The sequence below is a fragment of the Mustela lutreola genome, chromosome 4, assembly GCF_030435805.1.
Source record: "Mustela lutreola isolate mMusLut2 chromosome 4, mMusLut2.pri, whole genome shotgun sequence".
NCBI classification, from domain to species: Eukaryota; Metazoa; Chordata; class Mammalia; order Carnivora; family Mustelidae; genus Mustela; species Mustela lutreola.
In genome coordinates this window covers 81,968,852-83,092,867 of record NC_081293.1, presented here as the reverse complement: position 1 = coordinate 83,092,867, position 1,124,016 = coordinate 81,968,852, and the positions used below count along the sequence as shown (strand labels likewise).

The window sequence follows — 1,124,016 nt, the reverse complement described above, 5'->3', positions numbered from 1 at the left end:
TTCTGAATGCCCATTTCGGACACAGTCCTACAGGGACAACACACAGGTCACACGCCACACTGCTGTCCCTGGATCAGGAGAATCTTGGTGCGACCCAGGCACCACATTTGAGGGGAATGAATTGCTGGTCTCCTCTTCCCGATGGACATGACAAAATCGGAGAGGAAAGGTCAGAGGTCGAAATGCAGCTGTTTTTAGAAGGAGAGACACTGGAGGATAGCGGGGTGGTCTCATGGCTTGATGTGCAGGGTTTCCCGGGCCGTCTGCTTGGTGCCTGGGAGTGCACGGGAACGGGCTGTGCCACCGGGTGGGTGGACAGAACACACGGCAGCTGCACAGTGGACTGTCTGCTGCTCTCAAAGGTACTGCTGGGCTGGGTTCTCCAGGCCCGGCCTAGGGAGGGAGACAGGAGACTGTCTGCTAAACCTACAGTCTCCAGAGGGGATCAAGAGACCTCAGAGTAGACAGGGGATGCTGGCGAAGAATGAGAGAGCGGGGAGGGACTCACACCAGCCAGGGTAGCCTCACTCCATCCAGCCTCCTCAGAGCAGTCCGCACGGCAAGAGCGGGCCACTCAGCATCATCCGTCTCCTTCCTGAAACGAACCCCTCCCAGCCCACATGGCCACCTACATGTCCGTTTGTACCATCGACTGCTCCTCGGGACTGGCGAGCTCAAGGCAAGCGAGTTCTTGGCCAGGTCCTATGCGACTGTTGGGAGTTTGAATCAGCTAGGGAGCCAAGCAGAACCCCAGGAGCCTGGGCTTCAACTGGCCTTCAGGACGGCCTTGGGCGACTGGGCTGACCTTGCAGAGAGGTGAGGGAACGTGGCTCAAGCTACCCATTCCTGGTCCTTCACTAGGGCCCCACTGGGCAGAAACCACCACTTAGTTGATGTCAGGGCCCCAAACACAGAGGTGAGTGAGGACTGAGGCTGGTCTCGTGGCCCTCGCTCTCCCCTACAGAAACACTGGCACAGAGGGATTTGAGACTGTGAGGGCAGCTCTTGGTTCAGGGCTTCAGGACCTTTTAGCAGGGGCCGTGGGTTGGTGTCAGGGGCTCGGGGATCTCCGGCCACAGGGAAACGACGACTTTCCTGTCCCAGATCCATCCTTCATCAGGGTGGCAACTCTGGACAGTCCCTTCGGCACCCTATATTTTAGGGCCCTCCACTGTCCTCCACTGTGGCTTTACCCACAGCCAGCTATCTAGCTGAGTCCCTAGGCCGTCCATTCCTCAACACCTGCCGAGTGGCTGGGAAGCATCCAGTCCTCCCCTAGGTCCCAGGCACTCCCTGGACTCAATCACTTGGGACACCGTGGTGGCACACTAACGTCTAGGCCAGAGGGCAGGGAAACAGGGCACAGAGGGTTCTGGGGAACACTCTCGGGTAGGTGTGGCTGCTCAGTGGATGTGACCGAGGCCATCACGCGTGCTCACGGCACTCTGTTGCGTGCTTTTCTGTCCTGTCTCTGCTCTATACAAGCCGTTGCCCACGGAACCTGTGGGTGTGGGAGGGGGCGGAATTCAGAGCACAGCACATGGTGACCCCTTCCTAAGTCCCACCTGGAGGGAGGAATGCCTGCTGGGCAGCTGGCGAGTAGGGGCAGGAGACGGATGGACTAGAAGGAAAGGACTTCCAATCCCCCTGTGGGCTCCTGACGACAAGGTGCCGACACTGTTCTCTATTTCTGTGCGTCTCCCAGAAATCTGTGGGGAGTGTCTCCTCGAGGATGTGGAGACGCCCCCACCCACGCCGCCCCCTCCACGACACCACCACAAGAAGAGAGTCCGGTTCTCGCTCCACAATGAGGTCTACACCATTGAGGACCCCGAGGAAGGTACCTTGGGGATTGACTCATTACGTTGATTAGAGACGCATTCTGTCATTCAGTAGCACAGACATAACCGAAGCTTTTAAAACTGCTGAGACACATTGTCCTCTGATTTCACTGGTAGCCATTTCCCGTCCGCCCGTCCCCTTTTAAGTCCACAAGTCACAATGAGATCCTCATTCAAACTGGATCCAAGGGGCACAGGAAAAAAGTGTCTACTAGCTGAAGGGATGGATCTTAGGTCTTTCTGGAACACACAGGTCCCTATAGGTCTCCCCAGGAAACATGGTTCTTAGATGTGTAGGAAGGAAGAGACTATGTTTTTTGTCAGGCACGCTGAACAGAAAAATGGAACACAATACGACAGGAGGTTTCACGATGTCCCCCCTTCACTTCCGCCCATTAGCCACATCTTACATGGGTGTGCTACGTATCTTCAATGGAACAAAACGACCTAGCCACATTTGGGGAACTCAAGTACCCAGTACATTCCACGTGGTTACCGTTCTACAAATGGGGCCAATGCATTCGGTGACGTCTTCTCATTCTGGAAACAGACAGAAATCTGCGCACTAATGTCTCACACAGCTGGGTTCCCAATAGCCCCAGAGAGGCACTGCCCCCAAATCCATCACGGGAGGAAAGAACACATTCAGTGGCATCCATACACATCATAGAGTGCAATTCAGGCGTAAGAAGAAACTAAGGTTTCCAATATTTGACGAAACAGATGGAACCTGGAAACTTAACACGCATTTTGAAAGCAAGCACACAAGGAAAGAGGTACATGACACGATCCCAGGCTTTGAGGACACTCCAGTAGGGACATGCGTAGACCCAGAAAGTGGAAGGGACGGTGCAGGGAGGAAACGGGGAGGGCCAGTCATGTCGTCACAGGTACAGAGGTGCCATGAGATAGGATGGCAACGTTCTCCCCGTAGATGGCAGTGCGGTCTACAAAGCATCACAGATGTCACTGAACATCTGTGTTCAGTGTCACTGAACGGACACGTACTAACAAATACAACCCGTCCCCAGTACTTAGATTCCATCACCGAAAAACGCACTACTCCAAGGCACGACAGAGGAGCGATAGGGTCACACAGCAGAGGTGCAGGGGAGACAGCTGAACAGGCCCCATGACCAGCTGAAGAAGTGGCAAGCTGGCTTGGCTTCACAGTGGGCAGGAAGGCTCAGAAGACTGCGCCCTGAAACCCAGGGTGCCTTGAGTGTTTCCCAGACAGACGCTGAGAGTTCCCACTGATGACATCCCCTCCGTTAGAAAGCCAAGGCCCCATTTCCCTTTTCCATCCTGCTCCCCTCCTCTGTGTTTCTGTGTACACCATTGCGTTCTGTGTACAGCACTGTGTACTGCGTCCACCACTGTTGGCCCACTGGCAAGTCAGGCCTTGCTTGGTCACCCTTCACGTCCATTCCCTCTGGCCCCGCATCTACATCCAGCAGACTTAACTCCCCAAGTCATTCCTGAGTAGCGCAGCCAATGTCCTGACAGCTCCTCTCTGTTCTCCTAGACCCTGTGGAGAACCAGTCCAAGGACCTTCCTAGGAGCTGGACAAAGGAAGGTCCCCGAACTCTCCCTGAGGTAAGCTCACCTCTCTGATTTCTCAGAGACAGAAATGGTGCTTCCTTGATTTCTTCCATCAGTGGAGTTTGATGAACATCTGGCACTTCACCTCCCAGGGGAAGGGGGCAGCAGTCTCCCCTCGTGGAGGAATGCTGGGTCTGACCTCTTACACACAGTGGACTCAAAAAGGGTGAGGACACAGGACAGCCTCAGTTACAAACTCCATGGGATCAAACAGCTTCTTCAGCAGAAAAGGTTTCTCCTTGAAAGAGAACGTTCTGCCTGTTGATCAGAATGGACTTCGGAGATTGAACTCAGGTGGGAGGACATGGACTCAACCACGGGACCTCATCCAATTAACTGCCTGAAGTCCTCCCCAAACCAAAGAGCTGGCCCAACAGCGGACAGGATGCTGGGATCCTCACTGTGTTTCCTTTTCCCCAATCGCAGGTAGACGCTGGGAGCAAGGACAGCTGTACGTATTTAAGACCATCGGGCTCTGGGAGGAAATCTAGAGTACAAAGAAGCCTGCCCCCTGATTCTGGGTTCCAACAAGGAACGGGGGTTGGGGGATACTGACCGAGACTGTCCGGTGAGGCATGGTCACCACGTCGAACAGGGCCTGGAAGAACTCGTACATAGGGAAGGGGTGATCTGTGTGCACGTGGGATGAAGGCCCTGTGTGCGTGGGTGTGTGCGTGTGTGTGTGTGTGTGTGTGTGTCCCCATGCGTTATGCTTGTGAACACGATTGTGTGCCTTTCCCAGCTGATCTTTCTCACACTTCCATCACAATCACAGTGTCCCCCTTCCAAAACACTCTCATCACCCTGGCACACTTTACATACTCCTTCCCCTACTCCCCACAGCTGTACCTGGAGGATGTTTCCCTCTGATTTCCTGGGATGGGCATGGTGCGGAGATGAAGGGTCCAAACCCTTGACCTCCTACTTGGAAAGCCAAGATTGGAGCTCAGGTTCCAAACTGAGAGTTGCTCTGGCCTACCCACCTGTGTTAGTCCCTCAGCCAGGGGGACATGCTGTACCATGGGTGCTAGCTAGCAAAGGGTCATCAGCATCTGTGCACACAGCCAAATACCTAGATTCTATGATGGTCCCCGAAAGGACCCAACATGACACGGTGGCTTTCATGGACACAGAAGCCAGGGAAAGCTTAGAAGCCCACGTTCAAGAATACAGCCTGGTCCCTGGAGTCAAGTGCACAGAGAAAAGCCACATCCTCGTGCTCAAGCCCACATGGTTGGAAAGCATGTGGACCCGAGGAGGACAGAACAGGGCAACCTCGGTCATAGCCGGTCTCAGTGTGTACACACAACCGACCAATGGCAGAAAAGCATAACGGAGGGAACTGACTGTACTTGATAAGATTTCCCTAAGCCTCAGGAAGGTTCAAATTCTCTAAGCACACACTTAAACACCACTGGCCAATAGGAAATCAAGGTGAAGCTTGGGTGGAAGCTTTGGACCCAACATCCCCGGAGCAAATCTCCTGCAAAGCAGGCCTACAGCCGATTAGCACACACTCCCAGACTCCTCTGTGTAAGCAACTTCCCACTGGTCAGAACACCTGGGAGGGTTCGGACAGCCACTGTCTTCAGGGGAAACACGCACACACACACGGGACAGCTCAAGAACAGTGGAAGGAATCTATCACACTCATCGACGGTGCCGGCTGTTTACGGAAGCTACGATATCCGTGCTCTCCAGTGTTGCACATGGCATTTTCTGAAGACAAAGAAAGGATGAGTGAAGCAAACTACCAGGCTCCTTTCCTGAGGGTTGAATGCAGCCTGGCAAGCAAGGCTGCTTTTTATGCTGTGCAAGATCTTACACAGACGTGATGCATATAGTCGCAGCAGGTGGGGATCTTGGGCCCAGAGCTGATGTCCAAACAGCAGCGTGGGACACCTTAGTGGCACGTCAGTCAGGAGAGGTTATGGGACTTGGTTTTCACACAGAAGCCAGGTTAGGCTTCCCATGTCCTGGACTGGCTATTTGGCTTTGATCGGGCTCGCTTTAGCTAGAAAGACAAGAACCCTCTTCGCGTTTCCTCCCTGTTCCTCTCCCGTCCCTTCCCCTCTGCACCAGGACAAGGCCCGGCAGCAGTGCGGCCAGTACCTCCTACGCGCCCGCACGCGCACACTCCCCTCCTGTCCTCATCCATCCAAACTCCCCGCCTCTTTCCTGAGCAGACTCACCAGTGTCCTCTTGGTGCCTCTGTATCCTCCTAGCTCTCCACGATGACCTGATGGAAGAGCTACTACCCACTTTGAGGGCCGAGGAGGAAACTCTGACTCTCCCTCAGGTAAACTCATTGTTCCTCAAGATTTTGTTTATTTGAAAGACAGAAAGACAGAGAAGGGGACAGAAAGACAGACAGAGAGCGCACGAGAGCGCAAGCAGGGGGAGTAGCAGAGGGAGAGGAAGAAGCGGGCTCCCCTTTTGAGCAGGGTGCCCAATGTGGGCCTCCATCCCAGGACCCTATGATCAGGTCCTGAGCTGAAGGCAGAAGCTTCAATGTCTGAGCCACTCAGGCACATCGCTAAAGTCATTTTGTGCTTCTGAGGGACAGCCAGTGTTTGATTTCTCTTTCCATGGAAGTGTCTGAGCATGGACATGCCAGAGGGGAGAGACCATGTCCTTGGTGCTGAGAGCCTGCCGTGAGTTAATACCATTAACGGACAGCAGATTGAGACGGGCACCACCATTGCTTAGGCAATGGATGGTCGTGAGCATTTTCCACCAGGTCGTTCTGTCTATGGGAAATGGCTTTGGAATGAGTTGCTGATGAAAATAGATGGGAGAATTTTGACATAACATGCCGGAGCCAAGGACAAGGGGGTCATTTTCGGGAGGTCATTTCCTCCTCCTCTGGATCATAGACTCAATGACCGCATCCCATCTAGCTTGCTTACGACAAGCACCAAGGGCACAGAGATGTGTGCACACGGTGTGCACAGGGTGCGGGGATCCTCACTGGGTTTCCCTTTCTCCAACTGCAGGAGGCGGCGACTGGATACGCCCCATATGCTTATTCCCCCATCACTCCCTTTAGGGGGACAGATCTAACTCAACAAGGTAGGGTTTTCTCTCCTCCTTTGGTCTGGAGAGCTTCCCCCCTTCTGAGTTCCTCTCGGGAACAGAGGCTGGGGCGGACTGAACAAATGGAGTGTCCTGCAGAAACCCAGGACCCTGTGCTACAGTCCCTGCAAACCAGTAAGTCATTCGGGCGGTGTGCTTGGTGCGTCGGAGGGTTGGGGCTCGCTTTCGCGTGGGTCGAAGCGACGGGACCGGGCATGTGGGTGTGTGGACTCCGTCGAGTTTCACCAGAAGACATCTCCCACTGAATGGACTTGAGGGCACGGGTCAAAGTTTCAAAGCCAAACCTCCTTCATCCCCGCTGCACACACCCCGCTAGGATACCACATTCCTCGCTGACCACAGCTCCACCTGGAGGGTTGCTCAGGATTCCCTTTCCTCAGACAGGGACGGGGAGAAAGGAAGGGGCCCACATCTGTCCTAGCTTGGGACGTTTCTCAGACAGGGTCAAAACACAAAGGAATCAGAAGCTACTTTAGTCGACCCAAACATCACCACCAGCCTTACAAAAACGCTCCCATCTTGAATGCACATAGAGGGAAGGCTCACTGGCAAATGGCAATGGCCAGGAAAGCTTCATCATTAGCTCGGGGCCCGATCCGACTTCCTGACAATCTGCTACATGGCCAGGTTAGAGAGTGCCCTTCTCTCGCCTGGCCTCCGCGCTCTCGTCAACTTGCCGGATCTTGACTGGGGGAGCTGGGTCCTGGGAAACTGGGTCCCCCAGACTCCAAGGACACACCCACATGCCACAGGAAAGGAAAGACTGGAAAGAATCAGCACTTTGTGGATGGGGACTCTGTTGGAATGGTCAGATCTCAGTACGTAGAAATCTTGGGTCTTTGTTTTTCCTGACCCTGCATGACTCAGGGACAAATAGAAACCTCTAGGGTACTTGTGCTTGCATTGAATGCAACCCTGCCACACAGTGTTCTTCTGCAGAAAATCAATCTCCTATAAGAGGTGAGAGATAGGTGGGAGTGGCCAAAAAACGGTCTTGACAATGACCATGACACAGTCTCTGGTTGGAGGAACTTGCCTGTCAGTATGGAACGTGTCTCTTAGTGTTTACCCTTTCTGCTTGAAGAGGTCACCCTGATTCCACTCCCTCTAGCTCAAGTTCAGAGTCAATATTTCTCCCTCCGTTCCTGCTCCTTGCCCTGACCTCTCTCGATGCAGCAGCAGCTTGCTCAGTCCATACCCACGCAACCCAACGTCGCCATACACTCCCGGGCACACCCACCCCAAGCGAAACTCCCTGAGCTCTTCCTACCGAGCTCCACCAGTGGACTGACCATTCTGTGGATCTCTCCCTAGCTTGGCTGGATGGACAGGCGGGTGAACGGTCAACAAGAACAAAAGAGGAAGACACACCGTTTTACACCAGAGTGGTAGGCTGGCCTTTCTTTGGGGGAGACACAAAACTCTTCTGGCTTTTTAAATCAAGGTCACATAAAAAAAAATCTCAGCATGCACAATTGAGAGGGTAGGGAGAAGTTTGAGGGAGAATCTGTTACCTAACCCCAAAGGCATTGGGGGGGGCAAGGACAACCTAAGCAGGATCACCTACCATCTGGAGGAGAGGGAGCTTTGGTACGGGTAGCAGCTATTCCTCCTTGCCACCTATTTTGTCCAGTGGGACCCGGAACGTGGGACCTCTAGGAAGACTGGGTGCATCTGTGGAGGACTCATTTTCCTCTCTTTATACTTTGGGGCTCACGGGCCTCTAGCACACTTCCCCATCTGGCTTCCTCCCATCCCCCAGGGAACAAAAGAGCCATGCAAACAGGACAAAGCCTGATTTGATGTTCATACTGTTTTCTATTCTGAAATCACAGGTGTCCCTGCTGGAAGGGGATGGCGGTAAGTATTCTGTACTCTAGAGTCACTCACTTGTTTGCAACAACCTGGAAAAGGGCCAAGGTCGGGGCTTCGTCGCAGCCACGATGAGAACCACCCTGATTCCAGGTCTGGCGGGTCTGAGAAGGGTGGTCAGGGTAACAGAAAGGGATTTTCTGGGGAAAGACCCGTGGCTTCATGGCCCTGTCCCCGGAAACTACTGCGCTGCTCTTAGGTGGTGCAGGTTTGGGGGCAGGCAGTAGCTGTGCCTTGGAGATGGACTATTTCACAGCTACTCCAGGCCCTGTAGCTCCAACAGGAGGCAGAGCTTCTATTCATGTCCCTGCTCCTCTCCAGGACCTTTCATCCTCCATCCAGGAAGGGCCCACTACAGCTCAGTCCATACTGATGAGCTCCCCACCTCCACACACTTGTCTACACGTGCACGCCAAGCAAAGCTTCCCGAGTGATTCCCGAAGAGTCCAATCGGGGTCCCGACACTCTCTGTGTGTATCCACCTAGATCCCCTCGATAGTCTGTTCGCTGACCTTGACGTGGACAGCACAGAAGGAGAGGTCCCATTTTTTACCAAGGTGGTAAGTTAGCCTTCCTTCCTACAGCATCCCTTATTTCTCTGATACTTGCAATCAGATCCGAACACCTCACCACGTACAATGTCCTTGGTGGGGAGATTCTTGAGGGAGCGACTCTTAGCCAGGGACACCCCATTTCAAAGACCCTGCAGGAAACAGCAGGTTCGGTTACAGTCCACAGGGTCCTTAGCTTTTTCACGGGTGCTACTGACACCGCCGTGCCACCTAATGGACCCAGGGCATGCAACCTCTAGGTGGATTCCATATCACTGCCCATGACCCTGCCCATCACCAAGAGACCAAAAGAGCTGTGCACACAGGACAAGGCAGGACTTGATGTTCATCATGTCTTCTTTTCTGAAATCACAGGTGGCCCTGCTGGAAAGGGAGCATGGTAAGTATGCTGTCCTCTAGAGTCACTCATTGCTTTCGAGCAACCTGGACAGGGTGGGGCAAGGTGGGGCCTCTTTGCAGGCTCCATCTTGAGAGCTACCCAGAATCCAGATCCTGTTGCAACGAGACTAAGGGTCATGTTCCGGACCGAGACCCGAGGCCTCGTGACCCTGGCCCTGGAAGCTACCGTGCTTCTCTTAGGGGCTGTAGGATCGGGTGCTGGGCACGAGGTCTGTTTCCATGGGAATTCATGTGCTGTGATTCGCAGGGTTGGTGTGTGTGTCAGGTGGATGAATGCTGTGCTCTCGAACGTGTCTGGTCCCCTCAAAATGGCGATTAATGGTGTCCACGTTCTCAGGGATATTTCCCATCACTGTCACGTCATGAACGTCCATTCATGGGAAAACTCTTCAACACCAACAATTGAAAGAGGTTTTCTTTCCTTCCAAATACACATAAATTCCCCCAGAAAACAAATCCCGTCGCTAACTAGGAAGGGCTAGACTGGGCCCCAAAGACACAAGTGTGTCTTTCCCAATCCCTGTTACTGAGTCAGTGTCCATGGTGCTCTCCTGCCAAGCTAGGTCTCGGGCAAGGATGGTCACAGCACCACCCTCTTGACACTGCATTCACACACACACACATCTCTGCATCAGAGGCCCCACGATGCGTCTTCCCAACCTCATCGGAAACACTGAGTGCGGGGACACACTTCCTCCCTTCTTCAGGTGGCTTCCGGGGCAGCCGCGTACAACAGCCTGTTAGGGGATGACCCGCACAAAGGGGTAGTGGCCAGGGAACAGATGGGGCCAATTCACTCCGTGTTTCTCCATGGAGATCTACCATTTCCCTGCAGATACTGTGTCTAAGAATGCAACTGGCCTTCTCCCAGGGAAATCCCACACCCACCACTGGTTCTTGCTGGGGATCTTGGAGGTGGGTCCAAAAGGTGTCCTATCCAAGGGGGAATGAGGTGGTCTTCAGGGACTGATAATCACTGGGGGCACCTGGGCCCCCTCCATGCAGGAACGAAGGGTGCTCTGTGCATCGCAACGTGGCCAAAGAGAACCTCAAACCTCAACAGGTGTGACAAAACAATCACCCGTTTCGCTGGCCATCTGTCCATGCAAGAGGGCCTTGTTAGATTCGGAAGGATTGGGCCAAGAGACAACTCAAGGGAGTTCAGTGCCTGGGAATGGAAACAGAGCCAAATCAGGGTTTCAGGGTTCTTTGGCAGACAACAAGACTTTCTCTCATGAGAAACATGTATTGGAACAGAATCTGATTTTCAAACATCTCTTTTTCTCACTCGCATGCGCGGGATCCACGGGAGTACCTTTCGCTGCTCTCCGAGGACACTCAACGGGCTTTTCCAGGGTAGTTGCACCAGTCTGCATTCCATGAATTGCATACAAAGTCTCTAATTTTCTGCCTCCTTCCAACATGGGTCCTGGGTTTGAATTCCTGGTTTGGGTCCTCGCCACCCTAACTGACAATGCCACAGCTCAGCATTCTTTGGATTCGCATTGCCCTCACGATGCCTTACATTGAGCATCTTTTCGTACGATGTCTGTCTGACTGGCCGAGTCATTCGTTCCCTTTGCAGCACAGACTATTCCAGTCTTTTTCTCGATTCTTTCATTTGGTGAAATCCCGGTCTTCTTTTATTTGGTTGGTTTTCTTTGTTGTTCTTCCTTTTTGTCAGTGAACACACCTTTTCTGAAATAAGGATTGCCAAGGGTGTCTCCAATCTGTGGGCTGCCTTTTCACTCTGTTCACTGTTTCAGAAGAGGATGCTTTTCCTGGGAGGTCCTCTTGGGAAGGAAGCATCGTGATGCCAACATGAGCGCATTTCCTTGGGCATTTCTCTTCCGCTCCCAGGTGCCCCTGCCTCTTTGTATGCCAGCACCCTCCTGTTGGCTCAGGGGAGTCATCCAAGGCATTGGAAGGTCAGCTTTTAGAGACCCACCACTGACTTCTTCATATTCAGAAACGTCGTGGCTCGCTGTGCTCCTTTATGGTTCCCTTATCTATTCTAGCAGCTCCTCTGTCCCGAGAGCATCACATTGTATGCTTTAGATCAGTGCTGCACGGAATCTGATCCCCATTTATTCTAGGAACTGGGGCTTCACCTTAATCTCTTCGGGTCCAAAGACCTCCAGCAGCACCTGGTGGGTGGGTGTGAGCCCGGGAACGTCTTCCCTTGATCAACGTCCCTGTCAGGCCAGCCACTAATGCCCGAAAAATACGCAGGAGAGCAGGCCTGGTCTCTCGCTCCTGGTTGGTGTCTAGTGCTGAGTGATCCAGGAAAGAGTCTGTCTAGGATACATCATACACGGTCATTTATTATCTCAGCGCAGTACACGGAAATCATCAAGGGAACGAAAATGTCCAGTTGCTCACTCCCACTAGCCACATGTCAAGAGTCCCATAACGACTGGAGTTTCTGATGGTTGCGCTGGGAGGGGACAGCGGTCATGGGCATGCAGAACTGACACTGAGGTGACTGCTGCAGCGTCCTGGTCTCATTAGAAGGCATGAAACTCCAATCCCTGTCTCCTCCAAGAGCTCCGGCTCCGCCAGCCCCGTGAACCTCTGAGAGCACTGCAGAAGGGTCAGGCAGATGCTGCACGGCCCAGAGACATCTCAACGCACCTGGGATGAAGGGGTGAGGTGGTTTCTCTCCTAATGGCATTGCTCCTCTTTCAGTTCTTACAGATCTACTGATAGAGAGCATCGAGGACTACTCCTTCAGTGAGGACGAAGTCTCTTCAGGTAGGGAATGGCACCGAGGAGGGGAACACTGGGACAGGGCTCCCGGGAACATGGGGTTGCCCCTGCCGCTCTGGAGAATGAAGAAGGTGGGTCAAAAACCACCAAGGAAAGCGATGCTCTGGCACAGGCATGATTTGCTCATGTCACGGTTTCGGGATGAAAAGAACAGACGAGGTGTCCACGGGCCTTTAGGGTACGCTGGGTTTGTCATCACCACTCGACTCCTTGCGTGGCTCCTTGAAGGATCTTTCCCATCAAAGCTGCTCGTGCCTCCCTTGGCCACTGCCACATGTCAAAGCTTGGCCTCTTTTCTCATGGCCTCTCGGGAATGGTGCACAAGAGATTCTGCATCATTCTTGGCATGGGCCCAGACCTGGTCATGCTCAGGACTTGGCGGCCCCAACCGCACTCTCCTGGGCAAGAGACACTACGCGACAGTCCGTTCTGGTCTGAGCCAGGAGGTGTAAGACAGGTCTAAATTCTCTCCCTCATAACCTCCACTACCAAACCATCCTAGTTCTCTCCACGCTGCTGTACTTCAAGGGGATGCCCAGAGCTGCAGAAGGGAAAGCGTACTTCCCCTGGGTTCACGACACAGGCTCCCGTAAATCGGAGCTTCTGCCAGCCTTCACACCCCAGCCGAGTCTGACCTGGGGACGTGTTCCCAAGTATGGGATGCCCCCATGCAGCTGCCCTGGAGAACCCCTGTCACGGGCCACGGTCCCCTGGGCCTGAGTGAAAGGGCTGCTGGACCTGCTTCACACACTTGCTGCCCCGGGTTCACTCTACCTCTCACTAGCTGGCGTCGAAGCATAGCACAGAGCCTCTTGGAAGCAGGGCCAGGGAGTCATGGTTCCTCTCACAAACTCACCTCGCTGGACCACAGCCCTGGCCATGCTCCCCACTCCCTAGGCATGCCCAAACGGCAAACGTTCCTCAGGCCTCCCCAGGGCCCTACAAACACCCCGACCCCGTCCATTCCTGGCAAGCCTCAGCAGGAGCACTGGCAGGAATCCTGTGTTTCAGTAACCACACCGATGGACGTTTTCCAGCCCTGAACAGCTGAGGGCGCCTGCACAATTTCCCATGCTCCTGTCTCCATTCAACCTCTGTAACACTTAGGGAGACAGAGGGCGTTGCGTTCCCTGAAACACGTCCCTGGGAAGGTCATCCCAGTCCCTGGGCAGACATGGGCTGTGGGGACGTGGTGGGCCATCTCTCCTGGCACTTCCCCAGCAATCCCAGACCCATGACAGCTGCTCCCAGCACAGACAGATCGGGGGATTGATTCCAGGGAACGCAGGATATCTCCTCTCTTTCCTTGGTGGCCCCCTCCTGGACAACAATAGGACTGGTGGAGCTTGGCAGGGGGAAGGACAAGGAGCATCTCTAGGGGAGGAGGTGGAGGAGGAGGAGGAGGACGAAGGAGAGCAGGGAAGGACGGGAACAAGGACAGAGGAAGACAAAGTCCCGCAGAGGCAGTCTTAGGGACAGTGACAGCCTCCATGGGGGAAAGGATCACACAGCCAGGCTCCCGGGTCTTGGAGAGAATCGGAGGTGGGAAGAGCAGGTGGGCAACCAGAGACCCCCCTGTACCCTGCCGAGATCAATCGACCAAGGCCAGGGAGGACTCGGAGCTAGGGACGCACCCCACTGAGGGCAGAGCCCAGCATCCCCAGAGCAGTGGGTCGCCAGCTGCACTAACTCCCCTTTGTTCTCTCTCAGGGCCAACCCCAGCACCCTCGCTGCTCCCTAACCCGAAGAAGGATTCCACAGAAGACGATTCCGTCGGAAGGAGCCACCCTGCGACTGTAATGTACTTCCACCTCCATCTCTTGGGCTTCCTCTCTCCTCTGTCCCTAAGTGCCTCCGCCCAGCTCTTCCCCTTTCCCTGCTTTGACGACGCCAACCCCGGAGGCCCTCGTCTCTGGCAGGCACTCGGGCTCTGCATGGGAACTGCTGCATGAAATCCCTGGGAAGCCCTCCTCACCCCTTTCCTACCATCACCCTGACCCCTCACCGCGGACTCTGGGAAGCAGCCCCGGACAGCAGAGCAGGGAGGAGGGCTGGGAGTCGGCAGGGCACGGCTCACCCGGCTGGAGGGCCTCGGGAAGGGAGGCTGGGTGTGAGTATCCCCACTTGGTTCTCTGATGCCAGGGAGTCTGTGCTCATGTCCATTTCTGCTCTTGCTCTCAGCTCTCAAGAAACTTTCCTTCGGTGGACTTGGCGCAAACGACAAGGGAAGCAGAAGAAGAGGAGGACTCGGGAACGGGGTGAGTCGGGCAGGAAAAGGAGCCGGTGAACATGGACACACCTTTTCTCTCGTTGTCCTGTCCCTGTTGTGGGTACCTCAGCAAACAGCACAAAACCCGGGGTGCTGCCCTAGCCTCTGACCACAAAGAGGAGAGGAGAGGAAGATCCCAAGTCCCTGCAGCACTAGGAAGTCTTGAGAACATCCCACAGGGAACCTCCACCTGATCCCTACAACTCCCTGTGGTGGTTGGGCGCTGTTGTCCAGGAGCTGCTGATCTTGGAGGGAGGGCCCTGGCTGCCTGGAGGGACTGGACCCCAGGCAGCCTAGGCACGATGAACTTCTGGCAAAGGGCTCCACGCCCCCCATTGAGCCCCTCCCTCTGCACGACACAAGCCTTGCCCTCCCACCCTGCAAAAGCCAGCAGACGGCTTGCTCCCGGACGACACTAGTCGCGAAGAGACAGTGGTGCGGTGGCCTCATCTCCCACTTCAGGCACATGAGAAATGAGCAAACAAGACAGGCACCCGGGCTCACAGGAGCAGGACAGCTCACCCCTCCCAGCGCTGCATCCCTGTGGGCAGGGAGTCGGGCCCGGTCTCCAGCTGAGTCATGTCTGCCGGCCACTCCCATACGATCTGACCAACACCTCCAGTCCCCCGAGCCTCCAAGATGCCTCGTGGGAGGTAGTGGGTCCCCTCATGGCACATTTTGATTTGTGAGTTTCATACTCTAGAGACTCACCTCGATCCCTCAGTCGGCAGGGGAGACCCACCAGGGAAAGGCCACCCTGCCTACTCCCACCTTGCCCAACACCTGCCCACAGCCCGTGGACTGTGCGAACCCACTTCCCATGGGGGTTGGGAGCACGTCGTCTCTCCCACGCCACCTGCAACACTCATGTGGGCAAAGGCTCCCCCCACAGAGAAGGGCACGTCCAGGGCTCTCAGAGAGGCTGGGGAAGGGACAGCCCAGCAGGAGGAGGACCCCGCCGTCATGGAGGAGGACGCTCAGGGAAAGGCCCTGAGGGACCCTGGCAGTGTAGCCTTCATTCAGCCCCAGGGGGCCCACAGGAAATTCCCCTTTCTTCAGGTCATGCATGGGTTCTGCAGGAATACCTCCACCTCAACACCTCAGAAGACACGTCCCGCAAAACCCCACAGGCCTCTGGTAAGGCCCAGGCCACACGCCACTCACTATCTCACACCACTCCACCCGTTGTCTCCACAGCTGCGCCACAGGACAGTGTGCCCGCCACCCCGAGGCACCAAAGGCTCCTGGGGTGCTCCGACAAAGGGAGCCAGGAGGGCCCTGGGGCCCCACTTGCGGCTCCGATTTGGGCCCGGAGGAGGATTCGGCATGAACACACAGGGAAACACGCCTGCAGGAACGGCTCTCTTACGCCTGACCTCCGTAGGCCAAAGAGACGACTTCTGGGCAGCCCACCAGAGGACAGCACTGGAGCCCCGAGGACGAGACGAGAGGACCCTCTGAGTCGGCCGCCACACCCAGAGCTGGCTGCCCGGGACCTGCCGATGACGGACACTTGGAGCACGAGGCAACCACCTGGGCCCACAACAATCCGTTGTGTGGGGAGACTGGGCCGACCTGGGGCTGGGCCCACCTGGGACTGGGATGGAGAGCAGCCTTCCCGTCATCTCCCCTGTCTGCTGCAGGGGCTGCTCCTCCTCCCGCTGTCCCCTGCAGACCCCGGCAACCCTGCAGAGCTTGACACATGCAGGACGAAGCGGCACTGCCAGGGTCCCTTGATCACCCTGGGATCGACTCGAGGGGCAGCGGCCCTACCCCTGCTGGATTCCCCAAGGGTGCCGCACCGGAACCGCCCCTGTCGCTTCGACGCACAGGACCGTGACCAATGCTGGGCTCAACACTGGCAGCGGCCCCACAAAACGTGCCCCGCTCAGCCTGTGTGTTTGGCAGCAGCAAGAGGTTTAGGGAGGAGAGGCTCTCCCCTGCACTCAGCGGCCTCTTCCATTTACAACTCTGACAGCAGAGGCCTCCCCCAGCTGGGCCTACCCCACCTGACCAGGAACGACCCACGCGGAGGGACAGCTCTACGCCCCTATTCAGCAGGAAGAAGCTACAGAAGATGAGACCGTCCTCCTTCAACAACCTTAACCACGCAATGCTCCGTCCTGGTCAAGGGCACACGAGGAGGGAGGAGAAGGCTAGCTGAGCACCAAGCAGGAGCTGGCACGCCACACCGCCCCCCCAACCTGGGATACGGGGGACATCCCTCAGGCGCTCTGACTGCCCTCAAGCTGAGGAAAGGAAAAAACAGATTCTCCCCAGATGGCAAGACCGGAGTCTCCCTCGGTTTGTAAACGTCCTCGTGATTCTGCAGGAATCAAGAGGCCCGCTTAATGAGAGCCTAGCGACCTGCCAGAGGCCCGGATCTCCGTTTCCTGAAGCCCTGACATCTCTCTCCCCTCCACGACACTGAGGGAGGCTGAGGCCGAAGGAAATGTCCGTAGGACAGAGTTTCTTTTCAAACCTGCAGTCCCTTGAGAAGGACCTGTGAGAGGAGGAAGGTAACATTCCTCCAGGAAGCTCCCAACCATCTTTCAATTCATGCCTTCCTAGCAGGAAAAACCACCTTCCCTTCACAAGAGCAAAGTCAACTGTATCCTCGGTGTCCTCTGTCCAACTGCCACGTTCTTGCAAAACTTCCCTTTTGCCTGACCTCCCCCAATGCCATCCCAGAGAGTCAGCCTCCCGTCACGACCCCAGCAAGCAGCCCTTTCTACCCAAGGGTCATATCCCTGTGCTTTAATAAAAACCACCTCCTGCCAGCAAAGCCGTCTCAAGACTTCTTTCTTGACCATCGGCCTTGAATACTAACCTCCTTCCTACATCAGTCCTGTCTCCTGTAGGGCTCCTGTGGAAACAGCCCTGCAACACGGGCCCATTGCTGTCAACTCTTCCGACTCCATCCACCTCACCCGCTGCACATTCTGTGTCCTCCGAGGACTGGACCCTTCTGTGGTTCTTGCACTCAAACCCTCACATGGCCCCTCTCTCGGTCCTCGACGTGGTTGACGTTGCCCTTCTGAAACTCCCCAGCATCCCTCCCTCACTCTCTTTGTCTCGCAGGTTTATCTGGTCCAAAGGTTCTCATCACCAACACCCTACAACCGGTTTCTGCTCCTGAGTAAAGGACTCCATTCCTTTCCTTTGTCATCAAGCTCAAATCTTACTCTCAGATGTTTGTCTCACAACTTTCAAATTCTTCTTTCCCCTAATGCCTCTCTACCAGTTTCTCTTCTCCCTTTTGCAAGCCGCCGTCTCTCCCACCCTCCCTCCCTCCCTTCCTTCCTTCCTTCCCTACATGATCTTTTCGTTCTTTGTATTCCTTCCTCCCTCCCCCTCTTTCCTTTTCTCCTTCTGTTCTGTTAGTCCCCACACAGCACTTCAGTACTTTTTCACCTAGTGTTCCAGGACTCACTCACTGTGTACAAGACCCAGGAGCTCACGGCAATTCGTTCCCTATTATAAAGGATGAAGGGAGACCCACACGGGGGCATCTCAAAGGTCGGCTTCTCTGCAAGTCAACGGGAAGCTTCAGGGTCATGAACCCTGGCCTTCCACACTAGAGCTGGACACGGGCTACGCTAAGCATTCCCCACAATCTCTGGTCTTCCAAGACCCTGAGCATATGGGCTGTCCCACCAGAAACCTGAAGAGTTTCATTTCTCGGCTGAAATGGGTCTCGAGTCAAGCCGCCGCCCGAGTGTCTGGAAAAGTCACTGGCTTCAGCACGACTCACGGGTATCTAGTCTTTGAAATAGAAACATCAAAAATTTAATCAGCAGTTGACGTGGGGTTTGATGCTACCATGTAGAAAGATCTAAATGAATTCCGGAAAGGAACAAGGCACGCGACTACAAGTGGCCTACAGGGGTAGACGCAGCGACCATTCCTGAAGGGAGGGGCTGGAACGCGTTCCTTGACTCAAGAAGGGAGGAACGTGAGGGAGCGATCCTGCCACAGCCCCTCGTGTTCTGGCCACTAGCAGAGGGTTCACACTGCACAGGAACCCGGGCAATGCTGGAGCACAGCACGGGAGAGGTCTCACGTGCCTCACTCACTCCAGGTGTGCTGTGTCCTGGGAAGACAAGCCTTGTATTTGCTGACAATGTGGAAGAGCCTTCAGCCATGTGTCCCTGATGCCAGGGACATCAGAGCTCGTTCATCCTGGATCGCAGCACACCCATCTACCCGGTGTGGGAGAGCCTTTAGTCGGGGCTCTAACCTCGGGAGACACGAGAGAACTCACCCTTCCGAGGAACGGAGACATGATACACATGGGGGGAACAACTCCAGGGCAGTGCTCACCTCTGTACACAGTAAGACCACTGGAGACGCCCCTCGGGGATGGAAAGAAGGTGGGGGACCCTTGCTTCAGAGAGCTCTGCTCTTCTTCCTGCCCAGGAACTCACACGGGGTAGAAGCCATGTGCCGGGATTGCTGCACAAGAGCTCACAGCAACATACATCCCTTCGAGGCCATGGGCACGTTCCCACAGACAGAAACCGGTTGAATGTCATCTTCAGGGGAAAGCATTTAGGCCAGCCACACCCTTAGCCAGCACCCGAGGATCCACACCGGCGGCCACCCCGACAAATGCGGTCAATGTGGAAGAGCCGTTGGATACAGCTCTCACATTTGGAGACACCAGACAATTCAGAGCGGAGAAACCTGTGTCTGTCACCACTGGGGCCCCACCTGTACCCAGAGCGCCCACCTTGCTCACCGCCACAGAAATCACACAGTACAAACCCTTGTCTCCCGTCACTGAGGCAGAGCCTTCACCCAGAAGTGGGCCCTTTCCCAACACCAGAGAACTCACATGGGGAGAGCCACTAGCGCGGTATCCTGGTGGAAGAAGCTTCAGGTGGGGTTCAGGCCTGAGGCTCCCATCTCAGAGTGTGCTTCATCCCTCACATGGGAGCGAAGGTGCAGGCACCCCTGGGACTCCCTGCATCATCGCTGTGGCTGAATGCGAGGACATCCCATATGGGAATCGCATTCCTCACGGAGCCAACCCAGGAAGGACCTGAGAGGATTCGCACACAGGAAAATCCTCCTGGTCTGATGAGCAAAGGAATGGGCTCAGCTATCCCTTCTTCCCTAGCCAGCAATGACACCCTCACACCGAGGAATCACTGATCCCAACACAACGAAGGGAAATTCTTCCCTGGACACTCCCATCAGCAACTACCTCCTAAGGAATTCCTCAGGGTGACTCTGAGATACAAACTCAGACACTGCAAACACATATAACAGGGCCCCGTTCTGAGGGATGCGGAATGCGCTATTCCAGTAACCAATAGCTAGAAATCAAGCACATCTGCTCTGATCCAGGAGTACTTCCATAAAGGCCAGTCTCACCAAACAGCGCGGGTCTCACAACCGTGCACAATATGCCAAGTAAGAACAGGGGACTTCTCCTTCAGGAGCTCTCACAACAGACACAGGTACTGTCCCTTGGTAGGAAGTGGGATCACGGGAAGTAACACTGCCTGGGATCCATGAGAACATCAAGTCGAGGGTGAACTCAGAGTCTCAGAACACAAGGTGATAGAAGTATGTTCACAAAAACATGAACCTATCGATGTATATAGATCGCAAGGATGAATGGCCACAAGATTCAAAAAACACATGGTTTGTGATCTACCTCTCATGTGTCCTTAATTCTACTAATATTGTCCTCACAAAGCGCAATGGATTTAAAAAATAATTGCATGCTTAGAAATATATCTACTTCACTTATTGGAGATCGACAGAGCTAGCGAGGGAGCAAGAACAGCCGGGGTCCGGCAGCGGAGAAGAGAAAGAAAGGTGCCCAATCCAGGGCTTGATCCCCCAGGATCCAGGGATCCTGACCTCAGCCAAGGGCAGATGCTTACCCAACTGCGCCACCCGGGGGCTGGCAAATTAATTTCATCTTTTACAAAGATGCTCTTCTGGAAGACAGGGCACCAGAACCTCCACAGTTCAGCATCAGGCAGTGAGGGCTTCCTCCCTGTCTATGAGAACATGGGAGCCAAAGGTTTTTCTCCACCACCAAGAAGAGCTACATATCTCTGGGCCTGACAAGGTGTACAACCACTGCAGATGTGGAAATACTCCCCGATTCGGTAGATTTTGAACAGGAAGGCGTTCTTACAGTCCCTTCCATAAAGACAAAGCCTGTCCAGGAATGCCTGCGAAGTTCTTTCAGTTAAGGGACCAGCTTTTGGCTTTGGGTCAGGTTATGATGTCAGGGTTATGGGACTGAGCCCCGTGTCAGGCTATGGAAGGCATGTGGAGCCTGCTGAAGGGTCGCTCTCATCCCCTGCAACACCCACTCCCCTGCAAAAAAAAAAAAAAAAATCAAAAAAAAAAAAAAATGAGGAGAGAGAGAAAGAACATGTGCGGAAGTCCACTCAGACATCCATTTGTAAAGATGCCTGGGATTCTTTGCTCTAGAAGAATGGCCCAATAAAGCAAGTGTGGGCAGAAAGTCGATCATCAAGAGAATATCTATTTATAAGGACAGGCTGCAATAACTCCGGACTCTGCTAAAAGGGGCAACCTGGAGTTCAGAAGTCTTGTGTGGGGCAGGGACTTGCAGAACCTTCTCCACATGTGCCACTATGTCATCTTCCCCAAGCAGCCGACTCTAGACATTCTGGTTAACGGTACATCTCCATGTTAATCGACAAGAAGAGGCTCTCTTTGCCTCCGGAAGAAAGACAGAAGCCGGCACGAAAGACACCCAAGTCAAGGCCTGCACCTCAACCCAGGTGGGAGGTTCAGAACCAAGACAACTTACCACTGCGATGCACGTGCACCAGGGAGATGACAGCGGTCACACTCCTGGACGTGCTGCACTTCCACCTGCACTGAAGAGACAGAGGCCAGACGCTTTGGATGCTGCCCAGCAGGCCACGTCCCCTGAGCCTTGAAGCACCACCTGTAAAAACAAGGAGAGCATTCAGTCGAGGTCTCAGGACCCGCACGTGGGGAGACACAGAGTCACCCATGACGGAAGCAGGCCCCTCCGTCCCAGCAGGGAGTGCAGGTTCAAGGAGGCCAAAACCACAGGGCCCTGCCATCTGTCAAAGTCTTAGCATTGCTGCTGGAAGGCCTTCCCCTAAAGCATGCTTCGCGAATTGGCTGCCAGGAGTTCCATCAGGCTGAAAAGGGCCTCTGGTCTTTCCTTGCTACAACATGTCTCATGGGCCCTGGTACTCAACAAAAAAAAAAAAAAAAGAAAAGAAAAGAAAAGAAAGAAAGAAAGAAAAAAACACGACTGACTACCTTCCTCTTCCACAACAACCCTTCCACTTCAGGGTCGTGGCTATGGCAGAGTTCACACTGTGCGCATTTTGCCCTGATAAACGCCAACCCTCCAATAAAGCACAGAGCAGAGAGTCAGGCTTGAGCACCCTGGTGCAGCACCCGGCTGCCTCCCTCCCTCCCTCCCTCCCTGGCTCCAGTCCCTTCCTATAAGCATCTGCCTGGGCCCTGGGACTCTGGCTGTGCCCAGGTACCCCGGGCCCTGGGTACAGGCCATCAAAAGGCAGTTGAGGGGCTACAGACTCCAGCCAGCCAGCCTTGTGCTCCCCTCAACCCAACCACCGTTGTGACCAATGTGGGCCCAGATGCCAGATCCAACTGCAGACCCCGCCTTCCTGCTCAAACACAGGGTCGCCCCCGAAGCAAGGCAAATCGGCCCCAAATAACCTGCCCCCTTGCCCCCACCTCACCGGGCTGAATATCCCCTGGGGACAGAAGCCCCAGAAGACAACACAACCTCCATTCCAGGCAGCGCATTTCACTCGTCCTCAGGTCTTGCACAGGTTGTCTGATGGGTCCATTAAAACCCGCCTACGTTATGGCCCGCGTGCTGCTCTGATGTGAGGAACCCTTCACCACCCCAGAGTTTGAAAGGTCACCTGACCCATTTCGGAGGGCTGTCCCAGTGACCACGCCCACTTCTCCTGCCAGCCTGGGACTCTGCCTGCAGAAAAAGAACAAGAAAGAACAAGAGTTGGTGATAAAGGTCGTGAAGAAAAAGGAACCTTGTGTACTGATGCTGGGGATGAAAACTGGTGCAGCCATTATGGAAAACAATGTGGGGGTTCCTCAAAAATTTAAAAATACAACTGTCATATGTTCCAGTAATTCCATTACTGGGTATTTACTCAAACAAAATGAAAACATTTGAAAAGATACGTTTATATTGCAGCACTATTTACAGTAGGCAAGATATGGAAGAGCCCGTCAATAGATGACTGGATAAAATGACGTGGTGTATATATAGATATATATAGAGAGAGAGAGATAGAGATTATATAGATATCTAATAGACTAGTACTTGGCCAGAGAAAAGAATGGAATCTTAACATTTGCAACAACATGGATAAATCTAGAGGGTATAATACTAAATGAAATAGGTCAAAGAAAGACAAATATCCTATGATTTCAATTATATGTGAAAGTTAAGAAACAAAACAAAGCATAAAAGAGACCCAAAAAAAGAGACTCACAAATATAGAGAACAAACTGGTAGATTACTAGAGGGAAGGTGGGTCGAAAGAGGGCATGAGACAATGAGGGTGTGTCATTTAAAAGGAAAAACAAAACTCTATCTGAAGTCAATATTATTGTCTATGTAGAAAATCTCAAATATCTTATAAAAAGTAAAAAAAAAACTATTGGAAGTAATGAGGAAATTACCAAAACATCATAGGATACAAGGTCAATATAAAAAAGTCAACTATTTTCCTATATCTGAATAAAGAACTGAATTCCAATTTTTCAAATGAAAAAAATACTCTTTACAATACACCCCTAAAAAGGGTACTCAAGTATAAAACCTAACACAATACATATATGCAGGAAGACAAAACTGATGGAAGAAATCAAAGATCTAAATAAATGGAGATAGAGCTCGTATTCATCGGTAGCAAGACTCAATATGGCTAAGACGTCAATTCTTTCCAACTTAATCGATAAATTCAATGAAATCCAAATAAAACCTCACAGTTATTTTGCAGATAATGACAAGAAGATTCTGAAGTGTACACAGAAAAGCAAAAGATCTAGAAGAGCCAACACACTGGACACCTGGGTGGCTCAGGTGGTTGAGCATTTGCCTTCAGCTCAGGTCATGATCCCACAGTCCTGGGATGAAGTCCCGAGTCAGGCTCCTTGCTCAGAGGGGAGCCTGCTTCTCCCTCTGCCCTCTGCCCTCTCTGCCTGTGACATCCCCTCTTTGTGCTCTCTCTGCCAAATAAATAACATCTTTTTTTTTTTTAAGATTTTATTTATTTATTTGACAGAGAGAAATCACAAGTAGGCAGAGAGGCAGGCAGAGAGAGAGGAGGAAGCAGGCTCCCTGCTGAGCAGAGAGCCCGATGCGGGGCTCGATCCCAGGACCCTGAGATCATGACCTGAGCTGAAGGCAGCAGCTTAACCACTGAGCCACCCAGGCGCCCCATAAATAACATCTTTTTAAAAAGTTTTTAAAAAATAGAATAGCCAACACAACGTGGAAGAAAAATGAGAATTCACATCACCTGGTCTTGAGACTAACTATAAAGCTACTAGCCACCAAGACAGTGTGTTAGTGCTGAGACAGACACACAGATCAACAGAACAGATTACAAGGACCAGGAATAGAGCTACCAAAATAAAGTCAAACATTTTTTGGACAAAGGCACAAAGGGAATAAAAGGAGAAAAAATAGTCTTTCAACAAATGGTGCTCGAACAACTGAACACTCATGCAAAAGAAATGAAACTAGACACAGACCTTACACAAGTATTAACTAAAAATGAATCAGAGGGCGCCTGGGTGGCTCAGTGGGTTAAGCCGCTGCCTTCGGCTCAGGTCATGATCTCAGGGTCCTGGGATCGAGTCCCGCATCGGGCTCTCTGCTCAGCAGGGAGCCTGCTTCCCTTCCTCTCTCTCTGCCTGCCTCTCCGTCTACTTGTGATTTCTCTCTGTCAAATAAATAAATAAAATCTTTAAAAAAATAAAAATAAAAATAAATAAAAAATAAAAATGAATCAGAGTTCTAAATGTAAAAATACAAGAATAAAGAATCCAGGAGAAAAATCTCTAGGACACTGGTTTGGGGGATGGGTTTTTAGATTCAACAGCAAAAGCATATTCCACGGGGAAAAGCATGCGTTGGGTATTATTAAAAATAAAGTCTTCTGCTCTGTGAAAGACATTTTTAAGAAAATGAAAGGATAAGGCACAGACAGGGAGAAAATATTTGGAACACAGATATCTAATCAAGGCTTTGTGTCCAACATCACAAAAGAGCTCTTAATGATTCATAATAAGAAAAGAAATGACCAAATGAAAAATGTGCAAAAGATTTGAACAAACTCTTCACCAAAGATATAAGGATAGCAAATAAATACACAAACAGATAGATGCTCCACATCACCTCAGTGGGAATATGCAGACACCATGACACAGGTACTGGAATGGTTACATCAAAAATAATGACAGTGCCAATTTCAGGTCCAGAATCAGAACAACAAGATTCTCATTCATAGTTGGTAGGAACAAAAACTGATACAGCAACTTTGTAGAAATAGTTTGGCAATTTCTTGCGAAGCTAAACATACATACATACATAACCAACACAGCAATTTCACATCCTATGTTTTTGAAAACTTATGTTTTAAAACCTACATGTGATTATTTCTAGCACCTTAATTCAAATGGTCCCAAACTGGGAGAATCAAGCATCCATGGGTTAACCACTCTGAAACCATGTATGCAACTCTGAAATCATGTATGTGTATTCTGGAATTGAACTATCCAATAGATGAAATTCTGATGTTAGCTGGATTCTCACTGTTAGTGCAGGAGATTACAGACAAGCAAGGAGAGAAGGTTAGAAGGTTAGAATGCTCCATCTGATAATGCTTACAACAGTGTGAATACTTAGCTTACTATACATACAGATGGTTACATATTAAAATATTTATAGACACGTGTATATACATGAGTGAGTATACACATATTCCCTGTTCAGTTAGCTGAAGAGGGTCTTTGAGCAATGACTTAACAGTCACAACAGACACACCTAGTCCCCCAATCCTGGTTTCTCATACTATGCTCCAATGAAAAGAACCAGAACTACTTAGGGGGAAAAAATGGCTAATTCTAGGGCAAGAAAGACATAAGATGCACCTGGAAAATCTACTGCCACAGAGTAAGGTAGAAATATTCAAACAATAACCGGGTATGTCAATAGCTACAGGAAGCGACAGAAGGTGCTTTTAAAAAAATTTATTTACTTGTTTTTGAGAAGGAAAAGGAGAGAAAGCATAAGCAGCAGGGAGGAGCACAGGGAGAGAGAGAGAGAATTTCTATTTATTTATTTATTTATTTGACAGACAGAGATCACAAGCAGGCAGAGAGGCAGGCAGAGAGAGAGGGTGAAGCAGGCTCCCTGCTGAGCAGAGAGGCCAATGTGGGGCTCGATCCCACGACCCCGGGACCACGACCTGAGCCGAAGGCCGAGGTTTTCACCCACTGAGCAACCCAGGCACCCCGAGAGAGAGAGAATTTCAAGCAGGCCCCACACTCAGCAAAGAGCCCAACCTGGGGATGGATCGCAGGACCCTGAGATCATGACCTGAGCCGAAATCAAGAGTCAGACACACTCAACCAACTCAGCCACCCGGGTGCCACTAGAAGATGCTTTTACTAACCAACCTGGAACAACTTGAGCAACTAAAGGAACAAGGTGTCATTGTACTAGAACCAAAATATAAAATAACTAGCCATGAATTTGTGCTGATATAAATGGATTAGTAAATAGGAGAGAACAGAAAAATCTCCTATGCAGAATTCCTGATAATTTATGTACATAATTGTGTAGCTACTCCAACAGGAAGGAGGTATAGTGTAAGTGGTATAGTGTAATAGCCCACTTCCTTCCAAGGAGTACAGTATGAGGACAGAGAAAACCAAGTAGTAAGTCATGTCCAGAGCACTAACCCTTGATATGATAAGACCAAAAGACATTTTATCTCTGTGGTCTTCCTCCAAGAAACCCATAACCTCAGTCTAATCATGAAAACAACAGCAGAGAATTCCCAATTGAGGGACATTCTACAAAACACCTAACTGTACTCCTCAAAACTGCCCTGGTTATCAAAAACAAGGGAAGTCTGAGAAATTGTCACAGCCAAGGGGAGCCTAAAGAAATGACTAAGTGAAAGGTCGCATTCTGAAACAAAATACCTGCATGGGGGAGAAAACACCAGCGTCAACTATCAAAAGACAAATCACATCCCATAAAATAAGAGTTTGCAACCCATAAAATGGACAAGCACTAGTATCCCTAATCTATAAAGAGCTAGACACTGAAGAAGAAGAAAAACAAAAAAAGCCACAAACCTAAGAGCAAAATGGGCAAAAGATATGAAGAGGGTTCACAGAAACGTAAATACACCTTTCAGATACATGAAAAAATACTTAACCTCACTCATAGTTAAGAAGCTTGCAGAGATAAACTTCATAAAATACCATGTTTCTCTTTCCACGGCCCAAATTCCAGAAGTTGAACCACATGTTCTACGGGTGAAGCTGTGGACAAACAAGCACGGATGCGGTGTCGATGGGAGTGACACAAAATGGTACCACAATCCTGAATGATCGAGTTATCAATTCTATGCACCCGTTGACCTGGCAGCGCACTTCTAGGAATTTATCAGATAGAAAAAACCTATACGTACAAGGTCATTCACTAGAACATGGTTTGTAATAGCAAAAGGTTTGAAATAGTGCATAACTAATAATAACCAGTTAACTAACTATGGAACGTCCATGCTTGAATTACTGTCAGCTATAACAAAGAAACAATACATGTTCTGTTTAGATACAGATGTCTGGGACAGGCTTTTAAGAAGTGACAAAAAAGCAAAGAAGGAACAGAAAATCATGTATAAACTCCTTACTCAAAGTGTGGCTCCCTGAGCAGCAGAGTCTGCTTCACCTGGGGGCGTTTTAGAAATGCAAAACCCAGGGCCCCCACCAGATCCACTAAATCAATATCTGCATTTTAACAGGATGCCAGCGGTGTACAGCTGCATCTAAGTTCGGAAAGCCCTAAAGATGATGGATTCCCTTCTAAATAACAGTAGGGGGCATACAAGAGTATCTTTTACCTGAAAAAAGCAGCACTGGTAGGACAAACAAAACAGACAGATATCTACAGCAGGAGGACCATAACTCCAGTTTGTCTGGGACTGTCCCGATATAGCCAGTTGTCCCATTATAACTTTATGGAACCACTTTCATTCTCAGTGGAAGTGTCTCAGTTGAGATGAAAAATGTCACCCTTCCTAGAGGGAACATCACTTAACCTTTAACCATGTTATTACTAATTCAGAAGTATTTTATTAAAAAGAGAGAGAGAGAGAGAGAGAGTGAAGACCAGTCAGGAAAAAACACAGACTGAAGAAAAGCAGTGAGCCAGGATGGTTGGGCAACAAACCCAAGGAGAGGCAACGTCTGGGGCAAAAGGGAAAGACAACTTTGTGAGGAACAGTAAGGGGATGTATCAGAGTTAAGAAAGGAAAGCTAGCAGGCAGGTTTCAGAAACAACAGAGACTGAGGGTTATGCTGCAGGATGGTCAAGTAAGACTAAAGCCAAAAACTGGATTTGACTACAATTTGGTAGCTTTTTCCAGAGCTGACTCAGCTGAATGTCGAAGAAGCAAAAATGCATTCATGAAGTTGAAATATGAATGAGAAATGCAGAAACCAAAGCCGGAACAGGCGGCTATTCAAGCTAGAGATGTGAACAAGCGGACACAAACACTTAGGGAGAGTCATCTGGAGGACACGTGGTCCCTCCATTCCACCAGATCTTCAAAGTCCTATTCCTGGATCAAGCAGGACCATGAGAGAGCTGTCCACTCAGGCCTCATTGTTCGGTCCCCTGAAAAGCATCCATACACTTCTAGTACAATGCTGTGTCTACCAGATATGATTATAGGCTATTTTAGTGTTGTTATTAGGAAAATCAAAGGAAGTTTTACAACTTGCACAACTCTGTGAAATTAAGAGTCCTGCTTCTCATTCTACCAACTGTTCTTTGAATTTGCTTGATATACTTGATACACCTCCCTTCAAGTAATTCTTGCCTATTTCTATCTTTTCGGTTTTATTTTTAAGATTTTATTTATTCATTTGACAGACAGAGATCACAAGTAGGCAGAGAGGCAGGCACAGAGAGAGAGGGAAGCAGGCTCCCTGCTGAGCAGAGAGCTCGATGTGGAGCTCTATCCCAGGACCCTGGGATCATGACCTGAGCCAAAGGCAGGGGCTTTAACCCACTGAGCCACCCAGGAGCCCCTCTATTTTTTTTGTTTTAAAAATATGAATCCTTTCAAATTTTAGAAAACTCATTTTAAAACAAAGTGGAATCAGGTAACGTGATGCCCCCAGCTTTATTTTTGTTTTTCAACATTTCCTTAGCGATTCGGGGTCTCTTCTGATTCCATACAAATTTTAGGATTCGTTGCTCCAGCTCTTTGAAGAATACCAGTGGAATTTTGATCGGAATGGCATTAAAAGTATATATTGCTCTAGGCAGTATAGACATTTTAACAATGTTTATTCTTCCGATCCAAGAGCATGGCAATGGTCTTCCATCATTGTGTGTCTTCTTCAATTTCTTTCATGAGTGTTCTGTAGTTCCTCGAGTACAGATCCTTTACCTCTTTGGTTAGGTTTATTCCCAGGTATCTTATGGTTCTTGGGGCCATCGTAAATGGAATCGATTCTCTAATTTCCCTTTCTGTATTTTCATTGTTAGTGTATAAGAAAGCCACTGATTTCTGCACATTGACTTTGTATCCTGACACATTGCTGAATGGCTCTATGAGTTCTAGTAGTTTGGGGGTGGAGTCTTTTGGGTTTTCCATATAAAGAATCATGTCATCTGCGAAGAGAGAGAGTTTGACTTCTTCATGACCAATTTGGACACCTTTTATTTCTCTTTGTTGTCTGATTGCTGTTGCTAGGACTTCTAATACTATGTTGAACAGGAGTGGTGAAAGTGGGCATCCTTGTCTTGTTCCTGATCTCAACGGGAAGGCTGCATGGTACTGGCATAAAAACAGACACATAGACTGTGGAACAGAGTAGAGTGCCCAGCTATGGACCCTCAATTCTATGGTCAATTAATCTTCGACAAAACACAGTGGGAAAAAGACAGTCTCTTCAATAAATGGTGCTGGGAAAACTGGACAGCTATATGTAGAAGAATAAAATGCGACCATTCTCTTACACCGTACACAAAGATAAACTCAAAATGGATAAAAGACCTCAACGTGAAACAGGAATCCATCAGAATCCTAGAGGAGAACATAGGCAGTAATCTCTTCGGTATCAGCCACAGCAACTTCTTTCAAGATATGTCTCCAAAGGCAAAGGAAACTAAAGCGAAAATAAACTTTTGGGACTTCATCAAAATCAAAAGCTTCTGCACAGCAAAGGAAACAGTCAAAAAAACAAAGAGGCAACCCACGGAATGGGAGAAGATATTTGCAAATGACAGTACAGACAAAAGGTTGATATCCAGGATCTATAATGAACTCCTCAAACTCAACACACGCGAAACAGGCAAACATATCAAAAAATGGGAAGAAGATATGAACAGACACTTCTCCAATCAAGACATACAAATGGCTATCAGACACATGAAAAAATGTTCATCATCATTAGCCCTCAGGGAGATCCAAATTAAAACCCCCTTGAGATATCACCTTACACCAGTTAGAATAGCCAAAATTAACAAAACAGGAAACAACATGTGTTGGAGAGGATGTGGAGAAAGGGGAACGAACCCTCTTCCACTGTTGGTGGGAATGCAAGTTGGTGCAGCCTCTTTGGAGAACAGTGTGGAGATTCCTCATGAAATTAAAAATAGAACTTCCCTATGACCCTGCAATTGCACTCCTGGGTATTTACTCCAAGGATACAGATGTCGTGAAAAGAAGGGCCATCTGTACCCCAATGTTTATAGCAGCAAGGGCCACGGTCGCCAAGCTGTGGAAAGAACCAAGATGCCCCTCAACGGATGAATGGATAAAAAAGATGTGGTCCATATACACTATGGAGTATTATGCCTCCATCAGAAAGGATGAATACCCAACTTTTGTAGCAGCATGGACGGGACTGGAAGAGATTATGCTGAGTGAAAAAAGTCAAGCAGAGAGAGTCAACTATCATATGGTTTCACTTATTTGTGGAGCATAACAAATATCATGGAGGAAAAGGGGTGTTAGAGAGGAGAAGGGAGTTGGGGTAAATTGGAAGAGGAGATGGATCATGAGAGACTATGGACTCTGAAAAACAATCTGAGGGGTTTGAAGTCGCGGGGGTGGTGGGAGGTTGGGGTACCAGGTGGTGGGTATTATAGAGGGCACGGATTGCATGGAGCACTGGGTGTGGTGGAAAAATAATGAATACTGTTTTGCTGAACATAAATAAATTGAAAAAATTTTTTAAAAGTAAATAAAAAAATAAAACCCTGTCACAGACCCCCCCCCCCAAATAAATGAATAAATAAATAAATAAAACAAAGTGGAAATAAACAAACAAAAAGCTCACCTGGGATGTGTTCCTTTTCTGCTCTGAGTCGAGGAGGGAGAGCTGAGGAAGAAGGAAGGAAGAAGGAAGTTAGAAGAGACTTGGCCTGCCTTGTAGTTCCTGGATTTACCTGCCTACACAGCGCCACATACAAGATACTTACATGTCCATGTGTGGCTCCGATAGATGTTGAGCTTAGACATGATACTCTTCACTGAGTGAATGTAAACAATTGTTCCTTCTGGATTTATCATCAATTTAGGTTCTGTGACACAGAAAAATTAAAAACATGAGAAGATGAGTTGAACATTTACCAGTAACCTAAAGGAGGAAACACTATGGCCTTTTCAGAACTGATGTGGGAAAAACTAAAAATTAAAAATCTCAAGCCACATTGTTATTCTGTTTTCCTGTGAACACTATTAATCCCCTGAGGTCAGAAAATCCAAGAAACTCTGGAAAAAAGAGATGGGGGTGTCGAAGCCAAGATAAAAAAATAAATGTTTAATGTTGGTTTCTTACAACTTTCAAAAGGTCATTAAATAAGAAACTATCTTTGACTTAATTAAACTATCTATGACTTAACCCACTGAGCCACCCAAGAACTCCTGGAGAGACTTTGTGAAACAATCTCGTATAAACAGAGGAGTTTTCCAGAGTAGCAGATAGTGAAATGAACATTTCAGTCTCCTAGGTGCCCTCAGGAGTCTCCTTTTCTGAATGTCCAAAAATGCAGGTAGTTAACATACAGCGCAGTATTGCGTTCTGCAGTACAACTCGGGGACTCATCACTTCTCTCCACCACTCAGTGCTGACCACAACAAGTGCCTTTCTCAATGCCTATCATCTAACGACTCCTCTCCAACCCACTTCCCTCCATGACCCCACAGTGTGCAGGGATGCCTTCACCCTCAGAGTTCTGTCATGAGCCATCGCCACGGTGACCTGATGACACGCATCCATCCTTCCGTTTCAACTGTCACTCTGTGAGCCGAGGCCGTGGCGGTTTGGTGAGCGGCTGTAGAGGTCCCCACGATGGGGAATCTTAACTGCTGTTGTACGGGTATGTGCCTATCGATTTTCTCAATTCTCTTCTCTCGAGCTGGTTGCCTCCCTTTCACAGAGACAGGCTTCTTCCCTTTGGCTTTTCCGCTCCACCCTCTGATTCCTCCACCCGGTTCGATGCCTGTGCTTGTTCGTTTGTCTGGGTGATTTCGTTAGGATTTCGTGGGGAAGCTGCCATCCTTAAAGTACTTCTACGTTCAGAAAACCGTACTCTTTCTGAATACCCATTTCGGACACAGTCCTAAAGGGACAACACACAGGTCACACGCCACACTGCTGTCCCCGGATCAGGAGAACCTGGGTGCGACCCAGGCACCACATTTGAGGGGGAGGAATTGCCGGTCACCTCTTCCCGATGGACACGACAAAATCGGAGAGGAAGGGTCAGCGGTCGAAATGCAGCTGTTTTTAGAAGGAGAGAGACCCTGGAAGATAGCGGGGTGGTCTCATGGGTTGATGTGCAGGGTTTCACGGGCCGTCTGCTTGATGCCGGGGAGTGCACGGGAACGGGCTGTGCCACCGGGTGGGTGGACAGAACACACGGCAGTTGCACAGTGGACTGTCTGCTGGTCTCAAAGGTACTGCTGGGGCTGGGTTCTCCAGGCCCGGCCTAGGGAGGGAGACAGGAGACTGTCCGCTTAACCTACAGTCTCCAGAGGGGATCAAGAGACCTGAGAGTAGACAGGGGATGCTGGCAAAAATGAGAGAGTAGGGAGGGACTCACGCCAGCCAGGGTAGCCTCACTTCCATCCAGGCTCCTCAGAGCAGTCCGCATGGCAAGAGCGGGCCCCTCAGCATCATCCGTCTCCTTCCTGAAACCAACCACCCCACATGGCCAGCCCACATGGCCACCTCCATGTTCGTTCGTACCATCGACTGCTCCTCGGGACTGGCGAGCTCAAGGCAAGCGTGTTCTTGGTGGGGTCAAAGTGTAACCTTTGGGAGCGGAAGGCAAGCGAGTTCTCGACGGGGTCCTATGTGACCGTTGGGAGTCTGAATCACCTTGGGAGCCAAGCAGAACCCCAGGAGCCGTGGGCTGCAACTGGCCTTCAGGACAGCCTTGGCGACTGGGCTGACCTTGCAGAGAGGTGAGGGAACGTGGCCCATGCTACCCGTTCCTGGTCCTTCACTAGGGCCCCACTGGGCAGAAACCGCCACATAGTTGATGTCAGGGCCCCAAACACAGATGTGAGTGAGGACTGAGGCTGGTCTCGTGGCCCTCGCTCTCCCCTACAGAAACACTGGCACAGAGGAATTTCAGATTGTGAGGGCAGCTCTTGGTTCAGGGCTTCAGGACCTTTCCTCAGGGGCCGTGGGTTGGTGTCAGGGGCTGGGGGATCTCCGGCCACAGGGAAACGACAACATTCCTGTCCCAGATCAATCCTTCATCAGGGCCCTCCACTGTCCTCCACTGTGGCTTCAACCACAGCCAGCCATCTAGCTGAGTCCCTAGGCGGTCCCTTCCTCAACACCTGCCGAGCGGCTGGGCAGCATCCCATACTCCCCTAGGTCCCAGGTGCTCCTTGGACTCAATCACTAGGGACACCGTGGCGGCACACTAACGTCTAGGCCGGAGGGCAAGGAAGCGGGCACAGAGGGTTCTGGGGAACACTCTCGGGTAGGTGTGGCTGCTCAATGGCTGTGACTGAGGCCGTCACGCGTGCTCACGGCACTCTGTTGCGTTTCTGTCCTGTCTCTGCTCCATACAAGCCGTTGCCCACAGAACCTGTGGGTGTGGGAGGGGGCTGAATTCAGAGCACAGCACATGGTGACCTCTTCCTAAGTCCCACCTGGAGGGAGGAATGCCTGCTGGGCACCTGGCGAGTAGGGGCAGGAGACGGATGGACCAGAAGGAAAGGATGTCCAATCCCCCTATGGGCTCCTGATGACAAGGTGCCGACACTGTTCTCTATTTCTGTGCGTCTCCCAGAGATCTGTGGGGAGTGTCTCCTCGAGGATGTGGAGACGCCCCCACCCACACCCCTCCCTCCACGAGGACCCAAGAAGAGAGTCCGGTTCTCCTTCCATGATGAGGTGTACATCATCAAGGACACCAAGGAAGGTACCTTGGGGATTGACTCATTACGTAGATTGGAGACGCATTCTGTCGTTCACTAGCACATACATAACCGAAGCCTTTAAAACTGCTGAGACACATTGTCCTCCGATTTCACTGGTAGCCATTGTCCTCTATGCCGTCCGTCCGTCCCCTTTTAAGTCCACAAGTCACGATGAGATCCTCATTCAAACTGGACCCAAGGGGCACAGGAAAAAAGTGTCTACTAGCTGAAGGGATAGATCTTAGGTCGTTCTGGAACACACAGGTCCCTACAGGTCTCCCCAGGAAACATGGTTCTTAGATGTGTAGGAAGGAAGAGACTATGCTTTCCGCTGAACAGAAAAATGGGCCAGAATATGACAGGAGGTTTCACGATGTCCCCCCTTCACTTCCGCCCATTAGCCACATCTTACATGGGTGTGCTACGTATCTTCAATGGAACAAAACGACCTAGCCACATTTGGGGAACTCAAGTACCCAGTACATTCCACGTGGTTACCGTTCTACAAATGGGGCCAATGCATTCGGTGACGTCTTCTCATTCTGGAAACACAGAAATCTGCGCACTAATGTCTCACACAGCTGGGTTCCCAATAGCCCCAGACAAGCACTGCCCCCAAATCCATCACAGGAGGAAAGAACACATTCAATGGCATCCATACACATCATGGAGTGCAATTCAGGCGCAAGAAGAAACAAAGGTTTCCAATATTTTACGAAACAGATGGGCCCTGGAAACCTAACACGCATTTTGAAAGCAAGCACACAAGGAAAGAGGTACATGACACGATCCCAGGCTTTGAGGACACTCCAGTAGGGATATTCGGAGACCCAGAAAGTGGAAGGGACGGTGCAGGGAGGAAACGGGGAGGGCCGGTCATGTCGTCACGGGTACAGAGGTGCCATGAGATAGGATGGCAACGTTCTCCCCGTAGATGGCAGTGCGGTCTACAAAGCATCACGGATGTCAGCACTGTCACCGAACGGACGCGTACTAACAAATACAACCGTCCCCAGTACTTAGATTCCATCACCGAAAAACCCACTACTCCAAGGCACGACAGAGGAGCGATAGGGTCACACAGCAGAGGTGCAGGGGAGACAGCTGAACAGGCCCCATGACCAGCTGAAGAAGTGGCAAGCTGGCTTGGCTTCACAGTGGGCAGGAAGGCTCAGGGGACTGCGCCCTGAAACCCAGGGTGCCTTGAGTGTTTCCCAGACAGACGCTGAGAGTTCCCACTGATGACATCCCCTGCGTTAGAAAGCCAAGGCCCCATTTCCCTTTTCCATCCTGCTCCCCTCCTCTGTGTTTTGTGTACAGCACTGTGTACTGTCTCTACCACTGTGTCCAACACTGTTGGCCCACTGGCAAGTTAGGCCTTGCTTGGTCACCCTTCACGTCCATTCCCTCTGGCCCCGCATCCACATCCAGCAGACTTAACTCCCCAAGTCATTCCTGAGTAGCGCAGCCAATGTCCTGACAGCTCCTCTCTGTTTTCCTAGACCGGGTGGAGGGACAGTCCAAGGACCTTCCTAGGGGCTGGAAAAAGGAAGGTCCCCCAACTCTCCCTGAGGTAAGCTCACCTCTCTTTCTCAGAGACATAAATGGTGCTTCCTTGATTTCTTCCATCAGTGGAGTTTGATGAACATCGGGCACTTTACCTCCCAGGGGAAGGGGGCAGCAGCCTCCCCTCATAGAAGAATCCTGGGTCTGACCTCTTACGCACAGTGGACCCAAAAAGGGTGATGACACAGGACAGCCTCAGTTACAAACTCCATGGGATCAAACACCTTCTTCAGCAGAAAAGGTTTCTCCTTGAAAGAGAACGTTCTGTCTGTTGATCAGAATGGACTTCGGAGATTGAATGATGCTCCAGCGTCATTCAAACGGTCCTCCTGAACTCGGGTGGGGGGACATGGACTCAACCACGGGACCTCATCCAATTAACTGCCTGAAGTCCTCCCCAAACCAAAGAGCTGGCCCAACAGCGGACAGGATGCTGGGATCCTCACTGTGTTTCCTTTTCCCCAATCGCAGGTAGACGCTGGGAGCAAGGACAGCTGTACGTATTTAAGACCATCGGGCTCTGGGAGGAAATCTAGAGTACAAAGAAGCCTGCCCCCTGATTCTGGGTTCCAACAAGGAACGGGGGTTGGGGGATACTGACCGAGACTGTCCGGTGAGGCACGGTCACCACGTCGAACAGGGCCTGGAAGAACTCGTACATAGGGAAGGGCTGATCTGTGTGCACGTCGGATGAAGGCCCTGTGTGCGTGGGGGTGTGCGTGGGGGTGTGCAGGTGTGTGTATGTGTCCCCATGCGTTATGCTTGGGAACATGATTGTGTGCCTTTCCCAGGAGATCTTTCTCACACTTCCACCACAATCACAGTGTCCCCCTTCCAAAACACTCTCATCACCCTGGCACACTTTACATACTCCTTCCCCTACCCACCACAGCTGTACCTGGAGGACATTTCCCTTTGATTTCCTGAGACGGGCATGGTGCAGAGATGAAGGGACCAAACCCTTGACCTCCTACTTGGAAAGCCAAGATTGGAGCTCAGGTTCCAATCTGAAAGTTGCTCTGGCCTACCCACCTGTGTTAGTCCCTCAGCCAGGGGGTCATGATGTACCATGGGTGCTAGCTAGCAAAGGGCCATAAGCATCTGTGCACACAGCCAAATACCTAGATTCTATGATGGTCCCCCACAGGACCCAACATGACACAGTGGCTTCCATGGACACAGAAGCCAGGGCAAGCTTAGAAGCCCACGTTAAAGATTACAGCCTGGTCCCTGGAGTCAAGTGCACAGAGAAAAGCCACATCCTCGTGCTCAAGCCCACATGGCTGGAAAGCGTGTGGACCCGTGGAGGACAGAACAGGGCAACATCAGTCATAGCCGGTCTCAGTGTGTACACACGACCAACCAATGGCAGAAAAGCATCACGGAGGGAACTGACTGTACTTGATAAGATTTCCCTAAGCCTCAGGAAGGTTCAGATTCTCTAAGCACACACTCAAATACCACTAGCCAATAGGAAAGCAAGGTCAAGCTTGGGTGGAAGCTTTGGACGCAACATCCCCGGAGCAAATCTCCTGCAAAGCAGACCGACAGCCTATCAACACACACTCCAACAAGACTCCTCTGTGTAAGCAACTTTCCACTGGTCAGAACACCTGGGAGGGTTCGGACAGACACTGTCTTCAGGGGAAACACACACACACACACACACACACACACACACACAGGACAGCTCAAGAACAGTGAAAGGAATCTATCACACTCATCGACGGTGCCGGCTGTTTACAGAAGCTAAGATGTCCGTGCTCTCCAGTGTTGCACATGGCATTTTCTGAAGACAAAGAAAGGATGAGTGAAGCAAACTACTAGGCTCCTTTCCTGAGGGTTGAATGCAGCCTGGCAAGTGAGGCTTCTTTTTATGCCGTGCAAAATCTTACAGAGACGTGATGCATATAGTCGCAGCAGGTGGGGATCTTGGGCCCAGAGCTGATGTCCAAAGCAGCAGTGTGGGACGCCTTAGTGGCACGTCAGTCAGGAGAGGCTATGGGACTCGGTCCTCACACAGAAGCCAGCTTAGGCTTCCCATGTACTGGACTGGCTATTTGGCTTTGATCGGGCTCACTTTAGCTAGAAAGACAAGAACCCTCTTCGCGTTTCCTCCCTGCTCCTCTCCCATCCCTTCCCCTCTGCACCAGGACAAGGCCCGGCAGCAGTGCGGCCCGTACCTCCTACGCTCCCCCACGCACACACTCCCCTCCTGTCCTCATCCATCCAAAATCCCCGCCTACTTCCTGAGCAGCCTCACCAGTGTCCTCACGGTGCCTCTGTATCCTCCTAGCTCTCCACGATGACCTGATGGAAGAGCTACTACCCACTTTGAGGGCTGAGGAGGAAACTCCGACTCTGCCTCAGGTAAACTCATTGTTCCTCAACTTTTTATTTATTTAAGACAGAAAGAGAAGGAGAGAGAGAGAGAGACAGACAAACAGACCGAGTGCGCACGAGAGCGCAAGCAGGGGGAGTAGCAGAGGGAGAGGAAGAAGCAGGCTCCCCTTTCAAGCAGGGTGCCCAATGTGGGCCTCCATCCCAGGACCCTAGGATCAAGTCCTGAGCTGAAGGCAGAAGCTTCAATGTATGAACCGTTTGGTCACCTCGCTAAAGTCATTTTGTGCTTCTGAGGGACAGCCAGTGTTTGATTTCTCTTTCCATGAACATCTGAGCATGGACATGCCAGAGGGGAGAGACAATGTCCTTGGTGCTGAGAGCCTGCCATGTGTTTATACCATTAATGGACAGCGGATTGAGACGGGCACGGAGAAAACATCACCATCATTGCTTAGGCAATGGATGGTTGTGAGCATTTTCCACCAGGTCATTCTGTCTATGGGAAATGGCTTTGGAATGAGTTGCTGAAGAAAATGGACGGGGGAGTTTTGACATAACAAGCCGGAGCCTTTTCGGGAGGTCATTTCCTCCTCCTCTGGATCATAGACTCAATGACCGCATCCCATCTAGCTTGCTTACGACACACACCAAGGGCACAGAGATGTGTGCACACGGTGTGCACAGGGTGCTGGGATCCTCACTGGGTTTCCCTTTCTCCAGCTGCAGGAGGCGGTCACCGGATATGGCCCATATGCCTATTCCCCCATCACTCCCTTTAGGGAGACAGATGTAGCTGAAGATCAAGGTAGGGCTTTCTCTCCTCCTTTGGTCTGGAGAGCTTCCCCCCTTCTGAGTTCCTCCCGGGAACGGAAGCTGGGGCGGACTGAACAAACGGAGTGTCCTGCAGAAAACCAGGACCCTGTGCTACAGTCCCTGGAAACCAGTAGGTCATGCGGGCGGTGTGCTTGGTGCGTCTGAGGGTTGGGGATTGTTTTCGCGTGGGTCGATGCGACGGGACCGGGCATGTGGCTGTGTGGACTCCGTCGAGTTTCACCAGAAGACATCTCCCACTGAATGGACTTGACGGCACGGGTCAAAGTTTCAAAGCCAAACCTCCTTCATCCCCGCTGCACACACCCCCCTAGGACACCACATCCCTCCCTGACCCCAGCTCCACCTGGAGGGTTGCTCAGGATTCCCTTTCCTCAGACAGGGATGGGGAGAAAGGAAGGGGCCCACATCTGTCCTAGCTCGGGATGTTTCTAAGACAGGGTCAAAACACAAAGGAATCAGAAGCTACTTTAGTCGACCCAGACATCACCACCAGCCTTACAAAAACGCTCCCATCTTGAACGCACAGAGGGAAGGCTCACTGGCAAATGGCAATAGCCAGGAAAGCTTCATCATTAGCTCGGGGCCCGATCCGACTTCCTGACAATCTGCTACATGGCCAGGTTAGAGAGCGCCCTTCTCTCGCCTGGCCTCCGCTCTCTCGTGAACTTGCCTGGTCCTGACTGGGGGAGGTGGGTCCCGGGAAACTGGGTCCCGCGGACTCCAAGGACACACCCACATGTCACAGGAAAGGAAGACTGGGAAGAATCAGCACTTTGTGGATGGGGACTCTGTTGGAATGGTCAGATGTCAGTACGTAGAAATCCTGGGTCTTTGTCCCTGCATGACTCAGGGACAAATAGAAACCTCTAGGGTACTTGTGCTTGCATTGAATGCAACCCTGCCACACAGCATTCTTCTGCACAAATACAATCTCCTAGTAGAGGTGAGAGATAGGTGGGAGCGGCCACGAATCGGTCTTGACAATGACCACGACACAGTCGCTGGTTGGAAGAGCTTGCCCGTCAGTACAACGGACCGTGTGTCTTAGTGTTTACCCACTTTCGGCTTGACGAGGTCACCCTGATTCCATTCCCTGTAGCTCGAGTTCAGAGCCAGTATTTCTCCCTCCGTTCCTGCTCCTTGCCCTGACCTCTCTCGATGCAGCAGCAGCTTGCTCAGTCCATACCCACGCAACCCAACGTCGCCATACACTCCCGGGCACGCCCACCCCAAGCGAAACTCCCTGAGCTCTTCCTACCGAGCTCCACCATTGGACTGACCATTCTGTGGATCTCTCCCTAGCTTGGCTGGATGGACAGGCGGGTGAACGTTCAACAGGAACGACAGAGGAAGACGCCCCGTTTTACACCAGAGTGGTACGCTGGCCTTTCTTTGGGGGAGACACAAAATTCTTCTGGCTTTTTAAATCAAGGTTACATAAAAAAAAAAAAAATCTCAGCATGCACAAGTGAAAGGGTAGGGAGAAGTTTGACAGAGAATCTGTTACCAAATGCTACCTAACCCCGAAGGCATTGCAGGGGGGCTGGGACAACCACAGCATGATCACCTACCATCTGGAGGAGAGGGAGCTTTAGTACGGGTAGCAGCTATTCCTCCTTGGCACCTATTTTGTCCAGTGGGACCCGAAACGTGGGACCTCTAGGAAGACTAGGCACATCTGTGGAGAACTCATTTTGCTCTTGTCATACTTTGGGGCTCACGGGCCTCTAGCACACTTCCCCATGTGGCTTCCTCTGGTGCCCCAGGGAACAAAAGAGCCATGCAAACAGGACAAAGCCTGATTTGATGTTCATACTGTTTTCTATTCTGAAATCACAGGTGTCCCTGCTGGAAGGGGATGGCGGTAAGTATTCTGTACTCTAGAGTCACTCACTTGTTTGCAACAACCTGGAAAAGGGCCAAGGTCGGGGCTTCGTCGCAGCCACGATGAGAACCACCCTGATTCCAGGTCTGGCGGGTCTGAGAAGGGTGGTCAGGGTAACAGAAAGGGATTTTCTGGGGAAAGACCCGTGGCTTCATGGCCCTGTCCCCGGAAACTACTGCGCTGCTCTTAGGTGGTGCAGGTTTGGGGGCAGGCAGTAGGTGTGCCTTGGAGATGGACTATTTCACAGCTACTCCAGGCCCTGTAGCTCCAACAGGAGGCAGAGTTTCTATTCACATCCCTGCTCCTCTCCAGGACCTTTCGTCCTCCATCCAGGAAGGGCCCACTGCAGCTCAGTCCATACTGATGAGCTCCCCACCTCCACACACATGTCCACACGTGCACGCCAAGCAAAGCTCCCCGAGCGATTCCCAAAGAGTCCCATAGGGGTCCCGACATTCTCTGTGTGTATCCACCCAGATCCCCTGGCTAGCCTGTACGATGACCTTGACGTGGACAGCACAGAGGGAGAGGTCCCATTGTTCACCAAGGTGGTAAGTCAGCCTTCCTTCAGGTGAGGTACAGCATCCCTTATTTCCCTGATACTCGCAATCAGATCTGAACATCTCGGCATGTACAATGTCCTTGGTGGAGAGATTCTTGAGAGAGCGACTCTTAGCCAGGGACGCCCCATTCCAAAGACCCTGCAGGAAACAGCAGGTGCGGTTACCGTCCACAGGGTCGTGAGCTTTTTCACGGGTGATACTGACACCGCCGTGCCACCTAATGGACCCAGGGCATGCGACCTCTAGGTGGATTCCATATCACTGCCCATGACCCTGCCCATCACCAAGAGACCAAAAGAGCTGTGCACACAGGACAAGGCAGGACTTGATGTTCATCATGTTTTCTTTTCTATAATCGCAGGTGGCCCGGCTGGAAAAGGAGCTTAGTGGTAAGTATGCTGTCCTCTAGAGTCACTCATTGCTTTTGAGCAACCTGGACAAGGGGCAAGGTGGGGCTTCCTTGCAGGCTCCATCTTGAGAGCCACCCACAATCCAGATCCTGTTGCAACGAGACTAAGGGTCATGTTCCGGACCGAGAACCCAGGCCTCGTGACCCTGGCCCCGGAAGCTACCGTGCTGCTCTTAGGTGCTGTAGGATCGGGTGCTGGGCACGTGGTCTGTTTCCATGGGAATCCATGTGCTGTGATTCTCAGGGTTGGTGTGTGTGTGTCAGGTGGGTGAATGCTGCGCTCTCGAACATGTCTGGTCCCCTCAAAATGGCGATTAATGGTGTCCACGTTCTCAGGGACGTTTCCCATCACTGTCACGTCAGGAACGTGACATGGAAAAACTCTTCAACACCTACAATTGAAAGAGGTGTTCTTTCCTTGCAACAACACATCAATTCCCCCCAGAAAACAAATCCCGTCGCTAACTAGGAAGGGCTAGACTGTGCCCCAAAGACACAAGTGTGTCCCTGTTACTGAGTCAGCGTCCATGGGGCTCTCCCGCCAAGGTAGGTCTCGGGCAAGAATGGTCACAGCACCTCCCTCTTGACACTGCACTCACACACACACACACACGTACGTCTCTGCATCAGAGGCCCCACGATGCGTCTTCCCAACCTCATCGCAAGCACTGAGTGCTGGGACACACTTCCTCCCTTCTGCAGGCGGCATCCGGGGCAGCCGCATGCAAAAGCCCGTTCGGGGATGACGCGCACAAAGGGGCAATGGCCAGGGAACAGATGGGGCCAATTCACTCCGTGTTTCTCCATGGAGAATTACCATTTCCCTGCAGATACTGTGTCTAAGAATGCAACTGGCCTTCTCCCAGGGAAACCCCACACCCACCACTGGTCCTTGCTGGGGCACTTGGAGGTGGGCCCAAAAGGTGTCCTATCCAAGGGGGAACGAGGTGGTCTTCAGGGACTGAGGATCACTGGCGGCACCTGGGCCCCCTCCATGCAGGAACGAAGGGTGGGGTGCTCTGTGCATCGCAACGTGGCCAAAAAGAACCTCAAACCTCAACAGGGGTGACAGGACAATCACCACCCATTTTGCTGGCCATCTGTCCATGCAAGAGGGCCTTGTTAGATTCGGAAGGTTTGGGCCAATAGACAACTCAAGGGGGTTCAGTGCCTGGGAATGGAAACAGAGCCAAATCAGGGTTTCAGGGTTCTTTGGCAGCCAACAAGACTTTCTCTCATGAGAAACATGTACTGGAAACAGAATCTGATTTTCCAACATCTCTTTTTCTCTCTCGCACGTGCGAGATCCACGGGAGTACCTTTCGCTGCTCTCCGAGGACACTCAACGGGCTTTTCCAGGGTAGTTGCACCAGTCTGCATTCCACAAATTGCATACAAAGTCTCCAATTTTCTGCCTCCTTCCAACATGGGTCCTGGGTTTGAATTCCTGGTTTGGGTCCTCGCCACCCTAACTACAATGCCACAGCTCGGCGTCCTGTGTATTCGCATTGCCCTCACGAAGCCTTATGCTGAGCATCTTTTCGTACGACGTCTGTCTGACTGACCGAGTTATTTGTTCCCTTTTGCAGCACAGACTATTCCAGTCTTTTTCTCGATTCTTTCATTTGGTGAAATCACAGTCTTCTTTTGTTTGGTTGGTTTTCTTTGTTGTTCTTCCTTTATGTCAGTGAACACACCTTTTCTGAAATAAGGATTGCCAAGGGTGTCTCCAATCTGTGGGCTGCCTTTTCACTCTGTTCGCTGTTTCAGAAGAGGATGCTTTTTCTGGGCGGTCCTCTTGGGAAGCATCGTGATGCCAACATGAGCGCATTTCCGGGCGCATTTATCTTCGGCTCCCAGGTGCCCCTGCCTCTTTGTATGCCAGCACCCTCCTGTTGGCTCAGGGGAGTCATCCAAGGTATTGGAAGGTCAGCTTCTAGAGACCTACCACTGACTTCTTCATATTCAGAAACGTCGTGGCTCCTTGTGTTCCTTTATGGTTCCCTTATCTATTCTAGCAGCTTCTCTGTCCCGAGAGCAGCACATTGTAGGCTTTAGATCAGTGCTGCATGGAATCCGTTCCCCACTTATTCTAGCAACTGGGGCTTCACCTTCATCTCTTCGGGTCCAAAGACCTCCAGCAGCACCTGGTGGGTGGGTGTGAGCCCGGGAACGTCTTCCCTTGATCAACGTCCCTGTCACGCCAGCCACAGATGCCCGAAAAATACGCAGGAGAGCAGGCCTGGTCTCTCGCTCCTGGTTGGTGTCTAGTGCCGAGTGATCCAGGAAAGAGTCTGTCTAGTATCCATCGTACACAGTCATTTCTTATCTCAGTGCAGTACACAGAAATCATCAAGGGAACGAAAACGTCCAGTTGCTCACTCCCACTAGCCACACGTCAAGAGTCCCATAACAACTGGCGTTTCCGATGGTTGCGCTGGGAGGGGACAGCGGTCATGGGCATGCAGAACTGACACTGAGGTGGCTGCTGCAGCGTCCTGGTCTCATTAGAAGGCATGAGACTCCAATCCCCGTCTCCTCCAAGGGCTCCGGCTCCGCCAGCCCCGTGAACCTCTGAAAGCACAGCAGAAGGGTCAGGCAGATGCTGCACGGCCCAGAGACATCTCAACGCACTTGGGATGAAGGGGTGAGGCGGTTTCTTCCCTAATGGCATTGCTCCTCTTTCAGTTCTTACAGATCTACTGGTAGAGAGCATCGAGGACTACTCCACCAGTGAGGACAAAGTCTCTTCAGGTAGGGAACGGCACCAAGGAGGGGAACACTGGGACATGGCTCCCGGGAACATGGGGTTGCCCCTGCCGCTCCGGAGAATGAAGAAGGTGGGTCAAAAACCACCAAGGAAAGGGATGCTCTGGCACAGGCATGATTTGCTCATGTCACGGTTTCGGGATGAAAAGAACAGACGAGGTGTCCACGGGCCTTTAGGGTAGGCTGGGTTTGTCATCACCACTCGACTCCTTGTGCGGCTCCTTTCCCATCAAAGCTGCTCGTGCCTCCCTTGGCCGCTGCCACATGTCAAAGCTCGGCCTCTTTGCTCATGGCCTTTTGGGAATGGTGCACAAGAGATTCTGCATCTTTCTTGGCACGGGCCCAGACCTGGTCATGCTCAGGACTTGGCGGCCCCAACCGCACTCTACTGGGCAAGAGAACCGCGACACTACGCTCTGGTCTGAGCCAGGAGGTAGAAGACAGGTCTAAATCCTCTCCCTCATAACCTCCACTACCAAACCGTCCCGGTTCTCTCCAAGCTGCTGTACCTTCAAGGGGATGCCCAGAGCTGCAGAAGGGAAAGCGTACTTCCCCTGGGTTCACTACACAGGTTCCTGTAAATCGTACCTTCTGCCAGCCTTCACACCCCAGCCGAGTCTGACCTGTGGACGTGTTCCCAAGGGCGGGACGCCCCCATGCAGCTCCCCTGGAGAACCCCTGTCGCGGGCCACGGTCCCCTGGGCCTGTGTGAAGGGGCTGCTGGACCTGCTTCACACACTTGCTGCCCCGGGTCCACTCTACCTCTCACCAGCTGGCATCGAGGCATAGCACAGAGCCTCTTGGGAGCAGGGTCAGGGAGTCACGGTTCCTCTCACAAACCCACCTCGCCGCTCACAGCCCTGGCCATGCTCCCCACTCCCTAGGCATGCCCACACGGCAAACGTTCCTCAGGCCTGCCCAGGGCCCTACACACACCCCGACCCCGTCCATTCCTGGCAAGCCTCAGCAGGAGCACTGGCAAGGAATCCTGTGTTTCAGTAACCACACCGATGGATGCTTTCCAGGGCTGCCCTGAACAGCTGAGGGCGCCTGCACAATTTCCCATGCTCCCGTCTCCATTCAACCTCTCTAACACTTAGGGAAACAGAGGGCGTTGCGTTCCCTGAAACACGTCCCTGGGAAGGTCATCCCAGTCCCTGGGCAGACATGGGCTGTGGGGAGGAGGTGGGCCATCTCTCCCTGCATTTCCCCAGCAATCCCAGGCCCATGACAACTGCTCCCAGCACAGACAGATCGGGGGATTGATTCCGGGGGACCCAGGATATCTCCTCTCTTTCATGGTTGCCCCCTCCTGGACAACAATAGGACTGGTGGAGCTTGGCAGGGGAAGGACATGGAGCATCTCTAGGGGAGGAGGTGGAGGAGGACGAGGAGGAAGACAGAGAGCAGGGAAGGACAAGTACAAGGACAGAGGAAGACAAAGTCCCGCAGACGCAGTCTTAGGGACAGTGACAGCCTCCAGGGGGGAAAGGATCACACAGCCGGGCTTCCGGGTCTTGGAGAGAATCGGAGGTGGGCAGAGCAGGTGGGCAACCGGAGAACCCCCTGTACCCTGCAGAAATCAAGCGACCAAGGCCAGGGAGGACTCGGAGCTAGGGACGCACCCCACTGAGGGCAGAGCCCAGCATCCCCAGAGCAGTGGGTCGCCAGCTGCACTAACTCCCCTTTGTCCTCTCTCATGGCCAACCCCAGCATCCTCGCTGATCTCTGACCCGGAGAAGGATTCCATGGACGACGATTCCGTCGGAAGGAGCCACCCTGCGCCTGTAATGCACTTCCACCTCCATCTCTTGGGCTTCCTCTCTCCTCTGTCCATAAGCGCCTCCTCCCAGCGCTTCCCCTTTCCCTGCTTTGACGATGCCCACCCTGGAGGCCCTCGTCTCCGGCAGGCACTCAGGCTTTGCATCGGAACTGCTGCATGAAATCCCCGGGCAGCCCTCCTCACCCCTTTCCTACCATCACCCTGACCCCTCACTGCTGACTCTGGGAAGCAGCCCCGGACAGCAGAGCAGAGAGGAGGGCTGGGAGTCGGCAGGGCACGGCTCACCCGGCTGGAGGGCCCTCGGGAAGGGAGGCTGGGTGTGAGTATCCCCACTTGGTTCTCTGATGCCAGGGAGTCTGTGCTCATGCCCACTTCTGCTCTTGCTCTCAGCTCTCAAGAAGCTTCCCTTCTGTGGACATGGCGCAAATGACAAGGGAAGCAGAAGAAGAGGAGGACTCGGGAACGGGGTGAGTCGGGCAGGAAAAGGAGCCGGTGAACATGGACACACGTTCTCCCTCGTTGCCCAGTCCCTGTTGTGGGCACCTCGGCAAACCGCACAAAACCCGGAGTGCTGCCCTAGCCTCTGACCACAAAGAGGAGAGGAGAGGAAGGTCCCAGTCCCTGCAGGCACTAGGAAGACCTGAGAACATCCCACGGGGAACCTCCACCTAATCCAGGCAACTCCCTGTGGTGGTTGGGCGCTGTCGTCCAGGAGCTGCTGATCTTGGAGGGAGGGCCCTGGCTACCTGGAGGGACTGGACCCCAGGCAGCCTAGGCACGGTGACCTCCTGGCAAAGGGCTCCACGCCTCCCATTGAGCCCCTCCCTCTGCACGACACAAGCCTTGCCCTCCCACCCTGCAAAAGTCAGCAGATGGCTTACTCCCAGGCGACACTACTCGCGAAGAGACAGTGGTGAGGTGGCCTCATCTCCCACTTCAGGCACGAGAGAAATGAGCAAACAAGACAGGCCCCCGGGCTCACAGGAGCAGGACAGCTCACCCCTCCCAGCGCTGCATCCCTGTGGGCACGTAGTCGGGCCCGGTCTCCAGCTGAGTCATGTCTGCCGGCCACTCCCATACGATCTGACCAACACCTCCAGTCCCCCGAGCCTCCAAGACGCCTCGTGGGAGGTAGTGGGTCCCCTCATGGCACCATTTTGCTTTGTGAGTTTCATACTCTAGAGACTCTCCTCGATCCCTCAGTCAGCAGGGGAGATTCACCAGGGAAAGGCCACCCTGCTTGCTCCCACCTCACCCAACACCTGCCCACAGCCCGTGGACTGTGCGAACTCACTTCCCCTGGGAGTCGGGAGCACGTGGTCTCTGCCACGCCACCTGTAACACTCGTGTGGGCAAAGGCTCCCTCCACAGAGAAGGGCACGTCCAGGGCTCTCAGAGAGGCTGGGGAAGGGACAGCCCAGCAGGAGGAGGAGGACCCTGCCGTCATGGAGAAGGACGCTCAGGGAAGGGCCTGAGGGACCCTGGCTGTGAAGCTTTCATTCAGCCCCAGGGGGCCCACGGGAAATTCCCCTTTCTTCAGATCATGCATGGGTCCTGCAGGGAAACCTCCACCTCAACACCTCAGAAGACATATTCCCCAAAACCCCACAGGCCTCTGGTAAGACATGGCCCAAACCACACGCCACTCACTATCTCACACCACTCCACCCGTTGTCTCCACAGCTGCGCCACAGGACAGTGTGCCCGCCACCCCGAGGCACCAAAGGCTCCTGGGGTGCTCCGACAAAGGGAGCCAGGAGGGCCCTGGGGCCCCACTTGCGGCTCCGATTTGGGCCCGGAGGAGGATTCGGCATGAACACACAGGGAAACACGCCTGCAGGAACGGCTCTCTTACGCCTGACCTCCGTAGGCCAAAGAGACGACTTCTGGGCAGCCCACCAGAGGACAGCACTGGAGCCCCGAGGACGAGACGAGAGGACCCTCTGAGTCGGCCGCCACACCCAGAGCTGGCTGCCCGGGACCTGCCGATGACGGACACTTGGAGCACGAGGCAACCACCTGGGCCCACAACAATCCGTTGTGTGGGGAGACTGGGCCGACCTGGGGCTGGGCCCACCTGGGACTGGGATGGAGAGCAGCCTTCCCGTTGTCTCCCCTGTCTGCTACAGGGGCTGCTCCTCCTCCCGCTGTCCCCTGCAGACCCCGGCAACCCTGCAGAGCTTGACACATGCAGGACGAAGCGGCACTGCCAGGGTCCCTTGATCACCCTGGGATCGACTCGAGGGGCAGCGGCCCTACCCCTGCTGGATTCCCCAAGGGTGCCGCACCGGAACCGCCCCTGTCGCTTCGACGCACAGGACCGTGACCAATGCTGGGCTCAACACTGGCAGCGGCCCCACAAAACGTGCCCCGCTCAGCCTGTGTGTTTGGCAGCAGCAAGAGGTTTAGGGAGGAGAGGCTCTCCCCTGCACTCAGCGGCCTCTTCCATTTACAACTCTGACAGCAGAGGCCTCCCCCAGCTGGGCCTACCCCACCTGACCAGGAACGACCCACGCGGAGGGACAGCTCTACGCCCCTATTCAGCAGGAAGAAGCTACAGAAGATGAGACCGTCCTCCTTCAACAACCTTAACCACGCAATGCTCCGTCCTGGTCAAGGGCACACGAGGAGGGAGGAGAAGGCTAGCTGAGCACCAAGCAGGAGCTGGCACGCCACACCGCCCCCCCCAACCTGGGATACGGGGGACATCCCTCAGGCGCTCTGACTGCCCTCAAGCTGAGGAAAGGAAAAAACAGATTCTCCCCAGATGGCAAGACCGGAGTCTCCCTCGGTTTGTAAACGTCCTCGTGATTCTGCAGGAATCAAGAGGCCCGCTTAATGAGAGCCTAGCGACCTGCCAGAGGCCCGGATCTCCGTTTCCTGAAGCCCTGACATCTCTCTCCCCTCCACGACACTGAGGGAGGCTGAGGCCGAAGGAAATGTCCGTAGGACAGAGTTTCTTTTCAAACCTGCAGTCCCTTGAGAAGGACCTGTGAGAGGAGGAAGGTAACATTCCTCCAGGAAGCTCCCAACCATCTTTCAATTCATGCCTTCCTAGCAGGAAAAACCACCTTCCCTTCACAAGAGCAAAGTCAACTGTATCCTCGGTGTCCTCTGTCCAACTGCCACGTTCTTGCAAAACTTCCCTTTTGCCTGACCTCCCCCAATGCCATCCCAGAGAGTCAGCCTCCCGTCACGACCCCAGCAAGCAGCCCTTTCTACCCAAGGGTCATATCCCTGTGCTTTAATAAAAACCACCTCCTGCCAGCAAAGCCGTCTCAAGACTTCTTTCTTGACCATCGGCCTTGAATACTAACCTCCTTCCTACATCAGTCCTGTCTCCTGTAGGGCTCCTGTGGAAACAGCCCTGCAACACGGGCCCATTGCTGTCAACTCTTCCGACTCCATCCACCTCACCCGCTGCACATTCTGTGTCCTCCGAGGACTGGACCCTTCTGTGGTTCTTGCACTCAAACCCTCACATGGCCCCTCTCTCGGTCCTCGACGTGGTTGACGTTGCCCTTCTGAAACTCCCCAGCATCCCTCCCTCACTCTCTTTGTCTCGCAGGTTTATCTGGTCCAAAGGTTCTCATCACCAACACCCTACAACCGGTTTCTGCTCCTGAGTAAAGGACTCCATTCCTTTCCTTTGTCATCAAGCTCAAATCTTACTCTCAGATGTTTGTCTCACAACTTTCAAATTCTTCTTTCCCCTAATGCCTCTCTACCAGTTTCTCTTCTCCCTTTTGCAAGCCGCCGTCTCTCCCACCCTCCCTCCCTCCCTTCCTTCCTTCCTTCCCTACATGATCTTTTCGTTCTTTGTATTCCTTCCTCCCTCCCCCTCTTTCCTTTTCTCCTTCTGTTCTGTTAGTCCCCACACAGCACTTCAGTACTTTTTCACCTAGTGTTCCAGGACTCACTCACTGTGTACAAGACCCAGGAGCTCACGGCAATTCGTTCCCTATTATAAAGGATGAAGGGAGACCCACACGGGGGCATCTCAAAGGTCGGCTTCTCTGCAAGTCAACGGGAAGCTTCAGGGTCATGAACCCTGGCCTTCCACACTAGAGCTGGACACGGGCTACGCTAAGCATTCCCCACAATCTCTGGTCTTCCAAGACCCTGAGCATATGGGCTGTCCCACCAGAAACCTGAAGAGTTTCATTTCTCGGCTGAAATGGGTCTCGAGTCAAGCCGCCGCCCGAGTGTCTGGAAAAGTCACTGGCTTCAGCACGACTCACGGGTATCTAGTCTTTGAAACAGAAACATCAAAAATTTAATCAGCAGTTGACGTGGGGTTTGATGCTACCATGTAGAAAGATCTAAATGAATTCCGGAAAGGAACAAGGCACGCGACTACAAGTGGCCTACAGGGGTAGACGCAGCGACCATTCCTGAAGGGAGGGGCTGGAACGCGTTCCTTGACTCAAGAAGGGAGGAACGTGAGGGAGCGATCCTGCCACAGCCCCTCGTGTTCTGGCCACTAGCAGAGGGTTCACACTGCACAGGAACCCGGGCAATGCTGGAGCACAGCACGGGAGAGGTCTCACGTGCCTCACTCACTCCAGGTGTGCTGTGTCCTGGGAAGACAAGCCTTGTATTTGCTGACAATGTGGAAGAGCCTTCAGCCATGTGTCCCTGATGCCAGGGACATCAGAGCTCGTTCATCCTGGATCGCAGCACACCCATCTACCCAGTGTGGGAGAGCCTTTAGTCGGGGCTCTAACCTCGGGAGACACGAGAGAACTCACCCTTCCGAGGAACGGAGACATGATACACATGGGGGGAACAACTCCAGGGCAGTGCTCACCTCTGTACACAGTAAGACCACTGGAGACGCCCCTCGGGGATGGAAAGAAGGTGGGGGACCCTTGCTTCAGAGAGCTCTGCTCTTCTTCCTGCCCAGGAACTCACACGGGGTAGAAGCCATGTGCCGGGATTGCTGCACAAGAGCTCACAGCAACATACATCCCTTCGAGGCCATGGGCACGTTCCCACAGACAGAAACCGGTTGAATGTCATCTTCAGGGGAAAGCATTTAGGCCAGCCACACCCTTAGCCAGCACCCGAGGATCCACACCGGCGGCCACCCCGACAAATGCGGTCAATGTGGAAGAGCCGTTGGATACAGCTCTCACATTTGGAGACACCAGACAATTCAGAGCGGAGAAACCTGTGTCTGTCACCACTGGGGCCCCACCTGTACCCAGAGCGCCCACCTTGCTCACCGCCACAGAAATCACACAGTACAAACCCTTGTCTCCCGTCACTGAGGCAGAGCCTTCACCCAGAAGTGGGCCCTTTCCCAACACCAGAGAACTCACATGGGGAGAGCCACTAGCGCGGTATCCTGGTGGAAGAAGCTTCAGGTGGGGTTCAGGCCTGAGGCTCCCGCTACCATCTCAGAGTGTGCTTCATCCCTCACATGGGAGCGAAGGTGCAGGCACCCCTGGGACTCCCTGCATCATCGCTGTGGCTGAATGCGAGGACATCCCATATGGGAATCGCATTCCTCACGGAGCCAACCCAGGAAGGACCTGAGAGGATTCGCACACAGGAAAATCCTCCTGGTCTGATGAGCAAAGGAATGGGCTCAGCTATCCCTTCTTCCCTAGCCAGCAATGACACCCTCACACCGAGGAATCACTGATCCCAACACAACGAAGGGAAATTCTTCCCTGGACACTCCCATCAGCAACTACCTCCTAAGGAATTCCTCAGGGTGACTCTGAGATACAAACTCAGACACTGCAAACACATATAACAGGGCCCCGTTCTGAGGGATGCGGAATGCGCTATTCCAGTAACCAATAGCTAGAAATCAAGCACATCTGCTCTGATCCAGGAGTACTTCCATAAAGGCCAGTCTCACCAAACAGCGCGGGTCTCACAACCGTGCACAATATGCCAAGTAAGAACAGGGGACTTCTCCTTCAGGAGCTCTCACAACAGACACAGGTACTGTCCCTTGGTAGGAAGTGGGATCACGGGAAGTAACACTGCCTGGGATCCATGAGAACATCAAGTCGAGGGTGAACTCAGAGTCTCAGAACACAAGGTGATAGAAGTATGTTCACAAAAACATGAACCTATCGATGTATATAGATCGCAAGGATGAATGGCCACAAGATTCAAAAAACACATGGTTTGTGATCTACCTCTCATGTGTCCTTAATTCTACTAATATTGTCCTCACAAAGCGCAATGGATTTAAAAAATAATTGCATGCTTAGAAATATATCTACTTCACTTATTGGAGATCGACAGAGCTAGCGAGGGAGCAAGAACAGCCGGGGTCCGGCAGCGGAGAAGAGAAAGAAAGGTGCCCAATCCAGGGCTTGATCCCCCAGGATCCAGGGATCCTGACCTCAGCCAAGGGCAGATGCTTACCCAACTGCGCCACCCGGGGGCTGGCAAATTAATTTCATCTTTTACAAAGATGCTCTTCTGGAAGACAGGGCACCAGAACCTCCACAGTTCAGCATCAGGCAGTGAGGGCTTCCTCCCTGTCTATGAGAACATGGGAGCCAAAGGTTTTTCTCCACCACCAAGAAGAGCTACATATCTCTGGGCCTGACAAGGTGTACAACCACTGCAGATGTGGAAATACTCCCCGATTCGGTAGATTTTGAACAGGAAGGCGTTCTTACAGTCCCTTCCATAAAGACAAAGCCTGTCCAGGAATGCCTGCGAAGTTCTTTCAGTTAAGGGACCAGCTTTTGGCTTTGGGTCAGGTTATGATGTCAGGGTTATGGGACTGAGCCCCGTGTCAGGCTATGGAAGGCATGTGGAGCCTGCTGAAGGGTCGCTCTCATCCCCTGCAACACCCACTCCCCTGCAAAAAAAAAAAAAAAAAATCAAAAAAAAAAAAAATGAGGAGAGAGAGAAAGAACATGTGCGGAAGTCCACTCAGACATCCATTTGTAAAGATGCCTGGGATTCTTTGCTCTAGAAGAATGGCCCAATAAAGCAAGTGTGGGCAGAAAGTCGATCATCAAGAGAATATCTATTTATAAGGACAGGCTGCAATAACTCCGGACTCTGCTAAAAGGGGCAACCTGGAGTTCAGAAGTCTTGTGTGGGGCAGGGACTTGCAGAACCTTCTCCACATGTGCCACTATGTCATCTTCCCCAAGCAGCCGACTCTAGACATTCTGGTTAACGGTACATCTCCATGTTAATCGACAAGAAGAGGCTCTCTTTGCCTCCGGAAGAAAGACAGAAGCCGGCACGAAAGACACCCAAGTCAAGGCCTGCACCTCAACCCAGGTGGGAGGTTCAGAACCAAGACAACTTACCACTGCGATGCACGTGCACCAGGGAGATGACAGCGGTCACACTCCTGGACGTGCTGCACTTCCACCTGCACTGAAGAGACAGAGGCCAGACGCTTTGGATGCTGCCCAGCAGGCCACGTCCCCTGAGCCTTGAAGCACCACCTGTAAAAACAAGGAGAGCATTCAGTCGAGGTCTCAGGACCCGCACGTGGGGAGACACAGAGTCACCCATGACGGAAGCAGGCCCCTCCGTCCCAGCAGGGAGTGCAGGTTCAAGGAGGCCAAAACCACAGGGCCCCGCCATCTGTCAAAGTCTTAGCATTGCTGCTGGAAGGCCTTCCCCTAAAGCATGCTTCGCGAATTGGCTGCCAGGAGTTCCATCAGGCTGAAAAGGGCCTCTGGTCTTTCCTTGCTACAACATGTCTCATGGGCCCTGGTACTCAACAAAAAAAAAAAAAAAAGAAAAGAAAAGAAAAGAAAGAAAGAAAGAAAAAAACACGACTGACTACCTTCCTCTTCCACAACAACCCTTCCACTTCAGGGTCGTGGCTATGGCAGAGTTCACACTGTGCGCATTTTGCCCTGATAAACGCCAACCCTCCAATAAAGCACAGAGCAGAGAGTCAGGCTTGAGCACCCTGGTGCAGCACCCGGCTGCCTCCCTCCCTCCCTCCCTCCCTGGCTCCAGTCCCTTCCTATAAGCATCTGCCTGGGCCCTGGGACTCTGGCTGTGCCCAGGTACCCCGGGCCCTGGGTACAGGCCATCAAAAGGCAGTTGAGGGGCTACAGACTCCAGCCAGCCAGCCTTGTGCTCCCCTCAACCCAACCACCGTTGTGACCAATGTGGGCCCAGATGCCAGATCCAACTGCAGACCCCGCCTTCCTGCTCAAACACAGGGTCGCCCCCGAAGCAAGGCAAATCGGCCCCAAATAACCTGCCCCCTTGCCCCCACCTCACCGGGCTGAATATCCCCTGGGGACAGAAGCCCCAGAAGACAACACAACCTCCATTCCAGGCAGCGCATTTCACTCGTCCTCAGGTCTTGCACAGGTTGTCTGATGGGTCCATTAAAACCCGCCTACGTTATGGCCCGCGTGCTGCTCTGATGTGAGGAACCCTTCACCACCCCAGAGTTTGAAAGGTCACCTGACCCATTTCGGAGGGCTGTCCCAGTGACCACGCCCACTTCTCCTGCCAGCCTGGGACTCTGCCTGCAGAAAAAGAACAAGAAAGAACAAGAGTTGGTGATAAAGGTCGTGAAGAAAAAGGAACCTTGTGTACTGATGCTGGGGATGAAAACTGGTGCAGCCATTATGGAAAACAATGTGGGGGTTCCTCAAAAATTTAAAAATACAACTGTCATATGTTCCAGTAATTCCATTACTGGGTATTTACTCAAACAAAATGAAAACATTTGAAAAGATACGTTTATATTGCAGCACTATTTACAGTAGGCAAGATATGGAAGAGCCCGTCAATAGATGACTGGATAAAATGACGTGGTGTATATATAGATATATATAGAGAGAGAGAGATAGAGATTATATAGATATCTAATAGACTAGTACTTGGCCAGAGAAAAGAATGGAATCTTAACATTTGCAACAACATGGATAAATCTAGAGGGTATAATACTAAATGAAATAGGTCAAAGAAAGACAAATATCCTATGATTTCAATTATATGTGAAAGTTAAGAAACAAAACAAAGCATAAAAGAGACCCAAAAAAAGAGACTCACAAATATAGAGAACAAACTGGTAGATTACTAGAGGGAAGGTGGGTCGAAAGAGGGCATGAGACAATGAGGGTGTGTCATTTAAAAGGAAAAACAAAACTCTATCTGAAGTCAATATTATTGTCTATGTAGAAAATCTCAAATATCTTATAAAAAGTAAAAAAAAAACTATTGGAAGTAATGAGGAAATTACCAAAACATCATAGGATACAAGGTCAATATAAAAAAGTCAACTATTTTCCTATATCTGAATAAAGAACTGAATTCCAATTTTTCAAATGAAAAAAATACTCTTTACAATACACCCCTAAAAAGGGTACTCAAGTATAAAACCTAACACAATACATATATGCAGGAAGACAAAACTGATGGAAGAAATCAAAGATCTAAATAAATGGAGATAGAGCTCGTATTCATCGGTAGCAAGACTCAATATGGCTAAGACGTCAATTCTTTCCAACTTAATCGATAAATTCAATGAAATCCAAATAAAACCTCACAGTTATTTTGCAGATAATGACAAGAAGATTCTGAAGTGTACACAGAAAAGCAAAAGATCTAGAAGAGCCAACACACTGGACACCTGGGTGGCTCAGGTGGTTGAGCATTTGCCTTCAGCTCAGGTCATGATCCCACAGTCCTGGGATGAAGTCCCGAGTCAGGCTCCTTGCTCAGAGGGGAGCCTGCTTCTCCCTCTGCCCTCTGCCCTCTCTGCCTGTGACATCCCCTCTTTGTGCTCTCTCTGCCAAATAAATAACATCTTTTTTTTTTTTAAGATTTTATTTATTTATTTGACAGAGAGAAATCACAAGTAGGCAGAGAGGCAGGCAGAGAGAGAGGAGGAAGCAGGCTCCCTGCTGAGCAGAGAGCCCGATGCGGGGCTCGATCCCAGGACCCTGAGATCATGACCTGAGCTGAAGGCAGCAGCTTAACCACTGAGCCACCCAGGCGCCCCATAAATAACATCTTTTTAAAAAGTTTTTAAAAAATAGAATAGCCAACACAACGTGGAAGAAAAATGAGAATTCACATCACCTGGTCTTGAGACTAACTATAAAGCTACTAGCCACCAAGACAGTGTGTTAGTGCTGAGACAGACACACAGATCAACAGAACAGATTACAAGGACCAGGAATAGAGCTACCAAAATAAAGTCAAACATTTTTTGGACAAAGGCACAAAGGGAATAAAAGGAGAAAAAATAGTCTTTCAACAAATGGTGCTCGAACAACTGAACACTCATGCAAAAGAAATGAAACTAGACACAGACCTTACACAAGTATTAACTAAAAATGAATCAGAGGGCGCCTGGGTGGCTCAGTGGGTTAAGCCGCTGCCTTCGGCTCAGGTCATGATCTCAGGGTCCTGGGATCGAGTCCCGCATCGGGCTCTCTGCTCAGCAGGGAGCCTGCTTCCCTTCCTCTCTCTCTGCCTGCCTCTCCGTCTACTTGTGATTTCTCTCTGTCAAATAAATAAATAAAATCTTTAAAAAAATAAAAATAAAAATAAATAAAAAATAAAAATGAATCAGAGTTCTAAATGTAAAAATACAAGAATAAAGAATCCAGGAGAAAAATCTCTAGGACACTGGTTTGGGGGATGGGTTTTTAGATTCAACAGCAAAAGCATATTCCACGGGGAAAAGCATGCGTTGGGTATTATTAAAAATAAAGTCTTCTGCTCTGTGAAAGACATTTTTAAGAAAATGAAAGGATAAGGCACAGACAGGGAGAAAATATTTGGAACACAGATATCTAATCAAGGCTTTGTGTCCAACATCACAAAAGAGCTCTTAATGATTCATAATAAGAAAAGAAATGACCAAATGAAAAATGTGCAAAAGATTTGAACAAACTCTTCACCAAAGATATAAGGATAGCAAATAAATACACAAACAGATAGATGCTCCACATCACCTCAGTGGGAATATGCAGACACCATGACACAGGTACTGGAATGGTTACATCAAAAATAATGACAGTGCCAATTTCAGGTCCAGAATCAGAACAACAAGATTCTCATTCATAGTTGGTAGGAACAAAAACTGATACAGCAACTTTGTAGAAATAGTTTGGCAATTTCTTGCGAAGCTAAACATACATACATACATAACCAACACAGCAATTTCACATCCTATGTTTTTGAAAACTTATGTTTTAAAACCTACATGTGATTATTTCTAGCACCTTAATTCAAATGGTCCCAAACTGGGAGAATCAAGCATCCATGGGTTAACCACTCTGAAACCATGTATGCAACTCTGAAATCATGTATGTGTATTCTGGAATTGAACTATCCAATAGATGAAATTCTGATGTTAGCTGGATTCTCACTGTTAGTGCAGGAGATTACAGACAAGCAAGGAGAGAAGGTTAGAAGGTTAGAATGCTCCATCTGATAATGCTTACAACAGTGTGAATACTTAGCTTACTATACATACAGATGGTTACATATTAAAATATTTATAGACACGTGTATATACATGAGTGAGTATACACATATTCCCTGTTCAGTTAGCTGAAGAGGGTCTTTGAGCAATGACTTAACAGTCACAACAGACACACCTAGTCCCCCAATCCTGGTTTCTCATACTATGCTCCAATGAAAAGAACCAGAACTACTTAGGGGGAAAAAATGGCTAATTCTAGGGCAAGAAAGACATAAGATGCACCTGGAAAATCTACTGCCACAGAGTAAGGTAGAAATATTCAAACAATAACCGGGTATGTCAATAGCTACAGGAAGCGACAGAAGGTGCTTTTAAAAAAATTTATTTACTTGTTTTTGAGAAGGAAAAGGAGAGAAAGCATAAGCAGCAGGGAGGAGCACAGGGAGAGAGAGAGAGAATTTCTATTTATTTATTTATTTATTTGACAGACAGAGATCACAAGCAGGCAGAGAGGCAGGCAGAGAGAGAGGGTGAAGCAGGCTCCCTGCTGAGCAGAGAGGCCAATGTGGGGCTCGATCCCACGACCCCGGGACCACGACCTGAGCCGAAGGCCGAGGTTTTCACCCACTGAGCAACCCAGGCACCCCGAGAGAGAGAGAATTTCAAGCAGGCCCCACACTCAGCAAAGAGCCCAACCTGGGGATGGATCGCAGGACCCTGAGATCATGACCTGAGCCGAAATCAAGAGTCAGACACACTCAACCAACTCAGCCACCCGGGTGCCACTAGAAGATGCTTTTACTAACCAACCTGGAACAACTTGAGCAACTAAAGGAACAAGGTGTCATTGTACTAGAACCAAAATATAAAATAACTAGCCATGAATTTGTGCTGATATAAATGGATTAGTAAATAGGAGAGAACAGAAAAATCTCCTATGCAGAATTCCTGATAATTTATGTACATAATTGTGTAGCTACTCCAACAGGAAGGAGGTATAGTGTAAGTGGTATAGTGTAATAGCCCACTTCCTTCCAAGGAGTACAGTATGAGGACAGAGAAAACCAAGTAGTAAGTCATGTCCAGAGCACTAACCCTTGATATGATAAGACCAAAAGACATTTTATCTCTGTGGTCTTCCTCCAAGAAACCCATAACCTCAGTCTAATCATGAAAACAACAGCAGAGAATTCCCAATTGAGGGACATTCTACAAAACACCTAACTGTACTCCTCAAAACTGCCCTGGTTATCAAAAACAAGGGAAGTCTGAGAAATTGTCACAGCCAAGGGGAGCCTAAAGAAATGACTAAGTGAAAGGTCGCATTCTGAAACAAAATACCTGCATGGGGGAGAAAACACCAGCGTCAACTATCAAAAGACAAATCACATCCCATAAAATAAGAGTTTGCAACCCATAAAATGGACAAGCACTAGTATCCCTAATCTATAAAGAGCTAGACACTGAAGAAGAAGAAAAACAAAAAAAGCCACAAACCTAAGAGCAAAATGGGCAAAAGATATGAAGAGGGTTCACAGAAACGTAAATACACCTTTCAGATACATGAAAAAATACTTAACCTCACTCATAGTTAAGAAGCTTGCAGAGATAAACTTCATAAAATACCATGTTTCTCTTTCCACGGCCCAAATTCCAGAAGTTGAACCACATGTTCTACGGGTGAAGCTGTGGACAAACAAGCACGGATGCGGTGTCGATGGGAGTGACACAAAATGGTACCACAATCCTGAATGATCGAGTTATCAATTCTATGCACCCGTTGACCTGGCAGCGCACTTCTAGGAATTTATCAGATAGAAAAAACCTATACGTACAAGGTCATTCACTAGAACATGGTTTGTAATAGCAAAAGGTTTGAAATAGTGCATAACTAATAATAACCAGTTAACTAACTATGGAACGTCCATGCTTGAATTACTGTCAGCTATAACAAAGAAACAATACATGTTCTGTTTAGATACAGATGTCTGGGACAGGCTTTTAAGAAGTGACAAAAAAGCAAAGAAGGAACAGAAAATCATGTATAAACTCCTTACTCAAAGTGTGGCTCCCTGAGCAGCAGAGTCTGCTTCACCTGGGGGCGTTTTAGAAATGCAAAACCCAGGGCCCCCACCAGATCCACTAAATCAATATCTGCATTTTAACAGGATGCCAGCGGTGTACAGCTGCATCTAAGTTCGGAAAGCCCTAAAGATGATGGATTCCCTTCTAAATAACAGTAGGGGGCATACAAGAGTATCTTTTACCTGAAAAAAGCAGCACTGGTAGGACAAACAAAACAGACAGATATCTACAGCAGGAGGACCATAACTCCAGTTTGTCTGGGACTGTCCCGATATAGCCAGTTGTCCCATTATAACTTTATGGAACCACTTTCATTCTCAGTGGAAGTGTCTCAGTTGAGATGAAAAATGTCACCCTTCCTAGAGGGAACATCACTTAACCTTTAACCATGTTATTACTAATTCAGAAGTATTTTATTAAAAAGAGAGAGAGAGAGAGAGAGAGTGAAGACCAGTCAGGAAAAAACACAGACTGAAGAAAAGCAGTGAGCCAGGATGGTTGGGCAACAAACCCAAGGAGAGGCAACGTCTGGGGCAAAAGGGAAAGACAACTTTGTGAGGAACAGTAAGGGGATGTATCAGAGTTAAGAAAGGAAAGCTAGCAGGCAGGTTTCAGAAACAACAGAGACTGAGGGTTATGCTGCAGGATGGTCAAGTAAGACTAAAGCCAAAAACTGGATTTGACTACAATTTGGTAGCTTTTTCCAGAGCTGACTCAGCTGAATGTCGAAGAAGCAAAAATGCATTCATGAAGTTGAAATATGAATGAGAAATGCAGAAACCAAAGCCGGAACAGGCGGCTATTCAAGCTAGAGATGTGAACAAGCGGACACAAACACTTAGGGAGAGTCATCTGGAGGACACGTGGTCCCTCCATTCCACCAGATCTTCAAAGTCCTATTCCTGGATCAAGCAGGACCATGAGAGAGCTGTCCACTCAGGCCTCATTGTTCGGTCCCCTGAAAAGCATCCATACACTTCTAGTACAATGCTGTGTCTACCAGATATGATTATAGGCTATTTTAGTGTTGTTATTAGGAAAATCAAAGGAAGTTTTACAACTTGCACAACTCTGTGAAATTAAGAGTCCTGCTTCTCATTCTACCAACTGTTCTTTGAATTTGCTTGATATACTTGATACACCTCCCTTCAAGTAATTCTTGCCTATTTCTATCTTTTCGGTTTTATTTTTAAGATTTTATTTATTCATTTGACAGACAGAGATCACAAGTAGGCAGAGAGGCAGGCACAGAGAGAGAGGGAAGCAGGCTCCCTGCTGAGCAGAGAGCTCGATGTGGAGCTCTATCCCAGGACCCTGGGATCATGACCTGAGCCAAAGGCAGGGGCTTTAACCCACTGAGCCACCCAGGAGCCCCTCTATTTTTTTTGTTTTAAAAATATGAATCCTTTCAAATTTTAGAAAACTCATTTTAAAACAAAGTGGAATCAGGTAACGTGATGCCCCCAGCTTTATTTTTGTTTTTCAACATTTCCTTAGCGATTCGGGGTCTCTTCTGATTCCATACAAATTTTAGGATTCGTTGCTCCAGCTCTTTGAAGAATACCAGTGGAATTTTGATCGGAATGGCATTAAAAGTATATATTGCTCTAGGCAGTATAGACATTTTAACAATGTTTATTCTTCCGATCCAAGAGCATGGCAATGGTCTTCCATCATTGTGTGTCTTCTTCAATTTCTTTCATGAGTGTTCTGTAGTTCCTCGAGTACAGATCCTTTACCTCTTTGGTTAGGTTTATTCCCAGGTATCTTATGGTTCTTGGGGCCATCGTAAATGGAATCGATTCTCTAATTTCCCTTTCTGTATTTTCATTGTTAGTGTATAAGAAAGCCACTGATTTCTGCACATTGACTTTGTATCCTGACACATTGCTGAATGGCTCTATGAGTTCTAGTAGTTTGGGGGTGGAGTCTTTTGGGTTTTCCATATAAAGAATCATGTCATCTGCGAAGAGAGAGAGTTTGACTTCTTCATGACCAATTTGGACACCTTTTATTTCTCTTTGTTGTCTGATTGCTGTTGCTAGGACTTCTAATACTATGTTGAACAGGAGTGGTGAAAGTGGGCATCCTTGTCTTGTTCCTGATCTCAACGGGAAGGCTGCATGGTACTGGCATAAAAACAGACACATAGACTGTGGAACAGAGTAGAGTGCCCAGCTATGGACCCTCAATTCTATGGTCAATTAATCTTCGACAAAACACAGTGGGAAAAAGACAGTCTCTTCAATAAATGGTGCTGGGAAAACTGGACAGCTATATGTAGAAGAATAAAATGCGACCATTCTCTTACACCGTACACAAAGATAAACTCAAAATGGATAAAAGACCTCAACGTGAAACAGGAATCCATCAGAATCCTAGAGGAGAACATAGGCAGTAATCTCTTCGGTATCAGCCACAGCAACTTCTTTCAAGATATGTCTCCAAAGGCAAAGGAAACTAAAGCGAAAATAAACTTTTGGGACTTCATCAAAATCAAAAGCTTCTGCACAGCAAAGGAAACAGTCAAAAAAACAAAGAGGCAACCCACGGAATGGGAGAAGATATTTGCAAATGACAGTACAGACAAAAGGTTGATATCCAGGATCTATAATGAACTCCTCAAACTCAACACACGCGAAACAGGCAAACATATCAAAAAATGGGAAGAAGATATGAACAGACACTTCTCCAATCAAGACATACAAATGGCTATCAGACACATGAAAAAATGTTCATCATCATTAGCCCTCAGGGAGATCCAAATTAAAACCCCCTTGAGATATCACCTTACACCAGTTAGAATAGCCAAAATTAACAAAACAGGAAACAACATGTGTTGGAGAGGATGTGGAGAAAGGGGAACGAACCCTCTTCCACTGTTGGTGGGAATGCAAGTTGGTGCAGCCTCTTTGGAGAACAGTGTGGAGATTCCTCATGAAATTAAAAATAGAACTTCCCTATGACCCTGCAATTGCACTCCTGGGTATTTACTCCAAGGATACAGATGTCGTGAAAAGAAGGGCCATCTGTACCCCAATGTTTATAGCAGCAAGGGCCACGGTCGCCAAGCTGTGGAAAGAACCAAGATGCCCCTCAACGGATGAATGGATAAAAAAGATGTGGTCCATATACACTATGGAGTATTATGCCTCCATCAGAAAGGATGAATACCCAACTTTTGTAGCAGCATGGACGGGACTAGAAGAGATTATGCTGAGTGAAAAAAGTCAAGCAGAGAGAGTCAACTATCATATGGTTTCACTTATTTGTGGAGCATAACAAATATCATGGAGGAAAAGGGGTGTTAGAGAGGAGAAGGGAGTTGGGGTAAATTGGAAGAGGAGATGGATCATGAGAGACTATGGACTCTGAAAAACAATCTGAGGGGTTTGAAGTCGCGGGGGTGGTGGGAGGTTGGGGTACCAGGTGGTGGGTATTATAGAGGGCACGGATTGCATGGAGCACTGGGTGTGGTGGAAAAATAATGAATACTGTTTTGCTGAACATAAATAAATTGAAAAAATTTTTTAAAAGTAAATAAAAAAATAAAACCCTGTCACAGACCCCCCCCCCAAATAAATGAATAAATAAATAAATAAAACAAAGTGGAAATAAACAAACAAAAAGCTCACCTGGGATGTGTTCCTTTTCTGCTCTGAGTCGAGGAGGGAGAGCTGAGGAAGAAGGAAGGAAGAAGGAAGTTAGAAGAGACTTGGCCTGCCTTGTAGTTCCTGGATTTACCTGCCTACACAGCGCCACATACAAGATACTTACATGTCCATGTGTGGCTCCGATAGATGTTGAGCTTAGACATGATACTCTTCACTGAGTGAATGTAAACAATTGTTCCTTCTGGATTTATCATCAATTTAGGTTCTGTGACACAGAAAAATTAAAAACATGAGAAGATGAGTTGAACATTTACCAGTAACCTAAAGGAGGAAACACTATGGCCTTTTCAGAACTGATGTGGGAAAAACTAAAAATTAAAAATCTCAAGCCACATTGTTATTCTGTTTTCCTGTGAACACTATTAATCCCCTGAGGTCAGAAAATCCAAGAAACTCTGGAAAAAAGAGATGGGGGTGTCGAAGCCAAGATAAAAAAATAAATGTTTAATGTTGGTTTCTTACAACTTTCAAAAGGTCATTAAATAAGAAACTATCTTTGACTTAATTAAACTATCTATGACTTAACCCACTGAGCCACCCAAGAACTCCTGGAGAGACTTTGTGAAACAATCTCGTATAAACAGAGGAGTTTTCCAGAGTAGCAGATAGTGAAATGAACATTTCAGTCTCCTAGGTGCCCTCAGGAGTCTCCTTTTCTGAATGTCCAAAAATGCAGGTAGTTAACATACAGCGCAGTATTGCGTTCTGCAGTACAACTCGGGGACTCATCACTTCTCTCCACCACTCAGTGCTGACCACAACAAGTGCCTTTCTCAATGCCTATCATCTAACGACTCCTCTCCAACCCACTTCCCTCCATGACCCCACAGTGTGCAGGGATGCCTTCACCCTCAGAGTTCTGTCATGAGCCATCGCCACGGTGACCTGATGACACGCATCCATCCTTCCGTTTCAACTGTCACTCTGTGAGCCGAGGCCGTGGCGGTTTGGTGAGCGGCTGTAGAGGTCCCCACGATGGGGAATCTTAACTGCTGTTGTACGGGTATGTGCCTATCGATTTTCTCAATTCTCTTCTCTCGAGCTGGTTGCCTCCCTTTCACAGAGACAGGCTTCTTCCCTTTGGCTTTTCCGCTCCACCCTCTGATTCCTCCACCCGGTTCGATGCCTGTGCTTGTTCGTTTGTCTGGGTGATTTCGTTAGGATTTCGTGGGGAAGCTGCCATCCTTAAAGTACTTCTACGTTCAGAAAACCGTACTCTTTCTGAATACCCATTTCGGACACAGTCCTAAAGGGACAACACACAGGTCACACGCCACACTGCTGTCCCCGGATCAGGAGAACCTGGGTGCGACCCAGGCACCACATTTGAGGGGGAGGAATTGCCGGTCACCTCTTCCCGATGGACACGACAAAATCGGAGAGGAAGGGTCAGCGGTCGAAATGCAGCTGTTTTTAGAAGGAGAGAGACCCTGGAAGATAGCGGGGTGGTCTCATGGGTTGATGTGCAGGGTTTCACGGGCCGTCTGCTTGATGCCGGGGAGTGCACGGGAACGGGCTGTGCCACCGGGTGGGTGGACAGAACACACGGCAGTTGCACAGTGGACTGTCTGCTGGTCTCAAAGGTACTGCTGGGGCTGGGTTCTCCAGGCCCGGCCTAGGGAGGGAGACAGGAGACTGTCCGCTTAACCTACAGTCTCCAGAGGGGATCAAGAGACCTGAGAGTAGACAGGGGATGCTGGCAAAAATGAGAGAGTAGGGAGGGACTCACGCCAGCCAGGGTAGCCTCACTTCCATCCAGGCTCCTCAGAGCAGTCCGCATGGCAAGAGCGGGCCCCTCAGCATCATCCGTCTCCTTCCTGAAACCAACCACCCCACATGGCCAGCCCACATGGCCACCTCCATGTTCGTTCGTACCATCGACTGCTCCTCGGGACTGGCGAGCTCAAGGCAAGCGTGTTCTTGGTGGGGTCAAAGTGTAACCTTTGGGAGCGGAAGGCAAGCAAGTTCTCGACGGGGTCCTATGTGACCGTTGGGAGTCTGAATCACCTTGGGAGCCAAGCAGAACCCCAGGAGCCGTGGGCTGCAACTGGCCTTCAGGACAGCCTTGGCGACTGGGCTGACCTTGCAGAGAGGTGAGGGAACGTGGCCCATGCTACCCGTTCCTGGTCCTTCACTAGGGCCCCACTGGGCAGAAACCGCCACATAGTTGATGTCAGGGCCCCAAACACAGATGTGAGTGAGGACTGAGGCTGGTCTCGTGGCCCTCGCTCTCCCCTACAGAAACACTGGCACAGAGGAATTTCAGATTGTGAGGGCAGCTCTTGGTTCAGGGCTTCAGGACCTTTCCTCAGGGGCCGTGGGTTGGTGTCAGGGGCTGGGGGATCTCCGGCCACAGGGAAACGACAACATTCCTGTCCCAGATCAATCCTTCATCAGGGCCCTCCACTGTCCTCCACTGTGGCTTCAACCACAGCCAGCCATCTAGCTGAGTCCCTAGGCGGTCCCTTCCTCAACACCTGCCGAGCGGCTGGGCAGCATCCCATACTCCCCTAGGTCCCAGGTGCTCCTTGGACTCAATCACTAGGGACACCGTGGCGGCACACTAACGTCTAGGCCGGAGGGCAAGGAAGCGGGCACAGAGGGTTCTGGGGAACACTCTCGGGTAGGTGTGGCTGCTCAATGGCTGTGACTGAGGCCGTCACGCGTGCTCACGGCACTCTGTTGCGTTTCTGTCCTGTCTCTGCTCCATACAAGCCGTTGCCCACAGAACCTGTGGGTGTGGGAGGGGGCTGAATTCAGAGCACAGCACATGGTGACCTCTTCCTAAGTCCCACCTGGAGGGAGGAATGCCTGCTGGGCACCTGGCGAGTAGGGGCAGGAGACGGATGGACCAGAAGGAAAGGATGTCCAATCCCCCTATGGGCTCCTGATGACAAGGTGCCGACACTGTTCTCTATTTCTGTGCGTCTCCCAGAGATCTGTGGGGAGTGTCTCCTCGAGGATGTGGAGACGCCCCCACCCACACCCCTCCCTCCACGAGGACCCAAGAAGAGAGTCCGGTTCTCCTTCCATGATGAGGTGTACATCATCAAGGACACCAAGGAAGGTACCTTGGGGATTGACTCATTACGTAGATTGGAGACGCATTCTGTCGTTCACTAGCACATACATAACCGAAGCCTTTAAAACTGCTGAGACACATTGTCCTCCGATTTCACTGGTAGCCATTGTCCTCTATGCCGTCCGTCCGTCCCCTTTTAAGTCCACAAGTCACGATGAGATCCTCATTCAAACTGGACCCAAGGGGCACAGGAAAAAAGTGTCTACTAGCTGAAGGGATAGATCTTAGGTCGTTCTGGAACACACAGGTCCCTACAGGTCTCCCCAGGAAACATGGTTCTTAGATGTGTAGGAAGGAAGAGACTATGCTTTCCGCTGAACAGAAAAATGGGCCAGAATATGACAGGAGGTTTCACGATGTCCCCCCTTCACTTCCGCCCATTAGCCACATCTTACATGGGTGTGCTACGTATCTTCAATGGAACAAAACGACCTAGCCACATTTGGGGAACTCAAGTACCCAGTACATTCCACGTGGTTACCGTTCTACAAATGGGGCCAATGCATTCGGTGACGTCTTCTCATTCTGGAAACACAGAAATCTGCGCACTAATGTCTCACACAGCTGGGTTCCCAATAGCCCCAGACAAGCACTGCCCCCAAATCCATCACAGGAGGAAAGAACACATTCAATGGCATCCATACACATCATGGAGTGCAATTCAGGCGCAAGAAGAAACAAAGGTTTCCAATATTTTACGAAACAGATGGGCCCTGGAAACCTAACACGCATTTTGAAAGCAAGCACACAAGGAAAGAGGTACATGACACGATCCCAGGCTTTGAGGACACTCCAGTAGGGACATTCGGAGACCCAGAAAGTGGAAGGGACGGTGCAGGGAGGAAACGGGGAGGGCCGGTCATGTCGTCACGGGTACAGAGGTGCCATGAGATAGGATGGCAACGTTCTCCCCGTAGATGGCAGTGCGGTCTACAAAGCATCACGGATGTCAGCACTGTCACCGAACGGACGCGTACTAACAAATACAACCGTCCCCAGTACTTAGATTCCATCACCGAAAAACCCACTACTCCAAGGCACGACAGAGGAGCGATAGGGTCACACAGCAGAGGTGCAGGGGAGACAGCTGAACAGGCCCCATGACCAGCTGAAGAAGTGGCAAGCTGGCTTGGCTTCACAGTGGGCAGGAAGGCTCAGGGGACTGCGCCCTGAAACCCAGGGTGCCTTGAGTGTTTCCCAGACAGACGCTGAGAGTTCCCACTGATGACATCCCCTCCGTTAGAAAGCCAAGGCCCCATTTCCCTTTTCCATCCTGCTCCCCTCCTCTGTGTTTTGTGTACAGCACTGTGTACTGTCTCTACCACTGTGTCCAACACTGTTGGCCCACTGGCAAGTTAGGCCTTGCTTGGTCACCCTTCACGTCCATTCCCTCTGGCCCCGCATCCACATCCAGCAGACTTAACTCCCCAAGTCATTCCTGAGTAGCGCAGCCAATGTCCTGACAGCTCCTCTCTGTTTTCCTAGACCGGGTGGAGGGACAGTCCAAGGACCTTCCTAGGGGCTGGAAAAAGGAAGGTCCCCCAACTCTCCCTGAGGTAAGCTCACCTCTCTTTCTCAGAGACATAAATGGTGCTTCCTTGATTTCTTCCATCAGTGGAGTTTGATGAACATCGGGCACTTTACCTCCCAGGGGAAGGGCGCAGCAGCCTCCCCTCATAGAAGAATGCTGGGTCTGACCTCTTACGCACAGTGGACCCAAAAAGGGTGATGACACAGGACAGCCTCAGTTACAAACTCCATGGGATCAAACACCTTCTTCAGCAGAAAAGGTTTCTCCTTGAAAGAGAACGTTCTGTCTGTTGATCAGAATGGACTTCGGAGATTGAATGATGCTCCAGCGTCATTCAAACGGTCCTCCTGAACTCGGGTGGGGGGACATGGACTCAACCACGGGACCTCATCCAATTAACTGCCTGAAGTCCTCCCCAAACCAAAGAGCTGGCCCAACAGCGGACAGGATGCTGGGATCCTCACTGTGTTTCCTTTTCCCCAATCGCAGGTAGACGCTGGGAGCAAGGACAGCTGTACGTATTTAAGACCATCGGGCTCTGGGAGGAAATCTAGAGTACAAAGAAGCCTGCCCCCTGATTCTGGGTTCCAACAAGGAACGGGGGTTGGGGGATACTGACCGAGACTGTCCGGTGAGGCACGGTCACCACGTCGAACAGGGCCTGGAAGAACTCGTACATAGGGAAGGGCTGATCTGTGTGCACGTCGGATGAAGGCCCTGTGTGCGTGGGGGTGTGCGTGGGGGTGTGCAGGTGTGTGTATGTGTCCCCATGCGTTATGCTTGGGAACATGATTGTGTGCCTTTCCCAGGAGATCTTTCTCACACTTCCACCACAATCACAGTGTCCCCCTTCCAAAACACTCTCATCACCCTGGCACACTTTACATACTCCTTCCCCTACCCACCACAGCTGTACCTGGAGGACATTTCCCTTTGATTTCCTGAGACGGGCATGGTGCAGAGATGAAGGGACCAAACCCTTGACCTCCTACTTGGAAAGCCAAGATTGGAGCTCAGGTTCCAATCTGAAAGTTGCTCTGGCCTACCCACCTGTGTTAGTCCCTCAGCCAGGGGGTCATGATGTACCATGGGTGCTAGCTAGCAAAGGGCCATAAGCATCTGTGCACACAGCCAAATACCTAGATTCTATGATGGTCCCCCACAGGACCCAACATGACACAGTGGCTTCCATGGACACAGAAGCCAGGGCAAGCTTAGAAGCCCACGTTAAAGATTACAGCCTGGTCCCTGGAGTCAAGTGCACAGAGAAAAGCCACATCCTCGTGCTCAAGCCCACATGGCTGGAAAGCGTGTGGACCCGTGGAGGACAGAACAGGGCAACATCAGTCATAGCCGGTCTCAGTGTGTACACACGACCAACCAATGGCAGAAAAGCATCACGGAGGGAACTGACTGTACTTGATAAGATTTCCCTAAGCCTCAGGAAGGTTCAGATTCTCTAAGCACACACTCAAATACCACTAGCCAATAGGAAAGCAAGGTCAAGCTTGGGTGGAAGCTTTGGACGCAACATCCCCGGAGCAAATCTCCTGCAAAGCAGACCGACAGCCTATCAACACACACTCCAACAAGACTCCTCTGTGTAAGCAACTTTCCACTGGTCAGAACACCTGGGAGGGTTCGGACAGACACTGTCTTCAGGGGAAACACACACACACACACACACACACACACACACACAGGACAGCTCAAGAACAGTGAAAGGAATCTATCACACTCATCGACGGTGCCGGCTGTTTACAGAAGCTAAGATGTCCGTGCTCTCCAGTGTTGCACATGGCATTTTCTGAAGACAAAGAAAGGATGAGTGAAGCAAACTACTAGGCTCCTTTCCTGAGGGTTGAATGCAGCCTGGCAAGTGAGGCTTCTTTTTATGCCGTGCAAAATCTTACAGAGACGTGATGCATATAGTCGCAGCAGGTGGGGATCTTGGGCCCAGAGCTGATGTCCAAAGCAGCAGTGTGGGACGCCTTAGTGGCACGTCAGTCAGGAGAGGCTATGGGACTCGGTCCTCACACAGAAGCCAGCTTAGGCTTCCCATGTACTGGACTGGCTATTTGGCTTTGATCGGGCTCACTTTAGCTAGAAAGACAAGAACCCTCTTCGCGTTTCCTCCCTGCTCCTCTCCCATCCCTTCCCCTCTGCACCAGGACAAGGCCCGGCAGCAGTGCGGCCCGTACCTCCTACGCTCCCCCACGCACACACTCCCCTCCTGTCCTCATCCATCCAAAATCCCCGCCTACTTCCTGAGCAGCCTCACCAGTGTCCTCACGGTGCCTCTGTATCCTCCTAGCTCTCCACGATGACCTGATGGAAGAGCTACTACCCACTTTGAGGGCTGAGGAGGAAACTCCGACTCTGCCTCAGGTAAACTCATTGTTCCTCAACTTTTTATTTATTTAAGACAGAAAGAGAAGGAGAGAGAGAGAGAGACAGACAAACAGACCGAGTGCGCACGAGAGCGCAAGCAGGGGGAGTAGCAGAGGGAGAGGAAGAAGCAGGCTCCCCTTTCAAGCAGGGTGCCCAATGTGGGCCTCCATCCCAGGACCCTAGGATCAAGTCCTGAGCTGAAGGCAGAAGCTTCAATGTATGAACCGTTTGGTCACCTCGCTAAAGTCATTTTGTGCTTCTGAGGGACAGCCAGTGTTTGATTTCTCTTTCCATGAACATCTGAGCATGGACATGCCAGAGGGGAGAGACAATGTCCTTGGTGCTGAGAGCCTGCCATGTGTTTATACCATTAATGGACAGCGGATTGAGACGGGCACGGAGAAAACATCACCATCATTGCTTAGGCAATGGATGGTTGTGAGCATTTTCCACCAGGTCATTCTGTCTATGGGAAATGGCTTTGGAATGAGTTGCTGAAGAAAATGGACGGGGGAGTTTTGACATAACAAGCCGGAGCCTTTTCGGGAGGTCATTTCCTCCTCCTCTGGATCATAGACTCAATGACCGCATCCCATCTAGCTTGCTTACGACACACACCAAGGGCACAGAGATGTGTGCACACGGTGTGCACAGGGTGCTGGGATCCTCACTGGGTTTCCCTTTCTCCAGCTGCAGGAGGCGGTCACCGGATATGGCCCATATGCCTATTCCCCCATCACTCCCTTTAGGGAGACAGATGTAGCTGAAGATCAAGGTAGGGCTTTCTCTCCTCCTTTGGTCTGGAGAGCTTCCCCCCTTCTGAGTTCCTCCCGGGAACGGAAGCTGGGGCGGACTGAACAAACGGAGTGTCCTGCAGAAAACCAGGACCCTGTGCTACAGTCCCTGGAAACCAGTAGGTCATGCGGGCGGTGTGCTTGGTGCGTCTGAGGGTTGGGGATTGTTTTCGCGTGGGTCGATGCGACGGGACCGGGCATGTGGCTGTGTGGACTCCGTCGAGTTTCACCAGAAGACATCTCCCACTGAATGGACTTGACGGCACGGGTCAAAGTTTCAAAGCCAAACCTCCTTCATCCCCGCTGCACACACCCCCCTAGGACACCACATCCCTCCCTGACCCCAGCTCCACCTGGAGGGTTGCTCAGGATTCCCTTTCCTCAGACAGGGATGGGGAGAAAGGAAGGGGCCCACATCTGTCCTAGCTCGGGATGTTTCTAAGACAGGGTCAAAACACAAAGGAATCAGAAGCTACTTTAGTCGACCCAGACATCACCACCAGCCTTACAAAAACGCTCCCATCTTGAACGCACAGAGGGAAGGCTCACTGGCAAATGGCAATAGCCAGGAAAGCTTCATCATTAGCTCGGGGCCCGATCCGACTTCCTGACAATCTGCTACATGGCCAGGTTAGAGAGCGCCCTTCTCTCGCCTGGCCTCCGCTCTCTCGTGAACTTGCCTGGTCCTGACTGGGGGAGGTGGGTCCCGGGAAACTGGGTCCCGCGGACTCCAAGGACACACCCACATGTCACAGGAAAGGAAGACTGGGAAGAATCAGCACTTTGTGGATGGGGACTCTGTTGGAATGGTCAGATGTCAGTACGTAGAAATCCTGGGTCTTTGTCCCTGCATGACTCAGGGACAAATAGAAACCTCTAGGGTACTTGTGCTTGCATTGAATGCAACCCTGCCACACAGCATTCTTCTGCACAAATACAATCTCCTAGTAGAGGTGAGAGATAGGTGGGAGCGGCCACGAATCGGTCTTGACAATGACCACGACACAGTCGCTGGTTGGAAGAGCTTGCCCGTCAGTACAACGGACCGTGTGTCTTAGTGTTTACCCACTTTCGGCTTGACGAGGTCACCCTGATTCCATTCCCTGTAGCTCGAGTTCAGAGCCAGTATTTCTCCCTCCGTTCCTGCTCCTTGCCCTGACCTCTCTCGATGCAGCAGCAGCTTGCTCAGTCCATACCCACGCAACCCAACGTCGCCATACACTCCCGGGCACGCCCACCCCAAGCGAAACTCCCTGAGCTCTTCCTACCGAGCTCCACCATTGGACTGACCATTCTGTGGATCTCTCCCTAGCTTGGCTGGATGGACAGGCGGGTGAACGTTCAACAGGAACGACAGAGGAAGACGCCCCGTTTTACACCAGAGTGGTACGCTGGCCTTTCTTTGGGGGAGACACAAAATTCTTCTGGCTTTTTAAATCAAGGTTACATAAAAAAAAAAAAAATCTCAGCATGCACAAGTGAAAGGGTAGGGAGAAGTTTGACAGAGAATCTGTTACCAAATGCTACCTAACCCCGAAGGCATTGCAGGGGGGCTGGGACAACCACAGCATGATCACCTACCATCTGGAGGAGAGGGAGCTTTAGTACGGGTAGCAGCTATTCCTCCTTGGCACCTATTTTGTCCAGTGGGACCCGAAACGTGGGACCTCTAGGAAGACTAGGCACATCTGTGGAGAACTCATTTTGCTCTTGTCATACTTTGGGGCTCACGGGCCTCTAGCACACTTCCCCATGTGGCTTCCTCTGGTGCCCCAGGGAACAAAAGAGCCATGCAAACAGGACAAAGCCTGATTTGATGTTCATACTGTTTTCTATTCTGAAATCACAGGTGTCCCTGCTGGAAGGGGATGGCGGTAAGTATTCTGTACTCTAGAGTCACTCACTTGTTTGCAACAACCTGGAAAAGGGCCAAGGTCGGGGCTTCGTCGCAGCCACGATGAGAACCACCCTGATTCCAGGTCTGGCGGGTCTGAGAAGGGTGGTCAGGGTAACAGAAAGGGATTTTCTGGGGAAAGACCCGTGGCTTCATGGCCCTGTCCCCGGAAACTACTGCGCTGCTCTTAGGTGGTGCAGGTTTGGGGGCAGGCAGTAGGTGTGCCTTGGAGATGGACTATTTCACAGCTACTCCAGGCCCTGTAGCTCCAACAGGAGGCAGAGTTTCTATTCACATCCCTGCTCCTCTCCAGGACCTTTCGTCCTCCATCCAGGAAGGGCCCACTGCAGCTCAGTCCATACTGATGAGCTCCCCACCTCCACACACATGTCCACACGTGCACGCCAAGCAAAGCTCCCCGAGCGATTCCCAAAGAGTCCCATAGGGGTCCCGACATTCTCTGTGTGTATCCACCCAGATCCCCTGGCTAGCCTGTACGATGACCTTGACGTGGACAGCACAGAGGGAGAGGTCCCATTGTTCACCAAGGTGGTAAGTCAGCCTTCCTTCAGGTGAGGTACAGCATCCCTTATTTCCCTGATACTCGCAATCAGATCTGAACATCTCGGCATGTACAATGTCCTTGGTGGAGAGATTCTTGAGAGAGCGACTCTTAGCCAGGGACGCCCCATTCCAAAGACCCTGCAGGAAACAGCAGGTGCGGTTACCGTCCACAGGGTCGTGAGCTTTTTCACGGGTGATACTGACACCGCCGTGCCACCTAATGGACCCAGGGCATGCGACCTCTAGGTGGATTCCATATCACTGCCCATGACCCTGCCCATCACCAAGAGACCAAAAGAGCTGTGCACACAGGACAAGGCAGGACTTGATGTTCATCATGTTTTCTTTTCTATAATCGCAGGTGGCCCGGCTGGAAAAGGAGCTTAGTGGTAAGTATGCTGTCCTCTAGAGTCACTCATTGCTTTTGAGCAACCTGGACAAGGGGCAAGGTGGGGCTTCCTTGCAGGCTCCATCTTGAGAGCCACCCACAATCCAGATCCTGTTGCAACGAGACTAAGGGTCATGTTCCGGACCGAGAACCCAGGCCTCGTGACCCTGGCCCCGGAAGCTACCGTGCTGCTCTTAGGTGCTGTAGGATCGGGTGCTGGGCACGTGGTCTGTTTCCATGGGAATCCATGTGCTGTGATTCTCAGGGTTGGTGTGTGTGTGTCAGGTGGGTGAATGCTGCGCTCTCGAACATGTCTGGTCCCCTCAAAATGGCGATTAATGGTGTCCACGTTCTCAGGGACGTTTCCCATCACTGTCACGTCAGGAACGTGACATGGAAAAACTCTTCAACACCTACAATTGAAAGAGGTGTTCTTTCCTTGCAACAACACATCAATTCCCCCCAGAAAACAAATCCCGTCGCTAACTAGGAAGGGCTAGACTGTGCCCCAAAGACACAAGTGTGTCCCTGTTACTGAGTCAGCGTCCATGGGGCTCTCCCGCCAAGGTAGGTCTCGGGCAAGAATGGTCACAGCACCTCCCTCTTGACACTGCACTCACACACACACACACACGTACGTCTCTGCATCAGAGGCCCCACGATGCGTCTTCCCAACCTCATCGCAAGCACTGAGTGCTGGGACACACTTCCTCCCTTCTGCAGGCGGCATCCGGGGCAGCCGCATGCAAAAGCCCGTTCGGGGATGACGCGCACAAAGGGGCAATGGCCAGGGAACAGATGGGGCCAATTCACTCCGTGTTTCTCCATGGAGAATTACCATTTCCCTGCAGATACTGTGTCTAAGAATGCAACTGGCCTTCTCCCAGGGAAACCCCACACCCACCACTGGTCCTTGCTGGGGCACTTGGAGGTGGGCCCAAAAGGTGTCCTATCCAAGGGGGAACGAGGTGGTCTTCAGGGACTGAGGATCACTGGCGGCACCTGGGCCCCCTCCATGCAGGAACGAAGGGTGGGGTGCTCTGTGCATCGCAACGTGGCCAAAAAGAACCTCAAACCTCAACAGGGGTGACAGGACAATCACCACCCATTTTGCTGGCCATCTGTCCATGCAAGAGGGCCTTGTTAGATTCGGAAGGTTTGGGCCAATAGACAACTCAAGGGGGTTCAGTGCCTGGGAATGGAAACAGAGCCAAATCAGGGTTTCAGGGTTCTTTGGCAGCCAACAAGACTTTCTCTCATGAGAAACATGTACTGGAAACAGAATCTGATTTTCCAACATCTCTTTTTCTCTCTCGCACGTGCGAGATCCACGGGAGTACCTTTCGCTGCTCTCCGAGGACACTCAACGGGCTTTTCCAGGGTAGTTGCACCAGTCTGCATTCCACAAATTGCATACAAAGTCTCCAATTTTCTGCCTCCTTCCAACATGGGTCCTGGGTTTGAATTCCTGGTTTGGGTCCTCGCCACCCTAACTACAATGCCACAGCTCGGCGTCCTGTGTATTCGCATTGCCCTCACGAAGCCTTATGCTGAGCATCTTTTCGTACGACGTCTGTCTGACTGACCGAGTTATTTGTTCCCTTTTGCAGCACAGACTATTCCAGTCTTTTTCTCGATTCTTTCATTTGGTGAAATCACAGTCTTCTTTTGTTTGGTTGGTTTTCTTTGTTGTTCTTCCTTTATGTCAGTGAACACACCTTTTCTGAAATAAGGATTGCCAAGGGTGTCTCCAATCTGTGGGCTGCCTTTTCACTCTGTTCGCTGTTTCAGAAGAGGATGCTTTTTCTGGGCGGTCCTCTTGGGAAGCATCGTGATGCCAACATGAGCGCATTTCCGGGCGCATTTATCTTCGGCTCCCAGGTGCCCCTGCCTCTTTGTATGCCAGCACCCTCCTGTTGGCTCAGGGGAGTCATCCAAGGTATTGGAAGGTCAGCTTCTAGAGACCTACCACTGACTTCTTCATATTCAGAAACGTCGTGGCTCCTTGTGTTCCTTTATGGTTCCCTTATCTATTCTAGCAGCTTCTCTGTCCCGAGAGCAGCACATTGTAGGCTTTAGATCAGTGCTGCATGGAATCCGTTCCCCACTTATTCTAGCAACTGGGGCTTCACCTTCATCTCTTCGGGTCCAAAGACCTCCAGCAGCACCTGGTGGGTGGGTGTGAGCCCGGGAACGTCTTCCCTTGATCAACGTCCCTGTCACGCCAGCCACAGATGCCCGAAAAATACGCAGGAGAGCAGGCCTGGTCTCTCGCTCCTGGTTGGTGTCTAGTGCCGAGTGATCCAGGAAAGAGTCTGTCTAGTATCCATCGTACACAGTCATTTCTTATCTCAGTGCAGTACACAGAAATCATCAAGGGAACGAAAACGTCCAGTTGCTCACTCCCACTAGCCACACGTCAAGAGTCCCATAACAACTGGCGTTTCCGATGGTTGCGCTGGGAGGGGACAGCGGTCATGGGCATGCAGAACTGACACTGAGGTGGCTGCTGCAGCGTCCTGGTCTCATTAGAAGGCATGAGACTCCAATCCCCGTCTCCTCCAAGGGCTCCGGCTCCGCCAGCCCCGTGAACCTCTGAAAGCACAGCAGAAGGGTCAGGCAGATGCTGCACGGCCCAGAGACATCTCAACGCACTTGGGATGAAGGGGTGAGGCGGTTTCTTCCCTAATGGCATTGCTCCTCTTTCAGTTCTTACAGATCTACTGGTAGAGAGCATCGAGGACTACTCCACCAGTGAGGACAAAGTCTCTTCAGGTAGGGAACGGCACCAAGGAGGGGAACACTGGGACATGGCTCCCGGGAACATGGGGTTGCCCCTGCCGCTCCGGAGAATGAAGAAGGTGGGTCAAAAACCACCAAGGAAAGGGATGCTCTGGCACAGGCATGATTTGCTCATGTCACGGTTTCGGGATGAAAAGAACAGACGAGGTGTCCACGGGCCTTTAGGGTAGGCTGGGTTTGTCATCACCACTCGACTCCTTGTGCGGCTCCTTTCCCATCAAAGCTGCTCGTGCCTCCCTTGGCCGCTGCCACATGTCAAAGCTCGGCCTCTTTGCTCATGGCCTTTTGGGAATGGTGCACAAGAGATTCTGCATCTTTCTTGGCACGGGCCCAGACCTGGTCATGCTCAGGACTTGGCGGCCCCAACCGCACTCTACTGGGCAAGAGAACCGCGACACTACGCTCTGGTCTGAGCCAGGAGGTAGAAGACAGGTCTAAATCCTCTCCCTCATAACCTCCACTACCAAACCGTCCCGGTTCTCTCCAAGCTGCTGTACCTTCAAGGGGATGCCCAGAGCTGCAGAAGGGAAAGCGTACTTCCCCTGGGTTCACTACACAGGTTCCTGTAAATCGTACCTTCTGCCAGCCTTCACACCCCAGCCGAGTCTGACCTGTGGACGTGTTCCCAAGGGCGGGACGCCCCCATGCAGCTCCCCTGGAGAACCCCTGTCGCGGGCCACGGTCCCCTGGGCCTGTGTGAAGGGGCTGCTGGACCTGCTTCACACACTTGCTGCCCCGGGTCCACTCTACCTCTCACCAGCTGGCATCGAGGCATAGCACAGAGCCTCTTGGGAGCAGGGTCAGGGAGTCACGGTTCCTCTCACAAACCCACCTCGCCGCTCACAGCCCTGGCCATGCTCCCCACTCCCTAGGCATGCCCACACGGCAAACGTTCCTCAGGCCTGCCCAGGGCCCTACACACACCCCGACCCCGTCCATTCCTGGCAAGCCTCAGCAGGAGCACTGGCAAGGAATCCTGTGTTTCAGTAACCACACCGATGGATGCTTTCCAGGGCTGCCCTGAACAGCTGAGGGCGCCTGCACAATTTCCCATGCTCCCGTCTCCATTCAACCTCTCTAACACTTAGGGAAACAGAGGGCGTTGCGTTCCCTGAAACACGTCCCTGGGAAGGTCATCCCAGTCCCTGGGCAGACATGGGCTGTGGGGAGGAGGTGGGCCATCTCTCCCTGCATTTCCCCAGCAATCCCAGGCCCATGACAACTGCTCCCAGCACAGACAGATCGGGGGATTGATTCCGGGGGACCCAGGATATCTCCTCTCTTTCATGGTTGCCCCCTCCTGGACAACAATAGGACTGGTGGAGCTTGGCAGGGGAAGGACATGGAGCATCTCTAGGGGAGGAGGTGGAGGAGGACGAGGAGGAAGACAGAGAGCAGGGAAGGACAAGTACAAGGACAGAGGAAGACAAAGTCCCGCAGACGCAGTCTTAGGGACAGTGACAGCCTCCAGGGGGGAAAGGATCACACAGCCGGGCTTCCGGGTCTTGGAGAGAATCGGAGGTGGGCAGAGCAGGTGGGCAACCGGAGAACCCCCTGTACCCTGCGGAAATCAAGCGACCAAGGCCAGGGAGGACTCGGAGCTAGGGACGCACCCCACTGAGGGCAGAGCCCAGCATCCCCAGAGCAGTGGGTCGCCAGCTGCACTAACTCCCCTTTGTCCTCTCTCATGGCCAACCCCAGCATCCTCGCTGATCTCTGACCCGGAGAAGGATTCCATGGACGACGATTCCGTCGGAAGGAGCCACCCTGCGCCTGTAATGCACTTCCACCTCCATCTCTTGGGCTTCCTCTCTCCTCTGTCCATAAGCGCCTCCTCCCAGCGCTTCCCCTTTCCCTGCTTTGACGATGCCCACCCTGGAGGCCCTCGTCTCCGGCAGGCACTCAGGCTTTGCATCGGAACTGCTGCATGAAATCCCCGGGCAGCCCTCCTCACCCCTTTCCTACCATCACCCTGACCCCTCACTGCTGACTCTGGGAAGCAGCCCCGGACAGCAGAGCAGAGAGGAGGGCTGGGAGTCGGCAGGGCACGGCTCACCCGGCTGGAGGGCCCTCGGGAAGGGAGGCTGGGTGTGAGTATCCCCACTTGGTTCTCTGATGCCAGGGAGTCTGTGCTCATGCCCACTTCTGCTCTTGCTCTCAGCTCTCAAGAAGCTTCCCTTCTGTGGACATGGCGCAAATGACAAGGGAAGCAGAAGAAGAGGAGGACTCGGGAACGGGGTGAGTCGGGCAGGAAAAGGAGCCGGTGAACATGGACACACGTTCTCCCTCGTTGCCCAGTCCCTGTTGTGGGCACCTCGGCAAACCGCACAAAACCCGGAGTGCTGCCCTAGCCTCTGACCACAAAGAGGAGAGGAGAGGAAGGTCCCAGTCCCTGTAGGCACTAGGAAGACCTGAGAACATCCCACGGGGAACCTCCACCTAATCCAGGCAACTCCCTGTGGTGGTTGGGCGCTGTCGTCCAGGAGCTGCTGATCTTGGAGGGAGGGCCCTGGCTACCTGGAGGGACTGGACCCCAGGCAGCCTAGGCACGGTGACCTCCTGGCAAAGGGCTCCACGCCCCCCATTGAGCCCCTCCCTCTGCACGACACAAGCCTTGCCCTCCCACCCTGCAAAAGTCAGCAGATGGCTTACTCCCAGGCGACACTACTCGCGAAGAGACAGTGGTGAGGTGGCCTCATCTCCCACTTCAGGCACGAGAGAAATGAGCAAACAAGACAGGCCCCCGGGCTCACAGGAGCAGGACAGCTCACCCCTCCCAGCGCTGCATCCCTGTGGGCACGTAGTCGGGCCCGGTCTCCAGCTGAGTCATGTCTGCCGGCCACTCCCATACGATCTGACCAACACCTCCAGTCCCCCGAGCCTCCAAGACGCCTCGTGGGAGGTAGTGGGTCCCCTCATGGCACCATTTTGCTTTGTGAGTTTCATACTCTAGAGACTCTCCTCGATCCCTCAGTCAGCAGGGGAGATTCACCAGGGAAAGGCCACCCTGCTTGCTCCCACCTCACCCAACACCTGCCCACAGCCCGTGGACTGTGCGAACTCACTTCCCCTGGGAGTCGGGAGCACGTGGTCTCTGCCACGCCACCTGTAACACTCGTGTGGGCAAAGGCTCCCTCCACAGAGAAGGGCACGTCCAGGGCTCTCAGAGAGGCTGGGGAAGGGACAGCCCAGCAGGAGGAGGAGGACCCTGCCGTCATGGAGAAGGACGCTCAGGGAAGGGCCTGAGGGACCCTGGCTGTGAAGCTTTCATTCAGCCCCAGGGGGCCCACGGGAAATTCCCCTTTCTTCAGATCATGCATGGGTCCTGCAGGGAAACCTCCACCTCAACACCTCAGAAGACATATTCCCCAAAACCCCACAGGCCTCTGGTAAGACATGGCCCAAACCACACGCCACTCACTATCTCACACCACTCCACCCGTTGTCTCCACAGCTGCGCCACAGGACAGTGTGCCCGCCACCCCGAGGCACCAAAGGCTCCTGGGGTGCTCCGACAAAGGGAGCCAGGAGGGCCCTGGGGCCCCACTTGCGGCTCCGATTTGGGCCCGGAGGAGGATTCGGCATGAACACACAGGGAAACACGCCTGCAGGAACGGCTCTCTTACGCCTGACCTCCGTAGGCCAAAGAGACGACTTCTGGGCAGCCCACCAGAGGACAGCACTGGAGCCCCGAGGACGAGACGAGAGGACCCTCTGAGTCGGCCGCCACACCCAGAGCTGGCTGCCCGGGACCTGCCGATGACGGACACTTGGAGCACGAGGCAACCACCTGGGCCCACAACAATCCGTTGTGTGGGGAGACTGGGCCGACCTGGGGCTGGGCCCACCTGGGACTGGGATGGAGAGCAGCCTTCCCGTTGTCTCCCCTGTCTGCTACAGGGGCTGCTCCTCCTCCCGCTGTCCCCTGCAGACCCCGGCAACCCTGCAGAGCTTGACACATGCAGGACGAAGCGGCACTGCCAGGGTCCCTTGATCACCCTGGGATCGACTCGAGGGGCAGCGGCCCTACCCCTGCTGGATTCCCCAAGGGTGCCGCACCGGAACCGCCCCTGTCGCTTCGACGCACAGGACCGTGACCAATGCTGGGCTCAACACTGGCAGCGGCCCCACAAAACGTGCCCCGCTCAGCCTGTGTGTTTGGCAGCAGCAAGAGGTTTAGGGAGGAGAGGCTCTCCCCTGCACTCAGCGGCCTCTTCCATTTACAACTCTGACAGCAGAGGCCTCCCCCAGCTGGGCCTACCCCACCTGACCAGGAACGACCCACGCGGAGGGACAGCTCTACGCCCCTATTCAGCAGGAAGAAGCTACAGAAGATGAGACCGTCCTCCTTCAACAACCTTAACCACGCAATGCTCCGTCCTGGTCAAGGGCACACGAGGAGGGAGGAGAAGGCTAGCTGAGCACCAAGCAGGAGCTGGCACGCCACACCGCCCCCCCCAACCTGGGATACGGGGGACATCCCTCAGGCGCTCTGACTGCCCTCAAGCTGAGGAAAGGAAAAAACAGATTCTCCCCAGATGGCAAGACCGGAGTCTCCCTCGGTTTGTAAACGTCCTCGTGATTCTGCAGGAATCAAGAGGCCCGCTTAATGAGAGCCTAGCGACCTGCCAGAGGCCCGGATCTCCGTTTCCTGAAGCCCTGACATCTCTCTCCCCTCCACGACACTGAGGGAGGCTGAGGCCGAAGGAAATGTCCGTAGGACAGAGTTTCTTTTCAAACCTGCAGTCCCTTGAGAAGGACCTGTGAGAGGAGGAAGGTAACATTCCTCCAGGAAGCTCCCAACCATCTTTCAATTCATGCCTTCCTAGCAGGAAAAACCACCTTCCCTTCACAAGAGCAAAGTCAACTGTATCCTCGGTGTCCTCTGTCCAACTGCCACGTTCTTGCAAAACTTCCCTTTTGCCTGACCTCCCCCAATGCCATCCCAGAGAGTCAGCCTCCCGTCACGACCCCAGCAAGCAGCCCTTTCTACCCAAGGGTCATATCCCTGTGCTTTAATAAAAACCACCTCCTGCCAGCAAAGCCGTCTCAAGACTTCTTTCTTGACCATCGGCCTTGAATACTAACCTCCTTCCTACATCAGTCCTGTCTCCTGTAGGGCTCCTGTGGAAACAGCCCTGCAACACGGGCCCATTGCTGTCAACTCTTCCGACTCCATCCACCTCACCCGCTGCACATTCTGTGTCCTCCGAGGACTGGACCCTTCTGTGGTTCTTGCACTCAAACCCTCACATGGCCCCTCTCTCGGTCCTCGACGTGGTTGACGTTGCCCTTCTGAAACTCCCCAGCATCCCTCCCTCACTCTCTTTGTCTCGCAGGTTTATCTGGTCCAAAGGTTCTCATCACCAACACCCTACAACCGGTTTCTGCTCCTGAGTAAAGGACTCCATTCCTTTCCTTTGTCATCAAGCTCAAATCTTACTCTCAGATGTTTGTCTCACAACTTTCAAATTCTTCTTTCCCCTAATGCCTCTCTACCAGTTTCTCTTCTCCCTTTTGCAAGCCGCCGTCTCTCCCACCCTCCCTCCCTCCCTTCCTTCCTTCCTTCCCTACATGATCTTTTCGTTCTTTGTATTCCTTCCTCCCTCCCCCTCTTTCCTTTTCTCCTTCTGTTCTGTTAGTCCCCACACAGCACTTCAGTACTTTTTCACCTAGTGTTCCAGGACTCACTCACTGTGTACAAGACCCAGGAGCTCACGGCAATTCGTTCCCTATTATAAAGGATGAAGGGAGACCCACACGGGGGCATCTCAAAGGTCGGCTTCTCTGCAAGTCAACGGGAAGCTTCAGGGTCATGAACCCTGGCCTTCCACACTAGAGCTGGACACGGGCTACGCTAAGCATTCCCCACAATCTCTGGTCTTCCAAGACCCTGAGCATATGGGCTGTCCCACCAGAAACCTGAAGAGTTTCATTTCTCGGCTGAAATGGGTCTCGAGTCAAGCCGCCGCCCGAGTGTCTGGAAAAGTCACTGGCTTCAGCACGACTCACGGGTATCTAGTCTTTGAAACAGAAACATCAAAAATTTAATCAGCAGTTGACGTGGGGTTTGATGCTACCATGTAGAAAGATCTAAATGAATTCCGGAAAGGAACAAGGCACGCGACTACAAGTGGCCTACAGGGGTAGACGCAGCGACCATTCCTGAAGGGAGGGGCTGGAACGCGTTCCTTGACTCAAGAAGGGAGGAACGTGAGGGAGCGATCCTGCCACAGCCCCTCGTGTTCTGGCCACTAGCAGAGGGTTCACACTGCACAGGAACCCGGGCAATGCTGGAGCACAGCACGGGAGAGGTCTCACGTGCCTCACTCACTCCAGGTGTGCTGTGTCCTGGGAAGACAAGCCTTGTATTTGCTGACAATGTGGAAGAGCCTTCAGCCATGTGTCCCTGATGCCAGGGACATCAGAGCTCGTTCATCCTGGATCGCAGCACACCCATCTACCCAGTGTGGGAGAGCCTTTAGTCGGGGCTCTAACCTCGGGAGACACGAGAGAACTCACCCTTCCGAGGAACGGAGACATGATACACATGGGGGGAACAACTCCAGGGCAGTGCTCACCTCTGTACACAGTAAGACCACTGGAGACGCCCCTCGGGGATGGAAAGAAGGTGGGGGACCCTTGCTTCAGAGAGCTCTGCTCTTCTTCCTGCCCAGGAACTCACACGGGGTAGAAGCCATGTGCCGGGATTGCTGCACAAGAGCTCACAGCAACATACATCCCTTCGAGGCCATGGGCACGTTCCCACAGACAGAAACCGGTTGAATGTCATCTTCAGGGGAAAGCATTTAGGCCAGCCACACCCTTAGCCAGCACCCGAGGATCCACACCGGCGGCCACCCCGACAAATGCGGTCAATGTGGAAGAGCCGTTGGATACAGCTCTCACATTTGGAGACACCAGACAATTCAGAGCGGAGAAACCTGTGTCTGTCACCACTGGGGCCCCACCTGTACCCAGAGCGCCCACCTTGCTCACCGCCACAGAAATCACACAGTACAAACCCTTGTCTCCCGTCACTGAGGCAGAGCCTTCACCCAGAAGTGGGCCCTTTCCCAACACCAGAGAACTCACATGGGGAGAGCCACTAGCGCGGTATCCTGGTGGAAGAAGCTTCAGGTGGGGTTCAGGCCTGAGGCTCCCGCTACCATCTCAGAGTGTGCTTCATCCCTCACATGGGAGCGAAGGTGCAGGCACCCCTGGGACTCCCTGCATCATCGCTGTGGCTGAATGCGAGGACATCCCATATGGGAATCGCATTCCTCACGGAGCCAACCCAGGAAGGACCTGAGAGGATTCGCACACAGGAAAATCCTCCTGGTCTGATGAGCAAAGGAATGGGCTCAGCTATCCCTTCTTCCCTAGCCAGCAATGACACCCTCACACCGAGGAATCACTGATCCCAACACAACGAAGGGAAATTCTTCCCTGGACACTCCCATCAGCAACTACCTCCTAAGGAATTCCTCAGGGTGACTCTGAGATACAAACTCAGACACTGCAAACACATATAACAGGGCCCCGTTCTGAGGGATGCGGAATGCGCTATTCCAGTAACCAATAGCTAGAAATCAAGCACATCTGCTCTGATCCAGGAGTACTTCCATAAAGGCCAGTCTCACCAAACAGCGCGGGTCTCACAACCGTGCACAATATGCCAAGTAAGAACAGGGGACTTCTCCTTCAGGAGCTCTCACAACAGACACAGGTACTGTCCCTTGGTAGGAAGTGGGATCACGGGAAGTAACACTGCCTGGGATCCATGAGAACATCAAGTCGAGGGTGAACTCAGAGTCTCAGAACACAAGGTGATAGAAGTATGTTCACAAAAACATGAACCTATCGATGTATATAGATCGCAAGGATGAATGGCCACAAGATTCAAAAAACACATGGTTTGTGATCTACCTCTCATGTGTCCTTAATTCTACTAATATTGTCCTCACAAAGCGCAATGGATTTAAAAAATAATTGCATGCTTAGAAATATATCTACTTCACTTATTGGAGATCGACAGAGCTAGCGAGGGAGCAAGAACAGCCGGGGTCCGGCAGCGGAGAAGAGAAAGAAAGGTGCCCAATCCAGGGCTTGATCCCCCAGGATCCAGGGATCCTGACCTCAGCCAAGGGCAGATGCTTACCCAACTGCGCCACCCGGGGGCTGGCAAATTAATTTCATCTTTTACAAAGATGCTCTTCTGGAAGACAGGGCACCAGAACCTCCACAGTTCAGCATCAGGCAGTGAGGGCTTCCTCCCTGTCTATGAGAACATGGGAGCCAAAGGTTTTTCTCCACCACCAAGAAGAGCTACATATCTCTGGGCCTGACAAGGTGTACAACCACTGCAGATGTGGAAATACTCCCCGATTCGGTAGATTTTGAACAGGAAGGCGTTCTTACAGTCCCTTCCATAAAGACAAAGCCTGTCCAGGAATGCCTGCGAAGTTCTTTCAGTTAAGGGACCAGCTTTTGGCTTTGGGTCAGGTTATGATGTCAGGGTTATGGGACTGAGCCCCGTGTCAGGCTATGGAAGGCATGTGGAGCCTGCTGAAGGGTCGCTCTCATCCCCTGCAACACCCACTCCCCTGCAAAAAAAAAAAAAATGAGGAGAGAGAGAAAGAACATGTGCGGAAGTCCACTCAGACATCCATTTGTAAAGATGCCTGGGATTCTTTGCTCTAGAAGAATGGCCCAATAAAGCAAGTGTGGGCAGAAAGTCGATCATCAAGACAATATCTATTTATAAGGACAGGCTGCAATAACTCCGGACTCTGCTAAAAGGGGCAACCTGGAGTTCAGAAGTCTTGTGTGGGGCAGGGACTTGCAGAACCTTCTCCACATGTGCCACTATGTCATCTTCCCCAAGCAGCCGACTCTAGACATTCTGGTTAACGGTACATCTCCATGTTAATCGACAAGAAGAGGCTCTCTTTGCCTCCGGAAGAAAGACAGAAGCCGGCACGAAAGACACCCAAGTCAAGGCCTGCACCTCAACCCAGGTGGGAGGTTCAGAACCAAGACAACTTACCACTGCGATGCACGTGCACCAGGGAGATGACAGCGGTCACACTCCTGGACGTGCTGCACTTCCACCTGCACTGAAGAGACAGAGGCCAGACGCTTTGGATGCTGCCCAGCAGGCCACGTCCCCTGAGCCTTGAAGCACCACCTGTAAAAACAAGGAGAGCATTCAGTCGAGGTCTCAGGACCCGCACGTGGGGAGACACAGAGTCACCCATGACGGAAGCAGGCCCCTCCGTCCCAGCAGGGAGTGCAGGTTCAAGGAGGCCAAAACCACAGGGCCCCGCCATCTGTCAAAGTCTTAGCATTGCTGCTGGAAGGCCTTCCCCTAAAGCATGCTTCGCGAATTGGCTGCCAGGAGTTCCATCAGGCTGAAAAGGGCCTCTGGTCTTTCCTTGCTACAACATGTCTCATGGGCCCTGGTACTCAACAAAAAAAAAAAAAAAAGAAAAGAAAAGAAAAGAAAGAAAGAAAGAAAAAAACACGACTGACTACCTTCCTCTTCCACAACAACCCTTCCACTTCAGGGTCGTGGCTATGGCAGAGTTCACACTGTGCGCATTTTGCCCTGATAAACGCCAACCCTCCAATAAAGCACAGAGCAGAGAGTCAGGCTTGAGCACCCTGGTGCAGCACCCGGCTGCCTCCCTCCCTCCCTCCCTCCCTGGCTCCAGTCCCTTCCTATAAGCATCTGCCTGGGCCCTGGGACTCTGGCTGTGCCCAGGTACCCCGGGCCCTGGGTACAGGCCATCAAAAGGCAGTTGAGGGGCTACAGACTCCAGCCAGCCAGCCTTGTGCTCCCCTCAACCCAACCACCGTTGTGACCAATGTGGGCCCAGATGCCAGATCCAACTGCAGACCCCGCCTTCCTGCTCAAACACAGGGTCGCCCCCGAAGCAAGGCAAATCGGCCCCAAATAACCTGCCCCCTTGCCCCCACCTCACCGGGCTGAATATCCCCTGGGGACAGAAGCCCCAGAAGACAACACAACCTCCATTCCAGGCAGCGCATTTCACTCGTCCTCAGGTCTTGCACAGGTTGTCTGATGGGTCCATTAAAACCCGCCTACGTTATGGCCCGCGTGCTGCTCTGATGTGAGGAACCCTTCACCACCCCAGAGTTTGAAAGGTCACCTGACCCATTTCGGAGGGCTGTCCCAGTGACCACGCCCACTTCTCCTGCCAGCCTGGGACTCTGCCTGCAGAAAAAGAACAAGAAAGAACAAGAGTTGGTGATAAAGGTCGTGAAGAAAAAGGAACCTTGTGTACTGATGCTGGGGATGAAAACTGGTGCAGCCATTATGGAAAACAATGTGGGGGTTCCTCAAAAATTTAAAAATACAACTGTCATATGTTCCAGTAATTCCATTACTGGGTATTTACTCAAACAAAATGAAAACATTTGAAAAGATACGTTTATATTGCAGCACTATTTACAGTAGGCAAGATATGGAAGAGCCCGTCAATAGATGACTGGATAAAATGACGTGGTGTATATATAGATATATATAGAGAGAGAGAGATAGAGATTATATAGATATCTAATAGACTAGTACTTGGCCAGAGAAAAGAATGGAATCTTAACATTTGCAACAACATGGATAAATCTAGAGGGTATAATACTAAATGAAATAGGTCAAAGAAAGACAAATATCCTATGATTTCAATTATATGTGAAAGTTAAGAAACAAAACAAAGCATAAAAGAGACCCAAAAAAAGAGACTCACAAATATAGAGAACAAACTGGTAGATTACTAGAGGGAAGGTGGGTCGAAAGAGGGCATGAGACAATGAGGGTGTGTCATTTAAAAGGAAAAACAAAACTCTATCTGAAGTCAATATTATTGTCTATGTAGAAAATCTCAAATATCTTATAAAAAGTAAAAAAAAAACTATTGGAAGTAATGAGGAAATTACCAAAACATCATAGGATACAAGGTCAATATAAAAAAGTCAACTATTTTCCTATATCTGAATAAAGAACTGAATTCCAATTTTTCAAATGAAAAAAATACTCTTTACAATACACCCCTAAAAAGGGTACTCAAGTATAAAACCTAACACAATACATATATGCAGGAAGACAAAACTGATGGAAGAAATCAAAGATCTAAATAAATGGAGATAGAGCTCGTATTCATCGGTAGCAAGACTCAATATGGCTAAGACGTCAATTCTTTCCAACTTAATCGATAAATTCAATGAAATCCAAATAAAACCTCACAGTTATTTTGCAGATAATGACAAGAAGATTCTGAAGTGTACACAGAAAAGCAAAAGATCTAGAAGAGCCAACACACTGGACACCTGGGTGGCTCAGGTGGTTGAGCATTTGCCTTCAGCTCAGGTCATGATCCCACAGTCCTGGGATGAAGTCCCGAGTCAGGCTCCTTGCTCAGAGGGGAGCCTGCTTCTCCCTCTGCCCTCTGCCCTCTCTGCCTGTGACATCCCCTCTTTGTGCTCTCTCTGCCAAATAAATAACATCTTTTTTTTTTTAAGATTTAATTTATTTATTTGACAGAGAGAAATCACAAGTAGGCAGAGAGGCAGGCAGAGAGAGAGGAGGAAGCAGGCTCCCTGCTGAGCAGAGAGCCCGATGCGGGGCTCGATCCCAGGACCCTGAGATCATGACCTGAGCTGAAGGCAGCAGCTTAACCACTGAGCCACCCAGGCGCCCCATAAATAACATCTTTTTAAAAAGTTTTTAAAAAATAGAATAGCCAACACAACGTGGAAGAAAAATGAGAATTCACATCACCTGGTCTTGAGACTAACTATAAAGCTACTAGCCACCAAGACAGTGTGTTAGTGCTGAGACAGACACACAGATCAACAGAACAGATTACAAGGACCAGGAATAGAGCTACCAAAATAAAGTCAAACATTTTTTGGACAAAGGCACAAAGGGAATAAAAGGAGAAAAAATAGTCTTTCAACAAATGGTGCTCGAACAACTGAACACTCATGCAAAAGAAATGAAACTAGACACAGACCTTACACAAGTATTAACTAAAAATGAATCAGAGGGCGCCTGGGTGGCTCAGTGGGTTAAGCCGCTGCCTTCGGCTCAGGTCATGATCTCAGGGTCCTGGGATCGAGTCCCGCATCGGGCTCTCTGCTCAGCAGGGAGCCTGCTTCCCTTCCTCTCTCTCTGCCTGCCTCTCCGTCTACTTGTGATTTCTCTCTGTCAAATAAATAAATAAAATCTTTAAAAAAATAAAAATAAATAAAAAATAAAAATGAATCAGAGTTCTAAATGTAAAAATACAAGAATAAAGAATCCAGGAGAAAAATCTCTAGGACACTGGTTTGGGGGATGGGTTTTTAGATTCAACAGCAAAAGCATATTCCACGGGGAAAAGCATGCGTTGGGTATTATTAAAAATAAAGTCTTCTGCTCTGTGAAAGACATTTTTAAGAAAATGAAAGGATAAGGCACAGACAGGGAGAAAATATTTGGAACACAGATATCTAATCAAGGCTTTGTGTCCAACATCACAAAAGAGCTCTTAATGATTCATAATAAGAAAAGAAATGACCAAATGAAAAATGTGCAAAAGATTTGAACAAACTCTTCACCAAAGATATAAGGATAGCAAATAAATACACAAACAGATAGATGCTCCACATCACCTCAGTGGGAATATGCAGACACCATGACACAGGTACTGGAATGGTTACATCAAAAATAATGACAGTGCCAATTTCAGGTCCAGAATCAGAACAAGATTCTGATTCATAGTTGGTAGGAACAAAAACTGATACAGCAACTTTGTAGAAATAGTTTGGCAATTTCTTGCGAAGCTAAACATACATACATACATAACCAACACAGCAATTTCACATCCTATGTTTTTGAAAACTTATGTTTTAAAACCTACATGTGATTATTTCTAGCACCTTAATTCAAATGGTCCCAAACTGGGAGAATCAAGCATCCATGGGTTAACCACTCTGAAACCATGTATGCAACTCTGAAATCATGTATGTGTATTCTGGAATTGAACTATCCAATAGATGAAATTCTGATGTTAGCTGGATTCTCACTGTTAGTGCAGGAGATTACAGACAAGCAAGGAGAGAAGGTTAGAAGGTTAGAATGCTCCATCTGATAATGCTTACAACAGTGTGAATACTTAGCTTACTATACATACAGATGGTTACATATTAAAATATTTATAGACACGTGTATATACATGAGTGAGTATACACATATTCCCTGTTCAGTTAGCTGAAGAGGGTCTTTGAGCAATGACTTAACAGTCACAACAGACACACCTAGTCCCCCAATCCTGGTTTCTCATACTATGCTCCAATGAAAAGAACCAGAACTACTTAGGGGGAAAAAATGGCTAATTCTAGGGCAAGAAAGACATAAGATGCACCTGGAAAATCTACTGCCACAGAGTAAGGTAGAAATATTCAAACAATAACCGGGTATGTCAATAGCTACAGGAAGCGACAGAAGGTGCTTTTAAAAAAATTTATTTACTTGTTTTTGAGAAGGAAAAGGAGAGAAAGCATAAGCAGCAGGGAGGAGCACAGGGAGAGAGAGAGAGAATTTCTATTTATTTATTTATTTATTTGACAGACAGAGATCACAAGCAGGCAGAGAGGCAGGCAGAGAGAGAGGGTGAAGCAGGCTCCCTGCTGAGCAGAGAGGCCAATGTGGGGCTCGATCCCACGACCCCGGGACCACGACCTGAGCCGAAGGCCGAGGTTTTCACCCACTGAGCAACCCAGGCACCCCGAGAGAGAGAGAATTTCAAGCAGGCCCCACACTCAGCAAAGAGCCCAACCTGGGGATGGATCGCAGGACCCTGAGATCATGACCTGAGCCGAAATCAAGAGTCAGACACACTCAACCAACTCAGCCACCCGGGTGCCACTAGAAGATGCTTTTACTAACCAACCTGGAACAACTTGAGCAACTAAAGGAACAAGGTGTCATTGTACTAGAACCAAAATATAAAATAACTAGCCATGAATTTGTGCTGATATAAATGGATTAGTAAATAGGAGAGAACAGAAAAATCTCCTATGCAGAATTCCTGATAATTTATGTACATAATTGTGTAGCTACTCCAACAGGAAGGAGGTATAGTGTAAGTGGTATAGTGTAATAGCCCACTTCCTTCCAAGGAGTACAGTATGAGGACAGAGAAAACCAAGTAGTAAGTCATGTCCAGAGCACTAACCCTTGATATGATAAGACCAAAAGACATTTTATCTCTGTGGTCTTCCTCCAAGAAACCCATAACCTCAGTCTAATCATGAAAACAACAGCAGAGAATTCCCAATTGAGGGACATTCTACAAAACACCTAACTGTACTCCTCAAAACTGCCCTGGTTATCAAAAACAAGGGAAGTCTGAGAAATTGTCACAGCCAAGGGGAGCCTAAAGAAATGACTAAGTGAAAGGTCGCATTCTGAAACAAAATACCTGCATGGGGGAGAAAACACCAGCGTCAACTATCAAAAGACAAATCACATCCCATAAAATAAGAGTTTGCAACCCATAAAATGGACAAGCACTAGTATCCCTAATCTATAAAGAGCTAGACACTGAAGAAGAAGAAAAACAAAAAAAGCCACAAACCTAAGAGCAAAATGGGCAAAAGATATGAAGAGGGTTCACAGAAACGTAAATACACCTTTCAGATACATGAAAAAATACTTAACCTCACTCATAGTTAAGAAGCTTGCAGAGATAAACTTCATAAAATACCATGTTTCTCTTTCCACGGCCCAAATTCCAGAAGTTGAACCACATGTTCTACGGGTGAAGCTGTGGACAAACAAGCACGGATGCGGTGTCGATGGGAGTGACACAAAATGGTACCACAATCCTGAATGATCGAGTTATCAATTCTATGCACCCGTTGACCTGGCAGCGCACTTCTAGGAATTTATCAGATAGAAAAAACCTATACGTACAAGGTCATTCACTAGAACATGGTTTGTAATAGCAAAAGGTTTGAAATAGTGCATAACTAATAATAACCAGTTAACTAACTATGGAACGTCCATGCTTGAATTACTGTCAGCTATAACAAAGAAACAATACATGTTCTGTTTAGATACAGATGTCTGGGACAGGCTTTTAAGAAGTGACAAAAAAGCAAAGAAGGAACAGAAAATCATGTATAAACTCCTTACTCAAAGTGTGGCTCCCTGAGCAGCAGAGTCTGCTTCACCTGGGGGCGTTTTAGAAATGCAAAACCCAGGGCCCCCACCAGATCCACTAAATCAATATCTGCATTTTAACAGGATGCCAGCGGTGTACAGCTGCATCTAAGTTCGGAAAGCCCTAAAGATGATGGATTCCCTTCTAAATAACAGTAGGGGGCATACAAGAGTATCTTTTACCTGAAAAAAGCAGCACTGGTAGGACAAACAAAACAGACAGATATCTACAGCAGGAGGACCATAACTCCAGTTTGTCTGGGACTGTCCCGATATAGCCAGTTGTCCCATTATAACTTTATGGAACCACTTTCATTCTCAGTGGAAGTGTCTCAGTTGAGATGAAAAATGTCACCCTTCCTAGAGGGAACATCACTTAACCTTTAACCATGTTATTACTAATTCAGAAGTATTTTATTAAAAAGAGAGAGAGAGAGAGAGAGAGTGAAGACCAGTCAGGAAAAAACACAGACTGAAGAAAAGCAGTGAGCCAGGATGGTTGGGCAACAAACCCAAGGAGAGGCAACGTCTGGGGCAAAAGGGAAAGACAACTTTGTGAGGAACAGTAAGGGGATGTATCAGAGTTAAGAAAGGAAAGCTAGCAGGCAGGTTTCAGAAACAACAGAGACTGAGGGTTATGCTGCAGGATGGTCAAGTAAGACTAAAGCCAAAAACTGGATTTGACTACAATTTGGTAGCTTTTTCCAGAGCTGACTCAGCTGAATGTCGAAGAAGCAAAAATGCATTCATGAAGTTGAAATATGAATGAGAAATGCAGAAACCAAAGCCGGAACAGGCGGCTATTCAAGCTAGAGATGTGAACAAGCGGACACAAACACTTAGGGAGAGTCATCTGGAGGACACGTGGTCCCTCCATTCCACCAGATCTTCAAAGTCCTATTCCTGGATCAAGCAGGACCATGAGAGAGCTGTCCACTCAGGCCTCATTGTTCGGTCCCCTGAAAAGCATCCATACACTTCTAGTACAATGCTGTGTCTACCAGATATGATTATAGGCTATTTTAGTGTTGTTATTAGGAAAATCAAAGGAAGTTTTACAACTTGCACAACTCTGTGAAATTAAGAGTCCTGCTTCTCATTCTACCAACTGTTCTTTGAATTTGCTTGATATACTTGATACACCTCCCTTCAAGTAATTCTTGCCTATTTCTATCTTTTCGGTTTTATTTTTAAGATTTTATTTATTCATTTGACAGACAGAGATCACAAGTAGGCAGAGAGGCAGGCACAGAGAGAGAGGGAAGCAGGCTCCCTGCTGAGCAGAGAGCTCGATGTGGAGCTCTATCCCAGGACCCTGGGATCATGACCTGAGCCAAAGGCAGGGGCTTTAACCCACTGAGCCACCCAGGAGCCCCTCTATTTTTTTTTGTTTTAAAAATATGAATCCTTTCAAATTTTAGAAAACTCATTTTAAAACAAAGTGGAATCAGGTAACGTGATGCCCCCAGCTTTATTTTTGTTTTTCAACATTTCCTTAGCGATTCGGGGTCTCTTCTGATTCCATACAAATTTTAGGATTCGTTGCTCCAGCTCTTTGAAGAATACCAGTGGAATTTTGATCGGAATGGCATTAAAAGTATATATTGCTCTAGGCAGTATAGACATTTTAACAATGTTTATTCTTCCGATCCAAGAGCATGGCAATGGTCTTCCATCATTGTGTGTCTTCTTCAATTTCTTTCATGAGTGTTCTGTAGTTCCTCGAGTACAGATCCTTTACCTCTTTGGTTAGGTTTATTCCCAGGTATCTTATGGTTCTTGGGGCCATCGTAAATGGAATCGATTCTCTAATTTCCCTTTCTGTATTTTCATTGTTAGTGTATAAGAAAGCCACTGATTTCTGCACATTGACTTTGTATCCTGACACATTGCTGAATGGCTCTATGAGTTCTAGTAGTTTGGGGGTGGAGTCTTTTGGGTTTTCCATATAAAGAATCATGTCATCTGCGAAGAGAGAGAGTTTGACTTCTTCATGACCAATTTGGACACCTTTTATTTCTCTTTGTTGTCTGATTGCTGTTGCTAGGACTTCTAATACTATGTTGAACAGGAGTGGTGAAAGTGGGCATCCTTGTCTTGTTCCTGATCTCAACGGGAAGGCTGCATGGTACTGGCATAAAAACAGACACATAGACTGTGGAACAGAGTAGAGTGCCCAGCTATGGACCCTCAATTCTATGGTCAATTAATCTTCGACAAAACACAGTGGGAAAAAGACAGTCTCTTCAATAAATGGTGCTGGGAAAACTGGACAGCTATATGTAGAAGAATAAAATGCGACCATTCTCTTACACCGTACACAAAGATAAACTCAAAATGGATAAAAGACCTCAACGTGAAACAGGAATCCATCAGAATCCTAGAGGAGAACATAGGCAGTAATCTCTTCGGTATCAGCCACAGCAACTTCTTTCAAGATATGTCTCCAAAGGCAAAGGAAACTAAAGCGAAAATAAACTTTTGGGACTTCATCAAAATCAAAAGCTTCTGCACAGCAAAGGAAACAGTCAAAAAAACAAAGAGGCAACCCACGGAATGGGAGAAGATATTTGCAAATGACAGTACAGACAAAAGGTTGATATCCAGGATCTATAATGAACTCCTCAAACTCAACACACGCGAAACAGGCAAACATATCAAAAAATGGGAAGAAGATATGAACAGACACTTCTCCAATCAAGACATACAAATGGCTATCAGACACATGAAAAAATGTTCATCATCATTAGCCCTCAGGGAGATCCAAATTAAAACCCCCTTGAGATATCACCTTACACCAGTTAGAATAGCCAAAATTAACAAAACAGGAAACAACATGTGTTGGAGAGGATGTGGAGAAAGGGGAACGAACCCTCTTCCACTGTTGGTGGGAATGCAAGTTGGTGCAGCCTCTTTGGAGAACAGTGTGGAGATTCCTCATGAAATTAAAAATAGAACTTCCCTATGACCCTGCAATTGCACTCCTGGGTATTTACTCCAAGGATACAGATGTCGTGAAAAGAAGGGCCATCTGTACCCCAATGTTTATAGCAGCAAGGGCCACGGTCGCCAAGCTGTGGAAAGAACCAAGATGCCCCTCAACGGATGAATGGATAAAAAAGATGTGGTCCATATACACTATGGAGTATTATGCCTCCATCAGAAAGGATGAATACCCAACTTTTGTAGCAGCATGGACGGGACTGGAAGAGATTATGCTGAGTGAAAAAAGTCAAGCAGAGAGAGTCAACTATCATATGGTTTCACTTATTTGTGGAGCATAACAAATATCATGGAGGAAAAGGGGTGTTAGAGAGGAGAAGGGAGTTGGGGTAAATTGGAAGAGGAGATGGATCATGAGAGACTATGGACTCTGAAAAACAATCTGAGGGGTTTGAAGTCGCGGGGGTGGTGGGAGGTTGGGGTACCAGGTGGTGGGTATTATAGAGGGCACGGATTGCATGGAGCACTGGGTGTGGTGGAAAAATAATGAATACTGTTTTGCTGAACATAAATAAATTGAAAAAATTTTTTAAAAGTAAATAAAAAAATAAAACCCTGTCACAGACCCCCCCCCAAATAAATGAATAAATAAATAATGAATAAATAAATAAATAAAACAAAGTGGAAATAAACAAACAAAAAGCTCACCTGGGATGTGTTCCTTTTCTGCTCTGAGTCGAGGAGGGAGAGCTGAGGAAGAAGGAAGGAAGAAGGAAGTTAGAAGAGACTTGGCCTGCCTTGTAGTTCCTGGATTTACCTGCCTACACAGCGCCACATACAAGATACTTACATGTCCATGTGTGGCTCCGATAGATGTTGAGCTTAGACATGATACTCTTCACTGAGTGAATGTAAACAATTGTTCCTTCTGGATTTATCATCAATTTAGGTTCTGTGACACAGAAAAATTAAAAACATGAGAAGATGAGTTGAACATTTACCAGTAACCTAAAGGAGGAAACACTATGGCCTTTTCAGAACTGATGTGGGAAAAACTAAAAATTAAAAATCTCAAGCCACATTGTTATTCTGTTTTCCTGTGAACACTATTAATCCCCTGAGGTCAGAAAATCCAAGAAACTCTGGAAAAAAGAGATGGGGGTGTCGAAGCCAAGATAAAAAAATAAATGTTTAATGTTGGTTTCTTACAACTTTCAAAAGGTCATTAAATAAGAAACTATCTTTGACTTAATTAAACTATCTATGACTTAACCCACTGAGCCACCCAAGAACTCCTGGAGAGACTTTGTGAAACAATCTCGTATAAACAGAGGAGTTTTCCAGAGTAGCAGATAGTGAAATGAACATTTCAGTCTCCTAGGTGCCCTCAGGAGTCTCCTTTTCTGAATGTCCAAAAATGCAGGTAGTTAACATACAGCGCAGTATTGCGTTCTGCAGTACAACTCGGGGACTCATCACTTCTCTCCACCACTCAGTGCTGACCACAACAAGTGCCTTTCTCAATGCCTATCATCTAACGACTCCTCTCCAACCCACTTCCCTCCATGACCCCACAGTGTGCAGGGATGCCTTCACCCTCAGAGTTCTGTCATGAGCCATCGCCACGGTGACCTGATGACACACATCCATCCTTCCGTTTCAACTGTCACTCTGTGAGCCGAGGCCGTGGCGGTTTGGTGAGCGGCTGTAGAGGTCCCCACGATGGGGAATCTTAACTGCTGTTGTACGGGTATGTGCCTATCGATTTTCTCAATTCTCTTCTCTCGAGCTGGTTGCCTCCCTTTCACAGAGACAGGCTTCTTCCCTTTGGCTTTTCCGCTCCACCCTCTGATTCCTCCACCCGGTTCGATGCCTGTGCTTGTTCGTTTGTCTGGGTGATTTCGTTAGGATTTCGTGGGGAAGCTGCCATCCTTAAAGTACTTCTACGTTCAGAAAACCGTACTCTTTCTGAATACCCATTTCGGACACAGTCCTAAAGGGACAACACACAGGTCACACGCCACACTGCTGTCCCCGGATCAGGAGAACCTGGGTGCGACCCAGGCACCACATTTGAGGGGGAGGAATTGCCGGTCACCTCTTCCCGATGGACACGACAAAATCGGAGAGGAAGGGTCAGCGGTCGAAATGCAGCTGTTTTTAGAAGGAGAGAGACCCTGGAAGATAGCGGGGTGGTCTCATGGGTTGATGTGCAGGGTTTCACGGGCCGTCTGCTTGATGCCGGGGAGTGCACGGGAACGGGCTGTGCCACCGGGTGGGTGGACAGAACACACGGCAGTTGCACAGTGGACTGTCTGCTGGTCTCAAAGGTACTGCTGGGGCTGGGTTCTCCAGGCCCGGCCTAGGGAGGGAGACAGGAGACTGTCCGCTTAACCTACAGTCTCCAGAGGGGATCAAGAGACCTGAGAGTAGACAGGGGATGCTGGCAAAAATGAGAGAGTAGGGAGGGACTCACGCCAGCCAGGGTAGCCTCACTTCCATCCAGGCTCCTCAGAGCAGTCCGCATGGCAAGAGCGGGCCCCTCAGCATCATCCGTCTCCTTCCTGAAACCAACCACCCCACATGGCCAGCCCACATGGCCACCTCCATGTTCGTTCGTACCATCGACTGCTCCTCGGGACTGGCGAGCTCAAGGCAAGCGTGTTCTTGGTGGGGTCAAAGTGTAACCTTTGGGAGCGGAAGGCAAGCGAGTTCTCGACGGGGTCCTATGTGACCGTTGGGAGTCTGAATCACCTTGGGAGCCAAGCAGAACCCCAGGAGCCGTGGGCTGCAACTGGCCTTCAGGACAGCCTTGGCGACTGGGCTGACCTTGCAGAGAGGTGAGGGAACGTGGCCCATGCTACCCGTTCCTGGTCCTTCACTAGGGCCCCACTGGGCAGAAACCGCCACATAGTTGATGTCAGGGCCCCAAACACAGATGTGAGTGAGGACTGAGGCTGGTCTCGTGGCCCTCGCTCTCCCCTACAGAAACACTGGCACAGAGGAATTTCAGATTGTGAGGGCAGCTCTTGGTTCAGGGCTTCAGGACCTTTCCTCAGGGGCCGTGGGTTGGTGTCAGGGGCTGGGGGATCTCCGGCCACAGGGAAACGACAACATTCCTGTCCCAGATCAATCCTTCATCAGGGCCCTCCACTGTCCTCCACTGTGGCTTCAACCACAGCCAGCCATCTAGCTGAGTCCCTAGGCGGTCCCTTCCTCAACACCTGCCGAGCGGCTGGGCAGCATCCCATACTCCCCTAGGTCCCAGGTGCTCCTTGGACTCAATCACTAGGGACACCGTGGCGGCACACTAACGTCTAGGCCGGAGGGCAAGGAAGCGGGCACAGAGGGTTCTGGGGAACACTCTCGGGTAGGTGTGGCTGCTCAATGGCTGTGACTGAGGCCGTCACGCGTGCTCACGGCACTCTGTTGCGTTTCTGTCCTGTCTCTGCTCCATACAAGCCGTTGCCCACAGAACCTGTGGGTGTGGGAGGGGGCTGAATTCAGAGCACAGCACATGGTGACCTCTTCCTAAGTCCCACCTGGAGGGAGGAATGCCTGCTGGGCACCTGGCGAGTAGGGGCAGGAGACGGATGGACCAGAAGGAAAGGATGTCCAATCCCCCTATGGGCTCCTGATGACAAGGTGCCGACACTGTTCTCTATTTCTGTGCGTCTCCCAGAGATCTGTGGGGAGTGTCTCCTCGAGGATGTGGAGACGCCCCCACCCACGCCCCTCCCTCCACGAGGACCCAAGAAGAGAGTCCGGTTCTCCTTCCATGATGAGGTGTACATCATCAAGGACACCAAGGAAGGTACCTTGGGGATTGACTCATTACGTAGATTGGAGACGCATTCTGTCGTTCACTAGCACATACATAACCGAAGCCTTTAAAACTGCTGAGACACATTGTCCTCCGATTTCACTGGTAGCCATTGTCCTCTATGCCGTCCGTCCGTCCCCTTTTAAGTCCACAAGTCACGATGAGATCCTCATTCAAACTGGACCCAAGGGGCACAGGAAAAAAGTGTCTACTAGCTGAAGGGATAGATCTTAGGTCGTTCTGGAACACACAGGTCCCTACAGGTCTCCCCAGGAAACATGGTTCTTAGATGTGTAGGAAGGAAGAGACTATGCTTTCCGCTGAACAGAAAAATGGGCCAGAATATGACAGGAGGTTTCACGATGTCCCCCCTTCACTTCCGCCCATTAGCCACATCTTACATGGGTGTGCTACGTATCTTCAATGGAACAAAACGACCTAGCCACATTTGGGGAACTCAAGTACCCAGTACATTCCACGTGGTTACCGTTCTACAAATGGGGCCAATGCATTCGGTGACGTCTTCTCATTCTGGAAACACAGAAATCTGCGCACTAATGTCTCACACAGCTGGGTTCCCAATAGCCCCAGACAGGCACTGCCCCCAAATCCATCACAGGAGGAAAGAACACATTCAATGGCATCCATACACATCATGGAGTGCAATTCAGGCGCAAGAAGAAACAAAGGTTTCCAATATTTTACGAAACAGATGGGCCCTGGAAACCTAACACGCATTTTGAAAGCAAGCACACAAGGAAAGAGGTACATGACACGATCCCAGGCTTTGAGGACACTCCAGTAGGGATATTCGGAGACCCAGAAAGTGGAAGGGACGGTGCAGGGAGGAAACGGGGAGGGCCGGTCATGTCGTCACGGGTACAGAGGTGCCATGAGAAAGGATGGCAACGTTCTCCCCGTAGATGGCAGTGCGGTCTACAAAGCATCACGGATGTCAGCACTGTCACCGAACGGACGCGTACTAACAAATACAACCATCCCCAGTACTTAGATTCCATCACCGAAAAACCCACTACTCCAAGGCACGACAGAGGAGCGATAGGGTCACACAGCAGAGGTGCAGGGGAGACAGCTGAACAGGCCCCATGACCAGCTGAAGAAGTGGCAAGCTGGCTTGGCTTCACAGTGGGCAGGAAGGCTCAGGGGACTGCGCCCTGAAACCCAGGGTGCCTTGAGTGTTTCCCAGACAGACGCTGAGAGTTCCCACTGATGACATCCCCTCCGTTAGAAAGCCAAGGCCCCATTTCCCTTTTCCATCCTGCTCCCCTCCTCTGTGTTTTGTGTACAGCACTGTGTACTGTCTCTACCACTGTGTCCAACACTGTTGGCCCACTGGCAAGTTAGGCCTTGCTTGGTCACCCTTCACGTCCATTCCCTCTGGCCCCGCATCCACATCCAGCAGACTTAACTCCCCAAGTCATTCCTGAGTAGCGCAGCCAATGTCCTGACAGCTCCTCTCTGTTTTCCTAGACCGGGTGGAGGGACAGTCCAAGGACCTTCCTAGGGGCTGGAAAAAGGAAGGTCCCCCAACTCTCCCTGAGGTAAGCTCACCTCTCTTTCTCAGAGACATAAATGGTGCTTCCTTGATTTCTTCCATCAGTGGAGTTTGATGAACATCGGGCACTTTACCTCCCAGGGGAAGGGGGCAGCAGCCTCCCCTCATAGAAGAATCCTGGGTCTGACCTCTTACGCACAGTGGACCCAAAAAGGGTGATGACACAGGACAGCCTCAGTTACAAACTCCATGGGATCAAACACCTTCTTCAGCAGAAAAGGTTTCTCCTTGAAAGAGAACGTTCTGTCTGTTGATCAGAATGGACTTCGGAGATTGAATGATGCTCCAGCGTCATTCAAACGGTCCTCCTGAACTCGGGTGGGGGGACATGGACTCAACCACGGGACCTCATCCAATTAACTGCCTGAAGTCCTCCCCAAACCAAAGAGCTGGCCCAACAGCGGACAGGATGCTGGGATCCTCACTGTGTTTCCTTTTCCCCAATCGCAGGTAGACGCTGGGAGCAAGGACAGCTGTACGTATTTAAGACCATCGGGCTCTGGGAGGAAATCTAGAGTACAAAGAAGCCTGCCCCCTGATTCTGGGTTCCAACAAGGAACGGGGGTTGGGGGATACTGACCGAGACTGTCCGGTGAGGCACGGTCACCACGTCGAACAGGGCCTGGAAGAACTCGTACATAGGGAAGGGCTGATCTGTGTGCACGTCGGATGAAGGCCCTGTGTGCGTGGGGGTGTGCGTGGGGGTGTGCAGGTGTGTGTATGTGTCCCCATGCGTTATGCTTGGGAACATGATTGTGTGCCTTTCCCAGGAGATCTTTCTCACACTTCCACCACAATCACAGTGTCCCCCTTCCAAAACACTCTCATCACCCTGGCACACTTTACATACTCCTTCCCCTACCCACCACAGCTGTACCTGGAGGACATTTCCCTTTGATTTCCTGAGACGGGCATGGTGCAGAGATGAAGGGACCAAACCCTTGACCTCCTACTTGGAAAGCCAAGATTGGAGCTCAGGTTCCAATCTGAAAGTTGCTCTGGCCTACCCACCTGTGTTAGTCCCTCAGCCAGGGGGTCATGATGTACCATGGGTGCTAGCTAGCAAAGGGCCATAAGCATCTGTGCACACAGCCAAATACCTAGATTCTATGATGGTCCCCCACAGGACCCAACATGACACAGTGGCTTCCATGGACACAGAAGCCAGGGCAAGCTTAGAAGCCCACGTTAAAGATTACAGCCTGGTCCCTGGAGTCAAGTGCACAGAGAAAAGCCACATCCTCGTGCTCAAGCCCACATGGCTGGAAAGCGTGTGGACCCGTGGAGGACAGAACAGGGCAACATCAGTCATAGCCGGTCTCAGTGTGTACACACGACCAACCAATGGCAGAAAAGCATCACGGAGGGAACTGACTGTACTTGATAAGATTTCCCTAAGCCTCAGGAAGGTTCAGATTCTCTAAGCACACACTCAAATACCACTAGCCAATAGGAAAGCAAGGTCAAGCTTGGGTGGAAGCTTTGGACGCAACATCCCCGGAGCAAATCTCCTGCAAAGCAGACCGACAGCCTATCAACACACACTCCAACAAGACTCCTCTGTGTAAGCAACTTTCCACTGGTCAGAACACCTGGGAGGGTTCGGACAGCCACTGTCTTCAGGGGAAACACACACACACACACACACACACACACACACAGGACAGCTCAAGAACAGTGAAAGGAATCTATCACACTCATCGACGGTGCCGGCTGTTTACAGAAGCTAAGATGTCCGTGCTCTCCAGTGTTGCACATGGCATTTTCTGAAGACAAAGAAAGGATGAGTGAAGCAAACTACTAGGCTCCTTTCCTGAGGGTTGAATGCAGCCTGGCAAGTGAGGCTTCTTTTTATGCCGTGCAAAATCTTACAGAGACGTGATGCATATAGTCGCAGCAGGTGGGGATCTTGGGCCCAGAGCTGATGTCCAAAGCAGCAGTGTGGGACGCCTTAGTGGCACGTCAGTCAGGAGAGGCTATGGGACTCGGTCCTCACACAGAAGCCAGCTTAGGCTTCCCATGTACTGGACTGGCTATTTGGCTTTGATCGGGCTCACTTTAGCTAGAAAGACAAGAACCCTCTTCGCGTTTCCTCCCTGCTCCTCTCCCATCCCTTCCCCTCTGCACCAGGACAAGGCCCGGCAGCAGTGCGGCCCGTACCTCCTACGCTCCCCCACGCACACACTCCCCTCCTGTCCTCATCCATCCAAAATCCCCGCCTACTTCCTGAGCAGCCTCACCAGTGTCCTCACGGTGCCTCTGTATCCTCCTAGCTCTCCACGATGACCTGATGGAAGAGCTACTACCCACTTTGAGGGCTGAGGAGGAAACTCCGACTCTGCCTCAGGTAAACTCATTGTTCCTCAACTTTTTATTTATTTAAGACAGAAAGAGAAGGAGAGAGAGAGAGAGACAGACAAACAGACCGAGTGCGCACGAGAGCGCAAGCAGGGGGAGTAGCAGAGGGAGAGGAAGAAGCAGGCTCCCCTTTCAAGCAGGGTGCCCAATGTGGGCCTCCATCCCAGGACCCTAGGATCAAGTCCTGAGCTGAAGGCAGAAGCTTCAATGTATGAACCGTTTGGTCACCTCGCTAAAGTCATTTTGTGCTTCTGAGGGACAGCCAGTGTTTGATTTCTCTTTCCATGAACATCTGAGCATGGACATGCCAGAGGGGAGAGACAATGTCCTTGGTGCTGAGAGCCTGCCATGTGTTTATACCATTAATGGACAGCGGATTGAGACGGGCACGGAGAAAACATCACCATCATTGCTTAGGCAATGGATGGTTGTGAGCATTTTCCACCAGGTCATTCTGTCTATGGGAAATGGCTTTGGAATGAGTTGCTGAAGAAAATGGACGGGGGAGTTTTGACATAACAAGCCGGAGCCTTTTCGGGAGGTCATTTCCTCCTCCTCTGGATCATAGACTCAATGACCGCATCCCATCTAGCTTGCTTACGACACACACCAAGGGCACAGAGATGTGTGCACACGGTGTGCACAGGGTGCTGGGATCCTCACTGGGTTTCCCTTTCTCCAGCTGCAGGAGGCGGTCACCGGATATGGCCCATATGCCTATTCCCCCATCACTCCCTTTAGGGAGACAGATGTAGCTGAAGATCAAGGTAGGGCTTTCTCTCCTCCTTTGGTCTGGAGAGCTTCCCCCCTTCTGAGTTCCTCCCGGGAACGGAAGCTGGGGCGGACTGAACAAACGGAGTGTCCTGCAGAAAACCAGGACCCTGTGCTACAGTCCCTGGAAACCAGTAGGTCATGCGGGCGGTGTGCTTGGTGCGTCTGAGGGTTGGGGATTGTTTTCGCGTGGGTCGATGCGACGGGACCGGGCATGTGGCTGTGTGGACTCCGTCGAGTTTCACCAGAAGACATCTCCCACTGAATGGACTTGACGGCACGGGTCAAAGTTTCAAAGCCAAACCTCCTTCATCCCCGCTGCACACACCCCCCTAGGACACCACATCCCTCCCTGACCCCAGCTCCACCTGGAGGGTTGCTCAGGATTCCCTTTCCTCAGACAGGGATGGGGAGAAAGGAAGGGGCCCACATCTGTCCTAGCTCGGGATGTTTCTAAGACAGGGTCAAAACACAAAGGAATCAGAAGCTACTTTAGTCGACCCAGACATCACCACCAGCCTTACAAAAACGCTCCCATCTTGAACGCACAGAGGGAAGGCTCACTGGCAAATGGCAATAGCCAGGAAAGCTTCATCATTAGCTCGGGGCCCGATCCGACTTCCTGACAATCTGCTACATGGCCAGGTTAGAGAGCGCCCTTCTCTCGCCTGGCCTCCGCTCTCTCGTGAACTTGCCTGGTCCTGACTGGGGGAGGTGGGTCCCGGGAAACTGGGTCCCGCGGACTCCAAGGACACACCCACATGTCACAGGAAAGGAAGACTGGGAAGAATCAGCACTTTGTGGATGGGGACTCTGTTGGAATGGTCAGATGTCAGTACGTAGAAATCCTGGGTCTTTGTCCCTGCATGACTCAGGGACAAATAGAAACCTCTAGGGTACTTGTGCTTGCATTGAATGCAACCCTGCCACACAGCATTCTTCTGCACAAATACAATCTCCTAGTAGAGGTGAGAGATAGGTGGGAGCGGCCACGAATCGGTCTTGACAATGACCACGACACAGTCGCTGGTTGGAAGAGCTTGCCCGTCAGTACAACGGACCGTGTGTCTTAGTGTTTACCCACTTTCGGCTTGACGAGGTCACCCTGATTCCATTCCCTGTAGCTCGAGTTCAGAGCCAGTATTTCTCCCTCCGTTCCTGCTCCTTGCCCTGACCTCTCTCGATGCAGCAGCAGCTTGCTCAGTCCATACCCACGCAACCCAACGTCGCCATACACTCCCGGGCACGCCCACCCCAAGCGAAACTCCCTGAGCTCTTCCTACCGAGCTCCACCATTGGACTGACCATTCTGTGGATCTCTCCCTAGCTTGGCTGGATGGACAGGCGGGTGAACGTTCAACAGGAACGACAGAGGAAGACGCCCCGTTTTACACCAGAGTGGTACGCTGGCCTTTCTTTGGGGGAGACACAAAATTCTTCTGGCTTTTTAAATCAAGGTTACATAAAAAAAAAAAAAAATCTCAGCATGCACAAGTGAAAGGGTAGGGAGAAGTTTGACAGAGAATCTGTTACCAAATGCTACCTAACCCCGAAGGCATTGCAGGGGGGCTGGGACAACCACAGCATGATCACCTACCATCTGGAGGAGAGGGAGCTTTAGTACGGGTAGCAGCTATTCCTCCTTGGCACCTATTTTGTCCAGTGGGACCCGAAACGTGGGACCTCTAGGAAGACTAGGCACATCTGTGGAGAACTCATTTTGCTCTTGTCATACTTTGGGGCTCACGGGCCTCTAGCACACTTCCCCATGTGGCTTCCTCTGGTGCCCCAGGGAACAAAAGAGCCATGCAAACAGGACAAAGCCTGATTTGATGTTCATACTGTTTTCTATTCTGAAATCACAGGTGTCCCTGCTGGAAGGGGATGGCGGTAAGTATTCTGTACTCTAGAGTCACTCACTTGTTTGCAACAACCTGGAAAAGGGCCAAGGTCGGGGCTTCGTCGCAGCCACGATGAGAACCACCCTGATTCCAGGTCTGGCGGGTCTGAGAAGGGTGGTCAGGGTAACAGAAAGGGATTTTCTGGGGAAAGACCCGTGGCTTCATGGCCCTGTCCCCGGAAACTACTGCGCTGCTCTTAGGTGGTGCAGGTTTGGGGGCAGGCAGTAGGTGTGCCTTGGAGATGGACTATTTCACAGCTACTCCAGGCCCTGTAGCTCCAACAGGAGGCAGAGTTTCTATTCACATCCCTGCTCCTCTCCAGGACCTTTCGTCCTCCATCCAGGAAGGGCCCACTGCAGCTCAGTCCATACTGATGAGCTCCCCACCTCCACACACATGTCCACACGTGCACGCCAAGCAAAGCTCCCCGAGCGATTCCCAAAGAGTCCCATAGGGGTCCCGACATTCTCTGTGTGTATCCACCCAGATCCCCTGGCTAGCCTGTACGATGACCTTGACGTGGACAGCACAGAGGGAGAGGTCCCATTGTTCACCAAGGTGGTAAGTCAGCCTTCCTTCAGGTGAGGTACAGCATCCCTTATTTCCCTGATACTCGCAATCAGATCTGAACATCTCGGCATGTACAATGTCCTTGGTGGAGAGATTCTTGAGAGAGCGACTCTTAGCCAGGGACGCCCCATTCCAAAGACCCTGCAGGAAACAGCAGGTGCGGTTACCGTCCACAGGGTCGTGAGCTTTTTCACGGGTGATACTGACACCGCCGTGCCACCTAATGGACCCAGGGCATGCGACCTCTAGGTGGATTCCATATCACTGCCCATGACCCTGCCCATCACCAAGAGACCAAAAGAGCTGTGCACACAGGACAAGGCAGGACTTGATGTTCATCATGTTTTCTTTTCTATAATCGCAGGTGGCCCGGCTGGAAAAGGAGCTTAGTGGTAAGTATGCTGTCCTCTAGAGTCACTCATTGCTTTTGAGCAACCTGGACAAGGGGCAAGGTGGGGCTTCCTTGCAGGCTCCATCTTGAGAGCCACCCACAATCCAGATCCTGTTGCAACGAGACTAAGGGTCATGTTCCGGACCGAGAACCCAGGCCTCGTGACCCTGGCCCCGGAAGCTACCGTGCTGCTCTTAGGTGCTGTAGGATCGGGTGCTGGGCACGTGGTCTGTTTCCATGGGAATCCATGTGCTGTGATTCTCAGGGTTGGTGTGTGTGTGTCAGGTGGGTGAATGCTGCGCTCTCGAACATGTCTGGTCCCCTCAAAATGGCGATTAATGGTGTCCACGTTCTCAGGGACGTTTCCCATCACTGTCACGTCAGGAACGTGACATGGAAAAACTCTTCAACACCTACAATTGAAAGAGGTGTTCTTTCCTTGCAACAACACATCAATTCCCCCCAGAAAACAAATCCCGTCGCTAACTAGGAAGGGCTAGACTGTGCCCCAAAGACACAAGTGTGTCCCTGTTACTGAGTCAGCGTCCATGGGGCTCTCCCGCCAAGGTAGGTCTCGGGCAAGAATGGTCACAGCACCTCCCTCTTGACACTGCACTCACACACACACACACACGTACGTCTCTGCATCAGAGGCCCCACGATGCGTCTTCCCAACCTCATCGCAAGCACTGAGTGCTGGGACACACTTCCTCCCTTCTGCAGGCGGCATCCGGGGCAGCCGCATGCAAAAGCCCGTTCGGGGATGACGCGCACAAAGGGGCAATGGCCAGGGAACAGATGGGGCCAATTCACTCCGTGTTTCTCCATGGAGAATTACCATTTCCCTGCAGATACTGTGTCTAAGAATGCAACTGGCCTTCTCCCAGGGAAACCCCACACCCACCACTGGTCCTTGCTGGGGCACTTGGAGGTGGGCCCAAAAGGTGTCCTATCCAAGGGGGAACGAGGTGGTCTTCAGGGACTGAGGATCACTGGCGGCACCTGGGCCCCCTCCATGCAGGAACGAAGGGTGGGGTGCTCTGTGCATCGCAACGTGGCCAAAAAGAACCTCAAACCTCAACAGGGGTGACAGGACAATCACCACCCATTTTGCTGGCCATCTGTCCATGCAAGAGGGCCTTGTTAGATTCGGAAGGTTTGGGCCAATAGACAACTCAAGGGGGTTCAGTGCCTGGGAATGGAAACAGAGCCAAATCAGGGTTTCAGGGTTCTTTGGCAGCCAACAAGACTTTCTCTCATGAGAAACATGTACTGGAAACAGAATCTGATTTTCCAACATCTCTTTTTCTCTCTCGCACGTGCGAGATCCACGGGAGTACCTTTCGCTGCTCTCCGAGGACACTCAACGGGCTTTTCCAGGGTAGTTGCACCAGTCTGCATTCCACAAATTGCATACAAAGTCTCCAATTTTCTGCCTCCTTCCAACATGGGTCCTGGGTTTGAATTCCTGGTTTGGGTCCTCGCCACCCTAACTACAATGCCACAGCTCGGCGTCCTGTGTATTCGCATTGCCCTCACGAAGCCTTATGCTGAGCATCTTTTCGTACGACGTCTGTCTGACTGACCGAGTTATTTGTTCCCTTTTGCAGCACAGACTATTCCAGTCTTTTTCTCGATTCTTTCATTTGGTGAAATCACAGTCTTCTTTTGTTTGGTTGGTTTTCTTTGTTGTTCTTCCTTTATGTCAGTGAACACACCTTTTCTGAAATAAGGATTGCCAAGGGTGTCTCCAATCTGTGGGCTGCCTTTTCACTCTGTTCGCTGTTTCAGAAGAGGATGCTTTTTCTGGGCGGTCCTCTTGGGAAGCATCGTGATGCCAACATGAGCGCATTTCCGGGCGCATTTATCTTCGGCTCCCAGGTGCCCCTGCCTCTTTGTATGCCAGCACCCTCCTGTTGGCTCAGGGGAGTCATCCAAGGTATTGGAAGGTCAGCTTCTAGAGACCTACCACTGACTTCTTCATATTCAGAAACGTCGTGGCTCCTTGTGTTCCTTTATGGTTCCCTTATCTATTCTAGCAGCTTCTCTGTCCCGAGAGCAGCACATTGTAGGCTTTAGATCAGTGCTGCATGGAATCCGTTCCCCACTTATTCTAGCAACTGGGGCTTCACCTTCATCTCTTCGGGTCCAAAGACCTCCAGCAGCACCTGGTGGGTGGGTGTGAGCCCGGGAACGTCTTCCCTTGATCAACGTCCCTGTCACGCCAGCCACAGATGCCCGAAAAATACGCAGGAGAGCAGGCCTGGTCTCTCGCTCCTGGTTGGTGTCTAGTGCCGAGTGATCCAGGAAAGAGTCTGTCTAGTATCCATCGTACACAGTCATTTCTTATCTCAGTGCAGTACACAGAAATCATCAAGGGAACGAAAACGTCCAGTTGCTCACTCCCACTAGCCACACGTCAAGAGTCCCATAACAACTGGCGTTTCCGATGGTTGCGCTGGGAGGGGACAGCGGTCATGGGCATGCAGAACTGACACTGAGGTGGCTGCTGCAGCGTCCTGGTCTCATTAGAAGGCATGAGACTCCAATCCCCGTCTCCTCCAAGGGCTCCGGCTCCGCCAGCCCCGTGAACCTCTGAAAGCACAGCAGAAGGGTCAGGCAGATGCTGCACGGCCCAGAGACATCTCAACGCACTTGGGATGAAGGGGTGAGGCGGTTTCTTCCCTAATGGCATTGCTCCTCTTTCAGTTCTTACAGATCTACTGGTAGAGAGCATCGAGGACTACTCCACCAGTGAGGACAAAGTCTCTTCAGGTAGGGAACGGCACCAAGGAGGGGAACACTGGGACATGGCTCCCGGGAACATGGGGTTGCCCCTGCCGCTCCGGAGAATGAAGAAGGTGGGTCAAAAACCACCAAGGAAAGGGATGCTCTGGCACAGGCATGATTTGCTCATGTCACGGTTTCGGGATGAAAAGAACAGACGAGGTGTCCACGGGCCTTTAGGGTAGGCTGGGTTTGTCATCACCACTCGACTGCTTGTGCGGCTCCTTGAAGGATCTTTCCCATCAAAGCTGCTCGTGCCTCCCTTGGCCGCTGCCACATGTCAAAGCTTGGCCTCTTTGCTCATGGCCTTTCGGGAATGGTGCACAAGAGATTCTGCATCTTTCTTGGCACGGGCCCAGACCTGGTCATGCTCAGGACTTGGCGGCCCCAACCGCACTCTACTGGGCAAGAGAACCGCGACACTACGCTCTGGTCTGAGCCAGGAGGTAGAAGACAGGTCTAAATCCTCTCCCTCATAACCTCCACTACCAAACCGTCCCGGTTCTCTCCACGCTGCTGTACCTTCAAGGGGATGCCCAGAGCTGCAGAAGGGAAAGCGTACTTCCCCTGGGTTCACTACACAGGTTCCTGTAAATCGTACCTTCTGCCAGCCTTCACACCCCAGCCGAGTCTGACCTGTGGACGTGTTCCCAAGGGCGGGACGCCCCCATGCAGCTCCCCTGGAGAACCCCTGTCGCGGGCCACGGTCCCCTGGGCCTGTGTGAAGGGGCTGCTGGACCTGCTTCACACACTTGCTGCCCCGGGTCCACTCTACCTCTCACCAGCTGGCATCGAGGCATAGCACAGAGCCTCTTGGGAGCAGGGTCAGGGAGTCACGGTTCCTCTCACAAACCCACCTCGCCGCTCACAGCCCTGGCCATGCTCCCCACTCCCTAGGCATGCCCACACGGCAAACGTTCCTCAGGCCTGCCCAGGGCCCTACACACACCCCGACCCCGTCCATTCCTGGCAAGCCTCAGCAGGAGCACTGGCAAGGAATCCTGTGTTTCAGTAACCACACCGATGGATGCTTTCCAGGGCTGCCCTGAACAGCTGAGGGCGCCTGCACAATTTCCCATGCTCCCGTCTCCATTCAACCTCTCTAACACTTAGGGAAACAGAGGGCGTTGCGTTCCCTGAAACACGTCCCTGGGAAGGTCATCCCAGTCCCTGGGCAGACATGGGCTGTGGGGAGGAGGTGGGCCATCTCTCCCTGCATTTCCCCAGCAATCCCAGGCCCATGACAACTGCTCCCAGCACAGACAGATCGGGGGATTGATTCCGGGGGACCCAGGATATCTCCTCTCTTTCATGGTTGCCCCCTCCTGGACAACAATAGGACTGGTGGAGCTTGGCAGGGGAAGGACATGGAGCATCTCTAGGGGAGGAGGTGGAGGAGGACGAGGAGGAAGACAGAGAGCAGGGAAGGACAAGTACAAGGACAGAGGAAGACAAAGTCCCGCAGACGCAGTCTTAGGGACAGTGACAGCCTCCAGGGGGGAAAGGATCACACAGCCGGGCTTCCGGGTCTTGGAGAGAATCGGAGGTGGGCAGAGCAGGTGGGCAACCGGAGACCCCCCTGTACCCTGCGGAAATCAAGCGACCAAGGCCAGGGAGGACTCGGAGCTAGGGACGCACCCCACTGAGGGCAGAGCCCAGCATCCCCAGAGCAGTGGGTCGCCAGCTGCACTAACTCCCCTTTGTCCTCTCTCATGGCCAACCCCAGCATCCTCGCTGATCTCTGACCCGGAGAAGGATTCCATGGACGACGATTCCGTCGGAAGGAGCCACCCTGCGCCTGTAATGCACTTCCACCTCCATCTCTTGGGCTTCCTCTCTCCTCTGTCCATAAGCGCCTCCTCCCAGCGCTTCCCCTTTCCCTGCTTTGACGATGCCCACCCTGGAGGCCCTCGTCTCCGGCAGGCACTCAGGCTTTGCATCGGAACTGCTGCATGAAATCCCCGGGCAGCCCTCCTCACCCCTTTCCTACCATCACCCTGACCCCTCACTGCTGACTCTGGGAAGCAGCCCCGGACAGCAGAGCAGAGAGGAGGGCTGGGAGTCGGCAGGGCACGGCTCACCCGGCTGGAGGGCCCTCGGGAAGGGAGGCTGGGTGTGAGTATCCCCACTTGGTTCTCTGATGCCAGGGAGTCTGTGCTCATGCCCACTTCTGCTCTTGCTCTCAGCTCTCAAGAAGCTTCCCTTCTGTGGACATGGCGCAAATGACAAGGGAAGCAGAAGAAGAGGAGGACTCGGGAACGGGGTGAGTCGGGCAGGAAAAGGAGCCGGTGAACATGGACACACGTTCTCCCTCGTTGCCCAGTCCCTGTTGTGGGCACCTCGGCAAACCGCACAAAACCCGGAGTGCTGCCCTAGCCTCTGACCACAAAGAGGAGAGGAGAGGAAGGTCCCAGTCCCTGCAGGCACTAGGAAGACCTGAGAACATCCCACGGGGAACCTCCACCTAATCCAGGCAACTCCCTGTGGTGGTTGGGCGCTGTCGTCCAGGAGCTGCTGATCTTGGAGGGAGGGCCCTGGCTACCTGGAGGGACTGGACCCCAGGCAGCCTAGGCACGGTGACCTCCTGGCAAAGGGCTCCACGCCCCCCATTGAGCCCCTCCCTCTGCACGACACAAGCCTTGCCCTCCCACCCTGCAAAAGTCAGCAGATGGCTTACTCCCAGGCGACACTACTCGCGAAGAGACAGTGGTGAGGTGGCCTCATCTCCCACTTCAGGCACGAGAGAAATGAGCAAACAAGACAGGCCCCCGGGCTCACAGGAGCAGGACAGCTCACCCCTCCCAGCGCTGCATCCCTGTGGGCACGTAGTCGGGCCCGGTCTCCAGCTGAGTCATGTCTGCCGGCCACTCCCATACGATCTGACCAACACCTCCAGTCCCCCGAGCCTCCAAGACGCCTCGTGGGAGGTAGTGGGTCCCCTCATGGCACCATTTTGCTTTGTGAGTTTCATACTCTAGAGACTCTCCTCGATCCCTCAGTCAGCAGGGGAGATTCACCAGGGAAAGGCCACCCTGCTTGCTCCCACCTCACCCAACACCTGCCCACAGCCCGTGGACTGTGCGAACTCACTTCCCCTGGGAGTCGGGAGCACGTGGTCTCTGCCACGCCACCTGTAACACTCGTGTGGGCAAACGCTCCCTCCACAGAGAAGGGCACGTCCAGGGCTCTCAGAGAGGCTGGGGAAGGGACAGCCCAGCAGGAGGAGGAGGACCCTGCCGTCATGGAGAAGGACGCTCAGGGAAGGGCCTGAGGGACCCTGGCTGTGAAGCTTTCATTCAGCCCCAGGGGGCCCACGGGAAATTCCCCTTTCTTCAGATCATGCATGGGTCCTGCAGGGAAACCTCCACCTCAACACCTCAGAAGACATATTCCCCAAAACCCCACAGGCCTCTGGTAAGACATGGCCCAAACCACACGCCACTCACTATCTCACACCACTCCACCCGTTGTCTCCACAGCTGCGCCACAGGACAGTGTGCCCGCCACCCCGAGGCACCAAAGGCTCCTGGGGTGCTCCGACAAAGGGAGCCAGGAGGGCCCTGGGGCCCCACTTGCGGCTCCGATTTGGGCCCGGAGGAGGATTCGGCATGAACACACAGGGAAACACGCCTGCAGGAACGGCTCTCTTACGCCTGACCTCCGTAGGCCAAAGAGACGACTTCTGGGCAGCCCACCAGAGGACAGCACTGGAGCCCCGAGGACGAGACGAGAGGACCCTCTGAGTCGGCCGCCACACCCAGAGCTGGCTGCCCGGGACCTGCCGATGACGGACACTTGGAGCACGAGGCAACCACCTGGGCCCACAACAATCCGTTGTGTGGGGAGACTGGGCCGACCTGGGGCTGGGCCCACCTGGGACTGGGATGGAGAGCAGCCTTCCCGTCGTCTCCCCTGTCTGCTACAGGGGCTGCTCCTCCTCCCGCTGTCCCCTGCAGACCCCGGCAACCCTGCAGAGCTTGACACATGCAGGACGAAGCGGCACTGCCAGGGTCCCTTGATCACCCTGGGATCGACTCGAGGGGCAGCGGCCCTACCCCTGCTGGATTCCCCAAGGGTGCCGCACCGGAACCGCCCCTGTCGCTTCGACGCACAGGACCGTGACCAATGCTGGGCTCAACACTGGCAGCGGCCCCACAAAACGTGCCCCGCTCAGCCTGTGTGTTTGGCAGCAGCAAGAGGTTTAGGGAGGAGAGGCTCTCCCCTGCACTCAGCGGCCTCTTCCATTTACAACTCTGACAGCAGAGGCCTCCCCCAGCTGGGCCTACCCCACCTGACCAGGAACGACCCACGCGGAGGGACAGCTCTACGCCCCTATTCAGCAGGAAGAAGCTACAGAAGATGAGACCGTCCTCCTTCAACAACCTTAACCACGCAATGCTCCGTCCTGGTCAAGGGCACACGAGGAGGGAGGAGAAGGCTAGCTGAGCACCAAGCAGGAGCTGGCACGCCACACCGCCCCCCCCAACCTGGGATACGGGGGACATCCCTCAGGCGCTCTGACTGCCCTCAAGCTGAGGAAAGGAAAAAACAGATTCTCCCCAGATGGCAAGACCGGAGTCTCCCTCGGTTTGTAAACGTCCTCGTGATTCTGCAGGAATCAAGAGGCCCGCTTAATGAGAGCCTAGCGACCTGCCAGAGGCCCGGATCTCCGTTTCCTGAAGCCCTGACATCTCTCTCCCCTCCACGACACTGAGGGAGGCTGAGGCCGAAGGAAATGTCCGTAGGACAGAGTTTCTTTTCAAACCTGCAGTCCCTTGAGAAGGACCTGTGAGAGGAGGAAGGTAACATTCCTCCAGGAAGCTCCCAACCATCTTTCAATTCATGCCTTCCTAGCAGGAAAAACCACCTTCCCTTCACAAGAGCAAAGTCAACTGTATCCTCGGTGTCCTCTGTCCAACTGCCACGTTCTTGCAAAACTTCCCTTTTGCCTGACCTCCCCCAATGCCATCCCAGAGAGTCAGCCTCCCGTCACGACCCCAGCAAGCAGCCCTTTCTACCCAAGGGTCATATCCCTGTGCTTTAATAAAAACCACCTCCTGCCAGCAAAGCCGTCTCAAGACTTCTTTCTTGACCATCGGCCTTGAATACTAACCTCCTTCCTACATCAGTCCTGTCTCCTGTAGGGCTCCTGTGGAAACAGCCCTGCAACACGGGCCCATTGCTGTCAACTCTTCCGACTCCATCCACCTCACCCGCTGCACATTCTGTGTCCTCCGAGGACTGGACCCTTCTGTGGTTCTTGCACTCAAACCCTCACATGGCCCCTCTCTCGGTCCTCGACGTGGTTGACGTTGCCCTTCTGAAACTCCCCAGCATCCCTCCCTCACTCTCTTTGTCTCGCAGGTTTATCTGGTCCAAAGGTTCTCATCACCAACACCCTACAACCGGTTTCTGCTCCTGAGTAAAGGACTCCATTCCTTTCCTTTGTCATCAAGCTCAAATCTTACTCTCAGATGTTTGTCTCACAACTTTCAAATTCTTCTTTCCCCTAATGCCTCTCTACCAGTTTCTCTTCTCCCTTTTGCAAGCCGCCGTCTCTCCCACCCTCCCTCCCTCCCTTCCTTCCTTCCTTCCCTACATGATCTTTTCGTTCTTTGTATTCCTTCCTCCCTCCCCCTCTTTCCTTTTCTCCTTCTGTTCTGTTAGTCCCCACACAGCACTTCAGTACTTTTTCACCTAGTGTTCCAGGACTCACTCACTGTGTACAAGACCCAGGAGCTCACGGCAATTCGTTCCCTATTATAAAGGATGAAGGGAGACCCACACGGGGGCATCTCAAAGGTCGGCTTCTCTGCAAGTCAACGGGAAGCTTCAGGGTCATGAACCCTGGCCTTCCACACTAGAGCTGGACACGGGCTACGCTAAGCATTCCCCACAATCTCTGGTCTTCCAAGACCCTGAGCATATGGGCTGTCCCACCAGAAACCTGAAGAGTTTCATTTCTCGGCTGAAATGGGTCTCGAGTCAAGCCGCCGCCCGAGTGTCTGGAAAAGTCACTGGCTTCAGCACGACTCACGGGTATCTAGTCTTTGAAACAGAAACATCAAAAATTTAATCAGCAGTTGACGTGGGGTTTGATGCTACCATGTAGAAAGATCTAAATGAATTCCGGAAAGGAACAAGGCACGCGACTACAAGTGGCCTACAGGGGTAGACGCAGCGACCATTCCTGAAGGGAGGGGCTGGAACGCGTTCCTTGACTCAAGAAGGGAGGAACGTGAGGGAGCGATCCTGCCACAGCCCCTCGTGTTCTGGCCACTAGCAGAGGGTTCACACTGCACAGGAACCCGGGCAATGCTGGAGCACAGCACGGGAGAGGTCTCACGTGCCTCACTCACTCCAGGTGTGCTGTGTCCTGGGAAGACAAGCCTTGTATTTGCTGACAATGTGGAAGAGCCTTCAGCCATGTGTCCCTGATGCCAGGGACATCAGAGCTCGTTCATCCTGGATCGCAGCACACCCATCTACCCGGTGTGGGAGAGCCTTTAGTCGGGGCTCTAACCTCGGGAGACACGAGAGAACTCACCCTTCCGAGGAACGGAGACATGATACACATGGGGGGAACAACTCCAGGGCAGTGCTCACCTCTGTACACAGTAAGACCACTGGAGACGCCCCTCGGGGATGGAAAGAAGGTGGGGGACCCTTGCTTCAGAGAGCTCTGCTCTTCTTCCTGCCCAGGAACTCACACGGGGTAGAAGCCATGTGCCGGGATTGCTGCACAAGAGCTCACAGCAACATACATCCCTTCGAGGCCATGGGCACGTTCCCACAGACAGAAACCGGTTGAATGTCATCTTCAGGGGAAAGCATTTAGGCCAGCCACACCCTTAGCCAGCACCCGAGGATCCACACCGGCGGCCACCCCGACAAATGCGGTCAATGTGGAAGAGCCGTTGGATACAGCTCTCACATTTGGAGACACCAGACAATTCAGAGCGGAGAAACCTGTGTCTGTCACCACTGGGGCCCCACCTGTACCCAGAGCGCCCACCTTGCTCACCGCCACAGAAATCACACAGTACAAACCCTTGTCTCCCGTCACTGAGGCAGAGCCTTCACCCAGAAGTGGGCCCTTTCCCAACACCAGAGAACTCACATGGGGAGAGCCACTAGCGCGGTATCCTGGTGGAAGAAGCTTCAGGTGGGGTTCAGGCCTGAGGCTCCCGCTACCATCTCAGAGTGTGCTTCATCCCTCACATGGGAGCGAAGGTGCAGGCACCCCTGGGACTCCCTGCATCATCGCTGTGGCTGAATGCGAGGACATCCCATATGGGAATCGCATTCCTCACGGAGCCAACCCAGGAAGGACCTGAGAGGATTCGCACACAGGAAAATCCTCCTGGTCTGATGAGCAAAGGAATGGGCTCAGCTATCCCTTCTTCCCTAGCCAGCAATGACACCCTCACACCGAGGAATCACTGATCCCAACACAACGAAGGGAAATTCTTCCCTGGACACTCCCATCAGCAACTACCTCCTAAGGAATTCCTCAGGGTGACTCTGAGATACAAACTCAGACACTGCAAACACATATAACAGGGCCCCGTTCTGAGGGATGCGGAATGCGCTATTCCAGTAACCAATAGCTAGAAATCAAGCACATCTGCTCTGATCCAGGAGTACTTCCATAAAGGCCAGTCTCACCAAACAGCGCGGGTCTCACAACCGTGCACAATATGCCAAGTAAGAACAGGGGACTTCTCCTTCAGGAGCTCTCACAACAGACACAGGTACTGTCCCTTGGTAGGAAGTGGGATCACGGGAAGTAACACTGCCTGGGATCCATGAGAACATCAAGTCGAGGGTGAACTCAGAGTCTCAGAACACAAGGTGATAGAAGTATGTTCACAAAAACATGAACCTATCGATGTATATAGATCGCAAGGATGAATGGCCACAAGATTCAAAAAACACATGGTTTGTGATCTACCTCTCATGTGTCCTTAATTCTACTAATATTGTCCTCACAAAGCGCAATGGATTTAAAAAATAATTGCATGCTTAGAAATATATCTACTTCACTTATTGGAGATCGACAGAGCTAGCGAGGGAGCAAGAACAGCCGGGGTCCGGCAGCGGAGAAGAGAAAGAAAGGTGCCCAATCCAGGGCTTGATCCCCCAGGATCCAGGGATCCTGACCTCAGCCAAGGGCAGATGCTTACCCAACTGCGCCACCCGGGGGCTGGCAAATTAATTTCATCTTTTACAAAGATGCTCTTCTGGAAGACAGGGCACCAGAACCTCCACAGTTCAGCATCAGGCAGTGAGGGCTTCCTCCCTGTCTATGAGAACATGGGAGCCAAAGGTTTTTCTCCACCACCAAGAAGAGCTACATATCTCTGGGCCTGACAAGGTGTACAACCACTGCAGATGTGGAAATACTCCCCGATTCGGTAGATTTTGAACAGGAAGGCGTTCTTACAGTCCCTTCCATAAAGACAAAGCCTGTCCAGGAATGCCTGCGAAGTTCTTTCAGTTAAGGGACCAGCTTTTGGCTTTGGGTCAGGTTATGATGTCAGGGTTATGGGACTGAGCCCCGTGTCAGGCTATGGAAGGCATGTGGAGCCTGCTGAAGGGTCGCTCTCATCCCCTGCAACACCCACTCCCCTGCAAAAAAAAAAAAAATGAGGAGAGAGAGAAAGAACATGTGCGGAAGTCCACTCAGACATCCATTTGTAAAGATGCCTGGGATTCTTTGCTCTAGAAGAATGGCCCAATAAAGCAAGTGTGGGCAGAAAGTCGATCATCAAGACAATATCTATTTATAAGGACAGGCTGCAATAACTCCGGACTCTGCTAAAAGGGGCAACCTGGAGTTCAGAAGTCTTGTGTGGGGCAGGGACTTGCAGAACCTTCTCCACATGTGCCACTATGTCATCTTCCCCAAGCAGCCGACTCTAGACATTCTGGTTAACGGTACATCTCCATGTTAATCGACAAGAAGAGGCTCTCTTTGCCTCCGGAAGAAAGACAGAAGCCGGCACGAAAGACACCCAAGTCAAGGCCTGCACCTCAACCCAGGTGGGAGGTTCAGAACCAAGACAACTTACCACTGCGATGCACGTGCACCAGGGAGATGACAGCGGTCACACTCCTGGACGTGCTGCACTTCCACCTGCACTGAAGAGACAGAGGCCAGACGCTTTGGATGCTGCCCAGCAGGCCACGTCCCCTGAGCCTTGAAGCACCACCTGTAAAAACAAGGAGAGCATTCAGTCGAGGTCTCAGGACCCGCACGTGGGGAGACACAGAGTCACCCATGACGGAAGCAGGCCCCTCCGTCCCAGCAGGGAGTGCAGGTTCAAGGAGGCCAAAACCACAGGGCCCCGCCATCTGTCAAAGTCTTAGCATTGCTGCTGGAAGGCCTTCCCCTAAAGCATGCTTCGCGAATTGGCTGCCAGGAGTTTCATCAGGCTGAAAAGGGCCTCTGGTCTTTCCTTGCTACAACATGTCTCATGGGCCCTGGTACTCAACAAAAAAAAAAAAAAAAGAAAAGAAAGAAAGAAAGAAAAAAACACGACTGACTACCTTCCTCTTCCACAACAACCCTTCCACTTCAGGGTCGTGGCTATGGCAGAGTTCACACTGTGCGCATTTTGCCCTGATAAACGCCAACCCTCCAATAAAGCACAGAGCAGAGAGTCAGGCTTGAGCACCCTGGTGCAGCACCCGGCTGCCTCCCTCCCTCCCTCCCTCCCTGGCTCCAGTCCCTTCCTATAAGCATCTGCCTGGGCCCTGGGACTCTGGCTGTGCCCAGGTACCCCGGGCCCTGGGTACAGGCCATCAAAAGGCAGTTGAGGGGCTACAGACTCCAGCCAGCCAGCCTTGTGCTCCCCTCAACCCAACCACCGTTGTGACCAATGTGGGCCCAGATGCCAGATCCAACTGCAGACCCCGCCTTCCTGCTCAAACACAGGGTCGCCCCCGAAGCAAGGCAAATCGGCCCCAAATAACCTGCCCCCTTGCCCCCACCTCACCGGGCTGAATATCCCCTGGGGACAGAAGCCCCAGAAGACAACACAACCTCCATTCCAGGCAGCGCATTTCACTCGTCCTCAGGTCTTGCACAGGTTGTCTGATGGGTCCATTAAAACCCGCCTACGTTATGGCCCGCGTGCTGCTCTGATGTGAGGAACCCTTCACCACCCCAGAGTTTGAAAGGTCACCTGACCCATTTCGGAGGGCTGTCCCAGTGACCACGCCCACTTCTCCTGCCAGCCTGGGACTCTGCCTGCAGAAAAAGAACAAGAAAGAACAAGAGTTGGTGATAAAGGTCGTGAAGAAAAAGGAACCTTGTGTACTGATGCTGGGGATGAAAACTGGTGCAGCCATTATGGAAAACAATGTGGGGGTTCCTCAAAAATTTAAAAATACAACTGTCATATGTTCCAGTAATTCCATTACTGGGTATTTACTCAAACAAAATGAAAACATTTGAAAAGATACGTTTATATTGCAGCACTATTTACAGTAGGCAAGATATGGAAGAGCCCGTCAATAGATGACTGGATAAAATGACGTGGTGTATATATAGATATATATAGAGAGAGAGAGATAGAGATTATATAGATATCTAATAGACTAGTACTTGGCCAGAGAAAAGAATGGAATCTTAACATTTGCAACAACATGGATAAATCTAGAGGGTATAATACTAAATGAAATAGGTCAAAGAAAGACAAATATCCTATGATTTCAATTATATGTGAAAGTTAAGAAACAAAACAAAGCATAAAAGAGACCCAAAAAAAGAGACTCACAAATATAGAGAACAAACTGGTAGATTACTAGAGGGAAGGTGGGTCGAAAGAGGGCATGAGACAATGAGGGTGTGTCATTTAAAAGGAAAAACAAAACTCTATCTGAAGTCAATATTATTGTCTATGTAGAAAATCTCAAATATCTTATAAAAAGTAAAAAAAAAACTATTGGAAGTAATGAGGAAATTACCAAAACATCATAGGATACAAGGTCAATATAAAAAAGTCAACTATTTTCCTATATCTGAATAAAGAACTGAATTCCAATTTTTCAAATGAAAAAAATACTCTTTACAATACACCCCTAAAAAGGGTACTCAAGTATAAAACCTAACACAATACATATATGCAGGAAGACAAAACTGATGGAAGAAATCAAAGATCTAAATAAATGGAGATAGAGCTCGTATTCATCGGTAGCAAGACTCAATATGGCTAAGACGTCAATTCTTTCCAACTTAATCGATAAATTCAATGAAATCCAAATAAAACCTCACAGTTATTTTGCAGATAATGACAAGAAGATTCTGAAGTGTACACAGAAAGGCAAAAGATCTAGAAGAGCCAACACACTGGACACCTGGGTGGCTCAGGTGGTTGAGCATTTGCCTTCAGCTCAGGTCATGATCCCACAGTCCTGGGATGAAGTCCCGAGTCAGGCTCCTTGCTCAGAGGGGAGCCTGCTTCTCCCTCTGCCCTCTGCCCTCTCTGCCTGTGACATCCCCTCTTTGTGCTCTCTCTGCCAAATAAATAACATCTTTTTTTTTTTAAGATTTAATTTATTTATTTGACAGAGAGAAATCACAAGTAGGCAGAGAGGCAGGCAGAGAGAGAGGAGGAAGCAGGCTCCCTGCTGAGCAGAGAGCCCGATGCGGGGCTCGATCCCAGGACCCTGAGATCATGACCTGAGCTGAAGGCAGCAGCTTAACCACTGAGCCACCCAGGCGCCCCATAAATAACATCTTTTTAAAAAGTTTTTAAAAAATAGAATAGCCAACACAACGTGGAAGAAAAATGAGAATTCACATCACCTGGTCTTGAGACTAACTATAAAGCTACTAGCCACCAAGACAGTGTGTTAGTGCTGAGACAGACACACAGATCAACAGAACAGATTACAAGGACCAGGAATAGAGCTACCAAAATAAAGTCAAACATTTTTTGGACAAAGGCACAAAGGGAATAAAAGGAGAAAAAATAGTCTTTCAACAAATGGTGCTCGAACAACTGAACACTCATGCAAAAGAAATGAAACTAGACACAGACCTTACACAAGTATTAACTAAAAATGAATCAGAGGGCGCCTGGGTGGCTCAGTGGGTTAAGCCGCTGCCTTCGGCTCAGGTCATGATCTCAGGGTCCTGGGATCGAGTCCCGCATCGGGCTCTCTGCTCAGCAGGGAGCCTGCTTCCCTTCCTCTCTCTCTGCCTGCCTCTCCGTCTACTTGTGATTTCTCTCTGTCAAATAAATAAATAAAATCTTTAAAAAAATAAAAATAAATAAAAAATAAAAATGAATCAGAGTTCTAAATGTAAAAATACAAGAATAAAGAATCCAGGAGAAAAATCTCTAGGACACTGGTTTGGGGGATGGGTTTTTAGATTCAACAGCAAAAGCATATTCCACGGGGAAAAGCATGCGTTGGGTATTATTAAAAATAAAGTCTTCTGCTCTGTGAAAGACATTTTTAAGAAAATGAAAGGATAAGGCACAGACAGGGAGAAAATATTTGGAACACAGATATCTAATCAAGGCTTTGTGTCCAACATCACAAAAGAGCTCTTAATGATTCATAATAAGAAAAGAAATGACCAAATGAAAAATGTGCAAAAGATTTGAACAAACTCTTCACCAAAGATATAAGGATAGCAAATAAATACACAAACAGATAGATGCTCCACATCACCTCAGTGGGAATATGCAGACACCATGACACAGGTACTGGAATGGTTACATCAAAAATAATGACAGTGCCAATTTCAGGTCCAGAATCAGAACAACAAGATTCTCATTCATAGTTGGTAGGAACAAAAACTGATACAGCAACTTTGTAGAAATAGTTTGGCAATTTCTTGCGAAGCTAAACATACATACATACATAACCAACACAGCAATTTCACATCCTATGTTTTTGAAAACTTATGTTTTAAAACCTACATGTGATTATTTCTAGCACCTTAATTCAAATGGTCCCAAACTGGGAGAATCAAGCATCCATGGGTTAACCACTCTGAAACCATGTATGCAACTCTGAAATCATGTATGTGTATTCTGGAATTGAACTATCCAATAGATGAAATTCTGATGTTAGCTGGATTCTCACTGTTAGTGCAGGAGATTACAGACAAGCAAGGAGAGAAGGTTAGAAGGTTAGAATGCTCCATCTGATAATGCTTACAACAGTGTGAATACTTAGCTTACTATACATACAGATGGTTACATATTAAAATATTTATAGACACGTGTATATACATGAGTGAGTATACACATATTCCCTGTTCAGTTAGCTGAAGAGGGTCTTTGAGCAATGACTTAACAGTCACAACAGACACACCTAGTCCCCCAATCCTGGTTTCTCATACTATGCTCCAATGAAAAGAACCAGAACTACTTAGGGGGAAAAAATGGCTAATTCTAGGGCAAGAAAGACATAAGATGCACCTGGAAAATCTACTGCCACAGAGTAAGGTAGAAATATTCAAACAATAACCGGGTATGTCAATAGCTACAGGAAGCGACAGAAGGTGCTTTTAAAAAAATTTATTTACTTGTTTTTGAGAAGGAAAAGGAGAGAAAGCATAAGCAGCAGGGAGGAGCACAGGGAGAGAGAGAGAGAATTTCTATTTATTTATTTATTTATTTATTTATTTGACAGACAGAGATCACAAGTAGGCAGAGAGGCAGGCAGAGAGAGAGGGTGAAGCAGGCTCCCTGCTGAGCAGAGAGGCCAATGTGGGGCTCGATCCCACGACCCCGGGACCACGACCTGAGCCGAAGGCCGAGGTTTTCACCCACTGAGCAACCCAGGCACCCCGAGAGAGAGAGAATTTCAAGCAGGCCCCACACTCAGCAAAGAGCCCAACCTGGGGATGGATCGCAGGACCCTGAGATCATGACCTGAGCCGAAATCAAGAGTCAGACACACTCAACCAACTCAGCCACCCGGGTGCCACTAGAAGATGCTTTTACTAACCAACCTGGAACAACTTGAGCAACTAAAGGAACAAGGTGTCATTGTACTAGAACCAAAATATAAAATAACTAGCCATGAATTTGTGCTGATATAAATGGATTAGTAAATAGGAGAGAACAGAAAAATCTCCTATGCAGAATTCCTGATAATTTATGTACATAATTGTGTAGCTACTCCAACAGGAAGGAGGTATAGTGTAAGTGGTATAGTGTAATAGCCCACTTCCTTCCAAGGAGTACAGTATGAGGACAGAGAAAACCAAGTAGTAAGTCATGTCCAGAGCACTAACCCTTGATATGATAAGACCAAAAGACATTTTATCTCTGTGGTCTTCCTCCAAGAAACCCATAACCTCAGTCTAATCATGAAAACAACAGCAGAGAATTCCCAATTGAGGGACATTCTACAAAACACCTAACTGTACTCCTCAAAACTGCCCTGGTTATCAAAAACAAGGGAAGTCTGAGAAATTGTCACAGCCAAGGGGAGCCTAAAGAAATGACTAAGTGAAAGGTCGCATTCTGAAACAAAATACCTGCATGGGGGAGAAAACACCAGCGTCAACTATCAAAAGACAAATCACATCCCATAAAATAAGAGTTTGCAACCCATAAAATGGACAAGCACTAGTATCCCTAATCTATAAAGAGCTAGACACTGAAGAAGAAGAAAAACAAAAAAAGCCACAAACCTAAGAGCAAAATGGGCAAAAGATATGAAGAGGGTTCACAGAAACGTAAATACACCTTTCAGATACATGAAAAAATACTTAACCTCACTCATAGTTAAGAAGCTTGCAGAGATAAACTTCATAAAATACCATGTTTCTCTTTCCACGGCCCAAATTCCAGAAGTTGAACCACATGTTCTACGGGTGAAGCTGTGGACAAACAAGCACGGATGCGGTGTCGATGGGAGTGACACAAAATGGTACCACAATCCTGAATGATCGAGTTATCAATTCTATGCACCCGTTGACCTGGCAGCGCACTTCTAGGAATTTATCAGATAGAAAAAACCTATACGTACAAGGTCATTCACTAGAACATGGTTTGTAATAGCAAAAGGTTTGAAATAGTGCATAACTAATAATAACCAGTTAACTAACTATGGAACGTCCATGCTTGAATTACTGTCAGCTATAACAAAGAAACAATACATGTTCTGTTTAGATACAGATGTCTGGGACAGGCTTTTAAGAAGTGACAAAAAAGCAAAGAAGGAACAGAAAATCATGTATAAACTCCTTACTCAAAGTGTGGCTCCCTGAGCAGCAGAGTCTGCTTCACCTGGGGGCGTTTTAGAAATGCAAAACCCAGGGCCCCCACCAGATCCACTAAATCAATATCTGCATTTTAACAGGATGCCAGCGGTGTACAGCTGCATCTAAGTTCGGAAAGCCCTAAAGATGATGGATTCCCTTCTAAATAACAGTAGGGGGCATACAAGAGTATCTTTTACCTGAAAAAAGCAGCACTGGTAGGACAAACAAAACAGACAGATATCTACAGCAGGAGGACCATAACTCCAGTTTGTCTGGGACTGTCCCGATATAGCCAGTTGTCCCATTATAACTTTATGGAACCACTTTCATTCTCAGTGGAAGTGTCTCAGTTGAGATGAAAAATGTCACCCTTCCTAGAGGGAACATCACTTAACCTTTAACCATGTTATTACTAATTCAGAAGTATTTTATTAAAAAGAGAGAGAGAGAGAGAGAGAGAGTGAAGACCAGTCAGGAAAAAACACAGACTGAAGAAAAGCAGTGAGCCAGGATGGTTGGGCAACAAACCCAAGGAGAGGCAACGTCTGGGGCAAAAGGGAAAGACAACTTTGTGAGGAACAGTAAGGGGATGTATCAGAGTTAAGAAAGGAAAGCTAGCAGGCAGGTTTCAGAAACAACAGAGACTGAGGGTTATGCTGCAGGATGGTCAAGTAAGACTAAAGCCAAAAACTGGATTTGACTACAATTTGGTAGCTTTTTCCAGAGCTGACTCAGCTGAATGTCGAAGAAGCAAAAATGCATTCATGAAGTTGAAATATGAATGAGAAATGCAGAAACCAAAGCCGGAACAGGCGGCTATTCAAGCTAGAGATGTGAACAAGCGGACACAAACACTTAGGGAGAGTCATCTGGAGGACACGTGGTCCCTCCATTCCACCAGATCTTCAAAGTCCTATTCCTGGATCAAGCAGGACCATGAGAGAGCTGTCCACTCAGGCCTCATTGTTCGGTCCCCTGAAAAGCATCCATACACTTCTAGTACAATGCTGTGTCTACCAGATATGATTATAGGCTATTTTAGTGTTGTTATTAGGAAAATCAAAGGAAGTTTTACAACTTGCACAACTCTGTGAAATTAAGAGTCCTGCTTCTCATTCTACCAACTGTTCTTTGAATTTGCTTGATATACTTGATACACCTCCCTTCAAGTAATTCTTGCCTATTTCTATCTTTTCGGTTTTATTTTTAAGATTTTATTTATTCATTTGACAGACAGAGATCACAAGTAGGCAGAGAGGCAGGCACAGAGAGAGAGGGAAGCAGGCTCCCTGCTGAGCAGAGAGCTCGATGTGGAGCTCTATCCCAGGACCCTGGGATCATGACCTGAGCCAAAGGCAGGGGCTTTAACCCACTGAGCCACCCAGGAGCCCCTCTATTTTTTTTTGTTTTAAAAATATGAATCCTTTCAAATTTTAGAAAACTCATTTTAAAACAAAGTGGAATCAGGTAACGTGATGCCCCCAGCTTTATTTTTGTTTTTCAACATTTCCTTAGCGATTCGGGGTCTCTTCTGATTCCATACAAATTTTAGGATTCGTTGCTCCAGCTCTTTGAAGAATACCAGTGGAATTTTGATCGGAATGGCATTAAAAGTATATATTGCTCTAGGCAGTATAGACATTTTAACAATGTTTATTCTTCCGATCCAAGAGCATGGCAATGGTCTTCCATCATTGTGTGTCTTCTTCAATTTCTTTCATGAGTGTTCTGTAGTTCCTCGAGTACAGATCCTTTACCTCTTTGGTTAGGTTTATTCCCAGGTATCTTATGGTTCTTGGGGCCATCGTAAATGGAATCGATTCTCTAATTTCCCTTTCTGTATTTTCATTGTTAGTGTATAAGAAAGCCACTGATTTCTGCACATTGACTTTGTATCCTGACACATTGCTGAATGGCTCTATGAGTTCTAGTAGTTTGGGGGTGGAGTCTTTTGGGTTTTCCATATAAAGAATCATGTCATCTGCGAAGAGAGAGAGTTTGACTTCTTCATGACCAATTTGGACACCTTTTATTTCTCTTTGTTGTCTGATTGCTGTTGCTAGGACTTCTAATACTATGTTGAACAGGAGTGGTGAAAGTGGGCATCCTTGTCTTGTTCCTGATCTCAACGGGAAGGCTGCATGGTACTGGCATAAAAACAGACACATAGACTGTGGAACAGAGTAGAGTGCCCAGCTATGGACCCTCAATTCTATGGTCAATTAATCTTCGACAAAACACAGTGGGAAAAAGACAGTCTCTTCAATAAATGGTGCTGGGAAAACTGGACAGCTATATGTAGAAGAATAAAATGCGACCATTCTCTTACACCGTACACAAAGATAAACTCAAAATGGATAAAAGACCTCAACGTGAAACAGGAATCCATCAGAATCCTAGAGGAGAACATAGGCAGTAATCTCTTCGGTATCAGCCACAGCAACTTCTTTCAAGATATGTCTCCAAAGGCAAAGGAAACTAAAGCGAAAATAAACTTTTGGGACTTCATCAAAATCAAAAGCTTCTGCACAGCAAAGGAAACAGTCAAAAAAACAAAGAGGCAACCCACGGAATGGGAGAAGATATTTGCAAATGACAGTACAGACAAAAGGTTGATATCCAGGATCTATAATGAACTCCTCAAACTCAACACACGCGAAACAGGCAAACATATCAAAAAATGGGAAGAAGATATGAACAGACACTTCTCCAATCAAGACATACAAATGGCTATCAGACACATGAAAAAATGTTCATCATCATTAGCCCTCAGGGAGATCCAAATTAAAACCCCCTTGAGATATCACCTTACACCAGTTAGAATAGCCAAAATTAACAAAACAGGAAACAACATGTGTTGGAGAGGATGTGGAGAAAGGGGAACGAACCCTCTTCCACTGTTGGTGGGAATGCAAGTTGGTGCAGCCTCTTTGGAGAACAGTGTGGAGATTCCTCATGAAATTAAAAATAGAACTTCCCTATGACCCTGCAATTGCACTCCTGGGTATTTACTCCAAGGATACAGATGTCGTGAAAAGAAGGGCCATCTGTACCCCAATGTTTATAGCAGCAAGGGCCACGGTCGCCAAGCTGTGGAAAGAACCAAGATGCCCCTCAACGGATGAATGGATAAAAAAGATGTGGTCCATATACACTATGGAGTATTATGCCTCCATCAGAAAGGATGAATACCCAACTTTTGTAGCAGCATGGACGGGACTGGAAGAGATTATGCTGAGTGAAAAAAGTCAAGCAGAGAGAGTCAACTATCATATGGTTTCACTTATTTGTGGAGCATAACAAATATCATGGAGGAAAAGGGGTGTTAGAGAGGAGAAGGGAGTTGGGGTAAATTGGAAGAGGAGATGGATCATGAGAGACTATGGACTCTGAAAAACAATCTGAGGGGTTTGAAGTCGCGGGGGTGGTGGGAGGTTGGGGTACCAGGTGGTGGGTATTATAGAGGGCACGGATTGCATGGAGCACTGGGTGTGGTGGAAAAATAATGAATACTGTTTTGCTGAACATAAATAAATTGAAAAAATTTTTTAAAAGTAAATAAAAAAATAAAACCCTGTCACAGACCCCCCCCCAAATAAATGAATAAATAAATAATGAATAAATAAATAAATAAAACAAAGTGGAAATAAACAAACAAAAAGCTCACCTGGGATGTGTTCCTTTTCTGCTCTGAGTCGAGGAGGGAGAGCTGAGGAAGAAGGAAGGAAGAAGGAAGTTAGAAGAGACTTGGCCTGCCTTGTAGTTCCTGGATTTACCTGCCTACACAGCGCCACATACAAGATACTTACATGTCCATGTGTGGCTCCGATAGATGTTGAGCTTAGACATGATACTCTTCACTGAGTGAATGTAAACAATTGTTCCTTCTGGATTTATCATCAATTTAGGTTCTGTGACACAGAAAAATTAAAAACATGAGAAGATGAGTTGAACATTTACCAGTAACCTAAAGGAGGAAACACTATGGCCTTTTCAGAACTGATGTGGGAAAAACTAAAAATTAAAAATCTCAAGCCACATTATTATTCTGTTTTCCTGTGAACACTATTAATCCCCTGAGGTCAGAAAATCCAAGAAACTCTGGAAAAAAGAGATGGGGGTGTCGAAGCCAAGATAAAAAAATAAATGTTTAATGTTGGTTTCTTACAACTTTCAAAAGGTCATTAAATAAGAAACTATCTTTGACTTAATTAAACTATCTATGACTTAACCCACTGAGCCACCCAAGAACTCCTGGAGAGACTTTGTGAAACAATCTCGTATAAACAGAGGAGTTTTCCAGAGTAGCAGATAGTGAAATGAACATTTCAGTCTCCTAGGTGCCCTCAGGAGTCTCCTTTTCTGAATGTCCAAAAATGCAGGTAGTTAACATACAGCGCAGTATTGCGTTCTGCAGTACAACTCGGGGACTCATCACTTCTCTCCACCACTCAGTGCTGACCACAACAAGTGCCTTTCTCAATGCCTATCATCTAACGACTCCTCTCCAACCCACTTCCCTCCATGACCCCACAGTGTGCAGGGATGCCTTCACCCTCAGAGTTCTGTCATGAGCCATCGCCACGGTGACCTGATGACACGCATCCATCCTTCCGTTTCAACTGTCACTCTGTGAGCCGAGGCCGTGGCGGTTTGGTGAGCGGCTGTAGAGGTCCCCACGATGGGGAATCTTAACTGCTGTTGTACGGGTATGTGCCTATCGATTTTCTCAATTCTCTTCTCTCGAGCTGGTTGCCTCCCTTTCACAGAGACAGGCTTCTTCCCTTTGGCTTTTCCGCTCCACCCTCTGATTCCTCCACCCGGTTCGATGCCTGTGCTTGTTCGTTTGTCTGGGTGATTTCGTTAGGATTTCGTGGGGAAGCTGCCATCCTTAAAGTACTTCTACGTTCAGAAAACCGTACTCTTTCTGAATACCCATTTCGGACACAGTCCTAAAGGGACAACACACAGGTCACACGCCACACTGCTGTCCCCGGATCAGGAGAACCTGGGTGCGACCCAGGCACCACATTTGAGGGGGAGGAATTGCCGGTCACCTCTTCCCGATGGACACGACAAAATCGGAGAGGAAGGGTCAGCGGTCGAAATGCAGCTGTTTTTAGAAGGAGAGAGACCCTGGAAGATAGCGGGGTGGTCTCATGGGTTGATGTGCAGGGTTTCACGGGCCGTCTGCTTGATGCCGGGGAGTGCACGGGAACGGGCTGTGCCACCGGGTGGGTGGACAGAACACACGGCAGTTGCACAGTGGACTGTCTGCTGGTCTCAAAGGTACTGCTGGGGCTGGGTTCTCCAGGCCCGGCCTAGGGAGGGAGACAGGAGACTGTCCGCTTAACCTACAGTCTCCAGAGGGGATCAAGAGACCTGAGAGTAGACAGGGGATGCTGGCAAAAATGAGAGAGTAGGGAGGGACTCACGCCAGCCAGGGTAGCCTCACTTCCATCCAGGCTCCTCAGAGCAGTCCGCATGGCAAGAGCGGGCCCCTCAGCATCATCCGTCTCCTTCCTGAAACCAACCACCCCACATGGCCAGCCCACATGGCCACCTCCATGTTCGTTCGTACCATCGACTGCTCCTCGGGACTGGCGAGCTCAAGGCAAGCGTGTTCTTGGTGGGGTCAAAGTGTAACCTTTGGGAGCGGAAGGCAAGCGAGTTCTCGACGGGGTCCTATGTGACCGTTGGGAGTCTGAATCACCTTGGGAGCCAAGCAGAACCCCAGGAGCCGTGGGCTGCAACTGGCCTTCAGGACAGCCTTGGCGACTGGGCTGACCTTGCAGAGAGGTGAGGGAACGTGGCCCATGCTACCCGTTCCTGGTCCTTCACTAGGGCCCCACTGGGCAGAAACCGCCACATAGTTGATGTCAGGGCCCCAAACACAGATGTGAGTGAGGACTGAGGCTGGTCTCGTGGCCCTCGCTCTCCCCTACAGAAACACTGGCACAGAGGAATTTCAGATTGTGAGGGCAGCTCTTGGTTCAGGGCTTCAGGACCTTTCCTCAGGGGCCGTGGGTTGGTGTCAGGGGCTGGGGGATCTCCGGCCACAGGGAAACGACAACATTCCTGTCCCAGATCAATCCTTCATCAGGGCCCTCCACTGTCCTCCACTGTGGCTTCAACCACAGCCAGCCATCTAGCTGAGTCCCTAGGCGGTCCCTTCCTCAACACCTGCCGAGCGGCTGGGCAGCATCCCATACTCCCCTAGGTCCCAGGTGCTCCTTGGACTCAATCACTAGGGACACCGTGGCGGCACACTAACGTCTAGGCCGGAGGGCAAGGAAGCGGGCACAGAGGGTTCTGGGGAACACTCTCGGGTAGGTGTGGCTGCTCAATGGCTGTGACTGAGGCCGTCACGCGTGCTCACGGCACTCTGTTGCGTTTCTGTCCTGTCTCTGCTCCATACAAGCCGTTGCCCACAGAACCTGTGGGTGTGGGAGGGGGCTGAATTCAGAGCACAGCACATGGTGACCTCTTCCTAAGTCCCACCTGGAGGGAGGAATGCCTGCTGGGCACCTGGCGAGTAGGGGCAGGAGACGGATGGACCAGAAGGAAAGGATGTCCAATCCCCCTATGGGCTCCTGATGACAAGGTGCCGACACTGTTCTCTATTTCTGTGCGTCTCCCAGAGATCTGTGGGGAGTGTCTCCTCGAGGATGTGGAGACGCCCCCACCCACGCCCCTCCCTCCACGAGGACCCAAGAAGAGAGTCCGGTTCTCCTTCCATGATGAGGTGTACATCATCAAGGACACCAAGGAAGGTACCTTGGGGATTGACTCATTACGTAGATTGGAGACGCATTCTGTCGTTCACTAGCACATACATAACCGAAGCCTTTAAAACTGCTGAGACACATTGTCCTCCGATTTCACTGGTAGCCATTGTCCTCTATGCCGTCCGTCCGTCCCCTTTTAAGTCCACAAGTCACGATGAGATCCTCATTCAAACTGGACCCAAGGGGCACAGGAAAAAAGTGTCTACTAGCTGAAGGGATAGATCTTAGGTCGTTCTGGAACACACAGGTCCCTACAGGTCTCCCCAGGAAACATGGTTCTTAGATGTGTAGGAAGGAAGAGACTATGCTTTCCGCTGAACAGAAAAATGGGCCAGAATATGACAGGAGGTTTCACGATGTCCCCCCTTCACTTCCGCCCATTAGCCACATCTTACATGGGTGTGCTACGTATCTTCAATGGAACAAAACGACCTAGCCACATTTGGGGAACTCAAGTACCCAGTACATTCCACGTGGTTACCGTTCTACAAATGGGGCCAATGCATTCGGTGACGTCTTCTCATTCTGGAAACACAGAAATCTGCGCACTAATGTCTCACACAGCTGGGTTCCCAATAGCCCCAGACAGGCACTGCCCCCAAATCCATCACAGGAGGAAAGAACACATTCAATGGCATCCATACACATCATGGAGTGCAATTCAGGCGCAAGAAGAAACAAAGGTTTCCAATATTTTACGAAACAGATGGGCCCTGGAAACCTAACACGCATTTTGAAAGCAAGCACACAAGGAAAGAGGTACATGACACGATCCCAGGCTTTGAGGACACTCCAGTAGGGATATTCGGAGACCCAGAAAGTGGAAGGGACGGTGCAGGGAGGAAACGGGGAGGGCCGGTCATGTCGTCACGGGTACAGAGGTGCCATGAGAAAGGATGGCAACGTTCTCCCCGTAGATGGCAGTGCGGTCTACAAAGCATCACGGATGTCAGCACTGTCACCGAACGGACGCGTACTAACAAATACAACCATCCCCAGTACTTAGATTCCATCACCGAAAAACCCACTACTCCAAGGCACGACAGAGGAGCGATAGGGTCACACAGCAGAGGTGCAGGGGAGACAGCTGAACAGGCCCCATGACCAGCTGAAGAAGTGGCAAGCTGGCTTGGCTTCACAGTGGGCAGGAAGGCTCAGGGGACTGCGCCCTGAAACCCAGGGTGCCTTGAGTGTTTCCCAGACAGACGCTGAGAGTTCCCACTGATGACATCCCCTCCGTTAGAAAGCCAAGGCCCCATTTCCCTTTTCCATCCTGCTCCCCTCCTCTGTGTTTTGTGTACAGCACTGTGTACTGTCTCTACCACTGTGTCCAACACTGTTGGCCCACTGGCAAGTTAGGCCTTGCTTGGTCACCCTTCACGTCCATTCCCTCTGGCCCCGCATCCACATCCAGCAGACTTAACTCCCCAAGTCATTCCTGAGTAGCGCAGCCAATGTCCTGACAGCTCCTCTCTGTTTTCCTAGACCGGGTGGAGGGACAGTCCAAGGACCTTCCTAGGGGCTGGAAAAAGGAAGGTCCCCCAACTCTCCCTGAGGTAAGCTCACCTCTCTTTCTCAGAGACATAAATGGTGCTTCCTTGATTTCTTCCATCAGTGGAGTTTGATGAACATCGGGCACTTTACCTCCCAGGGGAAGGGGGCAGCAGCCTCCCCTCATAGAAGAATCCTGGGTCTGACCTCTTACGCACAGTGGACCCAAAAAGGGTGATGACACAGGACAGCCTCAGTTACAAACTCCATGGGATCAAACACCTTCTTCAGCAGAAAAGGTTTCTCCTTGAAAGAGAACGTTCTGTCTGTTGATCAGAATGGACTTCGGAGATTGAATGATGCTCCAGCGTCATTCAAACGGTCCTCCTGAACTCGGGTGGGGGGACATGGACTCAACCACGGGACCTCATCCAATTAACTGCCTGAAGTCCTCCCCAAACCAAAGAGCTGGCCCAACAGCGGACAGGATGCTGGGATCCTCACTGTGTTTCCTTTTCCCCAATCGCAGGTAGACGCTGGGAGCAAGGACAGCTGTACGTATTTAAGACCATCGGGCTCTGGGAGGAAATCTAGAGTACAAAGAAGCCTGCCCCCTGATTCTGGGTTCCAACAAGGAACGGGGGTTGGGGGATACTGACCGAGACTGTCCGGTGAGGCACGGTCACCACGTCGAACAGGGCCTGGAAGAACTCGTACATAGGGAAGGGCTGATCTGTGTGCACGTCGGATGAAGGCCCTGTGTGCGTGGGGGTGTGCGTGGGGGTGTGCAGGTGTGTGTATGTGTCCCCATGCGTTATGCTTGGGAACATGATTGTGTGCCTTTCCCAGGAGATCTTTCTCACACTTCCACCACAATCACAGTGTCCCCCTTCCAAAACACTCTCATCACCCTGGCACACTTTACATACTCCTTCCCCTACCCACCACAGCTGTACCTGGAGGACATTTCCCTTTGATTTCCTGAGACGGGCATGGTGCAGAGATGAAGGGACCAAACCCTTGACCTCCTACTTGGAAAGCCAAGATTGGAGCTCAGGTTCCAATCTGAAAGTTGCTCTGGCCTACCCACCTGTGTTAGTCCCTCAGCCAGGGGGTCATGATGTACCATGGGTGCTAGCTAGCAAAGGGCCATAAGCATCTGTGCACACAGCCAAATACCTAGATTCTATGATGGTCCCCCACAGGACCCAACATGACACAGTGGCTTCCATGGACACAGAAGCCAGGGCAAGCTTAGAAGCCCACGTTAAAGATTACAGCCTGGTCCCTGGAGTCAAGTGCACAGAGAAAAGCCACATCCTCGTGCTCAAGCCCACATGGCTGGAAAGCGTGTGGACCCGTGGAGGACAGAACAGGGCAACATCAGTCATAGCCGGTCTCAGTGTGTACACACGACCAACCAATGGCAGAAAAGCATCACGGAGGGAACTGACTGTACTTGATAAGATTTCCCTAAGCCTCAGGAAGGTTCAGATTCTCTAAGCACACACTCAAATACCACTAGCCAATAGGAAAGCAAGGTCAAGCTTGGGTGGAAGCTTTGGACGCAACATCCCCGGAGCAAATCTCCTGCAAAGCAGACCGACAGCCTATCAACACACACTCCAACAAGACTCCTCTGTGTAAGCAACTTTCCACTGGTCAGAACACCTGGGAGGGTTCGGACAGACACTGTCTTCAGGGGAAACACACACACACACACACACACACACACACACACAGGACAGCTCAAGAACAGTGAAAGGAATCTATCACACTCATCGACGGTGCCGGCTGTTTACAGAAGCTAAGATGTCCGTGCTCTCCAGTGTTGCACATGGCATTTTCTGAAGACAAAGAAAGGATGAGTGAAGCAAACTACTAGGCTCCTTTCCTGAGGGTTGAATGCAGCCTGGCAAGTGAGGCTTCTTTTTATGCCGTGCAAAATCTTACAGAGACGTGATGCATATAGTCGCAGCAGGTGGGGATCTTGGGCCCAGAGCTGATGTCCAAAGCAGCAGTGTGGGACGCCTTAGTGGCACGTCAGTCAGGAGAGGCTATGGGACTCGGTCCTCACACAGAAGCCAGCTTAGGCTTCCCATGTACTGGACTGGCTATTTGGCTTTGATCGGGCTCACTTTAGCTAGAAAGACAAGAACCCTCTTCGCGTTTCCTCCCTGCTCCTCTCCCATCCCTTCCCCTCTGCACCAGGACAAGGCCCGGCAGCAGTGCGGCCCGTACCTCCTACGCTCCCCCACGCACACACTCCCCTCCTGTCCTCATCCATCCAAAATCCCCGCCTACTTCCTGAGCAGCCTCACCAGTGTCCTCACGGTGCCTCTGTATCCTCCTAGCTCTCCACGATGACCTGATGGAAGAGCTACTACCCACTTTGAGGGCTGAGGAGGAAACTCCGACTCTGCCTCAGGTAAACTCATTGTTCCTCAACTTTTTATTTATTTAAGACAGAAAGAGAAGGAGAGAGAGAGAGAGACAGACAAACAGACCGAGTGCGCACGAGAGCGCAAGCAGGGGGAGTAGCAGAGGGAGAGGAAGAAGCAGGCTCCCCTTTCAAGCAGGGTGCCCAATGTGGGCCTCCATCCCAGGACCCTAGGATCAAGTCCTGAGCTGAAGGCAGAAGCTTCAATGTATGAACCGTTTGGTCACCTCGCTAAAGTCATTTTGTGCTTCTGAGGGACAGCCAGTGTTTGATTTCTCTTTCCATGAACATCTGAGCATGGACATGCCAGAGGGGAGAGACAATGTCCTTGGTGCTGAGAGCCTGCCATGTGTTTATACCATTAATGGACAGCGGATTGAGACGGGCACGGAGAAAACATCACCATCATTGCTTAGGCAATGGATGGTTGTGAGCATTTTCCACCAGGTCATTCTGTCTATGGGAAATGGCTTTGGAATGAGTTGCTGAAGAAAATGGACGGGGGAGTTTTGACATAACAAGCCGGAGCCTTTTCGGGAGGTCATTTCCTCCTCCTCTGGATCATAGACTCAATGACCGCATCCCATCTAGCTTGCTTACGACACACACCAAGGGCACAGAGATGTGTGCACACGGTGTGCACAGGGTGCTGGGATCCTCACTGGGTTTCCCTTTCTCCAGCTGCAGGAGGCGGTCACCGGATATGGCCCATATGCCTATTCCCCCATCACTCCCTTTAGGGAGACAGATGTAGCTGAAGATCAAGGTAGGGCTTTCTCTCCTCCTTTGGTCTGGAGAGCTTCCCCCCTTCTGAGTTCCTCCCGGGAACGGAAGCTGGGGCGGACTGAACAAACGGAGTGTCCTGCAGAAAACCAGGACCCTGTGCTACAGTCCCTGGAAACCAGTAGGTCATGCGGGCGGTGTGCTTGGTGCGTCTGAGGGTTGGGGATTGTTTTCGCGTGGGTCGATGCGACGGGACCGGGCATGTGGCTGTGTGGACTCCGTCGAGTTTCACCAGAAGACATCTCCCACTGAATGGACTTGACGGCACGGGTCAAAGTTTCAAAGCCAAACCTCCTTCATCCCCGCTGCACACACCCCCCTAGGACACCACATCCCTCCCTGACCCCAGCTCCACCTGGAGGGTTGCTCAGGATTCCCTTTCCTCAGACAGGGATGGGGAGAAAGGAAGGGGCCCACATCTGTCCTAGCTCGGGATGTTTCTAAGACAGGGTCAAAACACAAAGGAATCAGAAGCTACTTTAGTCGACCCAGACATCACCACCAGCCTTACAAAAACGCTCCCATCTTGAACGCACAGAGGGAAGGCTCACTGGCAAATGGCAATAGCCAGGAAAGCTTCATCATTAGCTCGGGGCCCGATCCGACTTCCTGACAATCTGCTACATGGCCAGGTTAGAGAGCGCCCTTCTCTCGCCTGGCCTCCGCTCTCTCGTGAACTTGCCTGGTCCTGACTGGGGGAGGTGGGTCCCGGGAAACTGGGTCCCGCGGACTCCAAGGACACACCCACATGTCACAGGAAAGGAAGACTGGGAAGAATCAGCACTTTGTGGATGGGGACTCTGTTGGAATGGTCAGATGTCAGTACGTAGAAATCCTGGGTCTTTGTCCCTGCATGACTCAGGGACAAATAGAAACCTCTAGGGTACTTGTGCTTGCATTGAATGCAACCCTGCCACACAGCATTCTTCTGCACAAATACAATCTCCTAGTAGAGGTGAGAGATAGGTGGGAGCGGCCACGAATCGGTCTTGACAATGACCACGACACAGTCGCTGGTTGGAAGAGCTTGCCCGTCAGTACAACGGACCGTGTGTCTTAGTGTTTACCCACTTTCGGCTTGACGAGGTCACCCTGATTCCATTCCCTGTAGCTCGAGTTCAGAGCCAGTATTTCTCCCTCCGTTCCTGCTCCTTGCCCTGACCTCTCTCGATGCAGCAGCAGCTTGCTCAGTCCATACCCACGCAACCCAACGTCGCCATACACTCCCGGGCACGCCCACCCCAAGCGAAACTCCCTGAGCTCTTCCTACCGAGCTCCACCATTGGACTGACCATTCTGTGGATCTCTCCCTAGCTTGGCTGGATGGACAGGCGGGTGAACGTTCAACAGGAACGACAGAGGAAGACGCCCCGTTTTACACCAGAGTGGTACGCTGGCCTTTCTTTGGGGGAGACACAAAATTCTTCTGGCTTTTTAAATCAAGGTTACATAAAAAAAAAAAAAATCTCAGCATGCACAAGTGAAAGGGTAGGGAGAAGTTTGACAGAGAATCTGTTACCAAATGCTACCTAACCCCGAAGGCATTGCAGGGGGGCTGGGACAACCACAGCATGATCACCTACCATCTGGAGGAGAGGGAGCTTTAGTACGGGTAGCAGCTATTCCTCCTTGGCACCTATTTTGTCCAGTGGGACCCGAAACGTGGGACCTCTAGGAAGACTAGGCACATCTGTGGAGAACTCATTTTGCTCTTGTCATACTTTGGGGCTCACGGGCCTCTAGCACACTTCCCCATGTGGCTTCCTCTGGTGCCCCAGGGAACAAAAGAGCCATGCAAACAGGACAAAGCCTGATTTGATGTTCATACTGTTTTCTATTCTGAAATCACAGGTGTCCCTGCTGGAAGGGGATGGCGGTAAGTATTCTGTACTCTAGAGTCACTCACTTGTTTGCAACAACCTGGAAAAGGGCCAAGGTCGGGGCTTCGTCGCAGCCACGATGAGAACCACCCTGATTCCAGGTCTGGCGGGTCTGAGAAGGGTGGTCAGGGTAACAGAAAGGGATTTTCTGGGGAAAGACCCGTGGCTTCATGGCCCTGTCCCCGGAAACTACTGCGCTGCTCTTAGGTGGTGCAGGTTTGGGGGCAGGCAGTAGGTGTGCCTTGGAGATGGACTATTTCACAGCTACTCCAGGCCCTGTAGCTCCAACAGGAGGCAGAGTTTCTATTCACATCCCTGCTCCTCTCCAGGACCTTTCGTCCTCCATCCAGGAAGGGCCCACTGCAGCTCAGTCCATACTGATGAGCTCCCCACCTCCACACACATGTCCACACGTGCACGCCAAGCAAAGCTCCCCGAGCGATTCCCAAAGAGTCCCATAGGGGTCCCGACATTCTCTGTGTGTATCCACCCAGATCCCCTGGCTAGCCTGTACGATGACCTTGACGTGGACAGCACAGAGGGAGAGGTCCCATTGTTCACCAAGGTGGTAAGTCAGCCTTCCTTCAGGTGAGGTACAGCATCCCTTATTTCCCTGATACTCGCAATCAGATCTGAACATCTCGGCATGTACAATGTCCTTGGTGGAGAGATTCTTGAGAGAGCGACTCTTAGCCAGGGACGCCCCATTCCAAAGACCCTGCAGGAAACAGCAGGTGCGGTTACCGTCCACAGGGTCGTGAGCTTTTTCACGGGTGATACTGACACCGCCGTGCCACCTAATGGACCCAGGGCATGCGACCTCTAGGTGGATTCCATATCACTGCCCATGACCCTGCCCATCACCAAGAGACCAAAAGAGCTGTGCACACAGGACAAGGCAGGACTTGATGTTCATCATGTTTTCTTTTCTATAATCGCAGGTGGCCCGGCTGGAAAAGGAGCTTAGTGGTAAGTATGCTGTCCTCTAGAGTCACTCATTGCTTTTGAGCAACCTGGACAAGGGGCAAGGTGGGGCTTCCTTGCAGGCTCCATCTTGAGAGCCACCCACAATCCAGATCCTGTTGCAACGAGACTAAGGGTCATGTTCCGGACCGAGAACCCAGGCCTCGTGACCCTGGCCCCGGAAGCTACCGTGCTGCTCTTAGGTGCTGTAGGATCGGGTGCTGGGCACGTGGTCTGTTTCCATGGGAATCCATGTGCTGTGATTCTCAGGGTTGGTGTGTGTGTGTCAGGTGGGTGAATGCTGCGCTCTCGAACATGTCTGGTCCCCTCAAAATGGCGATTAATGGTGTCCACGTTCTCAGGGACGTTTCCCATCACTGTCACGTCAGGAACGTGACATGGAAAAACTCTTCAACACCTACAATTGAAAGAGGTGTTCTTTCCTTGCAACAACACATCAATTCCCCCCAGAAAACAAATCCCGTCGCTAACTAGGAAGGGCTAGACTGTGCCCCAAAGACACAAGTGTGTCCCTGTTACTGAGTCAGCGTCCATGGGGCTCTCCCGCCAAGGTAGGTCTCGGGCAAGAATGGTCACAGCACCTCCCTCTTGACACTGCACTCACACACACACACACACGTACGTCTCTGCATCAGAGGCCCCACGATGCGTCTTCCCAACCTCATCGCAAGCACTGAGTGCTGGGACACACTTCCTCCCTTCTGCAGGCGGCATCCGGGGCAGCCGCATGCAAAAGCCCGTTCGGGGATGACGCGCACAAAGGGGCAATGGCCAGGGAACAGATGGGGCCAATTCACTCCGTGTTTCTCCATGGAGAATTACCATTTCCCTGCAGATACTGTGTCTAAGAATGCAACTGGCCTTCTCCCAGGGAAACCCCACACCCACCACTGGTCCTTGCTGGGGCACTTGGAGGTGGGCCCAAAAGGTGTCCTATCCAAGGGGGAACGAGGTGGTCTTCAGGGACTGAGGATCACTGGCGGCACCTGGGCCCCCTCCATGCAGGAACGAAGGGTGGGGTGCTCTGTGCATCGCAACGTGGCCAAAAAGAACCTCAAACCTCAACAGGGGTGACAGGACAATCACCACCCATTTTGCTGGCCATCTGTCCATGCAAGAGGGCCTTGTTAGATTCGGAAGGTTTGGGCCAATAGACAACTCAAGGGGGTTCAGTGCCTGGGAATGGAAACAGAGCCAAATCAGGGTTTCAGGGTTCTTTGGCAGCCAACAAGACTTTCTCTCATGAGAAACATGTACTGGAAACAGAATCTGATTTTCCAACATCTCTTTTTCTCTCTCGCACGTGCGAGATCCACGGGAGTACCTTTCGCTGCTCTCCGAGGACACTCAACGGGCTTTTCCAGGGTAGTTGCACCAGTCTGCATTCCACAAATTGCATACAAAGTCTCCAATTTTCTGCCTCCTTCCAACATGGGTCCTGGGTTTGAATTCCTGGTTTGGGTCCTCGCCACCCTAACTACAATGCCACAGCTCGGCGTCCTGTGTATTCGCATTGCCCTCACGAAGCCTTATGCTGAGCATCTTTTCGTACGACGTCTGTCTGACTGACCGAGTTATTTGTTCCCTTTTGCAGCACAGACTATTCCAGTCTTTTTCTCGATTCTTTCATTTGGTGAAATCACAGTCTTCTTTTGTTTGGTTGGTTTTCTTTGTTGTTCTTCCTTTATGTCAGTGAACACACCTTTTCTGAAATAAGGATTGCCAAGGGTGTCTCCAATCTGTGGGCTGCCTTTTCACTCTGTTCGCTGTTTCAGAAGAGGATGCTTTTTCTGGGCGGTCCTCTTGGGAAGCATCGTGATGCCAACATGAGCGCATTTCCGGGCGCATTTATCTTCGGCTCCCAGGTGCCCCTGCCTCTTTGTATGCCAGCACCCTCCTGTTGGCTCAGGGGAGTCATCCAAGGTATTGGAAGGTCAGCTTCTAGAGACCTACCACTGACTTCTTCATATTCAGAAACGTCGTGGCTCCTTGTGTTCCTTTATGGTTCCCTTATCTATTCTAGCAGCTTCTCTGTCCCGAGAGCAGCACATTGTAGGCTTTAGATCAGTGCTGCATGGAATCCGTTCCCCACTTATTCTAGCAACTGGGGCTTCACCTTCATCTCTTCGGGTCCAAAGACCTCCAGCAGCACCTGGTGGGTGGGTGTGAGCCCGGGAACGTCTTCCCTTGATCAACGTCCCTGTCACGCCAGCCACAGATGCCCGAAAAATACGCAGGAGAGCAGGCCTGGTCTCTCGCTCCTGGTTGGTGTCTAGTGCCGAGTGATCCAGGAAAGAGTCTGTCTAGTATCCATCGTACACAGTCATTTCTTATCTCAGTGCAGTACACAGAAATCATCAAGGGAACGAAAACGTCCAGTTGCTCACTCCCACTAGCCACACGTCAAGAGTCCCATAACAACTGGCGTTTCCGATGGTTGCGCTGGGAGGGGACAGCGGTCATGGGCATGCAGAACTGACACTGAGGTGGCTGCTGCAGCGTCCTGGTCTCATTAGAAGGCATGAGACTCCAATCCCCGTCTCCTCCAAGGGCTCCGGCTCCGCCAGCCCCGTGAACCTCTGAAAGCACAGCAGAAGGGTCAGGCAGATGCTGCACGGCCCAGAGACATCTCAACGCACTTGGGATGAAGGGGTGAGGCGGTTTCTTCCCTAATGGCATTGCTCCTCTTTCAGTTCTTACAGATCTACTGGTAGAGAGCATCGAGGACTACTCCACCAGTGAGGACAAAGTCTCTTCAGGTAGGGAACGGCACCAAGGAGGGGAACACTGGGACATGGCTCCCGGGAACATGGGGTTGCCCCTGCCGCTCCGGAGAATGAAGAAGGTGGGTCAAAAACCACCAAGGAAAGGGATGCTCTGGCACAGGCATGATTTGCTCATGTCACGGTTTCGGGATGAAAAGAACAGACGAGGTGTCCACGGGCCTTTAGGGTAGGCTGGGTTTGTCATCACCACTCGACTCCTTGTGCGGCTCCTTTCCCATCAAAGCTGCTCGTGCCTCCCTTGGCCGCTGCCACATGTCAAAGCTCGGCCTCTTTGCTCATGGCCTTTTGGGAATGGTGCACAAGAGATTCTGCATCTTTCTTGGCACGGGCCCAGACCTGGTCATGCTCAGGACTTGGCGGCCCCAACCGCACTCTACTGGGCAAGAGAACCGCGACACTACGCTCTGGTCTGAGCCAGGAGGTAGAAGACAGGTCTAAATCCTCTCCCTCATAACCTCCACTACCAAACCGTCCCGGTTCTCTCCACGCTGCTGTACCTTCAAGGGGATGCCCAGAGCTGCAGAAGGGAAAGCGTACTTCCCCTGGGTTCACTACACAGGTTCCTGTAAATCGTACCTTCTGCCAGCCTTCACACCCCAGCCGAGTCTGACCTGTGGACGTGTTCCCAAGGGCGGGACGCCCCCATGCAGCTCCCCTGGAGAACCCCTGTCGCGGGCCACGGTCCCCTGGGCCTGTGTGAAGGGGCTGCTGGACCTGCTTCACACACTTGCTGCCCCGGGTCCACTCTACCTCTCACCAGCTGGCATCGAGGCATAGCACAGAGCCTCTTGGGAGCAGGGTCAGGGAGTCACGGTTCCTCTCACAAACCCACCTCGCCGCTCACAGCCCTGGCCATGCTCCCCACTCCCTAGGCATGCCCACACGGCAAACGTTCCTCAGGCCTGCCCAGGGCCCTACACACACCCCGACCCCGTCCATTCCTGGCAAGCCTCAGCAGGAGCACTGGCAAGGAATCCTGTGTTTCAGTAACCACACCGATGGATGCTTTCCAGGGCTGCCCTGAACAGCTGAGGGCGCCTGCACAATTTCCCATGCTCCCGTCTCCATTCAACCTCTCTAACACTTAGGGAAACAGAGGGCGTTGCGTTCCCTGAAACACGTCCCTGGGAAGGTCATCCCAGTCCCTGGGCAGACATGGGCTGTGGGGAGGAGGTGGGCCATCTCTCCCTGCATTTCCCCAGCAATCCCAGGCCCATGACAACTGCTCCCAGCACAGACAGATCGGGGGATTGATTCCGGGGGACCCAGGATATCTCCTCTCTTTCATGGTTGCCCCCTCCTGGACAACAATAGGACTGGTGGAGCTTGGCAGGGGAAGGACATGGAGCATCTCTAGGGGAGGAGGTGGAGGAGGACGAGGAGGAAGACAGAGAGCAGGGAAGGACAAGTACAAGGACAGAGGAAGACAAAGTCCCGCAGACGCAGTCTTAGGGACAGTGACAGCCTCCAGGGGGGAAAGGATCACACAGCCGGGCTTCCGGGTCTTGGAGAGAATCGGAGGTGGGCAGAGCAGGTGGGCAACCGGAGACCCCCCTGTACCCTGCGGAAATCAAGCGACCAAGGCCAGGGAGGACTCGGAGCTAGGGACGCACCCCACTGAGGGCAGAGCCCAGCATCCCCAGAGCAGTGGGTCGCCAGCTGCACTAACTCCCCTTTGTCCTCTCTCATGGCCAACCCCAGCATCCTCGCTGATCTCTGACCCGGAGAAGGATTCCATGGACGACGATTCCGTCGGAAGGAGCCACCCTGCGCCTGTAATGCACTTCCACCTCCATCTCTTGGGCTTCCTCTCTCCTCTGTCCATAAGCGCCTCCTCCCAGCGCTTCCCCTTTCCCTGCTTTGACGATGCCCACCCTGGAGGCCCTCGTCTCCGGCAGGCACTCAGGCTTTGCATCGGAACTGCTGCATGAAATCCCCGGGCAGCCCTCCTCACCCCTTTCCTACCATCACCCTGACCCCTCACTGCTGACTCTGGGAAGCAGCCCCGGACAGCAGAGCAGAGAGGAGGGCTGGGAGTCGGCAGGGCACGGCTCACCCGGCTGGAGGGCCCTCGGGAAGGGAGGCTGGGTGTGAGTATCCCCACTTGGTTCTCTGATGCCAGGGAGTCTGTGCTCATGCCCACTTCTGCTCTTGCTCTCAGCTCTCAAGAAGCTTCCCTTCTGTGGACATGGCGCAAATGACAAGGGAAGCAGAAGAAGAGGAGGACTCGGGAACGGGGTGAGTCGGGCAGGAAAAGGAGCCGGTGAACATGGACACACGTTCTCCCTCGTTGCCCAGTCCCTGTTGTGGGCACCTCGGCAAACCGCACAAAACCCGGAGTGCTGCCCTAGCCTCTGACCACAAAGAGGAGAGGAGAGGAAGGTCCCAGTCCCTGCAGGCACTAGGAAGACCTGAGAACATCCCACGGGGAACCTCCACCTAATCCAGGCAACTCCCTGTGGTGGTTGGGCGCTGTCGTCCAGGAGCTGCTGATCTTGGAGGGAGGGCCCTGGCTACCTGGAGGGACTGGACCCCAGGCAGCCTAGGCACGGTGACCTCCTGGCAAAGGGCTCCACGCCCCCCATTGAGCCCCTCCCTCTGCACGACACAAGCCTTGCCCTCCCACCCTGCAAAAGTCAGCAGATGGCTTACTCCCAGGCGACACTACTCGCGAAGAGACAGTGGTGAGGTGGCCTCATCTCCCACTTCAGGCACGAGAGAAATGAGCAAACAAGACAGGCCCCCGGGCTCACAGGAGCAGGACAGCTCACCCCTCCCAGCGCTGCATCCCTGTGGGCACGTAGTCGGGCCCGGTCTCCAGCTGAGTCATGTCTGCCGGCCACTCCCATACGATCTGACCAACACCTCCAGTCCCCCGAGCCTCCAAGACGCCTCGTGGGAGGTAGTGGGTCCCCTCATGGCACCATTTTGCTTTGTGAGTTTCATACTCTAGAGACTCTCCTCGATCCCTCAGTCAGCAGGGGAGATTCACCAGGGAAAGGCCACCCTGCTTGCTCCCACCTCACCCAACACCTGCCCACAGCCCGTGGACTGTGCGAACTCACTTCCCCTGGGAGTCGGGAGCACGTGGTCTCTGCCACGCCACCTGTAACACTCGTGTGGGCAAACGCTCCCTCCACAGAGAAGGGCACGTCCAGGGCTCTCAGAGAGGCTGGGGAAGGGACAGCCCAGCAGGAGGAGGAGGACCCTGCCGTCATGGAGAAGGACGCTCAGGGAAGGGCCTGAGGGACCCTGGCTGTGAAGCTTTCATTCAGCCCCAGGGGGCCCACGGGAAATTCCCCTTTCTTCAGATCATGCATGGGTCCTGCAGGGAAACCTCCACCTCAACACCTCAGAAGACATATTCCCCAAAACCCCACAGGCCTCTGGTAAGACATGGCCCAAACCACACGCCACTCACTATCTCACACCACTCCACCCGTTGTCTCCACAGCTGCGCCACAGGACAGTGTGCCCGCCACCCCGAGGCACCAAAGGCTCCTGGGGTGCTCCGACAAAGGGAGCCAGGAGGGCCCTGGGGCCCCACTTGCGGCTCCGATTTGGGCCCGGAGGAGGATTCGGCATGAACACACAGGGAAACACGCCTGCAGGAACGGCTCTCTTACGCCTGACCTCCGTAGGCCAAAGAGACGACTTCTGGGCAGCCCACCAGAGGACAGCACTGGAGCCCCGAGGACGAGACGAGAGGACCCTCTGAGTCGGCCGCCACACCCAGAGCTGGCTGCCCGGGACCTGCCGATGACGGACACTTGGAGCACGAGGCAACCACCTGGGCCCACAACAATCCGTTGTGTGGGGAGACTGGGCCGACCTGGGGCTGGGCCCACCTGGGACTGGGATGGAGAGCAGCCTTCCCGTTGTCTCCCCTGTCTGCTACAGGGGCTGCTCCTCCTCCCGCTGTCCCCTGCAGACCCCGGCAACCCTGCAGAGCTTGACACATGCAGGACGAAGCGGCACTGCCAGGGTCCCTTGATCACCCTGGGATCGACTCGAGGGGCAGCGGCCCTACCCCTGCTGGATTCCCCAAGGGTGCCGCACCGGAACCGCCCCTGTCGCTTCGACGCACAGGACCGTGACCAATGCTGGGCTCAACACTGGCAGCGGCCCCACAAAACGTGCCCCGCTCAGCCTGTGTGTTTGGCAGCAGCAAGAGGTTTAGGGAGGAGAGGCTCTCCCCTGCACTCAGCGGCCTCTTCCATTTACAACTCTGACAGCAGAGGCCTCCCCCAGCTGGGCCTACCCCACCTGACCAGGAACGACCCACGCGGAGGGACAGCTCTACGCCCCTATTCAGCAGGAAGAAGCTACAGAAGATGAGACCGTCCTCCTTCAACAACCTTAACCACGCAATGCTCCGTCCTGGTCAAGGGCACACGAGGAGGGAGGAGAAGGCTAGCTGAGCACCAAGCAGGAGCTGGCACGCCACACCGCCCCCCCAACCTGGGATACGGGGGACATCCCTCAGGCGCTCTGACTGCCCTCAAGCTGAGGAAAGGAAAAAACAGATTCTCCCCAGATGGCAAGACCGGAGTCTCCCTCGGTTTGTAAACGTCCTCGTGATTCTGCAGGAATCAAGAGGCCCGCTTAATGAGAGCCTAGCGACCTGCCAGAGGCCCGGATCTCCGTTTCCTGAAGCCCTGACATCTCTCTCCCCTCCACGACACTGAGGGAGGCTGAGGCCGAAGGAAATGTCCGTAGGACAGAGTTTCTTTTCAAACCTGCAGTCCCTTGAGAAGGACCTGTGAGAGGAGGAAGGTAACATTCCTCCAGGAAGCTCCCAACCATCTTTCAATTCATGCCTTCCTAGCAGGAAAAACCACCTTCCCTTCACAAGAGCAAAGTCAACTGTATCCTCGGTGTCCTCTGTCCAACTGCCACGTTCTTGCAAAACTTCCCTTTTGCCTGACCTCCCCCAATGCCATCCCAGAGAGTCAGCCTCCCGTCACGACCCCAGCAAGCAGCCCTTTCTACCCAAGGGTCATATCCCTGTGCTTTAATAAAAACCACCTCCTGCCAGCAAAGCCGTCTCAAGACTTCTTTCTTGACCATCGGCCTTGAATACTAACCTCCTTCCTACATCAGTCCTGTCTCCTGTAGGGCTCCTGTGGAAACAGCCCTGCAACACGGGCCCATTGCTGTCAACTCTTCCGACTCCATCCACCTCACCCGCTGCACATTCTGTGTCCTCCGAGGACTGGACCCTTCTGTGGTTCTTGCACTCAAACCCTCACATGGCCCCTCTCTCGGTCCTCGACGTGGTTGACGTTGCCCTTCTGAAACTCCCCAGCATCCCTCCCTCACTCTCTTTGTCTCGCAGGTTTATCTGGTCCAAAGGTTCTCATCACCAACACCCTACAACCGGTTTCTGCTCCTGAGTAAAGGACTCCATTCCTTTCCTTTGTCATCAAGCTCAAATCTTACTCTCAGATGTTTGTCTCACAACTTTCAAATTCTTCTTTCCCCTAATGCCTCTCTACCAGTTTCTCTTCTCCCTTTTGCAAGCCGCCGTCTCTCCCACCCTCCCTCCCTCCCTTCCTTCCTTCCTTCCCTACATGATCTTTTCGTTCTTTGTATTCCTTCCTCCCTCCCCCTCTTTCCTTTTCTCCTTCTATTCTGTTAGTCCCTACACAGCACTTCAGTACTTTTTCACCTAGTGTTCCAGGACTCACTCACTGTGTACAAGACCCAGGAGCTCACGGCAATTCGTTCCCTATTATAAAGGATGAAGGGAGACCCACACGGGGGCATCTCAAAGGTCGGCTTCTCTGCAAGTCAACGGGAAGCTTCAGGGTCATGAACCCTGGCCTTCCACACTAGAGCTGGACACGGGCTACGCTAAGCATTCCCCACAATCTCTGGTCTTCCAAGACCCTGAGCATATGGGCTGTCCCACCAGAAACCTGAAGAGTTTCATTTCTCGGCTGAAATGGGTCTCGAGTCAAGCCGCCGCCCGAGTGTCTGGAAAAGTCACTGGCTTCAGCACGACTCACGGGTATCTAGTGTTTGAAACAGAAACATCAAAAATTTAATCAGCAGTTGACGTGGGGTTTGATGCTACCATGTAGAAAGATCTAAATGAATTCCGGAAAGGAACAAGGCACGCGACTACAAGTGGCCTACAGGGGTAGACGCAGCGACCATTCCTGAAGGGAGGGGCTGGAACGCGTTCCTTGACTCAAGAAGGGAGGAACGTGAGGGAGCGATCCTGCCACAGCCCCTCGTGTTCTGGCCACTAGCAGAGGGTTCACACTGCACAGGAACCCGGGCAATGCTGGAGCACAGCACGGGAGAGGTCTCACGTGCCTCACTCACTCCAGGTGTGCTGTGTCCTGGGAAGACAAGCCTTGTATTTGCTGACAATGTGGAAGAGCCTTCAGCCACGTGTCCCTGATGCCAGGGACATCAGAGCTCGTTCATCCTGGATCGCAGCACACCCATCTACCCAGTGTGGGAGAGCCTTTAGTCGGGGCTCTAACCTCGGGAGACACGAGAGAACTCACCCTTCCGAGGAACGGAGACATGATACACATGGGGGGAACAACTCCAGGGCAGTGCTCACCTCTGTACACAGTAAGACCACTGGAGACGCCCCTCGGGGATGGAAAGAAGGTGGGGGACCCTTGCTTCAGAGAGCTCTGCTCTTCTTCCTGCCCAGGAACTCACACGGGGTAGAAGCCATGTGCCGGGATTGCTGCACAAGAGCTCACAGCAACATACATCCCTTCGAGGCCATGGGCACGTTCCCACAGACAGAAACCGGTTGAATGTCATCTTCAGGGGAAAGCATTTAGGCCAGCCACACCCTTAGCCAGCACCCGAGGATCCACACCGGCGGCCACCCCGACAAATGCGGTCAATGTGGAAGAGCCGTTGGATACAGCTCTCACATTTGGAGACACCAGACAATTCAGAGCGGAGAAACCTGTGTCTGTCACCACTGGGGCCCCACCTGTACCCAGAGCGCCCACCTTGCTCACCGCCACAGAAATCACACAGTACAAACCCTTGTCTCCCGTCACTGAGGCAGAGCCTTCACCCAGAAGTGGGCCCTTTCCCAACACCAGAGAACTCACATGGGGAGAGCCACTAGCGCGGTATCCTGGTGGAAGAAGCTTCAGGTGGGGTTCAGGCCTGAGGCTCCCGCTACCATCTCAGAGTGTGCTTCATCCCTCACATGGGAGCGAAGGTGCAGGCACCCCTGGGACTCCCTGCATCATCGCTGTGGCTGAATGCGAGGACATCCCATATGGGAATCTCATTCCTCACGGAGCCAACACAGGAAGGACCTGAGAGGATTCGCACACAGGAAAATCCTCCCAGTCAGATGAGCCAAGGAATGGGCTCAGCTATCCCTTCTTCCCTAGCCAGCAATGACACCCTCACACCGAGGGATCACTGATCCCAACGCAACGAGGGGAATTTCTTCCCCGGACACTCCCATTAGAGAATCACTGGGCAACTACCTCCCAAGGAATTCCTCGGGGTAACTCTGAGATACAAACTCAGACACTGCAAACACAGACAGCGGGGCCCCGTTCTGAGGGATGCGGAATGCGTTATTCCAGTAACCAATAGCTAGAAATCAAGCACATCTGCTCTGATCCAGGAGTACTTCCATAAAGGCCAGTCTCACCAAACAGCGCGGGTCTAACAACCGTGCACACTGTGCCAAGTAAGAACAGGGGACTTCTCCTTCAGGAGCTCTCACAACAGACCCAGGTACTGTCTCTTGGTAGGAAGTGGGATCACGGGAAGTAACACTGCCTGGGATCCATGAGAACATCAAGTCGAGGGTGAACTCAGAGTCTCAGAACACAAGGTGATAGAAGTATGTTCACAAAAACATGAATCTATCGATGTATATAGATCACAAGGATGAATGGCCACAAGATTCAAAAAACACATGGTTTGTGATCTACCTCTCATGTGTCCTTAATTCTACTAATATTGTCCTCACAAAGCGCAAAGGATTTACAAATTAATTGCGTGCATAGAAATATATCTATTTACTTCACTTCACTTATTGGAGATCGACAGAGCTAGCGAGGGAGCAAGAACAGCTGGGGTCCGGCAGCAGAGAAGAGGGAGAAGGGTGCCCAATCCAGGGCTTGATCCCCCAGGATCCAGGGATCCTGACCTCAGCCAAGGGCAGATGCTTACCCAACTGCGCCACCCGGGGGCTGGCAAATTAATTTCACCTTTTACAAAGATGCTCTTCTGGAAGACAGGGCACCAGAACCTCCACAGTTCAGCATCAGGAAGTGAGGGCTTCCTCCCTGTCTAGGAGAACATGGAAGCCAAAGGATTTTCTCCACCACCAAGAAGAGCTACATATCTCTGGGCCTGAGAGGGTATACAACCACTGCAGATGTGGAAATACTCCCCGATTCGGTAGATTTTAGAACAGGATGGCATTCTTACAGTCCCTTCCATAAAGACAAAGCCTGTCTAGGAATGCCTGCGAGGTTCTTTCAGTTAAGGGACCAGCTGTTGGCTTTGGCTCAGGTTATGATGTCAGGGTTATGGGACTGAGCCCCGTGTCAGGCTATGGAAGGCATGTGGAGCCTGCTGAAGGGTCATTCTCATCCCCTGCAACACCCACTCCCCGCAAAAAAAAAAAAAAAAAAACAGGAGAGAGTGAGTGAGAAAGAGAGAGAGAAAGAACGTGTGCGGAAGTCCATTAAGACATCCATTTGTAAAGATGCCCGGGATTCTTTGCTCTAGATGAATGGCCCAATAAAGCAAGTGTGCACAGAAAGTTGACCATCAGGAGAATGTCTATTTATAAGATCAGGCAGCAATAACTCAGGACTCTGCTAAAAGGGGCAACCTGGAGTTCAGAAGTCTTGTGTGGGGGAGGGACTTGCAGAACCTTCTCCACATGTGCCACTAAGTCATCTTCCCCAAGCAGCCAACTCTAGACATTCTGGTTAAGGGTACATCTCCATGTTAATCGACAGGAAGAGGCTCTCTTTGCCTCCGGAAGAAAGACAGAGGCCAGCAAGAAGGACACCCAAGTCAAGGCCTGAACCTCAACCCAGGTGGGAGGTTCAGATCCAAGACAACTTACCACTGTGATGCACGTGCACCAGCGAGACGACAGCGGTCACAATCCTGGACGTGCTGCACTTCCATCTGCACTGAAGAGACAGAGGCCAGACGCTCTGGATGCTGCCCAGCAGGCCACGTCCCCTGAGCCTCGAAGCGCCACCTGTAAAAACAAGGAGAGCATTCAGTCGAGGTCTCAGGACCCGCACATGGGGAGAGACAGTCACCCATGATGGAAGCAGGCCCCTCCGTCCCAGCAGGGAGTGCAGGTTCAAGGAGGCCAAAACCACAGGGCCCCGCCATCTTTTAAAGTCTTAGCATTGCTGCTGGAAGGCCTTCCCCTAAAGCATGCTTGGCGAATTGCCTGCCAGGAGTTCCATGAGGCTGAAAAGGGCCTCTGGTCTTTCCTTGCTAAGACATGCCTCTCATGGGCCCTGGTACTCAACAAGAAAAAAAAACAAAAAAACAAAAAAAAAACCAACAACGACTGACTACCTTCCCCTTCCACAACACCCTTCCACTTCAGGGTCCTGGCTATGGCAGAGTTCACACTGTGCGCATTTTGCCCTGATAAACACCAACCCTCCAATAACGCACAGAGCAGAGAGTCAGGCTTGAGCACCCCAGCGACTTGGCTGGCTGCTGTGGCTGACTGGGCCTCCCTCCCTCCCTCCCTCCCTGGCTCTAGTCCTTTCCAATAAGCATCTGCCTGGGCCCTGGGACTCTGGCTGTCCCCTGGTGCCCCGGGCCCTGGGTACAGGCCGTCAAAGGCAGTTGAGGGGCTACAGACTCCAGCCGGCCGGCCCTGTGCTACCCTCAACCCAACCACCGTGGTAACCAACGTGGGCCCAGGTGCCTGATCCAACTGCAGCCCCCGCCTTCCTGCTCAAACACAGGGTCGCTTCCGCAGCAAGGCACATCGGCCCCAAATAACCTGTCCCTTTGCCCCCACCCCACCGGCCTGAATATCCCCTGGGGACAGAAGCCCCAGAAGACAACACAACCTCCATTCCAGTCAGCACATTTCACTCATCCTCACGTCTTGCACAGGTTGTCTGATGGGTCCAGAAAAATCCGCCTACGGTATGGCCCACGTGCTGTTGTGATGTTAGGAACCCTTCACCTCCCCAGAGTTTGAAAGGTCACCTGACCCATTTTGGAGGGCTGTCCCAGCAACCACACCCACTTCTCCTGCCAGCCTGGGACTCTGCCTGCAGAAAAAGAACAAGAAAGAACAAGAGTTGGTGATAATGTGAAGAAAAAGGAACCTTGTGTACTGATGATGGGGATGAAAACTGGTGCAGCCATTATGGAAAACAATGTGGGGGTTCCTCAAAAATTTAAAAATACAACTGTCATATGTTCCAGTAATTCCATTACTGGGTATTTACTCAAACAAAATGAAAACATTTGAAAAGATACGTTTATATTGCAGCACTATTTACAGTAGGCAAGATATGGAAGAGCCCGTCAATAGATGAGTGGATAAAAATGACGTGGTGTATATATAGATATATAAAGAGAGAGATATATAGAGATTATATAGATAGCTAATAGACTAGTACTTGGCCAGAGAAAAGAATGAAATCTTGACATTTGCAACAACACAGATAAATCTAGAGGGTATAATACTAAATGAAATAGGTCAAAGAAAGACAAATATCCTATGATTTCAATCATATGTGAAATTTAAGAAACAAAACAAAGCATAAAAGAGACCCAAAAAAAGAGACTCACAAATATAGAGAACAAACTGGTGATTACCAGAGGGAAGGTAGGTGGAAAGAGGGCATGAGACAATGAGGGTGTGTCATTTAAAAGGAAAAACAAAACTCTATCTGAAGTCAATATTATTGTCTATGTAGAAAATCTCAAGTATCTTATAAAAAAAATCTATTGGAAGTAATGAGGAAATACCAAAACATCATAGGATACAAGGTCAATGTAAAAAAGTCAACTATTTTCCTATATCTGAATAAAGAACTGAATTCCAAATTTTCAAATGAAAAAAATACTCTTTACAATACACCCCTAAAAAGGGTACTCAAGTATAAAATCTAACACAATACATATACACAGGAAGACAAAACTGAGGGAAGAAATCAAAGATCTAAATAAATGGAGAGTTCGTATTCATCAGTAGCAAGACTCAATACGGCTAAGAGGTCAATTCTTTCCAACTTAATCGATAAATTCAATGAAATCCAAATAAAACCTCACAGTTGTTTTGTAGATAATGACAAGAAGATTCTGAAGTTTACACAGAAAGGCAAATATCTAGAAGAGCCAACACACTGGACACCTGCGTGGCTCAGGTCATGATCCCAGAGTCCTGGGATCAAGTCCCGATTCAAGCTCCTTGCTCAGAGGGGAGCCTGCTTCTCCCTCTGCCCTCTCTGCCTGTGACATCCCCTGTTTGTGCTCTCTCTCTGACAAATAAATAACATCTTTTTAAAAAGTTTAAAAAAAAATAGAATAGCCAACACAATGTGGAAGAAAAATGAGAATTCACCTCACCTGGTCTTGAGACTTACTATAAAGCTACTAGCCACCAAGACAGTGTGTTAGTGCTGAGACAGACACACAGATCAACAGAACAGATTACAAGGACCAGGAATAGATCTACCAAAATAAAGTCAAACATTTTTTGACAAAGGCACAAAAGGAATAAAAGGAGAAAAGATAGTCTTTCAACAAATGGTGCTCGAACAACCAAACACTCATGCAAAAGAAATGAAACTAGACACAGACCTTACACAAGTATTAACTAAAAATGAATCAGAGATATAAATATAAAAATACAAGAATAAAGAATACAGGAGAAAAATCTCTAGGGACACTGGTTTGGGGGATGGGTTTTTAGATTCAACAGCAAAAGCATATTCCACGGGGAAAAGCATGCGTTGGATATTATTAAAAATAAAGTCTTCTGCTCTGTGAAAGACATTTTTAAGAAAATGAAAGGATAAGGCACAGACAGGGAGAAAATATTTGGAACACAGATATCTAATCAAGGCTTTGTGTCCAACATCACAAAAGAGCTCTTAATGATTCAATAATAAGAAAAGAAATGACCACATGAAAAATATGCAAAAGATTTGAACAAACTCTTCACCAAAGATATAAGGGTAGCAAATAAATACACAAACAGATAGATGCTCCACATCACCTCAGTGGGAATATGCAGACAACATGACACAGGTACTGGAATGGTTACATCAAAAATAATGACAGTGCCAATTTCAGGTCCAGAATCAGAACAACAAGATTCTGATTCATAGTTGGTAGGAACAAAAACTGATACAGCAACTTTGTAGAAATAGTTTGGCAATTTCTTCCGAAGCTAAACATACATACATACATACATACATACATACCAAACACAGCAATTTCACATCCTATGTTTTTGAAAACTTGTGTTTTAAAACCTACATGTGAATATTTCTAGCACCTTAATTCAAATGGTCCCAAACTGGGAGAATCAAGCATCCATGGGTTAACCACTCTGAAATCATGTATGCAACTCTGAAATCATGTATGTGTATTCTGGAATTGAACTATCAAATAAATGAAATCCTGATGTTAGCTGGATTCTCACTGTTAGTGCAGGAGATTACAGACAAGCAAGGCGAGAAGGTTAGAATGTTCCATCTGGTAATGCTTACAACAGGAGACAACAGTGGGAATACTTAGCTTACTATAGATAAAGATGGTGACATACTCAAATATTTTTAGACACATGTATATACATGAGTGAGTATACACAAACTCCCTGTTCAGTTAGCTGAGTGGGTCTTTGAGCAATGACTTAAAAGTCACAACAGACACACCTAGTCCCCCAATCTTGGTTTCTCATACTATGTTCCAATGAAAAGAACCAGAACTACTTAGGGGGGGAATATGGCTAATTCTAGGGCAGGAAAGACATAAGATGAACCTGGAAAATCTACTGCCACAGAGTAAGGTAGAAATATTCAAACAATAACAGGGTATGTCAATAGACACAGGAAGCGACAGAAGGTGCTTTTTTTAAAAATTTATTTACTTGTTTTTGAGAAAGTAGAAAAAGGAGAGAAAGCATAAGCAGCAGGGAGGAGCACAGGGAGAGAGAGAGAATTTCTATTTATTTATTTATTTACTTACTTACTTATTTCACAGGCAGAGATCACAAGTAGGCAGAGAGGCAGGCAGAAAGAGAGGGTGAAGAAGGCTCCCTGCTGAGCTGAGAGGCCGATGTGGGGCTCGATCCCACGACCCCGGGACCACGACCTGAGCCGAAGGCAGAGGTTTTCACCCACTGAGCCACCCAGGCACCCTGAGAGAGAGAATTTCAAGCAGGCCCCACACTCAGCAAAGAGCCCAAGGTGGGGCTGGATCCCAGGACCCTGAGATCATGACCTGAGCTAAAATCAAGAGTCAACCAACTCAGCGACCCAGGTACCACTAGAAGATGCTTTTACTAACCAACCTGGGACAACTTGAGCAACAAAAGGAACAAGGTATCATTGTACTAGAACCAAAATATAAAATAACTAGCCACGAATTCATGCTGATATAAATGGATTAGTAAATAGGAGAGAACAGAAAAATCTCCTACGCAGAATTCCTGATAATTTATGTACATAATCATGTAGCTACTCCAACAGGAAGGAGGTATAGTGTAAGTGGTATAGTGTAATTGCCCACTTCCTTCCAAGGAGTACAGTATGAGGACAGAGAAAACAAAGTAATAAGTCATGTCCAGAGCACTAACCCTTGATATGATAAGACCAAAGGACATTTTATCTCTGTGGTCTTCCTCCAAGAAACCCATAACCTCAGTCTAATCATGAAAACAACAGCAGACAATTCCCAGTTGAGGGACATTCTACAAAACACCTAACTGTACTCCTCAAAACTGCCCAGGTTATCAAAAACCAGGGAAGTCTGAGAAATTGTCACAGCCAAGGGGAGCCTAAAGAAATGACTAAGTGAAAGGTGGCATTCTGAAACAGAATACCTGCATGGGGGAGAGAACACCAGGGTCAACTATCAAAAGACAAATCACATCCCATAAAATAAGAGTTTGCAATCCATAAAATGGACAAGCACTAGTATCCCTAATCTATAAAGAGCTAGACACTGAAGAAGAAGAAAAACAAAAAAAGCCAAACCTAAGAGCAAAATGGGCAAAAGATATGAACAGAGGGTTCACAGAAACGTAAATACACCTTTCAGATACATGAAAAAATACTTAACCTCACTCATAGATAAGAAGCTTGCAGAGATAAACTTCATAAAATACCACGTTTCTCTTTCCACAGCCAAAATTCCAGAAGTTGAACCACATGTTCTATGGGAGAAGCGTGGACAACCAAGCACTCAGGTGGTGTTGATGGGAGTGACACAAAATGATACCAAAATCCTGAATGATCGAGTTATCAATTCTATGCACCCGTTGACCTGGCAGCACACTTCTAGGAATTTACCGGATAGAAAAAACCTATATGTACAAGGTCATTCACTAGAACATGGTTTGTAATAACAAAAGGTTTGAAATAGTGCATAACTAATAATAACCAGTTAACTAACTATGGAACGTCCATGCTTGAATTACTGTGCAGTTATAACAAAGAAACAATAAATGTTCCGTTTAGATACAGGCTTTTAAGAAGTGACAAAAAATCAAAGAAAGAACAGAAAATCATGTATAGACTCCTTACTCAAAGTGTGGTTCCCTGAGCAGCAGAGTCAGCTTCACCTGGGAGCTTTTTAGAAATGCAAAACCCAGGGCCCCCACCAGATCTACTAAATCAGCATCTGCATTTTAACAGGATACCAGTGGTATACAGCTGCATCTAAGTTCTGAAAGCCCTAAAGATGATGGATTCCCTTCTAAATAACAGTAGGGGGCATACAAGAGTATCTTTTACCTAAAAAAAGCAGCACTGGTAGGACAAACAAGACAGACAGACATATCTACAGCAGGAGGACCATAACTCCAGTTTGTCTGGGACTGTCCCAATATAGCCAGATGTCCCATCATAACTTTATGGAACCTCCTTCATTCTCAGTGGAAGTGTCTCAGTTGAGATGAAAAATGTCACCCTTCCTAGAGGGAACATCACTTAACCTTTAACCATGTTATTACTAATTCAGAAGTATTTTATTAAAAAGAGAGAGAGAGAGAAAGAGAAGACCAGTCAGGAAAAAACACAGACTGAAGAAAAGCAGTGAGCCAAGGATGGTTGGGCAACAAACCCAAGGAGAGGCAACGTCTGGGGCAAAAGGGAAAGACAACTTTGTGAGGAACAGTAAGGGGATGTATCAGAGTTAAGAAAGGAAAGCTAGCAGGCAGGTGTCAGAAACAACAGAGACTGAGGGTTATGCTGCAGGATGGTCAAGTAAGACTAAAGCCAAAAACTGGATGTGACAATTTGGTAGCCTTTTCCAGAGCTGACTCAGCTGAATGTCGAAGAAGCAAGAATGCATTCATGAAGTTGAAGTATGAATGAGAAATGCAGAAACCAAAGCCGGAACAGGCGGCTATTCAAGCTAGAGATGTGAACAAGCGGACACAAACCCTTAGGGAGAGTCATCTGGAGGACGCGTGGTCCCTCCATTCCACCAGATCTTCAAAATCCTATTCCTGGATCAAACAGGATCATGAGAGGGCTGTCCACTCAGACCTCATTGTTCGGTCCCCTGAAAAGCATCCATACACTTCTAGTACAATGCTGTGTCTATCAGAAATGATTATAGGCAATTTCAGTGTTGTTATTAGAAAAATCAAAGGAAGTTTTACAACTTGCACAACTCTGTGAAATTAAGAGTCCTGCTTCTCATTCTACCAACTGTTCTTTGAATTTGCTTGATATACTTGATACACTTCCCTTCAAGTAATTCTTGCCTATTTCTATCTTTTCGGGTTTTTTTTAAGATTTTATTTATTTGACAGACAGAAATCACAAGTAGGCAGAGAGGTAGGCACAGAGAGAGAGGGAAGCAGGCTCCCTGCTGAGCAGAGAGCTCCATGTGGAGCTCGATCCCAGGACCCTGGGATCATGACCTGAGCCAAAGGCAGGGGCTTTCACCCACTGAGCCACCCAGGAGCCCCTCTATTTTTTTGTTTTAAAAATATGAATCCTTTCAAATTTTAGAATACTTATTTTGAAACAAAATGGAAATAAACAAACAAAAAGCTTACCTGGGATGTTCAGGGAGGGGTGATGACAGAATTTCCTTCGCTATGGCTGGTGAGCCTGGCATCAGCTCCAGAGTGTCCCAGAGAACAAAGGCCACCAAACCATGACAGCAGGCCCATGATATTACCAAGTACCACCTTACACTTCCAGATATGCCTGCATTTTAACAGGATGCCAGTGGTTACAGCTGCATCTAAGTTCTGAAAGCCCTAAAGATGATGGCCAACTGGAAACCCAGCGATCCTTAGGCCTGGACCCGACTGCTCTACGCCCATGGCTCCTAACTCTGGAAAGGTTCTGAAGTCCACCACACTGCAGAGGCCCCTACGAAAACATGGAGGACAGGTGCTTTAGCAATGGCAACAGTTTCAGGGAAAGGCGGTAAGAAGAACCAGGAGTGCTGTCATCAGTCGAACTCGGACTGCTGAGGCTAAAGCCTGTCAGCAAACATGTCTGCCCCCAAAGCAGAGATCCTAGTGCCCACCTGTTGGTTCTCATTGGCAACAAATCATACAAGCATTTATCCGGACTCTGACAGGCCTTCCTCATCCTTGTCGCCCATGAAGCAATTGACAGAAAAGGCTCTTCTTCCCAAGCCAGAACCCGCCAACCCGATATGGGCCTGAAATGCTTGCACGTTCCAAGAATGGCCCTCCCAACCCAAGGAGCCCTTGAAAGCCTGACTGCGGTTCAAGGAGACTGGGGATTCGATAAGGGTCCCTAGCTGGGACGCAATGGCCATGAAGCTCTAACCTGGGCCCATGGCTTCCCCAAGCTCCAGAGGCCACCAGACATTTGGCCTGGGCCAAATGCATGGGCGCATCATGAAAACCATCACCGACCCAGCCGACCTTCCCCATTTTAAGCAATGGTGCACGGGTGCTCTGTTCCACTGACGTGGCCACCTGGCATCCATCGTTGCCCCTCTTTGGGAATGGAGGATGTCGTGGGGCATGGGGAAGTCCTTACTGAGTACACAGTCAAGGCCCACCGTGTCACCCCAAACAGGATTTCTCAGTGAAATACGGGAATGATCCCAACGCATAAAGCAGTTCTACAGAACACAAAGGCTTCAGAGGTGGTAACTGCTGCACAAGGTGGAGCCTGTGCCCATCGAAAGACACAATGCTGTGCATACATTCCCCATGATCTCAAAGAGAACTCTGGGTTTCTACCAGACACCACTGCTCAAATCCCCACTTCCAAGGATTCCTCTCCTTAAGGACTGGCTCAACTCCTGGCCTGGGGAAGGGTTCTCACCCACTATCAGAGGACTCTTCATGGGGATTCTCCTTCCCTTTCTTCTTCTAACCCCGTTGTGTTGTTTCCCACCCCCTGCCCGGTCTCTGCAGGTGGTGCCAGGAACCCTTCACTGCAGTAACTTCCAGAGGACAAATGGTCCTTTCCACTCAGGAAGATCCAGTCACAAGTTCTCCCCTGCACTCAGCGACCTCTTCCTTTTACGACTCTGACAGAAGAGGCCTCCCCCAGCTGGGCCTCCCCCACCTGACCAGCAATGACCCACACGGAGGGACAGCTCTACGCCCCTATTCAGCAGGAAGAAGCTACAGAAGATGAGACTGTCTTCCTTCAACAACCTTAACCACGCAAGGCTCTGCACTGGTCAGGGGCACACGAGGAGGGAGGGGAAGGCTAGCTGAGCACCAAGCAGGCGCTGGCACGCCACACCGCCCCCCAACCTGTGATACAGGGGACATCCCTCAGGCGCTTTGACTGCCCTCAAGCTGAGGAAAGGAAAAAACAGGTTCTCCACAGATGGGAGATCAAAACCCGGCAAGACCGGAGTCTCCCTCGGTTTTGAAAAGTCCTCCTGATTCTGCAGGAAGAGGCTCATTTAACGAGAGGCTAGCGACCTGCCAGAGGCCCGGATCTCCGTTTCCTGAAGCCCTGACATCTCCCTCCCCTCCATGACACTGAGGGAGGCTGAGGCTGAAGGAAATTTCCGTAGCACAGAGTTTCTTTTCAAACCTGCAGTCCCTTGGGAAGGACCTGTGAGAGGAGGAAGGTAACATTCCTCCAGGAAGCTCCGCGCCATCTTTCAATTCATGCCTTCCTAGCAGGAAAAACCACCTTCCTTCACAAGAGCAAAGCCTCACGAATCCTGGGTGTCCTCTGTCCTCCTGCCACGTTCTTGCAAAACCTCCCTTTTGCCTGACCTCCCCCAATGCTATCCCAGAGAGTCAGCCTCCCGTCACGACCCTAGCAAGCAGCCCTTTCTACCCAAGGGTCGTATCCTGTGCTTTAATAAAATCACATCCTGCCAGCAAAGCCATCTCAAGTGCACCCTCGATGTATGTTCAAGAAAACCTTAACCTATCGACATATGTATATCGTGCAAGGATGAATGGCCACAAGATTCAACACATGGTTTGTGATCTACCTCTCATGTGTCCTTAATTCTACTAATATTGTCCTTACAAAATGCAAAGGATTTACAAATTAATTACATGGTTAGAAATATTTCTATTTACTTCACATATTGGAGAATGACAGAGCTAGAGAGAGTGCAAAACAGTCAGGGTCACTCAGCAAGGAAGATGGAGAAGGGTGCTCAATACAGGGCTTGATATCCAGCATTCAGGTATCCTACCTGAGCCAAGGGCAGATGCTTACCCAACTGTGCCAACCAGGGGTTGGCAAATTAATTTCATCTTTTACAAAGAAGCTCTTCTGGAAGACCTGTTGGGATCAGGGCAGGAAAACCTCGACAGTTCAGCATCAGGCAGTGAGGGCTTCCTCCCCAACTATGAGAACATGGGAGCCAAGGGCTTTTCTCCACCACCAAGAACAGCTATGTATCCCTGGGCCTGAGAGGGTGTATGACCACAGCAGATGTGGAAATACTCCCCGATTCGGTAGATTGTAGAACAGAAGGGGGTTCTTATGGTCCCTTCCATAAACACAAAGACTGTCCAGGAATGCCTCCATGGTTCTTTCACTTAAGGGACCAACTTTTGGCTTTGGCTCAGGTAATGACATCAGGGTTATGGGATTGAGCCTGTGTCAGGCTATGGAAGGCATGTGGATCCTGCTGAAGTGTCTCTCTCATCCTCTGCAACTCCCACTCTGCCCACAAAAAGAAACATAGAGATAGAGAGAAAGAGAGAGAGAACACGTGTGCGGAAGTCCACTCAGACATCCATTTGTAAAGATGCCCAGGATTCTTTGCTCTAGATGTATGGCCCAATGAAGCAAGTGTGGGCAGATAGTTGATCGTCAAGAGAATGTCTATACAAGGTCAGGCTGCAATAACTCAGGAGGCAACCTGGAGTTCAGAAGTTTTTTGTGGGGCAGGGACTTGCAGAACCTTCTCCACATGTGCCACTAAGTCATCTTCCACAAGCAGCCAACTCTAAACATTCTGGTTCAGGGTACATCTCCAAGTTAATCGACAAGAAGAGGGTATTTTTCCCTCCAGAAGAAAGACAGAAGCCGGCAAAAAAGATACCCAAGTCAAGGCCTAAACCTCAGCCCTGGCAGGAGGTTCAGAACCATGACAACTTACGACTGTGATATACATCCACCAGGGAGATGACAGAGGTCACATTCCTGTATATTTTGCACTTGAATTTGCACTGAAGAGACAGAGGCCAGACGCGATGGATGCTGCCAACGAGGTCCAGTCACCTGAGGTTCAAAGCACCACCTGTAAAAACAGGGAGAGCTTTTAGTTGAGGTCTCAGGAACCGCACTGGGGAAGACACAATGTCACACAGAACTGAAAGCATGCCCCTCCCTTAAAGCAGAGAGCACAAGCTCAAAGAGGCTAAGACCACAGAATCCTGAAATTTAAAGATTTAGCACTGCTGCTGGCAGAACTTCAAATCATACATGCACGGTCAGCGGGCTACCGGGATTTCCAGGATATCTTTGCCAGACCCAAGCAGGAGGATGTGGGCCAGGAAATGGCCCAGAGGTCAATCACCATGTGACAGGAGTCTAAATAAAGTTTCTGCTTCTCCCATAAACCGAACAGAAGATCTGGATAAACCCTATTTCAACTGCATTTTGCATGACCGTCCTAGGGTTGCTTACTTCTCCTTGAATCTTCGTTCACCTTTAACATGCATTCTCATTCCTCTACCCTGTAACTTCAATGACACAGTACTCCCACTGGAGATATGCATATACTCTACCTCCTCAATGTCTTTTCTACTCTATGTGAGTGACTCTGTTAGTCTTGCTTCCTTTCTTTCCTCAAAACTCTATTTGGCTGAAATGAGCCTCTGGTCTTTCCTTTCTAAGACATGCCTTTCATGGACCCTTGAACTCAAAAAAAGAAATAAAAAACCAACAACTAATCACCACCCAATATGAATGTAACCTATACCTTGGAGATTAAAGTTGCTTCACTCTAACCAGAGACTATGCTACTGACCTAAAGGGCAAGCCCTCCAACAACCAGCTTCTAGAGGATTCTGGGACAATTTGGGGTATAGTTCTGATAGGATTTTCCCAATCCGAAAACACTGCCACCCTACAAAGTGAGGTCCCCAAACCTGATTGTGAACTAAACAGATTCAGAGCTTCACGGGACCCATTGTGAGGCACAGAAATGCCTGGCAGTGGTGGCAGCATGTGCCAGTCCACATGGGTGATGGCTTTCAGCTCAAGAGATTTGGGATGGTTTCTTAGATGCAAGAATGCAGCCACAAGCACACTAGGTTTCTTAGCATCTATTCTAACTAAGCCTGGCAGGCATAGTGACAGACCGTTCCATACAGATTTTGAAACCCTGCTGTGCGGGAACTTCTCATGAGGAATCGCTAGAGTGAACTTTCAGTAGTGTGTCCAGGCCAAAGCCAAGCACAATACTCCCATCAGACTTGACTGCAATACCTGTCGATTTGGGTGGATTCCTCTTCTCGAGGTCCCCCAAATATCCTGAGGTTCCTATACCTGCCAACAGGTAACATTCCCTACTCATCTGGCAAGGCTCCTGAGCACTGTGTCATCGAGGCGTGAAGCCGCTATTGCCAAGGGGCTCCACAAAGTCACCCTTAATTCCTGAAAATTGTCTGGTCATTATCTGAGTCTATACACATTACTGTCAAATTGGACATTTCACTCAATCCCTTAGTAAAATAACCAATGTTTCTAGCGGTGTCCTGTTACAGGAAAAAAGCGCTTGTGCTGAACTTGTGCCAATAATACTAAGTACCTTGGAAGAAAGAATTCTCCCTGAGAATGATGGAGGGTTCAGGAAGGGAGAGAAGTTAAATTTTCCCATTTGTTCACACAGAAATATTTCATCACATTTCTGTAGATCATGGATATTTTCAGATACAGTTTCCCTAAATCTGGAAAAAGAAATATTAAAGAACCAGCAACATTTCAAACAAGAGTCACAAAGGTAGGCTCATGTTCCTCAACTCACTAAGTTCTCCTTTACGAATTCTTGATTAGCTTGAATGCAGCTTTTCCATGAGTTCTGCAAATCCTTACCCAGTTGAGTTTGAGAATTTTCACGATCAGACACTAAGACCCCACAAGACACATCACCGTGTATAGTCACAGGCATTTAATGAAAAGTAGGGATAAAAGGCCTGTGGACACACACTTAATGAAATATATTTTCACCTAACATAGAAGACAAGACATCAACATGGAAGCAGAGAGGCCACAAGACCTGCATCCTGGTCACCAGGACATGGCGTGTCCATGAGTTTCTGTATCTCCAGCCAAATACGCTCATGTCTTCTGAGCTAAGGTTTCTGCTTCTAGAATTTTCTCCCAAGGAGAAAACCAAAGAGGTTGTAAAGGATTTGCAACAGCGTTTACGGAGGCATCCTGGATAATGGCGAAGCCCTGCAGCTCACCGCCTTGCCCAAGGCCCACAAACCTGTTCAGTGCCCCCTTTGCATCCACCATGGTCAGGCAAGTCTAGCCCTTTCTCCCCCGGTTGCACAGCACACCCTCTCCTGGTGTCCACCAGGTCGCTCGGCCTCTGTGTTCCATGTCCTCAATGGATCTCTTTGGAAGAAGGTAACCCGCATAGTGGTGGAAAGAGCAAATATACTCCTTCCCCCCTTTCTCCCTCCTTGCACCCAACCAAAGATTCTGCAGGGACATGGAGATGGGGTTCTTCTTTTGTGGCGCCTCCAAGAATCCCCTTGCACAAAACCTGAGCCTTAGCACTTAGCAGGCTATTTTGGTCTCTACCCCCACCGCCCACCTTAGCCACGGGACAGCATTCCACCTGCCAGCCTCCTCAGAAAGAACTCCCGCACCCTAGCTAGCTGCTCTCTGTCCAACGCCCAGGTGCTGACCTAGACATCTGAAAGGAGACTGGATGAGGAGACATAACCTTTGCACCCAGGTGCCTGAGTTCATGCCACATCACACCGTCTACTTCAGGGTTGTGGTGATGGCAGGCTTCCCACTGTGTGCTTTTTGTCCTGAGACATGCCAACCCTCCAATGCAGAAGAAAGCACAGAGCCGGGCTTCAGCCCCCCAGTGACCTGGCTGGCTTCCGTGGAGGCATGGGCCTGCCTGCCTCCCTCCCTCCCTGGCTCCAGTCCTTTCCTATGAGCATCTTCCTGGGCCCTGGGGCTCTGGCTCTGCTCCAGTGCCCCGAGCCCTGGGTGCAGGCTGTCAACAGGCAGTTGAGGAACCACAGACTCTGGCTGGCAGGCCCTGTGCTCCTCTCAACCCAACCACCGTGGTAACCAATGTGGGCCCAGGTGCCAGATCAGACTGCAGCCCCCCGCCTTCCTGCTCAAACACAGGGGGCTCTTCAGAAGCAAGGCATGTCAGCCCCAAATACCTGCTCCCTAACCCCCTTCCCACCAGCAGAATAACCCCTAGGGACAGATGTATAGAGAAGCCAACATAATCTACACTCCAGGCACTGCATTTCACTCAGCCTCTCATGGTACGCAGGTGGGTCAGAGGAGGATTCAGCATAACAGCACAAATAACGCTTGAGTAGTGAGCAAATGTGTTTCTCCCAGGGCGGCTACATTTCCAGATAGGCCTGGTTGTCAGTCTACCTGTGCTCCAGTAAGAGCCCTGCTCTGACACTGATGAGCAAGACTCCTGGGACAAGCCAAGTCAAGCTACCACCCATGTGCTACCCTGTGGCCTCAGCAGGGCCAAAGCACAGCCTGCTCCCTGGATGTGGAGAGAACAGGGATGCAGTCTCTGAGCCACACATTCTGAAGCCAGAACTCTAAGGGAATTATGCATGTGGGCTGGTGGTAGCACAGAAACTGGCAGGCACCACGCTGCCCTGAGAGCCACGCAGGATCCTGGCAGCCTCAGAGTGGGGGTCCAGTGCCTGCTCTGCACTCGATTGCCCCTGCTCTGTCCTGACTCAGACCTAAGCTGGAACCCTTGTGGTCCCTCCAAGTTCAGGTGGCATAAAAAGGGTCTATAGTAGTTGGGGTGCCCCTGGGAAGGGAACCTCCTGAGGCAGATCCCGGGATGAGGCTGGATGGCATATCAGGGGCTCACTGAGATGGGAACCCACAGCAGATTGCTGTGGGAACAGGGAGCCCAGTGTCTGTGGAAGGTGTCCACATCACTGCCTCAACAGCTGTGTCCCTGGCAAATGACTGAATCTGTCTGTGCCCCATGTCTTCTGTAGAACTGGACCTCACAGCACTTTGTCCCCCAGAATTTGGTTAAGGATAAACCAAGACAATGAACAATAAGCACCTCACCAGGGCTTGGAACAGAAGCGCCATCCAGGAAGACATATCTCCCTAGGATTGCTTGGTAGAAAACCTGTTTTGGAACCCCTGGCTCAGCTGATCATGTGGTCTTGAACATCAGAGAAAAAGCACCTGGCTTCAGGGAGCCTCCCTCCAACATGGTGACTCAGAGCCACACTGATCCAGTTACACAACCTCCTCTCCAGGGACATTCCTGCCTATCTGGTAAATATCCGGCTATGTAGACGCACTACCCTGCAAGCCCTGCCCCAGGAAGCCTTGGGCCCAGCTGTCTTCCCACATCACCAGGACAATGGACCTGGGCCTCTGGCCTTACCTCGCTTCTCAGTGGTGATGATGGTGGCCTCTAGGGGCTCCCCCAGCCCTGCCTCATCTTGATCATCAGCCTGAAGATGTACGCTGACTCTGGGTCCAGCTCGGTGGCCATGAATTGCCTCACCATAGCTCCCATCTCCACTGTGGTGAACGTGCTGGAGTTGCTGTTGGCCAGGCAGTAGGCAATCTGATACCCTATGGGTGGGACAGGAGGGCCACGCATCAGTCTCATCACCCCGCTCGGACCCCAACTTTCTGCCACCACCACTCTGCCATGTTTCCACCACGTCCTTCATCCTCTGCCAGCATCTGAGAGGAATGACACAGCCGCAGTGGCAGATGGAGCCTCTGAGTGCTGGGCCCCCATGACTCTCGTTCCCCTTCATCCATCCCACCACCAAGATATGGAAACAGTTTCATCTCTAGTGATTCAATTCTTACATAAAACACCAGTACTCACCATATCAGCCATTTAAAACCTCAAAAAAAAAACCATGTTTCAGAACCAGATGTCTTTTATGGTAAATTCTACCATTCAGGGAAGGATTCAAACCAGTCCTTTGCCCGCTTTTCCAAAAAACAGAAGAGAAAGCTTCTAAAGCCACTTGCTGAGGCCAACATTACCCTGATACAAAAATAAACGTGGACACCCCAAGAAAAGAATCTTATAGTCCAATATCCCTGATAACTATAGATGTAAAAATGTCCAACAAAATACTAAAAACCCATGTTCACCAATATGCTGATATGATCATATACTATGATCAAGTGGGATCTTGCAGGAATGCAACGATGGTTTACAGGAGCACATCGATCAAAGTGATATAGGACATTAACAAAATAAAGAATAAAAATGATGTGATCATCTTGAGAAGCAGGAAAGCATTTGACAAACTTTAATATCCATTTGCAATCAAAATTCTCAACAGAGCACGTAGACCAGGAACATACCTCAACACCAAAAAGGCCATATATGGGCCACCTGGGTGGCTCAGTGAGTTAAAGCCTCTGCCTTAAGCTCAGGTCATTATCCCAGGGTCCTGGGATCGAGCCCTACATCGGGCTCTCTGCTCAGCAGGGAGCCTGCTTCCCCCACTCTGCCTCTCTGCCTACTAGTGATCTCTCTCTCTCTCAAATAAATAAATAAAATCTTTTTTTTTAAAGACCTTATGCGACAACCACACAGATTACGTCACATCCCATACTGAAAAGTTTTAGCTGTTTCTATTTCCTCTAAGATCGCCGAAGTTAGGAACACTGTCACTTTTTCCTTGCCACTTTTACTGAACACAGTATTAAAAATCCAAGGCAGAACAATTATGCAAGAAGATAATCAGAAGGCATCAAAACTGGAAATAAAAAAGTAAAATGGTCACTATTTGCAGATGATACAGAATATAAGGAAAACCTCAAAGAAGCCAATGAAAACTTGTTCAAACTATGACTAAATTCAGTAAAGGGACAGGATACAATATTACTACCCCAAAACCTACTGCATTTCTATACACTAATAATGAATCATCAGAAAATAAATTAGGAAGATCATCCCAGCTTAAGTTGCATCAAAAAGAATAAAATACCCAGGAATACACTTCACCAAGAGGTAAAATCTTGTATAATTGAAAACTACAAGACAGTAAGGAAAGAAACTGAAGGCAACACACATAAACCATATCACATATTCATGGGTGAAAAGAATTAATAGTGGTAAAATGTCCATACTTCCCTAAACCATCTACTTTGTAATTACTATCAAAATTCCAAGGACATTTTTCACAGAAAGAGAACAGAAGGATCTAAAAATTTGTATGATGCCACAAAAGACTCTGAATACCAGAGCAATCTATAGAAAGAAGAACCACACTAAAGGCATTGCGCTTGCACTTTTCAGACTAATGACAAAGCTTGAGAATCAAAACAATCTAACATTGTCATAAAAACAGACACACACATCACCAGAAGACAGGAGAGAGCCCAGAAGTGAAACACACATCTATGGTCCGGGACCTTTATGACAAAGGAGCCAAGAATAAACAAGGGGGAAAAAACAGTCTCTGTCATCAATGGTGCTGGGAACACTGGAGAGCCACATGCAAAAGAACAAAACTGCACCATTTTCGTACACCATACACAAAATTTAACTCAAAATGTGTCAAATACTTGAATATAAGTCCTGGAACTATAAAACTTATAGCAGAAAACACAGGATTTGGAAAGGCCCTTGACACAGGTCTTGGTAGTGGTGCTTTTAAGCTGATACCAAAGTAAAAACAATCAAAGAAGCAAAGTGTGGGCCTACATCAAACTATAAAACGTCAAAACAACAAAGGAAACCATCAACAAAATAAAACGGTAACCTAAGGTAAAACATTTGTAAATTATATATCCAGTAAGGGGTTAATGTTTAAAATATAAAGAACTCATGCAACTCAACAGCAAAACAAAAAAAAAAAAAAAACACCAAAAACTCCACAAGTAATCTAATGTAACAGCAGCAGATCCAAATAGACATTTTCCTGAAGAAGAAATACAGATGGTCTACACGAACACGAAAAGATGCTCAACATCATTAATCATCAGGGAAATGCAAATCAAACCAGAATGAGGCACCACTTCACACCTGTCAGAAGGGCCATTACCAAAAACACAAGAAATAGCAAATTTTGGTGAAGATGTGGAGTAGAGGAAAACTCTAGTGCACCATTACTAGGAGTATAAAAGGGTGCAGCCACTATGGAAAACAGTACAGAAGTTCCTCCAAAAAATGAGAAACAGAACAACCAAAGGAGCCAGCAATTTCTGTTCTGAGTATTTATCTGAAGGAAATGAAAACACTAACTCACAAAGGTATATTCACCCCTGTGTACACTGCAGGAAAATAACAACAGTGAAAATAAAGAAACAACCTAAATGCCATCAGTGGATGAATGAATAAGGAAACTGTGGTCCATAAACAGTGGAATTCTACTCATCCATAAAAAAAGATGAAATCTTTCGATTTACAACATGGTGGCCCTTGAAGGCATTATGCTATAGTAATACAGGCCAGACAGAAAGACAAATACTAGAAATCACATGTAGAACCTTAAACAAAACAAAAACAAAAATATGAGCTCACAGACAGAACAGATGGAGGGTGGCAGAAGTTTGGGGTTGGAGGTGGGAGAAATGGGTGAAGGGGTCAGAAGGAAAAAGAAAACAAGCCCAAATATAGCATCTTTTTTTTTTTTTCCAGTTAAGTAATCTGTACCCCCAACATGGCTTAAACTCATAACCCGGAGATCAAGAGTCAGACACTCCACCGACCCAGGCAGCCAGGGTCCTGGAATTGTAGCATCTTCCGATACTCAATGTATGGAGAAAGGGGAAACTAATTTAATCTATGGTATTTTGAGGGCTACGTATTTTTTGGTAAATGTACAAAGTAAAGAACACATTCTTCAGGGTCACACACTCAGGACTATATCTAGTTCTAACATTTATCATGACACTGAGCAAGTAACTTACCTTTTTAATTTCATTATTTATTTGAGAGTCAGGGGGGACATAAACAGGGGGAGACATAAGCAGGGGGAGGGACAGAGGGAGAAGATGACTCCCCACTGAGCAGGGAGCCTGACCTGGGGTTCGATCCCAGGAACCTGGGATTATGTCCTGAGCCAAAGGCAGAAGCTTCAATGACTGAACCATCCCAATGCCCCTACTTAACCTCTTTTCTGCCTGTTTGCCCACCTCGGAGTATATTATGAATATTTGCTTTTAGAACCGCTTCTATTTAAATTTAAAAATAGTTTTTAGAATTGAGTGAAATGGAGATCACTTAGAATAGTACCTATGAGAGTAAGCCCTCAAAAAATGTTGTAAAAAATCTTATTCTGGGGGTACCTGGGTGGCACAGTCAGTTAGGCAGCTGACTCTTGATTTTGGCTCAAATCAAGAACCCAAGCTCCTGGGAGAGAGCCCTGCACCAGGCTCCACACTCAGCGGGGATGCTGCTGGAGGATACCCTCTCTCCCTCTGACCCTCCCTTCTCTAGCATATGCTTGTGCACTCTCTTTCTGTCTCTACAATAAATACATATGTCTTTAAAAATCTTATCCTGAACATTTGGTGGTTGCACAATCATTTTCATAATTGGGCAGTATCTCCTAGTTTATAAAGCACTTTTATACACATCCTCGTATTGGAGTCAGGATATGGTCATTGGAGAAGAATTTATTGTGTTTATTTACAGAGGAAAAAAAAAGAAAACCAGACTTAGAGCAGGGGTGTGCTTTGTTCATGGCTGCAGAACTAACAGATGATCTTCTTATTTTCAGCCCAATGGAGCAGAACAAGAAAAAATCCAAACACTGTAACAAGAGCCAATGAAGGGCACTACAACTGATAATGGAATTAATGCAGTACAATTATCCAACATTTATAAATATTTACCACCCCAGCATGGAGCAACTAAATATGTAGAGCATATATGAACAAACCTAAGAGAAGCAATCAGCACCAATACCATAGGGAACTTTAATACCTCACACTTCTCTCAATGATCCCCCATCCAGACAGAAGATCACAACGGAAACATCAGCCTCAGACAACCCCTTACTTGGATGGACTTGACAGATACACACAGAACCCTCCATCCAAAAGCAGCAAAAGGAATATACTCCTCTCAAGTGCCCCTAGAACGTTCTCCACCTTAGGTCATATGTAAGGCCACAAGACAAGTCAATAAATTCCAGAAGCCTAGAATTTTCCCAAATGAGGACTGAAATCAAATCAACCATCTTTTCCAACCACAGTGGTATAGAACTAGAAATCAATTACAAGAAGAAAACTGGAAATTCATAAACACAGAGACTAAACAACATGCTACTGAACAACCAATTGGGTTCATGGGCAAACCAAAATAGGAACACAGAAATACTTTGAGGTAAATGAAAAATTAATACAATGAAACAAAATTCACAGAATGCAGTAAAACAGGTTCTAAAATGGGGCACCCGATTAGTCGATTAGTCTAGTCGATTAGTCAGTGGAGCTCTGTGACTCCTGATCTTGTGGTTTTGAGTTTCAACCCCACACTGGGCATAGAGCTCACTTTATTTTTTTAAAGATGCCATTTATTTATTTGACACAGAGCTGGGGAGAGAGACAGACAGACTGAGCAAAGTGGAAGGAGCAGCAGGCAGTAGAAGAGAGAGAAAGGGGCTCCCCGTGCTGACCAGGGACCTCATGCAGGGCTCAATTCCAGGACCCTAAATTCATGACTTGAGCCAAAGGCCAACACCTAACAGACCAAGCCACACAGGCAGCCCTTAGAGCCAACTTTAAAAAAAAAAAAAAAAGTTGTTCTAAGAAGGAAGTTTATAGTGATACAGGCCTAACTCAAGAAACAAGAAACGTCTCAAATAAGCAACCTAACTTGATACCTCAAGGAAACAGAAAAGAATAAATAAAGTCCAAAGTTAGTAGAAGGAACACATCAGAACTTAAATAAATGAAATACAAACTAAAAAGACAACAGAAAGATATATATTTTTTAAAAAACACCAACAAGAATAACAGATCAGCAAAGAGCTGGTTCTTTGAAAAGAACAAAGCTGACAGAGTCTCAGCCAGATTCAAAGAAAGAGGACTCATCATCAGAAATGAGAGAGATGTTCCCTGAAACCACTGATATGCAAAGGCTCTTAAGAATGTACTATGAACAATTACACCCCAACAAGCTGGATAATCCAAAAGAAAAGGATACATTTCCAGAAACATACAACCTACTAAGATTGAATTCTAAAGAAACAGACATCTGACTGTTCAGCTGTCTACTAATGACCAGTAGAGAGATTAAATAAGAAATCAAAAACTTCCAATAAGCAAAAGTCCAGGACCCCATGGTTTCACCTGTGAATTCTACGAATCATCCACAGAAAAAAATGAATACCAATCCTTCTCCAACTCTGACAGACAAACAAGAGGAAGAAACGCTCCCCACCTCATTTTATGAGGCCAGCACGGCCCTTATCGAGACCTCTCAAGTATCTGTGATGAACATAAACATAAAAATCCTCACCCAAATATCTGCAAACCAAATTCTACAATACGGGAAGAGGTATGATCCAGTAAGATGTATTTCAGGGATGCAATGGTGGTTCAACATCCACAAATCAAACTAATGGGCCGCATTCACAAAACAAAGGATCAACATCATAGGACAATGTCAACAGATGCAGAAAAAGCATTTGATAGTGCCGCTACCAAATCACTGCCACCCCGACCTGTTCTTCTGCCGCCTGGCTGGTCCCCACACCCTGTACCACTGCCACCCCACTGTGCCATCCCCCACTGCCACCCTGCTGCACCCCACACACCCACCGCTGTCACTTCCACCCCCCCATTCCTGACATGCTGCTGCCACCAGCGCTGCCACCCTCCACCCTGCTACTCCACAGCAGTGCCCTTTTTTCCACAACAGCTAACCCTCACCACAGCTGCTCTGCTGCCCTGCCGTTGCAACTGATGCCCAGCTGTGCCACCCCCAGTGCCCTTACCACTCCCTTGTGCACCCCCCAGGACTCTGCCACCCTGCTGCACCACCCTCCAGCGCTTCTACTGCCCTGGTGCCTGTGTTTCCAACAGCACCACCACTGCTACCATGGTCACCCTGCTCCTGCCCATCTCCACTGCCCCACCCAGCCCCCAAGCCATGCTGTGCCATTGCCATGTGGCTGCTGCGCCACTAGTCCCTCCCAACCACATCCAGGCCAATCCCTCCCTGCTTCGCCTCCCTGCTTTGCCTCCCCATCTGCTGCCATCTCAAGTCACTGCTTTCCTCTAATCACTGCTGCCTCACTGCCCTCCCCCCGCCATTTCTTCACTGCATACTCTCCCCTTGCTGCTGCGGCTGTGCAGAGCCCCTGCCCTGCCCACACAGCTATTAACCTGATGCTCTTGCCCTGCAGGTCCCACCAAACACCCCCGAACTTCTCCCGCCTGTCGGCCCCCCACCCCTGCTCCAGTGCCTCCAGATTCCCTGCTGCCCCACGCATCCCAGCCTTCTCCCAATGCTGCTACTGCCTGGGTACCCCCGCCTCGTGACCCTGCCCTCCGCAGCACACCCCTCATACTGTCCACCTTACCACCACTGCTGCAGCTAAGCTGCTGCCCTGTGCCCGAGGCCACTACTGACCTTCACTGTCCAGCCCCATTGACAGGCACTAAGGCCCTACCCTGCCCTTCGTGCCCTACCTGTGCAGTTGCTGTGCCGCTGCCTCCCAGATGGTTCTGTCCCCCCTTCTCTGCATGCCACCACCAACCGCCTGCCACCCCACATGCACCTGTGCAGCCGTGCTGTCCCACCCTGCCCACCACCATTCCTGTCCTGATGCCCCACCACATTGCTGATACCACCCCCATCTGCTCTCTCCACACCCCCACTACCAATACCCTGCCCCTCGCCGTCACTGCCCCCTTACCACTACCCTGCTTCTGATCTGCTGCCACCCTGGGTCCCACTCTTACCCCATGTCCTGCTGCTCCCCTGTGTTCTGCAACTGCTGGTCTTCATAGCCCTGCCCTGTTGACTTGCATGACTGCCCCACCTACCACGCTACCCCTCTGCTGTTCCTGCCCACCCCTCCCTGCAGCTACCACCTAGATGCTACCCCTGTCCCCCACTCCAGAGCCTTCCCGATTTCCTAGCCCTGTTGCCGCACTGCTGCCGCCCCATGAGTCCTACTCCACCTTCCCCGCACTGGTACCACCAGGCTGCCCCCACAACATGAGCCACTCCCACCACGCTGCACCACCGCCCACAGAGCCCCCACTTACAACCACCATTGCCTCTCCACTGCTACCCTGGGTCCACGCTGCTGCTGCTAACAGTGGTCCCGCCCTGTAGACATGCACCAAGACCAGCAAAGCCAGGCCCTTTGCTTTGCTGCCTGACCCACCACACCATGACATTGAGACCCCACTCATACCCGGCTAGTCCTGCCCACCCCCAAGGACACTACCGCCTAGCTACTCCCCTCCCCCCACTCTGATGCCTCCTGGCTGCCAAGTGTGTGTCTGCCCAGCACATCCACCACCACCCCCCCCCGTGTGGCTACCAGCTTGCTGCCCCCAAAAATGTACCCCTGCCACCCTGCGGTGCCCCCCCACAGGCCCCCTCACTGCCGGGCAGCCTCTGTCCTGTGCCCCGGCCTCTGCTGCGCTTCGCTTCCCCACCTCGTTGGCATGCACTATGAGCAGGCCCAGCAAGCCAGCCAAGCTGTCTCTGTGCTGCTGCCTCAGGGCTGGTCCCACCCTCCCTATACTGCCCTGCCACCTCTAATCTCCCCACCTCCTCCAGGTGCCACACTGCTGACCCCCTCAGATGGCACACAGCTCCCGACCCACAGCCGCTACTCCTCCTTGCCCCACTACTGACTGGTTGCCCCCTCCCCCGACTCTGGTGACCCCAGCTCTCTCCCCCACTGATCCCGCCCCCATACGTGAGCGTTTTCACCTCTGACACCTCCTGGCACCCTTGCAGCCCTGTTACCCTGCCCACCACGCCAAACACTGGCCTCCCGATGATGCCAGGCTGGTCCCTCCCCTCCACCCACCACCACCGCCTAGCTGCTTCCCTCACCCCTGTCTCCGTGGTCTCCCCACTGCCAGCCACATTACTGTGCTACTAGCACCCTATCCACCACCTCCCCGTGCTTCCACCACAATGCAACCGCCCACATACACCCCTGTCCCCCTTACCTCAGCTGCTGCCGCTCCACTGCGGCCCTGTGCCCCAGACCTCTTCAGCGCTTCACCTCCCCGCCCCCTTGACGCGCACGATGGGACCGCCCACCACCCCCTCCTAACTGTTGCTGCCCTGCAGCCTGGGGCTGCTCGCACCCTCCCACCCCCTCACCCCCTCACCCCCTCTGCTGCCGCCTAGATTCCGACCACCCCCACAGAAGCCACGCAGCTCCCACCCCTCCCTGTGCCACTACTGTATGTTCCCTTCCCGGCCTCTGGTGAGCCCTGCTCCCTCCTCCAGGATCCCGGCCATGAACCTCAGTATTGCCTCCCAGTTGCAAACCCCTCAGGCTCATGCAGCCCAGCCCACCATGCCCTGACGTTGTCCACCCGCTAACGCCCAGCTTGTCCCGCCCCCAACCCCCCACTACTGCCTGACGGCTTCCCCCTCCCCCCTGCTCCGTTGCCTCCCCGCTGCCAGGCATTACCGCTACTTCTGCCCTGAATATCCACCCCCCTCCCAGCGCTTCCGCCACATTGCTACAGCTCACATGCACCCTGCCACCCTGCTGTGCGCCTCACCCTGCCCCCCTTACCTTAGCTGCCGCCGATTGGAAGCGGCCCTGTGCCCCAGGCCTCTGCGGCGTTTCGTTGCCCTGCCCCCTTGGCGTGCACGATGGTCTCGCCCACCACACCCGCCCCTGCCGTTGCTGCACTGCTGCCTGGGGCTCCTCCCATCCCCTCACCCCTCTGCTGCCTAGATTCTACCCATCCCCCAGAGGTGCCACATGGCTGCCCTGCTCGGGTGCCACGCAGCTCCCACCCCCTCCCTGTACGACTACTGCCTGCCCCCTTCCCCACCTCTGGTGACCCCTGCTCCCTCCTCCGTGATCCCGTCCCCCTACCTCAGTGTTCTCTCCGGCTGCAAACCCCTCAGGCTCATGCAGCCCAGGCCACCATGCTCTGACGTTGTTGACCGCTAACGCCCGGCTTGTCCCGCCCCCAACCCCCCACTACTGCCTGACGGCTTCCCCCTCCCCCCGGCTCCGTTGCCGCCCCGCTGCCAGGCGTTACCGCTAGTTCCGCTCTGGATATCCGCCCCCCTCCCCGCGCCTCCTCCACATTGCTACAACAACATGCATCCTGCCACCCTGCTGTGTCCCTCACCCTGCCCTCCTTACCTCAGCTGCCGCCGATACGCTGCGGCCCTGTGCCTCAGGCCTCTGCGGCGTTTCGCTGCCCTGCACCCTTGGCGCGCAGGATGGTCCCGCCCACCACGCCGGCCCCCCACCCCCGCCGTTGCTGCGCTGCTGCCTGGTGCTCCTCCCATCCCCTCACCCCTCTGCTGCCTAGATTCTACCCATCCCCCAGAGGTGCCGCATGGCTTCCCCGCTCGGGTGCCACGCAGCTCCCACCCCCTCCCAGTACGACTACTGCCTGCCCCCTTCCACGCCTCTGGTGACCCCTGCTCCCTCCTCCGTGATCCCGTCCCCCTACCTCAGTGTTCTCTCCCGGCTGCAAACCCCTCAGGCTCATGCAGCCCAGCCCACCACGCCCTGACCTTGACGACTCGCTAATGCCCGGCTTGTCCCGCCCCCAACCCCCCACTACTGCCTGACGGCTTCCCCCTCCCCCCTGCTCCTTTGCCTCCCCGCTGCCAGGCATGTTACCGCTACTTCTGCCCTGAATATCCACCCCCCCTCCCAGTGCTTCCTCCACATTGCTACAGCCCACATGCACCCTGCCACCCTGCTGTGTCCCTCACCCTGCCCCCCTTACCTTAGCGGCCGCAGATCGGATGCGGCCCTGTGCCCCAGGCCTCTGCGGCGTTTCGCTGCCCTGCCCCCTTAGCGCCCACGATGGTCCCGCCCACCACGCCCACCCCCCCCACCACGCCCACCCCCCCCACCACGCCCACCCCCCCACTGTTGCTGCCCTACTGCCTGGGGTTCCTCCCATCCCCATGGAAGCAAACGAATGTTACAAATTAAGGCTACTTTTTGTTGTTCTGAACAATCAACAGATAAACATTTTCTATCACACCACTCTTCATAATAGTGAATTCTATACAATTCTGTTATTAAAATGGCTAAAAGTATAAAATTATGTTTTAAATGTCATGTAAGTGGACTTCAGAGTGAGATATGAAAAAGTCAAAGAAATAACAATCCTTGAAAGAAAGTGATGAAAATGGAAGAATTATTATTTTCTACCAGAGGATATTCTCTTAAGTAGAGGAAGAATTTTGATATATAAGGCATATGGAATGAGCCGTTGTAGTAAATTTTGTATTGTATGTATGTAAATTGACACAAAATAAATAGAAGTAACATACCATGAATAGATAAATTCTGTTCCAGGAACACAGGGCATTCCTGTTCCAAAAAATATATATAAATCTACTCTTATTCATCAATTGGTGAAATATGAAAATAACAATTATTTCAATAGATGAAGATAAAGCATTTGGTTAAAAGTGTTAGTAATTAGATACAATGGATAATGGCATATGCAAGCTACATATAGAAAAACTCAATAATTTCTTTTACATAAGTAAATGATAGTTACAAAATGTAATCATTACATATGACCAACAAAAAATGCTTGATTTTATAAATATAAACATAAACCTGAAATATGCTGCAAATATTAACCAGATAACATACTGTGAGATATTTTTATTTACTCCTTAGAATTTTTTCTATGTTTAAAATTTCTCTACAGTGAAACATCAAGACTACGTAGATTATGAAAAGGAACAGAGAGACCAGACCTCATTCACAACAGCAACAAAAACTTGAAAAATATTCAAGAGTAGCTTTATTTTTTTAAATATTTGTTTATTTTAGAAATAAAAAGTGTGTGTGTGTGAGAGAGAGACAGAGAGAGATAGAGAGACAGAGAGAGAGAAAGGGGGGGATGGGCAGAGGCAGAGAATTTTCAAGCAGACTCCCTGCTGAGCACAGAGCCCAATTCTGGGCTGGATCCCAGGAATGAAAAGATCATGACCTGAGCTGAAACTCAACAACTGAGCCACCCAGATGCCCCTTCAAGAGTAGCTTTAAATGAGAAGAAATTAAAATTAGATCAATCTTAAATATGTAAGAATAAAAAGGAAGAGTAGGAGAAGGAAGAGAAAGAAGAAAGACAAGAACAGAAGAAGAGTAGTCAAGGAGTGGTATGAATTTTACTAAAGCTGGCATGGGACAAAACTAGAAAGAAAGAAATAACTTCATTAGTAGTATCTTTGTGGTATGACCAAATGTAGTTTGTTTTTATTCTATATGCTTGAAAAAATATCTTCCTATTTTCTATTTCATTTTTAACTTTAATATTTAACATTCAAAGAAATATTTTGGGACTTCAGGCAGGAATTTTCCTCAACCACACTGCATCCCCAAAGTTTTTCTATATGGTTGATCCCCCACCATAAATTAGGTCTTGGAGATGATCATTATTTTCTCTAACATGAACCTGTAATAATAGACAATCCTGCATCATGTTTGTTTCTTTTATTGTCCTTACCACAATGAGTCCTTATTAACTTAGTTATATACATGTTAAATGTCTCTTGATCTCTCACTTATCACTAACTCCAAAAGGGCAGTCAGTTTTTGTTTTCTTCACCAATATATAATCAATCGCCTAGCCCATGACACATTAGGTAGGAACTCAATAAACACATTTGGATGAATAAACAATGTAAATGAGGAAAGTGAAATTGTAACAGAGTTTGGAAATTTAACTGGCAAGCTATAAGTACAAAATAAAAATTGATTTGCTGTACAAATGGTTGCAAATTTGTCATGACAAAACTGGCCATCTGTGTCCAGATTTTGTTTTCTGTAAACAGATTCTGTAAGTCTGTAAGTGAGTGACTCTGTAAGTGAGTGACTCCTTATATTTTGCACCCTCGGGAACAAAAATGTCTCATTATGATATCTCTGTTCATTTATCTATTATTTTTTATATCCATAAACTTATCTTTGAAAGAGAAAAGAGGTCATCTCCAGGCTATTTCATCTTCCCAACTACCGGTTCCTGAACGCCTTTTCTTTCATACAAAGAGTATTATCTGTGTTCGGACTTTGTTCCTCTCCTTTAATATGATGTTGACTATTGTTGGTCTTCTTCTTTCACAGACCTGTACCCCTGGGGATAAAAATATATGTTTATAAAAAATTAAAAAAGTATTAAAAAAAAAAAAAAACAAAGAGTATTATCTGTGTTCGGACTTTGTTCCTCTCCTTTAATATGATGTTGACTATTGTTGGTCTTCTTCTTTCAAGTAAATTTAGAATCAGTTTGCTGATATCCATAAATTAACTTGATGGTATTTTGACTGGGATTGTCTTGGATCTACAGACCAATTTGTGAAGAACCTGCATCTTGACCATATTGAATCTTTTTATGCATGAATAAGGAGACTTTCTCCCATTCTTTTGCTCATCGTTACTTTCCATCAGCATCTTGAGTTGTTCTTATATAGATAAATGGTTATGTTTCCCTTTCTCCTGCTAGAGGCATGAGGAAATTTTTCTCCACTATTAACTATGAGGACCTGGTAGAAACCCTGGAGGTAAAACTCACAAATGTATAGAGGCCCCCTATGGCTGGGTCCCCTTGGAATTTGTTTTTATTTTGCGGGGCTTGTCCCCACTTAGAGTTCTTATGAGTCATATCCACACTAACCCTCCAAGCAATTCACTAATTACAGCTCAGGTTTCCCAAACCCAGGACTGGTTTCTGGGGAAGTTTCTGCTCTGGAAAGTTGTAATTCTCCGTGTCTGCCTGTCTGTCTCTCCAGTTTTAGAAGCAGTGATTGTCCATGAACTCACTCTCTGAAATATCTAAAGAGAATTGCTTATTTTTCAGTTTATTCAGCTTTTTAGTTGTTGGGATGGAGTGACAATTTCTAAGCTCCTTATTTCTCAGACCAAATCAGTTGTGCTTATTTTCTTTTAACATTTATTTATTTATTTGAGAGAAGGAGAGAGAGAAAGAGGTGGGGGGGGCAGAAAGAGAGGGAGAGGAAGAAAAAGTCCTAAGCAGACACCCACTGAGTGTGGAGCCTGACACAAGGCTCCATCTCATGACCCTGAGATCATGACCTCAGCCAAAACCAAGACATCACCACCCAGGGACCCCCAATTTTGCTTATTTTTTAATCAACATCTTCAGGCCTTGCAAACCCTTATCTCTCTTTTCTAACCTGCCTTTCCAATGATTGCCAATTAAGTCACTCACTGAACAAAAGTTACAAAGTACCTGCTAAATTTAGTAAGACCTCTGCAATCTGAAGGGAATTATACAATAATCTGTAACCAAGATGTACCTACTTTTATGATTTTATAACCCAGAGGAATAAACCTTAGTGAATTTCTTCCATTTCTATTACCTGACTTTTCGATCTAGTTAATAAACCATTTGGCCTCAGGATTATACCTTTTCCATGTAGATTGTGATATCATATAAGAACATTTTTAAATGTTTAATGAAATTTATTTTCAGTAATAAATGAAGCAAACACAAAGTTAAATTTGTTGTGGTCCCTGAAAGTAATTTCAGTCATGAATTGCAAAAGTTTGTCAATAGTTACAAGTGGGAAATACATTAGCAATAGAAAGACAATGCACTGGGGAGAGATGATTAAAGAAAATTGAATTTTAGTACTGGTAAAATGTATTTTCTTTTAAACAGAAAGTCACTACTTCAAGTTACCTCTAAGTTTTAGGCAAAACAGTCTATGATTTTTTTTTTTTAATTTATGTACTGCGATTTAGGTAGAACAAAATGTAATTGGAGATTTTGCTATGGTAACAAATGTGAAATTGCCAAAGTAGTAGGATGACACACTAGGTAAAAAGCAGTCTCTATGTTTGCCAAGAGGATCTGCACCGCAACACACTTCAAGGATTTTAAATAAGTCTATCTAACCAAGTGGGAAGTACTGTAGCCTTTCCAGAAATACAATATTACCTTGTTTTATCTATTTTCCAAGTAAACACATTCCATAATTCTTTAGGAATATTGTAAATTTGTTCTAACAAAAACCTAGGTGGTAAAAAAATACTCATCATGTGATTTAAATAAATACTTCTCAAGGAAGCAAAAGCAAAACCGATTTTTTGGGACATCACCAAGATCAAAACCTTCTGTACAATAAAGGAAACAATCAACAGAACAAAGAGGCAATCCACAGAATGGGAGAAGATATTAGCAAATGACAATACAGACAAAGGGCTGATATCCAGGATCTATAAGGTACTCCTCAAACTCAACACACAAAAAACAGATAATCATGTCAAAAAATGGGCAGAAGACATGAACAGACATTTCTCCAATGAAGACATACAAATGGCTAACAGACACATGAAAAAATGTTCATCATCACTAGTGATCAGAGCTATTCAAATCAAAACCACATTGAGATACCACCTGACACCAGTTAGAAGGGTCAAAATGAACAAGACAGTAAACAACATGTGTTGGAGAGGATGTGGAGAAAGGGGAACCCTCTTACACTCTTGGTGGGAATGCAAGCTGGTGCTGACACTTTGGAAAACAGTGTGGAGATTCATTAAGAAATTAAAAATAGAGCTTCCCTATGACCTTGCAATTGCACTACTGGGTATTTACCCCAAAGATACAGATGCATGAAATGAAGGGCCATCCATACCCCAGTGTTCATAACAGCAATGGCCACAGTCACCAAACTGTGGAAAGAACCAAGATGCCCTTCAACGGACGAATGGATGAGGAAGATGTGGTCCATAGACACTGTGGAGTATTATGCCTCCCTCAGAAAGAATGAATAACCAACTTTTGTATCAACATGGACAGGACTGGAAGAGAATATGCTGAGTGAAATAAGCCAAGCAGAGAGAGTCAATCATCATATGGTTTCACTTATTTGTGGAGCATAACAAATAGCATGGAGGACAAGGGGAGAAGGAGAGGAGAAGGGAGTGAGGGAAATTGGAAGGGGAGGTGAACCATGAGAGACTATGGACTCTGAAAAACAATCTGAGGGTTTTGAAGGGGTCGGAGGTGGGAGGTTGGGGGAACCAGGTGGTGGGTATTATAGAGGGCATGGATTGCATGGAGCACTGGGTGTGGTGCAAAAATAATGAATACTGTTATGCTGAAAATAAATTTTTAAAAATGATTTTATTCGGGACGCCTGGGTGGCTCAGTTGGTTAAGCGGCTGCCTTTGGCTCAGGTCATGATCCCAGCGTCCTGGGATCGAGTCCCACATCAGGCTCCTTGCTCGGCAGGGAGCCTGCTTCTCCCTCTGCCTCTGCCTGCCATTCTGTCTGCCTGTGCTCGCTCGCTCTCCCCACACCCTGATAAATAAATAAAATCTTTTAAAAAATAATAAATAAAAAAAAAATAAAAAATGATTTTATTCAAACAACAAGACCCGTGGGCAGAAAGAGCTCTCGCACTTGGGTTGTGGAGGTGGTTGATTATAGACTGTGATGTTGGGGAGGTAAGGAAAAGGGAAGTTTCAAAAGAACTTTCATACGCTAAAGAGGACTGTAAGATATCAGAGGCCCTGCCATTGTCAGGTTAAGGTGTTTTTCCTTTTAGTAAGACATTAACAGTAAAAGACTTGGGAGCTTCCTGGAGGAATGGCACATTCCTGCTGTCACACATTCTTATCAATGAGCTTTAGGTTTAGAAGAAATTTAACTTTATTTACATTTCCCTCTGCCTCAGCCTCCCTCAATTTTAGGGAGGGAAAGATAGTGTTAGGGCTTCAAGAACTGAGTTATGTGTCTTTGGAAGTTAAGCTATTGATAAGAATTCTTCCTTGTAGTGGTGCCTGGGTGGCTCAGTGGTTTACGCCTCTGCCTTCGGCTCAGGTCATGATCTCAGGGTCCTGGGATCGAGCCCCACATTGGGCTCTCTGCTCAGCGGGGAGCCTGCTTCCCTCTCTCTCTGCCTGCCTCTCTGCCTACTTGTGATCTCTCTCTGTCTATCAAATAAATAAATAAAAATCTTTAAAAAAACAAAAGAAAAGAATTCTTCCTTGTAAATCATTAGGACATTTGTACACTGAGGGAGACGCAGGTCTGGTAGAATTGTGATCTCTACCAGTTAGCTATTTGTTTTTCCTTTAGGGTAGCAGGAATGCCTGAGGACTGTCACATATCCCAAGATGGGGGCTATTAAAGCTTGCCGGCTTCTGCATTGTCCTCAGACTGCCTTCTGTTGCCTCATCAGATGGGGTCCTCTGAAGGTGGGGTGGGTTCAGGTGGGCCCGCAAATTTCTCCTGCTCTGAATCCTTTCCATGAGTCCAAATGCCACAGTTTCTTTCTGGGTGCCAGGCAGAGTCCTCTGGTATTTTTCAGATATGGCTGCCAGGTCTCTGGGGACCAAAGCCTCATAGTCCAAACAAGGGTTAGGGCTAAGGCCTAGGGGCATAGCATATTCAATAAGCCAGAGCTGAGGTGAACTTCCTGGGGGCTGAGTTGAGGGCTTGGGTCAGGGAGAGTGGCCATTTCCTGGTTCGAGTGCAGAGGACCACTGAACATGGAGGTGGTCTCAGGTTGGTCTCAGCAGTTCATTCAACTGCTCTGAATCTTTTCCAGATTTCCAAATGGCATGGTTTCTATGTGGGTGGCAGGCAGAGTCCTGTAGTATTGCTCAGGTATCCCCAAAGTGTACAGCTGACTTCCAGGCTTCTAGGGACAGAAGCCTCAATGTCCAACCAAAGGTTAAGGTTAGGACCTAGGGTCATGGCAGATATGATCAGCCAGAACTGAGGAAAACTCCTGGGGGCTGAGTTGAGGGCTTGGGTCTGGGTGAGGGGCAGACTTCTGGTTCTAGTGCACAGGGCCACCAAATATGGGGAGGTGGCCTCAGGTTGGCATGCAGATTTCTCCTGTTCTGAATCCTTTCCAAAGTTTCCTTGTGGGTAGCCGGTGGAGTTCTCTGGCTTTGCTCAGGTGTCCCCCGTCTGTAGGGCTTGGGATCTGTGCTTTGGGGTACAGAGGCCTCAAAGTCCAACCTCAGGTTAGGGTAAGGGCCTAGATGCATTGTAGGCCTGATCTGTGGGGGGTGAGGTGAAGCCTCAGAGGCTTCCCGGGGTGCGGAGTCGAGGGCCGGGGTCAGGGGAGTGTCAGACTCCAAGTTTGTGTCCTGGGGCTGTGGTGATTGGGAGTGGCCTCATTTGGGCCTACAGATTTCTCTTGCTCTGAATCCTTTCCAGAGTTCCAAGTGGCACAATTTCCTTCTGCGTGGCAGGCAAAGTTCTCTGGGTTTGCTCAGGTGTGCCCGGTCTTTGGGCTTGGGAGCCAGTCTTCTGGGACAGAAGACTCAAAACTAAACGAATTGTTAGGGTTAGGGCCTAGGGTCATGGCAGAGGTCAGGAGACCCTGAAGCATGCTTCCCTGGGGCCCAAGTTGAGGGCATGGTTAAGGGGAATGTCAGGCTCCCTGTTGTGTCCAGGGGCCCCTAAAGGTGGGGTGGATTCAAGTGGGAATGCAGATGTGTCCTGCTCTGTGTCCTTTCTGGAGTTCCAAATGGCAGGGATTCCTTCTGGTAACAGGCAGAGTCCTGTGGTATTTTTCAGATATCCCCAATGTGTAGAGCTTGGCTGCAAGACCACTGGGGACATAAGCCTCAAAGTCCAACTGAGGGTTAGGGATAGGGCCTAGGGGCATAGCATACCAAATATACCAGAGCTGAGGCAAATTTCTTGGTAGCTGAGTTGAGGGCTTGGGTCAGAGTGAGGGGCAGGCTTCTGGTTCAAGTTCCAGGGGCTACTGTATATTGGGGTGGACTCAGGTTGGCATGCAGATTTCAACTTCTCTGAATTCTTTCTAGAGTTCAAAATGGCATGATTTCCTTGTCGGGGGTAGACAAAGTTCTCTGGCTTTGCTCTGATGTCGCCAGTCTGTAGGGATTGGGAACCAGGCCTCAGGGGACAGAAGCCTCAAAGTCCAACCTCAGGTTAGGGTAAGGGCCTAGAGGCATGGCAGGTTCATTCAACAGGAGGTGAGGTGAGCTTCCTGGGGTGTGGAGTCGAGGGCCTGGGTCAGGGGAGTGTTAGAATCCAAGTTTGTGTCCGGGGGGCCATGGTCATTGGGAATGGTCTCATGTGGACATGCAGATTTCTCTTGTTCTGAATCCTTTCCGGAGTTCCAACTTGCTGGGTTTCCTTCTGTGTGGCAGGTGGAGTCCTCTTGGATTGCTCAGGTCTCTGCAGTCCCTAAAGCTTGGGAGCCAGGTCCCTGAGAACAGAAGACTCAAAGCTACAGCTATGGCATGGCAGAGATCTGCAGGTCTTGTTGCTTCCGGGGGCTGAGTTGAGGCCCTGGGTCAGGGGACAGTCAGGCTGCTGTTGTGAATGGGAGCCCCTGAGTGTGGGGTGAATTCCAGTGGGAATGCAGATTGGTCCTCCTCTGCAGCCTTTCTGGAGTTCCAAATGGCAGGGATTCCTTCTGGGAGGCTAGGGGAGTCCTCAGGTATTGCTCAGGTATCCCCAATGTGTAAGGCTTGGGTGCCAGGGCTCTGGTGACAAACACTCAAAGCCCAATTAAAGGTTATGTTTAGGGCCTAAGGGCATGAAATGCCTGATCTGCTGGCACTGAGTCCAGCTTCCTTTGGAGCTGAGTTGAGGGCATGGTCAGGTTGAGTGTCAGATTCTGTGGTTTGTAGCAGCAAGCCTCTGAAGGGGGGGTTGGTTCAGGTGGACATGCAGAGTTCTCCTGCTCTGAATCCTCTCGGGAGTTGCAAATGCCATGATTTCTTTGTGGGTGCCTGGTGGGGTCCTTGGTATTTTTCAGATATCCCTGATGTCTGATGGCCCAGTGTGTAGAGCTGGGCTGCAAGGCCTCTGGGGACATAATTCTCAATGTCTCACCAAGGGTTTGGGTAGGACCGAAGGGCATGGCAAACCTGATCAGCCACAGCTGAGGCCAACTCCTTGCGGCTAAATTGAGGGCTTGGGTCAGGGTGTGTGTCATGCTCTTGGTTTGAGTTTCTTTTTGGGTGGCAGGTGGAGTTCTCTGGGTTTGCAGAGGTTGTCCCCAGTGTGTAGGGCTTGGGAGCCAGGCTTCTGGGGACGGAAGACTCAAAGCTAAACCCATCACTTTGTGTAGGACCTGGGGGCATAGCAGACCCAATCTGCAGTCTTTGACGTGAGCTTCCCAGGATGCTGAGTTGAGGGCCTGTGTCAGCATGAGTGTCAGACTCTGAGTTCATGTCCAACGGACCACAGAAATTGGGGGTTGCCCCTGTTGGCATGCAGATTTCTCCTACTCTGAAGCCTTTCCAGAGTTTGACATGGCACAGTTTCCTTCTGGGTGACAGGCAGAGCCCTCTGGTATTGCTCAGCTGTCCCCAGTCTCTGGGGCTTTGGAGGCTGGCTCTTCGGGGGACAGACCTCTAAGGAACACAACTTAGGGTTAGCATTCAGGTCTAGTGGCATGGCAGGCTTGGCCTGGCAGTGATGTGGCAAACTTCACAGGGGTCTCCTATGAGTGTGTGCTTCAAGGTTAATTTCAGGTTCTGGGTTTGTGTCCAAGGGTGCACTAAATTTGGTCATATCCTCTGATGGGCATGGAGATTTCTACTGACTATCCATTCTGGAGTTCCAAATGGTTGCCAGCTGTAGAAAACTGTGCCATTTCAAACTCCAGAAAGGACTCAGAATAGGAGAAATCTGCATGCCCATATGAGGCCATCCAAATTTCAGTGGCCAGCTGGACATAATCCCAGATTCTGAAACTCACCCTGACCCACCCTCTCAATTTAGCCCTCTGAAAACATCAAAACACCACTAGGAGATGCCGTCTGCCATGCCCCTAGGCCCTAACCATAACCATATTTGGCATCTGAGAAGCCCATCCCCGTGATGTGGAACAAAGAGAAGGAACTGGGGCATTGTCAGAGGACTCAGAAGGAAACAATGCCATTTGGATCTCCAGAAAGGATTAATGGCAGGAGAAATCTTCATGCCAACCTGACGCCGCCCCCACATTCAGTGTTCCTTAGTAGAAACCTGGAGTCTGAAACTCACCCTGGCCCTGATCTCATCTCAGTCCCCCCCAGGAAATTCTCCATTGTACCTTCAGCTTGGTCCTGCCATGCCCCAGGCCCTAACCCTAACCCCATATTGGGTTCTGAGGGGTCCAACTCCAAAAGCCTGGATCCAAAGACCCTTGAGCAACACCAGAGGACTCAGTCTGCCACCAAGAAAGAAACTGTGGTCTTTGGAACTATGGAAAGGATTCCAAGTAGGAGAAATGTGGAAATCTCCCTGAGGCCACCCCAACATTCAGCAGCCCCATGGACAACAATGCAGAGCCTGACACTCATTCTTAAGCAAGCCATCAAATCTTCCCTCTAGAAAGGTCAAATCAAAGCTGGCAGATTAGGCTAGCCATACCCCTAGTCCCTAACCCGTACCCTAGGTTGGGTTCTGAGGCCTCCATCCCCCAAGAGCCTGGATCCAAAGACCCAAGGATTGGAGACACTTGAGGAATACTAGTGGCCTCAGCCTGCCATCCACAAGGAAACCATTCCATCTGGAACTCTTGAAAGCATTCTGAATAATAGAAATCTGCATGCCCACATCTGGTCACCCTGACATTCAGGGGGCCCCTGGACACAAACCTGGAGCTTGACACCCAACCTGAGCTAGACCCTCAACTCAGCCTCCCATCAAGATGCAATGAGCACTGGCAGTCCACACCTGTCATGCCACTAGGTTATAATCCTGACTGGATTGTAGGTTCAGTTCTGAGGCTTCTGTCCCCAGAGGCCTGGGACATAAGCTGTCTAGACTGAGGAGACCAGAGCAATCCTAGAGGGCTCAGAATTCCCCCCAGCAAGAAACAGTGCCATTTGGAAGTACAGAAAGAATGAACAGCAGAATCTGTTCTGAATCTGCAGAACCCACCGTGAATCTGCACGCCCACCTGAGGCCACGCCCATATGAGTAGACCCCTGGACACCAACCCAGAGCCAGACACTGACCCTGACCCATGCCCTCATCTCAGCCACCTGGGAGGCTCTCCAAAGCACTTTCAGATCAGTCCTGCCATGCCCCTAGGCCTTAAGCCTCACCCCAGTTTGGATACAGAGAGGTCCATCCCCAAGGGCCTGGCTACAGAACCCAAGGGATTGGGAGTACCTGAGCAAGACCAGATGGCTGAGCCTGCCACCCGGAGGGAAACCGTGCCATTTGGAACTCTGGGAAGGATTCGGTGGAGGAGAAAATTGCATGCTCAACTCTAGCCACCGCACATTCAGCGGGCCACTGAACACAAACTGGAACCTGACACTCCCCCTGAACCATGCCCTCAAAACAGCCCCCCATAAACATGGACAGAGCATGCCGTCCCAGACCTGCTAGGCCCCTAGGCCCTTACCCTAACCCTGGGTTCTGTTCTGAGGTTTCTGTCCTGAGAGGCCCACATTCAGCAGTCCCCTGGACACAGACCTGGAACCTGACACTGACACTGACCCTGAACCATGCTCTCAAGTCAGGCCCCTGTAAGCCTTGCCACAGTGCTTTCAGATCAGTGCAGCCATGCCCAGAGCCACTAACCCTAAGCCTAGGTTCTCCCTCCTCTATTTTCTGCACATGCTATTGTCTCTTAGCCAGTAAAGAGATTACCTATAGGTATTTTATAGCTCCATTCAGGGTTAAAAGATGACCTGTTTATAGAGGGTGTCATCTCTCTTTCACGATGCTGGTTTTTCCTCAGAGGTAAGTGAGTGCTGGTTATTAACAAACCTGACTTGAGAGTCACTGGTAACTTGAGATCCTAGTCTCCACACCACGGAGGGTGGGGTGGAGGCGCTCGAGCCTGAAGGCGGACCAGTCCCAGGCTACTGCCTGGCTCCAAGTGAGACATGAAGCCTTGGAGTTCTCTTTCCCCATCTTTATGTCATGGCGATGATAGGGGTGATTGGATGTGTCAAAGAATTTGGCATTTTTTTTAAGATTTTTTATTTATTTATTTGACAGAGAGAGATCACAGGTAGGTAGAGAGACTGGCAGAGAGAGAGAGAGAGAGAGAGTGAAGCAGGCTCCCTGCTGAGCAGAGAGCCCGATGTGAGACTCGATCCCAGGACCCTGAGATCATGACCTGAGCCGAAGGCAGCGGCTTAACCCACTGAGCCACCCAGGCGCCCCAGAATTTGGCATTTTTAATGTCTCTTCATACCTGAGAAGTAATCCGGCATATATTACAGGAATGTCAAATAAAAATGTACAACATATTAGACATTACTTTTTTAAAGAGAAACTGCTAGGCAAAAAAGATACTTTGTGCTGTCAAATATATAAAGAATTGATTTCTTTTAAGTCATCTTGTAGATACAAATGTAGGCTTCAGATGACCTCAGAGAATATTCTTTTCTAGTTCGCAACTGTTACTTAAACTAGCAACAGAAGGATCATCTATCTTTCCTCAAAGTTTTTGGTAACAACAACCCTTCAAATAAAAATCTCTGAATGCTGATAAAATGAATTATTAGTTTTGATCCTACCATGTTATTGATCGTGAATCTTTGAAGCACATAAAAGTGAAATGTGCTTTGGGTGCTTGGGTGAGTCAGTTGGTTACGTATCTGATTTTTTAAAAAGATTTTATTTATTTATTTGACAGAGAGAGAGAGGGCACAGCAGGGGGCGCAGGAAAGGGAGAGGGAGAAGCAGACTCCCCCACCCTCATGCTGAGCAGGGAGCCTGATGTGGGGTTCAATCCCAGGACCCTGAAATCATGACCTGAGCTGAAGGCAGCCACTTGACTGACTGAGCCACCCAGGGGCCCTTAGTCTCACCAAGATTTTAAAAACGTAGTATTTTCCTTTTTAGGAATTCCATTTTGTCTTGCCATAAAGAGGAAATTCTATTAAAACGGACAAAATACATGATACAGAGTTTCTAGACACCATGCCAAAGTGACACAGACTATAGCTCCTGAGAGAAGGAACACTAAGGAGTGGTTCCTACAATTGCCTAGCGTTCTGTCTAGGAACGATTTCCTGACTTCAGGGCAGGCACCTAGAACGTAGCATGGTGGCCCCACTATGATGGAGAAAAAAACACTGGCAAGTGGGGTGACTGAGGTGGCTGAATCCAGCCCTCCAGCCAGTGCTGGGCGTCCCCCTGCCGTATGCCACAGCCTTCTCTGGCCTGAGATCTGAGATAGGTTGCTTTCCCCCAACTAAAAACTAGAAAGTCTGTCTTGTTGTTTTTTGGTTTGGAAGATGTGAATTTTAGGCAAGGAGAGCTGGGAAGGTGGCGCACAGGGTAAAGAAGTTTGGGAGTCCTATGCTATGGGAAGCCAAGTCCTTGTTGGCACCATGTGGTGGTTCTCAAGTGAATAGTTACCAGCAGGCCAAATGCCAAAAAGACATTTTATTTATTTATTTATTTTTAAAATTTTTATTTATTTATTTGACAGACAGAGATCACAAGTAGGCAGAGAGGCAGGCAGAGAGAGAGGAGGAAGCAGGCTTCCTGCTGAGCAGAGAGCCTGATGTAAGGCTGAATGCAGGGCTTGATCCCAGGACCCTGGGATCATGACCTGAGCCAAAGGCAGAGGTTTTAACCCATTGGGCCACCCAGGAGCCCCCCAAAAAGACATTTTAGAATGTGGGCCTTAAGAGGACATTTGGACTTTTTTTTGGAAACTGTGACACTGAGGAGATCCTGGCCAGGCTGAGGATACTGGATCTCATTGTGCTCCTAGCCCTTTGACCTTTCCCTGAAGCCCCTCAATAAAACGGTTTGATCCTGCCCCCTTCAGAATAGAACACTGGTGCCAATTGCACCCTGAGAGGTTCTGTGCTATACATTAAGAAGCACCATCTTACCCTCTGTTTCTGTGATCTTGGTCTGTCCATAATTCCCGATTTCTGGAACTATAGGATTTGAGGTCTTCATGGCAGCCACATCCAGTACCCAAGTGCCCTGATTTCTCCTCTCTCATCTGGTATGACTGTCTACACTTATACAAGATGGGATCCCAGAACGTTTTTAAAAAATATTTTATTGGGGCGCCTGGGTGGCTCAGTGGGTTAAAGCCTCTGCCTTCGGCTCAGATCATGATCTCAGGGTCCTGTGATTGAGCCCCGCATCTGGCTCTCTGCTCAGCAGGGGGCCTGCTTCCTCCTCTCTCTGTCTACTTGAGATCTCTGCCTATAAAATAAATAAATAAAATCTTTAAAAAATATATTTTATTTATTTATTTGAGAGAGAGAGAGAAAGAGAGTGAGCAGACTCCCAAGGGGTTAGAGGCAGAGGGAGAGGGAGCAGGCTCCCCACTGAACTGCAAGCCCCATAGTTGTGGGGCTTGATCCCAGGACCCTTCATTGAAGGCAGACGCTTAAGGACTGACCTGGGCACCCCATCTGGAAGTCTTTTCACCAAGGCAGAGTTCACTGCTGAGGACGAGCTGTGCTTCCTTTCACCTGGAGCAGAGGTGCTGGGATGCCTGGTCTTGAGAAGGATGAGACCGTTGTCCCAGAGTGGTCCAGGGAAATGGGGCCACCATTAGTTCCAGCCCCATCTTTGACTAGCGTCTATACCAACCACAGAGTGGGGAGGAGGGAGGCAGAGGTCTGACAGCAGTAAGCTTGAAGAACAAACTTCTCCTGGGGGACCCACCAACCTGACATAATGACACTTTATGAGAAATGTCAGGTTCCCCACTGAGTGCAGAGATCATGACCTGAGCTGAAATCAAGAGTTGGAGTTCTCTCTCTCTCTCTCTCTCTCTTTAAGATTTCACTTATTTATCTGACACAGAGAGACAGAGAGTGCAAGCAGGGGGAGCAGGGAGCATAGGGACAGGGAGAAGCAGGCTTCCCTCTGAGCAAGGAGCCTGTCATGAGTCTCAATCCCAGGGCCCAGGATCAGGACCTGAGCCAAAGGCAAGTGCTTAACTGACTGAGCCATCCAGGCACCCTGAGAGTTGGAGTCTTAACTGACTGCACCAACCAGGTGTCCCAAGGAGGCTTTATTTAGAGGTCATGGAATTGAGGACAAACCAGCAAAAGGACTGAGAGGAAAGAAAAACTAGGGTATAGGAGCAAGACCAGGGAAGTCATGTGAAGAAAGTATTTCAGGGAGAAGGTGTTCAGCAGTGCGAAATGCTGCTTTAGGTCAAATCAATGAGTCCTGAGAACTGGCGTTGGTTATAGCAATAAAGAAGTCAGTAGGGAGCTTACTCAAGAGAAGTTTTGGTGGGGCAGTGGGGGCAAACATTTAATTTAAGGAGGTTAATGAGAGAACAAGAGGAGCAAAACTGAACACAGCAAATATAGATAACTAGTTTAAGGAGGGTTCTGTAAAAAAGAAAGAAAAGGGGCGCCTGGGTGGCTCAGTTGGTTAAGCGAGTGCCTTCGGCTTAGGTCATGATCCCAGCCTTCTGGGATCGAGTCCCACATCGGGCTCCTTGCTCAGCAGGGAGCCTGCTTCTCCCTCTGCCTCTGCCTGCCATTCTGTCTGCCTGTGCTCCCTCTCTCTCCCTCTCTCTCTCTGACAAATAAATAAAATCTTAAAAAAAAAAAAAAAAGACAAGGCAGAAATAGGGCCAAGAAGTGTTTTTAAAAGGTGGGAGTTCTTTCAACATGTTTTTAATACTAATGGAATCCATCAGCAGAGTGGGAAATCCATCATGCAGAACACAATGAGAGAATTGTTAGAGAAATGCCTTTTGGTTGGCAAAGGGAGCAGAGCTGAGTGGAGGGTGGAGGCACAGGAGAAAAGGCAGATGCAGGTCAGTGGGTAGGTGAGGGAGTGGGAGACATGGCTATACTTTGGTTTCTATATGCTTTTTGGAAATGAAATACAATTTCTGGTTAATGTACTTCTTTTTTAAATACAAAGATAGCCATGGCAGAGGTATTGACCCTGGGATGAAAAGAGTATCTTTATAATCTGAAAAGTCTGCACATTGCTAATGAGGTCACCATGAACAGTGAGACAATGGTGTACTAATATTCCAAGACAGCCCAGTGGCTTTTCTCCTAAATAATTCTTTCTGACACTGTTATACGGACATTTTAAAGTGTTTTTCTTAAAGTTATTAAAATAACCCCACAATAATTAGTTCTTTTTATCTAAACATCAGCCAGTTGTTAGTTTAGATCTTTGAGTCAGAAAGTTTTTCTTGCTATCTCTTTTTTCTCAAAGTGTGTTACATTCCTGTGTCCTGGGCATTAGTATGTGTAGTCTAGTCTATTTCAAAAGTTGGTAATATATGGCTATTGATTGCTCCAGTCATTCAATTTGCAATCTATAGCTACTTTCCAGTTCAAGCTATTAAAGTGGGAACACGGGATAACAGGCCATTTGCTGAGTTGCAAATACTGATGCTCATACTGCAAATGGGAAAGGATAATTCTAAAATGTTTAAACAATGTTAGGAAAAGGCTTTTTGTTTGATCATTGGATGAAAAAAAAAAAAAAGGTCCAAGTAGAGTGTTCTGTTTTTTTTAAGTGGAATCACTGAAAGTCAGGATTGAAAAACTCTAAAAAATCACCTGGTCTCATCATTAATTTGATGCTTATGCTCCCTTATAATCCCCCCACCCCCCACCTGCTGAGTGGTGGTTTGTCTTTAGCTCCAGCAGCAGGGAAGTGACTACTTTATTCCTCTACATCATAGAAATTCATCAACAAAAACACATTAGTAGCTTTCTATTCAAAATTATTTTTTGGAGCAATCAAGAGATTTTCCATTTGTTACTCAAAAAACATAAATCAGAATTAGGCTTTTTTATGTAGATACAAAATGGGATGTGCAGCTGGCATACATATCTTGCAGAGTAGGGGGAGGTGCAGAGAATCCTCAGCTAATCCTGGTATGAAGTACTAGTCCTTTCATAGGTGAGTGTACACAAGGGTCTACGGAGTCTGAGCTGTAGGGTGCTATCCCAAAGGAAGGCTATCTTCATTTTCTTTCTTTCTTTTTTTAAAGATTTTACTTGTTTATTTGACGAGAGAGGGAGAGAGAGAGAGAGTGTGTGTGTGTGTGTGTGTGTGTGTGTGTGTGTGCACAACAGGGGGAGGGACAGGCAGTGGTAGAGGGAGAAGCAGACTCCCCACCAAGTAGAAACTAACCCCATGTGGGACTCCATCCTGGGACTCTGGGATCATACCTAAGCTGAAGGAAGATGCTTAACTGAATGAGCCACCCAGGAGCCCTATACCTTCAATTTCTTCCATAACCTTGACAGTGCTATAGATACTTCTCTTGTCTCTGCCTTAGTACAAGATATCCGTATTGCTACATTCAAAATCCCACCCTCCTGTGTCATAATTGTGGTCAGAAGATTGGACTGATGATCATTAACATTTAGTAAGATAACTGGACACCACTACACATCTTTTTTTTTTCTTGAAATCACATCATGTAGAGTGAAGAGAAACCTTATTTCAGTTTAGTTGAATTTGATGTTTTGCTTTGTTTTATTCTACATGGTTAGAATTAATTCCAACTGATATAGATTTTTCCATTTATGACATGAACCTCGGGGTAGGAAAGTTGATGAAAAAACGATTTCACTGAGGAGAGAGACCCAAATCGAGCACAGGATTTTTGAGGCGGCGAAACTATTCCATCTAATAGGACAAGGGTGGATACTTGTGATTACACATTTGTCAAAACTCATCAGATGTATAACATACAAAAAACAAACCCTAATATCAACTATGGGCTTTGGGTGTTAATGATGTATCAATGTTGGATCACTGATTATAACAAATACACCATTCTAGTGGGGGATGTTGATTATTCAGGAGGCCGTGCAGGTTGATGGGAGGGGTGTAGGGGAATTGTATTTTCCACTCCATTGTGTTGTGACCCTAAAACTACTCTATTAAAAAATAATTCTGCAGGGGCGCCTGGGTGGCTCAGTGGGTTAAGCCTCTGCCTTTGGCTCAGGTCATGATCTCAGGGTCCTGGGATCAAGCCCTGCATTAGGCTCTCTGCTCAGCGGGGAGCCTGCTTCCTCTTCTCTCTCTGCCTGCCTCTCTGCCTGCTTGTGATCTCTCTCTCTGTCAAATAAATAAATAAAATCTTTAAAAAAAAATAATTCTGCAAACGTTTCAGATACAAACATAGGTTTTTGAAGAACTAGAACCTCTCATTTCCAAAGTGTTCTCTTGTCATTAAAAACCTTAGAGCCATTCTTGATAAATTCGTAAATTTCTATACATGGCAATTAAAATAGTACAATGAAGGCATTTGAAAAGAGGACTTCTTTGATAAATAATTTTGTACAGCGAAGAATCACACTAATTTAGTGGTATGATAAGCCTAGGGATGTCTGGGAAAAAACACCACAGACTAGGAGCATGAGATTGTAAGACATTTTAAAAACATAACCTGAAAATTGGGGAAAAGATTGTCTCAAGTAATTGTAAAGTTATCTTTAAAATAACTGAATATTTTCTCTGTGTTTTCTGACTGTTTTATAACCCAGTGGCAATTGCAGCCTTGTAAAAATTGGTATTATTTTCTATGAAATTGTAATTGATTCCATTTTTTTAAAGATTTATTTGTTTATTGGGGGGGCAGAGGGAGAGGGAGAGAGAACCCCAAGCAGACTCCATGCTGAGCACAGAGTGTAATTGGAGGCTCCATTCCAGGACCCTCAGATCATGACCTGAGCTGAAATCAAGAGTCAGATGCTTAACTGAGCCACCCAGGTATCCCTGTTGATTTTATTATATAGCAATATAGTGAATCCTTGGGATCATGGAAGAAAGGAGAGACATAAATGACCCATTTCATTCTTGGGGGATTAGAAGAATCCCAAGGATGTCATATAATGTGGTGGGTCATCCTGCTTCTGTGGGGGACTGTGGATAGTCACAAACAATGAGAATCCCACTGGGATTCCAACCCTAAGAGGAATCACGTAAAAGGCACTTATAGTGCCTTGAGGAGTATATGCTATGCTCCTCTTTTTTTTTTTTTTTTCTCAGAGAAGAGCATGAGGTTTTATGTAAGATTGTAAATGCAAGATGCACATCCTGCTCAAGTAGAAGGAGAAGATCCTTAAAGTCTGTATCTATGAGAGATCGTCAGGAGATCGTCAGAAATTCCTAAACAGGAGAAAGAAAATAACACAAAATGGAAGCCAGCAAGTATGTGATTCTGTTAAGGCCAAATGGAATCCAAATCTGAATCAAGATGTTGGCCAGTGAGAGAAGTTAAGGCACAGGAGGTAGAGAGCCTACACAATAGAAACCAGACTCTAGGGCTGGAGGGAATGGGGAAGAGGAGACGTAGGGCAGCAGTCTGGGGGCAAGCGTGAATGTGAGTCTCGGAAAACAAGCAGCAACACCGAGCAAGGACGAGGCGACTGGCTGGACTCAATATACATATGAGACTGAACTTGGGGAAAAAACAACTGGATCTGGAAAAAAATGAAACTTCTTGAGATTCCAATGACTGCATGGGAACGCACTGACAGGAGGGAACTCAGTTGGGGCCAACAGAGAAACACCTCCAGCCATCACCGATGGCTATCAACGGCCTTCCCTGCCTTTGCCTCTCTGACCTCACTGTCTCCATGACCTTGGCCCTCTCTACTTCCTGTAACGTTCATCTTCACATTGTAAGAACATCTGCAGCGGTCGCCCTCACACACTGTGCCCAGGATCCTATGCAGAGTGGCCTGCAGTGAGAGCTGGACCAAAGTCAGATAGTCTCAATGTGCAAGTCAGTGCCATAGAACTTTGGGGTTATGTGAAGTCTTTTGCATTATAGACATTAGGTGGGAGAGTGAAATTGGCAAAATAATGATTCTCATTTTCCCAGTTATTACATTTAATAGATTACCCCTGTGATCACATTATATATTAACTTCTAACATAATGCCATGTGTTTGTTACATAAAAGAAAGTTTTGTGCAAACTGCATATCTCCAGGTAAACTCTTTTAGAAATGGAAATAATTCTAATGGGCTCAAGTTTATCAGCTTTAATGCTGTTAAGTGAAAATACTTGAGCATGTCACAGCTGAGTAAATATTAAAGAAAAACAGTGAATGCTTTATATAGATAACTAAGAGCAAGCCACAGGCCAGCCAAGGTCTTTCATTTTAATTTCTTTTAATCCCTATCCCTTGTCAAAAGAACAGAAGAAGAGATGTCCTCAGTAAAATTCAAGAAATCCTATCACCAAGCCAAAATTCCCTTCATAACTAAGTTACAGGTGGAAATTCACTTTTTAAAAAATTGCCATTGGCAGGTTCTTAACACAGCAGTACTATCTGCAAATACACTTGTTTAAACACAACAGATTGCCTCTACTCAGCAGGCTCATTAATCACAGTTCAGCTTGCTATCAGGAGTGAAAATTACTGATGTTATTAAATTTCCACCCCATTACCTTGACTTTCATTTGGAACCACACATCAATGATTTCCTTCACTAGAAGTCACGAGTTCACCAAGCCAAAAAATCATCAAAAAAAACACAATACACTTGATGGTATCTTGGAAACCTAAACACCCAGTGCAAAGTCTCTTAAGCATTATAGTAATCTGCTCGAGACCATTCTCACACCATTGCTTCAACAACCTTGGGTGTAGACATTTCAAATAGTGTTTGAGGAAAAAAACAAAATGCTTAAAGTAATGAATTTCCAACCAACCTCTGACAAGTCTGTTACTGTCCTCAATCTTTTTGATAGTTCCCAAATACACCTCTGCTTAAGGACCTGGAATCCCTTGCCTTAATGAAAAGCCTTCAGCTTCTTCTTACTGCCTTCTCCAGGAATGTTCCTGTCCAATGACCCTATTTCCCAGTTGTCCACAGGAAACGTTCAGAGGTACCCAATCCAGGATTGGTTCTGAGACAGATACCTTCTAAGAGAAATTGAGATTGTAAGAAATAGTAATCAATAGACAAACGTTCATCAACTATTGTTCATGGGAACTGAGATAGCCACTAAAGAGAATACAGTACAAGAAGACAGAGTCTTCTGAAACTTTACCGTCCAGATGTCTATAATACATGTATATGCAGCAAAAGCTAACTCTTGATACAGAATAGCAGATTGTTCATGCTAAATGAGTATCACAGGTGGGAACAGCACAGGACTCTAGAAAACTCGCTCCAGATCACGGGATGAGATGGGCCATCCTCTCAGAGAAGGCAGAGGTGTGGGGTAGGAAGGAGGGGAAGGGAAACAAAGGGATAGAAAGGGATGGGGAATCATTTGTATTTGAGAGCTAAATGGAGAGATACTGCAACAAATATTAGTTTGGTTTTGTGCATGCCGACAGTGTGTCTATATTTCAAAAATGAGTAAGATTAACCTTAAGCACATTTTGACACTGTTCATTTAAAACCTAAACCACACGGGTCATCCTCGAGACACATAGGTTGATTCTGTTTGGCTACATTAAGAATCATGGGGAAAAGAGTCATGGCTAGCCCTAGTGGAATTACATCTACACTAAGATTGTCCCTCCAGGATAACCCCCTCCCATAATCTGACCCAACCAAATCAATGACAAATTCTCATTGTTTGTAATGAGGGCTTTGTACTGATTAGTTTCATAGCTGGCCCTGCCCTTTCTCAGATTAATAGATCTGGGAGGCCCATAAATTCTTCAGTTTGCAAAATGATGTCACTTTTAAGATACCTTAGTTCCAGAAAATTAGGTCCATCCAATCCAGATGTGGCTGGCAAATTGTTGCTATTTCCAGTATCTGAATACAACCATGTCTTCCTGAAGGAAAGGGTCATGTCTGACCAGCATCTCTTCCATTTTCTTTCTTCCTTTAGATTTGTTTACTTGGAACGAGCACATGCATGAGCAGTGGGAGGGGCAGAGGGAAAGGGAAAGAGAAAATCTCAAGGCTCCACATTCAGTGCAGAGCCAAGGCAGGGCTGAATCTCATGGCCCTCACATCATGATCTGAGTCGAAATCGAGAGTTGGAGCTCCATTGACTGAGCCACCCAGGTGTCTCCCCCACCCCTTCCCTTTCGACTAAGAATTGAAGGTAGTAGCACTCACTGTTGATTTGTGCAACATTTTGCTCATTCCCTGTAGACTTTCAGGGTTGTCAGTCAATGCGCTTGTTCCCTCCCTCCAAGCTAAATTCTAGAAGGAATTTGAATTTTGATAGGAAGGACAAAGGACTAAAAGCAATTGGCATTGATGGGTCCAATGGCAGTGCCCTGGGAAAGACTCTGTTTAGTGCCCCTGAATGCTGTCCTCACTAACTTGCCTTCCTGGAAGCATGAAGCACTTGGTACTATAAGCACTTCTACATTTTTGTCATTTGCTACTTTTTCTTGAAAAGTTTAGCAGGAGCTGATTTTTCTTTCAACCATTGAGAATTAGTGTTGGCACTTTCTCTCCTCTGTCACAACTTCTAGCCACAGCGTTCAAAGTGGCAAAGTTCAAACTGAGTGTCACCGTGGAACTCTGCTGGAAGCAAGGATGACATCACCGGTACCTTGTACAATGCTGGTTTCACTGTTGTTGATTTTAGGGAAAGCAAAGGTACACAAAGAGGCAGGGGGAGAGGACAAATGGAGCAGTCTGTTCACAAAAGAACAACCCCCCCTCCTCACACTCGTACCAATTAACGGTAAGACAGATCTCAGTAGACGTCATTAGGCATGCATTTGGGTGCACCATATCTCGTGCAAAATACCAACACATTCTAATTTCACTTGCTTGTTACTTCCTGGGTTTGATAACCAGGAAGACAATAGCTATTGGACCCCCTGCACTGGAGTTCTGTGACCCCTTAACTCCTTCCAGCCACTGACCACTCAAACTGAACAAATCTAGAAGGACTCTAACTACAGACCATGGTTGCTGTCCTTGATTGCAAAAGCACTAGAGGACATGAGATGAAAGGTCCACTAGAGCACCTGAGATTTTGTAATAAGAAATTGTATAATCTAAACTTTTTTTCCCTTTTTTTTTAAACCAGAACAAAAAATTCCCAGGATTTTTTTAAATAACATAATCCCACAATGTATGTGTTAGCAATAAAATCAAATGTGGTGCAGAGATGAGGAATCTTGAAAAAAAAAAAAAAACTCCATTGGATTGGACAAGAGAAAAGCTTTAGCAGAATGGGGAGAGAGATCGTATTTATATAAGGGACAAAAGGAAACGGGAGGATAGAAAATAGAAGTTTGGCAAAGAAAAGAGGAAGCGTGAAAAAGTAGCTGGAAGAGTCCAACAAAAATTCCAAGCTGCTGAAGAGGAAGAGGACTGACGTGGCTCAGAAGGGCCCTGCACCTGGTTGAATGCTCTGTTGTCCCTGGTTGAAATTCTTACCATCTTTTAAACCAGGACCCTGAATTTTCATTTTGCACAGGCCCCTCAAATAATGAAAGTGCTCAGAAAGGTGTAACACACTGTGTGTTGGCTGATCAATGTCCCCCAAACATGTGTATACCCTAATTCCCAAAATGTGCGTTTGTTACCCTATGTGGCAAAAAGGACTTTGCAGATGTGATTAAGAATTTTGGGGTCTGGTGCCCACCTACCTACCCAATAAACAAGCTCTGTCTCCTGAAAAATTGAAAAAAAATTTTTTGAGGTGGGTAGATTATCCTGGATTATCTGAGTGGACCCTGTGTAATCACAGGGGTCTTTATGAGAGGGAGGCAGTAGAGTCAGGGTCAGCAAGACAAGGAATGTAACAATGGAAGCCTAGAGAGTGAAGATGTGACAGTGTGGTGTACAGTTATGAGCTGTTAGGAACGCAAGTGGCTTCTAGAAGCTGGGAAAGGCAAGGAAACATACTGTCCCCTAAAGCCTTTAGGAGATGCAGCCCTGCTGATCTAATTCGGACTTCTGATTTTCAGAACTCTAAGATAGTAAATGTCTTGTTTACACCACTAAATGTATGGTCGTTACCGAAGCAATGGAAGTCTAATACACACCGCATATGTGTAAGCCGCCTTATTGCTAGTTCTCTAAAAATCAAGGCTATTAATAAAACGAATAGCAGCTATCGTTGAACTTCTTTTGTTCTGGCGCCATCCTAAGCCCTTTAGGTAAGGTCTAATGCAATCCTAAAACAGGGTTTGGGTCGGTTATTATTCACAGACGAACAGACTGAGGCTCGCAGAGGTTAAGGAACCTCGGTCCTTCTGAAGCCCCGTGAGAAACTGCGGTATTTCGGAGGCAGGGGCCAGAGCCAGGCGGCAGCCCTTCCAGGTCGTCCAAGCCCTCGTCCCCACCCCACAAGTTATGGTCAATTCCGGGGCTCGACCCTTCTTCCGCGCGCAGTCTGCTCCGCCGCAGGGAGTGGGAGCGGACCGAGGAAGGGCGGCGTCCACGCCTGCGGGCCGTGAAGTCGAAAAGGAGCCGGGGCCACCTCGCCGAGTGGCCGATGCTTGGCGGGGCCCCGCCAGGCGCCGGAGGCCGGGGCCGCCGCAGGAGACGCAGAGCGCGCCCCGGCTCGCATTCGAAGGCCCCCCGGGGCGCGTCCCGAGTACCCCGGCTGTGCGGCGTCGGGGACCGGCCACCCAGGCCTGACCCCTGGTCGGGATTCCAGGAGCCACCGCGGGGGAGAGGAGGCGGCGCGGCGCCCGGCCGCAGTTAGCGGAGCCCAGCCCGCAGCGCCTCTTGTTTTGGAGGCTCGCGTGGTTCTGCCCTATTGGCCGCCTTGGGGGAGACGGAGTTGCCGCCGCCGCCGCTGCTCCCGGGTTCCCTCCGCCGTCGGCCCCGCCCCCCAGCAGTAGGGGACCACAACTCCCACAAGGCCCTGCGCTCGGAGGGGGGGCGTGGCCGGGGGGGTAGGGGAAGCCGGGGGCGGGGCAGTCTGGGAGATGAAGTGGGGGCGCCCGGCTCTCCGGCCTCACTCGCCGCTGCCGGGAGCCGGGGAGGGTGTCCCCCGGGTCGCACGGCGCGGACCTCTGACCCTGGAGCCTCGCAGCCGCCGGGAGCCGTCTCCTTGGGTCGTCGCCCGGGCCGCCCGTCGTTCCTCGGTCCCGAGGGGCCCGGCCGGTCGCGCTGTGGGGAGAGGTCAGCATGAGCCGGGAAACCCAGCAGTCCGGCGCCGGGGGGGGGCGGCCGCAGTGCAGCTGCTGGTCACCCTGAGCTTCCTCCCGCGCATCGTCTAGGCCCAGGTGAGCCGAGGGCCGGCGGGGGTGGGAGGACGCGGGGCCGCCGCGGGGGTGCGGGCAGGGCCAGGCCGGACCCGCAGGGGCTTTGGGGACCGCGCGGGCGGGGGTCCGTGACCCGAACCGCCGCGTCCCGGGGCGCCTGCGAGATGCGCGCCGTGAGTGCGGCGAGGCGACTCTCGTGGAGGCCGCGGCAGGATGAGGGCGGCGGTGACGGTTCCTAGAGGCGTTTCCGCTTTTCCTTCTGGAGTGTGGGGCGGCGGGGCGTGTGCTGGAGCCCGGGCGGGAGTAGGGACGCCGTCCGCTGTGTGGGGAGGGACGCGCGGACCGGGAAGCCCGCCCCTCACCGGGGGCTCCCCCGCGTCCCTCAGGAGTGCCGCGGGCAGGGAGGGACGCCAGACCCCGAGTCCTGGAGCTCTTGGGCTGGAGAGCCCCCTGCTGCGCCCCGGCTCTGCCGTCCCTCGTTCTCGGGGGAGTTTTCGCCGGCTGAGCCAGTCCGCGGGGTCCGGGGGTCCCGAGGGGAAAGCTCGCGGACACGGCCGGTCGGTGACGGGTGACGTGGGGAGAGTGGGCCGGCCCGAGGGGCGCCCTGTGACACCTGCAGGACAGAGTGCGCTGGAGGTCGAGGGTGTGGAAAGCCAGAGCCTTTGCCCCGAGAGCCCCGTTCGCTGCTTTCCTGCAGCAGCAGGTGTGGCTGTGCCCGGTTGCCCCTGCTGCGAGGCGGCGGAGCCGCTGGGAGGGCAGGTGTCTCGGTGGCTCGACGGGGAGCGGAGATGCGCATTTGAAGCGGTTGGTGATCCCGGCTGAGGACGGCTGAAGCCCTGCGTGCAACCGTGTAATCATGCTTTTCTGACTTTGTTCACACACTTTCCTCCTGGCGTTATGGTGTGTGCACACAATCCCAGAAAGCACGAGCATTATATTTGTGTGGGTATTTTTTAAATGAATGATTTGGTAAAAATCTAAGGGGCAGACTTTCGGTTGCGTTATTGGTGAGCGTGTTAAAAATGCAGATTCTCTGGCCCCGTTGCCACCTGTTGCTGATTTAGTGGCTCTGGATGGGACCCAGCGATCAGCAATTTAAAACAGGCCTTGTTTGTAAGTAACTGCAACGCAGTTATCCTCTGAACTACCTTGTGAGCCCCGCTTAGAAAACACTGAACTAATGGAAATTGGAAATCTTCTAAAAAGTAAATTTTCCAAATTGTCTTTAGCAAAATTATCTTCTAGCGGTGATAGTTTTGGGGCATACATTTAGATATTTTTCTTAAAGGAGACTTTTCTCTTTTTTTTTCTTTCTATAGCCTATGTTAATTGTATACTTTGTCATCAATCTGGAAACTTCACTTCAGGTTTTTCTCATCTACTAATTACATGTGTTACTGTTTTATAGTTGCACGTTTACTTTTATTATATCCAAATGAATACGTATCATTTTATCATGTCCAAATGAATACATATAGTTCAAAAATTAAGTATTTGTGCATATTCAAAGGAACATTTTGTGAAACAGTCCTCAAAAGTGGATACATTTGGCTTTTGTTTCCAGTGGTATTTTCTAATACAGTATTGGAGCGTATTATAGATAGTATTTAATCTCCAATGTGTTTCAGTATATATTATCTCATTTTATTGGATCTGTCTCCCAGAAGTGGGGCTAGTTTACTGGTAAAAGCAAATATTCATTTCCTCTGGAAGAATTTATTTTCAACCCAGGCCGTAAAGAATTCTTGAAGATACAGTGTCAAGGAGAATAAGCAGCTAATAGGCAAAATCACCAAACACTAGGCACCATGAATTAGGTATTAGAAATATAGACTATGGAAAAAGACCTGCAGTTTCTAGAGCTGAAATTAAAAACTCAATGGGTGGATTAGATAGCTGATTATATCCAGCAGAAGAAAGGATTACTGAATCATGCTACCATTTTATGTCTTTTTCTACTTAATCCTCCAACACTTACCCTTTTCTTATCTTTGTATTTCACTAACAAAATTGGAGTAATCAGTGTAATCCTTACATGTTTACCTATTAGCTTTTGAATCCACACGTCATGACTTCCAATGGAATATCATAGATGAACTGTAAACTTTTTTTTTTTTTTTGAACTGTGAACTCTTATCAAAGGTCAATCCCTGCCTCGTCTGCATTAGGTCCCATTCCCTCTTTCAAGCACATGGCTCAACAACTCTTCCCTTTCTCTCCTGGATCATTAGTTTTTCCTTCTCTGATGGACTGTTACTGGCATTCTAAAACATGGTGTTAATTCTAGTTTACAGTTCCCTCTCAACCTGCCCAACTCTCCTGGCTCTGCTCCATTTTTCTGTTCTCTATCAAAAAACCTCATCAAAGGAATTATCCTTACTCCTTCCATGCTGGTTCTCTCTTCAACCCACTCCAGCTCCTCCGAAACTTCTCTTGGCAAGGTCTGTAGTGTCTTTCTTGTTAAAGCCAATAGTGAGTTTTTAAACCTTAGCTTTACCTATAGACAGCAGTTTTTCCCCACAGTTCATCACTTACTCTCCTTGAAATATTTGTAAGAAAGAGCAGTCACTTGATAAAGTATTTTTTAAACCTAGAAAGTTGTCAGTTGGTATTTCTACCCCCCCACTCTCCACAATTACTTAGAATTTGAAGTTTTACAAATAGTAAGCTAGAGAAATGGAATAAAATTCAATAGTTAGTGATAGGATCTTAGTAACTAGGATAGTAAAGCATCTGGAATTCTAGAGCCAAAATTGTTGTGAATGATCCTTTGCTCTTTAAAGATAATATACCTCTGACTCTTTGTGTTGTAGGGAGTTTGGGGACACATTTGCATTTCCAGAGGGAGAGAAAGAAACAACTGGGAATTTCTGGTTTCCATTTTCTGATCATCTGTGCATAGATTCCTCCAATGGATCATACAAATGATCTTTAACCACCTGGGTACCCCCCCCTTTTTATAAAAATTTTAATCGAGGTAAGTGCAGGTTCCATGCAGTTGTAAGAAATAATACAAAGAAATGCCACCTACACTGTATCTAGTTTTACCCACTGGTACCATTTGGCAAACATACAGTGCGGTATTATCACCAGGACATTGACACTGACGCACCCGCTGATCTTACTCAGATCCCTCCTAGTCTCCCTCCATCTGTACATTTTCTGTCCACTTTTACGTGTACACCACCGTAGTCAAGATGCCGAACGATTTCATTACCACAAGGATCCTTCCTCTTGCCCTTATAAAAATGATTTAATTTTTTTTAGAGAGGGATTGGAGAGGGTCAGAGGAGGGAGAGAGAGAATCTCAAGCAGACTGCCCACTGAGCATGTGCCCATTGCGAGTCTCAGTCTCATGACCCTGAGATTGTGACCTGAGCTGAAACCAAGAGTCAAAAGCTCAACTGACTGAGCCACTCAGGCACCTCTCTTCTTGCCCTTTTATAACCACTCTCCCTCCTTTCTACCCTTCTCCCTGACTCCAGTTCCTCTCCCTACTCCAGTCCTTAAGCCCTGGTAACCAAAAAACTTTTCTCCATTTGAAAAATGTTGTAGGGGTGCCTCGGTGGCTCAGTGGGTTAAGCCTCTGCCTTCGGCTCAGGTCATGATCTCAGGGTCCTGGTATCGGGCTCTCTGCTCAGCGAGGAGCCTGCTTCCTCCTCTCTCTCTTTCTCTCTGCCTCTCTGCCTACTTGTTATCTCTGTCAAATAAATAAAATCTTAAAAAAAAATGTTGTATAAATGAAATCACATAATAAGTAACATTTTGAGGTTGGCTTTTTTTCACTCAACCTGATTCCCTGAAGATTCATCTGATATGTGGATGTCTGTGAGTCCCATTTTTAAATTTAGCTGAAGAATGTTTTATGGAAATTTTGGATTCTGAACTCATTTTGTAAATATCATTTTCTGTTCAGTTAATGTATACTTTGAGTAGTAGATAAAGCATGTATTTTTAAGTGTGATTATTTGGGACTAAGTCTCATTTTTACTTTGGAAAAATTATTTTAACTATGCTAAGACTTAATTTTCTTATGTGTAAAATGAGGATAATAATACCTATTTCATAGAATATTTAAAGAATAAATGAGAAAACATGTAATGTTCTTAGCACTGTGCCTATCACATAAGTGTTCCATAAATGACAGTAGAAAAATAAGATGGGGTTACTACAGCAGTATTATTATAGTCTGTGACTTTTAGGTTAGTCTTGGAAGAAATGCTTTAGCATTCCTACTACATTTGGATTTTATGTATGTTTGGGGAAGGGAGGAACATTCAATATATTTCTCTAGCCACTAATGCTTAGTTCTTCAGAATAGGTATATCTATTTAATCCTTCTGTTGTTCTTTACCTAATTGGCCATATAAAAAGTAAATTATTGGGGCGCCTGGGTGGCTCAGTGGATTAAGCCGCTGCCTTCGGCTCAGGTCATGATCTCAGTGTCCTGGGATCGAGCCCCGCATCGGGCTCTTTGCTCAGCGGGAGCCTGCTTCCTCCTCTCTCTCTGCCTGACTCTCCGCCTACTTGTGATCTTTCTCTCTGTCAAATAAATTAATAAAATCTTTAAAAAAAAAAAAAAAAAAAAAAAAGTAAATTATTGTTTTAATGTTATGTATCTTTTTTTAAAGGACTTTATTTGAGAGAGGAAAGGAATGAATGGGCGAGTGGCAGAGGGAGAGGGAAAAACAGGCTCCCTATTGAGCAGGGCTCTTGATCCCAGGACCTTGGGATCTCTACTAGAGCTGAAGGCAGAGGCTTAACCGTCTTAAAACAACTTAATCGACTTAACCAACTGAGCCACCAAGGCACCCCTTTAATGTTACGTATCTTAACAAAGACTAGTTACCTCAAATGAATAAACTATCTTTTTATACAATAGTACAGATTTGCTAAGGTTGAAATATCTATAATTAACATATTTAAAATTTTATATGTATATATTCCCCACCCCCAGGTAACCGGAGTCCTGGATGATTGCCTGTGCGACATCGATAGCATTGATAACTTTAACACCTTCAAAATCTTCCCCAAAATAAAAAAAATTGCAAGAGTGAGACTACTTCCTTTATTACAAGGTAGAGTTATAATTTTTGATTCCTTTAGGAGCAAAATATTTACATAGCTCTCTACAGATGTGACTTTTATGACCCTTTTGAAAACCCATTTTGACTTCTCAGAACACTCTGTGTGTGTTTTTTTTTTTTTTTTTTAAATCACTGGAATATATTAAGTATGTAGTAAAACCTGATTGTCTTTTTGAACACTGAGAACCTGAACCCTCTTCCTGTGTTTGGGAAATCCCTCATCTTTCAGTTTTGGGACAGAGACTACTTCCACAGAAGCTGAAAGTGCCACAGACTTACTTATCTGTCAGCTTTCACTGTAACTTAGGCTCCACCTTCTACACCCCTCCCAGGCTCTGTGTTGTGCTGCTGGGCCCTGTCCTGTGTTAGTGCTTTTCTCAGTGTAAGTACCACAGCAGCACATGGTTCCTGGGGAGCTCACTGGAAGGGCTGCTGAACCAGGCTGAGGGCACAAGCAGAACAGCCTTTGTAGTAATACTGAGGAACTGATTCTTAAATTGAGCGCTCTGCTCTAGACCTTTACAGAATAACCAATGCTAGTTTAAAGGTAGCAACAATAAGCAATATTCAAAAGCAGTATTTTAAATCGAAGAACAGTATTTTAAAAGCTGCTGTTATGCTTTGTTTTGCTCTTGCTCTCAGTATTCGATTGGGTTTTTAATTTCTTTGATACTCATTTTTAGTTTATTTTAAAAATTGAGCATGATTTTCTTTTTTATTCTGATTCTATATAGCTATCTTAGTCTTTAAATATTTCTGAGGATAAAAAAAGAAATTAGAGCAGAACTAATAGCCATTATTTTTATGTCACCACCAAAATTTTGGCACCATTAGTCATTGCCCTTTTTTTTTTGAAGGTGACAAAAAATTTTATTATGTCGTGTGCCTAGCAAGAAATGCAATAGCCATTTCCCTTGTTTTTGCAACACTCTATATCAAATTTCTGGAAGAAATTCCTCCCTAATTTCTGGAAAAACACTTACACAGGTTTCTAATTGACCAAAAGAGGGAAAGACACTTTGGTTAACAATCCTATTTACATAAATATAAGGGAGAGTGATTGTTTCTCAACAGAATGTTAGGGTTTACAGGAGGAGGAAAAATGGAAGTTGGATAGGCAAACATAACAGTGTTCTAAGAAAACATTCTAATCAATGTGATGAAATTATTCCATATGTACTGGAAATATCCACTTACTTCCCAAGGGAGGGTAATGCAGTGATCTAGTTAATGCATTTGTCTCCAAGTCAAGGATATTCTGATGATGATTATTCCTTTCTCTAGTTCTGCCAACCTACAAATTAAACAAAAAGGACATTTAACCACCATCAGTATACTTTTCATACACTAGTGGCAGAAAAAGAAAGCAAAGAGAATAGGTTAATTTTAAACATGTGCAAAGATACTTATGATTGAGCAAGGATATCTAGGTGGAAGCCAGTCTACCCCTGTCAACTGCTCAGTTGGCTGCTGAGTTGGTATTTACAGTTTCTTATACTATCTATCCCATTTCTTTATTCACCAAATATTTATTGAATAACAACTTAGCAGTAGGTGTTCTTTTTTTTTTTTAAACATTTTATTTATTTATTTGAGAGAGAGACAGTGAGAGAGAACGTGAGAGGCGAGAAGGTAGAGGGAGAAGCAGACTCCCCATGGAGCTGGGAGCCTGATGCGGGACTCGATCCCGGGACTCTAGGACCGTGACCTGAGCCGAAGGCAGTTGTTCAACCAACTGAACCACCCAGGCGCCCAATAGGCACTCTTTTTTAAAGAGTTTTCCTATTTTTATTATTATTATTTTTAAAGATTTTGTTTGCATGTCAGAGAGAAAGAGAGCACAAGCAGGGGAAGTGGCAGGCAGAGGGAGAAGCAGGTTCCCTGCTGAGCAGGGAGCCTGACACAGAGCTTGATCCCAGGACCCTGGGATCATGACCTAAGCTGAAGGCAGATGCTCAGCTGACTGAGCCACCCAGGCAGGTAGGTGCTATTCTAAGTGCTGTGGATACAATAGTGAATAACACAAAGACTCTGACTTCATGAAGCTTTATCCAGATTAGGAAGGCAAACAATAAATAGTGAAATTTAATGTCATATGCTTACTAAGGTTAATGCTATGGAGAAGAATAAAGTAGGAGACAGAATAAATTAATGGGGTGGGGAAGTTAGGTAGCTTTACTTTTAAAGAAGATGATCAGGAAAGGAAGGTATCCGTGCTGTGGCATTTGAGTAAAGATCTACATAACGTGAAAGCCGTGACAAGATGTGGAGAGAGAACATTCCAGGGAAGGAGAGTAGAGCTACAGGTATAAACATCTTGAGTGCAGGCATAAAGGTTGAGCGTGTTTGAGGAATAAGTTCAGCCTGGCTGGAGCAAGGTGAGTGAGATATGGAGAGTTGGAAAGTAAGAGCCAGATGAGAAAATCTTATGTAAGGATGTTGAATTTTAGTGTAAGTGTAATGAGCTTTTGGGGAGATTTGTACAAAACAGACTCTCAGGGTGTGCAATAGGAAATAGAGAAACCATGTAGGTTTTTGCATGAGACCAGATGGAAAGTGGAGTTGGAATAGGGCAGTAGAGTTGGAAGAGGTGAAAAGTAAGCAAACGAAGATCGTACATAAGAGGTAACACCAACAGACTTACCTGATGGGGTGAATGTATGCTGTGAGAGTAGAAGTGAAATCGAAGATGATGTGGAGTTTTGAGCATATTACAGAAAAATATATCCTGACCAAGTTAATCTTATTCTAAGAATGCAGGAACAAGGCTTTTAGGTCCTCAATACAGTTCAACACACATCCCTGATTTTTAAAAAATTTAATAGGAATGATGGATACTTCCTTAACATGATCATTTTAATCCTAACATTAGCATTGCCACCATCTTGCTTGTTGGGAAATAGTCGAGGAATTCTCACTTAGGTGAGGGACCCAGGGTACCCACTGTTGTTTACTGCTGGAGATATTAATTAGCATACCAAACAAGAGAGAGCAACTAGAGGCATAAACATTTTTGAAGAATAAGTAAAACTATCTCCATTTATAAACGACAAAATAATACTAGAAAACTTAAATAATGAACAAAAATGATAAAAAATGCATTAAGATAGCAGGCTATAAACTTAATATACAAAATCCCATATCTTCCTAAATGTAAACAATAAGATATAACAAACAAAATCCCCAGTTACACTGAGCAGTCAAGAAGGTCACTGTCCGCCAACCCCATTATTTTCCATGAAGAAACTCTGGATGTTCTTTGTAGCACTTACTACAATTTGTAATTAAACAGGCATTTATAATTTCTATTCCTTCCAGTAGACTCCAGGTGGGTGAAGTACTTTTTTATATATCTTCTTTGCCCTAGACCCTACACAGTGCAGACAGTGGGTGCTCAGTGCACACTGAAGCAGGTGGGCGCTCTGGAGAACCCTAACGGGTAAGGTGCTGACAGACATCAGAGTAAAATGCTGCCCAGGGTCTGCAGGTGAGCAGTGTACTTGGACTTTATTTCTTTTTTGAAGTGTCAGAGGACTAATAACAGTTTTTTTTTTTAATTAATATTACAACTGGGTGTCTGAAAAACTGCAGTTTCAAATTTTGAACCCTATAGATGCCACAGGGTAGGACTTTTTCTTCTTCCCACCACCACATCAGTGGTGTGCAGCACAGGGACACCTAGAGAGTGTTGAAGAACTGTGCCATATGTGTGCTAACGTTTATCCAATCTTTCTCTCAAGGTCAATCTGAAGCGACCATGTCCTTTCTGGGCAGAAGATGGCCATTGTTCAATAAAAGACTGCCATGTGGAGCCCTGTCCAGAGGTAAAATAAATTTAAAAAATAATAATAAGGAAAACATTGCTTCCTCTTGGGCTCTTAGATAAGCATGAATTTATATTTTAGGCCACTATTAATGAATTTAGACTTGTCCTCAAATTCATATGCTGTCACCTCTCTCTTTTTAACCACATTCTTGAAGGTTTATTTTATACTTGTCACCAAAATGGGTTTGAAGAAGCTCTTGTACCCAGTAGTATTGATTGGTTGTGGAAGTATAGTATGGTTCTAAGCCAGGTGGAAGCCTGGGCAGCCTGTTCTAGGACTGGATCTACAATTGGCTAACTCTTATTTCATGCTTTGTTGAATATGCTTTTTATTTCATAAGAAAAGTGATGTTAGTGGACCTTAACTTTTACATTTAGAGTGGGAATTAGAGTGCTTTGTAAAGCAGAGGAATTTCAGGCTTGGTATGAGGTCTTCACTTGGTGGCTTTGTTACATTAAAAAAAAAGCATCTATACTTATATTTTAGACTTTTGTTTTAGACATATACCATAGTTAATTCTTCTTAAACAATAGTTCATTATAAGCTGTGTTTTCATTTCACTTTTTACTTTTCTTACCTAACCAATTAATCTAGTTTGTTATCCTTAAAAATGGGGAAAAAACCTTAACCAATGTCCTTTTCATACCTACAGAAAAATTGGGAGAATAATACCAACAGTCCTCATTTATTTTTATTCAGATTCTCTGAATTTTTATCACGTTTGCTTTATTACTCTTTGTATATATTATTTTCTGAACTATTTGGGTGTAAATTACCAACAAGGGGATACAATACTGCTAATTACTTGTGTTTCCTTAAAAACAAGATTATTCTCTTATGTAACTACAATGTAACTAACAAAATCAGGAAATTAACATTTTTATAATACAAATGTCTAATCTATAGACCTTAGTCATATATTGCTGAATGACTTACTAATGTGCTATATAGCTAAAAAAAAAAAAGTGTTTTATAGTGTACATTCACTTCATGTGTACAAAATGGTGCTTCAGTAGTTCCATATACTATTCAGTGCTGATCAAGATAAGTGCACTCTCAATCCACTTCCCCGGTTTCAGCCATTGCCCCCTCCTTATATCCTCTCTGGTATCCATCTCTTTGTTCTCTTTAGAGTTAAGAGTTTCTTGTTTTGGTTTGTCTCTTTTTTGTTCTTGTGTTTGTTTTGCTTCTTAAATTCCACGGGTGAGTGAAATAGTGTGGTAATTCTTATTCTCTAACTGGCTTGTTTTCCTAAGCATTATACTCTCTAAATCCATCCATGTTTTGCAAATGGCAGGACTTCATTCTTTTTAATGGCTGAGTAATATTCCATTGTATGTGTATACACCACATCTTCTTTATCTGTTCATCTATTGATCGACACTTGGGCTGTTTCCATGGGTTGTCTATTGTAAATAATGTTACTATAAACATAGGAGTGTAGTGTGCCTAGGTGGCTCAGTGGGTTAAGCCTCTGCCTACAGCTCAGGTCATGATCTCAGGGTCCTGAGATTGAGTCCTGCATCAGGCTCTCTGCTTGGCGGGGAGCCTGCTTCCTCCTCTCTCTCTCTCTGCCTGCCTCTCTGCCTACTTGTGATCTCTCTCTGTCAAATAAATAAGATCTTTAGAAAAAAAATAGGAGTGTATATATCCCTTTGAATTAGTGTTTTTGTATTCTTTGGGTAAATACCTAGTAGTATAATTGCTGGATCATAGGGTAGTTCTGTTTTTAATTTTTCAAGGAACCTGTATGTTATCTTCCACAGTTACTGCACCAGTTTGCATTCCCACCAACAGTAAATGAGTGTTACTTTTTCTCTACATCTTCACCAGCACTTGTTTCTTGAGTTTTTGAGTTTAGTCATTCTAACAGATGTTAGGTGATAGTTCAGTTTGTTTTTGATTTGCATTTCCCTGATGATGCATGATGTTGAGCATCTTTTCATGTATCTGTTGGCCATTTAGATATTGTCTTTGGAGAAATGTCTGTTCGTATCTTCTGCCCATTTTTTAATTGGATTATTTAGGATATTTTTGGTGTTGAGCTATATTAAATTCTTTTTTTTTTTAAGATTTTATTTATTTATTTGACAGGCAGAGATCCCAAGTAGGCAGAGAGGCAGGCAGAGAGAGAGGAGGAAGCAGGCTCCCTACGAGCAGAGAGCCCAATGCGGGGCTCGATCCCACGATCCTGGGATCATGACCTGAGCTGAAAGCAGAGGCTTTAACGCACTGAGCTACCCAGGCACCCCGAGCTATATAAATTCTTTATATAATTTGGGTAATAATCCTTAGTTGGATATGTCATTGCAAATATCTTCTACCAGTTAGTTAGGTTGTCTTTTAGTTTTATTGGTGGTTTCCTTTGCTGGGCAGAAGTTTTTTATTTTAGTGTAATCACAAGTGCTTATTTTGCTTTTGTTTTACTTGCCTCAGGAGACATACCTAGAAAGATCTTGTTATGGTCAACATCAGAGAAATTACTGCCTGTGCTCTGTTCTAGGAATTTTATGGTGTCAGGTCTCACATTTAGGTCCCTAATCCATTTTGAGTTTTTGTGTGCAGTGTAAGAAGTCCCATTTCATTCTTCTGTATGCAGCCATGCAGTTACCCTTTGTTGAAGAGACTTATTCCCATTAAATATTCTTGCCTCCTTTGTCAAAGATTGACAGTAGCATCATGGGTTTATTTCTGTGCTTTGTATGCTGTTCTGTTGACCTAAGTGTCTATTTTTGTGCCAGTACCATACCTTTTTGATTACTACAGATAATATAATTTGAAATCTGCAATAGTGTTCCCTCCGGTTTTGATTTTCTTTTTCAAGATTGCTTTGGCTCTTCAGAGTCTTTTGTGGTTCCATACAAAGTTTAGGATGTCTTTTTTCTAGTTCTATGAAGAATGCTGTTGATATTTTGATAGGGATTGCATTAAATGTGTAGCTTGCTTTGGGTAGTACAGAAATTTTTACAATATTTGTTCTCGTAATCCATGAGCATGGACTGTCTTTCCATTTCTTTGTGTCATCTTCAGCTTCTTTCATCAATATTTTAAGTTTTCACAATCAGGTCTTTTCACCTCTTTGCTAAATTTATTCATAGCTGGTTTATTATTTTGGGGACTGTTGTAAATGGGATTGTTTTCTTAATCTCTCTTTCCACTGCTTCCTTATTACTGTATCGAAATGCAGCAGATTTTTGTACATTGATTTTATGTCCTGAAACTTTACTGGATTCATTTTTAGATGTAGCAGTTTTTTGGTGGAGTCTTTAGGGTTTTCTACACAAAATATCATGTCCTCCGCAAATAGTGAAATTTTGATTTCTTCCTTAACCAGTTTGGTTGCCTTTTATTCCTTTTTGTTGTCTGATGGCTGTGGCTAGGACATCCAGTACTAAGCTGAATAAAATGGTTAGAGTAGATATCCGTGTCCTTTTTCTGACCTCACGGTAAATGCTCTCAGTTTTCCCCCCATTAAGTATAATGGATTTTCTCTATAAGGCCTTTATTATAGTTGAGGTATGTTTCCTCCAAACCTACTTTGTTGAGGGTTATTGTTGCTGTATTTTATTGGATGCTTTTTCTGTATCTGTTGAAATCTGAAGCTTCTTTTCCTTTCTCTTACTGATATGATGTATCACACTGATTGATTTATAAATATTGAACCACCCTTGCAACCTGGGAGTAAAGGTTGATCAGGGTGAATGATTTTTTTTTAAAGGATTGTTGGACTTGGTTTGCTAGTATTTTGTAGAGGATTTTTGCATCTATGTTCATCAGAGTTATTGGCCTGTAGTTTTGTTTTTAATTAAAAAAATCTTAATTTTTTGTAGTTTTTTTAAAGATTTTATGTATTTGACATTTGACAGAGATCATAAGTAGGGAGTGGGGCGGTGTTGGTTGCAAGGAAGCTGGCTCCCTGCTGAGCAGAGAGTGGAAGGCAGGGCTCAATCCCAGGACCAGGGGATCATGACCTGAGCTGAAGGCAGAGGTTTAACCCCCTGAGCTACCCAGGTGCCCCTGTAGTTCTGTTTTTTAATGGGGTCTTCACCTGGCTTCAGTATCAGGATGATACTGGCCTCAGAAAATGAATTTGGAAATTTTCCTTCCTCTTCATTTTTTTGAAATATTTTGAGAAGAATAGGTATTAACTTTTCTTGGAATGTTTGATAGATTTTGCCTATGAAGCCATCTGGTCCTGGAGTTTTGTTTGTTGGGAATTTTTTTTTTTTTTAAGATTTTGTTTATTTATTTGACAGAAAGAGATCACAAGTAGGCAGAGAGGCAGGCAGAGAGAGAGAGGGAAGCAGGCTCCCTGCTGAGATGAGAGCCCCATGCTGGGCTTGATCCCAGGACCCTGGGATCATGACCTGAGCTGAAGGCAGAGGCTTTAACCCACTGAGCCACCTAGGCGCCCCATGTTGGGAATTTTTTGATTACTGATTCAATTTCATTGCTGATTATCAGTCTGTTTAAATGTTCTTTCTTCCTGTTGCTGTTTTGATAGATCATATGTTTCTAGGAATTTGTCCATTTCCTCTAGGTTGTCCAGGTTTGGAGTCCATTGTTACTCTCTCTCATTTGCAATTTTGTTTGGGTCCTCTCTCATATACCCCCCCCCCTTTTTTTTAATGAGCCTGGCTAGAGGTTTATCAGTTTTATTTATCTTTTCTAGGAACTAGCTCCTGATTTCATAGATTTCTTCTATTTTGTTTTTAAAGAATTTTCTGTATCATTTATTTGTGCTCTAATCTTTATTATTTCCTTCCTTCTGTTGGTTTTGGGTTTTGTTATTCTTTTTGTAGCTCCTTTATATGTAAATTTAGGTTGTTTGAGATATTTCCTACTTCTGAGGTAGGCTGGTATGATCCTAAACTTCCCGCTTAGAACTGCTTTTGCTCCATCCGCAAGAGTTTGGACCATTGCGTTTTCATTTTCATTTGTTTCCATGTAATTTTTATTTCTTTGAGGTCTTGGATGACTCATTCATTGTTTAGTAGCATGTTATTTAACCTTGATGAATTTGCGCTCTTTTCAGATTTTTTCCTGTGGTTGACTTCCATTTTCATAGTGGTGTGGTCAGAAAAGATGCATGGTATGACTTCCATCTTCTTGAATTTGTTCAGGCTTATTTTATGGGCTAATCTGTGAACTGTTCTGGAAAATGTTCTGTGTGCACTTGTGGAGAATATATATCTGCTGTTTTAGGATGGAATGCTCTGAAAATATCTTTTAAATCCATCTGATCTGGTGAATGGAGCCATTGTTTCCTTGTTGATTTTCTGTTTGGACAATCTGTCCATTGATGTAAGAGGGGTGTTATAGTCTCCTATTATTATTGCATTCCTATCGATTAGGTTTTTTTTTTTTTAATGTTGTTAACTGTGTGTTTGGGTGCTCCCATGTTGGGTGCATAAATATTTATAATTGTGTATCTTCTTGTTGGAGTCTCCCCTTCATCATCATATAGTGTTCTTCTTTATCTCCTGTTACAGTCTTTGTTTTAAAGTCTGTTTTGTTTGATTTAAGTATTACTACTCCAGCTTTCTTTTGACATCCATTTGGATGACGAATCTTTCTTCATCCTCTTACTTTCAGTCGGCAGTTGTTTTTACATCAGAGATGAGTCTCTTGTAAGCAGCCTTATAGATGGCTCTTGTTTTTTTATCCACTCTGTGTAATTCAAAGACAGCCCATATCTTTGGATTGAAGTGTCTAGTCCATTTACATTCAAAGTAGTTATTGGTAGATATAAATTTATTACCAAGTTATTACTTGCTTTGTGATTGTTTTGTAGTTATTCTCTGATCTCTCTCTTGCTCTTTTTTGTGGTGTTTTGGCTTTCCTTAGTGATATACTTGGATTCCTTTCTCTTTATCCATTGCATATCTATTGCTGGCTTTTTTTTATTTCTTTCAGTGTAACAGAATTCATTGTTTATGCACCACACCCAGTGCTCCATGCAATATGTACCCTCTATAATGCCCACCACCTGACTCTCCCGACCTCCCACCCCTTCAAAACCCTCTGATTGTTTTTCATAGTCCATAGTCTCTCATGGTTCATCTCCCCTTCCAATTTCCCTCAAGTCCTGTCTCCTCTCCATCTCCCCATGTCCTCCATATTATTTGTTATTGCTGGTTTTTGATTTGTGGTTACCATTAGGTTTGTATATAACATCGTTTGCATATAGCAGTCTGTGCTAAGTTGATGGTCATTTAAGTTTAAACCCATTCTTTATTCCTTTCTGCTTAACATTTTGGACATATGGTGTCATATTTTATATCCTTTGTGAATCTCTTGACTGATATTTACAGATATACTTATTTTTACTGCTTTTATGTGTCCTACTTTTCCTACTCTTACTTACAGTTTTTTCTTTACATTCAAAGAGTCCCCTTTAATGTATGGCTGGGTTAGTAGTCATAAACTCCGTTAGTTTTTGTTTGTCTGGGAAACCCATTATCTTTCCTTCTATTCTGAATGATAGGCTTGCTGGATAGAGTATCCTTGGCTGCAGATTTTTCTTTTCAGCACTTGAAATCTATCATGCCACTCTCTTCTAGCCTACAAATCTTCTGGTAAAAAAAATCAGCTGATAGCTCTATGGGGTTTCCCCTTGTATATAACGATTTTCTTTTCTCTTGCTGCTTTAAATTTTTTTTTCTTTATCACTACTTTTTGCCATTTTAACTACTATGTGTCTTGGTGTGGATCACCTTGGGTTGATTTTGTTGGGGGATCTCTGCCTCCTGGATCTCAGTATCTGTTTCCTTCCCCAGATTCAGGAAGTTTTAGCTATTATTTCTTCAAATTAAATTTCTGTTCTCTTCTTTTTCTACTTCTTCCAGGATCCCTGTAATTTGAATGTTATTACACTTAATGGAGTCACTGAGTTCCGTAAGTCTATTCTCATTTTGTATAACTTTTTTTTCTCTCACATGCTTGGCTTGATTACTTTCCTTTACTCTGTCTTCCAGGTTGTTGATTAATTTGCCTGTTTCCTCTAACCTACTATTTATTCCATTTAGTGTATTTTTATTTTCATTTATTGTGTTCTTCATCTCTGATGTGTTCCCTTTTATTTCTGTGTTAAGGGTCTCACTGATGTTCTCCATTCTTTTTTTTTTTTTAATTTTTATTTATTTATTTATTTGACAGACAGAGATTACAAGTAGGTAGAGAGGGAGTCAGAGAGAGGAGGAAGCAGGCTCCCCACTGAGCAGAGAGCCCGATGCAGGGCTCGATCCCAGGACCCTGGGATCATGACCTGAGCCGAAGGCAGAGGCTTTAACCCACTGAGCCACCCAGGCGCCCCATGTTCTCCATTCTTTTCTCAATCCCAGTGAGTATGTTTATGATCATTACTTAAAAATTTTTATCAGCCATACTACTTATATCCATTTCACTTTGATCTGTTGCTGTGGTTTTGTCCTGTTCTTTCATTTGGGACATATTCCTTATCTCATTTTGTCTGATTCTCTGTGTCTGTTTCTGTGTGTTAGCAAAATCAGCTCTGCGTCCTCCTCTTGAAGTTCACAATCTTATGAACAAGATGTCCTGTAGTGCCCTGTGGTAGAGTTGTCCCCTATTCTCCCAGACCTGGCACATCAGGGACTATCTCCTGTGTGTGTTGCATATGCTCTGCTCTTGTGTCCTGGCCAGCTTTTCCTTTAGTCCAGTTGTCTAAGAGGCTCTCTTAGCTTGTTGTGAGCTGTGTTTGGTCCCCCGCTGGAGTGCTGCACATTTTAACAAGGTGTGTGCTGGTCTGTTTGTGAGAGATCTGTTGCCTGCCCTGATGGATGGAGGGCTGTGTTGGTGGGGTACCAGTTACAACAGGCTGTGCCTTGAGCTTCTGCAAGGTCCACAGCTGCCCACACTGAGGCCCTACAAAACGTGTGGGTCAGAATAAGCTGCACTGATGATGTTTACACTGGTCTTCCATGGGAAGGGATCCAAAACCAGAACTGACACAAATGTGTCGAAAAGGGGACCTTACTAGGTGTGGGTGGGTGGAGCTCAGTGTAGCAAATTTAGCTAGAAAGCCTTGCATAGTGCTGGTTCCCACAGGTGCCTATGTGTTTATGCTGTGAGTGGGGATGTGGAGGTGAGGGAAATGGTGCCTGCCTCCTTTGTTCCTGGAGGGGTCTCCCTGTGATCCCTGCCTTTTAAGACATGCTCTGAGATTAGTAAGTCTCCCTCCCATATGCCCTAGTTGTTTTTCAAATTGCTGCTTCTATGTTTTAGCTACCTGGGCTGTTTGTCCTATCCCCCCCCCCCACCCCCCTGTCTGTTTTAAGGGCAGGAACTCTGCTTCCTAATGCCTTTCAGCTCTCCCAGAGTGGAGGTGCTGATTTTTAAAAATCCAAGCTCAACTCCCACTGGTTGTAGGAACTCCTGAAATTTGGAGCCTCTGGCTTTCAAAACCAAAAGTTATGGGGATTGGTCTTCCCCATGTATGTGGGATAGTCTGTTTCTCACCCTTCCCTGTACCTCCAGTTCTTGACTGCAGATGGCCAAAGCCTGTTTCGTTCCCCACTACATCTCTACCCTTCCTACGCAATTTGATGTGGCCTCTTCTCTGCCTTTAGTTGCAGAGTTTGTTCTGCCAGTCTTTGGGTTGTTTTCTAGATTATTTGTGTGAAGTTTTGTTTTCTAGTTGTATCCATAGGATAAGGTGAGCCTAGGGTCCTCCTACCCCATCATTTTCCCAGCCTCAATACCAGCTGGTTTATTTAATTCTTGATTTAGTTATTAGTTTTACATTTTTCATTACTTCTAATAATTCTCTTCTGTGATTGTTATGTGTCATTCGTAACAATCATCTGTGATGCCTACCCCAGTATGTCTAAAAGGTTTATTGTTAAGATTTGTATAAGTCAAGTTATTGTATTTAGCATCAAACCTTTAGAAAAGCTGCTAAAGGTTTTGATTTTAGCATATTATACTATACCAGAGGACACACTGTAGCCAGCAGTTACTTTTGGTTAGTATTCCTTCCACATTTTAAATTCAGGTTCGTGGCTATTAGATTTGACTTAAGTTTTATAGTCTTCTCTCTTCTGCCTTCTGTTTGTTAGATGTACTAGAAAATGCTAAAATAATAAAATGCTAGCAACAAGTAATGTTTTAATCTATTAATCTTTTTATTGATTAGGAAAATATCTCTAATCATTATTTATATTCTTCCACCTGGCAGGAAGATATTTATTCTGAATATCTGGTTAAATTTACCTGAGCTAAAATTTACCATGACACATGAAAAGATTTTAGTAGGTATTTTGCTATACCATAGATTCCGATGCTGGAAATCAGTCCCCTAGATTGATTAGAGGATCAACCTGTGATTTTCTGCTTTCAGATACGATATTTTGTTTAAAATTGTGTCTGATGAACCAGTTATAATGATTTCTAGGTTTGTTTATTAAAGCTTGAAAGTAATTACTGGCTTTGTAGAAAAGAAAGCTGGAGACATAGGGATTTTCTATTAGTAAACCCTGATTACCTAGATTGGTAAACCAAGGTGAATCCTGTGCACCAAGGAACTGATTTTGTCAGTATTAATCCCAAACTGCCTTCACTTTAGATGTCAGCTTAGAGCAGAAATTAAGATTGAGCATAAAATTTTTCAAAGAACTTTGAAAAATTTTAAAGCATCTTTTTCTGTGGTAGGAAAGTTTATGGAATAGTGATTTTTGTCAGTTTTTTTTTAACCTAAAAATTATGTGAACTATTCCATACTGCATTACACTTTAAATTATAGCTGATTTGGGGATGCCTGGTTGGCTCAGTGGGTTAAGCCTCTGCCTTCGGATCAGGTCATGAATTTAGGGTCTGGGGATGGAGCCCCACATCGGGCTTTCTGCTCAGCGGGGAGCTTTCTTCTCCCTCTCTCTCTCTCTGCCTGCCTCTCTCCTTGTGATCTCTCTCTCTCTTTGGCAAAAAAATAAATAAAATCTTTAAAAAGATTTTAGCTGATTTTGACACTGTTATTTTGTATATGTCGATCAGTTTGCTAAATTATGATTTACAAGTCCATAAATTGTTTTTTTATTAGATAGTATGAAAACAGTTTGAATGAATGTTCATTTTTTTCATCATAGAATAAAATAGTCTCTGTATTTGAGCAGTGGCATTACTAATTTGTGAAGAAATCTCAAGAAAAAATGAAGATAACTTCCTAAATTTTTCTTATTCTTTTAAGAGCAAAATTCCAGTCGGAATTAAAGCTGGGAGTTCTAATAAGGTGAGTCACTTTTCTTCCTTGAATATTTTTTGCTTTACATTGTGAAACTTACCAATTCCTGCTTGATAGAAGAGAACTGTTCTGGAATTAGTTGGCAGTGGGAACATTTTGCTCCATAGTCCCACCTTTCTAATTCTTGCCACAGGCAGAGAACTTGAATATTTTACAGTTAAATTATATAGATTCTTTTGAGATACATCAATTCTGTCTTCTGTAGAAGAACTATAGTAGCATAGTATGACTATAGTATCAGATGCCCTGTGCAACAGGTGTTTTATCATGCATGTATTTTTTTTTTATTTTTATTTTTATTTTTTTTTTAAATTTTTTATTTTTTATAAACATATATTTTTTATATACATATATTTTTATCATGCATGTATTTTTAGTCTTGAGTTCCAACTAGTCAACCGGTCATCTTCAGGATTATATTGTATAGGATACACAGTTATCAAGGTATTTGAGGCATAGTACTTTTAAATGGCATTAAAAATTTTTTTATTTTAAAAATATTTTTTCAGTTATTTTTTATTCTTCATTATGCTTTTGGAAATTTTGTCTCTGTTGATATATGTAGCTTTGTTAATTTTAATAGTTGTGTAGTACTCCATTGTATGAGTATCTCATTGGTTAGCTCTTCCTCTGCTAATGGGCATTTCAATTGTTTGGAGTTTTTTGCTGTTATGAACAGTGTTGTATTAGCATTTTCATCCTTTGTCTCATTGTGTACACATGTAAGAGTAGACAGGTAGATCTTTAGGTAGATATTTAGAAGTAAGGTTGCTGGGCCATTGATTATGCCTATCTTAGCATGATGAGATAGTACCAAATACTTTCTAAAGTGGTTGTACTTTATTATTATTATTTTTTTTTAGTGTTGCTCTGGATATGGTTTAAGTTGTAAGACTGTTGGTTCAAGGGTTTATTCATTTTTATAGCTCTAGATAAATATTGTCAAATTACTTTCCCAAGAGGCTTTTCTTATTTTACATGATCACCAGCATACCAGTGGTAATTGTTTTTAATGTCTTCTTTCGTTGGTGGGAATTTGTGACTCATTTTGATTTCCATTTCTTACATATGTAAGAGGTTTTGATAATAGGATGTATCTGTGTCATCACTGACAGATTGCCAGTGGAACTTGAAATAGAGAGAAAGCTAATAGTTATTACTAAACTTACTATGTACTTCCTTTCAGTACTCAAAAGTGGCAAACGATACCAAAGAATTAGAAGACTGTGAGCAAGCTAATAAACTGGGAGCAATTAACAGCACGCTAAGGCAAGTTTAAAAAATATTCTCTTATTTAGTATATTTATATCAGAAATATTCTGTTTTTCTTGTGATTTTGATGAAACAGTAAAGTTTCAAGTCATTCTCTTTTTTTTTTTCAAGTCATTCTTATGAAGTTATTGTTCATCCTAAATTTCATGATTGCTTTGCTTCCTCCTCTTAGTGGATTTCAAAAACATATCAATTTTTTAAATTTAATTTTTTAAATTTAAATTTCAAAAATATATCATCAATAGTGACCTTATCAAAATGTAAAAATACAGAAGATTGTTCTGCTAACAGGACTTATGGATCCATTCTTCCTGGTTATTATAGGAAAAGGAACTTGAACTTCTAAGTCTTTTGTAAATAGTAATTCAGTCTGTGTGTTACATTCTGAACAGTTAAAGTTTTGATTACCATGACTAGTAAGTTTCATAGATTTTTTTTCCCTATTGACTTTTCCTTATTTTCTCTAAGTAAAACCTGCTTGTGAAGGCCAACATAATTTGTGAGTGGTCTCAGATTATGCACTATGAAATGACTGAACTTATCTATAATTGAGAGTAGGGAATGGATTATTACTAATCTTTTTAATTTCCTATTTGCTTAGGTTGGCATTTGTGTACTATAATTGTTAGACTTAATAAAGTTATCAGTCATTACTTATTGAAAAATCTTAATATAGAAAACTAGAGAAGATAATATAACATAATAAGATAATAAAATAAATTCATTTTATTTATTTATTTATTTAGTGACTAGATATTAACTTTTTCTACTATGTTTTTAAAAAGAGAGAAATGTAGATAAATTTGAAATCCCCTATGCCCTATTTCCCAATTCTGTTCTCTTTCCTTCTTAGAGGTAACTACTATCATGAATCCATCTATGGTTTTGTTTTTATTATATATATAAAATGATGGTTATTTTACATATGATTTTATTTTTTCCTTATATAAAATAATATTGAATTTAACATCCAAATTTATTTTTACACTGTACATATTGCCTTCTAGATCTATGTTAAAACATGGGAGATTTGTCTCATTATTTCAGCTGATGAATGGTTTTTATTAGATGACTATTACCTATTTTACTTATCTGTTCCTCTACTGATAGACATTTGAATTATTCAGATTTCTTACTTCTACAAATTATGTGACCTTGAGTGCCTTGTAAATTTTTTTGGCATACAGTAGGAAATTTGGCATGCACTAGTGAGATTGCTGAACCTTATGATGCCCCCGTGTACCTGTTCTTGATATTGCCTGAGGGCTTTCCATAGTGTTTGTATGGCTGTGTACTGCCTCTGGGGCTGAGAACTGGTATTGGTCTCCACATCCTTGCCAAAAATTAATAATGCTTGCAGATGAAATAGCATCTCATTTTTGTTTAATTTGTATTTTGTTGATTACTAGTAAGTTTGAGCATTTTTAATCTGTTTATTGCATATTAGTGTTTCTTAATGAATGCATACAATATATGTCAGGCACTGTTCTAGAGTAGTATTAAGCATATAGTGGTGGACATGACAAATTCTTTTTCTCATGAAGCTTAATCCTCTTTGGAGATCTGCAGTAAAAAAGTAAAATATATAAGAAGTAAGTGTAAAGTGGTGATGAGTGCCTGGGAGAAAGATAAAGCAGAGAAGGATGACAGAGGGCTAGGGGTGTTGTGGATGGGGATGGGGAAGTGGCACTGTTTTAGATTGGGTGGTGAGAGAAAGGCACAGCAATAATGGGACATTTGAACAAAGTGCCCATAAAGGCACAAGTCGTAAGTCATAATATGGCTGCCTGAGAGAGAAGTATTCTAGGCATGTATAATTGTTAGTAAAAAGGACCTGTGACAGGAGTGTGCCTAGATGATTTGAAGCCTCCCAAGAAGCCCAGTGTGGCTGGAGTACAGTGGTCAAGGGCAAAATAGTAGAAGACTGAGTCAGAAGATGTTAGGATGGGGGCAGGGGTGGGGTGGGGTGGGGTGGAGGGCTTGAAGACAGCTACGAATGCTGCTTTTAAACTGAGTGGAATGAAAAGTCGCTGGAGGACTGGAGTGAATGCTTTGAGGCAGCCGGGTGCTATGTTATGTGGTTATTGTACTAATCCAGGTAAGACAGAATTGTGATAGCTGTAGAAATGATGAGAAGTGGTCAGATTCTGGACAGATTTTGAAGAGCGAGCTGACAGGATTTGCTGAAGGATTTGATGTGGGGTATGGAAAAAGATAGGAGCTATAAATGACTACAGGATTGGGAAGTAGAGGCCTCTGCTCCAGCAGCGGCCTAGAGAGCAACAGCGAGCACATCGCTCAGCTTTCCCACTTGTTGCCACCTTCTGTGGAGCCTCCACCTCCTCTGCTACGCCCCCGGCTTCCTCCTTTCCAGGCTGCGGTTAACCCATACGCCCACTGGGCTGCACAGTGGCAACCCCAGCATCATGATGAGTGATGATAAACCAGGTGATCACCTAGACTTATTCTGTATACCTCAATCATTATGCTGAGGATTTGGAAAAGGTGTTTATTCCTTATGGAATTATGGACAGGACCGAGCAGCTTACTCAAGATGTGATGAAGACATCTGTCTTCATCGTAGACCGTCACATCGTAGACCTCTGTCTGCTCGAGGGAGGCTATAAATTCTTTGCTGACCTGCAGGGTGGTATCAAAGCACTGAACAGAAATTGTGATGGATCCATTCCTATTACTGTAGATTTCATCAGACTGAAGAGCTATTGTAATGACCAGTCAACAGGGCACATCAAAGTAAATGATGGAGATGATCTCTCAACTTTTTTTTTTTAAGTTTTTATTTATTTATTTGTTAGAGAAAGGAAGAGAGAGAGAGAGAGAAAACAAGCAGGTAGAGTGGCTGGCAGAGGCAGATAGAGAAACAGGCTCCTGGCTGAGCAAGGAACCTAACACGGGACAAGATCCCAGGATCCTGGAATCATGACCTGAGCCAAAGGCAGTGGTTAACCGACTGAGCCACCCAGGCGTCCTGATCTCTCAACTTTGGAAAGACTGTCTTGATTATTGAGGATAAACTGACACTGGCAAAACAATGCAAACCTTGCTTTCATTGGTCAAGGAGCATAATCCAAAGATCATCGAGGTTGGAAGCTTGCTGGTGAAAAGGACCCCTTGATGTTTTAGTTATAAATCAGACTTTGTTGGATTTGAAATCCAGACAAGTTTATTGTAGGATATGCCCTTGACTATAATGACTTCTTCAGGTATTTGAATCATGTTTGTGTCATTAGTGAAACTGGAAAAGGAAAGTACAAAGCCTAAGATGAGAGTTCATGTTGAGTTTGGAAGCATCTGGAGTCCCATTGAAGTTATCAGTAGAATGTTCTAGGTCTGTGGCCATCTGCTTAGTAGAGCTTTATTGCATGTATCCTCTCAGAATTTTATCCACTTTGTAATTTAGAAAGATCCATTGCTGCATTCCTGAAGTCTTTATTCACAGTATGAGCCTATAGACTGTTCCTCTTTGTGTGGAGTATTGTTTGACTTGTGAATGAATAATAATCTCTTAAAACACACCACTGTTGAATGAAAATATTGAAATTGTATCTGTAAGAAACATTTAAAGAGAAGATATATTAGTTTTTTAATTGGTATTTTTATTTTATATATTCAAGAAAGAACAGAAGTGATTGAATATTGTTAACTCCTACCACTGTGTGTTTAGAAGAGTAAGGAGCAGTGAGTTTTTGTATCAGAGACAGCATCTCTACAGTATTGTTCTGTTGGGTAAACCATATGTCTTGGAATTATTTTACTGTCTTAGTAGAATTAACTGTTTTCTCAGGTTTAGTCAGATGATTTCCAGGGAATCTGTGTCAACAGTTCATTTTAAATACAAATCAATAAATTCCAAAAAACGTTAAAAGAAAAAAGATTTGGAACTAGAAAACTAGGAGTTGCCGTTTACTGAACTGGGGATCCTTGCAGGAGGAACAAGTTTGATGGAAAATTATAGTTCAGTCTTGGATTTGCTGCATTTGAACTGCCTATGAGACATCAGTTGGAGATGTCGAGCAGGTAGTTAGATCCACAAGTCTCAATTTCAGGGGAGAGATAAAATGTGGGAGTCATGTGTGAATATATGGCATTTTAAAACCATATGACATTACCCAGGAAAGAATATAACTAGAGAAGTTATCCAGGGATTGGGACTTAAGTCACTATAGAATTTTAAGGTAAAGTGCCTTTTAATATTCTTTGCTGTTGTTTCTCCATGGTGAAACATGGGGCTGGCATGGGGTGTGGAGGTGGGATAGTATGTACTTTTAAAATATTATAATTTGTGGGCACCTGAGTGGCTCAGTGGGTTAAGCCTCTGCCTTCACCTCAGGTCATGATCTCAGGTCCTGGGATCGAGCCCTGCTTTGGGCTCTCTGCTCAGCAGGGAGCCTGCTGCCCCCTTTCTCTCTGCCAGCCTCTCTGCCTACTTGTGATCTCTCTCTCTCTGTCAAATGAATTAAAAAATCTATATTATTTGTAGGCATTCCTCATGCAATCTGATCACAATTCTTTGGCCATATGCATTATTAGGGCTTGTCTTTTAATTTTGCTTATAGATATTTTGTTGAACAGAGTTATTTTTAAATTTTTAAATCCAAGTATAACAGAAATGCAATAAAGTATATAAATGTTAAGCATAAAGGTGAGTTTAATTTTACAAAGTGAACCCAGCTCTGCAACAACCATCCAAAACAATGTACTTGCTGCCCTGAAGATTGCTGTGTGTACTTTTCTGGTCATTACCACTGTCCAAAGTTAACCATGATTTTGAATTACAGTAGCAGAAGTTATTTTTGCCTATTTTTATAAAATAATATGGAATGTATTATTTGTGTCTGACTTATTTTATTAAGTATCATGTTGTGAGAGTCACCCATGTTCTTGGACTTAGTAGTAGCATTTAATTCTTTTTTCATTGGTTTCCATAGTTAAAACTGCACCAAAATGTTCCCATCCTATCATTGATAGTTGGAATTTTCCACTTCACAGCCATTCCAAAAAATATAGTGGCGGACATTTGGTGTTTGCATTTGGTATGCATCTATGTAGAATATACCTAGAGGTGAAATTAAGTAATACTGCCGAGACGTTTTCCAAAATGACTTCTAAAATACATTGCTACTGGTAGTGTATGAGAGTTCCTCATTCCACAACTTCTCCAGCAGTTGGTACTATAACTTTTAAATAGCCTTACTGAAATATAATTGACATGCAGTATACTGTACCTATTTAAATATGCTTCTTGGTGTTTTGACAGGTGTGTACACATGAAAATCAGTTTAATCAAGATAGTTATTTTGTCTACCACCCTGAGAAGTTTTCTCCTGCTCTTTGGAAATTGCTCTGGTCCTTTTCTTCCTGCCCCTGCATTGCCCACTTCAAAGGCCACTGGTTTTAACCCAGCACCATCTTGACAGGAAGTCCCTGGTAAAGACTAGGAAGTTGTGACGTAAGTAGCTTGGCATCCATCTTCAAACTGACTTTTAGAAAAGCTGGACTACTTCCCTTCAACCCACTTATAAGCCAGACCGAGCCAGCTCTGTTAGCATTAGATTAGCCTTCGCCATCTTTTCTGCTGCTGTGGCTTTCAGGCAGGGTTTGGGATGAAACGATCAGCAAAGCATCACCACATAAGAATCCTCAAGGATAAAAGTTCCTCTAAATTGTATTGTTAACAAGAAAATAGGAATTTATGTCACAATTGCTTTGATCTTGACTATTTTCAAAGATAAGACTTCTCTAATTAAGTAACATGACTATAGTTACCATCTCAGCCGTAACTAGAACTTGCCTTGTTGCTTTATCACATCCTGTATTCCAGCTGAGTCAACTATGTACAAGTATTTCCATTAACTTGTATTATTAAGTTAATTGAATATTCCCAGAGGAGGAAAAAAAATCCCACTGTGAATTAAATTAGCAATGTTTATTTTTTTTTTTAAAGATTTTATTTATTTATTTGACAGACAGGGATCACAAGTAGGCAGAGAGGCAGGCAGAGAGAGAGGAGGAAGGAGGCTCCCTGCTGAGCACAGAGTCCATTGCGGGGCTCGATCCCAGGATGCTAAGATCATGACCTGAGCCGAAGGCAGAAGCTTTAACCCACTGAGCCACCCAGGCACCCCGGCAACATTTATTGATAGTGGATTTTGTGCATCCAGCCTTATGTGGACTTCTAGTGGTTATGTCATGTAGCGGTTTCTCAAATACAAAATAAATTCTTGGCTATGATAGTAACATATTTAGGAACTACGTGATTTGTACTTGGTACACAAATAACTTTATTACCTTGTTTTTTTCCTGTTGTATAGTAAATAAAGAAGAAGGATGATTAGCTCTCTTACAGATGTTGCTGTTATGTATTTAAGACAGAGATGGTCTGAATATAGGTTAAAGTGAATATAGGTCAGAATTTATTTGAATGACTGTAATTGTTCCAAGATCTCCAAGTAGAGATCTTGATCTTATATTTTATTAAATGTGAGGTAGTATGGAAAGTGAATGATATGCCATGATTAAAGTGACATTGGTGCTACCAGTGAATACCATGTAGGTATTAGCTAATACCATGTAGCTCCTAGAAATGCAGATTTTGGTATTTTTGTCCTATAAATACAGAAGCAGTTTAAGTTAAAGGAATTATTAATGTAAATTTATTTCCTACTTTAGAAAAAAATGATTGCTATTTCTAAGTCAGTCGAAAAGGCTAGGTTGACTTTTGTATTTAACTACATCTCCTATATTTCTGTAAAATAATTTTTGAATGGAAATTATTATTAAAATAGGGCTCATAGTTTTAGTATAGTTAAATAGAAATACTTCATGGAAGTTAATATGTATATTTTTCAGGTAACTTGTTTATCATTCCTTCAGGTAACCACTAATTGAATTTATGAAACTATCTAAATTAAAGACATGATCTCAGAGTATCTGGTTTTAATTATATAAGATACAGCGTAACATTTTCCATTCCCAATTTAAATCATTTTTCTTTTTTATTCCCTCTTTCTCCTTAATCAAAGCAAAGAAACATTCATTGACTGGGCGAGATATGATGATTCACAGGATCATTTTTGTGAACTTGATGGTAATAAACTATTGTAATGAAGTTATTTTAACCTTAATCCTTTTATAAGAAATGGAAATCAGTGAAAATATAATCAGTTATACCTTGAATACACTGGGTATTGCTGAGTGGATCTTATTATTCATAATAGCATTTATTGAGAGCTTGTGTTCTAGCCATGTGCTGAGTGCCTTAACTACATTATTGCTAATTTTTATAGTTACCTTGATAACTTTGTATTATCTCATGTCCTGGGAAACTGAGTCTCAAGAAGAGTAGCTTGCCCAGGATCACACAGTAACAAGAGGCTGAGACAGGATTCAATCCCAGATCTGACTGGATCCCATACCTATATTTTTCCCATCATGACACATCATCTCCTATGGACCTTTATTTCAAGCCACTCAGTTTAGGTCTATGAACATATAAACATGTTCACATTGGAATTTTCTGGAGGTCCCAACAAACATAAAGACACCTTGCAATATTGGGGAGGTCTCTAATTTGACTTCCCCACAAGCCTTTTCCCAAGAGTCCCCTGGAATAGTATGAAGAGAGGGCACTGTTCAGCAGTAACTACCATGACTCTTACTTCAGAAGGTAATTGAAGTGACTCAAAAATTTTGATCTAAGGAGAATATTCCCAAGAACTGTGCCGAGTAAACTTAAATCATTCACTTGGCCTCTCTTCACTTTTTACCTTGATGTCATAGTTGGTGGAGAAGAATTGGGGGTTCAGGAATGCATGGCTGGAGGCAGCAGGAGTTCCTCAGAACTTGGAAAGCACTCAAGTAGTCATAGAGCTTCCTAGAGGGTTTTAGGGGATCCATCTGTAGAATTGTGCTCATCCTCCAGTCTGCCGTGCAGCAAGTTAGAGTGAGCTTCTACAATAGCACAGCAGATTGAGAGGTTGCCAGGAGGTGCAATGTTAACACCATGGCTTATAAGGTTTGAGCAAGGACATTTTTTGTTTTTCAAAGATTTTATCGATGTATGTATGTATGTATCTATCTATCCAATGTGAGCAGCCAGGAGGGGCAAAGGGAGAGGGAAATCGAGAACTCAAGCAGTCTCCGGGCTGAGCAAGAAGCCTGACTCAGGGCTTGATCTAACCACCCAAAGATCATGACCTGAGCCTCAATCAAGAGTCACACATTCGGGCACCTGGGTGCCTCAGTGGGTTAAAGCCTCTGCCTTTGTCTCAGGTCATGATCCTGGGGTTCTGGGATCGAGCCCCGTTTCGGGCTCTCTGCTCAATGGGGAGCCTTCTTCCACTCTCTCTGCCTACCTTTCTGCCTACTTGTGATTTCTGTCTGTCAAATAAATAAAATCTTAAAAAAAAAATTTTTTTTAAGAGTCACACACTCAACCAACTGAGCTACATAGGCAACCCCAGCAAGGATTATTTTTAGATTTTTTTTTTAGTTGACAGAGAGGGCACAGCAGGGGGAGCAGCAGAGGGAGAAAGAGAGCAGACCTCCACCCCCCTCCTGCACCCAGGTGAGCATGGAGCCTGTCACAGGACAGACCCTGGGATCATGACCTAAGCTGAAGGTAGATGCCTAACCAACTGAGGCACCCAGGCACTGCACCTGCCGCCAGTAAGAATATTTTTAAGAGATCTGAAAAAAATTTCTTTGGGTATCTGGATAGAATAATGGGAAATTAATAAAATACTCCTGTTAGGATATTTAGAATTGACAAATGTTTCATCAAAGCAAGCTGTTGTACCTAGGTTAAGGATTGACATCACTGCTTACTCTTAAATTTGTTCTACGGTTGTCATTCTAATTATGCTTAGTGTTCAACACTCACAGTCACTTCTTGCCAGCTTATCATTTTACCTATTTTTTTATTAAAATAAAACATTTTTAGTGCTTAATTAACATATTTTTAAATTAAAAATCATTTCTGTGAATATTTCTTATAGTAAATAATGTCAGTATATATTTCTTTTATAGGTATTTAACAAAAAATGCTACTCCATTCCAGAGATCCCTTGGTAAGAGCAATGATGTATCAGTCACCTCTCATCAATATAGTGTTAACTAATTTTTTAACATTGGCTGTTTATATTATAAAAATGGAAGAGATGTCCTATAAGGATTTAGGATTTCATAATTTAAAAATTAGTAATTTTTATATTATGTGTAGTCCTGAAACATATAAACCATTTTACTGGTTGGATTACCACTACTTCTCTGAGTGGTAATGTTTGTGTATGTCCCAATGATTTATATATACAATTTTTAAAAACACTTCAGAGTAGCTTTAGAGTCATCGTCTAGTTATTTCAGTTATGTAAAACCTTTTGATTAAAACAATCTGAAGAATATTCAGCCCAGTTTATTGGTATATATTCTTTACACCCCTGTTCTCTGTTTTGTTTTTGTTCTGTCTCTATTTGCAGAGAAGATGACCCTTATAGATTAAATAGTAGATTTTTAAGTAATTTAGCAGTTTAAGGTAAGCTCCTTTCCCTACTCCTGTTTTGTTGTTGTCGCTGTTGTCTCTATGCATGGCCTCTTCTCCTTTGGGTTTCTGCTCAAATGTCACCTCATCAGAGAAACCGGCTGTCACCTGCCTGTAGAAAGCAGCAACCACCCTCAGTGTGAGTGTTGACACTGCTGCCCACTCTGAGTACCAAGAATGACCAGAGAGTGCAGGGCAGGTTATTTAGTTAATCTGTTCATTGTCCATCTGCTCCAACTAGATTGTCAGCTGCCTGAGGCTTTGTCTTTCAGGTTCACTGCTTTATCCCTAGTGCCTAGAACAGTGCCTGGACATGGTACTTGTTCAATAAATGTTTGCTGAATGAAGTTGTTGGTTCATAAATAACCTATATAGTATGACAGATTTTTACTTTTATATTTTCCCTTAAAATTAGGGATGCCTGGGTGGCTCAGCCAGTTAAGCTGCTGCCTTCTGCTCAGGTCATGATCTCGGGGTCCTGGGATCGAGCTCCACACCAGACTCCCTGCTCAGTAGAGAACCTGCTTCTCCCTCTCCCTCTGCCTGCTGCTCTGCCTACTTCTACTCTATCTCTGTGTCAAATAAATAAAAACCTTTAAAAATTCAAAAAAAAGGTGTTCATTAATAATTTGTTTAAAGATTTTTTTTTAAATTTGACAGATTGCGATCACAAGTAGGCAGAGGGGCAGGCAGAGGGAGAGGGGGAAGCAGGCTTCCACCAAGCAGAGAACCCAATGCAGGGCCCGATCCCAGAACCCTGAGATCATGACCTGAGCCGAAGGCAGAGGCTTTAACCCACTGAGCCACTCTGGCACCCCATTCATTAATAAATTTAAAGTATTGTCTAAAACAGTAGTTTCCAAATCTGGCTGTGTGTCAGAATTATTTGGGTGCTTTATGAAGTATAGGTTCTCCTCACCTGAATATTTTATAATGCATTTTAATAATGCATTACTAGCAGTCAAAGTTAGAGTTGGTGATGGAGGGTGGGAGGCTCAATCCTGAGTCTACAGCAGTATTTTTTTATCCATCAACAAAAAGACTGCACGCTAAGTTGACCTGTGCTATGTTGAAGAGATATTTGGGTTAGGAGGTGTGGAGGACTGGCTCGCATCCTCGAACATGCTGTGTAGCCTCCTAACACTAATATGCAATTAAGTGACCATGAAAAGAAAATTCATTTGGGGAAAAAAGGTATACTTGAAAAGGAAGAAAAAGCACTAGTTGAAATCGATGGATTCCCAGAATTAAGTATTTTGATTCCGTGGACATTCTTCGAATCCTTTGGGAATGGTTAGCATGGTCAGATGGAACAGTTTGGGAAGAGCTTTACAAAGGGAGCAAGAAGAGAAAGCTTTGGGGAGGAGGAAGACATATTAGGGGTCCAAAGAGCATTTTCCAAATGAGTGCTACCGCTGTGCAAATAGAAGTTGTAGTTTCTGAATAGGCTAATTAAAATCATGTCACAGGTGGCCCCAGGGGAAGCATGGGAATACCAGCATTGGTGTGTTTTTGGGGGGAACTCAACCTGTGGATGCTCCCTCACCCCTACTTCCTCATCTAGATGCCATGAAGTTCTTGTCAGTGTAGGTCAGGGCTTGAGAAACATTTTCTTCTGTAAATGGACAGATAGTAAAAATTTTAGACTTTGTGGACTGTACGGTTTCTCTTGCAACTACTCAGCTGTGCCATAATTGTGTGAAAGCAGTGAATGAATGTGGCTTATGTTCCCATAAAACTTTCTTTACAAAAAGTATACAGACCGCATTTGGACTATGGATCATAGTTTGCTAATCCCTTCTATAAATTAACAAGACCTGCCTTTCATGATTTGAAAAAGTATTAAAATTTTTAAGAACCACTTAAACCAGCAATGCACTTTTGATTCAAGTAAGGGAATACACATTAAGGACATTGAGAATATAAGTTTTAAGTTAAACATTGATATGCTGGATTTTACTTTTGTGATGTTCACTTCCTTAAGGTATAATGATTTAAAATGTAGTTTAATATCTTGTTTTTCCTTAGTGGTTGTTTAGTTGCTTTTGTTGGGTTGATATTAGCCTGAGGTGTACATTCATAGTTGAACCCACATATGTGTAAACTTACATGCACACACACATTCTTAATACATGTGTATACACATATCTCAATGAATATATATGCTGCTGGTAGATTTAGTATTTGTAAGTAGTCAGATCAGTTTTGCAAATGAGCTTAATCAAGACCACCTCAGAGAAATTAAAAATCTATAACAGAAGCTAGTGAATTGTAAAACTTCCGTTTGAACTTTAAAAGCCACACTCCATAATTTGAATCTTTCTTTTTTTTAAGGAAGATTTTTTTAAAAATTACTGTTTTTAACTCTTGAACCAGTCCATGTCCTTGGACAGTTTCTGTAAATCCATCTGTAAATTACCTATTTTCTGTGCCTTAACTTATACAGTGGAATATCTATATAATGTTAGGGCAGAAATAGAGCCAGTATACTTCAGTTCATGTTTCTATTGTCTGTAAGTTAGATCTAACTCATTTCTTTGTGTTCTTCCTACTTTCTACAGAAGTACCAAGTAGTTCTTGGATGGTATGGATCAGGATGCCATTTTCCTCTTAGAGTTATGGATAATCTCAGTTATGGTCACTGAATGCTCAATAAGTATTGTTGGTTAAAAGGAAAATACACTATTAGTAATGAAAAAAAGAGGGACCATATTTTAATGGCCATATTTGGCCCTGTTTTAAGTCAGGTGTCTGCATACTATTGATTTAATCTCATGACATGAAAAGGTAGGATGCATACAAATAAAGGAGTACCTCTATGTCAACATAGATAGTTCTTTCATTTCCATGTATTATGATATTATGATCATCAATGTGTGAAGCATGATTATTACACATTTTCTAAAGGTATGAAAGCATGTATTTCCCTTTTCTATCCAGAATGTGAGCCATGATAATTAAGACCATTTTCTTTATCTTTTGTATCCTTCAGAGGATAGTCCAAATAATGAAGAACTAGTAAAAACTCATTTGGATTTCAACACAGAAAATAGTTATTTAGGGGCACCCAGGGTGCTTAGTCGTTGAAGTGTCCAACTCTTGGTTCTGGCTCAGGTTGTGATCTCGGGGTCATGGCATGAGGCCCCGCATGGGGCTCTGCACTCCACGCCAAGTCTACTTCAGATTCTTGCTCCCTCTCCCCTGCCTTTGCCTCTCCCTGCTTGTGCGCTTGCTCACTCGCTCTCAAATAAATAAAATCCTTAAAAAAATAAAAAATAAAATGGTTAATTTATATGTCTTAACAATTTCCTGAAGTTGTGTCTGTTGTATATTGGCTTGAGAGGGCAAAAGTACTCTGTATGAACAGTGATAGAAACAAACCATAATGTGTATTTGTTTAAACTAGAGCATTGTGTAATTCTAAGATCAAATTTGAATCCTGAAGTTATTGAGCCATTTATTTCCTAAGTCCAGAGTAGAGAATAGCAGGAAAATCTCTCTTTTTAGTATACTATATGCTAAAAAAATGTTTCTGAGCCTGTGTGTAGTTAAGTGTATGCATAGGGAAGAAATCAAATCAAGTAGTAGAACAGGTTATGATTCTGTTAGGTCTTTTTGATCCCAGTTGGTTAAAACGTAGGAATGATGAATGCCTTTCAGAAGGGGAGGGGTGTTCTGTTCCTTAAGAGAGCACTGAGTATCGAAAGGAAAGGGAGGAGTTGTTTTTTCCTCTCAGGAGTGTAAGTTATCCCGGGTCAAGTACAGTCGTGAGTGTGCTAACCACTCTTTCACTTAAATTGGACATTACTTGAAAAGCATAGCCTTTTTCTGACCTTTTAGTAGTTATGTTTGCATTACAGTGTTACATTTCAGATAACTGGTGACCAATGGGTTGTTTTGATGAATTGTTCCTTGTTCAGTTGAGCGATCTCCAGCTGCTCAGTATGTAGGTAGACCTGTTGCTGAACCCAGAGCGTTTCACCGGCTATAAAGGGTCCTCTGCGTGGAGAGTGTGGAACAGCATCTACGAGGAAAACTGTTTCAAGTAACTGGAGGGGGTAGGGGAAGGAGGAGGAATGGCTAAAGGGAGGGTAGAGGAAGGGGAGTAGGATTCTGTTGGGAAGAAAATTAGGTAAAACCATTTTATGTTTGAGTTTCACATTTGCTTTTTCAGGCCTCGATCTATTTATTATCCTTTAAATCCTCTGGCATCTAGCCAAGGTGGGTTTTTCATGCATGTCCATGCTTTTAGAGATTATTTTCAAAATTTCTTTGTACCTAAACTTAATCTGAGTAAGTTTTCAGCTATTTTATATTTTTCTTTCTGGCTCTGGCCAGACCTCTCATTCAGTAGAGCCATCTTTCAAGAGCTCTGAGCAGGTTCTGTCCCATCCAGATGAATCAAAAACATCATTTACCCCAACTCATGACATAAGAAAATAGTTTAAACCAAGAGTGCAACTAAAGTTCCTTCTTTTTTTTAAAGATTTTTATTTATTTCTTTGACAGACAGAGATCACAAGTAGGCAGAGAGGCAGGCAGAGAGAGAGGAAGGGAAGCAGGCTCTCTGCTGAGTGGAGAGCCCGATGCGGGGCTTGATCCCAGGACCCCGGGATCATGAACTGAGCCGAAGGCAGAGACTTAACCCACTGAGCCACCCAGGTGCCCCAAGAAGCACTTTGAATAAATTGGGCATTTATATCAGCAACAGTACTGAAGAAGCAACGGATAGCGATGGGCATGTGAAGAAAACCTGTGGCCACCTGCCCCAGGAGAGGCTTCCGCCATCACTTTGAAGCTCGGAAGACGTGGACCAGTTTAATCTTAAAAGTGTTGAACAACCTCTAACTGCAAATATTTTCCTCTTTCTGAGTTTCAGAGTTGAAACAGATCTAAATACCCCTTCCTTTGACACATGAAGGAGGCTCTTGGGCATTATGAGATCATGCGGCCAATTAGTGACAGACCTAGAGGAAAACAGGACTCAAGGGCCCTGATGAGACAAGATCTCTTTCAGCTGGACCTAGTGTGAGCTCGTTTGAACCAGCAAGCTCTTGTGTGCTGTCGTCTGGAGGTGAGCAGAGGCCCCTTCCCGGCGTGGAGAAGGACAGAGTAACACCACTCCCGCCCACGCACTGCGGACCCTTCTTCCAGGACATACAGGGGGAAGCAGGAGAGGCGCTCCCGTCAGATGCCGAACTTCATTATTGAGGCGTGGCTCTATAACACCAGCTGTATTCCTCAATTGGGTTGTTCGTAAAATGTCTGTCCACCCTCATCCAGGACTGTAACCCTTACTCTTTTCATTTTCCTAGGACCGCAGAGGGACTGCGTCTATTTCCCATCAGCATCTTATCCCTGCACCTCCCAGGTCGCTCCGTAGGGAGAACATTTACAGTGGGAAGGGACAGGACTTTTGAGGGTCTGGCTTTCAGTCCTAACTGTACCCCATAATGATTCTGAGATCTCCATCAAGACATCAATCTACTTTCTGGAGCTGCTTACATTTATTAAAATATTGTCCAGCTCTAAGAGATATAAAGAGAGCAAGCAAGATAGATCCCAGCCCTCCAGGAGACTGCCTTGTGGTGGGAAACAGGGAGCCACACAAACAATTACAACATTATATTCTAAAATAGAACAACTAGGGCGCCTGGGTGGCTCAGTGGATTAAAGCCTCTGCCTTCAGCTCAGGTCATGATCCCAGAGTCCTGGGATGGAGCCCCACATCAGGCTCTCTGCTCAGCAGGGAGCCTGCTTCCTCCTTTCTCTGCCTGCCTCTCTGCCTTGTGATCTCTGTCTGTCACATAAATACAATCTTTAAAAAAAAATTAAAATAGAACAACTACATGTGTGCAGATGAACCAGCAGCTTTGTTCTCCAACACTGGAACTACGAATAGTTCTATACTGCAGACTTTAAAGGGTGACTAGTGAGGATAGTGTTAGAGATCACTGAGAGCCAGAAAGAACATCTGATACCTAACTAAGGAGGTTAGACTTTATCCTGTCAATTCAGGCCATGCTTGTAGACCCGAGGCAGGATCCAATTTCCCTGTTAGAAAGATCATACCGGTTGGCAGGGCAGGCCAGAGCAGGGTAACCAGACAGGTGGTTCTGGGAGGGGAGGGGAGTTCCTGAGCCAGGATGAGGAGAAGCCAGAAGAAAAGATCCAAGAGGTCAGAGGAAACCCTGGAGGAAGGGTATTATAGGAATTTTGGAAGAGATTAGGGAAAAAAAAAAAAAAACAGGATTGTCCAATCCTACAGACCAGGAGTAACACAAGACCAGGTAGCAGCCCGTGACACTGGGACACCAGGACGTGTGGACAGCCCCAGGCACCAGTTCCTGGGCAGCCATGGGCAGAAGCCAGATTGCAAGGGTTGAGAAGAAAATGGAGAAGGCCAAGAGGGAAGGAAGAAAGTCTTAGCTTCTCTATCTGACCATTAGGACAGGAGTCAAATGTGGGATGAGATACCCATTCACAATCCCTTAAGAGGGGTTGGGCGAAAACATCCTGAAGGTTGGGTTGGGAGGTGGCATGTGCTGGGAAGCAGCCCGGTTTTTCTCACTCATCGGACAGGAATGTGCAGTCTACTTCATGGCAGCTGTAACTCAAAGCTGCCTTGAAAGTAAGATAAAATGCATTTCTTAAAAAAATCTATATTTCTGTATCAGACATCTCAGTGAACACATCTTTATCTTTAGAGCAGGTCCTCAGACTGGAATTCCTGCTTCAGGGTTTCGGTCTCTCCTGGGGAGTTGCAGGGAGGGATCAGCATGGACTTCTGGAAACTAAGCGCAGTTTTCATGCACCAGACTGTTTGACAAGGGGACATGATCTTTTTTCCAACAAGTGCAAAAATGCTTTAAAATATATTTTGACTCCGTATTGAGTGATATTACAGAAGAGGGAAAGAAGTCAGAACCAAGTGCAAACAGGGCACAGAGAGGCCCTGCAACCACCCGTCCCTCCGCCTGTGTGAGCCTCCCCAGTGCCCGGGCGCACATGCACACCTGCCAGGTGGTGTTACAGGCCGAGAACGCTAGATCGCCTGCCACCACCAAAAGCTGGGAGAGGCAAAGATGGTTCCTCCCTTAGGAACGTGGCTGTGGACACCCGGATTTAAGATTTTCAGCCTCCAGACTACATCCCTGGCAAACTTACACACTGAGCACTTTTCCCCACTTTCTTTCTTCACTTCTAACTAGAGCACAGCTCTCCCCTGAAACACTTGTCACATTTGTACTTTATGTATCAGTTGTATTATTTAACTGACCTCTGTCTGCCCCTTGCACCCCCCGTTAGGCTATAAGCTCCATGAAGGCAGTGACATCTTTCCCTTCCCAGGGCCTGGGGTGTAACATTGGAATAGTTGGGAATGAATCGGTCACGGGGCAGGTATCCTGGACCTGGCTATGTGCATGTGACACAGGAAGTGACTTGAAGTCCGTATGCTGCCATCCATTCATGGTCCTGAACACTCAGCCATGTCATGGCTTTGGTGACGGTGACGGTGACACCGTCGGGCATTCCTGATTGAGCCTTGGCCGGGTACCAGCTCCCCTGCTAAGCGCTTGGCTGGTATTGTTGCATTGACTCCTCACAACAGCTCCATCCAGGCGGTCCCGGATAGTTTCCGCTCCACAGAAGCAGAAGCTGAGTCTTGGCACAGCTAGAAAATAGCAAAGCCAGAACTCGATCTTGGATTTGTCTGACCCCAAATCCCAGCATGAACACCAAGCACCTCCCAGAGTTCTTGCTTCATTCTGTGGACCGGGCAGGTCCCAACCTCTGGGGTTACCCTCTCTGGTTAGACTTGAAATTTAAATATACAAAAGAAATGTGCAGGTGGGGTTGTACCCAGGCTGGGTCATTCATCCTCCATCCTGTGTCTAGGGTGTAGAGCCATATACCATCAAATCCCTTCATAACAACCACCTGCTTAAAATCCCACAGCCTTTGGGGTATAAACCCTTGGTTCTATGCCCATCACCGACTTCTCCTCTGTTCTCAACTCACATACCTGCCCCAGTACACGCGGGCCCTGTTCTAGCTACCCAGAGCCATCCACAGTCCCTAAAGGGCCATCCTTGACACCTCCTGCAGCTTCTCTCTTGGTTCCATTACCATCAGCAGACTCATGAGGCGTCAAGGGGCTGTTTCTAACCCAGACGGAGCTGGATGCTGTTTCTTGGTATCCCCACAATGGCCTTGAGCAATCTTACCATGCTTGCTTGTCTCCTACCAGACATCCGGGGCATCTGTGTGGTTGGAAAATAGGGCAACATTGAGGGTTTGGGGGAGGGGAAGCCCCTGGGCTCTGGAAACAGACAGACCTGAGTTTACGTCCTGCCTCCTCCAGTTGCTTGCTGGGGAGCCCTTAGGTAACCATCTATACTACCTGAGTTTCATTTCCCTCATCTGTGAACTGAGCATGCTTTTATCATGTTATAAGGCTATTGGGAGTTTTCATTTATATACAAAAAAAAATTGCATATATTCATAATGCCAGGTATATAGTTAAATTTCATTTCCTGTATCCAGTTGTGTATAGGGGACCACTTTAATAAGGTTCAATCCACTTACAAGTTCCGGCATGATTTTATACATCTTACAAACCTTGGCAGTGTAGATACACCTAGATCTGTGCTCTCCATGGTAGCCACTGGCCACATGTGCCCACTGAACCCTTGAAATGTCTGAACTGAAACACCCTCAGTGTGGAATGAACACTGGATTTCAAAGATTGATAGGAAAAAAAGAACGTAAAATATCTCAGTAACGATTTTCACTATGGATTACATGTGAAAATGATAATATTTAGAATATATTGGGTTAAATAAACTATATTACAAAATTACTGTCACATTTTTCTTACTTTTTAAAAATAGGGCTGCTCGGGGCGCCTGGGCAGCTCAGTCAGTTGAGCCTCTTTCTCCAGCTCAGGTCGTGATCTCAGGGTCCCAGGATCAGGATCAAGCCCTGGGAGTTTGCTCCCCTCCCACCTTTGACCCTCCCCAACACCCAACACCCCCCCCCCCCGGCCCTCGCTCTCACTTTCTCTCAAACAAATAAAATACTAAAAATAAAATAAAATGAAGCTGTTAAAATACCTTGAAATTACATATGTGGCCTACCTTTGTGGCTCAAATTATTATTATTATTATTTCTACTTGACAGGATTACCCTGGACGCAGAGATTAAACCTGGAAGATTACATCAATTCATTTACTCTGTGTGTGTGTGTGTGTATATATAAGTTTCACGAATGGCCACAGATAAGACAACAATCAAACTATAGTCATAGGCGCCCTGAGCAGGATAAGCCAGGCAGAATGTCAGTCAGAGAAGAGGCTTTAGTTAAAAAAAAAAAAAAAAGAAAGAAAGAAAGAAAAGAAAAAGAAAAAAAGTCAAATTCACGTGCTCTGACATTTGACTCTAGCCCTTTGGGCTTTCCGCATGTCCATTCCAGGCTCCATGTCCCGAGATGTGGCCTCGATTGTCTGGCTTCTCTCACAGCCTCCGGCTCAGATTCATTCACTCACATGAGATCCAACGTGCCGAGGGTCTATCGGTCGCGGCTGGAAGGGCTTCAGATTTTTCATGATGTTTTCGATAACAGTCATCTAGTGAGTTAAGCAAACATCTACTTAGCAGATAGAAACACTGAACCCCAGAGAGCAAAGCCTCTGTGTTAGATAATACTGTACACTCTGTACGAAAAACTCTTACTTCAGCTGACATCAAATAAGGAAAAAACTATTCTGATTTCAGGAATGGTGTTTGAGGAATTATGATTCACCCTTGGAGATTTCTGAGAAAATTAGTTGGTAGAGACAAAGGGCAAGTGTGAGAAGAATATAATTAAGATGCCTACTGATTGGGATAAAATGCTTATTTACCTCAAGAGTCTTTCAAAGACAAAAGTCAAAGAATCCAAGCAGCCACTTGAACATTAAAAGAGAAAGAGAAAGAGAGAGAAAGTCAAAGAAAAACTAGCATATTAGGGTAATCAGATAACATCAAAAAGTCAGAAAGATTCTTAAAGATAAGAATCTAGTTACAGAGCACATAGATTTAGACTAATAATCAAGAGCTCTGCAAACACACCTGGAAAGAGGAAAGAGAATGTCGAATTTGGAAGTCCAACTAATTCAGGTACTTAATTTCTTTGGAACTGTTTCCTCATTGTAAAGATCTATAAGCTCCTTCTAAATCTAAATTTAAGATTTCATAAAATAAATAGATTTAGCTATTACAAATAGTAGCTACAATATTATACAATAATAATATTATAAATAGATTTATTTATTTATTTTATGAAATCTTAAATTTACACAGGCAATATTTGTAGAAAAAGTAAAAATAACATCTGAGCAAGAAAAATCAAAATCATCAATCTTACCATCTAGAGAAACCTACTGCAAATATTTTAGTGTATATGCTCTCATATTCACATATATACATGTGGAGATAACTTTGTACAAATCTGGTTATGACATGTTTCCAGTCATGAAATATTTCGAGGGTGTTTTCTTGCCCCAGTTTTGTTTCCATCCCATCATTTGTGATGGCTGCCATGTATTACCGTTTAAACGAAGGCATCAGAGTGCAATGAGTTGCAGGTTGTATCACAGGGCAAATGTGAGTGTGTCCAGATTAGGAGGGATGCAGGAAGTTGAGAAAAAAGATAACAATGTGTGACGACTTCTAATTTATAAAGGACTTTTGCACAAAAGCCTACAAAAGTATTTTTACGTCTTATGACTGCCCAGCTAACACAATGTCTAGCAGATAGGAAATCTCAATAAACATTATTGAATACGTGAGAAAATACATACGATGTATTATCTTACGTATTCCTCATAAAACCAGGATGAGACACACATCACCATTTTACAAATTTTACAGATTACTCCTGTCACTGTGATGAAATCCATTATGATTTACGTAGCATTTTACATAAATCCCTCTCATTAGAGCATAGGATTTCATTCCCATTAAAGAAAGATGGAAACTGAGCCTAGGGACAGATGGTCACCATGTGGGAGAAATTGACCTTGAATGCAAACCTGCAACACTCTCCATTGCTTCCCAGCCATGAAATGTCCTGTCCCTTTCATTGAAGGAGTGTGTGTTGTGAGACATATCATCTGTGTGCTGGTGAATGGTTAACACTCAACTCTGAGGGAGGGGGAGTCCTGATTTGTAGCACTTACTGATTTCCCTAGTGTAAATACTCCCACCAGGGCTGATCTGAGGCTGCTGATGAGATCTTACTGAGCATAGATATGAGAGATGTCCATGATTAATACTTACAAGTGCCAGCTGGATCTAATGTACTCCTGGGCACGATAATCTTTCCTTCCACCTAATTATTAATTCCTGAGGGCTAGATCTCTTTTCAGTTTTCACAATGCCACATACCTAGACAGTAATTAATAGATATTTAGGCTTAGGGTACCAGGGTGGCTCAGTCAGTTAAGCATCTGCCTTGATTTCAGCTCAGGTCATGATCTCCAGGTCATGGGATCAAGCCCTGTACCGGGCTCTGCCCACAGGAGAGATTCTGTTTAAGGACTCGCTCTCCCTCTCCCTCAACCCCTCCCCCTCACATTCTCTCTCTCTCTTTTTAAAATAAATATATACATCTTTTTTTTTAAGATTTTATTTATTTGACAGACAGAGATCACAAGTAGGCAGAGAGGCAGGCAGAGAGAAAGAGGGGGAAGCAGGGTCCCCGCTGAACACTGTGTGTGGGGCTCGATCCCAGGACCCTGAGATCAGGACCTGAGCCGAAGGCAGAGGTTTTAACCCACTGAGCCACCCAGGCGCCCCAATATATACATCTTTTTAAAGAAATAGATGTTCAGGCTTGGCGTAAATGTTTAGCCTAGCTTTGCAATTTCAGTTTCCCATTCTCTTTGATTTCCTCACCTGTATAGTCCTTTTCCCCAGACTTGGGAGAAACATAGAGACAATTCTGTCAATTGGATGGTTTCCCTTTCTTTAATCCCGATAAAGACTTGTGTCTTTGTCATGGCCTGGGACACAGTCATGACCCTAAAGAGAGAAGCAGCAGCCATGGGGGCTCAGAATCTCCAGGTTTATATTTCCAGTCTTTTTTTGTTAATTTATTTTCAGCATAACAGTATTCATTATTTTTGCACCACACCCAGTGCTCCATGCAATCCGTGCCCTCTATAATACCCACCACCTGGTACCCCAACCTCCCACCCCCTTGCCACTTCAAACCCCTCAGGTTGTTTTTCAGTGTCCATAGTCTCTCATGATTCACCTCCCCTTCCAATTTCCCTCAACTCCCTTCTCCTCTCTAACTCCCCATGTCCACCATGCTATTTGTTATGCTCCACAAATAAGTGAAACCATATGATAATTGACTCTCTCTGCTTGACTTATTTCACTCAGCATAATCTCTTCCAGTCCCGTCCATGTTGCTACAAAATTTGGGTATTCATCCTTTCTGGTCTTTTAATGCTGAGTTTAGAGTCTCATTCTGTCGTGGGGTCCCAGTACATCACACTAACCAAAACTCCTGGTTTGTTGCTTCAAAGAGAGCAGTGGGAGGTGGAGGTGGCAAACAGGAAGTGAGACTGACCTCGCTAGTATATTGGTATATTTCTTCAAACCAAAATTGGTACAAAATCCATAAAAAATTCAGAATCAGAATTCAGAATCTTGGACGTTGTTAGTTACACCAACCAAGGCTACAGCTCTTGGGCTATTTCTTCCCCCTCAACATTTTACTGGTAATGTTTTGTTGTGCATCTTAACTGGAGTTGGTCTGTGCTGACATAGAAACTTAATTTTCTGAGAGTGAAATGTGCAGACTCGAAACAAGAATGAGGAGGAAAGTGGAGAAAGGACACACGTTAGCACCACCTTCTGGAAGCTTCTGGTTCTTACATGCCCTGTATGAATTTAATAAAATGAGATAGATATTTTGTACTCAGTTCTCTGATACCTGGTCAATTTTGAAATTTGGAAATGTGGAAAACAAATTTAATAAAATATTACTTAAATACTAACTTCTCCAATACTAAAATATTTATCAAATCTGCTATTAGACTAAATTTTAACTCTATGTTTTCTAATATTTTATTTTTAAGTAATCTCTGTTATCTAAAATACTAGTATTTTTTTTTACTATATTACTACACTATTACTGGGGCTTGAACTCACAATCCTGAGATCAAGAGTCATGTGCTCCACCCACTGAGCCAGACAGGTGTCCTCAATTTTTTAATTTTTAAATTTAAATTCAATTGGTTAACATACAATGTATTATTAGTTTCAGGAGTACAGATCTGTGATTCATCAGTCTTATATAATTACATCATGTGCCCTCCTTAATGTCCATCATCTAGTTACTCCATTCCCCAATGCCCCTCCCCTCCAGCAACCCTCAGTTTGTTTCCTATGATTAAGAGTCTCTTGGGACGCCTGGGTGGCTCAGTTGGTTGGACGACTGCCTTTGCCTCAGGTCATGATCCTGGAGTCCCGGCATCGAGTCCCGCATCAGATTCCCAGCTCCATGGGGAGTCTGCTTCGACCTTCTCCTCGTTCATGCTCTCTCTCACTGTCTCTCTCTCAAGTAAATAACTAAAATCTTTAAAAAAAAAAAAAAAAAAAAAAAAAGAGTCTCTAATGGGGCGCCTGGGTGGCTCAGTGGGTTAAGCTGCTGCCTTCAGCTCAGGTCATGATCTCGGGGTCCTGGGATCGAGTCCTGCATCGGTCTCTCTGCTCCACGGGGAGCCTGCTTCCCCATCTCTCTCTGCCTGCCTCTCTATCTACTTGTGATCTCTCTCTGTCAAATAAATAAATAAAATCTTAAAAAAAAAAAAAAGAGTCTCTTATGGCTTGTCTCCCTCTCTAGTTTCATCTTGTTTTATTTTTCCCTCTCTTCTCCTATGATCTTCTGTTTTGTTTCTTAAATTCCACATATGAAATGCGATTATATGATGATTGTCTTTCTCTGATTGACTTATTTTGCTTGGCATAATACTCTCTAGGTCCATCCATGTCATTGCAAACAGCAAGATACCATTTTTGATGGCTGAGTAGTATTCCATTGTATACATATACCACATCTACTTTATCCATTCATGTGTCGATGGACATCTGGGTTCTTTCCATAGTTTAGCTATTGTGGACATTGCTGCTATAACATTGGGGTGCAGGTGCCCCTTCAAATCACTACTCTTATATCTTTGTGGTAAATCCTTAGTAGTGCAACTGCTGGGTCATAGGTTAGCTCTATTTTCAACTATTTGAGGAACCTCCATACTGTTTTCCACAGTGACTGCACCAGCCTTTACCCCTACCAATAGTGTAAGAGGGATCCCCTTTCTCTTCATCCTTGCCAACATCTGTCATTTCCTGACTTGTTAATGTTAGCCATTCTGACTAGTATGAGGTGGTATATCATCATGGGTTTTTTTTAAAAAAAAAGATTTTATTTATTTATTTGACAGAGAGAGACAGCAAGAGAGGGAACACAAGCAGGAAGAGTGGGAGAGGGAGAAGCAGGCTTCTGGTTGAGCAGGGAGCCCAATGCAAGGTTCATCTTGACCTGAGCCAATAGCAGATGCTTAACTGCTGAGCCAACTGGCAACCCCTCATCATGGTTTGATTTGTATTTTCCTGATGCCAAGAGATGTTGAGTGTTTTTTCAAGTCTATTGGCCATTTGGATGTGTTCTTTGCAGAAATGTCTGTCATGTCTTCTGCCCATTTCATGATTGGATTATTTGTTCTTTGGGTGTTAAGTTTGGTAAGTTCTTGATAGATTTTGGATACTGATATGTCATTTGCAAATATCTTCTCCCATTCTGTTGGTTGTCTTTTAGTTTCGTCTAGTATTTCCTTTGCTGGGCATACAGGCTGGTGCCTGTATCTTATCTTGATGAAGTCCCACCAGTTCATTTTGCCTTTGTTTCCCTTGCTTTTGGAGACCTGTCTAGCAAGAAGTTCTTGCAGACAAGATCATAAGGTTGCTGCCTGTGTTCTCCTTTAGGGTTTTGATGGACTTCCATCTCACATTTAGCTCTTATATCAATTTCTTGAGTCCATTTTTGTGTATGGTGTAAGAAAAATGGTCCAGCTTCATTCTTCTGCATGTGGTTGCCCAGTGTTCCCAACACCATTTGTTGAAGAGGGAGCTCTTGGGCTGGAGAGCCCCCTGCTGCGCCCCAGCTCTGCCGTCCCTCGTTCTTGGGGGAGTTCTCGCCAGCTGAGCCCGTCCGCGGGGTCCGGGGCCGAGGGGAAAGCTCGCGGACACGGCCGGTCGGTGACGGGTGACGTGGGGAGAGTGGGCTGGCCTGGGGAGCGCCCGGTGACACCTGCAGGACAGAGTGCGCTGGAGGTCGAGGGTGTGGAAAGCCAGAGCCTTTGCTCTGAGAGCCCCGTTCGCTGCTTTCCTGCAGCAGCAGGTGTGGCTGTGCCCGGTTGCCCCTGCTGCGAGGCGGCGGAGACGCTGGGAGGGCAGGTGTCTCAGTGGCTCCACGGGGAGCGGGGATGCCCATTTGAAGCGGTTGGTGCTCCCGGCTGAGGACGGCTGAAGCGTTGCGTTCAACCGTGTAAACATGCTTTTCTGACTTTGTTCACACACTTTCCTCCTGGCGCTATGGTGTGTGCACTAAATCCCAGAAAGCATGAACATCATATTTGTGTGGGGATTTTTTAAATGAATGATTTGGTAAAAATCTAAGGGGCAGACTTCCGGGTTCTTATTGGTGAGCGTGTTAAAAATGCAGATTCTCTGGCCCCCTTGCCACCTGTGCTGATTTAGTGGCTCAGGATGGGACCCAGAGATCAGCAAGTTTAAACAGGCCTTGTCTGTAAGTAACTGCAACGCAGTTATCCTCTGAACTACCTTGTGAGCCCCGCTTAGGAAACACTGAACTAATGGAAATCTGGAAATCTTCTAAAAAGTAAATTTTCCAAATTGTCTTTAGCAAAATTATCTTCTAGCGGTGATAGTTTTGGAGTATACATTTAGATATTTTTCTTAAAGGAGACTTTCCTAATTTTTTTTCTTTTTATAGCCTATGTGAATTGTATACTTTGTCATCAATCTGGAAACTTCACTTCAGGTTTTTGTCATCTACTAATTACATGTGTTACTGTTTTATAATTGCACGTTTACTTTTATTATATCCAAATGAATACATATCATTTTATCATGTCCAAATAAATACATATAGTTCAAAAATTAAAGATTTGTGCATATTCAAAGGAACATTTTGTGAAACAGTCCTCAAAAGTGGATACATTTGGTTTTTGTTTCCAGTGGTATTTTCTAATACAGTATTGGAGCGTATTATAGATAGTATTTAATCTCCAATGTGTTTCAGTATATATTATCTCATTTTATTGGATCTGTCTCCTAGAAGTGGGGCTGGTTTACTGGTAAAAGCAAATATTCATTTCCTCTGGAAGAATTTATTTTCAACCCAGGCCGTAAAGAATTCTTGAAGATACAGTGTCAAGGAGAATAAGCAGCTAATAGGCAAAATCACCAAACACTAGGCACCATGAATTAGGTATTAGAAATATAGACTATGGAAAAAGACCTGCAGTTTCTAGAGCTGAAATTAAAAACTCAATGGGTGGATTAGATAGCTGATTATGTCCAGCAGAAGAAAGGATTACTGAATCATGCTACCATTTTATGTCTTTTTCTACTTAATCCTCCAACACTTACCCTTTTCTTATCTTTGTATTTCACTAACAAAATTGGAGTAATCAGTGTAATCCTTACATGTTTACCTATTAGCTTTTGAATCCACAGGTCATGACTTCCAATGGAATATCATAGATGAACTGTAAACTTTTTTTTTTTTTTTGGAACTGTGAACACTTATCAAAGGTCAATCCCTGCCTCGTCTGCATTAGGTCCCATTCCCTCTTTCAAGCACATGGCTCAACAACTCTTCCTTTTCTCTCCTGGATCATTAGTTTTTCCTTCTCTGATGGACTGTTACTGGCATTCTAAAACATGGTGTTAATTCTAGTTTACAGTTCCCTCTCAACCTGCCCAACTCTCCTGGCTCTGCTCCATTTTTCTGTTCTCTATCAAAAAAACTCATCAAAGGAATTATCCTTACTCCTTCCATGCTGGTTCTCTCTTCAACCCACTCCAGCTCCTCGGAAACTTCTCTTGGCAAAGTCCGTAGTGTCTTTCTTGTTAAAGCCAATAGTGAGTTTTTAAACCTTAGCTTTACCTATAGACAGCAGTTTTTTCCCCATGGTTCATCACTTACTCTCCTTGAAATACATCTTTTCTCTGGGCTTCCAGGATGCTGTCCCTTTCTGATTTTGTCTTGTCTTTCTGGCTAGTCTTTCTGGTATCTTTTGCTTGTTTCTCCTCTTTGGGCCCCACCCATGACCCCTAGGATGGGGATAGGCGTGCTAGAGATGGAGCTCTGTAAAAGCTCTTAAAACAAGATTGACGCATTTCCAGGTGGGTGAATAGACCCTTGCTGGGAGGGTGCGTTGGAGGCAGAGAAGGTCTGTACTTGCACCTCCTAATACCTTTGCCCTATGCCCCTATCTATTCTATTTGGTACTTCCTGAGTTGTATCCTTTACAGTAAACATAAGCATTTCCTTGGTCCTGTGAGCCATTGCAAATTACTGAACCAGAGAAGAGAGTCATGGGAACCCCGATTTATAGCTGGTCAGTCAGAAGTACAGGTGGCTTGGAACTTGGGGCTGATATCTAAGGTGGGGACAGTTTGTGTGTCTGAGCCCTTAATTCCGTGAGGTCTGCTCTGACTCCAGGTGGTATGAAAACTGATTTGGGCACTCACTTAGTGTTGGAGAGTTGGAGACTTGGTTGGTGTGAGAAAAGCCCGGGTTCCAGTAAAGCCAAAGTCTTATAATGGTCTCCTATTTCTCCTTTCACCTACTACATAGTCCCCCTTATTTTTCCTCAGAAACATTGGGCAAGTTGACTGCCTCGGGGCATTTATAGTTTGTGTTCCCAATGCCTGGGGTGCTTTTCCCACTCTCCCAAATTGTGTGGCTTGTTCCTTTTCCCTCTTCAAGCATTGCCAAAATTTGACTGAGACCTTTTGTAACTCTCCTTTTGAAAATAGTAGCAACTCAGTCCTGCAGTTCCTATTCCCTGGCTTCCCTGTTACTTTATTACCATTTGACAGACTCTGTATGTGGCTCATTCTCCCCCACCTTTCCTATGAGCGTGTAAGCTCATGGAGAGCAGAGATTTTTGTCTTTCTTTCTTTCTTTCTTTCTTTCTTTCTTTCTTTCTTTCTTTCTTTCTTTCTTTCTTTCTTCTCTTTTTGCACTCCCAGCAGGTAGAACAACAGTGCAAGGCTTATGTGAGGTAGATTCTCAAATATTTTGAATGAATGAATGAATGAATGGAAAATAAAAACATGAATTATTCAGAAGGAAGCTCAGAGATATAATGGGTTAGTAAATTTTAAAGAGAGCTTAAGAGATTCAGTCTAATATAATATGTCAGGTTGGAGTTCCAGAAGAATATACCAGAATAGGGAAAAAGTATTGATTCCTGCATGTTAACATGAAAAAGGCAACCTAGTAGAAAAATGAAAAACAGGTATTTCACACAAGAAATACACATGTCTTATGGAACATAAAACATTATACTTCATCAGTACAAAAATCAGATACTCTTTCCTGCTTACTATATTCGTAAAAATTTTTTCAATATCAATTAATTGTGGTGCCTGGGTGGCTAAGTTGGTTAAGCAGCTGCCTTCAGCTCAGGACTTGATCCTGTGGTCCTGGGATCAAGCCCCACATCAGGCCCCCTGCTCAGCAGAGAGCCTGCTTCTCCCTATCCCTCTGCCTGCCACTCTGTCTTCTTGTGCTCTTTATCTCTGTCAAATAATAAATAAAATCTTTTTTTAAAAATTTTATTTATTTGACAGAGATCACAAGTAGGCAGAGAGGCAGAGAGAAGGGGGCGGGGGGAAGCAGTCTCCCTGCTGAGCAGAGATCCGGAGGGCTGTGGGGCTCAGATTCCAGGACCCTGAGATCATGACCTGAGCCAAAGGCAGAGGCTTATCCCACTGAGCCACCCAGGTGCCCCAAATAAAATCTTTTTAAAAAAATATCAAATAATGGCAAATATATGATTTAGCAGTAACTTCTATCTGCTGTTGGTAGGATTGTGAAGTGGCATACCTATTTTGGAAATGAGCTATAGTAATTTCACTTGTAAGCATATAAGCTGGAGAAACTCTTATATATATAGGGAGATAAAGAAAAAGGTGTTTGTGTAGCATTGTTCTTTAACTTAATCTGGGAACAACGTAAATATGGATTGCATTAGTTTCCTGTTGCTGCTTTAACAAATTACCACAAATTTAGTGGCTTAAAATAATACAAATTTATGATCATGTAATGCTGTAGGCCAGAAGTCTGAAAATGGGTCTTACAGGGATAAAAAAAAAAAAGGTATCAACAAAGCTGCATTTCTCCTGGAGGCTCTAGGGGAGAATCATCATTCCTTCCATTTTCCACGCTTTTAGAGGCTGCTGTGTTCCTGGCCTGTGTCCTTTTCCATTGTCTTAAAAGCCAGTAATGTAGCACCTTCCAGTCTGACTCTGACACTGTCTTCCTCTTACAAGGATCTTATTATTGAATTTGCTTAAATAATCCAGTATTAACTACCATCTCAAGATCTTAATCACATATGCAGAGTCACTTTTGCCATGTACTGTAACATATTCACTGGCTTCTCGAATTATGGCATGGATATCTTGGGGGCTATTATTCTGCCGACCTTAGAGGTCAACAATAGAATAAATACACTGTGATATTTTCATAGAATACAACATTTTCAGCAGGGAAAATGAATGACCATAAAACTCATTATGGTGGGTAGCTGGCAAAATATTAGCAAAAGAAACATGTCATTAATATTAAAGTTCAAAAACAAAAAGAACCCTCTATATTGTTTAGGGATATATCAGATGTGATGAAATTGCAAGGAAAGGTAATTAACAAAAATAGGTTATTCTACCTCCAGGGGGAGGGAGATGGCTATAATTAGAAAGGGACTTAAAAGATAATAGCCATATTCTATTTCTATTTTTTAAGATTATTTATTTTAGAAAGAGAAGGGGTGGAGAGTGGGGAGAGCTGGAGAAGCAGCTTCCCTGCTGAGCAGGGAGCCTGCAGGGACAGCCTGAGGCTCCATCCCAGTACCCTGAGATCATGACCTGAGGTGAAACCAAGAGACAGATGCTCAGCCAATAGGCACCCAGGCACCTCTCTATTTCTGTTTTTAAAAATTTGGTGATATGCAGGCTTGTGTCTTAGTATTTAAGAGTTAGAAATAAGTACGTGATAATTTTGTATACCTTACCCCAGCCTCTACCACATTTAAAATATTTTTTAAAAATATGGTGGTTTACTAAAAAGGAACAATTTAAGAAATATGTGTAAGAAAGAGCAGTCACTGGATAAAGTATTTTTAAAACCTACAAAGTTGTCAGTTGGTATTTCTACTCACCCCCCCACTCTCCACAATTACTTAGAATTTGAAGTTTTACAAATAGTAAGCTAGAGAAATGGAATAAAATTCAATAGTTAGTGATAGGATCTTAGTAACTAGGATAGTAAAGCATCTGGAATTCTAGAGCCAAAATTGTTGTGAATGATCCTTTGCTCTTTAAAGATAATATACCTCTGACTCTTTGTGTTGTAGGGAGTTTGGGGACACATTTGCATTTCCAGAGGGAGAGAAAGAAACAACTGGGAATTTCTGGTTTCCATTTTCTGATCATCTGTGCATAGATTCCTCCAATGGATCATACAAATGATCTTTAACCACCTGGGTACCCCCCCCTTTTTATAAAAATTTTAATCGAGGTAAGTGCAGGTTCCATGCAGTTGTAAGAAATAATACAAAGAAATGCCACCTACACTGTATCTAGTTTTACCCACTGGTACCATTTGGCAAACATACAGTGCGGTATTATCACCAGGACATTGACACTGACGCACCCGCTGATCTTACTCAGATCCCTCCTAGTCTCCCTCCATCTGTACATTTTCTGTCCACTTTTACGTGTACACCACCGTAGTCAAGATGCCGAACGATTTCATTACCACAAGGATCCTTCCTCTTGCCCTTATAAAAATGATTTAATTTTTTTTAGAGAGGGATTGGAGAGGGTCAGAGGAGGGAGAGAGAGAATCTCAAGCAGACTGCCCACTGAGCATGTGCCCATTGCGAGTCTCAGTCTCATGACCCTGAGATTGTGACCTGAGCTGAAACCAAGAGTCAAAAGCTCAACTGACTGAGCCACTCAGGCACCTCTCTTCTTGCCCTTTTATAACCACTCTCCCTCCTTTCTACCCTTCTCCCTGACTCCAGTTCCTCTCCCTACTCCAGTCCTTAAGCCCTGGTAACCAAAAAACTTTTCTCCATTTGAAAAATGTTGTAGGGGTGCCTCGGTGGCTCAGTGGGTTAAGCCTCTGCCTTCGGCTCAGGTCATGATCTCAGGGTCCTGGTATCGGGCTCTCTGCTCAGCGAGGAGCCTGCTTCCTCCTCTCTCTCTTTCTCTCTGCCTCTCTGCCTACTTGTTATCTCTGTCAAATAAATAAAATCTTAAAAAAAAATGTTGTATAAATGAAATCACATAATAAGTAACATTTTGAGGTTGGCTTTTTTTCACTCAACCTGATTCCCTGAAGATTCATCTGATATGTGGATGTCTGTGAGTCCCATTTTTAAATTTAGCTGAAGAATGTTTTATGGAAATTTTGGATTCTGAACTCATTTTGTAAATATCATTTTCTGTTCAGTTAATGTATACTTTGAGTAGTAGATAAAGCATGTATTTTTAAGTGTGATTATTTGGGACTAAGTCTCATTTTTACTTTGGAAAAATTATTTTAACTATGCTAAGACTTAATTTTCTTATGTGTAAAATGAGGATAATAATACCTATTTCATAGAATATTTAAAGAATAAATGAGAAAACATGTAATGTTCTTAGCACTGTGCCTATCACATAAGTGTTCCATAAATGACAGTAGAAAAATAAGATGGGGTTACTACAGCAGTATTATTATAGTCTGTGACTTTTAGGTTAGTCTTGGAAGAAATGCTTTAGCATTCCTACTACATTTGGATTTTATGTATGTTTGGGGAAGGGAGGAACATTCAATATATTTCTCTAGCCACTAATGCTTAGTTCTTCAGAATAGGTATATCTATTTAATCCTTCTGTTGTTCTTTACCTAATTGGCCATATAAAAAGTAAATTATTGTTTTAATGTTATGTATCTTTTTTTAAAGGACTTTATTTGAGAGAGGAAAGGAATGAATGGGCGAGTGGCAGAGGGAGAGGGAAAAACAGGCTCCCTATTGAGCAGGGCTCTTGATCCCAGGACCTTGGGATCTCTACTAGAGCTGAAGGCAGAGGCTTAACCGTCTTAAAACAACTTAATCGACTTAACCAACTGAGCCACCAAGGCACCCCTTTAATGTTACGTATCTTAACAAAGACTAGTTACCTCAAATGAATAAACTATCTTTTTATACAATAGTACAGATTTGCTAAGGTTGAAATATCTATAATTAACATATTTAAAATTTTATATGTATATATTCCCCACCCCCAGGTAACCGGAGTCCTGGATGATTGCCTGTGCTACATCGATAGCATCGATAAGTTTAACACCTTCAAAATCTTCCCCAAAATAAAAAAAATTGCAAGAGGGAGACTACTTCCCGTATTACAAGGTAGAGTTATAATTTTTGATTCCTTTAGGAGAAAAATTTTTACATAGCTCTCTACAGATGTGACTTTTATGACCCTTTTGAAAAACCCATTTTGACTTCTCAGAACACTCTGTGTGTGTTTTTTTTTAAATCACTGGAATATATTATGTAGTAAAACCTGATTGTCTTTTTGAACACTGAGAACCTGAACCCTCTTCCTGTGTTTGGGAAATCCCTCATCTTTCAATTTTGGGACAGAGACTACTTCCACAGAAGCTGAAAGTGCCACAGACTTACTTATCTGTCAGCTTTCACTGTAATTTAGGCTCCGCAATCTAGACCCCTCCCAGGCTCTGTGTTGTGCTGCTGGGCCCTGTCTTGTGTTAGTGCTTTTCTCAGTGTAAGTACCACAGCAGCACATGGTTCCTGAGGAGCTCACTGGAAGGGCTGCTGAACCAGACTGAGGGCACAAGCAGAACAGCCTTTGTAGTAATACTGAGGAACTGATTCTTAAATTGAGCGCTCTGCTCTAGACCTTTACAGAATAACCAATGCTAGTTTAAAGGTAGCAACAATAAGCAATATTCAAAAGCAGTATTTTAAATCGAAGAACAGTATTTTAAAAGCTGCTGTTATGCTTTGTTTTGCTCTTGCTCTCAGTATTCGATTGGGTTTATAATTTCTTTGATACTCATTTTTAGTTTATTTTAAAAATTGAGCATGATTTTCTTTTTTATTCTGATTCTATATAGCTATCTTACTCTTTAAATATTTCTGAGGATAAAAAAAGAAATTAGAGCAGGAACTAATAGCCATTATTTTTATGTCACCACCAAAATTTTGGCACCATTAGTCATTGCCCTTTTTTTTTTGAAGGTGACAAAAAATTTTATTATGTCGTGTGCCTAGCAAGAAATGCAATAGCCATTTCCCTTGTTTTTGCAACACTCTATATCAAATTTCTGGAAGAAATTCCTCCCTAATTTCTGGAAAAACACTTACACAGGTTTCTAATTGACCAAAAGAGGGAAAGACACTTTGGTTAACAATCCTATTTTACATAAATATAAGGGGGAGTGATTGTTTCTCAATCCTAAAGATTTGAACAAATACTTCACCAAAGATATAAGGATAGCAAATAAATACACGAACAGATAGATGCTCCACATCACCTCAGTGGGAATATGCAGACAACATGACAGTTATTGGAATGGTTACATCAAAAATAATGAAAGTACCAATTTCAGGTCCAGAATCAGAACAACAAGATTCTGATTCATAGTTGGTAGGAACAAAAACTGATACAGCCACTCTGTAAAAATAGGCTGGCAATTTCTTGCAAAGCTAAATATACATACATACATTCATACATAACCAACACAGCAATTTCACACCCTATGTTTTTAAAAACTTATGTTTTAAAACCTACATGCGAATATTTCTAGCACCTTAATTCAAATGGTCCCAAACTGGGAGAATCAAGCATCCATGGGTTAACAACTCTGAAATCACGTATGTAACTCTGAAATCATGTGTGTGTATTCTGGAATTATACTATCAAATAAATGAATTTCAGATATTAGCTGGATTCTCACTGTTAGTGCAGGAGATTACAGACAAGCAAGGAGAGAAGGTTAGAATGTTCCATTTGGTAATGATTACAACAGGAGACAACAGTGGGAATACTTAGCTTACTATAGATACAGATGGTTACATACTAAACTATTTATAGACACATGTATATACATGAGAGAGTATATACATATTCCCTTCTTGAGTTAGCTGAGAGGGTCTTTGAGCAATGACTTCACAGTCACAACAGACACACCTAGTCCCCCAATCTTGGTTTCTCATACTATGGTCCAGTGAAAAGAACCAGAACTACTGAGGGGGGGAAAATGGCTAATCCTAGGGCAGGAAAGACAGAAGATGAACCTGGAAAACCTACTGCCACAGAGCAAGGAAGAAATATTCAAACAATAACAGGGTATGTCAATAGACACAGGAACATAAGGTGCTTTTTAAAAAAATTATTACTTGTTTTTGAGAAAGGAGAGACAGCATAAGCAGCAGGGAGGAGCACAGGGAGAGAGAGAGAGAAAATTTCTATTTATTTATTTATTTATTTACTCATTTATTTATTTGACAGAGATCACAACTAGGCAGAGAGGCAGGCAGAGAGAGAGGGGGAAGCAGGTTCCCTGCTGAGCAGAGAGGCTGATGTGGGGCTCGATCCAAGGACCCTGGGATCATGACCTGAGCCGAAGGCAGAGGTTTTAACCCACTGAGCCACCCAGGCACCCCGAGAGAGAAAATTTCAAGCAGGCCCCACACTCAGCAAAGAGCCCAACGTGGGGCTGGATCCCAGGACCCTGAGATCATGACCTGAGCTGAAATCAAGAGTCAGACACTCAACCAACTCAGCCACCCAGGTGCCACTAGAAGATGCTTTTACTAACCAGCCTGGAACAACTTGAGCAACAAAAGGAACAAGGTATCATTGTACTAGAACCAAAATATAAAATAACTAGCCACGAATTCATGCTGATATAAATGGATTAGTAAATAGGAGAGAACAGAAAAATCTCCTATGCAGAATTCCTGATAATTTATGTGCATAATTATGTAGATACTCCAACAGGAAGGAGGTATAGTGTAAGTGGTATAGTGTAACTGACCACTTCCTTCCAAGGAGTACAGTATGAGGACAGAGAAAACAAAGTAATAAGTCATGTCCAGAGCACTAACCCTTGATATGATAAGACCAAAGGACATTTTATCTCTGTGGTCTTCCTCCAAGAAACCCATAACCTCAGTCTAATCATGAAAACAACAGCAGACAATTCCCAATTGAGGAACATTCTACAAAACACCTAACTGTACTCCTCAAAACTGCCCAGGTTATCAAAAACAAGGGAAGTCTGAGAAATTGTCACAGCCAAGGGGAGCCTAAAAAAACAACTAAGTGAAATGTGGCATTCTGAAACAGAATACCTGCATGGGGGAGACAACACCAGGGTCAACTATCAAAAGACAAATCACATCCCATAAAATAATAGTTTGCAACCCATAAAATGGACAAGCACTAGTATCCCTAATCTATAAAGAGCTAGACACTGAAGAAGAAAAACAAAAAAAGCCACAAACCTAAGAGGAAAATGGGCAAAAGATATGAACAGAGGGTTCACAGAAACATAAATACCTCTTTCAGATACATGAAAAAATACTTAACCTCACACATAGTTAAGAAACTTGCAGATTTAAACTTCATAAAATACCATGTTTATCTTTCCACTGCCAAAATTCCAGAAGTTGAACCACATGTTCTATGGGAGAAGCTGTGGACAACCAAGCACTCAGGTGGTGTCGATGGGAGTGACACAAAATGATACCATAATCCCGAATGATCAAGTTATCAATTCTATGCACCCGTTGACCTGGCAGCACCCTTCTAGGAATTTACCGGATAGAAAAAACCTATATGTACAAGGTCATTCATTAGAACATGGTTTGTAATAGCAAAAGGTTTGAAATAATGCATAACTAACAATAACCAGTTAACGAACTATGGAACGTCCATGCTTGAATTACTGTGCAGTTATAACAAAGAAACAATCCATGTTCTGTTTAGATACAGATGTCTGGGACAGGCTTTTAAGAAGTGACAAAAAAGCAAAGGAAGAACAGAAAATCACATATAGACTCCTTACTCAAAGTGTGGCTCCCTGAGCAGCAGAGTCAGCTTCACCTGGGAGCTTTTTAGAAATGCAAAACCCAGGGCCCCCACCAGATCCACTAAATCAACATCTGCATTTTAACAGGATGCCAGCGGTGTACAGCTGCATCTAAGTTCAGAAAACCCTAAAGATGATGGATTCCCTTCTAAATAACAGTAGGGGGCATACAAGATTATCTTTTACCTGACAAAAGCAGCACTGGTAGGACAAACAAGACAGACAGACATATCTACAGCAGGAGAACCATAACTCCAGTTTGTCTGGGACTGTCCCGATATAGCCAGATGTCCCATCATAACTTTATGGAACCACTTTCATTCTCAGTGGAAGTGTCTCAGTTGAGATGAAAAATGTCACCCTTCCTAGAGGGAACATCACTTAACCTTTAACCATGTTATTACTAATTCAGAAGTATTTTATTAAAAAGAGAGAGAGAGAGAAAGAGAAGACCAGTCAGGAAAAAACACAGACTGAAGAAAAGCAGTGAGCCAGGATGGTTGGGCAACAAACCCAAGGAGAGGCAACGTCTGGGGCTAAAGGGAAAGACAACTTTGTGAGGAACAGTAAGGGGATGTATCAGAGATAAGAAAGGAAAGCTAGCAGGCAGGTGTCAGAGACAACAGAGACTGAGGGTTATGCTGCAGGATGGTCAAGTAAGACTAAAGCCAAAAACTGGATGTGACAATTTGGTACCCTTTTCCAGAGCTGACTCAGCTGAATGTCGAAGAAGCAAGAATGCATTCATGAAGTTGAAATATGAATGAGAAATGCAGAAACCGGACGCCTGGGTGGCTCAGTGGTTAAGCCGCTGCCTTCGGCTCAGGTCATGATCTCAGGGTCCTGGGATCGAGTCCCACATCGGGCTCTCTGCTCAGCAGGGAGCCTGCTTCCTCCTCTCTCTCTCTCTCTCTGCCTGCCTCTCTGCCTACTTGTGATTTCTCTCTGTCAAATAAATAAATAAAATCTTAAAAAAAAAAAAAAAAAAAAGAAATGCGGAAACCAAAGCCGGAACAGTCGGCTATTCAAGCTAGAGATGTGAACAAGCTTACACAAACCCTTAGGGAGAGTCATCTGGAGGACGTGTGGTCCCTCCATTCCACCAGATCTTCAAAGTCCTATTCCTGGATCAAGCAGGACCATGAGAGGGCTGTCCACTCAGACCTCATTGTTCGGTCCCCTGAAAAGCATCCATACACTTCTAGTACAGTGCTGTGTCTATCAGAAATGATTATAGGCAATTTCAGTGTTGTTTTTAGAAAAATCAAAGGAAGTTTTACAACTTGCACAACTCTGTGAAATTAAGAGTCCTGCTTCTCATTTTACTAACTGTTCTTTGAATTTGCTTGATATACTTGATATACTTCCCTTCAAGTAATTCTTGCCTATTTCTATCTTTTCGGTTTTATGTTTAAAATTTCATTTATACATTTGACAGTCAGAGATCACAAGTAGGCAGAGACGCAGGCACAGAGAGAGAGGGAAGCAGGCTCCCTGCTGAGCAGAGAGCCAGATGTGGAGCTTGATCCCAGGGCCCTGAGCCACCCAGGAGCCCCTTTATTTTTTTGTTTTAAAAATATGAATCCTTTCAAATTTTAGAAAACTAATTTTCAAACAAAGTGGAAATAAACAAACAAAAAGCTCACCTGGGATGTGTTCCTTTTCTGCTCTGAGTTGAGGAGGGAGAGCTGAGGAAGAAGGAAGGAAGAAGGAAGTTAGAAGAGACTTGGCCTGCCTTGCAGTTCCTGGATTTACCTGCCTACACAGCGCCACATACAAGATACTTATGTGTCCATGTGTGGCTCCAATAGATGTTGAGCTTAGACATGATACTCTTCACTGAGTGAATGTAAACATTTGTTTCTTATTGACTTATTACCACCTTAGGTTCTGTGATACAGAAAAATTAAAAACATGAGAAGATGAGTTTAACATTTAATAGTAACCTAAAGGAGGAAACACTATGGCTTTTTCAGAACTGATGTGGGAAAAATTAAAAATTAAAAATCTCAAGCCACACTGTTCATCTGTTTTCCTGTGAACACTATTAATCCCCTGAGGTCAGAAAATCCAAGAAACCTCTGGAAAAAAGAGATGCGGGTGTTTAAGGCAAGATAAAAAATAAATGTTTAATGTTTGTTTCTTACAACTTTCAAAAGGTGTTTTAATAAGAAACTATCTTTGACGTAATTAACAGTGACAAAATGAGTCGTGGCCTGGGAATTTGCAGACCTGACTTTTAACCTGGTTCTGCCACCAACAAACTGCACGATCTTGGTCAGTCACCTTCTCAGGCTCAAGGTTTTTTTTTTTTTTTTTTTTTTCCATTTCTCAAATAAGGCCAAAACAGATAACCTTGTGCCTGCACTACCATCCTGTAGGTCTATAAGGCCAGGAGAGCAGGAACCTCTGCATCTTTCTAGATTCCATCAACAATGGCAAATGGGGAATGGAAAATGAGGGGAGGAGCGGGTGTTCAGGGAAGGGTGATGACAGAATTTCCTTTGCTATGGCTGGTGAGCCTTTCATCCCGACCATGCCCTCACAAACTCTCCAAAGGGGTGACATTTCCTGTGTAGCCTGCATGCCCACCCTCTCAGCTCCAGCTCACCTCGCTCTTCTTAAATTTGTCCCAGACCTGCCACTGTCACACAGCCTTCGATGGCTTCAGGATACTGTCATGCTTTTACATAACAAATAACAAATGAATACATAATAAATAATACCTGGGGGCCTGGGGAATGTTAGAGCGGGGAAAGGGCCTTGGTGGCTAGCTAGTACAGCCTCTCCCCTCCTCCATTGCACAAATGAGTTAACTGAGCAATGAAAGCCCTAGAGAATTGTCAAAGCTCCAGCCGCACGTTATTACTTACACAACAAATACAAGAGCAGCTAACAAAATGTGAGTGCTCAGGGGACGCCTGGGTGGCTCAGTTGGTTAAGCCACTGCCTTCGGCTCTGGTCATGATCCCAGAGTCCTGGGATCGAGTCCTGGGATCGAGTCCCGCATTGGGCTCCTTGCCTAGTATGGAGCCTGCTTCTCTCTCTGCCTCTGCCTGCCACTCTGTCTGCTCATGTTTTTTCTCTCTCTCTCTGACAAATAAATAAATAAAATCTTAAAAAAATAATAATAATTAGAGTGCTTAGAATAATCACGTCGACTATTCGCAACTTATTCACATCAGACACCCTGCCTGGTTCTCCTACAACCGTGCCCCTCCTAGGAAGCTGGGTGCACTTAAGACACCCGCACACACGCACGTCGCAAAAGCGCACTCACCCCTACCCGCAGCCCCACCCCCTCCCTGTGGGTCTGGCGCACACATCACGCATGCAAACTCCCTACCCGTCGCGGCAGGACGGCGCAGCCAGCTTAGCGCTGCAGCCGGACACCTGCGGGCCTTGGGAATCCGAGAGCCAACGTTCCCACTACGGATCCTGGTCCCTCACGTAGAGACGCCCCCGCTCACTTTCCTTCAACCCTGCAAGCTGATCAGACGCCTGGGGTGCCCACGGTGCCCTGGGCCTCTGACCCACAACCGGGCACCCCCGCCCCCGCCGGACCTCCGTTCCGCACAGGGCCCCTTAGGCACTCGCCCCCATCCCCCGGGACTCACCCCTAACTCCCTCACCTGGTGAACCCAGAAGCCAGAGATGGTTTCTCACGAGGGGCTGGAGGCCGGGGAAGAACTAGCCAGGAGACAGCGGGGATGCACTTACGCAGAGGGAGGGAGCAGCGCCTCAGCGGCGAGGAGCTGGAGGCCGGTAATGGTCCAGCCAGGAGGAGAAGGCCGGGATGCACTAGCGTAGAGGGAGGCATCGGGGAGGAGCTGGAGGTGGGTGAAGGACCAGCCTGGAGGAGAAGGCAGGGACGCACCTCTGCAGAGGGAGGGAGCGGCGCGGGTGGGCGAGGAGCTGGAGGCCAGGAACGGAGGAGGGGGGAGAAGAAGGCGGGGACAGACACACCTGTGCAGAGGGAGGGAGCGTCGCGGAGAGGTGGCAGCGGGGAGTTAGAACTCTACTCCTGGCAGTTAGTGCTGGGAAAGTGCCTCTACCCTTAAGAGGGCTATCTCACCCCTCTAAGTCTTAAAAAGTAACTCATCCTACGGAGCTAGCAGGGGTTTAGTGAAGATTAGAGGCGTTTACCATGTATATCTGGCGCATAAATGATTCAGTACCTCTCTCAAGATTCTCTTCCCTGGTGTACCCCTTGCGCTTTTCTTGAGAAACCAGCTGGAGAGTTTCTGCCCAGTCGGCTGAGCTGAGAGATTGCTGTCTGAGGTACTCACTCCTGCTGCCTGGAGCCAGGCCTTTGTCCTGGTCCTTCGACCAAATTTTAGACACAAGCCCAGAGAAGGGAAGCTGTGTTTGGATTTCATCTCTGTACCCGCTATCTGTGACCAGCATGGTTATTCTCGAATGAGAAAAGCAGCAAGCTAGCAATTCGGTATTAATACTAAAAACCGTTCATGTGTAAAAAACTGTCCATATACCAAACTTGAAGAAAGCACGCTCTCATCTCCTGCAACCTCCCATATACACTTCACGCAACTTCCCCCAACTTCTCAGTTATCAAAACTGAGAAAGCAACTCGGGCGCAATTGTATTAACGAAATTACAGAGTTTGTTCAGATTCCGTCAGTTTTTCCACAAATGCCTTTTTACTGATCCAGGATTCTGTCCAGATACCACGATACATTTAATCATCATGTCTGCTCCAACCTGTAAGTTTTTTGGTCTTTCCTTGTCTTTCATGGCATTCACATGATTGAAGAATAGTGGTCAGGTATTGTGAAAAGTGCCTCTGAATTGACGTTTGTCTAATGTTTTCTCCTTATTGGACTGAGGTATATATTTTTAGGAAGAATACCCTTGGAAGGATGTGCCCTACCTGTGTATCAGGTGACACGTGATATCAACGTGATTCGTCATACTAACCTTTAGTACTTGGTTAAGGTGGTATCAGCGGGGTTTCTGCACTATATATTTAGGATTTTTCCATATCCAGTCTACACTTAAGAGTGGATTGGCTAAGTCCAGTGCACACCCAGGGACAGAGGAAATTCGCTTAGCTCCGTTTTGGATTTATGGTCATATTTTAAAACCACCTGGTGTATTAGTAAATTTGAGGAGAAACTCTCTGAGGCTACCCAAGTATCCTGTTTATATTTATAGTTTTGGCCACTAATTTTCACTTTCATTGTTGGGTCTTGCCTGCAACCACTTTTACTGTGGTGTTCTAAAAGGAGATTTTTCTGTTTTACTTATATGTTTATTGGGATTCTTCTGTAAAGGAAAGATTTTCATTTTCCTCATTTATTTCATCATTTGTTTATGTCAGTACGGGCTCATGGATAATCTAATTCATTCCCTGTGGTCATTACTCAACCCCGCCTTGTTCACCCAACCCTTTGATCTGTTTTATGTTTTACAATGTCAACTGCATTTTATAATATGTATCTCCTGAGTTTGGCTTTTTTCACTTAGCAAAATTCATTGAAGACTCATTTGTGTTAAAAAAAAAAAGACTCATTCATATTCTTGGTCCTTTTCTCAGATCAGCTCCTTTCTCTCCACTCTTTTCATTTCACCCATGCTATTATTATGTTCCTCAAATTGTCCCAGCTTGGGCATTGAGAGCTATCATAGGTTAGCTTTTAGGTCCTTTTAACAAATCCTTATCATAGTTTCTAAAGGACTTCCTTACTTTTGATACACAAGGTGCTCCAGGCTCCTTGTATTTTCTGTGTCTAAGCCCTGGAATCAGACATTTTTCCAAGGAGCCCTAGTTCCTTCTATTGGAGAAACCAAGATCTGAGCTCTAGGTATGCTGATTGGTACTGGGTGAAACTTTCTAGATGCTGTCTGCCTACATATCTAAGAAATAGATGTATGTGTACCAGTCCATGCTAGTCATCTGCCTCACAGTATCCATATTTCTATATCGATCTGTATACATATAAATCTGTATACAGATGTGTTACATACACATGACTACATATTTGAAAATGAATGAGCTAACATTGATATCTTTCCCACCCACCCACCCCTTCCTTATTTTTAACTTCATCCATAAACTGAAATACCTGGTTATCATTATCTACAACATGTGTATTCTTTTTGACCTTGTGTACATGGAAAGTAGTTTCAGAATTGCTAACCCCTGTGAGAATTTACCAGCCAGAGTGTTTATGTACTGTTCTTTTTGTTTTCAGTCTTAATGTATCCAGTCAAAATGTAGTTCTATGGAATTATTTAGGTCAGCTCCTTTTCCCCCATTTTTAAAATTCAGGCTACATGATACATACATTTGTAAAAACAGAGTCACTTGTCACAGTCTGCTTTATATCTGTAACCTATTTGATTTTTTTTCTTTATTTAAATTGAGTTACATTCTGTCTTGGTGGTGTACAGCTCTGAGATTCCACGAATGCATCACCCTGTACCGTGCACAACAATCCTATTATTTTAAAAACTCCCCTTGGGTGACCTGTTCTTAACCCCTCCTTCCTCCCTTAGCCCCATCCACTGATTTGGTCTCTGTCCTATAATTTGATATTTTCAAGAATGTCAAAATAGATTGATGCAAAATGCACTTTTTAGGTTTGGTTTCTTTCACATAAGCAAAAGTCACTTGAGATTTTTCCTATGGTAGGGGCGCCTGGGTGGCTCAGTGATTTAAAGCCTCTGCATTTGGCTTGGTCATGATCCCAGCGTCCTGGGATCAAGCCCCACATTGGGCTTTCTGCTCCGCGGGGAGCCTGCTTCCTCCTCCCTCTCTCTGCCTGACTCCCTCTCTGCCTACTTGTGATCTCTGTCAAATAAATAAATAAAATCTTTAAAAGTAAATATAAATAAAAATTTAAAAAAAGATTTTTCCTATGGTAGTGTGAGACATTAATTCATTCCTTTTTTAAAATTACTGAACAGTGGGGCGCCTGGGTGGCTCAGTGGGTTAAGCCGCTGCCTTCGGCTCAGGTCATGATCTCAGGGCCTGGGATCCAGTCCCACATTGGGCTTTCTGCTCAGCAGGGGGCCTGCTTCCCTTTCTCTCTCTCTGCCTGCCTCTCTGCCTGCTGTGATCTCTCTCTGTCAAATAAATAAATAAAATCTTTAAAAATATATAAAAATAAAATAAAATTATTGAATAGTATTCCACTTATAGATGTCCCACAGTTTATTCACCTATTAAAGGATATTTGAGTTTTTACCTGTTCTGGTGATTATTAATAGATACTAAACGTTTGTGTTGGGCGCCTGGGTGGCTCAGTCAGTTAAGTGTTTACTTTCAGCTCAGGTCATGATCCCAGGGTCCTGGAATGGAGTCCTATGTGGAGCCTGCTCCTCCCTCTAACTTTGCCCGGAGCCCTGTTTGCGCTCGCTCACTCACTCTCTCTCAAATAAGTAAATAAATCTTTTAAAAAAAGAAAACAAAAAAACAATTTGTGTTAAGGCTTTTGTGTTGACTTAGTTTTCGATTTACTTAGGTAAATACATAGGAGTAGGATCACTAGGTTGCGTGTTAAGTAATGTTTACATTTATAAGAAATTGTAAAACTGTTTTCCAAAATGTTTGTATTATTTTGCATTCACACCAGTAATGAATAAGAGGGGTTTGTTTGTTTGTTTAGATTATTTGAGAGCGAGAACGTGTACATCAGCCCGAGTAGTGGGGAGGCAGAGGGAGAAGCAGACTCCCTGCTAACCAGGGAGCCTGACATGGGGTTCGATCCCAGGACTCTGAGATCCCTACCTGAGCCAAAGGCAGGTGTTTGACCAATTGAGCCACCCAGGTGTCCCGATGAACGAGAGTTCTTGTTTCTCGAATCCACAGTGGTATTTTGTATTTCTAGTATGTAAGCGAGCCTTTCTACGTAGATTTACATTTTGCCTCCTTTGGTCGCTTGGCGTTCAGAAAGCAAAGTGTCTGTGAGACTATTTCTTTGAGGCACTGAAAAAAACCGGTGCTGCATACAGAAGCAACAACCCCCCTGCCACTGTCTCCGAATTGCTGAAGAGAGAACGTTTCCGAAATTCCCCAGTCCCGGGCAAGCAGTTACGGGAATGAAGTCCGGAAGTTTGTGAGCCCGCAGCCCGCGGTTATGGGAGTTAGTAGCCTGCGGCTCTTTCTGCGCATGCACAATACCTAGCAGGTGCTTCCCAATGTTCCGGCTTTCTGTGGGAGACGATCCGGGACCTCCAGGCTTCTGGCGGTCTGCTTGCCGTTCTCGGAGCTGGTGCAGCCGGAGCGGGATGGTGGCGAGGCGAGAAGGATGGGGAGATCCGAGGGGGTCGCTGCGTGGCGCCAAGACGCTATTGTGGGCGACGGTGCCCGGCTGTAGGGAAGAGGCCCGCGGACCCGGCGGGACCCTTGGCTGTTCTTCCGGAGAGCTGGGTACGAGGAGGCCTCGGTCGGATGGAGGGATCACGAGACGGGAGACTCTTTACTACGGGAAAGGTCGGCTTGGAAGGCAGGGAGGTGGGGATTGGGTGCCCGGGGGAAGTTGCAGACTCCGCGCGGATCTGCCCGCGTGGTCTGTGCGGCAGCGGGGGGCCTGGAGCGGGGTGAGGAGGGAGGCAGGGGGAGGGTGCTGGGGAGTGACCGGTGCACATGCGCGGTGGGTGCGCTCGGTGGTACAGCGGCGGGATGGCTTTGATTCGTGTGGGGCTGAACTATCAAAGTATCATCTGAGAACGGCAAACCTGCGTGAGACTTCACGTCTGTAAAACTGAGGATATTAATAACACCTGTGTGGTGGGGTTGTTCAGAGGATTAAATAACATGGCTCAGTGCCTCGCAGTAAATATTAGCTGCTGTTGTTAATACAATTATTCTTATCACTCGTTGCATTATGCTTTCAACCTCTCACTTAGATAGATAGAGCTCTCTCTGCCATAACATTATAAAACTGAGGTGGAGAGGAATGTTATATACCCTATGTCACAACACTAGCAGATAAACTAGAAGGCAATTTTATTATTTTATTATTTTTTTAAGATTTTATTTGAGAGAGGGGCCATGATCAGGGTGAGGGACAGAGGAAGAAGAAGAATCAGACTCCCTGCTGAGCAGGGACCCCCCCCCCCGCCCCTGTCCGCAACCGGAGGACTCAATCCCAGGACCCCAAGATCATGATCTGAGCTGAAGGCAGTTCTTAGCCAGCCATGCGCTCCACTAGAAGACGTTTTTTTAAAAATTCATTCATGCATTCATTCAAGATTTTATTTGATAGAGTGATACAGCCAGAGAGCTCAAGCTGAGGGAGGAGCAGAAGGAGAAGGAGGATCTCCACCCAGTGGGGAGCCGGATGCAGGGGCTGGATTCCAGGCCTCTGATTAGGACTTGAGCAGAACGCAGATGCTTAACCCTCTGAGCCACCCCGCCGCCCCAGAAGACAATTTTAGGTGTTTCTCCAAATGTCATGGTCTTTGCAGCTTCCCTCTTGGTTATAAAAGCCAGCATGTCATCCTGCAGGGCACTTAGCAGAAATAATTAGGCATGTGAAGAAAAGATCTGAACGATTGAATCTTAACCGTGTAGTAGCTCTGTGTATGGGATTTCTAGATGTCTTCAAAGCCTCTAATAGAGACGGTATAATTGTATCCAAGTTAGGTTTGTAACAGTTCTCAGCAGCCTTGATTTAAATTTTTGGAAGGTCTGACCTGAGAGTCTATGGAATAACAAATATATTGGCACTGTAAGCCTGGGTGACAATTCCAGCTAAAATGAATTTGCCCCTCAGGTGTCTTTCTCATCTACATTAGAAAAGCACATCTTGTGAAGTAAGAAGGAGGAGTCTCTAAGTATATGTTAGTTGGAGAGAACCCTACAACTATTTGAGGTTTTTTCTTTTTTCTTTTTTCTTTTTCTTTTTCTTTCTCTTTCTCTTTTCTTTCTTTCCTTCTTTCTTTCTTTCTTTCTTTCTTTCTTTCTTTCTTTCTTTCTTTCTTTTTTTTTTTAAGTAGGCTCACTGCAGGGCTGAGCTCGTGACCCTGAGATCAAGACCTGAGCTGAGATGGAGTCATTTGCTTAACCGACCAAACCACCCAGGCACTTCTTGAGTGAGTTTTGAGCAGAATGTAGTTCCCAGAGAGGAGCAGATCCTAGGTTTTCACAGGTGTGTTCAGAACAAGTGAGATTTGAGAATATTGCCCTATTCAGAAGCCCCCAGGCTGCCTAATGGAGAGAAGCCTGGACCAGGACAGCTGGGCTGGAAGGAGTGAAGGATGGTTGGATGACCTGGGAAATAGAACTGTGCTGGAGGCATTCCAGGGATTTGCGGGAAAGGGCTTTAAAACTAGATGTGAGTCAGTTTTGTCTCACCAATCCCAGTTCAACCCCTACTCTTTGTTTTGTGCTCCCTCTTCCCAGATTCTGAGCTCTGCTCACACAATGAATCTGGCATTTAAAGATGTGCTGTTGAGTTCTTTACAAGATAGCAGTACAAGGAGAGTTACCTATTTTTCTTCTTGAAGGTTGAGAAGAAATTGGTGCTGAGAAAGTAAGTGAATTTCCCTGTCTTTGTGTTGGGGCAGAACCCAGAGGAAACGTTGAGTTTTCCTACCCCAGTCCTGTACTGACCACATCACCACTGGTTTAAAAAAAGATAGCCATTTGAGAAACTGCAATGCTTTAGAAAAACAAAAGGTACACTCACTTGAAAGTGCCTCCATCCTTTTTTTCTTAGCTTTGGTTGCCTTCTCTAACTTGAGTAAACAAGGAAATACAGATGTAACAACTTTTGTTGTACAACCTTTGCTGAAGGTTTCGTGTTCCTTCATTTAGCGTATTATAATTTGCTTAACCAATTTTTCTCATTTTTAAAATTTCTTTGAAACAGAACAGAGGGGTACAGACATTGTTTAAAAATGTCCTAGACAATAGTTCTATTCAAGCTCAAGCTCTGCATGGCCAAATCACAGTCATACGTAGTCATGTGGGTGGTTTATCATATGCCTTTCCTGCCCCTTCTGCGAGGTGTAAAGAATATTGTCCCACAGAGGGGCATTTCACCCAGGTGATGTTTGCAACTTTTTAAGCAGGCTGGTCCGGGAACTGCAAGGCAGTCTGTACCTTGAATGACTTCATTCCTCTTTCTCTATCCCAGCTCTGCCTTCAGAGATTTCTGCATTTTTCCAAGGGAAACAGCAAAATATGAAGAAGTCCTGTGTGACTTATTGAAGTCATTTTCTGCTTTGTTTTATAATGGAACTTCTGAGGATAATGACTCGTGTTTAAAATAGAAAAGTAGAAATAGATAAAATGAACTGAGGGAACCAGCCTGACACAGTGGCTCTCAGACTTTAGTGTGCATCAGATCAAAACTGGGAAGTGTTTTAAACCATAGAATGGGGCCCGAGAATTTTCGTTTTGAACAAGGTTGCAGGTGATCTTGAGGTCTGTAGACCAGTAGCATCGGATCAGCAGATCAATAGGGCAAAGTTGGCGTGTGCGCACACACACACATCATATAAAGTTAGATATCAAACTTGCAATATTTCGAACTTTTAACCATGACTCCCCCCACACTCCCTGCCCACCCCCCAGCCCCACCCCCCAAAAACATGCATAGAGCATCCCTATTCCTTCCAGAGCCTAAAGACTTTCTGGCATCAAGAGCTGAATAAAAAACTTCTGTTTCTCTTTATATAAATGATGAACAACCTTCTTGTGGCAAACCACAAACTAAATGCCTATAATTATTCTTCAGTGGGAGCAAAAGACAGATTACCAAGCAGAACCCAGTTAATGAGGTTTTTTAGGAGAAGGTATTACTAAAGCCCATGTAGAGAGCTTTCCCCTGGTCTTGGTTTGTTTTTGTTTTCCCTTTACAAAACCTCGAATTTTTATAGAATAAATTGACCGCACGTCCTTAAAATAACTCCAAAATTGTCAGACCCTGGCAACCACTAATTTACATTCTGTCAGTATGGACTTGGATCTTCTGGATCTTTTGTAGGAGTATAGTCATACAAAATGTATATTTTATTTGTGTGTTTCCTTCACCTAGTGTAATGTTTTTAAACTTCATCATATTGGAGCATGTTACAGACTTCATTGTTTTTCTTTTCTGGCTTTATTAAGGTATATTTGACAAAACTATAAGGTATGTAGTGAACATTGTGATGATTTTGATATTCATATACATTGTGAGAGGATTCCTCCCATCTAATCTAACACATCCATCACCTCACATATTTCTTTCTTTCTTTGTTTTTGGGTTTGGTTTTCTTTTTTTTGGTGAGAGTATTTAAGCTCTGCTGTCAACAGATTTTAATTGTGATATCAGCTGTAGTCACCGTGTTATACATGAGATCCTCAGACCTTCATTTTATAGCTAAGTGTACCTTTTTACCAAGCCTTCATTTCTTTTTATCATTGAAGAATATTCCACTGTGTAGATGGACCCGAGTTCTGTCATCCACTTACTGGTTAACAGACATCTGGCTTGTTTCTGCTTTACCGCTGTTGTGAATAATGAGCTCTGAACATTCATGTGCAAATTTTGGTAGAATACATGTCTTTGGTTCTTCTGGGTATTTACTGAGAAGTGAAAATGCTGGATCATGCATTAGTTGTAGTTTTAAATTACCGCAGGACCGCCTGTTTTTCACAATGTGCACAATTTTATATTTCCACCAGCAATGCATGAGAGTTCGTTATATTCTCTTATATTGTCTTATTATAGCCATCATAGTGGATATGAAGTAGCATGTCATTGTGGTTTTGATTTGCTTTTCCTTAATGTCTAATGAGTACCTTTTCGTGTGCTTGTTGGATATTTGTATATCTGCTTCGCAGGCATGTCCATTCAAATCCTTGGCCTGTTTTTTAATTGGATTTATTGAAGAGTATTTTGGGGAATAGATTTTTATCACATATGTGATTTTCAAATATTTCTTCCTGTTCTGTGAGTTGTCTCTTCATTCTCTTGAAAGTATATCCTTTGATTCACAAAAGGTTTTAATTTGGTAAAGTCTTTTTTATCTCTTTTCCTTTGTTGTGTTTGCCTTTGAGGTCCTATCTAAGAATCCGTTGTCATTCTAAGATCATGAAGATTCACTCCTATATTTTTCCTAAGAGTGTTATTGTTTCTAGCTCTCACATTTAGGTCTTTGATCTATTTTGAGTTAATTTTTGTATATGATATGAGGAAGGGGTCCATTTTCATTCATTTGCATGTGGATATTCAGTTCCAATACCATTTGTTGAAGAGACTCTTTTTTTCTCCCATTGAATGATCTCGGCACCCTTGTTGAGCATCAGTTGACCATAGGTGTATGGGTTTGTTTCTGGACTCCCACTTCTGTTCATATGTGGATATGATAATATCCTTATGTGGATATTATCATGCTGGTTCCTTGTGTTTGATACTGTAGCTTTATAGCAAGTTTGAAGTCAGGAATGTAAGTTCTTCAGTTTGTTCTACTGAACAAATTTTCTTGACAAACTTGTCAGGATTGTTTTGGCTGCCTTTTTTTTTTTTTAAGATTTATTTATTTATTTGAGAAAGAGCGAGAGAGAGCACACACAAGCAGGAGGGGCAGGGAAAAGAAGAATTTCTAGCAGATCTCTTGCTGACCCCGACATGGGGCTTGATCTGACGACCCCGAAATCGTGACCTGAGCTGAAATCGAGTGCTGGATGCTTAACCAACTGAGCCATGCAGGTGGCCCTGTGTTTAGAATTTAATATTGTGTTTAAGATCTATCCAAATTGGTTACTTCATTCCTTTTAATATTCTGTTATGACAGCATACATTTTAGTTGTCTGTTTCTTATGTCATTTCTGTTTATCATTATTAAGAATTATTGTGCAGTGACCATCTTTTACATTTTCTCTCCCTGTAGAAGAGCAAGCATTTCAAGTATTCTGTAGTGTACACACGTGATACATATTGTTAGGTCAGAGAGACTAAGCATTTCCAGTGTCACTTTATGCTGCCAAATTGGTCTAAGTGACCATACGACTCCCACCAGTTGTTAGGTGACAGGACAGCTTTCTTTCTCTCCTTGTTCACAGTTGATACCGTTATTTCAAAATTATGGCCAGTCTGATGAATGATGAAAACCTTATTGTTTTGATTTGTATTTCTCTGATTTTGGATAGGATTGGGCCTTTCACTTTTCTTCTGTGAAATGTTGATTTACATGTTTTGTATAGTTTTACATACTTTTCCGTTAATTTTGTTCTGTATTTCTTACTGATTGATAAATATCCTTTATGAGTGTTGTATAGTAATCTTTGTTCTATTCATTGTAAATATGTTCTCCAGAGTTTGCCTTATTTTTTCACTTTGTGGCATCATTGGTAATATGAAAGTTTTACATGTTGATGTGGTCAGATTTGTGAATCTTTTTTCCACAGTTTTGTTTTGTTTGTTTCAGTTCTCTTATCCTTCAGTGTATTCCCATTGTGGCACATAGTCACATTCCTGTGTCTTAAGCTTAGCAGGTATTTCCTCTCTGAGGTATACCATCAAATTGAGACACAATTTGATTGATTTCTTTCATTTGCTCTTTGTTTTTAGGGTTTTGTTTTCATTTTGATTATTGTTTTTGTATAAGTATTAAAAATATTTAAATTTTTCTAAAGATGGATTGTGAATATAAATTTAGCAAAGCATATTCAGAGATCAGTCTGGCTTCTCTCTGTCCCCTTATCCTACTCCTGCCCTTACCCAATGTGGGTAGCCATTTTTTAAAGTTTTTATTTTTTATTTTACTCATTTATTCTTTTTAAATATTTTTATTTATTTATTTGACAGAGATCACAAGTAGGCAGAGAGGCAGACAGAGGGGGGTGGGGGATGCAGGCCCCCTGCTGAGTAGAGAGCCTGATGTGGGGCTCCATCTTGTGACCCCGAGATCATGACCCGAGCTGAAGGCCAAGGCTCAACCCACTGAACCACCAGGCGCCCCTAAGTTTTTATTTTAATTCCAGTGAAATCAACATACAATTTCATATTAATTTTAGATATGCAATATAGTGATTCTCATTTTGTTATTTTTAATATAAGAAGGCCCATATGTAGATCTTTGTCATATTGTACTTGATTTTCACTTAAACTTTGTGGGTTTTCTTTTTTTTAAGAGTCTATTTATTTGACAGACAGTGAGAGAGGGAACACAAGTAGGGAGAGTGCAGGAGGGAGAAGCAGGTTTCCTGCAGACTGGGGAGGGATGCTGGTATGATCCCAGGACCACGACCCAAGCTGAAGGCAGACATTAATGACTGAGCCATCTAGGCACCCCGTTCTTTTTTTGTTGTTTTTTGTGGATTGTGTTTTTTTTTTTTTTTTTGCTGTTTTTGTTTTTTAAGATTTTATTTATTCATTTGAGACAGAGAATACAGAGAGAGAGCCTGAGCGGTTGGGGAGTCACAGGGAGAGGGAGAAGCAGGTGTGCTGGCAGCCAGATGCTGACTCTGGCTGGATCCCAGGACCTGAAGGCAGACGCTTAAGCATTTGAGGCACTAAGGTGCCCCTAACTTAAACTTTGTTTTGTCACTTAATAATGTACTATGGAATTCACTCTGTAGTGCCACAAAGAGATATTCCTCACTTCCTTTTCCAGTTGCTTAGCACTTCATGGTGTGAGTATAACATAACACATTCCACGAGTTCATTAGTAATCAATATCGGGGGTGTTTTTAGTCTTTTGCAAATATAAATAGTGATATAACCTCTTCTTTGATCAGTGTGCCCTTGTGGTTGGTCCCCAGAAGTGGGATTTCTGGGTTAAATGGTAAATTCATGTATAATTTAGCTAACTATTGCCATATTTCACTTAATGATGGTTAATCTTTTTTGTATTTTGAACAGGACATGAGGATGCTTTTATGCATATAACAAATTAAGTATGTGGTTATTCTTTTGGATTTCTGCCAGTCCAATAGGAGGGAAATAGTTTAGTATACTTTTTATTTATATTTTTCTTTTTAAAGGGTAAGCTTGATCTTCTAAGTTTAGTACCATTTGCATTTCTCTTCCTGTGAGTTTTCTCTTCACAATTCTTGCCCGTATTTAGAGGGCTATTGTTTTTTTCCTTTTTAGAAATTCTTTATATAGGGACCCTAACCCTTTCTTTGTCGTGTAAGTTGCAGACACTTAATTCTGGGTTGTCATTTTTCTTTTGATTTTGGTTTTTCTTTTATTTTGTAGAGGACTCGATTGGTTGGTTGTTTATAATTTTATGTGGTCAGGTCTGTCAGTATTTTATTTTATGCATTTTATTTTTGCATCTGGATTTTTAAAAGTCTGGTGCTCTAGTGACTGAACTATGTGAGCTCTGCATCTCAATTTTTAGTCATGGTTAGGAAAGTTTTATTCTTTCTTAAGTTATGGGGGAACTCACCCATGTTTTCTTCTAGTACTTACATAGCTCTTACTTTTTATTATTATTATTTTTTTACATTTAAGCTTGACCAGTCCATTTGCAGTTGTCCTGATGTATAGACGAGAATGAGTTAGGAGTAGGTTAGCTAAATTTCTTAGGCATTAATGCTGCAATCAAGGTGTTGCTTGGGACTCCTTATCTAAGGCTTGGTTGGGTTCCCATCTGTACATATGTGGCAGAATTTCTTTCTGGACAGCCGTAGGATTCACAGTAGTTTGTTTCTTCTTTGAGGTCAGAAGAAGGGTCTCTGGTATTTTACGTTCTTTAGAAGACTCACATGAGGGACACCTGGGTGGTTCAGTTGGTTAAGGGTCTGCCTTTGGCTCAGGTCCTAATCCTGGGGTCCTGAGATCAAGTCCCATGTTTGGCTCCTTGCACGGCAGGGAGCCTACTTCTCCCTCTGCCCCTCACATGTGCTTGTGTGCTCATGCGCTCTCACTCTCTCAATCAAATAAATAAATAAAATATTTAAGATAAATTAATAAAAGACTCACACGATTAGGTCAGGCCCACCCAAGTAAATCTTCCCTTTAGGCCAAAGTCTAATGATTAAGGATCTCATTTATACTTGCAAAATCTGTTTTGCCGTAGAATGTATCACAATCACAGGGACTTAAGTCTCTTCCATTTAAGAGGAGTTTATGTCACGTTGTTGGATCCATTGGAGGTCGTCATCTTAGATTCTGCCTGCCATAATTAGTGTGAGTTTATCCATCCTGTTTTCCAAGGTAGCTTTGGTTATTCTTGGCCATTCAAGTTTCTATGTAAGTCTGAGAGTAAGCTTAATCAGTTTCCACAAAAAGATTATCTGCTAAGATTTTAATTCTGATTGTCTTCAATTTGTAGGCCAATTTGTGGAGAAATAAGATATTTTTGTAATATTAAATTGTCTAAGCCATGAATATAGTGTATTCATTTATTAGGTATTCTTTGTTGTTGTTGTTGTTGTTGTTGTTTTCTCAATAATACCTTATACATTTCTGGAAAATAGTCTTGTTTTTCCTATTAACCAATTTTTAGTGTATGACCTGAACATTGATTAACTGTTTTTTTTGATAACCTGGGATTGATATGTCTCTGTTTCTTCATGCTATATTTTCCACAGTGGTCATTTCATAAATGGGTGGTATAAAACCTATGAACTGTATAAGACAGTCAATTCAGTTATGGGAAGAAAATATTTGAGTATCTCCCTATATTTATTGTAATCCATAAAAAGAAGAATGAAGAAATCCAGTATGCAGTGAAATGGATATACACATTAATGTAATGTAATTATGTAATGTGATAAATACAGCTGCATTGGCATCATTACAGTATATAAGCCTATCAGAGTTATACAATGTTACATGCCAAATATATTCATTTGAAAAAATAAAAGTACTTAGGAAAAATAACAATAATGCAATTTAATATATAAATTGACATTGTAAGTTTACTGTTTATAAAAAAGAGTTTCCTAAAAAAACAAATGTGGACACCCACATTTTGGACACCCCATCCTACAGGAGTTATGTTCAGAATTATTAAATAGCATTTTCCCTGAAGACGACTGTAGCTCTTTATGTGAACATAGTCCCAGCAGTCCTTTCCTCTGTGTTCACTTACTCCTTTAACTACATTTTTTAAAAAGATTTTTATTCCTTTGACAGAGAGAGAGAACACACACACACACAGGGGGAGAGCGAGAAGCAGACTCCCCCCCCCGAGCAGGGTGCCTGACATGGGGCTTGATCTCAGGATCCTGAAATCATGACCGGAGCCAAAGGCAAACATTAATCCAACTGGTGCCCCTTAACTCCATATTTTAGAAGTGTACTTGGTTATGCTCTTGGCCCAGGTTCATGTTATGTTATCAGTGAAACCCACCCTAATAGCAGGAATAGAAGTTTTCTCCCCTCTGTAATCTCACTCTACTTTGCACCTGTTTTACTGTAGTAGGATTTCATGCTACATGGTAGTTGGATGCTTCATGCTTGTGTTTGTCAGATTATATGCTCCTTGAGAACAGTGACATGATTTTATTAGTTTTCAGATTCTCAAGGTAGGAGAGTTCTTTATGGCATGTAGGCACATGATGGGAGGCCAGTAACTTATCACACTGGTGAGGAATGTCTGTCATGCTTTCTCCTCCAACCAAGTACAAAGGTAGGCACGCCAGAACACATTTTCTAATTGTGAATAGTGAACTCCGTAACAGTTCTTAGACAGCTTGTCCATGTCTTCCCATTGTGATTACTTAAATTTGAACACAAATGTGCTGTTTCAGGCATCCTTATCATTTGCGGATGTGACTGTGGGCTTTACCCAGGAGGAGTGGCAGCATCTGGACCCTGCTCAGAGGACCCTGTACAGGGAGGTGATGCTGGAGAACTATAGCCACCTTGTCTCAGTGGGTAAGAATTGTTTCCCATGTAGACTTCTAGTATGCACTTTCATTCTTGGGCCCAGTTTGGCCTCTGGGCTTGTTTCTGTGAAATGAGCACAACACTCGGTTTTCCTCAATTTGGAGCTGCAGCAGTGCCAGCCCCAGTGAGCTGGCTCTGTGATGACCAAGAGAGCAAGCTGTCGTAGAGGCTACTCCACTGAGGAAGGAAGGCACATCCTGGTTGATCTGTAAACAGAGACCAACACATGTGCAGAACACTTGTTCATAATGAATTACCCCTCTAGCCTAAGGGAGGACTCTGTTCCATCTCCCAAGTAAACCTTTTGCAGTGTGGTCTTCCTTGAAAAGCTCACATCCTTTTAGCCCAAGTAATGGAAGAGGAACCAGCATAAATGCATGCAAAACGATTATAAGAAAAAAGGGGTGAAAAGTATTGGGAAGAAAGCTAGTTGGTGATGGAATTGTCATCTGATCAAAGTGGTCATAAAGTAGGTAAATTATGTGACCAAATATTAAATCGTGAGTTTCCAAAGGGTGAACTAATTGAATTAATTATCTCTGTGATACAAGTATTTAAAAAGATATTAATAAGGGAATAGCAAACACATGGCAGGGTGTCAAACTGAGAAAAGAGAAGAGAAAATAAAATTACAGTAAAGAAAGCAAATCGGGGGCGCCTGGGTGGCTCAGTGGGTTAAAGCCTCTGCCTTCAGCTCAGGTCATGATCTCAGCGTCCTGGGATAGAGCCTTCATCGGGCTCTCTGCTCAGCAGGGAGCCTGCTTCCTACTCTCTCTCTGCCTGCCTCTCTGCCTAGTTGTGATCTCTGTCTGTCAAATAAATGAATAAAATCTTTAAAAAAAAAAAAAAAGAAAAAGAAAAAAAGAAAGCAAACTGGAAGAATCCCAAGGATGAATACATACTGTCAAAAATCTGTTCAGGGCCCGCCCGGGTAGCTCAGTCAATAAGCATCTGCCTTCGGCTCAAGTCATGATAAATAATATTATAATTATATATTGTGAATTATATATTATATATATAATTATATATAATCCTGGGATTGAGCCCTGCATTGGCTCCCTGCTTGGCGGGAGGCCTGCTTCTCTCTCTCCTACTCCCCCTGCTTATGTTCCCTCTCTCACTGTGTGTCTCTCTCTCAAATGAATAAATAAAATCTTTTAAAAAAAATTTGTTCAGAAAGAAAGGATAAATGTAAGCAAGAAGAAAATGAAATAAAATTAGAAGATTACATTAAAAATAGAGTTCACATACATACCATACATAGAATTCATTCCCCCAAATAGAAAGGAAAAGAAAAAGAACAAATGTTTAAAATATTTCGAGAATACATTTTGTGGGGGAAGAGATTTGTGATTGAATCTGTGTAAAAGAGCCAGTCTTTAACAACATTAGGATATATTCTGATCAAGGGACTAGATTTCAAAAACAGTTATTTTGACAACCGGCCAATATAAGAGAAAGTCCAAATAGCCTCAGACTTTTCCATAGTAAAATCTGTAGCTCAGTCAGCAACAGCAGTTTCTACAAAATCCTCAAGGTGTCACATTGAGAGTATTACACCCAGTTAAGAAGATACTCTTCAACAAAGACAGCAAGTCTTTTCTGAAGGGACAAGAACTCTAGGATCTTTGTTCCTGGAAGGCTCTGTTAGAGAATGAGTATCAGGTAACCAGGGAGTGACATAAAGAAGCATGGTAAAAAGGCTGGTAGTAGACTCTGACTTTACCTGAAGAACTAATTTTATTTTATTTTTTATTTTTTTCCTTAAAGTCTTACCTGTTTGAGAAAGAGAGAGAGTGAACATGGTAGGGAGACAGAGAAACAAGCAGACTCTGTGTTGATCATGGATCCCGATGAGGGACTCTACCCCCAACCCTGAGATCACGACCAGAGTTGAATCCAAGAGTCACACAGTCAGCCAACCGTGCCACCCTGACAACCCCCCACAAAGAACTGACTTTAAAACAATGTGGGACCTAGGTGACAGATTGTATGAGTTGCAAATCTAGGCAACACAGAAAGGGTATGTATCTATATAGATAAGAGGAGGCTAAAAACAAATGGAGAGGAGAGAAGGTATACAAATACGGTGACTTCTTTTATAACATGATGTGTGTTTTCCTAAAAAAGAATCACTGCTCCATATAAAATAGTGTACTGAAAATCACAGGGCTAACGGAAAAATGGGTTTGGGGATAAAATTCCTAAGAGCTTTGTCAGTGACACAGTGAGAAGCTGTGTTGAACTCTGTAGCTATAATTTTGTGTTTACTTCTCCTTTCAGTTCTATTGGTTTTTGCGTTACTAATTTTAAGAATTAGTAAGTTTATAAATACTAGGATCTTTATGTCCTCTTGAACCTTTGACCCCTTTATGATGATGTCTCTATTTCTGGTAGAACCTTTTTGTTCTGAAGCCTACTTTAATATTACTACTGCTAGCCACAAATCCTAGCTAAGCCACTTACTGGCTTAGACCAGTCACTTAATCTCTATGAGCCTTTGTTTCCTCATTGTAAATTTGGATAATAAGACCTTTGTCACAATATTTGTGAGCATCAGAAGAGGCATGATACAAATACACAGGGCCTTCCTAAAATAGGCATCTGGGAAGTTTATACTTTTTTTTTTTAAAGATTTTGTTTATTTTATTTATTTGACAGAGATCACAAGAAGGCAGAGAGGCAGGCAGAGAGAGAGTAGGAAGCAGGCTCCCTGCTGAGCAGAGAGCTCAATGCGGGTTCGATCCCAGGATCCTGGGATTGGGTTCAATCCCAGGACCCTGGGATTATGACCTGAGCTGAAAGCAGAGGCTTTAACCCACTGAGCCACCCAGGCACCCCTGGGAAATTTTTACTTTTAACCAGCATTTAACTAATGTTCTTCTAAAAGCTCAGGGTATACATCAATGAACAAGAAAGTCAAGGACTCTCCCTTTGCTGGGCTTACATTCAGGAGGGAGGTGTAGAGATAAGGACCACAGAGGAAGAAAGGATGCAAATAAATTAATCCTATAATTTCAAGTCATGCTAAATGCTATGAAGGGTTTTAAAGACCAGAAGATGAGACGATAACGATAGAGGGTGTTGGGGATAAGTAGACTGTTTCAGCCAAGTGGCCAGGGGTAGTCTCTTCAAGATTGTATCTGGAAAGGACCTAAATTATATGAAAAATCTTGACAGCCAAGATCTGTGAGGAGAGCATTGCTGAGAGAGGCAGGAACGTCTTGGTCAGGAGTACGCTGGACTCATTTCTGTCACAACAAGCACAGTGAGCAATGGCATGAAATAAAGTTGGAGACACCAGCATAAACTTGATCTTGAGGTTCTAGGCCATGTTGCAAAATTTGAATGTCCTTAAAAAAAATGGGGGTCCATTGCAGTTTTTAGTGTGAGAGAGACTATAATATAACCAAAGTGGGAAAAAAGTTTTTGGCTCTTTCCCCATGGTTATTGGCACATAGCTCCTAAAACCCTTGGAATCTCTGGCATGAAAAGAGTGTCTTTTGTATACTGAAGTAACTGGTGGCTGGGGGCCGCTAGATCACTTCAGGTTTGTGTGGGGGTGGCCATCACCAGTGGCCGTGACTTAATCACTCAAGCCTAGGTAATGAAACCTCTCTAGAAGCCTCTGAACAACAGAGTTCAGGAAGCTTCGAGTGGTGTGCCCCAGAGAGGGTGTGGGAGTTCCACATACCACACACATCCCCAACCCTTGCCTATATATCAGTTTTCTTTGGCTGCTCCAGAATTGAATCCTTTATAATAAATTGGTCATATAGGGGGCTACCGGGTGGCTCAGTCATTATGCGTCTGCCTTTGGCCCAAGTCATGGTCTAGCTCTGCATCAGGCTCTCTGCTGGGAGGGAAGCCTGCTTCTCTCTCTCCCAATCCCACTGCTTGTTTCCCTCTCTCACTTTGTCTTGCTCTCAGATAAATAAAATCTTTAAAAATAAAATAAAACCAATTAGCAATAAATAAGTAAATAGTTTTGGGGGTTTTTGAGGTGTTCTAGTGAATTTCTAGTCTGAGGTGAGATGGCTAGTCATGGGAACCCACGGTTTATACTCAGGAGCCCTGGAGGTAAAAAAAAGAAAAAAACATAACTAGTCCCTTCAGCTTTCTTGTAATGTCTATGTGGTGTATCTTTTTCCATCTTCTTACTTTTAATCTATTTATATTTAGAGTGGGTTTCCTATAGATAATTCATGGTTGGGTCTTTTTTAACTAATGTGAAAATCTCTCATTTTTTAATGGGAATATTTTCACCACTTAAGTGGATGCCCTGTGGAATACTATATCTTCAGACTGTCACAGACTGATTTCAAATGACGTCATGCTATTTTATAAGAGGCTTGCAGTGTTAAAATAATATGCTTCTGTTCCTCCTCCCATTCTGTGTGATATTTTACTTCAAACCCCACAAGGCAGCAAGCAGCTCTTTCTACCTACAGGCCTTCCTTGTGCAGGATGTTTTCTGTTGGTACGGATCTGGATCGACACTTTTCTGCTCATACTTGATTCACTTCACTGTCTTCTAGGTTACATACTACCTTCTCTGATTTTAAATCTCTGTTTTTCTGTATTTAATATTCTGTTTTCTCTTGTTGCTGTCAAGATTTTCTTTTCATCTTTGGTTTTTAGCTGTTCAACTCTGTTGTTTCCAGATTTACCTTTGTTTTTTTTAGTGTGTTGGGGGAGGTGGGTTTCCTGGTTATTTTTCATGTTGTCTTCTCGGTTTCCCCAATAAGTGGTTTGATGTATTTCATTCTTAATTTTTTCCTGGGACTCCAGTTCCTTATGTGTGGCTGTATTTGATACTGTTCCCTAGTTCTTGGATCTGTCATGTCAGAATTTCCTCAGTGTCTGTGCTCCGTTTTCAGATTTTGGCTGCCCATCCAAGCCCGTGTCACAGAGGGTTTATTTCTTTACTCCTGTTTCTCTTCCACCAGTCAGCTGGGCTCATGCTGCTTCAATGAGAAATAAAGCCAGCCACCAGTTAACAGTGATAGATACAGATTTTATTCAGTAACTGTTGGAATAGGGTGTGAGAAGTTTCAGTAAAACCGAGCTCAACTCCACATACTGCTAAGACAGCTAGGGACTTACAGCCAACAGGCAGAGTGGGGGGAATCACTGGATAGAAGATTACTAAGAGAAACACCAACAGTAGGGGGATTCTTGCCGAATGCAGATTGGGCACTATCGCATTGGGGACAGGGTTTAAGGAACTTGATCAGATATCAAGGGTGAAGGGACTGTCACTAGACTGACTTCAAAGGGTTCTTGTGGAAACTGAGCTCAGCCCGGATAGACCTGGAAGACCTAGTCAAGGCCTAGTTGAGCACAGGGCTCAGAGGACACTAACTGAGGTTTAGTCAACAGGAGAGTTCGTCTCAGAGTATCATTAAATTTGTGTTGGTAATGAAATAAATTATAGCAGCTGTACCTTTAATTGTGTAATTTCATTGTAAAATTCTAATGGACATACTACAGGAAAAGAAAATGAAACCCAAAAGAATGCTTGAGAGTAGTGGCAAGTGATAAGTCATGACAAAACACAGAGGTGAATCTGAACAAATGGGTGTGTAAAGTAATTATGATACTAATATGTAGGGCTAAAAAACATACACAAAGCGCTAACTCTATATAAATGAGGTGAGAGGTGATCAAATTGATTTGATGCTTCTGTTCTTCAGAAAGGGAGATCTAAGGTATTGAATTAGTCTAGATTTTAAGTTAAATATTCATGGTATGATGTGATGGATAGCCCCTTAAAGCTGAGAAACAGATGTGTAGAACTTCTAAAGTTGTAAGGAAGAAAAAATGGAAAAGATAAGAAATTATTTAAAAAAGGAGGAAGAGGGGCGCCTGGGTGGCTCAGTGGGTTAGGCCGCTGCCTTCCGCTCAGGTCATGATCTCAGAGTCCTGGGATCGAGTCCCGCATTGGGCTCTCTGCTCAGCGGAGAGCCTGCTTCCCTCTCTCTCTCTCTGCCTGCCTCTCCATCTACTTGTGATTTCTCTCTGTTAAATAAATAAAATCTTTAAAAAAAAAAAAAAAAAAAAGGAGGAAGAAAAGTATAATAGAATTGGTAGTAAAATTGTGACAGATATAAAGTACCAGGTAAAATGTGAGAGATGACTTGATATGTTTCAGGAATCCCCATAAATAGCAACAGACTACATTTACCTGTTAAAGTACAAATTGTCAAATTGGATCTTTGAAATAAAATAATACCTTCCTATAGCTAAGATAAGAGGTTTTCATTTATTCTGCTAACTGCATATTTATATTTTTAAATTTTTTTAAAGATTTCATTTTATTTATTTGACAGAGAGAGATCACAGGTAGGTAGAGAGGCTGGCAGAGAGAGAGAGAGAGAGAGAGGGAAGCAGGCTCCCTGCCGAGCAGAGAGCCCGATGCGGGACTCGATCCCAGGACCCTGAGATCATGACCTAAGCCGAAGGCAGCGGCTTAACCCACTGAGCCACCCAGGTGCCCCAATATATTTTTAGCATCTTTTGCCCACTTGACATTTAGTGTTATACCTGTGTGTACACAGAAGATCGAGGATATCCTGATCCCTTCAGTGTGGGAAGAAGTAATATCACAGTCATCATTTACAAATCATAAATTTTCCCCACTTCATTTGTTACCTCCTGTGAATCTTCTCTTATAACTGTGTCCTTGTGTCATTTTATTTTTCTGTCTTCCTTTCTTATTAATGTTAGATCACTATTGTTATATTTTTGTAAACTTTAAAAAAATTCTTTTTATATTCTTAGTTTGTGCTGATACCACCCAGAACACTTGGGCATACTGTTTTCCTCTTTGTTCTGATTCCTAAATGCAGTTAGACTTTGCCCACTGAAGCATCTAATTTATCATGTTAATATCTTGAGTTGTATTTTGCCCAATACAGAATACAGCAAATTTATGTTTTTCTCATTTAATGACCCTTAATCTTTTTTACCCATGAAAAAAAAGATTTTATTTATTTAGAGCAAGCACACATGAGTTGGGGGAGGACCAGCAGAAGAGGGAAAGAAAGTATCTCAAGCAGACTGTGCTGAGGGTTGCCTGGGTGACTCAGTCATTGGGCATCTGCCTTCAGCTCAGATCATGACCCAGTGTCTTGGGATTGTCTTGCTGAGCAGGGAGCCTCATTCTCCCTCTCCCTCTTCCCCTGCTTGTGTTCCCTCTCTCTTTCTCTGTCAAATAAATACATAAAATCTTAAAAACAAAACAAAACAAAAACACTGTGCTAAGCGTGGAGCCCTACACAGGGCTCGATCTCACAACCCTGAGATCACAATCTGAGCTGAAATCCAGGAGTCAGACATATAACCACCGGAGCCACCCAGGTGCCCCAGTTACCTTTAAATATGGCTGCGTTTCCTCTGTATGGCACAGAACTGGTGCTAATTCTTCTTTTTAGGATTACCCACAGATGTGCTTTCCTGCCATATAAGTCTACATTTCATTCCTAACGTACTTGGGGATTTTTGTGAGTTAATACATGAAAAGTACATGGAACAGTGCTTGGCTCATGGTAATGGTTAGTTTTCCTGTTAACTTTTCTTGTTGTTAATATCATTATCATTGGTTTTAAGCACATTTTCAAATTTAAGCTCAGCTTTCCACAGCTTTTAAAATGTTTCTTCATTCCTTTAATTTACGTTATCTACTATAGAATCTGATTCCTGGTAGTGTATGCATGTTGAATGAGGAAGCTATTCTCTGGGTTCTAATTTCTTCAAAGAGAGCATATCTTACTTTGTTATATAACATATAGTGGCTATCGGATCATTACTTAATTCATTAACCATGCCTCTTGATGAGTGAGAGAACCTTTATATTCAGAAAATACTATAAGGAATTAATTTCTAAATGGACATGTTGGGTTATAAACCTATAGCTTCTTGTTCAAAATTACAGATTTGTAGAAAACTTGAACTTTATTTTGAAAAAGCACCCCACTTGTTAAGGACCATTACTTTCATAATCACTCAGGTGTATTCAGAGGAAATCAGATATAAATACTTGCCACACACCATAGATTGTAGTTGGAAAAAGAAAAAAGATTACCGAGAATTTCAAATTTCAGCAGTTAACAGGGTATGTTTATGTTTCAAGGGAGTATTAGCCAACATTCTTACAGAATGAGATGTATAGAATGTGATTAATTTTTAAAATTGATGCATAAGTAGGACTTGAAATGGTAGAGATGTTTGTGAAGACTTATTATGAGACAGTGTCATTTTCCTAAAGAGCAAAGTTCTGAGCAAGTCCAAAATGGGAATGTAAGCCAGCTGAGTTGAAAAGTCTTGCTTGAACTTGAATGATTTTTGACAAATTAATAGTCTGGCATTTCTGCAAAGAAGATATTTATTATGGACTAGTGAAGCGATCACTTGAATACCCAATATGTATGTAGTTGAGGACAAGTTCCCCCTTCACCCAAGCATTATAACTGCAATATGTTTCCTTTAATGGTGCTTGGAGACAATGGGCTTTGAAGAGGTGTTTAAACAGGGTCATCATTGTTACATTGTATGTACTGAGCAAGAAGGTAATGTGAAGTATAGCTGAGAATTCTTAGGGTGAATAGATAGATCATTGAGTGTTTGGGGTCAGGTCTTCCATGGTTATAAGTACACATAAAACCAAGAAATGTAGAAATCTGGGTGTAAAAGAAAGATTCTTACTAATAATATGTCAGAGCAAGTTTATAGTGGGGAGAAATTAGCATTTGGTGGTAGGATATCTGACCAAATAAGCTTGAATATACCACAGCTAAAAACAACGGAAGGATTTGATTGTCTTTCCGTCTTCTTCCTCATCTTTTTAATTTTACTCTTCCTGGTAGACATTTGTATTTTTTATAAGTAACATGAATAGAAGGAAAATTAGAAACTACACTACAGGACTCTCTTCATAGGCACAAAGAAATCAGTGCTTCCAGAAATTTAATGTTGTATTAACAGTATACTAAGATAATGTATATATAACAAAACAGAAGTAGTTTTAAAGGGGGGAGAATGAAACTGGAAACATGTAAAGTTTAGAGAGAATTTAGGTGCACTAATGTAAGTATGAGAGGAAAATTATGTAAAGTCTGATCCTTCTAAACGATACCAAATCATTCCTCTATTTTTTAGGGCACTCTTATCTACTAAGTTTCATGGCCTCTCTGGTCCTCTGCATTTCTCCTTTCTAGAGGAGCCTTTTTTTTTTTTTTTTTTCAAAGTCTTTTCTTCACCATGCTTTATATTTATTTGTAACATATATATTAAGTCTTGAAGTATGTATTTGTAAATTGCCAAATGTAGATGTGTGTGTTCTAAGTTTTTAATCCCCTTTTCTACCCTTTCAGGTTTTGTTTTTCTAATCCAAACGGATGGGGCAATATGACTGTTTGGATCACTCTTATTTCACAAAACGAAGTCAGTGATGTAGAGGGGCATTTGTTTTAAGTGTAATTTCATCATAATTAAGATACGATTCATGGCTTATGGTTTGTTTGTTTTTGTCACCTTTAGAAGTCTGCAAAGTTGATAGCCAAGCAGAAGAGACTCAAGAAACCCAGGACAGACATTTCTGGCAAGCTCCATTTATCAACAACAAAACACTGACTGTGCACAGAGGTAATGTATTAGGAAACATTTTTAATTTCAGCACAGACACAGTTCCTTCCATAAAAATACCATGTAGGTGTGACTCATGTGGTATGAATTTGAAATGTATTTCAGAATTAATTATTAATAAGAAAACCTATTTAAGTAAGAAGGCTGTTGGCCTCACTACAATAAGGAACAATTGTTCCTTCAGATTAACCATGAACAAACTCAAATGGGAAAGAAACCTTGTGGATTCATTCAAAATGGAAAATACCTCAGTCATAATGAAGATTTAATCCTGTATCAGAGAACTAAAAATATATAGCAATGCTTTGTTCAAAGCAATAAGGAATACAAGGAATGTGGGAAAGCTTTTCATGAGCCAGCAGTTGTCATCCCATATAACCAAGCTTACATAGGACAGAGTCCTTGTGAACATAATGTATCTGATAAAACATTCTGTAGTAATTCAACCCTCATGCTCAGTAAGATGGCACAAAGAACAGAAAATCTTTATGAATTTCAAATATGCTACAACTTTTGAGAAATCATCTCTCTTGGAACACAGAGTTCATTTAGAGGTGAAAGGTTATGGGTATATTGGAAGAGTGGATAATTTCAATGGGATATCAGACTTTCTTGGCACAGGAGAGAGAATATTTGAATATAACAACTTGGGAGAACCCTTTTGGGAGAAGTCAGTTCTTAATATAACTCAGAGAACACACATAGGAGACAAAGTCTGTGAATGTAATGAATGTGGAAAAACATTCTGCAAAAAGTCAAAACTCACCAAACATCAGAAAACACATACAAGAGAGAAATCCATGAATGTAAGGAATGTAGAAGAAGCTTCTACCATAAGTCATATCTCACCGTACACCAGAGAATTCACACAGGGGAGAAGCCATATGAATGTAATCAATGTGGAAAAACCTTCGTAAGTAAGTACATCAGAAAACACACTCAGGTGAGAAACCCTATGAGTGTAATCAGTGTGGGAATTTCTTCTCTAGAAACTCCTACCTCAGAGTACATCTGAGAATTCACACAGGGGAGAAGCCCTATGAATGTGAGATATGCGGGAAAGCCTTTTGTCACAAGTCAGATATCACTAAACATGAGAAAACTCATGTAGGGGGAAAGCCTTATGGATGTAATCAGTGCAGGAAGACCTTTAATCTCAGCTCTGGTCTAAAAGTACATAAGAACTCACACAGGAGAGAAGCCCTATGAATGTGAGATATGCAGAAAAGCCTTTTGTCACAAGTCAGATATCACTAAACATGCAAAAACCCATGTAGGGGGAAGGCCTTATGGATGTAATCAGTGCAGGAAAACCTTTAGTCGCAGCTCTGCTCTAAAAGTACATAAGAGAACTCTCACAGGGGAGAAGCCCTATGAATGTGAGATATGCGGGAAAGCTGTTTGTCACAAGTCAGATATCACTAAACATGAGAAAACTCATGTAGGGGGAAAACCTTATGGATGTAATCAGTGCAGGAAACCTTTAGTCGCAACTCTGGTCTAAAAGTACATAAGAGAACTCACACGATGGAGAAGCTGTATGACTGTAGTGAGTGTGGGACATCCTTCTCTGAGAAATCAGTCCTCACAGTACATCAGAGGATACACAACAGGGGAAAAACCTTATAAGTGTAATAAATGTGGAAAAACATTCTATAATAAATTAGACCTCACTAAACACCACAGCACTCACACAGGTAAGAAACCCTATGAATGTAAAGAATGTGGGAAGTTCTTCTCTAGGAATTCATACCTGACAGTACACCAGAGAACTCACACAGGAGAGAAACCCTATGTGTGTAAAAAATATGGGAAGACCTTTTGCCATAAGTCAGAATTTACAATACATAAATGAACACACAGAGGGGAGAAATCATACCACTATACTCAGTGTGGGAAAGCCTTCACTTGCAGCTCAGTCCTCAGATCACATCAGAGAACTCACACAGGTGAGAAGCCCGATGGATGTAATCAGTGTGGGAAGTCATTTTCTGAGAAATCAGTTCTCACAGTACATCAGAGAATACACACAGGGGAGAAACCTTGTAAGTGTAGTGCATGTGGGAAGTCCTTCTATCATAAGTCAGATCTCACTAAGCATCAGAGAACACATACAAGAGAGAAACCCTGTGAATGTAGTCATTGTGGGAAAACCTTCAGTTGCAACTCGAGCCTCAAAGTAAATCAGAGAAGACACAGAGAAACCCTGTATTGAGAGTGAGAAAACCAAGAAATCAGTTATCACAGTACATCCAAGGTTACACACAGGGGAAGAAAATTTATAAATACAGCAGTGAGAGAAATCTTTCTCTTGTGATCCATACCTCAAAATACCACAGAAAATTCACAAAGGACGTGACCCCTATCAATGTAAAGAATGGCAAATTTTTACCCTAAGTCATCTTCCAAAGTAAACAAGAGAATACTCATAGTGGGAAATACTCTGAATTTGTCGAATGTCTGAAAACCTGTTGAAATAAGACAAAATGACTATAGAAGAAACCCTATTGATGCATGTAGGAAATATGGGGGATTATTATGAAGTAGAACGTATTAAATAAGGAACTTACGTAGGAGACAATCCTGTCAATCAAACAGATGTGTGAAAATATTCTTCCAGAATTTGGCCTTAAATAACAATCATAGCACACTTGGGGGGAAAGTGTCAATATCTTTTATACTTTTGAGACCCTTATACACAAGTTGTACTCAATGTATGTCAGGGAAATAATAGGGAAGATACCCAAAGAATGCACAAATGTGGTTCAGCCTATATCGAGAAATGCCATTTTGTTGAGCAAGACAATTGATATCAGAAGACATCGTAAAGATGTTTTGAGCGTGCACGCTTAAACAAAATTTGGACTTTCTTATATCTGAAGATTGTATTGAAGGAAGTATGTCTTTAGGAAATACGGACAGAAATTTTCCTTTAGCTATATTATCTCTGATCTCAAAATTTTTAATAGAAATAAAACTGAAAATAGACATTTATAAAAACATTGACTGTGGAATGTGAAGCTTTTTGAAAAGAACAGATAAATGGACTATTCTTCTCAGACCCTGATTTCACTTTTGGAGAGACATATGTCACTCCATCCCCCTGTCAGAGGGTTTTTGATTAGTCTGTCCCCAACCTATGCTGATACTTCTGCAAATAATGCTTGATGGTCTGGTTCATCGTGGAATCTACTCTGGGGGTTCTTCTCATGGACTAGAACCAAATCAGAATGTACACTGCCATCAGCCAGGGACAGTTGAGGATGTGTCTGCTTCTTCTTCTTGGGTTCAGGAACCAGAAGTAACATTGAGTGTGTTAATGAAAGTAGAGGACTGCCTAGAGTGCTGGGACTTTTGTGTCCCACCTGAAATTTACAGGAAGCTCCTCATGGCTTAGCTTTATTGAATTCAGGCCTGTTGACCCAGGGATAGCCCGCCTTTCCAGGGAGAGAAACTTGGTGGTGTTTTAGTGAAATATTTCATATATCTATCTAATTATGAGGCATATCTTAACCATTGGTGTGTCTGCCGCAGGTTGGAAGTAATATAGTACAAGAATAGTTGAAGTATCTGCATACCATCCTCAAATCCATTCCATACCCTATAACTCCTAACACCTTCCACACTTTTCTGAATTTGGTTAGTATTGATCTCAGGTCTTAACTAGTTTTACAGTAATATTTCACATATATTTCTGTGTGTGTGTGTGTGTGTGTGTGTGTGTGTGTGTGTGTAACATTGTTTTGCTAGTATATCAGTGGGAACTCATGTTTTGCAACTTATTTTTGTCTTGATGGTTTTGCTATTTATACATACTGATATATTTAGCTTTAGTTGATTTACTTTAATAAAGCTTAATATATGACCATAATGATACTGTCTCTTTTCCTGTTAATGATTTTCAGAATTTTAAGATCTTTGTTATTAAAATAATAGTGCTTCCAAATTTTTAAAAATCAACTCTGGGCAATAATTGAAATATGGTTAAATAGACCCTATTTAAGTCACCAACTTGAGTTTTAAAAATAAGAGTATACTCATACGTATGACTCCTACAGTTAAGAGGACACACCCATTACCCAGAAAGGTTTCTCATTCCTGGGACTCCCCCTCCCTCCCTCCTGGCCTCTGGCAACCAGTGATTTGCCTTCTGTAGCTAGGTTAGACTGATTTTTTAAAAGACCATTTCACGTAAATGGAGATGCACAATATGTCCTCTTCCTTGTCTGTCTTTCATTCAGCCTGATTTTGAGATGCATCCGTGTTTTAGTATCTGTCAGTAACACCTTCATTTTTTTTTAAAGATTTTATTTATTTATTTGACAGAGAGAGATCACAAGTAGGCAGAGACGCAGGCAGAGAGAGAGAGAGAGGAGGAAGCAGGCTCCCTGCTGAGCAGAGAGCCCGATGCGGGACTCGATCCCAGGACCCTGAGATCATGACCTGAGCCTAAGGCAGCGGCTTAACCCACTGAGCCACCCAGGCGCCCACACCTTCATTTTTTGATTAAGTCATATTTTATTGTATGTTTAGTACTTCAGTTCTGTTTATCCATTCCCTTTCCAGGTTTTGATTATTACGAGCAGAGCTGCAGTGAACTTCATGTGCATTTTAGTATAGGCCTATTGTTATTTCCCTTAGCTGAATACGTAGAAGAAAAGTTTCTCGGATTGTAGGATTAGCATACGTGGTATCAGACTTTTCTGAAGTGTTTGTTCCATTTTATATTTCTGTCACCAGTGTGTAAGAGATGTATTATTTCATGTTTTGGTCAGTACTTGGTATTGTTACTTTTAATTTTGCCATATTAATGTGCATAGTGGCATTTCCCTGTGCTTTTTCATTTGCATGTCCCTGATAAATAATGATATGCATCTTTCACTTACTTATTGGCCATTTGTGTATCTTATTTTGTGAAGCATCTATTTAAATCATTTGCCCACTTTGTAGGTTGTTTGGCTTATTTTTGAGTTAGAAGGATTTTTTTTTTTAATTTAATATTTTCCCCCATTCTGTGCCCTCCCCCCAGTTTGTGGCTTTTTAGAAGAAGTTTTTCATTTAGATTAAAGTCCAGCTTATCAGTTCTTATCTTTTCTAAGAGATCTTAACAATAGTATCAGAGATTTTCCCCCTTGTTTTCTAAATGCCTCAGTTCTGTGTTAGGTATATGATCTCTTTGGAATACATTTTTATGTATAGTGTTTTAAGGGTTGAAATTTATATTATTCCATTTGAACACTCAATTTTTTCAGCACCATTTGTTGAAAAGACTGTCTTTTCTCCATCAAATTACCTTGGCACCTTTTAAGACCCCCGATTGATTATTTGTCTTTGTGTGTATTGGGGGTGGTTTCTACCTATGACCCTTTACTCTGTCCCACTGATCTGTTTAGCTTCTCTGTGTTGTCTGTATTCCCATATCTTTGTTAATAAGTCTTTAAATGAAACTGTATAAATTCTCCAACTTTATTCTCTTGTCCAGAATTGTTTTGGCCCTTCCAAATCTTTTGAATTTTCGTGTATATTTCAGAATTAGCTTATCAGTTTCCCAAAAAAACAAAACAAAACAAAACAAAACAAAAAAACAAAGATTGCCTTAATATTGCTTTTAGGATTTTATTGATTCTGTAAGTCTGGGGAAAGTTGAAATTTTAATAATACTAACTTTTCTGACCCATGAATATGATCTGTCTCACCATTTAATCCGGTCTTTCTCTCGGCTACATTTTGTATTGCCTAAGTAATATATATATAATATATATATACTGTTGTATTAATATTATAATAATATATAAATATTACATTAATATTAACAGTATATATATTATATATAATATTAACATAACAGTATATATAGAATATAACAGTATATATTATATATATAATATATACTGTTTTGTTAGGCTTATCCCTAAGCCTTCCTTGCTTTGAATGCTATTATAAGTAGTATTATTTATATAACTTCACTTTTAGTAGTTTTTGTTAATCTGTAGCAATATGGTTGAACCTTGTGTATTGACCTTGTTTCCTGTAATCTTGATAAACAAACATCGTCTTTGTAGCTTTTTTGACTCCATAAGATTTTCAGATTGTATATGATCATGTCACCTGTACTTGCTTCTTTCTTTTCAACCTTGATGCTGTTCACATTTTTTATTTTTCCTTTTCTGCATTCTCACTACAATGCTGAAGAGAACTGGTGACAAAAGACATCCTTGCCTTACTCTGTCTTAAGGGACAGCACTGAGTTGTTTACCGTATGTTTCATGTCAGCTGTGGGTTTCTCAGGTACAGAATGTTGTTTTTAATTCGAGTTTGCTCAGAGTTTTATCATAAATAAATGTCGATATTTTTTCTTTTGGCCTTTTAAGCACAAAATCTAATCATATGATTCCTTCTGAAATTCTTCTGATGTAATTAATTACACTTACGTATTTCTAAATATTCAAACAACCTTGTATTTTTGTAAAAATCCACTTGGTTGTGATCTGTCATTTATATATTGCTGAGTTTGATTTGAGATTCTGTGTTAAAGATGGTTGTGTCATTATTCATAAAGAATGACGTCTGTATGATCTGTGCTGGTTGCCCCTTGCGTTTTTACATTGGTAATTAGTTTTTTCTCTTTTCCTTCCTTGGTTTGGAGGAAATTTATCAGTTTTACTGATTATGTTTTTCAAAAGAATGAACTTTTGGTTTCACTGATTTTTCTCTGTGCTTTTTCTATTTCATCGACTTATGTCCACTTCTCTACTATTTTTATCTTTTCCTTCACTCTGGGGTTGGTTCTTTTTTTTAACTTCTTAAAATGAAAGCTGGGTTTTCATTGGCTTTAATAATGTTTTCATTTTAATTATAAGTTTTTTAAAGTTCTGGTTTTCACTCCAGGATCTAGAAGTTCTGGGAAGTTATGGGTTCATTTTCATTTAATTAAAATTATTTTCTAATTTACCTTAAGGTCTCTCCACCCACCCTCCCATGAGTTACTTAGAAAAGCATGTGTGGGTGCACCTGGGTGGCTCAGTGGGTTAAAGCCTCTGCCTTCGGCTCAGGTCATGATCCCAGGGTCCTGGGATTGAGTCCCGCATCAAGCTCTCTGCCCAGTGGGGAGCCTGCTTCCTCCTCTCTCTCTGCCTGCCTCTCTGTCTACCTGTGATCTCTGTCAAATAAATAAAAATCTTTAAAATATTAAAAATATATAAACAAATAAAAGAAAAGCATTGTGATTTCTACATATTTGGAATTTTTTTCAGATACTCTTCATTTCTGACTTGTTTGGTGTTCAGAGAATATAATCTTTATGGTTTTCCTTAAGTTTATCTTTCTTGGTGAATGTTCCATGTGAACTTGGAAAGACTGTATTCTCCTGTTACTGCACGAGATGTTCTAAAATGTCAGGTGGTTGATAATGTTTTGCAGCTTATACATATTCATGCTTCATTTCCCTTTCAGTTGTTTTATCAACTCCTGAGAAAGGTATGTTGAAGTTTCCAGGTGTAATTGTGATTTTGTGTTTTTTTGTTGTCCGTTTCTCACATAACAAAGCTCTCATTTTAGGTACAGTTGCGTTAAGATTGTTGTATCTTCTTTCTCATTGTGTAATTTTCCTCTTTTATTCTGGGTGAAATTCCTTTTCCTGAAATCCACTTTGTTTTATATTAGTATAACTACATCAGCTTCTTATGATTATTGTTTTTATGGTATATCTAATTCCATCTTTCTGTAGTTTATATTTCTCTTTTAATTTAAAGTGAAATTTTTTTATAGGATAGTGTTGACTCTTGCTTTCTTATCCTTTCTGATAATCGCTAGCTTCTATTTTAATGCTTTTATTTGGAGCAAGTTCTTAGGTGAACTACCATCTTGCTATTTTTTTAAATTGAAATACTTCTTTTTATGAGCTGACTATAGATTCCAGTGCACTTTTAAGAAACGATATATGCAAGTCCTGGGAACAGTTCACCCAGTTTTCACTAATGGTAACATTTTGCAAAACTGTTGTATAAATATCATATCCAGGATATTGACACTGATAAAATTTTGGGACTTTAGAAAGATTTCTCCAGTTTTTCTTCTTTTCATTTGTTTGCATACATTTAGTACAGTACAACTTTGTCACTTGTGTAGGTTTTGCATATCTGCCCCATAGTCAAAATACTCTATAGTTCCCTTATCATAAGGACCTCTGCTGTTGGCCCTTTTATAACCACAGCCTCTTCACTCCTGTGCACTCTGCCACTGTCAGTTCAAATGTTACATAGTTTTGTATGTATGTCACTTGAGATTAGTTTCTTTCCCTCGACATAACACCTTGAATATTCATCTTAGTTATTGTATCAATGGTTCGTTCCTTTCAGTTGCCCAGTAGTGTTTTATTTATTTATTTATTACACTTTGTTTAATCATTTATTGATAGATCTTGGGTTTTGCAGTTTTGGGCTATTACAAATAAGCTGTCACGAATGCACTGTTTTGTCTTCCCAATAATAAATATAAATTCCTTCCCCAAAATAAATATAAATAATAAAAATCATCTAGTTTTTCTGCATCTTCACCATCATTTTGGTTAGGACTATTTTTTTGTTTTAACAGTTCTGATAGGAGTGGCTTAGCTGGTTGAGGGTCTGTCTTTGGCTCAGGTCATGATCCTGGGGTCCTGGAATTGAGCCCTAGAGGACATTGTAGGGTACAAACTGGCCTAATTCCAACATTGTTGTATCTCAAGGAATAAAGAGGCTCTTGGAGAGAGAGAGAGAGATGGGGGAATGGCTGTTCGGTAGAACAGTCATCGCACACATTTATGATTAAGGTGATTGTCTTGGCTGGTCACAGTTTTGGTGCCCCCAAATAATTAAAATGCTAACATCAAGGATGACTGATTACATTGCCATAACAAAAATAATAACAGTGAAAAAGCTTGAAATGTTGTGAGACTTACCAAAGGGTTGACAAAGAGACATGAAGTGAACAGATGCTTTGGGAAAAATGGTGCCAGCAGAGTTGTTGGACCCAGGATCACCACAAAACTTTAATCTGTAACGAATGCATTATCTGTGAAGTGCAGTAAAACAAAGCACAATAAAAGTATGCATGTATTTGAAAATCTTTCAAATTTGGCAGAAAACATAAATACACTGATTGAAGAAGAAAAATAAACCAGCAGAGCATAAATTAATACAAGTCCATGCAGAGACACATTTTAATCAGCCTAGAAACTAATAACAGGAAAAAAAAAACCTTGAAAGAAGTGCAAGAAAAACTATTAACTTTTAGGGAGCGCCGTTACAAATGGCAGGAGATTTCTCATCTGAAACTTTGGACGCCAGAAGTATATGGCATAAAATTGTCTAAACCATTAAATAATTGTCAACTGTGAATCTGTATTAAAAATAGCTTTTGGAAATAAAAGTAAAATACTTTCTCAGATAAAGGAATACAGTTTGTTGCTTGGTGACCTATCTTCAAACAGTGGCTAAAGGAGGTTTTTTTCAAGAAAATGATAACAGAAGGAGTCTTGGAAATTCAGAAGAAAAAGAAGGGAAGGGGTAAAAATATTGGTAAGTATAAAATTCTTTTTATAGGTTTCTTAAATTATTTCATACTGGAAGCAAAAATATAATACCACCTGACTTGGTACTCAGTATATATAGAGAGAAAATACTAAGGACAATTATATTTTGAAGTAGGACCTGTAAAGAACATGGGTAGTAATTTTCCATATTTCATGGAGTGATAAAACATCAGTACTAGTGGACTGTGAGCAAACAGTAAGAAAATGATTACACTCCCCTCCAAAAAAAATACACAGAATGTTAATTTTGCCCCAGTCATCCCTGAACAGAATGTGTACTGAGGTGTGTCCTTTAGCATCATTCACAGTCCACAGTCACATTAGCCATTTCCCGAGGTGACCTCCAAAATAAACTATCTGTGCCTAATTCGTGTCTGTCTCTGCTTTGGTGCAAATCCAGTGTAGTTCTAGTGGTGCCCAAAGTGGTCCCTTCAATGAGAACTTGACTTGGAATTTAAAGCTCGATCGCTTAGTAGTCACATTTCGCTGAAGGGCAGCTCGCTGATAGTCTGAGGCTAGCCCTCGTTGTCCTGCATGGAGGAGGGTGAGGACGGGTAGATTTGTCCTGTGTAGTTGTGGTGGCACGTGGAACAGGATGGGGCAATGACAAGTTTATGAGTGGCGGAGTTCCTGACTTTCTGCCGTAGAGGCCTCAAAGATACAGGTTCAAGTTAGCTGTCAACTCGGGGCACACAGTAAAGGATAGTAGACCTCCATAAAAGCATTCAGAAGACTCTTCTGTCCTGAGAAGTGAGGTTGTGTCCTGTTAAGCCCTGCCCAAGGTTTAACTTCAGGATAGCAGGAGACTGCAGTGGGGCAGGCGTTACAGACTTCTTGTGTGAAATTCAGGCATCTCCTAAAGAACGAGTGGAAAATTGGGATCTCGAATGGGGAAATTTGCAGCTGTTTACCCAAGACTCTTGAGCTCAGAGGTTCTGTTTAACTCTCCAGGCTGCCAGAAGCAGCGGTTTCTGTTTAATGGAGAGCGTACCCTGCCACTTGCTGGAGACCGTGCAGATGCCTGCAAGGAGGCCAGAGCCTTTCAAGACCATACTTGGCCTTCTCGAAAACTCCCATCCCTCTCCTCGTTTCCTTCCTTAATATTTAATGTAGCTGTTGATAGATTTAGTTCTATACTTCCATTATTTATGTTTGGTCCCTCTTTTTCTGTTTACTGATTTTTTGCCTTTTTTTTTTTTGTTGAATTTGAATATTTTTTGAATCCCACTTTAATTGATCTGTTGGCATTTTAGCAATATCTCTTTGCCTTATATGTGTAGCCGCTGCTAGGGCAACTACTTCAGTATACATCTTCAACTTTTCACCTTCTAGTTGGAGGTAACCAGGTACCATTTCACATAAAATGTCAAAAACCTTGTAGCCATAAAAGTCCATTTCCCTCCTGCCTGGCATGTTCCTTTCGTTATAGTTGTTATATGTGCATTATAAATCCAGATGAGGTCGTTTTTCGTTTCCAGTTGTTGTGAACTGAATGTATCCCGACAGAATTCATTTGTTGAAACCCAGCCTCCCAGTAGGTTGGTGGTAGGAGTTGGGGCCCTTGGGAATGAATTAGTATTAGATGTGTTCTTGGGGTGGGGCCCCCTACTTGCTCTACTTTTGATGGTCAGTGTTGCCACTCGCCATCTGTGGTGTCAGAATTCCGTCATCTTTGGCCTGTGAGCAGTTCATAGCAGCATCTCCTACCATTAGTCTTGACCTACAGAGGACAGTCACCGCTAAGCTCATTTGTTGTACCTGTGCTCCCCTAACTGGTATGTTCCCTCCCACTTTAGTGGCCTCTGGGCCCTACCGATTTGGCGTGGGCACTTTTCAGAGGACCAGCCCTATGACCCAGCAATCCTGTTCCTCTTTGTTAACTCCTGGGGCTTTGGTTTTAAAATTGTAGGATGACATCTGTTAGTAGGCTCTTCTTTCAGTGGATTTGTTTTCAGATGTTCATATGCAAGGTAAAATAGTGCATTATAAATAGTGAGGGTATCTTTTCAGAAATTTGTTTAGGATATACTTCAATTGTATTTGTATATACTACAAATATTTTTTGTCTTTCTGCCTTTAATGCTTTTACTGTATATAGTGACATGGCTCATCTGATTATATCCTCAGTGTTTTCTCATGTGTAATGTCCTTTGAGGACTTCCTTGACAACCCGCACCCCCATCAGTTCTCCAGCTTTCTTTCTTAGGTTTTTATCCTAGAACTTACCACAGTTTGCCATAACAAGTATCTTACTACCTACCCTGCCTTCCCTAGCTAGAAGTAAACCTCGGTGAACACATGGAGTTTTCTTTTGTTCACTGCTATAAACCCCATGCCAAGAATAGTGCCTGGTACATAATAAGTGTTTAAGCGTTGTTGTAGGTATGACCACATTTGAGTTCTTATTGCTCCTGGAGAATACTGCATTGCTTAAAGAGAACTGAAGTTTAAAAAAAGAAAGAAAGAAAGAAAGAAAACTTAGAGAAACTTATTTAGAGTAAGTTTTCTTACTTACTTACTGAGAGTAAGTTTCTTAGAGATACTTTGTAACCTTTTATTTATTAACAGGGGGTAGGTATTATTCTTTTATTATTCTCCATTCTTTTCTGTTTTATAAAGTATTTTATTTTTAAAATGACCAGGCTTCCAGTACCTTGAAAAGGTTATCTGTAGCACAAAACCTTGCACCTCTCCTGGCCCTAGTGCTTCTCTGGGAATTGGACTCGTGACATTGAGGGCACATGTCCTGGAGGTTTCCAGAAATGGCAGTTCTTTAGTTTTATGGTATGAACATTTTGCCACTAGAAGAGGTAGGGTGATGGTCTGAGATACTGGAATCACCCACCACCTCTGCTCTCAGTCTCTTCAGGGGAAAATTTTGGTCAATCTTAAAGCTCCCTTAAGGGGGATTCTGGGATGAAATGGATTGGCAGGCACCATGTGGAAAGTTGAGGCCAGTCTTGTCACAGACATGTGAGATGGGATGATCACAGTCTTGCAAGGACTCCCCCCAGGGTGTGACAAGAGTTTGAGGGGAAAGACAATTTCAAGCCAAGGGAATGATGAGATGAGATAGTGTGAGATGTTGCTCATGCTGTTGGAGCCTCTGAACGGTTATCTGTAATTAGGGAGTCCATATTCCATCAAAATGCTAATTAAGAGATATCCTTTACACAAATTTACTCATACAATAGAGCAGTGCTAAAATGCAGGATTCATTTATGAGGATAAATGGGAAATCATGGTTACAATGAGAACAGTGAATCTTTACTTTTCTGTTTTTGTAGGTAAACTTAGTATTTTGGCAGCTAACAGAAGCCAGTCTGGGAAGTCTCCCTTTAAGTAGCCTACCCAGGACATCCAAGAATATATTAATTTTTATGGATTCTCTGAAAAAAAAGTGAGAGTTAAATGGTTAAGTATTACTCACAGGCTGTCTCTGTATAATGTCAGTGTTCTTCTCTTAGTTTCTCCACATTAGTTAGATCTGTATTATTTTCCTCATTAGAATTTCTCAGTTTCCCTCATTTGGTCAAAATGTTTTTGACCATTGAAGCCTTTAGTCTCTTCAGTGCAGAATCACCATTTATTGTTGGCTGACCGTACCGGTGGTGCGGCAACAGTTAAGCATCTGGGGATCAGACATGTATAAAGATTCTTTCTGTGCAGTGGTCAACATAAGTGTTATTTCTTGGTATTACTCCAATGAATGGATGTATTTTAGCCTGTGGGGCCTTTACAACGTAAGCTGTTTTGTCCATTTGTTCCAAAGGTAGAAATAAATAGATCAAATATTCTGGTAATTTGTATCGGTGGTTTTATTCTTTTTTTTTTTAAAGATTTTATTTATTTATTTGACAGAGAGAAATCACAAGTAGTCGGAGAGGCAGGCAGAGAGAGAGAGAGGGAAGCAGGCTCCCCGCTGAGCAGAAAACCCGATGCGGGACTCGATCCCAGGACCCTGAGATCATGACCCGAGCCGAAGGCAGCGGCCCAACCCACTGAGCCACCCAGGTGCCCCTCGGTGGTTTTATTCTTGTAGCATTTATTATTAAGTGTATAAATACAGGAGATGATCCTTTTCAATATGATTTTAAGACTGACATTGATTGGTACCTCTTTTAACATAATCTCGTTAGAGAACATGTAGAGGTATTTCTGGTGACTTCACTTTTGGAAATGCAGTTCTTACCTTTCAGGCATACATTTTACATGACATTAGATATTTGATAATCCCAGTTTATGAGGGGAAAATTCAAGTTGGTCCTCAGGTCATTTAGTAACAATTTCATGAGAGTTTATAAGGATTTTAGAAGTATAGATCACATTATCATTATCATGAGGAATAGTCTCTTACCTGAAGGCATCATATATCATCATGTTTTTTCTGTATTTTTATGTTGGGCGACTTTAAAAAGCTTGCTGGCCAGGGACAGTCTGCCTCTCTTAAAGATGGCCCAGGGCTGGTCCTGGAGTACATCTTTCAAATGCAAACCAACTAGTCCCAGCCCCAATATCCTCCTCTTAACTCTCTCAGGGCAGCCTGGTACTTGGCTCTGACCTGTATCAACCAGACAACCCAAAATACCCCTTTGGCCCAGAGCTATAATGCGCCATGAGGAAGGGTCCCAAGCCATGTCTGAACTTCAGAGATAAAGCAAGATCTGGTCACGTGTTGAATCTCTTAAATAGAACCCTTACCATAAAACTCTGTCTGGACAATTTCCCTGTCATTGGAGTTTAGTCTTTAATTTCCAGCATACAGCTGTAGTTGAGCTGGGATTGCTTCTCTGTCATGGGGGTAGATTGTTGTATGTGGGTAAATCCTTTTTAGACATCAGATTAAACAGTGGTCATTGTAGTGTTATTAATGTGGCAAAACTTCTCAGGGCTTCACATGCTGCATAGCTTTTTGAGATAGAAGAGATTAGTCAGTATCTACAACAAGCTCGATTTATGGCTCACTTTCTGTTACTTTCTGTTACTATTACTGCGTAACAAAATACCCAAAACTTCCTGGCTTAAAATGATTGTTTCTTGTAGGCAAAGTGAGTGGATTCTCTGCTTCCCTTTGGCATTAGCTAAAAAGTCTTGTTTGGCCGGCTAAATTCAGCCAGTGATGGGATAGGCCAGAAGGTCTAAGGAAACTTTGCTCACGTGTCTGGAATTAAATGGGGCTTTCTCCTCCTGGCTTGAGTTTCCTCCTAACTTTGTAATTTTAGACTAGTTGAACTTTCTGTGTGATGATTAGCTTCAAGAAGGAAAGTGGAGGGGCGCCCGGGTGGCTCAGTGGGTTAAGCCACTGCCTTCGGCTTGAGTCGTGATCTCAGAGTCCTGGGATCAAGCCCCACATCATGCTCTCTGCTCAGCGGGGAGCCTGCTTCCTCCTCTCTCTCTCTCTGCCTGCCTCTCTGCCTACTTGTGATCTCTCTCTGTCAAGTAAATAAAATCTTAAAAAACAAAAAGAAGGAAAGTGGAAACTGCCATACTTCCTAAAGGTCTGGGACTTCTGCCATATGCTACTGAGTCAAAGCAAGTCACGAGGCCAGCGAAGATAGAAGAGGATGAGGAAAAAAAAAAAAAAAAAGAAAGAAAGCAATATAACTTTTTAGAATGGAATAAGAGAAGGAATTGATATTGTCTGATACTGTCTTTCTTTGACCACCATACTAACCGAAGATGGGCTATACTTCTAAATCAGCACAGGAACATAGTAGTGATAGAAGACTTGGGAGATGGATTCAGGGATTGGTGGGCTTTCAAAAACAGGAATGTTGAAGGACTGACTGGCTGGCTTTCAGTTGTAAACGTTTGGTCACTGGAGTGAGGATGTAGCTGACTTTCTGACTGTACGGAACATAGTCATAGTGAATGCTATTGACGATTGCCCTTCAGAATTGTGGAGCTTTTGGGCTGGCTGGCTCTCGTAAGCACGTGTGCTGATGAAAAACCCATCAGTTGATCTGGATCCGTTGTCTCTGATCCACTGACTCTTGTGGTTACTAATTCATGGATTAAAACTGTGGCCAAGAGGCAGGCAGTCTCTTCCCACCCTTCTAGACTTTGAAGGCCAGGAATATTTTATTCTCATCAGAGTATCTTTGAAGTCTTTTCATTAGTACAGACTTTATTTTTTTTAATTATTAACATAATGTATTATTTGCCCCAGAGGTACAGGTCAATACAGACTTTATTCTTAATGACAGAGTTATTAGATTTTCCTCAAAAAGCAGTGATTTTTTAATTAACATATAATGTATTATTTGTTTCAGGGCAAAAAGCAATACTTCATTTTTTATTGAAAAGCCAGGGGAAATTAGGAAACATATTTGCTCTCATAGCAGGTTGAAATAAAGAACTTCTCCAAAGGCATAGCTATAAGCAAGATGGCATGCTCATGTCAGTATTGGGTAGAGTATTGGTAACAGTATTTACTCTACTCTCTTTGAGTATTCAGAAGTTACATAGACGACAAAGCAATTACTGAGTATCACAAGCAGGTGGTTCATTAGTGGTCAACAGCAGACAAATCAAGCCATGTTTATGAAGTTGAGCTTCAAGAAAGTACTCATTTGGAAGGGGCAAAAAAGTGGCAGGATTCAGATCGGAGTGGCATTTAGCAATCAGGAAGTTTAGGCAATAAAATAATGCTGCTAGTACTCTAGTAATACTAGTAATGTAGTTAGTAGTAATGAAGCTGGTGGAGTTGGGTACTGTAAGGTTTTTGTTACTAGATTATGCTAGTTAAGTATGACAAAGATGCTCATGGGATAGTGAGAAAATTATAAAATGATATAGGGAACACTGGCCGTTGACTTGGAAGAAAATAAGGGAGTGTTTTTTAAGTAAGGACCAATTAACAATTTGATTTAATTTAGACAATGTTTATTTTATACACGTACCGCTACATTCCATCAGAAAATGTTTCAATTTTATAAGAGTTCAACAAATAAAACACACTTATTTGAAAAAATTCAAATGCTTAGGCGTTTAACATATAAATACAACGTACAAAATAAATACACTGCACAAAACCACCCAGCCACAAATTGCTGTCTGCATCATTTCTGAAACATAACATACAGAAAAGTACATCATATACATTGATTGTGGTGTTTTCAGCTCTAAGTAACAGAAAAACTTAATTTTGTAAAGTGCCAGACAGTAGCTGTGTAGGCTCTGTGAGCCATATGGTCTCTGTCAGAACTACTCAACTCTTCTCTTGTAGTGCTGAAGGCAGCCTCAGGCAAAAGAGATAAATGATATTTATTAGTGTTCTAATAGTGTTCTAAAATTTATTTATGGACACTGAAATTCGAATATAATTTCACATGTCACAAAATATTCTTTATTTGCTTCCACCCACTTAGAAATGCAAAAACACTCTTGGCTTGTATGCTACAGAAACAGGCTTTGGGTCCCATCTGAATATCTGAATCACTTGTGGGAAAATGCACAACCAAGCCAAACCAAGGCACTACAGCAATAAAGTAAGTGGTGAATGCTGGTAGCAAACTTTTTTTTTCTCCAGCATTATTGAAGATATACAAATTATAATGATAATAGTATGTAACATGTGCTTTTCTTGTGTCTCAGACACCATTCTAAGTGCTCTAAAAATATTAACTCATTTATACCTCAAAGCAATCCCATCATTATCACTTCTCTTTTATAGAAAAGGAAAGAGAGGCACAGAGAGGTTAAGTGGCATGCCCCATGCTGGAATTTGAGCTGTGGCCAAAAGAGTTTGGAGTTCCCACTCTTAACCACTACAATGTTGCTTCTACTGTGAAGAAAAAGGCAGTGAAGAACATTCTTAAAACATACAAAATTCCAATGCAGATAGCTCTGCACCCCGCTAAAATATCAACAGTAAGATAGATACTACTACTTTACATAGCATTGTTTTTAGCTGTTTTTAAAAATAATTTGTCTTTTCTTATGAATAAATGTGCCCCTAATGTAAAATTCACTGACCTTTCTTAACAATTGGTTCAGTAACGTCTATATTCATTAAAAAATACAAAAAAATAGGAGAAAAAGAAGCGTTACAATTTTAAAAGAATATTACATTTAAAATACACATTAGAATAACAGCAGGAGTCACTGCCCAGATGTAATGTGAAGTATGTTCACATTCATGGAAACTACTGAACCAAAGCTACATATTTCCTTATGTACAAATACGGATGGATCCACGTGCACATAAACATCCACAGTCTGTCTTGCAGTGCGCTGACTCACATTAGTTCTACATACTAAAGGATTCTTCACATGTGTGCAAGGATGTCACCTGGTTTTTTCAATGTGTTTATGCTTTTTAAAAAGCTTTAAAATGTCTGGACATTGGTAGGTTTCTTTAAAATAAAAAAAACAAAGAAAACTCAAAAAGCAAAGAAAACCCCTCAGAATCTAATTGCTGCAACATGACTTCTGGCGTATCTGTTAACCCCACTCAATACAGATTTTCCTTGAATTTTTGTCAAGAAACTTGCACATATCTGGAATGCTTGCAAAGGTTCTAGCCTGGCATCGTGGATCTGCAGTTCATGGAAGCAGCACTTCTCGATACAGGTGGTCTATGCAGTTACACCTCTGAGTGCTCCAAGTGCACCTGGTGTCAGCGGTTTCGGAATGCTCAGGAAGGGGACTGATAGGAGCGTCTCAGGTGAGCTTTGGCATCTACCGATGGCTGCCCTGTCAGAAAACTTCCTGATACTCATTTGTTTTTATAGGATTTCTCTCATGTGATTTCTGTGTTTTGCAATCTAGCAGGACTTCTGAACGAATGGTCTCCCTCAGATTTTATAATTTGTCGGTTGTCTGGTACTTAGTTAAGTCTGACATGCTGTCAAAATCTCTCCCTTATAGATTTAAAGAATTTCTGTGTCTTTTGTTTTCTGTCAAGGCAGACTGTGACCAAAATTTTCTGATTTAGATGATATTCCTAAATGTTTTGCCTTGTGTGAATTATCCAATTATTCTAAAGGATGAATTCCAAAAGAAGTTCCCAATACATAGTATTTTTCAGCTGTTTCCTTCTGTGTGTATCTTCTGATGTGCGGTAAGTTTTGATTTCTGAATAAAAGTTTTCCTACACTCCTGACACTCATAGGGTTTCTCCCCTGTGTGTTTTCTCTCATGAATGATAAAATGTGACTTCTGAGAGAAGGATTTCCCACATTCCTTACATTCATAGGGTTTCTCTCCTGTGTGCGTCCTTTGATGTAATCTGAGGACTGAATTCACGGAGAAAGATTTACCACATTCATGACATTCGTAGGGCTTCTCCCCTGTGTGTTTTCTCTGATGTTTCGTGAGGTCTGATTTATAGTAAAAGTTTTTTCCACATTTATTACATTCAAAGGGTTTCTCCCCTGTGTGAGTTCGCTGATGTACTGTGAGGGCTGACTTTTGGTAGAAGCATTTCCCACATTCCTTACATCCATAGGGTTTCTCTCCTGTGTGAGTTCTCTGATGAGTTTTGAGATGTGAATTTCTAGAAAAGAATTTCCCACATTCCTTACATTTGTAAGGTTTCTCCCCCGTATGTGTTCTCTGATGTACTGTGAGGTGTGATTTCTGGGAAAAGGATTTCCTACATTCCTTACATTCATACGGTTTCTCCCCTGTGTGTGTTTTCTGATGTACCATGAGGTATGCCTTAACATAGAAGAACTTCCCACATTCATTACACTCAAAGGGTTTCTCTCCTGTGTGTGTTTTCTGATGTTCTACAAGGTGTGGCTTCTGGTAGAAGGATTTCTCACACTGATTACATTCGTAGGGTTTCTCCCCTGCATGAGTCCTCAAATGTCTACTAAGAGATGACAGGTGATAGAAAGTTTTTTTACACTCTTTACATTCATAGGTTTTCTCTCTGGTGGGAGTTTTCTGTTGTACTGTGCGGTCTCCATTTCTAGAGCCAGATTCCCCGCATTCCCTGGGTTTGTCCTTTGAATGAATATGCTGATGTATTACGAGGATAGACTTCTGGCAGAAGGACTTTCCACATTCGTTACATTTATGGATTTTCTCTCTGGCTTGAGTTTGCTGGTGTTTTGTGAGTTCTTCATTCCTGGGGAGAAATTTCCAAATTCAGTAATGTCTAAGGCACACTCGCTAAGAACCAATTTCTAGAGATTTTTCCTGTCTATAGATACAGAATCTATAGAGTAGATTCACAGTTTCTCCACTATGAATGTTCTCTGACACCCACTGTGGTTTACCATTTGATAGAAGGAACCTTCCCTTGCATTGTATGCACAGAGTCTCTCAAATGCCTGAGACCCATCTACAATGCCTCCCTTACTGTGTACCTCAGAAGAATTAAAAGGCAACTTCAAAGCTGGAATATCTTGGTCCTACATAAGATCTCCATTATGGAAGAGAACTTTCCCATTTGGGCTATATGCTTCGGAATGCACTCCAGTGTTAGTTTTCTCACATTTAGTGTGAACTAGTGTGGTCCCACTTCCAGTACTCGCGTTCTTATTACAAGGCTTCTAATCTTAAAATCAAAATCTTGGACTTGCCTTGAATTTTCAGCTCGGCTTTCCTGGCATTTCGCTCCTCTGTCATGAATTTTCCAGAGATCTTCTATAAAGAAATCCAAAATTTAGTACTATATAAATCTCAATGTTATTAGTATGGTTGTAGCATTAATTCTTAGGCTTCAGGCCAATCTCCCCAAATAAAGGAACTCTCAAATGCAAATTTCTTCTAACCCACTGGTTTAGGAAAAACACATAAACATTAAAAACTATGGTACCAGACCCAGGAAGAAACGTAGTTATAAACCTAAGTACTTCTAGCACTTTACAAAAAATATGGCTTTAAAAACTTGGGAGGAAAAAGTTAAGGGGTTGGGGAGAATAGGGAGCAGAGAAGAAAGGATCTTTAGAGTGCTGCTGAAGACGACTTTGGGACTCAGAATGCTGTAAGCCCATGACAGACAAGAAAGAGGAAGTCGGATGAAAAGAAAAATTAGTAGACAGCTATGTCTACTGGAAATATCAGGGGAAAGATGAAACTGGATGGAAAGCTAACAGGTTTTTGTCACTCAAAATTAACTTGCTTTGTTATTTTAGCAGACTGTAAACTTCTGCTTGCTTCCCTCTGTACCCGCATACAACAATTGGGATGCCAACGCTAACGGGATTTTCTGGGCACACGGGTTTCCCCGTGTGTGGAGGAACAGTTTCACACTTTGAGCTCTCACTCTCCATCTAGCAGTCTTAATTTTCACGGGGACAGAAGACCTAAGAACACATACATCCAAAAGGAAAGATGATTAAAAAGAGGATGCAAGCCATCATAAAACACGATGCACTCCCATTTGCAGCAGCAACGATTTTCAAGCCTGATCACCTAATACTGCATCTCCAGAGTGGTGGTAGCCACGCCTCAGCCCCAGGCTTGGTCTTCTGTTTTCATAGTTTAGTTCCCACCTCTTTGTTTCAATTTACTACATGATCTCTAAAGAATTACTCAACATCATTTTGGAACCCTTACTGACCTTCATATTTATTCATCTTTAAATGCTTGACAGAAACTGAAAGATTATGAGCAGAGGCTTGGCATTTGTGGGGAAGACAGAAGATGCTGCTTGATGAGAACCTGGACAAGGCTAACTGGGACACTCAGGAACCAAGACCCTGTGTGTCTCTGGTCTTAGGAAAGGGGGAACCCTTGCAGGAGTTACTGTGAAGGGCACAGAGAAGACAGTGCCTGCCTCTTACTAAAATTCACATTCAGTCTCTCAACAGATACCCAGTGAACAACTACTAGAAACCAGACATTGTTCCTGGTCCCGGCAACAGCTAAGTACACAAGTCAGGAGTATAAGAAAAGCATTTACAGAAGCAGAGTGAGATCATCTTAGTAGTCTTTGGGCTTGTTTTTAGCTTTTTAAATCTTCGTGTTACAATACTCCCGAGTAAGGTGTGGTAGATTTTAGAAGGGATAATAATTAATACTTTGTGTGAAAGACAAACCACATGTAAAAGGAGGCATCAGCTCTGAAATAATGTAGTTGAGGAAAGGCATAAAGGTTTATAATCTGATATTTCAGAGTTTAAAGAGAAAAAAGGAAGTTAATAAAACCGGTGTTGAAAATAACTGAGGCATCTCATTGTTAGTAAAGGGAGGGAAGGGCATTTGGAGAAAAATTTATCATCAGATTTGAGATCACAGTGTTCTAGAATTCCAGTAACTGGGAATTCTAGAAGAAAGATAAAAATCTAAGATGGGGTTGGGCAGCGATTAGATTTCATATATAGGAAAGAGAAGTCTATTTTTAAAAGTGTGGCAAAGGAGGAATTTATGTGGAAAAACAAAAACTGGAGGTGTGATTTATGGTACTTGCATATGCAGATCCAAGAATCCTTGGCTTTTTCCAAAGTATAGGGCATTTTATTTTATTATTTTTTTTTCAAAGATTGTATTTATTTGACAGACAGAGATCACAAGTAGGCAGAGAGGCAGGGAGAGAGGAGGAAGCAGGCTCACCTCTGAGCAGAGAGCTCAATGCAGGGCTCGATTCCAGGACCCTGGGATCATGACGTGAGCTGAAGGCAGAGGCTTTAACCTACTTAGCCACCCAGGCACTCCACTATAGGACATTTTGAAAGATGCCTAAAAATATTTCATAATGCAAAAGGCACCAACCACCTCACTAGCAACAGTCGCCACAGGTCCTCACTCACCCGGGTAATTCCGATGTGGAAATTCCACTTCCAATATCCACGGTTCTTTTCCTTGTTTCAGCTTGAAAACTGAATTCGACTTATTCACACGGTAACCTATTAATGGAAAAATGTGTTAATCAGATTACTTGGAATTTAAGGGATTTTGAAGGATGAGGAAATGCAGCTTTAGCAGAACAATTGAAGGTCCCACTTAGGTTTGGCAGATGTAGATTCTTTCAGTGGGAGGGTGGAGACACATATTTTTCCTGGCACCCTAAATGGATTTGTCAGCTTTGACCCCTGAAACAAAGCTAATATTGTGCAGTCCAGCACCTGGGAAAGGAAATGCAAACTACTGGTAGTTACATATGTGGAAGTTTTTCTCACCCACTGAGACTAGGAGACCATAGTTCTCTTGCATCACTTCTCTATATAGTGTCCTCTGAGCATCGTTCATTAACTGCCACTCTTCCCGGCTGAATTCCACAGTAACATCCTTGAATGTGACTGGTCCCTGTAACAACATATTTCAGTTCAAACTGAAGTCATCAGAGTGTAGAGTACCACAAAAAAACACTGTAAACTAGCTGTTAACCTGCCTGCCACATAGTGTACTCTAGAAAGTTAAGATACTTTGCTACTCTGTACATAGGTGAAGTGATCAATATGGATTTACTGAGATACCACCCATGCCCAGAACTTTGCTGGAGATACAGTGATGAATGAAAGCAACTATGCCTGTTGTCAAGGAGCTTACACTGTGACAAGGGGGCAAAGAAGTAAATACTTGAATGTAATATGCATAACAGGTGCTCTGACAGAAACCTACACCAGATATAAGATGGTCACAAGTGGGGATAGATATTTGCATTATGTATTATCAAATCAGATTTTACTAGGTAGTCAAGCTAACATAAACTTTGGGAATAAAAAAAAAACAGATTTGGGAAAGGCCTTGATGTATGAAAAATGGCAAGTTTAGAAAAGTTACAAATAAGATAGCATGATATGAGAATAGGAAAGATTAGTTAGAAGGTGATACAGTCCAGTCAGGTGAGAGAACATGGAATAATTCTGAGTGTGTCTCTGGACCATTAAAATATATTTTGTATACCCACTCAATGGGTGTCTGCTTATAAACATAAATTTATAATCGTCTTTATTAAAAATTGACAAGTTGTTTTTCTATTTATAAGAAACAAAAATATGAATAGATGTTCTACTGTTTCACACCATTTTTATACTTTGTGGTGTGTCCTACCACATCTTAGGGATGGTCACCCACTCACTCACAGATAACAGGGAGCCACTGAAGAGACAGATGTGAGGTGCTAGAGTTCGAGGGGGTAGCCTGGTAGTTGAGAAGAAAACACTGAAGTAGAAAAGGCAAAGACCACACCAGAAATATGGAGTGTTAGAAAATCAGACGCATATGTGAACGGAATGATTAACATTTAAAATAGCCGCAATGGGGGGAAGAAACATACCTTCATTGGAAATGAATAATCATTGAGAGAAGGGAAGAATAACTCCCACAATATCTATAGAGTTTGATAATAGCTAGAACCACAAGGCTAATTATTTTCATTCTCCCATTTTTATTGGTAGGACTGTTTAAGGCTATGAAATTTCCTCCAGTCATTGCTTTGTTTATATTTCACAGAACTTGACATGTGAAAACGTGAAGAGCTTCTTTGCTGAATTTAAGTTCTTGCTTCTTGTTTTATATATATATGTTGGCAATAAGAATTATGTCAATATTATTTTCTTTCCTGGGCAAGTGACATAGACTCTTTTCCCTCGTGATCTAGAGGACTTTTTCTCTACTTTTAAGTAAGTCTAGTAGTTTTAGTAGACTCTCTCTTGGGGTTAACTACCCTGGGTCAGTTCTCTCTCACAGAGCCTTTTCAATAATGTAATTCAGTTTCTTTTTTTTTTTTTTTTTTTAATGGAAAGTTTCCTTGGATTAAATATTAGCTCTCTTCCAGTATTTAGGTTTTGTTATTCAGGGATTCTACTTTATTTCCTGTTACTCTCTGTTCCTCTTTCTGGTTGATTCTTACCAGCACTCCCACCCCCTCCTCCACTCCATGGTCTCTTCCAATTCCTCTGCCACATGCCAGTTGCTGGACTTTGGATTTCTCTTCCCCTGAGGAAGAGAAATCATTTAATCTCTAACTGGACAGGATTTTCTATTCTACAATTTCTTTCCTAAGTTAATTTACTTATATTTTATATCTACTTATTTTTCAGTTTCTGAGTCTTTAATCTCTGGGTTTTAAAGTGATTTCCTTTCTGAAACTCCCTAATATTGGAAAGGTATACTCTCCTGTACTGTGCATTTGTTTGGGGAGGAATACTGACATCAGTGGACAAAACGTTAGTTTACACTTTCTACTTTTTTCTCTCAGTATTGTCTGCATGTCGAGTAACATTTTTTATTCATGATCAAATGAAAATAAAACCTCATTTTATGGTCGGAAGGGATGGAAGTGTTACCCTAGTCCTTAGTTCAAAAACCTCTCTCTGTTGCCAGAGTATATTCACGTTCTTGAAGGAAACAGCAGTACTGTGGGCAGTATCTTCAGAGTCTGTGATAATATACTCTTTTCTTTAGGACACCTGGTTTCAGCTGCATGTTTTCTGATTTGCCTTCACTTCCAAGCACACGAGGGATTCTACTTCTTTTCCTCTGTATTGCTGACTGCTTGAAGCTGCCATCTGTTCCTGCACACAGTCTTACGTCCCTTCCTTTTTTTACTCCCAGTGCCAGTCCTTGGATTCCCTGGTCTCAGACCCCTCCTGCATCTACCCAGTCAGAGTGAGTGCCTCTGCCTGTGGCCACTTGATCTTGTGTTGCTCTACAATGGTGACTTCGCTGTCTTTCCTCTTCCATCACTGCCATTCTGACTTCCTGCTCTTGGATGAGCTCCAAGCTGTTTCTGTTCATGACAGTGATCTCCCAACTTATACAGAAACACAAGTTTCCTCTCTCCTAGCTATACAGCAGGGGTGTATAGTGGCGTGTTGGAACATTTATACCTTGCCAACTAACATTATTCTGTGGCAACTAGGAAATCCATAAAAGAAAACTGGAAAACAAAAGAATCCGTTTGGCAGGAGACAGTTGAATTTTGTTCACTTTTGTGAAATTTTGTTCAATTTTGTGAAGTGACTGAGGAACACAGAGCTGGAACTGTCCCATTTGGGCAGATATACATGTAAGTAAATTTCAATAAATAATATTGTTATACATTTAAAAAACAGAGTTCCAGAAGGGTCAGAAAAGAAATCTGAAAGCAACAACATTCAAGATGATGATAGCAGAAGCTAGGACAAGACTGAAGCCTGGCAAAACTCTAAATAAATGGGCAGGTCAGGAGGAGAGTGCTTCGGAAGCCAAAGAAAGAGAGACTCATAACTAATGGGCAGTTTTAGTTTAAAACCGAAATGTAAAAGTCCAAGATAGAGAAACTTGGTAAGTGCACTCCAAAAGAAGATAGAGAGGTAGGAAATAAGCACATTAAAACATTTTCAGTATAGGGGCACCTGGGTGGCTCAGTGGGTTAAAACCTCTGCCTTCAGCTCAGGTCATGATCTCAGGGTCCTGGGATCAAGCCCCACATCGGGCTCTCTGCTCAGCAGGGAACCTGCCTCCCCCTCTCTCTCTGCCTGCCTCTCTGCCTACTTGTGATTTCTGTGTGTCAAATAAATAAATTTAAAAAAAAACCTTTAAAAAAAGAAAAACATTTTCAGTATATTAGTTATTAGGATAAATGCAAATTAAAACCATAATGAGATACCACTACACACCTATCAGCATGATTTGAAAAAAACTTCTGACAATACCAAATGCTGACAAGAATGCGAAACAGGTAGAGAACTCTGTACATTGTGGTAGGAACACAAAATCATACAGCTACTCTGGTAAACAGTTTGGCAGTTTCTTATAAAGAATATGAGCCAAGCAAGCACATTCCTAGGTACTTACCCCAAGATAAATGAAAATCTGTGTACACATAGAAATCTAAATGCAGTTGTTTGTAACAGCTCCTTTTATAATTGCCACAAAGCAGAAAACCCAAATGCTTTTCAGCTGGTGGATGAGTTAATAAATTGGATACATACATATAGCTCAGTACTATTCAGCAATAAAAAAGAATGAACTGTGCATAGTCAGTATAATTAAATCTCAAATGTATTATGCTAAATGAAAATTGGTAGTATCAGAAAACTACATACCATTTAATTTCATTTATATGATATTCAGAAAAAGGCAAAATTCTAGGGATAAAGAATAAATTGGTGATTGCCAGGAATTAGTGGTAGAGGGAACCAAAATAATTTTGAGGCAGTGAAACTGTTCTGTATCTTCACTGTGGTGATGACTGTATGCCTTTATGCATGTGTCAAAACGCACTGAACTGGGGGTGCCTGGGTGGCTCAGTGTGTTAAGCATCTGCCTTCAGCTCGGGTCATAATCTCAGGGTCCTGGGATCGAGCCCCCACATCGGGCTCACTGCTCAGGCTCTCCGTTTGGCAGGAGAGCCTGCTTTCCCCTCTCTTTCTCTGCCTGCCTTTCTGCCTACTTGTGATCTATCAAAAATTTTTTTAAAATCTTAAAAAAACTCACTGAAATGTATACCCCAAAAGAGTGAATTTTGCTGTAAGTTAAAGAGTCAAGAATAAATAAGTCAAAGAATAAAGAAGATAAAAGCACAAAACAAAAATGAGTTCACACCATTAGGATGACTACTTTCAACATAGCAACAACAACATAAAAACCTAGGAAAACACCAAGTACTGGCAAGGATATAGAGAAATTGGAACCCTTGTGCATTGCTGATGGGAATGTAAAATGGTACAACTCCTACAGAGAAATACAGTACGTTGGTTCCTCAAAAAGTTAAAGAATTACTGTATGATTCGGCAATTTCACTCCTATATATCCAAAACACTCAAAGCAGGGACTCAGACAGGAATTTGTACGCCACTGTTCATAGCAGCACTATTCACAATAGGTATAAGGTGCAAAAAAGCCAAGTGTCCTTCAAGAGATGATAAAGGAGAGGTTAGGAAGACGATGGAGCAGGAAGATCCTCAGCTCGCAACTGCCCATCGATACAACTAGGTAACACCTCAGCGTAACTAACCCAAGAAAACAACCCGAAGACTGGCCAAATTCCACAACTAAAAGTAGAAAAGAGGCTGCATCAAAGGAGGGAAGTGTGAATATTAGGAGAAGTTAACTGGGTGCAAAAGGAAACATGGACCTCATTAAAAAGTATAGAATCATGATTTTTAATAAAACATGTCAAATAGCGGGGGAGGGGGTAGAATGCACAAATACGGTATATAGAAACAATGGAGTATCATTTAGCCATTAATGGGAAGGAAATCCGGTCACATGCTACACTGATGAACCTTAAGGACATTATACTGAGTGAAATATGCCAATTAAAAGCAGCAAATACTGAGTGATTCTACTTATATGAGGGACCTAGAATAGTCAGGTTTATAGATAGAAAGTAGACTGGTGGTTCCCAAGGGAAGGCAGAATAGGGAGTTATTATTTAATGGTTAGAATTTTAGCTGTGGGACGGCTGGGTGGCTCAGTCAATTAAGTGGCTGCTTTCGGCTCAGGTCGTGATTCCAGGACATCGGGCTCCCTGTGTAGTGGAAGGCCTCTTCTCCCGCTCCCTCTGCCTGCTGCTCTGCTAACTTGTGCTCTCTATCACTGTCTCTCTGTCACTTAAATAAATAAATAAATAAATAAGCCTTTTTTTTTTTTTTTTTTAAAGGAACTTTAGTTGTGCAAGATGAAAAAAGTTCTGGAGATGGATGGTTATGATGATGGTACCATGATGTGAATGTAATTAAATGCCACTGAACGATACAGTTAAAAATGGTTAAAATGGTAAGTTTGGGGAAAAAAAAGTTTTATGTATATTTTGCCATAATTATAAATAAGAATAAAATCTAAACCCCAGAAAATACACTAAGAATGGCTGTGGGAAAGCATCAGATATCACCATCACACCAAAACTGGAGGGACCAAAATCCTAGGAAAAAAGAAATTTGTTCGGATGAGTCCCATACCTTGAATTTGAATATTTGGGGCATTTTCAAATTTCATAGGCTGAGCAGAAAGTAGCTTAGAGCTAGCATCTTGACCATAAGGATAAAAAAGCTAGTTCTGAATAGAATGTAGAAAGACAAAAGAGAAGTGGATCTCACCCTAACAGTAACAACAAACCCCTTACCTAGTTTTCCAAAACCTATCAGAGAACTGAGAATCCAAAGATAAACAAAGGAAAAAATTCACAAGAGATGAATACTGCAGAAGAGAAAAGAAAACCACAATGACTTTCTCTTTTAGAAGCAAGTAGGGGAGAGAGGGAACCAGCCCAGCTCAACAAAATTTTAATGTTTGCTTATGGATTTCTGTAATGTATTAGAATCCCTAAGAACTCCAGTCACAGAACAAGTGAACACCAATATGCCCTGTGGAGGTTTCACATTCAAAAGGTCACTAAATGGAAGCTTAGTATCTACAGGATTTTTTTTTACTTCCATCAAATGTCTCAAAGTGATCATTTTATCATAAGTTGGGGAAGCAGTTTCTGGAACCAGATAGAAAGCTCCATAACCAATACAAATGGTCTGAGATACAAAAAGCCACTAGTTTTCTCCATAAGCCTCTACTAAGTACATGGCAACAACCCTCCACAGGCAGCAGAGCACCAGGGTGGGATGTCTCCCAAAGGAAGTACAATAAATCTCATTAGGATAAAGAAAAATCCACATACACAGCAGAGTTAAAGGTATCTTAAAAGTAGCTAGCCCAGAATGCAAATTTACTTTAGAGGTCTGACAAATTAAAAGGTGAATTTTCAGTAGTATCAGTAGAAGAAAGTCAATGGTTTTCAATGTTTTAAAATATAAGACTTGTCAACCAAGAGTTCTCTACACAGTGAAAAAGTTGTTTTTATTTCAGATAAACCAAACTCAGAATTTTCCACCAGCAGACCTGCATTAAAACAAGCAAGTGAGAATAAAAACAACATAAATGATGTTTTCAAACAGAAGAAATGTATGGCAATACACCTGAAAGATACAAGAAGAAATAAAGAAAAGGTCATCTCATTTTGCCAAAATGGCAAAAAGCAAACAAAAAAATTACAGTATCTGCATAAAATAAACCTTTCCAATAGTCAGTAGTGAGACTACACTCAAAATTACTTCAAAAAACAAAAACGCTGACTAGTCATTTGTGCTGTCCAAACTCAAATCTCAGTCAGAGATTTACAGAGCATAACGTGGGGGAAATGTTGTGGAACTCCTGAATGAATTTTGGATATGGAGAATGTCGTAAAAGATGTACAAGAGTAAACCAGAACTGTTGAACAGACTGGTTTTTTTAAGCTTCCTCTTCCATTATTTCTCCCTCTTTCCAGAGACTCTTTCTCCCCGTCATCATGCCCAAAGATTAGGATTTTTAGTTAATATAATCACTACCATAAACCACTTCAAAAGCTGTGCTGTAAGAATTACGAAAGACTGACTATATCAAGTGCTTATCAAAGGCCTGGGAAATTGGAAAATACAGTTTTGTTTTGTTTTTTAAACATTAAATGATAAAAGCAAAGAAATGGTTACCACAGAAGTCAGGCTTCATGTTTCTCTGGATAATGAATGGTGAGATGAGAATAAGGAGGGACACACAGGGACTTCAAAGATAGTAGTAATTTTCATTTCTTAAGACAGATAAGGGATACACCTATGTTTCATCAGTATTCCCTAAATTTTACATATACATTATGTACATTCCTTTGATTGCATAAGTATGATTTTTAAATAAATTGAAATTCAATGTTTTCTTCAGCCTACAAGGCCCTACATATTCCAGTCCTTTCTACCTCTTTGACTTTCCCTTTTAGCTCAATCTCCCCTAGGTCCTACACTCTGTAGCTTCAATATTTTGAACCATTTCTGGAACATGCCTTAGGGTGTTTGTATTTGCTGTTCTTCCTATCTAGAATGCTCTTCCCCCAGAATTCTGCTTGGTTCAGTTTCTCTTTTAACCAGGACTTTCCTCAAATATTACCTTTTAAGATTTTTTTTTTTAACTCCTTTGACAGAGACAGAAATCACAAGTAGGCAGAGAGAGGAGGAAGCAGGATCCCCTGCTGAGCAGAGAGCCCAATGTGGGGCTCGATCCAAGGACCCTGAGATCATGACCTGAGCTGAAGGCAGAGGCTTAACCCACTGGGCCACTAAGGTGCCCCAAATATTACCTTTTAAAGTGGCATTCCCTAGCCAACTTATTTTTTCCTCACTTCTCTATGTCGTTCTGTCCTAAACTGCCTCTGACTCAAGGGGCACCTGGGTGGCTCAGTCGGTTAAGCGTCTGCCTTCTGCTCACGCCATGATCCTCAGGGTCCTGGGATCAAGCCCCGCATGGGCCTTCGTACTCAGCGAAGAGTTGGCTTCTCCCTCTGCCACTCCCTCTGCTCGTGCACACATGCTCACTCATTCTCAAATAGTTTTTAAGAAAATATTACTCAAAATGCAGACACATATAAAAAATATCACATTTATTAGTATCCTCACCATTTCTCCTCAGAAAAATCTAAGTATTAGAGGGTGTCATCCTTCACAGGAGGATACAAGTTTTCCAAAATTCTATTTCACTTGAAAGCTCAACTTTTTAACATTGGCAAGAAATACTGAGAGTTATTTCCCTTAAAGTGACAGGCTCAGTTTTGCCATTTTTGAGAAAAGGTTTGGTAAATACCCATCTGAATAACGAGTTTGTCTGCCAGTTGCTCTTTAAAGTAAAAATAGTATTCCATGAAAAAGGTGGCTAGGTGAGCACATGAATCAATCACACAAGTGCTTTTCCTCTAAACAACCATCATTCCTCAGTATGTAGCCAAGGTACTGTATGTTAACTTCCCATTTTGTAAGACTGAATATTAAAAAGATGTGTATTCAAGGGTCAAGATTTAATAAAACTCAGTTTCTGCTGTTTCACCAAAGATATACCCTTAAGTAAAGGTGGCAGTTTTTTATTGTAAGTACACTGCAGAGAAATACTATCATTGGTATCATCGTCTTGATTCATGCCAAACAGGCAGCAACCTAGTCTCCACTCTCTCACACCATCAGTGTGCAAGGCAGTTTGCATCCTAGTATCATGTTCTGACCTCACAGGCCTCTTATAAAAGCCCAGGGGTCTGCAGACTACACTTTGGAACTGCTGTGCTATTCAAACAGCATTTTCCCTTAACATGATTTTTAAGTATTTCCATTTTTCGAGTTTAAAGTTTGGGCTTTTATAAAACTCACTGAAAATACACACACCAACATACAAACACAAAGGGCTAAAGAAATGACTCACCTGATACTTGTTCATTTTCTGCTTCTCTTGGGAAAGGACAGAAACTATGAAGCTAGAACACAGAAAGTTGGAAGACAGGAGTCTTAAAAGACCTTATCTTGCAGCTCAGGAATCACCTGTGACAAATTTCCATACAATTTAGTAAAACAACTCTTGGGAAAATAGCCCTTTGAGCCATAAAGAAAAAACAGAAGGACTGTGATAAAGGAGTACCCACCTGTCCATTGGTGGCTTTGATATAATCATGATGAATTTGGGAAAATTTGAGTGAATCTGAATATTTCTTTCCTCCTGTTTTGAAAATTATGTGTCCATTTACTAAATGGACCAAATGTCCATTACTAAAAACACAAAAGAACTGAAAACTTAAACATCCAAAAAACAGTAGGTTAGGCAATGTGTATAATAAATATCTAAGGTGTATGATATATATCCAAAGTATGGACCCTGATGCTGGCATTACAAATAATGTTGAAATACTGATATGGAAGTGTTACATAACCATTTTTCCTATTAATATTATAAACTCAGGGCGCCTGGGTGGCTCAGTGGGTTAAAGCTTCTGCCTTCAGCTCAGGTCATGATCTCAGGGTCCTGGGATCAACCCCACATTGGGCTCTCTGTTCCACGGGGAGCCTGCCCCCTGTCTCTCTGCCTGCCTCTCTGCGTACTTGTGATCTCTCTCTGTCAAATAAATAAAATCTTTAAAAAATAACAATATAAACTCTACAAAGTTAGACAGTCTTCAGAGCCCTCAAATTTAACATGTTCTTCTCCCTAAACTGCAGTTTCTCCAAAATCAGCTCTCCATGAAACTTTTTTTTGACTTAAACATGGTATACTGGACGACCTGGAGACTTTTGTTCTATGTTAGTCTCTGCTCTTAACACACTTAGTGACTTTGTTTCAATGCTATTATTTAACAGGAGGAATTAGATAATTTTGAACCACCTTTCCTGTACCATATTGATTCTGTATGTCTTCACTCAGTGCTACAAATCCAGACAGTACCCTGGAATTCACTGTCCCCTCCAACCTGGTGTGGGCCTTAGGGTAAAAGTTAATTAGGCCTTGTAGAATTTTGACATGGTCATCTGCTGATCGTCTGACAGCCACACAAATCTAAACCTTAAAATAACAATGTGACACCATAAATCCCAGGAAACTTTATGTAGCTAGCAAAAAGTAACTAGACGCCATAATGCTGGGACAGCGGAAACCTCGTCATGCTAAGTCCAGACACATCTGGACACCCCAAACAGAGACATTTTATCACTTTTAACATGGAGCCTGGAAGAAATTCCAGTTTCCGTCTTTTAACCAAGTCTGCCCCATTTCCCCTCTCTAGAAACCAGCTTCTTGCCTGGAGAGGATTCCCAGCTTCTCCAATAAAACTTAAAATTCAGGGCTCATCTTACAGTTTCAGTTTACATATTAACAGCCCTCTGAGGTTGGAGAATGCAAGAAGGGCCTTACTTAACCTTTTGACACGAGAGTTCTGAGGAAACCTCAAGAATATTTTGCAAATAGAACTCTACGCAGCCAGGTTAGGTTTACCACTCCGCAGTTTTGCTCATGGACAATTTCTGTACTAAATACAACCAAAGACTGGATTTTACCTTGGGAAGCACCATGAACCAGAGTAAAACAATGAGAATTTACCCACCCTCCTCCGTTAGTGCTGAGTATACCAATTTATCTCTCAACCCTTAGTACTCGTATTTATTAGAATGGAGCTGATTAATACTGATTCAAAGGATGGTTATGATGATGATGATTAAATGAACCAATAATGAAAAGAACAGCATACCTTGTAATCATAAATGCAGCTCACCTTTATTGAGTCCTTATACTTTATATAGACAGCCCTATTTAATACAGCAAACAGCCCCAGTTTATTGGAATTATTTTACAGAGGAGTGTCCCGGTCGTAACCGAGGTTATACTGCTCGCGTAGTGGCGGGGGCCGGACGCGCACAGGTCCCCTGGGCTTGACAGCGCTGAGGCGCCAGCAGCCACGCCAGCGCGGACGTGGCGGGCCCAGGGTCCACGTCACAAAAGCCATCCCCCCCGCTCCTCCCGCGCCCCGGGCCAACTAGGGCCTCCCGGCTCCGCAGGTCGTGAGCCAAGACGGTGGACAGCGGGCAGTCCCCCGCAAAGCCCCCTGCCCGACCCCCCTCCCCAGTCCTTCTCGGGGGCCAGTCGGGCGCTCAGAAGGGGACGGCAGCGGCTTTCAGATTCTCCGATTCGGCGCAGCCGCGGAAACCCCGCTATCCCCGGCCCCCCACCCAGGCCTCGCACCCGCAAAGAGGCCTCCGACACACCTGCAGGGGCTCGGCCACCGCTCCCAGCCAGCGCAGGTTCCAGGCCCCGCCCTCTGTCACACCGCGGAGACCAGGAAGCTCCAGAATCCTCTCCCGCCCTGGGGCGTGAAACGAGATGGCGACTATCAAAAGAAGGTGGAATAGCGCTTGCGCAAAAGGCCCCCACGCCTCACTCTGGAACTACGCTTCCCAGGAGCCTCCGCGGCATCTCCATTTTGGACTACGTATGATATTTGGCTTCTTCCAGCCACCAGAGTAGTGCTGGGATTTTCTGGCGTCCCCTGTGATCATTCACACTGATCGCCAGTTTGACCTGGCAGCCCGCAATCTGGGGGCTTGAAAACAAAACTACCATTTGATAAAGAAAGTACTTGTAAGTGAGTACAATAGTACATTCAAAGAATAGTATTCTGTAATATCTGAATTAAAACTTTCAGAATTATGCAAATGATACATGAAACTTGTAATAAGGAGAAAATACATGTAGGCTAAAACGGAAGACTAGTGCCGTAATACTACGCCTCAAAACAAAAAAAAAAGTTTAATGTGAGTGCACAGATTTTTACTCACTAGGGAATATATACTGAATACGTAGTGATTTCCTGGTCAGTAACGTCATGACATTTTTCCTATGCTAACAACAGAAATGAGTTTCCATTCAAAGTAATGGCAAAAAACTTTTGGGGGTAGGATTAATTTTATTTTTGCAAGTTTTCTGTTGTTGTTGTTGTTTTTAAGATTTTGTCAGAGAGAGAGCGAGCACACTCACAAGCAGGCAGATTGGCACGCAGAGGCATAGAGAGAAGAGGGCTCCCCGCCAAGCAAGGAGCCCGATGTGGGACTCCATCCCAGGACATAGGATTATGACCTGAGCCAAAGGTAGCAGGCCAACCCACTGAGCCACCCAAGAGTCCCGGTAAGATTAATTTTTTTTTTAAGATTTTATTTATTTATTTTACAGAGAGAGATCACAAGCAGGCAGAGAGAGAGAGAGGAAGCAGGCTCCCCGCTGAGCAGAGAGCCCGATGCAGGGCTCCATCCCAGGACCCTGAGAACATGACCCGAGTAGAAGGCAGCTGCCCAACCCACTGAGCCACCCAGGTGACCCCCGGTAAGATTAATTTTAAAACAAAATCCATTATAATATATATAAATACATGCACACACACACACACACACACATACTCAAATATATATATTTGAGTATGTGTATATCATGTATACATATACAAGTAGCTGGCATTCAAGGAGCACCTGGCTATGGGAGTCCCAAACAGAGCAAGTATGCCACTCACCCCTGACAAAATCCAAAGGCAGAGAGAGGCACCATAGTTAACCAGGAAAGGAATTTATTTCAGTGATGCTAACACAAGGAAGACAGTGGACCAAGCATCTCAAAGACTGACTCCAAAGCTCTGAAAAATATTTCCAAGTTTATATAAGAAGTTTATATATAAAGTTTATATATAGTTTATATATATTTATAGTTATATTTTTATATATAGTTTATATATATTTATATAGTTTATATATAGTTATATATAAAGTTTATATAAAGATATATAAAGATATATATGTAAGGTTTATATAAAGTTATATATATAGTTTATATAGGAAAAATGTGGGGCAAAAGACAGTGGGTACTATAGATGGGCAGTGAAAGTCCAATGGAGTCTTTGGAGTCAAACATGGGTGGGGGGCCCCCGGTAGTCCTTATTCTTTAAGGAGGTAGTGTCTTTTAGGGGTGGGATTTCTTTGCTCTCTTGGTCTTCCACCTGAGCCGAGAGACAAGCTGTAAAGAAGAAACCAACCAGAAAGTTTGAGGTCAAAATGGAGGCAGCTGAAGTCCTCTTTCATATACACAAACCGCTTTTCTGGATGGGTGGTATTGGAGAAACAATTAAAAATAAAGGGTCATCTCAGAATTCTGCCCAAAGAAATGATTTCAGATTTTGGCCTGGGGAACCATAGATGTAGTTGCTATTTACTGCTGAAGAATAATTCACACATAAATATACAAGTATTTTCACACGGTATCATTTTTATCTACTGTTGTGTTTGTTTGGTATTTGCCTTATTCTCAAGACAGATCTGTGGTGGTTATTCCCACAGTTGATGGACACACACAAATCTACAAGTCACACAGAAATAACTTTCATAAAAATGCATAGAGACTCACTGACAATAAATACATTTACATACCCTAACTGGAAATAATGTCAATTTGAGCGCTTATCTTGTGACAGACACTGTTATATCTCCATGAAAGTCATACATTTTATAGATAGCTCTGCTTTGTTACTGACATATTTTTAGTTTAATATATTTTGAATATTCCCAGTATAATTTAATCTATTTCTTTCATATTTAGAAGCTGCTGCTTGTTATTGTACTTTGTGGATGAGCATATTTTACCCATAAATTCTTGAATATTTGTACTGACTCAACTAAAACTGTGAAGAGCATTATTTATATAAATATTTGAATTATAGTAGCATATAACCCAAGAAGTGAAATTACTTTAGTGAAGTACTTATTTAAAATCTTTTAAGTATGCATATATTTTCTGGCTTAGTTAAAAAAAAAATCATTGTTTCCTTAATTTTGAAAAATTCCTTTTCTTCAATTCCGAGACAAACTCTGCTTGGTAGAGATGTTATTTTCTTATTGTATTACTGGATTCCATTTTGTTAACATTTTAATTAAATTCCCTATTCACAAGAACTGATAACTGACAAATATCTTTCTTTTTATTAGTATCATGTCTAAAAGATACACCCAGTTCTTTTTGCTTTTTTTTTTTTTCAAAAGATCTTATTTATTTTACAGAGAGAGATTGAGATCACAACTAGGCAGAGAGGGGGAGAAAGCAGTGTCCCTGCTGAGCATAGAGCCCCATGCGGGGCTGGATCCCAGGGCCCTGTAATCATGGCCCAAGCTGAAGGCAGAGGCTTAACCCACTGAGCCACCCAGGCGTCCCAACTTCTTCCTTTTTTTGTTCAAGTTTCTACTTTAAATCTTAGAATAATAATGAAAAATGACCACCTATGTACCATTTGCTTTATTTGACAATTTCACATTTTGCCACATTTATCTTGTGTTTGCGAAAACATTTTAAAATAAATATTTCACAAAATACTTAAGTATGTGTCTCCAAAACTAAGTACATTCTTTAATAGCGCATCTATAATCAAACTCCCGTAATGTCCACAAAAGTCTTTCAAAGAGTTTGGGAGTTGGGGGGCGGGGCTCGTTTTGTTTGTTTGTTTGTTTGTTTTTACCAAATCAGGATGCACTAAAAGACCACAAATTACATTAGTAGTTCTTATACGTAGGGCCTAACCTCCGGGGGTGGAGTAGGTCGCGGTCCCTGAAAACGCCAGAAGAACAGACCTGCCCCAGCAAGACAGGTTTATTTACACATTTATTTAAAGAAGTGGACGCGAAGGATTATGGTAGACGTAGTCTTGAGATTGTTTGCTTACCCAGCAGAACTTGCGCCCTGGCTGCGGACAGTGCTGCGCACGCGCAGGTTCGCCATCTTCCTGGTGCCCCTTTTGCGCCAACGGGTTTAAGGAAGCCCGAAATCCCGTTACCAGATTTCCCAGTAACGCTCAAGGTCCTGGTTGCCCACCTTCCTAAGAGCAGAGGTTTGAGCGTTGGCCGGGTGGGAAACGGTGGAGGCCCTCGGTGGGGAGGAGACCCGGGACCCCGCCCCGGGGCCCTTACGGCAGGCGGGGGCTTTTTGGTGCGGGCCAGCGGTTTGAGTGAGTGAGTCCTCAGCTGTGAGCGAGTGGTCCTGTCCGTACGCCCCGGGATGGGGCGCGTGCGCATGCGTGAGGGTGCGCTCTGGTTGCGTGGGGTGCCCCGTGACTTAGAGTCTGGGTAGGCTTTCGAGTGCCCTGGACCTGCTCTCCTTTGACTTTGGCGTCAGTGGCTCTCATTTCTGGGGATAGTAAGTTTCGAGAGGTGCAGATTTGGGCTGCTGGGTGAGGGCTCCAATATGAATTTGTCCTCTGCTCTTTTTTTTTTAAAGGCTTTATTAGAGCCGGAGCCGGGAAAGGGGCGGTGGGAGAAGCGCACTCCCCGCAGAGTGGGGAGCCTGACGAGGGGCTGGATTCCAGGACTGACATCATGACCTGAGCTGAAGTCAGATGCTTAACGAACTGAGCCACCCAAGCGCCCCTATCCTCAAATCCTACATCCTGATTTCCAAGGAACCGATGGGCCCCTGTCGGGTTAAGGAACTGCAACACCAGAAACAGAATTCTCATCCTGAAGAGAGCCCTAGAGACGCTGGATCTCAGAGCTCCAGAGTTCCAGAATGGAGACAGTCCCAGAAAGGGGTAGAACCTAGAACTGCAGGGCATACCATGGCAGTTCTTTATTTTCCTGTTGCGGTGTCGCTGTAACTGAACTAACCTGAGTTAGCTACTTGGCGAGTCACAGGTAGAAACTATGCAGTTGTTATGCAAAGGAAAATTTGCAGCAAATAAGGAGATCATGAGGAATAACTTAACAAAACCATAACTCCGTGAGATGGTGGATGGGTTCCTTTTATTTAGAGAGGGAATGAGGTTCCTTTTATTTAGAGAGGGAATGAATATTTAGAAAGGGGATCCTTGTCATCGTATGTAGAGCAGGCATAAAGTTGTTTCTTAAGGAAACATGCCAGTACATAAATACTATGTACATAGTATTTATACTATAAATAAATTAGATTCTATGTTATATTAGTGGTGCATGTGCTCTTTGAGCAGAGATTTTAGTATTGTGATGAGGTAAAAGTGGTCATTCTAGAGGTCACTCCATGGTCCTACCTGCGCAGGTGAGAGTCACGGTTAAGCTAGGCTCAGACTGGTCTGGATGAGCTAGACCTGGTCCTGGCAGTAGCTGTTGCTTGAGGGGTGATTTCAGTTTCCATTTGCCTGATTTGAGGGTGAAGCTGGAAAGAAGAGGTTAAGAAACAATGTGGGGCAGCAGGCATTGAGTACAAGCAGGTGGGCAGTAAAAGTCAGGTCTTGGGGTCTAGCAGGTGACAAATCCATCCTCTAGTTTTATTCTGCTGCTAATTCTTCAGGGGCACAGGGCAAAGGTCCATCTTCTATAGTTGCTTCCTGCTGGGCATGAGGGTGGTCATTGAAATTGTTAGCAGAGCAGAATTTTCCCTCAGGTTTTGATGTGTCTGTGGGTCACCAGGTTTAACCCTTTAACCCTAAGCTGCTCCTATCTTTGTGTTACTACCAGCTGTAATTCTTGGCCCCCGGGCATTCGTAGAGAATTTTATCAGTCAATGATGCAAAGTCTAAACGGCAGTCTGGGAGCAGTAGGATTATTAGTGGTCTCAGGAAAGGGAGAAACCATGGAGTATTGGGTAACACTGTTTTAATAGCCTGCAGTCCTCATCAGGGGAATTTTCCTTTTTGGTTGAAAGTATGTAGCCAGGCTGTCTGCTTGAAGATTTTTAAAATATCTATTTCCACTTCACTTGAAGTATTAATCCAGGTACAGAATGAGTTCCTCCTCCTTCTGCCAATAAGTACTGTAGGATTAGTCATCATCTAGCGCTATGTTGGCTAAAGAGTTTAGGGACATTACTAAGTTTTCAAGGGCATATCCTGTGTTTTTAGCTAAGGTTCCTATGACATCAGTTAATTTCCTTGCAGTGACTTTATAACCTATAGAACTTCCCCAAGAGGCATCTACTCCCAACAGCCAATCCAACAACAGCCAGAATTAGTTCTGAGGCTTTTTTTATCCAACGGGAAGACCGAGTATGGGTTTTTGGTGGAGCTAGCTAGCCCTGTATTACCATTTTTCTTTCTTTCTTTCTTTCTTTTTTTTTTAAGATTTTATTTATTTGACAGAGATCACAAGCAGGCAGAGAGGCAGGCAAAGAGGAGGAAGCAGGCTCCCTGCTGAGCAGAGAGCCTGATGCGGGACTCGATCCCAGGACCCCTAGATCATGACCTGAGCTGAAGGCAGTGGCTTAACCCACTGAGCCACCCAGGCGCCCCTACCATTTTTCTCTTGAGGGAGACTTCACTGTCCTCTTGAAATAATAAACCCAGGGGCACATGGGTGGCTCAGTCACTTAAGAGTTGGGCTTTTGATTGCCTCTCAGGTTATGATCTTAGGGTTGTGGGAGCAAGCCTCCTGTTAGGCTCATGCTTATCAAAAGTCTGTTTGAGATTCTCTCCCTTTCCCTCTGCCCCTCCTCCTCTTCACTTGTGCGTTCTGTCTTCCTTTGAAATTAAATAGATAAAATCTTGGAAAAAAATAATAAACCCAAAGTACTGTACAGTTTCCTTAGAAATTAGGCCTTTTCCTTGAGACTTTATATATCCTGTCTGCCAGGAAATTTAACATGGATAAGGTATTTTGGTCAGAAACCTCGTGGGTGGGAGTAGCTATCAAAGTACCATCTACATACCATAATATAGTGCTATTTTTCTAAACTTAATTCTCTTAAATCTCATCCCAGAATTTCCCCAGAGATGATGGGGGAGGTTTTTGAAACTCTGAGGTAAAACAGTCCAGCAGTACTGTTGTGTTTGGTGGGAGAGAGGATCTTCTTGCTCAAGCAGATAGTACTTGGAATTCAGGATCTAGTGGGATGCAGAAAAAGGTATTCTTTTGCTCTTACACAATGTAATATTTACTAAGTAAGTTGGTCAGTAGAGTAAAGGGATTGGGTATTACAGATTGAATGTTTCAAGCAGCTTCATTAATAGATCTGAGGCCTTGAACAAATCTGTATTCCTCACTTCCCAGCTTTTTAATAGGTAAAATTGGGGTGTTATATGAGATCTACATGACCTAATCAAACCCCATTTTAAGAGCCTGTTAATTACTGGGTGGATCCTTTGTTTAGCATCTGGGGCTAGCAGTCTGTTTCGATTTCACTTTTACAAATGTGTTGTTAATGGCATGCCCCCACCTGCCCTCACACCCGGACTTTCGGGTTGACTTGCCTTATGATATTTTGGGGGGAATTTTCTCTTTTAAATACTAGGATATGTTGTGATAATGACATGAGTTCAGTTCCTTGGTACCTAGGAACTTGAATTTCTAATTTGTCCTATTCTGAACTTACTGTGGACCCCAATTTGTCTAAAGTATCTCATCCTAAAAGAATATGAGACCTTCTGGCACATATCAGAAAGAGTGTTTTAAGAGCTTTGATCCTATTTCACAAGTCAAAGGATCCAGAAACCTTTTCATGTCTTTTTTTCCTGAGATTCCTTTCATATTACAATTTTTGTTAGAAAGGCTACCCTTCTGGGTGTTGAGTACAGAGAAAGTAACTCCAGTATCAAGTTAAAACTCAAACAACTTCCCTCCCACTGCCCAGGTTACTCAGGGCTTCTTGTGGGAGATGAGAATCTAATGGTCCAAGACCAGTTGGGGAGCCTTGTGGCCCTATCATATCTCATCTTCAGTGAGCGACAGCCGAAATGATTGCGCTTTGCCCTTCTTTCTGTTCGGGAGTGGTTTGGGCAGTCCTGTTTCCAGTGCTCTTCCTGGTTACAATGTGCACATTGATTGGACCCCAACTTTGTTGGTGGTCTCTCGGTCCCATAGAGGGGGCTTGGGGCACTCACTCATGGGTATCATCTTTTCCTCTCCCAGGTTACTTCACGTAGGCTGGAGAGCTCCCACTGAAAGAGCAACTTGCCTTCTCATCTTCTGGTCTTCTTTTACATCCTGCATCACATCCAGTTATGGAACACCTTGAAAGCTAGTTCTAGAAGCTGAGCAGGGTTAGTATCCACACTTATGCCAATTTTGGAGTTTCCTTTGGCTGTCCAGAACAGTTTGAGATATGAAATAGGTTATTAAGGGCCATTCAACTACCCTGAACCTCAGGGTCCCAGTTTGTATTTCGTCTTAGGCAATTTTATAGCCTTTGCAAAAAGGCTGATGGATTCTCATCTGTCCTTTGTTGAATGTCCCATAATTTGGACCAGGAGATCTACTTACCTCCTTCATAGTTTTTAAAAGAAGCCCTCAATAATGGCCAAAATGTTCTCTCTCGTTGTGGGAGTTGGGATCCCCCTCAGAGTCAGTTCTTAGCACTGCCTCCTCATTTGGTCTCTGAGAACTTGATCCTGGCTGAATTTTTTTTATCAGCTTCCTGTCTGGCCTCTGCTAACACAGTAAGCTTTTCTTCTGCCATTAAGAGAATGGTGAGCAAAGCTTGCATATCTTCCCAGACGGGTTGTAAGTAGAAAAGGTATCCTCTATTAAATGTATAAATCAATCAGGTCAGCCCATAATAACCCTTTAGTGTGTGCCTTACAGTTATACAGGTCTGAGATAAAAAATGGGACATGCACATTAATGAGACACCCATCTCAATGGCAACATTCCCATCCTTGGCTTAAAATAGGTCCGTAATCTGGTAGTGCTATCTGACAAGGGAGGATAAAAGGGTGCTGGAGACATCTGAGAAGGCTTTGGGAGTGTTTGCAAAGGATTAGAGCCTGGTATTCATGAAGCTGGGATAGCTGAGGCCCAAATAGAGAAATAAGGCAGAGGCTTATTACAATCCAGTGGTTTGGAGGAGGTGGAGGAGATGGAGATGGAGACAAAGATTACCTGACCCCAAGAGTACAGGACGCATTTTTAGGGTTTTCAGTTCTACCTTCATTTCACAAATCTTAAACTTCCTTTGCAACCCCTCATTTTGATATAATGCCATAAAGCACTGACCATATGGAATCTCTTTCCATTTTTCTTTCTCTTTCACAAAATAAGCTCAACTGTAGTGTCATAGTAAAATTTAAAGTCCCATTTTCTGGCCACTTCTCTTCATCCTCTAGAGTCTATTATTGTGGCCACCCTGTGTTAAGGAGGAAAGTCATCTGTTTTAGGATTAAAGGAAGGTAGTCAAATACTTTCCATTTCTGGAGGCTACAGCCCAATGGAGGCTTTCCTTCAGGGTGGAATTGTCCCTCCCATAATCTGGAATTCCTTCTTAGGGTCTCCTCTCACCCTCTCTCAAGGTAACTTTCAGTGTTATTGGTGACACAGGTGCAGTACAGCCTTACCCACAATACGTATGAGACTTGTTTGACTTAAAATCAAGCCCACAAGGAGAGTGGGTTAATGCTAAGGTAATCCAAGTGGGTGTGGGTAGCTGTGCCTTGAGGAGCAGTGGCGTGGTGCATAGGTTGCCCCTCTTCCAGCCCCTCAGCGTCCACCTAGTCTTAAAGGATTTACTTGGGGAATGGCTCAGGGAGAATCTGGTTTAGATTCAGTAACTCAAAGCACACCTCTCTTTTTAAGAGGAAAAAAAAAACCAGGAACAGTGTCAGATGTCCCCATCAAATGTTAACAGGTCAAACAGATAAGATGGAGATATCCTTCACCCTTGCTGATCCCAGACTAGTCTCGTTTGGGCCACTTCCCATCTGCCAGGCTAAAGCATTCAGCCTCTGAATGGCCAGCTTGTGTTATCCTTTGCCACCAGGGATGTCTGGACTCGACTGTAAAGAGCATTTAATCCCCTGCAGTGTTGATCAGAGAGGCCCTGTTCTTAACTGACTGTCGACCTACCAGGCTTTGTGAGACAACTCAAAGAAAATACTCTTAGAGAGTAGTGCCATAGGATTGGTACCATTTAGTTCTGTGGAGAGATTCTCAGCAAGAGGCTTGGAGTGGCCACAGTCTCTTTAAGGGAGCCGCAACACCTGTCCAGCAAAACAAGCCCCAAGAAAGGAGATCCCCCCCCCCACCAAGAATTCCATCCCCCAGTCCTGGCTAATTGAATGGGTTAGCCCAAAAGGACTGCCGGTTCTCAATGCTCTGTCCTTTGAAAACCAGGGCAGAACCTCAGAGGGAGAACAGTCCCAAGTGGGTTACCAAATCTGTGAGCAAATTGCTCACTACGTCAGGTGGGGTTGTTGCACAAAGTCAAATTTATTTGAAGCAAGTAAGGGGATTGTGGGGAACTTCCAAAGCTCTGACTGTCCTATCAAGGGTGGATGGTTCTTTTGTTTAGGGTTAGTATGAATATTTAGATAGGGAAATCTTGTCATTATATGTAGAGGTGAGCATGAGGTCAAGCTTATGTCGTAAGGAAACTTGCTTATACATAGAGTGTATTTTTTTTTTAAAGATTTTATTTATTTATTTGACAGAGAGAGATCACAAGCAGGCCGAGAGGCAGAGAGAGAGGAGGAAGCAGGCTCCATGCTGAGCAGAGAGCCCGATGCGGGGCTCGATCCCAGGACCCTGGGATCATGACCTGAGCTGAAGGCAGCAGCTTAACCCACTGAGCCACCCAGGCACCCCTACATAGAGTGTATATTAATAAGTGAGACTGGTGCTCCTTTTTGGGCAGAGATTTTATGAGGTAGAGTGGCTGTTGGTCATTCCAGAGGTTGCTCCATGGTGCATCTGCACAGGTGAAAGTAGGAGGTTAAGCTCCAACTGGTCTGGGTGGTCTGGGCTGGCTGGAGGTTTTGTCAGGGCAGTGGCCTGAAGGGTGGCTTCAGTTTCAGTTTGTCTAAGTTAAGAGATAAGCCAGAAAGAAGAGCTGAAGGACAAATGTGACAGAGGTGGGTACAAGCAGGCGTGGAGGTCAGGTTTTGGGATCTAGTTGGATTCACCACCACATCAGACCCCTAACTGCCATGTTTAACTCTTTATATTTAATGTTATTACTGACTTGGTTATATTTATGCCCACCATTTTGCTATACTTTTCCTTGTGTATTTCATATCTTTTTTGTTCTTTTGTTTGTCCCTTTACTGCCTTCTTTTGTATTAAGTGGATATTCTTTAGATTTTCCTTTGATGAATTTAAGTAAATTGTTTTAGAACAGTTTCTAGATTTATAGACTTAAGATCAGTATAATGCAGAGATTCTGTTAGAGGCAATTAGCCGGGTTCTAACAGGAAGTTGGGAGGCCATCCACAAAGAAGTCATAGGCAGCTATGGGGAAAGTTGGGGGCCTGAGCTGGAATCACTCCAAAACAAAGCTACAAGAAAGCTAGATTCAATCAAGATAGGTCCGTGAAGGTGGGTGCCATGACAGGAGACTCCTGACCAAATAAGGAGGGGAAAACCTTGCTTCTAAGAAATCCCCACCCCACCTAATGAATATTCTACTCCCTAGTTAACAACTGTCATTCATAAAAGAGAAACCCAGACTCCCAACACCCACACTTACGGAGCACGCTCGCTCTCTCTTGTTCTCAAATCTTGAGAATGTAGTTTCACTTTAAAATAATAAACTTCCCCTCTCTGTTGTGTCTGGCCTTGAGTTCTTCTTCGTGGCTGAGACCAGGAACCTTTGAGGACATCTTTGGGATGGGCGTGGTTGAAGCCCCCCAGCCCAGGGTCTTCTCTAACCCTAACCCTAACCAGTTCACCCAGTGACAACTCCCTAGATGCTACATTAATTTAATTCCTCTATTTTTAACATTTAAAAGTAGTATGGTATGTTTGTCCCAATTAATGAACCAGTATAGTGCATACGTTTTCCTATTTCCTCAGTTTTTCTGTAATGTTCTTTTTTCTGTTCTGGGTTCCTTTCTAGGATACTGCATTACATTTAGTAGCTGTTTGCTTAAGTTCTTTGTGGCTATGATCATACTCAAAACTCATGACTTCCTAAGTAATTTCCTTCTTTTCACTGGATTCTGTGTTCTTGAGACTCTTTATCTCTCAGTATACCTATATAATGGTATGCTATTGCACACTTCTTCCCAGCTGTGCTCGGTGATGTTATGTTGGTTGTATGGAATTGGTCATGGCAGGAGTATTTATGCATCTGAAATTGGCAACTAAAAGTTGAGGGTTTGGGGGGGGATTGGGGGTAGCTTTTTATTTTGTTTTGGGGGGATTTTTTTGGTTGTGGTTTTTTTTTTTTTTTTTTTTTTTTTGAGAGGCTGCTCATAAGTATTTGAGTCAATTGGTATTACGTCTATGTGTCCATTCCCTCTCTTTTTAGGAACGAACAGGACATTTTACCTACTGGTATGAAAAGTATCTGTAGGCAAGGAGCTGGAGGGGAGGCAGGATCATTTATGACTCATCTCTGTTCTATTATTTCTCAGTTGTATCTTCACACATCTTCATGCTTCTTTAAGAAAAGCAGAAAATGAACAAACCCCAGGTGAGTGGTTTTTTTGTTTTTTAGTTCCTACTTTGTTTTACATTAGCTCTTATGAATAAGATATAACCTTTAAAATGTAAATGTGGAAATAGATAAATGTCAACTTTGGGAGAAATATGGAGTAGCAGGTTAGCAGCAGGGCTGAGGGGCTGTTGTGGTGATGACCTTCAAGTACTTAATGTTGAAGTTGTCAGTGCTGAGCTATACATTTGTACCTGATAGCGATAGCAAACATTATTACACGAAGTGCAATGAAAGTGAGAATAACCCATAATGATTTTTTTTTTAAGATTTTATTTATTTATTTGACAGAGACACAGTGAGAGAGGGAACATAAGCAGGGGAGTGGGAGAGGGAGAAGCAGGCTTCCTGCTGAGTAGGGAGCCCAACATGGGACTCAATCCCAGGACTCTGGGATCATGACCTGAACTGAAGGCAGATGCTTGACAACTGAGCCTCCCAGGCTCCCCAAATGATAATGATTCTTAATGAGACAGAAAGATTTTCCTGAAATTGTGAGGTGGCATGTTCTACAGATATTACTTAGGTTTAGTTCAGGGATGGTTTGTTTAGGACTTCTATATTCTTTTCAGTTATCTTCTATTGATTACTGAGAGAAATATTGAAGTGTCCAACTGTATTAATTTTTTTTAAAGATTTTATTTATTTATTTGACAGACAGAGATTACAGGTAGGCAAAGAGGCAGGCAGAGAGTGGGGTGGGGGGGAAGCAGGCTCCCTGCTAAGTAGAGAACCTGATGCTGGGCTTGATCCCAGGACCCTGAGATCATGACCTGAGCTGAAGGCAGAGGCTTAACTCACTGAGCCACCCAGGTGTCCCATCCAACTGTATTAATTTTTGTCTGTTTTCCCTTTCAGTCCTATCAGTTTTTACCTCTTATATTTTGAAGCTGCTTTGTTAGGTACATGTACATTTAATTTTATCTTGGAAAATTGATCATTTGTCATTAATGTAATGTGAATTGAATGTACCTATTTATCTTCAATAATATCTCCTAATACGTAGTCTGTTTTGTCTGATATTAATGCTGCAACTCCAGCTTTCTTTGGATTATTGTTTGTGTTATATTTCCTTATCCTTTTTCTTTTAACTTATATATTTTTATAATTAAAGTGAATTTCTTATAGGCAGTATATAATTGGTTCTGTTTTTTAACCCCCTCTGATGATCTGTCTGGTTTGATTAGAACACTGTATTTAAAAATTGGTTATTGATATGGCGATTAAAATATTCATTTTGCTAGCTATTTCTCTGTTTGTTCTATTCTTCCTATCTTTTTTCTTTTGAATTTGTTTTCTGTTACTCCGTTTTATCATTGCTATTGTCTTATTTGATTTGAAGATTTTATTTATTTGACAGAGAGTGCACGCACACAGGCATGGGGAACAGCAGGCAGAGGGAGAAGCAGGCTCCCTGATGAGCAGAGAGCCCTATGTGGGACTTGATCCCAGGACTCTGGGATCATGACCTAAACCTGAGCTGAAGGCAGACGCTTAATCACCTGAGCCGCCTAGGCATTCCTTGACTTATTATTTTTACCTTCCTTTTTACTTTTAAAATAGTTAGTGAAAGGCTTATAATAGCTATTTTTAATTAATCAGAGCCTCCCTTCAAATATTAAACCACATGATGTTATAGTATAACAACCTTATAGCAGTATATTCCCAATTCTTCTTTCCTGTCCTTTGTGTTCTTGCACCATACATTTTACGTTAACATGCGCTATATACACATAATACAGTACTACTATTTATGCTTTAGACAGTTATCTTTTAGAATAATTATTGGCAACCTGAAACCCATGGGTGAAATTCAGCTCCCTGTCTGCTTTTACAAATTAAGTTTCCTGGGAACACAGCCTCATGCTTTCTTCTATGTATTGTCTGGGGCTACCTTCACAATACAGTGTTTACTATCTAGTTCATTACAGAAAAAAATTTCTAACCTTTGCTTTAGAACACTTAAAAATTGGGATGGGAGGAATTAACTTAAATTTTCCTTTTTTATTCTATTTCTATTACTCTTCATTTTTATGTGTAGATTCAAGTTTCATTGGCACCATATTCCTTTATTATTTCTTGCAGAGTAGTTCTGCTGATAAAGAATTGCTTAAATTTTTGTTTTTCTGGGAATGCATTATTTCTTCTTTTTTTTTTTTTTTTTAAGATTTTATTTGAGAGTGAGAGTGAGAGTACAAGGAAGGGGAAGGGCAGAGGGAGTGGGAGAAACAGGCTCCCTGCTGAGCAGGGAGCAGGGCATGGAGCTTGATCCCAGGACCTCAAGATCATGACCTGAGCCGAAAGCAAATGCTTAACTGACTGAGCCACCAACATGCCCCTGTTTCTTCATTTTTGAAGATGTTTTCAATAAATAATTATTGGTTGAAGTTATTTTATTTGTAGGGGGGTGTTTTTATTTTTATTTTTTAGTTTTGAAATCTTTTTAACTTTTAATATAGTATTGTTGACATATTAAATTAGTTTTAGATGAAAAACAGAGTGACCTGACTATTATATAACATGAAATGCTCATCATTGTAAGTAAATTACAGTATTTTTGAGTATATTTCTTAGGCTGTACTTTTCATCCTCATGACTTATTTATGTTACAGTTGGGAAGTTTGTACTTCTTAATCTGCTTCATTAATCTCTCCCACTTCCCCTCCCCTGTACTCTTTGCAACCACCAGTTAGTTCTGTGTTTATGGGTCTGTTTCTCTCTCTTGTTATGAATGTGTTTCTCTTTTTTTTTTTTTTTAAGATTTTATTTATTTATTTGACAGACAGGGATCACAAGTAGGCAGAGAGGCAGATAGAGAGAGTGGGGGGGAAGCAGGCTCCCCACTGAGCAGAGAGCCCGATCTGGGGCTCAAACCCAGGACACTGGGATCATGACCTGAGCCGAAGGCAGAGGCTTTAACCCACTGAGCCACCCAGGCGCCCCGAGTCTGTTTCTCTATTGCTGTTGTTCGCTCATTTGTTTTATTTTTCAGATTCTAAATGTAAGTGAAGCATAAATGAAATTATATGGATTTGTCTTTGTCTGGTTTCACTTAACATAATACCCTCTAGGTTCATCCATGTCACAAATGGCAAGCTCCAGTTCTTTTTCATGGCTGAATAATATTCCATTCAACCTTATCCATTTTTATCCATTAATCTCTATCTTTATCCATTAGTCTATCAGTGGACACTACCGCTGCTACCATATCTGGGCTATTGTAAATAAATATAGGGATGCATGTATCTTTGAATTAGTATTTTTGTTTTCTTTGTATGAATACCCAGTAGTGGAATTACTGGTTCATATTAATATATTAATTTTGGGGGGACCCTCCATACTGTTTATCTTAGTGGGAGCAACACCTACTTTTCCACCATTCTGCCCACTTTTTAATTGGGTTATTTGGGTTTGGGTTTTTTTTTTTAATGTTTGTGTGAATGCTTTATATATTTTGGATATTAACCCCTTCTCAGACATGTCATTGCAGATATTTTCTCCCATTCATTAGGTTTCCTTTTTATCTTGTTGATGGTTTCATTCATTGTGTGGAAGCTTTTCAGTTTGATATATTCCTGTTTGTTTTTGCCTTTGTTTCCCTTGTACCAGGAGACTGATTCAGGAAAGTATTATAGAGGTTGATATCCAAGAGATTACTACCTGTATTTTCTTTTCAGAGTTTTATGGTTTCAAATTTTCCATTAGGTCTTAAATCTATTTTGAGATTATTTTTGTCTGTAGTGTAAGAAAGTGGCCCAATTTCATGCTTATGCATGTAGCTGTCCAGTTTTCCCAGCACCATTTATTGAAGAGAATGTCTTTTTTCTCCATTGTATATTCTTGCCTCCATTGTCATTGAATAATTGTTCTCTCTCCTTCTCTTTATGTGTATATGTATTTTTTTTCTGGACTCACAGTACTGTTCCATTGACCTATGTATGTGGTTATACATAGCCTCATTGATCTTTTATCAATAGCCTCATTGATCTTTTCTTTGTTCTTTCTTTTGTCATCTCTGTTTCATTTCTTTCTGATCTCTAGTATTTCCTTCTCTCTTTCTTTTTAGATTTATTTATTTATTTATTTTAGAGAGAGTGCAAAGGGGGAGGGAGGTGCAGAGGGACACAGAGAGAGAGAATCTGAAGTAGACTTCTTGCTGAATGCAGAACGCAACACAGGGTTCACTACCTGAGCTGCAATCAAGACTCAGATGCTTAACTGACTCAACCACCCAGGAATCTCTATTATTTATTTCTTTGTGCTAACTTTGGGTTTTGTTTTTTGTTTTTCTAGTTCCTTTTGGTGTAAGGTTAGATCATGTATTTGAGTTATTTCTTGTTTTTGATGTAGGTCTTGAGCACTGTAAATTTCCTTTAGTACTGCTCTTGTTCCATCTCTAAGACTGTTGTGTTTTTATTTTCTTTTCACTTCTCTCCAGATATTTCTTTTTTTTTTTTTTAAAGGTTTTATTTATTTATTTGACAGAGAGAAATCACAAGTAGATGGAGAGGCAGGCAGAGAGAGAGAGAGGGAAGCAGGTTCCCTGCTGAGCAGAGAGCCCGATGCGAGACTCGATCCCAGGACCCTGAGATCATGACCTGAGCCGAAGGCAGCGGCTTAACCCACTGAGCCACCCAGGCGCCCTCTCCAGATATTTCTTGATTTTCTCTTTGATTTCTTCATTGATGCATTCATTTTTGAGGAACATGTTATTTAGGTTTAGATTTAGATTGGCACATACTTGTATTTCTTTTAGTTATTTTCTTGTGATTGATTTCTAGTTTTGCCCCATTGTGGTTGTTTTTCATCTCTTACTGTATTCCCATTTCTAGATTTCCATTTGGTTCTCTCTGCTGAAATTATCCATTTGATTTTGCATGTCCTATACTTTTTGAGTTTAAACATACATTAGAGTCTTTAACATAAAGTTATAATTACTTAAAATCCTGTTAGATAGTTTCAACATCTATGTAATATCTATTTCTGATGGTTACTTTATATCTTTGTAGTATTTTATTAGTTTCTTTCCTTTTCATATGCTTTGTGATTATTTGTTGAAGTGTATATGTCTTGGGTCAGACTCTAAACTGGGATAACTAGATTTTATTGCTAGAAATGGCAATTCCCTATGAGGCCTTTAGTTCGCAGGTTCAAGTTTAACTAGTTAGGAGTTGGGCAGAATTTGAGAATTAATTTTCTGTTACTACTCTCAGGGTAGAATAGGCTTTCACTTTCTAAAGACTTACCTTGTGTGTAGGATACAGGTTCATTTACCAGAGCTCTCTGTTCATTTGAGTTTTAAGGGTTCTCCTTGTGTGTATCTCAGAGAGGGTCTCTTTACATGCTTTTATTTATCTCTTGTCTTTCTGTCAGCAATATTATATTAGTCCTTTTGTTATTCCAAGCTTGTTAGCTTGGTGGTAAGAAGTTATGGGCAGAATATGCTCTCTTACTCCAATATGGCCTTAGTGTTAAGTCGTCCCTGTGACCTTGGGTCATGGGGATGTGGCCTTCTTGATTCTCTTGGCCCCCACCACTCATCAAGCTGTAGTTGTTGACTCAGTGCATAACCCTGCTCTTCCCCAGGAATAGAGTAGGTGCCCAGTGGGGTTCACAGAGAAAAAGCCTGTAAATGGGCATCTGGGTAGCATGGTCAGTTGAGCATCCTACTCTTGGTTTTGGCTCAGGTCTTAATCTCAGGGTCAGGACATTGGGCCCTGCAAGGAGCTCTGCTCAGTGTAGAATGTGCTTGAGACTCATTCTCCCCCTCCTCTCCTCTCTAAAATAAATCAGTAAACCTTAAAAAAGAAAAAAAGAAAGAAAAGAAAAAAAATGCTTGTAAAAAGGTGCAAGTCTCCTCCATGTCTGTGGTCCGAAGGGGTTTCTCATTGTTGTGTCAGCTCACACTCTGTTTTCATTAATTAAATTTCCCTCTATTCTGGTTGACTTCTTACCTGTGGTCTAACTCAGGTAGGCAAAAATAGACATTTTCTCTCTTCCTGTGTATATTGTGTCTTCCTAGATTTGGGGTACGTGGGTGCTTTGTAATCATGCCTCCCCTGTAAGGGAAAAAAATTGTGAATTTGAAATTAGTGTGACTAATTTTCATTGTAGGAGAAAAAGTGATTTTCTTCCTTGCTTTATGCATCCTGGAGCAGAAGCAAAGTCAACCCACGTGTTTTTAATGCCTTCAGTTTATGTTGTATTGCCTCATAGTCATAAAGAACATTTATCCATCACATTTCAGGCCCTACAGCTTTAACTCTTTAATTAAGCACAAGTTGTGATACAAAATAGTTACTTTTTTTCTTTTCTGACTCTAATACACATTTTACATTTTCTTTCCTTTGCTTTTTTATGTATGCTAGTATGTTCTAGTAATACCTTATTTTTAGTTTTGCAGTATGTTGTGTTTGTGTAGTATTTAACTTTCTAGAGAATAAAAACAGTGTTTTATTCTTGTTAATATTCACATTTCAAGGTTTAGAGCATTAATAAACTAAAATAAGCATAATTTTTACTTTTACTTTGCTTTTCTTTTTTACTTCTACAAAATCTAATACAAGGTAATGTATGCAGTAGGCATATTTTAACATCAGTTCTCAACAGTGAACCTGGGAAGAATTTGTTTCCATATTTCTTTCCTGTGCTACCCCAATTCTGATAACTTCAGACTGAACAGAAATGTGCTCTTCCAGGGGTCACTGTCATTTGGAGATGTGACTGTGGACTTCTCCCAGGAAGAGTGGCAGCACCTGGACCTTGCTCAGAGGACCCTGTACAGGGATGTGATGCTGGAGAACTACCACAACTTTGTCTCAGTGGGTAAGCAGTTTTCATGTCAAATTTTGTATAACATGCACTTCATTTCTTAGATACCAAAATGTTTGGTCTTTTATAGTTTATGTGGTTGAGACTTTTGCTTCAGGATCTGCGGTTGTTAATCTCTTTTGAGCACAAGGAAGAATTTTTGTATGCTCACATCCCATAAATGTTTAAATAAGCCTCATCAACGTGCAGCTCCAGAAAGTCTGTCTTCTCTCTCCTTTAGAATTGCTATTAAAAAAAAGAAGAAGAAGAATTGCTGTAGCCCATGTCCAAATTCTGTGTCATTTTTCCTTTTACAGGGTATCCCATTAAAAAGCCAGATGTGATCTTCAAGTTGGAAGAAGGAAAGGAGCCATGGATATTAGAGGAAGAATTTCTATACCAGAACTACCCAGGTGAGTTAGTGAGTAACGGAAAGGTTAGTGAGGAAGCGAGGGGAAATTATAATCTAGGCAGTCAGTTTAGGAGTTAGACATTATTTAAAATGTTTTCTAAGAATCTCTTCCTAGTGGCACCTACTTTAGAAGTAGAGAAATGTAAAATATGTATTATATATAATATATATATATATATATGTGCTAAAATTGGAAAAGAAAAGGGTAATGCTACAGAGGAATGTAAACTGGTTTTCTGATTATTCAAAGCTAGGGGTCCAAGGATATCATTTATGCAGATAAGCAAGTAATACTGGCTTTATTGCGTTTAATAGCACAAAGGTAAAACTAAGAAAAGTGAGAAAATCTACTAAAATTTGGTTCTTGAGGAGAAGGGAAGAAACACTGTTTTCAGTTTTACATGTTGTATTGTAGTACTTGGTACTATTTTTTAAAATTACCTATAAATTAATAAGATTACAAATTCATATTTACCAGATTAATGTAACAAAATTACAGCCTTAATTTTACAGTCGTACTTCTGTGGGTACCTTAAGAAAATGGGGAAAAGACCTGTTTTAGTATTTAAAAAACATTTGCAAACAAGTGGAAGTATATGATGCTAAAAGGAAACCCTCGGTAAATCCTAGGAAGTAGGAAATAAAACATTCCCTAGTTATAGTCTGATAAAAGTAGAGGTTGGTTAAAATAAATAAATAAATAAACATACATGAGAAACTTGTTCTTTTATATTTTTTTTATTTTTGATTATTTTTTCTTTGTAAATTTCTGATAGTTTTCATGTTCTTGCTTTATGTCAGTATCAGTAAGAACTATATTCCCTCATACTTTTATTTTGTCCCATTCCTAATCGTAGTTGATTAGAATTCTTTTGTTGTTGACAGTGGTGTTTTTGTGCTTTTGTTTGCCTAGAACATCTATTTTTTTCAGTAGCGTGACAAAATAAATCTGTGCTCCTGTTTATTTCATGAAATTTAAATTAATGTACCTTTTATTGACGACTATATTCTGACCTTATTTGGCTGCTCCAGTTTTATTTTTAGGTTGCTTATACTCATGCTAAACATCATTTGATCCACTCGCATTAAATGTCACTTAGGCATCCTGTGTGCTTTGCCATATCACACCTTTCTTCATTATGTGCTTTCCTTGACTAGATACTAAATGCATTAACAAATGAAAATTACTCAGAACATTGTTTAGTGTATAAGTAAAACTCTATTTTTCCGCTTATTATATTGAATGTTGTTACAGTAAAAGTTAAGTGTACCTGCTTCCAAGAAGGAAGAGACTTTGAATGTTTGAGCCAGTGTAATGTCTTCTTTCTCTCAATGCTCAGCATGTAGTGGGTCTTTCAGAAGAAACAAAAGTAAATGATCCGTTACCTGATAATACCTGAGGTATGATCTAACAAAGAGAACGGCAATCGTGTTATTCTTTCTTACTTTGGCATATAATCTGAAATGAACATTTGATTAACATGATCAAGGAAAGGAAAAATTTCATATTCTGAAAACATTGTGAAGGATCTCTGATTACTTACCTGAACCTATAGTTCCTGATTCATCAGGTATAAGATGGCATAGTGTCTAAAGATTTGTGTTTGAAAAATCTTTCTAGGTAATGCTGATACACATAGCTGGTTGAAGTCTATTGATTTCAAATTACTCAGATTTTTTAAAAAATCAGACTTAACAACACCTGTTATGAGCAGTGATTATAAAGTATGGTCTGCACACCTACCACATGTTTTTGTAAATAAAATGGTTTTGCAACACAACCATACTCCTTCATTTACATATGGGCTTTTTTGCCAGTTTCATGCTCTAATCGCAGAGTTTGATATTGTGATAGACGGGTATGACCTGCAAGACCTAGAAGGTGTACTGTTTTGCCTTTTAAGGAAAAGTTTGCCATCCTTTGGACTGAAGAATGAGAATAAAATTGCGTGAAACACTTTAAATTCAGCATTAAGAAAAAATTGTCATTCTCTCAACTCTAAGAAGCCATAGATTGTAACTAGATCATTATGTGATGAACCACTAAGTAAAAAATATCTTGCTTATTATAGTGTGACCTGCTGAGTACAGATCTGTGATCAATTATAAGAGGCATTTTAGAAAGTTAAATATGTGTATATTATATTGGGTGATTTTAGATTTTAGAACGTTAAATATGTGTATATTCAAGAAATACAGTATATTACAAAGCAGTGCTATTTATGACTGTGTTAGAAAGAGCTCATTTACATTGGAACTACTTTAAGATTTAGAACGAATATAAGTTTGAAAGTTTTACAAGTATGAAGATTTGAAAAGGCATTCTTGAAGGGTTGGAATAATGGTATTATTATGTCATTTTCCTAGATAGTAGTTAGCCTATACCCTAGCTGTGGCTCTGAGTGAAAGAACATACTTTGACCTTATAGTCAAGAATGAATAATTTAATAAGACAAAGAACTGACTAAACTGGCAGAGAGGATATTGATTGAGGAGTTGTAGGATGGCAGCTTAAAGATGTGATGTGGATTTAGTTGGTATAAATTTTGTTTGCTAGAATGATGACTTGTAACAGTCGTCATGTGGTACTTGGGTCAGGCCAGTGGTTTTTTAGATTGGGATAGAATTTTTCGCAGTGGGTAGCAAACATGGACAATATTTTTTAAATGGTAAATCAACATAAATGTTACTCATTTCCTGAGATTTGTTTGGAAACATATGATCCTTAAGTTTTGATAATAAACAGAAACCCGAAATGTGCAAGTGTGAGATGTGAAAGATAAAGGAAAGTTAAATATTAGTATTTTGGCATAGGCAATGCTATTTTAAGGAAAAATAAGTGAACATAGGTTCACGTGTTGAGTGGCTACAGTAGAGCAATATGAGCGTATCAAAGCCAAAATAGGGAGATACATTGAATCTATGTATCATTGAATCTATTACTTCTTTTGTCATTATTTTGTATTTCATTTTGGGACATTGGCATTCCTATTGGGAGGGGAATTTGAGTACAGTCTGATGACTCCTTTGAATATAAGGCCTTTGGTGCTTTCAGAAATTTATCTTACTATTGTGTGGGAGGGAAATTTAACTGGAAGCATGAGAACTTGTTTGGATATTACTAAAACAATACAGGTTGGAATGTATTAGACCTACTCTGTCTCCTTAATGTCACATTTTCCTCCACGAACATCTTTTCCTACTCATTTTTCTTGTTATTCCAATTACTTTTCATTAGCTCAGTTGGACCCATCTTATTTCCTGTGATTTTTCTCCTACCTGAATCTGTCACTGTAGAATCTTCCATCCTCTTCACTGCTTCTTGAATTTAAATCTACATTTTTGGGGCGCCTGGGTGGCTCACTGGGTTAAAGCGTCTGCTTTCAGCTCAGGTCATGATCCCAGGGTCCTAGGATCGAGCCCTACATCAGGCTCTGGTCAGTGGGGAGCCTGCTTCCTCCTCTCTCTTTCTCTCTTCCTGCCTCTCTGCCTACTTGTGATCTCCGTCTGTCAAATAAATAAATAAATAAAATCTTTGTAAAAATCTACATTTTTGTCCATTTTGAATGTCTTACTTGTAAAGTGCTGAATAATTATATGTCTGCATGTTAATAGCTTTTCTTCCTTTTTCCACATATTTTCTCAAACTAGGTGGGGAAAGAGGCACTTTGATCCTGAGACACTACTGAAACCAACGTCAAATATATAAAAGCACATTTGTATGTTAATCCAGTTCCATTCGAACTGTAAAATTCTTACAGTTTGTTCAATATTTTCATTTTTAGAAGACAGCAGAGATTATTACGTAGCAGAGAGAATCCAGAAAAACAAAGACAAATACTTGCCGCAAGTTTTATTCAACAACAAAAAAGTGACCTTAGAGAAAGTTTATGCTTTAAGGAAATCATCTAATAAAAGTACAGATTTTATTCCTTCAAGAAAAATACCCTGTAAACATGACTTACATGGAATGAATTTGAAAAATATTTTAGTATCAATTGGTAGTAATAGATATTCTTCAAGGAGAAGGCCTCACATGTTAAATGTGTATGAGCAGTTACTTGATATAAAGCAGGAAAAACCTCATACTCAAGAGAGTTCTCATGAAAATAATCAATATGAGAAAGCCCTTGGTCATAAGAATGGTATTATTCAGCATATAAATACACAGTCTTCAGAGAAGACATTAAAATATGATGATGGAAAATCCTTAGGAAAAAAGACCACAATAATTCCACACAGGCAAATTGACACAGGAGAGAAACTCTGTGAATATAATGGACATGGAGAAACCTGTGAGAGGTCATCTCTTTTGGAATGTCATGGAGTTTCCTTTGAAATGAAACAATGCAAAGGCAATCAAATTGAAAATAATTTCAGCAGGATGTCACATGTTACTCAAGTTCAGAAAAAAAAGAGATGTGAGGGTCTATTCAAATGTAGTGAATGTGGGAAAACATTCAACTACAAGTCAAACCTCACAGTGCATCAGAAAACACATATGGGAGAGAAACCCCATGAATTTAATTCATGTGGGAAAACGAGTCCTAAGTCACCCCTCACAGACCATCAGTTAGCACATATAGGGGAGAAACTTTATAAATGTAGTGAATGTGGGAAGTCCTTTTGCAAGAAGTCATCTCTTACTCGACATGAGGAAACATACACAGGGAGGAAACCCCATGAATGCAATGATTGTGGAAAAACTTTCTGCAAGAAGTCAGCCTTCACTCAACATCAGAGAACTCATACAGGAGAGAAGCACTTCCAACATAATGAATGCAGTAAGACCTTCCATCGCCAGTCAGACATTAAGGTACATCAGAGAATTTACACAGGAGAGAAACGCTTCCAATGTAATGAATGTGGCAAGACTTTCCATTGGCAGTCAGACATTAAGCTACATCAGAGAATTCATACAGGAGAGAAACCCTTTCAGTGTAGCAAATGTGGTAAAACTTTCTATCGTCAGTCAGATGTTAATGCACATCAGAGAATTCACACGGGAGAGAAACGCTTTCAATGTAATGAATGTGGTAAGACTTTTTATTGGCAATCAGACGTTCATGCACATCAAAGAACTCACACAGGAGAAAAACCCTTTCGGTGTAATGAATGTGGTAAATCTTTCCATCGGCAGTCGGATGTTAATGTTCATCAGAGAACTCACACAGGAGAGAGACGCTTTCAATGTAAGGAATGTGGTAAAACTTTCTATCGTCAGTCAGATGTTAATGCACATCAGAGGATTCACACAGGACAGAAACCCTTTCAATGTAATGAATGTGGTAAAACTTTCTATCGTCAGTCAGACGTTAATGTGCATCAGAGAACTCACACAGGAGAGAAACGCTTTCGATGTAATGAATGTGGTAAAACTTTCTATCGGCAGTCAGAAGTTAATGTTCATCAGAGAACTCACACAGGAGAGAAGCCCTTTCAATGTAATGAGTGTGGTAAAACTTTTTATCGGCAGTCAGATGTTAATGCACATCAGAGAATTCACACAGGAGAGAAACCTTATAAATGTAATGAATGTGGGAAATCCTTTTATGAGAAATCATCCCTCACTCGACATGAGAGAACTCACACAGGGGAAAAGCCCTATGAATGTAATGAATGTAGGAGAACCTTCTGCCAGAAGTCAGCCCTCACTCAACATCAGAGAACTCACACAGGAGATAGACCCTTTCGATGTAATGTATGTGGTAAAACTTACCGTCATCTGTCAGCCATTAATGTACATCAGAGAATTCACACAGGAGAGAAGCCCTTTCAGTGTCATGAATGTGAGAAATCTTTTCTTACAAAGTCGACTCTTATTAATCATCAGAGAACTCACACAGGAGAAAAACCCTTTGAATGTAACGAGTGTGGGAAGAGTTTTCGTCATAAATCTACCCTCACTACCCATCTGAGAATTCACTCAGGAGAGAAACCTTATAAATGCTGTGAATGTGGAAAAACTTTTGGCCGGAAATCAGCCCTTACTAATCATCAAGGAATTCACCTAGGGTAGAAACTCTGTAGCAAAAACTTGCTGGGTTTTTCCTCATACCCATTTTTCTTTGTGGTTACCTACTAGTCAAGATTTTCTGGCTTTCCATTCACATGAGGCCATGTGACCTCTGCCATAAATTCCAAGCCTATAAAGGACCTTGCTTGAAATTTTTCCTACTTCCATTTTTCTTTCCGTATCAAAGGGTATGGGGATCATCCTCAGGGTACTTGGGAGCTAATCATTAGAGATTATAGATTCACAGGTTTGAAGAAACCAGTGTCCTGGGCAGAGTTCTGCCTTCTCTAACATCCCTTGTAAGTCTTCTCATGAACCAGAAATTTCAGATTTGTTCAGACCTTACACATTTAGGGCTTTTTGTTGTCATAGTATATCCTAGCCATCCCTTACTTCATATACCCTGTGAATCTAATGAAGGCATGAGAAACACTCTGTCAGAGAATTCATTAGGGGGGAAATATCTCAGTATTCTGCATCTTAATAAACTTTGATGAACAAGTCAAGCATTTTGTAAATCAGAAGTTTACAAATTGAGACACCCTAAAATGAAATGAATGTAGGAAAATTTTCACAATCTGCTTCTGATTGGCCATCATATAATTGAGAATAGAAGCTAATAACTTGAAAAACACTTCAAAATTTATCAGAGAATGCGTAACAAAGGAAAATTGTCAGTTTAGGAAGTGAGGAAAACATCCTTGTCTAGAAATAATCTTATTCTAGAAGCAATACTGCTAATTGCTTAGAAGTATTACAATCTACTTAGAAGTAGAGCAATACTCTAATACATCCAATTTGGATGCAATACTAAATAATCTTATTAATAATCTACTGTGGGATATTTATTTGACCACAATGGTCAACATGTGGCTTTGAGACTGCACAAGTGGGTTGAGACATCAAAGTAACAGTACTGTGTATGTGACTAAAATAGCAGCACTTTGTAAACATCAGCACTAAGTGTATATATGAATAAAGTAATAGCACTAAGTATATGTGTGAATATGTAAACAAAGTAACAGGACTAAGTGTCTCTGTGAATAAAGTAACAGCATTATGTGTTTAGGTGAATAATAAGCCTCTGAGCTTAATCAGGCTTAAACATATGAGTGTGACCTTCAATGCCTACATTCTGTATGCTTGATTTTTCTTTTAAGTTCCCAAATAGTTATAGTAGGAACAACGCACTCCTACCTAAGTAATTTTTGTGACATACAATGTGTTTTCTGACACCAACTGGTATTGTCCCATCACATACTTTTACCACAATATTTATTTTTAAAAGAAACATTGAATGAGTGAAATACTACATGTCGTGTATGTTTTCTGCTTTCTGATGGCACATGTAAATCAGTACAGGCATTGTTAACAAACCGTTCTTTTAGAAAATAAGTCAAATAATGACTGATAAAATCAAGATTTACTTGATGTATACAGTGATTCAGTACAAATTTAAAATACAGACCTGAAATTTTCAACACTGGTCTTGAACGTTAGGTACTTATTATACTGTACAGATTGAAAGCAGTGCCCACTGAAGAAATTTTCCCCACTTTATATTTGTGTTATGTCCAAAGAATACTTATATAAGTTTTAAGAGTGAGGTTCAAATTTTATGTGAGCAAAGAACTGTCTGCATTTGTATTTAGTGTGATAGAATGACACGTTTCCTCCTACAGTTATGTGGTCTTTTCAGACAAGCCGTTCTGTGTGTCCCTTACTATTTGAGTGACCTATGTAGTGATTTAATCTCTGCCTCAATTTCCTCATCTACAAAATGGAGATAATATTATCTACCTCACAGATACTGAACGGTTAGGGTCAGAGTTTTCTGTTATTAGAGCTAAAGGCATTTATGTTTAAAACTTGAACATTAGAAATAAAATGGTCTGTCATCCTGCAGTATGAAATGTGTTTCTGCTTCTTGAGTTGGTATGAGAAGACTCTTATTAAAACCTTCTGGGGATGCCTGGGTGGCTCAGTTGGTTAAGCAGCTGCCTTCGGCTCAGGTCATGATCGAGTCCCACATCGGGCTCCTTGCTCGGCAGGGAGCCTGCTTCTCCCTCTGACCCTGCCTGCCATTCTGTCTGCCTGTGCTTGCTCTCATTCTCTCTCTCTCTGACAAATAAATAAATAAAATCTTAAAAAAAAAAAAAAAAAAAACCTTCTGTTTTGTCAGGTTTGTCCTTAAAACATATGGAACAAATGTGTTTAAGGTAAATGGAATAATCTACTGATCTCTTTCTCTTGTCGATTAAATATGGTGTAAACTAAAAACCCCAACTTTGTTTTTTTCCAAATGAATAGCCAGTAGATCTTTCACCTTTTGATTCATTCACCCCTATTTCACTGATTTGGAACCACATTTTTATTGTATACAGATGTATCCTTTGGTGTGGCTGTTACATTTCTAGGCCCTGTATTCCTGTCCCCATTATTCTACTGGTGGTACACAATGTGGATGGGCCAACCATGGGACACCACCCTACTACCCCACACTGATGATTTCACTGTTCTTCACTCTCTGCTTTTTGCTGTTCTGTATAAAATTGTGAATTTCAGTGGTTCTAGTAACATTTTGTCATGTCACGCTTTGTGCCTTATCCTGAGCACTGTTCCTTTATTAAAACCAGCAAAATGGGGGTGCCTGGGTGGCTCAGTGGGTTAAAGCCTCTGCCTTCTGCTTAGGTCATGATCCCAGGGTCCTGGGATCGAGCCCTGCATCGGGCTCTCTGCTCCGCAGGGAGCCTGCTTTCTCCTCTCTGCCTGCCTCTCTACCTACTTGTGATCTGTCTGTCAAATAAATAAATAAAATCTTTAAAAAAAAACATGGCAAAATGGTTTTGGGTTACATCCATGTTTATATATGTAGCTCTGGCTACTTTATAGCATCTTATATTCTGTTCTATTAAAATTAGTTAATTCTGTTGAAAGGCCTCTTGTTTCTAATTTTTCACAATTATGAACAATACTATTTTGGACATTGAGTATTTCATACAGAGTAGAGCTGAATCCTCAACCCACAGTGAGAAGGTTTTAGTGACTGTAAATACAAACGTTTGTTGATTCGATCAGTATTTATTAGTCACTTACTAAGTAGAGGGCATTGTACAGCAGTAAATAAAAGTTCTCCTCTTCCTGAGATTCAGTTCCAGTGAGACATATCAGGGTTGTCAGAAGACAGAAACCATAGCAGTGATTTGAACAAAAACAATATGATAGCATTGTTAACTTGATGTACAGTTGTTAACTAGGGATCTGAAAGGGTAAAAGGAACACTGAGTATCATGAAGATGGCAGGAATCTGAAAGGGAAGAATAAAAGTCAAGTGTACCACTAAAGTAGCAACTGCAGACAGCAGCTACCAGCTCTAGATTGGTCAAATGGAGGGAACGGGAGGATCCCTCAGAGCTGAAGTGCAGGCCTCTGAAAGGAACCTGTTCCACTGATGTGGGTGTCCTAGCCCAGAGCAGGGGCCTCACGGGATTAGGGCCCATACTAGCTGAGGAGAGAGTGCTGGCTGCCTGGCACTGGTTTCTCTGATGGGGCATGATGACGCCAGTATCCACGTGTTACCAAAACCACAAACTGAATTTAGCTGCTGCTCTCAGAAGACCCTGTGCCTGACTGGCACGATACAGTATTGCTAAGGTGCTGATGGCTCAGGATGCTGATAGGAAGCCCACAGGAGACCAAGGGGAAGAAGCATGTCTCTTTGCCCCCCTCCATCCTTGCAGCCCTCAAGTGAATACTGTTGGCCAGCATGACAGCCAGTAAAGCCCAAGTGTGGTTACAGTAGAAAAAGACGGGGGCCCAACCTAGTCAAGCGATTGAAATGAACATGAATAATACTGATGTTTGGTGTCACTCAGTAGTATTGAATTTGTGTGCCATCTAATAGGAGACAATGAGAATACAGCCAAAAGTGTCTAACCTGAGTCTAAGCAGGAGGGTCCATCAAACAAACTCACAGTGAAGTGCACTCTTTAAAATAGTGGCTTGTAATCTCCAAACATATCAAGTTCATGCAAGTCAAGAAAACTGAGAAAGTGTTCCAGGTTGAAGGCTGAAGAGAGATGAAATCACAACGTGTAATCCTGGATTAAATCATTTGGCTGTAAAGAGAATGATACGGAGAATGGGTGAAAAATGAACGGTGTCTGAGGATTAGGTGGTAGGTGTTAGTGTTAGTTTCCTGATTTTGATGTTTGAAATGTGATTTTATATGCTTGTTACTAAAGTATCTGGAGCATGTCGACAACGTGCTCTTAGTAATTTGGAGAATAAAAGGTTATTTGCACTATTGTTGCAAACTTTTCCTAAGTTTAAGATTATTTTCAAAGAATAATATAGTTTGTGCTTGGTAGATAATTCACCTAATCTTTGTTTCTTTAACTTCGTTAATAATGTTAAGCTATAAATTAAAATTGGTTAATTTTAGGCTTGGTTAAAAATTAAACTGGTTCTAAGAGGCTTCTCTAGAGGAAGCTCACGTATCCCGAGCAGAAGAGCCTGGACTCTGAGCTGATTATTGTGTACTTAGAACTCATATCTCTTCCCTGTGTTATTCCTCACACATGGGTCTTTGGGTCACTTTTTTTAAAAAGTAAAGGGAGGGGCACCTGGGTGGCTCAGTGGGTTAAGCCTCTGCCTTTGGCTCAGGTCATGATCCCAGGGTCCTGGGATTGAGCCCCACATTGGGTTCTCTGCTCAGTGGGGAGCCTGCTTCCTCCTCTCTCTCTGCCTGCCTATTTGTGATCTCTGTCAAATAAATAAATAAAATCTTTTAAAAAAAAGTAAAGGAAATTGGAGGGCATTGGCAGCTGTGACTGGTACCCATGTTTACTCCTGAGTTGGTGGTCAGGCATTTTGTTCCTGGGCTGGCACCAGCCATTGTACTGGGAGGAAGAGATGTTGTGAATGTCTTGTGTGGATGAAGGGAGTGGCTGGATTATTTAAGTAACTGTCCCTCTCTGGGCCCTCTGTATAGTGACTAAACGTATGTTACTGAACACTTACTTCGTGTCAGGTCTTGAGCTAGAAATAGTCAAATTTAACTCATACTGAGCCAGTGAATGAATGGCTATAGTAATGACGATGAGAATGTGAATCAGAGAGGAGAAACCACTGTCAGCAGCCTGTGGAATGTAGGAGCTAAGGGTGGGAACCTCCTAGAATCCTTAAGGTGACCAAAAACTCTAGACCCATGTTGTATAATTGTACATCTTAGTTCATTCAGGCTGCTATGATGAAGCCCGTAGACTAGGTGGTTTATAAGCAACAGATATTTCTCCCACTTCTGGATGCTGGGAAGTTTAAGATCATGGCACTGGCAGAATTTGTGTCTGCTGAGGGCCTACTTCCTGGTTCATAGAAGCCCCTTTTGTCCCTGTGTTCTCACACAAGGCTGACATGGTAAGGGATCTCTCGGGTTTTTTCTTTTTTAAAGGTTTTATTTATTTATTTGACAGAGATCACAAGTAGGCAGAGAGGCAGGAAGAGAGAGGAGGAAGCAGGCTCCCTACTGAGCAGAGAGCCCGATGTGGGGCTCAATCCCAGGACCCTGGGATTATGACCTGAGCTGAAGGCAGAGGCTATAACCCACTGAGCTACCCAGGTGCCCCTGGGGTTTCTTATATAAGGGCACCAATCCCATTCGTTGAGGGTTCTACTCTCATGACCTAATCATCCCCCAAAGGCCCCACCTCTAAATATTAATACATTGGAATTAGTTTTGCCACATGATTTGTTTTGGAGGGAACAGCTGATATGGGACATAAACAATCTATAATGTTATTTCTTCATTTTTATTATTTCTATTTTACAGATAATACTGGAGTGGGTTCTTTTTTTAAAATTACATCTATTCCTTTCTTTTCCCTTCCCTTCCCAGCACAGGGACAGCAGTCCCATTGGAGGTCAGTGAGGTCAAGACCTCTCTTGAGGTCTCTGAAGAAAGAATGTCCACACAGAGGAGCAGAGTAATGCAACTGTTCCTATCACAGATACATGGGACACTGGGACTTGGTGGCTAAGGAGATTATAGAGGAAATTACTGGCGTGGTTGGAGATAGATCACATTGAGGGGAAGATGAATGTATTGAAAATAGGAGCCAAGTTTCTTCCTGTTGAAAGTATTTATAAATATAGAAAGGCAGAAGACTGAACATAACCCTGACTTGTTGAATCAGAATTGGAGGTATTGGTAGGAACTGATCATTTTTTAAATATACATGCACTGTTAGATCCATTTATGGGTGTATGTGTACATATGTGTGTAGACAGATGCACATGTACATGCAGGTATATATGTGTGTGTGTGTGTGTGTGTGTGTGTGTGTGTGTGAACTCCTTACACAGATTTCCTAGCTCTTTATGCTGAGATTGCTTAGGAGCAACTCCATCCCAGTAGCAATGAGGCCTGGCTTTTAGAGTTTGGTTTCTAGATACTATTTTCCACTTGAAGGAAGCAGAACCCCTTGGTAAATGCCTGATTCCAGGCCTGGACTTGGAAAAGCCAATGCGCCTAAAACATCTTCCTGTGAGAGAAGGAAAAGGAATGGCTCAAGGAATAATGGGGGGCATAGCAAAAGCACATAAAAGCCATCTTGAAGATGCTTCTATTGGCCAAATATGGAACAACTTGATCATAAAGATGAATAGTAACTTTGGAATATAACCTGCATTATAAAACGGAAAGCTATGAATCCATATTGATACAGAAATAAGTGGGGAGAAGGGAAGTTTCTTCCTTACTAGTAAATGTATGAGGAATAATGGAAATGGAAAATTAGTATTTGGTCACCATCATAGTGATTGATTCAGGTGAGATTATTAATAGATACTTAGATTGGTGAGTGGATGAGGAACGGATTATTGGCATAATCTCAGAATATATATCTCCACAATTACCAATTTCAAAGGGTTTAATGGTGCTATAATGGCAGGGAATCCTGGCAGATACCAAAATGACAAGATGATCCAGGCTAATGACACCATGGTCATCAGCACTGTGTGGCCCTGACATGGTACTGACCATCTTTTCTGTGGTGACTACCGAGAAAGCATGACCTAAGTCTGATACTGAAGAAACGACAGGACGGATCCAGACTGCTGGGATCCAGGACTAGAAAGGAAAGACTTTGTTGAGACAATTGTCGAGATTGGAATGGGGTTTGTGGATTTGACAACGGTGTTCTGTCAAGGTTGATTTTCTGACTTATTTGGTTGGTGGTTCTGTAAGACAGTGTCTTTGTTTTAGGAGCATGCCTAGTGAAGCCCTTCGGAAATGTGGTGTATGTCGTTTGCAGCTCTACCTAATATACTCAGGAAGAGAATAATGCTGATAGGATAGTTGATCAGACAGATATGAAACAAATGCAGGGAAATGTTAACAGTTGGGGAATGTAGGAATGGGGGATATGGGAATTTTTTGCACTGTTCTTGCAACTTTCCTAAAGTTTGAGATTATTTCAAAATAAACCATTAAATAATTAGTTTCTCTGGACCCCCCTTATACATCGGTAGTCTTCTTTGCCATAACCATTGCTTTTAGTTCAGTGTGTAACCTTTAACATCTTACTTTCCTGTATATTTAAAACCCACATATATGTACATAGAATATATAATAAGAATGCCATGTCTAAGACTTTTTTGGTATGCCAATTTTAAATAATATAGCGAATATTCATGAAGTCTGGTATTTATTATTAGGAATGTTAAAATAATATAACTGCAGAATTATTAATTATTATTAATTAATTATTAATAATTATTATAAAATGTTAAAACTAACTTCCCAAATGAAACTGTGCCTCTGGTTGCTATGTGATAATGATATTTTAACTAGTAAGCCTAAATTTTATAATTGTTGGTATCCTGTGAATGAGCCCCACTCTTACATAAGTGCATAGGAGGTTTCATGGGTGATTTAATGATTTGGGCTTCTTTTAAATTACAAATTAAAATTGAAAATATTTCTTAAAAATCTTTAAAAGTCATCTAAGTGAAGGAAATAAGAAAGCCATCATAAGGCAAACCACACATCAATGATTACTGCAGACAGATGCTCATATTGAGATATTAGTTAAGTTTACAATGGGAAACGTAGTAAATTTACAGCAGAGGACCCTGGCAGACATAACGTTAATAGAGTGGTTAACACATCTTGTCATATGACATGGCAACATGATGAAATCCCTGATAGGATGCTCTGACAAGCACACATCTCTCAAGTGGTATATTGTCCCACACATACATCATCCCAATCATGAAAAAACATCAGGCAAACATAATGGGGGACATTCTACAAAGTAATCAGGAACTATTCATCAAAGTGTCAAGGTTGTGCAAGACCAGGAGGACTGAGGAGCTGTCCCTTCAGTCAACTGACATATCCTGCACAGACTGCTGGTGTCACGTCCTGCAGCTCCAGCGGGTCCTCCCTTTGGAACCTGGGATCATAGTCTTTAATGGCTTCTGAGAATGGCAACATCCTGCAGGTTTTTCCCACTTCTTGGGAGATAAATAACAAATTCTGATCACAGAAATGCAAGGTAAGCTCTTTAGGGGGGGTTCTGTCTCTGTGATTTAGCTCAAGAGAGAGAGAGAGAGAGAGCTCAGCTAAGAGAGTTTTGTCTTCCAGGTTGGATTCCTGTTCATTGTGCTGGGACCTGGGTCTGTAGGAAAAATTCATTTGGCACCAAACCTTTATCCAGGTTCAAGGTCCACTCAAGAGCTACTCTCTTCACACCTTTCAAAAGACAATGCAGTATTGTTAACTATGATAACCATGCCAGACATTATGTCCCCCAGCCTTATTTATCTTGTAACTGGCAGTTTATACCCTTTCAGCCCCTTTGCCCATTATACCCACTCCCCACACCCTGCCTCCAGCAACCCCTCATCTGTACTATGATTTTGGGTTTTTTTTTGTTTTTGTTTAAAGATTCCACATATAAGTGAGATCATACAACATTTTTCTGTCACTGTCTGACTTACCTCATTTGGCATAATGCCCTCAATGTGTCGCCAATATTGCAAATGGAAGATTTCCCTTTTCGTGGCTGAATAATATTGGTGTTTGTCTTTGTTTATGAATGTATTTATATATTTTCTTTGCCATCCATCTGTCCTAAGTGAGCACTCTCCAGGTTTTTTTCCCAAGGCAAAAGGGACTGAGGCAGGTTTGCTGGCTCTGCTGGTTATGCAGTTCTTACGAAGGTCTGCCTGCCTATTAATAAGTACACAGGTAGAGGAGACTCATTCTGGGTCTCTTAGCATATAGTGTTGGGTTCTACAACTACAACCATGGAATTTTTGCTCATGCATGGATGTCAAATTAGTTGTTTAAAAAGAGAGAGAGAAAAAAAAGGAACCAATGTCTTATACTACAGCATCATGTTGATGTCACTCTCTAGAACATTTTTGTTTTCCACTTTTGCTTTAAGTAATCTTTATGCCAAGTGTGGGGCTCGAACTCGATGACTCTGGTATCAAGAGTTGCCTGCCAAGCAGCCAAAACCAGCCAAGCACCCCCTCTATGTTTTATTTTTAATGTGATCTTGTCTTAAATATTCTTATATAAACCAAATTCTTAATTTCACGGTATTTTGTAATCAACCCCCATGTAAGTTAGTACACCTCTGCATTACCAATTTCTTTCTTGTTTTTTTTTTTTTTTTTTTTTTTTAGATTTTACTTATTTATTTGAGAGAAAGAGACAGAGTGAGACAGCATGAGAGGGGAGGTTAGAGGGAGAAGCAGACTCCTCATGGAGTTGGGAGCCTGATGTGGGACTCAATCCCAGGACTCCCGGATCATGACCTGAGCCAAAGGCAGAGGCTTAACCCACTGAGCCACTGAGGCACCCCTACCAGTTTCTTTTTGTTGAGCATCATAGCATCTTAGCATTCCACTATATGGTATTAATTTTATTTTACTTACACAAACTAAAAGGACATTTTGTTTCTAGTATTTGCTTTTATAAATTAAGTCATACAGAATTCTCTTAGTTATAGCTATGTTGTTATAACTTAGTTGCACTAAACCTAGAATTCTCTACTGTGCATTGGGATATTGGTGCTTGGACTGTGTAAACCACATTTTATACTTACCCTGATGCCTGTTAGGCTTTTCCCTAGGAGATCCTACAGGAAGTTTGGAGGACAGGGTTACTGGAGGACCAACTTCCTTCTTCCTGTTTGCAGAATGATTCCTTAACAGCACCTCAGCAGTGGCTCTTCACCTTGGTCACTAGTGGTACACTACAGCTTCTTTTATTGAATTATTTAAAAATTGAGATATAATTCACAAATCTTTAAATCCACTCCCTTAAGACCAGAAAATTCAGTGGTTTCAAATATATTCACAAAGTTGTGCAACCAACACTAGTATCTAATCCCAGCAGGTGTTCTCACTCTCCAGCTTCTTTTAGCTCTCTCACATGTAGCCATATTGATCCCTCTCTGACAGGCAGCACCAGCTGAGCAGGATACCCCTCAGAGGTGTTATCCTCCCCCCCCATATCTTTCTGACAGGCCTGCAGGAACTGGACGGCCCCCCTCTGAAGGTCTGAATTCCAGTTCTGCTGGGTTCTTCTCTCCCTATGTATGATAACATGCCCCCGGCACCTCCCCTGCTTCAGGTGTGGAATCCTCTCTTGAGGGCTGTTTGGATTCTTCAACTTCTTCCATCATGTTACCCTGGGGCAGTAGCTGCCGTCTGCCATTATTCCTGTTACCCCAGTGTTCACTTTTGCCTTTAAAATACCTGCTTTAGGGGCGCCTGCGTGGCTCAGTGGGCTAAAGCCTCTGTCTTCGGCTCAGGTCATGATCCCAGGGTCCTGGAATCTGGTGCTCTGCTCGGGCGGGGATCCTGCTTCCCCCTCTCTCTCTACCTGCCTCTCTGCCTACTTGACCTCTGTCAAATAAATAAAATCTTTAAGATAAAATAAAATACCTGCTTTAATCTATTCTGTTAAATTTCCTCTCTTGGGGCGCCTGGGTGGGTCAGTTGGTTAAGCCTCTGCCTTCGGCTTAGGTCATGATCTCAGGGTTCTGGGATCAAGTCCCGCATTGTGTTCTCTGCTTTCTGCCCCCTCCCCCACCTGCTTGTGATCTCTCTCTGTCAAATAAATAAATAAAGTCTTTAAAAAAATTTCCCTCTCTTGTCATGTTTGGTTTCTGTTCCCATCTGGACTTTGACGGATGTAAACATTCTTGTATGTACATCAATGGAAATTAATTGCATTATTATAAAGTCATGTGTAGTTGTGGAAGTGGAATTGCCAGATTAAAATTCCTTCAGAGGGGTGCCTGGGTGGCTCAGTGGGTTAAAGCCTCTGCCTTCGGCTCAGGTCTTGATCTCAGGTCCTGGGATTGAGCCCCGCAAGGGGCTCTCTGCTCTGTGTGGAGCCTACTTCCTCCTCTCTCTCTGCCTGCCTCTCTGCCTACTTGTGATCTCTGTCTGTCAAATCAATCAATCAATCAATCAATCTTTAAAATTCCTTCAGAATTTGATAAAAATGAACCTCCAGTGAGTTTACATGCATTAAACCCTCAGTAAAAGTGAGGAGGAATATGTATTTTCTCAAGCACACACTCTTTACTCTGTATTACTCTTTTTAAAAAATATGAGTCTTATACTTCAAAATGGAATTTTACATATTCATAATTTCCCCAGATTGGAAGTTAAGGTTGCTTGGCTGGGGAAGAAATAAGTGAAGTGTGGTGAATTCATACCATGGAGTAGGACCTGGGAAATAAAAGTCAAAACTGTATTGGTATATGAAACAACGTTGATGAATCTTAAATGTATTGTACTAAGTAAAAGATAACATTCATAAGATTACACATGGTAAGAGTCTATGTATGTGACTTTCCAGAAAAGGGAAACTGTAGGCATGAAGAAGAGATAGTAGAGGCCAAAGGAGAAGAGTGGTTAGAAAATTTGATTTCAAAAGGGTAGCATGAAGGAATTTTGGGGGCTGTGATGAAACATTTCTGTATTTTGACTGTGATGGTGGTTACACAGACCTATGCATTTGTCAAAATTCATAAAACTACAGAGTGAATTTTGTGTACAGAAATTTTAAAAAATTAAATCTCAAATCTTACATGTTTTTATTTAAGTATTTGCATTGTTTCAATTCTGATAATGGACTTTTATATACATTTGTCAATCATTTTCACTTTATATATTGTCATTCATTGTATTAGTGCTTAGTTCTGTACCCTGTTTTAAAATTTTCTTTCTGTTGATTTAAAGATCTCTCTTTAAATTAATGCATCTGGGGCGCCTGGATGACTCAGTGGGTTAAAGCCTCTGCCTTCGGCTCGGCTCGGGATCGAGCCCTGCATCAGGCTCCCTGGGAGCCTGCTTCCTCCTCTTTCTCTGCCTGCCTCTCCACCTACTTGCGATCTCTGCCTGTCAAATAAATAAATAAATAAATAAATAAATAAATAAATAAATATTTTCTTTCAAATAGTAAAAATAGAATTTCCTGGTTTACTTGTTTTTAGCTTTTAAGAAAATAGAACTGACTTGTTATTTTTCTAATGTATCAGATACTTAATTTATGGTTTCTAATTTTGGTGACACAACGTGTCACCTCTATTTTAATTAACTTAGTGTTTTATTTTAAATCTTGAATCCATGTGAATTGTACCATGTGTTATCTATGTACATAACTTTACACCAAATTGTTAGGAAGGAATTGCTGTTTGGAATATTCCATTGTTTCCTCAGTACTTTGAAGTGCTACATTTATTATACTACATTCAAAACATACACCTAATCATGGCTTTGTTTCCATGAAGTAGATGGCAAACTATCTTTAGTGGAGTAAAATTATGCATATTGGTACTTATTAGGAATTCTTTTTTTTTTAAATTAAATATATTTTTTTATTTTTATTTTCATTCATTTATTTATTTATTTTTTATGATTAATTTTTTATTTTTTATAAACATATATTTTTATCCCCAGGGGTACAGGTCTGTGAATCACCAGGTTTACACACTTCACAGCACTCACCAAAGCACATACCCTCCCCAGGAATTCTTCTTTTTGAAATGTTTTCTGTTCCTTTGGATTTTTACTTATTCCAGATGAAGTTGAGAATGCTTTTGTGAAGTACACTTAAGGTATAAAAAATCAAAGAGAAAAAGGATGTATATAAAAGTTTATGAGATTCATAGTGGAATGTTTTCAAAGAATATTGATTCTCTGAAAGGGTAAATCTTCATTTATTCAATAACCTTAATGTCTTAGAGGAAAGAATATGTTTATGTAAATGAATATATATATTTTTGGACTGTTTTATGATTTATCTACAATTTTAGTTTCTTGCTTTCATGATTTTTGATGAACTAGCTTTCTTGACCCCACCCTTGCCCTCTGGCTTTTCATTTTCTGAGAGAATCGCTGATGGTGTCAGATAGAGTTTCTTTAAGCATTCTTTTATGGATTTTTTTAAAAAGATTTTATTTAGTTATTTGACAGAAATTATAAGTAGTCAAGAGAGGCAGACAGAGAGGGTGGGGGAAGCAGGCTCCCTGCAAAGCAGAGAGCCCAATGTGGGGCTGATCTCAGGACCCTGAGACCATGACCTGAGCAGAAGGCGGAGAGGCTTTAACCCACTGAGCCACCCAGGCGCCTCTAAGCATTCTTTTAGGGCATTGGTGGAATCTACTTCCTAGCATTGGAAAGTGAACATGCAGGTTCCTGTTCCCTGACAACTCTAAATTGCACACTTGCAGAGAACTCAGCTATAATCTGTAAGCTGTGGGGAGTCCCTGACGGGCTCTGACTGCTTGGAGAGCTATCTCAAGTGCCCCAAACTTTCTCGTGCTCGATAGAAGATTGCACTCTCAGCCAATCTCGCACCACGGGTAGCGGGGAAAGGTAGTTCAATTGGTAGCACTGATTGCACGGACTGCCAGGTTCTGCGCGTGCCTGTTTCTGCGCATGCCTAGTTCCGCCCTCTGCCTCTGTGCACTTCCTTCCACCGCTCCGTCCCCCCCCCCCCCTTCTATTCAGGTCTCGCGTGGGAGGCGATTCCTGCGCCGCTGAATGTCCGCGCTTTTCCCGGGCCAGTCCCTCCCAACGGGGAAGCGACAGGTGAGCCCGGAACAGCTGGACAAAGGCCGAGGTGTGGCGCTGCGCTGCCCGGGGCGGGGGGGAGGTCATGAGTCGGTAGGGGGTCTGTGCCCAGTAGTGTGGAGGAAACCTGCGGCCCGCCCGCGGCAGGACGGGGACGTCTGCATCAAGACTAGGGGTCGGAGACCCCCGTGATCGGCCCCTGCGGGGAGCGTGTGGGGCTGTTTGTGGAGCCCCATTTTGGAGGCCGAAGGAGGAGGGCGTGTGCGCGTGCACGGTGGGTGTGCGGAACCCTTGGGTGGGGGACGGCGCTGCGGGGAGGACGTCTTCGCGTGCGCGGTGGGTGCTTACGTGCGGTGGTCGGGGAAGCGGGGCGCGCCCACCCGGGCTGTGCGGTTACCGCCATGGCTGTGCGGTTACCGCCCGGCCTAGGGGAGACCCGTTCCCTCCGCTCTCCCTTTATTCTTCCTGGAGGCTGAGCTGCCCACTAGCCGTGCCCATCACTACATCCCGATGTGCGCTGTTAATCAGTCCTGACTTGCTCTGGCATTCACGAAGTGTCTTCAAGAATTCTCTGCTTTTGTCTTATTTAACAGAAAAAAAAAATTAAAAAATTAAAAAAAAAATAATTCCCCTCTTGAAGGTTAGCGACTTGTTCAGAATCACCCTGTTAGTGGCAAAGACTAAAAGTCGTGACTCCTGACTCGTGAGAGAGAACTGTTTGCTTTTACACGCAAGGAAAAGCAAATTACATTTACAGTTCCTTTTGAAAAATGGCAACAAACATACAGAAATTGAAACCTAGACCTTTCCTTAAAGCACTGCTTTTTGCAACTTTCTGCGGAATCACTAACCAAGGGTTTAGTAACAGTAGGGAAATTGATAAACGGGTTAGTCGGAGTATTTTTTGAACAGTTTCGGTGAAGAGTTAATGTTATTTCACTGGGTGTATTGTTTGGTCTGAACTAGTTTATTTATTTATTTATTTATTTAAAGATTTTATTTATTTATTTGACAGGGAGAAATCACAAGTAGATGGAGAGGCAGGCAGAGAGAGAGAGGGAGGGAAGCAGGCTCCCTGCTGAGCAGAGAGCCCGATGCGGGACTCTATCCCAGGATCCTGAGATCATGACCTGAGCCGAAGGCAGCGGCTTAACCCACTGAGCCACCCAGGCGCCCCTGAACTAGTTTATTTAAAAATTGTTGTGTGTGAGCAACAGGGGAGGTTTAAACTGTTAAATCCTCAGGGAGCAAATATTTACATTTACCCAATGAAAAACGTTATGTCCAGGAGCTATTACATGATGATATCAGAGTCATGTTATATAAAGGGTGTTTCAGCATCCGAAGGTCGGAGGTACTGACGTTCTTCCTGTCTGTTGGATGTGTGTAGTTTCTAGGGCAGGAGGATTCTGGAGCTGCTAGGCACGCCAGATCTTCCATGACCCCTTCCCTCTTGTAACCCAGCACATCTTCAGAGTTGTCTGCATTTATCCAAGACAGCGGAAAATGAACAAGTCCCAGGTAAGTTATTTGTTCATTCCCCCACTTTTTTTTTTTTTTTACAGTGGACTTTGTGAGATTTGTAAGAGTCCATATGTTAAGACGGGGAAAATTAGTAATTGATAAAAATCTAACTTTACAGAAAAATATAAAGTAATATCAGGAGCAAGGCCAGGTTGGCTTATAGATGCATACTGGTCATTATATATCTTAGAGTTTCTAAGGTGATCCACAAATACGTCTCTGCTGTTTCTGATAACCATGGAAAAAGGAAGACACTGTATTTTGGATACAGACAGACCTTTTTTTTTTTTTTTTTTTTTAACACAAAAAGTTCTTGAAAGGTATAATTTTTGGTCTTAACATAGGGACACATAGTGGATCACCTTCCAGTGACAGCCCTGAAAGAAGTGCCTAAAGCCATTCCTCACTGAGAGTAATAAGGTCCAAGAGATAGTTAAAGTAGTGCATTTATAATGGTTTTATTTGGTCCTGCTGTAAGAGCTGGAATGTTCAGAGGAATGAGTGGCCTGCATGCCTGTTAGAAAAACTCTCCGTGAGGACTTTAGCCAGCTTGTGTATTTAAGTTGCACAGCCAGTGGTTCAGAGCTAAATTCTCTGGTAAGTATGTCTGAGCTTCCCAGTCAAATTCTTCCCATAGAATTCTGTCCTGGTCTTTCCCCTCTGCTATTGGGATCTATCCAGGTAAAGGTGGCCAAAGATTTAATTGTAATTGCTTTCCTCGAAGAACTGCTGCATTACTCTACTGCAGCTCCTGGGGCAAGTCTTCTTGTATCAGTCTTCTGATGGCTCTTTCGTGGAGTCTTCCTCATTGAGCCGTATGGTTCGGTTCCAATTTTTTATCCTTTGTCTACTAGCTTTATCATCATATCAATATGCAAACATTGAAAAGATACGTAGAGAGTTGAATAGTACTGTTCATTGTTTTGAATACTTCTAGAAATGTATAAATTATCTTCATGTATATGCAATGGACATTTTCCCCCTCAATTGACCATTAATTTGGGATCTATTCATATGTAGTTTATCCCTTTTAATGCTCTATTTTTCACACTGTATGGTACACTATATTCTAGATACTTTATTTTATTGATAGGCATTTAGGTAATTTCCACTTTTCATTAATATAAATGCTGCTGTGAATATACTTGTTCTCTTTACATAGATGCAAATGTATCTCCAGACTCTTGAGCAGTGCTTCTCAAAGTTAGGTTCTTTGGCCAGAAATGGCAGTATCACCTTGAAACTCGTCAGAAATGCAGATTTTTATGTATGCTCCCATACCTTCTGGAAGAAAAATTTTGGGGCGAGGCCCAGCAATCTAGATTTTTTTATTTTAAAGATTTTATTTATTTATTTGACAGAGATCACAAGTAGGCAGAAATGCAGGCAGAGAGAGGAGGAAGCAGGCTCCCCGCTGAGCAGAGAGCCCGATGGCTGGGCCCCATCCCAGGACCCAGGGATCATGACCTGAGCTGAAGGCAGAGGCTTTAACCCACTGAGCCACCCAGGTGCCCCAGCAATCCATATTTTTAACAAGGTGTGCATAAGATGCTCATACACATCAGGTTTAAGAATTACTGCTCTGTAGTCCAATGATTAGTATTTTTGAGTTACAGGATATGAGCATTTCTAATTTTTCTAGGTAAACTTATTCATTAGAAGACTACTTTTCCTCTATCCTCTCCAGATATAAAAAGTATTTTTACACTAAGGGGTGAAAACTTTAATTTCCATTTTTCTGGTTGTTGAGTTTTTTTTTTTTTTTTTAAAGATATAATCGCCCATTCTGTGTATTCAGCTTTTTATTTTTTTTAAACAAAATGTTCATTTACAAAGTAAATCGGAAATTAGTCACATGTCCAGTGCTATACTCAATTCAGTAAGATAGCAGGGAAAAAGCCAGTACCGAGTTGTCTTGATATGTATGCTGGGCTCTACTGCCAAGAGCCTTTTCATAGTACAGACCAGTCATCACCTCCCAAGTCAGTGTCTGTTGGGCATGGTGTTTGGGATCCACGTTACGTCTTGCAGAGATTGAAGTGGAGGTTTCCACTTCAGCTTCCCTCCATGCTTGGTTTCTCCATTGGTTGAAGGCTTCCCAGGGAAAAGATGGTGCACATAGTGAAGAGTGGGGTGAGAGTTGGGCTAGGACACACTGGTGATGTTGACAATGCTGTTGAGTCCTCAGGTACAAGAAGGTGACCGGGATGGAGGAAGTAGAGGATGTCACAGACAGTGGAGTTATACCTGGATCAGAGGGTGGCATCCCACTTTTGAATGACAGCACAGCTGCTGTGGCTGAAGCTGTCACCGATACCCATGGCTGCAAAGGATATGGTATCCAATAGTGAGCAACAGGCAGGCCAAAATAGCCAGCAGGCAACTTACTGGACTGACCAGTTTACTAATCTTGGCAGGGTCAAATATGCATAGCAGATTCATGCCTTCCAGAACAAACTCAGTAATGAAAACTCCTAGGGGTGTCTCTTATTGGAGGATACCACAACAGTCATCCAGTCCACACCTTGCCAAGGCAGTTCAGTTTCCTCCAGTTCCACCTTAAAACACTTAAGAAAACACAGATTCCTTCCTTCTCCATTGTAGAAATTTGATTGCATCTTTGAAGCGTGAACACAGCCCAGAACCACCTTGAACCGGTCGCAGGCTCGGTGAGCTCAGAGCGCGGCCGGAGGTCAGGCAGACGGGAGTAACTGGGCGCTGTTCTCTGAGGGGGCACTGAGGAGTGGGGCCCTGGGCTCTCGGCTCCTCCGGGCCGGAGACCAGGAGGCCGCCATTTGTATTTCCGTCCTCCGGAACTCTCTGGTTGTTGAGTTTTATTGACTTTCATAAATCTGGCTTTTTAAGTTCTTTCAGGCTATGGAGTTTTGTAAGAATTCTTACATATTTTAGGTGGTAATCTTTTTTTTTTTTAAGATTTTTTTTTTTAAAGATTTTATTTATTTATTTGACAGAGAGAAATCACAAGTAGGCAGAGAGGCAGGCAGAGAGAGAGAGAGAGGAGGAAGCAGGCTCCCTGCTGAGCAGAGAGCCTGATGCGGGACTAGATCCCAGGATCCCGAGATCATGACCTGAGCCGAAGGCAGCGGCTTAACCCACTGAGCCACCCAGGTGCCCTTAAGATTTTTTTATTTATTTGACCCTGAGACCATGACCCGAGGTGAAGGCAGAGGCTCAACCCACTGAGCCACCCAGGCGCCCCTTTAATCTTATTTTTATACATACAACAAATGTATTAAAAAATCCACAGATCTTAAGTGTAGAGCCCAGTGAATTACCACAAATCTAATGCCTGCATAACTAATACATAGGTCAGAGCAAACACTGGCAGCACTTCTAAAGCCTCCCTTGTGCTCCTCTCACAATCCCTACCTGTTACTACGCTGGTCATTCATTTGTGTGTAATCAGTGGCTTCAGTGGTAACATTAAGTAGTGAAATGATGAAGACCATCTGGCCCTCTATACCTAAAGTATTTGCTGTCTGGCTCTTTACAAGAAGACTTTCCAGATCCTTGGATTAGTTTATTAAATTTATTAATGTTGCTGTCATTTGTGTTCTGTTTAAAATTAATTTTCCTACTGTAAGGCCAGATAGATAATCTCCTCTGTTATTTAAAAAAAATTTTTTTTTTTTGCTTTCACATTTATGCCTGTTTTAATGGACTTGGTATTTACTTTTGTTTTTTTAGAAAATTTTTTTAAAGAATTTATTTATTTTTTTGACAGAGATCACAAGTAGGCAGAGAGGCAGGCAGAGAGAGTGGGGGGGGAAGTAGGCTCCCTGCTGAGCAGAGAGCCCAATATGGACCTCGAGCCCAAGGCAGAGGCTTAACCCGCTGAACCATGCAGGCACCCTGTTGAGAAATCTTTTTATCATTAGGGCATTACATCTTTTTCAGAACAAGTATAATTTACAGAAATTATAGAAGGCAGCTTTTTATCAAATACCAATGTTTAGCAGTGTTTTGTTTGCCAGAATATTATTGCAGTTGTAAAAACCATCTTCAGTTGCAAAAAGTAATCAAAAACCTTACTGGAGGGTGCTTAAGCGGTGCATCCTGTTAGGCGTCTGACTCTTGTTTTCTGCTCAGGTCATGGTGTTGAGGTGGTGAGATTGAGCCTCACATTGGGCTCTGTGCTTAGCGCAGAGTCTGCTTGAGATTTTTTCTCCCTCTCCCTCTGCCCCTCCTTCTTGTGTGCTCGCTTTCTCTAAAATAAATAAGTAAATCAAGGGGCGCCTGGGTGGCTCAGTGGGTTAAAGCCTCTGCCTTCAGCTCTGGTCATGATCTCAGGGTCCTGGGATGGAGCCCTACATCAGGCTCTCTGCTCAGCAGGGAGCCTGCTTCCTCCTCTCTCTCTCTGCCTGCCTCTCTGCCTACTTGTGATCTCTCTTTGTCAAATAAATAAAATCTTTAAAAATAATAAAATAAGTAAATCTTAAAACACAAAAAACTCTGGATTTAATTTGATTTTGCCAATATCCTAAGAAGTCTTAAGCTAAACAATATTTTAAGCAGGAGAACATGAACTTTTAAATAGTTTGGTATACTGTTTCTGTGGTTATAAACATATCAACTGGTTTCTTTTATAGGAAATTTGATGAGTTTATCACATCAAGCATTACATAATCCAGGACAAGAGCTAATTACCTTCTAACTATAGTACTCTATGTAACAATTGCAAATATCAAAGGTATTTACTGGTTAATAATTGCTACAAAATTTGAAACAAAATATGTTTACTAGATTGTTTTTCATATTGTAGCTGCTCCTTAAGGATTTCCTGTAAATAAAAGCTCCAAAGCAATTCATGTAGGGCTTAGTTTAGATCAGTACTTTTTCTCTCGTTATCACTACCCCCCCATGCCTCACCCCCCTGCAGTTGCACCATATTATTAAAAACATTAAGTGCCTGGGATGTATGCTTCAGAAAGACAATGATTGAATAATTTCAAATAACGTGGAGTTCTTCATGTAAAAAAGTTTTTTTTTAATTTTTTATTAACATAAAATGTATTATTAGCCCCAGGGGTACAGGTCTGTGAATCACCAGGTTTACACACTTCACAGCACTCACCATAGCACATACCTTCCCCAGTGTCTGTAACCCAAACACCCTTTCCCTAACCGCCCCCCCTCCCCGGCAACCCTCAGTTTGTTTTGTGAGATTAAGAGTCTCTTACGGTTTGTTTCCCTCCCGATCGCATAAAAAAGATGTTTTGTAGTCACAATTACTTCAAAAAGTAATTATATCCAAATAACCTGGCATGTTATGCTTTAGCAATTAGAGAACCATAGTTTTGACACCTGGTGTTGACAAGTTATTCAAATGTGAAATGCTAAACGATGTGAACAGCTCTTCTGTCTTTGGAGTGCTGCAAAGTTCCAGGTTGACTTTATTTTTCAGATAACATCTTAAGCCCACTTTATAACATACTAAGTCATAAAGGACAAATCCAGGGAAGGTAATACCTTTCCTAAGTTACAAAACTGTAGCAAATTAGTACAGTACTCTTTAATACAATAAAATCCTTTGTTGTTGTTGGAGTTATGTATTACTTTAGTAATAATTTTCACTCCAGAAATGTCATTTAAGTACCAAACAAAACACTATGGTGTTTGGTTTTTTTTTTAAAAAGATTTTATTTATTTATTTGAGAGAGAATGAGTGAGAGGGAGCATGAGAGAGGTGAAGGTCAGAGGGAGAAGCAGACTCCCCGAGGAGCTGGGAGCCGGATGCGGGACTCGATCCTGGAAGTCTGGGATCATGACCTGAGCTGGAGGCAGTTGCGCAACCAACTGAGCCACCCAGGTGCCCCAAAACACTATGGTTTTTAATGGTGGTTTATAAAAGAGCAAGTTATTTTATACAAATCAACATCTTTTAAAACTGTAAAATTTTTCCTTTTTTAGAGATTTTACTTAGAGAGTGCGAACAAGTGTTCACACAAGCAGGGGGAAGAGGCAAAGGCAGAGGGAGAAGCAGACTCCCTGCTCAGTGGGGAATCTGATGTGGGGCTTGAACCAAGGACCCTGAGATCATGATCTGAGCCAAAGACTGATGCCTAACCAACTGAGCCACCTAGGTGCCCCTATAATTTCTCTCTTTTTTTTTTAAAGCTTTCTCTAATGCAAGCTCTTTAGGTTTACTGTAGCAAGATAATTATATGTATTTAGGTGGCTCAGCTTTGTTCTGGGGTTAGTCCAAAGCTGGGAAGAGTACTAATGCATGAAAAGCTTTACAGTTCTGCATTAAAGGAGATGTAATATGCCAATATGATTTTCTAGGTACTTTTCAGAAATTGCTAATTTTTTTTTTAAAGATTTTATTTATTTATTTGACAGACAGAGATCACAGGTAGGCAGAGGGGCAGGCAGAGAGAGGGAGGAGGAAGCAGGCTCCCCGCTGAGCAGAGAGCCTGATGCGGGGCTCAATCCCAGGACTCTGAGGTCATGATCTGAGCTGAAGGCAGAGGCTTTAACCCACTGAGCCACCCAGGCGCCCCAGAAATTGCTAAATTTTCACATAACTACTAGAATCCTCAGGAATTAGATGGAAATTTCAAACGATACTACTTTTGGATGATCCCTTTTATTTAGAAATCTGCCACCTCTTTGTTTTGATCAAAAATCATATAGCTTTTCAGCTTATTAAAAAAAATCCTACCTAAAATATATTTCTGATTTTTAAATAACAAGTATATTGCCAGCTTGCAGAGATGTGGGAAGTGGGTGTTTCGTGTAACAGCTTTCATCCTCATTTCTCTTACAAACCCTGCCACTGCCATTGGTGTCTTCATGCTCCCTCTTTCCAAAGCTGCCAAGTCTTCAATCTCAGCATTTAATTGATGTATTACCCATTCCATTGTTTCTTGGCCTTTATTCGCATTTGAAGATACCATGCTTGCCGTCAGTCCTTCAAGGTAACTTCTAAGACTGACTCCTTCCACAGTGATCACAGCTTCTTGAGTCAAAATGTTTTTTTCTGGGTCCTGAGGGTGTGGTTTGTGTATAAACTGCAGAAACCGTATTTGTAAGTGAAATATTAGTAGATTTAAGTTCCATCATTTTCTCTGCAGGATCAAGTACAGAGTGTTCTTGCACAAATGTTTTAGTTTTTGCTGCAATATGAGATTTCACAATGGAAGGCAGCCCCCACTCTGTGCTGAGAAGTCTTTGTACAGCTTTCCAGAGTGATCTGTATGTCTGTCCAGTATATCACCTCCAACCACATTTGGGTCTTCCTGCGTTGCAGCTGTAATAGTTTCCAATGGATGGTCAAAGACGTGGTGTGAAGTCCAGATCTTCATGGTGCCGGCCACTTGTACAATGTCCCTGGTGTTCACTTTTATTCTTTCTTTTAAAGATTTATTTTATTTATCTGAGAGACAGAAAGAACATGAGTGAGAGGATGGAAGGAGGGGAAGAATCTCAAGCAGAACCACTGAGCACAGTGGACCTGATTCCACAACCAATGTGGACCTGATTCCACAACCCCGAGATCATGACCTTAGCCGAAACCAGGAATCGGACGCCTAACCAGCTACGCCACCCAGGCGCCCCTTATTTCTCATTTCTTACCACACCAAGGATGTCCCCTTCTCTTCCTTATCTAAAGTTTTTCTTGTTTTCTTGAGTGTCTATTAAATTTTATTCAATGGTTTTGAACATCTATTGAAATTATCATATGATTTATCTCCTCTATTTTCTTAGTTGGTAAATTACATTAATTTTTAAATGTAAAACAAACTAGATATTCTTGAAACTGAGCTGGGCCATGGTATTCTTTCTATATATTCCTGGCTTTAGTTTGATAATACTTTGTTTTGGATTTTTATATTTGTGTCCCTCATGAGAAAGACAGACCAGTAAGTGTTTTGGTGTAGAGAGAGGGGAGGATATGTTCTTGTTACGATTTAGTATTTAATATCAGGAATATGTTGAATTTATAACATGAATTTGGAGTATTTCCTCTTGCTTTCTCTACAGGATGTTTTATTTTGTTGCTACTTCTTAGGTTTTTCATTCATATGTGAGACCATCTGTGCCTGGAGTTGCCTTCATGGGAAGATTTCTTTCTTCCTGTCTCTCTTTTGTTAAGGAAGCTCTTTCCCAACTTGGGGCTTGAACTCACAACCTTGAGATTGAGAGTCACGTGTTCCATCAATTGAGCCAGCCAGGCACCCGCGTGGGAAGAGTTTAAATTACAGATGCAGTGCTCAAACACCTATAGTTGTATTTTCTTTAAGTGATTGGCTTTTCCGATATTTGGTGCCAAAAAAGATAAATGATTTCTTTCTCTTCTTGAAGAATCATTGCTCATTTCATTCTTTTAGCCCTCAGTGTTACCTTATCTGCTGTGAATTAAGCCACTTTAATTTTGCTTATATATTTTTTAAAGACTTTTTTTTATTCATTTGAGAGAGAAAGAAGAGCGGGGGAAGGGCAAAGGGAGAGGAAGAAGCAGACCCCACTGAGCAGGGAACCCAACATGGGGCTGGATCCCAGGACCCTGAGATCATGATCTGAGCCCAAGGCAGATGCTTAAGTGATTGAGTCACCCAGGTGCCCCTATTTTGCATATATATTTTTTGCAGTATATTTGATATTTGCCCTTTATTTTGTTTTCAAATTTTTTTGATGTTGCAAATAATTGGTTTTGTTTTCAAATCAGTTATGTCACCCATTGGTAAGAAATTTAGGACATTCATATACCATCTTATAGTTTAGGTTTTTTGTTTTACAATCTTGTTTACAGTATATCCTAGTGTAACATCATTAATGTTTTGTGTGTTCTGTGTCATTTTAATTTTTGTCATACACTCAGTTTCTCGTTGCACTGCTGGTCAAATTTACTTTCCTTTTTTTTTTTTTTTCCTAATTTGATAAATTGTTGGATTCTAGTTTTTATTATGAAGACATTACTGTTACAATAGTCTATATTTCTCTGTTAACACATCTTCGTTGAGTAATGTTTTATCATCAGGATCTTTTGATTGTCCATTTCTTCCCTTTCATCCAAACTAGAAAAGAATGTCAGAATGATACTACATTTCCACATCACTTCCAAATAAGTGCCTTGGTTTTGCTATTGTAGTTCAGAATCTTTTGTTTTAGTCTGTTGGTTTTATGAATAGTCTATCATCAGTTTTATGCCAGGAACTTAGTGTGTATTATAAGTTCCAAAAAGTATTTTTTTGTCTGTTAATTGAGGTAAGCTGTATATAACTTAAGTGTCAAGCTTGATGAATTTTTACGTGTGTGTGTGTGTGTGTGTGTATGTGTGCACACGCACGCACACATACCCCTGTGTAATTACTATCCAGTACCCCAGAAGTTTCTCTGGTACTTGAGGTTCATCTTACTTTGACATCTCTTATCATTGATTAGTGTTGCTTGTATGTCTGGCTTCCACTCAGTATCGTATATGTGAGATTCATCCATTTTGTCGAGTGTATCAGTTTTTCTTTTATCTTCCTTATGTATTCCACTATATAACCATACTGCAGTTTTATTTCTCCATTCTGTTGTTGGGCTTTTGGATTGTTTCCAGGTTTTGGCTAATAAATAAAACTGCTCTGAATATTTCTTATAGACACTTTGGTTGACAAAGGGTATATAACTAGGAGAGGAATTAATACAATAGCTTTAAATAGAAATTCCCTAATATTTTCCCAAGGTGTATGTACTTGTTTATCCTCCCACTGGCAAGGTATGAATGTTCCAGTTGTTTTCATATTTTTGCCAGTATCTCTATTTGGTATTTTCTGAGTTTTTCATTTCAGACATCCCAGTGTGTATGTCGTTGTGGTTATCATGTGAGAGTTAGGTTTGGGGTAGGTGGTAGATACTAAATGGGGCATGAAGGAGCTTCTCAGTTTCACTAATGTTTTATTTCTTGATCTAAATGCTAGTTTTATGCATGTGTTCACTGTGTGAAACTACATGGAGCCTTTGTACTCCAAGGTTCACTTTTGTGTTATTTTTATGTATATTCATACTTCAACAAATTTACAAAAATCACAGAGTTGACAGTGACAAATTGCTTATCTAAAGAAGTCTCAAGGATATCATTAAGCTAAAATCAGGAGTCAGAATAACGTTAATTTTTTCATATACAGAGGTCAGAATTCTTCAGCATGTTTCCTTCCTTTTGTTTTCTTAAGAGAGAAAGAGACTGCACACATAAGCACGTGCATGATTAGGGGATGGGCAGAGGGAAAGGGGAAAGAGAATCTCCAGTGGACTCCCCATTCAGCATGGAGCCTGATGCAGGGCTTGATCTCACGACCCTGAGATCATGACATCAGCCAAAATCAAGAGTCAGATGCTTAACAGACCCATCCACCCAGGCACCCCTAAATTGAACACTTGTATATTTCATCATTAAGTGTAATATTTGCTGTAGGTATATGTGAAAGTCCATTATCACAGAAGGGAAATTTCTTTTTAGTTTGCCACTAGTTGTTTTTTGTTTTGTTTTGTTTAATCATGGTTTTGTGTATATACTCAGATGATCATTTTATCATCTCTTAGTTTTTATAATTATTCATTCTTACTTTTATTTCCACCTTCAGAAAATTCCTTCATGGCCTGTTCTTCTGTTTTCCAGTTACAAAGTGATTTTTTCTCACCTTGCATTTTTTTTTTTTAAGATTTTATTTATTTATTTGACAGATCACAAGTAGGCAGAGAGATAGGAGGAAGCAGGCTCCCCGCTGAGCAGAGAGCCCGATGTGGGACTCGATCCCAGGACCTGAGATCATGACCTGAGCTGAAGACAGAGGCTTTAACCCACTGAGCCACCCAGGCGCCTCTCACCTTGCATTCTTGATTATTTTCAGTCTCTTACTTCTCTGAGAGCTTTCTGATTCATTGTTGGTGATGTCAAATGCTACCAAATTATTAATGTTTGTCAAATCTTTATTTTCATTCTAGACCTACAATGTTATGTTTCACATTTAAAATGTGTCTTGTTAAAATACAGTGTCCAGTTTATTTTTTCCTTTCTTATTTTGTGATTCTTGTGTTTATGCAGCTGTTTGTGCATATATTCTGAAGAAACTTCTTTCTGCCGATGATTGGTGGCCATGTTCTATCACTCTCTGTCCGCTTATCAATTCCCTATTTGTTTCACAGCTTTTGCGGTAGTAGTTTTTCTAAGTGGTGGTTTTTGTCCTTTAGCTTTCCCTTTACTTTTTTGGGAGAATTGGTCTATAAATAAAAACCAAGTCACATAATTTTTATATACACTCAGATCTCTTCTCTGGCTTCCCTTTCTTTGAAACAGTGAGTCGTAAAGTACAGGCATGCACTCTAGATGACATCCCAAACAATCCAGTTGGTATCTTCTCTGTGTTCTACAGGTATTTCAAGTGTAACAGTTCTAAAATCTTCCCTTCTCATTTTCTACATGTCCTAATTATGGGCTCTAAATTGAAGACTTCAAACCTAGAATGTGTACTGCAGTGAAATAAAATATTAAGCTGTCTTTATTTTTTAAAGTTGAGGAAAAATAAAGCTTGCCACAAAATATATTGATAATTTATTTCCATAATTCATAAATACAAACTTGTGTAGTTCTCAGAAATACTCTCTAAGATTAGTGGTGATCACATATGTTGGAGACTTGGTGTGAAACTACTCTGTAATCCATTCCTTTTTTTTTTTTTTTTTTAAGATAATTTATTTATTTATTTGACAGAGAGAAATCACAAGTAGGCAGAGAGGCAGGCAGAGAAAGAGAGAGAGGAGGAAGCAGGCTCCCTGCTGAGCAGAGAGCCCGATGCGGGACTCGATCCCAGGACCCTGAGATCATGACCTGAGCCGAAGGCAGCAGCTTAACCCACTGAGCCACCCAGGCGCCCCTCTGTAATCCATTCCATGGCTTGCTTTTTTCATGGCCCTTTCTGTCCTCACAGCGCCAGCTGTTTCTCAACATTTCCTATGCTGTTTGCCCTCTGCTCATTTCCCAAATGTGCTAGAGGAGCCCTGCCTTCTCATGTACCATGGAGTTGTGTGAACAGCACAGCATTACTCTTTGTCCCATAGCTGTTCTTTAGTGAAGCTCAAAATAGAACTAATTTTCTTCCTTATTTATTTCAGTCTGTCTGCTGTGTACTCTCACCTTAGCGATTGTAACATACTACTGCGTGTTTTCTTATATTATTGCTACTTGAATCCAAGAACAATTTTAATAATCTTAGCATTTCTAAGAACTAGAATGGTTCCAGATACAGTGTGCGATTTGATCATTTTTTACATGAATAATACCTTAAGGCAATGGCATAGTATTTCCGTTATGGTTTCTCATCTTCCCTCAAAGTATAGAGCCAGATGTTTTGCAAACTATTTTGATAATCCTGGTGAGGATTGGTTCCCATACAGCTTTTTCCATGTTACCCAATTCTGAACATTTCAGATTGAACAGGAATTCCAGGGATCAGTCTCGTTTAAGGATGTGACTGTGGGCTTCACCCAGGAAGAGTGGCAGCACCTGGATTCAGCTCAGAGGTCCCTGTATAGAGATGTAATGCTGGAGAACTACAGTAACCTTGTCTCACTGGGTAAGGTCTTTTTTTTTGTAATTCTAAGTAGCATGTTCTCATTCTTTTAACTGTGAAGCATATAGACACTGTAGAGTTGAATGGTTTTTAATACTGGAACTGAGGAATCAGTGTTGATTGATCTCTTTTGGGTACCAGGAAGATATTTGTGTTTACCTCTCCAGTGAAATGTTCAATAGCATCTTCATCGAGCAGCTCCGGAAGCTTGCTGCTCTTTCAGAGACCCTGCAGTCCAGGCCTTCTGGTCTGAATCCTGAACTGTTTTGCTTTGTCAGGGTATTGTGTTACCAAACCAGAAGTGATCTTCAGGCTAGAGCGAGGAGAGGAGCCATGGATACTGGAGGAAGAATTCCCAAGCCAGAGCTTCCCTGGTGAGTTAATGTACTCTGCACAGATGAACATCAGGGCGTTTAGTGTTTTCCCATGATTAACCCAGAGGTTGACAATTTCAAGAATATCTCTTTAGATGTCTTAATCCTGGGAACTGACTGGGAATACTGGTTTTTTAACCAAATCTCCAGAAACCACTCTTTTTTTTTTTTTTTTTTTTTTTAAGATTTTATTTATTTATTTGACAGAGAGAAATCACAAGTAGATGGAGAGGCAGGCAGATAGAGAGAGAGGGAAGCAGACTCTCTGCTGAGCAGAGAGCCCGATGCGGGACTCGATCCCAGGACTCTGAGATCATGACCTGAGCTGAAGGCAGCAGCCCAACCCACTGAGCCACCCAGGCGCCCCCAGAAACCACTCTTAAAAAAACATTTTTTGATTCACTTTTTGAGTATTTACCATTCTTACATCTTTCAAAAGACCAGTCTTTGCCTACCTTATTTTTACTGTTGTTTTTTTCATTCCTTTGTTTCCCAAAGCAGTTTCAGTTGCCTGCCTTACTGTCATCAGGCATTCTTTCATATGCTCGTTTTTTGACTCAAATAATTTTTGAGTAATTGCTATTATCTACGTGTCAATGAGCTTATACAAATAGCAGTAGCGGCCAACAAATACATGAAAAGATGGTCAGCATTACTAAACATCAGGGAAATGCAAATCGGAACCACACATCACACCATTTAGAATGGCTAGTACCGAGAAGAGATAACTAGTTCTGGGAAGGATGCAGAGAAAAAGGAATGCTTGTGCACTGCTGACTGTGATGTAAATTGGTTCAGCTACAATAGAAAACAGTATAGAGTTTCCTCAGAAAGTAAAATATAGAACTATCTTGTATGATCCAGTAGTTCTGCTTGGGAAGACACCCAGAGGAAATGAAAACAGGCTGTGAAAGAGAGAATGTGCATGCTGGTGTTTATCACAGTATGATTCACAATAGCTGGATATGGAAACGACCTTAGGTTCCTGTCAGTGGATGAATAACTAAATAAGATAGGTATGTGTGAGTAATAGAATACTGTTCAGCCATGAGAAAGGACATTCTGCCACTTGCAAAACGGGTGAACCTTGAATGCTTTATGTCAAGTGAGATAAGTCTGACAGAGAAAGGCAAGTACTGCATGTTGTCACTTGTGTATGGAATCTAGAAAAACTGAATTTGTTATAAACATGAGTAATGTGGTGGTTACCCAGAGGAGAGGGAGAGAAAGAAGAGATGTTGTTTAAGTGTATAAAAGTGTAACGAGTAGTAAATAAGCCCTAGAGGGGTGCCTGGGTGGCTCAGTCATTAAGCATATGCCTTTGGCTGGGGTCATGATCCCAGCGTCCTGGGATCGAGCCCTCTATCGGGCTCTCTGCTCAGTGGGAAGCCTGCTTCTCCCTCTTCTACTTCCCCTGCTTGTGTTCCCTCTACTGCTGTGTCTCTGTCAAGTGAATGAATACCATTTTAAAAAAATAAATAAATAAATAAGCCCTAGAGATGTTTTATATCATATAATGAATACAATATTTTGTTACAATAATTAAACTTACTGAGACACTAGAACTTAATTATTCTAATTACTAATAAGAAATGGTAATTATGTAATATAACAGGGTTGCTAATTATTGGTACGGTGGCAATTACACAGCATAAAAATGTATCAAATTAACAGATTGTACACTGAAAATTTATGCAGTTATATGTCAAATATAAATTTGAAAGGTGGCACTAAAATCATATACTTATGTGTATTAAAGCCCTGTAGTGGTAAAAATTATCCTAGAATTTCTTAGAGAATTTTAGAATCTTAGAATTTCTTCTTAGAAAGAGTTTTAGGGAAAACCTTAAGGAGATCACCATCAAAGCAGACTTTGTGGGGCTCCTGGGTGGCTCAGTGGGTTAAAGCCTCTGCCTTCGGTTCAGGTCATGATCTCAGGGTCCTGGGATCAAGTCCCACATCTGGTTCTCTGCTCAGTGGGGAGCCTGCTTCCTCCTCTCACTCCACCTGCCTCTCTGCCTACTTGTGATCTCTCTCTCTCTGTCAAATAAATAAATAAAATCTATTTTTGAGGATCCTGCCTCTTCACAGCAGGGATAATAGCAGCTATTAAGCCAATGAGGAGGAATGTGTTTGGTATTTCTTGGGAAATAGCAAAAATAGTCACAATGGCCAAGGGGAATGTTTGATGGGAAGTGGTGCAGGAAATGGTATCAGGCAGCTGTGGTCCAAAAAGATGAATATCATAAGTCTTACTGAAGTTTTTAATTTTATTCTTACTAGTGTATTTTGGGAAACAAACAATGTCTGATTTATGTTTATAAGATCTTTCTCACCTCTGTAGAGAAAATGTTGGAAAGAACGTAAGCACTTAAGAGAGTTCACTAGAGGACCCTTTTAAGTTTTCCTGAAGGGTGATTATGGTCATTTAGTCAAAATTAGAGAGGAATGGAGATAATGAGAAGAGGCTGGATTTTCTCTGTATTTGGAATAACTGAAGAATTAACATTTGTATTGGGGCGCCTGGGTGGCTCAGTTGGTTAAGTGTTTGCCTGTGGCTCAAGTCATGATCCCAGGGTCCTGGGATCAAGCCCTGCTTTGGGCTCCCTGTTAAGTGGGGAGCTTCTTACTCTTCTTCTCCCTCTGCCTCTCTCCCCCTGCTTATGTTCTCTCTGTCTCAAATAAATAAAAAACATCTTTAGAAAGAAAAAAAAAAGAACTAAAAAGGGAAGAGATGATGGCACTTGAAGTATTTAAAGGAATAATGATGAAAACTTTCCAAATTTGACAAAAAAGATATTCATACCATTGGCACGTCATGATTAAATTTCTGAAACCAAAAGAGAAAAAATTATGAGCGAAGAGAGAAACCACTCATTTCCTTTGGAAATGATAGTGAATTTGTCATCTGAAACCATGGAGGCTAGAAGGCAATAATACATTTTTTCCCCAAGTACTGAAAGAAAAGATCTTTCAAACAAAACAGAACTGTGGCTTGTGAAAATACATTCATGAAAGAAGGATAACTGAAGGTATCCTACAATGGAAAAAAAATAGAAAATGTTGTTAGCAAACTTACCTCTTAAAAATGGCTAGAGGAAGTTCTTTAAATAGAAAGGAAATAACACAAGAAAACTTGGAACTTCAAAAAAGAAAGAACAGGGGCGCCTGGGTGGCTCAGTGGGTTAAGCCACTGCCTTCGGCTCAGGTCATGATCTCAGGGTCCTGGGATCGAGTCCCGCATCGGGCTCTCTGCTCAGCAGGGAGCCTGCTTCTCTCTCTCTCTCTGCCTGCCTCTCCATCTACTTGTGATTTCTCTCTGTCAAATAAATAAATAAAATCTTTAAAAAAAAAAAAAAAAAAAAAAAAAGAAAGAACATTGGAAGTGGCAAAAAATAAGGGTAACTATAATGGAGTTTCCATCTAAGGAGTTTCTGAAATCATATTTGATTGTTGAAGCAAAATTTAGAATACTATGATTTGATACTCTGCATGTGGAGGATGTGATGTATTTTCAAAATAGAATACAGGAATTTAATTGGAATTAAAGTGTTATATTTCCTTGAAGTGGTAAAATGTTGTTCCAGGAAGACTGTAATAAATTATATATGTACATTTTACCTAGAAATGGATTTGGAATACTTAGAACAACCACTAAAAAAACAACACAAGGTGGTAAACTTAGAAATACTGTAAGTAAATGAAGACAGAATCTTTAAGAAGATGTTCAAGTAACCAATAAGAAAGTCAATTAGGAACAGATGAATGAGAAACTGAGAAAACAATAGAAAAATAAAACAGCAGACTTAAACGTTGACATAGCAATGTCTACTGTAAATGTAAATGTAAAAAGCAATACCGTAAATTGGTGTCCAAACACACCAATTCAGGGCGCCTGAGTGGCTCAGTTGGTTAAGCGACTGCCTTTGGCTCAGGTCGTGATCCTGGAGTACTGGGATGGAGTCCCACATCGGATTCCCGGCTCCATGGGGAGTCTGCTTCTCCCTCTGACCTTCTCCTCTCAAATAAATAAATAAAAATCTTTTAAAAAAAAATTTAAAAACACACTAATCAGGTACAGACTGGCAGACTGGATAAAACAAAAAACAAAAGGCAGAAATATGTTCTCTACAAAGAAATTCATTTCAAATACAACATAGTGAAGTTGATGGGAAATAGAAAAAGATACACTGGGGTACCTGGGTGGCTCAGTCATTAAGCGTCTGCCTTCAGCTCAGGTCATAATCCCAGGATCCTGGGATCCAGCCCTGCATCAGGCTCCTTGTTTGGCGGGAAGCCTGCTTCTCCCTCTCTCACTCCCCCTGCTTGTGTTCCCTCTCTCTGTGTCTTTCCTTGTCAAATTAATAAATAAAATCTTTTTTAAAAATGAGAAAGAAAAAGATACACTATGCAAACATTAATGAAAAAAAAAAAAAACAAGACTGACTCCATTAATATCAGATAAAGTAGTCTTGAGAGCAAAGGAAATTATTGGAGAAAAAGCAGTGATCCAAAATGTGACCCCACCAAACTACAGAAAGAACCTCACAGTACACAAATCAAAACTGATTGAGCTGAAAGGGGAAATAAACAAATTTTTAATTATATTTGGGGAATTCAGCACGTTACTCTCAGCAATTGGTAGAACTTTCAGACAGCAGATATAAATTAATGGCAGATGTAGAAGAACTGAATGGTACCATCAACCAGTGGGATTGAATGAACATTTGTAGATTTACCTAAAAGCAGCAGGATATGCATTCTTCTCAAGTGCCTGTGGAGCATCAGTAAGATGCAACATATCCTAGGCCATAAACAAACCTTAGTAAATTTAGCAGAACCAAAATTGTGCTATGTTCTCTTAGCACAAGGAAATCAAACTGTGAATCAGTAATGGAAAGGCAGTAGAGGGCACCTGGGTGGCTCAGTGGGTTAAAGCCTCTGCCTTCGGCTCGGGTCATGATCCCAGGGTACTGGGATCGAGCCTGGATTCAGGCTCTCTGCTCAGCGGGGAGCCTGCTTCCCTTCCTCTCTCTCTCTGCCTACTTGTGATCTCTATCTGTCAAATAAATAAATAAAATATTTTTTAAAAAGGCAATAGAAAAATACCTAAACACTTCAGGATTAAACAAGACACATGTAAGTAAAGCATGAATGAAAGAGCCCAGAGGAAAATTTAAAAATAACATACAGAAATGTCAGGTATCAGTCTCACTGGAGTTCCCTATGTGTGATGAGTTGTATTTCTCTTGATACTTAAGTTTTCTTTTTGTGATTCTTTTAATATTTTTACTATGATGCATCTTGGCATGGATCTCTGTTTATCTCACATGGAGTTTATCTTCTTGAATTGACATATTACTCTCTTAAATTTGCAGGATTTTGCCCTCATTTTGTTGAATGATTTTTCTCCTCTCACTCTTCCTTCTGTTCTTTTGATATTCCCATTATGAATATGTTGGTGCAGGTAGCACTGTCTTTCATTTGTTTGAGGCTTTCTTCGGTTTTATTCATTCTTATTTCTTTTGTGTAAATGATATCTATTGATGTATCTTCAAGTTTACTAATTCGTCTTCTATAAGCTTGAATCAATGAATTTATAAATCCTCTCTAATGAATTTACAATGCAGGTATTATACTTTTCAAATTGAGAATTTTTGGTTCATTCTTTTCAGTTTGTTGATGTTCTCTATGTGATGAGGGTGCCATCATTACCTTCCTATACTTCCTTGGACATGGTTGCCTTTCGGGCGTGTTTGTAAAAGCTGCTTTCAGAAGTGCTAAGTCCGATATTTGGACTCTTTCAAGGGCAGTTAGTTGCGAAATTTTCCTTTTTGTCTTGTGAATCACAAGACAAATCTTTTTTCTTTCTTTCTTTCTTTTTTTTTTTTTTTTGAACAAAAGGGATATTTTAGATATTTTGTACCTAGCCTTATACTGATTCCTTCTTTCTCTGAAAGGGCCTGTTGTTATTTTTCCTTGCTTATTTATTTTTTTAATGACTGGATTGGATTATTTGAAGTCCTTTCCTTCCACAGTGTACATCTCTAATGACTCTTGTCAGAGGGCTCTGCCTTGGGGGTGCCCAGTGTTACTAGGATGACAGAAAAGTTTTTCAAAGTGTTAGAAAGGAAAACCTGATGGAACTTGAATGAGAAAAAGATGCACAGTTATAGTCTGTTTCAACATCTCTCTCTGGATAAATAGAAGAACACTGAGTAAACAAATTGACTTAATTGACATTCATATAATATACCCCATCCCCCCACACAAATAAACTGTGAAATACACATTCTTTTCAGGAACACATGAATGTAAACCAAGGTAGATTGCATTCTAAGATCTAAAACAAATCTCAATTAATTTAAAAGGAGTCAAGTCATATAAAATATTTTTTTTTTACCAGAGTAGAGTTAAATCTAGCCAAATTAAAAATCAGTAACAGAGCTGTAAAATTCCTAAGTAATTAGAAACTTAATGGCACACTTTTGCATAACTTGATGGTTCAGAGAAGAATTTGAAGGGTAAATTAGAAACTCTTTTGATCTGAATGTTCATGAAAACAGAATTTGTGGGAAATCAACATATAGGAAATTTTTATATTGGAAATGAAGTATGTATATAGTATTTCATTGATTTCATTATTTTCCATATGATCTTTATTCCTTACTTATCTTACTACTTTTGGGTTTATTCCTTACTTCTCTTATTGCTTTTGGGTTTAATTTTCTCTAATCTAGGGTTTTTCCTCTATAGAGACTATAATCCTACATATATGCATATAATTTTATTTTAAAATTTTTATTTATTTTGCAGACTACCTTCTTTAGCCGGAGCCTTCTTTGTGATCCATTACTTCTTTCTTTAGTTTTATTGTCATTTTTTCTGCTCTGTCATCATGCCTTTTTCAATGCTATTTATTAAAATTCCAGTGAAGTCTCTTTTCTCTTTGGGCTCTCTGTCAGTCTGCCTGGACTACTACAACAAAACACCACAGAGTGGGTGACTTAAATAACAGAAATTTGTTTTCTCACACTTATGGAGTTTGTAAAGCCAAGGTGAAGGTGCCAGCAGGGTTGGTTTCTGGTGAGCCCTATCTCTTCAGCTTGCAGACAGCACCCTCTTGCTGTAGCCTCACATTGCTTTTTTTTTTTCTTTTTTTTATTGTGCACATGGTGGGAGCAAGGAAGTTGGTGTCTCTTCAACTTCTAATTAGGATGCTGTTCCTATCAGATTAGCCCTACACCCTGATGACCTAATTCAACCTTAATTGCCTCCTTAAAGGCACTGTCTCCAGATACAGTCACATTGGGAATTAGGGCTGCAGCATATGAATTTGGGAGAGGGACAGTTCTGTTCATATCTGGCTTCTTGTAACTTAAGTCTATTCCAAGGTCACATTGTCCTTTTTACAATATTATTCCTCACCTAGATCACTAAGCGTTGTGTCCTTAGTTCCCATATACTCTTGGAGTTCCCTGAGTGGTCTGAATAGTCATGTATCAGAACTGAGATGTCATCTCAGTATTGCCCCACTCATAGTGAGACTTTCCCTTTCTGGGAATGATTCTATTTACATTTAATCATCTCTGAGTTCCCTGTCTCTTCTTTATGTGTGGTTGTTACAGTATGTAGCTGACTCTTTGAATGGATGTGGGCTCATTATCAGTTTCTTCTGTATTTAAATGTTTCTTTCCTTAGTGGTGATTTGAATTTCGTAGTACTTGGTATCTCCTAGTTATGCCAAAGTCGTGGGTTGGTGGAGGTAATTTTATTTGCTCTCCTTATATTGATATTTTAACCGGTGCTGTTATTTTTTAGACATTGGAATGCAGATGCACACGTTGTAATAGCCAGTTTCTGCTCCCTTTTTGCACTGTGCCAGGTTTTGTTTCTTGTTTTCATTTCTGTTTTTTCATATCAATCTCAAGAATAGAAAAAAAACATATGTGCTTAAAATTATTTTCTTCTCTGGAGACTAAAAAAGAAATCCAAGTCAGCTATAATATAGGGCATTTGTATATATATTGCATTCCATAAAAAATGTGTTAATATTTCTATGTAAGGTTAATTTTTCTTATTTTTAGAAATCTGGAAAACTGATCACAAGAAAGAAAGAAACCACAAAAACCAGCCTAAACATGTGTGGGAAGTTGCATTCATCAATAATAAAACACTAACTAAAGAACAAGGTAATGTAGTAGAAAAACCACTTAACTTGGACACAAAGTCTTTTCCTTCCAGAAGAACTCTCTGTCAGTGGGACTCACGTGGAGTGAATTTCAGCTGTATTTCAGAATTGTTTATCGATAAGAAGAACTATTTAAGAAAAAAGACTGATGAATTTAATGCTTGTGGAAAATTGCTACTCAGTATTAAACATGAGAAAACTCATACTAGAGAGAAAAGTGAATTTTTTAAAAATGGGAAAATGTTGAGTCATGATGAGGACCCTATTCATCCTGAGAAGATTCAAATGTTAGAGCAAAATTTTGATTATAATATTTATCAAGAAACCTTCCTTGAAAAGGCAATATTTAGTACGTACAAGAGAGAGATTGCAGAAGGTAATGATTGTGAGTGTAATGAATATGGGAGAATCTTCTTTGATAACTCCTTCTTAGTCCATCGGATAAATCCCTCAGAGGAAAATCACTGTGGATTTAGTGGTTGTGGAAAATCCTTATGTGTAAAGTCTACCCTTTTGAAACATCATGGGGCACATATGAAACACTATGAATGTAATCAAAGTGGGAATAATTTCAGGAGGAATTTATGCCTTTCACAACATCAGAAACCTCATAAAGGAGAAAAACACTTTGAATGTAATGAATGTGGGAAAGCCTTTTGGGAGAAATCCCACCTCACTCGACATCAGAGAATACACACGGGAGAGAAACGCTTTCAGTGTAATGAATGTGGAAAAACTTTTTGGGAGAAGTCAAACCTCACTAAACATCAGAGGTCACACACAGGAGAGAAACCCTATGTGTGCAGTGAATGCGGGAAAGCCTTCAGCCACAAGTCAGCCCTCACGTTACACCAGAGAACACATACAGGTGAGAAACCCTATCAGTGTAATGCATGTGGGAAAACTTTTTATCAGAAGTCAGACCTCACTAAACACCAGAGAACACACACAGGGCTGAAACCCTATGAATGCTATGAATGCGGGAAATCCTTCTGTATGAATTCACACCTTACAGTGCATCAGAGAACTCATACAGGTGAAAAACCCTTTGAATGTCCTGACTGTGGGAAATCTTTCTGCCAGAAGTCACATCTTACACAACATCAGAGAACTCACATAGGGGATAAACCCTACGAATGTAATGCATGTGGGAAAACATTCTACCACAAGTCAGTTCTCACCCGGCATCAGATAATTCATACAGGGTTGAAACCTTATGAATGTTTTGAATGTGGGAAAACCTTCTGCTTGAAGTCTGATCTCACAGTACATGAGAGAACTCACACAGGGGAGAAGCCTTTTGCATGTCCTGAATGTGGGAAATTCTTCAGCCATAAGTCTACTCTCTCTCAACATTATAGGACACATACAGGGGAGAAACCCTTTGAATGTCACGAGTGTGGGAAAATCTTCTATAATAAATCATACCTAACTAAACATAATAGAACACACACAGGGGAGAAACCCTATGAATGTAATGAATGTGGGAAAACCTTCTGTCAGAAGTCTCAGCTCACACAGCACCAGAGAATTCACATAGGTGAGAAACCTTACGAGTGTAATGAATGTGGAAAGGCTTTCTGTCATAAGTCCGCCTTAATTGTCCACCAGAGAACTCATACAGAAGAAAAGCCCTATAAATGTAATGAATGTGGGAAATCTTTCTGTGTGAAGTCAGGACTTATTTTACATCACAGAAAACACACAGGGGAGAAACCCTATGAATGTAACGAATGTGGGAAATCCTTCAGTCACAAATCATCCCTCACAGTACATCACAGGGCTCACACAGGAGAGAAATCTTGTCAGTGTAATGAATGTGGGAAAATTTTTTACCGCAAGTCAGACCTTGCTAAACATCAGAGATCACACACAGGGGAGAAGCCCTATGAATGTAACACATGTGGAAAAACCTTTTCTCAGAAGTCAAACCTCATTGTACATCAGAGAACACACACAGGAGAAAAATCTTAACAATTGAAGTGGATGTTAGGAGTGTCAAGCTGCACTTCAGCAGCCATTATACAAGAATTCACATTGGCAGAAGCTCTGTTGACATCCTGAATGTTCGGGAACCTTCTTCCACACAAACTGGCCTTATTTTACTCCAAAGTAGAATGCAACAAATGCAGGACAGTCTTTTTAAGTAACATTCCATTGAATGTCACCAAGGAAATACTGGTATAAAACATTACAGATTTTTTTATTTTGTAAAAGTATCTTTGTTTTCTTTTTTTAGCAAAAATACAAACTAGGTTATGTCAGAATTTATATTAAAGAGAAACCTTTCAATTTGAGGTATATAGCTTGAAGATTATTTTTAGAAGTAATACAACATTAGAAGTTGAGTTTTGGGTTTTGATGCCGTATTTATCTTTGGGAAACATAACAAATTGTAATTTATAGAAGTATATTGTGCCATGTAAAGCTTTAAAAACAAGCAAATAAAAAAAAAGTAAAATGAAAAAATAGACTTAAAAGAAGTTGGAGTCGTACATAGAATTCTCACATGCCCTCCAGCAAGCTTCCTCTGTTGCTGTCTTCCACAGCCATGGTATATTGTCAGGCACAGGGAGTTGATGGTACCACAGTACTAAGTCACATACAGTCCTTATTCTCACTTCAGTTTTTACATGCAGTTTGTGTGTACGTGTAGTTCCGTGAAATTTTATCACTTAATAGTTTGAGTAACCATCAACATAGCTTACAAAATCGAAATGGAATCTGGAGTTTCTGTTGCATTAGGATTACAAAGGATTCACGATTTCATCACGAGAAGTTCCCTCGTGTTAATCATACTGCAGCCTTCATTCTGACAATCATGTGAATATGAAGCTTTTTAAAAGCAGAAATAAACTGAGTAACTAGGGCCACAGCCTTTAATCCTTATGTGAAGTGTCCCTCAAGTGTGCAGGATTTGCCTATCCACATACAGTACCTTATATAAACTATATGTGTTTCATCTGCATCATGCAACTTAATCTGGTTGTGAACACAGAACAGACACTCCTAATTTGGCAGTTGTTACCATATCAGGCACATCGCCATGTGTGTAAGGGCTGAGCAGTTTGTAAAAGGAGACCCACAGAGCTCACTTGTAACCCTTTAGAATGTATAAATAAAAATAGCAAAGTGGCAAATAGAATGTATTCAGTACAGAGGGATATCTAGTTCCTAGTCTCATTTTCCCCATTCATTCATGGTTCATGTCAAACTAGGAGGTGCCTCAAATGTACATATGTGAGTCCTCTAGTTTTCAGCCCAAATTTTATACAAACCCTCTGCAAGTAGCTGCCCTCTAAGGCTGAGGCCGATGTAGCCAGAGACAGATCTGAGCCCTTGGAGATTTTTGGCACTGTGAGAAAGTGGGTTGAGACTGGAGCGGGTGGCACTGGAGTGGGGCATTTATTGACTAACAGGGTATAAAGGTGGTATAATAAATTACACCATCAGTGAGATTACACAAATGAGGTTACAGAAACAAATGATCTTAACTTGCACAAAGAGTCTAAGCTTACATCTTAGGAAACTAGGAAAAGGAGCTGATTAAATCCAGCATAAACAAAACAAAAGAAATAATACTTCAAGCAGAAGTCAGTAGAACCAAAAGTTAGTTATTTGAAATGGTCAATGAAACTGATAAACATCTTTGCTAAATTAACTAAGAAAAAGAGAAGATACAAGGTGCTGACAATAGAATGAGGGAAAGCCATAACAACTGATTCCATGGACATTAAAAGGATACTAATACTATGGACTGCTCTCTGTCCACATATTTCACAACCTAGATGAAATGAAATAGACCAGTTCCTTGAAAGACACAATCTGCCCAAACTCACAGATCTAACTAGGCATAAAGCTGTTAAAGAAATTGAGTTAATACTTGATCTTCCAAATCAGAGAGTGTCAGGCCCAAATTGTGTTCATTAGTGAATTCTACCAAACACTTCAGGAAGAAGTGATACCATTTCTCTACAATTTCTTCCAAAAAGTAAAAGCAGAAGTACTTCTTAACTCCTTCTGTGAGGCCAGCATTGCTGTAGTAGCAAAACGAGGTGGACATTACAAGAAAAGGAAACTGCAGACAGAACTCTGTGTCTTGGAACATAGATGCAGAAATCTTCAAGAAATCATTAGCAATTTGAATCCAACAGTATATATTTTCACATCATGACTGAGTGGGGTTTATTCCAGATATGCAGTCCTGGTTCAGCATTTGATAATCATTTCATGTAGCCCATCACATCAACAGGCAAAAGAAGAAATTACCATATGATCATACCAATAGGTGCAGAAAAGCATTTCACAAAATCTTAACCCACATTCACAATAAGAAATCTCAGCATACTAGGAATACAGGGAATTTCTTTAACTCGGTAAGACACATCTGCAACAGCCCTATAGCTAACATTGTACTTAATGGTAAGAATAAATGCTTTCCCAGTAAGATAAGGAGGAAGGGGGCCCCTTTGACCTCTCTTTTTCAGCCTCCTTCTGGAAGTCTTTGCTAACACAGTATGACAAAGAAAATAAACTTGGATTTGGAAGGAAGAGATAATAAAACTGTCTATATTCACACATGACATGATTCTGTAGATAGAAAATTCCAAGGAGTCAACAATAGAATACCTTGACACTGGTAAGCAATTATAACAAGGTTACAAGGTACAGTGATTGAGTGAATGGTAAAAAGAAATGAGCTTTCAGGAACAGAAGGCATGGAGGAAACTTACTTAAATGTTGCCAAATGAAAACAGCCAATCTGAAAAGGCTTTACACTTTGGTTTCCATCTATAGTGCATTCTGATAACAGCGGAAGCGTATGGAGACAGTAAAAAGATGAGTGATAGCCAGGGGTTCGGGGCAAGGCAGGGAAGGTTGAATAGGTGGATTGTAGAGGATTTTTAAGACAGTGAAACAATTCTGTAGGATATTTTAATAGTAGATACATGTCATTTATTTGTCAAAACCCATGAAGTGTAAAACACAAAGGGTAAACTGTGGACTTCAGTTAGTAATAATGTATCAATATTGGCTCATTAGTTGTAACAAATGTACCACACTAATGCAAAATTGGAATAAGGGGACTGTAGCAGTGGGTAGAAGTGAAGGAGGTATATAGGAACTCTGTACTTCCTGCTCAATTTTTTTGTAACTCTAAAAGTACTCTAAAAAATAAAGTGTATTAAACAACGCTGCCTGCATTTAGCAGTGTAGATGAATCTGTGAAGCTGCTTTCCTCTATACTTAAAAAATTAAGAACTCACATTATTCAGGGCAGGAGCCTTCCCTCTTTCCTCTGCTACTCCTTCCCCTGCTGCCATTGTGCACACATCTGATGCCCGATGGTGTTGAGGTGCACATTTATGGTATCCTGTGGCTCAGTTGGTGATAAGAAAAGAGATCCCTTCCAAATCGCCAGAGAAAGTAGCTCAAATGCTCTTCTGATGCAAAACCTTTAGCTAGTGAACCTGAGGTCTGCTCAGCACTGCTGTTTTATCACTACTCCAAGGGTCTAGCCTTGGAATTATGGAGCTTAATGGCTTTGACCCGGGCTATGGACAAATGACCTTACTGTTTGTGAACCCTGACCCCCGGGAGATTGACTGGCATTCCCTGGAGGAAGCGACAACTGCCAAAGAGGCCGACTGCTAGGCTCTGGTGCTTTGCTTTCTGACCACCCAGGTCCGTGCTACAGGTGACGAAAATAGAAACCTGTGACTACATGGCTAGAAATCCAAAATACTCTGAGGGAATTTGTACAGAGAGAAAAGAGAGAAGATGATGGGCATGGTAGAAAAAAAGAGACAACCATAGAGAAGATGATCCGTCATCCACTGAGTAATGGGCCAAGCACACTCCTGCTGCTCCAGTCTTCTCTCTGTGCCTGTGTTGGAAAGAAATTCTCATCCTCTGTTTAGAGGGGAAAACAATCATTCTGTGCCTCAGCAAAGGGGATTATTCGAATGCACCTTAAGCCCAGGATCTTTAATCTGTAAGAAGCGACTATTACCATGGAGCAGACCCATGGCCTTGAAGATCCTGACTGGAGGATCTCTGGGGAAGGAAATTTGTAAATTTGATCAGAGTAAAGAAAAAAACCCTGAGGTCTATCTAGTGACAACAAAAAGGAAAGATGCAGCAAGAAAAAATGAAGGGGTGCCTGGGTTGCTCAGTGGGTTAAAGCCTCTGCTTCAGACACAGGTCATGATCCCAGGATCCTGGGATCGAGCCCCACGTCAGGCTCCCTGCTCAGCAGGGGCCTGCTTCCCCTGCCCCCCTCTCTGTCTACTTGTGATCTCTCTCTGTCAAATAAATAAATCTTAAAAAAAAAAAAAAAAGAAAGAAAGAAAGAATGAGGAAGGGGGAGTGTCTTGGATACAGGAAGAGGCGACCACAAAATGATGGAAATGAAGGTCCACAGATTGACCCAACTGGGGGAACATACTTAATTTATACAACAAAGACAACAGTACCTCTACTATTTAGTTTCTGAAATGACTTAAATATCTGCTGAAATGCACCATTGGCAAATTTCCGTGGCCTTAAAACAGGGCTCAGATTACGGCTGTATCTGGGCATTCCACTCAATTTAATCATGTTACTCCTTAAAATCTTGGAGGAGTTACTGAATATAAAATAGGAGTTCCATAGACTAAATATTGGTGTTTTCCTTAAAATTCACTTGTTGAAATCTAAACCCCAGTGTGATGGTATCTGGATAAAGTTTGGTTATGAGCATGGAGCCCTCATGAATGGGAGTAGTGCCCTAATAAGACTCCAGAACTCCCTCAGCTTTTTGCCTGCATGAGGATAACCCAGAAAGACAGCTGTTCATGAACCAGGAAGCAGGCCCTCACCAGACCCTGATACTGCAGGGCACCTTGATCTTGGACTTGCCAGCCTGCAGAACTGTGAGAAATAAATTTCTGTTGTTTATAAGCCACCTGGTCTCTGATAATTTGTTTTAACAACCTGAACAATCTGAGACATTCAGGATAAATAGGTTCATTTAACCTTAACCAACAGAACTGTAGCCAAAGTTCTCCATGGTATAGCACCCTTTGACTTAAAGCACCATCCCACAGTAGGTTCTGATCCAGTGAATATAAACTTTGGGCACTTAAACAGTCAGTTGACAAAATGGAACCCCTCATGTACCGTACACCTTTAGTTGAAACCATTGTAAAGTTCAGAGAAGTGATTATCACTACTGCTTCTCCATTTAATAGTCCAGTATAGTCTCTTAAACCTGGAAATGCTGATGGCACGTCACAGTGGGTTACAGTAACCTCGGTGCTATGGCCCATCTGTTCAGGACCCAGCACCACTTTACTGAAATTACTCCTTCTAGCCCAATAGCCACCACTACAGATTTTGTTCTCACAGAATTGGCTACTATATTCTGTTCAGTGCCCTCTTTAATAGCCTCTGCCACAATTTGCCTTTACCTCCGAAGGGCACAGTACACCTTTCCCAGGCTACCAGTGGGATATCTCAGCACCTCTGCCTCTGCACATAGTCTTTGCAGGCAGTATCTTAATTGCATCCACATTTCTTCAGGAGCACAGGTATGATACTGATGACATCCTTTTCTGAGGAGCTATTTCACACATTCATTGGTGACATACAGATACAAAAGAATCACAAAAGTGGATAATTCATTTTCCCATACATATTTGCAAAGATCTGGCTCAGTATTGGTAAACCAAGGGCTGCTCCATCCCTGGCACTATCAAGAAATAGCTATTGACAATTCTCTCTCTTGTGTGTTCTTAGCACACAGGATGCTAATGCAAATAAATCGTTTAGTCCTTTTTGGGTTCTGCAAGCAACTTGTTCTCCACTTACAAGGTTCACTTAATTCACTAATGCTGTTAATTTCAAATTGACTCAACTTGTACAGGACCTTCTCCAAAAATAAACTCTAGAATCAATCCAGATTGAAATCAACAGGCACTCCTATCAATGCCCTTCCTTCCCTCTAGAGACCTTAGCAATCTCCTCTCATGCCTCCTGGAGTTTGTAGACCATCCATCATTGCCATTAATTGCCTGTGAGCTTCTGGCATGAGAAACTACCTTCTTCGGCCCTGCCATATACACCACTGGAGCATCAGTTGTTGGTCGTATACTGGGCACTTGGTACATAGAGCCTGAGCTTTTTCATTCTCAGTCAGCTGGTCGTAAACTTCTCATGATACTATAGCTTGAATTGAAGACAGTAAGAGGGTAGAATATAGGCGTCAGTAGAGGTCATGGGCATACTTGAGTTTTCAGAATCTGCTGGAGACTAATCTTGTATATGCTGTTTCATTAAATGATGAAGGGCTGCTTGAGTACTCAGTTGTATGGCTTGGTGGATCATACAACACCTAGTTCTTGATGGGCAGTTCAGGATACATGGTAACTTGGTAGCCTGGGGTTAAGTGTTCAGTCTTAACACTGTGGCCCATCAGGCATGCGAAAAGCTGTTTCTCAAAAGAATAGTTGTTTACAGAGGATGCATGGTTTTGCTTAAAGAATCCTAAAGGTATGCGCTGTGATTCACATATAGTTGCCTGCCAAAAACTCTACGCAGGACCCTCCACTACCAATACTTCAAGCAATGTTAGATCTGCTGGTTAATACAGCCCAAATGGCACAGCAGTGTGCTTGGCAGCTCGGATCTGTTGCAGAACAGTCTCCTGTTCTGGACCCTACTCAAAATTGGTAGCTTCTCTGTTCACTTAGTAAATGGCTTAGAGTAGCAGGCCCAAATGTGGTGTATACTGTCTTCAAAATCTAAGGTGGCCCAATAATGGTTGTACTCTTTCCTATTGGTAGGAGGAGCAACTCATTCTTTACCTTAGAAGGAATACCTTGGCATGCCCTACAACACTGGACCCTTGGAAATTTTACCATGGTGGCATTCCCCTGCCTTTCTGTGGGATTAGATCCCACCCTGAAGCAGACAAGTGTCTTACCAATGTGTCTTGAGTATTTGCTACTTCCCTAGCACAGTAGGTTCAACCAGCATTATATCACCAGTATAATGAATCAGCAAGACATCGGGTGGAAGATAAAGACAATCCAGCTGTCTGTAGAATAGACTGTGATATAGGGCTGAAGAGTTGATAAGCCCCTGAGGTAGGACAGTGAAAGTGTATTGCTGGCCTTGCCAGCAGAAAGCAAACAGTTTATAATGGTATTTACTAATAACCATAAAGGGGGAATAAAGCATTTGCTGCTAAATAGCTTCACACAGGGTGACAAGGGAAGTGTGGATTTGTTGTTTTATCTTGTCTCCATAGTTTTTCCTTTTCTGTAAACTGCTCTCTTTCCTACTGTAACTTTTTACAGAGGCATTATTTAGCATATGAAATGTCTTGCTTATTTTCTTTATATTCCCTCACTAGAATGTAAATACCATCAAAACTGGGAGTTTTCTCTATTTTAGTTAGTACTATAAATACAGTGCCTAGGTTATGGCACATTGTCAATATTCAATGGATAAATATCAAATGTATGTTTGTGTTTATATTGGATCATGAATTAAAGTGTATTTCTTACTATATATTGAGGTTAAAAATATTTGCAAACTTTAGCAGGTTTTTACAAAGTTAAACATAGTCTGGTGTAATCCAAGCACTGCACTCCTAGGTAATTACTCAACTTATTTGAAAACTTAATGTTTAGACAAAAGCCTGCATATGAATACTGTCACTGCAGGCGAGACAGGAGGGAACAGGGTTGAAGGATAGAATGAAGGAAGGGAGTGTGGGGAGCAGGAGGGACACAGGCGAACGCATCAAGCAAGTGCCAAAGTTTATTTTGCAGAGTTCCAATTTATACCACACAGTAATAGAATTGCCTTCTTACATCTAGTTTCTATTTTGGCCTGAGAGTAGCTTGCCATGCAGAGATATCAGACAGCTTTGACCTTTGTGGTTTGGACACTTAGGCCATAACTCAATATTCTCAAAACACAGGAGCCTTATTAGCTTAGTCTTGAGACAGAAGCTGCAATGAAAACAAGCCAAACCTTACAATGTTCTCGTAACAATCACCAGGGAGACACCTGTGAAGGTCCTCGGTTGAAGAGGTTCCCAAGAACTGTTGCTCTATTGGGTTAACCCCTTCTAGGCACGAATATCCCAGCCAAATACTTATACCAACTTTATTCATAATGTCCCAAATTGGAAGCAACCAAGATACCCTTCAGTAGATGAGAGGATAAACAAACTGGCATATCCATACAATGAAATAGTATTCAGTCATTTAAAAAATGGTGTATTAAGCCACTAAAAGTCATGGAGAAATTTTAAATGCATATTAGTTAAGGAAGCCAGTCTGAAAGAGCTACTTGATGTATGATTGATTTTTATTTTTAATTTTTTTAAGATTATATTTATTTATTTGACAGAGTGAGAGAGAGAGAGATATCACAGGCAGAGAGGCAGGCGGGGGGCGGGGGGAGCTCCCTACTGAGAAGAGAGCCTGATGTGGGGCTCAATCCCAGCACCCCGAAACCATGACCTGAGCCAAAGGCAGAGGCTTAACCCACCCAGTCATTTTTATATGACATTGGAAGAACCAGATTTATAGAGACTAACATTTAGAAGGCTTCAAGGGGAGGTTCAGGGGACTGAACAGATGATTCACAGGAAAGTTTTTCAGTGGTGAAGCTATTATTCTGTAGGATACCATTATAGTGGATGCATGGCTTTATGCATTTGTTCAGACCTGTAGGACTTTACAGTATAAATAAGGAAACTTAATGTAGGCAGATTTAAAAAGCCATTAAGGGGTTCCAAGGATTCCAGGAGGGATTGTAAACTAATTATGGAACCACCTCATTGAAGGAGGTGGAGGGTCACGTGTGCTGATTTAAGTAACTATGGAAATGCGTGGAGACTATAAGCCTCAAGACAAAGAACTGCACATAACCATTATACCCTAGTTGAAAAAGTTTTTTTCCGTGGGGTACAGGTTAACAATTCTGGTACTGCTATACATTTACTCTGGGATGAAACAATTAAGTAAATGTGTAGCAGATGGGAAGAGCTAGGTTTATCACTGTTGCTTTGGGATGTCACAGATGGGCAAGAAAAGGATGCTAGAGTGATCCATGTGGTAGTGGGTGAGAGCTGGAAAAATCAATGTGAACTCATATTTAACTGAATGTAGATACATATGCTTGCATATATGTTTTTACGTTTATATACACAGTGCATTATTAACTGCATTATACACAAAATATATCTTTTTCTCTGTCAGTTAAAGATATAGGTGCACCAATGTTCTAGAAGCAGTATGTACATGCAGTGCCCAGATCTTAGTTTCTAATACCATATTCCATATTTAATCTCCAAATAAGGACAATAACAAAGTCATACTTCCTCCATCTAACATTATACAACTATCCAAGGTGCAGCTGGAAAAAAGTCTTACACTCCTTCTGTTAAATTCATTACTGAGAACTTTGTTTTTGGATTGCTCAATGCTAACATATGCAAATTCATTTGATATTAATATATTGATCATGTACCCTGCAAACTTCTGTGATCATTTGTTCTGAAGTTTTTGTCAGGTTCATAAGAATTTTCTAAATAATAAGGTCACATCATCTGCAGTCAGAGATAGTTTTACCACTTTATTTCTGCTGTGGATCACTTTTCTTCTATTTTATTGCCTAATTGCCCTGTCTAGGCCCTTAGTACAATATCATAGTACAATATTAACTTTAAGTGGTAAGAGTGGTGTGAGGACAAATAAAAATTAAAAGGACGAGGTTTAATATTCCTCTAAAAGCCAAGAGACATTTCTCTTTGTATTTTCTTTTTCTTCCCCTTTGAGAATGAACATAAATCTTAAATTCCTCTTGGCAGTTTTACAACCTAATATGTCTTTCTCAAGGACCTCAGAACCATCTCTTTGAACATCTAAGATCAAGGTCTGATAGTGTGCAGCTCCGCTGAGGGCTCTCTTCTTGGCTTGCAAACAGCTGCCATCTTGCTGTGTCCTCTCTGGCTCTCTTGGGTGTTGGCACCTGGAGAGAAAGAGAAAAAGCTCACTGTCGGGCTCTCCTTATAAAGTCACTAATCTTATTGGATCAAGACCCCGCCCTTATGACCTCATTTAACTTTATTTCTTTCTTCAAATATAGCCACATGATGAGTTAGGTCTTCAGTATACACATTTCATGGGACACAAATATTCAGGCCATAACAGCCCTCCTACTATCCAATATTTTTTAAAAATTACTGGTTCTGTCCAATCAGCAGCTAATAAATAGTTTGCCCTTGTAGACTTGGATAGCATGTCCTATTCAGTGCTTATTTTAATAACCTTTCAGTTGCAGTTTACCTTCAGTTCCCAAGGGACACAACACATCTTTTTCAGACCACTCACAGCATACTTCAGTGGTTCTGCCATTCTGCTCAATCTTGGCAGACAAATTATTAACTGCATCACTCTTTGTCCAGGTGGCTGACATTGCAGCACAGGTATGACATGATATTGGTGACATCCTCCTATGAGGAGATTCTTTTGACACACTCATTAAAGACATAGAAATCCAATATCTTTTAGTCTTTTGGAGGTTCTAGTGATAACATAATCCTCATCTATAAATTTTGCTTACTGTCACTGCTGTTGCTTCTTACAAATTAACTCACTTCAAGTGGGGCTCTCTCCAGCCAAAAAACTCTAAGATCTGTCCATATTGAAATCAACAGGCACTCTTGTGAGTGCTTAGAAACTCCTTCATTAAAGAGACTTTGACAGCTTCATGTCATGCCTCCTAGAGTCTTGGACTACATATCATGGCCATAAGTTGCCCAAGAGCTTCTGATAGAAGAGACTGAACCTTTTAGCTTCATGTAGTACGTCATTAGAACAACAAATTACTGGCTATATCCTGGGGTATCTCAGAGACCCTAAGCCTATGGTCCTCCACATGCAGATGCCCATTATACTTAGGTGGTGGAAACAACACCTCACAAACTTCACTAGCTACCAGTGCCTCTTTAATATAGGATGGAGCCAAACCTGGGATCTCTGGCCTAATCCACCTGCAGTGGTGGGGTCGCCTCCCCTGTCCCCAGTCCATTGCCAAATACCGTGGTGCAAGAGGAGGCCACCTTTCCTCAAGACCCCTGAACTGCCTGGAGAATCCCTTGGGATTAGTCAAATGAACAACAATAGGAGTTTGTTGGCACTACTATTCATCATAAAGATGATATAACTTGGTGGGATGTTGGTGTTTCCATCCCTCACTTGGGAGGTCTTTGATTAAAGGATGAGTCCCAAACAAAAGTCAACAAAATTGGCCAAACTTCAGGTAGTCATTTTAGCACTGGATGCTTTTGCCAAAAAAGAGTCCCATTTCCACATTTATTATGAACTATGGACACATTCCTTAAGAGCTGATCCCTTCAAAGAACTCTGGGAATCTCTTGCTCATGGATGCTCAAAATACAATATAAATTTAAAAATATAAATAAAAATCCTACATCTCAGGTATCTTCATAGTGCAGTCTTAAACAGACCTTTGGTTTGGACTCATGTCTTGATCTCAGGGTCATAAGAGCGAGTCCCACATTGGGCTCCTTGCTCAGCATGGTGTCTGTCTAAGACTCTCTCCCTCTCCTTTTGCCCCCCCCCCAATAAAGAAATATTTTTAAAAAATCACATGTCCCTCTATATACTAACACTATGATACAAGGATTTGCCAAGACATTCCTCTTTCCCTTCAAAGTACAAGACAGTACTAGTTGTATCCAAAGCATATATTTTATCTTTCAAAATACCCAATTCTGGGAGAGACATAATTGTCTTCTCAAACAATTCCTCTTTAAGTTCTGGTCCATCAAGTGGACCCCTAAATGGACTTCTAACAAGCTCCTTAAGGAGCAATTGGGATGGAAAACTAGTGGGGTATATAATTGAAGGCAAACCTGAGGCAATGGTGTTGTGAGTTGGAGTTTGCTGAAATTGAATATATCAGCAAAGTAAGCATGTAAGGTGGGGTACAGGCAATTGGAGACCAAATGACAAGCCTGGCTGGAAATTTCTGATTCCCACTGTTTGGGTAGCTTTATTGGGTAAATCAGTTTAACCAGAAACCTTCATCGTCTGTAACTGATCACTCTGGATATCTGATTGGTTTTTCATCCTCCAGGTGATGTTTGATTGCCTTGGCCTGTCTTTAACAAGATTCTTGTTAGGTTGATTTAGCCTAAGTCCTCCTTAACCCTGATGTTTCCTCTTAGTAATTTTCTATCCACTGACCCCAGCCCTGCTCTTCGACTATAAGTTCCTACTGCCCATGCTGCATTTAGAATTTAGCCTGGTTGTGTATTGAGATCTCTTTTTCCCTACTGCAACAGCCCTGAATAAAATCTGTTTGCTTATTTGTTTGTTTTTGGCTTCACTGTTCAGCTCTGTTTCTTCCTTGACAAAACAATTATTTAGCCATATTTCCATGAGTAAGTGCTGTTCTGTTCTAGATAATCCCACTTCTGATGTCAATTGATTTGGAGATCCCAAGACCATCCTTGGGTTCAGTGATTTGCTAGGAAGTTTTATAGGACTCAGCATACAGTCATATTCATAGCTAAAATTTTTCCAGAAAAGTTAGCAAGGGGGAATGGCTCATGGCCAATGTCCAGAGGGAACTGGACATAAGCTTCCAAAGGTTCTCTTCCAGTGAAGTCACATAGGATGTGCTTAATAACTCCAGCAATGAACTATGATAGCACATGTGGAATGTTTTCTACCATATAAGGTCATTAGAATCTCTGTGCTCACAGTTTTTATGGGGGCTGGTTATGTATGTCCCTCTGCCTGACACATACTAAAATTCCAGATTCTCAGAAGGAAAGTAGGTGTTCAGCATAAACCATATTGTTTGTACAAAGAAATTTAGGCACACGGTAAGCCACTTTTTTTTTTTTTTTTAAAGATTTTATTTGTTTATTTGACAAGGTAGAGAGAGGGAGAGCACAAGGAGGGACAGCATCAGGCAGAGGGAGAGGGAGAGAGAGAAACAGGCCCCCGGCTGATCAGGGAGCCTGATGTGGGACTCGATCCCAGGACCCTGAGATCATGATCTGAGCTGAAGGCAGTCACCTAACCAGTTGCGCCACCCAGGCACCCACATGTAAGCCACTTTTATCAGGTAGACTTGTAGGAACACTTGAGAAGTCCAAGTTCTCAAGCCTTTTTAAAACCCAAGTTCCCAGGTACTAACCATGGGTAAAACTTATAAGCAGGCCTTCTAAGGATAGCTGTCTCCATCCACTTAAGTGATAATATGACTTCAATACAGTTTTTTAAAGATTTTATTTATTTATTTGACAGAGAGAGATCACAAGTAGGCAGAGAGGCAGGCAGAGAGAGGGGGAAGCAGGCTCCCCGCTGAGCAGAGAGCCCGATGTGGGACTCGATCCCAGGACCCTGAGATCATGACCTGAGCCGAAGGCAGCGGCTTAACCCACTGAGCCACCCAGGCACCCGACTTCGATACATTTTTAGTTTGCAAGTTTGCAATGCTTTCAATGATTCAGCGTTTTTGTGGTTAGTTATGAGTTCTGATGTAATGCAGTTATGAGATTATCGTTTCAATTTTTGCAGTACTTGGTATTATGTTTTATCTGCATATATTTGAATTCTAAAATGTCAAAATGCAAGTGTAAATCATGTGATAGATTTTCTAAAAGGTGTACATTGATTAAGCAAGAAAAAATTTCCTTTAAGGTTTCTGTCCAGGATGCAAAGATAGCAGTCAGGTATAAACCAGCATATACTAATAGTTTAACATAAGAGTTGTATTATTTCCTCAACTAGTTCTATAGAAAGTGATAAAATAAATTTACTATTATGAGGAATTCAGATTGAGATACAGTAATTTCAACAGAAGTTGTAAGCACCCAGTATGCTGTACATCATCAACAGTCTCTCAGCTCAGACTGTTTGAATGTACTGCTGACAGAAGTGTTTTCTGATTCTGAAGTTGCAATCAGAATTTCAGGTGCCAGGATGAAATTAACAACAAAAATAATAGCTCCGCTTATGATTACAGAGATTATCAAGGATCAAATGGTGCCACCTTTTTACAGCATCACATGGATTCAAGTAATTACAATGTAGAAAATAAATATTTTCCCCTTGCTTCTGTGCTGCTTTTGGTGGAGCTACAATAATTCCTATATATACCTATACTAATACAGATTTTGGAGGATATTTGCATAAAGGTGCAGACATGTTTATTCCAAGTTGAAACAAAGCATGAATGATTCTATGGAAGATGTGGGCTGTTGGATGTCATATGCCTCTATGCATGATACCTGCTGTTCAAATAGCTTTTGACATTCTCTCTATACACATTGATGTAATTGAATTTATGCTGTGTTTGAGTTGAGTGACTAAGAGATTTATGTGATTTTTGTTGGCATTCAGTATTCTTCACTTCTCTTGCATTCAGGAACCCACTGGCTCTCTTTAACAAACACTGTTAAGAGAGTTCTGTTTATTTAAAGCACTGAAATCATATTTCAATTCTCAAGAAAATGTCCCAATATTCTTGTTGACTATTTTTTCTTGTTGTCTTTTTAAATAATCCATTGAGTGAAACTAATTTGCTTATCTCTTGTTTATAGTTTTCAGTATCTTCTTAGCAACAGGATTATGGAAACTGAAAGAAAAGCAAAAAGTATTATTAAATATTCCAGTTTTCAGTGGAACCTGAAAGCATCAAAGGAAGAATTGATGAAATCTTTGTGTCAAGCTTGTTCTTAAAAGGGAAAATAATGCTTATGAATAGGAAAATAAATTGACTTGTGGATAATCATCATTGTACTTGCCATGACTGTCTTATAAAATGAGTTTCATCTCTTAAAGAATTTGATTTTTTTTTTTTTTACATAAATGTTACTAAGTGCTTTTCCAGCATGGGAACAAGTGAATTATCACATGTAGTTTTAAAGAGGAAGGGAAAAGTTGGCAAAGATTAAAAAAAAAAAAAAAAAAGTTCTCTTTTGTCAGTGGACAACATTTTTAAAAGTCATTAATCAAGAGAGCCAATGTAATTTTGAAGAATGGGAAAGGCAAATTATGACATGAAAGACGGTATTATGTATTTCTGCAATCAGATTTTGAAGAGCAATTTCCAGTGTTAACTTCATGCCACACATAATGCTAACTCGGGTGTGTTTCCTCATCAGTGAATGTCCAGAAGGACAAAACGAAATGCGAGAGACGTGGATACTGTTTAAGATACGTTACAATGTAAACGGAACACAGACTGTCTCTGGAAGAAATTCTGCAAGTGCATTCTGCAAAACAAGGAACTGCCAGGAGAGCCCATCTATCAGGGAAAAAAAGCTAATGAAATAGGTATGTATTTAGATACTTAAATAATTTGGGGTAAACAACGAATAAAAATAGGGGCGCCTGGGTGGCTCAGTGGGTTGAAGCCTCTGCCTTTTGCTGGGGTCATGGTCCTAGGGTCCTGGGATTGGCTGCATCGGGTTCTCTGCTCAGCAGGGAGCTGGCTTCCCCTCCTCTCTCTCTGCCTGCCTCTCTGCCTACCTGTGATCTGTCAAATACATAAAATCTTAAAAAATAAATAAACAATCTGAGGGTTTTGAAGGGGCGGGGGCTGGGAGGTCAGGGTAACAGGTGGTGGGTATTATAGAGGGCACGGATTGCATGGAGCACTGGGTGTGGCGTAAAAATAATACTGTTATGCTGAAATAAATAAAAAATAAATTTAAAATAAATAAAAAATAAAAATAAAACTGTATTACCAGTAGGTCACCTGCCTATACCTTATTTGCTAAATCAAGCAGTTCTACCGAACATCCCCCAAGTCTGAAGGTCGTATTCCAGCGAGGTGGCACAAGTATTTGGGAAACTTTGCAGGGGCCCTGTGGCTGGACGCGGGAGTCGCTCCTGGCCTTCTGCGCATGTGCGCTGCGCCCCTCCCGTCTAGTTCGCGTAGGCGGCCTCGGCCTCGCGAGAAGACCGTCCCTGATGCTTCCGCGGTGAGATCGCGGCCTCAGGTGGCGAGTGCGCAGCCAGTGAGCCCCGGGGGCTTGGGCGTAGGTGACCCTTTAAACGGGAGGTTCCCCGCGGAGGGGCGATTGACGGAGGAAGAGGCTTTGGTACCTGAGCTCGGGGTGAGTCCTGCTCCGTCTTCATGCATCGAATGCGAACCAGCACGTCCCAGCGCTTGTTACCGAGCGAAGCTTGGTGTTTTCATCTCCGAAGTGAGGGCTCGGCAGAGGCCTCGGTAAGACCGGCGGAAACCGGCCTCGGGACGCTCGTCGCTGGGCGCTTCTCTTTTGGGGGAACGTTGTTCTTCTCCACTCACGGTTCCTCTTGGTCTTCCAGTTCACCTGTGGTCAGTGTAGCGTCCCCATGGCAACCGCGTGCCGGGCCGGGAGGTGATTAGAGCAAGCCCCAGGTGGCCTAGAAGGACCTGCCTCATCCTCTGCCCGCATCAAACCTGGGTGTGAGGCAGACCCAACAGCAAACAGCTGCAGGAGCCTTGACCTTGTTTCCCTGACCTGTGAGCCTGGCACCTGAGTGGGGGGGGGGGCATCCAGGCCCCACTCACCCGCTGCACCCTTCCCCGTTCCCTCAGTAGCAGCACTTGGCGATTACGGAACGTCCAGCTTGTGATTGAGGGAGTCGGGAAGGTCCAAGAGCTGTAGATCTTGGATGGGGATTCCAACTGGCTATGCCCAGTTTTCCTGGAACAAGGCAGCTCTTGTGAGGGAGATGGAGGGTTCCAGGAGCAGGGACCCCACCTAAGACGCCAGTCAGTTGGTCCCCAGATCTAGAGTGAAGGGGACGGGGCAAAGACTTGCTTAGCTCGAAGCAGTTTGGGTCCTGCTGCCAGAACCACGTTCATAGCCAGATTCTGGCAAACTGGGTGATGGTGGATGTATCTGTCCAGCTTTCAGGAGGGATGTCAGCTATGGCTGGGAGAGGAGGGTAGGGTAACAGGAACCGAAGGTATGGCTTGTTGGAGAGATGTGGGGCATCATGTGGAAAGAAGGGCTTAGCAGCCACAGAGGAGCAAACTGCGGCCTCCATCCCTTCCTCTTTCCTCCACTCCCAGATTCTCAGCGGCCGGCTCACTACAGCACAGCCAGCGCGATCCCTCTGCCCTGGTCTCATAGAATCCGAGATGGAACTGCAGGAAAGGTCTTTAAGGCTTACCTATTTGTGCTCTGCTTAAAGATGGGACTGGGATAGGGTGGGAAGGAAATGGGTCTTCTTTCACGTACCTGCTCCTACTCACGCATTTTGTTGTGGGAGAAATAAGAGTAGACATTGAATCGCTTGATGGCCCAGGCAGCTGTTTTCTGCTTTGACAACAGATAAGTCAGAAGCAGTTTGTTGTTTTTAATCAAAAGATATGTTTGAGAACCTGAAACTGAGTTAAAGCAAACTCCCCCCCCCCCCCGACCTTTGGAAAAAGACCAGCCCTTAAAACCCCATCCCTTTTTTCAGAAACTAGTAGGATTCTCTGGTTTATAATGACCATTATAACTTGAAATATTTTGCTCTGCATCAGTTTTAATGAAAGCATTATGTTCCATTCCTTGGTTTTTCCTAATTTGTTTATTTAGTGTACCATGTTGTTTACATTTTTCTGTTTTAGAGCATACGTTGTTAGTAAATCAGGAGAAAACAAAAATTTTTTAAAGATTTTATTTCTAAGTAATTTCTACACCCAACATGGGGCTCTAACCTACAACCCCAAGATCAAGAGTTGGTTGCCCCACCAGTTGAGCCTGCCAGATGACCTGAAAACAGATGTTTTTGCATTTAAAAACTAGTGTGTCCAAGCACTATGGAATTGTGCATGGGCTGTTCCCTCCCTTCCTGCCCTCCTTTCTGCCCTTTCTCAAGGCATCTCTGCTTCAGGGGTGTTTTGCCCACAGCTGTGTGGAGTTTTTCAGGCTGATGGCATCTCTCATGTTGGTTCTTTCCTCTCAGCTGTACCCTCACGGTTATCCACACCCTTCAGGGCCAGCAGAAGATGATCACATCCCAGGTGAGCTGTTCATTTGTTCACAGTTTTGCCTAACAGTGATTGTTATATGTGAGGTTTATAAAATGTCTCTACCTTCATATGAAATAGTAGAAATCAGGGAAAACGCAGAGCACAAGTCAACAGATCATAGTACATGGGCCAAATACAGCCTGCTGCTTATTTTTCTATGGCCCACAAACTATGAACTTTTAGGTGGTTGAGAAACAAATCAAGAGCAGTAGTTTGTGATGGGAAAGTGTATGAATTTCAGGGTCTATATAAAGTTTTATTGGGACCCAGCCGTGCGCATTCATTTGAATGAGGTGGTTGTGGCTGGTTTCATATTATAGGGGTAGAGCTGAGTGGTTGTGACAGAGATTGTGTAGCTTGGCAAGCCTGAAATATTTATTACGTGGCCATTTGCCAGAACTGTTTGCAGTTTGCTGACCTCTACTACACCAGGGCAAAGAGGCCTTGTAGATAAATGATCACATCTTGTGATCTTACTGAGTTTTGAAACCAGAACATAAGAAAGTTTTTTGATAAGCTTCATTTGGTGGCATTATGTACCTTCCAGTGACAGTCCTGCAATGATAAAAAGAAATGGTGGGCATAGAGTAATTCTTGTCCAGTTCAGAGGAAAAGTTGAATTGCACATGAATTGTGCCAGCATTAGGGCCCATGGCTGTCAAAGAAGGAGCAAGTTTGGGCAGACCACAGTGATCCAGGGTAATCAGTAGAATGAGATACGCTTTGTGACAGTCCTGGGGATTGGGCAATATCTAAATTTTTGCAGTCTGGTGACTGACTCTCCTCTTTCAATTGTGGTAAAATACACGACACAAAATTCACACTTGAACCTTTTTAAATTGTAGAACTCAGTTACACTTAACACACTCACAATGTTGTGCAACCATAACCACCCTCTCCTTCCAGAATAGTTTCATCACATCAAAAAGAAACCTTATACCTTTAATGAGCGGTGCCATAATTAATGAGCAAATTACTCCGCCATCTCCCCAGCCTCTAGCAACCACTAATCTGCTTTCTGTTTATGGATTTGTTTATTCTGGATATCCCGTATAAATGGAAACATACAATATGAAATCTGAAATGTGTGGCTTCTCTCACTTAATGTTTTGATACCCATCCATGTCGTAGCATGTACCACTACTTTTTTTTTAATGGCTGAATGATACTCCACTGATGTGTTGTCCACCTTTTGTGTATCCATCAGTTGGTGGGCATTTGGAGTGATTTCATGTTTGGGTATTGAGAACAGTGCTGCTATGAACATTCTTGTACAAGTTTTTGTTTCAAGTCCTATTTCACTTCTTTTCTGGAAGTAAAATTGATGGGTCATTCCGCATTTATTGTGAAACAACCAAACTCTTCTACAGCAAGGTCCCTTGCAAGTCCATATGAATTTTAGGTTAACCTTTCTATTTCTGCAAAGGAAAGGCTATTGAGATTTTAGTAAGGATTGCATTGAATCTGTACATCATTTTGGGGAATTTTGACATTTTAACAGTATTAGGTTTTACAGTCCGTGAACGTGAGGTGTTTTTCCATTTGCTTAGGTCTTCTTCAGTTTTTTTCAGCAGTGTTTTGTAGTTTTCAGTATGCAAAGCTTACGTATCTTTGCTTAAATTTATTCTTAAGTATTCTTTTAGATGAAACCGTTTTCTTAATTCAACTCTGATTTCTCTTTCAACTTAGTTGAAAGCAAGTAAGTGAAAACTGCTTGATTCGAAAAGGAGATGTTATCCATTCTCACTCACCATCCATTCCTTACTTTAATGCCTTGGGGGTTTTGGGATCATTAGGGTGTTGCACCTTAGTAAGATTTTCCGTATTCTTTGTGAGCATAATTTTTTGGTAAGGAATATGTCTCTAGACATTTTTGGCCTAGTATGAGATGCTCTGACCTTTATATTGAGAATTTAATCTGTTCTCATTTTGTTGTGGTTACTGATACATGGTTTTAGCTCCTTCATCTTTCATTGTAATTTTATTCTCCACACTTTGTTCTTATGTCTTTAAGAAAGTTTGCTGAGGTGAAATTCACATACTAAAGTAACTATTTTAAAGTGACCAAATGAGTTCAGTGGCACTTAGTACATTGAGAGTGTTATGCAACCACTACCTTAATTGAGTTTCAGAATATTCCCATCATTCTAAATAAAGCCTGTTACTCATTAAGGAGTTTCTCCCCATTCTCTTATTCACCCAGTCCCTGGCAGCGAGCTGTTTGTGTTCTGTCTCTATGGACTGATCTATTCTGAGTATTTCCTACAAATGGAGTCATTCAGTATATGGGCATTTGTGTCTAGCTTCCTTCACTTAGCATGTTGTCAAGGTTCATCTATGTTGTAGTACTTACCAGTACATTTTCACTTTTTTTTTCTTTGTGGTAAAATACAACATAACGTAAAATTTACCATCTTAAACATTTTTAAGTGTGTGCTTCAGTGGTGTATTCACATTCTTGTGCTTCTGTCACTCTGTTCATCCCCATAGTCTTTCATCTTGTAAAACTGAAATTCTGTACCTATTAAACAATAGCTCCCCTCTGGGAACTCCTATGATACTTCCTGATTCTGTAATTCTGACTACCCTAAGTACCTCATAGAAGTGGAATCCTGTAGTATTTGTCTTTGTGTGACTGCCTTATTTCACTTAACATGAATCTTGAAGATTCATCCATGTTGTAGCATACTGCAGACTTTTTTCCATTTTTAAGGCTGAGTGATATCCCATTGTATGTATATGTACATTTTGCTTATCCATTCATCTGTCCATGGACACTTGAGTTGTTCCTTGTTTTAGCTATTATGAATAACAATGCTGCTATAAAAATGAGTGTACAGACATCTTTTTGAGACCTTCTTTTAGGTTTGTTCTTTTTCAAGATTGTTGTGGATATTCACGTTTCTTTAGATTCTGTATGAATTTTAGTATGATATATTTTTTTAAGATTTTATTTATTTATTTGACAGAGATCACAAGTAGGCAGAGAGGCAGGCAGAGAGAGAAAGGGGGAAGCAGGCTTCCCGCTGAGCAGAGAGCCTGATGCAGGGCTTGATCCCAGGACCCTCGGATCATGACCCGAGCAGAAGGCAGAGGCTTTAACCCACTGAGTCACCCAGGCACCCTAGGATGAATATTTTTCATTTCTGCAAAAAATATTATTGGAATTTTGCTAGAGATTTCATTGAATCTGTTGATTGCCTTGAGTAATATTGACATTTTAACAATAAGTTTCCTAATCCATGCACATGGGATGTGTTTCCATTTATTTATGTCATCTTTTATGTCTTTTAGCACTGTTTTATAGTTTTCATTGTGCAAATCTTTTACATCTTTGATTACATTAATTCCTAAAATTTCTTTTGATGCTTTTGTAAATGAATTTGCTTTTGTAATTTCTTTTTCAGCTTATTCATTGTTCCTGTATAGAAATGCAACTGATTTTTGTATGTTGACATATCTTGCTATTTTGTTGAATTCATTTCGTTGATCTAACAGCTTTTCTTGTGAAGTCTTCAGGTTTTTCTACATATAAGATTATATCATTTGCACAGATGATTTTACTTTTTCCTTTTCAATTTGAATACTTTTATTTCTTTTTCTGGTCTAATGCTGTGACTAGAACTTCCAATACTATGCTGAATAGAAGTGATGAAAGCAGGCAGCCTTGCCTTACTTCTGATCTTAGAATAATAGCTTTCAGCCTTTCACCATTGAGTATAATTTTTCCTGTATTTTTTGCATACATGGCTATTATTATATGGGGTTAGTTCTCTGCTATCCCTATTTTAATGAGTGTTGTTATCATGAAAGACTGTTGAATTTTGTCAGATGCTATTTCTGTATCAGTTTAGACGGTCATTTGGTTTTTTTCCTTCATTGTTTGATGTGGTGTATTATACTGATTGATTTTTGTGTGTTGAACCGTCCTTGGATTCCAAGAATGGATCTACTTGGTCAGGGCATATAATCCATTTTATTTTGTTTTATTTTATTTTTTCATTGAAGTGTAACATACAGTTTTATTTAGTTTAAGTTGTACAACATACTGACTCAATTGTATACATTCGTCAGTGCTTACCACAGTAAGTGTAGTCACCAACTATTGCCATACATGATTACAGTACTGTTGACTTTATTTACTGCTCTATACTTTTCATCTCCATAATTTATGTATTTTATAACTCTTCTTATATCTATTTTATATCTTTTGTGAGTTTGTAACTCTTTTTTGTTTTGCTTAAAGATTTTATTTATTTGATAGACAGAAATCACAAGTAGGCAAAGAGGAAAGCAGAGAGAGAAGGAGGGAAGCAGGTTTCCTGCTGAGCAGAGAGCCCGATGCGGGGTTCGATCCCAGGACCCTGAGATCATGACCTGAGCCGAAGGCAGAGGCTTTAACCCACTGAGCCACCCAGGTGCCCCATGAGTTTGTAACTCTTAATCCTTTTTCTCAGCAGTCTCCTCCCCACCTCCCCTCTGGCACCACTATTTGTTCTCCGTTTTTATGGATCTGTATTTTGTTTATTGGTTCCTTTGTTTTGTTTTTCAGATTCCACATGTTAATGAAATCGTATGGTATTTGTCTTTTTCTGTCTGACTTATTTCACTTAGCATAATACCTTTTAGGTCCTCATATCTTGTCACAAATGACAAGATCTCATTCTTAAGGCTGAGTAATATTCTATTGTGTCTCTATACCATATATTCTTTATTCATTCATCTATCAGTGGACACTTGGGTTCCTTCCGTATCTTGGCTATTGTAAATAAAGCTGCAGTAAGCATACATATGCTGTATATATCTTTTCAAATTAGTTTTGTTTGTTTTTTCCTTTGGATAAATACCCAAAGAAAGTGGAATTATTGGATCATATGATATTTCTATTTTTAATATTTTGAGGAAACTCCATACTGTTTTCCACATTGCCTGCACCAATTCCATTCCCACCAAAAATACACAGGCATCTCATTTTCTCCACATCTTCACCAACACTTGTTATTTCTTTTTTTTTTATGAGTATGATTCAATTGATTTTTAAAATTTTTTTTATTTTTTAATTTTTATTTATTTATTTATTTATTTTTGTATTTTAATTTTTTATTTTTTTTATAAACATATATTTTTATCCCCAGGGGTACAGGTCTGTGAATCACCAGGTTTACACACTTCACAGCACTCACCAAAGCACATACCCTCCCCAATGTCCATAATCCCACCCCCTTCTCCCAAACCCCCTCCCCCCAGCAACCCTTTTTTGATAGTAAGCACTCTGACTGGTGTGAGGTGGTTTCAATTTACATTTCCTTGATAAGTGATGTTGAGCATCTTCTTATGTGTCTGTTGGCCATCTGTTATGTCTTCTTTAATCAGTGGCTTTTTTCATTTGTTTGTTTTGTTTTGTTTTGGCATTGTGTTGTATATGTCCTTTATATGTTTTGTATATTAATCCCTTATTGGATATATCATTTGCAGATACTTTCTTCCATTCACTGGGTAAATTTTTTGTTTCATTGATGGGTTCATTTGTGCAAAATCTTTTTATTTTTATAGTTGCAGTTGTTTATTTTTGCTTTGTTTCCCTTGCCTTAGGAGACATATCTAGAAAAATCTTTCTATGGCCAATGTCAAAGAAATTACTTGCTATGTTTTCTAATTGGAGTTTTATAACCTTTAGTACCTTTTGAGTGTACTTTTGTGTATGGTGTGAGAAGGTGGCCCAGTTTCGTTATTTCGTACGTAGCTGTTCAGATTTCCCAGCACCAGTTGTTAAAGAGACGGTCTTTTTCTCAGTCTTTATTCTTGCTTCCTTTGTCATAGATTAATTGACCATATAGGTATGGGTTTATTTCTGGGGTCTCTGTAATGTTCCATTGATTTTTGTGTCTTGTTTTGTGCCAGTACCATGTATTTTGATTACTATAGTATTGTAGTATATTATAATCCTTCTGTTTGATAATATTTTATTGAGTATTTTTTACATTAGTGTTCATAAAGGACATTGGTCAGTAGTTTTCTCTTTAAAATAATTTATTTAAACAACAACAAAAAAGAATTCACTCATTTTGCCCACTCTACTCCCCACCTCTGGCAACTACCCGTTTGTTTTCTGTATTAAGAGTATTTTCTTTAAGATTCCACATATCAGAGAGATCACATGGCACTTGTCTTTTTCTCTTTCTGACTTATTTCACTTAGTATAATGCCACAAAGTCCACCCATGTTGCTGTAAGTGGCAAGGTTTCATTCTTTTTTTATGGTTGAATAATATTCCATTGTATAGATATACCACAGTTTCTTTATGCATTCATCTATCAATGGACAGTTAGGTTGTTCCCATATCTTAGATATTTTTTTTTTATTTAAGATTTTTATTTTTTTGACAGACAGATCACAAGTAGGCAGAGAGGCAGGCAGAGAGAGGAGGAGGAGGCAGGCTCCCTGCCGAGCAGAGAGCCCGATGTGAGGCTCTATCCCAGGACCCTGGGATCATGACCCGAACCGAAGGCAGTGGCTTAACCCACTGAGCCACCCAGGCGCCCCCCCCCCCCCCCCCGTATCTTAGATATTTTAAATAATGCTGCAATCAACATAGGAATGTATATAACCTTTTGAGTTAATGTTTTTATTTTCTTTGGATAAATACCCAGAAGTGGAATTGCTGGATGATATTATCTAGTTTTAGTTTTTGGAAGAGCCTTCATACCATTTTCTATAGCACCAATTCACATTTCCACCAACAGTGCACAAGGGTTCCTTTTTTTTTTTTTTTTTAACATCCTCACCAGCACCTGTTGTTATTTCTTGTGTTTTTGAGAGCCATTCTAACAGGTGTAAGGTAATATCACTTTGGTCTTGACTTGCATCTCCCTAATAATGAATGATGTTGAGCATCTTTTGAATAGACCTGTTAGTCATATGTATGTCTTCTTTGAATTAAGACTATTTAGATCTTCTGCCCAATTTTTCATCAGATTTTTTTTTATTTTAAAAAATGAGTTGATGTGTTCTTTATATATTTTGAATATCAGTCCCTTATTAGATACATTACTTGGAAATATTTTCTCCTATTTAGTAAGTTGCCTTTCCATTTTGTTGATGATTTTTCTTTGGTGTATAAAAATTTTAGTTATGATGTAGTCCCATTTATTTATTCTTTTGTTGCTTTTGCTTTTGGTGTCAAATCTAAAATCATTGCCTAGACCTGTGTCAAGGAGCTTACCACCTGTGTTTTTCCTAGAGTTTTATGTTTACATATTTTCCTGTTACTTTGTATGCCTTGTGATTTTTTTTGATTGACCACTGGGCATTTGACTCTTAATAATGTGGTAACTCTGGAAATCAGATTCTTCCCATTCTGCAATGTTTGCCATATTTTCTTACTGATTTTGTTTATTTTCTTTTATCTTTTGATTGTTGTAGGCTGTCTCTGTGCCAAGGATCTGCATGATGTGTAAATTTAATGTCTTAGTGTTTTCTGAACCTGTCCTTGGGTATGCACCCTCACTTTCTGATTCTCCTAGTATATGCAGTTATTTTTTAATGTCTTGGTCTTCAGTGTTTGATTCCTAAAGGGGGAAAGGCAAAGAATGAAGGAGGAGAAAATGAAAAGGGGAAAACACAAACTGAAGGGGACTTGCAGCAACCGGGGAAATGCACTAACAGTGGCTGTGTGCCTCTTTGCACGCATGTGATCAGAGGCATTGGTCCTCAGAGCACGGGAACTTGCACCGAACCCCTTTATGAATGGTGTCTTTGTTGCACATGTTTATGGTATGGATTCTTTAAGTCCTATGGTAGCTATGTTTTTGTATGTTTCCTTATGAGAATAACTTCTTTAAGACCAGGAAGAGTATTTTTTTAAACTTGGAATTCTCAGAGACTAGGGCAGTTACAGGTACATGTGGGCACTCAGATTTTTTGTATTAAGTAACAAAAAAATGGTATTTCTATTATTATTATTTTTTTAACTCAAAAAGCATAACACAAAAGAAGCTCTATAATAGAGGTCCTTAGTAAAATTTTCTGGCCAGTTTTCAGCAGTAAAAAATGGTAAGAATTGGTCTTTGCAGTCAAATGCTCTACCACTGAGCTATACCCCCAAGAATTGGTCTTTGAACTTCCTTTTTTTCCTATCACTTGATTTTGACCACTTCAGACTAAGCAGAAATGTGCTTTTCCAGGGATCATTGTCATTCAGGGATGTGACCGTGGGCTTCACTCAGGAGGAGTGGCAGCACCTGGACCCTACTCAGAGGACCCTGTACAGGGAAGTGATGCTGGAGAACTATAGCCACCTTGTCTCAGTGGGTAGGTAATGTTTGTTTCTCACGTAGACCCCTAGTATGTGTGTCTTTTTTATTTACAGAAACTTGCAGAGTTTTTGGAATATAATATTTAGTTTTGAAATTTGTAGGTCAAGGATGACCTTTTGATTATCCAAAGGGATTTGTTTTCTTTTCCCTCATAACAGGGATTAATTTTTTTTTTTTGTATGGTCTTTGAGTTATAATGTCCTCCACCTTCAGAGGCCCTAAAACTCATCCAGTTTGTCCCATTTCTCATTCACAGGGTATTCCATCCCTAAACCAGAAGTGATCCTCAAGTTGGAGCAAGGAGAGGAGCCGTGGATATTAGAGGAAGAGTTCCTGAGCCAGAACGACCCAGGTGAGTGAGTACGTATGAGCCAGATGGAGTTTAGGAGGAAATTAGATCACAGAGCCTTAGTTCAGAGCTTTAAGGCCATTGAAATGGTCTTTAAGAATCACTTTTTAGATGCTCTGGACCTTTGAAAGTAGCATGTTGACGTGACTCAAATATTCAGTGTCACTCAATCACCCAGTATCTCCCAGTGTCACTTTTTTTTTTTAAGATTTTATTTATTTTTATTTGACAGAGAGAAATCACAAGTAGACAGGCAGGCAGAGAGAGAGAGAGAGGGAAGCAGGCTCCCCGCCGAGCAGAGAGCCCGATGCGGGACTCCATCCCAGGACCCTGAGATCATGACCCAAGCCTAAGGCAGCGGCCTAACCCACTGAGCCACCCAGGCGCCCCCCAGTGTCACTTTTATACACAATGTTATCTTTGTTTTCCTCCTTAGGAATTAATTATATAGAGTTAAATACACAGATTTTAAGTATACACATTACTATATATGTGTGTATATACAATATACGTATAAACACACAGTGTGTGTGTGTGTATATTTAGTATCTGCCTGCTTTGATTCAGTATTATGTCTATGAGAAATATTCACGTTGGTTTATGATTAGTTTATTGCTTTATATTGCTGTGTAGCATTCCGCTGTGACTACCACAGTGTTTATGTCTTTATTATGTTATTGAAACTTATTTAGGATACATATTTGAAACATATTTGTTTTGAAACACTTGTTTTGAGTTTGAGGTTTGTGAAAAACATTTATAAAAATTATTGTATGTGTTGTTCTAAGGAGTATGTAAACTCTTCTGTTAGTTGTGTGACCAGAAATGGACTTGCTGGGCAGAGTGATCACATACTTAACTTTAACACACTTTTTAATTTAAATAATTTTCCGAAGAGGTTGTACTAAATCGTGTTGTCGCTAGCAATGTATGAGAGCTTTAATTGCCTTTTATTGTTGTGAGCACTTGGTATTGTCAGTCTAATTTGGCCATTTTAGTCATTTTGTTGTGTTATCTCATTAGGCTTTAATTCCCATTTCTCTGATGACTGATGTTGAGCATCTTTTCATATTTTTGTTGACTATTTGGATCTTCTTTAGCAAAGTTAACTGTTCAGGTCTTTTGCCTATATTTTATCGGACCATTAGTCTTTTTCTGTTGAATTATAGAACTTTTAAAATAGACTCCAGGGACGCCTGGGTGGCTCAGTTGGCTGAACGACTGCCTTCGGCTCAGGTCATGATCCCGGAGTCCCGGGATTGAGTCCCACATCGGGCTCCCAGCTGCATGGGGAGTCTGCTTCTCCCTCTGACCTTCTCCTCGCTCATGCTCTCTCTCACTGTCTCTCTCTCTCAAATAAATAAATAAAATCTTAAAAAAAAATAGATTCCAAATATGAATCTTTGGCAAATGTATGTATTGACAGTGCCTTTTCTCAATTATATAAGCCTTGTCTTACCATTTTCTTGATGACTTCTGATGACAGTTAAAAAGACTGTCCTTTCTTCTGCTGAATCATGGTTTTATCTTTGTCATTTATCAGGTGAACATATATTTGTGGTTTTGTTTCTGGGCTTTCTGTTTTGTTCTATTGGCTGTCTTTTTTTTTTTTTTTTAAATTTTTATTTATTTATTTGAGAGAGAGACAGAGTGAGAGAGCATGAGAGGGGAGGTCAGAGGGAGAAGCAGACTCCCCCATGGAGCTGGGAGCCTGATGTGGGACTTGATCCCAGGAGTCCGGGATCATGACCTGAGCTGAAATGAAGGCAGTTGCTTAACCAACGGAGCCACCCAGGTGCCCCTATTGGCTGTCTAATAAAGGTTCCATTTATCCATCTTCTTGACAATACTATTATCTTTTATCTTTATAATTTAATTATAAGTCATGACATCTGGCAGTGTTAGCCTTGTAGCTTTGCTGTTTTCTTCAAGGTTGCTTGGCTTTGGCATGAATACAGAATGTTGCCAAGAATATCTTTAATCTACAAAATATATTAAAATAATTTCTATGTTTCCAGGTATTATGGACAGTGCTATGGTACTATGAACTTTTACATTTTCATATAAATTTTAGAATCAGCTTGTCAGTTTCCACAAACACACACACACCCACCATCCATACCCCTATACCTCCTCTTTTAGGGCTTTTATTGGGGTTGCATTGATCATTTCGGAGAGAATTGGCATTGTAAGGGCCTGCCCCTCCCAGAGGAACTTGCCTGTGGATTCAGGATGCAGGGGCAGGGCAGTGTGATTCTTGATGCTTGGCTCAAAATAAAGCTTTGCTTGACCTTCGCTTTGTATCAGTCTCGTTCCTTTGATCACGGACCCTAACAGCATCTAATTCTAGTATATAGAAAAATTGTTGGTATTCGCACACTGGCTTTGTATCCTGCAATCGTGCTAAGTTTACTTATTCTGATAGTTATTTTATAGTTTTTTAAAAAATTTTAGGTCAATAATTGTGTTGTCTGTGCATAAAGACAAGTGTACTTCTCCTTCCTAATTTTTTACTGGCTAAGAATGCCAATAGCATGTTGTATAGAAGTGGTGAAGGTGAACATCTTTGTCTTGTTTTTGAATTCAGGAAGAAACTATTGAGTATTTTAGAATTAATTTTGATTTTAACTGAGGGATTTCTATAAATGTGCCTTATCATTTTGAGGAAGTTCTCTTCTATTCTTAGTTTGCTAAGAGGGTTTTTGTTTTTAAAGATTTATTTATGCTAGAGAGAGAAAGAGAAAGAGAGTACGTGCATGGTGAAGATGCTTAACTGACTGTGCCACTGAAGTGCTCCCCCTTATTGTTTTTTTTCTGAATCATGAATGAGTATTTTGTCAAAAGTTTTCTCTGCATATATTGAGATAATCATAACTTTTCATATTTATTCTGTTAATATGGTGAGTAATCTTGATTAATTTTCCAACGTTAAGCCAACCTGATATGTCTGAAATACTTTCTCCGTCATAATGTATTTTGCTCTCATAATCTCTGAACTTGACTTTTTACGAGTTTATGTAGGATTTTTCTGTGTGTGTGGGTTTGTGTGTTCATAAGACCTATTATCCTGTAAATAGCCTTTGTTGTAATGTTTTCAGGTTTGGGGTTGAAGACTGTTCTACTTTTGGGGGCACCTGATTGGCTCAGTCATTAGGTGTCTGCCTTCAGCTCAGGCAGCTCATGATCCCAGGGTCCTGGGATCGAGCCCCGCATTGGGCTCCCTGCTCAGCGGAAAGCCTGCTTCTTCCTCTCCCACCATCTCTGCTTGTGTTCCCTCTCCCCCTGTCCCTCTCTCTGTCAAATAAATAAATAAATAAAATCTTTAAAAAAAGAAAGATTGTACTACCTCCATAAGATGAGTTGAGCAGCATTTCACACTTTTCTATTCTGTGGATGATATTATGTGAGATTATATTATTCTTTAATGTTTGGAAGATTTTACCTGTGAAGTTTCTGGGGTCTGAGGTTATCTTTTGATGGAGATTTTAAATTTTAGACTGTTAAATTTTAAGTATTTATCTTTGTTAATTTTACCGTAAGTACAACACATGAGGTTTTTGGAACAGAGCAGGTGAATTAGTATTTACTTAAAACTAAGTAACAACTTTGTGGTTCCAGTGTACCTCAGTTCCTTACTCTTGGAGCAATGAGATAGAAATCAGGTGTTCTACATATATACACAAAGTTGGTATTTTGGGTGAAAAATACTGATAAAATGAATCTGGGTGTTTCTATAGAAGAGAGAGTTAGTTGTCCCCTGACCATTTTAAAAGGAGGGAGGAAAACCTTTGCTCCCTTGGAAAGGATCCTGAGTTTGCACTTTACCCTTTGGACTATGAGTAAATTTCTTCAGAGGAGAGAGAAGACCAGTGTCTCCAGCCTTATACCCACAGTGTCACCAGGGCTCCTGGTTCTGGTACCCCCACTGAAATGTGAGTCTCCCTGGAGTCTGTCCCTATCTAATTAGTCATAAATTACTTTCCAAACCTCATTCTTTTACCTTAAGCTCCAAGTTTTATTTACATTTGCTTAAAAAGTCCTAGCTGTGCAGAAACATAAAATTTATTTTCCCTACAGTCCCACATAACCACTCATTTTATTTCCGATTTCTCGCCAGTTTTTCTATGTACATGCCACTCCTCAGTCATTTTGGTTTAGTCTTTAACCACCAAGATGTGTCTTAGAAACCTAGATGCTCTTCAGGTATTTCCGTTTGCCTTTTTACCTGGCCCAGGGTACCAAACCAGGGCCAGCAATTTGTCTTAGCATTTTGCCCAGACTTTGCTTGGCTTACAAGGACATTCTGTTACCATAGAGCTGTGGCACATTCTGTTACCCATAGAGCTCTGGCCAGCCAGTTGAAACTGACTTGAATGCCTTCCAGGCTGAGGCAGGGTCATGAAGCATTTCAGCTCAAGACAGGAACAGATGCTGTACCACTTTCTAATAACCATAGTATAGGTCAACCTGCTCCCAGAGGGCTTGTCCGAGGTCTGTTGCACTACCGGATATTTCCTCAAATACTTGAAAGCTTCTGATAATCACTCCTGGTTGCAGATCACACTTAGATTGCAAATGAGTGGTTGATTTTCACACATGCACACACAAAAGCACAATCCCAGAGGGTATACCTGGAAAGAAAGATCTTTTCAGTTGTTAGGAGTACCCCTAACCCCGCCCCAAACCTGGCCCCTAGCATGACTTCTCACTGTATGGGGAGCTTTGGAATCCCCACCCCCACCAGTCCAAATCTTTGATTTTGTTGTCTCTTCAGAGGGACTGCCTTAAATCAGTCAGTTCCAAACAGTCCCGCTTGTCCATGACCCATTCTAGCCGCCCCAGTTCTCTAAGGTGTGCATGACACCTCAAGGTGTTCCGCAGGGAAAAGGTAGGGACTGTTATCTTCTGTCTTTTGATCAGAACATCAAGCACGCATGAGAGAAGCAGCTGCCAGTTTGAATGCCTGGGATCCACTACAGTTTGTCGTTGGGTGAAGCAGGATGGATGGCAGTTAGGGAGAGCAGCAGAGGCATTTCTCCTCTGGGAGAGCTCCAAGGATGGGTTGGAAGGACGAAGGTGAACAAGAACTCTGTCCCCATGTTGTTATAAAGGTTCACTTTCCCAGGTGTCAGAGTTTTTGCTTTACTTCCATTGTTAAAAATCTGTGTGTCTTTCTTTCTTTTTTTTTTTTTTTTAAGATTTCATTTATTTGATAGAGAGACACCCAGAGAGGGAACACGAGCAGGGGAAGTTGGAGAGGGTGAAGCAGGCTTCCTGCAGAACAGGGAACCCGACCCGAGCCGAAGGCAGATGCTTAACAACTGAGCCACCCAGGTGCCCCAAAATCTGTGTATCTTATCGATAACTGTAACTTCGTGTTTTTTCCAGTCATCTCTACTCTCCACCAGAACTTTGATCTCGAGGGTCTGAGTGCAAGGGAGACCAAAGCCTTTTAAAAGAAAAACATTTTTACACAGTTTAAACAGAATTAATTCTAATCCTTGAAACTGTTCTTTGGCCATCCTCTTGGCCTGGAGTTGCTGACAGGAGAAAGAGATATGTCATGTCCGGGGGAGTATTCAGGGTGAGATCTTGAATTTTCAGAATTTTCAAAATAAGTGCATATACTACCACTGCTCCCACACATGCATCCCCTTTTTCCTAATCATACCCAGTAAATAGACTTGAGACCATCCCTTTTTGAGGATAGCTGCATTCAATAGTCTGCTTTGCTAAGGTGTGAGTGCCAGGAAGGAGGTGGCACAGATAAACTTACTCTTGCTCATTCTTGGAAAGTCAACAGTGGTGAGATATCCTCTAGAGGAAGTTAAAATTGAGTTTTGATTGACTGCCCCACCACCTTGTACCTTCCACAGGAATCCTGAGTCAGAATACAGTCTGCTTCTGTGGTCTGGGTTGTGTGCAGGTCCTTGCATCAGAGCTAGCCCCATGGTAATGACCTGGATGGTTCTGCCAGGATCCATGGTGTTTCCATAGCTCACAGCACCACAGGGCTGGCTTCCAACATCATCATAGTCACAGCATTCTGCCCTGAACAGGTTAACCTCATCTGCTTGGCAGAACTGAAGGTTACAACAGAGCAGACAGCATAGTCACAGCATTCTGCCCCTGAACAGGTTGACCTCATCTGCTTGGCAGAGCTGAAGATTACAACAGAGCAAGCAGCTAGGAAAAACCTCTGTGACTCCAGACTTTGGAGAGCTACCAGCAAAGCCTTTCTTGCAGGATTTTATTGTAAAAAGTCTTTTCACCTTGCCCGTGGTAGATTCCAAGTTGATCTACCCAAAAAATGGGTTCGGCTAGGGACCCATCATCAGTCTCCAGTGGATTAAGCATCAGATTTTAACAAGAGCTCATTAGCAAGCTCAAAATGACTTTTCCAAAAGACAGCTTCCAAAGTTTCTTTTTGGACACTGCCTCCCTAGTCATGTTCTCTCCTTTGCACAATCCCTCTCTGGGGCAAAATCCTCAGTCATGGAGTCTTGCTCTACCTCCAGTATTGTAAGCTTCTAGACAGGGACACTAAATCCTCACCCATAGAGGTGCATGGGTGGCTCAGGTCATGATCTCAGGGTCCTGGGATCGAGCGCTGCATCTGGCTCCCCGCTCAGCAGGGAGCCTGCTTCTCCCTCTTCCTCTGCCACTCTCCCTGCTTGTGCGTGTGTGCTCTCTCTCTCTCAAACACATAAAATCTTTAAAAAAATTTCCTTACCTTCTTTCCTCAATGGGGATGATTGTCTTTAGGACTTACGCCATATTCTTTTCTACCACATATTTGGGTGTAGTAGCCACAAAACAATACAACCTGTTTTAAAAAATTCCTTCCAGGGCGCCTGGGTCGCTCAGTGGGTTGGGCCGCTGCCTTCGGCTCGGGTCATGATCTCAGGGTCCTGGGATCGAGTCCCGCGTCGGGCTCTCTGCTCAGCAGGGAGCCTGCTTCCTCCTCTCTCTCTCTGCCTGCCTCTCTGCCTGCTTGTGATCTCTCTCTGTCAAATGAATAAATAAAATCTTAAAAAAAAAAAAAAAACTTTAAAAAATTCCTTCCCCCACCCCTTCCCTTAGTGCATATTTTGCAGCAACTCCTAACAGCTAATTTAGCATTGGCAGGTTCACAGTCACAGCTGTGTGGACCCCGGCTGGGGCAGAGCTGAGGCTGCAGGCCTGCCATGGACATTTCTTTTAGGCACAGCCTTCAGGATTTCTTCTGTGACCCATGGGCTGTTGAGAAGTGAGTTGCTTCTAAAATCATTTTTTTCTAGTTATCCTTCAGTTCTTGAGTTCTAACTTAATACAGAGAATTTCAGTTTCTTTAAATAATTTCAGTTGCTTGAAATTTGTCAATACATAAATGTTCCATGCACACTTGAGAAGGAGGTATAGTCTGTAATTGTTTTGTATAATGTTCTGTACTGTTTTTTTTTAAAGATTCTATTTATTTATTTGACAGACAGAGATCACAAGTAGGCAGAGAGGCAGGCAGAGAGAGAGGAGGGAGCAGGCTCCCTGCTGAGCAGAGAGCCCGATGCGGGGCTTGATCCCAGGACCCCGGGATCATGACCTGAGCTGAAGGCAGAGGCTTTAACCCACTGAGCCACCCAGGCACCCCGTGTACTGGTATTTTTTCAGGTCTTCTGTATTCTGATTGTCTTTTGTCTGCTGTCCTGTCAGATACTAAGAAAGGTGTTTTAAAATCTCCCAGCTGTGATATTTCTTGAGGCTGTATTAATTCGGCAAATGGAAATTTAGGATCATTACATCCCGTTTTTTTTTTTTTTTAAATATCCCATTTTTTAATGGACTCTTCAACCATTATGCAGTGCCTGTCTCCATATATGCAGTAATACTTTTGCCTTTAAGGCTGATTTTGGTATTAGCGTTGTTACAGCAGCATTTTTTTGCGTTTTCATGGTATATTCTTTTCTATTCTTTACTGTCAGCCTTACCATGCTCTTATATTTATCAACTGAAAGCAGTGGTTGTTTGCTAAATCTAGTCTGACATTTAAAATTTCTTATTTAGATTAGTTAGTCCACTTATGTTTACTAGTATAATTGGACTTAAGCCTGCAGTCTTGCTATTTCTTTTCTTCTTTCTTGTTTTATTCCTCATTTCACAACTCCTTTTGGATTTTTAAAAAATTATACTCTTTTGCCTCTATTAGTTTTTAGTTATATATTCTTTCAAAAAATTTTTAGTCTTTCAGAGGTTAAACTATGTGTAACAGTATGTAAGTGTGGACACCAGCAGTGTGAAGATGTTCAGAGTCATGGGAACCATATGAGATCTTCTTGCTTGTGAGTATAAATAAAGGAGAGACATGATCTTTTGGCTGAGTCCTGGGACCTCACAAGGTTTAGGGGTTTAGAAGTGATGAAAATGAGGGGGACTGAGTGGTGAGGACAGTTGGAGGAATCTGTGAGGATGGACTAAAGTTGAGAGAATATGATATTCTGGAGGCCAAGAGAAGAATGTATTTCAAGGAGAAGTAAATGGACCTCAGGTCTGAAGATGGAAACATAAACAGGAAAGGAATACAAGAACAACAAACAGATCCAAATCAAACCCCACTTTTGAAAGAACAAGAAGAAAGTTAAATGACACAACAAGGGGAAGGGTTGCTAATAGCAGTGAAATACCCGCTGGAGGTGTGTGCCGAGCTGCAGATTTCAGAGCTGCTACTTCCGAAGGTGGTACCTCACATTGTCAAACCTGATCTCTTAGAACAGCAGGAAGGACTTTCATGGTGGTGGTAGTTCTCTGTACTGGCTTGCTTTCTGAGGAGCAGAGGGATGGGGTAGAAGGAGGATTCGCAGGCACAGGCTGTGTTGGAAAGCTGTAGTCAGTCCATCTGTGAAGTAGTAGAAAATGAAGAAGACTTTATACTTGAAAAAACTAAAAAGACTTCTCTCAGCTGAAGAATAGTAAAGATTGAGGATAGGATGCAGTGCCCTTGATAAGAAATATTCTTGCCAGTTTAGAGTACGGTTCTCTGTTCACCCCATGGGAAAGCCTGGATCAGGAAAAACTCACCTCCTTTAGTGCTCAGGAATTAAAATAATAATAATAACAACAACAACAGCCATCACAAGATATATTTGAAGTTATTATAGGAAGCAGGAGAAGACAGGATAAGCAAGTGGTAATTCACCTGAAAAATGTTGTCATGTAATGCCTAAATGTTGTCACTAGTTTGTACTATAAATTAACAATGAAATAATGGCTTTGGGTGTGCAAGAGCATAAAATAGGCAAATAAGACATTCTAAAGAGATAAGACATTCTAAAAGAGATAAGACCACAAGAAGTTGTATTATGACCCATGTTATATCACAGGAAATAACTGGGAAAAAAAGAATAAAATCACTGCAGTGATCAAAACACAATGTGAAAAAACATAGGTAGAAAAGATAATGTTGAAAGTACTGTAGGAAATATGGAGGTTATAAATGAGAAACCGAAATAACAGAGGGTATGGAAACAGTGCATAACAGCAAGTAATGGCTTCTTGTGTTCATTACATATGTTTATAATTTTTATCCCAAATTTCCTTTACTAAACAAGCTCATTGAATACTTAAGCTTAATACTTAATACTTCTCCTTCTATGTCTGTCCATTAAGAAGTTAATTCCTGGTCATATAATTAGGTACTAGTATTTTATAAGAGTTCTCTAACCCCCAGGATTTTGCTCTTCCAAAGAGAAAGATCTTTCTTTCACTCTTTAATAATCCACAATTACACATTATTAACAATTTTGCTTGACCATGCAGCCATATAGAGCCAGATTTTCATAATAATTCAGGTGAAGGTCATCACCACAAACTTTGTAAACATACATGCCAGTTTATCAAGCATTAGACTCTGAGTTGTCAAGTATACATTGACATAGAGACTGAAAAATCATGCCTTGTTATCATTCTTGTTTCATCTTCCTCATACACATCAAGTGTTAGGAGGAACAGGACACTTTTGATGGGGTTTATATAGATTTCTTAATAACATTTAAATATGTACTTTCACAACAAAACTAACAATATGAATATTAAATTTATTCTATACATGCTTTTTAAAAATCTTTCATTAGCATTTTACCATTTTTGCTGGTTTTTACAGAAATATATTTTTTTAAAGTACAGACATTAAACCACTAAATCTTTCAGTATGATGTCTAAAAACTTGTGTTTGGTAAGGCTCTCCTGTTAATTCTGATAAAAACCATTTGTTAAACATGATTGATGTAATATCTATTCAGAGTGTTGGAAGAAAATCATAGGTGGAGTTATGGCTGCCAGAAACATAGTTGAGTAAAAGTCAGAGCTACATTGAATATTTAAAAATTCCATGTTTAACAAAGACATTGTTATAGCAGCGTATCTCATGTTCATGTTAAAGTAAATTATACAAACATACTTTTTTTTAAATTAATTTATTTTCAGCATAACAGTATTCATTATTTTTTCACCACACCCAGTGCTCCATGCAATCCATGCCCTCTATAATACCCACTGCCTGGTACCCATACTTTTTAACTTTTTATTTTAATCGCTTGGTGCTGGGCGCCTGGGTGGTTCAGTGGGTTGGGCCTCTGCCCTCATGACCATGCTCAGGTCATGGTCTCAGGGTCCTGGGATCAAGCCCCGCATCGGGCTCTCTGCTCAGTGGGAAGCCTGCTTCCTCTTCTCTCTCTGTCTGCCTCTCTGCCTACTTGTGATCTCTCTCTATCGCCCTCTCTCTCTGTCAAATAAATAAATAATAATAAAATCTTAAAAAAAAATCACCGGGTGCTTATCATGACAAGTGCGCTACTTAATCCCCATCATCTATTTCATCCACCCCCCCCCCCAATTTCCCTCTAGTAACCATCTTGTTTGTTTTCTATAATCTGTTTCTTGATTTCTCTCTCTCTCTCTCTCTCTTTTTTGCCTTTGCTTATTCGTTTTGCTTCTTGAATTCCACATGTGAGTGAAGTCATATGATATTTGTCTTTGGCTGGCTGGCTTAATTCACTTAGGATTATATTCTCTGGCTCCATCCGGGTGATTGCAAATGGCAAGATTTCATTTTTATGGCTGAGTAATGTTGCATTGTGTATGTGGGTATACACCACATCTTTATCCATTTGTCAATTGACGGACACTTGGGCTGCCATCATAATTTGACTATTGAAAATGGTGCTGTTATAAACATAAGAATACATGTATCTCTTGAATTAGTGTGCTTGTATTCGTAGGGTACTCAGTGGTGCAGTTGTTGGGTCATAGGGTAGTTCTATTTTTAACTTTTTGAGGACCCTCCATATTGTTTTCCACAGTGGCTACACTAGTTCGCATTCCCACCAACAGTACATGAGGGTTCCTTTTTCTCCACATCCTTGCAACACCTGTTGTTTCCTGTGTTTTTTATATTAGCCAATCAGACTGTTGTGAGGTGATCTCTCATTGTGGTTTTGATTTGCAGTTTCCTGATGATGAGAGATGAGTATCTTTTCATGTGTCTGTTGACCATTTATCTATGTGTTTTCTTTGGGGAAATGTTTGTCCATGTTACAGGTCGGTCTTTCTTTCTTAGCAAATGATGCTGAAAGTGTTGGGTAGATTTAGGAAGCAAGTTTTTAAAAACATTATTGGACTGTAAGCTCTAACAGAATGAAGCAACTTGAGTATAAGATTATGGATAAGAATGAACAAATTATGGGGACAAACAGCTGGGCTTACAAGAATAAAAAACATTCATTCTAGATTTGTAAATTGATGGCTTGGTTCTAATCTGAATATAGGTTAATATGTTTGCTTCAGTGTGATACCTTTAAAAAAATACTGTCAGTTCTTAGGTTATTGGACTCAGTAGTATTAGTATTGACATTCTATAGAATTGTATGATACATCATTACAATTATAGTATTATAGGTAACAGAGGAGTAAAGACAGTTATACATAACCAAAAAATATTAATGTACAGGTAAATGAAAGTTTTAGGATCAAGTTTAGAATTGTACGCTCTCATGTTATGCAGCAATATAAAAGCACAACATGTATATACATACACATGCAGGATTGAAGGCTAATGTTAAATCAGATGAGATTTGGTTGGGGGAAAGCCAGAAGACACTGGAAGAGGGTCTGATGGTCAGAAGTCCACTTTTGAACAACTCTGATGGAATAAAGGGAAAAATACCATAATCAAAAGGGCTGTAAATCTGATCCTATGGCAAGAATGGCTTGACCACTCATTGTTTTTCCTGTGTTGTGTGTTTTTATTCCTAGTGCATCAGAGCTAGAAACAGAATTAAAGATATTAGAGATTGGATTATAGTACTGTTCCCTTTTGAATTAGAGTTCTTAGAAGTTTGATTTGTTGCTAGTGTGCAGAATGGAAAAGAGAGATGAGACTGGAAGTATGTATACTGTTGTCATAATCAAGACATGAGGCAATAATGAACTAAGTTTGTTCCCCAAAACCTAACTAATTGTTTCTCCTACATATCCTTGTCAACTAATCTTCCTTGTCACTCTATTTATATTTCAGAATTAATTAATAACAGTAGAAACTATTCAAGAAAGAAGTTCAGTGGGTTTGACAAAGGTAGAAATTGGCTCCATATTGATAACTATGAAAGAATTCATTCTGAAGAGATACCTTATGAATATAATAAAAATGGGAATGGCCTCCACCTTAATGAAGACTTTGTTCACCATCAGAAAATTCAAATTTTGGAACAGCCTTTTGAATATAGTGAATGTAGGAAAGCTTTCCATGAGAATGCACTCTTTGTTGTACATAAGAAAGCTTACACAGGAAAGAATACCTGTGAGTACACTGGATATGGGAAGATCTTCAGTGATATGTCATCTCTCATTGCTTGTCAGAGAACACATCCAAGAGAGAATCACTATGAATTCAATGAATGTGGAGAAAATTTCTTTGAGGAATCCATTCTCTATAACCATCAGAGTGTTCAGCCTTTCAGCCAGAAGTCAAACCTCATTCCAATTCAGAGAACCCACTCCATTGACAATTTACTTGAATATAATGAGTGTGGAACGTTTTTCAGTGAAAAGTTAGTCTTTGGTGTACAGCAGAGAACACACACAGGAGAAAAAACTTATGAATGTCATGAATGTGGAAAAACCTTCAACCAGAAGTTAGCCCACACAAGACATCAGAGAACGCACACAGGGGAAAAATCTTGTGAATGTCCTGAATGTGGGAAAACTTTCTACAAGAATTCAGACCTCATTAAACACCAGAGAATTCACACAGGGGAGAAACCTTTTGAATGTCAGGAATGTGGGAAATCCTTCAGTGAAAAGTCTACTCTTACTCAACATCGGAGAACACACACAGGGGAGAAACCATATGAATGTCATGAATGTGGGAAAGCCTTCTCATTTAAGTCTGTCCTTACTGTACATCAAAAAACACACACGGGGGAGAAGCCCTATGAGTGTTATGAATGTAGGAAGGCCTTTCTCAGAAAATCAGACCTCATTAAACATCAAAGAACTCACACAGGGGAAAAACCTTACGAATGTAATAAATGTGGAAAATCCTTCTCTGAGAAGTCAACTCTCACCAAGCATCTAAGAACTCACACAGGTGAGAAACCCTATGAATGTATTGAATGTGGAAAATTTTTTTGCTACTACTCGGGTTTCACAGAACATCAGAGAAGACACACAGGGGAGAAACCTTTTGGGTGTACTGAATGTGGGAAAAATTTCCGTCAGAAGTCAGCCCTAATTGTCCACCAGAGGACTCACATAAGACAGAAACCTTATGAATGTAATGAATGTGGAAAATCATTCTGTGTAAAGTCAAAACTCATTGCACATCATAGAACACATACGGGGGAAAAACCCTATCAATGCAATGTTTGTAGAAAATCATTCTACGTGAAGTCTAAACTTACTGTACATCAACGAACACATTTGGGGAGAAACCCTATAAATGTAATAAATGAGGGAAGTCACTCTGGGTGAAGAGTTTATAGAAAAAACACAAAAGGGGAGAAAAATCCATTGATATAATCATTTTTGAGAACATCTTTGGTCTAAAGTCAGTTCTAACAATATAGCAGAGAACTTACAGAGGGGAGAGAATGAATGATATGAAGCTATAGAATATAGAAAACTTTTGTGTTGGAATTTGAACCGTAGAGTATATCAGAAAACTCAGTGGAGAAGACCTATTGGTGAATGAATATAGGGAACCTTTTGCCCAAAGCCACACCTCACTAAACATCAAAGAAAACATCTAAGTTAGAAACCTCTATCAGCATTCATAAGGTAGAGAAGATTTTACTTCACAGGCTTTAGAAAATGCATAAATTGTAGGACAATTGAGGTGACATTTTATTAGGCTTGTGTGATATTCTTGATGTAGCATCTGGTGGATGTTGGAAGTTACTAGAGAAAACGTATTAATTATGTGGAAGCTTTAAGTTAAAATCTACGCTTATACATCAGATTTTGAATTGAAGGGTTTCTAGCAATTTAGGAAGTGAGAACATTTTCATTTAGAAATAGCATTTTATTTTTGTTAAGATACACTTTGACCCATTGCCAGGTCTGTTCCCCTGTTTAAGGTATTAGATGTGACACTGGGTGTGGTGCATAACAGTGAATTCTGGTACACTGAAAAGAAATTAAAAAACAACAAAAAAAAAGGTATTAGATATGAAAACACCCCACACTGGGACCAGCATTTGTAAGCACATAAGAGGTTTACTGCTCAGGCATATGCAGGATGAGAGAAGATTTTTAGCAAGAGGATTCATCAAAAGGACCTTCTGATGTCCAGGTAAGAGAGAGAGATTCTGGATCTCATGATACACGTAGGAGGAGCTTGCTAGCAGGATGTTTTAGTAATTCTGGGGCAGACTGATTTTGAGAGGCTCATTCTGGAAGAGTGAATCAAAGGGGAAAGGTGAGTTGCTATGCAGGCAGCTTAGTGACTATAGAAGTGTGTGTGGAGCATAGGTGGTTTCTGCCCTGGCAGGTGTCATCCTGTTGTGAGTGACTTACGGTACCTAACTGTATTTCTTCTTGTACTTAACACTTTTCATATGTGATGTAACAGTTTCAACAAAGTGAAACCTTTATATGTGAAAGTACATTCTTAAATATAGAGCTTTAAAAAAGCACAAGTAGATAATACTCTTGGGTAGGTTATAGTAGCTTGTAGCAGATCAGTGTACTAACTGAGAACAACTAGAAAAATTTCACAAAAAGCATCTATTTGAATGCAGCCTATTGCTGCAGAAGCAGAGGACTAGTGGTAAAATTCAGGAGAGGAATGAATTGTGGAGAGCACATGGGCAAAATGCAGCTGTTTCACCTGGGAGCCCTTGCCAGTTCTGGCCACACGGAGGAACCTGAGTACTGAGCGTGGCTCAGGTAAAGGCTGAAACTCTTTGTAGGAGGATGAAGACCAGAAGCCAGTGGTACTTTTGGCAGTCAAGGCTGGAGTGAAAAATTCTTAAACATTAGAGATCAGACACATAACCAGTTTTCCAAGAAATTTTTAGAAGACTGACTCAGCACAGGGCAGGAGGAAAAGATGCTGAAAGTAGATTTTTTTTTTTCAGTACTGAGAAAATATGATTAGAATTTGGGAATTGCCTGTAGGATGGGCCCTTTCTGAGCATAGCATGCGATTAGTAAAAGCAAGGTTATACCAAAGGTAGATTGTACCTTATTGCAAGCTGCAAATGATACCTGGTATTAACAAAAAAAAAAAAAAGAAAGAAAAGAAAAAGTAAAACCTGCCCAGAAAGGAAACTCTCAGAACAGATGGCCTCGCTGCAGTTGTTCCAAATATTTAAGGAGAGAATACCAAGCTTTTCTGAACTTTTCCAGAGAAAGGAAGATGGAACTTAACTAATTCATTTTGAGAGCTGAGTACAATCTTGATACCAAAACCTGTAATAGACATTTCAGGAAAGTAAAGTTACCAATATTTTATGAATTAAAGTGCATAATCCGAAATTTTAAAAAAATTCAGTCATATCCATGGACCAAGTAATGTTTATTAGAGGAGTCAAGTATTTCATATTTAAAATGAAATCAGTTTGGCCATTTCTTCCTTTCACATTCTCCTTTCTCCCTTGTGATTTCTATATTTCTTTCCTGCCTTCCTTTCCTAGAATGGAAGTCAGAACAGGCGTGCCATGAGGGATGAGAAAGGTATTGTGGTGAGGTATCCACTAGCATCAGAGCATTGAGGGCAGCTGGAAAAGATGATCAGCATGGCTGAAATATTTAACATTGAGCAAATAAGAAAATGTGTTGAGGATGATGGGAGACAGATTGGAAAAGGCTTTCATAAAAATGGAGAAGGGGAAAGTTGGAAAACAGCAGAGTGTTGGATTGGAATGTAACTCATAGAAATCGTGTATGTGTCAGTGTGTTTTATGTCTCTGTCTGCTGAGAGGGCCTACGCACAGTGACACCCCAGAAGCAGCACACGAAGTACCAGGCTACTCATTTCTTTTTATTTATTTATTTTTTTTAAGATTTTATTTATTTATTTGACAGAGAGAAATCACAAGTAGGCAGAGAGGCAGGCAGAGAGAGAGAGGAGGAAGCAGGCTCCCTGCTGAGCAGAGAGTCCGATGCAGGACTCGATCCCAGGACCCTGAGATCATGACCTGAGCCGAAGGCAGCGGCTTAACCACTGAGCCACCCAGGCGCCCCAGGCTACTCATTTCTAAATGCTGCCCTCCACCCAAAAAGGAACCAGGTCTCTGGAGTGATGGCTGATTCAAGGTCAGAGATAGGAAGAAATAGAGGAACTTGAATCATCTTAGCTACCAGACAGAAAATGTTCAAAGAATCTTGGAAACAAAAGAACCATCTTGGACAAATTCCACTGGCCAAATTTGAGACAGTTGGAACATCAAAATAACGATAGAATCAGAACACAAGAGACTTAATAAAATGGAATCCGTTAATTTATAGTGATGTAAATAAATGAGTAAATTCATGGACAAGAAGGGAAAACTTTCTTTACATAAAAATGCCAGTTAGTAAAAGGAGAATAATGAAATAGGAAAATACCATTCAGCAGCCATTGGAGTGGTGGTTGATTTAGGAGGTAGTTGCCAACATAGGATAGGGTTTGTGGGTAGAGGTTTGATGAAGAATAGGGTATGGGCAAAATGTTCAAATATCTCTCCACAAAATACTAATCAGCTGCAAAGGTAAATGTGGTGATTTTATGATTAAACCCAGCAGACACCAACGTGATTAGGTGATCAAAGTTCACCTCACCAGTGGAGTAGGACAGGTCAACATGATGTATTCCTTGATGGGATGCACTGAGAAGAGCCAACATCATCTGTGTGGTATTTTTGCCAAGAAAGTGTGACCTGTGTTTGCTCAGGAGGAGATATCAGGTGAACCCATTTGAAAGGTTATTTTACTGAATGCAAAGCTTATAGTCTTTAAAAATGTGAATGACATGAAAACCACTCCGGATGGAGGAGACTGAGCTATTTATTTATTCATTTTAGAGAGTGAGTGAGCAGGTAAGTAAGGGAAGGGGCAGAGGGGGAGAATCTTCAAGCAGACTTCCTGCTGAGTGGAGAGCCCCAAGCGGAGTTTGATCTCACGACCCTGAGATCATGACCTGAGCCAAAATCAAGAGTCAGACTCAACTGGCAGAGCCACCCAGGCACTCCAAGACTGTAGATATTTTAAAATAACAAAAAAGGAAGACTAGACATTGTTAGAACAGTTGTCAAAATTCAGTGTATGGCTTGAATGGTGGTGTTTATCAGTGTTTATCTCCTGACTTGGATGATTGTTGGGTGGTTCTGTATGTTACTGCCTTTGTGGAAGATACACACTGGAGTGGGTAGTGGTAATGGAGCCTTGTGTCTGCAGTTTATTTTCAGATGCTCTAGAGAAAGACTAATTCGTGTGTGTGAGTGCAAGTGTGTAAGGGACAGAGAGAGGAGGTGTGGTGCAGTTAGGGGAATCTGAGTGAAGGGGATATGAGAGGTTTTTTTTGGTATTGTGCTTGTGAGTTTTGTAAGTGTGAAACTATTTCAGTAAAATAAAAGTTTAAGTTACATCAGTAGAAAAAGTAAGTGAAGCCACTTATTTCAACAGATGCAGAAAATATATTTGATAAAACTTTATACCCATTTGTGGTTAAAAAACAACAAAACTAGGAATGCTCATCAAAAACAAGGAAACCAGGGTGCCTGGGTGGCTCAAGTGGTTAGCTATTTGCCTTCCACTCAGGTCATGATCTCCAGGTCCTGGGATCTAGCCCCATATCTGGCTCCCAGCTCAGCGGGAAGTCTGTTTTTCCCTCTGCCTCTCTCCATTCTTGTGCACTCCCTGTCTCTCTCCCTTTCAAATGAATAAATCTTCAAGGAAACCGATACACAGCAAACATCATACTAAGTAGGTAAATACTGAGGTATCTCTTCCTGATATTAACCAGACAAGAATGCTTGTTACCACTTGTGTTTAACATAGGACTGAATTCTCTAGCTCATCAATAAAACAAAAAGGAAAAAGGAATTTAAGGAATAAAACTGGGAAACTTGAAGCATAACTCATTGGTAAGTGGTATCGTTGCATAGAAATGTGCAAAAAAATCTATGGAGATATTATCAGAAGTAAGTGAATTAGCAATCTCACTATAGAAAAAATTGTTTCTATATATAAACTACCAATAGAAAGTAAATTGATACCAGGAGGTGAGCTGTATCCACCCAGGATAGGAGAGCAGAGACCAGATTTACCTGCCTGCCTAAAAACACAAGGAAAAGGGAAACAGATAAAATCTAGGAAATAATTGTTTTCATGTTGGTGGACTGAAGGCAGTAAAGGGGCAGGGATCCCTGCTAGTGATGGGTTTGCTGCATTGTGGTGATGCTTATACAGCATTTATACAGTATTTATCAAATTAAATCAGGATGTAGACTTTACTACTGTTACATTGCTGTTAGGTTTACAATAGTCCTAAAACAGTAAGTTCTAGAAATCCAAAAACTGGATGTTTAAGACCAAAATAAATGGAAGGATATATTCAGTGTGTTGACTGTACGTGCAACCCTAATCACCATCTAGCAGCTAATTAGAAATTAGCAAATCTGAATTTATAAAATGTATATGCAGAGACACTGACTAACCATAGCTAGAAACTAGAAAAATAGATTGAAAATAGAAAAACAGATCTACAGGACTTAAATTGCTGGATATCAAGACTGTGGCACGGGCACAAGCATAAACCGTGTCCAGAAACAGGCCCCAATATATTGATGTATGACAAAGATGACTCTGTAATATTGTGGTAAAAAGATAGTATTTTTGATAAATGCTGCTGGGTTAATTGGCTCTCTGTAAGTGTAAGAAAAACATTTTGACTATAGCCACCCACCCTACACAGAAATTCGTTTCGTATGGATTGTACATCTAAATGTGAAAGGTAATACAGTTACACTTTTAGAAGAAATATAGGTGAGCATCATGACTTTGGCTTAGACACCTTAAACAAGAAAAAAAAATAGATAAATTCAACTACATTAGAATTAAGAACTGCTGTTTGTTCAAAAACAAAAGCCAAAAGCAGCAGAGGAGTTAAAAACCAGCCACAGACTGGGAGAAGATAATCACAATGCATATCTCAAACCAAGCACTCTTCTACAGAATATAGAAGGAACTCCAACAAGTCAACAAGAAAAAGAAAAATAGCAGATTGAACATAATTTCAGAGTATATTTAAATGACCAGTAAATGTGGAAAATTACCCAGTTTATTAGTCATCAAGGAAAAGCAAATTCTAACAAAAACGTAAGACCACTGCACATGAGAATGACTACAGTGATGAAACCAACTGATGATGAAGATCTGAAGCAACTGGTAAATTAATGAGTCTGGTGGGAATGTAGGTTGTGCACTTTGGGAAATGGGCTCTTTCTACTAAAGCTGAACATACATGTAAATTTTGCCTGCATGATTATACTTCTAGGTTTATCTCGAAAAGAAATACATGTTTCTTGAAAGAACAATCATGGTGGTAGTATTCTTAATAGCCCAGAAGTGGAAACAGCACGAATGGCCACCAACGCTAAAATGCACGCATAAATTGTGCTCTTCATTCAGTGCCATATTCGACAGCAGTAGGAATAAATGAACCACAGTTACATGCCCAGAAGACTAAGTGCTGTGTTTTTTCCTTTAAAAAGCATTACACCATGTAATACATGGTGTTAGAAGTCGGGATAGTGGTTGCCTGGATGGTGGCAGGTTGCAGAGATTGACTTAAGGGGGCTCCTCTGGTGCTAATAGTGTTCTTTTTATCTCAATATTGCTTGTCGGTGTATTCAATTTACAAAATTCATGGTAAATTTTTATTTATATATATTCATGTTTGAGTATAAATGTTCCTTAATAAAAGCAGGAAGTCTGACATTGTTCGCTCTCTGTTTAGAGTCCTCCAGCAGCTTCCCATCTCACTTAAAAACACAGCACAAGATGAATAATGAGAACAGCAGCAGTGAGCATGTGTGTGAAGAACCCTGTGTAATAAGTGCTTATATATGTGAATTTACTATGTAAAATATTTTGTTCCTTTCACTATGTGACAACAGTGGTGTTCCTTATTAAAAGCTACCCAATTTACCTTACTCAATTTATATGTTAAGTGAAATAACATTCCCCAATTTTACCATATCTCTTACATGTTCTCTCACTCTCTCCTGGCATATAAAAGTGGTTATGGCCAGTGTTTTACGTTAATTCTTCAATAAAGAATTCAAACATTGTGTTTTTGAAGTTTTCACCTGCCTCGGGGTCCACCAGTGGGTGTAGTGAAAATACTAATTATACAGGATAAGCAATATTGGGGTGCCTGGGTGGCTCAGTCGGTTGGGCAGCCGGCTCTTGGTTTTGGCTTCGGTTGTGATCTCAGGGGCCTGGGCTTGAGCTCTGAGTCAGGCTGTGTGCTCAGCTAGAAGTCTGTTTATGGATTCTCTCTCTCCCTTTGCCCCTCCCCTTGCACATGCACATTCTCTCTCTCTCTCTCTCTCTAAAATAAATCTTTTTAAAAAATAAGCAATATTGAGTTAATTGATGAAAGCAGATGTGAAGAGTACTAGAGTTCAGCACTATTGCTTTCCATTATATGAGAAAATATCCAGCCGAGATGTTCCAGTGAGAAATCCTCTTAGGTATGAGTTGCATATTCCAGTATAACAGGAACTATCTACATTTGTATTATGATGTATATACATATTTTGTCTTACTCATTTCTCTCCTAGTATGGGAGAGGCTGTAGAATTAGAGACCAGATTGCCTGGGTTCTTATGTTGTCTGGCTCTATCACTAAATAGATTTGAGACCAATTACTGTCTGTACTCGGACTCTCATCTGTAAAATGGGGACATTAATAGTAGCTAGCTTATAGGGGCAATTTAATATGAGCTGTGCATGCGTTAAGTGTTATTTCTTCAATTAACTTTCAAAGAACTGATAGGTTCTTACAGACTCTTTAAACCCAGCACTCATTTTTCTCTTGATGGCAGAGCCTTAACTTGTTTTTCACCTTAGCCTTGGAAGGTTCAGAGGTAAAGGTTGATTGGAGTATGCCAGTCACTAAAGACACTCCTCAGAGATTTGTTTGGGATTGGCACATGTTCTAGTTCTCACCAGAGTTGTCTGCAGAAGTGTTCTGGAAACTTCTGGAGAAGGTTTCTTACCCAGCTGAAATGTTTTATGTCTGGCCTTGACACTTAGTTCTGTCTTGCGCCCCTCAGAGGAGGACAGTGGACCTAGGACGGTATGCTGAGAGCGAAGGACTCATGAGGAGGTGATGAGCTGTCTGTTCTAACTGTTCTGCAGAGAGAATAGCTGCAGGTTGTAATCAGTGGCAGGCAGAGCAGTGGTGTGGCTACCCTGCCCAGGCAGGGCTGCAGAATGGGCCTCTAGGTGGCCAAACTCTTGTTTGGGAAGCTGGTCAGGCCCAACTATGCTCCTGGTTCCCCGGCCAGATGGCACCAGCGTCCTCACTCTGCAAATGTGGAGTGCTGTGGACCATGTTTTCCACTCAAGGCAGCTTCCCAAGTGCTCAGGTCAGGCTTTTTCATCAGGTAGGGTGGGCATCTTCATTCAGGAGTGGGTGGGGCTATATATTAGCCTCCCTGACTGGGTGAAAGGGAGACCAGCTCCAGGCCCTGCAAGACTCTGTGTGTGTGTGTATGTGTGTGTGTGTGTGTGGTCCTTAGGCTTATTCTGTGGTGGTGCATAATTCCCTAACAACACAAGTTTAAAAGGTAAAAAAGAAACAACTTAAAAATAACCGTGAATATCCTTTATTGGGTATATACCATATAAAAATATCTAAATTGTAAGTAACCTCAATAATGAGAATGTGTCAGGAGAAGTAAAAGTGTAAAGCTTAGGAATGCTGTTAAATTTAAGTTGTTATCAGTTTAAAATAGTTACAGTTTTGGGCGCCTGGGTGGCTCAGTGGGTTAAAGCCTCTGCCTTCGGCTCGGGTCATGATCCCGGAATCCTGGGATTGAGCCCCACATCGGGCTCTCTGCTCAGCAGGAAGCCTGCTTCCCTCTCTCTCTGCCTGCCTCTCCATCTACTTGTGATTTCTCTCTGTCAAATAAATAAATAAAATCTTTAGAAAAAAAAAAAAATAAATAAATAAAATCTTAAAAAAAAAAGTTACAATTTTAAGATACTTGATATATTTCATGGTAACCACAAGGGAAAAACCTACAGCATTTAAACAAAAGAATATGATAAAGAAGTCAAAGCATATCTACCAAAGACATCAAAACAAATGGATAAGCAAGAATAGTGGATCTACAGAAGAGTCAGAAAACGAACAAAATGACAATTTTAAGTCCCTACCTATCAGTACTGCTCTAATGTAAAGATGGCTTCTTCAAAGACTAGAATGATTGAATGGATAAAACAATAAAATCCTACAATATGCTGCCTGCAAGAGATTCTAGCATTAAGATACAGACTGAGGGCTGGGGCGCCTGGGTGGCTCAGTGGGTTAAAGCCTCTGCCTTCGGCTTAGGTCATGATCCCAGGGTCCTGGGATCGAGCCCCACGTCGGGCTCTCTGCTCCACAGGGAGCCTGCTTCCTCCCCTCTCTCTCTCTGCATGCCTCTCTGCCTACTTGTGATTTCTCTCTCTCTCTGTCAAATAAATAAAATCTTTAAAAAGAAAAAAAAGACACAGACTGAGGGCAAGGGGATGAAAAAAATATTCATCCAAATGGTAACCAAAAATAGCAGAGGTAATTACTTAAATGAGACAAAATCAACTTTGAACTAAAAATAGTAGAAAGAGAAAAGTTCATTATATAATGGTAAAAGCATCAACCCATAAAAAAGATAAAATATTTGTTTATATTTATGCACCCAACATTAAAGCAACTAAATACATAAAGTAAAACTATTCAAAGGAAAAATAAACAGCAATACAATAATATTAAGGGACTTAAATACCCCTCTCTCAAAAAGGAGAGATCATCCAGAGAGAGAATCAACCAGGAAACAGCAAGTTTGAACATCACTGTAGACCAAATGGACCTAATGGACATATAAAGAGCATTCTACCCAACAACAGCAGAATATACACTCTTCTCAAGCCCATGTGGAACCTTTCCTAGGGTAGACTGTATGTTAGTCCACAAAACAAGTCTTAGAAAATTCAAGAAGATTGAAATCATACCAAATATCTTTTCTGACCGCAATGGTACGAATTTAAAAAATAACAGGAAGATAATTGGAAAAACTTACAAATACATGGAAATTAAACCATATTCCCTTAAAAACCAGTGTATGAAAGAATAAATTTAATGGGTAAAATAATATCTTGAGACAAATGTAAATGGAAAGACAACATACCAAAACATATTGGAATGTAGCAATAGCTATCCTTCTCAAGCTATTCCAAAACACAGAAGAGGAAGGAATGCTTCCTAATTCATTCTATGAGGCCAGCATTACCCTGATACCAAAGCCAAAAAGAGGCACTACAACAAAAGAAAACCATAAAAAAAAAAAAAAAAAAGAAAAAGAAAACCATAGGTCAATATTTCTGGTGAATATAGATACAAAAATTTTTGATGAAATGCCAACAAACTGAATTTAATGGCACGCTGAAAGGATCTTTTACTGTGTTCAAGTGGGATTTATCCCTGGGATGCAAGGGTGATTTATCATATGCAAATCAATAAAAGTGATACAACACATTAAAAGAACAAAAGAAATCATATGATCATTTCAATAGATGCAGAAAGAGCACTTGACAAAATTAAACATCTTTTCCTGACAAAAACTCATAACAAATTAGTTACAGAAGGAACACATCTCAACATAGCAAAAGCTGTATATGACAAACCCACAGCTAATGTCATACTCAATGGTGAAAGTCTGAAAGCTTTCCCTCTAAGATCAGAATGAAGACAGGGGTGTCCCCTGTCACCACTCCTATCCAGCATAATACCAAAAGAGCATTTAGGTAAGAAAAAGAGATAAAAGTTGTTAGAATAGGGTTGGAAGAAGTAAAACTGTCTATATTTGCAGATGGCATGATTTTATATAGAGAACATCCTATAGACTCCACCAAAATATTTTTAGAGCTAAGCAATGATTTCAGGAAAGTTGCAGGATACAAAATTAGCAGCATTTCTAAAAATGCTGTTCTAAAAACAAATTTTCAAAAAATAAAATTGCTATACACAGTATCATGAAAAATAGTAAAATACCTAGGAATAAATTTAACCAAAGAGATGAGAGGTCTTTCCACTGAAAAGTATAAGACATCGATGAAAGAAATGGAAGAAAACATGAATGGAAAGATATTCCATATCATGGTACAAGAACTAATATTTTGAAATCTCCACATTAACCAAAGCCATCTATAGATTCAGTGCAATTTCTATCAAGATTCCAATGGACGTTCTTACAGAGGTAGAAAAAAATTATCCTAAAATTTTGTATGGAACAACTAAAGGCTCTGGATAACAAAGACAATCCTGTGGGAGGTTCACACTTCCTGATTTCAAGCTATCTTATAAAACTAAGGTGATCAAAACAGCATGGTCCTGGCACAAGACAGACATATAGACTGATAGAAATAAATCGAGAGCCCAGAAATAAACCCATGCCTATACAGTCAACTAATATTTGACAAGGAAACCAAGAACACTCAATAAATAGTGCTGGGAAAATTAGACATTCACATGTAAAAGAATGAAACAAACCCTATATTACACTGCTCAGAAAAAATGAATTCAAAATGGATAAAAGACTTAAATGGAAGACAAGAAACCATAAAATTCCTAGAAGAAAACATAGATAAAAAGTTCTTAAACATGGGTCTTGGTGAGGATTGTTTTTCATAAAACAACCGAAAGCATAGGTAACAAAAAATAAACAAGCGGGACTGTCTTGAACTGAAAAGTTCTGCACAGCAAAAGAAATGATCAACAAAATGAAAAGACAATGGGAAAAAATATGGGAAAAATATGGGAAAAATATGGGAAAAATATGGGAAAATATGGGAAAAAATATGGGAAAAGTATGGGAAAAAATATTTGTAAACCACATATCTGATGAAGGGTTAATATCGGAAAGATACAAAGAACTCATGCAATTCAACAACAACAAAAAATTTAAAAATGGGCAAAGAATCCAAACAAACATTTTCCCAAAGAAGATATTCATATGGCAATCAGGTACATAAAAAAGGGGGCTTAATATCACCAATCACTAGAGAAGTGCAGATGGAAACCATGAGATATCTTTTGCTTGTTAGAATGATTAGAAGGGGGAAAAAAAAAGAATGAAAAAGAAGAGAAAAATGCTAGCAGGGGTGTGAGGAAAAGGGGAACTGCATTGCTGGAGGAACTGTAACTTGGTGCAGCCATTGTGGAAAATAGGAAGAAGGTTCCACAAAGATTACAAGTGCAACTACCACATAAACAGGTGTTCCACTTCTGGGAACACATGTGAAGGAAACAAAATGTCAATGAGAGATCTGCACCCCCAAGTCAGGTGGAACATTATCTACACTAGCTAGGCATGGAAACAACCCAAATTTTTATGGGCAGATGAATGGGAAGAGAAGGTGTGGTACACACAATACACACATAGTGGAACATTCAGCCATAAAAAGAAGGAAACCCTGCAATTTGAGACAACTTCGATAGACTTTGAGGATGGTATGCTAAGTGAAGTGAGTTAGAGAAATACAAACACTGCATCATCTCACTTATATGTGGAATGTAAAAACCAAGCAAACAAACAAAAAGCCATACAGAAAAAGAATTCAGATTTGTGCTTACCTGAGGGGGTGGGTGGGAAATGTGAGAATTGGATGAAGGTGATCAAAATGTATAAACTGTAAGTCATGAAGTAGTACTGCATATGTAAAGTCCAGTCTGATGACTAGAATTAGCTCTACTGTGTGGTATATACAAAAATAGTGAAGAGAGTAGATCCTAAGAGTTCTCATCACAAGGAACATTGTTTTCTTTTGTATCTATATGAGACGATGGATGTTAAGTTACTGTGATAGTAATTTCATTATATATATGTAATCTATATATAAAATACATTATATATCTATATATATCTATATCTATATATATCTATATCTATATATAGATATATAATGTATTTTATATATATTCTTTCCTTCTTTACATTTATATAAAATGTATTTTATATATAGATATATATATGTCAGGTTATGCTGTACAGGTGAACTTATACTATGTATCAATTATATCTCAATAAAATTGGGGCAAAAACACATGGAGTAAAGGTGTTTATAAAAGTGGAACCTATATTCTACCCCAGAGGAGTGTCATTTAATGGAAAGAATGTGGTAGATATTCTGTAATGCATTTGGAGACAGGCCTAAAACTATGTAATTATGATGGCTTTCTGAGGGCACATGTAACCTACCCTGACAAGACTACGATTTATGGACACAGGGATGGTAGCTGTGTCTGTGACCCATTAAGAGAATTTTTAAAAAAGTCATAGAGATGGTTATAGTGCTATGTGTAGGTGTTCTTAAAGTATTAAGAATGTGCTAGGTGGGCGCCTGGGTGGCTCAGTGGGTTAAGCCGCTGCCTTCGGCTCAGGTCATGATCTCAGAGTCCTGGGATCGAGTCCCGCATCGGGCTCTCTGCTCAGCGGAGAGCCTGCTTCCCTCTCTCTCTCTCTCTGGCTGCCTCTCCATCTACTTGTGATTTCTCTCTGTCAAATTAATAAATAAAATCTTTAAAAAAAAAAGAATGTGCTAGGTGTTCTTAAAGTATTAATAATGTTTCAAGGAAGGGATGTGATAAGCTTTCAGAATGCATTTAGAGAAGTGTTTGAAACACATGTAATAAAAATGGTTATAAGAGTAATGGGACTTTGAGTACAATGTTGTATTAGGAAACTGCTATTTTAGCCATTCTGTCAATTACCTAGGGAAGGGTTTGAACAGACACCTAGTGAAGATCATTGCTGGAGTGATAAGTGAATCCTTCGTTGGGAGGTCTGTTATTTCAATGTGTGGATATTCTGTCTGTCCTATAAGGCATTTTGAGCAGAGTTTAAAACCACATGGAGGAAGAGTGGCTCTAAGAGTTGTTTCAAGGAGTGGGTGTGATAACTTTTTTGTATTGAATGGAGAGAAGTGTTTGAAATAATATGTAATAGGGCACCTGGATGGCTCAGTTGTTGAGCGTCTGCCCCTGGGGCTCCTGTGCTTTTCTCAGTTGGTTTGGTAACTGACCATATGGGCCACTCATTTTTTTCTCTTCCCATGCTTTAGATTTCCACCATAAAAATTTACCATAAAAAGTGAGCCCACAAAAACCCTAGGCCCCCATCCTTACCACCAATAAAAGCAGAATTCTAGCCCCTCTTCCCCCACCTGCAACCTTGAAGTGTGGCCATTTCTTTATCTTATTTATAAAAATGTTTATTCAGGTTATTTTTCAATCTTCACATTGATTTTTTTTTTTTTTTGCTCTTCAGTTGTTTTACATATTTTATATTTTATGTATTTACATATTATGTATTTTACATGTGTCCATGTTACACATATATTTACATATTTTAAGTATTAATCCCTTTCTCATCAGATATATGGTTTGCAAATAATTTCTCCAGTTCTGTAGGTTTCATTTCCATTTTGTTGATTTCTTTCTTTCACTGTGCAGAAGCTTTTTAGTTTGTTATAGTCCTACTTGTTTATTTTTCATTTTGTTGCTTGTGATACATGTGTCATATAAAAGGTATCATTTCTAAGACCCATGGCGAAAAGTTTTTCCCCTATGTTTTCTTCTCAGAGTTTTATGGTTTCAGGCTGACATTTAAGTCTAATCTATTTTGAGTTAGTTTTTCGAGTGGTTTATGATGGAGAGCTGGTTTCATTCTTTTGCACGTGATGATATAGTTATCCCAGCACCACTAAATGCAGAGACTGTCTTTTCTCCATTGAGTGTTCTTGGCTCCCTTGTCAAATGTTAGTTGACTGTATGTATGAGGTTTATTTCTGGGTTCTCTTTTGTTCCACTGGTCTGTGTGTCTGTTTTTATGCCAGTACCACAGTGCTCTGATTGTTACAACTGTGTAATATAACTTGAAATCAGGAAGTGTAATGCTCCCACCTTTGTTCTTCTTGGGATTGCCAGGTACCTAATACTTTCTTAAGATCTTATATATGTAATACTCTATTTTATGCTGGTAACAATTTAACTTTGATAGCATTCCTAAACGTTCCACTTTTACTCCCCACCCTCCTCACATTTTAGGTTATTGATGTTAAAATTTATATGTTTTTATATTATGCATCCAATAGCAAATTATTGCAGTTATGCTTATTATATTTTTAAAATTTTAAAAGTAGACTTATAAGTAAATTATGTCCCATTGCAATATTGAGGAACATGACTTCTATTTATTTACTCTTTACTGGAAATTTTACACATATATCCATACTTTTTATGATGTTTATTTGCGTCCTTTTATTTCCAATTAAAGAATGCCTTTCATCGTTTCTTGTGGGGAAGCTGTGATGACAATGAGCTCCCTCGGTTTCTGTTTGTTTGGGAAAGTCTTTATTTTTCCTTGGTCTTGCCTCTATGTAGGCCTCAGTTTCCCAACTGTCCAATGAGGCAGTAGATTCAGGAGCTGTATAAGTGTGAACTCAGTAGGGCAGTGGCTTTAGCTCCCTCTGCCCAGATGCTGTGTGGACAGGGTTGTTAAATGCTAGTCCAGGCTGCCAAGTGCCCCCCTCCCCAAGTTCTGCTTACACAGCCTTTTCCAGAGTCTCCTGAGAAAGCATGAGTTGCAGCCTGCAGCTGGGGGCCCCACCTGGAGGGCACAGCTGGGTTCACTCGGGGCTCCACCTTCTTACGGGGTTCTGGGTAAGTCACTGAACCTTTTGGGCCTTTCCCTTCTCTCCACAGTGGCTCCCTGTGATCCTCACGTCCCAGTGGACACATCCCTATGCACTTCCCTTCTGCGGATGTGGACTGGGCCTCCTGACCTCTCTCCCACACACTGTCACTTCCAAGAGTTGGAAATGATTTTGAGTTAAGTTTCGCTCACTTTTTCCTGTTGTCTCCCCCTTTCCCTCTTTCTCTCTCATCTCACATCCCTCATTCTGAGGCAGAAGCAGACATTTTTGGGGCCGTGCTAGGAGAGGTTCACGCAGTCCACCACCGAGAAGGCCCTCGGTCCACCCAAGTCCTGCCGGCACCCGGGAGTGCACGGGCTGCCGTCCTGCCCACGGGGCCTCAGGGCAGAGCAGAGCGCCAGCCTCAGGGGATCTCTGGGGGGAGAAGCTCCCAGGACCAGCCGCAGTCCTGGCCCCGAGAAGCCGCGAATGAGACCGGTCCTTTGTTGCCAGCACCTGGACTGGGGCTTTTCCGTAGGGAACTAGGTCATGGACGCCAGGCCCCAGCCCCACCCGCTGCCCTCCCTCGCCCCTCTTCTCCCGGTGCTGCCCCCCTGCTGGTGCGGTTGTCGCCGCTGCTGTGGCCGCACTCACTTCGGTCCCAGTGTCTGCGCGGAGCAGCCCCCCCCACCCCCAACCTCGCCGTCCTCAGGCTTGTGCGGAGCGGCTTCTCCTGGTCCTTCACGGTCACAGCCTAGACGGCACCTCACGGCGGCCGGTTCAGGCCCCCGCACCTCCGGCGCCGGCCCTCCCTCCCAGCGCCCTGCTGTATTTACACACGCCTTGGGCTTTTTTCTACCACGTCTGTTTCTGCGGTGATGTCCATCTTTCCCCAAGAATGTGCGCTCGGAGGGGCAGGGCAGCGGCCGTCCTCAGCGTTCCTGTCAGGGCTCAGTTAGCTGCGGAAACGAACGAGCGAGAGGACCGTGGAGCCCGCAGCCCCGCTCAGATCCGCTCGGGCTGTGCGGTCGGTGTCCGTAACCGAAGGTGCCTGTGTGGCTGGGGCGAGAATGGCCGGGACGACCGCCGGGTGAGTCTGCGCTGGCTGATGCGGGGACGGGGGGGTGGGGGGGGGGACACCGCCTGCCCCCTGGTGGCCAACGCTGGCATTGCCGCCGCACGCAGGAACACCGGAGACCACCACACACCTGCTGGGGGGGTGGTGGTGGTGCTCGTGGCCGAGCATTTCCGAGGGCAAAAAGGAAAAGGGAAGGATTAAGGGGTGCCTAGATATGCGAGCCTCCCCAAGGTCACCCAGAGTCCTTTCGCTCACTCAGATTGGCCCAGACTTCACGTGGTCAGTCAGCTGCGAAACGTGAGGAACTAGAGCCTTTCGCTTGGCGAATGGTTACCCTCAAGGAAGCCGAATCTCTGAGGTTAGGAAAAGAACGGACGCCACGTTCTCCGGGGCCAGGGCTCTTTCCCTGCGCCGAACCCCAGGAACGAGGGGGCGCAGTGGAGCTCTTTCCGGATGGGCGGGGCATGCGGACCACATTCCACCGCAGCCGCGTGTTCCTTGGTTTCATTTGTTTCCACAGAGAGAGAAAAAGTCTTGGTTTCAAACCAGGATGTGTGAGTAGGAACCCCGCTCTCACCCAGGTGGGGCAAGGATGGGAGCACCAGCGGGACCCCCAGGGGTACGTGGGATGGATGATTCCCAAGGTGTGCCTCGAATGGAATTGAAGGGCCGCCACCTGGGAACAGATCCAGACGCCGCGGGGCTCCCGTGAGAGGCGGCGGTGGGCTACCTCGGCGGCACCCCTCACCCGCCCGGGGCATTGGACACCGGCTCACCTCTCCACTCGCTGGCCTCAGTCCCACACATCACGGCCTGCGGGAAGAGGTGCCCCCACTTCTCGCCCCAAATCCCTTACCTCACTCTGTGGGTGTCTTCTTCTGTAATCTCATGTCAGTACATTTTGAAATTTAAACAAAATGGACAAGTTCCTTAGAGGGAAGAAAAAAATCTGACTGCTTTCTTGGCTTAGTGAATTTTTCATACTCAAAGAAATGTTGGCAAAATGGCAGGCTCTTCTCCCTTTCCCGTCTCAGCAAGATGAAGGGACTTTATCTTCCCGCCGCAAGCGCTCATCTCCAGAGCGCGGTTGACACGGCCGCCCCTCCCGCCGGCGCACTCTGCGGCGCTGCAGCTTCCCGTGTTGACTCCAGTGACGCCGCTCGGCGAGAGGAGCTGCCGCGTGTCCACACGCACGTTGCCTCCGAGAGAGACCCCGCTCCCTGCCGAGAGGCGTTAACCGGCCTCTTCACAGCGGCCCTGGCTGTGGCTGAGGCCGAGCCTAAGCAGTACGATGGGAGTGGAGGGTGTCGCACCTGGGCCGCGGCTCCGAAGTGCAGCTCTGCCCACTCGGCTCTCTTCTGCTGGGTGAATTCTGGCCAACTCCAAGTCTCTGTCTCTGCATGGCATTGAGGAGGAAAACTGCCCGTTGGAGGGAGATACCTGTTGCGTGAACGAGCAACATGTTTCCATTATGTCAGGCCACTGAGCTGTGGGGGCCGTGGGTTTTAACGTGCAGCATTGACCTGAGTACTACGCATGTGAGGTAGACGCCGTGAAGCATTACTCATGTCAGATCACATCTAAAAATGATTTTGCTAGATTGACCTTTTTAAAAACATTTTATTTATTTAGAGAGAGAGCACATGCGTGAGTATGGGGAGGGGCAGACCGAGAGGGAGAGAGAATCTCAAGCAGACTGCCCTGAGCGTGAAGCCTGCGTCGGGGCTCCATCTCAGGTCCCTGAGATCATGACCTGAGCCCAAAACTTAACTGACTGAGCCACCCAGGTGCCCCTAGATAAATCTTCTTAACTAGATGTGACTAAGACCACTAGCTTCTTCCAGTCTTCACTGTTCTCTTCTTCCACAGTAATGAAATGCCTGACTTTAGCTAGGTGCCCAGTGGCTAAGAATAAAGATGAAATGACATTTTCCAGCTCCCTTTGTGTGTCATAGGTGTGACCATGTCACTAAATCTGGCCAAATGGCTAATTCTAGTTAATAGGATATAACCAGCAGCATCATGTAATAGCTGGCAGAATCCTTCCTTAAAAGAGAGATGCTTGATGCAGCGTGCCCCCTTCTTCTTGATTCTTTTTTTCCATTCTGCTCTCTGGAATGCAGATATGATGGCTGGAGCCCTGCCTGCAATCCTGAGTAATGAGGATGAGGATGAATGCATGAGGGATGATAGAGTGTGGGGTAGAAGGGGCCTGGCTACGAGGATCTCATGGATTACCTACATTCAGACATATGAGAGCGAAAAAATTATTTTTGTATAAATTTTGTATTTTTGTATAAATCATTTACTTTGGGATCTCTGTTACATGTAGCGGACGGAAACAGTGACAGAGCAGCTGTCACTCTCAGCTGGGGGTCAGTGTCAGCGCAGGAAGGTAGCCCTTTGTCTGATAGTCATGTGAGCTTCAAAAATTCAAGTGGGTATGAGGCAGATTTGATATTGTGTGTAGCTGTCTTCAAAGCTGAATTAAGGGTAGATGGAGCTCCATTTTAGGATTAACAGTTTGTTCAAAGTCTGCCTTTCTTTTGGGGTGTTGTTCTGCTCAGCTGGGTTATGCCAGTTTTCCTTCAATTATCCATGACTTGGGTTAATAATGTCCGGCAGTCCCGGGTGTGGGGCCTCACCCTCTGGCTGCATGCAGATTCCCTGGGTGTGTGTATGTGCTCATCACAATAGAGGTCCGAAGTGAGCCCCACACATGCCTGTAGAGCAGCCTCGAGGTGAACAGGCAGTTCAGTGGTGGGAGGAGGGGTTATGGTTCATGTACTTATCTGATTTTTCCTGCATACCATGATGTTTTTAAAGGTTTTTCAATTTTATTGCATTTATCAGTAGTTTCTTCCTTTTACTATGGAGTAGTATTTTATTGTACAACAATCCTCCTGTTATATACTTAACATTTTCTTCTTGGTGAATATTGAGTTCTTTCCAGTTTGGAGCTGTTATGAATAAAATGGGAACTTTGTGGCAGGAGTCTGTTTTGGGGCATGTATTATATTTATACTAAGGTCATTATTGTTGGATTATAGAACAGGTACACACACGTCCTTTATAAGAAACCACCGTGGTGACTGTACCATCCTACACTCCAGCAAGCCGGGTGGGAATGCCAATGTTTCACATTCTCTCTGACATTCGGTATCTTTAGTCTTTTTAAGTTTTAGCCCTTTAGAGTGTTGAGTAGTGGGCCTTCTTTACTGTGGTTTTAACTTGTGTTTCCCTAATAACTAGTCATGCTGACACAGTATCCCTATGTGTTAATCATTTGCATATTTTCCTTTGTGAAGCTTTGTTCAAATATCAGGTTGTTTTCTTTACTACTGAAGTATAGGCATATATAAAAATGTATATTTAAATATATATTGAAGTATATTCAATATATATTGAAGTATAGGCATATATAAAATGTATATATTTTATAATATATATGTATACGTATATATGTATATATATAAAAATGTATACATATAATAATATACATTTTTTAAAAAGATTTCATTTATTTGTTTGGCAGAGAGAGAGAGAAATCACAAGTAGGCAGAGAGGCAGGCAGAGAGAGAGGAGGAAGCAGGCTCCCCACTGAGTGGAGAGCCTGATGCAGGGCTTGATCCCAGGACCCTGAGATCATGACCTAAACCGAAGGCAGAGGCTTAACCCACTGAGCCACCCAGGCGCCCTTAATAATATACATTTTTATATATGCCTATACTTCAATAGTAAAGAAAACAACCTGATATTTGAACGAAGCTTCACAAAGGAAAATATGCAAATGATTAACACATAGGAATACTGTGTCAGCATGACTAGTTATTAGTGAAACATATATATATATATATGTGTATATATAAAAATGTATATTATTATATATATACATTTTTATATATACACACATATATGTATATTATTATATGTATATATGTATATATGTATATTATATATATAATATATTATATAATATATATAATATATAATACATACATGTATACATATATACACAATATATAATATATTATATATTATATATAATTATTATATATTATTATATATATTATATTATATATTATATATTATTATTATATATATAATTATATTATATATTATATATTATATAATATATAATATATTATATATTGTATATTATATATTGTATATATATTGTATTATATATTGTATATTATATATTATATATTGTATATATGTATACAATGTATATATATGTATACAATGTATATATATTGTATATGTATACAATGTATATATATTGTATATATATACAATGTATATATATTATATATAATATATATTATATATATTATATATTATAGATATATACATTTTTATATATGCTTATAAATAATGTTAATTATACAATATATAAATAATAAATTATATATATATGTGTGTGTGTGTATATATATATATATATAAAAGCTATCTACCTTTTGGATTCAAGGCTTTCAATAGACAAGGCCTTAAACAGGAAAAAAAAGGCTTTCTCATATACAGGTCTATTAGATTTTTGGAGAGGGATAAAGATATTCTCTAAATTTTCTTTCTAAAAACTTTATAATTTTAGATTATATAATTGGTTCTATTGTCCATATAAAATTAATTTTGGGGTCATGGTAAGTGGCAGGGGGGATTCTTTATTTTTTCCCCATACAAATGGTAAAACTAAATTCTGAAAGTTTTTACAGTCTTTTTGTAACCACTGCCCAAATGAAGATACAGAACATTTCTCTCACTCTAGAAATTACATATATATGTATATGTGTATGTGTATATTTATATCTATATTTACCTTTATATTTAGTTTGGCTGCTATAAAATACCATAGACTGGGTGCTTTACAAACCAGACATTTAATTTTTCACAGTTCTGAAGGCTGAGGAGTCCAAGGTCAAGGAACTGGAAACTTTGGTGTATGGTGACAGCAGCTTTCTCATGCACAGGTGGCTGTTGTCACTGGGTACTCAGCTCACCTTAGTGAGAGGACGCAAGCTCTCTGTGACTCATTCTTGAGGGTGGAGACCTATGACCTCATCTAACCCTGACTCCCTCCCAACCCCTCCACCCCCCAATCCATTACACTAGGGGTAGGGTTTCAACATAGAGATTTTGAGAGGACACAAACATTCATTCTATAACATAGATAGATGATAGATAGATAGATAGAGGGATGGCTAGAGACATAGATAGATCGTAACCTAGACAGCTAGGTAGACCCATGCATCTCTGTCTGTCTCTGCATGTAACAGGAAATGTGGGCACTGGTTGGGCAAGTCTGAAATGCAGAGGGCTCCCTGTCAGGAGGGGCAGCCAGGCCTCCCCACAAGGAGCTGGTGCTCCAGGCCCCAGGTGGGATTCCTTCTTCCCCAGGAAAACCTCAGTTCTGTTTTAAGGTCTACCCAGGTCATGCAGGATCTACTCATTTCCTAAAAGTCAGCTGATTGTGGATGATAGTCACTTTACAGCAGCGCTTAGTCTAGTGTTTGGTAGACGAGGATGATAGCTTAGGTAAGCTGACATATAACATTAACACCCCGGCCATTAACACCCTTGGCCCTTTGGCACTTTCTGGTGGGATATGCCTGTTTTCAGACTTCAGATAAACGGAATCATGGAATGTACTGTCTTTTGTGCCTGTTTGTCCTGGAATGTGCAATTACTTTGGCAAAGTGCAAACTACTGCAGAGAAAGATTTTCACTGAGGTAATGTGACTTGAAATCCTTAAATTTTGACCAATATGCTTGTTAGGAAAAAGAGAATGGAGTGCAATAAAGAGGAATTGTGTCAATTTGTAAACTGTAGAATCATAGGTAGTAAGGAGCATGTGGAATCATTTGATTAAAATGTGTAGCCCAAATTACCTAAATTATGTTGGCTTATATTTTGCACTCGTTGCACAACTTCTATGCACATGGGTCACATTATAGCCTATAATAATCTTATGCAGTCTTTAAAAAATAACGTTTCTAGTTTTGTTACAGTCTACATTAGACAGAAAACTCAAACACCAGCCTGTGCAGTTCAAAGTTAGACTCGTGCTGCTACTTTTGAAGGTCGGGATCTGTGCAGGAAAACCAAACCGTAATCTGAAAGGGGAAACCTTAATATGATGAATTATTAACTGTTAAGGTGTGTAACTACTATTTAATAGGGATAACAATAACTCTGAAGATAACATAAGTTGCAGCTAGGGTACAGACCCCACCAATTAGATCTGAATTTTAATCTAGAAGTAAGGTACTTAAGGACGGAAGCTCTGTATTTTGATGGTGAAAGTGGATGCCCAAGTTTCCCGCTTCCGGAGTATCGGAGTATGGAGGCTGGAAGAACGAGGGACCCGGCGGGAGTAGCGGCTGAAGGAAAGTCTGGATGTTTGGCGCCACCTTGTGGCTCTGAGGGAAAGGCCAGGAGAACCGCTCAAATGCTGGACAGGACCTTGTTGAGCTGCTTTCCCCATGTGTCCTCATCTGTATCTGCTGATCCTCTGGACCCGGGTTCTTGTTCCAGCACTGCCTTGATCTCCATTTTGACCCCTGCCAATGCCACCTTTTTGGTGTACTAGCCCTTTTAAAAAAGAGTCACTTTTTATTAGTTTTTCAAAGTACCAAATTTTGTTGGTTTTCCCTAGTGCACATTTGTCTTCTATTAAGTTCTGCTCTTACATTTATAATTTAATTGCTTCCACCTTCTCTTGTTGAATTTGCTATTCTTTCTCTGGCTTCTTGCTTAGTTAACTAAGCATTTGAAGCTATAGTTTCCCCTCTAAGCAACATCCACAAGTGTTAGCATATCGTAATTTTATTACCATCCAGTCCAAGACATTTTATACGTTTTACAGCAACATCTTCTCTGATAGATGGGTCGCGTGGAGGCATGTCGCTTCATTTCTCAGCAGCAGGGGTTTTCTAGGGCTCTTTCTGGTGTTGATTTCTGGTGTCATTCCCCTGTTTTTCAGAGCACATGCTCAGTGTGACTCCAGTCTTCCAAAATTTGTTGGGACTTGGTCTACTCTTTGGCATGTGGCCTATTTTGGTGAAGTTTCCCTTCTTGGTGGAAACAGATGTTTATCCTGCCTCTGGTTGTTGTGGTGTTTCCCACCGTATTTGCCCCAGTGTCCTGCCCCCATGTTGCACCTGCTTATGCCAGCGGTGTGTGAAATCCCCACCTAGGTTTCTGGATGTGTGTTTCTTCCTTTTTTTAATTCACCTGAATTTTATTTATTCACTTGACAGAGAGAGACACAGTAAGAGAGGGAACACAAGCAGGGGGAGTGGGAGAGGGAGAAGCAGGCTTCCTGCTGAGCAGAGAGCCCTATGCAGGGCTAGATCCCAAGACCCTGGGATCAGGACCTGAGCTGAAGGCAGATGCCTAACTGCTGAGCCACCCAGGTGCCCCTGTTTCTTCCTTTATCGTGAAGCTAGATTATTACATGCAGACACATTTAGGATGTTTATATTGTCCTGATGAACTGGCCTTTCTAATTATGAAATACTCATCTTTGTCTCTGGTAGTAATTACTCACCTGAAGCTCGCCTTGTGTTATAGGAATAGAGCAATATCTGCCCCCCCCCCCACCCCGCCATATTGTTTGCATGGCTGTTATTCTGTCCTTTTTTAGGTTAGTCTGTGTGTGCTATGTGTCAGCAGCATAGACTTGAGTCTGTTTTTTTCTTTCTGTCTGGTAATATTTTTGCTTAATTTCCTTTTGATTAGGCCACTTACTTTAACGTTGGTATAGTTGGATTTATGTTCACCATTTTGCTACATTATTTCCATATTCTGGTTTTTGTTGCATGATTTCTCCTTCCTAGCTCTCTTTTAAAAATTTGTTTTATAAACATATAATGTATATTTAGCCCCAGGGATACAGGTCTGTGAATCACCAGGTTTACACACTTCACAGCACTCACCATAGCACATACCCTCCCCAAGGTCCATATCCCTATCACCCTCTTGCGAGCCCCTTCCCCCCAGCAACCCTCAGTCTGTTTTTTGAGATCGAGTCTTTTATGGTTTGTCTCCCTCCCAATCCTATTAATAATTTTAATTGGTATTATTTTTTGGTGGCTACCTATTTTTTTCTGGTTACTTTTTTATAATTTTACTTTTCTACAAGCTTTTTAGTTAGGGTTTTTATATATATCTATTTCTATATATGTATACATAGATATACATATTTTAATTCAGTCTGTAGTTACTCTAGAGAATCAACATATACCTGGAGTTGCCTGGCTTGTATTATTTTTACTACTTGTAAACAGTAAAACATTTGAAGACTTTTTACATTCATTTATCATCCTCTGCCCTTGTTAGTATTGCTGTGCTATGTTTTACTTCTAGGTATTACATATTATTATGATTGTTACTTTTTAAAGTCAATGGTAAACATTTTGTCTTTTACATATACATATATATTTGCTCCTCTTTACATATTTGTATTTTACACACACGCACACACACGCACACACACACACACACACACACACTCTCACTCTTAGCTCCTGCTTATTCCTGCTTCAAGTAGAAAATGTTTTCTCCAGCTGGAAGAATTCCCTTTAGTAATTCTTGTGGTGTAACTCTTGTGATGAATTCTTTAGGTTTTGTGGAACATAGTTTTCCATGACTGCTCTTTCAGAAACCTTGCCTTTATACAACAAATGTGGGTAAAGGTGGACATTGTAGGCAAGGAAGGAAAATATTGTATAAATGTTTTAAATTAGGTGGGACTTTGATTCTTAGATCACACTCTTGTGGGAAACAAATATTTTTCTTTAATCAGATGTCATTGCTTATCTTAATAATTTCTGAATTAACAGTTCTGTGGAAGGTATTATACATTTCACCCGATACAAATATTGACTTATTTTGCGGCCCTTGTTAATTGAGCTTAACATAAGAGTGCATGGCTTATGGTGAATACCCAATAAATATTTGCTAGATAGATAAACTTGGAAAGAGGTTGTTATTTTTTAATTAATTAATTAATTTTTTAAAAATTGTGTAATGTAAGTCACCATACAGTACATCATTACTTTTTGATGGAGTGTTCCATGATTCATGGTTTATGCACCACACCCAGTGCTCCATGCAATCCATGCCCTCCTTAATACCCACCACCAGGCTCACCCACTGTCCCATCCCTCACCCCTCTGAAACTCTCCGTTTGTTTCTCAGAGTCCATAGTCTCTCATGCTTTGTCTCAGACTTTGATTTCTCCCCTTTCATTTTTCCCTTCCTTTTCCTAATGTCCTCTATGCTATTCCTTATTTTCCACGAGTAAGTGAAACCATATGATGATTGACTTTCTCTGCTTGATGCATTTCACTCAGCGTAATCTTCTCCAGTCCCATCCATGTTGATGCAAAACTTGAGTATTCATCCTTTCTGATGACTGAGTAATATTCCATTGTGTATATGGACCACATCTTCTTTATCCATTCGGCTGTTGAAGGGCATCTTAGCTCCTTCCACAGTTTGGCTATTGTGGCCATTGCTGCTATGAACACTGGGGTGCATATGGCCCTTCTTTTCACTACATCTGTATCTTTGGGCTAAATACCCAGTAGTGCAATTGCTGGGTCACAGGGTAGCTCTATTTTTAATTTTTTTGAGGAACCTCTGCACCATTTTCCAGAGTGACTGCACCAACTTGCATTCCCACCAACAGTGTAAGAGGGTTCCCCTTTCTCCACAACTCCCCATCAGGGAAATTCAAATCAAGACCCCACTGAGATGCATCTTACACCAGTTAGAATGGCAAGAATTGACAAGGCAAGAAAAGAGGTTTTTAAGGATAAAAGTCATTACAATGTAGACCCAAAGATAAATAGAAGCACATTCCACCACTTGTCAGCTTCTCAGACTCTATTCTGATCAGCAGGCGTGCCTAATAAACACCAATTACATATGCCAACTGCTGAGCACCAGTGAAGCATATGGCATTTAACAACAGATTTTCTGGTTACAACTCAAGAGAGATATTTGAGGAAAAACTTCAAACGTGCAGAACTTTTTCTGACTGTTTCATGACAAAAGTCACACTCTTTCTTTGGAATTTGATGCAGCACTATATTAATATTACAGAATAAGAAACACTGTAAATCACAAACCGACTCCCATCCAGATGGAAATGTGTGTGTTTATAGGAAATGGTTGTATAACATCATGAATTGAAAGTTAGGTGGAACAGGGGCACCTGGGGGGCTCAGTGGGTGAAGCCTCTGCCTTCAGCTCAGGTCATGATCTCAGGGTCCTGGGATTGAGCCCTGCATCAGGCTCTCTGCTCAGCGGGGAGCCTGTTTCCCTCCTCCCCACCAGCCCCCTGTCTCTCTCTGCCTGCCTCTCTGCCTACTTGTGATCTCTGTCTTTCGAATAAATAAATAAAATCTTTTTTAAAAAAAGAAACCTATGTGGAACAAATTTTATATGTAGGAAATTGGTAATTATCAAAGATACCCTTCATTTGCACCTGAATTATATTAAAAAGCAAATGAGTCATATTGAGATATGTCTCCTTTCATGAATGTGGGTAAATTTTCAAAATTCCACGCCCATCTGATTTGCCTTATTTATGGGCAACACAAACATGGGACTTGTTAGTGTGGAGACACATGAAACACAAAGACTCACCTACTGATGAAACCACATCACACTTTATTAACTTCAAATAGCCTTTCTCCTATTAAGATAGTTTGATTTTCTATTTGGTGCAAAAGTAGGCAAGGAGTCAGGTTTTTTCCCCTTCTGGAAACATCAGCATAAATTAAAGTTTAAAAATCACTACCTCTCCAACACACGTTGTTTCCTGATTTTGGCCATTCTAACTGGTGTAAGGTGGTATCTCAATGTGATTTTGATTTGAATCTTCCTGATGGCTAAAGATGATGAACATTTTCTCATGTGTCTGTTACCATTTGTATGTCTTCTTTGGGGAAGTGTCTGTTCATGTGTTCTGCCCATTTTTTTACTGGATTATTTTTGTTTCAGTGTTGAGTTTGAGAAATTCTTTATAGATCTTGGATATCAGCCCTTTGTCTGTAGTGTCATTTGTGAATATTTTCTCCTAGTCTGTGGGTTGCCTCTTTGTTTTGTTGACTGTTTCCTTTGTTGTGCAGAAGCTTTTGATCTTGATAAAGTTCATTTTCACTTTTGTTTTCCTTGCCTTTGGAGACATGTCTTGAAAGAAATTGCTGTGACTGATGTTGAAGAGGTTACTGCCTATGTTCTCCTCTAGGATTTTGATGGATTCCTGTCTCACATTGAGGTCTTTCATCCATTTTGAGTTTATCTTTGTGTGTGGTGTGAGAGAATGGTCAAGTTTCATACTTCTACACATAGCTGTCCAATTTCCGCAGCACCATTTACTGAAGAGATTGTCGTTTTTCCACTGGATATTTTTCCTGATTTGTCAAAGATTAATTCAGGGTCTTTTCTGGTTCTATACAAATTTTAGGATTGTTTGTTCCAGCTCTTTGAAAAAATGCCATTGGTGTTTTGATCAGGATAGTGTTGAAAGTATAGATTGCTCTGGACAGCATAGACATTTAAGTGAAATAAGTCAAACAGAGAAAGACAATTATCATATGGTTTCACTTATTTGTGGAACATAAGGAATAGCATGGTGGATATTAGGAAAAGGAAGGGAAAAATGAAGGGGGGCGGGTCAGAGGAGGAGATGAATCATGAGAGACTATGGACCCGGGAAACAAACTGAGGGTTTAAGAGGGTAGAGGATAGGGGGACAGGTGAACCTGGGGAAGGGTATTAAGGAGGGCAAGGATCACATGGAGCACCAGGTGTTACATGCAAGCAATGAATCACGGAACACTACATCAAAACTGATGATGTACTGTTTGGTGACTAACATAACATAATAAAAAAAATCACTCTCTTGTTTTAGGAAGCTATTGTCTGTCAACTCTAGTGACAAGATGACACAAAGTGAAAAATAAAATTTTGTATTTCACTGAATCTTAGTAATCAATTGTGTACACATTGTTTTATTTTTAATTTTTAAAAATTCTTTCCGTGTAGGGAATAGTTTTATTTTTTGTTTTGTTTTTTTTTTTTTTTCAAATTTTTTATTTAAATTCTAGTTAGTTAACATGCAGTGAAAAATTGGTTTCAGGAGTAGAATTCAGTGATTCATCACTCGCATACCACACCTGCTGCTCCTCATGAGTGCCTTCCTTAATGACAATCCCCCATCTAGCCTACCCCCCCATCCTTCTATCAACCCTCAGTTTGTTCTCGATCCTTAAGAGTTTCTTGAGATTTGTTTCCCTCTCTTTCTACCCTCCCATTTGTTCATCTGTTTTGTTTCTTAAATTCCATATATGAGTAAAATCCTATGTGAGTACATTGTTTTATATACCAGAAAGTTTCCTTCATTTTACTGTTAACCAGTGCTTTTTTTTTTTTTTTAAGGAAACTTTTTATTTTAGAACAGTTTGAGGTTTACAGAACCCTGAGCTTTTTTGTCATTAATATTGTCGTTGTACATTTAGTGAAAGAGCTCTTGCAGACTTTAGGTATGGATTTAAGTCATGTATCCTTCTCATGCATCTGTAAAGAAAGGACTGTAAGCAAAGTAATTTCATGCATTCCCAAAGCTTCTTGATGTTGTGTTCCCCTTTCTGAATCAAAGTCCCCGATGTCTACTTTTTCCTTCCTTACCCCGTTGGCTCACGGAACCTTGGTGATGCCACAACTTCTGAAAGCATGCCCCCATCTGATTGCTCAGATTTTCTTCCTGCTTTATGTTCCTTCTGCAAGTCTGACTCATGGTCCCTTTTCTGTCAGGTATCCGAATGCTTTTAGTTGACCAGAACAGGGACTCCCTTCCTTAATGGTCCTTCCATGGTTTTTTTTTTTTACTCAGACGATAGGTCATGGTCATTGTCCAGACAGCTACCAAGTCTTAACCACTAAAGTCACATGTTTAAAGGCAGGCATAAACATGTCACAGTCCCAACTGGACCACTGTATTTTTATGATGCAGTCAACTTCAGATGCTTGTGAAATGAGGAAAAGTGTGTGAGTCATGGGACACGTGCAATACATTAATTCTTTTCTCATCTCTGGGAGCCCTCCCACCACCCCTTACCTCAACCAGGCTGGGCCATATAACAAACAATGCAACATACCTGTAATTGTATCATCCCTGTTTTCATGTCAGAGAGAAAAGTGGTTGAAATTAAAATTTTGCCTACATTTTTAAATCATAGATTTGTCCTACACTAAAGAAAAATATACATTGTTCCAAACTTTATGTTTAATCATTCTTCTTGTTTAATATGCATTGTTGGCTCAAAGCCAGCACTCTGGGCAGCCGGGGCTTACGAGACAAGTGCCTGGGGCCTTCAAAGATAAACAAGCCATGGGGGCTTGAGGATGTGGGGGCAGCCAGCTGGGGAAGCCTGATGTTAGCTGTTGTGTGGGGCCAGAAACCAATAACAGTGACTATTCATGCACATGTAAAGGGTCAGGGGTCCAGGGAGAAGGTGGCCCACGGAGGACCGGAGGCTGGACAAAGACACCAGGCAACAGTCATGGGTCATACCCAGGACTCGCTGGCAGCTGTGAAGTCCAAAGTCTGTGGGAGCCTGGGCTCCTCGAAATCATCCTGGAGCAGAATCAGCTTCAGTTCCGTGACTCAGCCACGCCCACACCTCGTGTCCCTGTGCCCTGAGTCTTTGTGCTCATCAGATTTCATTCATAGGCCCTGCCCCAATCTCAGAAGTGGACTGTCCTGGTTCGGGATCTGACCCAAAGAGCACTGCACAGGAGAAGTAGAGAAAGTGAGAGGAGTGATGACAAAATGGGCTTAGGGAATGTGGAAGGACCCACGCAGAGTCTGTGGCACCCTCGCGGAAGGGGAGCTAAGAAGCCTTTAGAATTGGACAGACACAATATCTGAATACTAGGTCAGCCAGTCATCCGTGCGTGATCTCGGGCACATGACATCCCTGAGACTTGGTTTCCTTTTGTGGACTAAGTGTCTCCAAGGAGCGGAGGCGGAATGAATAGAATGTGTTAGCGCCTTGTGGGTCGCAGACACCCAGCACATGGCGGCCACCCTGTGTTGTGAAGTCAAGCGTTATCTATGGGGTTTTGAGGATTCCTGTATGAAAAACGGGCACTTAGTGGTAAAAATAAACTCATAAGGATTTGGGAAGCTTATTATGGCCTTTCCAGGTGCACTGGCTCTCTCCAGACATAATGTACTTTCAGTGAGCAGGGGAATTTAAATACATTTCATGTTACATATCACTACGGAGGAGCCGTAGGAACTAGAACTTGTAATCCATTCTCTGCACACAATGTCATTGAGAGAGATATTTCTGTACCATTTTTAACACACTGGGAGGATCCCACCCTCTCCTCTGTTCCTCTTTCACACCCAGATGATGGCGTGCCTTGAGTTCCAGTTTTTAGAAATCCGTATGGTAGGCTTTTCTTCTGAAGTACAAATGTCTGTCCTTCCTGGGGAGGGCGGGAGGGTGCATACCACAAAGCCACTTCCATGAGGCCGAAGAACAGCCCCCAAAGATGTCCATGTCCTCATTCCTGCAACCTGTGAATATTTTACTTTACATGGTAGAAGAAGGGAGTTTAAAGATGTGATTCAGTTAAGGATCTTAAGATGGGGAGATTAATGTGGGTTATCTGGGTGGCCCAATTTAATCCTGAGTCCTTATCAGTGAAAGAGGGAGGCAGAGACTCAGAGAAACAGATGTAGGAGTGGAAACAGAGGTGATGAGATTGTTGGCGTTGCAGGGGGAAGACGCCAGCAGCAGGGAAGGTGGGCAGCATTTAGGGCTGGAGGAGTGCAAAGCCGTGGATTCTCCCTCAGCTCCTCTGGAAGTCAACACCTTGACTTTAATCCAAGGAGGTTCATTTTGGTCCCTGGCCTACAGAGTCGTAAGAATCAATTTGTGTTGTCAGAAGTCACTACATTTGTGGAAACTTGAGGCAACAGAAATAGTGACTAAGGTGCCACTCACATTTGTTGTGAAGTGATTGAAGTAGCTGTTTCTTCTCGGTCAGTACATACTTGGAACAAGGAGGAACCGGGGAGGGGGAACCCCAAAGAACCCCTCAAAAAAACAATGAAAAGATGTGTGAATATGTGAGTTTATGTATTTTTGCATTCCTTTCCCCTTGTCTGGAAATGACCACATGGAAACACCAGAAGCCAAACTGAAGAAACCCACAACAAGCCTGAAAACAAGCAAACAAGCAAACAAAACCCAAGGACTCCTCTCACATGTAAGGCTGCTGCTGCCTGCACCGAGCCGGTGGGCTGCGTTCACGTGCACAAACGTCCCTTCTCATCCCACGACACCTTCCAGGTGTCCAAAGCATTAGCTTTCTCTTGTGATGGCAAAGTACATTTAAGTAACTGGACTTCACTTCGTCAGAAAGAAGAAAGAAACAACTCGTTCCCATGTATTCTCTGTAGTACAAAGGATTTGGGGGAAGGGCAAGTCAGTGCCCATGAAATATGAGAAAAAGTCTCAGCCAGGGTGGGGAGTGTGGGACAGCCCAGATGATCAACCGGGGAGATTTAATTGGGATGTGTTTCTGGGTTCTGCTGCTGGAGGTCTGAGGGCTTTCAGTGGAAGAGACAGAGTTTGTTTGTTTTTCTTCTTGTTTTGTTTTTTGAGTAATAACTTACAAGCATAAGAAGAAAATGTGGGACATGAAGGGTGTTATAGAGATCATGGTTGGTTTTGATGTTGAACCAGTTTCAAGTTAGGATAACTCTAAGGCAGGAGAAAGACACCAAATGCTGGCTTGCTGAATAGTTTGAAGTTTGAAGGATGAAAGGAAAAAGAGAATAGTATCAAAATTGAAGAATTCAAATATATATATGTGTGTATATTCATTATATAAAATATTTATATTATATTAATGTCATACAAATATATTCTTATTTTAAAATATATGTACTTATATATACATATACATAAATCTATATCTTTCTATATATAAAAATCATTGATATATAAGTATACTATATAAACATTTTATGTAGATAGGGAGAAATTTTCGAAATATGAGTACACTTCAGTGTAAAATCAGGAAAGAAACATAAAATAGTATACTAAAGACTGGAAAATATCTAGACCATGTGAAAATTCACATCGCCATCCAAATATGTGATATTAAGTATTTCCTAAGCTTTTATTCCAATGAGCTCTTGGATATTTCTAGAGCCTTAGAAGTAAGAACAAAAATAGCAGAAATCATAGCATGTCCTGCACAGAAAGGCCTCGACTCGGGAGCAGGAAACAGTGTTCATTTCACTGGTTAACACGAAGGCTGGAGATCTATTAGATTTCTGCTTGAGGAATTATTGATTACACATTAGATAAAAAAACACATATACTGAAAGAATAATTCAAATCAATTGAAATTTGAAAGTAGGAAGATCAGCTCTTGGATTTTAGTCTATTAATTCACCTAACAAATACATTTTAAGTGTCTGCCAAGCATCAAAATGCTTTTCTAGGCTCTGTGTGCACATGGGGTGGAGGAAGGACAGGAAAAATAAAAACTCAGTTTCCGTGGAGCTTACATTCCAGTAAGGGGAGATTGGCAATAAATGCATTTAAGGATGTGTAAAGTAGGGGCACCTGGGTGGCTCAGTCGGTTGAGCATCTGACTCTTGGTTTCAGCTCAGGTCATAATCTCAGGGTCGTGGGATCGAGCCCTGCATCTGGCTCCCCGCTGAGAGGGGAGTCTGCTGGAGATTCTCTCTCTTGCTCTGTTCCTCCCCACCTCCCCCCACTAAATACATAGATACATTTTTAAATTTATTTTATTTTATTTATTTATATTAATAAAATATAAATTTTATTTATTTGACAGAGCACAAGTAGGCAGAGAGGCAGGCAGAGAGAGAGGGGGAAGCAGGCTCCCTGCCGAGCAGAGAGCCCGATGTGGGGCTTGATCCCAAGACCCTGAGATCATAACCTGAGCTGAAGGCAGAGGCTTAACCCACTGAGCCACCCAGGTGCCCCCATAGATAAATCTTTTAGAAATGTGTAATGTAATATGTGGTGCGAAGAAGCATAAAGTGGGGTAAGTTGGTTGAGCAAGGGGCCGGGAGGTGCTGTTTTGGAGGAGGCGGTGTAGGGACGCTGCTCTGAGTAGGTAACAGAAGAGCAGAGTCCTTGCTTTTCCATGAAGCAGCCTCCTTGGTAGCTGGGAGAGGCATGATCTTGGTGGAGATGGCAGTAAACTAAAGGCATGTGGCTGAAGCGAGCTTTGCTTGAACCTCAGGAAGCTCTCTCTCTCCTGTTGGTGGTCACTAGAGAATTCTGGGCAACTCAGTCCCCAGCTTCAACTGCCGCCCAAACAGATCATCTTAAAGCCAGTTTGCCCTTCCTCCTGTTGCTCCACACAGGCACTCTGGACTCGAGAACATTCCCACTGTGCTAGTCCTTAAAGCCCCTGCCGCAAAATACAAACACAGGACATGTATAACCAACCCCTAGAGTAGGCTTCAACTGTGGACAGAAGCATCCGGGATGGCGAGAATCCTGGAGACCTTCCTTTTATTCTGAGCAGCCTGGACCTCACCACCTGTCCCACCATGTAACACGTGACGGTGTGAGGAATGCAGTTAGAAAGCTCTGCACTTCCCAGAGACACACGCCAGCACTCTGCTGTCCATGCGAACCTGAGGCGCGTGGGGCTGTGGGCCCCTGGGCCAGGAGGGAAGACTTTTCCAAGGGCCTGTCCTGTCTGCACTGACCTCTGCTCTGCAGCGCAGTGAGAAGCCTTTATCAGGCAGGAAACAGAGACTTGCAGCTGAGCTGGAAAGCAGCCAGAGTTTTGAGCCAGAAACGAACAAGCAAACAGCAACAATGGTAGCTCTAAGCCGGAGAAGACAATACTAGATACAGATGGCAGGGAAATGGGGCTCCCGTGGGCCCCGTGAAGGCTCAGCTGTTACGCGGGCTGAGGAACCCGGCTCGGCCAGCGGCAGGAGCGGTGAGCCATGGCCTCGCAGAAACTAATGAGCATTAGGCGTGGTGGCCAGAGGCAGATGTCCGTGGGCAGGAGCCCAGGGGAGGTTTTAGAAATTCCCAGAACATTTTTCTCTTTCTCTCTCTGTGACTTTGGAGAGCTATGGCTTTGAAGACGTCTTTTTCTCCTGGAAAAGTCATGGACGCTCAGAAGTTCAGATTTTCCACTCCTTGTCGCTTTGCCTCGGCCTTTGCCTTGAGGGGGGACTGACAGACAGCTCTAGGTTCAGGCGCAAGATTTGGCCAGGAGGGGTGGGGAGTGCCGTGGTGGTGACAGAGAAGTAAGGGACTGAATGAAGCTAAGGACATAGCAGCCTTTACCTCTCAGGAGCATAGCCTCCTGTGTGATGTCTCTGTCTCTAAAATGCCATTGACTCCAGCCACAGTGTCAGTGGTTCCTGATCGCCTCTCCGCGTTGGCGGACACACACCTCCCTCCTGCAGCCCTTCTCTGCGGGCTCCTGCTCTCTTATGCTTGTCGATGGTGCCTGAAACAGACCTGGGCCCTGCGGCTCGCAGGAGTCAGGGACCCTCGAGCTGTGGTCATGCACGCTGACGGGGCGGGCCTTGTCTTTGGTTGGTGCTTTTCTGTGGACGGTGAGGGTGGACCAGTCTCCTGCTGAGCATGAGGGCTGCATGGGGGTGTCCGCTGGGCCCCCGGGAAAGGCAGAGCTGGGACTTGCTGGGACCACTCGCTTCTTCCACCTCAGTGGTGCCCTTGATCGTGAATTATGAGGGATGGCTCAGGCTGTCAGCGAGGTTTCGAGTGGAGAGTCGGTGGTGTGGGAGAAATGAGTGTTGTCTTCGTATATTCAGGGATACGCCATATGGATGAGGGGGCTTCTTATTCTGTCTTCTGTCGCACTGCTTCCCCCCTCATTTACATAAAAATGTAAAAGCCATTTGCCTCTTGCATATTTTTGTCTGTAAATCATTTGGATATAAGTTCAAAGGCTATAATTTCCTGCATATGCCATATGATCTCTGTTCATTAAATATATTTTTAATCAAAACTCTGAGGGCGCCTGGGTGGCTCAGTCCGTTGAGCAGCTGACTCCTGATTTCAGCTCAGGTCATGATCTCAGGGTCATGAGATCGAGCCCTGCCTCGGGCTCCCTGCTCAGTGGGGAGTCACTCTTTCTCTTGCTCAATAAATATAATATTTAAAAACCCCAACTTTGTAATGTAGATTTTTTCATTCACTTTACGGAAAATGTATACCTTGTAATCTAATTGACAAAGGCAGCCCTCATCGCTAATCATCCAGATTCATTTCCTTTGTTAGAAAAAACCTGACCCAATTTTCCAATTTAAATAAATGTGGCCATACTTGCTCTTCTGACAACTGCCTCACCTTTGAGTTAGAATTCATGAATAGATGGATGGATGGACAGACAGACGGATGGACAGACAGATGTGTGGTTGGGTAGGTGGAAGCATGGAGCTTTAGCATAAGTTTGTTGTCTGGATAAAGTAAGACACTGCTCTCCTCAGTGTTCCTTGGAGGCTGTTTGTGTTTCTGCCACAGGACATTCTCTGAGACCTGTGCGTTTTAAAACTGTCCTTTTGTTTGTTGTCCAGATTATTTGTGCACACGAGTGAGATTCAGGCTGGGTGAGAAGCATGTCAGGTGAAATAGGAGAAAGGCAGGTGTGAAGGAGGAAATGATCTTTTAGGCAGGTCAGCTTCAGGAAGCACCTGTGACAGTTGAGGGCCTGGCAAGTGACTTCCTTAAACTGACCACATTCTAGTACTCTAGCATTCTAGTACTCTAATATTCTAGTATAATACTACTATCTAGTATCTGGTATAATAATACTCTAGTATTCTAGTACTCTCTGGAAAGTCCTTGTGTGTCCACACTGATATCCGTGTAGGGCATACACGGATATCAGTGCCTACGTGGAAGACCAGTGCCCTAGAGGGGAAGGCGATAGCCAGTGGATAAAGTGTAACCAAACAATTAAAACTCTCTAAATACAAAGTGGTCTGCTTGGCTTAATGAGTTTCTTGTCATTAGCATTATTGGCACAGAATCTGGGGGTCTGCCGTCAAAGATGTGATAGAAGGAGGGACCCTTGTGTTGAATATAAATTTGGAGAAAATGTAAAGGATTTTTTCCAACTGAAGGATTTATGGTATTTCACCCAGGAGTGCTCAAACTTCTTGTGTTAAGATCCTAATCTTATTTTGGAATCCTGAAAGAAAACAGAGGAACCTATGATATCTTAGCAAACTGTGACTGTTTATTTTATTTATCTCTGTATCTGTTTTCACACATGGGTTCTGTCTTCTCAGTCAAAGCCACTTCTGTTTGGCAGCGCTGAGCTAACACAATGAGCTACCACTTGCTTGATAGTACCCAGTCATTATTTCTAGGACTTCAGAGGCGGCAAGTCTGAAGTCGAATTAGAAAGCAAACATGAAGTTTGTATGTTTGGTGTCAACAAGAAGAGACTTCACTTAAGGGGCTTGGTGGGCGGGGACAGCAGGACGGTGAGAGAGCTTGGTGTATTAACTGAGGCTTTCCACCCTGGTAAGGTTTTGTTTTGGATACAATCATAAAGGGAGCTTCCAGCAGTCTCAAGTGAGTCCGATCTTGAAGCTGGTGGGTATGGAAAGTGGTAGGAGGGAGGGGAGAAGGGCCCTCCCTCAGCTGATCACCGCCCCATCTGTGCTCCCGCGACTGCTGTGACCGGCTGGGGCTGTGTCCCCATGCCCATGGCTGGGTGGGGCTGACTTTCTACAAGGCTGCTAGGAAAGTACTTAACTTCTGGCTCAGTGGCAAAGGACCGGCCTTTCTCTATCATTCGGAAGCTGACTTCACAGGAGACTCTTCTCCGGAGTGCCACAGCTAAAGGCACTCCTTGCCGGCGGATGGGTAGTGTTGGTTCTCCTTAGTGATCCCTGCTAGTTACGACCTTCCTCTCGATTTCGCAGGAGCCTCTACCAGCCCTTTTTGTTTCAAGCTAACCTGGATAGCATGACAGCACCGTCCACCACTTCTAAATATAGCTGTCCCTGCTGGTGGAACCGCTGATGTGGTCAGATTCCTACCGGCTCTTTGTGTTTCAGAAGCCAGGGTTGGGGGGTTGTGTCACTTAGAGGTCTGTTTGTCTGTGTGCCAACAATTTACGAACTAGATTATTATTAAAATTTCATTGGCCTTACCAAACTAAATGTTACAGAATCATTCCTACGGCGAGTGTATGAATATACTGTCATCACTGCTTTCTGTCTCTTTTCCTAGCTCGTGAGCGGCTGTCCACAGCAGAAGGACACATTCCATATTTGTCATCTTTATGAATTAATTACTCGGGGAGAATGCTTTGACTAAAAAAAAAAAAAAAAAAAAAAAAGGTAAGTTAGTTAAGAGAGAGGGAAGTCGGTCTTAGTCACGAGAAAAATACTGCCTGGGATTAGGTCAAATCCATCCCCAGCCCACCTTGTTACTACAAATAGTTTCCTCCAAATCCAATAAGGAAAATCATTTAAAAATAAAAAATCCCTGTATTTTTTTTTAAAGATTTTATTTGTTTATTTGACAGAGAGAAATCACAAGTAGATGGAGAGGCAGGCAGAGAGAGAGAGAGGGAAGCAGGCTCTCTGCCGAGCAGAGAGTCCGATGTGGGACTCGATCCCAGGACCCTGAGATCATGACCTGAGCCGAAGGCAGCGGCTTAAACCACTGAGCCACCCAGGTGCCCCAAAAATCCCTGTATTTTTAATGGAAAAGAACAATTGGTAAGATGGATTAAAGACGAATTATGATAGATATGTCATTTACAAACAAGATATTATAAGAGATAGATTATTTAGTAAATCCAGATCATTAATACTTTTTTTTTTGAAGATTTTATTTATTTATTTGACAGGTAGAGATCACAAGTAGGCAGAGAGGCAGGCAGAGAGAGAAGGCCACCAATACTGACTTTTTATTTAAAACATCCCCCTGGGGCACCTGGGTGGCTCAGTCAGTTAAGTGTCTGCCTTCGGCTCAGGTCATGATCCCGGGGTCCTGGGATGGATCTCTGAATCAGGTTCCCTGTTTGGCAGGAAGCCTGTGTCTTTCTCTTCCACTGCCCCCGCTTGTGTCCCCTCTTTCTCGCTGTGTCTCTCTGTGTCAAATAAATAAATCTTAAAAAAAAAATTCAAATAGAAATTTAGTTAATTGTGGGATACTTAAATCAACTGAATGGTCAATCAAGACTGAATGGCCAATCCCATTTTCTCAGTGAAACAATTTAAGATTTCACAGACATTTGTATTAACTAATTCACTCCACTGGGAGTGGGTAGTCCTGTTTAATCACAAGTAATAGATACTTGACCCAGTGCCTTTAAACTAAAACGTTAGATTAGTTTGGTGAACACCCGGGACAGGCCAACTACCTCCGATTAGCCGCGTTTGGGAGGAGTGTTTGGGAGGAGTGCAATGGTGCCGCCGGACCTCGGGGAAACCAGGGGTAGATGGCATCTTTGTCTTGTCTCTCGAATCCGATTCGTCTCCCCGTTTCCTCCACATCAGTTTCCGATGCGTTCCTGTGACACAGATGATATAAAACATGGCTGCTGGCTTGGGTTTCCCAGTCCTGACTGCGTGAGAGGAGACTGGCCCCAGAGCCTCTATCCCCCAAATTAAAAATTCTACGGGAAATTTTTCATCAGTCCAACTAGGTACCAACGCTTGGATTCACTGACTGAGGTCAAGACAGCAGAGGTGTGTTTTACCGAATTGCTTCCCCTGTAACCATTCAGATTAAGAAACAGCAAGTCCTCCCAAAAGCCATTTATCACTCCCTCCAAAATCCCTCTCAGTTAAAAATCAATTGGTGCCTCATTGGTCTTTCCAGCTTTAACATGTTCTTATGCCTCATTAATTTTTTCCAAACTCTCAGCCATTGGGTTTTTTCCCTGTAGTTATAGTTACATCTACCAAATTGATGTAGCGAGTTAGGGAAGACTTTGGCACAACAGAAAACTTTTCTTCCTCAATCTCAGTATTAATTTCACATAGAACTGCCTGTTATCATAGGGTGTAAGAGAAGCAGTTTGCTCGGATGTCCTTGGGAATTATCATCAAATGGGTTTGTCCTAGGGTCCAGAGAACATGTGCCCAAATTGTAAACCCAAAATGAGGATTTAATTAATGACAAAGGAGAAAGAGAGATTCAGAAGACATATTCTTGCTTTTACTTGCAAGGTGAAAGTCAGGAAATCTCTGCACCGAAGAGACAGTGTTTGCTTTCTATGGCTGTGCAGCCATAAATTAACCAAGCAAGACATTAAAAAAAAAATCATGTCTCTTGCTAAGAGTGACTTCAGTTTGTATCTACACTTGTAATAATTTTAAAGGCAATGTGATAAAATACAATGCTTGCATTTTTGGTAGGAAAATATTTCTGATGGGTCCAAGGAAATAGACAGACAACTCTAAAATAAAGGAGAAAAGAAGATAAGCATTTCTTTTGAAAGGAGGGAAATAAAACTCCTTGTTAATGCATTTATCTAGAGAGAAGTAGGTTTTATAACCTACACTCTTGGAATAAGGACTGTGTGTGTAGATGTATTTTATGCATGCTTAATATACACCCCTAAACACATCATAGTGATTGTTTTGGGTAATGACAGCAGCAGTCTTGGTGGCTGAAGAAAATTCTAGAAAATAAAAAAGAAAGAGTAGTCAGTGCAAATACTGGCCTCTTCCAGATCGAGCCCTTCTGTGTGTTCTCCCTTTTACACAATTAACCGCTGTTGCCGAGTAGATTACAAAGCAAGAAAAACACATTCTTTGTTTATTAATAGTTTTATTTCCTTATTTCACTGTTAAACTCATGGGATAATATCACCACAAAGTTGCAGGCATCATTTTATAGTACAGACAATGGATGTATTTTCGGGAGAAAGAATGAGCGTGGCATGGAGTGGGGTAGGGGGCACCTGAAATGCCTCCCGAGGAAGGGGAGGCCACCAGGTCATAAAAATGGGTAAAATTCAGTGCCTTTGGTAAAGATGTGGACACTATTTTAGATGCAACTATGATACATGCCTTTTGCTTACAAAGCAAATATAGAGCCGTCATCTCTTTTTGGATAGTGGTTTGTCACTACAGCCTCGTGAACGAGAAGGGTGTGATCACCAGACACGTCACAGGTGCTGCCCCCAAGGCTTCCTGCCCCCAGAAATCAGTGTGCTCATGCCCCAATTTGGGAGGCCCGTTTTCGTTTAATTATCCCTCAGACCTGCACCAACTTAGTTCCTGTGTGTTTAAGAAAAAAGAAAGGAGAAAGAAAGAAAGAAAAGAAAAGAGATGTCACTCGCAATGTTGCCTTCCATGGCTCCAAGCATGAGCCCCACGGAAGTTTCTCTGGAGGGTTGGTAGGTGGGAAGCTGAAGAGCCCGGGGACTGGACGAGGAAGGGATTAAAACTGGACTTTTGTGTCATTGCAGAACAGCATGGACTCTCCCCTAACTTCCCACACCGATCAGAACTGTACACAGACCAGTTTTGGCACCGACGATAGATCTTCACGTGCACAAGTGGAAAACGTGTCTTCCTGGCCTCTGCCCTCGGGACTTCCACGCGGACACCCAGGAAGGACCACAGAAGTTCACCAGTCTGGTAAAAAGTTCCCGAGTTCTAGGGATAAAAGAGAGAGTTGGTCCCCCCCTTTCTGTATTCTTCATTACATCAACAACTTCAAGTCTGTTTACAGTATTTTCCCTTGTTGCTCAGGAACGTTTCTTGAGCTAAGAATCATCATATTTTTCCCGTAAGGACTTTACCAGCTTGGTGACCCCTGACTGCCGCAGCAGCATGGGGCCGGGCTGCACGCAGTTCTGATAAGTACTCGTTCTGTGGGCTGGAAGGGGTTTTCATTAAACATTCAACAACATTTACTGAGTGTCCGCTCCCTGACGGACATCGTGCCAGCCATGGGGAGGCAGACAGGCGTGAGACCTGCTTGGTATTATCAAGGAACTCACAGAACTGAGGATAAAAATAGTTTGGGGCTTGATGTGCAAATTGCAGAATTGTTAAGGAGTATTTTGGACTTTGAGAAGGAACAATAAGAGACTTTTATATTCTAGAGATAATTTTTTTTTTTTTTTAAGGTTAAGATAGAATTACGGAGTCTGAATTGGGTGTGGACAGTGTTATCAGTACCTCTCCTGTCACGGAGCCTGCAGCTTCCTTTTCCATTTGCCTTTCACGAGGCTGTCTCAGGCAACTCAGAGTGGGGGTGACCCCAGGCCAGGCCAGAGCCGGAGGGTTCTGCTCGGACCACCACAGGCCTAATGTTCTTCTGAAACACGGGCTCTCACTAAGCATTTGGGGTCCTCATCTACACGTCCGAGTGCCCTGTCCACCCATGTGCACGTGAGGCTGTGAATGTAGCTGTGTCCACTCAGGAGCGGCAGGAACACCTGCCCGTGTCGGAGTCGCCCAGGAGAGCACTTGGCAGGTGCAAACTTCATGGGGTAGAGTCACTTTATTAACTCTTTTTTTTTGGGGGGGGGTGTCCCTCAGCAGCCTCCTTCCTCACTAAAGCCAGAAAAAGAAGATGGAAATACCTGGTTCTGAAGAGGTCTGGGTTACTGTCCCCAGAGCCAGCCTCTGGGTCTGGAGCAGTAATCCTGGTGGAGGCCGAGCATATACCAAATAGAGTTGTGAGAGCACAGGGAGAGAGAGCCCATGGCTTGCTCCACAGAGGGAAGCTGAGAAACCATCCTCAGACTTTAAGTGCAGGCCAGGTGGCTCCCAGCTGAGCTGAGCTCCGTGCACACGGCAGTGGAGGGAACGTGTTCTTTTAGAGGAGGCGGCTGGAGGAAAGGGTTCCTGTCCTGGGTGTTGTGCTCTGCGGTTTCGGTCCCTTTGGGAGAGCTACGAGGGCAGCACCGAGAGCACCCGCTCCCCAGTGGCTCTGTCTGCAAGGCCGTCAGGCCTCAGGTGGGTCCCGGGCTGCAGGGGCGTTGTGAGCAGTCCGTCCCCGGGCTCACCAACAAACTGTGGGTACCCCAGACTTCCAGTGTGGAAACGTAAGACAGTAAGTCTGCTGGGTCTGTGATGTGTTTGCCTATTTGTCAGACACACCGTTACACCTGCCCCAGGCCTCAGCTTTGATCTGTCTGCTGTCAGAGGCCAAGTTCAGATGCCTTCGTGTTGTTGATTAGCACGAGCATCTAGAGACAACCCAGGGAGTCTAAGCGACATGCAGGGGTGCACAGAGGACATGTAAGTCCCTAGTGACCTTTAGTGTTTCTTTGTGCTACTTTTGTTCGTCCGCTGAAGCTGCTAGTGATGGACTGTCCGATGTCTCAGTATTATGTCCCCCTCTGGGAGTCAAGGATGGGACACCAGAGCAATCCCTAGTTCCATGTGGTATCAGCCTCCTCCAACAGCCTGAGCCCTGGTGCCCCACTTCCCTCATGAGGCCGCCCTCTCCAGCCAACTCCGCCCTCCCACTCCTCCAAGATGATGCCTAGGGGCTCCCATCCCTTTCCAGAGCCTTGAACTTGTCTATCTTCTTCAAGGGCAGTGGACAGAGAAAGCAGAGGTGCTTCTAGATCTTTATCCACTGCAGCTTCTAATGCTTAATGATGCCTAATGCATCCTTTTTCTCTGTCAGAGTGTAGAACTATTGTACGTGAAAGGGTCAGCAGAAATGGGTGTAGTCAAGGCTGGATTTAAGGCAAGGATGATTCAGGATAGTAGGGAAACCAGCAGAGAGACCACAGGTAGGGAATGGGCCAAGAGAACAGAGCCAAGGGAAATAGGGGACCAGAGAGGTTACTTCTCTTACCCATCTGGTAAGGCCTGGAGAAGAGAATTTGGGAGGATGGATGTGTGTGCTTGCAAGTGTGTGTGTGTGTGCACATGTGTTCATGTGTGTGTTGGGGGGTGTTCTTCATGTGCGGCTTATTTTAGGCTTATTTTGCTTTTTCCATTAAAGTGAATTATCACGAAAGCTCTGCAGACCTCCTTCATGTGGAATAACATAGGTTGACGATGAAGATATTTTGATCTTATGTAAATGCCTAATACCTTTTCTCATGACAAGCCCTTTGGGAAAGACACATGTAGCTCTGTCCAGTTATAAACACTCCTACCTCTTTGATCACCCATATCCTAAGTCCCCCATATTCAAAAGGATTCTGTTTTTCTTATTTTCCTTCTCAGAAAACTTCCTAAGAGTTGGCCATACCTTTCTACAGACACAGGAAGTACTTAGCATACAGAAACAGCTTTTATCCATAAGAGATTTTAAAATGGGAGAGCAAAAGGCTTGGAGTAGTTTCTTTTCTGCCATCATCAGCATTAAGGAAAGGACAGGGTCAGGAGAGGATCAGGTTCAAGCCAAGCTGCTACTGACCTTCGTGGTTGTGCCAAAGCTCGGGGTTTGTCCATTTCTCAAACGTAATGCTCTCTAATTTTGTTGGAAATACAGGAAACAGCCCTTTGGGAGGAAGGCAGGACAGGAGTTTCAAAAAGAAGGGGAATCACGGATGCCCAGGGACACTGGGATCAGCATTCATATGTTTATTAGTGTCAGGCCAACCAGAGTAGGAAAACAGAGATGCTGTTGCTCACCAGACGTTCACAAGTGGATCACAGAACATTCCGTAGTTTGCTCTATGTATTAGAAAATAGTCTCTGGTTTTTCTTGTTCTTTGGTTGAATGTGGGCCCAAAATTATATATATATATATATATATATATATATATATATATATATATAATTTTTTTTTCTTTCAATTACGCTGATCTGGTTTATTTATTTATTTTTTACCATTGTCATGTAATTTCAAACACCAAGGTGGAGGGTTGCTTCGTTCATTTCCCATCGGGTTCAACGAAAGAGTGGTTTTTCCACGTTTCTGTCAAAGTCACAGTTGACTTTTTATTCCCCAGGAGCTAGGGACTTGTTGCTGCCAGCAGGATGGCCGTCGTCTTCTCCTCAGCCTTGTGAAAAGCTCGACGGACCGCACTGATTGCTTGGGGGGACCTGAAAGAATCACTTTCGAGGGACACCACGGCTGAAGACCGAAGGGTAATATTTATCAACATTAAATAGACACTTGGTGAAGTATGCATAAATATTTCTTCATATAAACAGAACATGAAATTAAATAGTTCAGAAACACAGACACCACTGAGCCCACACCCACTGTTGTCACCTGTAAACACCAGCTCACAGTGAACACAGAAGCAGCTTCTACCCCGGCCCGGGGTCCACGACCCGAGGCCCTGTACAGAGGTGAGATTTCTTCTCGACCCCCCCACCCCGCCCCCTCCCCTCCCGCTCCCCACACTGCCCCGGTGAAAGGAAAGGAAGGAACCCCAACAACTACAACAGTGACAAAAATGACAAGCCACGGTGGCAACCCTTCCCACCCACCCCCCTAGTACAACATTGAGCTTTTGGATCAATTCAAAGGAGATACAGAATCATTTTTTTCAAAAGGTTAAGGAAATCAACTTGAAGAAATACTTTTTAAAAAGTGTTAATACTTTCTTCGGAGGACAGGAGACTTCCCGAACCCCACTGTGACTGAGTGTTGTGCAAGGAACCCCGGAGAGCGCTGGCCACAGCTAGGTAATGCAGGGGGATGCCCTTTTGCATCTAGAAGGGGACAGGTAGCAGGACCTCCAACACCACGTTCTCCCCCCGCCCCCACGGTGTCACTGGGGCACTTTGCCATAGATATTGCTGCGTGTGACATTCAAGTGCGACATGATGAGTTTCAAGCAGCTGAGATAGCAGAAATTTTGTTGGGCAACACTGTTGGGCAACATTGAGATTTGGACAGTTAGATTCAACCCTGTGGACGTGGTTCGTGGGTGGGGCTTGCTCAGAGGGGCTCCAGTTTGCTGGAGCTCTGTCGAGATCAGCAAAGCACCCGGCTTACACGGCTTATACTCAAGAGTCTGAATGTGCGCTGCTGCATTCCCCGGGATGGTTTGTGGGGGAAAAAAAAAAAAAGCCCTGGTTTCCAAAATATTACACTGGGTTTATTTCACTTTTATGTTGTGTCAGGATCCTAGAGAACTTCAGTTATCAAAGTACTGAAAGCATATATTGCAAGAATAATTTGCCAGCTCAGTGATTCCCAGTATATTATATACACTGTGTGTGTGTGCAGAAGTCTCTCTCTCTCTCACACACACACACACACATATATATATATACTTGTATATTTTTATTGGTACGAAACTGGAAATGCACGAAATAGTACTTTGCAAGAATCAAGTCCACAAGTGGAGTTGAACAACACACCAAAGAAGACGGGGAAGCTCTATTGGGACAAGAAGGTTCAGCTTTACAACGTATGAAGTAATTTCTGAACCACTGATTCACTAGCCTGACATGTTCCCTGTGGGACCTGGATCGCCCTGCATGGGCTCCTCGGAAGGAACGTGGCCCCCGGGCTCAGCTAGTGATGGTCAGCTAAGATTTCCCGCACTAACGGGGATTCAGAGAACCCAGCAGACAGATTTGGGTGTGGAATTGCTATGAAACATTTTTCCCCCCTCTTTGAGGGAAAAAAAAACCAAAGTCTATTTCAGAATAAATTTCTTTATATTTAGGAATATGTTTTGTTTTGTTTTTTTGCTGACTTGGTGTCTTTCTATATTAAAATGGGTTTATTCACTGGGTCAGTAAACAGGCAGCTTCCTTCATATCTGGGTGATAAAAAGACAAACCCCTTTTGATCACCCCGGCAATCACCCCACTGCCGGCTGGCGCCCCCCGGAGGTCTGCGGGTGGATGCGTGCGCGTGGCCGCCACGCTGGGCCGAGCCCCCCCTACAAGGCCTGCTCGGGCACGCGCTTGTGGAAGATGACGGACTGTCTCTGCTGGTACTGCTGCTTCCGCCGCCGCCGCCGGTCGCACTGGCAGAGCAGCAGCATCTTGAAAGTGGTTCGGAATGTTTTGTTACACAGCGCATAGCACACGGGGTTCACGGTGCTGTTGATGTAGCACAGCCAGTAGCCCAGATTCCAATAGGTTTTGGGTATGCAGCTGTCACAAAAGGTGTTCACCAGAACCATGATGTTGTACGGGGTCCAGGTGATGATGAAGGCCAGCAAGATGGCACTGAGCGTCTGCGCCGCCTTCTTCTCCTTGATGAGGGACATCCGCTTCCGCTTGGTGATTTGGCTTCGGGTCTTCAGAGCAAACCTCTTGGCCAGAGTGGCCTCCTTGAAGGACAGAGGTAGAGTGGCCGTGGACTTGCCCACCGAGGAGTTGGCCTCCGACGCCTTGGCTGTGTCCACGGCGGACTCTAGCTGGATGGGGAGCTTGGAGAAGCTTTTCTGGAAGCCGGCGCCATCGTCCATGCTCTTCTGGGCCTGCAGCTTGCCAGCTTTCCTCTGTGGGTCGGCTGCCCCCAGCGCCTGGTCGGGCACCTGCAAGTTGTCCGAGGAGGGTAGCTTGGTGGAGTTGAGGATGGTGCTGTGCCCGGGCAGCTTGAGCACGATGGAGTAGATGGCGCGGGTCTCCGAGCCGATGTCCTCCTCGTCGGAAGAGGCCGAATTCTCCAGGGAGGCGGCTGCGTCGTTGTTATTCCAGCTGTCGCTGCTGCTGTGGTCGGGATCCATCTGTTCCGCGCTGGGCTTCCAGCTCTTGGTGGCGAACCAGAAGTGGCAGCCGCCGTACTTCCTCCGGGCCGAGCGTTTCAGGCTCTGCTGCTGCAGCTCATAGCTGCTGCAGCTCCGAGAGCTGCCTGTGGGGTGGACAAAGTTCTCGGCCTCTGCATCTGTCCCCGAGGCCTGCAGCCCAGCGAGCTCTTTGGTACGTTTCTCGGTCTCCTTATAGATTCTCCAGTATAAAATAGTCATGATGGTGACAGGCATGTAGAAGGCGGCGATGGCCGTCCCGAACGTGATGGTGGGCTCGCTGAGGAACTGGATGAAACACTCGCCGGGTGGCACCGTCCTCTTCCCGACAAAGTACTGCCAGAACAGGATGGCCGGGGCCCAGAGGACAAAGGAGATGACCCATGCCAGGCCGATCATCACGCCAGCTCGTTTTGTCGTTCGTTTGGCTCGGTACGTGAGCGGCCGCGTGATGGAGAAGTACCTGTCAAAGCTAATGACCAGAAGGTTCATGACCGAGGCATTGCTGGCCACATAGTCAATGGAGAGCCAGAGGTCACAGGCCAAGTTTCCTAAAGCCCACCGATTCATGATGATGTAGGTGGTAAACAGGTTCATGGAAATGACCCCAATAATCAGATCGGCACAGGCCAGACTTAAGAGGAAGTAGTTATTGACCGTCTTCAGCTGCTTGTTGACCTTGAAGGCCACGATCACCAGGATGTTGCCGATGATGGTCACCAAGGCCAGGACACCCGTTAAGAAGGCGATGAAGACCACCTGCCAGATGGTGTGGCCTCCCAGCGGGTCACTGGTGGTGTCATTGGCAGAGGAGAAATTCCCGGCCGCCCGAGAGACGTTGTAGCTGCCAAGGTGAGTGGCTGTGCCTGGGGGCAGCCCAGCATCTGAGGGGCTATGCACCCAGGGCGAGCTGATGTTTGGAAACAAAGGTGAGGTTGTACTGTTAGTGTGCCAGCTCATTGTGATTCTCGGACATAGTCTGGGGAGAGAAGAGAGAAGAAGCGCCATTAGGAGAATGTCTGCCTTCTTTGGATTGGTTCTTTGCACTGCACAACTTTTAAAACCCATGGGAGACCTCTGACATGAGGCTTACTCTCGGGCCAGAAACATCCAGCTCTTTCTCTTACTTGAAAAGTGAGGGGCCTGGAGCTAGGGGAGACCAATCTGAGCACAGTTAGCAGGTGACATGCACCTGCTTGTGCCTTGTTCTTTCCATCCACACTCTCCCTATTTCTAAGCTATTCCACCTACACTTCCACGTCATGCGCTCCCCCAACAAAGTCTTCCTTCTCTTATTTTAAAGAGAAAGGGGGAAAGAGGAGATGTGTCTGTGCTGCTTATGCGATACACTGGTCTTATTCACCTGCATTTAGTCTGGCCGGACCTGGGCCTCTCCCAGGCTAGAGGCATACGCAGTGTTAGGGAGTCGGCAAGCGTTTAAGCCTCCCTGGGCATGAGAAGCCTCATCCCGGAACAAGGGAGGAAACGGGTGTGAATCACTACACACTGGGTCACCTCAAGACGTGGCTAGAGAAGCAGCGTGTTGGTTCTGTGTAACGGTTGATAACAGTATACAAGGCAGCTGTTATCTGCTTGATAATATGAAGTAGCTTTGCCAGAATATTCTGTACTGACCAAACCAAGTTTTGGATATTTCCAGTATTTGGACAGTTTCCCTTTGGCGACGAGAAAGTATTTTAGCACCCACACGCACACGTTTGTGTACAAAGGCTTGCAGAACTTCAGCTAGTTCCTTCAAACGCTTGTTAACCAAAATACATAAATAAGTGAGATGCTCCAGTGAGAACATCACCAGGAAGACCTCCAGGCTGTCTTGGACAGCTCTGGGTGGGACCCGCCTTCTCCCCTTAGATTGCTCACATCAGCAGCCACGGTGCACTTGACCCAAAATCCTTCCTCAACAAGTGTCGTCCTGTGAATTCAGCATCGATAATCCTAGCACAATACTCTTGGGAGCACTTGTGTTGTGTTTAGGCTCTTAATCTAAACAGGGTTCAACTGTAAACTGTCACATATGAGCAGGTACACATATCCCCTGGCAAGAGCCCCACATTAAGTCTTTCCACAGAGAGCCATCAGATTCACACGCCGCCTTCTGGAGTGGCCTCAGCGAGTGGCAGGAGAGCTTTGCAGTCCTAAAGGAAGGTCAGCCACTTTCTGGGGGTGACTTAACTATTTTGGTGAACCACGTGCCTCATAGACAAATAAGAATGAAACATTCTGCTTAGTGAAATAAACTGTTGAGAACTTTAACCTAGAATTCAATAGTAAGTGGTCAAAGAGACTTTGTTTTTCACTGAAATGTTTTTTTTTTTAAAGATTTTATTTATTTATTTATTTGACAGACAGAGGTCACAAGCAGGCAGAGAGGCAGATAGAGAGAGAGGAGGAAGCAGGCCCCCCGCTGAGCAGAGTCCGATACGGGGCTCGATCCCAGAACCCTGGGATCATGACCCGAGCCGAAGGCAGAGGCTTTAACCCACTGAGCCACCCAGGCACCCCTTCACTGAAATGTTTTAATATATGTCCGGGGCTTAGTACGGAGCCTGACACAGAGCAATGTGCGACAGAAGTGTCACGTCTATTGTTATTTTACTCCTCTTCTTCTTGAACAATGAACCCACTTTGCTCTGGCTTTCAGGATGCCCAAAGCCCAACACAGTGCAATAATAAGTGATCCAAAGAGAATATAGATCGGACACTTCCTACGTGACAGACATTGTGCAAATCACCACATGCTTTATCTCATTGAATCCTTAAAATAATCACATTTTATGAGAAATGGAGACACGGAGAGTTAAGTAATGTGTCCAGAGATCAGGCCGATGCATGAGGGAGGAGGGGGGAGAGATTCTCACCCAGATCATCTCGAGCCCCCCCACTCTGAGTCGCACTGTGATGTTTCTCTAACTCTCCACCGGTCTATCCAGATGCCGCATACAACTAGCCTGTTCCAACTGGCTAAAATGTGTTATCTGCCTCCTTAAAGTAGAGTTAATGTGCATTAAAAATTAGATGAGATTCCATTTGTCACCTAAAAGATGAGCAAAATACAAATGATTGGAGGCAGGCAGTGTGGACAGGTGTGAAGGACAGAATTTTGTGGTCGTGGCTACAGTGTAAATTGGTTGACAATGTGACAGGTGATTTAGCAGCATCTGTTAGAATCATGCACAAATTCCCAGATCCCAGGAGCTGATGCATGTATGTGAGGTACTTATGTATTGTGGGTGTGTGTTTACCTACACATAAAATACCTAAGTGGTTGGACATACACAACATGCACATATAATTTTATATACACTTACATACATATATACACTTATATATATTTACTTCAGCACTATTTGAAAATAGAAAAAAAATAGTCTAAATATTCTAACATATTGTTCTGTTACAGAAAAGAACACCTGTATAATCCAGAGATGAAATTCCCCACAAGGCACTGATTTCCAATTATGGGTGATGGATGGGGTTTTCTTCCTTACTTCTTTTCACTCCTGAGGGTTTTGTTGGGGCAGTCAACTTGCCGTTACCTCTAGCTCACTCCCACCGAGGACTGTCTGTATTTGGGAAATGCTACATGCTGTTGGGGTACTGGATTGCATTGAGGGTTTCTTCCCAGATGCAAATGCAGGGTATCTATCTATCTCTGCCTCCACCTGCTTCCCAGGTTCCCACAGTTCCTACAGGGTGTCTGCCCATTTTCCCCGTCACACCTACAGCCACACGGATAGAGGAGAACAGACCCATCTGAAACCAGACACCTCAGCTTGAAGTCCTGTCCTTGAGTTTAACAGCCACTTCCTCCTGGGGAGGCGAGGTGTCCTCCCCAACATGTGCCCATGAGTATTACTTTCTCCTTCCTACGACCACCCTTAGTCCTGCATTTCTCTCTGATCTGCCCCTTAGCCCTGCTGATCTTCTACACACCTTCTGGACAGCTTTCTCTCCCCAGTGTCTTTCACTCCAAAGCTCCAAAGCTTCCTAGACATAGTGGCTAAGTTTCTTGTCCATGCTTGGTTTGGACTGCGACCCATACTACATTCTTCCCTCCCTCCCTCCTGCTCCCTGCTCCGGCCCCTGGGGTGTGCTCTGAATCTCACATGACCTCCCACAGCACCTTTTAAAATTCTTTTTTTGTTTTAAATTTTAAATTTTTTAAAAAAGATTTTATTTATTTATTTGACAGAGAGAGATCATAAGTAGGCAGAGAGGCAGGCAGAGAGAGAGGGGGAAGCAGGCTCCCTGACAAGCAGGGGGCCTGATGTGGGGTTCGATCCCAGGACCCTGAGATCATGACCTGAGCCAAAGGCAGAGGCTTAACCCACTGAGCCACCCAGGTGCCCTAAAATTCTTAAAACACCTTCTAAGTCTCTGTCATCCTGTCCCGTGATGCTGATCATGTTCTGTTGACTAACTTTCATAGCTCCTGCCTTGCCGATTTTCTTATAAATAACTGTAATGGCCAGTAATGTTTGTGTTGATGATACATCTCCTTTCCTCTTTGTTCTTCTTGTCAATGTCAGACAGTGGGTGTCTGCTCTGTGTCTTTCCTTCAGCCATCCTTTTGGAAATGCCCTGTCCTCCACAGTAAGTATTTCTGGAAGGGCATCCAGTACACGGTCCCTGCCTCCTCTGCTTCAGCAGTGGGCCTGAAGAACATGCCAGCAGGAGCGGTAAGTTAAGGAGAGGAGCTGATACAGATTTGGGAAAGAGAGAGGGGAACTCTATGTTCTTGGGATTTTTAGGCACTGGTAACCCATTTATATGCTCGTGGAAAATCTGAGAAGCAAGCAAATGTAGAGGAGAGAGATGGCAGGCAATGTGGAGTGTGGAGACAGCAAGACCATGATGTCTTCTCAAAAAACCTGGACCTAGCAACTCCTGAAGTCAAGTTCCCCCTTGACTTTGCAGGTTATGGGAGCCAACCATTTCCTCTGTTGCCTTCACTGCTGAGGCAGGTTATTGCCATCTGCCGCCCAAACGGTCCCAACTAACATAACCGCCACCCTCAACGTCAGCGCCTCTCACAGAACCACTGGTAACTTTAGGTCATTCGCACCGGTGCCACTGAATTCGGGAAGTCGGGACTCTCCCCTCCACAGACTTACCGCATAGATGAGATATGGCATCTGAATATAATAGTTTTTTAAAAGCACCACATATTTTAGGCAATGTCAAATTGTTCCGTGCAAATTACACACAACATGTCAAATCACATTATGTGTGTAAGAATTCAAGAGCCAAATAATTTGCTCAGCTGACCAATGTCAGTGGAGATTGTAAGTAGGGATTTTAGAAACATGCCTTAGAGCAATTCTTTTCTTTTGGTTCATTTCATGCTGTGATTCTGTAGAACACCACAAATTATACAATATTTCATTCCAACTATCCCTTGTGAGAACACAGAATATAAAAGAAACCAGAGTTGAGTCCTACCCATGGGTGGGACCAGCTCTCTGTATTGGGTTCATTAGATACCCGCTCCGGGGCTCCTGGAACCTAGCGGCTTCTTGGCTAATCACTAGAAACTCTGTGAATCACACACTGTTAGGCAGATGATCTTTGACCTAAATTCTTTGGCACGTCTACCAGTGGCCATTGTTCTCTTTATAATTCGAAACCAATTCAATATCAAATACCCCACAAAATTTCAGATAGGTGCTTTTTCTTATTTTAAAAACATTCCCGTTTCCGTCCATCATACCACAGATAGAGACTGTGAAATGAGCAGGATTTTTCCTGTTGCAAAAGGACCCTTCAAGGAGAGTGACCTGTCATCCCCCCATATGGTATACCATCCAAAGGACAATAATTAATAAGTTAATAGTTAATGATCATTCATTCACTCCAGATAACTATAGTTGTCTCCTGATACCTTCATATGTGTGAAAGCAAAAAGGAGGATGTGAATCCGGCAGGTGAACATGTCATTGAAGAAAAAGCCTTCCGAGTAGGAAGTGGAAATTATGGGCAAAAGCACATTATTAAAACCTGTTATGACTTATAGCTACAAGGGGAGAAATGTCTAGGAAATCACGGGCACTCCTGTGATGCTATAAGACAATGAGATGCATGGAAATCACTTCTGTTAATAAATACGAGGCTATGGGTGCCTGGGCGGCTCAGTCATTAGGCGCCTGCCTTTGGCTTAGGTCATGGTCTCAGGGTCCTGGGATCCAGTCCCGCATCAGGCTCTTCGCACAGCAGGGAGTCTGCCTCTCCTTCTCTCCCTCCTCCTGCTTGTGTTCCCTCTCCCACTGTCTTTCTGTCAAATAATAAAATCTTTTAAAAAAAATGAAGCTGGTATTTTCATTAATAACTTTTTATTGGAAAGCAATGAAAGGTAGTTAAGAACCATGGTCTCAGAGCCTGTTTGTTTTGGGTCTGAGTTTGGGGTTGGCTGAGAAGGAGGGAAAATTTGGCCAAAGGCCTAACTTCTCTGAGACCACACTTCTTACTCCGTAAAAATGGATTACCTATATGGAACCACAAAGGACCCTGAAGATCCAAAACCATCGAGAAAGAAGAACAAAGCTAGAGAAAACACAATCCCTGATTTAAGTTTTTTAAAGTTGTTTTTTTTAAAAAGATTTTATTTATTTATTTGATAGAGATCACAAGTAGGCAGAGAGGCAGAGAGAGAGAGAGGGAAGCAGGCTCCCCGCTGAGCAGAGAGCCCAATGTGGGGCTCGATCCCAGCACCCTGAGATCATGACCTGAGCCGAAGGCAGAGGCTTAACTCACTGAGCCACCCGGGCGCCCCACAATCCCTGATTTAAAAAAAAAGATCACTAAGCCATGGTAATTAAGAGTATGAAACCGGCCTAAACAGACACACAGACCGGTGTCATCAGAAAGAGGGCTTACAAACATCCGTGTATATACGGTCAATTGATCTTTGACAGGGGAAGCCAAGAACACAACAAGAAAAGGACAGCCTCTTCCACAAAGGACCCCGGGAAGACCGGACAGCCGCGGGCAAAGGAACGAAACTGGACCCCAGTCCTATACCATACACAAAAGTCAACACAAAACCAACACAAATGGACACAAGACTTGCACATAGGACGTGCGACTATAAAGCTCTCCTGAGGAAACACGGAGGAGGAGCTTCATGAAAGTCCTTGGCCACGCTTCCACAGAACTGAAATGAGCATCTTCGAGTGCTCTCAGCCCTCCCCTGTCCATTGTAGCGCTCTCAGACAGTAGCCGAGACAGAGAAACAAACTAGACATCGACGGACGGACGAACGGGTGAAGGAAATGCAGTGCGTGCACATGCGGACTACTTCTCAGCCTTCGAAAAGGAAATGTGACAATATGGGGGAACCCAAGGACGTGGTGCTTCCTGAGATAAACCAGTCCCATAAGGGCAAATACCACACGAGTCACCTATGTGGGGCGTCGGAAACAGCAGAACGCAGAGAAGTGGAGAGTGGATGGGCCTAGCCAGGTGTGGGGGCAGCCAAGGACAAGAAACCCCGTACTCGGGATACACGTGATGCAAGGTGAGTCCGGGCCGCACACGCCAGCACTGTCTGCAGCTAACAGACCTGCAGTGTGTGGTGAAATTCTTTTCAGGAGGTAGGTCTCATGTTAAATGCTCTTATCGCAAGAAAAACAAACGGGACCCCGGGAAAGCCCCCCCCCCCCCCCCCCCCCCCCGTGGGTTATGAAGAGGGCAAGAAACATGTGGTGAGCTAATTCTTGGAAGTCTTCCCTGATCGGCTGCCTGCCTTCCACCACGGCCAACCTCTCAGGTCCTCAGCGTAGGGTTGTAACTGCAGGAACTCAGGGAGACCGTGCTCAAAGTTTGCTTTTTATTGTATTTATTTGAGAGAGAGAGACAGAGACAGAGGGAGCAGGGGACAAGCAGATGCCCCACTGAGCAGGGAGCCGGGCGTGGGGCTTGATCTCATGACCCTGGGATCATGACCTGAGCTGAAGGCAAAGGCTTTAACCTACTGAGCCACCCAGGCCCCCATTAAAGTTGGCTTTTTAAAGTTGACTTGAAATACTCTGGTAGAGACAGAGCTTACAACACTAGAGTCTTTAAACACCAAGGAACGGTGTACTGGCCCAAACATTAGGTCAGTAAAACAGGTGCCTCCTCACCCCGTTAAGGAAAATGCACTGCTACGACTATGAAGGTGACTCAGCTATCAATCCCATGGAAAAAGTCTGTGCACCACAAGCTAGCAATTTAATCTCTAGGTGTCTGTCCTCTAGAAAATCTTGCATATAGTCATATACAAGGGGGGTTACGTAGGATGTTTGCTGAAGCATGTGTTGTCATGACAAAAATCAGGAAAAGAGCATCAGTTTGACAGTGGCTAAAAAAAATCTGGTAATAAAGGGAAATACAGTAGAAAAAAAGCTGATTTACTGATCAATCATCTATGTATCTATCAATCATCTATTGACTTAAACATAAGCCAATATGTTTCTCATGAAGCTATAATTTCCAGAAGAAAACACAGGGGATAAGCTTCATGACTCTGGTCTTGGCAATGCTTTCATGGCTGGATACATACATATACAGAAAGTTACAGATGTACACATAAATAGGAAAGTTTCAAAAGCTCTAAAAATATGTTGTTGAATAAGAAAAAACAAGTTGTGGGTGATGAATAAACATGATATGATTTAGGAAGCAACAAAACACATACAAGAACAGCGTGTATCATATATAGATATTTGTGTGCTTGAAAGTCCCATAAAAAGACAAGGATGCCAATCACACATTGGCGGTGACATCTTGGATGGGGAAGATGACAAGGGTGAGGAAGACGGACAAAGAAGGCTTCAGCTTGACCTGTAATGTCCCTGAGGAGAAAACTACACGTTTCCAAAGCCAGAGGAAGGCAGGGAAGAGAGCGGAGGGGAAGAGCCTGGAATCTTGCCCTCCACCCCGAGCCTGGTTCTCCAGGAGGACAGGCGATGGTAGATAGTAAACGGATGTTGTAAACCGTTAAGTGTGTGCTGATTCCTGGTGCGGGATGGGGCCTAAAAACAGAAGTTTAACTTGTTACATAAAAGTAAAATTCCTGGGGGGCTCCTGGGTGGCGCCTGGGTAGCTCTGTGGGTTAAAGACTCTGCCTTCAGCTGGGATCGTAGTCCCAGGGTCCTGGTATAGAGCCCCGTGTCAGGCTCTCTGCTCAGGAGGGAGCCTGCTTCTTCCTCTCTCTCTCTCTGCCTGCCTTTCTGCCTACTTGTGATCTCTTTCTGTCAAATAAATAAATGAAATCTTTAAAAGTAAGTAAAATAAAGTTCCTGGGACACCTGGGTGGCTCAGTTGGCTGAGCACCCAACTCTTGATTTTGGCTCAGGTCATGATCTCAGGGTCATAGGATTGAGCCCCGCATCCAGCTCTGTGCTGGGCATAGAGCCTGCTTGAGATTCTCTCTTCCTCTCCCTCTGCCCCACCCCTTGCAATTTCTCTCTCTCTCAAAAAAAAAAAAAAAAAAATATATATATATATATATATATATATATATATATATATATATATAAATAATAGGGGCACCTGGGTGGCTCAGTGGGTTAAATCTTCTGCCTTCGGCTCAGGTCATGATCCCAGGGTCCTGGGATCGAGCCCCGAGTCGGGCTCTCTGCTCAGCAGGGAGCCTGCTTCCTCCTCTCTCTCTGCTTGCCTCCCTGCCTCCCTGTGATCTCTGTCTGTCAAATAAATAAATAAAATCTTTAAAAAAATATATATATAATAAAGAAAAATTAAAAATAAAATTCCTTACTCCCTTATCAGTGAATTAATGGCCTGAAAAGATGATATATACTTTTTTTTTTTTTTTTAAAGATTTTATTTATTTATTTGACAGAGAGAAATCACAAGTAGATGGAGAGGCAGGCAGAGAGAGAGAGAGGGAAGCAGGCTCTCCGCCGAGCAGAGAGCCCGATGCGGGACTCGATCCCAGGACTCTGAGATCATGACCTGAGCCGAAGGCAGCGGCCCAACCCACTGAGCCACCCAGGCGCCCAGATGATATATACTTTATGAGTAAATGATTCATGTCCTGTCTGATACAGTAAATCCTAGTCCTTCTGTCATTCCTGGACCTTCACTCCCCGCCACTGTAGGGAACTTTCTTCCCTTCGTTCTTCAGAGGGGACCTTCACAATGGCCATGCCTCTGCACAGCACTCATCTTCTTTCCCCAGCCCCATGGGGTACATTTCTGGTGTCCCTGTTCTCTTCACAATGAGGCCAGATCTAGTCAGGGGGTGTCCGGATATGGCCAGGGAACACCATCGCCTCCCCCTCCTCCCAACTTTCACTCAGGTCCCAGTACCTGAGACATTTTCCATAACCTTCTCCCTGCCTCTGTGCCAGATTCCTCTTCTTCTTCTTCTTCTTTTTAAAAGATTTTATTTATTTATTTGACAGACAGAGATCACAAGTAGGCAGAGAGGCAGGCAGAGAGGGAGAGAGGAGGAAGCAGGCTCCCTGCTGAGCAGAGAGCCCGACTCGGGGCTCGATCCCAGGACCCTGGGATCACGACCTGAGCCGAAGGCAGAGGCTTTAACCCACCGAGCTACCCAGGCGCCCCTCAGATTCCTCTTCTTGAAAGCATCTTTGTGCCTTGGAGGCCCAGCAGTGGATGTCTGGCTGGTGTGACATCCGAGGAAAGTGATCACAATGTCAAGAAAAGCCTTCCATAGATATATCTAAAAATACTTATTGGAAGTGAAGATCGCCTAATGTCTTTCCTCATATGCATCTGCCATTTTATTCCGAAGAACCAGGGGTCCTGGATGAGATCCGAATAAGATCATCAATGTGCGCTTTCTGTTTACAGTGTAGTCCCTGAGAGGAGGATGGGATTTCCTGGCACCATCCTCTTCCTCGTCCTGACCCAACAGCCTCCACGCTGTAGAGCTTGTCCGTTTCTAATCAAGGCACTTCATAATCTTTGCTCACTGGATTGACTCTTGCTGGTGAGGAGACCCAAGGGAAGCTGTGCTTTTCAACTCAACTCGATCCTGCCAGTGGGTGTTGACTTGAACGCCTTCACTCCTGGATTCTGGGAGGGAGGCCCTTGCCTTCCATGTGGATTACTCACATCTGTGTATCTGTAGCTCGGCTCTTGAGTTCCTCTCTGAGTGTATATTTTTCCAGACCGTTTAAAAAACGTGTTCATATATGCGGTCATGACGTAAGATGGGATCTGAACTGTGGGCGGTGGTCAGCAGCATCTGAAAGCCACCACCGTGGGCAGCTTGGTCTCTTTTATTAATATTTAAAATGAGAAAAGGAACCAAAATGTGGCTAAGTATTTAAGGATACAAAGTTTAGGGGGAAGTGAAGGATGGCTCTGAGAAACCTACTCCCCATTAGTTGTAGAAAATGTTTTCTGGGATTATAAGTCCGTAAAATAGCTGGATAGCATTTTAAAATTTAAAAAGTGTAAATATCCAATCTGAAAACCCATGTGCCAGTTCTTCGAGAAACCTGAGAGGTTTTAATTTGCTCTCAGAAACCTGAGAGCAAATTAATATCTTCCAGAGGTCTAAATTAATTCCATCTCTATTATTCTTACCACTATTACTGTAATTTTGAAAAACAGCCAAAAATCATGCAAAACCCCCCAAATACCTCTGCAGTTCACAACCATGCCCTTGCCCTAAGATCAGTTATTTGGTGCTGCCTCCGTATTCCGAACCCGGACAGTCACCATTCACCACCTTCTGTGGCAGCTAAAGGGACTTTCCGCAAAGCTGTTGGCCGGGATGACGCAACACCAGAGCCAGCCACTAGGTGGCAAAGTCGACTCGAAGAACAAGTTCTGTGGGCAGGTGCGGAGAGGCAGCGAGTTTCCCCAGGCTGGGGACAGGGAACCTCCGCTTAGCTCAGTCACACAGTCCGTGGAGGATATCAAAGAGGGTCAGCAAACCCTCTGCAATCAAACGTGTCTTTTAAGGGAATCCAGCCTTTGCAGACTCTCACAGTCAGAACCAAACTCTGTGAACTGAGCTCTTGTTATTCGTTCCAGCTGCCAGGAGGAAAGATGTGCCCTAATACGGAGCATTTGCTCATGTCGCGAACAGAACATTCCGGAATGCCAAAATGGGAATCAAATTCCACTTAAAAAAAAAAAAAAAGACAAAGCTTGTTTTTAAAGAGTCGATGTATCATGCTGCCTCCCTTGGTTGCTGCCTTTCAGAGGTTTTTATGCAATTTGACCACAGAAATGAAGGACGCTTGGCAAAGGGTTTGCATCTCTGCTGTTTATGCACAACAGTGGCTGTTGAAATCACAGGGTTTTACCTGAAAACCAAAAGTCTACATTGGACCCATGCTCTGCATCAGCACTCTCAAGCCCCAAACCTTTTGTTAATAGAATTTCCAGCAAAACAGCAAGAAAGAGAAATCAAATGAGAAGTAGTTCTAATTGAAACACACATCAAGCCCCTTTACCCTGAGGGACCAACTCCTTACCCCCTTACTGTCCTTACTCTTTTCTCAGGGAAAACGAGGGAAGAAGTGTGGCCGGATCCTGCCCACAGCAGACCTTCAGGATCCAAGATTCACTTATGATTTCTACAAACAATGGGTAAGGAACAGTGCTTGAGAACTGAGATCAAAGCTAATATAATTGCAGAAATAATGCTGATGAATAAAAATCTAGTGAAAGCGGTCATTTGGACTATGTATTTCTAACATGTACACTGCAAGGACAGCTGGCAAAGGACATTCTTTCAGCTTGATATTTATGTTTTAGGATTGCTTGAAGGTAAGCTAGTTATGATTTCTTTTCAAGATCCGTATTTATCAGAGTATTTTTATATCGACATATTTCCTATATCTGATCTGCTTTTAGCCTTCAGCCTATTTGCATGTCCCCTTGTGTCCCCCAGTTCCCACACGTACTGAACACTGCAAAGGGGGCAGCAGTCACTAGGAAGGCATGCAGACAAGGGTGCCCCGAGTCTTTCACATCAGAGTCAGGAGACATGCCCCTTCTGCCCTGTGAGCAGCTGCCTGAGCACTGGGATCCTGCTTCCTCGTCTATAAAATGAGAATTATCCTAGTTGAGAATTAGATAGAATGTGTAGAAAACACTCAGCATAGCCTGACTGGCCTGTAGCAGTTCCTCAACACCAGTAGGAATGGTAAGTTTCTGTGGTTGTTCGCTTGATTTTATAGAACGGCTTTTTCAAGGCTAAACGAGAGCCAAGCTTTGTTGAGTTCTAAACCCAGGGCGACTTTGCCCCCACGGGACACTCGGCAGTGTCTGGAGACATTTTTCTTGTCCCCAGTTGCCGACAATGTGCTCCTGGTGCCTAGGGGGTGGGAGGGAGATCACAGATGCTGATACACACCCTACAAGGCACCAGATTCTCCCTCCACCCGGGGAGAATTACCCAGCCCAAGAGGCCAATAGGGATAACAGAGATCTAGAAAACTGGAGCATCCCATTTTCCAAGAAAATCTGGACCCTGTCCTGGCCCTTAACCCAGCAAACTCCCTGGCAAAGTCTCTTCAAGCATCAGATGACGTTTAATTCCTCTGGAAATCACACTCTCCAACCTCTCCTCCCCTGCACCCCACCCCAGCTGGAACCAACCTTGTCCTACTTTGTTCAGCTGTGATCTGAGACAGCCCACACGTTTGAGTGCTTACTGCATGCATCAGGCTGGGGACACGGTTCCTGCTCCCCAGAAACCACTGGTTGGAGACACCATCAACTACGCTGTCGTAGCGATAGAAGGACTACTGTCCATAATCATCTTTGCTTGAGGCATCGAGGAGGTGGCCAAGCAGAGGATTTCTGACACATCTCAAGAAGGAAAATGCCAGGCGGCCAAGCAGGAGAGAAAGAGCACGGCATTCCAAGTGGTGGGAACAGCCTATGCGAAGTGTTGCAGGCATACACCCCCCACGTTCCCATCAGAGTGCAAGGTGTTTCAATTTTTCACTCTTGATACACCTCCTTGGGGGAAGGTTCCATCTTCTCCCACTTGAGGTTTTACTCTGAGATCTGCCACAGTTTCTTTCCCCCAGCAGACCCAGAAGTGTTGCCTCCACTCCCACATAACTGGGATGAACAAAGTTATACTTAGGGCAGGAGAGCTGGTGACAGGAGGGCTCCAGGAGGGGATCAGGTGCAGGGCAGGCAGGAAGGCAGAGACTGAGGCTGCATGGTGAGCGGCTGATGGAAGGGAAGGCAAGCGGCGGGCTCCGGAGGCGGCGGCAGGGAAGGCTGAGAAAACACTCGGCACTCTCATGGCCACCTCGACCACTCCCAGTTCTGTGCCACTCGGCGGGGATAACCCAACAAGATACACAATCCGTGCAGTCCGGTTTTTGGGGACAGGAAGGAGGTGTGGCTGGGAAAGAGGAGTCCCCATCATCAAGGGGCTGAGCTGCTTCTGCTATGGAGAAAGAGGAGTTCTCAGCCACCCTGTCCCTTCAACTGTCCCTCTGTCATGGGCACAAGGCAAATCCAGTCTCTTGGGAAAGCAAGCACCACAGATCATTTTGTGACTGTCCTTTTGCTGTCCCTGACCGTACCCTGGACCTCACACAGGTGACATTCCTCACATCCCTTGAAGGCGCTGGGAGGGAGGTGATTGGGTGTGGGTCCTGCCTTGTCATTTCTCAGTGTGGGACCTCCGAAACCCTCAGGAACCACAGCAGGAATAACAACACTGCTTGGTCGTTAAGCAGATTCGAGGAGAAAATAAAGCAAGGGACACAACTGCCATCACCCAGCAGGTGTGTAAAAAGGGGGCCTTTCTCTCCGACTACATGGTCACACCCAGACCTGAAGTCCCAGGCACGCACCGGTCATTGATGGCCACTCAAACATTTGATGTGTCGTTTCTTGTATCTATACATCTTCATTTTACTATTAGGTTGTAAATTGTAAATTCTTGGGGGCAACGTGGAAAGACATATTTACACTTTTTTTTTGGAGTTTCCAAGTCTTAGAATTCATAACCATGATAGAATTGTAAAACGGATCCTCTGTAGGTAACACATTCAGTGGGTCAATATTTGATGCATATGGTCACATTAATAATATTTGCTTTTTATCATTTTTAAAAAGACTTGATTTTATTTTATTAGAGGAAGAGAGAGTGAGCAGGGGGAAGGGCAAAGGGAGAGGGAGAGAAAGCCAGACAGAGAAGCAGGCTCCCCGCTGAGCACGGAGTCCAATATGGGGCTCGATCTCAGGAGCCTGGGATCCTGACCTGAGCTGGAGGTAGACACTTAGCCAACTGAGCCACCCAGGTGCCCCTCACCTTTTCTTACAAAAGCAGATGAGGCAAGAGAAAGACATAGCAAAATTGTGATTCCTCTCAGTAACTTGAAAGCAAAAACCCCTTAAGATCAAATGAATTCAGAGCAAGAGACGGAGAACGGGGAGAGTTAATCTCCAGTTACAGGAAAAAAGCGAACACGCTGGCAAGACGGCTCTGGGATGCTCGGTGAAGAGTGCACGCGTGGCCGAGACATTCCCTGGCATTGCGGGAGGGAGGAAACAACAGAAAGGAACACAAGACCCCACAATTTTCATTTAATTTCTACTGTCCTTTCAGGGACTTGCCTTCTAAATTCTCCTCTCAAGGCTTTAAAGACAAACATCCTAATGACCCAGGGGCTGTGGGTTTTGACCTCCATTTCCTCCCACTACTGCCATGGGGACCGTCTGTCAGTTAGGGGGCCAGGTGCTCCGGCAGGTGTGGGTGTACGAACTCGTGTATCCCTCAGGGTCATCCCAGGGGGGCGGCGGGCCTTTCACCTGAAGCTCGAGGAAGCACATGCACTTGCTGGTGCAAAGACTTGCCCGGGTCCCCCAGCTAATTGCAAGATGCAGATGCGGCCGGACCCCCATCTTTCCCTAGCCTCAACCCTCCTAGTGGGCCTGTTATGAACAGGCAACTTCCAAATAACACCTCTAAGTGTATAAAGCATAAATCTGGTCCTCTTGCCCTTGTGTCTCTCGCTCCCAGACCCTAGAGGTAACGACTTAGGTCACAGTTTATTTAGTAAGTTAGATGAATGAATGTGTCCTTCCAAAATGTGTTCACTTGTGAAACTATAAATATATGTTTTTAAGCATTTACTGTGTGTAAGGCTCTGCTCTCTATGTTTATACATATTTTAAGCCATTTAATCCTCATGACAATCCTGTGAGTTAAGAGTCATATATTCAGGGGTGCCTGGGCGGCTCATTCGGTTTGGTGGCTGCCTTCAGCTTGGGTCATGATCCCAGGATCCTGGGATCGAGCCCCGCATTGGGCTACTTGCTCTGTGGGGAGCCTGCTTCTCTCTCTGCCTTGCCTGCCTGCCTGCCGCTCCCCCTGCTTGTGCTCGCTCTCTCTTACTATCTCTCTCTGTGTCAAATAAATAAAATCTTAAAAAAAAAAAGACTCTTTTACTTAAAGGCCAGCTGAGAAAATGAGTGTCACAGAGAGGTTAAGTGAGTAGGACAGGGTCACACAGCCTCTAGGTGACAGAGTTAAGATTTGAACCCAGGCAGTCTAACCCAAGATAATGCTCCCAACCCCCCAGTGTGTATTATGTTGTCTGTCTTGCTATTTTTTTCATTTAACAATATATCATGGATACCTTTCTTGTTCAGCACAAACATATCTATGTCACCAGGCTTAAAAGGAGCCCAAGAACATAAAGAGGGACCATCTGGGATTCACTCACACCTATGACCTCGACTCAAATAGAGTTTTCAGAGCAGGAAAGTGCATGAGACACAGTGTCTGCTGAAGATCCTAACTCCTTTTAAGTGAAATGTTGCAGAAAGCAGTGGGAGTGTCTCCAGTGCAAAGCTCTAAGATCCCCTGGGAAAGAACATGGCTGTTTCCAGACTCATTTTCCCCAGTTGCTCCTCTGGAATCCTAGTAAGAAGGCAAAGGGCCCTGTGTCCTCGCTCATGGCCCCTGGCCACTGACTGTCCGGCCCGCGTCACAAGGCCGTGCAGAAAATCACACTGATGAACAGACACAGGAGGACCCTGATGGTGAAGATGCAGGGGCCTCGGAAACACCGACCCCCAAGAACAGAGGCAGATAATGCTGATGAAAGAAAATGGAAATTAAATTCTTCAAGTACATAAAGCGTAGAAAAGGGACTGCTATGTTGAAAGTACTTCCTTTCTGTGAAAATGAAACAAGGGGAACAGAAACTGTGAGAATTAAATAAAGTAACAAAATGTATATTTTGGCAGAGCCCAGACAATTAAATATTAGAAAACAATGATCTCTTGTTTTGGATTTCCTGAAACCAAATGGAAAGTAGAACTCATATCACTATTAATTCTGGCTCCATGGGATCAAAAACAAAGGGGCAAAGGAGTAAGGTTGAACCAGTTCAACAAAACAGGGCGAATCCTTATTCTAAAACTTGAGAGGAATACAGTTGGAAAAAATGAAATACCAGAAGTTTGAAGTCGATAAAATGAAAAGATGTATTTAGGCAGAAAAGAAGAAATTATCCTAGGAATTCGGAATAAATGCAGAACAAACTAAAACTTTGGGGTGAGTGTTGAGGTTTGGTGCCCAGAATTATTTTTAGAAATCCCCATCAAACTGCACTTCCTCTGAGCCATCCCGCCGCGTGCTGTCGGGGCCTCGTTCAGGGGTCTAGGCGTGGAGGGTCCCCACCCCGATGAGTTCAGGAGCATTGGGTCTCCTACTGCCCCTGAGCTCCAGGAGTTGGGGGACAAGGAATGGCATCCAAATGCACGTATAACCCAGCAGGGGCGCAATTCAGGCCAGACCCACCTGATTGCACAGTGCGCACCCCAGGGGACCTGGACAGGTGACCTCCCATCTGAGGCTTGTGTTTCTCTTTCCTCAGGTAATATTCATAAAGCGTATGCTTCTGTGCCCACGGTGTGAGGTCTCTATCCGTGGTCCTGGTTAACCACATCCTCCTGTTGATCTACAAAGCTTCAAATGCTTTATAGAATTAATAGACCACCGTGGAGTGGCCATGCTTCTCTGAAGGACGAGATCAAGGTCATAAGGTAGGAACGAATGCCAGATGGTCCCTCCTTCTGTTCTCGGGCTCCTTTGAAGCCTGGGTGACATAGATACATTTGCACTGAACAGGACAGATGTCCGTGATATCTTATTAAATCAAAAAATACCTTGCCAATTCCTGGACCCAAATGTTTTAAAATCTTTACAGTATCGATGTGGGGGCGGTGAGGTTGGGTGGCTCAGTGGGTTAAGTGACTGCCTTCAGCTCAGGTCATGATCCTGGAGCCCTAGGATCGAGTCCCGCATCAGGCTCCCTGCTCTGCAGGGGGTCCTGCTTCTCCCTCTGACCCTCCCTCACCTCACGCTCTCTCTCTCTCATTCGCTGTCTCTCAAATCAAATCTTAAAAAAAAAGATACCGAAATTGGCGATTCCACATGTCCCATCACGTCACTATGGGAGGCTGAATGGCCGTGTCGCTCAGAGCTGTGTGTAGGGCTGAACTGTTCTATTTTGGTGCGTACAGCGGACCCGTGATGTAACCACTTCTACAGTAATGGGTCATTCCATAAACTACTGAGGGCCTATTCCCTCTGCGGCATATTTATTACATATATTCTAAATATACATTTATTTGTTAGGGCAAGTCCTTGTAATGACTCTGTAAGATGGCTATCCTTCATATTTTATGTTGGAGAAAATAGGCTTAGAGGTTAAGACGTTGGCCAAGGGCCGGCGGACTAGTTACGTGCTGGGATTACAGACTGCGTTTGTCTGACACCGAACCACAGCCTCCGCACTTTGTTTAACCCACACCACCAACGGGGTCTTCTTGCAACTGGCATAACCTCATGCTTAACCCCGTGGTGTCCTCTGGCAGGACTGTCACTTAGAATTAGTTAAATCTCTGACACGGGCTCAGCACCTCGCAGTTTGGGATTGAAGGCCGAAATGCCATCTCCATGGGCCACGGAGACAGTGAGTGGACTGGTTCAGAGTGAGCTCCCACCACAGACACGGCAGACCACTTTGTCGATCTCCATTGCTGCCGTGGCCCGGGGTCGGGGGGCCAGTGCGCTCCAGCCTTTGGCAGAGCTGTATGCGGAGGTGAGGTGAATTCTCAGGGCAGGTGTGACATGAGAAAGGAGGTCACACTAAGCTCCCTTCCCTGATGCTGGAAAAATGGGAAACCTGACTGTGGAAACTTCTGGTGAAAGCTGATTGTTCAGGGAACCTGGTGAACACATTGGGCTTCTCCGTGAAGGCACAGACCAGAGAGCTCCACCCAGGCTATTTCTCGTTGCCATTCCTACTGACACATGGGCATTGGTGGCAGGAGGCAGCTGTCTCCAGAGAAGAACACCACAGTGACCACGAGCACCACCATCACCACAATGAGAAGAAACTTTCTGACTATAAAAACAGGCAATGAAACAAAAGCCTTTAAAAATAAAAAGATTTTATTTATTTATTTGACAGAGAGAGATCACAAGTAGGCAGAGAGGCAAGCAGAGAGAGAGAGGGAAGCAGGCTCCCTGCTGAGCAGAGAGCCCGAAGTGGGACTCGATCCCAAGACCCTGAGATCATGACCTGAGCCGAAGGCAGAGGCTTAACCCACTGAGCCACCCAGGCGCCCCAAGAAAAGACTTTCTATAAAAGTTAATATTTCAATATATTCCTGTCAGGGGCAGACACAGACTCTGCAGAGACCAGAGCTTCTATAACTTTATGGTCTCCCTTTAACAAAATAAATAAAGAGCATCTGGGGGGGCTGGGTCAGTTAAGCTACTGGCTCCTGATTTTGGCTCAGGTCCTGATCTCAGGGTCCACACTGAGTGTGGAGTCTGCTTGAGATTCTCTCTCCCCGTCTCCTTCTGCCCCTCCCCCTGCTTGCCCTCTCTCTGTCTCAAATAAATAAATAAAACCTTAAAAGAATGAATACAAAATTATGAGTATAAAATGCCGTCACTCCGATCTCCCCCTGGGGCTTTGTAAAGGGACAGAACTTGAATTTCTAGCTTTATTAGCCTCACAGTGAATTTTCTCCTAATTCTAATACAAATTGAGATGATCTGGTTACGACTGAGGAACTGAAAGTTTTTAAAACTCTGCATCTAAGGGTGCCTGGGTGGCTCAGTGGGTAAAGCCGCTGCCTTTGTCTCAGGTCATGATCTCAGGGTCCTGGGATCGAGTCCCGCATCAGGCTCTCTGCTCAGCGGGGAGCCTGCTTCCTCCTCCTCTCTCTCTCTGCCTGCCTCTCTGCCTACTTGTGATCTCTCTCTGTCAAATGGATAAATAAAAAATCTTAAAAAACCAAACCAAACCAAAACAAAAAACTCTGCATCTAACCAGCTGAATATGTGTATCTGTATATTGGGAGGTGGTGAAATTCTCTTCTCTTGTTGAATAGCTCAACAAGCAAACATGCAGATACAATGGCTGGAAAGTCTGATGCTGGGAGGAAGGAAATTTAAGTTGCCCAGGTAGGATATATTCCCACGAATTAGGTTTCTGGAAGTTTAATTAGCTTCCAGAATGAAGAATCCATGAGACTCCACTGCATGCCACCAAATAAGCGAGATTCAAATAAGGGAGAGGGATGGATTTCAAGAAAAAAAAAAAAAAAAAAAAAAAAAAAAGAAGAAGAAGAAGGAAGAGTGAGCTCCCTCTGCTGGCAAACTTGTATCAGCGCAGAGCCCGAAGTAAAGGGATCCATCTGTCCACACCAGGAATGTGAGCGAATTGTAAGTCACATACGCGGTCCTTCAGTGATGACAAAAGGGCACATCAAGACATGCAAACCTCACATTTGATTTAGTTTTTCTATAATTTTTTAAAAAAATATTTTATTTATTTGTCATAGAGAGAGATCACAAGTAGGCAGAGAGGCAGGCAGAGAAGGTTGGGGGAGGGGGAGAAGCAGGCTCCCTGCTGAGCAGAGAGCCCAGTGGGGGCCTCGATCCCAGGACCCTGAGATCATGACCTGAGCCAAAGGCAGAGGCTTTAACCCACCAAGCCACCCAGGCAATTTAGTTTTTCTGAGAATGGTAAAGACTTTCATATGCTCATATGTCAGAGAAACATTTAGGGGAAAATGTCCTCTACATAATGGGTACAACGTGGCTCACACCAGGAGACCCAGCAATGCTTATTGGAACCGGGCTGGAGTACAATTAGCAAACGCGTGACAAACAGTACCCTCTCCAGCTGTAGGCAGGTGTCTACTGTGGTTCCTGAAGGAATGTTTGGCTCAGCCAACTTAACATCCCTAATGAGAGATCCAGAAACGAATGCTAATGACATCTTCATATGGTATGAAACTTGCAACTATTGAAAGAACAAGCAGACATATGGAAAACCATGGAACTGCCTACAATTTTGCAGTTTATTTAAAGAAAACCTCTGACCAGATGTTATGCTATCCATGGCCACTGAAGATAGAAGACCTCCAGAAGGATCAAGTTGAAACTGATTCCAGGAAATATTTAAATAAGATATGATAATGAGACAGAAGAGCTGGCCCTGAGAAAATGTTTCCATGGGAACGTCTATTTTTTTCCTCCCTGTGATATTTTAAATTAGAATACATATCCATCAGGGTTGGAAACCCTCAGGCTCATACCCCAAATCACTGGTCTGTGGCACATCTCCTGTCCCATTCTGCCGGCCGTCCATCACTCAGGGGCTGCAGGGTGTTGCCTACGGTTCAAACCCAAGACTCTGTGCCTTCACCAAGGTTTGGGCACCAGAGAAGATGAAGTCAAGGCTTAGTTTCTGCCTCAACAAACATCAGGAGCCAAACCTGTCTTACTTGCTTCCTCAGAAATGTTAATGTCACGTGACTGGCGTGGAGTAACAAAGCACACCCAATGAGAAATTAGGGGAGCAGCTTACGTGCTACTCAGGATCTGAACAGAATTTTGTTGATCAATGAGATATAACCACGAGACCACTGAGAAATCGCTGTGAAAGCCTTTTTGATTCGCATTCCCCTCAACTCTCTAGGGAGGCATCCGAGAGAGGTTAGCTTCCGTGGGACAGATCAGAGGAGAGGGTCGGAGGAACCATTTTAATCCAGGGCACTCGGACTGGTCAGCTGTTGAGCTGAATGGCCTCGCACTTCATTGAAACAGGCCGAGGACGAGCTCAAGACGCCCTTGGGGGCCTGTGAGGGAAAAGCCCCTGCAGCGGTTGTGGCTTCATCACCGTATGTACGTGGGAAGCAGGGAGCAGCTGTGCCCTCTCCTGATGTGGCTGCTGGAGTCTCCATCACACAGTCATTGTTTGGTACCAGAGTCGTAACCAGATAAACAGATCTGCTGTGAAAAGGAGACAGCGCTGGAGCACGAACCAGGTAGGGCTATTTCTCTCAGGGAATAACGAGGGATCCCAAGGACGTGCAGTAAGCCAGCCAGTTTAATTAGACGAGTGTACCCTTCCCCCACATGCGTCTCCTAGACCGCTGTCGTCCAAGTGTGGTCCCGGGACCAGCAGCATCCACATCAATTTGTTAGACGTGTGAATTTTTGGCCCCCACTGCAGACCTCCTATATCAGAAATTCTGGAGCAGTCCATGTTTTAACAAGCCTTCCGGGTAGTTCTAAAGCGTGTGAACATTCGAGAACCATTGTCCTGGACGACTGGCATGTGTCTTCTACCTCATCTGTTAGCAGAATCAAGACACCCACTGGGGAGCATAGCGGTGTTTCAAGGACAGCAGTTGTGTCCCACTTCTTCTAAGACATCTGCCTGTTACAATTCCTGCAGTGATCTCGAAACATCCTCTTCAGGCATTCGTCTTGCTCACCTCCCCAACCCCAATTCCTGCCCATCAGATCCTACACAGACAGCGGACGGCAAGTTCTTTGGCAATGGCAGCGAGAAGGAATCAAGACCGGCAGCATGATTCATGTCTCTTATCTCGGAAGACATCTGTTGCTGGTGGCTAAGCATAGTACCCTTGTTTTCTACGAGCCGCTCAGCAAGAATTCACTCTGCACCTACGAATATAGTCTCCCAAGGCTTTGAGGGATATTTAACAAACTTGGTGGCATGTTTTTAAACTCAAGGAATTACAGTCCAGCTGAGCAGAAGGAAACAATTAAAAGATTAAAGTTACAGACAGGCTCCCACTTGACTTTCCCTCTGCAACGCCCAGTACAGTGAGGGGCCAGGGCAGACCTTCTTCACGGACCTGCTCCAAGCCAACCCAGGAAGAGAAATTTTTAAAACTCAGTAGCGGGGTGCCTGGGTGGCTCAGTCAGCAAGCACCTGCCTTTGGCTCAGGTCATGATCTCAGGGTTCTGGGATCGAGCTCTGTGTCGGGCTCCTTGCTCAGTGGGGAGCCTGCTTCCCCCCCTTCTGCCTCACCCTCTTCCCTGCTCATGCTCCCTCTCTTGTGATCTCTCTCTGTCAAATAAAGTCTTCAAAAAAAAAAAAATAAAACCTAGTCGCAAGTGCCACACACATGCTGGATTGCCACTACATCCATCCCCAGGCACACTCAGTAAAGCTAGAGTAACGAGAAGAAAAAGGTTATGTCAAGATGTGCGGGGTAAGCTATTTTTCTTAACTCTTTGTTATCTGCTTATATGGGAGAGATGAACCAAATTGCTTCATTATGAAACTGAGAAGCGCTTAGTCTTCACACGGCCATGCGTTAGTTTCCGGTGCCTGCCTTAACCAGTCACAACTAGGGCAGCTTAAAACAGCAAAAATGTATTTTCTCACTATCCCAGTGGTTCCATGTTTTAAAATCCGGGTATTTGAGGGCTGCACTCCCTCCAGAGGCTCTAAGAGAGGATCCTTCCCATGTTTTCTCCCATTTTTAGTCGTTCCACGCACTCCTTGGCTCGTGGCCGCACTGGTCCCTTTACCCCGACGGTCACGCTGCCTTCTCTCACCTTCTCCCATGTCTTATGAAGGACACTTGTCACTGGACCCGCATAGAGCATCCGGGATGGTCTCAGCTCAAGCTGAACTGAATGACACCTGCAAAGACCCTTTTTCCAGCTAAGGTAACATTTCACAGATTCAGGCAGATGAGGATGTGGACCTGTCTTGTGAGGGCTGTCGTCTGCAAACATAAAACAGGCAAGGGTAGCCCTCCCGAGAACAGAACTGTGATCAAGTGCAGAGCTGAGGGCGTGAGGGTTTGTCAATGGGTTTCCCTTTTCCTATGATACATATATTTCCTTTGTAACTCTAGCTTGGCCAGCTCGGGTTTTTCATTTGTATTAGAAAGATTATACAAGGATAGGAGCACTTTCGATAATGCTTCAAGAAGAAAAGAAGACAAGATTAGAGGTGGAGGTAAATATAAAGGTGTTAAGAAGTAAAGCAGCAGGAAAGCAGATACAGTTAAGTAGGAGACATTTAATTCTCTGCTCCTTACTCTGCATTTCTTTAAATTATTCATATGCCTTACAAGTAAGAATCAAGTTGTATGTATTTATTAAAAGGAATGGCTGGACAGAAACCCAGAGCTAAAACCTGTTGGGTTCAAACCCACGTACCTGTTTTGTGACTTTTAGGAAAGTTACTTGATCTCTCTGTGCCTTAGTGTCTTCATCTGTAAAATGGAGTCCCTAAATGTGGGATTGTAAAGAGGATTAAATTAATAAAGCACTCAGAATGCCGGGTACCTAGGGAACAGGTACTGTTTGCTAAATAAAGAAAATAAACGTACCAGGTTCTGAGCTGACTTTTGGGATGAACAAGACAAACAAAAGGTTACATCCCAGGAGAAAAGAGAATCCTTTCAAAAATAAACTGAACACAACTGAGGTCCTGCAAAGGAAATAAACAGGCTCTTTAGTCGGTTAAATGATACACAGGGTGGGGGGGGGTCCTATTTTAGAAAACGTGAGGCGGGCACTGCTTTCTGCCAAGGTTGACAATCAAGCTGAGCCACGCGGAAAGTGGGGGGAAGCAGCATGAGGGGCTGAGATGTTGCTTCTTGATAAGACTAATTGTTTTATACTTTACAATGATGGGTCTGAAAGGGGGGGCACTCATTCTCCTGAGTAACTGATTCATTGTTATAATTTGTATGTTTCAACAGTAGCCTTACAGAGGGTGGAAACAGACAGGAAATTCTCCTCAGCCAGCAGGAGAAGGGAAACCCTTGGATACCTATTTCCTTAACTGCTATGGCAGGACCATCCTCCAGTAATCTTGAAGAGGAAAATCTTTTCTATGCACAAAGTAGCCTCCGAGCTGTGGGGTCTCCATGAACAGAAATCACACCCATGAGTAAATGTCACCTCATTACAGGTTTCTTAGATTCTTGCTAGTGGGTGTAGCCAACGTGCCCCACACACCAGGGCTGCAGGGACCTGCTTCCTAGGAGCTCACAGCCTATGTCAAAGCACTAGGCTACATGGCCTGGTAGTCACAGACACATTTATTATAAAGATATATTTCAGGTTATAATTCAGCATGGATGAAATTTACCTTCTTACGGCTCCCACTCCAGGTAGCAATTGAGCCCCTCTCCATTTCTCCTACATATGGATGTGTAAGACTAAGTTACCAGATCTCTCTGTGCCTCAGTTTCCCAGGCAGCAAAGAGGAGATGACAGATAATAGCACCCATTTCATACGATTGTGTTGGGATCGAATGAATTAATACACGAATTCTGAACAGTGTCTAGTTTGTAGCAAAAACCAGGTATTAAATGATTGTAGTTATGACTAATATCACCAGGAAAACTTAATTTGCAACAAAGTAGAAGCAAAGAAAACAACTAAGGGTCACCCACGCATAGGAACTGCTCTGCACTAATTAGCTTACGATTTGGACAAGTAGTTCCCCCCCTTGGGCTTCTGTTTCTCCTGGGTAAAATGAGGACAATGGAGGTAATGAGTTGTTCTCTAGCTGTAACTTTGTAGAACTGTTTCTAAATTCCTCACTGATGTTTCTCTTGGGCTCCACTAATGGTCCAGCTCTTCTGCCTTGCAGGGGAAGAACCATAAAAAGGTTTTCTTCCATTGGTGCAACTCAAGCTCAAACAACTTACTTTAAATAGTTATTCAAAGGGCATAGGAAGCAGATGGTTGAGTGTGAGTTCCAAGTCAGTGGCTCGGGAAAGAACCCTGGGAATATTAAGGTAAAATCTGGAGATGTGGATTCTTCTGTTTGATTTAGGATGTTGGAAGCTTTGGGGACAATGCCCTCGAGGGCAGGGTGAGGGCACTGACAATCGCCGCAAGGATAAGATGGTGTATCTAGGGATGGAGCCCGAAATAGAGATGCGTCTTTTTATTTCCCGCATTTTTTTTCATCCTCTCCCCCCTCCCCCCTCTCCTACTTTCCTTGTTAGGCCCGTTGACAGTAGCTTTAGCAACCAGCACCAGCTCCCTTCTGGTTCCCACTCCTTTCTCTGGTGCTTGCTTGCTGCCATTATTCCTAAGTGTCTTACCCTCCGCTGCCTCGGCTGAAAACTAGGATTGCTGGTTTCCTCCAGTGAATGCTCAGGCATATACAAATTAGGAGCAACAAGCTGATGTTTGAAATTACCCGTTTTGTTTTCATGGCCCCCAGACACAGACTGGGGAGGGGAGATCTTTCTCGAAGCAGACCCAGCAGACAAGAAGCTGTGTGTGAGGCGGGCAGAACGTGCGGCTGACCAGCTCTGCTCGGGACCGGCCAGCAGATCTTGGGGTGGGTGGGTGGGGGCTGGACAGGCATCTGCACACTGACTACCCCAGCCGGTGGCACTGTGCCTGGACCGGCTGGTTTGTCCATGAACCTGATTTTCAATTCCATGATTCATTACTTCCTTGCCAGGGGAATTTTCAGACCAAAAAGAAAAAAAAAAAAAAAGGAAACCTAACAGATTTATGGATGTCTTAGTAAACATAAGCAATGCAAAGATGTTTTCTGAGGTCACATGTGGATGGGAACACTGAACTGATAAAACCTGGAAAGCACAGCCCAGTCTGAATGAGTGATGGAGGCTACTGAGCTGTGATCTCAGAGCTCTGCTTCCCAAGGGTGGTCTGGCAGCACCAGCGTTGCCTGAGAACTTGCCAGAAGTGCAGGTCCCTGGGCGCTACCTACTGAAGCAGAAAGTCTGGGGGTGACACCCACAGGGGGATCCTAATATGCACTTGGGACTGAGGACTTTCAGTTTAAAATAGTCTGCAATCGGGGCACCTGCGTGGCTCAGTCGGTGAAGAGACAGCCTCTGGCTCTGGTCATGATCCCAGGGTCCTGGAATCAAGGCCCATGCTCAGTGGAGAGCCTCTTCCTCTCCTTCTGCCCCTCCCCCCTGCTTGTGCTCACTCACTCTTTCTCAAATAAATAAAGTCTTTTTAAAAAAATTAAAAGAGTCATTGTCTCTGCTGTATCCCTGCACTTGGCACTCTCTCAACCTGGAAAGTCTGGCCTCACCTTCCGGGTCACCTGGTCAAGCCCAGGAGGATGCTGCTGGAGCCTCTCCTCCTCAGGCTGGGACCTGTGACCCTGTCACACTGTCGCACAGCACCCAGGTGTGGGGGGAAAAGGAGATAGGTTTTTTTTTTTTTTTTAAACATTTTATTTATTTATTTGACAGAGAGAAATCACAAGTAGATGGAGAGGCAGGCTGAGCAGAGAGCCCGATGCGGGACTCGATCCCAGGACTCTGAGATCATGACCTGAGCTGAAGGCAGCGGCTTAACCCACTGAGCCACCCAGGCGCCCAAGGAGATAGGTTTTATTTTTAACGTCTAGCGACTTAAAAAATGTTGAGAAGACAGTCATCGCATACAATTTTCTGTTAAAAAATTCTGCGTTTTCCTCTCATAGGAAGAAGCATCAGGCCGTGAAATGAACATCCAGGGTTTGGATCTTCTCACAAAACCATATAGCTTTAAGGTCAACTTCCATTTTGAGGCCTCAGTGTCTTAATCTCTAAAATGGAAGAGAATGCCTTTCTACAGTAGTTTGGAAAGCTAGAAATCATATATAGCACTATCTAGCATAGAATACCCACTAAATAAAGGGCAACGGGTGTTATTTTTCACAGTGAGACTTTATATACTGCACAGTGAAAGCAATAGATTTGGTCTTTTTTAAATAACAGGACTGTAGTTCCCCTAATGTCTCCAGGTTCCTAGAGGGCTTTGAAGGAAAGAATGCTTTTATGTTTCCAAATAGAAATCCTCCAACTGAATTCAAAATGACTTGAGTGACTGAGAGATCGAAACAGCAAACAAGACGACTAGGTGTGTGGATGTGTGTGTGTCCCCCTGAGACAGAGACAGGGAGGGAGGGGGCCAACTTAGACAAACATGTCCCTTCTCATGGAGCACTTCCCCCTACACGGTGCCTGTGCCTGAGCTCCCTCTGCCACCAGACAAAGGGAAGGGAAGGGGAGAACAAAGCGACAGTTTTGATTCTTCCCAGGGCTGTTCATAAGCAAGTGACTTCCTGCCAACAGGCCTGGTCCGTGAAACCCCTTGGTGACCTCGAAAGCTAAGCTAAGAAAAGGAAGGGTCACAGAGTCACTGCCAAATAAACACAATGGGAAACTGATGGTTGGCATAACCGAAATTTAAAAAAAGATTCTATGGGGCTCCCCAAACGTAGAGTTACCTCCATAAAAGTGCCTTTGGCTTCCTAGTTTCTGCTGTTCAACCTCGCACATATGACCGGCCAGGATGGCCCTCCAGAGGTCACACTGTGGCATTCTGTGTATTTGGGACTGAACGGCAGGCAGCTGTCCGGGGGGCCCAGTGTCACGAAGAGTGGGGTGTGTATCTTGCCTACGGGCATGTCGTTGTCTGCTCACCATTAGTGCCCAGAGAGACAGTGAGAGAGCTCATCTGCAGAGGAGACTCGGCTCAAAAGAAGACACTGTCCTGCTTGGGGTCCTAGAGGCTCTCCAGGTCCTCGCCAGTCCTTTCCCAGGCCTGCACCCCCTGTGACCTCATTGTCACTTCTCCAGCTCTCTTCTGCAGCTGATAACCACCCGGGCCATAAGTAGTGTTGTGCCAACAGTAAATGCAGATGATTTTAACCTTCAGAAAGCAGACCGATGTTAAGGGTGGGGCTCAGTATCGCTGCATATGACCGATGCTTAAGTTATGGAAGAAAACCCCTTACAAGAAGGTGGTTATTTAATGACTTCCTATGGAATGGGCTAAAACCACATACACATATGGGAGAGCTGACACTATACCAGTGAGGTTTTTGCCTCTTTGGTTTGGATCATAAACAGAAGTGGAGTTATTCAACACGTTACCCATGGGATGGATGCCAATCAGTTTTTTGAAACCCTCTATTGCCACAATTTAAGGATTAAGATGCTCTGTATGTCTCCTGCCAACACCTGCATAAACATGGTGTGAAACCACCTCCCAGCGGGAGTTTGGAGAGAAGACCGGGTGGCAGGAAGTGCTCTGATTCGGGGATGGAGGGAGCAGTTATATGTAAGTTTCTTTCCTTTAATTCATTTGCTATTGTCTTGGAAGAAATAATAGGAGAAATCATAAGAAGTATCAAATAGAAAGATACTGATGTATAGTTAATTTTGACGAACTGCTAGTTATTTTCCCCCAACATGCTAACTCCAACACCAAGACCAATGATCTGTGGCAGAACCAATGGCTATCCAACACCATCCTAGGACACCGCCTCTTACACCATTATTGTCAGTAAAAAAACCAGAATTCAGTTAGGTTCCCAACTGTCATACTGTCCCATAGACCTGGTGTTGACTGTGGGTCAAATCTGTCAAGTCAACTGATTTCATAAAACTGCTGAGCGAAGACTGGCTTTCCCATTTCTTTTCTTTCTTTCTTTCTTTTTTTTTTTTTTTTTATAAGAAGTTCAGACTAATATCAAACGAGGAACTTTGTGTGATGCGAGGAGAGGATATGGAATTCCATCCTCGGTGTCTATAAATAGAGTTTACTGGAGCACAGCAAGGCCCATTTGTTGATGTTTCCTCTGTGGTTGCCTTCACGCTACAACAGAGTTGAATAGTGTAATCAAGAGTGTGTGGCGGCAAAACCCACACTCTCTGCTCTCCGGCCCCGTGCAGAGAGCACGTGTGCGTGCCGGCCCCGGGGACAGCCGAGCCTGCTCTGCAGCCTGCGTCTGTCTCCAGTGTCACCACGGGTCCCCAGGGGCGGAAATCGTGTCTGTCTCCTGACTGCTGTTTACTCAGATTGTGACCCACGCTTTGTGCGTTGTTGGCATTTAGATGTATTTGTCTCACGACTGGACTAGAAACATTTTCCCTGGCAGACACGTACAAAGATATAGAATATCCTGACCCTGCCTTGAGACCTAACGAGGGACCCTGAACAGACATGTCATCAAGTGTCGGCTCAGGTCAGGATCTCAGGGTTCTGGGATCGAGTCCTGCGTTGGGTTCCTTGCTCAGCGGGGAGTCTGCTTCTCCCTCTGCCCTTCACCCCACTCTCCAGCTCTCTCCCTCTCAAATAAATAAGTAAAATCTTTATTAAAAAATAAAAAGAAGGAACTTCTGCTAAAGGTGTTTCTACAGGAAGAGGTAGGCTCGAGGGGGTGTTTGGAAAATTTCCCTCCCATTATTAAGCCACGTACTGTTAGGGCCTGGAAGACCCCGGATGTGTTCCCCGGTGTCCATCCCGAAGTACTTTGCTGACCCGCCCGCGACTTTAAAACTACCCGCGGATCTCACGAAGGGCTATGTTTCCCTAGCAAGTCCTGTCCTGGCGTCATTTCAAAGGTACATTCTGGAAACAACAATCTTCTGGCTCTAGACTCTACATGCGGTTTTGGAAGAAAAATATGGACAAACTTTCAAGCCGAACCAGAGGAATTCTGCCTGAAACACAGTTTTGTGCAGGTGGCTGTAGCCTCCAAGGGATTCAGAGCCTGCTGAGTTTTGAGGTCTGTTCCTGACATCTATCGCAGCATGTATAGGACTTGAAAAAAACATACCCACGATGCTAAAAATACTCCACAGTCCACCCCGACGGCAGACTGTCGGAATGTTATATTCTGATTTTTATACTTCCTGCTGATATTTGGACATTTTCACAAGTATGGTGTTTACCATGATTTTGTGTGTGGGTTTTTTTTTTTTTTTTTCCTGTATAAAAGGGTGGCGGTGGACTCAGGCTTAGGGAGGGCAGCCTTGGGAAAGGACGCATGTCGTGGGCCATCATTCCCAGCTGAGCATGTACCCCAGGGGCTTGTCCATGGAGCTGATCTTGGGTTTGGGCCCCTCTCAGATGTGGGGGTGCGTCTGGAGGATTCTCACCATATCGACACCCCTCCCTGGCCTAGCTGGCTCCCCATGTCTGTTGGGTCTCACTGGTGGTGTGATTTGTCACGGGCTGTGAGCTGGAGGGTGGTCACCAGGTGGACAACCTCAACCAACATGCCAACCGTCACCTCATCTTACAGACATGAAAACCAAGATCTTGCCTCTCCCATCTGTAACTGGAAAGTGGCAGTGCGGCCAGGGCTCAGATCTTTGGACTCCCAGCGTCTGTATTCTGACCACACTTGCTGCCATGTTTGTAAACACCCGAGACTCCCGCTGACCTGGTGTTTTGACCTGTAGCTCCAGGTTACACAGGTCCTGGGACACAGGCTTCCCCAGGATTGGAGCACCAGGGGTTCCCTATCCACCGGGAGCTGTGGGAGGGGGAGCTATGGGTGGGGGGTGCTGGCTACCTTCCCAAGTTTATTGGGACAACTGTGGTCTTACTGATTTTTGTTTCTGTTTTCAGAATCCAAGCTGCACGACCGTTCAGATTAATCAGCAAGAAGTGGAGAGGCTGTACACAAACACAGGTATGTTTACGGCCTGACGACTTTTTTCATTCTTGGATGCGGCTAAAATTCTCAGTGCTGCCCTCATACTTTGCAATATCTGGGAGCGCTGCTGTTTACTGGTGAGCAAAGGAGAAACTCGGGGAAGGCGCCCCTTATAAACTCTCACGTTGTGAGCGTAAGAGCTCCAGAATCCCTTTCAGGCCGGGGAGTTCACAGACTGCAAGTCTCCGCACGAAATGTGACAACAGGGGCTTATTACTAATGAGCAAACTGGAACAAAGCAGGAGACAGAACAAATTGAAAGCACGCACACTGTGATTCAGGTTTACTGCGGTACTTGCTTCCATCCACACTGTGACTGAAACACGGAGAAGAGTGGAACAAGCCACGAACTTGTCTCCGCTCCATCCCAGCCAGCCTTTCCTCTTTCAAACAGAGACGGCCTCTTTGTTTGTAATATTATGTGTGCCAGTCCATGCTATTAGAGTACGAACGTTCCACTTTCTTTTTAAAATATTTTATTTATTTGGGGCACCTGGGTGGCTCAGTGGGTTAAAGCTTCAGCTCAGGTTATGATCCCAAGGTCCTGGGATCGAGCCCCACATTGGGCTCTCTGCTCAGCAGGTAGCCTGCTTCCCCCTCTTTCTCTGCCTGCTTCTCTGCCTACTTGTGATCTCTGTCTGTCAAATGAATAAATAAAAATCTTAAAAAAAAAAGACTTTATTTATTTATTTATTTGAGAGTGAGAGCGTGCACAAGCAGGGGAGCAACAGAGGGAGAGGGGGAGGCAGGCTCCCCACTAAGCAGGGAGCCCAATGTGGGACTCGATCCCAGGACCCTAGAATCATGACCTGAGCCGAAGGCAGACTTAGCCTACTGAGCCACCCAAGTGCCCCATCCACTTTTCTTGATCGTCTTCTCTCACTACTACGTGTGTGGACTGATTCCACAAACCTAAATTTGCAAAACCCACTGGGAGCACATCTCAAAGAGGGGGGACCCTGCTGGGATGGTCGGAAAACGTACTTTAGATCAGAACCAGAGCACATGACCAGGGGTCTGGATAATGCAGGGAGAAGGGAGACACAAAATCACCTCTGTGGCTGGCTGTTATGTTACTGCCTTGCTCCCTCCAAGTGAAGCTTACTTTCAGGAATGCCTCAGGCAAAAACTAATGATCGTCATTTGAGTCAACGAGAGTATAAACACACCCAGCACCCACGATCTGGCGCGCACTTAATGCACCAGTGAGAATGTATGGAAAGCAGGATATCCTCAGAGCAGTTCTGCTTTGACCAGATTTCCGTAAGAAAGAAAGTGGCTAACAAGGGCCACGGCTATTCTAGAAGCGTCACCACGGAGTGAACCCAGAGCGCGGAATACACAGGAGGGGACGGTGTTCCTTCCCAGAGCAGCGGGTGGAATTTTGGGGAAAAATCACCAAAGAACAAACAGCGAACCAGCCCAGATACCCTGAAAGTGCTCACCTCCGAGCCTCGGCCAGCCCATCAGCGGGTCCATTTTATGTTTGAATTACTCGTCTGTCTAGCACTCCCGGGAACGGAGGGTGTCATATGTCTGGTTCATTGCTGACACTCAACAAACAATATTAATCCTTATCATATGACTTAATTGAAGGCCTGCACAGGAAGCTAAAAGACAAGGTTTCATCTGTCCTGCCTGCCCGGAAGGGACAATTCTGCTTATTTGGACAACTGTGCGTACCTGGGAGATGGATGGCCACTCAGCATTTTGCCCCCAGCCTCTCTCAGTGTCCGGAGTAAAAACATGTGACTCTGCAGAGACGTGACTTCTGGCCCTATTTCCTTCTTCAGCACAGCATACAAACACCTATTCTGTCCTTCTTCAAATAATAAACAACTTGTGTGCAAAGACTGTACCATTTACACATTTAGAATCTTCCCAGAGCAGTTCAAGGGTGGGCCTCGGTCCTATCCAGCTTCTAGTACCAAGGAACAACTCAAGAACAAGAACACCGGCACGGCCCCCCCAACTTACAATTCACATGGCAGCAAAAACAGGAATCCCAAGGGGTGCCTGGCTGGCTCAGTCGGTAGAGCACTCGACTCTTGATCTCGGGGTTGTGAGTTTGAGCCCCACCTTGGGTGTAAAGATTACTGAAAAAGAAATCTTAAAAAAAAAAAGCAATAATGGCAAAATGACCTGTTCTAAACAGAAGAGAATGTTCTCAAAACCAGAAATCAGTGAGTTGCAAGTGCCCCCCGCATGCTCCTTCCTCCACAGACTGTCCCTTTGCAGCTCTCTGGAGCCTCTGGCCCCCAACGAGTCAAACAGTGACCAACCCATGGAGTATTTGCCAAACACCCTTGAAAAATGAGGCACAGAGACATTTCGACATAGTCTCTGCTTACAAGAATTCACAATCTGGGCACACGAAGAGATCATACCTAATAAGAAGCAATAAAACCTGTACCAGGCACGCACCCAGCTCCTGGGGCGAGGCCAGCCTGGGAAGCACTTGTTCCAGACAGCGGGGACCGGGGCTCTGGGGCGAGGCCACACAGAGGCTCACCTACATGAGGGAGGGCAGGCCTGGAGGTCAAGAGGATCCAGTGCCCCACCTAGTTGCCTGATTCCCCTGCCCCGGCTTACGAGGCTCTTTCCAGACAGAGAGGTCAGCGTTGGAAGTGGGAGAGTGTGGTTGGGTCCTTCCTGGCTAGCCTCTGGTCATTGCTATTGGACAGACTCACTGCCATCTCCTTCCGAGTCTAAGCCCTGTTTGTATCACCACACCCGGTTGACAATCTGTAGGTGTGACGTTTTGTGGCTGCTTTTAGTACCTGCTGCTGGGGTCTCAAGTAGATCCCACTTGTACATGGCCCCCCACTGACCAGTAGCTGACATTAGCAGGGCTCCCTTCCACCTGGCTGTGCTGGGGCCTGGCACCACGGTGGGGACAACTCTGCAGACAGGTGGATTCCAGAGCCATCCAGGGATCAGGCTGAAGCAGGCTCCAGCCCAGACCCATCCTTGCTCAGCTCCTGAGAGCATGCTGCCTCATTCCCAGCCCCTGTGGACACATGAACCCTCTCCTCAGGCTCTGCTTCTCAGGAACTGGATCTAAGGCTTAAAACACAATTTCGCAGGTATACTTTAAGTGAGGCAGGCTGTTTATCTACACTCGCTCAGCTGAAGCTGAGGCTTCCACTCACAAAGTCACAGTGACAACCGGTCCCCTACGGAACCAGGCTCACTCACTCTCAGCGTCGAACGTCACGAATTCCTTCTCTCTTTCTGCGGGGCTGAAAGTGGACCCCAGGCTCCTGGATGAGTCTGTGCGGAAAAGAAATGCTGGGCCTTCTTTCATTCAGCTGGGTAAAGAGGCAGGAGGTAAAGAAGAATGTAGAGTGCCACTGGGGCTTGGGAAGGATAGAAGAACTTTCTAGAGCGGAGGTCATGGATTGAGGGTTTGAAGCCATGGGTGAGGATATAAACAGATCCTGGACATTCATAGTCAAGTGGGTTTTACTGGGTGCAGTGATGGACAGAGACAGAGACAGAGAGAAAATGTAGGGTGAACAGCGCCTCTAGTGGCCCCTGCCTGGCAGCGCAGCTGCTCCGTGAGAAGCTGCACAGGCAGCATTTATGTAGTCACACGCCCACTGGAAATTTGTCCCCTGAAGCAGCAGAATCCTTTCCAGTCCTGGGATGCGGCTTATAGGAATTTGCATCAGGAGGTCCCCACGGTGGGGTCCTACCTTCCTGCAAACCCCATCGGAGGTCTGGCTTGCGGGCTCTCTTTACGATGTGTGGAAGGCGGGAGAGGCTTAGGCAGGCGGCATCTGGAGAAGAGCTACGTGGCATGCAGCTGGTGGGCTTCTGGCCCGCCTCATTTTCCTCCTGGGCTCACAGGGGTCCCGCTAAATGCAAGACGCGAGGCCGCAGGCCCTTCTGGATGCTCACAACCAGGAGAAGTGTGGCCCCACCCCTCCCCGGGCTGGGGGCTTCGCCCCCTCTATGCACAGTCAAAGCTCCTTTGGAGAGGGGCCATGTGTGGTCTCTGGCCCAAGGGCAGGGCTAGGGACATGGCGACAAGAGCACACCGTACCTCTCTGGTGGGCTCTTAGGGCTCGCGCCACGGAAGTCACAGGTGGCACGTGACTGTCAGTGTGTCTTGGAAAATGCCGTCCTCCAAGAGGGCATATTTCTGTTCCCTACCATCTGATACCGTTTTCAAAAATGCAGAACACAGTCGGAGACTCACTGATTCTCAGCACAGTCTGCATTTAAAAACCATTCCTCACCCGGGCTGGTGTCCCGGAAATGGCATTGTATTTATTCGTCTTAGAACTCTACTTGGACTGGAATAGAGCAAAGTCCCTCCAGACTGTGGGGTGCCTGATGAAGGCTTTGGGCTAGAAAAGTTCTCTGTGCAGCCATTGCTGCTCGGAGGTTGGCAGGGAGGGGGAGCCCCGGGAGTCAGCCCAGGTCTCCATAGTCCAAGGACGCAGGCCTGAAGGTCTACCACACACTAGCTGTGTGGCCTTTGGCAAGGCAGTTTCCTACGTATCCATTCTTCCTAGATAAAATTGGAATAGTGATATCTATTTTATTGCATGATTGCTGAATTCCAGGAGCAGATCTATACAAAATCCCAAGGAAAGGTTTATTAATCCCAAGTGATTAATGATAAAGGATATTATATATATATATATATATATATATATATATATATATATATATATATTTTTTTTTTTTGGTAGCATCCATGCCCAACATGGAGCCCAACACGGAGCTTGAACTCACGACCCTGAGATCAAGACCAGGGCTGAGATCAAGAGTCAGACGCTTAACAGACAGAGCCACTTAGACACCCCTGATATTTACTGTTTTTAATATATGTTTTGAAATAGGGCTTGTATTTACTATTCATCCTGAATCCAGTCTGCTGAATTTCTTTGCATGCAGTAATTAATAATATTTGTTGAATGGATAAAGACATATGTTGCATTATGTCTTCTTTGTCCTTAAACTTCTTTCTCATTCATTATCCTATTCAATGGCAACTGTGAAGGTATCAGCCTAACATTTCCCGGCTTAGTGTGCTGTTGGATTTCTTCTGAATTTTTGCCTTCCCGTTCACGTCCACCACCACAATCCTAGTTTACAGAGGCTTTTAAACAGAATTTAATATTCTTTAAGATCACAGACTACATAGCCACAGTGCTTGGTGAATCCAGCTCCACCCTGCCTTGCCTCTAGGCAAAGGTTTCAATGAACCCTACCCTCAATTTCTCCCATCTGCAAAATGGGAACAATAGCAGAGCACCCTCTTAAGGCTGTGACCAGGATTAAATGAAGCCCTTCAGGGAACATGCTAGAAATAGAGTCTGGCACATGGTTCCTTTAAAGTCATTCTCCCAGCTAACATCAGGTTAAGCCCTTAATAGCACAGCTTTGATCATGTCTCTCCTCCAATGAAAAGCCTCTGATGACTCTCCATTGTCTGCCAAATAAAAGGTACCCCATCAAGCCTGGAGCCCGGTGTCCTGTGCAATGCTGTCCCAGTCTTTCTGCCTTTGATTCTTGCTCTGCTCATCCCGGTGAAACCTGAGTTCCTGTGACCCTCAGAACACCCTCCCCTCCTGCACTTTCCAGCCCAGACCCTGCTCCAGGAGTCCCAGCAGAGACCACGCCCACACTGCTCCTCTCTCCCCTCACCCCTTCTCTCTCCCCTCACCCCTCCTCCACAGGGTGCATTCTTCTATCTGCTGGGATGCCATCAGCCTATGAGGGCGATTCCCGCCCTATCCCCCTGCTCTTCCCCTGCTTTCTCCTTTCTTCCTTCATGTGCATTTTGTTCACTGATTTTTTTGAGAAGGGAATATATTCAGATGGTTCAAAATCCAAAACCTCCATCTGAAAATGTTTCCCTGACATTCTCATCCCTCAGACACTGAGTGCTCTGCCCCACAGACTTGCAATGCCTTCTGTGTCCCATGATTCCTTTTAAAGGACATTTTGTGCATATATAAGTGTGTATATTATTTTCTTTTCATAGAAATGGGAGCATTTCTAGGAGCATTTCCAGGAGTTTACTATAGATCTTGTTCTCTTGCTCTTTCTCACTTGCTATACCACGGAGAACGTGTCCATGTCCCTTCCCAAGGGAGAGTCCGCCTTCCTGTTATGGCTGCATTCGACTTCGTGGATGGATCACGATGGATGGATGGATGGATGATAGCTTAGTCCACCGGCGGCCACTTTGGTTCTTTCTGTGTTTTTACTATTAGACACAGCATTGCCGTCTATGTCCTTCCCTTACGTAACATGTGTAACTGGTGCGTGTAAATATTCCCAGCAGTGCACTTGACCGTGGAGAGAGACATGCACTTGTGATTGTGACTGAGGCTGCCACAGCTACCGTCGGAGAAGACGCGACATTTCACACTCCCATCAGCAAGGTGCGAGGGGGCCAGAGTCGGCTCACTCTTGCTAGTCTTCTCCAATCTGAGAGGTTGACAGAGGAGATCTTGAGGAGTTTAATCTGCACATGAGTCTGTTCTTCGAGAATTGCTCAGTTGGGAATCAGCTAATAAAATATCCCTACTTCTAGTTTCTTGTTTGATGGCAGCAATTTCAGGACAATTTTAGTGATCGTGGGGGCAGACCCTCCTTGTCTTACTCCTAATCAAACTGAAATGTGTCTGGTCTTTCTCCTTTAGGCTCGGTGCTTGTTTGGGACTCAAGATGTAGCATCTATGCAGCAGATCTTATCATTTTCTCCTTTGATCCCTTAGTGCGTGGAACTGTATTAATCGTTTTCATTATGGCAAACCGTCCTTCCGTTCCTGGAATAAGCAAGGCTTGGTCGTGGGGCATTTCATCCTAATCTGAAGGGCTCTGTGTCCTGGCTGCCACTGTCCTATTAAGGGTTGGTCCATCCCTTTACAAACAGAATATTATTGGTGATTTTTGTCCTTTGGTGAGTTTTATATCATCATGTGCTTGTTTTGTTAGGTTTTTCTGCCCTCCCTGCCAACTCCACACTGTGTCCTGAACAAGTTGAAGAGCACCAGGTCGTCTCTTCCTGAAAAGTCTGATATAGTTCCCCTTGGACACTGCCTACATCCAGCGCTATTCATGGTCTCATTTTTTTTTTTTTAAGATTTTATTTATTTATTTATCAGATTGCGAGCGAGCCAGAACACACAGGCAAGGGGAGAGAGCAGGCTGCCCTTCATGGTCCCATTTTAAGGCTAGTGCTTAGCGCATAGTGGTTCCATGGGCCACCCCGGCTGCTAGGCTCCTGCGAGGTGACACCCAGCAGCTGGAGTCAGGTGCTCTGGAGCAAGCTTCTGGCTGGTAAGGTCACCTCGATGCACAGTGACTTGGGAACTGATGCATTCAGCCCGTGGGGTTCTGCACCTGAGCTGCCTGCACAGAAGAAAGAGAAAGCAGCCCGGGCAGCTCAGGGCCTTGGAAAATGATGACCCTGTAACTGCAGGCACAGCACCACAGCCCGAATAAAGCCAGTAGGTACCCCCATGATCTCAGAGGATGGCCTTGAGAACAACCTGCGCTGAGCTTGTGTACCAAGTGTCTTTTCCTTGCAATAATATTAAGAACACAACAACATGAGAAGATATGTCTTAGCCATAAAGGGTACAGCGTTCGGAGTGGAGCAGCCCTGGCTATGAGCTCTGGCCTCACCTCCCTCAGCCTCCCACCACTCCTATCCGGCCTGGAAGGTTCCTCAAGGCAAAAATGCCTCCTGATATCCCGAGGCTCAAAGATATTTATGAAAACAAGTGGATTCTGTCACCTCGCATCCACTTTAATGATCCAAGCGTTAGAGGCATTTTTCTGTAAATTTTGCTTTCGCATGCTTTTCATTTAGAATTATAAAGTTGAAAGTAAATCGGAAAACTGCTGTGATTGTCTCTGTAAAGTGCCCCTGAACTTCATGGGCACAGGTGCTTTGACCCGTATAGGCACGAGGAAGGAGCGCTTGCAAATGTGAACCACGCTTGGGTGACTCAGCCTCTGAGCTCTTGTCTTTTGCTTCCTGCGCCGGGAAGCGGCGTGACAGTCTTACTCATGTTTACTTTCACAGCCTGTTACTAAGTAATAGGCCACTTACAGAAAGCAAGTTAATAACTCCCAAAACATGAAATTTAATGATTTGCCTATATGTTTCAACATACCCCACCTGAAGATCTCGAAGTGCTATTTTTAAAATGTCAATCCTCTTTTTTTTTTTTTTTTTCACGTTCTATCATCTTCTTGGGACTCAGTGAAGACAACAAAGTAAAAATAATAATGTTGTTGGCATTGGCATTCCACGACTTCCTAGTCTAGTCATCACAGCACGGACGCACCTGTCCTCGCGAGTGTTTTTCTTTGATGTAATCTGTAAATGGAGTCAAAGGGACGAGCCATGATGCTGCAGAGACATTTCACTTTTCTGACATGGCTTCCTTTTTAATACCTGGATTGCTCACAGAAGAGGGAAATCCACTAATCTAAAACTTATGTTTTCTTGAAGTCTGAATAATTACTGAGAAACATAGCAAACTTCCTCTTGTGTTCACATCGGATTGTAATAGACACAAAATTGTGAGAGAATTCCACGGATTCTAGAGGGCTCCGCGGTCTCTGATTTTGCAGGCTTCCTGTAGACAAGCCATCCTGCATGAACGGAGAGGCTGGGTCTGGAGAGAGACGTGCCGTCACCTCCCAGAAACCAGGGACGGAGGCTCACGAACTGCGAGCTGTTCTGGATCTTTCTGAGACCTCTAGCATGGGCCCACAGACAGTCTCAAAGAGAGGCCTGTTTTAGAGAATTTCGTTTCTCATTGGAAAAATTGCTCCTCTCTCCAAAAGCCATTCTTGTATTTCTATTAAAACACTATTTTTTTTTTTCTTCTGATTGGATCAGTTCATCAATTACTAAAATCACTCAAACTAAGAAGCCCTGGAACAAGAAAACACAATGAGATACAGGGTTCAATGGCCTAGCCCTGAGTTTCCCAGGGACATTTCCAAAGTCATCAGAGATGTGCTTTCACGGAGAAGGCAGCCTCTGAAAAGGGGGTCTTGAATACGTGTGATCTTGAACACGTGATTCAGCATCTGCTGCCCCACCTTGCCCTCCTTGGTCTTGGGGACGGTTATGAGGCCCTGCCTGGCCCCGTCAGCATCCCTAGCCTCGTCTTGGGCCCTCCCCTGCACAGTCTCTGTGGCCGTGGTGGCCACAGTGAGCTCTGGCTCTTTCTTCTGTCTGGATCCATCTTGCTGAGTCATCCACAGCCATCGCTCAGATGTCAACTCCACCGTCACTTCCCTGGGAAGTCCTTCCCAATCGGCCTCAGCTTCCCCTGCAGACGCCATGATTCCCAAACGCAAGGATATTTCTCCAGTTGTGACTTTGTGTAGTTCCCGGCCCACATGCTCCTTTCCCCTTTAGAAGCTCTGTGGCCTCTTTCCTGCATGGTGCATGCTGGCCCCAACTCAGGGAACACACCCAGTGGAGTATGCACTGAATACTATTAATAAAAGACTCTAGTGACAACAAGAAAAACAGCCTCCTAAATCATAGTCAAATTTCTCCCATTAAGTTCCTTTTGTGACCTGGGAACTGCATTGCTTCAGTCCTCCATGTTCTCAGCCCGTGGATAGGGACAATAATCACAGCGTTCAAAGGATGGTATAAAAACAAAGCCATAGATGTAACTGTAACTGCTTGGGATTAATTTAAGGGGTATTTGAAATGCTTCAGATTTCTTGGATAAACTGAATGACTGGAGCGTTTGATGCCACAAGTTTGAGCTACCTGGACTAATTTCTCAATTCATCCCTATCAGTCACTATCTGCATATTTAGAAATAATTCATGGACAAGCAAATTTGAAATAATTTGTAGCTTAAAAGGCTTGGATACTTTTGACTCTGTGCTTGCTGTTAGATGCAGAAACAGAGGTGTTCCCACATGTTAATTATAATAATGTTTTTGTATAGTGCTTTGTCCTTTATGCTGGGCTTTTATAGACATTATGAGGGTCCCGTTTCACAGTTGAGATAATAAGAGGCTCTCTTGATGCGAGGTGACTGGTGAGTTGCTCGGGTTCACAGGTCTAGGACACAGAGCTGATACTTGAGTGGAGATCTTCTGTCCGAGTGTCAAGCTCAGATCTGACTCCCTGAGAATTCCCACCACCTTCCAGGTCCCTAGGCAGATTTCTTCTCCTTATGGCTGCAAATGGTATAAAATGTGGACTTCCCTTCCAACTGCTGAGTGTCTGGTTCTTTGGTTGGCATATTTTAGCCTTAGTAGAGTTTGAGGTTGGGTGTTAGTGTCCCTGAAGCTCTTTCTTTTCTTCTCCTTCTTTTCATTCTTCTTCCCCTTCTCCTTCTTCTTCTTCTTCTTTTTTCTTTTAAAGATTTGTTTATTTATTTGACAGACAGAAATCACAAGGAGGCAGAGAGGCAGACAGAGAGAGAGGAGGAAGCAGGCTCCCTGCTGAGCAGAGAGCCCAATGTGGGGCTCGATCCCAGGACCCTGGGACCGTGACCTAAGCCGAAGGCAGAGGCTTTAACCCACTGAGCCACCCAGGCGCTCCCTTCTTCTTCTTCTTTTTTAAGTAGGCTTCATGCCCAGCATGGAGCCCAGCATGGAGCCCAGCATGGAGCTTGAACTCAGAATCTTGGTATGAAGACCTGAGCTGAGATCAAGAGTGGATGCTTAAGCAGCTGAGACACACAGGTGCTCCCTGAAGCTTCTTTTATTTATTTTTTATTTATTTAAGATTTTATTTACTTATTTGACAGAGAGAGAGAGAGAGAGAGAGCACAAGCAGGGAGAGGGGAAGAGGGAGAAGTAGGCTCCCTGCCCAGCAGGGATGAAAGATGAAGGATGAAGGACTCGATCCCAGGACCTGGATCATGACCTGAGCCAAAGGCAGTCGCCTAACCAACTGAGCCACCCAGGCACCTCCTGGAGCTTCTTCTCATGCTCACCTGGGGTCAGGGTGATTTTGGCCAGGTGCCACCACCAACAGTAACCGTAAACACTGTAGCTCCTACCATTGTAATGTAGGAGTGCCTAATCTGTTTCAGATATTGTCCTGGGTCTTTTTTTTCTTTTTTTAACCCGTTATATGCATTTTAACAATAATCCTGCAAAACAGGTGTTACTGTAGCCATTTTATAGTAAAGCAATGGACTTGCCCAAGGTCAGACTGCTTGATGCTAGCAATAAGAATCAAAATCAAGTCTGTCTGGGTCTAATTTCTTCCTACTCTCCCCCTGCCTCTTTAATTCTTACAAGAGGATCCAAGTACAGAAGAGAAAGAGTGGCTTTAGACTGGTGTGAGTCTAACACACACGGTCACAGGCAGACCACTGTTCAAGGCCAGAATCTTTTCTGAGCTTTAGGAACCCAGCCCCGTCTATTGGTAAAGACTTTCATGCTAACCTCTGATGTTACGTACATCGTTGGCTCCTTCCTGGTTGCCCAGAACTTCATTGGACATTTCCAAATAATTAGTCTGTGTTTGTTGCAATGGCCCTGCCAAAGGCAAACCTTCTATTTCCTGCTTCTCCAAATGGGCCATGATAGATGAAAGAAGTAAATCTCTAAGTCATATGCAAATACTAAGGAAAGAGTAAGATAGGTGTGTTCTTGCTCCTTGTCAAGATTATGGATATGAGAATTAGAGCCTTATTTTTCCCACAGTGGATTAAAAGGGTGGCTGCATTTCAGTAGTGCCTGCTCTTTTCATCATGACCCTACCCTTCCTCCCACTTCCAGACAGGGACTCAAAGGGGCAGTGAGGGACAGGAGGGGAATCTGTCTTGAGGAGCAGAGGGACAGGACTTCATCTCACTTCCTCAGCTCACCCTGCATTGTGCGTCCCTAGGTCACATCTCTTCTGCCCTTTTTTTCTTAAATTAACATATAATGTATTATTTGCCCCAGGGGCACAGGTCTTGATTCATCAGTCTTACACAGTACGCAGCGCTCGCCACAACACACACCCTCTCCAATACCCATCGCCCAGTCACTCCGTCCCTCCCACTCTCCTCCAGTTTCTTTCCCTCCACGGTGCTCACTGCCACGTGATGTGGCATAATTATTATTTATTTGCCACTCTTGGTTTTCTGTCTTGAGATGGTAATCTCCAAAAGGAAGACCCTTCCCCGCTCCGCATTTTTTTTCTTTTTTGTAAATCGCTATTACGAAGCTCCTAGAACAGCATCTGGCAAACGACAAGCACGACGCATGTTTATTGCAAGAATGAAGGAACACATGAACGCATGAATGGAAGAGGGCTCCTTTCAGGTTTATGTGCGAACAAAACCCTACAAGCACTTCTGGTCTACCTCAAGAACAAAATCCTTGCTGTTGATGAACTACAAGCAATGAAGTGATCGTCCTACCTTGGCCTGTTCTGGAATGACAGAGAGGGCAGGAGAAACAATTCTGATATCTTTTGGGGGTTCAGTGAAAATGTTAACTAATGATGTAGTAAGAAAAGGGAAGACACCGTGTTCTTTCCTATGCTCGCACTCTCTGGTTTTCCATCCTAACTCACATTTATCCTTTGTGAAGTACACTTTTAAATACTTCACATATAATAATAGTTCACCTATTTTGAGGTTAAATGATGATGTGTGTACACGAGTGTATATATGTTAATAAGTACTTAATACAATGCCTGACATATGGCACGTACTATATACATACTATCTACTACTCAATCTCTGTTAAAAAACGATATGAGGCCAACAAGAACATGAAAAGATGCTCGACCTCATTTATTATTAGGTCAATGAAATCAAAACCACAAAGAGATGCCGCTTCATGGCCACTGGGTAAGGCATAATAAAAAATAAAAATAAAAAGGAAAATAAGTATCTACAGGGATATAACAGGGAAATTAGAACCTCATACTCTTGGTGAGGACATAAAGTGGGGCAGCCACTTTGGGAACAGTGCCGTACTTCTTCAAATGCTTGAGCACAGACTTCCTAAGTGATCCAGGAGTTCCACACCAGGTACACACCCAAGAGAAATGAAAACATGTATGCACACCAAAACCTATGCACAAATGTTCTCAGCAACATTACTTACGACAGTCAAAAGGTGGAAACAACCTAAATGTCCATCCGCTGATGAATGGGTAAATACAATGTGCTATTTCCATGTAATGGATTAGTACTCAGCCATCAAAAGTGATGACATACACTTGATACAGTGTGGATAAACCCCAAAATCATCACACTCAGTGAAAGAAACAAGAAACAAAAGGTCACGTATCATATAATTCCATTTATGTGACATGTCTAGAATAAATAAGTCCATAGAGATGGAAAGCAGAGAGGCTGTGGCTGGGGGCTGGAGGTCGGGGGCGACAGGGAGTGACTGCTTAATGTGAATGGAGCTGGCTTCAGGGGTGAAGGCAAGATCGTGCAACTAGACAGAGGGAAGTGACCAACGCTGTGAATATCCTAAAATGTCACTGAATTAAAATGGTTAGTGGTTAATAGGTCATGGAAACTTTACATCCATTAAGAAGAACGGATAAATTTTGTTAACTGTTTCCTTTGCTGTGCAAAAGCTTTTGATCTTGATGAAATCCCAGTAGTTCATTTTTTCCCTTGCTTCCCTTGCCTTTTGCGTTGTTCCTAGGAAGATGTTGCTGCGGCAGAGGTCGAAGAGGTTGCTGCCCGTGTTCTCCTCAAGGATTTTGATGGATTCCTTTCGTACATTGAGATCATCAAGGATATCGGTCTATAGCTCTCTTTTTTGGTGGGATCCTTGTCTGGTTTTGGGATCAAGGTGATGCTGGCCTCATAAAATGAGTTTGGAAGTTTTCCTTCCATTTCTATTTTTTGGAACAGTTTCAGGAGAATAGGAATTAGTTCTTCTTTAAATGTTTGGTAGAATTCCCCCGGGAAGCCGTCTGGCCCTGGGCTTTTGTTTGTTTGGAGATTTTTAATGACTGTTTCAATCTCCTTACTGGTTATGGGTCTGTTCAGGCTTTCTATTTCTTCCTGGTTCAGTTGTGGTAGTTTATATGTTTCTAGGAATGCATCCATTTCTTCCAGATTGTCAAATTTATTGCCGTAGAGTTGCTCATAGTATGTTCTTATAATAGTTTGTATTTCTTTGGTGTTAGTTGTGATCTCTCCTCTTTCATTCATGATTTTATTTATTTGGGTCCTTTCTCTTTTCTTTTTGATAAGTCGGGCCAGGGGTTTATCAATTTTATTAATTCTTTCAAAGAACCAGCTCCTAGTTTCGTTGATTTGTTCTATTGTTTTTTTGGTTTCTATTTCATTGATTTCTGCTCTGATCTTTATGATTTCTCTTCTCCTGCTGGGCTTAGGGTTTCTTTCTTGTTCTTTCTCCAGCTCCTTTAGGTGTAGGGTTAGGTTGTGTACCTGAGACCTTTCTTGTTTCTTGAGAAAGGCTTGTACCGCTATATATTTTCCTCTCAGGACTGCCTTTGTTGTGTCCCACAGATTTTGAACCGTTGTATTTTCATTATCATTTGTTTCCATGATTTTTTTCAATTCTTCTTTAATTTCCCGGTTGACCCATTCATTCTTTAGAAGGATACTGTTTAGTCTCCATGTATTTGGGTTCTTTCCAAACTTCCTTTTGTGGTTGAGTTCTAGCTTTAGAGCATTGTGGTCTGAAAATATGCAGGGAATGATCCCAATCTTCTGATACCGGTTGAGTCCTGATTTAGGACCGAGGATGTGATCTATTCTGGAGAATGTTCCATGTGCACTAGAGAAGAATGTGTATTCTGTTGCTTTGGGATGAAATATTCTGAATATATCTGTGATGTCCATCTGGTCCAGTGTGTCGTTTAAGGCCTTTATTTCCTTGTTGATCTTTTGCTTGGATGACCTGTCCATTTCAGTGAGGGGAGTGTTAAAGTCCCCTACTATTATTGTATTATTGTTGATGTGTTTCTTTGATTTTGTTATTAATTGGTTTATATAGTTGGCTGCTCCCACATTGGGGGCATAGATATTTAAAATTGTTAAATCTTCTTGTTGGACAGACCCTTTGAGTATGATATAGTGTCCTTCCTCATCTCTTATTATAGTCTTTGGCTTAAAATCTAATTGATCTGATATAAGGATTGCCACTCCTGCTTTCTTCTGATGTCCATTAGCATGGTAAATTCTTTTCCACCCCCTCACTTTAAATCTGGAGGTGTCTTCGGGCTTAAAATGTGTTTCTTGGAGGCAACATATAGATGGGTTTTGTTTTTTTATCCATTCTGATACCCTGTGTCTTTTGACAGGGGCATTTAGCCCATTCACATTCAGGGTCACTATTGAGAGATATGAATTTAGTGCCATTGTATTGCCTGTAAGGTGACTGTTACTGTATAGGTCTCTGTTCCTTTCTGATCTACCACTTGTAAAGACAACTGACAGAATGGGAGAAGATATTTGCAAACGACATATCAGATAAAGGACTAGTGTCCAGAATCTATAAAGAACTTAGCAAACTCAACACCCAAAGAACAAATAATCCAATCAAGAAATGGGCAGAAGACATGAACAGACATTTCTGCAAAGAAGACATCCAGATGGCGAACAGACACATGAAAAAGTGCTCCATATCACTCGGCATCAGGGAAATACAAATCAAAACCACAATGAGATATCACCTCACACCAGTCAGAATGGCTAAAATCAACAAATCAGGAAATGACAGATGCTGGCGAGGATGCGGAGAAAGGGGAACCCTCCTACACTGTTGGTGGGAATGCAAGCTGGTGCAGCCACTCTGGAAAACAGCATGGAGGTTCCTCAAAATGTTGAAAATAGAACTGCCCTATGACCCAGCAATTGCACTATTGGGTATTTACCCTAAAGATACAAATGTAGTGATCCAAAGGGGCACATGCACCCGAATGTTTATAGCAGCAATGTCCACAATAGCCAAACTATGGAAAGAACCTAGATGTCCATCAACAGATGAATGGATCAAGAAGATGTGGTATATATACACAATGGAATACTATGCAGCCATCAAAAGAAATGAAATCTTGCCATTTGCAACAACATGGATGGAACTAGAGCGTATCATGCTTAGCGAAATAAGTCAAGCAGAGAAAGACAACTATCATATGATCTCCCTGATATGAGGAAGTGGTGATACAACATGGAGGCTTAAGTGGGTAGAAGAAGAATAAATGAAACAAGATGGGATTGGGAGGGAGACAAACCATAAGTGACTCTTAATCTCACGAAACAAACTGAGGGTTGCCGGGGGGAGGGGGTTTGGGAGAAGGGGGTGGGATTATGGACATTGGGGAGGGTATGTGATTTGGTGAGTGCTGTGAAGTGTGTAAACCTGGTGATTCACAGACCTGTACCCCTGGGGATAAAAATATATGTTTATAAAAAAAAATAAATAAAAAAAAAAAAAAAAAAAAAAAGAAGAACGGATAAAGTGACTACGGTTACTATCTCCGTTTTTACAAATGAAACTTCCCAGATACAGGAAGGTTAAGTAACTTCCTGTGGGTTTCATTTCTTTCTTTCTTAAAGATTTATTCATTTATTTATTTGAGAGAGAGAGGGAGAGGCAGCAGAATGAGAGAGGGCATGAGCTGGGTTGGAGAGCAGAGGGAGAAGACTCCCCGCTGAGCAGGGAGCCCAGGACCCCGGGATCATGAGCCGAGCCGAGGGCAGCTGCTTCACTGACTGAGCCTGCCGGGCACCGCACACTGTGGGTTTCAGAGGCAGTTGATGGAACAACTACAATAGAAGTTTCGGCAGTCTGATTTCAGAACACACACTGAAGCAACAACACACTAACACTCCTCTTGTTACTCCTTTCTGCTACTCTTTGGCAAGTGACAATAAAAGCTCAGAGCCAGCTCCAGAGGGGGAAGTGTGGCGAAGGAAAAGGATGATCCAATATATACGAAGAGGGAATGCATTCGTGTGTGTGATTAAAGAACACCACCTGCTTATGCAATATTGTGAAAGCACAATGCCAGGCTGTGAGAGCTCTTGAAAACTGGTCAAGGATTTTTAACTGTTGGGGCTTCCCCTCTATCTAATAAAATGGCCAGTGTGCCATTCGGCCAATTAAATTGAAGTCATCTCGCTCTTTGGCAACCAAGAAGAGTTATGACGGACGCAGTATGAACCGCATAATATCTACCTGTTATTTATAGCCTTATATCCAGAAGGTAAGCCATTTTAATTAACATCTGTATCACATTCACATAACTGACTATCTTCCTGAGGGACCACACTGATAATATCCCAAGCAAGTTCAGATCATGTTCTACCACATAAGACTTCAGAGAGAGAGCAGCAGTGGCGAGGCATGATTAGAGACCATGCGGAACTGAACAAGCCCTTTGTCAGCTGATACATTATTTTACCCCTCGGATCTGACGGTGCTGTCTCATCCCTAGGCTTACCCGGCTGCCTTCCAGGGCTGGCTATGGTCAGAGACAGAGTAAATAGAAGCACTTCAAGTGACAGTCCGGTTTACTTAAAGTGAGCCTCTGGCACTGCTAAATAATTAGAATAATTTAAAAGTGATTTAAATAAATAAGATAACAACACATCCTAGTTCAGTTTCCTCACACCCAGGCTGTCACTTTAGAATCTTTTGGAATTATAAGATAAATTTTGGGAAGATGCTCTATTTCTATCTTGATTTTTATTATGCATGCACACACAGTTTTCTTGATTATTAAATATTTTTGACCATCGGAAGCAATAAACTTCACCTCCTAATTTTTGGGGAACACACCAATATTATGCCTATGTGTTGGGCTATCATCATGAATCAACTTGGGAAAGGCGCTTTGTGTTCATGTACTAAATAGGAAGGATTCTGGTTCCAAATGGAAATGTCAAAAACATTATTTTGGCTCTTTCTGTAGAAGATGTGTGTTGAGACATGTTCATCTTCCTTATAAATACTGGGATCACTGACTTAAAGTTACGCATCTGTTTTTGGTTTTAGCAACTTCCTGTGTGTCCCACACTTGCCACTCACTCATCTCTACCCCTGCAGCTTCTATCTGAATCTTAAGTCCTTGAAACAGCCGCCTACAAAATCGTCTGTTTTAAAAACACTCTTGAATGCTACTTTGTCTTCTGGAAGCTTTCCCCAGTCGAGTTCCCACCACCAAGAATATAAGTCCTCATTGGCCATCTCCACTTTTAATCAATGTGTTAAGAAGATTATGTATAGCGGAGGGCTTGCTTAAAATTTCCTACTGAGATGAGTCTATTCTCTTCATGAAATCTCATTCAAGTACGTGTCAACCCTTCCAAGGAGCCTTCACTTAGCATCCTAGCTAATGGCATCCCTTTCCCCCTCTCTCCCTCCCTCTCTCCCCCTATCCTTCCATTCTCCCATCCATAAATGTTTATCGAGTACCATCTATGTGTCAGACACTGTGTGAGGCACTCTATCAACCACCCTTGGCTTTCAGCATTTATAATATTCTGTGGCTATCACCCGTCTTTTCTGGTAGGGGTTTCATATCATCTGCACAGCTTTAAGCACCTTGGTTCAAGGCCTCAAACTGATTCATGGCTGCATACACAAGTCAGTGTGCTGTAGGACGATTAGCCTCAGGCCCAAGGGAGCAGTGGATAAAGCCAAAAAAGAGAAGGGAGAATATTGGACCTTTGCAGAAGCCAGACTAACTAGATGAAAATTGTGAATAGCTTATGATACTTAAGATACCTGAAATGATACCTTATTGGAAATGGTTATATAAGAATGAGTTACACTGGGGCACCTGGGTGGCTCAGTGGGTTAAAGCCTCTGCCTTCGGCTCAGGTCATGATGCCAGGGTCCTGGGATCGAGCCCCGCATCAGGCTCTCTGCTCAGTAGGGAGCTTGCTTCCCCCCTCCTCTGCCTCCCTTTCTCCTACTTGTGACCTCTGTCAAATAAATAAATAAAATCTTTAAAAAAGAGAGAGAATTAGTTACATTGATAGGTCTGCTGAAATATTTAGGGGATCATGTTTGAATAAATATGATGGCATGTTGGGTGGACAGATGCAGATATGTACTACAGCAACTAGGGTGACAGCACTGCTTACTGACTGTAGGAGGTGGGTTTAGAGATGCTCACTGTAAAATTCTTTGTGCTTTAGTATTGAAACATTTTTCTATTCATTGTTGGAGAAAAGCTAGTTACGATGTAAAAAGAGCTGATCTCTTACTTCACCCACTGCTCAAACCACCCAGATGGTTTATCTGTCAATAAAGCCGATGCGTGCACGGGTGAGTGTTGGCTATGTGTTGTGAATCTGTAAAACGGTCCATTTGGTAGTAAACCTATTAATCTTGACTAGGTTCACAGGACGTATTGGTATATTCAGCTAATGTGCATTCATCTCATTCACAGTCTGCCTTGTCTATGTATAGTGAAGGAAATGGAGGCAGTGCTTTGGAAATAGTAATTCTTCTGAAGCTTACATAAAGATGTTTGATGGAGAATGAGTTATGTGGTTTCTGAATGGGTTTCACAAGGAAGTGGCTCATCAAAACAGGTCAACTTCAAGCCTAAAAACCCCTCTGTAATTTTTTATTCAAGTGCTAAGAAATGTCTTGGGAACGTATGAGGACTCAGGAGAATTTTGGCCATTTCAAAGCCATTACTGAAAGGCAAGGATTTATCCCAGGGACACTCATTGTTTATGTTGAAGCAGGTGTTATTAAGGGCCAGTGAGGTAGAATATGCTAGAGAGTGCCTGAAAACTTAATGCATCTGATCAATAAAATATATTTCAATTTGCAAAGTCAAGAGTGAAGGGCATTACCAGAAAGAACAGCATAATGAGGCTGTTCAATCTTTGTAGACTTTATGAATGAAGTGACATCTGAAACACAGGGAAAGAGGTACCTGACAAAAACTAGGAAATGGCTTTTACTCTTGAATTCGAGCAATGCAATTTATAAAATGGAGCAATTAACTTTAAAATGCCTTCCACTTATCTGGATTCTTTTGAGTCATGCCGCGTTATGCTTTAAAAGAGTGAAGGAAACATGCTAGAGCTTAAAGTAAATTTTCCACATAAAAATATTTCCGAAGTCTCTAACAGCCTTAGTGATTTAGAAGAACAGACTGGTAAGACCTTTGGAATTATATTTCTTCCTTGGGAGTAATAACGGCAGAGGGCCCACGAATCATGCTGGATAGGATTCCTTAGGCATGAAAGATGAGGTGACAAACAGGTGGTTTGGAGAGTATTTAGTCTTTTTCATTACAAACCCAGGTGGCATGTGAGTCATGTTTTCTGTAAATCACCTCAGGCTAGATAGAGCCCATAAAAGTTGAGCGTTTTGGCATTTGCATTTTGTTTTGTTTTTTTTTTTAACATGCCCAGTAGAAGCTTTTACACATCGGGCAAAGAACAAATGTAAGCTTAAATGTCTATGAACTCAATAGATCTTGATAAATTCCCTCATTACAGGGACATGGCCACTATCGTAGAGGGTGTTGTTTAATGCTTTCAAACAACAGAGATGGTTTAATAAGAAACCAGAGGACTTTAACAGACAAGAAGAGTCTTCATAGAAAAGGACGATTTCTTTAGCTTCTTTACATTTGGACTGCTGGGTTCTAACTAAGAATTTTCCAGGTGCTCTCAACAAAGAGATTCAGACATAGAATAAAATGTGCTCTCCAGGATAACCAGGAAACGATCTACTTCAGCTTTCGTAAACCACTGACTGTTCCGCTCACACGCTGCCTGCATTTCAAATGATCAATCAAGTGGTATTAAGGGCCTGTTGTGTGCTCAGTGCTATGGTGAAGCATAAGAGAAGTCAAAAGCACAAAGCATGGCCTTTCAAGAGCTTGTACTCTGGCTGGGAACAATTAGCAAGTGACAAAAGATCCAATATAAAGGCATACTAATGATGGCAGCATAGACTATAGAAATTAATTAGTGGTGAGACACAAAAATTACACAGAATTGACACAGCATTTGCTTTAAACTCTTCTAGCAGTTATCAATGTACTGCTAACCTCTGTTGAGTTAGATCTCTACAGCACTGGGAGGGTCGGAAGCTCATGGAAGAAAGAGATTCAGCTAGCTCAATTAAATTCAATATACTGATTAAATAACTTACAGAGAAAATGTCATTGTTGCCCTTGTCATGCTTGTCTCTTGAGGAGTACTGCTAGTTTTACATAAATGAAAGAAAAAGCAGAAATCACGGAATTTAATTTTCAAATCATCTTTGCAGGTCTGTCATTGTTTTGGTTCCAACTTTGATCTCAATTGGAAAGGAACAGCATGGGGATGATTTTAGATTTGCTAATTTACTCTTATGTAACTACGTTTCAAAATATTCACAACACACAGCTGGCTCTCCATGCATATCTGTCCTACACTCCTCCTAATAATTATTTGCAAATATGATAACCTTGTAAAATGACTTCTCAAGTTGCATAGGATGACCCAAAGTAACTTCCATTATAAAAGCCCTTTGAACTATATTTCACAATAGAGTTCATTTTTTCACTGCTCCTTATTTGAAAATGAAATAGAAAAAAAGCCCCCACAGAATCCAATGGCAAAATGGCCAGAGGATCTGAATAAGCATTTTCCCAAAGACATACAGATACAGCTCAATGTCACTCATCATCAGGGAGATGGAAATCAAGACCACAATAAAACGTCACCTCAAAGAAACTGATAAGAGGTCACAAGGGCTGGCGAGGATGTGGAGAAAAGGAATGCTTGTGCACTGCTGGTGGGAATTTAAATTGGTGCAGCCACTATGGAAAATTCTACGGCCTTAACATAATCAAAAATAGAAATACCGTATGATCCAGTAATTTTACTCCTGGGTATTTATTTGAAGGGAAGAAAAGCACAAGATATATACATTCAGCATTATGTTCACAGCATTACTTACAAGAGCCAAGACACAGGAGCCACCTAAGTGTCCACTGACCGACGAATGGATAAAAAAAGTGCAACGTATGATTTCACTTACATGTGGAATCTTAAAACAACAATAACAACAACAACAAAGACAAGCTCATAGATACAGAGAACAGACTGGTGATTGCCAGAGATTGGGGGTGGGAGATAAGCAAAATGTGGGAAGGGAGTCAAAAGGTACAAACTTCCACTTACAAAATGAATAAGTCACAAGGATGTGACAAAAAGCATGGTGACTATAGTTGATGACACCGTATTGACATGTGAAAGCTCCTAAGAGCGTAGGTCTTGAAAGCTTTTGTCGTAAGGGGGTGCCTGTCCAGTTCAATCGGAGGGGTATGTGACTCTTGATCTCAGGGTGGTGGGTTCGAGCTCCACGTTGGGTGTAAAGATTACTTACATAATAATAAAAAAAACTTAAAGAAAAGTTCTCATCATTAGAAAGAAATCTGTAACCACATGTGGTGGTGGATGTTAACTAGACTTATGTGACAACCATTCTGTGATATATACAGATATTAAATCATTATGTTGTACACCTGAAACTAATATAATGTTATATTTCAGTTATACCTCAATTTAAATAAGTAGTAATAAAACAAAAACAAAAACCCCAGTTTAAAAAATAATAAATAATTCCACTCTTTTCCCACATTCTTTCCTCATTCCTTCTGTATGTATATTGGTTCATATAACACAGTGTGAATGTTACAAAACACCTAAAAGCACAAAGCCTAAAAACACATTATAAATGAACTGTAGTTATTTATGTCTCGACACAATATTTATTCGTTACAAAAATCACGTTGAAAGTATTCTACTTCAATAAACTATTTGTAACTCAAATATTTTAAATTTCTCTCTATCATAGATGGCATTGATATTTTAAAGATTTTATTTATTTATTTGAGAGAGAGAGAGAGAGAGAAACAGATTGCCTGCTGAGCAGAGAGCCCATTGCCAGGCTTGATCCCAAGACCCCGGGATAATGACCTGAGCCGAAGGGGAACCTTTAACCGATGGAGCCACCCAGACACTCCGTATTGATATTTTAAATGATTCTCTCTTTCTCTCTCTGGATATGTCTATATACATATCTTTAGCTATATGTATATACTAGTCATTTTATTTTAAACACTTCTCCTGAAACCTCATTCTCTTCAAAAGTATATGAGTAATATTCTTAGCCTGTCTTCTACACTGTATTTTAATAACTCACATTTTATTCTCCAGCATTCCATTAAATGCTGTCTACTTTATGCAATTTAGTGTTGAGAGAACAAGAACAATTCAGATCGGGCTTAAGAACTTATACAACCTATACTGTGGATGAAAGCCTATGAAAAGAAATAGGTTTCTGCTTCTTCCTCTTTCCGACTGTTTGCTTCTCTGCAGTCCTTGCCCCCTACTGATAGTCCCTTGTCAGAACTCGGTATTCTGGGTAACATTTATTACTAGTTTACTGTAACTTGGTTGGCGATTAGTATTCCTTCTTCCTCTTACCTCTTGTTTTCTCACTTGCACTTTCATAGGTAAAACGCATGGTGCTTTCCTGTCCTTGTCACTTTTTCTGCTCACAAGTTCCCTGGACATCCCCTGTGGCTCAGTACGGCATCCCCAGGGCTGAGAACCATAGTTTGCAGTTTAAAATGCCTGATAAGCAACGGAGCCACCCAGTGCAGTATCATTCCATCCCTACCATCATCCTTGTCCCCGAGAAAAATTCTAGCACTGAGTTATTTTTCCTAATCATTTTGAAAAGAATGAATTTGATTATTATTTGTAACATGGATGGAGCAAAGTGAAAAAGCATGTGTTTTGTTCAGTGTAAAGTATATTTTGGGAAATACCATTTACATAACCTTTGGTGGGAATGATGACCATGAAGTTGAGTGGTTCAGCTATTCCCCTTAGTAATGCTATCAAGTGCAATATTTTTTTAAATTTCCATTTAATTTCTTGAAAGTATGACTTATTTATTTGTGAGAGAGACTGAGCATGCAGGACTGGTGGGACGAGGGGGAGGAGCAGAGGGAGAGGGACAAGCAGACTCTATCTCCGTGATAAGCATGGAGCCCAACATGGGGCTCAATCTAACAACCCCGAGATCATGATCTGAGCTGAAATGGAGTTAGATGCTCAACTGACTGAGTCACCCACTTGAAAGTCCTTTTTGACATGTTAAGTTTCTTTTACTCATTTATTCCTTCACTGTTCATTTATTTTTAAAGTGTTACTGAAACATAATTATCACACGGCACTGTGAAAGTTTAAGCTGTATGGCAAAATGATCTGACTTACATAAACGGTGAAAAAAACAATGATCGCTGCTGTAAATTTAATTAATATCCATCATCTCCCGTAAATACAAAAAAAAAAAAAAAAAAAAAAACCAAAGAAGAAAAAACTTTTCTTTCTTGTGATGAGAAGTCAGGATCTATTTTCTTAATGACTTCCAAATATACCATACAGCCCCATTAGGGATTTCTTAAAAATATTTTATCTCATGATTGAAAATATTTACTCAATAATTCTGGAGTATAAGAAGAATTAATAAAAATATGGGTAACTGGAACATTTGAGATTGGCTGTTCATAATCCAAGAGTCTATGAGCCCCTTTTGATTTACACATTTCTGGAGAACTTACTGGCACTGTGGGTCTGAACGCTGAGACCTGGATTCCCATCTTGGCCGCTAACTATGACTTTATGGTCTTTGTTTCAAATGAAAAACTCCTTCTCTGGAGGATATGACATTGCTTGTATCTGAAACTCTGCTCCAAAGAACGTAGCCGAAGACTTGAAAAACATGCCTGTTGCTACACTTGCACAAGCGCACAGTCATTGCACGTGGGGAGGGACTTGAAGACTTTCAGGTGGCGGAAACCGGCAGAGCTGCAATGACTAGGCCAAGTTCCCATTACAGTGAAGGGCAATGTCAAATTCATTGCTCTTTCAAATTTGTGGAAGTCCCGCTTTCCTCCACCTCTCTTCTACCAAACAAGCATAGGTGTAAAAAAATAAGTGCTTTCCAAAGTACCGGAACATGGTTCCTTGGATTGGTGAGGAGAAAAAAACCCTTTACAAACCCTCGACAAATTCAGTGTTAATAAGAACAGAGCGAGGTAGCTGGGATTGAACTAGAACTAGTATCTGATGCGTGATAGTAAAGATCAGAATGGGCACTAGTCAAACCTCAGCGTGCCTTACCAATCGGCCGGGAACCTGATTCAGTAACAGACTCCGCTCCGGGGGGCTTGGGTTGGGACTTGAAATCCCTCAGCTCTGACGATGAGCTCCCAAGTGATGCTGATGTTGCTGGTCACTTTGAGAAGTGGGTGTCTACCAGATGGTAAGAGAGCCATTTGGGAGAGAGGCTTTCATTTAGTAACTTTTATGTAGATTCCTCTCTGGAGCGAAGGAAGCAACGCCTTTCCTATGCTAGCTTTACTGGATAGAGCAAAGAGTCAGCAAGCAAGCAGATGGCAGCCATGCTTCCTTCAAACCGAGCTCCAGGAGACTGCTGAGAGCAGCACACGCTTCCTCCGTGTCCCCATTACCACGATCCCCGTTCCTGAGAAGGTGTCAGATTTTGCTATTTATTTCCTATTTGGAAAGGGCTGTGGGTGTTTAATACGTTTCAGAGAGGGTTTTTCATCGAACACAGTTAAAATCAAATTTGGATTCCTATGGATGTAAATGTCATTTGTTGGACGATTGCATTATCTGGAAAAGCTTTTTCTCAAAGTTGTTAAGAAGCAAGAGGCTTAAGCCTGCAGTCTACAGTGTTGCTTGCTCCAGTCACATCATATAGAAAAATAAAAACACTTTGTTTACATTTGCAATAGCTTAGTAAAGAGATGGTTCTTATTGAATAAAAAGGATGGAAATTATTTTTTTTCTTAAAATTTCCATATTTGAGTGATGAGAATCCTCCCTAAAACAGCTAGTTGTTTTTTAGTGAAGGGTTTAAAATCACTTGATTGTTTCCTTGAATTTTTTAATTTTTCATTTCTGAGATCAATGATCAGATTTGTTAGATAACCCTTTCTTTTGAAAATGAAGTGCAATTTTTTATTCATTCAGTTCATTTTATGTATTTTACTGGAAAGTATTAACAGTGAGTTTACCTTATCAATATGATTTTGCCTAAGCCAGCCTTGATTTTACTCACTTTTTTCCCAGAACGTTACTGTCCTTTGGGATACAGCCTCTGATTCTCAAGGTTCATAACAGATAGAAGAACATGACATGTGGGGGCCCCTGGGTTGTTCAATCAGTTAAGCATCTGCCTTCATCTTAGGTCAGGGCCTCAGGGTCCTGTGACTGAGCCCCACGTCAGGCTCCCTGCTCAGCAGAGAGTCTGCTTCTCCCTCTGTGATCTCTCTGGCTCTCACTCTCTCAAATAAATAAAAATAAAAATCTTTAAAAAAATGTTGCATGTGTCATGGATAACCATAGTTTGGAAAACACAGGTGTGATTTTTCTTCCGCTTGATAAAAATATGTGGAATGCTAGAGTCACTTCATTTTTCTGTCTTGAGTCATTCTACTTTATCTCTTACTGGTGGGAACATACAGCAAACAACATTGTGAGAGGCTGGCATATCCTGTAATTCGAAACCTTTACTCCATCAATGGCTGGTTACAACAGATTTCCCACCAATCGATGGGAAAGTTTTGAAAAGATCATACATTTCTTAAGTACTTTTCCAGTAATTCAGCAACTTTATATTAGAAGTGTATGGCAAGTGTAAAAAAGGGATCACATCATTTCAGTAGGAAAATTAGGGCTCATGAGCCTGAGAGAACAAGTACATCTATTCCTAATATTAACAAGAAAGTACATTCATTGGGGATGCACTAGCAGCTTTCCCTATATTCTCTTCTTTCTTTCTTCCTTTCTTTTTTTAAAGATTTTATTTATTTGACAGACAGAGATCACAAGTAGGCAGAGAGGAAGGCAAAAAGAGAAAAGGAAGCAGGCTCCCGGCTGAGCAGAGAGCCCGATGCGGGGCTCTATCCCAGGACCGTGGGATCATGACCTGAGCCGAAGGCAGAGGCTTTAACCCACTGAGCCACCCAGGTGCCCCTATTCACTTATTTCTTGGAAAAACTCTGTGAGACAAGTACTACTGTACTATCTTCATTTTTATAGATGAGGAATTTGAGAAAACACCAGATGACTCAAGTAAGTTACACAGCTAGCAAAACAACGAGCTTCATCGATCAAGTCAGAATCAACCTACTTCAAACACCTGTGCCTCACTACTTCAGAATACGGGGGAAATGGCAACATATTTTAACAGGACCTCTTTGCATTTTATTGCACAATAAATATCGTTATTTTATTTCTTGTAAATTTTATCATCTCATGTGGCAGTTTTTCTAGTATTCAAAGAGATGAAGTCGACAATCCCGTTATGCAGTCGCGATTTTAGCTCTGTTTTAAGACTCAACCCCAAGGCGTTCAATGCACCTATAATAGGAACTGTCTGTAGATGGAAGAGTGTAGCTGTTGGTTTTATCTTCATGCTACAATGATACTTGAATCATCACCAGTAATAAAGACTCCGAGGACAGTAAAGTAAATATGCAAAATCAGAATGGTATTCAGCGTTTTCCTCCATTGATGTGTTGGCTTTGCTAAAAACAGCCCAGATTTTGCCTGAATTGTAAACTAAGCAAATATGACTAGAGGATACACAGGGAACAGATGTTGATTTTTAAAAGACCACTTATCCATCATCACTTTTTTATATAATCAGCTGAAACCAGCATTCAATCCCTTTTCTTAAAATTGTTGAAAGTTTATCTATGAAACTAAGCCTCAAAGATTGTATGGGGAAAATGGAATAATTTCTTTTGAAAACTCTGTACTGCAATGATGATTTGGTGAAGTTATTTATAGAGGATCAAATTATTTTCAAATCTTATTGGACCAAGCATGTTCAGGATTGTATTCTTGGACGTGCTGTGTAAACACCATGATACACAGGCACCATGATTAGATTAACGAGTCAAGGGAGCTTTCTACCTATTCTTGATAATAAACAAGAAAGTGTGGGCACCTGGGTGGCTCAGCGGGTTAAGCCTCTCCCTTTGGCTCAGGTTATGATCTCAGGGTCCTGGGATCGAGCCCTGCATTGGGCTCTCTGCTCAGCAGGGGGTCTACTTCTCCCTCTCTCTGCCTGCTTCTCTGCCTACTTGTGATCTCTCTTTCTCTGTCAAATAAGTCAATAAAAAAATCTTAAAAAAAAAAAAGTGTGCATTGTTCTGTTACATGCAAACATGGAATACTGAGAGTCCCTTACAGAAATAATGTCAAATATGTACAAATACTACTGAGCAGATGAATCATCTCTTCCCAAGTTGGAGACATACAGCATAGGGGTTTAGAAACTAAGATCAAACCCAGCATCTGATGCTTCCTAGATATGAATGTCAGGTTACCTAACTTCTCCATGTCTTAGTTTCCATTTGAAAAATAGCAATAAAATCTGAGGAAGGTAAAGGGACAGTGTTATAACAGACCACTTAACACAGTACCTAGCAGTCAGGAATTGTACTGGTTTTCTATAATTTTTGTGGAGGATTATTAACATCATATACAGTTGACCCTTGAACAACAAGGATTTGATCTTTATAGGTCCACTTACTCATGGGTTTATTTTTTTCAATAAAGACACATACAGCGCTGTAGCTGTATTTTCATTTTCTTATGATTTTCTTCGTAACATTTTCTTTTCTTTAGCTTACTTTATTGTATGGATGTAGTGTATAATACATACAACATAAAAATATCTGTTAATTGACTGTGTTATCAGTAATGTTTCTGGTCAAGAGTAGGATATTAGGACTTAGGTTTATGGAAAGTCAGAAGTTACATGGAGGTTTTAACAGTGCGGGGTCAGCGGCCCTAACTTCCATGTTTTCAAGGGTCAACTGCAGAATCATCCTCAGCAGCAGCGAAATAGTGATAAGTAAATTATACTGTAATTTGCTATGGGTTGGAACCCAGCACCAATAGTGACTGAGCAAACCAAGATAATTTTGAGGTCAAACTATTCCCAGACTAATTCTGAATAGCAGAAAAGATTGATCACAACTCTTCCTCCTTTTAAAAGCATTAACTTAGTGATTTATTTTATGATTGGATGACGAACATTTTCTGCATTTGGACTGTCTCCCCAACCATGGATAGATGGAGATATCTATTATAATTAGGCAAATATTTGCATACAAGTCTTAACAAAAAGGTATTTTAATACGAGGGTGAAGACTATGTTAAAGGGGGTTAAAGATTGGTTTCAAATAAGGAGATAAGCTTCTCACTATTCATGTAGTTATTTTTCCTTTGCTTATTTTCCCCATGTAGTTCAATCCTACATCTGTTTTTGTTGTTGTTGTTATTGGTTCAAGAGAGTAATACTAGGAAAAAAAAAATCAAAGGCATTCTAAGTAATACTTAGGTGTATCTAAATCAAACATAAATATTTATGTTTTATATTGTTTCAATCATCTATTTAGTGGTTTCCGAGGCTGAGCATAGGTCTGCAAATACTCATTCTCTCTCTCTCTCTCTCACTTTTAAAAAAGATTTTATTTATTTAATTGACAAAAAGAGACACACACAGAGAGAGGAAACATAAACAGGAGAAATGGGAGAGGGGGAAGCAGGCTTCCCGCTGAGCAGGCAACCCAAGGCGGGGCTTGATCGCAGGACTCCCGGATCATGACCTGAGCCAAAGGCAGATGCCCAATGACTGAGCCACCCAGGCGCCGCACTCATTCTCTCTTTTTCTCTGAAATAAACAGATACTCTACTTTTAGCCATACACACGACTACCTCACTAAAAGACTGCATTTCTTATCCTGGTGTTAGGACTAAATTTCGGCTAAGTAAAAGAAGTGCTGATGGTACAGAAGTCTCTTTAAAAGACAAGTGGCATACCACACCCACCCTCATCTTATTTTTGAAATACAGATGTGATGGGGGGAGCTACAGCAGCAGTCTTGGGTTATAACACAGTGGATCAACTTCTGTGGTGAAGGGGTGCCTGGGTGGCTCAGTCAGTTAAGTGCCTGTTTTGGCTGAGGTCATAATCCCAGAGTCCTGGAATTGAGCCCAATATTGGGCTCTCTGCTCAGTGGGGAGCCTGCATGTTCCTCTCCTTCTCCAACTCCCAACCGCATGTGCTCATTGTCTATCTCAAATAAATAAGTAATATATTTTTAAAAAATTCTATGGTGAACAGAGCAGAACACTGGAAGGAGTCTGAGTACCCTACAACAACAGAGCCATGTCAGTTCTGGCCTGATTCTACACTTCTTTTTCACTTGTGAGAGAAATAAGTCACTATTACTGAAGCTTAGGATTCTGTCTCCTGCAACTGAACTTGACCTTAGTCAGTACTCAAGGTATTTTATATAGAGTCCTTATCCAAAGAGATATTCTATCCAAACTGGATTTCTTTTAGGTAAATCACTGTATGCTGTATATCTTGAATTCATATGAATAAAAACTCAGAGAATCCTATAATAAAAATGCCTGACTTCATTTACACATTTATCTCCAAATTTATCTAATCAGAGATTTTTAAATTTTTCGAATAACACTTACTAATATCTAGGGTTATCAGTATTCCTTCCTCACAGTGCACTCTGGGAAATGCGGATCTATTTCTGCGGCTGTTCCTCTGAATTAGCATATGTCATGGGCTGACCATATTGCTCTGTCTTTGGCTCACTTGCTGTGTGGGGAGACCTGTCCCTCAGTTTTTTCTCAGATCTTGGAAAGCTGGCAGTTTTGGAATATTTTTCATCATTTTGTCCATCGATGCATTAGCCTGAGAGTCCTTTATTTCTGTGATATGGAGGTGATGAGTTTGACCGAATTTAGATAAAGTCTGTTGGATTTTTCTTGAGTTTATAACAACAGATTAGTAGATATCTACTAGGAGTAATAATTTTCCTTTATGTCTAGATAAATGCTCAGGCCAAAAACTATAGTAGTCCCAAGAATATAATTTTTGTTATAGGCCTTTCAAGAGAAAACACTTTCTGGAACTTACTTTAAAAATGACATTGCCATTGCCATCTATGTCAGAAAAATTTACAAGGAAACAAAGTGCAGACTTATGGCAGCAGTAGGAGCCATGGCCTAGAAATATCTATTAAGTTCTATCTTTTATTTTATTTTTTTTTTAAAGGCAGGCTCCATGCCCAGCATGGAACCCAACGTGGGACTTGAATGCATGACCCTGAGATCAAGACCTGAGCTGAGATCAAGAGTCAGACTTAACCAACTGAGCCACCCAGGCACCTCAATCATAGCTTAAAACAAAACAAAACAAAAGACTGAACCTGAGATAAGTGTATCAAGATAAATTTTCTTCTTCAACAGTTAAAATTTCATTAGTATGTAATTAAAAAAATGTGCCCTCCTGTCTCTCTACTGATAAATTACTTTCTACCAAACCTATCTTCTGTAAAAACCAATATAAATTTAAGATCTATTTCTGTAAATGCAATGCTTAAGAGTGATCTTATTTTAGAAAAGCACAAAGTAAGATTAAAAAATAAGCATGAAGGGGCGCCTGGATGACTCAGTGGGTTAAAGCCTCTGCCTTCAGTTCAGGTTATGATCCCAGGATCCTGGGATCGGGCCCTGCTTTGGGCTCTCTGCTCAGTGGGGAGCCTGCATCCCCACTCCCCCCCTCGCCTGCCTCTCTGCCTAGTTGTGATCTCTCTCTCTGTCAAATAAACAAATACAATCTTAAAAAAAAAATGTTAAAAAAAAAATCATGGACCCAGCTGGAAGTATATGGTTACAGTGATAAATAAATGTCCATACTTAAAGTATATTTTAGTGTGTATCTGTAAAACAGGCCAGAAGTCAGAATTTGGTATGCAAGACCTAAGCTTTCAACTGTTCTGTGGATGTTCTTTAGATATACTGCAAGTTTGTTTTCTTTAATGCTCCTTTATGCAAAATTACTTCAGAAATAAATTATGCCTTGTTCCATATAGTGAACTCCAGTGACTTAAAAAATACTCTTCAGCTAGTGTAAAGGGCAGGGGCTATGCCCAAATGACTAAAAGAGCTGGCATACTGAGTGAAGCAGGCAAGCTGTAAGAAGACAGGGCATGGTAAGAAACTTCTAGAAACACTGGATGGTTGACCTGTGCATTCTGATCCAACGGTGCCAGATTTGTCTCTCCAAGAAAAACATGGTAAATATCCTTACTTTAAGATATTGGTAACTAATTATTTAAAAAGCAAAAACAAAAATACTGCACAAAAATGAGCAGGGTAAAAATCAACCAAAAACTAATGAACAACAGCATATCGGTGGGTCTAATTTGGCCCAGGGGCCGCTAGTTTGCTACATCTTATTTGTACCATCCTATTTCCTCACTCAATACCTCATTGAGGAAGCATTTCCTACAGTTTTCTAGTATCTCTTTCTTAATCGGCTCTTGCACAGGCATTATATAACTTCTTCCTACTGTGACTAAGTGGGGTATAAGGGAAAATTCACCGAACGGACTACAACCTCTCCTCTTCAGGTATCATGCCACTCAGCCCATCTGTGACCTCTGTTCTCTTTAAAGTGAACATATCTTTTAGAGATCGACTAAGTCTCCACTGAGTCTGGAGTTTGGAAAAAATTTTCCAGAATCATCTATAAGCCCCTTCCCCTTGTCAGCATTGCATTCCATCTACAACGTTCTCAGACCAAGTTCTCTGCATCCCTGCACACTTGATTACCAAGATGGGTGTCAGTGTCTTGGTTAAGAGCCTGACCTTTAAACTCAGACTCATGGGGGTGACTTCCTGTTTTGCCCCTTACTCATCAAGTAACTCAGAACAAATTGTTCAGTCTCTTTGCATCTCAGTGTCCTTAATGGTGAAATCAGCTTGATAATAATATAATCTACTGAGAGGAAGGATTGAGCAGAGTAACAAATCACAGTTTGCTCTATCCTTAATAGTAAATATTAGGGAATTCTCCCTCAATCAAGTTAAAATGGCATACATTAGCCTAGTGTGTGTGTGTGTGTGTGTGTCTGTGTGTAGTATTACTCAGCCATAAAAAAGAATGAAATCTTGGCATTTACAACAATGTGGATGGAACTAAGGTGTATTATGCTAAACAAAATAAGTCAGTCAGAGAAAGACAAGTACCATAGGCTTTTACTCATATGTGGAACTTAAGAAACAAAACAAACGAACAAGGAAAAAAGAGAAAAACCAAAAAGCAGACTTTTAACTAGAGGACAAACTGATGGTCACCAGAGGGGAGATTGGCGGGTTGGGGAGTGGGAAATGGGTGAAATAAGTGAAGGGATTAAGTGCTCATGATGAGCACTGAGTAAAGTATGGAAATTGAATCACCATATTGCACACCTGAAACTAATATAATGCTGTACATTGATATACTGGAATTAAAGAAATTAAAAAAGTTTTAATCTGTTTCTTCCTTTTGCTGGAAGAAGAATAGAGGCGCAGTACTTCTATATGGACAATTTACATGTTCATGCTGGTAACATGTAGGAATACCAAATGTACAGGGTTAATCTATATTTTAGTGAGGGATATACTGTTTCTTTTTTTTTTTAAATTAAGTTTATTTACTTTCAGCATAACAGTATTCATTATTTTTTCACCACACCCAGTGCTCCATGCAATCCGTGCCCTCTATAATACCCACCACCTGGTACTGTTTCTTTTACTGATAGCTAAATCTTGTGCTGGATTTCTTCCTCTGCCTGTATAAGACCATTGCTGAGTCATTCATGCCTCCAGCTGACCTGCTACACCAAAACAAATAAGGCCTCAAAGGAATGCTAAGAAACGTGATTGTCCAACAGAGTTTATGATCTAATGGAATAGGTAAGAGATGTCTATAAGTAACTATGACATAAGTCATCATGGGTCCCTGGGGCTATGGAAGCACTAAATAACACATTCTACATTTGTGCTCAAGTTCTGAAAGGATGGGCAGAATTTGGTAAGTGGGGAAAAGAAGTATAGTAATGAGTGTCTGGGGAGAGGGATTAATATGGGAAAAGCCACAAAGTCACTAAAGCATGGTCCTTGTTTTTGGGACAGGACATTTATATTACCTGGAAAGTAAGGAGTAATAGGGCTTAAAAAGCAAGAAAAGTAATGCAGGACAAGAAGCCCACCTAAAGGTTTTATCCTTACTCAGTGAGTGGTAGGATCAGATACACTGAGGTTTATGGAAGACAAGAATGATGTGGCCACAAAATTGTATGTTCTCGTCTAAAGGATGGTCAAAAACAATGGAGGTCTATGGGTAGAGAGACCATTTAGGACTCTAGTGATATTGTCTAGGGGAGGGGTGATGAGGGTCTTAGTCCTGGGTGGTGGCCACAAGAATGGAAACCCAAGAGTCTGAGAAACGCAGACATCATTTTAACACTTCCCCCCAAATCTGCTGCTATCCCTTATTTTGTGTGTGTGTGTGTGTGTGTGTGTGTGTGTGTGACCTAGATGATCCATCCAACTGGTATTTTATGAAAACACTTGGATTCCTGATATATCAAAGTGATCAAAATCTGGGACAAAAAAGTAATGCTCTATTCTTGTAATGTGTTGATCAATCCTTCCCCTTTCTCTTCTTTTCTCCTTCAGCTCTCCCTACCCATCATCAATAAAGAAGGAGGGGGAGAAGGAGGAGGAGGAGGAAGAGAAGGAGGTGGAGGAGGAGGAGGAGGAAACGGAATTTCAAGATGAAATATTATAACTGCAGGGGCGCCTGGGTGGCTCAATGGGTTAAAGCCTCTGCCTTTGGCTCAGGTCATGATCTCAGGGTCCTGGGATCGAGTCCCGCTCGGCAGAGAGCCTGCTTCCTCCTCTCTCTCTGACTGCCTCTCTGCCTACTTGTGATCTCTGTCTGTCAAATAAATAAATAAAATCTTAAAAAAAAAGAAATATTATAACTGCATGATAGGCAATAGCCATAGGACTTAGACTCAAATTCTAGCTTTTTTATAAATTATATAACCTTAAATAAATGTTCCATTGTTTCTGAACCTCATTAGTAAAATGAGGGGCAGCCCATTTCAGCATTACCTAGAGGAGATTTTTCAAACTACAGAGCCCCAAGATTTTGATACAGTTTTCTTCCCCACCTCTACCAGCTGAGAATCCCTACAGTAAGGGAGCTCCATGTTTCCTTCCAGATCTAAATACTTATTATTCTAGAATTCTGTTTTGCACAACTTCTCTTCAGGCCATTTCCTCATTCAACACTGTTTATTTCTAGTTATCAGCACCTAGAGACGGAGACCACTTTCTGGGGCTTCTGAAGTCATCCATCTACCCACTGAGATGAAAATAAGCCAGTTATGTTAATGCCTTAACCCATGTTATTCAAGAGCCACACACTACTCTTGACTCCAAGAAGAAAACAAGGCGAGTCTAGTCAGCTCCTGTGGCTTTGGCCATCTCTCTCTCTCTCTCAGAGTATAGTTTCTACCTTAATTGCCAATGAATTTAGGAGATCAAGTCCCATAGCTTTTTGGATTTCTAACCACATGGAATTCCTCTTCATTGTGGAAAAAACTGGGGCCCTGCAGGCCTAATAAAATAATGGCATTTCGTCTTTCCTTTCATTCTTTGAAGATGGCTGGCAGTTTGTGATTCTGCACACAATAAAATTCTACTGTGACTCCGTAATAGTCACCGAAAACGAACATAATTCTGCCTTATCAGCATGCAATACAGATTTGGACAAGCCCCACCAAAACCCCACATTTCTTCTAAAATTCATCTCCAGAGCACATTAGCTCAAGGCTCATATGGAAAGTTTTAGCAAATTGTTGCCCAAGTGCCAATATCTAACATGTACTCCATGGGTATTATTCAAGGAGAGGTTGATTCCGTGAGAAAATTCAGTTAAGTGTAGAGCGCTTTATCATAGCTACAATCATTTCTCAACCTTTCAGGATCAGTGAAAGGCAACACTCATGTTCTCAATCCTTGCTCATTACTGAAGAAGACACCTCGGGTCAGTTTTGCAGCAGACAGAGAGGTAGGGTGCCTTGAAGCACAACGTAGGTGGACAGCCTCTGATCCATCTGTTCTGGAAGCTGGGCTTTTGTAAATGGCCTAAAATTGTGTTTCCTCAGAGTCTGCTGCTGCCCACACGTGCACCATGAACAAAGGACAATCACTTCATATGCCAGGGCGACAGCAATGAATATTAATCACAAGGGAATGGAACAAACAGTGACTGTGCTCCATCTCTGATTAGCATACTACACACTGACATCATTCCGGAAGTTCTAGAGAGGAAACACCGCCGTGACTTTCTCTTCTTCAAGCGAATGCTCTTGGAGTTACTGGAGGAACCCACAGATGCAAAGGATGACGTTTCTGTTGTTCTGAAGATTTTATTGGGTTTGGCTTTTAAAATCAGGTAATTAAAGCCGTTTTCTTTTTATCCCAGAATAACAGTCTGCACCTCGGGCAGGAACAAGTCTAACATCCTTCTATATGCACCGACGGTGTCCACTTGTGCTGCCCAAGCCTTTCCTCCAGGCCAGAAGACCCTATTTTGACATTCACTATAACTTACTTGTTTGCAGAATTGGAATATGGATTTGTAGATTACTGTCACTTTCTCCCAAATAGCGGTTTATTAGAAATTTATTGCTGAACTAGACTGTGCTTCTTTGGGCATGACTGAGCATAGGAGACCGATTCCCTGTGAAGGGTCTGAGTGCTGAGACCTGTGATGGGTTCTTAAATGCATTATGGGGCATAGAGATCATGTTAATGGGGCAAATTCTAGAACTTACAAAGTGTCTTCAGGTAACTGACTTCTTAGTATCTTTAATGGGATGTCACTATAATGGGTGGCATTATAATGGGAAACCTCCTTTAATGGAAGGCCACTATCAAAATAGACCTATATGATTCCAAATGCACATTGAGAATAAAGGTAAATTTACAGACAATTGTCTGGAGGAATATGCCCAAAATTGAGGGAGAAAATTCTTTGGGGAGGGGAGAGAGAGACTGAGTGCTGGTCACGGGAGATGGTAGTTCCACCTCTCCTGTTAGAAGATTTTAGAGTGAGAATGTATTATTCATGCATCATTGTCCAAGTTAAAAACAAACAGAATTTGTAACGATTGCATGAATGGATTTAAAAACTGAGGTGTGAGCTGGACTGCCCTCCACACCAGGGAATGACATTCTTCTTTGTGTGCTGGGAGAAGAGCCCGGGTGTCCCTCTCTCCTTCCCTCTCTCTTTGCTTCTGCTCCAGCCGAGAGCACTATGGGAAAGCCCTGCTCATAGCCCCTACCAAATTCATTATCAAGCTTCCCAAATTGTGTATGGCCCTAGCTACTCCCCTGTAAGCCGGCTGACACTTGCCTCTCTGTTCAAAGAGTAAATACAAGTAAATGGAACCTCAGGAGGTTCTTATCACCAACTCTGGATATTTTAAAGCATTTAAACACTTAGGGATATAAATGGCAATATTCCTAAGCATCCTATTCTGACCTGGAGAGTGCTTCCCAAAGCCTCAACAAAAATATATCCCAGTAAAACCTAAAAGATGTGGTTGACCAGTTGGCAGAACCACTAGACTAGATTATGCATCCCGAATCAAATACACAGTCTATAACACCTTATTATTAATTCATCTCAAATGGCCTGATGTGCATCTAAAGGCAGTGAAAGTTGAATTAAGAGCTATAAAAACCACCTGAGTTTCAGCCCCCGTATTTACTTGTGTGACCCAGGGCAAGTTAATGAGCCTCAATATTCTCATTTACCAAAGAAGGCATAATAATATTTACCATGCCTATGCTAAGGGGTTATTTGGAGGATCAGCTGTTTTGAGATTGCCCTGAAGGACAAATCAAACGGAAGGGGTATTTATTGTGCATTTTACATTTTCAAAGATGAATGTAACACATCCTTCTTTGAACTTGTCCTCTTAGAAAATCTGTCCCCATCCAAGCTTGAATTTTTTTTAGATGACCTGATGCTTTCTTTGACATCTTCCTTAATCTAATTTGAATTTTCTTGGTCCTGTCCTGAATACATAAAAGGATATCTAGCTGCATTTTCCAGAAGTATCAGTTTCCAGAAAATAATTTCATATTTCTGCAACGAGAGCTCTCTTCTTTCCCTAGGATACTATTTTCCACATACGAGGACCTATATTTTATGGGGTGGTGGTTAGCAGTACAATGAGAACTATATGCTGGGGACCTTGTCACATAATAGGGAATTCTCTGGATCTGCATGCAAAAGATTCCAGTGTCTACTTTGTCACTAACCAGCTATGTGACCAGACGACAAATCACCTAACCTCTTTGAGTGTTGTTTTCTTCACCTAAAGTGGGAAAAAACTTCACAGGCTTGCGGCAAGGGATAAATGAGATCAGATGCATACTGAACAGATTTGGTGATTTTAAAGAGTTTACAAATGTGAGCAGGAGCAACGAAAGAAGGAATGCGTTCTGTATGTGTGTTCTGCTTGGCTCGTTATAGCTGACATGATACCTATATACTGTAGTGTTATCCCAAACTGCCTGAAAACAGATGGTGTTTGTGGCATAGCTCGGAATCTTTGCCCACACACATCTGTCTCCGATCAAACACCTTCCATGGGTCCCCACCATCCAGACTCAAGCTGAAGTTCTATTGCCTACGGTTGTCCGACTCCACTCTCCCCTTCCGCCCGGTGTCCCGTAGCTCCATTTATAAACCCCGTCCTTCAAAGTAAACTGCTCCCCACCCACCAGATACTCCCTGAAATTTCCTTCCTCACTGTTTATCAGTGAGGCTCTCTCCTGTTTTCATACGTCCTGCCTGGTCTTCGGGACTCAGGCCAAATGTCACTGTCTTCATGATCCTTCTGAACCATGCCTACTGAGCGACACTCTCTCTTTTTGAAAACTCCGCCGAGCTTTGCCATGTTACCATTCCTACCTTTTAGTGTTGTCACCTACGCACACACTTCGCCCTCCCAGTTATACTGCAGACTCTCCGAGCATGAGCCATCCTGTTTCAGCCTCTGCGTACCCGTACAGCCTGGCCCAGTACATCACACTTAATAGAAACTTGGCAAATGCAAATGGATGGATGAAGGAAGGCGTGAGCGAGAAGGATGGCGTTCAGTTGACACAGGTCACAGAATATCCAAAGGACACCCTTGCTATAACCCTCTCCAAGAGACTGGCAATGGATTCCAGATCAACACATGAAGTCAGCAATCTATACAATTTTGAAGGAGAGATGTCTAGCCGTCATTATGTAATTGGGTAGTTAGGAGCTTAAGGGCAAAGATATTTTGCAGGAGCTGAAATTCACTATGATTGGACAGCTTTCTTTGCCGGGCTCCGCCTTAAGTTCTGGGGTATCTAACCGGAAGCTTACATAACGTGACATAGCCCTTAAGTCCCTGGATTAATTGGTTGCAAATGTCTGTCAGAGTTTGCAGTTTTTGGAGGAGTATAGGACAAACAGGGGGAGGCAGTGAGGACCGGTACCTGACCCCCTCAGCAGGGTCCCTCCCTGTCAAAACTAATTGGCAATGTCAGGTTCAGGAAGATCTGGAGACAAGAGGACACCCTCTATGGAATCATTCTAATTTTGCAATTCCAGCCCCCTGGATATTTTCCTGGCTCTCTTGAGCTATCATTAAGGATGTGTCAAATGTGTCATTTTATTGGCTCTAAACAGACACTTCAAAGGGCAAGCATGGAAATGAAAGAAAAGTAAGATGTGTTCTCTCTGCTCGTACACCGTGAGGCATGACAGATTCTCAGTTCACGGTTTAGCTAGCATTTCAGTGGGTGATGCATGAAGCACGAGGCAAACGGACTCAATTTCTTCTCTTTACAGCCCTATTTATTATGCATTTCTGACAGCGGGGAATGATACTGACTACGTGCGCCCAAGATTCCTTGCCCACTTCTAACCATCTTATACTTTAAGAACTTTCCCTTTTGTTACTGCTTCCTGCTTCGTCGACGGTGGCCCAGCAATCCTAGGAGCGTCTGGTCTCAGGTAAAAAGGACCTGTGAGGTTTGTGTTCAGGAATGGTGGGAATGAACTGGATCCCACACTTCTAGCAGAGCAGGATGTTAAGGACAGAATCCTTAGTGTGGCTTCGCAGCCAAGAAATATACTGGGATAGGAATCACATAATCACAGGGTTTCTTATATTTTTATCAATTGAAATATATTTATATTCTGCTCTCTAAAGAAGAGAAGGAATTGATATGGCTTCATTCAGCAAGCGCTGTGCCAGGCTCAGATGCTCAGCGGGGGACAGAAGAGAAAAGCACACTTCCTCCAAAGCCACACCCTTTCTTGGTCTGAGGATAAGACTTTGTTTTTGAAATAGATTTGAGAGACTGGTCCAGAGCAGCTTGCATTTCCTGATGTTGTGTTAAGTGTTCCTATTTCTCACTTATGAATGTGCTGGATGGGGAGTTGGTCACGCAAGTTTCATCGATTTGAAGCCAATATACTCCTCGGTTGAAACAAGAGGTCACACCAGGTGACTGGCTGGGAGCTCCTTTCTTGGAGAATGTGTGCCTGTGCACGGATGGCAGCGGCCAACTTCTCCACGAATGCATCGCCATCAGAGCAAAGGAAGCCCTCCTCTAAATTACCCTGCTTAATTGTATTCTTTCTGCACTGAATATAGTAGTGAGTGCGCATGCGCCCAGGCGCACCTGTCCTTTTGCATTGACTTTGCAGGCGGTACCTGGTATTATTTACTGGGCATTCGCATAGACGTTTCACAGGGAAAATGAACGGGTTTCCTGAGAAACCCGCATTTCCTGAGATGCAAGTGGGGTTATGAAAATCCAAAGGTTGAGCAAAAGAGTCTGATTTATTCCCTCCTTCTACTTTGCTCTTCTTACCTAGTGTCAAACTTCATGGCCAGCATTGGATATTATTCTTGGATTGGCTTTCCATTAGGTAGATTCTCTACTGCCTGGCAACTCCAGTAGCCCTTCTCTACCCAGGTGAGCTTCTGGAGCACTTCCTTTGATAACCCCCAGATAAGCTGGATCATTTTCTCCTCTGCAACTGGTACTTGCTTTTCTTTATTGTGCTTAATGTATTGTTTTGATAGCGATTTAATGCTTTCTTTCTCCTTACTAGATTATAAACTCTTTAAGGGCAAGGACCATGTTTTATACCTCTGTGTTCATGCTGATTAGCACAAAGATGGTTAATGCCTATTTCTTACATTTAACTTGAAAATAAAACTCTAAAGATTATTAGCTTCAAAATATTTAAAGTTTCCCTTCAGTTGCTGAAAAAGATATGTCACGGATATGGTTGGTTCCTTTTTTTTTTTTTTTTTAAAGATCTTATTTATTTATTTGATAGATGAGCAAGCTAGAGAGAGAGCATGAGAGCACGAGCTGGGGATAAGCGGCAGAGGGAGAAGAAGCAGACCTCCCCCCAAGCAGGGAGCCCTTTGTGGGGCTTAGTGGGGGTGGGGGGGGCCCCTGATCCCAGGACCCTGGGATTACAACTTGAGCTGAAGGCCGACTTTTAACCCACTGAGACCCCCAGGTGCCCTGTGGTTAGTTCTTTCTTGAACAAGACTGAATACCTAAGCTTTACTCAGACACATTTAGATATCCAAAAAAGCAATCTGTATATAAATGCAGAGTATATGGTATGTACAGAAAATGGCCTCAAAGAAAATACCAAAAGTGGTTATCTCTGGGGAATGATGTTACAGGTCATTTTTCTACATCTTGCACTATAATATGGTGAATATGTCTTATTGCTATAATAAAGACAGTAAATATTATTATATGGCAGAAGACATATGTGAGATCTTTTCATTTGTCTCCTCCTACACGTTATGAATGCTAACAACTAAAACACAGCAGCCAGACTCAGTTCATCTGAGTTCACTGTTGTATGAAGGGATGCTTAGGGTACCACTTCCATACAGAGCTCAGTGCTCCCGGGAAGGGAGAGAGGCAAAGTGGGCCAAATGTGATGCAGCTGGGGCAGTCTGGATCCTCTGACCTTGGACGCTTGTTCATTTGACACTGGACTCTCTCACACTTCTCTTCTCAACTCTAATTTCTTACAACCCGAATCACAGTGACTCATGTACATCTTCATTGGTTCCTCTGAACCAGGGCCTTCTGACATTTTTGACTGTGTCTTACAGAAGGAAAGACATTCTTTACTGTGTTCTGGTGTGCACACCTAGCCACTCTACTGGGACGCCACCACGTGGGGTAGTATTTTCACTTCATGAGAGGTACTCGGATGCTCTCTATTCTGTACTAGTCTAAATAAAAATGCACTTCTCCATCTCCTACATTGATTTCATGTCTTGAAACTTGAAAGCCATTTTTTAAGAGAGGTTTTGTTTATTTATTTGACAGAGAGAGAGAGACAGCAGGAGGGGGAACACAAGCAGGAGAGTGGGAGAGGGAGAAGCAAGTTTCCTGCTGAGCAGGGAGCCTGATGAGGGACTCGATCCCAGAACCCTGGGTTCAGAACCTGAGCCTGAGACAGAAAGTTAGTGACTGAGCCACCCAGGTGCCCCGAAAACCATTGTTTGAAAGTCTAAAGACTCTGAGGTCGATAACTATGCTTTATTCATCTGTCTCTTATAATGGCTTCACACACAGAAGAAAGTCAACTGTTGTTACCTATTTTTTTTTTTCTAAGTAAAAAGAATAATCTCTCAAAAAGCACTGCCCAAATGATGTTTTGATCCCCTGCCCCACGTTTCCTATGGTGCTGAGGACAGAGCAGGGACTGGTTCACTTAAAGACCACAGAAATCTATAAAAAAAAATCTATAAAAGATAGACATGTTTATGTCTTCATTGAAGGAAGAAATAAGGAAAGGAGAAAAGAGAAAGAAAGGCAGAATCAGTTCTGTTTGTCCTCAAACAAAAGTTTCAAGAATGAGCTGGCACGGAGACTCCCAAATGACAAGATTTGCTGAGTCTCATGTTGGCCAGCAAGAGCTCCATGTGCTTCCTATTTTATTATAACCAGACAAAACATTGCTAACGGAAAAACATGCTTAAATCAAAATAGTAGTTTAAGGTAAACCAGCACTTCTCCCTTGAGAAGTCCAATCACCTAAATCCATAGCAGACTTGTCCTCTGACATCTCCAGGTATTGAAAATGAGCTAAATAGCCAGGAGCCAAAGCTTGCCCATATCCTTATCTGCTTTTCCTCTAGCATCGACCTTAAGCATACAGCCTTGTGCATATATTAAACTTTATTTTAAACAGATTTATTTTAAGAACCTTCCCTGATGAAACTTATTCAAGCTGTACTCAACAGGTGTCATTGAGAACTTGCTGTATGTCAGGCATGATGCTAGATCATGGGGGGCAGAAAGGTAAGTGATAGCTGAGCGGTTCTCGGTCTAGTTGAAGAGGGAGCCAAATCCATAGTAGGTTTTGCTACCATATTTCAAGTGTAACACCCCAGGTCTCAGCAAAGAACCATGGATACCCAGAAATGGAGCTCACCCTTCTGCTGAGTGTGAGGGGTAGGGTGGGGGGGGGTGGGGAGGGCTCACAGAAGAGGAGCCATTTGAAGACTGGGTAGGAGTCATCAAAAGTGGAAGTTAAGGTAAGGGGCATTCAGGTGAGTGGGGACTATAAGAACTTGACTGCCAACAGCAGGTTAAGTGAAGGATCCCCTGGAGATCCCTGAGTGGCTGGGTGTTTTTGCTGCCTAAATGTTTATGGTGTAGGTGGGGCAGGAATAAGTTGACATCAAGCTGAGAAGGAACTGGAGTACCATGGTAGGGAGTTGGGCATTCATTGAGCATTTAAACACGTACCACTTTGTCTACTCTCTAATTGTCGAGTATGTGCAAAGCTGGTCCTCTCCAGTGTTCGTGATGTGGAGTTAGACAGCTGGAAGGGAGCTCAGGTTATTTTATACAAACCACCAATTTTATACATGAAGAAACAGAAGTATAAGTCATTTGGTTAAAAGGGTCTTTTCCCAGGGTTTGGAGAGAATTCAGCTTATTTGCATATAGATAGAAAGCAATCTTCCTGCTGCTGTTGTATAGACTGGCTCTTAGTCAAAAAGAAAAACAACTCACTGTTTATTTAAATTAAGCAGGAAGGAAGTGTGGGAGCAGGCGGTTGTACCGATAATCTCAGTATTCAGGGCACAGAGCAATTTGGTGTAAAGGTAGCTTGGGTTTGGACATCGTCCAAGGGAACAGAGCTACAGAGGGACCGGAAGGACTTGGTAATGAGGCAGTTTTTTTGCTGAAAGTAATCATAAGCGAGATCCTCTCCTGGATTCCACTAGGACATCTGTTGCCTTCAGTCATGAACAACACTCACAGGACATCTTGGGGATTTGAAATGAAATTCCCCTTGGTGTACAAGACTTCCTCTGTTGGTAAAAATGAGTTTTGGGGTGGAGGTGGAATCCCATGTATACACCGGGTCTGAGAGAATCAGCCTCCTCCAACAGGTTCTGTTTGGACCTCCACTGGGATGTAGTGTGAAGATCATAGGACAATGTGACCCAGGAAGAGGCTTTGAAAAACCTGGAGGAATTTGAGACATTCCTCTCATCTGGCTCTTTCCTGCAAGGGTACTACCTTCTGATTTCCGAGGATGTCAAGCTCTGGGTTGTAGGGTGCCATCTTTATTTATTTACTTATTTTAAAAGATTTATTTATTTATTTATTTGAGAAAGAGAAAGAGAGAGAGCAAGCAGAGGGAAAGGGAGACAGGCAGACTCCCCACTAAGTGGTGAGCCCAGTGAGGGGCTCGATCCCAGGACCCTGAGATCATGACCCAAGCCAAAATCAAGAGTTGGACTTAACCAACTGAGCCACCTAGTCACCTCTCTAGGGTTCCATCTTGAGCCTAGACCATACTCATTCCAGTGACGTGACAATGCTGATGTTTTTGCACGAGCGATCAAGAAGTCTGTGGAGAAAGATCTCATCCTGAGGGAGGGTAGAGTCTAGGTAATAAGCTAGGTCCAAGGAAAAAGCCTTGTTTCCACTGGGAGACACCAAGTCATTAACTCTGGTTCAGGAGAGATGAACCCCAAATCAAGTCAATACAAAAGCAGAATGGTACTAACTCTCTGGTTGGGTGGAGCTATGAACCTTTGGGTCCAGCTGCCATGTCCTCATTGTTAAGGAAGGCTGGGGTGCCTTCTTAGCATGTTCAGGTAAGGAAAGGATGCAATGAAAGTACCTATATTTCTAAGAATGAATACAAATGCCATGGATTCTGCAAAGACAAAAAGTGATTCAAAGTTGAACAAGTAGCCACAGACATCTAGATGTCCTCTTGGGCAGCACAGATCCCAACAATCACTTTTAGTCTCAGTTTGATACGATTAAAAACGAAGAGCAAGAATACGATGAAAGGTCACTGGCGGGCAACTAACCTGGGGAGAGGCACTGCTTCCTCCAGAAGCCAAGAGGTCGGCTTTGCGATGAAGGGACCACGAAGGTTCACCAAGCCAGTTTCCTCTCAAGTGATTTTACCGTAAAGCTTTAAGTGCTGGGTTCTATCCTAGACTGCAAGCAGGGAGGTCTAATTCTTTTCCTCATTTCCATAAAGGTCACGAACAAAAACTGCTCATGATAGCTGAGGCTTTCCGGAAATATATCAAATATATATCTTTCTGGAAATAAATCAAGTATAAGCATTAAAGAACATGAGTGCTTTTCAATGGAAAAGAAAAAAAAAATATTTCTGCCTGCTTTCACGGTTTTACTGTTTCATTCCTGATAAGATATAAAAATATTGCCTCCAACCTATAGAACCCCTGATCTCATCCTATGGCACTTGGTAAATTCTGTCCCCACGACGAAGAGGACTTTCCCGCCACCTGTCAGCACTCTGGGTCAGGTCACTCCAGACCTCAGCTTTGCTGCTGGAATTCGGACTGCGCTTGCAGAGAATGGATATTTGCCAAGCCGACTTTGCAATGAGAAACTGTCGCCTTCCCTGAGCGCTCTCAACAGCTTGGTCCGTGTCTGTAGTCCTTTTATAGGGGGGAGAGGATGTTGCTGATAAAGAGTTCCCATTTTTCTGCCCATGTCTGTTGAAAGTGCCAGAACACTTACCATCATTCGGCCAGGAGTATAAATATCTATTTTAAAGTAATATACAAAGAAAAATAGTTCCTTCCAGTATTCTAATAGTGTATTCGTTCCCCCTAGTCAGTGGAGAGGTATTTGTAAAACTCTTGGTGCCCAAAGGCTCTGTTGGAAGAGCCAGCCTTCGGCACCACCTTCGTGCTGCCGAAGAGACCATCCTGGTCTCTCTGCCCGGGTGTGGCCACTTCTGAATTTCTCTTCTCAAACAATCTGATCACAGGGGATCTGAGGATTGCAGATGAAGGGAAGACCTTGGGGCACACCTCACTGGAGATATTCCACTTAGAGATGAGAGAACAGAGAGATAGAGTGGCTCCTTTCAGAGCCTCACGTGTCCCTGCTTCTGGCCATATCCCCCCTTTGGAAATGCTGCCTTTACCCCTCTGGGGAGACTTGTGGAAGAAAAGCAAAGAATGCAGCATGATCCAGCAAAACCATTTCCTACACATGTCCTTAAAATACAAAGTCCACATTAAACAGAAAAATGCTAAGCACAAAGACAATTTTGAAATTCTCCTTGTGAAATGAATAAGGGGATTTTCCGCCTCCTCAGCCAACTGGTACTGAATGTTCGGAAACGGGGACGGAGGAAACATCAAACAAACATCCAGCAGTTTCAGGCATGAGAGCTGTGGAGATGACATGTGGGCAGGGTCCCGTGTGGGGCATCATGTGTCCCCCGCCATCCACACCCACAGTGATGCCACCTGTGGCCCCATTCTCTTATCAGTGACTCTCATCCAAGAGAGATGCGTCCCACCGAGACATTTCATTTCTGAATCTTGGGGTATCTTGTGCAATTCCACAGATCCTGCCTCAGGTTACACACACACTGCGGCTGAGTGGGGAGCCATAAAGAATGATAAAGATATTTTCCAGCACTTTGCCTCCATTCTCTCTTTTAATCCTTACAACAACCTTGAGAAGTAAGTGTTTTAATCTCTAGTTGGCAGATGTAGGAATAGAAACTCAGGATCTCCCCAGATATACAGAGTCAATAAATGAGCGACATGGGATTAATGGCGTTCTTTCTGAGTTGAAAATTTAAGGTGTTTCAAAGAGCATGTTTCACAGATGGTCGGTGTTAAATCCCAGTTTCAGAGCCTGGGTATCATTTCACTATGAAAGAGAATTCCTTGGAAGAGACACAGAGATTTTAAATATTAAGCATTTCCTAAATTCTTTAAAAGTAGAGGTGGGCACAGTATTTGAGTAGGTAGAAGGACTAATAATTATAGGAAACTCCTATATAGTTTGTCTATGTATCAGGCAAGGCTATAACTGCTTAGCAGGTATTAACTGGTCCTGTGAGGGAATACTGCTATTATCTCCATATCTGCGATGAGCAAACTGAGCACAGAGAGGTCAAATAATTTGCCCGAGATCACACAGCTAGTAAGAGGCAGAGTTGGGTTTGAAATCCCAGGGGTCAGGCTACAGAGACCTAGGTTTAGCCACTCCATTGTGTGGTCCTCCCTTACCCTCTCCAACCTCCCAACGGACTACGCGCGTCAAAGGGCGTCTGGTAAAACTAGTACGAGAAGGGACACCAAAGATGGATAGACTAAAAGTTACTGGAAAAGAAATGTGTTTTAAATACAGAAAGTAAAATTTGGTAATGGATCACAGGGGTTGAGAACCCCAATATTAGAATAATTCTAGACCTCCATGGAACCAGGCTAATCAACTTTAAACATTCTAAAAAGAAGAAGAGGACGAATAAGGAGAAGGGGAAGAAGGAGGAGGAGGAAGAGGTGGAAGTGAGGTAAGTGGGAAGAAAAGAAAGGAAAGAAAAAAAATCAGAGTCCCTGTATTCAGTTAAATGAAGGCTTTGCAGTTGGTAGAGTCAACTATAGCTACACCACTGGGAAGCTCTGGTAGAGGAAAGAAGTTTATAGCTTACATACAGCTCTCAGCTGGGGGAAACGAGGTTCAGAGAGGCCAAGATTCCCACTGCTCGAATCAGACTTGGAACGGTTAGCTCTACACGTATCTACAGTTAAACGATCCTACTCCCCACATGGATTCATTTATTTCACAAAGAGATAGAGTAAGTTAAAGCCAAGCCAAACCAAACCAAACCACGACAACCAAAGCAAGCTGACATAAAGGCCATTTTGAGAAGGCAAGTCCCACAGAATGGGCACCGGCATCTACTACCCTTAGCACATCAAACCCATTAGCAGACCCCTTCAGCTCGACTTAAAATATACCCAAAATCTTAGTTCCATGCCATGACCATCACACGCAGAGGTCTCTTAAGTGGTCTTCTTCCATGCTGGATCTCATACAGTCCCCTACACGCAAAGTAGCCAGAGGGACACTTGTAAAGTAAAAGTCATATTACTCGAGGCATACAGTCTCTCCAGTCTCTTTCCATTCACTTACAACAAAATACAAATCCACGCTCTAGCTCCCAGTTCCCTTCTCGAAGTTCTCCCATACCATTCGTCCCCTCTGGCCATACATGCTTTCTCTATGCTAGTCCTGGAACACTCCAAACATGCTTATACCCCAGGGCCTTTGCACACAGAGCCTGTCCTCCTTCCTTGAACTGGTCCCTTCCAGAGAGCACCGTCATGTCAATCGGTTCTTTGATTAAGTGTCATGGTATCAGTGTCTCTCCCTGACTATGTTAGATAACCATCCTGTTCATGCAATGTTCTCCGTAGTCATTTTCCTTCATGGCTATTGTTGCTCTATAATGTTGTGTGTATATGTGTGTGTGTGTTTCTGTGTGTGTGTGTGTGTGTGTGTGTGTGTGTGTGTGCATTTCCACATAGAAATATAAGCTCCATCAGAACAGGGGCCTTGTTCAATTCACTACCGCAACCCTGTGTCTAGAACATGGTCTGGAACATAATAGCTGCTTCGTAACATTGTATCTAGTGAGGACCAAATACCTCATGACCACAATAGTGAACCTGAGACACAAAGGGCAAATTAAATTTTCTCCCACATATTCTAAAAAAAAAATTATATCATGTACTTTATAATGATTTTTTAACTTGAAGCACATTAAAATTATCCTACCATTTGATACTTAGGTGCCAAAAAAACCTCTGTAGTTCAAATGGGTACATGGCCTAAAATTTATAAATAGTTGAGGTTCACTGTTAGGTGGAAACAATGCCGAGCTGCCTTTTTTTATTTTTTAAAGTAGGATAAATTTGTGCTTTTAAAAATTATTAGACTCTTGGTTTTGGCTCAGGTCATAATCTCAGGGTCATGAGACTGAGCTCCATGTTGGGCTCTGCACTCAGCAGGAAGTCTGTTTGAAGACACTCTCCCTCTGCTTTCTCCCCACCCCTGCTAGTGTGCACATGCTCTCTCAATAAATAAATACATCTTTAAAAAGATTTCATATTCTCTATGCATAGTGAAATTTATGATGATCACCAAATGTATCTTAGCAAAAGTAATAACAAAAATAATATGACAAATAGTTAATGCTCCTTGAGATATGCTCTTTTCGGGCGCTGGTCTAAACCTTTTATCAGTTCTCTTTCATTTCACCCTTTAAAAACCTCTGCAGCAGTAATGATTATTACTTCTGATTTACCTGTGAGGAAACTGAGATATGGAGTTTAAAGCATCTATTCCCAGTTTTCCTTACTCATCCATTTTTAATCTAAAAAACACCTTTTAAGAAAGGGGAACCCTCCTACGCTGTTGGTGGGAATGCAAGCTGGTGCAGCCACTCTGGAAAACAGTATGGAGGTTCCTCAGAAAGTTAAAAATAGAACTACCCTATGACCCAGCAATTGCACTACTGGGTATTTACTCCAAAGATACAAATGTAGTGATCTGATGGGGCATGTGCACCACAATGTTTATAGCAGCAATGTCCACAATAGCCAAACTATGGAAAGAGCCTAGATGTCCATCCACAGATGAATGGATAAAGATGTGGTATATATATATAATGGAATACTATGCAGCCATCAAATAAATGAAATCTTGCCATTTATAATGATATGGATGGAACTAGAGGGTATTATACTAAGCGAAATAAGTCATTAGAGAAAGACAATTATCATATCATCTCACTGATATGAGGAATTTGAGAAACAAGAAAGAGGATCATCAGGGAATGGAGGGAAAAATGAAACAAGATGAAACCAGAAAGGGAGACAAACCATGAGAGAATCTTAATCTCAGGAAACAAACTGAGGATTGCTGGAGGGAGAGTGGTGGGGTTGGATGGGGTGGCTGGTTGGTGGACATTGGGGAGGGCATGTGCTATGGTGAGTGCTGTGAAATGTGTAAGACTGATGATTCACAGACCTGTACCCCTGGGGCAAATAATACATTATATATGTTCATTGAAAAGCACCTTTTAGGGATACCTGGGTGGCTCAGTTGGTTAAGCTGCTGCCTTCGGCTCAGGTCATGATCGCAGGGTTCTGGGATCCAGTCCCACATCAGGCTCCTTGCTCAGCAGGGAGCCTGCTTCTCAATCTCTGCTTCTGCCCGCCTCTCTGCCTACTTGTACTCTCTCTCTCTCTGATGAATAAATAAATAAAATCTTAAAAAAAAACCCCACTTTTATGTAGCTACAATGTGGTGGGTGCTGAGTTGGGTGACAAGGATGCAACATTGTCATCGTGATGAGAGCCCACCTCTCCCCTGGAGCAGAGGCATGAACAAGACGCTAGCCTGCCCAAGAGGGCAACATGGGAAGAGGTACAGCAGGACCGGCTCACGGGGCAAGGACTCAGACCCTTCCCCATCTGTATTCCCATTTTAATGGTGGGGTCATTCAAGTACCACAGTGGAATCCAGGGTCTCCCTCATTATTCCCTAGAATCTTCTCCTGAACCCACAAGAGAAAGGGACTATTTCAGCAGTAAGTTGCCCAAGGTTTAATGTTCGATTCTGTGGGTGGCCTTGACTGTGACTCTGCAGCCTGCCACTCCTGTTGCACAATTCCATCCAGGTTTTCCCTGACATCTGAAGAGGGAGTGTCTCCAGAGAGTATATTTTTATATTTCTCCATATGCTGCTTTTTGTCTCCTCACATGCACTGCCAATAAAACTTGGGAGTTCCACCGCAGGCCAGCTCTGCAACTTGCATTTACTGTTGGCCTGGAAAGAGATATATTATTGCTGTTTCCACAGAATTATGTCTTTCCCTCTATTATAGAAGTGATATTTCTTGCATTTTCCCTCAGTATCCTGCTGTCCTTTCTCTCATTTTATCCATATTTCTTTATATGACTTATAAGTTGCTTTTGTTCATGCTGGTGCTTGTTTCCACCTAAAATCTACTTAATAAAGGCCCTACTTCTAGGTTTATCTCAAAGCTTTTCTTTGATTATCTGACTCTTTTCTTTTTTCCAACCCCGTGGATTAAGGTAATTTTTTGCTTATTGGGTTCTTTGCCACAGTCTTCTCAAAATATCAGTGACATTGACCTTGGTTTGATCAGGCGACGCTGCCACATGACACTGAGACCAGAAAGAGGTCAGATATGCTTTGACGTTGGAGAGATTTCTCTCTCTCCTTCCCTGCGCTTCTCCCTCTCTCTTTCCCTCTCCTTCTTCCTCCCTCTGTCCCTCTCCCTCTCTCTCTCCCAGAGTGTCATTTTGCAGTCATTCAAGTATGTCTCTTGAGCATCTTTATCTCATGTTTTCAGCGTCTACAGAATAAAACATGTGATGCCAGCATTGTAAAATAGCAAAAGCCTGGGACTCTCAAGTTCTTCACCACTGAACGGGGTGGGGATAATGAGCACAAGTAATTCTTACAAACATATATTTAAATTGTGGTAAAATACACAGAAAATATACCACCTCAGCCATTTTTAGGTGCACGGTTCAGCGGCATTCAGTACATTCACCTTGTTTTACTACAACCATCTCCAGAATGTTCCCATCTTGCAAAACTAAACTCTATATACCCATTCAACACCAACCCTCCATTCCCACCTCCCACCTTCCCCAGCCCCTGACAACCACCGTTCTGCCTTTCATCTCTATGGATTTGATCCTCCAGCTACCTTGCAAAAGTGGAGTCCTACAATGTTCGCTCTGCCGCACCTTGCTTACTGCACTCAGCACAATGTCCTCCTGCATGTTGCAGTCGATGTCAAGATGCTCTTCCTCCTGAAGGCTGCGTATCCACCACACTCTGTTTATTCACCTCTATGCCCACAGACTCTATCTATGGCTATTGAGAATAACACTCTGTGAACTCTGTGAACGTGCATGTACAGTGAGGTCTTTGGAGCACATGTGATTTTAGAGGCTCAAAGTCACAGAATAGTGCAGACACATGGTAAGCATCTACGGCTAGCTGCACGTGGTGCTGAGGGTGTCACGGGAAGGACTGAAGCCAGATGGGGGCTGGGCAAAAGAGGGAACTTCTGAGTGGTGCTTTCAAAGTGGCAAGAGATAAGATTTGAGAGTGAGGAGGTGGGGGGGGCACTTGGCGTACTAGAGTTATACACAGAATAACCACAGAAGTTGAGAAATGAGTGATGGGGTGGAGTGGGTTTGGGGCAGTGCTTAGGCTAGAAATATGGTGCTGGCTGGAATGAATGAGAAGGAAACTGACATAAACCATTAAAGACTGTGACTGTAACATGTGTCTAAAGAAATCCAGATAGGGAAGAAACTGAGTTTCTCAGAACTGCAGTGGCATCCATTGGATGGTGCGTGCAGTGATGGCAGATCCTGTGCCTAGCATGGAACCTGCAACAGGACAGGGGCTGGCTGCCCCTGTCCCGTGAATGATCAGCCAGCGAATGGCAGGGGATGACTGTCAGGAAGGATACAGGATAAGAGAAAAAGCTGGAGTAGCACATTTTGGGATTCCCTTGCAGGAATTAGGGCTGATGCCCCACACTGCGAAATAACAAACGTTCTGCACCGGAAGGTCCAGAATCTACAGGACAAGATCCTGGAACTCTTTGGTTAGGATTTTTGTTCTATTTGTTCTCAATGGCAAAATGGGTTGGTTTGTCCTAAGAAAACTGATTTATAACTGATGGGGATTTTTTAACAGGTGTTAATTTCCTTCCTTCTGCCCTAGGTTCTGTGTGTTCCTCATCATTCTTTTCTCTTCACAAGGCTCACTTGTAGTATTTTCACAGGAAGATACAATTCTAAGGGATGTAATCGCAACCAGGACCCTCATTAATGGATATGCTAATTTTGTTTTCTCAGCTCATCTACCTTTCCCTTTTCCAGGGAAAAAGAAACAATACATTCATTAATTATCTGCTGTTTATTCACAGACTGCAGAGGTGTTTATTTTTTTCACCAAGCACGTGATCACACGCCAGCAATAAACGGAATGCTACTGGCATTGGGAAGGTACTGGAGGCTGGCATCCGATAGCTTTATGTGTCAAGCCTGGAAAGGAAGTCTAGTTCACAATGCCACTTTGGAAATGCTTCAGCTGAAGGCCTGGAGACCACCTTGTGTATTCGCGGGCTCTAAATGGAAGACGATACATGTATTTGCTGACTTCGGGGGAGCCTGGGTGGCCCTATGCATGGTGGCCCTATGGTCGTATGCATCCGACTTTGGCTCAGGTCATGATCCCAGATGGGACACCACGCTCAGCAGGAAGCCAGCTTCTCTCTCCCTCTCCCTCTGCCCCCACCTCCTGTGCTATCTTTAGAATTGATAAATAATATCTTAAAAAATATATTTACTGACTGTGATGTCTGACACACATGGCTTGAGAGGCTGGAGTGCAGTAAGGCACTGCTGTGGCCCATCCCCCGCTGCAGGTGTGGCCACCAGGGCCCAGCTCCCGGGGTATCAGCCACCACCAGGCAGGTGGCCCTCGGCTACTCTCGGCAGTTTTCAGTCTTATCCGTTGGGGTGGCTGTGAGATTTAGGTATTTGCACGGGGTCAGCATCTAACACCCTCATGGTCTCCTTCATTTCATTTGCTTTTGACCTTCTACCTGTCACCTTATCTGAAGGCAGATGCCTCTGTCACGATCCCAGGTTCCTGGGATCGAACTCCACGTCAGGCTCTCTGCTCAGTGGGGAGCCTGCTTCCCCCTCTCTCTCTCTGTCTGCCTCTCTGTCTGTCAAATAAATAAATAAATAAAATCTTTAAAAAAAAGAAAAGAAAAGTTTTCCAGAAGGAACTGAAGAGAAAATGGCCAAGCAGGTAGAAGGGATGTCACCTTATCTGAAGGCAGAGGCTTTAACCCACTGAGCCACCCAGGCGTCCCTGGAAAACTTTTCTTACCCTAGTTTGCTTTTTTTACTTAAAAAGAAAAAAATCACGAAATGGTCTTCTGTGTTCTTGACGGGTCCACTTTTTTTTTTTTTTGCCTTTCCTCTTGGGAACATTTCACACAAACATCTTATTTATGAAAGAAATAATTTTATCAGTGTGATAAATTTATGACTATTTTCTGCATTGTTTCTTAAAGATGACCTGACTCATTAGGAAGTTATTTAGTGGGGAATATTTTGAATAATCAACCTTAATATATTCTTTTGGTGAAACTAACTTGAGGCCGAGAGAGGAGGAAGCTGAAACAGGATGCACAGCAGGTGGGCAGAACCCTGGCTCTGCCTTGGGCATCACATAGGTGGCCTTCCTGGAGCAAGGCTGGGGGCTTTGTCATCAGTGCTTTTTCCCTTTCCTGGGGGCTTCAGATTCAATTCTGCTTAAAGGCACGAAGCATGACCATATGGTGCCTGGAGGCCTTTTCTAGCTCTCCTATTCCATAAGGCTGTTGGATTTTACATCCCCAGCTGACTGTGATCATGTTCCTGACTCCAAGCCTCATTTTTCCAGAGGGATTTACCTTATCTGCTTCCCTCATCAAACTGTCTAGACAATCAGATAAGATGATGTAGGACATAGTGTTTTAAAATTTATAAACTGCTCAACAACTATTAGAGATTATGGATAGAAATTAGGTGATTTATAACGACAGTGATCACTCTTTGACATAAATCTATGATAAACTTTCTGCCATTGGTTTGTAATAGTTCAGCCTCAAGCTCCTGAGCACCTTGATGGATCAGTCCTTTATGGTATTAATTAAATAATAAATCGGGGGAGAGGCCACAGTTCTAACCTATTCCTTTGCCACTTGAACTGTGGGGAAATGACAACTCCTGGGTTTGGGTCTCCGTGCATGTCCTTTACCTCTTTCTCTTTCACTCCGTTTTCTGGGTCAGTGCTTCTCTGAGTACTTGTTACTTTGGTCATGATGACACCATTGCAATTTCCTACATTCCTCAAAGGGATCCCTTAATGCAAAACCTCACTTCACATTTCATTTATGAGCAATGGTGTTAGTGTCCATAACCCAAGTTTACCTCCTACTGATCAATCATATTCTCTTGCCTGGCATGTTAGGGTAAAGGTATAGGTAAGAAGAACCTCTGTGCTTACCAGGGTGATGATAATTTATTGAAATATACCCAGAAAATTACCTCCCCAGATTGACATTGAAAAGGAGGATCTGGGTCTTAGTCTAAACCTTTTCATCGGTGTCAGGAATTTTTCGAGTTGTGTAAGTTATTGGAAGAAGTGCTGACTGGGTTTCTGGAGAATTACTATTCTTCGATGTGCCCAGGTTTCTCACTGTATAAATCCCTACTGATCAGGGCATGCCCACCTTGGATGTGCCGAAGAGGATTCTGGTTAGGCAAATATACCATGTCTAGAGAGTAGCACAGCTTCTCTCCTGCAACTCCAACTCCGTTATCTTTGTGTCCGTCTATCCTGGCTTTAGAAACACAGGTACAAGTAACAAGACCCTCTTCAGGAGCACCAACGTCATGACTAAATTATAGGTATCGTTTGTTGGTTATAAAAGAGTAATCGTTATTTAATTGTGTTGGTTGTGGTACCATAATTTTTGAAGGAAGCTATAGTTTAATGGGTTAGATTTCCACCTAGAAATAGTCAGCATGAATGCTTGCTTCTCTTTTATCTCATAGGCTCTGAAGACTCAGAGTGCAGTTTAGAAAAATGTACTCTGACTCTGGAATTTAAAAATTCTGTTCCAGCTGAATTTAACCCTCAACAAAGTCATCCCAAATTTGACTTTTGTTTTTAATTCCCTAAGGAATTAAGCACTACTGGTGGGCAGGTCAAGGGGTTAGTTTCTCACTCCAGTGTCTGGGAGGCTGGCACAGACAAGGCTGTGTTCTCACCCCTGCCTCCCTGTCCCCTCATCACTGTCACTCCCATGGCATGTGTCACACGGTTCCTATTTCCCGCCCAGCACTGGCTAGTGCCTGTCCTCTGCTGAGACTGGAAAGCAGGTAGAATAAAAATGCGCACCAGAGGATTTCTGGGGATCTCCTGATGACCAATGAGCCTGGAATGTCATCAAAAGACCAATGATGACATCAAAGCAAGGGCGGCAGAGAGGCCCCCTTGCCATGTTTTCCAGGAGACACCTCGGATCTGCCTCACAGGCTACAGTAGGTTAAGTGGAGCAGAGGATCCTGAGAGCCACTGTTCTTTTAGATCCGACAGGGACCCATGTTTCTGTGGCTGACCAGAGACCCTGAGCACAGTCTCACTGTGTTTGACTGAAAGGTGGAAACCAAGGTGAAGCCAGGGGGATCGGAGAAGGGTGGGAAGAACGGGCGACAGTCACTTACTTGCACCTGTGCTGTGCACTAGAGGCTGAAATGCCCCCTCACAATTCCTGTGTTGCAATCCTACCCCTGATGTGACCCTTTTTGGAGATAGGGCTTTTAAAAAGGGTATTTAGGTGTAAATGAGGTCTTGGGGGTGGGGGTCTAATCTGCAGGATTGGTGTCCCTATAAGAAGAGTGAGGGACTCCGGAGATCTCTGCCCAGGCGTGTGCAGAGGAGAGGCCGTCTGAGGACACGGCGAGAAGACTGCCATCTGTGAACCAGGAAGACAGGTCTCACCAGGAACCAGCTCTGCTGGCACCTTGATCTTGAACTTCTGTCCTCCAGATCTGTGAGAAAGTCAACGTCTGCTGTCTCAGCCACCCAGCCCATAGTATGTGATGGCCACCGGGGCGGACTGAGATGGTGAGTGGCTCACCAGGCCAGCCGTTAGCTCCCTGAGTTCTCAGAACCTCTGTGTGAGGCAAGCTGAGCGTCTCCATTTTATACACGGAGAAGCAGCCTCAGAAAAACAAAGTCATTTCTCTCAAGCTACGTGGTTGTTAAGAACCTGTGGACATCTGAACCGGGGGGGGGTGTGGTTGTAGGAATACTGGGGCTCATTCACTGAATCAGTTTCCTGAATCTGGAGAGGGGGGATCTCCTCAAGAGTTAAAGAGCTGTGCACATGTGTGGGTTTCCTGGGGACACGATGGGGATTTGCACGCATGCACTGGAGGAGGCCACTGCTGGGAGAGCTGGCAAAAAGTCAAGGTAAGGCGGAAGCCAAAGGCAGTGCCCCCAGCAGCTTGTGGGGTGTCCGCATATCTTAGAGGAGCTCTCAGGGGCCCTAGAGACCCATGTAAGTTCTGGGCCATCTCAGCGGGGCTGTGTCCCATCTTGAAGATGTGGGTGGCTCTGGGGGTAGGACAGTTAGGGAATGTGACCTCACATCAAACTGACCGGGAAGCCCCTGTTAGGCAGTGAACAGTGAGGAGAAATGATCGAGGAAGGAGACCTGGAGGGAGGGCTGGCTGGGATGTGAGTGGGGCTGTGGGGTCAGTCAGGGTGATTCCTAACTTCTCAGTGGGTGTCCCTGGCAGTTGGACAGCCTCAGGCCCCTCAGAGTCTCATCTCACTGCCCCACTGCCTCTCTGCGGAGGGTGACAGGCAGACGTCCAAGTGCTGGGCAAGGGTTTTGGCTTTCATCAGCTCGTCTTGCCTCACCTGTGTTCCATAAGGCAGGTGCGAATAGTCCTCATTTGGAACTAAAGAGAGGCTCAGAGAGGTTGGATGGTTTCTCAGGTCCCTCAGCCTGCAAAGAGAACAGGTGCGGAGCCCAGGCAGACTCACTGCCCGCTCTTGACCACTAGAGGGCAGCCCGGATGACGCCCTGGAGAAACCCACCTTGCCCCGCACTTCCTCCACCAGGGAGAAGGGCTGATCGGCTGGGCAGGCAAAGGTCTGAGCCTAGTCTTAGAGGGGCTGACGCTGAATCCTTTTTTAACCCACCGGTGTCTCTGTTTGCCTTGCTTTAAACAGTGCCATTCCATATAGATTTTACTTACACTCTCCGCAGGGATTAGGGAGGGAATGCTTAGACGTTATTAATAAAGCTCCTCAGGAAAACAGGATTATGGGGATAAAAAAATGTAAGAACACAGCAGCACAGCTGGAATCGTAAGGCAAGACTGTATTAGGAAAGACGATCTCTTTGAAGCAAGACAAACACATTCCCTCAGCCTGAATCAGCCTCACGGGAGTGGGCAGCAATAGTCTCAATCATTCTGAGACACTGCCTTCCCCTGCATTCCTCTGCATTCTAGATGATTCTTCACAGCCCCGCGTCTCAGCTGGCTACAAGAGCATCGGGATGATAGCCACCAGTGGGTGAATCCTCCCAAGAGAGAACAGCGGGGAGAGAATATGAGAGGAGAAAACTGACATGGAATTCTGGCTGTGGTTTTTGTTTGTTTGTTTGTTTTCCTGAGTGAGAGTCGTAGCCAAAAACAAAACTCAAAACCAAACCGGAGGGAAATACACTGCTCTCTGGCAAATGATAGGGACCCAGCATCCAAGTTGTCATTGAGGTCAAAGTGCTGCAATGGTTTTGCTGAACTGCTGTCACTACATGTCATTCAACTGCAGAAGAGTCCATTAAAAGTGCGATTTAAAGATACACAGAACTCGATCGAAGAGGTAGCCTCAGACTCCAGGCGGCGCATACCCAACCACAAAGTCAGGTTCCCAGATGAAAACATCTGCCCCCTCCCAGAATCAATTTACCTCGGTCCAATGTTAAGTAACATTGTCTTGTTTTACATTTGATTTGACACCCTGTAGGCTGAGCTGTCTGTATTTACTATACAGGACTATACTATACCATATTCTAGCCTGTAGTAAATATTCTAGCATTTTATTTATATTTGGGTGTGTGAGAGCTCACCTTCTTCCGTTTTTCAAATTATTTTTTGGCAAGAGGGAAGTTTTCAGAAGGATTGTCCTTCTGCACTTTGGTTTTAATTACCATAACTTCTAAAATGAGTACTAATTAGGTAAAGCTATGGGTTTATGCATAGTTTACAGAATTAGAGAAAAAAGCAGAATTCTGAGACTGTTTTAGATAAATCTCTTCATTTTGCAAATACAGAAATGTGATTAAAACCAGAAGAGAAAAAATTCCACAGAACAAAGTGCAGACAGTCTAAACGCCTAGTGCAAAGTCACACATTGCCTTTACTGAGAGAGTCATAAGAATGGGTACACATGGAATGGCCATGATGATACAGCGGAGATGTTTTTTATTTTATTCACGAATCCCTTTCGACTCTTTGACTTGCAAAGTTGACTTTATCCCTACCTTCTGAGAACATGATAAAGAGCTAAAATGCATACAAGGGGTCAGTGGGTTGCCAGAGGAAAAAGGAGGAAAAGGCAATGGCCAGAAATGTGAGGGATCAGAAGGGGCTGAAATCCTGCCCCTATCTCTGAGGCAGGCTGTGAGTCACCCTCAGAAACCACTCGCTGAGGCTGAAGCACAGTGCCAGCATTTACAAGGTTTGTGTGGGGTGGCTTCCGTGGAACACCTTCCCAGTGTGCCTCATGACTGAGTCAGCATTGGAGCCAATTCCGTTGGCTTCCATAATGCTGAAGATGCCAGCAGGTACACGTGGCAGTTCCCACCGATGAGAGAAGAACAGGTGCGTTCCCTCTCCAAGAGAGGTGGGGGTGGGGGAGGAAGCTTTGGGTGCCTCCAAAAAGCACCATATTCATATATTCATCTCCAGGCTGCTTTGAAGTGACTCAGGACAATTTCTCCTGTAGGTGACTAAGGAAAAACAGAGAAGCCTGGGTTTGCTGAGAAATACATCTAACAATCCCTAGTGTGACCTTCTTAAAAATCGAACTTGGTCTCCCATGAGCAAGACCTAGATAACACAAATGAATTTTATGATATTGAGCGAGCGGAGGAGAGAGAGAAGCCACACACTAATCTTCATTTTTACTTCGAAATTAACCATTTGACTTCTAGTCCAAGGATACCAAAAATGCTTTCAATTTATTTAAATTTGGATTTAAGTAGCCCAAACAAACAAACAAACAAAAACAAAAAACAACAACAACAAAAAACCCCCAAAACAAACAAATCCATAAAACCCAATTGGCCTTTTAAGATGGCTTCATTCGTCTTGTTCGTTTGTTTTAGCACGCTAATAACGTTCATAGGATTGTTGGAGACTTGGGAGTGACTAAAAAGAAAAGCCATCTATACCTCTCAGAGTGACAGCTGCTGGTACTTCCTAATGCCTTTCCCTCTGCATGGAATAAGACTGTGGAGTAGAAGATGAGGTATTTGCTGAAGTAGCCGAGGCAGAAAAATATTAGCCAAAGTTAATTCTTGGGAAAAAGTTGTCTCGTTTGGTTTTGTTTGATCAATCAAGTGTCTGAAATGTTAGGCAGTCCAAATCAGGTCCTTTGCCTCCTTTTTTTAACTGTCGATGTTATGACTTAGAATCCTTAATACACTGACATGTACTGTGACTCTCTAAATAGGAGAATGTAGTCGGCATCCTTTACTAAATTGGTTCTTCTATTTTTAAATTTTTATTTATTTTTAAAAGATTTACTTATTTGAGAGAGAGAGCGAGAGCGAGAGCGCACACATGGGAGCAGTGGGGAGAGGCAGGGGGAAAGGGAGACAATCTCAAGCAGATTCCCCTGAGAGCGAAGCCTGGCGCAGGACTGGGTCCCATGACTTTGAGATGAAACTGAAAGTCAGGTGCTTAATGGACGGAGCCACCCAAACAACCCACAAAATTTTGTCTTTTTGAAGGAAACTTCACACGGCCAGCTTTCTCAGAAGCCTGCTTAGGAAGTGGGGCAATAAAGGGAAAGGAAGCAGGTTTTGGAAGGAGACACACTGCAGGGGAGACCCTGGCTTTGCCCTTCCTCATGTATGTGACCTTGGGCGCTAAGGTCCTATGAGCGCTGTGTCTCCTCTGTAAAATCAAATACCTGTATTTCCAGGTTGCTGGGTTAGAAATTGTGTAATGTGCTTGGCAAAGGGCCAGCACAGACAGAAACCCATGATTTTCATTTCCACGACTGACTTAAGTTTGCTCATTACGCTCATCTTGGTTGAAAATAGATGTTTCTTGCAACTAATTGTAGAAAAATGTGATTTGTTTCCAACAGAGTCAGGCTTTTATAAATCTGTACAAATTTGTACAAATCCATGTTAGGTGGAATCTTTGAAATTAAGTCCCTCCTACTTTGTACTTAATTATGCAGAAACCCTGGACTCCTCCTGCATTTATTTCTCATTTGAAATAGCCTTTTGAGGGGGACCTGGATGGCTCAGTCGTTGAGCCTCTGCCTTTGGCTCAGGTCATGATCCCAGGGTCCTGGGATCGGACCCAGCATTGGGCTGCCTCCTCAGCGGGGAGCCTGCTTCTCTCTCTCCCACTACCCAGCTTGTATTCCATCTCTCACAGTCTCTCTCTCTGTCAAATAAATAAAATAAAAAAAAAATGGCCTTTTGAGTTATGCTATGCAGTATGTAGGGGCATCTTTCTTACTACCTAATATTGACATCGTTCGAGTGGTCTTGGGTACACCAGTCAGCACATGCTGAATCCTATATAAATATGACCAAATTAATCTTTTTTTTTTTCCTGTGTGAAATGTCTCACGATATACTCTACAGGTTTTGGGAAGCCCTACCACGTACAGCTTATAAGTAAACGTGTACATGCTTACAGGAATATTCTCCATTTAACAGGGAAGATTTCCACAAAAAATGGGCTAAGGAAATTAATTCCCTCATGTTTCATCCCAGTTCTGGGGGCTCCTCAAGGAGACCCAGGCCTTCGTTGCTCAGCAAATACAAAGAACTTTGGGCTGCCCGTCCCAGTTTGTTACAATAACAGGACCGGATCATCTTTCCTCTATGAGAAGGGATGGTTTCCATTAGCTCCTAGATTCTAGCAAGAGGCTCCAGGAGACAGAAATCCTTCTCCAGGAGGGAGGTGATCAACCAGTTCATGCATGACTGAAATGAAATCAAGCTTTGCTTGTGGTGTCGAGCCTAGGATCTGTGCTGCTGACTTGGCAGCCACGGTTTTAAGTTCGAATGTACAGCCCAGGTGTTCTCTATATAGAGTAGATACGGGTATTCTCTCTATATACAGTAGATATATACAGTAGATAAGGTCTAAGACATGGACTGAAAACGGCACAGATAGGACTGCAAAGAGATTAGTATTATTATAAAACTTGCCCAAGTCTTCTTGGTAGCAACCATGAAACTTAAATACTATTTAAAGGAAGTGGGGGTGCCTCTGTGGCTCTGAAGGTCAAGCGTCCAACTCTTGATCTCAGCTCAAGGTCGTGAGATCCAGGCCCTATGTTAGGCTCCATGCTGGGCGTGGAGCCTACTTAAAAAGATTTAAAGAAAAGAAAGAAAGAAAGAAAGAAAGAAAGAAAGAAAGAAAGAAGACATCCTTATGAAAAAAGACTTAAAAGGAGACCTCCCTACAGTTTCTGTCCCCACCGTCATACGTTCTCTATGCCCTTCGTTCCTGGAACCAGTGACTTGTTTTGTTAGTTTTAGAAGGTAGAGAGCACGTCTTCTTATTTTTTGAATTTCATCTGACACGTATCAGACTTCTGATAGGTTCTGTCAAATCGATGAATGAATGCATAAGTGGGTCTAATTACAAAACGATCTGGGCTTCGTACATCATCCCATGTTGTTCACTTGTAAAATCTACTCAGGGTCACTGGATAGCTTTTCCTTCTATTCATTCTGGTTACCTCCTTATTTGTGACATTCTTGCACCGACAAATTATTTTTTTCCCTCTTGTCTTTAAATGGCTTTAAAACATCCTGAAACTGTTTAAAATAAGATGGAAAGCTGCCTTCTGCCCCCAGAACCTTCCCCTGGAGGGGCTCTGACATTAGGTGGTCCAGCAGCCATCTAAAGCACGAATCAACTTCAGGTCTCAATCCCGGGCATCCCTTCCTAACTCCCAGAGGTTAGGGGACCAGTGGAAATAGCGCATGTGACACATAAACTTTGGTTTCTCTGTCCTCCTTCTGTTTCAGTAAACTATCCTAGTGAAAATAAGGTATTGAGAATGTCAGACTGTGGGGCGCCTTGGGTGCCTCACTGGGTGAAGTGTCTGCCTTCAGTTCAGGTCATGATCCTGGGATCCTGAGATCAAGTCCCATATCAGGGTCCTTGCTCAGCAGGGAGCATGCTTCTCCCTCTGACTCCTGCTCCCCCTGCTCGTGCTCTCTGTCTCTCACAAAGAAATAAAAATCTTAAAAGACAACAACAAAAACAACGTCAGACCGTGTTCAAGATGTCTGCGGATAGCTGTGTTTGGCTGAAGTAGAGGAGATGGCAGGAGGTCCGGGGAAGGCAGGTGACGATGTGCGGTTAGGCGAGCACCTGCGCGGGGTCGGGGGCTGCCACAGCCAGAGGGAGGAGGGGCTTTAGGAAATAGTCAGAAGCTTTCAGGGAGGAAGTGACAGGATCAAAGTGGCTGGCAAGGAGGATAATTTTCACAGCGGTCTTGGATGGCCTGAATGGGAGACAATAGGTCTTGTGGTCAGCATGCTCTCTAGTGCCAACTGAGTGGCTACATCGTAAGTGCTAAAATAAACCCCATCACAGACTACCTGCAAACAAAGGCAGAGCCTCCCTGTAGTGCCGATCTGCTCACAGTTTGCAGAGAGCATTCTCAGTGATCCCCTGAAATGCTACCCAGACTTTGAAGCAGGATGGCTTTTACCGACAAAGTCAAATCATGGCCAAGTGCAAGTCCACACACTGTGTCTTGCTCTAAAAGGAAAGAGGCTTTTGATTCCCATGTATGCCCTGAGTATGCTTATCTCCTGAATATGCAGAGGATCAGGGTTCCTCTATGCGCTTAAAAGTAAAACAAGGGGATCCTAGGGTTTCTTTGGAAACCATGCCTCAGCTGGAATCACATGCAGGCACAGGTGCTCGGCAGTGAACTTGACTCTTACAGATGGGCATTTTCAGAAACGCCAGCAATGCATATTACGAGATGTGAATGGTCAGAGGAGGATAGCCCCTTCCCTTAGGGCCGATAAGCAGGTGGCAGTGTTGAATCACAACCCGAATTCCATCCCATTTGTTAGTTCTCAGTAACGTGATCAAAGTGCCTTTGGCCTTGGCCGGGGATCTGTGAATGATCATTGCGATTGTGCTAAAACTGAGCACTTGTCACTAGGCCCTCAACGATAGCTACTGGGAAATGAAATTTCTAGTAAATTCCAGAGAGAGAACATTTAGAGTAACTGGCCTGGCCTTAAATTCTGGGATCCTAAGCACCTGATTGGGAAGTCCTCCCCTTCCCAGTCCTCCAGGCCCATTCCCCTGGAAGATCTTGGAAAGCATACCTCCTGGCATAGCTTTTTCAGAAAATCTCACTGCAGGAAGTCAACACCCCCTGGCTGGCCTTCCTCGGAGCCACCAGGAGGCTACGGCTCTGCCTTGGGCCCCATGTGCCCGTGGGTGTTTTGACTGAGCTTCAGCACAAGCTCAAGTTCTCCCTCAATGCTCTACTAGCCTGGGAATCCAGAACAGCACAGATCCCTCTATGGTGAGGATCACCTCCCAGCTGGCATCTCATCCCAGCCCCCAGGGCTGCAAGAGGATATCAGGAAGCATAGCCACGACACCGTGTGGAAACTGCAGTGCACAGATCGCCTTGGGACCCCCAGCGTGGGGCCTGGCCTGGGGCCGTAAGCACTACAACAGTATGGCCACGTTCTGCACGTGGGCTCCCTGTGAGAGAACAGAGTCTCAACACAAAGGAGGAAGCTTTGCAGGTCTCAGGACCAAACCCCGCAGCGGTCACACACTGGCTCCTCCTCAGCTGAGCAGATGGACCTTCCCCTTTCCTGGGCCTCCCGACCACTCCAGAGCACAAGGGTGTGGCTTCCCCATCTATCTTCTCATGTGGCCAGGCAACTTCGCTCAAAGGGCACAAGGAGCCTTTGCGGAAGTGAACAGGAAACAGCAGTAAGTCGGTAGGAAACTTCCTCCAGGAAGGGGAAGGGTTGGGGGTACAGGAGTGGCAAAGGGGACAACCTCGGAGCTATTGAGGTTTGGTTCCAGACCACGGCAACAAAGCTAATTATCACAACAAAGTGAGTCAAATGAATTTTTTTTTTTTTCCTTCCCAGTACCTATAAAACTTACATTCACACTATAGACTGTGGAGTGTGCAACGGCATCATGTCTAAAAAAATAAAGTACACACTTGAATTAAGAAATCCTTTATCAGGGTGCCTGGGGAGCTCAGTGGGTTAAAGCCTCTGCTCAGGTCACGATCCCAGGGTCCTGGGATTGAGCCCCACATCAGGCTCTCTGCTCGGTGGGGAGCCTGCTTCCCCTCTCTCTCTCTGCCTGCCTCCCTGCCTACTTGTGATCTTGTCTGTCAAAAAAAAAAAAAAAAAAAGGAATCCTTTATTGCTGAAAAATGCAACCAGCTGAGCTTTGGGTGAGTCAGAATCACTGATCACAGATCAGCATAACAAAGAGTAGCAATGAGTAATATTGATCTGAAAAATCGTGAGATTACCTCAGCATGACACAGAGACACAAAGTTGCAAATGCTGTTGGAAAAACACGTAAGAGACTGGTGGGATGCAGGCTGACCACAGACTTTCACGGGGTTAAACAAAAACAAAACCACCCAAAAAACCAAAAAATCAGTATCTGCCAAGCCCAAGAAGGGAAGCACAATAAAATGAGGCGTGCCTGTGCAGATCCTGGTCGGGTGAGGAAAACATCAACTCGCGAACTCCCTTACTTTCCTTTTTGTACCTGGGAACTTGCAAAGATAGGAGTAACAGGAAAGGCAATATTACAGACAAGACTTTCAACGACTGCTCCTGCCCTGTATCAACGAGTCATCTTGGATGGGTTTTCTAGAAGAGGGCTGATTAATTCTCTATAGAATCAGTGCATTTCTAGGAAGTAAAACTACTTTGGGCAACTGTCTGGAAGGCTTTTACAGAGTCTGTGGAAGGTCTAAGGTTATGAATAAAATCAGTGGTTCACCCTGATTTTTCCCTCCTGATCCATTTAGAGTTGTGGGAAGTAGGAATCATGGTAGGCGTGTCCCATTTGATTCATCAGCCCTGTAGACATGGCAAAGAAGATCGCCGGGCATTTTTGAGGTGATAAATAAGGGCTATCTGCGTCATTCCTTTAGATTTGATGTCTATGCCTAGAAAAGATCACCTGTGCTAAGACTGAAAATGGTTCACATGGCATGTAATTAAGGCAGCATGAGGTAGTCTCCTCAGCCACAGCAGGATTTCATAGGCGAATTCCCTTTGTCCCCCTTTGCTCAAGCACCCTACACGAATCCCCACCTTCTCTGGTGCAGATAAATCCTGCCCAAAGAAGAGCCTGGCACTTGACTGAGTGAGATCAGGCTGTGCAAATGTCCCATGGCCGAGGTGCACATGGTTGGGGGAGAAAAAGAGAGGATCGCACATCCTTTCTGCGACTCTAACATCAGCTCGGCATTGTCGTGGGTAGATGCAAGCGTGAGCGCTTTCTGTAAGGCTGTCTTTGTGGAGCTCCCATAAAGATGCTTACGTCAGAGAGGACTGAAACTGGACCCTGACTCTTCTGATCTGGGTCAAAGAAACCAGGGTCTCAAAATGACAACCGGAGGGTGATGACTGACTGACAAAGAATTTAAATGATTTTGGAATAGGTTTCTTTAAATTTCTTCTGCTTTTTAATAAATGTAATGTATAGGCATTGTAGAACAGCTTGGAGACAGAGGAAAAAAAAGCAATCTATCAGCTAGATCATCGTAGTCACCAACTACTTCTAACATTCTGGTGTATCTCAGCATTTGGGGGTATGTGCGTGTGCAACACAAAACAAAAACTCAATGGTGTGTTTCCAATGCATTATAGCAAATCTGCCTCTCTTACATGTATTAAAACGCATAAATTAGATCTTTTATTTGGTGAGGCTGATAAGTTAAAATACAACAGAGCATGTAAAGATCAAAGACAAAGTGAGGAAAGCCAGACAACATTTCACTTAAATATTTGAATGCAACACATGATTATTAAGCCAAAGAGAAACTATTTATCTGGCCTGAACAATGTTATTTAAATCCCAGGCTCATTCATGCTAAACAGAGGCAACATTTTCCATTCACTTCTCCAAGGCTCCTCTTCTGGAAGTGACCCCTTCCTCTCCCCCTCAAGCATTCCTATTTATGGGCCTAATGCCCACAATTGAGAAGGGTACGGTTAGAAGGTGTTCACTGCCAAAATGATGATATTTAAATGGTAGGTCAATTTTAAACAAGGTGATTTTTTTAGATTGTGCCAACCTATAAACATTATTCTTGACATTAAACTATAAACTAACACCCACTAATAAAAAGGCCAGAAGAATAATTATTTACAATGATGTATTAACGAGTTTGAGCTACTTTTCCTTTTCTAAAGAAGTAAAAAAGAACTGAATTTCTAAAGATCTTTACCCAAAAAAAGGTTTTGTTTCTTCTCTTACATTTTCATGATTAAAACATGCAGAAGAATGTATTTGTCAAATTGTCCTTTATCGCAGGACACAACCCAAAGCTAATGTCAAGCAAAAAAGTTTTATCAATAAGAATTTTCATCATCATCACCATCAAAACCCACATGCAGCCACAACCCTTTGGAACATTCCCTGACCAGGGAGCAGTCTCGGGAATGATGGCAGATGCTACTCTCTAAAGAAAACGTAACTTCTTTTTGCTTCTTCTGTGAACTCTGTTATCTTTATGTTTTGAAAGATAATAAAGATAATGGAAGTATACCTAATATTGCCAAATTTCTTGTATTTCCAGCTCTTCTTTCCATGTTTCACTTTCCTTGCCAATACTGATTATTCTGAATGATGAAAAAAAAAGCTAAAATGTATCTGTATTTCAGAAAGGGAAATAGTGTGTAGGTATATATTTGTTTTCAACAACACATGTGTTTCTTCTAGAAGTGAACACAGTAATGGTCCACCTCCCAGAGGAAGGAAGCCTTCCTGTTTGGCTTGTCCATGCTCTAGGTCATGTGACCTGCAATAGTCGTGTGATCCGCGACCTGTCGTGTGATTCGCAATGTGTCACATGACCTGCAACACTGTCCGTCATTACTCTGCAGGACTGATAAATCTGGTCTACTAATTCCCTTACTGCTCTAGGGGTAATTCTCACAGTCAATCCTATTCTTTTGCTAAGCATGTCCATCTGCTCACAATGGACTCAGCAATTATAATCTCTGCCTGTGCACAGACGTGTGTGTGGTGTGTAATTCTATTCAGTATTGCCGGTCCCCGCTGAACAACTGAGCACAGGTGGGTTTTTTAAGTGAGGGAGGCCAAAGCGATTTGAGGCAAGCAGGATACTGGAAGAACAGAAACCTGAGATTTTTCAGTTTTCTTCTTCATGAGACGGTTACTTTAGGAAGCCAGGCAGAAGCTGCTGTTGAATTGGAGGCTGGCAGTTGGGGGTTCATGACAGACCTCAGAACCTCTCTTAGGGATCTGCGGACAAGAGCAGGGTGGGGGTTTACAGGGGGCTGTGTTGAAAGTGTCTGAGCATTTCCTGGGTTTCCTGATGGATCAAAAGCTTTCAAAAAACAGAATCAAGCTCTAAAAGAGATCTCTCTCTCTCTCTCTTTTCCTCCTTAAAATGTGGCACTTTCATACCAATTATTAAGACGCTGGAAAGAAACAGCATGGAAGCAAACCTCTTTGGAATTAACCAATAAGGGAAATCAAGTGCCTTGAAGTCAGTACAGTTAATAATAATAAAAAATGATGAAACTAATTACAGTCTTCCTCGGAGTGTGTTTTATACTTCATGGAGTATTTTAAAGTACCCTCGTTCATTTAGTCCTTACAATAACATGGTAGGATATACAGCACTGGTGTTCCCATTATTCAAAAAAAGTAAACCAAGAGATGTAGCACATGTATGAAGTGACAGAAGGGACGGAGCTGGGACTCAGCCCGAGACGTGTGTTCCACTGATGCTAACCCTTGCTGGTTAACCTCTCCCTCCGCTCCTTTTGCCTTTTTAATGGTTTCACGATGGATTTGGCATTTCTCAGGGTAATATTACAGCTGAGGGAAACGAGGGAAGGTACCCACTTCACACTGTGTGGGTCAGGGCAGGGTGATTTGGAATGACATAAGCATGTCATAGATTTCGAAGGAAAAACAACCTTGGAGATTTGTGTACTTTATTAAAACAACTTTGCAGTATAAAAATATATTTATAGTAGGGGTGCCTGAGTGGCTCAGTGGGTTAAGCCTCTGCCTTCAGCTCAGGTCATGATCTCAGGGTCCTGGGATCGAGTCCTACATTGGGCTCCTTGCTCGGCAGGGAGCCTGCTTCTCTCTCTGCCTGCTTCTCCCCCTGCTTATGCTCTCTGTCTCTCTGACAAATAAATAAATAAAATCTTAAAAAAATAAAAATATATTCATTGTTTTCTTTGCTACCTGCACAAATCTTCTCCAGCCTCATGGGAAGAGGTGAAGAGGTCAGGTATGAGCCTGACCATTCCTGGCCCACCCACTTTAAGGCAGTGATGCCTCACCTCACCCCTGTCACGCCCCAGATTCCTGGGAGCTCAGCCGCAGCAAAGTCCTTCAAGTCTTAGAAACGCGAGACCTTCTCATCTGTTTGCTATCCAGGCTGCTGTTCCCATCCCCCACTCTTCTCTTCCTCATCCTAGTTCGTCACTATGCCTACCTCTAGGACCTGAATTTATGAGCTGCTTCAGATATCCAATATGTAATTATTGGAAGGTGTGCGGTGAAAGTAACTTATCTGCATCAATGGATATGGGTCAATGAATGGCCCAGAGTGAAGGAGATGGTGTAAATATTTATCAAGCTTCACTTGAGGCCTGTGAGTTATAGCTCATAATGAAGCAAGCCATGCCCTTTCTCGCACACCAGGAGTCAGAGAAAATGCACCAGACCAGCAGCTCTGCCAGCAATTCCTTGTATGAACCTCGTCGATGCTCATCAATTAAAGGGGCACGCTGCCATCTTCTCCTTTCAGGGACTCAATGAGATGCCAAATGTGAAGCCTGGAGCCCAGTGTGTCCTGAAACATAACAGCTTCAATATACAACCATCACTACTCTCATCATTGTGACTTATTTTAGGTCTCGAAGGGGAATAATGTTAACAGTTAAGGAAATGAGCTGAGGATGATCTCAGAATAGTGAAGGAAGAGGAGGTGGAAATGAGTTAATGATTTTGGGGATGAATGAGAAGAGCTTAAAGGGTAGATATAATAGGGGCGCCTGGGGGGCTCAGATGGTTAAGTGTCTGCCTTTGACTCAGGTCATAATCTCAGGGTCCTGGGACTGAGTCCGGCATCAGGCTCCCTGCTCAGTGGAGAGTCTGCTTCTCCTTCCTTCTCTCTGCCACTCCCCCTGCTTGTGCACCCTCTCTTTGTCAAACAAATTAAATAAAACTTTTTAAAAAATACAAGGACATGATAAAAGGGAACATTTTCAAGAGAAGAAAAGAGCTTGCATGAGTCACAGACCAGCAGAGAGAAATGAAGGGGAAAATTTACACAGTGCAAGTGATAGAGAGAAAAGGACTGATGTGAGAGAAGCAGGAAGATTCAGAAGAATGATAATTCTGTCTCTTGCTGCCCCCTTAGCCCCAATTAAGAAAAAGGGGCTATATTTACCTCAAGTCAAGTTCTAGGATTTGGGGGGGAACTTGCACACGGCCCTCTTTGGACCATCTGGTTCTTCAGGAAAGATGCCGTGGAGTTCAGGTTCACCATCAACTTGGCTTCCTCAGAAACCCAACTATAAAACAAATTCCCTATAAAACACAAGGCAGTTTTGATCTAAATGAAGACAGGACTTGCAACAGTACGAAGTGGGAGGCGGACCCTCGGCCTATGCAAAGTGGGGACAAGGCAACTCAAATGCTGCCAACTTTGAGGAATTCCCAGGAGACAATGTCACACAGCAGATGCACAGGTCTTTACCACAGGAAGAAAGTTTTCCACAGCGTGGTCCTTTACGAATAAAGAAAAACAGTGGGTGACATGTGAGGCAGCAATGTGATAAATGAAGAGAAAAAAAAGTCAATTTCCCTTCATGGTAATGACAAGTCGTTTTTCACTCCTGAGTTTTATTCAGCTTCTACTTCATAATGTGGTTCCTCTTTCCTATGCCACTGCCCTTGGAAATATGTCAAAAGACAGTTGATTTTGTGAAAGCACCTTCTGTAGATTTTCTCAGTAAAATCATAAAGCTGTCATCACTGAGGACAGATAAATGTTCCCGGAGAGGGGGAATACTGTCTCATTCCCATTACCACAATGCCTGTTGCTTCTGAAGACTATAAATCCTCTGATCACCAGAGTTTAAAAGAAATTTGGTTTGGTTGACCAAGTCTGGCAAATCTCAGAATAGCAAGATACCAGTCTGTCTCCTGTGGGACCCAGGTCTACCTTTGAAAGTTCAGTTCAGAAAAATGTGAATGTGACATAAGGTAGTTACTGGGATCTCCAAAAGGCCATCCTGAAAGGGGGTGTGTGTGTGTGCCCTGCCTCTCCTCTTCGATCTATGAGACTCCTGCTCTGCCTGGCAACATGGGGCATACTCGTAGCTTTCATCATTCAACTTGTTAGCCATGATCTCCTACCTCATGTCTTTCGGATTGGATTTTGGTGGCTAAGGCTATCATATTCACGCTCAGAAGGAGGTTGATCTTCAAAAACTTACGATTAAATCTGACACTGAAATTATCATAATTTTGACGATCAGTGAAGATGGGTAGAGAGACCAGGCACCTCTTGAAATTCAAAGCTCTTTGTGTCACTGTAGCTGATGAAAAGGGAAAACATTTCCCAGGATTCTTGCCTCACATAAACACCCTCTCCAGGAAACGTAGGTCTTTCAAAAAGAAGTTGGTAAACAGATTCATGGTTTTGAAGGAAATGTGATGATGGACATTGTTGCCTTGTGTCTTCAGTCCCTTTCCTTTCCGTTCTCCTCACCATAGCCAATGGCGTTAAGTGGCAAGCTAACATCTACTTCCATTCACCTGCAGGAGGGGGTCTAAGGAAAGCATTCTCTGAATTTGCTGCCACGTGTTAGGCTTTGTGTTGCACTAAGGAACTACCAAGATGGACCAGCCCCATGGAGACCTGCCCTCACCAAAACGAGCAGGAAGGAAGATAGGTGGAAGTTCGACCTCTTTGTTCATTGGGAAAATACAGCTTTCCACTCAGTTACCCGAGGAAAGGGGCATCTACAAGTGTCTTCATGCTGCAATGTCAAGAACTGTCTCAGGGACATTTGGGAAGAAGATGGCAGGACTTATCATGAATTCTGGATTGCATATGGTGGATCGTAGGCTCCACGAGAGGAAATATTTAGCTTCCCTGTGACTCAATCAAATCTCAAAGTAAGATTGAGAGATGATTCCACCACACACAGTCTGTATGTGGGGTCCTATGCCCCTCAGCCTCCTTTCCTCACAAAGGCTCTGTGCTGCTTCACTACTACTGCTGGACAACAGAGGGCGCTGCGAAGCCATTAGATGGACCTTCAGCAACTAACTCAACAGAGGTAGTGATGCTTTGAGCTGCCTTACCACTTGGAATTCTCTTGTATTTCTTGCTTGATAAACTGTGTTGAATTTTTACATATTCTCAGCTACTGCTATGAAGTAATTTGAGAAATTATGGTACTGTATGGAGCGGAATAATATTTTCTTTAGCATACACCTCAGGGTTCTTAGCTTAAGGAGAGACATACAAAACTTCAGGGTTCCTGCTGATCCTGGGGTCTACCGATGGTCTCAGCAACATCAGATTGTATCATTTCAAACCGCTTGACTTTTTCCAAACCCGAGTCTCTACAGAATCTCCTTTAATAGAAATGATCCAGAATTTCTCGCTTTTGGGAGAGTCAGGGATTTGTTATAGGGAGAAGGAGAAAATTAAGTCTATTTTTATAGACTGGAGAGCCATCATGCATGAAAGCAAGCGGCTCACCCTGGGGGGACAGCTCCTGCTGCACTTGCTCTTGGCCCCCAGGTCACTCTGTGGGCAGAAGGCAAGTTCATCCACATCCCAAAAGGCAGTGGTGAATATTGGGTAGCTTGCAAAATTACTACGAAAGATTGACTTGGGTAGCTTCTAGAATGCTGTGTTGAAATGCACAGAAGAGAACTTATTCTTTATAACACTCCAGGTGCTACCCTTGTAAATTCCATTTGTGGAAGGAATATGAAGCCCATTAACCATGAGTTTATAAAAACTCATTTTAGACACTCTTTTCCTTTAATATGATGGCCGCTCGGCAGAAGTGCACATGAGTGAGAATGTACTGATGGTCTCTGAGGCTACGGATCAGACACCTGAACAGAAAACCTGGTTAATCTGCTGGTTGTTATCATGAAAGAAATAAGGGAGGAGTAACTCTCCAGGTTCATATAAGGCACATTTCTAGAATTTCCAAAGGCACTCTGCCAAAGGCACCGACCTGCTTTATCTCAGCTTCTCCACGGAGTGCTGGACGGAAGGGGAGATGCTCTGGTTCCAGCCCTGGCTCTCCCTTCCTTGGGAGGCACTGAAATCCTGTGGCTGACAGCAGGGATGTTGACGAAAGTTAGATGTGTGTTTTGGGGCAAACTGCCCGGCTTCTCTAAAGGCTCTGTTTCCTCAGATCGAGATGGAAACGACCATTACACATACTTCAGAAAATTGCCGAGAATATCGTGATAACCCACGTATTGTGCGCCACGCCTGGCTCATACATAGTTAAGAACACAATAAATGTTAGCTGTTGTCCTCAGCGCTGTTACAAGGCTAACTAGCTATTCCAGTGCCCCCGGTCCCCATTTCCTCATTGGGATTACATTAGTGCTTCTTCTTTTTTTTTTAAAATTTTTAATTTTTTATAAACATATATTTTTATCCCCAGGGGTACAGGTCTGTGAATCGCCAGGTTTACACACTTCACAGCACTCACCAAAGCACACACCCTCCCCAATGTCCATAACCCCACCCCCCTTCTCCCAACCTACATTAGTGCTTCTGAACCTTGTCCTCTAAAGCACTCAAGAAGCTTCTGATCCGAATACATCTTCCAGAGGCCAACCGGCATGGTCACTTGCAGGGGGTGGTCTCAACTACAAAAACAGCCTTTATTTTTTCTTGTTGCTGTTGTTGTTTTACAGTTTACATTTTTTTTTTTTAATTTTAAAATCACAGTTGCAATTTTTTATAATTAAATTTTGCGTTTGCCTTCATAATAGAACTTTGTCTAAATACTTTAAAAGATATTGGAGTTCAAGTTCTGTTCAGCCACATCTGATGCTTCAGGAAGAGGAACTTGGATCATGCTATGGGTCTACCTCGCGGGTAGAGGGGTGCCTTCCTGCTGCGCAAGATGTGGGACTTGCGTGGTCTGCAAACCAGCATTGGAGGTGCCCCCTGGGAGCCTGTGAGAAACACAGAACCAGGTGTCGCCTCAGATCCACATGGTCAGGGCTGCATTTTATCGAGATCCCTGCGTATTAGTATGCGAGTTAGTGCTGAGAAGCATTGCACTTGATTTCCAAGGGGCCACCAGCACTAACCTACTCTGATGAAGTCAGAGGAGGCGGAAATCAGCACACAGTTATTGAGCCTGGGAGCCTGACATTGTGCTAATTAATGTGAGGAACACAGAGATGACAATGCTTTGTTCCCTCTTTTAAGGGTTCTCTAGCTGGGAACAAGGGGACAGCAAAGACCTGGCCCCACAGGAACCTGCCACCAGCCCCATTAGAAATCTGCTCAGCTATTCATTAGAGATTTTCTACCTTTAAAGAGCAGTGATCATAAAGGAGTTTGGTGATCTGAACCTGGAGTTCTTAGAAAAATGGCCATAATCCTCCCTTCGTCTGTTTCCTTCTCTGGCTCCAACCCATCTCCAGCCCTATTAAAATATCCTTCAGTGTTTTAATATATTATCCTTTCATTCCTACACATATCATTAGAGTTGAAAAAATTTAACTACCTGGTGTGAAGAAGAAATAAAAATCCATTCTGACAAGACCCCGGCAGTAAGCAGTTTTCTGAAGGCAACTCTGGGGATGTATACTGAATTGTCTGTGTGTTGTAGACTCCTGTTTACCGTCTAAGCCTCTGACATGCTCTCATTTGACTCTGTCGGTAATAATTCCTGGGTTCATTGAAACCTGCGAGGGAATGAATGCTTCTCTGTATTTTATAGAGCCCTTATGCTCTCCCTGAGACAGGGCTGTGTTGAGCAGTTAAAATTTGATGTTGTGCAGAGTGACATTTTCGCCTGAAAACCACAGGATCTGCACTGTTACGAAAGACTCAAGGCAGAAAAAGCAAAAAGTCAATGGGAGTCCAATCTGATGGTTTCTCTTGAAGTTGACACGTGGGATGGTGCCACTAAATCTAATAAGTTGCGGCCAAGAGTCGTCTGTGAGCTGGGCACTTTGGAGAAGAGGGAGGTAAACACAGAGCTGGTGAGCTATGTGAGGGATTGTGTGAGGGGCATCCTGGGTCCTGTGACCTTGCGCGCAGGGACGGACAGGAGGGCCTCTACCCTGCCCATCAGAAGTGCAGATCCTGGGCCGCCTGGGTGGCTCAGTGGGTTAAAACCTCTGCCTTCAGCTTGGGTCATGATCCCAGGGTTCTGGGATCGAGCCCCACATCGGGCTTTCTGCTCCGCGGGGAACCTGCTTCCCTCCTCCAACCTTCCCCAACTGCCTCTCTTCTGATCACTGTCAGTCAAATAAATAAATAAAAATCTTCAAGAAAGAAGTGCAGATCCCACCAGTGTGGCCTCACTCCTTGATGGCTTTGACGAGATCTTAATCCTTTCCCGTCTAACTTCATGACGGTATTCCCAGCAATTCCCAGCACCAGCACCCTCACCCCTCCTCGCACATGCGCATTAACAGTCCCTGTCACCGGCTCACCTCCTCCCCTCCAGACACACCCAGTCTGCCCATGATCTCCTAGGTTTCAAGTCCAATGGCTTTCCAGAGGATCTCCTACTGGATTTGACTCCAATCTTTCAAACAGTCTATCTTGTACCCTCCTCATTAGTCTCCTCATTAGTGGCATCTCATTAGTCTGCTTCTTCTCAACGCGTCTGGTCTTCTCTTCTCTGTTCCCTTTAATGGCCTGACCCCTCAGCCCATCTGTTAAACTGTCACTTCCTGAGGCCCAGCCCCCATCTTTGTCTAGTACTACTCTTGTCTTTTAGATATGCATCCACTCTAACAGCTTCAAATGATGCTTGACTGAAAATACTATCAGCATACACAGATCAGCATCCCCTCAGGGTTGGAATAAGAATTCTCCCGCTGTCTCCTGCGCATGTGCATATGATTGACAATCTCTCCATCCACGAGCGTCAACTCTAAACACAACCACTGCCCAGGCTGAGCGGTGTGGTCTTGTTAGCACCATGAAACGTTTCACGGGGACGCCTGGGTGGCTCAGTTGGTTAAGCAGCTGCCTTCGGCTCAGGTCATGATCCCAGCGTCCTGGGATCGAGTCCCACATCGGGCTCCTTGCTCCGCAGGGAGCCTGCTTCTCCCTCTGACTCTGCCTGCCACTCTGTCTGCCTGTGCTCGCTCTCACTCTCTCTCTTACAAATAAATAAATAAATAAAATTTAAAAAAAAAAAAAAAAAAAAAAAAGAAACGTTTCACGACTTACAAGCCTCGAACAACCTCTCTCTTCCTACTGAATGGTGCCTGTTGAGATCTGCACAGTAATTCTCGCTCTTTGGTATTTCACCGAGCTCCTTCTCTCCCCAGGACAGTGCAGGATGGAGCGGTCTGATGCAGAGTAACATTTCTGCCTTGCATCACTCACTGACTTAACAAATATTTACGGAGTGTCTACGGTGTGCCCCGCAGTGTTCACACAGCGAGGAATAGAGAGGTTAACAAAAAGTAGCTTGCCATCAAGAAGCTTATATTCCAGAATGGGAAGGGGTCTAGCCAATCATCTACCCACCTACCTACCTACCTATCTCAGGTGGTAATAACCATCATGAAGAAAAATGAATCAAGTAAGAGGGAAGGACATGATGTGTTTATAGAGGAGGGTTGTTTATTTAGGGTCGTAAGAGGGGACTTTCTTTTTCTTTTTTTTTTTTTTTAAGATTTTATTTATTTATTTGACAGAGAGAGATTACAAGTAGGCAGAGAGGCAGGCATAGAGAGAGAGGAGGAAGCAGGCTCCCTGCTGAGCAGAGAACCTGATGTGGGACTCGATCCCAGGACCCTGAGATCATGACCTGAGCCGAAGGCAGCAGCTTAACCCACTGAGCCACCCAGGCGCCCCAAGAGAGGACTTTCTGATGGACTGATATTGAGAAGAGATCTAAAGAGAGAGAGCAAATCACACTTGAGACATTTGCAGAAAGGGCATTTGGGGCAGGGCCCAGAGCATGTTTGCTGTGTAGGGGACACAGTGAGGAAAACAGTGTGTGGGGGGCGGTCAGGCAGTGAGGGAAAGGGGTGGTGGGGGCAGAGGACACTAGAAAAGCAGCAGGGAATGGATCAATGAGGGCCTCAGTTCCCAGCAAAGCCTCCGATTTTCCTCCGAAGGACAGGAGAAGCCAGGACGGAATTTTGAGTAAGAGTATCACAAGCTGGCTTACATTTTCAAGAACTGGTCTGACTCCAGTGCTGAGACGAGGCTGGAGCGACTGAGGTAATCAGAGACAGAAGCATGCAGTATAGTGAGGAGAATAAAATGCATTAAAAGAGTTCAGGTGGGAGCCGATGGTGAGTTGGGCTGGGAAGTAGGTGAGGGGCTGTAGAACTGCTCAGAATACTGGATACGGATTTATTTTTAAGGACAGAGCCAACAGCAGGAGACAGAGAAAGAAACACGAATGACCTCAACTTGTTAGATCCGAGGACCTGGAAAGAAGACCCAGGAGTGGCCATGGGAATGTGGGATCTGGTTTTGGGCTTTTTGAGTTGGTGGCATAAGCTGGTGTAGAGGTAAAGCATCAAAAAGGTAATTTGTTATATATGCCCTAGATGCCTCACTCTGAGAAGACTACTGCACTGAAAATACAGCTTCTCAAATGCTGGGTGGCAAAAGGACATCGACCACACAGGGGAAGGCACGAGACACATCGCACAGCCTGCTAAGACCTTTCTGCATGCTACACGCTGAGCACACAGCCATCTACGGCCTGAAGCTGTTCCCATTACATAATTGGATTATTCCCTCAAATCACCATTTTCATTTTTAAACCATTATTTTGGAACAATTCATGCCTTTTGTCTTACCCCTGTCGCCAGAACTGTCAGTGGAGTGGAAGGTGTCGTCCTCCCATGGCTGATGAACTCAGCCGTTTACAAACACCGCAGGAGCAAATCTACTCCAGGATGCCTTGGTGAACGCCAAGGAGGGATAGCGGGAAGAGGCCTGTTAACGACTGGAACAGAGCCTCGGAAAGGCGGGTCAGCGGGGTGCCCCAACCACCGAGCTATGCTAGGACACGCGCAAGTCTAGAGCGTGGAGCGAATTGTACCAACATGTGCATGGAGGCCACACCACTGATTTTCAGTTCCTATTAGCTGTTTATGAGATACGTGAAAAACGACAGTGAAAACGCTGCTATCTGAAAGAGCCCCTCGCAATGCTCATTTAAAGACCCCCATCCCTTAAAAACAGTGATTTTTCTCTCCCGGGGGACTTAGGGGTAAAATCACTGTTCTCCATCTCCCTGTTTCCGGTGACCCCTTTCCTTCTCCCTTCATCTCACTATAGTTTTTTTCTTCAACTCTGAAGGAAAAGACAGAGTACAGAGGAAGAAGGAAAACATCGAAACTCCAGACTTCTTTACACGTGCAAGCTCAGAGGCTCTGGAGAGATGAGGTCCGATCCCGGTGAGAATTCAATGTATATTTGTTCAAAGCAGGAATATTAACAAAAGTCTTAGAACAAACTATAATAGCAACAAGAATTTCAACATGTTGCATTTCTTTGACCAACTTAAAAATACGCTTAGCTAGAAGACTCTTAGAAATGTCTCGTTTGTGTTCCCCGTGCCAGAATGTAAATGTCACTGAGCATCGTCAGTGGGAAAATATCAGCATAAACTCCCCTTACACCTTATCCTGTGGAGACCATAGTTTATTTATACTCAGCTCAGACGAAGATGAATTGGTCCGATCTAATATGCTGCCAACTAAGCACATAACAATTTCAGTTACTTAAAAATGGGGTCCTTCTAAATCTGAAAAAAAAAACCCTTTTCATAAAAATGCAAGGATGAACTACCTTCAGTAAAAGTTATATGTAACTGATAAATTATTGAAGACTATACCTAAAACTAGTGAGGTACCATATGTTGGCTAATTGAATTTAAATAGAAAAATAAATTACAAAAATAAAAATTGTGAAGCTTTTCAACATCTTTCCAGTTTCTGAAGCTATAGTGAATCTACTCAAGAAGTAATCTATTACAGATTTAAAAAAGCATTTTATAGCATGGAGGAAACAAATGAAAAAATTAAGAGACGGCCTTCAGCCTTATTCTTCTTTTTGAGTCCAATCAGTTTGAGTACTGTATTTGGACAATGAACAGGACTGAAAGACAGCCACTGGAACACCATGGAGGAGACCTGCTTCACACGAGATTAATCAGAAAACATTCCCTGAGACACTGATGTGCTAACTCACAGCATGACGGGTCAAAATGACCAGCAGTAATACAAGTCATTCACAGTGCAATTAAACTCACTGGTGAAGAAAATTTAAAGTCATTTCACTCAAAGGCATACAGCCTCTTGAAGGATCTTGAGAAAAATTAAAGAATCACCAATAAAAATATCCATCTGCTTTAATGAAAAAAAAATTTTTTTTTTTTTTGAGAGAGAGAACATTCATAAGCGAAGGTGAGAAAGAGGGAGAAAAAGAGAGAATCTACAGGATGCTCCACACCCAGCATGGAGCCAATGTAGGGCTTGACCTCATGACCTGGAGACCAGGACCAAAGTGGAAATCAAGAGTCAGATGCTTCATCAATGGAGCACTCAGGTGCCCCCAGTAAAATTACTCTTAAAAACCATCAGAAAAGGGGCACCTGGGTGGCTCAGTGGGTTAAAGCCTCTGCCTTCGGCTCAGGTCATGATCCCAGAGTCCTGGGATCGAGCCCCACATCGGGCTCTCTGCTCAGCAGGGAGCCTGCTTCCTCCTCTCTCTGCCTGCCTCTCTGCCTACTCGTGATCTCTGTCTGTCAAATAAATAAATAAAATCTTAAAAAAAAAAAAAGACCATCAGAAAGTATCCATTATCTCCTACCTACTTTCTATACCCTCTCATTTTCAAAAATACAGTGCAACAAACCATAGGATTTTATATACGTTAACACCAGAGAAGCTAATATTTTCTTAACTCTTGGTTAAAAGAAATGTGTCTGCTGCAGCAAAGGTAATCATTTGTTTTTCACATAGAAAGGGCAAAATAATTATTAAAGACAATTCTACCCTCCTCTGAATAACCAGTACCACGCTGGATGTAAAAGAATGAAACAGGACCACTTTCTCACACCACACACAAAAATAAACTAAAAATGGATTGAAGACCTCAATGTAAGACCTGAAACTATACAAATCCTAGAAGAGAGCACAGGTAATAATTTATCTGATGTTGGTTGTAGCAACATTTTTCTAGTTATGTCTCCGAGGCAAGAGAAACAAAAGCAAAAATAAACTATTAGGACTACATCAAAATAAAAAGCTTCTGCACAGAGATGGAAACCACCAACAAAACAAAAAGGCAACCTACAGAGTGGGAGAAGATATTTGTAAATGATATATCTGATAAGGGATTAATATCAAAAACATAAAGAACTTATACAATTTGATACCCCAAACACAAATAATCCAATGAAAATGGGCAGAGGATCTGAACAGACATTTCTCCAAACAAAGACAAACAGAGATACAAGAAAAGATGCTCAACATCACTGATCATCAGGGCAATGCAAATCAAAGCTACAATGAGATATCACCTCACACCTGTCAGAACGGCTAAAATAAAAAACACAAAACAGAACAAGTGATGATGTGGAGAAAGAGGAACCCTCATGCATAGTTGGTGGGAATGCAAACTGGTGCAGCCAACATGGGAAACAGGATGAAGATTCCTCAAAATATTAAAAATGGAAATACCATATGATCCAGTAATTCCACTGTTCAGTATTTACCCAAAGAAAACAAAAACACTAACTGAAAATATATATGCACCTGTATGTTTACTGTGTTTACTGCAGCTTTATTTACAATAGCCAAGATACGGGAGCAGCCCAAGTATCCATCAGCAGATGAATGGAGTGTGTGTGTGTGTGTGTGTGTGTGTGTGTGCCATAAAAAAGGAAGAGATTGTGTCATTTTCAATAACATGGATGGACCTAGAGGGTATTCTAAGTGAAATAAGTCAGAATGAGAGACACAGATACCATATGATTTCACTCATATGTAAAATCTAAACATAAAACAAACAAAAACCTAAATGAATAAACAGAAAGCAGAATAAAACAGATAACAATGAAGAACAAACTGATGGTGACCAGAGGGAAGGGGGTGGCGATATCAACAAAATGGGGGAAGGAGAGTGGGAGGTACAGCCTTCCAATTATGGAATGAATGAGTCACAGGCTAAAAGGCACAGTGTAAGGAACATAGTCAAAGCTATTGTAGTCGTGCTGTATGGTGACAGATGGTAGCTACACTTGTGATGAGTGCAGCATAATGTAAAATCTTGTGAATCATTATGTCCAACACCTGAAACTAATGTAACATTGTGTGGCAACTATACTCCTATGAAAAAAAATATATACAATGTCAGTAAAAAAGGATCAGTACTATATTGTAAAGATTTTGAATATCAACAGTTAGTTTGCAAATGTGAGTTATCTAATGGACTGATAATCTGTCCTCAGGTATGGATAATATAAGCTACTTGGGAAATTATCCAGAATTGGATATTTACCGAAATGTGACAGCAATTTAATACCATTATCTACTACAACAAGTAGTTGCTACAACATAATGGCCATTCTACTGTTTAAAACACTTGTTAAAGTTATTGATGCAACCCATCTTGGAAATATAAAACTCATGATAAAATGATGGAATGGAGATAGAACGATGTAATATCAATTACTCGTTTAATATTAGAAGTGGCTTAATAGCTCATAAAACTTGCAAATTAATAAACAGAAACACTATTGCTTGTTCAGAGAGTAGTAACTAAAAGCAAAGAGTTAGAGCTGAAACCTCTGAATCCATACAGCCCAACTCCCACATTTTCCTGGTAGGAGAATAAAAACACAAGAGATAATGTATCAAGTAGCCCCTGGGCGCTAATTGAAACCAAGCCTGGAATATATACAGCAGGTCCTTAGCTACCACTCTCGTTGCTCTACTGTCTGAAATCTTGGCATGCTACTGAAAACACCCATTTGAGTTCTAGAATGGTCACACAATCAATCCAGTACAAATTACAGGTCAGCCCAAGAGAAAAAGACCAACACGGAACAAGCTTTTAAAGAGGCGAGACGAAACTCAAGTTAATTCTGAGGTGTGTGCTAGGCTTGTGAGACTTTCCCCTACCCACACACCTGCCATCATTACAATAAATTGTATGCCTTTTATTTTACTGCATATTCTATATTTTCCTTAGTTGGGTGTCAGAGCTAATAGCAGGTACGCAATTTGTTTCACTGTGATCTCTGTATTTTCCATTCACAAGTATTTGCTGTACAGAAAATACAAATTTTCTGACCTAAACAATTGAGGGGAAGGGGGAGCCCAGGAAGCAGTATGTGTTGTAGTTTCCTGAAAGTCACACATCTGCTCGCTGCCAACACAGAAGGGTGTGATAAAGTGGGAATTCCCCAAAAGTCCTCAGAAAGCTGAGGTGGTATGCCAGATTCTCCTCATTAGAGAGTTCTGCTTAATCCTAGCAGACGAAATGTTTTCGCACTTAGAAGCTCAAAAGATAAGGCCATCTACAGCAGCGTTCACTCCAAGACTGCTAATCTGTCTAATTTTTTTGCCTGAGCAGTTAAGTAACATTCTAGATGTTTCTAGGAATCATTTTGCTTTTTATTTATGGTCTCATTGCTTACCATCAGTTTTTATTTTTTCTTTTTTTTTTCCAATTTAAATTCAGTTTTTAAAAAGTCACTAATGTGGGCCTGTTCCCTCTCATTGTTTTCTGGAATTAAAATAATTTGGTAGATAATCTGAGAGGTAATTCTCCTCCAAGGAAGGTCACTGATCTTGCTAGTACCCTCCCGGAAGCTCCATCCCAATGAAAAACTACGGGCCATTGTAATCTTACTTTGCACTCTTCCAGGGACAGACAAAATCCTAATCTTTTGAAACAAAGGATAGAACTGTACTAAAATAAACAATCCTGAAATATCCCTAGAGAATTGAAACACCGATGCCCAATATCATTTAGAATGGCTACTGATTTTAAAGAAAGCTCCATAATTCATTCATATTCTAATGTTGGGAAAGTATCTAAGTGTGTGACTAATATTGAGAAAGGACTAAAGCACATTTGTAGTGTTTTTTAGAAAAAATAACTGAGAGGCCAGTCAAACTCTCTCTAGCCAGGAAGAACAGCCAGCAAGTTCAGGGTTTGCCTTCTTATTGATACTCCCATTATGAGAGATCATTATTTTCTCTCTAATGGCCTCTGCAGCTAGACCATTCACAAGTACAGGCTAGGTCTTGCAGTAAAATGCAAATCACAGCTCTGTCACTTAAACAGGTCATAATTTACCAAAGACACTAGCAACACTGTAACTTGGTGAGCCAACCTCAAGCCCAGGGTCCAAGTATTAAGTGTTAAATTTGATTCTGTGGTTCACCACCAGAACATCTGTGGAAAGAGCCAGTTCCTGTACCTGAGCCTTGAAGTTCACCAGCTCTAAAATCCATTCAACTCCTAACATCCTGTAGCTTTATACAGACCCGTTTCGGTCTTAACAGATAGCTATAAACAATAGGGAAACAATGAATTTGAAAGTCATCTCATTTACAGTTTGTTGAAAGAAGGAAAATCTTATAAAATGATCTCATTCAGTTGCGAATATTAAAACGCATGTCGATATTGAAAGTTTCTTAGGATCTGAGTCGGACTTACAGGGGAAAAGGAAATGACCTCTTGTCTGTCTGTCCCAAGGCTTTGCCCAGAGCCTGGCAGATGGGCTTTCTTAGCTGATGTATGGACATTAATTCTGCGTCTCTGCAGCTTTTTGATGAACAGACTGAAAGCACCCAGTGGGCAGCGACTCCTATTTTATTCATCATCCCTTCCTGGTTTCTGGTACAATCCCTGGCACCTAGCAGATACTCAGTAATACACAAATAAATAAAGAGCAGAGCCTTTTCTCCTCTATGATGCTGGCAGTAAAAATCAGAGGGAGAAAAAAAAAGGGGGGGGGACACAGGAAAAAATATAATTTTTTTTTTCCCTATTAGCCTTACTCCCCAGTGGCCAAGCAGCTTAGAGAGGCAGAGGCTGATGATAACCCTCCCCGTGGACAGTGACTGTGGCCACACTAGCCATAGGGAAGGGAGTTGTCCAAGGGCCCGCCCTGTTCACTGGACTCTTCGTCTTCTTCTTTTTAAAAAATCAGTCTTCTGAGTACCGTTTACAAGACCAAATACAGAATTTTTTTAAAAGATTTTTTATTTATTTATTTGGCAGACAGAGATCACAAGAAGGCAGAGAGGCAGGCAGAGATAGAGGAGGAAGCAGGCTCCCTGCAGAGCAGAGAGCCCGACGTGGGGCTCGATCCCAGGACTCTGGGATCATGACCTGAGCCGAAGGCAGAGGCTTTAACCCACTGAGCCACCCAGGCGCCCCCAAATACAGATTTTTATAGATATGCATACTCACTATTATAGGCCTCCTAGCTTCTCTCTTCCTACCCTGGATGGTTCTGGGATCTCTATGCCCCATCTCTTTCTCACCCCACAGCTTCTCTCTCATCTCTTTGACCCTCTTATCCGAGCCCATCAGGACCTGTTTCCCTCCCTCCACACCATCTTTGTCTGCAAATAATGGAACATAGTGTCTGCACCTAATGAAACACGTTGGGTTTTTTCTCCTCAAGCTCTCAGAGCTGGCAGAGAAGACCCTGAGCCTTCTGTTTGGTTTGTGATCTCCCAGAATGAAGCAACCCTTTGGGTGGCCAGAAAAGTGTATCATTATCTCAGACAACAAGAAATAAAGTTGATTAGGGGCGCCTGCTTGGCTCAGTTGCTTAAGCAACTGCCTACGGCTCAGGTCATGATCCTGGAGTCCAGGGATCGAATCCCACATCAGGCTCCCTGCTCAGTGGGGAGTCTGCTTCTCCTGCTGACCTCTCTCCTCTCATGCTCTCTCTCTCTCACTCTCTATTTCTCTTAAATAAATACATAAAATCTTAAAAAAATTTATTAGAAATGCTGAGACATCAACCGCAGAGTGTCTGTGGAGGCTGAGGAGGCAAAGACACCCAGACGTATTCACAGCTCACAATCCATTTGCTTCAGCACAGCTTCAGGGATGCTACTGACTGTATGTTATGTCCATCCTGCCCTTTTCCAGAAAATCTGCCCATCGTGACAAACTGTGGGGCAGGCCATTTTTTCCTTTTTTGGAGATTTTTAAAATTTATTTATTTGAAAGAGAGAGAGCACAGAGGGAGAGGGAGAAGCAGGCTGCCTGCTGAGCAGAGAGCCCAATGCAGGACTCGATCCCAGGACTCTGGGATCATGACCTGAGGTGAACACAGAGACTTAACCCACTGAGCCATCCAGCTGCCCAGGCCATTTTTTTTTTTCTTCTTCAGGGGAGACTCCCTGTGGATATTTTCCTGTATTTTGTGTGTGTGTGTGTGTGTGTGTGTGTGTGTGTGTAATTTTACTAATTAAAAATAGCCTGTGAATCATTTCATTGTACATTTTTAAGAATTCTTGCCATGAAGTCACACCTTTTCTGTAACTGCAGAGTAGAAGGGGATCCAACTCTGACTTCCATGTCTATAAAGCTGTATTTGGAGGCACAAGCCCCGTCTTGGCTCTCCTGTGTCTGTGCTCGGGCAGATTAATGTGATTTAGGAACCGATGGTCTGCAAGAGGGCTGGGAACTCATCGTCCACTTTTAGTTCTGCTACTAACAGCCTTGTGTTTGCCTCTGTTTAGGTTTACACAATTGCCAGGCTAAAGAAAGGGTATTTATTATAAATAATCCTCAGAAGACTGAGGAGGAATCTCAAAAGATTAAAATGGAATGAACTGCATATTTAGTCAAGGTGGCTGGGAAGGTGCTTATTCTGGTAAATAACAGTAAAAATATGTGCACTGGGGGACGGGGCTGGTTGGCTCAGTTGTTTAAGCATCTGCCTTTGGCTTGGGTCATGATCCTGGGGTTTTGGGATCGAGCCCCATGTCAGGCTGCTGCTCAGTGGGGAGCCTGCTTCTCATTCTACCTCTGCTGCTCCCCCTGCTTGTGTTCTCTCACTCTCTGTCAAATAAATAAATAAAATATTGAAAAACAATATGCACTATTTCCTATTGTTTATATACTGTACCTTGACTGGCTAATCTTCAAATGAACTTTCTCCTCCTCCTCAGCATACAGATGACATTCTCTAGCCTCCTTCCTGATGTGGTAGGGTCTGGGGGCTACCAGCAGACATGCGCAGAAGTAACGTGGACCACCGCAAGCCCTGCACACGGCATGCTCCCACGACCAGTTGCGTGTGTTCCCTCTCTCTTCCAAATGGCTGCAGAGGAGGCACTCTATCTGAACACGGCGGAGCCAGAGGAGGGAATGAGCACCAAACCACTGCTCAGAGAAGAGACACTTGACCAAGCAAACCCAAAGTAGACTCTTGCATAAACTAAATACAAACTAGTACCAGTTCTTTTTCTTGCTTTCTTTTCTCTCTCTCTCTCTTTTTCTTTTTTTGGTTTTTTAAAAGGTAATTTTCATTTCCTCGATGGACAGGGATTGCATCTTAATTTTCAGGTCTTTAAATTTTTATTTGTTTTTAAATATTTTAATTCCAGTGCAATTAACATGTAGTGTTATACTGGCTTCAGGTGAACAATATAGTGACTCAACAATCCCATATATTACTCAGTACTCATCACGACAAGTACACTCCACCATCCCCATCACCTATTTCACACCTCCCCCCACCTAGAATCTGATTGGGGTTTGCCTCTCTCTCTCTCTCTCTCTCTTTCCCCTTCATTCATTTGTTTTGTTTCTTAAATTCCACAGATGAGTGAAATCATATGGCATTTGTCTTTCTCTGGCTTATTTTGGTTAACATTATACTCTCTGTGACAAAATTTCATTCTTTATTGGCTGAAAAATATTCCATGCATCCCACATCTTCTTTATCCATTCATCTATTGACGGACACTTGGGGCTTTTTCCACAGTTCGGCTATTGTATATAATGCTATAATAAACGTGGGCTGAACGTCCCTTCAAACTAGTGTTTTTGTATTCTTTGTGTAAGTACCCAGGTGTGTGATTCCTGGAGTGGAGGGTAGTTTTGTTTTTAATCTTTTGAGGAATCTCCACACTGTCTTCCCCAGCGGCTGCACCAGTATGCATTCCCACCAACAGTGCATGAGTTTCCCCTTCCTCTGCATCCTCGTCAACAGTTTTTGAGTCTAACCTTTCTAACAAGTGTGATGTGATATCTCATTGTGGTTTTGATTTGCATTTCCCTGACGATGAGTAATGTTGAGCATCTTTTCTTGACTTCAAGTTATATTACAATGCTTTAGTAATCAAAACAATATGATAATTGGCACAAAAATAAACACAAAGATCAGTGGGGCAGAACAGAAAGACCAGAAAGAAATCCAGTTATATGATCAATTAATCTTTGACAAAGGAGGAAGAATATACATTGGGAACAAAATAGTCTCTTTAGCAAATGGTGTTGGGAAAACTGGACAGCTACATGCAAAAGAATGAAACTGAACCACTTTCTTACATCATAAATTTACATGGTAAATTTTTTTCTTAAAAAAATAAATTCAGGGTGCTTGGGTAGCTCAATGGGTTAAAGCCTCTGCCTTCAGCTCAGGTCATGATCCCAGGGTCCTGAGATCAAGCCCCCCATTGCTCTCTGCTCAGTGGGGAGCCTGCTTCCCCACCTTCTCTGCCTGCCTCTCTGCCTACTTGGATCTCTCTCTCTCTGTCAAATAAATAAATAAAATCTTTTAAAAAATAAATTCAAAATGTATTAGTTTCTAAATGTGAGACCAGAAACCATAAAAATCACAGAAAAGAGCACAGGCAATAATTTCTCTGACATCGACCACAACAACATCTTTCTAGATACGTACTCTGAGGCTAAGGAAAAAAAAAGAAAGCAAAAATAAACTTCTGGGACTACATCAAAATAAAAAGCTTCTGCATAGTGTAGGGAACAAACAGCAAAACTAAAAGGCAACCTACAGAATGGGAGAAGATATTTGCAAATGACACGTCCAGTAAATGGTCAGTATCCAAAATATACAAAGAGCTTAAATAACTCAACACCAAAACCGAGATCATCCAATTAAAAAAATGGGCGGGAGACATGAACGACATTTCTCCAAGGAAAACGTATAGATGGTCAACAAGCTAATATTGTTTTATTCCACTGAGGTTTTAGAGTTTATCAATTATATTAGCTAGAACTGCCATAATTAATACATATTCAATATCCTTTCAAAGAATTAAAATAGCATAAAATATACTCTAAAATTGAATGAAATTTCATCCTTCTTTGGTGTTTTAACATACTCTGCAGAATCTTTCATTTAGGATCATCCAAAAAAAAAAAACATTAAAAAAGTGTAGTTTCTACAGCTCAGTGGTTATCTGATTTCCCAATATTAAAATATTGGCCCTACTTGGGATTCAGAGGAAGAAAAATATTTAATTATTCAATCTAAGAATTACAATAAAAATGGCAACTATTCTCATTCACAATGTAGTTTATGTATCTAAATATATTTATACATATGAATATATATGTTCTATATTTGTATATTTGTAGCATATAAATACAGAACATATTTTATATGTAAAATATTTTTACACATATTGGCACATTTAATCCCCCAAATATTCTTTGAGACACCCAGTATTAACTTTACACATTAGAAGCCACGGTTGTAAGGTGTCTTGTCACTTACCTAAGGTCGCGCGGGCTGGTCAATGACAGAGCTGCAATCTGAACTCACTTGTGCTGATGTTCATGTTCACGCCCATGAAAAGATGAGTCACAGAGAGTTGTTCCCACATCCTCTTGCATGGGCCAACATGATCACAGAGTCTGGGCTGTGTTTCCTTCCACTGACCTATCTCAAGATCACAAAGACCTCTGAGTTGCCCAATCTGATGACCCTCTCTGGATCACTCATGCCACCAGAAGCTCTCTGGTCTTGGCTTCTAAGACTTGATTTGCTCTGGGTGAGCTCTACTCCTCACAAACTTCTCTCAATCTTCTCCATAGCATTTGTTATACCTGCCCCATGAAGTTCTCACTCCACTTGTGGGTGGCTTTCCACCACTGCTTGCATCCCCCCTTGTCGGTACCAGCCACCTTGAGGCAGAACCTCTTGTATCTTCACATTCCAGACACAGCCCTTCAGCTGCCTGGTGACTACACCACGACATGACGACTCTGGCATTTCAGACTCTAGAGATCCAACATCTAAACTCACAGTCTTTCCTTTTCCACTGGTCTTAGTGTGTTCCCTATCTGAACTGGTATCATTGACCTATTTGCAAAAGCCAGTAGCCTAGATGTGAACCTTCTCCTGACCTTCTCCTTGGGTAATAGCCATTGCCCACCAATGAGTCTTTCTGCCTCTGTCTGGGTCTTCTGCTCACCACCTCCACAGTCAAGCCAGAGTGCTCTTTCTCAAAAACACACCTTGTCAGTGAATTTGCTTGCATATTGTCCTTTAATGGCTCTCTAGGACATCAGACTCCCTGGTTTAGCTATGAGATTTTCCACAACCTGGTGTCCTGCTCACCAAACTCCTACACTCTGCTCATTCGGTTCTTGCCCCACCTTCCATGGCAGCACAGCGTGGACTCCTCCAGCTGGTGGACACCACAGCGCTGTGTGTTTTGCATCATCACAGTGTCTACCCACAGGAATGTTGTGGGGATTAAATGAGGTAACATACGTCAAGTGTTTAGAATGGTACTTGGCTCATAGTACTCAAAAGTGTTGGTGAGAGTTATGATTTGCTTTTGCCTCGCTAGCCTCAGCCAGTGGACAGAAAATGTGAATATACTGAGCTACATACAACTAGGGGAGGAAGTGTTCTTACTGTGCATTTAAAAAACTAAACCAGACCGTATCTTGGTTAAAGCGACACCCAGTCTTCTGGAAATGAAATTGACATCAGCAGAATAACAGGTTGATGTGATTGCAGGGGAAACAGAAGAGGGGTTCAAAGTGCAGCTGATGAACCCCTTCAGGATTACTGCGGTAGACCCTTGAACAACATGGGTTTGAACTACATGGGCCCACTTATATGATGGATATTTTTCAGTAAATACAGGACAGTACTGTGAATGTATTTTCTCCTCATAATTATGATTTATTAATGAATATTAATTAATAATACTTTCTTTTTCTCTAGCTTACATTATTGGAAGAATACAGTATAAAATACATATAACATACAGGTACCTGGGTGGCTCATTTGGTTAAACGTCTACCTTTGGTTCAGGGTCATGGGATCGAGTCCTGTGCCCGACTCCCTGCTCAGCCGCGAGTCTGCCTTTCCCTCTGTCCCTCTCTCCTGCTCATGCTTTTTCTCTCTCAGATAAATAAATAAAATCTTTAAAAAGTATATATAACATACAAAATATGTATTAATTGACTGTCCTTGCTATTAGCAGGATTACAGCCAATAGCAGGCTATCAGTTGTTAAGTTTTGGGGGAGTCTGAAGTCGTACTGTGCAGGATGTCAACTGTTCTTGGGTTGGTGCCCCAACCCCTGTGATGTTCAAGGGTTCCCTGTGTACTCAAACAAGTCACCTGAGATAATGTATTTAAAATATCAGTTTTGTTGATACCATGAAAGCCCTTGGACCCACAAATGCACACACAAGCACACTTGACAGGATTTGTTAAAACACAATTGTACCGAAAGAGACTATTTCCCTGCCTTGCAGAGGAAAGGCTCGTAAGTGCCCCAACAGGATGGATCTGCAAACTAAATCTTTCCATGAAGATGAAAATGAAAACCATAACCCACTGGCGATGGTGGCTTCCGTAGTCGAGTCCCCATTTTTTGTGAAGGAGTTAACCCGTGTCAGTCTCAGGTGATATATGTGGGATCAGGAGAATCAGCAAAAACCAGCTGAGAAGATCACAGAATATCAAGATCATAAGAAGTTAGATCATAAAAGAAAGAGGAAGGAACAAGGGAAGGAAGGAAGAAAGGGCGAGGAAGAAGTATCACACCAAAAGAAGAGAAAAGAAAAAAGTCAAACAAGGACCAGGAGACTCAGGGACTCAGAGAAGTCACAAAGGCTGGAAGAGAAAAGAACCAGCCATCTATGTGGTTTCCAGGAAGGTAGACAGAAAGCCAGGGGGCTTAAGTGCTTTATTTTTCTATGTTCATACCCTCAAATGCTCATCTCAACTAAATTCTAAAATCCTTTTAAAATAATACAGCCTTCATAGCACAGATTTTAATGTCAAGAAGCCAAAGAGCCAGGTTTTATAAGGTGTTCCCTGTCCCGCTAATGTCGCCCGAACTATACCAAGGAGATACCCCTTCATGAAGTCACGGGGGGGGGCGGGGTTCATCTATAGTAGTGGGTCACGGGGATGATGGCCTTAAGTTGTGTGGCTTTATAAGGGAAATGACTGTGTTGCAGAGACTGAAAGGCTTTCCTTGGCCTCCCTGGGTTCTGTTTATTCTGAGACCCTCAAATCGTGCAGCAGGAGCTTTAGCCTCGCCGAGAGGTTGCAAAGCAGGCGGGGGGTGGAGATATTGCCAAGTCAGCAAACCGCCAGATGGCAAATTAGAAGGCAAGCAAGGGAACAGAGGACACAATGGGGATGCTGGACAACTGTAGGACACTACGCCGTTTGGTTTTAATTAACAATTTGGTATGCAAATCTAGTAAGCAATAGAAGGAGAAAAAGACTGAACCCAAATCACTGAAAACCAGAGTTGGGAGAGACATTAAAAATAATGTAGTTCCCCCCCCCCCCCCCCAAATATTTATCAAGGGAGGAGACACACGTCACATGACATGTGTAAGGCCTTGCTGCTGATGAGTCAATTCAGTCCCTAAACATATAAGCACATCAAAACAAACAAACCCATACCTAGAGATTGTTTAGGATTAGTAGGTGATCACGCTGAACACAAAGACAGAAAAAACAGTCCCCTCGTCCTTCTGACAAGTGACGAGAAGATAATGTTCATCCTTCCTCCTGGAAGCAATAAGAGTGGGAATGGACCCAGAGTCAGAGACATCACCTTTCTGACACTATAAGTGACTCTCCTTTAAGGATAGGGCTTTTTATGGTCATGGCAAGTGTTTATAATCAGGGAAGGAAAAGTTGGACAAAAAAGGCCAAACTGAATAGGATCTGGCATCCCCCATAATTGTGGCTCTAAGGAGAGGAATGACAGGATCGTGTGTGGGTCATGTCCAAGTCATTTCTGAATCCAATCCAAATCCCCTTGCTACTATCAGGAAAACACTGTGTGCGAACCAAGCAGCCCACGATCGTCACCTCACAGCAAGGGACGTGCGGGCCTGTGGCTGTCCTTCCAGAATCTTCCTTGTTGGTAAAGGGCCAGATAGAGGTGGTGGAGATGGGGAAGGGCAGGGCAGTCCGAGAAGCTTGTCTAAATTCTCATCTGCCAAGGCGAGTGTGTAAGGGAAGCTGATGTAAGCCTGTCGATCAGAAAGGCGTGGGCAGGCAAGACATGGGACTTCAGAACCAGATGCTGTTAAAACCTGCCATTGTGGAGAGGCGGTGGAGGTGATGCCTGGGAGATGTCAGAGGTAAACTGAGGATAAATAAACGTACCACTTAACCGTCTATAGTAAACTTCTATCACTCATGACTTCAACAACCAGTAAAGGCTGAAAATACAGAGAATTCCACAGGGTGGCTTATGTCATAGCAGGTCTCATAGATCCGTTTTATGTTTTGAGACTAGATCCCGAACATGCTGGGATGTAGACTATTCTGAGAGGATAACCCTATATTTTTGAGTTTAAGGATATGGTCTTGCCGAATGTGTCCCAGTGAAGCAGAATACTGGGGTGGGTGGTCAAGGGTCACACCCAGCTCCGTGCTTTTAGGTTCCCCTGAAGGAAAGAAATTGGCATATCCTGCAGGTGTCCAGAAAGGCAACCTCTCAGTGATCTGAAGTATTCAAGTTCGTTGCTACTGTCTTTCGTAAATCCCAGAATACAGCCAGCTATCTACCAACAAGTGGTTTCCTTGGTTTCTTGGGTGCTGAATTGGTGTCTGAAGGGCGGAGATCACTGCCAGCCTCCAGCCCGTATGCTCACGGAACAGAAGCCTGTGTATTTTCCACCTTCGAGCACCCCCCCTCCCCCTCAGTCCTTTACACCAAACTTGTGTGCCTTTTCCAAATTTGGAGCTTACTGTTTGCCGACTTAACGGTGCTGGATTTAATGTATCTTCTACCTGAAGTCTTCCCTGCAATTCAGTTGATTCCAACTATCCCACCGCAAACAGAACAATCCCGGAACAAAGTTTTACGGAATGATGTTCGTTTTGTTGTTACTTGTAATGTTAATGACTGATCTATAAACATCTGTCTCATTGCATTATTATTATTTTTTTAAGATTTTATTTATTTATTTGACAGAGAGATCACAAGTAGGCAGAGAGGCAGGCAGAGAGAGAGGGAAGCAGGCTCCCCACTGAGCAGAGAGCCCGATGCGGGGCTCGATCCCAGGACCCTGAAATCATGACCTGAGCCGAAGACAGAGGCTTAACTCACTGAGCCACCCAGGCACCCCTGTCTCATTGCATTATTAAAGCAATCCATATATTTTTTTTCCAATCATCGTGCCTTGAAACATTTTGTCAAACATCGTTCTGAAATCAAGACGCTCTCATTTGAAATCAAGAGGGACAAGGTTTTCCTTTACCTGTCTCTTCTATTATGTAGATGCTGGTGCTGCTGGAGCTTGACTTTCTTTTGGTGGGCTCTTGTTTATCCCTCTTCTACTTATCTGTTGTTCACAACCATCCATTTAATAACTTTTTCTAGAATATAAATAGCACAGTGCATAACAAAGACAGCTGGAAAGCTCCGGTTGAGACAGAGAATGAGCCCTCCAGCTCCTGGATGAAGGCTGTAGTATTTCACACAGCACTGTATGGGCAGTCCCCTGGCAGGGACCTCTGTTAGAAGATCCTTTTCTGGGGGCAGAGTCCTTCTTTCCAGGCCTTCCCTTTGTTCTTTTTCCTCCCTTGCTTTCTTGAAATTGTGTGAAGGGCTTATTATCTGCCCCAGGGCTGTGGGGAAGTGAGATACAGAGCGTGGCATCTAGTTCTGAGTAGCAATGTTAAGAGAGAGAAGCGTATATTGAGCAATCCTTTATATTATTATCTCCTTAATAACTGGTAATAATTTTACTTAAGACACTTTTTTTTTTTTTTTTTAAGAGATAGAGCACAAGTGAATGGTGGTGGGGGAGAGGTGGGAAGGGCAGAGGGAGAGGGAGAATATTTTTTTTTTTTTTTGAGATTTTATTTATTTACCTGACAGGGAAAGAGATCACAAGCAGGCAGAGAGGCAGGGAGAGAGAGAGGGAAGCGGGTCCCCCGCTGAGCAGAGAGACCAATGAGGGACTCAATCCCAGGACTCTGAGATCATGACCTGAGCTGAAGACACAGGCTCAATGCACTGAGCCACCCAGGCACCCCCAGAAAGGGAGAATCTTAAGCAGCCTCCATGCTCAGCGATGACACAGGGCTTGATTTCATGACCCTGAGATCAAGACCTGTGCTGAGACCAAAAGTTGGATACTTAACTGACTGAGCCACTCAGAAAGCCCCAGGATATTTTGTTTTAGGTACTGTTTTAAGGACTTTAAAATCACTAATTCATGTACTCTTTTGTAACAACTTTATAAGGTAGAAATTATTTTTATCCCCATTTTACAGATGAGAATACTGAGGCCTAAACCCAGGCAGTCTGGCTCCATGGTCTCTGCTTTCAGCTACTCTACTATGCTATTATAGAGGGAAGAGGAGAAATCTCCACGGAGGCCAATCATCACCTAGTGCCTTTTTCAACAGAGAAGACAATGCAAACAAAATGAATGGGCAAACAAACAAGCGCACAAACTAAACAAGCCCACACAGTTTTGTGTAAAACTGATCAGACTTCTGGAACTACAACATGCATACAACATGTATGCTAGGACATGAGGTCTACAAATACCTCTGCAAGTTAAAAAGCCTCTTAGGGTTGAGAAGCTACAACAGGCACCCTCCCTAGCTCAGTCTTTCTTACAAATTTCCCTTCGTACACACTCACCTCTACTGAACGAAAAACTCCCCACCCCCTTCTGCGCTCACTAACAGCAGCAGCATTAAACCTCAGGCCGCTTCTCCTCAAATTCTGCTCTGGGGTAATCCAGTTCTCCGCTCCATTTTCCATGGATAACACTCCGAGTGTTGCAATATGCTGCACGTTAATTCGTCCCATAACATGATCTAGTCCACGATTTGTCGTTTACAACAGCCCATTACAACACCCCATGCTTTCTTCCACCTGAAACCAGAACACAGAAATCTTGAGCAAACGTGCTCCAGGTATTGCCATGGTTACACAGGCGGCGGGGGGGCGGGGTGGTGGTGGTGGTGGTGGTGGTAAGGGGAACGACTGCAGCGGGGACTCTGTGCAGACATCTGCGAAGTTCTAGATACGAGCTAAAATCAAATTGAATTTTCTGTTTAAGGAGATTTGGGACACTTCATTCATACTATGAAAGATAATATGTGTTTTTAAGCCTTTTTTTCATAGCAGAATTCTTTTGGGTAAGGTTTGAAGGTTGCAAAAATCCCTCCCATCTGGGTAGAAATCTTAAATGGTTTCATAGATTGTCCTTCATCTTCTAGAAAGCTGACTGTGTTACACAGAAAAAGAGCACCTGGAGTTTCCCAAATAAGTACTTTTCAGAGACTGATATTTAATTGTGCAAGGCTGAGGTTCAAATATGCTTGGAGAAGTATGTAGGAAAAACTTCAAGCTTCAAACTCCTTCTTGAATAATAAATATAAAAGTGTTACTGGATTATTAATGTGGATGTCAAAGATAAAGTTATTGTTTGATATTTTAGCAATTTGCAAAACTGATCTAAATTCTTTTTTTAACTCACCTAGGGAAGTCAAATAAACTTTCAGGCCATGGTCCCAAATTGGAACAGACAAAGGAGGCTGTCAGATAAGGAAGAAATATCAAATAGTAATTATTGCCAAATTTCAATTCAGTAAAGTTCCAAAGGACAGAATTCATATGAAGAATACATGTGAGGTTTTTGGCTTTTACTATCAGATCCCCCCCCCCCCCGCTTTTTTTGGCCCCATGAAGTTTGATTCTCTCTCCAATGACAGGAAGGATTCCAGAACTATTGCACACTCAGGTTTAAGGAATACATTTCCCCTTCCCCAAATCCCTCCCTCTCTCCACCCCCGAGCAGCTATCAGGAAATGCCTGAGTGGTAACGCTGTCCTTTTTTTCTGTGAAGGGAAAGCCTTTCTGATCCTTTTTATCAGTAGGAATATCTGACAAGGCAGGGATCAGATAATTCCCATTTCTAAATCGTGGGACTTCGCCCACATCCTTCTATGAGCCAATGCAACCCCAGATTTTGGAGAAAGCTGCTGGCTGGAAAGTATGGGTGGAGATCCCCGGAAGGTCAGCACTATTCTGAAACAGGATGCAATCCTCAGCCTCCTATTTTATGTAATTTATGTCTGTCATTGTTGGTGAACAAAACACTCAATTTTAAACCAAGTATGTCATCCAAGAACTTGAGATTCAAAAGAAATTTCATTTTGCACGGGTCCCTAAATTAAATGTTCTTTTTCTATATCTTGATTGTACAAATCTTTCTTTTCTCCACATTGAAACAATATTTGACTTTCATGATTAAACAACACAGGAACTGCTAAACACCTCACTCTCTCTTTAAACAAAACTGTTGCCTGGGAATCTCTACTGTAACTGAACACTTGAAAAAAGCACCTAATTTATATCCGACCAGACACAGCCATGGCCATACCAAGAACAATGACACCAGTGGGCTCAAATGGAGACTGAAAGTCAAAGGCATGGAAGAATCTATGAAGATCCTTCCCTGAACCCAGAGCAACAGCAAAATGCCCTGGTATTGTTGGCATGCCAACCATGGCGCTCACAATACTGGGCTTGAGGATAGCCATCTTGATTCTGTCCTCACAATAATCCCATGAGATAAATGGTGTTTTCTCCTATTTTGTAGCTAGGACAAAAGGTACAGAGAAGTTAAGTAATTATTTCAGGTTCCCATAGCTGTGAATAGTGGAACTAGAACACTGTCTAACCTTGAATATCATGATTTTTTCCCCTCATATACTGAGGTCCAGTCACCTGCTAGTCCGGTTACAGTAATTGACACTGGCACAGACAATCATGCTTCCTCCTCCTTCTATCCTAAAAAAGGTCTGGAGGTAACAAGTAGGGAATTATTTTAAAAAAGGGAGGCCATGCTCATCCTCCCAAGTCTAGGGGTTGAATTGTGATTGGTCTAAACTAGTCATCATCATTTCATTTCCTTTGACTAATGGTTGATAGCTGAGTGGCCATGGGTAAGGGGCCAATGAAATGTAAGGGAAAGGAGGAGTCAAGATGGTGGAGAAGTAGCAGACTGAGACTACATCAGGTAGCAGGAGATCAGCTAGATAGCTTATCAAACCATTGCAAACACCTACAAATCCAATGGGAGATTGAAGAGAAGAAGAACAGCAATCTAGAAACAGAAAATTGACTACCTTCTGAAAGGCAGGACCGGGGGAGAAGTGAATCTAAAGCAACGGGGAAGATAGATGGTGGAGGGAGGGGCCGGCTCCCAGCAAATGGCGGAGCAACAGAGCACTAAATCAGGACTTTTAAAAGTCTGCTCCACTGAGGGACATAGCTCCAGAGGCTAAACAGGGATGAAGCCCACATGGGGCCAGCGTGGCCCTAGGTCCTGCAGGGTCACAGAAAGATCATGGGTGTCTGAGTGTCACAGAGCTTGCACGTATTAGACCGGGGAAGCGGGCTACAGAGACAGAGTCAAGGAGTGAGCTCTCAGCTGGGGGTTACCTTGAACGGGTTGCAGGCTGGGTGAGCTTGGAGTGCGGCTGGAGGCCAGGGAGATGGGAGTGATTGGGCTCTTTTCTCTGAGGGCGCACTGAGGGGTGGGGCCCTGAGCTCAATAAAGGGAGGCCTCCATTTTCATTCCCGTCCTCCAGAACTCTATGGAAAGCGTTCAGGGGACAAAAGCTCCCGAAAGTGAACCCAAGCAGATTACTTAGCCTGGCCCCTGGTAAGGGCTGTGCAATTCCGTCTCAGGAAAAGACACTTGAGAATCACTACAACAGGCCCCTCCCCCAGATCAACAAGAAATCCAGCCAAGACAAAGTTCACTTACCAAGGAGAGCAGCAGAATTCCAGTGGAGGAGAAAGCAAAGCACGGAACTCATGGCTTTCTCCCCATGATTCTTTAGTCTTGCAGTTAATTAAATTTTTTTTAATTTTATTTTTTTTCTTCTGCTAATTTTTGTTTTTTAAAGATTTTATTTATTTATTTGACAGACAGAGATCACATGTAGACAGAGAGGCAGGCAGAGAGAAAGGAGGAAGCAGGCTCCCCACGGAGCAGAGAGCCCGATGCGGGGCTCGATCCCAGGACCCTGAGATCATGACCTGAGCCGAAGGCAGAGGCTTTAACCCACTGAGCCACCCAGGCGCCCCATCTTCTGCTAATTTTTTTAACTTTTACCCTTTTCTTTTTAAATGTTTTTTTAACTAGTTTATCTAATATCTCTCTCTATATATCTATATATATATATATATATTTCTTTTTAATATTTTTTCTTTATTTGTTTTCTTTTTTAATTTTTTTTAAACTTTTTTTTATCCCTTTTCTCCCTCCCACGATTTGAGGTCTCTTCTGATTTGGTTAAAGTGCATTTTCCTGGGGTCTTTGACACCCTTTCAGTATTTTATTTGTTCCTTCATATACTTTTATCTGGATAAAATGACAAGGCAGAAAAACTCACCACAAAAAAAAAGAACAAGAGGCTAGGGACCTAATCAATACAGACATTGGTCATATGTCATATCTAGAGTTCAGAATGACGATTCTCAAGGTTCTATCCAGGCTTTATAAAGGCATGGAAGATATTAGAGAAGCTCTCTCTGGAGAGATAAAAGCCCTTTCTGGAGAAATAAAAGAACTAAAATCTAACCAAGTTGAAATTTAAAAAAAGCTATTAATGAGGTGCAATCAAAAATGGAGGCTCTTACTGCTAGGATAAATGAGGCAGAAGAAAGAATTAGTGATACAGAAGACAAATGACAGAGAATAAAGAAGCTGAGCAAAAGAGGGACAAACAGCTACTGGACCATGAGGGGAGAATTCGAGAGATAAGTGACACCATAAAACGAAACAACATTAGAATAATTGGTATTCCAGAAGAGGAAGAAAGAGAGAGGGGAGGAGAAGGTATATTGGAGAGAATTATTGTAGAAAATTTCCCTAATATGGCAAAGGGAACAAGCATCAAAATCCAGGAGGTGCAGAGAACCCCCCCTCAAAATCAACAAGAATAGATCCACACCCCGTCACCTAATAGTAAAATTTATAAGTCTTAGCGACAAAGAGAAAATCCTGAAAGCAGCCCGGGACAAGAAGTCTGTAACATACAATGGTAAAAATTTTAGACTGGCAGCAGACTTATCCACAGAGACCTGGCAGGCCAAAAAGAACTGGCATGATATATTCAGAGCACTAAATGAGAAAAACATGCAGCCAAGAATACTATATGCAGCTAGGCTATCATTGAAAATAGAAGGAGAGATAAAAAGCTTCCAGGACAAACAAAAACTGAAAGAATTTGCAAACACTAAGGCAGCTCTACAGGAAATATTGAAATGGGTCCTCTAAGCAAAGAGATACCCTAAAAGTAGTAGATCAGAAAGGAACAGAGAGCATATACAGTAACAGTCACCTTACAGGCAATACAATGGCACTAAATTAATATCTCTCAATAGTTACCCTGAATGTTAATGGGCTAAATGCCCCAATCAAAAGACACATGGTATCAGAGTGGATAAAACAACAAAATCCATCAGTATGTTGCCTACAAGAAACTCATTTTAGACCCGAAGGCACATCCAGATTTAAAGTGAGGGGGGGGAAAACAATTTACCATGCTAATGGACATCAGAAGAAAGCTGGGGTGGCAATCCTTATATCAGATCAATGATATTTTAAGCCAAAAACTATAATAAGAGATGAGGAAGGACACTATATCATACTCTAAGGGTCTGTCCAACTAGAAGATCTAACAATTTTAAATATCTATGCCCCTACCGTGGGAGCAGCCAACTATATAAACCAATTAATAACGAAATCAGAGAAACACATCGACAATAATACAATAATAGTAGGGGACTTTAACACTCCCCTCACAGAAATGGACAGATCATCCAAGCAAAAGATCAACAAGGAAATAAAGGCCTTAAATAACACACTGAACCAGATGGACATCACAGATATATTCAGAACATTTCATTCCAAAGCAACAGAATACACATTCTTCTCTGGTGCACATGGAACATTCTCCAGAATAGATCACATTCTGGGTCATAAATCAGGTCTCAACTGGTATCAAAGGATTAGGATCATTCCCTGCATATTTTCAGACCACCATGCTCTGAAGCTAGGACTCAATCACAAGAGGAAATTTGGAAAAAACCCAAATACATGGAGACTAAACAGCATCATTCTAAAGAATGAATGGGTCAACCAGGAAATTAAAGAAGAATTGAAAAAATCATGGAAACAAATGATAATGAAAACACAACTGTTCAAAATCTGTGGGACACAGCAAAGGCAGTCCTGAGAGGAAAATATATAGCAGTACAAGCCTTTCTCAAGAAACAAGAAAGGTCTCAGGTACACAACCTAACCCTCCACCTAAAGGAGCTGGAGAAAGAGCAACAAAGAAAGCCTAAACCCAGCAGGAGAAGAGAAATCATAAAGATCAGAGGAGAAATCAATGAAATAGAAACCAAAAAAACAATGGAACAAATCAACGAAACTAGGAACTGTTTCTTTGAAGGAATTAATAAGATTGATAAACCCCTGGCCACGTTTATCAAAAAGAAAAGAGAAAGGACCCAAATAAATAAAATCAGGAATGAAAGAGCAGAGATCACAGCTAACACCAAAGAAATACAAACAATTATAAGAACATACTATGAGCAACTCTACGCAAACAAATTTGACAATCTGGAAGAAATGGATGTATTCCTAGAGATATATAAACAACCAAAACAGAATCAGGAAGAAATAGAAAACCTGAACAGACCCATAACCAGTAAGGAGATTGAAACAGTCATCAAAAATCTCCAAACAAACAAAAGCGCAGGGCCAGACGGCTTCCCAGGGGAATTCTACCAAACATTTAAAGAAGAACTAATTCCTATTCTCCTGAAACTGTTCAAAAAAAATAGAAATGGAAGGAAAACTTCCAAACTCATTTTATGAGGCCAGCATCACCTTGATTCCCAAACCAGACAAGGATCCCATCAAAAAAGAGAATTACAGACCAATATCCTTGATGAACACAGATGCGAAAATTCTCACCAAAATACTAGCCAATAGGATTCAACAGTACATTAAAAGGGTTATTCACCACGACCAAGTGGGATTTATTCCAGGGCTGCAAGGTTGGTTCAACATCCGCAAATCAATCAATGTGATACAACACATCAATAAAAGAAAGAACAAGAACCATATGATACTCTCAATAGATGCTGAAAAAGCATTTGACAAAGTACAGCATCCCTTCCTGATCAAAACGCTTCAAAGTGTAGGGATAGAGGGCACATACCTTAATATTATCAAAGCCATCTATGAAAAACCCACCACAAATATCATTCTCAATGGAGAAAAACTGAAAGCTTTTCTGGTAAGGTCAGGAACACGGCAAGGATGTCCATTATCACCACTGCTATTCAACATAGTACTAGAAGTCCTAGCCTCAGCAATCAGACAACAAAAAGAAATTAAAGGCATCCAAATTGGCAAAGAAGAAGTCAAACTATCACTCTTCGCAGATGATATGATACTATATGTGGAAAACCCAAAAGACTCCACTCCAAAAACTGCTAGAACTTGTACAGGAATTCAGTAAAGTGTCAGGATATAAAATCAATGCACAGAAATCAGTTGCATTTCTCTACACTAACAACAAGACAGAAGAAAGAGAAATTAAGGAGTCAATCCCATTTATAATTGCACCCAAAACCATAAGATACCTAGGAATAAACCTAACCAAAGAGGCTAAGAATCTATACTTAGAAAACTATAAAGTACTCATGAAAGAAATTGAGGAAGACACAAAGAAATGGAAAAATGTTCCATGCTCCTGGATTGGAAGAACAAATATTGTGAAAATGTCTACGCTACCTAAAGCAATCTAACATTTAATGCAATCCCTATCAAAATCCCACCCATTTTTTTCCCAAAGAAATGGAGAAAATAATCCTAAAATTTATATGGAACCAGAAAAGACCTCAAATAGCCAAAGGAATATTGAAAAAGAAAGCCAAAGTTGGTGGCATCACAATTCTGGACTTCAAGCTCTATTACAAAGCTGTCATCATCAAGACAGCATGGTACTGGCACAAAAACCGATACATAGATCAAGGGAACAGTATAGAGAGCCCAGAAATAGACCCTCAACCCTATGGTCAACTAATCTTTGACAAAGCAGGAAAGAATGTCCAATGGAAAAAAGACAGCCTCTTCAATAAATGGTGTTGGGAAAATTGGATGGCCACATGCAGAAAAATGAAATTGGACAATTTCCTTACACCACACATGAAAATAGACTCAAAATGGATGAAAGACCTCAAAGTGAGAAAGGAATCCACCAAAATCCTTGAGGAGAATGCAGGCAGCAACCTCTTTGACCTCAGCCGCAGCAACGTCTTTCTAGGAACATCGCCAAAGGCAAGGGAAGCAAGGGCAAAAATGAACTATTGGGATTTCATCAAGATCAAAAGCTTTTGCACAGCAAAGGAAACAGTTAACAAAATCAAAAGACAACTGACAGAATGGGAGAAGATATTTGCAAATGACATATCTGATAAAGGGCTAGTGTCCAAAATCTATAAAGAACTTAGCAAACTCAACACCCAAAGAACAAATAATCCAATCAAGAAGAGGGCAGAAGACATGAACAGACATTTCTGCAAAGAAGACATCCAGATGGCCAACAGACACATGAAAAAGTGCTCCACATCATTCGGCATCAGGAAAACACAAAACCAAATCACAATGAGATATCATCTCACACCAGTCAGAACGGCTAGAATTAACAAGTCAGGAAACGACAGATGCTGGTGAGGATGCAGAGAAAGGTGAACCTTCCTACACTGTTGGTGGGAATGCAAGCTAGTGCAACCACTCTGGAAAACAGCATGGAGGTTCCTCAAAAAGTTGAAAATAGAACTACCCTATGACCCAGCAATTGCACTTGAAACGTAGTGATTTGAATGGGCATGTGCACCCGAATGTTTATAGCAGCAATGTCTACAATAGCCAAACTATGGAAAGAACTTAGATGTCCATCAACAGATGAATGGATAAAGAAGATGTGGTGGGGCACCTGGGTGGCTCAGTGGGTTAAAGCCTCTGTCTTCGGCTCAGGTCATGATCCCAGCATCCTGGAATCGAGCCCCGCATCGGGCTCTCTGCTCAGTTGGGAGCCTTCTTCCTCTCTCTGCCTGCCTCTCTGCCTATTTGTGATCTGTCTGTCAAATAAATAAATAATAATCTTAAAAAAAAGATGTGGTATATATATATATACAATGGAATATTATGCAGCCATCAAAAGAAATGAAATCTTGCCATTTGCAATGACATGGATGGAACTAGAGGGTATCATGCTTAGTGAAATAAGTCAATCAGAGAAAGACAACTATCATATGATCTCCCTGATATGAGGAAGTAGAGATGCAACGTCGGGGGTTAGGGGGGTAGGAGAAGAATAAATGAAACAAGATGGGATCGGGAGGGAGACAAACCATAAGTGACTCTTAATCTCACAAAACAAACTGAGGGTTGCTTGGGGGAGGGGGCTCGAGGGAGGGGGGTGGGGTTGTGGACACTGGGGAGGGTATGTGCTATGGTGAGTGCTGTGAAGTCTGTAAACCTGGTGATTCACAGACCTGTACCCCTTGGGATAAAAATACATTATATGTTTATAAAAAAAAAGATGGAAAAAAAATGTAAGGGAAAGAGTGCTAGTCAAGACTTCACTTTCAGAATTTGAAGACCAAGAACAGAGGACTTTTGCTCCTAGTCTTTAAGTTTTGCCTCAAATATGGATGTAATTCTCGGTGGTGCCAGGCAAGCCCACAATGATGAAGCAACAAGAATGGGATGGAAATGTGCTAAGAAATAGTAAATGTAAAGATGAGGGGCGCCTGGGTGGCTCAGTCGTTAAGTGTCTGCCTTTGGCTCAGGTCATGATCCCAGCGTCCTGGGAATGAGCCCTCCATTGGGCTCTCTGCTCAGTGGGAAGCCTGCTTCTCCCTCTCCTCCTCCCCCTGCTTATGTTCCTTCTCTCGCTGTGTCTCTGTCAAATAAATAAATAAAATATTTTTTTAAAAGATTAAAGATGAAAAAGGACATTTGCCCCTGATGCCAGTGTTGAGCAGGTCATTAAAAATCCACACCTGCTTTCCTATAGACTTCATATTTGAGACAAGTAAGCACTCATTATCTAGCCCATTAATAGGGTATTCTATTACTACAGCTGAATACATTCACAGTGAATATAGCTATAAATCAACATCTCAGACTGGGCTATTTGACTTACAATGTTTGTGTTGGCTACTTAGATGATGCTGAAAACACCCAAGTCCACAAACAAGAAAGCAGACCCACACGTGCACCCTTCTCCTACAGATCATTAATGAATAATATGAATAATTTTATGGGGATATTTAAAATTTTCTATATGGGGATGTTTTTCCATATGAGTCTCTGTTGTAGACTTCACTGAACATTTTTAAATTTCAGTGTAAAAATCTCCCCATTGTAGCCTTAAGATTCTTAAAATATTTCCTTAAATAGAAGTCTCCATGTGTGTAGGTTTAATGAGTCTTTACTTCGTGCTAGGCTCTGTGCTGAGTATGGAGAATCAGAAATGACAAGACAGTAGGCTGCCTGAAGAAACCCAGGCTAACGGGGGATATGAAAATGGAAACAGTTACATATTGAGGGCAACTTTTGCCTGTAGGAGAGAGGAAAGATGCGAGAGAGGAGAAAAGAAAGGGACGTCTAGCTGGGGTGGTGACAGGACAAAGAGCACTCACCTGTCTTGCACTAAAAACTGCCCTCCCCTGCCTCCTGAGCAGGAAAGGGGGAGCAGGACAACCCAAGAAGGAGCCGACTACAGAGAAAGGGAAGCATCATGTGTGCAGAGAGGGAGTCACAAAAAAATGGCCCAGTGTGCTGTGGGGAGTAAGGGGGCTTGCAGAGCAGGCAGGATGATTCGAGATGAGACCAGAGCAGGTGCCAGGGCAGATCATGGTAAATTGCTTACAGTTTATCCTATAGACAATGCAAAACAACAGGAGGTCTTTTACCAGTGGAGAGATAGGTTCAGATTTCAGATGATTCATCATTTCAGTATTTTTCTGTAAGCAAATATAATACATAGCCAGGTGGATGTTTAAACAACACAGAAGTATATGAAAATGGAGGATTTCCTTGCCTTCCTACCTATCCTCTCTCAGAAGAGCTCCTAGTAATATTTTCTGTCTATTCTTCTGGATTTTTTCTTTTTTGTGCATACTGTACCATCTATTTTATCTATTTATTCCTTTGCTTGCATATGTCTCTATCTCCCTATGTCTGTCTGTATATATATCTCTCTATATAGATAGATATAGAGAGATATGGATATAGGTATGTAGATAAATATACAAAGATAAATATAGACATTTATCTTTTTAACAAAGATAGAAACACCAAGAAAGATAAAATGACAAATATAGGATATATTAGTAGCATACTATTTTGTCCAAGAGTATATTGTTGATATCCTTCCCTGCCAGCACATGCAGATTTATCTCATCAATTTATTTTTAAAGATTTTATTTATTTATTTGAGAGAGACAGAGAGAGTGTGAGAGAGAGCATGAGAGGGGAGAAGGTCAGAGGGAGAAGCAGACTCCCCATGGAGCTGTGAGCCTGATGTGGGATTCAATCCCAGAACTCCAGGATCATGACATGAGCCGAAGGCAGTTGCTTAACCAACTGGGCCACCCAGGTGCCCTTATCTTATTATCCTTAATATACATACTGTAATCTATGCCAGGGATTGGCAACCTTCAGGCCTAGGGGCCAAATCAGCATGTCCCTGTTTTTGCAAATAAAGTTTTATTGGAACACAGCCATGCTCATTTTTTTATGTATCATATTTGGCCACTTCTGTTTTTTTCATTAAGATTTGATTTATTTATTTGTTTTAGAGAAAGAGAAAGAAAGAGAGAGAGCATGCATGAGTCCACACAAGGGAGGGGCAGAGTGAGAGAGAGAATCCTAAGCAGACTCCATGCCAATCACAGACCCCTATGTGGGGCTAGATCCCACCATCCCAAGATCATGACCCGAGTTGAAACCAAGAGTCAGAGGCTTAACCAACTGAGCTACCCAAAGGTGCCCATCATTGTGGCTGCTTTCCTGATGTAAGAGCAGAGTCAAGTAATCATGGCAGAGATCATATAGCATGAAATCCCTAAAATATGACTATTTAGCTCTTTACAGAAAAGGTTTGCTGACTTCTGGTATAGTAGGTAGGCATTAGAAAAAATGTCATTTTTTTCATATGATAGACACTTAAGTCACCCAATTGTTTTGTCACAAATAAAATGGGAACAAATGTTTGGATACATACATCCATATCCTTATAAGTGAGGAGAATCTTCTAGAAGTGGATTTGCTGTATGAACATGTTATCATTAAGGTTTTTTTGTTTTGTTTTGTTTTTGGGAAAGAATCCTGGTAGCAGTGTGTAGGGGAGTCTGAGTAAGGAATCTTAGGACAAATGGATCAATTAGGAGGCTGTTCTTATCATCCAGGCCAGAGATGAGGAAAGCCCGAAGGTGAGAATGGGCAGAAGTGTTAGAACTGAAGCAAGAAATACCAAGAAGGCCACACTGGATAAAGTCAAAGTCGAAGGGGTGTTGTAAGTGCTTCTGGGTTTAAAATGCTCCTGAAATCACAAAGTGCGTAACTCACCCCCCTGGAGAAGAAGAATAAACACCAACAGAAATGTGAAGTTAAGGCAATATATTTTCCTGAACATCACTTTTATCACACAGCATGTGAAACTCACACAGGCACTTTCATTTTGTGATAAGCAAGATCATTTACTAAGATTTGTGATTCTTTGTATTACCAAAGTCAGCTATTTAAACCCAACAGTTCCCTGTGTGGCCAGATAAAGCCTGCTGTCTTTCCACCTTCCTGCCCATTGTGATCCTTCCCTCAGGTCCCCTAGGCAGCCATCTTCATCACAATGCTTTCCCTCATGCATGGAAAGGTGGGTAACACACTCCTGAGGCTAACATCCCTGAGTCCCTCAAATTGAGAGTACTGAGATATTTATTCAGGTGCCTTTTTCTGCATCACATTTTCATAGGAAATCACGTGTTTCCTGTGTATATCCTCATACCACAAGTTAAACATATTTTTGTATTTTTTAAAATTATTTCTTTCACTTGATGACCATTTTTCACAAAGAATTAAATTTCCATGTCATAGGCATTACTGATTACACTCAGATCACCAGAGGACTACGAAGTCATATGGATACAGAGAGACACTGGTACTGTCTAGGTTCACCCACGGCCTTTGGAACCATTCGGATCTAGGTGCCATGAGCTTTCATTGAATCTGGGAGGAACCACATGTGGCCAAAATAAAAATTACTAAATCTGAAAATGCGATGGGGGTCAGCTGTACCCTCCAAGCATGTTCAATATGTTTTAATACAGAGCTTTTGTGACTATTAAACCAGAATGTTCTAAAATCCAAAAAGCACTTTATTTTTTTTTTTTAATTTTTTTTTAATCAAAAAACACTTTTAAAAAGTCATTTAGCAACTGCCTTTGGCTCAGGTCATGATCCCAGGATCCTGGGATCGAGTTCTGCATTGGGCTCCCTGCTCGGTGGGGAGCCTGCTTCTCCCTCTATCTCCCCCCTGCTTGTGTTCCCTCTCTCGCTGTGTCTCTCTGTCAAATAAATGAATAAAATATTATTTAAAAAATGAGGTGATACCACATTAATGGTTTGTTTGCTGTTCATCATTGCAATTTTTAAGAGAAAAGGAGCTGCCATAAGAGACAATCTGACCAAAAGAAAGCTAAATGTCCAAAAGAATAGGTAAACCCAAAACGAATGATTCTGATCCTGAGGAGAAAAAGTGATGGATTGACGGAGTGATCTAGAAAGAGAAGAGCTACAGCAGCAAAGCTGACAGCAAAATGTCATGATTCCTCTTGGAACATGGGGTTTATACAACTGTTCTACATACTGAATAGGTCAGCAATCATATGACCAGACTTTACATTTGAAAGCAAAGATCCTGTGGCTGTCTGTGAGAACCAGAGTTCTTAGCTCTGGCTGACAAAAGAGTGAAATAGATGCATTCGCTTGAGACTTCTGAGATCAGATCCAGGGAACTAGGGGCTAGGACAAACAAAGCCCCCCCCCCCTTTTAAAGTATTTTATTTATTTATTTGACAGACAGAGATCACAAGCAGGCAGAGAGGCAGGCAGAGAGAGAGGAGGAAGCAGGCTCTCCACCCAGCAGAGAGCCCGATGCGGGGCTTGATCCCAAGGACCCGAAGGCAGAGGCTTTAACCCACTGAGCCACCCAGGTGCCCCAACAAAGCCCTTTCTAATGGCCACCCAAGGGTGCCACATACAGGTGGTAACACAGAGTGCCCTTTGCTACCGACTGCCCCAGATCTCCCCTTCTGGAATGATCCCAGTCCTCACCACTCCCCGTGCCCCCCCTCCCCTAAAACAGCTGAATTGAAGAAGAGATTCAGAACACTGATGTGTAAAATCATGCAGGACACGTTCTGGGGAAAAAAAAAATCACTGATGTTCTGGCCTGGCCCCCATGGAGGAATCGGAAAGGCCAGAGTTCTAATGCAGGAAAATGTTCAATCTGGAAAATGTTCTGACCCTAAACAAGCAATTTCCACAGGATCTAAGGATTTCACTAAAGGAAGCATCAGATACAGGAAAAAAATGAGAATTCAAAACTACTAACAAAAGCTTGGAACGAACAGTTACCCCCTCTATTTCTTGCTGCATGTTTTTAATTTTTATTTTATTTATTTATTTTTTAAGATTTTATTTATTTATTTGACAGACAGAGATCACAAGCAGGCAGAGAGGCAGGCAGAGAGAGAGAAAGGAGGAAGGAGGTTACTTGCTGGGCAGAGAGCCCAATGCGAAGTCCGATCCCAGGACCCTGAGACCATGACCTGAGCTGAAGGCACAGGCTTTAACCCACTTAAGCCACCCAGTCGCCCCTGTTTTTTTATTTTTAAACCTACATTTAGAATTCATTTCATCCTGCCCTGCAGTGGATTTTCTACATGTATTTTCACCAGGCTGAGCTCTCCTTGAAGGCACAAGTCCCACTTTATTCATCCTTGTCGCCCCCTCATGCCCCTCCATCCTTTCCCAACTCCAGTAACCACGAGGCATCGTAAAGGTCATATAATTTTACCCCCTTCTGACTGCTGCCAAGTCTTTGTTTCAGTATTTTCCAGAAAAGGCATTCCCTTGAAACAACCTGATGGAAAGCAATACTTTGAAAGTGAACGCTGATCCTGAGGTATGTTTTATGAGAAAAAAAATCTCTGCAGCCAAACAGATTTGAAAGATGGGATATATGCTCTTCTCCTCTCAGTTCCCAATGTACATGAGCAAGTTCAAGGCTCCAAGAAGACCTGTAAGAAGATCAGTTCAGTCCTGCTTAGCCCCGTCTTCCCTGTTTTGCTAAGAGTACGTTTTTTGTTTTAATCGTATCTATAGAAATAATCTGGAAATACTGCACTCTGGAACTTTGCTACTTGTGGTGAGTGTGCTAAGTGTGGTCCCCATGGTCACCAGCACGGACATCACCACGGAGCCTGTCAGAAACACCCCCAGTGATTCACACACATTAGTGTTTGTAAACACTACAGAACACGGCTGAGGAAGCTCTGGTGTCCTGGAAAAGGCGTTAGCCTGGGAACCAGGTAGATCCATCTGATTCCGTCAATTACAAATCACATGCTCTCCTGCAAAAAAATACACATCTTGTGTGGTCATGGCAAACGTAACACATAAATCACCTAGCCCATGATAATCAATAAATAACAGGAATTAATAGTATTCCTGCTCAACAAATGTCAAGCAAAACCACAAATAACATCAAGCGTTTACTGTAGCCTAAAGTTGAAGAGGGTAATGTTTGAAACTCCTCTCTTTGCAGTATTGGTAGTCTACATTGACTTATGATGCAGCATTGGTAGTCTACATTGACCTTGGTTATTCATTGTGGGTTTCAGTCACCCTTGGTGAGACCGTGTGCTGTGACACATGTACTTTTTTCCCTCTTGTTTTCTCTGCATTTTATTTTCTCTGTAGGACAACACGACTATTTGGTGATAAGCTCTCAGAATTCCAGTTACTTACATAAGCTTTTTCTTCTTACTTTCTCTCTCCCATTTCTGGCATCGATTTTTGTTAAGAAAATACTCATTTTATTCAGTTTATTGCATCACTAGTTTGATTCGACCCCTTCCAATTTGACCACATAAATGCATACGGGATATACTCTCTGCTTGAGGGTCATTCTACCACGTTTCATATGGCCTTATATCAAATAAAGTGGGTGAAAGTCAGAAGCTGGGCTCTTCCCCACAAAGCCACTTTTGGTAAGAAGCCTTCAATTTTTATGACCACCCTGACACCAGTGACACCAAGATTAAACTGCTGGTCTTTGATCCTCAAAATGTGTCTTCTGTTTATTCCTGTCAAATGCCACAGACTGTCAAAATAAAGTCTGCATAGGCTTCTACTGTCTGTTGCTATAAACAGTTAGCATCACAAACATCATAACTAGAAAATAATAAAGCATTAACCGCACCTGACCCTGAACAGGACCTACTGCCATAGGGATGCAGACTAAAAAACAGCCAGTGAGGCCCAGGGGCCAATGGCAAAGGGACCTTTGGGTTTCCTGGGAGGCAATGGAGGGCAATGAGGAGGAGAGAGATGGATTCCCAGGCTTCGTGAATAGAGAGAGATCTGTAAAGAGGTTTGCTGGCTTCCACTGTGAAAGACCAACATCTTTCCAGAGAAGCCGGGACAGAACAGTGGCGACAACACTAGTACCTTCCAGAACATTCTGAGTGAGGCACCCTGTGTGTGATACAGTTCCCTCATCTCTAGAATGAGGGAATAAAATGATCTCCAGGTCTCTTCCATTTCCAGACTGTTATAAGTTTATGTTTCCAGACAGACCTAGGAATTCCGCCCCCCCCCCCCCCCCCCGCCAACCCTGGAATTTCCCGAGCTGCAGAGCATGGTAAAATGACAGAAAAGGCTTTCTAGGGTCATATAATTTCACACCAGTGGTGGTCAGTCAACTGAATGACCAAATTCCTTCACATGATCGCACTTGTTATCCCACAAAAGGCAATTTTAGGCTCACGGGACAAGACTCTTTTGAATAGTAACTATGTGGAGTATGTCTTTACCTGTTCGGGATTTGTCAAGCCAGGAGATAAATATGAGGAGACGTGGCTACAGAATAGCTTCTCTTTGCCAAAAATATTCTATTGAGTTAATGAAGCCTAATTTATCAACCTATTATGTTGTCGTCAGACACTCCAAACCAGCAAAATTCTCTTCGGTGAAGAAAAACTGCAGGCACACACAGAAAGGACAGGAAAGGACTCTGAGAAGTGGGGTTCCCACAGCAGCTGCATGAGACCCCACTGCCCCATCTGTCCAAACCCAAGTCTCATGTCTGATCCAGACCTCGGAGCAGCTGATCTGCTCCGGGGACTCCCAGAGAAAGCTTCCACCTTGGATGGACACTCACTCACGGTCCATCTACCAAACAGCCTCTGTGCTAATTCCCTCCTCTTTCCCTTCTGTTCTCACAGACAGTCTTCTGCTTACAAAGCATAATTCTTCCAAGTCCACATCAATTTCATTATCCTTTTTTGGGTCCAAATCTTCAACATGCAGCTCAAGGGACCCTGTCGTTAACTTAAACTTGTTTGTTTGTTTGTTTGTTTTTAAAGATTTATTGATTTATTATTTGAGAGAGAGCGCATGAGCACATGTGGTGTGGGGAGGAGCAAAGGGCGAGGGAGAGAGAGAATCTCAAGCAGACTCAGTGCTGAGCATGGAGCCGACTGTGGGACTAGATCTCACGAACTGAGATCGTGACCTGAGCTGAAATCAAGAGTCAGATGCTTAACGGACTGAGCCACCTGCATACTCCAACTTATCATTTTTAAAGAGGAATATAAAACAACCTAAAAATAAATAAGTGATTGGAGGTGGCACAGTAGCTTAAATCACTGACTCATGCATAATAGGGAAGGAGTTGGCATCACTGTAAGCTTAAAATATTAATGGTCAATTTACCCCCAAGAGGAAAGCTCATAGAAGACAAATGTTTTAGGTTTCTTAGTGCCACAATCTGGAAAATAACTAATTTTCTTTTCCCCTGAATACTGAAGGAATTCATGGGAATTCCTAAGAGTACTTTTTCAGGAGGGTCCAATCTCCAGACCACAGAAAATAATATTTACCATCTTCCATTTCATAGCACATTGGTGCTTTCAAAATATTACACCATATTTACTTGGGATTACTATTCTTTTGAACAGTATTGTACAGATTACTATTTCTGTCTAGACTATGCTGCTAATTAGCCATCTGACTTAAAATGGGGTTCATTTCTTTGAAAGCACTCAATTTTAGGGGGCCCTGGGTGGCTCAGTCAGTTGAGCATCTGACTCTTGATTTCAGCTCAGGTCATGATCTCAGGGTTGTGAGATTGAGCCCCACATTGGACTCCACACTCAGTAAGGAGTCTGCTTGAGATTCTTTCCCTCTGCCCTACCCCCAACACTCTCTCTTTCAGATAACTAAATAAATACTTGTAAAAAGTTTTTTAAAAACTACTCAATTTTGTCATCTGTACAATGGAAATAATATTTCACAAATTCACTGTGAGGTTTAGATATTATATTTATGATATACTGAAAAGTTAAAAAAGCTATTTGAATGCTAGATACTCTTTTGCATGCCTGAAAGAGGTCAGTGCAGCCCCCACTTAAATGCTAGTCAATGTCATGTTTCTCACTTACTGTCTCCCAACGCTAAGGCTAGTGCTTTGGTTTCAGTTATAGGCAGTGGTTGTTCCTTTTTGTTTGCATGTTTTCTTTGTTACAGGAAGCTAATTTTCTATATGTGCACCTTGTTCTTGCAGAAAAATAAAAGAGCAAAAGGGAAAAAGGGAATAAGTTCTCTTCATGGGTTCCATTTGCAACAATTTAATAGCTTTCATCTTAAATCCCTATATTTGCTAATGCTATAAAAAACAGGCCTCAAAAACTGCCACAGGATTTTATAAGGGTTGTACAATTATGACTGTAAAAGGATAATTATCTTTGCCACTTTTACAAAGCATCTTATAACAACAGGAAATTTCATTTTTGACACATTTTCAGCTTGTGATTCACTATAGCTTCTACAATCTTACGTGGTTCCAACCATCTCTATCATGGCAGGTGGCTTAATTTCTTTCTAAAATTTAATACCTTGTAGTTTCATTTAATTTTACTTACTTTGTGATTGCTCATCCTACTTGCCAAGGATATAATTAACCCTAATCTTATATTTTGAGATTATGATTCCCTTTGGATTTGGAATCCTCTACAAATTTAATGAATGTGCTTATTATGCCCTCCTTCCTGTCACTCGTGAAATTATGCAGAAAGACTGAGGGGGAGAAAGCTGAGCAAAGGCAACTATTGGAAAATGTATTTCATTTTCCTGCAATGTTAGACAGAGGCCCAAATTCTCCCACATTAATTAATGAGGACATATGACAAATGCCTTTATTCATTCATTCCATTGACCTTTATGATGCACCGTGTGCGCACTACACATTTTGTGATGTGCAGTGGGGACTTTGAAAAGGGTGTGTCATGGATTCTGCTCTCAAGGGGCTTGTAATTTATTGAGAGGTAACTTGTAAGCCTCAAGGAATAATACAAAATAAAACAGAGACATGCCATAATGCTAGGTAAAGTGAAAAGCTGAAAAACTGGAGACGAAGTCATAAACACTTCTCTTGGGGAGAAAAGAAATCCACAGACTCTCATTTGGGACGTGATGGCTGAACTAGGATTTGAGGAGCTGCAAAGAGAGGGAGAGTTCTGGAATTCTGTTGGGTGTGACTGCCCACTGCGTGGGCAGAAGGAAACGACCCGAGGTTGGGAGATGGACCCCAAGAAAGGAGTATCAAAGCAATCTTCAGAATACACAGGCTGGGAAGAATTTGTATTTCACCCATCTGGAGTGGACAGGTCTTCTGATGCGCGGGACATCTGGTAAAGCACTCCGAAGGCACCACTGCAGGAGTAAGGCCAGAGTAACTTTAGACCAGAGACTTTCTGGGAGTCTCCTAAAAACGTTAAACAGAAGTATCAAAGAGCTTGAGGTGTTTCCAACTTAAATGCATCCCAGAACAAAGATAAAACATTTTAGAGGGATATAAAGTAACAGTAACCCATAGAATAAAATTCACAATGTCTGGCATCAAATCTAAAAGTCCTGAGACATGCAAACAAACAGAAATGTGTGATCTCTAATGAAGAGAGAATCAATAGAAATGAGTCTGGATGTGAAACTGATGGCATCATTAGTAGATAAGGACATTGAAGGAGCTTACACACACACACACACACACACACACACACACACACACACACAGTGTTGAGAAAGTAAAGTAGGAGGATGGTAACAGGATCATACAAGACATAAGAAGAACCAAATCAGAGATGCCTGGGTGGTTCATGGACTTGGATCGTGATTCCAAAGTCTTGAGATCGAATCCTGTATCAGTCTCCTTGGACGGCAGGTGGCCTGCTTCTCTCTCTGTCTGCTGCACTTTCTCTCTCTCAAATGGATAAATAAAATCTTTAAAAAAATAAAAATCAAGGGGCATCTGGGTGACTCAGTGGGTTAAGCCTCTACCTTCAGCTCAGGTCATGATCTCGGGGTCCTGGGATCAAGCCCCACATCAGGCTCTCAGCTCAGCAGGGAGCCTGCTTTCCTCTTATTTCTCTGCCTTCTTCTCTGCCTACTTGTACTCTCTCTCTCTCTAATAAAACTAAAGTAAAAAAAAAAAGACTCAAATCAAACTTCTGTAGGAAAAATATACAGTGTCTGATATTAAAAAAAAAGAAAAAAGAATGGAGCTTCAGTGAGAAATGGGACATCAGAGACCAAATGAATGGGAATGAGATTTCCCTAAAAGGGGACAGAATGGGGAGGAAGGGGGGTAGACAAAATGTTTGAAGATATACTGACAGAAAAATTTCCAAATCTGATGAAAACTATACACCCACAGATTCAAGGACCTCCAAAAATGCCCAAGAGAAGAAATAGGAAAAAAAAATACACCAGGGGACATCATGATCAAATTGCTTCAAACCAGGGATAAAGAGAAAATTCTAAAAGCACCTGGAGAAAAACACCAATAATGTGGAGCAGAAAAGGTTAAAAAAATATATATATATAGATGTATACATATCTATGACTAGAGACCCTGGTCAGAGTCAATGCAAACCACAAGCAAAAAGAGCAACCCCTTCTGAGAGAAAAACCAGCCGTCCACCTGGAACTCAGAGGACAGCTCAAACACAAGGGTGACAGAAGGAGAAGAGATGGAGTTCACTAATGTAAAAAGGTATGCAGGTGAGAAGAGGTGCTGTGAAATCAGGGAGCATACCAGAAAGGTACCAGGGCGGTTCACGGAAGGGCAGAGTGGCCAAGAGGGTGGAAAGACAGGTGACAACAGACTGAAGGACCCCTTGACTTTCATGCTAAAATAAATGATTTTTTTAAAGCCCAGTTGGCACATCTGTGTAAATTTTATATTTTTATTTATTTATTTTTAAATATTTTATTTATTTATTTGATAGATCACAAGTAGGCAGAGAGAGAGGAAAGGAGGCTCCCTGCTGAGCTGAGAGCCTGATGTGGGGCTCGATCCAAGACCCTGAGATCAAGACCTGAGCCGAAGGCAGAGGCTTAACTCACTGAGCCACCCGGACACCCCATGGAAATTTTAAAATGGGATGATATGCTGCTGCCCTGTATTTTAGAAACCCTGTCCTGATTAAATACTGGAGAACCAACTGGTGTGCCAAATTTTGGTGTGTGTGCGTGTGTGCATGCATGTGCATGTGTGTATATATGTAAAATTATGTATTATATAACAATATATTACAGAAAACTATAATTATTGATAATATGACCATTAAATATAAATAGATCCACGGACAATAAAAGACACATCTTAGAAGCTGGCTACAAATTATTCCATGAGGCCTACGTAAAAAAATGACATGCTTACTCCTTCCTCAGCTAAGTACTCAAAATTCAGTTGTAAGGAAAGAGCACGAGGCCGGCACTCATTTCCCCTGTGACTTCCTGCCCCTGCGAAAACACAACACAGGGCACAGCCACACCCATGTGCCCATTTCAAAATCTCCTAATTTTATAGTTTCTTTCAAAACAGATTGAGAGTAACAATATGATGACTGTTGCTGTTTTTATGCACAAACTGCCGACCAAATTTAGGGATCTGAAAAGATACGGTCAGTGTTGTTCCATCTTGGATGATAAAAAGGTTGGAAAATGGGGTAGTTTCTGTAATCTCTCGTTTTGTGGTTACATGGCCATTTTTTATTCAGCATACTGAAGGCCCCTCATTTTATTTACTTATTATTATTATTTTTTGCTTATACTTCCTTTCTTAAAGTATGACTGGTACCCATCCATAGCCTTGCTTCCTCTTTGATAAACTGATACAAAACAAAAGCCCAGGTAATAGTGAATGAAGAGATGATATATTAAAAAGCTTGTTACTGGGACACCTGGGTGGCTCAGTGGGTTAAGCCGCTGCCTTCGGCTCAGGTCATGATCTCAGAGTCCTGGGATCGAGTCCCGCATCGGGCTCTCTGCTCAGCAGAGAGCCTGCTTCCCTCTCTCTCTCTCTGCCTGCCTCTCCATCTACTTGTGATTTCTTTCTGTCAAACAAATAAAATCTTTAAAAAAAAAAAAAAAGCTTGTTACTGAGTTAACTTTCAGCCCAAACTCTGTTTGCATGCATTTTAAAGTATGAGTTTCCTTTCTGCTGACGTCCACAAGCCTTCCGGACCCTCTTAAGTGAACCACAGAGTTAGGAGGAAGATGCCCACCCCTGCTTTTATGATTTGGGTATGGAGCCATTTATAAATCTGAATGCTCAACCTCAGACACGGAGGGGAACCTATTAGTTCAAGCACCAAGGACCTGATTAGAAGATAGTTTGTACAGCTCATTCCCAGATCCCTTCCAAAAGATGCTTCAAGCTTTGAGTTTCCTGAGAGGAGGCCTTCTATAGACAGCTGTGTGAGAACTGAGGATCGCATTCACCAAGTCCAACTTCTACTATGTGAATATTTATAAAACAAAGTTGTCTGCTTCTGAGATTCACCTGTAATGGCAATAATTTACCAAAATCACAATAGGGTCTATAATATAAGAATTTTCCTGGGCGCCTGGGTGACTCAGTCATTAGGCGGCTGCCTTCGGCTCCAGTCATGATCCCAGGGTCCTGGGATGGAGGCTCACATAGGGCTCCCTGCTTGGCGGGAAGTCTGCTTCTCCCTCTCCCACTCCCCCTGCTTGTGTTCCCTCTATCTCTGTGTCTTTCTGTCAAATAAATAAATAAATAAAATCTTAAAAAAAAAAAAAAAAGAGTTTTCCTAACAGGGGAAGAAGAAAACCAAAACCAGTATTGTTATAAAATAATATGATTTGGGTATGGAGCCATTTATAAATCTGAATGCTCAACCTCAGACACGGAGGTGTTACCAGTTATATTCCAAAGGGCTTTTGATAGATAAGCCAATTTAAAAAAAATTCAAGCATTTAACAATTTCAGTTATTTGAACCTTGTGAGGCATGAAGATAACTCTTAGAATGACGGGTAAATGTGGAATCATTTACATGTATGTTTTTATGTGTTCATGTTCCAGTAAGCCGTTGCCAACCATTTTCCACCTTGGTTGCTGGGGACTGACTCAGCATTCATTCGCCAAGAGCTACTATGTAGGGCCGAGAGTTCGATGCTGCAAGCGGAGACAGAGGGGAACAAAATATATGTCCTGCCTACCACTTAAGACACAATGGTTAAAAAATGCCAGATACAGAAGGTTCTTTCCTAATGACAATTTTGAGACATTTATTTAAAGTTTCAAGAGCTATAGTCCTTGAAAAGAATTATCTAAGGTCAAGGCAAGCTTTTCCTTATCCCCAATCTACCCTCAACTGGGGTCTTCAATTTGGATATTTGATTCTCGTTCTGAAAAAAATCTAGGTAGCTAGCTAAATTTCTACATTCCTGTTTGGATTTGAGGGGGCAGATGTCAGAGGCTGAGGTTACACTGGTGACAGGCAACAGAGAGTACTCCTCTGCGATGTGTTAGCCTTGACTGAATAATGGTCAGTGAGACTAGGCTGTGCCCAGCCTTCGTGCCAAGTTCAGAAGAGTTGCATTAGATATTCAGCATTACCAACCACCTCCAATAATTGCAATTTATGCAACAAACTGCTAAGATCTGTTACTGTTTTGTTGGGCAGTGCTGGGAATTATTTAATTCTACAAATTAACTTGGATTTCTTAACTGCACATAAGATGTTTGCAGTTGACTGACTGCTTCTGACCCAAGAGTCACTCAGGAAGAGTGAGTGGCACTTAAACATCTTCATTTCACAAGGATTAAGTGCTTAAGTCCCTGCTGCCTTTATTAAGGTACCTGCCTCCCTTTGTCTCTTTCATGAGATGGGCAAACAGAATGCATTAGCATTCAATATTCAATGACCAAATGTTTACTGAGCTTTAAGGTAAGAAAAGCGAAGGATTAAAATGGATTGTTTATATTGAACTCCTATTTTAGATAGCCCCTGGCAAGTACTTAAAAAATAACTTTCACATCTATCATCCAGAAATGCTTTTTTTTTTTTTTTAAGATTTTATTTGTTTTAGAGAGAGAGGGCAAGAAAGCATGAGCGAGCAGGGGGAGGCGCAGAGGGGGAGGCAAAGAGAATAAGAAACAGACTCCGTATGAGCGCAGAGCCCATGTGGGACTCAACCCCACAACTGAGAGATCAAAACCCGAGCCAAAACCAAGCGTCAGACGCTTAACCAACGGAGCCACCCAGGTGCCCCCCAATCCAAACATTCTTAATCAGGATGTCTTCCCTATGGTTATTTTAAAAGAGTGTCAATATTGAATGCTGACATATAGACTCATTCATTAGTAAAGAGAAGTTAGGATTCGTGGAAAGCTGATTTTCAGTGCCTCACTCCTTGAGTGAACAATCAAAGAAAGTCTGGGATAAATATGAATTTGAAACTATTTCATGGATAAGGGAGGTCAATTGAAAACTGCAACAATATTCATTTTTGTTCTCAAAAGCCTTCAGAACCTTTGCCTTGAAACCCTCAAAATCCTTCACAAATAATATTCATGACATTGTTATATGAAAGAAAATGGTATTTTATTTTCAAGAGAGAAAAGGAGGGTATAGCAAGGCATGTGGTCTATTTAAATAGACGGTTTATATTGACAATACTCTCCGACGATTACAACTCACTTGTCCACTGCTTAAAAATGCAGATAAGGGGCGCCTGGGTGGCTCAGGGGGTTAAAGCCTTTGCCTTTGGCTCAGGTCATAATCCCAGGGTCCTGGGATAGAGCCCCACGTCAGGCTCTTTGCTCAGCAGGGAGCCTGCTTCCTCCTCTCTCTCTGCCTGCCTCTCTGCCTACTTGTGATCTCTGTCAAATAAATAAATAAAATCTTAAAAAAAAATGCAGATAACCTACACCTCGGTATTTCCTCCTTAGCTAGTGGTAATAGTTTAAAATGTTTACCTTGGTGTAGTAAGAGGGCAGAAATATTCTGTAAAAAAGACTTAGGCAAGAGTAAGATGAGAAGGGATTAAGGACAAGAGTTTACTGATGTTGCGCACTGTGGGTACCACAATTTAACTGCAACTGGGTGGTTCGAGACCTCAAAACTTCAGGCAGAAAACAGGGCAGCCCGTCCCATCTTTGCTACACTCAGCATCCAGTTCATTCTTTCAGAGCCCACCGCCACCCACAGTTGATCATTATTTCAATAATAGTCTATTTTTCTTCCTTATTAGATATGGGGTACTAGAACAATAGTGATCCAATATAACAAACATTTTAGGGCTATGCATTTTACTCTGTCAGTACTGATTAGCCCTTCTGAAATAAATTGATAGGCAGAACGTACTCCATAAATGCAATTATACTAATCTAAGAGTTACTAATAAAGAGATAAAAATAATCCAATATGTAAGCTTTAATTATTACATAACTGGTATTTTCCACTTGGGTGGCATTTGATTTCAGCCCAGTTCCTCAATTCTCTTTACCGAGGCTGGTGCACGATGAATAAAAGACATTCTCTCCCTCAGTTCTAAGGGTGTTGGAAATTGTGGGTTCACGTATGAACAAGCCCAAAGATTCAGGTTAGCCTGAGATTCCGTCATGACACAGTGAAATGTGCTCATGAGGAAATCAAGTCAACTACACACGGTATCAAGAAATCTCTAAGTCAGAAAGACAAATATCTTGTGAGGAGGGCATAAGAAAATGCAGAATTTGCTGTGTTTAGTTTTGAATAATTCCCACATCCAAAGGTGGTTTTCCAAACTAAATTTCACATATAACTGCCCCATCAATCTGGTTTTATTAGGGAGTAAACTAGTCTAAATAAGCGTTTCTTCTCCCCCGCCAGACAACTGTGGCTTAGTCTTATACCAGCACAATTTTTAGAAATTACAAAGTCGTTAAAAAAATACATATTGGAGGGGAACCTCGTAAAAGTTCTCTTGCTTCTTTTCATGCTGTTACTGTGATCATGAAGGACCATACCTAGGGAACATGTAGTGTTTCAGGGACTGTGTAGCTGGATGGCTCCTCTGGACAAAAAAAAAAAAAAAAACCCAGTTCCAAACTCCGATGGTTTTTGAGTTTCCTTACTGTTTTCAAATAAACGTGTGGTACCCTCGTCCTGTACCTCTTCCTTGCTAGGCTGTGGGCAGTCCTGCTTCGGTCTGCAGCCTGAATTCTACAGGTCTCTGTCCGGGCATTCAGTCCATTGTGGGCTAAGGAAACAGATCACCAAGCTTCTTAGAACTGTATACAAACTGAGAATTCACTGACTCCCAGGAGAGCCTGAAAGTTTTTCATTTTTGGCATAAAAATCAGGCACTTTGTTGCTTGGGTCTACTCTATCTTAGATATTTGAGGTTGACAGATAAGGGACTTCCTGATAAGTGAGTTTTATTGTGTTACTGAAATAAAACACAATGGTTTACAACATTCAGCCTCAGGGCCTGACATACCTAAGGTAAAGGAAACATTTCAGAGTGTTGATCATAACATCCCCAGTGGTTCTGAAAAGATTTCCCTCAAAAAAGAGTCCTCCAGAATATTTAACCTGGTTATAGCAGCATTGATAAGGACATGCCTAGGATTTGGTTTTAAGAGAACAAAGAAAAGATAAATCGCATTAAAATTAAAGAGAATTCTACCTCAATAAAGTAGGAAAGTTCGTGTAAGCTTTGCTGGAACAGAAAAGTCCCTTAATCCAATCCATAATCCTTTTAAGACCGGGTAGGACAGCCTTGGGTCTGTACATTTTAAATTCATTAATGGTCTTAACCTGAGAATAAGATCAGGCCTCTTTTTTCCATCATCAGACAAACTATGAAAGAAAACCTTCCTCCCTTCTTCTGTCTCTTTCAGCCTCTGAAGGACTAGCCCATAACTCAAAGATTTTAAGTTTTTCTTCCTTGGTGTCCTAAGGTCGGAGTGACCCCAAGATCACTGTTCCCTTCATGAACATAGCACTAATTCTTACTGATTCTGGTGTGATTCTTTTTGTCCTGTGTTCCAGGGTGTGAATGGATTGTCCATGCTTAGCCAAAGACAAATATTTAAAGCAGAATCTTCAGAACACAGTAATGGGGAAAAAAAAAAAAAAGGACTTGATCTGTCTAGTGCTTCTTAATGGAAAGCCAGTGTCATTTGGGACCGAACAACTCTCCGGAGTACTGAGCTGTCAGCGTACCCTAGGACATCCAAGGAGCGGGTAGTCATTGTGGGAAATGAAAATGCACCAGCATATTTGCGAGTGCCTCTTGGAGGGGTCGTACCAGCCCCATGTGAGGGCCACTTCAGACACTGTGCTGTCCTGAAACGTCTGCAGGACCATTCCTGCCACCACCATCCCAACAACAACTATACAGGGGACAATTAGCAACTGGGAGGGCCATGAAATGATTGCTGAGCCAATATGCGAAGGTGTTTAGGTTCCAAATTATTTGTCCACCTGGTACTCAAATCTTTACAGTTTCTAATCATGGCTATCAGACACATTTCATTTGTTCCAGCCATTGCAATTGAAAGACATTTGTTCGGGGGCACCTGGGTGGCTCAGCGGGTTAAGCCTCTGCCTTCAGCTCAGGTCGTGATCTCAGGGTCCTGGGATCGAGCCCCGCATCGGGCTCTCTGCTCAACCGGAAGCCTGCTTCACCCTCTCTCTCTGCCTGCCTCTCTGCCTACTTGTGATCTCTCTCTCTGTTAAATAAATAAAATCTTAAAAAAAAAAAAAGACATTTGTTCAGAGGATCTCTTAATTAAAAAATCCTACATATCCTAGATTAACCCTGTATATAAACACACAGACAAGTCTGCATATACTAATAAGTATATGACTGTATATGTATTGTATATTATATATATATGTATTATTGTATTAGTATTGTATACTAATAAGTGTATTATCTGTATTGGCCCCTGGACTATAAGCTCATCAAACACCGTCTTGCCCCAGTGTTTGTCACTATAATCACAGTGCTAATAAGCACAGTGTCTGGCATAAATAAATACTGTAAAGAAAACAAATAAATGAGTAAGTGAACGGACACAGCAAAGCCTCTAACAACCATCTAAGATGCCTAGAATCAAAAGGGCTCAGTCACACATGACTTAGGATACTCAAAATGTCAACAGATCAAACAGTTTACTTCTACTGTGTTACTTTTCTTACTCTGTCTTAAAAAAAAAAAAAACCCCTTGGGAAATATCCACTGTTGTCTTTGTAGCAACTATGTTCATTTGCTAAATGACATCTTCTCCACCTACACGTTTCTTATTATAACCCAGGAGTAAACGAGTAAACGGAGGCTTCCCGGATGCTCCAACTTCTATAACCAACCATGCATTCGACAAAATATGAGAACTTACCATCTCTGTCTGTAGCGATAAATATTTATATTTATATCTATAGTGTCTCAGGCATCCCTCTAAATGCTGGGGTTGTGTCCTAGTGAACAAGACAGAGACAATTCCTACTCCAGGAAACTATAATGAAATCTCCATATTCCCAATGCCAAATTCCTTGGAAGAGATTCCTATGCTCACTCTAGATTTCAGAAGGAACAGAAATCATTCTAATCTAACGTGGAGTAGTTTACGCCCCTGCGGTCTTGCCCTCTACCTTTGGCAGTTTATCAAAGTCCTTCCTCCCGACAAATACTGTGCTGCCCAAAAGAGGAATTTTTAAAAAACATCACCTAGCTTCTTATATGTAAATATTAATAAAAAATAGTGTCTATCTTGAAGTTTTTCATTCCCTTAACCAAGATCTGAAAAATCTAACACTAACCCTGACCTTAATCCCTTTTCTCTTTGATTTCTGATGTGAATCCCACAACAGCTGAAGCCTGGTGAAAAAATATTTAAAAAATACAATGATCCCATCTAACAGACAATCATAGGAATTTCAGGATTTTCCAATTTAGAAAAACAGCTTAGGAAAACTGGCATGTGTTAACCTTTTCTATTTTGTTTTTAAGAATGTTTGGATGGATAAATTTTGCAGTTGTTTGTCCTAACTTCGCTTAATGTTATTTCATATTTGAAAATGGAAAACAAAATAAATCCTTACAGCACTTACCCTATATTTTTGTTGGCGATTGTTCAATTAGGAAAATATTTAACCAAAGTGGTATTTTGCTAAAAGTCAGTATTCTCTAATTCTATGGTACCAAGAACTAGAAGTGATTGTGTAAATGGTTTATTCCCACTTCTCATTTAATAAAAAGAAAACCACAAGACTCTATGCTTGAGACAGGCTTGACTCACAAACTTCCCAAGGAGGCAACTTCCTTGGGCTTGTGTGTGTTCTGCCAATCTCCCCACAGAAGACTAACAACTCAAGGAAAATTCACTCTCCTTGTCTTCCAAAGAAGCAGAAGTATGATCGCCCAGCCACATTCCTTGCCGTGGTACACAGCTTTGTGACTGCTCTTCCCCAGTGGGGTCTGCTTGGACAGATGTCACTTCCATGCCTGACCCCAAATTTCCTAACTTGGTGCCTCCATGTTCTTTGTCCTCTCTGTGTGCTGGAATGATACTAACTAGGGAGACCTGGAAAATGACCTCACGATGTAGAACTCACTGACTTGGAACAGCCCTTGAAGACCTTTATGCAGACAATACATAAACTTCTGCTTCCTTGAGCTCCTGAACTACAACGGATCTTTTGCTAGAGTGGCGTAGCATTCCCCATCTAACACATAGTCCTGATGGACTCTTCCAGCAAATTAATTCTCTCTTGTGTTTTGTCACATTACTTTAAAGTAACAATGGGTTATTATTATAGCTCCTAGTTTTAAATGCTTAGTCTGTGCTCCACCGAATGTTAAACACTTTCCCTGGATTATATTATTTAGTCATACAAACCGTCTTAGGTAGACAGCATTGTTGACCCCCTTTTGTAGATGAGAATGTGGAGGGTCCTTGAATAACTTGGTGAAGCTGACATGAAAGTGCACGTCTGTCTGTCTGAGCCTTTCCTTATGTTCTTTCTTCTGACCTGATCATTGTTTCTGTGGAGTTACACTACCCGGTTATACAAATGGGCAGTGGCCCACAATTCCAGCATCTCAAAGAAATGATGTTAGGAGTAAAAACATTTTGATAAAAATCTAAGAATCCCAGAAATATGAACTTTATCAAGAGGACTGCTATCCACTAGTTCTTAGCTCATCAGCACAAGTCAGTTTAAGATGACTGATGTAGGGGCGCCTGGGTGGCTCAGTAGGTTAAGCTTCTGCCTTCAGCTAGGTCATGCTCTTGGGTTCCTGGGATTGAGCCCTGCATTGGGCTCTCTGCTCGTCGGGGAGCCTGCATCCCCCCGCCCCTCTGCCTCTTTGCCTGCTTGTGACCTCTCTCTCTGTCAAATGAATAAATAAAATCTTAAAAAAAAAGATAACTGATGTAAATTGCAGATATACACTGCAGAAATTGAATGGCAGACATGGACAGGTGGGCTGGCACCCTTGTTTCCCTTAGAGCAACACAGAAGATGCAAACAGGAGGTGGCCATGACTCTTCCATGCATGTCCTCTCAAGGGGTAATTACTGTATACATCTTGATCTGGCATCTTTTCCTTTGTTAAGGGTAAGCTGAAAGAATCCATCAGGAGACATTTGGTGTGAAGAATATGTTCGGGGAGTGCAATGTGGAATCCTTGAAGGGGAAATCCTCACACAAAAATGGAATTTGGAGAGCTGACCAAATAAATAATGGCAGCAACATAAGTTGTTAAAGAAACTTCTAAATAAATTGCAAAAATGCATTTGACAATAAATACACATCACTAGAGTCTTCCTAGAGAATGCTTTTACTGTGGGTTCTGCCTGTGACTTTTTTTTTTCAATCTTATTTTTAATAGTCTTTCATGTACTTCCTTCCAACGTACATGAAGTACTTCTCCAAGCACATTTATATCTACTTGTCTAACGTTTATCATTTTTCATTTGCATCTTGTTTATATTGTATCTTGTTACATGTTATATGTTACATGTTATATACACATTATATATATACATGATTCACACACACACACACACGTTACATCTTATAACGTATCTTGTTGCATTTACTAAATCCTTTTCCAGCCAGTCCATCAACTAGGTTGCAAACTCTGATGCTGAATTACAGGTAGAAAGATGGAGGTACACACCCATCAGAGCAGGTAGGAAAAGCTGCGTTCCAGAAGAGAGTGGGAAGAAGAGGTGTCACAGAATGGGTGACATTTAAGATAAAGCTTGAAGGAATTGCACAAGTATTATCCCCATTAATAAAAATTCCACCTACAAATAATCATTTCTTCAACAGCCATCATGGACTATCCTAACCACTAACTGAGACTCAAAGCCTGTGGTCTTGGCTTCCTTTGTATCATTCAGAAAGGGCCTTATGACTCAAATATCTTCTACCCATTTGGGCAGGTAAAGTTCTTCGATAACTTAAATGGTCATTTTATAATCTGAGGTCAAGGTGTCCTACCTAAGTAAGTTCCTTAATACCTTAAATGGGCATTTTATAATGTGAGGTCAAGATGTCCAACCTAAGTTTTAATTTTATTTACAACAGAAACTCTTAACAATACAGTTGTTCTGGCTCGCGATTAAACTACCGTTGTTAAAAAGGGTTTCCAGCACCCCAAAGCTCAGATGCTCCCACCCGATGCAAAGCTACCCCTGAAACTTTATGCCAAGCGTTTCACTGTTCGGAGTGATAATGAGAACACTTCTGCTTTCCTACTTTAGGATTTGTGAGCATAATTCAGCATGCACAGCAGTCTGATCAAAACCAGTCTCCCAAGAGAAAAAAAACAAAAACAAAAACAAAAAGGGAGATTCCACTGAAGCTCACTATTGCAAAGTTGTCAGGGGTCAAAAGGTAAAGTTTCACGACTGATAATGATTCCTCTTTCTTTGTCAAGTACTGCTGAACCCAAACCCACATTTTATTAAAATATAAAACAAATCTTGGGGGAAAAATCCTGCCTGAGTTTTAGGCAGCTACGCTGCTTGTTGCATGGGCTTTCCTCACCTGGACCCTAACAGGGAGTCATCTTTCCTATGCATTTCAGTATATGCTGCTTCTTTCTTTCTTTCTTTCTTTCTTTCTTTCTTTCTTTCTTCCTTCCTTCCTTCCTTCCTTCCTTTCCTTCTTTTTTTTTTAAAAGATTTTATTTATTTATTTGAGAGACAGAGAGAGTGAGTGTGTGTGTGTGCTTACCACACCAGGGCAAACCTATGAATGGGGGGAGAAGGGAAAAGGGGAGGAAGAGGAAAGAAAGCCAGAGGGTGGGAGAGGTACAGAAGGAGAGGGAGAAGCGAACTCTCCATTGAGCAGGGAACCTGATTTGGGACTCGATCCCAGGACCTTGGGATCACGACCTGAGCCCAAAGCAGATCTTTAACCAAATGAGCCACCTAGGCGCTCCTACTGATGCTCATTTCAATGCCTGTTTTCACAGAGTTGAACCTTTCACAGAGTCACAAGTATAGCCTTGATACTGCACAGAAATCATGTCCCCCTCAGAAAAGCCATCCACTTGACACGAAGGTCAAGTATTTCAGCCCTGCATAAATCTAGACAAGGCTAACTCATAAAACAAGGCACACCAGGATTTGCATAAACCTCCTTTGTCTTCTCCTAATTGTTTCTTTTTAAATGATGTTGGTGTTTAAAGGCTAATTATATTTGTCTAATGAATTCTATCCATCCATTTTGGACTAATCATATATTCCCTCGCTGTTCCTTTTTTCCTTCCTAACACTGAAGTGACAATGAAATAACTTATATGCTAATTGATTCCAGTTAATAACTTCATAGTTGGAATTTTTCTGACCTAGAAATCGACTTCTGCACAGAATTTACTACTTAACTGTCCTGACATTTCATTAACTGAAAAACATTGTATATTTAAAACTTCTATGGAATTAAAAAGAGTCAAGGACAGATGGGTATTATGATTTATCCCCTTACTAGAACAAGAGCTGAACAAAAGCCTACCATATGATGGTAGGTTGATCGGCCTGAGAATGAGGAAAAAGTGACCATAAAAAACTGCCTTCACAACAAGAGAGAATTGATGTTGGGAAAGACAAAATAAAACAAAAATGAGGAATGTGACTCTCAACGTGAGGATTAATGATAAGCTGTTAACACCCAATACATTTCAAAGTAGTGCAGATAATGGGCCTGTGTGTGCACACTTTCTTCCTGAGTGGTGGTTTAAGAGACCTCAATAGCAGGGGAGCCTGGGTGGCTCAGTGGGTTAAGCCTCTGCCTTCGGCTCAGGTCATGGTCTCAGGGTCCTGGGATCAAGCCCTGCATTGGGCTCTCTGCTCAGCAGGGAGCCTGCTTCCCTCTCTCTGCCTGCTTCTCTGACTATTTGTGATCTCTGTCTGTAAAATAAATAAACAAAATCTTTTAAAAAAAGACACATAAAATGAGACTGAAACTATAAAATTCTTAGAAGAAAGCATGGAAGAAAATTGTGACATGGGTCTTGCTAATGATTACTTGGAAATGACATCAAACACAGAGGCAACGAAAGCAAAACTAGACAAGATACTAGACAAAACTAGACAAGATACACCATATCTTGTCTATATGATTATATATGACTATATATCATATATGATCATATATATGTCATATATAATCATATATAATTATCTATATAGCTGATAATCAAGTACAATTTTACAAAACAGTGAAATCTACAGGTTTCTCTTCAAGTTAAAATAACATTACTTCCTTATTCCTATTCTGACAGTAGTCCTTTGCACATCAGTATTCCTATGGAATTAAAAACATTATTCTGCTTATGAAATTGATCAGAAACATCAATACATTTAAAATATTGAGCACATTACAAATTGTCAAAGCAAAAACTTTGTGCCCTGTGTTTTCTCAAGTTGCTCTCCATGTTTGACCAGAAAGTGAACATTTGATTAAAAAAAAGAGGAGCAAGAATGGTTTGGGATGGATGGATAATATATCATCATTTCCTGCTACAAAAGCTCCCCAGTCCCAGGTCCCGAATCAGAACCCTGCAAAATTTTCCAAACAGGCAAACGTTTCAGGATTCTGATGGGATTCTGATGGGATTCATCTTCAAAGTGCCACAAGTAATTCTGATGCATGTCTTCAATTGAATGCATTGCAAAATTAAGTGCTCTCACAAGGCAGGAATTTCTGTATATGTTGTTCACTGCTCTCTATTTAGTTTCCAGAACAATGCCTAGTAGGTGTTTAATAAGTATTTGTGCCATGAATGACATAAATTCCTTGGAAAGGAAACAACTATAGAAATCAGTCCATTTAAATATATGGAAAGTCAAATAATTGATTTTTTTTTACATCAAACAAGAATAAATTTCAGTTTTTTCTTTTAATTCACCCATTATCCAAAATTAATGAGCCAAGTTTCTTGTTAGTGGATTGGAATGTTTGGAGTAATAAACTTTAATCTTTAGTAAGACTTTTTTTAAATAGATTTTTTTAAAAAAGGTTTTATTTATTTATTTTACAGAGAAAGAGAGATCACAAGTAGGCAGAGAGGCAGGCAGAGAGAGAGGGGGAAGCAGGCTCCCTGCTGAACAGAGAGCCTGATGCAGGACTCCATCCCAGAACCCTGAGATCATGACCTGAGCCAAAGGCAGAGGCTTAATCCACGGAGCCACCCAGGCGCCCCAGATCTTTAGTAAGGCTTTTAAGTCTTGGAGAGCAAACAGACAAAATCTCTTTATTTGATTTTTTTGGGGACCTTTCATACTTAAAACCACATCCTGACGAGGGAGAGAATGAACTACTTAGAAGGAAAATTGATGTTTATTGGTGAGACAAATCACTCTTCATTAACAACATTCTGAAGCTTCTATGAGAAACAGTATTGGTGGGACCCTTCTACCCATCTCTGGGTATTTTGCTTTACACATCAAGTATGCTTTCTCATGGCTAGCTAAGCAGAGGTCAACAGGAGTAACTATTACCTTGGGTAAGAGCTCTTTGTCCTTAGCCAAGTTATTTAAATCTCTGAGCCTCAATTTTGTCACTTGTAAAATTACACATGTAATAGTGTTTTAAAAATTAAATAAAAATTCATGTGACACAGAATGTGTAAAGAAAGCAAGAAATGTGACTTTGTACTCTGACTCTATCAACACAGGGATAAGCTCCTCTTTGATTGTGGGGGGCTCCCTTCAACAAGCTGTAAGGTATGCATATTCCTGGTTCCTATAGCTTCTGCTCTGGTAAGACGCCCCCCACTGTTTTTCCAAAAAGAAATACTGCAATTTGGTCAGTATGATATGAGTAATGGTATTCAGGGATCAAAAATATGGGGGTATTTCTGGATTGCCACAATTTCCCCCATATATTAAATCAAAATGGGGAGAGGTGCCTGGGTGAATTGTTCGGTTAAATGTCTGCCTTCAGCTCAGGTATTGATCTTGGGGTCCTGGGATCGAGCCCCATGTTGGGCTCCCAGCTCACTGGGGGGAGATTGCTTCTCTCTCTCCTCCCCTGCTCATGATCTCTCTCTCTCCCCCTGCCTATCAAGCAAACAAGTATAATTTTTAACAAAATAAATCAAAATGGGATTTAGTCCCAAGTAAGTTGGATCCATTTCCTTAGGAATCAAGTAAAATGAGTAGTTAACTGTGACACCCGAGGGTCTCGCTCTGTGGAGAGAAATGTATTTACAATGTACTCACATTTCAAAATAGATCATCAGCTTATTTACTTATTATTTTTTTGAAGATTTTATTTATTAGACAGAGAGAGATAGCGAGATAGAGAGAGAGAACACAAGCAGAAATAGTGGGAGAGGGAGAAGCAGGCTTCCCCACCAAGCAGGGAGTCCCATGTGGGGCTCAATCCCAGAACCCTGGGATCATGACCTGAGTCAAAGGCAGATGCTTAACATCACCCAGGGGCCCCAGACCATCCGTTTAAGAGGAAAATTATTTAAGCCCTTCAAGAAAAAGAAGTCAGATCCATCATATTATGCTCTCCCAAAAGTGGTAACAATAAGTAACCTTAAACACAGGCCATTGTTTTTTCTTCAGGAATGTTTTTTTCAACAGGAAGAGGTACCTGTAATCTTTCCATAGTGCTTGACCTGATGTCCTGTGACTGTCACTTTCAAGCTTGTTGATAGTTAATATGCACATGAGTTAAGCCTCCTCTTCTTCAGTTTAACCTTCTCTGTACTGCCAGTTACTTTTTTAAACAATGTATCCAATCATGTGACATTCCTGTTTAAAAGACTTCGATGGCTCCCATCTGGTTGCAGAACAAATACTGAATTCCTCAGCATGTCGGCTAAAGATGTTAGCAATCTGGCTCCCCAGTCTGTCTCTCTAACCTCACCAGCGGCCCCTTCCCACCCCATCCACACCATGCCATCCTACAGTCTGACACTGCTTCCAGCACTCTGAACCTTCCCTCGTCCTGTGTCCTCGCACAAAGTCCACTCTTTGCCTGCTGTGTCCTTGTCCCTGATTTCTGCTTCTTGATCTGATGCAAATTCTTCAGGATCCAGCCCAGATACCATCTCCTCCAGGGCAAACTCATTGTGTTCTCTTCCCTCTCTGGGTTGCCACAGACTTAAATGGTTATGAACTGAGGACTTCCGCATGGATGTGCCAATCCAGATGTCCTCAGCCTGGCATTCTTGATCTGGCATCTAGCTAGGTGCCTCCTCCACCTTTCCCTATGGATGTTTAATAAGCATCTCAAAATGAAAACTGCTAAAACAAATCCTCCCCTCCCACCTGTCCCCCTTCTCAGTAAACCTCCCCGTGCTGGCTACCTTCCAGCCACATGGGCCTCTTTGATCTTTCTTGAACTAGCCATTCACGTTCCTGCCTCAGGACGTTTGTGCTTTTCCCTCTGCTGGGAACAACCTTCCTCTCTAGCCACTGGCCCCTCCCCTCACTCCCCCAGGCCTCTGCTGAGCTGCTGTCTTCTGAGTGATGCTTTCCTTGACCTCCCTACCTAAAACTGCAATTCAGGGACTCCCCGTCACTACCCCCACCCCATGCACCTTCCCTTTTTTCTAGTTTTTCTATTTTTCCTTATGGTATTTATTACCTACTTACATGCTATATACTTTATTCCCATTTTTTGTTGCTGCTGTTGTGCCCCTGGTCAGAATGTGGGCTTAACTGCAAGAACTAGGCTGAATCTCTAGGGCCTAGAGGCTTATGATAGTGCCTAGGGCACACAGTGGCTCGGTGAACACACATTGAGTGAAATAGATATCAATTTTACCATTAAAATGGAGGGCATTATGTCAAGATTAAAATAAATAAAAATAATTTGACTAAAAAAAAAAAGTAAAGTCACCGAGGAAAGGAGAAATGGAGTGATCATTTCTGAGTAGCCTGGGAAAGGAATAAAACTTTAAGAGAGTAGATTTGGATCCAGGCTCTGATCCTGACTCTGCCACGTACTAGACCAGTGGCTCCGAACATATGACCGAGCCGGTCTGTCTCGGCTTGCTTCCATGTGACGTGGGAGAATCAGGGACTTCATCTGAAGGCTGCTCAAGATCTAGTTGGTCCTAACTTCTCAGTCAAGGTCAGCTGCTACCATCCCCAGATCCAGCTCCCAGGACTCTTATTTTCAGGCCATCCCCACTAAAGATCACACCCCTATTTCCATAGGTCAGTTATTAAGGAACATACATCAGGTGCTCTGGTAGGTTCTAGGAATTAAACTTCAAATGAAAAATTGGCCTTAAAGAGTGGACACTTGACCACAGAGGAGACTAACAAACAGAGCCTGATGGGCTCGAATTCTGTTTAGAGAGCAGGACAGAAGAAGTGTGTTGGAAGGCATAATGTCTGCTCTGACTTCCAACAAGTGAGCAGAGGTTAGACATACTAGCTTCTGATCTATGCTCTGGATAACCCCGCAGTCTGAGATTTTTTTAAAAAATATTTAATTTATTTATTTGACAGAGATCACAAGTAGGCAGAGAGGCAGGCAGAGAGAGGAGGAAGCATGCTCCCTGCTGAGCAGAGAGCCTGATGCGGGGCTCTAACCCAGGATGCTGGGATCATGACCTGAGCCGAAGGCAGAGGCTCTAACCCACTGAGCCACCCAGGCGCCCCACAGATTTCACAATCTTTACAGTCCTCCAGGTGCACCTGGGGAGCTGACCCAAAGTGCAGTTCGTGCTCAATAAACATTAGTGCAATGAAAGCTGTTGCTGTTGATTTCATCATTAGCTAACTTTGAAGTAGCACATGGCCAGATAATCACTCCTAAAATGATCCAAACCTACAATCCTCCAAGAAAGAACCATGGAGAACTTACGAGAGAAATCACTGTAGCCCAGATCATGGTTAAAAGCAAGACAATCTTCTCCCCCCGCCCAACCCCCGACCCCCAGAAAAGGAAAGAAGAGAAAAATTGGGGGACAGAGAGTCAGGATCACTGGTTGAGTTATCCCTACCCTAACTGTTTTTTCTTAAGGGTCTGTCATTTCTAGAGGCTAGAAGCCCTTTTGTAAGTGGTGTTAATGAAAAACGCCTTTTCCTTCCAAATACTCAAGGAATAAAGACCTGGTTGGAAGGATGCCCAAACTGTTATTATGCCATCTGCAAATAAAAGCAAGTTCATTGAAAGAAGAGAGGGAACATGTGCAGAAAGCCTTGAAGGATAAAAGGTTAAAACTGTAAATTACATTACAGCACAGATTTGGTAGGAAAAAAAGACAGGTTCGTGTTAAAATCCTAGCTGAGCATTTGCTAGGGCTAGACTTGCAGCGAGTTGTTGATGGCACCTAGTTTTCTCTTCTGAACCAGGATAGCAACACTTTTTGGGCTGATGACATAGGCTGCATTAAACAGTGAGACAGAAGGGAAATCCGGTCCTCAGTGCCCCAGCCACGCGCTCTCCAAAGATGTGGGTGAATGAGTCAATGACCGCTTGACAGAGCTCCCTGGACTGTACTTGTGTATTGTGTATAAGCCATTGCCCATCTCTAACACTATTCCTTTGGAATTAGTCAGATTTGAGATAAAATATTCAGATTTTTCCACAGATTCAAACTAACTTGTGAGCTTACAAGGCCAGAAGTAGTGAATTTGTAACTGACTCTTTAATTTGGCGGTGGGAATAGGGAAAATGTTTCTCAGCAAATAAATGTGCGCTGTGGTTCTTTTTGGCTTTATGAGGGAAACTGTAAAATCTTACTGTAAATCTCCTCTACACGTGGAGGTCATGAGGAAGAATATTGTCTTTTGGAGACAGGTCCATTCTCCCCAAATAGACTTCCATCCCTGCTTCACGGAAGTGTAACTGACAAATGGACGCTGTGTTTCTCTTTGTTGTGGCTGGGATCGGAAATGACGGGGCCCACTGATGGGTGTCTCACACAGTATTCTAGTCGCCATGTTTCATGGAAGAGTGTTGATAGGTTTGCACGACTTTTACTAGGAATTGAATTTCCCCAGCAAGAAAACATCAATGATCAATGCTAAAATGATTAAAGGATACTTATGTTTACCTGCAGTTTACTGAAAAGAATATATTGAGAAAAGCACCCAGAACACAATAAAAAGTGACGACGAATGGTATCCAACGGTCACCTGCCGCTAGTAAAAAAAAATTCTCTGTATTGTTTGAAAACTGATTTCAACTTTGACTGCAAACTGTAAATAAAATGAGAAGTAAAATGGAGGCATCTTCATTACATAAGCAAATGTTACAGTTTCCATTTAAATCAAAGTTTTTTAAAGGTTTTGTTTATTTGTTTGACAGACAGAGATCACAAGCAGGCAGAGAGGCAGCTAGAGAGGGAGGGGGAAGCAGACTCCCAGCTAAGCAGAGAACCTGTTGGGGGGCTCGATCCTAGGACCCTGGGAACATGACCAGAGCCGAAGGCAGAGGCTTTAACCCACTGAGCCACCCAGGAGCCCCTGGAAGTTATTTTTTAGAATTGGTTTTTCTTTGGACCCCAAGTCATGGCTTTGATTAAATATTAGTAGGCATTGAACACATCCCCAAACTCTTTCCCCTTTTAATAAATTATAGAAACTAATAGCATTCTAAAAAGATCTATACTCAGTCAGCAAGGTTTACATAGAACCAAATGATAGTATGAATAAGTAACATGGGCAACAGCAATTGAGATTTTTGGTTTTCTTTCAATTATCACAGGACCTGATTTTTAAATGAATCTTGTTAGAAGTTTAAAAATGACACCAGACTCTTGTTTCGTTAATGTTCAGACTTGCAACATGTTATGTCTTTTATTTGCATATTTACTACTCATTAAATGAATGTGACACACATTACAATGGTGGTAGATTAAACATGGTCCCAGGTGATTTTTTTTTTTTAATTGGTTTGGTGTGTACGTTATTTCTCTTTCTTCTCACATAGCAGTGCAACCTGCATTGTGACCCAGTGACTAGGAGGTCTCTTTGTGGGTAAGTGCACTGAGGTTTCAAAGTTTGAGGGTTGTCAAAATTCTTGACTGCTCAGGTGTCTGATAGATGGGGCATTTGAACATGTAGAGCTCGGAATCTGTCTGCCCAGAAGCATTTGCTATTTCAGTCGAAATCTTTGTTGGCAAGAAATAGATTTCAGGAAAACTGCAGCACAACTCATGAGGTGGCAAGTCTTCTAGAACTTTCTGTCCATGGTTCCACCTTGCCCGCTCAATGAATAAACCAAAAATGTGCACTCTAACGTGTGTGCTGTCTGTGCCCTTAAAGGGTCTCCCAATGATGTTGAGCTTCTTTTGGATGATTATTGAGACCTCCTCGTCTTTGATGTCAGTGGAATCTGTGGTCACGTAGGGGTAATGGTGAGGATGTCTAGGGAGTCCTTGGACCGTTTGCAGTTTTGAAGCACAGCAGTTAGAAAGGCTTGTGGAAAGAAGATAGCTGGGAGCCAGTATCTTGCAGGAAATCCTTCAAAGAAATCACTGTGTTCATCATCAGGGTATCTGGGGATTTAAGCAGGTGATGGCATGGAATGCTTCCAGGTTGTGACGACTCTCATATCCCAATGATATATTGCGGTGTAAGCCATTTTGGCCCAAATATGAAGAAATTCACTCGCTGGATGAGATCATTAACCCAGGAACTCAGGGGCTTACAGGACTTGTAGGCATGTTTTTGCCACAACGCAGGTACTCGTGTATTAAGGAAAGAGCTGTATATTTCCTCCAGTTCTTGGGTGAGGTAATCTCCCCTTTGAAAGCAAGTTAAAGGTCTTTCAAAGATTTATGCACTTTCCCACCACGGGAGAGTGTATTTCTGCAGCTCTAGAATCCAGGCTGGACTTGTGACCAAGAGCATGTGACGATCCTGATGTATGGAACTTCCAAGTCCGGCCATGATGAGGCCTGTTTCTGTTCTCCCCCTCTCAGAATGGCAAGACTGTCATCAGAAGCCTGGCTCTCGGGCTGGATCAGCCCTTCAGAGGGGAACTGAGATGTCTTCAGTCAGCCCCCCTAGCAGCCATACAGGTGAGTGAGACAATCTTGGACCATCTGGCCCCAGCTGGACCCCAGATGTCCACAGCTGCATGAGTGGCCCCAGGTGGGACAGAAGACCTGCTCAGCTGCAAACAGCCCAAACTGTCACCAAGTGAGTGGCGGCAGGTGGTTATTACCAATAGTCACTAAATTTTGGGGGTGGATCTGTAGCAACAGATAAGTGTGACAGCAGTTCCTAAAATAATTTAAACGATACAGAGATTTTCTAAAATACATCATTTTAACATAAAGTTTCTCTTGCATTAAGTTCAACAGAGAAACAGATGAGGGAAAACATATGCACCATGAGTTGTAACATTTGCTCAGGATGTTTTGGCTTATCTTTTTTATCCACCCCCCAAGGGGAAAAGAAAAACATGTATTCATTATATCAGTAAAGAAACTGAAAAGTTTGGAGGAATTTCTCCAAAGGTGTATTATAAAACCAATACTTATATTAGGTCTTGACTGATTGAAACTATGATGTTCCTTTTTGGTGCCTCGCGGGGTCCTTGAGTCTGTGACCCATAAGGCACACAGTTCACACCTACTTTTACACAGACATGATAAGAAGGCAGAAATGTCACACGACTGAAGGAAAAAACCCTGTAAACTCCTGGGACCTACAGCTCAGAATCCAAGTGCAACAGACAGAAGATGAGAGAGGCCTGGGGTTGGGGGCAGCGTGAGGCCGTATGGGCATGGCCACTGTGCTGGAGGGGAGGGTGGTGACAGGATGAGGGACCAAGGATGGTCACAGAGTGTGGGGCTGACGTCACCTCATAGGGACACAGGCAGAGATGTGGCTGATGGACAAGATGGAATCAGATTTACATTTTAGAAAGAAGTTTCTTTTAATTTACCATAACACCTTCTTCTTTGTGAAGCTAAATGTAGCTTTTGACTATGTTTCCCTACAAATATAAGGTGTGTGTGTGTGTGTGTGTGTGTGTGTGTGTGTGGTGTGACTATACGTATATACGAACGGGGTGTGGGGGCATCATTGTAAATAAAAAGGCTTTAACTGACTGAATTCAGCCAATATTCAATTGGCTTCAAGGACAAAATTCCTTTCATTTATTTGTTCAAACCCAGATGTCTTACGAAAAGGATACAGAACACATACAAAGAGCTGAGAAGAAAACATATGAATACATCAAGAAAAAAGAAAAACAGGGAATCATAATAAGATTAAGCTCGGGGAAACATTTTTAAAAACAACAATGATTTATTTTCCTAAACCTGACCTTCCCCATCACCTCAGTACTGTTTGTGAAAACACCCTCCATTTCCTTGGTAGACCGTGGTACCTCAGGGCACGCGGTGCTCATGTTTCCTGCCTCAGCAGCTCAGACTGAGCCTAGAACATCTTGTCAAAATCCCAGACTCCCAGCTTTGAAAATGGGGAAACAATGGTAAAACAACAACAACAACAAAAAAAAAAGGCGCCATTTTTCCTCACACCCTGGGCAAAGCACTTCACAATATTATTTTGAGGAGATTTCCAGGTGTTGTGTTAACAGACAATAGTTTTCTTAACTTTAGTTTTGGCCTCTAACATTCCTGAACTTGAGAACATCCTATTCCTTGACGGGAAGAAGGCTGTATGACAGAAAGTGACCTTGCAGGAGACACCCAGATGCCTCAGAGCAGACGAACTCTTCCAGGACAACCACGTCACGTGCTCCACCCCTTTTGGAAAAGTTCCCTTCCTTAATGCCTTTCTGACTTGGAAACTCGCACACTTAACTCCATTAACACCCAAAGAGAAGTGAGGTCCCACACAGGCACGCATCTCACTGGCTCGTTCTTCTGTGTAAAGCAGCTCATGTCCTTTCATCACACACCAGGGCAAAGAGCAAAGTCAGCTGCCCCCTGGTTGCTAAGCCTCCCCCAGCTAGCAGGGTATGAGAGAAATCACTCTTTTTAAAAAATATCAGTCTGCTAAAGAACATGGACACTATGGTTTTTGACATCATTGTTGCTGTTTCCCCCAAGATCATCGGGACAGGCCCCATTTTTCTAAGTATAGTATTTCTTTTGTTTTTATTTTTTTCAGTAGGAGTCTGACATGGGCCTTGAGCTCACGACACGGGAATCAAGACCTGAACTGAGCTCAAGAGTCAGAGACTTAGCCCACTGAGCCAACGAGGTGTCCCGCTCCGTATAGTGTTTAAAACAATATTCCCTCCTCACCACTGCCAAATAGATATATAACTCCTGGGTATTGACTAAGGCTGTCTGGGTGTGTAATTGGATGCTAAGCTCTTCAGAATAGTTCAATGTCCTGACAGTATTGCTGAGCTGGGTGTTTCCCAAACTAAGTAAGGGGACCTCTGCATTCATCTTCCTCATTCACTCTGAATTCTATACTATCTTGGGCACAAAGGAAGTATCGTGCCTAAGAGTGAATGTGATTTAGCTCTCCTGTCTAAAGTGCTCACAGCTATGTGAGGGTATGGTGGGAGACTGCTTCAGCTGGCTTGATTGGTAATGTTTTGGAAGAGAAAAGCTTTCGGATTTGTCTCCCCCCCCCCCCCGCCCCACCTACTACCATATAAAGGGCAATACAAGTACAAGTTTTGAACTCCTATTAATAGTCCCCACGAGAGATGTAGCAAAGCCCAGTGCACACTCGTTTTCAAGTGCTTCTGAAATGACAGGGAGCTTTCAAACAGAACGAGGCAATGCATTTTTCCAATGCTTATCCCTGCTGGTGCTGGTGTGCCTTGTCAAATACATAATATCGAAACGCCCAACTGGTCACCTATTTGCTACAATGTTCTTGGCTGTTCTCCACCCCATCACGTCTCAAGATAGAATCTGCTCAGAGCAGCAAGTCTATTCTTAGGTGCTTCCTGCAGCGAACATTAACAAAAGGATCAGAATCTATGGAGGCAGGTAGGGGCGGGGAGGAGGGCCGGGAGGAGAGTGAAAGCTCCCAGGGAGCAAGCCCAGAAAAGACAGTATGTGTAAGAGGCTTCAGAGTGTTGATGGAGACTTTTACATCACAAACATGTCTTAGATGAGACCTATCTTTTCCAGGCCATGAGTGGATTTTTAAGTCCTTTTTAAAGAGATACACAACTCCTTGTTTACGCAGTGCTCTGCCAAGTGCACAGAGTAAGCTTTACATATCTTAAGAGAGAGCAGAGAGAGGGCCAATGTGGTCAGTTTTCAGTTTCTGTTCCCAGGGCACAAGAACCAGCAAAAGAAAGTCAGTTGTAGATCTGCCTTACCTGGGTTTTCTCTTTCCCTTCCTCTTCCTCTTTCTCTCATTTCATTCCCTGCATCCAAACATCTAACTCACAGATTTCTAACACCAAACCGATGCCATTTACCCTCCAAAGATCAGAGTCACGCTTGCCCACGGGAGAAACGGGTTTTTGGCCATCTTGGGGTTTGTGTATCCTAATGTCCCATTTACACACAAACCCCTGGCTCCCAAAATCTCTCTGAGCTTGACCCTGGGATGGGTAATCCCCATCTGGCTGGCTGGGATCCCCACCACTAAAGCCCAGGGCTGACCACAAGCCAGGGCTCTCCATATGGTGGGGAGGCGGTGGATGCTTGCATGCCGTGATACAGCTTTTCTCTAATTCTGTACAAACAGAGGTGCATCCTACAACTACAGATGGCATCAGAGTGAGGAAATGAAGGGCACCAGGTTACCAGGGATGAGGATGGAGCTGAGAGAAGGGACGAAAAGCTGTTTTCCAAAATGCAGATTTGATAAAGAGAAGTTGGGTTACATCGATGCGTCAGTGCAAAACCCTCATGGAAATGAAACCCGTGAACCTCAATCCCTATTAGGTATTCAGGTTTCTCTTCATTCTTGCTGGCCATTAAAAAACATAGGCCAACTAAAGAAGTTCTATCCAAGAGTAATCATTTTTTCTTGAACTGACCATGAGAAATGAACAAATGAAAAAAATTCTTGAAATGAACCCCAAACATTAAACTATTTAAAAATACTTCTGCAGGGGCGCCTGGGTGGCTCAGTGGGTTAAGCCTCTGCCTTCAGCTCAGGTCATGGTCTCGGGGTCCTGGGATCGAGCCCCGAATCGGGCTCTCTGCTCGGCGGGGAGCCGGCTTCCCCCTCTCTCTGCCTGCTTCTCTGCCTACTTGTGATTTCTCTGTCAAATAAATAAAGAAAAAACAACCCACTTCTGCAGTAGCAGTAATTCTATGCAAATACAAATGTGTTATGTAAATGTATCCCATTTTTCAGTAAGACTGAACTTTCACACAAAACTAAACTAAGAGCAGAGAATTGATTTCTATGATGACCAAATGGATTCTTCTAAGTAGATTCCAAGTTGGAGCCATTTTGATAGGCAATCTCTTTACAAGTTATGTTTTTAAATCTTATTATGTTTAAGGAAATAAAACATTAAAAATGCTGCCAATTTCATGCTGGAAATGTGAATTTTATTGGCATCATCTGTTATGGAAAGAAAATGAGCAAGATCAGCGATTAAGCTTGGAAAATTTTCAAGAATGACAACAAAAAAGGAGAGTTTCAAATCCTTGACATAAAGCAAAATCAGTAGCCTTCTGTATTAATCTGTCAGTCATTAGGTTTAACATCTGATGATATATCCTAAAATAAATCCCACCAGTGTCCTCATGTATAATGCAATTGAGGCTGGTATTATTTGTGAAGGGCAGTTTTAAAGTCAAGATGGACTTCAATGATGATACAACAGCACGTTTTAAATTCTTCTTCTCCTGCATCTTCTGTATTATTTGATGATTGCTTGTGTTTTCAATGATACCTTATCTTTCAGCTGATAGTAAGAAGCTATTCATCCTTAAGGAGGCCATGCTGAGTAGAGATGAAAAGTGCGGGGTTCAGCTCAGACTGTAGAGGTCAAATCCTGGTTCTGTGACAGTCTAGCTCTCTGGCTTTGGAGCAGCTCATTTCCTCTGCCACAGTTCCTCACGCGACATATATGCCTATAATCATAAGACACTCCCTTCTCAAGGAATGTCTGTGAAGAGTGCACAGGAAGGGTTCAGGTTCTATAAGTTATTACCAGAAAGTCGAGAATACCACAGTATAGTGTTGGTTTAGTCTAGGCTCCCATCTCACAAGGGCAGTAGTGACGATGGGGACTGGTATGCCATTAGTTTATTGGTCCCGACTGGGTGCAGGAGCCCTTTTTGCTGAAAGTGGCAAGAAACGCACAGTACGGCATTCCCATGCATCTCCAAGGAAACCCTCCTTTGTGGGCTCAGCTGCTAAATTATTTCAGCCTAACTACTTTTCGGATGTATTTTATTTGTGTAAATTATACAATAATGTTAATTTGTCAGTAGTCATCTTAAGGGAGGAAGTTTTCTCTGGCTGGCGAATTTCAAGGACAAAAGAAAAGAAGTAACTGTCACCAACTGTGACAGAGGCTCAACCACTGAATTCTTCAGTTGTGAACAGTCCTCACATAGGGGGTCAGACAAAGAAACGTGACAGCAATTTACACCTCCAGCCAAATTACGGCTCCATTTATTATTTGTTGTTTCTATTCACGGCTTTTATTTTATTCAAAAGTAATGAATCTATGTCTGGGAAAAGAAAGCTTGACAGTGACTTGTTTTGACAAAACCATTCAGAACTACTTCATGATTTTTAAACCTGGGGTTATCATTTTTAAAAGAATAATAAAAGCAGGGAAGAAACGGTCTCTCATTTGAAGCTTGTCAGTTACACAGGACCTGTGTGGCTGCTGCGGATAGACAGTGTGAACAGGATTATTTGGCATTACGGGAAACAGACACAGACGGTGTGCTCTGAATACCCAGTATATGGATGAAGCAAATCAGTGTCGTCTGTAAGACAAGTGTAGAAATGACTTGACTTTTGCTTTGAAAGAAGACTCATGTGAAGCCATTCGAGTTTGAGATCGGTTACATGATCTTAGCCAGGGTGACTTTAGAGATGAGAAACTCATGTGACACTGACTTTGTAACAGAGTTTTATGTGTCTTGTCTGAGCACATATATTCAGTTTGCTTTCTTGTCTACAAAAATGGGTAAATTAAAGGTATGGAAAATTAATTCCCTAGGCAGATACCTTTTTGGAGCAGATGCAAATGCCCTGTATTTCAAATGATACAGCCTATGGAATAAAATTATATATATATAAGATTTTATTTATTTATTTGGCAGAGAGACAGAGAGAAATCACAAGCAGGCAGAGAGGCAGGCAGAGAGAGAAGGGGAAGCAGGTTCCCTGAGGAGCAGAGAGCCTGATGCGGGGCTTGATCCCAGTACCCCAAAATCATGACTTGAGCCGAAGACAGACGCTTAACTGACTGAGCCACCCAGGCATCCTTTAAATTGGATTTAATGAAATAAAGTTTGCAAAAGGCCCTAGAAATGTCTGATACACCAGAAATCTTTGATGAGGGTTTACTCCTTTCCACATTTCCCTACATGAGGAAAGTGTAGCAAAGCCATACTGAAATGAATATTTGAGTTTACTTCTTGACTGAGCCCAATTTCCTATTTAGTCCTCACCCTTTAATTTTACTTCAATTTTTTTCCCCTCTAAAATGAGAATAATTGTGCTTTGTGATAAAACTACAAGACCTTGGGGCACCTGGGTGGCTCAGTGGGTTAAGCTGCTGCCTTCGGCTCGGGTCATGATCTCAGGGTCCTAGGACGGAGTCCCGCGTCGGGCTCCCTGCTCAGCAGGGAGCCTGCTTCCCTCTCTCTCTCTCTGCCTGCCTCTCTGTCTACTGTGATCTCTCTCTGTCAAATAAATAAATAAAATCTTTAAAAAAAACTACAATACCTTTATCTGCATCTACAAAGGTGAGAGCAGAAGAGGAGTTTATTGCTAGTCTGTAACTTATGACTATCTACCTTGAACAATACTAAATAATAAGAATTAATATTTCTTGGATGCATACTGTGTGCCAAGTATATATGTACAAATAGCCAAGTGCCTACTGTTAATAGAAGTTTCTGCCTCAATTCCTTCCATTTGCTCATAAATCTTTGAGACAGCTGGAGAAACCTCTGAGGGGAGGGTCTTCATTTCCATTCTACTCTGCATCCCTCTTGCCCTTGGAGCCTCTTCCTACTTTGCACACTCAGGGAGCTGTCCAGATGCTGGAGCTGGACCTGGTCTCCACTTCGGCTCAAGTCTGATGGAGAGAGTTGGTGGTATGGTTTGGGATTACAGCCACAGAGAGTTAACTCAAACAGGTAGAGAGCTAGAGGGAACGGAAAGAATTTGGTCCGCTTGATTAAAGGACCAGAAAAACAGAGGATGAAAGGATAAGAAGACATACATTTTTTTTTTTGGTAATAAAATGGCATTGAGACAATGGAGACTTCTGGATGGAAAATGTTGCTTCTATGAATGGAAGGAAGGTCAAAATGACATTTGTCCCTCTGTCTGGATAAAGTTATCCCAATTAATCAAACAAAATGAAATATTAATATGATTATCTAAATGGGCTATGTTTTAAACAACTTCATGTGAACCACTGAATTTCATCTGTATGTGAGTAGAGGTCCAACCCAGTGCAAATCTATGGAAGAAAGCCCTTTGCTCAAGGAGCTGTCTCCCATTGGTTATGCCACCAAGCATTTTCTACATTCAGAGATTTTTTCTTTGTTAGAACTCAAATTTGAGGGTTGCTAAATAATTGTGTTGGAACCTGTTTTTATTTACTCTTTATATTCTAAAACCATAATCCTCAGAAGGCAGTTGAATATATGTTTTAAAATGTAAAACACAAGCACATATAGCTAATTACCAGGTAATTTTTCAGTTTGGGACTAACATTTCTGCCAAACCATTGAGGACAGCAGTAAAGATTTTTAAATGTCTTTGAGGGAATAATCTTAATGGGTATTTATGGGTCATAAATGGTTGGCAAAAGATACATTTAAATCTGAACCAAATTAAAATGTTTTAAATCATCCAAATGCTGCCAGATATTTAAAAAGAACAGATTTGTACTAGAAAATGTTCACAGTTTCCATAAACATTCACTACACCTCATGCTCCCTCCACTCTTTCATTCTTACTCAGATGCAGGAATGCATACAGATATCAACACATGGTCATAGCCTATGAAAACGAACTGTGACAGAGGCTCAACCACTGAATTCTTCATTTGTGAACAGATCACTAGCTGGGATCCTCCTTAATCTCAGCCTTAGGGAAACTAAAGGTTGAAACAAACTCTTCTAAATAAGACAACAGTTACTATAAAAGCCAACATCATATGCAATATAATTCCTTTTGCCCCATTTAGCTCTTTGACACTGGTATCCTCAGCCATCTTCCATGGTCAACCCATGCCCAATGTCTGGGTGATCTCAATTGGAATGGGGGATCCATGCCTCCATCCTGAAGGCAGCCCCATCTGTATTTTCAGCCTCTGTGTTTCTTCTAAAAGAGGTGTACATTCAAGTGAACACTGGTTCTTTCTACTTAATAATCCAGTCATAGGGGCGCCTGGGTGGCTCAGTGGGTTAAAGCCTCTCCCTTTGGCTTGGGTCATGATCCCAGGGTCCTGGGATCGAGCCTCACATCGGGCTCTCTGCTCGGCAGGGAGCCTGCTTCCTCCTCTCTCTCTCTCTCTGCCTACTTGTGATCTCTGTCTGTCAAATAAATAAATAAAATCTTAAAAAAAAAAAAAAGACAGATACAGTGTTACTTCCTTTGAGAAGCCTTCCCTGTTCCACTTCTGGGAGTTATAGGTCCTGCATCTGCACCTATAGTCTTCTTACAGAACTTCTATGTACGAGTCACAGTAAATGGAGCAGCCCTATTGCCTGTTCTACTTCCATGAAGCCGTGACAGTGAAGAACATGGCTTTGAGTCTGCAGTCCCCATATCTAAAACCCCGCATCTCAAAATTCAGGGTCTTGAGTCCTCTTTACACTATTAAGATGATTGACTACACCAAACATTTTGCTTATGGGGTAAAGATACCAATATTTATAATATTAAAAGTTAAAACTGAGAATTTAAGGGATAATCTAAAAGCAAGCCAATTACGTGTCAATATAAATCATATCTTTTTTTGTGGACAAGTGGCTGTATTTTCCAAAGCCAAAAATGTATGGTTGAGAGTAGTATTCTTCTCCCTTTCAAATTGCATTAATGTCTGGCTTTATAGGAGACAGCTAGATTCTTGTTTCTGTTCCCAAATTCAATATATTATGAGATATGCTGCTCTGGTTGGTATGTATAAAGAAATTCCAACTTCACAAAAATTTATAGTTAGAACAGCATATTTTAATAGTTTCTTCATATGCTTGTGGCTATTTCACTTTGAAAATACACCCAGGGTGCCTGTGTGACCCAGCTCTTTAAGAAGGTGTGACTCTTGGTTTTGGCACAGGTCATGATCTCCCAGTTCGGCAATCCAGCCCTGTATCAGTCTCCCTGCTCAGTGGGGAAGTCTGCTTCCCCTCTCCTTCTGCCCCTCCTGCTTATAATCTCTCTCTCTCTCTCTAATAAATACATCTTAAAAAAAGAAGAAGAAGAAAATACACCCAAAGTCAAGAGTAGTATTTTCTAAGATATGAGATGCAATGTGAAATCAAAACCGTATCTATAAGGTTTTCACGCTGAGTTATATTAGAATCCCTCGTATTTTGAATGAATCTTTGCCCATGATTTTTGCATTAAAAAAAAATTGGGGGCACCTGGATGGCTCAGTGGGTTAAGCCTCTGCTTTCGGCCTAGGTCATGATCTTGTGGTCCTGGGATGGAGCCCCACATTGCTCCTCTGCTCAGCAGGGAGCCCGTTTGCCTCTCTATCTGCCTGCCTCTCTGCCTACTTGTGATCTCTCTCCCCCTGTCAAATAAATTAAATCTTAAAAAAAAAAAAAACCTGATTCCCTGAATTATGCAGATCTCCCAAATTTCAACACTCTTCATGATATAATACAAAAAGTCACATTAATATAGTAGCATCTCATGAGAAAACTCTTAAATATTATGAACCTGTCAAACTCACAGTGGTGGACTTAATTTTTTCACAATTTTAACTTTTACTTGAAAGTTTAAGTTTTATCATTGGCAACAAATACTGTCAACCCTTTTCCCTGAAGTAACAGCTCATTTCATTCATTATCGAGAAAATATCTGTAAAACACCCAAGTCTGAACAACCCAAGTTTATCTGTCAGTCTTTAAGTACAAATGGTGTCCTATGAAAAAAAGTGATTAGTTCAGCTTGCATCTCAAGCAAGGACACGTGTGCCTCTTTCAAGGCAAACATCATGCTTCAGCATGAAATAGAAATTTATGCATACATGTATTAAAAATACTGAATATTTAAAAATTTGTGTGTACTCAAGGATGGAGAATTAACAAAATTAGTTGGTTTAAGTAAACAAACAAACAAAAAAACAGCTTCATCACAAATGTGGGCAAGGGACTAGTGTGTACTCAAGGATGGAGAATTAACAAAATTAGTTGGTTTAAGTAAACAAACAAACAAAAAAACAGCTTCATCACAAATGTGAGAACTGGCAGGGACTAGTATAAATATGTGTCCCTGCCTGGATTCCTACTAAGGAACCAGCAGTTTTACTTACTACTGATTTACTACCATCAATACAAATGGCAACAGAGTGCACATTTTCTTAGTATTATAACCTAATGATTTCTGACCTGGTGTACTCCACTGAAAGGTTCTAAAGACCCACACAGCTCAACAGACCACACTTGGAGAACTGCTGGTCTAGACAACACTTAAAACACAATGAGCTCTCAGAATATTCTGAAGGAACGAATCCATGTTGGTTTCATCTATAACCAGAGTCCTTCTGATGGCTTTAAGGATATATGTGAGTGTGCATTCACCTGGTGTGTGTGTGTGTGTGTGCACATGTGCACGCGCGCGTGTGTGTATGTGTGTGTGTACCATAGAGACCTGGTCTGTTTGATACATGGTTTAGTAGACCCTTGAGTCAAAATTTGAATGAAAAACAGAGGTTTGACACCTGGGTGTCTCAGTCGGTTGAACGTCTGCGTTTGGCTTGGGTCATGATCCCAGGGATCAAGTCTCACGTTGGGCTCCTTGCTCAGTAGGAAGGGCTCCTGGCTCAGCATGGAGCCTGCTTCTCCCTCTGTCTCTGCCTGCCACTTCCCTTGCTTGTTATCTCTCTCTTGCTTCTCTTTCTTTGTATCAAGTAAATTTTAAAAAGAAAAAGAAAAAAAGAAAAACAGAGGTTGTGTGTCAAAAGTGTCCATTCTGATTTGGGAATATACCAATTGGAAAGGTCTTAGTTATTCCATTAAGTTCATCACCTTCAGCTAAAAAGGAATAGAACACTGTTGCTTCATTTTATATACACTTTTCAGTTAGTGCTATCCTAAGTATTTTGAAAAGGAATTTATCTACATACTCCTTAACTGAAATACTCTTATGAACTTATGAAATATGGGACAAAGATGAAAAGACTTGAAAGACTCACTCAACCAAACTGAATAAGGAATATTGACAGATGAACATGATATGTTCTAGATCTAGCTTCTCCTCCTTCCACCATCATATCTGCATTATTTTCTTTTAGAGATCTGGCCATGAAATAGGTCTACCTCAAACTCAACACACAAAAAACAGAAAATCATGTCAAAAAATGGGCAGAAGACATGAACAGACACTTCTCCAAAGAAGACATACAAATGGCTAACAGAAACATGAAAAAAGGTTCATCATCATTAGCCAGAAGGGAGATTCAAATCAAAACCACATTGAGATACCATCTTACACCAGTTAGAATGGCCAAAATCAATGAAACAGTAAACAATACGTGTTGGAGAGGATGTGGAGAAAGGGGAACCCTCTTACACTGTTGGCGGGAATGCAAGTTGGTGCGGCCACTTTGGAAAACAGTGTGAAGATTCCTTAAGAAATAAAAAATAGAGCTACCCTATGACCTGGCAATTGCACTATTGGGTATTTACCCCAAAGATTCTGATGTAGTGAAAAGAAGGGCCATCTGTACCTCAATGTTCATAGCAGCAATGGCCATAGTCGCCAAACTGTGGAAGGAACCAAGATGCCCTTCAAAAGACAAATGGATAAAGAAGATATGGTCCATATATACAATGGAATATTGTGCTTCCATCAGAAAAGATGAATACCCAACTTTTGTATCAACATGGATGGGACTGGAGGACATTATGCTGAGTGAAATAAGTCAAGCAGAGAGAGTAAAGTATCATATGGTTTCACTTACTTGTGGAGCATAAGGAATAACACAGAGGACGTTGGGAGTTGGAGAGGAAAAGTGAGTTGGGGGAAACCGGAGGGGGAGACAAACCATGAGAAACTGTGGACTCAGAGAAACAAACTGAGGGTTTGGAGGGGAGGGGGATGGGTGGATGGGTAAGCCTGGTGGTGGGTATTAAGGAGGGCACATACTTCATGGAGCACTGGGTGTGGTGCATAAACAATGAATCTTGTAACACTGAAAAAAAATTCCCAATCCCCCCCCCAAAAAAAAAATCCAGAAAGCAAAAAGCAACAAACATAATAAAAAGAAAAAAAAAAAGAAATAGGTCTATTGTAATGTTATATGTATCAGAAACTCGGGATTTTTGCCAGAATCCCTAAGATCTCATTCTGTTAGATCCTCATCTCATTCAAATGGTGTATGACCCACACCACTAATGTTAAATGTAACTCTGTCAGTGGGGGTGACATGAAGTGTGTCCGTTCTGAGAGAAACACAGTGTGTGCTCCACTTATGGGAAACCCTTATCAGTAAGAGGCAGAAGTAGTTACCTTTATAACCCTGCTGACATTGTGTGAAAAGGAAGTAGGTTATGTAAATTAATCAGGCTGGGATATCCCCTCTTTAAGAAAGGCATTTTTTTTTCTTGTACTGTTATAGAGTGACAAGGGCAATCCTGGAAAAGTTCAACAAGGAATTTTGAGAGGCAGGGAGAATTTCTGATAAAATAGTTAAGTGTTTCTGATGGAGTGTGTTTAAGGGTCCTTGTTTAGTGTCGTCAACTTGGACAGGCACAGACTTAACCAATGAGGGGTGATCAGCTGTCCACTTCAGGAGAACACATGTGGGGAACTTGTCTGTCAGAGGAACAGGTTTGCAAATATCCAACATGGGAGACTTGCCACTGGCTTTAATGAAGCAGGATTCAGTGCTGAAAGCAAATGGCAAGGTTGTTTTTTTTTTTTTCCCCTTCCCCTTCAGTATTACTTCTCTTTAAAAAAGTCATTTTGACCCTTGCTGATCTGTGGAGGCAGAGTGCCCAATTAAATTACTTTCATTATAAAAGCACATACAGCCAAATACTTTTTATAGCACGCGATTCCTAACCTATAATAAGCATCAAGGAAAAGTAGCACAAAAGCTTTTTAAAATTAAATGGAGACTTTTAAACAATTGGTGATACCAAAAAAGGTCAACGAGAGGGCCTCACTCTCAAGGGTTCCATTGGCAAAGAAATTGTGAAACTGACATTCTGAAATGAGAGGACATTTTAATACTTATTTTCGGGGGCTCTGGGGCAGGCAACTCAGAATAACAATTATATCCAAACTAAAGATGAAGACCTCTCAGGAAGAATTATCTTCAAAATAGGCTATCTTTCTTGCACTTCAGATTTATATTAAAACAGGATAATAACTTGCATTCACGGAGAGCTGCCTATGGGCCAAGCGTGTTGTGAGAGCTTTATTTGCATATTATCATTGGATCCTGACAACAGGTCTATGAAGTAGGCACTGTTACTATCCTTCGCACACAGATGATGGTGGATGTGGATTTAACTGTAGTTAAACTCTGTGAAATTGTGGCATAGAGTTTAACGTGTGTGAAGTGACAGACACGTACTGAGTGGCGAAGCCAGTATCCAAACCCGGGGCTGTTAACTCGAGAGGCAACACTTCCAACTATGGTTCTGGAAGGCTTCTTCTTGCATCGTTACTGATTAAGACAATTTAATTTAGACAATAAATATCTGCTAAGCACTTCTATCCATCAGGCCTGGTGGTGGTAAATAAGAAACGGATGTTACTTCTCCACAAACATATAGTTTCATCAACACATCATTTCTTGGCGTTGGCGTGGTAAGAGGTTTATTGTCAAGTCTGTTTTCACAGAAGGGATACCAACACAGAGATTGTCCACTCAACTGAAAACGGAATTACTGCCCACTGATTTCACCCAAGTGTTCAGGCCATGAAACAACACTCATGTATCTGGTAGGGAGTCAGAAAATTAATTTCTGAGGCCATAAAGATGAGTCCTGGACTCCCATATGTAGTACAATCGCTTGGGGGTAGAACTCTCTATCTCAAGAAGCTACTTTAATATTTTAAATGATATGGCATTCATATTTTTAAAAGGTAAATCAAAATGAACCAAAATATAAGAAAATAGAAAGGAACTAAATGGCCAATATGAAACCTCACTTAGCAATATGGCATATTGACTCCATGGGTATTATGAGTGGACATCATTTGTGATACATAGACAAAACATATATCTGCTTGCAATGCACCCAATTGCTTATTAATATAACCATATCTAGACAGAAGAACTTAAAACAGCGAATCCGCTAAATCAGGGATTAGCAAACTTTTCATTAAAGGGCCTGAGAGCTTCTAGTTTGCAGCCTCTGTTGCAATTACTCAATTCAAATTTTGCACGTTTAGTGCAAAAGCAGTCATGAACAATGTGCATATGAATGAGCGTGGCTGCTTTCCAATAAAACTTTATTGACAAAACAGGCAGTAGGTGAATTTTAGCTGAGGGCTGTAGTTTGCTGACTTCTGTGCTAGACCATGGGAATACAAAAGGGTTTAAAGACGTTTACACTAGTGTTTTTTAGTAATATTTTCTGATACTGCTTAATATCTTTTAAAGGGGGGGGGATTTTAAACATTTCAATACACGAGCTACACATTTGTTCATTTGAATTCAAACTAGCAGCATTAAAAAAAAAAATCCAATCCTCTTTTACCCCCTTGAAATAGTTTGCAAATTCTAGGCTAGATTTTAGGGAAAGGAGTTTTTAAAAAATATTTAGCTAGGCAACAAAACTCTCATTACTTTTGGTCAAATAATTCAAAATTAATGATCTGAGTCTTGATCAGTTGGGCCGCAAGCATTTACAGATTGGTTATGAAGAGTTTTGTCTTGTCTAAGCACAGGGGGAATACACAATTACAAGAGTTCCCTTGTCAAGAAGTTTAAAATAGTTGTGGGCAACTATATTATCTTTATGTATGCAATGAGACACCTGACTTAAAAAGTATGAACATTTAGTGGTATATATATATACAATGGAATACTATGCAGCCATCAAAAAATGAAATCTTGCCATTTGTGATGACGTGGATGGAACTAAGAATAATACTTAGCGACATAAGTCAGTCAGAGAAAGACAGCTATCATATGATCTCCCTGATATGAGGAAGTGGTGATGCAACATGGGGGGTTAAGGGGGTAGGAGAAGAATAAATGAAACAAGATGGGATTGGGAGGGAGACAAACCATAAGTGACTCTTAATCTCACAAATCAAACTGAGGGTTGCTGGGGGGAGGGGGGTAGGGAGAGGCTGGTGGGGTTCTGGACATCGGGGAGGGTATGTGCTATGGTGAGTGCTGTGAAGTCTGTAAACCTGGCGATTCACAGATCTGTACCCCTGGGGCTAATAATACATTATATGTTTGTAAAAAAATAAAAAATATATTTAAAAAAGTATGAACATCTATAGAAAAAACATGTATGTCTAATAACAAGAAACAATTAATTACATCAGGCTGCATGGGATGAAATTATTCCCGTATACAAAAATATATAGTATAGCTTAAAAATGATTTTAGTATATCTGCACCCATCTTAGTTCGAAGTGTATTCAATTTTAGTTGATGTGTGAATATTTCTACTTAACGTGTTTACTCAAACTTAAAATATTTTGAAAACAAATGGTCAGTAATTTACTGATTTTAGGTTCTTAATATTCATTTCCCAAGCTTCAATTTCACTGCAGTGGTATTAGAAAAATGGCATAATTGTTTAGTAAAGTATCCTATATTATATAGACCACAACAGCAAAGAAAATATAGTATCCTTATTCCCCAGCCAATGATAAAGCTAGATTTTTTTTCCTAATGTAAAATAATGGTAAAAACTCATTTCCTAAGGAATTTCCAAAGGGCAAAGCATGTTGTGGAAGGAAATTACATTAAAGAGCCAGACAGCTGCTAGATCAAAGAGATTCTCCATTTCCAGGACAGGACATGGGAATCACTGGGTTGGCGGAGGACATGCTGCAGAGGGGGTGATAGGGGAATGTAGGGCAGGACAGCACAAGAGAGGGCACCTGGGTGGCTCACTTGGTTAAGCGTCTGCCTTTGGTTCAGGTCATGATCCCAGGGTCCTGGGATCCAGTTCTGCTTAGGGCTCCCTGCTTAGCGGGAAGCCTGCTTTTCTCTCTCCGCTCCTCCCCCTGCTTGTGTACATGCACTCACTCTGTCAAATAAATAAAATCTTTAATAAAGAAAAAAAAGGGGGGTGCCTGGGTGGCTCAGTGGGGTAAGCCTCTGCCTTCTGCTTAGGTCATAATCTCAGGGTCCTGAGATGGAACCCCATGTTTGGCTCTCTGCTCAGTGGGGAGCCTGCTTCTCCCTCTCTTTCGGCCTGCCTCTCTGCCTACTTGTGATCTCTGTCTGTCAAATAAATTAATAAAATCTTAAAAAAAAAAAAAAGACAAAAAAAGCATACGAGAATAAGTGGTTGGCTGCTTTATCAACAGGTCCAGAGATGAAATCGCCTGAAATTTGGCACTGGTACAGGAATGGGGGAAAGAGGGCACAATGGAGACTACTTAGCTGGTAAAATCACCAGGCTTCGGTAATTCGGTTATAGGTAGGGGGCAGGGAAGGAAGAGTAAGCAGCAGGGAATGAAGATAAAATGCTAGGTTAGCAACTCATTATTATAAACTGTTCTAACTTAAACATTTGTTGAATGTGTTCCTTGTACAGGGAACTGTGCTATGCACTTCACATCTCTGTGAATCCCCAGGAAAGCTCTACTGGGGTACACGTTGTACCGGCAAAGGAACGAACGTCTATGAGGATAAATGAACTCTTAGCCGCTACCTCACTGTGATAATAAAAAATAAAATCTGAAGAATACTGCAAAAAAGGATGGCTTTTGCTAAGGTCAGCCCCACAGGGGTGCTGCCTGGGCTTTGCCCTGTGTCTTATCTCTGAAAAAGAATCACGCTTCCTGCACTCCACTGGGAACTCTGGACAGCCTTTCGTAAATAGGGGAGGTTTATATGGGCCAGAATGCATTCATGTCCTCCTAAGTCAACATTCTTGCCAAACTGACGCTGATCCAGCGTTCCAGCATCTACAACACAGCCAACCAAGGCAAGACTTCTCACTTGGGCTAATTTACAGAGAGACAAAAAGCCAGATTTGTGCGTTTTCAACCACATTTGAAAGTAATGGAAATTACATAGCTTTGGCTTCAGTGAATATCAACTAAGGGCCAAAATACACCCATTCATAAAATGGAGTTTGCTTCCCTACTTATTGCAGTGAAAGCCTCTGAATTTTTGGCGACCTCCACAATCTGGGCATTCAACTGAATTGGTGCTTTAAGGAAGCAAAATGCTACAGGTTTGTACCCTGGGGCCTCCTATCTAAGTTCTAGAATCAGTAGAAGCGAAGTGGTGTATAAGCCTGGGCAAGTCACTTTGGCCACAGCGATTCCCAATCTTGGTCTAGAAACATCCCATCCAATTTGCCCCAAAGGACAGGGATCATATTTAATCAGCTTTGATCTTATAGGATTGGTATAGTGAGAAACAGTGTATGGAACCCCAAACAGGGTCTACCACACCCAAACTGTTCTATACATGTTAGCTCTTATTTTTTTTTTTTTAAAGATTTTATTTATTTATTTGACAGAGAGAGATCACAAGTAGGCAGAGAGGCAGGCAGGTAGAGAGAGGAAGGGAAGCAGGCTCCCTGCTGAGAAGAAAGCCCGATGCGGGACTTGATCCCAGGACCCTGAGATCATGACCTGAGCCGAAGGCAGCGGCTTAACCCACTGAGCCACCCAGGCGCCCTACATGTTAGCTCTTATTACCACAACTTGTGGAAGGATAGTTTCCTAACAGTTGTAGGGGAGCTCAATAACCATTTGCCTCATTGTTGAATTTGCCAGTCCCCATGACCCACTATATATTTTAAAGATAAAGTTGAAAAATAACATGTCCAGAATGAGTAAAAACAAAACAAAATAAACATCTCTATTAAAGATAATCTAAACTATTCACCTTTCAAAAAAAATACTGATGATACATTAAAATTTATAAAAAAATAAAAGCTGTGTGGGGCACCTGCGTGGCTCAGCGGTTTAGGTGCCGGGCTGTTGATTTTGGCTTGGGTCCTAGTCTTCAGGGTCATGGGATCGAGCCCCGTGTCAGGTTCTGTGCTCAGGGAGAAGTCTGGGTGGGAGTCTCTCTTTCCCTCTCCCTCTGCCCCTCCCACCCTCTCTCTCTAAAATAAATCTTTGAAAAATAAATATGAAAAGTGTGATTTGATAATACTGTAGAAACAATTTTATCCTCAGAATAAAGTATCTTATAGCAATCACTTGGGCACTGTCTTACGCTTACTGAAGGGAAATGCTTCATCTATTTGGTATTTTTGGAAATTAGCTGAGAAATGATGATTTGCAGATAGCTAAATAAACTGAAGTAAGGACCTCTCCTCCAGTGTAAACAGATTTAGATGCTACTGGCATGGCAACTCAGCAATATTTCTCACGGTACACAGAGGAAGGAAGAGGCAGAAAGCAGAGGATGTTGATTAAATTCTTGTCGCCTCAACTCCAAGGGCTAATCTGGGGACAACACATACATCAATAAGCAACTGTCCATCTTTAATCAAAACAAATTATGTAGTGTCGACAGTCATCCAGATTTAGTTTAGCTTTTATTCCCCTCTTAATTTTTTATAATCTCTTAAGTGATGCCTGTTCTCTAATTACTCTGGGATGTGCTCACATTTAAGGAGCCAAGGTAGAAGAAATATGAGAGTCAGTAAAGCACAATCATGTTTATGAACTAGTTTTTTCAGGCAAGAAAGAATTCATCTGAATGATCATCATAAATGCCACTCTTGCATGGTTAGCTCTAAATTAAGTGCATTATCTGTACAAGTGTTCACTTACTACTTTAAATAATGAAGATCATTAACTCTAATATACTTGCATAGCAGACAATGCATTTGGGTTGCTCAGTGCTTAATGAGTAAGAACTCAATGGAGAAACACTAAAATGAAGGTTGGTTAAATGACTTGACCAGAGTCACAAATCCATTAGGCAAAGACAAGAAGATTAGAATCTAAATCTTCAGATTTTACTGCTTCCTTTTTACTATTAAACTGCAAAAGGAAAGACTGGGTAAGTTGGTAAAAAAGAATACTTAAATCGGGCTGGGAGGGCAGGGAGATATAATATCTGTTCACGCAGCTAATTGGGTATAAGTGAGTGTTCGGCATGGAAGGCCAACAAGCACCAAGAAGCATGGCCACCGGGTTCTTTTTGTTTTGTTAGCCGTCCAGCCAGCCCGACCGAAGCAAAGGAGCACTTCACAAGATTGGAAGAAAATTGCTTTCCGTTGATCCTTTTAGCATCTTCCAGGAGAGTGCATCTTTATAACTTTCCTGGCAAAGAGGAAGTGCTTACATGGCTTCCCAGGCTTTAGCTGGAGCATGAAAGAGATGGAGCGATTTATGCAGGAGATCAAATAAGTTGAATCATATCTAAACACGTGCCCCTTGAACCAAAAGCTGAATGTGAACTGGGAAAGTAATTATTTTTCACTTTTTTCATGGTCTGGATTGTCTTTCCTAACCCTTTGCTGAGGGGACCCATTTTTTCCCACCATTTTCAATGTCTGTCATAAAAATCATTGTCCTGAAATTTCTCCATATCAACTCTGGTTCCCTCCCTCGCCTTCTACAATATTTATTTTTTCATGCTACGCTGTTACATATTTCTTTTTGGTCTCGTTTGTATTTTTCTCCAGTTGTTTCACGAGTACATATAACACCGGAGTGCACACAATTCTCACCCAGATTATACACTCAACCCTTCTTGTTTTCTATTTCCCATACTATAGAGAGATAATCCATACTGATTATCCCATGCTGAGTTTTCAAGGTAGGAACCATTTCAGTGAAATGTTCTTCATTTGGGCTGACAGTAGGTAAGAGATTTTTTTTCATTCTTTTGAATCTACCGGTGGCAGGCGGGGGTGGGGGGGGACGACGGGTTCTGTACTTGATTAAAATATAAACTCTTATCTTGACTTTCAGTTTGAAACTTTGTCCTGCCTGTTAAAGAAATGCGTTTATACCATCCATGGGCTACGCTTTCTGTCTAACGTTTCAGAAGCCCTGGAAACAGTAATAATTATTCAATAAAAATGCCATTCTTAAGGTTTCATGCCATGCTTGTCATTTAAACATGCTTCTTCCCTCTAGAACCTGCAGTATCAGGGATTCTGATCGAAGGAGAACCCTCTGAGCTGGTGGGAAAGGTGACTCTAGCAGGGGAACTAGAGAAGACCATTCTTTTCCCTCTATCACTCATCTCATCTTCTGTATTCAGCATTCCCTCGAAAGAGAATTTCACTCACAGATTTAGACAGGAACTCCTTTTTTTTCTGAGAACCAGGCATCATGTTACCAACACAGAGTTTGGGCTTTTGACACATTTTTCATCCTGCAACTGAGTACTTTTTAAATTGGGCAAAATTATGATTATTTTAAATTTTGCAATGATTTCCATATCATATTAATTTATGGAGACCCTTGCTTAAATAAACAAATGTTCTTCTCAAGTCCATTTCAGTCAAATGTAAATAAAACAAAAATAAACTTTAAAAATGCATACTGCCTTTCAACAAAATCACTCTCTGGCCGAGATGCTTAAAGAAGGAAATTTTATTCACAGAGAAAAAACTGCATCCAACTAAACCTAAGGGGTATCACTTGTCTTTATTTTCATTATATCCAAGGAGGTGACCTCTTTGGTCATATGTGAGGAGACCTAACAATAATCATGATTTCCAACATGAATTACACTGGACTTTGTTTTCTCTTTAAATTATGCCAGTTCCATGCATTTTATAGTCAAAACTCTGAGGAATTGCATAATAGAAAAAAATGATAAAAAAAAAAACCACTCAAATTTCTCATATCTCTACAGACAAAGCCCATTAAGATTTGGGATTAGGCATTTAGAAACATCAGGAGCATTTAAAATATGCTCACGCTTAGCTATTTGTTTACTTTGTAGCTATCTGTAGCATGGACAGGTCTTGATTTACACCTTGAGAAAGATGGAGGCAAATTGGATTACTATTTCATTTTGATAATTCACGCTGAATTTTTAATACAACTTTTAATTCTATTTTAAGCTTTATTTTTTAATTGGGTGCTACTTTGTCTCTGAATATATAACAAAATCATTAAGTTGCCAGTAGCTTTATGAACACAATATGAAAAATACAAGGCAAGAAAATAAAAAATGTTTTTGGTTTTAGCCAAACATGCACTCATATTCTCTATATTCCGGACATCCTCACTGAAACAATGAACAGTAACACAAAATATTGCTACCGCACGGCTCCTTAGTCGGCAGGTTGGATATGCGACATGTCAAATCTCTTCCCCTGAGCCATCGTAATCGGAGTAATGACACAGCTATCACGAAGTTTGCAAGTCCTCACTCTCCTCTTCAAAACCTAATGCTATCATAGGTCTCCTCTGTATGTATTTTTAGTGCTCAGTTCCTAGATCAGTGTTTAAAAATCCTGCTGATCCTGGAGTTGGAACAAAGCTTTCGGAAGCAATCAACGGCTCTTGCCATCACAGGTGCCAAATACACACACAATGTCCTTTTATTTATGGAAATACACACAGATCTATTCTGCATGTGCACTGAGCAGGACACAAATACCACCCCTTTCCCACAGGCAGCAGGAAGGATGTGGTTTGAAGGACACGGTTGCTTCATCTGAATGTTCAGCTCTTCAAAGACCTCTTGTTTCTACACTGAATCGTGGCACTTCTATTTAAATTTAAGAAGAGACAACTAACCCACGCCTGAAATCCCACTTTTACTTAGGTAAAACCGCCGTTAAAGTTGATGGTGCTATTCTCTTTCCTGCTTACCTTCAGTGCACACTTGCTGAAAGTGCGTTCATAATCAGAAGGCATTTCCTTGAGCTGGTGACCCAGTAATTCCCTACGCACACAGGTCAGCTGCGACAACAGTACTAAAATCGCCAGATGAAATGGTCAGAATTGCCCAGTGGTTTGGGAAAATCAGCTTACTTTGAGCCTAATCCAGGGATAAATATACAGAACCTCCAAGCAGTGGAAACTGTAAACATTCTAGAACTGCCCTGTGACTGTAACCCACGCAGGTCCATCCCCGCCAGGAAAACAAATATTTGCGGAATTAGAGGGCATCATCTTGGTTTTTTACCTGAATGCAAACGAGGGTCACATAATCACAAGCTCCTGCTGAAAGTGGAAAAGTGTAACATGTAGTACGAGGGACGAATTCCATCCCTCCAACAACTGTAAACTCAGAACATGCAGTCCACTAGACCTGACTGTTAATTCAACATATCCTGCATTCCTGGAGCTCACCCACTTCATCATTTCCCTTGCAAAGTGCCTGAGCTCTAAGCATGAAATTTAGTACACAGCCCTGCACCCTTTATTTTCTCTCTTACTCTCGGCATTCTCCCTTTCCTCTGCATTCAAAAGATGGCTTCTTTTTTCAAGTCTCGCACAATGCACCTGCCTGCTGTCCCAACTAACCCAGTATCTCTGAGCTCCTAAGAAATATGGAAGTTTTTCGACTCTACAGACTCAGTCTTTTTGGGGACTTGAACTTACCTTGGAAAAGATGTATTGTTAGTTACCAACTGCTTCTTCAGCTTTGCACAGAGTCTATTCTCCCTTTATGATTCCCCTGCAAAGTTACTAGCTCATGAGGACCTATAATTTCAGAAAATAGCTTTGGCAAGAAGGTAGGAAAGTTGCTACTAGTGGTTAGTTATGAATTACTGGAAGTTGACTCTTGTGTCTTCTCTAACCACTTCTCCTTTTTTTCTCACCAGTTTTATTATGTGTGATCCATGACATTACTTAGAACTACTGAAGTGGACGTCAAGAGAAAGCAAAATGAAAATAGGATGAAAATATTTTATTGGTAACACCAAACTAAAAACACCACCTTCTGAGAAAGTGTACATAATTCCATCTATCGGGTGCAATATTACTCCTGACCAGGGTATTAAATAAGCATCTATGTTTCCTTTCCCAAGTAGAAACAAAGAACTTTTGACCAGATGTCTGTACCCTGCTCTTTCCTGGATCTCAGATGCCAGGAAAATTTTACCTAGTGTCATGTTTCATGCTGAGAGTTTTGTATAGCTCTTGTGTAAACCTTGGGGCTCTGAGACACATTCCAAGCTGAATTTATTTCGAATTCCAAACTGGGTTTATTCCATTCCAGTCATTTAAAATTCCTATTGTGATTGGAAAATATACACTCCAATTTACCTTCTATGCAGTGTTCAATGAACCACTTGTCATGTTTCACCCTTGCAAGCTGCATTTCAATCCTGAATGGGTTTTTATGTCAGTCAAGTAAAGCTTTGCTATTAATCGAGAGGAATGTTCTCTTTCTTGGCATTCTTTGATACGGTAAAGGGAGTTCTGGCAAAATAATAGGATGGTTGCTACTCTTTCTGCAACACCTATACCATTTGCTTGTCCGTACACAAAATCATGTTTCAAATGAAGTAGAAATACATTTACAAAAACCAACCTACAAAAACAAAACAAAACAAAACAAAACAAAACAAAAATCACCTCTCTATCCTGTTAAATCCATATCACCATATACTCTGACATGACAGAAAACGAGATCGCCTGATCAACTTAGTTAAACACGGTTTACTACCATTTGGCTAGAAGAGGGCAAGTCATTTCAGGACATGGCCTCAAGGAATGCCCATGTTAGAGGAGGAAGGATCAAACCCAAGCAAGGGAGCTGGCTCTTTGCTCAGTGGAGGTGGATTTCCTGGACCATGTTTAAGCCAGAAATGACAGGTAGCATAAAAGAGTCAACCCACCTAAAGAAAGGAAATGCTATAAGCATCTTGACCCCCATTTATGGCCACACAAGGACCTTATTACATAGGTCTTTTTGCAGATCTGAAGAAATGGAATTCTAATCCCTAACCAATTGATTATAAACATCAATAGCATTTATTATTTTTTAAAGATTTTATTTAATAATTTATTTGGGAGAGAGAGAGAAAAAATGAGCCATGGAAAGAGGCAGGAGGCAGAGGGAGAAGTAGCCTCTGACCGAGCCCAACGCAGGGCTCTATCCCAGGACCATGGGACTGTAACCTGAGCCAAAGACTGCTGCTTAACCATCTGAGCCACCCAGGAGCCCTTCCATCAAACACATTTAGTTACTGTTTACTCACAAAGAGAAACATGTCTATGTACGTCTCTTAAGTGTTGTATTAGGATTTTTCAGTGGTGATGGAATTGTCAGTTAAGAAAAATATTTCAATATCTGCCAAAGAAATCGCTCCAGCTTCCCTCTGTGACACTGAAGTGTCCAGCAACACTCTAGGTTTTCAAAAATAATCTGTTCAATGCTTCCCTGGTGCCGGCATGACAAAGTCAACACCACTAGCGGCTTCCGAACTCAGTGGTGACTTCCTCAACAAGCATATGGGCCCAGCACATATATCAACCTTATTCAGGGTCCCAGCATTTGCCACTGAGAAATGAATCCAAAAGCACTTTCTGAGAACTTCATGATTCATCTCAGATCTTACCCTTGAACTTTCTCTTTTCATGTACTCATGGCAACTTCTTAATGCAAGACAAATGAACGTTATTAAGAACATTGATGTCTTTCTGGAACTGAAGACAATTCAGTATTGTTCCCTAAAGTATCACTCCCCAACTGCCTTCTGGACAAGCATTCTTCAAATATGCTTGTGTGGACGGGGCTGAAATCAATGCAAATTGACAAACCTAAACCAAGTCCAAAACACACACACACGAACCAATCAAAACCCTCCCTTGCATTCTCATATCCAGAGAGATCTGCCTTACCCTGCGTTTCCTCAAAGCCACCCGTGGCCTCTACTGTGTGTGTGTGTGTGTGTGTGTATATGTATTTTAAAGATTTTATTTATTTATTAGAGAGAGAGAGAGAGAGAAAGGATGAGCAGTGGGGAGAGGTAGGACGTAGAGGGAGAAGCAGCCTCCCCACTGAGCAGGGAGCCTGACATTGGGCTCCATCCCAGGACCCTAGGATCATGACCTGAGCAGAAGACAGAGGCTTAACCGACTGACCCACCCAGGTGCCCCAACACACACACACACACACACATGCACACGCACACGCACACACAGTCTTATTATCTGAGGATCCACTGGCCAGCTTTCTTCATTACCACCTTAACAAATATTACTTCTTCTCCTATAAAACACACTCTCATGTAAGGAGCATACCGTTCAACTATACCCCATTTCTCCCTGCAAATGCCTGCAGCCTCAGCGAGCTCCCCCTACCTCTCACAGAGACTTTAACACATGGTTTAAAGTCTTAGTAACCAGTACAAGATCTGGGGTGACGTCCATGTCCTTTTGAATGACCTAACACCCTAGCTGACTCGTCGTGATCCCCACCCCTCCATCCTGCTTCAGCCAGGTCCATGCACAGCCACACACAGATCGGTTACCTCTTCACTTGCTGACTCTGGGATGTTCTCCAAGGGGCACCTTCTCCACGTTTCATCTCTCAACTTCGTATTTCTACTACATCTGTTCTCCAACCTCACTAAGACTTTGAATCTCCTAGAAGCAGCATCTTCTTTCAGTCTAAAAACTCCCTTTGGCTCTAATTTTTGTTCTCACTCTTTACCCTAGAGATCATAGCCCATCGCTTCAAACATTGTCTCACCAGTACCTACTGCTTCTCTGAATTCTTGCCTTCCCTCCACACCCCCTTGCAAAATTTTAACCCAAGAACTTGGGTTCTTGTATTTTTTGCAATTGTTTTATTTCTTTGGTCTTATACTTGTGCTTGTTAAGTTTTGGGGAAAATCCGCATGGCTCCACAGAATGGTCCTGGTACAGAGCCTTGGTCCTCAGTACCTGTGGAACCCCAACAGTGCCCAACTATCCGACCACATCCATCTTTCCTTCCACCTTTGTTCCTTCCGATCCAGTACTGTATACCAACCACAACTTCCTCACTATCAACAAAGCCTTCATTTCCTGATTTTATTTTACAGATAAAGCAGCCCAACGAAATCAGAACTCTTTTAACTCCTTCTCCTCCCTTTGAATTTACTCTACCCCGGTTCTTTGACTCTCAACTCATGAGAAGACATATCTTTTCTTTTGTCCAACACTGATCTTTCGACCTTTATTCTCCACTCTACCCGCTTCCTCTTTACCTGCTCTATGAGGTACTGCATTCAGCAAACAAAACTTTAACCACTTCCCTCGTGCTGGCTTCTACGAGGTGGTGTGCTGGAGCTGGTGGCTGATTCTGTGTCTCTTCTCCTATCTGCATTGGTAATATCACACTGACAACTGGATATCAGCCATGGTGGGAGTTCTGACCCCATAGCAATGTGCCAAAGCTACAAATCGGGGGTTTGGTAATCAACCCCCCCGCACTGGGAAGCTGCTTTTATCAAGACACCACTACGCATAAGCCCTGCTCCAAAAAGCCAAAAATACGGACAAGAAAATTCTTACATCTAGTCTCTGTCCCTTTTTAGTTACGTTACCTTCTCTTCTTTCCTTCTATGTCTTACTTAAAAATGTAGTGTGTACTCAGTTGATCATTCCCTCCTAAATAAACATGTGTCCCTCTAAATATGCCTTTAATTCTTACCAGTTCTTCATTGAAGCTGGTATTTCCGAGGTAATCAGTAACCTCCTAGTTGATAAATCTAATGGCTGCTTTGCAGTTATTACCAACTGAATCCGATCCTATTGGAAGCTCCCTTCTTGTATTTCTCGTGCTTTGCCTTCCAGGATATCACTGTGTGTTGAATTTCTCCTTTACCTTTCTTGTCACTTCTTCTTAGGGTCCTTTTTAGGGACCATTCATTTGCGTTCTTTCCTAGAAGAACACATTTATTCAATACAGTAGTTAGTATCTGTTTCTCTCTTCAGACAGTGACCTCTCTGGAGGCCAAGACTGTCCCTTCTTGCTCACAGATGTGCACCCAGGTGGGGCAGTTGGGCGGCTTGGTCAGTTAAGCATCCGACTCTTAGATTCCATTCTGGTCAGGATCTCAGGGTCATGAGGTCGAGCCTGGCATCGGTCTCCAAGCTCAGCACAGAAGCAAGCCCCTTCCCTCGCTCTCTCTCTTTCTCTGAGTAAGTAAATAAAATCTGTAAAAAACCCAGCAAAACCTTAAAAAATAACAAGTGTGCAGCCAGCAGTTTATGTCTTGCTAGCAGCGCTACTCCTGTGAATATTTACAGAATGCATGAATGCAGATCCTGGGAACTTCCAGGATTTCTGCAGCGGGGACACTGGCAGAACACTAGATTTCCTGCAGACAAGCTGAAAGCAGTTCTAAGCCAGCAAATGAAGACTCTGACAGAGACATGACCTGATTACTAGTAAACATCGTGGGGAAGACAGAGATGAGTTACTCAAACGATAGAAGAGGAATCTGTTGGCTTCACAGTATGTCTTGCCTAAAGATCAAGGTTTGCAATCATAAAGACCTATATACATTTTCCTAGTTTATGCTCAGTCTCTATGTCTGCTCAAACAGGATAACAGTATAGTTTGTTATGCAAGCTGGGGCATATCTGTCAGTGAAAGGCAGTGATATTAATAATATATTAATAATTATGCCAAGATAACACAGGTAAGTGATGCAGATCTCCAGATATCTGGGCCCAGTGGCCACCTTAGCTTTAAGTTGACAAAATAATTGACAAAATAAGTAAGTGCAAAATTCTCTGTCCAGAGGGAAATATGATTGGAGCCAGAGAATGACCAAATTCATTACAGAAGCAAGCTCCTTATAACATGGTGTTGGTATCTGTGCAGATTGTGGAATGAGTAATGCATTGCAATTACGATCATGGGTAATACAATTGCCTTAATCATCCTGCCTTTTATCCAGAGCTTATGTTGTGTATCATGTTACTTGATCCCCACCATCAACCCAGATTCCTCAAAAAGCCCCGGGACCCAGCAGAATGGCAGATGAAAAACAAGAAGAAGAAGACAAAGAACAACATCAAGACTGTCCCTAAAGACTCGATTGTGTAAGTAGAAAGCCAAATATTGTCCGTATCGACCGATGAGGAAACTGGCCCCCAGAACTCAGAAATGCAGATAATAAATTGCATTGCTGGAATGATCAGTCAGATCTCTGGCTTCTAGGTCAGGGATCTATTCATGTTGCTAAGCTGCCTCCAAAAACAGGGAAGGCACACTGGAAAGTATTTTATGTCCTTGTCTGCTACCACACAGAAATGCCCATAAAGAACCTTTACACAATCTTTGCAGAGGCAGACTGTGCCCAGGCTCAGTTTGTGTTGTCTGCAAAGGCTTCCTTTTTAGGCACTGAGAATTGGCCCTGTGACAAGGATTTAAAGGACCTTTAAAATGCCAAACACACAAACTTTGATTGGTTTGTCATTCTATCATACCTCTGCTTCAATCCTGGGTAAATTAAAAGAGGCAAAACTAGGTCTTTACTGTGTGGTCAGATTTCACATAAGGGAGCAAAGAACTAGTCCAGCTATGGCCACTCCAGTCTTGGGGATCGGAGACCATCTCTACCACACAAAATGTGGACATTTCTCCATTATTTGCCCATGAAGCATTTCACCTTACAGTTAACAGATTAATTATCATTTTTTGGTGCTTTGGGGGGTCCTCTTCAGCCTTTACAAAACAGATCTTTCGCCGTTCTCAAGTTCTTATAAGAAACTCTTAATCTCACAAAACAAACTGAGGGTTGCCGGGGGGAGGGGGTTGGGGAGAAGGGGGTGGGATTATGGACATTGGGGAGGGTATGTGATTTGGTGAGTGCTGTGAAGTGTGTAAACCTGGTGATTCACAGACCTGGGGATAAAAATATATGTATATAAAAAAGATATGTTTATAAAAAATAAAAAATAAAAAATAAAAAAAAAAAAAAAAAAAAGAAATTGTTTTTTTTTTAAATTGAAATTAGGGTGTGAAAGGCAATGTGCCATCATACTTATTCTCCTAAAGGTTGGCAAGAGGAACTCGTTACAATGCTGAGACTTTTCGGGAGTCAAACTCCACCCTGTCCCCTGTTACAAAGACCTCTGGGTTTTCATTCCTTCCAATGACAGAGTTCCATTAGTCTAAGATCTTAATAACAAATTGAAGGTGAACTTTGGTATTTTCACTTTTTCACAATAATATATTGCATTTATTTTACAGAAATATTTCCTAGGTAGGGGATGATTTTCACACCATCATTTTTCTCTTTTAATCTGAGAAGAATTCAGTAAAGGACAAAGGGAAAATTAAAATAGCTCACCAATCAATGAAGTCATTTAAATCACAAGCAAGAAAAACTAAAATAGAAGACTTTTGAAATTACCTGAACTTGATCAGGGATGGAGTTAATGGAGAGAGTTACAATCAATGAATGTTTGTTTGTTTGTTTGTTTAACATCTATAAAAATCTTGACCCTATGCTCATGACAAAGATGTGTAATTGAGATAAAAGGAATTATTCCTTTTCTGGATTGTCTGAGAGTTTCTCTTACAGGAGGAAATTTTTTGTTGGGAGCATTTCTGAATAAGCTTGCTGGGGATAAAAGCCAGAGTGATGAGGAGCCTCATTGGGAAGGGCTGCCCTGTGTGAGCTCTGGGGAGGGATCTGGTTGTAGCCTGAAGGGAGAAAGGAAGACAGAGAGAGGCAGAGGGAGGGAGACCGGCAGGGAACTCAGGATTAGGTGGAAGACATTTGTTGTGCTTGCTTCGAGGTTCTTCTCTTAGAAACCTCTCAAATCTTTTAATTCGTTTATCAAATTCCAGAGAAAGTCAAAAGACTTTCCAGAGAAAATCAAAATTGCAAGAGGATTGAGGGGTGGTTCTGGGCCCTAGATCATTACCGGACACATGGAGTTAGGAATAAAGACACCAGTGACTATAAGGAAATAAACACTAGAGTAAATTCCAGGACCCATAGGGAGAACTCTGGGCTCTAAGATGCAGGGAGTCCTGTTTACTGAATCTCAGAGGTCCAAGAAAATTCCATCTTGCCATCAGGGTATCAGATATGGTCCCTGCATGACCCCAAAGCCTCATGGTGCAGAGGGAAAGACAGATGGGCAAGCAATGGACAAAACTTTGAGAATCTCACTAGTACCACAGAGGCTGTGTCTACACAACATTGTGGGGCTCCAACGAAGGGCTCCTTTATCCTACCTTGGGACTCAGGGAGGTAATTTTTATAGTAGGTACTGGAGAATGAGCATGAGTGGCCACAAAATTTTGAGAACTTAGAAGTGTACCCCTTCAATTCCCTCAAAAGAAGCCACACGAAACTGGAAAAGAAGAAGAGCTTTCCAAGCAAAGGATATGCAGGAATGAAGTTGGCCAGCAACACACACAGGAATTTGGTGGTAGGGGTGGAGGTGGGCAGTGAAAGGTGCTGGACACACGGTTGAGGAGTGTTCAGAGACAGCACCTAAAGACTCTATTTATTGTCCTTATGCTTAGGAAGAAGCGATTTCTCCAGAATGAGATGTAAGAAAAACTTGTTAAATTATTTAATTCAGGCTTGGTATTCAATTAGTCATCAAATTGTGTGTACTATACCTGGTTAAATAATACTCAGTAATGCATTGAAATTTGCATGCTTAATTGAAGCTTGTGTCTGAAGCAAACCTCAGCCTCTGTTTCACGTCTCCCTCCCCCTGTGTCACACACACACAGACCCAGCCCACATCCAGCTCCACAGTGCTCTGTCATTACTTAGGCTGTCCTGATGCATTTTCTTGCATTATCTGCTTTACCTACTGATATGAAATTCCTACGATTAATGGAATTTTTTTAGACCAGGCTCTTTTGCCATGATTGATCTTGATACGAATACAGTTATATAGATGACATACAGATATTGATAGGTGGAAAGGCTATTTATCTTTTAGTCATTAGTTGAGCTATGAAATTATCTAATTCATAATGATTTATTCCTGGGGGCCTATGACAAGCTCAACATTAACCAGCCTTCAAGGTCAATGTTGGCAAAAAGAAATTGGCATTGCAAACACTGTGATCAGTCCCTTTCTTAGCTGACCGGGGTATAGGGCTGCAGTTTCTTTTAGTAGTATCCCATGATACAATGACATTTCATGCCAAAGACCAATTAATATCATTTCGAACTTACCACAATGCAGATATTGTTTTATTATCGTGATTTTTAAGAATAACACTTAGGCTTTAAAGATAAAGGAAGACAAGGATGCTTTGCTATTGAGCAATATTTGTTAGTAGTGAAGAAGTTAGGTATACCGATGGTTATCTCTTTAAGCTTATCTAGAATTTAGCTACTTCATATAACTTCACAACAAATCATAAATTACAGAAATTGCATCAAAGAGAACTCTTCAAAACCCGTCTCTGACAACAGGATTTCCAAAAGCAGCCACTGAACAGGATAAGGGACCTGCAAACCCCTTTCAGCAGTTTCATGTCTACAAGAAGGATTTCGTTCATTCATTCATAATTATTTCAACAAATACACAGTCCCTGCAACAGAGCAAGGGCTGCTTTAACTTGGGGCACAGAGATGAAACAGACAAAGTTAGTAATTAAAAGCAATTTTATTTCAGGAGGAGACACAAAACTGCAACTGAATGTGTACAATAACACTAGCTGCTTTACCTAAAAAATAAAGCGGGATATGTGGGTCAAAGGAGACACCAGGGAAGAGGAGGATGTGATGTGAGGGTATGACCACTTGAGATCCGGGGTCAATGAGAGCTGCCTGAGGGGGAGAGAGCTGCTCCGAGCCCTGCTCCCCAGAGGGCAGTCCGTGAAAGCACTCCGGACAAGAGACACGGAGAACAAAGGCCCAGGGTGGGAACGAGCTTCACGTGTTCAAGAAGCAGCAAGAAGGTCAACATGAGTGCGTTTGAGGGCTAAAACCTTTGAAAAATAATGAGTGGAGCTGCAGAAAATAAGAAGCAAAAACAAAACAAAACAAAACAAAAAACAACAAGGATTATATTTTCCAGGATACGTAAATACACAGGACTAGACAGAAACAGTACGTTTTGGATAAGCGCTTTTATGTTTAATGACAATGTCTTTTTGCTGATGCAGACCGTGAAGGTTGATTCATGCTGAACTTGTCATGGAACCAGAAGAACAAACCACCGCAGATGAAACAGCTTATTGGCCCAATGAAAGACACAGATAAAGAACTTCAAGCTACCTTTCACCTTCAGGCTCAGAAACCATTTCTACCTCCAAGTGGAGGACAAGCTGGACATTCCTGAAAGTTCCGTTATTAATTAACCATTCTAGCCTCTGAGGAGCAGCTGTCTTCAGCTATCTTGCATATTTCACAAAAGAAATGAAAATAGCCATCTTACTCACTCATGAACTCCATTTCCAGGATGGAAGAAAAGCTTTCTCTGCCTCTTTTGGCTTCAGCTCACAAAGTCATATCCATTTGGATTCCCTAATTTCTCAGAAAATTAATTTTCCATTCCTTCATGGAATATTTAATGCTTACATTGTAAGGGTATCTGTTCTTCAAACACTTCACACCTTCAGAGTAACTCTGCCAAGACATTTATTTATTTATTTATTTTAAAGATTTATTTATTTATTCATTTGTTTGTTTGACAGATAGGCAGAGGCAGGCAGAGAGAGAGGGGGAAGTGGGCTCCCAGCTGAGCAGAGAGCTGGATGTGGGGCTCGATCCCAGGACCCTGGGATCATGACCTGAGCCGAAGGCAGAAGCTTAACCCACTGAGCCACCCAGGCACCCATCTGCCAAGACATTTATATAATTTGAAGTATATTTTCTTTCTTGGTTCTGAGGAGCGAAAACCTGAATCGTCCAGCCTCAGGAACTACATTCTGAAGTAACACAGATATCATGAATCCTTAGCTATTTAAGAGGAAGCTCCTTATGTGATCATTAATCATGTTGAAAATATTGAAACACTGAGACATTTATCACGATAAATGTCCAACCATAGAAACATACTCAACTAGATGAAAGACTATTTTCAAAATATTATATATCAGACAAAACGAGAATTATCTATCCAATGAAGCCATGTAAAAGTCTACACTATAATGGGATATTTAATTAAGGTTTATAAAATGCATGTAAACTTTTACACACACACTCTGATCATAAATAGAAAAAAGGATAAATTGTTAATAGCTGAGTGAAATAATGAGTATTTTTCCCTATTTTCTGAAACACTATATAGTGTTATATTGCTAGCATTGGATTTTGTTTTGTTTCATCTTTCAGGTCATGATTAAGTTTTTATTTAAATTCCAGTTAGTGGGGGCACCTGGGTGGCTCAGTGGGTTAAGCCTCTGCCTTTGGCTCAGGTCATGATCCTGGGGTCCCGGGACTGAGCCCCCCATTGGGCTCTCTGCTCAGCAGGGAGCCTGCTTCCCCCCATCTCTCTCTCTCTCTGCCTGCTTGTGATCTCTGTCTGTCAAATAAACAAAATCTTAAAAAAAATTCCAGTTAGTGTACAGTTTAATATGAATTCCAGGTGTACCATGTAGTGATCCGACACGTCCATGCATCACCCAGTGCTCATCATGACAGGTGCCTTCCTTCATCCCCATCACTGCTTTCACCCATCCCCAAGCTACTTCCCGACTCAAACATCCTGCTGCCATATCGTCTCTCATGTTCCAGAATTACTACATTCAGATACTGACACAGTCCTTTTTAAGGAGATGAATACGTATTTTGTTTAATGAAATATCCCATAGTATTTATTCACCAAGTTAGAGACAGATCGAAGGGAATAGCTAAAATAGTATACTTAAAGGCATTTAATGTCTACAGCTGTACAAAAAATTGCTGCATGGCCAAAGATAGCCAGTTCTTTTATATATTGAGTTATCCCAAGGTATGTTTATTTTTCAATCTATGCTTAAGTTTAGCTACAGAGTCAGGTATAAAGTAGGATAAGTGAAGGTATTTAATTACTGTTTTCTCTTCTACATTCTCAACAGAATAATTGCTGACAAACTCTGTTGCCCAGAAAATGTCTATTGGAATTATTGAGCACAAGAAATACAAAAGCAATGAAAAAAAGGGAGGATGTTTTATTTACATCCTTTTTCAAAACCAATGCCTCTGTGTTATTAATAATGTCTTTGTGAGACCAGGATCACACATCTGCGTAAAACGTTTAAAATCATTCCTGAAGTTTTCTTCCAACAAACATCAGTATATTCATTTGAAAATGTGGATGATATTTACTTCTAAAACAAGTGTGTCGTTATTCAGAACCTCCAGGTTCGCAGGGCCAATTGGGTGGCTCAGTCGGTTAAGCGTTAGAGACTCTAGATCTCAGCTCAGGTCTTGATCTCAGGGTTGTGAGTTCAAGCCCTGTGTTGGGTTTGCAAAACTAAATAAACTGAAGGAAACTTTACACAAAAAGTTACCACATTCGCTGAGACTCATCACACAGTCCTGTAACAACTATGGGTTTTTCCATCCAGAGATTTAGAATTTTTTATTTTCCAGCTTATTTATTTATTTATTTATTTATTTATTAAGAGTTTATTTATTTTGACAGACAGAGATCACAAGTAGGCACAGAGGCAGGCGGGTCTGGGGTTGGGGGCGGAAGCAAGCTCTACGCTGAGCAGAGAGCCGGATGTGGGGCTCGATCCCAGGATCCATGACCCTGGGATTATGACCTGAGCCAAAGACAGAGGCTTTAACCACTGAGTGACCCAGGAGCCCCTGGCTAGTTTATTTTCAATTATGAGCAGGACTGAAAATCAGTGGGCGCATTAGCACATGTTTAAATCTTTAAGGAGATATATCTGGAATCCTTTTGGTTATGATAATTAGAATTCATAATAATGAAAGAAATATGCAACACTTATATTCTTCACATAGCTTATTTCATCTAATTGTCCAAATAAGTCTAGGACACATTTATCCCCCTCTTACGTGGTACATTAACCAAGGTTGGTAAGATTAGTTCATATGTCCACAGTCACCCAGAGAGGGGTGATGTCATACATGTGCAAGGCTGCCCACCAGGCTCCAAGTCTGTTCCTTCTCCTACCATACACTGCCTTCGCTTCTCTCACACAAGCTGAAGAATATCAGTGTTTTTGACATTTCCCTGGAAATTACTATGATAATATATCTAGTTTTTGTAGTACCTCCTTAGTGCTTCCCAAAATCATGCACATACATGTGTATGTCTGCACATGTCCCTGGGTGTTTCACACATGTGTGTGGAGAGGGTCTGTGAAGTAGAAAGGCAGTAAAAAATTTTTTCTAGGGGAGCCTGGGTGGCTCAGTGGGTTGGGCCTCTGCCTTCAGCTTGGGTCATGGTCTCAGGGTCCTGGGATCGAGCCCTGCGTCAGGCTCTCTGCTCAGCGGGGACTCTGATTCCCTCCTCTCTCTCTGCCTGCCTCTGCCTACCTGTGATCTCTGTCAAATAAATAAATAAAAAATAAAAAAATTAAAAAAATTTTTCTAGATGCTGAGTTTCAGGAAGTAGTGGAAATCCTCATGGCTAAGAAATTCTTCTTCTTTAAACCCACAAGGAGACATAATCTAACACAGGAGAGGGTGCTTAACAACAGCGTTTCTGGAGGGAGGAGATGGTCTGCACACTGGGTCATGGGATGTCCTTGTGGCAGCGTCTTTGTCATCTCTTGGAAGTTGAATGAAGGTATTCTTTCCCTCAGTTCATAATCCTTCCATCTCAATAAATTAACCATCCTCCTTGCTTTCAAACTCCTCCTCTCAGATTTAAAGTATTTAATTATAATTTCTCTTTTATCTTCAGTATCACCTACCTCGATCATTCATTTCACAACTTTATATCCTAATTGTGTATGAAAGCTCATGTAGCATCCCGAGGTAATTTGCATACCTTGCATCCATTGGCCACAGAGCTCCAATGCTTAGAATATTATCTACATACCTTATTTTCAATAACAAGTCCACTAGATATATATAGTGAAACTCTCTCCCAGCCTGTCATTTTTTTCTCCTTTACATACTCTTGTGAGTTGATCTGTTTCCTTCCCAGAAGATGTGGTGGAATCCTAACCCCAGCATGTGATCTGACTTAGAGGAGGATCTTAACAGAGGTAATTAAGTAAAAAAGGGGTTGTTAATGTGGGCCCTAATCCAGTGTGACTGGTCCCTGTAAAAGGTGGAAATTGGGACACAGACACATGGGAGAAGGCCATGTGGAGATGAAGGCAAAGATGGATGGGGGTGAAGCATCTACAATCCGAGAAACACCAAAGGTTGTAGGCAGCCTCCTGAAGGGATGCATGGAACAGATTCTCCCTTCCAGCCCTCAGAAGGAACCAACCCTACAGGCACTGTGATTTCAGACTTCAGCCTCCAGAACTCTGAGACAATGCATTTCTCCTGGGTCAGCCCCTCAATCAGTGATACTGTGTTACAGCAGTCCCAGTAAAGTCATAACTTGAACTGCACTCAAAAAGGATGATTTGCCATGTGCCATACTTTCACTTCTCAAAAATTATTTATTTCATATATGCCTAGAGAATTCCTCATGATCATTTACGATTAGCCCGAAGATGATTTCCACCATAAATTGTGCAAAATGGCTAGCTGGAATAAATTTATTTCTTTTTGCGGTCCCTGTAGCACTTTATTTGTATCTTTATTATAAATATTAATAAATTCTACTTTGCCTTGTTGTTACTTGTATACATATCTTCCTCTAAAAAATAAACCAAGTCCTTGTGGGGGGGGTGAGAACTACCTCTTCCTCCTTCTGGTACTGCTCATGATGCCGGTCCCAGAGCTCTGCACAGAGAAGGTACTTCATGTTTATTTTGTTACCTGGGTTGCGTAAGAGAAGTCTAGCTCCTTGGGAAAAGCTTGTGGTGAACTGTGTTTCTGCTTTCCTGGTAAGAAGCTAACATGAACTTCTGAAGGTTTATTCTCTTCTCCACGTCCTTTCAAGTTGTATCTTCTCCCAGGATCTGGTGTACCACATTTCCCTTTTGTAATCAATATAAAAATTCAAGTCTGAGTTGGGCCAAAAGGTCTTTTCATCAACCGATTCATCAGTTCAGTGGGAGAAAGAGTGCGTTCATTACTAATTTCCACAGCCAGCACTTCATTATCTGTTTCATCCCACACCTGCTGACTGGTACTGGTTGCAGACTGGCTTTGATACGGTGCATGATTTCGGTATGCAGGTGTGTCTACTCATCTTTTTGAGTAATCTACCTTCAAAGTTATTTACGCAGAAATTGTTGTTGATACAGAATATTTTCAAAATGTTGTGGGAGGGCATTTCCAAAAATTCTCACATCAGTCTTTGAAATGAACAAAGCTGGGCGCATTGGGGTGGCTCAGTTGGTTAATCCTCTGCCTTCAGGTCTTGGGGTCCTGGGATCGAGCCCCGCATTGGGCTCCCTGCTCAGTGTGGAGTCTGCTTCTCCCTCTGCCTCTGCCCCCCAACTTGTGCTCTTTCTCTCTCTCTCAAATAAATAAATAAATAAAATCTTAAAAAAATAAAATGAACAAAGCTGGATAAAGCCTCTGTGACCTTCATGAAATGCCCAGAGGCTAAATGCTTATTACCACCCACAGAATTATTCCCCCAAACTTTTCCCCCTTCTTTCCAGTGGAGATGGCAAACTTGATGCAAAAATGAATTGCTCCTGCAGTAATTAATAAACAAATACATTTTGAATAGGAGTGAATCAAATACAAATTTTAAGTGGACTCACCAACTAAAGTTTACAAGATGACATTAGCACTTATTCAAGTGATATCTCTATCGATTTGTAGTTAACTTGATTAAACCATTTCCAGTCTAAAATTTTGAGGATAGGTATATCAAATTGGGGGATAGTTTCAATGTAATGCTTATTAAGTTATCATCTCACAAAAACAATAAGCCTTTGCTTGCTTTGGCTTGAATAAGAGGACATGTATTTGGCAGCCAAAAGAAACTGAAGAATCTCCAGATGACTTTGTCATTGATTGGGAACCTTTATGAATTTCTTGATTTGTACTGTATTAATAAGGACTCATCATCTGTTGTCCTTAACATGACACCTCTCAAATGTGGCTGGGACTAGGAGCTGACTCCCCTATTTGGCTTTTAGTCTACAGGCACAGAAGCAGTGAAAGCTAACTCTTCTACCTAAAAGGATTTCTGTATATGGGGATATGCAATCTCCAGACAATTTGGAAACTTCCTCTGTCACTCTAGGAACCAGAAAGGGATGTAAAGTCATAAGAGAACCAAGCAAAATAGAGTTTCCCAGGAGAGAAAAAATATGGCTTATTCACATTGCTCCCTTTACTGTAAGACCGAGCCCAGGCCACATCTAATGAGGGACTTAATATTATTTCTGTGGTGGGGATACAAGTCTGAATTAGGAGACGGGATAACAGTCTGTGAAATTCTGGAAGCAGTTTGAAATATTATCAGTCCACACATGATATCTGTTGAAGACTAGACATGAGGCTGACGTATAAACACTGAAAATCACAACGAAGTAAGTTACTTGTGGTATGCCACTTTTGTGGAATAGAGATTCAGGTCTCCACAGAAACTCAGTGGACTGGATTAATGTTTTGTTTTTAGGCAGCAAATGAGGTGAATTTTATTTTTGTAAATATGAGACTGATTGAGTACACAAGATAAGAAGTTTCTACAACCTTTATTAATACTAAGGTTTTAGGAAAAAACCAGAGAGACAGACAATGCTTACTTTCCTAGACGTACAGTGAACACGCATGCGATGTTGTGAAAGTCAGCTCAAGTAACACTCATGGTTCAGCAAAGGGAAAAATCCCTGTAAAGTTTTCAAAACAGGATCGACCTATAGTGTTCTTCTTTCACAGGAAGGCCAGGATTGAATCTGAGAGAGCCATGGTCACAGGGCAAGTAGAAGGCTCTTCAGAGCTCTTGTTAGAAGGGTTGGATGTAAATTGCCCCCAAATGCTGTCCTCGATTTGAAATTCCATAATCAGTCAAATTAAATGAGCGATCGATCGTGATTATTTTAAGCACCACATGCCTTTAAGGGTAACTATATCAACCCAAAACCAACATTCATCAAGCATCCACTGTATGTTTTTTATGCTATTTCAGGAAAGGTGTTTAGACAAAACATTAAGTGACATGGTCCCTTCTCAAGGCGCTTACCCTCCAGCCCAGAACGAGGGATGTAACACAATGGGAACTATTAAAGAAGTGATAATAGATTCGTTAGGAGCTGACTTAAGGCTAATTAGTGTGGACCAGAGCAAAAAGATTACAGGGGAAGGGGACTATATCTGGTTTTTAAAGAACAGGTCGGATTTGGATAGTTCATAAGGAGCCTGAAAATATTCCAAGTGAAAGAAATAGTATGAGCAAGGAATGGAGCAAGGCCGTAAGAGTCCAGGCTGCCCAGAACACTGGGTGGGTCAGAAAGGAACGGGGTCACCGAGCCCATGCCCCCCACAGGGAAGAATGTGTTTTAAAATCTCAGGATCAGAACAGACATGATGAATGAGATATTTTAGGAAAACAGTAGGGTAATGTCATGCAGCGTGGACTGAAATTCAGAGTAAGAGCCAGGTAGCCAAATGAGGTCGGTAATTCCTGACAAAACTTGAGGCCTAATGGGATGAGGAACAGCTCTCAACTGTGAGAATGAAGAGGAGAACTTGATGGTCCTTTTTTTTTTTTTTTTAAAGATTTCATTTATTTATTTGACAGACAGAGACCACAAGTAGGCAGAGAGGCAGGCAGAGAGAGAGAGAGGGAAGCAGGCTCCATCCCAGGACCCTGAGATCATGACCTGAGCCGAAGGCAGAGGCTTAACCCACTGAGCTACTCAGGCGCCCCTTGATGGCCCTTTTATAGTCGGACCACGCACTGGTGCCAAGGCCTAGGGAAGGAGGACAGACTCGAAGAAGAACAAGGAGCATGTGGAACCCAGGGGGAAGAGGAGGGTGTGTAGCACAATCCTGCGAAGGATGGACAGAACCAGGACACCCACATTTTGCCTTGTTGGACTGATTTTAGGAGGAGATGCTCACTCATCTGAAGTACAGAGAGTCCTATGCTTTGGTCCAGAAAAACTAACAGCACAAAATAAAGTCAGAGAAATGACTCAAAAGGGCATACAAACAGTGGGGAAAAGCCTCAGGAACTTTAGGTGTTATGAAGAAGATAAATGAAAAGTAAACACAAGCCAAGTGTATAAATGGCTGATACATGCAGGAAACGGATTTCAACCCATCTGTGGAATGTCAGTAAAATGAGGGACCGGACAGCTCTCTTTTCCTCCAAGCAGTTCAAATCAGACCTATGGTTTTGTGTTCCGTTGAGGGACCTGCCCTTTCAAACAGAGGTCACAAACAGAAATGCATCTAAAAGTCGGCAGGTAACTTAGATGAGTAAGAACTTCTAGGGGCAAGAACACTGGGAGGAACAAGCCAAACCAAAGAAATAAAGCCCCTCAGATCTTTCTATTTCTTTTTTCCCCTCCCAAATACTCAAGGATCAAAAGCCAGGCTGCAGGCTATGGGTTTATGACATCTGCTTTAATAGGAACATGCCCACAAAGGAGACCATTCTGGGGGTGACAGGATGTTAATGGGAACTCAAAGCCATATCACCCAAGGGACAGGGGATGGACTGGTAAGATTTATCCAGGACAAGGCTTATTTGACAGCTCTTTTCAAATTTCTGAAGGCTTTCAACTCAGAGCAGAATTAGATTTGTTTGTGATCCCTCCAGAGGATGGATATAAGCAAATGTAACTGACCAGTGAGCTGGTGGGTTTCCGGGCACTGGAGATGCTCACACCAAGACTTGGTGAGGATGATAGAGAGGGAATAACTCCACGTTGGATGGGAGGTTGGGATGACAGCCTCCAAGATCCTTCCCAAATCTAAAATTCTAACACTGGAGGACATCAGCATCTCAAATGGGAGAGGATGGGAGAAAACACTGGTATCCTGACAGAACCATACAAGGCGTGGTGAGGGAAGAGCCCAGAGTGTGTGTCTGGCATTTCTTTCACGAACCTCTAATTACCAGACACCATCTTCGTATGTGAAAGAATGAATTAAAGATCTAAAAGCACAGGAATCCAGGATTCTTTTTCTTTCAAGTGAAGGAAAATACAATCCGGCTGAATGAGAGGAAAACAAAGCACAGGAAAAAGGAAACATGAAAGAAAATAAACCTAACTTTCTTCCCTATTTTCTTAAGGCTGGTTCCAAATTCAGTTCTGTTATTCTAATATTCTGAGGGTTTTTGTCATATATTTCCGTTCAGCACTGTTAGGCAGAAGACATACTTTTTCTATATTCCTTTTCGCTGTGTGATTTGGTACAAACAATTTACAAATACTTAGCAAGTATTCTTATCTTTGATCAGATAATTCCACTTCTGAGAATCTGCACAAAGAAAGCAATGTGAACTAGAGAAAAGTACTTTACACACAAAGATGTATCCACAACTCTCGACAGAGTTCATCTATGAATAATTAGACATAATCAAACAGTATGGGACATAGTCACTTGTTTTAGTCAGCTCAGACTCCTACAACAAAATACCACAGGCTAGGAGTCTTAGAGAGCAGAAATTTCTCTCTCAAGGTTCTGGAGGCTGGGAAGTCCAAGGTCAAGGTGCCCACCAAGTCAGCTTGGTGAAGGCTCTCTTCTCCTGACCTGTAGATGGCCATCTCACTGTGTCTTCATATGACCTCTTACTTGGTTTGCATGGAGAGAGAATAAGCTTTCTGGTGTCTCTTCTCCTAAGAGCACTAAACCCCACTCTTGTGACCCCCTCTAATTCTAATACCTCCCAGAGACCCCACCACCAAATACCATCATATTGGGGGTTTGAGCTTCAACATATATGCAGTTGGGGTGGGAACACAAACATTCAGTCCATAAGACCACTCAACAATGAGGGGCACCTGGGTGGCTCAGTAGGTTAAAGCCTCTGCCTTTGGCTCAGGTTATGATCCCAGGGTCCTAGGATCAAGCCCAGCATCGGGCTCTCTGCTCAGCGGCAAGCCTGCTTCCCTTCCTCTCTCTGCCTGCCTCTCTGTCTACTTGTTATCTCTGCCTGTCAAATAAATAAATAAAATCTTAAAAAAAAAAGACCACTCAACAATGAACTTTCCAAAACTATGTAATAAACCAAAACATACTTTTAATAGATTAAAGAAAAAAGAGGATTCAGAAATTACACATATAATGTTAATAAAATCATGGTAAGAAAAACTCAGATGTAGAAAAGAGTCTTCAAAGAAAAATATCAATATGCTAGCTGTGGTTGTGTTAGTGTGGTCAGGCTATGAGTGTTTTTTATTCTTTTTTCTTTTATTTCTAAATATTTTACAATATTTTTAGAAATATTTTATTAGTGGAGGGGCAGAGGGAGAGGGAGAAAGAGAACCTCAAGCAGACTCCATGCTGAGCATGGAGCCCGACACGGGACTCAATCTAACAACCCTGACTGAGACCATGACCTGAGCTAAAAACAAGAGTTGGTTGTTTAATTGACTGCGCCATCCAGGCACCCCTCTTTTCTTTTCAAACCTGTTTATTTTACAGGCTTTAATAGATACGTATATACAACTTTAAAATTCTCGTGAAAGGGTTAAATTTGTGGGACCATGACTGTTAACCAGCTTATCAGGAATTGATAGTCTACTACCTTCCTTAGGCAAATGGTCCTGAGGGACAATTGAGACCAGACAACCAGGACCCTCGCTACCCACACACCATAGACAGAGCCCATAGGATGCACAGTCGACCCTCAGTAACTGAAAATTGAACTCATTGCTTCTGCAGGAAGGTAGCAGCTGATCCTTACAGGGTCAGAGGGAAAATCAGTGTGGCTCCTCCTAAGTAAGGGAATGTATTCTAGCTAATTAGCTTTTCTATTTGGAAGAATTAAGTTCTGCCAGTTAAGTGTATACTTCACTGGGAGTACACCAATGTTTATTGTGTCTTAAATCCTATGTACTGTTGAACAGTTTAGTGGCCTCATGGCAAGATGTATTTTATTTTCAAAACAAAACGAGGAAAGAAACAAATGCACTTGGTTCCCCTCGCTCATTGTTGATGAAATACTAAGCGGCACTCCAGAGCATCAGGCATAGCAGGCGGGCAGGATTCTGAGCTTGGAGGGGTCCCCAATCGTAAATTAAATTACTGAAGCGTGTAAAGAATAAATCTGCTTTAAACTTTTAAGCTATTTTCCTATATGTTACCTTAAATTTGCTTTTAGATTAATGACTTAGAAATAAATGACCTTTTGAGAAGGAAATAGGAGAGCGATTTCTCGAGATCTGAAATAATCTCTTCTTAATTATGTAGTAATATCAAGTGTAGACATCGTGGCATTTATAATACTGTCATGGTGCACGGTTCTACAAAATAATAATTACCTATTAATGCCTGATTTTAGAAACCGAATTTGACAAAGTTGGTTTGTCATTCCTTTCTCAGAATATTTTTTTCTTAATTGCCCTGGTGTATGAATAATCCCCCAGTTCTGTCTGCAGAAAGCCAGGGATGTCAAATTTACTCCACGTTCTCTGCCTACTTTTTTATGTTGTCAGTTTTTCCCTCCCTAGACACCAAGGACAGTGGTTTCTGACATCACAAGTACGATGGGAATGAGTCAGAGAATTAGTTTTCTTTTTTTCCATAGTTTATTTTTCTGGGGGAAAACACTAGAAAGTGGTTTATATGTGTACCTCTTGACCCCTCTCTGCAGGGCTATCTCTCTAAACCAGCTTTGGTGACATCCCTGCGGGTAGAGCGGAGAAATCCTGTGGGGGAAATGGTGAAATCGGGGTGACTCTGCCCAAAGCAAGGACATGTGTTTTAGTCTTTGGAATACTAAAGTGGGTCTCAGTCCTTGTTAAAACTATCGTAGTTTTGAAAGTCTGTTGCTTCTTTCTCTATTAAACTTCCCAAATTCCTTCCCCTCCATTGGTTTCCATGCTTAATGTGGGTTTCTCTACAACCCAAACCCATTCCCTGTCCATCCCCTGTTTTCCCTGAAATTATTTTGGTTCAAGTATTTTTCCCTTCTAAAACATGATTCACAGTGGTTCTATTTGGGTAGTTGGGCTGATGGTCATTTTGTTTACTTCCGGATGCTTTTCTGTATATTCTGAGCTCTTACAGCAAAGATGTATTACTCAGTTGATAGGGAAAATAAATATTACAAAATAACAGCATTACAAAACTAAAATAAAGAATCACGTTTTCTTCTTAACACACTCATTGCCCTCTGAGCAGGTCCTACAAGTGCCAGTATGATGCTGAACACGCATGTTTTAAAAGAATATAATATGAATTATTATTTATTTTATGCTCACTACCTGCCAGAGTCTTCTGTAAATACTTTACATGTATTTCTTGTTTAAACTTCACTTTGCCCTCGGAGGGGAATGTTTTCCTAATCCCTCATTTAAAGATGAAGAAGTTGAAACTCACAGAGGTTCAGGATCTTTTTTTTTTTTTTTTTTTTAAAGATTTTATTTATTTATTTGACAGAGAGAGATCACAAGTAGGCAGAGAGGCAGGCAGAGAGAGAGAGGAGGAAGCAGGCTCCCTGCTGAGCAGAGAGCCCGATGCAGGACTCGATCTCAGGACCCTGAGATCATGACCTGAGTTTAAAGCAGCAGCTTAACCCACTGAGCCACCCAGGCGCCCTAGAGGTTCTGGATCTTAACCTAAGTCACAGAGTTGTCAAAAATGACAGGTGAGAGATAAACCACACAGGAGACCACCAGTGTTTATGTTTCGATCAAGACACCTACACTACTGCACACTGAGAACTTGGATTAAAAAAAAAAATAATAAAGTCTTTTATGTAACCTTAAATATCCAAAATACTATAATTTCAAAAATTAATCAAATAAAATTTACTAATGAGGTATTTTACATTTTTTTCTATAGTAAGTTTTCATAATATGGTCTATTTCACACTTGTAGAACGTTTCAAGTGCTGAATGGTCACATGTGGCTGGCATGGTGGCTACCAAATTGGATACTAGTTCTAGCCACAGATTTATATTGTTTTTTGTAATAACCTGTTTTTGTTACTTATTATTATTATTTTTTTTATTTTCTAGGCTTATTGAGATATTAGTGATTTACAATGCCAGCTGAAGGTGTACAACGTGATTATTTGATATATGTATATACTGCAAAATACGACCATACTAAGGTTAATGACACCTCTGTCCCCATACACAATTACTTACTTTTTGGTGAAGAGAGCATATATGATCTATTTTCTTAATAACTTTCAACTTCCAAGATAAGTGACAACATATAAAGTTTGCAGTTTTAAAAATTCCAGCATAATTAACACATAGGGTTATATTAGTCTCAGGTGTACAATATACTGATTCAACAGTTTCATACATTACTCAGTGCACATCATGAAAAGTGTGATCTTAATCGCCTTCCCTTATTTCACCCATCCCCCCCACTCAGCTCCCCTCTGGTGACCATCAGTTTGTTCTTGATAGTAAGAGTCTGCTTTTTTGATTTGTCTTTTTTTCATTGTTCCTTTGTTTTGTTTCTTAAATTTGGCCTATGAATGAAATAATATGGTATTTGTCTTTCTCTGATAGACTTATTTCACTTAGCATTATGCCCTTTAGATCCATCCATCCATTATTCCAAATGGCAAGATTTCATTCTTTTTTATGGCTGAGTAATATTCCATTTTATGTGTGCGTGTATGTATGTATGTGTGTGCGTGTGTGTGTGTGTGTGTCTGTGTGTGTGTGCCTCACACACTTCTTTATCACCTCTGCTTTATCGATTCATTCCTTTGGTATGAAGAAGTCTTTCATTTTGATGTAGTCCCAATAATTAATATTTGCTTTTGTTTCCCTCGCCTTAAGAGATAACAGCTAGAAAAAAGTTGCTAGGGCCCACGATGGAGAAATTACTGCCTGTGCTCTCTTCTAGGATTTTAATGGTTTTAGGTTTCACATTTAGGCCCTTAATCAATCAATTTTGAGTTTATTTTTGTGTATGGTGTAATAAAGTGGTCCGGTTTCATTCTTTTGGAAGTAGCTTATCCCAACATCATTTGTTGACAAGACTATTTTTTTCCATTTGTATGTTTTTGCATCCTTTACTGAAGATTAATTGACCATATAGTCATGGGTTTATTTCCAAGCTCACTAATCTTTTCCACCGATTTATGTGTCTAGTTTTGTGCCAGTACCATACTGTTTTGATGACTTCAGCTTTGTAGTATGTCTCAAAATCTGGGATTGTGATCCCTCCAGTTCTATCCTTTTCCAAGATTGCTTTGGCTATTTGGGGTCTTTTACAATTCCATACCCATTGTAGGATTATTTGTTCTAGTTCTGTGAGAAATGCTACTGGTATCTTGATAGAGATTGCACTGAATCTGCAGATTGCTTTGGGTGGTATGGACGTTTTGACAATACTGCTTCTCCCAATCCATAAGCACGGAATGTCTTCTTGTTTGTGTTGTCCTCAATTTCTTTCATCAGTGTTTGATTATTCTCAGAGTACAGGTTTTTCACCTCCTTGGTAAAGTTTATTCCTAGGTATTTTATTATTTTTGGTGCAATTTGAAATGGGATTGTTTTCTTAATTTCTCTGTTTGCAATTTCATTATTACTGTATAGAAATGCAATGGATTTCTGTACGTTGATTTTATGTCCTGCAGCCTTACTGAATTTATCAGTTCTAGTAACTTTTTGGTGGAGTTTTTTTTTTTTTTTTAATTTTCTATATATAGTATCATGACATCTGCAAACTGGGAATGTTTTACTTCTTCCATACCAATCTGGATGCCCTTTAAATCTCTTTGTTGTCTGACTGTTGTGGCTAAGACTTCCAGTAGTAGGTTGAATAAAAGTGGTAAGAGTGGACATCCTTGTCTTGATTTTAGGGGAAAAGCTCTTGTTTTTTGCCATTGAGTAGGATGTTAGATGTGGGTTTTTCATACATGACCTTTATTACGTTGAGGCATATTCCCTCTAAACCTCCTTTGTCGGCAGGTTTTTTTTTTTTTCCCCCATCGTGAATGGATATTGTACTTTGTCAAATGCTTTTCTTGCATCTATTGAGATGATCACATGGTTTTTATTCTTTCTCTTGTTGATGTGACAAATCATGTTGATTGATTTGAGAATGCTGACCCAGCCCTGTATCCCAGGAATAAATTCCACTTGATCGTGTGAATGACTTTTTAAATGTACTGTTGGATTTGGTTTGCTAATACTTTGTTGAAGACTTTTCCATCTATGTTCATCAGAGGTACTAGCTTGTAGTTCTTTTTGTTGTCTTCAGTTTTAGTACCATGGTAATGCTGGCCTCACAGAATGAATTTAGAAGTTTTCCTCTCTTTTCTATTTTTTAGAATAGTTTGAACGAGCTATTAACTTTTTTTAATTAATTAATTTTTTATTTATTTCCAGCATAACAGTATTCATTATTTTTGCACCACACCCAGTGCTCCATGCAATCCATGCCCTCTATAATACCCACCACCTGGTTCCCCAACCTCCCCCCCCCACCCCGTCAAAACCCTCAGATTGTTTCTCAGAGTCCATAGTCCATAGTCTGTCATGGTTCACCTCCCCTTCCAATTTCCCCCAACTCCCTTCTCTCCATCTCCCCTTGTCCTCCATGCTATTTGTTATGCTCCACAAATAAGTGAAATATTTTTAAAATGTTTTAGAATTCACCTGTGAAGCCGTCTGTTCCTGAACTTTTGTTTGTTGGGAGTTTTTTTGATAACTGATTCAGTTTTATTGCTCATACTCTGTTCAAATTTTCTATTTCTTTCTGATTTGGATTCCTGGTTTGGGGAGGTTATACATTTTATATCTTATAATCCTTTGTATTTCTGTGGGTTTCATTTCGGATTTTTTTTTTTTTAATTTGAGCCCTCTCCCTGTCCCCCACCTTTTTTTGACGAGTCTAGCTAAAGGTTTATCAATTTTATTGATCTTTTCAAAGAACGAGTTGCTGGTTTCATTGATCTGTTCTATTTTTTTTAGTCTCTATTTTGTTTATTTCTGCTCTAATCTTTATTATTTCCTTTCTTCTACTGCTTTTGGGTTTTGTTTGTTCTTCTTTTCCTAAGAGCTTGCATTTTTATTGTACTTTACAGTTTACAAGATAAGAGCACTTATATTTTGACATAGGATTTTCATTCAAGCCACAAGAGAGGTCTCATTATCTCTATTTTAATAAAGCAGAACCTTTATTTTAAAAGAGACAGAACCTTAGGGAGGTTAATTGTCTTACTCAAGACCAGACATTTTAGCAAATAGCAAAGTCAAACCCAGAAATTATGTCTTTTGGCTTCAAATCCAGATATGTATTTTCTAGTACTTTACTTGATAACGACAGTCTACTTACTCACTGTATTGTAAATAACTCAAGAGATAATGTCAATGCATACATGGAAAGGATGGAGAAGATGTTGAGTTTAGAGGTAATACATACATATATATCACGGTAAGTAACAGATGTCATCCATTCATTAGAAAAGAAAACAGAAATCAAGATAAATCATTTTGGGGCAATTAGGTTATTTGAATTGTGCACACTCTCTAGCATGTTACCAAAACAATTGAAGTTAAATAACTGTGTAAGTGTAGTTTAAGAGCCAATAATAGAATAGCAGACCTGAAATAATTAAAGGGCAATAAAAATTTTTTCTCTGGTTCTTAAAAATAATTTTCTAAATGAGTTTTCTTTCCTTTTCATTTCCTCTAAATATTACTACTCTGAGGGAAAAAGTCATTTCATATATCTATCATAATAGTTTAAAAAATTATTATGGGCCAAGTTTGAATTTCTATTACCTAAGTTTATCACATGCATGAAAGCCATTATTGTTTTACATGTAATTTTGCATGTAATGACTAGAGCTGATCACAGCGAGGGTGATGAGTTAGTTACTGGTCCCTCAAGATCTTCCAGATTTCTAATGAAATTAAGATAAAATAAATATGTGAGTAATACCAATGTGTGAACATATCAAAGCAGTATACTAAATTTTCCTAATTAACAACAATCAAAAAATAATAATTCATTTTGTTAGGTTATATATGGTAAGATATACAAAATATGAATATTTTCCCCAAGTAAAGTAGAAATAGTTTTTCATAATCAATGCCAATTTTACCCATGTTGTAATTTCTATGATTTTTTTGTTATTTTAAGTGAGTGAATTTTTTTTGCTCTGCAACATAGATGTTAATGAAAAATAAATATAAAACTCTAAAAAGTAAAAAAAAAAATGAAAGTGAAAGCAGTTTTTATTAAAATTAGCTGTACATATTATCAATAAAATTACCTTTTCTCATAGACAGATGATACCGATCAAAATTAGGATGTTAAGCTTGTGTTAAAATACAAATGATGACTCAATTTTTTCAATATCATTTTTATATGCTCATTAATGTACAAGAGAATGGAATACCTTCATCCTTTTGATTTTTAACCCCAGAGTCTCAAGGTAAAAAGGAAATAAAATAAAATGTTTTTCAAACAGAGAGAGGGCAGTCTCTACTACTCTAATACCAAATAGGAAAAAAGATTTTATATAGCAAGATCAAATTTACATTATATAAGCACTTTACCTAATAAACCAAAGACCTTTTCTTATTTCTTTTACTTTTTAAGATTTTATTTATTTGAGAGAGAGAGATGAAGAGTACAAGCAGGGGGAGAGGCAGAGGGAGAGGGTGGAGTAGACTCCCCACTGAGCAGGGAGCCTGATGCGGGGCTCGATCCCAGGACCCCCGGATCATGACCTGAGACACTTAATGGACTGAGCCACATAAGCACCCCTGTCTTATTTCTTGAAACCTCCTTTTAAAGATTCAGAACTTGGATGGCTCATTTACATAAGGCATGTGCATACAAACACAGGGTCATATGCCCGATTTGGTTGAGCTCCCTTCCTATAACCTGTGGCAAAGGATTTGTGCCTCATTTCCTGACCTGGGGTGCTCCCACATGCCTGTCCTCCTGGAAAATGAAGCAGATCTTGCATGCATGATGTGACCTCACATCTTAAGATAATGTTATCTTCATTGTAACTGTAAATTTTTTGTTCCATGTTGATCAAATTTTTTATGACTAAAAGAAATCTGAGGGACACCTGGGTGGCTTAGTCAGTTAAGTGTCTGCCTTCGGCTTGGGTCATGATCCTGGGGATCGAGTCCTGCATTGGGCTCCTTGCTCAGCAGAGAATCTGTTTCTCCCTCTGCATGCTGCTCCCCTTGCTTGGGCTCTCTCTGTAAAATGCAGTCGAGAGACTAGAAGTACTATGGACCCGGACCGCTGAGGTTCAGCTCCTACCCTGAGACTCATGCGAACAACAATATTTTTAGCCATAACTACCCTATCTGCAAAATAGAAATGATGACCATAACATCCACCCCAAAGAAGAGCACTATGATGAAATGAGAAATTAATAATTGCAAAACCCTTAGGAATTCCTCTGTCTCAGTGTATTCTAGGCCTGGTGATTTTCTAAATTTGCCAGATCATACTGAATCCGGCGAGGATCATTAAGACATTTAATTCCAAGCATCTATAGCAAATCTGTGAGTCAGTTCTTAGATTAATATCTATCCCTCACAGCGATCTTTTATTCCGAGCATTCACTCCTTCATGCAAGATATTTACTGAGCAACTGCTGTCATCTGTATGAATAAACAAATGTAGGAACAAAACATTTTCAAACGCGGTGATGTCCGAGAAGAAAATATGCCAAAGTTCCCTCTCTTTGAGTTATCTTCTTCAGGTAATTCGTAACAGTGCCTTTCTTGGCTGAGTTCCTGTTGTACTGGGAGTAAAAATCAGATCAAAGTATTCAACTGACAACCTCAGTCGTAATTGCTTTTGATAGGTAATTCTTGTTCATTACTTTTGTTCTTAATTCCCTTAAACTTCACAGATACCTAAAGACCTAAAACTTGTTTACCATACAAATAGTGTAAAACTCACTGCATCCTAATACGCAGTATCTAATATGTAAATTAACGCTGTGTGAAAAGTAACTGAAAATCATCTTTCTGTAACGTGGCTTCCTGTCATTTATGGGTTGGCCAGAGGCTAGTCCATCTTTTATTAATATTGGAAAAATAATCCCCACTATGTATGAAATCAAAGGAAACCCTGTAGGTTTATCTCCTGATCTATTTACTAAAGCATTAAACAGGTCTGATTTAGAGAGTGTTCTGATGCTTCCCACGTATGGCATAACCCAAGTCTGTTTTCAGGGTCCAAGGTGGGCATAAGCCTTTCTTATCCTACCGCCCTGCTCTTATCCCCACTACCACAACGCCCCCAGCCCAGCCCTTCACCTCTACACCAAAACTTATGAGGAAAGTCGTCTATAATTTTCTAAGGTTTCTGCCAATTAAAGCCAGCTTGAGACAAATGAGATTATGAGAGTCAAGCAGCAGACTTTCTTCTTATTAGTCTACTCACGTTATCATAACCAAATGCTACCAACTGGGTGGCTCAGAAATACAGACAGCTCACAGTTCTGGAGCTTAGGGAAGTCCAAGATGAAAGTTCTGAAGGATTTGATTCTTGGTGGGGGGATCAGGAGGCTAGAGCTATGTTGTATGATTTTTTTTTTTTAACAAGGCCACTAATCCTATGGGATTAGGACCCGTCCTTATGCACTCATGTGACCTTCATTACCTCCTAAAAGCCCTATCTTCAAATAAAATTGCACTGGAGGTTAAATTTGGGAGCATGCAATTCAATCCATGGTGCTCTTGAACATTATTGTAACCTTGTGAACAAAAAAAGGAAGCAGCCTGTTTTGAACTATTTGACCATGATGGTGTAGAGAGCTGAAGGTACCAATCACAATAGTTTCCTTTTTCTTTAAGATTTTTTATTTACTTGGCAGAGAGTGAGAGTGAGACAGAGAGAGAGCGTGTACAAGCAGGGGGAGCAGCAGAGGCAGACGGAGAAGCAGGCTCCCCACCTAGCAAGGCTGCATCCCAGAATCCTGGGATCATGACCTGAGCCTAAGGCAGATGCTTAACAACAAAGCCATCCAGGCGCCTCCCTCAATACCTTTTTTAGAAACCCGTGTGAAGAAAACATGGAGCAAACAGAAATGCGATGAACACACAGCAGCAGTACAAATGCTGCATGTCCTCTGATGATTGGATTTCTACTCCTAAATGCACCGAGATGTGTTTCTCCAGAGCAAGGAAGAAATGCACAGAAATGGTTAGAAAAGATGAAGGAGTCCATCTGAGGACAGGACTTACAGAAACCCAGACAAATACATGAAAACACATCTTCTCTATATCCCAATTCTTTGAACAATTAAACTTTACAATCTCTTAGCTCCCACACCTGCTATTTCCCAGTTTCACGGTTGAACAACAATTTTTTGTCCTGCAGCATCAAAGCCTTTATGCCTAGTTGCTATCTGCTTAGTCCTGCAGAAGGAAGGCAGACAGGACCACCATCTCCTCTTATGGAGCTGTTCTTGAGTTAAAAACGTAATCAAAGTTCTTCTTGAGAAGCGCTTTGGTTTTCTTAACTGTTCCTGCTTTTTGTTCCATTACTCACCTTTGTGATTACCCTCTAAATCCTTTTCAAATTCTCCATGCTCCTCCTGAGTAATGGAACCAATGTACTCATTAGGGTCTCATCAGTATTGAGCATAACAGCGGGATTAGCTCGCTATTTTTGAAAAGAACCAGCGACACTGCCAAACAGGGAGGCATGAGAGTTCTTAGTTCACCTAAACTTGCTAGTTCTTATTCTGTCTCTTTTTGTCTTATTTTGTCTTTCAAAATTATAACCAACTGCAGGCCTTTCATTGTCTGGAATTATCATTAATTACGTTGAGGTATTTTGAAAAGCATCTCTAACTAGAGTTTAAATTCCAGAGTGTTGATTCTGCAACCTTAATTCTCTTAAGCTCCATACTGCCCCCTATTGAGTCACGTGGCCTGAGCATATGCAGAATGTTATGGACGACAAAGGGTACCATGAACAAAGCAGGTTTCTTCAAAAGATAGACGCCCCATTGTTTTTTCCTTCAGAGACTGATTCCAGTCTCTGAACACTTATCTCAAAGATGTATTTGTTTTGCTCAAGATGCCTAAGAGAGAGACCACCTTTCAGACTCAAGAGGAAGAACCTGGAACAGATTCCAGGAAACAAGCCTAGGGGGAACGGACATAAGATACTGATGACATCTGAATTTGCTAATTCACTTTGAGATACTTTCATCCCCTAAGGTCTCTTGCTTCAGGATCCCTCTCAAAACATTAAAATAAGTACACTTTGATTTTATTATTTCACAACTGATCTTTCTAGACACTTGGTCTTGGGGGAAAATCCTCAGATGATGTGCCTTGGGGACCTGTAAGCCCTGAGTCTAAAAGTAGACATTCTATTTCACAACAAAATATGGAGAGAACCATGCAATCCACTAGTCCTATGCACACCCAAATTAGGAGATGTCAGCACGACTGAACAGAAAAGGCAAATACAACATAAAACATTTAGGGACCATTTAAAATTATGATTGGCTATTTTCTCCCTAGGAACAATATATAAAGCTTAAAATGGATGAATCACTATATGTTGAGATCCCCAGGTGGACATGAGGGACACAGTATAATGTCACTCTAATCTATCTTCAGATAATTGCTTAGCAGTTATTCCCTCCAGCTGACATTTTATTTAAATTAAACCTAATACATGGACTATATTATCTATGTCTCTTGGCTAAAGAATGAAAAGATTGTAGCCTCTGACCTTTAAAATATTTTCTTTTTCTTCCTTTTTTTTTTTTTTTTTTGGTAGGAGTCAGGAAACTTTTCTAAAAACATGTTGAGGAAGGTAAAATTCTTTGAGCAAACGCAAGGCATATCCACCACATTTAAGAAAAATTACTCTTTGAAAGTCTTAAATCACATTTACCAATGTGTCTCTTCATAAGCCTGATGAGCTCTTCCTACAGGTTTCAAATGAAACCTAACAACTCCCACCCTAGCCTGGCAAATTTTCCCGAGTGATGCTGGTTCTTGAGCTCCTTTGGTCTCATGTAGAGACCACTCTCTAAGCAAAGGTTTCTGCTTTCTGCTAGTCTTAGCTATTGTCCAAACAATGTAATTAATTCAACATTGGATACTTTATAGCTTCTCATCAACTCTTCGGATTCCTTTCTCTTGGATTACTCTGTGTGTGTGTATGCCTAGGTATTTTGTTACAAGCAGATGAATTAGAGATAATTCATGGATTACATATATAGTGTGTGTGTGTGTGTGTGTGTGTGTGTGTATTTAGGTATTTTGTTATAAGCAGATGAATTAGAGATAAATATATATTTAAAAATTACCAGTCACTATATGTCACACAAACATTATGAATTTTTAAGAATACTAACACAAACAACCATATGCAACTCTTTTAAATGGTGATCCTTTCCCAAAGCAGAGAGAAAATAATTTATTGTGAATTTCCATATAAGGGGTGATTTTTTGAGAAAAACAGTCCTATTTTAAGTAACCTTTTTTTCTTAAGATGAGAAAGTACTTTTGCATGAAATATGCTCAATTTATGTTAATACAGCCCCTTCTTTTGGTGATTATTTTGCCTCGCTGGGATCAACTTAGGAATTTCAAGTATTATATGTCCAAAAACTGGCGCTCACATTAAGTTGGAGAGACCGGTTGGAATGCGAATCCATGGCATTTTGGATGTTAGGGCAAAAAGGAAAAGAGAACCGAAGAAAGAGAGAACTCCACCCACTAGCACCTTCTCTCCCTCTGAGGGTGAGCTGACCCCTGGAATATGTTCCACAACCATGCTTAGCAGCATCAACATCCCTAGGGTTCTTGTCTCCGTCACGTTACATACTTTTGTTTTCAGGGCTTGAATCGACACATAACAATAGAAAGGAACCTCAAATCTTCTCCAAGCAGATAACTCCCTGAAACCCCTCCCAAATACTCCACTAGGAGTTCATCTAAGTACCTCATATTTTTCACAGTCAAACCCTAACTCAAGACCCCCCCGCTCCACAAACTTGGCCTTCCTACCCCATATCCTACTCTATGAATGATGCTGAAACAGATCCTTGTGTACTTACAATCATTCTCCCTATTCTTGTAATAATAAGCCCCCCAGACTCTTGGCTGGTCTCACAGAGACCTTCCCTAAGAAAGAGACATATACTGGTCTACACCTCACATCCCTGTAAATTATCGATGGATGTCACCCCTTCTCCAGTCTATTCTTCACAGAAAAGTCAGAATGAACCTTCTATAAAATCTTTAGATTATGTCTTTCAAAGGCTTTCCAGGTCATTTTGCTTAGAATTCAAGGTCCTACAGTAGTCTACTTAGCCTTGCATGATCTTCTCCTTGTCCACCAACTTCTGATTTGACTCCATTTTCTCATGGTTTTCCTACTCTCTAGCCCAGGCTCCTGACTCTTCCCTGTCATGCTCTTCAACACTTCCAGCACACTCCTACCTCAGGGCCTTTGCAGATGCTGGTCCCTTGCCCTTCTTCTGGTCTCTCTTCCAATGTCACATTACTACAAAGGACTTTTTGAACAATCTCTTTAAAAGAATGTTGCACCACAAGCCTTTCCCACCAAGATTCTCCATTGCTTTAATACCCTTACTAAGACTGATCTCCCTGACCCTCAACATTTGATGTGTATCTCTGTACTTTCTCTCTCCTACTGTGACATGACATCCAAAAAGGCACAGCTTTTTGTTTTATTCTCTATCACAGCCTCAGTGCCTATGGATGTCTGACACAAAGCATGTAGCCAGTAAATGTCCCAGTTTTAAGATCCCTCCAAAAGAGGAAACATACGTTCTAGGAAGACGTAGTGCAACTTACAGGACATTCCAAATACAAAATAATCTTACATTTGGGGACTGATTTTATGTTTTGTAACCCGCAGCATTATAAAAAATCTAATTTATAAGTCCTGCTATTTTACAATTCTTTTCACTCCAATTCAAAAAAAATTCTAATCAGAGAAATTTACATTTTTAATCATGTTCTCATCACCTTTTTATGCAAATGTTTATTTAGCCCATGCCTGGTTGTAAATCCTTCTCCGCACAGAGGAAATGCTGGAAGCTAAGGCAACAATTGGTCCTATTAGTATTTTATTACTCATCATTCCTCCTGCATGTTAATGTGTGATGCTTCAACTAGAATCCTCCCCCCCAAAAAAATTAACTGAAAAAAAAATCTCATTCTGTGTTTTTCAAGAAAACAAATTAGTAACATTCAAGCAGATCGCATTTTTATGCAATTGTTATTAAAAACTCCTGTGGAGAGAATTAAAGAGGTTTACGCTACTTTAAAACAAACTAGGACTAATATCTATCTATATCTGTTTATCTGTTCTCTTTATAATACAAATATATCTTCCAGAATATCTTTTAATTATTATTATCTTCAACCTTTGGTTTTTGAGTTAATCCCCCCCCTTTTTTAAGATTTTATTTTTAAAGTCATTTTTATATCCAACCTGGGGCTGGAACTTACAACCAAGATCAAGATTTGCAGGGTCTTCCAAATGAGTCAACTCGGAGTTCCCTTTATAACAACACTGTGTGTTGTTCCATGACAAATGCAATCTAGTTTCAAAGTGAAGTTTCAGAACTAGTGAGAAAAACAACTTCATGTATCAAGGGCTTCTAGAATTGTGCAGACATCATATCCATTTGGACCATCTACTTGGATGCATCAGAAGCTCTTCAGCTGTTCACGAGTACAACTCTTTCTTTACCAGACTAGTATTGATAGCCACTCTGTAATGTTCTACGTGTTCAGGTCTGTCCACATGACTTTAGCAAAGTTTCAAAAGATAAGGCACTTCCGATAGGAGTTTTTAGACTATAACATCTCAACATGGCAGGGAAAAAATTAAAGATGAAAATATTGGCAAAGAAGAAGGAAGTAACCATTCATGGCTTTAATAACATCAGAATGAGTTGCTAACAAAATATGAGCTTTCCTGGCCCTTTGACTTTGTCCAAATCCTTTAAAAATGATGCCCATCTCTCTGCTTCGGCAGAGCACATCAGATACAGTCTCTGATCTGATGAATTACCATTTTCATTGCTCATTATTTCATTTGTGTAGTTCACTGGCCAAGTCACTTCCTTGCTTGTGTCTAAAAGTAAAATGCATTGGAATTATTCATTCCACAAATTCCATAAATATTTACTAACATCTAATGCGGAGTCCAAACATGGAGGGTCCTGGAAGACTATGTTTTGATCTAAAATACTCACTCTCAAGACTCATCATGAAGTGCTAGGGGAATGAGATGAATAAGAAAAAGTCAGATGTACTATAAATATCTGTGACAAAAGTGTATTGTTGGAACCACTTTACATATTAAAACAAAATAAGACAAACATTGATAAGGAACTTGGTATTATCAAGCACCATAGTGTGTCTGACCTATAACAAACACAGGATGTATTTATCTTTCATATTCAATTTTTAAAGTTAATCTGGACCAGCTGTAGGTCAGTTTTAGGGAAACTCTGATTAAAGAGACATCAAGGCAAATGAAAAAAAGTCATAGAAAATACAAAGAAAGTACACTTAACCCAAGTTTCATTTTAGGTACTATTAATTTCTCTCTCAATAGCTGTTTCATGTGGTGGCAATATGGTAGATTTTATAGAGATTTTAATCTTCCTCTGTCCAGAACCCAGAGACTCGGGGATATAAGGAATTCGAAAAAAAATGGCTTTATATTATTTGAAAAGCTTTGCCTGCACTAATGTAAAACTCTAAAACATAAGGGGCATCGCTGCCTGAATCCTTTCAAATAAATTCCTAAAACAGCATGAAAAGAATCTGTGGCCTTATTAAAGCTCAATTCGCCAGAGAGAATTCTACACAAGACCAATCCACCTTGAGGACAAAAGGAAATGCAGGGGCATCTCTTAAGCACTGTCCTGTCCTGGGTCTCTAAGGACACTCAGTGTCTGTGTGTTTGTCTCTCTCTGCGTATTTTGTCCTCCTTCTGCCCGCCACCACCAAACAGACCTTTAGGAGAAAGATAGTACTGTGCAGGCATGCTATTTGTTAAATTAGTTCCCCAAACGCACTTTAGCTTCACGGATGAAAATAATTTAGGGTAAAGAAGGTGTAGCTACATTGATAACCTCACCACTGGTCTCCATTACCTGAATGTCAAGTGCACATTTTTATTATGTTCTTAATGTATGCAGCTTCTTGAGCTTTTTAATAATGTAAATAGTGAAATGCCCAAGGTTCTATGTGGAAGACAAAAGCATGAAATAAAAGTTGATTACGCCGTGTACAAGGGGCGCTGACACAGATCCAAGTTTCCACTCTGCAGCAAAGCACCTTACATTTATTGATTTCTTTTAAAATTCTGATTAAAATAGCATCGCTATCCTTCAAAGGGTGTCCTTTTTGATGAAAGCATTTTGATGACAACTTATCTCTGTCCCTTCCAATGGGAAGGGCAACATCTACAGGGATAGGTGTTTAGAATCTAAAGGAAAGATTTCAGTGGCTGAAACAGTGGTTTATAAAGTCACTGGACAGTCACCATGAGTGCACCAAGATCTCTGGTGCAGCTCAGATAAATATTGGATTTATCTTCTGTATCAGTGAAAACAAAGGCCTGTATATCTGAGTCACAGATGAAATGATCCCAGCTATAACCATCACCTCCCCACCTAACAAACACATGCCCCAAATCCTGTTATTCTGCCTAAAATTTACCACGAGGGAGGGACATTTAATAAACTACGGTGGCTGTGCCATAAAATTAATCTTATAATAGTGTCACTGACAAATTACGAAATCTCTTTGCTCCTGATGGTAACAAGATACCATTAAGTTGCAATTGGTGGGAGACGTCAATAACATTTTAGCCTCCGAGTCACTGCCTGGTGGGGCAGGCAAGCAGAAGATTAGTCCAAGGACTGATGCACAGATGGAGGAAAATTGCCTCGGTATCTTCAGCTACACCTTCTAGGCACTTTCTTCCATTTGCTCCTAAAATTCAGTGCTTCAGTGCCTCGGTCTTTCAACAAAGCCTGAACTTGGTCTTTATCCCACCGAAGCGTAAATAATCATTAGCAGTTTCCTTCATTTCTGTTATTATAACTGAAGAGGTGTAAGCAGAACTGACCAGACAATTTCCTATTTATAAACAATCACGCTGGCTGTTGGGTGGAGAACAGATTGAATGGGGGACCAGAACAGAGCGAGAAGGTGATTTGGGGACCATGGCTGCATATCAATGAGACAAGGAAGTGATGGATGCCACATGTACCTGGGGGGAGAGGGTGTGTGTGAAAACTAACATAGAGACGAATGGAGATTTTGGAGCAGTGGTTTGAAACCCCAGCTGCACCTGTAAATCATTTGAAGAGCTTTTTAAAAATTCCAAAGCTCCAGCTCCACTCTGAGATTTGGACTTAATTTTCTGGGTACAACCTGGGCACCTGCATCTTCTCACCCTGAGGGCTGAGAACCACTGAGTCTGGGCTAAACTTGAACAACTAGATGGGATAGATGTGGAGAGGTTAAGTAGAGGGAATATTCTCTTCTATGGCAACTAGATTTCTAAAACGAGTAAGTGGTTTAATGGCAGTGCCAGTGACAGAGAAAGAGGAGACTGGGGACCCAGATTTTTATGTGAACTCTCCTGGTTTTTTGACTTGGTAATTTTGAAAAACATATACATATCCATTTTGTGTAAGTCACAAAACCCAAAAAAAAACAAAAAAAACTGAGAAGGATCTGACATGTAGGTGACCAGTTGCAAATTCTGTTTAAATCAGGGAGTTAAACTCTAATTATGGATTTCAGACGTTCACAGAATAGGAGTGAAATTCTTTGGAGACTCTTGGAAACACGTAATTAATTATCTGATCCTTCATTATGAATAAAGGTGACCTGGTGTACTTGATACATTGTAACCCTCCCTCCCTCCCTTCCAAGTCGAGTTATAACACTCTTTGTAAAGCAACATAAAAAAATTTTTGCAAGGTAGTGGGTTAAGTAGTAAAGCTAGATCCTCATATCTGATTAACTCTCAAGTCTGTGCTGCTTCCCAAAAGTGATTTCCAGCACTTTTTTTGGGGGGGGGGAGTTATAGAGTTTTAATTTTGAAAATATAATTTATGTAGATAGGAGTTTTAAAAAATTTATGTCAGTATCTCAACAAAGCCTACCATATTTCTAATAATATTTTAAAAGTTGAATACCAGAACACGATGAATCTTGTAACCAAGGATCCTTGATGGTATCACCAACCTTGATGGTAACACCACACACACACACACGTGCACACACACATGCACACGCAGTAGTTATCCAAATAGTCTGAATCGGATCACATCAAGAGTTACATTTTAAAACATTTCCTTCAGGAGAATTCATTATATAGTGAAATTGTCAAACACTCTATACTTTGTTTCTTAAATCATATTTATATCGTGATACACCAAGGGAGTAATTGTCACAAACCTCAGAGATGAAGGGATCGCTTATTAATTCACACATGTAATTATTTAGTTCATAATTTAGCATTCAGTTTTGTCTAAGCCTGGACTAATTTTTAGGGAAAAAAAAAAGAAAAGACGTTTATACCTTTCTGTTGGACCTTGAACTATAGATATTATAATCATAAACATACCAGAGGATCTGTCATATCTCAAATACTTGATTTCCATGAGATTGTAGATAAATCTTATTATTTGCAGAATCCTATGAGCATAGAATTTCCCCTCTTTCCTGGACTGAGAGTATGCTTACTATGTATCACATAAGAAAGAAAATAAAGGGGTCTTTGGGAAGATGGAAAGTCATGCTATAAACATATACTTCACAGTGGAAAAGACAAAGGTCATCTCTGACACAAAAATTTTACTCCTCAGGACATACTGCAATCTCAGTGAAGAACCAGAATGACAGGAACGGTTCCTGTTGCATCATAAATAGGATTCAAAACCATGGGGAAGCATCTGTGGAAAGTTTACATTACCTATTCCAGGTAGGATCCTTAAAGCAACCCAATTGATTAAGGACTCTGCTGTGTGCTGAATTTTTCTTGCAGGAAGAAAACAGGGGCCATGTCCCCAAGAAAGCTGAAGATCAAACAAATAAAGAAGAGGAAAATTAATCTAAATCAAAACAAAACATGAAGGAGGTTACTTGGATCACTAAACTGTGAGAGAGCATTTTATTTATTTATTTATTTATTTTTTAAAAAGATTTTATTTATTTTATTTGACAGACAGAGATTACAAGTAGGCAGAGAGGTAGGCAGAGAGAGAGGGGAGGAAGCAGGCTCCCTGCTGAGCAAAGAGCCCCATGCGGGGCTTAATCCCAGGACCCTGGGATCATGACCTGAGCCGAAGGCAGAGGCTTTAACCCACTGAGCCACCCAGGCGCCCCCAGAGAGCATTTTATTTATTTTTTCCCCGTTTTATCGAGATATAACACAACGTACATCTCAACATACGTTGTGAAATAATTACTGCTCTGAGTTTAGTTAGCAACCATCATCTCATACAGATATCTTAAAAACAAAGCAAAAAAGAAAAGAAAAATAGTTTCTTTCTCCTGGTGATGAGAACTCTCAGGAGGTTTGCACCTTTGATCACCCTTCTTCTATTCCTCCAGAGATGGCATTTTAATTAAACGATAAATTCTATAAATAGAGATGTATGCCAGCATTTTCCAGATATTCATCAAGAAAACCTTTTCTTCTATAATACCTGTTGGCATCCTGCTGAATGAGTGAGTTACGTCAGCTACTGGGGGAACAATGAATTTGTGGAACCCACCTGTCCACACAAATATCACATCTGGCGGCCTCGGTCCTAGGGTCTCATGCCCTCAGTCTGAAACTTGCAATAATTGGGAGTACCTTATTAGCCTTCCCCCTTAATATGTATACATAATGCATATATATATTTGTATTAAAAAGCTAAGTGTTGAAATTCCTTCCTAAGTTTTATAGCAAATGAGCAAAGAATCATTTACCTAATTAATACAATTTATTTCATGGCAACAAGTACGTGACATTCACGCATCATTTTGATCAGCCTTTACCGAGTGAATAAGAGGAATCAGATATTGGGTTGGAAACTGAGTAAGACTTGGTACAGCCTTCAAAAAGCCTGAGCCCAGTCAAATGGAAGAGGCCACATTAGATGGAGATCTGATTATTTGCCCAACCACGGTACAGAGAGGGTACAGAGGGTCTTTAAGCCGAGTCTTGAAAGCTGAGTGGGAAAGTGGCAGACGGACAAAGGGACTTGGGGGCGGGAGGGAGGAGGAGGATATTCAAGTGGCATGTTCAAATGCAGGAAGCTGTGAGGGAGAATGGCATGTTCCGAAAGCCGCCTTAATGGGCGTGCAATAGTGTGAGGAAAATAGAACATACACAAACAAATGGCAGAACATCTTTTTATGGATTTCAATTACTACACATCAGCCTGACAGGACTAACAAAGACACCTGCCCCACCAAGTATAGAGAATGTGACCCCTGTTCCAAAATCCTGTCTCCTTCTGGCTTCACAACCGCTGTAAGATAGGACAGTGGGACCCATGGTTGAGGGGAGACCGTGGTTGAGGGGTTTGCCCAAAGGACAAAGTCAGTCACATAGACTGAGGCTGAAGGTGTGGGCCAGTCCTCCACTGGCTTCAAGGAGAGGCTCCCCAGGCCAGGATTCGTCAGCAAGTGCGTGTGGTACGATGAACATCGTAGGGTCATTCCAGTCACCGTCCTGTTTCCTGTCAGGAGCTTTCTCGCTGTGTGTGGCAGAGGGGACTCTGGGCACAAGGACACCATCTCTAATATCACCCTTTCTGTTTCCAGCCTCACGAGTGCAAGTGTGGGTGGAAACACCAGATTGTGCTTCTAAGTGCGCACTTCTTCACCTGTGAGTTGGGATAAGTTCGAGGCTATGTGTCTCTGTACGGCCCATGGCAGGCAATGGTGGCTTCTGTGGGCTGCCCAGCCACAGTGGAAACACTGGTCATTCTGCCTAAACCCTGCTGGGATCCCTGAATTCCCTCTGTGGACTTATCTGTTATAGGAGCCTCCCTCAGGCTTGGTGAGATTTTGCAGTGGAAATCGTCAAGACTCAGATAACTTTGCTGATGCCCTGTGAGGATGAAGGGCTTTGATGTCGGTAAGAACTTGGAATGGTTGCATCCACACTCAGATGGGAAAAGAGGCCAGTGCTCACTTGTGACAAAAACGGGGCGAGGGGGTGCGGAGATGGGGGGAAAGCGGGTTTAGTGATGCCAAAGTGAAGATGCCTTGTGCGTGACACACAAAGGAAACGCTTGTGTAAGAAATAAAAAAATCAAAAGGAGCCCGTAGCATTTGCCAGAGGATGAGAAAGAAGTACAGCTACCGAGGTTGGAAGAGACTGCAGACAATGATTCCCCTCCTTCTCCCTCCTCCTGCTTTTCTCTTTAATAAAATCCAGAAATGAAATCAGCTTAAAATATGACTTCCTCAGTTCAGCTTCTCATCAGGAAGGTGAGAGACTGGAACATTTTCTGGTAGCCCCCCAAACTGCCCCACCCTCAAGGAAGACGATAGCGACTTACACTTTCAATGCTTTTCCGATTGAGAAATTATATGCTTAATGGGCTTTCTCATACCTGATAATGTATTAGGAATTATCTTTGCTTTCAAGAAGAATATCTGCTTGGAAAGACAGCTCCTGCTACAAAAACCCTCAAAGTGGATACCAATTCCAGGCCACCACTAAGCAGTAATGCCTGGAAAATGGACAGTGGAGGTATGTCAGACAATATCCAAATGATGGAATCATCCAGAATGCAGTTTCTAGCAATTGTCTTGCCTTTTGACTGCTTGACCTACTGTGCTTTTTTACCACAGAAGGAAGCTTATTCTTGGGTGGGATGCAACAGATAGAGTATTAAGATAAAGTATTTCCCAAAACCAAAAGAAAGTGGCAAAAAATCAGATTCTTTGAGAAACCCCCTAATGGAGGAAACCTGGAGATAAGACATTTAATAGAGAAACTGGACTATCCACAGAATCCTAGAATGGGTGATCTATGGGAAGACATCTGTGTCAAGTGTATTCCCCATTTGTTTGTGTGAACACTTAGTTAACTCATGGGGTCCAACAGGTCTGAGCTCAGCGCTTTGCAATAGAACTCAGCACTCCCTGGCAAGACACAGATCAGTTCCCTAGAAAACGCTGACAATGAGCCCGCATGGATGTAGACTCTGGAATGACAAAGCAGCTTCTGTGAAACTCTGTACCAAGAGAATCTGAATAGATAATTCTCAAAGGAAGATGTCAGGGGCAGGAGAATTGGTAGAGGAGATGAGGGAGGTAGAGAGCAAGGGAAGAAGTAGTAATCATTCCCTTTTGCTGCTAACACATGAGACATCTCTTAATTCATCAAATCATTTCAATAACTTCATGAAGTGGGTCTCACTGTCATTAGTTCTTCATAAATGAAGAAACTGATTTTTTTTGAGAGGCTGATTGACAACAAGAAGGGGCCTAAGTTGGAATTTGAACCTGTGTTTTCTGATATTAAAGTGATTTCCTTGATTAAGCCTCACTAATAGTATGGCTTATATAAAGCCCTACATAAACTTTAAAACTCTAAGTAGCAATGAAAGAAATACAAATAAATAAAAAAGTGACACAGAATATGTTAAATAAAATTATAAATCATAAAATGTGAATGTAGATGAGATTCTTGGGAAAACAAATGATAAACTCATATATTTCTGGTGGTACTATAGATGTGTACAGCCCATTGAATCCCCAATCTCACCTATACCTATATTAAGAGTCCCTAAATATATTTATATCCTTGGATTTAGTAATCTTACAAATTATCCAAAATAACAATTCAAAATTAGAAAATGGCATACTTAGGAAAATGTTCACTGCAGCCTTATTCATTATAGTGAATAATGGAAACAATTTGTATATCCAATAGGGGAGAATCTAGAAAAAAATGTTGCTATATTAACTCCACAGTACATTAAGTAAGCATTAAAGTAACAAATAAGTGTCAATATGGAGAATGATAAAGAACACCGTATATAAAATTGTATGTTCTGATTATAAGTAGGAACAAAATATATATGTGAGTAAATACTAGCTAGTGACCACAAAAAAGATAATAGTCATGCTAGGCTAAAGTAGCTATGAACACATTTAAGAAATCTTAATCCCCTTCTCACCGTATAATTTAAAATTGTACTCATTTAAAGTATCCATTGAATTAAAATACAGACCCACAAACACAATATCATCGGAGTGTGTGTTCATGTGGTTAAATGGTTTCCAGCATCTACAATATTATTTTGTTACATCATTAACCATTTGATAGTGGAGGAAGAGGGAAGGAGATACACTTTGTATGATGCCAGGATAAAATAGACCTATTTTAACATAATGGTGAAAATCAATTGTTTTTATATTATGGCAGCCCATGAAAAATTAGATAAGATTACGATTGGTTGACATAATTGTCAGTGTATATGATTTAAAAATTTTTTTATAAACTGTATATAATTTTAAATGGCTCTATGACCAACAGTCTTTTCCACTGTGTATTATAGCTTTCACCTTCTCACAGTCCCTCCATCCCATTTCCTTTTTATTTTTAAAAGATTTATTTATTGTGTGAGAGACAGGCAGAGAAAGAGAGAGAGCAAACAGAAGTGGCAAGCAGAGGGAAAAGCAGGCTCCCTGCTGGGCAGGGAGCCCGATGCAGGACTTGATCCCAGGACTCTGGTATCATGATGTGAGCCGAAGACAAATACTTAACCAACTGAGCCACCCAGGAACCCCCCCACCCCCCGCCCTGCCAATCCCATTTTCTAGGAAAAAAAGCTCAAGAAATTAGCTCAGCTATGGAATTCTTCTACTCCTTCATTTTCTGCTCTATAATGTCACCCATGTACCCAGCAAGGTCTCTTCCAACTCTGGGAAGTCATTTTGTCTTTGTCCAGGCAAGAAGCAGCATTTGAAGAAACAAAACCAAGTCCTCGGGCACTTGCTTCAGCCTCATGTAAGACTAAAGGTGAGCAAGCAAGCGTGCATCATCTGTCTCATACGGTCTCATGTTCATCTCTGTCCACTCTTGGTCTCATTCTTGGTTTTAGGCAGTAAACCTTAGCATTTGCTGCTCCTTTGTCTTCTAGAAGTGAGATGAAAATAGAGAAGCTTCTTGGAAGGCAAAGGTGCTTCCTAGTTTATAAATGTTACAAATCATTAGAAATTTACAAACCATGTCCCTGCCCTTCCCTCCACATTATACTTACTCATTTGTGCATAAAAAGAAACACAAATTAAGTGGAATTTAGGTACTATTCTGTTTCTTTTGGACCAGTTAGCACCTCTGTTTACCTTCTCTTTCATTCTAAAATGTGTGTGTGTGTGTGTGTGAGAGAGAGAGAAAGAGAGAGAGAGAGATGCATAGTGGAAAGAGATGTGCCTTTAATAGATTTGGGAACAGAAAAAAAGTTGTTTGTCTCCAGACATGACTTTTTCTATCTGCTCTGACTATGGGGCAGGTTTCCTTATGGATCTGCGTGCTTTTGACTGTGCTGACATTATAGTTAAATTCACCACTGGTAGATAAGCCTTCTGCCTTTTCTTGATCTGCTCTGGTTGGGTAGACATCTCTGTTTAACTCATCTCGCCTCCTGCTGACAATGAAGCCTTTTCTGGGGGTGTGGCTGTGATGCCCCTTCAGCCTAGGGCTTCAAAGCTCAGGACAGAAGTGCCCTTGGCTACGTGATGGCACCCCAAGTGCCAGGGACAATTTGTCTGGCTATCTCAGGGTCCTATCTCTGCTACATAAGAACCCAAGTTTCCAGGCGTCCCTCTGACCTAGTGGGCTGAACTGCTGGGCTCACTGGGATGCTGTAGGAGGCTGCCCAGGACATAGCTTCCTGTCCTGGTGCACACCTCATTTTCACTGACACACCTCTCATTCTTTGGGCTAAAATGCCAAGAGACAAAGTTGGCAGGCACACACTCTGCAGCTTCATTTCCTCCCTTCCACTGTCATTCCTTTTTGGCAGAATTCCTCAGGCTCAGCAAAGGAGTATGCTTTCCCTTCTCTTTCTTGGCATCATATTCTCTTACTAGCAGAGAGTGAGCCTAAGGGTATTAAGTTGTCCCCCACGCCCCCCAAATAGAATATGACATGAGTTCTCTGGGCTTGGCTCTTGATAAACTTAAAAAAACAAAAAACAAAAAACTAGAAAATTTAAAAAAAAAAAAAAAAAAAAGAACAAACAAAAAAAATGCCCTGAACAACTTTATAGCCATGCCAGAGTCACAAGAATGGAGTGTAACCTACATTGATCAGCTGTACCCCACAGCCCCCGCAAAAAGCACCTTAGAAGATGTACAAAATAAATAACTGTTTTCAGGAACCAGACAACAGATAGTGCAGGACTGTGATGACTGAAAGACAGGAAACTAATAAGCAAAGATAAGACAACACCTGTGTGTCTTTGTGTGGAAGAGATTTCTGGAAAGTGGGCAGAGGAACTAGGCAGAGGGTGGTTGCCTCCCTGAGTTGAGAAAGCGGTGATCGGAGTTTGAGGAGTCCAGAAAGCCTATATATAAGGTGCTCAATAAGGTGAGTTATCAGGCAATGCTAAATAAAATCTCAATTAGAAGTCATCCCACACCCCTAAAAATGGCTGACATTAAAATGAATGACCGTACTCATGTTGGCAAAGGCTCTAACTCCCATATGTGGCTGAGGGGAATGTGAAATGGTACAACCACTTTAGAAAACAGTCTGCACTTTACTATGTAGTTAAACATATACTGTGTACATAGCTGAGCCATTATACTCCTAGTTCCTTTCCCAAGAGAGATAAAAACATATATCTGTACAGAGAGGGTTTCTTAAGAGAGAAAGAGATTAACACATGAGCAGAGCTCGAGGAGGTAGGGACAGAGGAAGAGGAAGAGAGAGAATCCCAAGCAGACTCCACGCTTCACATGGCGGTTGATCCCACGACCCTGAGATCATGACCATAGCCAAAATCAAGAGTCGGATGCTTAACTGAACCATCCAGGAGTAACTATACAGACACTTTTTAAACAAGACACTTTTACGTAAATGTTCATAGTAACTTCATTCACAGTTACACTGCACTGGAAAAGCAGATGTCCCTCAGCTGGAATAGAGAAGCAAATCTAGATAATATCAGACAATGCGATTAAAAAATGCAACAAAATGGAAAAAAATGCAACAAAGCGGGTGAACTGCTAATATTCCTGGATACCACCTGGAAGCCTCAAAAACACTATGCTGAGCAAGAGAAGCCAGGTAGAAAAATGTCTATCAGAGGGTTCCATTCTTACAAAACTCTAGAAAAATGAAATCTAATCAATGGGTAAGAAAGCTTAACAGTGATTGCCTGAGGCGACAGAAAAAGAAGGGCCATGAGGGAACTTGGTGCGGTGATAGTAATGTATTATACGACTTGACTTAGTGATAAAAACATGGTAGATAAATCTGGGGTATTTAGCTTTTTAATTTTTATTTTTTTTAAAGATTTTATCCATTTATCTGACACAGAGAGAGAGAGCGATATCACAAGCAGGCAGAGCATCAGGCAGAGAGAGAGGGAGAAGCAGGCTCCCCGCCGAGCAGAGAGCCCGATGTGGGGCTCCATCCCAGGACCCTGAGCTCATGACCTGAGCTGAAGGCAGAGGCTTAACCCACTGAGCCTCCCCGGCATCCCTGGGCTATTAAAAAGATTTTATTTATTTTAGAGCTAGACATAGAGAGAGAGAGTGGGGGAAGGGCAGAAGGAGAGGGAGAGAAAGAATCAGACTGAGCACTGAGCACAGAGGCCAACACGGGGTTCGATCCCAGGACCCTGACATCATGACCTGAGCTGAAATCAAGAGTCAGATGCTTAACTGACTGAGTGCCCCAGGTGCCCCAGATGAATCTGTTTAACCTCATCCAAATACACACTTAACATGGTGTTTGTTATCATATATACATTATACCTCAATATCGTTGGTTAAAATAAAACAACTGGCTTCTTAATTCTTTTAAAATACCAGAGATGATCTCTTCAAGATTAAATATTTTATCTTAAAAAACAATTTTTAATATTAAGATATTAATTTAGGGGCATTGGGGAATATGCACATCTTGCATCTGTTTTAAAATAATCCAGTGTCCATGGATCAAGGGGGCCACGTAGAAGACACAAGCTGTCTGTGTGCTGCTACATACTGAAGCTACGGGGTGAGTATGCTCCTCTGTCAACTTCGGAATGAATCCGCAGTCTTTTTTATCTGAAATATTTTTCAAACCTAACAGATTGCATTTCTTTAACTAAGATATTATCTTTAATATATTTTAGGGTGACATGTATGTTTTAACCTGCTCCTGTCCCTATGCTCATTCCCAGATAGTGTGGTGAAGTCTTTCTGGGTCTTTCTTATGTTTTCTCAACTGTCCTTCGCTTTTCTCTTTTTATTTTTTAGTCAATGGCAGCTCTCAGATGTGAAACAACGTGTGTCACACATGTAAGTTAAGACCTGAATAATCTGAGGGGAAATGGGTTAAATCTGAGGCTGGTTCATTCTATGAAACGATAATGAATTTCAGTAAACCTGGCCTGCAGAAGAGAGGCTCTTTCAGGAATAAACAAATTGTAGAGAAACACCCACTTGGTTCCATGAGCTGAATGTCAAGTCTGCTTTAACAAGCTGATAGAAACGGACAGAACCAAGAAGCCAGTTCAACACAGTGAACACCAAGAGACAGTTGTGAAAATTTTTCAAAGGGAAAGGAAGTGGGACTTCATTATCTTCATCCTAGTTCTCCCTTTGAAGGCATCAGAATTCTTGCTAACTTCAGGGAAAGTGAGTGGCAGGCTCGAAGTCACATGAGAGGGGTTTGGGTCCACAAGCACTGAGCCCCGTCCTGATGAACACAAGACTCTAACAGGCTCCACGTTGACAAAGCCTCCTAGCCTTTCCAGTGAGATCGAAGCTCAGAATGCAGTCCGTCAGCATAGAAACTGATGAACAAAGTAGAAGGCAGTGTTCAACTACGTAGGCAGGGATGCCCTTTAGAGAAACTAATGTCCCTTCCAGTTTCTTGGTGTTGTACAAAATGGAATATGGCATTTCCTTCTTGATCCTATTATCTCTAGAACCACCCATTCTTTCTGTTAATAACACCCCAAACTGTTTTTCTAATGAGCAAGAATGGACCAAAAAACAAAAACAAAAACACCCAAACCCAAAACCACGTACTGATTACCAACAAAGAACATACACTTCTGCAGTCACACTCTGATGTGATAAATTAGAGTTCTGTTTTCTAAAACCAACACATTATGGATGAACTGGGAACTGTTCTTCATGTTGAACTAGAACAACACAACACCAGGATGTTTAACAGTGCAAGCTGTACAGAAACAACACTTAATCCCATTATTGTGGGGCTCTAATATTCCTGTGGACACAGTTTTTTAAAATTTTAACTTAAACTCCTTGTAAAACATTTCACCTTAGTAACAGGAGCTTAAAGAATTCCAAAGGGAAGAGTATGACTATACAGAACAAGGGTCAGAAAAACATTTTAGGGGCGCCTGGGTGGCTCAGTGGGTTAAGTCTCTGCCTTAGGCTCAGGTCATGATCTCAGGGTCCTGGGATTGAGCCCCACATCGGGCTCTCTGCTCAGCGGGGAGCCTGCTTCCCTCTCTTTCTCTCTCTCTCTCTGCCTGTTTCTCTGCCTACTTGTGCGCTCTCTCTGTCAAATAAATAAGTAAGATCTTTAAAAAATAACTTATTTTACTTTTGTAAAGATTTTATTTATTTATTTGACAGAGAACTAGAGAGAGAACACAAGTAGGCAGACAGACAGAGGGACAAGGAGAAGCGGGCTCCCTGCTCAGGGAGCCCCTCGATCCTAGGATCCTGGGATCATGACCCGAGCTGAAGGCAGCCACTTAACCGACTGAACCACCCAGCCGCCCCCAGAAAAAAATTTAGAATAGAAAAGTCTTACATTTCTTTCTTTTCCAAGATGTTCTGTATTTAATTATTCTGAAGGACCTCAGGTAGAGAGTACGATACTCTAGGGATCTAACATTTCTGTGGATGTAAAGAAGTAAATCATTATCCTTGCCTTTGGGAAGTTTACATGGTTTTTTGAGCAAAAAAATAATCATGTCATCAGAATAATGATAGAAAGTTACATATACACACATATAATACATGTATGGTGTGGGTCCGTCCGTCCATCCATCCATCCATCCTCCTCCAACGTGGTGCTCAGTGTTATTGGGAGTGAGTCCTATAGCACTGTGGGAAAGCCGTAGATCCATAAAAGATAAACTGAAAAAGAAGGAAATGCTTTCTAGGAGATAAGCTAGATCTTAAATTCTGGGTATAATTCATAAAATAACAGAGGAGGGAAGTGCCTCAAGGATAAGGGGGGGACAATAAAAACAAAGGCAAAGAATCAAGAATCAAGATGATATACTGTGGGACCAACGGCAGAATAACATTGAGCTCAGTTAAAGGAAATTAGGCTGGAGCCAGACTGGGAAAAGCCTTGAACGCCGGTCATTAGGAATTTGTGGTTTATCCTGAGAGCAAAGCAGAGTCACTCACTGAACATGTTGAGTAGAAGGCTGATGGGATAGAGATCGTTATGTGAACGAGACTTGTAATCAATGCTGAATACGAACCAGGAGCCAGGGACCAAAGAAGTGGAGGCCAAATGAAATTTGTAAAGTACATCCTCAAATGATGAATGAAGAACATTTCTAAGTAGTAGTAAATTCTCAATAAAATTAGGTGCTTTGAGAGTGCCTGGGTGGCTCAGTGGGTTAAAGCCTCTGCCTTTGGCAAGGGTCATCGGGCTCTTTGCTCAGCGGGGAGCCTGCTTCCCCCTCTCTCTCTGCCTGCCTCTCTGCCTCCTTGTGATCTCTCTGTCAAATAAATAAATAAAATCTTAAAAAAAAAAAAAAAAGGTGTTTCAAGTCTGCACACATTGCCGAATTTCAAGACAATTCAACACAAAACACTGATTCCATATCTTTTGGGAGTTGTGGGAGAAAGACAGCAGGTTTTATACCAGAGTTATGAAGTTATAGGAACACAGAGAAGGATGGGTTCAGTTCTCATCAGGCAGGAGGAGGTGGGAGATTCGTGCTGGATCCTGCAAAGTGGGGTAGAGTTTTGAGAGAAAGACAAGGGAGATGAGGGGATTCAGGTGCAGAGGAGCACAGGAAAATGTCCAGAGGCTGCATTAGGGAACAGGGTATATGGCCTGCCTGGTGCATCTGTACTTACGGAAGCGGCTCTTGCAAAAGGAAAGATAGAGGGGAGGCTTCTTCAAGGAAATCCCCTTTGGGTTTCCGTCTCCTTATGGAGAGCAACATTTTATAGCTTGAATTCACACTGAATTCACGTCAAAAGTTGAAAGATAATCAATCTGTAACAGGGAGCTGAAACAGAATCGTGACGGGGCTCAGTCAACAGTGGGGATCGTGAGGGAAAAATGAGGCCTTGGAAGAGCTGAAGGACCACACCAAGAGTCCAGGCACACAGCGACTGACGCAGATGCCGAGGCAGGGCTGGAATGGAAGGGATGGGCGCTGAAGAGCCTCATGAAGAACACAGTTGACTAGATGTTGATACTACAAGATTGCTTCTGATCGCAAGATCGCTTCTGATCGCTGAGGCATCCATTTCCAAGACACCCATCTCAAGTCAACATACTACCACTGTGGGACATGGCTGCTCGTAAAACCCCCAGCAGAGGAACCAGGCCTCTCCCACACATGAAGTTCCCCTTCTATAAAGCCCTGGGTCACTGAGGTAACCGACCACCTCAGTGATCCCAAGCTTTCCTACCTAAGCCGTACTTCCCACTTTCATGTTTTAAATGTGTCCCTCATGAGCCCATTAACTCATGGACACCCCATCCCTGGACCCAAAAAAGGGGGCTCCCTCTTCCTACCCATGACTTCACTGTGGGCCCCTGGGTGTCCCTTCCACCTTTTAGAATCTGTGAAGAATAAATCTTCTTCCTCAAAGTTCCCCGAAGATTGTTGCGAGATGTGTTTTGAAACTATAAGAACTAGAAGGACTGGTTGAGCCCCAACACTGGCTCTGACCGGCGAAAAGTCAGTGGGGGGGCCTCAGTGCAGGTCCTATGGGCCCAGGTGACTCCAGCAGGCAGAGACCAACACAAGAACTTCTCAACTGAACAGATATAAAAGTGAAAGGAGGTTATTCACATATTTTGAAGGCCCAGTTACCAGGAGAACAGTAATTCCTTTGAGATAAAAAGGAGAAGGAAATGCACTCGTGTGTGTGTGTGTGTGTGTGTGTGTGTGTGTGTGTGTGTTTAAATTTCAAGAGCAATGTAAACAGTTCTGTGTTTCAGAGCTGTTAATTTTGATGGAAGGGTGACTCATTCGGTCATTTAAACAATTAACAACACAGAAAGTAAGCCTTGGAGAGATAGTTTAAAGATTAAAATATACAGGCGACCTACCTGCCCGACAGCTATGAGAGTTATGTGAGCAGAAACATGCAGAATCGGAAGGAAAGAGTGTAAGACAGGAGAGGAAGACTCATTCTTAGGGAATAACTATTTTAGGAGGCAGGAGGTGGAAAAGAAGACTCCAGCCAAAACCCCAGAACCAACTAGAGAAAGTGGAAAAACACAAAGATTCTCAGATATAACTGATGGCAAGGTTAAAAAAAAAAAATGGTAACAATTGCCTCAAATTCTAAAAAGGTTCCAGGTAGAAAAGCTGGAAAAACTGGTTAGGTTAGAGAAGAGAAGTGTTCACTGAAAACCATTATTTTGAGAAAATGAAGAAAGAGAAGCCAAATGACGGTGAGTTAAAGGGCAGGGGACACAGCGGAGTCTTACGGTGAAGGGAACACAGGAAAATGCATGCTCGCGGGAGACAGCACCAGGCAAGCAGTGGGGCACTGAAGGATTTTATTTATTTTTTTCAAAGATTTTATTTAGTCCTTTGAGAGAGAGAGAACACAAGCAGGGGGAACTGCAGGCAGAGGGAGAAGCAGACTTCCCGCTGAGCAGGGAGCCTTACATGGGACTCGACTCCATGACCTGAGCGGAAGTCAGATGCCCAACCAACTGAGCCGCGCAAGCACCCCTTTGACTCTTTTTAAAGATTTTATTTATTTGAGAGGGGGAGAGAACACAAGTGGGGTGAAGGGGCAGAAGAAAAGGGAGAAGCAGACGCCCTGCTGAACAGAAAGCCTGATGCGGGACTCAATCCCAGGACCCTGTGATCAAGACCTGAGCTGAAGGCAGACGCTTCACCAACTGAGCCACCCAGGCACCCTGGGCACTCAAGCATTTTTTAGAATGAGTGAAAAGAAGGCAGGGAGGTGAGGTCATCCAACATTTAAAAGATTTTAAGACAAGATTTTAATTTTTAAAGTTTAAAATACCAGGGTAAGGAAACAGTAGTAAGCTCAAAGGGCAGATGTCCAAGGCCAGAGAGATAGTATGAAGAGTCCGGGTCGAAATGGGGATGTTTTTGAAGAGACACTTCTCCAGAGACAGATGGAGGGATGAGAGAGCCGCAAGGTAGGGCCGGACGTGTTGAAGATGCCTACAGGGCACATGTGTGAGCTCTGGGTTCCTCAGAAAAGCAGGTGACAGGGTATCCTAAGAGTAGTTGGGTTAGAGGGACAACATGGAGGTTTGGGGGTGAAGAGTGAAGGAGAACTGGCAAAGCCACTGTGATGAGGAGACTCGGACATTCTAGAAGGCCGACAGGAGGCCTGCTGAAAAGCCAGGAAGACCCACATTCACCATGCGCCTTGTCTACATGGTTTGTGGGAGCTTCCAATAGTGTCTTGTGATAATGACATAGGAGGAAAGCTTCATGGAGAGTGACCGCGGAGGCCTGAAGAGGGAAAGAGGCTGGGGTAAGAGAGAAAAGGGCAGGGTGGGGTCGGACGAGGTCTGTGTTATCTGAAGGGGACTCACAGAGCTGCCTCCCCAGGAGACTCTGAGGAACGAAAGGACCCACAATTCACGAGGAGAGATTCTGAAGATAAGGGATGTGAGAGAACAAAATAGACACTGAAAGGGGTCCTTCTGCCAAAGGAGTGAAGGCAATTGTTTTCTCCCTCTCACAGAATAAAAAAGGAACATGTTTGGAAAGTATCTGGATACACACAGAGGGCCTGGTTTGTTCGAAGGAAGCAAGAACCAGTGTGCTTGGGACTTTCATTCTAGAGCACCAAGAACAGGACCACACACAAGCTAGAATGTAAAAAATGCTTTTGGTACTGTTCAATCAGTGATAAATCAAACATGGAATAAAATAAAGCTACTTTCCTTCTCAAACTACACACATGAGCTAACAGAGCTGGGTTGAGTAGGACGACTTACTTGAAGATAGTGCTTTATAGTCAGATACAAGGAACTCTGTAAATATTTACAGACAAAGAGGGTTCTTGGACAAGTGAATACTCATCTATTGCTTTCTGATGTCAAATTTTGGTAGCTTTCTTCTGGGGGCCAGAAGGGACACCCTAAAGATAAACCTGACTATCATGTAAACATGGTGTCATGACTAAGAGAAAAAAGAGATGAATTTTCAAAAGTGTTATATATTTTAAAAGTTTTTTTTTTATATTTAAGAGGTTTTCACTTACCACCCAAGACAGCATGCCACTGGTTCCCTAGCCTGGTGAAATCAATAAAATTCTCTTAAAGAAGAAATTTCTTTCTTTCTTTTTTTTAAAAAAATATTTATTTATTTATTTGAGAGAGAGAAAGTGAGGCAGAGCATGAGCGAGGAGAAGGTCAGAGTGAGAAGCAGACTCCCCGTGGAGCTGAAAGCCCGATGCGGGACTCCATCCCGGGACTCCAGGATTATGACCTGAGCCGAAGGCAGTCGTCCAACCAACTGAGCCACCCAGGCGTCCCAAGAAGAAATTTCTTAAAAAGGAAAAATTTCAGAGTGCCTGGGTGGCTCAGTCATTGAGCGTCTGTCTACCTTCAGCTCAGGTTGTGATCCCGGGATGCTGGGATCAAGCCCCGTGTGGGGATCCCTGCTTGGCGGGAAGCCTGCTTCTCTTCTCCCTCTCCCACTCCCTATGCTCATGTTCCCTCTTTCACTCTCTCTCTCTCTGCCAAATAAATAAATAAAATCTTAAAAAAATAAATAAATAAAAGGAAAAATTTCTAAGTACTAAGTTCAGAGACTGTGATTCAAGAGACCTGAGGCAGACCCCAGGAATCTGAATTTTTACAAAAAGTCTCTAAAGAAATACTGAAAGAGCCTTCTATTTGTAAACTGTAATCGACAAATCACAAAATAAATAGATTTCCTTTGGTGCTGTATAAAATTTAAGAGTAAATTGGCATTGCGCAACTCCCATGCCGGATAGAAGACTCACTTGTTTCATTTGGAACTCCCATATGCAGGGTTTTCATTTTATTTATTGCTCCTTAAAAACAGAAATGAGCTTAAGGATGATTAGGCAGCAACCAAGAAATGAATTAACTGTATATTCTTCCTTTCTCTATGGTTCCACTCCCCTGACTCTGATTCAAAGGGATGAGATCACCCTCTGGATATCTGCCGCAGGGAAGCATTGTGTCTCCCTCTCCTGGGGAGGTACAGCAAGAAAAAGAAACGTGTGCCGGAAGTGAGTTACACGGGATCCGGGAGTTTAGCACTGTGTTGACGAAATTCTGTATGTTCATTCTTTTGGTATCCTTCCGAGTAGGCTAATACAAAAGTCAAAGTCCTCATGGTGATCTGTACGGAAAGGGGGTGAAGACAAAGGAAGAGCAAAATGGGGTGAGATGGAAAGTCCTGAAGAGGCAGCAAGGCCAGAAACTCTGCTTCGTCTCCAGCTTGACAGATGCCCCAGCGCCAGATGGCCTGGACTTTTCAGTTAAGACGTTCCACTTCCCAGACACATGAATCCAGGAGAGCTATTTTACAAAGAAGAAAGAAGAGAGGAAGAGGAAGAAAGAGGAGGAGGAGGGAGATGGGGGGCGGAGGAGGAAAGGCGGAAGGTTGGGAAGAGGGAGGGGGAAATAAGAACCAACCAGACAATAACAGAAACCAATCACCCCGTAAACACACTCCTGTTCTGTATTGACGCCAGCTGCAGAAAACCACTAACTGGAGTCCGTCTAAAATTGGACTTGATTCTCCTGGGCACCTCTCCTGAGCCAGGTGGGAGGTTGATTGCAGGAGCCACATACACACAGTCTTTATGTTCACAGGTTCCTTCAAATATTTGGTAAAAACTGGGCTGATGTTCATCAGAAAGGAGGAATACCCACCATTAGCATGGACATGGATGGAGCTGGAGGGGATTATGCTAAGGTCAAGCAGAAAAAGACAGTTGTCATATGGTTTCATTTGTATATGGAACTTAAGGAATAGCACAGAGGACCACAGGGGAAGGGAGGGAAATCTGAAGGGGGAGAAATCAGAGGGAGATGAACCGTGAAAGGTCATGGACCTCGGGAAACTAACCGAGGGTTTCAGAGGGGAGGGTGGGGAGGAGGTGACACGGTGATGGGTACTGAGGAGGGCATGTGTTGTGACGAGCACTAGGTGTTAAACACAACTGACGAATCACTGAACATGACATCCAAAACTAATCCTGTACTATATGCTAGCTAACTGAACATAAAAAACAAACAAAAAACCTGGGCTGATACTGTTTAGGGACTATCATTCTGTTCTGCTTCATCTAAAACAAAAATCAAGACACTCCAAATATGTTACCCAAACTCGAAAAGGTAGCTACTACATCCAATCAGGAACGCTGAAAAATACCCTGACAAAAATCATTTTGTCATCTACAACTTGTGGGTTAATTCTGTCATACCCTGTGGTTAAACACTTTCAGAGAGGATCCTGTAATTATCATGTACAACTGTTTTAGAAAGTAGACCTATTACATCAGACACATTTCATACTAATTGAAGGCTGTGGATAAAGGACCGTTTCCTCTTACGTGAGCTCGACTCACCATCATTCCCAGAATTCCAAGTTGGCTTTTCAGTCAGGTGGCAAATAGGTATTGATTTTGCAGTGATCTCTAAAACAATGGCTTTTAAATTATTTTGACTTCTCATCCACAGTACGATATATATATTGTTTTTACCCAACCTAGGGCACCCATTTGCACGCATACATGCAAATCTAAAAACAGCAAAAAATATTTCTTGAAACAATATTTATTTCACAGTGAGTGGTGTGCTCTGATGATTTTCTGTTCAATTTTTTAAGCTAACAGAACTTACTCTGTTTAGGGTCATTTTAGGTTTGCAGAAAAATTGAACAGAAACTCACTGCTCCCCCCAGAATCCCAGGCAACCACTGACCATTTTGCTGTGTCCAGAGTTTCACTGTTTCCAGAATGTCATATAGTTGGAATCCCCAGCATGTAACCTTTCAAACTGGCTTCCTTCACATAGCACTACACATTTATGCTTCCTCAGTACTTTTTAGAGCTATTTTTTCATTGCTGAATAATATTACATTGTATGGACATGCCACATTTGCATATGATTGCTTTCAACTTCATTAAAGTAACTGGGTTGTAAATTAGGTAAATGATAAACTGATTTCAGAACCTCAGAAGGATCATATCTGTTGTTTTAAAACTAGAGCCTAAAATACGACATTGGGTTTTTGGTGAACACAAAGGGTGAAACCATTTGGTCCCTATGTTGGGAGCTTAGATGTTCATGGGAAAGAAAAGTCTATTATGTGAGAAGTTAAGTAACAAAAAGTTAAGAACAAAACAAAGGGCAACAACAAAACAAAGCAAAGGTAAAAGAGCTATAAGAAATTAGGAATTCCTGGGGCACCTAGGTTGGCTCAGTTGGTTGAGCGTCTGCCTTCAGCTCAGGTCAGGATCTCAGGGTCTTGGGATCAAGCCCCACATTGGGCTCCCTGTTCAGCTGGGAGCCTGCTTTTTCCTCTCCCCACTTCCCCTGCTCTTGCTTGCTCTTTCTCTCTCTTCTGCTCTCAAATAAGTAAATAAATTTTAAAACAAACAAACAAACAAACAAACTAGGAATTCCCTAATACTGTTGAAGAATAGGAAGAACGGGCTGGTGCTGCAATATAAACTGTGTAGAAGCAGGTGAGTTCTGTCAGTCATGGATTGTGAGACCCGGTACGTTATTACAGATTCCTCATCTGTAAAATTTATATAATGATAATATCTATCACATTGGGTACCTATGAGAAGTAAATGAAATCATGTACCCTCAGAGCTAAGAAGAGGACCTGGCATATCATAACAAATATTTTATTAAAATATTTATTATTATTATTATTATTATTATTTTTATTAGCAACTTTATCTTTGGTGCTTGCCTAAACTCTAGTAACAAACTATAGAAATGATCTCTGAAAGGATAGTCTTGCCTGAACTCTAATAAAACTTCAATAGATACTTTTTAAAAAGATTTATTTATTTATTTGGGGGGAGAGGCAGAGGGAGAGGGAGAGAGAGAGAACTTTTAAGCAGACTCCCCACTGAGCACAGAGCACAACGAGGGGTTTGTTTGATCCTGACCTGAACCAAAATGAAGTGTTGGCTGCTTCACTGACTAAGCCAAACTCCCCTTCAATAGATATTTTTAAAACACTGAAGGATTTCAATATTCATAACCTTAATTTTTAGCAAAGTCAAGATGGGAGCCTCAAAGAATCTCTGTAGTTTAGTGAGTGCAGAGAGGATGCTGAGGCTGACAAGTAGACAAGTAAAGGTAGCATTCAGAGGATAGTAACAAATTAATTACATTAAAGCAGTTAGGAGACAGGATTGAGAAACCAGCACTGGACTGCCTTTTAGAGTTGCTAATGACCTTTGCAGATGACATATATTAGAACTTCTTCTTTCCAAGGGCTGGAAAGAAAGGCTTCAGTTACCTAAGCAGAGAGAACAAAGTCCTGATGCAGATGTGGATTTCACTTCTCCCCAACGTGGGATAGTACTCGCTCAGGACTGTCCTTGGGGGAATGGACAAGATGCAGTCACATGATGTTCTGTGCTCTGTGGTTCAAGTGAGGGACCCTGGCTTTGAAAGTCTACGTACTATCTGATATTGCAGCCATTTGCCCTAAGTGACTGTTCCAAATTTAAATGACATGTCGAGAATTGACAATTCATTTCTCCACGTTACACTTCTCCCGTTTCAAGAGTTCGAGAACCACCTGTGCTGAATGGCTCAACACAGGTCTAGGACATTTCCATCACTGTTGAAAGTATCTTGGGAGGAAGTGGGGCACGAGGCTGGAGAGACACTTGTGAGAGGCAAGAAACGAGATGGGAGCTAGAAGGGAGCAAGAGAGAGCAAAGTGAAGTCTACTCTGAAACAGGGAGACTAGTAGATCTTTAAGGAGAGGACAAAGCTCCAGACAAGAGAAAGACAAGGCAGTTACTACCAATCCTGGGAACAATGGAGGCACAAGATCCCAGGAGATGCAGGTGAAGGTAATGGCAGAGTGGGGCTTACCTAAGGTGAAGGAGAAAAGCTCCCTCTTCCTGGAGACATAAGGAGTGGATAGTGAGGACACAAACAGAATCTGAAATAGAAGATATGGAACTCATACCTATTAACTTTGAGCAATAGCAAAACTGCCATGGACAAGGATGGAATGAGATTGTGCTACTGTTTGCCCAAAGTGGATATGGAATAAATGTCCTTACAGAAAATCCAAATCATAAAATTGTTTTCAAGAAGGTACAAGGATGCACAGACACAGTGTACAAGGTGGCAATCTTCAGGTGCCAAATATTTGCTCATTTTTATATCCTTTAGGCAATCGATCAATTACCATTTTTGATTGGGTTCTAACATACCAGGGATTCTGAGCAAACTTACAATGAAACTGGAAAGTCTGGACTTCAAGAAGAAGCTTAGAGAACAATCTAAACAGATACTAAATTATAGAGGACAACTTAAAAATATTATCTCAGGGGTACTTTGGTGGCTCAGTTGGTTAAGCATCTGCCTTTGGCTTGGGTCATGATCCAGGGACCTAGGATCGAGACCCATGTTGGACTCCCCACTCACAGGGGAGCATGCTTTTCCCTCTGCCTCTCTCCCTGATTGTGTTTTAATTCTCTCTCTCAAATAAATAAAATCTTAAAAAAAAAAAAAAGTTACCTTAAACTAGGCTGGCAATGCCCAGGCAGTCATGTGTATGTCTTGGCTCCTATCCCTTTGTGGACATTATGAATCTGTCTTAATATTCCTTCTGGTTGGATCCAAAGAAGCCTCAGGCACCTTTCAACACAATACCCATTATTCAACCTACCACTTAGTATGAGGACTAAAAATTATTGGTAAACTGCACACAAATAATGTTAGAATTGTGTGGTGAACCACATACAGGAAGTCTATGGTGAAGCTATAACCTCTTCTTTTACAATAAACTCATCTCAATATTTGAAATCCATAAGAGTTGATCACTCCCTTTGTTATTAAAAACAAAGTAGCTCTCAACAGTTGGTCTCAACTCTACTAGATGTTCAACCCCTAATCTAGGGACTTTTCCTTATTTGAGAGAACCATAAATAGAGCATATTAAGAACTGCAAATTAATATTAGCAAAGGGGCACATACTAGACCACTTAAAAATAACCCCACTAAAGTATATTGCATTGTTCTGTTTCTCAGTACTTATGCAATAACACAGCTGTCAGAGTAAAAAGATAAATCTTGTAATTTCTCTCCGAGGAATGTAGAAGGAAGAATATAGATGTATTAGTTATATAAAGGACAAAGTCACCAAGGGCAGTGGAGACAGATGTTATTTTTAATGGGATTTTGCTTTATTTTAAAAAGCAGCCTACCAAAGTGAACATTTTCTGAGGGCCAATGACTAACCTGTCCATGCTTCAAATCACAGAATCAAACTAGAGTTAAAATGGCTTTATCATGAGATATAGTACCTAAAATATATTTCTGAGAGGGCGGGGTGGATAGTCAGAGTAGAAAAAGGCAATTAAGGAAGAAAAAGTCTTCTCCAGTGCCCCTTCTGGTACCAATCTTGATGAACTGTTCATAGAAGCTGCTGCCTTTTCTGTGCTGAATCATCAGGGTCCAGAATTACTGAGGTCACCTTGGTAGCTAGTCCCCTTACTCCTTAAATTCCAGGCTTTTCAAAGTTAAAATTAGGCAGGATGGCTGGTTGTACCTTGGTTTCTTTCAATGTACCTAGAACGTTCCAAACTGCATGTAATAAATATTAAGGAGTACTGTTCCATTTTCTTTAATAGTCTTGCATAAAACTGGATAATTTTATAATGACAAGGACACAAAGAGAAATTGAGACATTGGAGATGTTCCATCTCTTCCTCATGTTTCACTGTCTCCAAAATAATTTTATTTGATAATAATGTCATTAAATAGAATTTTAAGGGGTTTGAAATGGTAATACATGTATTAATATAACACTCATAAAAGTTTGCAAAAATATACCTATTGGACTTTCTTCTGAAGGGTCCTCTTTTGTTCTTAGACCAAGTTCTTTATAGTTGTATGGTATTAGAATATCCTTTCCATTTTCAGACAGAGAGCAGAAGGAGGGGCAAAGTGAGAGAAAGGGAGAGAGATAATTTTAAGCAGCCTCCACGCTTAGCAGGGAGCCTGGTGTGGGGCTTGATCTCATAGCCCTGAGATCATGACCTGAAAGGAAATCAAGAGTCGGATGTGTAATTGACTGAGCCACCCAGGTGCCCCATCCTTGCCTTTTCTTAAAAATTGAAAGCAAAGGTTAGCAGCTTTTTAAAAATTATTCAATTTTCAAAACCAAAAATTCATAATTCCCTATTAGCCTCCTAATCTGTTTTAAAATCCTAAAATTTAAGAACCATAACTCTGATGTGCACAATCATCAAAACATTTCAATGCCTATGTCTTTTAGAAATAAAAATCTAAATTATAAAAATGATGTATGATGACTATGCTTAGAAAAAAAGTTTCTTAAATAATAGATCCCTTTCCAATATCAGATGAATGATAAAGAAAATGTGGTAAATATATAGGTCTGTGTGTGTATACATATATATATATATGTGTATATATATATGTATATTATATATGATGATATATGATATTCAGCCATTAAAAAGAATGAAATCTTGCCATTTGTGACAATATGGATGAACCTTGAGGGTAATGTGCTAAGTGAAATAAGACAGGGGAAGACAAATACCACATGGTCTACTTATATGTGAAATTAAAAAACATAAGTTTTATATTAAAATAAGACAACAATCCCAAACCAAGCTCAAAGACTCAGAGAACCAAACTGGTGATTGCCAGAGGTGGGGGTACAGGGTGGGTGAAACAGGTGAGGGGGGGGAGCATCAAAAGGTATAATCTTCCAGTTACAAAATAAGTAAGTCCTGGGATGTAAGGTACACCACAGTGTCTATGGTTAATAGTATTATAGTGCATATATGTGCATATATAGTGCATATATAGTGCATATATGCACGTTGCTCAGAGAGTAAATCTTAAAAGTTCTCATCACAAGAAAATATAAATTCCTTAACTATGTGTGGTGAGGGATATTAACTAGACTTAGTGTGCTCACCATTTCACAATGTTCACAATACCGAATCATTATGTTGCACACCTGAAACTAATATAACTTGTTTGTCCATTATACCTTAGTTTAAAAAAAAAACAAGTTTTTCCAACTCATGTAAGCAATATTTGTTTATTATAAAGATTTGAAAAGAAAAAACAAAATCATTATAAAACCACTTATAATGCCACTATCAATATCAATAGTGGTTTATCAATAAAACCACTATCAATATCAAATCTCTTTATTTGTGGAGAGAGGAGCAAGGTGACAGAGGAGTAGGAGACCTAAATATCATGGGGTTCAGGGGTTCAGCTAGTTATCAAACCATCCTGAACACCTACAAACTCAACAGGAGATCGAAGAGAAGAAGAGCAGCAATTCTAGGAACAGAAAAATGACCACTTTCCAGAAGGTAAGACTTGCAGAGAAGTAAATCCAAGTGGATATATGGGGAGAGAGACCACAGAGGGAGGGGGTGGCTCCCGGCAAGTGATAGAGCTGTGAAGCATAAAATAGAAATCTTTACAAGTCTGCTCTGTTGGGGGACATGACAGAGGCTAAGCAGGGGGTGTAACCCCCACTGGGATAGTGTAGTCTCAGAAGCCGAAGGTCACATAAAGACCGGGGGCGCCTGAATGTGGCACAGCTCATAGGCATCGGGGGCAGGGAAGCCAGCTACAGAGACAGAGCCGAGAAAGGAGGTCTCAGCTTTGGGTTACCTTAAGCCATGATCTGAGGCACAGCCGGGCTGCTGCTCTTTCAGCTGGGACTGTATAAGTAGCAGATCAGAGAGACTCACCTTCATCCCCCAGGAGGAGTGGCACTGGAGCACGTGGCAGGAATATGCTGGGTTTGGAGACTAGAACCGGGGCCATGTTCCAGAGACAGAAACACTGAGTCACAGCCCGGCTGAGCACAGAGGGCGGCTGGAGACCATGGAGACAGGAGGGATGGTCCGCTTTTTCTCCAGGGGCGCACTGAAGAGCAGTGCCCCAGCTCTGAGCTCTCGGCTCCACCAGGCAGAGATTGGGAGGCCGCCATTTTCATTCCTGTCCTCCAAAGATCTAGGGAAAGTGTTCAGGGAACAAAAGCTCCTGAGCACAAACCCGAGCACATTACATAGTCTGGCCCCTGGCAAGGGCGGTGTGATTCTGCCTCCCGCAAAGAAATTTGAAAGTCACGGCAACAGGTCCCTCACTGAAAATGTCAGCAAGAACATCCAACCAAGACCAAGTTTACTGACCAATGAGCACTGCGGAACTCCAGAGGTAAGGGAAACCAACACACAGAATTTATGGCTTTTCCCCCATGATTCTTTAGTCTTCCAAAATTAAAATTTTTAAAATTTTATTTTACTTTTTTCTACTTTTTTCCTATTTTAACCTTTTAAAAAATATTTTATCTTATCAATACCTTTTTAAAAAAATCTTTTAAAATTTCCATTGTCATAGTCTATCCTTCATTGTATTTAACTTAATTTTTTGTATACATATAAGTTTTTCCTTCTTAAAAATTTTGGGATATAGTTTCTTCTAACAGATCAAAATATTCCCGAACATAACAAAATACACCCTAATCTAGCGTTGTTGTAGTCTCCAGCCTGATCACATTCTTTCATCTTATTTTTTTCTTTCTTTAAGCAGCTTCTCATGGTATCAATACCTTTTTAAAAATCTTTTAAAATTTTCATCTTTATAGTCATATTCCATCCCTTCATTGTGTTTATCCTTATATTTTTTATAGATATAAGTTTTTCTTTCATTCAAATTTTTGGATGTAGTCTCCTCTGAAAGATCAAAATATAATCAGAATCAAGTATGTGGCTCTGTTCGATTCACCAGGCTAATGTGTGTGTGTGTGTGTGTGTGTGTGTGTATAATTTTGTATAATTTATAAAATTAATTTATATATAAAATATAATTTTTTTTTCATTTTCTGGAGAAATAAAATCCCTTTCTGGAGAAATAAAAGAAGAAAATCTAACCAAGTGGAAATCAAAAAGGCTATTAATGAGGTGCAATAAAAAATGGAGGCTCTTACTGCTAGGATAAATGAGGCAGAAGAGAGAATTAGTGATATAGAAGACCAAATGATGGAGAATAAAGAAGCTGAGCAGAAGAGAGATAAACAACTACTGGACCACAAGGGGAGAATTCAAGAGGTAAGTGATACCATTAAAATGAAACAATATTAGAATAATTGGGATTCCAGAAAAAGAAGAGAGAGGGGGGCAGGAGGTATATTGGAGCCAATTATAGCAGAGAGTTTCCCTAATTTGGGGAAGGAAACAAGCATCAAAATCCAGGAGACACAGAGAACAACCCCCCCCCCCAAAGTCAATAAAAGGTCAACACCCCGTCATCTAATAGCAAAACTTACAAGTCTCAGAGACAAAGAGAAAATATCAAAAGCAGATCAGGAAAAGAGGCCTGTAACACACAATGGTCAAAACATTAGATTAGATTGGCAGCAGACCTATCCACAGAGATCTGGCAGGCCAGAAAGGACTGGCATGATCTATTCACAGCACTAAACGGGAAAAATATGCAGCCAAGAATACTAAATCCAACTAGGCTGTCATTGAAAATAGAAGGAGAGATAAAAATCTTCTAGGACAAACAAAAACGAAAAGATTTTGCAAACACCAAACCAGCCCTACAGGAAATATTGAAGGGGCTCCTCTAAGCAAAGAGAGAGCCTAAAAGTAACAAACTAGAAAGGAACGGAGACAATATACAATATACAATAAGAGTCACCTTAAAGGCAATACAGTGGCACAAAATTCTTATCTTCCAAAAGTTACCTTGAATGTAAATGGGCTAAATGTCCCAATCAAAAGACACAGGGTATCAGAATGGATAAAAAAATAAGACCCATCGATACGCTGTTTGTAAGAAACTCATTTTAGACCCAAAGACACCTCCAGATTTAACGTGGGGGCATGGAAAACAATATACCATGCTAATGGACATCAAAAGAAAGTGGGGGTGGCAATCCTTGTATCAGATAAATTAGCTTTTAAGCCAAAAACTATGAAAAGACCCCTAACATGGGAGCAGCCAACTATCTAAACAAAATCAAAGAAACACATCGACAATAAAGCAATAATAGTAGGGGACTTTAACACCCCCCATCACTGAAATGGATGGATCATCTAAGCAAAAAATCAATAAGGAAATAAAGGTTTTAAATGACACACTGAACCAGATGGACATCACAGATATATTCAGAACATTCCATCCCAAAGCAACAGAATACACATTCTTCCTTAATGCTCATGGAACATTTTCCAGAATAGATCACATCTGGGGTCACAAATCAGGTTTCAACTGATAACAAAAGATTGGGATCATTCCCTGCATATTTTCAGAACACAATGCTTTGAAAGTAGAACTCAACCACAAAAGGAAAGTTGGAAAGAACTCAAAAACATGTAGGCTAAAGAGCATCCTACTAAACAATGAATAGGTCAACCAGGAAATTAAATAAGTATTTTAAAAATTCATAGAAACAAATTAAAAGGAAAGCACAACTGTTCAAAATCTGTGGGACACAGCAAAGGCGGTCCAGAGAGGAAAGTATATAGCAATACAAGCCTTTGTCAAGAAACAAGAAAGATTTCAAGCACATAAACTAATCCTACACCAAGGGGAGCTGGAGAAAGAACAGCAAATAAAGCCTAAACCCAGCAGGAAAAGAAAAATAATAAAGATCAGAGCAGAAATCAATGAAACAGAAACCAGAAGAACAGTAGAACAGATCAATGAAACTAGGGGCTGGCTCTTTGAAAGAATTAATAAGATTGATAAACCCTTGGCCAGACTTATCAGAAAGAAAAGAGAAAGACTCAAGTTAATAAAATCATGAATGAAAGAGGAGCAATCACAACTAATACCAAGGAAATACAAACAATTATAAGAACATATTATGAACACCTATATGCTAGCAAATTTGACAATCTGGGAGAAATGGATGCATTCCTAGAGACATATAAACTACCAAAACTGAACTGGAAAGAAATAGAAAACCTGTACATACCCATAAACAGTAAGGAAGATGAAGAAGCAATAAAAAATCTCCCAACAAACAAGAGTCCAGGGCCAGATGGTTTCCTGGGGGGAATTCTACCAAACATTTAAAGAAGAATTAATACCTATTCTCCTGAAACTATTTTAAAAAAAAAATAGAAATGGAACGAAAACTTCCAAACTCATTTAATGAGGCCAGCATTGCCTTGACCACAAAACCAGATAAAGACCCCATCAAAAAAGGAGATTTACAGACAAATATCCTTGATGAACAAGGATGCAAAAATTCTCACCGAAATACTAGCCAATAGGATCCAACAGTACATTGAAAGGATTATTCACCACGACCAAATGGGATTTATTCCTGGGATGCAAGGTTGGTTCAACATCTGCAAATCAATCAATATGATACAATACATTAATAAGGAAAGATATTCTCAATAGATGCTGAAAAAGCATTTGACAAAGTACAACATCCTTCTTGAGAAAAATTCTTCATAGTGTGGGGATAGAGGAGACATACCTCAATATTATAAAAGCCATCTATGAAAAACCCACATTATTCTCAATGGGGAAAAACAGAGCTTTTCCCCTAAGGTCAGGAACACAACAGTTCTGTCCACTATCACCACTGCTATTCAAAATAGTACTAGAAGTCCTAGCCTCAGCAATCAGACAACAAAAAGAAACAAAAGGTATCTGAATTTGCAAAGAAAAAGTTAATCTCTCCCTCTTTGCAGATGATATGATATTTTATATGGAAAACCCAAAGGACTCCACTGGAAAACTGCTAGAACTATAGGAATTCAGCAAAGTGTCAGGATATAAAATCAATGCCAGAAATCATTTGCATTTCTATACACCAACAGCAAGACAGAAGAAAGGGAAATTAAGGAGTCAATCCCATTTACAGTTGCACCCAAAACCATAAGATACCTAGGAATAAATCTAACCAAAGAGGCAAAGAATCTGTACTCACACAACTATCAAGTACTCACAAAAGAAATGGAGGAAGACATAAAGAAATGGAAAAACATTCAATGCTCATGGATTAGAAAAACAAATATTGTGAAAATGTCTATGCTTCCTAGAGCAATCTATACATTTAATGCAATCCCTATCAAAATACCATCAACGTTTTTCAAAGAAAGGGAACAAATAATCCTAAAATTTATATGATTCAGAAAAGACCTCGAATAGCCAGAGGAATATTGAAAAAGAAAGTCAAAGTTGGTGGCATCACAATTCCAGACTTCAAGCTCTATTAAAAAGCTATAATCATCATGAAAGTATGGTACTAGCACAAAAACAGACACATAGATCAGTGAACCAGAATAGAGGACCCAGAAATGGACCCTCAACTCTATAGTCAACTAATCTTCAACAAAGCAGGAAAGAATGTTCAATGGAAAAAAGATAGTCTCTTTAACAAATAGTGTTGGGAAAACTGGACAGCCACATCAGAAGAATGAAAATGGACCATTTCCTTACAGCACACACAAAAATAGACTCAACATGGATGAATGACCTCAATGTGAGAAAGGAATCCATCAAAATCCTTGAGGAGAACACAGGCAGCAACCTCTTCGACCTCAGCTGTAGCAACTTCTTCCCAGAAAGGCAACCAAAGACAAGGGAAGCAAGGGCAAAAATGAACCACTGGGACTTCATCAAGATCAAAACTTCTGCACAGCAAAGGAAATAGTCAACAAAACCAAAAGATAACTGACAAAATGGGAAAAGATATTTACAAATGACATACCAGACAAAGGGCTAGTATCCAAAATATATAAAGAACTTATCAAACTCAACACCCAAAGAACAAATAATCCAATCAAGAAATGAATGATATACATAAATGGACATTTCTGCAAAGAATGGGCATCCAAATGATCACAGACACATGAAAACATCACTCAGCATCAGGGAAATACAAATCAAAACCACAATGAAATAACACCACACATCAGTCAGAATGGCTCAAGTTAACCAGTCAGGAAATGACAGGTGTTGGAGAGGATGCAGAGAAAGGGGAACCCTCCAACACTGTTGGTAGGAATGCAAGCTGGTGTAGTCACTCTGGAAAACAGTATGGAGGTTCCTCAGAAAGTTAAAAGTAGAACTACCCTACAACCCAGCAATTGCACTACTGGGTATTTACCCCAAAGATACAAATGTAGTGATCCAAAGGGGCATGCACACCTGACACCTGACTGGAAAAACCCAGATGTCCATCCGCAGATGAATGAATATTGAAGATGTGGTGTATGTATACAATGGAATACTATGCAGCCATCAAAGAGCCCCAAATCTTGCTATTTGCAACAACATGGATGGAACTAGAGGGCATTTATGCTAAGTGAAATAAGTCAATCAGAGAAAAACAATTATCATATGATTTCTCTGATATGAGGAATTTGAGATGCAGGGTGGGAGACCATGGGGGGAAGGGAGGGGAAAATGAAACAAGATGGGATCGGGAAGGAGACAAACCAAGCAAACTGAAGGTTGCTTGGAGGTTGGGGGGTGGTGCGAGGGAGAGGGTGGTTCGTTGATGGACATTGGGGAGGGTATGTGCTATGTTGAGTGCTGTGATTTGTGTAAGACTGATGATTCACAGACCTGTATCACTGAAGCAAATAATACATTATATGTTAATAAAAGCTTTAAAAAAGACCTCTTTATTTACATTTTCTAAATATTTAGTGGGGGGGGATGGTATTAAGTCATTTGTTTGAATTCATATTATTTGGGAAGCCTTTAGAAAGACCATTCCTGGGCACCTGGGTGGCTCAGTTGGTTAAGCAACTGTCTTCAGTCCAGGTCATGATCCTGGAGTCCCGGGATCGAGTCCCACATCAGTCTCCCTGCTCTGCAGGGAATCTGCTTCTCTCACTCACCTCTCTCCTCTCGTGGTCTCTCTAATTCTCTCAAATAAATAAAATCTTAAACAAACAAACAAAAAGAACGAAAAACTGTTCCTGAAGAGAAGACATTTGAAGATGACACTAAGATCATGCCTGATTGTGCAGATTAATGAACTAACTTTGTAGATGAGAAGTCAGGTGGGCACTCAGCTCTGAGAGTAAGTGGGATGAAGGTGGCTAGCCCTCAGTTTCAAGAGTTTACACTAATAGAGAAAGCTGGCCCGGAGCCATGTGGATGAGGACATCCAAAGTATGTTTAATTTTGGACTCTACGAAAATATCCTGAAACCAAGGCGCTCAAACAGCCTTTGTTAGGAAGACAGGAATAGATGGAAGTATGATTATTTCCCATTCAACAGGTGGGAAAAACCAGGCTCAGCCAACAGTCCAGGGGGTCAAAGAAGGGATGAAACGTTTTTGATGAGATCTTGGGCTCTATTGTTAGATCTTGCAAGTTTTGGTAAGAAGCAAGAAACAGTTTAACTTTACTCTGCTTGGCCTTTTGGCCTGCTAAAATACTAAGGCGTTCTGACATTTTGGCTACAAATTTTGCAGCTGTGTCATCACTGGGGTCTGGGAGACCTTACTATACTTGGTTCAGCTCTTGAATGCCTTTTGAGACGGAGACAATAGAACTTATAATTAGCAAACTACCATAAGTCTCAGAGTATGACACATCAAAAGAATTCTTCCTTTTTCTCTTTTCCCTACACAAGGACATAAAAATAGAACAAGTAACTAGTATATTTGCTCTGATACTCACACTACCTTAAAAAAATATATGGAAACCTGGAGCTTGGCAACAGCAACTGTAAGGTGAGTGAATTATATTTTCCTCTAATATCGAGGCTTCTTGCTGATAGGGAGGAGTCCTGTTCCAAAGGCCACTGTTCGAAACTGTCTTTCCTTTCAGTCCCACTGTTACAAATCCAGGGCCTGGTTACTTTTCCTGGGCCACAAATATGGATTTGGTCTCCCTAACTTCTTCCTGATTTGAACCAAATCACACAGAGATGCCAGATACATGTTCTGAAACACGTTCCTGATCACGTCAGTCCCCCAATCCCCAAGAGTGCATGACTGGCCATCGCAGAGAAATGAGGAGCTGAGCCATCGAGGTCCTTCAAAATCGGATGCCTGCCTACCTTCACAACAGACTCTCCCTCTCCAGCCCTGTGCAATCTGGAGCTTTCTTCATTGTTCCTTTAGACACCTCAACATTTTCTGACTCGTTTTTCCTAGGCTGTTTCCTCCACGAAGACAGCAACTCCCTCTCAAGAGTCTATCCATCCCTCAAAGCCAACCATAAAAATCTTCTTTCTCAGAAGCTCTGCTGACACCCAACCAGAAGCCATCATTCCCTCCTGTGATCCTCTTTAGAAACTGTCCTCTAGGTCCGCTTACTGAATTTATGTTACTCTTCCAGTGAATGTATCTCTTTTTCTGCTGTGACATAAGGTAAAAAGCAAAACGTTTAGGTAGCTCTTGAAAATCTAGGTCATATTTTTCAGGAACAATCTTTCTGGGATGTTTCACCAGAGGCTTCTGTCTTGGAAGATGAAACTAGCTTCCTGCCCTCCCTATTGGCTTCTAGAACCCACCTTGTCTCTTCCTATCAAAAGGAAATGCCTCCTCAGTCGCTGCACCACACATTACTAGCAAATGACGAAATTTAGCACCTGAGGGTGGTTGTTCAGCCTCTTACCCAAGATGATTCTTCCCAGTTGGGCTCCGTTATGCTCCATCCTCCATACGAGCTCTTTGAACAAGGAACAATATACTGTCTTATGGATCACTCCCCCTGGTTTTCACAACCCGAAGGCAGGTTAATATGGCCATCCCATGCCTCTGGGGAGGACAAGGAAGCTCAAAGAGGATAGCTGACTTGTTCATAGGAATGTACAAGAAAAAAACATTTGGTGGCCGAAGGAGACTCAGAGAAACCATCAGATCTACTCGCAAGTTGCTGCTGAGTCTAAGACTGGGAACGGAGAGACAGAGATCATGGGGAGAACTCTTCTTCCTCACCATTTCCTTATCCTTCAGTTCAGCAGAAGGGAAATAATAAAAGTAGCTCACGTTTATCGAGTGTTTACTAAAGGGTGGGCACTACACATTTTACATGTAATGATCTCATTTACGTGAGATGACGATATTTATGAGATAGCTCTAACTGCAGGGGGCAGACGATGAAACGGTGTCAGAAAATCAGCTTGACCCAGGTGGAAATGAGATTTGAGCCCAAGTCCCTTTGCCTTAAAGCCCATGTTTCTAAATGCCAGACTAATACCTCTCAAATTTTATTCAAGATTGAATGCCACGTGCCTAGAGAACTTGTTAATGGCAGATTCTGGTTCAGTAGGGCTGCTGTGGGGTCTAAGATTCTGCATTTACAGTAAGTTCCCAGGTGATGCTGAAGCCTGTGGTCCACGGGTGGTGCTTTAAGTTCCCGTTTCTTTATACTCCATTCAGAAAGTGCTAGAGTTATTCACTCAGGTCATGGACATTCCCATTCTGGGGACTATTCTGGGGCAGGGGAAGAAGGAAACACAAAGGATCCTTGATTCTGTCTCAGCCAAACCTACTCCTCAAGTTTCTCTGAACCCCCCTTCACTGTCACTGTGCTATGCTGTATCACCTCCAGCTTTAAATCCTGCCTTCCTTGTGCTTTTGTAGGAATGTTTCCCTTTTGCAGCACATATAACATTATTTCAGGTAATTCTCAAGGATATCATTTGGTACCTTAATCTTTTTCCAACTGTCTGGAACACAATCCCATCTACACTTAGATTATAATGCATTTCAGAATGTCTTGCCTTGTTCATTGATACATCAACTCATATAAATTTCCCTAACTATAGGGGTGCTTTGGTGGCATAGTGGGTTGAGCATCTGACTCTTGGTTTCGGCTCAGGTCGTCCCTGCATCGGGCTCCATGCTCAGAGCAGAGGCTGCTTGAGATTCTCTCTCCCACTCCCTCTGTCCCTCCCAATTCTGCTTGCTCTTTCTCTAAAATAAATGAATAAATCCTTTAAAAATTCCTTAATTATGGGACTATCATTAAGCAAAATTTTTTTAAAAGATTTTATTTATTTATTTGACAGAGATCACAAGTAGGCAGAGAAGGGAGCAGAGAGGGAGAGGGAGAAGCAGGCTCCCCGCTGAGCAGAGATGGAGATGGACACTCGGGTCTCCATCCCAGGACCCTGGGAACATGACCTGAGCCTAAAGAAGAGGTTTTAAGAGCCACCCAGGTGTCCCTCATTAAGCATAATTTTGTATTACATGTGTTTACAAGAAACTAATAGAATGTACTGGATGTTTTTTGTTTGTTTGTTTGTTTGTGTTTTTGTTTTCCGAGGTGGAGAACTGGTGTATAAGCCACACAAGTTGCCAACATGGGCTTTATTGGCTCATTTTATTTGTTCTCCATTCTCTAGTAGCTACCATGTCCCAGGCACTGTGCTAGGTTTGCCCTTGGATCCTTGTACTTCCATATGAAAATCAAGACATATAATATAAACATTTTTAACATACTATTTTTATATTACATTCATGATACTATGAAATGCAGTATTTTAATTAAGTAGTTCAGTTTACTTAGTTTCAAACATTTTGCATCCTTGTTCAGATGCTCTGATATAATGTGGTAATGTCACTTCCCAATATAAAATCTCATTTCACTAAGATAGCCTCTGCAAATACGTGTTCTGAAATGTGCCTGTCCACATGCGAAATCTCCCCTCGTCTTTACTGAAGTGGAAAGGAATGCATTTTTATAAGTTTATCAGCTTCTAAAGAAAGGCTGGGCCTTGGCTACATCCCTAGGCTTCCATGGGCTTCCATTCTGTTAAAAATTAAAATTCAAAAACTTTGTCTTCAAACCACAAGTCACTTTCTATCTCCCCATCTTCATTGGAATGTCACCAGTGTCCAGATGCCCAGGAAAGATGTCTCTGACACTCACTTAGTTTTCCTTTTCTCTTTAAGCTCCCTTGTTGTGTCCTGGAAACTTTATGTGCAATTTCTTTTTTATTTTCGCAACATTTGTGCGTGCCCAGGGTCCTGGCACAGGAGCCCAGCCAGAGTCCAGTCCAGCCCCTACCACCACCAGCAGTGACAAGGGCCCCGCAGGTGAAGGAAGGTGGCAGCGTCAGGACACAGAGGTCTGTCTGGAAACACCCCTGAGGTCAGTCATTAGGCACATGGCTTGCTTTGTTCTGAGGCATTCTTCTAAATCCAAACCATTTAAACTCAAGGGAACATGGAGCCCTGCTGCCAAGTCTCTCAGGGCTGGGGAAAAGAGAAAAGTGATAATGCTTCGGAACTGCTTCCTTTTCTGAGCACCGCTTTCTATCCATTCTCTGGCAGCCATGACTGTGAAGTTGGCCTTCCTGCCCTGCACCTGCCACAGACATCCCAATCATGGTTCCCTTCCTCCACTTCTCACAGAGCTTTACTCCTGAAACAACCTCTCTCTCATCCATTGTGGGTTTGTCCTCCCTTCTTTCCTCCATCACATCCATCATTCCACAAACAAAATACCATCCTCGCTGGGTCCCCTTTTATCTGGACCACCACCATGTTTCTGCTCCCTTGTGAGATCAAGGTTGCCTATGACACTGTCTATACAGCCTACCCCTGCTTCCTCACCTCCACCTCTGTTTTGAACCCTATGTCATATCAGCCTTTGATTTCTCTGATGGCCGATATTTCGATAATAAACACTGTACTATTATAATCAAAATACAGTTGACCCTTGACCAACACGGGTTTGAACTGCACAGTTTTGCTGTTATACAGATTCTCTTATAGTCCTATAAATGTATCTTCTCTTTCCTTATGATTTTTAAATAAAATTTTCTCTTTCCTAGGTCACCTTATCATATGAATACAATATAGAATACAGAACATATGAAATGCATTTTAATCAACTGTTATGTTACTGAGAAGGTTTCAGTAATGTAGTAACAAGTTATAAGTTGTTAAGTTTTTGGAGAGTCAGAAGTTATCCATGCAGGGGGTCAGCACACTTAAGCCCTGTGTTGTTTGAGAGTCAACTGTATATAAAAGTATATTTATAATATGCTATTATATATGGCACTACATACATATTGTAACAAAATACTGTGACTCATTGAAACTGTGTGTATATGTTAGCATTCTCTCTCAGCTTCCTAAATATCACAAATTTATGTATGTCTTGTCCCTTCCTCATTCTTGATACTGAAAGCCTCTCTTCTTCAGGATCTTTTTCTGGAAGATTTTATGGAGATGCAAATTTATCACCAGGTCAGCATGAGCCCTCCTTTCTTGCCAGCCACCCCTGTGGTAATCTCTTGCACGCTGACCCATGGAGCTCTCTAATCCTTGGTGAACAGTCAACCAGCTGGCTTCTGTTTTTCCCCCCACATCTCTGGTTCACTTTCCCTCAATATCACCGTATTCCCTTCTGCCTTCTCCTCTTTAAACTTGCCCCTTTCCAGCTCTCTCAGACTCAACTGAAGAGGAAAGGGAGTTGACTCCCCTCTATCTAGAGCCATTTCTAGGTGTATCATTGGTGTGTCCTATGCTTATTCTCTTTTGTCCAAACCCTGGTCATACTTCTTCTCAAAACCACTCCCACTTCAAGATAAATAGTATGCCCTCTACCACCAAGGAACTGATGGTACAGAGATGCAGATAAAGTTGCACAATCAATGGCAATGGAAAAGGAACCATCTCTAAGATAATGCATTTCCAGAAGACCATGTGGAACAGCTGGTTGAGAACTGGGGAGACAAAATAAGACGAGCTACTCCAGGGGCACCTGGGTGGCTCAGTGGGTTAAGCCTCTGCCCTGGGCTCAGGTCATGATCCCAAGGTCCTGGGACGGAGCCTGCTTCCTCTCCTCTCTCTCTGCCTGCCTTTCTACCTACTTGTGATCTCTATCTGTCAAATAAATAAATAAAATCTTGAAGGAAAAAAAAAAGAAGAGCTACTCCAGATAACACTTTGAGGATGAGGATCGGTGGAAATGATCATGGTTAAGTCATGATCTAATACCAGGAGGATGCACCAGGGAGCTGGGGGGGAGGGGCGCACAGAGCACAGACCTAAGAGCATCTTTTTTTAAGGGCAGAGAGCAGGGTGGAAGTTGAGAAATGGGAGAAATGAAGTTTGAGAATTAAGCAAAAATTAAAAGACATGATAAGACTAGTTTTGTTTTTTTCTCTTTAAGTCGATAGGGAGTCTATTTCAAACAATGCAACAGTTAACGCTTATTGATGGCTTGCAATGTGCCATTTATTATCTTCACAACACCTCTGTGAGGCAGGTGGTAACTATTTTTTCCACTTTATAAATAAGGAAATTGAGAGCCATAGAAGCTAAGGAATATTGAAGGTCACACAGCTAGTGGCTCAGTTAGAATTCCGATTAGATTTTCACTTGAGAAAGGTAAAGGGATATTTCCGGGTTGCACCTGTACAATGCACATAACTGTAGGACAGAGACGTGGAGACCCAGGGAGCGCAAGAGGGCAGGGATGTTCAGTTCTGCTGTTCTGGTTGTGGAGTTAGGGGGCAAAAACCTGTAGAGAGAGTTGCCTGGCTCAATATACAGATGTGGACTTGGCAAAGATGGCTAAGCTAGAGGCGCAGATTTGAGGCACTGGGCTAAAGGTCATAGTCTAAGCCTGGACTTTAAGTGACATAAGAAGAATTCTGAACAGAGCTTTGTGGGGGTAGGGAAGAGGATGTGCACTTAGGCAGGTGACAGAAGAAGAAAAGAGAGAGAGAAGGAAGGAAGGAAAGAAGGAAGGAGAGAGAGAACAAACTGAGAAGGGGGGAAGAGGTACAATGAGATTCAAAGAGAGGGAGGTTATTTGCAACCAAGGAAAGTGAGATCTTCCAAAAGGCCAATGGCAACAACACTTACAGAGACATCAGGAAAGTTAGGGATCAACCCTTGAAGGGGTTCATCAACTACGAGGAGATCAGTCACTTCTGCAGCAGCATTCCCAGTGAACCGGGGGGACCCAGGGGCCAGGCTGCAGTGAGTTCAGGAAAACAGTGAAGAGGAGGAGACCTGAAGAAAGAATTAGGGTCAGGGAGGGTTGGAGGAAGAGAAGGACTGGACGGGGAGACAGAAATCAAAAGAGAACCTAGCTGGGTGTTGTCTACTTCTTCTTTATGATGAGAATCCATTTTAAATTTACATATGAAAGGGGAATCATCAAAAGAATTGAAAATTGTAGAGAAGCAGGAGAGAGCAAACAGCACGGGGAGGCAGGAAAGAATGAGACTGAGGCTTCTTAGCGCTGTCTTATGAATCTACTCTCCCTTCCCTCCAGGGGGCCGTTTCCTCTTCAGTCTCTATAGTCCTTGTTCCTGATGAAAGTGACTGACCTCTTTTCCCACCTTCCCCGTAGTTCCACACAGTTTTGCCCAGTTAATTTTCCTCCCGTTATTCCCCCGCTCATACTCCTCCAGCAGTACTGATCTTTCAGATAAAACCCAAACTCCTTTAGAATTGCAAAGTCCTTCTCAGTCTGCTCCTCCCTGTCTCTGTCTCTCTCCTTCATTGGAGCCCACCGTCTCCCGCCCCCCCCACACCAGATATCTGAAGCTGCCCCTGAATTCTGTCCCCTGATTCCCCTGAAATGCCCACAGGTTTCTTTCTTCCCATGTTAAGTCCTACCCTCTCCCAAGTCTCTGTGCATGTCACCCCTTCAACGTCCCCGAAACTAAACAAAAATGTTACCTCTCTTGTTCTGCCCTGGTATGTCATTAGCACATCCTTTTCATGAAGGTGATCTCAAAGCTCACGTAGGTCTATCACTGTGAAAAGCATCAGGGACGTAAACCCGCTAAATCTACAGCCCACGACAAGCACTGGGTCAGGATGTCTCTGCTACTTAAACTACTTAGTGATATTCCTTATATCTGGTCTTATATTTAACACTGACATCATTACAAAAATGTGTCTAGCTTTCTCATCCAAACTGGACAGCATGTTCTTTGAGGAAAGAAGCTGTGTATTAAAGCATAGGTACAGATCATCTAAGATTTCTATCTTAGGAACATACAGCAGGAACTGAACAACTATTTTGCTGTAAAGAAAACCGGACAGAATTTGCAGTCTTAGAATAAGAAGAAGCTGTGTGAATGGAATTTTTTTTTTTTTTCCTCCCTGGGATATGCTACAGTGTAAATACAGCACATCCAAAGCTTTGGCCTTTTATCACATTATGAGATCTTTGTTTTTTCCAAGTCATTCTTATATGTGCTTCGAATTGATTTCTTCTTCTTTTTCTTTTTTCTTTTTTTTTTAGATTTTAATTATTTATTTGAGAGAGAAAGAGAATGAGAGAGAGTGGGCATGAGAGGGCAGAGCTCAGAGGGAGAAGCAGACCCCCTTCTGAGCAGGGAGCCCCAATGTGGGGCTCGATCCCGGGACTCCAGGATCATGACCTGAGCTAAAGTCAGTTGCTCAAACAAATGAGCCACCCAGGTGCCCTGCACTGATTCCTTCTTATACTTGTATACACGCTGAAAACTGGAAGATTACGCCTCTGGTTGTCACATTCTTTTCTATAATGTTTTTATTGTAACGAGCTCTTTCATTTCTCTTGGAATGTGACTGAACTTCTGTATGTTATGGAGCTATGTCTAAAACCCCTTTTAACTTAAAAAGTGTCACCTACCTAGTTAAAAAGTGTCACCTTCAAACTCAGATTTTTATGAAATGAATGACCTTTACGACTTTACCCGATGACTAGTTTCCAAGAGCTGCTCTTCTGTTACAAGTTTTTATGGTCATCCCATAAGATTTATTTTTGATTCCCATCTCCAGCTACCGTTTGTGTGTTTGTTTCAAATGGGATTCTGTGATATATTTTGATAATTTAATTAACTTTGGGTGGCATTTTCTTTTGCATATAGCATAACACGGGTATTTGTTTCCCAAAGGTTCATTTAAAAAATTTTTTTTTTCCTTATTTGGGTGTTCTTTTCCCTTTTATTCAACTGTTCTCTGAGAATGTAGTCATTTTTTTTTTTTTTTAATGCACTACTTTTATTTGGGTCATTTCTGAATACTTTTTCATCTAGTCCCACATAACGTATTGCAGTCTTGCTAGAGAACTAATGGATTAACTACTTCCCCCTAATGTGCTTTTTTGAACCCAGTTATAGGGCTTCCCACATGCAGGGTTCCAGCACCTGGGCGGGGTACCCCCCAGATACTCTCAGAGCTGCTCTGTGGCTGGGGGGGCCTGGGCGGAGGTGCCACTCCCCCAGAGGGCAGGTGTGGCTGAGCACAGGCTGGTGCTGAGCTCTCACAGGCTGTAAGCCTGATGGAGACACCTGGCCCCTGCGGCCACTTCGGGATGCTCTGAGCACAGCCAAGGTGGGCCCTGCCCCCTGGACATCCAACTTAGTGCCCAGCCACAGAGTGAGCTGCTCTCATGCACAAGGGGCTGCGAGCCCTTAGAGGTACACCTGGTAGGACAGACGGCCAAGGGCCCTGATGCAGAACTGGGAGTGAGTGCTTTTCAGGATCCAGGCTGGGGATCTTGGCAGGTGAGGACAGCTCTCTGTGGCAGGTCCTGGTCTCCGTCTTCACCTAAAGCAGATACTTCTGTACAGCACTGCATGCAACCAGGCAGCGGGACCCACTGCCATGTCCCTGTCATGTCCCTGTGGTCTCGTCATGTCACTGTCTCCTCCTGAGAGCATAGTCGGTATCTGCATCGGCCTCATCGAGGAGCACGTCCAAAATGCCAAAGCTCGGGCCCTCCTCAGCCCTTCCAAATCAGAAGCTGTATTTTAACAGGTGTTTACACATTCGTGTTTGAGAAGTGCTGCATCCAAAGGTTCACTCTGGATTTCCTGTGGCCATGAAATGCCTTCTGCAAGGGAAATGCCCACAAGGAGTCCAGGTTCTTCTAGATCAGCTTCGTATCTGCAGGTCCCCAGAATCCCTTCCAGAGGCTCAGGCCTGCTTACTGCTTCGGGCATAAGCAATCACCAGATGCATCCTTTAGTGCGCCTGGGGCCCAATGGCTGGCCAGAACACGGCTGTGACCCAGTGGGGAAAGGGGCATGGTAGACTTTCAGGCTGGGGGTCCACCTGAATGGTCCCAGAGCGAGGCCCCTGGAGGAGCAGGGAAGAGCAGGGGTGGAGAGGGGGTGGGCCCAGGGCCCTGAGCCATACTTTTCCTCCTGGTTCCACACATAGGCTCAAGCCCACTTTTGCCTTTTTAGAGGGGGCCAAGCTACGTGCATGGCGATGGCTAGCAAAAAAAATCTATGCTTTTCATGCAGTTTTAAAGTACTTGATACTAGGGGCGCCTGGGTGGCTCAGTGGGTTACGCATCTGCATTCGGCCAAGGTCATGATCCCTGGGTCCTGGGATGGAGCCCCATGTCCAGCTCGCTGCTCAGCGGTGAGCCTGTTTCTCCTCTCCCTCTGCCCCTGCCCCAGCTTGTGCATGCTCTCTCTCTCTGTCAAATAAATAAATAAAATCTTAAAAAATATATAAAAAAATACCTCATACTCAAAAAGTTAGGTTGAATTCCAAAATCATTTGCCCTAAGAAATTTCAACATAGCGTTTTTCAGTGAAAGAAAGTAACTGATGTTAGATTCTTTTTTTTTTTTTTTTAAAGATTTTATTTATTCATCAGAGAGAGAGGGAGGGAGAGAGAGTGAGCACAGGCAGACAGAATGGCAGGCAGAGGCAGAGGGAGAAGCAGGCTCCCTGCGGAGCAAGCAGCCCGATGTGGGACTCAATCCCAGGACGCTGGGATCATGACCTGAGCGTAAGGCAGCCGCTTAACCAACTGAGCCACCCAGGCGTCCCTGCTGTTAGATTCTTAAACAGAATTTCAATTGCAGGAAAGTTTTGAATGGTTATAAACCAGGTTTTAAATTTTCTATCATCTAGTTATTCCTACAAAGCATAACCCAGAAAATGACTGTCAAAACTCCAGAAAGATCACTGACCAAGAAATACAGGTCACTCTTTCTAACCTAATACCTGATAAGAAGAAGCGATTCATAAATTGACATTTCTCATGAAAACACTTGAGAGTATTTTATTGGAAAATTCTATATAAATTCAGTACTTGATATTGTTCTCAACACTTATTTTCTCTGAATAGTAACAATACACTTTTTTAATCTGCAAAATTCTGTATGGATGCTCTCAAATACAGTGTAATTTGCCTTCCCATATACCACACAAACGTTATGGATGCATAAAAAAAGTGAAAAAAGGTGAGAGGCATGTATCTAGCTAGACAGGGCTGATTAAGAAAAGCTAAGGTGCCCAGAACAGGTAGGATGAAGAATATTCCTTCATATTACATGCAGTATCTCTGGATCACAAAAACCTATTATTTCTTTATTTTATTAGAAATATATCATTTAATAAAGTACATTTCCTTCCTTTGCACAATTTGAAAAAAAAAACAGACTTTTCCCCCTCAACAGATCAGCTTCAAAAATTTTTTTAACATTTTCCTAACATGTAATTATCATCTTCCAAAGACCCAAAAGTGCTGTCAATGTGACTGAAATCAGAATGTAAATATTTTATAAACAGCTGTCAAATCTCAATTGGCAGAAAACAAAAAGGCCCGGAGTTGCTGTAATCCAACCACGAGGCTACATCATTTAATTGACAGATAAGACGTTTTTCTCGTTTCCATTTTCCCATCAGCATTTTAATACATTAGCATGGTGTGCCACTCTGGATAGTCACTGTGACAATTTACTTGAAGACGGAATGAATTCTGAAATGCTCTGGGGGAGATGCCGAGCACAGTAACTCAATTCTGTTTCAAGGAACGTTTTTCACACTCGGAGTATTTGGAATGCCTGTTACCAACACGGACTGAATATTAGCATCCAGGGAATATTATCATGCCCATTAAAAAAAAAAAGGCAAAAGGCTCTTAGCAGTTCAATAATTTATTATTTCATTCTTTGGGGCCTTCACTCAACAAACATTTCTGATTACGTATGTGCCAGGCTTAGTTGATAAATCTAAGTAAGATCTAGAAGATCCACGTCTGCCACTCCTCATCATAGACCAAAAATGTGGCTAGGAAGAATACCGAAAGCCATCCCTCCCAGGTTAACTGCTGCCTCTGTGTGCACTGCTGTCCGTCCCTCTTCCCAGAGGGGTTCCTTTCTTTCTTTCTTTTTTTCCCTCCATCTTTACCTTTTTTCCCCCTTCCTTCCTAAGCAATAGACTCATGGGAGACATCTATAAGCACAACATAACTTCTTTTGGGATAACTGACATAGCATTTTCTGCCTCTACATTCATCCATTCAGCAAATATTTATAAAGCTTCTTGGAGGCAACAGGCAGCCCTATAGGCACTGTAGTTTCGACAACACAGACACACACAACGTCCCACTCTCATGGAGCTTGGATCATTCTAGGGCAAGAGATCAACAGCAAACCCTAAACAAACACTCATGGCTGCATTTGTCAGTCTTGCCTAAATCCCTTAAGTTGTAGGGGTAGGTATTTTTACCATAGCGGGGTATTTCACAACAGAAAATGTCTAGTTTTTAGAAGGACTTAAATTTGCATGCCTGGGCTAGTGCTCGTTTCCAGAGAGTGGTTAGGGAAGGCTGCAGCCGCTGAAATGTGAATGGGCAGGGCCCCAGAAAGGGGGCAAGGACACAAAGAAACACTCACAGAGTGGTAAGAAGGACAGATGACAGAGTAGGGGAACAAGGAGAAAAGTATTTGATGCATAAGTCATGGCTGTGCATTGGAGTGTGCCCCTTGATGTAGGGGAGTGGAAGGGTCTTGAGCAGGTCTCAAGCAGGAGAGGCAGAGATGTGATGCGGCTTCCCCAGGCAGGGACTGTGGCACATGGAAAGGATTTTGGCAAGGCAAGCACTCCCGTCAGGAGGCCAGGAGGAAGCTCATGCCGTGGTCCAGGCAAGACAGAATGACTTGGGATAGGGTCATAACAGAAGACATAGAAAGAAATGAGGAGATTCAAGATCTATTTGAAAGAAAGGAAAGAGACAGGAAAATCACTGAACGCAGAGATTCAAAGGCCAAAAGGAAAGCGTGGCTTTAGCAGACACAGCATGTCCCTGTACTTTGCAAAGGAGATCCGACAGGGTAAGCTATTATTTTACACTAAGAGAGTATGAGAATATCTGACTCCCTCAATTTACAAATAAAGAACAAAGGTCCGGAGAGGTGAGATGGCATTTTTAAGGGCAGCAGAGCTGGCTGTCACCTGCACTGCCCCTCTCGTATTTTCCAGCCCAGAGACTTTTCCATTACCCAAGCACCTCCTTCCCTGTCCTTCCCCGACTCAGCTCAGTACCTTATTCAATATTGTGCATGATTTCTTTGGAAAGGAGTTTCTTTACATAATTTATCTTTCACCTGCCTTTTCCCCCCTGAACCCAATAAATATGAGTAAAGTAAGAGACTGTGAGAAAGAGAAGATTTCATATCAAGACTGTAGGTTAAAAGCTGAATTTTGGTGGCCATATTGAGACCATTAGTTCTAAGCGTTTACTTCAAAAAAGAATGAAAGAAAGCAAAAACAATCCACCTTGGAATTCATAGTTCCTTCACCTGCTTTCATAGGCAATTCTAATTCCTTTTGATTCCCCACAACCAGACTTTCGCTCTCCTTCCATTTTTCTTTCTTAATGGGGAAGATTCTCAGTTCACTTAGTTTTATAAATGGATAATCTGGTGGGAATTCTGTGTTACCAAAGAGCAAGCGTTCAAAGGGTTGGAGCTGGCAGTGCCACAGACTAGCCAGCAGATGTGATCAGCAACAGCCCGGGGTCCCGCCACACACTGCCAAGATAAGCATCAAGGCAGCGGAGCACTGGGAAGGGCGCCTGACAGGTCCAGTCCAAACCTCGCCCGTATCACCTATGATCACAGGACACAGTTCTCAACATCTCAGCTTCTTCATCTGTAGATGGGGATACTAACACCCGGACAGTACTCCTGCGACGTTAAAGAGGCACGACTAGCACAGCGCCTGGATCTGAATGACCGTGAACTGGCTCTGTCTGTATTCGGCTCTGAGGCTCAGGGGACCTAACCGATCAAGGTCATACCACGGGAGAGCTGATGGTAGGTTCACGAGAACTCAAGAACATCATCAAGGAGTCAAGCTCCTTTAGCCTTCTGCTCCGACATCTCTGGCTGGGGCTTCTGTCTTTGGGACTACGAGATGGGGGCTGTGCTGGGTACTCATCATGGTTTTTACTTCCTGTATTTTATGATGCTTTGAGATCTTAAAAGCTAGCTGCCTAGGGAAAGACTGCCTTTCCCAGAGCTAGCCAGTTCTTAGAGATAGCAAAGGGCGAGGACCGGAGCCCACCTATCACAGGTAAACCCAGCAATCCTAGCTGTATCCTCCTAGCTCTCCTCTCACTCTTACACCCCACACCAGTATTTCCCTAGCACCTGGGACCCAGAGGCCAGAGACAACCTCTACAACCCAGCGCCTACCTACACTCTTCCAAATGGCCAGTTCTCGGCTGTTTGTCCCATTCTGCACAGCTATTCCTGCAGACACTCCCAGTAAAGACTCTCAGACTTCTCCTTCTCTTCTGTCTAACCTGGTGCTTCCTCAGATGGCCCTGGTGGCAGGCAGTGGCCCTTCTCTCAGGATATGTAAGTAATAAGTTCTCCTTTCAATGGCGTTGACTGTGTCATTACTCAGCGGCTCCAAATTTTAGAACAGCTTTCCAGGTAGGTAGATGGAGTCCTCATAAGGAAAATATTTCAAAGAGAGTCTGCTCTTGAAGCCCTGCTCTACTATGTCAGGAAGGGAATAAATTCTGGAGCTCACCGTCTAGAGTTCGTTAGCCAGAGCTGGGTTATGCGGCCTCAATAAAGGAGTCAGGGAAGGCAAAGATTCTAAACTTGGCATTTCACTGTTTTTAAAAACATCAGAATAATAATAGTAATAATGGTATTATTATTATTATTTGGAAGGGAGAAAGGATATTAGGTAGGCTAGTTGCACTGTCTGCTGAATGGAGAAAGTATTAACAATGTTTAAGGGAGATTAACCTTTTTTTACAATATCGCTCTTTATATTCCCTATCAGATTTTTGTATGGCATTTTGGATAAGATGATATAAATCAAGGGATAACATTTAAGCTTCTATGAGTTAGATGAGCTATAAAATTCTATATACACTAAAAATGCAAACATTTTGCATTGATTTCCAATAACCCCATATTGCTATAATTAAGATACAAAGGAATATTTGAAATAAAACAACTTATTTCGTATTTTAACAAACATGCTTTCACTGTAATTTTGTATCTGATCAGCAAATAAGCAAAAACAATATCTTCATTAAGACTCAAAAATCAAGCACTATTGTATAGCTATATTAAGATGCACAGAGAGCAATTAGAAATCATATTGAAAAACACCAATTTAGAAATCCCTATTTCTCATTAATCTATTTCACTGATCAATCCATAAATCCTTTTATTAAAGCAAAGAACTCAACCCTCTCCCCCAACAAAGATCTTACCTTATAGTACCTTAGTGGAAGTTCCAAATGTCATTTATTTGGCCTCTGATCAGAACACAGTTGCTAGAAGAGAATTAAGAAAATGGGGTTAACGTATAGTCTTAGGCGGGGAAAAGTCAGTAGGTTACATAAAAGGATTTGAGGAAATGTCAGAATATTATAGAATTTTTTAGTGAAAGTGAGCTCATAGATCATGGTGCCTAACCATCTCATGTAACAGATGAGGACACACATGGACGGAGACTGAAGGTTCCTGTCATTGGCAGAAGAAACACATTTATTGACCTTCTACAAAATGCTCTTCCTGTGTGAGTGTGTGTGTGTGTGTATAGTTCCACTCCTCACACCCACCAAAGCTCTGGTCACAGTGAAGGGATCTAAAGCTAGAAACTAGAAGACAGGAAACAATAGACGTTGTACATTCCTTCTTCCGTGTTAATGACGGCATTCTCCTTTTTTCAGCTGGTGGGTTAGTACTATCAACCACCCTTAGAAGCTCCTGTAAGCTACCCTCCCCAGCCGCAATGGAGACACACACACAGACTCATGCACTCACACACAGGGTTAGAGTCAAATCTTAAAGAAATTCCCCAACTCCATTTTGGACACTGGCATTCACATTTTTAAAGGGTACAGAGTCTGACATTTAGGCCAGAACCTTAGGAAAGCTTTTAGAAGGTCGACTAGAGAATGAAAAAGAGGCACCGATTTTCATGTTCAGAGAAAGAAGGAAGTGCGGCCTTGGCAAGGATGTCCCTGGGGACAGAGGGTCAGGAAGGAAAAGTAAGGGCTATGGGAGAATTTGGTGATGGAGACCGACATGTTGAGATGTTGGTGGATTTTTGAAAGGAGGACCCTGTAGTTAACTGGGGGTTGAAGGCGAGGTCAGACGACAGCACAGGGAGAGTCTGTGAGGTGAAACGTTGAGGGTTCCCGGGATATGTATGACTAGAGGACCTCAGGGCAGCCTCTGAGAGTAGCGTCTACAAGTTAAGCTAGAGGTGGAAAGAAATGTTTCAGTCATAGTAAAAAACAGATTTCTGTTTTGCATGTCTCTCTTTTTTAAAGTATCTGTCTACAAAGGATTGGGAAAAAGGAAAAGAAAGAAAAATCACTCATACTACATCAATTTGAGAAGCATTGTCCTAGACAACATTCTATTCTAGACACCAGCGTCTCCTCAGGAAATAACCTCTGAGCAGCTGGAACTTCAGGAGAATATGCGCCAATATCGACATTCCCGTTCTTGCCAGTGGAAGTGGGGGGGAAAGTCACCAAATAACACTTCAGTGGGAGGATGCAGGCATTTTGGTCTCTGGTCTCTAGGACACAGACGCTTTGGGCCATATGGAGCATGCCAGTGAGCCTAGACTTCATCTTTGACCATTGATTCCTTCTAGAATCTAATGAGCCCAAGGGCGAGTGAATCCCACAGAGACGCCTGTCAGTCCAGTCACTGTAACCTACTGAGTGTCCTGCACATACTAGTTGCTCAGTAAGTATTTGTTATATGGATAATATGGATATAGATGGATAACAGTTATCCAGAACACATTTGCCTAATTTATAAGGAGAAGTTCCCAACATGCCTACATCTTGGGATTCAGATCATTTTAATAAGTGAATACATACCTCTCAATAAAATAAAATTAAGTCACATAAGTAAGGATAAACACTACTCAGTCATTAAAGTATCTGCTAATAAAAATGCCTCGTTCCCTCAGTGAACTGGGGAACAACAACTGAGATTGAATACCTTGAAATATTTCTGAGTTTCTCTAGTGTTAGACTCGGGAAAGCATTCATTTTGAAAACCAGTGAGAGATCTGGCTTTAATTCTAACTTCAAATTACTTCTATTGCAAATTAATTGCACATGACATTCATTTAGGGGTGAGCTTCAAATCTCTGAATGTAGATGACAGGCTCTACCAAACCCCACCAAACATGGTTCAAAGGGTTATAGAGTGAAAATATGATTGGTGATTCCAGAGATTGTTGTCATAATCTTGCAGTTAGCCAAATAAAGAGGAACACAAAGCCTGAGACAGAATAATAATTAAGGAAAAGTAGAAGAAACATCTCTTTTAATAGGCCAACACCATATTACTTTTAGGATGTATACAGAAAAAGGTAGGTGTTTTGTTATTGTCCTTAAATGGCTGGGTTTTACAGACATCATGAAGTAGCAATGTGATGACAGATCTGGACTTTTAGCAGAACCATCTAGATGGTTGCATTTCCTTCAGTCTTTTCCAAAACATCATTATTTGTCTGCTTTCTAATTATTGTTTTTTTTTTTAAGATTTTATTTATTCATTTGAGAGAGAGCATGAGAGAATGAGAGCTGAGAAGGTCAAAGGGAGAAGCGGACTCCCCATGGAGTTGGGAGCCCGATGTGGGACTCCATCCTGGGACTCTGAGATCATGACCTGAGCTGAAGTCAGTCGCCCGACCAACTGAGCCACCCAGGTGCCCGCCTGCTTTCTAATTATTGTGAGCATGTGTATTGCTCTTATATCCTGGAAGACACAGACCACTTATGCAGATGTTTTTGCAATCTAAGTGAATGATAACTCAATCCACTGCCGTCTGATTTACACAGCATCATACCTGCTCACGGCTCTGAAATAAATAAGCTTAATTAACTAATTTAACTTCTTGTGTTCAGCTGAAATCAGATCCCAGCCTCTTAAGATATAGAATATTCCTTTTTAATTTCACAATATAGCTTTAGTTTTTAACTTGCCTTATCTGAAGACCAAAATAACAAGTGTTTTGACAAAGTTGTGCCTGACAGCTTGTTTTATGGGAATAGGATAAATATGGTTCTAAAAATGTATATATTATGCTAACTCTAGTTTGCATTAAGTTCTTATTTAAAAACAGGATTCACTAAGTATCTGTGCTCACTCAGATGTCACGTTATATGCTAACCAGTTCCCTTCAAAATCCGTCTTCTCATTTTTTAAGCCATCCCATCCAGACAAGGAAAGACAGAGGTCATTTTTTTTTTTTAAGATTTTTTGAAAAGATTTATCTACCAGAGAGAGAGAGCGAGGGAGCACATGGGGGGGAGGAGTGGAGGCAGAGGGAGACAAACTTTAAGTCAACTCCCCACTGAGTGAGGAGCCCACTCAAAACTCGACCCACAACCCACAAGATCACGACCTGAGCTAAACCCAAGAATCAGACGCTTAACCAACTGAGCCACTCAGGCTCCCCGAAACAGAGATAATTAACACATGAAATTGTTCTTAGGAATGAAATTGTGCAATTCCTCTGCTATAATCCCCAGTTTGCAGATGAGGTTCAGGAATCAAGGAACTGTCTCAGAGTTGTCCGTCCGGTGACCGATGGGTAAAACTGTTGTCCAAGCTTGGACCCTTTCCATTTCCAAATGCCCATAATGGTAGCAGGAACAACAGCTCTGATGAGTATTTACTGAATATTTGCTACTGCAAGCCCTTTGTGTACACCCAATCATGGCCTCATCACCGCTCTATCTGTTGTTGTCTACATTGTATAGATAAAGAAATAGCTCCCCATTTGCTCTTTCTAGGGGAACCACAGCTCTAGAGGGATCATTGAGACAAAATTTGGTCCTGCTCCATCTTTTCCCATTCACCCTTTCCCTTCTCTGTCCATTCCTTCTCATTTTACCTCACCCAAGACACAAAGTTCACACACCTCCTGGTTTGAGTGGGCGGAAGTACAACAGGCCCAGCAATTCCTACGTTTTTGAGGTGTTGCTTTGGCTGTTTTGTTAGGCAACAGACCTTGGTCAGGGCAGTGCAATGAGAGTTTTTAGGGGACGCTGAGGGCTTTATGGTAGATAAGCTCTACCTGGGTATTCCTGAAAACTTAACACTCTGGAAGGGAAGCGACAGTAAGTGGGAATGACATTCTTTGGGGTTTGCTGTCTAGGAATGCTACCACTCGATAGTGTCTCACTAAGACCCACCCTAGACCTCTCAGAGGTCACAAGATTCCCAGAAGCCGCCACATAGAGGGGATGAATGTACTTATTCATTGCACAGCAATGGAGTCCGACTGGCTGGCGGTTTTCAATTCTCACAGCTCCCAGAGCCAGAGTCCGCAAGAGTGGCTACTGAGATTCTTATAAAGTCTCATTACGCCAAGGGTTCTGCAAATTCAAGGCCATACCAATAGACAATTAAATGCGGAGAAAAGTACTGCTCTCTGTTTCAGTTTTGGAGAAAACGGGAATGGGAGAAGAAAACTTGACCCTCTCCGTGGAAAAGGACTGCTTCTCTGTTCAATTTCCACAAATCTAATCTCATACTGTGGAGATAAAAGTTGGAGGCTAGATTCAACAAGATGTAGAAAACTGTGTGAAAAGATTATCCAAAGTTTGTAATTTCACATTATCTCTGTACATAAAAAAGTAACAAAAAAGAGCTTCTCTAATAATATTAACACTGTTGGCTGACTCTTTCTATAATTTGGTGTGATTCTTGTGTGCTTTAATTTTTTCTTATACATTAGAAGAAAAAGTCTTTACTTTTAGTCAACTAACTAGTATATCTACAGGGCCAGTTAAATAACAAGAAACTGACGCTTTACTCGAATTTAACACATTTAACCAGTTCTTTCTGCATTAGCTTTTTAAAGAGCAAAAGAAAAGCTTCTAAAAAGGCGTAGTTTAAAATGTCACTTTTGAGAAGGATATATGTACATATCTCACATATTATGTTAAATATAAAGACATTTAACAATTTAATGAAATAATTCATGACCTTCTAAAAATCAGACTCTATAGATTATGCCTGCTGGTGGGAGTAGGCAGTTAAATGTCATTTCAATGTTTCTTTTACTAAAAGACACAAGGAAAACTTAGAAGGGAGAAACTTAGCATAGCATAAAATATTCACAAAATTATACCGTAATATCCAATGTTTGTTTTTCTCCCTGTCACAGACTGAATTTTGTCCCTCTCAATTTCATATGCTGAAAGCCCTAAGCCCCTATCCCCCATGTGGCTATATTTGGGGATGGAGCCTTTAAAGAGATGACAAGGGTTAAAAAAGATTGTAAGTGTGGTGCCCTATTCCCATAGGACTGGTGTCCTGGTAAAAGGAGGAAGAGGAGCACCTGGGTGGCTCAGCAGGTTAAGAGTCTGACTTTTGATTTCGGCTCAGGTCATGATCTCAGGGTTGTGAGATTGAGCCACATGTGGGTTTGCTTGTGATTTTTTCAGTCCCTCTCCCTCTGCCCGGCCTGCTCCTGCTCTCTGTCCTTCTTGCGTGGGCAGCTCTCTTACTCTCCCTCTTCCAGACAATAGATCATGTGAGGACACAACGAGAAGGCACTGTCTACAAGGCAAGGAGGGGGCCTCACCAGAAACCAACATTGTCCAGGGACCCAAGCCTCTAGAATGGTGAGAGAAGAGTTTCTGCTTCAGCCACCCTGCCAGGGACACTTTGTTACAGCGGCGTGAATACACCGATACACTCCCAATTTGATAATCAGCTCTCCAGTGGATAAAAACAAGAACCTGATGGAGATTATTTTGAACCTCACCTATAGTTTTGGTGTTTTACTTTAAAATCTTCAAATTCTAGAATACTGAAAGTAAATAAACAGAATTAAAGAACAATTGAGCCCAAATTTTACCATTTCTGAATTCTGTCCTTCAGTCAGAAGTGGTGGATTTAAAATGAAATTTGAACTTTAAGTAGAGTATGTATGATGATAAGACAGAAATATCCTCCTTTGCTGGCAATTTGCAAAATAAGGATAAAAAAGAATCGTTGAAACCTCGGCTCCCTTCATTACATAATGAATTTGAAGGCAATGCATAGCAAGGAATATGATGTGGGGCCTGTATCTGAATTAAAGAGGGAAAGAGTCATTTATCACATGTGATTTATCATGATATTTCTAAAACTGATGAGTTAGGTTGGTCAAAAAGTAGTTAATCTCTATTACTGGTAGGAATGATGTGGGAAGGAAAAGTAGCCATGGGTTTATATATTTTCACTTTTCCTTTTATACAGAAAAACTACTAACTTCCACCTTTTAATCCACATTGGATATAGAGGTATTTACGAGTTGATATATGCATTTATGGGTGAGCCTAGGAGACTAACTAATCTATAATTCTAAGGAGTCTATGGAAACAGAGTGGAACGAATAAGGTAGGGGCAGGAGGTGGTTTTGTTTGCCCAGGTGCCACCATTCATTTTTTTTGTTCTGGAGCCTAAATTCCTGGCAACCTAATGATTTAGAAATGGAACTAAATGACCATTCATGCATAATAATACATAATAAAATATATATTATATATTTTTTGCTATAAAGTAATGAAGCTCACTTAAACCAAATCATACCTCGTTATAGGAGGAGAAAAAAAAATCAATGATTTCTGTTTTTCCCGCATTATCATTCAGTCACCATGAATTTAATAGTTTGGTGTTTATTGTTCCCTATATTTTGTCTTATCATTCAGCATATCCATTTCCTTGACTGTCACCCTACCTTTCATGTTATTATGCACATGATCTTCTCAGGAAACAGTACAACACATATTCCTCATCAGTCCATATAGCTTGGACTCATGCTTTGTTAAGAGCTGATGGAACCCACCTCGGCTTGAAGTGACAAAATCTATTTAATCCTTTTACTGTGCATGAGATGAGGATTGCTTCCTTTTATTTTTCCTATTAAAAACAATTTAGCAATAACTATCCTTGTGTATATGTATGTTCACTTTGTAGTCACATATTCCAGAAGCTATGATTTATGGCTTAAAGGGTCTTCATACTTTATAGTTAAATGGATCATGCCTGTTACTGATCAAAAATGTTGTAGCAATTTTGGTTCCCATGTTCCATAATTGTGTATTATCTTTATCATTCTATCTATTAATCAATCAGTCTTATTTTTTAGCAAGAAAATCGGTGTTCCTTGCATTATCTCTTTATTATCTGTTGGGTCTCAGAGAGGGGTTTTGTACTAAGGGCACACTGTAAAGAATCTTTGGCCAATGTTCCAATGTCAAGGCAGAAGAGGGAGATAATCCTTAGAAAATATATCTTAGGAAAAACAACAGTAATTACTATTCAGAGAAAGAAAGTGTACAGGTGTTGTACTGAGTGAAAACAAGGAAACGCTCTGTTCAGGAAGTTGCTCTACATGGGAAAATACATTCTAACTTAAAAGTCTATTATTTTCTCCATAAAACTATGATTTTAAAAATGTCTAACCCACCAAATGGCTTCCTGTATTCTTTAAAAGTTCAAAAAAAAAAAAAAATCTATAACAAAGGAAAAGGTCCAGTCTTGAAGTTCCTTAATTTTATAAACAATATTATATCTTTAAAATGCTACCCTTCAGCCAGAAATGACTCAGTTCACATGCTTGGAAATGTTAATCACCCTTTTCTTCAGGTAACCTTTCCACAGTCCCTACTCAGGTGGCTTGTAATTATAGTCCTTTAAATCTCAGTCTTTCTCCCTGTCCCTGAAGTTAAGTCATAATACGACTGTGAAAGCGAGAAAGGAATATTTCTTATTTTTGGTCAAAACAGTGTATCAAAGCCTGATCAAAGAGCAATGCTTCCAGGAATGAATTTTAAGATGGAAAAGGGTGTCTGGAGTCTAGAATCTTGTATAGAATATTCTTTGGGGGGCTTCCACGAGACATCTGAAAAACACATTACAGGACCACTAATGAATGTGGAGCCCAAGATCTTTTGGTAGTGGGACAGGAAGTTCATCCACTACATTATGGAACTGATTTGGTGATTAAGAATTAGTTAGTAATGATTCTAGTTTCATTTAAGACATCTTAGGCAGGGGCACCTGGGTGGCTCAGTGGGTTAAGCCTCTCTGCCTTCAGCTCAGGTCATCATCTCAGGGTCCTGGGATCGAGTCCCGCATCGGGCTCTCTGCTCAGCAGGGAGCCTGCTTCCTCCTCTCTCTCTGCCTGCCTCTCTGCCTACTTGTGATCTCTCTCTGTCAAATAAATAAATAAAATCTTCCAAAAACAAAAACAAAAACAACCCACTTCAGGCAGATATACTTTTAAGAAATAAGAATGAAAGTAGATTTTTCTCTGTGCCTAGGGTTTGCTTGTTTGGAGAAAAATGTTTTCCTTTTTCACCCCCTTTATTCTTCCTTTCAGTACTCAGGAAATTTCCATGTTCTTTTCTTTTTCTTTTTCTTTTTCTTTTTTATTTGAAGATTTTATTTATTTGACAGAGCATAGGAGAGCACAGCAGGGGGAGCGGTAGAAGAAGCAGGCTCCCTGATAAGCAGAGAGCCTGATGCACGGCTCTATCCCAGGACACTTGGGATCATGACCTGAGCCAAAGTCAGACACTTAACCAACTGAGCCACCCAGGCGCCCTAAATTCCCATGTTCTTGAGCCATAGCTGAGTCTGGACTTCAGGCAGTCGCTTGATTCAGTGTCTTGATTTTCTCATCCACAGCTTGAAACTGAAACCATGAATTCAACTTGGAGGAATGATAAAAAAAACTTGTACAAAAGAGAGGAAATACTACATCTAAAGGATAATAACATGGCTGTGTTCGGAATGATGGGAATTTGTGTGATTTTTTTTCCCCCTAACATTCTTGTTTTCAACTTTTAATATAAGCAGATATTACATTCTGATATCAAAGTCATCTGAAACAAATCTCCCACAATATAAAGGCTGAGCTCGTCTCCAAGTCAGATAGGATCCCCCAAGCCTGACCCCCTCTCTGTGCTTCCTTTCTCCCCACACTCCTGCACTGGGCTGCTGGCTTCATCAGCAGCTACATGTTCCCTGCAATTAAAAGTTAGCCTTACTATCTATTCATGTGTCTAGCTCTTTTACCAGATTGTAGGTAAGGACTCTGTGCCCCAAATGTTCCCTTAAGTCCACACTGCTTTTGAGGTGGACATACAGCTAAGACCAGAGGAAGTAATGAAGTCATGCCTGGCAAATTCTCAACAGCAGGCGTGTATCAGAGTATAATACAGCTAAGCCAGATTCCTCAGGAATATAATTAACCAAACAAACAAACATGAGCAAAGAAACTTAAGAACTGCAGGCAGAATCTGATATTTATAAATGCTTCTCTAAGATACAAGATAAGCAGAATACTTAGAGACAATATAATAACAGTGTGGGGACATAAAAGGGACCATCACACACTGTTCAAATTCAGACACAAAAGGAATCTCTAGTGGACCACTACAGTGGTCATCTGAGCTATAGATCGTTATCCATTGTGTATGTATGTGCGTGTGTGTGGCAAGCAAAGGAAATTAGTATTAGAACTCTGTATCTTTTACATTGTACTCTATATAATATGCATATACAAATACAGACATATTAACAACATATTGGAGATTCAAATTTTGGGGCACAAAACTATCACTTATATAAAAATTAATTCTTGCTGGCATTGTCATAATGAGCGACCTTAACTGTATGGATCCTGTTAATTGACCAAGAAGATAGTGTTCAGAGTAGGCAAAACCAAGCAATCAGAAGACTCTTTACAAGTGTTCACAACATTTTCCATACTGCACCCGATGTCCTAGGAGCTCCACAGTGTTCAAAAAAGAGATTTGGTGCTCAAATAAATTGGGAATTTCTGGGTTAAATGCTACACTACTATTAACTTTGAAATGGGATCATACAGAAATTAAAACAGAGATATACATTTTGAATTTTATAAAGCCAGATGCATTGTGATGTTTGCTTTTCCAATTTTGTTTAGCCATGTTGAGTTTTCCTCTCTTCTTTCTTTTTTTAAAGATTGTATTTATTTATTGACAGAGAGGGAGACTGCGAGAGAAGGAACACAAGCAGGGGAGTGGGAGAGGGAGAAGCTGGCTTCCCGCTGAGAAGGGAGCCTGATGCGGGGCTTGATCCCAGGACTCTGAGATCACGACTTGACCTGAGCCAAAGCTGGAAGTTTAAGGACTAATCCAACCAGGTGCTCCCACGTTGAGTTCCTCTTAAGAGAACTGGGGTAAATGCTGCATTATACAGCTCAAGGTTCTTTGTTACTTCAGTACAGAAAAAAGGTCTATTTCTTTCCTAGCCTAGCTGGAAAATGTATTTGATCTTGAGTCAGGATTAGTATTTTCCCCAAATTCATAGACTCTATAACACCATGAAAAACAAATCTGTCTTTCTGAAAAGAGAATAAGGCATGCTGTGTTGTGCAACAAAAACTCATTGATTTGGGATAGAAAAAAAAGGCAATAGCAATATTCAAAAAACATATCTTCTAACACCACATTTTGAAATGTAATCATGGCATTCTAGGATACACTCTTGAAAATCTAATGGGCTTCTGAAACTGTATTTAGCTAAAATTTCAACCTCTTAAATATTTGGAAAGGTCAATTTTGATTTGATGAATTATAATTTTGCAATTCCTAGTCTACAGCTGTTCTGGGGCAATACAATGTTGTTGGTAGTGGAAAACAAATATTTAATCAGTTCCCCTGGAGTTTTCTTGTTAAATTATCTTTCATAAAATGCTCAAATGTTCTCAGTTAGTATAGCTTATTTCTGCTGGATTAAACAGTATCTTCAGCAGGTAAACAGTTAACACATACTGCCGTCTGATAATCAAGGCTATACCTTTCTAAGTCGGAAGTCTGGTGGGACCGGGGTGGGAGACAAACCTTAAGAGACAAACCATAAGTGACTCTTAATCTCACAAAACAAACTGAGGGTTGCTGGGGGGAGGGGGTTTGGGAGAGGGGGGTGGTATTATGGACATTGGGGAGGGTATGTGCTTTGGTGAGTGCTGTGAAGTGTGTAAACCTGGTGATTCACAGACCTGTACCCCTGGGGATAAAAATATATGTTTATAAAAAATAAAAATTATATTAAAAAAAAAAAGAGACTCTTAATCTCAGGAAACAAACTGAGGGCTGCTGGAAGGGAGAGGGTGGAAGGGTTGGGGTGGTTGGGGGATGGATACTGGGGAGGGTATGTGCTGTGGTGAGTGCTGTGAATTGTGTAATACTGATGAGTTACAAACTAGTACCTCTGAAGCAAATAATACATTATATATTAAAAAAATCAAGGAAAAAAAACAAAAGAAGTCTGAAGGATCCCTAGAATCGTGAGGCTACAGGACTAAGGAAATCCTTTCATTACAAAGGAGTGTCATCTCTCTCATTTTGCTGGAGCCCCAAGGCGGGGCCATGGGAGGAGCATTCTCCTGATTGATGGCTCATATCATGAAGGCATTTGTATCTTCCCTCAGAGAAGTCAATCTGGATATAAGTCTGTCTGGATGTCTGGATTTCGTAGAAATGGTTTCATAACAAGCACCCATTTTAATGAGATCACCTCCCCCACCCTCCAAAACATTGGCAAGTTGGGGGAAGAAGAAAACAACTAGACTCTAATAAAATTACTTGTCATTCAAAAAAAAAAAAAAAAACCAATGAGAATTATTAATGAAGAGTCAGCCAACACTGTATTTTCACTACATGGGAATTAAAATAATTTTAAAAATAAGACAAAAAATGAAATAGCCAACCAAATAATTAATGTCTCTTGAAAAAATTTATGAAGTTTTCCCCATATTATGGAGACTAGATAGAAGTGAATACTTTTCAAGCTGAATGAAGGGTATTTTTATTTGAATCTAATACCTTTGTATTCCATTTTGCTTTCCAAAATTCTGTTAACCCTACTCTATGAGGTGTTTATCACTTTGAAAAAGATGACCTGAATTTCTGCAATTAAATACTCAATTAAAGATTCAAAAAGATTCTACATATTTCTATAGTCCATGAAATTATTTCCACTTTTCCATAAATTAAAGCACAATTTTCTTTATACCACATAGAGCATCAGCTATACTGGGAAAATATATGTTTTGTTGGGTGAGGTAAAAGCTGGGCATTTTGACCACCCAGAAGTTAAAAGGAATCACTGGGAACCTGAATTACAGCAAAAGAAAAGACATTTGAACTTAGGTTCAGGATTTATTTTTCCCAAGCCTGGTTTGAGCCTATTCTGTGCATAAGCATTAAAATCATAACAATTACTTCCATGGCTCCCTAGTGTGACTTGACAACCACTCTCCCACATCCATAAAGTGATGAATACTTAAACTCAAGAATTTAATTTGGAATTTCACATTATATGTAACACAGTTGTCTTGAATCTTTTGGTGGCTCATCCTAATCATACTATCCACTTGATGTTTTGATTGGTTCAGTTGGGAGGGATCAGTAAGACTGCAAACATTTTTCAAGTAAGTAGAAACTTGGTCTTTAAGAAAGCACAAGTGAGATCCAGAGCTACCTCACCTACCTCAGTCTTCTTTTTCTCTTATGAGATACTGTACCCTTCCTGGTAATTGCTGTGATGACCCCGCATTTCTTTTTTTTTTTTTTTTTTTTTATGACTATATCATTTATTTTCAGTGGTAGAATATACGGGTTCAGTTATGATAATGATCAAATCATTTTGGTATTTTATGAGAAATGGGTTATCACATTTAAAATAAAAATTTCAGGCAAATTTTACATATCAGTATAATCACATATTTTTCAAGGATGGATTCAAGTTAGTTAACATATAGTGTTATTTTGACTTCAGAAGAATTTAGTGATTCATCACTTACATACAACCTCATTGCTCATCACAACAAGTACCCTCCTTAGTGCTCATCACCCATTTAGCTCATCCCCCCAACCTTGCCTCCAGCAACCCTCAGTTTGTTCTCTGTAGTTAAGAGTCTCTTACGGTTTTCCTCACTGTTTTTATCTTATTTCATTTTTCCTTTTCTTCCCCTGTGTTCATCCACTTGATTTCTTAAATTCCACATATGTGTGAAGTCAAATAATATTTGTATTTCTCTGACTGATTTTGCTTAACATAATACTCTCTAGTTCTATCCAAATTGTTGCAAATGTTGATATATATCATATATATCTGTGGAGATATATATATATATATATATATATATATATATATATACACATATATATATATATATTTGTCAGTCAGTGGACATTTAGGCTCTTTCCATAGCTTGGTTATTGTTGATAGTGTTGCTATAAACAGCAGGATGCATGTGTCCCTTTCTGGGTTTTCTATTCTGTTCCATCAATCTATGTGTCTATTTTTGTGCCAGCACCATAATGTCTTAATGATTACAAAGTTGTAATATAGTTTGAAGTCTGGGATAGTGAGGCCTCACACTTTGCTTTTCTTTTTCAACATTACTTTTGTTATTCAGGATCTTTTCTGGCTCCATACAAATTTTAGGATTGTTTGTTCTAGAGTTCTATGAAAAGTATTGGTGTTATTTTGATTGGGATTGCATTGAATATGTAGATTGCTTTGGGTAAAATAGACATTTTAACAATATTTGTTCTTGTAATCCATGAGCATGGACTGTTTTTCCATTTCTTTCTGTCATCTTCAATTTCTTTAATCAGTGTTCTATAGTTTTCAGAGTACAGAGCTTTTACTACTTTGGTTAGGTTTTTTTCCCCTAGGTATATATGGTTTTTGGTGCAACTGTAAATGAGGTTGATTCCTTCATTTCTCTTTCTGTTGCTTCATTATTGGTTTAAAGATATGAAACAGATTTATGTACATATATCCTGCAACTTTGCTGAATTCATTGACCTCGCATTTCTGATTAATCGTTAGAATTATGAATGTGGGGATAGGGGGTCTGTATGCCCGTGTGCATGTGTGTGTCATAGAGAGAGAGCAACAGGGAGTGAGAAACACACACAAGCGGAAAGACTGACAGAGGGAGACAGACACACAGACAGATGTAGACATAGACAGCCATATGCTTTTCTTCATGTATGGACCCTTTATTTTCATTTCTCTTTACCCGCAGATCCTTCATCAACGAACATTACTCATTTGGAGGCCTGAAACTCCTCAGACTTCCACTTTTGGTGCGCAGGCCTCAGGCTGACTGTGAATAGTGCTATCGTATGTAGTATTTGAGATTGGGAGATTTTTAGAATATATAATCTGTGTGATCTTCATTTCTCTATATACAAACCCTACATTTAAATATGCATAACAATGTATGTTGTCTTCATTCTATTTCAAAAGCATAAAAACAAAAAAAACAAAGCGCTTTGTTGGGCTCGTTCTGCTCCAAATCAGTAGCGGTTCCTTAGAGACCCTCTGTACCATGAGTAAGAAGGATGGTGCCTTCAGCCTCTGCTGGTTGCACATGGTAAGTGCAATTCACTTGGCAAACGCCTGTGCCTGATGAACTATCACATCAGCTTTCACTGCCTGTGTAGGTCCTCCCAGGAGCCCTGGGAAAGCCACATGGAAGATGAGTGAGGACACCCTGGATCCCCTCTGCCTATTTTGTGCTGGGGGCATTCTCCTAATCTTGAGTTCGTGATCAGAAAAGAAAGACAGCACACACATAAGCTTCTGAGGTATCCCTGACAGTCTTCAGGAACGACCCCTAATTCTCATGAAAGCTATGGCAAAGACACTCTTGCTATCCTCCACATGACGGAGAAGGGCAAGGCAAGGTCTGGACGGGTGGCTTCCTCAAGACGACAGGTAGTAGGCAGCAGTGTGGCTCCATAAAGAGGGTTCTTAACCACCATGCGACTCCACAACACTCCTTGGGGAAGGAATCCCAACCCACATCACAGGGAAACGTTCAGTGGGGACCAAGTCCCATGGTGGATCTCCATGGTTTAATGTGAGACAATGGGCAGCGTTTCTTCAGCTGTATGCTGCAGGGAATGGGGAAAAAGATGGAGAAGGGAAAAAGCCAACTAGAAATGAGACTGCTTTTGAATGATGCCCTGTCTAGACAGACGTTTCTCAGTGTGTGATGGAGAGTGGAGTTGGCAGGCTGAGAGGAATAGGCCGGCTTCTGTTTATCTGTGGGTGTGATTGCTTTTTTCTTATCTGTCTGAGGAAGAGGGCATGCAATTTATAGAAGAGGAAAATACATATTTTCTGATTTAAGGAAGAATTTTAAATGCAAAACTCAGAAAATGTTGATATTCTTGACTTATCAGAAGTGGCAATTCAATACACAAAAATGCACTCTACCGCTCTGTGTCGATTAATAAAATCACCTCAAAAATTTAAGTGAAAACTGCTAAGTGCTATGTGATATGATGTCTCATGACATACTAATTAAAATAAAAATTAAAAATCTGTTACATGTCTTCTAAGAGTCTTCCTTCCAAGAAGGTCAGAGCAGTAGGAATTGCAATTGTCCCATTAATATAACAAAATACTCACATTTATGAAGAAAAAAAAAAGACTTGATGTTTCCATCTCTGAATATCTTTAAGCAGAGAGTTTATTGCTTGATTCATGAGGACACGGTAAAGGAAAAGAACCAATCTGAAAACCCATGAGAGAAATCCTAGTTCTACGAGTCAGTAACTTATTTTATGAATGAGTCCATGTGTATAAACTCAAATCTATAAATTAGAATTTTATAAATTGTACTTAGAATTCTTAAAATCTGTGAGAATCTTCTTTTTTTCATTTTTCATAAACATCAATACCACATACTTCTTAATTATAACCCACTGACAATAAATTTTAGGAAGACTTGCCTGAATTTGTGATGTTATGAAAACTTGTCTACAGAAAAATTTTCTCTTAGATGCAAAAAACATCACTTAAAAAGTATGGATTTCGGGGGGGGTGCACGGGTGGCTCAGTCGGTTAAGTCTCTGCTCAGATCATGATCTCAGGGTCCTGGGATCAAGCTCCGCATGGGGCTCTCTGCTCAGCAGGAAGCCTGCTTCCCCCCTCCATCCTCACACCCTGCCTGCCTCTCTGCCTACTTGTGATCTTTCTCTCTGTCAAGTAAAAAAAAAAAAAAAAAAAAAAATCTTTTAAAAAAGAAAAGTTAAAATGGTAAATTAAAAAAAAAAAAAAGGATGGATTTCAGGATGCCTGGCTGGCTCAGTACGTTGAGCACACAACTCTTGATCTCAGGACTGTGAGTTCAAGTCCCATGTTAGGTGTAGAGATTACTTTAAAAAAATAAAATTTGGGGGATGCCTGGGTGGCTCACTTGGTTAAGCGACTGCCTTTGGCTCAGGTCATGATCCAGCGTCCTGGGATTGGATCCCACATCAGGCTCCTTGCTCCGCAGGGAGCCTGCTTCTCCCTCTGCCTCTGCCTGCCACTCTGCCTACCTGTGCTTGTGCTCTCTCTCTCCCTCTCTCTCTGACAAATACATAAATAAATAAAATCTTAAAAATAAAATAAAATAAAATTTGGATTTACCCAATGTTTAATGAATTATCTACTTATATATTATGCGATTTAAATTGTCTATTTGTACTATTTACATGTTGTAAAAATTAGCATATAAGTGCATTTTACTCAACGTGTTTAATGGATTAGAGCTTAGTTTAGAATTTATAGATTTTCCCAGTAAGCTTCACTTTGTTTGCTTTTCTCCTATGCATTTTGACATTTTCATTACTTAAAGAGAAAAAAGCACTCAAACTTGTTTATTTTGTTTATACAAAGGTTAATTGGCTAACAGAAAAATCATTAATGTTCATAGCTTTCGTTAAAAGAAAATTCCCAAGGATTTGAGCGAGGTAGAGAGTGTGGAGACCAGAACCAGGCAGCCTGGATGTGAACCCTAATTCTGCTGCCGAGTCATTCATGATGTTCGGCAAATGTCTTTCCTTTCTGTGACTTGGTTTTCTTGTTTCTAAATGGGATCACAGTAGTACACTCATGCCGTTGCAAGGACCAAATTATTTAATGTATGTAAAGACCTTAGAATGGCTTAGCATAATGCCTGGCAAGGAAAAGAGCTATTCAGTTTTAGAGATTAGATTATCTGTATGAAGTTATAAGGTGTTATGAATCTATTATAGATCAGGAACAGCATTAGAGAGAACTTGATAACTATGACATAAGAAATGGGACAATGGTAGACCATTTAATAAGACATTATAATCTAATATATACAAGACATAGGCATTAAAAAATAAGAGGCATAAATAATGATAGCACAGTTCTTTAAAAAACAACAACAATTTGCTTATTTTATTTGAGAGAGCGTGAGCATGTGTGTGAATGGGGAGAGGGGCAGAGGGTGACAATCCTCAAGCAGACTCTCCACTTAGCATGGAACGCCACACGGGGAGAGAGCTCATGACCCATGAGATCATGAACTGAGCCAAAACCAAGGGTTGGATGCTTACCCGGCTGAGCCACCCAGGCACCCCAATGATAGCACAGTTCGAGAGCACAAGCAGGGGGAGTGGCAGAGGAAAAGGGAGAAGCAAGCTCCCCATTGAGCAGGGAGACCAAGGAGGGGCTCAATCCCAGGACCCTGGGATCATGATCTGAGCCAAACGCAGACACTTAACCAACTGAGCCACGCAGATGCCCTGACAGACCAGTTCTTAAAACATGAATAGTAACATTAGAGATGATTCACACTTTGGATCATTATTTTAACATCAATTTTAAAAGTTCCAGGAATTTAGTTTGATGAATTTATGGAAAAAGTTTATTTTAACAGCATCAAATTAGCTGTGTTAGTTTAGAGAACTATACCTGAAATATATGAAGAACTATGAACACCCAATAAGAGACTGAACAGCTCCCAAAAGGAAATATGAACAAAAGATCTTAACAGACACTTTGCCCAAGGATATATACAAATGTTAATTAAGCAACATGAAAAGATGCCCGGGATAAACAGCCATGAGGGAAATGCAAATAAAAACAAGTACCATTGCACATGTGTTAGGAAGACTAAAATGAAAAATATTGGCCATCGTAAGCATTAGTAAAAACATAGAGCAACTGGAACTCTCATCTGCTGCTCTGGGAATGTCAAGTCCATAACCACCTTGAAAACCCGTCTGACAGTCTCCCGAAAAGTTCAATATACACCTACCATAGGACCCACACATTTTGCCCCTGGGTATGTACCTAAGAGAAATGAAAACATTTCCATGCAGAGCTATGTACACAAATGTTCACAGCAGAATTTTCTTAACAGCTCCACACTGCAAACAAGCTGAAGGTCTATTAAGAGGTGAATGGATAAACAAATAGAATATCGACATCACAGAATACTTGTAAGTGACAAAAAGGTAGAAACTACTGATGTACATAAAAGTATGAAGAAATCTCAAAATGAGTGTGCTGAGTGAAAGAAGCTAGATCAAAACAGAGTACCTAAAAGAGTATGATCCTATTTATATGAAATTCTAGAAAATGCAAAGTAATCTCTATCACCTGAAAGCACATCAGTGGTTGCCTGGGGACAGGGAAGAGGGGTCACCGCAAAGAATTCCAACATTACAAAACCTTACAAACTCACAAACACCCTCATTGTCTTGTTTTTGTTGATGGTTTCACAGATGTACACATTACGTCAAAACTTCACACTGGATGCTTTAAATGTGTGCAATTTATAGATATCAATTTTACCTTAATAAATCTGGAAAAATAATAAATTGACTGTATCTTTCCATTTATTTTATTTGTCAATGCCCTGCAATTTATGCAAATGGACAATGCAGCAACAGTGTTGGGTCTGCAAGAAAAATGATTTTTCATTGCATTGCTATATAAAATAGTATGTCAAGCCTGTTTGTGAAGTTAAAAATCTTTAAGCAAACATTATTCCCAAGACTTTTATATTCAAAACCTTTGTCCTGATGAAGATCGCTCCATTTTCCCCACAGCTGAGTAACAGAACTGATCAACTTTGACTTTCAGTACTGTTTCTACATGTGTGGCCTTGGTCAGGGGTGCCATGGTCATTTCTGCATGTGTGGCCTCGGTCAGGGGTGCCACAGTCACTAGGCGCACCTGCAAGGTGGTGTTCAGAAGGACCAAATGCACTGGTCCATACTCTAAACCTCAGAATTATCAAAATTTATTGTTTTATGGTTTGGCAAGAGAGCTCTGGCACTTTCTTGCCTGTGGAAGCATCTATGCTGGTTATTTTAGAGCATATAGAACAATTAAAACAGATGGAAGTATTTAGGAGGAAATATCTTTGCCAACAAGAATTTTGTCAGAGCTGCTCTTTTCAGAAACTCTAAATTATTAGAACTCACGAAAGTTTATTTAAACAATAAGTATGTGGGGAACATTTTCAAAAGCAACTTTTGAACAAAGGAGGCCTGTGTGATAAGCTCATAATGATTCAGATGGCAGACTTGGGTCATAGCCTGCATTTACCGTGGTGTTTGTCAAGGAAGCTCAACCAATGATGAATGAGTTTGATTCATTTGTAACTAAATGATTTCAAAATATAATTATACATAAACGTCAAAGCTTTGCTGCAACAGAAAGTATATTTAACTTAGGGTACAATTTATTCTACTCATTATGATACAGAGTGGAGCCGATAAAATAAAGGGATTCTTTGGACCTCAGAAATTATGAAAACTACTTTGCTTATTAATACATACCTGGTCATTTCTTCCAGGGAAAAAGCATCTTCCTTAAAATAATAAAATAATATTTAATATTTATTATTATATATAATATATAATTATGTCATAATTATATTATATATATATATTTATAAATAAACTTCTAGGAGGCCATGGGAGGTTGCCTAATGAAAGCTTGCCCTAATTCTAAATATAAACAAAAGAGTGCATAATTATGCTATAATCTTAAAATAGAATACAGGGAATAATGTGAAGCATATTTTCATTATCAAATTAATAAAATAAGAGAGTTCTATTTGCTGTGCAGAAGCTCTATAGTTTGAAGGAGTCCCAGTTGCTTATTTTTCCTTTCGTCGCTTTGCTTTTGGTGTCAGATCCTAAAACTCTTTGCCAAGACCAATGGCAAGGAGATTAGTTTTCTTCTAGGAGTCTTATGGTTTCAGGTCTCACATGCAAGTCTTTAATCCAATTCGAATTGATTTTTGTGTATGGTATAAGATAGGGGACCAGTTTCAGTCTTTTGCATGTAGCCGACCCGTTTGCCAATGTCATTTAATGAAGAGACTGTCCTTTCTCCTGTGCATATTCTCGGCTCCTTTGTTGCAAATTAATTGACCACATATACCTGGGTTTATTTCTGGGTTATGCCATTGTTCCAGGCTTGTGTTTTATGCTTACACTATAGCTTTGTAATATAGTTTGAAATCAGGAAGTGGGATCCCTCTGGCTTTGTTCTCTGCCTCCAGACTTCTTTAGCTATTCAAGGTCTTTCGTGATTCTACACAAGTTTTAAGATGATTTGTTCTATTTTTTTTTTTTTTTTTTTGTGAAAAATGCCACTGGAACCTTTCTACTCATTGCACTGAATCTGTAAATTGCTTTGGGTAGTATGAACATTTTTAACAATATTAATTGTTCTGATCGATGAGCACAGAATATCTTTTATTTATGTCTTCTGCGATTTCTCTCATCAATGTCTTATTGTTGACTGCGTACAGATCTTTCACCTCCTTGGCTAAATTTTTTCCTAGATATTTTACTCTTTTTTAAAAAAATATTTCATTTATTTGACAGACGGAGATCACAAGTAGGCAGAGAAGCAGGCAGAGAGAAAGAGAGAGACGGGGAAGCAGGCTCCCTGCTGAGCAGAGAGCCCGATGTTGGGCTCCATCCCAGGACCCTGGGATCATGACCTGAGCCAAAGGCAGAGGCTTTAACCCACTGAGCCACCCAGGCGCCCCTATTTTACTCTTTTTAATGCATTATTTTCTTAATTTCCCTTTGTGCTAGTTTGTTGTTCGTATATAGCAAAGTAACTGGTTTTTGTACATTGATTTTGTATCCTGTGCTTTACTGAGTTAGTTGATTACTTCCAACTTTTTTTGGTGGAATCTTGAGGGTTTTCTAACTATCATATCATGTAACCTGCAAATAGAGGCACTCTTTCATCTACCTTTCTGATTTGGATGCCTAATTGCTCTGGTTAGGACTTCCAGTATTATGCTGAACAGAAGTGGAAAGAGTGGGCATCCTGGTCTAGTTTCTGATCTTAGAGGAAAACCAGTTTTCACCATTGAGAATGATGCTAACTGTGGCCTGTCGCATGTGTGCTTTACCGTGTTGAGATACATTCCCTCTATAATGAGTTTGTGGAGGGTTTTTATCAGGACAGATATTGAGTTTTGCCAAAGCTTTTTCTGTGCATTTATTAATATGACCGTATGATCACTATATTTCAGTTTCTTACTGTGGTATATCATAGTGAGTTTAGACAAGGTTGAACCACCCTTGTATACCTGGAATAAATCCCACTTGATCTTATACTTTGAAATTTTACAACCGTGACTTGAATTGCAAAAATTATTTCAAATAAATCTAAAGAATGCGTGTGAGCTTCTGGGTATTTTTCAGGTCAAGTTTTAGGTTCCACACCCTTTTTTTACACCCTTAAATTAGTTGAGGACCCCAATGAGCTGTTATTTAAGTAAATTATACCTATTAATATTTACTGTATTAGAAATGAAAACTAGAAATTTAGAGAAAAATTAATTCACTTGAAAATAATAAAGCCCTAAAAATATTAACACAAATAATTTATCTTTTGGTGAAAAATAACTGTGCTTTCCAAAACAAACAAACAAAAAAGATGTGGTTAAAACTGGCACTGTTTTATATTTGTGCAAATTTCTATAGTGACTGGTTTAACAGAAGACAGCTGGTTCTCCTATCAGCTTCTGCATTCCGTCTGTTGGAATATCACGTTTGGGGAAACCTGGACGATGCTGAGGCAGTAAGAGAGGAGAAGCAAATAGTCTGAAATTTTAGCATTGTTATGAAAATAGTTTTGACCATACGAGATCCCTCACGGACCTGGGGACCCCACAGAATCCCAAGGCACCCTTTGGAAGCTAATCACCGCAGTGACCTTGAATACTGTTAGTTACCAACTGATAGGTCTAATCCTCTTTAAGTGTTACAAACACCCATATGAAAAACCTTCCTAAGCACATAAGTAGCTCTCATGAATTTAATACATCAACCTAATAAATGCCAGAAACTTTAAGTTATCTTTTTTTTTTTTTTTTTTTAAAGATTTTATTTACTTATTTGACAGAGATTACAAGTAGGCAGAGAGGCAGTCAGAGAGAGGAGGAAGCAGGCTCCCTGCTGAGCAGAGAGCCCGATGTGGGGCTCGATCTCAGGACCTTGGGATCATGACCTGAGCTGAAAGCAGAGGCTTTAACCCACTGAGCCACCCAGGCGCCCCATGTTATCTTAAATATCCTAATGAAAAAAGTAAACTTCGTGAGATTTCTTCCCCAAATCCCAAGTTTAAATGATTATACATTCTACATTGGGATGATCAGACTGTAACTCTATTAGGGTGATCTTAAAATTACATATCTATAAACTACCAATTATGCACACATTCTCCTTAAAAAATACTAACATTATGGTCTTGATTCTCTTAAATATTTATATTTTAATTCCTTATCTTCTCAGAGGTGAAAGATACTTGCTTTGTAGGGAAGACAATTATCTTCCCAGTCTAACTGGGATTCCTGTTGACCTGTTCCTTTGGCCAGTGTTTTCATGGGATTTTATTAGTTGATCTCATGAGAGGCACTAGACTCCACATGGTCATTATATCAATGGCTCTGTACCAGCAAGAGAGGAAAAAGCATGTAGCCTATAATCCTAAATTCAGTTATGGGCATGACTTATTTTTGCCCTTCTACTAAAAAAGTCTAAAACTCTAACGCAGGCTGGTGGCTTGATTGGATTTTGAATACGTCTGGATCTTAAGCTATGTAAATGTCTTCTCCCCTAAGGACCTTTGAACTTGAGAATAATTCTTCATTCATTCATATTATCTGGACCATACAGCCATACAGATATTTAAACTCTTACCTGATTAAATTTTGGGTAGCTCATGTGGCTCCTCCTGGCATAAAAACCAGTGTAATTCAATCGAAAAATGATCTTATGAAATATATAATTCATCCTAACTTAAAAAAAATAGTATTAAATCAAATTTTCCTATTAAAAAATCTCAGTCATTAAATGGAGCATTTTGATTGAAAAATAAAGAGACCCTAATGGAAGTAACTCATGTAATCTCAGATTCAGAAAGTAAAATGGAAGGAATTTATTCTGCATTTAAATAGTCTAATAATCTTTGAAAGGCACAGAAATTTAAAAATACCAGGTGGTATTCCACTTTCCCCAACTGTACCACTTCAGAGGAAACAAAGCTGCAAATCCCTGGATTAAAGGAACAACAGAAGTATCTAAAAGTTCTCAGGATGAACTCTATGTCGGGACCCATTTCTCTTGGATTATCTGTAAGCCACAGAAACTGATCCTGCCTCTGGAGACCCCGAGTCTGTCACTTCATGAGAGGGCAGTTGTGGTTTGACATGCAGAAAGCCAGCTGGGACTCACATGCCTCCAGACATTAAGTCTCAGAGAAGGAAGCATAATGTTAGGCACATTGTCAGAGACTGGAGACGATCTTTCCCATTTCTCAATCATTTCAGCCTTATTTGAAGAGAGGTGGAAATATGTTCGAGAATTCCTGGAGCACAGAAATTATAGGAAGGGCTACATGAAATGAAGGAATGGATAAATACCATGACGTTATTTAAAAGTCATATTTGGAAAATTGGACATTTTTTCAGATTGCTTTTCTTTTCTTTTTTTTTTTTTTTAAAGATTTTATTTATTTATTTGTCATAGAGAGAGAAGCGAGAGCAAGCACAGGCAGACAGAGTGGCAGGCAGAGGGAGAGGGAGAAGCAGGCTCCCTGCCAAGCAAGGAGCCCGATGTGGGACTCGATCCCAGGACGCTGGGATCATGACCTGAGCCGAAGGCAGCCGCTCAACCAACTGAGCCACCCAGGCGTCCCCAGATTGCTTTTCTTGATTAAAAAAAAAAAAAAAAAAACCTGGGGCACCTGGGTGGCTCAGTGGGTTTGGCTCAGGTCATGATGTCAGGGTCCTGGGATCGAGGCCCACGTCAGGCTCTTTTCTCTGTGGGGAGCCTGCTCCTGGCTCCCCGTGCCTGCCTCTCTGCCTACTTTTGATCTCTGTCTGTCAACAACAAAAAAAAAGTTAAAAAAAATTCTAGCCTTAGTTTTTACAGATGGGCTAAGAGTTTTCTATTTCATTTAAAATTGTATTGTTTCCAATTTAATAAATGTTACTTCTTAAAGTGCAATAATCACCATCTTTCTGTATAGAACACAAAAAGCACAGCCATGTAATGTTTAATCCAACATCTAAATCTCAAACTTGACCACAAAAAATATGTTTAATTGAAAGGAACAGGATTTAACTGAGGAGAGAAAATGTTTTTAAATATATTTCAATTTTAAAATTTATATATTATGGATCCTCTCCATTTTTACCAACTTAACTAAGTAGTCTGTTCTTATCAAAGTTCATCTTTTACTGCATTGCTGAAGCTTCATAATACCACCGAGGAAAATCAAATAGGATTTGGGGCAAAAATGCCATCTCCTAGCAAATGACTAAGCTATAAAAAATTATTCATAGTTATAACAGAAATTACTCTAAACAGAAATTCCAAACAGAAATTCATATAAGGCTACTCATTTTTATTATGAATTTTACCATTATCTATAAACTGTCCATATTGTATGTGTGTGTGTGTATGTATATGTGTGCGTGTGTGTGCACACACACGTGCATGGGTGTGTGAGGATGCACATGTAAAGTTAAAGGAAACACCTAAACACTCATAGCTCGGTTTAACTTTGAGGTTCACTATGAACCTATCATACATTAATTGTATAAGGCTATTTTTCATGGGACATTAATATATTTTCTTTGGTAAAGCAGAAGGTCAGTTTCTAGAAGCAGCTTCATAAAGACCAAAAGAGAAAGCTCTGGTTTCTAAAAAGGTCAAACCCAGAGCTCATTGGCTTGGGCTATACATGCTTACTTTAGAGCCAACTTCCTTCCCAAAGCTAAGAAAGTCTGATTGACCCCAGGTAGAACCATGGCAAGAGCATAGACCTACTTTGTCCAAGGTGACAGAATGCCTGCCAGGATACAGCATACACAGACCTACCACTGAATGCTAGAAGCACCCACATCTGTTTAGAAAAACTCATATCTTCCAAAAGTATTGCTTTGTTATTTACTCATGCTTTACCTATCTACTCCAAAAAGTTAACTTGTCTAAGTTTTTGCCTTCAAAAGTAGGAACTCCTTGCCAAAAAATCAAGATGAAAAATAGGAGCATTATGTTCTTAAAAAGTATTTTCCTATTATGATAAGGGATTATTAAATATTCTTAAATTTTAAACAACAAACAATAGTGCACTAAATGTATTAGGACAGAACTTCATATTCCTTCAATATAAATGAAAACAAAAGTTGAAGAAATAATTATAAAGATAGATAAATTGGACTATACTAAAATTCAAAACTTCTATACATCAAAGAGCATCATCAACAGAGTAAAAAGACAACCCACAGAATGGGAGAAAATATTTATAAGTCATACACATAATAGGGGATTAATATCCAGAATATATAAAGAACTACTACAACTCAACAATGACAACAAAACCAATTTAAAAATGGGCAAAGGACATGAATACACCATTCTCCAAAGAGGATACAGAAATGGCCAACAAGCAGAAGAGAAGATTCTCAGTATCACTAATCATTAAGTAAATGCAAATCAAAATCACAAGATCTCTTGACACCCAGTAAGATGATGACGATCAATAAACAATGACAAGTATTGTTGAGGATGTGGAGAACATAAAGTGGTACAGCCACTAGTGAACAGTATGAAGTCTCCTCAGAAGAGGTGAAAACTAGAATGGCCATATAATCCTGCAATTCCATTCCTGGGTATATATATGAAGAAGAATGGAAAGCAGGATCTCAAAAAGATATTTGTACCCCATGTGCCCAGGAGCACTATGCACAATAGCTACAAGTTCCAGAAGGAACCCAAGTGCCCACACAACAGATGAGTGGGTAAGTGGATGTGGTATATACACACAATGGAGTCTTCTTCAGTTTCCTGACATCTGCTAGGATGTGGATGAACTTGAAGATGTTGTGCTGAGTGAAATACACCAGTCACAAGAAGACCAATACCGACATGGGTAATGTATCTGCAGTAGTCAACAACACAGAAAGAGAATGTAGAATGGTGGTTGCCAGGGGCCCAGGGAGATGGGGAGTTGTCATTGAATGGGTAGAGTAGTCAATTTTGTAAAATGGGAAAGTTCTGCACATTGGTGGCACAGCTCAAATGTACTTAACACAATCTAACGGTACACTTAGAAATGAAGCAAGTTCCCTACACTGTCATTGCACATAGCTCTAAAAAATGAATTGTTCTACAGATGTTTCGGGAAGTGCTTCTAGGTTATATGGACACACTCTCAGCAATGCACACTCAGCATTAACTGAGAAAAATATGTATCAAGCACCTATTTGCCTGTTGTTAAAAATGATACTTTTTATTGCATCAACATCAAATGGAATCAAATGGACACTTATTAATTTTTTTTAGAAGATAGGATAGGCAGAGAGTCATTTTCGCTCATCTAAACTCATCATACTGGAAACCCCTCATTAGTTCAGCATTTCATACTCCCAGTTTCTTTCTTTTCATACCAAAATTCATGATCTGAAGGGGATACTCCACCTCTAACAATACTTCAAACTGTCCACACTGGCTACTAGAATGACATTCTTTATTATCAAACCATAATCTTAAAGTCCAAAGTGCGTCCTCCTGCTCAAAACACTTTGGGGAAAAAAAAAGGACCAACTCATTAGCACTGTGGGTATTTATATATTAAAAGTTTCATGAGAAGGAAGAAGGAAGGACATCACCAGGGGAGCTGTAACCCGCTGACTGACGTGGTAGAAAACAGCTATTGCACAATGAAAGACAAAAACAGAGTGACTGAATGTATATAAAAAAGCATGACAATAGGCTACATTAAAAAGCATAAAAATGTCTAAACACCGGCTCTGAGAGCAGCCACAGAAAGAGAGCAGGAACCACCAGTTCTCTATTGCGTGAGCACTCACGCTTTGCACTGTATTCAATGCTTTAGAGGTTATGCATGTATTTAATCACCGCAATAAATACATGGGGTGGACTCTCTTCCCCCTCATTTTAGAAGGAAAACTGATGTTCCACGAATTTAAGTAATTTGCCCTGCGTCTCATTGTCGATATCCCCAGGCCCACCACCTTTTCTCTAAATGGTCCTAGGATCTATCGAACTAGGAGAGGTCCAGACGTTCCTCGCAAATGCATACCCTTTATCTGGCTCTAACCCCACTCCCATTCCTTCCCACTTTAGGACTCAATAAGCCCCTCCGGATTTTCACGCCTATTGACGTTTCCTTTAAGAAAACACAGTTTAAAAACCACTTCTATCACAGAAGATCAATCTGGTCCCAGAGATTATTTGCTCGTCTTATGGATCAGGAAGCAGCCCTCCATGGCCATCGGTCATGTCACCACGACTCACATTCCAGGCCTCTCAGAGGTCTCCCATCAATCAACAAGCTGCACAGACCTCAGCAAATTAACTGAGGAAAACACAAGATTTGCGAGCGGAGGATGGGGGAAAGCTGTTTCAGCATGGGACTCACTCACTCCCTTAGGGTAATTAATAATGAGCCTTCCTGAAATATGAAGATCCACTTAAGGAATGACATAATCCTCTCCATTGGGTTCTTAAAGGTAATATTTTAGATGAGAAAGAGGAGTCTAGCCTCCTATCACTGGGCTTTGAAATTGTTCTCCCCCCTCTTCCCCAGCCCACATCCTTTAAATCAATGGGTTTAAAACTCTCAAATATACTTTGCACCATGTGAGAAAATGCCCTTTCAATATGCTCAGAGGTCGTTGTCTATATTGGAAAGTGCCTCTGTCTTGAGTTTCCATGAGTTACAGTAACCCACCATTTCATCCTTCATGTTTCCGTGAAAAATAAGATGGGCCTTATTTCCAGCTTCACATGCTGTGAAGAGAAAAGCCATCCAATCAGAAGAACTTTATCTTTCTTGTTTCCATTTGTTTTTCGCGATATTCACCCAAATGACACAATCTGAACAATTACCTATCGTTCACATGGTGGCAATGCCCCGGGAGAGGGGTGCATGCAGGTCAGACTGAACAAGGCCAGAGTCCAGAGTGCTCAGAGCTCACATGCAGGGCTGTCCCTACCGATCCAGGCTGAAAAGCACTCAGACTTCGCCAGCTGGGCCCTGCCAAGTAGGATACCAAGAAGGGTCGAGGAGGGCCGGAGAGGCAGCCAGTCATGGAAAACACTGCCACAGAAGCTGTCATCGTCATTCTTGGAGTGAAGGAAGTCATCGCAGGATTTTAAGTACAAGGATAACAGATTTACATTTAAAAGTTCCTTCTGGGGGCACCTGGGTGGCTCAGTCGATTAAGCATCTGACTCTTGGTTTCGGCTCAGGTTATGTTCTCAGGGTCATGGGATCGACCCCTGCTTGGTGCTCAGTGCTCAGTGGGGAGTCTGTCGGGAACTCTTTCTCCCTCTCCTCTCTTTCTCTCTCCCTTGAATAAATAAATCTCTAAAAAAAATAAAATAAAATCTCATTCTGCATAAGGACATGAAGGAGGGGTAGGAGAAGACCAGAGCTAAAGACAGAGACTAGCTAAAAGGTACGTCACCCGGAGCCCCAGCAGGAAAGCCTCTGGCACACTCGAGGTGCAGCTGAAGATACATGAAGGAAGGGGCCATTTGCAGAGGTGTGAGCAGAGGTAAGGAACCACCAAGTAAGGGTGAGGCTCCCAGGGACCAGCAACAATGAATACCTGTAACCAGACTGAAGAAGAATGGACAAGAGGAATGGTGTTATGGAGTCTGGAGAGAACCAGGGTTGGAAGTAGGTCTCCCCAGAGGACCATGTGTCCCCAGACGAAGGCAACCAAAGCCAGAACCATGGGGACCACCTCTCTCCTCATACCTTCTTGCCTTCCTCCTGGGCCTCCCATTGATTTAGCTCAAGCAGAGGAGACCACATGGAGGTCAGCCATCCAGGGCACGATCCCAGATGAAGGGCAGAGAATGGACGGGGATGGAGGTGGCCAAAATAGCTCCTGGATAGTGTCACAGTAAGTTGTTGTGGGCTCGACCACAGGGACGAGCGACAGTGCCAAGAGATGAAGGGGAAGATAGCAGAGATTATTTGAGAGTCAAACTCAAATGACTTGGTTTTGAATTGGATGTGAGTGGGGGAAACGGAATATTTATACATGGCTTTGAGGTTTCTGGATTTGGTAGGGGGGAGCACTACTTTTAACCCAAAGAAGGCACATACATTAAAACAGATTTAGAGGAAAAAATGTTCTTTTGTATGCCTGTTATGTCTGAGGAGTGGCCTAGCAGGCATAAACTATGCATTGTTGGATTTTACACTATCTTGGTGGGAGGCAGGGGTAGGAAGTAAGCTTTGGGCGTCATCATCAAATGGGTAGATGTTAAAACTAAGAGAAAGGATGCAAAATGCATGGATAGGACATCATGAAAGCAAGGCAGGGGATCAGGGAGTATCCCTGTGCAACACTATTCATGTTTCAGAGTTCCAGGAAGGAAAAGAAGGGCCACCAGGAGCCTGCACTGAGCCTGATGAAGGATGGGAAGTAGTAGGAGATCCTGGGGGAGGAGAGGCATCGCAGGGCAGCACTACAGACGACGACTGAGAGGGGCTGTGGAGAGCATCCAGGGGATATAGTGATGGGATGCATAGTCTTGCTGCCTCTACAGGCTGCCCTTGGTAGGGCTGAGCATGAAAGGAAAATCCCTCTCACCTCTGAAGAAGTTGGCTGGTGACTGGCAGGTACGTGGTACAGCAGTGCAGGGGCTGGGGGTGCAGATCTCTTTTCAAGGTAAAAGTTGAGTAGAGTCTGTGGAAGGAGGCTGCAAGAGAGGGGCTGAATACACAGAGAAGAAAACAGATCCACAAAGAGATGTCACAAGAAGAGGGAGCAGCTGGGAACAGAGGAGGCAAGAGCCAATAACATGACATGGGGTAAGTAAAATGTCAGGTGGCCTTCTGGTGGTCTCTGTGCAGACCTAGACGGTAGCGTGGAGCTGGGGCTGGGGTTGGGACAGGAGCACCGTTGACTCACAATCATAGCTCACACTCTCAATTTTGGAAAAAGAGAAAGAGGAGAGGGGCAAAAAGCACTGTGGTGTGTGAAGGAGAAACATTAGTTCAGAGAAGTCTGTATACATTCCAAATTAGGGAACCAAATGAGAGTTTAAAAAACTGAAACCTTTGTCGCTGCTTCCCCCAAACAAGTCAGGAGGTACCAACTTTGCTCTGATTAACCTGCAGCTCTGCTCTTGAACCATGGTTCTGCTTGACCCTTGATCAGGAACCTTTAATCAAGCAACACCACCCTTAAATTTGGGAGGCATGGACGAACCAACATGGTTAATGCCAATTCAACCAAAAGAGAGTTATGTCTTGGATTATAATGAGACAAAGTTGCGATCCAAAGACAGACCCAAGACAAAGGCAGAGAATCACTCCTGAGTGCTAGGTCAGCAGCCTTTTCACAATACCAGCTTCAGGAGAACATAAAGATACCGGATACAGACATATCTCAGGGCACATTCGAGATGCAAAGAAGCCAAGAAATACATGCCTCTTATTTTCTAGAATCAACAAAGATCCAGCTTGAAGCTTCTGTTCAGCTGGGCTGGCAGGGAAATCTGAGCAGTAACAATGATACAACCACAATAATTTCAACAATGACCACAGCCTTTGCAATGTCCCGGTGTCTTCCACAGAACCAAAGCGCAGGCACCCACCCTAGCCACCATGTTAGCCGTCCACACTGGCTCTTGCCTTCAGAGCCCTTAGCTCTGCACCCTGATGAGGAATTGATTTTACAATTAAAAACTGGATGTCTACGCCCAGCCTCTTGCTGGAACATCCTCTGAAATCTTGCCATGTCCCTAGGCATTGCCATTAAATTACACAAGGGACCCTCATGCTCAGAGATCCCACCTGTCAGAATTGTATTTTCAGGGAAGGGAAGGCTCTGACAAATCATTTTTGCTCTCTTCCCATTGTCCTCCCCCACCGCCAGACTCACAACAGCAAAAACCCCATCAACAAGTTTAGGCTTTTAAAGAAGACAGGGGATGCCACTGATTGGGGAAAAAAAAAAATACAGTGGCCCCTGGGTAGCTCGGTTGATTAGGTACCTGACTCTTGATTTCAGCTCAGGTCATGATCTCAGGGTCATGAGATCGAGCCCCGCATCAGGCTCCCTGCTCAGCCCAGAGTCAGCTTGAGATTCATTCACTCCCCCTCCTTCTCCCTCTGCCCCTCCCCATACTCATACACTCTAAATCAACTAATAGGTAAATAGATAAATTCCTTAAAAGAAAAAATACAAAAATCAAATGAAAAGTGGGAAAATATAAAAGCATAGCTCTCTGCTTTAAGTGAGGTAAAGGGAAAGTTGGAAGAATGAACACAAGTCAGCATTGCAATCAGTTGCCCTGTTTTGCATTGGCTGTGAAAGGAAACAAATCAAAAGGTAGCACCTAGAAACAACTTATGATGAGAAAGTGAACCTCAGTCATTTCATTAAATAATGACAAAACCCCTCACTAGATTGGTAATTTTAGAGATCACTGTTTTTTGACTGCTTACACTTTGTACCTTGGACGAGACCTCTCAGCCTCCCCTTAGGTCAGCTACTGACAATAGTTTTACGGTATGACATTTTACCTTTCATAGATAAATTGCCCTCTTGAAAAAGCCAGTGAAACAAGAATAATTGTTCAATTATTTTTCTGTAACACAAAAAATCAAAACAGTGAAGGGTAGAGAACACCTCCTTGTGTCTCCAGTGCCCTGCTCATCAGAAATGTCCCAAAATGCATTTTGACGATGTAAAATGAGGAATAATCCCAAAAAACATAAACTGAAGCAAATCATAATTGAATTTTCACCCATAAAGCCTTTTGGTTTAATTTTATTTATTTAGTTGTGTTCATTTTATTTCATTTTTGTTGACTCTTCCGTTTAAACTGTGAGCTATTTGGAAAATTTAAAAAAAAATTACTCATTTCTTCGTGCAAAGTTTCTTGTTCTTGGATTATCCCTCACTCCCTCCTAGAGATGCACAGAGAAAAATGAAGCTTCTTTGGCTTTCTCTGTCCTGAATCTTGTGGGGAAAAAAAAATTCTGGTGTAGCACTTATGCTTATACAAAGGATTTGTATTTACATGCAGACAGTCAAAGGAAAAGTCATTCTGGGGCCCTTTAGCCATTAAGTTTTTATCTTTTTAAAAATCATCAACAGAGATTACATCTGTTTCCTTGGAAAGTATTTCACATTCTGAAACAGTGCAGCATGTCCTGCTGCAAGATGGGGTTCCTCTCAAGATGTGATGATGACAGACAGCCTCTGATTTACAATTAATCAATTTACTACTCGAAATTAAAATTGATCAGGTGAGGGGTTCCCAGGGGGGCTCAGTCATTAAGCAGCTGCCTTCAGCTCAGGTCCTGGGATTGAGACCCGTGTCCAGCTCCCTGCTTAGTGGGGAGCCTGCGTCTTCTTCTCCCTCTATCCCAACCCTTGCTTGTGCTCTCAGATAAATAAATAAATTAATTAAAAAATTTAAAAACTTAAAAATTATCAGATGATACACCTACCTACTCTTGATAATACAATTTTTGCCCATCAAGAAGAAAAGGCATAGTCATACAGCTCTTTTTGAAGGTGTCTTAGTCTCCAAGTAGTAAAACGATGGTTTGTGATTTTTGCTAGGACTTTTTTAAACAATAGACGTTGCACTTCGGTTCTCTTAGAGACTTGCCTTAGGTACGAGCTGCTGACTGTCTCTCATACTGACAGCAATTCTTTCACTCAAAAAAATAAAATAAAACTTTTAGGGACATATGGCTTTTCTTCCACCTCCAGGTTTCAAATTTACTTCAAAACACCTACACAGAGTTGGAAGTTCCTAAAGTGTCAACAGCTGAAATGTCCCAGGAGCTGCAAATGCTTTTCATGTAAAGAGTCAGAGATGGAAAATTACTGGATTTAAAGAAAGAAGAAAAAAATGGAGAAGAAGGCAGTCTTAGAGGAGGTATCTCAACATTGATTTTTTTCTATGCGACTTCAAATGGTCTAATGAAACAGGAGAGGTGGAAGAAACAATCGATATAAAATGTTTCAAACATTGAATGTTGTAAATCCAGCCAAGTGAAATATACTTTAAAATGGATCTTTTCTTCTCTGATTAAAACTAAGAAGCATGAACTAACACTAACACTTCTGAGTATAAAGACACCAATGCTGGGCGCCTGGGTTGCCCAGCTGGTTAAGCGACTGTCTTTGGCTCACGTCATGATCCGGGAGTCCCAGGTTCGAGTCCCCCCTCTCCAGCATCCCTGCTCACTTCTGCTTCTCCCTTTGTCTCTACCCCTTCTCGTACACATTCTCTCTCTCTCTCTCTCTCACATAATAAATAGATAAAAACTGTATTTAAAAAAAAAAAAAGACACTGAATGCTTTAGGCCAAGTTTTGTCTCCTAAATATAACATACTTCACATATAGTGAAAAAGACTGGTCTAACTTCATATTCAAAATCAGGGGACTACTTGTAAAGTAGTATTTGAAAAAAACATTCTAAAATTAAGGAAATATCAAAGAGAAAAACGGGACTAAACTTTGGTATCAATGTTGGTATCAGAACGTATTTCCCTGGTACACAATTCAATTTTCAACAACACTGGTGCAAATGTGGCCATCTTTTGCTGAAATGGTTAAAGTAGATTTAGATTTGTTTATCTAAAGAAAATTCTAATCTCTGCCACGCATATGAATAAATATTAAACATTGTTTCAAAAGCTTACAAGGTTCACAGCCTTGGAGAACTGGGCAACTGAAAGAGAAGCCTAGAAAATCTTCTGATAGAAGAAACACCTTGGAAATACATGGTTTTCGAAGACATAAATAAATCCAATGATTTTATGCTTTATAAAAATATAAGTAAATGAGCAAGATAGGAAAGGTCCAGTTACATATGTCAATCCCTTAGGTTATGGGAAATACTTCTGAAGACATGTTCTTGTCTCAGTTACCAAAATAATTTCCTTTCTTCAAAGACTTGCATTGAAATGTGTATTCCAGCAGTTTTCTGCATGGCCCTGGAATTCTCGCTATCAGAAATCAAAGAGGGAGGCTTCGATCAAACTGAGAAATGGCCATAAATGCATCTGAAGTTATACACTCTGAAAACACCTTAAACATTTGAAACACTGAAGACAATCTTGAGCTGATGTTGAACTTAAGTGAACCTTGACACCAATGACAAGCTGACTCAGCAACAATAAATTCACAGGTACAACAGAACCACTGCTATATTCACAATAGAGATGTGTCTGTGTAGATACAAACACTGCTTCTTACAAACACAAACATCTTGCAAAATGTGTTCTTTGCCAATGTATCTCATGATACACACCAAATTTAGAAAATCCAACCACTTGGGGAAAAGCTTTGTTGTTACCACTTTTAGTCTCCTTAAACAAAAGTCAACAAACTCCCAAGTAGTACAACTGTGCTTATCAAGTTTGTCTGGTTTTAGAAATGTACTTTCATTCCCTTGCTTGTAAATCCAATGAGTCATTTGAAAAGTACTTCACTTCTGATTTCCACATGTTAAAACCAATAACATCGTTGTATTATAACACAGAATACAGAAATAATTTGTGCCTCGCAAAATACTTTAGACATTACAAAGGAGAAAAAGCTTATCTATTTCCATGTTTTACAATACTTTCTCCTATCTCCCATGCCTGAATCATCACTAACAGCTTAAAGGGGGAATCACATTAGTATTATGGAAAATACCTAAGAACACCATTTCAGTGACAATATACAGCAGTAAATAATGAACCTGCTTAAGAGTGGATTGGAACATCAGGGTTTAATTACAATTCTGCAGATTTATTTACACCTTAATGGCAAGTGCTGTTAAGTAAGGGTTATAGGTGCTAAGGATTGCTTTTGAACAAGATTATAATCAACCGTGGTAATATGTCAGATGCATTAATGACTTCTGCTTTCCTTGGGCCTGAATGAAGGTCTCTCTATCAGTGGTGTTCCCAGAAAGATTGACACTCTATGTTACCTTACTGGATTCTTCATAGTGTTATTCATCTTTTACCTTGAATCACCCCGGGGTTGTGAACTTTCACTAGTGGTGAAATTCTGAGCCTGATAAAAAAAGTGTATATTCTCTTGAATGAGGTTACAAAGAGACAAAGAGTTGAAGTTGCTATCTTTTGTATATCAGTTGTTTCATAAGTGCACACTTTTAGAGGAATTAGCAGAAATAAGAGAAAAGATAGAAAGCTGGATGTTTGTCTTTGAAAATGGGAGCAGGGAAACGTTTAGGGAAGCTACTGAAATTAATATAGTTGTTACATTTTTAACATAAATTAATAGAGATTTCCTACATAATATGGACTCAATATTGAATTATAATAGCCTGCTAAACAGATCACAGAATTGATCTCAGGCAAATGAAATAAAGTATTTGAACTTTATCATTTTTTTAAAGAATGATCTAAAGTAAGAAATAAATATCAGGCAAATCCAATTATTACTTTGGCTGACACCGAAACAGATTTTAGAAACTAAAGGAGAAATCAAGGCCTTCAGGCATGAGAATGAAGACCAAAACAAAAACAGAAACCAAAAACCTGACAATTTCTGATGAGGAAAAGAAGCAGCAAGTATATTACGGATGAGGAATAAAAATGTTAGTTTCCAGGTCAGTCATGGTAGATCACTTCATACTCAAATAATTGTAAATGGTACATCTTTCTAGACTCGCTATATTTTTGAGAGTAAGGGCAAAATCTCTTCAGTGTAATGAAGTTTTCTGAGAGTTTACTTTTCAATGCAGTCATGTCACTATAATGTCCAGGACACTATGGAATATACTCATGTCACATATCAGGGACTACATATATTTTTAATGAAGACATGGTGTGAAGCCTTAATTCAAATCAATGAGCCCCATGTTTTCCAACTAGGCGGATGTTAGAGCAGTGGTATAAAAAATGGATGTAGGCCTTCCAAGGAGAAGAGCTTGTCACAGGGAAGGAAGAGTGGCTTGGTTTCAGAGAACTGATTGAGACTTTTTGGAAGTGAGGAACTGATGAACAGTTAAGAGTTGTTACAAACTAGACCATGCGCAGCTGTTGGTGGAAACCCACAATCAAGATGGAGGCTGGGGCTAGTCTAGAGATAAGTGTGTGGATGGATGTCTTCCTCACACAGAGCTTTCGAGTATTCCGAATGTGATACACAGAACCCAACCGATTATTTTACAGTTGCTCTCTGACTGGTGCCTGGGATAATGAGCTTAATACTTCCTGTGATGTGGAGACGGTTTCCATCAATGGTAGCTTGAAGTTGGGATTTTTAGCTGCTACAACCCCACAATGGGCTTCTACGGAAGTTTGTGGCCAACCGAATTCTTTAGACCTTTTCATTTTTCATGTTAAGTCAGTGCTTCTCTTGTCTTTTATCTGTAAGATAACATTTTTAACTTAAATATAGGATTTTATGTTTATTCCTGTTATATTTAATCTTTTTGGTTTTGATCCAGCAATTCAAATTCAGCCTGCCAAAAATTCAGATTACTAAATAAGGGATACCAATCAGCAGTTTTCTATCTTCCCTGGAGAAACCAAGGAACTTCAAGTTAAAAATGCATTCTGAAGAATCTGGGTAAGATATAAAGAATTTCTTAAAGGAGGGTCAGAGAAGTTAGAATAGATACAGAGAAAATTTTTGGCCTCTACTTTGTAAAAACTTATCAGTGCCCCTTTTTTAAACTATCAAGTTGCATCTTATTAAAAGTGGTTAAACCATAATGCCTTAAGTCAGCTTTTATCCCTGTCTCCAAGAGTATTGGTTACCCTCTCTGTGTGTCCCCAATGTAGCTCATGTTATATGTAGATCATAATACTGTTAAAGAGCACTGGCCTTCTTTGCCCTCTGGTCTCCTTTTTATGGTCAACTCTGAAGTTCCTGTGGCTAAGAATCATATCTTATTGGTCCTGATATTCCCAGATACATAATGGTCATTTTTAATGGTTTTTAATGATTTTTAATAATTTTTAATGATTTTAAAGATTTTTAATGGTTGACTTAATAAATAACTGGATGAACTGAAGGTAAAGTATGAAGGTCACGTAGGGAACACTCAGCATTTACTGCATTTCTGGTTGAGCTAGAGATCCTCATGGACAAGTCACTGCTTGGCTTCCTGAGGAGATGAATGGAGGAAGGGAGTCAGACAGACTAGATGATCTATAAAGGTGACCTTGAGTCTCATGGATCCATCACATCCACAGTTTTAGGTCTAAAGCACTTTACATACAAACATTATAAAGAAATATAAAATATAAAATAATAGAAGATTTAAAAAAAAACGAATAATACTTAAAATGTGGGTTTTCACATAAAAATCAAAGATCCTATTATTTTGTATTTATAACTAAGGCATTCTATGACATTTGTAAATAAATGGTCTTACTTCTAAAGTCATGCATTTAATGGGGATCTCTATAGTCCTTCAGAAGCAAAGTCAGAAATACAGTTTTATGTAATTTTCATGTATTAATATATGATTTTTTTTTTCATGAACAGTGCTTGCATTTGGTACCTTGAATCATCTTTGGCAGAGAGATGTCTTCAAACGTAGGAGGCTATTTTATTCAGCAGAGTGATTTAGTAGATATTCAATTTGGTTCCTCATTGAAATCAGTAGATTACCTATTCATAAGTTATTACATTGTTTGGTTCTTTTATAATGCTACTTCAGTAACTCATTAAGGGAACACTTTTGCTTTTTCCTAACACCTGAAGGTCTAAGATGTGCTTATAAACCCACTTCTTTTTCTACAAAATTGTCTGAGCATTTATGAACTATCACATTCATGTGCATATATGCATTCCACTTCTTTACACAAATAAGCCCATTTTTTTTTTTATTATAAAATGTGTATAGGCAGCATTTCTCCCAGCTTGTGCATCCAGAACTGCTCATATTCTAGTTCCTCTGTCACAGAGCAGGACACTAGGGCACAAGACAGCTGGAGATATACATGTACATATATATGCATATGTGTATATGTATATATATGATACATATAAACTTTTTTCAAGGTTGGCTCAGTGTCCTTCCTTTTATTTTCCTTTTGTTTTTCAAAATCATCTTTTGTTCACAAAAGAAAGATGATTGTCTGTTGAAGCACTGCAGTACAACATCTGACAACGGAAAATGAAAAGAACAAGTGAATGTTCCTAGTGGGGGCTTGATTATAGTCACACATTAGTAGATGGTCATTGACTCAGAGAACAATTGCTCGTGGAGCTTTCTCATTTGCCATGCACTAGGCTACCTCTTGGAGGTTTGTGAATTATACAGACAAATACTTGGTTAACAATAATACAAATGCCTCCAAATAATAGAGAGACACTCCCAGACAGGGGACTTGGTCTCCAAAGAGCAATGTCAACTGGACAGTGGGAAGGTTGATGGATATTCCAGATTATAGTTTCATAAATATTATCTCCACGCTCATCTACTCCCTGGGAGCTGCAGGAAGGGTATTCTAACTAGCAAAAGAACCAATCTGCATACATGCTTAAATCAAGTTTGTTTAAAATTAGAAAATGGCATAATGTATTCAAAAGTTTTTATGCAGTATTCACATAGAATTAAAAATATGCTACATGGTTTGCATTAAGAGAGCAGAGATGTGTAGCTCAGCTATGGGTCTAATAGAATGCTCAAAAACCAAACTCAAGAAACCTTTGTGTATGTATAAAAATAGGAGAATAAAAAAGTAGGAAAATAGAATGCACAAGCTTATTTACTGGTCTAATAAAAATATACTTAGCAAGAGAAAGCTACATTGGCTAATCAGATATGTACAATTTAAGTCAATATAAAGCTTCTTTTGTTGCTTAGCACAAGAGAAAGTTTCTTTATAAATGAATCTGAGAAAATGTTTCTCTTTGCCAGAACACGCTTTTGTAACTGTGGCTATAATTCCTGAAATAAGCCCTGGAAAAATGACTTGGTCGCTGTTTAAGGGTTAGAGAAATGGAGAAAGGAAAGCAGTGTAGGACAGAGAGACAGGCTGATAAACAGAAAAATAAAATAAAGACTAGTGTCTGTAGGTAATTTAAACAGTTTTGCCAACCTCACTATTTTAATTGCATAGCTGGCTTAAAATTCCTCAGGGCACTGACTGCGTGGGCCACTCTCTGCTTCCCCATGTCCTAACTTGGCCTATAAACGATGGAATTTCTTTGAATGTCCTCAGCCTCTAGAAGTCCAATGCGCTATCCATTGCGCCACGGAGCCACCTCGATGGAATTTCTTGATGAGAAGAAAAGTCCTTTCTGGTTCGTGTGTTGGGGGGTGGGATGAAGTAGGAGGAGGAGATCCTCCTTCTATCTCCCTTCCCACCGTAGTTTCCATCAAAAGGAAAGGAGCTGCGGTCAACTGGTAAGAAACTGGCCTCTCTGGGGTGTGTTATTTACAAGATGGAGGACCGAGCTCTGCTCAGGTGGGAACTGGAGACATGTCATGTCTGTCTGTGGCAAGTGCCACAGCTTTGTAAGAAGAAACCAGGACCCAATGGTTGCTCCATTCAACACATGTGGGCAAGGCTGAGGGCCCACCTGCTAGAGGGAGGTCGGGAGGATCATCCCAAGCTGACTGTTGTCTGCCTGTGACAGAATGTGGGAGATACAGCTGAGGTTACTCCTCTACTAGTTGAGGCAAGAGGACATGCCCCCAGTTTTCTCTACAAGCCTGGAAAGCTACAGCCCTGAGAAGTCAGTAGGAGCCTCATTATTGCACACTGGTCAAATTTTCAAATCCAACTTTACCAAAAAGATCTGTGTTGAGAGATGCCTCTATCTATCCTAAATGAAAGTGAAACATCATCCCTGCTTTTCCTCCTCATCGCTCCCAGAGGGAACCTAGAAGGAACAAGAGACAATAAACCAGCACCCCAAACTTCCAGCACCAACCCGAGAACTGCCTGGAGCTCATTATGTGTCTCAGAAAGTGCAAGGAAATAATTTTAACTTTCTCCAAAAATTTAAGAAACCTCCTAGCACATTTTTCCCTTGAGTGCCAAAGTTAAAATCTGCACATAGAAATAAGGAAGCGTGCAACATATCTGCTTTATAACATCCCTAAATATATAATGAAAAGAACTGAAGTGTTTCTCAAAGAACACCTGAATAATTTATAAATAAATTAATGGTGAATTTAAGAATAAGCTCCATGAGACATTGAAGAATGGGAAGGGGATTATTTTTTAGCCTTTAGTTTTGGGTTTAGGAGGTATCTAAAATTTTATTTCTGTCCATGTTTTGATTCATGAGTATCCAAAGCCCTGACATTTGCTTTGAGAAACTTCCAGGCTGCAAAAAATAGACTGTAGTCCAAGCTCACCTCTGCAGTTTTCATAAAAAGACCTTTATGGCTGCATGGGCCACAGTTATATATTAATAGGCTTGGTGGAATTCCAGAGCTAAAATCCACTAAGAGACAGCAACAAAAAACCTATATAACTTTCCATCAGTCCTGACTCGCCTTGGCCTCAGATACTGTCTTATGAAGAATCTAAACATCTTTATCACATCAGTTCACAGAGATCAGCGGTCTCTGGGGCTGTCTGCTCCCTGGGCAGAGCAGGAAGATAGAAATGTTTCCATCAGAGAGACCATGGCAGGCAGACAGAATGCCAACCCATCGGATCAGGATTTGCATCACGATTGATTAGCTGAGTTTCCCTAGAAAGACTACATTCCTGGGCCCAAGTATTCTCATCTCTAAAATGGGAAGGACAAATAAAATCAACATCATAGAGGAAGATCTTTTTTTTTTCTTTTTCTTTTTCTTTTTTTTTTTTTTTTTTAGAGTGGAAGCAGAGAGTTGGGGCAGGAAAAGTGCCCCCAGGAACATCGAGTTCTTTGGCAAGCTGAGCAAAATTTGATGTAAGATGGTGACCACAGTTTATAGACCACGTTAATCTTGATATGGACATTTAGAATTCCCATTCTGTCTCTTCAACCCTCCAGTGGCTTTCATAACATTCAGCCTGAGAAAGAAAGTAGGGGTCTGCCTCCCAAGTATTTACAGCCACACCAAACTGCCATCATCCAACACAGGCGACAGGGGACCCATTCAGCTCAGTGTTTACCCTTGAACACTTCTGTTTTGGGAAAGGCTGATTTGGGGGCTTTTGATGACAAAATGATCAAGCAAGGTGTTTGTCCTCCACACCTTTGAACTACAAAAGGTTACCAGGGTCCCCTTCCATGAATGTATCACATCTTATCTTGCTGTAATCATCCCAAACCTTCTTCTAATGTTAGATACAATGCTCAAAATCATTGCCCAGCTTCAAATATCTCTCTATTATCACCAAATGAAATAACCTGCTCTCCTGACCAGCTGGTTGACTCTTCTGAAGGTCCCGAACATCTTTTTTTTTTCCCCCTAGATAACACATTCCTCTCCCCCCCCCAGATAACACATTCCTCTTTCAAGAGGAAGGACAACACTTCTTACTCAAACGAAATATCTAGATTATTGTCCTTTTAGTATCAAACTTTTTAGACATCTGCTTATACATATATGTCTGAAAGCTTGTAAAGATTTGTATATGTTCACCATATCTCCAAACAGCCATTTATGTCATTCAAGTTTTATTTTGTTGTATCATGAAGAACTATCACCACTTACCACTGCAAGTCATGGGCCTATTTGAATTATTCCAACCAGAACCGAGTGCACATGTTCACAAAATAATTTGACCTGATATCTGATATCTCAGATATCAGGTCAAATGCTGATATCTCAGTCATGAATTCCAGGTCTTCCTGAGCTTCTAAGTAGCAGGGAAGACAATTTAGATTCTACTGGTCAACACAATGTCCACACAACCAACAGATGCTTTTCTAACTGGCATTTTGAAGGAATTATGAGGAATGCATCCTGAGCTGAAGAGAGAAGAGGTCATCACACCTGGCACTTCGTGGAGACTAGATCTGAACAGTAGTGAGAATCTTCTAAACCTAGACCTTCCTGACTCTCTTCTCAACACAAGGTTTTAGCCACTCTCAACAGCTCTCAAAGATTTAGTTTATATCATAGCATTTCTTAAGACTATTTCATGTTTGCTCTTACTCTCATTTTTCTCTTCTTATATATGCTCTTAAACAATTACTAAAATATTTCAATTCAGCTTTAAAAAACTATAAAATAATGGTTATTTTAAAAACACCTTAAGAGCCCAAGAATTTGAAATAGACACTAATCACCTGTGTTTTTGTGTCCTGTATCTTAGCCATCCAGAGGGTTAATCCAATCAAACCCGAGAAAAACACAACATGACTGTGACATTCTGGGGCTGAGCCTGGTCTGGAAGGAGGTGAGGGGGCTCTGTGGCCAGGAGGTCATTGTCAAGGGGTGAAGAAGATCTTGTCTTTTAGTGAAGGCTTCTTTATCTAATGGAGTCATAGGGTTTGAGTCTATGGTGTGTTCACTGGGAAGCAGGCTAGAAGAGAACCCATAATTTAAAACATTTTTTTTCTAAATAGTCACAAGATTTTTACAAAACTTCCCCAGCTAGAGTAAATAAAAATGAATGATTAGTAACCATTCTGACAATAAAAATGTGCTGGGTGATAAAAATTAAAACAAAGTCCTCTTATGGTGATTACACTGATGACTTTATACTGTCATGATGCCAAATGAGGGGAATTGAATAAATCTTACATTTCTGCTCAGAAAAGTGGGTGTAAGGGAGGAGAAAAGGGAGAGAAGAGCAAGTCAAAATTAGTGAAATTACTTTCAAAGTAATTCTTAGCTAAGCAATTAACCAGTAAAAATAGATTCTGGAGACCTAGTATCCCCATACTAAATTGACCTACATTACCATAGTCCTTGTGTCTGTGTCCTATCTTCTCAACTAAATTGTCTTAAACTTCGAAGACACACAGTGTGCCTTACTTTCTATATTTAGCACAGTTCCAGACACAGCAGAAACATTTGCTAAGCATTTTTTGGACAAATGCATTCTTTCATGTGCCTATCATTTAGTAAGCACTTAGTAAATACAAGCATTTTTTGAGACTCAAGATGTATTTGATTATTTCCATATTTTATAAACTCTATGAATCATTTACCGTTAAGCTATAAACAAACACATATGCACAGTTAATACAAAATACTACAAATAGTGTTAACATACCTGCTTCCCATATGGTTCATTCATACATGAGACCTGCCCTCCTAAAATTTCACTCTCCGAAAGAAAATAGACACTAAACTCTGAACTAAAGTGTGGTGCGTAGAGGTATGGGATAGTCACATGGTCCAGGGTGAAACTCACTGAATGATTGATGGGGGGATGTCAGCGAGCCTAGTCAGTCAGCTTGAGTGAGAACAAGGGGATGAGTGAACTCTCATCATCAGAGGAGGCCAGAGGCACACAGCCTGGTGGGAGGCAGCAAGGAAAGAGAGAGTGGCTAATGGTGACTCTGGAGAATCTTGGAAGAGGTCTTGGAAATCAAATAAAAACCATCGTACTTGATCCCCATGGAAGACACTCAAGGGTTCTGAGTGAACACGCTACTTGATCCCATCAGAAGGACCCATGTGACCTTGGAAAGTTGCCATTAGTCATTGTGCAGAGAACAGATTCTAGAGGGCCGAATTTCGTTAAGGAGCTTAGTGATGGCTATGGTGCTATTTCGGTAACTCAGATGACAGAGAATGGCGCCATGGATAGGATGGCATTGGAAAGATGTCTTTGAGAGGACTGAAGGAAAAGCATATTTAGTTTGAGAAAGGGTGTGTTTGAGACGCCTGAGCACACAAGAGGGGATGTACAATAAAAGAAATTAGACAATTTAGATACTACTGGTCAACACAATGTCCACATAACCAACAGATGCTTTTCCAACTGGCATTTTGAAGGAATTATGAGGAATGCATCCTGAGCTGAGGAGAGAAGAGGTCATCACACCTGGCACTTCGTGGAGACTAGATCTGAACAGTAACGAGAATGTTAGATGTGCTGTTCTGGAGCCCGGGACACTTCCGCTGTCCAGGGAAATGGGGAGCAAGGAGTACATGGCTGGTGACGGGAGGCAGAGTGTGTGTGGACTCTTGGGTGGGAGATGTTACCATTCGATGGAACAATGTTGCCATAGGTAGAAAACTGAATTTTTGGTAAAATAACTCAAATGCTCAAAAGGTACGTATTGCAGACTTATTTTACACAGAGATGGTTCGTCTTCTTAATAAGGCAATAATATAAATGAAAAGTAAGTATTTTAGCGAAGTCAGTCTGCTAATTCTCTAAGCCGACAGTACAGCCCAAATCCTCTCCAGTTTGACATTTTCAGGGTAGCAAGAGCACAGAGGAAAATGTCACAAAGGTTAGCAGACTGCACAATTTGTATCGCCCAATAGTATCCCATGCTTGTAGCACATAAACGGTCTCACTCAGCACACAATTTAGCTTCCCTGTGCTCTCTTATGAGAAATTCAAAGGTTTAGTTCTTTAAATGGCACCTATTTGCAAAGCACTTGGGCGAAAAAGTCTTGCAAATATCAGACCGTGGTATGTTGTCATTTATATGCATTTTCCTATAGTATTGTCACAAACATTACGGCAGAGATGAAGGAGGACAAAAAGAAAGATACCACGAATCATTCGTGGAACTTGTTTTCCTCTGCTCTGTCTCTAGCTGAACGTATGAAACTATTTCTAGTAATTTCTTTTCAGAAGAGCGAACAGACACAGAATCCATGTGAAGTCTCTGGAGTCAGGAGACCTAAGTTCATGTCGTGCCTTTTCCACTTACTTGCTAAATGACACTTTCACGCGCCCTTCTAAACTTCAATTCCATCATCGGTAATACGGAACATCACCTACGTTTTAGGATTACCTGTGAGCATGAAATTAGCTAACGTAACTAAGGCGTTAGAGCAGAGCAGTGCTGGCCACCCATAAATTGCTCAACACGTGGTTCAGCACACTGAATTGTGTTCCGTTAGTGACTGGGCCTTAATCATGGCAGCACCCACAAGGCGACCAGTACAGGGAGTCTGGCTTTGCAGATCCTCAGTAAATATTTGCCCAGTGGAAACTCTGGGAGCATTTGATCCACACACATATGCATAAACAGACAAATCTCAGTAGTAACCTCCCTAGGAAGAGAGAGTGTTGGTATCAGACAGTCCTGGGTTCACATTCTAGCTTTGCCCTTGGCTTGGGTCACGATCTCAGGGTCCTGGGGCTGAGCCCCACATAGGGCTTTCTGCTCAGTGGGGGCCTGCTTCTCCCTCTCTCTCTGCCTGCTTCTCTGCCTACTTGTGATCTTTGTCTGACAAATAAATAAATAAAATCTTAAAAAAAAAAAGAGTTGCATTGATAGGGTTTAAAAAAAAGGTGATAAAACGGAGCCTCTGGACTACCTCAAGGTCTATGTAAAGGGCCATGTCCTTGGGTCACTGCCAAGTACTCAGAATATGACCTAAAGAGCCTATGTTTGGTAGTCAGACGCCCTAGAGGATAACAGTCCTGTATTGTATTCCAGCAGTGGAGAGATGTGCTCAAGAAGCAATTTCACTGAAAACTTCTGCATCTTAATATCACATAAAATTTCTTAACTTGTATATAATGAATATGAGTATATATATGTATATATCCATATATAAATTTGGCAAAGTGATGTAGCTGAAATCATGTAAAGTAACAAGTGGAGGGAGCCTGGGTGGATATTTTGACACTGGGTCTGAAAATCAGAGCAGAAAAAGTCAACTGTACTGTCAGTTTTGATAAATTCTCGATGACCACAAATCAATCACTTAACAGTTTTTTCTTTGGTTGAGGGTGAGTAAGAGTGACTTTGCAGCAAGGCATAAACAGTTGCTAAACTTTTTTTTGCCAAATGAAATCTTGCCATTTGCGACAACATGGATGGAACTAAAGCGTATCATGCTTAGCGAAATAAGTCAAGCAGAGAAAGACAACTATCATATGATCTCCCTGATATGAGGAAGTAGTGATGCAACATGGGGGCTTAAGTGGGTAGGAGAAGAATCAATGAAACAAGATGGGATTGATTGGGAGGGAGACAAACCATAAGTGACTCTTAATCTCATAAAACAAACTGAGGGTTGCTGGGGGGAGGGGGTTTGGGAAAAGGGGCTGGGATTATGGACATTGGGGAGGGTATGTGCTTTGGTGAATGCTGTGAAGTGTGTAAACCTGGTGATTCACAGACCTGTACCCCTGGGGATAAAAATATATGTTTATAAAAAATAAAAGATTAAAAATAAATAAATAAAAAATAAAAGATTATATAAATAGTCGAAAAGTGTAGACAGCATAGGGGAATTTTAGTTTCCTTCCTTGTTAGATAATAACACCTTAACAATTCGATTAGAAAAGAAAATATAGAAACTGATCATATTACTTAGTTAAACAATATTTAGTCCATTTCTTTTCAACTAACAACGTCTCTGTGTGTGTGTATGTGCACGTCAGTGTGTGTTTTCTGAAGAGCACACAGTCTGGTTCCAGGACACTTGGGAAAATATGGGGGAAGTAATGCCATCTATATATGCATAAATCCTCTGGGTGACAGAGGAGGGAGTAGATAACTACAGGGACCATGTGGATGCGTATAGAACTCTTGACTGAATTCCTACAGTACCAAACTACGGACTAAAGATGTGGACAATGGCACATAACTGAAGACAGCTAAGTAAAGAGGCAATCTGCCATCGTGGTTAAGAATATTAGAGTCAGGCTGCTTGAGTTCAAATCTGCTTGAGTTCAAATACCTTGAGCTGTAGGACCCTGAACAAATTACTTAGCTTTTCTGTGCCTTGGTTTCCCCCTCTGTAAAATGATGACAACTGCCACATGTTCCCGTGAAGATTAATAAATTCAACTATACATAGAAATACTTACAGCAATGCCCGCCATGCTGTGGGGACAAAATATTAACTATTAGGAAAGACTGACAAAAAAACATTGTAAAAGATCTAACAGTCAAATAAAGTTAGAGGGCACAGCACTGATTAAAGGCAAGAAGGATTATTTCAGGAGTAAAGAAAGCTCACATTGACTGCTTTTGGGCAATTAAGTTTATGTTCCTGGATGAAAAAGGAAAGTGAAAGAGTCAGAAAATTCTCCATGTTTTAACATATTTTTTGTCTTCTCTGTCAAGAAAAATGAGCTCCTGAGTGCATGGGAAGTTGTTAAAATGAAATCCAAATCCCAGTTAACACGAAAGCAGGAATTACACAGGGGCTTCTGGAAGGGAATTCCAATAGCCTTGCCTCCAAAAAACTAGCTTTATAAGGTACTGAAAGAATCCACAAGCAAGACTACTTAGCTCCAACTGGAGACTTTTAAAACCATATACAGATTATGAAGAGTTCCTGTAATTCTGGAAAATGTACCTGATGTCCCAATTTCCCAAAAGCAATGTCATTTCCAGATATTGAGATCAATGTGTTTGATATTCCTGAAAAGATTCTGTAATGGATTAGCATAGTAAAGGACATCAAGAAAAGAGAATGGGGAATCCCTAAGGATCACTACGAGTTTAATAAAACCAGTCTATGTCCAACTAACTTCAACATTTCCTTTGTTAGCGTTGGCAGCTTGGTAATTTAGGGAAATGTGAGATATAATAAAACCTGGAGTCAGAAAGACATTGAAAAAGATTTGTCATGATACCTTCATTTATTCACTTTATCACTCATTCAACAGATATTTCAAAAAATGCTTAAAATATGCTAGAATAGAATTTGATTCCCTTATTTGAGAGAAGTGGTGAGACATTTATGCTCATAAATATAATAATGGGACAATGAGAGAATTTAAAATGTAAAGTCGGAGTGTCTGGATAGCTCAGTCCCTTAAGCGGCTGACTCCTGATTTCAGTTCAGGTCATGATCTCGGGGTCCTGGGATGGAGTCCTGCTATGGACCCTCTGCTCAGCAGAGATTCTGCTTGAGGATTCTCTCTCCCTCCCATCCCCCATTTACACTCCCCTCCCAATAAATAAGTTTAAAATGTAAAGTCATTAGGATCTTGTTACTTAATAAAACGGGGATGAGGAACTTTAGAATCACTCCAAGTTTTCTGAACAGGGTAACTGTACATTAACGGTTCTCAATGGTCCCCAATAAGGGTTCACCCAGTTGCATAGAAACCACTTAGGGAGCTAATTACAACTATGCATCTTGTGGGGGAGACCAGGAAATTCTGGGTGAGGTCTCTGGGCAGAGTCCTGGTGATCTCTTAGTGTAAAACGCTTTTGGGGTGGTTTTGATATTCTTCTGGGCTTCGGGACTACTGAAAAAAAAGGTAATTAATAAAGGGGTTAACCAAGGATAATGAGATTCATTTTATAAAAACTCAACACACTCCTCTCTGCCCATTCTGGTAAGTCAGTTCATTTCAGTAGAGTCACAGAAGAGGTTATATACTAATTTAAAAACCAGTATCAGTTGATTAAAACATGGTAGAGTGCCTCTTCTAATGCCTTTAAGATTCTGTAGCGTAATCTTCTGAATGTTGATGATAGTGGTAAATTTTGACCTTTATTGATAGATTCAATTTTTGGAAAAAGTCCCGTTATCCAGAACTAAATAATATCAGTAAGATGCATAATTAACTTAATTTTCCCGAACAAAGTGGTATCACCAAAAGTTATGTAATATATATCTTAGTAAAACCCAGGAAATATTTCTGGTAAATATAAAAATATGAAATATCACATATGAAATACAAAAATGTACACACACATTTCTTGTGCCAGAAACTGAAAGGCCACAAGACACAGATTCAGAAATGTACTCACTATAATTGCACACGTAAATGGGGCTAGAAATGACTGTAACCTGCAAAAGGTCTAGCTGGCCTTCTGTAAAGACAATCATCTGTGTTATCTGATTTCAGCGGAGTCAAACACGAAAGTCAAAACACAGCCTCCAACACACGAAAGGAAGTCTCATTTGTTTGGTTCACTGTAAATATTCAAAATCTACCAGCAAGTGTGCTATTCTTCAGGCTTCAAGCATTGACCATTATAAAAATGTACATGCCCTTGGGAAGAATGACATAATAGACCCTCTCAGATATTAATGTCTTCACATTAATAAGTCTGTCACTTCCTTCATGAACAGGGTTTTGCTAGAGCAGTAATGGTTCTCAGGAGGGATCAGAATGCCCACGATGGGCACTTCAGGGAAATGTCATTGACAGGGGAAGTGTGGATGCTGTAAACAGGACCTGCCCCTTCAGGATAATGCACGACTTGGGCATATTGGAAATGGCAACCAATACATAAATCTGACAGGATGCAAGATTTGGGGAAAAAAATTAGAATTTTGCATTCAAACATAGTGCATTTTATGCAGGATTTTTATAATGGAATAAGTAGCAATGAAAGGTTATTAAATAGTTTGTACTCAGAGCAATCATTATTCCAAAACCCAACAGCTAGTGCATGCTACTAAGAGTTTCAAGAATTTATATAACCCATCGTTTTGCAACTGTAAGACAGGGGAGGGGGCGATGCGTGTACTGGTAACGACACCCACCGTGTGCCCCACGCCTTACATGAGAAGATTACATGTCAGTCCCAAGTGGGCTGACCTACAGGTTGGCCCATCCTCCCCTCCGATGTGAGAACTGCTCTATCATGAATTTTCTCTGAACAACTTGTTTTCCACTACTGTTTTCAAAATGTATATGAACAAAGGATTTCTCATTTTAAAATAAAATTAAAAAGAGGTACTGTGAGGGGACTAACAAAATAAAAATTATAAAAAATAAATGAAGTCAAACTGAAAGGTCATAACCTAACCTTATCATTGGACAAATACGGAATGAAAGAAAGAAAGAAAAAAGAAAGGGAGGGAAGGAGGAAGGAAGGAGAAAGAAAAGGCTACATAAGACAAGACGAGAACAACATCTAATTGGAGATTTATTAGAAGCCTCTGGATTCGAGACCTTTACAAATTTAGAGGAAGAATCACAAACAGATGACATTTCTAATATTTCAGTTTCAATTTAAAGATGTCAAATGATCTTGAAAATTCTGGACTCTGCGATCACTTTTCTCTGGAAATGTTTTTATATGGAGAATAAGTAACTCAGCTTGAAAGCTAAAATCTCTCTGTGTGTGTGTAATCTTTCCCCAGAAAGATGTTGCTCCTGGGTGTTCGTGAGCACAATGGGTGTTTTTCAGAGGGATGTGATGAGGAGCTGTTGGTTTCTTTGCTGCGAAGAAGCTCTTGAGAGTGGCAGGAAATATGCAGAAGTGTGAACTTCCATTACTTCCTCATCACGGACCAAACTGCTCACCAGTTACTTCTCTCAACCTTGCTTTAAAATAAGAGTCTTTCTAATATCCTGTCTGATGACCCTTTCTGAGTAATCTCAAGTACCTCTTCTAATCGTCATTATTTCACTTAAAATTGCCATTAGCTGTAATTCCTGGGAGAGGAGCATAGGACGAGGGGCGAGATCTAGCCTCAAGGGATGAATGGATAAACAAAATGTGGTGTATCCACACAATGGAATATTATCTGACTCTAAAAAAGGCAGAAAATTCTGACATGGGCTACCCACGGATGAACCTAATGGCCCTCAAGCTACGTAAAACAAGCCCATCACCAAAAAAGACAAAAACCACATGTTTCCACGTACACAAGGTTCTTAGAGGAGTCCGACTGAGCAATGCAGAAAGTGGGGGTGGTGCTGCAGGGGCCGGAAGGAGCGGGGATGGGGAGTTACTGTTTCATGGGGTAGAGCTTCATTCTTGCAGGATGTAACATTCTGGAAGGGTGTGGAATAACACTGCGAGGGTACATAATAACACTCCATTGTACACTCTGAATGGTTAGGATGGTAACTTTAATGCCATGTGGGTTTTTCGTCCTAACAAAAATAATTAAAATATGAGTGTGTATGTGTTCAAAAAACTGTAAAAGGTACACAGCCTATGGGACTATGCACACATTCCAGGGCCAGGATGTCATCAACCAGCCATCCGGCTCCAGCCCTGACAAGTGGCTGCCTGTGGGTGCTGTCACTGAGGTTGCTGAGCATGGCCACCTGTGCTGGACTGGCCACCTTCCTGGCTCTGACAGCTTCTAGTTCTTCCAGCCTCTAGAAAGCAACCCTAGTTTAGCGGAGAACCCAGAAGATTCACGCTAAACATGAATCCCTTGACAAGACACCACAAACCATTTGGGACTTTCAACCCACACTGATGTCTGCCAGTGACTTAAATCAGGAGTCAGAATGAACTCTATATCCTGGGCATGATGCAAAGCTAGCATTACTCTCAAAGGTATTCTACTTTCTCTAAAAAGTGAGAGGTGGTGAGATCCAACAAATTCAGAAACATAGTAAGTCAAAAAAGACTCTGGAACACTGAAAAGAAATACAATAAAATAAAATGGATTTAAAAAACCACTAAAGTATATAACAATTAAAAAAAAAAAAAGACTTGGGCCCTCCTTGGAGATTCTTAGAAGGTATTAGGATTAAAATAGTATGAATTATTTTAGTTGTCCCTGGGCTTTACTAGGATTTTCTGTTTGTCTCTCTTCATTCACAGCAGACGATGATGACTTCAGTTAACCAGAGGTGTAAGAACCTTCCCTGCTTTCTGTTCTTTACTCAGAGTTCTGCCTTTTAAAAAGATTAAATGTGAATAGATAGACAGAATCTTTGTTTTGAATCTTTGTTTTGAATCCATTTTCATAAAAGGAGAAATTTGGCCACAAAAATAATATCCCAGTTGGAAAAACAAAAACAAAAACTTGGGGCTCCTTAATTAATTAATTAATTAATTAATTTTTAAAAAGATTTTATTTATTTGCCAGAGAGAGCGAGTGCACACAAGCAGGCAGAGAGGCAGGCAGAGGCAGCAAGAGAAACAGGTTCCCTGCCGAGCAAGGAGCCCGATGCGGGACTCTGATTCCATGACCCCCGGATTCATGACCTGAGCCGAAGGCAGCAGCTTAACCCACTGAGCCACCCAGGGGCTCCTGGGGCTCCTTAATTTAAATCCCTTAATCCTTTCCTTTGGACATGGAGGTTTCAAGAGTCGCACTATACTGACATTTATTTTACATCAGAATCAAGGCATGGCTCCTTCCTTCCTTCCTTTCTCTCATTCTTTCATTCATTTTGGTTTCAGAGGTAGAGATCTGTAATTCATCAGTCTCATATAATACCCAGTGCTCAGTACATCCCGTGCCCTCCTTAATGCCCATCACCCAGTTACTCCATCCAACCGCCCTTCTCTGGGATGCCAGGAATCCTCAGTTTGTTTCCTATGATTAAATCTCTTACGGTTTCTCTCCCTCTTTGATTTCATCTTGTTTTATTTTTCTCTTCCTTCTCTTAGGATCTTCTATTTTGTTTCTTAAGCTCCATATATGAGTGAGATCATATGATAATTGTCTTTCTCCGATTGACTTATTTTGCTTAGCATAATACCCTCTAGTTTCATCCACCTCACTGCAAATGCAAGGCATAGTTTCTGACCCTGTAAGATCAGTACTGGGAATTCGGAAATGGTGTCCTCTATTCTAAGGATAACATGAGGGCCAAGTTGCCCATTGGGTTAGACCGTTACTTCTATTCAACAAATATTTTTGAAGACCCACGATGTGGCAGGTATTGTTCTGGGTGACGATGATGAGAAGCACTATGATCATAGCCACACGATGAAAATCATTTAATCGTGTGGGGGTTTCAGCTCAGGGATATGCTCTGAATGTAAATGATGGCAGAAGGAATAAGACAATAGATAATAAATCCAGTAAAAAAAGTAAATTCCAGAGAATACTAAAAAATGACATGAATGTGGCAAAAAAAATATGGGGGTGGGGCATAAATAAAGTGAGCTGAGAGTGACAGGAAGTGTCCCAGTAGTGTAGGCAGGAGGGACAGCTTGTTCAATTGTGCAGGACAGTCCAGGAGGGCCTGATAAAGGAAGTGAGATTTCGTCAAAGACCTGACGGAAGTGAAGGGGTCGTCCCAGCACGTATCTGGAGAAGAGTGCTCCGGGCCCAGAGCCAGAGTGCGGGCCGCATGGCAGAAGCATGTGTGACACCAGTGAGGACCAGCGGGGACAATGAGCTGGAGAAAGGCGAGAGACAGAAGAGGAGGCCAGGTGGGAGACGGGCATTCAACCATGCAGCGTCTTTCAGATTCTGTAAAGACTGTGGCTTTGACTCCAGGAAGGGAGGAGCCATGGAGGGAGATGAGGAGAGAAATAGTGTGTTCTGGCTTATGTTTTACAAAGATCACTCTGGCCGCTCCGCTGAGCACCAGCTGACATGAGGCAAGGAATGGGAAACCGACTATCTCTTCTGCCTACTGAAAGCTCGTTGTGTGTGAATAAAGGACTAACTCTTGATGGACTGTTGGGTGGGTTGGTGTGGACTGCTCTCGGATGTGATGACAGCAGCGTCGTCCCAGCGTTCTTCAAAGACCATTCGACCAGGAGACAAGAGACTAGACCCAGCCTCCAGCAGGAACTGAACAACTGGAATCTTTCTCAGGGGTGGTGGGGACCTGGTATGGAAGACGAGGTCCAGAATATTAAAGCTCTGGGAGTTACGGGAAGACTGGGGGGTCTAGAAATGAAAAGTTAATAGAAGAAGGAGATGAATATAACTCCAAAATGGGGGTTTCAGCTCAGGGATATGCTCTGAGCAAAATTTAGAAGAAAGGAGGACAACTGCGGAGTGAGGAGATTTAATGGGGAACCTGAGGGCCAGTGAAAGGAGATCCTTGACCAGAAGAGCTGCTACCCACAGGAGAATTAAAGCTGATAAAAAAGCATGACTTATGGGGACCACTATTGCTTCAGTCTATGCGATTACGGGCACTCACAATGGGCTGTATTTAATATAGTTATGTGCATTTAATATAGTTTTGTTCTCATCCAATAACCCTTCACCATGTAGTTAAATCATTAAAAGACTTTGGCAATCACCTGGGGAAGAATATGGCTTAAAGAAGAGAATTTCTGGGACACACCAGAGAGCCACGGCCAAGTTTTGACCCTGGGATGGATCAGTGTTAAATTAATCAAGGTAATTTTCTTTCTTTCTTTCTTTTTTTTTTTAGATTTTATTTATTTATTTGACAGACAGAGATCACAAGCAGGCAGAGAGGCAGGCAGAGAGAGAGAGAGGTAGGAAGCAGGCTCCCTGCTGAGCAGAGAGCCCGATGTGGGGCTCGATCCCAGGACCCTGGAATCATGACCTGAGCCGAAGGCAGAGGCTTTAACCCCCTGAGCCACCCAGGTGCCCCAATCAAGGTAATTTTCTACAGAGAATCTTCTTTTCATGATATTTCAATATATTATTACTCAGCAGCCTCACCTTTGTGAGATTGACCTCACAGAAGGGACTTACCAGAACTGCCCAGTGAGGCAATTGGCAGAGAAGAAGGATGAAGGAAGAATTAGAAGGGAAGAGGTAAGTGAAATTCAAAGTTGGGAACAACTTACATTGAACAGCAGTAGGAGAAGGGGTGATGTCGGATTGTAAGTGTTGTAATGGAAAGGGATACGGAAAGAAGAAAAGATACGGGGGTCTCCGTGCTCTATATGCCTACAGGAGACAAGCATCAGGCCAAACCCCTTGGAAAGCCAAAGTACCCCTGGAAGCCTGGCCTGAATGAGAGAACAAGCACCACCTGCTAAGCAAAGCAAAAGGTAAGAATGTTCTGGAGAAGGAGGAGTATTGGAAGTGAAAGTTCAATTCCAAGAGGGATATAAAGAATCGCGAACAAGGGAGGGTTAGGTTTCGGAAGTATACAATCTCATTTTCCTCTCTGTGTACTTTGGAAATGTTTTATGTCATCCTTAATAACATGATTTTATTCCTCTTAAATAAAAATAGTTACTTTAAAAGAAATTTGAGACAATGGATATGTGTAAATAACAAACATCTCAGATCACACCCATGACGACCTGGGATTCCTTGTCACTTTACTTAACTATTTGGCCAGGGACATTTTACATCAAAATGATGCATAAAAATCCAATAATCCTTGAGATCTAAGATTTGATGTATGAAGTACTTAATGGAAATAGAAGGCTTCATTTAAATAAACTGTTTAAAAGAGAAGTGGAGACAAATAAAAATGTATGAATTTGGTCGTTGCTGATGATTATTAATTATGATGCACACTGGTGGAAACCATGCACATTATCCTGATACAAGTTTACACTGAATTAGGAAGTCTTATTCAATATGACCTTCATCAGTGTCACATTTCTAACAACAATTTACCGATATATAATCTAGAAAAGAAAAGCTTCTCCATTTCAGACAGAAAATTAGCAGTATCTCTGATCCACCTAAGTGCTTGGAAAAGAGGACTGAATTTGTGAAAACTTATGCATTGACATCTTTTTTCCATTTCATCAAGGTGGTCCAGGATCTTCAGCATTCACTGCGGGAATCCCCCAGGCCTCAAAATCATTCAGGATGAAGGAATATTACTCCCAGCACCCGCATTGGTACTCCCGTGCACATATGAAGTCCTAGGGGGCAAATTATAGGAGATTTTGGAGGCAAAATGGCTAAAAATAGACTTAGGTCAAATCCAAGTTAAAATGTAAAATGTTGTTACTTCCCTATAGGATGCTTGTAAGAGTAATTTGACATTATATGCAAATCACTCAGCATGGTGTCTGGCACATGGTACTTTTTTAAATTAAATGGTAACTGACAAGACAAAGTAGCTGAGGCGGAGCTTGGAAGAAGAAGTCAAAAAAGTCAAGGTCTCCTTCAACACACTGATCAGTATCTAGAGATCGAATTCCAGCGGGAAGAAAGGTGCTAATACTCAATGCCCATGTATCTATTTGCATTTATAAATCAGTACAATGATTACTTGTAAGAGAAACAGAACTGGAGCTTTAGCCACTTCTATTTGGAGCTGGGCATTGCCGAGATTTCTGACATCCTGGGATGGCCCTGATGGAGCAGGGGAGAGTAATAAGATGTGTGGATAGAAATCACTAAGAATAAAAGAAGTCTGAATCCACAGAGCTCACATGGAATGTTACTGTGGGAAGGGACAGCTGGGTGACCATCTTCACCCAGCCATTCTCAAACAGGCATATGTCCATGGTGGTTCCTTGGGAGGTCAGGGAGGACCCGTCTTGGAGATTACTCAACACGAAAGAGCAGGGCTCCGAGATGTTTGAAATTTCATGGTCATGTGCCCCAGAGTCAATCTTAATTCATTCAATTGCAGGCCAATCACAAGCTTCTTCAAGCTGGAGACGTGTGTCCTTCAGTTTTGAGAAATGTTTTTGTACTGTTTGCTTGTTAAAATGTTTCCCTGCGGTTTTCTGGGTACTGTGTTTCTGGAACATTTCTGTTAGAGGCTTTCCTCAAATAGCTTGTGCTCCTTGGTTGTCTGTTCTTAACATGCAAAGCCCTACAAGCTCATGGGAAAGTCTGGTCCATTGGAGAGGTCTGTCCACTTCATGGCAGGGAGACTGCAGGCCTGGTCAGTGGTGGTCCCTTAATTATTATGATCTTTAGGTTATTTCTCAGGGTAGACTCAGTATAGCGAGAGAGAGCTGTCTAGCATCCCTATTCAACAGCTGCTGTCATGTAGAAATTGGCATCATGGTCTCCAATTCCCTGTAAACTTTCACATAAATCCCTGAATTTAATCCAGCACCTTCCCTCTTCCCGTTTTCCTGGAATTTTTTCTACTATCAGAGAAAATGGAGATTGAGTTTCTTTCTTTACTTTAGTTTGCAAGTGATTAGATGAAAAGGAATGGGAACATCTTTACTCCAAGGTAGGGGTTCAGATCATCTGAATCTGCCCCGTGCACTAAAGGGACCTCTAGCCAAATCACTTGGTTCTCTCCAGTGAATGTATTTCCAACCCCACATTTCTGAACAAGATACATGATTTAAGGGAACATCTTTTATCCGGTTCACTGTTTTTATTTGAGAAGCACCCTCAACAATCAATTATTTGAAACAATGGACAGATCAAGCAAATACAACTGACCTGCAAGTATTTAGAGATTTGAGTGTGTAACAATCTGGCCATTCGCAAGTCACCACACCATTTGATGCTGGTAAAATCTCAAAGTAAAGGGAAAAGATTTTCCACCTCTGGGACAGCTCTTCTCCCCTCTCCCAGGGAGAGCAGGAGCTTTTCTGACCTGTCTACGTGAGAATCACCACTCTGACCTCTCTTTGTTCTGTGGTTGTGTTTTTTAAAGGTAAAACGTGTCCTTTCTGATTTCCTAGGAAGGGAGTAGCTAGACAATTTTAGATGTATCTTCAGAAATCAGTTAAACTGCTAAAATAACACATGGTGGGGGAAATCATAAACCTACAGAAGTATCTTAAAATACAAGTATCTCAGGGCTAAAGTGAGCCGCCTCTGTGTACCTCCATTCTTGATGTTCCTATGAACGGATTCCAGCCCTGTGGGGGACACTGGACTCGATCCAGCTCTGCTGTCCAGGTCTATATGATGTTCAGTATTGGGAAACCAGCTTCAACACCCACATAAACCAATGCTCTCCTGCCTTGACTTGATTAACAATAAAGGTGATGTCTTGTTCTTCCCCCTCTCAATTATTCTTTATTTCTCATTAGAATCAGGACTCATGGTATGAAGGGTGGTGGATTTCTTCAACCCCAATGGATATAATCACCTTCCAAAGGCGTAGGTTTGACGAATTGATTAAAAGTACTAACCTACTACCAATACATAAATGTATTTCCTGATAATTTACCTTGCCGTTGTATTTACATTTTTTCTTAGTTCAAAATAATTTCAAAGGCTCCTTTGGTAGACTTCCAAAGAAGCCACCTGGGTTATTACACAACGAGTTAACTGTGCCTGTTTGTGAAATGACTCTGAGTGCACAATCAAAATCATGAAGACTTCTGTATTGAAGGTTCTTGAAGCCTGTACCTATCATTTCAGCTGCTAAACCCTGTTGGCCATTTTTTAAAAACCACCCTACAAGTGATGTGCTTTTACAGCCCCATCTTAGTTGCAAACCAAGGTTTACAGAATGAAGCTAATTTCTTATTGTCATATAACCGGCAGGTGATGAGATTGTTCTATTTACCTATGTATGGATACACACATCACATCCATAAGTATTAGAGATAACGTGATCGTAAATAATAAACCAGTATCTTCTACGTTTTCGCCTTTAATGATGTTCCAATGTAGCCCTTCTCTTTTGTCAAGGGTACTAATGGAAAGAACCTGGTTCTCTCTAGCAGGGGACAATGAGAGCCAGGCATGATGCGTAGAGAGCAGTCTTGCTGAATTCCTGTTGCTCTCATTTAGTTTGCCAAGAGCTAAGCGGATGAGTGCTCGGAGCCCAGATATCCTGGGGAGTAGAGATCATGCCCCTATTTTTCTTAGGGATTAATGGTTAGGCTTTTATCCAGAAGAAGTATATGATCCAGGAAAAGCTGCCTTTTATGGGTCCTGGGGAAAAGTGGACTAAGAGGGGAGGCTCAGGAAAAAGGAGAGAAGGGAAAAGGGTAAGGGGTATGCGTGTGTTCCTATTTTGTTCTTTCCGCGTTGTCCATGGGATGGGTGGGGGACAGGTTATAATAGAGAATGCAAAGCAAAACGAAGCAGGGCTTTTGTCTCAATTCCCTATCTTGGACTCTGGAAAGAGGCTGCCCACACCAGCCTGGGGTGTAGTCCCATGAACAAGAACTCAGCTGCCCAGCATGACTGGTTAGGGGAGACATGCAAATTCCATTTCCTAGCCTGGCTCCGTTCCCAGAGATGGAGACAGGCTCAGAAGTGGCTGAGGGGTGGTCGGCAGACTGGCCAGAGCAGGCCATCACAGCAGGGGGAAGGGATGAAGAGTGTGAGCCCCAGCCAGAGCAGAATGAGATACAGTGCAGACCCCCCGGGGCTTAGTGAGAACCCACCTGCTGGCACAGACTCTGTGCCAAAACAGACCCGCCTTGAGGTTACTACTTATGCAGATTTCATCATTAAGTGCCAGAGTACAAGCAGGGCAGAGGACATAGGGGCAGCATCCTGGAGCCCTGAGCAGACAGCCTTGTGCCCAGCGATGTGGATCACATGCTCTGTGATATAATGGAAGCCACACATTCACCTCCACGTATATAAGTCATCGTCACCGGTAGGAATGGTGGGTGACTTGAAGCAGATCATGTCCCTAAACAATGAGCAGTATCTAAGGTGCTGTTTGGATTATTGCTTAAAAATAAATTCTGAAAGTATTTTAGGGTTAGAATAAAGGAAATGTATTTTTTCTGCATATGTATGTTGTTGCACTGAGAGTAAAAATTTTAACGACAGCACCAAGAGGATGTCAAGTTCTTTTTTTTTAATTAGAGAGAAAGTACCTAAAGAGAGCTTACTGGTTTTAATAAGGTCACAGGAAGGTTGAAAGCCCCTAGCAATAATTCTTAAATATTTCTTTGATAGGATACCATTACATTGTTTACAATTAAGAAAGGGCAATCATGAGGGGCGCCTGGGTGGCTCAGTGGGTTAAAGCCTCTGCTTTCGGCTCAGGTCATGATCCCAGAGTCCTGGGATCGAGCCCCACATCAGGCTCTCTGCTCAGCAGGGAACCTGCTTTCCCTGCTCTCTCTGCCTGTCTCTCTGCCTACTTGTGATCTCTGTCTGTCAAATAAATAAATAAAAATCTTTAAAAAAAAAAAAAAAAGAAAGGGCAATCATGAAATTGTGGCAAAGAATTAATTTTAAGTTCCTGAGATCCCTAGGAATTATAGGTTACTACATTCAATCCTTCCAGTGCAATGATGTGATTCTTAGAATGCTCTTCTAGCCATCCCCAAAGAAAGATCTTGATCTGGTTGATTTCATTCTACACAAATTTGGTACATTTCTGCAAAGACTTTTAAATGTATCATTGTGAATGAGCTTGCACCTGACACATTGTATATGTTTGGGTTCAGTGAAAGGAATTGTATTTGTTACCAACTAAGAGTTGCACTGGGTGGGCACCCTTTCTTCTCACACTACCTCTCTGCCACCAGACCTACTGTTCCATAAGGGAGGAGCCTGGAGGTGATGAAGAACCCGCAACTCGGTAGCTGACCTGCCAATATTTCTCCATGAATGTGGGGTCAAGGGAGAGCAAGCAAGTTTTTTCAAAGTTCCCTTCAAATCCACATTCCTGGGAGAAATTTTCATGCCCCATTAGGAATTCAAGTTCCACTTTATTTGACAGCAATTGAGAACAAAAGGCAAATAATTAACCTGGCCCTGAAGAGTCCCTCAAGGTAATAAACATACACAGAAGAACCTGAATGAAAAGGAACTGAAATCAGGCATCTAAGTCAAGATAAACAACTCTGATATAAAAGATATACTATGTTTTAATAACCACAGCTTCTCTTTCCATTAGCAGGTATAATTGCTGCCACTTAGGGAACTAATATGTCTCTCCTGCCTCTTATTACTATGATAAATTGCTAGTGAAATGCATTCCAAAGTGAGTAATGTCTTGCTGGACATTGGTAATTCACTTAAACTAATTAACATAGTAAAAGATACAATGACATAATCTCCGGATTCATATTAATTGTCTATAGCTTGGTCTGCTGTAGCAGACCTGCGGCTAAATCAAAATTAGGATGTTTGGGATGAAAACAGTGTTTTGTTAACATGGTGTTTTAACACGGATCATTTTCCCAGTTGAACATGCTATAAAACAAGATCAGATCGAGCTGTTTTTTTTTTTTTTTTCATCTTAATTCCTTTACCATGAGAACAAATTGCCTGAATGTGAGGAAACGATCACTAGAAAACAGGAGAGTTCACTTAACTACTATGTTTTAAAATGCCTAATACCAAGTATTCTAATGTACTTTCAATATACATCAACGAGGACCATGTAGGCAAAATGTGGCAAGAAACTTGGGAAAATAAATAAATTGTACTGAAACATTTAAAACTTGATTTCTTTAATATTTAATTAACACAGAATCATAGAGCTTCATAGGATGAGCTCAGTAATTGAGAACAGAATAAGTATTTGGGGTAAAAAGTAATTTAGGTACAAAGCTATTTTTTTTTCAGCCCAAATCCCTGCTGTCCTGTACTAATACAGCTATGATAGCTTTGATTAGTTTCATTTAACAAAAAGCTGTAGTTAACACCTATATTTTGAAAAGACTTTTTTTTTTTTTTTTTTTTTTTTTTTGACAGACAGAGATCACAAGTAGGCAGAGAGGCAGGCAGAGAGAGAGGAGGAGGAAGCAGGCTCCCCGTTGAGCAGAGAGCCTGATGTGGGGCTTGATCCCAGGACCCTGGGATCATGATCTGAGCCAAACGCAGAGGTGTTAACCCACTGAGCCACCCAGGCGCCCTGACACCTATATTTTAATATGTTCCACAACATTAGACTTAATAGAGTAGATAAATAATGCCCCTCCAGGAGATGTCAGGCCTTAATCCCCAGAACCTACACATGTGATCCTATTTGGAAAGAGTCTCTGTAGATGTGATTATGTTAAGAATCTTGAGATAGGGAGATTATCCTGGATTATGTAGGTGCCCCTTAATGGTGTTACATGTGTAAGAGGAAGGCCAAGGAGATCTGACCCATATGGCAGAGGAGCTGATGTGATGTGAAGATCCAGACAGAGGTAAGAGCGATGAGGCCACAAGCAAGGAATGCAACCAGCAAGAAGTCTCCTTAGAGCCTCCATGGAGGGGAGCAGAACAGCTCTCTCACCATCTTGATTTTGGACTGATGTCCTCCAGAACTGTGAGAGATTAAACAGTTTGTGGTAATTTTTTTTTTTTAAGATTTTATTTATTTATTTAAGAGAAGAGATAGAGAGAGAGAGAACACAAGCAGGGGCAGTGGGAAAGGAAGAAGCAGGTTTCTCGCTGGAAGCCTGATGCAGGGCTCAAACCCAGGACCCTGGGATCATGACCTAAACTGAAAATTCCTATGAAAAATGCATTTTGTTACTTAAAAATATAGTTAGTTGTGGTGGCTAACCACTGCAGTGAAATCATATATACTAAGATATATATCTCATATATTCACCTTATAACTGAAAGTTTATATCCTTTAACCAGTATCTCCCCATCTTCCCCATCCCCAGCCCCTAGTAAGGCAACTTTTAAAATTCTTTTTGTGTGTGATTTATATAAAGAGATTCCACGCAAATCTCTTGGAATGAATTTTTTAAAAAGATAATCCTACCCTTAGGTTGTTAGTTGCATTAAAATGTTTTTCCAAATACCTGTTTCCTTCTTCATCTACTTTAGCTCTTTGTATTGTTTGGGATTCCAAGTACTATTTATACCAGTCCTACTATGTCCTTATTTGGAACAATTAAGAATAGTTTAATAAAATGTTACAAATATTCTACTTTACAGGGGATCTTTGGATCATTTTCTCAATGGTTAGCTAAAATCTTCATTATTCTATGAAACTGATTCTAAGTGTTGAGTTCAATCTAGTACACATTTTATGAATGACATAAGCAGAAATTTGTTTCCTTTTATCCTTACTCTATTTGAAACATCTCCATTCTAGGATAATTTCCGAGTAACTAAAGTTAGAAATATATTCATTGTCTCATTAAAGAATCTCCAAAATGGCTAAGAATTGAGCTTCTAAAACTCATTTTTTGCTATTAAAGTTTTACAGAAATCTGTTAGAGGAAAGTCAGCATGCTTTTTGAGCCATTTCCTGTCCTTGTTCCAGTACTCATGAAAAAGAGGAACGTTTTAGATAAACCAGCTGCTGGATTGCCTAGAATAGTAAATTACTCTAACACTCCTATTTGATGTGATCCTGTCACACTTTTTTTTCCAGCAGGATTTCCTCATTTTTCACAACTATTTGTTTCCACTCGAAATTAGCTTCCTACAAATAGCCTCTTGTCAAACGTGTACTGAGCTAAGTGCACAGAGTTACCATAAAAAAAAAAAAAAAACCTCTAGTTCATTATGCCCACCTCCCTTTAATTAAAAAAAAAAAAAAACCACAAAGCATACCTTTTTCATTAAAATATTGCCTCCTTATCCCAAAATAGATCACTGCTATATAATAAAAACTTAGAATTCTGTGAACCCATTTGGAATTTTTCACAATTATTGAATTATATTGCTAAATGTTTGGGATGAAAAAAGAACACTATGAAAAAAAGGTCATTCATACATCTGAAGAACTAGAATAAAAATGATTCAAACCTCTTATTTATTTTTGGGGGGCCATAAGCTGTTCTTAAGTCTTCTACTTTTTTTTTTTTTTTTAAGATTTTACTTATTTATTATAAGTCTTCTACTTTTTAAGGACCCAAAGATTGGTTATTTTGTGACATTCTGAGCTCTCTTTCTGAAGTTAGCTCTCTGGGGAACTTCAACAATTTCATGCACGCTCTAAACTGACCTCATCTTCCTGATTGAAGCCATTTCTCTGATGATCTACTTATTCTTGGAAACAAATAAATATTCATAATTTTGATTATATAATCTAAAGAAAGGGTTTGCACCTGGATGGATCCCTTCACAGTTTCTTGCCTTTTTGCTCCACATCAACCTTGGAATAAAGGACACACTACCCTTTACGAGAAGGGAGGTAAGCGTCTGCACCTATAAGCATGTCTAGAATATGACATAAATCCCATCTGTACCAATTCTGATGATGTGATTTTATTAATGCATAAATAAAAGGTTTGCTGAAATGTGCAATAGCAGTTTATCATTTCTTTGCCTGTATAAATGGTGGATTCCAGTATCTTCCATTTCCCTCTCTGCAAAACTTTCCTTTCTATAATAAATCAGATACGTTTGAGTCTGTGGAAATGTTCTAAAGGAATGATGCTCGTTTCTTTTAAAAATGCTCTGAATGAACATGAATATCCAGAATCCACACTAAAACTTAATGATTAAGACTCAGAAAGTTTGGAGGATAGACACAAACCATTTATTTTTATGATGTTGCATTAACGGTTCGGGCATAGGCACCGGCCAGACTTGGGCATATATTTAAGTCCTACAACCTGCTGGGTCCACGAACCATAATCCTTCAGAGAACATCTATTCACATGGATAAAAGGTATAATTTTCTATTTTTAGGGTTGTCATGAGGATCAAATGACTTATATGTAAATACTTAAATGAAAACAAGTATGGTGCCTAACAGAATCTCATTAGATGTGTCCCCATTTAAGTTAGGAAGTTAAGGAAGTTAGGGAAGTAGAGTATCCTTTACTTCCAGATATCATCAAATATTGTGGTCTATATGTACTGGGTCAGAAGTGAGGAGGTGCCTGGGTGGCTCAGCTTGTTAAGTGAGTCCCCTGGGCTCAGCTCATGATCCCAGGGTCTGGGGATCAAGCCTCGCCCTGGGGGAGTCTCTGCTCAGTGGGGAGTCTGCTTCTCACCCTGCCCTTACCCTCTCCCCACCAGCTTGAGCTTTCTCTCTAACACAAATAAAATCTTAAAAAAAGGGGGAAAAAAAAGAAGTGTATGGACTTCTAATGAGAAGGATTTTCAAATTTCAAACTTTTGGACCCCATCAGTAGAAACTGGTATGAAAATTTTAAAGATGGGTTAAATACTGTATACTGGCAAAGCAAAATTGTGTATACACCATTGGATCTGGGGCAGTGCGGTAAATTTAGCCCTGCCATATAATGGGTAATGGGAAAGAAAACTGGTATTTTGGAGGTATGGGGACTAAAGATTGAGAAGCAAAAAGTTAAAAAAAAAAAAGTTAAAAAGAATTTTTTTACTAAGAAATTCTATTTAATACAAATTACAGTAATACATCTCCATGGATTTATTTGTTCTTTTAGTAAATATTTAGTCTCCACCACACAGTAAGCACTCTTCTTGGTTCTAGGGTTAGAGCTATGGGTGAAGAAGACGGATCTTTTCTCGGCTTCCACGGAGCTTACATTCTGATGAGGAGATGTATAATAAACAGATACATGAGTATTCAAGAAATAATACACAGAGGCAGGAAACAAAATGTGGATGTCTGTTTGAAAGTGGTTGGGGCGCCTTTCCTACGGCACTGGGCAGGAAGCCACTGAGGGCCATGGCACGTCCGCTGACTCGTGAGCGAAAAGGAAGAGGCAACTTGAGTGTGACAGGAGGGGATTTTCTACGAGGCAGAAAGAAGCCAGCGTGGCAGACAAAGGGCCAACGAGGAAGAGGGTGGTGGAAGATGTCGGGGAGCCCGGGCGGGCGACTGTCGTAGGAGCTCTGGCTGCTACAGGATTAAGAGTCTGGACTTGATTCAGGTGTTCTGAAAGCTCCCGCAGGACTGTAAACGGAAGAGAGGTGTGGCAGGTGTCAAGAAGGGTCACAGGGAGAGCTGCCTGGGAAGTGGCAGGCGACACGGGCCCAGGCGTGCCCAGACAGGATGGGCGGTTCTCCTAGAGTGGGAGCACGTGCACTGAAGACCGACGTAGTAAGATGTACTGGTGGGGGTGCCTGGGTGCCTCAGTGGGGTAAGCCGCTGCCTTCAGCTCAGGTCATTACCTTGAGATCCTGGGATCGAGCCCCGCATTGGGCTCTCTGCTCAGCGGGGACCCTGCTTCCCCCTCTTTCTCTCTGCCTACTTGTGATCTCTCTCTGTCAAATAAATAAATAAAATCTTTAAAAAAAAAAAAAAAGATGTACTGGTGAATCACATGTGGGAAATGAGGAAAGAAGAAAAACAACACCTAGGCTTTGCCTGGTTCTCCTGGGAAAGGAGTAGAATTTGGAAAAGGGAAACAAGACAGATGGGGGAGAAGCACATTTGGGGTGAAATGGGGGAAATCCACGGTCCAATTCCACACGTGTTAATTTAGAATATCTGTTAGGCACTCACGTGATGACAGCATCTTTGTTACATGGAGTCTGATCTTCAGAGAAGGGATAAGGCTGTCCTAGGACCCAGACGTAGTCAGACATTTTTATCAATGGATGTTTAAATTTTTTTTTCCAAAAAAGTTTATACATAGAACGAATAAAAATGAGTGAAATGATCACTAATATGGAATAAACACATTATGGTACACCCAAAGACACAATGTTATGCATCCTTAACTTATCTTTAAGAATCATATTTAGAAGAAGAAAAATGGGAAAATGGGAATGTATTATTAGATTATAAAGAGGAAAGAGGTATGAGTTTTATAATCCCACATTGGTGTAAAAGTAGGTAAATTTTAATAGTCTAGAATATAGGGACGCCTAGCTGGCTCATCAGTGGACTGTGTGACTCCTGATCTCAGAACTGTAAATTCAAGCCCCATGTTGGGTGAAAGATTACTTAAAAATACAATTTTAAAAAGTCTAGAAGATAAAAATATTTGAAGTTACTTCAGAGTTTTTCAGTGATAAGATTAGAGGTATTCTGTATTACTTTTTGTATCATTTTTTGTATTTTCAAGTGTATAAAAATATGGAAAAATTAATGACCATAAAAACATCAGTTAGCCTCTGAATTACAATAAAACAGCAGAACATATTAAAGAAAGAGTCAGCAAAAGCAGTTTAACAGTATTTCCTTTCCTAGTATTTCTATAGATTTATTAACAGAAGTAGAAGTATTGATACATTTTCTAATTAATGTGCTTATATAAAGGTATTGTTTAATTTTTTTTACAACACAGAACATTTCTTAATATTTTTTTCTTGTTCCTTGCATACATAAAGTTTTGGCCCCAGAGAATTGTTGCATACAAGTCACTATACTTTACTATTTGTACCTTTCCTTATGAATAAATGGTATAGAGTTAGTCTATGCATCACTGTTAAATTTACTTGGAAAAATGCACTGTGACATCCACTGCTGTTTATTCCAAAACAAAAGGGCCACGAAATGTTTTGTTTCTCCTTAATGGTCAATTTGGATGACACATTGGAAATGATCAATTGTTTAAGAACTGAGCTCTGCAATGACAAGAAGAGGAAAAATGTGACTAAGGCACATCACAGTCACTGGAACAGTATATATATATATATATATATATATATATATATATATATATATACACACACACACACACACACACACAAACACTCACAATTATAAAACCAATGCAATATTTTCCCTTATTAAACTAACACTATCATGGCCATCTAGTGAAATGTATCAATGTCATCAACTTAGGCACAAGAAGTGCTGATTAGCTTCCTGCAACAGAAATGTCTTCTTTACCGAATTAAATCAAGCACAACTCTTGAAATTCTTCCTAACTTTCCCTGAATCTTAAGGAGAAAATCTTATATTTAAAAAACTCAACCCCTCAAAATTTGATGTTAAAAAATTTGATGCTGTGATCAAACTGTCAGTTGTTGGCATTCAACTAAAAACTTTTCCTTATCACAAAGCAATTGGGGAAAGTGTGTTGTATAACAGTGTTCTAGGTCAAGGTTATGGTCAAGGTTAAGCTGAACCCCAAGATCTGATTTTATTTATATAAAAATTTTTTTTAAAGTTTTTATTTATTTATTTGTGAGAAAGAGCACAGAAGCAGGGGGACTGGGGAGGGGCAAAGGGAGAGGGAGAAACAGGCTCCCTGCTGAGGAGGGAGCTAGATATGGGGCTTGATCTCAGGACCCTGAGATCATGACCTGAGCTGAAGGCACACACTTAACCTACTGAGCCACCCAAGGCACCCCCTACCAAGATCTGATTTTAAACGCAAGTATTTAAATAAATGTTTGTACCATATTGGAACATATTTTTAGGAAATATACTATAGGAACATAAACTGGTGAATCCACGTAAAATGATCTCAACCCAGGTCCAGAATATCAAGGTATTTCCACGGACTGTGAATAATGGAGACATACCTCTTTCCTTATACAGCCTTTTCACAGATTATAAAACTCACAGACTTAGGGAAAGTGATGGAGAATGGTTATTGTGAATATCATTTTGTGTCATACTTATGAGTCTAGCAAGAATGATCCCGGTGTACAGTGGGGACAAGAGGGTAAGGAAGACCATATCAGCGGAAGAGTTCTGGTGATGTTTCTGGCACAAGAATTCACTCAGTCTATATGGACTGAGCATCCCCTCAGTGCTCAGCACTGTGACAGGTTCTGTCTTGGATTACAAAGGGGAATTGGCAATACAGATGTAAGAGGAGCTCAGAGCCCAATTAGGGACAGGAAGATGAATATAGAGGCAATGAAAGATTTTGTTCCATAAATACTTAATAATTAATGGCAGCGAAGCTGACTCAGGGGACTCAGAATTCTTTTTTTTTTAAGATTTTATTTATTTATTTGGCAGAGAGGGAGAGATCACAAGTATGCAGAGCAGCAAGCAGAGAGAGAAGGGAAAGCAGGCTCCCTGCCAAGCAGAAAGCCTGATGCGGGGCTTGATCCAAGGACCCTGAGGTCATGACCTGAGCCGAAGGCAGAAGTTTAACCCACTGAGCCACCCAGGCACCCGGGACTCAGAATTCTTACATGAGGTCAAAAACTCGGACCAATACGTTAATGGTTGTGTAGACATTTTCCAGACATAACAGAAGGTGACGACATTCTAGGCAAAGAGGAGAACATAGGTTAGTTTGATGGTCCAGTAAGAAGATTGTAACGTGGGCAATAGCTCAGAATACAGACTCACGTTCAAATGTTAGCTGTTTGAGTGGGTAGGGCTGGACATTTTTGGAGAATTTCCTGCAGTCAGATACACTAGAGGGCCTCTTCTTCTCACTGAAATGTGTCTGGATTTTAATCTCAAGACAAATGGAGTGTGGCTAAGGGAAATGTTTACCCAAAGAGTAAAATATTCATATTTGTGTGTTAGAAAGGATTCCAACAGCAAGAGAAATGACCCACCAGAAGGCAGTAATGCTGGAGTGAAGAGTTTATTACAACGTTAATTATAATAGTTTGGGTATAAAATCATAGGACCAAATAGTTGTCATGGCAAGGTGAAGAATAGGGTTGGTTGTGTTTGGTTCTAAAAGAAAGAGAGAGGGAGGGTGCGTGTGCACAGGGGTTTGGGAGGCACAGGAAAAGGGAGAGAGAGAATCCTAAGCAGGCTCCTCTCGCAACGTGGAGACTGACACCGCGTTCCACCTCAGGAACCTGAGATCATGACCTGAGCCGAACGCTTGCCTGACTGAGCTATCCAGGTGCCCCAAGAACAGGATTGTTTTAAAGGACATTAGGTGATAGAATTGTCTGGATTGATCAGTCACTTTGGTTAAAGAGGCAAGGAAACTGGGAAAACGACTCAGAAATTCCAATGGGCAGTGATGATTACCAGGAGTCATAACAGGGATTAAGGGAAGAGAAAGAGTGGGAATAAAAGCTAAGTTCAAATTCAGACGTACAAAATTGTAACTGCTGTTAGAATGCCGCTAAATCATTACTTCAGACGACATTTAGAGAGCAGTCTGGGGGCTCTCTATACGATGGGTCTGCTGTGATGGGGGAGATACTGAGGAACCAAGGAGCTGTCTACAGGGACATAAAGGAGGTACTGAAATGAAGATTTTGAAAATGGATGAACTATAAGGGACAAATTAAGAAGACAGAATTTAGAAAAGTAACAGTGGTTTTCTTTTTTTGACCGTGGCACCTAACCATAAACACACTTTATCTCTGACCTGACACCACTATATACAAATACACATGAAACAAAGGCTTTATAAAAAGTGAGGATGGGAGATACTCTTTCTTTTCTTTTCTTTTCTTTTTTAATTTTCTCGTGTTTCATTTAAAAATGCTGTTGGCACTCTACTAAGCTGATTTTATGATTGATTCAGAGGTCACCCTTGAAGTTTGAGCAACGCTGACAGGGAACTCCGATGGAAAGACTGGCTTTGTTCAGTGTCAGCTGAATGCAGAAGTCTGAGTGTCAGAAGCGATGTGACTGAGTTGCCCTTCTCATTAGCAGGCTAAAGAGTATCTGAACAAAGCGGAGGCTCTCTACTAAATGGCTTTTCCTTACTCTACGGCAGTCCCCGAGGCTCTCCAAGCCCACAGCATCAAGGAAAGAATGAGATTAAAGTCCATGAGTCAGTTACTTTTCAAAGTTTAAAAAAAATAAACACATTTGGTAATACAGTCTAAGGGTGTAGTTGATCTCTCAAAGAAATTGGTAAGCAGGGGGATCATTCAACTCAACTAACATTTATTTGTTTCCTCCTCTGTGCCCTCCTTTGTGTTAATTTCCCACTGAGAGTTCTAACAAAACTGAAACAAACAACTTGGAATTTCTATACAATGAGTTCTTTCTTGCCTGAGACTTACTTACTGTGTTGCAAACTAATCTTATGTGCTTTTTCCTTGAGAAAGCTAGATATCCAGCTTAATTTTAAAAAGCTCTAATATATCTTTTTTTTATTTTTTAAGATTTTATTTCTTCGAGAGAGGGAGAAAGAGAGCACGCACACACATGAGCAGAGGGAGGGGCAGGGGGAGACGTAGAGAGAATTAAGCAGACTGGTCTGAACGTAGAGCCTGAATCAGGGCTCCAACTCATGACCTAAAATCATGACCTGAGCTGAAACCAAGAGTGGGACACTTAACCAACTGAGCCACCCAGAAGTCCCAAGACTCTGATATTTCTACAACTTGTTTAGTGCATTTTAGTAGACAAACACTAGGAGTATTAGATACAGAAATGCAGCTGTAATTTCTCTACTATTAACATGCTATACCTGGAAGGTTGTTAGTACATAGGATGGGGACTTAATAATAAGTACTTTGTCAACAATTTTTACTTTGGCAGAAATCCTTTGCTGTTGCGCTCTCTATGGAGTAGTGGAAAAAAGCAAAACTAGCCCTGATGAGCTATTCCTGTTCCTCCACCTCAGCCCTGTTTTACTGCATTGTCAAAAAAACCATTAGATATTATCTTTTGACTACATTATTTTTGAACCTAGGTTATTTTAAAAAGATACATTTAAAAATCCACTATCAAGAAAGGCTGCAAAATCTTTTCTGCCCATTTTGTATCAAGCATGGACTTTTACATCAGTAGCAGGAAAGATAAATGATCTTGGTTTGGGAACACCACCAAAATCATGTAGTCAGAAAACCTAGAAAGTATGTAAGTTTTCAAACATGAAGCTGTGCTTCAAGAAAAGAAAAGAAATATATTTTTAAAGGAATGCAGAGCTAGGATGTTTCGCATCTCCCCCAAGAGGAATGGGTGGGTTAACTTTCAGCGAACGCTTCAGTCCAAGTAATTGGAATTTAATATCCATTTATTTGTTCAGCTTAAGAGGTCATTATATGGCATCCAAAAATCACCAAAAATGATTGACTCACTTTCCACTTGCAAAACTGACTCAACACAGTGTATGGATGACATTTTTTTAAAAAAAAAGATTTTATTTATTTGACAGCCAGAGAGCGAAAACAAGCAGGGAGAGTACAGAGGGGCAAACAGGCTTCCTGCCGAGCAGGGCGCCTGATGCGGGGCTCGATCCTAAGACGCTGGGATCATGACCTGAGCTGAAGGCAGAGGCTTTAACCCACTGAGCCACCCAGGTGCTCCGATGACACTTTGTTTATCTAATTTTTCGCTTGCTCCTTTCCTCACAAGCTCTAAGTACACACTCAGTGGTACATTTCTAATTAAGTAATGTCTATGGATCAATGACTCTGGTTCTACAACCAACGCTCACAAGCTTAACCCGTCCATGTTACTCCATGCTTCAGCAGAGAGAACTTCAGCTTCAATTGAAGAACAAAAAATTGGAATTCCTTCTCTCTTCTCTGTTATTTTTTCGCCCCTTGGGTCTCACGGTGTGTGAGTTTTCTGTCCCCATTAGCCCCTATAATTCCCCTTGGTACTATCGGATGTTGCACAGAATAGCCTCGAGGACTTCGCCTTTAGATTCTGGAGCACCTACAAATCATCTTCAATGAATAAAGAAAACAAGAGTGGAAACACATGAATGATGTTCAAACAAAGACTGATTGTTTATCAAAAATTTCATTTCTGGAAATGATCAAAGTAGGGAGTTTTGATGAGTAAGAATGTCCAACTTTATAATTTAAAACTACACTTTCTAGAAAGTTCAAAGAAAGTTTTTTTTTTTTTTTTTTCCTGATATAAAAAGCACCTGCTTGGCGTGCCTGGGTGGCTCAGTCATTAAGCGGCTGCCTTTGGTTCAGGTCATGATTCCCGGGTCCTGGGATCGAGCCCGGCATTGGGCTCCCTGCTTGGCCGGAAGCCTGCTTCTCCCCCTCCCACTCCCTCTGCTTGTGTTCCCTCTCCCGCTGTGTCTCTCTCTGTCAAATCAATAAATAAACCTTTAAAAAAAAAAGCACCTGCTTTTATGTAAAGTTAAATTTATTGCTATTTGTATATACATATATTTAATGATATATATCACTATAAATAAGTTATACACACACACACACACGCACACACACATTCAACTCCCTCCTCCATACCTCCTGCTCCCCACTCCCCACTGGCTACCTAGAAAACTCAACGAGGACAAGAATTTGTTTCTTCTTATCAGGGCCTACTGCATAGAGGTAGGTCCAGAAATATTTGTTGAATGCATAAAGACAATACTTGAGTTCTCCAGCCTCAAATATTTAACTAATGCAATTTAAATCATGATTTTTCTTTCAGATTATTTAATCCCCTTAGGTTTTAAATGACTCCAACATATTATAAATATCTTCTCTATTTAAAAGCAAGTGTTAAAACCACTGCTTCTTCAAAACTATCTCTGCTTCCCAGGCTTATTTTTTTTTTAAATTACATTTATGTATTCCTTGTTGGGAGAAATAGATCCATTGAGTGCACATCTAAGGGAGAGTGAAACAGTGTTAATATCTGTCCATCGGAGGGAGAGGCAAAGCATAGACAAATCAACAAAATTCCTTTCAACTGATTGAGTTGAAAAGAGAGTATTAATGTGAGAGCCTTTCGTGAGGTGTACAGAAGATATTTGTTGAGACCAAGAATTTTAGGCTCAATTTTGTGGAAGCAATCCATTTCTCTATGAAACACATGCTGCTTTCATGGCATTTATACTGACCATTCTTATGGGAAAAAAAAAAAAGACCTAAGAAAATAGGTCAAGTAAGATTTATTTAATTTTAAGGATAAACTGTCCAGGCGTAATGATGCATTTTTCATGCATTTTCTGAAAAACACCTGCTTGTATCTGTCACTGAAAACACATCTCAAATAAGTGCAGATTCTCATTTTTATTCATATCAGTTGTTGCAGAAGGATAAAAGGGGAAAGCTTTTATAATTATAAAGTTATAATTTTATAAGCTATTTATTCTCGAGAATGTGAAATAGACATGGCCGAAAACCTGAAGTGCATTCTACTTTCAAAATTAATTTTGTTTCAAAAATTAAATTAGTTTTCTATATTCATAAAATATGATATTCCTCCATAGGTATGTGGCCATCTTGTATCAAAGAGGCCATTACAAAGTGTAGATTATGTAAGTTCGCATGTGAATCAGTAATGTACAATGTGTATTATACATTTCCTTTGTAAAAAGAAGGTGATAAGGCTGTCCCTGCATAGCTTTTGTGAAGATGGCCTGATGATGTGGCACAATTTGAGATGAAACCCAATTGCATAGTCACTGGCTCAGTAGATGGTCATCACCATTATTATTACTCTATTTCAACATACAACTGTAAGTTCTTTAGCTAAAAAGAAAATAGTCACTGAGATATTCTAATCTTCAAATACATAAAATAAAGACTTAAAAAGTTATCTGGAAACAATCTGGAAATCTTCCAAGCATTACCTTTGGGAATTACAAAAACCCACTTCTTTCAATAACGTATTATTCTTGCTGTATTGTGCTCTGCTTACTGGAGCCTATCAAAGCTTTAATATTGTGATTACATTAGTCTTATACTTCTACATTAGTCCTATGTTTCTGCTTACACAACTAGATAAATATTCATCAGTCCTACATTAGTCCTCTACTTCTGCTTACACAACTGGATGAGTATTCTTGATACATGATTCATTCAAACATTATCCCTTTTTGCTGGAAGCACGTCAATCTAAAATAGCTCATGCATTTTTCTCTCTTAAATACATCTTGACTGGCTTAACGTTTTCCACTTGCCTACCTACAGTCATCTGTGAATGCTGAATGGCTTGAGATACCCTGTGTCACTGAGATCAAGTTTGCCATAGTTAACCTGCACTGACTCCTCTTTATATAACTGATGTACATTAGGGAACAAAGATGAATGTTGAGTGTTAAAATACTGGTTTAGAGTAACCAATGGTCTTTCCTGTAAAATGGTACTATTCAAGAATCAACATTAAACTAAATTATTTGAAGTCTGCATCTAAAATAAGTTTTCAGATAAAATTTCTTATGGCTACATCATGAGGGTTTTGTTTACTGACTTACAGATTATTTTTGTTTGTTTGCTTCCCCTTGTATTTCTTTTCCTATTCTCTCTCTTTTTTAAAAGATTTGTTTATTTATTTTAGAAAGATAGAGCATACATGTGCATAGGTAGAAGCAGAGGGAAGGCGAGAAAATCTTCAGGGGACCCCGAGCTGAGTGCAGAGCCTGATGCAAGACTTGATCTCAAGACCCAATATCATGTCCTGGGCTTAAACCAAGAGTTAGATGCTTAACCAACTGAGCCATCCAGGCACTCCCATCTCTGTATTTCTTAAAAAAAAAAAAAAAATAGCTGAAACCTATAGGAATGTTGAATTACTCAATATACAATTCCACCTTCCCCTGTTCTGATTAATAGTACTTAAAAGGACACTCCTAAAGACACCAAAAAGTTTTGAGATAGACATCACAAATATATTATGGCTGGGGAAATAAGCAGGACAACATGAGAACCCATTTGTTTAGATGAGCACCTTGACTCTGGTTTTTCTTTTTATTACACCTTAAATCCTAATACAAGACTTCAAGATGTGAATGTTGACCATGATGAAAGATTCAAAGTATGGAGAGATGTAGAGCCCTGTGGAAAGAGGTCAGAAGAAGCACCAAGGCCATCTGTCACCCAGGTCCCCAAGCACACATACATGGAACGTGGGCTGTTAGCTAGGAATTCCCCTCCAAAACTTTACACTCAATAGCCTCCTCCACCCCCAAGACTGTCCTTATCCGGGGCAAACTCTTAAAAGCTAACCCTACTGCAAAAACAAATAGGAAGGATAACAGAAGGGTACAAAGCAAATACTGAGAATATTACAATCTGAATTATAAATAAGTCAGGTTAAATTTATGTATGAAAGACTCTCTGGGTGCTGGGATGGACACAGACCTGGACTGACCAAGCACCATCACTGCTCCAGATGGTTTATAATTAACATGTGAGGCAAGGAGACTTGGCTTTCCATTCTGAGTGCTACACGGCAGTCAGGCAATTAGCTCTTGGCTCAGATCACTGTCCCAAATTATCAGTATTTCTCACCTTGGGGGAAAAAATGATGATTCGTTTGAAATATGCCACCCAGTACAACCACTGAATTTTGTCCAATATGAGCCCAATGGACAATACCTTAAGTTTATTCATAACAAGAATAAGCATAAAATATGGATTAGACACCATGATCATGGAACTGAAAAAGCAAGCCCTTCCTCCCCCTCGTTTTGTGACACATGTTCTGCATTTCCACCTCTTTTCTTCTTTTTTCCCTATTTTTCTAGAAAAGAAAACCATTTTAAATACAGTAACAGCCCAATCTTTGTAACAAATTAAACATTGGTTTGATATGCCTGATAGGCCTAAAAAGGCTAATGAGTTTTGTTTATTTTTTAAGTCAGGATGCCATATATAAGTTCTGTTTGCATTGTATGATTCGATTTAAATTATTCGGTTGTCTTTTTTGAAATTTTGGTTTTAACAAAGTAAGTCTTATAATTGGGCACATTTCTAAAAGTCCTCTAAATATAACATATGGCAAGAAGGACATTTTCAGAATCAGATAATCTCTGATTTAAATTACTTCAAAACATTACATAATAATTTGTGATTCTATCTTCACAGGTATTGGCTAACATTCCTTGCCAGATGCCCTAGTAAACCATCCTAAGCAGTATGAAGTATATTTTAATTATTTCTTTTCTTCCCCCCAAAAAACTGAGACTTCAAAAGGTTCAGTGACTAGGTTCCACCATGAATTAATAGTTTTGAACCTAGGGCTTTCTGATTCCAAAATCTGTGGTGGTCACCATAATCCCACACTTGTCCAGTGAATAATAACCATTAAGACTGATTAGTTACTAAGCATCACACAGCGCTCCTAAGCACCTGACTCTACTAACTCATGTAATCCACACAACAACCCTATGAGATACAAGTTCTTATTATTAGACCCATTCTACAGATGAGCAAACAAAGGCAGATAGAGGTTAAGTGACTTGCAAAGCTGAAAAAATTAAAGAATTGGGCTGCAACCCCAGGTTGACTCTAGACAGTTCCCCCCATACTTAAGGACTATGCTACAATACAACCAAGTGAATATATGCTACCTGTTATTAAGGATTTTGTTTCACCTAAATGAAAACACTTTATTCATGTAATAAATCATTGCCCTTTCAATAATAATCATCTCCAATTTCTGGAGAATAGTTTGGAAACCACTCTCATTGCATTGGACTGGTTATATAACAACTCGTTTAATTTTAGTGAAAAAGTCTTTCTCAATCTTACTAAATATATTTGCTGAGATTCTTATTTTCAATCTTTTACTTAAACTGAGTGGCTGTGTTCTGTTAGCAAAAGAGAATAGGCAGATTAAGTAGTGAAGAGATCGCAGCAAAAAGGAATTAAATGTAGTAAACCAAATGAATAATTCCTGATGGAATTTCTGTATCATTTCCTTAGTATCCTGAAATGAAACTATACATAAAAAGGATCTAACGTGTCTGTTCTCCTCAAAGTGTAAATACCCCAAATTAAGTCTAATAAGAAAGTATCCTGGAGATCAAGATCAGAAACCCAATTCCTATGGCTGGTGGGGGCTGGCGTTTGCAGTGGGCCTGAGAAACACGTTTCTCAAAATTTAAACATCATTTTCTCAAATATAAGAAATTCATTTTAGTGATGAATTAAAATTAAGTATGAGATTATCATTTATGATTTAGGGGAATAACACACAAGATATCAAACTGTATTAACCAACTTAAAAGCAGAGTATATGGGGATTAAGGAAGGCACTTCTTTTTTTAAAAAAGATCTTATTTGTTTATCTGACAGAGGGAGACATAGTGAGAGAGGGAACAGAAGCAGGGGGAGTGAGAGAGGGAGAAGCAGGCTTCCTGCAGGCAGGTTGACGTGGGGCTCGAACCCAGGACCCCAGGGGATCATGACCTGAGCCAGAGGCAGATGTTTAACTGACTGAGCCACCCAGGCACCCCAAGGAGTGCACTTCTTATGATGAGCAGAAGGTGATGTATGGAAGTGCCGAATCACTACATTGTACACGTGAAACTAATGTATGTTAACATGACTGGAATTTAAATTAAAAAAACTTAAAAAACAAAATATGATCACACTTTTATCCAGTTCCCTAGTTGAAATATGAGTCAACCACAACCATACCATTTTTATGGGGTTTGCAATTAACTAATAATTTTACAGTATTAACTCACTGGACCTATAAAGTAATCTTATGAATTAGGTAAAGCAGAAATTCTCCCTCTCATTTTGCAGATGGAGAAAACTGAAGCTTGGACTATACATGGATATAGTATATCTTCGTGTTATATGGAACTGGTCAAATAAGAAGATCAAGGTTTTCTAACATAGTATAATTCCATTTCCATGGCACCATAAACATCATGTGTCAATTACCATATGGCAGTTGGGTAAGCAAAAGCATTATCAGATGCGCTGTTGGTTAAAACTACAATAAAATCGAACCATTTCAAAACATTCTATTAGGTGAAATTTTTATACTGCCAGATTACATGACATTAAAGAACCAAAAGACATTGCAACTTCCCAGTGACATTTTTCACTCAGTTAAAGGAGAGGTAAAGTTCTGTTCTTCTAAATTCTGCTACGGAGATGTATATGTACTATCTTACTAATAGACACACATGTAACAGATACATTTTAACAGGTTCTTTCATTTTGCAATAGGTTGGCACAAACCAGAATAAATCTAGCCATATTCACAACATCAACACGAACATATGTATCTTACACATTTTTCATTGTAAGTTTATACTCTATTGAAGATCTCAATGTAACCACATAAATGATACTGAATAGAAAATACCTACTAGTGAAGGGTCTTCCAGGTGTACATCACAAGGACCCTCATAGTTCCATCAATCCACAGCTCACTGAGCAACTCGTAACTGAAATGTGTGCCATCACCGTTCAGATCTAAAAAGAAACACAAAGAGATAGCAAAGTTAATAAATGTTTTTCTATATAATTCATAGAAGAGTAGCTTTCCAACCTACAGTATTAAAAAAAAAAAGTGTTTGACAATCCAACAGAGAGGCCTTGATTCACCTGTCTCTGCTTTCCTCACAATGCACAGTATAGTTGTGGAAACACACTAGGCAGTCAATAAGTCCGATTAGGAAGTAGTAAACTTAGTACTAAATTGGTTTAACATTACTGGAGGGTTATACAATTATCAATAAAGAACAAAACAGGGGCGCTTGGGTGGCTCAGTCAGTTAAGCATCTGACTCTCGATTTTGGCTCAGGTCATGATCTCTGGTTGTGGGATCGAGCCCTGCATAGGGCTCTTTGCTAAAGGTGGAGCCTGCTTAAGATTCTCTATCTTATCTTATCTCTGTCCCCCACGCCCCCACCACTTTCTCTCTTGGGGAAATAAAAAAAGGTACAAGGGGTGCCTGGGTAGCTCAGTGGTTGGACCTCTGCCTTCGGCTCAGGTCATGATCTCAGGGTCCTGGGATTGAGCCCCACATTGGGCTCTCTGCCAGGGGGGAACCTGCTTCCCCCTCTCTCTTAGCCTGTCTCTCTGCCTATTTGTGATCTCTGCCTGTCAAATAAATAAATAAAATCTTTTGAAAAAAAAAAAAAGAACAAAACAAACAAAAGGTATATTTGACATCCTTGGATATAGAATTTTTTTAGGGTCTACATGCTGAACATTCTATCAGGCCTGTGTATGCCTTTTTTTCAGTCTTCACAACAAAGCTGCAACACAGTCTTTTCATTTACAACATTTAAGATCAGAAAGTAGAGCTACTGGCCCCAGACTCTGCCCTCCAGAGCCAGGCTCTTTCACCACAGCATGTGGAGTGTACAGGCACAGGCATGGTCCCATGTCTACTTGGATCTTTGGACCCTATCTATCCTCCAATATGAGTAACAGATACAAAGAGGACCAAAGGAAGCTGAATCTCCTAGACCTCTGCACCCCTCATGCCCACGGTCCCTGGACAACAAGCATAATACTCTGCTCTTCACTGTGGGGAGAGCTATAAAGTGAGCTTTCATTTTAGGATTCAGGGTTGGCCACATGTAAATACTTGCTGAGTAAGTGAACGAATAAATGGCAAAAACCAGGAATTGATGTATCTTTTTTGTCTAAACTCATACTCGGTTTGATCAATGCTTTCATTTACTTGCCAACGTTATCTTCCCATTTGCAACACAAACTCAAGAGGAGAAAGGTTAGGATCAATGATCTGAAAAATCATGGGAATTAAGGTCAAATACATATACTCAAAGAATTACAAAGTGATCAGTAATCAGTTTAATATACTTCATTGCAGAGGTTCCTGAAAACAGCAAAAGGTTAACAAACAAAGAAATTTTCCGGAGAAAAAGAATTCGCCTTTTACTCCCAGATCAGATATCAGCTAGTGAACAGAACCTCACCACCTTCCCTTATGACCAGATCCTATCGTGGGTCTTCCCCCGCACAGAGACAGGAGCAAACAAAAATGACTAAAGGCTCCAGGAAGGAACTGGCAAAGCAGCTCTGGATTGGAGACTCTCATGAGAGAGCTACATCAGACACTCCAATGGTCAGACCCCAGCTGACCCCACGGAAGAGGGAGGGAGTGCTGTTGGTGCACTGTCTGTCTAGAGCAGAGACTGACGGACTGCAGCCTGCCGCATGTTTGTGAGCTAAGAATGGGTCCTACATTTTTAAATCGTTGAAAGGAATCAAAAGAAGCCTGCAAATTATTTGAAATTCAAATTTCGGAGTCTATAAATAAAGTTTTATTGGAACACAGCCACAGGCATTCATTTCCATCTTGTCTCTGGCTGCTTTCATGCTACCATGGCAGAGTTGAGGGGTGGTGACAAGTAGCATGACTCCAAAGTCTAAAATATGGACTATCTGACCTTTTATTGAAATGGCTGGCTGGAAGGATCATCGCCTTTTTGGAGGGGATGCTATTAGGGATACAGGGTGCTTTCCAGCAGACTGGAAGCAGGGGGTGGGAATCTGATCCTCCCAGAAGATGAAGAGTCCCAGAGGCAATGCAACAGCTGCAGGGAGTATGGTCAGGCTTGCTGGGGGACAGCGGGGCTTCTCCCTGGGGGAGGCGCCAGAAAGGTGAGACTCAGCCACACTCAGTGTGGCACACAGGCTGGGCAGTTGAGGATGGATGGAGTGTTGTCCTCCAATAAGCTGAGATGTTCTCACTGGCCATATCTATAGATAGATAAAGGGGTGATAAAGGTAAGCAAAATAGAGCATAACACCTATAAAAAAGAATCTGTTGTGATGGGCACTGGTAGTGTATGTACGTGCTGAATCACTAAACTCTACACCAGAAACCGGTATTACGCTGTATTGTTAACTAGGTGGCATTTAAATAAAAACAAAAAATAACAAATAATTTAAGGATCCTGTTAAAAAAAAATCTGTTACATAGCACAAGGAAAACCATGCTGTCTCTATGAAGAGGAAACATTTACGTTTGAAAGACACCAAAGAAAGTGAAAATAAGTTTTGTAGAACATCTATTTTGTACTCTCAATGAACTCTGAGACAACACAAAACACAATCCCAAAGATTTCTCTTCACAGAATTAAACCAAATAAATGCAAAGCCATTTAAGTGGTTTCCCATTTAACTATTAACTGCATCGTGGTGAAGAGAAGAGGGGTTCTGATTTCAAAGTCTTGGCCCTGAACACCAAATCGACCATGTGCTTGCTGTACGACCTTGAACAACTTTGTATTCAAAGTCTCATTTGCATCATCTCTAAAACAGGGTCATTCTAAAGATTCTAAGAAAAATACACACAAATGTCCATACTGCTTGTCACATGGGAAGTATGTGATATTTTCACCAGCTTCCTATCTTCTTTCAGGGCTCGCCCTGTTCACCGGCCCACTCTCCTGTACTAATACTCAGCCACCCACCGTGCCAATTATAGTTATAGGAGAATGGCTGTTGCATAGGTAGGTCTCTCCTGACTTTGCATTTTCTGCTTTCTTTGGGTAGATTGCAATTTTTAACACATGACTACATTTTTATGAGTGGTGGTAACATCTCAGACTTCTCCACATTTGAAATCTCACTTTTTCTGTCAGCAAAGGAAATGCTTACTGTAGTTTTACAAAGAGCTATTTGTTTGTCTATTTATTTTGCTGTTGGAGATGGAATCATTTAGAAGCAGATTTAAAACACACACACACACACACACACACAAATTACTGAAGCTAAGTTCTCTCTGGAATGGATTCATTTAAACCACCTACTCTACTTAAAATAGACAAGTTTACCTTGATATTTGCCAATTAGCATAAGCAATCAACACACTGATGCTGACTCCTGCCCTTGGAGGATGGATGGATGGAAATATATATATATATATATCACATAGAAAGCATGCTGTTTTAGTAAAACCACATCAAACATAATGACAAAAGTCATTGCCCACAAAGGGAGACAATATTTGACAAGAGCAACAGCTGAGACTCAAAACATGTTGATTTGTGCTCAGACAGGACGGGGAAGCTAACTGCCACAGGACACCCCTCTCACAGCTCCTCTGTGTCTCAGACTTTGATCTGCAGGCAGTTCTCACCTCTGCCCCTCACTCATGAGGCCACTAATATTATCTTATTCTCATTGCATTCTAACAGAACAAAGCCAAAACAATGTAAAGAAAATTTGTTTAATCAAAAGCATCTTCTATGAAAGAAAGTACCAAAAAGTAACCTTGATTGTATAACAATGAAATTGTGTAACAATGAAATCTGATCATCTGAGAATCAGAAGCAGGTCCTTCTGTGTGAGTGGGTGGCTTTTCTCCCATACAATGATTAGGACCAGAGAGCCAAAGCAGATATATACATGGTTTGAGCACAGTAATGGTTATGCCCAGGGCACACAGTGACCTTCTACATGAAAATACACATTCTAGCTAGGTTTCCCACTATCTAAAGGATAACCTGATGGTTATTTCTCTTTCTCTGTTAAGACTCTAAAGTTAATTTTTGTAAGAATTAACTATTTTAGTAACTGCATTAGACAGCTACAGTGTTAAGGTAGGAAATAATAAATCAAAAAGAATGACAGCGTTGGTGGAAAAGTCTCAGGCATAACCAAAGGAGGAGGTGTATTTCTAAGTTTATTTTAAATTGCTAGTGGGTAGGTTGATACGTGTTTACATTTATAATGAGACAATTGCCAATCCATCTTTACATTTATTGGCTATTAAACTTTAAAGACAAGTGGTATCCAAAATTAACTTCTATGTTTATGCTACATTTGCTTTCCTGATGTTCCAAGTAATCTTCTGTATTAATTTTAAGTAAGGACTGTTAAATTGACTAGAAAAAAATCAGGAGAATTTTTTTCATATGTAATTTACAAAGCAGAGACAGCAGCTTCTAACTCTTCAATTATAAATCTAACCCCAATATTATCTGATTGGGCTGAGATATCCATTTAGCAGGCTGTGGAGAAAGAGCTCCCTTATGAATCAAGAATGTCATGATGGTAGACAAGTGGCCGAGCCTTTGGATGGAGGGGCACTGTGGAGGTTAGCTAATGCAGAGAGGCAGTCGAAAGTTAGGGCAAAGGGCCAGCAGAGAGAAGGTGAGAAGCACTTTCTACTGGCATCTTCTTGAAAAGAGAGAGAAGGGAAAAATAAAAAAAGGCTTTTAGAGACTCGCATCACCTTATGTGATCACACTGAAGATGAGAGCTATTACATTCAATGAAGAGAGACTTGGAAAAACCCTCCCCCAAACTATGGTACATTCTAGAATCTCATTACTCTAACCATTCCATGGCCCTCCTCTTCTCTTTCTTCTTTTCCTCCTATGCTTCTCCTCCTCCTCTTCTCTCTCCGTGTCTTTTTTAGCAGAAGCATTATAACAGTTAGCATTACTCATGCATCTACTTTGTGCCAGGCTCTTTGATGGGTACTTTACATGTGGATTTGTTTTCTTTCCACAATCTTCCCAAACTGTTGCTACTGGTATTTCAAAGAAGCTGAGGTTCTCACAGACTGAATTTCACAGCCAGAGAGCCATGAGTAGGCAGAGGCAGAAACCAAGCCCAATCTAACCGATTCTTTTACGAAGAAAAGTTAAGCTTCCTGGGAGTAGAGCTCTGCATAATGCAGAACTCACTGCAACATCACAGACCCTAAGCATATAAGGAATTACGATGTGGTTTGGGGTGGGTAAGGATACTGGGAGTTCAATTAAGTTACCCTTCAGAACCTAACTCCGTATCAGAGAGCTTCTGGATTAAACATTCTTTTTTTTTTTTTAAGATTTTATTTATTTTATTTGACAGAGAGAAATCACAAGTAGATGGAGAGGCAGGCAGAGAGAGAGAGAGGGAAGCAGGCTCCCTGCTGAGCAGAGAGCCCGATGCGGGACTTGATCCCAGGACCCTGAGATCATGACCTGAGCCGAACCCACTGAGCCACCCAGGCGCCCCTCGATTAAACATTCTTAAATCAAAACCATAGAGTAAGTCCTTAAGGAACAAATGGGATTAATGTTTGAATCTTTATGTTAAAAGGGACCATGATCCATGCTAATGTACCAGGGAATTTATGGATGATAAAAGGGAAGAAAAATAATTGTTATTTGACCAAGAGATGTTTAGACTGGACGAGTGGTTAAAGGGTTATTCCTTTACTGAACTGCAACAAAATTAGCAATCTATGAAATCAGTCATTTAATTGATATCTGCTAGGGATTCCAGAGTGAAGCCCAAGGAAAGCAAACTTAAGAGTCATCTCTGAAGCCTAAGAAACAAAAGGAAAGGGAGGGGGAAAAAAAAAAAAAAAGCTCAGTTAGGCTCTTAAAACATAATGGAACCCACTACTGGAATGTGGAAGATTTCTACCAGAATAGATCCACAGAGGCAAAGTATGCATTTATCTCTAAATGGGAACAGCTTCCTTACAAATTCTTACATCACTAGAGTTCAGGTTCACTTTCCAGTACTGAGAAGCCAGTGCCCCAGAGATTCTGACACCTGGAAAGGCCTTGGTTTCCTGGAAGCACAGTAAGAAGAAAGGCAGCCAAGAGAACACAGAAATTAATGTTGGGGTTTTCTCTTTTCATCTTACCAGCCTGGATATTTAGATGGTTATCATCGCAAATGCCTTTGGACACTTTCCTAGTTTTGTCTTGAAAGGAAGTGATTTATGACTCAGAAATCGCACAGCTACCTCCCATGAATATTACAGTTTTCAAAAAAAGATGATGGTTTACTAGTATTTTGGGTAAAGAGATGTGTCAGGTATACTTTGGAGTCAGAATATTTACAAACCTAACAAATGCTCCTTAGTCTTTGGAAGTGATAACGCTTCTTAATGCCAGGGCAAGACAAACGGGGAAGCATTCTTTAGTGCTGATACTCAGCATTCTCTGGACTAAGTAAGGAAGACTAGAACAAACATTTAGGGCAATAGGATACTGTGCTTTTGGGGCAGAAGGAGGGTGCACTTATGGCTTAAGAGCAGCAGCAAGGTTTGCTTATGGCAAAATGCATTCAGGATTTCAGTGCACGGCTTCACCCAGCTGTCTCTTAGCACAAGGCAGCTCTCCATCCAACACATTTAAGCAAGGAAAGTAGCACTCTAAATGTGGATGAGAGGAAGGATTTCCACTACATTAGAGAAAGTAGGTTTCCAGGCCACGTACAAAGTGAGATCGAGGACAGGATTAAGATACAAAGGACAAGCAGCTGTCTTAGGGTATACAGGTATATGGCTCACATGATTAAGCTGCTCTACATCTCAGTAGAGATTGTTTGTCGTAGGAGCACGGTGGCTTTGGCCAAAAGAAAACTAGTTGCCATGTCCTCCAGCTGGAACATCGAAATAAATGGTTGAGATTGAACGGAGAGCACTCGAACCTCATGCTCCTCAAACACCCTGCACTGTGGGAACTGGAAAAACAGAGCCAAAGTGAAAATTTCAATACTTAAACTGAAAACCATGAGGATTAGCCATGTAAGTCCAGTGTTCATCTCTCTGCCAGGACTCTGAGTGGAGAGTGGAATGGGGAGGAACAGACATAATAGGGCCACGCCAAGACTCGGTCCTAAGAGAGTAATGATGGAGTCTCAGAAGTCCTTCATGGGTGCAGCAGGCCTGCAGCTTGAACACCGTGCACACTGTCCATTCAGCATGTTTCTAATAGTCAGTCTGCTGCATTAGAAATTCCGGGCTAGGTGGCACCTCTCTGGGTCAAGGTCAAACTGCAGCAGTCTGTACCCAAAAGCCCAGGGGACAGCCAGATTTACAGTCCTCATCTCACAGGAGCCTGAAGAACTGCCTGACAAGAATGTGAAGTGTTTTCACAAGGCAGATCCCACACTCGGTGTGGCTCTGGGGTGCTAGAAACACAGGGCCCAAAGAGGGAAGGAGAGATGTAAAGGGCTTAAAATATACACTAGATGGAAAATAAGGGTCTCTTAAGTAAGACCTAGTGATGGTCTGCACTCAGAGTTCTCAGCATGGTAACACAGAGACAACAGGATGAATTCTCCCTTTTGGAGAGAAGAGATAAGATGCATTAAGAGCTTTTTGCCTCAGGTGGGCTGAGAGCATAATGCCAATATTAACCATGACAAGATTGCTCTCAACTGAGCTTAAGTTCACAGCATGCAGACGCTAGGTCACTGGCAATGACGAACGGGCATCCTGGGCAATGCCACGTTGAACTCTGTCCATCCTCCTCACCTCAAAAATTCCTCGGTGCTGAATGAATTCCATCACTGAGGTTCTGATAAAGGTACAATCATTTGGTGGAAGAAAGTTGCAGAAGCAGTCCAGGCTGAACATGCTAAGGGAAGCATGTACACGGTGAGCTGGATGAGAGCAGAGGCTCTTTCTCACCTCTGCATCTCCAGTGCCTAGCACAGTGCCTGATGCATACCGGAATAGTTTCCAATGGATGCACATCCTTACGGAAAGATAGGATCTTCCAAATAAGCCATTCCTGAAGCTCAGCAGCCACCAGCATACGAGATCCTTTGATTAACGAGGGCCTTACTACTACTACAGATTATTATTTTTATTATACATGGCTATTTTTTGGACTAGGGCAAATGCTAATTGTTCCCAATATGGACTGTGTCAGTTAATCCTTCTTACTACCTTGAAAAGGTACATTAGCCCCATTTTACAGATGAGGAAACTGGTGATTCATACTTAGGTTGGATTATGCCAAATTTCATTTGCCTTCCACCATACGATAACTTAAACTTTTCTTTACTTTCTGTTTCAGGGACTGTCCCTGAAACTGGAAATGATAGGAAGATGTCTACAGTGAAAAGTCGTGCTAATTCTGGCATTAGCATGTAGTTAGGTGACAGTGAGTTAGTTTGGGATCCATTTCCCAATCTATTACATGGGATAAAGTAGAGTAACATACACATGAAAATTCTTTGGAAGTTAAAGACCTATCATTACAAATCAGAGTGAGCGCACATGTGTGTGTTGTGTGTGTGTGTGTGTGTGTGTGTGTGTGTTTGCCTAAAATGAACACGACCATTCTGACACACATATAATGGTAAGGAAAGGAAGCAGGGGCCTCTGACTACATAGTGGGGACTGTTGAGTCAACTCACATTCAGTGGAGCAGCAGAGGAGGTGATCAGATTAACCTTATCATGGATGCGCCCATTTCCCATCATGGAAAGTTTGGCTTAGGTATGGGAGCCTTAGTATGCTTTATTACCATGTTCACACAAAAATGGAGGGAAAAAAGGATTACAATGCTTTTCTTCCCTAAAAACGTGGAAAAATTCGACCTTTTGTTTCCTCTCCTAACGAAGAATGAGAATAAGAATAGTTCAGAATATGTATTTCTATCAGAGTGCTCAGAATAGTTCAAGGATGCCCCAGAATTATTTAAAGGTTTTAATTAGGGGCACTTTGCAAAAATAAAAAAAAAAAATTCAGGAAACTAATGAATTAGAGTGAAAATCGACTTAAAAACGTAAATAACATTTTGGGGCACCTGGGTGGCTCAGTAAGTTAAGTGTCTGCCTTGGGCTCAGGCCACGATCCTGGGGGTCCTGCTATTGAACCGCATATCGGGCTCCTGCTCAGCTAGGAGCCTGCTTCTTCTTCTCTCTCTCCTTCTCTTCCCCCTTTTGTGCTCTCACTTTCTCTCTTCCTCTAAATAAATAAATAAAATCTTAAAAAACAAAAAACAAAAAAAGTAACATTTTAACAGAATCTGTTTTGGTCATTTTTGTTCTCATTTTTTTAAGAGGTGATTATGCCTAAATTTGGAGCAAGGATTATATTAAACTTCACCAGGCATTCTTCTCTCTTAATTATTTTCTTTTAACACATTCTTTTTTCTAAGTTTTTATTTTAACTCCAATTAGTTAACATAACAGTGCTATACTACTTTCACGTATATGATATAGTGATTCAACAATTTCCTACTTCATTTGGTGCTCATCACCTATTTCCATCACCTAACCCCAGCCCCCCACCCAACCCCACTTCAATAACCATCAGTTTGTTGGCTACAATTAAGAGTCTATTTCTTAATTTGTCTCTCACTCCCTCTCCTTCTTTTCCCTTTGCTTGTTTGATTGGCTTCTTAAATTCCACATGTGAGTGAAATCATATGGTATTTGTCTTTCTCTGACAGACTTATTTAACAGCATAATACACTCTAGCTCCATCTATGTCATTGCAAATGGTGAGATTACATTCCTTTTCATGTCTGAGTAATATTCCATTGTATACATATGCCCCATCTTCTTTATTGATCCATTACTCGATAAACACTTGTGTTGCTTTCATATCTTAGCTATTGTAAATAATGTTGCTATAAATACGGGAGTGAATGTATCCCTTTGAGTTAGTGTTTTTGTATTCTTTGGGTAAATAGTAATATAACTGTTGGACTGTAAGGTAGATCTATTTTTAACTTCTTGAGGATCCTCCACACAGCCTTCCATGGTAGCTGCACAAGTTTGTATTCCTACAAACAATGCAGGACGGTACATTTTTCTCCACATCCTTACCAATATTTGTTGTTTCTTATCCTTTTGATTTTAGCTAATCTGACAGGTGTAGGTGATAACTCATTGTGGTTTTAATTTGCAACTCCCTGATGATGAGTGATGTTGAGCATTTTTCACGTGTCTGTTGGCCATCTGTACGTCTTCTTTGGAGAAGTGTCTATTCACATCTTCTGCCCATATTTTAATTGGACTATTTTTTGGGTATTGAATTTTGTAAGTTCTTTATACATGTTGGATACTAAACCTTCATTGGATATGTCATTTGAAAATATCTTCTTTCATTCCATAGGTTGACTTTTGGTTTTGTTGATGGTTTCTATTGCTGTAGAAAACCTTTCTATTAGGATATAGTTTATTTTTGCTTTTGTTTCCCTTGCCTCAGGGGGCATATCTAGGAAGAAGTTTCTATGGTTAATGTCAAAGAGGTTACTCCAGTGTCATAGGATTTTTATATTTTTAGTTCTCACATAGAGCTCTTTAAACCATTTTGAATTTATTTTTGTATATGGTGTAAGAAAGTGGTTCAGTTTATCTCTTTTGCAATGTTGCTGTTCAGTTTTACCAACTCCATTTGTTGATGAGACTGTCCTTTTCCCATTGGATATTTTTTCTTGCTCTATTGAAGACTGACCATAAAGTTGCAGGGTTTATTTCTGGGTTTTCTATTCTGTTCAAATGGTGCTGGCATTTGATAAGGATTGCATTAAATATGTAGACTGCATTGGTAGTATAGACATTTAAACAATATTTGTCCTTCTAATCCATGAGCATGGAATGTTTTTCCATTTCTTTGTGTTGTGTTTCATTTCTTCCAACAGCGTTTCATAGTTTTTAGAGTTCAGGTCTTTAATCTCTTTAGTTATGTGTATTCCTAGGTATCTTCTTGTTTGTGGTGCAAATGTAATTAGGACTGATTCCTTAATTTTTCTTTCTTCTATTTCATTATTGGTGTATAGAAATGAAACAGATTTCTGTACATTGATTCTGTATCATGCCAGTTTACTGAATTTGTGTTTCAGTTCTAGTATTTTTTTTGGGAGAGTCTTTCAGGTTTTCTATGCAGAGTATCATGTCAACTGCAAAAGTGAAGATTTTACTCCTTTCTTTACCAATCTAGATTGTCATTTATTTCTTTTCTTTGTCTGATTGATGTGACTAGGACTTCCAGGACTATATTGAATAGAAGTGGTGAGAATGGACATCCCTCTCTTGATCCTGAACTTAGTGGAAAAGCCCTCGGTTTTTGCCCACAGAGGATGATGTTAGCTGTGGCTTTTTCTTATTTGGCCTTTATTGCGTTGAGGTATGTTCCCTCTATACCTACTTTGTTGAGGGTTTTTATCATGAATTGATGTTGTATTTTGTCCACATCTATTGAAATGAGCATATGATTCTTTCCATGTCTCTAATTGATATGGTATATCATGTTGATTGATTTGTGAACACTGAAGCACCCTTGTAGCCCAGAGAAAAGTCCCACTTGATCATGATGATGATATTTTTTTAATGATTGTTGAATTTGGTTTGCTAGTATTTTGTTGAGGATTTCTGCGTTCATGTTCATTAGGAGTATTGGCCTGTAGTTCTCTTTCTCAGTGGTGTCTTAATACCAGGGTAATGCTGGCCTCATAGAATAAATTTGCAAGTTTTCCTTCCTTTTCTATTTTTTGGAATATTTTATTTATTTATTTGTTTGTTTATTTATTTTAAAGATTTTATTTATTTATTTGACAGACAGAGATCACAAGTAGGCAGAGAGGCAAGCAGAGAGAGGAGGAAGCAGGCTTCTTGCTGAGCAGAGAGCCTGATGCAGGGCTCAATCTCAGGACCCTGGGATCATGACCTGAGCTGAAGGCAGAGGCTTTAGCCCACTGAGCCACCCAGGCACCCCATAGTTTTTGGAATACTTTAAAAAAACACAGACTTAAAAGTTGGTAGAATTCACATGTGAAGTCATCTGGTCCTGGACTTTTTTTTTTTTTTAAGATTTTATTTATTTTTATTGACAGAGAATCACAAGTAGGCAGAGAGGGAGGCATAGAGGGAGAGGAGGAAGTAGGCTCCCTGCTGAGCAGAAAGCCCGATGCGGGGTTCGATCCCAGGACACTGGGATCATGACCTGAGCTGAAGGCAGAGGCTTTAACCTACTGAGCCACCCAGGCGCCCCAGGTCCTGGACTTTTGTTGTGAGTTTTTGATTACTGATTGAATTTCTCTGCTGATTAGTCTGTTCAAGTTTTCTGTTTCTTCCTGATTTAGTTTTGGTAGGTTATATATTTCTAGGAATCTATCCATTTCTTGTAGGTTGTCAATTTGTTGGCATAGAGTTTTCATTAATACTCTCTTATAGTTGTTTATATTTATATTTTTATATTTATATTTTATTTATAATTATATTTTATTATATTATTTATATTTATATTGGTTGTTAGTCCTCCTTTCTCATTTGTGATTTTATTGAGTCCTTTCTCATTTTTTCATGATAAGACTGGCTAGAGTTTTATCAATTCTATTGATTGTTTTCTAAGAACCAGTTCTTGCTTTTATTGATCTGCTCTATTGGTTTTTTAGTTTATATAGCATTTATTTCTGCTCTAATCATCATTATTTCCATTCTTCTGCTGGTTTTAGGGTTTATTTGCTGTTTTTTTTCTAGCTCCTTTAGGTGCAAGGTTTGGTTTTATATTTGAGATTTTTCTTTCTTCTTGAGGTAGGTCTGTATAGGTATATACTTTCCTCTTATGACTGCTTTTGCTGCATCCCAGAGGTTTTAGACCATTGTGTTTTCATTTTCATTTCCATGTAGTTTTTTGTTTCTTCTTTGATTTCCTGGTAGACCCATTTATTGCTAAGTAGCATATTATTTAACTTCCATGTATTTGTGGTCTTTCCAGATTTTTTCTTGTAGTTTATTTCTAGTGTCACACCACTGCAGTCAGAAAAGATGCATGATATGACTTCTGTCTTCATGACTTTGCAGAGGCTTGTCTTATGGGCTAACGTGTGATCTATTCTGGAAAATGTTCCATGTGCACTTGAAAATAATGTCTATTCTGCTGTTTAGGATGGAAGGTTTTAAATGTATCTCTTAAATCTATTTTCCAGTGTGTCAATCAAAGCCATTGTTTCCTTGTTGATTTCCTGTTTTGATGACCTTCCATTGATGTAAGTAGGGTGTTGAAGTCCCCTACTATTATTGTATTATTATCAAAGGGTTCTTTTATGATTGTTATTGTTTTTTATATCTGGGTGTTCCTATGTTGGGTGCATACATATTTACCTTTATTATACCTTCTTGTTGGATTGTCCCCTTTGTGATTATGTAGTGTTGTCTCTTGTTACACTCCTGGTCTTAAAGTCTGTTTCTTCTGATATAAGTATTGCTATTCTGGCTTTCTATTGACAGCCATTTGCATGACAGATGTTTTTCCATCCCCTCACTTTCAATCTGCAGGTGTCTTTAGGTCTGAATGAGTCTCTTATAGGCAGCATATAGATAGGTCTTTTTTTTTTTTTTAATACATTCTGTCATCCTATGCCTTTTGATTGGAGCATTTAGTCTATTTACATTTAAAATAATTATTAAAGTTTATTCTGTTGACTAATTTGTGAATACTGAAACACCCTTGTAACCCAGGAATAAATCCCTGAGTGGCTCAGTTGGTTGAGTGTCAGACTCTTAATTTTGTTTTGAGTCATGATCTCAGGGCTATGGGATCAAGCCCCCAATCAGAATCTGTGTTCAGCAAGGACCCTGCTTCTCTCCCTCTCCCCTGGCTTTCTCTCTCTCTCTTTCAAATAAATACATCTTTAAAAAAATAAAATAACTATTGAAGATATGTATTTACTGTCATTTTACTACTTGTTTTATGATTGTTTCTGAATATTTTCTCTCCTCCTTTCTTGTCATTCTCCTCCATGGTTTGCGAGTTTTGTTAGTGATATATTTCCTATTTATTTCTCCTTACTCTTTGCATATTTATAAGTGGTTTTTGATATATGGTTACCGTAGGTTTGTACATAACTTCTTCTGCAAATAGTGGTCTGAACCCATGCTTTACTCCTCTCTTTCCCATATTTAAGTATATGTTGTTACATTTTTATCTTTTTATTTTGTGAGTTCCTTGACTGATTTTTTACAGAAATCTTACTGCTTTTGTGTTTCCTACTTCTATACTGTCATTTTGGGTCTCTCCTTTCAACTCAAAGTGTCCTCTTTAATATCTCTTGCAGAGTTGGTTTAGTAGGCATAAACTCCTTTAGTTTTTGTTTATCTGGGAAGCTCTTTATCTCTCCCTCTATCCCAAATGACAGCATTTTTGGATAGAGTATTCCTAGCTGCAAATATTTCTCATTCAGCACTTTGAATATACCATGCCACTCCCTTCTGGCTTAGCATATTCTTATTTTCATACTTAACCTCTCAGTTTTCATTATATTGCTTTTCTTTCAGAAACTACCTTATCAAATGGAACCGAACTCCTACATACCTTGTAAAAAAAAAATTCTTAATCTTAGAAACCAATTGTGCAGACATTCTTTTCTACAAGACAAAATGAATAATAGACATAGTTTTCCTTAGAATTAACCAAGTTCATGATACCTTAAAATACTCAATTCAGAATAGTTCCATTTTAAGTAGAATTACAGAGTGCTACTCTCTAACATTTTAGGAGTAATGACATGATCTAATTATATGATTTATACTTAATCTCTTAGTACAGTTATTGGCTGCCATTGATCTATTTTTAAAATTTTCTGATCAGATGTTCTCATGATCCTCTAACATTTTTAAATGTAATTTTCCTCATCTAAATTCATCATCTCTATCACATATATAGGTTTTTCTTTGTTTTTGTCCTCAAAACTTCAACAGTGTTCAACTGAAATAACATGAAACAAGTTCTGAAACGAGACCTATTCTTTTATTATCACTATCAAACCATTAACATGGTAAGCATAGTACAAAACATAATTCTAGGTGCCATCAAGCTCACATGCTCTGGTTGCAGAAAATCTCACTTCTTCAAGAGTATATTTAGCAATGCAATGAGATAAATCTTGATTTAACCTTATGACATGAATAAGAAGAATAATTCAATATATAAAAGAAATCACGTAGGGCGCCTGGGTAGCTCAGTGGGTTAAGCCTCTGCCTTCAGCTCAGGTCATGATCTCAGGGTCCTGGGATAGAGTTCCACATCAGGCTCTCTGCTCAGCAGGGAGCCTGATTCCTCCCCTCTTTCTCTGCCTGCCTCTCTGCCTACTTGTAATCTCTCTCTCTGTGTCAAATAAATAAATAAAATCTTAAAAAAAAAGAAATCACGTGTACATAAATTATGTACATTTTAACAGGAAGTGTTATTGAAGATAATGTCATGATGTGGATGCCAAACTGGTTTGATTGAGAAAAGCTTCCCACAAAACATCTATCTGAGCTTGGACTGGACAATACAGAAACACAAGAAATTATGGCCTGCTATATGCATGGGCGATAGCTCCTGGTTAGTGATGACAAGTCAACTGGTCTAGTATGGGGAACTAAATCCCATCCATTAGAGAATAAAGCCTATTTAGCAGAATCAGCAAAGGGAAAATTAATGCACTTTATTTGAATTTTCCATCTTTGAAATGGCAAAAACAGGAAAGACAAAAACAAAGAGAAATCCACAACTTTCAGTTGATATTTTCAATATTTTAAGATAAAGAATGAAGAAAATTAACACAAAATTATGTGGCAGTCATATAACTGTTTTAAAGATAGCATTTCCAATAATTGAGAACCATATAATACTTATACATGGAAGCTATTGCCACTGCATTTTTAAAAATATTTTATTTATTTATTTGTCAGAGAGAGAAAATGAGCACAAGCAGGGGGAGCGGCAGGCAGAGGGAGATGCAGACTCCCTGCTGAGCAAGGAGCTCAATGCGGGACTTGATCCCAGGATCCTGGGATCATGATGCAAGTTGAAGGCAGACACCCAAATGACTAAGCTGCCCAGGGGTCCCACCATTGCATTTTAATGAAGAGAAAATGAGTTTTTCAGCTAGTAAGTGGTGGAAACTAAGTTCCCAAGCATCAGTGTCCTTTGGTTCAAAGGTTTATGCTCTTTTAACTAAATTGGCAGTATTTACTAACATATTGTTATAAATACATTCAGGATGTTCTTTTTTTAATTTTAAAATTGAATTTGTTTAGAAATAATTTTCATATAGTAAGATTAGCCCCCATTTTAGTGTACAGCTTGTTGAGTTTTTATAAATGTTCATAATACAATAACCATGCCAAGCATCACAATATACACTCCCATCACCCTAACAAGTACCTATGTCCCTTTGTAGTTAGTGTCCTACTACCCCAGCCCTGGCAACTTCTGCTCTGATTTCTGTTTTTTAAGTTATTTCAGATGGCCATACAAATGAAGTCCTACAAATAGCCCTTCCTATATGGCTCCTCTTAGATATCTATAATCTATGTATCTGTCTTTATGCTATTACACTGTTTTGATTAATGTAGTTTTATATTAAGGTTTAAAGTCAGGAAGTATTAAGTTCTCCAACTTTGATTTTCTGTTCAAAATCATTTGCTTATTTGGGATGCTGGGAATTCCCAAATAAATTTTTGGATGAGCTTAGCACTTCCTGCAAAGATTCTAGAGAGATATTGATAGGATTTTTTTTTTTTAAAGATTTTATTTATTTATTTGTCAGAGAGAGGGAAAGCAAGAAAGCGAGCACAGGCAGGCAGAGGCAGAGAGAGAGGCAAGCTCCCTGCTGAGCAAGGAGCCTGATGCGGGACTCGATCCCAGAACACTGGGATCATGACCTGAGCCAAAGGCAGCTGCTTAATCAACTGAGCCACCCAGGCGTCCCTTGATAGGATTGTTTGAATCTATTGATGAAGTTGGCAAGAACTGCCCTATTAACAATACTGAGTCTTTCCATCCATGACCATGAAATGTCTCCCTATTTAATTAAATTTTCATTAATTTCTCTCAGCTAACATGTTCTTTCTGTCAGCAGTGCTTTAAATTGTTGATGGTAACTATTGTACTTCTTTTGCTAAATGTATTCCTACATACTTAATTTCTTTGTGAATGAAGTTATTTTAATTTTATTTTCAGAAAATTCATTGACAGTATGTACACATACAATTGACTGTCCTTATTGATATTACATACTCTGGTATTGTTGAAACTTTTATTAGTTCTAACAGTGGATTGCTTAGGATTTCTACATACAGCATCACAACATCTGTCAATAAAAACAATCTACTTTTCTTCTAATCCTGTTGCCTTTGTTTAATTAATTTATTTATCTGAAAGATTTTATTTATTTACTGAGCGATAAAGAGAGAGAGATAGAGAGAAGCACACTTATGGGGGGATGGGGCAGAGGTGACAGACGGAATCTCAAGCAGACTCCGCGCTGAGCACGGAGCCTGACACAGGGCCCAATTTCACAACCCTGATCATGAACCGAGATGAAATCAAGAGGTGGACACCCAACCAACCAAGCCACCCAGGCACCCCTTTATTTACTTTATTTAAATTTAATTTTGGTCTTATTGCAAGCAGTCAGAATGTCCTATACAATGGTGAGAAGAGTAATGAGACTGGATATCCTGACTTGTTCTCTATGATAGGGATAAAATACCACTCTCTCATTCTTTAGTAATGTTGGTTGTACATGTTTCCGTAAATGCCTTTTAACAGACTGAGAAAGTTCTGTTTTATCTGTAGTTTGCTGAAAGTTTCCGTTTTTGCTTTTAAATCAGGAATGGATATTGGAATTTGTGTCTTTGGGGGGCTTTTGTATCTTTTAAGATGATCCTGTATTTTCCCTTTTATTTTATTAATTTGGTATATTACATTAATTGATTTTTAAATATTAAACTAATTTTGTTATTAAACAAAAAATTATTTAATTTACACCTGTTGGTCAATTTACAACATTGACCTGGTTTGCTATTTTGTTGATGTTTTTGCATTTATATTTATGAGGGATATTGGTTTAGTTTTCTTGTGATGTCTTCTCTGGCTTTGGCATGACAATGACATTGGACTGAAGGAAATATAAAATGTTCTCTCCTCCTCTTAATTTTGAAGAGTCTGTAAAGAATAGTATTATTTCTTCCTTAAGTATCTGACAATTCATCAAAGAAGCCATGTGGGGTTGGGCTTTCCTTTATCTGGAAATTTTAAATTGATAATTCTATTTTTTACTTATTGGCCATTCAGATTTTCTTTTCTTCTTCTTCTTCTTCTTTTTTTTTTTTTTGTCAGTTTTGGATTTGTATCTTTCTAGGTATTTGTCTATTTCATCAAAATTGTCAATGCTGGCAAAAAACAGTTCAAAGTATTTCCTTACAATGCCTTTAACTTCTGTAGGATCGGCGGCAATGTCCTCTCATGTTCCTGATTTTGACAATTTGTAACTTCTCTCTCTCTCTCTCTCTCTCTCTCTCTTTTTTTTTTTTTTTTTTGTGGGGGAGAGGGTCAATCGATCTAAAGTTTGTCCATTGTGCTGACCTTTTCAAAGATCAAACCTTTAGTTTTACATATTTTCTCTATTTTTTTATTAGTTTTCTCTCCTGTTTTCCATTTCATTGATTTCCACTGCAATCTTTATTATTTGCTTCCATATTTTCATTTTTCATTGTTCCTTTTTTCCAGTATTTTATAATGAAGCTTAGATTATTAATTTAAAATTTCCCTTTATTATATTGTGGGAACTTGAAGATACAAATTTACTGTAGCATTGTGTTAGCTGTATCTCACAAATTTAGGTATGTTATATTTTCTTTTTCATTCATTCAAAATATTCAGAAATTTCCCATGTGATTTCTTCTGTGACACATAGGTTGTTTTAGAAGTATTCTGTTCCATGTTTAATACTTAGGGATTTCCTCAATTTTTTTTCTTATTTATTTCTAATTTAATTTTGTCATGGTGAGAGAACATGGTTTATGTGACTTGAACATTTCTAAGTTTATTGAATCTTGTTGTATGGGCCTAGCATTTAATATATCTTGAAAATGCTCCATCTGCATTTGAAAATAATATATATTTTAGTGTTTGGATGGAGTGTTCCACAGATTTCTTTTATTTCAAGTTAGTTGATAGTGTTGTTCAAGTCTTTATATCCTTGCTGGTTCTGTCACATTATTCTATCAATTGTTAAGGGTAGAAGTCAAAAACTATTCTTGTTGAATTGTTCCTATTCATTTCAATTTTGTCAGGTTTTGCTTCCAATATTTTGGAGCTCTGTTGTTAGGTGTCTATATGTTTTGAAATTCTTTATCTTCCTGATAGATACTTTTAGCATTATAAACATCTTTGTCTCTATTAAATGTCTTTGTCTTTCTGTTAGTCTGTTTTAAGAATTTTATCTTTGTTTTGTCTTTCAAAAATTTGACCATGATGTGTCCAAGCATGGATCTCTTTGCATTTATTTGACTTGAAGTTTTTTGTTTTTTGTTTTTTAAGATTTTATTTATTTATTTGACAGACAGAGATCACAAGTAGGCAGAGAGAGGGGAAGGGAAGCAGGCTCCCCACTGAGCAGAGAGCCCCATGCGGGGCTGGATCCCAGGACCCTGGGATCATGACCTGAGCCGAACGAAGGCAGAGGCTTTAATCCACTGAGCCGCTCAGGCGCCCCTGAAGTTTGTTGTGATTCCTAGATATGTAGATTAATATTTTTCATAAAATTTGGAAAGTTTGACCATTAGTTTTGCAAATAGTTTTTGTTTTTTTCTGCCTTCTTCTGGAACTCCTCTATGTTGGTACACTTGATGCTCTACCACAGGCCCTGATGCTCTGTTCATTGCCCTTCATTTTTCCTGTTTTTCATGAATTATTCCCATTCATAAATCTTCAAGTTCATTGCTTACTACTATCTCAAGTCTACTTTTGAGTTCCCTCTAGTAAACCTTATATATATATATATATTTTTTTTTTTTTCTTCTTCTTCTTCTTCTTTGTTGATATTCTCTATCTGGTGATATGTCATTCACATACTTTCTTTCAATTCTTTAAAGCATAGAATCCTTTAGTTCTTTGAACATACTTATCATAGCTGCACTGAAGTCTCTGTATGTTAAATTTCACACCTGGACCTTCAGATTGATACTTTCTATCAAATGCTTCTTCTTTTTTATTTTTCTTGAGTATGGGTCACACTCCAAAAGTCCAATTTTCTTAAAATCTTTAATTATTAATTTTTACAAGCACACTATTTAGAGCTGTTCACTGTTTTAATGTCAACATAAATTTTACTGGATCAATCAATATAGATAAAAAAGTTATATTAGTTTTAGCTCATTTATTGGGATAGAAATTTGAAATTGAGAAATTGGGAAATTAGTAGCTAATTCAATTGTACAATTTAATTTAATCTATTTTTGGAGAAGTTTATTATCAAAAATAATGAGAGACATGAGAGCTTGCTAGCATTGGAGAGAAGGTTTAAGAAAAGAATTTGTTCATCAATTAAAAGTGTTACTATTAGAAAAACAGGGGTGAGACCAGCACCTGAAGTTACCTGTAAAAGGTAGTCTCTGAAGACGAATGACGGTTGGGTTGATGTAAAGATGAATGATACAGGGACAGAAATGGGAGAATGCATAATTAATCAAGTAAAGCAACAGGTAATTAACAAGACATCTCATAATGTATTAGCTATTTAAATTTAAAAATGAAAGACATCTGAAATTAGCAATTCATGTATTCACTTCTCCGACTACCACATCAAAGCAGCTGATAATCACTAAACTGAAGTATGCTGTATTCTATGACACGGAATATTCTCTGCAAACAAAGCAAGACTTGCAAGTATTTCTTCAGTGCAATTTTTTAATCGTATTTTCTTTCTTTAAAGGCAATCATTGCCAAAACAATTGTTCAAAAAGACATCATTGTGTTCAGAAGTAAATGGAAGGTTGGAAGGGGGATCCATTAAGTAAAGATTGCTCTTTTAAGACTGAATAAGAAGGGGCGCCTGGGTGGCTCAGACGGTAAGCGTCTGCCTTTGGCTCAGATCATGATCCCTGGGTCCTGGGACCGAGACCCACATCAAGCCCCACATCGAGCCCCACATCGAGCCCTGCATATGACTCCCAGCTCAGCAGAAAGCCTGCTTCTCCTTCTCCCACTCCCCCTGCCTATGTTCCCTCTCTCACTCTCTCTCTCTGTCAAATAAATAAATACAATCTTTAAAAGAAAGAAAAAAAAAAAAACAACTCAATAAGAAAAGAAATCTCCATACTGTTTTGGGGAGGTATTCCGGAAAAAAAGATTTTGATATGGTTTTCTCCATCCCAAACTAAATTAATGTCTTTTTATTTCCCTCTCTAACCTCTGCTGGCGCAGGATCTTTAGGTTCTACTTGTAACAAAAATTGCCAGGTACCTATTCAAGTCATATTTTGGCATTTACTGTAGATGGATTGCTACAATTTACAGAAGGGCACTTTATTTCCTCTGTCACCATTATATCCTACACCTTCAAACAGATGAAGCCCCATGCAGAATAGAAAGGATCCATGGAAAGTGCTTATCTTATGTCAGAAGAGACATTCATGAAGCAAGACTTACCAGGTCTCTCATTGATCAATAAAATACTCCCTGAATGACAGCATGAGTAAGTCCTGTTGCATATTAATAAGACAAAGTCTCAAGACTCGTCATATCCCATCACACAGAGAGGTCTATCTAGGAGGCAGCTGACATGGACAGCTGTGATTTGCCATCAACTCAGTATATAATAAATAGAAACCAGCAACATGAAAGAGTTTTACTCCTTCCTAAATTCATCCTCCACTTATTCAGACTTATTACATACTGATAGTTGCTGACATTTATTAAGGGATTTCCATGCTAATAGTTTAACATTCTCTCTTAATCCTTATATAACCCTACGGGGTCTTCATTATTGAGAGATGGAGGAGTTAGGTAACTTGCAAGAGCTCCCAAGTCTACTGCGTGTTGAGCACTTTGTATAATGTGGAAATACAAGATATCCATCACTGTTCCCATCCTTATAGAAAATAACTATATAGGGGCACCTGGGTGGCTTAGTGAGTTGGGCCTCTGCCTTTGGCTCAGGTCATGGTCTCAGGGTCCTGGGATCGAGCCCCGCATCGGGCTCTCTGCTCAGCAGGGAGCCTGCTTCCCTTCCTCTCTTCCTGCTGCTCAGCCTACTTGTGATATCCCTCTCTCTCTCTCTGTTAATAAATAAAATCTTAAAAAAAAAAAAGAAAGTAACTATATAGAATGAGAAAACAGATTTTTAAGAAACTGTGTTATGATGAGATGGTAATAAAAATAGTTAATATTTTTTAAAATGCTTATGATACAACATGCTGTTAAGTATCTTAAATTCATTATGTCCAATCATCCTCATAAGACTCTGACATGGGATCTCTGATTAACTTTATTTTTGTAGATGAGGAAACTGAGTCTTACAGATGTTAATTAAATCATAAAAAATTATTAACTAGTCAGTGAAGAATGTTATGATTGAGGTATTTACCATATGCTGTAAGAACACGGAGAAAAAGAGCAAATGAACAACTTGGGAGCTCAGTTAAATTTTCACACAAAATCATCTGATATTTGAATTGAAAATTTTAAATGAGCATTCACCTTGAAGGAGGGAATAAAATGTCTGAGCTAAGGAACAACATGGAAAGACATACCATGGTCACAGTTAGGGGACAACCAGTAAGTCAGAAGGCTTGAGGAAAGGATAGGTAAAGACAACAGTGAGAAAATAAAAGGATATAAACAGAGCTGGACAACAGATGTTTTGAAGGTCTTGCGTATTTTTTAAGAAGTCCAGTTTTTACTAGATCATGGGGAATAGCTCAGGCTCTGGGAACCCATCACTCCTAGCTTGGATTCTCTTAGCTCTGTCATTTATCAGATATGATACCTTGCCCAAGAAACTTTATCTCACCCATGGTTTCTTCATCTGAAAATCCGAGTAAGTATAGTAATTATTTCGTAGGCTGTTACAGCAGCAAATGAGATATAAAACTTGTAAAAGAATTTTCAGGATGTGGAGATGTAAAAAGAAACCGATGAAAGTTATTTTCATCATTGTGGTTATTATCATTATGGATGAGACAGACTTGGTTTGCAGCTGGTAGAAAATAAGAGTAAGAATTAAAAAAAAAAAAAAAGGAAAAGCCTAATAAATGAAGATGGGCTCTTTTTCCTTACTCTAGGACTTGGTCTTATTAAATACAGCAAAAACTGCTGTATTTCACTTGCACTTAATTGTGGCAAAGGAATAAGAGCAGGAGTGTGTTTGCTGAGACCAGAAAATGTCCTTCTCATTAAAGCTTTGGGAAGGCCAACGCAGCCGGGGGCCTCTAGCAAGTACTGGTTCCCAGGCCAGCAGCATTCATATTCACCACAGAGGTCAATCCAGTATGTCCTTAAATTACTGGGTATGTAATGAGGTATGTCCTAAAATTACTGGGCGGAAAGAGGGTTATTGTGACCCTTCATTAATATAAAAATGTCATAAAATATCAGGTATCCTCTGAGAGAACAATTTCAGATGGGTTTGGAAGTTCAGGAAGCAAGACAGCTCTGCAGGGAAAAGCATAAGAAAAAAGCATGCAAGTAGTCAGATGTGGTACCAGTCACACAGAGTAAGGTGGGACTAATATATGGAAGACCCGTCTCATAGGCCATTCCAGTATGGAGAGACTAGACAAGAAAGGATGCAGGCAGTAAGAGGAGATTCAGGGTCAGGTAGGGTTTGCTTCAGCAGACTAGATCCAAGCAGGGCAAGAAACACTACCTAATTCTGACTGCCCGAGCTAAGGTTGCTGCTTCTCTCTTCCCAGTCCCCCATCATCCCCAGATGCAACTTCATTACCAGGTTAGCCCAGGGCTTCCCAAATGTGGTTACCCAATGGAATCACTTAAAAAGCTTTAAAATTTACAGAAGCCTGAGTTCCATTCCTGAGGACTCAGATTTAAGTGGAAATGGGGTATTGTGGGCATCAGGGTTTCTAAAAGTTCCCCAAGTTGATGGTACTATGCAGCCAAGGCGGAGAACCATGGGTCTACTATATGCTGTGAACCATATCTCATTCCCCTTTATTCTGCATAATGATAAAAGAGAAAATTGTCCTGAGGAAGAAATGCAAAACCCTGAGTAAGGTTAAAAAGCCACAAATTAAGTCGACTTTTAGGCATTACAACAAAAAATTTAAGCTGTCATGAGATAGTGGATGGGGGAAGTTGAAGTGGTATATACACACATGTTGCCAATTAATTTGTTCTTTTTCTCAAAAAAAAAGAGAAGAATCTGGGAATATGTTATAATTTGTATTATTCAACTTCACTTGAACTGTTTGGTGAACCCCAAATAAACAGCCTAATCTGTATATATGTATTTATACTAAATGTGATTTAAAGGTTTTATAAAAGAAGGAGTAAAGGAAACCAAACTTCTTAACAGTCCAATAGCTGATAATCGAGTTAAGATACAGCAACATTGGGGGTGCCTGGGTGGCTCAGTGGGGTAAGCCTCTGCGTTTGGCTCCAGTCATGATCCCAGGGTCTTAGGATCGAGCCCCGCATCTGGCTCTCTGCTCGACGGGGAGCCTGCCTCCTCCTCTCTCTCTGCCTGCCTCTCTGCCTACTTGTGGTCTCTGTGAAATAAATAAATAAAATCTTAAAAAAAAAAGATACATCAACATGGGATCATATGGCTAGGAAAGTAAAAATTAGGTGGAGTATCTTAGAACACAAAAACTTGTACAAGAATAATAAAGCAAAATGCATGAGAGTATATTCTGGATAGTATTATGTAACAGATGTGCATGTGAACAGACTGGGATGCTTGAATTCCAAATATATATTTATATACACTATATAAATATCATTACAATAATATAACATAATATATTATATATTATATAATTCTATAATAAGTATAATATAAAATATACATTTATTTAACATTTATATATAATTTATATTCTATTCCAAATATATATATTTATATATGTATTATATAAATATAAAATATTTTTTAAAATCTTAGTTTATCCAAATATTGAAAGAGGGGATAATTAAATTTTTTTTCTAGAAGATGATGGATCTAAGAAAAATCAAAGAGTAGTATCTGGAAGCAGACTTTGTTGATCAGGCCTTCTGACCTAAGCCAGGCTTAACACAGAAGGATGAAGAAACTGCAGCTTAAAAAATCACTTCGATGTTACCGTTGCCTCCTTTCAAGGTTTTTTTTTTTTAATATTTTATTTATTTGACAGAGAGAGAGAGATTACAATCAGGCAGAGAGGCAGGCAGAGAGAGAGGAGGAAGCAAGCTCCCTGCTGAGCAGAGAGTCTGATGCGGGACTCGATCCCAGGACCCTGAAACCATGACCTGAGCCGAAGGCAGAGGCTTCACCCACTGGGGCACCCAGGTGTCCCGCCTCCTTTCAAGTTTTTTATTTAATCATTTAATTTTCTTTATTTTTATTCCTGAGGTAAGACATGGTTCAGCCTGATTACAATTCACAAATGGAAGGGAGGGGCACCTGGGTGGCTCATTCGGTGGAGCATGTAACTCTTGATCTCGGGGTGGTGAGTTTGAGCCCCATATTGGGTGTAGAAATTACTTAAAAATAAAATCTTAGTGAAACCAGAGAGGGAGACAAACCATAAGAGACTCTTAATCTCACAAAACAAACTGAGGGTTGTTGGGGGGGGGCGGTGTCAGGAAAGGGTGGCTGGGGATGGACACTGGCAAGGGTATGTGCTATGGTGAGTGCTGTGAAGTGTGTAAGCCTGATGATTCACAGACCTGTACCCCTGGGGCAAATAATACATTATACGTTAATAAAAAATAAAATAAAATCTTAAAAAATTAAATAAAAATGGAAAAGAAACCTGATTCTCATGCTCAGGGTATGAATTCGGTCTGTGGCATTCATTGATTATATTTAACTGAAAATCCCTTATGGTAACACTTTTCTTAATTACATTTATCACCTTTTAGCCAGGTATGCCATGCGCCAAAACTGCAGATGGGCTTGGCAACAAATAACTGAATGTTCCATCCATGGTTTCAAGAAAACACCAAAGAGATAGAGAGCAATTTCCCTGGGTAGTTACCTCAAGTACAACAAACTGGAGAATAAGTTACTTAAATCAAATGCCAGATTGCTGGAAAGAACAATGAGAAGGAACTTGTCTTCGTGAAGAGATAAAAATATAGGCTGTCAGTAAAATTTGCAGAAGGCCTGTTTTGGGGGGTAAAAAAACAAACAATATTATGAGAAACTGGTACATACATATTCTTTAAGTCAGTAGGAATCTGGAATTATAAATTGGGTGGGGCTTTTGGATTTTCACAACTGTTAGAAAGGTTTTGAGTGTGCTTAGTACTTAAAAGCTGAGAAATGTGACTTTAAATTTTATCGGGCCTCTAGAACTCACACACTTGGTTCTCAGTTCTCAGTTCCACCTTATAGATCTTACTTTTCTAAAGGACTTCATTGATTTGACAGAAAAGGTGTGACACAGAGTCACAAAAAATCCAAACAAAAATGTTTGAGTTGACACTACCACACTGCTTCTTCCAATTACTCTCCGTCTTACCTTCTGTCCTCCAAGCTATACTTTACGTCCCTCTGGACATACTGTTCTACCAAAACACCCAATAGTTTCTTGCTAATTGTCACTGGAGGACTCGATGGCACCATTTATGTTCCTGGCTCTATTCTGATCAAGAAAATAAAGTGAAATCAGGATTCCCGAATTACAATATGATAATAACAGAGAGACATCAGATGGGAATTAAAAAAACATTTTCCCATATGGGGGACAAAGGATTCAGATGCTATTTTTGTCTTAAACCACATCTGTCACTCCGACTATCTACATTCATCAGCTTATCTGTAATTTTTAAATTATATTTTCATTTGCAAAACATCACTGCTGAGAAATTAATTTCCTGTTGCAGCGCTAGCATCTAGAGTAGTGGCGTATGAGCTGGACACCTAGCTTGGACATATGTCACTAATGTTATGCTAACCTGGGCATTATCCCTAACCTCTAAGATCTGTACCCTTAACTATTAAATGACAGAGCAGAACTCGCAAGGTGAAAAAGGCTACTTCGGTCTTTAAGATTCTATGATTCAAGAATTCTCTCTATGCTCTACCTTCCCTTAGTGAGAAGGAAGAGGATAAACCAAAAAAAGTGCTTGACTTATTAGGGAGTATTGTAAGATGACCGGATGATGAAACAACAGACTCAGATAAAAGCTAATCATTCATTAATTCACTAAATATTTAATGAGTACCTACTGTGTACCAGGAGCTATGGAGAGATCAGTAAATAAAATGCACAGAGAATGACCTATTAGTAGGGAAGGCAGACAATACCCAAGTAAACAAATATATCAACAGGGACTCACACTGTGACACTGTCTAGGAAGGAAATAAATGGGAAGGAGGCAATTAAGCAGTGAGGGATGGATGGGATGGCTTCTGGTGGATAGTTAGGACAGGACTTTCAGGGGTTGGGGTGTGACATCTGGGCAGGATCCTGAGGATGACAGTGAAATGCAGAGGTGAAGGGAAAGCTTTCCAGAAAGGGCGATTTGGTACTTAAGAAAACTGTTAATCAAGATAAAGAGTCGTATTGATATGCATACACTAATCGTAGGAGATCTTAACACGCCTCTCTCAGAAATAGACAGATCATCGAAGCAGAAAATCAATAAAGAAACAAGAGCATTGAATGACACATTGGACCAGATGGACCTCATAGATATATACAGAACATTCCACCCTAAAACAACAGAATATTCATTCTTCTCAAGTGCACATGGAACCTTCTCCAGAATAGACCACATACTGGGTCACAAATGAGGACTCAACCGATACCAAAAGACAGAGATTATTCCCTGCATATTCTCAGATCACAATGCTTTGAAACTGGAAATGCTCAATGCTCAATCACAAGGAAAAGTTCAGAAGGAACTCAAACACCTGGAAGCTAAAGACTAACTTGCTTAAGAATGCTTGGATCAACCAGGAGATCAAAGAAGAACTGAAACAATTCATGGAAACCAATGAGAATGAAGACACTTCGGTCCAAAACCTATGGGATACAGCAACCTAAGGGAGAAATACATAGCCATCCAATCCTCCCTCAAAAAAATGGAAAAATCCAGAACACAGCAGCTGTCTCTACACCTTAAACAACTGGAGAATCAACAACAAATCAAACCAACTCCACACATAAGAAGGGGAATCATCAAGATTAGAGCTGAGATCAATGAGGTAGAAACCAGAGATACAGTAGAACGTATCAATGAAACTAGAAGCTGCTCTTTTGAAAGAATCAATAAGATCGATAAACCATTGGTCACACTAATTCAAAAGAAAAGAGAGAAAGCCCAAATTCATAAAATTATGAATGAAAAGGGAAAGATCACAACTAACACCAAGGAAGTAGAAACAATCATCAGAAGTTATTATCAACAGTTATATGCCAATAAGCTTAGCAACCTAGATGAAATGGATGCATTCCTGGAAAACTATAAACTACCAAAATTGAACTAGAAAGAAATCGACAACCTGAATAGACTGATATCTAATAACGAGATTGAAGCAGTGATCAAAAACCTCTCAAAAAACAAGAGCCCAGGACCTGACGGATTCCCTGGGGAATTCTACCAAACCTTCAAAGAAGAAATAACACCTATTCTCCTGAAGCTGTTTCAAAAAATTGAAGCAGAAGGAAAACTTCCAGACTCTTTCTATGAAGCCAGCATTACCCTGATCCCCAAATCAGGCAAAGACCCTACCAAAAAGGAGAATTTTAGACCAATATCACTGATGAATATGGATGCTAAGATTCTCAACAAAATCCTAGCCAACAGGATCCAACAGCACATTAAAAAGATTATCCACCATGATCAGGTAGGATTCATCCCTGGGCTACAAGGATGGCTCAACATTCACAAATCAATCAATGTGATACAACAAATTAATATGAGAAGAGAGAAGAACCACATGGTCCTCTCAATTGATGCAGAAAAAGCATTTGACAAAATCCAGCATCCATTCCTGATTAAAACACTTCAAAGTATAGGGATAGAGGGAACATTCCTGAACCTCATCAAATCTATCTATGAAAGACCCACAGCAAATATCATCCTCAATGGGAAAAAGCTTGCAGCCTTCCTGTTGAGATCGGGAACAAGACAAGGATGCCCACTTTCACCACTCGTTCAACATAGTATTAGAAGTCCTAGCAACAGCAATCAGACAACAAAAAGAAATAAAAGGTATCCAAATTGGTAATGAAGAAGTCAAACTCTCTCTCTTCGCAGATGACATGATTCTTTATATGGAAAACCCAAAAGACTCCACCCCCAAACTACTAGAACTCATACAGCAATTCAGCAACGTGGCAGGATACAAAGTCAATGTGCAGAAATCAGTGGCTTTCTTATACACTATCAATGAAAATACAGAAAGGGAAATTAGAGAATCGATTCCATTTACGATAGCACCAAGAGCCATAAGATACCTGGGAATAAACCTAACCAAAGAGGTAAAGGATCTGTACTCGAGGAACTACAGAACACTCATGAAAGAAATTGAAGAAGACACAAAAAGATGGAAGACCATTCCATGCTCTTGGATTGGAAGAATAAACATTGTTAAAATGTCTATACTGCCTAGAGCAAGATATACTTTTAATGTCATTCTGATCAAAATTCCATCGTTATTCTTCAAAGAGCTGGAGCAAATAATCCTAAAATTTGTATGGAATCAGAAGAGACCCCGAATTGCTAAGGAAATGTTGAAAAACAAAAATAAAGCTGGGGGCATCACGTTACCTGATTTCAAGCTTTATTACAAAACTGTGATCACCAAGACAGCATGGTACTGGCATAAAAACAGACACATAGACCAGTGGAACAGAGTAAAGAGCCCAGATATGGACCCTCAACTCTATGGTCAATTAATCTTTGACAAAACAGGAAAAAATATACAGTGGAAAAAAGACAGTTTCTTCAATAAATGGTACTGGGAAAACTGGACAGCTATGTGTAGAAGAATGAAACTCGACCATTCTCTTACACCATACACAAAGATAAACTCAAAATGGATAAAAGACCTCAACGTGAAACAGGAATCCATCAGAATCCTAGAGGAGAACATAGGCAGTAATCTCTTCGATATCAGCCACAGCAACTTCTTTCAAGATATGTCTCCAAAGGCAAAGGAAACAAAAGCGAAAATAAACTTTTGGGACTTCATCAAAATCAAAAGCTTCTGCACAGCAAAGGAAAGAGTCAAAAAAACAAAAAGGCAACCCATGGAATGGGAGAAGATATTTGCAAATGACAGTACACACAAAAGGTTGATATCCAAGATCTATAATGAACTCCTCAAACTCAACACACATGAAACAGGCAAACATATCAAACAATGGGTAGAAGATATGAACAGACACTTCTCCAATCAAGACATACAAATGCCTATCAGACACATGAAAAAATGTTCATCATCATTAGCCCTCAGGGAGATTCAAATTAAAACCAGATTGAGATATCACCTTACTCCAGTTAGAATGGCCAAAATTAACAAAACAGGAAACAACATGTGTTGGAGAGGATGTGGAGAAAGGGGAACCCTCTTACACTGTTGGTGGGAATGCAAATTGGTGCAGGCTCTTTGGAGAACAGTGTGGAGATTCCTCAAGAAATTAAAAATAGAACTTCCCTATGACCCTGCAATTGCACTCCTGGGTATTTACCCCAAAGATACAGATGTCATGAAAAGAAGGGCCATCTGTACCCCAATGTTTATAGCAGCAATGGCCACGGTCGCCAAACTATGGAAAGAACCAAGATGCCCTTCAACGGACGAATGGATAAGGAAGATGTGGTCCATATACACTAGGGAGTATTATGCCTCCATCAGAAAGGAAGAATACCCAACTTTTGTAGCAACATGGACTGGACTGGAAGAGATTATGCTGAGTGAAATAAGTCAAGCAGAGAGAGTAAATTATCATATGGTTTCACTTATTTGTGGAGCATAACAAATATCATGGAGGACAAGGGGTGATAGAGAGGAGAAGGGAGTTGGGGTAAATTGGAAGGGGAGGTGAATCACGAGAGACTATGGACTCTGAAAAACAATCTGAGGGGTTTGAAGTGGTGGGGGTGTGGGATATTGGGGTACCAGGTGGTGGGTATTATAGAGGGCACGGATTGCATGGAGCACTGGGTGTGGTGAAAAAATAATGAATACTGTTTTTCTGAAAATAAATAAATTGAAAAAATTAAAAAAAAAAAAAAAGAAAGGGCAATTTGGACAAGTACACAGGCTCATTTTTCTGTGTCTCTGACCCTACGTTCCCACCACTGCCATTGAACTGTCAGATCTCATGGAAGGTCCCAGATTTAAAGTCTCATGAATGTTGGCAAAAATAACTGGAAAGGGAAAAATAACCGGGTGAGAAGAACTACACATACTTTCTTAGAATGAGCTGATCCCATTTGATTCGCTCCATATAGAATGGGAGTGAGCATCTCCAAACAATACGTGTAATGTACAACTCTTAACTTTTCTAAAAGTTATCTTCTAGCACACCTGTGAAGGCCAATTATGAGACTACAAAAAGCAGTGCTGAAACTGCTGGAAAGCAGCCACCATGGTCTTCACATCAAACAGCAAGACACGTCGATCAACAGCACTTCAGTTTTTCAACCACAGAATACACGTGAGGTTGCTGTGACAAATTGCTGGGCTGTTTGACCTGCACTGTGTAAAGCTATTATCCTGGTTTTTGCTATTAAAATTTTTTGACAATACTGACTCGCATTTGCAATCACTACAGAATGAAAGGTTTTTGATCAAATAATCCACTAACAGCAAGCAGACATATATAAGAGAGATACCCTATTCTCCAAACAGTAAAACTAAATAGCATAAGCCCTTTTAGATAATTCTGCATGAACTTCAGGTCACCATTAAGAATGTGTCATTACCGGGGCACCCGGGTGGCTCAGTGGGTTAAAGCCTCTGCCTTCAGCTCAGGTCATGGTCCCAGGATCCTGGGATCGAGCCCCACATTGGCCTCTCTGCTTGGCGGGGAGCCTGCTTTCCCCCTCTCTCTGCCTGCCTCTCTGCCTACTTGTGATCTCTGTCTGTCAAAAAAAAAAAAAATAAATAAATAAGCAAATCTTAAAAAAACAAGAAACAAAACAAAACAAAACAAAAAACCAAAAAAAAAAAAAAAAAACCAAAAAAAAAAACCAAAAACCAAAAAACCACCACCACAACAAAAAACCCACCCAGAATATATCATTGCCAATCTCTGCTCAGATAACAGTCATGGCTATGGAATAAGATGTTGTTTATAATTTACCCTCTAAAAGTTAAGCCAAGGTATTAGAATGATTTTGCTTCAAAACTTCATTACATATGTTTTGAAATGTAGTCAGCCCTTCCACTGTTATGTTTTGGATGCCAGTTAGGTACTAGGCACATATATTATAGAGTTTTTGTTATTAGAAAAACTAATGAACACCATTATTTCCTGATGTTATGTGCTACACATTTCTAAGGCAGAGCCTCCCTGGGCTCAGACACCTGCAGGGGGAGTAACATTTTCTACTCAAATAAGGATTCTGCCAGGTCTGAGGAGCTCCAATTTTTTGCCAGACCACCATTTTTTCTTCTTCTGTAAGCTTCCATCACCTTTCCAGAGGGACTTAAATTGATAATGTATGAACTCTTTGTAGGGCAATGTGTAGACACACTGAGTTTCTTTTTCTTATATCAAGCTCAGCATCTGCAAGGCCATGTATTTCTTGGAAGTGTGTTCAAAGTTGAAAGGTCTCTGTCCAGAATGTATCTCCCTCCTGATTTTCAGCAGCCAGAAGACTCATTTCCCCAAATGCACAAAAGAACATATAATGAGCATGTATGCCCAACCAAAATTAATGCCTGCTATCTGTCACCATAAAGTCATCACCTGAAAACATGGTGGCTCTTCCTCATGCCATTTCTGTTGGACAGGAACTTGGGAAGGTGTGACTGGGAAAGTCTACTTTAAGGTCTTTCATGCAGTTCTAGTCGTGGGTTGGCTAAATCTGGAGGATCCATTAAGAGTTTGGGTTGGGGGACACCTGGGTGGCTCAGTCAGTTAAGTGTCTGCCTTTGGCCCTGGTCACGATTCCAGGGTCCTGGGATTGAGTCCCACACAGGGCTCCTTGCTCAGTGTGGAACCTGCTTCTCCTTCTGCTGCCACTCCCCCTGCTTGTGTTCTCTCTCTCTGCGTGTGTCTCTGACAAACAAATAAACAAAATCTTAAAGAAAAAAAAAAAAGAGTTTGAGTGGGGATGAGGCATTAGCTTCCCAGGAGGTTTTTCAAAAGTTTAGCAGATTGGTACAGGCTGGGGGTTGAGGGCATCAGCCCCTGTCCACATGGCCGGCTCCCTCCATAGGGTGGCTTCGAACTCTTCATGACAGGGCACCTGCTTCCCTAATTGCAACAATTTAAGAAAGCAAGATGGATGCTGTAATATCTTTCATGACATGGCGTGCAAGTCAAACATCTTATTCCAAGCGTTGTCTCAGCAGCAACACTTCTGCCCATGTTCAAGGAATGAGAGCACATTCCCATTTTTGACCAAAAACCTTCAGTGACACACTGTAGCACCAGTACTATGAGCAAAACAATATATCTCTTCCATGTATAAAACATATAGTAAACCTGTATGTCCAGGTGTGCAATGAAATTTCACTATCTTTCTGTAAAATTAATGCAATGCTGAAATCCTCTGACAACTCAGCCTAATTCATGTGGTATATTATTTCAATATCAGAAATTGCTTCATTTAGTGAAGAACCACAAAACGCAGAGTGCATAGGCATTCTACCTATGGGGAGCTGTCATTCCTATGTCAACACTTGAGAATTTCAGGGAATTATGTGGAGCACAGATTTTCAGTGAATAATTCTGAAGATGCCTTCCAGGTGTATGACAAAGATCCACTGTCTTGTATCACTCAGAGTCAGTGTCTTCACAAAGACACCCATGGCTTCCTTGGAGCCTTAAATCCAAAGGCTTAAGGGCCAGAAAAATTGTGTGTGTGTCCAAGGGAAGCAGACATTGGGCAGCACTTATATCAGCAATGACCATCTGTTGATCACTGGTGAGCTTCAAAATGCTATGGAATGACTACAAAGGAGGATCTTTAGTCTTTGATAGGTGAAGTCTAGGTTTGCTGCTCTGGATGGTACTACAGCAATGTGGGAGGAACACCTAATCCAATTATTTTTAATACAAATCTGAATAATAAAATACATTCTAAAGGATTTCCTGCATGTCTATTTTTGCACTCTTACTGCCAACCTTGATTCCTTCAAGTTCTTCTCGGGTCAAATCTCTGTCTTTTCTGTGCTCTATAATTACGTAACTAGAAAGAGACAGGAGTTTTATTAGGATGCATTTGAAAGCCTTCATAAGATTGCACTAACAGTATGCCATGTATGTACAAATGCTTTGGGTTGAAGTTGCCTTTTGAATGCCTCTGCAAATACATGAAAGTGTTCCTAAAAGAGGGTCAATATTAGGTCTACTCAAAGGAGATGAATGCTGTGAAAGCCCTGAAGAACCAGAAGAACCTGGTCAGGATGTTGTTTTAGTTATTGATTTGACTGGAATTATGCCCTTGCCTTGCTCTTATGAACAAGAGTACTTGAAGACTGAAAAACATATCCATTCCCCGAATATCCCTGATTTCAACTTATAATACTTGTATGCACTTCTTGGATGCCAGAATATTAATACATTGTAGGAATTTAAAAAAAATAGTTTATTTTCCCAGCAATAATTGGGCACATTTAGAGTTAAAACATTTGGTATTTGGGGACACCTGGGAGGCTCAGTGGGTTAAAGTCTCTGCCTTTGGCTCATGGTCATGATCCCAGGGTCCTGGGATGGAGCCCGACATCGGGCTCTCTGCTCAGCAGGGAGCCTGCTTCCTCCTCTCTCTCTCTCTGCCTATCTCTCTGCCTACTTGTGATCTCTATCTGTCACTAAAATCTTTAAAAAAAAAAAAAGCACTTGAACGTGAAACAGTACATTTTGAACTTTAGGAGATAGGGAAAGCAAAAGAATAAGAACCAACGAGCCAGTTTTTTAACCATGTGAAAATGGCAAGTGAGTTCAAATGGCAAGGAGCATGAGAGAATAATTCTTTTATGGAGAAATATTCGAGGAGCCAAAATAAAGTAAATGAACATGGAATATTCTCTCCATTAAAAATCTCTGCTAACAATTGTTTAGACTTATTTCAAAGTAGGTCTTCTTTGGATGATAAAAAGAACATTAACCCAATTGATGAACTGCTTAATTTATGAATCATGGAGAACTCACATGGAAAACACAGAAAATTGTTATTTCTAATACCAATGAAAAAATTATTTTAAAAAGTTTGCAAGTTAATTTGGGTGTGTCTTAAAACATGTAGAAGATGCTATATTTCTTAATACTGCTTCACAATGGATGGCTTTATTTGAACTATAATAGACAATGTTAAAATCTGAGTTTAAATTACTACAAAGGAGAATCTGTATCAATTTTTATTTATCTAGATACATGTGTGCCACACTGAATTTTTCTATTCTTTACATTGAAGAATTACGTTCAAAGTCTCCCTAAAATATACTCAAAGAAAAATGTAAGCTGATGACCTTTCAAAGTCAAATTGTTAGGCTACAAAGACCATGAGTCCATTATTCTGTGGTGACAGAAGCATTTGTAGCAAAAATGCACTGCGCTATAACGAGAAAGAGAAGGAATGAATAGCTCAGATCACTCTAGGCAGGAAGGCTGTGTCTGAGCAGCTCAATCATTACCTCTCCGTCTTTTAGACAAGAGGATTCATCTAGAATAGCTACACATAAACTTTCTCCTCATAAATACTAGTGTACAGATTTTCCCTTCATGACCCTAAATCATGCTATTGTCCTCACTGCATTTACAGGTTAAATTCTAACGCCAGTTAACATCCTGGAAATAGCTTCAGCTTTCTGCGTTCTCCCCTGCTCCATCTAGATTTCTGACTTTGAAAAATGTCAAACCTATAGCAAATTTAAAGAGCCTTCACCCAGGTTGACAGCTTACATTTGGCCATATCTGCTTTCTCCATCACCCACCAAGGGAACATCTCATGGGAAGTCTTTTTTGTAGACCTCAGTGGGTAGATTATATAGCATAACGTCACTGAAATCATATTATGCATCCAGTCCAGTGGTAAAGTTGAGAATGACTTGGGGTAACAGAAGAGGGGTAGTGGGTTAACTGATCATTGAACTGAGATAGGTTCAAATCCACATTCACCTGATTCTCTTCTATAAATGGGACAAAGTCTTCCTTTGTATTTACTGTTTGCCTGCATATATTTAATGACGTGATTACTTCTGGTTATTACACATAGCTTGAAACATTTATTTGGCTATTTATTCTTCCCTTGTGCTCCTTTTTTAAAATTATGATTTCTTTTAAATATTGTATTTATTTATTTGACACAAAGAGAGAGCACAAACGGGGTGGGGGGTGATGGCAGGCAGAGAAAAAGGGAGAAACAGGCCCCCTGAAGAGCAGGGCGACCCTGATATGGGTCTTGATCCCCAGACCCCGGAATCATGACCTGAGCCAAAGGCAGTTGCTTAACCAACTGAGTCACCCAGGTGTCCCACTTGTGCTCTTTAAAAAGCAATTAAATTAAGGGCTCCTGGATGACTCAGTTGTGGAACATATGACTCTTGATCTCAGGGTTGTGAGTTCAAGTCCCACACTGGGTGTAGAGATTTCTTTAAAAACATGAAGATTCTTTAAAAAGGCAATTAAATGAAAACATGTGGAAATTGTCTTTACTATTTATTCCCAGTTGGACGGAGTTAGTTTTAAAGTAGAATATACAAAACGAAGACAATCAAAATAGTGCTTCCTAAAACGTGTCCATTGAAAATGCTCACTTCTAAAGATACAAGTAGTCTCCAGAGAAAAATAAAAAATAATTCAGATGTTCCATTTTCTTAAATACATGATTCTGCTGGAAGGTCTGAAAGACATTTTGTATAGCTATCATTGATGCTACTGATAATTGGCCACCTCATGTATTCCACTAAATTCTGGAGCAAATTTATAAGGTATATTATATCAATGATAAAATCATGTTGTTTGTTGATGGTCTAAATGCAAAGCACAGCAAAGGCAACAGATGTCAAAGCAATGGGAAGTGGGGAGATCCACATCGCTCATCCGCTGAGTGAACTTGGGCAAGTTATTTGCCTCTTTTTACCTTGCTCTTACAACCAAGGAATGCAGAGAAACAATGAATGCTAACCCAAATGCCAAGTTCTGAGCTTTCAAGTGATATATTGTCAAGGCTGTAGACACTACTTGCAAATAGCATAATTCTTTCTGCTGTTTTCCTTTATTTAGTATGTTTGCATAACTACATACAATGCATCCCCTGCTAGGAAGTCCCCTTTTTCATGGGGTAAATTCCCTCAAAAAAGGAGGTGGAAATATTACACTAGAAAAACTAGACTACAAATGGTTGTTGCAAATAAACAAGAAATGAGCTCTCCATTTTCTGGCAATGCAGACAGAAGAAAGGGGAAAGCAATGAGTTATCCAACTCTTCATGGCTATTAAAGGGAAGATTACATGGCGTAAGATTCCCATGGTTCTATTCAACAACCAAACCAAAACGCAGCACTCTTAATTTCATAGTTCATGTTCCTAAAATTTCCCCAAAGTTTTTGATGAGGCTTTTAAAAAATAAACAGAAAACTCATAAGAATATAAAAATATAGTGTTATTTTGGGTATCCAGTTATTAATGGAATTATACTTTTACTTATCGTGAAGTACGTAAGTCACATCTTGTAATACCTTGACAAAATGATGACAGTTCTGCATATGTCTTCACATTTTACTCATTCCAGATGCAGATTTCTGCCTGCCTAAAAATATGATGCAAGGGGTTAAATACATCGTCACTTTTCATCTCTCAAGATAGTCGTTTGCCTGCCATGTTTTTGAAGTCATGTAGCATGCTTCTAGTTACAGTCCAGAGAAATAATTCTCTCTTTGTTTATGGCGGAAAAAAACAGGTTTGCAACAGACATTGCTCTTCTTCAAGTATAAATATTGTGAAATTCTGCAACCTAAGATAAAGTTTTTTACCTTACCCCATCCTTATCCCAGAATTTTAAAAGGACAAATGAATAATTCTAAATTATTCTAGATGTCCCATTAAAAGTTTCAATTATATGATGTATTTTCTGCCTTTCAGTCATGTATCTATTTTTAACTTACCCAGTGCTAATTGGTAATATCAATAGAAGATTTAAAAGCCCGAGGGACTCATTCTGGATATTAGAAAAAAAAATTGTACATATTATTTTACTAAGCATTTTTTTTTCAAGATTTTCTTTGTTTATTTGACAGATAGAGATCACAACTAGGCAGAGAGGAGAGCAGAGAGAGGGGGAAGCGGGCTCCCTGCTGAGCAGAGAGCCCATGTGGGGCTCCATCCCAGGATCCTGAGATCATGACCTGGGCCCGAAGGCAGAGACTTTAACCCACTGAGCCATCCAGGTGCCCCTTTACTAAGCATTTTTTTTTTTTTAAGACTTCATTTTTTTTTTTAATTTAAAAAAAAAATTTTTTTTATAAACATGTATTTTTATCCCCAGGGGTACAGGTCTGTGAATCACCAGGTTTACACACTTCACAGCACTCACCAAAGCACATACCCTCCCCAATGTCCATAACCCCACCCCCCCTTCTCCCAACCCCCCTCCCCCCAGCAACCCTCAGTTTGTTTTGTAAGATTAAGAGTCACTTATGGTTTGTCTCCCTCCCGATCCCATCTTGTTTCTAAGCATTTTAAAAAGAGTCTGAATTTAAAGTTTTAGGTTATTTATAGGGAAACATATACAGTTATCAAGCACTGGCAATATTTTAAGCATTAAAAATATGACCAGTAAATACAACTATTGATAAAGAAAATCAGTATATTTTTTTCTAATACGGTTCAGCATTACATTTACCAACATGTATCTTATTTCTATAAATGTAGAGGACATTAGCAAGTGAAAATATTTTTAAGTTCTTAAATATTCAATGGGGTAATTTTAATTTTCATTTCTATAGTGATGTTTGGATTTACTGAGTCCTGAAATTTTTAAAAATTTATTTCTGCTGTTGTCCAACACTTAGTAATGAAATACTTTCACTTGCAAATTTTCTTGTTAATCAAGTTCAGTAGACAGTAATCAGGATGGAGCACTGAAATAAGTGATGCATGTAAAACACTTAAATTCTGCACAAAGAAAATATTTGAAACAGTAAGCTTAAAAAAGGCATCCTTAGGGCACCTGGGTGGCTCAGTGGGTTAAGCCACTGCCTTTGGCTCAGGTCATGATCTCAAGGTCCTGGGATCGAGTCCCGCATTGGGCTCTCTGCTCAGCAGGGAGCCTCCTTCCTCCTCTCTCTCTCTCTCTCTGCCTGCCTCTCTGCCTACTTGTGGTCTCTCTCTGTCAAATAAATAAATAAAATCTTAAAAAAAAAAAAAAAGGGCATCCTTAGAAGAAACAAGAAGCTTCCCCAATAAGACAAAGAACAAGGCAAAGATGTTCCCTCCAATCATGCCTTTCAACATTCCACTGGAAGTCTTAGCTAATACAGTAAGTAAAGGAAAGGAAATTAAAACATATACAGATTCGGAAGGAAGAAATAAAATTGTTTTTGTTTGCAGATGACATGACTGTCTATATCAAAAACTAAAATAATAATTTAACTCCTAAACTAATAACTGACTATAATAGGACTGTAGGATTCAAGGTTAATACAAAAAAAAATCAGTTGCTTTCCAGTTTTCCAGCAATGAACAAGTGGAATTTGGAAGTAAAAAACACAGTATCATTTATAATAACACCTCAAAATGAAAGTTAGGTATACATTTACCAGAGAAGTGCAAGATCTACACAAGAAAATTATTTTTAAAAGTCTATAGGTGAATAAAATGAAGAGGAACTAAAGAGAGAGTTACTGCATGTTCAAGGCTGTTAATTTGTCAGTTCTTCCAACTTGATCTATAGAGTTGAAGAAATCCTGATCAAGATCTCAGCGAGCTATTTTGTAGATACTGAAAAACGGATTCTAAAGTTCACACATAGAGAAACAAAAGACCTAGAATACCAACTGACTATTGAAGGAGAAGAACAAAGTTGGATGACTAACACTACTGGACTTCAAGATGTATTGTAAAGCCAAAGCAACGAAGACAGTGTGGCTCTGGAGGAAGAAAGGACAGAGAGAGCAAAGGGGCAGAATAAAGAGTCAATAGACCAATATATAGTATGTTGACCTTTGACAAAGGAACAAAGGTAATATAATGGAGCAAAGATGGTCTTTTCAAGAAACAGTGCTGGAACATCTGGAGAGCTACTTAAAAAATAAATAAATAACATAAAATAAAATTTAAAAATCTACACACAGTCCTTATACCCTTCATGAACTCAAAATGGATCATAGACCTAAATGCAAAATGCAAACCTGTAAAACTCTGGAAAGTTAACACAGGAGAAAACCTAGATGACCTTGGGTATGGTGATAATTTTTAGATAAAACATCAAAATTTTTTAGATAAAACACCACTTTTTAGATTAAAAAATAACACTTCTAGGCATGAAAGAAATAACTGATATGCAGGACAGTTCATTAAAATTAAAGACTTCTGCTCTGTGAAAGACTGGAAAAGTATGAAAAGAAAAGCTACAAACTAGAGAAGATAGTTGAAAAGACTTGTCTGATAACAGATTCATATCTAAAATACATAAAGAACTCTTAAGACTCAACAATAAGAAAATGGTCAATGAAATTTAAAAACAGGCAAAAGACTTTACCAGACACCTCACCAAAGGTGATATACAGATGGCAAATAAGCATTTAAAAAGACACTCAAGGGGTGCCTGGGTGGCTCAGTGGATTGAGGCCTCTGCCTTCAGCTCAGGTCATGATCCCAGGGTCCTGAGATAGAGTCCTGCATCAGGATCCCTGCTCAGTGGGGAACCTGCTTCTCCATCTCTCTCTGCCTGCCTCTCTGCCTACTTGTGATCTCTGTCTGTCAAGTAAATAAATAAAATCTTTAAAAAAAAAAAAAAGAAAAGAAAAGACACTCAACATCCTATGTGTTAGGAAATTGCAAATCAGAACAATTAGAATAGTCAAAATCCCAAAACACTGACAACACAAACTGACGATAAGGATGTGGAGCAACAGGAACTCTCATTCATTACTGGTGAGAACGTAAAACATAAAATGAACTCTCATTCATTACTGGTGAGAACATAAAACAGCCACTTTGGAAGACAGTTAAGTAGTTTCTCACAAAACAAAGTACTCATACCATAGAATACCACACAGATGTTTATAGAGGCTTTATCTATAATTGCTAAAATTTGGAAGCAAACAAGATGTCTTTCACTAGGTAAATGGATGAATTAGCCATGGTCCATCCTGCCAATAGAATTCAATGATAAAATTCAGTGCTAAAAAGACAAGAGCTATGGGGCGCCTGGGTGGCTCAGTCGGTTAAGCCGCTGCCTTCGGCTCGGGTCATGGTCTCAGGATCCTGGGATCGAGTCCTGTATCGGGCTCTCTGCTCAGCGGGGAGCCTGCTTCCCTCTCTCTCTCTCTCTCTCTGCCTCTCTGCCTACTGTGATCTCGCTCTGTCAAATAAATAAATAAAAAAAAATCTAAAAAAAAAAAAAAGACAAGAGCTATTAAGTCATGAAAATACATGGAAGAACCTAAACTGAATAGTACTGAGTGCAGGAAGCCATCTGATAAAGTTACATGCTATATGGTTCCAACTATATGACATGCTTGAAACAGTATAACTAAGGAGAGAATGAAAAGATGATTGGCTATCAGTGGTTAATAGAGGAGAATGAAGGATAAACAGGCAAAGCCCAGATTCCCAGGTCAGTAAAATTACTCTCTGTGATACCATAATGGTGGATAAGTTATACATCTGTCAAAACCCACAGGATGTATAACCCTAGTAGTAAACCCTACTATAAACTAAAGACTTTGGAAGACAATGAAGTGTCAATGTAGATTCATTGCTTATAACAGATATAGCTCTCTAGTGGGGGATGTGAAAGGGGTAGTGCATATAAGGAGGCTGTATTTTCATTCATTTTTGCTGTGTAAACTTAAAACTTCTCTAAAAATTAATGTCCAACTAAAAACAGGCACATTGTACATAAGCTATAGTTTAAGGCAGTTTCCAACAGTATCATTATTTTCATTCACAAAACAGAATCTCCTTGAAAACAAGTAAATGATGTGTTTGCTCCAGAAGAAAGGAAGTGCTGTGATATCAGGAAGTTCCCTAATAACTAACTTTCCAATGCCTCAGGCAGTATCTGCCCGCTACCATGAATTGGTCATTTGTCAAATAACTAATTATTTGACCGGATTAGTTAATTAATATTTCAAATATTCATAGCATGGCTTATAAAAAGATAATTCAAAAGTTTAGAATTTTGTATATCTCATTTCTACTTCCAATTGTTAGAACATTTATAAAGTTTGTAGAAAACAAGAAAACAGTCCAATCAATGTATATATAAATAAATCAAAATGTCATTTAAAAAAAAGGAAAAAATTAAAATCAACAGATTTAAATTAACTGAAACAAAATAAAAAGGGGGGAGGGATCAGGTTAAGATGCCAAAAGAATAATAGTACCCTTTTGTTATCTTCTATTTTATTTTTATAATACCCATAAAAACGTTTAAAACATATTAGGAACCCAGTTGATATTGTACTAATTTCCTAAATCTAGATTTCTGATACCAGAAATAAGACCTAAAACAAAAAAGCCCTTTCTTTCTTTCTTTCTTTCTTTTTTAAGATTTTATTTATTTATTTGAGAGAAAGAAAGCATGAGCAGGGGTGGAGGAGCAGAGGGAGAAGGAGAAGCTGGCCCTCTGCTCTTGGAGCCCAAAGTGGGGCTCCATCCAAGAACCCTGGGATCATGACATGAGCCAAAGGCAGATGCTTGACAACTGAGCCATCCAGGTGCTCCATAAAAAGCCCTTTCAATATAATAACATTTATCAATGCTAGAGGTGAGCGGGCATGAGAACAGGCATCTCTCAAATGCATGGCATACCCCAAAACAACATGAGAGAAATCAACAGAGTGAGCCAAGAGAGAAGGGGAAGCTGACAGCTGGACTGGTGAGTTGGCACAGGACCTATAGCTACTTGGGGCCATTTGCCTTTCTGCTCAACCAATGGTCCTGAGTCTTAGAATTTTTCTTAGGGGAAGAGGTTAAGTCTGGCACCCACACAAAGTACGAATTGAAACTTCCACCTACAGCTAGGTTCTTTAGAGGGTTAGAAAGAAGGAAGAAAGGTAGGGAGGGAAAGTGGAAGAAAAGGAGGGAAGGAATTACAAGCTTCCAGATAGAATAAACTGGCCAAGTTTTCCTAAAAAACAATACTCCAAAGCTAATGTCAAACTATGGTGAAATCAACAAAGGAGACTGGGGATAGAGATTCAGGAACACACTGTGGTGATGCTTGAGTCGCTGCTGCTTTACATGCCTTCACTTTTAGCCACTCGAAATCTCCTATACAGACTAGGCTTTCATTCAGGTAAAATTTCTTGAAAGGAGTTGAAATCCTGTGGCTATCACTAGAGCCCAGATGGCTCCCCCAACTCCCTGAGCACCCACCTGACTAAAGCCCTGAGTTCTACCCCCAGCCTGAACACTCAGACTTGACGATCCCACTTTTCCATACAATGACTGTCTAAGAGTGAATTGGGCATCTCCACCAAAACCGCACCTGCTCTGGACTGCCCTTTTCCTGGATTTGTAGTTTTCTGTTGACTCATCCTTCTTCAAAGTCAATCCTTCATCTCTCCCACAGCTTCCTTCGTCCAGTTGCCATGCCAACGTCCTAGCCCAAACCCTCAACTAGAATAAGTAACTCCTTCCAGATTTCTTCTTTCAGTCTTAACCCTCCAATCCATGTACATATCATAACCAATTACTATTCCAATAATATCCTTCTTTTTGCACAAATGAATTTAAAATGTACTTGCAATAAAAATATAAAGTGCTCATTCATTAAAATTTCAATTACCTTACAAAAAGTGTATTTTGTTTCCTTAATCTACTGATTTGGCAATGGTAGGATTTTTACTTTTGTTCTCTTCCTCTTAATTTCCCAGGAAACATGTTTCATTCCAATCAAGAAGTGAATCTGAAAGTAAGTATCAGTCTGTACTTCATGGAATTAAACTTAATCAGAAATAAAGTTTTAATTTGCTACATGTCAGACAAAAAATCTCCAAACTCTTCTCCTAATATAATCTGCGACAACTCCCAAATTAATTGAACCTGATTTGTTTTTTAAATCCAATAGAGTTGAAATCATTTAGCAAAATAATGACAAAAATGGAACAGACATATCTAACCTCTTTGGAAATTTATTTTTAAGGAGAAAAATAGCCAGAGAAATCAATCTTGACACTGCCATTTTTTTTTTTTAAGATTTTATTTATTTATTTGACAGAGAGAAATCACAAGTAGATGGAGAGGCAGGCAGAGAGAGAGGGAAGCGGGCTCTCCGCTGAGCAGAGAGCCCGATGCGGGACTCGATCCCAGGACTCTGAGATCATGACCTGAGCCGAAGGCAGCGGCTTAACCCACTGAGCCACCCAGGCGCCCCGACACTGCCATTTTTAAAATCTTTTAAAACACTTAATTGTACCGGAAGAAAGTGAACATCTACTTTCAGTTACAGAGTAACAAAATTATAACAAATAATAAATCTCACCTTTATCATACTTTGATCTTAAATACATCTACAAGGTAACAACCATGAGAAAACTGAAAATAATAACCAATAACCACACAACTACAGATAATTTGTTTCCTCTGTGTTTAATTAATTTTTTAAAGATATCATTAGTACTGGAAAGTAACACCCACGGTTCTAGATAGTTTTCATAGCCGTTAATAAAATAAAACTGTGTGCAATTTGATTAATATCTCTCTCTGATTCTTGCATTAATTAGAGTGTATAACCTATAACAACGACATGGGATTAACGAACCCTATTCAGTTCTCACATCTTTGTTAATTAGCCCTTGGGCACCGCATTCTCTTCTCATATAGAGGTGTTTCTGTCTTTCTTTAATATTTTATTTCTCTTTATTGCTATAGTTGCATTTATTTCTTCTGGACAATTCTATTTCACTCCTAGGGTGTATTGATTCTGTATCTGTTAAGAAGTAGGTAGGGAAAAAACCTCAAACTAGCTAAAACTTATTATCTCACGATACAAAAGTCTAGAGGGTTAGCATGGACTTCAGGCACATTCTAATCCAAAGATGCTACTAAAGACAGTTCTCCTATACCACACATATTGAGAAATATTCTTTCTTCTTATCCACTCTCTCTGGATATGTTGTAAAAAGAAATTTTTGTTTTTTGGTGCCATTAGCTTCTCAGAGATGGTCACAGTATGGTGGCTGCATTTTCCTGCCTCAATACCCAGAGAAAAAAGACAGATCAATTTGTTCTCATTTCTCTTTCTAATGAACAAGAAAACTGCAGAAGTCCCAAGACTGACTCTGCTCATGTTTCATAGACCTAGATTACTGCACATGCTCTTTTCTAAATCAGTATTTGGTAGGAAAAACAAAATACGAAGACTTTGTTTGGCTTAGACTAACAATCTGGGAGTAAGATATATTTTGAGGGGACAAAAAACTCATTAAGAACTATGGCTTCTTTTATGATATCTCAGAATTCTTATGCAGGGTAAATAGTTTTTACCTCTTAAAACTTTTCAGTTGTTGACTAAGAAAATAAAAAACTCATCAACACAATTCCAAAGTCAAATTCAAAATTCATGTTCAAAAGGCACACATAAATATCTTTACACACTGAATTTAGTCTAAAACATGTAAAAATACATAATGTTATTCTTATAGACACACAATAGCAGAAATATAGAAAGCTTAGGACAGCTGTCACTCTTAAAAAAGCATTTCTCTCTGCTACCTACAGCATCAGCATTTCTATGTAAAGAGTCATGGAGGGATTCACATGATCCCAGAAGCTTGTGATTTGCTGGCTGGAAATGAATCAACCAGATCACATGGAAACCAACTCTGTCTGCACCTTGGGGAAAAAACTCAGCTAGTGCTTTATACACAGATTTTACCAGAGTCAAAAGCATAAATGTTCTTGGACGGGAATTCTAGGTTAATTTCCTCTTTGTATAAAGGAAAAAGCATATAACTGGGTATTGCCATTGATGGAATTTATTTTAAACATTGTCAAGACCACAAGAGCGCATGTAATTACTTGATAGAAAAAAACAAAAATTTCTTTTTACAACGTATCCAGAGAGAGTGGATAAGAAGAAAGAATATTTCTCAAGAAAAAAAATATCAATCAAATATATTTACCAACACCCTGAACATTTTCATTAGATGGTTTATTCAAATCAAGAAAATAAAATATAGGGGCGCCTGGGAAGCTCAGTCAGTTAAGCACCTGACTCTCGATTTTGGTTCAGGTCTTGATCTAAGGGTCATGAGATGGAGCCCTGCGTCAGGCTCTGTGCTGGGCATGGAGTCCACTTAGGATTCTCTCTCTCCTCCTCTCCTCTACTTCCCTCTCTTGAAAGAAAGAAAAAAAGAGAGAAAGAAAAATACAGACTATGGCCATACCATCCTGAATGTGCCCCATCTCATCTAATCTCAAGCAGAGTCAGATCTGGTTAGTAGTACTTGGACGGAAAAAGTAAAATACCATCTAGATTCTGAAGAACTTCTATTAGGACTAAAGTGAAAAACTCTGTATCTTTATAATACCTGGTTTAGATAATGTAGTGTTTGCTGGGCTGGAGACACTTGACGCAGTGTAACATGGATACCTAGTCCTTCATCTTGTATCTAGGATATTTATTTGAAATCATTTCTTTTTGAAATAAAAGTCCTGCTTCCTAGTCTTCTCTATTGCTTACAATTCATGCAAAGCTGATTTTCCCCCCACATTTTCCAAAACATCACTTCACAATATATGGCTAAAAGGGACTTCAAGAGGACCTAGTTCAAAAGATTAAAAAAGTCTAATTTGAAGGAGGCTGAATGAGTTGTCCCATGTCACAACTTTAGTATCACAGACAGAGCTGAAACTGAACGCTGCTTGCTTGAGACTTGATTCATGGTTTGATTAATCAAAATTATGTGTTGAACACCCACTATGTCAAAAGCATTTTGTTAAGACTTAGGGCTGATTCTAAAACCATCATTCGGGGCTCCGGGGTGGCTCAGTCTGTTAAGTGTCCAACTCTCAGTTTTAGCTCAGCGCTCGATCTCATGACCATGAGATCTCAGGACCGAGCCCGTGCTGGGCTCTGTGCTCAGTGGGGAGTCATTTCAGAGTCTTTTCTTTTTCTCCCTCTGCCCCCCACCCTTGTGCGTGATCTCTCTCTCTGAAAATAAGTCTTTTTTAAAAAATGAAAGTGGTTGACATAATTCTTATGGCCTTTGTTCATAAGAGGATCCATCTAGCAAGCTCTAGAAATAAATATCAATATGGGAAGCATTCTAGACTTCTCTGTAAGCATCTAGTCCTTTCCATAATAAGGTGCCCATTATGGAAATTATAAATAGGAGGTTACTGGTGATTATACTTAAAGCAGAATCCTCAGGCAGAAGCAAGACTGCAGTGAGTTGAGAAAGAGAACAGAGAACAAAGATGTAGAGTCATCTGTACCCTAAACCTTTGAAGAGGGAAAGAATATCACAAATAAACATTCATATTTTCATAAGAACTAATTTTTTAAAAAAGATTTTATTTATGTATTTGACAGACAGAAGTCACAAGCAGGCAGAGAGGCAGGCAGAGAGAGAGGAGGAAGCAGACTCCCTGACGAGAGAAGAGCCCCATATGGGGCTCGATCCCAGGACTCTGGGATCATGACCTGAGCCGAAGGCAGAGGCTTTAACCCACTGAGCCACCCAGGTGCCCCCATGAGAATTTCTGATATTCATGATAACCGACCGAAATTCCAGAAAATACTGAGGTAAATAGTTTGAGGTCTCGTTTCATTATACAGAACTGTGCTTCCATTGTCAACTATCAACTGCTCTTAAATCAAAATTGCGTAGTTTCACCTCTCCTTTTTCTCTGAATACTAACTTGGGGAGAGTCAATCTAATCTTTTTCTTTGGAAAATAGATCTGCACATGATTAATAGTCATTTCCAATGACCTCAAGATTTACAGGAGAGGCTTGTCCGGCGCCATCTTCTCTGCGAACTACCCCCCCCCCCCACCCCGCCCGTCTTCCTCGTCAGAAGTAGTATTACCAGTCTCAGGCTCTGTATCATTGTGCCGGAAATGATTACTGCCTTCTGCCTTGGATTCTTATCAGCCATATACCATGGAGATTCTCTCCAATTGTGTCTTGAATTATCACCCAAATCTCTGCTTTTCTTATAAGCACAAAGCTCCTATTTTCAGGGACTTCTATATAAATTTTAGGGATATCCCCCTCACATCCTAACCCCAGAAGGTCCAAAATAGAATTTATCTTTTTCACTCGAATGTCTGTTCTTCAGCAGTCCAACAAGCACAGCTGTGCTTGACATACAAAAATAAATGAGACCAATTCCCTGAATTCAGTGAGTTTTAGTTTTCTGTTCACATAAACAGGCCCATAAATACATAATTGAAAATATAATACAGTAAGCACTTAGCCCACAGAAAGGTGATCTCTTGATGTTTTTGTCCAGCTCATCAGCATTATCAAGAACTGCCATCATCTGGGTGTCTGGGTGGCTCAGTAGGTTGAGCCTCTGCCTCTGGCTGAGGTCATGATCCCAGGGTCCTGGGATCGAGTCCTGCATTGGACTATCTGCTCAGCAGGGAGCCTGCTTCCTCCTTTCTCTCTCTGCCTGCCTCTGCCTACTTGTGATCTCTCACCTGTCAAATAAATAAATTCTTAAAAAAAAAAAAAAAAGAACTGCCATCATCAGCATCATCGTTATCATCACAACAAATAACTACTGTGTCCCAATATGTCTCAGGTTCTTTTCTGTATGTTAATTCCACTTACTTCTCACAACAGTAAGAGGTAAGTACTTGTAGGATCCCCAGTCTTTAAAGGCTGAAGAAACCAAGGCCAAGGGAGGTCAAAAATTTTTCCAAAATAGTGAATAGTGAGTAGTGAAGTCTTTAGTTATTATTACATTGTAATTTATTAATATTATCAATTATACTACTGTGTAAGCATTAAATATTTATTAATGTTATATAAGAAACAATTACCTAATATAAATTATATGTAAAATAAATGCAGGATATAGACTTAGTGATTATATTGATAATATAATAGTCAAAAATAGCTATCAAACTCCACTTTAATATGCAGTTATAAATACCCACAATCTGTATTTTGTTCACAAGTCTGCAGTTTGGACAGGGCTCAGTGGGGTTGCCTCATCCCTGGGGGAGACATCAGATGGAGAAGCTCCACCGTAAGCTGAGAGATCTGCATTCAAAGTGCCCATTCACAGGGCTGGCAAGGGGGCTGCTGGCTGCCAGCTGGGAGCGTGGCAGGGGGTTTGGGTTCCTGTCCACATGGGCTCCTCCTTAGTCTGCTTTGAGGATTCTTCACAAGATGGTGGCTGAGTTGCTAAAAGTCAAGAGAGCCAGGTGGCAGGCATGCCATTTTCAGGCATGAAATGCCTCAGAAGTTACTTCAACTTTATCCACTGGTCAAACCAATGATAAAGGTCTCCCCAGGTTCAGTGGAAGGGGACACAACTCTACTTCTTGATGGTGATGGTGGTGGTGGTGATGGCGGTGGCCCAATTCAAGGAGGGCACATGGGATGGGAGGCACTGTTATTTCACTCTTTTTTTTTTTTTTTTTACATTTTTTAATTTATTTGAAGACAGAGAGCACAAGTAGACAGAGAGGCAGGCAGAGAGAGAGGGGGAAGCAGGCTCCCTCCTGAGCAGAGAGCCTGTTGCGGGGCTCGATCCCAGGACCTTGGGATCATGACCTGAGCTGAAAGCAGAGGCTTAACCCACTGAGCCACCCAGGTGCCCCTATTTCACTCTTTTTAAAGGTAATAAAGATAATCCTCTTTTGAGAAGTTGTAAAGTTAAAGGCTCCTGAATGCAAGGCTCCTCATGTTTACTAGGGAAGGAGGATCTACATAGGAGAGAGCATGATAAATAAGATGAAATTTGTAGAGCATTCCAGGGAGGAGGCATAGATCAAAGTATGTCAAAGGTGTGATTGTATAGCAGCTTGTAAACGCCTACAAGTGGGAACTGATCTATTAAAATTTTATTAGCTATCTAGCAGGACAAGTATTTTACATGCAACTCTGGGAAATTAGTTTACACCCAAAAATAGATCAGGTTTTGCCAGACACCTACATTTCAGCTTGTTAAGGTGATGTCCATTACAGTGTTGATGAATAATTCACTTATTAGAGAGAGATGGCATTCTTATAAACTCTGAGAAAGTCTACACTTATGGTTTATGTTTCCTTGTTTTACTTATTAGTAAAGCAAAGTGTTTGTCTTCTATAGGTCCACCTGCCTCTTAAATAAACTGAGGTTCCACACAGAAAAAGAGATATAGGATTCACCAGGTAGAAACTTAATTTTATTTATATCAAATTCATTTTTTCATTGAACAGTCTATTTCTTGCCATCCACTTTTGTAATTACTAAGTTATCTTTGATAACAAATACAGTGACAACAAAAACCAAGAAAGCATGTGACTAATAATCACATTTAATATGCTAGGTATTTCAAAAATCTTTAAATCACTTGCATCTTTATAAATTGAATTCTTGGGGCACCTGGGTGGCTCAGTGGGTTAAAGCCTCTGCCTTCAGTTCTGGTCATGATCCCAGGGTTCTGGGATTGAGCCCTGCATCGGGCTCTCTGTTTAGTGGGGAGCCTGCTTCCCCCCCGCCTCTGCCTGCCTCTCTGCCTACTTGTGATCCCTCTTTCTCTCTGTCATATAAATAAATAAAGTCTTAAAAAAAATAAAAATAAATTGAATTCTTATGGGTTATAGTAAAAACTCAATCCTTACAAGATTTTTAGTTCTACAAGGCAAGTGTCTTGATACGCTCATGCATGACTAATGAAAGGTTGAATGACGCTGACAGAGAATTCCCCCATATCAACGATGCTCAGTGTCCACATTTGACTAGCAATTTCCACCCCTGAGACCTCAGGCTTGTTCCACCAGCAGCCGTATGACAGATACTCACAGCAGATCATAAATTATTAAGACTTGTTTGTGTTAGTTGGTGAATAGCTGCAGATGGACTCAAACATCCCCGTTGTCCCCTGGCTGCCCAGAGAGGCCTGGCTCATATCCTAGACACCTTGCACTTTTCCACTGGAGAGCTAGTGAATGGCATGGTAGGCTTCCGGCTCCAGCAACATGGCCACATCCAGTCTGGTTGGCTGCTGCCACTATTCCAGTTGTTTTAAATTGTTCACAGCTCCCTCAGACCCAGTGTCTTCTCCTGGTCTTCTCAAAGCATTGGCCATGGCCTCATGCCCTGTTGGGTCCAACAACCCTGACTCTGCCCTAGCCTCATACTGCCATTGAACCTTTCTTCTGGCACCTCAAGAAGAAAGCAAGCACAAAAAGTGAGTATCTCTAGCCTTTCGACCTTCTATGATTCTTTAAAAATAGTGACTTCCAGAGAAGCAGAGAAAGACCTAGGACAATGCTATGACTGGCTTCTACTTCATCCAAGTGAAGGGCTAGAGAAATAGTTCATAAGCAAGCAAAGGAGTAAGCCCAAAGAATAAGCAAAAATAGGCATTAGGATAATGTCCTCAGTATGTTGTGGGGCTTAGTGACACTCAGTTTCTGGTTCCTCTGCCTTTATTACTATTCCAAGGGAAATTATTTACTGATCTGTTTGTTCATTTATTTTCTCCAAAGTCAGCTGAACTTAAATGTACATTAATCAGTCTTTTTATTGTCCTGGGAAAGCACTGAATAAAATGAAATGTAACTGCAAAATTGAGCCATTAAACTCCTATCCCAAAGCATAAAAAGAATGACCATGCGGATCCCCATCATCTTTGCCAACAATCTTCTATAAGTGTGATCCCCACTTCACGTTCCCTGGAATAGCATTTCTCTCTAAAGTTACTCTCCTAAGCCATGACTCTGGTTAGTATCTTCAACAGCCCAGATTTGGGAACTTAGATGCAATGGCCCTTTCTGGGTCTGTCTAGTTATGGTAGCACACATCCAACCCCAAATACCCTCACTAGAGACATAAGAGTCTAGCTCAGGATCTGTGTTTACACACACACATTATAAGAAGACTGGTGGGGGAAAGGGGTATTTTCTGAAAGCAAGGGTGAGGCTGAGAGAATAGGTTTAGCAGCAGCTTCTCTTCAGCCTGAAACATCGGGAATTCATTAAGACAGAGCCCAGACTGCCCTGTTTATAGGTTAAAAACAAACAAAATGAAATTTTTAAAAACTTTCAGACTGTAGAGGTGCTAGGTGTTTCAGTCAGTTGAGTTTCTGACACTTGGTTTCAGCTTGCGTCATGAACTTTGGATAGAACCCTGCATTGGGCTCATGGAGACTGCTTGGGATTCTCTCTCTGCCTTCCCCTCTGCTCCTTCCTGCACTCCTGTTCTCTCGACACCATGCCCCCCCAACGCCCAAATAAGTAAATAAATATTTTTTTGGGGGGGAAGAGCCAAACCTTCAGGCTGTAGAATTACAATATACATGTAAAAGTTGTGTGAAATAATGTTCAAAACACATCACCCAAACTGGAGAATTCTAAATATTGACACAAGGAGCTACTTTCAAAGTTCATTTGAGGTGCGATCTAGAGAGATGAGAAAGAGCTGTCAGTGCAGAAAAGTTCATGGTACCCATATTTGTTGAGACTTAGAAAGTTCCACTCATGAAACCAGCATAGGTAGGACTGGAATTTGAATGTAGGTGCTTGGTTCAGTGTCTCTCTCCAAGCCTGGAACCCTCACATATCAGGGGGAGGTAGTATAGTGGTCCTGTGGAGGGCATCTCCTGCTGGCTTGCCCTCTGGTGACACCAACATGCATGCGGTTTTCATCTAGTTTGTCCCTTTGATGATTTCTGTACTATATCCCCAAGAAAGAGAGATACAAAGAGGCATCTGAAAATAAAGAGTGGTCAAGGTATTATTGGTACAGAATCCCTCTCCCATACACTATACCCCATTACCCTCTTACTCCGGTGTTTTCATAGGTTGCCAAAAGTGGGAAGAAAAGGTAAGAAATTAAAAGAAAGTCTGTTTGCTTTTGAGTAGAAGGGAATTCTGAGATGGGGTATGCAAGAATGAGCAGTGAAAACAGCAGCAGTGAAAATTAATAATAGCTAATATCTATGGAGAGGTTACTTTGTGCTGAAAACTTGATAGATAGTTTCATTTACTCATCAGTATTATAATAGCCATTATAATTATCACCTCCATTTTATACATGATGGTCCTAAGCAGAGCATACTAGTGTGAGGGCTCATGGCTGGTGGAAGGTAGAGCTCTATTCAGAGGGAGGAAGACTGATCTCAAGTGGGACCTGCCTGTTGCTCATCCAGCACCTTCTCCCCCATTCCACTGTGAGAACAGAGCATGACTCAGACCCCAGAACAGGGATGGAGAGGCACACAGAGGTGTTTCACGGATGGACTGAGAGAGTGGTTCAGAGAAAAAACAGCCAAATTTGCATGGGGTCTGGGCTGAGGGGGTCTGGTGGTGGGAGGGCAGGAGGCTAAAAGGAAGGTTAATTAGAGAGGAAAGAGAAAGGGCTACAGGTCCACTGCCTGCCTGTTTCTTGGGCTGCTTTCTTGCTCTTCCCTTTTGCCTGACAGTTGATGGTTTAATGTGGAGAAAACCCAAACATCTATATGAATTCCAATGAGTTTAATTCTAAAGACACTGATGGAACCTTGTTCTTCTATGACTAACCATTAACTAAGTATGTGATGAGTCTGGGTTCTCATATCTGAATTTCCAAAAATTATAAGCAGACGCACTAAGAATTGTCTGCATTAGAATGAGAAGTGGCCATATAAGGAAGTGAGTGTCCCAATCCAGACAGACATGAAAAATGAAATGCTGAAAAATACTAAATGCTTTAATACAAAGATGATTACAAAAGACCCAGAAGAACCCAGACAAAAGTATTATTTTACCTACTTGGGGGAAAAAAAAAGTTTTCCCTAGAAAGAAGAAAATGGAGTAAAAATACAAACTATACAAATATTTTTGGCAACTTGTTTAGCTGTCATATATGTAAACATCCACACATATATTCATTATCAATTAACTGTCCATTGAAGTGAACATTAGTATACAGTTTGTATTTAAGAATGCTTTTGCGGGGGGCGCCTGGGTGGCTCAGTGGGTTAAGCCGCTGCCTTCGGCTCAGGTCATGATCTCAGGGTCCTGGGATCGAGTCCCACATCGGGCTCTCTGCTTAGTGGGGAGCCTGCTTCCTCCTCTCTCTCTCTCTCTGCCTGCCTCTCTGCCTACTTGTGATCTCTCTCTGTCAAATAAATAAAAAATCAAAAAAAAAAAAAAAGAAAAAAAAAAGAAGAATGCTTTTGCGGGGGAAAGGGATAGGGAGAGGATGGTGAGGTTATGGACATTGGGGAAGGTATGTGCTATGATGAGTGCTGTGAAGTGTGCAAACCTGGCGATTCACAGACCTATACCCCTGGGGCTAATAATAAATTATATGTTAATAAAAAAATTATAGACACACAAAAAAATAACAACAATGAAAACCTAGCTATTACTATCTTTGTTACTGTTTCAGTAAGGGAGCTGAAATCTGATATACATATAAATACATACATGAACCATTAAAAAAAACAAATGCTTGTGGGGGCACCTAGGTGGCACAGTCAGTTAAGCACCTGCCTCTTGATTTCTGCTCAGGTGGTGATCTCGGGGTCAGGAGATCGAGCTCACACTGGGCTCGGAGCTCAGCTTAGAATCTGCTTAAGACTATTCCTCTCCCCCCACCCCTCCCCTCCACCTGTTCTCTCTCTCTCTCTCTCTGTAGAATACATAAATAAATCTTTTTTAAAATGCTCCTAGACATTATTAAACAGCAGTACTTGGACTAGTGGACTTTAACCGAGCATAAATAACACCCAGGGTCCGAATTCCAGTTCCTCCTTATACACCGTTAGAGAGTTAAACCACATTGCAAGTTGGAAATTTTAATTTTCTCCTCAGTGGGAACCTATTAACTAAGTACAAAGCTCTTACATTTATTATTAGCCTACTGCTTTTGAAATCCCTACTGTGTGTTTGGCATGGTATCCAAATAATTTTTGAAAGCTATTTTTGAACAAAGTTTTCAAGAAACTTTAGCCATAAATAAACTTCCATCTTACAAATATGTGATAAGAGCAACTTCCCACAGAGATTAATTTAGCTGAGATATTTTCAGGACAGGAAGGATAGAATTTAAAAAAAAAAAAAAACTCATCAGATAGGGCTGCATAACTAAAGGGACAACTGGGCAAACCCAGCGGTGAAATGGAGTTCTTCAGCTAATAACTGGGGTCTCCCAGGTGCACGCTGTAGATCTCACGAGAAACCGCACTGATCAACTTGCATGAATCAACACAAAGTACTAAGACATCTGCAATAGGTAACTCCATCAGTTGAGTATCGCTAAGATTTAATTTAATTAAAATAAACGTAATTTCTAAAGTCTTTGTTTTTCATATTAGCTTTTCTTCCTTGCAGAATCTTTTGATTACAGGACCAAATCTGCGTCCCAGCTTCAGTTCAGCTATTGTCTCAAACTGTGCAAGTTTACTTCTTTGAACCTCAGTTTCTTTACCTATAAACTGATTATGCTTGCACTGGTGAGTTCTCAAGATGAATGCAGTTCCTAAACAGTGTGGTATGGAGTTCTGAGCAAACTCCTCTACACCAGCTCTCATCTCAGATGAGTTTTGGACAAAGGAGCTGTAAGACCAAAGAGTCAGCAAATCCCCTTGAGTCTGATGACAGTTGGTCTGGAGAAGGGGCAGACTCCGGTCAACTTCACTCATCTCCCTCGGGGTAGCCCTAGACAGGCAGGCCCCCTCTTCTAGGTCAGGGACTGAACCCCCATCTTCCCAGCCTGGCCCATGGCAGCAAAGGCCCTGCTCTTTGCAGACTGGCAGAGAAAAGACGGTGCTGCTGATCAGAGCATGCCGGGTTATTCTGTCACCATTTCTGCTACAACACTTTTCCACGCAGAGGAGGGAAGACTGAGGGATTACACCGACACCACCTGTGTTTGGGCAAAAATACCTTCCAGGAAATCAGGAATAGAAAAGGAACATTTCACTTAAAAAAAAAAAAAAAAACTAAACCATGCTTCCTGACACTTCCAGCTCTGAGGCAGGAGGTCCTGAAAATATATAAAGGTTTAGATTACATTCATAACCGGCAGATGAATTTGATACCCAGTAATGAGAAGCTGGGCTGTTACGAACCTACTCAAGCATTTTCCTTGCTCAAAAAAGAGTAGTCGGAAATTGCTTCCTGCCTTTCTCTACCTGCAAAGTATCAGGCAAAACCTGATACTCTTTATTTCCAACCAGATATTTATTACAAAAGCAAAACACGAATAAATGGAAAACAGGTACAAATTTAGATGTATTTAATATTCATTCCCATATGATCTCCTAACCTGGTATCTAGAAGAAACTACAGACACTAATTTCTTACCAATTCTTCTAAACTCTTTGTGTGCTTTAGGTGCAAAACAATTCATGGAGGAGAAATGGTAACAGAAACAGCCTACAGCTTGCTTTGTTCCCACCTGTGTTTTGAAGCTTGTCCTACATCTACAAAGGATGTAGATGCTTGTCCTAGCATCTACAAAACTAGGTAACTCATTTTAACAACTACTCAAGGAGTCCAAAATAGGGATTTGTCATAATTTGATTGGTAGCCTATCAACGAGCATTTAGGAATGACTGCTGGGATTTCGATAATACTTTTCTTATCTTTACAAGTACCGAAGTAGAAAATTCTTCCTACAAGAGGAATTTGGCTCCTAAGAGTAGTCAAAGAGTATGTGCAATTCACATTTTGAAAGTTTGCCAAATTGCACAGTGACGGTTCTAGACGAGTTACCATTCCCACCCAGAGGACAGGAAGAGTACCCACTTACCAACTTTACTTCACTGAGATTATCTTTTTCATCTTCTATCCTTCTAGGCTAAAAAGTACCCATTTTAATATGCATTTCTCTACTTAGCAAAGAGGTGAGCTTCTTTTTTCCCATATGATAACTGTTTATTCATTTATATCTCTTTAACAATGAAGTACTCTTTGCATAATTTTCTACTACATGGTTTCTATTCATCTCTTTGTATTTTAAGGATATTTCTCCTTTGTCTATCTTTCCATGTTGTGGGATTTTTTTTTGGGGGGGGCAAATATTTAAGCATGTTTCAGTCATTTGGTTTTGTGTATTTAGTAGTACAGATTTTTTTTAAAGGAATATTTTTCCTTTCTAGATTAAGATTTTTAAATTTGAAAGGATTGATAAATGTGCTATCATCTTAGATCTATTTTTCTCATATGCCTGTAAGCACTCCCAAGATAGTCTTTTGTTATTTTGACTGGGAACACAATGTAGTTATAGACTAATTTATGGAGAATTGACATTTTCACAACACCACAACTTCCTATCTAAAAACATGCCATGTGTTTCCATGAATTCAGTCATTCTTTTATGCCAAAAGTGGAGAGGTTTGAAGTTTTTCATGTTGGTCTGACACATTTCTGACTGAATTTCTTCCTAGATAGGTTATTCTTTTTGTTGATATTGTACATGAAGGCTCTTCTTCCAAAATTTAAGTGTTTGTTTGTTGTGTGTATGGAAACTTACTTAGGCCAAGTTATATACAAAGTTTTTTAAAGTAGAACCTTTACTAAATTCTCTTCTTTTTTTCATTTGTTTTCCCCGAGATCTTCAGGATTATAACAGATAATGTTATCTGAAAATAATGACGACATTATAGTTCATTTGAAAGGCAAACAAGATCATGATTGGGATTCTGAATGTCCTTCACCCTAATAGTTAAAGAAAATAGTTAATTCTTTCATACTTCCATGTCTTAAACAAGGCCCTTTTTCTTATATTTATTTTGAGTTTATTGACTTTATAAAGTTCAATATATGGATGGTTTCAATTTACCTTATTGATTTTCATATTTGAATGGAAGATGAACACACACATGAAAAGAATTTGGTCTTCCCTGAATTGGTGTTCATTGCTTTTCTCAGTAAGTTCTATCTACAAGTTGGTATTTGCAATATATAACAAAAGTTTGAAATTTCAGTGACATAGAGCAAACGGTTCTTCATTTTTTCATTTAACCAACATTTGGTACAGAAGATAGAAAGAAGAATAACATCTGGTCCTCTCCCCAGGGCTCTGCTATCTTGTTAAGGAGGTAATCAAATTATTACAGCAGACTAGTAGTAGAGGTGAACGCCACAGATCAGAGACCAGAATTCTTTTCTAGTGGTAATGATGAGAAACCATCAGAGCAGAAAGTTGAGGAACACAGAGGTAGGGGAAGAGATTCCAAGTCAGGAGTCAGTAGACTACAGCCTGTTAGTCACCTATTTGTAAATAAAGTTTCACTGCAACATGCTCTCTCTTTTACATATTATCTAACTGGTTTTACACTACAGTATTTCCAACAGAGATCCTATATAGCCTGCAAAGCCCAAAATACTTACGTTTTGGTCCTTTACAAATAAAATTTGCCAACCCCTATTCTAAACCATGTCATGACTAAGTTCCCACAGACAGAATGGAACTACATAGTTTCCACGGTTTGTGTATGTGGGTAGGACAGTTGGAAGTAAATGGGACTGAGAGCAGACTGGGTTTATAGAGAAGCAAGTTGGGAGCTAAAGCCCATGGCTGCCATGTCTGTAGCAGGCACTGTGATAAACGGAGCCTCAAGTACAGGATAGATCACAGCTAGACTGTAGAAAGCCTTGAGTGTCGAGCTAAGCAGGTCAGAATGCATTTGGTAGCAGGAGGGATTTATAGATGCTAGAAGGTGGGACATGATCGGTATAGATACGGAGAAAGATAAACCGGGTGTCTGTGTCAGAGTATTTGCAAAAAGAGACAGATGAACAAGAACCACTTCACACGGTGTCCAAGACACAGAGAGGAAACTAAATTTCTCTCCTTGAATGAACAAAAATAGAAAATTTATTGAAATAATTGGAAGAATGGCCCACACTGTGCCCTGTGTATGCATGCTAGTGACAAGCAGGAGATATGCAGGAGGTTCCCCTGACCCCCCAGGTATAAGCATGGCTCCCTAGTATGCCCCGGCCCTGCCATTCCCCCTTGCATCCCAACACTGAGGCCAGATGTGATCTGCAAGAAATCAATGAGCTGGACATAAATTTTTCTCTTCCCACATCAGAAGAAAGAAAGATTAAGATAGGCCGAGATTGTTACACCTTTCGAGGAAAGAAATGGGAGGTAGCATATTATCTGAGACTGAAAAGACTAGCCTTGCCAATTTAACAGCAATCCCCTGGCCCACTATGTGACTCTTGTAGACATTTGAGCTTTTGTGCACTTGTCCTCTTCATGCAAGACGCAACAAAGAAATGGCCAAGAGCTGGGTTCTCAGGCATTCTAAGACAGCTAAACTAATCTATGAAGTTTTCATAGCTTGATGGGCCAGAGTATTAAGAAAATACTATGGCCCCAGAAGAACATGAAGGTGATAGTGAATGGAGAACTGTTCAGCTTAATTTCAAGATTGTTATAATGGAGGTATGCACTACTTTCCCCTGTCCAACCAAACTGGATAGCTGAACACAGAGGTTTCTAGAAATGGATAAGTTAGAGTTTATATATTATAGAAGGCTTTGTCATAAGATGTTCTCTAGTTTTTATCTTTGTTTTCTCAGAACACAGCCACCTGAGAATCTGTCTATCAGCTTCACACTGTGACCTTCACACAATACCCTTGCCTCCATCAACGCAGAATGCCCAGCTCTACACAGTGTCCACACCTGTCCCCTATTCCCATGTCTGGCTTTCTTCCATTCTAATCACTGTGTTCTGCATGGTAGAATTATATCCTAGAAACGAATTACAATGAAGATCTTTTGGAGATCTTGAAGGGCTGTTTCAGAGCTAAAACGCCTACACATGTATTTCGTTAATGACATTCTGTTATTCGACAAAGTCCACTGCAGTGAAATCGCTTCCCTTCCTGCACAAAATAAGCATCCGAAGAAAGATAGTTAAACTGATAGCTGTATTTGAAGTAGACCATACCCTGGTTGTATAAAACCTATGTTTGCTGTGATACCAAACCGGCTTTCTAGCCAATTTAAGGGTGGACAAAAAGTAAGGACAATGGCTTCCCCATAGCCTACCTGAACAGCCAAAAAGGGGGCATAAGTTGACTCTACTTTATTCAGTCTAACACCACCTTCTGTTGATGTAGACTCTGTCTCTGAGGTGCTCACATAATTTTTCAGACAGTATCCAATTAATCTCTTGCTACGTAGGTGGCAGCATTTCAGATTAAATTATCTTCCAGTCACTCCCTCATTAAAAAAAGAAAAAAGATGTCAAGCATGTGACAAAGCATCTTGTCAAAAACAATTTCACAGTTAAAGAAGCTTTGCAAAAGAAGGGTGAACCACTCCCATTTGCTCCTGCAAAGCCAAGTTTCTGCCACAACCCCATCTACTCTTTTGAGAGCTTTATGGTCTTGGATTACTTGGGCTCCATCTTACTAGGAAGTCCACTGGGGAACAGCCTCTTTCAGGGTGGCATGCAGGAAATGGAGAACCAACACGGGGAACCCTAGCAGCATATGGTTAGTTAATTTTACAAAAGCCTTGGAAGAAACCCTTTAGAATTATAATGGGAGCCTAGCTTCTCAACAGCTTCTGGGGGAATGCATTTTTCTACTGAGGCAACATTCCTGAGCCTCTTCTCCATCACTAAAGCTCGAATACCTTCCTGTATAATGAAGATTAGAATAATGAGAATTTAGAAAATGTAGAACAGACAAGTAATAGTTGTAGGTTTTTCAAACACTTTGACAAAGCTGTTAATTATTGCTGTGTTAACACTAGTATCTTCGAAACACTCCCTTTACCTCTTTCAAATTTACTTAAAGAGGGCCATACACCAAAAGAGAGACCCTGAAAGATCCATTTGATTCAAACAGTGCCTTCTACCAACATACTTTGAAATTAGTGCGGATATTATGGAGTATCTTTCAAGGTAGGGAGGGGAAACAATGCTTTAGGATGACATGAATACCAAAAATATTGTGGATAGGAAAGGAGTTCTGAAGGAATTCAGTGTCATGAAAACAATGAAATACCGCCCTATATTTTCTATCATGTGATTCATTCATGCACTGGACAAATATTTACTGAGAGTTTACTAAATTCCAGCTACTAAGCTAGTACTGGCCATAAAATATGAATATGACAAATACGATACAAAGCAGAACGAAATTTATGGCTCAGAGGATAATATAAACAGGCAACTGCACCTCAGGGTAGTAACAATGTTGTGAAGCTCAGGGAGCTTTACATGGGCAGCCCCCGGGTGGGATGTGGGTGGGATGCCGGGGAAGACTTCCTGCAGAGAGGGCTATCTAATCTGATACATGAAAGATAACCAGGGGTTAGCCCGGTGAATTGAGGTTGAGGGGCAGAAAGGGGGCCACCCTTTCTAGGCAAAAATGTTATCTTGTTTTACAGAGAGGAGAAACTGTCCTTCAGGTAGGGTATGTGCCTTTCCAAGCTCAGACCAGTTATTTTGTGGAACAGAAACACGCAAATGGTCCTTTTGGTCTTCAGCCCTATGGTTGTTTTTCTCCCTGAAAGGGCCAGTGTTTCCCATCACAGTTACATGTCCATGTGGACAGAGGTTAAGATAAAACAGAGATGCAAAAAAAGAGAAAGGCTATAACCAACGGGAATGTGAGAGAATGCTTGCTCTATGAGTCATCAGAGCAGCTCCAAAAAGCGTGAGGGTGTCACCAGGCTGTTACCGCCAAGCCCAGGCTGGCACAGAAGGGCCAGAGGGAGAGAGGAAAAAAAGGGGACATGTAGCAAAGACACAGCAAGATGGGGCTGAAACAGAAAGAACATGACAAAGTGAAAAAAGAAAGCCCGTATAATGGCAAAGAGGATTGCCTTCACAATTTGCCTGAAAGAAAGACTTCCTCACCAGTTTAACCTTCCTAAAGAACTGTTGTGTCTGAGGTCCAGAACCCACTGATGATTCCCCTACCCCCACCCTTCGCCCCACAGTATGGCACCAATCTATCTCCCCCACCTCATTATTTCTCAAAAAATATTGCGCTTCACCAAAATATACCTGCACTTTTGGCCTTCCCCACCTACGAGTCTATCATTCTTGCCTAAGGTGATATATGTGATAGATCTTGTTCTTCAAACCCCAAAATAATGCCCATCCAGTATCTGTTCAAATAGTACCTCCTACAGTATGTGTTATTCTAAGCAGTCCTATTTTTGTGTGTTTGTCTCATACCAGTATTTCAAAGAATATTACTCCAATATTCCCAAAATCCTTCTAATTGAAATTTCAACCAATATTGATGCCTATATGACATGGCATTATACTGGGTAAAAAGGAAAAATGTAGATTTAAAAAATGACCTCTGTCCCTAATAAGCTCATGTTGTGAGTCTTACACCTTTAGTGCAGTGAAATGAGCAAAACTCTGATTTGTTTAAAACCTGGGCTTTACAAAACTGAAAAAAAAAATCCAAGTATGTAGTTAAAAAATATTGTTAAAGATTTATTTATTCGAGAGAGAGAGAAAGTATGCAGGAGGAGGGGCAGAGGGAGAGAGAGGGAGAATCCTGAAGCAGACTCCCTGCTGAGCAGGAAGCCCAGCGTGGGGCTCAATCCCAGGACACTGAGATGACCTGAGTCAAAATTCAGAGTTGGCTGCTTAAATGACTGAGCCACCCAGGGGCCCTGAAGTATGTACTAAAATTTTTAACAATACCAAAAATGAGTAGATCTAAATGTGCTGACCTGGGACAGTATCCATGACATAATGCAAAGTGGGAAAAGTCAGGTTGAATATCACAAGATTGGGTTTTTCCATGTGTATGAATAGGTGTACATACTTTTATGCTTTTATGTACAAACACGTCTGCACATACATACAGAGAGAAAGACTAGCTTTTAACAATACATAAGAACTGCTGAGAGTTTTTGAATCTTAGAAAGACATTAGAGGGGCGTCTGGGTGGCTCAGTGGGTTAAGCGTCTGCCTTTGGCCCAGGTCATGGTCTCAGGATTCTGGGATCAGGCCCTGCCTCTCTGCCTACTTGTATACACACACACACACACACACACACACACACACACACACACACATGCTCTCTCTGTCAAATAAATAAATTAAATATTAAAAAAAAAAAGAAAGACTTTAGAATGTATCTCAAAAGAGATACCTCTTTAGTACTCATTATTGGTATTGTTAAAATTTTTAGTACATACTTCAGGGCCCCTGGGTGGCTCAGTCATTTAAGCAGCCAACTCTGAATTTTGACTCAGGTCATCTCAGTGTCCTGGGATTGAGCCCCACGCTGGGCTTCCTGCTCAGCAGGGAGTCTGCTTCAGGATTCTCCCTCTCTCTCCCTCTGCCCCTCCTCCTGCTTACTTTCTCTCTCTCTCTCGAATAAATAAATCTTTAACAATATTTTTTAACTACATATTTAGATCTACTAACCATTTTAACAGCGATATAATATTCCATTAAATGGAAACACTGTCATTTTGTATCAGTTTCCTTTTAGTAGAATTGAGTTATTTTCTGTGTTCTTTTCATACAAAACATGTTAAAACTTGTTCACGCATTTTGGAATGTATGAGCTCAGTTCTCACCTGGCAGCGGAGTGGCTGGGAGTGTTAGGCAAGTTACTTCAGTCATCTGAGCCTGCATTTCCTAGTTTATAAAAGAAGGGCTCTAAACCTGAGTTTAAATATATGAAGTATGGTACCTGGCACACAGGATGTATTCAATAAATTATAGCTTTTTATAGATTGTATTATTATGAGATTTTGCTCAGATGCTTAAACCTCATGGTGTATTCCTATATATAAACTCTGAATAGATAATAAGTTTTAAAGATAAATGCACAAACGTACGTGTATGTAAACAAAAACAGTCCTTTGTTTTATCTACAAACTTATCCTTTTTGTTCTTCATTCTTTTGTATAAATCTGAACTTTCATCTGGTATCATAACCGAAACATAAACCTTTCAGCTTAAGTCACACCCTTTAGTATTTCATTTAGGGAAAGTTGCCTGTCATCAAATTATCTTAACATTTGTCCACCTGAAATTTTTTATTTAGTCCTTATGTTGGAAAGATATTTTTTCCTTGATGTAGAATCATAGGTTGACAGATGCTTTTTCCAGTGTTCTGAAGATGTTCCATTGTCCCTCCAGCCTCCATCATATCTTATAGGAAGTTAGCTGTTTTTCTTACCTATGTTCTTTTGTAAGTTTTCTATTCTAGCAGCTTTTAAGGTTTCTTTCATACCTTTGGTTACAGCAGTTTGAATGCAGCACATATAAGTATGGTTTTCCTTATATCCACCCCATTTAGGTTTACTCAGTTTATTGGATTTGTAGATGACAGTCTTTCTTTAATTTGGGGGGAGAGAAGGCCATTATTTAGTCAAATATTTCTTCTGCCACAGTGAGTTTCTCCTCTCCTAGAGGGATTTCAGCTACTATTGTCCCATAGTTCTCAGGTATTTTATTATATTTTTTTCACTTTTTATTTTCTCTTTATGTTTTAATTTACATAATTTCTATTTATCTTTCTTAAAATCCACTGATTCCTTCTTTTGTTTATTAAAGAGTTTTTTTAAAAAAACTCTATTGTTAAAATCCATGGAATTAAGCCTTCAAATCTTATATTTTGCAAGTACAGTATTTCCATTGTGTGTCTTTTTTTTTAATATGTCTCTATTTACTCTGCTAAAATTCCACATATTAATTCACATTGTCTACCTTTTTTATTATATCTTTTGGAATTTCCTTTACAGGCATTCTAAATTCTTTATCTACTAATGCTAGTATCCATAGCATTTCTTGGTCTGTATCTATTGACTGTTCTACTTTTGACTGTTAGTGACCTTTTCTTACTTCTTAAACATTTTGCCATTGTTCCTTCTATGCTGAATATTACATGCAAAGAACAATCAAGACTGCAGGTAGTAACATCTTCTTCCGGAAGGTAGTAACATATTCTTCCACTGACAGACTGCTAGTGCGGGGATGAGTCAGTCTTATCTGAATTTGACCTTTGTTTGGGCTTTTTATATCTTCATTCAGTGAGTGAAGAACCACTGAGTGAAGAAACAGCACTTCCCTTTCAACAGGACTTGAGAACTTAACACCAGAAATAGGCTAGATGTTCAGTTTTGTTTACACACCAGCCACCTGGTTTCCACACTGTGCAAGCTCTTTCTCTGCCTTAATAACCTCCCTGCCAGCTCTTTGTTTCACTGGGGACTTCACCTTCTCTCCGATTCCTGGTGTGCTGTGCTCTGGGAGCTTTCTGTCCTCCCCCAGCTTCACACAGCATCTGCAATGCATGTAATAAAGGCCCAGAGAGCCTCAAGGGAATGTCCTATTCGTTCCAAAGTCTTGAGTGGTCACTACTTGCACTGGAGTGCTTCCAAAAGGATTCTCTCAGCTTTTTTGCTCTTCCACTGCTTTACACTCAACAAAAGACCTCAGTTTTACAAGACCAGTGCTCTAACCCCTGAGCTATAGGGCCAGGACCTCAGTTTTATATTGGTTCCCTCCTCCCTACTTCAGATGTCCCAAACTTTGCGGCCATGCCCTAAGCTTTGTACTTGCAAAGGCTACTATGTAATCAGTGAAGGCCCACAAGAAAGATTTGAGGTGTGGTAGATACAGACTTGTTCTATAGCTGGAGTTCCTCAGGATTCTCAACTACCACATGAGCTCTCATGCAGATGTTAAAAGTTTATTAAAATTGAGCTGGTTTCTTCTCACCCCCACAATGGCAGACTCTTCTTTCTTTTGCTGCTTCTGTAAGATTGAGAGCAGCTGGAGGCGGGGTGGGGGGGCTGCCTCTCTTTATCGCTTTTTGGATTTTCAGTTCATTTGAGTTTCTTTGCTTCCTCAGCATCTTGAGTGGATTTAAAAACCCTGATTTTATAGCATATCTAGATTGTTCTCATTGTTAGGACGATAACAGCAGTCTCTTACAATTTTCTAAATCTTTCCTTTATGTGGCAATTCCCCAAGCACACATCTAAGTGCTATTACTCCAATGCTCATGACTTTATGACCCTCAATTTTAGAGTTGGAAACTGAGTCACACAAAGATTAACTTGCTCAATTTACACAGCCAGTTGGTGGTTGAGTCAAGATATTAAGTGAAAGAGACTAATGTAATCTATTATTCTCTTTGTTTTAACCAGACTTTAAGTTATACAGGATTGGGTGGGGTGGGTAGTTCTGTGCGTTTGCCATGGTACTTTACCCCAGCACCTGTGCACATCTGTTCAAAGCCTACATTGCCCTCCACTGAAGAGCCTGCAGGTCTAACTCCTACTCATCTTTCATTCTTCTTCCAATACCTAAATTCCTCATCTAGTCTTCTGAGTAGCCCTTTATATCCTCCACTCCTTTGAAAATTGTCCTATTTTTCCCTGTGTTTCCAGACTTTTTGATTGGTTGGTTCCATGCATATTTTCTCAGCATAACAATGGGACCAATTGCTTTAAATTTAGAGGTACCTCTCCTGAAAAGAGATCTGGAAGTTGAAAAACCCATATTGAGCATATTATTTGAAAATGTAATCAAGATACTTTAAAAAAGTGATTTGATTCTACATAATGCCAGATCTGTATCCCTTGACCAATATCTCCCATTTCTTCCTCCCCCAAGCCTCAGGAACATAACCACTACTCTCCACATCTGTGGGTTCGACTATGTTAGAGGCCACATACACACTTCAAGTTTGCTAAGAGAGTTTAGTACTCTCACAACCACCACCACCACCACAACAAGAGAGAGAGAAAGGAAGGACAGAAATGGTAGCAAGTGAGGTGATGAATATACTCATTAGCTTGTTTGTGGTAATCATTTTGCAATGTATACATGTCTTATCACTGTTGATATTAATATAACTAACAACATTTAAAATTCCTTTTGCACTGACATAGCTCTTATTTTTTCAAGTCACTTTCTTACTTCTGTATATCCTTCACAGATACAGCATGGATGGGTTTGTCTAACTTAATTACTTCTTAACCACTCTGTATACAATTTGGTCAACTTAGCAGTTAAATCATCCCATTTTCCTAATTGTTTTGTTGTTTTTCACATAACTTCCTCTTAACAGCGTCTATCCGTCTGGTACTTTGGTACTCCAAAATAAATATGTAAGTAAAAATTAATGATTCTATTGAAGTCCTTCCTAATACTATTTTTTCTCTGTTATTTTCTTCAGAGTAACCACTACACTGAATTTGGTATTACCACAAACCATGTATACATAAATGTGTCTTAACAATACAGAAATAGTATAATAGTATAATATTATAAGAGTATAATAGTATAATAGTATGTACACTGCTGAAAATTCCTCTTTATTTGACTTGCTTTCACTTAATGTATTTAGGAAATATGTTTATCTATGTTGATTTCAAAGCAAGCATGCATTCATTTATGTTATTTATTTTATTCCACTGTATAGGAATACCACGTTTATTTGTTTTGTTATTGAGTTTCATTTAGATTGTTTGCATTGTCTCATTATTATAAACAATGTTGTCATTAAAATATGAACATCTGCGAATAAAACTGCTTTATTATGTGTTGTCAAATTATAGTCTAAATTAATTATACATATTCTTCACCCATCAACCCTTCTTCCTTTCTTCCTTCCTTCCTTCCTTCCTTCCTTCCTTAAGAGAAAGGGTTAGGACAGAGGGAAAGGGAGAGAGAGACTCTTAAGCAGGTTCCATGCTGAGCACGGATAGGGCTTGATCTCACGACACAGAGATTACGACCTGAGCTGAAATCAAGAGTCAGAAGTTCAACCAACTAAGTCATCTGGGGGCCCCTCACTCACCAACACTTCACAGAGGCTCTGTTTGCTTCATATTGTTGCAACCATTTGGAACATGTCTCATGTGAACTGCCTATTCTTATCTCCATTTTTTTTTTTATTTAGTGAACTTTTTCTTGCTGTATATAAGAATTTTCTGTATACCATAGTTGGAATAACCATCAATGGGTGACGATATGTATAGCAGATGAATTTCCGGAATCTGTGACTTGTTTTTCACTCTTTTGCGTATCTTTTTAAAAATTTTGCTCATGCTTCAATTAGTTAAATGTTTCACCCTTTCTGCTTATATGTTTTTGGCATTTCAGAACTTATAGATTTTCCTTCACTCAAAAAAGATTCTTCTATATTATTTTCACATTTTAAAATTAGTGTCTAATGGGCCTGGGATTTACTTTTAAGTTGGTTTATTTGTCCTTACATATACCCATTGATTCCAGCACCAATTTTTGAAAAGTTATCTGTTGTTTTTAATGTCAATTTATCGTACATCAAGATTTCTTTCAAAAGTGAGGCTCTTTTTTTTAAGATTTATTTATTTATTTATTTATTTGGCAGAGAGATCACAAGAGGCAGAGAGGCAGGCAGAGAGAAAGAAGGATGCAGGCTCCCGGCTGAGCAGAGAGCCCGATGCGGGCCTTGATCCCAGGACCCTAAGACCATGACCTGAGCCAAAGGCAGAGGTTTAACCCAGTAAGCCACCCAGGTGCCCTGTGAGGCTATTTCTGATCTTTGTTATATTTTCTTGATTTATTGTTTATAACTGCACTGATACCATAATATTTTAATTAGTATGGGTTCCTAATTTGGTATCTGTAAAAGCAAACTGTTACCTGCTCTTACTTTTAAAATAAATCTGTTTCATCTCCCACATTTAAAGAGAATTGACCTATTTTGATACTGCGTTTTGCCTGCTGTCAATGAATATGGCCTATCAGTCGGTTCATTCTTTTCAGGAGTTTCTCGCAATGAGAGTTTCCTATAGAGGGAGGCTACAAGAAGCAGGAAGAAAAATCACAGAATGTACAAGATTAGGTTACCACAAGCACCAAATCCATGGGAAAAATAAAATCGTTGTAGAACCAAAATAAGATGAATGACAAGACAAGTTCTCAGTACCCATACCTAAAGATAAGAAAAGGACAGCTGGGGTTGTCTATAAGAAGATGGGCCAGAAATGGAGTCATTAGAACAGTAGAGGGATGCCTGGGTGGTTCAGTTGGTGGGGAGTCTGCCTTCAGCTCAGGACCCATGATCTTGGATCAAACTCAGGGAGTCTGCTTCTCCCTCTCTCTCTGTCCCGCATTTCTGTTTGTGTGCTCTCTCGCTCTCTCAAACAAATAAAATCTTTAAAAAAAAAAAAAAAAGAACAGTAGAGATACATAATAAGCTATCTTTACACATGGGGCTCATAAGCTTACTTGTGTTCCTTCCGTCTAGGAAGTGATGTTGGATATAGCATAATAAATGCATAGAATTCCAAGAAGCGATTTGAGGAATATTTAGTTATCCTCTTTGCCTTACCGGGGTGCCCCTCCTAATGGACATAACAAAACAAAACCACTTGAGGAACTGGGCTTTTGGCTAAAACCTATGTGTGATTTCTTCAGAACTGACCACAGGCGATTATAAAGGCTTTTCCTGGCAGGTGTCGTGGGGGGTGAAGCTGCCCGCTCCACACCAGACCTGTGCAGAGACAGTGTGCACGGAAAGAGGGGAGGTGCAGTCAAAACTCTGGACCCTCACCCTCCACTCTTCCACCCCCCCGTCTCTTGCTTGTCATGCTCTTACACATTTGCACAACTAGCTCTGGTGCCTTTGTTTCCAGATCTCTTTATCTCAGGTCCTGGGCCGAGGTTTTCTTCAGGGGCCTCTGCACAAGGCCCCCTTAAGGGAAGGTGAGGGGAAACACATGAAGACACCTTTCCCCACCCTGACTCAGTACCTAGTACTTTTCCACTAAGAGCTTTTACCTCCCTTGCTTCCCCCACCCCCGTCCTGCCAGGCTTGATAAATCTGCGGCAACCTTTTGATCAGGGCTGTCTCTACAGTGAGACTTTGGGGATGAACCTACCTGACCACCAACCTGGGCACCATTTCATGGGGGCAAATGGAGTGGGGGAGCTCAGCACATCCTCCAGTTTTAGACTGCTGCCTATATCACCTCAGTAAGTGATTAAAGTTTTAACTCTTTCGTTCTTGGCTTGCTGCTTCAATTATTCTGCCTCCGCCAACACTTGGCAGCCTGGTTTTCTCTCTCTCTCTCAGCTGAGCTCCTGACACCACTCTTTGGTAGAAAAAGGAAGTCTAGCAACAATGAAATACTAACAAAAATTTAGTCTGGTAAATATGTAAGTTGTTCTGAAATTCTTTAAAGTACTATTAATGACTCATTGACTGACATAATCAATGTAGTGAATTTATACCCATTTCCTAGGACTATGGACAAGAATTAAAAAATATATAAACTTTATATCTAATTATAGGAAATCTTACTGTTTATATAAATGATATAGTTGCCTCCAGGCCAGGAATTTGACCCCTTAGGACTGTTTCTCTCAAAGACTATTTCTATTTCACCAAGAATTTTTCAGGAAGTTAATTCCGTAAACAATAAGACTTCTTTCAATTCTTCAACTTAATACAACCAATCTCTTAGCTAAATCTTGTACAAAGCAGGGCCTGAGGCAAGTATTAAAATACTGACACTTTGTGAGGTGCAATTCCACCGTGGTGAGGATGAAGAAAAGAAGGAAGGGAGGAAGGAAGTGTTCCTATAAGAAGAGCAGTCATGAATATAGGGAGATGATCTCATCTCAAGATCCATAACTAAATTACACCCACAACGATGCTATTTCCAGATAAGGTCACAACCACAGGTACCAGTGGTTAGAATCTGGACAACACTATTCCATCTCCTCCAGGCTGAATGGTGCAGGTAAAGCTCTGTGGTTGCGGAGCAGAGGCTACACAGCCCCCCGGGCTATGAGCTCAGATTCCAGTCTCCTAAGAGAGCTTGACAAAGGCAGGGGTGGGCACAGTCCCAGGAACAGGTGGTGCTTTTGGAAAGAAGGAGGGCACTGAAGGAATCCAAAAGAGCGCTCAAAGTTTGTGTCCAGGAAATGCACTACATTTACTTAACACCCGAGCTGAAGATTTTCACGTCTTGGTAATGGTTATGCAAATAGTGCTCATTCCTTCAATCATACATTTACTAAGAATGTTCAGTGTGTCAGCAACTAGAGACACCAAGATGATTCACAAAGAGACCTTAAAGAGCTTACATTCTAACAGGAAGAGAGACATGTAAAATAAACGGGCAGAATAAACTGCATGTCCCAGCCATGGAAGAAACAGGGGCAGAGCCATAGGTAGAAACAGTCAGGAAGGTGCAAAGCACTTTAACATACTGTGCCCTCCAACACTCCACAGAAATCCTGCAAAACAGGCTTTTTTGAAGGGAGGAAACCCTGAGACCCACGCTGAATAAATTACCCAGATTTCCTTGTAAAGTAGATAAGAAGTATCAACTAACACTCAGGTCTTTTGACTTGGAGTCTAATTTATATTTTTCATTATGCTTGCCTTTCATAGAAAGTAACAACTTCTGGTCTTCCCTTACTAATTTGGGCTTTTAGAATCCCACAACAATTTTTCCTTCTATAGGAATATGTTAGTAAGGTGATATCATTTACTAATTATGCCCTGTTAGTGAATTTACTGGCTCTATCTTTCCTAATCTTAACACAATAGATGTTTAAGTTTCACTGTTTGCAATCTGTGTCTGAAGAACTGTTTCCAATGTATTTTGTGCGTAAGAATATACAGTCATTACACATTGATCATTTAAAGCGTATTATGGCACTAAATTCTAAGATAAATACATAGGAATGAGGTCCAGTTCCCCTATTTTCAATTTCAGTATGTCAAAGGTTAAATAGTACAGTGACATTGTTTCAAATACCTGAGTGTGACACCCAAAGCAAAGAATTTAAAAATCCCGACATAAAGATTTTAGTGCTGTTTGTGGGAGCTAACAAAAATCACTCCTAAAACAGCAAATTTCAGTCATATGGAATTGGCACCTATCACTCTCATTTCGGAAATATCATGCCAGACATTAACTTCAATGAATGTAATTTTCCAAAGAAGAAAAACTATACTTTAAAATTAGTCCATATTGACTATTTATAGGAAAAAAAAATATTTAACATTGGCATAATGGTAGAAATAGACTACAGTACCAAAAGCAGCTGAAGACTTATCCTTGTCGCCAAAAGTCAGAAGAAAACTTAGTAAGAATCTTATAACTTGATATGCTTCATTTCCCTTATCAAGAGAGTTACTCTTATCATGGTCACCTTTTCTAGAAGCCTATTTAATCAGCATTTCTTAGTGACTGATCTGAAATGGACATTTTGCACTCTGGCAAAAGAGCAGTGAGTCAGAATAGGGAGAAGCAAAGATATCTTTATGTGTTACTCAAGAATAGCAAAGTCTATTCCATTACTAAGCCTAAGTTTTGGAGCTTTTTAAAGAAGAAATTATAAGGGGCCATGTGCTTTTTAGCATAATTCCATCTGTTTTACCACTCAGAACTCTTTAACACCCTCAGACTCCAGGAGACAAATGATCACATTTTGTCATCTTTTCTTCTTGGAATAAAGTTGGGAGGGGGTAGGAAACATTGGTGGAGAAAATGATGAGTTCTATTTTAAGGATGGCACTCTGGGACATACAGAAAATAAAAGTGATCCAATCCCCTCAGCGAAAGAAGAGAATGATGTTCATCATAATTCCCTTTAACCCAAGCAAGAAACTATATCAGCAAGTGTCACGTGCTAGTCAATGTTAGCACTAGAGCTTCGTACTTTGAAATGAAGCCAACAGGTGAAGCTTATAATAGATCCAGTGCCGCAGCAATCATCTAGCCCAGATACTTTTTTCTTAAGGTCTGTGTCTGCTCGCTCTGGTTCTAAAGGCATTTAAAGTCATTCACCCATCACTGGAATGTGTCCATCATTGAGAATTTTTTTAAAAACAAACATTCTTCTTCAAGGCATGCAGTGCGTGTTTGAGGTCCTGAGGGATGTAGTGTTTCAAGTGACAGGGTCACTTTCTTAATTGCTAAGTATGCCACACTGAAGAAAAAAAAATAAAAAATAACCAGAAGACAAAATTCAGTATATTTCATCACCTATTTAAAGAGGGCAACAGTAAAACGGTTCTTTATTAACCTTAGAAACTGCATTACTCTTTCTTCAGGATTCCAAGTACCTTTTAGAGGGATGAGAAGAGACAGACACAGAAAAAGACCCAACCATCATAAAATGCGCCTCCGTCCTGCACCCGCTGAGATAAAGGACCATGAGAAGCTGAAAGAAACTGTTCACATCCAGTTTCTTCATGTGTCTAGTACAGATTGTATCATCCTCCTGCCCATATAAGGAGATTTATAGGAACCCAAATAATTGGCATCGAGTTGTAATTTATAATTTCAAATAATAAATGTTACATAATACGAAGCCAAAACTGGAAGCCAAGACTCCTTGTTCTCAGAAACATATCCCAGCAGCCAGATTGGAAGGTCTGGGAATTACACAACACAGCTAAGCATTACCTGAATTTAAGGTCCGGGCTTATCCCCGAGGCAGTGGGGGACGCAGAAGAATCAAAAGCGATCCTTAACCTTACACGTGTCCTAGCTTGGCCACGGGTGAGAAGAAAAGGATGGAGCTGCATACCGACGGCCAGCACAGGCAAGAGTCCCCAGAAGGAAACTAAGGAGCAAAGCACCATTGACAGCCCATCCGTCTCCTGCTCAAACACCCTCTTTGCTGTGTCAGAAGCTACTTTGTCTGTGCTCCTTTCCAGATGTTTGCTTTTCTTTATGCCAGCCCAGAAGCCTGGGAGGCTCTCTGTTACCTCGCCTGGTTCCAGACTAGTCCAGAAACATAGATTTCACTAATGGACTGTGAACTGAGAGATGGGGCTGCACTGTCCCCGCTTCTGTGATGGTGGCACAGAGACGCACCTGCTTCTCATGCGTGATCAGTACTGAATGGTCGCTGGGGGAAGAAAGGAAACTCCGATAACACCAAGTCTCCACTTACACCCTTTGATATTCCTACGAAACTTTTATGGAGAAGAATGTGTAGGCACCTAAAGAAATGGAATTTGATTTTGGGGGGGATAAATTGAATTAGAGGCGTAGCTCTAGAATTCTGCAAAGGGAGGCTTTGGCTCACACTTCTTTATTTGTGCATTCTTCACTCCAGGGATTTGCAACACTGCATGGAAGTAAAGGACTGCTCTTCTTTTAGGGTACATATGTATGCAGGTATACACACAGGATGACTTTTATTTTGATAGACTCCTGGACATTGAACTTTTTAACAGCGCAATTTTTTCATTAGAAATATTTATGCATATGCCTCAAACAGGTGTGTATTTATACATAAATCACAGCCACATATGACACATTATATATTGCTAAAGTAGAAATGATGCACCAAATGGAAATCTTAAAATATGCAGCAAAATGTAAATGATATTTAATTCCTACACCCAATAAATTGTCTTTTACACTGTTTCCAGTGGGAATGTCTCCGATAAAAATATAAGTTAGAGTCAAGAACCCATTGCAGTCATTTCTTTAGAACCATCTCAGGGTCGTCAGACTTTTTATAGGGAGGCTTAGGGAGTGGAGAGTGAGCGTTCCAGGAGAAAAGAAAGAGAAGCTGCCCGTCTCTCAAGGCTCTGGACTGGAAGCCAGCAGAGAGTCTCTTCTGACATACTGTGTTGGTCAGAACATTACAGAACCAGCCCATGTTCAAAGGCAGGGGACGCAGATATCACATCTCAGTGGGAAGAATGTGAAATCATTTGCAGTCATCTTTAATCCACTGCAGCCAGAAACAAACCCAAAGGGCAAGTATGCTTACAGTACGGCAGGATAAAGTATCACACAGCTTTGGGGATGAAAAAAGAGCACATTCCAAAGGGAGAAAGTCTCCTGCAGAAAGTGACCCAGGAATGAGTTCACAGGGATGGGAAGTCAAGTCTAGCACAGGAGGAAGATAAGCCAGACGGAAGCAGAGAAGGCGTGCCAGCGAGAAGAGGGGAAGCCAGACACACGGGTCTTGAGACTGTCACTGTAAGAGCAGATAGGTAACAGCTAAACTTATACTCGCTGAGAAACAGCGTGGTGGGAGTAACAGTTAAGATGGATGAAGGTGGCAGTGACAGACTCAGAAAGCTCAGCTCCGGAGCGAATATGGAATCACAGAGAGGGAAGCAGAGCGCCAGGAAGAGAGCAAAGGAACAGGCAAGAAGGAGCCAGGAGGATCCGAACGGACGGACGTTGTCACGAAAGCCTTTCAGGGCACACCCTTTCAGAACTCACCAGAAGGGATGAAAATCAGACCATATGTGGGAACAAGTTTGACTTGGGCTTGAAAATAGTGTCTCACAAAATTGCGACTCAGCTATAATCGGCTGTGGCTCATCTCTCTGTGTACTCGCTTCCTGATGACTTCCTGTCCTCTCTCCACACCAGACTCTGTGCCGGGGATGACATGATGTCATCGCATCACTAAGCCCTCGATATGCTCCACGTCGTAATCTATGTTGCTCAAAGCTAGTGAAGGCATCGCACATTAGTGCGGGATAACAAAAAACGTAGTTATGTATTTTAGCTGCAGAAAAGTGAACTCCTTTTTCTAGGAATCATGACTCACACCTTATTCTCTATTCCTCTCATCATATATTTGCTGACTGGTGATCAGAAAATTAATTTTGTCAACCTGATGGAGAAGAAACATAACACTGACTGTCTAAAGCTGATTCCATCAAATGTCTGAAAAGAAGTTTTTTTCACAGTGTGGAATTTTAAAATACGACATTAATGAAATACATCTATCAAGGTTCTCAACTAAACTTGAGATACAAATTCTAAAGCTCCCAAGATCATTTTAATTTTTTTGCTTTTTAAAAGATTTTATTTATTTATTTGACAGACAGAGATCACAAGTAGGCAGAAAGGCAGGCAAAGAGAGAAGGGGAAGCAGGCTCCTCGCTGAGCAGAGAGCCCAATGTGGGGTCCATTCCAGGACCCTTGGGATCACGACCCGAACCAAAGGCAGAGGCTTTAACCCACTGTTTTACTGTTTTAAACCACTTTAACCCAGGTGCCCCCCAAGATCATTTTTAGTGTCAAACACAATATATGTACATAAAGTTAATTTAAAACTAATTTACATATTTTTAATTATCTCTATTAGAGCATTTGTGAGTAGTTTAACATCAATTATCTATTTTGCTTTCTTAATCTGCCAGAAAAGTGAACTTGTAGTCAAGTTATTTTTACATATACCCTGCAAGCAGCTGTAAAAGTGTGAATGTACAAAATGAAATTATGTCTGTTTTTTATATCCCTGGGATGCATTATATTATAAAAACAAAACCAAAGAAAAGCCTTTATGATCTGGCACAAGAATGTAAGTGGAGAAAAGTTCTTTTTTCTTTTGACCACTGTGGGCTTTCAGAATCATGACTTTTGAAACAGATCAACTTTGGGTCACAAAAACAGCTTTTTGTTAATAGGACTAGTCCGATTTTACCCAAGGTACAGTATTTATATACCCAGTGATATAACAAATGGTAAACACTTCTGCTCCCACAAACCCACTTGAAGGAAATACAATGAATGCCCCCTTTCATTCCCAAATTTAGTAACTATCCCTAAGTCCCACCTTTTCCACTTTTAAGCAAATTAAGCATTCATGCATTTTTATGTTTCAGAAAAAAAATCACAATTATTACTTGTTTAAATTCATGCAGAAAACTGAAATTCAACTCAAAACTAAATCAAGCATAATTTTAAAAAGTTAAAATTTCTACTCATCTGTGAAGCAAAGCGATTATTACTTGAGGATAGAGAAGCCAAAGGGCGGGCTCGACAGAAGGTTGTTTTCCTGTGACTCTCCTTTATTTACTTTTGAAAATGGGACATTATTGGGAATGTGAAGGAGAGAGAGCTTGTAGGAAGCAACATGGTGAAGAAAATGGAGTGTCAGGGAGTCACAGTGTAGCCCATGATGTCCCCAGGGGAGACAGGAGGAGACAGGATATGCGGGGTCCCCACAGCAATAGGGAGTGAACTGGGGAGTGGGGGGTAAGTGGGGAGGGAGTAGAGGAGTGGAGGGAGGTTGGCAAAAATGGTATTAGTTACCTCTCAGGGAAAAGAGCATATGTTTGCTTGTGTTGGGTGGAACCACACTGCCAATCAACCAGAAATACCACTTAAAGAATTCATTCTGTCAAGGGAATGATATTAATTTTTGTGTGTCTACAAGAGACAAGCACATTCTCTAAAGTTTGCTTGTATAGAATCTGCATTAGACAAACACAAAACAAAAGGAACATAAATGTAAAGGAATTGTGACAGGATATAGGAAGCCAATCCTCCCACAGTATAATTTGTTTAAAAAAATCCAAGCAAAAAAACAAACAAATAATATCAGCTGTTGCAAATCCTGTCACCTTTGAATTCTTTCTCCCTGAGATGACACAGGATTCAAACACCATATCTTCTGTGTATACTGTACAAAGAATGCATCAGTTTATACCTCCTCTCAGAAGTTATACACAATTCCTAAATTTTAATGCTTTCATTCTATAGTAAAGAGAAAACGACCATTTAAGAAGTAAACCAATCAGAACCTATAACCCATCAAGTCACTCCTTGGTTTGCACAGCATATCAATAACAAAGCATTTGTCAAAGAATACAATCTTAAACTTCCTTCTCTATGAATATATTAAATTAGGGGGTGCTGAGGTGGCTCAGTCCGTTAAGTGTCTGACTCTTGATTTCAGCTCAGGTCTCGATCTCACAGTCGTGAGTTCAAGCCCTGACCTGGGTTCCATGCTGAGTGTGGAGCCTATTTAAAAAAAAAAAAAGAAAAAAGTCATATTAAGTGTTATCTTTGAATCAAGCCAAAATAATAAAGAACTACACACAACGACCACGTCACATTTGATCCTTAACAGAACTGCATTGGTTGGAGATTTCTTTGATGTTAGGCCACAGACCTAGTGAAGGCCCTGTTTACAAACGGCTCGACGATTTCATTTTTGGATTTACTCTCTTGGTATCACAGAGACTGCTCATCATATCACATGATGTCTCTGCATCAGGAACCATGAATGTCTTCCCTGAAGCACAAGGATCACTACGCTTTTCCTATGAGTCTTTTTTTAACCCAAAGAGCACTGCATTTTACTTTTTCTTTTCCTTTTTGTGTTAACTTCCCCAAAACAAAGTACACCTTCTTTCCCAGAGTACCCCTGAATTGATGTTACCTTACTGCTAGTCCACTAAATTTTTTCTGTCACTACTTCCCTTACTGATCTCATTAAATTTTATTGTGCTGTAACCCGAGTATTTTTTTAATAATTTTTAAAATTTTTTATAAACATATATTATTAGCCCCAGGGGTACAGATCTGTGAATCGCCAGGTTTACACACTTCACAGCACTCACCATAGCACATACCCTCCCCAATGTCCGTAACCCCACCCCCCTCTCCTCTCCACCCCCACAACCCTCAGTTTGTTTTGTGAGATTAATAGACTTTCATGGTAACCTGAGTATTTTTGAAAATCACCTTAAATCTTTTGCAGGGAGTTGTATAGAATTTTTTTTTCTTGATGTAAAGAAATATAGAATAAGAAAGGATGTTTTCCTTAAATGGAAGGATAAATAATATATAAAAACAGAGAACTGCCCAAGGCAATAATGAAGAAGAGAAAAGACCATCTCTTTTGAGGTGAATGAACCACTGAGTTTTATTGGTGACAAATCACTTTTGAATGGAGTTTGGTATAATATAAATATGAAGAGGTTTTGCTGGCTTTGACCCAGGGTGGCAAGTTCAGGCTGATAAAAGGTCGAGAGAGCTCTCCTTAATACTCTGGAGTTTCAACTCTTCAGTTGAAAGTTTTGTAACCATTCTGCGTCTTAATTTCTCCATTTGTACAATGGAGATATTAGTATCTTCCTCGTGGGGTTGTCTGAAGAATTAATTTAATTAATAGTGCCTGACGTACAGTACGCGTTAATTATTCATTAAATGAAAATGATCACTCTGAACACTAACATCTTTCAGGTGATAGCTAACTAATTTCAAAATTCTATGTTAATGCATTTACGTTACTTCTTTAGGATATTTGGAAGTTACTCACCACTATGGAGAAAGTCAAAAACTCACTTATCGCCATGATTTGCTTCACGTAATTGGCAGACAAAGCTATCAACTGTGTTAAAATAATACTGAGTTAGAGAGGAAGAATCTCAGAACATTCCTTCCAAAAAACATTTTCTAAAAAATTGAAATATAATGTATTTATTAAAATACATACTTTCATTTTAGGTATAATTGTAATTCTTAATTGAAAAAATACAGCATGGGGCACTTGCGTGGCTCAGTGGGTTAAGCCACTGCCTTTAGCTCAGGTCATGATCTCAGGGTCCTGGGATCGAGCCCCGCCTGCTTCCCCCTCTCTCTCTCTGCTTGCCTCTCTGCCTACTTGTGATCTCTCGCTCTGTTAAATAAATAAATAAAATCGTCAAAAAAATGTACAGCATTCAAAGAAATTCATTCAATATTATCCTGATAATATCCTTCTAAAAATCTAGTGCTTAAGACAAAATAAAGATCATAAGGACAAGAAGAATCTGGAAAATAAATGAAATATTAAAAAAAAAAACCAACAACTTATGTTCTGGGGGAAGATTCCTATACACAGAGTGTAGAAAAAATTAAGAGGATTAAATAAACTCTTATAAACAGTTTCAAAACAATATATTTTCATCCATATTCTGTTGTAATGTGAATAAATAGAAAAATGCAGTGAAACTAATATAACTATTTTTTCTTGTAAGATTTCTTTCTTTCTTGGTTTTAATTAGGACTATCCTATGGAATTACTGGGATGTAGAAAAGATTCAACTCACGCAATAAAAAACAAAATTCAGGTACTTGAGGAAACAAGAAGAAAATTAACACTCTCTGTTCTCTGAGCCCTATTGCAATCTCTTTGAATAAGCTTCAGTCCATTCAAAAGACTCTTAGTGTTTTTTAAGGCTCTACCCACTTCCAAGAAACTCCTCTTCTGCACCTGACTTGCTGATTAGGTTACAGACCATCCGTTTGGCTAAGTAGAATCCGATAATAGACACAAATCTTTCCTTCTATTAGAAAGCTGCCCACCCCTGGCAAGTCCATATGGTGGGGGAGGGGGAATCCCAATCCCTGGGACTTCAACCATATGGTCAACAAGGCTCCTGTAGTGTAGGTTCAAATAACCAGAGGTTGAACAGTTATTTCCTTTAAAAGTATCAGATTAGTATAGAGGTTCCTCAAAAAGTTAAAAATAGAGTTACCCTAGGACCCAGCAATTGTACCACTAGATATTTACCCAAAGAAGCAATGTCTACAATACACAAAATATGCAGAGAGCCCAGATACCCATCGATAGATGAATGGATAAAAAAAGATGTGGTGTACACACACACACACACACACACACATATACACACAGTGGAATACTACACAGCCACCAAAAAATTGAAATCTTACCATCTGCAACAACGTGCATGGAACCTGAGGGTATCATGCTAAGTAAAATACGTCACTCAGAGAAAGACAATTATATGATCTCACTCATGTGTGGACCTTAAGAAACCAAACAGAGCCACCAAAAAATTGAAATCTTACCATCTGCAACAACGTGCATGGAACCTGAGGGTATCATGCTAAGTAAAATACGTCACTCAGAGAAAGACAATTATATGATCTCACTCATGTGTGGACCTTAAGAAACCAAACCTTCATAGGGGAAGGTTGGGGAAAATAAAGCAAGAGGAAATCAGAGAGGGAGAAAACAGTAAGAGACTCTTAATCATAGGAAACAGCTGAGGGTTGCTGAGGGGAGATGAGGGAAGGAATGTGAAACTGAGTGATGGGCATTAAGGAGGGCATGAGATGTAATGATCCCCATGTGTTCTATGCAACTCATGAATCACTGACATTTACCTCTGAAATTAATACTACACTATATGTCAGTTAATTGAATTTAAATAAATTTTAAAAATATAATAAAATTAAACTTAAACTAAAAAAAAAAATAAAAATACTTGATTCGGGGGGTGCCTGAGTAGCTCAGTCAGTTGAGCATCCATCCGACTCTTGGTTTCAACCCAGCTTATGATCTCGGGGTCCTGGGATAGAGGTCCGCATGGGGGTCTCCATCAGCGGGGAGTCTGCTTGAGGATTCACTGTGCCTATTTCAAAAAGAAGTGAATGGACCTTATTTTTAAAAAAATTAAAATAGAAAAATAGAAACTACCTGATTTCTCCTTTACATTTGTGGTGGGGGAAGGACCCCAGACTCCAGATGATAAATTTCATCCTGCTTCATCAGAAATACCTCTAGCTGCTAGCCAACATTACAAAATCCCAGCTAAATCATTTTGGTATTACAGGAAACCCTGAAACCCTGATACCTAGCTGGGGAGGACCAGCTAATTGGAGGGGTAGGAAGACACCTAACGACAGTGGAAAACAATTCTTTTAAAGTATCTCCTGGCAGCTCTATTCAGCCTAATATGCCATTTCTGCATGAAGGAGATAAAGAAGGCCACATATCCAAAGCACCAAGTATCCAGAACTGCCCACTGATGGTTCTTCTCCTGCCTCTTCTTCCTACCTGCTGATTACCCACAGGGTCTTATTTGATTGATTGATTGATTGATTGATTTTATTGAAGTACAGTTGACACACAATATTATATTAATTTTTTTAAAGATTTTATTTATTTATTTGACAGTCAGAGATCACAAGTAGGCAGAGAGGCAGGCGGAGGGGGAGGCCGGGGGGAAGCAGGCTCCCCACTGAGCAGAGAAAGCCCGATGCAGGGCTCAATCCCAGGACCCTGGGATCATGACCTGAGCCGAAGGCAGAGGCTTTAACCTACTGAGCCACCCAGGCACTAATATTATATTAATTTCAGGTTGTACAATTAAAAATTTTTGAGCCTCTGGTCTGTATTTCCAGAACAGTACCAAGTAATTCCTTACTCTGTGTGATGAGGACCTTGCAAAAAAATAAAATAGTATACAATATCAATACAAGCTAAAAACAGTCACTGTCTAAATCAAGGGTTTGCAAAATTTGGGAATTCCTTCCAAATACATTCAAGAATGATAACCCTTTGCATTTTAAGGCTTGTATATTTATGATATCTTATGGGATTTAGGCATAGTATGTATGCTTATTATTTTAATTATCCTGTTTCACCTTATCTATTTTTGGTCCTGTATTAATTTTAAGTACTATGTATTTAAATTTATTCCTTTAGTACCAGGACAGTAGGGACTTCTGTTTGGGAAGAAGTTAATATATTACTTTTCATCTGCCAGCTTGTTGTATTAACTAGAACCACACCAAAAAAGCCTGGCTCATGCATTTAGCTTTGCTTCACAGCCCCATACCACATCCCTGTATTCAGCCAGGCATTTTAAAAATACGGGTCTCGAGACCAATGGCTTGAGCATGCCTGGAAAAACAGTCACAGCTGATGGTAAATCTTGTCATCTTAAACCCAAGACCTTCTTCTCAGCTTTATTTTTTCCATAGGTTTATCACCGCCCAACGTAATCTATAGTCTCCTCTTTCCTTCTACAGTTTCTTATTATATATATATATTTTCATCTCCCAACTATAACACAAGCTTCCTGAGAACAGGTTTCTTTTTGAGGTCCCAACACTCGACTGCCTCTGTAGTATGTAATTTCCCGGACAAAACACAAGGGCAGCATAACTGAAACTTAACTGACACCCACAAATTTATACTTTCAAATGAGAAGCAATTTCTGTCCCTGGCAGGGGCAAGTGATAAAACAGTTTCACAAGTCACTTGGTCTGGGTCCACACGAGAAGCTGCTGTATTCTATCCTACTCTTTATACTCTCTTTCTCAATCTATTTTACTTGTCTCGTATCTATCAAGGGTACTCTCAAGCAGTTAATTTTGTGCTGAGCATTTCTCACAAAGCAAGAAAAGTAAGGGAAGAGCTGTGTCATTTATTTTTAAAGATTTTATTTATTAATTTGTCAGCGAGAAAGAGAGAGCACAAATGGGGGGAGCAGCAGGCAGAGGGAGACGCAGACCCCCCTGCTGAGCAGAGAGCCTGACTTGGGACTTGATCTCAGGACCCTGGGATCATGACCTGAGCTGAATGAAGGGAGGCACTTAACCAACTGAGCCCCCCAGGCCCCCCTCCTTTCTTGATGAGTAAACGTAGCACCTCGGAACTGCAGGTATGTTCCTCTTTGTCCAGACAAGGGGCGTGCTTCCTTTTATCTAGAAGCCTTCCAGCCATCAACATTTATTTTTGTTCCCCAGAAATATGAAATCATAGTACTCATCGTGGGCCTCTGATTTTGCTTGCCAATAGGCAAAACATCACATTTAAAATGCACCGCACTAGACAAGGCCTCGATTTGGTATTTTATAGATCTCTGACATCATGTCTTCTATATTTTACATTACCCTGAAGGACACAATCGGAGCTTTCAAAACAAAGCTGGTCCGCTCAAGTGGAAGTCATATATATAGCAACTCAGATATTTCTGGGTAAGACTACGAAACGTATAGATAACAGAAGGATACTCAAAAATTGCAGTCACAATAAAGATCGCTAATGTTTTTGGGCACTTACCATAAGCCAAGCATCATATTAAGTGGTTCATGTGTGTTCTGTCATTAAATCCTTACGTTCAATACTCCATATTCTTCTACCCAGTTTATAGGGGAGAAAAGTGCAGCTTAACAAATGCAGTAACCTGCCTATGATCGTACAGAAAATGCCAGGTGGACAGCTGAATCTAGACCCCAAAGACCCTCCGGTTTGAACTGAGGAAGCATGACACGGACACCAAAGAAGCAAAGGGTGACCTTTCTGTGGGGTAACGGGAGCAAGCTGGTTAACCTACGGCCAAGTCTTCAGAATCAGGAGGGCTGGAGCTAAGAAAGCAAACCCCAATGTGAAAAGGCACATCTATAAACATAAAAAGCCAGTTCGAGGTAGGTAAACTTCCAAGGGCTGCTTGTGTGTAAAGGTGAATTGTTACTTTTTCCGTGGTGGTCGGCAAGATGGCCCCAGCACTCAGCTCTGAGCTCCCTTCAAAGGAACCAGCTTTGGGGAGGGAGGCTGCCTGGCAGCTTCTAGTCACTGTACCTTCTGATCCACTGTGGTGTTTCCAGGGGGCCACATGCCCTTCTGCCAGGCCCAGGCCCAACCACCCCACTCCCGTGGCTCTAAGCCAGGAGTCAAGCAGCCAGAGTCAGCTCTCCTGGCCCAGCACTTAGGTTCGGAGACTTCCTCTGAGCCACTCCCCTCTGAGGCTCCTGTGTCCCGACGTTCCTTCCCTGCTCCTATGAGAGATGCCAGACCCGTACTGTGGTTTGGACACTCGCCCCACCTAGTCCCACTTCCTGCCCCTTCACCATCAAAGGCGTCTCCCCCCAGTGAATCTCTTGTGCACCTAAATCCAGCTTCCGAACTGACACAGATTTGCTCATGGGAGTAATAATACCTGCGTCAGAATCTTTGCAGTTATCTCAGATTATCTAACAGAATGCACAATGAGGGTCTAATTGTGTCTAATGCGGGGCATAACTTATACCTAAGGGCACCCCTCTGTTTTTAATGACAAAACTTGTTGATTTCTTTTGGAATATATCTTTGTTTATTGTGAGGAAATATACATGAGCAACATCCTGTTTATAACATGACATAGCACGTCTGCAGGAAAACTGTGCAAAATTTTACGATGTACCTTTGTCATTTAATGTGTGACATGGATGTTATTATAGACATTTGCATATGTTTATATGAAACAGCATTAAGTAATCAATTTCCCAAAGCAGGCATATTAACTTAGCTTTGGCTGCAACACGTGGGATAGGAACAAACCCATCTCCATTTATTATTCTGAATTAGCTGTAGTGACATATTGATAAAAATTGTAAGGTAGGAATAAGAGATTAGTAGTTAAAATTAGATTTTCCTTTTCTCGTTTCTCAGAAGCAATGCTGAAATAAAATGGAGAAGTTAAATTATCTTCATGACAGCATACTGAACTTGAAGTTTTCAGGCTTTTGGGCTGATTCTCCTCCTCTTGGTCTCTTTTATCAACACTACCCCGCATCATTTAATTAGAAGCAAGCCTAAATTCAGAAAGAATCTGTTTCATCTTTTTAACTTTCCCTGCTTTCTGGAATAGGAATGGCTTTCTTTTTAAAGTAACTGTCAGATATTAATCTGGAGTTTTGCTACAATTTACACTCCCTTTCGGTAATCTGATACATAGATTAATTCTTTGTTTGCTGACATCAGGAACTGGACTCTGACTGATCCTATGTTATCATGGTGAACTTAACCTTCATGAAATATCTTGGCTACAGTGGAAATTAGTATTAGAAATATTGGAGCATATTTAGTAGCTCAGTGGTTCTTCTGGCAGAGACTCTTAAAATAGGACACCACCTTTAAAATCTGGGCTTAATGAAGCAATTAATTTCTAGAATTCCTGAGGTCTTTTTTTGACTTTAGGATCCGACCCCCTGGAAATACCATCAGCCCCTTATTGCTATAGCTATTCATGGATGGGGAATGAGAATACTGTTGTCTAATAGTAAGCTATATAAACTTTTTAAAGAAACAGATTATAATTAGCTTCTATAAATGGCCAGTGACTTCTGCTACATTTATGAAATCCAAACCTAGGTTAAAAATAACTCAAACACATGTATTCACAATTATTTTAACATGTGAATTTTCTTTCCTTCATGTGGCCTAAATCAGGGTAGAATGCAAGGTATTTGAATTATAACATGTGGGCAATGGTTTGTGTTACATAGAGATGGGAAATGGATAAACACCATTTTTTAAAGGATGGACATAATATTTTATGGAAACTATAAGCAAGAATGTTGTATAACAACAAAAAAGTACAGGTATAGTGTATTTAGATCTCACATTCTCTTTTATTTCAAAATATACTGCATGTTAATCAATTAATGATTTTATTTCTAAAATCTAATAGAATAAGTATTCTAAAATATAATATTCAACTTGAAAAGGCAATAGAATTTAGGAAAACAAGATCAAATATTTTATGCATTATGTTCATTCTGAACACCTTTCCTCATACATTTTGCATTGTGAAGTGTATTTTATTTTTCCTATCTCTTTGCTGGATGTTTTCCTGCTGGCTACCAAGTTAGGTTTATTAAAAATATCTTCCTGGGTGGTTCAGTTGGTGGAGTATCCAACTCTGGATTTCAGCTCAGGTCATGATCTCAGAGTCCTGGGATGGAGCCCTGTGTCTGGCTCAGCTCTTAGTGCGGAGTCTGCTTGAGATTACCTCTCTCCCTCTGCCCCTGCCCTCTCTCTCTCTCGTAAATACATACATAATCTTAAAAAAAAAAAAAAAAAATCTTCCTGTGGTGCCTGGCTAGCTCAGCAAGTAGAGCATGCAACTCTTGATCTCAGGGTCATGAATTTGAGCCCCACACTGGGTATAGAGATTAGTTAAAAATAAATTAAAAAAAAAAAAATATATATATATATATATATGTCTTCCTGAAGTTCACAATCCTGCTTCAGTAGAAAATCTGATTTAAAAAAAGATGTTCCAGGCACTGTTAAAAGTGCCCCCCTACATGTGTGAATTCGTTTAATCTGTATGAGATCTGTGAAGTGGTACTATTCTTATCCCCGAATGCCAGGGAGGAAACAGAGGCACTTTGGAGTAAACTGCCTGTGGCCCCACCCAGTGAGATCTCAATCTGGGCAGTCCATTCCTGAGCCTGTGCTCTCTGAACTCTGAGGGCCAGCCCTCCACATTCTTGACTTAATTGGTCTTTTCTTGCCTAAATACTCATTCTTGGCCACAGTCTTGGTCTTTTCCAATATAATTTACAAATCCAATTCTGCAGAATTTTATAAAAGATAGGCTGCTTTATTTTCATTCAAATTTAGACTATTGTGGTGAGTTTCCTTGACTCAACAAGCATTTCCTGGATCTATACTTAAAATGCCTAAATTTGAAACTGATATTGCTACCCGAATTTTTCATCTATCAATTCACACTAGAATGAGATTTTTAGGATCAGATCCACAAATGTTCCAATTTTGTAAGTAATACTCTGATACTGCCTTGAGGAGAATCCTTAAAAGGATTAGGTAACTAAAGATAAATTTTTACATCGAATTCCACAGGATACAAACCAAATATAGAACCAATGTGGACATGTGTAAGTCTGAGTTACCTGGGATAATCACACCAGAGCATGAAACTCCCCTGCCTTGCCAAGAAAGTCTATACTTTTCTCTCCAAAGATGTTTTTATATCTAGCTTCTTAAGACTTTTCTGCTAAATACTCCTAATCAAAAGTGGACTAGCTACAAACTCACTTTTCATGACCCTATTTATTCTCCACACAACGAAAGCCGTGTAGGAGAGGAAATCTCCTGTTGCAGGATATAACAAAGCCAGCCCTAAATTTAACATCCTGAAATCACAGGGTTGCTCAAGGAAGTGGCAGAAGTGGCAGAAGTGGCAGCATTTCCCATTTTTTAATATCACGGACGATTAGAATCAATGTATAGACATTGATTCATGACAGTGCAGACACAAAAACTAGAGAAGCATTGTTCATTTTACAAATTAAAAAAAATTTTTTTAAAGATTTTATTTATTTATTTGATACAGTGAGAGAGATCATAAGTAGGTGGAGAGGCAGGCGGGGGTGGGGGGGGAAAGCAGGCTCCCCGCTGAGCAGAGAGCCTGATGCGGGGCTCCATCCCAGGACCCTGGCATCATGACCTAAAATGAAGGCAGAGGCTTCAACCCACTGAGCCACCCAGGAGCACCTCATTCTACAAATTTTAATGCTGCACTTCTTTTTCTGTGGCCGGCACGAGGCCCTAGGACTCATAATGAGTAAGATACAGCTCCCATCACCTAGAAGTTTGTAGTCCGGGGAGTGAGTGACACAAGTAAATAAATCATTACCATACAGCACGATGAGCACTGCCCTTCCAGGAAGAGCACTGTGAAAATCAGCACCACGGCTCAGAGCTTGCTGGCAGAAGTGTAAAATGATGCAATCTCCCAGGGGGCCCATTTGGCAGCACATTTCAAAAGTATGAAAAATGTACATACCCAGGAACTCTTGTTCTAGGAATTTTTCCTACAGAAATAATATTAGATGTGCACAAGAATGCTTTGCTTTTAAAGCAAAATATTTTAAACAGGCTCAAAGGACAACAGGAAAGGAACTATTACATTAATTATACTCTCCCTGTATGATAGCCGATTATAAAGGTATTAAAATCATGTTTTCTAAGAATATTTAGAGACATGATTGAATATTAAGTGGAAAGGAGAATATAAATTATGTGCATACCAGTTCCTGAGCAGGTTTTGTTGCTATTGTGATTGTCTGTGTTTTGGAGGGGTTAGAGTTAAATACGAGGTGTTTTAGAAGGGTTAAATAGAGTTAGAGGTAAATATGCTAAAATAATACAACAATATTTGGGGGACTTGACAAGATAAATTGTTTTGTCACAAGCCCTCCTAACCAACTCATTTATTTAAATGGATTGGCATAAAGTTAAATTGACAAAAAAATATATGAAAATACTAGTGGTATTTATCCCTTTATGGAGTTATGGTTCATATTTATTTTCACCTTTTTATTTCTGTATTTTTATGCAATATGCTTATATTAACTTTAGAAGCTATTAAAGTTTTTTTTTTTAAACATTTTATTTATTTATTTGACAGAGATCACAAGTAGGCAGAGGCAGGCAGAGAGAGAGGGGGAAGCAGACTCCCCGCTGAGCAGAGAGCCTGATGCAGGGCTCAATCCCAGGACCCTGGGACCATGACCTGAGCCGAAGGCAGAGGCTTAACCCACTGAGCCACCCAGGTGCCCTGAAGCTATAAAAGTTTTTAAAACAAAATAAGAGATAAGTAAAAGTACCCCAGAGAAAAGCTTTAGAATGGAGGGGACATTTGAGATGGGCACAGAAGGATGACAAGCTCTCCCCTGGGGGGAAGCAGGAAAGCATTCTTGATAAAGGAAAGAGGTTGTGCAAATGCAGAGCCATGGGGTGCTTAAGACAAGGGGGATCTACCTGACTGGAGGGAAATGTAAAGAACAGTGGCTTGAAAAGGCGCAAAAGGTATAATATGCAAAAGTTCCCATATTACTAATAGGCCCAGAGCACTCATATTTACCATGTAACTCTGGATTAACAGATTAGAGTCTTAACCACGCCCCCAATAATTTACTTGGCTTAAAGGGTCACCTACAGAAGATGTGGCATGCATACACCATGGGCTATCACTCGGCCATGGAAAAGAATGCAATCTTGCCGTTTTCAACGACATGGATGGAGCTAGAGAGTATAATGCTGAGTGGAATACATCAGTCTGAGAAAGGCAAATACCATAGGATCTCACTCATATGTGGAATGTAAGAAACAAATGAGTAATGAAAAAAAAAAAAGAGAGAGAGACTACAGAGAACACATTGGAGGTCACCAGACGGAGGGGGGTGGGGGGATGGGGCAAACAGGTGATGGGGATTAAGGAGGGCGCTTGTGATCATGAGCCCGGGTAAAGTATGGAAGTGTTGAACCACTATACTGTACACCTGAAACTAATATAACAGTGTATGTTCACTATACTGGAATTAAAATAAAGACAATTAAAAAAAAGTGGCCACCAACCTAACACGTGGTTGAGTTACAGACCTGAACTTAGGTCTTCTTACTCCAAATCCATGCCTCTTCCCATTCCATGCTGCTGTTCTGCCTCTCTACCCTAAATTTTACACACACACACACACACACACACACACCAGAAAATGACAAGTCATCTTAAATAATAGAGAACTAAGAAAATTAAGTCTGGTTAAGTAAATACTGTAATTAACTCAATTCCTTGTCTTGGTGGCATCTATTCCACTTCCTGTAAAAGAGCACTTGGAGCCGTCTGCATGTTCCACACCACACCCCCCCAATTTCCTCACTTTGACCTTGGGTCCACACCCAAACTGAGTCCTAGATCGACCTGTAGGAAGGAGCATGAAAAACTATTTTAATAAATTACACATTTTTCCATTTTTAAAGTCTCCTTCAAGCTCATACAATGACCTTTATATTCACCTCTTGTGCATGTTCTATGTATGTTGAATTGTATTGTTCAGGTTTTCGTGCAGTGATTTTTTTTTTTTTTGCTCTTTTTTCCCTAAATAATCAGCTAAAACATCCTTTCCTTTACAAAAGAAAATGGTTAAGATCGCATTATTAAATGTGCTAAAATTATACTAATAATGTGTTTGGGGTTTGACCAGATAAACTAAATTGAGCTGTCATAAGCCCTCTTAATTTATTTGCTCAGCAGAATTGTAAATGCAGCAGAAAACAGCTTACTGTAATGTAAACAGAGCTTTCCATGTACTGCGCACAGGACAAGTTTATTTAATGTAATATATTACACTCACCCATCATTGCTACCTTTCAGTTTATACTTTTATGGTAACAAACGGTTATAATAAACAGAGCCATTGTGTTAAAAATCAAATAGAAGGCTCAGGGTTCGTCCTGTAGTTGAAAAGGATTGGATAGTCCTCAAGTTCCTCCTTTGTGATACTAAAGATTCACAGACCAGAGTATTTTGAAACTAGAAAGACCCTCAATTCCTAATATTGATCCATGGGGAATTTTGGTCTGGATTTTTTTTTACAACTAGTGTAATCCTCAGTATCTTTTTTCATGGTTTAGCTGATCTTTAAGCAGATTAGGAAAAAAAGACTATTTGCCTAAAATAACATTTAATTGTATTAATTGTTACCAATACTTGTGCCTTCCTTTAAAATTATCTTGTTACAACAGTGATATTTTAATCACAACAAAAAAATCTGCTAGTATATCATTTTTAGCCTCTATAAAGGAACACTTACTTCCTTTTTAGACAACTTGAGTAACTTTTTCTTGTTTGAGGTAAAATTAGTCTCCCTATTGCTACAAACTTGATAAAGTGTTTATGTTCTAAAAATCCATTAACTTTGATTCACTAAATTTGAGATATCCTTTAATGAAATATATGGTAGGCTCCAACCTAATGTATTAATAATTTACCAAATATGTTATTCTACATATAATACTTTTAAATTAAATCTAATGATTTGACTAAAAAGCCTAAGACTCTGATCTAAGAAGTAAATTACATAGGAACATTGTATCCACTTTCAGAACCCAGAGACAGTAACCCACATTTTGACAGTGGCTGCTTGAGGAAAGATACATTTCACGAACTTTTCTTGAATGGCAGATGCTTTCTAGATCTTTCCCCATGTTCTTTCATTTAATCCTCCCAAATCACTTTCTAAGGTGGCAGTCTTTGGTTTCAAAACCAAAACAATACAAGAGCACAGGGGCTCAGAGAGTTTGACGGATACGCCCAGGACCTGGTAATGGTGAAATGGAAGAAATCAGACTGGAATCTGGATCTGTCTGATCTGAACTGCCACTTTTTTCAAGGACTAGGTGGTGGGCTGGGTTTACAACCAATGGTGTGGCTGGGATGGATCTACGATTGAATAATGACACGCCAAGCCCTGTCAAAAAACAAAAAGATACTAAAAGGCATGTAGATGCCAAGAAAAACACTCTATGCTGTCGACTGAAACAATGCCTTTCAGTAAACGGATTCCAATTTTAAGGCTCTTCGACCTGGACCCAAAGCTCTTGCTATATCAGCATTTATAAATTGTTTGTTTGTTTGTTTGTTTTTCCTGGCACTCAGTTGTTTCTGAAGAAAAAAAAAAAATGCATGCATTTTTTTTCCCTCCAGAACTTTCTGTACTCTTCCTTCTCTCTTACCCCAAATTCTTAGAACAGTCTAAGAAAATAAATAGGTAAACTAAACTTAGGATTTTACTTTCACTTAAATCTTTTCCTTCTACTTTTTTTTTGTATAAAGATTCTTAAGACTTTTCCCAAAATATTTTTAATATTGGGCAGTCATGAAATCCTCTTTCTTAATCTCTAAAAAGAAAAATATATATTACCTATCTAACAAGTTATTCTGAAAAATCAAAGTGAAATCATTCAGTGAACATTTTAAAATGCTAATTAATTTTAAGTTGGTGATGGAATTGATTGCATACATACATTTCCACAAACTAGACTCTAATTAAAAATAATTTGTAAAATGTGAAAAATATGGAAAAAGTTACTTATAGACTTGTATCCCAAGACCCAATATAACCACAAAAATATATCCTCTCTTTTTTAATGTCTGTATTTTTACATACATTAATTTTTAATCTGCTTTATTTATTTTTGTTATATGGACAATTTCCATGGTGTTAAATTACATTACTAACTATCATTCTAAAAGGTCCCTTAGAACCCCTGTTACCTAATCACTCCCCATGTCTAGATGAACATTTGGATTTCTCCAATTTGTCTTACTGTGTTTTTAAAAATTATTTATTTGAAAAAGAGAGAACAAGCAGGGGAAAAGGCAGAGGGAGAGGGAGAAGCAGACTCCCCACTGAGCAGGGAGCCCAATGTGGGATTCAATCCCAGAACCCTGAGATCATGCCTTGAGCCGAAGGCAAACGCTTATCCCACTGAGCCACCCAGGCGCCCCATCCTACTTTAAATAGTACTGACTTGCTGGGATGAGTGCTGGGTGTTGTACATAAGTGATAAATCACTAAATTCTACACTCAAAAGTAACATTATACTGTATGTCAACTAAAAACTAAAAACAAAAAATAAAAGCAACATACTTCATCAAGAAAAAAATTTTAAAAATAAACAGTGCTGAAACAAAGATGCACCTTGCTCTGCTCTCACCATACTTAATCATATTTCACTAGAACAGCCCATTCAGGCTCATGCATTGCTAAATTATTTGTTCAAGGGATTATACCACTTATACTGTTGTTGGTAATGCATGAGTTAGCTCATTTTACTGCACATTGACAATTACTGAAATATCCTAAAATTTGGATCTGACAAAGGAATAGTTAGGTCATAAGTTGGTTTTGTTCTTGTTTAGACATGTCAATTATTCTTTAGTAAATGGCTGGTAACTTACATTGATCACCAATCTATGGGGCGTTCACTAATTTCTTAACAGTTTAATTGCTATTATATACCAAAAACAGTTTCTCTTTATTTTGCTACAAGTCACATTCACAGCTGAGTCAGCTCTGAATGTAATTTCTTACTTGCAATAAAGGTTATAAACACTACTGTGTTCAATTCTATTTGCCTTTGTCATTGCTTCCGTCTTCAAGCCTTAGTAAGTGTTTACCACTTAAGATGTATGGTAATTAACTCCACTTTTTTTTTTCTTTTAATGGATCAGTACCCTCTGTAGTTGGCTGTTTTGCATTCTTCCCCCCACTGGACTGCTTCTTAATGGCAGGTTCTTTCTTTCCTCCCTGAGTTCTCTGGTGCCTAGTAAATAACACTCCATATTTACTGGTTTTATATATGGATGCATGGGTGGATGGGAGAGAACAGTAATAACAATGACTAATGTTATTTGACTTCTTCAGCAGGGTTCCAATCACTTTATAAATATTAACTCCTTGATGCATTAAAGTTTCTATTCTTAACCACATTTATATAACAATCTTAGAAAGAGAGAGAACTCCACCTTCAGTAACCTGCTTTTCTCATGAAGGTGTATTAGAGGATTGTTGTCAGACTTCTCCTTGCATCCAGGCTCTTACACGACGGCTGCACTGTCCACCCGCAGTAAAATAAAGATGACTGCAAAGTGCTACAGAACACTGATGACATCTCCCATGCCTTCCAGCTCCTGGGGTGAATGCATTCTCTCCCTGCTAAGCTCAGATGCCTTGGTCTTTGGAACAAGTCTGTCATATGGACGATCACTCTCCATTGACTTCCCTATGTCTTTTCTCCTTCATCAGGAGAAAGAACATCAAAATGCAATCTCCTTCTGCTATGAAGAGGAAATGGGAACATACTTAAGGCAGTGCCTGGCACCTGAAGGAGCTCAATAACATTTAGCCATTATCAGCAACATGATGATTGTCAGAGCAACCAACATCTCTCAGATTTTCATTCCTTCTCCTCTGCCAACCTAGTCAAATGTCTGAAAAAGAACTATTTCATACCTTTATAGTTCAACTTCCTCAACTTTCCTATATTCTCCAGCATTACAATTGGATTTCCATTCATGAAGAGACTTCCTCCAGCGTCCATCATCTCCTGATTGCTAAGTCTGCTGGTCTACTGCACAAAACGAAATCATCTATTGCCCTAAAGCTTCGAAACCTTCTATCCTCCCTATCATGAATGCCAGAGACCTCAGTACCATTCTCCCCCTCCCCCCGCCCCTACAGGTATATAATCATCCACAAATATCCATCAAATCCAATCTCTCTGCCATGGCGAGCCTCCCTTCCTTTCCACTCTCTCTCTCTCTGAGCGCACATCACTCCTGGAGGCGACTACTCCCTTTAATTTGTACTTTTCTCCCCCCTAAGACACTCTACATTTTTTTTTTTATCAGAGTTATCATTCAAGTTCTATCATCCAGTTCATTTTTTCCCTCAAATTCTCTAAAATCCACCAAACTGACACACCATTCCAGGTCACATGATTTATTTCCAACCTCTTTTCTCATCTTCCCTCTTTCCTCTCTAGTCTCTTCTTCTATGTGAGCTCTCTCCTTGAAAAAGTTCTTTTTCTACCCACCTTTCAAATCCCTGCTCATCCAGCAGAGGTCTGTCTTTCTTATTAATTCTAGCACAAATTAAGTGTTTCATCTTTTTAAATTCTTAGAAATTTTTATATTCCTCAGTGGATCTAAAACATTCTTTTTATTTCAGTTGTGTATGAAATGTCTCTCTCTCCTATCATACTGTAAAGTTCCTTATTTATCTTTTCAGGACACGTACTCATTAGAGAGAGAGAGAGGAGAGAGAGATAGGTGTTATTATTTAACTCTTCTGGATCCTGTTTTCTTTTTTAAAAGGGAAAACAATTTGAAAGACAGAGAGAGAAACTAAGTGGAATAAAATATAATGGGCTTTCATATTTTCACTGGGATGTAAATATTATGTGGCTGTTGAGGGAAGACCCACAACCAGCCTAAGGTGTTGTTTTCTCATCAGCAAAACAAGAATACTGTTATTTAGCTGAAGGGTTCTTGTAAGAACCAGAGAAAACATATGACATGCTTGGTGTGGTGCTTGCCTCTTAGTAATCAAGGTCACGATAGCAATTATTAAAAGCAAATGCCTCATAAGTTATTTTTTGGTAGGCATTACATAACAATAAATGGAGAAGGATTTTGAAAACTATAAATACGGAGTACACGGTTTACAAAAGGGAGCTCAAATAATATAATTAGGAGAAGAGGAAGGTCTCAACAAATGTTTAATTGAATCTTTGTTTACTCTCTCTCAAATTCTCTGTGATGACTGAAGTTTCTTTCACTCAACCAATTCTGGGTGTCTCTAACCTCCAGTGAGTCAAAATATTACAATGACTAATGCTCAAGCAAAGAAAATTATTTTTCTTCACATTTTCACTTCCTAAGCATTTCTTCAGATTCTTCATCAAAGTAAGTACTTTCCAACAAAATACTCCAGATTTATTATACACAGCTTCTAACGTGACAGTCACCTTAAACAGCTGGAAAAATCTTATCCTACCCGCGGTTTTTCTTCACAGACACAGATATGATCTTTGCAATTCCGACTTTATTCGTGCTTACATAAGTGTAGTTTATTGGCAACTTTTTTCAGATTTGAGGTTCTCATAATTATTTCTTTTGAAAAACTGATATCAATTTCGTATTAGTCACACTGCAAGAAGCAGCTTTCTTTAGTAAACTGCAGAAGACTTCACCAAGAGATATTCGTTTTAATACCGTATTAGGATACATGACTCACGACAAATTACACAATCATCAATTTACCCCTCAAATACAGGACTATTCCATAAATGACTTTCATCCTCTACGAACACCAAAAACTGCAAGTCATGTATGGGGGGGGAGAAGGATTCTGTAAATTCACTTCAAATATTTTTATAAGTGAGAACAATTACCTCAGACTTCTGTAATTCACTATTAAATGGAATAAAATAAGCTTTGTTATCTCACAATAAATTAAACACATAAAACCATCAAGTAGTCATACTTTGTGCCATCAAATGAAAATGTTAAAGATAGGTGGGCCTATTAAAATTGATATTCTTATCCTTATTTGTAAATACATTTTGAATACCTAAAACTTGATTACAAGGATCTGTGTACCCAAACAGCACATGTGTCCACCTCCAGGGACAGAAAGGCAACCAGCACAGAGAATTCACCAGAAAAGAAACTAAACAGATTCTAACTATGAAATGAGTATTTTGATTTTCTCTTCCTATGTCTGTTGGCCGTGGGAAAAAGTTTAAGTCTCTGCCACATCTGGTCCCCTTCTAAAGGAAAAAATAAAACCCGTCACAGGTTTAATCAACTTTAAACACCTCCCTGCTTATAATATTCTTTTTCTACTTCTCTAAGCAGAGCAAAATCAAACGGCACAAGTCTGCACTCAGGGCCACCTCAAAGGGTCCAACCACAGACGGTCCCCACTTCTCAAGTTTCCCCTGACAGGTAAAGAAATACAACCTGTCCCTGCTCCAGACACATTTGTGTCCAGAGACCGTGCATAATCTCTCAGCCTGAAAAATTCATTACCTAAAGAACACACACACACACACACACACACACACACAAGTTGTCTCTGTCTATGTATCTATCAAGAAGGAGCTCGTACTTAATCGGTCTTTAATGCTAAATGACAAAAAACGTGAGACAACCTGATATTCAACCCTGCTTTTGAAGGGAAGTACTTGAGAAAACACACAATGATATGCCCTTTGAAGATTAACATATGGGCTGTCTCTTTTTAGGTATACAATGAAATATGATTCGCACCATATGCTAAAAAATGATGTATCTGTAATTTTATCTTAATTTCTGTTAAACATCTCTTTGTTATCAAGGATTTTAAGATTCTTCATCTGGGCACGGCAATAGAAGGCCGTAGTTCAACCAGTGAGAAGTGCATGAATTCTTAACCACGCAAACACCTTTACAAACAAATGGGTCAGGCAAGATCTGAAGAAGAGTTTTGTTTTACTTAAAATTCTTAGTTGTAACCATGAAAAATTAGCAAAAGCTTTAATCACTTGGGAAGTGTTTCCCAGTCTCTCCTAAGGACTTATCTGAAAGGATCTTCACAGCTTTCCTTTATGCCAGGTCACAAACAACTTCACATTGACATTGTCTGTGGTCCTTCTCAAAATGTGCTGGCCATTGGTTTGAACCATCCACCTCGTGTCCATCCTTCTCCCTGACTGAACAAGGCCAGGTTTGCTGAAAGGGTGGCCCAACTATAAATCTGCTAATTCCCATACCCTCCCTTTGTAGATTCAATTTTGCTCACGTGCAGAGAAATACTAGAAGGTCTAAATGAAAAATGAAGCAATGAAAATGTCAACTCACCCCCTTGGACTTTCTAAAGGGACAAGAGATGTTTGAATGTCTTTGTGGATATTGATGGAAGACACAAGTGTCTAAGACCTTACTTAGAATAGCACAGAGAATCACTGGAACTAACTCCCATTTAGGTAGTGGTTGTGTTTTGTTTGCTTTTTCGTTTTGTCTTACTTTTGCTTAACTTGGCCAAGAACCAACAGCTCTAATAACTTTTCCAATTATAAATGTTCTTTCACATTTTTGTTCCCATTTTGGATCCATGCACCAGCACGTGCTTACAATAATAATCAATAATTTTGGAAAACTTTGTAAAGCCCTCCACTAGTTAATAACCATTATCAGGAGAATTTACTTTGCTTATTTTTCCATTTCTGTCCTCAGTCTGCCAGCTTATGAAATTAGCTGTCAAAGCTAAGAGTACTAAATAGTCAAAAGACTATCAAAGAAAAACACCACCCAGAGTAATGTCTGCCTTACAAAGGAACAGTAAATGCAGATTCAATCACCCAGGGGAGACTGAGCTATCTATGGAGTTGAACCATAAAGATTTGAGCTAGTATCACAAGTTTCCGGGCAAGGATTAAGAGATTATTTAATTAGGTACAATTCTGGAGCCATCCTTAGTGTGCCATATTAGCATTATTGTAAAGGAAACATCTGTTAATTCACTGAAGAACAAGAGAGCATTGAGACCTGTTCTCTGACAAAAAATAATACACGTCAAATACTGCTGTTGATGAGAACATAGGGATTTTCTGAGTGACGGAGCTGAACACCACATTGATGATAAATATGTTCTCCATCCCCCAAACTGGAAGAGCTTCACCCAGCACGCAAGGTTAGCCATGACCTTAATACTAGTATTTCTCATAAATGGGATATAGATACTGTATAAGACCACCAGGTCAGCTTTCTGGTTGGATTTTCTGATCTTTTTTCTCTCGTTTTTTCACCACTCACTCTCAAGAACTACCTTCTACACTTTTCAGCCATGTCTAGACCGGCCAGTCTCCTGACCCTGCAGTGAGGTCTTTTAAACTTCCTGATATCACCTTCTTGCACATTATTTCCTAAAAGCTAACAGACTGATGCCCTGGCCTAACAAAAGTTACAATGACTGTCTTCTGCTTCTTCCTGACCCATGCTCTGTACCGACAGTCCCACTCTATGTCATAGACCCATTTAGTCTACACCATTCAGGTACAGAGACCTGGCTGGGTACAATGACATTGAAATAACCACAGCAAATCTTAATAAACCAATGATATCTAAATTGGAAGAGTTCTAACAACTTGTATGTTTATCAAGATCAACTTTTTGTAGTATGTTGAATGCCTTCTCCATTATTCTAAGAAAAACTAACAAAGAGTTAGAATTTGTCCAACAAGCCCTCTCTGATCCTTCTTTGTGGCCTATTTCAATTTCTCTGCTTTATGCCCCTCTAGGTGTCCAGTGTCCTGGTGCTGTTCCTGGTGCAGAGTTCAAAGATGACCTTAGTCTCCCATCAGCTATTGTTCTCAGAAGTACCTCAAATGCCAATATTAGTTCTCTTTCCCTAACACTCTTTACATTTTCCCAGGAGTGACTAAATGTATAAGCTATGGAGTGTTATTATTACTATTATTTTTTTTCATTATTATTCACATCAGCAGGAGGCCATTCAGATTTCGGTCTCAGAAGAGAGCCTGACTTAACCTCGCCATCTAGGATAATCCAGGACTTCCATTGTACCCCAATCCCAAGGAGCATGTTTCAGAATTATACTTTTACTAACTAGTGCCCTTCCATGGAATTGCTGGTTTACCTAAGGAAATGTGCCTTATCAGTAACTTCCATTAACCTATGTGAACCTGTCCATCTTCACACTAAGCATGCCAAGAGAAGATACTGCTGTGACCATTTAAGAAACTGAATATTAAGTTGGGCTTGATTTTTACAATTATATAGGAAGAGTGTCACTATGTTCATGACAGTGTCATGAGATAATGTGGGACTCGGAATGTTTCCAGAGTCCATAGGTTATCTCAATTTGGTTTTCTATTCTTTAACAATTGGGGCACATTTGCACATTCTTCTCTTTAAGTCACACCCGAGTTCTGGAGTAGGTGTCAGAAGCTCATCACTACTGAAAAATCCTGTATAATAACTATGTTTTTCATAGATTGCACACAGAATCTGGAAGCCTCAATGTTCTTTAGAAGATATTCAGAACTGAAGAAAGGGAACATCATCTCTTCTAACACACACATCGCTTAAAGCTTTTGCAACTCAGGAAAGCTTTTCAAATCTCAAATATTGAGTCGTTATTGTGACTGACACAATAGTTCTATCAAACTACGGGTTTACTGGGAGTCCGTGTCATATAGGCAATTAGGAGGAAAAGATTATATAGGAGGCTTTGGTGTATGAAAGTAAAACACAGAAACAGACTCCTTCAGGTCAAGATGCCAAGATAAAACAATAGAATGCCATGTCTAAAGCTTGGTCAAATCAAAGCAGAATCTTGTCCTTAAATAGTTTATAGAGTACAAGTCCATTTTCAGATGGATATGTGTTTGAAAATACACTCAGAGTTAGCTTTACTTGAATATGTATCCCTATGCTTATGTATGTGTCAAAAATGAGCACTATTTATAGATAACTTATGTAAGTTTTATGTCTCAAGACTTTAGCTATAGTTGCCGAGAGCAAATCTTTTGTGACTATTAAGAAAGCACCCTGGGGTGGAAATGAGTGTAAATGTACTTATAGTATCATGAAAGAAGATTTAGGTGAGAACTTCAGCATGTTTTGTCACACTTTAAAATGTGATGTGCTTATAGCCAACGAACAAGAAGTCATTAATGGACTTTAAGATCTCTCCGAGTTATGCCTGCCACTTCTCCTCCATGTGACCTAGACCCTGTGATTCCTCCGTTCCCTCCTTCAGTTACTCCGGTGAAAATCACAGCTCCACATGAGGCAAAGCATTAGGGACATAAGAAGACATTAAAAACTTGCAAATATTATTCAAAAATGCCTCTAAGTTTTCATTTAAGCAGATAAAATCTTTGTTCTGTTAGGAGAGCTAACAAACCCTGTCAGGGGTCTCTGGTTTCAGGTTTCAGTCCTAGATTCCCTGAGTTGTTTGGGGAATCTTTAGGACTGTATTTTGTCAAGTTTCTTTTTATTTCTTTTTTTTTTTTTTTAAGATTTTATTTATTTATTTGACAGACAGAAATCACCAGTAGGCAGAGAGGCAGATAGAGAGAGAGGGGGAAGCAGGCTCCCTGCTGAGCAGAGAGCCCGATGCGGGCCTCGATCCCAGGACCCTGAGATCATGACCTGAGCTAAAGGCAGAGGCTTTAAACCACCCAGGTGCCCCATTCCTTTTTTTGTTTTTTAATATTTTATTTTTTTATTTAACAGAGAGAATATGGGTGAGCACAATCAGGGGCAGTGGCAGGCAGAGAGCGAGGGAGAAGCCATCTCCCCACCAAGCAGAGAGCCCAATGTGGGGCTCAATCCCAGGACCCTGGGATTATGACCTGAGCTGAAGGCAGATACTTAACTGACTGACCCACCCACGCACCCATATTTTGTCACTTTTCATCTTCTGCTATTTCTATGGTGTCTGTAAGTCCAATAAGAAAGTCCTCTCGGGGTGTCTGGGTGGTTTAGTGGGTGAAGCCTCTGCCTTCAGCTCAGGTTACGGTCTCAGAGTCCTGAGATCGAGCCCCACACTGGATCCCTGCTCAGTGGGGAGCCTGCTTCTCCCTCTCTCTCTGCCTGCCTCTCTGCCTACTTGTGATCTCTCGCTTTATCAAATAAATAAATAAAACCTTAAAAAAGAAAGAAAGAAAGAAAGTACTCTCCATGCCGCCACACTCCTGGGGTTCAGGGTTCCCCCAGGTCACAAAGGGGAGTACACAGGGCAGAATCCCAAAGCAGAGACGCTGATGTTATTTCAAAGCTCTGAAAGAGGCAAGACCAAGCAACAGGAATTACTTAACTGGAAGAGAAATAAACATTTTCCTGACCCACTAGGTTGTAAACTAGGTGAGGCCACTTATTTAAAAAACAAAAGAGTTCATGTGTGAGATACGTGTGGATAGTGAGCCATTCGTGTGCAGTTCTGGAATCGGAAATCCCATGAGAGGTCACTTCCTTGGGGCATCCTTAACGAGAAGATCAAACAAAAAATGGGGAAGCCAAGGCATAAAACTCCCAATAAAGGTGGAAAAATAGCTCAACTCCAGTCAGAGTTTTATCTGGGAGAGCTGGGAGGAAACAAAACAAAACAAAACAAAACAAACACATGAAGGCATAGAAGTAAAACCCTACAATGCTACTAAAATTAATATGTTTGCCCTAGAAAAAAATAACTGTGTATTATTCTGAGGTTTCTCACTGCAAAGTCTCTCAAGGCAGAAGGTGACAAAGAAACACCCCACAGAAAACGTTATCTGAGCAGAATTAATGAATGTGAGAGACATTCATATAGCTCTCCAACTTTGGATCAAAATAAGGGCAGGCCCCTCTCCCCAGCCGGGTTCTGACAGGTTGGTGAGTTAGCTGAACCAGTACAGCAGCAGATACAAAGGAACAAATAAAGCTGTGTTATCTCCGGATGGCACACACCACTGGGCTGCCCACAGTAAAATGCTAAGGGGCAGGGGCAATCTGCCCGTTGATTTCGTAATGGGTCTGGTGAGAGCAGCAGCACTGGACACAGAGATCTGTTGACCGTCAGGAAAGAGACTCACATCCTGAGGTCCCTGCCCCAGAATGCTCAGGGCCAAGTGTACATGGCCAACTCCAGCTTCTGTGTGGCTTGTGTCCCTCACACTCGCAAGCTTAGAAATGCCTTGACTGGCCAAAATGGGGATCTTTGAAATTAATGTTTCCAGTCTGCTGGGAGACATCAGAAAAAACTCTCCCTAACCACCCCACTGCCACTTAGAATACTAAACTAAAATAGCCAAGACTTCTTTCCCTTTCTTTCTTATGTGTCCAGGATCGATCTCTCTCTCTCTGTCTCTCTCTCTCTCTGTCTCTGTCTCTCTCTCTCTCTCTCTCTCACACACACACACATACACACTCATTTTTCTAAAAATTTGTCTCCCATTATATTCAGTTTCTTTCAAAATTATTATTATTTTTTTAAATACCATATACCTTGGGGTGCCTGACTGGCTTACTTGGTGGGACATATGACTCTCGATCTCACGGCTGTGAGTTCAAGCCCCAGGCTGGGTGGAGATATTACTTAAAAATAAAATTTTAAGAAATACTACATATCTTTTTTTTTGCCCCTCACCATAGCATAGAATAGTAGCCTCCCCCTCAATACTATGTATCTTTAATTTTCAAAAAAGAAGTGTGATCCTCTAAACAATGCCTTATAGCTGCTAGCCCTGCAGTGCAAAATATCACACTATGGAAATGTTGAAAAATAATGGAATAAAATGCTTTCCAAGAAAATCAAAGGCCCATCTGAATCCAAAGTTTAATCTAGACACTGTACAGACATGGTGGAGTTCATTACCTCTAGACATTATCTAGAAACAGAAAACATGGAACATATTTTTTAAAGTATGGACTCTTAAAAAAAAAGAAAAAAAAAAGCATGGACTCTTATCAAAAATAAGAAACTTCCCGGGTACTGGGTGGCTCAATTGGTTAGACGCCTGCCTTCAGCTCAGGTCATGATCCCAGGGTCCTGGGGTCAAGTCCCCTGTGAGGCTCCCTGCTCAGCGGGGAGCCTGCTTCTCCTTCTGCCTACTCTGCCTGCCGCTCTGCCTATCTGTGCTCTCTCTGTCAAATAAATAAATAAAATCTTAAAAAAAAAAATTCCAAATGCTTAGCCTACCTTAGATATTGATTGGTAGGAAAGCTGCTGATATAAACATTCATTCACTTACTCACTCTTTCTTTGGGATAATACCAAGTGGCAGTCCCACTGGTAATCGTGGGAAAACCTTTTATTGAACCCTGAAAGGCACTGAGCATTATTCACAAGTGTTTTTATTTCTAAAAAATTAATTAGATAACTGTTCATATAATTTTTTCTACCCCCAAGTTGTATGATACATTTGACATTAATTATTAGGAAAGAAATGGGAACAATACTGCCATCCACAGGCAGCAGAGTCCTATAATGAAGTCCTAAAGCAACAGACAGTATGAGGGGAAACAAAACAAAACAAACAGAAACTCCTGAAGAGATCTTAAGAAGTCTGCTTCCCTTTTGCACCCTGATATTTGGAGATCTCAAACTCCCAACCAAAATACCCATTATTATTTCCTCTCAGAGCAATTATAATCCCATAATTTAATCTATGTATCCTTCTTTCCCACCTTCCTTCCTTCTTTCTCTGTTCTCTCTCCTTCTCTCTCCAGACCAAGCAAATATTATGTGTTAGAATATGAACTTATACGTACGGGTATTTCTTTCTGTTCACTGTCTTATAAGCACTAAGAGCCTAGCACAATGTAGGTGCTCGGTAAGTATTTGTTGAATTGAACTGAATACACCCATTACTGGGAAAAGAGCAAAAAATAAGACACAGTTTCGGCTCTCAAGGCAATGACTATATATCTGCAAACAGACAAGATTATCATATAAACCATGTGTCACGTGGTAATGATAGCAGACATGCACAAAATGCTCCTGGAATGCAGAAGGGCAGCATAGTAATTCTACTTGATAGAGATGGAGTCCTCTTGGGAAAGAGCCAAGTGAAGACGACGTTTATCTTAAGTTAGGAAAGAAGAGCAAGAGTCAGCTAGATATACAAGGCAAGAAAGGGCCTTCCAGGTAGAAGAAATAGGGCACGTAAAGGCATGAAGTATGACATCACAAGGCACTGCCTGCCCAGCTAAGGAGAAGCGTGGATAGAGGCTTCAAGGCTCAAGTGTAACAGATGGGAAGCCACTGAAGAATTTCAAACAAGAAAAGTAATCGGATCAGACTGTGATCTTCAGAAGCCAGTGCTGAGGGTCAGGGAGGAGGAAACACAAAGAGATGGAGGACTAAGGCCTAATTAAGGACGAATTACATTTGTTTAGGCCAGAGTGTGGTGAGGAGGGTGAAGAAGGGGGCAGAGCTCAAGAAATAATTGCTGAATTAATGAAAGGACTAGAAATAATACCTTAAGAAGTCTCAGTATTTGGAAATAAGCCTATAAACTCAGCTGAGAAAGCCACCATTATCTGTTAACAGACATATTATCTTCAGGTAGAAAATGCATTTGACCAAATTTGACAATTTCTCTTTAATTCTGAAGGACCAGAGAAAACTGAAACGTCTCTCTAGATTATTAAATGGTACCATATTTGGTTTTCATGCACTTTGTTTTCGAACATGCTTATCACATCACACGTTCCGACAATGAACCTCAAAATCAACTTTTCAGGGTAAACAAAGCAGACGTCCCAGCATAGTACTTGCAAATGACATATCGTGGGGTCAGTGCAAGCCCAAATCAGTCCACTTTTGCAAAAACATAATCTACCTATAGAACATCTTCCCTACTCACTCTTCATATAGCAAATTACAGCAGTAGCAGTGACAGCTAATTAAGTAAGATTAAACATAAATGAAATCCAGATGACTGAGGAGGAAGATTAATATATCTCGATGGAAATACAGAATTTGAATGTCATGTCAAATTTATGCGCACAGACCAGCTCATTTTATACCCCTGAGAAGTTACCAATCAATAACAAAATGTCCCCAAGATTTTCTCAGGAGATAGCAAAATTGTTTATGAAATGACTGAGTACGTAATCGCCAGACATTTCCAGATGGGGTGCTGCATTGGAACCTCTGCTTATCTTTCTCCTCTTCCCCACCTAGACCTCCTTTGAGGGAGGGAGATGGTTACAGAGAAAGGGTGTCAGGGTGTGATGAGCAGCAAGGTGAGTCCTGTTCCCCACTCTCCCCCAGAGTAGGGGTGTGCTGAGTTTTTATATCTGGTCACGGAACAGTGTTTAGCACTCTAACAAACTGACCTTAAGCAGGCAACTTCCTGCAGGGTGGGGGGTAGGGTGGGGGAGGCAAAGTCTCTAGACCCAGTAAAATGGGAATGAGAGCAGTTTAGGATTAGAGTCCAGAAGTTTAGTTAGTTAATTACCATTTCAAAACCACAGGGGAGAAAGGAATTCTTGTTAGCATAATTTCTTCAAAGGGTGTGATACATTGTTCTCCAACTCTCTGGATCTCTCACAGTACTTAATATGCTCATAGTACTTAATCCACTAAATGAATGAAATGAATCACTGGACACTCAATTGGTAACCAGCACTATCCTTGACTGAAAGTTACAGAGCATGGGAAAGAAAATCAGGGAGCTTCAGGAAATTTAGGCTAACAGTCACTCATCTCTTCAAAAAGCAGTGCCTGACCTTGAACTCTGTCTGAGTTTATTTTGCTGTGACCTAGGTCTGTACATAGTAACTTTCAGGGATAATATTTATTTCCTTGTTAGTAAAGAGACTATTGTGTCATGTAGAGCCACTGAACCTTGTTAATTTCATTATTTGGCAGACCTAGTTCTATCCCTAGGCATTTTAATTGTTCTTTTATAGCCCTTAAAAACCCTTTTCCTGATAATGAAAATCAGTGAAGCAGATTTGATAATTTGTGGCGGGTTGATAGAACAAAAAATTGTTGCGTGATCCTTATGTTCCTTATAAATTTATTTCAGGGAGAAAATAAACTGGGTTGCATGGATTTATTATGTAAATTAATTTTACTCCTTCTGTAGCCCACAGCATTTTATAGGCATAGAAGTTGCCTATAAAAATTTCATGAACAAATGAATAAATGAGTTAATTTCATTAGATTTTTCAATATATAAGGATTATGAAGATCACATTCTATCATTCACAGGAAAAGGTTTGGCACAATACTGTAATATATGGATCAGAGGCAGGGAGTGTTATAAAAGAAAATCTAGGAGGTAGCTGGCTGGCTCAGTTAAAAAAAGAATGTGACTCTTGATCTCAGATACATGAGTATAAGCCCCACACTGGGTGTAGAGGTCACTTAAAATAAATAAATAAATAAATAAATAGAACTTAAAAAGAAACTCCAATATCAACTAGAAGTAACAGATGTTATGATTTTTAATATGTTGAAAATATTTTTCAATTTTTCACTTAATATTAGAAGTAACTAAAATCTCCTTAGGCATTATTTCCCTCTCATGCTCTGAAAACTCCTATCTTACAAAAAAATCTACTTATTATGGAAAAATCAATATACCAGGGAACATGTCAAAGCAAAAAAAAAAAAATGTTTATAAGAAAACAGCAAAGAATTAAACTCCTATCAGCCATTTGATATATGTGTTTAGGGATGTGTGTGTATATGTGTTTTATCCCATATATCTATGGGATAAAAAACTAGTATGATTTTAGGTATGAAAATAGCTCTTTTAAATTGAAACTACTCTCTACACCATGTCATCAGGAGATACAAATTAAAACAACAATGAGATATCTACCTCCACACACTGATTAGAATGGCCAAAACCAAGTACAGTGACACCACCAAATGTTGATAAGGATAGAGAACAACAGGAACTCTCATTTTCTGCTGGTGGGAATACCAAATGGTACAACAATTTTGAAAGACAGTTGGTTCGTTTCTTACAAAAGAGGATACTCTTAGTCTATGATCCAGCTCCTTGGAATTTACCCAAAACGGCTGAAAATGTATGTCTACACAAATGGATGTTTGCAGCAACTTTTGTCACAATTGCCAAAACTTAGAAGCAACCAAGTTGTCCTTCAGTTGGTGAATGAATCAGTGAGTGATGGTACATCCAGTCGTGGAATTATTCAACAATAAAAAGAAATGAGCTATTAAGCCATGAAAAGATACGAAAGAAACTCAAATGCATATTATTAAGAAAGAAGACAATCTGAAGTGGTTATATACTGTATGATTTCACCTATATGACCTTCTGGAAAAGGCGAAACAGTGGACACAGTAAAATCATCAGTGGCTTCCAGGAATTAGGAGCACAGCAAGGTATGCATGGGTAGAGCATAGAGGGTGTGATACTATAATGATAGATACACATAATCATCTATTTGTCTGAATATACAGAATGTACAATAAATACCAAGAGTGAATCATAATGTGAACTAAGGACTCTCCATGATTAACAACATGTCAGTGTAGGTTCACCAATTGTTAACAAATATACCACTCTGGTGGGGAATGTTGATAGTGGAGTAGGTTATGCATTCTGGGGGGCAGGGGAGTATTTGGAAAATCTCTTCTCTGAGGAGAAAGCCTTTCTTCTCAATTTTGCTGTTAACCTAAAACTCTAAAACACAAAGTCTCAATTTTTAAAAATTGAGTCTACCATGTTTAATGCTAGCTAGTTATCTATAGCAATGTTTCCCTAAAATTCAGCTGAACATGGTTTTCTTTTTATTATTCTGGCCAATGAGTGAAAAAGTATCTAGCAGTCACATGAAAATTATACCTATTGTTTTATAAATGTTGAACCTATTTTAAGCAGATACATAGTGGTAGTTTGTGAGGGTTTGTAAAATGATATGTATTTTTGACATTTACTTGCTTAATTTAAAATCCAAAGTGAAAATTTAAAAGATGTTAAATTATGAACTTCACCTATTTTCATACGGTGCAAGAAATATTTAAAGAAATGTCTGGGTGCTTATTTACTTAAATGGTTTTTTATCCTCTGAGCATATATTTTATTTAATTGTTATTAAATGCTTAATAAAAAAAGAGGTAGTAAGATGACAAAACCCATGTGCAGGCAGTTTGGGAAAACATAAAAGAATTACCATTGAGTTGTTAGAGGAGAAAAACAATGATAACAAAGATGAACAGAAAACTGTGACAGAAGGGGAAAAATAATTAAATGCAAAGAGAAGAAAAATGCAATCAGACAAACCAGATAAAAACACCAGATACAAAAAAATCAACACATTGTCAGAAGTGTAAAAGAGCAAAGCACAGAAAATATGTGCCATACACTTGAGTTCTGCAGTGTAAAATGATAGGGCAAGAGTTAAACATATTAAGAAAGTATTGGTATGTAACAATCACATCCTGGTTTTACAGCATATGTTATATTTGGTATGAGTACAAAGTCACAGCTAGCTTTTTTGATCTAGTTTGAAGCTAATCTTAATTGGATTGAAATAAATCACCCATAATGACTTAAGAATCATGTATTAAAACCTTACTCACCAGATTCAAGTCAGTTTAATAAGTATCTGTCATCTTACACATTGTATTCAAGGATGATGGGTTTTAAGTCACTTTGTTAATTTCCTTCTTACACAGAGCCAACCCCATGAGCATTTTGCAGGCCTACAGATACAAACCACTAGGTTTATTTAGTTGAGAGTGCTGTTAGATACACAAAATGCTGGAGATACTGAATGTGTATTTTCAAAGGCAAACTTAAGAAATAGTAGTATCAATGTGCCTTAAATTGCATCAGGATCCATGACAATGTTTTTGCTCTTGGATCTAGTAATTAGATTTCAGGAAATTAAAAAAAAGATTTCCTAAGAAAACAACCCAAAACTCAGTGGGAAGAATTCGGGGTACAAAATCCTTGTTATAATATACATTTGTAAGAGTGAAACACATGAAAAATCATCAGCACCTAGTAACAGGACAACAGCTAAGAAGACCATCTTGCATCTTTCAAATAGGGTATTATTCAGCCACTAAAAATGACGAATGTTAGTAACATGGAGAACCCCATCATATAAAGCTAACTGGGAAACACTATACGTGATATACGTAAATACACATGTAATACGCAGGGGAAAAGGCATAACACAACGATCTTGAAAGAAATTTTTTAAAAAGATTTTATTTATTTGTTTGACAGAGAGAGACACACCGAGAGAGGGAACACAAGCAGGGAAAGTGGGAGAGGGAGAAAGAAGCAGGCTTCCCATTGAGCAGGCAGCCCAATGCAGAGCTCGATCCCATGACCCCGGGATCATGACCCAAGACAAAGGCAGATGCTTAATGACCGAGCCACCCAGGTGCCCTTCTACCAAGTATTCTTATGACTAAATTTTTAAGCATCTCTCCAAGTTTTCCTTTGTTTTATTCAACATGTATTTATGGAATGTTTGCTATGTATTGTGCCCTTCTCCATATGCATTTCACTTATACTTCCAAAGTGCGAGTCTCCTGACATTTCCTACTGAACACAAGGACTTCATCTTTTTTTCTTTAAAGTACTCTCTGTAATGATTTTTGACTCCTTGTCAAATCACGACCAGGTCATATGTTGCATTCTGAAATATCACTTCATACTGTGCCAAAGATTGGAACTATTAATCACTTACGTAAAATAATCTACTACCATTTCTGAAATGGAAAACACTGAACTTTTGCTCCTATGTCTGCCACTCTAAGAGAAGTGTCAGACTGCAGTGGGTTCGGAAAACAGGAGGCTCCTCCTTTCTTGTTGCTGGCAGTCGCCACTGCCCTCCTTTCTTGGACAGAGGCGTTGTGGTGCATCGAAGTTAATCATTACCCGCCTTCCCTCACTGCACCTTTCAGAGCCTGTGCTTGGAGGGTCAGAGGCACAGATGGTACAAGGGGTACGGGGAGGGAGGAGGCCACTTCTGAGGGTGGTGAACGCTCCTTCTTCACCTGTGTGATGCAAGAACAATGGCACTCAATTTTACAAATCTGTTCCTGTGGCCACCACCAATTTCATAAGCTTATTTGGACACGTTACACTGTGAAACAAATCCAGTGATCAAGGACCCTCAAGGACTAATTTCCTGGGCATGCTTTGGCCTTTTGTTCTTAGATTTTTCTCCTGTATATGACAGCATGGATCGTCCCCTCTTTCTTATGACGTTCTCCTTCCTTTGAACAAAACCATCCTCTCCTGGTTTTCATCTAGTCCTTTCTGGATGCAGTTTCTCAGGCTCCTTCTACCTGCCCCTTTAGTGTTGGTGTTTCTCAAGCTTCTGTCCTGTCTCAGCCTCTTCAGAGGATTTCTGCTTGCCAGTGCAAGTCCACAGTCCCACTGTGCACTTTTCCCTACCCTGCTCTGTGCCCAAGGAAGACGACCTCTGTGGACTCTCCAAGCATTTCCCTGGCCTTTGGTTTCACTGTGAATTTGGCCAATGGGAGGCCAATTTTCAGATGGTGGGAGTGGAGGGAGGTGTGTATCTCCCCAGCCTATTTTCCTGCCCGGCGACTTGTGGCAGTGGCCGAGTTTCTCTACAAGTACTATTAGGCAACTCTCTCCTATAGCCACATCGACAGATTTCACTTCTGCTTGTCCACATTCTGTGTTCCTTCCCTTTGCCTCTCCACACCTAAGAGTGATAATGGCTCTCTGCTGTTGCTAGTCACAGCATGTTTTATCAACCCAGTTGGTTTCCTTAACCTGCCCATATATGAACCCTCTTATCATCAAATGCTCCTTGATTACTCCATTTGAGTATGACACCTGCTTCCTGCTGGGATCTTGACTAATACTCCATCTTGTTCTCTCTCAGCTTTGATGACTGCCATAGGGGGTAGTGATTTTAAATTACCACCACCCAATCTCTTTCCAAGGTATTCTAGGTATTCTAAGTATTCTAAAATAACATCTAGGTAGTGTAAAATAACATCAGATTAACAGAGCATAAATTAAACCCAACCTCTTCACTGACATCTGCCTGCCCCATCATCTCCCTACCCATTTCTCAGTCCATAATTTTCATTTTGTAGACCGATGATTGTCTACCCACCTGCATAATCTAGAAAACTGGAAATTATCTTCCAGTCCTCACTCTCTCTGGCCTGTTATCAAGTACTTTCAGTTTTCTCTCCTACATAGGTCTTTTTTTTTTAAGATTTTGTTTTATTTGACAGAGAGATCACCAGTAGGCAGAGAGGCCGGCAGAGAGACAGAGAGAGAGAGAGAGAGAGAGAGAAGAAGGCTCCCTGCTGAGCAGAGAGCCTGATGTGGGGCTCGATCTCCCAGGACCCTGAGATCATGACTTGAGCTGAAGGCAGAGGCTTAACCCACTGAGCCACCCAGGCACCCCTCTCCTACATAGGTCTTAAGCCCCCTTCCTTTCTATCTGCATGGCTTCTACTTCAGTCCAAAGTCCATCTTCATTATGCTGTGCAGGCATCCCTGTTATCTCCCACCAAGTGGCTGTGATCAGTTTGCAGAAAAAGACAATTGCTTGCTATTGTCGCCAGTAAGAGCATTTCTTGAATGAGTGAGTAAGGTGTAAAATAAGATATCAATAAGAGAATTTTCACTTTTTCCCATGGGTCTTACAAACAGTTCCAAACCACCTCAACCTCTGTGTATATGTGTGTGTGTGTGTGTGTGTGTGTGTGTGCATATGCACACACACACACACACACACACACGCTTAGGAATTAATGTAATCCACTAATCTTAATTTTTTTGTTTGTTTTCATATTCAAAGCAGTGGTGTGCTAGAAAGTAACTAACTGCCAGCTTTCTGAGGGAGAGGCCAAAGCTCTGATTTGTAGCACTTGGCAGTTTCTGTGGTGGAAATACTGTCATCATTGCCAATTTAAAGCTACCAAAGCAACATCACTGGATAGGAGAGGGCGCATCAGGCTTTCCTGAGCTGGAAAGCTGGAACACGCTGGTCCGGCATAACACTGAAAGCCACGTTTGTCAGAGGGTAGGTCAGATTACCCAACTCAGCAGGGATTTCTGAAAGAACACAATTACAAAGAATGGAGTGTTTTAAGACTCAACATGAAAAAAAAAATACAAATTAATAGTCATTTTCCAGGAAAATAATAAAAATAACAAATAAAGGTAGGGACATCAATGGAATCTGATCATCATTTGGGGATCATTTAGTTTTGTTCTATGGAAAAGTTCACCCCTTTGTTTTCTTCAATTTATTTTAACTTACTCCAATAAGCATTTACCATGTGCCTATAGTTTGTGGGTCTCTGCTCCAGTGGGAACAGTGGGAGGAACCAAAAAAGAAGGTCTTTGTCCCTACTACTGATCAAGCAGAATGCCTTGCTGCTTTAGAGCTGTGACATTTCTACCTGGTGGAAAGGTGACTGAAGGCTGCTATTTCCAACTGGGAAGACCCACAAAGTGGTCTTGGGAAAATAGGTTGGAGCTGTACTTTGGTAAGAAAAATTACAACACGTTGAGAGACAGAGGAAGGGGAGACTGAGGTTAGCAAGGATACTAGGTTTTGTGTGGACACATGGTAGGCACACTGTAAGTACTGAGTGAGTGAATGAATAAGTCAATCACTTGCTGAAGAAATGATTGAGGGAATGAAGTAAAGATAAAGGCAGAGATGTGAAAGGTCATCTGATTTGGGTTTGACCCCTTAAGGTTGCATCTTTCAGCTCCTGTGCCAATAGAAACAATTCAACCTTAATTCTTGTTACTCCTAAATCACTTGTAGTGAGGTTACCAACCCTTCTTCGTCCCATAATCCTACTACTCTGTCTCCATCATTAGCACTCCTGTCCAAGCCTCCGAGGGACTGCAAACAGCCTCCCAGATCCTCACCCAGAATCCACTCTGGCCGTGTCCCCCTGCATCACCCATGCCGCAGCCAGAGTCAACTCTTCAAGATGCCACAATGAAAGTCTGATTCTGATTTCTGCCACCCCTTCACTGCTCATGTAAGACTTAAGACTTCTCAATGGTTTGGACTGTTCTTACAAGAAAGTCAGACCTCTATAAAGTGTCCTCTAGAGCACTAAATGGCCTGGTCCCCACTGCCTTCTGCAGGCTAACACCCACCACCCTCCACCTCATTCTCTTGGACTGGCCCCACAGCCTTCTTTCAAAGCATCACGTTGTGTCTGCAACACCGTTCTATGTGGTAAGAATCCTTCCCCCTCCTCTTGTCACCGCATTGCACATAACACTCTGTCCTCTGCGACTAGGTCAGACGCTGTCTTAGAGCTCCATGTACCTCTCCTTTGTGGAATTTATCACAGCTACAAATGTGTACTTACTGTCATGACTGTTTGATTAATGCTGATCTCTCCCACTAGCCTGTACGTTCCAGAGGGAGAGGATATCTCTGTTTTTACTCAAGTGCTTGGCACCAAATAGCTGTTTAATAGGTGTTCATTGAATGAATGAATGAAATGACATGCTCATTTCAATCTCCACATCTTTAAAGATTGTTCCCATTCCTGAAGATACTTCACCCGTGCCCCACCCCATGTCCTGCCATGGACACAAATCTAAATTTTCATCCATGCCCACCTCAAAAACCATTATTTAAGTCAACAAACAGTCATGAGCGAATTCTTATGTTCCAGGTCCTGGGTTATAAGGACATGAACTACACGGTTACATAAGATCCTCTCAACTCCCCTAGGAACACCTGGTCTACCCAGAAGGCTACACCAGCAACTGCCATATTATGTGGAAGGAACACCAATATAGATAGGGCTGAAATCTATGGATGCCTCGTAGAGAAACAGGTTAACAGCATCTGGATATTCAATGCAGCTTCACAACGGAAGAGGCATTTGGCCTGAAGTTTTAAAGCTTTCTTCTTAAATGTTTTTCCATTTCTTAGAGGAGGAAAAAAAATCACAATAATATATGTGACTTTTAAACCTACTCTTCATTGGGCTTCTACACAGTACCAGTCATTCTGATCGAACCTTTTTTTTTATAAATTCTTCAATTTAATCCTACTTCATAAACTTTTCTGACTCTACACTTTTGTAACACAGTTTTACAATAACATCTCACTCAAGTATATACTGATTAATTGTTAAATAATTTCACTGAGGGTCTTGGATTCCCAAATACTGCTCCGATACTGCTATGATCCGAGATTGTCTTTCGTCTTCATTCCCGCTCTCTATCCTCCTCCACGATGCTGCCCCCCACACAGGCTAAGTGGTTAATGCATACTTTTGGAGAAACGGAATCCAGGTGGTCTTTGAGCATACGTGGTAAGGAGCTTCTATTCCAGTCAAAATGTTCCATAAACAAGTTATCATCACCACGAGAGTTTTAACTTCTTGATTGCATAAGATTTTCTTTTAAATGCAAAAATATGAGGATCAACATCGCACACCTGCTGTACATGTATTTTTTTTTGACACATGTCCTAAAAAGATGAAGAAATGCTGAGGAAGAAATAAGGTGGAATTTCAATCAATTTCCCAAGATTTCTGCAGGTACAGGTGCCCTGCAGGTGAGTCTAACACACTTTGGCTCATTTTACCCTGGCTCCAGCCCTTCGAGATGGACAGGCTACCTCTGTTTCACAGCTAAGAAGACCAAGAACCAAACAAAATTTAGGCGACTGTGTGGAAATCAAACTGGCGGGGCACGCACACCTTCTGATCTTGAGAGCCATTCTCTTAGTTGCAAAACTCCCATAATGCCTTATTTTATGTGATCACTGCCTTCATGTGTTACATGGTCTATATTCTTGTCAAAGGATTTCATCAACAACTTGTCATTACAAAACCTTTGCCTTCTCAATGCTGAGACTGTCTTCTGCTTTTTACTTACTTATTTATTTATTTATTTATATATATTTTTTTAGATTGTCCTTTAAAAATAAGTATGCGAAGCTTGGCATAACACAATTGTAATCCACACTCTTCCAATGATGGTTCTGAAGAAGCAAAGGAACACAGCAAACAGCAACAATGATGAAATAAAGCAAAAGATGATTTACTGACTTCGCACAGCGCAAAGTCACTTTCTCAGGGTTTGGAGGGTCTAGAAGAATGAAGTTACTGAACACGGTAAAAGTCTCAAACTTCAGTGGAAGTCCACTATAGGAAAAATGCAGTCTCTGTCCAAATTCTGAAATCCCAAAGCTTCCTTATGGACCTAGAGATGGCCCCTTATTTTTGCATCAAAGGAAAACATTTTGTAAAATATAAAAGAAAGGTAAACTCCCTCCTTTTGACCATGATTGGTAAGCAGCTTTGGCTTTATTTATACCGTCTTGGCTAAGGTGTCACTGTACCTTCATCTCCATGAGTGTTATCTGTGTTATAATTTAACAATGGAGACAAGTTAGCTACAGAGGATAATTACATCTATGTGCCTTACAATTATTGTATTATGCGCATTCCACAGTGGAATATAAATTATAATGTTCATTCTTCACATGATAAAAAATTTAAGTGCATTCGTTAGTCCAATAAAAAATCTGGCGTCAGTATGGTGTGGTGTGACAACGAAAACCAGAGACTGAAAAACTAGCCTAATATAGAGAAATGGACAGAGGAAGACCACATTAGAGGTGACGCATTCCACAGGATAAATTTCACACAGATGATTGGAATTTCTCAATAAAAGGGTAAGAGAACTTCATATTTCCTGAACTATGTTTTGGAGGTCAAATCAAGAATGACCAGTTTATATATTTGGAGAGCAAAGAAATTCTCTTTATAAAGAGCAAGTCGTACATACGTGAATATATGGGAAAACAATGCATAAATGGGATTTTTTTAAATTTGCTGAGCATCTTAAAGGGGAGTTTTGGATTTAACAAATACTTAAATGATAGATATTAATAAGCAAAACAGTAGCTTATATAATTAAATGCAGGTTGATAACACCTCAAGTCACTTTAATAAATGTTCAGTACCCCCCAAATAAAAGGCTAAAAACAAGGTGGCATTTTATATAAAGAAATCAGAAAATAAAATGGGCATATGAGAATACTAATTGTCACTAATGGCACAATGTTTCCAAGAATTCTTCTTTTTTCTTTTCTTTTTTTAAATTAACTAGGCTCCAGACCCAACATGGGGCTCGAACTCATGACCCAGAGATCAAGAGGCACATGCCCTGCTGACTGAGCCAGCCAGGCACCAAGGGGGAATTCTTCTTAACAAGCATTCTAAACATATAGCACAGTTTTGCTCTTTTATGATAACGAAACATACAGGATGTGTTATAGATACTTAATAAACATTTGTTGAATTATTATAGAAAGCTGGTGCATCTTTAAAAAAAAAAATCAATGAATTGGAATGCATTCTTATTCATTTCCTTTGAAAAGATCCAACTCTACCTAGCATATTTTACAGAGGTTTTATGCACTCTCTATTGACTCTTTTGCCATTTTCCCCATTAAAAACGTGAATTCTTTTTAAAAAGCAGAAAAGCTTGTCATAAATTAAAGTTATTAAATGGCCACCAGATCTATAGGTCAACTAGGAGAAGCGAAAACAATCTGCACGACGGAGCTCTGGTGCTTCAATGTTTTAACATCACAGGAGGCTTATAAAACAGTCATTTTTTTTCTTTCTTAAAAAATAATTTTCTTACATTTAAACTTTGACCATTTGTATGAAACTTACTAACTAAATAAAATAACTGGGAAAGCTAACAGAGTCGTCCCAGGAGATTTATACTGAAATCAATACCTATTTACCAGTCTCAAAAGATAGAGAGTGTTTTTAATAATTTTACTCAGAGCGAGGAAAAAACATCATTAAGATTTCTTATTATGAAACTCATTTTTAGACTAAAATTTAAATGTTCCTTAATTAAAGTGTGTCGACGCTATTAAATTTACAAAAACTTAATAAATATCCAGCTCCATTGGATTTCAACTCCGCTATAAATCAGAATCCCCTGTGAAACTTTAAGTATCCATGGAATCAACATCTCCCAGGTAGATTCAGAACACCCCTACTTCTTTAAAGCTTCACAAGACCTTTAGGAACCCCAGTTAGGAGTCTGATCCTATCCTTTGGCATGTGTCTCCTGATACCCAGGTGTCTCCCATCCAAGTACTAACCAGGCCCAACCCTGCTTAGCTTCCGAGATCAGACGAGATCGGGCGCATTCAGGGTGGTATGGCCGTAGACACCCAGGTGTATTCCTGATGGTGTCTACTCTACAAGGTGTATGGAAAGCAAGGATGTTGGAAATATTATATCCTCATTAAGGAGGGGAAGCACTTAGTTACAATAAAGTGAGGTAAGTGTTAGAGGTAAACACGCAGAGTGCTCTGGAGCAATGATGAAGAACCCCTGAACCAAGGGGCTATGTGAGAGCTCTCACGTCTCCAAAAATGAGAAGCCTTCATACTCCCCTCTTTTGCCTACCAACTTTGCTCCTCAAGAAGCCTGAGCCAGCAAAGGAATGATTCACTCTTACCCCATGTTAGAATGCCGACCATTGGGTGGAGTATACAGTCTAATTACTAAATCGAGTCTGGGGTATGACAGGAGGACCAGAAAGTCACAGGGCTGTTAACTTCCATACAGGGGTAGGGGAATGCTCAGCCCCACTGAGATGACAGGAAGAGGCAGTGGGAGAAAGACACAAATTCAGCTGCTTTACACTCACCCCATACGAGCTGAACTTGTTCAAGTTCCCCTCGATCAAGTGCTGTACAGCAACACCATGACAAATGACGTAATCTAGAGTGAAAGGCTGAAGTTATCTTATTTCTGATCTTTTAATACAATAAATTGCTCCCCATTTGCATTCTGATGGTTATATGTGAACATTGTTAACATTTCCTTTTATTAAATTCTGGAATTTAATAAAAGGACTCCTCACATCCAAAAGCTTTCATCATATATGATCTGGTCCTTTTAACTATCGTCCTTCAAACATCCTTCAAGCAGAGAGATAAAACTTAACAGTCTTATAAAATTTTTCCCTTGTGATTTCCTAACATTAGATCCTAAATCCAATTGTACATGTTGTTATAACTTAAAGAACAATCCATATGTCAAGGCACATTATATCTCCACATGGTCAAAGATACAAAAAGCATAACACTTCCATTCTTACTCTTCCAAAAAAAAGTTAATCCATATGGAAAGGTTGGGTGGGAGCTCACAGGACTAAAATTTGTTTGACTCTAGTAAGTATTTACAAGAACTCTCTTGAGAGCTGGATATCTAAAGTCAGATCAAGTCAAATCCACAAATTCATTGAGGCAACACAATGAATTAAAGAAAGAAAGAACAGATGTATGTGCCTTCAAAACCATGACGAGTCAGAGAGATGTATACCATATAGAGATCAGCAGTAATCAGGACCCTTAGACTAGAACATGGCTGTGTCTTGTCTTTCCCTTCCTTCCTTCCTGCTTTTATCCTAAGCTTCAGACAAAATGGGCCATGCAACCAGCCTCCACCCCAAATGTGGCTACCACACATCCCAGCATACGCTCTATAAACATCATTTCTGCTATAGAAATCCTATAGATCCTTCAAGGTCTATTTCAAAGACATGTTCATGCTGAGCCCACACTGGGTGTGTTCTTTCCCTCCAATGAGCTCCCATCTCATTAAAGAACAAAGTCACTAACCATATCCCATGAAATAGCAGTGAGGAAACCAACCATCAAATGACGGATTATCACGGATGTTACCTTCCCTCTCAAGCACTATACTTTGTCCTACTTCAATGCCAATATCAACATGATTTCTCCCTAAGAGACATTCAGAGGAGGAGGAAAAATACATAGGAACGTCAGCTCCTTCATCAAAAGCAAATGGATTTTTGAAATATGTTATTTTTTAAAAAATATTTTATTTATTTATTTGACAGAGAACACAAGTAGGCAGAGAGGCAGGCAGAGAGAGAGAGAGAAGCAGGCTCTGCACTGAGCAGAGAGCCTGATGCGGGGCTTGTTCCCAGGACCCTGGGATCATGACCTGAGCCAAAGGCAGAGGCTTTACCCACTGAGTCACCCAGGCGCCCCTGAAATATGTTATTTTTAATAATTAAAATCTTTCAAGGTTTTCAATAAACGAAAAACATAACCATTAAAAGAAAACCACATACACAAATGTCGGGGCACCTGGGTGACTCAGTTAAGTGTCTGCCTTCAGCTCAGGTCGCCATCCCAGGGTCCTGGGATCCAGCCTGGTTTCAGCAAGGAGTCCGCTTCTCCCTCCCACTCTGTTCCTTCCCACCCTCACCTCCCACCCCATGCTTGGTGCTCTCTCTCTCTCTCTCTCTCATGCTCTTTCTTTCTCAAATAAATAAAATCCTAAAAAACCTACAAATGTCTCCCTAATGCACGAATTAATGGACTCAAAATCACAAATGCTTCTAAGACGCAGGTTAAAATTCAAGTAACAGAACACTGGCATGTACTAGTATGGCCCCCACACAAATATTTGATACAAACATCACGAGATGTCTGCCCACTAGCTAGACCTGATCCACAAACATCTTTCATTGGCTCATGAAACTTTTTTAATAAAAAAATATATAAAGCCACATCTAAACATCAGTAAGAGTAATGTTAAGAAACTTCAAGCATCTCTTACACATGTAACAGATCTGGCAACAGAGGGTAAACTTCGTCTTGTTGCAAAGACAGGTTCAGAGCCAGCAGTGTGTGGTCTGCAGAGGGGAGCGAGACATCTATTTGTCCAGAGTAGATTCCCTTCCGGGGGGGGGGGGGTACGTTTGCAAATGCACTTGACCCACTACCGCCCTGACGTAAGCAATCGGAGTTTAGCACCACTGGTTCAATGCCTAAATGTCCATATGCTTAAGGAAACGTTTATGAAAACATTTTGTTAAAAGAGCAGGCGTTATAGTCCAAAAAATCTGCTACTTAGTCTGCTTTATTTATTAAGATGTACTAGCATCCTATCTTATATAAATTTTTAACTGAGAAGCAAATGTTTGATGATGGTAAATAAAAAAATGTCGAAAAGGAAAAACAAATCTGTTACAACTGGCTATCTGCTCTCAAATAGTTACAACAAAATTCATGACCCAATTGTTTATTTTCTTCATTGCATTCATCTGTCTAGGGGTGAAAACTTGTGATATTTCTTCAGATGGTCTTTAGTCGAAAGGGACATTTATAGAACTCAAAATTAGTATGTCCTGTCAACGTCAAAATATTAGGAATATCTAAAATAGCTGCCTTTAAGCTTAAAGAACTATGCATATATATGTGTAAAATTATGAAAAAGCAAAAAATAATTAAAACTTAATTTTATATTTCATATATTAGTTTAAAACATAATTTATGAGTATAAAGGATAATAGCCATACCACCATGAGATTTTTTTTTTTAATTTATTTGACAGACAGAGATCACAAGTAGGCAGAGAGGCAGGCAGAGAGAGAGGAAAAAGCAGGCTCCCCGCTGAGCAGAGAGCCTGATGCAGGGCTCGATCCCAGGACCCTGAGATCATGACCTGAGCCGAAGGCAGAGGCTTTAACCCACTGAGCCAACCAGGCGTACCACCATGAGCTTTTAATTTATTGTTCATTAAAAAGTTAACCTTTCATCAGCTTCTATAGCAATATTTTGAAAAACTGAGTTTGGAGCAGTCTTCTTTCTCTTTTCTTCAAAGAACCAAATGGAACAAACTTAAAGTTTACCCAGAAGCGCAGACCACTTGTTCTAAAATATACTAGACTAAATTCTTTATTCTATCATGAAGTCTATGAATTTCACATCTTAAAATTTTCTCCATTCACACATTTTTTCTTTTGAAAACAGCATGTGTGAGCAACACATATTCACAGCTGAAATTGTTTTCTTTGCATCTTAGAAAGATGATGAAAAGTTCACATGCATCTTCTTTCCCCAAATTCAGAAACAGATGGTTGGGTGATTGCAAAATCACCTAGTCAGTCTGTTATTAGGCAGCCTCTGGTACCGTAGGATTCTGTTCTCACAGATCTTTTTTTCATCCTACAAATGAACCCCCGAATTCCCATAATGTTATAAGCTTATTCCCTTGTGCTTGCTCTTGCTCCATGAATTGCAAAACAATTTCAGCAACCACTTTCTTTCCTAATGGTTTCTCCCTCCTCCTTCTACATCAGCAGTGGTGTGACCTAGCCCCTCCTGTTCCCCAACTACACATCCTCCTATCTGATGAGAGAGTTAAAGCAGCTTATTAAATAGCAGTAAGCTGGGCTGCCAAACCATATCCCTGGGAGAGGATGAAGAGTATATATAAACCCTTCCAGAAGGTCTACTCACCTACCAACCTGCAATGAGTCTGAAAGGTAAGGGCATAGTCCTTGTTAGATCTTACACATCTTTATTTCAAACTCCCCCCACCACCACTGTCTTGACGTACAAATTAGAAATCCCTGAAATCATCTTCTGAAAAAAAGGAAAATATTAATTGGCAGCAAAAAGAACACATAGTTCACAACTGCTTCTGATGCCTCATAGTCATTAGTACAGATGGATGTATTTTATTAGAAAGAAGATACAAATACAATTCATTCTAGTTCCCATTCCTGACCATTTATTAAAACAATAAGATTCAAAGAAAGTGAATGAAATGTCCATCAGAGGTTCTATTCCCCACCCCAGACAACAACAATATTCTTCTACAGAGAACATTTCTATTTTGTGGAAGGGGAAATTCCTTTCCTTTCCTACACATGTCAGTGGTTATGTCCTACCCTGACAGCATATCGTCACTTGTTTGAACTTAAACTTCAGGGGAAAATGAGTGACAGGAACAGATAAATCTTAGTCTAAACTAAAACTTAGTCAAAACTAAACTATCATGTAACAAAAACCAACCTATGATCGGTGAAGACATAAAATCATATGAAGGATTATTTTATTTCCTTAAGGTGGGTAATCAGAGAGGATGCCTGCTCTGTAGTATGGTTTTAAGGATAAATGAGGTATTACAAAAGAAATACTTAACACTGTTCTAACACAGTACAAGCACATGCATTTTTTGGTAAACATTATATAAATATAAATATAAATATAAATATAAATATAAATATATATATATTATTGCCAGTGAGTCATTCTGTAGTGGAAGGGTCATTCCTATACCTACTGGCATTTCTACTACTAGCCCTTTGTTCCACAAAGGCAGAAGCTCCCAAGAAACTGATCATAAAATAAAATTTTCTATTCAATTCTACCCTATAGTCATATACAGCCTATTCAATTTCTACTCTATATATTGAAATAAGCCTCCTTGTTCTCAGCTGAGCTGAATTTAAGAAAATACACGAAATTAGGCCTGCTATTTATGCTTGCCCATTTTCCTAAAAAATATGCTATGTGATCTAAATGAATTTGTCCTGTTCCAGGTTTTTTTTCCTACCTGCTTTGGAGCAAACCATAAGGTTGAGGCTGAGGTTTGCTGAATGTCCCATAACAGGGGCAACTTGGAAAGTGTATCCAAATAACATCAAACTGTTGTAAACAGTTGCCGTTGGTAGATGCAACCCACGTGAATATGAAAAACTGCTTAGGTTTGTTACAATCTAAGTGAGGAAAGGGATGAATACCTTTTAAAAAAAAGTAAGCCACTTGTGTGACTCATTGTGGAATTCTTCTTTCGATGTATGTCAAAGACAAGGACTCAGCTGTCACCACAGCAAGTGTGCTCGATACAGAATTACTTGTGAGTCGCAAAGAAGCCAAGGATTAGATGGAACAAAGAGCAGAGCAGTGATGAGGCGGGCTGGGCCCCAACACTCACTCAGACACATTTGGCTTGTCAGCTGCAGACACACACCTGTTTGCCAGCGACTCACCCAACGACCCCAGGAAGTTTCACAAAGGACGAGGTCTTAGGCAAGTCTTAAACTCAAATTCCCTTTGTCAAGAACCCTCATTTCTTTTCAACAAACACTTCCCCGCCTTGGGTTTATATAATTCCAATATCGTTAATGTGATTTTAAAACCACCAAAGCAAACGTTTGCAATGGAAATCATCACGACAGAAAACAAGCTGGTGTTTACTTTTTAAAAGAAGCGTGTGTGTGTCTGTGTGTATGTGTATGTGTGTGTGTGGGTACCCTCCACACCCCAAAACCACCCTACCTGCAAAGCAACTTCTAAATCCACTCGATTTTGAGTCTCTCCATTGAACAAATTAATTAAACAGCCTGTACGAGTGAGTTCTCTATTTGACACGGCCATTTGTGCTTTTAGGTTGTACTGTTTCGTTCATCCTAATGTTAAAGCATGTGGACTGAAGTTCACAAAAATGTAGGAAACTATAAGAAGACAACACCATTTGATTTCAATTCAGATTATGGTTCAGTTCTAACCTTTACAGAAAATGGACCTTTCTTAGGAAAGCCAGAGAACAGGGAGGTAAGACCAGCAATGGCCAACCAGCCACCCTCAGCCAGACTGAAAAGAAGCACCTCTCTCTCCTCCAGAGAGAATCTGGTCTGATTTACCCTTGGAAGACGTCTACAGGGTGACAGATCCTTAATAACTGTAATAATTATGATTATACAAGCACTCTGCAAGGCCCTTAACCTATTCCCCTGTCATCTCCTACTCTAATCATATCATCTCATAGAAACTAGGCGATGAGACAGGTACGATGATAATAGAAAAGTAACAATAAAACAATATATATAACAGCAAAAATAGCAGCTATTGTCTTTTGGGGGGTAATGACGTGAAAAGTCCACTAAATGCTTACACATACAGTCATTCAATCTTCTTGATAACCAGAAGAAACGAGTACAGTAATTATCCTTCTCATGCTACAGCTGACAAAACGGTGGCATTCCGAGGACAAGGGACAGCGCAGGGAGGAGGATAGTGAGGGAATCCCAAAGAGTGCAGGTAAGTGGTAGGTCTAGAGGGCAACGGGTTCTGGAAGACTCCTGAGAAGATGGAAGAGGACAGGGGAGGGGAGGGGAGGGGAGGGGAGGGGGGGAGGGGAGGGGAGGGGGGAGGGGAGGGGAGGGGAGGGGGGGAGGGGAGGGGAGGGGAGGGGGGAGGGGAGCGGGGAGGAGAGGGAAGGGGCGAAAGGAAGGAAAGGAAAAGAAGGGAAAAGAAAAGAAAGGAGAACATGAGACAAGTATTGATTATAAGAAAACAAAAAAAAATACAAAAAATGAAAATATTGTCATTCACTAAATGGTTTAGTCGTGAGTAAAATTTACAGTCAAAACACGTTAATATCGAGTACTAATATGACCAAAATTTTAATGTGATTGTCTTGGGTGTATAAGGAAGGAGATTTTCTATAGTGGAAAGTAGATTCTAAGAGCCCAAAAGCAAGACACAGAAGTCTAAGCATGGTGTTTAGAAATAAATTGGAAGTAAATAACAGGGGGGAAGAAAAAACTGGCGTAAAGAGTGGAAAATGCTTGCCTCTCCAGAGTGGGAAGCTGGGAGGCACAGGGTGCTGACAACCGCTCTGATTTAATCACAGTCTTGGGAGCCATGTGATTCTCTAAACGACTGATGTATTAAGAAAACTTCAAAACTCTTTGATGACACAGGAATGCAACAACTGTGTAAATCGTATAAAAAAACAAAACAGCGGCTCTATCTAGGCTGTCCTTTATCTCTACTGTACTTTGGTGTTGAGAACAGGCAGATTTGCCAGTCAGAACAAAGCCAGTTTAAGTACACCCACAGCCACAGGGCTGACAAACAAGACAGCAAGAAGCTGGAAGATCAAAGAAATCGTACTTGGATTTTCTTATTTTGCCTCAGAAAAACATATTGGACTTCTTGACTGCTTAGAAACCCAGTATTAAGGGGCAAGAGTGTGGGAGACGTTTTACTGGAAATCCTTCTTGACAGAGAGCAGATGAGACTAGTCTAGAGTAGAACCAGTCCTGGAGAATCAGAAGATTCCAACCAAGAGATGGTGGAGGAGGGATGCTGACTGCTTACACGAAGGAATCACATCAATGGTACCAAACTTTTGGGCAACGACAAAGGGGACTTAAGGCACAGTGAAGTGTGAGGGGACACAGAATCAATTCCACCTTCTAGAGACTGTCCTGGTAAATGATGAAGGTACACACTCTGTGTGGGTGAGATTACCCCCTAGGGGGTAAAAATGGGTTCTTACAGAGCAAATAAAAGTCGTGGAGATTGCATTGATTTCCAACTCGCTAAATGGCCACATTTTAAAAACAGATTAACAGCAAGTATATGCTATTAAATTTTCATGGATTAGATAGAATATTAGGACCAAAACAAACAAACAAGCAATTAGGACCAAAAAACAAACACTGAAATGGCTCCTTAGGAGGGTGATAATGAGGAAAATCCAGATGAGAAACACTGAATTCAAAGAAAATTAACAGAAAAAGAAAGGCTGGAGAACTTTGGAATGGAAATTGGTGAAAATTGAGAAGGACCTTACAATTCTGGGAGCACAAGAGAATTTTGTGGTTAAAAAAACATAGACAAGGTTAATATCAGCCACCTAATAACACACACCAAAACAGTCTTTAAAGTATTAGAGCGGGGTGCCTGGGTGGCTCAGATGGTTAATCGGCTGCCTTCAGCCTAGGTCATGATCCCAGGGTCCTAGGATCGGTTCCCATATCAGGCTTCCTGATCAGTGGGGAGCCTGCTTCTCCCTCTGCCCCCCCCTCTGTTTCTCATGAATAAATAAAATCTCCAAAAATAAATAAATGAACAAATAAATAAATAAAATTAAACGTGAGAGCCGTAAATAACCTCAAAGCAGAACTGCTCTAGTACCTAGACCAATGAGCCTGTTTTAACAAAAGATATTCTTTTGTTCTCCGTGAACTTCTTAATACCAATCCCATGCATCTCACTGCCTTTTAGAGATCAGTAAGTCAAGCTCGTGACAACTTAAAAATCTACCGGACAATGACTTCGATGTGATCCCAGTAAAATATCTTCCTAACATTCCAAACACCTGCTTCGAAGCCACACTTGTACAAACACTGTTTTCCACTTGGATTCAGAAGCTAGACAAAGTCTTTCTTCTACATGTCTGGTTTCAAGACCTGAGAAATGGGAAAATTCAGGCCCCACCGAGTTCTTGGCGCCGCTGAGACAGCTCCTACACTAGAATGTGTGCGTGCATTTGGATCTGCAGTATCCAGAGAAACAGCGTCTCTAGCAAATGCCTTCTATCCAAACATCATCAGAGCAAAATGTACAGTATTAGGAACGTTGGTCTTCCCCTAACTATGCCCATGGATCAGCACCCTTCAAACCAGATTACTTACTATAATATTTGTTAAAGCTACTTCTCAATAGAAGAAAAATTAGTTGATCCACTTAAGCCTCAAGCTCCACGAGGGCGAGACCCTGTCTTCTTTCTCTGACACTCTTTCCCCAGCCTGGATCAGCGCCGTGGCACGAGCGACTGCTGAAAACTAACTGAGGGATGAAAAAAATAGAATACATTCTCTTCAAGTATGTTTAGCAATGTTTTGAGACCTAGATTTTGTTGTGAGAAACCTAATAAAGTATAATACTTAATATATTTTCAAGAGCCTCCAAATAACCAAATCATTGGAAATCATATTAGCCAAGTGATGTAGAAAATTAAGGATCTTGTGACATTTCAAGAGCGTCCCAGGCCAACATACACTTGATCATCTGTCACATTTTTGTATCGTGGACACATAATAGGTACTCACTCTCGATTCTTAGTGTAATGTACAAATTCAGAAAACTCCATTTTCATCATCCCCTTCCATTTTATAACCTAAGAAACTTCCTGACTTCCTTTTAAATGCATATGCTCATTTATCATTAAGTAAATGAGCATTTATGAAAATAGGATTTTTAAAAATTAGAAGGTAGCGAGTTACTTCCCTCACAGAGTTGTAATAGGAAAATAGAGGAAAATAGCATTACTGGAAAAGAGGCTAGGCAGACTCAAAGTAAATGTGAGTGAATGTGCTAGTTTGTTTCATTGTTTTTTCCACTCTGGAATCCTGTAGTTCACTGTAAGTAATGCTACCAGTGATGATTTTAATATGAGTGTACAAAAGAGAAGGTCATGGTCCAAAGAACAACATGTGGTGGGTTTGTCGGGTTTTGCTTCTGTAACAAGAAACACAAAAGCGGCACTGAATTCATTTATTCAGTTAGTGTTTGTTGTGAGCCTACTGTGGGCCAGATAGTGTTCTAGGAACCAGAGATTTAAAGATTAAAAAGAAAAAAAAAGATCTGGGCCACCTGGGTGCCTCAGCCAGTTAAGCATCTGCCTTCAGCCCAGGTCATGATCCTGGAATCCTGGGATCAAATCCCACGTCGAGCACCCTGCTCAGCAGGGAGTCTGCTTCTCCCTCTCCCTCTGCCCCTTCCCCCACTCATGCTCCCTTTCTCACTCACTCTGTCTCTCAAATAAATAAATAAAATCTTTTAAAAAAGGATCGACTTCTTGGTTTCAGACAGCTCATGCTGCAGTGATTATAAGGCGACAATAAGTGAAAAGGTAATACACAAGATGTCAGGTGGTGATAAATGCTATGAAGAGAAAGACGGCAGATTGAGAGGGTGAATAATGGAAGAGAGTGCATGACATTTCAGATGAGGGTGTCAAGGCATGCCTGGTCAGGTGACCCGGAAGGAAGACCTAAAGTAAGTGAAGAAGCAAGCTGTACTGATTTCTAGGGAGTGTTCGAGACAGAAGAGTTCATGCAAAGACTCCAAGGTGGAATGTTCCTGTATAGACAAAAAACAGCAGAGTCTCCCCATGTCAAGTAAGTTTTGCCTGCCCAGCTTGCTTTGCATCTCCAGCTCTTTAAATCTTACTGGTCCTTTAAAGTATCTCTCCAGTGAAATGCCTGCAACTAAGAAGTTCCTGGAATCCCTCCAAAAAGATCTGGCTTCTCTACCCTTTGAATCCCAAGAACAACTTGCCTCCAATAACTCTATTTTACAAATTAACATTTTTGTACATTATAAACACTATCTAGGGGCAAGACTTGCAGCAATTTATATAGGCCCTTCTGGACCTAGCTGCCCTAAAACAAACATGTCCAAGCTGCTTAGAAAGTCGAAGACAGCATCTACAGTTGGTGTGAGATTTCTCAATTCTGAAGAGTCGGTGAGTACTCCTTCTTTATAGGTTGGTCTGGTTTGGACCTGGAAAACACACAAGATGCCACCCTCAGTCTTCTAAAAGACATGCTGAATTTCAGGCTCTGCCTGATTACTTCTGTGCTGAAAAGAGGATAGATAGGTGGGATCTTCATTAGCAGGATCTGAGCCAGCTTTCCACTCTGTAATGGTAATGTTAAACTTGGTTTACACATAAGAGTTGCCCAATATAACTTCTGTTCATGTTTCATTTTCTTTGGATTCCTGCAACCAACAGTAGATGAAACGAAGTACAGGCTGGGTTTCTAGCATCTTTGTTTTTTCTGTCACCACAAAAACAAAAACAAAAACAAAACAAAACAAAAAACTTTGTTTTTCACACATCTGGAATAGTAGCACTTTCCCTAGATACACCACGTGTGTTCCTCTAGATCTCAACTCGCGAAGTCTATTTTAACTTCTTTTTTAAATTTATATAAAGAGAACACTGGTCAAAGTATGGCAGAGAATTTCTATTCTATCTCTTATCATATCTCATATCTTATAATGTAGATATTATAAGGTATTATAAATAAAAGATACTGTAAGGCAATATCTTACATCATAACGTCAGCAATATATGTGACTTTCAAAGAGGGTTCCAAAAACAGGTTGTCCTATGTTTAAAAGGAAACAGAGCAGGGAGTCACATTAAAAACTAAATGCCAGGGCATCTGGGTGGCTCAGTGGGTTAAAGCCTCTGCCTTCGGCTCAGGTCATGATCTCAGGGTCCTAGGATCGAGCCCCACATCGGACTCTCTGCTCAGCAGAAAGCCTGCTTCTCCCTCTCTCTGCTGCCTCTCTGCCTACTTGTGATCTCTCTCTGTCAAATAAATATCTTAAAAAAAAAAAAAAAACCAAAACTAAATGCCAAAACAAAAAACAAAAGACAAACTAAATGCCAGGGAGAAAAGAATGGTCATATTTAAAGCATGAAATCTATGGAATATAACAGCAACCCCTACCTCTCACTCATGTGGAACTAACAACCTTTTCTCATGGCTAGTGGCTCATTTTGAACCTCATTTTAATTTTTCAAGGTTTGACCCATTCACTGGACACACAAATGCAGATGTCTGCCATCTAGTGGCCAAAATCAGTATCAGCAGACTAATTTTTCTAGAAAACACTCAATATTTTTTTGAGAACAATTCAATCTTAGCCCTAAGTTTAAAAGGTAAGTGTCTGTTCTTTTGTTTTGTTTTGTTTTGTTTAAGCCAGTTTAATTTAATTTTCTCACATACTCAGTTAAATATATATGTATTTCTAGTTACATTTCAGCTATAACAAAACAAAAAATTTATTAAGCGTTTGAATTTTAGAAACTATAAAATAACAATGTTGTGGGCTTGCCCTTTAAGTTTGTATTTAAGTCATTTTTAATTTCTTCAAAATAATTGTATAATTAACTTGCTATTTAACCACTTACAGGGGTTGAAGTGTCATTTTTTTTTTTTCACATCATCTATACCTACAGTCCTTTTTTTTTATTTAATTTTTTATTTTTTATAAACATATATTTTTATCCCCAGGGGTACAAGTCTGTGAATCACCAGGTTTACACACTTCACAGCACTCACCAAAGCACATACCCTCCCCAATGTCCATAATCCCACCCCCTTCTCCCAAACCCCCTCCCCCCAGCAACCCTCAGTTTGTTTTGTGAGATTAAGAGTCGTAAGTGTCTGTTCTTGACACTAATTTAAGGGAAGCCTCATTAGAACCCCTTGGGATGGGGCATCTGGGTGGCTCAGTGGGTTAAGCCTCTGCCTTCGGCTCAGGTCATGATCTCAGGGTCCTGGGATTGAGCCCTTCATCTGGCTCTCTGCTCAGTGGGGAGCCTGCTTCCCACCCCCACTCTCTGCCCACCTCTGTGCCTACTTGTGATCTTTGTCAAATAAATAAAATCTTACCAAAAAAACAAAAAACAAAAAACAAAAACCCCTTGGGACTAGAGATCTTACGGATTTTCACAAAGATAGAAGTTCCATGAAGGCAATATCTTGCCCTGTTTACTCATCCCTTTATCTCTAGCACCTAGTACAGTGCCTGAAACAATTAAGGCACTTAATAAATTTAATGAACTAGTGAATGACCAGCGAAGGAACTGGAGACAGACCAGACTGTGGGCTGCCTACCATAAAAATTTCTACAATTCTAAAGAACTGCACGGTTGATAATTTTATTTAATTCTCTTAAAAATTAATATTTTGAAATTGCAAAATGCTATCAATTGTATTATACATGCTTTTTAAAACTTACTTATTTCTAGATCTATATAGAATGCCTTCTAATCAATGAACAGAATGATTTTATGCCTATTTTTATGAATATCCATAACTGAATTATTAGGCACACAGGCAGCAGTTCTAGACTACTTTGTCTCACTTTCTTGACATTGTGTTCCTCATATCAATAATATATGTGATATACTTGCTCAGAAAGGTAGTCCTTAAATATAGCAATACAAACATGCACAAAATATGGTCTGCTTATCATAGCTCCAATAATACAATATAATCAAGAAACAAAAAATTGTTGAGGACTGCTTATATTTGAGATAAGAACTTCAATTTTTTTTTCTTAAAGATTTTATTTATTTATTTGACAGATAGAGATCACAAGTAGACAGAGAGGCAGGCAAAGAGAGAGAGAGGAGGAAGCAGGCTCCCTGCTGAGCAGAGAGCCTAATGTGGGGCTCGATCCCAGGACCCTGGGATCATGACCTGAGCCAAAGTTAGAGACTTAACCCACTGAGCCACCCAGATACCCCAAGAACTTCTATTTTAATACCACCTATGAACACATATCCATATTTTTTAAAAACCACAACATATATTTAGATACAATGGAGTATATTTGATGAAAAGAGTTCCATCTTATTTCTACACCTGAGATCTCAGTCCTTGCTCGATTGTGTTTAAATTCCAGTGGAAAAGAGCACTCCACCCTTCCTCAAAGCCTGAGAAACACCCTAAATTGAATATGACTCATCTTACCAGAGTGAACAGCCTAAGATAATGTACCCTTTGCCAAACCAGCTACTCAGAATCTACTCAGGAAAAAAACAAAACAAACAACAACAGTAAATGTATCTCTCTCTCTCTCTCTCACTGTTAATCTTCAACTAGTGGGTCTTAAAATTTAGCAAGCAGAAATAACATTCGAGGTATTTATTTAAAATGCAGACTGACAGAACCTGACCCTATTCTAATTCAGCTGGTCTGGTTTTAATCCCCAAGGCTGCATTTTTAACAACCACCCCAGAGGATTCTGGTGCACTCGATCTCAGGCTTTACATGGCTTTAGACACATCACTACTTAAAAAAATTTTTTTTTCTCTACCAATCATCTTTTATTGGGTATTAATTCCTTTTTTTTTTTTTTTTAAAGATCCTATTTATTTATTTGAGGGAAGGGGGGAGCACTGAGCTGTGTGACCTGGTGGGGGGAGGGGCTGGGGGACAAGCAGGTATTGGATCCCAGAACCCCAAGATTATGACCTGAACTGAAGGCAGATGCTCAACCAACTTAGCCACCCAGGTGTCCTGAAACATCACCATTTCTAAACCTTTCTGGCAGTTACAAGAATCCCTCAGGATGATCAACCAGTAATGACTACTTCAAAAGTATAATTAGTTGGTGAGAAGAGCCATATGTGGAGATTGTTACCTGATAGGACTGTGCCTCTTAAAATGTTAGGGTCACCAGTGTAACCATTATATCTACACAGACAACCCTCCAGGCAAGTGAAACTCTGAGCCTGACCTGGGATAATTATGTTCTGTAGGATACTCAACACGAACTGCTTTACTGTTTATTAATATAGAAAGCATTTTGTCATTTATCAAGATACACTGAAACCTGCCACACCTCGTATTTAATTTTCCTCTCCAAAAGGAGTAGTAAGAGAGAATTCACTCAACAACAAATACATAATGAAAGTCTATTATGTGCCAAGTCCTATTTTTGGCCCATGGGATCTATCAGTGAAAAAAAACAGAACATCAAACTCTCTGCCCATACAGGGGCAGATTTCATGAGCTTCTCATTCAGATTTTACACCATGATGTCCTAGGTCTAGAAAAATAAGTAATGGTGGCTCCTGATGAGACACTGAAAATCTAAAGGAAAAACCTGCTATTGACATAATTTGGTTCCAGTGCAAACAAGTCCAGCAAAATGTCAGAGCAGACATGGGAACAGTACAGTCGAGGGGTGTGAGGATTGAAAAGGTGAATTTTCTCTGGGAAGGTGGGCCCACAGCCCACTCACAGTCAGAGCAGGGCTGCCGCTCAGGAAGCATGGGCATCTGGATGGACCCCTGGAGGCAGCCAGAGCCAGGCCCATGCAAGGACCCTCCAGCCGGCTGTCGGGGCCGCAGTGCCACAGCAGAGGGAGACAAGCAAGACGGAACTGAAATTTGGGTCGAGTGAAACTGGAAATGACTGTGACCTCCTTACAGAACAGGGAAAGGGAAAAGCAGACAATGCGGGAAGACAGGTTCAAGGCCACGGGGGACTGTGCGAGGGGGAGGCTGGAAACGCCTGCCTCAAGGAAGAGGCTGCGGCAAGAGGAGGGAAGGAATGAATGGGACAGCTCAGGAAAATCCATCAGGATGAAGAGACTGGGCCAGAACAGTGAGGGCATGGAGGAAATACAAATTCAGAAGGTTCGAACCTGAAATCCCAGGGTGGTTGTGATGCAATCAATTAATACAGGAAAACAGGAGGCATAGCATATTTTGAGGACAGGTGAAGGGTTTCAATGTCCAAACAGAACATTAGAGGGGCCCAGATGATATTCTCTGCGGAAATGTCCAACAGAGTGCCAGAAACAATGTTCCACACTCAAGGGAAGAGAATTGGGTCTGCCATCACCAAAGCCCCAAGTACAGTTGAGATCTCCAGCTGGAGAAGGCAGACAGAGAGCAGGCAAGATGACTGCCTGGATGAACACAGAAACCCAGACGTGGAGTCTGAAGACCCAGGCTTACTAAGTTTGGGTGAATCACTTAATGTCCTGGGACCTCGGTTTCCTCAAATATAAGACATAAAATGTAGAAATGAATTTCATACAATTTCACTAACTCAGACCACAGCAGTCTCATTCATCTCCAAGAGTTGGCCACTTCTTGCCTGCCATGGGTCCTTCCGGGTTTTTCTTCACGAGACATAACCACCTTCATGGACAACTGGAGGCTCCCCCAACAGACTCCACCCTCCCACTACCTAGGCAAATGAGCTTCTGGAATTCTACCACAAAACTGATTTTTCAAAAATTTAGAAATATGGTAGCAGTGGCAAACAGTCATCTTTATTAAGAGTTGTCTATCCAGGGGTACCTTGATGGCTCAGTAGGTTAAACCTCTGCCTTTGGCTCAGGTCATGATCTCAAGGTCCTGGAATCAAACCTCGAATCAGACTCTCTGCTCAGTGGGGAGCCTGCTTCCCCCTCTCTCTCTGCCTGCATCTCTGCCTACTTGTGATCTCTGTCTGTCAAATAAATGAATAACATCTTTAAAAAAAGAGAGAGAGAGAGAGAGAGAGAGAGAGAGAGAGAGTTTTCTCTCCAAAATTCTGTTTCTAGACAAATTTTGATTTTGACTTCTACAGAATTTTCTTCTGAACAAATGCCTTTTAGTGTGCATTCATTTATTGACATTCTAAGCCATAGTACATATGACCTTTAGTTTTTCCTTGGTACTTCTCCCTAAGTTGCAGTTTTGTTAAATATACAAAATGATTTTGTTAGATCTTTGTTAAAGATTTTCTGGTTCTTTTTCCTCTAAGTTTAGATTCACTCATGAAACAAAAACTAATATATGTGTATATACATGTATGTTAGATAAATAAATATTGTCCACATTGAGAATTCAAAATGAATCATCCACTCTTTACAGATCTAAATTATGTGAAAGTTTAAATTTCAACACAAAATTCAGCTATGTGAAAGTACATGTCATCAAACATGATGACTGTAATCTAGCATCAAATACGAGTGACCAAAAAAAAAAAAAAAATAAGAGTGACCATTATATTTCCACCAGTCCACCAGCCAACATTAGCCTGAAGGCATGAGAGTAGTTTGTGCCTACTGGGGAGTATTATGCCTTACTCTTACAAATCCTAGGTGTCTAATCTTGGGGGCAGAGAAAGTGCTGAATAAAAACATGCTGATCAGAATTTCAAAGCAAATGTATTTCTATACTGCTGGGCCATCTGAAGTGGATTGATTTTTATGCAATGAAATCAGTAGACTTCATGGACTTTGCTGCAGATTTAAAAAAAATAATAAGGAGGTCGATTTACAGTTAAAGTTAGGTCACAAATCGATTATTATCTCAGTTTTGTATAAAGTAGATGTGAGGGTGTATATAGAAAAATATGAGAGGGCTGGTGTGCCTGGCTGGCTCAGTCAGGAGAGCTTGTGACTCTTGATCTCGGGGTCATGAGTGCAAGCCTCACATTGGGTGTACAGCTTACTTTAAAAGAGTATCAGAAATCATGCATCAAATTGTTAACTGTAGTTTTCTTATGGGGGCACTGGGTCCTGACACACTTTTACTTTCAACATCATATATATTGTAATGTTTGATTTTTAGTACAATCTCTATTTTGCCTTCATAATGAGAAAACAGCCAATATACTATATTTACATATTTTATATGTAATTGAGCAATCTGAGCATTTACAGGAAGACTCTATATAGGGTCCTTTAGGGCAAACAAGGACAAATGAGACATGGCATTACATTACATTACATTACATTACAAATGAGTAAATGTGGCCAGTGATGAAACTGAAAATCCCATAAAGTACTAAAAGATGAATTCATAGTAAGAAATGTCAGTTCAAGAATTCCTTGACAAATTGCTAAAATCTGGGCCCATGAGGATGTGGAAGAAAGGGCATTCTATGCAGCATAAGAACACATGAAAGTCATGAAAATGGCAGAGCATATACAGAACAGCAAGTGCTAAGGGTAAAGTGAAAGGCGACCTTGAGACTTGGAACTGAATTTAAAATGTAAATCCAAGCTACAGAACAAGTCAAATGCCAGCCGAATGCGGATGTAATAGATTTAATTGTCATTCAGTAATAATAGAAGGGGATGTCAAAGAAGTTTTTTGAGGATAGGAGGGAAAAAATGATCAGATTCTGTATTCAATAACAGTGATCTGCAGCAAATGGATTAGTAGAAGAGGGCACAGTCAGTGAAATCATCTGGAAAGCTCAGAGACTGTGTGAGAAAGGTGTACAGAAGGCAGGACTCGGGTCAGCTTCTCCATCACCTGCGCTTGTTAGAGATGTAGATTCTCGGGATCCAGTCCAGACCTCCTGATTCAACGTCTGCCTTTTACCAAGATCTCTATGTGATCTGAATGCACACTAAAGCTGGAAAAGCAATAAATCAAGGTGCTGGTAATAGGAAAAGAAAAGAAGCCAAGAGGTTTGAGCTATTACTTGGTTGAATTATTACAATTTGGCATCTGCCTAAATGTGGGAGGCCATGGAAGAGAATAAATCAAGATTACTCAGAAATGTTGAGCTGTAGGATGGTCGGTCATGCTATTCATAGAAATAGGAAACCCCAGGAGAGCAGGATGAGGAAGAAACAGACGAAGGCTCTGTGGTCCAGCCAGCTCATAGAAATGCTCCCTCCAGGAGCCAAGCCAGGCCTGGAGATCATGAAATGAGTGTGATCCACAGGGAGGACTCTTGGAAGCCATAAAAATAAACACAGTTACAAAAGGAGGATGGGGTGAGAAAGGTGTGGGGGTCAACCGCGGAGAAATTCTTAGCCTTGAGCTGCTCAGGAGATGTGGTGGGGGGAAGCTGGGAGGAGGCAGAGGAGCCACGGGGAAGAGAGCCAGGAAGCATGCCGCTTTGAAAAAATAAAGGGAGGGGTAAGGTTAGAGACTAAAGGGGACACCTGAGGAAGGACCACTCGTTTTGTGACTCAGAGGTCACAGGTGACATGGCAGAATGGTTTTTGTGAACCTGGTGAGGATGAAAGCCAGAGATCCAATGGTTAGGGTCTAAGGGTAGTGAAACTGTGTGTGTGTGCATGTGCGTGTGCGTGAGCAGACATATGGAGGTGGTGGGGGAGGTCGGCGGTGGGGGCAGGGAGGGCGTGGGAGGGGTGGGTTGGATCTTAGGCACTGTGTGCAAATGAATACATTAAGAACAAAGGTGAAAATTTCAAAGGGGCATAAAAGACCAGGTTTCATTATCTTTAAGCTGTTGAACTTTAAGGATTTTCTTCTAGAAGAAAGATCAGAAGTATTTTCTTCATAATTCTCAGAATGATTAGGAGGGCAAACAAGCACAGTAGGAATTAGATTTTTGGCTCAAAATAAAGAGGATCTGCTCCTCACTGTTCTCTGAAAAGGGAATAGGCCGCCTTGTGAAGGTTAATTTCTCAAAGCCTCCAGACCACACGATGCTATAGGGGATCACAAAGTAGAATGTTGTTCATCAATGACATCTGCAGCTGGCTAACTGATGGCTTCTCAAACTACATGTCCATATCCTAATTCCCCAAACCGGTAAATATTACCTTATATGGTAAAAGATGTGATAGTTAAGGCTTTTGGAAGGAGGAGCTTATCATGGATTTTCTGGGTGGGTCCTAAAGACAATCACATGTATCCTTATAAGATGGGCACACAGAGAAAGAGACACACGGACAGAAAAAGAGGAGGCAATGTGACCACAGAGGCAGAGACTAGAGGCAGGCACAAGTGAAGGAATGTAGATAGCCATGGGAAGCTACAGGTGACAAGGAAGGATTTTCCCCAAGAGTCTTTGGAGGCATTGCGCACCTGCCCCCACCTTGATTTCAGACTTCTTATCTCCAGAATTATGAGAGAATATATTTCTTCTGTTTTAGGCCATGGGACATCCAAACAGCTCTTGACATCACCTTCCAAGTCTTAGATTTCTGGAGCTGCTCTCAACTCAAGCAGATTGTAGGCTCCTGGTAGGCACATTCGTGGTTCACTCTCGTGTGAATCCAAAAAAGGATGTCCGTGGTGCCTGACACATTAAGAAACAGTGAACAACGTCGGGGAGAGTTATCACAGAAATGTACACTCACGTGTGTAAGTGAAAAGGAGAGATGGAAACACACAGAGAGTCAATAGATAAATAACTGTTAGGTCAACAGGTGGGCACATGGCCAGACAGACGTATTCTACTTAGGTAAGTACATTAAAATTTACTTATACTCTCATGAAGTTAATTTCATAAATACTACCTGGGCTATCCTTTATTGTCACATTTACTCATAAAGACAGTACAACCAGAATTCGAAGGACACATGGCTTGTAGTAACTTAAATGTTCAATTTCTCACAAACGAATTAAAGGTTTTAAAATGATTTATCCCAAGAAAAGCGAAAGGATAGTTGTACTCAAGGGAAGTTGGAAAAGTTTGGCTGGGGATTTGGGGGTAAGGAAGGAAGAAAGGAGGGCTCCCTATGAAGGACTATCGTGGCAATTCTAGTTTTCCCCCATGTCTCCCTTCCCACAAGGTGATGTACTTGGCATGTGTTATTACCACGTGAGGACTCACAGGCAAACAAGGCAGGAGAATCTCCTCATCCATTCTATAGATGAGAACTTCTTTTCAATGCAGGCAATTTGAGGGATCACCACATGAGAGAAATTGTGCTTTCAGACTATTCTGAAGTAAAAAAAAAAAAAAGAAGAAGAAGAAGAAAATCACCCAAAACTCGCTGTGTTCATTAACACCTCTCAATGAATAGACACAGATACAGATAGATAGCTATATAGACGCACAGAACCCAGTAATATTCGAAATTTGTGTGGGTTCTTGGAATCTGTCAACTACAACTGGCTAGTTGAAACTCCTAATGGTTGTGGGTAAGAAGTTGTTCTTAGTTGAGTAATAACTGCGTTTCTCTCCAGGCTGTGTCCCATGGGCAATTCCAGTGAGAAACCTCCTCCAAAGTGATAAGTTTAAAAAAAAAAATGGACAAAGGCTGTCAATGGATCCCTTCTCCTAAAGCTCACTGGCAGGATATTCTGGGAATCTAATTCTGGGGCCATAGCTACATGTCATAAATTAGAAGGCTTTAGCAGAAGAACACCTCACAACATAAATGCATGTTCTGCAGTAGACATCAGGTAGCCCCATCCTCTCTGAAACAGGCTGGTAACATTTTACTTTGGCTTAATCTTACCTGAATTTTATCTGAACAGCAGTCGTTGGAGGATATCCTGCCTGACCCAGGATGTCTATACTAGCACTACTTCCTGCAGTAGAGGTGACTGAAGGTAGAATATGTCATGGCTCTGCTGGTGTGCCAGATTTCAAGGGAACACTGGGGACAGGAAATAAGCTAGGGCTAGGCTAGAACAAATGACCTAATGAAGAATTAATTCTGTAGTGGATAGTCAGCAACTCAAATTACAGTGGCCAGGAGGAGTGTGGAGAACTGAGATTTGATCCTGCCAACAATGACACACACAAGGAGATTTTATTTGTCAAGTGGAACTTGGCAGCACAGGTCTCCAGGCAAAAATTATACACTGTCAGGAGGGTGGCTATACCTTAGGCCTGGGGGGTTGTCCATTTTGGGGTTGCATCAGAGACTGAGAAGAGAAAGTATGCAGTCGTGCTCCTGGAGAGAAGTTCTTGGTGAGGGTGAGGCTCACGGGCAAGGTCATTGCTAAAGTCCTTCCAGGCAAAACTTTAGTACTAAATATGCAAACATAAAAGAAGTCTAGCCTAGGAGATGGCAAATAGGACAAGAGTTAAGAGAAACTGAGGCCAACGGGGCATGGCAAACACTAGAGCTCACTAGGGTTAGGGCAGGTGCACCGACCTCACACTCCCTTCCATGGAGTTCACTGGTGGAAGACTCTGGAAGCCCAGCTTCCCGGTCTCTCGCAGCACAGGGCTGGGGCAGGCCAGAGTGCAAAGACCCCATGCATCTGCCTGCTACTGCTTGTCAAATTTTATTTTCCCACTTTTCCCCACCATTGTTTTTCCTCAAAGTGTTCATATTCTAGCTGGCTTCAGGACGAGCTCGTGCAGTCGGTGAGAAGAAGATGGCAGGAGCTCAAATTGGCTTGCCGTCACCACCAGTGGATCCCACGTTTGTGTCAACGTGGGGAGCTGCGGCCTCGGCAGAGAAAAGTCTAAGAAGGGGCATGCCAGCCAGAGTACTTGGCCTTCAGGAATGGATGAGAAGGAAGTTTCAACAGGTGGGACAGCAGACCTGCCAGACTGCAAGGGAGAGCCTGCCAGAGGCTGGGGAGTCTACCAGCTGCCAAAACGCGTGGACAAAAAGGAACACAAGGCAGCCAACTACCGAGCCAGAGGGACACCTCCACTCTGGTTCTCTGTGCTCCACGTCAAATCATATTAAGGGTCTAAATCGTGCACCATATTTAATAGCGCTTTTGAGATAGTTCAAAAGTCACGTTCACATGCATCATGGCTTTGGACCCTCAAAAGCACTCTGCAATGTGCACAGGGAAGAAATGCTGGGGGAGGAAACATCACTTTCATATAAGGCCCATTGTGAGTCAATATTTTCAAAAGTTTCATGGCAACAAAACTGTCTTTATTTCCTTGTTTGAAGGAAATGCTAGTGCAGATTTAGGCTGTCCAGGATATGCACTTTTTAGGGACTGGAGAAGTCTAAGGGAGCCCTCCGGATGCAAATGCGGGGTTACAATTGAATGGGGGTGCCTCTGGCTCCTGTACAGACTTTCTGTGGAGTGCTGATAGAGGGAGAAGGGCCAAGAGTACTGATTTAGGATTCATAGAGACTACTTTTGATCAATCTGAACAAGGACCACTTCCTTAATGGAAAAGATAAAGTCCATCAGACACGAGAAATTAACTTCCAACCTGACAGGCTTCATCTCTTGTCAAATTTATTAGATGATCTCTTCAGCTTTCTCCCCTAGAATCAAAACTTTCCACTGAGGCTGTAATTCTATCCCAAAGTTCTATTAAGACTGATACCTAGGGGGGCGCCTGGGTGGCTCAGTAGGTTAAAGCCTCTGCCTTCGGCTCAGGTCATGACCCCAGGGTCCTGGGATGGAGCCCAGCATCAGGATCTCTGCTCAGCAGGGAGCCTGCTTCCTCCCCTCCTCTCTCTACCTGCCTCTCTGCCTACTTGTGATCTCTATCTGTCAAAATAAAATCTTTAAAAAAAAAAAAAAAAAAGACTGATAACTAGGATAGGGATTCCACTGCACTAAATGAGGCGGATAGGTAAAAAGACCTATGGCATATTTCATGGCCATCACACTCATCACATTCCAGGATTAAGCATAAGGCACAATTTATTAGCCAGTTAACTTTTTAAAATAACCATGGTAGAGGCATTTGACTGATTTTTTTTTTTTAATTGGAGTCATGTATGTCTTTTTAAAAGTCTCCTGCAAGAAAACCATATTTTAAATTCACAAATGTGTTGCATAAAATAAAACATTTCTGGTTACTCACTGAATACTTCAGAACCACAAGGTAAGGCTTATGCTATGGGTCACAATATATTATGACATAAAATTAAGTTCCACAAGTGAAGGACAGATGCAACTTTCTGCATGCCCATCAGAGGCTCCATGTTCACACGACTCACAATTCATTCATCTCATATCTGAAGTCCCACTACATCACAGCTGTTCTCAATATAAACTTCCCTTCATTGCAAAGAAGACCCAGTTTCCTAGTAGTTGCACTGATGATGCCCAGGCCATTAAGGAGTAGGCAAGTAATTCTTTCAATGTTAACAACTTTGCTAGGCAAGAACAGAATGTTGGCTCAGGAAGTAACGGAAGAAATCTTAGGTAAAAATATGAACAAAATTATTACTTTATAATTTGCAATTACACAAGGGAATTTTGCTTTTTGTTACTTCATTTAATTTTCTATTAAATTTACTGGTGTGGATTCGAGAAATGCCAATTTTGTGAATTTTATGTTTTTTTTTTCCAGGCTCATTTTCAACAGGTTGCCTGTAATTAAAAGCTAAAATGCTGTTAAAAGAAAGTTCATATTTGTACACACCATAGCTTAAACAACACATTTTCTTTCAGTGAGAAAGTAAATCATTTGTCTTTATAAGGAAAAGAAAATGCGTGCATCCTCAAGAACTCCAGTATTCCTAAGTCATCTTCAGAAATAACTAGTACTTTTGAAGTGATAGTTTCCCCAAAAAGAAAAATAATGTGCATTCTTATAATCCTCTAAAGTTTCCTAAAAAAAAAAAGTTTAAATGTAGGTTTAATGCAGAACTACTCTTACAACACTGTTTTTTTCTATATGTTGACCAATTCCACACACATTTTCCCTTTTCCCAAATTAAACTTTTGTCTTACAATAATTTTCCATGCAAAAGATATCCATTGTCAAAGACTTTTTCAAAACCTTTTAATCTCTTTTTTTTTAAAAAATACATCTATTTTAAAAAATATTTGCTGTGATTTAAATAAATGGCATTTTAATACGACTATTTTCATATTAAACTCAATCTTCTAGCACCTCCCCAGTTTATAAAAGCAGTCTAAATCAGACCTGCAACGTAATTAACTTTAAGTTAGTCATTTAAGATAAAGTTATATTTCCATATGGAAACCCATTTTAAAATAACATGCTTTCTAACTCAACAATAGCTAATTATACATTAAGCTAATTAAGACAAACCATGTAAACAAAATCTCAAGATAGGCTATTCAGTGATAGGAGTGTATGATTGAAACCACAATTCTGTGTCATGTTGAATGCACATTGGAGAGGCAGGCATGTTCAATGTGTTCTTCGCAATACCAGCTTCCATAACAAGAGGGTGCAACCAACGCCATATCTATCCCACCACATTTGGAACAGAAAGACCTCAATTTTTTTAAATTAATACATGACTACTACAGTCTTGTCTATATGCACATATTTGTTCTAGGTTCAGCTCTCCCCTTTCTTAAGTATATATTCTTAGGCAGGGTCTCTTTCAAATAAATACAGGAGCATTGTTTTAAACACAGGAAATAGTGATGAATGTTTCATGCAATTTAATGATCTCACAATATGAAATTACTTGGGACTACATCATCAACAAATACACTTTAAAAAAAAAAAAGATTATTTTTCACGTAGTAACCCGGAAAGACCTAAAATGGGGGATTAGGCTGTTCTGTTGTAACTCAGAGGTCAAGAGAGAAATGAAAGGTCTGTGCAAGGCATACAGTGACATAACCAGAGTCCTTAACAACATAAACGCTCGGATAAAATCCATTTACCTCCTAAGAAGAGCCATCCTTTTTACATCGCAACACAGCCAGAAGAAAGCATATCCTTACAGCCATCAGGCAGGTTCAAACAACACTTGCAGACCAACGAATGTTTGTATTAACATTCGTTGTAATCTGTCCATGCGGATGCAATTCCCAAACCCCTGCTTCCTCTACCACTTCCAACCTGCGTGCGAGGAGAGTAGCACACATGCACACCCAACAGGATCACAATTCCAACACGCACAGCGCGAAGAAGACAAGTGAATTTTGCTACTCAACTGCCCCCGCCCCTCACATCATTTAAAAACACGCAGAAATCAACCCAGCTGTCAGGAGTCTGTTCTGGAAGAGGGATCCAGAGAGGAGATCCGGTGCGGTCCAACGATCCCCGCTCCGCGAGTGTAGACTCTCTCCGGATCAGAGAAGATGCGCACCCAGGCTATCCACCTTGGTCCAGGTGTTACACTACGTGACAAATTTACCTCTTCGCCCCCTGAAACGCAATCCGAACAAGCCACCCCGTTTCGAGGTTGGCGGGTGCCGGCCTTTGCCTTCTTAAAAGCGGTAGGAAATCGTACGGGGGAAGCCACACACGCACATCGCACACGCGCGCGCATACAAGCACACACCAAGCCGAGTAGTTCCTCTGGTCCGGACACTCCGTGCCTCAGGTCCGGCATTCCGGAGACAGAATCCAAGCTGAGGAGAGCCGGGTGGGGCGTCCCCGCTCTCTCCCGGCCCGGCCGCCGCTCCTGTTACTGCAGTCCTTTTCCCGACCCTTGCTGCGACCCCGCATTCCCCACCCTCGGTCCCAGGCTCCAAGTCTGCACACGATCGCGCTCTGCGTTCAAGTTCCCACCACCACCCCCCAAAATCGACAGACCAGCTCTCCCGACCCTCTCCAGTACCCTCTGTGCATTCCCCGAAGCAAAGACATTTCCTACCCCGGCCGAAAACTTTTTCCTCCCTTCGCAGCGCGATGAGGCAAGAAACCAGGTCAGCCGCCGCCACCACCCGCTTTGCCCAGCGCCCGGGTGGCAAGCGCCTTCTTTACCTGGCCGCTGCGCTCCAGGTGACTGTCCCACGGGCGGTCGCCCGCGCCTCCCCGACACGCGGGAGGCGCCCCGTCCGCTGTCCCTTAGTCGCCTGCTGCTCAGAGCTCACGGAGAGAGTGTCCTAGGACCACACGCCCATGCCCGGAGCCGCCCTTCGGTTCATCGCGCGTCTTTGCAGAAGCGAGGCTGCCGCCGGCGAACTCACAAGGAGCGTGGGGATCCGGATGGCACCGACTTGCCCCGCGGTGTGCGCTCCCGGGTCCGAGAGCGCTCCGCCCGCGGGCAGCTGCGGCCGCGTCACATGCCGCCTCCAGGCAGCGGCCCGGCACCTGCCCAAGCGGCAGCGCTCTTGGCTCGGCACGGCCGCCCCCGCGCCTCAGGCTCCCTGCACGCACCGGCCTTCACTGTTCTCGTTTTTTTCCCCCCCGCCCCGTCTCTCTCCCTCCTCACTTTCTTCCCCCTTCTTCTCTCCTTCTCCTCCTTTATCCTGTATTCTCTTTTTCCGAAAGCAGACACCAGGCGCTCCAAGTGGGAGGAGGGTCTTTCCCTCCTCACGAACTCTTCCTCTGCCTGGTGGTGGCGATCGTGGCTACCGCTCGCCGCTCCTCCTCTCCTTCCTCCCGCGCTCCTCCTCCTCCTCCCAGGACTGTGAGCACGGGTGTAATGCTCAAGCTGCCTGCTGGAGACCCAAACCTGCCCGGCTTCTGAGCATGCCCAGTTGCCTTGCTGGCGCCCTGCTCGGCTCCCGCGTGCGGGCTCGGCCGGAATTCTGCGCCTGGGGTGGGGGTGGGGGGGGTCGAAGGAACCTGGCTGCGGGAGAGCCCTGAGGCCTCCTGGATGCCTCGCTGAGGCCCCACTTGCCCCCAGCTTGCGTGGCCCTGGCACTTCAAGGACAGATTTCTGTTGGTCAGTTAGTTTTGCTGTCCAAACTGCTTTGCTTGTACTCCTTAGAAGGATTGAAAGAAAGTGGATTCTTGGACACAATTTATGGCTGCAAGAACCCCGGCTCAGTTACAATAAATGACACTGTTGAGAACCTTTCCTTAGTGAGCAGCCTGATGCCTTTTTTTTTTTCTCCTTTTCTTAATTTCTTTCTTTTTTTTTTTTTTTTTTTTCTTGAGAGTCTCTTCATGAAGAACAATGTTAATAGAGAGAAGACGACCTGGTTTTTCCTCCTTCAGAAGTTGACACCTCAGGAGTGAAAGAAAAACATGCATTTAAAAAGACGCACTCGTGTGTACACACACACACACTTTTTTTTTTTTTTTTTTTTTGAATCATAAGATAAAAGATACGATCTTCCTAGTCAGGCTTTTAAATTTTATATTTAACTCAAGGGGAATGAGAAGCTACAAAGAGAAAGAGGGAAAGAAAAACGGAGATGAAAGAGGTAGGCAGGGAAAAGTAATGTCTTACTATACTCTTTCAGCAAACCAAATAAGGAAAAGGTGGAAAGATGCCAGAGTTGCAGAGACACCAACAAGGCTGCTGCACAGCACTCTGAAGGTTTTTTAAAGATCATGTAAGGAACATTTACAGGAGAACCCCATAAGGAAGGACAGACAATAATGGTAACTCTTGCGGGGGGGGGGGGGGGAGAAAAGAAAAAAAAAGGAGTAAGAGCATAGTATGAAATGAAACTTTTAATAAAAAGGAAAGAGGCAAAATGATTTCATTAATCTATTTGGAGCAAGAAAATAAACAGGAAAAGAGCTCTTCTTTGGGAAAATAAGTCATGTTAAGAGAGAAATAGAAGTATACAATTTCCATTCTGAGTCTACATATTCTCTTCTAGGTAGAACAATCTTTAGAAGAAAAGACACTAGACATTGCTTAGAGAAAATAAAGGTCACAATAGGAAAAATCTGGTGAGAAACCACGTGGCTACTTAAATCCAAATATCCAAGCTCAGGTGAATTACATGCTAATATAGTAGTAGCCATTTGTTTGGATATCTCTCAGATGGAAATGTAATAGTTGTCTTTATATATTTCCCTAATCTTCAAAGCAAACATTCAAAAAAGTATTTTACCCCCATTTAATAAAGGAGGACAGAAATTTAAAGGACTAGGTAAATCACTCATTGCATAGCTAGTAAGATATATTCAAATTTAAAATATATTTTGCATCACATAGAATTGCTATTTGCCAGTGGGAATGGGAGTACCTTTGATAATATTTGGTAAATCCATAAGCAGCATACAGGGGGCTTGAAGAATGGGCATATAGAAATATTCCAGTTGTTATTTTAAGGTAGATTCTCTTATCTATATGGTGATGAAGTGTCATATGGATTACTGGCAATATTCTAGAGAAGATCATGAAATGAATCATTTGCCAGTAATCTGAAAACAAAACAACTACAATTTAATGAAAATATTTCACCAGACTTGCTTCATTTTACTTTCTTCATTAAACTCATACATGTAGCATTTCCTAATTTCATCTAACTTTCCCATTATTTTTATGGGCAAGGTAAATGTAAATTGCATATCAGCATTGAACAAACTGAAACTAACAGTTTGGACAGAGCTTCCCCAAGTGTCTTGGTAAGTATGTTCATTCTAGATCAGAATAGTGTTTAATTTTGAGCTTGGTACCCTATTGTTTGTATATATATATATATATATATATATATATATATGGAAAATATAAAAAAGATACTTATTAGATCTGAGAATGAATCAAATCAGGGGCAGTGATAATTTATGATGCTAAGAGTCAAACCCAAAGAGTTCTTTATTTTATTTTTAAAGATTTTATTTATTTATTTGACAGATCACAAGTAGGCAGAGAGGCAGGCAGAGAGAGAGAGAGAGGAGGAAGCCGACTCCCTGCTGAGCAGAGATCCTGATGCTGGGCTCCATCCCAGGACCCTGGGATCATGACCTGAGCCAAAGGCAGAGGCTTTCACCCACTGAGCCACCCAGGTGCCCCAAGAGTTCTTTATTTTAGATGTTGATCCTAAAAAGAAGAAGATAAACTAGAGATAAAAACATTTTGAAATCTTACTTTTTAGGTTTAAGAAAAAAAAAAAAGCAACATGGGCTGACTCAGTAGGTAGTGGATGAGACTCTTGATCTCAGGGTTGTGATTTCGAGCACCACTTGGGTCTGGAGCCTGCTTAAAAATAAACAAACACACACAGAGGATAAGCATAAGATTTATTCATGTATTCAATTATTAAGTAAGACTGGGGAGGGGGCTGGGTGTGCCTTGGGCTCAGGTCATGATCTAGCCCCATGTCTGGCTCCCTGCTCAGCTTGGAGCCTGCTTCTCCCTCTCCCCACTCATTTTCTCTCTTCCAAATAAATAAAGTCTTAAAAAAAATCAATAAAACTTTGGTTATGGACAAGATAGCACACTTACCTTTCTACCATAAAGTAACTACAAAATATGGACAGACTATATAAAACGACATGTTCAGCTATTAACAGCAATCAACACAGGGCTGCACAGTCCAAGAGGAGGCCCTGGAGGAGTCATTCCCACAGATTATTTCCTCTGGGCCTTCTCCTCCCACCCCACCCCCTACGATAAGGGCCACGTTGTCCGGTTAAGATGGCGACGTATGGAGAGCTAAGCTAAGCTCCTGCAGAACCACCAAATTCAGTTATATATGCAACCATTTCCTCCCAGAAAAACCTTAAAACTGGCGGAGCTGCCCCTTCGCGTCAGCAAACCGGAGAGAAACCACGCGGTCACAGGTAGGAAAAGTCACAGTCTCACCCTAAGGGCCAGCCCTTGCACAGACCCAGAAGGGGGAGGTCATTCAAAACTTGAAGCTTCTCCCTGAGGCACTAAGGGTTCCTGTTTCTCTTGGACTACCCCAAGTTTAAGAACAGCACCTGAAGGACGAGGCCCCAAAACCCGTGACTTTGCAGACCAGTGGGGCTCCCAGGCAGGGGCCACAGGACGCTGTTGCAGACTGAGAAACTGCTCCGAAAGCCACCGCATGCAGGAGCGCCCAGCCAGGGCCCAGCACAGAAGCTGCCCTTTTCCAAAGCGCCCAGACTTCTTGAGAAAGGGGCTCATTTCGTAATTTAGAGGCGAGCATTGGCCTGAGGGGCAGCGGGTGCTGGGAGACTCACCAAGACTGAGCTCACGGGAGTCACCTTTCCTGCTCACATCTTCCCTGCTTCCCTAAAGCCTCGCGCTTTTTTGGCGAGAGCCTTTTTTCTGTGTTGTTCTTTCTTTTCTTTTCTTTTTTTCTTTACTTTTTTCATTTTACTTCTTTTATTATTTTTTTTCTTTTCCTTTTTTCTTTCTTTCTTCCTTTTTTTTTTTTTTTTTTTTTTTTTTTTTTTTTTTGCGGCACCATCTTTGTTTACACTCCCTTTCCAGCTGGTTCCGGTCAGTGGGAAGCTCGTGGGGCTCTTGCTCTCACACACTCCAGAGCACCAGCCTCATTTGAAAGAAAGTGTTTCCACCTGTCCCATACCCCAGTTTTTCTGTCTGGTGCCCCGGGTTTTTTTATTTTTTTATTTTATTTATTTGACAGAGATCACAAGTAGGCAGAGAGGCAGGCGGAGAGAAAGAGAGGAGGAAGCAGGCTCCCTGCTGAGCAGAGAGCCCGATGCGGGACTCGATCCCAGGACCCTGAGATCATGACCTGAGCCGAAGGCAGCGGCTTAACCCACTGAGCCACCCAGGCGCCCTGCCCCGGGGTTTTTGCCCATTTCGGCAAGCAATATGACGACAGTGCACAGTGATGATTTCTGCCTACAAATAATAGTATTCTGGTGGTGGGATAGTTGTGCTTAAGTAAACCAACAGGAAACAAATTTATGCTCCCATAGCTGGAGCCAATTTAAAGATGTAGTTTTAAGCAAATCAAGTATGGTTGGACCATGAGGACACTATATTTGTGATGGAAGTCTGTGAAGGCCTCTATATAAACTTTTAAGATTCTGGCAGGTGGGTACAGAGATCTGGCTTGTGGCCAAGACAAGCCTCATAGGTAATTCCCCTTGCTCATTAAACCTACCACCTACCAATCTGGAGTCCTTTGTCTCTCTTCGGACTCTCCTTGTCCTCTGTGTATTGAGGCCATTTCAGAATTTCACCTGGGGACTCCCAAGTTTGTCCATCAACATCAGATCCTTGGCTCAGAAGGAATGTCTCGAAAAGAAATGAATTCTGTCAGGCCCACCCAAATGTGCCTTTTTCTTCTCGAGATCTTTGTCCCTGAATCTAGATTGCACTGAGAGCTGTTGAATGTCTTTTATTATTATTTTTGAATCTATAATTTTTAGTTGTTCTCTGTGGAAGAGTTGTCTTAATTATTATGGATGTCAATAACGGAGAGTTGCATTTGGAGGCTACGTGTTAAACAAGTCTAAGGACATTTTAAATGAGTTATAATTGCAAAGGGAAGGCTGGAAATGGAGTTGTGTCAGTACTTGTCAGGGACAGTGTGTGTCTGACTCTCTAGTGGTCAGGTCAATTTTTTGACTCTTACCTGAACTTGTTATCCTCTTCCTATATGGGTACTTTTAGGATTAAATGTTATATATATGAAATAAAACCTCAAATTAACCTCAACATTAGACAAGATGGAGGCTTCTTTAGCTCAACCTAAAAATAATCTCAAACTATGGTAACACCGCAGCCCCCAGGGGAGGCATGTTCCTTTTAGCTTTTTGCTTCACCAGAAATTTGTAGAGATTTTCAAGCTCTCTTCATGGTCTGTGATAGCTGCTGGGGTTCCTATAATAATGTCTGTGCTGAAAGCAAGTATAAGGAGGGCTTGGTAAGAAGGGAGGATGAAAGGGATCATCTCTAGCCTGGGAGAGCCCACTCTATGGTCAAAAAAGGATCCGTGTACCCCGTTAAATCTCATTGGCAACTCCATTTGCAAAAGAGGCTTTGAAATGTGTTCCTTGGTCAGTATATAATTGTGGAGATTTGTAAATAAGAAAGACAGGGCAAGTGGATATCAGAAAAAAATGTTAACAATCTCTACTACATTTTCCCTTGGCTCTTAAGATTAATGTATAACATATTTTGAAGCCTTACCTCTTTCTAGCAGTGACAGAGTCTCCAACTCAGATAATTTTATGCACCTTTTTATAATTCTACTCTAATCTACATCACTGCCTGTATCACTGTCTTCATAAAATATATTAATCTGTATAGCTGATTACATTGTTATTTATACCTATCTATACAATCCTAAACAAACCTGATCTAAGACTGAATTCAATTTAGCTGAGAACAAATGGAAATAAAGACACTCAAGGCATTTACCTCTTCTAAACTGTAGGTTCCTTATGAGTAGAAAGTAAGTTTTATTAGTTTACATACTCTCAAAATTTGGTCAAAATTTAACAATAAAATAGGAAAACAGTGGAAGTAGTCAAAATGGATAAATGAGAACACAAGTTACTTGATAAAGGGCTGTCAGAAGCTATAGAGCAATCCCTGATACTGGCAACCTGCCTTATTTTATTTATTTTTTAATTTTTAATTTTTTAAAGTTTTTATTTTAATTCCAGTTAGTTAACATACAGTGTTACGTAAGTTTCAGGTGTATTAGCAAGCTGACTTAAAACCTAATTAGTTCATTGTTTTTTAGCTCCATCTTTGTACCTTTTGCAAAAGACTGGGTATGCTTTTAACAAGTGTATCTTTTAGTAAGTTTATATGGCTCCATATAGTTGTTTTGCTTTTTATGAGTGCCAGAATTAAACTTCCTTCAAACCAAAGATAACGCAAAGTACACAGACCCATGAAGTCAATTTCTTATCTCTAGACTCTCAGAGCTCAGGGAGGGCATTCAGCTTCAGGATTCACAAATACTATTGGCATTAGAACTCACCCCACATCATTCCTTCACCTTAACTCAAGTTCTTTAACTTCCTTTAAGTTTGGTTGTATCTTTAAGTTGTTACTAAGTCCATTTAGATATTATGTCTTCACCAACATTTCAACTACATGACAATTTTCATTTGTCAGTCTTTTTTTCCTCCCCTCTACCAACTCCAAAACTCTATCGACGGCATAGTCTTCTGATATATGTCAGCAAATAAGTAAATAAGTAATGATTTCAGTAATTTAGAATGATCTGTTCTACATCTTAGCAGGCAAGCAGCAGTTATCCAGAAAAATAGAATAAGAAAGAGAATTGGAGGCAGGAAGGATAATGGTAATAATAAAATGGTAGCCATATGTCGCATGATGTGTGCACAGAACTAAAAGCTGTTTGAGATTAGCATAGAAGAGTGTTTGTGGTAGAAGTAAGTGTAGATGTTTGGTAACAAGATATATACACCCAGATCTTTGAAGATTTTGTCTTGATTACCAGGATAAGATGTTTGCATTTCCTATTGTGGTTAAAAAGGCACCCCAGAAGGGTTTTCATCTCAAGAACAAAAATGGCAGCCATTGTGTCAAGCATGGACTCATTGGGGAATTGGCTAGAAGCAGGGGGTTACTTAGGAGGTTGTTTCAGTTAACATAAGCAAGAAATGATGAGGAAGTAACTTCAGAGGATAACTCAAGGCCGATTCCTGGAGGAGAGGTGGGCAATGATATTTTTTAAAAACTGTTGGTTCTGGAGAATGGCTTTAAGAGTGAAGATGATTTCAATGTTTCCTTTGTTGTGTTCACTTTCTTTTGGGAAATGAAAGTGGAGATGTCCATCAAACATTTGGAAATAACTCTTTGAAGATTAGTGTGTGTCTCATGCTAGGGATGTAAATGTGGGTCACCTGTGTCTTTGAGACAGTTGGGTCGATGAGAGGCCAGGAGAATATTCAGGAATAATGTTAAGATTGAGGTGTCAGTGAGGTGTCAGTGAGGTGAGGTGTCAGTGAAATCCTGGGAAACAGTTACATTCAGAAATTAGAAGAGAAAGAGGGAGTACATACAGAAGACAGAGCAGAAACTCTCAGAGACTTGTCAGCAGAGTTAAAGGAATTCTGGAAGTCAGAATTATCATAGTCAAAGGCACTGGAGAGGTCTGGTAAAATAAAGATTTAAAATGTGTAGATATAGCTAGATAACAACTCGAATATTAACAAAGATCTTCTTAAAACTTTCTCAAAGTTAGAAGGAGAGAAATAAAATTTTAATGGGTTAAGAAGTAAATGCGAAAGCATGCATATGAAAATTTTAATAGATTTACTGAAGTATAACTGATATTAACTTAAATGTACATATTAAAGTACAGTTTTGATAAGTTTTGACACGTGTGTGTGTGTGTGTGTGTGTTTAATCAGATAATAGAAAAACACATATATAATGGTCTCTGCCCCTGGTTCCTGGTACAGAGCCCCTAAACCTTGCAATTTCCTAAGGAATAAAAGCAGTAGGAGCATCTTTGTTCTTATATTTGGTCTTTGACCTGGGTTCCTGACACAGAACTCCTAGATCCCTTGAAATGTCCTGGGTAATAGGAGTGTCTTTGGTTCTAATGAGGCAACTCTTAGTAGACTCCTAGATGGGGGCTTATCACTGGAAAGACCAAGTCATGATTAGAAGCTTAGAGCTTTCAGTATCAGTCTACCCACATTCTCTAGAGAGGGGCAAAGAGGAGAAGAGGAAGTTAACAGTCAGTCATGCCTACATGATGAAGCCTCCTTTAAAATCCCTATAGTAAGGGATTTGGAGAGCTTCTAGGATTGGTGAACACATGGAGGTATTGTGGGAGAGTGGCCCAGAGAGAGAACATGGAAGCTCCATGTCCCTTTTCATATACCTTACTCTATGCATTTCTTTTTTTTTTTTTTTAAAGATTTTATTTATTTATTTGACAGAGAGAAATCACAAGTAGGCAGAGAGGCAGGCAGAGAGAGAGAGAGGAGGAAGCAGGCTCCCTGCTGAGCAGAGAGCCCGATGCGGGACTCGATCCCAGGACCCCGAGATCATGACCTGAGCCGAAGGCAGCGGCTTAACCACTGAGCCACCCAGGTGCCCATCTATGCATTTCTTTATCTGGCTATATCCTATCTGTATCTTTTAATATATCCTTTATAAGAAACCAGTAAATGTAACTTAGCATTTCCTTGACTTCTCTGGGCCATTCTAGAAAACTACTGAATCCAAAGAGAGGGCCATAAGGACCTTCACTTATAGCCCACTGGTCAGAATTACAGGTGACATCCTGGGACTCGATATTGGCATCCCAAGAGGGAAAAGTCTTGTGGAATTGAATCCTTAACCTGTGGTACCTGATGGTAACTCCACATAGATAGCACCAGGACTGCACTGAAATATAAGGCACCCAGCTAGTGTTGCAGAATTGCCAGATGTGTGCAAAACCCATATAGCTGGTGTCAAAGGTCTTGTGAGTGCAGTAGCAGCGTGAGAGTAAAGGAGAAACACAGAAGTCACACACACACACACACGCCCTACTGTCCTTGTTCTTCACCCCCTGTAACTCCCAGGCAACTGCTGATTCACTTTTTGTTGCTGTAGATTAGTTTTCATTTTCTAGAATTGTGTATGAATGGACTCATACATGACATACTCTGTTTTTGGTCTGGCTTCTTTCATTCAGTGTAGTATTGTGGGACTCAGTCATGATATAGTTATTATAAGTCTTTAATTTCTTTTCGTGCAGTGCTGAGTATCACAGTTTGTTTATCTGCTTACTTATTAATGATCATTTGGGTTTGGATTATTATATGCATAGAGTCTATGAACATTTCTGCACAAATCTTCTTTGGATATATACTTTCACTTCTCTAGGATAAATATCCAGGTGTTGAATGGTTTGGTCACGCAGAAAGTACATTTTTGTTTTAAAAACTACCAAACTGTACCATTTTATGTTACTCTACATGTAGTGTGTGAGAGTTCCAGTTCCTCCCTATCCTCACCAACACTTGATATGGTCAGTCTTTTTACTTTTAGCCAAATAGGTGCATGGTGATATTTTATAGCAGTTTTAATTTGCATTTCTGTGATGACTTAACGTTGAGCATCTTTTCAAGGGGTTATTGGTCACTGGTACATGTTTGGTGAAGTGTCAGTTCAGTTCTTTTGCCCATTCTAAAACTTTTTTTTTCTCATTACTGAACTTATAGAGTTTAAAAAATATATTGTTTGCAAAGGTAGAAGACTGAAGTCCTGATGGATAATGTCTTGGAGACAGAAAGACATGTGGTCAAAGGAATAAATAGCAGAGTTAGTTGAAAGGAGCTGGCGTAATTGTCTTCTACAACTGGAGGAGAAAAGGCAAAGACAAGTGTGGATATAGAAGCACAAATACTCAGAGCATCTCATGATTTTCATTCCATTCTGAGAAGGAGTATTTGCTTACTCTGTGACTTGCCACAGAGAACCTTTGTTGGGACAGATTGCAAGAGATGTCCACAAGTAAACTTGAGATCCATAAGGAAAGACATGGTACTCCTCTTGGAGAGAAAATCATTTGGGTGAAGAAAGCACAGCAATTTTTTTTGTTTTTGTTTTTGTTTTCTAAGAACCACACATAAGAGATGTTTGTGCAGTAGCTATAATGATTAGTAGAAGTTTGGGAAAATCTTAGGACATCTTACTGTTTGTATAGCCCTGCTAGGGCTTCCTCTGGGGAATTCAATACAGACTTATTACTCTTCAATAGTTTTGAAATAAAAACTGTGTTTCCTTTGGGTACAAAACTCCTCTGCAACTGAGTTGAGGCCAAGATTTACACACACACACACATACACAGAGCTTGTAATTGGTGGGGACGAATATGGTAAGAGCTCATGCATAATGGGTAAGCCATGTAGAACTCATGAATTAGGGGATAAATTGTCCCTGGTAGTGTGGAGGATGGAGTTTTAATAGAGACCAGTAAAGAACAGAGATCTTTGGAAAAGTCACTGAGGCAGTTGAGAGAAGAAGCTGAAAAAATTAAACGAAAATTCTGCAAGTTCTTCTGAGGTCTCAGCTAACTTTTAATGCCACAAGATTTTTATGGTTAGGCAGCTATTTGTAGGAACCCTCAGCTTCCAGGGTGTAGGAGCTAAGAAGTTAGATCATCATAACAAATGCACTGAGCCCGGATGGTAGAAGCATCAGACGGCATCAGGGTGGCAGATAGGAGAGGAGACTAGATGTCTCAGAAACAGGCTGCGTAGGAAAAAGGAGAAAAGCAAAGAAGTACATGATACTGACATCAGGATGAATAAATCTTCCACTGATCTCTATTCTTCAACTTAGCTTTGTCAAGAAACTGCCCAATAAATCCAATCATTCTATCACCTTTACTGCTATTGTCACCAAGTATGGGCATGCTAATATGGACATATTACCCATCACTGAGCAAAGACTACATGAAACAAATGTGTACCATCCTAGGGATGCAAAGATGACCAGTACTCAGCCCTGCATTGATAGTGTTCTCAGCACCTGCCCTTTGTTTTACAAACTCTCACATCCTTCTGTATCTTCACAACAGTCCTCCTATATCTGCAGCTGGTGATCAGATAACTGCTAATATTCTTTAAAATGCTTTTTGACCGCTGTTCCCTCATATGACTTGATCCTGTACTATGGTCTACTTCTTTTGTTGGACTATTTCTCCACTTTATTTCTTTTTCTTCAGTAAAACAAGATATCTCTTTTGACAAGAAAAGATATAAAGATATCAATTTTGGTGCCCTGTAAATTGCCAACTGTTTGAAATTCTGTCATATATTTCTTTATCACTTTTATGGAAGTTCAGCCTCTAGTTCTTGCTCTGTATTTACAGTTGTCTTTTCTTTTTAGTAGTTCGCTTACTTTTCCCCAATATTATTATAGCCCTGGGATATAAAAGTATGTTTAATTGCTCCATTAACCCACATCTTTTGTGCTTGCAAAAAAACGAGGGCTTCTAGCCAGATATCTTTACCACTCCAGTCATTTATTAATGGTCCAATAAAACATACCTTAAAGTTTCTTCACCTAATAGAAATCATAACAGACATTTATATGGAGGTTTCCATTCTGTGAGATCCAAAGTGCTTGACATATTTTTTGCCATCAAACTCACTGAATTTATGTGTAGCAGAGTAATAATTGATTAGGCAAAGAAATGTAATGATTTTATTAATACAAAATTCCAAAAGAGTAGCTAACGGGGAAGGAGGAAGAATATCTCTGCCTTACTTCAGTGCACCAAAACAGTGGTATTTACCATACAGGAAAACATGGGATGGAAACAAAATTACAAATATGTGCTCCTGGGGCACCTGGCTGGCTCACTCCATAGAGCACATGACTCTTGATCTCAAGGTTGTGAGTTCAAGCCCCATGTTCAGTGTAGAGATTACTTAAAACATAAAAATCTTTTTAAAAAAATGTACCCTAAAGCAGACAGTAATGAGTTTGTAAAATAAAAGGAAGAAGAAGAGAGTAAAAGGATGAGTTTGTGAGGTTCAAGGGAGTAAAAGGAATATGGGGAAAGAAATGAATGTTTCTCATGCACATTATGTGCTCACATTGAACCTGCCCCTACCTATTGTGGTAGGTCAGATGCCAGCAGCAAAAAGGAATTCTGGGGCTTGTTCAGCTGGTGCAAAGCTATCATGCTCAATATAGGAGTTCTGAAGGGTGAAGACACAAAGACCATAATATTACACACACACACACACACACACACACGCCTTTTTTAGTTTTGCTCTTTGGCAGTGAATTTTGATCCTTGTGTTTCTCTTACAAGGATAATGGAGTTGACATTTGAATTCATGTTTATACATGGTATAGGATTTCAGATGCCCAAATATAGCCTTCATAATGAATGGGACAGTCTTTCTCCTAGGTTGAATATATGGTACAGGAACAGTGTAAAGACGTCATTGGAAGAAAGAACATTTCTATTTTATCCTTGTAAAAAGATGAGTGCAAGAACAAAACATAAAATCCAAATTACATTATTCTTCCATAGACATTTTGGTGTGGTAGTAGAACTGGTAAATAATTCCATACATTATGTTGAAATTAATATAAGTTGAGGTTTACTACTGAATGGTAGGCAAATTCATATGAACTAAAAGAAGAAGGCTTTGGAGAAATTCCATGCTTGTGGTTAAACACTTTGAATTACACCATCATCCCCTTCCAAGACATAAATCCATTCTCCTCTGTCTCAGGGAGACTTTGCCTGATAATTTTACACTACTGCTTTAAGAGAATAGGTTGTAAAATTGTTCCTGTAAGATCTGGCAACCAGTTTGGTGTTACCAAATTGTTGATAAATCTAATTAATACCATTTGAAAGTTAAAGAATGAGAAAATGGGAAAATGAACCATTTTATTGCAACAAAGTAGTGCCAGTGACTTCATGTAATGGCCTCTAATAAAGCTTGTTTAATCACCTGCTGTGAGCAGGAATTTCCTTTCAGCATTTGTAGGCTCAGAACAAAGGACCATTTTACTTTCTCCTTTTAATGCCTTCTGTCAGAGCCAGCATTCAGTGTAGCTGAATTGGCAACCAGGTCCATGGGATGGTTTGCAGAATGCAGTGAAGCCTTTCCTGCTTCTCAGCTCCACCCCACCACTGGGTGTCCCTGTCCCTTTTGTCTTGAAACTTCACCTTTGGAGTCACTGTTGAGTAACAAATGGTCACTTATATTCATGTGTGTTACCCAAGAGGGTTGTATAAGAGGGTTAGCTCTTATTACACAAATCAAATATTATATATATTTAAAGCTGCAGGCTATAGAGGCATTAGGGACTATTCAAGCAAGGGGCAGATTTGGATTGGATGCTGGGGAGAAGTTGCTCCAGGCATGGCCACAGGTGCAGGTGACCATGACCAAACCATGACCAACTGACCACCTGGCAACATGACTGATTGACAGCTTCAACCAAAGCAGGCCTGCCTCTATAATTTCATGGGCTCATAAAAATCAGTGCCTAGGAATAACATTTTACATAATTTCCTGCATTTTAATAAATTGGGAAAGTAGGGTTTTAGAGAGATACGATTGCTTTCATGTAGTCTCACTACTAGGTACTACAAAATCTAAGACTAAAATATGGGTTTTCTGGTTCTTAGTTCAGTGTTTTTTTGTCTGTCACTGGTGAATCTTCTAACTATAAGTAATCAGTGCCAAGAAATTTTAAAACATGTATTTTTAAATTATTTTTCAGTTTTTAAGATAAAGTGATAGAAAAGGCTGGATGTTGCAAATTATATTGAGTTAATAAAAATAAATAAAGAGGGGCATCTGGGTGGCTCTGTTGGTTGAGCAGGTCTGATTCTTTTTTTTTTTTTTTAAAGATTTTATTTATTTATTTGACAGAAATCACAAGTAGCCGGAGAGGCAGGCAGAGAGAGAGAGAGGGAAGTAGGCTCCCCGCTGAGCAGAAAGCCCGATGCGGGACTCGATCCCAGGACCCTGAGACCATGACCCGAGCCGAAGGCAGTGGCTCAACCCACTGAGCCACCCAGGCGCCCCGAGCAGGTCTGATTCTTGATCTTGACTCAGGTCTTGATCTCACGGTCAGCAGTTCAAGCTCCACATTGGCCTCCACAATGGGTGTGGAGCCTACTTAAAAAAAAAAGTAATTAGTAGAGGCACGTAATTAGCTAAGTATATGTTTTATTTGAATTTTTGCAAAAGCACAACACGAGAGAAGAAAATGGGTGTAGGTAAATTATTCAAGGAGAAATTTCAAGGAGCAGAACTAAAAGATTGGGTAAAAATGAAGGGAAAAGAGGGTGAAGTAGCCAGCCGTGAGTTTTGATGATCCAGTTGCCACTGTGAGCAAATGAAGCTCAGTCCCACCACGGACCTGTATTATGTTGTCTCCATACAAAATAGGAAGGCTGGGGCATTTATCAAGACTTCTGTCTTCCACTTGTAGAAGTTTGCTCTCAAGGGTTAATTCCTCTACCTTTGTAGGTTGGATCAGCTTACAGGTGAGTGGCCTCCTGTGGCTTAGGAGAAGGCCTAGAAGCAGCAAAGCGGAGGGGCACTCAAGATCTGGGGCACTGGCAGTGTATTTGGAACTGTCCACCACTGGTGGGCTGAAATCAGGTGTGTTCAGGGGAGTCTGCACAATGCATCAGAACCATCAATTATAACCTGAATCTTAACTGTGAAAGAATAAACAAAAGACATTTTATGAGTTCTCTATTAAGTAATAATTCTTGTGAAAATAGAATTGAATCTTCTAGGGCTCTCTTGAAGTGGCTTTGTGGGTTCTTATAAACTAGACCATTAGGAATGCATGTTATTCAGGGAGAAGATCCAAAACTCCAGGCAGAAGGTAGAATCAGTACCAGTAAAAATAATCCTTCTTCGAATTTATGTAAACTTTAAACTTTTCCCCAAATCTCATACATTATCTAATGTTTGTCCTCCAAAGGATCTCATTTTTCTTTGAACACTCTCCTTTTTCTTGCTTCCACTCTCTTGTGTTATGTAATCCCCTCTTTAAATGCCTTCGAAAAAGGTAGGCAGATCTTTCAATATACAGGTAAAAATATCAGTTCCTTTATTAAGTCCTCCTTATTTCACCAGGGAAGCAGAATTAGTTGCTTTCCTCTTTGGTTCTGAAGATTTCTTTCTTTCTTCCTTTCTATTTTTCCTTTCTTCTTCCTCTCCTCCTCTCTTCTTCTTCTTTTTTCAGGAAACAATGACATTTCTGGATTTTAAGTACACAGATTCGAGAAGGATGCTATTTTTTCCATACCAGTCTGATTAATATTTAGAACAAAAACTAGTACACAGCATGGGTATGAGGGGATATTGCTACTAATTTAGATCTCCAGAAAGACAATATTTTTAAGAATCTTGACTATTAAAAAGAACTTTATTGTTCGTGTTGAATTTAAATAGTTTCTGTTTTCTGGTATCAGATGGAAACTTAGCAGTATTGCTGCCTCTGCTCATAAGCAGAAACACTGACTTCATCTCTTATTAAATTAGGAGCGATCTATAATTCTGAATTACAATGTATGAAGTTGGAAAGAAAAGGTAGGAATTTACTTACTTATCAAATAGAGATGAGGGGCGCCTGGCTCACTCTGTTAATGAAGCATGCAACTCTTCTTTGTGGGGTTGTACATTTGAGCCCTATGCTGGGTGTAGAGACTGCTCAGAAATAAAATATTTTTTAAAAAAGTAGGGGTGAGTCATGTATAAGTCACAAGTGGTTTAACAGTGAGAAGGAAGCTGGTTTGTTCTTTGAATACTGGAAAGAGGAAGTGGTGGCACCATGACTATAAAAGAGCTTGCTGGAGATGAGCTGGTAAGCCTGGGGCAGTTTGGAAGTTTACAAAAGATGCAGCTAGACTCCCATTTCTCAGCTCCACCTGGCATTGCGAGGGAACTATAGCTTCTAGGCTTCCTAGGAATAGGAAGCATGCTCTCTGGAGAAACTGAATGAGAGAGGCTTAGATTAACAAAACCATGTACAAAAAAATGTAGGGTGAGGTGCATGATTAAAAGAGGGCTTTCGATGGAGGTCCACATACCAACTACATGAGGAACTGCCACCCTCCTCCTAGCTTCTTCCTTCGCCCTGGTTAGAGAACACCAGCCATCAGGTGTTTGCCCAAGACCAAGAATGTGGAGGTTCCTTCTCTAGATAAACCGAACCATTCCAGAGAAAAAAACCTAGATCTTGCCATGTACTGTTCTCCCAAAACTACCTGATTTTAGAGTGAGTCTTGCTGGTCATTCTGCTGTTTATACAGAGCTTAAAAGCATTTTTTAAAAAAATTATGAACAAATAGCTAAGCATCTCAAAACTTTTGAGAGAAATCTCTAACAACAAACAAATCATGCCTAAGGAGCCCAGAAGGAGTAGGAACAATATTGAAAGCAAGGAAAACCTCAAAGAAATAGTAATTAATGTACTCAAGAGACATAAGATAAGATTGAAGAAGAGTCAAAGGCTGTGAAGAAGGAATGGAGATCAAAATAAGAGCTCTAGGAAATTTAAAACATCATACAAACTTTGGTTTTTTTTAAAAGCAAAAATGTTTTTGGGGTTAAAATCAAGGGAAACTACTAGAAAACAGAATACACAGGTGACCAAAGGGATAATAGGAAATGAAGTTGTGATCATTTAGGAACATTCCATGGAATATCCAACTATAAAGATTCCAGAATGAGAGAAAATAAACATTGGAGAGGAGGAAATAATCAAAGAAATAGTACAGAAAATTTCCTAAAGTGAAGGATATCAATCTTCAGATTGCAGGGAATCATTGAGGCTTCAGAATAATGAATTAAACAAAAGACTTAACCAAGTCATGCTTTTAAATACCATATCATAAAAGTTCCCAGAATAAAATGACTGGTGTTATAAGAAGGATCACAGCTAAAAGGGACATATGTATATGCTTCATGTAATGACAGTTTTCTGTATTGACATTTGAAACTAGAACACATGGATCTGTGTAGACACAATTCAAAATTGTATCTACAAATGTCTACAAATGTTACAAATTGAGAAGTTTGATATGATACAAGGTTTGTAAACACACACACACACAACACACACACACACGAAGAGAGAAAAGAGAGAGAGAGAGACCCACCTTTACTCATCTACACTGTCTTTACTTCAGATACAATGGAAGGAGCTTCCTAGTCTTATCAAAAGCCAATACTGCCTTTGAGATCTGGATCCTATTCTGAATAGTTTACTCAAGAATTTACTCAATAGTTTACCTTGTGTCTATAATCTTCCCCTCTCTCTACCACATCATTTTCTCTTACTTTATTGAGTAAGTCCCTTTAGCACATAGGTAAGCCCTTATAGGTCAAAACTTTAGAAAGAAAGACAGATATCATATCTTTCTCCAGCCACTATTTCCTTTTGTCTGGTTATCTTCACAGCACATTTTTTTTGAAATTTTATTTTCTTATTATTTTTCTAATTTTATCACCTCCCATTTACTGTTCTGTCCACTTCAGTTGGACCTTCATAGTCACACCTTAAGAAACTTTCTCATCGAGTTTCCTTGCATTGTCAGATGCAATGTCTAATTTTCTGTTCACATCTTACTTGGCCTGCTGAACAAAACATGACATAGTGAAGCACTATTTGCTGTTTAAACCAAGTTATTACTTAACTTCTGGGACATTACCACATACAGTTTTCTGGCAACTTACTGGCTTATCTTCCTTGGTCCACTCCTCCTCTACTTGATTTCTCTTGTGAATTTTACTTGGATATCTAATAGACATCTTAAAATATTTCCATTTTTAAGACAATGTTTTCAAATACTTCTCATTGTCTTTAAAAAGCTGCAACTCTTGGGGGTGCCTGGCTGCCTCAGATGGTTAAGCATAAAACTCTTGATTTCAGCTCAGGTCAGGATCTCAGGGTGGTGGGATGGAGCCCCACGTCATGCTCAGTGTGGAGTCTGCTTAAGATCACTCTCTCTCCCTTTGCACCCCCCCTCCTGCTCACATGCTTTCTCTTTCTAAAAAAAATAAAATTAGAAAACTAAAAAGACTGTAACTCCTGATTATGACATGCAAGTCTTGCTTTAATAGTGTACGTACAATTTTTCATTACTCATTTTCTGTTTTTACTTTTTTAAAAATTTCATTTATTTATTTGACAGAGATCACAAGTAGGCAGAGAGGCAGGCAGGGAGAGAGAGAGAGAGGGAAGCAGGCTCCCTGCCCAGGACCCTGAGATCATGACCTGAGCCAAAGGCAGAAGCATTAACCCACTGAGCCACCCAGGCAGCCACTCAATTTCTTTTTTTAAAGATTTTAATTATTTATTAGAGAGTGATAACCAGGGGGATGGTCACAAGGGCAAGCAGAATCCCCGCTGAATGGGGAGCCCAATCTCATCTACACTGCATCCCTGATGAGATCATGACCTGAGGGGAAATCAGACACCTAACTGACTAAGCTATTTAGGTGCCACTCTTTTTTTTTTTTTTAATTTTAATTTCTATATAGTTGATACACAATGTTACATTAGTTTCAGGTATACAACGTAGTGATTCAGCATCTCTATACGTTACAATATCTACGTTCGCTGAGTGTACCTACCAACTGTCACCATACATCAATATTAAAATACCATCAGCTAGCTTCCCTATGCTGTGCTTTTTATTCCAGTGACTTATTTATTCCATAACTGAAAGACTGTATCTCTCACTCCCCTTCACCCATTTTGCCCATCCCCATCCCGGCAACTGCCTTCCCTCTGGCAACCATCAGTTTGTTCTCTGTATTTATAGGTCCAATTCTGCTGTTTGTTTGTTTGTTTATTCATTTCTTTAGTTTTTTTAGGTTCTACATATAAATAAAGTAAAAAGCTTTTTCACATTGAAGGTAACCATGGACAGAACAAAAACACAACTACTGAATGGGAGAAGATATTTGCAAATGATAATATCCAATAAGGGGTTAATACCCAAACTCTATAAAGAAGGTTTACAATTCAATACCAAAAATACCACAATTCAATTAAAAAATGGACAGAAGAGCTGAATAGACATCTTTCCAAAGAGGACATACAGATGGCCAACAGACACATGAAAAGATGCTCAACATCACTAATCAGCAGGGAAATGCAAATCAAAATCACAACCTGTCAGAATGGCTAAAATAAAAAAGACAAGAAATAACAAGCGTTGGCAAGAATGTGGAAAAAAAGTAACCCTTGTGCACTCCTTGATGGGAATGCAAACTGGTACAACAACTGGAAAATAGTGAGACATTCCTCAAAAAGTTAAAAATAGAAGTACCATATGATCCAATAATTCCACTGTTGGGTGCTTACCCAAAGAAAACGAAAACAGTAATTCAAAAAGATATATGCAGGGTTGCCTGTCTGGCTCAGTCAGAGGGGCATGCAACTCTTGATTTGGGGATTGTGAGTTCGAGCCCCCTGTTGAATGCAGAGATTACTATAAAAATTAATAAAGTTTAAAAAATATGCACCCCTATGTATTGCAGAGTTATTTACAGTAGTGAAGGTGTGGAAGCAACCCAAATATACAATATACAATATAGAATGGATAAAGAAAATGTAATAACTATGTATCTATAACATATATAGAGAGTATTTTATTTACATATTATATAATTAATAAATGAATAATTTACATAATCATATATAAACATAAATATAAATTTATATGAGTAAATATAAAAGCATTACATATAAAACATATATAATTGAGTATTACACAGCCATAAAAAAGGATGAGATCTTGCATTTGGTGACCTAGAGGGTATTATGTTAAGTGGAGTAAGTGAGACTGAGAAGGAAACTACCATATAATTTCACTTAGAAAAAGTAATTTAATAGTAAAAGCTAATAAGTCATTTAATGATAAAAATATATTTCATTTAATCCAACATGTCCAAAATTGTCATTTCAACACATTAAACAAGGTGACTTCTTTTTCTACACTAGATCCTCACCTTCAATGCGTATTTCAATTCAGGTCATCTTGATTCAGCCTGGCATGATTGTAAGTGTTCAGTAGATGTGTCCGGCTTGTGGCTCCCATGCTGGGCTGTGCGGGTGTATATGGCTTAGCCCTAATTACTTCTGCTAGGTCTGTTATCATCAGTCTCCACATCTTCAGTCACACTCATCCAGCTGATCTTTCATTCTTCAAATATGCCAAGTTTATTCCCATCTTTGACCTTTTGAATTGCCAGCCCCCCCATCTGGATTTTGATTCCCCAGAGTGTCTTAAGTTGAACTTCCTCTCCTTTAGGTATCAGCTCATATGTTACCTCTTTGGTAAGGTCTTGCCTTACCATTAGATGTAAAGTAGCGCTCCCTCTCCAGACCCTCTTAGTCCCATTAATCAAGTTTGTCTTTTTCATAAAACTTAGGTGTTTCATTAGTGTCTGCTCTCTCGCACCACTCGATTGCTGTCTAGACCATATGAGCTTTATGTAGCTTGTCTACAGATGTATTCCTAGGGCTTAGAGCAGCTCGGGGAATACAGAAAAGATGGGTGAATGTATAAAGGAAAGAATAAAGGGATCATTAAAATGTTAGCAGTAGTGATCACACACTATTGTTTATTCCATTGTTTTTTCTAAATTTGCTCTAACAAACACACGTTATTTTTGGAATAAAAAATAACAATAAAAGCCTTTGTAATAAGCTAGCAAAAAATGTTATGAAGCCACTGGGTGCTTAGACTAGGTGGGCAATCAGAGGTATCAAAAAATGTGTCACCTTCCTGGTGAAGTGAATATGATTTCCTCTAAATGAGAGATTTAGCTGCTTTGCAATGTACCTTCGTTGAATGTTCTGACATGTAATCCTGAGCTGACCAAAAGCATACTTTACCTTGATGTTGTAATGGACGGATAATGCTTGTTATCTGGGTCTGTTGTTCTTGATGTGGCATCAGGCCAAATGATAGCACTCATTGTCTGTATACAAGGTCACTCTAGGGAACATGGTGGAAAATATTGGAGAGGTACTAAAACCCCTTGCTTTAATTCTCACGATGCAGTTCTGTATGGTGATGTCACACGTGTTTGCTGCAGGTAAATGGTTCTCATTTCCCAGTCCCCCTCTCAGGATTTGCTACAGCATGCATGTGTGATCTCGTGCCCTGCGAACCTGCATTTCTCAACCATTCATTCCAAGAGATCTGTTGACCGGAGTTGTGAAACGCAGCCTGAAGTCAAGGATCTGTTCCCTTTCAAAATGCAAGTTCTTCTTTAGATTTTATTTATTTATTTGACAGAGAGACGCAGCGAGAGAGGGAACACAAGCAGGGGGAGCGGGAAAGGGAGAAGCAGGTTTCCTGCCAAGCAGGGAGCACAATGTGGGGATCCATTCCAGGACCCTGGGATCATGACCTGAGCAGACGCTTAACAGACTGAGCCACTCAGGCGCCCCCTACAATGCAAGTTCTTCAGAGGGCAATACCACAATCAGCTATTAGGAATTTAAAGGATGAGATTTTCAGGTCTTCCATTGGCAACTTCCTGAAAGCAAAGTGTAAGGAGAAAGGGGTAAAAATTTCTGTAAAAGGTGAGGGCTGCCTCGGGATAGAGTCTATTACGATAGAGTTTTCTAAGCTGCCAGGGCTCAGATAGCATACGAAGACTGGACATGGCTGGCCTGTAAGGAGATGGAAAGACGCCAAAGAAAAGCCGTGGCCACCATACACTTTTTCCAGAATGTGCAATCATATTGGGGGAAAATCCTCTATACACAAATAGACACACAATTATAAAGCAGAATGAAGAAACATGTTGAAACATAGGGTTACAAGCAGTACATTCCCTAGACCCCTGTTAGAGACTTATTTTAGAGATTGACCTAACTGAGGTATAGAAGGGTAAATTGTTTGGCATGACACCTCAGCAGCATCCGATCAGTGATGAGAAATGAAGACTGAATCAGGGCTCTTAAGGACTCTGAATCACCTGGCTGTTAGCCTAAAGTGGAATAAAGAAACCATTCTATCTCTGCTTTCCCTTTAAGCTTTAGGTTTAGTGAACAGTTTACACCTACTGCCGATGAATCATCTTTCTAAATGACCCTGCTAAATCATATGCAGTTAATTATAAAGATTTTAGTGCTATGTTTTGTGTGTGGGTTGTAGATTACCACTGCCTGACCACATCCTCAGTGAAACTTTAAACTGTCATCAGACTACAAATAAAAGAGTGAATTCTTCATTTCCTATAGCTGCAGAGGAAGGAAAAAAATGTGAAATAAACTCTCATAGCAAAATAAGACTTGACTCCTGCTCTTTGTTTCTGAGTGTCCTCGCTGCACACAGCTGACCCAGACTATATCCGGGAGTCTTTGGTACTGTTGCTTTAATTATCTTCTTTGTGAAGGAGAGTGCCAGTAGAAATAGAACAAACATCTTGTTAAAAAGTAAATAAGTTTTACACCAGGAAAAGAGAATTACACAGAGCAAAAGACAGGTTTGTGGGGCCAGATAATGTGAAGGGCAGATTTTTCTTTTAAGTGATACCTTCATTGGCAAAGACAGATTCATCTCTGAATAAAATTATTTTTCCATATCTGAGGGAATAAAAGTTATTGGAGTGTGGGATGTTCAATATTGGATACCTGAAATGTCTGATTAGCTTGAGGAAAAAAAAAATCTGTGTTTATAATTGCACTCCTTGGTATTTACCCTAAGGAGTTCAAAACAAATGTCCACACAAAACCCACACACAAATGTATATGGCAACTTTACTCATACTTGTCAAAGCTTGGAAGCAACTGAGGTGTCCTCTAGCAGGGAGTGGATAAATAAACTGTCAGGATGGACAATAAAATAGTGGTTAGCACTAAAAACAGATGAGCTATCAAGCCATGAAATGACAGGGAAAAATGTTACCAAGTGAAAGAAGTCAGTGTGGAAAGGTTTCACATTGTGGGATTCCAGCTATAGGAGATTCTGTAAAAGACAAAATTATGGAGACAGTGAAAAGATCGGTGGGTGGGGGGTGGGTGCTGAGCTGTGAAGCACAGAGCATCTTCAGGGTAGTCAGAACGCTCTGATGAGTACCGCAGTGATGGATACATGTCCTTACACATTGTTCCAACCCACAGAGCATGCAACACCAGAGCGAACCATGACATGCACTGTGGACTTTGGGTAGTGCTGATGTGTCAGTGCGGCTTCCTCCGTGGTAACAAATGGACCAGGCTAGTGGAGAATGTTGATAATTGGGGGAGGAGGGGAAGGGGGCAATCCATGTGTAGGGCCAGGGGGGGTCATGGGAAATCTATGTAGCTTCTGCTCGGTTTTGGAGTGAACTTAAAATTGCTCTAAAAAAAGTAAAGTCTTTTTTTTTTAAGATTTATTTATTAATTAAATATTTATTTATCTATTTCAGAGAGAGAGAGAGAGTGAGGGGGCAGAGGGAGAGGGAGAATCTCAAGCGGACTCTCTAATGAGCATGGAGCTGCATGATCCCGAGATCATGACCTGAGCCGATATGAACAGTCGAAGCTCCACCTACTGCAAGGCCCAGGCACCTCAAGAAGTAAAATCTTTTTCTTTTTTTTTTTTTTTTTAAGATTTTATTTATTTTTTGACAGAGAGAGAGAGAGATCACAAGTAGGCAGAGAGGCAGGCAGAGAGAGGAGGAAGCAGGCTCCCCGCTGAGCAGAGAGCCCGATGCGGGGCTCGATCCCAGGACCCTGAGATCATGACCTGAGCCGAAGGCAGAGGCTCAACCCACTGAGCCACCCAGGCGCCCAAAAAGTAAAATCTTAATACAGATATTGCTGGCCATAAATTTTACTATTTACCCACAGACCAAGAAGTCACATAAAATACATCAAATTTGTAATTATTACTATTTTACATGTTATCAAAGTGTAATACAGAATTAGTGGGGAAAAAAAAACCTTTTTATGCCATTTCCTGTTAAAGAGACTTTAAACCTAGCTAAGCACATATTTTCTAAGTCTTTTTATTGCAGAAAAACCCACGTTATCTATCCCCACCCCGCATTTATCTACAGTATAATATAGTATAGTCCATGCAGAGTTTTAATAGCAAGAACTGATAAGGGAAAAACTGTACTCCATGATGGCCAACCAAACCAGCAAGGGAATTCCAGTCCCCGTCTCAGATCCCTTATAGGTTCTTTTTTCCTACCTTGTTTCCTCCGCACCCACCAAAAGTGCCAAGTATGTGGAAGTAGAAAGGTATAAATTACCCTCTCTGCTTGTGCTCGGGGCTCAGACATTTGGAGAACAGTCTCCTCTGACCCACTGGTGTTAAATAAACCTCCAGTCCTCCAAAGTCTCTGAGCGCCGCTTGGTTTTTCCATCAGGATCCAGTCCAGGTTCTGTAACCGAATAAACATTTCTTAATGGTGGGAAGAGCACGTATGAACTCTGAACTCAGTAAAGCTCACTTCAGTTTTCTATGTGAGAAGAAGCAAAATAAAATACACTGGAAGTCTAATTTTATTTGTCATAGAACAGATCAGATTACAAACAGTAGAGCTTTTCTTCTAGAGGAATTAATTTTTTTTAAAGATTTTATTTATTATTTATTTGACACAGAGATCACAAGTAGGCGGAGAGAGAGGAGGAAGCAGGCTCCCTGCGGAGCAGAGAGCCCGATGTGGGGCTTGATCCCAGGACCCTGGGATCATGACCTGAGCTGAAGACAGAGGCTTTAACCCACTGAACCACCCAGGTGCCCCACCCCCAATTAATTTTATCCTAATTTTTATTATTTACTTGTGTTTTATGGAATTTAATACATGCTAATTGTGGAAAGATTTTAAGAGTGCAGGGACAAAGAGAAAAATTCCTCTACTTCATCAACTCAAGTGGCTATATGATATGCTCTATTTTTGATGTAACATTTCTGTGATTAAACCCGTAAGGGTTCGTTATTTCTCCCCAGCTGTTAGCTTCTGTAATGAATGCTACAATAAAAAGTTTTGTTCAAGTATTACTTGGCAGTTGTCTAGTGATCCAAAACTGTTCTACCACTGTCTAGTGCCATTAGTAATAGGGCTATGAATGGTATTTCTCTTCAAGATCATATTTCTCAATGGACTGGTCAATAAACTCAAATCAATGTCTGTATTAATCTGTAATTATTTAATTGGTAGCAAAACTGGAGTTCTTTTTAATATTCTTACTACCTATATGTGTCTCTTTGCTATTAATTTACCAGCTCCTGTCTTAGCCTATTTTAAAAAACTGGTGATTTTTTTTTTACTTCGGGGTGTTGAGTTGTACTCATCAATAATCTGGCATGATATTGTCCTTGTTCCCTGCATAGTTCAATCCTGTTTTCTTCCCTTGTTTTTGTTTTTTTTTAACTTATTTACATACTCCACATTTCTTTTGTTTTATTTCTAGTCCCCTCCCACACAGATATTCATTCGAAAGTACTTAATGTACATTTTTTTTGTTTATGTTTTTGTATGTATGTTGTTCTTTATGTACATAGAAAATTAGTTTACATAAATTGTATATTATGTTAGATGTCTCATTCTATTTTATAATTTTCTCATTCTTCACTCCATTTTTTAAAAAAATTAATCCAGACTGTTGCGTGTATATCTAGTTTATTACTTCTGACTTCTGCAAAATAATTCTGTAGTCATTAATCACATTGAGTCTTGTCTCCCAGGAAAGGGCACTCAGATTGCCCCTAATGCCCAGCAGTGAAATAAAATACTTTTAAAAATAATATTTTGCTTAATTTTACCTAGGAATGCAATCATTATCCATTTTTGGCTGAGCAGTGTTCCATGTGTCACAAATATTTCCCCCACTTTGTAACTGATTGATTGATTGGTTTGGCTGATTGATTATGTTATCAAATCTGTCAACTTACTCATAACTCTTTCTGGCCTTGGCATCGCATTTAGAAGGTGATTCTAATCCACTAGACATGTACAATTTGTCTATGTGATTTATTTTATTACCGTCATAACTGTAATGAATGTGGAATTAATTTTGTTAAAAAGAAAAAGTATAAATTTCCCTTAATCTTTTTCAAATGTTTAACCAATATATCAACCTATTCATTGAATAGATATTTCTGCACAAACTTGAAATGATAAACTCCTCTTTAGTCACTTGTATTTTAATCTGTTTCTGGACTTGCTGTTCACTTTCACTAATTTTTTTATACTCATGCAGAGGTAATATTTTTCAATAAATACAGAATTTTACTATGTTTTGTTTACCTGGTTGATTAGAATAACTTTTTCTTTATTATTTTCAAATTTAGGAATAACTGCGTGTTTTTAAAAATAAAATTACAGGGACACCTGGTTGGCTTACTCAGTTAAGCAACTGCCTTTGGCTCAGGTCATGATCCCAGAGTTTCAGAATCAAGACCCACAACATATTCCTGCTCAGTGGGGATGCTGCTTCTCCCTCTGACTCTCCCCCTTCTCATGCTCTCTCTCTCTCAAATAAATGGAAATAATCTCAATAAAAAAGAATACCAACATTTTAAAAAGTAGTAATAATAAAATCACAATATGTATTGGAAAAAATAAATACTCATAATTTCTTAATTGCTAGAAGTCATCAGTTGTTGACATTTATAAGTCTATCTTGTGATAGTTTTCCTTCTCTCTTGTAACATATATGTGTTTTTCCAAGTTTTTTAAAAAGTGGAATTTTAGTATACATATTTTCTACAGCCTGCTTTCCTCACTGTTCATTATATCATGGACATATTTTAAGTACAAAAATACTTTTTATCAGTTAAGGTAGCCTGGGTTATGCTTCAATAATTATAAATATAACAACAACAACAACAACAATAATAATAATAATAAACCATTCCTAAATTATAGTATTTTAAAATAACAAAAGATTGTTTTTTGTTCAACTACATACTTATTGAAGTTGCTGAGATCCCTGCTCTATAATGTTCTTATTTAATGTATTACAGCAAGTTATATCTATGCCAGAGAGAAAGAAAACACGAATTATAAATAAGCTTTAGCCTAACACAGCAATGTTATTTCATTGGCCAAACCAAGACACATGACCCTGCCTAATGTTAAGAGGATCAGAAATCACAAAGTATATTACATGCCCAGAAGGGGAGAGATGACATATTTTTGGGCCATTCTAACAACTACCACAAAACGTAGTTGAATTCATATATAAATATAGTATCATTTTTTCAGATATTCTTGATTTTTCAGAATCAAGTCAATCAAATCAAATATTTCAGAATATTTCCATTTCCATTTTCCCTTTGATATGCAGTACTGTGAGAAATACAGTTTACTCGAAGTGTTGAAAATATGTTTGTGGATTAAATATTTTTATGGATGCATGATGAATTTTTAAAAGTGATGTTGCTGGATCAAATAATTGTTGTCAAATTACTTTTCAGAAACTTTAAGACAATTTGTCACTCTCCCATAAACAAACTCAGTGTCCCGTAAGCAAGCTCATTTCCCTATATCCATGCCAACATTAGATAATATCAATTTTTTTTCCATTTTTATTTTGTATTTTTAATTATCACATTTTTAGTACTAGTAAGGTAGAAGATCCATTCCTGGGTTTATTAAATGTTTATATTTACTACTTTGTGAATCAACTAGTAATATTCTTTGCCTAATTTAAAAATATTATTTAAACATAAGTTTATACTAAAGCCAAAAATTTGCATACCTCAATATACATCATATTTATCAAGAACTCTTGCATATTCCTGAAGTCTTAGCAAAAATATGACTTTCTTTATTCTTACCCGCTCCTATTTCAAATGGAAATAAATGATTATATTATTTAATGGTTTTAAAAATTCTTTGGCTAGGAGTTAGATTTTCTTTTTTCTTAAATCTATTCATAGCCCCAACTGCAAGGGAAATGTGGGGAATAGTTTATGTAAATACTATGTCAGGAGGGTGATCAACTGACAGCAGCCTGTTTTTAGCATTCTAAATTATCAAAAGACAAGAACTAGATTGCATTTCTCTTTTTCTTTGCCACCTGCACAGTGATTCCCATGTAGTTTATCAGTAGTACTGTCCATAGTGTTTGAGGAGACGCATGAATGTGTTACTGGGAAAGTCCAGGCATTTATTTATATTGTGGTACTTGACTTTTTAGATCATTCAACTACAACTCCATAAATACTACATACATGCTGGGGGCGGGCTGGGGGGGGTTGTTTTGTTTTGTTTTGTTTTGTTTTAAGACAGAGAAATGTTTGCTTAAGTTCCCAAGAATTAAACTCTGGGGTTATGGAACATGTTTGTTCTCTTTCTTCTCCATCAGGACGACAGTAAATCGAAAATCATTTAGGGAACCTGCTCTGAGGGCCAGGGGCCCTATCGCGTCATTGGTCTTGATAATCCAATTATGGCAGGTGGCGAGTCAGGCAAATCTCCCAGAGCTTCTGAGGGCTCCACAGCTACAAAGAGATGTCAGGCAGGAGGGATTTTACAAGGAAGTTTATTTGAGTGCCAGTGATATTGCTGTGCAAATAAACACCTTCCTACATTATTACCATGTCTAATCATTAACAGGTAGGTATAAACTTTCCAGTTGTTCACACTTCATTCAGTTCACAGCTCAAGGGGACTGACCTTCTCTTTTTTATTTACCAGTCTTTGCCCTGGGAATAAGTTGCGCCTCTGTCTCTCAAAACTTCTCTATTTTCCTTTCTACAGACCCTCAGACAACAAAACTGATGAAGTCATTGCTGCCTAAAGTAAACAATAAGAAACAAACCCGCTGACAAGTCTTCTCTAAAGTTGCTGCCTCTTCCCACATGGCCCGTTTCTCCTCTTTCTTTTCCCAATACACGATTTCAGGAGGAGAACATGCTCCTGGGCCCGCATTGGCTCCCCTTTTAATTCTTATTTTATTTTTTAAAATGTTTTACTTTTTCTTTCTGGGTTTGTCCCTCGCTTATTCCTAATTAAATTTTTTTTTTTTTTTTTTTTTACTTTCTCAATTCTCGCTTATTCCTAAAACTTGTTTCTAAGTACCAAATCCAATGACCTTCTAGACCTTCTTCTCAGTCTTCATCCTTTTTTAAAGTCCCACCCCCACCCCCCCCCAGCCAATGACAACGTGGCGGCTATCCTCTGGGCTCCGATGACTCATGCCCGCCTGGAGTCTCATTCATGTGTGGTCCTTTCCCACATTCCTTCAGTGCTTGACCAATGGAGCCAATGGACTCTTGCAAAGGCAGTTTCTTCCCAGACCAGAGAATATCCTTCTTCCTGAAACATTTCTTTAGCTTAATTTCATGTTCTCCTATGCTCCTGGTTTTTTATATCACTCCTTCAGTGGGCCTCTCTCCCTCACTTCCCCAGCCCCTCCTTTTCTAAAAAATTCCTTTCCAAATGTAATAAGAAATGGGATGTACTAACGTTAGGGAGACTAGGTCACAAAGTAGAAACAAAAAGATCATGAGTTTCCAGGCAGTTCACATCTATACCCGCCAAACCTGTGAAAAAATGCCAGCGACTGGTAGCTTTTAGGTAGTAAGAAAACCACTCTTTGCGTCCAAATCTTGTAATCAGAATGTTGATTATCATTACCTGCATGCTGTTAATGAACGTTAGACCCTCCTAATATTATTTTCAATGAGATCACAAAGGCTTTAATGTGTCACCGGTGTGGATTATTGGCACTCTATACTGTATCAAGAAAAAGTGAATCATTTGGTTTTTGATTTCCCACATGTATTTTTCATCATTGCTGTTATTAAAGTGGCAAATGTACCTCTATTATATGCATAATCAAAGGTTATTTATATACCCACAGTGAGTCACTATATAGCATATTTAATTACTTGTGTAATCTTCTTTATGGTTATTTATGTGCAATAGTAAAAGCCAGAGCTTTGTATATTAAATAATGGTTTAGTGTGGACATATACTTGATGAACAGGATATTTAATTAAGCAGGAAAAATGTTTCATTCCACTTTGAGTGCTGAGTCGTATTTCCGACTTTAGTCAAATCAGGTGACAAAACTAAATAATATGCTTGTAGGTAGACCTGCCTATAGATTTTTTTCAGATACGAAGTGAAGCTGTACTCCTTTGTAAGCATAAGGTCTTCCTGTTGGTTATTCTGGCTGGCATTTCTTTTTTTCTTTCGTTCTCTTTCTTTCTTTCTTTCTTTCTTTCTTTTTTTTTTAAGATTTTGTTTATTTATTTGACAGAGAGACAGAGAGGGAACACAAGCAGGGGGAGTGGGGGAGGGAGAGGCAGACTCCCCCCACCGAGCAGGGAGCCCCGACGTGGGTCTCGATCCTAGGATCCTGGGATCATTACTTGAGCCAAAGGCAAATGCTTAACAACTGAGCCACCCAGGTGTCCCTCCAGTTGGCATTTCCTCCTGACATTATCTTATGCTGAACTGAAGATGTGGAGGACTAATTTTTGGCTGGCCCACCTGAAAATATTTTGTGATCACTATAAAAATGCCCAAATATTTAGTATTTCCCTTAGTTTATTAGGTTCTGACCAGGCTTTTCAGTTATTCTTCCAATAAACAAAATACAGTAAATATTTATAAAATTACAGAATAAGAACATGATTATGTTTAAAAAAAAAGTCATTATTCATTTAGCTTTTTTCTAATATAGGCCTGCCTGCAGACGATGGAACATGTTCTAGCTTGTATTACATAAGGAATAATAAATCCAATTTAAAAATACTGTTGAATGGGAAATGTGTTTAATTTCCTATGAGTTATTGTGGGACATTTGGTAAAAGGTATTTAGGAGAATTTACTTTTATGCCCTGAACCTTTAAAGCTCTGCATATCAAGTCATCCACGGAGAACTAGCCTGCTGGTATTCATCATAAGCCAAGAATAACACGAATGCTGTTTAGCATGAAGTATATTTTATTTCACCAAATCCAAAATACATTCATGAAACTGAGTTTTTTCTTTGTCCTCTGGACTTCAACTTTTGGATGTTTTGGTCCACCCCCCCCCCTTTTTTTCTCAGTTAAAGCAAAAAAAAAAAAAAAGAAGTTAAACAATACAGACCCCAAGGCTTAGACTAGTCTCTACCTGGGTCTTCCCTGTCATCTCTGACTGTCCTGCATACAGGATTGCTATGTTCATTGCATTTCTTAATTGTTCTGGATGTCTTTTCTTCACTTTAGGCCTGGCCTGAATAATTTCATTTCTTCAGAATCATTTTTGACAGCTGTTTTTACTTTATTGATTTGTCTTCTTTGTCCAATTTTAGTAGAAGCTGTTGAAAATGATACTAGCAATGAAGCTTACGTCAGTCAATTGTATAATTTTTTTCCCCTCTTTAGATTTGAAATAGGTTAGTCCAAGAATTCAAAACAGAAAAGACAGGGACACCTAAGTAGAATCCTGACTTGATCCCCTGGATTAATGATGACCAATATGGATTCTTGAATTGAAAGCATAATGTCAAGTATTCTATTTGAGCCAATTTGAATTGTACTATGTTTCAGATTTATAAAGGAACTATTCTATTGATTGTATTAGGAAGTACAAAGAAACAAAACCTGAATAATTATGTGTTTATGACAGTTCTTATAACTGTACTTTTGGAATTATTTTAAAATTGATTTTCTAGTTGTGAGATATTTATAAAAAGAAGTCAAACTGAATTTTATGGTTTTTTAAAAATTTTTTCTTCCAGACACAGTGAAAGCATTTTTTTTAAAAATTTATTTATTTATTTGACAGGCAGAGATCACAAGTAGGCAGAGAGGCAGGCAGAGAGAGAGAGAGAGAGAGAGAGAGAGAGAGAGAGAGGAAGCAAGCTTTCTGCTGAGCAGAGAGCCCAATGCGGGACTTGATCCCAAGACCCTGGAATCATGACCTGACCTGAGCCGAAGGCGGAGGCTTAAGCCACTGAGCCACCCAGACGCCCCTCAAACTGTATTTTAAAAGTCATAATGTTACAAAACACTTCTGAACACTTTTAAAAAATGTCTGTTGTAAGATTTTATTTATTTATTTATTTATTTGCCAGAGAGAGAGAGAGTGAGAGAGGGAACACAAGCAGGGGGAGTGGGGGAGGGAGTAGCAGGCTTTCCGCTGTGTGGGGAGCCTGATGTGGGACTTGATTCTAGGATCCCCGGAATCATGACCTGAGCTGAAGGCAGACGCTTAATGTCTGAGCCATCCAGGCGCCCCACTTCTTTACCATCAAAAAGAAATAAAAGTCAACATACTCATTTTTTTGTTAATGTTTATTTTATTTTTAACTTAGAATGCTGGTTTTGGAGCCATTCTGCTGCGAAGGTGAAAAGTAGTATTCAGGCCTTGAAAGGCTGATGTTTGCAGAAGCTGCCCCTTGCAGTCTCATCAGTGGTCATTCTAGAATTTGAGCCTGGGTGCCTGGGTTTACATCCTAACTTCCCCATGTAGTTATGTGACATTTGGAGTTCCTTATCCCTCTGTTTCTTGACTATTAACCTGAGCCCTTAGTACCAAACCTGTCATCACTGCCACATATAGATCAGTACCCTGAATATGGTATGGACTAGAGAGTTCATGACATTGCTCTTATTTCTATTTTTCTAATGATTTAAGATTAACTCTTGTAAATAGTAAACGAGAAACAAGCATATCTACAACTTTGATTTAATATGCTTGTTTCTAGATTTAGAAATGAAAGACTGGGCCACTAATAGGAACCATGTAAGTTTCCACTGTATCAGGAAGGTCCAAAAGAGAGTTACATCTCTATTAAATGGAAAAAAAGTATTATTTCCTTGTATGATCACAATGGTTGAAAGCTTTAGTAACAGTAATACAAAGTACAGAAGAGAAGTCAACATCTATAAACTAAATTATTCACTACAAAGAATGTATTGCTTGTCTTTTTCTTGCTATTTTAGATGGGAAAGTAGTGTGGTTTCATTTATATATTATTTGCACTCTGTAACAAAGACTGATTCCTTAATCAGCAGATAAAGTAATAAAAGAAGGAAGGCTTTAGATGAATTACAGGGAAGACAAACTTCTCTTTTAATTCAATTCTCATGTAATTAAAGAGATATTATGAAAGTTTACAAAATAAAAAAAATCAAGTTAGGGTTCTCACGAAAATCCATATCATTTAAACCACCAAGAATTTTATGAAAATCTAATCACCACTTCCCTAACTCCCAGGATTTTCACTAATACCTACAGTTATATATTTGGTTTAATAAATGAGGTAAATCCTGTTAGTCTGCTAGCTTTCAAGAATTTAGCTTGTTGTCATCAGTGAATATCATAGAAACATGACAGCCTTCATATTTGAGGATGGTCTGAACCATTATAGTAAGAAATAGCCTCTGAGTTGATGTTCTAGCATTGGAAATAGATCTGATTTTTTTCTGTTGTCCAGTATTACCCTTAACCAATGGTAGAAGTGTCAAAGTTATTCAGAGTTGAGATCATGATTGCAAAGCATGCTCACAAAGGCTGTAGAGTCAACATAATGTATTCAACAGTATCAAAAAGATAATACTAATTGAATCTAAAATACTAGATAGTAATACTTTTTCTGATACTAATATATTTTTTAAAGATTTTATTTATTTGACAGATCACAAGTCGGCAGCGAGGCAGACAGAGGGGAAGGCGGGGGGGGGGGGGGAAGCAGGCCCCCTGCTGAGCAGAGAGCCCAATGCAGGGCTCCATCCCAGGACCCTGAGATCATGACCCAGGGGGAAGGCAGAGGCCCAATCCGCTGAGCCACCCAGGCACCCCTCTGGTAGTAATATTTAAAGATAATATTCATTGATAATAATCATTCTTTTTTCTAATTCAGTTGCTACTTTTGATTACTAAATTTTGCTATGGTTTTTATACAACCAAAATTTTATTTTTCTTCTCATTAATTATTTTCCCTATTAATTTTCCTTAAAAATCTCTTTAAGCCATGCTCAAAGAGCACTGACATCTCTCCTTGAGGCAATTTTAGAAACATCTGCAGCATTTTCTTAAGAGAAAATTATCCCTAAGTCCTCAAGATGTCAGTTCTGTTCTCAGAGGGTAAAATTCATGGAATTATTGTGATTTTCCCCCCTCATTTTATTTCAGCTTTTCTTTGAATTTTAATTAGCTGCAAAAATGGGTTTATACTTTGGGAAGAAGTCTGACTCTTATAATTTTTTTATGTATAAATCGTTTTACTATAGACTGTGAATTTCAGTGCGCTGGTGACTAATCAGGTTTTTCCCTGTGCTGTCAGCCATACTATGTCTCTTTCTGAGTGGCACTCAGCACTGATAGGAGCAGATTTGCCCAGAGAAACCATGGAATGTATAAAAAAAGAAAAAGACTTATCCCGAAATAAGTGCTATTTTGGTTGTTCATTTGCCCCAATCAAATGTGAAATTTAACATGTCTTATAATTTACCTTTCTCATCTTCCAATTGATTTTCCTCATTGGAAGGGAAACAGTGCTCTCAAAAACACTCATTAGTTGACATCTCTCTACTTGCTTCAGTGTTCTACATTTATTAGGTTATAATGAATCCCTATGTGGTAGGCAGGGACCCAATTACTCAAGAAGTATTTATTAAACATCTAACCCAAACATCATTGAAATGCAGGTCTAGAAAGATCTTTAGGATCCGTAGAGATCTTTTAGCCCTCTAAATGACTTCGGAGAGATATTGTAACTTCTTGGAGATTTTTTTTTTTTTTTTTTTAAGATTTATTTATTTATTTATTTATTTGACAGACAGAGATCACAAGTAGGCAGAGAGGCAGGCAGGGGTGGGGGGGTGAGCAGGCTCCCTGCTGAGCAGAGAGCCCGATGTGGGGCTCCATCCCACACCCTAAGGTCATCACTCAGGGGGAAGGCAGAGTCCCAACCCACTGAGCCACCCAGCTACCCCACTTCTTAGAGATCTTTTAATCCAAGTCTTTAATTGTTCAGGTGAATGTTCTTACGGCCAGAGGGGGAAGTGACTTTTCCAGAGCCATACAAATACCCTCTAGTTAGGAGAAAAACAGAACAATACTTGCAGGAAGGGATGGAGAGCTGAAATATTTGATACATTTTTCTTTCTAATCTTTTTGTTGACTCAACCACCAAGACCTGTGAAGTATTTCCTTCCAGGTCAGCCTGTCCTTTATCTCATTACTACCATCAAACATACCCTTATGTTTAAAACTTGAGTTCAGTTTACTCCATTGCTTACTACGGGGGCTTGAGCTCTCGGTTCTAATTCCAAGGCTTCTCTACTGTGGGAAAAGGAACTTCAGTCAACTCTGAGAACCGAGTGGGGCTCCTTAGGTTTGCTCTTGCCAAGGCTAGAATGCTGCCTTGAGCTATTTTCTATCTTTTTGTAAGGGCTCAGTTTAGGTCTAGGGAACCAACTCATCTCTCTCATTCTTTTCATGTCTGGTACCATTTATTGTAAATATAGCTCATGGTTTAATGAGGAAAAAAAAGCCGGACTGCCTCCAACAGACCTGGTCTTGAATTTTGGCTCTATTATGTATAACTATTTAGCCTTACCCAAACTATGTTACCTTTTGAGCTTATTTCTCCATCTGGATTATTGGAATATAAAGGCTTATTTTTAAAGGTAGAGGTGAGGATTGAGCAATATAATATTTTAAAGACATCTAGGATCACTTATCACATAGAAGACACACTAAAAATTAAAGCTGTCTTTCATATTAATACCATCTTGTGTCATTTTTTTTAAATATGAGTGCATTATCTCCAAAAAGGGTTTATATAAATTTTTGCATTTTCACTATTTAAAGCTGGGGGATTGGGTAAAAAGACCACTAATATTTGGTATGGGACTAAAAAACTACTAAAATTTCTAATTTTAGTAGTTTTGATTTAAATTTTCAGCTTTACTATCACTTTTGTCATGAGCTGCTTTACCTCAAGTATAACTTGGTTGCCCAGCTGAGAAAATTATTTTATGGACATATTTATTCAGGAAAAATTTTAATTACATCATTTTTATTTTAAGATGATTACAGTTACAAAGAATTCTTAGAGCCATAATGACTACATTTTAACTACAGTTCCGATATCAACTATAGCCTTGGCAACAGTCTCTATGGCTTTGGATAACTAACATTACATCAGTATCTTGCCAACCCTGTAAGATGTACGTAAGCACTGTTGTGGCTCCTGCCCCCTCACAAGAGAATGTGAGAATTATTAATTCTATGCAAAAGTGTTTGAGTCTTGAATGCAAACGGGTCTGAGCCAATATTGAAAGCATGTGGGTTTCAGATTGTTGAATGCCAAGAATGTGCATCATGTTCTATTCCTAAATTTCAGAATAGAATTGAGTAGCGTTGGTTTTTTTTGTTTTGTTTTGTTTTGTTTTTTTCCTCTTGTTCTTCTTTTTTTTGAACTTCTTAGTTTAGGAATTGGTAAATATTGGGACCTATATTATTATAATGTCTTAAAGCCAGTCTTCAGAATAAAGCTCAGTTCCTAGGGCACTTTGATCCTTGTCATTTCTCTCTCCCCACATTTTGCAGAAGCTTTGTAGATGAGACAAATGGCCTAAGTTCTCTTTTCACCTTGAATCCTGAAAGTGCTAATGTTTATAAAGTATAGCAGAAAGGATTCAAGAATGTTTTACTTGCTTTCTCTTTTATTTAGAATCAGACAGTCTACTCAACTAGAGGCTAATCTTACATTTTCAAGTTTAAACAAGTTTTGTTTCAAATATTTAGCAAAAAAACTTGCCTAGAGTGTGATACTTTACTAAATGAAAAAAAAAAAAAAAAACCAAAAAAACGTGTGATCTTTATATATTGCAAAATAATGAATCTGCTTTAAAAAATAATATCAGGCTTTAAAAAATAATATCAGGTTCAAAAAAAAATACAATAGTATTTTTTAACTTTGCCAAGATATGCAGAAAGAGATACATGCAGGATTTCTGTCTGGTCTCTCTTTTCTCTTCCTCTCAATTTTTATGATAATGTTGCTGTGTAGATATAATATCATTTCAAAGATGAGACTATCGAATCTCATACATGTGGAATGATATGCTCAGGGTCTTGGAGCTTATTCCTGACAAACTTCATATTTCAATTCAATCCTCTGACAATAGATTCAATTCCTCTCCTGCATCGTAATTAATAAGTGTTTGGAAACTGTTTTGCCATCCTTTTGCTAATTACTCATGCACCATTTTTTGGTGAACATGACGTTGAAGGAGCAGGAGGCTGGCTGAGGACAAAGCAAAAGCTGGCGCCTTGCACCCCCCCCTTCACCCACTCCCCTCCATATGTGTAGCATTCCTCAGGCACCCCTGACTGCCATAAAATGATAAATAGTTAACTTGCAGAGATCACAGTCCTGCAAGGTAGGAGTCTCCCTTGGTTTGCAAATGTCCTTGAGATTTACAACAAAGAAGTTACCTTATCAATAGCCCTAATGTCATCCTCCCCTCCATGAAAAACCGAAGGAGGCGGAGGTAAAAGGAAAAGTAAATAAAGTTAAATTTCTTCCAAACCTAAATCTCATTAACAAGGATGCTTGATAGCAGGAATGTAACATTCCACCAGGAGACTCCCAATTGTCTTTACTTGATAGTAACCAGGCCCTCAATATCCTGATAGTGCTTTTTTCGCATGCGTGGGCTAACAGGCCAGTTCTGCTTCTGTAAGATTGCTTTGTCTGCTTTCGCAGGCAGGTCCCCTGACCCAATCCACTGACGCCAAGTATGCCTGTTCAAACTGTCAATCAGCTCAGCCCCATCCGAAACTTGTTTGTATCTGTCTATAAAAATCCTGCACCTACCCAGCTCCGGACCTCTCGGCGTTATCGGCAACGAGCGGCGCAGAGGTCCAGGTTAGAACCTGCAATAAACGACCCTTGCTGATTGGCTTTGACTCACGTCTCTGGTGGTCTTTTAAGGTGGGGGTAATACTCTATTGGCATTTCAACGTCAAACTATTTCGAAAGCCGTACGTGCTCTACGAAATAATATTAACGAACATGCTTCCTCTTCCTATTCCTGTACTACATGTATAATGTAAGCCTGGGAGTTTAAGGCATTTTTTTTTTTTTTAATCTCCCTAGATCTCCAAAAGAAAGAGAATGACTTCAATAAAAAACCTATTTTAATCATCTTTTGGACAAGGAACTATTGAACTTGGCACAGGGGTAGTGGAAACTGTATCATGAACTACTCTGCAGTGTATGCAGTTGACTCCAAACAAAGCTAGAAAGTTCTGTTCAGCAACTTTATTCGTGAATCAGTGCTCGGTTAAATCCTGACTGCATTTAGAAGTAAGCATCTTGTGTTTAGTTTTCTCAGCTCCTTTTGCAAGTCTCTCTTAAATTTTTTTTTCCTGTGGTATATGTCATATTATAATTTATGGTTTAATTTCTCATTGAGACTGGAAATTCTTGGGGGCAAGGTCCAGTCTTGCTAACTTTCCCCATCAACAGCATTTATTACCAGATTATAGCCTAGATTAGGTGTTCAATGAATGTTTATTGAAATGAATAAACAGACTTTTATATTATAAATTGTTTCTCAGGAAAGTTATATTTCTAAGATCATTGATCTAAAATTCACTTATATGCTGTTTGCTCTGAGAAGGTCCCATTAGGTTATCTAAATTGTACTCCATAACTTAACAATAATGATGTGATTGTTTCAAGGAAGCAAATGGGCATAGTTGGCTAGGTCCCAGGTGTTGTGTGGTCCTCTGTGTGAACCTCCTATCAGTGCTCTCCCAGGGGTCTGAATGTACCAACCAATCCTATGCCCCCTTTGGATTTTCATATTTACCTCACTCTCACTACTGGTAAATAAAAAAGAAAACTCTATTTTCATTGTCACAACTAATTTTCTTCAAAATCACACATACTCCATGGGTGATGTATCTGAAATGCAAGTTTATGGATCCTAATATAAAAAGGTCTGTGTTAATTTTATACCAAGTTCAGGATGAATAAGAATGGAATGTAGAGAGAAGATAAAAAAGAGTCAACAACAACAACAAAATCCTAAATTTTTTATTTACATGCACATTTATATGCACATGTGTGTAAACACAGGTGCACACGCACACACTCACAGTTTTAATCACATAATTGTATTCAATTCCAAATGTTTTTGTTAGGTCGGGGGGTTCCAGGAATGCAAGAGGAACAATAGAAATGACTGCCGGGGCGCCATCTTCCAGGCCCCTCCCCACCCCCTTCCTTAACCCTAGACTCTCTCACCAAAAGGGTGTACACCCAGGTCACGTCTCCATAGGTAACCCGATAACCTATGCAGGAAACAGGAGGATCAGGAGCCCTCACCCCACACCTTCCGATCACCAGATATGGATGTGAGCCCATGCCCTGCCTTGCCCGGATAAAAGACCCCCGCCAACTCCCTCCCAGTGCGACTTCCCCCACTCCCCTTTCCAGAGTCGAGGAGCCTCACCTGAGGGTGCCCACCTCCTCCTGGCACAACTTTCCTGGCCCCCCTTCTCCTCAGCCCTGAAACTTCACCAGAGATGCCTTTAATAAATCTTGCCTTGCGCCTACCTTGCCTTGTGTTGTGTTTACCTCGCCTGCAGGTTTTAAACTCAGATTTTATCAGGTGGATGATCATTTTTCCCAGATTAAGGCATATCATATCTGTGCACTTATGAACTCTAAGGCCACACTTTTTATTTTTTCCCACTCTTTTCTTCATAGTATAGAACAATGATTCACTGTAAATGGATGAATTAATCCAATGTCTGTGACAAGACCAAAATACTACTACATTTTCTGATAAGTCGCAAGCTGACACAGACTTCACTTGTGAAATCTTAGAAATGTTGAATCATCTCAGATGTGGGAACTTCCTACTACTGATTGCACTGGGTCACTATGTTTAAGTGTGGTCTCTAAAAAAAATAAAAAATAAAGTTTCCTGGGTGGCTCAGTGGGATAAAGATCTGCCTTCTGGTCAGGGTGTGATCCCAGGGTCCTGGGATCCTGTCCAGCATCGGGCTCCATGCTCATTGGGGATGGGGATTCTGCCTCTTCTTCTACCTCTGCCTCTCCCCTCCGCTTGTGCTCTCCCTCTCTCAAATAAATAGAATCTTTTAAAAAAATTTTTTTAAAAGTTTCAAATACTTGAATTGCATTATAGTTCTCCCCTGCTCCCTGCAAAGTCACAGAGCTAGTGACACTAGCTAACTAACAAGTGATTACTTTCTGAGGCTTTTTACTATGCTCAGTTAACAAACTAAAGCTTGGGCTTTAGAGTAGAGCTGATTTGGAGCTAAGTCTTTGCTCCCACTCTTAATCACTGTGTAAATTTGGGTTAATGACTGAATCCCTCAGAACCTCATTGTTTTCAGCTCTGAATTTTGAATAATGACAGTTAGGTAAGTTTTGGGAAGTATTTTGCTAACATACGGGATCCACTCCACAGACAAATGACAAAATGATAGACGCAAGAGGCATGACCTGTCTCCCAGGATGTCTGTAGGAAACTAGGAAATGTTCACTCACCCACATGAAGCAGTTAGCAAACCATACAGGGTAATACATACATAAATGAAACCTAAGGTGCCAAGTCTAAGCCCTTAACAATAAATAATCATGTGTTATATGCTGCTCATTAGTTGAGTAAGATTTCACAAGAGCAATATGATTGATAACAAGGACCATTCCTAAAAGATTATGGAGAAGGGGGGTTTAAAATAGGCATGTAGATGTTTACAGGAACTGGAGAAAAAATTCTAAGAGAACTGCATAAATAAAGCTACAAGCAAAAGGGACAACCATGAGACACCACCCCCCACCCCCCCCACCCCACCCCCAGGACATTTAGGGAAATTGGCTTTAGAAGTGCAGAGAGTAAAAGGGAGTGGTATACCTTGACAGGTATACTAAGCTGAGATTATAAAGGGTACTGAATGTGAGAAAACAGAAGTAATTTCAGTGTCTTAAATAAACAAAGTTCATCAGCTTTTTAGAAGAAGAAAGTATACTGTGATGAAAATAAGACTGGTGGGAGAGAGTATAGTCATGGAGGAGACACAAGAGTGAAAGAAGGAATGATGACACCAAGTGAAGAGAAAAATGTTAACAAAGAGGAAGTGTTTGGTTTTTAGTCATATTTTTTGACCAAAAAAAAAAAAAAAAAGTCAGTGGAACATTGGGTGAAAATGGCCAATCAGAAGGATATGAGATGCAGATTTCAGGAGCTACTGAATGCTTTAGAACTAACAGTCCCCTCAAAGAATATTCATTGGCAAATGAAAAAGTAGGATCTGAAGAAGTTGAGAAATTAGCCTGTGAATAGGGCTCAGGGATCTGTCCCAGCTCAGGTCTAGCACCATTTCCATCAAAATGACATTTTAGCTGTGAGAATGAATGCACTCCCCAAAGGGGAGATAGGTTGTCTGGAGAAGAACTCAAGAGGCTTAAATATATAGAATGCAAATGTTTAGAGGAAAATAAGTCACTGAAGGACATCACAGGGGTGGCCAGAGAGATTGAGGCAGGATCAGTATATCTTAGCTCCCAGGAAGGAAGGGAAGGGAGGAAACCGTTCTGTGGGGAAGATGAGGTTCACCTGATTCTGTGCTTCAGAAGGTTAAGGAGAAAATAGGATAGACAACTGTGAAGGAAGAGAAAGAGGATCTAAATTAGTGAGAGAATTCACAGGAGCGGGTTGTGAGAGCAGTGGAAATGGATGCCCTCCAGAATGGAAATACATGATGGTAACACTTTAGTCAAGTAAAGGGGGGAGGGATTTATTTCAAAACTCATGGGAGAGGTAAAAGAATATGTACAATACAAAACAACTGTTATACTAGAAATAAAGATAAAAGTGAACACATATCAAATTTATTAATTGTTTTGTTTGGGGTAGAATCAAACTCTCAAGTACTAAGAAGGCCAGGAAGAGTGGTGAATTGATTTTTCAGAAAGAGTAGAGTTCAGGGGTGTGTGATTGGCTCAGTCAGTAGAGATTGCAATTTTTGATCTCTGGGTCATGAGTTCAAGCCCCATGTTGGTTGTAGAGATTACTTAAATAAAATCTTTAAAAAAGAAAGAAAGAATGGAATTCCTGCAGAAGTTGGTGTATGGAGAGTAGAATTAAAAAGATTAGTAAAGATGTTGTATTGGATGTGACTTGGGATGAAAATAATAAAATAGCTGATTCACTGTGGCTTTAGACCATTAGAGAACTCCCATTATAAAAAGTGTAGAGAGAGGTAGTTCCTGGATTGGTTCAGCAATTCAATAATATCTGTGTATTGTGTCAGCTTCTGTAGATATTTCTTGGCTTCTCTCCCATTCCAATGGACGTCTATTCATAGGACAAAAAAGGTGGAAGGAAAAGTGTGAAAACAGAAAACCTTCCCATGAATCTTTTTTCTCTTTTATTAGAAACAAAATTTCAACCTTGTTCAAATGAAATGCGTTTTATCTGCATCTTGTGAAAGAAGTTAACAAAGATGGGTGGTTGCCAGGTTTGGGGGATAGGGAGCTGAGGGAATTGAATGAAAGTGGCCAGAATGTACAAACTTCCCATTGTAGGAGACTTTCTAGGGATGGGAGATACAGCCACGACTATAGTTAACAACTCTATTGTATATTTGAAAGTTGCTAGGAGAGTAGATCTTAATCTCATCACAAAGAAAAAAAAATAACTATGGGAGGTGATGGAGGGTAACCAAGCTTATTTGGCAAGCGTTTCACAATATTCACATATATCGAATCATTATGTATATGCCTCGGACTAATACAGTGTTGTATCTCCATATGTCAGTTGTTGTATCTCCATAAAGCCAGAAAAAAAAAGATAATTCCAATGATGTGAAAATGTTGGGCTTCAGAGAGAATGGTTGAGAAAGAATTCTTGAGGTGTCTTTGGTGCAAAAAGGTAGTTTTATTAAAGCATGGGGACAGGACCCATGAGCAGAAAGACTTGTACTGGGGTCTCCCCTCCAGCAACCCTCGGTTTGTTTCCTGAGATTAAGATTAAGAGTCTCTTAAGGTTTGTTTCCCTCCCTAGTTTTGTCTTGTTTCATTTTTTCCCTCCCTGCCCCTATGACACACCACTCTGCCTTTCAAATTCCTCATGTAAGAGAGATCATATGATAATTGTCTTTCTTTGACTTATTTTGCTTAGCATAATACCCTCTAGTTCCATCCACGTTGTCGCAAATGGCAAGATTTCATTTCTTTTTATGGCTGCATAGTATTCCATTGTATAAATACACAGTACATCTTCTTTATCCATTCATCTGTTGATGGATATCTAGGTTCTTTTCATAGTTTGGCTATTGTGGACATCATAAAGCAAGTATTTCTTTAAAAAAATTGCTAGTGGAATCAGAAACAGTTTCTCTAAAGAGTCCAACTTTCATATGTATAGAAATTAATGCAAGAAGTCAGTAAGAAAAGATATAATATAAAAATGCTTCCACCATGCCATTTACCTGATAGGATGCTTCTGGAAGAGAAATATTCTACCTAATCAATGATGACAAAACAATTGATCTGTTAAGCTAGGGCCAGAGAGGAGCTTGCTTCAGTACCTCCTGCTTCATTGCAAAATATAATCTGAAGTGTCTTTATTTTCATGTTCTTTGTTTTCTTCTTAGTTTTCCAGGGACCCTCTCCAGTCAATCCCTTCTCCCCATAGAAAAAAATGTTATGAGGTTTATCACCATCGATTGATTTTGCCTGTTCTGAACTATACATAACTAGACGGTATGTATACTTTCATGTCTGGCTTCTTTCAGTCAACCTAATAATTATGAATTTCATCAGCATTGTGTATACCAGTAGGTTTGGTTTTTTTAAGCTTTTTTTCAAATGTACGAAAATGTTGTAAGATGAGTGTTCAACAGATTTCTGTATACAATTTATCCAAGGTGCTGACTGCTGATATTTTACCACATTTGCTTTCTCTTTCCCTTTCTGAGCCATTTGAGGTAAGTTGAAGACTTTATGCCCCATTAACCCTAAATATTTCCATGCATAGTTTCTCAAAACAGCATTTTCTTGCAGAAAGAACATCAGTGCAATTATCAAAGTCAGAATATCACACTGATAATATTAAGAACATCTAATTGAGGTGCCTTATTAAAATTCCACCAAATGTCCCAATATTTTCCTTTGTGTTGGTTTTATTTTGCTTTTGTTTTTGTTTGGTTTGGTTCAGGATCTAATATTATAGGATCAAGTATTACATTTACTTTTGAGGTCTCTTTGGGATCATTTAATTAGGAACAGTTCCTCAGTCTGACATTTTCTTTCATAACCTTGACATTTTTGAAGAGTGGTAGCATTGTATAATGTCCTGGAATTTGGGTTCATCTGATACTTCCTCATTATTAGATTCAGGCTATGCATTTTTTGGCAGGAATACCATAGGAATGATGATGTATCTCTCTCAATAAATCATATCAGGAGGCTCATAATGTCCATTTGCCCCATTAGTTATAATGTTTACGTTGGTTACCTGGTTAAGTCAGTGTCCACCAGGTTTTTTTCTTCTGCAAAGTTATTGTTTTTACCTTTGTTATTGGCTCAGTCCTTGAGCATCTACCTTCGGTTCAGGTCATGATCACAGGATCCTGGGATTGAGCCCCACATTGGGACTCAGTAGGGAGAAACACCCTCTCCCTCTGCCCACCACCGCTCTCTCTCTCCCCACCACCTTCTGTCAAATAAATAAATAAAATCTTTAAAAAAAAAACACTAAAAAAAAAGATAAAAAGTGGGTTTTTTTTTTTAAGATTTTATTTATTTATTTGACAGAGATCACAAGTAGGCAGAAAGGCAGGCAGAGAGAGAGAGGGAAGCAGGCTCCCTGCTGAGCAGAGACACCCCCCCTCCCCGATGCAGGACTTGATCCCAGAACCCTGAGATCATGACCTGAGCTGAAGGCAGAGGCTTAACCAACTGAGCCACCCAGGCACCACCCCCCCAACAAAAGAAACATTTTGAAGACAGTTAATTCATTTATTTTAAAAACATTTTAAAAGTAATCTCTATGCCCAGTGTGGGGCTGGAGTCGCATTCTCTTAGCTAGCCAGGCACCCCAGTTTATTTCTAAAAAACAAGTATTCTCATCCCACAAAGAGTCAATTTGTTAATCCATGTATCTGTTGATGGGAACTGAGTTTCTTTCAGTTTTGTGTTATTATGAATAAATCTGCTATGAACATTCTTGTGCAATTGTTTCTATGGACATGTTTTCATTTCTCTGTGTGGATACTGGGAATGACATTGCTGGGTCAGGTAGTGGATGTGTGTTTCTTTCTCTCTTCCTTCCTCCCTCCCTTTTTCCCTCCCTGCCCCTTTCTTTCTTTCTTGGTGGTGGATGTATCCTTCCTTCTTTCTTTTCTTCCTATCTCTCTTTCTTCCTTTCTTTATTTCCTTCCTTCCTTTCTCTTTCTCTTCTATTCTTTTGTTTTCCTTTCTTCTCTTTTGTTTTCATTCTTTCCTTTTCCTTTCTCTTTTCTTCTATTTTCTCTTCTCCTCTCTTTTCCTCTCTCTTTTCCTCTCCCTTCCCCTCCCTTCTCCTCTCCTTCTCTCTCTCTCTCTCTCTCTCTTTTTTTTTTTTTTCCTGGTTCTATACCTAACTTGGGGCTTGAACTCAAACTCCTGGAATTGAGAATTGCATGCTTTACTGACAGAGCCATCCTGGCACCCCTGGTCGATGCATATTTCACACACACACACACACACACACACACACACAAACACTGAATAGAAAAATTTCAGGAGTGGTTGTACTGTTTACACTCCCCTCAGCAACGTAAATGTGCTCCTATGGCTTCTAATCTTGGCAGTAGTGGGCATTGGCCTCTTGTTAAATTTTAGCCACTTGAGTGGTTGACAAGTAGTATCTCATTTTGATTTTAAATTTCTTTCATGACTAATAATATTGGGCATACTTAAATATCCTTATTGACTATTTATTTACATTTATTTATTTAAATGGTTTATTTATTTGTCAGAGAGAGAGAAAGCAAGTGAGCCCAGGTAGAGGGAAGGACAGGCAGAGGGAGATGCAGGCTCTCTGCTGAGCAGGGAGCCCCATGTTGGGTTCCATCCCAGGACCCTAAGATCATGACCTGAGCCCAAGGCAGACACTTAACTGACTGAGCCAGTTGCTTACTGGCCATTTATATATCTTCTTTTGTGAAGTATCTTTTGAAATATTTTGTCCACTTATATAGGGTTATTTTTCTGTTGATTATTGTTTTGTAGTAACTCTTTATATACTCTGGATACAAGTTTTTCTTGTATTGTTTTTTATTGGTTCTTTATATATTCTGGATAACAGTCTTTTGTTATTCATATTAATTATATGTATTTTCTTCCATCCTGTTGATTGCCATTTAATTTTTTAAATGGTATCTTTTCATTAGCAGTAGTTTTGGTTTTAATAAAATCAAATTGTCATGAAAACATTATAGCTAATTTCTTATACTAAGAATTTTTTTTGTCTGACTCAAACTCATAAAGATATTCTTGCATGCCTTCTAAAAGTTTTATAGTTTTAGCACCTATACTCATGGCTGTGTTCCATGATGGAGTAATTTTTGCACATGGTATAATGCAGAGTTCAATTTAAATTTTTCCTGTATATTAATTCAATTGTTTTTGCCCCACTTTTTGGAAGACTTTCTCTTTCATTTAATTATCTCAGGTGTTAAAAGCTTATCAATTACATATGTACTAAGTTAATTTTGTTAATATATTTGTTTATTCGTGTACAGTATCAGTTGCCGTAATTGGTGTAGATAAATGAAAGAATTTGAAATTAGGTTATGTAAAACCTCTGAATTTTTTAAGAAATTATTTTGTCTATATTTGAGTATTTTAAATCATATTTGGCTGTTTAATGATATTTGACTATTTTCATTTTTATTTAAGTTTTATAATCAAATTTTTAATTTCTATTAAAAAATACCTTTTGGGATTTTGAATCAGTTATCCTAAGTTTATACATCAGTTTGAAGGAATCCCATGTTAGTAATCTTGAGTCTTTCAAACAATAGGCATAATATATCTATTAATTTATTTAGGTCTTAACAATTTTTTTTTGTACCATTTGGTAGTTTTCAGTATACTGTTCTTAAACTTCTTGTTAAATTGAATCCTAATGCTCTCTATATTTTGTGTTATTCTAAGTGAAATTGCTTTAAAATCTGTTTTTCAATTTATATCCCTTCTTTATTGACATACAATTGCAAATTAAAGTTGCATCCTGTAGCAGTTTTCCACTGACTGTGGATTTAGCAATATATTTTTCCTAGATGTCCTTTACAATGCTGATAAAGTACCTTACAATTTTTAGTTTGCTCTGGAGTTCACTTTTTTTTTTTAATCTTTAATGAATATCAGATACAGTCACCTGCTTTATCTGATAATCAGGGTTTTTTTGATAATCAGTTTTTAATCCTTAATTCAATCCTGATAGTGAATTAGGTGATTGCTTTTTTCCTAATGCTAAACAAAATTACAAAGCTGAAGTAAACCTTACTTGGTCATGATGTGCTTCCTTTTTATATATTGCTTGTTTTGGCGAATAGTTTTAAGGAGTTTTGCATGTATGGTTCTGAGAGATACTTGTCTACAGTTTTTTTTTTTTTTAATTTTTAAAAAAGATTTTATTTATTTATTTGACAGAGAGAGAGAGAGAGAGAGAGATCACAAGTAGGCAGAGAGGCAGGCAGAGAGAGAGGGGGAAGCAGGTTCCCTGCTGAACAGAGAGCCCTATGTGAGACTTGATCCCAGGACCCTAAGATCATGACCTGAGCTGAAGGCAGAGGCTTAACTCATTGTGCCACCCTGTACTACGAGGTACAATCTGGTACTACCAGGTAGTACAACCAAGTACTACCCTGGTTACAGTTTTTAAATGCCATCAAATATTTGTCTTACTTTGGTATCAGGGTAATTCCACCATTATAAAATGACTCAGGAGATATACTCTCTTCCTTTATTTCCTGAAAGAGTTTGTGTAATACTGACACTAATTCTTCATTATGTTTGACAGAACCACTAGTAAAACTATTTGTGCCTAACGTTTTCTTTTTTCTTTTTTTTTTTTTACTTAATACAAGACTACTTAAATTTCTTAATTCTTTTTTAGTTTTGTACTTTATGTTTTTCAAGGAGTGTGTCCATTAAGGTTTAAAATTTATTGACATAAAATTGTTTTTGTGTTGACTTTATCTTTTTAATGCTTATACAGTTGAGCCTTAAGCAATGTAAATAGGTCCATTATATATGGATTTTTTTCTTTTTCTTTTTTTTCTCTTTTTATTTGCATATGTGGATTTTTTTTTTTTTCAGTACAGTACTATAAATGTATTTTCTCTTCCTTGGGATTGTCTTAACATTTTTCCAGTATTTTAATGTATTGTAAAAATACAATATATAACACATATAACATACAAAGTATGTGTTAATTGTTTATGTTTTCTGTAAGTCTTCTGGTCAACAGTAGGCTACTCATACTTAAATTTAGGGAGTCAAAAGTTATATGCAGATTTTGGACTTGCGGGGAGTCAGTACCCCAAACCATGTATTATTCAAGGATCAACTGTGGTGTGTTATGAGCCCAATTGTGTCCACACAAAAGATATGTTGAACCCCTGTGAATGTGACCTTGTTTTAGAAGTGAGGTCATTGCAAATATAATTAATTAGGTTCAGGTGAGTTCATTTTGGGGGTAAGGCGGCCCTTCATCCAATATGACTTTGTAAGAAGAAAAGAGAGACACAGAGAGATATAGAGACACTCAGGGAAAAGATGGCCATATGTAGCTGGAAGCAGAGATTGGAATCATGCTACCATAAATCAGGGAATGTCTGGGGGTCATCAGAAACTAGATAGATGCAAAGAAGAAAGTTCCGTTTTTGGAATTCTGTACTCCAGAGAATAAATTTCTCTTATTTTTAGTCACAAAGTGTGTGGTCTTTTTTTATGGAAGTTTTAGGAAACTCATATGAAGTTATATCTTCCAATTCAAATACTGGTAATTTCTGTCTTTCTTTCTTTGGGGAAGTAGGAATGACTCTAGTGAGAGGTTAATTTTATTAGTCTTTTCAAGGAAACAAATTTTGCTACTGTTTTTCCGGTTTTATTTACCTGGTAATAATGCCACATTATTTTTCTTGTGCATACTATTTGCATGTAAAACCTTTTCCCATTCTTTTTTATTTTATCTTTCTTTTATCTTTTTAAAGTAATTATCTCTTTTTAAGAATTTATTTATTTATTTGACAGAGAGAGATCACAAGTAGGCAGAGAGGCAGACAAGAGAGAGAGAGGAGGAAGCAGGCTCCCCACTGAGCAGAGAGCCCGATGCAGGACTCGATCCCAGAACCCTGAGATCATGACCTGAGCCGAAGGCAGCGGCTTAACCCACTGAGCCACCCAGGCGCCCCTAAAGTAATTCTCTTATCAGAGAGTTGATTCTTCCCTTCTTAACCAGTTTGACAGTTTCTGTTTTTAGTTTGAGTGTAAATTTTCTTATAGTTGATGTAGTTATTCATATGTTTGGGTTTAAGTCAACCCTTGCTATATGTGTTCTTGTCGATCCATTGAATTTTTGTTCCTCTGATTTTCTATTCCTGCTTTACTTTGTATTAAATAAATAATATTAAACACAATATTTTTTTTTTAAATTTTATTTATTTATCAGAGAGAGAGAGAAGGGGAGAGAGTGAGCACAGGCAGACAGAATGGCAGGCAGAGGCAGAGGGAGAAGCAGGCTCCCCACTGAGCAAGGAGCCCGATGTGGGACTCGATCCCAGGACGCTGGGATCATGACCTGAGCCGAAGGCAGCTGCTTAACCAACTGAGCCACCCAGGCGCCCCTAAAGTAATTCTCTTATCAGAGAGTTGATTCTTCCCTTCTTAACCAGTTTGACAGTTTCTGTTTTTAGTTTGAGTGTAAATTTTCTTATAGTTGATGTAGTTATTCATATGTTTGGGTTTAAGTCAACCCTTGCTATATGTGTTCTTGTCGATCCATTGAATTTTTGTTCCTCTGATTTTCTATTCCTGCTTTACTTTGTATTAAATAAATAATATTAAACACAATATTTTAATATCTCCTTCAGCTTTCGACTGTTTTTGCCTCTTTGTATGATTTTCTAGTGTGGTGAATATGGAGTAGCAACATGCATTATTAATCTACAGACGTTAATAGTCATGCATAATATAAGAATCTAAAAGCAACAGAATTTGGGACATGGATGGCTCAGTTGGTTAGGCATCTGCCTTCAGCTCAGGTCATGAACTCAGGGTCCTGGGATTGATTCCCGCATCAGGTTCCCTGCTCAGTGGGGCATCTGCTTCTCCCTCTCCCTTTGTCTAAGCTCATACTCTCTATTTCCCAAGTAAGTAAATAAAATCTTTAAAAAAACAAATAAAAGCAACAGAAGTCTATTTAACTACCATTCATCCTTTGTGTGATTGTTGTCATATATTTTATATCTATAGATGTATTAAGCCCTAACATTCAAAGTTATTATTTTTGTCTATATGATCAGTTGTTTTTTGAAGAAAATACAAGGAGCTAAAATATAATCTATGAAGTTCACTCCATACCTATCATTTCAAGTAATCTTTATTTCTTACTGTAAATTTGAGTTTTAATGTGGTACCATTCCCTTTAGAATGAAGAACTTCTTTTAGTATTTAATGTAATGACTGTCCATTAATAATAAATACTCTCAGATTTTCTTAACTGAAAATGTTACTTTTTGTTGTGTTTTCCCTCTATTTAGAATTCAGGATTTTTAAAAAATTTTTTATTTAAATTTCAGTTAATGTACAGTGCAATATTGGTTTCAGGATAGAATTCAGTGCTTCATTACTTACATGCATTACCCAGTGCTCGTCACATGTATCCCCTGTAATATCCATCACTCATCTAGTCCATCTCCCACACACTTCCTTAGAATTCTGGATATTTCTCCAAATTTCTTTAAGTATTTTGAGTACATTATTTCATTGCCACATTGTTCCCATTATTCCTAATTAGAAACCAGTCATTACTCATAGTTTTGCTATCATGTGCTTTCTCCCCCACTTCCAGATTTCTCAAAGATTTTCTTTTCATCCCCAGTTTTAAGCATTTTTAACTATGATGTACCTAAGTACTTTTTTTTTTTTAAATAGTGCTTGGTGATTCCTGAACTTTTTGGATATCAAAATAAATTTTTTAATGTCATATTTGCAAATTTAATTATTTTTCAAAAGTTTTTATCCTATTATCTTTCCCCTCTTTCCAGTGGGACCCAATTTCATATGTATTAGACTATTTGATATTTTCCTTCAGCTGAAGCTCTGGTTGGTTGTTTTTAACCACTCTGTGATTCACATTGTATATATTCTCTTGACCTGTTTTCAAGTTCACTGACCGTTTCTTCTGCCAGCTGTCATCTACAGACTTCCATTCAATTAATTTCTGATTTCAAACAATGAATTCCCCCTTTTCATCCATAATTTGCCTCTGTACATTGTGATTCTTTGTTTCTTCACTGTGGCTTTCTTTTTTCTTTTTAAGTTCTTCAACATATTTAGTAAAGCTACAAAGCTCTTTTTTTTTTTTAAAGATTTTATTTATTTATTCGACAGAGAGAGAGAGAGATCACAAGTAGGCAGAGAGGCAGGCAGAGAGAGGGGGAAGCAGGCTCCCCGCTGAGCAGAGAGCCCGATGTGGGGTTCGATCCCAGGACCCTGGGTTCATGACCTGAGCTAAAGGCAGAGGCTTTAACCCACTGAGCCACCCAGGCACCCCTGTAAAGTGACAAAACTCTTACAAGCTAATTCAGATACCTGGGTTGTATCAAGGTCAGTGTATATTGGAGAGATTTTTGTCCTCCTAGATGGGGATATATTTTCTACTTGGTAGTTTTATTTCCTAGTAGTGTTGACTATTTGGTATGTATTGTGTGTAACATGTTGTAGGGAGTTTGAATTAGGTCATCTTCCCTTAAAAGTTGTTGAATGTTGATAAGTGAGGCAATTGTATCTCTTTTATTCTGTCAGGATTGGTTTTACTTTTGGTTTGATGAAACTACTTCAGTTTTTATAAAACTTAGTCTTTAATTGTGACCCTTCTTATGAGACATTTCCCTTTGCCTAAGTTGTGGCATTTATAAAATCTTACTTGAATGTCACAGGAACTCACTGAAGCTGTATTATTCTTGGAGTAGAAACTCGGTGTGTCCCAGGACTTGTGTTTCCCTTCAGCCAAAGGTTATTGTCCTGTGCTGTGTGCGGCTTAGTTCCTGAAGCAGTTGAAACAGTTGTGTCATAAATTTAACCTGTTAGATAGCAATTACTGTCAAGGATGGAAATGGAGTTCTGTAATTTCTTTCTTTCTTTCTTTCTTTTTTTTTTTTTAAGGTGTGTTTATTCATTCCAGAGAGAGACAGAGAGCGAGAGAGAGAGGGAGCACACAAGTAGGCAGGAGTGGGGAGAGGGGCAGAAGGAAAGAGGATCTCAAGCAGATTTCCTGTGTAGCACAGAGCCCGAGGAGGGCTCCATCCCGCGATCATAACCGGAGCTGAAACCAAGAGTAGGTCACTCAACTGACGGAGCAACCCAGGTGCCCCCCGTAAATTCTCTTTCAAACAAAATCTTTAAACATTGAAGTTTTTGCTGTCATATATGGCATACCTTTTCTTTCTTTCAGCAAGATGCAGCAGTGTATTAATTTCCTATTTCTGCCCTAACAAATGACGACAAACTTCGTAGTTTCACACAATACAAATTTATTATGTATGTTTACTATACATTTATTATATAATTATGTATCATACATACTGTATTTATATAATATATATTTATTATATGCTTATATATTATATACTTATATAAATACATTACATATTATACAACATAGTATATAATATACCACTATATTATTATATAATAATATCTTCTGTTTATGTTTATTATATACTTATATGTTATTATTATTTATTACTTATTTGTTATATACTTATCTCACAGTTCTGGAAGCCAGAAGTCACAAAGGAGTGTCAGCAGGGCTACATGCTTCTACTGGGTTCAGCGGAGAACCTGTGTTTGAGCCCTTAACTGGTCTCTGGGGGCCACGTGCACTCCTTGGCTCCAGACTGCTTCCTCTGATTTGTATGTGCCTCACTCCACACTCTGACTCTATATTCCCGTCTCGTTGTCTGACTCTGGCCCTCTTACATCCATCTTATAAGGCTCCCTATGATTACTTAGGTCCATCTGACAATCCAGGATAATTTTCCCATTTCAAGCATCTTCCATCCTTAATTTAATCACATCAGCAAAGAGCCTGTTTTCACAGGCTCCAGGGATTACAATGTGGACATTTTGGGCAGACTATTGTTCTGTTAACGTATCACATGTAAACATTATATTATATTATACTATATTATGCTATATAATATAATATTACATTGTTTATTTACTTATGAAGCATGGTCAACTCTATAGCTTTCATGGCTTTGGGCAGAAGGCATGAAGAAGCAATGGGATGACCTGGTCTGAAAAGAAAATATACAAGGAGAGTTATCTGGGCCAGTGTTCAGGGAGAGTGACCTTTAAGTTGACCTTAAAGAGGGTAAGCATTGGTACCAATTGCAAGTTCCAAGTTTTAAGGGGATGATTTGGGTCCTAAGCTAAGCCATCTAGAGACATGATGAGGGGAAAGAGTTAAGGTACTTTGTTCTAATTCAGCATCAGGTGAGAAATGGAGCCCCAGGGCAAGGAATAGCAGTTACAGGATAAATCCTGTGTTATCTCACAGGATTTGCTCCGGTGGACATTTATTGTGCAGACTGGGAATCAGAGCAGAAGTACCATTTGAAAGCTTAGCATGGCATTGAGTTCAGGCGGGAAGCACATGGATTCAATATATCCCGTTTTAGCAGGAGGACTCTAGGGACCTCCTTTGAAGGTGAGACTTAGTCTTAAACCAGTTCCTGGGATTGGTTCTTAACTCCTTGAGGCTTAGCTTGGGCTGTATTTGCTGGCTTCAGGTTTTTAATAATCACCACTGTGAAGTCCTAGGCAGTCAAAATTTAATAATCAATACATATAACCAGTATTAACCGACTTTTGTTCGTTGCATAATGGACAGTAATGGACGAAATTCTGAGCAAAGCTCTTTACACCATATACACGGCTCCTAACACCCAAGTTGGGAGAATCAGATGTGGACTCCATGCACCGCCTATGCTTCCTGCCGAATCCCAAAACACGGTAGGTGCTCATAAATGTTATGAGCTTTCTTCATCATGTGACAGCTTCTTCCTGCCTTACCTCCTACCACAGTCAACATAAACCACGCTCCAGCCACACCAGCCCAGCAGGGAGCCTCAGATTGGGATTTTCAGCATCTTCTGCATTGGCACAGTCCGTGACTTCCCTTGCCTTGCAAGCTCTTTGTCTTCGAATCCACTCTGCGTGAATGTTTCTTTCTGACTTTCCTAAGTAGGGTTTGCCTATGTCCCCATAGCACTCTGTGTGTCTCAGAGAACCCTTCTCACAGTGATTAGAATTGACTGTGTCTTTCCCAGTAGACAGAAAAGCTACTCTGACCAACCATCTTGGAGCTCCCAGGAGCAAGGATCTAATGTCAGCGCTTTGGCACCTGGTTGGTGACTTTTTCTTTCCTTATTATTTATTTACATTTTATTTATTTTGTTTTTTGAGTAATCTCTACGCCCGACATGGGGCTCAGACTCACCATCCCCAGGACAGGTTTTGCATGTTCCATCGACTGAGACAGCCAGGCGCCCCTGTTGGCGACTTTTTCGATTTAAGTTTTCATGTACTATATGACAAATCTTTGAGGAAGAATTTCATTATTTAGTATTGGTTGTTGTAATTGCATTGGTTTTAACGCAATTAATATATTGGTAAATTAGTTTTAAAAATTTTGGAGCCTCTACCAAGTTGCAGTCATAGGTGTCACTGATACAAACATGTTGATGAAAGGCAAACTCAAACAGACTGCTTCTACAGTCACGGCATTTACAACCCAATGGCTGCCTGTGGCAAGCTATTACAACACAACTTGCTGATGACAGTAACAGAGAGTGTGGACTCAGAATGTTCGCTGTTAACTGTTGTCTGGAAAACCTGTTCCTTGAGCTTCCATTTGATCCCACACCTCTTCCACATTCCTCGTGCGCACAGTGTCTGCGTCTTCCTGCTTCTCCGCCTTTGCATCTGCTGGTCGTTCTGGTCACCCTTCTCCGCGCGCCGCTGTACTTTACCTCCTTGCGCTGCACCGTACTTTCTCCCAGATACGTTCTCAGAGTTTTCAGTCTGGTCCTAGGGGCCCCATCGTGAACTCCAGGATAATCCTGTCCAAATCTCTATTATTGGAATCAGCACATTGTGTTATAATTATCTGCCCACGTCATCCACTCAGTTATAAATGCCTTAAAGCATAAGCAATATATTTAATTCCTTCTTTTAAAATCACTTGTTGCTGTTATGTTTAAGGAGTCAGCATGCTCCCTATCCTGTTTGGTAGCCACACTAAACATGCATGGTTCCTGGGAGATAGCACACAGCAGGGAATAAAAAAATTCCAAAGAGTTAAATATATATATATATATATATATATATATATATATTTTTTTTTTTTTTTTTTTTTTTTAGGAATATTCCACCCTGGTGTCAGAAGTCTGTGGGTTTGTTTGTTTGTTTGTTTTTGTTTTCTTTCTTTCCTTCTTTCTTTTTTTTTTTTTTGAAGGGAGGTCCCCCCCCTTAGATTTTAATTATTTATTTGACAGAGAGAGAGAGATCACAAGTAGGCAGAGAGGCAGGCAGGGGGCGGGAGGGAAGCAGGCCCCCCTGAGCAGAGAACCAAAAGTGGGGCTCGATCCCAGGACCCTGAGCTGAAGGCAGAAGCTTAACCCACTGAGCCACCCAGGTACCTCACAAGTCTATATTTCAAACCAAATGAGGCAAAATTAATTTACTACAACAAGACCTATAAAAGGACAGTTTAGCTAGGGGAAGAGAGAAGCTGTAGAAGAAAGTTGGAGACTGGAGTTCTCTTGGTCCCTGTGGTTGGGGGTGTGTGCTCAAACTGTCTCCCCTTAGAAATGGAGGCCACTAGAGTCAGTGCTGGACATTTGGGGGGCTATTCTGGGTACAGGGGACTAGAGTCTGGGGGTGTTTGCTTGACAACAAAACCTGCTTAGAGTTAAGTACAGCAGATTGGTAATGTGGATAGCAGAGTTTGGGGAGAGACAGAACTTGGTGGAAGAAGGCAGAGATAGTCCCTAATTTCCCTCAGGGCTCAGTTTGATTCTAGATTTCCAATAGGCTTACAGTCACCTGTGAAAAGGTCTGGAAGGGCGAACCGTTTTCCCAGCCACCACAGGGGGCCACCCATCACAATGGAGCTCTGGCCCCAGAACACCTGTGTGGAACCCCCTCAGCAGTGGGTTTCTTTGGGGGTGGGCAGCCATACTTCCCTGCGGCCAGGGTCATCAGGGCCCACATACACAGACTGCTTCCTAAAAGGGGACAGCTTTGACTGCTGTCCAGGCTGACCCAGCCAGTCCCAGGCATGGAATGAGGTTTGACAGTAACAGCAGAAGGCAAAGGACCACCCAGGCCACATATGCAGTGTCTGTCCTTGAGGGAGGACCATCCTATAAGCCCACTCGCCTTTTCCCACCTGCAGCTCTGGTAGAAAGGGACACCGGCAGCCTGAGAAGGAAGTAAGAGCAGGAGGCGAAGGCCTTAAGACAGGGGGAAGTAAAGTGCTGTGGCTAGTGATGGAAATAATAATACTCAAATATGACCGAATATTTACCCAAAGGAAATGAAGTTTTAAACTAAAAGAAAAAAGAATACCTGGAAATGTCATAATTTTGTTAACCCTTGACCACTGAGAAAGAATGAGGCCTTGAGAAAGGAAACCCGTTTTATATCAAAACAAAGAGAGGATCCTCCCCTGCAAACATTTGATTTTATAGCCTAATTCATACCTGTTAAGAATTGCAGTTATTATGTTAAATGAACCGAGTCAATCAGAGAAAGACAATTACCATGTGATCTCACTCATATGAAGACTTTGAGAAATAAGACAGAGGATCATAGGAGATGGAAGGGGAAAATGAAACAAGACGAAACCAGAGAGGGAGACAATCCTTAAGAGTCTCTTAATCTCAGGAAACAAACTGAGGGTTGCTGGTGTGGGAGGGATGGGGTGCTGGGTGATGGACATTGGCAGGGGTATGTGCTATGGTGAGAGCTGTGAATTGTGTAAGACTGATGAATCGCAGACCTGTACCCCTGAAACAAATAATACCTTATATGTTAATAAAAAGAAAGAAAGAAAAACATAAAAAAAAAAGAATTGCAGTTACATACTACTCTGATATTCAGGGCACTTTCCCATGGAATCAACATGCTTTCACTTCAGTGATTTGTAACACGAATAGTGATCAAGAAATACTGTAATTATAGTTTATTATATTATTTTAACTTGACAATAACTAAAACGGGAAGGATAGAATGACTATTTCTTAGTTGGAATAATCAGCCTCAGAAAAGTTGTGACTTCTGATGTACAGACCAGTGATGATTCTACTGCCCCGAGCTGCCTGGTAAAGATCAGTGATAAGCATTCTCCAGGCTCCTTTCTGGGACCCTCTGTGTCAGAATCAATGGGAATATTTGTTAAGAATTAACAATTCTTGGAGATTCTTGGCCACACACTTGATCTGTGGAATCAAAATACATAGGGGTGAAGCCTAGGAAAACAGTATCTTAACTGTGCTGCCTAGATTATCTGATGCTTCCTGACATCTGACGGCTGCCGAAGACCACATTGCTTCTCCAGCTGATGTGTCCTCTTGAGATGGCCTTAGGGTTTGGTGGTGCATACAGCTGAAAATACATTAAATTCCGTTTTTTACTTTTGTAATTCAGGATGCATGTAGAAGCCTTTTCCTCTTACCTCCAAAACATTCACATTAAAAAAAAAAAATTAAAGACCAAAACCTCAACTGTAAGAAATTGGGATGGATTCATTCAGATTCTGCAGTACCCTAGGTGACGGCTTTGATCTATGCAGTTAGAAGTTGCTGTGAAGCAGTGAGCACATGATTTCTTCTCTAATTGTTAGGCCGTTAGTTTTCCTGTTGGTTATTCTCAGCTTTCTTTCTTTGCTTCACACTTTTAAGCCATCCTGCATCTGGCAGGCAATACCTTTGTATCTTCTTCATGTCCTGTTTCTAGGAGCCACTGCTGTTTACTCAGGTGTGTGAGTGATTCCCATGACCCCTGTTTCATTTTTGGTTTTATGACTGTTTCTTCATTTGCAAGTTAAAAAAAACCACTACAGGGACGCCTGGGTGGCTCAGTTGGTTAAGCAGCTGCCTTCGGCTCAGGTCATGATCCCAGCATCCTGGGATAGAGTCCCGCGTCGGGCTCCTTGCTTGGCAGGGAGCCTGCTTCTCCCTCTCCCTCTGCCTCTGCCTGTGCTCTCTCTCCACCCCCCCTCTCTGATAAATAAATAAAATCTTAAAAAAAAAAAAAACCACTACAAGTATCTTGAGAAAATAAGAAGGGAGGATTATGATATGTGAGCCTGTGTGCATGTGAATTAAAATACACACACACACACACACACACATATACACAGAGGGATGTCCTAGACCTATGCAGAGAAGGTCATGTGTGTGGGCATCAGAAGTTGGAAGTAGGATATGAACACTACGAGGGATTGACTTTCTTAAATTCTTTCTTTTTGGAGGATCATGGTCATGGTCTCTATCTTTTCTTCTCCCTGAACATCAGCTTCATCCTTTCTGTTTTGTGGACGATGGATACTCAAGACCTACTACAAATGAATCTTGCCTCATCTTCAAGCCTTCTCTTACAACATTTTTTTTTCTATGGTTTCATCAAAACGGGTGGCTTCCTAGTAAGTTACCTCAGCTGGTGCTTTCTTTACTTTGGTCCCACTGTTTGCCTTGGATTCCCAACTTTTAATCTCACATGCAGAACCCCTAAACATCCTCTCCCTTAAATGGCATATCCTCGGGGTGTCTTCTTCAGATCCTTTATCGAGAAGATATTTTTTCCTCCTCTCAGAGGGAACATTATGTTTTGGGTTAGAGTTTATATCCTTAGTTTATATTCCATGATGGGTAACAAGTTGAAGTTACATACTTGTATGTTTCAGCGTCACCTGTCTATACAGATACATAGTAAATACTTGAACCTGACAAACAGGGAAAAAGACAGATGTCAACAACAACAACACAAACGCACCATCTGAGAAATTCAGTGCACTTTCATGTTCCCTTTTGTGGGATTGTCACATGATACTTTCAGTGTGAAGTTTAGGAAAGGAAAGGGCGAGTGTCAGTTACAAGACTTCATTAGGTTACCCATGCACTCTTGAGACTACTTTTTATAAGGTAATGTGCAGCACTGGGACACCCTATGGAGAGAAAATTGCTGTGGGAGTAGTCAGGAAGGGTGTATAGCAGCTGTTTTTCAAAGTTAAATTGTCTGTTTTACAAAAGGAATTATTCAAATATAAGAAAAAGCTTTCACTTGTGGAAATCAGTAACTAAAAAAAGGTTATTCTCAAAAACATCCTTCCTTTTGCCGCTCTTAGGGGAAAAAAAGAGACAACTTAAAATAAATAAAATGTCATCCAACTTCCCCTCTAACACGCATAGCAGTTAAAAAAAAGAAAGAAAGAAAGAAAGAAAGAAAGAAAGAAACAACAAATGTGTACAGAGCCAGAGCCAAATTGAAGCAAATGCAAATGGGAATGCTTTCCTAATAACACCCTTCCCGATGAACCCTTCCGAATGGCCTCACAGTGAGATAGTTGACAAGACTCTAGGGCCAAATTGGGGCCAACTGTGACATGTGGCTATATGGTGAATGAGAGGATGAGAGGGAAAATGGAAAAAAGAGAGAGAGAGGTGTGCATGTGTGTGTGCATGTGTGTGTGTGTGTGTACGCACGGAGGCAAACAGACACACTTTACCAGAGACCCAGTAAAAACTGCCAGATGGGTGGCATCTAATTGAATGTAATTGCTCTTGTGGTATTGGTACCTGAGCCACAAAATAGGTCATGCAGCCCATTTGACTTCTTCCCTGGGATCAATCAGTCTGGAGATTTTGCATTCCTTGAGCAAAAAGGGAGGAAAATGATCAAGGCAGACTTCTGAGCAAACACACGCTGGTTCTGTAGCCCGGTGTGGCTTCCAGAGTGATCCCTTACCTGATTTGGCATATCAATTATTTGTACCTTCTGCCTCCTCTTACGCAAACTCAGAGCTGTGCCATGCCTTGCTGATCTACTCTGATAAGGTCTCACTGCCTGCCTTCAACAGCAGGTTGCGTGACCTTAAGAAATTTGTTCACCTAGTATCCGTATCTGACCCAGTGTGCGTTAGGAACAGTAAGTTACAAAATTGAATCTTCAAACATGGATATGTGTGTTCTGAAATAAAAGCGAAGGAACGTTGGTAATTTAGAGCAATCAAAGAGGAAAAATCATCTATACTATATGGAGACGTGAGTAACTTGGCATATCTCCATGTATACTGTCATTTATAGCGATCTATAAATTAAAGTAGAAGCAATGCTTACATATCAAAACAACAACAACAACAACAACAACAAAACCTCAAGCAATTCTCCCATCCAAGTACTAACCAGGCCCGACCCTGCTTAGAAACCTCAAGCAATTCTAAACCACTCCCTTAACTGCATATCTCAGGTTTTCTTTCCCAAATCTTTCTTTCACGAGAGCAGATCTCTTGCAAATATGATCAGGGAGATTCGTTTGACTCATGGAATGTAAGCAAAGAGATGTAGGCAACATTATAAATAATGATCACCATCATTGATAGCATACAGAGTATATTACTGATTTGGTAATAATAAAGAGGGTCAGAAATTTTAGCAGGAGGAAAACCTTGGTGTTCTTTATCAGTAGGCTCACTGTATAGAAAACATAGTTGCAGGGCGCCTGGGTGGCTCAGGTGGTTAAGCCGCTGCCTTCGGCTCAGGTCATGATCTCAGGGTCCTGGGATCGAGTCCCACATAGGGCTCTCTGCTCAGCATGGGGCCTGCTTCCTCCTCTCTCTCTCTGTGATCTCTTCCCTTCCTCTCTCCTACTGTGATCTCTCTCTGTCAAATAAATAACTAAAATCTTAAAAAAAAAAAAAAAAAGAAAACACAGTTGCAGGCGCCTGGGTGGCTCAGTGGGTTGAAGCCTCTGCCTTCGGCTCAGGTCATGATCTTAGGGTCCTAGGATGGAGTCCTGCATCGGGCTCACTGCTCAGCGGGGAGCCTGCTTCCTCCTCTCTCTCTTTTTCTGCCTGCCTCTCTACCTACTTGTGATCCCTGTCTGTCAAATAAATAAATAAAACCTTAAAAAAAAAAAAAAAAGAAAACATAGTTGCTTGGCAGAGACTGGACTAACATCCAGGTACTAGCTATCACTGCCCTGTTTTTATTTCTATTTTGCTTTCATGTTAAAGCTAGAGTTTTAATAACAGAAAGTAAAATAGCTCATGGTGAGATACCCCGAGGATATATGACTTGCTTTGTAGTGCAGAGAAATTCATGTGATAACGTAAGTGAAAGCACACTTGTTCTCACACTATAGGTGTGTAGTAAAAGCTTTTTGAATGAATGTGATAATTCAGTATATCTTAAAATATAATTTCGTTATTAACTTCACAACATAAATGTCCAATATCTGACAGGGCTGGCAGCCTTTCAGCAAAATTATTTTACTGGAGGATGGATTTAAAGCAATGTAGATATACAGTCAGTGTTTCATGAATGCCCTCCGTTCCAGAAATGTAGTCGTTGTTGATTTAGTGCAGCACCGATTATTTATATTTAGAAGGTCACCTCTTTTTTTTTCCCCCTGTGAAGTAGTATTAGAGAAAGGTTAATTGAGGAAATCACACTTTAAAAAAAGCTTATAAAAATCAGTTATAAGTGGGGGGTATTTCTTTGTGCTTTTAGTTTGTTGAATGTAATTTTATTAATAGTTAATTATAGATAAAATATATAAATAGATAAAAATAGTAGTGGATTTAAAATTATTCAATGTGTAAGCCCAGGAGTGACATTATTTTGGACTTAAAGTTCCTAAATTTTTAAAATTTTGTGACATTATCAATAGCTAAGCCTAGTGCTTAGTGACTGGGATTTTGGAAGGCCATTTCATTCCCCAAGTATCTCACATGTATGAGAATTTCTCATCGTCAGAGAATGTCATTCGCCACTGCCATTCCCTTACCTGTCAAGTGGCATTGCAAGTAAGGTAGGTCTGCCCACTTGAGCAGTCCCTGTTCCACACACCTTGTGTTCCCTAACAGAACCTTCTTGATTTTGTCCTGGGACCTTTCACCTCCCATTGATTGGTCTGACCTTAGCTATCAACTCATGTTATTTCTCCACTAATGTTCTTTACATTATAGCCAGGACTCATTGATAAGGTTGAGTAAAGTAAGCATGCAGTTATTTGGGTAATTTAAACTACCACCATGCTTTGTCTCTATTACCTGGACAATTGACTTGCTAGGAAGTGAAGAGATTATTAACTTGCAATTACTCAGGCAATTCAAGTCAAAGCAATGTTTTTGCTTGAATTATCCAGATAATTGCTTCAAATCTATATTTTGCTTTGCTAATTAAGAGCTAACCTTGGGAAGTATGGCTTAGGCAGCAAATAGCCTCTGAAATTCTAATTCAAACATGCATTCCTGGAATTTTTATTGGTAGCTGGTTTCATTTGACTTTTTATAAGGTGAATACAACATCTGACTTCATGGAAAAGGAGCAGGTAAGTAAAGCGCCTTGTGTCATTACAGATACGCGTGAAGCTAGATGAGGTTCATAGACCATTAACAGAACTCTGCCACTTAACCTGTAATTGCCATTGGTTAAAAGCAAAAGAAGACTATGGGTGATATTCCATGCTCTTTAGCTGTTAGTCTACAATTAGGCAGACTAGTTATGGCTCTCTTGGGTTCAAAGAAGAGCAGTCTACCTCAATGCCTAAAGAAAGCAGAATTAATTTTAAGACATACAAAGGCTGGCGCTGAATTGGGAAGGTGTCCTCTTCCCTGTCTCCCTCTTAGGACTCTCCTGGAATCTCACTCAGAAATCTCGGCATCTCTCAGCATATTTGGTCATCATCCTACTTGTTGGATTTTGCTTGCGAAACACCTACAATGACTACTCCTGCTTCCATTCTCTTCTGATCATCCAGCTTGGTTTATTTCAATCCCAAAATTCATTATTTCTGAACTCTTGAGGTGAATAAGATTGGTTTTGCTCAGTTTTTCAGGCAGGTGGTGTGTGGGGGGGCTGACCATGAATCTCTTGACCATAGCTAAGTCAGTAAGCTGGGGCAGGCCATTGGGTTCAATGAGGAACAGTCCCTTGCCTTGAAGGCTCATGTGCAGGGCTGTAAACACAGATTCACTGGGAAGTATGTGCGGTGGGTCAGGTAATGACTCACTTCTATAATGCTAAGTGTATGCCCTATGGGTACTGTTGAAAAATTGCAGGATTCAGTTAGTCTTTTTCTTCAAATGATGGTAATATATAAGAATCACAAATATTAAACACATACGGTCTTGATTAAAAAGTAGAGCTCTGGAGACTAAGTGTTATACTCAAACATCTATTGAGTGTCCATTATATTCCAAGCTAGTACTTGGAACACAGTAGTAAGACAGATGGCATGTCCCATGCTGCTTACTTTATAACCGGGACAGACATATTATAAGCAAATTTGCAATTTCTACAAAAGGCAGGGTCTGCAGTGGTAATTGCCACGAAGAAAAAGAAAGCTTGGTAAGGGGACAGGGAATGCTTAAGGTTAATAATTAGATGAGATGTGAGAGAAGGGCTTTCTGAATGGGTGACATTTGAGCAGAAATGGGAAGGAAGCATGTGACTGTCTAGGGGCAGAGTGTGGCCAGATAGAAGGAAGAGCAAGTGCAAAAGTGCCCCCAGTGGGAATGTGTTGCTGGTGTCCAGGGATATGAGGGAGGCCACTGTGGCTGGAGAGCAGGAAGCTAGGGGGGAAATAGAGAGGAAGTGATGTAGGGGTCGAAGGTAAGGGTGGTGTTCATGTCATTCTAAAGAATGTGAGACTGCATTCAAAGTGAGACTGCAGGACTTCGAGCAAGAGAGTAGCATTAGCTTTTTTATGTTTTAAGAGTAATTTGTGCTGCTGTTTGGACTGTAGACAGTGGAGGGTGAGAGAGAAAGCATGGTGTCCATTTAAGAAGCTGTTGGAATTTGTGGGTGTGACTCGCACGGTAGTATAGGAATGGTGAGAAATGCTACATTCACAGTTCTAGGATATATTCTGTTAGGAAAGGTGATAGCATTTGCTGATGGTTTCAATTTGAGTTATGAGAGAGATGAAGGAGTTAAAAATGATTCTGAGCCTACTAGCCTAATGAGGGGGTGAAATGTAGTGTCATTTTGTGAGATGAAAAGGGATTCGGGGCACCAAGGTTTTGGGTGCAGGGAAGCGGTAGTTCATTCTTGAATGTGTTAATTTTGAGTCATGCACGTGTGGATGTTAAATAATTAGTTGTCTAATTCTGGAGTTGAAAGGAAAGATTACATTGGAAAACAGATGAGAAGGGATCTTGAAAGTGAAGCAAAGATCACCTTTGAAAAATTGTGTGGAAGAGAACTACCTCTTATTCAATTCCTGCCCCGTTTTCTTATATCTATACGCAGAGAAGTCTCCAGCCTTATCATTATCACAAATATTCACCATATTTATGATACGTTAGTTACTGCCTGATTCTTTGTACATTATTATTATAGTTCCCTGCTCATAATTACTCCTGCTAGTTTTCGTTTTGCCAATGTTAGCGATTTTCCTTACGTTGTCTTCACCAAATTATGAAATTATATCTCTCACCTTTTAAAGAAATTACCTTAATACTCATTTTCCACATTAATTTCATGAGGTTCGGACTCATCTTTTATTCTGTACCCACATTCCACTGTGTTCTGTTTCTGCTGTTTTGATTTTATATTTGATTCAAAAACCACTTTTGAAGAATTATTCTGTGCCAAGAATTGTGCTCTTATGCTTTATAAATGTTCTGATTCTTTTTCATTCCATTACATTGTTTCAGCATTGTTTTTTAATTTTTTAAATTAAGAAAAATTTTTTAAGAAATTTTTTTTAAAGACTTTTGATTTATTTGACAGAGACACAGCAAGAGAGGGAATATAAGCAGGGAGAGTGGGAGAGGGAGAAGCAGGCTTCCCACTGAGCAGGGAGCCCGATGTGGGGCTCGATCCCAGGACCCTGGGATCATGACCTGAGGCAAAGGCAGATACTTAAAGACTGAGCCACCCAGGTGCACCTAAAATCTTTTTTTTAAGTATTTCATTTTTTAGAGAGACAGAGAGATGGGAGAAGGGGCAAAAGGTGAGGGAGAGAGAATCTCAAGCAGGCTCCACACCCAGTGAGCCCAGAGTGGAGCCCTGCTAGGGGCTTGATCTCATGACACAGATCATGACCTGACCCCTAATCAAGAGGCAGACCGTTAACCAACTGAGCCATCCATGCACTCCTACAGCATTGTCTTTTAAACAATACTGTTAACATTTGTAATCATAATAACAATCCCTTATGTGTAAGTAGGGCTTTACTTTTTATAGAGACTGGTCACATATAATATCTCACTTAAGCTTCTCAGTAAGACTGTGAGGGCAATATTACTGTTATCTTAATTTTTCAGGTATTTATGTTGAATATCTATTATGGCACCTGCTCCAGGAAATAAGGAAGATGTAGAGAAGGACGGGAAAATGACACTTCGTTCCATTGGCTTATAATTTAAAATGATATTTACATTTAATTAGGTAGAAAATGAAAACAGATCAAAGGTACAGTTGTGCAGCAGGTAGAGGTGCCGTGGCCTGTATCATGTGAGCAAACACTGTTGACTGTGAGGAAAAGAAACTGGATTCCCAGCAGCTCCAAAACTGTCGTTTTTAGAGTGTGCTGAATAAGTAGCCAGTCGTTTCTTATGGTTGATTTTTTTAATCTAAAAATAGAGAGTGGTGGGCATCTGGGTGGCTCAGTAGGTTAAGCCTTTGCCTTCAGCTCAGGTTATGATTTCAGGGTCAGCAGGGAGCCTGCTTCCCCCTCTATCTCTGCCTCCTTGTGATCTCTGTCAAGTAAATAAAAATAAAATCTCTAAAAACAGAGAGTGAAATGCTGCTGGAAGTTGGATTATACCATTTTGAATTATTTTAAGGCGACCTACACAGTGTCCTTTGCTTAAAGAGAAAAAAAAAAATCATTGTTGAGGAGTCAAGAGAAATGAAAATAAATTACTCTATTTTCTTCTGTATTCTTCATTCTCAAACGAAGCCATGAAAAGCTACATAAAACTGCAAAATGTGGGGATTTTCTTTTTCTCTCCATCTTTCTATCATTGTCACACCCACTATCTTTGTGTGGTGGGCACTAGCAGGGGTATCGTCTACTTGGTCAAGCTAAAACATTTCTCCCTCATTATGAGAAATTGCACGGAGTAAGGAAGGTTCCAGTGGATTCCTTCATCTGATATACTAAGAAGTTATTTTAACACGCTTTAATGTCTTGTGACCAGAAGTTGCTACTTTTATTTATGGCAAGTTTCCTTAGGCTACTATGTTGATTTTGAGGAGGAACCAGGAACCTAGTTGTGCACCTTTAAATAAGCCAGCTAATTGCTCAGTCCCTAATTGAGCAGGTTATGGAGTGAGGAAGTTCAACTATACAATCTCTGTTCTAATTTAGAAAGTCTGTGAGTCTAGACATGCATAATATACTCAATATAACACTCTACCTGTCCCGAAACAGGTGGTGGTCTTTTTTTTTTTCTTTTTAAAGAGTTTATTAATTTGACAGAGAGAGAGGAGCAGTGAGAGAGGGAACACAAGCAGGGGGAGGGGGAGAAGGAGAGGGAGAAGCAGGCTTCTCCTCAAGCAGGGAGCCCAATGTAGGGCTCTATTCCAGGACCCTGGGATCATGACCTGACCCGAAGGGAGATGCTTAACGACTGAGCCACCCGGGCACCCCAACCAGTGTTCTTTTGCAAAGTTCCATTCTAGTCTGTCTTTTGTCTGAACAATCTGATAGTCTCAAGGATTTAATACCACATAAATACTGGTTATTTCAAACACAGATCTACTGCCCAGCATTCCCCAAACTGTGTTTGTGGGGCACTAGTGTTCCTCAAGACAGTAACAGTATTTCAGTCAAAAGCAGTTCCACTGGATGTAATTTTTAGGATTCTGCTTACTCTGTTCCCCACTTGGAGATAAACAAAGCACCCAAGGCAGATTAAGTGTGTTGAAAAACCTTGTAATGCAGAAGGTTGTTTAAGACCATGTTTCAGGAACTGTTTGGGGCACCAGCAGATACCTTGGTTTCCCTGTCTTCTCTTGAGCCCTGCAGATCCCCAATAAGCAGAAAATAGAGCTTCTGTACTTAAGTACGTCATTTCAGGTTAGGATCCTCACATGTTTGCTCACGTGAGTGATGGAAAGACTAAGATCTCACGTTTTTATTTCTCAAACTTCAAATACTTTTTTTTTTTTTTTTTTGCGTCCGTATTTTCTGCAGTGCAATATCACTATCATTCAGAATATCTAATTGATCAAAATCTGGATGATTGCTCAAGTCAGACCAATAAAAAGAAGGAAAGAAAACAGTGCATCAGATAGTACATTTCCACTTGCTCATCGAACAAATACTGCAATATTTATGATTTTCCTCTTCTACTTCAATGATAGAAAGAACAGAAATGCTTAAGTGAATACTTACTGTGGAATGCGAAACACGATTGTTGGGATATAAAATATTTTGGAGGCTAAATATTTTGGATATGACATGAAATTTATAAGATAGTGTTCCTGAAATCACAGACTTATTTTAGCTCTCATAAGGAAGTAAGTTGCATATTATTTCATGAAATCCAGACATGTAAAATAAACTTCCTTGTGACTGATTCTGTCATTGAAAAATAAAATTTCTTGCAAATAATGGAATAAAATTGGTGAACACTGTAATTATTCTGTGCACACACATACATTAGGGCACATGTAGACTTGTTCTAAGGCTAGTGCTCCTTAAGCCTCACGGCTCACCTGTGAACTGTATTATTAAACAAGGTCATTCTTATCAGAGGTCACAGTTGCTGCTTACCTTAGTTAATTGTTAATAGCCCCTACCTGTGGCTTTCAGTAACCAAGTTATCAGGTCAGTGCCTTGTGGGACAGTTACCTGAAGTGAAACTGATTCCTCACTATCTTTATTCTAGACATTAGACAAATTATCTTTCATGAGATAACATTAAATGCATAAATTTAAGTGTCAAAAGGATATCTTATTCCTTATGAAGGTATTCATGGTGGTCTTAGAAAATGGTTAAATCTTCAAATATGCTTGATAGTGAATACTCTTGCATTTTATGACCAAAACGTTGGCTTACCTCTAAGAGGAGAGATTGTTTTTCTATTAATTTCCTTTCTTCTTTCACCTTTTCAAAGAATGAATTTTCTACAAGGAGAAAGATTTAGGAAAGTAAGATGTCGATGCTTGTTAATAAGCAGAAATGAGATGGTTAAATAAATTGAGCTTTGCCAGTCTTAACCCAACAAATCCCCCAAAACAAGTTTAGCATTAAAGATTAATTCGGCCAGAGGAGAGAATGAACAAGAAGAAACCAAGTCAAATGTATTGTAGCTGTCCAGCAGAAGAAAAAAAAATATGTTTTTAATATCATAATTTCTTTAACCCCTTCCAAATATATAGTTAAATAGTGAATCTTATGTAGGAACTGTGGTAGGTTCTTATAATTTTTAAAATTTTCAGAGGAAGATGGTTTATTTTTCTTCCTGGTATGAACTGTACAAAGCTAATATTTTACATATAAAACTGTGGTATTCTTATAACTAAAAAAGGTAATTTTCATTAAATGGCCAAACATTTCTTTGGAGATCAGAAAACAAAACTCAGTAAAGGGAGAATAGTAATAGAGCAACACACAATTTTTATGAGGCTCCTGGCATTTCTAATGCATTCTTCTTAGACTCCCAATATCTTTTCCTCCATTCCTAGCTCATCAGGCATAATATTCGCTCAAGTGGTGTTCACTGGTAGTTAGTATCCATTGATATTTACTCCTGCGGTATGCTCTGCTCTTAGGGTAAGGGTGATCGTTCCTGCTCAGGAAGCATCTTGGTCTCAGTCAGCCAGAGATGATCCAAGGTGGGTGTCCAAGGAGAGGTCTTTTCTAGGGTCAAAGTAAAGCAGACCTTCGGCTTTTCTGCTAGCATCTAAATTGTATGGATTTGACGAGTATAAGGAAAGGGTTTTGACACTTAGCTTATAGACCCCAAAATTTGGGTGTGACACTTGCTCAGACTGAAAAACAGCTGGACTTCTAAGTAAAACTAAGCCAGTCATTGCAAGTAATGGAAGATAAGGCAGCACAAGATGACTGTTTGAGTCTGTTCTCTTCATTTTATAAATTAAAAACTTGGCATGGTGGAGATCTCATGGATTGTACATGTCAGCCAGGAGTTTAACCAGATTCAACTCCAGACACACTACTTGACATGCTTTCTCTTTTGAGATAGTCAATAAGCATTGATTGATTTTTTACAGTTAACAGAACACTGAACTCTGACTCTGGAAATATATCTAAGCAATTAAGCCCAATTAAACCCAATGTAGGTATTTTTCAAAAATTCAACAGGAAATACTATTTATATGACAAGAAGTAGAGTTGTGTGCTTATCCCATGAGCTTTAACATTATCGAAAGTAAATCTATGCAATTCATGACCAGTTGACACAAAGAGGCAGGGAGGAATGAAGGAAATGATAAATTATCTCAGCAGTTATTTAAGTTCGTCCTGTACTTGCCTACACTTTGGGCTACCTGTAAATAAGAATTTCTTAGAATGTATTTGTAAGCTAAGCCAGAAAGAATCAGTGAGAGGGGTTACAAATCTCAACTCCACTCTTGGACACCATCACTGTAATGGTTTTATGATTTTTTTTAGAAGATTTTATTTATTTATTTGAGAGAGAGAATGTGTGTGTACATGCACAAGCAAAGGAGAGGGAGAAGCAGGGAGCTTGACGCAGGGGCTCGATCCCAGGACCCTGGGACTATGACCTGAGTTGAAGGCAGATGCTTAACCAACTGAGCCGTGCAGGTGCTCCCGTGATGATTTTATGATTGTCTATATTGATATTGAAGAACTATTCTAGCACAATATTCCTAACATTTATTCACTATATTTAGACATAGAGCTAGACGGATGTGAATCATTTTAACGTTATTGGCATTGGTCTGTGAGGAATAAATATAAAATAGACCTGCAAACAATTATCCAGAAACCCTTTCTGGACCTTCTTTCTGTTTGATGAGAAATTCTCTTGTAGCTGCCCTCACCTGGGTTTAGAGATACAGAGAGCACTTTGTTTTTTTTCCTTTCCATCCAACATGGCTTGCCTGAGAAGTCCTGATAACTTCTCCCCTTCCCTAAATGTCTCAGTCTTGTTTGAATTTCTGGGTTGGGATGAGGCCGAGTTTAATATGGTTCGTTCTTTCTTTTCTAAGCAAGCTCTTGATATGTCAAATTCCAATTTGAGGAGATCTCTTTAGCATGCAGGAAGGCTTACCACTTCTTTAGACTCCATTTTGGACCCATTAAGAATTGCTGAAAATCAGGAAAATGTTCATTTACTATCTTACTGAGTAGGCTGTTGATAGCAATCCTGCTAACAGTGGTGACTGTGATTTCTAAAAAAGAAAGGCTTAACAATTACAAGTGAGAAACGTTTGGGGTTTGTCTTGGGGTTGCTTGTAATCCTTAACACTTTGGTCTGTTGGTCTATTTTGGAAGCTGATGATGGTGGGAGTTGTCATAGAAATTAAGTAAATCATGAAAAGAGTCTCCCAGTTTCTTCAGTCCCTTGCTCGACACTCCTCCTTCCCCACCCAAGCTGCACTTCATCTCCTAGTACTGTAGTTGGCACCAATGAAGAAATGACTCTCTGGAATGACCACAAGCCTGCGGCTTCTTGCATGACAAGCTCAGCTCCATTTTGGGAGGGATACTAAGATACCACTGTGCTGACCCTTCAAGGACCAAACAGGAGGCCAAACCCCAGAACGTAGACAGGGCAGCTCCCAGTGTCTATGGGAACATGGGTAATTTGTTGTTGTTTTGGGGGCTTTTGTCTTTATAAACAAAATTCATGGACTCATGTAAAGTATGGCGACTTACCAATTTCGATTTGGGCTTAGAAGGATGGATGGAGAAGAGGTGTCTATTTATTTGTTTATTGTTCATTCAGTGCATGAATATCATCTTCTGTTCAGATCTAGGAACTATCAGTCTCCTCATGGACTTTATTATCAAATGCACCTTTCCTGGTTAATTTCTTATGTCCACCACAGTAAAAAGGTAGCACTTCTTTTACTACTTGAAGTGCCACTGGTCCTTAGAATCCGTTTCTATTGAAATGATAAAGATAATCTTTCCTTTGCTGTTGCCTTATAACCTTTACCTAATGTTGAGTATGTTGATCCTCAGGACACCACATTATCCACTGAGCCTTACGTGAGTATTAGGTTCTGTCGAATCACAGGTTGTTACTGTGTTTTGCTGAGAATGAGCTCAGATGCAAATCTTATCCAGGATATTCAGAATAATGTGAAAGATATTATCCATTATTTAGAATAATGTGAAAGATAATTCATTTTTCTTGTCACGATAAATGTTCTGTTGAGATTTTATGGTGTAAACATAGGACAACGCATCTGCCAACCATGTCTTCTCTTGAGCTCTTTACACCACAATCCCCATCTTCCTAGAATGTGTTCTCTTACAATGTCGTCCCTCCCTTCCACAAACCAACACAGGTGAAGAGGATGGTTAAGTGGCAAAACAAGAAGTATGGTCCCCTTTGCACAAGGAATGCCAGTCCCTATTCTGGTATGGCTTAATAATGTCCCAGAAGAACACGACATTGCCGTATCTGTTGGACACGAGAGAAGATACTGATTAGCACGGCCCATTTCCGTTGTGGAGCAGTAATTTCAGAATCCCTTGAAAGGAATAGGCACAGCCACTGCTGAGGACAGCCTCATAGGTGCTGGGAAGTTAGTGGAGGAGGTCAGTTGATTATTTTGGCGGCTGGTGGTGTGGGGAGCACAGGGTAAGGGAATTCTGCTGTTCCTCCACAGCCCTCAAGTACAGACCAGAGGCAGTGGTGTACGGGTGAGAGCAAGTTAACTGCATCGTGTCAAGCAGGAAGGGGTACTGTACCAGACTAGATGGGAGGAAGGACCAGAAAAATCCCTAGAAATCCAGTCCAAAGGAGGAAACAAGAATATCAAAAGGGATAGAGCTAAAAGAGATCAATCCCCAAAGTGGAGATGCCAAGAAGAAATCCCGAAAAAGAAAAATTAATGGGAGTAACTAGTTATAGAATCATTATCATACCCCTACCCACCCAAAAACCACATGCTCCAGCACCAGTGGTGTGTTTGGCCTTGCTCCAAGCCAGCAGCGCATATCCTTCTAGAAGGGGCGAAGCTGTGAGGGAAGGAGGGGCATCTGCACCATCCTCCAGGGCTGGGAGCCTGTGACCTGCAGCCCTGCTGCCTTGCCAGCAGCAGATACACTGATTCAAGAGCCTTAATTCCTAGGTTACAGTGACTATATGGAACTGATTCTCCATCTTATCTTCTCTCAAGATGAAGTATTTTTGTTTGTTTTGTGTTTTTGGTTACAAATCAAGAGATAGGAAAGTAAAAAAAAAAAGACAAAAAAAAAAAAAAAAAAAAAAAAAAACACCAAACAACAACAACAACAAAAAAAAGGTTACAAGTTTCCCCTAAATTTTTCTCTCACAAGCACTTCAAGTCTGCTGTTGGTCTTGGAGAAAACAAAAATGTGAAAACAAATCATGGAGAATTTTTTTGGATAAGATGAGTTTATAGGAAAAAAATTAGGGCACCTGAAATATCAGAATAAAACTGTGACTCACAAACCAGAACTCTGATTAACGGCATATTATGTAATATGTTATTAAGACCTGGCAAATAACAGAGTACAATATATGCAACAGCATTTATGGGAATAAGTATAATCATCCAGTCCCTCTCTCTTAAAAATTTGTACCACTATTTTAATTTTTCAGACAATTTATTTTCACCTGTTTTTTTCTTGGTGCAAAAAATTATGAATTAATGTATTGCTAAGGTATTTGAACTTTGTTATATTCGAGTGATATATATTTTTCCAATTCTCTGAATACTTAATAATTTGATGGAAAAAGATACTTCTAGATATCTATTGGAAGTGATAAGGGAAATTAGAGCTCTCCACATTTCTACAATATAAAAAATTAAACCAATTGCTCAGGCATTTGGACAATAGCATTATTTTGCCTAAATAAAGCTCTGTTGCTTGAGACTAAATAATACGAAAGAAACATGTTTTTATGTATTTTCAGATTTGTTCTTCCCTAGCCATTTATATAATGAAAATATGCAGTTTCACAATAATTTAATTAAACTATTTTAATTGCAAAAATATGTCTTTCAATTTTTAAATATAGAAATAGCTTATCTCAATGAGCATATATCCCTCCTTGGGAATTTATCACAGATTTTTCAAGCAAATTTATGTCTTGAGGATACCATTAGCACTCTTTCTTTCAGAGTTTGTTGTAGAGTTCAGTTTTTCAAACCAAGAATAGCATTTTTCTATTTCAGTGGTAATGAGTTCATTACCCTGTGACAATGGTGTTTTGTATGCTTCGAACAGTTATCTACTGAGCACCTTACCCAGGCATTGTATACAACATGAAGTTTCCTGCCCAAAGAAACTTAGGGTCTTAGTTGGAAAGTACATCCTGACACGAATATCCATAGCGAAAACAAAGCATAAAGTCTAAGAGAGTCTGAAATGAAACTGCTGAATTACAAAGCATTAGTAATAAAAACATTTTGTGTAAAATATTTTTTTTTGAGAGAAATTATAAAACATTTTAGCCAGAGAAAACAGACTGAACAAAAAAACTGAATGAATAAGCTGTGTTTTGGAAATGGCCAATAATTCATTTTGTCTGAAGTGTGGAATAAGATAGGGACCAAATGTTGTAAGGAATTTGCACCTGATGGTGAAGAAAACAGAATCTGAGCTGTGAATGAGACATCTGGGAAGACCCCCAACTGTAGGCAGCTGAAGTTGGACCTGGGGAATGCAGGGGAAGAGCAGGCAGGGTTTCAGATCCTGAAGTCATCCAGGTAGAGCCGAGATGGAGCTACCTGAAGGCATGACTTCAGAGAGCTGGAAAACAAGAAGATAAAAGGTGGTTAGAAAGAAGCCTGGACACCACACCTCAGGGGATGTTAGGAGAAACAACTGCCAGGACAGAAAAAGCAGTGGTATAGAGTGCCTGTGGGGGAAAGTCAAACAGAGGTTAGGCAACAGGGGCAAGCGATGGGAAAAACTGACGAAGGTGTAGGCTGAAAATGGGGTTTGGAGATGAGGAAATTACTGGCGCTATTTGAGCTAACAATGCGGTTGACAGTTCTGGCAGAAACACTTAATATGTATCCATTTAGAATGCAACAGTTCTTTCTGAAATGTTTCCTTTGTGTCATGAAAGAATTACTGCATTTTTTTTAAAGGGCATAATTTGCCATTGTAGAATAACTTGGACACTGAAAAATCCTCCTCTTCATGTCTGGAATTAACCAACACCCACCCCCCCAAATCTGCACAAGGAAAGTCAAGCCAGTGAAGACTGACAGTAAACTTAAACCCTTCAAGTTTTATAAAGAAATCAAAATCTGGGGTGCATGGGTGGCACAGTTGGTTAAACCTCTGACTCTTGGTTTCAGCTCAATTCTTGATCTCAGGCTTGTGTGATCAAGCTCCCATTGGGCTCCAGACTCAGCATGGTGCCTTCCTGAGATTCTTTCTCTCTCTCCCTCTGTCCCTCCCCTGCTCTCTCTCTCTCAAATAAACAAATAAATATTTAAAAAAAGAAATCAATATCTAAATTTGTAGGCTGAGGTATAGATCATTATGCAGAGAGAGACATGCTCAGTAAAGCTAGATGTTAAATAAACTTCAAATAGCTGAACTTTTCACTTCTTTCTTAAGCTTCATTTCAAAAATAAAAATATGTTCCTAAGAAACAAATGCACTGTACTCAAGATGAAAAATAAAAACTTGACCAAGGATAAAGCCAAAGATTTAAATATAAGGAAAGCAGGGGTGCCTGGTTGGCTCAGTGGGTTAAGCCTCTGCCTTTGGCTCAGGTCATGATCCCAGCATCCTGGGATCCAGCCTTGCATCCGGCTCTCTGCTCGGCAGGGACCCTGCTCCCCCCCACCCTCGGCCTACCTCTCTGCCCACTTGTGATCTCTGTCTGCTAAATAAATAAATAGAATCTTAAAATAAATAAATAAATATAAAGAAAGCAGTCATTTTCTTCTAAAAAGTTAAGAAATGTAATGCAGGGGTGCCTGGGTGGCTCAGTGGATTAAGCCTCTGCCTTCAACCCAGGTCATGATCTTAGGGTCCTGGGATGGAGCCCTGCATTGGCCTCTCTGCTCAGCGGGGAGCCTGCTTCCTTCTCTCTCTTTCTGCTGCCTCTCTGCCTACTTGTGATCTCTATCAAAATAAAATAAAATAAAATCTTTAAAAGAAAAAAAAAAAGAAATGTAATGCAAACAAAGGTGCATATTCTTGGAGATGAAGTCTTATCTGGGATAAGCATTCTTTAAAAGCCAAACGTACAAGTTAAAAGCAGCTGGCTTCTCCAATCCTTTTGGTTCTTTGTTCCTTACTGTGAATATCCTGATTGTTCATCTGTTTAACTAAGGTCTGCCTATCTGAGAGCACATCAAAGGTATTTGCTGCTATTGATTTGTCATGAATTGTATACAGATTTGTACACAAATCTGGACTTGTACCAGGATGTATATATATATTATCATTTTTCCTTATATGGTGGTTTTTCAAAATGATGGTTTTTTTTTTTTTAATTTATTTGACAGAGAGAGAAAGCGAGATCACAAGTAGGCAGAGAGGTAGGCAGAGGGGGAGGGGGAGGCAGACTTCCTGCTGAGCAGAGAGCCCAATGCAGGGCTCCATCCTTTAACCCACTGAGCTGAAGGCAGAAGCTTTAACCCACTGAGTCACCCAGGCACCCCCAAAATGATGTTTTCTAAAATGAGGCATACCTTTGTGAGACTGATGATTCTCAAGGAAGCAGTATGAATATGCCTCCTTAAATAGGCACAGAATTCATTAGAGACTGCTTAATTAAAGAGACATTGTTCTGATCTTGGTGTTGGAATTTTTCTAAGTTTAAAAGAAGATTGATAGGAATTTAATGGTCCAGATCTTTTCAACCTATGATTATAAATTAAACAAAAATAAGCATGTAAGTCCAGCTTGAAGAAAGCATTATTTTTTTATCTAATGTAATAATAATTTTGTCTACATTTTGAATGCTACAAACAAAATCATTTATACCGCCAACAAGATGATTAAATGACTTTTTACCATTTGGTCTTAACGTCTTTCTAGGGTTAACCCATAATTTCTATGAGCTGCATACAGAGAATCATATTTCTCTTCTACCTTTTCTTACATGAGGATAAGACTAAGGTAAAGGAAATGCCATATTGTAAGAAGGCTAAAGGAAGAAAGACAATTTCATAGTAGAAAAGTTAATGTTTCCAATCTTGGTGTAACTCAAGAACCAAGTAATGTGTACCCTATGGTACTGAATGTTTTCTATTTAAAACTTGGTGGCATTTAACCATTTTTTTAGAATCATTGAGGTGGGTTGCATTTAATCTGTTACTTAGCAACTCTATAACCTTAGTAAATATCTTATCCTCCAAGACCCAAGTGAATGTATTCCAATTCAAAATCATTAAAAGTTTGTTGGTAACAAATTCTAATCCAGTAACAAATGTTAATCCTAAAATGCTGGCGTTTCTTCCTGTGTGATTCATAGCAAATAAAAGCAAAAATCAATGTGGTTTGCTTGAGGGATATATATGTTTTCTACTTATGTATATGTGGTTCCAATTTAACCACTCTCAATGATATTAATATATCATAGTTGTCCTCTGAGGAAGGAATTCAATAGTTGCTTACAGTAGTTTAGGATTCAAGCAGATTTTGTTCAAATCTGAACTCAGTATGTGATCTTGGCTAAGTTGCTTTCCTTTCTGAGTCACCCATCTTCTATAAGAGAAGTATCATATGACAGATTCATAATTCAGAGGTGATAAGTAATGGTCTGACCCAGTAGCATAACATCTTTTTGTAACTTAAAACCTATCAGCACACCTTCACCACCCTTTCACCCTATGTTTTCATGTAGGAAAAAGGCCTTTTGTTCAAATAAATGACCCTGATGGATATCTCTAAGACTTTCTTGAATAAACCATATTCATAATACTTTGACTAAAATTTCAGTTCTTAGTTTTTAATGCCAAGTGGTTGCTTAAACACAAACACTTATGAAGCATGTGCAGGAAAGTCAGTATTTTTAAAATTTAACTCATATTTTACAGTTATTTATCCCACACCTAATTCCACAGATGGTTTAGGGGTTCAGGGCAAGGAACAACCACTTGCCTTTACTGAGTTTCCAGCTATTTATCTTACTTTTCTTTTCTTTTTTTAAAGATTTTATTTATTTATTCGACAAAGAGAGATCACAAGTAGTCAGAGAAGCAGGCAGAGAGAGAGGAGGAAGCAGGCTCCCCACGGAGCAGAGAGCCTGATGCAGCACTCGATTCCAAGACCCTGAGATCATGACGTGAGCTGAAGGCAGAGGCTTAACCCACTGAGCCACCCAGGCGCCCTTACCTTACTTCTCTTTATACAACTATGTATTGTTTGGTTTTTTGCTCTCTAATAAAAATACATGGTGAACATAATGAGTGAAAGGTGTAAACTGATGAGGTCAGAAGGTCCCCCTGCTTCAGGTAACTAGGCCTGTATTAGTATTTTTTATAGGACGAGTGGAGAATTCCTACTAATTCCAACTTAACACCAGATAAGTTAAAACTCTACTATAGTATTAATGATCTCACGCCCTCTTCAAATACATGTTTATTAAAGCAAAGCCATCACCTAATATTTTACACAACCTAAATGATAAGCAAGGCCATTCAGATTATTTACACGTGGACAAGCACTGCATTTCCCATGTTTTCTTTTCTCTCAGTTCATTTTGTACTTAATACACTAAGTGGAAGCACAATGTGGTGACCCCTTTCTGCTATGGACACTCTCCTTCTATCTGTGGCCTGTTTTTTTCTGCCTCTGTGTTGATCTGAGTATACAGTTTGGGGATGGCTAGGTGAAAATTTAGAGCTGAGGAAAGATGCTGGGGACTCTTCTCTGATGGTCATGAAGGCAACACAAGAAGTATGCATCATGGCATGCCATATTTTTTTTTTTTTTTTAAGATTTATTTATTTATTTGAGTGGGGAGGGACAGTGGGAGAGGGAGAGAGAAAGAGAATCCCCAAGCAGACTCCACACTCATCATGGAACGTAACACAGAACCCCATCTCACAACCCTGAGATCACAATCTGAGCAGAAAACAAGAATCTGCTGCTTACCAACTGTAACCATCCAAGTGGCTGGATGAATGCCAGATTCTGTCTGTCCACCCATCCATGTATCTGTCCAACTGTGATCTATCAGAGTGGTCAGAGTTGATAAGAGAGTTGAGAGTTTGGTCTCATGGATTCTACATGAGCACTTTGTTCTTTATAAAAGCATACTGTTCTTCAACAGCATACTTTCTTTCTCATTTCCTTCTTAAATTTCACATTTGAGTAATGTCTATTTGATTATTGGCTTTCTAGTTTTAAAGTTACAATATTTTGAATCTGACTACTTTTAAAATTGAGATTATGTTATTGTTAATAGTTCAAATGTCACATATTTTGTTATTTTAGAGTTATCCATTTTAATTAATGCATTTGTACAATTTATTAACCACTAAATTTCAAGGTCTTAAACATCACCCAATGCAAATACACTCTCAAATTTTTGCCTCTTTTCCTTTTAACATTTAATGGCCATTGTCCTAATGATTGTTCTGCTTATAGGTTTATCCACAAAAACAGAGATTTAGTATTTTATCCTATTTTATCTAGTATTTTATCCTATTAGAATTCAGAAAATTCTAATTTTGAATATTAGATATTCAAATATTAGATATTTGAAGAAAGCCATTTTTAACTTAATATAATAATTGATTAATATATAATAACATCATACATTATATATATTATTATAATAATAATTATAGTATTTGAGCCAGGTAAGTATGAAAAACTCATACTTACCTGGCTCAAATATTATGGCCACATGCTGGTATTATAAAATTCACTAGGATAGACAGTGCTTACTGTAGTAGGATTGTGTTCAGCTGCAAGTAATAGAAAACCAAAAGAAAATCTCTTTAAAAAGAGAGGGGTTTTGTTTGGTTGGTTTTTTCAACATAGCAAGTAGTCTTGATATGTTAAGTAGAGTAGGCTGCCTAGCACTGGTATTGTGTCCCCCGGACTCTGGTTGGGATTTAGCCTGTCATCTAGCCATCCTTTACGTGTTGTAATTGTCACCTCCCATTGGCCTCCAGAGTTGCACTGAGTTCCAGGCAGGAAGAAGAAATAAAGAAGGCAAAGGACACATGTTTACTGAATCTCCCCAATTTAAAAGAAATTTCCCTCGGGGCTCTTGGGTGACTCAGTCGGTTAAGCATCTGCCGTTGCTCAGGGCATGATCCCAGAGTCCTGGGATTGAGCTCTACGTTAGGCTCCCTGCTTGGTGGGAAGCCTGTTTCTCTCTCTCCCTCTGCCTAGCTCCTAGCTCCTCCTGTTTGCGCTCTCTCTCTTTCTCTCTGTCTCACTTTCTTTCAAATAAATAAATAAAATCTTAAACAAACAGACAAAGAACCCTCCCTGAAGCCTCTGTCAGTGTCATTATGTATCTGTCATTAGCCACATTCAGTTACATTCTGATTGCAAAAAGAACCTGTACTTCGAAACTTTTTATTTGAGTGTGTTGTGAGCCAGACCAAGTGGGGGCCTTTTGGGCAGGAGGAGAGGGAGAATAAACCTGCAGAGCTGACATTAGCATCTTGCACCATGCCTGAAGACCCATGTGCTTGCACAACACAGAGTTCCCCCCAAAACTGTACTTGTTGAGATGGAAAACGAGGAAGGATTAGCAGGGAGGTGCTACAATCTGACACATTCTCAAGTTTGAAGGGAAGCCTCGGAAATCCCAAGATCTGTGCTTGTGAGCAAGAGTAGTTTGCTAAGTGATGGGAAGTATGTTACACTTTAACATATGCTGTGACACTGAGAGGGAGGCTGGGAATAAGGGAAGATGCTGGGCAGATAGATACTCCCAGAGGGATCTAGGAGAAGTCAGCTGCAGTTTGGTAATAGTATTGTCAGAATTTGAGAATACCCATATTTTCATGCTTCGTTCTTTGAGTCTTGCTGGCTAGGTGATATTGGCTCTTTAGATGTTACGATGTAATCCAGATTTTCAATGTGTACACTTAAAATGTAAAACTTTTATGTAGCCAAATGCATCATTCTTTGACCCCAGGTAATCACCATTAAAAAAAATCATATGTGAAAGTCATAAGAAAGAAACACATTTCACATAATGGGATATTATCTTGAAATATCTGTGATACACTTTTTAAATGAGAAAAGATGCATTATAAAATAGGATTTTCTATTTTTTTCATAACATTACTTGAAATGAGTAATTTCCTGTTTACAGATGTAAACTAACTTTGTGTTCTAACTTTCTAACTTTGTGTTCATCAGGAGTATAGAAGCTAAGGGACACTACTTAAAAGTGTAGTATTTTAATGTCAATATAAATGAAATTTACTGAAAGTTTTTAAAAAGTTTTTATTTATCTATTAAGTGAGAAAGAGTGTGTAAGCACGGCAGGGGTGTGGGGAATGTGGGGGAAGGGGGACAGAGGGAGAGGAAGAGAATCCCAAGCAGGTCCCATGCCCAATGCAAGCCTGACACAAGGCTTGATCTCATGACTCTGAGATCATGATCTGAGCTGAAATCAGGACTTAGATGCTCAACTGACTGAGCCACCCAGGCATCCCAAAAGATTTTATTTTATTTTATTTTTTTTTTTTTAAAGATTTTATTTATTTTATTTGACAGAGAGAGAGATCACAAGTAGGCAGAGAGGCAGGCAGAGACAGAGGGGGAAGCAGGCTCCCTGCTGAGCAGAGGGCCCGATGCGGGGCTCGATCCCAGGACACTGAGATCATGACCTGAGCCGAAGGCAGCGGCTTTAATCCACTGAGCCACCCAGGCGCCCCAAGATTTTATTTTTTAAAAAAGATTTTATTTATTTATTTGACAGAGACACATAGCAGGAGAGGGAACATAAGCAGGGACATTGGAAGGGGGAGAAACAGGCTTCCCGCTGAGCAAGGGGCCCGATATGGGGCTCGATCCCAGGACCCTTGGATCATGACTGGAGTTGAAGGCAGACACTTACAGACTGAGCCACAGAGGCAGCCCTAATGATTTTATTTTTAAGTAATTTCTACACTCAGTGTGGGGCTTGAACTCACAACCCTGACATCAAGAGTTTCGTGCCCTACTAACAGCCAGACAGGTGCCCTGAAAGTTTTGATGACTGTTCCAGTTTTGGGAAGGGACAATTTAAAACTAAATTTTCTTTTTTTTAAAGATTTAAAAAAATTCTTTTTTTTTTTTTTTTAAGATTTTATTTATTTGACAGAGAGAGAGAAATCACAAGTAGGCAGAGAGGCAGGCAGAGAGAGGGGAGAAATCAGGCTCCCTGCGGAGCAGAGAGCCCGACGAGGGGCTCAATCCCAGGACTCCGGGACCATGACCTGAGCTGAAGGCAGAGGCTCTAACGCACCGAGCCACCCAGGTGCCCCTAAAAAAATTCTTTAAAGTAATTGTTACGCCCATCATGGGCCTGGAACCCACACCCCTGAGATCAAGAGTCTCTTCCAAGCAAGCCAGCTAGACACCCCTAAAAACTATGTTTTCTAAGAAATTGTACCTCTGCTTTGATTTTTGTCAGAATGCTGTAGACCCCGGTCTAGAACAACTTTCCATGACTTTAGGAAGTATTCACTGCAGCTTGAAACTGAACATGCACAAAATATTTATAACTAAACTTTTCATATGTGCCTTAGCTAAAATTCAATTTTATTTCCTCATTTTCCTATTTCTAATCATACCTACAAGAAAAACAAAGACTAGTTCTGTGCATATAATAGCACAAATTCAATTATCTTTTGAAACTAGGTTTCTCTCTTTGTAAATTGGATTAGTTATAACCTCATCATTTGTGAAAGGAAATAAAATTGTTTATAAGAAAAAGGAAAAGAGGGTTTTTTTTGTTTCAAAGGTTTTCTCTTAGTGTTCTTTTATTTTTATGAAATTGTGTATATACTGGAGTTTCTTTTATTAACCTACAAAACTTAAAAAAAAAAAATTATGTTTAACTTTCTCTTCTTCCATCACTGCCCAGAACAATAGTCTTGTTCAAATATTCCATTCCTTTATTATGTCTCCTACTTCCCTGCAGACACCTGGAATTCTCAAGTTCCAAGAATGTCTAAATTAGTCCAGCACTGTGCTTTTGCATGGTACGAAATTGCCACATGCCTCTCTCCTCCTTTTTACCAAAACTTGCTCATGTTACCTTCTAGTGTGACGAACATGGTGTTATTTGTGCCAACAGTTTATTAGAGAGTTCTAATAAATTAATGTCTTAGTGCAAAGTTATACAAGGTCCTTTGGAGACATTGCTATCATCCGATATTTTATGAGGTGGCTTCTATGTAACAGTGCTGCCAAAAGATGTTTATACATGCCCTATTAAACTATGAAGCCATTTTAGAAATGATGCACTGCGGGTATGTTCTCTGTGTTTAATTTTCCCCAGTTAATTGTAATTTGATCTTCTCTGAATTGAGAAAACTTTCTTTCCTTTTTTTTTTTTTTTTAAGATTTTATTTATTTATTTGACAGAGAGAGACCACAAGTAGGCAGAGTGGCAGGCAGAGAGAGAGAGGGAAGTAAGCTCCCTGCTGAGCAGAAAGCCTGATGCGGGACTTGATCCCAGGACCCTGAGATCATGACCTGAGCTGAAGGGAGCGACTTAACCCGCTGAGCCACCCAGGTGCCCTGAGAAAGCTTCCTTTTATAGCATTTCTTTAACTATAGGTATTTGTTTATACTTACCTATAGTTTCCTTGTATTTCTCACTAGAAAAATGGTGGTTTAACCTGATAGTGTAATTCTAAAAATGATAATTCCAAGTGCACCATTTTCACCAGGAAAGTGGATAAATAGACCTTTGAGAATGACAGAGGAAGAACCAAAGGGACTGCAGTATTCAAAAGACAGAGAAGGAGAGGAGAGAGGAAGAAAAGTGAGAAGGAGCAGAGGGTAATGTCACACGAAGGAAGAAAGAGAAGTTAGATGGTTAAATTCTGCAGATGCTGAATAAGATTTACAAGGACATTAATTGGCAGGAGACTGGACATCACGGAAAGGTCAGTTTTGGTGGGAAGATTATGTGGATCAAGAGGAGACAAATAAATGAGAAAGTGAATTTAAGTAACCTTCTGTGAAATTTGGGTATGAAAGCACAGAGGGAGGGAGAGGGAGCACACAGAAGAAGGTGAACATTTTGTTTAATGGTGAAAAAGATTTGGACTTTTCCTAAGCAGAGGAGATGAGTAAAAATAGCAGAGAATCCTAGAGAGAACCAGGCTGATGTACAGCAGTGAGGAGCTCGCAGCATCCTAGTGCAGGACATTGTTGTGTGTGCAGAATAGGAAACTGAGAGTTTACCTATGGTCAGTTCCATTTTCTTTGTGAAATAAGAGAGCAAGAAGCTATGCTAACCATGAATGTGGTTCTTTTAAGATGGGAGACCTAATAAAACCAGTAAAAATTAAGAATGATCTTTAAGCAAGAGGGGCTAAGACTAACCAGTGACATGTATAGACTTTGTTTTGCGTCCGGCAAAGTGTGGCTTCAAGTTAACATTCCCTGTTATCTCCTCTCCCAACCGACTGCCTTATGGAATACCAAAGAAGATGCTGAAGAAGAAAAACATGAGGGGAGGGGAGACGGAGCTACAGGGACCACAGATTTTATTGTATTTTTAAAAATGTACCAGGGTTTGTTTTAATCAGGTATGGCAAGACACACACACAGAGAAATAATGGTCATGAAGAAAGACATTTTTATTCTCAACGATCTCTTCCTAAAAACAGGAGTCACGGCCAGCCATGCAGGACCACATGGGGAAGCACCAGGGTCAATCAGGAGGCAGGAGGAGTAAGAGGAAAATATGGACAAAAGACTTTATCGTGATTTTCTGTGAGAGGGAATGGGTGAGGCAGGGTAGACAGGCTTAGGACTGGCTAGTTGGCATAGTTTCAGTGGGCTCTGGAATGTAGGGACTGCCCAGCATTGTCTGGTACCTGGCCGTAGATAATTAGGGCAGATGGATAGTAGCTAGAAGTGTGAGAGTTCTAGAAAGGCGGTGGTTGGCCTGTGGGCTTTGGATTGTTTGCATAGGAAAGACTTGCTCACAGAGGAATTGTTTGCTTTCTGTGGGAACTGGCTACCCCTGGAAGGGACAGTCTCTGTTCAGTCTCACCAGTCAGTGAGGCCTCAGATACCAGAGCATCACTGGGGAGGTGGGGGGGGGATTTATATACGTGTGTGTGTGTGTGTGTACATACACACACATACATACATACATACATATCTATGGGTATGTATTTAATAATTAATAAATTATATGTAATATACAATGTATATTAATATAATATTATATACATATAGTTAATAGACCCATCAGAGCTATATTTGCTGGACTGAACAAACGATTGTTGGTCTATTTAATATCATCCTCCTCGGTGCCTTAGCAACACCAGCCAAGATGGAGGTGGAAAGATTCAATGCGGTTGATAACCTGTGAATCAGCCTTCACCAGCAAAACAGAAATGACATTAGCTCCTTCTAAATAAAATAATTTAATACAAGAAATTGGTTACACAGGTGAAGAGTAGCCCACCAGGATAAAAAGAGACAGCAAGGCTTCCTCAATTCAGCTACAGCATGAAGCCACCATCAGTCTAGGAGCTGAGGAACAAGAAGAAGCAGGGTTAACAGAGCTCAGAAGCTGAAGGACACGGGCAGGAGCAGAAAACAGCCTGCCGGCTCCCTGCTTGGAGTGGCAGCATGAAGCAAGGTCCCATCCAGTGGGAGCTAAAGCCGTGGAGGGGATGTGGGGGGGATGAGGGGGCCGACACACAGTATGCGAGCTTCTCCCTTCCTTCAGCCCTGCTTCCCACGGACTCAAAATGCCCCAGACACCAGAGGACAAGGGAGCATGGAAACTAGTTTCCTGAGATGCAGAGCAGGCAGGAGGCTGTCAGGAAATGATCTGCGAGCAAACAGGGCATATCCTGCAATTCAGAGATGCAGGCTCAGGACCAGAGAGACAGGAAGCCTCCGGGGTACTGGTGCCTGGTGCTTACTTCGGCAGCTACATCCAGGTCACCCAGCGGCTCTCCTCAAATCTGTTTTGAGAAAATGGAGCCAGAAGGAGACGAGAGGCAGGGTTCCGCGCCCCGTAGAATCCTCTGACTCTTGGGTCTTCCACACCACAGGGGTCCTGTCTGGGGGCTGTCAGAAGGCTGAATTCCTCAGCTTGATGCCTCCAGGGAAACCCTTTTCCATTTTCTGCAGCCTGGTTGTTTCTGCAAGGCAGACTGTTCTCATTTTTGCTTTGTGAGAACTTAAATGCAGCCTCTTTGAAGCTTCTTTTGGCTCCATTGTTTACAATTTGCATTTTAGGGACACCTAGGTGGTTCAGTCAGTTAAGCTTCTGCCTTCAGCTCAGGTCATGATCCCAGGGTCCTGGGACAGGGTCACAGGACAGGTTTCCTGCTCAGCAGGGAGCTTGCTTCTCCCTCTGCCTGCCGCTCCCCCTGCTTGTACACTGTCTTTCTCTCTCTCTCTCTGAGAAAATAAATAAATAAAATCTTTAAAAGAATTGAAAAATAAAATTTGCCTTTTAGGCTGCTTCGCCTGTATAAGATTTTGAGCATGGGTGGGAGGAAGAGCTGGTTCACACACTGACTGCCCTTTGGCTTCGCAGGAGCATGAATTGTCTTCTGATCCCTGTGTTAGCAGAAAACACACCGGATTAGCTCTTTCCCTTCCTGTTCTTGTCTACCTTGTTTGGTTTTGTTGAGGACTCCAGGCTCTGGGCAGAAAGAGACATGCTGTCTCAGCGGCACTCAAAAGGCAGCCTGTTTCATGCCTACATGTGTGTGGGTTACAGTAGCACGTCTGTGACTCTGAACACATGAACTCACGTGTGAACCTGAACGTTCAGCTGAATCATTCCAGTCTTGCAGGCATGGAACCCACTCAACAAATAATAACTGATTGACTAGTAATTTCCCTTAGTGCTTTGATGGTGTCTTCAGAGTGTCACCAAATAGGACACAGGTGATTACAGAAATTACAATGTCCACCTAGCTACAGAAAAAAGACAGAGTTTTGCATACAGTATGCCTCTTGAAATGGATTGGCCCTTGTACTGATAGTGTAAGTGTATACCAATCCCAGTGAATAGACACAGATGAGATTATCTTCAGTGCTTTTTCTGTTAGAACGCTGATAACCTGAGTTTTGTGAGGGACGTCTGGGTGTCTCAGTCGGTTAAGCGTCTGATTTTGGCTCAGGTCATCATCTTAGGGTCCTAGGACCGAGCCCCAGATTGGTCTCCCTGCTCAGCGGGGCACCTGCTTCTCCCTCTGCCTGCCACGTTTGCTTATGCTCTCTCTCTCTCTTTCTCTGGCAAATAAATAAATAAAATATTTTTAAAATAATCAGTATGTGATTGTGGTATATTTTAAAAAAACTGACTTTTGTGAAGTGAGGGAAAATATTTGGAAACATTTCTGACATACCTTCGCTGACGTAGGATTATATATAAAAGTAAAGAGAAGAAATACACACATAGACAACAGTTAGGTTTCCACGAACATCTAAACAGTTTTTTACTTTTATTCCCCAAGAACCAAAATACGGTCTCTCTTGAAAGGAACTGACATATCCTTTTTGACTTACTTAGCAGTTTTAAATCTAAATGTCTTCTCAGCATGGTAGGGTAGGTCAAACAGCAAAGTAAGACTGGAACAAAGGTCAGGATGGCTGACAGAAGCCAACTGAGAAGGCGGGTCATCCTTATTTACAAACATAAAGAAAGTAGGTGGTAGGAAACTTGAAAAGGAAAATTCAATGCCTGTGCTAAAATAAAGAGCAGCACAGGCTGTCCAAAATAATTCCCTTTTACTAAATCAAATGTGAAGACCAGAAAGAAAATAATATTGTACGGTGCTCATGTCTTTCTCCATTTGTCTTCACTGTCCTTTTTCCCATTTTAACTTTGTCCTTTCTGCCCAAGCTCTCCCTTTACTTTCACTAAACGTTGTGTTAGTTATCTATTACAGAAATGAGGTTAGGTCATGGGAAGTGTTCATTCATGTGTTCTTTCATTTGCTTGTTCACTTATTTCATACTTGTACCATTTTGCACATACTTTTTTGAGTGTCTTCTGTGTATTGGGCCCTTAGTGCTGGGAAAAGAGTGGTGAGAAAAGCCGATGAAGTCCCTGCCTTCTGACTTTTATATTCTAGTGAGGAGAGACAATCAATTAACTAAATAACTAAAGCATATAATAGACGACACGGACGGTAAGTTTTATGGAAAGAAAGAAAGCAGGAAGGGAGATAGAGGTGGTCACGGAAACTTCACCTTCTTGAGAGGATTAAGGGGGTTGCTTTAGGGAAGCTAACATTTGAGTCAAAACCGAAGAGAAGTGAGAGAATTAGACATGCAGATATTTTGGAGAAGAGTGTTTTAGGCGAAGGGAACAGCCAGTACAAATACGAAGGAGTTTGCCTGAGGTATTTGAACAACAGAGAAGAGGCCATTGTGGATCCAAGTGAGCTAGGGAGGAAGGTGTAGGCATAATGGGCTGATGGTGGGATGATAAATCCTGAGAAACCCCAGACCCAGAGTTCATGGCAATAAGTTTGCCTTTTACTGTGAGTTGGGAAGCCATGGGAGGGTTCGGCTGTCGTGTTGAGAATAGGTTGAAGAGAATGAGGGTGTCAGCTGGGAGACAGACTTGGAAGCTGCTACAAGAAGCCAGGTAGGTGGTGATGGTGGTTTGGGCCAAGGTGGTAGCAGTAGAAGAGATGTGAAGTGTGTGGGTTCTGAACAGATTCTGAACATAGAGGTAAGAGAATTGGTTAATGGACCATTGCTTGGATAGGAGACAAATGAGCAGTCAGAAATGTCTCTAAGAGTTTTATGTTATTTTACTTAATTTCATTCTTTTTTCAGTAGGTTCCATGCCCAGTGTAGGGCTTGAACTCATAACCTTGAGATCAAGAGTTGCACACTCCACCAACTAAGCCAGCCAGACGCCTCAATGCCAGGGGTTTTAGCCTGAGTGATAGGAGGGATGGAATTGTCCCCACTGAATGTGAAAGTCTGTGTTAAGAAAGGATTTGGGAGCAGGGAAATCTCAGGGATCACTTTAGGACAGACTAGGACTTGGATGTCTATTAGATATGTAAGTGGAAATGTCAAATAGGCAGATAGATATAAGAGGTCGGGGTTCATGGAGAAGTCTGTGGCTGGAGATATAAATGAAGGGGTTGTCAACATACAGATAGTTTTTAAAGCCACAGAACTGGAGAGGATAGTGAAAAAAATTAAAGCAAATAGAATATACATGCTCAAAGGATTGGTCCTGGGAATTGGGCTCCCATAGCCAAGTGCTACATGCATAGCCATGTGCGTGCACAGCCATGACTCCTTTGGGACAGAGAAGCAGGGGTGGTGTAGGTGCAGGAAAGCGAAGAGCATGTGACCTGACAGCCGAATGAAGCAAGGGCTTCAAGGAAGGAGAATCAACTGTGCCAAGTGCTGCTAAGGGTTATCATAAGCTGAGGACTGAGCAATCACCATTGGCTTTATCATACAGAAGAAATAGGACATGGCCATTTCCCTGGGAGTAATCAGAGTCTAGCGTACCTCAACAGGTCAGGTTTTATAACACAACTATAGGCAAAGAGCCAGAAAGTACAGAAGGGGTAGGTTGTAACAGCTCTTGACGGAGGGCGATGGGAAAGAGTACAGGGAAAATGTGCTATAACCACATAAGTGTTGATATGAAAAAGTGTTAAGAGTGAAGGCAAATATTTGAAGATATTAATGCAGTAAGTGACCAAGAATAAATTATTTCTGTTCAGTGGAGGAGCCTTATCTTAGTGAGAGACTTGGTCTGGAAGATGTTCCTTTCTTGTGATAGGGCTGAACTCCCACTCATATTAATACTATTTTGGGTGCTCCTGAAGGGATTTCAGGTAAACAACAGAGACAAATATAATCTTGGAAGCACCTGACAAGGGGCATATGGCAGAAGCAGCTTCTTGGAAAGACTGGCATGATATAGACGCATGCATATAGTCAACTAGAGACAGGGATGTCTGAAACAGAATGAATGTGGTTAACACAAGATTTGTTTGAGGATCTGGACTTTGAGAAAAGCTTAAAACTGGGACATCAGTTTAGCAGTCCATATACTGAAAAGAGTTCATTCTATCATACTTGTAAGAAAAGAGAAAAAAGCTTAGGATAATTAACTAAAATAACTTTTCTGCATTTAATGAAATAATATATCTGTAGTATCCAGGGTAAAATAATCACTGGATACAATTTATCTATTGTAGTTTAGGTATGCGTGATGTAATTCTGTAGTAAGCTATGACCGTTCACTCCTAGTGTTTGATTAGTCATTCTCAACTATTATTTTTCTTGTCTTCATAAATTCCAGACTGAAGAATGTTTGAGGTTTGATTACTGATTGGTTGAACTTCCTCTGATTTTTTTTTTTTTAAATTTTTATTTATTTATCAGAGAGAGAGAGGGGGAGAGAGCGAGCACAGGCAGACAGAATGGCAGGCAGAGGCAGAGGGAGAAGCAGGCTCCCTGCTGAGCAAGAAGCCCGATGTGGGACTCGATCCCAGGACGCTGGGATCATGACCTGAGCCGAAGGCAGCTGCTTAACCAACTGAGCCACCCAGGCGTCCCACTTCCTCTGATTTTTGACATTAAGATTTTGTCACTCACTGTAAGTAAACTGAATAAGACATACCCAACAAATACTGTTTCCACAGTTGTGGTTTTGATTGCACTGATGTGTCAAGGCCATTTAAATCACATTTTGAAGGATAGTTAGGTATTTTTCAGTGAAGGGATAAAGTCTGTTCTAGAAAGAAGGCCTAGATATTAAAGTATGGTGTCATGAGAATGGCTCTTCGAGCACAGTAGGTAGCATTGTAGTGTGATTGCAGGATAAGATGCATGCATATGGGAGGTAGGAATTAAGGCTTTGCATATAAGAGCACTTTTTATAATATGCTGGAGAACTTGCGCATTGAATTAAAGTTTTCTCACAGGGTTTACTTAGTGTACAATGAACTAGACATATTTAGAGTATACAGTCTGATATATTATGACACATGAAGACACTGAAGAGACCCTCACAGTAATAAAGATAATGAACATATCCATCACCACCAAACATTTCCTCATGCCCCTTTTGTAGTTCTTCCTTCCTGCAATGCCCATATCCCCACCGATTTGCTTCTCTCACTGTTGATTTACATGCAATTTTAAGAATATTCTATAAAGAGAGTCATAAAGTACATTTGGATTTGGCTTCTTTCATTCAGCATAATCAGGTTGAGATTCATCCATGTATTTTAATATTTCCATAATTCATCCTTTTTATTACTGAGTAGTAATATAATGGGTACATATACCACAGTTTGTTTATGTAGTCAACTGTGGGTGGAAATATGGGTTGATTCCAGTTGTGAGATCTGATAAAACCATTATAAACATACATATACAGGGGACCCTGGTTGGCTCAGTCTGTAGAGCGTGCAACTCTGGATCTTGGAGTTGAAGGTTCGAGCCCCATGTTGGGTATAGAGATCACTAAAAAAAAAAAAAAAACACTTTTTTTTTTTTTAAGATTTTATTTATTTATTTGACAGACAGAGATCACAAGTAGACAGAGAGGCAGGCAGAGAGAGAAAGGGGGAAGCAGACTCCCTGCCAAGCAGAGAGCTCAATGCAGGGCTCAATCCCAGGACCCTGGGATCATGACCCAAGCCGAAGGCAGAGGCCTTAACCCACTGAGCCACCCAGGCGCCCCTAAAAAAAAAGTCCTAAAAAAAAAACCCATTCATGTACAAATGTATTATTATATGCTTTCATTTCTCTTGGGCATACCTGGGAGAGGGAAGTTTAGGGCACATGGTGTCTGTTTACAATATTAGGAAACTGCCAACCTATTGCCCAAAGTGATTGTACCACTTCACATTTCCATCAGCAGCTCCATTTTCCTCCACATCCTTGTCAACCTTTGGTATAACCAGTCACTTCATGTGAGCCATTCACTTACTTATTTTGTGGTATCTCATTGTGGTTTTAATTTGCATTTCTTTAATAACTAATCCTGTTGAAGAGCTTTTCAGGTGCCTATTTGTCTTCCATACATCTCCTTTGGTAAAGTCTTTTGCCAGTTATTTTAATTGGGTTGTCTGTTTTATTATTGGTGGGTTTTGAGAGTCCATTATGTATTCTGGATGTATTCCTTTATCAGATGTGATTTATTTTTAGTTCATTTCTACTGTGATCAGATAACACATTTTGTATGGCTTGAAATCCTTTAGATTTGTTAGCATTTCTTTTTTTTATTTTTAAGATTTTATTTATTTATTTGACAGAGATCACAAGCAGGCAGAGAGGCAGGCAGAGAGAGAGAGGGAGGGAAGCAGACTCCCCGCTGAGCAGAGAGCCCGATGCGGGGCTCCATCCCAGGACCCTGGGATCATGACCTGAGCTGAAGGCAGAGGCTTTAGGCCACTGAGCCACCCAGGCACCCCTGTTAACATTTCTTTTATGGAACATTTTCTTAAAGGTTGCATGTGTTTGTGAAGAAATATGTATTCTCCATGGTGGTGTGGAATAGTCAAACTAGTTGATAGAGTTGGTTAATTCTTCTGTATCCTTTTTGATTTACGCTCTATATGTTCTATTAGTTATCGAGAGAGGGTGATTGAGGTATCCAACTATAATTATGAATTTTTCTGTTTCTCTCTTCAGAAATATCATGAGTTTTTGCCTCATGAATTTTGAAGTTCTATTATTAAGTAAACAAATATTTAGGCTTTTTATGTTTTCTTGATGCATTGACCTCTTTATTATTTAAAATGATCTTTTTATCCCTAGTAACATTCTTTGCTCTGAAAGATATTTTGTCTGGCTATAGTAACCGTAGCTCACTTTGGATTAGTGTTAGTATGCTATCTATTTTTCCATCTTTTACTTTTAACTCTTTGTATTTTTGTACTTAAAGTTGGATTACTTGTTGGCAGCATATGAGCTATTTTTGGCAGAAAGTTGGGTCTTATTTTTTATCCAATCTAAAATCCTCTTTTTAAATTGCAATATGTAGAACCTTTATATTTCATGTGACTGTTGATAGCTATTTCATATTTTGTTCTATGTGTTCTCTGTTCAATTTTTCATTTTTTTGATATCTTTTGAATTCACTGAATTTTTTAATGGTTTTAATTTATGCACTCTCTTGGCTTATAAACTATAATTCTTTGTTGTGTGAGACTAGTGGTTCCTTTAGGATTTTTATGACATTATGTCATCTGATATTTATGACTTTAATATATGACATTAGCTTGCAGTTTACTGATATTATACCATCACTTTATAGTATAAGAAATACATATACATACACATATATATTCATATATTTATATATAATCTTATATATAAAATAATAAGAATATGTTTCTGTTTATCTCATCTTGTCCTTTGCCTTTTTTTTTTCCTTTTGGTTCTACGTTTTACTTCTGACAAATGTTACAATCTCATAGTACATTGTTATTTTTGCCTTAAATAATCAATTACCATTTAAAGAGATCTAATTAGTAAGATAAAAGTCTTTTGCATTTACCCATGCAGTTACCATTGTCTGTGCTCTTTATTTCTTTGTTCAGATTTCTAGCTTCTGTCATTTCCTTTCTCTTGAAGAAGTTCCTTCAATATATATTATGATGCAGGTCTGCAGATAGTCAATTCTTTTAGCTCTTTTTGGTCTAAAAATGTCTTTATTTTGCCTTTGTTTTTGAATGTTAATTGTTATTGAATTTAGGATGCTGATTGGTGGATTTTTTTTCCAGTGTTTTTAAGATTTTGCTTCATTGTCTCTAGTTTACCTTGTTTCCAATGAGAAATCTGCTATCATCATATCTTTGTTCCATTGTATGTAGTTTGACTTTTTCCTGCTGATATTAAGATTTATTCTTCATCACTTCTTTGAAGTAATTTTTAATTTTTTAAATTTATTTTATTTTTAAAAAGATTTTATTTATTTATTTGACAGAGAGAGAGATCACAAGTAGGCAGAGAGGCAGGCAGAGAAAGTGGGGGAAGCAGGCTCCCTGCTAAGCAGGGAGCCTGATGTGGGCCTCAGTCTCAGGACTCTGAGATCATGACCTGAGCCAAAGGCAGAGGCTTAACCCATCCAGCCACCCAGGCGCCCCTGAAGTAATTTTTTAAAGCAACTATAGTTTCCTTCATATTTTGGAAGGACAGTGCGGAGGTTGTTGAGATTCTTAGAGGTATTCATATTTTCAGGTTCTCATGAAAGAGCTATATAGGCCTCAACTTTTTCCTGCCCTCTCTCAACCTCATGGGACTATAATTAAATAGTTTTTTAATACAATTAAATTAAATATCATTAAATATATATTAGGCCATTAAAGTCATTAGAATTATTACAATCTATAAAATATTTTTAAAAGTAGTAGGTTTTAGCATGTTAACAATTTTGGTAACATTTTGGATCATGACTGACAAAAGGGAGAAATTAATGATTGAAGAGACCATTTGGGAAATATCATAATAGCATTGGTGAAAAATCCTGAAGCCCTAAATTTAAGCAGTGGGGAAAAAAAGTAGAATCAATGGAATTATAGGTACAATGTAGAATTCACTGTTTGGATATTTGGACAGTGTTAATGAGCACAGAATAAAAATCTAGAAAGTTTCACTTGCCTCTAGTTTGGACATTTGAAGGCTATTTATTCAAGTAAGTAACAAATAGAAAGCCATTAGCAATAGATTTGAGGGTGTGAGAAAGATGATGATTCTAGATGTTCATTCCAATGTCATGAAAGATATTTGGGTGGAAATGTATATTCGCCAGTTGATGTTCTTGGCAAAGAGAGTTTGATGGGGCAACAGCAGCAGAGAGGAAATTATTTCTTACATTGGAAACAAGGTAAACCATTGTAAGTGGAGATTATAATACTGCTCTGTTAAAATAGAGTACATGGGGCACCTGGACGGCTCAGTGGTTTGGGCATACAGCCCTTGATTTTGGCTCAGGTCATGATTTCAGGGTTGTAGGGCTCTGTGCTCAGTGCAGAGTCTGCTTGTCCCTCTCCCTCCCCGTACTTGTGCACTCTCTCTCTCTCCCTTTCAAACTAATAAATAAAATCTTAACAACAACAACAACAACAACAACAAAAGCACACGTGAGACAAAGAAGGGTGACTGGAACATACTGGTATATGGGCGGGAGCTAAAAGTAGGGCAGCCAATGAAGGAGACTGAGACTTACACGTTAGAAGGAGAAAATAGTCTGCTATCATCTCATGTCAACTTAGCATGTTGGAGAAGTAGGATGGAGTCTGTGGAAATGCTGAAATTGGCAACTGGTCACTATTAATCTTGCAAGCAGAAGTTTTAATAACGTGTTTGGAGTTTGAGTCATCTTATTATAGCTGGAGGGATACATGGAAAGCTAAGGAAATAAGGATGGGAGAAAATTTTTGATGGTTAGAAGAAGAAGAAGAAAGGTAGTAAGGTAAGAAGGTTTAAGTTTAGGATAGAGGAAGTTAAGTGTGTGATTTGGGTAAGGACAAGATAAAAATTAGGTAAATGTTAGAAATGAGAATGAAAGAAACTGTCCTTCATTGAGCAGCGACTAAGAGAAAAAGACAATTGAGGTCTTGGAGAATTCTGAATTTAAGAGAGAAAAAGCAGAGGAAGAAAATAAAAATTTATTAGGGCCTGTACATTACTAGTTGCCGGACACATGTTTTAGGATTTATTATGCGTGTAACCATCACTCTATAAGATACTGCTTATATACCACTTTACAATTGAGAAAAAAAGAGACTCAGACAGGGGTGCCTGGGTGGCTCAGTGGGTTAAAGCCTCTGCCTTCGGCTCAGGTCATGATCCCAGGGTCCTAGGATCGATCCCCACATCGGGCTCCCTGCTCAGCGGGGAGGCTGCTTCCTCCCCTCTCTCCGCCTGTCTCTCTGCCTGCTTATGATCTCTGTCTGTCAAATAAATAAAATCTTTAAAAAAAAAGAGAGAGAGACTCAGACAAATTTAATAACCCATTGTGTCATGGTTAATAGGTGATAGAACTGGGGATCATACTCAGACATATCTAAAGCAGGTATAACTAATACTCTTTTTCCTCCACCAAGCCAAGTTGGAGAAGGCTTTGAGTTTGAAATGGGATATTTTTTTGATCTTCCACACAAGGAAAGGAAGTAAATATAAGCAAAACCAGAGATCTTTGTGTCTGGAGGCAGAGGGAAATCAAAAAGTTCATATCTGATGTTTCTGTTTTATCTGCAGATGAATGTCCCTGCAGGGGTATACCTGGGGACTTGGGACGAGTGGTAAAGATTTAAATCCTTTGGGGCACCCGGCTGGCTCAGTCAGTAGAACATGCAACTCTTGATCTCTGGGTTGTAAGTTCAAACCCCATGTTGGGTGTAGAGATAACTTAAAAATAAAATCTTAAAAAAAAAAAAAAAGATTTAGATCGTTTATTATGGGAAACAGAATAGATGACAGACAAGAAATAAATCAAGAAATTATGTTTGTTCAACTTCTAAATATATTTAAGAGAATTTCTTTCAAGTTTCATCTGTATTTCTATTATTAGAAAATGAAGCATATGAAGTTCTTAGTAAGAAATTAACACTTCTATCATTGGAAAAGTCGATGTAAACCATAATTTGTTATAATTTTGGCTCAGTGCTTCATTTTGGGGTATGAACTATTTTAAATTTATTAGAACTATCCTGGAAGTCATTAAACTTATTGTACTTTTAAAGTTACAGATCTTCTGAAAAAAAGAAAAAAAACCTAGTGGATAACATACCTATTTGGGATTGTGTATACAGATATTTTTATCAAATTCAATAGCTTTTTCCTTCAAAATGTCTTTGGGATTATACATAAATAAATTATAATACAATAAACATGAACCTTTTTTAAGGTCACCTGAAATGAAACAATAATTGGCTGGAAAAGATAGGTGTGATATTTCTCCTCTATTCAGGAGGACCGATGTTCATGACAAAGAAGATTGTTTTTTTTTAATTTATTTTTTTATTTTAAGTTTTTAATTTTTTATAAACATATAATATATTTTTATCCCCAGGGGTACAGGTCTGTGAATCGCCAGGTTTACACACTTCACAGCACTCACCAAAGCACATACCCTCCCCAATGTCCATAACCCCAGAAAGAAGATTGTTTTAATCAAATGGTTTAAACAAATATTTTAAATAAATCAAGGCAGTGAGAATTAATTCCACTTATTTAGAGAAAATAAATCTATCCATAAAAGAAGTGGCTTCAAGAAGGTATGAGAAAAATTCATGATGATTCCTTAGTGTGTGTTATAAAACCAAATAATAAACTAAGTGTTGAAGTGTTTATTTAAAGTGAGTAGAATGAAAGGAATTACTAATGTTTTGTGAATTGTGTTGGGGAAAGAAAAGGGAAATGGGGATAGGAGGAGGGGCTTCAAGGAAGACCTAGCATTTGTGTGTTGCCTTAGAACATGGTTGGGATTAACCAGCTGTTAACAGGGAGAGAGGCTGATACAGAATGAAAAAGAAATAGTAGCAAACACCTGCTGTGTAAGGATTCGTATGTGTCAGTTTCTTCCCAAAGACTCTAGATATACCTAAAATAGATATTGTTGTTATTGTTTTATATAAAGAAACTCAGGCATAGGGAAGTAAAGCAACATGCACAGGTTTTCCAGCTAATAATGTGGTGAAGCTGGGATTCAAACTGTAAATGTAAAACATGAGAGCATGAATTAATGCATTCTTCCAGAATCCTCGTGGAGAGAAGGTTTACGATAAACAGACATTAAGTCTAAACAGAAAGCAACAGCCTGTGAGATAGACAGGCTAGATATCATGCTCAGATTATATAATCTCATACCAGAAACAGAACTGAAAGAGGAATTCTAGCTTCCAGTTCCGTGTTTCTGCCTTTCATTTGAATGTTGACTGTGTGTCACTCAGCAATCATGTATTTGGCCAACAAATATTTATTTTCAATTTATTATGTTCCAGATATTCTCCTAGGAACTGGGGATGATGAAGCTTCTCTTTTATTAGGGACAATAAATAAATATATAACTAAATATAGACTACATAAGCAAAAATATATGATGCTGATACTTCTGGGAAGAAAATAAAATGAAGTAATACAGGGTGACTGGGACAAGTTTAGCCTGGATGGCCAGAACAGACTTCTCTGCGGATGTGATGTTTGCTTTGAAAGATGAATGAGAAGAAAAGACAGATGAGCAGAGTGGTCCAGGTTGGGAGAGCACAAATGATATATGGCTGTGTGCCTTCAAGGAGCAGAGAGCAAGTCAGGGTTGTCAGAGATAGCAAAGGGAGGGAAAAGTGGAAAGAAATGGGGGAGCAAAGTTATTCTTTTATTCTTTTAGATTATGTATGGCATGGAAGTCACTGAAAGGAGTTCGAGGGTAGGTTACACTGGAAATTTACCATTTAATGGGCAGTCATAAGCCACCATTTCCAAAAGCATACATGCTGAGTTTCATGTAATCCGTGTAGACTTTTTTTTTTCATTGTGGCATTCTTTATAGACTTTTCTTCACATAAAAGTTAAAAGAAATCCCAGAGTCATTCACATATCATTATATTCAGCATACAGAACAGAACTTAAGTAACCAAAATACAGCTAGGGGGATCTCTCAGGACTGGAAAAATTCTCCCAGAGAATCCAGCAGGAAAGCAAGATAGAGTGATACAGATGTGGATACTTCAGAAACAGAGCAGGATTTTAGGTTCTAGTATAGTGTGTGGATATAGATTCATACAATCATAATGTTAGAGCCGGAATGGAGCTCAGAGATCATCTCATTTTATAAATGAATAAACTGGAGCCCAGCCAAGTTATTCACTTGCTCAGGGTCATAAAACTCATTAAGCAGAGCCAGAATGAAATTATTCCTGTAAGTAAGATGCCGAAGAAGGGAAATAGAAAAATCTCTTCTTTATATTCATTGACTTTGCCAAAGCATTTCATTCTTGCTATAGTAATTCATTGAGGTTGAAGCCAGTATTTTGTGCCACTCAATGATTGCTCCATCTACAATGCTTTTCTGTCCTTCCTCTTGCCCTAGGGAGACTGCCCATCTCTTCATCCACTTATCCACTGAGAACCAGACATGCTGCTATTCTAACCTACTTGCAACATTCTTGTGTCTCACCTCACCTTCCCTTACCCACCTCTTTACTCCAGATTTGCGTGGCCCCTACATGTAGCAACGACCTGAAATACTGTGCTTTAGCGTGGTCACATATTTCTTACTTCTTGCCCTGAGAATTCTCTGTGGTCTTTGCCCTTGCCCTCCAGAGGCACCTGAAGGGAACCACTTGCCATTCTGAGTAAGATAAACAGGAAGCCTGGGGAGACCCTTAACCCGTGAGGAGGGAGGTCAATGGATAAGTACATCCTGCCTCCCCGACTAAGGCAACCAGTCCTGAGGACCGTATTTCACGGCTCCTCACAGAGACCCCTGTGGAACTGGTCCCCCACTGTCCATGGCAGTAACCACGTAGCCTTGAATTTGTCTTCAAACTTTCCCTGTTTCACCCTCCACTCGGTCCTCCACTTTTGTGGAGTAAATCCTTGGAATTACTTCCCCAAATAAGCTCCATGAGTGCCGTCCTTTGTTGGGGGAACTTCCACTGTGTTAGTACCCATTCGTTCTACATGGCAGTTAGATGAAAACTCAAGTGAGAGATGGAATTAGAGAATTTTAAGTGATCCCTATTACTTATAAAATTGTAAGTTATAAAGCAGTAAAACCACTGTGCAGAATATGTGATCAGTGGAGAGAAGAAAGCAAATGACATATAAATCTTGGTATCCAAACATAAATTTTTCAGAATATTAATATATTTCAATCAAACCTTCTCTCTGAAGCCTATTTATTTTACATACATGTAATCATAGTTTGCTAATGTTTTTAGGTCTGTGTTTAAGCATTTACTGTATGAGTACATCATGTTGATTAGAATAGCAATGATGATTATATATCCGATTGGCTTGTGATGGTCTCTCAATATTTGGGGGATGTGATCCTAAAATTTATTTTTGTTTCAATCATTGCTTTCAAATTACAACATCAAATCTCTTTTCCTGGCTGCATTTCAAGTACCTGATGACATCTAGATCCGATTGTAACTCTTCTGTCATTTTTTATCACTGAAATCAGTTCACGCATTTAAAATTCCAATTTCATATCCAATTCAAAGTCCTTCTCTTCCTTTTGTGAGGGCTAGCTAGAAGTGGGTGGAATGGTGCGGGGGCTTGTCATCATCTTAACAAGTCCCTTTGTTTTTCAGGCTCAAGTCCTTCCAATCTTGGGGGGTCATGGAAGAAGGTTTTGAAAGAACAGGTGTCTCTACAGAATGATTGAAGTCCAGCCCTCGGCTTGTTGGTTGTCTCGGCTCCTCCAGTTAATACTGACACATTATGTATAGCAGATGCCTGAATGACGGCTGTAATATGGGATTTGGCTCAGGCTTTCTGTTTCCACCTTATTTCATCTCCAATGCCTGAATTCTGTAGCTGGTTGGATCACCTTGCCATTTAGGCAGCACTCTTAGTTGGATTATGAAAAAAATCAGTTGAAGCTCTACATGCATATAGCATGTCTTTCAATTCAGTGAAAACATCTAAAAGGCAAAAGTTCAAAATAAATGCTTCAGAATATATGGTGCTGACTCTGTAGATCTCAACATTTCGTTACATATTGACCTCTCTGGCTATATCAGCTTAAAGTCTTTGGCTGGACTAAACAACAATATATTTTAGAGGAAAGTGGATTGCCTAGTTTGCATGCATGCACAGACGATTTCATGATATTGAAGTCCGAACTGAATGAGGTTCATGGGGAAGACATCAGTGATGGGTTTTCTCTGGTATTCTAGGGTCAAGACACACAAACAGGTAGTAGGGAACAAAGCTGCCCTACTAGTAAAGGCAGCACCCTTCATGGGCAGGGAAAGAATCTGAGGTTGGCTAGAACAGAGGCTCCTCTGACCATCCTGAGACCCAGTCATAGATCACAGACAAGAGATAATCGAGGGCGATGGTGTCCTTTCGTCCCTAATGGAGGGAAAGTTAATGATAGCAATAGCTCCCGTTTATTGAATACCATGTACCAGGCACGTTATGCACATGGTCATTAAATTACTCTGCAAGATAGATATCATTTGCATTTCATTGCTGATCATCAGAGTTAAATAATTTGTCCAAGACCACAAAGCTAATCAGGGGCTTTAATGTTTCCTTCTCAGAAACTACATGATCTGGGGAAGAAAAAGCCTTATTTGTGTTATCGTATTGTCAAGTGTTAGCTTTGCCTTAGCCCAAATTTCAAGCCCTGTTTAAAGGAAGAGATGATAAACATGCATATTCAAAAATAAATGTGCCTTCAGAGTGTGTGTGGAATATTCAGAATGAACGCAAAGACAATGGTAGGTTCAAGGGGCGGAAGTAGAAAGAGAGGCCATGGGGGGCCTCTGAGGAAAGCAGGCTGGACTCAGTGCCTTTTCACTTGAAAGGGTAGAGGCAGAGCTTGTAGAGAGATGAAAGTGCTGAGGGAAACAGAAGCCCTGTCCTCCAAGGCCAGGATCAAGGTGACGCAGACAGCACCAGAGGCCCAGGCAATGGAGTCAGTGCTGAGAAGTCCAGCCTGGACGCACCACCGTATCCAGACAGGCCGGCAAAGCCACGGGCAGAGACAGGAAAACACAGAAGAGAACCATGAAGGGACCCTCTATGAAAGGAGCACATTCAGGCTTGACATTATTCTAAGATCAATTATCTGCCTTTGTTTTTTTTTTTTTTTTTTTTTTTTAACAAGGTTAGCTGAGGCTTTTCTTTTTTTCTGACATCTTCCACTGTGGCTTGAATATTCAAACAGCAAAACTGACATTTCAAGAGAATAAACCATTGACTGGCTGCTTTAATCTCCCCAAGGGGCAATAGAGAGGGGGTTGTTTTTTTGAGGTAGTTGACTGAATGTTTTGAAATGATAAAGAAAGACCAAGGTTTTCGTCATATCTGACTGTGGGGCAGACCAAAACGAATCAGCTGTGTTTACTGAAAATCTACTAAATGCTTCATGTGAAAGTTAGCGGTTCATAGTTGAATAAACATACTTGAGATGTTTTATTAACGACACGTTATTGTTCCCGCTTGACCTTATCAATTATCTACCTAAAATTCTCTTCTTGTCTGTACACTGGTGTCTGTGAACATATGTACCCATAAAGGAACCCACGCTGATATGAACTGAAGGAATATTTGTAAAATGAGGCAAATCCCCTAAAATAGACTCATACATAATACCACCGTTCTGCAGTAATGTCAGAAACTTGAAGTAGGTGATTCATAAGAGAGTGAAACAGTCCAGAGAGCCTACTTGTTTTCCTGGGATTTGCCCTACATCATCATCATCATCATCATCATTATTATTATTACTATTTTTTTTTTTTTTTAAGTAGCCTCCATGCCAAAGTGGGGCTTGAGCTCATGACCCTGAGATCAAGGGTCACATCTCCACCGACGGAGTCAGTGGCACATTTGTCCTACTTTAAAACACATTCACTATTGGTTTTAAAAGTACTGATTATTTTGTTCATAATTTTGAATTTTGTCTTTGACATTTCCTTTGAAGGTTGTACCAATTAGGGTCCCAACAGAGAAACAGAATTGCATACACACAGGTGCACAGATTTTTTTTCATGGAATTGGTGACTGTAATCGTGGGGTCTCGTTAGGTAGATCTGAGATCAAAATGCCGGAACAACAGGCTGGAAAGTCTCCAGCTGGAGTGGATGGAATTGAGAGGTGGGATTTCTTCTTTCTCACAGAAACTTCAGTTATGCTCTTGAGGCCTTTCAAATGATTAGATGAAACTCACCCATGTTATTAAGGATAATCTCCCTTACCTAAAGTCAGCTGGTTGTAGGTGTTAATTACATTGACAAAATACCTTCACATCAGCATCGAGATTAGTGTTGGAATGACTGGGCTGCTAAGATGTAGCCAAACTGACACATGAAATTCACCATGGCAGTGGTTGACTCAGATTCACATTTAGAATTTGACTTCCAGTTTCCACAGAACATAATGTAGAAATTGAACAAAGAGACATTTAAAGGTACACTGTGTCTTTCAAAGATCTGTGGAAAGTCATCCTGTGTAGGAAGAGGAGAAGGCGTGCCTGGGTGGCTCAGCCAGCTTAAGCAGCTGTCTTCTGCTCAGGCCATGATCCCAAGGTCCTGGGATCAAGCCATGTGTTGGGCTCTTTGCTCAACACAGAGTCTGCTTCTCCCTCTACCCCTCCTCTTGCTCATGCTCTTTCTCTTTCTCTCACGTTCTCTCTCAAATAAATAAATAAGATCTTTTTTTTAAAAAAAAAAAAAAAGGAAGAAGGGAAATAGAATACAGTTTGACACGACATGACATTCTTCCTATCTCACTTTTATTCTAAAACTTTGGTGTTCCCCAAGTGCATAGATTTGAATTTGTATACTCCTCAATCCAAAGTACACCATTTCATTAGTTTGTATAAAGATGTTGGCTTGCCATGTTATTTTTTTCCTTGTTTATTTTGTCCGTTTTCACTAGGACCAACTTTCATCCTTCCTCTCACTATTCTTAACTTTCTCCATTATACTACCAAACTGTGCAGTGCTGTGTTGAGCTCTGTATTCAGTAGTATGCGCATGATACATATTGTAATGTACTTAATATGCATATTGTGCCAGATATGCATGTATCCTTTAATAATGAAGTATCATTTTTCTCTATATATATATTAACATATTTTGAATTATGCTATATATTTCATTTTGTTTACTTTTATTTTTATTTATTTCATTTTGTTTTACTTTTATTACTCGATATCTGGAGTTCTCTCCATGATGCAATGCCTTTATCAAGTTCAATCCTTCATTCTGCTGTATACTTTTCCCTTGAATGTGTCCTCTGTATTTTTCATTTTTTCCATTTTTGGACACCTGTGTTGCTTCCAAATCATCACTATTCTACACACACAAAAAACAGAGTGATTAAATTCAAGTACATGTCTCCTTTTGGATCTTTGCAAACATTTTCTGGTAAATATACATCCTGGTAGTTATAGCAGTTTATCAATGTAATTTGCCACATGAACTGAGAAAAGAAAATACCATGTGTTTTGTTCAGTGCATGTAAAATACAGATAAAATTCAATACATATTTTAGCTAAAAACTCTAGAGTATGTTGGGTAACTTTTTAAACATTTTAATTAAAAATTTTAAAATTATAATTCTAAGTGAAATAGACCTATAGTTTACATCTTATAGTCTACTTATTGTGGTTTTGACATAGAGTTTGTACAAGCCATAGAAAATGGATTAAGCAGATTTGTCTTTCTCTATTCCTTGAAATTTTGGTGTAAGTCATCTGTGTCAGGGGTCTTCCAGGAGACGATGGAAGGTATTATCTATTACTCTTACTGTTCAACTTTTAAAGATATTTGTCCCTTCAAGGTTTCAGTTTCTTTTTGCGCCAACTTTGGTGTTTTGTGTATTTTTCAGAAACCCATCAATTTGGTTTGGGCTATTGAGTACATATATCTGATCAGTATTATTCCCTTGTTCTACTAACCTGAACCCCAAATTATCCTCTACTTATATGTATTTTGCTAATCTGAATTTTATTTTTTTCTTGTTCCATTTTGCAAGAGGTTTTGCCACCTTACTGATCTTTTCAATAAATCAGATGTTCAATATATTGTTAATATATCCACTTTTTGGTTCTCTGATTTTTATGTTTTCATCTCAGAGTTATTTTTCCTTTCATCTTATTACTAAAAGAGCTGCTACATTTCTTTTCTCTAGGTTCTAGATTTGAGTGCTTAGTTCTCTATTTTCATTATTTCTGTTTTCTGGTAAGAACATTTAGAGCCATATATCAAAGTATAAATATTACTTCAGAACTACCTTGCAAACATCAGTATATAGTGTTTTCATTGACATTACTCTTATGTATAATTTCCTTTATGCCACTCGCTTTAACAAGTTAATCAGCAATATATGATGAACTCATAATGTGATTCCATTTTGAGGTGTCCTCAGGTAATTGATTTCTGATTTTATTGCGTTGTGGTCAAGTGGAAAAAGTCTATATTATTTGATTGTTTGCATTTTACTGAGACTTAAGACTGCTCTTTTGAGACCTGGTTCACAGTAAAATTTGGTAAGTGTTCCAGGCATAGTAGAAAAACACACAATGGTTGTAAAGTTCTCTTTGCCATTTTGTCTGTTTATTAGTTTCTGAGAGTGTGTCTGTATTGTTGTCAGTTGGTGCTATATTTACCTGAAGTTATATATTTTATACACACGTGCTCATGTACACATATTATAAAATATAGGTTTTATTATTATTTAGGTATGGAAAGGCCAATAGATCTGGAGATGACCGCCACTGAAAGACCGTTACACATCAGACTGCAAAAGAAGGGAGAGTGCCGTGGTGTGGGAGGGGGGCGCAGGCACACAGGGAAGCATGCAGGAGGGATTCAGGAGGCAGAAAGAGGCAGACAAAAAATGTGAGCACGAGTTAGGCTGGCGACATGGGTTTAGGATTGGTTAAACTGGATATCTTTAGTAGGAGTCAGAGGAGTATATCACTTGTGGTATCTTGGGAAAGGCACTCCACTTCTCTAGCCCAGGTCTCCTCTGCTCTAAAAAGGTAGTAATAATATTTCCCTTGTGAGGGGTGTTTAAGTGTGTGAAGTTCTCTTGGGTAAAGTTACCTGCCTTGCAGTAGGTGCTCTTTAATGACTGTTCCATTATGTGTATCTATTGTTCACTGAGTCTTGCCTCCTTCTTGCCTCAAGTTAATAAATCACCTTAGCTGTGAACTCTCAAAAGCTGTGGGACATTATCTCAAGGATGAAATAATTTTCCCAGCACTGCATATTTGCCGGTATTAATAATGCTTCCTCTAATCAGTGCTGAACTTCTGCCATTCTTGGAGTGTTTAATGAAGGGCAGTGTTTCTAGGAGAAAACTCCTCCTCTCTCTTCCTCTGGGTCTCTGTCTCTGTTTCTCTTTCTGTCTCTCTCTAGCTAAACCTAGCTGCTCCCACGAAGTCGTCCCCTTTAATTCTGACACATTTTTTAACACTCGTCTTCTTCAGATATGTTAAACTAGAACAGCTAATGTTCAGACCCTTCTGGCTTATTCCAGATCATTTTTTTTTTAAACAATCCTAATAAAAGTGGGAAATACACAAATAGCTTTACCTTAGCAAGCAATAAATGGGATTTGAATTAGTCTTAAATACAGCATTCAGTGATCAGGGTTGAAATTTACAGAACAAAATGTCCACTGAGTTTTCTAATTTATTCTGACTGTGGGACAAATTTGCTTCATCCTTGGTTTTCACTCAACATCTCTGAGAACTTCTTCAAATCCCAGCTTACCTGATGGAGGACCTTAGAATATACTGATTCTTGCCCACCCCTGTTCTCAAAGTTGGGGAGCTCTGAATCCCATACAAACCTGAAAAAAGTGCCTGGTGCTACTGTGAGGGATATCTGGGGATCCCAGCTTCATCAAATATCCCCCTCAATCACCAGATGTTCCCCTTTCCCTTCCCACTGCAGTTATACAAACTAGTAATTCTTTTGCTTTATTATGCATAATAATTACAGAATGAGGGGGAGAGCTTAGTTTTAAATGTGTGCTTTCCGGGGCACCTGGGTGGCTCAGTCGTTGGGTATCTGCCTTTGGCTCAGGTCATGATCCTGGGGTCCTGGGATAGAGCCCACATTGGACTCCCGGCTCAGCGGGAAGCCTGCTTCTCCCTCTCCCACTCCCTCTGCTTCTCTTCCCTCTCTCGTTGTGTCTCTCTCTGTCAAATAAATAAATAAAATCTTAAAAAAAATGTGTACTTTCCTCTTTGAGTAGATTCTGGTATATGGTATGTCTCAGTTGGGACCCAAGGATCAAAAATTGTAGTGAGCAGACTTACTGATTCTGACAGTCACACTCTAAGGAATCATTTTGACAAGCATTCATATATCCAGGCATGGATAACTGGTTTCCAAAAGTCAACTCCACAGTGATGGTTTTATGTCTCATTTCTTGGTGACTTTCAGGACCAAGAATATCACCTGTCAATCAGCTTTTCAATATTTGTTCAAAGACTGATCCTGTTGAGGTCAAATATGAGCACGTCGTTGGGACACAGATTCTTAATGTGCATTGTTGGCCATACCTGTTGAGGGCTAGCTCCCACATCAGATAGGTCCCACATTTCTACAGTCTCCCCTTGCCTGTTGGTCTATTATAACCGAGAATGTATCTCATAGACCCCCAACTACAGGGAACATAATTTATCAAGGGTTTCAGATGCTGTAATTTGAAGTACTTTGCTCAAGTGCACCCCCAGCCCCCACTGACTGTCACAAGTGTTTCCTTGGATAAAATCATTGCACGTTTCTTTATGACTTGGAGTCTATTTTCAGAGAACCCAAGTGGTAACCAGAAAAGACCTGGGAAAATTTACAGTAAGATGAAGATGAAGATGTGGGACTGATTTGCCCATCACCCAACAAGCAAAGAAGATGCCATCTTGGTTGGTAGATGAGGCACATATAGTCCCTGGTGCAAGATAGACTTTCAGTTGCTAAAGATTTCACTGGTGGTAATCTGACAGGATGTTCCCATGGAGGAGAATGCTTTGGCTGGTATACTCATGCAGACATTTCAGAAATATGTGGGGGAACTTAGCCTACAGAAATAACATAGTGGCATTGATGCTCACTTGTATTTTTTTTTTTTTTAAGATTTTATTTATTTGAGAGAGAGCAAGAGAGTGCAAGAGAGCATAAGCAGAGGGAGTGGCAGAGGGAGAGGGAGAAGCAGGCTGTCTGCTGAGCAGGGAGTTTGATGCAGGATTCAATCCTAGGACCCTGGGCTCATGATCTGAGGCTGAAGGCTGATGCTTAACCGACTGAGCCACCAAGATGTCCCGATGCTAACTTGCATTGATGCTATTCAGAACGGTGAAGAAGACTGAGGGATGGTCACAATTTGTGGCTGAGTGTGAGAGCAAAAGAGCCTTGTGGTGGCTTACAAAGATCCCTTTATCTTGACTAGCAGGGACAGAAACAGCAGGGCAACAAGCTGAAGACCAAGCTGATGAACTTGTAGAGCTCTGAGGACTTGTGGGCATTCAGTCAAAGCAGGCAGGTCTATGATATGGAGACCAAAGCCTTGGTGGGAAACCCTGAAACTCTCAAACGTTGGACTGAGGCATTTCGTTGGGTGCTCATCAGTATGTTGACTCTGCAGTGCACCCCTTCTCTCTCAGACTCTTTGGATTTGCAGAGACGGTCCACTCTTCCCTGCTAAGAGCTAGCACTTCTGTTGTGCTAGAACATGTAGCAGAAATATCTTCCAAATCAGGCAAGTGGCAGCCGCTCAGATGTCCTTCTACCTTCTGTCCTCATTGCCAGGTTGATAATCCTAACATAATATAAATTGTAAAAAGCTAGGGATATTCTGGACTTGATACAAGAGGAAAGGATAATAAAAAGAAGAAAAAAGTTCTAAAGACTCCAAGATTTTTTTTTTTAAAGAATCCAAGAATTAACTGGAATGTACTATCTTAATCCAGAGCAGCACTCTTGATTGGTTTGGACTGGGATGTGATGCTGGATAAGGAAGAAGTCATTGGCTTGGAGGTATTTTCTTGAGGAAGGGGCAGTCTCAGTGCCAGGGTGGTGTCAGAAGCCTGCATAAATTTATGGCTAACTCCCAATGGAGGAGAGTGCCCGAGTTGTCCTGGCAAACAGCTGAGGAGGAAGCCAAGAGGAGGAGGGCAGTGGGCATGCTGGAATGGATCTATCATTTTGGGACCGAAGACTCACCAGCAATTATGTCCTGTGAGAGGGCTCCGCAGCTCCATTGTTCACTGAGGCGGTCAACCACACCCTCAAGATCTAGAGCCACTGACATCACTAAGTAGAGTACATGCTGGCTCTCCTCTGTAGGCCAGAGCAGAGTGGAGGAGATCTTGGCTCATTAATGACCATGGAGATGACAGAGCTCCAGAGTAACAGAGGCCGGGGGAGGCATTTAAACAATGGAAGTTATGAGGCCTCAGTCACCATAACAATGTGCAAGGAATAGCCAAGGGGCTTGGCTATTGGGGAGTTGTGGGAAAAATTAATAATAGGAAAGATTAATAAGATTAAAATAGGTTGACATCCAACACAGGTGCTGCTTAACATCCATAAGAAATAAAAGGGGGGGTTGCCTGGGTGGTTCAGGCAGCTGAGTGTCTGACTTCCGCTCAGGTCATGATCTCAGGGTCCTGGGATTGGGTCCCGCATTAGGCTCAGGGATCAGCGGGAAGACTGCTTCTCCCTCTCCTTCTGCCCCTACCCCTGCTCATGCTTTCTCTCTCCTTCTCTCTCTCTCAAATAAATAAATAAATAAATAAATAAAATCTTAGGGGGGAAAAAGAAATAAAAGGATGATAATGGAGGCGCAGGAGGGTAATGGTGGTCACTCAAATTAAAAGTCACTAATGTTGACTGACTACCAAATGAGATAATCATTAAGGAAGGAAAGGAAACTTAAGGAAAGTTAAGGCAAGGCCTCTAATACTATCCATTGGAATGGATACGTTTATCACAGTGATGTTTTCAGACTGGTGAGTAACTTGTAATTTATTTATCCAGTCTACAAGATTGTTTTAATTAGGATGACCAAGATGCTGTGGAAACTCTTAATTGGTTTCTGCTTATTATCTGATGTTTTTTTCGTATCTCATTATTTTCAGTGAACATGGATGAGACAGTAAAATCATGAAAAATGTTTGTCACAGAGTATGGTTTCGAGATCTGTTTTACCCATGAGAAACTGTAGTTTGACTCCTGTAACTTGCAGGCTCACACATTTCCATAGCCTTTGGAAACAGTGTCTCCTGCTACTGGACAGCAGTTCTGCTCTGTAGGTTGGATAGGAAAAGAACGTAGGATCTTACTCTATTCTAAGAGGGATGCTTGCTTTCTACCTGAGCGAATCCTGTTAGACCCAGTGGGCATGGTGACTGATTCTGAGCAGATGTGAGCGTGACTTAAATGAGTCAGTCACGCAATACCAGGGGACTTAAGACACAAAGTAGCTAAATTTTAATGAAGGAAGACATATGTGGGGAATTTGAAATCTGTAGCATTTTTCACTGTCTTGGCCAAATAGGTAATTGCTACTTTGTTCTCTTAGAACATTTGTTGCCATGTTGATGTGATATCAGTTTAAAGCCAGGAGATTTGGCTAGTATATTCCAAGTATTTTTTCTTATAAAACAGTTAAATCCAAAGTTTTTTTGTTCTTTCCAGTGATAGAGGAGATTTATACTGATTGTGAAAGAAGTTTTACTCTTAACTATCTGGTTAGATGTGAAAAACATAAATGGAAAAAATAAGGGGCACGTGGATGGCTCAGTCACTTGAGCATCTGACTCGATTTTAGCTCAGGTCATGCTCTCAGGGTCGTGAGATCGAGCCCCATAGTGGGTTCTCATTGAGTGGGGAGACTCCTTAATTCTCTCTCTCCCTCTCCCTGCTCATGATTTCTCTCTTAAAAAAAAGAGAAAAAAGAAAAGAAAAGAAGAAGAAAACAGTGGTGATTTCCTTAATACTCGCTTTACATTTATTTCACTAAATTTTCTTATAACTAACACTTGCTTTACATTATGTCACCAAATTTTCTGATCATTATTCTCACCATAGCACAGGTATAGGTAACCTATTTAATATTAAAAGCCAGTGATCCAGAGAGTAGTTAATAAGTCCACTTAAGAAAAAAATACCCAGAGATGCAGAACACGCGCACAGTTTCACAGATGGGGAGAGTCACTTGTACATACAAAAATGGAGTATTAGGGGTGCCCGGATGATGCAGATGGTTGGGTGTCTGTCTTTGGCTCAGGTCATGATCTCCAGGTCCTGGGATTGAGCCCCATGGCAGGCTCTAGCTCAGCGGGGAGCCTGCTTCTCCCTCTCTCCTTGCTCGTGCTCTCTCTCTCTCCCTCTCAAATGAATATTTAAAACCTCTAAAAAATAGAGTAATAAATGGAGCTAAAGAAAAAGGCATGTACTCATGTGTGTACTTCATAAAATTATATCCATGTACATATATGCTTATGAATGTAAAATATGTAAAATGGCTTTACCTAATATTTACCTAAGGCTTTGCATTTTTAAGAAGATTCTTTAAGAACAAGTACCTTCACTTTCAGTAGAGTCACTGTTTCTGAGAATGGGAATGCCTCTTCTTACTTTACTATAGAAATGGTCTTTTTAAAAAAAGTGTAGTTGGCCCACAACGTTCCATTAGATTCAGGTGAACAACGTAGTGGTTCAGCCATGCTGTATGTTTACGAACTGCTCACCATACATGTAGCTATCATGTGTTAAACTATGGTCTTTTTTTTTTATAAGATTTTATATTTGAGAGATAGCGACAGAGACAGTGACAGAGATAGTGAGAGAGAGCACAAATGGGGAGGAGAGGGAGAAGCAGGCTTCCTGCTGAGCTGGGAGATGGATGCGGGACTCGATCCCAGGACTCTGGGATCATGACCTGAGCCGAAGGCAGATGCTCAACCGACTGAGCCACCTAGCTGCCCAGCTATGGTCTTCTTTAACAGAACATGGCACTTGATGAAGTTCTACCATCATTGCTTTAGATTCCCCTGTTTGCTTGTGCTTGTCACATAGGCCATCTGAGGTCAGTGTCCCCATGTGCATGGGTCTCACCTTTACTCTGCCCGGAGCATTTGCATCCCCTGATTTACCTCTCTTGATTCATTATCCCTTCTCGGGAAATAACATCTTACTTTTAAAAATACCTGTAACCAGACTATTTATTTCAGGAAATATAGAAAAGTAACGGAAAAATCTGACAACACTATTCCTCATACTTGCAGACGCTTTAAGAAAGAGCTAGGTATCTGAGACATCTGTATGAGAGAGTGATTATATATATTTCTTGACATTTATTATGAGCTAAGGAAAACCTGAAACTCTTTTTTTCTGTACACACATTATATGAAAAATTCATAGAAAAGTCAAAATAATTTTAAAATATTAGTTTGTGGGGGGAAAACAAGAGAAAATATAAAGCCCCATAATTATCACCCTAAGAATCTGTGATGGTGTTTGTGTATTTTCTTCCAAACTTTTTTTCCTCATTAATGTACCTTACATAGCTAAACTGAATTGGATTACATTTATATTGAATTTAGTATTGAAATATTTCTCATTTTGTATAAAATCTTTTTTTTCATTCTCTCATGGTATGGATATCTGGCCATAATATCATTTTATAGCATATTTTAAAATAATTATCATAACATTAATAGAAATTAAAGTGCACAAATATGTGTTTTAATGTCTACTTATAACCAAATTAGAAATTATTCTAAATACGAAACTATAACTATAAACCATACCTGGATATGAATAAGATTAAAATGACTGCATTGCAGAAAAACACCTTTAACAGGGGTGTCTGGGTGGCTCAGTTGTTAAGTGTATGCCTTCAGCTCAGTTAATGATAACAGGCTCCTGGGATTGAATCCCACTTTGGACTTCCTGGTTAGCAGGGAGCCTGCTTCTCCCTCTCCCTCTGCCCTCTGCTTATGCTTGCTCTCTCCCTCTCTCTCTCTTTCTCTCTACTGCTCTCTTTCTTTATCAATAAATAAGTAAAATCTTTTTTTTTTTTTTTAAAGTAAAATCTTTTTTTTACTTATTTATTTGACAGGGAGAGAGAGATCACAAACAGGCAGAGAGGCAGGTGGGGCCGGGGCGGGAAGCAGGCTCCCTGCGAGCAGAGAGCCCAATGTGGGGTTCGATCGCAGGATCCTGAGATCATGACCTGAGCAGAAGGCAGAGGCTTAACCTACTGAGCCACCCATACCCCAAATAAGTAAAATCTTAAAAAAGAAAAAAAAAAAAGAGAGATATAACACAATAGGAGCATATTTCCAATTCCCTTTGTTACAAATAGCTCTGTTAAATGACAACAGACAGCTGGGCAAGAACCTGACCTAGAATTTTAAAGAAAGAAAGAAATACAGAATGTGATGAATACATTCATCTTTATTGAAACTTATAAAACTTATAAAACATTAATTATTACCCTAAAATTTAAGAAACCCAAATCAGTTTAAGTGCCCTTTTAAAAAAGAAGGACGTTGGAGCCAGACTCTCAGACAACCCATATAAAGGTCTCCACTCTAAAACCTGGCTGGTCATGTGACCTGAGACCAGTCACTCAACTGTTCTGTGTCTCAGTTTCATCATCCGTAAAATGAGGGATAGTACCAATTCCTAGTGTTGTTTTGGGGATAAAAGCTAACCTTCACAAGCATTCACATGGGGTGCCTTCGAAAAATGAGCTCTCATGTGAGAGGAGGGGCCACAGGACTTAGGACCCAGAGGGTTGCTGCCAAGAGCAAAGGGTGATCCCAACCAGCAGCCAGAAGAAAGTGGAAAACAACCCTACAATCTCAAGGAACTGAATTCTGACAACAACTCAGGAGCCCCAGAGGAGAACACAGCCCCCATTGACATGTTGATTTCAGCCTGTGGGATCCTGAGCTGAGAAACCAGCTAACTGGCACCCACCCTCATGACCCACAAGAACTGTAAAGTGATAAATTTTTGCTCTTTAAGCTACTAAATTTGTAGTAATTTATTATACAACATCTTCTCATTCATTGAAGGTCTCAAGGGGTCTCAAGGGTAGAGTATACATCGGAGTTTGTGAATAAATGTCCAGCAAATAAATAAATAAGTGGCCAACTCTGGCTTTTAAATGGCTTTTGAATATTTTATAATAAAATAGTCCTTTTAGCTATGTCCTTCCTGTGATTCATAAGCCAAAAAAATCCATTAAAATCAATACTTACATCCAAGATGGAAAAAAAAAAAGAATAAGGAATGAAAAAAAAATACTGAGATTCATTCCATAAATCATCTGAGAATTTCTTTTTTTTTTTCTCTCTCTCTCCCTCTCTCTCTCTCTTTTTTTGCTTCATTGTAATATAGTCATATCAAGTATTTTGGAAAGGAAATGGAGAAATGATTATGAAATGTTTTCTTGGTTGATGAAGTAGGAGGGAATATCAGAACTTAAATGACCCTTCATAGCACACCGAAGCTTATTTTGCTTGCGTAACATCTAGTGAAGGTAATAAAATGAAATAAAATTCCCTGTTTTCTTGATAACAACTCAAACCAAAGTGTGAAAAATGTCCCTTCCTAGGATCACACGTTGACCTATAAGATTCTGAACAGCACCTCTATCACACTCTAGCATTTGAATATATTTAACTTTTAATCATTTATTGAGAATCTCCATACAATGAAGTATGAACAAGAAAAAAGTTTTGTTCTAAACCCTTCTCCCCACTAGACCTGTAGTGAACACTTTTTTGTTGTTGTTGAGTACTAGTTTTCTCAGTAACATGTTGGCCAAGTTTCAGAACTTTTCACTCATTTTAAAACTTGGATATTTTCATGATGCTACTTTAAATTCCTGTATGTGTCCTCATACGGTGGAAAGGGGTAGGAAAGTTCTATGGGGCATCTTTTTTTATTTGTAAGATTTATTTATTTATTTTAAGATTTCTATTTATTTGAGAGAAAGAGAAAGAGAGAGAGAGAGAGAGAGAGAGAGAGAGAGAGAGAGAGAATGAGCAGGGAGAGAGGGAGAAGCAGACTTCCCAATGAGCATGGAACCTGACATGGGATCCTGGGATTCTGACCTGAGCCAATGGCAGATGCTTAACTGACTGAGTCACCAGGCACCTTAATTATTTATTTTAGAGAAAGAGAGAAAAAGAGAGAGAGAGTATGATAGGCAGGGGCAGAGGGAGAGAGAATACCAAGCAGGCTCCCTGCTGAGCACAGAACTCAAATAGGGGCTTCATCCCAGGACCTTGAATCATGACCTGAACTGAAAACAAGAGTTAGACACTTTAACTGACTGTGCCAACCAAGTGTCCTCTGGGGAGCATCTTTTATAAGGGCAACCATGAGGGTTTCACATTCATGACTTCATCACTTCTCAAAGGCTCCCCCTCCAAATACCATCACATTGGGAGTTAGGGTTTAACATATGAATTTTGAGAGAATTTAAACATTCAGACTGTAACAAGAATACTAGTGAAACCAACTTGAGTTTCAGCTAATGAACTAATAATTAAGGACTAATTATTAGTTAATTAATAATAAGGAATGCTCTTTTTCTCTGTCTATACCTGGTATTACTGGGTCCATCAATTTGAGCAAGATATTGCCTGTAGGTACAGCATATTAATGTATTTTTACTTCAACTGCTACTATACTATTAAATATTATAGTTACAGGAGAACACTCTCACCTTCACTCTTCTTGGAGGAACTAATAATAATTCCTGGCTAATTAATGTATTTCCTGTATTTATGTATAAACCCAGCCCTCATACCTAAGATAAGATAACAAAAGCTTGATTTCAAATTTACCTGGCGAGTTTTGTTCTCTTTATCAGTGGGAGATACGATATTACCTCTTTGTTATGCATGATTATTCTCTATCCTAAGCCATACTCATAAGGACTGATGGAAAATCTGTATCAAAAATCTCTGTATCAAAAATCTCAACGGTACATGTTTAGTTCCTTTACCAGATGTTTTCCTTTAACCTGGGATTGCTATGCTAAATGCCCATGCAACTTCACTAACACTTATTTGTAACTCCCTGCTCTGGATAACACATGAAAGACTTGTCACCTGTATGTATTTGAATTCATCTGAACTTTCTGTCTATGCTATGAAAACAAAAACATACATTTTGTGATCATCTCAAGTAGGTGAACTTCATATTATCTCTGCTAGGAAAAGATAGTGCAACAACATGAGAATGAAACACATAATTCTTTGAAATAGCAGACACAGAGAAAAGATAAAATGGCTTTCAGAAATAATATGTTTGATGTCTACCAGCAGCCCAGAAACATGAGGACAACACTGTCTCTAACAAACCTATTAAATTGCTATTGGCCAAAGTAGCAATTTTTTTACAAAGTGCCATATATATATTTTAATTGAAATACATGTCAACTTTAACAATTTTTATCCTCTCAGGAGTGTTTTAAGAGGTTGATTACTGAGGGAAGTTAATTTAGTAATGGATACACCACTCTAATCAATCCAGTCATCTGTCATGTTGCTAGTGAATCAGTGCCCTATTTCAAATCCAGAAAATAAAAAGAACAGGTAAAATATGATTAAATTGGCTGTTATGAAATTTGGCTAAAACCTGGGAGCATACACCATTAGTTTTATATATATATAAAGTGCCAGAGGACTCAGAAAATAATAAGTTCATTGCCTTGAATGTAACATTGCATAAAAAGTTGTAACTGAGAAATTACTTAACCGTTCATTCATATTGAAGGATAATATTTCTAGAGATACAAATTTCACTTTTACCTTGTTCTTTTCCATTCCTCATGTAGCAGCAATAATTAACTTAAAAATTATGTTGAGAGAATGTATAGTGGATGCAAATTGGTAGACTCAGCTAAAACTCCTACTTTTAATACCTGGAAGCACTTGGTAAATTATAACCACAAAAAAAAAAAAAAAGAAGGGTGGGAAGTTCCCAGGCGACATGGGGTGGGGAACAGAGAATGAGAGCTAGAAAAATAATAATGAGCTTGTGTGGTTATAAAGGCCTGAAGAAGAGGCAGAGGTAATCTGACCAGGAGCCAGGAAAAAAAGACAAAATCCTATGTACTGGTAGGTTGGAATTTACCTGTGACCGTGTTTTAATGTGAGACACTCTGAGTGCTGTACCCTCAGTAGAACAAAACCATTAATTAGTCCAGGAAATTAGCAAGCTGCTTGAGTATTGGATGTAAGAAAAAAATAAGAGGATCCTGTGAACAACAGAATCATATGTTTTGTGTAGATTTAGAATAAATGCAGGCTAACCATGTGTCAGCATTCTTTAAAATCAAAAGTGAATGTAAATTGCTTAATATCTGTGGCCACTTTTATGCACCTGGGAAAAAGAAATGTGCAGCTTGTCTGAAGGATCTTTCAAAGATCAGACTTAGGATATTCCCACAGGAAAAATGAGACCTGCTGCAGATGAAATAATGTAATTTCAGAGAATATAAGAAAAATAAAATGTATTACATAAATGCCAGTGAGTGAACCCAACACACAAGCAGTAAAAGACTTGGAAAAGTCACTAAACAAGCTAACAATAACAAAAAAAACAACAATACCAAAGTGTAGCAACAACAATGGGAGGATGGGAAGAGTCTGATTTCAAGAGTTGACACATTATATTATTTCAAAAATCCAGTTTCACACACACAAAAAATTATGTGAAATGCAAAGATAAAAAATAAACTGTGGTCCTACACAGGCAAAAACCCCCCAGCTAATAGAAACTATTCCTGAGGGGCACAGAGGTAGAATTTACTAAACAAAGACTTAAAGTAAGTTTTTAAAAATAACTTGAAAGTAAAGGAAACTGTATCTTAAGAATGAAAAGAAAATATGCAAGTGAGATCTCATTAAGTAGAAAATGTACACAAAGAAAGGAATTATATTTAAAAAAAGAAAAAGAACCAGAGATAAATTTGTGGTTTTATTTATTTACTTTTTAAATTAAAAAAATGATTTCATTTTTAAGTAATCTCTACATCCAACATGGGGCTCAAACTCACAATGCTAAGATGAAGAGTTACATACTCTATCGACTGAGCCAGCCAGGTGGCCCTGGGTTTTAAAAGTCTAGTAACTGAAATGAAAAATTTACTAGAGGAGACAATGAACATATTAGAGTTGAAGAAAAAAAATCAAAAGAAAAAAACTGGAGAAAGTAAAGATAGAACCTTGAGATTATCCAGACGAAGGAGCAGAAAGAGAAAAGAGAAAAGAATGAAGAAAAATTAATGGAACCTCATCAAGCATGCCAACATATACATAATGTGAGTCCAGAGGGAAAGGAGAGAGAGAAAGGGAAGGAAAAATAGTTGAAGAAAGAATGAAGACTTGCCAGATTTAGGACAATCATGATGACAAATCCAAGGAATTCAGCCAGCTCCAAGAGGTCCACAGCTTGACACATCATAATAAAACTGTTGAAATACAAAAAAACAAAGAGAATCTTGACTGCCGCAATGGAAAACAACTCATGTTGTATGGTCCCTCATATGATTAATGGATGACTTATCATCAGAAGCATGGAAATCAGAAGGTAGTGAAATGAGATATTTAAAGTCTCATTAAAAAAGACCCCACAGAAGATGGCGGAGAAGTAGCAAGCTGAGACTACTTCAGCTAGCCGGAGATCAGCTAGATAGCTTATCTAAAAATTGCAAACACCTGAAAATCCATCGGCAGATCGAAGAGAAGAAGAACAGAAATTCTGGAAACAGAAAAACAACCACTTTCTGAAGGTAGGACCAGCGGAGAAGTGAATCCAAAGCGACGGGAAGCTAGACCCCGGGGGGAGGGGTCGGCTCCCGGCAAGCGGCAGAGCAAGGGCTCACAAAATCAGGACTTTTAAACTGAGGGACATCGCTCCAGAGGCTACCCGGGGCAAAGCCCACGCGGGGTCAGCATGGCCTCAGGTCCCGCAGGGTCACAGAAGGATCAGGGGTGTCTGAGTGTCACAGAGCTTGTGGGTATTGGAACGGGAAAGCCGGCTACAGAGACAGAACCAACAGTAAGTTCACAGCTCGGTGTTACCTTGAACCAGTTGCAGGCTCGGTGAGCTCGGAACGCGGCCGGAGGTCAGGCCGATGGGAGTAACTGGGCGCTGTTCTCTGAGGGCGCACTGAGGAGTGGGGCCCTGGGCTCTCGGCTCCTCCAGGCCGGAGACCAGGAGGCCGCCATTTGTATTCCCGTCCTCCGGAACTCTACAGAAAGCAGCGCTCAGGGAACAAAAGCTCCTGAAAGCAAGCCAGAGCGGATTACTCACCCCGGCCCCTGATAAGGGCGGTGCAATTCTGCCTGGGGCAAAGACACTTGAGAATCACTACTACAGGCCCCTCCCCCAGAAGATCAACAAAAAATCCAGCCGAGACCAAGTTCACCTACCAAGGAGTGCAGTTTCAATACCAAGGAGAGCAGCAGAATTCCAGAGGAGGAGAAAGCAAAGCATGGAACTCATGGCTTTTTCCCTTTGATATTTTTTAGTCTTGCAGTTAATTTAATTTTTTTCTTTTTCATTTTTTGTTTTATTTCTCGCCTTCTGGTAAAATTTTTTTTAACTTTTACCTTTTTCTTTTTTAACGTTTTTTAACTAGTTTATCTAATATATATATTTTTTCTTTTTTATATTTTTCTTATTTGTTTTCTTTTTTAAAAATTCTTTTCTTTTTTTTTTTCTTTTTTCTTTCTTTTTTTTTTTCTTTCTTCCTTTTTGAACCTCTTTTTATCCCCTTTCTCCCCCCTAACGATTTGGGATCTCTACTAATTTGGTTAAAGCATATTTTACTGGGGTTGTTGCCACCCTTTTAGTATTTTACTTGCTCCTTCATATACTCTTATCTGGACAAAATGACAAGACGGAAAAATTCAACACAAAAAAAAAAGAACAAGAGGCAGTACCGAAGGCTAGGGACCTAATCAATACAGACATTGGTAATAGGTCAGATGTAGCGTTCAGAATGACAATTCTCAAGGTTCTAGCCAGGCTCGAAAAAGGCATGGAAGATATTAGAGAAACCCTCTCGAGAGATATAAAAGCCCTTTCTGGATAAATAAAAGAACTAAAATCTAACCAAGTTGAAATCAAAAAAGCTATTAATGAGGTACAATCAAAAATGGAGGCTCTCACTGCTAGGATAAATGAGGCAGAAGAAAGAATTAGCGATATAGAAGACCAAATGATAGAGAATAAAGAAGCCAAGCAAAAGAGGGACAAACAGCTACTGGACCATGAGGGGAGAATTAGAGAGATAAGTGACACCATAAGACGAAACAACATTAGAATAATTGAGATTCCAGAAGAAGAAGAAAGAGAGAAGGGAGCAGAAGGTATACTGGAGAGAATTATTGGGGAGAATTTCCCCAATATGGCAAAGGGAACGAGCATCAAAATTCAGGAGGTTCAGAGAACGCCCCTCAAAATCAATAAGAATAGGCCCACACCCTGTCACCTAATAGTAAAATTTACAAGTCTCAGTGACAAAGAGAAAATCCTGAAAGCAGCCCGGGAAAAGAAGTCTGTAACATACAATGGTAAAAATATTAGATTGGCAGCTGACTTATCCACAGAGACCTGGCAGGCCAGAAAGAGCTGGCATGATATTTTCAGAGCAATAAACGAGAAAAACATGCAGCCAAGAATACTATATCCAGCTAGGCTATCATTGAAAATAGAAGGAGAGATTAAAAGCTTCCAGGACAAACAAAAACTGAAAGAATTTGCAAACACCAAACCAGCTCTACAGGAAATCTTGAAAGGGGTCCTCTAAGCAAAGAGAGAGCCTACAAGTGGTAGATCAGAAAGGAACAGAGACCATATACAGTAACAGTCACCTTACAGGCAATACAATGGCACTAAATTCATATCTCTCAATAGTTACCCTGAATGTTAATGGGCTAAATGCCCCTGTCAAAAGACACAGGGTATCAGAATGGATAAAAAAACAAAACCCATCTATATGTTGCCTTCAAGAAACTCATTTTAAGCCTGAAGACACCTCCAGATTTAAAGTGAGGGGGTGGAAAAGAGTTTACCATGCTAATGGACATCAGAAGAAAGCAGGAGTGGCAATCTTTATATCAGATCAATTAGATTTTAAGCCAAAGACTATAATAAGAGATGAGGAAGGACACTATATCATACTCAAAGGGTCTGTCCAACAAGAAGATCTAACAATTTTAAATATCTATGCCCCAACATAGGAGCAGCCAACTATATAAACCAATTAATAACAAAATCAAAGAAACACATCAACAATAATACAATAATAGTAGGGGACTTTAACACTCCCCTCACTGAAATGGACAGATCATCCAAGCAAAAGATCAGCAAGGAAATAAAGGCCTTAAACGACACACTGGACCAGATGGACATCACAGATATATTCAGAAAATTTCATCCCAAAGCAACAGAATACACATTCTTCTCTAGTGCACATGGAACATTCTCCAGAATAGATCACATCCTCGGTCCTAAATCAGGACTCAACTGGTATCAAAAGATTGGGATCATTCCCTGCATATTTTCAGACCACAATGCTCTAAAGCTAGAACTCAACCACAAAAGGAAGTTTGGAAAGAACCCAAATACATGGAGATTAAACAGCATCCTTCTAAAGAATGAATGGGTCAACCGGGAAATTAAAGAAGAATTGAAAAAAATCATGGAAACAAATGATAATGAAAATACAATGTTTCAAAATCTGTGGGACACAACAAAGGCAGTCCTGAGAGGAAAATATATAGCGGTACAAGCCTTTCTTAAGAAACAAGAAAGGTCTCAGGTACACAACCTAACCCTACACCTAAAGGAGCTGGAGAAAGAACAATAAAGAAACCCTAAGCCCAGCAGGAGAAGAGAAATCATAAAGATCAGAGCAGAAATCAATGAAATAGAAACCAAAAAAGCAATAGAACAAATCAATGAAACTAGGAGCTGGTTTTTTGAAAGAATTAATAAAATTGATAAACCCCTGGCCAGACTTATCAAAAAGAAAAGAGAAAGGACCCAAATAAATAAAATCATGAATGAAAGAGGAGAGATCACAACTAACACCAAAGAAATACAAACTATTATATGAACATACTATGAGCAACTCTACGCCAACAAATTTGACAATCTGGAAGAAATGGATGCATTCCTAGAAACATTTAAACTACCACAACTGAACCAGGAAGAAATAGAACGCCTGAACAGACCCATAACCAGTAAGGAGATTGAAACAGTCATTAAAAATCTCCAAACAAACAAAAGCCCAGGGCCAGACGGCTTCCCGGGGGAATTCTACCAAACATTTAAAGAAGAACTAACTCCTATTCTCCTGAAACTGTTCCAAAAAATAGAAATGGAAGGAAAACTTCCAAACTCATTTTATGAGGCCAGCATCACCTTGATCCCAAAACCAGACAAGGATCCCATCAAAAAAGAGAGCTATAGACCAATATCCTTGATGAACCCAGATGCGAAAATACTCAACAAAATACTAGCCAATAGGATTCAACAGTACATTAAAAGGATTATTCACCACGACCAAGTGGGATTTATTCCAGGGCTGCAAGGTTGGTTCAACATCCGCAAATCAGTCAATGTGATACAACACATCAATAAAAGAAAGAACAAGAACCATATGATACTCTCAATAGATGCTGAAAAAGCATTTGACAAAGTACAGCATCCCTTCCTGATCAAAACTCTTCAAAGTGTAGGGATAGAGGGCACATACCTCAATATCATCAAAGCCATCTATGAAAAACCCACCGCAAATATCATTCTCAATGGAGAAAAACTGAAAGCTTTTCCGCTAAAGTCAGGAACACGGCAAGGATGTCCATTATCACCACTGCTATTCAACATAGTACTAGAGGTCCTAGCCTCAGCAATCAGACAACAAAAGGAAATTAAAGGCATCCAAATCGGCAAAGAAGAAGTCAAATTATCAGTCTTCGCAGATAATATGATACTATATGTGGAAAACCCAAAAGACTCCACTCCAAAACTGCTAGAACTTATACAGGAATTCAGTAAAGTGTCAGGATATAAAATCAATGCACAGAAATCAGTTGCATTTCTCCACACCAACAGCAAGACAGAAGAAAGGGAAATTAAGGAGTCAATCCCATTTACAATTGCACCCAAAACCATAAGATACCTAGGAATAAACCTAACCAAAGAGGCACAGAATCTATACTCAGAAAACTATAAAGTACTCATGAAAGAAATTGAGGAAGACACAAAGAAATGGAAAAATGTTCCATGCTCCTGGATTGGAAGAATAAATATTGTGAAAATGTCTATGCTACCTAAAGCAATCTACACATTTAATGCAATTCCTATCAAAGTACCATCCATCTTTTTCAAAGAAATGAAACAAATTATTCTAAAATTTATATGGAACCAGAAAAGACCTCGAATAGCCAAAGGGATATTGAAAAAGAAAGCCAACGTTGGTGGCATCACAATTCCGGACTTCAAGCTCTATTACAAAGCTGTCATCATCAAGACAGCATGGTACTGGCATAAAAACAGGCACATAGATCAATGGAACAGAATAGCGAGCCCAGAAATAGACCCTCAACTCTACGGTCAACTCATCTTTGACAAAGCAGGAAAGAATGTCCAATGGAAAAAAGACAGCCTCTTCAATAAATGGTGCTGGGAAAATTGGAAAGCCACATGCAGAAAAATGAAATTGGACCATTTCCTTACACCACACACAAAAATAGACTCAAAATGGATAAAGGACCTCAATGTGCGAAAGGAATCCATCGAAATCCTTGAGGAGAACACAGGCAGCAACCTCTTCGACCTCAGCCGCAGCAACATCTTCCTAGGAACAACGCCAAAGGCAAGGGAAGCAAGGGCAAAAATGAACTATTGGGATTTCATCAAGATCAAAAGCTTTTGCACAGCAAAGGAAACAGCTAACAAAATCAAAAGACAACTGACAGAATGGGAGAAGATATTTGCAAACGACATATCAGATAAAGGACTAGTGTCCAGAATCTATAAAGAACTTAGCAAACTCTACACCCAAAGAACAAATAATCCAATCAAGAAATGGGCAGAGGACATGAACAGACATTTCTGCAAAGAAGACATCCAGATGGCCAACAGACACATGAAAAAGTGCTCCATATCACTCGGCATCAGGGAAATACAAATCAAAACCACAATGAGATAACCCCTCACACCAGTCAGAATGGCTAAAATCAACAAGTCAGGAAATGACAGATGCTGGCGAGGATGCGGAGAAAGGGGAACCCTCCTACACTGTTGGTGGGAATGCAAGCTGGTGCAGCCACTCTGGAAAACAGCATGGAGGTTCCTTAAAATGTTGAAAATAGAACTGCCCTATGACCCAGCAATTGCACTATTGGGTATTTACCCTAAAGATACAAACGTAGTGATCCAAAGGGGCACATGTACCCGAATGTTTATAGCAGCAATGTCCACAATAGCCAAACTATGGAAAGAACCTAGATGTCCATCAACAGATGAATGGATCAAGAAGATGTGGTATATATACACAATGGAATACTATGCAGCCATCAAAAGAAATGAAATCTTGTCATTTGCGACAACATGGATGGAACTAGAGCGTATCATGCTTAGCGAAATAAGTCCAGCAGAGAAAAACAACTATCATATGATCTCCCTGATATGAGGAAGTGGTGATGCAACATGGGAGCTTAAGTGGGTAGGAGAAGAATAAATGAAACAAGATGGGATGGGAGGGAGACAAACCTTAAGTGACTCTTAATCTCACAAAACAAACTGAGGGTTGCTGGGGGGAGGGGGGTTGGGAGAAGGGGGTGGGATTATGGACATTGGGGAGGGTATGTGCTTTGGTGAGTGCTGTGAAGTGTGTAAACCTGGTGATTCACAGACTTGTACCCCTGGGGATAAAAATATATGTTTATATATATAAAAAAAAAGAAGGGAATCTTTCTGCCCTTCAACAGATGATTGGATAAGGAAAATGTGGTCCATATACACTATGGAGTATTATGCCTCCATCAGAAAGGATGAGTATCCAACTTTTGTAGCAACATGGATGGGACTAGAAAAGATTATGCTGAGTGAAATAAGTCAAGCAGAGAGAGTCAATTATCATATGGTTTCACTTACTTGTGGAGCATAACAAATATCATGGAGGACATGGGGAGTTGGAGAGGAGAAGGAAGTTGGGGGAAATTGGAAGGGGAGGTGAACCATGAGAGACTATGGACTCTGAAAAACAATCTGAGGGGTTTGAAGTGGTTGGGGGTGGGAGGTTGGGGTACCAGGTGGTGGGTATTATAGAGGGCACAGATTGCATGGAGCACCGGGTGTGGTGCAAAAATAATGAATACTGTTATGCTGAAAATAAATAAATTTAATTTTAAAAAAAAAGTAAAAAAAAAAAGACCCCCCAAATAAGGGAAAATTTCCCCCAAATGAGGGAAAAAAAGACATTCCCAGATGAACAAAAACTAAGAGAATCTGAACAGCTCAACAAAAATTATTAAAGAGAAATTTTCAGTCTGAATCGAGAGAACACTCAATAGTAATTCAAATCTCCACAGAAAAATAAAGAACACAAGTAAAGATAACTACATGGATAAATAAAAATATAATACCAATGTATTTTTTTATTGTAACATCTGTCTTCTTATGCGTGACTGAAGGATAATGGGCTTATAATGCATAAACAGGTAGTGTATATGAAGATAATAGCTCCAGGGATGGGGAGGGAGCACATCTATGTTGGAGCAAATCTTTTTATGTTATTGAAATTAACTTGGTGTTAAAATGAAATGGATTTTGTCAAGGTTTTAATTATAATTCTCAAGTAAATCACTGAAAACATAATTCAGAAATAGTCAGTAAATGAGACAATAGAGATTTACAATGGTACCCTTGATGGGTACCTGGCTAGCTCAGTCTGAAGAGTGTGTGACTGTTGGGATTGTGAGTTTGAGCCCCACACTGGGTGTAGAGATTACTAAATAAATAAATAAATAAATAAATAAACTTAAAAAAAATAAAATGGTACACTAGAAAATATTTAGCTAACACAAAGTAAGTCAGTAATGAAAGAAGAGAAAAATATGTAAGAAACATAGTAAGCAAATAGCAAGATGACAAAAGTGCATCCTGCCTTATTAGTAATTACATTAAAAATGAATGGTTCAAGCATTTCAGTTAAAATCTAGAGATTGAAAGAATGGATACGGATACATGATTCACTTATATGCTGTTTGTAAGAAACATACTTTAGACTCAAAGACACAAATAGATTAAAGTAAAATGATGAAATATACCATATAAAGAGTAATCAAAAGAGAATATTTACAATCATCTCATGAAAATAATCCTTAAAAGAAAAATTATTACTAAAGAAAAAGAAGGCTATTAAAAATAGCAATATAATAGGGAATATTGACAAAAACAAAAAGTTGGTTCTGAAAATTTAGCTAGGTTGTCCAAGAAAAAAGAGAAGGCTCATTTGAGTAACGTAAGTAATGAATGAGGGGACAGTTCTTTTTATTTTACAGAAATAAAAAAAGGATTACAAGAGAATACTATGATCAACAATCTGTTAGCTAATTAGAAAACCTAGATCAAATGGACAAATTTCTAGTATGTAACAAATTACAGACTCCGAGTGATGAAGAAATAGAAGATCATGATAGACCTGTAATAATAAAAGAAATTGAAGTCATAATCAAAAACTTCCCATACAGAAAAAGGTAAGATCAAATGGCTTCTATGGCGATTTATCCCATATGTTTAAGAAAGAATTATTTTTAGCCCTTCACAACTATTTCCAAAGAATGAAAGAGGAAGGAACAATTTCCTATCATTCTATGAATCCAGTATTACTTTGATACCAAGACTAGACAAAAATATCTCAAGAAAAAAACCCAACAAACCAAAATTTCTTATTAAAATACAGGCAAGAGTCCTCAACAAAATATTATCAAACCAAATCCAAGAATATGCAAAAAGGATTATACACCCTACGCAGGTGGGATTTAATCCATAAATACAAGCCTGGTTTAAATATCTGAAAATCAATCAAGGTTATATACCATATTAACATAAAAAGAAAAAGAAAGAATCTGTGATCATCTCAATAGATGCAGAACAGGCATTTGACAAATTCAACAGCACTTTGTCATTAAGAAAAAAACTAACCTCAACAAACTTTGAGTTACTTAATCTGATAGGTAGTATCTACATAAAATCCAAAGCTAACATTGAATCTATGGTAAGACACTGAATGCTATTTCCTTAAGATAAGGAACAAGACAAGGATGTCTTCTCTTACTACTACTGTTCACCACTGTACTGAAAATTTTAGCAATGGTAGTTGGGCAAGAAAATGAAATAAATGACATTCATATTGTAATGGAAAAAAGCACAGCTCTATTTGTGGATGTCATCATCTTACACAGAAAATCCTGAGGAGTGCGCATACGCACGTGTGCACACACACACACACACACACACACACTCTCACACACACTATTAGAACTAATAAATGAATTCTTCAAGTTTTCAGGATATATGAACAAGACACTTCCAAATCAATTGTGTGTCTACGTATCAGCAAGTAATAGAAAATGAATTAGGGGTGCCTGGATGGCTCACATGGTTAAGTGTCTGCCTTCAGCTCAGGTCATGTTCTCAGGATCCTGGGATGGAGCCCTGCATCAGGCTCCCAGCCCACTGGGAGTCTGCTTCTCCCTCTGTCTCTGTCTTACCTGCTTGTGCTCCTCTCTCAAATGGATGAATAAAATCTTAAGAAAAGAATAGAAAATGAAATTTAATAAGGGCTCCTAGGGGCCACCTGGGTGGCTCAGTCAGTTAGGCGTCTGCCTTTGGCTCAGGTCATGATCCCAGGGTCCTGGGATCGAGCCCTACATGGGGCTCCCTGCTCGGTGGGGAGCCTGCTTCTTCCTCTTCCCTCTGCTTGTGGTCCCTCTTCCCCTTTCTCTCATTCTTTCTCTCTCAAGTAAGTATATAGAATCTTAAAAAAAAAAAAAAGGCACCTGGCTGGCTCAGTTGGAAGAGTGTGTGACTCTTGATCTTGAGGTTGTGAGTTTAAGCTCAACATTTGGGTGTAGAGATTACTAAAAAAGAAAATTAAATCAACTTAAAAGAGAAAATCCATTAGTAATAGACTAAAATACTTAGAGATGAATTTAACAAAAGATGTGAAGGCTTACATGTTGAAAATGTATAAAAAAACCATTAAAATTTACAGAAGGTCAAAATAAATGGGAAGATATTCCATACTCATGGAGGGGTGACTTAATATTATAGTAATCCCCTAATTAGTCTATAGTTGCAATCCAACTCTTAAAAAATACAAAGAACTCAGAATAGCCATAGTAATCTGGAAAAAGAAGGAAATGTTGGAGGAGTCAACCTTCTGATAGCAAACTTGCCAAATGCTATGGTAATCAGTAATCAAGACAGTGAATTACTGAAATGACAATACAAATATAGATTAGTGAAATAACATTGAGATAAACACGTATTTGAAGTCAATTAATCTTTTTTATTTTTTTAAGATTTTATTTATTTATTTGACAGACAGAGATCACAAGTAGGCAGAGAGGCAGGCAGAGAGAGAGGAGGAAGCAGGCTCCCTGCTGAGCAGAGAGCCCGATGTGGGACTCGATCCCAGGACCCTGAGATCATGACCTGAGCCGAAGGCAGCGGCTTAACCCACTGAGCCACCCAGGCGCCCCATGAAGTCAATTAATCTTTGATAAGGGTTCCAACTATCCAATGTTGGAAAAGTGGTCTTTTCAAAAAATGATGCTGGTAAAACTAGATATCTATATGCAAATAATGAAGTTGAACACCTTTCTCACAACATACACAAAAATAAATTCAAATAGATTAAAAAAAAAAACCCACCTAAATGTGAGGGCTTAAACTATAAAAATGTTTAGAGAAAATATAGGAGGGGGCACCTGGATGGCTCAGTTGATAAAGCATTGGCCTTTGGCTCTGATTATGATCCCAGGGTCCTAGGTTCCCCACTGGGTGGGAAGCCTCCTTCTCTCTCTCCCTCTGCCTGATGCTCCCCCTGTTTGTGCTCTCTCCCTCTCTGTCAAATACATAAATGAAATCTTTAAAATGAAAAGAAAAGAAAGCATAGGGGTACATCATGTTGAACTCTTACAATATGTCATCTCATCACATCAAAATCCAGTTAGAAATCTATAATAATAGCATATCTGGAGAATCTCAAATATTGGAAAATAAACAATAATCATCTTAGAAACCCATGAGACAAGAAAATTTCAGGTGATTATGATCAAAATGGTAATGAAGATAAAATATACCAGAATTTGTGGACTACAGCAAAATCAGCGTTTTGTAAGAAACATAACTTTTTGTGTGTATTGTTTTAATCATTGATCTGAACTTTCACTATTAGAAATTTGAAAAACAACAGTAAATTAAAGTAAGTAGACAGCAGAAAATAATAAAAGAAGAAAACAATAAAATCAAGAACAAATATTAGACACAATTAACAGAAGCAAAAATTGATTTTTGGAAATATTAATAAAGTTGCTAACCTATAGAATGGGTGAACCGTAAAAGGCCAAAACACAAATTATTAATACTAATGTCTCTCAGCATGTATGGGCCACTGCTTCTCATGCTACCTTCTCTTCTGAGAGCTTGTCTGTCTTGTAATCTTCCCCTGTCTTCTGACATTTGTTGTACCAGCTAACTGAACAGCTCATGCTCTGGTGTAGGATAAATTGTTAGCAGGGACTTTGGAAGTTTAACCAATGGAAGCTCAATACCTTCAGTGGCTGGAAATGATTATGGCTACTTTTTCTTGGTTACTGTTTTGGCAGGGAAGCCTGTGAAGTTGTGAATGATTTGCTGAGTCATTGTGACACTTTCTATACCCATCGGGTGTCTTCTCCCCTTTGAAACAAATGTCCTTTAAAAATGACATGGCTATTAACAAAACTAGGAGTTGATTGTTTGAAAGATAAAAAAAAATTGATACCAAGATAAAGGAAACACCACCCCTATTACAGAATATATTGAAATAGAACCATTATGCTGGACACGCTAAACTGTGTCACTTATATTGTAATAAAACTTGGAAAAAAGAAAAATTATGATTTGACTATGCTTATGCGTCCTCACCTCCCAATCTTTCTTGGATTACTCTAACAAGATTTTCATCCTTATAATTTTAAAGATCCCTATCACTTTTATCTTAGTCACAGATATCTAAATATAATATATAATTCTAAGTTGTCCTCTCACTGGGTGTCTCAGTGGCCTACAAAAACTGTCACTGTTTTTCTTGAGACATTGTACTCCTGGACAACTGTTTCCTTGGTTTGTTTTCTTTTTTAAATGCATTGCTGTTCCTTTTCACCCTCCTTCATTTATTCTTTCTCATCCTATTGACTATATTATAGTGCACTAGTGAACAGGTGTTAGACTTCTCATCTTATCTATACTGACCCTGTACTCTCATCCAATCTTATGATATTACTTATAATCCATAGTGGATTAACCCTGTGACTAGCCTGACTAGCAGAATGAGAGCAAGAGTGATAAATGCCACTTTTGTAGAATCACTGAGAACTAACTTTTGTTTGTTCTTTTAATTTTTATTAAGGAACATGCATACCTATTATTGAGTTTATTTTTGGTAAGTGTCTCTCACTTAAGTTCTCAGTGAAACATCTATATATTTTCTGGAAGGAAATTAAGAAACTGGATTGGGTTAACATCTATAGGACTTGCAGTAAGATATAGATGAAAAAGATGTTGACATTGAGTAAATTCAGCAGAGATGGAATATTAAAATCAGAAGTATCCTTGAGAAGATAAAGGCTATCCTCCTTCAGTCCAGTTACTTCACAGGAAATTGGGGGAAGGTATTGGATTTTTTCTCTGATTAATAAATGTGGATCTGAATCAGTCTGGTGTAGATCTTGGAGAAAGGAGTGTACCTGTTTATATCTAAGGTGCAGTTAGACAAAACTTATAATATAACTCAATTTTATCAATAAACTATAAATTATTCATTAAAAATAAATGTTCTTAGTTTTTCATTCTTAAGAAATAAAAGGTAGTTCCAAATTTGTAAGTACCTGTATGCAAACCTACCTTATAAAGCAGAATCCAAACCATAAATGAAACCAATTACAGATCATTTTAATCTCTCCATTCCCAGTCATATAAAATTATACATTAGTGATTTTGCTTTTATCATAGTTATCCTGAGATCAGAAAACTAACAGAATTAAACTTAAGCTATGCTGTATGTCACTTATAATAAATCTTGGGAAAAAGAGAAACTATGACTTGGCTATGCTTCTGTGTCTAAGTTCACTGGTTTCTGAGGTCATTGGTTTGTGGTTATATATTGATGTATAATTAATGACCACCAGACTTAGTGGCTTCAGTTATTACCCCTTCCAGTTTTGTGCACCACTGAGCTTAGCTCTGTGGTTCTCACTTGTGGTCTCTCATGTGGTAGATGAAGTTACAGTCAGCTGAAGCCTTGACTGGCTTCATGTCCAGTGACTCCTTCAGATGACTGACATTGGATGCTGGCTCTAGGCTGAAAGCTCAGGTGTAGCTGTTCATTGGCATGTCTACACAAGGGCTCACCTTGTGACTTGGGATTCTACAGCATGATAGGTGGGTTTTCAGAAGAAGAGTTCCAAGAGCAGGCATTCCAGAAGAACCAAGCAGGAGATACTATGATTCATATGACCCAGCCTTAGAAATCATGCAGTGTCGTTTGGTTCTTCTGCTTTTTATCAATCAGGTACATCACAGGGGCAGTCCAGATTCAAGGGAAAGGAAAGTGGACTTCATGTCTTGATGGGAAGAATCAACAAAAATTTGCAGCCACCTGTAATCTACCATATGGTGTGAGCTTTCAGTTGCATCTGTGGCTAGGCAAGGGATACCTATCAGTATTAACATCGAAGGTCAACAAACAGATCCTAATTTGGCTTCTAGTGGATCCCTGAAGTAACTAAGCTATTGAGAAGATACACCCATGTATATCACTGCTAATGGAATACCACTAAGGCCAGTCTTGTGAGTCACTTTTCTTTCCTTCTCCCTGAAGTCAATGAGTACTTTAAGAAATGAGAAATACTTTCAAAAGCATTCCTATGAATCATTGCTCCATTAATTGAGTCTTTTAGATAACTTTATGAGATATGCTTACCATAATATGTTTAAAGTTAATGGAATAATTGAAATGAACGGGTTTGTAAGTTTAGCCATCATAATAATACAGACAGGAAAGGAGTCGGGAACATATTTTAAAAGTATGTTTAAAACAGCAAATTATGATACTGAAAATCGAGGATCTTAAGGAGATGTTCACAAGTCAACTGGTTTCATTATGAGACATTCAAGGAAGCCAATGATTAAAAATTTAAGATAGGTAGTTTATAGTTTTATTTAAAAATGTTCCTATCATTTGTACACTTTCTCAGTAGCTTACTCTACTGCTTATCCGTTGTCATAGTCTCTACATGTTCACAGTGAACTCCTTGAGGTGAAGGACCAGTGTCATGAAAATACTTCTAATCCTCATAGTACCAAGTGTGATGTTCTACAATTACAAACAACAAGAAATAAAGGGATTGTGTAAAAAAAGTAAGATTTAGACATCCTTGAAGAGGATCCACAAATTTTCTAAACAACTTTATTGCATAAAATAACTGTGATAAAAGACATCACACAGCTTGTCTTGTTTTTTTAAGCCAAAGCAACTCTAACCTGTTCATCAAACACTTAGTAATACTTACTATGGGTACAGTCTGGTGCTTGAGACTAAGGGGGGGGACAGATATAAAATGCAGCCTTATTTTATGCATATGGGAGTTTAAATTGATGTATCTGGTTCATTGTTAAGATGGTTTGAGGATATTTAAATTATTTTCACTTAGTGATAATACAAAGGAACTATTTAGAAAAAGCGACTTCTTTGCTTTTTATCAACAAAAAAACCCAAGATATTTTTGTTATAAAAAGGGTTGGAATATACGTGTGTTGTAAAAGAAATATCTATTGTAGTCTCTTTCAGTAAAAGTAAATTTCTATTGAGTCAATTCTGACAGGTTCAGAAAAATCTTGTCTGAGATGATATGTAGTAAGTAAATGCATGTTTTAAAAAGCAGTGGTAACAAACAGTAGAGGAATTTTATGACCTTCAATATCTCTAGGGAACTCCTAGACCAAGAGACTGATAAGCTGATCATCAAACTCAGTTTTCTGCTCCTCTCGCTAGTCTTCCATGTCTCAATCTATGACAGGCCACACGACTGAGCTCCAGTCAATGGAATGTGGACCAAAGTCATGTGTGCTGTAAAGAGCACGCATGGACATGACTTAGGTTAAGTTCCCCACTCTGCTCCATGAAACAGAATAACTTAGACTCCTGCGAGGCCCAGTGTCCGCACATAGAACCAGTCGAGACTGTTAAATGTGTGAGAATGAAGAGTGTTTATTTTTTTTACCCTTTACATTTCTGGGTCCATTTGATACTTGGGCCTAACCTTCCCCAACTAACACATCATATGTTGCATACTAAAAGACATTTAGATTCCATGTAAAAATAGTTTCCATAAAATTTAGAAGTATGTCTAAATGAACACCTTTAATATGTAACTGGCTGTATGTTTTCTATACTTGTAGTATAAACCTGGTCGTTTTTGTACTGTACAAGTTTAAACTGTAAATCACTGATAAAGTTAAGATCTTGTGAACGCCAAGCTAACAATTACAGGTAAAATCTCTCCTTCCTTCCCTCCTTCCTTCCTTTTTATTCTATGTCTATTTAAATAAATGTTAATTTTGTGCAATGTTCTTTCCATTGGGAGGCACTGCATCTTTTTTTCATGTGTCTATGATGTATAATGAATTACTCAAATGGATAGCCCCTTACTTCATTCAAAGGCACAGTCCAGTCACACAAAAGGAGTAGAAAATACTGTACGGCATTTTTCTCTGCAATATATCCTGTGCTTATCATATAGTGTCTGGCACATGGCAAAGTAAATGTGGAGAGAATTTTGTTATGAAACCTGAGCCCCAGGTAGGGAAGATCTATGTAGTCACTTAGAAATCAGGTACACTTTTAGATACCAAGGGTATGAGTTAGGGGATGGGGTCATATTAGTCATAAACAAATAGACAGAATACAAACACCAAAACCCAAATTGGGATCAGAGATTGAGTGATACTGACACTAAGGTCTTAAAAAAAAATTTTTTTTCCCCACTACTTGGGAGCTACAATGGATCTAGGATCCAGAATTTGTGTAGTCTCAAATGTGTAGTTTGTGTGAGTTTGCAGGAAGGCAAAATGGAAGAATATTTATTTATTTCTACTTAAAAAAATTGCTTTCCCACAATTTGTCCATCTACTGTTTATCTTTTTCCAAATTAGCTTGGACAAGAAGACTGGGGGTGCACCTAATAAAGAATACAATTTGGAGCACTCTGGCTCAGTTAGTGTCCAACTCTTGGTTTCAGCTCAGGTCATGATCTCAGTGTTGTGGGGTTGGGTCACGTATGGTGGGGAGTCTGCTTGAGATGCTCTCTCTCCCTCTCCCTTTTCCCTTTGCCCCCTCTCCTCTCAAATAAGTAAATAAATCTTAAAAAAAAAAAAAGGAATATTATTTGATTAGTTCTGGACATTTTAATTTTATTTATTTTTTATTTTTTTATTTTTTAAAGGTCTAATTTACTTAGGAGAGAAAGTGAGCAAGTGAGAGAGAGAACACAAGCCAGGGCCTTTTGCAGAGGGAGAGGGAGAAAGAGAAGCAGACTCCCCCCAGTCAGGAAGCCTGATGCACGTGTCAATCCAGGACTCGGAGGTCATGACCTGAGCCAAAGGCAGACACTCAACCAAGTCACCCAGGTTCTCCTAGTTCTGGATATTTTAAAAGAGATACTCTTGTTCTTTGGGCTTTTTATGTCTATCCTTTTGTCCTTCAAAACAAGTCTGTCCTTTTGTCCTTGGAATTTTTAAATAAAGGTATAATTTATTTATATTATAATGTATCCATTTTGGGCTATATCCTGATGAATACTGAGAAATATATATGTCCCTATAACAAAAACCCTAATCAAAAAACAGTTTCTGTTACCCCAGAAATCACATTTTTACCTTTAGCCAGTCAATGCTCAGGCCTTTCTTGGAGCAGACACTACTCTGATTTTTATTATCATATTTAAATCTTGCTTCTTACAGAATTCTTTATAAACAAAATCATGCAGTATATATTTTTATTTCTGTATTATTTTATTCAACATAATTTTTTTAAAAGAATTTGCATATGTCGTTTGTTCTTTCGTAATTGCTGAGAAGAATATTCTATTTGGTCGATTATCCATTTTTTTTGATGATAGATATTCCCTGTTGTGGACACTTTTGTACGTGCCTTTTTTTATGATCACATGCTTTCATATCTCTTGTGCTTATACGTAGAAAAGGAGCTGCCAGGACATGATATATATTAAACTTGACAGGAAGTTGCCTATCAGATTTACACTCCCTCCAGAAATAGATGAGAGTTCCCTTGCTTCATCTCCTTGATCATCGGTGGTATTGTCTGGCATTTTATTGTATTCATTCCAGTTCATGTGAGGCAGCATGTCTTTGTGGATCGAATTTGAGTTTCCTTGATGCCTAATGATATTGAGCACTTACTCATGACTTACTAACCATCTTGGTATCTTCTTTTGGGAATTGTCTGTTCACATTTCCTGCCAGTTTTCATTGGGATATTGGATCTATGTTACTGAGATGGAGTTTTTTGTGTGTAATTTGGATGCAAGTCTTTCTTTATATACATATGGAGTATGAATATTTTTTCCCAGTCTGTGGCTTTTTCTTTTATTAACTGGTGTCTTTGGATGAGCAGTATTTCAATTTGTTGTTTCTTTCTATTGTCATTGGTACTTTTATGATGTGTCTAAGACATATTTGTGTACCCCACATTGAGAAAATATTTCCCTGTATAGGCTTTTAGCAGCTTTATAGTTTAATTTTATTCAGGTCGATGATCTATTTGGAATTAGTTTTTTTTTTTTTAAAGATATTACTTATTTATTTATTTTAGAGAGAGAGAGAGAGAGAGAGAGCGAGCATGCTAACTGGGGGAGGAGAGGAAGGGAAAAAGACTCTCACGTAGATTCCATGCTGTGCTTGGAGACCATTCCAGGGCTCGATCTCACAACCCCAAGATCATGACCTGAGCAAAAACCAGGAGTCGGACATTTAACTGACTGTACCACCCAGGCACCCCCGGAATTAATTTTTTGACTGTTACGAAGTAGAGCCTGAGCTTATTGTTCCACTTATTCAACAACATTTATTGCAAAGACCTTTGTTTCCCCCACTGAATTGCATCCATTGATCTCTTCGCCTCTTACTGTCAATACCATGCTGTCAAAATTAATGTAGGTTTATTGTATGCTTTATAATTAGGAAGTAATCTATCTAATGATGGAGGATGTTACTTTGAAACCAAGTAGTGAAAGCCCTCTAAAACTGTTTTTCTTTTTCTAGATTGTTTTGTTCATATAAATTTTAGAAGTACCTTATGTTTTTATTTTTAAAAAGCCAGGATTTTGATTTGGATAACACTGAATCACAGTTTAATCTGAAAATTAATATCTTAATGATACTGGTTTCATTTTTTGAGTAAGACATATCTACTTATTTATGTAACTCACCTTTAATATCTCTCAAATTACTTTTTATATTTTGTTGTAGAGTTCTTGCATATCTTTCTTTAGATTTATTTCTAAGTGTTTTGTTTTTGATACTGTATTGTTCTTCTTAAAAATTTCATTTTCCAATTATTTGTTCCTGTTACGTAAGAATGCAATTAAATTTTGTAAATTGGCCTTGTGTTTCCTGATCTCTACAGTATTTTTTTAGATATATTTCTGGATATCGTTGTTGATCTGAAGAGATTTCGCTAGTATTTTTGTGGGTGGTTTTTGAGCCAGTGAATTTTCTCACCTTTTGATTATCTATTCTTTTATTTTTTCCTTTATTTGTAAAATATTTTGTTAAATATTGAATGAGGGATGTCTTTTTCTCCTTTTTTGCACATTAAAAGTCTCATTTTGGTGTCTACTAGCTTTTATTGTATCTAATGGGAAGCCAGCTATCTTACCATTATGTGGGGCCTATTAAAATAAAAATTAAAAGAAAAAAGCAGAAAAAATAAAATTATTTTAGATATTCAGTAGTTTGGCTTTGATGTGCCTAGAAGTGGTTACTTTTGTTTATTTATTGAGTTTAGGTTTGCTGTTCTTCTTGGAAAGGTATATTGATGTTTTACAGTAATATTGGACCTTTTAGCCGTTGCTTCATGAATTCTTTTTTGTTGTATTTGTCTTCTCTTTTTCTGACTAATTACACATGGGTTAGAAATTTGATGTTTTCCTGCGGGTCACTTTTTGTCCTTTCCATTTTTTTAGAATATATATTTATTTTAGGAGCCCCTGTGTGGCTCAGTTAAGTGTCTGCCTTCGGCTCAGATCATCATCTCAGGGTCCTGAGATGGAGCCCCAGATAGGGCTCCCTGTTCAGTGGGGGCCTCTGCCTTTCCATCTGATTCTTCCCCCGCTCATGCGCTCTCTCTCTATCTCGCAAATAAATACATAAAATCTTTTAAAAATATTATTTATTTATTTTAGAGAGAGATCATGAGCAGGGGGAGGGCAGAGGGAGAGGAAAGGGGAGACTCTCAAGCAGACTCTCCACTGAGTGTGCCGCCGAACGCGGGGCTGGATCCCATGACCCTGAGATCATGACCTGTGCTGAAACCAAGAGTCAGAGGCTTAACGAACTGAGTCACTCAGGTGCTCCTGTCTTTTTGTTTTTAAAATTTGTTTTTGTCTTTACTTCAATTTGGATAATTTCTATCAATCTACGTAAGGTTTACTAACTCTTCCTGTTGTGTGTAAGCTATGTCCAAATTTATGTCCAAAATTATCACCTAGGTTAGGAGGAGGGAAATTGATTTACTCTACTTTAAATTTCTTATCTGAAATAAAATGTACATTTAAGATATTATTTATTTAAGTTTTAGAGTTTTTGTTTCATTTATATAGTTTCCTATTTTGCATTTCTTCATTTCCTCTCCAAATCTATCCTAATTTGGTTGTTTTATGTTTTTGTTTGCTTGCTTTTTGTAATTCATTAACATTTCAGTCATAGTCCTTTTCAACTTCTTCCTGCTGATTCCAATATCTGGGTCCCCAGTTGCTCTGCCTGTTTTGAGTACATTTTCTCATAAATATGGTAACATTTCCTATTCTCTGCATATCTTTTTTTTTTTTTTTAAAGACCCCATTTATTCATTTGACAGAGAGAGATCACAAGTAGGCAGAGAGGCAGGCAGAGAGAGAGGAGGAAGCAGGCTCCCTGCTGAGCAGAGAGCCCGATGCGGGACTCGATCCCGGGACCCCGAGACCATGACCCGAGCCGAAGGCAGCGGCCCATCCCACTGAGCCACCCAGGCGCCCCTCTCTGCATATCTTTAAAAAAGATTTAATGCTGGGCATTTACATTAAATAGAGTAGAGATTAGAATTGTAATTTTCTTGTTTTTGTTTTATATTATTATTATTATTATTTTCCCCTAGGATATTCAACTAGCATTTTTCTCTCAGGGGCAAGTAGTATAAAGGAATGATATTTCAGATTTCATGAAGAGTTGAATTGAGTGGATATAGTCTGTTACCATAAATTGGTTGCGTTCACCTGTGGTTTCAAATTTGGTTAAGAGCCTCTTTCTGCTCTTCTGCTAATCTCTGATCTTGTCTGGGGTTGAGCTGGAGTGGTTCAGAAGGTAATTTCAGGTAGCTTTGGTTCACTATTGGATTCTACTCTAGCTGATCCCTGGAATGTGAAGCACAATATAGCTATGCAAGGCAGCATGAAGACTCTGCTTTTCTTTCTTACCCCATTGTCTTTACTCAGCAATATTCTGCAAAAGGAAGGGAGAGGATTGACCGGTCAAGGTATTTAATTTTTCCAGTACTGATTTTCTAAGTTCCATCTGTCATTGGCTGATCTTACAGTATTTCTGCAAGGCTCTGTCTTTGACAGGCCAGCTTTTTCCACTTACCTATTCCCACGTTATGCCCTTGATCCCAGGTGTGGAAGTAGCACTTTGATAACCTATGAAGGGCTCATCTCTATCTGGAATTTAGTTCATTAAGACATCTTTGTGTTCAGTGTTCTTCAATAGCTTTATAAAAATTATGCATGTTAGCATATCTATTTTCATCTTGCTGCTACCATGGGAGTGAAATTCTTTCATGTTCTCCTACATCCTAATTGGAAATATAAATCCAATTAACCTTTTCCAAAAACATGAAACTAACTTTTATTAACACCTTCAATGTGTAGTTTGTAATATCTTCGGCAATAGTGAGGTTCTGTTTACACAGATTTTACCCCATTTATTTGCCCATCTTGAAAGTGTTCATATTTGTTAATCATATCATTAACCACAATACTGGTTGCAGGAATAGTGTGGGGTTTCTTCTGAGAGGATGGGTTTTGGTGTTGAGAGACTTGGCTTTGAATCCAACACTATCCTATGTTAGTGATCTGAATTTGCCTCATTGGAAGAGTGTGATACCTAATAGCAGTTTCTTTAGTGTTACAATTGTTATTGCCAATGAAATGTACATGTCTAGTGCCTAGTAAACACTTAATAATACGTTCTATTATTGTTCTATCTTATTGTAAATGTGTCTTATTTTCCTAAAAGTGTCACTCCATCACTGTCTTTTTTGTCACTCACAAATTACCTGATGAGAATTTAGACATGTTCTGGTGGGTGGTCTGCTGTTAAAACAAGGAACTTTTTGCATATCAAAGTACAACAGACTCAACTTTTCTACCTCAATCTGACAGACATACAGATGAAAGACTGCTGAGAAAATGGTTTCGATGTTTAAGAAATCTTTCATACATAGTTATTTTTTCTCTGTCAAAGCTTTGGTTTAATGCACCATATGATGACTTAATAAATGAATTAATCAACTCTTTGGAGATGTAATCAACAATTGGTAATTTCAGGTAATTATTTTGTAAAGAAATGCGTTTAAATGTATACATGCTGTCAAAGCAAATTCATTGAAATGATAACATAATTTATAAGTGGGAAGAACATATACTATGATGATGACTTTACATTTGTAACAGCCATAAGGATGTGAAACAATGTAATGAGACTTACTGCTCATAATTGTTCTGACCTGCTAAATATCCTGCTGAAGGTAAGTTATGAAATTTATTTTTGGTATTTGTTAAATATCTACATTGTAACCTAAGTTAACTTAGACCTTCTAAGGAGCCAATATAAAAGAACAAGTATTCTAATTCTTAATTTTTTTTTAAAGTATTAACGAGATTCTTTGTCAATTACTTTATATTGCTGGGCAATTTAGAAAAAGCTCAGATGGCTATTCTTTGTTTTCATCTCAAGGCCCAAATAAATGTTGGCCAGGGAAACTCCCTCCTTGCTAGCTTCCTTGACAACCACAAAGCCTATAAACATCTTTTTCTTTAGACCAGGAGCAAAGCTTGCCTAAACTAATTTCCAGTACATTGGGCTTTTGTATTGTGACCATTGGTTTACCTTCCAAGTGTTAAGAACACCTGCTGGCAGAAGTAATCTGCAGGCCACCTTATCATAGCTAGAGCAGAAGAGGAAAGGAACAAAAAAAACACGAGGAAGCACTTTCAGACCTTCTTTGATATCACCCCTAAAACTCCACCCACTGGTGTACTGATTACAGGTCTTTCAGAATTTCCAACTTTCCCTTGAGCCATTTCTCCCTGAGGATGAAATGAAATGAGCTCCCCCAAGAGGTTAGAAGGGGACCTACAATACATCTTGTTTTTATTGAGATGAAAAAATTTTTTAAACATTTTATTTATTTATTTATTTATTTGAGAGAGAGAGCACAAGCAGAGGTGTAGAGCAGCAGAGGGAGAGGGAGAAGCAGATTTCTCTCTGAGCAGAGAGCCTGGGGCTCGATTCCAGGACCCTCAGATCATGACCTGAGCCCAAGGCAGATGCTTAAAAGACTGAGCCTCCCAGATGCCCAGGAGATGAATTTTTTAAAAAGCATATTGTTAGCAATTGCTTTAGGTTTTTGTCTCTGGGATTGTTTAATCATTTACTGACCCCAGATCTGCATTCTGATGCTACGTGGATATTTCCAAGGAAACTCCTCAAATTATTTAAACTTTTATTCTTAATTCCTCCAGTGACCTCTCCAAACTTCTCAACAAGCTTGCCTTCTAGGGACAAATGATGGTTTCTAAAATTTAATTTTCAGCACACATGTGAAAATATTGTAGACTACCATCCCTCAGCAAACCATTTTGTTGTTAAAAAATCATACATTTACGTTTAAAATATTTAATCGATATTTATGTTATAATTATATAAACCAACTTAGAATACATGAAATATGTATTTAAAAAGTATGATAGGTCAAATTCATGAATAAATAAATAGCAGAGGGTAAAGACCTATATAAATGGACTTATACTTCATGAAAATTTCATGGCTTATTTTTATGAAATTTTCTTTTTGCTCCATAGGCTTTTGTTTTCTTTAACATTTCTGCTAACAGAAGAGTTTCTTGCATTGCTTACTTCAAAATGAAAATTGCACTTGCAAAAGACCAGCTTTGTTTGCTTCTTTTGTAGTTCTGGTGATGATTTAAAGAAGGCATATACTTAAACCTGTGTAAGGGCAGACTTTAGGAATAAACGGAGTGGACTAGAAGCTTAATTGTGGTGATCAGTGTAAAAATTATAAAAACCATGCTTTCTTAACTGTTCTCTCTCTCTCTCTCTCTCTTTTTTTTTAAGATTTTGTTTATTTATTTGACAGAGATCATATGTAGGCAGAGAGGCAGGCAGAGAGAGAGAGGGGAAGCAGGCTCCCTGCCGAGCAGAGGGCCCAATGCGGTGCTGGATCCCAGGACCCTGAGATCATGACCTGAGCCGAAGGCAGAGGCTTAACCCATTGAGAGACCCAGGCGCCTTTTAACTGTTGTCTTGATATCTTTGTTTGGTAATACTACCTAATTCCCTGCTCTCCAGTAGAACTTTCCATATTTCCTGTATTACTAAGAATTTTACAGTTGGCTCTCATAGCTAATGAGAGATTATGGTGATGTTTGATTCTGGGGCAATAATAGTATGAGTTAAAATTAATAGTGCGAGCAGAGAAGTGGCCTTCCATTAAGTAAGGCTGAGAGAAACTGAAATTCAGATTTCTAAACGCACTGAAGATAAAACTGAATGTCACTTCAAGGACAGAACCTCTGCTAATGTAGATTAGAACTTCTTCAGAAGAGGTTATAAATATTTCTTTTCACTACTCATGAGCCCAGGCACAAAATCTTTCTTATTCATATTATCAAATAAGATTTATTTCATCTCTACTACAGTGCTCATTATAGTTAGAAATTCTAGTACTTGAAAGCAAAAATAATAGCACATGTCTCCAAGTGTTATGTTGATTAAAAAAAAAAAACACACACACACAACCAAAAGCCCTTTTTCCTCTTTTCTTCAAATTTGGCTTTTCCACTTATTAACTATGTGATCTTGGGCTTGGTTTTTAGACTCGTTGAGGCTAAATTATAAGTAAAACTGCTTAAAGGGCACTTCTGTGAATAATTTAGAAAAAGCCTAATTGCCCAGCAAATAGTAAGTGCTATTGCTACTTGTTATTGTTATTTGTTTGCTTGTATATTTGTTACCTAGACAGCCAGTCCTGACCAAACAGGCAGAACAGTAATCATTTTATATAGTTCCCTGAGTTATCCTGCCTCAGCCTTCTGACTTGTATTCCATTATCTTTCAATGACAAGGTTCATGGAATGAGCTGCAGACCTGTACTCCTCATACTTTAATGTGCACACAGGTCACATGATGTTTCTCCATTTCTAGCAACTTCCAGGTGTTGTTGGTGCTGCTGATTCATGGACCACATTTTAAGTAGCAAGACCCTGGCTTACCACTGCCCAGATGACGGGAATGTTCTGTATCTGTGCTGTCCAGTATGTCTGCCACTGGGTACATGTGGGGAGCGCTACTGAGGAACTGCATCTTTAAAATATTTAAATTTACCTGTAGCTAGTGGCAGTGCAGTTGGAGATCATCTGGCTCATCCTGATAATATTTTTTCCAACATTTCTTTTGTATTGCCAGGCCCTCGGTAGGTTTTCTTCTGAAAACAAATGATAACTTTTTCTCATAGTCCTTTACTGCCCAGAGATCTCTGAGCCTTTGTTTCATCTAAGGATTAAGACCTCCTAGAATCTAACCAAGGCTGGTATTGGCCACTTAACTGGCTGCTAAGTCCAGAAGTCATTTGAGTGTTCCGGACAACCCAACTGTCTATCTTTCTGCCTTCCTGCTAAGAATTGCTTGAGGGTCACTTTCTCTGGAGGCAGGGTTGATATGAGATTCAGCAGGAGGGAGTCTTTCTGCATTTTTTTTTTAACTTGGTGATTCATTGCTTTGCTCATTTTGCCTCCAGATTATACTTATGCTTCATCTACCTAATGATTCACACTTTTTACAGTGAGGTGCTTAATGTTGCTAATGGACAGATGTTTAAAGAGACAAAGGAGGAAGATAGAAATGATCTCACTGGCATTATACAGTCTGAAGGATTGTAATTATATTTTATACCCATATCCTTCCCTCACGATCACCAAAGCAAAGGAATGTAAAAACAATGTATTTCTGAAGAATTTTGTAGTTTTTGCTTATTTCTGTTTATTTCGCTGAGGTTTAGCCTCTATTCCAAGACCTTATTCATTCTCTCACAGAAAATGCCTTATTTGTTTACAGGCCCTCATTTCTTATTTGCTTCTTTGCTCTTGATTTCCAAAAAGTGTACAACACTGAAGATGTGAAAATACTGAGCTAAATTCTAAGAAAAGTGAGATATATATACCTATTAGTATTTAACACAGCTAAATCAATATGATATTAAGGGAGAACTACTGAAATTATACAGTTGATTTGTAAATATTTAACTTAAAGCTGTTATTGAAATGAATCTTTGACTAGGACAAATTCTGCCAAGATTTTCTGTCACATTACCCAAGTCAAATGGTCTGTTCTTGAGCAATACTTAAGCTGAAAAAGATATTTCTTTTGCTCCTGTTGAAGTTATTTGGTGTTTTAATGATTTTATCTTTCTTTTGAATCAAATAAACTACCAGGGCACTTATGTTCCTGATTCTTATTTTGCCTTTGCAATGGGAAGTATCTGATATAAATATAAATGCATATAGATTATCTTTTGCATGTGGGTTAGGAAATAGAAATCAACCTCAGCTGTGATTATTAGTTGTATCCTATTTTGACTCCCTGTCTTAGAATTGTTTCCAAGACACCCCCAGAAATTGTTCTCATTACTGAATAAAATGCACTGGAACAAACATTTAACAAAAAGATAGGAAAATGGATTTTGTTTAGTGTGGAAAAAACCCTAAGAATTAGAGGAAGTGTTTGAAAATGAGTGGAGACCAAGATCTTTTAAGAGAACCAGGCTGAAAGTGCTGATCTGGAGTCACAGGAAAGGGACAAATGCTCTAAGGGACTGGGTGGGGAGGAGATACTTTGCTAATTTACTTTTAAGAATAACACATTGCCAATAGAAGCCAAGAGTAACCCTATGCCTTCCAAAAGTGGAAGCCACAGATATCTTCGTGCAAATGTGACAGGACTAATATACCTAAGAGCTCCCCTAGTTTTTCACAGGTGAGGAAACAGTGAAGGGGTGGGGGGAATGCTGACTTTTGTACCATACTCCCTACTGATGGGCAAAGCCAGGGAAGAGCTCAGCCCCCAGATTCTCCACTCACCACAGGCATTGTTGGGAGGAAACCAGGCTGCATTCTTACAAGGCTCATTCCAGCCATTTGGGACCTGGGAGCCATTTCCTGTAGGTTTTCGCATTGTGCTCTTCCTGTTGGTCTGACTTGTCCATGGCGTCCTCGCTGACCTGGGTGACCCTTCACCAGTTCATTCTCGCCTTTCAACCTCTCCCCACTCTTTCTTCTCATCTCCACACTTTTCAGATTGGTTTCCCACAGTTAATAATTTCTTCTTCACTTACCTACTCCCCTATTTTTTAAAATTAGAACATAATTCTAGCATACCTAAAAATATAGAGGAGAATATCATAAACAACCATGTAGCTACTCAATTAAAAAAAATTATAGGGCTACTCATGCTTATAAGCAATCATACATTCAGTCAACCAGACCCATTCTTAGTACAATTTCACGCCCTCCCCTTTCTTCCCAAATAACCTGAATCCTGAATTTAAGTGTTTGTTATGCCACATCTGTCTTTATACTTTGAAAAAAAAATATGTGTGTATCCAGATAAATGCATCATATTGTTAAGGCTGTAGTAAAAATTTTGTTCATATGTTGATGTGTAACTTGTGAGTTTCTTTAGTATTTAAATCCCGAATTAAAGACTGTGCACCCTTGAAACTTTAATACATGTTGCCTAATTGCTCTTCAAAGTGGTTGAAAAATTTATACTCATACAATCAACATGTACCTAGTCCCATTGGTCAATATTCTTTATAACACTTGGTATTATCAAACTTTTACCTTTTACCCACTTGATGGGTATGAAATGATATCTTATTCTTGCTTTACTTCTAATTTCTCTAATTGCAATTTTTAAAAATTCCTATTGAGGTCTTTTATGTACATTAGCTATTTGCAAGTTGTAATTCTGTAAATAATCTCTTCCATCATTAATCTATTGAGTTACATTGTTTTATTTATCTGCATGCTAATACTTTGTTATTATTATTATATATCCTTATTCTTCTACACTGCTCATTTTTATTTTTTTTTATTTATTATTTACTTATTTTTTACAAGTAGGTTCCATGCCCAACGTGGGACTTGAATTCATGACCTTGAAATCGAGCTGTCTGTTCTGCCAACTGACGCAGCTAGGTCTGCCTACACTGCTCCTTTTTCTATGTGCTTCATTTTCTATAAACTTGTCACAAATTCCCCCAAATTCTCTTATGGAACTTTAATACACTTCTGATAAAATAATCTATTGATTTCATTTAAAAAAAAAATTGGCTTACAGTCCCCTTCTGGGAGGACTCTGTGCTCCTGTTCCTATCTGGACTGATTGTTTTCTAGTCTAAGGACACATCTGTTCCCAGACTCTGCCTGTCAGTCACAGCCCAGGAAGTCCCTTTGTGTGAATTCTGCATTGGATCCTCTCTTTCCTGGATTCGATGTAATCTTCTTGGTCCACTGTTCATTTTAGTGGAGTTAGTTTTTTATTGCTGTCATGAGAATGAGTGTGGTGCCCATGAGGTTAATTTTTGAGAACTGTCATGTCTGAGCATCTGTTTATTCTATCCTCTCATTTGATCTTTTATTTCCCATCTTTCTTTTTGACGTGTTTTTGGAAGATTTTCTCAATAATAGCTCCACATTCCTTGCTGAATTTTAAAATTCTAATTATCATATTTTTAATTGAAGCATTTTTTTCTTTTTTTCTATTGCTCTTTATTATTTTTTCTTCTTCTGTAATGGAAAAATTATCTTCTCTCATTGCTATGAGGATATTAATTCTAACTTTTAAAACTTTTCTTCTTTCTGCACTATCATTTTCTCTTCTGAAATCTTCTTTGATTTATTTGATTTGATCTCACAAATTTTTCTCAGATTGTTTTCTTGGCTTAAAGCATTAATAGGTTTGAAATTTTGTATATAAACATTTATATGTAAAATTTCATATATGGGACTTGTCAGCTGATGGACCTCATTGTAAGAAATAGGATGGTGGTCTTGGCTTTTCTTTCTTTGCAGGCACATTAATCAGTGTACTGCAGAGAAATGGAATCAGTAAGGTGTGTGTGTGTGTGTCTGTGTGTGTGTGTGTGTGTGAAAGACACACACACACACACACAGACACACACACACACAGAGATTTTAAGGAATTGGCTCATGAGATTATGGAGGCTGACAAGCCCCAAATCTGCCGGGGTTGCTGGCAGGCTAGAGACCCAGGGAAGAGCCAGTGTTGCAGTTCAAGTCTAAAGGCATTCTCCTGGCACAGTTCCCTCTTGTTCAGGGGAGGCCAGTATTTTGCACTGTTTAAACCTTCAACTGATTGCTTGAGGCCCACCCACATTATGGAGGAAAATCTGCTTTATTCAAAGCCCACCAATTTAAATGTTAAGTTTCATTCAGATTACCCTCACAGAAACGTCCAGAATAATGTCTGACCAAATATCAATTTGGCCCAGTCAAATTGACATAAAATCAACCATCACAGTGGGATACCTAAATATAATTAACAGTAGGTATTCTTTCTTATTCTAGGTTTCCAAAGGGAAGATCTCTAATCTTTTGCCTAAAGATAGTTAGCAAGCATTCCAGCAATCTGGGAGTGAATGAAGGAATTAGGGCTGGGGAAGAGGTTGTCAACAGCACTGTACAGAATGCCTCTTTATCTCCCCAGTTTTGGAATGGGACAACATGCTTGGTCTCTGCACTGACTTAAGTCTAAAGCCTCATGTTTCAACTTCTTCAAAGAATAAATGCTTGTCTTTGCTAGGGTCTGAAAAGAAACTTGGAATTTTAACTGGTTCCTTATACAGACATCCAACAAGTTATCCTGGTTTTAATGCCACAGTTCACCTATGCCTGCTGGGGTAATTGGATGCTCCTATTCTTTATCCTCATCCAGGTCTTAGGGTTTGTATTATCGTGCTTCTCTTTATGGTTCCTGGAGCAAACCCTTAGACTACAACTCTTCTTATTCTCTTAACAGTTGCCACTCTTTTACCAGATACCCACTTTCCAAAAATTTGTCACCAAAGGCCATCCAGCGATATCTTTTTTGTTCTCATTATGTTCTGTATTTATGCTTTTTTTAAAAAGATCTTTTAAATTTATAGAAATATGAGTCTCTACACTCATTCTTTTTTTTTTTTTTAAAGATTTTATTTATTTATTTGACAGACAGAGATCACAAGTAGGCAGAGAGGGAGAGAGAGAGAGAGAGAGGAGGAAGAAGGCTCCCTGCTGAGCAGAGAGCCCTGATGCCGATGTGGGGCTCAATCCCAGAACCCTGGGATCATGACCTGAGCCGAAGGCAGAGGCTTTAACCCACTAAGCCACCCAGGTACCCCAAAAAGATTTTATTTTTAAGCAATCTTTATACCCAGCGTGGTGCTTGTACTCACTACCTTGCGATTAAGAGTCTTGTACTCTACTGACTGAGTCAGCCAGGAACACTGATACGTTTATACTTTTTAAAACCAGCTTTAAAAGGATATAATTCACATACCATGCAATTCATCCATTGAGTTTATAACTAAAATTAGAAAAAAATTTGCAATTTGAGTAGAGAGTGGAAATAAACATGCATGTTTAACTGTAAGTTTTCTGTAACTTTGTTTTTATCTCTTTAAACTTCCCTTTCCCACAGATTTTTACAAATTGAGATACAGGGGTGCCTGGGTGGCTCAGTGGGTTAAAGCCTCTGCCTTCAGCTCAGGTCATGATCCCAGGCTCCTGGGATCGAGCCCTGCATCGGGCTTTCTGCTCAACAGGGAGCCTGCTCCCCTCCCCCCCACCGCCTCCCTGCCTACTGTGATCTCTGTCAAATAAATAAATAAAATCTTAAAAAAAAATTGAGATACAATTAACATATAAAATACACCCTTTTGAAGGGTGCCAGCCAGTGGTTTATAATACATACAAAACGTTGTGCAACTATTACCATTATCTAATTTCAGAACATGTCATTGCCCTTAAAAAGGAACTTGTTACTAACAGCCATTCCCCATCTCCACCTTGCTCTGGCTTTTGGGAATCAGTGATCAGCTTTGTGTCTCTACAGATGTTCCTATCCTGAACATTTAATGTAAATGGAAATATACAATATGTGACACTTAGCGCCTGGTTTCTTTCACTTAGCATTGGGTTTTCAAGGGACTATATTCCATGTGTAGACATAGCATATACTGTTAATCCATTCATCTGTTAATAGACTTTGGGTTTTTTTCCACATTGGATTATTAAGAGTCATGTTGCTGTGGACATTTGCTTACAGGTTTTTGCATGAACAAATGTTAATGTCCCTTGGATATATATCTAGGTGTGAAATTGCTGAGTTATATGGTAATGTTATTTTTAACTTTCTGAGGAATTGCCAAACTCTTTTCCAAAGTTGTTGACCTATTTCAAATTTCTACCCCTAATGTCTCAGGGTCTCTATATCCTCATTAACACTTGTTGTTTCCCAGTTTTTATTAGAGCTGTCCTCATAAGAATGAAAAGATGTCTTGCCATTTTGATTTTAATTTACCTAGTGACTAATGATGCTGAGCACCTGACCATTTGTATAAAATCTATGCAAAAATGTCTTTCAAGCCTTTGTCCATTTGTATTCAAGTAGACCTTTTATTGTTGAGTTGTAAGATTTCATTCGTTTTATATTCTGAAACTAGTCCCTCATCAGATCTATGATTTGCAGATATTTTCTCCCACTTTGTGTATTATCTTATCACTCTCTTCATAGTGTCTTTTGAGGCACAAAAACCTTTTTTTTTTTTTTTTAGTTTTTCAAGGTATTATAATTTTTAAAAAATTAATCAATTTTTTAAATATCTTTTCAGCATAACTATTCATTGTTTTTGCACCACACCCAGTGCTCCATGCAATACATGCCCTCCTTAATACACACCACCTGGCTCCCCCAACCTCCCACCCCCTGCCCCTTCAAAACCCTCAGGTTGTTTTTCAGAGTCCATAGTCTCTCATGGTTCACCTCCCCTTCCAATTTCCCTCAACTCCCTTCTCCTCTCCATCTCCCCATGTCCTCCATGTTATTTGTTATGCTCCACAAATAAGTGAAACCATATGATAATTGACTCTCTCTGCTTGACTTATTTCACTCAGCATAATCTCTTCCAGTCCCGTCCATGGTGCTACAAAAGTTGGGTATTCATCCTTTCTGATGGAGGCATAATACTCCATAGTGTATATGGACCACATCTTCCTTATCCATTCGTCCGTTGAAGGGCATCTTGGTTCTTTCCACAGTTTGGCGACCGTGGCCATTGCTGCTATAAACATTGGGGTACAGATGGCCCTTCTTTTCACTACATCTGTATCTTTGGGGTAAATACCCAGTAGGGGGCACAAAAATTTTAATAAAGTTTAATTCATCTATTTTTTCTTTGGTTGTTTGTGTTTTAAGTGTTATAACTTAGAAACTGTTGCCTAATTAAGGTCATAAAGATTTATACTTATGTTTTCTTCTATGAATTTTACGGTTTAACCTTTATTTATTTTATTTTTTTTTTAAAGATTTTATTTATTTATTTGTCAGAGAGAGAGTGAGTGAGAGCGAGCACAGGTAGACAGAGTGGAAGGAAGAGTCAGAGGGAGAAGCAGGCTCCCTGTGGAGCAAGGAGCCCGATGTGGGACTCGATCCCAGGATGCTGGGATCATGACCTGAGCCGAAGGCAGCTGCTTAACCAACTGAGCCACCCAGGCGTCCCCAGTTTAACCTTTAAATTTGTGTCTTCAATCAATTGGGAATTTTTTTATATGATGTACGTTAGAGGTCCTTTTTAATTATTCTTATTCTTTTATTATTCTTTATTGTTCTTTTTTAAGCTGATATACAGTTACCCCAACACCATTGTTGAAAAGACTCCCCTTTCCACATTGAAATGTATCGGTGTCTTGTCAGGAGTCAGCTATTTCTAGACTCTCAATTTTATTCCATCAATCTGTACATCTGTTCTTATACCAGTATTGCACTGTCTTTATCTAATCTTTCAGGATGTTTGAAATTGGTAAGTATGAGTTCTCCAACTCTGTCCTTTTTCCATTTTTATTTCACTAGCTTGGCTCTCTTGTATTTGCATATGAATTTTAGAATTAACTTGTCTGTTTCTTCAAAAAAGATAGTGAGTTTTATGGGAATTATATGTAATTTGTACATCAATTTGGGGAGTATATCCATTATAGCAGGCATTAGGTCTTTCAATCTATGAACAAGAGATCTCTTTGACTTATTTAGGTCTTTTAAAATTTCTTTTAAAAATGTAGTTGAAAGTTTTCAGTATACGAATCTTGAACATTTTGTTAATTTTTTTCTGTGTTTTTTCCATTCTATTGCAAATGAAATTAGTTTTTAAATTTTTAAAATACATTTTTAGATTGTTCATTGATATATATCAAAATGAAACTTACTTATGCATATTTTATAATTTTATGTAATTTATAATTTATAATTTTGTATCCTGCAACCTCACTAACATGTGTATTAGCTTGAAGAGTCGTTTTGTGTGAGATTATACTTTCGGATTTTCTATGTTTAAGACTATGTCATCCACAAATAAAGATTGTTTTACTTTGTCATTTTTAATCCACTCTGGCTAAGTGAGTATGATGTTGAAAGGCAGTGGTGAGAATGGACATCCTGTCTTGTTCCTGATCTTCAGGGGAACACCTTCAGGCTAAATACATATGATGTTAGCTGTGGGTTTTTCAGAACTGTCTTTTCTTAGGTAGAGGAAGTTCCCTTCTATTCCTAGTTTGTTACGTGTATTTATCATGAAAGGATGATGAATTCTGTTAAGTGAATTTTCAGCATTTTTGTGATAAATGTGAGAATTTTATCTTCAATTGATACAATGCAGTACATGGATTAATTTTTGCATATTCAACCAAACTTGTGTGACTGGGGTAAATTCTATTTGGTCTTAGTACATAATACTTTTTGTATCTATTAGTCTTTTTTTTTTTTAATGTTTGGGGATTTTTACATCCATATGCATTAGGGATATTAGTCTATAGTTTTCCTGTGAGGTTTTTGGTTTTGGTGTTAGGGTATTATTGTCCTCATAGGATGTATTATGGCATGTTCCCTGCTCTACTATTTTTTTTAATGGATAAATATATTAGCAAACAAATACATTTCTCAACATAGTGGCTGGGTCAAGCATCTTTCTATCTGGTTCAGATACCAATACCCCTGTCAGTGCCTAGGTTCTAATTCCCCATTGAAGGTTCCCTAGTAGGTCCTGTGCATTCTTAGCTCCCACATTCACATTCCAAATGGCATAATGCCTGAGGAGCTGACAGTGGTCCAGCTGCCCTCTTTTGGAAAATTTTGAGAATGATTGTCATTAATTCTTCTTTAAACACTTGGTGGAGTTCACCAGAGAACGTATTTAGTTTTGAGCTCTTCACTATTGGAAGTTTTTTGTTCTCTGACTCAGTATTTTTACTTGTTATGATTATTTTTATTTCTTCTTGAATCATTTTTGGTAGAATGGCTCTTTATAGGAATTCCTATTATATCTAGCTTACCTAGTATTCCTATATAATCTTTTTCGTTTTTAAGGTCAGTAATAATGTCCCTCTTTCATTTCTAGCTTTGGTAATCTGAATCTTCTTGCTTTTTATTTCTTGGTCAATCTAGCTCAAGTTTGTCTACTATTGATTCTTTCAGAGAACCAACTTTATATTTTAAAAATTTTCTCTATTTAAAATATATTTCTACTTAATTGATTTCTCTTCTATTTTTAAAATTAGTCCTTTCTTCTGCATATTTTGAGTTTCATTTGCCTTTGTTTTGTTGTTGTTGTTGTTGTTTGTTTGTTTGTTTGTTTGCTAAGGTAGAAATTTAGCTTATTCTTTTAGAACTTTCATCTTTTTATGGGTGCCTGGGTGGCTCAGTTGGTTTATCACCTGACTGTTG

At 41.9% G+C, this 1,124,016-nt stretch overlaps 9 protein-coding genes, 1 long non-coding RNA gene and 4 pseudogenes across 35 annotated transcripts; 9 read left to right on the top strand and 5 right to left on the bottom strand.

Annotated features, from left to right (window-relative positions):
- Positions 1–3,543: 3,543 nt before the first annotated feature.
- On the top strand, positions 3,544–8,944 carry LOC131829030 (uncharacterized). Its single transcript, XR_009352683.1, has 4 exons — positions 3,544–3,894; positions 5,669–5,742; positions 6,440–7,927; positions 8,375–8,944. It is a non-coding gene; the product is annotated as an uncharacterized LOC131829030 (long non-coding RNA).
- A 77,934-nt stretch (positions 8,945–86,878) lies between these two features.
- On the bottom strand, positions 86,879–176,236 carry LOC131829021 (uncharacterized). Of its 4 annotated transcripts, none has more exons than XM_059170354.1 (11): positions 175,837–176,233; positions 165,927–166,120; positions 151,880–151,939; positions 150,751–150,891; positions 128,317–128,418; positions 128,175–128,216; positions 119,457–119,521; positions 118,341–118,405; positions 95,940–96,041; positions 95,798–95,839; positions 86,879–87,157 (listed from the first exon to the last, which is right to left on the bottom strand). In XM_059170354.1, coding segments are annotated over exons 1-9 (819 nt in total). In that variant the 5' UTR covers positions 175,986–176,233; the 3' UTR covers positions 86,879–87,157; positions 95,798–95,839; positions 95,940–96,040. The 4 variants fall into 4 exon arrangements, with proteins under 4 accessions (XP_059026337.1, XP_059026339.1, XP_059026338.1 ...); XM_059170356.1 differs by lacking the exon at positions 175,837–176,233 and adding an exon at positions 175,561–175,827; XM_059170355.1 differs by lacking the exon at positions 86,879–87,157 and adding an exon at positions 92,721–93,143.
- On the top strand, positions 96,754–115,145 carry LOC131829022 (uncharacterized). 3 transcript variants are annotated; one of them, XR_009352667.1, is made up of 9 exons: positions 96,754–96,839; positions 98,772–98,903; positions 100,404–100,474; positions 100,939–100,963; positions 102,762–102,835; positions 103,529–105,018; positions 105,483–105,507; positions 106,006–106,079; positions 106,453–106,468. XR_009352667.1 is itself a non-coding variant. In XM_059170360.1 (7 exons), the coding sequence occupies exons 2-7, from the start codon at positions 105,915–105,917 to the stop codon at positions 112,876–112,878; spliced, it is 543 nt and encodes a 180-aa protein (XP_059026343.1). In that variant the 5' UTR covers positions 103,783–105,018; positions 105,483–105,914; the 3' UTR covers positions 112,879–115,145. The 3 variants fall into 3 exon arrangements, 2 of the variants coding, with proteins under 2 accessions (XP_059026343.1, XP_059026342.1); XM_059170360.1 differs by lacking the exons at positions 96,754–96,839; positions 98,772–98,903; positions 100,404–100,474; positions 100,939–100,963; positions 102,762–102,835 and adding exons at positions 109,189–109,254; positions 110,993–111,066; positions 111,453–111,529; positions 112,746–115,145 and having other exon boundaries at positions 103,783–105,018; positions 105,483–106,079; positions 106,453–106,480; XM_059170359.1 differs by lacking the exons at positions 96,754–96,839; positions 98,772–98,903; positions 100,404–100,474; ... (4 more) ...; positions 106,006–106,079; positions 106,453–106,468 and adding exons at positions 109,797–111,066; positions 111,453–111,529; positions 112,746–115,144.
- LOC131829023 (uncharacterized) lies at positions 129,131–147,192 on the top strand. Of its 3 annotated transcripts, XR_009352668.1 has the most exons (9): positions 129,131–129,216; positions 131,149–131,280; positions 132,781–132,851; positions 133,316–133,340; positions 135,141–135,214; positions 135,908–137,397; positions 137,861–137,885; positions 138,384–138,457; positions 138,831–138,846. XR_009352668.1 is itself a non-coding variant. In XM_059170362.1 (7 exons), exons 2-7 carry the CDS (start codon positions 138,293–138,295, stop codon positions 145,244–145,246), a joined length of 543 nt encoding a protein of 180 aa, XP_059026345.1. In that variant the 5' UTR covers positions 136,162–137,397; positions 137,861–138,292; the 3' UTR covers positions 145,247–147,192. The 3 variants fall into 3 exon arrangements, 2 of the variants coding, with proteins under 2 accessions (XP_059026345.1, XP_059026344.1); XM_059170362.1 differs by lacking the exons at positions 129,131–129,216; positions 131,149–131,280; positions 132,781–132,851; positions 133,316–133,340; positions 135,141–135,214 and adding exons at positions 141,567–141,632; positions 143,361–143,434; positions 143,821–143,897; positions 145,114–147,192 and having other exon boundaries at positions 136,162–137,397; positions 137,861–138,457; positions 138,831–138,858; XM_059170361.1 differs by lacking the exons at positions 129,131–129,216; positions 131,149–131,280; positions 132,781–132,851; ... (4 more) ...; positions 138,384–138,457; positions 138,831–138,846 and adding exons at positions 142,163–143,434; positions 143,821–143,897; positions 145,114–147,190.
- Positions 176,237–201,795: 25,559 nt separating the features above from the next.
- LOC131829025 (ERO1-like protein beta) lies at positions 201,796–229,372 on the top strand. The gene is made up of 6 exons (XM_059170366.1): positions 201,796–201,907; positions 210,562–210,645; positions 220,850–220,891; positions 222,090–222,172; positions 227,454–227,645; positions 229,219–229,372. Exons 1-5 carry the CDS (start codon positions 201,899–201,901, stop codon positions 227,608–227,610), a joined length of 375 nt encoding a protein of 124 aa, XP_059026349.1. The 5' UTR covers positions 201,796–201,898; the 3' UTR covers positions 227,611–227,645; positions 229,219–229,372.
- On the top strand, positions 223,904–227,447 carry LOC131830022 (hypoxanthine-guanine phosphoribosyltransferase-like; annotated as a pseudogene).
- A 33,425-nt stretch (positions 229,373–262,797) lies between the features above and the next one.
- Positions 262,798–316,809, top strand: LOC131829024 (uncharacterized). Of its 10 annotated transcripts, XR_009352673.1 has the most exons (7): positions 266,115–266,677; positions 269,328–269,389; positions 276,653–276,765; positions 276,887–277,013; positions 286,566–286,670; positions 314,732–314,847; positions 315,928–316,809. XR_009352673.1 is itself a non-coding variant. In XM_059170363.1 (5 exons), the coding sequence occupies exons 1-5, from the start codon at positions 266,383–266,385 to the stop codon at positions 314,779–314,781; spliced, it is 639 nt and encodes a 212-aa protein (XP_059026346.1). In that variant the 5' UTR covers positions 266,115–266,382; the 3' UTR covers positions 314,782–314,851. The 10 variants fall into 10 exon arrangements, 1 of the variants encoding a protein (XP_059026346.1); XR_009352675.1 differs by lacking the exons at positions 266,115–266,677; positions 269,328–269,389 and adding an exon at positions 262,798–262,943; XR_009352670.1 differs by lacking the exons at positions 266,115–266,677; positions 276,653–276,765 and adding an exon at positions 262,798–262,943.
- On the top strand, positions 286,677–290,541 carry LOC131829026 (zinc finger protein 883-like; annotated as a pseudogene).
- Positions 303,105–320,783, bottom strand: LOC131829019 (zinc finger protein 25-like). 2 transcript variants are annotated; one of them, XM_059170351.1, is made up of 6 exons: positions 320,658–320,783; positions 318,334–318,385; positions 309,318–309,444; positions 308,949–309,044; positions 306,777–306,840; positions 303,105–306,319 (listed from the first exon to the last, which is right to left on the bottom strand). In XM_059170351.1, exons 2-6 carry the CDS (start codon positions 318,346–318,348, stop codon positions 305,269–305,271), a joined length of 1,353 nt encoding a protein of 450 aa, XP_059026334.1. In that variant the 5' UTR covers positions 318,349–318,385; positions 320,658–320,783; the 3' UTR covers positions 303,105–305,268. The 2 variants fall into 2 exon arrangements, with proteins under 2 accessions (XP_059026334.1, XP_059026335.1); XM_059170352.1 differs by having other exon boundaries at positions 318,334–318,449; positions 320,658–320,777.
- Positions 320,784–320,871: 88 nt separating this feature from the next.
- Positions 320,872–347,956, top strand: LOC131829018 (oocyte zinc finger protein XlCOF6-like). Of its 7 annotated transcripts, none has more exons than XM_059170350.1 (6): positions 320,872–321,030; positions 321,619–321,768; positions 332,726–332,784; positions 339,504–339,630; positions 339,933–340,028; positions 343,813–347,956. In XM_059170350.1, exons 3-6 carry the CDS (start codon positions 332,770–332,772, stop codon positions 346,044–346,046), a joined length of 2,472 nt encoding a protein of 823 aa, XP_059026333.1. In that variant the 5' UTR covers positions 320,872–321,030; positions 321,619–321,768; positions 332,726–332,769; the 3' UTR covers positions 346,047–347,956. The 7 variants fall into 7 exon arrangements, with proteins under 7 accessions (XP_059026333.1, XP_059026330.1, XP_059026329.1 ...); XM_059170346.1 differs by lacking the exons at positions 320,872–321,030; positions 321,619–321,768 and adding exons at positions 324,185–324,307; positions 324,694–325,106; XM_059170344.1 differs by lacking the exons at positions 320,872–321,030; positions 321,619–321,768 and adding exons at positions 324,185–324,307; positions 324,694–328,420.
- A 12,056-nt stretch (positions 347,957–360,012) lies between these two features.
- LOC131830143 (zinc finger protein 33A-like) lies at positions 360,013–425,901 on the top strand. Its single transcript, XM_059172518.1, is given in 11 exon segments — positions 360,013–360,167; positions 361,614–361,670; positions 374,113–374,257; positions 374,533–374,628; positions 382,716–384,787; positions 384,790–384,966; positions 400,644–401,095; positions 402,814–402,871; positions 411,064–411,190; positions 411,452–411,547; positions 424,089–425,901. Coding segments are annotated over 11 exon segments (4,782 nt in total). The 5' UTR covers positions 360,013–360,119; the 3' UTR covers positions 425,543–425,901.
- On the bottom strand, positions 364,148–369,001 carry LOC131830021 (PRELI domain containing protein 3B-like; annotated as a pseudogene).
- A 43,726-nt stretch (positions 425,902–469,627) lies between the features above and the next one.
- Positions 469,628–971,931, bottom strand: CHRM3 (cholinergic receptor muscarinic 3). 3 transcript variants are annotated; one of them, XM_059170341.1, is made up of 6 exons: positions 971,287–971,931; positions 826,872–826,977; positions 748,527–748,589; positions 703,390–703,492; positions 497,225–497,296; positions 469,628–473,701 (listed from the first exon to the last, which is right to left on the bottom strand). In XM_059170341.1, exon 6 carries the CDS (start codon positions 473,680–473,682, stop codon positions 471,910–471,912), a length of 1,773 nt encoding a protein of 590 aa, XP_059026324.1. In that variant the 5' UTR covers positions 473,683–473,701; positions 497,225–497,296; positions 703,390–703,492; positions 748,527–748,589; positions 826,872–826,977; positions 971,287–971,931; the 3' UTR covers positions 469,628–471,909. The 3 variants fall into 3 exon arrangements, with proteins under 3 accessions (XP_059026324.1, XP_059026323.1, XP_059026325.1); XM_059170340.1 differs by lacking the exon at positions 497,225–497,296; XM_059170342.1 differs by lacking the exons at positions 497,225–497,296; positions 703,390–703,492.
- Positions 944,884–944,999, bottom strand: LOC131830827 (5S ribosomal RNA; annotated as a pseudogene).
- Positions 971,932–1,124,016: the final 152,085 nt, after the last annotated feature.

What these genes read in the sequence shown, in the direction of transcription:
- LOC131829022 (XM_059170359.1), top strand. Translation starts at nt 110,578, where the DNA reads ATGGTTGCCCCCTCCTGGACAACAATAGGACTGGTGGAGCTTGGCAGG. An exon ending in GAAGGAGCCACCCTGCGCCT is followed by an intron (nt 111,067 to 111,452) that starts GTAATGCACTTC and finishes TCTTGCTCTCAG; the next exon opens with CTCTCAAGAAGCTTCCCTTC. An exon ending in GAGGAGGACTCGGGAACGGG is followed by an intron (nt 111,530 to 112,745) that starts GTGAGTCGGGCA and finishes TTGTCTCCACAG; the next exon opens with CTGCGCCACAGGACAGTGTG.
- LOC131829023 (XM_059170361.1), top strand. Translation starts at nt 142,946, where the DNA reads ATGGTTGCCCCCTCCTGGACAACAATAGGACTGGTGGAGCTTGGCAGG. An exon ending in GAAGGAGCCACCCTGCGCCT is followed by an intron (nt 143,435 to 143,820) that starts GTAATGCACTTC and finishes TCTTGCTCTCAG; the next exon opens with CTCTCAAGAAGCTTCCCTTC. An exon ending in GAGGAGGACTCGGGAACGGG is followed by an intron (nt 143,898 to 145,113) that starts GTGAGTCGGGCA and finishes TTGTCTCCACAG; the next exon opens with CTGCGCCACAGGACAGTGTG.
- LOC131829021 (XM_059170354.1), bottom strand. Translation starts at nt 175,985, where the DNA reads ATGGGAGGAGCACCAGGCAGCAGCGCAGCAACGGCGGGGGTGGGGGGC. An exon ending in GCGTATCGGCGGCAGCTGAG is followed by an intron (nt 166,121 to 175,836) that starts GTAAGGAGGGCA and finishes TCCCACCCATAG; the next exon opens with GGTATCAGATTGCCTACTGC. An exon ending in GGGACAGCCCTCCAAAATGG is followed by an intron (nt 150,892 to 151,879) that starts GTCAGGTGACCT and finishes TTGTTTTTACAG; the next exon opens with GTGGCGCTTCGAGGCTCAGG.
- LOC131829025 (XM_059170366.1), top strand. An exon ending in ATGTGGAGCCCTGTCCAGAG is followed by an intron (nt 210,646 to 220,849) that starts GTAAAATAAATT and finishes TATTCTTTTAAG; the next exon opens with AGCAAAATTCCAGTCGGAAT. An exon ending in GCAATTAACAGCACGCTAAG is followed by an intron (nt 222,173 to 227,453) that starts GCAAGTTTAAAA and finishes GTGTTTTGACAG; the next exon opens with GTGTGTACACATGAAAATCA.
- LOC131829024 (XM_059170363.1), top strand. Translation starts at nt 266,383, where the DNA reads ATGTTCCGGCTTTCTGTGGGAGACGATCCGGGACCTCCAGGCTTCTGG. An exon ending in GACTCTTTACTACGGGAAAG is followed by an intron (nt 266,678 to 269,327) that starts GTCGGCTTGGAA and finishes TCTCTATCCCAG; the next exon opens with CTCTGCCTTCAGAGATTTCT. An exon ending in AACACTGACTGTGCACAGAG is followed by an intron (nt 286,671 to 314,731) that starts GTAATGTATTAG and finishes TTTTTTTTAAAG; the next exon opens with GAACTTTAGTTGTGCAAGAT.
- LOC131829019 (XM_059170351.1), bottom strand. An exon ending in TGGTCTCCTAGTCTCAGTGG is followed by an intron (nt 309,045 to 309,317) that starts GTGAGAAAAACT and finishes TTCCATTAATAG; the next exon opens with GTTACCGTGTGAATAAGTCG. An exon ending in AGCCGAGCTGAAAATTCAAG is followed by an intron (nt 306,320 to 306,776) that starts GCAAGTCCAAGA and finishes ATTTCTCCCCAG; the next exon opens with GAATGAAGAACTCACAAAAC.
- LOC131829018 (XM_059170350.1), top strand. An exon ending in CCACAACTTTGTCTCAGTGG is followed by an intron (nt 339,631 to 339,932) that starts GTAAGCAGTTTT and finishes TTCCTTTTACAG; the next exon opens with GGTATCCCATTAAAAAGCCA. An exon ending in TCTATACCAGAACTACCCAG is followed by an intron (nt 340,029 to 343,812) that starts GTGAGTTAGTGA and finishes TTTCATTTTTAG; the next exon opens with AAGACAGCAGAGATTATTAC.
- CHRM3 (XM_059170341.1), bottom strand. Translation starts at nt 473,682, where the DNA reads ATGAGCTGGCACACTAACAGTACAACCTCACCTTTGTTTCCAAACATC.